Source organism: Alligator mississippiensis, chromosome 1 (genome assembly GCF_030867095.1).
Source record: "Alligator mississippiensis isolate rAllMis1 chromosome 1, rAllMis1, whole genome shotgun sequence".
Classification (NCBI taxonomy): domain Eukaryota; kingdom Metazoa; phylum Chordata; order Crocodylia; family Alligatoridae; genus Alligator; species Alligator mississippiensis.
In genome coordinates, this window is record NC_081824.1 from 326,158,667 (window position 1) to 327,154,789 (window position 996,123).

A 996,123-nucleotide genomic window follows, 5' to 3' on the forward strand; every position below is an offset into this window, starting at 1 on the left:
CAACTATTGGAAGACGTAGGGAAGCAACATGAATGTAAGGGACAAAAATATGCAGTGACATACTGCTTCATGACTTCTTCTTGCTGCATACGAGTACATTACCATTAAGCTTATGTAGTAGTTGGAGAAGATCAGCGCACAGATGGGGAACAGCTGTTTTAATCAGAGCTTGAGGAAACTACAGGTTATGTTGGTTGGCACGTTGCAGTACATAGCCCAATTAATCTTGCATGGTTGTAAAAGGATGTGTACCCCCTACTGGTCAAGCAAGCCAGTTGTCTGTGAGAACCCCCAGACACCTCACTATTACTAAGCTCTCGTACATATCAGTATCATAGAAGTCAGGTCGGAAGGGACCTTGTAGATCTTCAAGTCCAACCCCCTGCCTGGGCGGGAGGAAAACTGGGCTCAAGTTACCCCAGCCAGGTAGGCATCAAGCCTCTTCTTAAAGACCCCCAAGGTAGGAGCCAGCACCACTTCCCTTGGAAGTTGGTTCCAGATCCTAGTCACCCTGACTGTGAAGTAGTTCTTATGGATGTCTAATCTAAACCTACTCTCCAACAACTTGTGGCCATTATTCCTTGTTATCCTGGGGGCGCTAGGGGAAGCAAGGTCTCCCCCAAACCCTTCTGGTCCCCCCTAGTGAGTTTATAGACAGTCACCAGGTCCCCCCTCAGCCTTCTCTTGTGAAGGCTGAACAGGTTGAGGTCCCATAGCCTCTCATTGTAAGGTCTGCCCCGCTGCCCCCGGATCATGCAGGTGGCCCTCCTGTGGACCCTCTCAATGTTGTCCACATCCCTCTTGAAGTATCATGTTCCATCATCTTCAGTGGTCAAGGGGATACCATCCAATAGTGGTGGAAAAGTAAACTGGTTTCAGCCATACACACCTTTGTCATTTAATGTATGTTCTACCTGAGCATGAGGCTATCAGCCCTTAGCAAACTCCAAATAGTACAGAATGCTGCATCATGCTTCCTTAGCCACACAGCTACTATGTGCATATCAAACCTGTCCTTTGCTCTTTACGTTGGTTTTTCAAACAATAGAGTCAAGAACAAGATTTCTGCCTTTATCTGCAAAACATCTGATGGTTAGTAAAAGATCACCTAAAATTCCAAGAGAAGGAATTTTATAAGCGTATTTGATAGCTTAACTATTCAGACACGATGGAATTTGTCCTTTAGAAGCATTGGAATAATCACTGAAGGAAACAATTTCTTTGGGGCCCTTCCCACACCATGGAACAACTACAACTGATATTTAGATCTTAGACAATCACCATAAACCTCGCCTCTTTTAAATCTAATTACAATACACATTTATTTGATCTTATCTTCACTTATATAAACATATATGCCCAAATTTAATTCCTTTTAGGTGGGTAAGTAGCACTTGAAGTTTGCTGCATAAGTGGCATTATAGGCCACTTACCAGATTTTAGATTCTACTCCTCCTGAACAGCTCACCTTACCTTTCTCAGCAGGCTCCCAAGGGACCCACTCAAGCCACTCATGTTCTGAGGTGATCCTGCATTTGGCAAACAAGGCTAAGTTGGAACATTGCATAGGGACATTTTTTTATGCTCTGCTTTTGTAAATTATTTTTCCTCTTATTGTAAGCTGTCCTGAGCCTTTGGTAAAAAAACAACAGCATAATAAATAAATACATTAAAAAATTCTATTTCACACAGAAAACTATGTAACTCCATGTAAGTTCCTGAAAAAACAAGGCCTAGCAGTCTGACACCAGAGGACAAAGGCAGGCCTTCGACATTTTAGTTAAACAGTCTATAGGTTAAGGCAGGGGTTCTCAAACTATGGATTACACACACACACACACACACACACACAGGGTCATAAGCAACTTAAAAGGGGGTCACAATGCTTTTGCTGCCACGCGCCACCACTGCCATCCACTGCTTCCACTTGTGGCACCATGCACCTCCACCACTTCCACCAGCCACTGCATGCCACTTGAAGTCTAGCTGGCCTTCCACCAGGGAAAATGCTTCAGGGACACCCTCAAGGTGAGAATTAAGAAGTGTGGCATTGACATCACAAACTGGGAAAAACTAGCCCAGGATATTGCTACATGGCAATGCCTAGTGAGAGAAGGTACATCTTACTTTGAGGAAAACTGTCTCGCCCTGGAGCCAGAAAAATGACAGAAATGGAAGGAGAGGAAACAAGCCCAAGAAATCTATGGTCCAACCCTTTCCTTTAACAACACCTGTGGCATCTGCCAAAGTCTGCAGCTCTAGGATTGGCCTCATTTACAACCCTTCACTTGAACCATGGGACTGATCATCCTCGACCATGAGGGATCACTGCCATCAGCAGACCGTCTTCTCTTCTGTTTTTTGTGAATTACACAAAAAGAAATAAAACATGCCTTTTAAGGAGGAACAGGGTCAAAAATCTGGGTGTTTGGCTCAAAATGCAACTTACTTGGCTAACTTTCCTACCTAAAGCTGAGTTTGGATTTGAGCCATGGTGTTCAGAGACAATATTATATTTAACTTGCACATTTTAGGGGAATTACTACACCTGGTAGTGGGGGGTGGGGAGAGACAGAGAAGATGGAACAATGTGTAACAGACATTAGGCACATTGCTTAACCCATTTCTGGACAATACAATTCAGTCTGCTAGCTTGCTGGAAAGGAAAGGAGGACTACTATTACTTAATGACTTTTTAAAATAAAATGCTGACATTGCAATAAAACATGAACTGTGAAACAGAACAGACCTTTTTTAGGGCCCTTTTCTTAAAAACATAATTCAATTTTGTTAAAGACTTCACCAAAGCTGTGCAATAGCTATCACATCTTTAAAAATGAAGAGCTACAATAACATTTTAAGAGGTTGTTAATGGCTTCTGCAGGATTCATTTTAATTTAATTAGCTCACAACTCTTCTTTTCTGTTTTCTCTGTATTTCTTTAAAGAAATCTGTTAGAGTAATCAATGGCATCTAATATTACTAATTCCTGATTATACATAATAATGTAGCATTGTGCGAAATAATATAGTGCCTCTTGCATTTCTTTTTTATGCCTTTTTTCAAGCACTTTATCTTACTGTACAGACCCAGTAACTTGGGCTTGAGTTCATACATAGTTTATACACATGTACAGGTAGTACATAAAATAATGGGTATCTGAATTATAAAAGTATATTACCGGGGAAGAACTCTATTTATCTTTTAAGCCACAAGGGCAAAGCTAAATTTCCTTATACAATCACCAAAATTCAAAGAAGTAATTAGAAACTTCATTTCAAAATAGGAACATAAGAACATTCAGTATGAACTGTCACATTGGATCAGAATAACAATCAATCTAGTCCAGTATCCTGTATCCAAAGATGGCCAGTACTAGGCATATCACGGGAGATTTAAAACCTCCCTACTGGGTAATTTTGTACTCGTCACTGTTTATACAATAATGGATCAGATTCTTCCAACCCACTTCCTTTGTTGTCATCTTTCTGCTACAGAGAGTCTTCTTGATAACTTCTGTTCCATGTGCTGCCTTCACTTCCATACACAAAATATTATTTCCTTCCTCAGCCTCACCCCACCCTCCTGTAAGAGAGTTCCAAGTGCCTTGCAGTTCCTTTGTATTTTATACATTTTACCACTGGCCTAAAAACTCTTCCTTGGCTTCCAGTGCTGTTTTGTAGACTTGCATGAAATGATAGAGCTCAAGATCCTAAAGGAAGGAAGGAGAGCAAAAAGAATGAGGACACTGAACTCCAGAAAGGCAGACTTTAACAAACTCAGGTAACTGGTGGGCAGAATCCCCTGGAGGCAAGTCTGAAGGGAAAAGGAGTACAAGTATCTCTTCTGAACTTCAAAAGGAGGCTTTCTAAAGGGTGCAGGAGCAAGCTATCCTGATGCAACTGAAGAATGGGAAGTGCAACAGAAGACCAGACTGACTAGACAGCAATCTCTTCAATAAGTTAAAACTAAAAAAAGGAATCCTATAAAGAGTGGACACTTGGTCATAGTACTAGGGTATAAGAGTATTGCATAGGCATGCAGGGAGAAAATTAGGAAGGCCAAAGTGCAATTTAAGATGTAGCTGTAAGGGACATAACAGGCCACAAAAAGGGACACTACATGCATGTCAGAATTAGGAGGAAGACCAGAGAAATCATAGGTCCTCTACTGAAGGTGTAAGGCAATATATTTCTGGATGATTCAGAGACAGCTGAAGTATTTAATGCCTTTTTAATTTCAGTTTTCACAAATAGGGGCAGCTACTAGATACTGAGTGCATTTGGTAGTAAGAGACCAGGGTGTAGGTGGTCTTGCCTAATGGTTAGATTGCTGATGGAAAGCAAGGGCCTGAGGCTGGCTCAGAGGATGGGAGCCAATTCAGAGGGAAATCCAGGGACAGAGTCTACAACACAGCCAAGGGTCAAGATTCAGGGACCGGATAATCTGAGGGGTAATCCACAGGGTGAAATCTAAGAGCAGAGGCAAACTAGGACCAAGAGCCAGGAAACAGATCCACAGCAAAATCCAAAGCTGAAGTCTAGGAATAAGTCAAAACCAGGATCAGGGACCAGGAAAATGAGAGTGCAAGAGCCAAGAAGCTTGTCACAGCATAACTGGGTCAGAACTGTTGACTGGCCTGCAAACTCAGGGCGCCAGCTAGTGCTAAATGGGTAGGCAGTGCTCCCAGCAGCTAATCAGGATGCTCACTGCTCCTAAACAGGCAGAGTTCATTAGCTGAGGTTTACAGCAGGTCTGGCTGTAGAAGTGCTTGACTCAGGCTGGCCTGCCTGCTCAGAGTCCCTGACTGTACCTGGCCCAGGCTGGCCTGCCCGATCAGTCTGTGACAGTTGGCAACACAGGTAGGGAAGGAAACAAGGAGCTTAAGAGTAATGGCAGAACAGGCTATGGATGACTTAGATGAACTAGAAACTTTCAGTTTGGCTGGGCCACATGGGTTGCACCTGAGGGTACTGAAGGAATTGGCTGAGGTAATTTCAAAGTCATTGGCTATCCTCTTTCAGAATTTGTAAAAGTTTGGTGAGGTCACGGATGACTGGAAAAGAGTCAGCATAGTGCCCATCCTTAAGAAAAGGAAGGAAAAGGATCTAGGGAACTATAGACCAGTCAGCCTGACCTAAATATCTGGAAAGATTATCAAGCAGGTCCTCAAGGAATCTATTGTAAAGCATGTAGGGAAGAACACAGTAATCAGGAACCACCAGTATGGAGTGCACGCTTAGCAAATGTGTGGATGCCACCAAGTTGGGTTAGGTTGCAGATACTCAGGAGCACAGGGCTAAGATCCAGAATGACCTGGATAGACTGGAGAAACGGCCCACAATCAGTCAGATGAGATTCATCAAGGACAAGTGCAAAGTCCTCCACTTGGGACAGAATATCTGTATACACAAAAACAGGCCGGGGAACTGTGGGCACAAAAACAGGTATTGCCACTTACTCCTTTTCTGGTTAGGTTGCAGAACCCAGAAAAGGGCCTGAGTATTATGGTAGAACATAAGCTGAATATGAGCGAACAATGTGCTATTATTGCAAAAAAAGCTGAACAGCACACTGGGTTGTATTAACAGGAGTGCCACTTGCAAATCAAGGGAAATGATTCTTCCACTCTATTCAGCACTGGTGAGCCCTCACCAATCTTGGGCCCCACACTGGAAAAAGGATGTAGACAGTTTGGAAAGAAACCAGCACCGAGTTACAAAAATTATTAGGTGGCCTGAGAGGCAAGATGTACGTGGAAAGGCTGAAAGAACTAGGGTTATAGTCTAAAGAAGAGAAGAGTGAGGGGTGATTTGGTAACAGTCTTCAAATACCTTAATGTTCTTTATAGAAAGAATGGAGATGGGCTTTTCCTTACAGTGTAGGGGCCAGGACTAACAACAACTGTCTTAAACTACAGCAGGGGAAATTTAGGTTGGAGATTAGGAAGAAGTTCCTGATTTATGAGGGTGATCAAGCATTTGAACAGGCTACCCAGGGAGGCTGTGGAATCTCCTTCCTTAGAAATTTCTAAGAACAGATTAGATAAACAATTGGCTGAGCTGGTTTAGTCAGCAATGATCCTGTCTTGAGCAGGGGGCTGAACTAGATGACCTTTGAAGGTCCCCTTCATCCCTACTTTTGCATGATCCTATGAACTACTGACCACTGTTCTTTACAGTAGAGTCTAGGTTCTGACAAAAAAGTCAACAGTTTTCATATGGTTGGCATATTACTACATGAAGTTGAAACCATTTTAAAAAGCCTTGATTCTGAGCACTGCAAAAATGGTTTGAAGAGTGGAGACTGGTGAAATCTGTAAGTGGTTGACAAAATGGAAATCTCCTACCCAAACAATCATGAGGAAATGGCCGCTAAAGATATGGGAGAGGGGGGGTGTGCGTGCATGTGTGTGTGTATGTGTGTGTGTGTGTGTTTGTGCGTGTGTGTGCATGAGATTTTTACTGAGAATGTATTCACTCTGTTTTATTGAACATTCATTTCTACCAAAGTTTATACACGGTTGGGGATCCAGAGTGTTAAAGGACAATTGTATTCCATTTGCTGTAGCTTAAATTATAGTCTTTGTACATTTTTTATACATTCTTCTGTCTAATTATAATTTTCTGGTAGCACATTCTAAATCTTGAATAATCTTAGGTATCTGACAAGAGTTTAAGTTGGCCAGAGGGTCACCAAAGCCATTATGGATTCCATCGTTTCTGCCTTTCCTTTATCTTTCTGATTTTTTTTAATGGGCTAGCCAGTATTGTAGAAGTACTGGGTAAAATTCTTGCCACAGTCCAACTCCATGTTTAGGATTAAGATTTGGCCACCTGCCTTCAACTTTCAGCAATCTAATGTTTTGGATGATCTTAGAGTAGGACACTGACATTTAGCTTACATAGAGCTTGTAATGTTCAACCAACCTCTGTAAGCACAGATACTTCTTGGAGAAGAGCTTATGGGCCTCTCAGGAATACAGAATTTGAGCTTCATAAATATGCAGTCCCATGCAGTTTACAATGCCATGTAATTAGTGTAATGCATAAGTAGGAGAAGAATCCATCTACCTTTTGTGCTAGCTGTTTTTTTACAGGATGAAATAGGGCAGAATAGGATCACACTTAGGCACCTTAGACCACTCAAGTGCCTAATAGGTGTGTTGCAGGCTTACCTTTTGGAGCGTGGGTTGAGTCCCAGGCTCAAGAGTCTGCTGTTTGATTGGTGGAGCCCATCCACCAATCAGGAGGAGTGAAACCATGCCCCTTGCTCAACAGCAAGAAAAGTGAAGCCATGCCCCTTTCCTGAAGGGAGGGGGAGAGGACCTCCACGAACCTGACTGTAAACTGCAACACTGTCAGGTCTGGAAGCCTTTAGGGGCAGAGCCCTGAAATTGTATAAAGGGGAGCATGCTCTGCATGCTGTGGAGGAAGAGATATGATGAGGGACAGCGAGGAGAGAGGAGCTCTAGAGACAACCGTCCTTGGGACCCCACCTAAGCCTCAAAGGCGCGTGGATCAGCGTACAGAGAGCCAGCCCTGGGAGCAGCTCGAGCCGGCTCAAGTTAGCCCTGGCTCTAGGGCGAGTAACCAGAGCCCTGCAATGTGGCTCCACATTAAAAGAGCCCTGGTGCCCAGAGCAGAGCCTGGGAAAGGGAAGAACCCCCGGTTTGAGGCTGGGGAACTGGAGCCAGTAAAGGCTCGGCTCCTGTGGGAATGCCCTGGATGGCCAGTGCGGGGCACCGGGCTATTGAGATACGCCACTGGAGAAAGGCCCTCGTGGGACTGGCCACCAGGGGACGAGCCTTGTCTGCTTCAGAGCGGGAGCAGGAGTTGCTGAGAAAGAGGGTCCCGCAGGGGACACGGGCTTCAGAGAGGAGGGTCTGCAACCTCCACCCTCCTCCATTGTGGGGGGGCACATCCACATCCCGGGGCCCTAAAGGGGAGGGGCTCCAGGGAACACCCTGTGGGGTGCTGAGTACACTCCTTATTTTCTGTTGGTTGTTGTTTCTTATTGAAGAGGTTAATATAGTTATGGATATTCCTTAAGGGAGTTTATATGGGTATATCTGTCTTTATTATCTATACATGTTTATTGCCTATTATCGGAACATACCTGTATTGTTGCCTATGTATGATTATGGTATTATCTGAATTTACCTGGGTTATTTAAGTTGATCCCTGTATGTGTTTATTGTGTTGATGCCTTGACTTATCTGTTTCAATGAGTTAATGCCTGTTTCATGGGGGGGGGTGTTAATTATTGTATATGCTGTGAGTCATCCAGTTTATGTTTTTGTAGTCCCTAGAAGTGGTATTATATGTTGACTGCAAGTTATTATATGCAATGTCACATGTTAACTTTACTGTAAATATTTAATGTTCCTTATTTATATTTATTTATTATAGCAATCAATTTGTATATAGTTAAGTGCTTGGTCTCAGCCTGGGTCTGTAGAGAGGAGAGGGAACTACTCCCAGGTGGCAGGCCCCTCTCTCAGCACCCTGCCTGACCACCATCCCTTCCATTGGAGGACAGGGCACACCCCATGGGTGTACCTGGGCTGGAGGTGGAATAGGATCTGACCCAGTGAAGTTAAAGCCAAAATTGTCAAAAATAACCTCTGATTTTGGCCAACTAAATCAAGACACCTGGATTTGATTTTAAGCAATAACATTTACTGCCTCCATATGAAATCAATGGAAAATGCAGGTACTCAGCATCTCTGAGTAAATGAATCAGTCTCAAGATATGTCACATGGGATCTCCTGAAACCAACACACCCAAGGTCCCAAAGCCTTCTGAAAATACCCTCCTGGTATAAGTGACTTTCTAGAGGCCATGAAGTAAATCAGTGAAAAGTCATCACTGAAACCCCAAATCCTAAGCCTCACTCTAGCTCTAACCTAAACCAGTCATGCCTTCCTGCTCACGGTTAAAGCATTTTTACAATTCCATATTTATATGTAAGCCCCTTATGTTAACTTCAGAATCTGGGTACAAAGAAAATAATATGACCCACCAAAAACACACTGACTGACTGGTCTCCTTTGCTGTTTTCTGCTCCGAGTCTCCTCTTAGGCATTATAAAAGTTATGATTCAGAATAGACAGGATATGAGTGAGACAGGACAACTCTGCCACTCATTTCATGGATCAACATCAGCTGCATTTTACAGAAGAATAGGGGTGGCTTGTATAAAGTAACTGTAATAACCTTTCCATGGGTAATAGTCTGTTTCATGTACTTCAAATCAAGATAGGGGGAGGAAACTGTAGGTCAATGTGTACTGCAAAATGACAGGGTGAAAGAAAAATCTAAGGATGAAAGCAATCCAGCTAATGCTCAGATTTTGAGGGCAAACAAAACAGGACATGTTAATATTTCCAAATGCAAATACATGAAGCATAAAAGATTCATCTATCAAACTTTTTAAGACAAATTGTGACACTTCAAATTACTAAAGTGAAAATAATTTAGCATTCTCCTACTCTAATTCGTTACTAGACCTTTTTAAGACAAAAAATAAATAAAACAGAGACTGTCTGAGAGGTCACACTGAGAAGAAAAGATGAAGAATGAAATACTCAATGAGATGTATACATCTAGTGGATTAGAAAGTGAAATTACTCTTATGTTGTTCTTATTCTCTCTATAATGCAAGAGAATAACTCAAACAAAATAAAACAACATTCACATTGTTAAAATTGTGTAAACCATACGATATCTAAGGAAACTGCCTTGATTTATTCTAGAGCTGATGAATCTTCTTTTGAAATGTAATAGCAGTTATTTATTTTCAAAGGGGCTAATGCCAGAAAATAGTATAACTGAGGTTTAGGAGATTCAGCCACAAATAGATGTGCCAGACTTGTGTACTAAAATAAGCTGAGTAAAAGTACTCCAGAGAGTGTGCTAGTCAAAGCACTGAATGTAAAGTTAATAATATCCAAGAACAATTTTTCAGTTTTTATTCAGAAAATGACTGAAATTTCACCTGAGCAGCTGCAACATCCAATTGTTTAAATGTGTTGTCGTCCTAAAATACTATCATGTCATTCTCTACTGAAATGAAAGTGCTGGTTTCACTGATTGAAAACTACATTGAGATAAATCCAGTCTTACATATCTTATTAGGCTGCTTTCCCCTTGGTGATACAGAGTTTTAACTTATTTGTGATCAAGAAGGATTATAAATGTATATTAAGAAAAAATCTTTGATGTTCTCAGAGTTAAAAGCTGCAAAAGAAGAGGTCTATGTACATATGGAAAAGCCAAAAAAAATTATCGATGCTGAGATACTCCCGTAATTAGAACTGCAAATGAATAATAATGTTAACAATCGTTAATAAAAGGGTACTGAATTTTAATTAAAAAGATAACTCCTTTCTCTACCTCAGTGCACCATAATATTAATGTGCCACTTCTACTCTGCTTTGTGGCAGTGAGTCATAGTCTGTTCAATGACAGCACAAACACAATGGCACGCATTAGTGAAGGAAGCAGCATGGTGCAGCAACAAAGCTAGAAGCCGCTTAGCACCTCTTACAGGTATTAACATGTCAGTATGCCCAAGGAACTTGAGGTGAAGAAAAGGGCTACCAAGGAATACTTGCAAAGGGAGGGGAAGAGGCTGGGCAACATTCAAAGATCTTTCTCAGCATCAGCATTTTTAAGATTTTTGTCTGCTTTCTCTCTTGCATTGTGGGGGCAATACTTCTGAGACCTAAAAAGCAGTTGCCTTTATCAGCGATGCTTTTCCAATAAAAAAAAAAATCATCCCTCCATCTAGGTATTTCTGAGCTGTTCTTTTGATCAAGAAAGGATCAGTGTATGCTATACTCCTCTAATGAAGCCTATTAGTTCTGTTACTTGAAATTTCTACAGTGCAGTATTCAGTGTCGCATTGCTTAAAGCTTCTGAAGATAATATTTCCCTAAACTGCAAAGTGTGTGTCAATCATGAGCTTTTATAGCTCTGTGAAATAGTTCATTTGGATAACAAGATATGTCTTCTGTGCTTTTGAAAACTACATTTTATGGGCATTTTTTTCTACTATTAAATGGCTAATGCTTACCATTTAGGCTGAGTACAGACAAGATTGCATATCAGGATATGGAACCTGTATTATGAAAACATCTTTTTTTTAATTAACCTTCAGCTGCCAGCAGGGAAAAAAAAATGTCAAAGGAAGTCTCAGCCTGAAAGTGCTGAAAATAAACTACAGCTTCTTTCATAACCTGAAATGAATTTTTTCTCCCCTTTTCCCTATGTTATTTGCACCATTTATAAAGCAAATTCACCAGTCACTGAAGCATCCTTTACTACCATGACTGGCAATGCCAGCATAAACTACTCCATTAGTTGGAAAAATTCTTCTTAGCAAGATTTAGGGCTTAAATACCCTTCCTCAGGCTGAGGAAGCATCTGCAGTTGGTGTGTGCTCTTCCTGGATGGATTGAATAGTGAAGAAGCCAGAGGCTGGTCTGCATGCAAGAAAGGCAGTCAGTGAAGAGGTAAATTAAACAGTCAGTGGTAAACAGTCAGTGGGTGAGAGAGAGGCGGTGGGGGCAGGGGGGTTGAATGTAGCAGGTAAATAGTAGAGAGGAACCTAAGGAGTCAGAGGAGTCAGCTGTCAGGCAGGTTATAATGCGTCATAAATCCAATATCTATATTTAGTCCATGATTTTTTGTATCCAGGAGGTTGATGAAGTGAAGTTCATAGGCTTGTCTGTGAAAAGAGTTGTGTAAATTCCCTGTGAGGATTCGAACTGAGAGACCAGAGAGAGAGTGGTTTTCTCATGAGAAATGTGCCCCCACAGGTAATTGGGTGTTCTTGTCTTTAATAGATTTCCTGTATGCATTCATTCTGGTGTGCAGTTGTTGTTTGGTCTGCGCACCAGAATGAACACACACCGGAAATTTATTAAAGACAAAAATACCCAATTACCTGTGGGGGCATATTTCTCACAAGAAAACCACTCTTTCTCCAGTCTCCTAGTTCTAATCCTCAAAGGGAATTTCTTTCTGGTAAAATGCTCAGTTATTAGTGCTGTATTAATAAAGTCCATGTGAACTGTCTGAACAGTTTCTTTCATTCGGGGAATCACTAGATAAAGTGACGAATTTGTCAGGGTGTAGATTATTTTACCAGTGATCAGTACTAGATTAGCAGATACACATCTGGCAAAGCCAATGTACAATATTCAAGGAACTTGGATGTCACCCAGTTTGGTTAGGGAACAGTCTTCTGTAATGCAAGTCACAGTATGCACCTGGCCATATCTGCAGCTTGGACTGTCCCAAAAACACCATTTCTCATGACGGTGGACGGGCTGTGGCCAGTGTGCAAAAGATTCAGCAGACATCACATGCAACATGTCAAATCAAAAATCTGCTGAATGGAAGTGTTTTAAACAAAAAGTGTTTAGCAACTGCCAAAAGGATCCATTCTTAGCCAGCAAGATGTTATTTAAAAGTCACTGTATGGAAAATCTGACCCTAGGAGATGTTTCAGTTTGAAATAAGCTGAAGGAGAGTTAGAGAGATACCAGGTAGAGCAGAAGGTTAGATGGGTTTTTGAGCGCTACCATTTTGACTGAAAATATCAAAGGATCACACCCAAACAACTGCATCAAGACCCCCTGTTGCACCAGATCACAGGCAGCCTGGTCTGGGAGTCACTTGGGACTTGATGAGGCAACTGGGGTAAGAGGAGTGAGCAGAACCCAGATACCAGAAAACCCAAAAGTCAGTCCAAGAAGCTAAGTCAGGAAGCCAGAGGTTCAGATAGAGCACAGAGTCAGAAGGCAAGCTAGGTCAGCTCAGGTAGCCAGGAGATCAAGCAGAGAGCCAGATCTAAGGGAAAGCTGAATCAGGAAGTCAAAATCAAGCAAAACACAGAGTCAGAGGATGAACCAGGTTACATAGCCAAGACATCAAGCAGGGAATCAATAGAGGCACAAGCCATGAGGACCACCTAGGCAATTTGAGTAAGGGTCTAAGCCCTATTGTCCACACACTTCCTCTTCTAGGTCAGGGGTTTATACAGGAAGGGATAAAGAGTCAGCTGACCCTGGCCAGCAACTCCAGTAACAGGGAGTGGGTGGATGGTTAGGCCTACATGGAGGTCTCTGGCCACCTGTGTGCAGTCTGAGCAGTCAGCTGGGAAGGTAGCAGACAGGTAAGCAACCAAGCTGGGCAGGCCAAGGTGTTGGGTATGAAGCCACCATGGCCAAATCACTCCCTCCCCCTCTCACACCCATTGCCTTTCCAACTATCCATTTTGTTCTCATTGATCATTATCATGTTCATTGTCTTGGAGACACTTCACATCTTACCCCTTGTTAGTAGACCATCTCCAAAGGAGTTGAGCATAATGAAGATCAATCAATTTCCTCCTTAGTGAGCTCATTGAAAAGGTCTTTTTCAGTTCAGTTCAAACAAATATTGATTGTGATACTCTAATTGGTTGTGATAGCTTTGCTCACACTACAGATAGTACCTTACTTCACAAGTAGTCTGCAGCAATCTAGAAATAAAATATGGGTTTATGTGAGTAAGGATACCAATAAGATATTCACACCAGCTTTTTATTAATAGCCCAGATTCTTGTATAACATTATTTTATCTCCCTCAATATTCAACTGGGTAAAAGTGTGAGTAAATATTGTATGGGGATATCTCTGTCAGTAGTAAAAGCTTATTTATTTAAGAAGAGAGATTATTTGTTGGTCTTTTACATCTCCCTGTAAACTAAGATATAATACCAGTGTCCAGCCTTGCAACCTTCCTCAGGTAAGCCCCTCCTCCTCATTTGAGAAATCTAATTGAAACTAGTGAAATTACTTGCATAAATAGGGATTGAAGGCTCTAAGGGTGGCTGTTTGTTTCACCACAGAAAGATGTTTCTAAATCTTTGGACACATAGTGCTGTTTTAAAGTTCCTTTTTTTGGCTTGTCTATTTTTTTTTATTTGAAACCTGAATTGATTAATTTGACCAGTTCTTCTGGTGGACTGGATGATTAGGAGACTAGACTGGTATGACAGGCTGGCAGAGGAGAGACATATAGGCAGCAATGACAGGTCTCTGTTCTTTTCCAAAATTGCAACCAAGCAACTGAAGGACAACATTGTCACTTGTACTTTGTATCCAATTCTAACAGCACTGAAGTCAATAGCCACAAAAACTGGCATTGCTAGCAATACTGAGCAGGTATCCAGAGAAAAGTGCATGATTAATCTTAGTTGACTTCAGTAATCTGTTTGCCTTAGATATCTAGCTAGCACAAGAGTTTTCAAGGAGATTTTACTACTTGAAAATTTTGCAGGGGAAGTAACAAGCGGTTTGCTTGTCAAAGGGAGATGGAAAAGCTTAGAGACAAATATAAGTTTCAAATCAAGGGTTTTTTTGTTATACAATTCAAATTTCACTTGACAATTTCTCTTTGACTTTTGTAGAAACATTCTGCTTTTTTTTTTTTTTTTGCTTTTATTTATTTATTTATTTTTACCAATCGGTACAGCGATTTCCCACCAAACTGATTTTCCAAGCCATAGTCGCAGACAGTAGAGTAACTAAATATAAGTGACTGGGGGGCCCTAAAATGGGGTTCACCACAGTGGAGGCTTAATGGGAAGGCTTAAGGCTTAAGCCATACAGAACAGAGCAGGGAATCCTCTCATCAGCCCCTATCCCCTTGCTCCATGAGAGATGCTACTACTGCTATGAAGGGAGGTGTCTGGTGCTGTCACTAAGAGCCACATTAACCTCTTCCCCTGTGCTGCAGCTGCTGCCAGATTAAGGGCTTTGGCCCCTCACTTACTATGCAAGTAAAGAAGTTGAGAAACCAGGAAAGAGTTAACCTGCCTCTTGGCAGTGACACCTCCCCTTGTAGCAGCATCCTGCCCCAAGTCTACACTGCATGGAGCCTCAGAACCCCCCTGCTTCCATTCCAGCACCATAGAGTACAACCTCTACCAGTTATGCCTCTAGTTATGGGGCAGCTAACATAGGTTTCAACCCAAATAGTGGATAGGATATTACCTCTCCACGTTACTATACTAAATAAAAAACAGAGAGACAGGCTATAACATATAGGTCTCCATCTACAGTCTGCCTAAGTCTTTGAGACATTTTCTATGGGCTTCAGTAGCTTGGCATCAGGCCCTTAGCAAGCTAACCAGGCCAATTAGTCTATGCAGTAGCATCTTTTCTTTAAGTCACAGTCTGTGTGTCAAATCTCTCACTCTCCATCAAATCTTCAGTATTCTGCAGAGAAAGATGATTTGCTCTTCAATTACAGAGATGTCATTTGAGTGGGTTTTCCTTCCCAATCAGCAGACCTTATATTAAATGAATTTGAAGGGATGGTTGCTCTCAGCTACTTGTGATTTTACCACTATCCTTCGCTTTCCTCTAATTTAGTGGAAGCTCATAGGAAAAGTTCCAGCTCTAATCAGTTCTTCTCCTTTATAGAAGGTGCTAATAGGACAACCTGTGAACTAACTCTCAGCCATGATATTCTCACCTTATTGCATCATTCATGATTTTCAACAGTTTCAGCATGCAGTGCTGTCAGTTATTGCACATGCTTTTTTAGATTATTCTTTACACCTGCATAAGTCAACAGACATCTCTTCCCACTATGTGTAGCATCTCATGCAACCATCTAACTAACCAAACAAGGAATAAAGTAAATTAGATGAAAAAATACTTTGAAATCGATTCTTTTGACTTATTTTACATGTGTTAACTGGAAATCGATTAGTTGCAAAGTTTTCCTTGAAAATTACCTCTTTTTCTGGGGGGTGGGGGGGAGGGGAGGGAGGAATTACATGCCAGCTTTTGGCGTCCAATAATATTACAGTATAATCTAACATCAATTGCATTTAACAATAGTAATATTTTTCTGAGTGGGGCATGAAAGATTCAGTTCACTTGAGGGTGAAAGAAGGAGATGATGTACATGGGATTTTCAAATGGGGTGGGTTGGACTTGTGCACAGTATAAAAATCAAAGGAAAGGAAGGGGACTGGGAGTGGCCTCAGGGATCAGCAGCTGCAACCTGTTTCAGCACTGGTTTAGGTCTGTTCAGGCTGCTTCAGGAACTTGTAGGCTAATCAAGGGTATAACAGATGCAAGTGTGAAGTTGCTAATGCATGTCCATAACATAAGGGCTAGGGCCAGGCATTCAAAACGACTGAGCCTGAATTGATTCAATCTTTGCAAGTTAGTCTAAGCTGCCTAGGTTGAACTGGTTTGCAACTGTACAGACATTCCCTCTGGACTGAAGAAATGCAGGCACATGCCTGCAGTGGCTCAGGCTACAAGCCAGGGGGTGCTAAAGCAGCCCTCCCATGCCTGCTATAGTGCTGAGCTGAAGGGGTGGGGATGTGGCCAGGCCCCAGCAGGACACTCTGATTAGGGAGGGGTGTAAAAACCCACCCTGCCTGCACCATTCCAGGCTTTTCTGCACTAGCTGCTCAAGGGGCAGGAGTGTTGCTAGATGCCAGCCCTGGTATAGCACTATGAGGCAAAGGGGCATGCATCTGTTGATGATACTGAGCTTTTCAATCTCCCTTTCTGTGCTTCTTCATATTGTCTGCAAACCTGACAGGTGAGGGAGCCAGCAGGAACTGATAACATAGTTATCATAGCAACATAGCATACATAGCAACATAGCATAGTAACATAGCATTTATCAGCCTGTCAAGAAAACAAAAGCCTTTCTCATTAGCTCAAGCTCTTCTTAAACAGCTTTTTCCAAGGCAGGAATAGAAGGACATTACCAGCTGACCTGTTGATTAGCTCCAAAAAACCCTAAGTGGATACTATTCTGTTTGCCTGCCCCAGTGAAATTGGAGACACGCACAAACACCTCTCAGCATTAGCTAGCATACCACATGCCTAGGGTCCATGGGGCTGGAGTCTGTACCGTGGAAGATGGGAGGGAGAGGGGGATCACTGCTTGAGTAGAAAATGGCGATGGGGGGTAGGACAGGGGGAAGCCAGGCAGACCTTGTTGTGCCTGCAGACTCTGCCAGAGCTCTGGCTATGGAGCAGAGGGGTGGGGCCATCCCTGTTCTCTGGAGCATACAGCACAGCCCAGGACTGCAAAGCATCTGGGATGCTGGAGGACTCTGGTTTAAGTTAAACCAGGAAGGGGTCTGGGACAGGCATTGCATAAACTGGTTTGACCCAAATCAGTTAAGTCTGATACTACATTCAACCAGGTTTGTCTTAAACCAGTTTCAGGTATTTTGAAAAGGGTTTATGTATGTGCACTGACCTTATGTTTTGTTACAGGTTTAAATCAGTTTCTGATCACGTAAACCAGTTTATATGTAATGTCTGTCCATAGCCAAGAAGATAAGACCGTACAGCTGAAGCACATTGGCATATAATAAGCTGCCTGTTCACCAATATGGTGACTACATCTCCATTCTCTCTGATAGTTTCAGAGAGTGTCTGAAAAGCCAGGTCTCCTGCTAAAATCTTCTGCTCTTCTGAATCAAGATGGGTGAAATTACTCTTTATATATATTTTTGGATCAGACAAAGGAAATTCTACAGGTCCTTCTCCACTCATATACTGGTCCTGTAGCTCATCTTCCAACATCCTCTAAGTGGTATTCTCCTCGGGAGAGGTTATCCAAGAGAGGTTGTTCATTATGTAGAAGTTCACCAGCCCACTGGAGAAGTGGGGTTTTTGTTTGGGACTGATCCCACTTTTAACCTCCACTAGGGTCACCACAGTGAACAATAGAAGAGGAAGTCATTTTTGCAGCAGTTGTATCAGGTTGATTTACATATTCCAAAGACCATAAGTAGATGCTAATGTCTACTTATGGGAAAGTAAATTGCCACCTTTATCGTGTTTGTTCATACAATGACCATTTTAATCCAGTACAACAGATTAATAAATTATTAAATACCCTCTACTATTACCCAAATGATAACCATGGCCATCTCCAGCCTTCCATTTCCACAACTCTATCCAACCCATTATGAACAACAGCTGCCAGCAAAGGTGAGAATAATAGGCAGGACAGGGGGATATTCCATGCTTTCAAAACTACAGTTGTGTAAGTACACAATAATGTGGGGAAACAGAGGCAAAGAAGCAATTAATGACCTGAGATCAGCCACTGAATTCACAGAATCAAAATGAGACTGTGCCACTTAGCTTTCAGTCTCCTGTACATGGGAGCATGTTTCCTGAGGCAATAAAGCTACTCTGGGAGGGTGGGGGTGGTATCCTTGCCATGGGCTTGCCAATTGGTTGGAGAGGTTTAGCAGGAGTTGGTGCTGGAAGAACTTCATTGCCTCATTTCTTGGTTTGGCACATACGAGAAGGAATGGGCAGTTAAGGTGTGCTTGAAAGGATCCCTCCCCAGCAGTTTTGGAAGCAATAATGTTCTAATTATACCTTGCATTATTTGGAGCAGGAGTCCTAGAGCAGAGAAGACTTGACTTCCTGCCCCTGGGGCAGGGGGCTGGACTTCAGGATCTTCCGAGGTCCCTTCCAGCCCTAATGTCTATGAAATCTATAAACAACATGTAGGCAATCTCTTCTTTCAGGCATTTTAGCTCTCAGAGAGCAACTAGACTTAAGAATTGACTCTAGCCAAAGAATAAGGTAGGTACAATTGCTTCTTGCTGCTTTTTCCACCAGAATGTTCTTTATCAGAATCCTAGGTAACTGAAGTCTAATAGCAGCAAAGAATGTCTTTCTGAGACTGAATGCTTTCTCATACATGGGAACAAAATCTGAAGGACTGTGTAGAATGGCTCCATGTGGTACACCTTCCATTACAATATTTTAATAGTGTTCTAGGCACAGAATAACCACCAATGATGTAAGCAATGTATTGTTCTGGTTTTTAACAACAATGGCCATTTTGAGAGCTTTGCTGCTTTTAAAAGAAAGAAAAATAATTTTAAAAATAAAGGATAATTAAAAGCTTCTTTCAGTTTGCAAATATATATATATGTATAATCTTGGGCACATTTCAAATTAAAATACTTTCCAAAATATGTAAGTGGCACATCCATTAAAATAAAGTCTGCATTAAGGGCAAAAACTATAATGCACAATTAAGACTCAGATTTTAATTGCACAGAAGTCAGTAATGATTTTATTAAAATTATTATTTCCATAGCAACTCCACTTGGCACTCTTGCACATTTATCATTATCTGTATTAATATAACCTTCATATAATGCCTTAATGTGTATTAGGGCACAATTAAACAATTAAATCAATGCAGCCATTGATTTAATTGTTTGGAATTCTCAAAGTGCTTAGTAATAAAACTTAAAGATAAGCTGTTGCATTCTGCCATGGTCCTGCAGACAGGAGTCTTTAGAGGCATATTTTATAGTACATACTAAGTATTAATATGTTACAGAACAAGCATACCAAGATGAACAAGAAGAATAAAGTGCCTTTTTCTATAAAGTTACTTTGTATTAGATCAGGGGTTTTCAACCTTTTTTAAGGAGTGTACCCCTTCTGCATACACTTCTGGAGGGCTAGAGTGGAGGACGGCAGCCGGATGCGGAGTGGGGAGGGATGGGGGAGTGGCAGCCGCTGAACACGGAGCAGGGCAGGGGGGCTTGCATGTGGCAGTGGCACAGGGTGGTGGATGGCAGCGGTGGCCACCATGTGTGAACTCCCCCCACTGTGTCCAGCTGGCCAGGTGGTGCCTGTGCAGCCCACAGAGGAGAGCCACTGCCCTCGTCCCCCACCTCCAGCCCTGCTCCTGAGAGGCAGGGGTGGTGGGTGGCAGTGCTCTGGACCTGCCCACCCATGTGTACCCCCTAGCCCCTTTCCAAGTACCCCTGGGGGTATGTGTACCCCCAGTTGACAACACCTGTACTAGATCGTGCAACTTCTTTCCTGATAGCATTCCATCTGCACAAGGTGGAATTATCCCCCAGAATTTGGCAAAAATGGGTAGTCAAAGATTAGAGCAATTTATGTACCTCTTGCAATGAAACCCCCATATATGCAAAATTGTCCTAATACAATATTTGGAAATGAAGCCAGCAAAATGGTGCACAAAACTTGCAAGCTGCAAGATAGTTAATAGGATCTGGTCTATTTTGTCTATCAATCTTGAATCTGTGACAGCTATTCCTTTCGTCTTAAGGACACTACTAGTATAATCCCTGGGCATAATAAATCTGTGACTTGCAAGTGCAAGGAGCACATGATTATCCTCCCCTTCCTTATATGTTTTCCTCAGCATTGAAACTGTAAAATTGTCATAATAAACTTGTTAATAGCAAGACCCATGTGCATTTAAATCAACTTAACTGAAAACCAAGACCAGCCACTGGTGGGCGGTGGTGGTGGTAGCAGTGGTGTAGGGTGATGTGGGGTGGTGGGCAGCGGTGGTGGCCACCACATGAAAACCCCTCTCCCCCCCCCCAATCCATGTCCAGCCACCACCACTAGAAGGGGTACACTTGTTTAAAAAGGTTGAAAACCCCTGCTCTATAAGTATGTGAGCTGAGGAATTCCCATACCGAGTCAAACCAGTGACCACCAAGTCCATTACCTTATTTCTAATAATGGCCAGTACTAAATACTTCAGTGGATGGACAGGGAAACCCCATTATGGTATACACTAGAAGGAGAGGATTTTTTTTCCCCTAACCCTTATCAGTTTGTGATTGGCTTAAAGCAATGATTCTCAACCTTTTGAGACTCAAGGCACCCCTTCTTATACATAAGACACTCCTTAGCAAATGCCAAGTCTTAGCTTTTATTCACTTCTTGACTATGGAAAAATAATAGAGCAATTCTTCTGTTGGACAGAACTCAAGAAGGCCACAATAAGCCTGAGCTTCTTTGAAATTTCTCAGTTTATCTTATGAATCATACGTGTTTGCACAGCTACCAGTACTACAGCTCTAATATTGCATGTTACCCCGCAGCCCCCTTGAAAGGATATAATGGCAACCCAAAGTGTTACAGTACCCTGATTCAGAATGACTAGCTTAAAGTATACATTGAGGCAGAAAGATTTATATCCCTTAAAAAGATAACATGCCTAATGTGAATGTTTTATTAAAAATCCAATTCAATCCATCCTTGAATCTTGCTAATCTTTTGGCCTTCATGGTACGATCTGACAATACATTCAAAGGGTTAATTAGGAATTTTGTAAAAAAAAAAATTCCTTCAATCCTTTTTAAAGTTCTCTATATTTCAATTTCAATTAGAATTCCCTTTAACCTATAATATGATATCGTAAATAGAAGCATCTGATTTAAAGTCTCTGAACAATCATTTTATATGGCTTTCATGTCTCTTCTCTTCATACCCCGTCAAAGCAAAGCAGTCCAATCTTTTCAAACTCTATTCTTATGGAAGTCTTTCATTGCCTGTAATCATTTTTAGAAATAGGTCAGATATGTACAACATACATTAGAGCAATAAAAAAAAGACAAAGCAATAAAAAATGGTCTGTGTGTGTTTATATTCATGTACACAATCATATATATACACACTTATATACATGTCAATATGCATGTGTGTGTGTAAGTGTATATGTATATATGGTCTTTCAATGCCAATAATAACATGCATTTATTTACATACAGTAAACAGATACAAGCACTATATACAAGGTGAGGACACACCATCAATATATAATACAATATGTTATGTTATCTAACCTTCAGCATTACTTTCTATCCCCTTGTTAATGTTTCCGAAAATACTTTGAGCAGTACCACACATTAAAGAGCTTTTCAGTGAGCTATCTACAATATTTCATGTCTTTTTCCTGAGTGGTTTAAGTAAATTTAGTATCCAGCAATAATTCCTGCTAATATGCATCACCTTGTATTTGCCAACACTGAATCCCATCTACCATTGTTCCACCAGTTTACCTAGATGTGCTAAGTCCCTCTGGAGTGTTTCACAGTCTGGACTAACTTAACAAACTTTCTTTCATCTGAAAACATTGCTCCCTCTTTCCACATCATTAATAAATATATTAAACATTATTCATCTTACAGATCTTTGGGTCATCCAGTCTTAGCCTTTTGCCATGATAAGAACTAAATACTTATTCTTACACCTTGTTCTCTGGCCCAAGTCCAGCTTCCAATCCATTTTAGCACTTCACCTCACACCCCGTGACTACTTAATTTCCTTAACAACCCCATCTGATGAATTTTGTCAAAATGTTGTTGAAGGTCTAAATAAATTATATAAGTTGATTCTCCTGTATCCACTCCTTTATTTTGTTGGCACATGCAATAATATATTAATACAGCAAGAAAGAATGATATTTTTTATAGAGGCCACACTGATGCCTGTCTATAATATATCTTTATCTTTTTGTAGGTATTTGTAACTTCCTTTAAATATAATTTAAACGTGGTACTGAAAAAGGAATCACTAGTCTATAATTTTCTACAATCATCTATCTTTCTTAAAGACAGGTACAGTATTTGGTACTTTAAAGACCATGACTTTTTTTTAAAAGCTCACATTTAGAAACTTGGCTACTTCATGTTTCCATTTCTTCTGAACTCCGGGGTCAATAATAGCTACTATATTTCTAATTCCTAAAGATGAAGCCACATGACATTGAGGTATGAAAGAAAGGAAATGCCAGAACAGACTACTCATAGTTTCATAGTAGGTAAGGTCAGAAGGGACCTGAGCAGATCATCAGGTCCGACCCCCTGGTATAGGCATGAAAGAATGCTGGGGTCAAACAACCCCGGCTAGGTGATTATCTAACTTCTTTTTGAAGACCCCCAGGGTAAGAACAAGCACCACTTCCCTTGGAAGCTGGTTCCAGCTCCTAGCCACCCTGACTGTGAAGTAGTACCTCCTAGTGTCCAGCATTAACCTACTCTCAGTCAACTTATAGCCATTATTCCTAGTTAGTCCTGGTAGTGCTCGGGGGAACAGGGTCTCTCCCATTCCCCGCTGGTCCCCCTTGGTAAATTTATAGATGGCCACCAGATCCCCTCTCAGCCTTCTCTTGTGGAGGCTGAACAGGTTCAGGTCCTATAGCCTCCTCTCATAAGGCCTGCCCTGCTGCACCCTGATCATGTGAGTGGCCCTCCTCTGGACCCTCTCAATGCTGTCCACAATCCTCTTGAAGTGCGGTGCCCAGAACTGGATGCAGTACTCCAACAGCTGCTTGACCAATGTTGCATAGATGGGGAGGATCACCTCCTTGGACCTGCTCGTGATGCATCTGTGGATGCATGACAAGGTGCGGTTGGCCCTACTGACTGAGTCCTCACATTGGCAGCCCATGTTCATCTTGGAATCAATAATGACTCCAAGATCCTTTTCTGCCTCTGTGCTGATGAAAAGGGAGTTCCCCAGTCTGTAGGTATGCTGCTGGTTCTTCCTCCCCAGGTGCAGTACCTTGCATTTGTCAGTATTGAAACCCATCCTATTCTCATCCACCCACCCTTGTAACCTGTCCAGGTCTAGTTGTAGCCTGTCCCTCCCTTCTAATTTGCCCGCTTCTCCCCACATCTTAGTGTCATCCATGAACTTGAACAAGGTGCTTTTCACCCCCTCATCCAAGTCACTGATGAAGATGTTGAAGAGTGCGGGCCCGAGGATTGAGCCCTGGGGAACCCTTTGCCCACATCCCTCCAAGTCAAAAACGACCCATTCACCACCACTCTCTGGGTGCGGCCCTCCAGCCAATTTACCCCCCATCTGACTGCGTAGGCATCGATGCCACAGTCACCTAATTTTTTAATGAGAATGGGGTAAGAGACAGTATTGAAGGCCTTCCTAAAGTCCAGAAAGACTGAGTCCACCGTGACACCTCCATCCAAGGCTTTTGTGACCTGGTTGTAGAAGGCTACCAGGTTGGTCTGACAGGACCTGCCCCAAATGAACCCATGTTGGTTGCCCTAAGTATAATCTCCACTGCTGGTCCCTCGCAGATGTGTTTTTGGATAATTTTCTCAAAGAGCTTTCCCAGGACTAAGGTAAGACTAACAGACCTATAGTTTCCTGGGTCATCCTTCCTCCCTTTTTTGAATGGGAACCACATTGGCCCTTTTCCAATCTTCTAGCACCTCTCCAGAGTACCACAAGTGCTCATAGGGCTGTGCCAGGGGTCCCACAATGGTCTCTCTTAAGCAATAATAAGTTTAAAAGAAAAAAAGTTATCTCCCAACCTTTTCTATAGTAAAAATAAATGCAAAAAAATCCTTTATCTCTACTATTTTTAGCTTCCCTGTTTGACTAAATTACATTAGAAGAGAGAAAGGGAGCAAGAGGAAACATAACTATCTCTTTGCTGAGAGAACTCACCTTGGGCAAGGAAGGAGAACGTCATGTGTAAAATATATGAAAAGGTTACAATCATGCCCACTTTCAGGCCAAAGACCATTTAATTGTTTCACATGCAATGAAACCTTCAGGAAATGCATTGTAGAGCTCTCCTTCTATAGAATAGACTATGGCTTTAGTATAAAAACCAGAAGCATTTACAAAATGTGGGCACTTCCAGGGACAGGTGGCAGTGAGCAGGGTTGTTAGATTCACAGATTTGGACATGAGAGCTTAAATTCTTCTCACTTTATGCACCTAAGGCTCCTTTTGGATTTAGCCTTCTCCATTTCAGTTCCCCATTGGCAAAATAAAGACAACAGTACTATTTTACCTCAGAGGGGAGGTGTGTGGGCAAAAACATTAAAGACTGAATGTACAAACAGAGATCGCCAAATGAGGCTGATCCGTGTTATTGAGCAAAACACATCACCTACTGTCCCACCCATTGATCTTGTAGGACGAGTGACACGTTCCCCATTTCCAGAGGATTCCTGGAGATGGCTGGGGCTCACCTCTATAAGCAAAGAACCCCAACTTTCCCCAGTTCCAGAGATGTGCCCCAGAGATGATAGGCATGTATCTCTGGAAGCAGGAACAGTCAGGACACTCTAGTGCAGTACACAGTCACAGGGCTGAACTGCCAGTCAGCTGGAAGTCAGAACCCTGACTTTTCTCACCTCCAGAGACATATCTAGAGATCCTGGGGACATTTCTCTGGAAGTGGGGAAGCTGAGACACTCTGGAGTGGTTCTGGGGCTGGAGCCACCAGCAAGTTGAAGTGGGAGAAGCTAGGCAGGCACACCCTAGGCTTGAGGGACCCAATCCTGCATAGAAATGGGCCACTTAAGGTGAGAGTACATCTGCCCTCTCCCACCATAAAACACATAGATATCCTCTGCAATAAAGGGCACTGACAGATGCACAGCTCCCTGGTCTAACTCATGGTGCTTCACAGAAAGCACCATGAGTTAGGCCGGGACAGGCAGTTATTTGGTCCCATGGGCCACATAGGCAGTTTTGGGGAGCTATCACAGGCTGGTCAGCACCCGCCCCATCAAACAGCCTGAAGCCTGTGTGCCCTGTGGTTCCTCACTGCCACCAGTGCCCAGCAACAGCTGAGCACACAGCCATGGCCTTGGCCCCAGCCGGGCCCACACCTGCTCTGGATTTGCCCCAGCTGGAGCGGACCAGCTCCAGACCAGCCAGGACACATGCGCACAGCCCCAACCCTGGCCTGCTCTGCACTGCTCTGGACTGACCTGCCCATGATAACCAATGGTGGCAACAGCAGCAGCCAGGCAGAAGCTGCTGCTGTGTGCGAGGGAAAAACAGCTGCCTCTCCCTCACCACTGCTGGGCCCTTCTTGCTGCAGCCACCCAGAGCTCATATCTGGGCTGCCCTGTGGCTCCTCTCCACTGCCACTGCTGTCCTGCTGAGTGGCCTGGAGGCAGCGCTGCTGGCAGTAGTGACGGTGGCAAAGAGGAGCTGCAGGGCAGCCTGGGTGCGGACTTCAGGTGGCTGTAGCAAGAAGGGCCTAGCAGTGGCAATGGGACAGCAGCTTCTTTTTCTCTGCACCCAGCAGCAGCTTCTGCCCAGCCACTGCCACCACTGCTTATCATGGGCTGGCCTGTCTGGAGCAGGCTGAGAATGTGCACTTGAGTCCTGGCTGGTCGGAAGCTGGTCTGCTCCAGTCAGGGCAGGTCTGGCATAGGTGTGAGGTGGGCCAGGCTGCAGCAGGGCACTAAGATGTACCTGTTCCTTCAGGCTGAAGAAGCCTGGCCAGGGAGCTCGGCAGACTAAGCAGAGCTACCCAGCTGCAGGTTGCCCGGGTAACAGCCTAAGGAAGTAATTGGCTACACTTGCAGATGTCACCTGACCAGCAGAAGGCAGGGTTCTGGGATACATAAGCCCAGGCTGTAGCTAGCAGATGTACACACACTCCCTCTGGCAACTGACAGGGAAGGAGCTCCTGCCACTGAAGCTACTTGAGACCTGGTGTTGCTTGCCTAGCTCTCCCAGTACTGCCTGCTCAGCTATCTAGGTGCTACTTGACTACATGGAGTCTCCCAAGTACCTAGATAGGGGCATGTTACTCTGAATGGAAGTTTGCCCCCTTAAAGGGGCATAACACTGTTGTTGTTGCTTGCATTTCAGTTATAGCCTAGAGGTTTGTATCTGTGTTCATGTTTGCCCCAGAGGACTGGGATGAAGCTAAAAGGGGGAAGTTTGGACGTTTGGGGAGAGAGGGCATATGATTTGCTAGAGCCCAGTGTCAGGCACAGCAAACATAGCACCAGAGGGGCACAGCCAGAAGGACTCAGCGAGCCCTCAGCACCAGAGGGGCACAGGTACAGGGTCAGGGAGAGCCAATAGCACCAGAGATGTGCAACCAGAGGGGCACAGCACCCATAGCACCAGAGGGGCGCAGGTAAGGGGGCGCAGAGTCAGGCACCTAGGAGAGAGGCATAAAACCAAGCATCTGAGAGAAAGGCACAGAAAGCCAGTCACTAGAGAATTCGGTTCCAGACAGAAGCCAGAGGGCTCAACACCAAGGGTATATAGAGTTGATGATGGTAGTAACACATGTGAGGCCTGGGACACATATAGGGGAGGTCAGAGCATGTATGCACCACCCGGTACAGCCCGGTGCAGTAAGGGCAGCCTCCCACTTAATGAACAACTTAATTATTTACTAACAAGGCATGGCAAGTAAGAAAGGTGGGTGGACTGCCCAAGACAGGTGGATAGGCTGACACAGAGGTCAGCCTCAGGGCAGCCCCCTGTCACACAGGCCAGGGTCAGTGCTGTGTGTGTGGGTCCTCACCAATCCCCATAGAGCTGCAGCCGGAGTCCAGCTGGCAATAAGAGGAATTCCCACTCAGGATTGGGCTCCTCAAGCCCTGGAAGCACCTGCCCAACATTTGTTATGGCAGCAAAAAAACAACAAAAGGTGACATCCGCTTCCACCCAGAGAGAAGCAAGATTCATTGACCTGTACTGTCAGAATGAGGAAGAGCAAGTGTAAGGACCAGTTCTCTGTTTCTACTGTATGTTAAATGCCTATTGGAATCAATTCAGTCTGTTGGAAATAAAGGATGTGGGTCCCTAAATCTTATAATAAGCAATACAACATATACCTTTTTGTGGGTGAGGGGGAGTGTGACAGTAATTTGAATAATAAGTTAACCAGGATATAAAAAAAACTGGGATGATTTAAAAAAATAATTAATCAAAGATAATAAAAAAGAGGAGACAGAAAGCATGAAGCATGAGCCCTGAAAAAGTGAGGATTTAGAATAAGCATATTTACACAGATGTCTACAGCAAAATCTTGTATCAACCCAGCCCTCTGATGCAACAACTTTTGTATAACAAGTATAGATTGCAGACCAGGGGATAAAAAAAAAAAAAAAAAATCCAGAAATTTTCATTGTGGCACAGTCATGACTTCCCATGATGGTAGACATTTACCCTATTCCATTGAAGCCTTTCATACTGATATAAAATTCACCCAGTGCAACAGTAGGATCATAAGCTATTTAACTGAAATACATGAATAAGGACAGAAAGGTATTGAATTTTTGGAGGCAATTTTCTATACTAAATATTTCTTGTTTCTTTAACCAGTTCAAACATTGCCCTGTTTTCCCATTTTGAAATACAACTCTATACGCATTTCTATCCATTTCATGGAACATTGACTTCACAAACTTGCCTATACATTTAAGATGACATAAGGTAGCCCGCTATAAGGAGAAAGTAGCATAGCATCTCAACATTTCACAGAGTAACCATAGCAGCAGGAAATGCAGTTACCAGCAAATAACATAGTGGCCTGAAGGTGAACATATTATATTTGTCATAATGTTCAGCTGTGAATCTTGCCAGTATGGCTGTAGAAGAAGAAGAAGAACACAAAATACTGTCAGTGAAGCATATTTCTTAACTAAGGCAGTAAGCAAACTCAGTTTTTAAAGCCTGGATCTTAAATATAAAAACAAGTGTTGAAAACTGCAGAATTCTTAACAGGAAAATCTCCACTGATGAGGGTGTGTGTGCGTGTGCGCATGTGTGTGTGGTCATGTGACTTTTGCCATAATCTAGGAGCTGAAAATTTAGCATGCTTAATTATACCCCAAATTCAGCAAATAATAATCTTTATCTCATTGTACTCACATGAAAGATGGTGAAGGCGTGCAAATAGACCTTAAAGATTATTAAATTAGAGCTTAATTTACTGCAAAGATAGAAGAAAGCAGGCATATCAATGTGTTGAAGGAGAAAAAGGGAAAGATTGGGTTTTCAGAAAAATAGCATATGGTTAAAAATACTGTTTATATAATTTTATAGATAAATACAGTAAAATTCATATTTAAAACTCAGTTTACATATAGTGATTACCTAGCCAATACCCTATTTAACAAGTACAGTAAAGAGCCTTCTCTCCCAAAAAACACAAAGAAAACTGGCCAGTAATGGTACTTGAAGAAAACAATCTCCATGTAAATAATTTCCAATAAGGCTCAGACTTTCAGGACACTTAACTGTTTTTATATATTGGAGCGGAAATCATCGAAGGTGATAAAGAATCTCTCTTACAAGGAAACAGTTTATTCTTTCAATTTTTTAAAGAACTGTTAAGGCAGTGATTTACAACAGGTGGCTAAGTTTAGGGTCCAACATTTTGGTTTTGGAGACTAAGTGGCTTCTCTTGAAACAACAGCCCAACACCTCTGAAAGTATGGCCAGTCATCTTATGAATCTTGCCAGTTTTGTTAAACCAGTAGGACTCCAAATAATTCTCAAGGAGCTGGTATTTGGAGATCAACTTGGAGAGCTTGCTGCCACACAATCATATTGAGGGAAAGACCTCAGGACTATATACCCTAACCTTAACCCCTTCCCCCTACCACCCCACCATTCCCAGAGCACATGTAAAAGTGCCCATATTTTCTGGACCATCATGGCTAAAGCAACACTCCAGCCTTACTAAAGAAAACCAAGATATTTATTTGGATAAGAATAGCAGGTTAAATTATGAAGCATATTAGCTAGCATAAAAACTTTTAGCCTTCATGCTGGAGGGCATAAACCAGTGGTCTGGATGACGTAGCCCTGCATGCTATATTGTGTTGATATATGAGGGCATACTGTAGCCAGATCTAGCATGCGAGGTAGGGCTGGCACATGGGATCAGCCAGATGTGGCACGGATGGGCTGGACTGGTACACTGGATCACACCTGTGGACCAGTCCTGCAAACCACTCTCATGCTATATGAAGCTCATGGACTGACCCCCATGTGTGGGATCCAGCCTGTGTGGCTGGATATCTTGAGCACCAGTGGCATAAACTAATCACTGTTCCTGTAAGGAAAAATTGTTTCATATTTAGATGCATAATTAGAATTTTATATCTTCCGCTAAATCATCTTGCATTGTCCAGTGCCAGAGAGAAGTTACTAAACAAGATAGATCTATTTCAATATGACAATTAAGTTCTTATGTAAAAAATTGTGATATTATCATCAAATTGGGACCAAATCCAAGGCAATAGTGAGTACAGAACATATAGTCCCCATCCACCTGATCTGATGCTTTTCTTGGCATTAATTGAAAGTGCGTCAGCAGGGTGGTAACTTTGTTAGCTAAATTAATAATATTACTGACTCTTCTTGTGTTATTTGTGCCAAATCTATGTTTAATCAATCTGACTTGGAAAGACTGTAACAGATCATTCTGTTAATCTCTAAGGTCAGAATTTCAGCAATGGTTTCTGAAGCTAAATTTGTCAAAGAAATTGACTGGTAATAAAAGCAGGAGATAGGGTTGTAATCAGCTCTGGAATGATAACTTCAGTTAAATCTTCTGACCTGTTACTAAATGTAAAGATACTGAAATAAGTGCTTACATTTGAGAGCTATGCTTTCTGAAAAAATATGCGCAACAAAACAGCAGAACCACTTTTATCCTACATTCTAGCATTTATTGAGTTAAACTGCCTATATTTCTCATTTTGTGTGCAAGAAACAAATTCATTGATATACCATTAGATTTTGAATGTTCTGGTTTTCTTGTATTCAGATGCTCAGCCACAAATCTGAATTAATTTGAATTTCTTTCTGAGTTATAAAACATGACACAATGAATTACTACAGAGAACACTAAATGGATCTAAACTGAGAAACAAGAGCCAGGAAGGTTCCATTGCCCTCTCTTCTCTCCAGCTGTCAGGGACGTTGATCGGGCAGTGAAGCCTGGGCCAAGTACCATCATGGACTCTGAGCAGGCAGGCCAGCCTGAGCCAAGTACCTCAGCAGCCACACCTGCAGTAAGCCTCACCTAATGAGCCTGCCCCAGTTTAGGTGCAGCAAGTATCCTGATTCCCTCCCGGGAGTGCTGCCTCCCCATTTTGCTGGAGCCCTGGGTCTTCAGGCCAGTCAACAATTCTGCGGTGGCAAGCTTCTGGTCCCTGAACCTTGGTTCTCCTGATTCATGACCCTGGTTATCAGCTTAGTTCTGGACTTCAGCTTTGTATTTCCCAGTGGTTCTGTTTCCTGACTCCTGACCTTGACTTGGCTGTTTTTAGACTTCGCCCTGTGGTTTGCCCCTTGGATTGGTACTCGGCATATGACCCCCCAGATCCTGACCCTGGGCGGTGTTGTGGACTCTGCTTCTGATTTTCTCTCCAATTTTGGTGTAAGGCAGAAGCCGGCCCCAGGCCTTGCTTTCCCTCAGTGACCTAACTACTAGGCCAGACTGCCTACCCTCTGGTTCCTTACACCAGCATGGTCAACCTGTCTCCTGCTTCCCTCCCTTTTAGGGTGACATTACACATTACACTTAGACCATAATAAGGGCAACTGCACCATAAAGTTTGTTAAGATGCTAAATGCCCCCTGCATCTCAAAGTTACACCACTTGAGGTGAGGGTTAACTCTGGGCCATGCTACCCAGCTCATGTAAGGATAACTTCAGTCTGCTCCATGGAAATAATGTGAACAATTTACAGGTCCTCCAGCATTGCAGGATGCATTGCTCCTTTTCCTTCCCTCCCTGCCTCTCCACCCAGAGAAGGGATAGAGACCAGCTGTTCTGACCCCTAGCCATGTCCTTGCTCACCAGCCCCCTTGTGGTAAGTCAGAGCAGTGAAGACACGAAATGCTATTAGCCCTTGCTTTAACACTGCTTAACCTTGCATAGTTTTAGTATGTTTAATCAATCTTTATAATTTGAGTGCTGAGGGTATGGAACAGACCTCCCCAGTGGTGGTACGGTCACCCACCCTGGCAATCTTCAAAAAGTGTTTTGATGCCCACCTTGCTGAGGTCATCTGATCACAGCAGTATTTCCTGCAATGATCTTGTAAGGTCCCTTCCAGCCCCTAACATCTATGACTCTATGAATCTATGAACAGTGCATCTATGCCATTTCCTCTATCCAGTTGCTTGATTAGGGGAAGATGGATCATGTCAGGTAGGTAAAGAGAGAAAAGGAAGGAGTCACAACGTAATTCCTTAACAGCCTTGCCTTCTTACCCATCCTTTCTATGAGTTGTATAATTTGATCTTTGGTCTTCCTTTGAGCTGTATAATTCCTGTGGTTTAAGGCAACTTTTATGAGCTGATTATTATCTGAGCTCACTTCTCCTTCTGTAACCAGACACAGCTTAAGGGAAAATAATTATTTTTCATTATAGCATCAGTCTCACTTCTCTCCTCTTGTTACTTCCTCTACTTCTGAAATATTTACAACTTTAGCTGGTATCTCTGTTGCTTGCAAACCTTTTACAAAACAAGCTAGCCCCTATGTGGTAAAACTTATGAGCTTTGAAGGGCTCATATAGCTCAGCTTGCCAATGGGAAAAAATGATTCATTGCAGCTCTGTTTATCACAGCAATAAAGCTACAGCTGACTGGACTTGTCTTGTCATAATAACCCAGACATTTAAGTAAAAAATGTTACCATTAATCATCAGTTGTCATTAAAGTCCAGAGTCATTAGAGTAGATGAGAAAGATAGCATCTAGGGTTTTTTCTATTGTTGAATTACTGCCCTCTGTACAAAGTGAGTCTATATTCCAGTAGCACTGGCTGACCTGGTGTCAGAGAAATTTTATTAGAAACTAAAAGTGTGTATGTGGACTTGTTTTTCTTTTGCTAAAGGAATGTATTCTATGTTCCTTCTTTTATTCAAGAAGTATATTGCACAGAAGAGAGATATATTCCCAAGTAAGTTTCTCCTGCTTTATTTCTCATTGCCTTATTTTTCTCAGTGCCAGTACTTGGAAAAACAGCTTAACAGTCCCCGAATGAGAATGTTCTTCTTTCCATGGGTTCAAGCTCTTCACTGTCTATTAACTTAAATATTTAGGAAGAGCAAAATGCTTTGAGATTGCTTTCATATTATTAGAAAATGGTTATATTATTGCTCTTGCAGTAACCAAGCAGTGTTAAATATATTTCTGAATATATTTGGTATCTGATTATAAGACAGTAGTAATATTCATTTGAGAAAGTCCAGATTCTGAATGGGACAATTACAACCGCCTTCAAAGAAAATGGCTAGAATTATACCCTCAAAGTAATCTAAAATAAGAGAGTATCTGAAACAAATACTCCAATCAGCCCCAAGATATTGGGTTTTATGTTGGAACAAATGAATGGGGTGTTATGGCCTGTTTAATTCAAGTAGGTAAAGGAATGACAAAAATCATCTTACAGCAACAGCAATTTTGATAAATAGAGGATAGGCTGGAGGGGGTCATAATTGAGTACCCTTTCAGCAAAAGCTCTTCACCCTGGAAATGAGTTCATACCATAATGTAAATACATGGGGAAAAGACTGTAACACAGGCTTCAGAGAGAAAAGTGAGAATATTATGCTGTCAACTAATCTTTTGCAATATTCTAAAACTGAAGTGATCGTGTTTTTGTTCCATATCAATGTATTGATTCAAATATAGTTGGTAATTGCTTTTTGTTGTATTTTTCCTTACCAGTACACATTTCCACCAAAGATTTATTTCATAGCCATAAACTTGACTTGAAACACAATTAATATATACAAGGTTTTTCGGCTGCTGACCTGCATAAACTTCTTGCTAAAGACTAATAGGTTAACCTGACCTTCTGAATTGTAGATTTATATAACATCACTGATAGTGGCTTTGAAAAGTCTTTTAAAAATTCATTTATGGTTAAGGAATGAGTCATGCTCATCCTTAATTTACTGCAGAAAAAAAATGCCTAATGACTTCCATTGGGATATTACCATTTTCCCATGGAAGAACTGTGCACTATAGTCATGCTTAAGGCATGTATATATTTTCTAATCTTCTTCCTTTGGGGCAAACATAACATCCCTTAGCAGGGTACTAGATGGTCTTCTGTTTCCATAGCAGCTAAGGGAAACCTTTTCCTCAAAAATCCTTACCAGAACAGGAAACATTCAATCTATTGCAAGAAATCTCTCTCATGCATAGGCCTGTGCATAACAGCGTATTTTCAAAAATATTTTTTTACTAGAATAGGACATTAAGCTATGGAACAACTATAAATCTTAGGTAAATTATATAGGTATGTATCAAAAGCATAGCAAGGTGGGTCTGCATCTGGGGCAGCCAATTCCAGCAGCATTGGCAGCTGCCACTGCAGCTGTGGCTGCTTTTGCATCCTCCCCACAAAAGTGGTGCATGGGGCTGCTGTTTTGATCACCTGCCATTAGTTATGCTACTGATGTCTATATAAATAGAGCAAGCTAGCGTTTCCCAATGGGTGTGCCATGAGAGCAACGGAAGTGTGCTATGAGATCCCCCTGGCTGAGGAGGTAAATGCTCTCCTCCTCCATCCAGCACCCTGATTGCCCCAGCTACTCCAGGGGCACCTGCAGCAGCTCCTCTGGAGACCACCACTGATGCTACTTCCCTCCAGCAATGTGCTCTGCTGTGGGTGAGCACACAGTGGTGGGCACACAGACACAGATGGAGCCACACTTCACAGGCTAGCTCATCCCCTTCACTCCTCTTTGGGTCATCGGAGTGGTCACCAGCATATGCAACTCTGCAGGAGCAGCCTTAGTAGTTGGGGATGCCTTTGCGCTGAGGTACAGATCAGAGGTCAAGAGGGGGCAGACAGTGGGAAAAGCAGGACACAACACGATGAGGTCCTTCCCTCGGTGCACTTCAGTGGCACCATCTAAATCAGAGATCCTCAACTTTTTTTAGCCCCAAATGCCCCCTCCATATCTTCTCTGAATTTAGATACATCTTAGTGATTTTCAACAGGGGTGCCTCAAAAATCAGAAAAGTTATGAAGTTATTTTTTAAAAGTATAGTATATCTCAGCATTGGTGTGATTTCCTTTGGCAGGGGAATGGAATACGTTACATGTTTTGAAACATAGATAACCTTTTTGTGTGTAAGAGTGAAGTGCGCCATGAATTTTAATCCAGAAAAAGTGTGCCCCAGTTATCAAAAGTTTGGGAACCACTGCGTTAAGCTAATTACTGCATATACATTTACACTCACCACTTCTGCACCAGATTCCCTGATATTACTTGCTAGAAAAAAAGGATAAGCTGCCTAGAAATGGATAGTAAATATTTTGAGTTCTCTATGTGTTTACCACAATGTAGAGTCCTACAGAACAATTGTCTCTATGAACGTAGATTCCATCTTTGGATGTGAAGCCTGGTTGTAGTTCTTGTCTCTGTCACAGAAATCCAATTAAATAAAAATACTGAACTTTAGAAATGCAGACTTTACAAACTCAAAGAATTGGTAGGGAGGTGCTTATGGGAAGCAAGGCTGAAGGAAAAAAGTCCAGGAGAGTGAGGTGTTTCTTAAGAGATAATATTAAGCACATAAAAGCATCATCTCCAAATGTGAAAGAAAAAGCAGGAAGTGTAGCAAGACACTGACCTTGCTAAATTGGTACCTTTTCAATGACTTCAGAAGAAATCTCACATAAAGTGGAAACTTGGCCATTTTACTAAGGATATTTATAAGTGCACAAGCATGTATGCAGAAACAAAATAAGAAAGACAGGGTTCAAGATGAGATGAGCTAGCAAGGTAACAAAACAGCATTCTATAAAAACATTAGAAATAATAGGAAGACTAAGGGAAGAATATATCCTTTACTGAATGGGAGCTGATAGAGAATATTGAATTGTTTAATGCCTTTTTTACTTCAATCTCAATAAAAAGATCAGGTCTCAGATGACTAACACAATTAGCATCCAGGACAGGGTATAAATACTCAGCCTAAGGTAGAAAAAGAATAAGAACACTATTGTATATGCTATTTTAAAAGTTGGATTGATTAATAAAGCATTAAGAAAAGAAAAAGAAAAGCTGTATGTTTTCAAATCAGCTAGGCCTAATGAGATTCATCTGCCCGCATCATCCTATTACTATTTAGGCCTCAGTTCAGGGCAGAAAAATCTAAGATAGATGTAAAAATACTGTAGACAGTCTAGATATGAACAAAAATGATAAAGGGATTAAGGAAGTAATCTGTATAAGGAAATACTGAAGGAACCAGGGATGGTTAGCTTGGAGAAAAGGAAACCAGAAAGAGACATGATAGCAAATTCCAAACATTTGAAAGGTTGCCATAAAGCAAGAGGATGAATGTTTGGTTTGTCTGGTCTCAGAAGGCAGGATATGAAGCAATTAGTTTCAGTTGCTTCAAAACAGATTAAATCCCAAGGGAAGAAAAAAAACAAACACCTCCTCTCCCCGTCACTTGCGTCTTAACTGTAAGAACTGTAAGACAATGGAACAAGCCACCTATGGAAGTTGTGGAATGTCTTTCATTGGAAGCACTCAAGATGAGGTTGGAAAAACATTGGACAGGGTTGATCTGGAAGTAGCAATATCTGGAATGTGCTATGAAGAGCAACAGCTGAAAGCCCAGGAGCACCCTCTCCCATCCCCAACCCCAGATCACTGAGAGATCACAAGAGCTCTGCAGCCTGGAGCAGACAGAAATTGGAGAGGACCCTGAAGGTTCAGAGGCAGGCAACAAAGATGATACAGGGCTTGGAAAGCAAGCTTGAATGATAAAGGGCTTGGAAAGCCCATACAAGGAGAGGCTGAAGGAGCTAGGTATGTTCAGCTTGCAGAAAAGGCACTTAACAAGGGACATGAAAGCAGTCTTCATATACTTGAAGAGATGCCATAAAGAAGAGGGAAAGCTTCTTTTCTCTCTTGCTGCAGGGGAGGACAAGGACCAATGACTTGAAGTTACAGAAAAGTCAGTTTAGATCACATATTCAGAAAAACTTCTTCACTGTTAGAACAGTGAGGCGATGGAATAGACTGCCTAGGGCAGCTGTGGACTCTCTATTACTGGAGGTGTTCAAGAAGAGGTTGGACAGCCACTGGTCAGGGATGATCTAGGCATAGTTGTGCCTATGTTCTGTTATGGGTATTGCCCATGCTTCTGGGCTTTGCTGGTTGTCCACTTTTTGCTACAGATCAGGATGTTTTTAAGCCCTCCTCAAAGGCATTGGGTGTTGGCTAACAGCCAGGGCTGGAACCTTGAATGGGGTGTGCCAATTTTCCTGCTGGACCAAAGCTGGAGGCTCCTGACCAGAGGGGCTTTCCCTTCTACTCAGGGTCAGACCAATCACCACTATTTGGGGTCAGGAAAGAAGTTTACCCTATGGTCAGATTGGTATGCATTGTGGGGTTTGTTTGGTTTTTTTGCCCTCCTCTGTAGGTGGGGCGTGACCTTTACCAAGGATCTGTTGAGTATATATTGACAACCTTTTAAAAAATGAGAACATTGGATGCCATGGTTCCCCTGTATTACCTTTGGGAGGTTAAGGTGTTATGTCTGTGTTATATCTGGGTTGATGGTAATTTTACATAGAGTTTAGATTATGGATTTTATAGGATGATTTGATTAGGGATGATCCTGCTTTAGACAAGGGGTTGGACTGGATGACCTCTGGAGGTCCCTTCCAGCCCCTCTTCTCTATGATTCTATGCTCTGCAGGAGGAGAATGAGGCAGAGCTCCATTCAACAAAGCAATATCATTTGAAAAAAAGCTAGTAGCATCCTAGGATATAGTAGTATGGACAAACATTTATTTAGAGGGAAGATCTCTCCTTGAGCAGGCAGTTCAACTAGATGAGCTGTTCAGGTCAATTTCAACCCTATTTTCTTATGATTCAAGGATCTTGTGAAAGCTACTTAATCTTTCTATGCCCTATCCTTTGTCTTGTGTATTTAAACAGGAAGCTGTTTAGAGCAGGGAATATCTCAACCATCTGTCTGCAAAACACCTTGAGTTATAAGTCCCCAAATTTGGTTGAAGACTTTAGGACTCCACTGATTTACTATTAATAACTCAGTCCCTCTGCTTTTAGAAACAAAATGTATGTATCATCTGAATTCATAATGCAGAAGTTGCTAGGGAGGTGCTTATTGAGGTAATGATCATTCAAAGTTTGGTAACCAAAAGTATAATTTTATTTTCAAAATCTTATGAAAAACATTGACAAGAATCATCATCTCTGTTTATATCTCTTCCATCACCACCCTCCGTGACAAATCCAAGAACTTCTAAAACTAAATGATCAGTGCACCTATGTATTGCTCTAAAACAGTGCACCCTGTCTGTTAGCACTAGAGATGGAGCTAGGATTTCATTATTCATCATTCAGTTAGGGCATACGGTATGTATGTAGTGCATCCCACACATTCTGCTTTAAAAATTCAGTCAGAGAAGTCCCCCTATTAAGCATTATGACACCACAGGTACACAAGCTGTTATCACTGACACAGCTTTGGTATATACTTTCCAAGAAGTGGCACTTCCACCTTTCTGGATATTCAATCAATTTTTTCAGCCATGATCTCAAATTTAGAAGCCGCAATGTGGCTCTTTTCATGCCCAGTGTAATGACGTGAACTGGCCACTAGCCCCTAGCAAGGAAGGAAGCTGCTGGGCTGAGGGGATTGTTATGAAGATATGAAGGATACTGCAAAGGATTGGCTTTGTACTGAGAAAAGTAATAGCCTCCAATCTATATGTAGTCATTTATACCAGCGTAACATGAATACAAAATGATATCATTCTGATTTTATACTAATATAGATAGTTCAGGCCAATGGCAAATCAGGTCCAAGTGTGTAACTGTTATATCATCAGATGATTCCACATTAATTTGAATTAGCAAGACCAGCTGGTACAAGCTGTCCTAATACTAATATAAATAAAATAGTATTAATAATTAATTAATTAGAATTAAGGATGATTCGATTTAAAAACAATAGTCAAATTAAGCAACTAGTTAAAAGATAAGATAAATCAATTCAAGAAGTATCCAGACATCTCTGCAGATAAATAGTTCAAACATAATGCTGCCTATAAGAATATTGATTTTACAGTAGCTTTACAGCCTATGGAAATCTGAACTGCTCTGACAAGAAACAAACACTTTTTGACCCATTCACAGATAGAAAATTTGACTCAACTAAAATGTTATATGTTGCAATTTATTTAAATGCTATATAAACAACACAACACAAATACATTATCCACAAGGCTCTTGGCTAGTATAAGATGGAAGACAAATATCTTCACTGCCACCCACTGGAACCTTATGACTGCTAATAAAAGGTTGGCAGTCCTGACACTTATGAAATACACGCATGTCTTGTTTAAACACTAAACCCAAGGATTGAACTGTAAAGTAAGTGAATTGATTTACATTTAGTTTAGTTGACGGAAATGTCCATGCTTAAAGGTCTCTTATTATCCCAGAAGACACTTTGATTTATTCCAGGATGAACAAAAAAACTTGACTTGGGAAATATTTCTGTTGTCTGTTCATCTTACCTACTGTTTATCTTCTGGTTGAGGCTCAGGACACATCAGAGACCAACTTTGTATCTATTAATTACCAAAGCAACTGTACTCCTCTGGGACAATGTATATTACAAATTTCAGGACAGCGTGTGTGAGGACTCTGGACAACACATTCTCAGTTGAAGGGAACAATCATCCAGAGAAAAATAAAGCAATCCTAGAGTCTGACCATCCTTAGCAAATGTGCAACAGCTTTCTTTCTGAGAAATCCTCTACACTCAATGTGACACTCACAACAGCAATATCCCTTTCAGTCCCAACCCCCTTCCAAGTCATCCTACTTCAAAAAACCTCTAAGTTTTGACCCTGAAAGGACAGAAGTACATAAAGTCCAGTCAGGATTTTATTATTGTTATTTATTTTACCTAAAAAGTTCTTGGGTGCTACACTAATGCTAGCATTATAAAACCCTAAATAGATTTGACTGAACAGTGAAATTTTGGTGGAGTGGTATAATGGCATGGCAAAAAGGTGAAGTTATCTGCCTAATGCAGACAAATTTTGCATTATCTTAATGTCAAATGTCTTAATATATAAGCCTCTGATTTATATATTAATATAGTAACACTCAACCTTTGGGATCTGGTGCAGTACAGTCTTCTGAGAGCCACAAACTGACCTAGTTAAGAATCATATTGCAATTGCATTGCCAAGTTGGACTGTGATATCACACCATTATGAGATGCTGCATTGTCACAATGTGTTGTCATCCCTTCCTGAAGCAACATCGTGCATTGATGATTTTATTCTTTCTTCCCCTTCTGCCAGCTCCTGACTGAGAAAGAGAGCTTTTTCTCTTCCTCAGGCATGGCAGGGAAAGCTTTCCTTATCATGGTAGCTTGGAGTGAAGGAAATGAACCATCAATAGACCAGATTAACTGTGTGCTAGAATGGTTGAATTCCAAGTTTAAGGCAATAGGCAACAGTCAAAATGTGAGGAAGACGTTATATAATGGCCATTTCTTATGTTATTCTGTTGCACAAAGGGTCTCAAATACTGAGGTGCATATGGGCCACTAGATTATCAAATATTACCCAAGATTTCAGTCCCATAAAGATTATGAGTAACTATAATATTAAAGCTCCAGACAGTGGGAAATTGTGCTTCAGGGTTTCTACCAACAGGTTTATCTGCCTCTAAGTTTTGATAAAGAGGCTGGCTTTCATTAAAATAAGCAGACCCCTATTCTCATGATTCCTGGATGCTGTAGCACATGGTTAATAGTGCTGGAGATAAAACAAAGTAAAGAAGTTGAGGAGCAGCATAACATAACATTTTTTGGAATACATTTGTAACCCATAATGTTTTCCTTAGAGACTGGCTTCTTTCCAAAAAAGGACACATGCTGCCTTAGCCGTGCGAACCATTTGATTTCAGGTGTAATTATAAGTTTGCCCACACACAAATCCAGTCATGTAGTCCTACTAAGTATTTGACAGCAAATATTTGCTGGCCTGTGACGGCCCTAAAGTCCTTTTCCAAAAACATGCATACAAATAAAACTTGATTCACAGAAAAATCTGTAGGAATATAAATAAGAAGGAATGCATGGTAAAATGAGAAAGCAGTTTAGATTGCACAAAGTGTTATTTGTGACATTTCCCGAATCACCCTGCTAGTCCTGCAACCTTTGTGAATGAGGCAGTTCGGTGAATGTCTGGCAGGGCAAACCTGAAGGCACAAAAGGGTTACATAAAGATCACTGACTGAGTCTCTCTATTCTCTCTATTGATTTCTCTCAGAAAACTAAGCTTAACAGGAAAGAAGTAAGGAAAATTATTAAACTAGTTTCTCTTTCTCTCTGTGACAGCAGTTGGGGATCCCTCAAAATTATCTAGATAGCTGGCAGCATACTGAATCAAACAGCTGTGCATCCCTTACAATGTGCACAACTGTGAATTTGCCATCAATCCATCTGCAGAGGAGCACATGCCAGTGGCTCTACTTCTGGCAAGCTGAAAAGAATAAGAAGTCCCCACCAATGGCACAATTAAGACATGCTTTCTGGGTTCCCTGCTTTCTTTTTATTGTCATTTTCTTTTAGGTTCAGTTCCTCTCTCCCATACTATAGCTTGTGCATGTTCCTACCTCAGACATTTAGTATTTGTTATCACCAGGTATCTTACTTTTCTCTGATTAAAAAAAAAAACAAACCCAATTTTCAGATTAAAAAAAGTAACCCCAAATCCACATTTTCCTATGATTAAAATGAAACAGCACAAAAACATATATATATATATATATATATATATATATACACACACACACACACACACACACACACACACACACACACACACACACACACACTTTAATCATGGGAAAATATGGATTTGGGGTTACTTTTTTTAATCCAAAAATTACCCAAGATTTCAGTCCCTTGAAGATTACAAGTAACTATAATATTAAAGATTCAGAGAGTGGGAAACATATATATGTTTTAGTGGTGTTTCATTTAATGACGGAAAAATGTGAATTTTGAGTTACACTTTTTTTATCTGAAAATTGGTATTTTTATCAGAGAAAACCAGGATTCCTGGTTATCACTAAAGGAAGGGATTCTGGATCACAAATTAGAATTTTTCTAACACATAGGAAGGAAACAAGACAGAGATTCCAAGAGTAAGGAATTAGTTGGTTTTTGGTTTGTGTTTTTTTAATTTTAAGTAATATGGCTCAGCCACTTTGGAGAGCAAATTCAAGGAAACATATGCAATTTTGTCCATATTAAAAAAATAATCTTACAACTGGTTTGTTTGGGGGTTTTTTTGGAGGGGGGGGGAGGGTTAAAGTTTAGTTCAGGCATTAGACTAGAGGTTTAAAAACTGGGAAGAGTGGTGTTGGGACCACCTTAGTGTCAGGAATGTATCTACCTTTTGCATACTATTGACATCTTGGCCAGTAGGACCTTATACTTCCATGTACCTGTAGAATGACAATGGGTTCATTTTCCTGATATGTCAGGTGCCATGAGGTTGAGGCTCTGGTAGTCAATATTCAGATTGTGAAGACCATTAATAAAATAGGTTACAGGTTCAAAATAGTAGTAGCATTCTACCTTCAAGTTCAAACAACAGGTATTATGATTTGTGTGAATACTTGCTAAGATTCCAATAGAAAAATCTGAACAGGATGATGGGTGTAGGGGAAAGGGACGGGGAAAATGCCAGAAAAAAGGAGAGGGGAACAGAAACATGAAAGAAGATAGGACAGTGCCCTGTACTCTTCCCATCCCTCTTTCCTCCTGCACCTTCCCTGTAGTGAATCCAGCTCTGGCCATGAGAAGGGCAGAGCTATGGCAGCAGATCACAATGCTAAAGTGACAATAAGAGATTTTCCAGTCGCAGAAAAAGAGATGACTTTTTCTCTCCCTCAAGAACAGAATACCACAATTAAGAATGATGCTTCCCAGAATGCCCTTCACTGAAGCCTTGCTCACTCGTACACGCTCCTGCACTGCCACCACTGCCTGCCTAAACTGGGGCTGGAGGCACTGCAAGGAAGGTGGGGCAGAAAAGTAAGCCACCTCCCTAGCTCCTTTTCAGCACCAGCCCTCCCTCCTTTTGCAATACCGGAGACTCATACCCCACTCATCCATCTACTGGGAGAGTGGAAACATTAAAGGATAAGCCAATTGTTTTTTACCTATTTTTTAAAAATTCTGTGTTCTTAGTTAGAGGGCCAGGCAGGACTCACTGATGCCAAATACATCCACTGAAGAGCCCAAGAGACAGACCTAATCACAGCAGGAAAATGCCGTTTTAAAAACATATTTGTAAAGAACGGACAATTGCATATGGCACATATGTGCCTCAACAATTTTGCTAAATAAACCACAAATTTTGACAAATGTGTTGCTGTAAGTTTGCCATGGAAATATGATTGTATAACATTGCAGTTGAAACAAAAGTTCATCCTCTGAGAACTGTGGGGGCGTGCTGCTAAAATGTTTGCTTTTAATGTTAGCTGACTAGTTTTATAACTAACATGCATCTAGTTAATGCTCTTTTAGACAGTATGGGAAGGATGGATGCCAAGAATGGAAGACACATTAAAGACAGAAAACAATTATTAAAACAAATATCTGATTTAAGCCGTCCAATGCAACAAAAAAATTAAGCTTTTCATAGCTGGGAAGTGCAGAACTGAGGCTTCTCAATCCATCCATTTACAGTGAGCCCTGTTGTGCCTGCAGGTGTAAGAACATCTGAATTTCTATTTAAAAAGAAAATCATATGGTATGGGTCTTGGGAGTGGGTTCACCAGATTGGTGAGGAAGGAGACATGGAACTTTTTACCCTTAGGTTAAAGAGAGTGAGCTTGGCAGTGAAGTGAGTGAGAGCTGTTACCACCTGAGCGCTAGTTCACAGGGTGATCAGGTGATATCACCTAAATAATCTCAGTGGGTATGTGTCCACATCATAAAACCACACAGCAGCTGACTATGTGCTAGCACTCATAGCAAGGAGACCAGAAACTCAGTGGATAAAAAGATCAAACTACCCCAGGCTTCCTAGAGGTGTTTTCTCTGGCACCAAAGTGGTGCTTTGGTGGGACAGTATAAGGAAACTTAAGCCATGTCTTTATCACATCCCTGCTAAGCCTGAGACTACTACTGCTCACTTGTTCCTACTTAGTGCATTCCAAAGCTAGGCAATTAAGAAGTGCAGGTAGCTGAGTACAGTGGTTTTCAACTGGGGTGCTGCTGCATTCTAGGACCACAACCACAACAGCCAGGTGTAACTGCCCTGCTTGCCTGTCTGTGAACAGACTGGGAAGAACGGACTCTTGCCTACATTAGGGGTATCTGATAACTTACCAGATTTAGGCTTATCTAGCTATGTATGAGGCACATGGGGCAGTTCCATCTGGCTGCAGCAGCACTCCAGCTCAGAGCCACTATGGTAAGCAGAATCCACACAGCAATGGTTCTCAATTGGGGTGCTGCTCAATTAAAAAAAATATATGGAGAAATGCCCTAAATCAAAAAAAGGTTGAAAACTAATGTGTAAGCGGGTCACTCACCCAGCTTCCTCATTAAGGCCAGTCAGCTCCTAGTTCAGGTACCTCATCAGTTTATTTGACATGGGACAAGTTTATCCTCACAGCAAACAACAAAATAAGCAAGTGTGCAAACAGCACACCAATCCAAACCCTGTAGTCTGATGGAGACAGGGCAACCCAGGGTCTGCACTTCTCCCTCAGCACATGAGCCTCACCTCACCTTCTGGAGCTCTTAACTCTCCACCCGCATTTACTGGTCATCAGTTCCAGTTGTCTCCCCACCAAGCAGACTCTTAACTGCTGACTTCCTGTAGCTGGGTATCAGGTTTCTGCAAGCTGAGCACCTCCTTACACCCAGGTTTAGTCGATCTCAGTGCACACCTTAGAGGTAGTCTGAGGCTCTCCCAAAATAAAAGAGTTTGCAAATGACACTGAGGCATTTGCTTAAGATGCCTCTGAACTACTTTGTAAATGCCAGGTTTGAGCTCAGAGCTCATGGTAGAGGTGATACCTTTTTTTAGACCAACAAGATTTTTGCAAAAAAAAATTTTTAATTGCAAGCTATCGGGCTTGAGGCTTGAGCTCATTCACAGGTAGGGTAGCAGGTAATTAGGGCTTGTTTCTCCATGGTGGTCTTTGGCTTAACAAAGCTTAAGGAAGGCTGTATAGACATGGTCTTTCATTGCCACTTCCTGTGCTGTAGCTGTCTTTTGGACTGTATGTCAAGGGCTTTCAGTGCAACATCACAATCTGCCCTGAACAATAACACATCAGCTTTGCTTTGCAAATTTATTCCTCCTGGCTTCTTCACTCTCATCCTATTTTGTTCTCCCCTTGTTCAGGAAATGTGAAAACTAAAGGGAACGAAATAGATGCACTTTTCTGAATTTCAAAAATGTTGGGATTAGTCTAAGTCTTCCCTGAAGGTTAGTTTTAGATGTTATATGAGTTGGCTCAGCCTAGTTAGTAGAGACATCAGTGTGATGACAAGAAGTCTATTTAGGAATTCATTTGCTGCTTATTCTACAGGGTTAAATCCTACCCCATTCTCCCAACAAATAGAAAAAAGTCACTTCACCTTGCAGAAGCTCCAGGAATGACTCAGTTCACTGTGCTCCAGGGTCTATTTTATATATGCCAAAAGGAGTATGGATGGCAAATGCTTAGATGTGGAAGGAGAGATTTCTTGACCTTCAATAAGTTAGTAAGGTTGTGGTCAACACACAGTGTTCACATCCTGGCATTGCAGGATAACACTTAGGCTAGAAATAGACATTGCTGCCTGGAGCGGATCAACTGTGTCACAATATGTTATGGCACAGCTGGTCTACATCACTGGGTGAAACACAAATTGTGTCTTGTCCCTCCCTGCCCTCCCCCTGTCTTGATAGTGTGGGACAAGGGACAATGTGATCTACGCTACCCCAGACCTATGCTATAGGCCTGAGGCAATGGAGAAAATGCTTTCATACTCAGCCAGTTGCAGGGCTGGCTAAGCAGGGGAAAGCCCAACTTTCCCTGCTGCTCCAGACCTCCACATTTAAAAAAAAATTTAAGGTGGCACAAATGAGACTTCAGACAATGTCTGTTTGTACCCTTAGATGTACTCCAAATTATTCTTCCCTTACCAATTCTTCTAAGAAACTCTGGCAGGTTTTCTGCAGAGCAAATGAATCTGTCAACATTTCTGTTCTTGCTGTCTTTGATGGTAAAGGCAGGAATCATCTGCACAAGCAGATTGTCAATCAAGAATATTTTTTGTGCTAAAGTCCTTTTTCATTAGAGTGGGAAGGAAATAAACTAAAATAGGATCTAATATTCACATCGACATTGTGCTGTCCAGTGTTTTCTCTGAAATTTGTAATGCTGAGTTTGCTGGCATGGGTTGGTTACACCAGTTCAAACATTAATATTACTTTTGTACCCATGTCTTCACATATAACCCTCAAAATCATGTAATATATCTGTATGAAAGGTATGTACTATCACACTCGCACTCCAGTAAGCTTTTGGGAATATCGTTTGAACATCAGGCAAATGAATGTTCAGTTGCCACACAAAAGTATAGATTTTGCTCATACTGAAAAGGATAGCCCTTTGGAATGAAAACCTGCCTAGCTTTATGATTATATTTAATCAGGTTATGAAAGCGTTTATTATGACATGACATCTGCAGATATCTCAGGAGGTCACTATGTCCATATAACATTTTTGTTCCTATATGTTTTATGTCAGCAGCTGGAAAACTTCAACAAGCCACAGGATATAACAACCCAGCTCTGGTCCAACTTGGGCTGGGTGGCTTTGGTGATGTCAGGGGCAGGGGGCTTTCCCTGCACCCACTCAGGGGCCAGGCAGCTGTGAGCTCTGCCTGCATTGCTCCACTTCTCCCAGCCCTGTTCCCCAGATGGTGCACGAGTGCAGCTTCCAGCCAATGGGGCATGGCACCGGGGCCAGGCAACTACAAACTATGTCCATGCTGCCACTGTTTCTCCCCTCTCCTCAACCACCCCTACCCAGCAGCTGCAGCATGAGCACACCTAGAAGCTGCCCAGGCCCAGCGCAGCTTCTCACCAGCGGGAAGCTGCACCCATGCTGCAGCCAGGAGGGGGGAAGAGGTGGAAAGAAGCGGCAGTGGTGCAGGTACAATTGAAAGCTTCCTGGTTCTGATGCAACCGCTTGCTCTCTGGCCCTGGTATGGGTACAGGTACAGGCAAAAAGCCCTCCACATCTGCAGGACAGATCTGGCCCACAGGTCTTATTCTTGCTGTGACATTTGATGTCATTTCTGTTTCTCTAATCTACCATTAAAAGTGTACCGAAAACTGTATGGGATCTATATTTATATGCTCAAGATTATTAGAATTTGAAAATTAAGCTACAAGAGAAAGGCTAATCTTGTGGATAAGGCACTAAAATTGAGACTCGGGATCTACATTCAGTCCCTACCTCAGCTAGTGGCTCCTTGTACGACCTTGGTCAGGACACTCAATTTTGATACATATGAGGCCTACATCTGCCAATGGGAGTGATAAGATCCCGCTCTCTTCCCAGCTAGAATGAAGGATAGTTTCATGAAGGGCTGTATCTTGTAAGTCGGTACAGCAAAACGGCTCCTAGCTCAATCAGGGCCTTTTGATGCCACTGGTATAAAAGTTAATTCTAATAAAAATGGAAGTGTTTTGAGGTAAGAGAAAATACAGAACATTTGTTTAGACAACAGATGCTTTCATTTTGACTCTAGAAATGTATTTGACTGAGCCTTGTTTTTGTCTATTCAGCTGCCTCTTATCCTAGTACTACATAACCTTTAAACAGTTATATCCTTCAGTGCTCTTCAGCATAGCCAAGCTACTCCCAGGGTATGCATTTCCAATAGATTGTAGTGGAGACAGAAAAAGGTACCATGGTTGCTCCTGACATTTTTTTCCCCATGAAACATCTGCTAAGCCATATGCATCGCATGGCCTCAGGGAAAGTTTTATGACATGTAGGGCTGGGGCATGAGATTACTGCACCTTTCATTCACTCTCCATCCTCATTGACTGCCTAAACATAAAACTGAATGAGAATCTCAGCAGCAAACAAGCAGTTGTCTTCTAGCATGCATCACAGACACAACTGCAGTCAAAAGCAGGGTTAATGTTATCTTCCAGGCTTGTAAGGAGAGAGAAAGAACAAATACATTTCACCCAAGCAGGAAATTTAAAGTCCACCAAATGAAAAAGATCCATTTACCATGGTTTCTTCCTCCCCTGCCCCGTCTCTTGCCAGTCAAGATACCTGATCTATTAAATCACAGAAATCACCAGCTCTTCAGTTTCAGTGCACTGGGAGGATTGTATTAAGCTCAGTCAGCAATTATCTGTAATATGGGATAAAAATCTTTACTCAAAAAGTAAGCTTTAAAAGGTCAGGATATAAGCAGTGTCACTGAAGGGTCTCTTTAATGTATGTTCAGCTGATTGGACAAAGACATGTAAATGAAATGCAGATGTCAAAGCTGAACACAAACCATTAAACACTATTTTTTTATAGCAGTCTGTTGAGCAAAGTTGGAATGAGCAAGTTCCTCAATATGTTCTGTTTTAGGTTTAATGAGGTTACCATTATTCTTCACCTACCAAGTTCCCTCTTTAACACAGCTCGGCAAGTGCTCATTAGGAACAAGCACAACAATGCAAAACAAGGCAGGGAGAAATGGAGAACCATGCCAGCAAATCAGGAGGAGATTCGCACTGCTCTGCATGAGAGACTCAGCACCCCTCTGACAACGAAAGGTAATATTCAAATCACAATCCCAGTGCCAAGATCAGGACTGGGCCCAGAAGCAAAGGCAGCTTTCACTGTGATGTGGTTTTGTGAGTGGTTGAAATTGTTCCCTTCCTTCTTACATCCATAGATCCCCTGAGCTCAACAAACAATTCAGTTCTCTGTGCCAGTTCTTCTTTCAGAGGATGCACCTCAGTCAGTCGTGTCTGCCTTCCTCCTACACACTCCCCAGAATCCCATGTCCTTCAGCACTTGGAGTCAATTGACAAAAGACTCCAGCTCTCACCCGACTCCTCCCAGAAATGACTCCTGTCTGCAACTAAAATGAGGAAAGAGGTAAGGCCTTGCTGCACAGGAATGCTCAGAAAAGTGGATTAGTTAAACCCCATTAAACTCTGGTATGGACATTTCAAAGCGAAATAAGCTATATTGAGTAAGGCCACTTTAATAGCGACTAGAAGGGTCTGCACAATGGTTTATGCAGTTTAACTTATCCATTTTACTTCACTTAAATTAACTTTCCTTGGTGCCTCTTTTTGGATAAGTCCTTACTCTTTTAGTCCCAGTAGTGGATAATTGAAAATTCACTGTACTTTGTGACTGTACTTCTCTGAATGTGTGGGTCTCAGAAAAAAAATCAATATAGTCTTCTGTACCTAACAGGAAATGCTCTTCCTAAGTTAGACCATTCAAGAAAGTCACTTTTAAGGCCATTGGATTTATAAACATCTCATTATCTCATTTGCTGCTTGAAAACTGTAAATAAAACGGCTCTAATTGGTTTAATAAGAGTGTATTCATTTTTAGTTACTTTAAATCTTCTCTGTGGATCCTGAAGTAACAGTTGGCTTGCTGAGAGGTAAAATTAATTAGGAGATTTTTTTTCCCCCCCTCACATTGCAAGAACAAGTTAACCTCCTGATAAACACATTTCTGACAGAAGCAAGAAGGAGCTCTCTCAGAGGTTTATTAAAAAGTAAACAGTATGAAACTTGATAAAAAGAAAAAAAAAGTTAGGTTAAAGAATAAGATGTGCATAATTATTTTCATTGTTAAACTCATCTTAAACAATAAGGGTGCCTATACATGTATATAGAGTCTGCTCTGATGCGCTGTCATTACAGCATGTTGGAGCAGACTTGATTAATGGAGGCTGCTGGAGCATGGTAATTACCACGCTTCAGCAGTCTCCAGCATCACATGTATTGGTGTCCCTACACTGAAAAATGGCAGTGGCATGCTTTAAATAAAGCTAGTTCAATGAGCTTTAGTTGAAACGCCCCTGCTGCCATTTTTCAGCATGGGGACACTGATACATGTAATACTCTGGACACTTTAATTAGAGCTGGTCTCAGAGCTGCTCTAATTATAAGGTTGCATCCCCTACCTCCCAAAGCATAAGGGTGCATAGTTGTTCGTCATAGCCAGTCTGTGGTCACACAGCTTACTTTAAGCCACATAAACATAGACCAAGAGCAGGGTGTGTAGCCATTCACTGCTTCTAGGAGCCACACAGGGAAACCAGTGTAACTCAGGGTGAGAAGGAAGGGCAGGCAGGATTGGAGGACTGGAGCTGGTGGGTTTGGGGTGGGGGAGAGGGGCAGGGGGTGTGGAGAGGCTTCCTGGTTGAGGGAGAGGGAAGTTGGGGAACTAAAAAAAGCCTAGTCAGTTGTGGGGTAGGAATAGCACAGTCCCAGTGCTGGGATGAGCAGCTGGGTTTTCCCAGCTCTGGGTCTGTGCTATGAACACATGCAGGCATTCTTAGATTAAGTTAACCCAATATTGATTTAAATTAGTGCACTTCTTCAGATGAACTAACTTAGATTGGGCATGCCATTTTGGGGTGATTTAAGCCCTCTGAACTGTTGCACAAGTGGGCATTTAGAACAACCAAACCCCAGTTAGGTCAATCTAAATGGAATGCCTGTATGTGCTCTAAGAGGAGCAAGGGCCTCACCCTCAGACATTTCCAAATTTACCATCTCAAGACATGAGAAATCTACTATTGCCCCCATCTGGTATATGTGTTCCTCAGATATATGATTCTTTAGTCTTACAGCTTTTTCTCTGACAACTTTCAGAAGTACCCTGCCCAATGTAAACAGACTGCCATAGGAACCAATAAAGAGCCAACATCATTTGTTCACTTAAAACCAAAGCAAAGGCTGTGCTGTGAGACCAAGGCAGGCTTTCAAACAACCTTCTTCTAACTGAACTGCAATCCTGCATGTTTCTGAGAGCCTTTTACTCCTACTGATCTGAACCAGAGCTCAAGACCAGACTTGTCATAGAATTCAAATCTCTCAGATAAAACCTACATGATGAATAATATGAAAAATAGGGATCAAAGCTTTTTATTTTTCTTTGAAGGAACAGCCAACATAAAAATCACAGCTTCCAATTAAGTGATTCCCAAAGGCTGTACTATGACACATCAGTTTGCTGTGAGAGCAACATAAGTGTACTGTGAGATCCCCCATGTGAGGAAGAAAATGCTCTCCTCCCCTATCTGGCACTCTGCTCCTGCCCCAGCTATTCCAGCAGTGCCTGGGGAGTGCCACTGCTGCTGCCGCCTTGTGAACCACTAGTAGAGACTAATCCTTTACTTAAAGAAAGATGTGATGTTAAAAAATTATACCAAATACATCTCAGCACTGGCTTGATTTCCTCTGGCAGGGTAATGGAATATGCTATATGTTTTGAAAAACACACACACACGTGCCACCAATTTCAATCCAGAAAAAAGTGTGTTCCAGACATCAGAAGTAGGAAAACACTGCTCCAATTCACTATAGACAAGTATATCATGTATAATCTATTGAATGATTGTTGCCTGGAAACTTTAACCTATGTTATTCTTTAATATACTGTTAACAGTACCATAGTATTGTTATTACTCTGGCAGCACCTAGCATACTCCACCACATTGAAGCCCCAATGCCCAATAACAAGGTGCAAACATCCAATGAATGACAGTCTCTGCTTCAAGAAGGCCAAAAATGCAAAGGCCAAAAATGCAATGAATGCTTCTACATACGTCCATATTGAATAAATAACACGGGGCACTGGATCTCTCTTAATATGCAATAGAAGCAGCTACCATTTGGAAATATGTAATAGAGGGACATTTATTCTGAGATTGATTCCTAATGGAAATTAGCCCAGAGAAGGCCATACTAATTCAAATCCAAACCATAGCACAGTTCTGTAAAGATGCATAGCATTATAATTACCATGAACTTCAGGAGGAGTTATAGGTGGAGATCAGCACTTCTCAGGATTTGAGCTAATGCATCTTAGGCCCATCCATATAGTAAAAAACAGTTACTAACATCAAATACAGCCTAAGTTGACAACAACAGAAATTGCTTTGAAATCCATGATGCATCTTTGTGGGCAATCTAATACACATGAATCAAAAGTCGTATCTTTAACATGATCATGAAATCTCATATCATTTGAGCAGTGTATAAATAATCATTTGAGGACCAAGCACCTACTGATAAGACAGCACTAATTTAATTTGCTCAAGTTGTTCATTTGTTCAGCATTTTTTTCTGCTTGTATAATGGCCATCAGCAGAGTGCTATTCTCAGTTTCTTTTCTTTAAACCCACAGTCTGGGATGATCCTGCATGTTTGAGAGCCCTTTACTGCAACTGAATACAAAGTGTCAAATATGCTTCTCACTGAGAGTGCCTATATATGTGTTTGGGTGTGGGGGGCAGAGGGCATTTTAATTACAGTGGTTCCTGGAGAACTGCTCTAATTAAAGAACACCTCACTGTAACATTTATTAAGCCCCTGTGGGTTTAAAAATGGCTGCAGAATGCTTTACCTAATCTCATTCAATGAGGTTTAGATAAAGTGCTCAAGCGGCCATTTTTAAACCCGCAGAGATTTATACACATGACAATGAGGCCATGCTGGAGCATTCTAATTTGAACATGGAGCAGCCTTGATTAATCAAGTCTTTTTTTCACATGTTCTAATTATAATGCAGACCAGCACATGTATAGGCAACTTGAGATTTCAGCACTCAGAGCTTTTAATCCAAAGGACCAGCACCTTGGCCCTGTTGAGGGATTTCTCCTTCATAGCTTCACTAAGAATCAAGGACCCAAGTAGAAGGTTTGCACCATCCTCTCTCAGAGATTCTGGTATGGTGTGGAACAGCAGCAGAACTGAAGCAATCTTTTGCTCCACTGTTCCCCAATTATGGTATATGTTCCTTGCACTTCGGTGCAATGTAGGATCCTTAGGTGGCTCTAACTTGCTCCTTGGGACCTGATCGCAGTTGGAGGTCACAACAAATCTGAGGAGGGTTACATGAAGGATAAATCCCAGGCCTCAAGCCAAACCTGGACAAAACCTTGGCACAGAAAAGTGCACTCATTAACAAGGAAGAAATTCTACTCCGCCCTGTACCCCCACATGCCCCTCCTAAAAAGATGGTGAAAAAGCAAAACAGCTGCAGGGCTGCAGTATTCTTCTCTGCAAGGGTTAAAGGATTAGCTACTGGCTATGTGTAAACATCAGATCAACCAGTCCTACCAGTCTTCACAGTTTTTCTGTGTCATAGCCCAACAGGAGAGGTAGAGTCTGAGGTTTGTTCTACAGTATTGCAACTCGCCTCCCCTTTATAGTTCTCCCTGCACCTCAACTCTTATTACTTTAAGTGTGACTTTGTTCCAGAACTCCAGTTTCCACCAGGAATGACTAGAATGAAAGTAGCTAAATAAATTGAGTGGCAGCATTAGCAGAGCTGTGAAACACCACAATTCACATGAAAGCTCTTACATCCAAAAATATGTCCACTTTGGTTAAAAATCCTAGCTAGTTATTACTGATTTTTAAAGAACGTTTGAATGTGTGTGTATTTTTAAGTAGTTTTAAAAGACACAGATGGAATCCAATATTTGTATGATGATCAAAAGAGACACTAATTACTACCACAATCCTGCTAGGATCATTCATCTTACCAAAATTAAAAGAAGAGTAAAAAACTTGACTTTGCCATTCCATCAGACGAAGATATGCTGTCAACATCCCCACTTTTTACCCCCAACTGTATTGTTAACAGATCTATATCCTGTCCTTGACAGTGGCAAGATACAGTATTTAAGTAAAAAAAATCATTATTCCCAACTATTGGAAGGGATTTCTGGCCCCTTGAAAATAAAAAGATTTTTAAAGAAACAACTCCTAAAAAATAAATTTGACAGATAACTATTTAGCCTAGGAGTATTTTGTATACCTGTTATTCTACCAAGCTTTATTTTCCCTCATTTTAAAATTGCTTTTAAAAATGTCCTATTTCTTTAGAAAAAATGAAGGAGCCATCAGGGATGTGCATGATCCATTGTTCTCTTCTAAAGTTGCTCTTGACCATTTAATACGTTCACACACATGAATGCAAAGTGTCAAATGTACTTTGTTTTTCCCTTACAGAACTCAGAAATAGTTCTCGAATTTGTGTAAGTGTCTTCATTGCATCATGAACCCTGTGAAAATCAAAAAGAAGCTACAAAATTAACTGTTATTACTTACTGGCAAAACTGCTCCTCCTCCTCCTCCTCCTCATCTGTGACCTTGCTGATGTCCCAGGGAATGCAGAGGGTCTGCTGATTTTTCTCTCTACCGAAGTCCCTCTCCATGTTAGAGAATAGGAATAAACCAACAACTCTGCTCTTCCCAAAGGTAGAAAGAGAACAGTTTTGTTTTTTGTTCTTTTGAGAGGGAGAATGATGGTGCAAGCTAGAGTTACTAGGGGGGGAAAAGTGTATATTAGACACTGGGAGGAGAGTGGCAGTAAGTGCTTGGAGGCCAATCACATTTCATCATTCTGCTAGTTAGAAACAAGATATGCTTAAGAGGTCATGTGCCCTGAATGATTTACAGATGCAATGACTGTAAGAGAAGGCATATGAGGTTCTCTCTTAAACAGAAGCAGGCTTTACATTGCTATTCAGTCTGACATTCAGGCTTATAGACTTCACACATCAAATATCTGGGACAGTGGAAAAAAAGTTGAGCCTTTTAAAAATATATAAAAATATATTTAAAAGCCCTAAGTTGCTTTTTTTCTCCAACCAGTTAGCTAAGCTTAGGATTTATCTCTTCCTTCAGCTTTCTTGAAGCCTATCCAAGGCAGTAAGTGGAACCCTGGTTCCCTAGCCTAATACTTATAGCTGATAAGGAAAATACTTTTCTTTCTCTAAACAGCACCAATTTACTACAAGGATGAGGAAAGAGGGCACAGTGTGGGGAAGGGGGAAGATGGAGCGAGAGGTGCGTAGGGCAGGGTGTATACGTGGTTTGATTTTTCAGAAGGTTCTTCCCAGGAAAACTGCAGCAGCACCCGTCAGTTACATTACACATTACAATGGAGGAGCATTATACAGCACCAGTGAATAAAATGTAGATATTTCCTTTTGCAACTCAGGGGCAGATGAAACTAACAACTATAGGGATGTATTGAACATGGGGAAGGATGCTTTGCTTACAGGACTCTGGGTGTATATATGTATACACACACACACACACACACACACACACACACACTTGAGATGTAAGCCTATATATAGCCTTACATCTCAAATGGTTATAAGGACAGACCTAAATGGGATCCTGGAAACCAGAAGTATCAGATATACAACCACAGTGGACGTGGCCATGGGTGGCAGGGAGGCAAGCAAGGGCTGTGCAAGAGCAGTCACCCTGTGACCACTTGGCCCACCACCATTTGCACACTCCCACCACAAGCAAGAACCTGTCTGGCCTGCAACCACCTCTGTCATCACAGTGACTGTAGGATATACGAATGTGCTGAATCTGCTTGGGTAAATCTAAAGCTACTTTCTGTTGAATCTGTTAATGCCAACACATGTATAGTTTTACTTTATGTTCACAGTAGATTCTGTGCCCACTACTTTGGCAGTACGTTTTCCTGCGCTTGTGGCTGGAGTCGTTTATTTATATGCCTCAGACAAAACGTTACAGTGTCCATCACTATCCTACATGGTCTGAATCCAGCCCAGGGAAAAAACTGAGTTTGATACCCCTGCTATAAAGGAAACATGATCAGAAAGAGGTAAAATATTTACACCCCAAAACTGAAAGGATTAGTACATAAGAATGGGGCAAACACATCTGAAGCTCTCTGATTATGAACAACACAATGATTTACAAAAATATTGTAAATTCAGATATGCTGCTTTAAATAATATACAGTTAGGATCTTGACACATGAACAGTCTGTCCAGATCCTGGGCTACTTGAGTCTGCCTTAATTCATCTTGCACCACTTATCTGGCACCTGCTGAATGTAAACAGACTGTCCATCAAAAATACATACTGACTGCATCTATACATTGCCCTACGGCAACACAGCCATGTGCTACCTCGCCATACCTTGCACTAAGGTGACATAGCGATGACGTGTGTCTACACATGATTGACACCTACATTGCTGTAGCGGCACACTCTCTAGGTATAGTGCACCGTTACAGTGACATAGTGGCAAAATTTAACCATGCACCACGTGCATGGTGCAATAACCACCTGTACTGCACCATGCTTTAGTACTTCCTTTTCCTTCCAAAAGGAGGTACTAAAGCACGGTGGTGTGTAGATGCGCCCACTGTGAATCTTCTCTGCTCTAAAGCAGGAGGAAGCTGTTTCACTGCTTTCTACTACAGAAGACTGCTTCCTAACGTAAAGAGTTAGGGGAACATTACAGTGGGAATGATGGAGAAAAAAAATGTCTATACTTAATTCTGCTTCGGTGTTAGTCCCTGATGAACTTTAAATGTAAGTTAAATATGCTCTGCTGCAGCCTAAACTTATGCTGAAGCTGGAAAGTTGAAAACTGGGGAGTCATGTTCTGGTCTCCTGAAAGCCTCCATGCTCAGACACAGTGGATAATTTAGACTACTACTAGGTATTTTGCTCTGAAGTATACATTTTATTAAAATTAAGAACCCTCCGCACATCAGTGTGTTTGCTACCTACTCCACCTATGAGTTATAGTTTACTGGGGGGTCTCCTTAGTTTCTCAATTTAAAAAGAGAAAATTCTTCAGGGAGGAAAAGAAATCTTCAGCCCTCAGGCAGCACACTTCCTTGCAAGATTAGAGATCCGCATAGTAAGGTGGTCACATACCCCATTTTCACTGGAACAGTCCTGTTTTAAGCACGTATCCCATTAGTTTGGACATAGACACTCCCATTTTCAGCAGGAATGTAGCAGCACCAATGCCCTCCATGGTAGGGGATGCTGTCCTGTGTCAAACTTATGGTCACAGGCCAGATTTGGCCTTCAGAGCTTCTCTATCTGACTCACCAGGCTACTGGCGGGAACTGGCTGTTTGGGGGAAGTGACCAGCCACAGAATCCAGCTTACTCCCCTGGACAGCACACCATAGGGACCCTCACTGCTAACACCAGACCCCTCACTGCCACTGCCAGACCCATTGCCACCACTGCCACCATGGCCATGGGCTGGATCTGTCCCACAAGGTGCCCTGCAGTCCAAATCCAGCCTGGGGTCTCAGGTAAATTCAACAACCTGCTCTGCCACCCACAAACTTCCACCCCTCTGCTCTCTGGCACACCCAGCTGAGACTGGAGTGTGCCAGAAAGCCTGGGGAGGGAGCGGGATGGGGAAGGGGAAGGGGAAAGGGAAGGTTTCACCGTGCCCCTGCGTTGAGGCTCAGGGTAATATGATCACCCCACCTCATAAGAAGATGGAAGGCAGCTTCCTTTCCTCCTTCAAGACCCCTTCTGTGGACATTTTTACAAATACTAGTAAATTCAGCAATAGATTGAAAACCCAGCCCAGTTCATCACCTGCATGTTGGGAAGGAAAGCAAAAAGCCCTTTCTCAAATTGTATGCAAGTGAAGGGGGTGTGTGTGTGTGTGTGTGTGTGTGTGTGTGTGTGTGCGCGCGCGCACACATGCGCATGTGTGTGAAGGGGGAGAGAGAGAGAGAGAGAGGAGACAGTAAGAGAGATGAACGAGAGGAGAGAGAAAGGAGAAAGAGAGGAGAGATAGAGACTATGAATCCTAGAAACTTACCTTTTTAAAATTAAAGATGAGATTTTCTTGTCTCCAGAAACTGAGACACTTAGTGAATAACCAAACAACATGAGGGCCATGCTGAAACCACGAGCTGGCAACATGTTGCATAGTATCTTTGAAGGCTGGATGGGAACTGGAGGGCAGGGTGGGGTGAAACAGGCAAGGCAACCATTCCTCTGCCATCTTGCTTTTGGTTTTTCGGGAAAGTACTTAGTGGTGGGACATCAAGTCAAACTGTGGTAGAAATTGGGAAAATGGAAACAGGAAGCTCTTACTTAAATGCTGTTATGACAATAATAAAAGGAAATAATTCAAATCCTTTACTTACATTTACCTCTCCTGTGTTCAGATTGGAGAAGTTTTCTCTCTTCTATGGCTCTCATCAACATAATATCTGAGCACTTTCCAATATTTTTATCTATTTATTTCCTGTAGTGGGTTGACACTCCCTTAGGCAGACTCAGGAACCAGTTTCCTCATAAGAGCCAGTCAGTTCTTGGTTGCAGTCTGTTTGTTAGACATGTGGAAAGCCCCTCACTACAGCAAACAAAACAAGTACAAGTAGCCTGACCATAAAGAGATCTGAGACATCTAGGATATTGCCCCTCCACTCTGCTCTCCCAAATCAGCTGTGCTGCTGCAGGCAGAGGAGGCTAGGGCAGCATGGTGGGCTGGGCAGGCAGGTGGGCAGCAGTGCCTGTCTGCCCACCTGCCTGGCATGCTGGACTGCTCTGCTTCCCCACTGGACGGCACCCCATGCCCCTGTATTTCTGCAATGCTCAATTCATACCAGCTGGCCAGGACTGGCCTCCAAAATCCAGGACTGTCCTCGCTAAACAGAGTGCAAAGAACAAAGACAAAATCAAACCACTGGTCTTTCTTCAGACCTGGGGGAGCCCTGTGCTTCTCCCTAAGCATCATCCTCTTTTCCCTTTCTCAGCTTCCCTTCCTGGGAGCTTTTAACTTCCTCTGAGCCCAGCCTATCTTCTCTGTCAGCTGACCTAGAGTTCATAAGCAGGCAGGCTATGACCCCATAACCCCACAGCTGGGCTCAAGCCCCTGAGTCCTGCACCTTCTTACATTCTAACAACATCCTCATAAAGTAGTGAAATAGTGCTATCCCCATATTATAGGGAGCAAGGAAAAGTGAGGCAATAAAATCCAGATCTTGAAAAGAATTTATGAGTCAGAGGGCCGTGTCACACAGTGCACTTAGGATGTGTTGAATGCAAGTGCCCAAGCATTCAAACAGTAAAACACATGCTAAATGGGATTGTATCATAGCAAAGTTATGTTTTTTTCATGGGAGGAGTATCTCCTGATAATATTAATGAACACCATGTTCAGCTATTGTTGGACTGCTCCACAGAGATAATACAAGTTCAAGACGGGTGTGGTGGGGGTAGGATAGACAGCCCTAGTCCAAACCCCAGCACCACACTAAGTCTAATTCCAAACTCCTGTGTGATGCAGGGACTGAGACCGACAATCAGCTGGTTGTCAGTCCTCGCCCCAGCACTGCACAAGAGTTAGTTCAAGACTCCAGTATGGCACCAAGGCTGGGACTAATAAATTTTACTGCACAGGTTTAACACATACTAAGCGCCTCATATGACAAGACCCCAAACCCCGTTGATTAAACACTTTAATACTAAATTACATGTCCAAGGTCACACAAGAGCCCATGTTAGGTCAGCAACTGAACACTAATCATCTGAATTCCAAGCTAGTGCTCTCAACACTGAGTTACCCTTTCTCTCAATTGCTTTCTTCATCTTTCTTTAAGTATCACTTAGCTAGAAAAATTAATACCCTGTAAGACAGATACTAAGTGGATGGTTGAGGGAACTTATCCCAGATGGGAGGGACCCATGTTTCAAGAAGTTATTATGAGAGGCAGTTTGTTGACCTGTCTTCCCTTCCTTGAAAGGGAAAGAAAAGTTTGGTAACAGCATTAGCAGCAGCAAGATGGACGCTGCCTCTCCACCCTTTCCTAACAACCCTTTTCCAGTAACAAAAAGATGCGTCTCTTTGATTTACTCATCTTGCACCTGTTTCATTATTCCAGGACTACAATTCATTATGCTAATATGCCAAACTGATCATGACACATCGGTGTAACATGCATCCCTTTCTTTTTTTGGAGTGAAGCTACAAAAAAGAATTTGATAGCGTTAGCCAAGTGCCTGCTAGGTTTGATCACATCACATCACAAAGCCATTGCAGAATCTGCCAAAAACAGTTCCAAAAAATCACAGAATTAGAACATAAGGGTACATTTCAGTGAAGAAATAGGGTTGTCTGAGATCCAGGGGAAAGCATTTATACAATGTTTCACCATGGAATACTTACCCCCCTACTACAAGGCTTCCATTGTCATAAGCATTAATATTCAGCCACCTATAACACAAGTGCATAATACCACCTATAAAAGCCAAAAAGAATCTCCTTCAGCTCTATGAAAAGTAAGTGAAAATTTTTACAACAGGTCAGAGCTATATATACATTTCTTTCTTCAAACCTATGTTGAAGACAGACATTCACCTTTCAAAGAAGGTGAAATATAATGCAGGAAGGCACTATTTACCATAAGATACTATGACATGAATTACAACTATGTTATGATCCATGCATTTTCTAGGGTACACAAGGGATATTTTATATTAAGTATCATATGGATACTTTTTATATTAAAGTATCTCGTAATTCCCTTTTAAAAACAAAACAAAACAGATACATGGGATATAAACTATGAACCCATCTCTGTTAGAGTGTGAAGGAAATTATGAAAAACACTTGAGGCTTTAATACATGACAGCAGTAGAGAACTTCCCCTAACAGAATATAGAAGATAACATTTTCTTTGGCTCTGAAAAGCTAGAGGTCCAGAATAATCTAATAGAGGAAAGGGGATGGAAAATTTCCAGCTGTCCTGAGGGAGAAAAGAGTATAAAAATTCTCCTCTTCCATGAAAGACTACTGCAGGGGGCAGATGTTAAGCAAATTGTCTGGGGACAGAATTATACATTCTCTAGATAGACCCTAAAAGACAAATAAGTGGATACTGGCTACAGTTGCATCTTGCTGAAATTCTTAAGTGTTGTAGAGCAGCATTTCCAAACAAGGGTGAACAAAATTAGCCCATTAAACTTGGTCGACATAGTTAAATTTAGTTATTCACAGCTAATATGAAGTAGGGAAGCATTCATAGCTAGGGAAGTGAGGTCCTAGTTAGAAAGCACATACAACAGGCAAGAAAAGAACAGATTGTATGAGAAGAAATGGTAACTCAACTGACTACCACATGCTTTGTTTGGGGATTCTGCAGATTTGTGCAGTTTGGCTTTCTCTCCACCTATATTTTGTATATCTAGTACATTAAATTGTTCTACAAATTATTCTAGGTTACCCCCAATGTAAAATGACCCATTGCACAGTCTGTTTATTTTGTAATCTAGATCTCCGAGAAGGGAGGCTCTATACTTTATTCAAATGATTGCAACGCCTATCATGCTTAGCATTCTCTGTACTCCCACCTCAGCTGTCTATATCTGCCAGCTCTTATATCTAAACTGAATGTTCCTTTGGGCAGGGGCCCCTTTTTGTTCTGCATTTGTACAGCACCCAGCAGAGCAGTCCTGCTCTATGACTAAGACTCTGAGGCCTTATAGAAATAAATAAATAATATTTAAGGAGTGTCCAGAGTGCACTGTGCTCCAACTATTTTAGACCGATAGGGAACTCTTGCAACTAGGATACAACTTAAAGCATCCCCAGAGCCTGATATAAATTACACTAAAGGCTGCTTTTAGCCTGTCTCAAAATATGGAGATGTAAAGGTGATATAAAACTACCTTTGCCCTCTCTCCTATTCTCCCAGTCCTGAGCTAAGGTCCTAGTACACTGCGTATTAAAGAAAGAATCTAATATAGGAACGTTTGAGCCGAAAGAAATGCCCCTCTCTCTCTAGCCCTATTGCGCATTCTGTGCTTTCTTTATACCACATCTAAAATAAGCACATTGCATCCATTTTGACAGTTTTTATATTGAAATTCAAAATAGTTATAAGTGCATTACAGAAAACACTTTAAGGGACTATGGCTCTTCAAATATTTATGACAATATTATACATCCAGATTTGCTTTAATATAAATAGTATCAAACAGGAACAAAAGGGGAATAAAATATTTAGGTTCATTTTTAATAAGCCTACCACCGACCAAACTCTCCACCCACCCTCAAAGATGTATTCACTCCATTCACTGCTGCCACCTGGAGTTTTCGGATACTTCAGCAATGGAAGAGAGAAAACCCAAACCCAAAGATTAAAAAAAGAGCAGAGCCAATTTGGAGTAATTACTGTGAGCAAAACATCCAGTAGTTGTCTCATTTAATGGTGGCTCTGATTCCAAACCTTTTATTTTCCAATGTGTTTAATTTATATTTTGAATATCCAGGACTGAGAAGCTCCATCCTGTTTCAGAATATCAATTATAGTTCATTGCAACTGGTCACTGACAGTTTGGATTGGATTCTTTGGGCACCTGAAGTGCAACTAACCTGTCTTCCCCATCAAGATACTCTTTTTCTCCTTGCATTTAATGCAAATGATGCATTTTCAGTGTACTCAAAATGCCACTGAAAACAGGGTGCATAGTACTGCATGATCAGGCATTTAAGTCACTGGAATTTAAAGTCTTCAGGTGAATCTCTGTTGAATAGACCAGCATTTTTCTGAAAAACACTGAAAAATAAAGATAAACAAAGGCTTCATTCCTTTTCTTAGTGCGCTTGTCCTTCTCTCCACACTGCTCCCACCTTCCCCTCCTGCCACAGGACCTTATGGAATTAGATTAAATTACTTAAAATAAACCATAATATTTGGTAAAGTACCTTGTCTACCAAATTAGAGTGACTCACATTTGAGGGATGGTTATGAATGTTTATAAAAGTCTTTGCTGGATAATGCTTCTGAGAAATTATATTTCCTTTGCAGACAAATTTCCTCCGATGATCAACTCTTTTGGGCCCAGTCCTGATCTCCAAGGGGGACAGTGATAATGTTTCCATTAACTTCAAGGTGAATAGGTGAGGTATCTTTAGCCTTCCATTTATAGAATCATAGAAAAATAGGGCTGGTCAGGACCTAGACAAGTCTAGCCTCAAGATAAAGCCAGACAAATGTTTGTCTATTATGCACCTAAAGACTTCCAACAATAGAGATATTGCAATCCTTCTTGGTAATCTGTTCCAGCACTTAACATCTCTCAGAGTTAGAAAGTTCTTCCTCATATCTAACCTCAATATTCCTCACTGCAATTTAAAACCATTATTTCTTGTCCTGTCCCCCATGGACACAGAACAATTGATCACCATCTTCTTTATAACAAATTTTATTGTATTGGGAGACTGTTATCAAATCATCCCTCAGCTTTCTCTTCTGCAAATAAATCCAGTTCTGAAAACATTTCCTCATATATCATGTTGTCTAGATCTCATCATTTTTGGTGCTCTTCTGTTGACTCTCTACAATTTGTTCACATCTTCTTTGGGGTGCAGCGCCCAAAACTGGACATAGCACTCCAGCACTACAGAGGCTCACCTGTATAGGGTGAAAAAATTGTGTCCTATGACTTGTATACAGCACTTAGGTTAATATATCCAGGATATTAACTAATCCGCAGCTGAGCCGGATCCAGAGGGGAAGCCCCCCGGGTCCCATATAGCTGAGCTGGTAGGGAGCCACGCTCCGGAGCCGCGCAGCGCGAACAGAGCGCGCAAACAGGCGCGCTCTGTGAGAGCGTGCCGGCGTTTGCGCAGGTGTTCGCACCAGCAGGCAGGCAGGAAGGGCCAGGAGTGAGACTCCTGTAGGGGTAGGGCGTAGACACCACACAGATCTACAAACAGCAGCTCAGAATGGTGTCTGCGAGGAGTGCTGCTAGGGCCTCTGCCCAGGGGGACAAGGCTAACCGGGGCTGGTCTGAGGCCTCCACCCAGACCGAGCGCATGGGGGAGCTGATGTCCCCCTACCTCCTGGCCTGTGGGGGATCCCCAGCAGGGCCAGGGGGGGCAGAGATTGGGGGCCCCCACACCTGTCCAGCAGGTGCCCATCTTAGGGCTCTGGAGGCACAGTTGAGGGAGCTCCGGGAGGAGGTTAGCAGGCTGAGGGGGATCAGGGAGATGGAGGATGAAATTGACAGTTATTTCCTTTCCCTGCAGGACCAGGCACCGAAGGAAGAAGCAGCCCAGGGAATGCCCTCCACAGCAGAGTGGCAGATGGTCACAGCCAGGACCGGAGCAGCTCGCAGCGAACCGGTACCAGCTTCTCCAGTCCGACTGGTGAACAGGTACGAGGCCCTGGTGACCCTGCAGGAGATGAAAGGGGAGGAGGAAACCCTTGGGCAGGAAGAAACACCTCATTCTTCACACTCCGAACAGGTCAAGAGATCCAAGAGGACCCAGAGGAGGAGGCGACGAGTGCTCATCATAGGCGACTCCATCCTGAGAGGTACGGAAGGGCCCATCTGTCACCAGGACCCCTCAGCACAAGAGGTATACTGCCTCCCTGGAGCAAAAATATGGGATGTGACGGAGGTAATCCAGGCCAGGATCAAGCCCACCGATTACTACCCCATGGTCCTAGTCCATGTGGGTACTAATGATGCGGCCAGGAGAACCCCTGATCACCTGATGGCAGACTACAGTGCTCTGGGCGGTGTGCTGAAGGAGTTCGGTGCACAGGTGGTATTCTCTTCCATCCTACCAGTGAACAGATGTGGAAGACGGCATGAGAACTGCATCCGAGAAACCAACTGGCGGCTTCGGCAGTGGTGTCTCAAGGCAGGCTTCGGCTACCTGGACAATGACCCACACATTATGACGAGGGACATGCTCAGCTGGGATGAGCTTCACCTGTCCCCCAAAGATAAGCGTGTGTTTTCTTCTAGGTTGGCGGATCTCCTCCGGTGGGCTTTAAACTAGGCTCGTCAGGGGGAGGGGAATATGAGGGCGGGGGAAGCTGTGGACCACCAAACCATGTGGCACCCACAAGGACAGCCCAGCCTGAAGAAAGAGAGCATTGGGAACCTGAAAGCCATGGGGAGGCCAGCACTACGGCACAGGTAAGAAACGAGAAGGTAAGAAACAATGGGCCCCTTGGGACTCGGAGCGGGGGGGCAGCAAAGGCACCAGTCGCAGGGCTCAAGTGCCTATATACTAATGCTAGGAGCATGGGAAACAAGCAGGATGAACTAGCGCTCCTGCTTGCACTAAACACCTATGACTTAGTGGGGCTAACAGAAACCTGGTGGGATTCATCCCACGACTGGGCAGTACATATTGAGGGCTACAGATTGTACAGAAAGGACAGGGTAGGGAAGAAAGGGGGAGGGGTTGCGCTGTATGTCAGTGAGCAATATACATCAACCCTCATCAAGACAGAATCCAAGGATGAGGAAGTAGAAGGATTGTGGGTTAGGCTACATGGGGGGCAAGGAGAAAGGGATTTGGTGGTAGGGGTCTGCTACAGACCCCCACATCAAGGGGAAGAAAGAGATTCGGGGCTCCTGAGGCAATTCTCAGAGACCATAAAAGCTAAAGAGGCAGTAGTTATGGGGGACCTAAACTACCCGGACATCTGCTGGGAGTCACAGACAGCAAAGTCCCACCGCTCATGAAGGTTTCTAACCTGTGTACAGGACCTCCACCTGACACAGGAGGTACACGGTCCCACTAGGGGGAATGCCATACTGGATCTGGTATTGGCAACGTGGGATGACATGGTAGGGGACCTCCAGATCGGTAGCCATCTGGGGGACAGTGGTCACCTACTAATAGAATTCACCATAAGACGTCGAGTGGGTAAGGTAACTAGTAGGGTGAAAGTGCTAGACTTTAGGAAAGCTGATCTCAATGAACTCAGGCGATTAGTCAAGGACGCACTGCAGAGTAGGAGTTTTGAAGGGATGGGAGCCCAAGAAGGGTGGCTGTGCCTTAAGGAAACAATCCTTCAGGCACAAAACAAGATGATCCCCAAGCGAGGCAAAAGAGGGAAAGGGGCCAGGAGGCTTCCCTGGCTGACCACAGAAATCCAGGACAGCCTAAGGGCCAAAAGGGGAGCACATAAAAAGTGGAAACAGGGAGAGATCACCAAAGACAAATATACCTCCTCTGCTCGTGCTTGTAGGGAGGCAGTTAGATGGGCCAAAGCTACCATGGAGCTGAGGATGGCAACCCAAGTAAAAGACAACAAGAAATTGTTTTTTAGATATATTGGGAGTAAAAGAAAGACCCAGGGAGGAATAGGACCCCTGCTAAATGGGCAGAAACAATTGGTGACAGACAGGGGGGACAAGGCTGAACTCCTCAACGAGTTCTTTGCCTCAGTGTTCCTAAGTGAGGGGCAAGACAAGTCTCTCACTGGGGCTGTAGAGAGGCAGCACCAGGGCGCCAGACTTCCATGCGTAGACCCTGAGATTGTGCAGAGTCACTTGGAAGAACTGGATGCCTTTAAGTCGGCAGGCCCGGATGAGCTCCATCCGAGGGTGCTGAAGGCACTGGCTGACATCATTGCAGAGCCACTGGTGGAAATATTCAAACACTCGTGGCACACGGGCCAAGTCCCAGAGGACTGGAAAAGGGCCAACGTGGTCCCCATTTTCAAAAAGGGGAGGAAGGAGGACCCAGGCAACTATAGGCCAGTCAGTCTCACCTCCATCCTTGGCAAAGTCTTTGAAAAAATTATCAAGGCTCACATTTGTGAGAGCCCAGCATGACAAATTATGCTGAGGGGAAACCAGCACGGGTTCGTGGCAGGCAGATCGTGCCTGACTAATCTAGTCTCTTTTTATGACCAGGTTACGAAACGCCTGGACACAGGAGGAGGGGTGGATGTCGTATACTTAGACTTCAGGAAGGCCTTCGATACGGTATCCCACCCCATACTGGTGAACACGTTAAGAGGCTGTGATTTGGATGACTACACAGTCTGGTGGGTGGCGAATTGGCTGGAGGGTCGCACCCAGAGAGTCGTGGTAGATGGGTCGGTTTCGACCTGGAAGGGTGTGGGCAGTGGGGTCCCGCAGGGCTCGGTCCTTGGACCGATACTCTTTAATGTCTTCATCAGTGACTTGGACGAGGGAGTGAAATGTACTCTGTCCAAGTTTGCAGATGACACAAAGCTATGGGGAGATGTGGACACACCGGAGGGCAGGGAACAGCTGCAAGCAGACCTGGACAGGTTGGACAAGTGGGCAGAAAACAACAGAATGCAGTTCAACAAGGAGAAATGCAAAGTGCTGCACCTAGGGAGGAAGAATGTCCAGCACACCTACAGCCTAGGGAATGACCTGCTGGGTGGCACAGAGGTGGAAAGGGATCTTGGAGTCCTAGTGGACTCTAAGATGAACATGAGTCGGCAGTGTGACGAAGCCATCAGAAAAGCCAACGGCACTTTATCATGCATCAGCAGATGCATGACGAATAGGTCCAAGGAGGCGATACTTCCCCTCTATTGGGCGCTGGTCAGACCGCAGTTCGAGTACTGCATGCAATTCTGGGCACCACACTTCAAGAAGGATGCAGATAACCTGGAGAGGGTCCAGAGAAGGGCCACTCGTATAGTTAAGGGCCGGCAGACCAAGCCCTATGAGGAGAGACTAGAGAAACTGGACCTTTTCAGCCTCCGCAAGAGAAGGTTGAGAGGCGACCTTGTGGCTGCCTATAAGTTCATCACGGGGGCACAGAAGGGAATTGGTGATTATTTATTCACCAAGGCGCCCCCGGGGGTTACAAGAAACAATGGCCACAAGCTAGCAGAGAGCAGATTTATACTGGCCATTAGGAAGAACTTCTTCACAGTTCGAGTGGCCAAGGTCTGGAACGGGCTCCCAAGGGAGGTGGTGCTCTCCCCTACCCTGGGGGTCTTCAAGAGGAGGTTAGATGAGTATCTAGCTGGGGTCATCTAGACCCATCACTCTTTCCTGCTTATGCAGGGGGTCGGACTCGATGATCTATTGAGGTCCCTTCTGACCCTAACATCTATGAATCTATATTATCAATTGTGGGGGGGTGTTACAGTACTGGGTGGTTGATTCAATATACCATAATTTGGAATGTTGTAGTGTGAATTGTAGTTTGGAGTCTCCATTACTTAGATCTATCAAAGATAACTTGGGGGCCATCTTCAAATGCATGGATACAAAGTAGTGTCTATCTTCCTACTGTATTTTTGAAAAACTCCCCCCTTATTTCAGCCTACAGTAACAGTACAGTATAAAAGTTTCTAGGTGAAGAGTTGTTTTCATAATTTGGTCATGATAGCTAATTCAATCAAGTTGGACACGAACAAGACCACTGAGGTCCATAGATATATTTAAAGAGCAAAGTTACACACATGTAGAAGTGGTTTGTGTAACTGGGTCCATTCTTTATTAACTTACATTTTTATTTGATAAACATTGTTTTGGGGCCTTTTCATGCAGCTGTACTGTTTGTGAACATCCAGTTAAAGTAAATGGGAGATCTGCACAGTGAGCATTTATGAGATCAGGCTTTGTGTGTGCATGAGTCATGCCAGTGAACTGCTATAAGACAAAGAATTGTAAATAAAATTCAAAAGAATTTTTGTTTATTTTGATAACTAACTAAAAAGCAAAAAGCACAGCTTTCCCAGGCTATAGGTTGCTTTTACAAAAAATTACATTATTATATATAAACTCAGCTTCTTCTTTCCTCTCCCACCACACAGCAAAATAACCAGTCAAAAGAGGCTTTAAAATTCTCCACTTAGCTCCAAAAAGCTTGAGAAAAATAGAACTTTGCAGGTTGTCTAGGAGGCCAGCAAATACAGGCTGTTTCAGAACCACCTGTCAACACCTTTTCATTTTAAACTCCAACTCAAGTGTCCCTGCTGACTTCAACTTGCAACTTCAGCGGTATCAGACAGATAAAATAATAGCACTAAGGAAAACAACACTCACTTCTTTCCTTTCCCAGCCTAAGCACTTGCCTCATTCTGATGCTCAAAAGGATTCCAGGCTGCCACACTCCAGTGCTACTGGCCTACATCCCAACAGTGCATGAACACCAGGCATGTTTGTATCCCCTTCTTTGATAAATGCAGTCGTCACAATTCCCTTAATGACAGAAACTCTGAGTGAAGGGGGACCTCAATGAAGAGTGGCCTGGATCACTCCAGGTAAGATAGAAGCAATAATGGAAGGCAAAAATTATTTTGAGGAACAAGCAGAACAGGTGATTTCAACATGTACAGGAGATTTCTTGTCCCACCAGGAATTTAAATTGGTTGTGGTTTAGGACCTCTCTGTTCCTAGATATCCAAGGTAATGTGATGACTTTATCAAGTAGGTTCTGTTGCTTGGAGTGACCTGAGAGGCTACACTTGTCCCGTTACAATGAAGACCAAGCAATATTGATTTATACCCCAGACTGGACTACTACAGCTGACTATCCTTGAGCCTTACACCAGGGCCACTCCAAAATTCTTTTTCTACACAAAGCTAAACAATGTGTTCACCCCACATTAGATACCAGTTTCATGATGGATTCATTTCAAGAACTTCATATTCACCTTCAAAGCCCTAAAAGAACTACCAATGATTCTCAAACAGGGTGCCAGGGTATCCTGGGGTGCCACAAGATCTTTTGAAGGGTGCCAGAGGTGTGATGAGATAAGTAGGTGTGAAGAGATTAAATGTAGGCTCAGGATTGTTTCTGCCTGGCCACTCTGCAAGAAGAGAAGCAATGTAATAAACACATTCATTTTTTTAAATGAAGTGCTGCTCAATTCACAAATGTTATGGAGTACCTCATGTCTAAAATGTTTGAGAACCACACTACTGTGATATTCTTTCCTCCATGCATTCACTGGGGACAGAAACTAGATTTCATTATAACAAATATCTTACAACACTTAGTGAAAGGCCTACAACTATGAAGCAAATTCCTGGGCATTGGTCTAAACCCAGTTCTCAGTGAAGGGGAATACTTGTTTAAGTTACAATGAGGATATCAAACATCCATTCTTTTTCAATATCAACAAGTACCTCTGAAAAAGAAGAAGATAAGGGGGTGAATGATGTATTTTTAATATTGGAATGCACTTATATGCAAAGAGAACATGGAAATGTCAATTAATTAAGAAATCTAGGTTGTATAGGGATTTCTTTTTATATTTTAAGAATAGTAAACCTGTTTTTCATAGATGCCATCTTTAAAAACAAAGTTGAAGTTAATTTAGGTGCAGTTTTCATTATCTGACTCTTATCTAAGTTTCCATTATCTTTTCTAGACAAAAGAGTACAATTAGTGAATGAGAGAGGGAAACAAAAAGGTACCACACACCTAACATATCAGGATACCTTTGTTGCATAATACAAAAAAAACCCAAAACAAAGTAGAACAAAATGTAGAACAAACCTTTATCTTTTCTCACAGATAAAGAAGAAAGGGAAATATTTTGGTAATTAGTCAAAATGGTTTTATACTTTTTTTTTCCAGAACATAAATCAAATGAGAAAAATTTCAAAGGAAATTATTTTTATGCATTGAAATGCTCTCAAAAAGGTGTTCAAGATCTAGAGAAAGCCAACACCAAGTTAATGAGCTTTTCACTCACAGGTAGCCTTCAAAAGCTTGTTTTAATTGACTGTAGGAACTTAAAGAAAGGGACTCTATTGTGCCTGAAAATACAATTTTTTCTTTACAAATTAAAAGAAATCAGCAAAGCATTTTTCAAATAGCACATTCTAGTATGCAGAATCTTCTTGCTTTGGTTTTAACCTGTGCAATGTACATTGAGGCACTGGAGGAGGTATGTGCTATCATTTGAAACTTAGATGTAAGCCACTTATAAGATCCAGAAGAGAAGTGTAGAACTCACGAGTTATAAGATCATAGGAAAAGTAGGGCTGGAAGGTACCTCATAAGGTCATCTAGTCCCTCCTCCTCCTCAAGGCAGGATCATCGCTGAGTGTCCAACCTGCTTTTGAAATGGAGAATCCACAACTTCTCTGTGGAGCCTGTTTCAATGCCTGACAACCCTCATAGTTAGAAACCTGCTCCTAATCTCCAACCTAAATTTCCCCTGCTGCAGCTTGAGGCCATTGCTCCTAGTCCTGTCCCCTATAGCCACAGAGAAAAGCCCATTTCCACTCTCTCTATAATATACCCTTCAGGTAGTTCAAGACTATTATCAAATCTCCCTCTCAGCCTTATCTTCTTCAGGCTAAATAATCCTTGTTCTTTCAGCCTTTCCTTATAAGTCTTACCTGCCACACCCCTAATCATTTTTGTTGCCAGTGCTGGACTCTTTCCAAAATGTCCACATCTTTCTTGAGCCAGGGGGCCCAAAACTGGACACAGTATTCTAGGTGAGGTTTCAACAGCGCTGAATAAAGAGAAAGAATCACTTTCCTTGATTTCTAAGTGACACTTTTGTTAATACAGCCCAGGATTTTGTTAGGGGTTTTTTGCAACAAGAGCACACTGTTAGCTCATATTCAACTTATCATCCACCATGATTAGTACATACAGTTATTCCATCCCAAGTACAGGACTTTACATGTATTCTTGTTGAATCTCTTGATTGTGGACCATTTTTTCCAGTCTATCCACATCATTCTGGATCCTTGCTCTGCCCTCCAGAGTGTCCACAACTCCACCCATTTTGGTATCATCCACCAATTTGTCAAGCGTGCACTCAATACTATCATCCAAATTATTAATGAAGATGTTGAACAATAAGAGAGCCAGAAGAGGCCCTAGGGAACTCAACATGATACCTCTTTCCAACTAGACATTGAGGCATTGATGACCAGGGATCTTGGTTTCCTCTGACTTAAAAAAAAATCCCCAATTTTCAGTTAAAAAAAAGTAACCCCGAATCCACATGTTTCCATGATTTAAAGTATAGTGGTGTTTCATTTAAATCATGGAAAAATGTGGATTTGAGGCTACCTTTTTTTAACCAGAAATTCGGGATTTTTTTAAATCAGAGAAAGCCAAGACCCCTGTTGATGACTTCTCACTGAGTACAGTGATCCAACCACTTATGTATTCACCTTATAATACATTCATCTAATCTGTATTTCCTTAGGTTGTTAATCAGGATATTGTGAGAGAGACCATGACAGACAATGACTCCTTGAGAGGGGAAAGTTGTCAGCTTCCCTTAGAAAAAACATTGCTAAAACCATCACACAGATTGGTATTAGGCCTAGATGTAAGGGTGGGAATGACATTGGTCATGTTGTGTGATAACTCCTTTTTGGGAAAATCAGCAGCAGCTGCTACTGCTATCAACCATACTGTGGATATATTAACAGATTCTGGCATGAGTTTACAGGAATACTTAAGTAATTCTAGTCTTTTTATGATGAGAAATGCAGCACTAGATAACTTTTTGTGTCTTCAGGGGTTTGCTCATGAATGGTTCCTTTCTATCAGGCATCCTGTTCAGAATACATGCAGGTTGGTAGTAGAGCTAGTAAAACAGTACAGGTAGTGGCTCCTTTGAAGGCTGGTAACACAGTTTAACATTTTTATCTGTTTATTACCTTACAGTGAATAATGAGCAGTTAATACCCTTTTAATTTTCACTTATCTAGTATTTGAATTCCAGTATGGTACAAGCAGTTAGGGACTGTCAAAGAGAAATGGAGATGAGGTTCAGAGACAAGAATCATTTATCCAAGATTACAGAGAAGGTGAGTGGTTTGGGAATAAAACCTACATTTACCTCATAATCAGAAAAAAAATTCTGATATTTGTTTTGTATATACGTTCAGTTGAAAACCACAAAGGACAACTCAGAGAAAACAGGATTTTCCATCTTGAACCAATTTCTGAGTTTCTTTCTAGCAGTGTTGGCAGAATACAGTTTTACTGATCTAGAAGAGGGCAGGGAATACACAACATTATGCTCAATGAAGCACATAAGTTGTGCAGTATTATTCTTATTAAGATAATCTGATTTTCCCTGAAATTTCCAATATAATTTAACTGAAAAAGCAATGTGATTTCTCCTACTGAAATACCTAGATAAAAATTACATGAATTAGAATAGTTCTAGCCCTTCTCATACTTTGACTTTTAAGATTCAAATAAATATATACAATTTTTGCACTTCTGGTTGACATTATATAAATAAAAAAATGTCTCTCACATCTAGACTTAAAATAACTGAATGCCAGACTGAAACGCTGCATGCTAGTATGAAGCCAGGTTAGTATGTAACAGCTGAATATGAGAATCTGTATGCAAGAGCTTCTAGTGGAAATACCAGCTTAAACGTTTGGTACAGCACCATGGACAGCGCACTATAACATTGCCTTTTATTCTTCTGGGTAGGGTAACAATGTCAGGGATCACAACACAGTGGGTGCCAATCTTTTTGGCAGGCATATCACAAATTAGTCTCAAACCCTTCCTGAGTGCCAATGCCCTTCTTCTGCCTGATCTCCTGCTCTGCCTTCTGCTTTCTGCCCTGTCTGCTGCTGTGCTGCCTATCTTCCTGATCTGCTGCATGCCACACACAACAACCGTCTGTGCCACTTGTACCTGTGCCATATTTTAACCACTCTTGGATTACAAGAATGAGGTTTCTAATCCTTGTCCTCAAAAAGGTAAAAAGTGAGGAGAGTCTTTATTGAATGCCCAGAGGAAGAAGTAATCTGTATCATCCAAACAAACTGGTGTCCCCCACATAAGAATCTATGGATCAACACATCAGAAGACTTTTCATTCCATCCAGGAAGAGCACACAGCAACTGCTGAAACTTCCCTAGCCTGATGAAGGGTTTTTGAACCCGAAAGCTTGCTTAATAAACATTCTCCAACTATTTGGGTTGGTCTAATAAAAGATATCAAATTCACCCAAGGAACCTTGTCTGCCTATGTCCTTAGACCAACACGGCTACAACCTAAACCCCCACATCAGAAGAGGACATTTTCAAACAAACTTTCTTGCTAGTTAGTTGCAGTAGTAATTGCCTGGAAAACCCATTTTACTTTTCTTGATTTTGTGACTTAGGGCTAGACCCAGTAAAGGACTTGGGCACCTATCTCAGGATTTAAGCAGATTTGAGGTACCCAAGTCTAAAATAGCAATTCAGAAAATCCATCCTCAACTTTCAACTAACTCTGGAGGTGCTTAAACTCAAGAAATACCTCCATTATCAACGTTCAATGTTCCTTAGGGGCTGAGAGTTGGGGTTCTGTGCATATCTTGAACTGTCTGAGAAGTTTATCAACTTATTCATGTCCAATTCTGATCATGAAACTAAGCATTATTCCACCTACATCCTTTCTTCTGACTGATCCAAAAGGAATGATGAGAGCACAGCTTCACTATCAGACAAGATTGGACCCCTCACAAGATACAGTTTTGACCACTTTCTATTTAAAGTAGTGGTGCCCACCTTTTATAGCTAGCGGTTAGAACACTCACTTTGAAAGTAGGACACATGGATTTAATGTAATACTCTCTCGCTTAACCCATAAAAGTGTCCTCTTTAACTATCCTGCTAAGGATGGGTCACTTTGCAGCAAAAAATACAAGACTTCTGGGGCCAGGAAAAAAGCAAAATAGAGCCTGATGCAGGAGACTAGCAGTCAGAGCGGTCAGCTGACACAGGGAAGTCCTAGGTTCCAGGCACGACTTCCAATCCAGTGTCTGTATTTTGCACTAAACAGCTGTTGGCTAAAATACAGAAATAAGTCAAGGAGAACAGGAGCTAAAACACATGTCATATATTTTATAATATGAGTCCTTAATAACACAGTCCATTATGTTATTAGATCTTTGATAAATGGGGACAGTCTCCATTGTGCAGGGATCTAATGCAAATATTTTGTGCAGGGTTTCTCAATGGATAGCAAAGTAGCAATGAGTGGGATCTTAATGCAATGCCAGATAATACCATCTTTTTTTTCTATCTGTTCACATTTATTTGTGAAAGGGCATTTTCTTCAGAAATGCATCTTTTTTACAGGAGCACTCAGCTGAATGATACTTTCTCTTCACCTGAAGTCATAATCATCTGCTTCTAACAAGTTGAGATAATTATATCACATGCCAAAGGAAGAAGGGTGTTTGTACCCAAAAGTTTTCAAAAAAGAGTTTTTCCAACTTTTTCAGTTGGTCTAATACAAAATACCCAACTTACCCAAAGAATCTTGTATGCCAAAGAATATGAATTCAGAGTTCATCTTTTTATTCCTTACCTAAGCAACAAGATATTATTTGTATGCAACTGACCTCACTAGGGATAGGTTCCTTTACTCATTTGGTAATAATTTACTGCATGTAATCCCATAAAAGATAAACAGAATTATTTGTGGATTGGGGTACTAATCAACATAAGTAAGGAGGGAAGAATATGGCCCCTAAATATAGTGATTCTCTTTCTTCTGGGCGCAAATAAATATTTGGAGAGTTATTCCTGAATACACTCTATTTTTGCATACAGCACACCCCAGAATGTAATACACACTGTTTTTGAAAGGCACAGTGAAGAACAAAAGGATTTTTCCAGAGTTATGACTGCATGGAGCAGGGACAGAGCCTAATATTCAGCTGACTCACCTTCCCCCTTTCCTGCCTAACTAAAGGTGAAACCCTAGCTGTTGAAAAAGACTGGTTTCCGTGGATAGATATATGATTTTAAAAAGAGCTCAAGAGACTCTGGGGCTGTGAAATAAGAGATAGACCAGAAGTAGTAACAAAATTGCTCTAAGAAAGGTTAGTTTGATTAGTGTAACATCGAGGTCATTAAAATGAAAGAGAGCTGTTAACACTTGTGGAGTGAAGAGCAATGAACAGTTCAGTTAATTAGCTCCCTCAGCTGCCTGAATAGTTATACCATAGCTGCTGCACTGTGAAGTAAAGTCACAGCAGGGTACTTTTATCCCAGACAGAAAATCAGCTTTCCCACTTAATATATGCACCCCAGTTTTGAGGGGCTGACCAACAGAGCTACAACCAACAGCCCTGAAACATCTAAAAGATGAGGCACATTTATCAAATTAGGAATTGAATTAATTTAAAAGGAAGTAATAAATACATTTCAACTTCTAATTAATCTTTCAAAAGACCCAGATGACTCTTAGACAACATGAACAAGAAAATAGAGATTTTCTCAAATGCAAGTTACACACAACTGTTGTACTTTTTTAAAGGTTATTAATTTTTAATCTTTTCTCATGAAGATAGATATTTTTAACCTTTATCTAAGGAACATTTTAAACTGCTTTTTCAGTATAATGTTAGCCCACATAATTCCTTCAAACTGCCTTTGGCTAGACTAGAAAAGGATAGAAAAAGGTATTGAGGCACAGAACAAATAAATCTCAAAACATACTGCATCTGGCAACAGGAATAGCTACTTGAAAGTGGATAAACTGCTTAACCAGTATCTTCCCTTTCAGTTTCTTTATGCTGTACATGGCTGTTTTTCTAATGTAAAAGAACATATGTTGCAGTACATTCCCTCTGGAGAAATTATACAAACTAGTACACTTAAAATGTAACCCCCAGACAATCTAGTTCAGTTTTTGTCTTCCTTCGAAGGATAAAATAACTTTCATTCAAGCAAAATAGGTTCCTCCCACAAATCACATATCAGAAAGCACAACATGGCACTGTCATTCTTTTTAGCAATACTTGGGTTTAACAACCTTATTATTAGAAAAAGTTTTAAAAGCTAATTAAAGTTTGCTAACTTTTGCTGTTCCTCATAAAAACCTACAAGCATTTTAAAGCATATTTGTGGAATACATTGAGGGAAGAACCAAACATTTGTATCATCTGTTTACTATACTTAAAGAATGGCAAATGAAATCTATATGAAATCTATTTTTTTAAAATGTATAATTGGATTATTCTTTCCATGCACTTAAAACAATTCCTGCATCTTCATTGTGCTAAATAAAATAACTTTCATTCATGAATGCTAGCATGAACATGCTTCTATGGACACATTTAAACTAGTGATGACTCTGAGTCCTATTTCCATTTTGGGTTATGATGCCAAAAAGTACTTAAATATGTATCTAATTTTACTCAAATAGTCTGATCAACATCCACTGGACTACCCAAAGTTTAAAGTGAAATGTATACTGAAGCACTAGACACTCTATTATTGGGGATTAAAACTATATCCATATACCATCTAGTTCTGTCAATGGTAGTGATGGAAACATCTGTGGAGGAACTAAAAGAGTTGGACTTTTGCTGTATTTGACATTATCTCTGAAATGTATGAGATGCAAAGATTTTTGTGTTATCTTTTACTGGACCAACTGTACAGTTGGGAGAGAGGTTGGACAAATTTCTGGTTCACAAAGTGCCCTTCTTCAAGTCTGGAAAAGAAACAGACACAGGCTAAGCTAAATATCAGGGGGAAGGGGTTGGCTTGTGTTTAATTCCATGTAAGTAAAAATGGTCACTTACAGGAATAGAGAATGACTGTGAAGCAGGAACAGAGAAACAATTAGAAGTAGTTTCAAAACAAGGGAAACACAGCTAAATAGATAACTAGGTAACATAACATAGATGGATAACAGACTTTAATACCTTCTCCAGTCTATAAAGGTATGAACACACATATGTTTGTAGCAGTTGCAAAAGGGGAGCAGTTTCAAAAGGCCAGCAGCTGTTATGTTCTAATTGTTGTGTGTGGACAAGCCAGAAATGTTATCAATGTAGCAAAACTGCTCCAATTTTAACACTGGATGAGCAGTTTTTGCTATGTTGGTATCATTCCCAGTTTGTCCACATGTAGCAACAATTAGAACATAACAGCTGCTACTCTTTTGAAATTATTACAAAAAGACATGTGTCCGTACCCTGAAATACCTGGAACAAATGTGCTAAAACCTTCCTGATAACTTACTAGATCTCTCACTCAGAGTTAAGCTAACTGTTCATTCATCAAGCACTGAAAAATCAAAAATGTCCTTAGTATAAGTGGTTGGGGTTCCTCTAATTGCCAAGAACCTCTTCCCCCTGCCCCCTAATCTGATGCCTTGAGTAGGGTAATATCTTCAAGCACTTTATTTATCTAAAATAATATCAGGACAAATACTGCTAAAAGTGCCCTTCTTCGTAACCTCTAACCCACTACTAGACTTTTTAATCAACCTTTAAAAATGTTTTAATTGGTGGAAAATAATATTCAACACTGTGCTTCTTCATAAGCTATTATTACCAGCAGCTTTTGAACAATTCAGGAAATATTTTTAAAAGATTAATTTAAGACTTCAGCCTTGTCTTGACACAAGAAGCAAAATAGGGAGGGGATCCTCTTTCCCGACATGCAAAAAATGCACTCTTTCCCTGTTTTCATTGTCTTTCTATCTCTGATGGGCAAGCACTCCTATCCATGACCCCATGACCTATGCAACAGCAGAAGAAAAGGAGGTGTTCCAGAGATGAAATGTCAGAAGAAATGAAGAAGTGGCATGCAGGAGTGATACCCTTTTGCAGTATTAGGAAATGGAAGAGAACCATAAAGGATTGGAGAAGAAGAAAATGCTAGAACAATTCCTTGCAGAATAAGGAAGGGCCTCAGATTGGTGACAACTGGTTTATGAATGCTACAGCTATCAGAATCCAGCAGCCGGTGCCAGTTCTAGCCCCACCACTGTCTTCAACATCAGCTTTAGTACCTGCTCTTGCGCCATCACCACTGGCCACACACTCTGGCACAAGATCATATACTGCAGCCAGTTTAGGCACTGAAAAACTCCAGATTTGACTGATCAATGAACAACTCAATGGATTGGAGTACACAGGTATATCCTCTGTACTCCAAGCTGGAAGAGTCTACACAACCTATACCACGTGGCCAAGGCACTCTGCCCCCAGGACCCCAGGAGTGGATCTTCAAACAGCTGTTCACAGCACTATTTAAACCATTCTGTAATAGGGTTCAATTGATGTTTATCTAGGACTTTTACTTCCGCTTTTTTCTTGTCTTTCTGGTCTTCTTCACAAACAAATTTGCACTCTTCTATACTGTGAACACTCGTTCATTCCCGTCATTAAGCAAATCCATGGCAGGACAAATCTGCCCTGGGTTTGCTGAAAATATTTTAAGCTTGAAAAATTGCAATAAGAAAAGAAATGGCATATTGGAATACAGCTTGTGTGAATGCTTGCTGGGACAGAATGAGTGATGGCCTTTTAATACAGTTGTACAATTTCAAAATCCTTTACTCTAATAACACCTTATGCACTTTACAGTCACATAAAACATACAGCCACAATAAACATGAAGGTAATTAGCAACAATAGGAATTGAACAAGATGGTTTAAATCATTTACTGCATTAAAAGCATTACAGCATCAGATTTCCACATTCATATCCCCTGTGCTTCAAAGATGTGGGCACACATGCATCCCTTATTTCCTTATTTGCCTACACTCAGCTTCAGGGGGTTAGATGCCCTTTCTGATTACCTCTGGCTAGTCTCCAAGCTACAAATGTCCACTCCCTAAAAATCACTGGTAGCCTTCTGGATTTCGTACGGGACATGGCAGGCTACAATCATACAAACGCATGGGCCATCTTGGCATCCAAATGTTTTTTGTCTTCAACCTGCCAAATATATGTTCTGCTAGCAACTAACTATGAAACTGAATGTTCCTTAGCTAGGCCCTCTGACATCATAATCCCTAGAAACAGCCTCACAAAAAAATAGATGCTGACACCTGATCCTTAAAATTGACATTAGGAGGAAACACTTCTCCCAGGAGATAAATCCCTGAGATCCCCTCAGTACTTTGGCATCACACTCTTACTTTCTACACCAATGTTTGCAACCTGCCAGGATTGCTGAATCAGAGTAGCACTATCAAGGCTTTCAGCTCAGTTTGAGATTGCCATTCTCTGAGATATTCTTTGCAAGCCATCCTGAGAACTGGTTTGAAACAAATCTGTAGTAGTCTGTGAAAACAGTCCCTCTGGATAAACACTGCCTCTGGTGGCTTAGCACATCCATCGAGGACTATTGACAAGTATACAATGCAAGAGCAGGTGAAAAGGGAGCAGATTTGGAATGATACGTTTAGTGAACAGGAGTAATTCAGGGGACAATCTGACCTATTCCTTGTATTAGGAGGGTCCCCATCTGAAACAGAGTTCTGATGCTGCAAGGTCTACTTGTTCAGAAGTTCTGGAGCATGCATCATGGCTGTAAGGTCTACCATAAATGACTGCACTTTCTCAAATCCAAAATGATTTCAAATTTAAGACGACCCCCCAATTATTAGGGTCCATACATGGAATTTTCCATACGTGTAAAATTATAAATGTATTATAATTTGCCCTTGCCTCCCTCTGCCTCTGCCTTTCCTATCTGTTGCCTATTCCCCCTGCCACTTTTTCCTTCCCCAGTGCCTGCACCCCAACACCTTGCTTCCCCTAGCCCTTTCTCCCCCCTGCAGCCTGTATCCCATTCCTTGACGCCATGCATGTGCTTAACCCTGCTACCTGCCCCCTTTCCTCCCCCTCCCACCTTCAGCTGCAGGGGTAGGCAGAGGCTCAGCACTGGCTTCAGCCCAAAACCTGGGGCCAAAGCCAGCCACTGCCTGCTCTGAGCTGGTACTTGAATTTAAGACTAAGCATTTTCCCCCTCATTCTGATTATGGGAAAAGTAATCTCATTTTGGATTCAAGTAAATACAGTTATTCTGATCTAAACCCTGCCATCTTCTGCATGTCAGTACCTGCTTCTAAAATGGCATCCAACAGTTGCATAAAGCATTCAGCTGCAAGCAGAAGCAGCTCATCCCCATCTTGTCTTTTCAGCTGGAATGAGCAGAAGTAAGGAATATGCAAGCTAAATGGGATGGTGGCAGAAAACTAGCTGGGCAGGAATCTGAAGAGACAGACAGGTTCTACCATAATAATGTAGGAATCACATCTTTGAGTGTCTACAGATAAGCAGGTGCTAAAAACTTTGAGATACTTACCTCCAAAAACCTCATGTGATATGTGTACCTTCAGTTAACAAAGTTTAAGGGACAGGTATAATATTGATGTAGCCTCAAGACAGGTTTGGTTTACTCAGGGGTGTCCAAACTTTTTGAATGTGGGGCCAGATCATGAACTTTTTAATCACCCAGTAGGCTGGCGAGCCATATTCAAAGACTTCACAGGAAGTGGTATCACATCAGGAAGTTATGTCATGTGACCTTTGACACCAATGAAGTTGCAGGAAGTGACAATGAAATGGGTCTAACCAGTTCAAAACTCTCCCTCAATAGCATTCACCTCTGCTACTGTTCGGGACAGGATACTGAGCTAGATGGACCATTGGGCTGACCTAGCATGGCACTTTTTATGCTATTATGTTCTTTGGCTGAGCTTCCAAACTATGGCTGAGATTTGCAAAAAGGGGTAGATAGGCATGTTGCAAAGTTGTCATAAAAGATTTGTAGCCCTCTAAATCCCATTCATTTTAATGGAAGTTGGCCTTTTAACTCAGCTTTGAAAATCTATTCCCAAATCAAATTTAACACTCTTAACAGAAAAGCCACATGCTGCTCTGGATGGGACAGACCCACCCGGGTTGGCACCAGCCAGCAGAAGCAGCAGCAGAGCCATTTGCCACTTGGAACTGACCAGCACAGGTAGGGGGAAAGTGCAGCTGAGCTCCTGCTGCTCCGGATGGGCTCATCCCGGCCCGAGCGGCACACAGCTACTCCTCTTCCCACACGTGCCACATTGGCAATGTCAAGCTGACACGGTGCACATGGGAACCTTGTCCCTTCCCTAGCCCTTCAGCAGCCATTAGGAATCTGCTGAGGGTCTGGGGGAGGGACAAGGGGTGGGAATGAAAGTAAACAGTGTTTACTTTCATTGCCCATCGCAGCACCTTGGGCCTCAGAAAAGAGCTTGGCGGGCCGTGTGGTGGCCCGCGGACCATATGTTGGACAAGACTAGGTTAATTTAACAGAACATGCATGTAAGCCAGCATATAGGTCCACCATGTGTTAGGCATACCCTAATGTGTCATGAAGTCACTATGCCAGACTATCAGGATATCCATTTTCAAAATGAGTAGCAGCAGCAACAGCAAATCACTACTACTACTGTACTACTAGAAGAAAATCTGAAATCTATTCCCAAATCAAATTTAACACTCTTAACAGAAAAGCCACAATTTTATAAAAAAGATAAAATATAATTATTTTGGGCATAATCCTGCAATTCCTAAGATGTTTGGCCTTTAATTGAATATGCCCTTTTTATATAAATCACTTCAAGATCCATGGAAGGAAAGAGCTAGAGAAATTATTATGGGCAATTATATTCCAATGGTGAATGCTAAAGAAACATTAGAAGTAAAAAAATAGTCATCATCATCATTGGCAGCCACCAGTCTCAGGAACCCATGGAGATTGCACCTTTGGTAGATTAGTGGGTATTATGACAGCTTCTTGAGTGGGTGAGGAGTCCGATGCATGACAGGCAGACCTGCCAGCAAGTTGCACATTCAAACTCAGTTGAGCTTGCTCTGGCATTCCGAGTACCATTTTGTCTTGCCTGCCTCTGACACCTCTTCTCTAGCTCATCATCAATTCTCTCCATCTTGAAACAATGTAGGCCCTGCTTCACAGCAGCTGTCTACTCACAGCTGTCCGAAATGATAGATTCTCTGCATTGGTCACCGATGCGCAGCTCACAAAGGTTTTTCTTGCAGACATCAACAAAATGGAGTTTGGGCCATCCAAGTTGACGTTTGCCAGTGGCCAGCTCACCGTAGAGTATGTCCTTGAGGATTTGGCCATCACTCATATTATTCATATGTCCTAACCAAAGGAGGTGTCTGTGTCTCAGAAGCACAAACATATTGGGTATCTTGGCCCATTCCAGAACAGCGAAGTTGGAGATTTTGTCATGCCATGTTATGCCCAGGATACAGCAGAGACATTGAAGATGGAAACTGTTCAGTTTTCTTTCTTCCTTGGCATAAGGAATCCATGTTTCATTGCTGTACAATAGAGAGCTATGTATGCAAGCACTGTAGATGGACATCTTTGTCAACAGAGTGAGCGGTATGTTTTTCCAAACTCTCTTTTGAAGTTTATCCATGGTGTTGCTTGTCTTTCCAATGTGAGTGTTAATTTTGGCTTCCAAACCAAGATTTTGTGATACAGTGGAGCCCAAGTAAGTGAACTTTTCAACAACGTCCAGGCTTTCATAATTTATTCTAACCTTGGGAGGGTGGTTAACTTGTTGACAACTACTATCTTCTTTAGATTAGTAGTCAGACCAAAATCATCTCAAGCACAAGAAAGGTGATCCATGAGACTTTGCAGTCCTGGTTCTGAATTACTAACAATTGCTACGTCATCAATGCTGAATGCTAAAGAAACCTCAGGAGTAATGTGAAGGGTGAGAAAAAACTCACAGCATGGAGGGCCGGCAGAGCTACAGCTGGAAACCAGAAAGGAAGGAAAATACCCACCCAACTTCCAGAGTAGCATCTCACTCAGGATTGGAGGAGGGAGGCTACCCAAAGGTATTTCCAGCCCCAGAGAGGGGCAGAGAGGGGTCAGTTCCCTGCAGGCCGCAGAGAGAGAGGAGCGGCTGAGCATCTTGGCAGGCAAAGACTACGGAACGTGCCTGAGAAACGCTGTGGTAGTGACCCTGAGGCAGGCGGAGGCCTGCACACGTGCGGCTGGTAGTAATCTCCGGAGTGGAGCTGCAGCTGAGGATCTGGAGTGAGGGAGTCCAGAAGGGCCTAAAATAATCTCCAGAGCAGAGTTTTTCAACAGAGGATCTGGAAGAGGGCCTGAGGAAAAACTACAGTCACAGGTAGAGCCTTCCTGCACATGGGGGAGACCCCAATGAGACTGGGCGTTCATAGGGGTGCACGGCAGGCCAGTACATAGTGAAGACTACTAAGGAATTTTGTCTGGATTATGGTGATTAGGATTTTGAGCACCTGATCATGGGTAAAAGGGACATTGATGGAGCCTGACAAGAATGCTGAGAAGCAGCCGGGGTTTTCTTTGGTTTTTGCTGTTTCTTTTGATTTCTTGAGCACCGGCCAAGACCAGCCCTGGAGGGGTGTACCTAAAAGAGGCCCGATATCACTCTGGGGTAGAGGGCCAAAAATATAACCACAACAGAAAGCACTGTGACCTGGATGCAAGAGAATATTGTGAACACCATCTGGAGAGGCTAGGCTGGGGTAAAGGGGAGGTTTTGGAGCCCCATAGAAGAAACAGGGTTCGAGACAAGGCAGGATCACCGTGGGCAGTGCCTCCTGGGAATATATATCATCAAAGTCATGGCAGGTGAGAAAACATAAGATCCACTTCCTGGCAGACCAGGTGGTCCAGAGCCAAGGTCCACCCTGTCGCCACCTGTAGGTAGATGAGCTCAGGGCAGTGGTAGCAAGCCCTACAACACCTACAGCCGTCACAAGTAATAAAATAGTAATACTCTTGATTATCTTGTGTAATATATGCTGTCCTTCTCTAGGCATTAAAGTTCATCCTTGGGTCCCTTCTATTGCTCAGCTACAATCTAAGACCCAACATGCTTAATTTTTAAGTACATTGAGTACCACTAATTTAAATGGGACTTCAATAAAAGGAGTTTGGTCAGGATTATGTTGAGCTCAGTTGATGTGTATAAACCCAAAACAAGAGATTAAAGAGAAAGGCTGACATTTTAGTTTGGACAAAAGGAGATATCTACAATGTACAGTCAATTTGAAATTTTATAGCATTAAGATGATCCTTAAAGTTGATTTGTGAAAGAAAGTATCAAGAGAAACATTATAGAGGTAGAGAAGAAAATGCTGAAGGTGGAGCCCTGTGGATGCTTCTCTGAATTATTATTTGTGTTATTGTAGCCCCTAGAAGATCCAATCCTGGACTAGAACCCTATTAGAAACTGTACAAAGACTGAATAAAAAGGTTTTTTTCCATAAAAAAAAAGAAACAAGAAGACAACAGCATAACAGGATGGGCCTCTAAATCCAGCCAGGCATTTCTAAAGACACTTGTGAATTGGCTTACCTGCTGGAGCTGGGAGGTGGTGGGACACTGTGCCAGGAGACAAATGCAGCAAAAATGAAACCATGGAGGGCGGAGCCACCGCAGGTGAAGAACAAAGAGAAAAAAATGGATGAACCAGAAGGAATTGGGGACAGCTCCCACGTTAGCCTGGGCTCACTTTATATGTACCTGCCAGGAACAACTGACTGGCTGGATACCCGGGGCCACTACAAAAGACCCAGTGGAAGAACAGCAGGGGGGACCAGAAGTGAAGTCCCCCACCACTCTGGAGGGACTGGACCACACCAGTGGTCACAGAGAGGGGACCTGGTAGGCACCCCAGGAGGGGGCTGCCTCTAAGGTCCATGACCAGCGTGAGCCAGGGGAGCCACCCACGGAGCCAGAGTGGGCATCGACCCACCGCTGAAGATTGGAGTCTGAAGGGACCCAGTGACACTTTGAGGTGGGCGCAGCCAACCAGCAACAAGGACCCAGCCTAAGAAAGGGACGATGCACCGGAGAACAAGACAGTGCCAAAGACACATGACACCTAGACAGAAGGAAGAGGCCACAGGAAACACTCGGGGAAGGAAGAGTACCAATTGATTGCGGCCGTCTGACCCTGCAAACTCAAGCATTAAAGAAAATTCTGGACATCACCCTCAACAACACAAAGAGTAACATCATGGTTGGCAGTAGGTGGGGTATAGGGGAGGCGGAGCCCCATATGAAAGGAGCGGAGGAAGCGACTAAGGGAAGGTACTAGGGGAGTATGAGCAAACATCATCCTCCCAATTCATTCAAACTAACCATCAAAGACATGGCAGGAGAAGCCCCTGGGAACCGCCCCAAAGTCACTTGGTGCCCATAACATCCACCCCGAGAAGCCATGGCAAGGCTCAAGAGGCATCCTCACCCACAACAACCAGTGGAGAGGCATGGGAGGCTACAAAGCTCTTATGGACAGTGAATTTTACTGTAGATCCACATTACAAATCAGCTGATGCCACTTTTAAAATAAGAATCCACAATATTCTGTATGCAAGCCCATGAGCAGATTTTGAAAACATCGACAATTTCCAAAAGAATTATTCCAAAGTGCAAACTGCATCTGTGCAAACAAAATGTGGTACAAACAGCTTTGCTCCATTGTTCACTATCTGCATTCACTGGTTTTGATAATCTTTAACATATTGTTGCAAAGTGAGTTTCATATTCATTAGCAAGCTTTCGCAAGTTTGAGACAGTTGAGTTACTAAATATCTGGCTTATTAATGTAGAAGCACAGAACAGAAGGCATTACTTCATGACTGCATTTTAATAAGCAACTATGAATAGTTTATTTTTAGTTAGTAATTGGCAGGAGCTAAGAGACCAATTTTTATTTGTGGACTGATTCAATTGATAGAACCCAAAATCTCTTTTTTATTGTAGACGAAATGATTTGACAAAGTCTTTTTTTGTCCTCTACCCAAGAAAAGAAATCTGTCAGTCCTAGAGTCCTGCCTACTGTCACTGAATTCAACTACCTGCAGTATGGAAATCCAGACCCTCCCAAAAATGGTAACCTCTGCTTCTGTCACTGGTTCATTGTGTAGCCTTATCTAATCTTCACAACAAGGGTGGTGGGGGCAAAAGTGAAATCCATTCATATTTGGTCTTCAATTTGAAGCTGTAATATCTGGCATAAGTATTACCATTAACATCATGGAGATGGGTAACAGTAAAGCCCAGGACCAAATAGTCCTATCACTTTCAGGCACACTTCTCTAGTTATCAACTATAGAAATGATCCCTGGAAGTACAATCTGTGTAGGTGCTGCAGCAACAGATGTAGTGTGTTCCTGATTTCTCAATGGGCACAGTTATTTCAGTGCAGAGGCTGCAGAAGAGGATTGCATTAATCCTGTACCTGCTGGCTGTACTGATGCCTCCCTCCATTGCAGTGGCATCTCCCACAGAAGAAGTGGATTCAGAAGTACAATAGAGCTGTGCAGATTCTCCAAGGGGCCTTCATTCTGGTGCTTCTGTTAAGTCGGCACCCACAGCTCATGCCCTGCTTGCTCATCCCTAGTTAGGCTACTGAACTTATTATGGTTTAGTTTTTGTCCCCACAACATGTATTGACACAGTCACAAGGAAGTGAAAGCTGTGGATCAGTTTCAGTATTTGCCTTCCCCATTTTGCTGTTTGAGCAATCAGCAAAAATAAATAGCAATTAATGTCAGGTACTCTTTCATTAGTTTTACATCAATGGGAAACAAAGATATCTATATTTTCAAGATGATTTTTTATCTCAAAGTGGTCATAACATTTCCTACCTTCAACCAGGAATGCAAACAGATGTGCAGAAACGTATTCCATATGGAAAGCCATTTTCATAGTTTCATAGTTGTTAGGGGCTGGAAGGGACCATCGGGTCCAGCCCCCCCCCTGCACTTGGGCAGGAAAGACTACTGGTATCAGATGACCCCAGCCAGATGGGCATCAAGATGCATTTTGAAGATCTCCAGGGTGGGTGACTGTACCACCTCTGGGGGGAGTCTCTTCTAAACCCTTGGCACACAGCTTATAAAGAAGTTTTTCCTTATGTCTAGCCTGAAGCGATCCTCAATTAGCTTGTGCCCATTATTTCTTGTCCTCCCCTGGGAGGCCTTGGTGAAGAGATGCTCCCCCAGGCACTGATGTACACCCTTGATATACTTATAGGTTGCCAGCAAGTCCCCTCTGAGTCTTCTCCTCTCCAGGCTGAACAGTCCCAAGTCATTCAGCCTTTCCTCATATGACCTGGTTTCTAGGCTTTTAATCATGTGTGGACTCCCTTGAGCTTCTCCACATCCTTCCTTAAGTGCGGCACCCAGAACTGGATGCAGAACTCCAGCTGCGGTCTCACCAAGGCTGAGTAGAGAGGGAGGACAACATCCTTAGTCTTGTTGTGGATCATTTCTCCCCAGGTGGAGCACTTTACATTTCTCTGCATTAAACAACATCAGGTCCTCCCACCTTGCAAACCTGTCCAGGCTGACCTGTATTGTCAGCCTGTCTTCAAGTATGATCACACTCCCCCCTAGTTCGGTGTCGTTAGTGAACTTTGCTAGTTTGTTTTTAATACCCAAATCCAAATTATTGATGAACATGTTGAAAAGCACTGGTCCGAGTACTGAACCCTGAGGGATGCCACTGGTCACCCTCTGCCATGATGACTCAGTTCTGTCAATCAATACATTTGGATCCTACCATGGAGTTAGTTTCCTAGCCATCAGACCATAAAGTAGTCAAGGCCACTTTTCCCAATTTTTTCCTGAGGACTTTGACTAGGTCAAAGGCCTTTTTGAAGTCCAGGTATATGACATCAACCTTATTTCCCTCATCCAGGTGGTGAGTAACCTGATCATAGAAGGAAATGAGTTTGGTCTGTCATGACCTGCCCATAATGAAGCCATGTTGAGTATCCTTCAGAATACTGCCTTCTGCTAGCCTGTCTGTAATGGATTCTTTGATAATGTTCTCCAGGATTTTACCATGGATTGAGGTCAAACTGATTGGCCTGTAATTTCTCGGGTCCTCCTTTTTTCCTTTCTTAAAGATAGGCACCGCATTAGCCTTCTTCCAATCTTCTGGGACCTCTCCTAAGTGCCATGAGTCTTCAAATAACTTTGCCATTGGTTGCATGATGACATTGGCCAGTTCTTTTAGCACCCTCAGGTGTAGTTCATCGGGTCCTGATGACCTGTAGATATTTAGCCTTTGTAGGTGGTCCCCCACAAGATCTACACCAACTATGCAGGGGTGGTCACCCCCACCACGATGTTCCTGTATCCCATCAAGCAGGCTAACGCCCTTGGACTGGTAGAATACCAACTTGAAGCATTCATTCAGGAGTTCGGTTTTGTCCTGAGTGTCAGTTATCAGCCACCCTGTTTCATTTATCAGAGGCCTTATGCTTCTCTTATTTTTTCTCTGACTTCCTACATATCTAAAGAAGGACTTCTTGTTGTCCTTGATTCCAGTTGCCCATCTATTTTTGGTTTGTGCTTTTGCTGTCCTAATCTGCTCCCTACAGGTGTGGGCTGTTGCTGAGTACTCCTCTTTGTTAGTTATTCCTGACTTCCAACCTTTGTAGGCTTCTCATTTTAATTTCAGGAGGTCCATGACTTCCCTGTTGAGCCAAGGAGGTCTCCCACCCCTTTTGCTGCCTTTCTTATGAAAGGGAATGGACTTCCTTTGAGCTTTAGGATCACTTCCTTGAGGAACAACTGCTCTTCTTTCACCCCCTTCCTCATCAGACCATGGTCCCGCACAGCCTTGCCAACCAATCCACTAAGTTTGTGGAAGTTGGCCTTCGTAAAATCAAGGATTTCTATTTTATTAGTTAATTTCCCTGACTTACAGTGGATGGAGAAAGTACTCATCTCCTGGTCACTGTCACCCAGTTTCCCTTCGATCCTCAAGTTGTTCACTAGATCATCCCCTTGGCCCAGACCCAAGTTTAGGAGTGTATTGCCCTGGGTTGGCTTGTAGATTTCTTGTGTTAGATAGAGCTCCTCAACACAAGTGAGGAAGCTTTGTGAGCAATGAGATGTAGCTGAGTGCTCATCCCATGAGAGGTCTGTGTAGTTGAAGTCACCCATGATGACCATGCTCTGAGAGCGTGCAGCCTCTGCCAGTTCTCCAGAGAATTCCTGGTCATGCTGTTCCTCTTGGTTTGGAGGTCTGTAATAAACTCCTACAGTCAAATCCCCTTCCCCATGCTCTCCCCGTATCTTGACTCAGAGAGTCTAAAGTTGACCTTCTTGGTTTCCAATCTTCACTTCTAAGGAGGTGTAATGTTCCTTCACATAGACAGCAACTTCATCACCCTTCTTCCCAACACGATCCCTCCTATATAGGGAGTATCCCGCTATGCCTGTCGTCCAGTCATAGATGGAGTCCCACCAGGTCTCCATGATCCCTATGAGCTCATATTGGTTGTTGGTTAGTAGGAAAGCCAGTTTCTCCTGCTTATTTCCCATGCTTCTGGCATTAGTGTACAGGCAACTAAGCCTAACGTTGGAGGCCCTAGGCTTTCAGGTGAGCTGTGGAATACCTTGTCAATCAGCTGGTGTTGGAGAAAGCTTCCTATTGTACCCTGGGATGCTGGTTTCAAGGTTGCCATTTTTTGGGCTTGTGTTAGTGGTTGATGGTCCATCCCCCAGTGATCTCAGTTTAAAGCCCTATCCAGGAGGTCCACCATTCTAGGCAAGAAAACTTTCTTCCACTTTGGCTTTAGGTGGATGCCATCCCTTCCCAACAGGCTGTAGTCTTGAAGGTGCATGCCATGGTTGAGGAAGCCAAAGCCCTTGTGGTAGCACCAATGCTGGAGTCTTCCATTTACTTGTTCTATCCTTTCTGCACTCATGATCCATAACCAGGAGGACTAAGGAGAAAACTACCTGTGCCCCCAACCCCTTGAACCCAGCCCTCAAAGCCCTGAGGTCTAAATCTCAACACTCATGACACCCAGTGATCACTGGACCAGAGAAATACAGATAAACCTGTCTAACCTTTGAAGAACCAGCACACTAAATGTCAATTGAGCCATGAACCTGCCTTTTAACAGGGCAGGGCTTGTGCTGCTGATCAATTGTTGGAACAGCTGTAGCAATTCGGTCTTATAAAACATTTAAGCAGTACATTTTAAAGTAATTCTTTCACCTACATACCATGATAGCCAAAGGTTTTCCAGGGGCCTTTCCAAACAATTGGCCACAAGAGCTGCCTGAGTAACCTTGATATCACCCAGAGGCATAGTAAGAAAGCATAGTGCCTGAGGCAGTTGTGAAACACAGAGAGGTGACTGCTGCTGTGCCAGTTGCAGTGACATGGTCAGCAACAACTGTGGCAGCGGCTGCTTTTGCACTCCCTCCCAAAAGGCAGCATCTGGGATTGCTGCCCCAGGTATTTCCCCCCCCCAGTTATACATCTAATATCACCTATTACTTTCCATTTGGGAAGCTGGTGGCATAGAGTAATTCCCCCGTGCATTGTGATATTTGTCAGACCCAATCCAGTTGCCAATATTTCTGACAATTCTGCTAAAATGGCAGTGCTTCTCCAAACTAAATACAGAGGTTGCTTGCAAATGATAAGGGGTATACAGTTATCCCTCCATAACTCTGGACACTCATAATCTATCTGTATCCATTGGAAATACTGACATCACTTTCTCTAAGCTGTGATTATTAAAACTCAGTGTTTGGCACTATTTTTTCTCTCCACAGGGTGGGTAAGAAATTAAATCAGTATATTAGCACACAATCAGCAGGATGGCATAGGCAGTTTCCCCCAAAAGACAGATGATTCATATGCTTCATAAAACTGCATCTTTACATGGTGTCTGCTATCATTCTCAAAAAGCATTTTGGTTGCAGGCAATGTTGTGTGGAAGAACTTCATTTATCTAAATTGAGGCATTTCTACTTACATACAAGCCTACCTCTGCCATACTGGAGTCATAGCAGCAATGCACTATAGTTCCAGTGCAACTCCTATTTTATATTCCTGCCTGCATAAAGCAAAAAAGAAGGAATACAATTAAGAAGAGAACTTTTATCATCATCTGAAACTACACATACTGCTGTTGGCTTAATTCTTTCACTTATTGAAGAGGGTTGCACTATTCCTAAAGAAATATGGCCTGAGATTTTCAAAGGAAATTGTAATTTTGACTATCCTCAAAATCTAAATGGTAGACATTAATTAGACATTCAGAATGACAGGGTCCAACATTTTTTGTAGTGTACAACATTTTATGGTTTCACTTGTTCATGCAAAATATAAACTATTATTTTTTTAGACATTGACCTTTATGAACAAATTACAAAAATACGATGTCATTAACTATAAGGATATATTTGATTTCTACTGTATAGAGCACCAGGTTTCAAAGGAAACACCCTTGGGCCATATTTCAGATAAAATATAATAGACTTAGCTGCTTGTACACATTTAAAAAGACCCCTTTTCATTCCAGTTTTTGGTGATAAAAATGAATATTCCTATAAGCTTAAAATAAAAGCTGTACTATTGGGGTCTTTGTACAGGATAAATCCTGAGAAATATCTTATCTAAGCGACTTTTTTCTCAGCAGTAATGACCAGATTTAAACTAGTTCCTTGGACATCTAACTGGGACTTAGGTGGAAATTAGCTGCCTCAGTTCCAAATCATGATTCAAATTCACATTGTACCAGCAATCACAAAACTCCATTTTAGCCTGCAGAGTTCCCTAGGTGTCTGTGTAAGGAGTGACCTAGAAACCACTACTCAGAGACGAAGCAGAAGAGAATGTTATGTGACGAATGCCCGTCTGCAATGATAAGGAGGAGACAGTCCTAGATAAAGGGGGCTTGAAAACAAAAGCAGAAGCCAGGGTACTGGGTTAAAGGGCTCATTAAAATACTAAAAATCACGCCCCTAGGTGGGGAAAAAGTATGCTAATGAAACACACATGTATGTAAATGAGATACATGGCTAAAACACAGGTATAGAGACATGCTCAGTAAAGAACTCCTTGCGTCACTCCTTTATAACCAATCAGCAAACAAGAATGCTTATGAAGGCTCCAAAACTCCTGAATAAAAGATGCTTAGAAATAGTAATCTGGTGTGCTTGTTACGTGAAATATTCCGCTCGCACCTTTTATTGCTAGCAATAAACCTTCTTTGTACTTTCACCCCTGGTATCTTTATTGGCCTTTGCATACCAGACATGATCCCAGACTTGAGCTGGGGCTCAACATCTGTACCAGAGCTCCTAATTAAAACCAAATCAGGAACACATAAACTGGTTTAAGTGATCAGAAACCAGTTCAAATCCATAACACAACAGAAGTTTGGTGCACTTAAGCCACTTTTGAAATAGCCAAAACTAGTTTAAGATAAACCTAGTTGGATGAAGTATCAGACCTAACTGATTTAGCTCAAACCTGTTTATAGAACTTCTGCCCCAGATCCCTTCCCAGTTCAAGTTAACTCACAGTCCCCTAGCATCCCAGGATACTTTTCAGCCTGGGCTGTGCTGTCTGCTCCAGCAAGCAGGGTTGGCTCCATCCCTACGTTCCCTAGCCAAGGCACTATCACTGCTCTAGCTGACTGAGAAGAGGGTGGTGGGGAAACCTGGTTCCAGACCCCAGCTGGGGTCTGCCTGGTGGGGACAAAACAGACCCTGTCAGGCTTTTCCCAGCTTGCCACTGGAGTGGATGGGGGTGGGTGTGGCCAGACCCCAGCCTGCAGCAGCAGAATGAGGCAAGGGCAAAGAGGATTTAAGCCCCCTCCCCCGCCTGCACAGAATCCTAGCTGGGGTCTGCCTGGTGTGGGTTGAGCAGCCTGCAACAAGCTTCTCTCCCCCCTCCCTCAAGTGGAGGTGGAGATGTGACCAGACCTTGGGCTGGGATGGCACAATCGGGGGGGAGGGGGGGTTGAACCCCCTCCCCTGCCTACATGGTGGTGGCTCTGGATTTAGGACCCAGATGCCTTGCTCCGGGGCAGGGGGACCCATCATCAGACCAATCATGACCTTTCCATTTGATAATGGCAAACTTATTGATACACAGTGATAACAGAAAAGAAACAATACAAACAATCAAGCAATTCTACATATCTACCAAATCCTAGCACTGTCATCAGAATCAAAGTACACCTGGCCATAACACAGTCTTCACTCTGAGGCTCTCTCTTAGGTGTCAGATATCAGCATGTCAGCAGCCTGGAAGTGACATGACGAGGCCCACCCCCAATGGGGTGGATGAGATGGGCTGATGGTGTGCCCTCTGTCCATGGTGGCCTCAGGAACCCTTCCCAGGGGATGGGGATGGCAACCCCTCTCAGGGAGGGCGGGGAGGAGCAAGGAGGGATGGACCCTTTGTTAACTCTCAAGTCTCTGCTCTTGCATTCTCCTTCCCTCCTGATGATTCCTGATGACTCTTCACCCGTGGCTATCGCTGGTTGGTCTCTCTGTGTTGTTGTCATATGTCCACATAGCTCATCACATGCACACATATTAGTTTGGACTTTCCACGCCTTTTCCTAATTTGGTCTGCTCACCCAAAATCAGGATTCAGGTCCCCCTGCTCTGGGGCCTTGTTAACTGGTGCCACCCTTATCTTGTGCTATGGAACAGTATGGTACATGCCACCCTCTTTCCCAGGCTGTGCATGTATCCATTGGCCTTGCGTTAGACAGCCTGTCTGCTTCCAGGATTGTGGAAACTGTGTGAGAGACCCAAGCTTTTAAAAATCAATTAACCCTTGCTGTCCATCCTGAACCATTCTAATTATATACCTGTAAGCCAATTCCCAAAAATCAAACCTTTAAATACCATTTTTAAGTCAACACACAGGACCCCCAATGCGATCTTCTTAGCAGAGATAGAGCAGTCCCTGATAGGCTTTTGCCCTGTTCCCCACTTGAGTGGGGAGGCAGGGGTGTGCTGGGCTGGCAGAATGAGACAAAGGGGGGAGGGGGCTTAAACCCTCTCCCCACCCACATGGGACCCTAGCTGGAGGGGCGGGTGGGGAAAAGCCTGTCAGGGGCTACTCCACCCCTGCCTGGCAGGGCCCAGCTGGAGCCCCATGAGGGCAGGCAAGAGGTATGAACCCCCTCCCTTCCCCCCATCCCATCCAAGCAGGGGATAAGCCAAGCAGGGGCTGCTCCATTCCTGCCAAGCAGACTCTGGCTGGAATCCTATGCAGGCAGGGAAAGGGGTTTAAACCCCCTTCCTTCCCCTCCACCTCAGACCAGGGTCTGGCCATGCCACCCCCCCTCTTGCTTAAGCAGAGAGCAGGGAAAAAGCCTGTCAGGGGCTGCTCTGGGATCCCATGTAGGTGGGGGAGGGGGCTTAAAGCCCCCTGGCCCACCGTCTCATTGCTTCATTGTGCTGGCTGCTCCACCCCCAACAGACGGACTCCTGCTGGGGTTCCATGGGGCTTGGAGAGGGGGTTTAAACCTCCATCTTCCCCTCTGCATGCCAACCCAAGGAATGCCATGCCCACCCTCCCTCCACTTGAGCAGGGAGCAGGGAAAAGCATGGCAACCCACCTCTGCCCCTAGGCACACCCCAGCTGGGGTCTGTGCAGACCAGGGTGGGGATTTAAATCACGCCCCCCCATCATACTCAGGAGGCTTGCTAGGGCCTGGCCATCCCCCCCCTCCCCACCTAGAGCGGGGAGGAACAAGCCTCAGAGGGTTTCTCTCCCAGCTTCCCTCCAGCCTTCTAGCCACTGCCCTTAAAGGGAAGGGAAGATGTGCTTTAGCATCTGCCAGCTTCTGGCCTAAGACACCACAGGCATGTGGCTGCATTTCCAGAATCAAAAGTGAATGTCTGTTTATTTGCCTCTCAGTTCAATCTATGCAGTTTAGACTAACCTTCAAAGATTGAATTGATTCATCCTCTGGCTTTTTGATTTTCTCTGCTTAGCCCAAGAGACTAACTCCCACCTCAGCTTCATAATGATTTCAGTTAGTTACTGGGAGGCACCTAAATGCAGAATTAATTTTAGCTCAAACACAATGAAGTAATAGTGCTGCTGCCCACATTTTGCCCAACAGCTTTGTGGTTTGAGCAATTACTCAAGAAGTGGTTCTTGTCAGCCTGAAAAGATTTGAACCTACATTCCCAAGAAGTGTGTCATCATCACCACCGGTATATAAAACAGGCTAGGGAAATGTTATTCCATGTTGTTCAAGTGTTAGTGTAATGGTGGGAGATTTCCTGAAAGTTGCCAAAAGAGACAGCTGCATAGGCCCCTTGTTTTGTCAGATTTCAAGAGGATTTCCTGAAGTCACACAATATCAAGATACAAAGGGCTAAAGGGAGGATGATTCCCTGTAGCTCAGTGAAAGCAAAGGAACAGTAAATCTGAAGCTTTTGTTAGGCCATGCAAGTTATGACAACTAGCTTCCCCCACAAAACATGATGGAACATGAATTATGAATCATGTCTGGAGATGCTAAATATAAACACCAAACTTGTAAAGGTCAGGTTTGTAGCTGTAAGTGTCATATTAATGTATTGTTGTAACCCCCAGCAAGGTTTGATCTCCCTTTTTATGGCAATAGGTCTTGAGAGTATCTATATGGACACAAGGGCAGTTTTGTTACGAGGTTGGAATGCCAATGTATAACGGTTTTCTTGTTGTCCTGGTCTCAAGAGACTGTCTTTTGGGCTCAAATATGATATCTGAGTAACTTTCATGTATATTCCTTTTTAATCCTCAGAAAGGATGATGCAAAATAAATCTTAGGGCCTAAGCTGCTTGACAATACCTGATTACTCTGTCAGTTAAAGCACTGTCCACAATTCATTCTCTCAAAGCTTTTATGAGCAGATGGGAAAAATGATTGGCAACTTGTTTTTACAGCTACTGTTATGTTTGATTGGATTTGTGATTAGGAGTGAAATTAATTGATCAATGACACGATTTCAAGTCATAACTCAAAAGTTTTATTAGGATATGCAATAGCTAAGATGTTTTGGTATTAATAAAGACAATGCTTACGTGGCCTTGGATTCAGGAAGAACAGATCTGCTGGTCCGGTGTCCCTGCTTTCCTGGGGACTCTTACTGAGTTGGGTTTTTTGCTGAGCTTCGGAAAAGGCCCATTTTGTTCCTTTCCCCAGGCCCAATATTTATAGATGGATGATATGACATGCTAATAATTGATCTCTGATTGGTTCTATTTAAGTTTCTTTGTTTCACGAGAACTTTTGGAACTGGATTGAACCAGATTTTAATGGCCCTGGGAAAGGAGTCAAGAGATCAACTTAGCTGAGGTTCTTTATTTTTAGGTATCTGACCCCTGTCTGTTAATCATCTAGTAAATTTTAATCAAGTTCTTGTTAATCCATTGAAATTTATATTTTTGAGATAGCAGAAGGACAGATTTCTTATCTTCTTCATGGCTTGGCTTTTGGCCCTTGGTAGGTTATTTACTAACTTCTCAGTCAGTTACTAACTAGGCTTCTTAGCTCTTTCCCACCTCAAGGTTGCCTGTGTATCCATAATCATTTGAACGTGTTTGTTATAATAATAATGTATTTTTTTCTAAGTGTATCCCTCGTGGTGGCACTACCCGCAGCCACATCCAAATTTTTCGGATCCTGGGGTACCAATAGGTCTCGTTCTACTCTCACTCTGTCTAGAAGCTGGGAGCACCACTCATGGCAGTGTTCTCCTGTACTCCTCCCCACACCAGACCACACACTAAATAACTATTTACAATAATTTATTATTTACAATAATAACTGAGAGACTGACAAATCTGACATCCGATAGATAACAAACAAAATATTTTCAGTGAGCTCAAGAATAATCTATACCAGCAAATAAAGCAAATACTTATCATATAACAAAAACAATTACGTTATCAACTTTAACACTCGGGTAACTTATAACAGGTGTGTATATATATATATATATATATATATATATACACACACACACACACACACACACACACACACACTTCATCAGCCAGGTCTCCACAAAATGACTCAGCCCACAGCAAAGTAGCCCACTGTGCAGTGGCTGCAGCAGCACCCCAGGGAGTGGTGCTCACTCTGCCTCAGAAGAGGGGCGGTGATGTCATCATCTGGACAGAAGATGGGGGTGCCTATCTGTAGCTTGGGTTTGGCTGCTCCAAAGACCACAGTTTCTTCCCTTGTCTAGTCTTTCCTAGGCACCTACAATCAGTCACATCATTCCCCAGACACTTCCCCAAAGCAACTCCCCTGTGTCTGGCATAGAGTGCCCCTCTTCTTGGCTGCACTTTATTGAGCTCTTTGCTGGAGCTCCCACACAGCCATGATTCCCTGCTGCTTTCTCTAGCTCTCCCAGAGAACCTCCTCTACCAACCCCTGTCCCTGATTCCCTCCAGTGACTCCCCGCACCTGTGGATCTTAAGAGTGGGGAGGGGAACCCATTTGCACAACCTCTGTTACTTCAGTAAAGGATACCAGGCAATTCTGGGTACTTATTAGCTAGTAGGTCCTCTGCCCTCAGTAGCAGCTCACTCAGCAACAATTCTTCTGCCAGTCACCCTCTCAGAAGCAATTCTTCTGGTAGCAGCCCCCTCAGAAGCAGCCCTTCTCCACACAGCTTCAGCTCCCCTCTCCCCAGCTCGTCTCCCCTGTTTTTCCCCCTGGCTTCCTGCCCTGAAGTTACAACTGTCCAATCATGTGCGTGCACTCTGTGTGCACAGCCTGCTGCCAAGCCTTGTCCCAAGGTGCAAACACCCTGATTGAGTGTGCAAGCTCAGAGGAAACCCTTCAGCACCTTTACAAAAATACCTATTAATACATTTGGTTACCTTAGTTATTAATGTTTTTGTAAGAAAGAGTATTTAGGATACAGGCCCTTAGTCTGCTGTTCAGGCATATTTCTGCAACTTTAACTTAGGTTCCCTGAAAATGGCCAAGCCTGACATCCACACTTTCCCTGCAGTTTGGTTATGCTTTGGATAGCATATGTTTGATTCAAGTTATAGTGCTATTTGTCACCCATAGCTCATGCTGCACAGGTCTATGCATGGCTACACAACAGTAAATATGTTTGCCATTATGATTAGCCTTCTAATATATTCCTAATGTTGTCCTGATATAAAATATCTAATGGGACAGAGGACAGCTGTACAATTGATAAAACCACCAATCGAACAAAATAACAATAATTAATGCAGGCCACAAACAATAGGGAGAGCAAGGAAAAATATATTTTGTGATTAGAAATCTAGTGAACATTTAGGGCCAGGTTCTGATTGGTCAGTAGTCATCTATAGTTAGGTGTATCAGTGCCTTTGTCTTCAGCACCTTGCTCAAGATGGATTAGGCATCTAGGATCCTTATAAACTCTGTGGGGACTGTTAGGAATTTCTGAAAGCTTATTTAGGTCCAGATACCTAAGCACCATCTACAAAAAATGGGGAGAGGTAGGCACCTCCACAGGGAAATTCAAAAAACTTGTAGTAACCTACAGGTATAGGGAATGCTATAGAGAAAATGCTGAACTCCCGTATCTCTCAGGAATTGAGGTGCCTCACTCGCACTAGATACCTCCATCCAACTGCAGCTATCCTTCTTCTGAGAGTAGACTATGTTAGTACCCATGTTTTGCCAAATAATCTACTAGACCCTGTCTACACATTATATTTATGTTGTGATAAATGGCAAAGATGCTATTCATGTACTCAATCTAAAGCACCATAAAATAGCAAACAAGCCACAAAACGTTCCACATATAATGTAAACCATTTTTATGGCTGGTTTGAATGGCAACTTGAATTTAACATGTGGCCAGGACTAACTATCAGCTAACTGTTGGCCCCAGCTGGAAACTGAGAGCAGAGAAAGGTGCAAGGGGTTTCCCCTGATGGGGACTTCAAACCCTGAACTCAGCAGCTCTGTCTGGGCTTCCAGGTTTAAAGGATCAGAGGCTCCCATTAAGGTTATAAGTTCCAGGGACAGTCCTGATCCCTGGTACCCAGCCAGAGCTACCAGGCATGGGATTTTGACAAACAGGACCCAGGGCTGTCTGAGCTAGGGTCAACACCCAGCTGATTACCAACTCCAACCTCAGGACTGCACTGAAGACTCAGACTGACCCAGGATTATCAGCTGATTGTCAGCTCTGGGCCTCATACCTTATTGGGCCAGTTGGAGCGTACAGGAGTAACAGCAGAAGCATAGGTGAGAACAGGACAGTAGTATAATTTGGGAGGACAAGTGGGGCACCAGCCCCAGAGACTAATTCAAAAGAGGTGCCAGAATGGCAGCCCCACAATAGCCTGTGCTCAGATAGCTTCCACTGAGGCAGCAGCAGCCTACATACAGGGAGGAAAACACTTGTCTTCTCCTGCTGCACCCTGCCGCTGCCCATGGCATCAGCATTTTAAGTTTTGCCTCTGGGACAGGAGTCTGGTACATTTACTATTCTCATCTAACCCTAATCTCAGTCAATATAGGTCAGGGGTGGGCAAAATGCAGCCCAGGGGCCAGATGTGGCCCACCAGGCCATTCTATCCAGCCCGCAGGGCCCCTAAAAAACCTAGAAAAGTAATATTTATCTGCCCCTGGTTACCTGTCATGTGGCCCTTGACGGCTTGCCAAAACTCAGTAAGTGGCCCTCCGCCCAAAATAATTGCCTGCCCCTGATATAGATGATTGAGTGGTAAAAATGCCTGTGCCTTGTCTACACTTCCTCTCCCAATACTGATGATAGAAGGGAAGCTGCAGAGAAAGAACACTGCACAAAAATGGTCATTATAGACATAGCCCATCTCTTAGCATGAAAGTTTGAAGGAAAAGTGATTAATTCTTTTACTCTGCTTTTTCTAGAATGAGGCAGGCAGAAAATCCAAAATACCCATGTAGGTCATACACAAAACAAAATGTTATGTATAAAATGCTCTCACCTTGCCACAGATTTAACTGTAGAATTTCAGCCTTGAAAATGTGCAAAGAACAATCAAGCAGAGGGCACAGACTAGAAAGATCAGAGAACAAATCTTGAGATAATACTGCAAATTTTTTTCTGCCTTATATTTCACAAGATGGCATTTTCTGAGGTGCAGAGAATACATAAATAAGAAGTGGAATGACAACAGGCTAGAAAAAGCATAAAAAGTTGTTATGTAAATATGCATCTAAAATGAAGGTTTTCACTTGCCTTAAAGCTGTCAAGATTTGTGTATTAATTCACAAATACAAGACTTCTTCCTTATTGTTAAACTGAAATATTTGCCCTCCATGTGATTTCCTTTTCTCAAAAGCATGTATGCACCAAAATGATGTTTTAGGTATGCAAGAACACATGCCAAGCAATTTCAGGGCAACATTAAATTTCTTTTCACATTTTAGGATGCATTGAAGCACCTTGGAAAGCTCTTAACATACAGTATTGAACATTTTATTATTGCAAGGAAGTACATAACAAAACCACTGCCCACAGGACTTAAAGAGTCAGAGGTAAAGTGGTTGTTAAATATTTGCTCTCTCCCTGTTTTGGGTCATAGTTCTTATTCATTATTAGACTTTTGCTGAATATTTCAGTCAATTCCCATTTTTCAAATCAATGTCCTCCTGTCTAAAGTACCCTGTGCTCATAAAAGAATCTTTATGGATTTAAATATAGCAGCACCTTTGTGCTGCGTTGTTTGAGATCATCTTTGTTCTGCACTCATAGTTACTGGAAAGTGAAACTCTACATTTATGATTTGATCCTAAAGAAAATGTTCCTTGAAGTACCATGGACTATGAAAAGCTGTTGAAAAGTTGTTGGTTGTGCACCAGTGGTACCTGTTGTGCTCAATTTAAATTCCCATTAATATTTTAATGGAAAGCCATTGTCTGGCCTGGCAAATTATGCCAACCCTCTGTGATTTCTTCTGGTCAGCTTTTTAACTCTTATTATAATACAGTATCCTCTTGCATAGCCTCAATGTTTTCTGGTGGCATCCACAACTGCAAAACTTAGGGCTAGGAGTGTTGATTTTCCTTTTTAGATGGGACCATTTCTGAATAGAATTAAAACTTCTAGATAAATATGTACATAAATGAGAATGTCTGTATTTAGACTAAAAGTGAGGTATCTACAAAGGCTATTGTCCTTACGTAGATATAATGATAATGATATTAGTAATCAACTACATAGACTTAAACAGCAGTAACATTAATTAATGCTGACTCCTCTCTCTTTAATAACTAACACAGACACTGGGAGCTAACTCCTATTCCACTTTATATGCCCAAATGGCTCATACACAGCCAATATAAAATGGATTTAACTCATCAAAACCATCATTGTTTTACTTCTGAAGTAGAAGTTCCCCCAAAGCACTCATCCATTTCTTCTGTAAGACCTATTTCTAAACCATAAAGGAATGCAAGTAGCTAAACATTTCAAATCCCCAAAATGCTCAGTATTCCCAGTCAAAACAGAACAAAAGTATTTGGGGGGGAAAAAAGTGATTTTGTAAAAATTCTAAAGCAGAGACATGCATGTGGATAAGCACCTGAAGTTTTGGATGCTAACACACAGAACATGGGCAGTAGAGCTGGAGGTGTACCATTTCCAGAGATGATGAATAATCAGCTGTTTTTCAATTGGTTTAAGCATAACATTCACCAAGCTTCTCTCTCAAGGCCAGTCAGCTCTGTGTTCTGGATTCTTAGCCCCATAGAAACAATAAAGCAAATGAACAAACAGACAGGTAAACCAAAACATGCAACCTTTTCTCAGGCCCGAAGCGGGTAAACCTGGCTCTGTGCTTCAGCCTTAACACCATAGCCTTCCCTCTCTTGCTGACTATGAAAGCGTGGACAGTGTCTCTTGTACAAAAATGCAAGACTGTGGCTGGGGCAAGACTGGGTTGTGGTAACAAGCCTGCCACAAAAATATCAAACCCCGCTAATGGCTTGCAACCCATTAGGCATAAGAGAGAATGGAGCTTGTGGTACCCAATACCAGACCCATACCATAAAATAATAAGTGATAGTTAAAATTGTTGAGAGAGACCTGATACACTCATCACATGTGTATCTCCAAGCTAAGAAAGCCAGAGAAAAAGGCTAAGCCACTTTAACTAAAGAGGGCAAGGAAACTACATACACGTTTCAATTCAACTAGTAACTAAAGACGACAAAAGAATAAAAATACATTTCAAGCAAAACCTTTAAAAGATACAGGAAAGATGTCCTGTACATGACAGTCTCACATCTCTCAAAACAGGCATCCAATGTCTAAGGTGTTACAAATGTCTCAATCATTCAATGTCTATCTGGAGTTTTGTAAACAGACCATCACCAGTACAAGCCATTGCAAATTCCCCCTATTGATAAACAAAAACCCAAAGACAGGTCCGATAACCAATGCCTTTAGGTATCCTGTTTGACCACTCAAGGCCCATCACTTTTAATTGCTGAGGTAGTCTAAGGCTACAAGAAACACGTCTTCACACCTAGACAAAACCAAAAAACAAGAGCTAGACAATTTAACAATTGTAATACGATGGTCACCCTTTTCCTCTCTGTTATGTTCAGAGTTTAATTGGCCAACCATCAAGGAAAAATGCTATGAAGCTATACAGTTAAAGAGTATAAAGCAAGACAAAACTGCCAGCAAAGTATGCAGTCCAGAAAAGATCAAGAAGCCATACTGTACCCAGCTTAACCAGCAAAGGATTTTGCTCAGTGAAGGCTGTGAGACTGGACCAACTTCCCTGCCTGCATTGGTAAGAAAACACTGCTGCAGCTAAGTATGTACTAGGACTTCCCATTTTAGCTCATTTTATATTGGGAAAGAGTCTTCTTTTGTCATTTAGTTTTATAGATTGATGGTAATTATTAAAGCAAGCCTTTCTCCTATTAATCAGAGTGTTGTGTCAATTCTTAAAGCACTAGGTTTAAAAACCCATCTTTTAAGTGCAACACTGTCCCCTTGCAACCTGCACCTGCAGCCTTTAAGCCTCTTTGGGCACATCCCCACAAGCAGGACTATGCGTTTCCTGGAGGACAAATATCAGCAGCACATGTTTGTGCTGCTGCTACATGTCCCTGGGCATGCCCTGCATGCACACTCTGACACATGGCAAATTGGCCCAAGTTGGGTAGGGGAGGCTGGGGACAGCGCCTGGGCTGGCCCCAGCAGCCTTACCTGGAGAATTCCTGAGGCTGCAGTGGGAATGATCCAGGCATGTGGAGCCTGGCCAGCAACTGAAGCATGGCTCTGGCCAACCAGGTTCTAGTTTCTGGTGGCACATGCTGCAGCTACATGTGCCACACCACTTTCCCCCCCCCCCCCACTGTTTTTTTTAATACCAGGATTTCCCAGTATCTAATTTTGCTACAGTGCTGCAAACGTGCAGTACGGTAAACAGATCTACATGCCCACATGTGCCATATGCATTTTGCAACACCTCAAAAGGCTTTGAGGTACTGCAAACCATGCATTCCCACTCATGTGGATGCAGCCTTTGTGGCTCCCCCCTAACTCACAGCAGTTTGAGCTGCTGCCAGTTTTCCAGCCAGACAGGCTCATAACCACTGACCACCTGCAGCTGTACCTCTTTGCAGCTGGAAACAGGCAACTACATAAATACGGGTGTGGGGGCAGAGTACTCCAACACTAACGATGATGTACCTCAGAGATCTTAGCACTACCAGCTCCTGTTTTACAGTGTGGTTACTCTCACTTACAGTAAACTAACTCAAGAAAAGCCACTCTACTCTCAAGAAAAGCTTAACTCTACAATGAAACATACTCATACGTTAGGTTTCTCAAGGAGAGGCAAAGAAATAAATAAATGGCATCGTATTGACTTCACAGGAGATGAAGAGTAGCTATGATATCAAAACAACAAGGAAAATGAAAGACCAATAAACTATGAAACAGAAGACAGTGATGATTACTAGACTGCTCCAAGTTTATTATAAGAGTGAAGAGAAGACCAGGAGCTTTACTTACTCCATGCAAAGGAAGCTAATAGCTAGAAAACTTCTGTTCAGCTGTGGCTATGAAAATGAAGTAAAATAGACCCTTTTCCTTTTTAATTTGTATGCAAACTGTAGGTACTGTGTTTCTGATAACCAGGGATCCTAGTTTTCTCCTATTTAAAAAAAATCCCAAATTTTTTGTTTAAAAAAAAATAACCCTAAATCCACATTTTTCCATGATTAAAATGAAACACCACTAATATAGATATATATTGAGAAATTAGTGGTGTTTCATTTTAATCATGGAAAAATGTGGATTTGGGTTGTTTTTTTTAAACCGAAATTATGGGAGTTTTTTAGATCAGAGAAAACTAGGATCCCTGCTGATAACTGCATTCTTGCAAGTAGCTTTAATGAGATCATTAAAAAGTGAAAGATTTTTTTCTGAAATGAAAATAACAAAGTGTTCATACTTGGGGGGAACTTACAATTGTAACTCAATTAGGGAGAATTTTTAGATCTGAAGTGAATAAGTGTAGCTACATAGAATTTAAAACTCGCATGTTTTCTGCATGAAAAACGGAAGAATCTGTTTTCACAAGACAGGTTTCCTTCGATTTATGCTGTACATGTGTTCCTGGAGAACAGCGTATAAATTGAATTCTTGTAAAGTGGGTTCACTTTATTATGTAACAAATAAGGATAGATTCCCATGGCAGTAAGGGAGGGAGAGAGGGAGCGAGGCTGGAACTAGGGAAGGTGCAGGGAGAGGGGTGCTTCTCCCAGGGCTGCACAAGGCAGCAAAGCAGAGGGAACAGAGCGGCACTCACCCCAGCTCCAGCTGCAGCAGCCCTGGGAGTGGCCAGCACCAGCTGCCTGCACCAAGGCACAGCACAGCCCAGGAGCAGAGGTGAGTGCAGACAAACGGAGCTCAGATGCAGGGGGTCAGGCAGAGCATGGTGCAGCCTAGAGGCTGCAGGCACTTAGCACCAGCCACTCCTAGGGCTGCTGCAGCCAGGGCTGAGGTGAGTGGGGCCATGGCCCTTTCACTTCCCCCCACAGACTTACTTGCTTGGGCAGGGAGGAGGAAGGGGGATGTCTATGCTGATCACATAAGAGTGAATTTACCTCGCATATAACAAATTATGGGTCTAAATATGCTCATTGCATAAGAGCGAATCTGCATATAAAGAACCCGCTTAAATCGAGGGAATCCTGTATAGCGCAAGGGTTATGGCAAAACAGGACTGCTTAGACTGGGTCTATAATTTATCACATTAAAAATGTAATAGGTCTTTGAAGAATACAGATGATGTTAAATAAAATATATTAAGGATTCATTTGCTACTATCCCTTGTGAACTGCTGATTTCAAAGAGAAATCCAATACACATTGGCAAAATGTTTTACAGAGCAAGTGTAAGATATGCTTCACAGACCTAATAGAGGAAATGAACACTTAAAGTTTCCTTAATCCCACAATATAGTTAAGTTCTGTCAGCCATTTAAAACTTGCCTTAAGCACATGAGAAACCTATCGTTTCAGTTTAAAGAAATCTGACTTATACTTGCTGTAAAAAAAAAAAAAAAAAAAAAAAAAAAAAAAATGAATTAAGCTCTTTGTATGGTAAGGTATCTAGATGTCATGAAACCATGTTGCTGTGCCAAAGTCAAGACACTTAATTAAATATAAAGCAAACCAAGGTTTGATATAATCACTACAGAAAAACAAAATTTAAAAAAAGAAGCTGGAATAAAAATGACTCAAAGGTAAATTATGCATCAAACTGTTGATCTTAAAGTCCATTAGCTTTGGGCCCAAAAAGCATGCGAAATTACTCAAAATGACAGACCCAGCAATGGTTCTTTTAACTAGAAGTGAAACTACAATTCAAGCAAGACTCTAGCAGGTATATTAATAGACTCTTATTGCCTACAGTTAACCAGTGACCAAATCTGTCCATAATTTATTAGCAAGCTGTCTTAAGCATTGGCAACACATAAAGGGGTGCACATGCACCCCCTGAGTGTGGTGGTGCACCCCCTGTGAAAAGGCGCTGCTGACACTGCCAACGGCACCTGCAGGCAGTCACAGCTCACCATCCCCCTCCCCACCTCACTGCCGATGGCGTCTGTGGGTGGTCGCCAACCCCTGGTCGGTGCTCACCACCCCCACTCTTGCTGCCAACAGCACTGCAGCCGCCTTGCAAGACCTCACTGCTTGCTGCTGCCATGCTCCCGCCACCAACAGTGCTACTGCCACCTGCGGGAGCTTGCCATGCTCCCCCCAGAGTCCGGGGGCACATGGAATTCATGGTCTTTACAATGAAACTTAAGTATTACAAATAATAGCTTTGTTTCATGAACAGTTTATGGAAACAAGATACACTGTCTTATTGCACCTACTAAAAATAAATATTTTGTACCCTCTGTATAAATAAAGTATATTTTTGTATATATCCAAAACTATTTTGGTTACTTGTATCTCTTAAAACATTTTCTCCTGAAAAGATTAAGTGTATAATACTAGGCATGGACTTTTAACTTTTTCAGCCACTGGAAAACTCTTCTTTTATTTTTCATAAAATGCTATTTGGACAAGAGATGTAGCCAGTGGTATATCACTTGATAACCCATGCTGGTCATACTTCTTTGAAATGATGATCTGCAACCTGTGGCTCCTTGAGCACAGCTGAGGAAAACAATGAAGTCCCAAATTCATCAAATTAGGACATTTCATAAGGACGAGTACAAAGTCCTGTACTTGAGACAGAACAATTGCATACACAAAACAGACTAGTTAAAAAAGGATCTGGGGTTATAGTGGACCTGTAAGCTAAATATGAGCCACTAGTGTGCTCTTGTTTCAGAAAAAAGCCAATAGTATACTGGGCTGTATTGATAAAAATGTTGCTTGGAAGTCAAGGAAAGGTATCTTTCTATTCCATTCAGCACTGGTGAGACTCACCAGGAGTACTGTCTCTAGTTTTGAACATAGCATCTCAAAACAGGAAGAAATAAATTAGAAAGAGCAGATTGGGGACCTAAACTTATTAGAAGGCTAGGAAATACGATTTAAAAGGGACAGTTGAAAGTCTAGGATCATTTAGTCTGGGGAAGAGAAGAATGAGGCAGAAATTGATAACAATCCTCAAATACAAGAAGCATAGTTATACAAAGGATGGTGAAAGTCTGTTCACTGTGGTCACAGAGGACAGAACAAGGAGCAATGAAACAAGGGAAAGTTACGCTGGATATTAGGAAGACATCTGTATCTGAGGGTGGTTAAGTATTGGAACACATTACCTAGAGATATGCAGGAATGTACATCTTCAGAAGTTTTTAAAAGCAGGTCATACAAACACTTGTCTATGATGGAGATCTTCCCATAAGCAGGGGTTTGGATTAGATGACCTGGAGAGGTCCCTTCCAGGCTTGGTTTCTATGCTTCTGTGTTTCTAAGTTCTTCTACCCAGGTACAAAAATTTGCATATCGCATGCACTAAGATATTATGCTTCAGGGAAGAACTCAAGATGCCTCAGCCAGTGGGAAAGACTGGAGAGCCCAGTGATTGTGGCACTCACCTTTGTTCTGATCACTATTCTAAATACTCTAATGAACAGCTCTGGGAATGCAGAGAAGCAGAACTCTAAACACCAATGAGCTTTAGTTATGAAAACTTAGATACCTAAGGCATTAGAAGAGCTTGAGGACCGCACTTTTGGATTAAGAAGCCTAAATTTTACTCATGTCCCAGTTTTGGTACCCAAGCTCTCTTCTGGGTCTGGGCAGAAGCACCTCACCCAAAGTCAATCTGTGCTGGAGCATGGAACTGAACACCAGTCTTTCCAGACTAATGCCCTAGCTTAGCCACTACATCTTCCTTCCACTCTAAGAAGCTGTGGCCTGGAAATGTCCACTATTCTTCACAAAGTAACATTCATTTCTTGCACTAAGCTTGCTTTGACCCATTTGTCAGTTGTGCCAAAAATAATCCATCCATCTGTTAACTGTTCAAAATCATGTGACAGCCTTAATAACTGTCAATAGGGTCTTGTCAGCTGCAGGGGTGGGGGGTGTTTTGATTTTTGGTTTTTTGGGTTGGAGGAGGAAGGGGGTTGGGATTTTGTTTGTTTTTGCAGGAGAAAGTATACAAGTCCTTACCAAATTACAAAACACAAAAACTTTGGAAGGCTTTGGTTTGCAACTTTTTCCTGTCCTCCCACTGGAATGTTTTGTGCATCCCAAAGGCTCCATTCTGGGCTTCCATGCCCAGACCAAAACAATGGATCCAGCATGCTTTTGACCTTTCAAGTCCTAGCAAGCTCCAGCCAATGTTTGTGGCTCAGGCCAGTCCAGCATACAGGTACTTCTTGTGGCAGGCCAGTAGGGGGCGCTCCTGCGTTGAGCCACCCACCTCACTGTGCCCAACCACCTTCCAGGCTCTGAGTGTCTCCCTGGGGGCCCCTCATGTCTGGCCAACCCCCTTCCTGGAGCACACCCACTAGCCTGGGGGTTCCATTGCCACCACCCAGGGGTGGGCTTGATTCTGGCTCTGCGCACCCTGGGAAACACAGGCCTAGTAGCCCTCGAGGGTACTTGATTCACTTCAAGAACTTGTGGTGCTTCCCTCAATCAGAAGCAAAAGTAGTGGTCTCCCTTAGTCAGCCAAACCAAGGGGACCCCAAGGCATAATCTAGATCCACTCCAAATAAGTCTCCCACACTAGGTACAAAGGAGAACTTTATTGGTTACAAGGGGTAGGGTTGGAATAGGGTACAGGGTAGAGCAATATCAGAGAAATCCCATAGAGCAACCTCCCATGGCTAGGTAGCCTTTGATCATGCATCTGAGTTACTGCAAGCTGTATATCTAGTTAGATCTCAGGTAACTTACTCACAAGTATCATCCAGAGGCAGATGGAGATTCCCTCTGGAGGCAGGCAGTTCCTTGATCATGAGTTTTGAGAGAGCGCGCAAGTTTCAGATGGTCCAGCTCTTCTCTCTCTCTGAGACTTCCTCATGGCTGCTGCTTCCTCCTGGACAGTCCTCAACTTATATAGCCCTTGTGACCTCATTTACCTGGTCCAATGGAGGCCAGCACCTGTTGGCTGTCAGCCAACCAATTTGAAATGCATCGCTAGCTGCTGGGCAGACTGGCAGTTCCTATCTCCCCAGGGAGCAAGCCCCTCACCCAGGTACATGATGCCAGTCACATAGGCAGAGGGAGCAGGTTTCCCCCCTCCTTCAGAAATGTATCCAGCTCGGGTTACCTAAAAAGATAGGGTAAGGTGTGTATCCTCTGCTGGTCCCATCCTAACCAAATTGTCACAGAGCAGAGTTTTTGGGGAGAAACAGAGGTGGCCTTCTGCCACACTCCTCGCTTAATGTCATCACAGTTAACGTTGTTTTGTTATTATGTCACTGATCTATTAGAGAACATACTTGTTTAAAGTCGCATGATGGTCGGTTATAACGGTGTTTGGCTGCTGCCTGCTAGTAAGTAACTGCTGTGACATAATTGGATTCACTTAACATCGTTTTGCTTTAAGTCGTATTATTCAAGAACGTAACTACCACGTTAAATAGTATATATGCTACTCTCCAGGTGCAAGGCCACAGCCTGACAACCTGTAAGGCAGGGGTGTCAAAGGTATTGTCTGCAAAATGGATACAGCCCATGGAGCCCCGTCATCCAGCCCCTGGTGCTGCCAATGTCTCAGAGTAGACCCACAAACTGCATGTAACATATACCAGATCAGCCCTCTGTACTATTCCCTGGGATCCAGCAAGCAGGGGGAGAGCAGCAGCATTGTTCTTTAGGGCCAGTCTAGCCCATGATGTGCAGAGCCAGATGAGTGACACCCACAGCCTAAGGCATGTGTACATGGTGGTTTCTAGATAAACTCTTCAGGGATACACAACAGTAAAGCAAGAACACAGACTTTGTAAAATGATTTCTAAACTAAGAACAACTTCATTCAAGTAACTCAGGAGATCTACAGATCCAAGGAAAAACAATAAAACTAGCACACAAATGCCTGCCTCAATTTTCTCATGAGGTCTTGCTTTAAGGTGGTCTTTAGGAAATTGTATTTTTTCCACGTACAAAACATTTTTTCTCCAAAAATCAGACACCCAAAATTGGGATGCATGTAGTTAAGATGGGAAGCTGATTTTCTGCTTGAGATAGAAGAACCCTGGCTTGATTCCTGTTCCACTATGTAACAGCTGTGCATTACTATTCAAGCAGCTAAGAGAGTCAGTTGATTTAATGGCTCTTAATGCTTCACTCCATGGGTATTAATAATAATTTCCCCTTGATAATGGTCTTGATGTTCCACTCATGAAGCTAACCTTTCTAAGGGCAATTTTGTTGCCTGTTCGCTGCTCCTGATCTCTCTCCTCCTATTTCACAACTCTGGAGACTGTTGTGCTGTTTTCAAAAATCAGACTGACTAATGGAGGCAGGTCTCCAGTAGCAGCTAAAGTTTCAGCTTCAGTCAGGCAGGAAAGAGAAGGTAAGTCACCTGAAGATTAGGCTCAGTCCATATACTATGCAGCCACAACTCTGGAAGAATATTTTTTCCTTCATTCTGCTTTTCAAAAAATGAGGTATGTATCATATTCTGGGGTTCACTGTCTGTAAGAAAATGTGGTACACGATGTCCAGGATTCTGCCATCCTTTTCCTTTATTTCACTTCTGCTCATATTGCCTGTATAATCTGATTGAAGAAGGAGAACAAGTCAGAGACGACTCCGCCCTTTAATTATTCCCCGTCATCCAGTGATTCAAACCACCATTGGATAACTTGAAAGGGGGTCACAGATCTTTGTCTAAGAGTGCTTCCATTTGAAGGAAAGGTCATTCAAATGACCATTGGTGTTAGCACCCCACAAAGTATAAGAATTTCTTCCGGAATATCCTATGAGTTCTGCCTCACTGCAGAGGCTATGAAGCCAAAATAAAGGCAGGGAAGAGTTTTATGCCCTAAGTGACCTTTACAAATCAAAATGGAATTTGCAGATCAACATTGCATACATATAGAGGTCTACTAATCACCACCGCACTATGGCAAAACAAAGATACTATGACATCACTATTTTACCAAAATTTTTCATGGACCCACAATGATTTTGAAGAAATTTCCAACTGGAACATTTCTAAGGTCTAGGGTAAACCATCCAGGAACTACCTGAAAAGATCCAAACAAAACACCTGAACTTTTAAAAACAAATTCAAAATAAGACTGACAATTTTGCCAAAATGAAATGTTTTCATTCCGATTTCAAAATCTCCAGTTGTTAAGTGGAATGGCCCTGGAGTGGCAATCCTTCTGAGAAAAAATGGATGAGACTCCCAAAATGGCTGTTAATGACTGACCTTAACTGTCCAAACCTAGCTATATAACAGGAGGCAGGATCATATAGCTATGTTCCTGCCACCTAGTAAAGTCAGAATGTACTAAATCCAGCAGTTACATTACCATTGTTAAGGATCTCCTAATCTACAAAATGACCTTGAATTCATAAAAAGTATCATAATCTAGGAAGTGTATGAGGAAAGGATTTTGTGGTATCTTCTATTGGACCGACTGTATACTTGGGAGAGCTGTTGGACAAGCTTTTGGGTATCAAGTACCCTTTCTCAGGCAGGAACAGCATTTGATGTAAAGTTCCATTTAATCCTCAGTGTGAAGAAGGGAGAGAAAATGAAGGGAACACACAGAGTGCTCAATTTACCTGGATGCAAGCAGCTCCCAGGGGCAGCATGCGGCAGACACTGCAGCACTTCCGGAGCAGCCTGATGCTCCAGATTGGAGGAGTAGGAAGTGTTTCTGGCCCCAGAGAGGGGCAGAAAAGGCCAGCAGCAGGCAACATGGATGAGCAGCAGAGCCGTTTTCACTCTGGGAGCAGCTGCCATTGTCTGCAATACTGTTGAGTCAACCAGAAAACCAGGATGCTCGGAAGAGTGCCTGTTCAGAGATACAGCCACCGTCAGATGCAGGAGCAGCTGCTGTGGACTGTGGCAGGGCGCACAGTGGTGATTCATCTATAAGGTCAGGGGGAACCTGGGCAGCGAGTGATCCCGCCTGGGCAATAGGACCGCTACCCCTGACACAGTGGCATGCTCTGCTCTCAGGGTGGGAGAGTGGCAGGGCAGATAGATTAACAGATTTGAAGCAGTGTCCTAAAAAGAAAACAGGGCACTGTGGGCATTTTGGCTGATCAACCAGGCCTTCAAGATAAAAGTTAAAAGACTGTGGAATTCTCTGTCATTTATATTGTCAATTAAAGACTATGGACTATATCAGTGGTCTCCAACTTTATGGTGAAGATCACTTTTTAGCATCCCAGGATCTACCATGCCTACCCCTCAGCCCTGCCCCCAGCCCCGCCCCTACCTCCTGGACAAGCCACCTGGGCTCTGACCCCCACTCACCCAGCCCAGCCTGGGTGGCAGGGGGCATAGCTCAGCCCAGCCACATGCGTCCTGCCACTTCTGATTGTAGAGCCTCTGACGGACTGAGATCGACTGTCAGAGGCTCCATGATCGACCAGTCTATCAAGATTGACTGGTTGGTGACCACTGGACTATATAGTTTTGCATAGACACAAGTAGAGCCAGAGGTACAGTCAGCTTGGTTGTAGGCTGCCAATCATCGACAATATTATAATCTTAGAAATCTGAGGCACTAATCATCAGGCCTTGACAGAATTTAACTCCATCAAAGACTGGAGTGGTTAGGGTGGGGTGAAGGGGAGGTTTGAAGTCCAACAAAGAGGAAAGGGATTGGGACCAGGAAGATCACCTATGGGAAACTACCTCTCAAGAAGCTATTACATCAAGTCGTGGCAGTTGAGGAGGAAAAAGATCACCCTCTAGGCAGACTGGGCGATCTTACCCTAGGGTCCAACCTGCCACCACCTGTAGGACAATGGTCTCTTGGCAGGGGTCTGAGGCCATATAACACATACATCCGGCACACTCAGATTTTCATTGCTTTAAATTGTCTAACACAATCTGTAGTTTGTCTGTAGCCTCTGCTTTGTTTGCAATCACAATGATTTGGTGCCATCTGTGAATTTGATTAACGTACAGTTTACTTTTGTTGTTATTCCAGATCATTTATGGATACATTAAGCAGTACAAAGTCCCAGTATTAATCCCTGCTGAGCCCCACTTTGCTTTTTACCATTCATAATTGCTCCATTTATGTTTGTTCAGCCAATTCTGTATTACAACCACAATTATTTTTACGCTTATTAAGTTAAACCGACGTTGTATGAGTTAGATTCCCATGTGAGTACCATTCAAATCTTTACAGAAATCTAGCTGTCATGTCCATTATCTACTAAAACTGTAATTGAATCAAGGCAAGCAATCAAGTCTGTTTGACAACTGCTGTTTATCAAGCCATGCTGTCTATGTTGAAGCAAGGTACATTGTCCCACCTGCGTATATAATGATTACTTTATTATCCATTTGTTTCATATTGTAATGAGAACTTAGACTACCTGGTTGAAAATACTCTTTACTCCCAAATTAGCTTTTTTTAAAACAGCATATTTTAATAGCATGAAAGTAAAGACCCCTACGACTCATGTGCACCCTGACCTTTTAACTGATTCACTATCATGATAACTACGTGTTGTTTGCATGTCTACATAAATATTGTTTTCTACTAAGAGTAGTGAGAAGTCTTAAGCTCTTGATTTCTTATCTTGTCTGGTTCTAAGTTAGGTTGGAAGGAAAAGTACTTCAATAGCTGTAAAGTCATTTATAAATACTATCACTTCACTCAAATTTCTAGGCAAACACCAATTGTCAGTCAAACAACACCAAAAAGCATTCTAGCATTCACAACTAATCACAGCATAAACAGACCCAAAATCCAAGTCACAGGCTGATCAGACATACATATGTCCTTTGGAATATTGTTTTACTAAAAGGAAATGGTCTCTAGCAGCAAACAAGGATGCCATATAGCTACTAATATTTAAGTAGAGGCCATTTCTTGCATTCCATATAAGACTTTTTTCAGCATTTTGCTTGCATTATCATGCAGCTATTTTTAGTCACTATAGTTATGTAACAATCCTATACTCTAACTCAGGGGTGGGCAAAATGTGGCCTGCGGGCCCGCAGGGCCCCTAAAACATTTAGAAAATTAATATATTTCTGCTTCTGGCTGCCTGTCATGTGGCCCTCGATGGCTTGCCAAAACTCAGTCAGCGGCCCTCCACCTGATATAATTGCCCACCCCTGCTAACTAGGTGGCAATCATTACTAGCTGGAGTGCTTGGCGTTGCATATTATGCAAGATTTTCTATTTTCAGTGGCTACTGCAGTCCCATGCTCCAAATAGCTCCTACATTTACAATTTTCAAGCTCGGCAAAAAGCAAAACCAAAAAAAAACCAAACAAATCTCCATGTTATAACCTGACTAAAGAAAAGAAAAAAAAATGTTTTCCAGACTTGTGAAAGGAAAATTGTTTTTAAAAGACATTTCTTAGTCATTTCCCACCTTCCTCACCTTCCACCCTCCAGAAAACAGTACAGCTCTTGGTTCCCAAGCTGTTTTGCTTTAAAACAAGGTATCCAAAAGAATCTAATGATTTGAGAAATGTATTTATTTAATTTGCAGATATTAAACACATTTTAAATAAGGGTAACTTTTCTCTTTTCAGCGCTTGGAGAGCACGTTAGAAACATTCACAATTCATTTAACATTTGAATCTTTAATCTCAAGTTTTTCATTAAAAAAAAAAAACACACGCATTTGAGGAGGACCTTTGGTTGACACTCCTACTGTGAGTCCCAAACTGATTACCAAACCGGAAGTACTCAAATTATTTACACAAGCAACAAATTGCACAAAGATTGAACACCATATGGTGCTCAGTTTTAATCCTCTCATTCAGTCTAATTCCCAGGTGGGGCTATACTAATTCTTTGAATTTTTAGTTAGTCTAAATTGCAGCTTTACTGTCCCAGAAAATGATCTTCTTGTCCTTATGGATTATTCTAAATTTTGACACTAGCAGAAGAGAGTCCTAAAACATTTCTGCCCAGAAATCACATTCTATATATCTGCAAACTCCACATGCTCATTGCATTTCTGAAGAGCTGGGGCCAATTCCTCAGCATTGTACATGCACAATTAGCAGTCTTCTTTTACCTTTTGTTTCCCCCCAAAACACACACTACTCATATCATGATATAATTTACACTTTGTGGGACTCATCTGTTAGGTTTACTGTTATTGGTTGCAGTCAGTTTACATCTTTCCTCAAGAGGCCCAACAGTTTCTTATTATCACTTCCTCTCATCTTCGCCCACTGTTACATAAACCCTGGATGAGACTGATCCGTAAGAAGGCAACATTGGGGTTTTGATTTTTGCTGGCACTGACTACTTCTTGAAAGTCTGTTTGGGGGGAAAAACTACAAGGAACATAAGGTTCACTCCAGGGCAGTTTGAAGTTACTGTGATTAAGCTTGAGTTTAAATCCTATGGCTGCCTAAATTTTAAAGACAGCTTCACAATAAAATCATTTTTGTATCAACTCAAAAAATTAAAACTAGAAAAACAAAATTCAGACACTTCACTGGAATGCTGCTTTCCTGTTTATTTCAACATGCATGCCTTCACACTACCCAGATGTAACAGATTACACTTTCCCCTTATTAGACTTCTAATTGGCCAGAAGGACATTTGCTCTTCTAAAAGTCACTGAAACAGAGGCTTAACAACCAGGCTCCTCACCTTAGGCAGCAGTAGTGGTCAGGCCAGCTGCAATGGTTGAGCTGACAATGGCAGTAATGGTTGTTTTCGTATTCTCTCCAAGGCCCCTGACAGACGTGTGATTGTGTAATTAAGACGTGTGGAATTTTATGCCAGATCCCAAAAATTGTTCATCCTGTCATACCAAATGTGTATAGCAGAATGTGTAAATTTTGGGATCAGGCATGAAATTCTTCAGTCACATGATTTGGCTCTGAAACTGGTGAAGCCCGGCATTAGGGAAACAGGTTCCTCGATGCTGGGCTGCACTGCCAAACTTGCAATGAGTGGGGCGCAGCCCTGGTTCCCAAGTCAGGGGCCGAGGGTGCCTCCAAGGATCAGGCAGAGAAGAGTTCCAGAGCCAAGACCTAGAGCTACTTCCAGGGATCAGGTAGGGGAGAGCCAAGGGTCCTGGACTCTAGTCCTGGGGCTACCTCTGCAGATCAGGTGAGCTTCATCCCCCTAAGTGCAAAGAAAAAGTTAAAGCACATTAAAAGCAGGCAGGAAAATACTAGCTTTGTGCCTACACTGGCTTCCTGATGATGAAAGCTAAACCTGGGAAGATGAGCCCTCTTTCACTGGGGATAAACTACTGAGGTTCAGCTTTCATTACTGCAGAATAAGGGCAGGCACAGGGAGAGGAACCACAGAACAGCTGCCAGTCTGTCTCCCTTTAATTCACTGCGATCTGTTGGTCTGTCCCTAGCATTTGGGCTAAAAGTATGGCTGCTCTGGTACTGCCATAGAGTTCTTTTCACATTCTCAAACGTTCTATTGCTGGGTGGTTGCTTGTGCTCCCCAAACACAAGAAAGGGTACTACTGCCAACGTTCAGCAGCCACTGGAAATCAATGGATAAAAGCATGGAAATAGATGCTTTATTCAATGGAATAAAGGATGGAAATGAATATGGACCAATATCCAGGACTCCCAGCTCCCAGGAGAGCACCATGACCTGCTAATAAGGAGAGAAAATAAGTGGTTAGAAACAATATAGACAAAAATTACTACACCGTATATGTACAAGTGGGCGCGTCTACGTGACGCTACATCACCATAGTAACGTGCTACGGTGACATAGCATCCGCAGGCAAAAACTGTGATGCTGCCACTACGTCACCGCAGCAATGCATTCCCTCAGTATAGCGCATTGCTGTGGCGATATAACAGCTAAAAATAACCGTGCGCCGCCAGCATGGCACAATACAGGCTGTTACCGTGCCATCATTTAGTACTTTCAGAAGGAAATATTAATGACAATGCAGTAACAACAGTGCCACAGGGGCACATGCAAACGCGTCCAGCATAGGCAACTGGTAGAGGGGGCATGTGCCCCTCCCCCCCCCCCCCGACAGGGCTGTTCTCACTGCTGGTGGCTTCTGCAGGTACTCGCCAGCCCCATCCCCATCGCCAATGCTGGTTTCTGCAGGTGCTCACCAGCCCCAACCCCACCACCACTGCCTTCTGTGGGTGCTCACCAGCCCTGTCCCTGCCGCTGATGCCAGCTTCTGCAGGTGCCCCCCCCAGACTCAGGAGGCACCAGTTGCCCATGGCACCCAGTGGATGTCTTTCGTCCTCCTCCTTTGTGCCTTCATAATACTTTGTTTACACTGACTGTATGCTTCCATCTAGATTAGAAAACTTGTAAGAAGCCACTAAAAATAAATTAAAAACATATCACTTAAACTATAGATTTGTCCCTTGGGCATAGTGAGGTCACTTTGTATAGAGGAATTTCATTTAGGCAGCAACTTCTTAACCAGGAAATCTACCTCTGAATCTATATTCATACATCTCTTCAAATACTAACTCGCCCATTATTTTCACATTAGTAGCAGCCTACTATAATGCAGCATAGCTAAACCCAATTTTACTGCCAATGTTACAACACTTAGTGTTTTCCTAAGTTCCACGCTCTTCAAGGTCTCTGAGATCAGGTCTCATTAGAAATTTCTAGCCCTCTTGGTTGCAAAGAAAAAAACTCAATTCATGTTACCTTAGAGACTAAAATTTCAGATTTTTTAAACCAGTTCCATGACTTCGGGGTACTGACTCATGATTTCAAATGCTTGGGATTGGCACTATTACAAATATATATTACATTTGTCATACCATCCATCTGTCAGTGGGTAAAATCCTTGTGGAATGTCTAATTAGTTGCTGCTTATAACAATTGTGCACATTAAAATAATCTTTTATTTTATTAAAAACAGCTAAGGTATTTAATGCCAAAGTAATTATATATCTTCACTAGTTAATTACAGTTAAAACAAAATAAAGTCCATATTAATCCTACATTATAAGCAATGAGTAAAAGCTACCACCTACTCAGCCATACATGAAATCTAAACAAAGTGTTTCAGTGGGGAGAGCTTAAGCGGCACACACGAGCAACCTACATAACTATCAAACACAATATTACAAACTCATTAATCCACAACTGCAGCAGGATTTTGAGTACTATTACAATTGAATTATAGTTATATAAAAGGTAGCAGGCAAAGTTTTTGTCGCATAGGAAGAATTCTTGATGGCAGGCTAAATCCCCCTTAGAACCCACCAGCTGGGAGTGTTTGGGATACAATCTTGAAATTAAAAAAAATTTGCAAAAAAGAATTGCAGATTGTTTGATCAGCAATCTGGATGTGGGTGTGGAAAGCACATTGTCCAAATTCGCTGATGACACCAAGATGTGGGGCGAAGTGGGCACGCTGAAGGGGAGGGACAGAATCCAGCTAGATCTAGACAGGTTACAGAGGTGGGCAGATGAGAATAGGATGGAATTCAATGCAGACAAGTGTGAAGGTGCTGCATCTAGGAAGAAGGAACCAGCAACACACCTGTAGGTTGGGGAACACCCTTGTCAACAGTGGCAGAAAGGGATTTTGGAGTCATTGTTGATTCCAGGATGAACATGAGCCGCCAATGCGAGAAAGCTAAGTTAACCACACCTTGTGCATCTACAGATGCATCACAAGCAGGTCCAGGGAGGTGATCCTTTCCCTCTATGCAGTGTTGGTCAAGCCGCAGTTGGAGTACTGCATCCAGTTCTGGGCGCTGCACTTCAAGAGGGATGTGTGGCTAACCTTGAGAGGGTCCAGAGGAGGGCCACTCACATGGTCAGGGGGCAGAGGGTCAGGCCCTACAAAGAGAGGCTAAAGGGCCTGAATCTATTCAGCCTCCATGAGAGAAGGCTGAGAGGGGATCTGGTGGCTGTTTACGAACTCACCAGGGGGGACCAGAGGGAATTAGGTGAAGCTCTGTTCCCCCGGCACCATCCGGGGTTACTAGGAATAACGGCCACAAATTGTTAGAGAGAAGGTTCAGGCTGGACATCAGGAGACATAACTTTACAGTTAGGGCTGCCAGGCTCTGGAATGGGCTCCCAAGGGAGGTGGTTCTCTCTCCTACCTTGGGGGTCTTCAAGAGGAGGCTGGACAGATATTTGGCTGGGATGTTATGACCCCGGCACCTGTTCCTGCCAGGGGCAGGGGGTCAGGCCTGATGATCTGTTTAGGTCCCTTCCGATTCTAAGCACTATGAAACTATAATTGTTCACTTGTTTAAATTGTAACAATAAAGGCAGTTTCAACCAGATTCATGCATGTGGCAGATTTGTAACACCCAATATTTGTGGTTTTACAGAACACTTATCTGGTTCTACCAGTAGAAAGCAGCTGCTACCAACGCACCAAAGCATGTATACATACATTCACATGCTTCTGGTGCCTATATGCAGTTGTGCTGGCAGCACACAAAATTCACCACAGAAGATACAAAGTAGAAATACAGCATGCATCTTAATCAGCAAGTTTCAAAAACTAGAAGGGGATGAAGAGAAAGGGGAGGAAGGAGACAGATCATCTGTTATGAAAATGAGTAACTTACCCTCTTGCTGCTAGCCAGCATAATAACCATTCACATTTATCCTAGGCAAGTGTCCACTTGTCCTATCATGCCTGGCAATTTTTATTTAGCTAAATAGCCACCAGATCCACAAGTAGGTCACTTGCCAAATATTCTCCTAGGTTCATGAAAATGGAAAACTAGTTCATTAAAGAACTAGATTAGATGGTTTGAACAAACTATACTGTATCACTGGTGTTAAATCCTTTTCCAGGCCTCCTTTAAAAATAAAAAGCACAGAAAAAAAAAAATCAATATTATTATCAAGCCAAGTTTCACATTTAGCTAGTCCTAAAATGAGAGTCAAAGGTGATATGTTAGTGTCGCAGTACTGAGAACAAGATCACAAATGCTTGAAGCTCTTTTGGGAAAAGACTTTCATTTTACTTGCACAGCCCCTAAAACAATGGAGCCCTGGTCTGTGACATTCCCACCAACCATGAACAATATACCAAGAACTCAAGTTTAAGAACAGTTATTACAGCAGAGTCTCCCTCCCTACTAAGAAACAGTGCAGCACCAAAATGAATAACAAAAGATATTTAGTTGAAAATGTTTTTTTGGATTTTACCCTCTCTTCCCCCCAACACACACACACACACACACACACACACACACTTAGACTTAGATTAAAGGGAAATAAACTTTAAAATCTGAAGATTTCTTTTTAAAGAAGCCTATTAAAACTAGAAGTAGAACCTACTAATGAAACTGAAGGATGCAAGTTATTTAATTGATTAACTGGTTTGGGAACCAGAAAGCAAATCTTACACATAGCCAATTCATGTTATGCCCACACGGCATAATTCAATGTTGTGTGCATACTGAAGTTCACTCTGAATAGTAGCAGCAATGGCAGCAGCAACAGCACAGCCCCATTAACACCCATTTGTACTAGGACTAATTAGCCTACTAAGAATCGCTAACATGCTGCTTCCAGTACCCAAGCCAACATTATGCCATACAGACTGTTTCCTCTATAAACTTACACTAACAGATTTTTCCCCCTCCCAAATCAAACTATCCAGCCTTATTTGAAATGCTGCACCTAGTTTAGACACATTTTAGCCTTGCCTTTGCCCTTGCAAAGAGCCTGTTGGCTGGCACAGGGAAATTCACAAACATAATTACTACAGTTATACAGGTACAAAAACCTCTGTGGATACATTTACTTTGGAATAAGTGACATGCTGAGTTCTACCACTATAGGCTATGCTATATCTCTCACTTGCAAAATTTCAAGTCACAAAAGGAAGTTTTTTTATGATCACAATGCAAGTTGTAAATACTTGGATTTTCTGATTCCATTTTGAAGTGGTGTTAGAATTATTGTCTGTCAACTGAATAAGTTGAATATATAAAACATTATGAATTACACAGACAAAATGTCATTTTTTACAGTTAAACACAGCTATTTTATAAAGTTTCAACTCAGTTCTGAACTTGCCTTTTTATTCGTAGGTATTGATAGGGTGGAACAAAAGATTTGACATATCATTTGTTGCAGGGATCTGCAACAATGAAAAGGACCAAGGATAGTTTTAGCAATATTTCAAGCTGAATGGCTTGTTAGACATTCATTAATAATTTTTTTTTTGCCTACTATATGAAGTTTAGCATTAGACATGCTCCCATCATACAGAGGATTTTGAATACTCGGACCATACTGTAAAGGTTCTGAATTTTCAGAACTGGAATGAAGCCTAGAAGAGTAAAAGAAAGTATTTTGGCATTATAGGAATACAATAGATAATGACCCTTCAGAAATAAAGATCCACAAATCTTTTGAATCCATGTCAAACTGAGATTAGTGTAAGAACCATTAAGTTTAAATAGAGAAACCTTTCTGCAAGCCTAAAATACTGAAACCAAGAATATCTTTACTTTTTCAGTTCAAAGTATTTAGAGTGCTATTACACTCTGAAAAGTAACAGTGAGTGGTAAGATTGGATTTCAGGTTTACAGATTAAATGTGCTATTTACATTCGGAAGCTGGTTCTTCCTAACTCCCCACATTGCTGGTTCTTTTCAGTTGCAGTATCACAGATGCACATTCTAATTCAATATTTCCAACTCAAAAAGAATGATTCTCTAATTAGATCACCTAAAATTTGTACAGGAGGCAAGGCAGAGAGGCATCGTATAGGCTAATTCAGCTTTTGTAAGCAACAGATTCTTTGAATTTGTCAAATTCTATGAGTGGATCTGCAGGAAGCAAGGGTTTTAAATAGAAAGCAGTAGTTTAAATAAAAAAGAAATGCAACAAGGGAGGAAAAAGAGAGGACACTGCTGAGAGATGCAAAAAGAGTTAAACAAAGTGCATCCATAGGGACACAGAGGTTATAAAAAGTTAGTTCAAATAATGAGATAAGAATCCATTGCCTCTGCTTAAGCCGTACTTAAACACAATCCAGTCTCCACATGTAGTTTTTAAGACTCAGGGCTACCCTGGGCCCAGTCCCATATTGTAAAGTCAACTGAGTACTGGATCAGACACATGGCAGCCCTGGGGTTCAGGATACAGCCATCTCCTGCCCAAAACATGGGTAGCAGGTCCTGTGGGTAGCCCCCAGTAGTAGTGAGATTGGATCTGAGGAATAATACAGTTCATCCAAACATTATGCATCCTGCCATACACACGACATAGGATGATACAGTTTTTGAGCTTGGAAAAAATGTTCCTCGGATTCCATGGTCACCATTATTTTAATGTCTGCCAAGGGCCTCAGATGCTACAAAATCTCAAACAGATTTTTTTTAGTTCATCTCTGCTGATTATGTATTGTCAGAGGGATAATAGAACTCAGTTTAATCCCATGCAGCTGTATGAGTTTTGCAGTGCTACAGAGTGTAAAAAAAAATAAGTACCATCATAAATCTAAAGAGATGCATTTCTGATTTATGGGAAGAAACAACTCTATAGGAAGAAGACACCATTTTTACATCGGACTGCTACTGGCTCTTCATTCTTCATATACTTTGCAATATTTAGTGAACAACAGTACTAAGCAAAGCCAAACAAAGACATATTTAAGATTAGATAGCCAGTATCACACCCTCAATTAGAGAACCAACGTGCACTTTATTAAAAAAAAAAAAAAATGCTTGCCAAAATAACTGCTTTCACTTTATTGATTCTCTGAGCCTACCCCTTGGAGACCTAGTAAAATATTCTGTTTTTCTGCAGTGGTGTTGAGAATCAATTGCAGCCACATGTGAGATCAATCACTGGTGAGGTCTGAATTCCTTGGAACTCTGACACCCTTGCCATGGGATAAGACAGATACCTTTTTAAAAAGCTAAAGCAAGCAACAAATCTTTCACTGAAGCCACAGAAAACCATTTTCCTGAGGCAGAGATCATGCAAACAGGACAGCTATATAAATTTTCCTTTACATCAAAACAATCTTTTCTACCATGACAGTTTTACAAAAAGGAGAAAAAAACAAAACAAAAACCAAGTTCCATGCATGAAAATATATCCGTAGGAAGCCAATTAAGCATTCTCTTTATATAACAGTGAAGTCAGTCTTATTTTTTAGGCTGAGGAGTTCACATTAAAAAGAAACACAGGAAGAAGCATTTGTTTTCATGAAAATATCCAATTGCTAATGCATCTGCTTTCCCCCTTTGTTTTAATTATATGCAGTCCTATGCATTAGAAATCAGTGCAAGGCTTTCTTCATACATCTAAAACTGGAGTGTATACTCAACCCATTGAGTAATTCAAAATGCTGTCTTTGCACAGCTCTTAAAGAAGCGGTCCATCTCTGCTAAGTAATCTAGGCATCACAGAAGATATTCTCTCTTGCCCAAGTGAAAGACATTCAAAGTTCTTCTCATCTTCTTCTTGCAGCCACGTGGCAAAGCAGCAATATCATGGGCAGCGTACACAGGATTCAATTGTTCGTGAAAAAGCTTCAGTAGATTGCCCGAGGATTTTTGGTGCTATAGTAGGCCTCACATGCAGCTACATAAGCAGATTCTGGGAAGAAATCATCATGGTATTCTGCTAAAAACCTGAGGGAGAGGGAACACACACAGAAACAGAACATGAAGACTTTGTTTAAAAAGAAGAGGTACTGAGAGGAGCAATTCTCAGAAGCATATACTGCACATGGAGGACTACACATACCAAATTTCAAAGTGTAAAAGGCTCTCAGCCATAAGAAAAACTGCCTCAAATAGCAAGAATTTTGATTGTGCTACACACAAAATCCCCAGTTAAACTACATGTGAAAAATTCACTGTGAAACAGTTTCTGAGAATAAGCACCTAAAAGCAAGAGATGACTGTAAAAGTTTTTTGCAACTACATCTGTTGCACCTACTCCCTATGCCTACTATGTACCGTTCATCAATATTAAAAAAGGAATGTAATTATCTCTACATATCAAATATATATAATGCATCTTGGATGTCTGTGAATTATCTGTATCCTTAAAAATAAATACAACTTCATTAGTCCTTGTGTATGCCTGTAAGTAATCTGTCCCTTCCATCCTTCATGGATTTCTTGTTCCCAAGACACTGCTGTACAAACCCTTGTGTCTCTGCAGACTCTGCAGTTCTACAGCTGTATAACTTGGCATTTTCTCGAAATAAGGCAAAAAAAGAAAAACCTTCCATCACAGCCACACTTTGTCTGGCGAGCATGTGCCTTTCTCTCATATAAGCAAGAGTGGAATTCCCTAAACAATGATGTAGCTACTAAAACATGGAAGAATTAGCTTCAGCAGCCATGAATAAGCTCCCCTTTTCTTGACATCCAACCCCCTCCATTTTTAGAAGGGGTGGGGGCGAGGAAAGGGAACAAGGGAGTCCCTTGAGAAAGGTCACAGTTTATGACTCATGACAGCAAAGAGGCACAGAGCCAGAGTATGGTACATGACAACTATGTCAAATGTGTCATCAATCATTGTAGAAAAGACAAGACATCCAAGCTCTGGTAACATTTTAAACCATTAACCCAAAGGTGTTGAAGATCCAGCCCAGAGAGCCCCATTATCCAGCCCACGAGTCTTGGAGCAGACCCACACACCACATTCAGCATGCAGGGCCGGTCTAGGGTGCATGATCAATATGGTGCTCAAACCAGACCATCCATCCCCATGCGCTGGATCCAGCATGTGGGGCTCACAGACTGGCCCTGTGCCCTTCATCCAGTCTGTACACCAGCTGCATACCAGTCATCATTCATCTGACCCACAGGGCCTGACAAGTTTGACATACCTACATCTACCAATTTGCTCATTTGTATGAGTGGGGAAAACAATGGAACTAAAGGATACCAGAGCTAACACAGGTGCAGAATTCAGTCTCACTGTACACGTCTGGACTGCTAGCACAAGTTATCCTTTAGAAGCCAAAACTTCAGTCAATTAGTATAAGACACTTATGTCTATACCTGTGGTAGCCAACTTGTTGCACATGTGCCAACAAGCATCATAGGCAGCCTCTGTGTTTCATGTGGCAGATCAGGGAGAGGGCAGGCAGCAGAAAGCAGAGAAAGGTAATGGAAGTGGCACTCTGGGCAGATGCAGGACCTAAATTTGTGGAACATTTACCAAAAAGGCTGGCCCCCCCACTGGTCTTCATAAATATTCATTTAAAGTTTATCAGTACCTATACTGCATACAGTCTTTCCAACCTAATTCTTAACTATGGTGCCGTAACTATTCCTTTTGATGCTTTGCATTTCTTAAGATCAAAGAATCCCGATGAGGAATATTCTGTGTACATATATAGCAAATTTAAAAAGGAATACATTAATTGTTGAACACTCAGAAGTTCTTCTTTAAAAACAAAATTTGTTGCAGAAAGAAAAGACAAAAATATGAGAAAAGGCGTTTCCTACAACCTGTGCATTTACTTAAACACACTATTCTTACCTGGACATCAAATAAGTTCCCAATTCCAGGAAAAATAACAAGAGCAATATAAAATACAAGCATTTTACACAGTGATCAGCTCTTTGATGTGTCACTATGCGACCTCGTCATTCTCCTCTCAATTCGTTCATTTCACAGAAGTTAATTACTGCAAGAAACTGTGTGAAGTGGTAGAGGTCTGTCTCTCTTATTTCATGTAAAAAAATAAAATAAAATAAAATAAAATAAAATAAAAAGGGGGAATTGAGCCCGTTCCCTTGCTATCCTAGGCAATGAAAACATAACACTTTTCTAGGTTACTACAGCAGAAAAATCCTTCAGCGAGAAATATTACTGGAGTCACATTAAAAAAAAAAAAAATCTTGAACTCTGAGACGTTAAAGCAAAAGGAAAAAAGTTAAAGTGAGCCACTTGCAGAGAACTGACCTAAGAGTCTCATTAATTCCAATTATGAGTTTAGAAAAGTTCACAGAAAACTAAAAGGGTGGAGAAAATTCCAGTTTAAGTGACTTTCTCTCTTACCCAGTACCATATAGCAGCTCTTAAGCTGAAGGAGACATGGGTTTAAAGCCCTGCCTGGCAACTTCTACCACCTTGCCCTCACACAATGTGCTGTTACAAGTTTTCAAGACACAAGTAACAAACTACAGGAAATCACATTAGAAGAACAGCAAAATTGTTGAGTTAAATAATACCAGAGGTAATACAGTCAACTGAGAGAGAGGGCTACAGAGAGAAGAAGGATGCTCTTGTGTTTAAGGCAGTTTCCCAACCAGCATGCCATGGCACAAAAGTGTGCTATCAGAAAGGAACAGGTGTGCCGCGGAATTTTGTCGTGGCAATGAGCTACAATAGGTACGAGAATAGGAATGCCTTAACAGGTGTGCTGAGGAAAAGTTTTGTTAATGTAAGTGTGCTTTGGGCTGGAAAAGGTTTGGCGACACTGGTTTAAGGCATGGGTCCAAGTGGCTCTGCCACAAACCAATATTGGCAAAAATATCATAATGCTTATGTAAAGACTAAAACTATAATCTAATGCAGGGGTCGGCAATGAGCCATTTTCCTCCGCACGCGTTGGGGCTGGGAGGCAGCCTCCTGGCTCAGGTTCTGGGTAGCTACTGATAGCCACAGAGCCTGGGCTGCTCCCAGCAGCCAGCTGAGAGGATTGAAGGCCTGCTGCAAGCAGCCTGGGCTCCGTGGCTATCACCAGCTACCCAGAAGCTAGGCCAGCTGCAGCCAGGAGGCTAACTGCTGCCTCCCTGCTCCAGAGGGGCACAACCCTGCGTGCTACCCACCCTGCTCCCGTGCACACAAGGGAAGTGTGACCTGGGCAGCGCAGAGCTTGCAGCAGCAGGCAGCTTCCCTGTGTGGCCCCTCTGTGTGCTGCCACTCTGGGTTGCACACACTGCGCTCCAGAGGGCCCAGGAGCGCAACACGTGCAACCCAGAGCACCACTTAACAGCTTCCCTGTGTGACCCCTCTGTGATGTGTCAGCTCTGTTTGTGGGGAACCCTGGCACAGGATGCAGTCTGACTCAAAAAGAAGTCCCCCTCCCTCCCCTCCTCTACCTAAACGAAACTGATTAAGATGCAGTGGGAGACGCACCTAAAACCCTCCAGGTAAGGGTGACAAGAGTGAAACAACTGCCTTAGGTCTCATTTGCATCCGAGATGGAACCAGATGACCATTCATTTACATGAGAGATGGAGAACAGAAAGCCTGAGGCAGAGACTGCAGTGAATTCTGGGATCAGAGAAGCCAGGGAGCACTGCATGATGGGGAATCTGTGCTCCAAATGCTAATCAACCCATGTTTACACACACCCAGCTCAGCATTTATCAGACCAGTTCTCATCTGGATTTACAAAGGACTCCCCCCCTCAAGTTTAATAGGCATCTCGGGGTGTACATTCCCCAGTCTCACTATGGGAGGCCTATTTAAACTTGATTGACTAAAACTCAGTTGCCGGGCTAGGGAATGCTGAGGCAAGAGACCGAGTCAGAGGAGGTATGGGCAACATTTGAACAATGGTAAAGGGGTTCATCACAGTGTCCAACCCGTTGGAGCCCTGACCACAGGTGTTGTCATACTTTTCCCAGGACAACTGGTGGAAGTCCTCCTGCCCAAACGTTATAAACACTCCAATAATTGCCTTAATTGCCTATAGTAAGATCTGGAAAAGTCATGCTAAGCTGAGGCTTGTTCACAACAAGTAAAAATCCAAAACCCTGATGCTGCAAGCTATCTATTGTTTCTGAAGAAACCATGAGACATCCCATCAGTATATCTGCTATCCATAGGAATTTCAAGCTGGCTCCCAAGTGTCTGGATACTCCCTAACCTTATGTGTTTCCTGATTATCAATCAGTTTCTTGAGATGTTCCAAACCAGATAACCCCTTGTCAAGAGAAAGACAATGATTTACACTATTGAGAATGCTTTGAAGAAGCTGGACTGAGGGTATAAAAATCTGTAAAAAAAGCAGCAGTGTGTGTGCTTCAAGAAGAAAAAAAAAAATCTCTCTGATACCATTCACTGTTCTTCTAGAGAGTCTGGAGAAAACATATCGTCTCCCTTCAAGGATTGTGCTACGAACTTTACTTGTCAGCTTTGCAACTCGAGTACCTTGTTTCCCCAAATACTTAGTGAAACCAGGGTAGTATTGTAATTGTTTATGTTTGTCTTTCCTTTGCATGTCTATTACTATTAGTACCATTATATATTTCATATACTTAACAATAAATAACTTTTATAGTCAAACCGGTAATAACTGGGTACATTTTTCCTTCTCTACTTCTCCTTCCTCATGTGCTCTGCAGCAACACTTCTTTTACCTAAGCTAAAGATCCCTGTGAAGCCCAAAAATACTGTAGGGTCTGCTCATCAAGAGGCCAAAGATTGGTACGTGCTGAGTTTGAAACACATAACGGGATCAGCTTGTACAGGCTGATTGACCCAGTTTGACTCAGATGTGCCCTTATACCCTAATAAATGAGCACACCCCAAAGTAATGGGCAAATCTGGTAACAAAGCTGTCTGCTGCTGCAAGCTCTGTACTGCCAGGTCACACTTCCCCTGTGTGTACAGGGGCAGCGTGGACAGCACGCAGAGTTGTGCCCCTCGCTGCTGCCCCCACCTGCTGGGGAAGTGTGGCCAGGGCAGCGAAGAGCTCAGAACAGCAGGCAGCTTTCTGCACCGCCCGCTGCGCCCTGCTGCACCCGGTTCCACACACTGCTCCGTAGAAGCAGCAGCGAGGGCAGCACAGTGGGGAGCATTGCTGGTATCTGCTGCCGCCCCAGAGCCTGGGGCCAGGTCTGGGGCTAGGAGGCAGCTAGGGCCAGGGCTGGGAGGCAGTAGCTGTTTGCAACCTCCTGGCTACAGCCGGCCCAGGTTCTGGGTAGCTGCTGATAGCCACAAAGCCTGGGCTGGGGCACAGAGGCAGCAGGGCTGGGGTGCAGGGCACAAGCAGGGCATCCTGCCACATACCCCCTGCCCTCGTTTTGTTTTTCTGGCATGCCGGCACTCCGGTACCTTCCAAGGTAGGCATTGTGGGTTTTTTTGGCACTCTGGCCAAAAAACGTTGCCTACCCCTGATCTAATGCATGATCTTTTTCTAGTATTGCCTAACTTAAGTATTCTACACTGCATCTCTAACAGCTTTTTGTACGTAAATATGCACACTCAACTGGCTTCTTAGTAGCTCCTATGAAAGCTGTCAGGTAATTAGACTCGGTACGTGACAAGGTAGTACAAAGAAAAAAAAGGCATGTATGAGGATAAGATAGTATAGAAAGTAAATGTATAAAAATTATTCTAAGTTTAAAAAATTTTAAGTATGATGAACCATTTAAGAGTTTCTCGTATACTCGTTTTCCAGTATAATGATGCCCTACATATTTTGTCCTAAAGGAATAAAAAGGTTGTTCTTCAAAAATCAATTAAACTGAAGCTACTTTACAGTTAATCTGAACTAGTTATAAAAGCACCATATTTTAGCAGTTGCCAAGACTAATAGAAGTGTCCTAACTCTTTATCCTTAAATTAAAAAAAAACAACCCAAACAATACAGAACCACAAGAGCTGTTACAACAATGATTCTCAACTGGCTCAGCCTCTCCTCACCTCTTTCCCACTGTCCGGCCCCCATGAGAAGAGGTAAACACACCACTTGCTCACCTTCGTCAGACCACTCCTACTTTCTCCCCCAGCACCGCCACTGCCACCCAGCCCCTATGCAAGGAGGTAAGCACTATAATAAATGAATTGGCTTTTGAAATGGGGTTCACAAAAGTTATAGCAGGGGTGCCTGGAATCTAAAAATTTTGAGAACAACTGTATTAGAAAAATCAAGAGCAAAGTAATACTTATTAGTATACCACACGACTTCTGCTGGTCACTTGCCAATTAAATGCCACTTTGCTAGATTTGCCAGAATGTATAATGCAGTATTTAATACATGAAACAAACATATTCCTTATAAAAAAGAATTCAGAGAGCTAATAAAGCCAAAACTTTCCCTGCCCTCAGAAGTGTCGACCATAAATATTACATGTCCATTTTATTCACAGACAATGAAAATAACACCTTTTTAGGTTACCATAGCATGAAAATTCTACTACATGATGTATTCCTGGAGTCACATAAAAAAGGTCTTGAATCATGAGATGCTGAGGGAAACAAAATGAGCCACTTGCACAGAACTGTGCTAAGAGTCCTTCATGGGTTTTAATTCTGAATTTAGAAGACACCAACTAAGCTCACAGTAAAGTAAGAGGGTGGAAATGTCTCATCTAAGCAACTTTCTAAACTCAGTACTACAGTTTTAAAACTCTCTCATTCTAAAAATTGCTATGTTAATAAAATGGCAGAGCCTGTAACGGACAGAGCTTGGGTAATGTTTCCAAGAGGTAAAATCAGACTCTTGGTAAAGGCTCTTTCTCCTCTTCAAATACTGACTAAGAATCATTAAGAGCTCAATACAGAAGTTAACCAAAGTGACATTTAGATGGGAGAGAATTTTTACCTTAAGAATTACTTAAGAAACAACCTTTGGCTTCAATATAAGCATAGTACAAAACAATATATACTTCCAAATGAACAAGTTAGGCAGAATGTTATTCAGTTCAATTTGCTTCTCACTTCCCTGCTGCTCAGAGGAAGTGGGAAGAAACATGCCTCAACCCTATACCTGGTACAAATTATTATTCTGACTATTCACTGGCTAGTGCTGTGGTAGAAAAATGTAGCAAAAGTGTAGTGCGTGCCTTGCATCTGATTATCAACACCCATCTCCATCTAAGTGCAAAGAAGGGGAGTTGCAGCCCTGCCAAAAGCCGTTTTTCATCTTGGTCTGCTACTATAATGCAGATAGCTGGCATGGAGTAACATTAGGGAATTTATAGTCTGAACCTTGGAATGAACCTTGATGCTTCACTTCTAGTGGAAGTAGCACAACTATACATTGGCAATTGGCAATGTAATCCACAAGCCAAGATTTAGAGCTGCACTTCTTCATTTAAAAAGAAAAAAAAAAAGAGCACAGTATTCAGAAAATGTTTTTAGTTTTAAATTAACTCAATATCACTTCAAAAACCTTGGATTAAATTCATTATTTATTAAACATGACTACCAAGTTTAAAAAGCTTAAAGGCATCTTCTGTTTTACAACTGTCCTCACCCTCATAGGCATGAGCAAGCACACAAAAACACATTCATTTTTTTTCTGGATAGGAAGTCACACTAAACAATTAGTTAAATTACCATGAGTTTTAGAACGTCGAAGGAATTCTGCCTACAGAAAATACTGCTGACAACTTATATCTTACATTCAACAACAAAAATCTAAAAATATTCTAATATTATAAAAGCCTTAGTCTGCCTGACTGAAACAACCAATCAGAGTGTGAATACAGCATTGGGACAGGTGGCAGCACCACGGTAGAGGGCCGCCATGATGGCAAAGGTGCAGCTGGCCTCACCCACCATCCCTCACCCTGCTTCCTGGAGGCAGTAGCAACACTGCGGACGAAACGCAGGGCTCAAGGCCAGCAGCGATGGCCTCACCCCCCCCCCACCCTGCTACCTGAAGGCATCCACAAAGGAACAGAGTGGGGGAGGTGAGGCCATCAGAGCTGGCCTCATTCCCCACCCCTTGCTCCTTGGAGGTGGTGACAGCGCTGTCAGAGGGGAGCAGGGTCAGGATACCACGGGGGGTGGGGGCCCGGCCCACCCCTCCCCCTTTGCACCGTTGCCGCCTGCAGGACCAATGTGACAACAGTGGGGGGAGTAGCAGGCCCTACACCGAGGGGTGGGCGGAAGGGAGAGTGGCCAGATCCAACACGGTGGTGGGATTCTCTTGTCAAATATGAAACTAAATCTCTGTTTGAATCTCTTTTGATGTATCAGTAGTATTTAGGGGTGCAATGATAAAGAGTTTCTTGGCCGATACCAATAGCCAATTATTAACCGGCCGTATTGGCTGATACCAATCCAATTGTCGATTTACAGGAATGCAGCCGGGCAGCTTGGAGAGCATCACCCTGCCAGTAAGTCTGTGGGCAGGAAGGGGCTTACAAGGTAACCATTAAGTAATGGGGGCGAATAGAGGCTGCCATAGAGGGAGAAGGAAGGAGTGGTGGGGCAGGGGCAGATGCTACCTAGCCAAGGTGGTGAATGCAACCCTGGGGCCAAGAGCGAAACAGAGCCACAGGCAGCTCACCCAAGGGGCACAGAGAAGGTAGGGAAGGGGGGCGGCTCCCCACTGCTGTGCATACCCCTGGGGGAGATACAGGGGGCATGTGCCCCCCGCCCCAAATTTGTGTGTGTAGCAGGAGCGGGCTGCCCGCTGCAGGCTCGGGGCCAGGGGCTGCGCCCAGAATGGGTGGGAGCAGGGCAGGCTCAGCTACACAGGGCAAGCAGTGACAGCAGTAGCGCTGGCTACAGGGAGTTTTGGAGTGGCCATAGAACCAGGGCTCCTGAGGGGAAGGACACAGAGTGCAGTGCCCAAGCAAAGGTGGTGCTAGGGAGGGCTATAGCCACCACAAAATTCCCCATAGCCTCCCTGTAGCCACCATTCCCAGCACCACCGCCACTGCTTGACCCACATAGCTGAGCACGCCCCGCCGCCTCCAAACCCACCTCTGGCTCAGCCCCCCTGCTGGGAAGAGGCTGGGCCCGCCCCTGGCCCTAAGCCCGCAGCAGGCAGCCCTCCCTCACCCTGCGCACAAATCCAGGGGGGGTACATGCCCCTTATGCCTCCCCCAGGGGTGCATGCAGTGGCAAGGAGCTACCCACTGTCCTCCCTCCCATGCCCCCTGGATAAGCTGCCTGCGGTTCTGCCCCATGCTCTGCCCTGGCATCATATTCACCACCCTGGCTGGGCAGCATCTGCCCCCCCCGATCTGCACCCACGGTGAGAGGGAGAGTGGGGCAGAGGCTGGGGCAGGCGCTGCCCAGCCAGGGTGATGAATATGATGCTGGAGGGGGACGCAGGGCACAGGGCGGAGCTGCAGGCAGCTTATGCCCCTTCCCTCCCCTACAGACTTACCAGCAGGATGCTGCTCTCCAAGCTGCCGAGCTGCATTCCTGGCTGCATGCATGCTGCAGCTGTGCACATGCAAGTGTCATTTATTGGTGGCATTATCAACCAAAAAAGCCAACTGCCGACAATGTTAATTTTCCTTGTATCAGTGCCAGTCCAATATGTGACTGATATATCAGTGCACCTCTAATGGTATTATATATATTTTTCTTCCTTTATGACTCAGAGGCAATATTAGCAATATACAAGGCAAGCTGCCTTAAAACATTAAGAAGTAATGGTTTGAGGGATGAAATGAGTTCTACTAATATTAATAGCTTCTAATAAAAATACTATCAACTTTTAGTTACAGAACTACTTCCCAGAACCTGAAAAGCCAAGGTGGCTTCAAGATAAATGCGTTTCAAATTTCAGAAGCATCATCTTAGAAACTAACACTTCTCACTACTCTAAGTACAGCAAAAGTAGCAAATGGGGAAAATGACGACTAGTTGTCACTGTCTGGTGGGGCTGTAAAAAGTAAATGCATTTGACTAAGAGGACATTTCTAGTGCAGAGGGAGCAACATCACCAAATCACAACTGTTACCCGAGACACAAAGCATGTAGAAGGAAAGGACCAGAATTTCTCTCTCTCTTCTTCAAATGGTTCCTCTAGTACAGGATAGTAACCATTTATGAAGGTGAGATTATCCCAGTCACTAGCATTGTAAACTCCAATTACTCATTATTTAAACAGCATTTCGGAGACAAGGCTGCAGATTCTTTAAAATGAGGATCAATCCAATAATATATTTTATTAAATTTGTACCAAAAGCACATAATCGTGCAAAAGGCAATTTTTAGATTGTACCCAACACAAAAAATATATAGCAGGAAGATTTAAGTTAGTTGCAGCTGGTGAGCAGAGCAGCTAATCAGTACAGTCTGACTGAGAGCAGTTCTTGTGCTACTTTGCATTGCCTTTGACTCAGAAAAAGAAAATAGCTTTGTGCCACAGGAGATGTACCCAGACCTATTCTAGAAACATCAAATCTAATGGTAAGAATTCTTGGATTCAAGGAACCGTTACAGAAATTTTTTTCCCTCATTACGTCTACACTTGGCAAAGCCTTGCTAGTGCACCATAGTGAAAGCCCTATCTTTCATTGTCCTTTAGATACTTATGGAAAAACCTTATGCTAAATAATCTTACCCATTCACAAGCTCTCCTCTCAAGCAACCTTTTTGACCTTTCCTGGTCCTCTTTATATGACTTCCCCAACCTTAAGACAAAACTCTAAGTTACACACATACCTCAATAAACCTGATTGAGTGCTATCACGAAGTAACAGCATACCTGTCAGTACCCTTACTCAACTGCCATCACAATTTTGCCTCACTACAAAACGTTTTGAATTGCTGCATAACTAGATAGGGTCATTTGTTTCACATACCCGTTTTAATTTCAAGAAGTCCTATACTCAAAGAAAAATCACTTTGCAAGTTTTGTCCTTGAAGGAAATTCGCACTATACAGGATTTATAGGTAGATGGGCTAAGCGCAACAGATTCAGATTTCCTTTAGTAAGAAATCTGACAGTAGATACTCTCTACATTCTTCTTCTCTTACAACAGCTGTTTGAGCTCAATTTTCCAGACTATGTCCAAAAGCAAACTGAAGTGTGATTGAAAAGTACTGAAGAACAGGGTCTCAATATCAATTCAGAGCATCCATCAGGCCATGAGTAAGCATACTATAAAATGAGCTTCCAGACAAAAGTGAGATACGTTTCTCAATCCAAGAGAGACTGCAACAGTCCAAAGACTGAATGAAACTATACATTTGAAAAAGTGAATTTCTCTCTCTAAAGTTCAGAGCTGAAATCCCCACCTGCACTAGGAATACATTCATGTTAGCTTAACTGATTCTATTTTTAAATAAATTTTAGACATGGTTCATAATAAGTGTTTAATGCCAATCAAATAATGCCTGATCTACACTGGCTGGTGCCAAAAAAAGGTTCAGGAAAGCCTACTCAGCCTATGGGTTTTCCTTAGAGGCAAGGAAGCAGATAGGGGAGTGGATTGCTTTTGAGTGTGTGCACGTGTGGGGGGAGAAACAGGGCGGGGACATAGGTTCATTTTGTATTTTAATACTTTATTCTGTTACTATCACTTTTTATCCATCATTCTAAGCCACCCTGAGTATTTAATTAAAATCCAAGATAAGGGTTTTTTCTCCCTAATCAGCATGGGGAAGAAAAATCAGCTCCCTAAACAGCACCAGGCATGCGGGGTAGTCTCATCTTAGATTTGAGTTCCGGCCTGGAGCAGGCAGAGGCTCAGCTCTGGCTTTGTCCCCAGGCTTGAAGAGAGAATAGCTATTACCCAACTTCAGGTTAAAATGATTCATTTGGCAGGGGAGGAGCATGCAGCTGGGGGAAATGCAGAATAGACCACGGGGAGAGGAGGGGTCAAGAATATACAGCATGGTGTGTCCCCATAGCTGGGAGCCCAGATCAGCTGACAACTCCCAGCCACAAGAGTTTTCTACTTGCCAGTGCAGAGAGTCTGATTCCAGACTCTCCTTACATGATCAATAAGGCATGATGGGTTGTGAAGCTCAATCCCATCATGAGCTGGGCTCGTCGGGGGGAGGGGTGTACGAGGGCAGGGGAGGCTGTGGACCACCGAACCATGTGGCGCCCACGGGGACAGCCCAGCCTGAAGAAGGAGAACATTGGGAACCTGAAAGCCATGGAGAGGCCAGCACTACACAACAGGTAAGGAACAGGAAGGTGGGAAACGATGGGCCCCATGGGACTTGGAGCGGGGGGGGCAGCGGGGGCACCAGTCGCAGGGCTCAGGTGCCTATATACTAGTGCTAGGAGCATGGGGAACAAGCAGGATGAACTAGCGCTCCTGCTTGCACTAAACACCTATGACTTAGTGGGGCTAACAGAGACCTGGTGGGATTCATCCCATGACTGGGCGGTACATATTGAGGGCTATAGATTGTATAGAAAGGACAGGTCGGGGAAGAAAGGGTGGGGGGGGGGGTTGCACTTTATGTCAGTGAGCAATACACATCAACCCTCATCAAGACAGAATCCGAGGTTGAGGAAGTAGAAGGATTGTGGGTTAGGCTACATGGGGGGCAAGGAGAAAGGGATTTGGTGGTAGGGGTCTGTTACAGACCCCCACACCAAGGGGAAGAAATAGATGCGGGGCTCCTGAGGCAACTCTCGGAGACCATAAAAGCTAAAGAGGCGGTAGTCATGGGGGACCTAAACTACTCGGACATCTGGTGGGAGACGCAGACAGCAAGGTCCCATCGCTCACGCAGGTTTCTAACTTGTGTACAGGACCTCCACCTGACACAGGAAGTACATGGTCCCACTAGGGGGAATGCCATACTGGATCTGGTATTGGCAACGGGAGATGACATGATAGGGGACCTCCAGATCGGTAGCTATCTGGGAGACAGTGATCACCTTATAATAGAATTCAACATAAGACGTTGAGTGGGTAAGGTAACTAGTAGGGTGAAAGTGCTAGACTTTAGGAAAGCTGATCTCAATGCACTCAGGCGATTAGTCAAGGAAGCACTGCAGAGTAGGAGTTTTGATGGGATGGGTGCCCAAGAAGGGTGGCTGTGCCTAAAGGAAACGATCCTTCGGGCACAAAGCAAGACGATCCCCGAGCAAGGCAAAAGAGGGAAAGGGGCCAGGAGGCTTCCATGGCTGACCAGAGAAATCCAGGGCAGCCTAAGGGCCAAAAGGGGAGCACATAAAAAGTGGAAACAGGGTGAGATCACTAAAGATGAATATACCTCCTCTGCTCGTGCTTGTAGGGAGGCAGTTAGGCGGGCCAAAGCTACCATGGAGCTGAGGATGGCAACCCAAGTAAAGGACAACAAGAAATTGTTTTTTAGATACATAGGGAGTAAAAGGAAGGCCCAGGGAGGAATAGGACCCCTGCTAAATGGGCACAAACAATTGGTGACAGATAGGGGGGACAAGGCTGAACTCCTCAACGAGTTCTTTGCCTCAGTGTTCCTAAGTGAGGGGCACGACAAGTCTCTCACTGGGGTTGTAGAGAGGCAGCAGCAAGGCGCCAGACTTCCATACATAGATCCTGAGGTGGTGCAGAGTCACTTGGAAGAACTGGATGCCTTTAAGTCGGCAGGCCCGGATGGGCTCCATCCGAGGGTGCTGAAGGCACTGGCCGACATCACTGCAGAGCCACTGGCGGGAATATTCGAACGCTCGTGGCGCACGGGCCAAGTCCCGGAGGACTGGAAAAAGGCTAACGTGGTCCCCATTTTCAAAAAGGGGAGGAAGGAGGACCCGGGCAACTATAGGCCGGTCAGTCTCACCTCCATCCTTCGTAAAGTATTTGAAAAAATTATCAAGGCTCACATTTGTGAGAGCCCGGCAGGGCAAATTATGCTGAGGGGAAACCAGCATGGGTTTGTGGCGGGCAGATCGTGCCTGACCAACCTAGTCTCTTTCTATGACCAGGTTACGAAATGCCTGGACACAGGAGGAGGGGTGGATGTCGTATACTTAGACTTCAGGAAGGCCTTCGATACGGTATCCCACCCCATACTGGTGAACAAATTAAGAGGCTGTGATTTGGATGACTACACAGTCCGGTGGGTGGTGAATTGGCTAGAGGGTCGCACCCAAAGAGTCGTGGTAGATGGGTCAGTCTCGACCTGGAAGGGTGTGGGCAGTGGGGTCCCGCAGGGTTCGATCCTTGGACCGATACTCTTTAATGTCTTCATCAGCGACTTGGACGTGGGAGTGAAATGTACTCTGTTCAAGTTTGCAGATGACACAAAGCTATGGGGAGAAGTGGACACGCCGGAGGGCAGGGAACAGCTGCAAGCAGACCTGGATAGGTTGGACAAGTGGGCAGAAAACAACAGGATGCAGTTCAACAAGGAGAAATGCAAAGTGCTGCACCTAGGGAGGAAAAATGTCCAGCACACCTACAGCCTAGGGAATGACCTGCTGGGTGGCACAGAGGTGGAAAGGGATCTTGGAGTCCTACTGGACTCCAAGATGAACATGAGCCGGCAGTGTGACGAAGCCATCAGAAAAGCCAATGGCACTTTATCGTGCATCAGCAGATGCATGACGAATAGGTCCAAGGAGGTGATACTTCCCCTCTATAGGGCGTTGGTCAGACCGCAGTTGGAGTACTGCGTGCAATTCTGGGCGCCACACTTCAAGAAGGATGCGGATAACCTGGAGAGGGTACAGCGAAGGGCAACTCGTATGGTCAAGGGCCTACAGACCAAGCCCTATGAGGAGAGACTAGAGAAACTGGACCTTTTCAGCCTCCGCAAGAGAAGGTTGAGAGGCGACCTTGTAGCTGCCTATAAGTTCATCACGGGGGCACAGAAGGGAATTGGTGAGGATTTATTCACCAAGGCGCCCCCGGGGGTTACAAGAAACAATGGCCACAAGCTAGTAGAGAGCAGATTTAGACTAGACATAAGGAAGAACTTCTTCACAGTTCGAGTGGCCAAGGTCTGGAACGGGGTCCCAAGGGAGGTGGTGCTCTCCCCTACCCTGGGGGTCTTCAAGAGGAGGTTAGACGAGTATCTAGCTGGGGTCATCTAGACCCAGCACTCTTTCCTGCTTATGCAGAGGGTCGGACTTGATGATCTATTGAGGTCCCTTCCGTCCCTAACATCTATGAATCTATGAATCCCGCAATCATGCCTTTTGCCATACACTTGTGGAATGGCAAGAAGCATGACTGTGGGGCTCATGCATCAGATCCCACGGCACCTTTATTTGCACATAGATTCATAGATTCTAGGGTCGGAAGGGACCTCAATAGATCATCGAGTCCGACCCCCTGCATAAGCAGGAAAGAGTGCTGGGTCTAGATGATCACAGCTAGATGCCTATCTAACCTCCTCTTGAAGACCCCCAGGGTAGGGGAGAGCACCACCTCCCTTGGGAGCCCGTTCCAGACCTTGGCCACTCGAACTGTGAAGAAGTTCTTCCTAATGTCCAGTCTAAATCTGCTCTCTGCCAGCTTATGGCCATTATTTCTTGTAACCCCCAGGGGTGCCTTGGTGAATAAAACCTCACCAATTCCCTTCTGTGCCCCTGTGATGAACTTATAGGCAGCCACAAGGTTGCCTGTCAACCTTCTCTTGCGTCTGGCAGGGGCTTTAAATTCCAAGTCAACTTGGATTTGGGTAAATATAGTACATCTAGCAAACACACAAATCCCTTCTGGTCCATTAACTGGATTTAAAAGAAAAAGAAGAAACCTCAGCCTGCTGCACAAAACTCCCTCTTTCTACAGATAATTATGCTCCATCAGGTGAGCAGATTCTTGTCTCTAACACATACAAAACAGTTGCCGTTTCATATAGGTGACAATTTCAGTTGAACTGGAAAGAGAAGATATTCTTACTCAACATTTCCTAATCATCTTCCTTCCCAGAAATGGAACTGGACACCAGATACAATCTGAAAAGAAAGCAGACAAGATTCCTCTAACAAGGAATTTCTCCTCTGTTTATAAATAATAGTGATAAAAAACTGTCTTCAAAATAGAGGTTTAGCTGATTTCTTAAGTATTTAGTAAGTTACATTCTTTTGTGCCTTCCTTCTCTGTCACAGATAAAACCAAAATATAAAAAAGAGATACCAAAAAAGTCTCCCATTCCAGTCAAGATGCTGTTACAGTACTTTGGTTTCAAGTACTCCACTTGAATAGCTATTACTAGACTTACCAAGAAGAGCATGTTTGAGAGACCAGCGTTCAATGACTGGGTAGGACAACTTGAACAAAAGCCAAGACAACTGGTTTACAGTAACTCACAAATGCTTGCAAAGGCACAAAGACTTTGTAAAGCAATACTTGGAGACATTCCTTCAGGGAGCATTACAACAACAAATTCTCCAAGTTGTCTACAAAGTACGGAAATTCTGATTTCAAGATAGAAGGATTGTTTTATCTAAATAAGCATCAGCACAGTGAACACTGCAACAATGTAGGAAACACTTCAACTGAATCTATAACCTTCTAAACATTTGTTTAAAAGTTTACCACCTATACCATGCTTGTCCAACATATGGCCCACGGACCTCCATGTGGCCCGCCAAGCCATTTTACCTGGCCTGCAGTGGCGGCGGCACCACCGCTGCAGAGCGCAGAGCTGTGGCAGTGGATTGGAGCTGCTGGCGGTGGAGGCAGCGCCACCGCCAAGGAGCGCGGAGCTGCTGGCTGTGGAGGCAGTGTCACCGCGAAGGAGCGCGGAGCTGCTGGTGGTGGACCCAACGCTGCTGCTGCCAAGTGCGGAGCCGCTGGCGATGGAGCTGTCGCCGCCAAGCACTGAGCTGTGGCGGCGGCGCAGAGCGTGGAGCCGGAGCAGCAGCGACACAGAGTGCGGCGCCGCTGCGGACCGCGGAGCTGCTGGCAGCGGAGACGGTGCCGCGGAGCTGCCAGCAGTGGTGGCGGGGCAGCGGCGAGGCGAGGCAGGCAGGACCAGCCCACTGGCTCCAGCCGGCAGCGAGGGGAGGGGACCCGCTTACCCCTGTGAGGCCAGGCTCATCAGTGATTAGACAAGCTGGGGACAGCGCGTGCAGCTTCTTCTCTGGCTCCGCCCCTTGCCCCTGGCACATGGCATGGGGAGCTGCAGCATGGCCCACACCCTGCCCACATGTGTGGTGGATGGAAGCACGAGGTAAGTTCCCATGTGGAGCTAGGGGCACCTCAGGGCTGGGCCGGGGCTGCAGGGCGCATCGTTGCTGGAGCTGGGCTGGGCAGGAGGCAGGAGGAACCCGGCCCAGAGGCTGCATCTGTCGCTCAGACTGGGACATCCAGGATGGAGAGCTACAAGGGAGGGCACACATGCACACACACGTGCACATACACACATGCATGCACGCTGAAGTGTGTGGCAGTGAGCAGAGCCAGAACACAGTGCCTTTCTCACCACAGCCAGGGCTGCAGATGGGGGCGCTGGCCAGACTGGGGGCTTTGCATGGGTTCTGTCTGACTCACACCTCTGGCCCTGTCCCCGTTCCCATCCTGACACCTGCATCCTGGCCATGAGTCCCTGGTTGGGCAGGGGCAGCCTGGCCACCACCCCAGTCCCCACCCCAGCCCACAGCCCTTGCTCCAGTGACAAAAGTACCATGCTTCCCAGCACATCCCAATAGCTGCTTTGGCTCTGTCTGCTGCAACACACATGTGCTTGGAAGCACACACACATGAACATGCATGCACACACACACAGCCCCAACCCCCCAGCTCCCCGATTCCCACCAATCTGGTACTTTTGCTTAAATTTTCTCCAGTGGCTGGGACACTGAGACAACCTATAAAATCTGGGACTGTCTCAGCCAATCCAGGATATATGGTCACCCTACGTATAAATAGTCTAGATTATTCTCAAAAATACCCATATCTTGTTGCTTTGATTAGTTTCCACTCTGGCTGATATCTTTTCCACATTTTATCTGTCGACTTGCATTATGCTTCTTTCATTCGTTGAGAAGCGAGTAGAAGCGAAAGTGTTTATTTTAGTCAAGTGTTTGGTATCATTTCATTCTTGCTTTTATATTGTTTTTATTTTGGATTTTAAACCACATTTCCAGACCCATTTCATTGTCACTTCCTGCAACTTCATGGGTGTCAAAGGTCACATGACATCATTTCCTGATGTGATACCACTTCCTGTGAGGTCTTTGAATATGGCTCACTGGCCCACCGGGTGATAAAAAGTTTGTGATCCGGCCCCACATTCAAAAAAGTTGGAGACCCCTGACCTAGACCATTAACTACTCTAAGAAGAATAAAGATTAATAATCAAAGAACCATTTTCCCCAGATTGAGATGCAAATCAATTGCTCTAGCACAATGATGTTCAGACTACAAAATCACTAACTTTTCATAGGCAGCCCCTGAGAGAAAGTGTTATTAGATGCAAGGCATACAGTTAAAGAGTCCACAGGACCATATCAGTCCAGAATTTTCTATTGGAAATTCATTACATCTGTCACATTTATTTTCTTTTTAAACTGAAGCATATTTTACCACTATATACTGAAAGGCATATATGTTGTTGTCACTTTTTGGTTAATGCTGACTGTTCCTTTGGCTCCTAAGCCAGTCACAACTAAGTGTCAACTGCCTAAATTCAGCTTAAGACACACTGTTACAAAGTTCAACCGGATTTACAGCCATCACAATTTAGTTCCTTAATATGTATGCAACAGAAACTGATGTTAAAATTTAATTGTACTGAGAAGTAATAAAACTAATAGCAGGAATCAGGTATTAAAAGCTAATATATTGGAGCTATACAAATTGGTGCATTTTCTTTATGCTCATTTGGACATGCCTGTAAATACAAAAAAGGAGCAGGCAGGTCTAGAAAGAGTTTTTGTTGTGTTTTTTTTTTAAACAACGAACATATTGGTAATGCCAAGGTTATTAAGCAAAGGTCTTGGGCTAGCAATTTGTCATGGATGGTAGGAAAAAAAGCTTCCATTACAAAACATGAATACAAATCTATGTCTCCACAGTATCCACACGACTCAGGTCAGGGCATAAGATCAGGGCCAGTTATTTCTATTCTTAAGTCTAAAGACTTTCAAATAACCCCTCAACCTTGACAAATTCATGAGAAGCATTCCCCACTGATCAACATACTCCAAATGGAACGAAACCCGACCTAACAACAAATGTAAAGCCTGTCAACATCCTCACCTTCACTATGATCAAGGCATCCCATAACAAAACTAATCAAAATCCATGGATCCTACACATGCCTGCCACAAAATACGACTCCCAACCACTGCACCAAATGTCCTCACGGAAACTTTGTGGCTGAATGTGCTCCTGACTGAACCAGCGTGCTCCAAACTGAATTTTCTCAGAAAAATAATAAAAGGATATATGCCCAACCACTAGTGGGAGAATATGTCACAGAACTACAACTCCATCTCTGACCTTACAGTTCTTGTTCTCAAAGGCTACATAACACCATCAGAAAACAGACCTGGTAACAAAAACTCGTAATTTTACTGGACACCAAAAACCATGGACTTACAAAAGACAAGGATTTTATGGCTTGTAATAATTAATATGCTCCCTCTTCAAATCTTGACTCAGCATATAAAAACGCTCATGCATAATTTTGGATTATCTATTTGAAATATTCTTAAAGTTATTCTCTAACTACTTCTGATAACTTTTGTTTCACAGGTTTCCTGATAACTCTTCTTGTTCACTGGTCACTTTCACTTACATAATGAAGTTAAACAAAAGTAATGATATTTAATTTACAACTAGGAGAGAAGTAGATAAAGCCTGAGGAAGGATATTTTATCCCCAAAAGCTTATGTAACAACTCCCCCAACTACAGAAGTAGGTCCAAGGAAAAATATTACAACACAAAGCTGGATACTTGCATTAAGAAGTTCTACCTTCAAGACAAAAATGTCATTCAGTTTACAGTATCACTTTTAGAGCTACAAGTCTTCACAAACTGGGATTTTTTTCTTTAAAAACTCACCACCAAAAAGAAAAGGTTCTAGAGACTGAATTCTTACTTCAGTTATATCTTTGTAACCTCAGTGCTTCAGATTCTATCCTCAGTAACAGCTGTATGCAGAGCTTATATTCCCTGATAAAAATATATTTCCAGGGCAAGTCAGATGCAATTTTCTATGGGTACTGGCCAACATTTTATGCTACAACTTTGCATCAGTGCATTCATGTCTACATACCATGGGTAGACATTCGGCTTTCTCCCCTTAAATCTGAATTTCTGAAGTTCTTTGAATGTTACCACATTTAAAGGTTCACTCTTGTAGTTTAAAATGGACACAAAGATAATGAGTCATATTTAGGTTCCTAAACTGATATCTTAGAGGTCATTTCCTTTCTTACAACATGTGCCAAAAATTGAAGCACCCCCCCAAAAAAAATCATTAGTTTCTCCTAAAAGTTTAGACCATTATAAGCTTGTAGTTGTTACAAATCAGTGATGTCAACTTACCTCAGAAACATCTCAAAGTGTTTTACCAAAGCTTTTAGGTTTTTGTCAGGAAAACACATCTTCCCCAGTATCTCTGGAAGCTTTACTGTAAGTAAGAAAAATGAAAAATACTTGGCCTATTTGAGTAGTTTAGTTGTTGTCCTTATATAGATTTATTACTCACAAAAAAGGAAGATAAAACTGCTTTGCACAGCAGCTTCTGCCTCCCTTTGGCAAATAGCACCACAAAACTTCATTTTCATAACAAATACCTAAGAAGTCAGTATTATTCTGTTTACTGAAGTTTAACAATGCACTAGAAGTATTTTTTCTTTTTTTTAATGAATGATTGTAGAGCCAACACAGACTCAAAACACTACAAATGTATAAGAGTTTTAAATTCATATTTAAAATATATTTTAAAAAGACTGATGCACATATTTTTCAAGTGCAACATGGCAAACATACAAAAGGTTCCATTCAGCAGTGTTGTACCACCCTCGTGAATGAGGCACATACCAACAATTTGCTTTTATATATTTCCTAGCAGGAGTGTTAAATAAATGCCATTTGGAACTGTTAGTTCTTATTTAAGTCACACAACAGTTCAAAGTGCAAGAAACTCTTGCCATTTGCGGACTCGCCATTCATGAGTGTGAATATTTGAACCCACGCTCTCTCCCCGCACACTCTCCCCTGCTCTCATGCACTCTCGTTATAGGTTTTGTTAATTAACTGACTTGCTGCTGCGGTAATTGAGGGAGCGTAGCAGCAATTAATGCTCGTTGTGGATCATAAGTTCCTCCAAGCTCGCAGATCAATTGATCTGCTGCCCCATTCCCTGGGAAGTTTTTCTCTCAAGATTAGGCTTCAGCGGCTCCATCCAGCCCGCTGAAGAGTAACGCTCCTCTTCACTCTTCCCTCCCCCACTGCCGAGAACGCTGGCAGCGTCTGTGGGAGCTCTGCACTTGCCACCACCAGGCTCCCGACATATTCACAGATTTCACCATTTATGGGGGATCTCTGGAATGGATCCCCTGCAAATAGCAAGGGTCTCCTGTATTTGACAACAGGAACCTTGAAGCTGCCGAAGAGGGGGGCAGAGGTGGCACAAAAAAAAAAAAAAAATCAAACATTAAGGAAAACCACCAACTTAAGATACAGATTGTCTTTTACTCTACAGTTTATATTTTACCAAACATCCGCAGCAAATGCTGAGAGCCGTAGATGTATGAGGGGGGAGGCAGCTGATCACTTGGTGGATAGTTCTCTGGCATCAGTTTCCAGGACAATACCTAAATACAACATTTCAAAAAAAATATATTGAGGTCTGATCAAGACTGGCATAGACTATGGTCTAACTAGCTCAGAGGTCTAAAACAGACAACTAACAGTTTCTTCATTTATTCCCAGAAATTTCAAGTGCCCTTCTAGAACTGAGGGAGGGCACTTGATTCCTGAAAACCTGTCCAACAGCTCTTAAAACAGTTGGTTCAAAATCAAAAGAAATCTTGTCTCTTAACATTTCCTGGACCATCACAGGTACAACAAAGCTCCAACCCTATCAGAAATTTTAACACTTGATTCTCTAGCAAAATGTGTATTTTGGTAAGGAGTTTTCCTATTTGACAGACAGCTTAAGAGGTCTATTTATTTATTTGCTGTAAGTTTCACAAGATGCACTACAATATTAACAATGCCATATACACAGTCCATGCCCTCCATTCACCACCCACAGACTCTTGACTTGTGACCTACCCCAAAAAACTTTCAGCATTAGTGTTATAGTTGATAAAGAACAAAGTGCTGGATCCAGGGGAAAAAAAAATTCCCCTTCTCAGGCACACTCCATTTCTTACAAAGTAGTATTTGTTCTTATTTTACTTCAAATAACAAATAATATTAATTAATAAGGTTATACATAAATGTACAACTAAAGATTTTTAATAAAAACACATTTCATTCAAAGATATGCATTGCTATTTCAAGGTGACCTCATTTTAAATAAGAAGCACTGTATTTTCTCGCACAGAGCATATATCATTTCCCAAAAACAGCTCCTGGAAATTGGGGAGGAGGAGAAATTAATTGAGAAAATATGATAACAACAACTAATGCTAGACAAAGCCAAAAGCAACTCTGCCACAGTTCCACAGGGAGCAGAATAATTCGCAGGCTTAACTCCCTAGGTGCTGCTACTCAGTTTTTTACTACAAGGGGAGTTCTTTTTTCTTCGTTTTGCCTTTCAAAACAAGATGTGTATCTTACTCAGGGTGTATGTATGTGAGAAAAATATAGTGTGTTAGACAGTTAGAGCTTTGCACATCCTGGAAACAGAATGGGAAAAAAAACTTCATTAACTATGGGTGGGATTGGAAGCCAAATGTCAAGGTACTTGAAATTTAGTTAGCAGCTCTGAGCATCACAATATCTTTTATGTACCTGACTCCAGGAGCGAAATTCACCATTTTAATTTGAACACCCAGGTTCCCCATGAAGTAAATAAGCAGCACTAGGCAATTATGAACAAGATTAAGATAGTCAGCATACTGAACCAGGAAGAGCATACTAAGCTCTCTTGAACCTGAGAGAATTCAAACACACCCTCGCCTCACAAGATAGGACTCTAACCATTAATCTATATGCTAGACTGGGATGAGAACTGCTTACATATTTTGCACTAAATAGTCATTGGATAAAATACATAAAGAGTGTGGGGAAATAGGGATCTGAATTCCTCCATCTAGAAAATGCAGCTGTCACTAAGTTAGAGTATTTCCTTCTCTGCCCCATCAACTTTAAATTCCTTCTTATACAATCGCCCCACTTCAACCAGAAGTGATTAATAGTGTTATAACCAGGGATCTGGGTTTTCCATTCACCATGTAAAAACATGGTAAAATGCAGATTATTTTTCCTTTAAAGGAGAAAAATGTGGAAAACTGCAGGTTTCCCCTTGCAGGCTGGTAGAGTTCCAACCTGCAAGGGGCTTGGGGAAGAGGGAGGGGGGCAATCAGGCAGGTGGCACCATGTGCACGTGCACAGGCAGCATGGAGAACAGCTCCCATAGCTCTCTGCAGGTAAGTCTAGGGCAGGGGTGGGCAAAATACGGCCTGTGGGCCGAATCCAGCCCACAAGGCCATTCTATCCAGCCCGTGGAGCCCCTAAAAAATGTAGAAAATTAATATTTCTCTGCCCTTGGTTCCTGTAAAAAATGCAGCAACCAAGGGCAGTAGGACCCAGGGGAAGCCTGGTGGGCTCAACAACAGTGGGGCCTACCCGGCCCCACCCCCCAGCCAAAAGCCCCAGCCAGGGTTTCTTGGGCTGGGAGTATGTGGCTGCCCCGGCATGGGAAGCTTGGGGGGGGGGGGGGGGGGGGGGGGGGCACGACACCCCGGGCAAGGAAGAAGCATGGTGCAGGGAAGCGGCCCCTCCCCGCCCACACCCAATGCCTCGCACTGCAGCTGCTTGCAGCCTGCGTGGAGCTGCGCGTGCCTGCTCCAGAAAGCCCCATGTGGGCTGCAAGCATGGGGCAGGGCTGCTTCCCCACCGCGCTCAGCTTTTCCCTGGGCTCCTTCCCTGTGTGGAGAAATGCGGCCCCTCGCCCGCCCCATGGCCAGCACTCCCTGCTGTGGGCGCCTGCAGCCCGCGTGTGGCTGTCTGGAGCAGGCACAAGCAGCCCCAGGCCGGCTGCGAGCGGCTGCAGCACAGGGCGCCAGGCATGCAGCGGGCGAGGGGCTGCTTCCCCCCGCCCTGCGCTCAGCACCACCTTGTAACTCACCCCATTGCCAAGCTGGCAGTGGGGTGGGTTAAAAGCTGGTGCTGAGCACGGGGAAAAGTGGCCCCTTGCCCACCGCGTGGCCAGTGCTCCGCACTACAGTCACCTGCAGCCCACATGAGGCTGCCTGTGCCTGCTCCAGACAGCCCCACACAGGCTGTGAGTGCCTGCTGCAGGGAGCACTGGCCGTAGGGGCAGGCGAGGGGCCACTCTTCTCCACACTCAGCACCAGCTTCTTCCCTGCTGGCAAGCAGGGGTTCAGGGCTATGCACTGCCCCCCACCTGTGCTGCGGGGCTGGGGGACACTGGGTATGATTGGGTGGGGAGCCAGTGGGAGCACAGGGCCTGCACCAGTGTCCCGGGGCCAGTGCCAGTGGGGCCCAGAACAGGGTGGCAGGAGCGCAGGGTCCTAGCTGGAAGAGGCTCTATGGAGCCGAGCCAGCTCCCCTCCCTGCTGATGCAGCCCAGCCTGGCTCCACAGACCCCTGCTGGCCTGTGCCCCGCTCTGGGCCCCACCAGTGCTGGCCCTGGGACACTGGTCCCAAGACGGTGACCAGGGGATGGGGCATCTGTCAAGGGGCACGGCTACCCTTGCAACCCTCGACAGCCTGCCAAAACTGGGTAAGCAGCCCTCTGCCCAAAATAATTGCCTACCCCGTTCTAGGGGGAGAGAAGGAGGGATTGAGGCCACCATAGTGAGGGTGAGACAGAGCAAGTTGAGTAGGGCTGGGCTGCTGCCCAGCCAGGGCAGCATGTGGGGCCTGGGGCTTGGGACCCGGGGTGGAAACGCATAGCCGCAGGACCCAGCTGAGGACTGGGATGGAGCCAAGGGCAGCTTGTCTAAGGAATGGCAGGGGGGCTGGCTCCTCACCAATGTGTGCACTCCTGGGGGGCGGTATAGGGGACTTGTGTCCCCCAGATTTGTGCCAGTGCAGGGGTGGACTGCCTGCTGTGGACTCAGGGCCTGCCACCCTGCTGTCATTCCCCCAAGGCCTCCATGACCCAGCAGGTGAGACCCGGTATGGCAGGGCAGAGAGGGGCAGGGAGCCCTGCCATAGCGAGACACCCCCTGACCACCCAGCAGAAGCAAGGGGCATAACTCCAAATCGTCACACTGCTGCTGCCAGGCGGGCAGGGGGCACCTTGCCATGGCAGTGCGGGGCTCCCGGCAGTGGCACCCACCCCGCTTTGCCCTGCTGTGCCAGGCAGTGCCCCAGGGGAAGGACAGCAGGATGAGAAGCCCCAAGCCTACAGTGGCCAGTTTGCATCCATACCCCGCTCCCCCCAGCTCCACTCCAGCCGTGCCACCCATGGGGAGAAGGGGAGCCAGACTGCACTCCAGACCGCAGCAGCTGGGGCTTGGGTGGTGCTGGGCAGGTGGGGGGGAGGGGGGGGGAAGAGGGCTGCAGACCTGGGTCCCTGACCCCGTAGCCCTGGCAGCTGGGAGCCCCCTCCAGCAGGGCTGGGGGGGAGGCAGGGGATGGGACGGACGGGGGGGCTGAAGGTGGGCAGTGAGGGATACCAGTACAGCCAGGAGACTACAGGTCCTGAGTGAGGGTCACTGGAAGGGCCAGGGAGCTGTGGGTCAGGAATGAGAGGAACCAGCACGGCTGGGCGGGCTATGGCTTGGGAGTGAGGGGCAACGGAACAGGCAGGGCACTGACATATCAGGGCTGTCCAGTGCCAAAAAAAGCAGTGGCTGGGGGGAGGGGGGGCAGACAGCCACAGCTGGACCCACGTCCTGGTGAGCAAAGGAGGCAGGGGGAGCTCTGATTTTCCACAATAAAAAACCCAAAATCAAATGTCAAAATTCATAGGTATTTAGAATGTATTTTATAATAGTGATTGAGGTGCGGGTGGGCTTGCAAACTGCTTTAAAATTGTAAATATATCAATAAAACATAATGTTCAACTGATACCTATATATAGTGGTGTTTCATTTTACATCATGGAAAAACATGGATTCTGGGGTTTTAATTGGAGAATCTGCAATTTTTATCAGAGAATTTGTGCCTTTTAAACTGAGAAAGCCAGGATCTCTGGCTATCACCTAGTGATTATTGTATTCTCCCAGGTGCTATATGTGAGCTTTAGCTTCTGCAGGTTAAGGATGCTCTTGAACTCAGGTACTGCACTTCCTGGGCAAGTGTTCTAATCACGTGCTTTCTAGATAAAGAGGTAGACACCAACTCCTTCTCCTTTTTCTGTTACTATTTCTTATTGAAACTGGCTGTAGCTGCAGCCCTTTGTGCTGAACTCAACACTGTCAGCATTAGGCATTATGAGATCAGGGCCCTCAGAATACTTTGGTACAGGGATATACAGTTTTAAAATCTCAAATCAGCATTACGTGAGAGATGCTCAGCTCTCACTATATGGCAGCAACTCTGGGCCTACACAGCAGCCAAATTCAGTAACTGTATTGGCCAAAACACAGACATCAATTCCCCACAGATGCCTAATTAGTTAGGAGAGGTTTTATGGAACACTTACTTGGACTGAGGCAGTATTTAAATGAGAGGTATGAATGCTAATTTAATTTCCTAGCAGGTAAATCAGTATATAATGAAAACAGGGAAACAGATGCCCTGTTAAGAACTGTTATATTTTACAGAATCCTAAACTGATTCTTGCACCTAAATCCAGTGTTGCATGGATGTGATGAATTGTATAGATTAATCTTATTGTTACCTCATTAAGTTCATTGTTTCTTCTACCTTCAAAGCCAGCAAAAACTGCACTCCCCTCTTTGCTAGGAGTCAAAGTGATAGGTGAAGATGAACCACTGTGGACGGGGGTTTCTTCAAAAATAAGAAGAGAGTAGAATGATTAAATTCATGCAGCCAAGAAATCTGTTTTAGACAAGGGTCAGCAACCTTTAAGAACAGGCTACCTCGCTACTTCTTGTGACCCAACACCCTAGCTCTCTGTGCTCTGCTTACCATTGCCACTGACTGTCACCAATGGGAAGCCACAAATTTGGCATCATGGGGTGGCAGCAAGGCAAGAGAGGACCCCTCAGCACACAGCGGGGACACCAGACACTGCAGATGGGATCAGCAACAAGCAGAAGAATGCATGGTGCAAAGTGAAAAAGGCACTGCCCCTGCCACTGCTCATCCCAGCCACTACAAGCCAAATCCAGTCTCTTGATGGGCTAAATCAAGCCCATGAGCTGTAGGTTGCTGACCCCCAATTTTAGGCCACTGACCGAAACAAAACCTCTTACTAATATGTCTAAAACCTTTGACACAATCAAATTAATGGTATTTAAAGTGACTGTTACAAGTTTATAGTTACCCACCAGAAAAGTTGCCCCTTCAGTCCTGACTGGTATAATTCAATAAAAACTGCTGTTAATAAATTGCTGCAATTTCCCCCTTATGTATAAAATAATTCCAAGCTAACTGATTAATGACCAAATAAATAATTTGTTAATGCAGACAGCTTTGTTTTGCAACATAAAAAGATTTTTTAGTGTCGTAACTCACAATGATACCTTTAGTAATTTAACCTACTTTTTTCTAGATGCAAAAACAGCTTTGGCATTGAAGCAGGTGTTTCAAGATGCCGCCGTTTAGGTTGTGGAGAAGCACTGCTTTCTGACAACCTGTCACAGTTAGATGTATGACGTGTAGAACGCCTCAGCGATTGCAATATTTCAGGTTCAGCTTTTCGTCGTTTGGGTGTTGCTGGCTCTCCGGTTGTGGGCTGACTGTCTGTGGATTGAGGAGTTGGTGGATTCAACAGAGGTGGACTTGGAGACAGTTCCTCCTGATTTCTATTTAAAAAAAAATATGGGTAAAATCTTGTATTTTGCTAGTTATTTTAAAACAAATACCAGTTTCCACAGATACAGATACTTGTTCAAACCAGAACTTAGTCTCCTTCAAAAACTGGAGGATCACGTGGCATAAAATTGTTGCTTGCCAAATATAAGTATTTCCTTTGAGTGGTTAAAGCTAAGACCCATGCCATATGTGCAGGTAAAAGGCACAATGGGATCTGATGTGCAATCCATCCAATCACACTTCCTGCCATGCCACACATATATGACAGGAGGCATGATTGTGGGATCAAGCATCAGCTCCCATCACACCTTATTGCTAGTACATAGGGAGCCCGGGACTGCTCCTACTGGCTAGGAAACCCATCAGCTGACAGGGCTCCCAGCCTGAGGGGCATACCTGGCTATGCATTCAATAAATGGTATCACAGAAACCAGTCACAACATTATTGCACATGTTCTGTGGCATAACTTGGTAGCTGTTAATGGCATTGTTTTACAATGCCATTAACAGCTTTAAAATGTGGCCAGGTTACAACTCAAAAGATGCAGTTAAATGGCAAGGGCCAAACAACCAGACATTTAAATCTTAATCCTTTTCATGTGATTTTAATCAGCGTTTGGTTGATTCCACCTTAATTTTCTCAGATTAAGTTTTCAACCAAAAACGTTGAATTTATAAGCAAAGAGTTTGAGACTTTGTTTTGATTTCAAAATTGTGTTTACATTACATGTAATGAGTACTTACCTCCTGCATTTTCTGTATGCCACAAAATGTTTTTGGAGGTTAATTATGGGATATACAAATCAAATTGTCCAACTTACCTATTAGCATTTGTTGAGTTTTCTTTGATGGGAAGAAAGAATTTGGATGAAGTTATCTTCTTAAACTGAGCTTGCTCATAGGGATAGAGCAAAATCAATGGAAGAGTGAAGTCAAAGGTTATCCTCAATCCATCCACCATTTCTTTACATAATTCAACACTAGAAAAAACATGGCGGGCATGATTCATTTTTTGTATTAAAAAGCCTAGTTGCAAGTTTTTATGATGTACTCATTGGAAATTTCCTTTAAAGAAACCATGACAAGACAACTCCAAAAATCCAAGTAAAGTAATAAACCAAAAATTCCATGAGGAGCAAAGAAAGGATTACATATGACAAATAGAAAGAGAACCTAACTAGAAATTCCTAAAACATAGTAAAAATTATCATCATAGGTTATATAAAAGCACACAATATCACCAATTCTACTACAGGCTAAATCCACAATAAGGCACAGTTGTACACTGTTGCCTAAAAATGTCCTTTATAATCAGGTAAAAATATTCAGCTGCTAAAGAGTTATAGATGTTTGTGGTCACATGAACTAGTGACGGGCAAAAAAATAACTTATTTTAATGCCAGTAAATGATTGCTCTTTTTTCCAAGAAACAACAACTAACTGAAAAAAGGAAGAAACAGGCTTCACTCTATTGTTTGGTCACAAAGTTGTCAGAGACCTTTATTTACAAGCAGCTACTGGGGAGAGCATGCCCCCAAACAGACAATTGAAGCAAGCCTTTTATGCGTTTCAATTCAGGTCACATGACACAAGATATAACAAGTCAAAGAAAAACTGGTTTGAACCAGAAAGTTGCAAGAGGGCATAGACTGTGGTTTGACCTATTGATCTCATAGGTCTACTCAGCTCAACAAGGGAAAAAGGGTGGGAGAAAGAGCAGATGGCAAAATAGGCGGGGAAAAAGCAATCATTAGCAAATAGTGCACTAACTCAAGAAGTCAGTAGAAATTAAGCCCTGGGGTTTTCTTCTTCCACAAGCCACATCTATTTTTTATGTTTATACACCATCATAAAATGTATATGGCACAGTACAGACATGCATAAAGATAATGCAAATGCCCAAGTGAGACTGTAAATTAAATTCCCAAGCCTAAAAAGATTTATGCACAGGGTTAACTTAGCCTACTGTGAGGAGCCCAATCACTGGGGACTAATTTTGGAGAACAGATGAACCTGAATCAGAAATCAGCATTCTATTTTCATCTTTGCTGGTACAGCTATGTCACTGTGAACAAGAGTCTTTACCTCTGAGCATCAGCACAAAAAAAAAAAAAATGAAAATGACTTATTTTTTTCCTGTCTTAATGGGGGATCTATGTTAATGCTTGTGAAAAGCTTAGATACTCCCATGACAAAGCTATCCTAAAAAGTCTTTATGAAGTTCAAACACATCATAGGAAGGTGTGCAGAGAGTGGGAGAAGGGACAAAAGAACACAGCTTTATGCAGAGCATTATTTTTTCAAAGACAGAAAAACAAATTATTTATTTAGTTGGCTGGTTAGTGATAAGAAAGCAGCTGCTTTACTTCAAAATAGATAACCTCATGAGCTTTATTTGTAAGTGAGAATATTCTGGGATAGTTCCTTTGACTTGCTGCTTATACTAATCAGCAATATCTTTCTGGAAACAGTCATATTTTTCAAGACTACTTTTGTTTTTAAATCTAGGTTAACCACACTCTAAAAAATTGTTAAAATGCCAAAGCAACCATCAAGCTGAGTCTTTGCCCAAAAGGCACTCATGCAATTTTTACTTCAAAGCAGCTCAGGTGTAACTTACAAAACATATTAATCTGGTTTGTTGCCACTTTCCTACTGACTTACTCTCCTCCTCCCAGGCCATGCAAGGAGTCAGCTTTAACAGGCTACTCTGGGCACCACCTAACTCATGACCAGACTGTTAGGGCACTGGGAGAAATGGGAACTGCAGGCTCAGATGCCCTCTGCATAACAGGATGTGGGGAAGAACCTCCTACTCCCCAAGACAAGTGCGATAACCACTACAGTACCAGACTAAAAGGTGGGAAGACTATTATTCTTCGCCATTTTACTCCCAGCAGGTACATGCATGTGGGTGATCCTAACCTACCACAGCTGCAAAAACTAAGTGCCAAAAAATTGCACTTATATGGCTAAGTACTATTTAGACATAGACAGACATAGACATTAGGGCTAGAAGGGACCTCGGAAGATCATCGAGTCCAGCCCCCTGCCCCAGGGGCAGGAAGTCAGCAGGGATCATAGGATCCCAGCAAGATAAACATCCAAATGTCTCTTGAAGGCGTTCAAAGTAGGTGCTTGAACCACCTCCAGCAGCAGTCTTCTCTAAACCTTGGAGACTCAGATAGTAAAGAAGTTCTTCCTTATGTCCAGCCTGAAATGGTCTTGGAGGAGTTTGTGACCATTTGACCTCGTCATCCCTTGGGGTGCTCTGGTGAACAGATGTTCCCCCAGATCCTGGTGAGTACCCTTGATAAACTTATAGGTGGCCACCAGGCTGAAGAGTCCCATAGCTCTCAGCCTCTCATCATAAGGTCTGTTTTCCTGACCTCTGATCATACGTGTGTGGCTCTCCTCTGCACTCTCTCAAGCTTCTCCACATCCTTTTTGAATTGTGGAGCCCAAAACTGGACGCAGTACTCCAGCTGCGGCCTCACCAAGGCCAAGTTCAACGGGAGAATGATGTCTCGGGATTTGCTTGACATGTACAAGCAAAACGATTTAGTCACATTATGTTTTTATTTATATAATGATGTATATATATGTATATGCTACACAAATATTTTATATAATTCACATATTAATAGAAACATGAATAAAAAATTCTTTTTTAAAAGAAATCTTTCTGGTATTTTCCCTTTAAACTCAATTTTATTTATGAACATAATTAAAACGCACGTTATCAAGTCCTTTCCAGGTAATCACAGAATAGCCACTGTGTCCAATGGTGTTTATCAGCACATCTACACCTACTGAGTTACACGTTACAAGCAGTCTACAATGCCAGTGTTCAACCTGTATAGTTCCAAAGCCTTAACACTTTCCATGGGTAATGACACTAATACAGGGGTGGGCAAAATACAGTCCATGGACTGAATCCGGCCCGTGAGGCCCCTAAAAAAATTTAGAAAAATTAAAATTTCTGTCCTTGGTTCCTATCAAAGATGACAGGAACCAAGGGCAGTAGGACCCAAGGGAAGCCCTGGAGAGCTCCCGCAACAGCAGGGCCTGCCTGGCCCTGTCCCCCCAGCTGGAAGCCCCAGCAGGGGCTTCTGGCCTTGGACCATGTGGCTACCCCAGCGCTGGAACCTCAGGTAAGGGGGGAGTGGGAGAGAAGGACAGGAAAGGAGCCTGGGGAAAAGTGGCCCCTCGCCTGCCCTGTGGCCCACGCTCCCTGTTGCACCTGCTCGCAGCCCGCACAGGGCTGTGCTGAGCAGGCAAAGGCAGCCTCATGCAGGCTGCGAGTGGCTGCAGCGCCGGGCATGGAGTAGGTGAGGGGCCGCTTCCCCCACCCCCTGGCACTCAGCACCAGGTCGTAACCTGGCCCCAGCGCATGAGCTCCAGGGAAGCAGCAGCAGCAGCAAACACTGCCTGACGCAGCAAACGGGGGGGAGGCCACCGCAGCTGCTGGTGCTGTGGTGGCACAGCCCCGACAGGTGAGCCCAGAGCCGGCGAGGGGCTCTGGGCTCACCCCCAGGTGAGCCCAGGCTGGCAGCCAGGGCGGGTTACAATCTGATGCTGAGTGCAGGAAAAAAGCAGCCCCTCACCCGCACCATGACGGGCGCCCCCGCACTGCAGCTGCTCACAGCCTGCGTGGGGCTGCCTGTGCCTGCTCAGAATAGCCGCACATGGGCTGCGAGCAGCTGCAGCCTGGGGGGCACTGGGAGTGAGTAGGTGCAGGAGCAGGGCCCACACCCATGTCCCAGGGCCAGTGCCAGCAAGGCCCCAAGCAGGACGGCAGGGGTACAGGATTCCAGCCAGCAGGGGCTCTATGGAGCCAGGCCAGCTCCCCCTTCTCCCTGCTGGTGCAGCCCAGCCTGGCTCCACAGACCCCTGCCAGCCTGTGCCCTGCTCTGGGTGCCACTGGTGCTGGCCCTTGGGACATTGGTCCCAAGATGGTGACCAGGGGGCAGGGCACCTGTCAAGGGGTGGGGCTACCCATGCGACCCTCAACAGCTTGCCACAACTTGGTAAGCGGCCCTCCACCCAAAATAATTGCCCGCCCCTGCACTAATACCAATATTGCAAGAAATAAGATAATTCTAGATCACTGAATATCTTAAACAATTTATGACAGAACATGATATGAACAGAATTATCACTAGGTGGACACATGTTTGGTTGAATAACAAGAAAAGTATAACTATTAATGGCTTGATGTCAGAGCTGGGTAATTTCAAGTAGGGTTTCCACAAGGGAATCCTGTGGGTCTACATTTTAATATTTATTAATAATGACCTGAATGCATAAATAGAGAGTACACTAACCAAATCTGCAAACACTATGGAACTTGGAAGAGCTGCATATACTTTGAAGGACGGGATTAACATTCAAGGGAACTTGAGAAATTGGAACCGGACTCTAAGACCAGTGGTTCTCAAATGTTTCATACTCAAGGCCTTCTTCAGAAAATGCCAGCTCTTAGGCTTTTATTCATTTCTTTATCATGGGAAAAAAAAAAAAGATCAATTCTCCTGTTGCAAAGAACTTAATAGCACAACAGGTCAGAATATTTTTGAAACTATGGATCAAGGTCTAATCATGTTACTTTTGTGTAGGTGTTTATACCTAAAAGTGCTAATATTGCACATCACCCTTAAAATTATTTCACATTATCCTGGTCAAGAATCACTGCTTTAGACAACAAAACAAAAATTCAACATAAACAAATATAACGTGCTAAAATAGGAAACAGAAAAAGCAAGCAGAGAATGAGATCCAGCTGGCTTGGCATTAGTACTTTTAAGTGTTACCATATGGGGGTTGTGGAAAAATCAAAATCAACACAGGTTAGCAATCTGACAGCTGGTTTAAAAAAACACCACTCTCCACATGTATACGTACACACATTTCCACTCTTTCGGACTGCTTTCAACCAGAAAATGTTATGCAATACACAAGTCTTTGTCCCCCTCTATTTGGCACTGTATAGGCTTCAGAATGACTACTTTGTCCAGTTTTGGACAACATATTTTAAGAAAATTTGAGACAACATATACAGGACCCAGAAGCAAGCAACAATGATGATAAAGGAGTTGGAAAACAAGCCATATGAGGGGAGGTTGTATGCCTGCTTGAAGAAGAGCTGAGTAGTTGGCCATATATAAATTGGAAAACATTTGTTCTCCCTTCCCACAGAGGGCAGAACACAAGGCAATGGAAGAAAAGTTAAGTCCTGTACAAAATCCGTTCTTAAAAAATAATAATAATCACAGATGCAGTTCAAAGCGACCACAGTAACACCTGCACATGAAAGCACGGATATGTTTATTGCTGTGCATATTCAGTTTTCAAGTGATGGATAATAGCATTCAGTAAACTAATCCTACATATGAAGATGATTTCGCTGCTACCAGTATGCTCCAAAGGGATTCTGCTACACACCTTTAGAATTGGAGTTTGCACTCTTGCATGCAACAAAAGGGACTCAATGCTTATTTCAGCAAGATGCATCTTTCCTACAGTGTGAAGCAGGTACTACTTAAACCCTCAACTCAAGTTCCTGTCATGCAAACATGAAAAATACCTTTTAAGTACAAAATGGTCTCAGATTCTTATAGTACTCCTGATTCAGTAGAGAGAAAAGGAAAGTGATACCTTATCTTAATGTAGCATTAAGATAAGGTAAAAAAGCTCTCATCTCTAAGCAAAGAATTGTGTTCCAGGTCAAATAACATATAGTCTCCATTTTTGTGGGTACACAGATGTGCAAGTCTACTGAACTGCAAAGCACTGAAAACCTGGACCTGAAATCAAACCCATTCTTCCTCCACACAAAAACAAGTGGTCAAAATGACTTACTTCTTTTCGGGTGGGACATAGTGAAGATTCATATTGGCATGCGAAGTCATTTGATGGTGCCGAGATCTTTCATTCGCTGAAAAAGCTGCATTGATGGCAAAATGTTTCACATATGACTCCAAGATGGTTATTATATTAGTCTGACAAGGCAATTTCACTAGCTGAAGAAGAGAGACAATTTGCATAAATCAGTGATGGCATGTGGCAACTCAAGAACAATAAGAACTCGTGTGATTCACTGCCTACAACTGCCTGACAAATCTATTCAGAAAAATTATTTCAGACATTTCAAATTTGTTCCTCAAACTCACGTCTGCTCAATCCTATAACTTTTGACCCGGGAAAAATGCAAATACAATAGCAGAAGGTGATAAGCCTGATTTCCAAGATAAGTCATCCTTAAAAACAAAACCTATGATGATGAAACCCCCATATTATGGGTCAATACATTAATAATTCACTATTCTAGTCATTAAGGGGGAGTGGAAGTCTAAAATGAAATGCATTGGATTAGGTCTCTCTACTATATATACAAGTCAGCTGAAAAACTAAGTCACTATGCAGGAGAGCTACTTTTGACATTCGGGTATACTTTCCCCATGCCTTAAAACTCATACCCGTTTTCTTCTGTTAATGTAGTAACAATCTTCTTCAAGCTTCTTTTTCAGGACTTCAGGGATTTCTATGCTTATTGCTCTTTCTTCCATGTCTCTCTTGGTGTGAGTGTCTTGGTCTTCTTTCTAAGACAGCACAGACCAATTAGTGTTATAATTTAGAAGCCATTAAGGAAGAAACCGAGTTAAAAATCCAGGGCGCATCTATATGTGCATTAACGTCCTTTAGTTATATGTATTAAATCTTCCCAGCGTTTGCCATTCCACTCGTTTAGATGTACCTCCATTCTGAGGTACTAGGAAAATGTACACTAGCCTGTCTTAATGCCTATTAACTAAAGAGCACAGTTTAAGTGATGCTTAATGCGCATTAACTAAATAGCACTTTTTATTAGTGACAATTGAATGTACATTAAAACAGGCTAACGTTCATTAAAACACATATGTAGACATGCCCTCAATGCCTTGCATGGAAAGATACAACTAGCACAATATATTTTGTGAATTTAAATGAGCAGATCTCATACTGTTTCTGATAAACTAAATATATACCTTTAAATTATTTTAAAAGCTCTATTGTTGCTTTCTTTAAATCTATTTAATTTATTCTTACTGCTTTCTTTTTGTTCTTTCATCTGTTTCAACTGTCTGATCAGTTTGTTCACAGACCACTTCACATTTAAATTATTTGTATTGTAACATTTCAATTCCATGTTCAGAGCAAACACTTTTCTTTCTAACTGGGACTATTTCTTCTAATCTTCAATTCTGGCAAAATTTTAAGTCAACTTTGAGTTAACCCTCTTTCTTTAAAATAAACTGGATACAACAGCCATTAAAATCCTGCTGGCAATAAGAAGCTACCTTTACCTGAAGACAGTAGTAAAATTTTACAGTATCTATAAATTTGACAGACCTCAAAAAGTGAAATAATAAGTGAGACAAGTTTATAAATTTTGAACCGAAATCAAAGTCATCCAGAGGAGTAAGATGTCTGCTATGGTTTTTGAAAGTCCCAGTCATAATAAGTACACTAATTAAATCATCAAATGATTTTAATACTTGCCCTAACTACTTCCTGTATGGCCTTTAGCAATTCTCTTCAGCTGTCTCCATTTTTCCCAGTGCTTCAAATGCAACATATTAAATATTATTAAATTAATGTAGCTCATATAAATATACCATTTCTGTCCTCTCTTCAATGTCACTTTCTTCACTTTTTATTTCTTCATCTGTTCCTTCATCACTGTCATCAGAAGAAGAACTACTTAGAGCTGTTTAAGAGAGAAATGAGTTATTCCAAGTATTTCATAGGTATATTTCACATTTTATACCCAACAATTTTTACTCTGTTACACTAAATTCAAGGTTTCTAATTTTAAGCATTTTAAAAGGCCAGGGCAAGGAAACTCAAATGAAATATTTCTGCATACCCTGTAACTTAAAAATATTTGGTAACACATAAATTCATAAAGTATCATTAGCTCCTTTTGGTTTTGTGGGAGGTCTAGTTGTAAACAAGGGATTAACATATGCAGCTTATAACGGCAAGCTCTTTTCAATACATCATTATCATTTAACATGTTCAAATACAAATACTTCCCCTCTATCAGGCGCTGGTCAGACCGCAGTTGGAATACTGCGTGCAGTTTTGGGCGCCACACTTCAAGAGGGATTTGGATAACCTGGAGAGGGTCCAGAGAAGGGCCACTCGTATGGTTAAGGGCTTGCAGGCCAAGCCCTATGAGGAGAGACTGGGGCACCTGGACCTCTTCAGCCTCCACAAGAGAAGGTTGAGAGGCGACCTTGTGGCTGCCTATAAGTTCATCACGGGGACACAGAAGGGAATTGGTGAGGTTTTATTCACCAAGGCGTCCCCAGGGGTTACAAGAAATAATGGCCACAAGCTAGCAGAGAGCAGATTTAGACCAGATATTAGGAAGAACTTCACAGTTAAGAGTGGCCAAGGTGTGGAATGGGCTCCCAAGGGAGGTGGTGCTCTCCCCTACCCTGGGGGTCTTCAAGAGGAGGTTAGATAAGCATCTAGCTGGGGTCATCTAGACCCAGCACTCTTTCCTGCCTATGCAGGGGGTTGGACTCGAAGATCTATTGAGGTCCCTTCCAACCCTAGCATCTATGAATCTATGAAAGACTGTGAGGAAGTTACATCAAGTGCTAAAATTAATTTTTTACTGTTGAAGAGAACAGTATCAAAACATCTAAGCAAGCAAAATGGCAAATGCTGAGAAGACTAGTGAAGTTCTGACTGTCCAGAAAACTGTACACAGTACTTACAGCTACTAGAGAAAATGTTATAGAACAAAATAGATAAGAAAGGAAAGATGCTAAGGAGTAACAAACAATATTCAGCTGGCAAAAGCCAGATTTTCCCACCCTGCAGGTTGGAAAAGAAACCCCATTACACAAAAGACAAGGTCACATAATAATATTGCCTGAGCAGGTATTCTGTTTTTCACCAGGATACAATGTCAACTGGTTAGGCTAGAGCCTGGCTCAATAACACGAGCACAACAACATAAAGCTGCTGTCCAAGGAATACAGTGACTAAAAGAGGTGAGTTCAAACAAAAAAGGCAGTTCTGGTGGCCTCAAAGGGAAAGGAGAAGGATCTCTTGGAGCGCATTTGCATATTCTTTAATGCACCATAGTTACTGCACATTTAGTACCTGCATAGCCAAGTACTAAATCAATGTGCAATAACTTGCGCTACTGCACAGTAGCGCTGGCACACGTTTTTAGCATCGCTTAGAGAGCAGGAGCATCTCATGTAGTCCACCCCTGATGTAGTATTTTCTTAGTTCGGAAACAGAGTTGAGCAATATTCTTCAAATGGCTGTATTAAAATAGTCCAAACAATGCTACTGTAATCCCATAAACCAAGCTTGTCCAACATACGGCCTGCGGGCCGCCATGTGGCCATACAAGCCATTTTCTGAGGCCCAAGGTGCTGCGATGGGAAACAAAAGTAAACACAGTTTACTTTTGTTCCCACCCCTTGTCCCTCCCCCAGCCCCTCAGCAGATTCCTAACAGCTGCTGAAGGGCTGAGGAAGAGACAAGGTTCCCACATGCACCGCGTCAGCTTGACGTTGCCGATGCGGTGTGTGTGGGAAGAGGAGTAACCGTGTGCCGTTCAGGATGGGATGAGCCCATCCGGAGCAGCAGGGGCTCAGCTGCACTTTCCTCCTACATGCACTGGTCAGTCCTGAGCGGCACACAGCTCTGCTGTCGCTTCTGCCGACTCGGACAGGTCTGTCCCATCCAGAGCAGCATGTAGCTGAAGCCGGATTCCCACGTGCTGCTAGGGATGGGAGGAGCCCAGCCAGGTCAGCACCGGCCAGCAGAAGCAGTGGTGGAACCGTGTGCTGCTCGGGACTGACCGGCGCAGGTAAGGGGAAAATGCAGCTCAGCCCCTGCCACTCCGGCCAGGCTTGTCCCATTCCAACAGCACACAGCTTATTGCTTTCTGTGTGGCCTTCAAAATGTTTTTATCCTCTAAAATAGGCCATACTTTGTGAGAGTCATTGCCTCTGTATGAGAAAGCAGAATCATAGCCACTGAACTAAATTCATGCCCCGTGGGAATAATCACAATTCAGCAAAATGGGCGGGAAGGAAAAGCCAGAGTTCTAAGTGTGCACCCTAAAAGAGGCCAAGAAAGAGTCCGCAGCACAACCTAGAACCAGGACAGCTATCCAGTGATGGCAGTCCAGTAGGCATGATGGGAATCCCCTACTCTCATGAGATTTAGAAATGCAAGAGGACATGAGAGCAACATGTAGGCAGAGATAGTGCAGGGCCTTGGAGTCATGTTAAGTGCCAAGTGAGGACAACTGTGTTCCCACTCTGGTCAGTGACTAATTGTGGGTACATCTTCATTAGCTTCAAGCCACTCACACCTGCTGCCAAAAATAAGCCTTTCCTACCCACTTACACTTTACCTGCTCTGAACTGAAAATTAGGCAGTAATTGAGGGCCCTTCTAGGGTGGTCCAAGGACAGTAGAAGCAGATCATACAGAGTGAGAGGTGTTCCCAGAATGTCCTCACCACCACATTTCTTCTGAAAAGCAGGGATGTCCTGAGGTTTATTTAATGTTTGTAAAATGCTTGGAGAGCCCCACATAGATGCACTTCATAGAAATGCAAAATATATTTTGACTTATTTGGTTGGCACCTTGGGCTGAGATTTTCAAAGCTGAGTCAAAAGGCCAACTTCCATTAAAATGAATGGGATTTAGAGGGCTCCAAACCTTTTATGACAACTTTGCAACATGCCTATCTACCCCTTTTTGCAAATCTCAGCCATAGTTTGGAAGCTCAGCCAAAGAGCATAAAAAGTGCCATGCTAGGTCAGCCCAATGGTCCATCTAGCTCAGTCTCCTGTCCCGAACAGTAGCAGAGGTAGATGCTATAGAGGGAGAGTTTTGAACTGGTTAGACCCATTTCACTGTCACTTCCTGCAACTTCATTGGTGTCAAAGGTCATGTGACATCACTTCCTGATGTGATACCGCTTCCTGTGAGGTCTTTGAATATGGCTCGCCCGCCCACTGGGTGATAAAAAGTTCATGATCCGGCCCCACATTCAAAAATTTTGGACACCCCTGCCATAAACCATACCCCATAGCAAGTCAATTTATGCCACTAGTTTAATAAAAGTAAAGTTAAATGAACAGCATAAGAAATCACAGCATCAAACAAAAGCCAACTCACAGTTTTCACTACTCTCATCATTTTCTTCAGCAGGAAGGCTTTTTAATACAGAGTCAACACCAGGCAACCTGCAACGTCTCTTCTTCCTTCCCTTTCTTCTCCTAAAAGAGGATTAAATTTGAGTGAACCATTTAATCTATAAACAAATTCTATTTGTTTACTGAATTTGTCAAAGAATAGGATATATACTACATGGAACAGGAGAGTCCCAGGGAAAGTGTTTTTATGGTAATTACCACTTCAAAATTAACTGACCTGAGGGACACTTATTTGGTGCTTTGCATGTCACAATAATATTGAGGTTCCCTGTTCTTTACAAGGATAGGAAGCTACTGAGGTTCAGAGATTCTTGTTTTGGTGGCCTTGTTGCAAGTCTCCCACTGTCACTTTTCAATTAAGTTTCTTTGGAAAGATGTGGATCCAGTACATAGGAATTGTATGACTTTTTTGTTGTTTGTTTAAGAACAGATATATACTTAATATGCCAAGAGATAAACATATTCCTTACATGCGAGCCACAGCTTTCCTTGCCAATTTACGCTGTAATCTGCGGTTTTCGTCTGTATCACGAAGAACATGATCTTCAGCTGCCCATCTATCCCAGCTAAATAAAGATGGAGCAAAAAACAAAACAAAACAAAAAAGTTAACAGAAAGACAGACTTCATAAGCAAGTACCAAATGACAAAGGTAGCGTTCACAACCATCTACTAAGTCAGTGATTTTCAAACGTCCTAAAGTCATGGAACTCTTTCATATCACCACTTCTGCCACTGAACACCTACCCCTACCGTAAAGACTGACACAAAGCCAGGTGACCTGGCCCACGACTGCTGGCACACTACCTTCTGGTCCGCTCCACCATTACTCCCAATCTTCTTGGAATTCCTGACAACCTATCGCAGAACCCCATAGGTCCATGCAACACAGTTTGAGAGCCACTGTACTAGGTAATAGAGTAGAGTAAAAACCATGATACTTTGCAGGGTTAGGTTCCTAAAAATTCTGCAGAGATGAGGGTTTGTAAAGCATCCAAAGTATATACAACTGCACCAAACACCTGTATGGGATCAGAGATGCTCCAGCTATTTTGCTGAAGCCTGCATTTCACTGATAACACGTGTGAGATGCTGATGAGTACCAGATGATTTGAGAAGGGCAGAGCTGCTTCTCTGTAAAAGATGCAGCAAACTACTAAGAGCTCCTATACATGTGCAGGGAGGCTACTCCTACATGCTGTAATTACAGCACGTTGAAAAGACGTGATTAAATCGAGTCTGCTAAGAGTGTAGCAGTTATTGCTCTCCAGCAGACTCCTAGCGTCGTATGTATCAACATCCCCATACTGAAAAATGGCAGCAGGACACTTTAAACTAAAGCTGATTTGATGAGCTTTATTTCAAAGCACCCTGCCCCACATTTTTCAGCGCAGGGACACTGATACACATAACACTACAGGTGCTTTAATTAGCACGGCTCTCAGAGCTGCACTATTTAAAGCCCCCCAACCCTGGCCTCCCAGAGCACGTCTACAAATGCCCTAAGTGGCAATCCACCATCATCATGAGCTAAGCAAGTTGTGAGCTATCTGAATACTAATAATTTGGCTCCTACTGTATTTTATTGATACATTATGATTACTTCTGGATTATTACTTTCAAAAGTAAAATTCAAAACAAAATTGTACTCTGATAAAATCTTGTATTCTTTTCATCATTCCTCAGCTTTTTGATTAAAAAAACAATACACGTTTTAGTTTTAGTCTTACAAGGTAGCGTTAAGGGATATTGGCATGTCAACATTAAAATCTATTACTTACTTTTTTTTCTTTTTTGATGTTAAAGTTATGTCAGAGAGAGAGACTGCAGATTAAGTTTAAAGCCACCTGAATCAATCTTAGATCCCACAAAAACAATATAAACAAAAGTTTGTACATGCAGTAAAGGACATCACAGAACAAAGAGCATGGAAGTATCCTTTCTTTAACTGGACATCTTTATAGGAGTATGGGTCAAAAAAAATGGAAGCAATAACAGCACGAGGTGTGTTCTTACCTTCTGTTCCAACCATTAAAATGGATCAGATATTCTGGAATTTTTCTACCTTTCTCATCTTTTCCAACAACAACATCAACAATCTGAAACAGAAAGCAATAAATCAAGAATAATACAAAACATTCTATATATAGAATGCACTTGTGAGTTTTTAGATAATTTACTTGTGTGAGCACAAGAAAAAAAATTGTTATTTACAAGCAAACAGAATCCTCCTAATATACGTACTGGGCATGTCTACACGCGATGCTACGGTGACGTAGCAATGTGCTATGGCGACGTAGCGTCCACAGGCAAGAACCCTGACATCACAGCTACATTGCTGTAGCAACATGCTCCCGTATTCTAACGCATTACTATGGCAACATAGCAGCTAGAATAACCAAAAGAAAGTACTAAATGTACAGTGCAGTAACAAAGGCGCCACAGGGACACGTGTAGATGCGCCCACTGTCTCTGAACATTACAGTACAGGATGCACCGCCCCACAAGCCACTGCACTACTAACCAGCAGAGGTTCTAGATAAAGTTTGGGTACTGAACCACAACTGACATATTCAAAAACAAGTGACAATTATCCGGCTCTACCCCATTCCCATTTCTCGCTCTTCTCAAAGCATGCAGAACAATGCGAAATAGGTAGTGGATTTAGAGATACCACTATTTGACAAGTAGTCTTTCCTTCTTGGAGTCTTCACTTGATTGTCTACCTAGGAACTACTTAGTAGGAATCATAATGGCAGGCTGGCTACCGAACGTAGAGAAAGAGGGGAACATAAGGTTTTGTAGCTGCTCAAAGACACAAACTAGCTTCACTGCAAGCCAAAATAAGTGGCTGTAACTGAGGAGTGTTAAAACGTCTTGATATTTAGGGAAAAAAATATTTTGGAACTTTTCATTATAGGGGGAAAAAAGGAAAGTTTTCAAACAGAAAGATTTTCTTCCCTGACAAAAAAGAAGTTTTGATCAGGTCTAATTTACTTATTTCTTTTTAAACACACCATATACATATACTTGTGTTTTCACAGAAGTAAAAACGTGCACATGCCTAGAGCACGCAGCCACATAAGCCTACGGCTGTAAACCCTGTTCTGCTGCAACCTAATCCCTACCCTATTGATCACCTTCTCTTGCATCATATTTTTAAAATTCACATGGCAAACTGGTTTGGCAAAGATTGTCTTCCCATCTCTTTTTATGAAATTCTTAGAACATTTTTAGAAGTGTTAAATTAATATAGTACAAATGCAAAGAACAACAACAAAAAAAGTTTAAGAAGCTCATACAGTGACTATCCCTACAAAATAAAGGGAATAGAACTGACCATGCTTTTGTTGCTTGTCATTTTTGTTCATCTCCACCTTCGGACTAGATGACCTCTAGAGATCGTTTCCAACCCTTATTTTCTATGATTTATTATAAGCTATTCTGAGTTTTTCTGGATAGAGTGAACGATAGATCTAGATCAGCAGTTCTCAACCTCACTGAACTGTTGGCATCCCTTGGAAAATGCCAGCTCCTAGGCCCCTGCCAGATGTTATATATATTACTCAATTAACTGGTCAACTGAACTGTACATTTAGACCAGCCATGAGTGCAATTCAAGACCAGCCACACATGCAAAGTAATTATCACAGTTGGCAAGTTGCACAATAAAATTAGACCCGCCACCTGGGCAGTGCAATCATCACATAACAAACCGGTCCATCATGCAATAAATGTAGAGTGGCCACACCTGCAAAGTAATTATCCCGAAGTAAAAAGATCCCCAAAAGGAGCCCGCTGGCTACAAAGCTTGCACTTGCAAAGGCACACCAACTCTAGATCCGGCTCCCCCCAGCTTTCACGGGAAACTGCAGCACAGCCCCAACTCCGACTTGCATTTGGACAGCAGGGGAGGCAGTTCTCCAGCAACCACATCTGCAGGCAGCCCCCTCGCAGTCCAGCAGCTTCAAACCTCCTGGGGAGAAACCTCCAGAGTCCCTCTACAGGTGCCATAACAATCCCTGCGGCTAGGGCTGGCTCCTCACAGCATGGGGGAGAGGGGAGCCCAGGACCCACTTGCTGGCGCTTTACAGGAAGCAATGGGAAGCAAAGCAGCAGCAGCCCTTTTTGCATGCATATTTTGCATACTCCTTTGCATACTTTTCCGGTTCGAGGGCACCCTCAGGGTAGGAGCTGGCCTCCCGTGGGAGGGAGGGAGGGAGCCCGGCCCCGCCCCCCGGAAGCGCCCGGCCCGGGCCACGCGCGTGCGCTAATGGCCGCAACGGCGCCACCCCCGGTGGCGCGCGGGCGCGGGGGGAGGAGCAGGGGTAGGGGCGGGGGGCGCGGGCACCTTGGCATCGTAGAGCACTTTGGCCTTGGTGGGGTCGGGCTCGAAGCAGAGGACGCGCTCCCCCCGGTGGAACTTCCATTTCATACCCCGCGAGGTCATTTGCTCGTCATGGCGGAGCGGCAAGGAGCCCCGCCCCCTCCCGGCCGCGGGGGCGGGGCCTGCGCCGAGGCGGAAGTTGGGGGGAGCCGCTCCCTCCCGGCCCCGCCCCCTCCGCCTGAGATTGGCCGGGGTTGGGGATAGGAAGTGTACGTCACTCTGCCCCCACTTTCCTCCTCCCAGGGTTGCGTGTAGCCCCCTTCAGCCAGCCGACTCCAGCGGTTATGCAAATGACGCGCGCTGTGACGTGGGCTGCGCGCGCGTCCCTCGCTGTCCTCCGCATCTCATGGGGAGGGGGGGAAGTGCGCCCCCGGCTGGCGCGGGGCAGGTGTTGCCCAGCGCGGGGTGATTGTGAGTTTGTGTGTGGCTACGAGCGCTTCAGCCCTTGTAGCAGGCACGCGCAATGTACAAGGAAAGTATGTGGTAGCCGTGTTGGTCTGAGACTGAAAGAAATGCAGAAATCTAGAACTCCTGGTTCCAAAATGATACCTTGTATTATATCCCCTGAGAAATCGCAACTGAGAAAAGCCCCAAAGCTTGCAGAAAAAGATTTTTTTTTTTGGCAATTTCTCAGTCCCTCTAATGAAAGGTCTTCTGGAACCAAGAGTTCTAGCTTTTTTGCACGTACAACGAAAAGCATTCAAAACATACAATTATTTTTGAGGCAACTAGTTAATGCAGTCTATGCAAAACACAAGTCACTCTCAGGCAGTCTTAACTGACTGGAGTTTGGGGGGGGGCTTTTTTTTTTCTTTTTTTTTAATTAAAATTGAAATCTTCCCCATCACACACGTTAACAACAAAGCAGTTTACATCAGTTTTACATAACGCTTCTCTAAACTAACATCAAATCTCCTTATTTACATCCTTTAACTTCTTTCTTCACAAATGACATTAGCTGTCTTTTTAATTTTTGTTTGTTTTTTAAGGAAAATTTTTTGTGTCCCAAGCCAAATCAGCCAAATCCGTGAGTCATTTAAGAACTGCATGCGGCCCAGCTACCGGCAAACCCTCCACCCCTGTCTGGGGCTTCAGATACTTCCAAATCATTTGGCGGGCATCCTATGTGCAGACTCAAGGCCGGAGGCTTGGGGTTTGGATGCCTCCAAGTTTCGCTTGCCCTCAGCCATATGGCCACAGGAGCAAGTTAGGAAGAAGTCTCCCATTTCCATAAAGTCAGCGTGCAGCCAAGATCTTCCTACTGGAAGTGAAAGTGGGAGGCTAACTATGCATTACCTGGGTCAGGGTACTGCCCCCTGCCATGTTCATGGTTTTCCCTTGCAACTAGGAAAACCAGGCTGGTGGTCATGGTATTTCCCCTGTGTGTGTGTGTGTGTGTGTGTGTGTGTAAAAATTACTAAGTTATATATATATACACACATACACACCTAGTAATTTTTTATCACATACCTTAACCCACAAAAGGAAATCCTTCAACTTTGATGACCCAGTTCTCATTCACTGGCGATACAGTGAACAATATAAAGTAAAGAAGACTTCTTTGCATACGTATTTGCATATTTTTCAGTGAATGGTCATTTTTCAGCAAATCCGATCATTTTGAGCTTTCAGTACGATAATTTTATATTTAAGACCTGGCAACGCTGTGTGCAGGGGGCTCCAGCCCCAGGGGCTCGGCTACTGCTCCCTGCCCTTTGGCTTCAGGTGTACACTAAGCAGCCTGTGGCCTGTTCCTTGTGCGACAGAGCACATGGAGCATGCTTCTTGGAGCCCCGGGACACTACAGCGCCACCCAGATGGCAGGAGGGATGTGCCCCTGTGCTAGGGCATCGCCTGGGGGTGGGCAAAAAGGCAGGAAAGGTCCTGAGGGGACATGACTGCGGGCAAGGATGGCATCAGGGTCATTGATGTGAGAGGTAGGATGGACAGTTCACTAAAAACATCCGTCAAAAAAGTCCAACAACATAGTAGGGATGATTAAGAAGGGTGTACACACCACTAAGTGCAGAAAGTCCACAGGGATTTCTTATTTGTTCCCTGTCACAAGACAAGAATTGGGTAATCGCAAAATGAAACAAGTGGGCAGCATGTTTAAAACTAACCGAAGAATGTTCTTTTCTCCCCCAGGGTGCCTTGGACCTGTGGCACTCCTTGCCACTGGAGGCAGTGGAAGCTGCAAGGACAGCCAGCTGCAGAAAAGGGTTGGACAAGTTCTTGGAGGAAAGGAGAACCAGGAGATGCTGAGCATGGGAGTTAGGGGCACTGCCTCTGAATCTGAGCTTCCTGGACCATAAATGCTGAAGGCTACATGTGAGAGAGGCCCTGGTCAGACCCAGTCCACCCTCTCTTTTAGCATCCACTCTCTGCCGCTGTGCATGTGACAGGATACTGGGCAAGAGGGCTTGGACTTTTCTATTTGTATGAGGACCTATTGTCTGACCCAGTAAATGGCAGTTCTTAGGTTCATCCACATGGGAATCCCATAATTGTTGTGCCTGGGCAAAAGTTTTGGAACAGAATTAGGGAGAGACAAGGATGCTTTGGAGTGAGCTCTCCTATTGGACCAACTGTGTAGTTGGGATGGAGTCAGACAAGCTTTCTAATGCAAGACTTTCTTTCTCAGGTCTGATCACAAGAAGCCAGGCACAGTATGGCCAACTTGACCTATCACCTGGACAAGGGAGAAGAGATTGATGTCATATATCTTGACTTCAAAAAAGCCTTCTGTCTGGTATCCCATGATCACCTCTTGGTGAAACTGGCCAATTGTGGCCTTGGGTCCACCACGATTCGCTGGCTGGGGAATTGGCTCCATGGTCGGACCCAGAGGGTGGTAATTGGCGAAAATCAATCATCACGGTGCCCTGTGACCAGTGGGGTCCCCCAAGGCTCTGTCCTTGGACCCATATTGTTCAACATCTTCAGTAATGATGTGGACATTGGAGTCAGAAGCGAACTGGCCAAGTTTGCTGATGACACCAAACTTTGGGGCAAAGCATCCACACCAGAAGACAGGAGGGCAATCCAGGCTGACCTGGACAGGCTCCGCAAGTGGGCGGATGAGAACCTGATGGCGTTTAACACTGAAAAATGCAAAGTTCTCCACTTTGGGAGGAAAAACCTGTAGCATCCTTATAGGCTCGGCAGTGCTATGCTGGCTAGCACTACGGAAGAAAGAGATTTGGGAGTCATCATTGACCACAAGATGAACATGAGCCTTCAATGCAATGCTACGGCTAGTAAAGCAACCAAAACACTGGCTTGCATCCATAGATGCTTCTCAAGCAAATCCCGGGACGTCATTCTCCCCTTGTACTCGGCCTTGGTGAGGCTGCAGCTGGAGTACTGCGTCCAGTTTTGGGCCCCACAATTCAAAAAGGATGTGGAGACACTTGAGAGAGTCCAGAGAAGAGCCACACACATGATCAGAGGTCAGGAAAACAGACCTTACGACGATAGGCTGAGAGCAATGGGGCTTTTTAGTCTGCAAAAGCACAGGCTCAGGGGTGATCTGACGGCCACCTATAAGTTTATCAGGGGTGGCCACCAGTATCTGGGGGAACGTTTGTTCACCAGAGCGCCCCAAGGGATGACGAGGTCAAACAATTATAAACTACTGCAAGACCGTTTCAGGCTGGACATAAGGAAGAATTTCTTTACTGTTCGAGCCCCCAAAGTCTGGAATAGCTTGCCATCAAAGGTGGTTCAAGCACCTACATAGAACACCTTCAAGAGTAAATTGGATGCTTATCTTGCTGGGATCCTATGACCCCAGCTGACTTCCTGCCCTTCGGGTTGGGGGCTGGACTCGATGATCTTCCGAGGTCCCTTCCAGCCCTAATGTCTATGAAATCTATGAAACTTTGCTAAAGTGGGGCATAACCTCCCCCCACCCAACTGTGGAAATGCTGTGCTATAGGAGGATGGTCAGCAGGGAAAGGAAGTCATGGCAGAATGAATGCCTCTTTTCAGGGCTTGAGAAGCAAAACAGACAGACTTGCTTCTTTGTCATTGCTAGGGAGAGACAAATTTGAGGATGCCTGCTCCTGCCCAGTATTCCCCTCACTAGGTAAAGATCATAATGGAAATCATAATTTTTAGACAAGGTGGAGAACTGTAGTCTAATGAAGAGTGGCATAATCAGAGTGGGGTGATCCAGGCAGCTGCACCAGGTGCAGACTTGGGGAGGCAGCTGTGGGACAACTGCCCTGGGCACCCAGCTGCATCCTTATGCCTCTGCAGATGGACATCAAAGTCTGCTGAGAAATAGAACTGAGTCTTAAGGAATCTCCTTCCCTTGAAGCAGAGAGCCATGCAGAAGGGTTGAGAAGTTTCCAGCAGGAGAAATACTTGCTTATCTCTTTGGCTCTTCATTTCTCCATACCAGGACTGTCCAGCTTCACTGTCTGTACACAGCAACTCAAGCTTTACTCCAGAAGACTGGGAAGAAGGAAATCGGGGTACAGACAGAATCTCACAACAATGAACTTCAAGTGAGGACTGAGTTTAGATCTTTATACTAACTTTTTTTACACCAAAAGCTGTAAAGATACCTATATTATTTAAAATAAGATAGGCCTTTGTACCACATAAGCAGAAGCCTTGTATTTTGGGCAAAGTCTGTAATTTTGCATTGTACAAGATGGAGTTGCACTTATTAAAAATTCTTCTGGACCATTTAGTTGTGCAAAGACTGCATCAGGAACTGACATACAAATAGGAAAGAACTGCTGTAGTTTTTCTAGAAATGCTGTGGCTTCTGATATGGTTTTGACTGGCTGCTCTGCTACTTTACTGAAGTCATCCTCAACACTTTCAATGTCAGCTTCTTTAGGCTTTGCTCTACTCAGTAAACTTCCAACATTCTTAGCCTCTGTCTGTTCCAAGCAATGGATACATTTCCCACCCTCTAAGTCTTCAAAACCTACCTTATCTGGAACATCAGTCAGTCATGTAGCAATAAACTGTGGAATGCAGACATCAAGTTCATTGATTTTTTTTTTTTATGTTAGTGTCAGAAATTATGACTGGCTTTTGCTAATATTTCACCACTCTAGACTTTTTAACCAACTACCCAGCTTCAGCAATCATGTAAGCAGCTTCCATGAGGTCAGTCTTTTCTTAGTCTTGATTGTAGAGATTAGAAAGAAATTGCATTAGGAATCAGCTTCTGTATTGAGTATTTAAAGAGCAAATGATACTTTGATCCAGGTGCTTCAAAATGGCAGGATAGTTGAGCAGTCGAAACTCAGTTTGAAATTACTCTAGATATTGGAGCCTGTTAATGTGCAGAGCAGATCTCAGCATTAGCATCTTGCTGTCTCCCAGTTTTATGTTTGTATCAACCTTTACCAAACATATGCTTAAGTAGGCTTGTGTCATCCACACACACATCTGCTCAGAGAGTAACTGTATGAGAGTGAATGCACCTTCTTGAAGTTAGCTCATTTGCCAAAAATTTGTGGTCTTAGCTTCTCAGTGCCCACTGCATTTCAACTGCAGAGTTCAGTCAAATATTGCTTGGATTTCATGCCCCTTTTGCCACAGGTATAACATGTGGTAGCAGGTGATAAAACATACCTATTTCATCAAAGTTGAAAATGTCATCTGGCCTGTAGTAGTTAATAATTTTTCCTGCGTTTCATTTCTTATCCTTATCTACTGGAACGTCACTTTCTTCTCTGAAGATTTCTTTTGATGCAATTCTGTGATGCAGTCTGTTATGGAATTCAAGCCAGTCAAAACTTGTTTGAAATTCACCATGTTCAAAGAAGGTTCAAAGGTCAATGCTTTTGGTTGAAGTACATTCCCACTTATGGGAATATTCGTTGCACCATATTTCCAGAAATCAAGCAAATACTGTACAACATTGTCAACATCATAATAGAACACACCATGCATTCTCTTTCATTTTGAACACAGAGTCTCATGATTCACTTTCTCATTAAATATGGCATGGACCTTCAAATCTGTGATAACATTGAGGGAGTAATGCATAAATTTTCTACCACATCTCCCTGTTTCCATAATTTTAATCTTTTCTTGCAATGAAAACTACAGGCATTTCCTGTTTTCCTTGTCAGTCATGATGGTGGGAAATGTTCTTTTTGTCACAACCCAAGGGTGTGATTTTTTGTTTGTGCGCGCTTTGGCACTGCTAAATTATTTTCCCACCGTTTGTAGCTTTCTTTGCAGGGTGCATTTCTTCGTTGCAGCACAGAAATGCACGTTGCAAGGAGTTCCCGCCATTTGTATTCAGATTTGTGCCCCACTATGGTCAGTTCTAAATTATTCCTACGTGGCGGCTAGCGATTGGCTTGCTAGCCGTATGAGAGGCTTGAGTGGTTTCTGCCCAAGTTGGAGGACTCCACGAACATCAGGAGGAGGAGACTTCATGTCTCGTGAAGATCTCTAAGCGCTGCGGAGCCTATTGGACCCAGCATGAATATCAAGAAGGCAATAGAGGTCTGATCAGCCTCTAGCCTCTCCCCGTCGCCAAGCGCAATCCTCGACGTACCCTTTTCCTGTGCGCACAAGTTCCATGGAGCCTAACAAACTTCATGTGAGTGAATCCAGAGCTCTGTCTGAGTCCTTAAACTGGGACTTAAGCGAAGTATTCCTGGAAGTTTTCCAGCCTGCACCGTGACCATCTACGGTGTAAGTAAACAATCTTAAACAACCATTAAGCGTCCATGCCTAATTCTAGCGTGCCGCCTGCCTTCCCCTACCCGGCGTGTCCGGGCTGCTGGCCACAGCCCGCCATGCGAGTAAAAAGGGCCTCGGACTGCTCCCGGCCCGCACACTTTTGTACCAGGGGTTTTAACCCCATGTCTGTGGGCTAGATCTTCTCCTGTCACCATGTCATCCAACCCAGGGGGAAAAATCCTAAATTTTGCACAGTTTGAAATTAAAGAGCCTTCAGGGAAAGGCTATGTTCAATCCAAAGGAGTGAAGGGAAAAAGCCCTGCCCAGGTGAACTATGGTATGAATTCTGGAAAGCACAATGGGTGTGGACTAAAATTTGATTAACTGTAACACCTATAGAAAGTGAAATAGATGCAGACACCTTTAAAACAGTTTATTAAAGTATCCCATTTTGAGAGGGTGAAATCAGGCCCAAGTACAAGAGAAAGTTATGCAATGTTCATAGTTATTTAAGAAAACATCATGATCAATGCACACCTTGCTCTTGCTCATTTTGTAGTCTAGTATACTTTTTACATTATGCACACACTAATAGGGTAGATTCAGACTGTGTCTGTAGATGCTAAGCCTAGGTGTCAGAATGCCTAACATTTACACGATTACCCCAAATGCAAGATTCCATTTGTTTAATCAGTGAGGACTCTATGCAATTCACTGGGAAACTTTCACACCTGCAATGAATAGTGCAGAAAGACTGGAGAGCCTAATGGTAGTCAATAGAACACACTAAAATATAGAGGTGTGTCTGAACTCTCATTTCTCAAGAGCTTATTGTTCTTGGACAAGAAAAAGAGCAAGGTAGAGAGAGTATGCCTCTATAACCTAACCGTCATGATACTCCCATGCCACTGCTACTGTTTTGGAGCTTAAGTCAATGCAAATTAAGAGCGCTTTAGATATGTATAGTGGGTGGTGCTTCTCCAGGGGCCTAATGCAGATTTTAGAGGCCTCCCAGCACCAATATGAATTGCAATGGAGCTTTGGTGGCAATTAGGTGTCTAGATGATCCTACTGGATTACTTCTGTGTGTAATGCACAAAATGGAGGTACCTCATGATTTTAGTTGTCAAATATGTTTTGTGGCTTCTGGATCAGGGCCAATTTCAATTGCTCTTTGAATCACTCTGTGGAACCAATTTGAATCTGACCCAGTGTGAATGAAGAACTTTTGTATGATTGCAACATTAGTTTTCATTAATCTGTACTAATGATCATATACTTAATGCACAATGTAGTTATCACTAAAACACTTTACATAACCCTAATTGTATCCATTATGTCTGCTCTCATTAGACAATTACTTATTGTTTTCTGCACCTGCAAAAAAACAATTGTCAGCATCTGGTTTCTAACACTAGTTAATTATATAGATTACATTGGCAGTGTGAAGTTCATGTAGACAGCGGGCTCCATAACACTAAAAGATTAAAACAGCCTTGTTAAATTTATTCAAGTTCTCTTTGGAAAATTGTTTCTTTCCCCCTAAGGGTACCTTCTTTGTTCATATTCACTATACTATATTTCATAGAAGACTTACATTTACATAGTCTTAAAATTACACATTTGAATAAACAAGTAAATCCCCTAAAGTAATATTAGAAACACAGGTTTAGTCTCATTGAAACTAACAGAGGCATAACTAGGAATTTTGGCTCCCTACGTGGCGGGAGATTGGGTTGCTGAACACCAGGGTCCAGGCAGGGAAGGAGAAAGGGGAGGAAGGTACCTGTGCTTACTTCCTTGCACATGGGCTGCTGTAGGTTCCTGCTGCCATGGCACCAGCTCCCAGGAAAAGGTGGGAGTGGTGGAGGCTTTCCAGCGGGCTGCCATACTAGTGTCACCTGTCAGTCTGTTTCCAGGGCTGGTGCTCTTTTGGCGCATCTATACTTAGGCTTCCAGAATCTGAGGAGTATAGCTCATGTCCTTTGGCTGCAACAGTAGCTGTCTGTCCTTCAGACTGACACGTGTCATAGATTTCATAGATGTTAGGGCTGGAAAGGACCTCACTAGATCATCGGGTCTAGCCCCCTGCCCAAGGGGCAGGAAGTCAGCTGGGGTCAAATGATCCCAGCAAGACAGGCATCCAAGTTTTTCTTGAAAGTGTTCAGAGTAGATGTTTGCACCACCTCTGAGGGACATCTATTCCAGGCCCTAGGGACTTGGACAGTGAAGAGGTTTTTCTTTATGTCCAGCCTAAAACAGTCTTTCAGGAGTTTGTGACCATTGGACCTTGGTTTTCCTCGGGGTGTTCTGGTGAACAGATGTTCTCCCAGTTCCTGATGTATACCCCTTACGTATTTATAGGCTGCCACCAAGTCACCCCTGAGCCTGTGCTTTTCCAGGCTGAACAGTCCCATGCCTCAGCCTCTCCTCATAAAACCTGCTCTCTTGTCCCCTAATCATGCGTGTGACTCTCCTCTGGACTTCTTCAAACTTCCCCACATCCTTTCTAAAGTGTGGAGCCCAGAACTGGATACAGTATTCCAGCTGCAGCCTCACCAAGGCTGAGTAAAGTGGGAGAATAATTTTCTGGGTCTTTCTTGAGATGCATCAGTAGGTACAAGCCAGAGTTATGTTTGCTTTGCCAGCTACGGCATTGCATTGGTGGCTCATGTTCATCTTGTGGTCAATCATGACCCCCAAGTCTCTTTCATAGATTCATAGATTCATAGATGTTAGGGTTGGAAGGGACCTCAATAGATCATCGAGTCCGACCCCCTGCATAGGCAGGAAAGAGTGCTGGGTCTAGATGACCCCAGCTAGATGCATATCCAACCTCCTCTTGAATGCATATCCAACCTCCTCTTGAATATCCAACCTCCTCTTGAAGTCATGGTGCTAGCAGTTGTAGCACTGCTGAACCTATAAGTGTGATGGAGTGGGGGGGGTTCTACTCGAGGTGGAGCACTTTGCATTTCTCTGTGTTGAATGCCATCAGGTTTTGATCTGCCCACCTTGCAAGCCTGTCATGGATGGCCTGTATCGCCAGCCTATCCTCTAGTGTGACCATACTTACCCGTAGTTTGGTGTCGTCAGTGAATTTAGCCAGTCCGCTTCTGACACCAGAATCCAGATTATTAATAAATACATTAAAGAATATAGGTCCAAGAACAGAGCCCAGAGCCACTGGTCACCATACTCCATGTTGATTCAGTACCATCGACTATCACTCTCGGGGGCTGACCATGGAGCCAGTTCCCCAGCCATCGGACTGGGAATATGACAGCCCGTGTCATATCTAAAAACAAGGGGATATATGATTGCAGGGGTTTTGTTAGTTAGTTTCTGGCTATAGTAGAACCTGGATTTTTGAACTGGTTCACAAACTGCTTTGTTCAGTGAGTTGCCAAATTAAGAGTGAGCTGCATAGATGTTTGCTGCAACATTTACTTCAGAAGATCCTGTTTCTCCCATCAGCTGGAACACAGCCATGGTTCCATCCAGCTGTTTACTGTGGCTACACATAGCTCTGATTACAGGTTTTTACCTTCACAGAAGTAACCACTCTGTTCAAAAAGGTACAGCACATTTAACCTGATATTCAACAAATGAACAGTATGTTAAGATTATAAGTGAAATGTACCTAAAATCGTATTATTAGAACCCTTCGCATTTTATGACGTTCTAATTACCTTGCAGGAAACTACCTTGAAGCCTGCACAAGGGATTCTAGGCAATGGCAAGCACCCAGCAGGACTCTGGGAACTGTTCCATCATAACTTTCAGCCTTAAATGATCTGCTTGTGATAGATTGTGATGTATAAATCAATTCATCACAAATCCTCAAGTGTACAGGTTGCTCACCCCTGACTAGGAAGCAATGTTTTCATGTAATGTGCATTGTGTTGCACAGTACATGAAAACAATGCACATTATTCCTCATTGTGGAAAATTACGTCTTTCCTGACCTCTGCGTATTCCAGCCAGTGACTCGGGTTTTGTCCTAATCATTTGGAATCAATATTTTCCTGCTATTATTATCCCCACAGTTAGAGGTAAAAATCATCTGACATACATGACAGAAAAGAGGAATAAATTTATGTGCAGATATAAATTACCAGGACAGCAATATCTTGTTCTTGCCATGAACCTGGCAAGAATAATATAGGGCAATATTGGCAAAACAGTTCCTTTCACTAGAAGTGTCCCATTTCAATCTACACAAATCCAAGACGAATGTTTGTCTTTCTAGATACGGTACTACACTAAAAATATCCCACAAAGTGTGGGAAAATGTGGGAGGTAAATGGATTTATGGAACATGTTTATAAATTAACTTAAATTTAGAAATGTAAGATAAAATCCTAGCCTCAGTGACCACAGTAGGGCAGGGATGTCACTTATGTAAGTTTCTCATAAATCAGGTTTATGTTGAATTTAAATCTCTTCTAAAGATATGATTTGAAATCATTTTTGTAAATCTCTCCCTCCTCCAATAGTCAGTATTTCAAATTCCTCATGTTTTACAAATGCAATGCAACTTGAATTATCCTTATGACAATCACAACAGCTCTCTATTATCAGAAATAGAATCATAGAATCATAGAAAGTTAGGGTTGGAAGGGACCTCAGCAAGTCATCTAGTCCAAACCCCTGCTCAAAGCAGGACCATTCCCAGCTAGATCATCCCAGCCAAAGCTTTGTCTAGTCAGGTTTTAAAAATCACTAAGGATGGAGCTTCCACCACCTCTCTGGATAACCTGCTCTAGTGTTTTACTACCCTCCCAGTAAGAAAATTCTTCCTAATATCTAACCTAAACTTCCCTCGCTGCAACTTGAGACTGTTGCTCCTTGTTCTGTCATCTGTCACCTCTGAGAATAATCTGGCTGCATCCTCTTTCAAACCTACCTTCAGGTAGTTGAAGGCTGCTATTAAGTCTCCTCTCAGTCTCCTCTTCTCTAGACTAAATAAGCCCAGTTCCCTCAGCCTTTCCTCATAAGTCATGTCCCCCAGCCCCCTCAGCAGTTTTGTTGCCCTCCACTAGACTCTCTGCAATTTGTCCACATCCTTTCTGTTGGGGGGGGGGGGGGGCGGCGGCGCAGCTCAGGGGGCAAAATTGAACACAGTACTCCAGATGTGGCCTCACCAGTGCTGAAGAGAGGGGAATAATCACTTCCCTTGACCTGCTGGCAACACACCTACCAATGAAGCCCAGCATGCCATTAGCCTTCTTTGCAACAAGGGCACACTGCTGGCTCATACTCAACTTATTGTCCACTGTAACCCCCAAGTCCTTTTCTGCAGAGCTTCTGCCCAGCCAGTCAGCCCCCAACCTATACTTGTGCATGGGGCTGTTCTGTCCTAAGTGCAGGACTCTGCACTTGTCCTTGTTGAACCTCGTGAGGTTCCTTTTGGCTGAATCCTCCAATTTGTCTAGCTGAATCCTAGCCCTACCCTTCAGCATATCTACCACTCCCCACAGTTTGGTGTCATCTGCAAACTGACTAAGGGCACACTCTATGCCCCCTTCCTGGTCACTGATGAAGACATTGAACAATAGTGTCCTACCTCCTCCGTCTCCTGTCCTGTCTTCAGTCCATTGAATAATCCTTCATTTCAAGCTTCAGAATTTCTATTACTGTTATTTAGATAACTGAATAGGGTTGGAACAGGTAAGGAACAAGAAGGTAAGAAACAATGGGCCCCATGGGACTGGGAGCGGGGGGGCAGCAAAGGCGCCAGTCGCAGGGCTCAAGTGCCTATATACTAATGCTAGGAGCATGGGGAACAAGCAGGATGAACTAGCGCTCCTGCTTGTACTAAACACCTATGACTTAGTGGGGCTAACAGAGACCTGGTGGGATTCATCCCATGACTGGGCGGTACATATTGAGGGCTATAGATTGTACAGAAAGGACAGGTCGGGGAAGAAAGGGGGGGGGGTTGCACTTTATGTCAGTGAGCAATATACATCAACCCTCATCAAGACAGAATCCGAGGCTGAGGAAGTAGAAGGATTGTGGGTTAGGCTACATGGGGGGCAAGGAGAAAGGGATTTGGTGGTAGGGGTCTGTTACAGACCCCCACACCAAGGGGAAGAAATAGATGCGGGGCTCCTGAGGCAACTCTCGGAGACCATAAAAGCTAAAGAGGCGGTAGTCATGGGGGACCTAAACTACCCGGACATCTGCTGGGAGACGCAGACAGCAAGGTCCCATTGCTCACGCAGGTTTCTAACTTGTGTACAGGACCTCCACCTGACACAGGAGGTGTATGGTACCACTAGGGGGAATGCCATACTGGATCTGGTATTGGCAACGGGAGATGACATGATAGGGGACCTCCAAATCGGTAGCTATCTGGGAGACAGTGATCACCTTATGATAGAATTCAACATAAGACAGCGAGTGGGTAAGGTAACTAGTAGGGTGAAAGTGCTAGACTTTAGGAAAGCTGATCTCATTGCACTCAGGCGATTAGTCAAGGAAGCACTGCAGAGTAGGAGTTTTGATGGGATGGGTGCCCAAGAAGGGTGGCTGTGCCTAAAGGAAACGATCCTTTGGGCACAAAGCAAGACGATCCCCGAGCGAGGCAAAAGAGGGAAAGGGGCCAGGAGGCTTCCATGGCTGACCAGAGAAATCCAGGGCAGCCTAAGGGCCAAAAGGGGAGCACATAAAAAGTGGAAACAGGGTGAGATCACTAAAGATGAATATACCTCCTCTGCTCGTGCTTGTAGGGAGGCAGTTAGGCGGGCCAAAGCTACCATGGAGCTGAGGATGGCAACCCAAGTAAAGGACAACAAGAAATTGTTTTTTAGATACATAGGGAGTAAAAGGAAGGCCCAGGGAGGAATAGGACCCCTGCTAAATGGGCAGAAGCAATTGGTGACAGATAGAGGGGACAAGGCTGAACTCCTCAACGAGTTCTTTGCCTCAGTGTTCCTAAGCGAGGGGCACGACAAGTCTCTCACTGGGGTTGTAGAGAGGCAGCAGCAAGGCGCCAGACTTCCATGCGTAGATCCTGAGGTGGTGCAGAGTCATTTGGAAGAACTGGATGCCTTTAAGTCGGCAGGCCCGGATGGGCTCCATCCGAGGGTGCTGAAGGCACTGGCCGACGTCATTGCAGAGCCACTGGCGGGAATATTCGAATGCTCGTGGCGCACGGGCCAAGTCCCGGAGGACTGGAAAAGGGCTAACGTGGTCCCCATTTTCAAAAAGGGGAGGAAGGAGGACCCGGGCAACTATAGGCCGGTCAGTCTCACCTCCATCCTTGGTAAAGTATTTGAAAAAATTATCAAGGCTCACATTTGTGAGAGCCCGGCAGGACAAATTATGCTGAGGGGAAACCAGCATGGGTTTGTGGCGGGCAGATCGTGCCTGACCAACCTAGTCTCTTTCTATGACCAGGTTACGAAACGCCTGGACACAGGAGGATGGGTGGATGTCGTATACCTGGACTTCAGGAAGGCCTTCGATACGGTATCCCACCCCATACTGGTGAACAAATTAAGAGGCTGTGATGTGGATGACTGCACAGTCCGGTGGGTGGCGAATTGGCTAGAGGGTCGCACCCAAAGAGTCGTGGTAGATGGGTCGGTCTCGACCTGGAAGGGTGTGGGCAGTGGGGTCCCGCAGGGTTCGGTCCTTGGACCGATACTCTTTAATGTCTTCATCAGCGACTTGGACGTGGGAGTGAAATGTACTCTGTCCAAGTTTGCAGATGACACAAAGCTATGGGGAGAAGTGGACACGCCGGAGGGCAGGGAACAGCTGCAGGCAGACCTGGATAGGCTGGACAAGTGGGCAGAAAACAACAGGATGCAGTTCAACAAGGAGAAATGCAAAGTGCTGCACCTAGGGAGGAAAAATGTCCAGCACACCTACAGCCTAGGGAATGACCTGCTGGGTGGCACGGAGGTGGAAAGGGATCTTGGAGTCCTAGTGGACTCCAAGTTGAACATGAGCCGGCAGTGTGACGAAGCCATCAGAAAAGCCAATGGCACTTTATCGTGCATCAGCAGATGCATGACGAATAGGTCCAAGGAGGTGATACTTCCCCTCTATAGGGCGTTGGTCAGACCGCAGTTGGAGTACTGCGTGCAATTCTGGGCGCCACACTTCAAGAAGGATGCGGATAACCTGGAGAGGGTACAGCGAAGGGCAACTCGTATGGTCAAGGGCCTGCAGACCAAGCCCTACGAGGAGAGACTAGAGAAACTGGACCTTTTCAGCCTCCGCAAGAGAAGGTTGAGAGGCGACCTTGTGGCTGCCTATAAGTTCATCACGGGGGCACAGAAGGGAATTGGTGAGGATTTATTCACCAAGGCGCCCCCGGGGGTTACAAGAAACAATGGCCACAAGCTAGCAGAGAGCAGATTTAGACTGGACATTAGGAAGAACTTCTTCACAGTTCGAGTGGCCAAGGTCTGGAACGGGCTCCCAAGGGAGGTGGTGCTCTCCCCTACCCTGGGGGTCTTCAAGAGGAGGTTAGACGAGTATCTAGCTGGGGTCATTTAGACCCAGCACTCTTTCCTGCTTATGCAGGGGGTCGGACTTGATGATCTATTGAGGTCCCTTCCGACCCTAACATCTATGAATCTATGAATCTATGAAGTTTTATAATGGACCTCTGGGCCATTTAGGCATAATAGTAGGAATGAGAGAAAAAATAAAGCCAATATTGGGAAGAGAAACAACAAAAGTTTTGGGAAGAATGTATGTAGCAAGGAGACCCGTAAGTGGGATGTCCATGGGCATTTGTTCAGAAATCAGTCAGGTTTTCCTGTAAATCCTTGGTATCTCTGCATCTCATTGGTATAAAGAGATAAGATGTGATGAAGTTGCTATTTTACAAAAAATGTGTGACTATAGAAATGAACATTCCTCTCTGGGGTGCATTTATTTTGGAGTGGTAAACAGGAGCCTATATCTAAATATACTACAACTGTACTTCTACATATTCTTATATTATGGTAAACAAACCATAGCACAGCCAGTGAAAAATAAGCCATAGGACTTTCTTGAAGTAATTCCTGCTTCAAGTTCAATAGCTGTAATTGGATGACGGCATAATTTTTTAGAGAAACATCCAATCTTGTCATAAAAATTGCCAGAAGTACATAATCCTAGGCAAGTTGTTCCATTGTGTAATTGCCTCTTTGTTCACATTTTAACTGGTTTCTAAAGGGTCATTCCACATTTGTGGAATTTAGTGCTGTAGCAAAGTTGGGATGTGACAGGAGCACGCACATCTTCACACTCTTAAGTCCAAGCATGCACATCATTAATTACATCCAGTTTACCAAGTGCTCCAGATCAGTCTAAATTAGCAACGACTGTCTTCCTTATGAATCTTTCCCCCATTCTGTATTATCTCTTCAAAGTTCATTAGCAACCTTATCTTATGTTCCTTTTCAGTTTATTGATAAACATGTTAAATAGCATGAGGCCAAAAAATGTTCCATGAAGAACCCCACTAGAAACATTCCTAATTGCAGTTACATCATGAAATCTCTCTATTAAGTAGCTTTTAATCTATTTAATGTGTTCCATGTCAATACCATAGTGTTATAATCTATTATAAAAAGGTGGCATGCACCAATACTAAGTCAAACGGTAGAATGGAGTCTTACATCCATGCTATTATCTTTAACAACCAAACTTGCAATCCTATAGAAAGATATTCAATTTGAAAAAAATCTATACTGGTTGTTATTATATCACCTTTCTTCTTTTTTTTAAGTCCTGAATCAGATGCTTTATTATTTTGCCCTGGATCAATGTAACAATGTAACAAGTGTACAGTTACCTGGATCACCTGGTTTACTACTTCTAAAGTTGGCAATAAAATTTATTCCAGTCCCCTGGGAGCTTACCAATGTTACAAGAGTTTGCAATGGTCAATATTAAGGGTTTTTGATGAGCTCTCTTAAATACTTGAATGCATATTCTCCAGACCTATCTAGTTTCAATAGCCAGTAACCCAGTGCAGTCTTAATTCCTTAATTATGGGAAGTAGAGCATCTAAGAAAATGTTCTTAAACAGGTCCATATTATATTAATTTTTTCTGCTTAAAACATTTTCTTGCAATTTATTTACCTCATAATTGTTTTCACAAAAGAAATATAACCAAAGAAAGGTAGTTATCTGCATTAGTCTGAAGTTAGGCACAAGGCAGGGTTGAGATGTACCTTATAGACCAAAGGCCAGCAATGGTCTCAAGCCACAGGCCAGAACAACCCAGCTCCAGTCTGACCTGGGACAGGTGGCTTCAGCAGCACATCAGAAGTGAGGGGCTTTCCCTGCATCTGTACCAGGGCCAGGCAGCTAGGAGATGCATCTATACCATCACTGCTTTTCCCCGCTGTTCTCCCCCACCCTCCCATTTCCTGGCTGGGGCATGAGGTCAGCTTTCAATCAGAGAGGAACTGTACCAGGCTAGGCAGGAGGGAACTACATCCACACTGCTGCTGCTTCCCCTGCCCCCCACCCCTGCTACCCACCTGAGGTGTGGGCACAACTCAAAGCTGTCTGGCCCCAGCACAGCTTCCCATCAGCTGGAAGCTGCACACATGCCACTTCCACTTCTCCCCATCCCCTCCAGCCCCATTCCCCAAGGCTATATTGTGGAGGCAGTTTTCAGCTTGGGAGTAGCACTGGGGCTAGCTGCTCCCATGCTGCAGGTGGGTAGTGAGCGGGGCTGGGGCAGTGAAAAGTGGCAGCAGTCCTACCCCCTTCCTGCTCAGCCCTAGCCCAGGCAGACACAGGCAATGTTTTCCAGTTCCATAGGCTGGAACTGGCCCTCAGGCCATAAGTTGCCACCCCTAGTTGTAGACTAACTGAATCAGAGATGCATCAGCTTTTGCGAGTAAGAACTCACTTAATCAGCTGTTATGATCAAATTATGCTTTACATCAATCATAAACAACCCTTAAATTGAGATCAATTCTTTATCCGTCAAGACGATGTCAAACAGCATTCCTGTGTGGAATGAGATGCTTTGAGAGTTAGGAAGTTGTCGGTGAAAACTTAAAAAAATTCCAAGAACATTTAATTGGAAACATGAGATCTCCAGCACATTGCTCAATATTGTTTCATTGCTTTATCTGTTAGCAAATTGATCCATGAGCTTTCAAAAATCATTTGCTTCTGAGTTATCAAGGCACCAAAAAAAAAGCCTTTTATGACAGTTTTATTCTGCCTTTCTTTCAGCCCACTTGATCCTTCATAAGTAATCATAACTAGTGATTTACATACTATAATCATGAAAATCTTCCCACCAGTATTGCAACTATTGCAATATTTGTGCCATTTCTGTGAGGCTGTTGGAGAAGGGACTCAAGCTGTCAGAGCAGAAGTTTCATAGCTAGAATCAAAGCACAGTTCATCATAAATTTTGACAATAATCTATTGTAAAATTTGTCAAGAATATTGCGTGAATACCGCCATGCAAAAAGCTTTCTGCTTTCTGATATTTTAAAAGGTAACATATTATTTCTGTACCTGTTAAAGTAATGGCCTAATACTGTTCCCACAGAGATATATAACAAGTTTGCCATTGACATGAACAGTAGGAGAATCAAGTCCTAAATTCTTGAAGATGATCATTAGCAAAGCTCAGGTGGCAAACATTTAATAAGGGGAGCTCTCCAGAATACATAAAAATGAATGACTTAATTTTATTACAGGGAACTATACCTCTTTCATATATTTAGATTAGACCCTGGTAATTATACTCATTTTAACCTTCACCTTTTAGCTGAGAAAGTGAACTATGATTCTTTTCAGTATACACATTTATAGTACTGAACATAAAGTGGACAGATTTACTGGTATATAATTAAGTGATCTGAAAAGGATACTTAATTTATATGTGGCAAAATTACCCCTAATAAAATCCTGTTTTCAGTTACTGATAGCTTTGCCAAATGTTAACTATTAGGGCTTCAGGGGTGTTGGTTGTAGCCGTGTTGGTCTAAGGACATAGGCAGACAAGGATCTTTGGGTAAATCTGATATCTTTTATTTGATGAACTACAATAGTTGGAAACAGTCTTCTTTGCAAGCTTTCAGGTACAAACACACTTCTTCAGGCAGAGGGACCATCTGCTTAAACATTAGGGCTTAAGCTTTACATGCTAGATGTCTATCTCCGACAATTTTTTCCTAGCTGAAAAAATGCAGCCATTTCTAAGAACAACACTATTGGTTGTTTTGGTCACGTTAAAAAATTCCAATGGCCATTTTCTTGAAAGCCTCTTGTGCAATCATTCTTTTTTGCAAGGACTTGAAACTGGACAGGGGATGGCTTTTGTATTAATGAAGAATCTTTTGCCATCCTTGTGAAAGTCTGCTCAAATTTGACCAAGCAATAAAATACTCTGAAAACCCAGTTTGCACATAATCAGTACAGAGTCCTTTGGGAATCCTAAGGGAGAAGTACTGGTGCAGTTGCATACAACCTTTGATTCCTGGTCCAGCCAGGCTAGGGACAGACATTCAAAAAGCCAGTGCCTGAACTGATTCAATCTTTGCAGGTTACTCTAACCTGCATAGATTGAACTGATTTGCAAGTAGACAGACATCCACTTTTGACTCCAGAAATGCAGGCACATACTGGCTCAGGCCAGAAGCTGGAGGGTGCTAGAATGAACCCCTGGCTAGAGAGAATCTAAGCTGAGGGAAGGGGAACGACCAGGCCCAGGCAGGCCTGAGTATGATTGGGGGAGGGTTTAAACCCCACCCTGGCAGCAGGGATCCCAGCCCCGGTGTGCCTGGAGGGGTAGGGGGGAAGCAGCCCCTGTCAGAGGTCCTCAGCCCTGCCACCCCCACTCACTCACCAGCTGGCAGCAGAAGCAGAGGCAGGACCAGAACCTGGTAGCCGATTGTGGGGGCAGGGGGGCACAGACACTGACAGGCTCCACTCATGCATCCAGGGCCGCAAGGGCCAGACACCAGTAGGCTGATGGGAAGAGTGGGGTTTAATCCCTCCATTGCAGCCAGCAGTGGTGGGAGCACCAATATGTGCCCTGGGCCAAGTCCCTCCGAGGAGCAGCTGGCCACAGGAAGGGAGAATGTGACTTGGCTGTGAGGAGTGGGAGGGCTCGACTCACTACGGCTTCCTGCTGCAGTAGTACAGCCCGGGCTGGAGTGATCCTAGGGGGTGGGGGTGAGTGCCTGCCTCCTCCCACCTCCAACCCTGCGCACCACAGTTTGCAGGTGGGCTGGAGCATGGCTCCCTGCCCCCTGCCTCTCCCAGTGTCAGTGGTGGAGCGAATTATTGTGGCGGGCAGAGGTGAGGCATCTGCCACCTGCTGCCTGCTCGCAGTGGCTCAGGGTGGGCTGCTGTGGGCCAGTTGCTGCCTATGCCCCTGAGCCACAGAGCCAGGCTGGACTGGGCTGGGGCAGTCCATTGCTTCCCCCCGCCGCTGCCCATACCCATGGCCTGCAGCAGCCCTCCCCAAGCTCCTGGCACTGCCATGAGCAAGCAGCGGGTGACAGGTGCCTGACCTCTGCCCAGCTCCTGGCTTTGGACCCCAGCCAGGCTGTGTCTGGCACAGGGGGTGGGAAGTCCACAGTGGGGGCCGTTTCCCCCCCAGCTCACTCCTCAGCCGGCTGCCAGCCAAGCAGGGGGCATGGCTGAGTAATGACCCTGGCTACCGGCTCCTAGCTCAGGTGGGGACTGCAGGCTTCCCAGCAGCTGGGAGTCAGACCGATCACCCGATGATATTTTCTCCCTGGCTGGCAGGCCGGCTGAGAAGAAAATAAGGAGGAAGAAAGGCAGCTTTCTTCCCCTCCTTCTCCCACCCCTTTTGCACACCCCTGTAACAGAGCGAGCAAAGCCCCTGGTGCCACCGCTTCACTGGAGCCAGCCCACGGGCATCAGAGCTGTCCAGCACCTCCTGGGCAGAGCTTCAGCCTGGTGCCTTGTCCCTGCCCCTGCTGGGGAGCCAGACCTGCCCCAAGCTCCCTGCAGGTGTCATCCCCGCCTGCATAACTGGAGCCAGCCTTCACTGCCCCACCTAGCACAGCCTCTGCAGCTTCTGGCCTGCTCTGCCAGGCTGTGGCAGGACTGCAGTGTGGCTGACACTGGAGGAGGGAGGGGCCTTGCATCCTGGGCTGCAACTCCCCTGTCCCAGACTGTGCTGCAGCATGGGGCTCCCTGGTGAGTGCAGCCTGCAGCTCAGCAGGTCCTGTGGGGCAGCCGAGGAGGGAAAAATGCCTACCCCGTGCCTGGCGGAGGGCAGAGGGCGGATGCCGGCAGTGGAGGTTTTACTGTTCTGCCCCAGGTGGGCACTAAGTCGATTCCCCAGAAGTGGTGGGGTGAAGCAGGAGAATGTGCCCTGATCCTGGCTGCTGGGGATGGAAAAATCCCTGCTAGCAGCTGGAGGCAGAGCCAGCCCTGCCCCATTGGAGCAGAGAGCACAGCCCAGAGCTGAAAAGCATACCAAGATGCTGGGGGACTCTGATCTAACTTAAACCAGGAAGGGGTCTGGGACAGAAGTTGCATAAACTGGTTTGTACCAAAACAGTTAAGTCTGATACTACATTCAACCAAGTTTATCTTAAACCAGTTTTGGCCATTTTGAAACTGGTTTATGTGCACTGAACTTATGGTCTGTTACAGGTCTAAACCAGGTCCTGACCACTTAATCCGGTTTATATATAACTTCTGTCCCTAGCCCCAAAGAGTAAAACCAACTGCCTGGCAGTGGCAGCAGTCAAAGAGTCAATTGACTTCATGGCTCATTATAATCTACCAGATTCCTTCTAAATCTTTATTCCCCAGGTGTTAATGACCACCTTTCTTTTTAATGATGTTGATGTTCCACTAATCAAGGTATCCTTTCTTCTGTGATAGTGCTATCTGCAGCTGCTTCTGATAACATAGCTCCCGTTTCACAGGCCTGCAGACTGTTTTTAACTCTAGCTAAAAACATTAACTTAGGTGTGGAAACATCAGCTCAGGTGAACATTAACTCAGGTGTGCAAATAACTTTCAGTGACGTATTTGATACTCTGTCAAGATGCTAAAGAAGGTTAGATTTTGTTTAATGAATCTAAAAAAATGTATATTTAATTCTAATGACTACAAAACTAATGAAACAGCATTTGATTATTTTTTGTTTAGTTTGTTGTGCTTTTATACATAACACATGTAAGAGAAGGTTGAGAAGTGACTTGATAGCTGCCTGCAAGTACATCAGGGGTGAGTATCAAGAACTAGGGGAGCAACTCTTCAGGAAGCCACCTCAAGGGAGGATGAGGACCAATGGGCATAAACTAATAGAGGGTAAATTCAGGCTAGACATAAGAAAAAACTTTTTCTCTGTAAGGGTCACCAGAATCTGGAACACCCTATCAGCAGAGGTGGTGCAGTCACCCTCCTTGGAGGTGTTCAAGATGAGACTGGACAGGCACCTTGTCGAGCTCATCTGAGCTCATAACTTCCTGCCCATGGCAGGTGACCGGACTTGATGATCTTACCGGTCCCTTCCAGTTCTATGGTTCTATGATTCTACATGATATAGCAAATTAATGCACATTCCAGTAAAGTTATATTTGTTCTTGCTTCAATCTTAAACCAAATAATAAAGTCCTGCCCCCTCCACCCAGCTTATTAGTAATCGTCTAGTTTCTTTTTAACTTAGGAAAAATGTGTGTTGTGTCATATGTGATGATGCATCATGCCACCTGCACCTCCCTTTTCAAAATCCAAGATCCTCCCCATGGCAGGAAAGGAGGAAATTGCATTGCTAGAAATATAAAAGTTCTTGGAAGTTTAGAGTGGAGAAGAAATTAGAGTTGGTCAGGCAGAAAGGCTAGGGAAGAATAGGTGGAGGCAGGCAGAGGTGTTTCAGTCAAGGAACTGAGAAGGCCAGGTCATGCCTTGGGTATTTTGAAGGGGCCTAGGCCAACCTGCAGAAATATAACTAAAGCGAAAAGAGGTTCATAGATTCATAGATGTAGGGTCAGAAGGGACCTTGTAGATCTTCTAGTCCGACCCCCTGCCCTGGGCAGGAGAGAAAACTGGGCTCAAATGACCCCAGCCAGGTAAATGTCGAGCCTCCTCTTAAAGACCCCCAGGCTAAGAGCCATCACCATTTCCATTGGTCTATGTAACAAAGCTGTAACAAAGCTGCCAAAGCTGAAAAAAAAAAAGAAAACAACTTTAAAAATGCAAACTCTGGGACGTAGTCCTGGACACTCCTCAGACTCATAGACCCAGGATTAATTTACACCACTCCCGGTTTCAGTTATTTCTGCCACCATAATACAACGCTGCTAACAGGCTAATTAGTCTAATGCTGACCTGGAAGCAACACAGCTGCATTCCCATATCACCAGGCAGTATCTTTCAGAGTCTTTTCAACAGATGGAGCAGGATGATTTTTGGCATTGATTCAAGGCTAGATTTTCAAATTTGAAACATAAGTCCTGTTTCAGGGGATCCTCAGGGACACCAGGGTGCAATTGTGAAATTCAGGACAGACCTAAAAAATCCAGGACAATTGGTCACTTTAAACTTAGCAAGAAATTAAGTACAATGCCTTCTATAATGAAAATGCATTTCCATGCAAAACACAGTGGTCTTTCATCTCTCAGGATGTGAATATCCCTTCTAAACAAATTGACTGGGCAAAAAGTCAGTTTGAGAAGATTATTCTTTATGTTAATCTGTTTTTATTACAGCATTAGAGAGATAATGTTACTGGGCAGGGCCGCTATTGAGTGGCTTTGTAGTGTCCCTTGTGATCACATGACTCCTGCCTCCTCCAGTCCCTTGGGCCCTTCCCTCGTCCTAGCCTGACACACTTATATGTTATTTGAAAAAAAAGAGTTTGGAGGCTACCCAAGGCCCATAGAGAGTCTGGTCCACTGCCAAACCACTTTCTAACCAATCTGCTGTAGCCTTCTTTTGACCCTATTGGTGTCTTTGGATACCAGGTGCCTTCAGGATTGTTTGTGGCCGCCAGTTACCTCTATAACCATGACCATGGTTCACAGATGTTACCAGTTATCATCTCACTGGGGCAGCTTGTCCCCAACACAGTGTTTGCCCCCTCAAGCCTCAGGGCCTTTGTTGCAGCTTCAACTTTCCTAGCCTTAGCCCCTTTTCTCTAACTGGGAACCCCTAGCCCAAGACGCACTGTCCTGGACCTCAGCTTCCAGGCCACAGCCCTGGACTCCTGTTCTGGGCCCCTGGCCCTCATCTCATGTCCCTTCTTGGGCTGCTGTCTCTGGCTCTCACCCTTTTTGGGCTCCTGCCTCTTTCTCATGCCCTTCTCAGGCTTTGGTCTCCTGCCTTCACCTTTCTCAAGTTCTGGGCTTGCCCTCCTGGCCTCATGCCACTTCTATACTGTTTTGCCTGACTGAGGCTTTAGTCCTATTGTCTTCTGCCTGCCTGCCTTGTTCCCAATCCTGGCAGGGCTCAAACCTTCCCATGCCCCTCTGGCACTCCTGTGGCTTGTGCTCCTGCCCCTGAAAGGGCTCAGTAGTGTGCCTTCTAGGTACCTTCATCACTCTGCTTCACCCCTTGAAGCTACTTCTGGTCTAAACTAAAACATAAAGGCAAGCTGTTGCTTTAACAGAACTTCCCCTCTCTGAGTAAACAAACAAAATAAAGGTAAGTTATCACTTTAACTAAAACCTCTCTGCTCTGGGTTACTATGCACTGCAGCATCCCTCATCCCCTGGCTTCTCATCGCTTTATCCTTGAAGTGCTCTGGCCTCTGCAAAAGGAACTTTCTGGTGACTGCTCTCCCTCTAGGTCCATCTCCCCACTAGCTGTACCTTGCTCCAAGGTGTTCTGTTTATCTACCCAGAGGGTGGCACCTTATCCAAGCCAGGTGAGTCATTAACCCACACAGGTGTTTGCCTTTAGGGCCAATGGACTGCATGGTTGTTCCTGCGGTGGCTAAAGTCTACTGGATGATGCCCTTATCCTGGCTGCTTATCTATCCCCACAGCAGGCTAGCCTGCTGTGTTTTCCCAATTCCTAGTTAACAGGAATCTCTGGCTCCCTGTTACAATTACACTTAAAGTAAAAGTTAAGGTTCCGAATCCCCGTTCTCAGTTGCAAATAATTTTATCCTACACATTGACCTTTTCATAGTTTATTTAGCAGATAGACATTCACGTGGGGTTTTTTTAAGTTTCACAAAAATCTGTTAGCCCTCCTCTGAGTTATCTAAACACTAAAAAGAAGCTTGCAGAGAAGAGTCTGTGCCCATCAGCTTTTGGTGCAAATGTCTTTTCCATAACAAATATCCTTCTTTCCCTAACTGTAGACTGGTGCTTCATGGTATCCAGGCTTCATAGTTTTCAGGGGGACAGGGAAGGATGAGGTGAAGTAATGGGCACTGATTACTCTCCACCTCAAATTTGCAGGGAAAGGTGAGGCACATTACTGCAAGAGAGGATTTAGTACATATTATGGCTGCCTATACACATGCTTGGAGGTGGTGTGGTGCATTTTAATTAGAGCGGTTCCCAGAAATCCACTTAAAATGGTTCACCATCACACGTGTTAAGCCCCCACACATTTCAAAATGACTATGGGATGCTTTATCTAAATCTCATTCAAAGCTCATTCAACAAGTTTTATATAAAACAGCCTCACAACCATTTTGAAATATACAGGGAGACTTAATACACATGACAGAGGCAACGTTGGAGCGTTCTAATTAGAATGCGGAGCAGACTCAATTAATTAGCTCCGACATGTTCTAACTAGAATGTGAATGAGCACATCTATAGGCATCCTACAACTCTACAATGCAAAGGAGATTTGTTTGCAGACATGGCTCTAGGATAGCCCCAGTATGTATGTTTCTTGCGGGAGCTACAATACTTAGAGGAAACAAGACATTGGTGTGATAAGCAGCAGACCTCTTTGTGAAATGTAGTGTGGATTGCCTAGATCCCAGTGGACTCTATAGGTATGTCTAGAGAGTACACCTCATGCACTTTGTGCGTGCTGCATGCCAAAAAATGTCTGGTAACTGCTTTTCTAGTGCTCATCTAGGGTGCAACCAGAACTACTTACAGGCTTTCTGAGGATGGTAGTAGGCATTTCCAGCACTGCTCTAGCAGCAGCTACAGGACATTTTAGCATGCAGCAAGTGTTTTCATAGTCATGGTTGTACCACAGCAATCCGTAGTAGTTTAACAGGATGTAGACATGTTATAAGTCTGAAAAGTGGAACCCCATATCCTACAGTCCTTCTGACAGGGAATTGGAAAGAAACTGAGAAGCTCAGGTCTTCAATTTCATAAAAGTTGCAATTGTAATTGCAAAAAGAAAAAAGGATCAGAATTGTTGTAAATCCTAGATGGGTCACAAAATATAAAATGTTTGCAGTCCTCTTGCTGAAAGCCAAAATAGGCATTTGGTGGATGACAGGGACCACTTCAAACTGTTACTTTACCTCCTTTTACCCCTACTTTTTATCCTAATTGTATCTCTTAATTCATTTTAGATAACAAGCATAGGCTTTTTTCACTGATGAAGTCACAGTTGTGCATCAACAGTTAATACTTTGGCATGATTCCATCATAGCTACCTAACTGTGGATCCACAAGTATATTCAGAAAGTGGCAGAACTTGGCAGTTTTAGGAGGGGGTAAAAAGTTTCAGGCCACCATGGCTTTAGAAATAACCTTTCAAATATGTTTATTCCTCAAAAAAAGTGGAGACTGATGCCATCATATTTCTCTGAGACTATAGGCATCCTGAAACAATGATTTAGAGATGTCAGTTCCATAGTACCTGATAAATTTCACTGCAATGTCAACTTTTAATGCCAAATTGTTATCCTTCAGTACCAATATCAACTATTAACTTGTAGATCATTTTAGCACATGAAATAGAAAAAAAGAAGGCCTTCAGGAAATGGGAATTAGGAATTGTAGCAAAAAAGAGAAACAGGGAAGTACAGAGAGACTTGGGAGAGAAAAGAAGATGGAGAAGAAAGAGAAACAGAAGGGACAAGAGGTAATGGCTTACAGGTAAAAAGATTTTCTGAGTGACTGATAATGAATAAAACAAAATACTGAAGCAATAATAAAAATTGAAAAAGCTTAGCTACCATAAAAAAGCTCCGTTGTTCTTTACTACTTCCAGATGCTTGACTCATTTTCAGTAATAACTCCTACGCTCTTTGGGTCGTCCAGCTGGGAAAGCCCTATGATCACCCAAGATAAGCCTGTAGAGCTATAGAGCAGAATGTACTCTATAGTTTAGGAAGCCTTACCAGCTCCAACCAGAAATACAGCTTGAAACTTTAGTGGTTATGGTGAGATGGGACACCTCTGTTCTAGTTGCTTCAGTAAATATTTAATTCACTATAAAAAGTGGAATGCTGTCAACAAGAAAGATAGAGTTCACCCCACACCCATAATAGTGTATAGCTCTGGCTAGGGCAATTTTTGAGTTGTGGGTGGGAGTTCAGGATTCAAATCCCTCCAAGCAGAGAAAGAACTGACTTGTCTTATATCATATCTGAGTGAGTGCCCTAACCATGGGTATTGCATAAAAATGGATTCCTCCTCTGGTAGTTCTATAAAAATCTATTTTCCCCAGCACCTTGATGCCCTCCGCCTCCCCACTTTCTCCCAACCCCCTCAAAAAAAAAGGGTTTCAAATAAAACTACTCAGCAAATTCATCCTGAATTCTCAAATAGTCTCAGGACAATGCAAATCATGTAAGAGGTTTTTTTCAATGTGTTTGGTTTGCTTTAGTCATACTTTCATAGCTTCATAGTTGGTAGGGTCAGAAGGGACCTGAGTGGATCATCAAGTCCGACCCCCTGCCATGGGCAGGAAAGAATGCTGGGGTCAAATGACCCCGGCCAGGTGTCTATCTAGCCTCCTTTTAAAGACTCCCAGGGTAAGAGCGAGCACCACTTCCTTGGAAGTTGGCTCCAGATCCTAGCCTCCCTGATTGTGAAGTAGTGCCTCCTGATACCTAGCCTGAATCTACTCTCCGTCAACTTATGGAGCACACTCCCAGTAGTGCTCAGGGGAACAGGGACTCTCACATTGCTTGCTGGTCCCCCTTGGCCAGTTTATAGATGGCCACCAGATCCCCCCTCAGCCTTCTTTTGTGGATACTGGACAGGTTCAGGTCTCATAGCCTCTCCTCAAAAGGCTTGCCCTGCTGCCCCCGATCATGTGAGTGGCCTTCCTCTGGACCCTCTCGATGCTGTCCACATCCCTCCTGAAGTGTGGTGCCCAGAACTGGATGCAGTACTCCAACTGTGGCCTAACCAATGTCATATAGAGGGGGGGATCACCTCCTTGGACCTGCTCTTGATGCATCTGTGGATGCATGACAAGGTGCAGTTATCCTTCCTGACTGCATCCCCACATTGGCGGCCTATGTTCATCTTGTTGTCTATAATGACTCCAAGATCCTTTTCTGCCTCTGTGCTGACGATAGGGGAGTTCCCAGCCTGTAGGTATGCTGCTGGTTCTTTCTCCCTAGGTGCAGTACCTTGCACTTGTCAGTACTGAATCCCATCTTGTTCTCATCCGCCCACCCCTGTAACCTGTCCAGATCCAATTGCAGCCTGTCCCTCCCTTCTAGCGTGCCCACTTCTCCCCGCATCTTAGTGTCATCCACGAATTTCAGCAAGGGGCTTTTCACCCCCTCGTCCAAGTCGCTGAAGATGTTGAACAGTGCGGGCCCGAGGACAGAGCCTTTGGGGATCCCACTGCCCACATCCCTCCAGGTCGAAAATGACCTGTCTACCACCACTGTCTGGGTGCAGCCCTTCAGCCAATTGGCAACCCATCTGACTGTGTAGGCATCAACACCACAATCACCTAATTTTTTAACAAGAATGGGGTGAGAGACAGTGTTGAAGGCCTTCCTAAAGTCCAGAAAGACTACGTTTAACATTCACTAAAAAAAAAATCACGCAGTTGTAATTTTAAGGGTTGATATTAACATTTTAACTGTGTCAATCTTCCTGTCAGGTTTGAGTAATACCAAGTAGGCTTTACTTACCTTTGTAAATGAGCAGTCCAATTAGTCTATTACCCAGGCTGCCAGCACTGGTGTAGAAGCAATTAAATAAGTTCTTAAGTTAAAATCATTACTTAACCTAACCTTTATTTTATGTCATGTGGGACCTTACTTATTCCCTCTTTTTACCTTCCCTCTTGTTCCTTGTTTCTGCTCCTGACCAGCCAGCCTGCCCTCAAAAGATTGTTTCGTTTAAATGCTGCACCATGTAAAGCATTATTTTACCATTTTAAAATACAGGTAATACCCTAATAACAACAAGCAGTAAAACTTCTTGTCAGTTGCTTTGTTGGAGGACAGTAAGGTCCAGAGAAAGTACTTAAAATACTCAAGCTCCTTGTTTTTAAAATAAGCTATATGGAGGTTAAGAATGTGCTTAAGCATGTTCCTACTCGTAGATTCATAGATGCTAGGGTTGAAAGGGACCTCAACATATCACTGAGTCTGACCCCCTGCTAGGCAGAAAAGAGTGCTGGGGTCAGATGACCCCAGCCAGATGCCTATCCAGCCTTCTCTTAAAGACCTGCAAGGTAGTGGGGGCAGTGGTGTCAGTATATGCTGTGCTGTAAGGCATGTGCACTCCTACCCCTGGGGTGCCAGCTCTTAGGGCTGGACAATTTGACTCTTAACGTGCTCACAGGACTCGTCCCTCATCTCACCTGCTACATCTTGATCTTGAAAGTTATAGGGAGGGTGTGGCAGAGTACCTTTGGTGCCTACCACTTTAAGGTTTGAAAGCAGGCAGCAGGGCAGCCTGCAGGTGTGGGCTAGGCTTAATCAGGTGGTCACATGACCCCAGGAGACCCCTGGGATTGGAGGAGGAGGAGAAGCAGCTTCCATTTTAACCCATGCCCTCAGAGCTGGGGCAGCAGTCTGCTGCTGTCAGCTGAAAGAGCAAAACCTGGCTGAGCTGCTGCTCAGACCAACTTGGAGGTAAGGGCAGGAGCTATGGAGATGGTAGGAAACTCCTAGTCCTGGGTATGACAGAAAACTGCACCCTGCTGGGGAAGGATGGCCTGGTGAGACTCTCTGTGGTAGGGAAGTTCCCCAGAAATTCTAGGCCAGTTGCCTTCCCAGTGAACAGCAGGTAAGGGAACCTTAAAATCCCAGCCCGGTGGGTTACGCAAAGCTAGGGCCAGGCATGGGGCCAGGCACAATTAGAGAGAGGTACCTGAGCCTATAGGGTGAAAGACCCCAATGACAAAGGGCCAGGCACACTTAGTGAGAGGCACCTGAGCCCATAGGGTAAAAGACCCTGATGGCACTAAGGCCAGGCACACCTAGTGAGAGACACCTGAGCCCATAGGGTGAAAAACCCCAGTGTTATGGGAGCTAGGCACACTTAGGAGAGGCACCTGAGCCCCATTGGGTGAAAAACACCAGTGGCCCCAGTGAGGCAGCAGAGAGAGAGCATCCCCAGTGAGGGGGCAGAAGTACGCGGAGGCCCACATAGAGTAGGGTGTGCACTGGCAGCCCACAGTGCTATGCATGAGATGGGCCAGTGGCTGAGTTCAGCCTGGAGTAAGGCATAAGGCTGTGGATCACATACAGTAGGGTCTGGGAGAGGCCAGCCTGAAGTGCTGCATGTACCCCGGCTGGTGAGTGAGTAGGTAAGCCTGAAGTGCTGCATAGAGTAAGGCCCAAGGGGGACCTAAAGTGTTTTGTGGAGTAAGGCAAGTTGAGAGTGGCCCAGGAGGGGGCAGTATGTGAGAGGCTCAGTGGAAGTGGGCAGAGTACAAGAGGCCCGGTGAGAGAGGGTGGTATGAAAGAGGCCTGGAGAAGGACAGAGTGTTTACGTTGAATGTTAGAGGCTCTACGAGGGGCAGAGCTTGGCCCAGCCATGGGCCAGAGCTATCATGAACTTATGTTGTCATCTGTGAGGCATGGGACACAATAAGGCAAGGTTGGAGTCGTGTGTATCAGCACTTGTCACTAGGGAAAGTAAATGGGCATCTTCCTACCTTGTTAACATCATTATATTGCATCATCCAAGGTGTATTGGGCGAAGAAGGCGGGCAGTTAACCCAGAGATAGGTGGGCAGGCCAATACTGTGACCCAACCCTAAGTTGGACCTCTGTCACAGAGGGTCCTTAGTCATACATGAAGGTCCGCATGAGCCATACACACAAATGATTTTTGGGGCTCCACCTCCCCTTTTACCCCTTCCACACACCAACTGGATTTCAACCTGGAACTCCTGCAACTCCTAGGGTAAGATGTACTAAGCAGGTAGGTCAGTCAGCAAACAAATTAATCAGTCCAATTCATTGAATCCTCCATTAATGGGCAAATTAATTCTTCCAAAGGATGGATAGATCCTATAATCTCAAATTGATTTCTACAAAAATTAATCAATGCAATCAAAGCCAGCAACAATTCATTAAGTCTTCCTGCTGGTGGATAAATTTAATAAGTAGTCCATGTGGTTCCAAATCAATTTCTAAACAAATCAAGTAGCCCAATCACGCCTGCCTGCAATTCATTAAGTCCTCCCACCAAAGGGAGGACTTAATTCTTTCTTCAACTAAAAAGTCCATATAATTTATAATCAATTCATAAAGAAATCAAAGGGCTGGTTCTGAGTACCTGAATGCCTTCAGGTGTTACCAGATTTGCCTGTCACTTTGGGGTGTGCTCATTTATTAGGGGTACGTTTCTGGGGTCTCTGTAATTCTATCAATGTGCTGCTTGTGTTACTTGTGTTTCTATGTGGAGTTGTAGCTCTTCCTTCTGCAAGTCCTCACCCCCAGTGGAGCTATCTTGCAGGACTCAGTTTCAATGGGGCTGGATTCCTCCAACCACCAGATCAGTCAAACACATGTATGCACATACACACACAGATTAACAGGACATGGCTGAGACAGACCAGGTTATTTAGCATTGACAGGCTAACACCCTCATATGCCTTGAACTCAGTTCATCAGGGCAACAGTAAAATGCAGTCAGACACAAGCACACAGGTTAACAGAGTGCATCTGAGTCAGGCCGGACTATTCAGCATTGATAGGCTGACACCCTCATGTGCCTTGAACTCAGTTCATCCCTTATTTCAGCAGGACAGTAATAAATGCAGTTAGACACATACACACATGCTAACAGAGTATGTCTGAGCAGGCTGGGTCTGATCAGCACTTTCAGCTGATACCCTCATACGCCTCAAAACTCAGCACGTCACAATCTCTTGTCATAATGGTCCTAGTAGTAACCCCCCCTTGATGAGCAGACCCCACTGTAGTATTGGGCATTACAGGGATCTTTGGCTTAGGTAAAAGAAGCGTTGCTGCAGAGCAAATGGGGAGGTCAAGGGGAAGAAAGAGTAAGTGAGGTTCAGAGAGAGAGTATAGCAACCAGCTTGACCATACAAGTTATTTATTGCCAGGTATATGAACTTATGATGATACCAGTAATAGCCATACAAGAGAGACAAATAAACAGTTACAATATTACATAGTTTCAGTTAGGTTTTTGGGGAAGTCTAGCTCGAGTTTGATTAGCAAAAGTCAGGTTTAGAAAGCTGTGCCTGGAGTAAGAGAATAAAAGTCAGGTTCCTGGAGGCAGAGAGAGAGAGAGTGATCAGCAGAAGTCCAATTTAGAAAGCTGTTCCAGGAGTGAGAAAGCAAAAGTCAGGTTCTTGGAGTCAGAGAGAGAGAGAGAAAGAGAGAGAGAGAAAGAGTTGGGGTCTCACCACTCAGCGAAGCTTGAGCCAGTCAAGGTTCCCAGGTGTTGGTTGGAGCTTGCAGACAGGCAGAGTTCTGAGCGTGACCCATGGAGGGATTCCAAGCAGAAAATGACTGAAACTGGTGCAGCTTTTTGGATCCAAGCACCAGGACAGAAACTTGAGCTTGGGTAGGGGTTTTGTAGAGAACTAACAGTGGCTCAAGGGACAACACTAGGTTTGTTTAGGGGTAAACAATGGCTCATATGCTGTATAATAGGAACTGATCACTCCTGGCGATGGTTGGCATTACCCTGAGGGAGCTCACAATACAGACAGGCAGATTCAGTGTTTTGGATACCAATAGAGGAGTCATTACTAGAATTGGTCTGATAAATGGTGAGCTGGGTGTGTGTAGATGTGGGTTGATTAGCATTTGGAGCAAGGATTCCCCATCATGCAGCATTCCCCTGCTTTTCTGATCCCAGAATTCAATGCAGTCCTTGCCTTGGAATCTCTGTTCTCCATCCTGAATGCTAATGAAGGTGAATGCCTGCCCCATCTCCCATTTAAATGAGTTGTCATCCGGTTCCATCTCTGATGCAAATGAGACCTGGGGAGTTGCTTCACTTCCATCAATTTATCTGGAGGGGTTTAGGTGCATCTCCCACTGCATCTTCCTTGTCTTTTGTAGGTCCTTCCTCTAATCAGTTCTTGTTCAGGCAGAGGTGGGGAGGGGGGAGAGTTCTTTGCAAGTCAGGCAGGCTGCATACTGTGCCAGGGTTCCCCCAAGAACACAGAGCTGAGAGGTAACACAGATCACTTACATGCTTAGACTTGCATGTAGCTCCCTCTGCTTGCAGGTCGAACATAATGGTCATGGAGAAGAGCAGCTCACAGGCTTTGCTTCTGCTGGACTTCACCCACGTTGCCTGGGCTTCATGGCCCCTGCTGTCCCTGTTCTGGATCCCTGGTGCAAAAGTCCCCTCTGAGCCTTCAGTCAGTGAAGCCAGTTTCTTCACATACCTGTGTGGTGACAGCCACACATCATATCCAGGCATCCTGCTTCAGTGAGCAGGAGAGACAGGGAGGCATGGAGGCAGCCTACAGAGCTCCAAAGTGGTGAGATCAGTCTCGCCACTTTGGGGTTCTGTAGGCTGTCTCCATGCCTCCACGTCTCTCCTGCTCACTAGAGCAAGATGCCTGGATATGATGTCAACCCCAGTGCACCCGCCAATGCACAGTCAGCAGCAGGAGTTTACAAAATGGGACTGTGTGGCAGGACACCTGCAGTGCCTGCCACTTTAAGGTTTCAAGTTGGCAGTGGAGCAGTCAGCAGGTGGGTGCTAGCTTCATTAAAGCTAACAAATGACCCTAGGGGGACCCTGGGATTGGCTGAGGGGGCAGATCAGCCTCCATTTTAACCCAGGCCCTCAAAGAAAGAAGCAGCAGTCTGAGCTGAGCAGGCAAGGAGGCAACATCAGGCTGAGCTACTCCTGGAACATCTTGGAGGTAAGGGTAGGAGCTATAGATTTCATAGACATTAGGGCTGGAAGGGACCTTAGAAGATCATCAAGTCCAGCCTCCTGCCCCGGGGGCAAAAAGTCAGCTGGGGTCATAGGATTCCACTGAGATAAACATCCAAATGTCTCTTAAAGGAGTCCAGAGTAGGTGCTTGCACCACCTCTGGAGGCAGTCTGTTCCAGGCCTTTGGGGTTCGGACAGTAAAGAAGTTCTTCCTTATGTCTAGCCTGAAATGGTCTTGGAGGAGTTTGTGACCATTTGACCTTGTCGTTCCTTGGGATGCTCTGGTGAACAGGCATCTTCTCAGATCCTGATGTACACCTTTTAAATACTTATAGGCAGCTACCAGGTCCCCCTTGAGCCTGCGCTTTTCCAGGCTGAAGAGTCCCATGGCTCTCAGGCTGTCATCATAAGGCCTGTTCTCCTGCCCTCTGATCATGCATGTGGCTCTCCTCTGTACTCTCTCAAGCTTCTCCACATCCTTTTTAAATTGTGGAGCCCAGAATTGGATGCAGTACTCCAGGGGATGGTTTGGAGGCTCCTGGTTCTAGGCATGATGTGAAACTGAACCCTGCTGGGGAAGGGTGGCCTGATGGGACTCTCTGTGGCAGGGTAGTCCTCAGGAAATGCCAGGCCAGTTACCTCCCCGGTGAAAGGTGAGGAGGGGCGCCTGAAAACTCCAGCCCCTGCCTATGGGTGGGTTACCAACCAAGGAAGAGACCTGGGCCAGGTAAGCCCAGAGGGGGACACCTGAGCCCAGTGCAGTGGGGCCAGACATGGTGGTAGCCACCTGAGCTCCACCAGGTGAAAGACCCCAGCAACCCAGAGAGAGGCTGAGTGATAGTGAAGCCCAGAAGCAGCCCAGAGAGGGGCTGAGCATGTAGAGTGGCCCAGAGAGGGGCTGAGTGTGGAGAAGCCCAGAGAAGGAGCCAGAGTGTAGATGAGTGACTGTGAGATGAGTGGCCCTGGTGAGAGGGCAGAATTACCTAATAGAGAATGCAGAACTACCAAATGAGGAAACAGAATTACTGGAAAAGAGAATGCTTGATTACTGAATGTGACAAGGTAGACTGCCTTAGGCATTGGTAAAGGCCTAGTGTATGCCACCTGACTGGAGGTCAGGTACTAGACCACCTATGTGAAGGCCCAGTGTGTGCCCCAGCTTGGAGGCCAGGTGCTAGGCTGGATATGGAAGGCCCGGTGTGTGCTCCAGAAGGGAAGCTAGGTGCTAGGCCTAGAAACATCAGTGAGGCATGGGACATGTGTAAGGGAAGCTTGGAGTGTGTATCAAGACCCTTGGCACCAGGAAGGTGAGTAATGGGCATCTTCCTGCCTTAGAAACAGCAATCATATTATTTTTCATCAAGGCATGGCAGGAGAGTGAGGTGGAGGTTTACTCCTGAACAGGCTGGCAGTTGGCACTGAGACCTGACCCTAAAAGGCCAGCCTGCTACAATGGTGTATTGGCTGGGAAACATCAGCCTGAAGACCAAGCACAGGGAGTTCCATGCCCCCTGCCACCACAGTAATTATCTTTGGGGAGGAGATATGTGGCAGGCACCTGCAGTGCCCACCACTTTAAGGTTTCAAGTTGGCAGTGGAGCAGCCGGCAGGTAGGAGCTAGCCTCATCAAAGCCAACATGTGACCCTAGGAGGGCTCTGGGATTGGCTGAGGGGGAAAAGCAGCCTCCATTTTAACCTAAGCCCTCAGAGAGAGAAGCAGCAGTCTGAGCTGAGCAGGCAAGGAGGCAACATCAGGCTGAGCTGCTCCTGGAACGTCTTGGAGGTAAGGGTAGGAGCTATGGAGATGGTTTGGCATGCCCAGGGAAGGGTGGCTTGGTGGGACTCCCTGTGGTGGGGAGTCCCCAGGAAATGCGAGGCCAGTTACCTCCCTGGTGAAAGGCAAGGAGGGGCGCTTGAAAATCCCAGCCCCTGCCTACAAGTGGGTTACCAACAAGGGAAGAGAGCTGGGCCAGGCAAGCCCAGAGGGAGACACCTGAGCCCAGTGTAGTGGGGCCAGACGGCAGCAGCCACCTGAGCCTACAGGGTGAGAAACCCCAGTGTTAGGGACCAGGTCTCTCAAGAACCACTTGAGCCCCACAGGATGAAAGACGTCAGCACAGGGGCCAGGCACAGCAGCAGCTACCTGAGCCCCATGGGTGAAAGATCCCAGTGGCCCAGAGAGGGGCTGAGCGATAGTGGAGCGGCACAGAGAGAGGGGCCTGGAGTATAGATTGGCCTGGTTGAGGGACTGTGAGATGAGTGGCCCTGGTGAGAGGGCAGAACTACCTAATAGAGAATGCAGAATTACCAAATGAGGAAAGAGAATGCTTGTTTACTGGATGTGACAAGGTAGACTGACTTAGGCATTGGTAAAGGCCCAGCATGCGCCACCCAACTGGAGGCTGGGTGCTAGGCCACCTATGTGAAGGCCTGGCGCGTGCCCTAGCTTGGAGACCGAGTGCTAGGCTGGATATAGAAGACCCGGTGTATCTTCCAGAAGGAAGGGCAGGTGGTAGGCTTAGAAACATTATCGAGGCATAGGACATATAAGGGGATGTTGGAGCATGTATCAAGGCCCTTGGCATCAGGAGGGTAAGCAATGGGCAGCCTCCTGCCTTAGAAACAGCAATTATATTATTTTTCATCAAGGCATAGCAGAAAAGCAAGGCACAGATTTAGCCCTGAACAGGCAGGCATCTGGCACTGGGTCCCAACCCTAAAAGGCCAGCCTGTTACAGGCTGCCACTACACCCACCACCCTTCCACCACCGTTGTTGCCTCTGAAGGTAAGTAAAGACCATCTCCTGTCCTTACTGGGCTCACATTCACTTCCCTGGTGCAGCCCAGGGAGTTTTGCAGGGTCTTGCTTCTCTGGGACCATTCTGTCAGGTACCCCTCACTATCACATTTAGTATATACTTATGTGCTTTGTGTAATTGAGGCCTAATTCTTTAAGGGTAGGCTGAATATGTGTTTTAAAAAGAAAACCCCATCTCACTAACTTTCTTGGCTTTATATGGATATGTATATTTTGAAGGATTTCACAGACAGATTGGATAATGGGAAATGCATACACCCTGGTAAATCTAGATTTTTCAGGAAGGCTTTGATACAGTCCCATTTCATGGACTAGTTAAACTAAAGACAGCAGGGTTCCTGCCCGGACCATGGAAAAGAATAAAACACTTGGCTACAGAACAAAACATAGAAAATAGAGATGAAATGGAGTTTTGCCCAACAAAGAGGAGAGAGATGCATTGAAGAGTGTCTCTGTGGAACACAGTACTTTTACCTGTAACTTCACTTTGTTATTTTAATTACTGTGAACTTGAGAGAAAAGGGTGCTCTATAGCCATTAAGCTTGAACTGATTTCTAGGCCCCTGCAATCCCACTCAGGTCACTGGAGTAGCCTAAATTGTCATTACTCTTGGCCCATGAAGCTGAAACAATTCTGCACTTTAAATCATGTTTTTCTATGTGTGCATCTAAAATTGTACTGTTATCTAAATACCTGCTCCATCAAAATATGCCATCATAAACAACTGGTAAAAGTAAAATACAATAAGTTGAACTAAAATAAAAATTTCTGGAACAAATGACTATCTGGGATTATACCAAGTGTTCTCGTTACCACTTGGCACAACCATCATGTTAGATCTGGGAAAAATGCAGAAACATGAGAAGACGAAAGATAAGAGCATAGAGAACAAAGGCTTCTTAACTATGCTGTAAACTTCCTCTCCTCCCACTCTCTCCAAGGAAAACCATTCTGTTTATTTGACCCAATTCAAGCAACTAGCTTGTAGTATGTTCTGAAGGGCTAAGTACAGAGAGTCAAAAAGCCCAAGGCTGAATCAATTCAATCTTTGCAGGTTGGTCTAAACTGCATAGATTGAACCAATAAGCAGACATTCAATTTTGATTCTAAAAATGCAGTCACATACTTGCAGTGGCCCGTGTCAGGAGCCCGGAGGCGCTAGAGTGTGGCTCACTGTTCAGCTGGAGCAGACAACTTGGGCCAAGGCTAGCTGACCCACCCTCCCTGCAAGGGGGGCGGGGGCTTGTGGGGAGGTACAAAGCATCCGGAGATGCAGGGGGACTGTGGGTTAACTTGAAGTTGGAGGGGATCTCAGACAGAAGGGCAATAAACTGGTTTAACCTAAATCAGTTAAGTCTGATACTACTACATCCATCCAGGTTTAGCTTAAAACAATTTTGGCCATTTTGAAAGCAATTTGTGTACTGAACTTCTGTGTTACAGATTTGAACCGGTTTCCAATCACTTATACCAGTTTGTGTAATTTTTGTCCCTCGCCCTGATGGCCAAACCTACCTGTGTATATACAGCACGAAGATGGTTGATTCTAATTTATTTGATAGACTGCTCTGTGCATGTCCTTTCACAGCATCTGATGAGGTGGGCTCAGACTCGTGAAATCTGATGCATCTTTGATTTAGTTCGATTCTCAACTGGGGTACTGGAGCACCCAGAGGTGCCATAAGACCCTTTGAGGGTGGCCCAAGTTGTGAGAGGATAAGCAGGTAAGTTCATGCTCAGGCTCTTCCCAGCCTGGTCACTGCCCTGCCCCCACTGCCTGGCCCCTCTGCAAGGAGATAAGAACTGTAATAAACAAGTTAGTTGGTTGGTTGGTTGGTTTTTTGTTTTTTTTTTAGGGTGCCACTCGGTTCACAAAAGTTATGAATGGGTGCCTCAGGTCTATGAGGGATGCATTGAGTCTATCAAGGGGTGCCTCAAATCTAAAAATGTTGAGAACCACTGAATTAGTCTATAAAGTGCATCTCTACCCTGCTTTCTGCATGATACATACTAGCTAGTGCTCAGATTTTGTGTGCACACAGGAACACAGTTATTAAATTCTGTTATTTGTTGTCCTGTATATTGTCCTGCTCATTCTTATCTTGTGACTGTACAGTAGAAAGGAAAATCCATACCATGAGAAGTTTTGGGGTTTGTTTGTTTTTTTTTGTTTTTTCTCTCAGATTCATTCACTTAAGGAAAAAAAAACCCAACAGCACTGTATCTATGCAAGCAGCAGCACTCAAGATGTACTCCAAGTTCACAATAATGGCTGACAATTCACTTTTTGCCAGCTTTCATGCAATGATCATGCTTCTACTTTTTGCATAAATATTTGGGCTCCCCAGCTCCAAACTGGTGTCTTACTAAATGGTAACTATTGAGGAGAGGTAAGTTCCAAGAACTGATGAGATGGAAGCACACTCATCTTTTATGGTTTGACAGTGTAATATCTGGGGTAGGTCAATGCAAATATAGAATGACATCTCTTTCCTCATTAATAAACTCTGTAGCTTTGATGCTTATCCCAGATCTCAAGAAACTTGGCCCAGCGATTTGTGGTCATAACTGTACCTCCAAAAAGAATATTCCATAGGGTGAATATCATCCATAAGAATTGCACGGATCTGGTTATTTCAGGGATTGTATGTTGAACAACTGCTGTAGGAATAAGTCCTTGTGCTTCCTGGGTCTCTATCTTTTTCAAGGTACTATGAAAACCTCACAATGTGTTTAGAAGCGCCAAGGAACCTTGTGACTAGTTTTGAAAAACTACAGCAGAAACCTTTCTTGCTGAAGAAAGAACAAAAGCTGAGGTTTTCATCGTTGTTTCCATCTTGAGAAAAGGATTTGGAAATTGTGCCATTTTCTGGAGACATGAAACTTCTCCAGAGAGCTGTAAGCTTTTGACCTCTTCTCCCAAATCAATTTTGTGCTCCAGACATTTTCAAATCTCCCATGAGGGAGAAAGTGTTGGATAAGAACTCAAAGAATGGTGCAATTGCAATGATATAGTGCTGTTGTATCATTCTTATGGCTATGATGGTCTAGAGTACACATGAGAAGGAGAAAGGTTTATCTTGCATATCTCCCACCTGTATAGTTGATCCAGTCAAAGATTTCGCCAAACAAATCATGCTTTTCATAATATAGTGCAGACATGGGACGGAAGTGAACTTGAAACCATATGTCTAGAGAGATCACAATGCTCTGTGGGTTTTTGTACTGGTGTGATCCCATCAGCAAGTGTATCTAGTGTAGCCATGGAATGGATTGTTTCTTTCTCAATGAGAGAGGCAATGCCCTTGTCTACTTTACCTACAAATGTGCGCATATATATATGCATCTTTGAGGGATACTGGATGATGAAAAGATGTGTAGTTCTAGCCCGGATCTAGTCCTCAAGAGTTAATTGCACCCTTACTTTCTCCTCCACTTGCTTTGGGGGAAAGTTGTGAGAGGGACTGCTGGGAAGAAGAACAACAAAAGTAATATTTTTTTTGTAGGAAGTTAAGGCTGTACCCTCCAGATGGGAAGAACATTATGACAGCCAAGGGAGGGAATCCTATTGTTACAGAGGGATTCTTTTCCTCATGGTAACTTGGTTAGTTTAATTTTATGTTGATGAAGATTATCTCATACAATGGTGTGGACATGCTGTACCCTGTGGCTTCCCAGCTCAGCCCCAGCTGGTGCTCCTTTCCCTTGCACCACTGAGGCCTCCCACCCAGACAGAATCCATGGTTCTGGCCTCCACCCAGATGGAGCCCCTGGCCCCAGGCTGCAGGGGCTGCCTGGCATGGCTACCAGCAACTGGGAGTGGGAGCAAGGTCACCCCACCTGTGGTGTATGCTCCTTTTAGTGAGGTCCCTGGAGGTGACTGAGCTCCAGGCCCAGGTAGGCAGACTTAGCGCCATCAGGGCCCATGAACAGAAGACTGACTACTACTGCAGGCTCTTTTCCTGAAGAACAGAGAGAGAGAAGCACAGATACCTGACTATGGGAAGATGGACAACAGGAAGATCAACCGGGAGCTGCACCCAAGTGATGCTTGGAAGACTGTCATGTCACGTCCCAGGACACACAGTACCAGGGTCACTCCTCCTTCGGAACTGGGCAACAGGTACGCCCCTTTCACACCAGCAGCACAGACATCAGCAGAAGCACCGGCTCTGGATGACAGGAGGCAGCTGGCTGCCACCCCTAAGAAGAGACGCAGGGTGGTCGTGGTGTGCAACTTGCTCCTGAGAAGGAGAGAGAGAGCGATCTGCCACACCGATGCCCTGGCCCATGAGATCTCCTGCCTCCTTGGGGCCCGTATCCAGGATGTGGCAGAGAGGATTTCTAAACTCATCCAGCCCTTCAACCACTACCCCATGCTCCTCATCCACGTGGAACTCATCCAGCCCTTCAACCACTACCCCATGCTCCTCATCCATGTGGATACAAATGACATGGCTTGGAGCAATCCTGGCCAGGGCATGAGCGACTACAGGGTTCTGGGGCCTGGGCTCAGAGGGTTAGGAGCCCAGGTCACTTTCTCCTCGATTCTTCTGGTTACAGGTCATGGACACAGGAGGGATAGATGCATTGAACAAATCAACAAAAGACTGAGGTGTTGGTGCCATCAATAAAGGCTTCTGTTTCTCCAATCACAGTGCTTGACAGGGCTTTAAACTAAGATTTCTGGGAGACGGGCAGACAATCACTAGTACAAACCCTGGAAGTGACAACCACAGAATCATCAGGTCAGGCAAGACCAGCAAACTCATTCCTACCCCAGACCAAAGACCGGACTCTTTTAAAAGGACAGGGAAGCCCAGGGCTTCCAGTGGCAGGCTTACCTGCTTATACACAAATGCCAGAAGCATGGGGAACAAACAGGAGGAACTGGCACTTCTGCTAAACAAAAATTTAATACAATTCATAGGGATAACGGAGACCTGGTGGGACTCCACCGATAACTGGACCACAGGTATTGATGGCTCTACCTTATACAGGAGGCATCTTGTTGCAAGGAAGGGCGGGGGTGTAGCTCTCTATGTACACATTCCTACAAGCAGAGATTGGCACCCAAGGAGGGCGACTTGCAACCCTCTGGCTTAGAATGTGGTGAAGGGGATATAACTGTAGGAGTCTATTACAGACCTCCTAACCAGGAGGAAGAGCTTGACCACCAATTCACTAGGGAACTGGCAGAGGCTGCACACTCTCAGTGCATGGTCATCATGGGCGACTTGAGCCACCCTGACATCTCATGGGAAGAGCATTCAGCCAGATCTGATCAGTCATGAAGCTTCCTCACTTGCATCAAGATCTTGCAAGAACTTGAAGTTCTTGAACAGGCTACTATCAAGGAGAAGGTGAGCAAAACCCATCTTGCATTAATAGTAGTCCTGTAGCATTGTAGCTGTGAAAGTCTAGGAAATGCACAGGAAGCAAGGAGGGGTTTGTGTGTGTGTTTTTGTGATCTCTTTCATTGGACCAACTGGATAGCTGGGAGAGATGCTAGACAAACCTACGGGCACAAAGAGCTCTTCCTTAGGTCACTGGTGCAGCAGAAAGTCTTAAAATGAAGACTGAAGTGCATTCTGTTAGTTAAATTCTAGGGAAATGGGATGGTGGAAAAAGATGCAGAGACTTAAAAGTTGGAATTTTTTTTTTTTTTTAAAGATACTAGCAATCTATGAACACATATCAATGAATTACCAAACTAATTAAATACCTCAGAGGAGTAAACATAAAACTATTATTTTAAAAACTTTAAATGGTCTTAGGCTAGGAAAACACTTGCTCTGGTTATTATTTACTTTTGCCTCATAAATCTGATAAGCATGATTCATTAAGACTTTAATATTAAATTTGTTGTTAAATTGCAACTAGCAGGTGGATTCACTGTCTTTATTCCCCTGTCTCTTTTTTTTTTTTCCTGAAGGTTTGGTCTTCAGAAATGTAGAAACTGAACCTTGCTCATCTACAGATGGACAAGATGCGGCAAGGTTTCTTCAGTTAACCTTCCCATAATTGTAACTACAACCAAACTACCACTAGAGCATATTACAGGTTTGTCCCTATATGACCACATTCCTTACTTCTTCAAAATTGAGGCTTCCAAGTGTTCTGATTTATAACAGAATAGAAGATGTGGGTCCTGCCTACAAATGTTCAAAATAAATGGTATCAACTGGAAATACCCCTTGAATCAATTGTTATAGTTTGTAAAATGCTCCTATGTGCTGACATTCTCTGCTAAAATAAAACTTATGCTGAATTAAGTTTGTTCTGCTAGTTAAATTTAATTTAGTTAAATTTACCTGCAGAACAACAGAATACTAACATATTCTACATCCGACTTCCCTGTCACAAAGACCTGATGGCATCATGTTTTTCAGAAGAGGCTGCTATTGCCTCAGTTGCCCACAAGATGGCCTGATTACTTAACTCATTCATCAGTAGCATAATCAATTATTTATTTTCAAGTTAAGCATGCTGACCAAGTAGTGAGGAAACTGAGATTTGACAATGAAGTTGCTCTTTTTTTTTTTTTTTAAGGGAAACCTGCATTTTTTTGGTCATCCCAAAAAGCTTGTTCCCAGTTTGCCTCAACTTACTAATGTGTACATTTATCTGCCTTTTTGTCTTCATCAGGATTTTACATCGTGTTACTTTCCACATGTTAGATGACATGATGTGAGAACACACTTTTCTTCCTTTTTAAATGCACAGAGAGCAGGAGATAGGAGGTGCAGCACAGAGCAGATTACCTTGTCTGACTCCCTATGGTTATAAGTTGATTGCGAAATGTTTTTTTCCATATTGTTAACTGTTTCAAAAACCTCTCCAGAGTCTGACAGTTTTGTATTCTCCCACTTTCAAGGAAATGAGTTACTACCTCTTTTATAGGGCTGCTTCTCCTTCTCTAGTTTAAGTGATCTAATTTGCAGTAATTTGTTGTGGCTAATTCACTGCCATATGTTTATTTTGTAGGTATATCAAATGAGCAGAGCAAAGTAATTAAACTTCCTGATTAGCCTTTTAATTAAAAGGATGAGTGCACTGTCTGCCAAAACACTCATTTGCTAGCATGTGTATTCGCCACCCCTGTATTCTTCTGTCACACCAGGTGTTATTTACCCATCTAATAAACTTCCCAGAAATGGGGACAACCTCTTTATGACTAGTTTACTGTTACTGAGATTTTTTTTTTTTTCTTCCAGCAGATGATTTATTGTGAGAATAATTTGCTTAGAGGCTTTGGTTTGTTTTTTTTTTTGTGGAGGCATATGCCAACATTCTTTGACATTTGGCTCCTTATATTAAAGGAGCTAAGCAGGGAAATTACCAACTGCTCTTGTTTTAACAAAGAAAACTCTTCTATGCAGAGGCCTCTGAATATTTTCACATAATAGCACCAGAGGTGTATTTTATGAGTTGCTGTAGCCTCTCTGGAAGCAGTACCCATTGGGGAAATTTTCTCATAGCATTGGGCACATCTACACATGTAATTAATGTGAAGCTGTACACTCCAGCACGTATCAAACTGGAGTTCATAGCTCCTGAGAGCTGTGTTTACATGTGCACCTGGGACCACAGTATATTAAGCTGGGTCAGAGCAGCCCTGGCTGGCAGAGGTCTGGGGGGTCAGCCTCCCGGGGCTGTTCTGACTTGGTTCAATGTGTTGCAGAGGAGCTGGCTGGGGCATGAGGGTACGTCAGTATGTGCCTTGTGTGCACTAAATTACACCACCATAAGATAGTACTTGTATTTACAAATATTAACTTACAGCAGAGTTAATTAGTTTACTGAGGCCTAATAGGACGGTATGTAGAGGCTGAGACTTTAATGCACAGCTAACTGGTCAGCTCCTCAGTAAGTGTTTCATGTAGACACACCCACTGAGTGCCTGAGTCCTACATTATAAAGGGAGCTCAGAACTTTATTCATTTTAATCATTTTCATGACTAGCCAAAAGTATAAGGACCTCCCTTGCATATAAGAAATGATTTTAGAAGTCTTATCTTAGCACCCCTCATTTTCATGATTATATTATGGGTAGCATTCTATTATGGTTAGATTATAGATTAACTACACCCCTATTTTGCGGGCACTTCAAGCACACACACGTAGTTCCATTAACTACTCAAAAGCTTACAGTTAAGCACTTAGCTGCTTGCAAGACTGAGACCATAATTATTGGGAAGTAGTCTGCATCGAAGTTCTCTAACCTTTTTGGTCAGAGCCAATCAAGCTAGCAAAGATAAGATAAAAACAGTTAAGTGGTGTGATCTAGGCCTGTCCCTGTGCTGGCAGGATAACACATTCCTATTTCATGCGAGATTGGTACTTTTACAGGGTGTAAAAGGTCAGAAGTCAAAGTTTTTGCTTCTATATGGAAGGACTCTGTGTTCTACTGTTACTGACTAAGAACTACTGGTATTTTGAAGTAGTTGGGCCTAGTCCCATCTGTGACCAACTAGCTGTCTCTTAACAGATGTTGCAATTTCTTTATTAGAACTCTTCCAGCATTTTGGCTCACTAGGCATATGGGCAATATGGACAAAACAAAGGCACTTCTAGAAGAGCCAAGCCAGCCTACAGGTTTATATAGTTAATATGGGAATACAAAAAATTAAATAAAACATCAAATTTCTTAAATGCAAAAATATCCATATCCAGTAACAATTATGACAGGCATATCATGATTCTATCAGTGGAGTAATATGTGCCTTAACATGACATGCACCTCTGTCCTAATCAAAAAAAAAGGCAGCAAGAAACTAACCCAGGTGAAACTGGCTTGACTCTATGGGCCCCTATACATGAGCAGCAAAGCTGCTCCAACGCACTGTAATTACAGTTCATCAGAGCTGACTTGATTAATCGAGTCTTCTGGAGCCTGGTAATTAACGCACTCCAGCATCTCTGCACTGAAAAATGGTGGCAGGGGCACATTAACTAAAGCTTGTTCGATGAGCATTAGTTAAAGCACCCCCGCTGCCATTTTTCAGCATGGGGAAGCTGATACATGAGATGCTCTGGGCACTTTAATTAAAGCAGCTCTCGGAGCTAATTAAAAGCACCTCCCACCAAGAGTACAGGACAACCACTCCCAATACACTCTTGCAGCATGAAGTCACACAGTGGAAGGCCCTGCAGGGAGAGATGAACCTGCTGCCTATCCCTTCTCCCACCCTCATGCACTGAGTACTTCCTTCACTCTTTACATCATCCCAGCCTCCTCATTGTACCCAAAGTTCTTCCTATCTGCCACAAGAGAATGGGCAGTGATTTTAAATATGGGAGACAGCAACAAATCCTCCCCAAAAGACCCTATTGTGGTTGAGTGGGCTGATATCTCTGCCTTATCATTTGCAAAAGCATGGACCTGGAAGGGATAGGGAAACCATGCCGACTTCCTGCTACAGCAAGACCTTGCCCAAATCTGACTCATCTTGTTATCTCTACCTTGTTTCATCACCCACTCCTACAAGCTCATGAACCCTCAATTCAAACTACTAACTTATTGCAACATCAGTCTTTGCAGTGTTAGTACATATAGCCACCCTCTGGCCTCTCACTTCTTCCAGTCAAGTTAGCAGAGAAAACTTGTTACTCAAAGTTAGATGGGAGGGAGAAGAATAATAAGCATCAGAGGCTCTAAAGGAAGGATGGGACATCAGAATCATGCCGAATTCTGCAAGACAGATACCTCACATCCACTGTCCTATTATTGGTAGGCATGTGATATGGAGAGAACTTTGTTCCTCCTTCTGCAGTACCCTCTGCTTCTTCCAAAGGATAAGTACCTTTAGGAACGTTGTCCTCAACCATCTCAGAGACTGTAACCCCCAGTTCTCAATTCCTTTCCAAAAATCCTGTTTCCTGTGACCCCTAGGAAGACCTATATGCCCTATGGGCTAAGGTATACCAGAAACTGCACCCAATCAGACTCTATAAACCAGCTGCCATTCCCAGCCTATAAACTCTCAAGAGCATGGTCACCTCTTTTTCTTCCTCCACCACTACCACCGCCAGCTGTACCAGGGTACAGGACAACCACTACCAATACAGTCTTGCAGCATGAAGTCACAGAGCGGATGGCCCTGCAGGGAGAGATGAGCCTGCTGCCTACCCCCTCTTCCACCCTCATCTAAAAGTAGGAATCAGATGATAGCTAAACATCAGCTAGTTCTCTTGAAAGCCAACAAGAAGGTCAGCTGCGCTGAAGCACGGTATGAAGTCTGTGCATCAGGGAAGTAAGGTCCAGATCCTCAGAAGTATTTACACACTGTAATGCATAAAACTAGGTTAAGGTCCTAAGAGCACCTAGTATAGACACTTCTAATGGGCTCACTGTTTGTAACTGTAGGAGGAATAAAAGATAACACTTTAGCCAATGGAGCTATCCTCATCCAAAACCCACTCACATCAAAAGCACAGTTTTCCATGGCTTCGGTGAGCTTTGGCTAGGCCCGAGCTAGGGATCTGGCTCATTTTGCATTTAAAAAAAAATGATCTGTAGATTAAATCTATTATGTAATAGATAAGGTAAACTAAGTAGTGTTAAAAGTATTTGTTTAACTTTTATTTTCTCTAGTAAAATATTGCAAAACTGCTTAATCCTAAAGTGGAATTGAATACACCTGATATCAAGGAAGGGATTTTTAAATGTAGAAAGTGGCAGATTTAAATTAAATTTCCCTCACTGAGGGAATCCTCATCTGAATTCAGAACAGCACGAAGATGATTTCTTACAAAACAAGATCTATTCCTTTCATTTTGCACTCTAAATGTCTAGCACTTGTTCATCTAAGGCTATTTTTTGCAATGTTAGAAGCTAATCATTTACTGTCAAATGTATAAGATGGTGTTTACAAATTTGCATCTTAACTCAAACTGCAACACTTGTATATTTTCAGCTAGATGGTAAAATAAACTCTGAACACAGACTCTATGGTTAAGTGGAAAAAGGGTCAAGATAAGTACTCCATCATATTTAACCTCTGAAAACATATCCCTACTCTTTATCTCCAGTTAGTTGCACAGTCCAACAATATATTATCCTGTCATGGTATTATTGTTTATGTTATCTGAAAATGCAAATATGAATTGTTTAATTGGGTTGTGGCAAAGAAACATTAGATGGAAAGAATGGGCAGACCCTGTGTACATGTGTTCTCCCTAGATTTGAGATGCTTAACTACTCTGCGCATGCATATTAAGATAAACAGTCCCATTCTGCTTTGGGTTGCTGATAACTCATCATTTCCACTCCAATTCTTTTATTTATCCCTTCCTGTCTTTTCCCCAAGAGAGCTGGTTATTCTCAGAATGAATTTCTGCAGCCTCTCAGAGGAAAGATGGCAAGAGGGCAGGAGCTCTGCCGCCTCTCCCTCTGAGTCTGCCTACCTCGTCCCCCGCTTCTTGCTGCTTACCCTTACTCCAGCTTTGACGGCCTCCATCCCTGCTTCAGCATGGGGCATGAAGCACATTTGCTCCAGCTCCAACCTGTGCTGGTAGTGGCTGATGCAAAAGCAGCAGCTCTGCCCAGGCCCCAGAGTGTGGTCCAGCGCTGCTGCCACTGTCTCTGCTGCTACTGGGCCAGGCTGGGTCCAGAGCAAACATGTGCAAGGTGCCCCAGGGCTGGTGTCTGCTGGAGCCAGAGTAATGGTAGGCAGGGATGGGGCAGAGGTGGTGAAAGGCGGGGTGGGTCGAGGCAGCAGGGAGGACCAGAGAGGAGGCAGGCAACAGGGGGACAGTTGCCAGGGGGTGAAGGCATGGAGGAGGCAGGCAGAAGGGGAGCAAGATATGAGGCATCAAGGGGCACAGGTCAAGTTGCTTGACTTCCAACCCCCACCACCTCCCCACTGCTCCCCCATTGCTCTTATCAATGCTTGCCCCCTCACAACCTGTCCCCTTGCTGTCTCCCCCCCCTACTGTGTTCCCTACCGCAGCAGTGGGAGGAATGAATTTAAGACTACTCTCCAATAATTAGATTCTATACATGGAAAATGATAAATTTATAATTTTTCACATATAGAATCTAATTATGGGGGGTCATCTTATATTCAGGGTTGTCCTAGATTTGGGTAAATATGATAAATACACATGAAAAACAGTGCTTGGATATTAAAAGGTATTCAGGAATTTTTCATGTGTAATAATTAAATGAAACTTTATTCCTTTACATTCATGGAAGAAAAATGAATACACTAACATGTATCTCAGCATTTTAACAACTATAGATCACCCTCGTTAAATCATTCTCCTACTCACCAGTGAGTCCTTGCAGTTAGGACCAAGATGTGTTAGCTTCACCCTAGTCCTCTAGGATAAATACTTAGTTCTCTAGCTTCCTTCATACACAGACAGCTTCCTGGATTTCAGACAATGAGGCCCTCTCTTGCCATTTGAAATAGACATGTGTTCTGCTGCACCCATAAGTCATAACAGGACTATGCATGAGTGTGGTATTCCTTCGGTGTGTGGCAAGGTTAATTTCTGCAAATTTCAGGGAAGTGGAACTTCTTTTACGAAGAATTGAGGGATTGAGAAAGAGGTAAGGAGTGGGTGGAAACTTACTCTACTAACCTGACTTAGAAGTAAGGATGAAGAAAAAGAGTGGAAATTTATTCTTGGCATAGACCAGCAACAATTTACAACTCTACATTCTCACCTGAAGAGCAAAGAGGAAACGCAGGAAGAATTGTGACTCAGATATCTCTCTCAGGGACATAGGATATCCTAAATTTACTCACAGGATAGCTACTGAAGAGAACTCCCATTTAAATTTTAGATTTTAGGGCGGGAAGGGACCTTGGAAGATCATTGAGTCCAGCCCCTCACCCGAAGGGCAGGAAGTCAGCTGGGGTCATAGGATCCCAGCAAGATAAGCATCCAATTTACTCTTGAAGGTGTTCAATGTAGGTGCTTGAACCACCTCCGATGGCAGGCTATTCCAGACCTTGGGGGCTCGGACAGTAAAGAAATTCTTCCTTATGTCCAGCCTGAAACGGTCTTGCAGTAGTTTGTAACCGTTCGACCTCGTCAGCCCTTGGGACGCTCTGGTGAACAAATGTTCCCCCAGTTGCTGGTGGTCACCCCTCATAAACTTATAGGTGGCCATCAGATCACCCCTGAGCCTGCGCTTTTCCAGGCTAAAGAGCCCCATGGCTCTCACCCTGTTGTCATAAGGTTTGTTTTCCTGACCTCTGATCATGCACATGGCTCTCCTCTGGACTCTCTCAAGCTTCTCCACATCCTTTTTGAATTGTGGGGCCCAAAACTGGATGCAGTACTCCATCTGTGGCCTCACCAAGGCTGAGTACAAGGGGAGAATGACATCCCGGGATTTGCCTGAGAAGTATCTATGGATGCAAGCCAGTGTTTTGGTCGCTTTACTAGCCGCAGCATTGCATTTAAGGCTCATGTTCATCTTGTGGTCAATGATGACCCCCAAGTCTCTTTCTTCCGTAGTGCTAGCCGGTGTAACACTGCTGAGCCTATAAGGATGCTACAGGTTTTTCCTCGCAAAGTGGAGAACCTTGCATTTTTCAGTGTTAAATGCCATCAGGTTCTCATCCGCCCATTTGCTGAGCCTATCCATGTCAGCCTGGATCGCACTCCTGTCTTCTGGTGTGGATGCTTTGCCCCAAAGTTTGGTGTTATTGGCAAACTTGGCCAGTCTGCTTCTGACTCCAATGTCCACATTATTAATGAAGATGTTGAACTATATGGGTCCAAGGACAGAGCCTTGGGGGATTCCACTGGTCAAAGGGCACCATGATGATTGACTTCTGTCAATTACTACCCATGGCCACAATTGGCCAGTTTCGCCAAGAGGTGATCATGGGATACCAGATCAAAGGCTTTTTTGAAGTCAAGATATATGACATCAATCTCTTCTCCCTTGTCTGGGTGATAGGTCACCTGGTCGTAGAAGGAAATGAGATTGGTCAAGCAAGACCTACCCGTAACAAACCCATGCTGGCTATCCCTCAGGATGTTGGCGTTGGCCAGTCCATTAAGGATGGCCTCTTTAATAAACTTTTCTAAGATCTTCCCTGGGATAGTCAGGCTGATGGGCCTATAGTTTGCCGGATCCACTTTCCTCCCTTTCTTGAAGATAGGCACCACATTGGCCTTCTTCCAGTCTTCAGGCATTACACCAGAGCACCAGGAATTCTCAAAGATCCGTGCCAGTGGCTGGGCTATGATGCTCGCCAGCTCCTTGAGTACCCTGGGGTGTAGATTATCAGGGCCAGCTGACTTGAAGGTATCCAGCCTCTCAAGGTGTTTCTTCATGAGGTCAGCATTGATGACAGCAGGGGATCTCCCTCACCTGGACCTCCCTGTCCTGTAGTGGGCATGGGCCTCCCATGGGACTGATGAAAGACCGACGCAAAGTACCTATTTAATAGGTTGGCTTTTTCCTGGGTATCAGTTGTCAGTTGTCCCATCTGGTTCAGCAGGGGTCCAATGTTGCCTTTGCTTATCCTCCAGCTCCCCACATATCTGAAAAAGGACTTCTTATTGTCCTTGGTGCTCGAAGCTAGTTGGAGTTCAGTTGCAGCCTTGGCTTTCCTGGTTTGCTCCCTGCAGGACCGGACCAGTGCAGAATATTCCTCTTGGGAAGTGAATCCCATCCTCCATCCTTTGTAGGCCTTTCTTTTTAGCCTCAGGACATCTGCTAGATCCCTGGAGAGCCAGGGGGGCTGCTGTGCCCTCTTGCTGCCTTTCTTCCGAGATGGAATAAAATTAGCTTGTGCATTGAGGATCGCTCCCTTGAGGAGCAACCACTTTTCCTGAACTCCCCCCCCCGGGGTCATGGTCCCTTAGGGCCTCACTGACAAGCCTCCTGAGCTTGTCAAAGTCGGCTTTCCAGAAGTCAAGGACTTCAGTGTTGCTGACTGACTTGCCAGCTTTACAGATGATGAAGGTGATCAGCTTGTGGTCGCTGTCACCCAGCTTCCCATCGATCACCAGGTCACCGATAAGGTCACCCCCAGTAGCCAGTACCAGGTCGAGCAGCGCTTTACCTCTTGTTGGCCTGTAGACTTCTTGAGTCAGGTAGAGGTCATCCACACACGATAGGAATCTTTGCAACCACTCAGATTTTGCTGAGTGATCCTCCCACAAGATGTCTGGGTAGTTGAAATCACCCATGACAACCATGGTCCTGGAGCATGAGGCCTCAGCCAGGTCCTGGACAAACTCCTGGTCCTTGACTTTGGGTGGGAGGTCTGTAGTAGACTCCCATCGTTGTGTCCCCTGTGCCATGTTCCCCATGGATTTTAACCCAGAAGGTCTCCAGTTGTCCACCCTGATCACCAACATCAGCTTGTAGGGATGTGTAGCTTTCTTTAACATAGAGAGCTACACCCCCGCCCCTTTCATCTACTCGATCACTCCTGTACAAGGTATAGCCATCTATACCTGTGGTCCAGTCATGGGTAGAGTCCCACCAGGTCTCCATTATCCCTATGACATCATAATTATTTGCATTAAGCAGGAGGATGAGTTCCTCCTGCTTGTTCCCCAAGCTCCTGGCATTTGTGTACAGGCAGGCAAGTGTCCCCCTGTGGGCTCTTGCCTTGCCCTCAGATTGTACCAGGGCTGGGGCAGCGGTGGGCTCCCTTAAGTGCCTTGGCCTGCTCGCTTTGCAAGGGTTGCTCAGCAGGATGAAGGGTTTACTTCAGTGGAATCAAATTTCACACCTTGTCTTGTGTAGGAGAATGTTTAAGAGGATGGTGCTATGCTTCTTACGTTTTGTGACTTTATTTAACAGCTTGAGTTATGTGAGCCACCATGCCCCAATCTGCAGGGGGGGTGGGGGGGGTGTTCTTGGTAACACATGCTTAGTTGCATCCACACTGATTCTTGGAAATCATTTGCAATGCTAGGAACTCTGGGTCCTATCCCAGCTAATTTCATATAGAACTGAGTCCTTCTAGGACTTGGTCTGTGGTGGTGTTAGGGATTACCAGTTTTTTCTTCAATGGTCCAAAGGTGGAATTTACTACAGTTCACCGTCACATACGGTTTTGTTGGTCTGGCATGCTGCTCAGTTTTCTGCATTTGTTTGATTAGAGGAGCTCCTCATGACTAGGGCCCACATGTTCATGATGTAGAAAGAGGCACTAGAAGGCCTCTGGGGATTAGAGAGCTGTAGAAAACCAGAGGATCAGAAGGGTGGGAAAAAGCAGGCCTAACAGACTTGAAAACATAAGACAGAGATACTTGAAATTCAGCACATAAGCAATCGCATGGAAGACCCAGACCTTAATTACTAAATCCTGAGTGTTAAGTACTAAAGTACTAACTCCTATAGTACTATAGTACACGAATACCCGAAGTTGCTTTTGCCAGCAGCGTGAGATCGTGGTCTGTGGAAACTGGAGAAGTGGCTCCAAACGGCTCTCGTGGAAAGAGAGTTTCTCGATCTTAGAAACTGATGAAATGCATATTTAAGGCAAAACTCAACCTTTATAATAAATTGCTGCTATAAGCCATAGTTTGTCAGATCCAGGAAATGATTATTCAAGCATTGGTTAGTTTATGCAACTCTGCTCCCAGAGGAGATTTTGCAAATTGTGAGGCATAATTAACAAAGCCATTTTGAACTGGGCCAAAATATTTTGGGTTAACATGAGAGGTCTGGCTCCAAGCAGGACCACCAAAATAGAAACTAAATATAATGCTAATGTAGTTCATTAAATTGGTTTATATTGTTGTGGTTATCCAGTAACAGAAGAAAGAGAGGATGCATTCTTGGGCATCTTAGTTAATCTAAAAGCCAAGGGTTTTATTTCTCTTCCAGCTTCTCACTTTCACACGCACTATTTACACCTCATTAATGGAAAAAGCATTTTCATAGCTTTTAGAAACCAACACTTATGAATTTTCCTGTTAATTGTAAAATATGCAAAATATTACTTTAAGTTTTTGCAGACAATTCCTGTATTAATCCATTCCCTTCTGCTTTTTACAAAGCAACATACACATTTTCAGATGTGACTCTTAAAAAAATCTTCAGTATTAAAAAGAGACAATGAGATGTTTTTAAAAGGAACATAAGCAGATATGATAATGAGCATCAGGGACCAATTTGTTGAGAAAACATGAGCGTGCTATTTTTACATAGTCGCTTTAGAGTAGAGCTTCACTTTAAATACAAATAAAGTTTAAAAAAAAAAAAACTTTTCTGGCATAATGGATTTTGGAGGCATGTGGGTAACCTTGGTGTCCTGTAACACGGGGAAGAACTGTTTCAAGGGACTGCATTTTGCCTTGTAGAAAGAAAAATATAATCCTCCTTGAAGCAACAAAGTATTGATCTTGTTTTGATAGGTGTCAGGACAGTATGTGAACTCTGGGATACCAGGGGTTAAGTCTTGCTCACCCGTCTTCCCTCAGTGAGAAGCATCAGATGGTGCTTAGGTAACTTTCAATCCAAAAAAATTCTAACAAAGTAAGGGAACCAGTCTTTTTGCTGGTCAAGTTGAATGCACTATCCTTGCAAATAACATCTAAGTTGGACCAGTCAAGTTTAACATTTTCACAAACTGTACACTTCAACACCTTTTCTCAGTTTTTCAGTCAAGGCTGAGCCCATAGTGGTAGAACAAAGTGGGCTGAGGCCAAGAACTCCTCAGTTACATTAAAAAGATCATTCCATGGACCAAACACAAACAGCCATGCAGCAAGCAGTCCATTATGACTCTGAGCTGCCAGCAGCACCTGCCTTCTTTTGGCATTTTGTCACTGTCAAGAGTAACATAGTTGCTATCTACCATTATTACCTATCATAAATTTATCAACATTTACTGCAGTTTCTGTACTCATAGGCTAGGACTCCTTTTACCAACTCCCTTTCCCTTTATGACTGCAGGCCTACAGGAACCCCATGATTGGACTGTAGAGCCCTGGCTGCATTCCAGAGCACCCTCTTGCCCTGCACGTGTTCTGGGTGTGGGTGGAGATAACTATTGCCACGTGGGATATCAGGAGGACTGTCCAGAAACTAGGCATGGAATGTTCTCTGTCCCCATGTACCTTTGAGCCAGTTCATGGAGAACCTGTTCAAAATAGCACTTGAGTTTCCTGGTGCGCCTTTGAAATGTTTCGGAAGATTAAACTGGTCTTAAGTGGCCTATACATCTAGACCAGTGGTTCTCAACCTTTTCAGACTTGAGGCACCCCTCAGAAAATGTCAGCCTTTAGTATTCACACATTTTTTGACTAAAGAAAGTAGAGTAATTCATCCGCTGCAAAGAATTCAGGAAGACCACAATGGATCAGCATGTTGTTAACATCATGTATTCCCATTTGAAATTTCTGGGTTCATCCTGGAAATCATGTTTGCACACCTAGGCATGGTAACATTGTGTGGCACTATCAAAAGAAATTTCAAGTTACCCTGATTGAGAATCACTGATCTAAAGGTTTACTTTGAAGAATATTTAGAACATCCTAAGTATTATGTCTGCCCACACTCTAGGAGAGCAGGGCTTGGAGGGGACTGCCTGATAGAGATAGCTCAGGCAGAAGAGGACCAAAACATTATGCAGAATTTTAGGCAGCAAACACAGTTGTTGAAGACTACTCAAAATGCCCAAAGGCCTCTTTGGCAGCTTCCATGTGTGCAGAACTTGCACTCTTCCTTATGCAACACACAAGGCATGGTGAGTACTATAGCTCACTACAACCCTATTAGTGAAAAACAATGACTATATGTATATACATAAGATTGGAGTATTACAGGCTCTACAAGCAATACATGCTTTAATGGTGCAGCAATGTTTTCAAAACGCTTGAAATATACATTAATGTTTTTTAATGCCACAACAAAATATTGTCTATGTTTTCAGTACAGACAACATGTTTTCAAGTGTTTTTAACAATTTTTTTTAGTACTCTAACAGGTTTTCAATAACTTCTAATGTTTCAGCACACTAGAAAAGCATATTGCTCTTTACCTTGTTTGCACTGAATGCTTCAGTTTTATTTGCCTTTTCATCTATATGCAAAAAAAAAAAAATTCTTAATATACAAAATGCATGCATTGTGAAATGGTACATACCAAACCACCACCCACTCTCCCCCCACAAAGTATTTGTAACAGCAGCCTGTGTGTCATTCTAGTTCAGCATTCAGTAAGCTCAGACAATACTTTTTCTTTTCTTTTTTAAATAAAGCAGTACATTTAAAGACAATGTTTTAAGGACTCCCTTATCTAGATATGTCAGCAATGGTGTCCGCTAATTGCACTTATGTCTGGACAGTTTAAAAAAAGGGGTGGGGTGGAGTAGAGAGTTCACTGATGTCAAGGGCACATTCAAGTGTGTGCTACAGTCAAAGGAGGATACAATTGGACCAGGGAACCCCTCCTTCCCAGACCTGCCCCCCACACTTGGCTGTTCAAAACCAGCAAACTGTTAGGGTGAAATTTCCCCTTTTCCTATTTCAATACATAGATTGCAACTATTGTAGGTTTACTCATCTTTCTGATAATCTAGCTTCATCAAAATGCATTGTCAGCAATCTTTCAATTGACTAATCAACTAGAAGACTGTTTTTCCATCATTGCATACTTGTTTAAAGGTTGTGTGTTTGGGGGTTTTTTTCCCCCTAGATGGCCAGCTTATGGCTTCAGGAGCTCAGGAAAGAAAAATCAAGTTGGGCCTACCAGAATCATTATCGGCATTTCAACAGCACCCGTGTGAACGTGAAAAGTAGAGGAAAAAAGGCTCCATCTTATATCTTTTGGAAAAGTCCCATGCTCCCGTAGATTCAAGTATCATGCAGTTTCCTCACTGAGCCAATATTAATATTAGTATGAAGTGACTCTAGTGACCCACTGGGCTACATTTAACCATGGGAAAGTACCCCTTTCCTGTGTAGATACACAGAGGCATCCCATGTACGTCGTACTGCAGTTTAAGTTTTTGAGTTGCTTTAAAACCTTAAAATGTTGCCAGGAGTCACAATCCTGCAAAGTAGGAGGTCTTCACACCTACACTGCCTCTACTATAGTTTTTCCAACCTTCAACAGATTGTCCAACTACCAAGAGCTATTCAGGGTTGCAAAGTGAGAATGAAATTGTCACCTGCTTTTCCACTGTCACAGAAGTTCTCTTTTTGGCATCTCTGCACTGACACAGAGGAGAGCTTACCACAACTCCAGAAAGGTGGCCCTCCTCATTGGAAAATGTCATAGATGTGGCTGGCTGATCATTCCAGCATCTCAATGCAGATCTCTCTCACCACTCACTCCTTAGGAGGGCCATGCCTACCCTTTCCTGCGGTGCAGCTGGCTATTGAATGCTGTCACAGATTGTGACTTTTACAACCGTCTTCATCATCATTTAAAGTCTACGAATACAAATGAACTGCCTGTCCTAATTGGAACATTAGCACTGGCTCTTTGATGATCTATGCAGGATCCAAAATTGTAAGGAATTATGGAAGTCAAAATAAATCAGTGATTAACACCACAAAAAAGTCATAGGATGAATACCGTCCCCCCAACAAACACTAGAGAAGGAAGGAAAAAAAGGAACTGTGGGACATTGATCCTGAAGTATTCATAATTTCTTAATCAGCAACCCATACTGCAAAAAAATGTCACTGGCCGCATCTATACGCACTTAACTGCGGACTGGACTAATTAGCTGTAGAGTAAAGCATCAGCATCTACACGTGTGATGCTATTAAACCACAGTAAACTAATTAACTCCATTGTAAGATAGTAGTCAAGGACCATATTATCTTGTGCTGAGGTAACTAACTGAGATTAAATGAACGTGTAGACGCTGACCATACATGAACATTTCTCCCAGCCAGCCCAGCCAGCAGGGAGTCTGCCTCCTGCCTGCCACCTACCTACAATGCTCTGCACACTTTCAGCACCCTTGTATTCAAATTGTTGCTGTCCCGCATGCATGTGTAGATGCTGCACCCAGGAGTAGCTTACTCTGGCTCAAACTGCTCCAGAATGTATTGCTTCAAACTAATTGCACGAGTAGATGTACCCACTGTGTACTATATAAAAAAGTGGCATGGGGGACACTAGGATTCGTTCTCATTGTGTACTGTTGCCTTAGCAGATATAACTGCAAGCCATAAGCATACACAACACTGAAATAATCAGCAAGGTGTGTATGCACTTTGATGCAGCTAACAGAGTAGTGTTAGCTGCTCTAAGTGACAGAATTGACAGTGGCACAAAGGGGTAGGGGGTGAGGGAAAGGAGTGCAGGGCTGGGAGTTACTGGATCTGTAGTTAGGGTTGCCCTGTCCAGAGGGCTGGGGTAGTAAGGAGACTAAAAATAGCCCAGTCAGGGTCAGGAGGATAGGTACAAATCAGTGCCATCATCCAACTGTTTACGTATTTTTATTACCGGAAGTGGATGTCTTACTGCCTAACAACCCTATTTTTAACTCTAAAACATGTGAATGCTTCCATCAACTGCTTTTAAAAATGTTCTTAGCAAAACAATCAGAAATGATAGGTGATACATGTTATGATACTATTTATTGGTGTGGGTGAAAGATCACACTTCTGTAAAGCCATACATAAAAACTTTGCTCTTTTGGAGGAACAGCAGCAATGAGACATGTTTCGATACTTTTTCAGCAGAAGATTGCTTCAGAAAATTAAAGTCTTAAGAATAAGGCTTGAATGGCAAAAGAAAAATAAATTATGCACATAGAATATAGGGTATTCATTGTCCTTTCCCTTCCCCAGGTAGTCTGCTAGCCAGAGCTACCTTGAGTCTTTGTAGCATCAATTTGGGTACCGTGAAAAGGTACCCAAAAAATGATGCTACAAAGAAAGTGTGCATATTTTAAATGAAAAATAAACTAGCAGAATATTATGGTTGCATAGTTTTTAAAATATTGCACAAAAGATCAGAAAATGCACAATCCCAGAAGCAATGTTAACTGCTCTGTCCTGAACATCCAGTATGGTTTGTGACATGCAATCTATGATAAAGAATAAATTGAACTAGGCCTGTGACCAGAAGTACAGGAATGGATGATATAAGATCTATACAGTAGTTATATTAATATTGCCATTAGATCATCAGTTACTTTATGTCCCAATATTTAACAACAGTGCCTAGATATGTATATAACTGGGACCCTCCATATGAACATCTCTTGTTGGCTCTCCCCTCATTCTGAGGTGCCTACCCCTCTCGCCTGCTATGACTTGATTATATTGGAAATAGGGAATAGGCCCTCAGTCCTGTTGTGGAGAAGCCTTAAAGGCCTCTATCTCTGCACAGCTCTGGATTGCCTTGAACCTGTCCCCTGTGGTCCTATGGGCTCTCTGGCCCCACTCAGCAGTCCAGTGGAGTTAATTCTCCCCAGCTGGTTCCTTGAGTAGGCCAGAACAAGACAGCTTGGGTCAGGCTGGGATGAATGCTCAGCCTGGTTCTGACATTATCTGTCTCTCACCTACTCTTCAACATTCTTGCCACCTATCACTCCAGCCACCCTGCACTCAACTAGCCAAGGTGACTTTTGCCTGGTTTCTCTTTGGCTTCAACCACAAACTGCTGTGGCTCTCACTGCCACAGCCCTTCTGGGCCCATTTAGCCTTCAGTTCCCAGTATTGCTTCCATCAGTACCCAGCACAGAGCTCCTGCTCCCAGATCTGTCAGGGTCAGGCTGATCCTCTCTGCCTTTGGTGCTGGGTTTATATCCCCAAGGCCAACCCCTCCTGGCCTCTTTGCACCTCACCTTAAAGACACAGTCCCTATTTCTTTATTCTTACTCTGATTCTCTAGTAACAGGGCAGGGTTACAGGTTATAACCTATACAACTCTGCTAGAAGAGGAGGGAAGCAGACACAAGACAGGTTGTAGGAGAATAGGATGCTAGGTGAAGCTGGAGAGGAGTAGCACTGTTTCCCCTCTGGTCCAAGATTAGCCAAGAGCAGCAGAGTCCTGGGTTGTATTAGCTACTATACCCCATTCCCTTCTCCCTATTAGTTCGAGGCAGCTATAAATAAAGCTGTAATTTTGGCTCTGTATGTTTTAGTACACACAGCAAAGCTGATGGGGGAGGACTATGGGGGAAGGCGGAACCAAATTTTCCTTACATTTCAACATATGAAGGAGCTTTTAAGTAACAAAGCTGTTAACACAATCAGTGTTATACATGTACAATTAAACTGTTTAGCTACAGAAAGATTTAGCTGTTAAATGTAAAAGTAGGGATTTGTACTAGCAATTAGTTTTCCTTGATTTTCAAACATGTTGTCCATAGAGATGGTTGTCCTTGATTCCGTGTCTGTTAACTCACAAGACATCTTTATAAAAGATTAACACATCTGCAATACTAACAGACACTAATAGGCTGCCTAAAGCAATAAAAAAAAAAAAATGCTTTCAAAAACTGGTTTTGAGTCCCCATAAAATTTTGTCAATATGTAAGCATACTTGGTATTGGAAATTGCACAATGAAGCCACTTAATTTGACTTTTACTATTGAATTGTCTTCAAACGTAAGGATGGCATCTAAAATATGTATTAATACAAGGCAAGAAGTTTGGTCCAACTGGGAAACACTTAGCACATACTGAAAAAGTGGTGGCAGATTAACTTAAAAGTAAGCAGCTCTATGCATGTACATTTTGATTTTCCTACAGTTTTCAGCAAGTGCTTTGTGGCTAAAACATGTTCAGCTGTTCAACTGTATAAGTCCATCCAGCTTTCACAGCTAGAAAAATCATTTGCCCTTTTATGTGCTCTGATTTGTTTCTTCATAAACAGTAAGAGCTGAGATTTTTGGACTAAATGTTTCTGTACTGAAATAGCTGTGTATATTTTTGATGGCTCCTGTGAGACCACATCCTTCATCAAATCTGATTCACATCCTTAATCAATAAACTACAGCTTTGCTCCTACTCTTCTTTAAAATATTCCACACAATCCTCAAAGGTGGCTGGCATTAAAATGAACAGCTGCAAAACAGCTTTTCCCCTTTGGGCTTATCAAGATGGTATTACAGGCTTTTCCCCTAGTACCTGAAGGCATTGAAGAAGCCACATCATGTTGATAAGTCAAGCAGTCAAGTCCCATTTTATTACAAAAAGAATTTCATTAACATTTTCTTGTACAAATAGTTTTCAGATATGACATCACCAACTTAGGCAAATGTGGTGCACCAGTCCCAGAGACAGCACTTTCAGACTTCATTCCCATGCAATTGCCATATGTGAAGTTGCTAACAAAAGTGAACGCTCTGTTCAAAGACTTCAGGTATTTCCAGTTTCTAACCTAGCCTGAATCACCGTTTTAAAAGTTTATAATGACATGTGGGGGCCAACCCTTTTTGACAGGCATGCCACAAGTTAGCCCTACTCTCCTAGTGCTGCTTCAATCCACTTCTCAATTGGCTGCTCAGCTTTCTGCTCCCTCCCGAATCTGCTGATGTGCTGCTTGTCCCCTTCCCAGTTTGCTCCCAGCCAGCCACACAGAGCATCCCTGGGCCAGCATGTGCTGCAGATTGGCTGAGCCTGTTCTAAACAAACTCAAGGCAGGACAGATTTGCACCTTATAGACTAACTGAAGTAGATTGTTGGTTTTTGATTTTTTAAGTTCACAACTCTTAAAAGCTTGTGCTAGATATAGATGTAGGTATTGATACTGATGCTGACTTTGGTTACTCTAGAAGGAGCAAACTATCCTGCCTTCTACTTGACTTTAGATAAATATGGCTAACTATGTCTCTCTAAACAAACAGTCTGCTACAAGAGACAAATTCCAAACTCCCCACCCTGGTCATTTTGAAGGATCTTCCAAAAAACAACATGAAACATTTAGAACAGTCACCTTCAAACATCCTTGTCTTGAGACCATCTTTCAACAATCCTTTCAGGGACATTTACTTTACTTTCAAAAAAGCTTTGGTAAACACTTTCCCCTTCTCAATTGATCTGAAGATCAGTGTTTGTCAGTTTTTGAAATGGGCATTCATAGCAGGACTTCTAGGATGTAAAGTGGAACAGTGACCTAGTATATTCTATGATTAATTTGTTCTTCTGTCTTCAAAGGAAATAGCTTACTCACCATTTTTGTCCTTTGCCCTTTCCTAATGCAAATCCAACTGCTTGTGCAACATTTATTTATGCAAAGAACCCTCAAGATACTTATCACAGAATTAATTTGGTCCAAATCTCATAGTAACATTACATACCATACAAATCAAGCTACTAGCATCTTGAAATATCCCCTTTACACATCATTCACTTAATGTCTTTGCTATTTTCCTCCTTCTTGCTGTTTTTTTTACCTGTTTCACCCTAAGAGCAAGTCTCCACTTGCTGCACGCTTACAAGTTATTACAGCAGTATTTAATCAAATGAGATATCCACCAATTAAACTTGACATCAGAAATACACACACATATGTATGTAAACCATCAAAGCAGTGGTAAAGCAGCCAGAGACTGGTAGGTGTACAAGAAAACAAGCCAGTTAAAATGTAAATTGAGGTGGTCAGTAGGGGAGAAATGGGGAAGGGGGGGCGGGGCAGCAGGGGTAGGTAAGGGAATGAGACTAGATGGTAAAAAGTGGAGCCTTTACCTGGGGAGTCAGCTGTCAGGCAGGTCATAACATATCATAAATTCAATATCTATATTTAGTCCATGATTTTTTGTACATGATACTTTGACTACAGCTACATTTATTCCCTCTTCTCCACCTGTCTCTCACCTACTAACCACCTCAATTTACATTTTAGCTGACTGGCTTTCTTGCATACTTACTGGTCTCTGGCTGCTTACCACTCCATGCAAGAGCACAGACCATCTGTAGGTGCTTCCTCAGCCTGATGAAGAAGGGTGTTTGTGCCTGAAAGCTTGCTAAGAGAAAAAAAATTCCAACTATTTGAGTTGGTCTGATAAAATATATCAGATTTACCCAAAGAACATTGTCTGCCTATGTGCTTAGACTAACATGGCTACAACCTACACCCCTGAATAATGTAAGGTGCTATTTCATTTGTTGACAAAGTAATTTTAATTTGCTAAACAAATAGCAAATGAAAATGCATCCCACAAGATAGTACAAAGTCTTGTTTTATAAGAATGAAGAGCATCAAAGATACCAGTATTGGTCACATGTGTTTTCATACCAGTTGCAGTAATAGCAAAGCTTAGATAAATAAACTTCCAGAATTCCAAGAAAAGAAGCCAAGTTGATCCAACTGCCATGCTTATCAGATTCGTGAAGTGGTAGTTAGGGGAAAGGGGAGAAGAGGGGAGAAAACAACAAGAAGACCCCCAAAACAACAAATAAGAGACTAAAATAGAGTGGGGAAGAAAAAAAGACAACAAAAAAGAAATAAAGAAAGCACTGCAAGTCATGTCCCAATCAAGCAGGCTCCCATCCACCCCTGACACAAGAGCTCAAAGGTTATCATTTTCCTGGAGTCCTGTGCTTGGATAACAGAAGAGGAGACAAGCCATCCAATTAGCAAGGTCTGGAGAATATAAACATTCAGTTTCCAAATGTTTAAAGTTAAGATTGTTCCAAACTATTTGGGTGGAAATTGCTAGTCCTATGTTTGCCACCGAGTAGAACCAAAAAAATCCTACTAACTTCAACATGCCTTTGATGAAACTTCACTTTTAGTTTAGCTGTCAGTCACAATATATCTGGAAATTTTACCATTTTCAGTTACTTTATTTTGCCCTTTGCAACAACAGATGTAAAGGATATCTGAAAAGCACATCTGTGAAAACAAAGTTCCTATCTTTCATAGACCTACCTGGAACTGTCCCAAGAAATACACAGCCATTCAGTCTGCTTGACTGCTTTGCAGTCCTATCACTCCAGAACATGCCAAATTTCCCGAGTATGTTGGATCATGCCAGTTCAAACTCATGTCCAGACTTGTTTAAAGTATTCCCAACTGGAAATTCTTTCAGATTTCATAGAAAACACTGTAAAGGAAAAATGAAGTGAACATACCCAATGTAGTGAACTTTGTTCGTCTTGAGTGTGTGAAACTGCACTAAAAGGAGATAGAAGTGATGATTTTTTTAAAATCAAAACAAATGCTGGAGTTTGAGGGAACATTCAGAATTTAAAAAAAATTAAAAAATGGAATATTTCCAGTGTACGCCTAGCAGTAACTGCTACACCAAAGATAGACAATCAGTTTGTTTTCCAAGTTAACTCACCTAGAACGTAAAGTATGCTCACTCAGCACAAATTAAATTGTCACCTCAGTATCTGCTTTCAGATTAAAGTGCTTCTTCAGTATCTCCATTCTGCTTGCCTAGATAGCTCTGCCCAGAAGTTAACTTATTCATTGCATGCTACAGTATTAGTAGTCCAATGAATTATAAAGTACTTCCAGAGTCTCAGTTTAGGGCCTTTAAAGCTTCCGTCTCAAGTGTGGCATGATTTACCTAAGCAGCTCTGTAACCCACCATGTATGAATTGCCACCTACCACATTCTGGGACAGCAAGATGGCAGAGATCAGGGAAGCCATCACAATTTACACAAGCAGAGAACCTGCTCCGAGAACAGTAACTGCACTTGGCAAGCCCTTGTGCAAAATACAAAAAGGCAAATTTCAAAGTAACAAACGCCTGCGTTTTCTGGAGAGAGTTACAGCAGAGTTTTTGCTGCAGCCCTTCCATGCTTAAGACGATTCTTCCAGACCTGTACAATTTTAAGGAGCCAAAAGGCACAATGATCAATCGGGGAAAGCGACATTCCAAATCAGCAAGGAAAAGCGAAAGAAGAGTCAATAAATTAGAGCAAATTTTATATATAAAAATTTATTTAGATGAGATCTCAAACACTTTAACATGAATTTACAAACATTTCATGTTAATTCATGTAACTGAGACTATTAAGAAGGGGGAAAATAGAACAGATAGTGGCAGATTTTCCTGATACAATGAAAGGCATGACCTTACCATAGTGTGTTATTGTAGCATAGTATTACTTCAATCATATTCTCTAGGATGTGTGGGGAGAGAAATGGAAAATAAGCCACTGAAGAAAATGGAGTATTGTTACACCATAGACCATCTAATCTGATTCTCATTGGCACCAGACTATAAACAATCATACCTGAGACTTAGGATGCCAGATACACCACTCAGATGTATGTACTGGATGCTAGTATGCTACTGGGATGTAAATGGAAGAAGAATTTAGGTCAACTCTTAGTATGGGTAAGGACCTAGATACGTATGACTGTTATGCCTGTTTTCAATGGTGCCAGTGTAAATTAAAGATGGGGAGGGGAGTTCAGAGAAAAAAAATTAAGAGGCAGTATTAGGTGAGCCTTATAAAGCAATTATTTCAACCACCTGAGATATACTGAATGTAAGATAATTTCAAGTTCATACACATTTGCTGCAGATATTTTTCAGAAATGGTAAAAATTAACAACTCTAACAAAGACAAGTATTAGATTTTTTAGTAGTACAGTACACACGTTTTGAAGTGTCCAGTTGTGATACACTGCTCAAATGAGAAAGGGCAATCTGTTTTTTAAATGGCTAATATTTTCAAATTAGAATTTTAGGTTAGGATTCCCCTTCTGGAGATTGTTTCAGATTTATTCACCCTCTTGAATCTCTGCCCTCTGGATAGTCTGTGTCAAGTGCTGCGCTGCAGGAACTCCTGTTTTCCAACAAACTGGCTTGCTCTGTAGGTTTGTAGTCCATTGTTACAATTGCTGATTGGGTAAAACGAATTTCCTATGTCTTCTCTAGCACAGCTTGCAATGCAACAGAAGCAGAGGTAAAAAAATGCACTAGAATACCAGAGCTCCTCTTAAACACCAATGGATTCAGGCTGTTGGCACCAATAAGAAATTCTGTTTTTAACAAATCTGCAAATATTTAAAATCCAAAGTTAGTCAGTTATAATATATTAACTCATACACTTAATCTAACTGCCCTTCCAACCAACTTTGTGGTTGCATGGGTCTGAAATTTTTTTGGCTAATATTAACCCAGACTTCAGTTTGCTATAATTTATCTCAGTTGGCTGTACTCATGCCTACTAACTTAAGCTCTCTGTCTCGTCTCTTAAAGAATAAAAATGATATTTCCATATTACTAATTTATGAAGTAAACTTCAGGTTTTTGTTTGTTTATATTTATGCTTATTCTTACATTAGAAATACCAACTTTTCATTTAGTTAATACCAGTGATTCTCTGTAGGCTTGCAGAACTACAGATTTTACAAGGCATTGAAATCTAATCTAATCAGTCTTCAAAGCCTTCAATTGAGAGAGGAAGGATCATTTAGGCCAGTTGTTCTCAACCTTTTCCGAGAGTCGCACCACCCCTGCACAACTTTTTTTGAATGTGGCAGTACCCCCAGCTAAAAACCACTATGCTCAGTTTATCTCAGTGCTTCTCAACTGTGTTGCTGCCTTCAGATAAAACTTCTGCATGTGCCTACTTGCACAGCCAAGCTGGAAAGGGCTGTGACACGTGCACACACTACTTCTGCATTAGGGTTCTCTGATCAGCTTAAAGTGGGGAGGAAAGCTGGCTCATGCTCAACCCTTCCCAATCCAACTTTGCACAACATCCCCCAGACACGGAGGCATGCAAAATAGGTGAAACTATTTCCAGAAAGTGTGTGTGTGTGGGGGGGGGGGGGGGGGGTGAGGGGCTAGACTGGGAACAACTGCAGCCCAAAGCAGCAATCCTACTTGCTTCAGTTTTATCAAAGAGCCCTAATGCAGAAGCATGTGAGGCAGTTTTACCCAGCCAGCAATGCTGCAGCACCCCAGAAGGGAGGGGCGGGGGGCAGTTCTCATGGTACTCCAGTTAAGAACCACTGGTTTAAGCTGTAAACAGCTATCACATTCAACCGGTTTAAGAAAGGAGAGGGACTCACTGCTTGAGAGCTTGCATCAGTTGAATTTCTGAAACTGTTTTGTCTGTCCACTCTTGCACAGGTATAGTGGAATCAGACCACAGCAACATTATGGCTGAATAAAATAGGGCTTGTTATGAACAGTTCAGCTTCCATTTAAGAGTGGACAGACAGAAGTTACAATGGAACAGCTGTAAAGCACAAGAATTTTAAAACTTCCTTAACTGTTCACCTGTCCACAGTTGCATTGGGCTGTGTGAAAGTGTTCTCTGATTTTGTAAAAATATATTAAACAAAACGAAAAAAGCACACATTTGATTCAACAAGCAATCTGGGAGAAATCTTTGTGTAAGACAGCATCCCTGCTTTTGTCAATCATTCAAGTGGGAAATGTATAGATTCAGGTTTAGGCCACTGTAGTTCTCTGGTCCTCTCACCAAAACAGGCACAATTTTTATTTCTTTGACTCTGTCTTAACATATCATAACAAAACCACAAATAGCAAATTAAGAGAGAGTAAGGGGGAAAAAACCTATTTCCTTTTCTCATTCTAAGGACAGCAACTCCATTGTACGTTTGGACCTCCACTGATGCCCTTGCCCTGTCAGGAAAGTCCCACACTTCATCTTAAATGATGCAGCCTATGCTTAAAAACTACACTTGTATTATTATTTCAATTAGGGGTATAATTTAACTGAAATAGTTATAGTTTATTCCTGTAAGTGCTTGCACTGGTATGACAACATAAGCATTTTTATACGGATGTAACTGCATCCACATGAGGGGCAGCTATACCACTTTACAGATTAGTTAAAGTGGTACTGCTAGTACAAACTTTATATTTAGGTGGGGCCCTTAATCTACAATACCAAAAAAAACTACATAGCTAAACCTATTTAGAGACTAGAATACATTTAACACTTTTCTAAAAAAAACTGGTAAATTCTTATCACATTTTTCAGGTCTGGGGAAAAACTTTCCAAATTTGAGCCAAATCCTATGCCAGCAACTGCCCGCCCCCCCAAAAAAACCACAACAGGAATTTTTACCACCAATTTCAACAGGAACAAAATTCTTAATAGGATATCTGTCCAGCACAAAGTACTAACAGATAGAATAACTTGTAACTGTAACCAGACTCTTGATTCAGATACAAGCTGGAATTCAAACCTCTGATAAATTAAAAAAATATATATATATGTATCTGACATATTATATTTAGAGCGCTCACGTGGTAAGACCTCCAATGAAGTAAAAACTGATCTGCTTCAGTTCAGAATGGAGAAGTCTAAATAGAGCTGTCAGAACAAATTGCATAAGAACAGGATACCATCATTAGAGTGTACTAATGCCACAACAGCTGTAGTGGGAGCTATTACAGTACTTATTTTATGGTGGCATTTCCACTATTTTGGAAGTTGGCTAAGACAAACCAGTTTCGATACAAGGCAAAATTTGAGACTAAGTGTGATTGATTACACGTTTGCAAATCCCCTTGAAAAGTTATCTGCTTCCAGATTAGGCTAGTACCATCCAACATATTTACCAAACTTTTGGACCAACAGTCACTATGAAATACAATACATACAGGAACAGAAAAGCAAAAAAACCCCTAAAAAATAAACAAACCGAAAAGGATGCAAAGGCACCTTCCTTTGGGTTCAAAAGAATTAAAACAAAACAAAACAAAAAGATATATTCAGCACAGTAATAAAAATTTTCCCAGCATCGTGCATCTGACAATAAGCCATTCAGCTTTCAGCCTCGTCTACACTGGGGATATGCCCCATCACTGCTATCTGCGTAACTGGACTGGCGCATCCCCAGCCATATACAGGAAAGTCAGCTGTTGCACGGTGGAGCTCACTGCTGTTTGCAATAGGGTAAGCCCCACCAATGGAGTGAGTCACTATACCTGTGCGTGTTCACGGTTGCACCAGTTCAGCTATTGGTGATGGCTGTAAGAAAGGCAAATCCTCCATGAAAACACGTTCTTTTGTCACATGGACGTCACTTCCTGAGTTGAACTAGAATCTGAAGTTCCTCCCCAGTGGGCCTAGAAACGTTAAGTCTTTGCCTCTCATCTTCCTTTTCCCCCACACTGCCATATACTCTTGCAAAAACCACAGGAATCTCCGCCGGTTGGTTTTACACATAGGCAGCTCTACAGTTGGGAAGATTTTCCTTCCTTTAACCCAATGAGGAAACGAGATTTCTCTGCAGGCCTTCTCGACCCCCCCCCCCCACAAAATCCCTCCCTCCCTCCCATTCCCAAACCTTCGGGCAGCAACCAGTTCTTTCCAAACACAAAGCTCCTTGGGCCTTTTTTAACATGACTGCAGTATTGATAGCCCATTTCTAGGAGCAGTTACGTATTGGTGAAATAAGACGGGTAAGGCAACCAATCCTGCAATAACACTCTATTCTACCACCCTGAACACGCGGTCACCACCCACACCATGGTGCAGCCACCAGCGGTCGCCTGTTGCCAGCTTGCGTGGCAACAGCCGGGCAACAGGGCCTAGCCAACAGATGCTACCGTGCATGTTTCAACCCCCGGAGCCAGACACTCTGCGCCTACCTCCACGCCTCTACTCTAAGCGAGGCCCTGTCTCAACTCGAGTGGCTCTCCGAGCCCCGCTGCTCGCCTCCTTCCCGTGTCCTGTCGCCGAGCCCTTCCCTGTCCTCTCCAAGCGCGCCGGGACACCCCTGGCACCTGGTGCCCTCCTGCTCGGAGCTGCAGTCGGTGCGGGAGCCCGCGCCCCCGGCCAAAGCCCCGCCGCACACCTGACTCTTCTCATCCGGTCTGGGGGGCAGCAGCGGCAGGGGCGGTGGCGGCAGTGGTGGTGATGGGGGCGGCGCCTGCTCGTCGCCCTCAGCAGGCAGCTGCCGACTTCTGGGAGGCTTCAGCGGGGACATCCACTTCATCCAGAGCTGCAGGTCCACGTCGCCCCAGGCCAGGCCTGGGTCCTGGGCGGCCCGGCGCCGGAAGTCCTCGTCGTAGCGCAGCCAGGAGGTGCCGCCATAGGTGGCGTGGAACTTGCGGATCATGTCCAGGTACTTGAACATGGCCCCGCACTTGTGGGGGTGCCGCTCGCACAGCACGCTGGCGTACACCAGGAAGGCCGACACCCACTGGTCCAGCGTGTCCCCCCGCCCCTGGCCCCGGCCCCGCTCGGGGGCCAGCTCGGTGTGCAGCAGCGAGAACAGGTCGATGAACTCCCCCCGCCAGATGCGCTCCTTGGTGGCGGGGCCCAGCTGGTGGCCCAGGGGCCGCCGCAGCCCCACGTAGGGGCTCGCCGTGGCCGTGGCGCCCGCCACCTCGGCCTCCCCATGCCCCTGCCCCGCGGCCGGGCCCGCCAGGCCCGCCAAGGCCGCGGCCGCCGCCGCCTGGCGCTGCAGCCAGCGCGGGTTCACGTACACGGTGCGCAGCCGCGGCGCCGCCTCGGGCTCCGGCGGCGCGGGGGCCGGCGGCGGCGCGGGGGCCGGCGGCGGCGCCGGGGCGGCGGCGGCCCAGGGCGGGGAGGCGCCCCGGGGCGCCGCCAGCTCCTCCAGGCCGCGCCGGCCGCCCGTCACCAGCGCCCCGCCGGGCACCCAGCGGCACTCGGCGGCCAGCGCCGCGGCCCGCGCCCGGGGGCTGCAGGGCTCGCGCCCGCCCAGCAACGCCAGCGCCAGCGGCGGCACGGCTCCGGGGCGGCGGCGCCGCCGGCTCCTGCGCTTGGCCCGCGGCATGGGCGCTGCAGGCCCAGCCCGGCCCGCCCGGCTGCGGGGCTGCGCCTTGTGCGCGGAAGGGGCGGGCGCAAGGGGCCCGGCCCCGCTCCACGTGGATGTGGGGGAGGGCCCTGCTGACAGGCAGCACTGCCGCCCGGGCGTGTCCTCGCGGTGGTCGCGCCGCCCTGGGCCCCGTGCGCCCGCCACGCGAGTGTTGCAACGCGCCCTGGCCTGCTTCGCTCTGCCTCAGCCTGGCCCGGGCGGTTGGCACGCGGTGGCCAAGGACAACGTTGGTCTGCTCTTATCAGACCGGCTCAGCTAGTGCAGCTGGTCGGAGAAGCGCTGTCGGCCTCGCCCAAGGAACCGGGCTGGGAGAGCCACCCCTATGATCAGAGGCTTGCAGGGCAAGCCACACGGGGAAAGGATGGGGGACCTGGGACTCTTCAGCCTGAAAACGAGAAGGCTGAGGGGGGACTTGGGAGCGACGTACGGATATATCAGCGGGTCAGGGGGTGCACGTGCACCCCGTACACATCGCCACTGATCAGGGACATAAATCAAGGGCTCGGTGAACAACTGTTCACCAGGGTGCTGCTGGGGAAAACTAAGCAATGGTCACAAACTCCTGGAAGATCGATTGCGGCTCAACATTAGGAAAAACTTCTTCCAGTTAGGGTGTCCAGACCAAGGTGGTGCATGCACCTACCTTGGAAATCTTCAGAGAGGAGACTGGACCGTCACCTTGCTGGGGCCACCTGGCCCCAGTTGTCTTTCCTGCTTAGTGCAAGGGGATGGACCCAATTATCTTCCTAGGCTATGAAAATCCTTGTCTGCCAAAAATGTAAAGTCATTTTGGACATAGCTAATGGATGCAGGACAGGTTTCCCTCACTTTATGCTGTACGTAATGATCCTGGAAAATGGCACATAACTTCAATTCGCAAGAAGGGATCTCGCTTTATAGTGTAATAAATAGGGATATATTCCAAGACCTCGACTGTACTGATGCCCAGACCCATTTCTACTGCTTTTACAAGACTTTTTTTGGTACTCCTCAACAACACAGTACAGGTTTCTCTCACTTTATGCAGGTTCTGTATGTGTGAATTTGCTCCTATACAATGATGACCCTTATTATACCAAAAATTAGTTATATGCAAGCTGGCAGGGGGGTTGTGGAGGGGGAAAAGGAAAGGTGGCGAGCAGCCAGAGCTGGCAGTGCTTGGCAGCCACAGCAGAGCCTGTACAGCACTGTCTGCCGAGCACCCCAAAGCACAGGGGCCCGGGGCAGTTTCCCTGATTCACACCCCCCCAGGGACGGCACTGATCATGGGAGTGACACATTAAAATAGTCTCCTGTGTGGATCTGTGCTCTTCACTTGTTGTCTGCGACACATGTTTCTGTAGTTTCCATCCCCATTATGGCTTCTAAGCATCCCATTAGCTTATCTCCTACCCCTTTCCCTGGTCCATCAATGAAACCTTCACCTCTCTCTTCACACCAACTATACATTCACCACCACTTGAGCACAGATCCACACCAGAGACTGTATTTTAGTGCACATCACTCCCACAATGCACCACCCAAAGCAGGTACCTGCGGGCTTCCACAACACTGATCGCATAAGAGTGAATTTACCTTGCATATAATGAATTTTTGGTATATAAAGGGTCATCACATAAGAGTGAATTCACACATACAGAACCTGCATAAAGCGAGGGAAACCTGTATATACAAAACCCAAGTCACGCTCAGGGAGCCTTAACATTGTTGCCAGGTGTAGGGTGATTATGGTATGTATACAATCATTTCAAGCCTTGTATGAAGTATGATCAATAATAGTAAAACCCTTCAAAATTACCATAATTTTGGAGGTAGCTAATCGATGCAAGACCCAAGTCATACCAGGAAGTCTTAACTGTGTTGCCAGGTGTTGGATAATTATTGAATTTGTACAATCATTTCAATCAATGCACGATCAATATTAGTAAAAGTGTTTAAAAAATGTACGCTAATTTTGGAGGTAGCTGATTAATGCAGTATATGCAAAACACAAGTCACACTCAGGAAGTCTTAACAGTTGCCAGGTGTAGGATAATGATGGTACTTGTACAATCATTTCAACCCTTGTACAATGTATGATCATTTATTAGTAAAAGCATTCAAAATGTATGATAATTTTGGAGGTAGCTAATTGATACAAAATGCAAGTCACACTCAGGGAGTCTTAACAGTGTTGCCGGGTGTATGATAATTATGGTGTTTGTACAGTCATTTCAACTCTTGTGCTGGACTATGTGCCCTCGGAAGGTCCCTTCTTGTGACTCTGACAGGACTGCTGCTAGGTGAAAGATAATTATGTTATTTGTACAGTCATTTCAACCCTTGTATGATGTACAATCAATAATAGGAAAAGCATTCAAGAGGTACAATAATTTTGGAGATAGAGCTAATTGATGCAGTATGTACAAAACCCAAGTCATGCTCAGGGAGTCTTAACAATGTTTCCAGGCATACAATAATTATTGTATTTGTACAATCATTTCAACCCTTGTACGAGGTAAGATCAATAATAGTAAAAGCATTCAAAATATACCATAATTTCAGAGGTAGCTAACTGATGTAAAACCGAAGTCAATCTCAGGATGTCTTAATCAACTTTGGGGCTTGCTGTCATCATTTTCTTATGACTGCTTGCCTTAAAAGAAAGAAGTGCTTGAACTTTGATGACCCAGTTCTCACTCACTCACTGAAGATTACAGTGAGCAATATAAAGTAAATAAGAAGATTTATTTGCATATTTTTTCAGGGTACGATAGTTTTTCAGCAAATATGATAATTTTGAGATTCTAGTACGATTATTTCATATCTAAGATCTGGCAGTGCTGCTGACAGGAAGCACTGCCAGACAGCACAGACGAGACACCCTTGCCTGCCACAGGCCAAATCCTGCTTTTGTGAAAGGTTCCCAGTAGAGGCCAGGGTGGTCAAGCCTCCAGGAATTTCCAGGAATTAGATCTACATTTCCAGGACGCTGCTGAGAGTCACCCTGGGAGAGAAATGCGAGGGCATTTGTTAAAAATCAATATTCCATGTTGAATCCAATTTATAGAATAGTCCAGTGGGGTTTTAAAATGTAATAGTCATGTGCATTTGCCTTCTGGATGTACAGACTCGTTAATCTCATTAGGTCGTGTGATGAAACCTCCCGGAATAGATTAAAACAGAGTTGGCAACCCTAGCACACAGCACACTCCAAATACCCTCACCTGCCACACATAAAGCTGGGGAACTGCAGCGGGCAGTGTGCTACTTCTGTGAAAGTCAATATAGGCTCCAGAGGTCCCAGATACAGGGCCATCCTCCCCAGCTACAGATGAAGGCAACCCCCCCCCCGACAGTCCATACTAATCTGACCACAGGGTAACAGTCCTTCCTGACCCCAGGTATGGTGATTGGTCTGACTCCGAACGGATCCTCTAGCCAGGGACCTCCAGCTTTGGTTCCAGCAGGAGAATGGGCACATCCCAGTTGAGCACATCCCATGCTCCCTCCTTGAGTGCCATTCTAATCCCTGCTTGTTCTGCTTTCTGCCCCCTGCCCAAATGCCACTCCAATCCATTGCCCAATCAGCTGCTTTGCTTTCTGCCCCATGCTCCCTTCCCAAGCACTACTCCCCTGCCCTACTGGCTGATCTGCTTTATGCCTCATGCTCCCCGCTCTGCTTTCTGCTCCCTGAGCGCTCTGTTAATCCTCTGCCCAATCAGCTGCTCTGCTTTCTGCTCCATGCCCTGTGCTCCCTCCCTGAGTGTCACTTCAAATCCCCTGCCCCATCTGCTGCTCTGCTTTCTGCTCCTTGCCCCACACTCCCTAGTCGGATGCCACTCCAGTCCCCTGCTCCAATGGCTGATCTGCTTTCTGCCCCATGCTTCTTCCCTGAGTGCTGCTCTTATTCTCTGCCCAACTGGCTGCTCTGCTTTCTGTTCCCTTCCCCATGCTCCCTGCTTGATTGGCTGCTTTGCTTCCTGCTGCTTGCCCTGTATGCCCTCCCTGAGTGCCACTCTAGTCCCCTGCCCAATTGGTTGCTCTGGCTTTTTGCTCCCTGTCCTGTGCTCCCTGCCTATCGACTACTCTGCTTTCTGCTCCCTGCCCCTTTCCCAATCTGCCCTGTGCCCGTGGAGGCTGCATGTGCCACTTATGGCCCACGTGCTGCAAGTTGGCCACTCCTGGGCATCTTTTTTTTCAAGCCTGCTAGTAACATAGCTTGGCTCCCTCCATACTCTCCATATATTTTTAATTTGTGTTTTTGATAACCAAGTACAATTGCTGAACACAGCTGCGTGCCCTATTTCTTTGAAACTCCAACTAGGTTAAAAACTGGAGCACTGATGGTAGTTAAAAGGGGCAGCTGGCTGTATGTGGTCATAGGTCCTGTATTGAGACCATTCATCCCACCCTATGGTGGCATAAATCCCTGTGTGCATGCGCGCGAGCGAGAGAGAGAAAGAGCGAGCAAGAGAGAGAGATATATAAAAGTTTGTGTAATGATTTAGAGACCATTCATCCCACTCTATGGTGGCATAAACCCGCAGTGCATAAATCAATGTGTTTGTGTGTATGTGTGTGAGAGAGAGAAAGAGAAAGAATAAGAGAGAGAGATACACAAAGGTGTGTATAATGATTCCCTAATGATAGCCAGCTAATGATTCTCTAGTGATTTACAAAGCACAACGTGCTCTAAATTGAGGTTTTATTTTCAGTTTCATTTAGGCCTTTTCCTTGGTTAGTAAAATTTCATTTCCTGTTGGTGTTTTCTGATCATCTGAATCCCTTGGCTGAATAATATAATATTCTGAGAGTATTTGACTTGAAGCGTAAAGCGGATTACTGAAAGGCTATACCTAATCCATAATGAAAAAAAATATTGGATTCAGGGGGAAAGAAATGGGACCAATATATCAAAATATTAACTTTGCATTCATATTGAGTAGAAAGGCCTGCTATGAGTTACCCTTAGAAGTGATGAGAAAGAAAGAGATAGATTTTGTCTGTCCCAGGGATTTCTGAAGTGCCCATATCTCCTTGATATCTAAACACTGGGTTTTGACTAAATAAAATCTATATAATCGTATTCAACCAGTTGGTTGTGGCTATTTCACTATAAGCAAAGGCTGTTGGGGGGCTCAGAAGAATTGCAAATCTATACTAACTTGTTAAAATATAATTTTGTACCTCTGTCTATAGAGTGTTTATTTAAAATACAATGGCCACATGGATCGGGCTGCAACAACTAAGGGACAAGCTGCTGATCTGAGTGAGCATGTACTGACACTCTTCAGGCATGTCACAGCAACCAGTCTGAAGATTTCTGAGCCACGTGACTGGGTGAGCACCAGGACAGTTCTGCAAGCAGCTTTAGTTCCAGATGCATCATAGCCTTTTGCACCAGAAGTGCCGAAATGGCTCTGTGTTACTTCAATAGAAGTATTTAACAAAGCTTACGCTGACTTTATTAGAGGCAGGATCAGGCCTTGAGACACTTGATCGCTGTCTCAATGCCAAGAAAGCTCAGACACCACTGGAGTAAGAACTGCTTGAAGGCGAGTGGGCCCTTGCATGGACATACTACTTGCCTCTCACTCACCTACTAGTATAACATTCTACAAACTCACTGTTGTAATGCCTTCCCTTCATTGGTAACAATAGGTAATATTGGTAAAAATACCTATGGCTTACATTAGTTATACCATGATGCAGGCAAGACTTTTATTAAAGATATTACAACCCTTCTTTTTTTCATTAGAACTAGGAGAGCTGAAACTTAGATATCAGATAGTTATGATATTACTGTATTTAAGTCCTTCAGTTCGTGGTTATAAAAGTAATTTGGCCCCATGGCGCAGATGAGTGGTGCAAGGCCAGTCCACAGGCTGGATCTGGCATATGAGGCTGGGTTGGTGCCGACACCACATGCAACGACTGGCCCGTTACCTCATGCAGCATGCACACTGGCTGCAGCTCCACATGCCATGTATAGTGTGTGCCAGACCAACCCCGTGCGCCATGTGCATTATACAGGGTGGGGCCAGGGCCAGTGCACACTGCATGCAGCATAAGGGCTGGTTCAGGGTGCCCACTGCACAGTTTAATCCAAGAGCTACAGGCAGCATTGTGGGCCAGATTATAGGGATCTGCAGGCTGTATCTTTGATAGCCCTGCTCCAGTGAATCCTCAGCCAAAACTCAAGGAATTTAGAACTTGGAATTTCTCATGTAAGAAACAAGAAAACTTGCCAGAAGTAACTTGATATCTGGATATCCTTATGAAGAAATGATAGAGGGTTCACATGTTCTTCCTTACCAAATCACCTTGAACTTCAGTTTTACAATGTTGCTTGGCAGGGAGTCACAGTGCAACATCATTTTTTATTTATTTCCAAAACTGAATACATTCAAATTTGCACTGTCTAGTGACTGAGCAAAAATTATGGTTGGCATAAATGGGCACAACTATATTAATGAGTTTTTTCAATGTTTTGCTTTTGAATTCCTGTCCAAAAACTAAAATAAAATAATCTCATGCTAAAGTCAAGTTTAACTGAATGAGGGCATTGGTATAGCCAGAATTTGTTAGAAGGTTTGTACAACATTAATTTTTGCTATGTAGTTTTGTAGGATCGATACAGTGTCTATGCAGACTCCCCTAAAAGTTTCTGAAGATTGAGAGTTTCTTGACTTTAATCCAAATCGTTTCTCATTCATATTTGGTTAAGGCCTTTTGAAAGTGTCATTCATGTGCCAATAAACACTGAAGCTTTTTCAGATCTGAAAATTTTAAGTAATACATTTTTTTAAGTAATGCATTATATGTTAGGTTTGGTTCGTTCTACGTTACGTGAGTTTAAAGAAATAGTAATTTACTGGTTTAAGATACCTTTTTGTGTTGTTAGAACTCAAATATGGCTTTGACTTAAAAAAATAGCATTTGGCAAGTTCTGTGATCCAGTGGCACATGTAGACTGAAATTATGGTAACGGAAGAGCCTATGAGAAAAGGTAGCTTTATTTAAGGGGCCTGGATGCTTTTTCGGTTTGTCTTCAGCTTGGTCCGCGGCGATACTCTGTGGGGACTGAAGCTGATTCAAAATTAAACTGATGAGGGGAAAAGGAAGAAGTCATAACAACCAACTCCATTCATCCCTCATTTTTTTCCCACCACATTCCCACTTCATCAACAATCCATGTTAATATCACTACTAATTTAAAAAAAAAACAACACATTTTAAAGGTAGATGATCAACCAACTATTGAATGAAGCAGCAACCAGATGAGTTCAGACACTAAGATACGATAAACAGTAAACATTTTTTGTTGTGCTGGGGATCTGAAAAAAATGAAGCTTTCATTTGAAAAAAATATTAAGATAATCTTCCAAGGGTGAAATGATGTCTTCCTGACTCATGTAGGCAGAGAGCTGCCGGGGCTGTGCTGCTGTTTATAATATTCTAAAGTCTAGAAAGTTTCTCTGTTGCCACGGAAAACCCTGTAGGCAGCAGTATAATTGGCCAATCCTTCCTTTAAACAATTCATTGTTCTGATGCCCAGAAACACACTTGATAATGATTAGATTGTTGTTGTGCTGAGTCTTTTGCCTGTCAGTCTGAACAACATAGTTTCATTATTTCTTTATACTTCCTGTCTCCCTGTATCTACCTATTGCCTAATTTTTAGATTGTTTACTTTGGAGATAGAGGTTGTCCTTTTGTTCTGTGCATGTACAGTGCGTAGTACTGTGGAGTCCTGATCTATTGGTAGGCGTGTAGGCTCTACAGGCACTTTTACATGTGCTTCAACGTGTTCTGATTAGAATGCATCGGAGCAGGCTTGATTAATCAGGTTGGCATACTTAATATGCTGGATCTTTTAACTGATGAGGCACTGAAATCTGCATATATTGGGTAACATTTCAAGATAAAATTATTAGCATATTTGGCTGCAGTATGCAGTAAAATTATTAGTATATTTGGTCCTGGATGGTGCGGACAAAACCCTCTGATTCACGAAAGAATACTGCATGTCTCAACCAAGCAGCTGAGTGCCAGCGATCAACTTGGTAACATTCTTCCATCTGTTCCTGAGCTGACCTGGTGACAGTCCTGGCGCCTGTCTTCCCAGTGCTAGGGACATGAAATTCTGATAAACCCTAACAACTGCCTAGGGGAACTGCAAGTCTTTACTTAAGTAGCATTTACTCCAACCTGCACCTGAACATTGCTAGCTCTGTTCTACACATCTTAAAAGCTGTAGGCAACCTCTTTGTGGAACTACTTGGATGGCACATGTGAAGACTCTTAAGGAGCTTCCAGGCAGTAATAATAGTAGTAATAATAATGTTAGTTTTATCTTGCTGCAGCTTCAGAAAGCTGTAAGACACTGTTGTGAAAGAGAGTAAGAGAGAGACAGACAGACACTGTGAATGGAATTCTGTTAGCCTTTGGGCACATAAATGAAAGTTTTCCAGCCATATAAATGGCCTTTTTGACACATATCCAGTTTGCAGGCTCAGGAAATGGGCGGATGAGAACCTGATGGTATTTAACACCAAAAAATGCAAGGTTCTTCACCTTGGGAGGAAAAATCTGCAGCATCCTTATAGGTTCGGCAGTGCTACACTGGCTAGCACTACAGACGAAAGGGACTTGTGGGTCATGATTGACCACAAGATGAACATGAGTCTTCAACGTGATGCTGCAGCTAGTAAAGCAAGCAAAATGATGGCTTGCATCCACAGATGCTTCTCAAGCAAATCCTGAGACGTCATTCTCCTGTTGTACTCGGCCTTGGTGAGGCCGCAGCTGGAGTTCTGCATCCAGTTTTGGGCTCCACAATTAAAAAAGGATGTGGAGAAGCTTGAGAGAGTGCAGAGGAGAGCCACATGCATGATCAGAGGTCAGGAAAACAGACCTTATGATGAGAGGCTGAGAGCTATGGGACTCTTCAGCCTGGTGGCCACCTATAAGTTTATCAGGGGAGCTCACCAGGATCTGGGGGAACATCTGTTCACCAGAGCACCCCAAGGGATGACAAGGTCAAACGGTCACAAACTCCTCCATGACCATTTCAGGCTGGATATAAGGAAGCACTTCTTTACTGTCCAAGTCCTCAAGGTTTGGAAAAGACTGCAGCTGAAGGTGGTTCAAGCACCTACTTTGAACACCTTCAAGAGACATTTGGATGTTTATCTTGCTGGGATCCTATGATCCCTGCAGACTTCCTGCCCCTAGGGCAGGGGGCTGGACTTGATGATCTTCCGAGGTCCCTTCTAGCCCAAGTGTTTATGACTATGTCATGTCTATGCAGTTCTATTACACATGCAGTACGGATAAGTGTATAAGTGTATACTGTACAGACACAATGGCTATGCACTGGCCAGCCATGCATGTGGCTCCATACACACCCAGGATATGTAGGTAGGTCACAAAATTGTAATCAGACTAAATTAAAACCTGTGACTAGCAGGTAGATGATAGAGGCTCCAAACATCCTTCCCATGGAGGTCAGTAGTTATGGCACCCACCAAGGAAGAAGGAGACTCAGGTTCTACAGCACTCTCATCCAGAGGAGATTTGAACCTAATCTCTCCATAATCCTGGCAAAATGCTCATACCACCACATCACAGACTGGCCACTAAGTAAACTGTTCTCTGGCACTGCTTTGGAAATTGAGCCACTGCCCCCTGCAGTGACTAGTCCAGTGATTTTCAACCAATGCCACCTTGGAGTGCCTTGAGATTACAATGTTAGTGATGGTAAGTGTGCAAACACGATTCACAAACTAAACCCAGAGATTTCAAATAGGAAACAATAGCATTAAAAACATGCTCATCTGTTGTCGGCTTCTTGAGTTCTGTGCAGCAGAAGAATTGCTGTATTATTTTTCAGTCAAAAAAAAGTGAAAACTAAAAGCTAGCATTTTTGGATAGGTGCCTGGAGTATAAGAAGGTTGAGAACCACTGCACTAGTAAAAGGATGAAAGGGAAGTTTCTGCCCCACTGGGAGCAAGGATAGAACACAGGGACAGAGGAACATACATTTCATTGAGCCATACAAAGCCCTGTTTTGAATTCTTCTTCCTGGTCCCAGAAATCTCCCTCTCTTGGTTGCCCAGGGGAGCCCACTTCAAAAGGACAGACCCCATACATTGACGGTAAATGTAGCTCTTCATGCGTGCAGGTTTGTATGCCCGTGGAGAAAGTTTCAGGACCTGTGTCTGAGATGGAAAATGCTTTAGAATAGATAGTCCACCTTTGTGTGCATGTGCCTCACACAGTGGGGCCTTAACTATAGGCCTCATTCTGCTACTGCAAGGTAGATAGTCAATAACGGCTCCTGGTGAAGTAGAAATTAACTAGGGGTATCAGAGAAACCTTACTCCACTGCCAGTTGCTTGAGGAGGGGACTGAAGAAGGAACAACATTGAATTACCAGGTGTGGGTAAGATATGAAGTAAATGAAAAGTCATGCTACAAGTAGGGAGAAGTAGTTGGTTGGGTTGGCAGAAGTCAGACAGAAGCAGGGTAGGGTGGCACAGTGGCGAGGCATAGGGGGTGCACCTGAGAGCGCTAGTGCACCGCCTGACTGGCTGCGTTCGCCACTTAGACAATGGGTGGGGAGGGAGGCAGGGGGGCAGGTAGGAGTGCTGGTGCCCGCCTTGCAAGCACTGGCCGATCGCTGTAGCTGCTCCCAGAAGCAGCTGCAGCGATTAGCTGCAGAAACTAGCTGAGGGGGTCCCCCCGGGCAGCAAAATCAGCCGCAGGAGACCCCCCTCCTCCCAGTTGGTGGGACTGGTCACAGGTTGGGCACGTGCCCCCCTGACTAAGGTGGCACCAGTTGCCCATGGGGTGGCACCATTTTTTAGGTACCCTGCCTTCTTCCTTACTACAAGCAGGCAGAAGGGAAATGGTCTTCAAATTCACCATGTATTGACTAACATGATCATCATGCAAATGAGCCTTGGCCAGGAAAAGTAAACTGGCTGGAATCTCAGTGCTTTTCCCAGTTGGGCTTCTCACCAACTCAGCAAATTGCAGATGGCACTCCCTTTCCCCAGTAATTTTTGTCTTGGCCCCTGAAAAATAGCTTTTTAACTAGCCAGTATCTTGCAATTTTTTCAGGCTCTGCAATAATGGATTTTGAGCTGAATGGAAATTAGGTGTTAAGTGACAAACTCAAGAACCCACCAGCTGAGGGAAGAATTAAATACAGCATATTCAAAATTTTAGTTTTTCAGTGCAAAAGAGGCAACACAAAGAGAAGTTCTGGAAGTGACAGTGTGTCTTTAAACTAGCAAGCCATAATGAGTGAGGAGGTATGCTGAAGTAGGAAGCAAAAATCATTCTTTAAAAGGCTTAATGGAGGAACTATTAGACCTTCCCAACTCAAGCACTTAGCCAAACTTCAGGTGTTGTGGATTGTTTCTAACAGGAGAAACAGGGAATGAAGTTAGGTGTTTCTTTGATGCAGTCCTATATATCCATAAAGCTGTACAAGTTCTTTTACTAAAGGTGTCAAACAGCGAAAGACTGCGCTCACAGTTCCAAGCCATTATTTCTGGTTAGCACTTACCTTGAAAATTTGCTCTCAGGGCTGTTTCCAGTGCTTGCTTTGATTTTCTCTTTGTCTTTCCTGTTTCTGCTTGCTAGTGTTTTTTCCTGATTTTCTCAAACACAGAGACATATATTACTCTGTCTGCCCTAGCTCTTGCTTACGGTTGATGTGGGTCGATGGTTTGGGCAGTTGCTTCTATTGTTTAAGCCAGTGGGGGCCAACCTTTTTGGCAGGTTTGCCACATAATAAGCCTCATGCCCTCCCTGAGTGCTACTCCAGTCCCCTTCCCCTGTCCGATCTGCTTTCTGCTCCCTGGCCAGTCGGCTGTTTTGGTTTCTGCACTGCTCACTGCTTGATTGGCTGCTCTTATTCTGCTGGATGATCTCATGCGGTCCCTTGCAGCCCTACACTTCTGTGAATCTGTGTGCTTCCTACCCTATTTGCTGCTATGGCCCCTGCCCCCTCCCTGAACTACTCATGTCACTTGTGGTATGCGTGTTGCAGCTTGGCCACACCCAGTTTAAGATATTATTAAATAAAGTATAACAAGTTTTCAGGGATTCAAACAGGGTGGACTCAAAGTGCACTGAAAGAGTATCTGACCCATACTAGTTGACTTGGTTTTTGCAACTCCATGAAAGGGCTAACCATCTAACAGTGGCACACATGCACAGGGTACAGACCAATTTCAAACTAAATTCAAATTACAGTTACTCCACCTATATACACACCCACAGATATAAATTTATGATACAATTTGTATTCTGCTGTGGAAATGCAGAGAAGGCAGTTAAAGTCTCAGACTGCAACAAAACTAACTCTACAAAATTGTTATTATGGTATAGAATAACTGTGCTGACAAAATGCTGTACATGATGTATCATATTTAGCATCATAATAGCTGTGATTAAATCTTAGTCACTGAACTAGGTTTCGCTGCTGGTTGCAACTGTAGATATGATATCTGTGGGTTGCCAAACTGAAACTTGTGACTGGTGATCTAAAGATGGTTGGATTGAAATAGAAAACAGGCAGCCCCAGAAAGAAGCAGGTGGAATCCTGGGATCCCATTTGTCTCATTTTGTGAACAAGGGTAAGGAGAAAGGATGAGCAACAACAGGGTGGGTCTTTCCCTCAATTAAAGAGAATCAGAGAGGGGATGAGCAGAGATTTGATGTGCACTTCACAACTGGATTCCCTGGCTGAGGGTGTGAGGGAAGAGGATATTATCCAAGATAGCCATGACTTCACTCTGCTCTTCATGCATCTTCAGTTCCCAATAACTTTCCTCCCACATCACCCCTTCACACTTTTTCTATTCACAATGATATTCCTTGATAAGTTAGGAAGCTGGAAGTAGAGAGCTGATACCAGCTACTCTGTCAGGTATACAGCTAACAGCTTGGCAAAGAAGTCTGTGCCCTATGTAAGCCATCATTGGATGGCTGGCCCTCTCATGTAGCTGCAAAAAAACCCCACAAGTCAAATAAGTATTATGGGCCGGATACTATTTCAGGTATTGGGCATCTAAGTATGATGTGATCTACTGCTTGAATCCCTGGAAACCTGTTAATGGAAAAGGTGGGTGGGTCCTTTCCGTTCCTGCTTTGAACATGCATTGCAAGAGTATCCAGGTTGTAGCTGTATAGGTCTAGAGGAAAAAGCAATCAAGACTCATAGCGGAGATGATATCTTTTATTAGACCAACAAGATTTTTGCAAAAAACCATCTTTAATTGCAAGCTTTCCAGGTGTTTGTGCCCAAAAGCTTGCAATTAAAGAATATTTTTTGCAAAAATCTGGTTGGTCTAATAAAAGATATTATCTCTATTATGAGTCCTCTTTGCAAAAGTAGGTGTTTCAGAAACTTGAACAAAGTAGAATAAAAACCCATTTAGACATTCAAGTGCCACTTTGATCCTCCTAGCTAGAATCGGATCTGGCCTTTTTGGGTCTTTTTATAACCATGAAACATTACCAAGGGCATTACAGTAATGAGGACTCTAAATGAGGCTTTGACCAGAAATACCTGCAACCTTAAGTGAGAAGTAACTAGTACAGCTCCTGAATTAGGTAAGGGAACAGTCCCTTAAGGGAAGCGGGGGAAGCTTCCTGAGATTAGAAAAGGAGGACACTGGGCGAAGTTCTCAAAAATAGTGAAATAGCATAGGGAGAGTGAGAGGAATGCTTCATTTGAAAGCAGATGGACTATTACCTTTCTTGTGCCTGATGTCTGAGCCGAACATACTTATGTGTGTGTATGTATGTATATTGATACATGTTCTGTTTTCCTGAGTTGAACTGTTCTTTTATCCTCCTAGGAAAGACTTTCACTGTCCTGGAGTGCCTGAGAGTGTGGAAGATTTGTGAAGGGCACTTCCAGAGGCATTGAATATCCTCAGGTTTCTGCTACGGTGTGCAAGCTAGTGTGAAGGGAGCTATTCTGAGGGGAACCTCAGGAATATTGAACCCTTCAGTCCCCTGGCAGAAGGCTAAGCTGTCCTTCCATTGCTGCCCCCATTCTTCATGACAGCTTATACCCCTTGCTTGCACATCTTCAGTGGTACTCTCTCTTTTGTATGGCATCAGATATCAGCTTCCAAATCTATGAGCCACTGTCTGGTATTATGGTTCACTGGATAGACTCTATGTGCCCCATCTGGGCATTTGTAAAGACTGCAGCTTCCGATGAAGTGCTGCATTCTTTGTTGGACACTGCATTCACACAGGGGCCTGTCCAAGATGTTCATCTTGCACAGTGGTGTTTTGAAGCATCCACAGCCACAGCTCAGTCTGTTCAGCTTGACCCACACTTCTCTGTCAAGGTTGTGCCTGATGGGGGACTCATTTGGTATTGGTTTAAAATGCTGTAGGACTACTAAGTCTGATCTTTCCTAGCAGTCAGCCCACTCAGTTGTTGCCCCTAGGTTTGGTTCAGCATCCCCAATCTTTTACAGGAGCTTGTGGGCTTTGTGTATAGCTTGGGCATGTCCCCATGAGCAGGAATGTGCATTTGCCTGGGGACAACTAGCAGTGGGACATATTTGTGCTGCAGCTAGTTGTCCCAAGGGAGCGCCACTGCCTGCGTGCTCTGGGCTGGCCCCAGCAGCCTCACCTGGGGGCCTTTGAGGGCTGTAGTGGCAGCAATCCAGGTGTGTGGAGCCTGGCTGGCAGCCAGTGTGGCTCTGGCTGACCAGGCTCCTGTTTCAGGTGGTGCATGCGGCTGCCACATGCGCCACGCCACTTTTGGCATACTTTTTTTTATACTAGGATTTTCCAGTATCTTAATTTGGCTCCATGCTGAAAATATGCAGTGGGGAGAACCAAAGCACCTGCGCAGGGGGGTGTTTTGTGGCATCTCAAAAGCCTTTGAAGTGCTGTGAAGTGCCGGCTCATGTGGACATACCCTTTATGCCTTTCAAGCCTCCATCTATCCGGTGTTCAGTTAACAGTTGATGGAGCTGGTGATTTCCCTCTCCTCCTGCCTCTCTTGCCAGTAAGGATGTTAGGGCCTGTCTCCCCACTTCACTTGGTCTAATGCCCTAGAGCAGTGTTTCTCAACCCGTGGGTTGCAACCCAAAAATGGGTGTGCCTCCTGAGGTTGGGGGGACACAGCAACTGCCTGCAGGTGGTGACACAGGCTGGCCGAGGGGAGTGTCCGCAGGTGGCCTGGGGTTGTTGGCGGTGGGGGGGTTATCCCTGCTGCCGATTGCTGAGCAGTGGTTGTGGGGAGGGTCCCCCCCCCGGGAGGGTCCCCCCCCCCCCGCGGCTGGACACTGAGCCCAGAATTGTCAGCAGCTTTGGGGGGGGGGGGGCACCATCGCTCTGCCTGCCCCCTCTGCCTGTCACCTAAGTTGAGAGCGCTCGCTCTCAGGGGGGGCACCAGCACTCTCAAGGGGTGCTTGTGCACCCCATACATGTCGCCTGTGGGGGTCAAGAATACATGAAAGGGTTACAGACAAACTTTAAAAATGGATGTTCCCTTAAAGGAGAAAAAGGTAGGGAACAGTGGCTTTTCCTTTGCAGGCTGGCAGAGCTCCAGCCTGCTAGGGGCTGCCAGGGGTGCCCCCACACTGGCGCCTGGGGGCAGGAGCGAGGGGCACTGAGTGGGGACTGGCCGTGGGTGTTTCCAAATGGGTCCCGGGCCCAAAAAGGTAGAGAACCGCCGGCCCGGCCCGGGGCAGAGGGCGGTCGCGCCGCTCGCAGGCTCCCGGGGCGCAGGGGCAGGCAGACACCTCCCGGCCCCGCCGCCCTGCGGGATGCTGCCTGCGAGGGGCAGCGCGGAGCGGATCGCGGCGCCGCCCGCTGCTGGAGCCGGCCGCCTCGAGCGCCGCACGCTGCTGCAGGCAGCCGAGCGAGCCGCCCTCACCGCTGCCCGGGGCTCGTAAGTACCCGCGGGGCGGGGCGGGGCGGGGGCTGCCCCTCTCTGCGGGGCGGGCACGAAACCCCGCCTGGCTCTGCGCGGGGGGCAGTCTTGCACTGTGGGGCGGGCGGGCTTTAACCTCCACTCCCGAGGATGGGAGGGGGCTGAATTTTGGCTTCTTGTGGCGGGATCCAGGGCTCGGCCGCCTGAGGGGATGCTGCACTAGTGGAGCTGGGGTGGGGGACGGACGGCAGCTCCGGGCTCCCTCCCTGCTCGCATGTCACTTTATCCGCTCCCCCCGCAGCGCCATGCGCCGCCCGCCCTGAGCGCCCGGCGCCGCGATGTCCGCGCACAGCCTGCTCAACAGCGTCTTCTCCTGCTCGGCCCCGGCCCCGGCCCCGGCCCCGGCCGCCGCCCCGGGCCCCTGCAAGCGCCGGCTCCGCCAGACCCGCAGCCTGGACCCGGCGCTGGTGGGCAGCGCGGGCCGCGAGGAGGCTGAGGGCGGCGGGCGCCTGCCCCGCGGCAGGGCGGACTGCCTGGCCGCCGCCTCGTCCCGCTCGCTGCTGCTGCTGCTGCGGGGCGGCGGCGCCTCGCTCTCCACGCCCAGCACCCCGCTGTCGCCCGACGACGCCTGCCACTTCGACTACGGCAAGAGGAGCCCGGCCTGGGACCCGCCCGGCCCCGCCAACAGCCTCTTCTCGCCCCGGAGGTGGCTGCAACAGAGGAAGGGGCCGCCGCCGCCCGGCGCCCCCGCCGCCGCCTACGTGGTTTGGAAAGCCGAGGTAGGGCTTACCCCCCAGCCTAAGCCTTAAGACGGGGAAGCGGGGTAGTGGGCTTGAGATGTATGGGGCAGACAGGAGAGTGGAAGGGCAGTGGGGTGGCCGCCACAGAGGACAGTCCAGTTTGCTGCTATGCTGGCGTCCAGTGATATGAAACCCAGCGCCTTGACGTCCTCTGTTTTTCTGTTCAAGGGTCCGGTTTCGTATCGGTAGAGGGCAACCGGATCATCCTCTATGATGGCCACCCTAGGAGGGTGCCATACAGGCAAGGGGGAGCTCCCTCTGTGCCGGGCAGGGGCTGTGGCTGGCCCGGTTTGAAATATATGGGGGGCCGAGCTGCCCCATCAGAGACGAGAGCCCCCCAGCCTGCCCTGCAACTCGAGTGGTGGTGGCTCCCTCTGCCTGCCATGGTTACAGGCTCCCCTAAGAATCAGAAGGTCATGCGAAGGCTGCCCCCAGCCTCCCTGGTGTATCTGGGGGTGCGAGTGCTGCTGAGGTGAAGGCAGTCCCGGCAGCCCTGGCCTGACCTGGCCCCTCAGCCCAGCGGGTGTTGTAAAGCTGGTCTCCCAGAGCCTGCAGGGGTTCGCTTGCCTCTCTGCTGTGGGGTGTCCTGTCCCGTCCTGTCCTAGTGGCATTTGTGATAGTGGCTGCCTGCAGACGGCCGAGAGTGGGAGCAGGAGTGGGGCTGCCCATGGGGCCTCCTGGCAGCAGACAGCCCCAGCACAAATCTACTCCCCCAAGTCTCACTCCCAGGCCCACAGGTGTGGGGTTTTGGATACTTGCCAAATCCAGGCAGGCATCCTTTGTTGAAGTCCAGGAGACTTTGAGGTTCAGATGCCTACCCGTGGTCTCATTTGATCTTAGCCAGAAGGCCCAGGGGCTGGGGCGTGTGCTCTTCTTGTCCTGCTGGAGAGGATGGGTGAGTGGGTGCAGCTGTCTGGCAGAGCGCACCTGGAGGGAGCTGAGGGAGCTTTGTGTTTTTGTCCTGGGCTGAGCCATGGAAAGTGCCATGGGGACAGAAAGTCTTTGCTATGTGGTCTGTCAGAACTGAGCTAGGTACCTGGGCCCATACAGATGAAGCCCCTTGCTAGTGTTTTTCTCTGTCTCTTGTTGTTGCATTCAGGAAGAGGCAAGCATGCCTGCTCAGGGAATTAGCCATGGTAGGGCATTGTCACAGTAATTTTGGGCAGCTCATGGAGCTCTTAACCCCTGGATTGTCCACACATTAACACCTTGAAGTGGCTTAAAGCCATTTTGCGGCTCACAGTTACACCATTCCAGGGCAGGATTAGCTTTTGATCCGCAGTACCCAGCTCCTGTTAAGGTATGGCCACTCCTCACAGATGCGTGCCAAAGTTGAAAGTGTGGCTGCTCCAAACTCCAAGCTAGCATTAACACTGATCAACATTTATGCGGCTCACACTGAAAGGCGTCACAAGGCCCATCATTCCTAATTATAATCACTAACTGTCCTGGGTTCTTGAAAGAAGTACACTGCTTCATGGATCCTTTTGCAAACAACATGCGAGAGCTATGAAGTTAAAGCTGTTGATATGTTTTGTTAGCAGGGGAAAACTTATGCCTTTGATATTTCTTAGGTTGATACCATACATAGTTGGATTGGGCATGTCAAACTCTTGTCAAACTCTTCCTCCCAACTTCCCTCCCTGCCCCCTCCCCAGTTTGACACCTTATAAACTTCAGCATACAGTGGTTTCCTTACAAAATAGGCACATGTATTTTCAGTGTTCCCACCCAGGGATGTCAGATTGATTTGACAGCACAGATAGGTTGAAATCCCAGGAGGAGTGACCAGATTGGAAGAGGAATCCAGCTCAGCAGTGCAAATGTTTATTCACTTTGTTTGGTTGTCTTGCATAGGTATACTGCAGTTATAGCTGGTGGACAAACTTATTAAAAGAAGATGGCATTCTTAGTTTATGGTAATTGCTATGGAAATTGATTTACTATAGTCCTCTTCTACTTGTAAAGATTGTATGATTGCATATCTCTCAGCTCTCTTTTTTGATGCATAGGTTTTGCTTTGTTAACTGTTCACTTGCAATAGTGTTTGATGCATGTGAAATGCAGTTAGAAGGAACATATTTTAATTAAGATCATAAGGTAGAGTGAGATTTCTTTCTTTATAAATGACTGCTTCTAGAGCAACTAGTGACATCTTATCCTTTATTTCAATACTGATGTAGACTCTGTAAGTGAAATGTTTCATGCAAGTATGACCTGTTTCAAAACTAAGCTGAAAACTTTCATAGATTGTAAGGCTGGAAGGGATCTCGGAAGATCATCGGGTCCAGCCCTCTGCACCAAGCAGGAAAAACAACTGGGGTCAGGTCCCAGCAAGGCGACTGTCCAGTCTACTCTTGAAGATTTCCAGGGTAGACAATTGCTCCACCTCTGGAGGGAGCTTATTCTGTAGTCTGGACACCCTAGCTGTGAAGAAGCTTTTCCTTATGTTGAGCCTGAAATGGCCTTTCAGGAGTTTGTGGCCATTACTCCTGGTTTTACCCAAGGGAGCAGCTTTGTCCTGAGCTGGGACCGGCTTTGTCCTGATGAACAGTTGTTCACCAAGCCCTTGATGTACTCCCCTAATGTAGCAGTAAACTGCTCCCAGGTCCCCTCTCAGCCTTCATGGCAGAAGAAGGTAAAAGATAAGTGTAAGAAGGGAAAAAACCCAAATAAACTTAAAAGCTCTCAACACCAAAAGCTCTTAGTGCTGTATACAAACAACTTTAGAGCTGCTCACTTTGACATGACAGGAGTATAGATGAACATTCCAGCATGCGAGTCACTTTATCATTTTGGCTTTGGAAAGCAGCAACAGCGATTGTTTGGATCAGAAGTTATTCCGCATTTGCTAAATGTGTTTTGATTTATTTAATCAAGATGTTTACACTTTAAGTAATTGAGACATTTTATTAAGCAGACTCACAAAACAATGCATGGGAGTAAGTGCAAGTAGCAAGAATGTGCACAACAAGACACTAGGCAAAGGAATCTGATCTTTAAATGTTACAATATGCTCTAAGGGTAGGAAGGCCCTGTGTCCTGTTATGATGAGTTCTGATTTCATAAGTGTCACTTTCTAAGTCAGTTAAGGTTTTTATAGGTCTCCCTCCACCCCTCTCCCACTCCCCCATGATTGTTTAAACTGGTCCAAGAATTTAGGCATACCGTGATCTCTGATTCTTCAAAGATCTCTTCAGAGGCAGATCCCTACATCTTTACAGAATCCCATGAAACAAACTGGGACATTGTGTGAGAGGAGGATCAGCCTATATGGTGTTTTTTGCAGGTCTGAGGCTGTGCAGCTGTCTGCAAGTTAAAGAGCAGAGAGGCGTAAAATATCATTCAGTGTATTTCCACTACTCTTAAAGAATCTTGTTTTCATTCATTATTGATCTTAGGGCTCTATCCCATGAGAAATGGAGAACAGGTTAGGGATTCTAATTTTTATTCTTCATGTTGTTACATTGTTTTAGTGAAAGGAGTAAATGAGCTATTACTACTAGGTCAGGAATTGCTTAGAGACGCTAGACACCTCCAAGTTGGCAGTGCTGGATGGGATGCACCCTAGAGGACAGGAAGAATTGACCATGGTAATTTTAGAGCCATTAACTATCTTTGAGAACTCATGGAGGTCAGGTGAGATCCTGGATGTTTGGAAAAGGGAAAATATAGTACCTATCTTTAAGAATGGGGAGAAGGATGATCTGGAGAATTACAGACCAGTCAGCCTGACCTCAGTACCTGGAAAGATCATGGAGCAAGTACTCAAGGAATCTGTTGTGAAGCACCTTCAGGTGATCAGAAACAGTGAGTATGGATTCACCAGAAGCAAGTCATGCCTGGCCTACTGATTTCCTTGTATGATAAGGTGACAGGCTCTTTGGATGGAGAAAGTGTAGTGGATGTGACTTACATTGACTTGAGCAAGGCTTTTGACATTGTCTCCCATGATATTCTCATTAAGCTAAGGAAATACAGGCTAGACAAAAGTGTTGTAAAGTGGATACATAACTGTCTAGATCATTGTGCTCAAGAAGTAGTCATCAGTGGCTCAATGTATAGTTGGCAGGAGGTGTCAAGTGGGATTTCTCATGGGCTCAGTGTTTAGTACCTTAATTAATGATTTGGATGATGGGACTGAGCACACATTTAGCAAATTTGCTAAGCTCCACCAAGTTAGGTAGAATTTCAGACACTGGAGGGTAGGGTTGGGATCCAGAATGACCTGGATCAGCTAGAAAAATGGTCCATAATCAATAAGGTGAGATTCAATGAGGACAAGTGAAAGTCCAGCACTTGGGACAAAATAATTTCATGGAAAATACTGGGGAATGACTGGCTAGGCTGTAGTACTACGGAGGGGTTGGGAGTCACAGTGACCAGAAGCTGAATATGAGCCAATAGTGTGCCCTTGTTGCGAAAAAGGCCAACAGTTTACTGGGCTGTGAAAAAGGCCAACAGTTTATTGGGTTGTATTAGCAGGAGTGTCACTTGCAAATCACGGGAAGTGATTCTTTGACTCTATTCAGCAGTGGGGAGCCCTCACCTGGAGTCTCTAGTTTTGGGCCTCATACTTCAAGAAAAATGTAGACAGATTGTAAAGAATCCAGCAGGGATCAACAAAAATTATTAGAGGCCTGAGAAGCATTCCTTATGCAGAAAGGCTGAAATAGATAGATTTATTTAGTCTGGAGAAGAGAAGATTGAGAGGGGATCTGATAGCAGTCTTCGAATTATCTGAAGGATAGTTATAGAGGATGAATATAGGGCTCTTCTCTGTGGCTATAGAAAACAGGCCTAAGAGTAATGGCCTCAAGCTACAGCAGAGGGAATTTAGGTTGGGACTTTCTGACTATGAGGGTTGTCAGGCGTTGGAAAAGACTAGCCAGGGAAGTTGTGGAATCTCCATCTCTGGAAATTCTCAAGAGCAGGTTAGACAGACACTTGGCTGGGATGGTTTAGTCAGAATAATCCTGCCTTGAGCAGTACGCTGGGCTACATGATCTTGTGAGGTCCCTTCCAGGCTACCCTCTTGTGATCCTATGATCGTTTGTTATTTTGAATATTGTAAGTGTTTTAAAATACTCTGTTGTGTATGTTAATGAAAAAGAATCACTTATACTTTGGAGAAATCTTTATTTTGGTGAGGACAGAGTTTTAGAGAAACAGAAATATGTGTCACCATATCATCATCAATAATAAAAACATACATTTCTGTAAAAATTTATATAAGTAGTCTAAATCATATTCCCAGAGCCTATTAAAACTCCTATTCATTGACATTCACTTAATTAATCTTTTATAAGCGGAATTCAACTTAGGTTTTTCAGAAAATAGGTTTTGTTTTTGTTTTTTAGAAAAGAACATGTTGAATTATTTTATAGCTGTTCTTTAATAATAAAGGACTTGGGTAATAGATAATTCTGCTTTTACAATACGACAACAGATCTATGGTAAAATAAATATGCTTGGGCTCACATATAGAGTGTTATTAGGGAATGCTCTGAATGAGTGAATATGAGGTAATTATTTCTAATATTGTAACTTTTAGAGGCATCATTACTTAAATTATTGTAGTCTTGGTAGCACACTGATAGTTGAGACTTTGTCAGATTGAACAATGATGTTCAGAGTGGAAAAGAGTTTACTCAGCTGTAAAAATCTGTTGTAGGCTGAAACTGACCATAAAAAACCCCCCTGAAAAATGATTTTACTGTTACAAATATTGTTTTTGCATCAGCTTTGCTCTGACATCTCAAAATATAATTACACATTTTGGCAAGGATGTCCTTAGGTATACATTGCAAAGTGGGAGTGTCCCTAGGTGTATGATGGGAAGAAATGTCCTCCTAGCAATAGCTTTGAAGCTGTAACTGAGCTGCTCAATGAGAAAAGGAAGGTGATGGATAATCAATGGACTTATCTTCAAATCAAATAGTAGATATTAAAAAAGATGTTGGAAAAGGATATCTAGTCTAGGGGTGGTCAGCCTGTGGCATGGGTGCCACAGCTGGCTCAGGTAGCCTGTGTGTGTGGCATGCAGCAGACTAGGGACAGGACAGGCAACACTGTCCTGGTGTTAGGGGCAGGGAACAGAAAGCAGAGCATCAAATCAGGCTGGCATCACAGGCAGAAAGTAGAAAGTTGAGTGGCAGCTTGGGTTGGGAGCACAAGACAGGGAACATAAAGCTGAGCAACAGTGCAGGTAAGTGAAAGAGATTGAAGTGGCACTTGGGAACAGTAAGGTGCTAATTTGTTGCCGAGAAGGTTGCCCACCCCCCTTTGTCCTAGTCTGTCCCAAGTCACACTATGTTCTAGCTAGCACGTCAAGAGCCCTTGTAGAGTTGCATTGTGTGTAGTGTGCTGGTACGCCTGCAGGTAGGATCCCCAAATATTGTCTCTTTAACAGGTGGTTATTCAGAGTTAGAAGCAACGTGCTCAAGTCTTTTTAGACTGTACAGAACATACTGTGAGTGGAATTGCCCACTGATCATAGATTTCTATAATAATTCTTTATGTGAAGCCAAGCTAAGGGAAGAATGTTAACTTTATCTTTTTGTTTTAACTATTTGTCCTTGGCATTTTATACAGACTCTTTTTATAGCACTAATAATTTCTGACTGTTGATACGTGTTCTTGAACAAATTTACATTCACAAATATCTTTAACAAAATATCAAAAGTATATGGTGACTTTAGACTTCAGTAGTAAGCTACACTAGCCAAATTTTCATATACAGGCATTTGATTTTTAAGGTTACTAGTTTTTGATTCAGTATCTCAGTTGGCTTGTAAGAGTTGCATAAAAAGACCCCTATAACTTATTTGGTGGTTTCATCATTTTACTTTTCAACTTTTGCTTTCCAACCGTGTTTGATATTCAGATTTATAATAATGCTTAATAACTAGCAAGGGAATATTTTTAGTAGATTTGTTATTGCAGAGGGGTATCATGACATTCTCACATTTCTGTTTCATCCTCATATATGCTCTACTTAGTAATACACCCTGGTTCTAAATCAGTTGCAGACGTCTCATTGCTTTTTTTTTTAATTCTGATTTTTAATTCTGATGACTTTTTTATTTAATTAAATATTTCATATATGACTAAATGGCTTTGTAGGCAAACTGAATACCTGTGAAAAAGTGGGTAAAATGCTTAATGATTACTTAAGGCTAAATCCTCTAAATGTTGATATGTCTACTTCAGGGTAAATGTGTGAATGGTCTTATGGAAATGAAAGATGCATGTGAGCATTTGCAAGATCACAGCTTAAAAAGATACATAATCTTAATGCCTAAAATTCATTCGCAATGTGAAAAGTCTAGCAGTAATTAAACAACATAAAAAGATAATACAAATATTTTAAAGTCCACTGCTTATTTTTCTATACTTAACATTTATACTGTACGTAATATCTTCCCCACAAAACCACAACAGATAGGTAGTTTGCGATGTGGTGGGGAGAAACTTCCATTTTGGTATCTTCTGGTTAGTCTGTCTATTGTGATGATGTAGATGAGAAAAGCATAATCCAGGATTCCCCTGGACACTTCAAATTACAGTCTTGCTCCTTTAAAGTACTCTGTGTATTATTTATGAACAAAGCAGAACCCTCTTTAGCCCTTGCACTTTTGTGAGGCCTGTTGTTAAAATAATGGCAACGCCATTATGACGCCACAGAAAACTAAGTTAAAGGGTTAGGGAAGATATTTCATTAAGCTGTATAAATAACTTCATATTTCTTGGATCTGAAGCCTTTCTGTTTGCCCTTCTAGCTCTTGGGAGAGAAAAGGAGATTTCTTCTCCCACTCCTTTACCAAAGGTTTTGGATAATTGTGAGAAATTAGGTTAGCTTACCTACTTTTTTCTTTTGCCTCCTCCCATGTATTGGATGAGCCTGTCTCTCTAGCACTCTGTCTATCAATCAGTCGATTGATTTAGGTATTTTTCTTTCATGAACAGAATTACTGTTTGGCTTAGTCACTTTTTAGAACTTCTACAGATAACAAGGGTGAAAACTGACTCTTTTCTTGTCAGTTTGCCTGCTGTCCTTTGGGTTTTGAAAAGAGGCAGACCAATAAACTAGTTTTGCTGTTGTCACTCTGAGCTGCTTATTGGCAAAACTATAAATAAATGCAGGGACAGTCTGCAGAACAACATGGCTTTAGTTTAATTGATTCACAACTCATCTTTACAGCCAGAAGGGGTGAAAATTTAAGGCATGATATACAGAAGTTTTAAACATTCAAAGTCCAGTTTCAGTTATTGGAAGCTGGGGGGAGCTCATCACCCTTAGGAGTCAGTCGCTTAATATTGTAACAGTAAAAGCTAAATCAATGGTTTGGGTCACCTATGCCTACCACCTTGCTTGCCAGAGTTTCTTGTTCTGTTTTGATGTATTTGCAATTGGATTTTTAAGTCCCTTGCTCAGAAGTTATAAAACTAAAGTGATAATGAAGAGTTGGATAGAAATACCTAGATAGAAGAAGAGAAAATCAAACCAGAGAGCTTTCTAGGCCCTGGTACCATTGATAATTGGATGGAGAAGTAACTTGATGATACATAATAATATGAGAAAGAAGTCACATCTGTGTATTTACAGGATTAAAACTTTAAGCATTAGTAACTTACACTTGATTTTGAACTTGACCGACCTGCATTTCATGTACTGTTCACTCAGAAGTATTGTTTTAGATCAGGAGAGTCTTTTTATAATTTTTCTTCCTCCATTCAACCTCTCTATATGATATATAAATAAAAATCTTTACAGGTTACTCCGCAGAAAAAATGTGCACGGATGGAGATTTGTCTTCCTATATTCTTTTATATTATATAAAGAAATCTTGTCAGGGGTGCATATGTGCTGCTTTATTTTTGAAAGATCCAGGGTGGGGCAATGAAGCTGTAGCTAAGGCATTCTTTCTCCTTATTTTTTGTAAAAAAGGAAGATATGCCCCCCCAACATATGAATGAGCATTATAGAGGAGCAACAAAGATATTGGCTGCTCCCCCCTCCCCCACCCCTCTGTGCTGATTGGCTGAGAGGGTTGCTGTTGTGCGGCCATGCCCCTCTCGGCCAATCAGGAGCAAGTGATGGTGCTGCACAATGGGCAGGCCTCTTGGCCAATCAGCTGTGAGGGGTGGGGTCTCTGGGGCCAATTAGCAGTGGGGGAAGCTGCTGCAAAAAGACCACAAAAATGATGCCGGGCACCACGAGCAGCCCATAATTTTTCTTTTGCCTCAGTGTAATTTAGATAGATCCCTAATCATAACATTAATCATGCTGTGCCTGCTAGTCTTATAGTGGATTCATTACTACATAATTGATCCGAGTGATTTATCTCTTCACCGTTCCTACAATGCTCATTCATATGTTGGGTTTTATGTCCCTTTTTTCCCCTTGATGTGCTAAGGTTTTTTCCCCATCAGCTGCAGGAGAATTTCTCTGTTCCCATAGGGAAGTGCAGGAAGGCCTTTCGATGACTATCCACATTTAAGTGATTTTTTTCCTTTATTTTTTGGCATGAATCCTCATTGCACAGTGGATGTAGAGCACTAACCCAAGTTAAACCAAAGCCTGAATTTTAACTTGTATCTGAACTGGGTAAACTAGTCAGGACCAAAACACCTCCTGGTCCAGGTCATAGCACTTTTCTTTGTGTACAGTAGCAGGATCAATCCTGAAATCTTGATAGAGCCTAAATTGACTGTGCAGACATGATCCAATAAAGTCAGTAAAATCTGAATCCCTTGTGTAAATAAGGGAATTTGTGTCACACAACTTTAAGTCAATTTTTGTCACACAAATTTAAGTCCTCTTTACAGATTTAAAAGCCATAAAAAACTCACAAAGAGCAAAAAACGTGGGCCTCCTTTATTATGGTATGTGGCGAATTTTGGTGATTTGAATTTTTAGATTTCAAACGACATTTTATATGCTGAGTTTTGTCATCACGCTGCTCTCTCTTGTGCTCCTTCTGCCCCTCATTGCCACCCCCCCACTCCCCACCGCCTCTTTTCCTCCCTAGAAGGCTTTAATCTACAAACAGGGTTACTAGGTATTGTACCACTATTAACGACAGAAACAGTTTCAATTTCAAGTCCATTTCATTATAGGTTTTCATGTTGGGTTAACTTTACAACCACTAAAATAAGTGGTTTATAATTTTCCATGCTTGTCACAATCTGAAAATGGATGTTGTTATAAAGTTGAAGGAAAATCTGTTTAGCCATTTTTGAATTTGAGCAAAATGGAGAAAATATATTTTCCTTGTTCTTAAATAACTACTTTCTTGATTTAGTTTAAGAAAGATCTATATAAAAACATGGCATCTAATAGAGAATTCTTGCTGAGAAGTGTTCTTGGTTTAGGGGGATAATTAAAATAAAATACATTCTGAGCCACTGAAATACTTTAGCAACCTACATTGAAGCTTTGCTTTCCTGGTAATATCATCATGTTTTCTTTGCCCAGATACCTGGTTTCCTGGGTAATTTTCATGACTGAAACACCAACTGGGGCAATTTTCATGATGAAAATTTCAACCGTCTCCTCAAAGAAATATAGAAAATCTTTCTAAAAGAGTAGGATATCCCAAATGCAAAAAGAGTCTCTACAGTTATTTTAGAAGCTCACTTTTTTTTTTATATTTTGTGGTATCGTGATGCTAATTCTGTTTATCTAGAAGTAAGTGTGTGTGTTGTTTCTTGTTGTGAATGTATACAATCATAATGCAAACCAACAAGGAACTATCTGAAGCTATGATGGGAGCTTCAGTCTTGTTTTTTATCAGGAACTATTACTATCATAGCTGCAGAGTTAAAACTGTAATGTTAGAAGACGCCAAAGTTAAGATTACAATATCAACATTAGCTTACCATAATTGCACACATTTAATATTGCCTGTATGTGCTTTTTGGGTAAATGTGTACTGTGAAATCCCAGAACATAAAAGATGTGCGGTGAGTAGAATAAACCTGAGGCTTGGAAACTTAAGGTGTGGAAGGAAACATGGACCTTAAGGGTGTCTGTACACATGATCTGGGGTGGAGGGAGGGTTAATTAGAGCAACTCCTGCACAGCCACTCTAATTAAAACATGCTAGCATCAAGCGTATTCAATGTTCCACATTTCAAAATGGCGGTGGGGGTGCTTTAAAGCTCATTTGATGAGCTTTAGTTAAAGCCTCCCCCATCGCCATTTTGAAATGCGAATGCTGAATACATGTAATGCTGCAGCATGCTGGAGCATCTAATTAGAACGCTCCAGCAGACTCGATAAATCGAGCCTCTTCTGATGCTTTTAATTAGAATGTGTTGAAGAATGTATATAGACACCCTAAATCTCTTTAGTGCTAATATTTTAGCTATTACTTGTTACATATATTGCTGAACCTTTTCTATTCGCTATTGTATGCATATTCTGTGTTCCTTCAAAGCCATTTCTATTTTTGTATCTTTCTTTCCGTCAAGGATGATTCAGGATTATACAAATACATGACCTGTTTTTTTCATTTGATTGTAACTTTCCTGAAAGAACATTTAATGTAAGGTATGAAACTGTTCCACTATAGTTGAAAACAAGGGGCTGTTATTAAACAATTGTTTAGATCAGGGGTGTCCAACCTTTTTGAATGTGGGGCCGGATCATGAACTTTTTATCACCTAGTGGGCCGGTGAGCCATATTCAAAGACCTCACAGGAAGTGGTATCACATCAGGAAGTGGTGTCATGTGACCTTTGACACCAATGAAGTTGCAGGACATGACAATGAAATGGGTCTGGAAATGTGGTTTAAAATCCAAAATAAAAACAATATAAAAGCAAGAATGAAATGATTCCAAACACTTGACTAAAATAAACACTTTTGCTTCTACTCACTTCTCAACGAATGAAAGAAACATAATGCAAGTCGACAGATCAAATGTGGGAAAGATATCAGCCAGAGTGGAAACTAATCAAAGCAACAAAATATGGGCATTTTTGAGAATAATCTAGACTATTTATACGTAGGGTGACCATATATCTTGGATTGGCTGAGACAGTCCCAGATTTTATAGGCTGTCTCAGTGTCCCAGCCACTGGAGAAAATTTAAGCAAAAGTACCAGATTGGTGGGAATCGGGGAGCTGGGGGGTTGGGGCTGTGTGTGTGCGTGCATTCATGTGCATGTGTGTGTGCTTCCAAGCACATGTATGTTGCAGCAGACAGAGCCAAAGCACCTATTGGGATGTGCTGGGAAGTGTCGCCGCCGGTTACAGCGGCGCGGGGTTCGGGGTCTTAGGGACCCTAGACGGCAGGCGGGTACTAGTGACGCTTGGAGTGGAATTAGGCACCGATGCGTATTGGTTGAACTAAGATTGCTTTACTTACACTGCTGATGGTTACAGTGCAGGACGAGAACTGACTTAGATTACAGTTGTAAACAGGTACAGGATTCGTTAGGTCGGTCTGCAGAGGTGTACGGGCCGGCAGTCGTTGGTTTACATCTAAACTTGGGTCGGTGACGGGGAGTTCTTGGTGGGTGATCAGTCTGCCAAGTTGCCTCTGAGGTGTTCTCTGAGGTCTCCGAGAAGTATACGGAGTTCTTCTTAGAGTTTACTCTCTCACGTGCTCAGAGTTCTCCAACTTGGGCGGAAACTGCTCTTAACTTTTATATGGCTAGCAAGCCAATCGCTAATCGCCAAATATGAATAATTTGGAACTGGCCAATAGTGGTGTGCGTGTAATTTTCCTCTACTGTAGCATGTGGTTACTGGGTTCAGGCATAGCGGAATTTTCCACTGTGACCTATTTACTGCCACCAGAATGATTGACAGCAAAATTGTGCCATATGTATCAAACCAATGGAATTTTCCTCTGTGCTATAGGCATCTAATTAATGGGTTCTGACAGGAAGCATGGTACTTTTGTCACTGGAGCAAGCGCTGTGGGCTGGGGTGGGGATTGGGGTGCTGGCCAGGCTGGAGATGCTGCATGTGCTCTGTCTGCCCTGCTCTGACTCATGGCTCTGGCCCCAATCTGGCACCCACTGCTGCATCCTGACTGTGTGCTGCTGGGCTAAGTCAAAGTCAGCCACATTGCAGCCCCATGTGGAGAGCCCAGTCTGGCCTGGCCACATCCTGCCCTAAGCAGAGAGGGGAGTGTGAGGCTGGGGCTGGCTGCCCCTGCCCAGCCAGGGACTCATGGCCAGGATGCAGCTGCAGGTGTCAGGATGGGGACGGGAACAGGGCCAGAGGTGTGAGTCAGACAGAACCCGTGCAAAGCCCCCAGTCTGGCCAGCGCCCCCATCTGCAGCCCTGGCTGTGGTGAGAAAGGCACTGTGTTCTGGCTCTGCTCACTGCTACACACTTCAGCGTGCATACATGTGTGTATGTGCACGTGCGTGTGCATGTGTGCCCTCCCTTGTATCTCTCCATCCTGGATGTCCCGTTCTGAGGGAGAAGTGCAGCCTCTGGGCTGGGCTCCTCCTGCCAACCTGGCTCCGGCAACAGTGCACCCCGCAGCCCTGGCCTGGCCCTGAGGCGCCCCCAGCTCTGCATAGGAACTTACCCCATGCCTCTGTCCACCCCGGCCTGGCCCCGAAGCGCCCCCAGCTCTGCACAGGAACTTACCTCATGCCTCCGTCCACCCCAGCCCAGCACGGCCCGGTCCCGAGGCGCCCCCAGCTCCGTGTGGGAACTTACCTTGTGCCTCCGTCCAACCACACATGCGGGCAGGGTGTGGGCCATGCTGCAGCTCTCCTGGCCATGCACCGGGGGCAAGGGGTGGAGCCAGAGAAGAAGCTGCACATGCTGCCCAGCTTGTCTAATCTGGTGGTGCTGGGGCAGCCCCGCACCGCGCAGCCCTCGGGGCAGCGGCGGCAGGACCCAGCTCACTGATGAGCCTGGTTCTGCGGGGGTAAGCAGGTCCCCTGCCCTCACTGCCGGCTGGGGCCTGCGGGCCAACCCTGTTCGCCTCGCCACTGCCCCGCTGGCGCCGCTGGCAGCTTCGTGCTCCGCGGAGGTGGCACTGCTCCGCCGCCAGCAGCTCCGTGCTCTGTGGTGGCTCCGCGGTGGCGGCGGCTCTGCTGTCAGTGGCTCTGTGCTCCACGCCGCCACGGCTCCATGCTACACGCCGCTGCTGCGGCTCCGTGCTCTGCGGTGGCGGCGGCAGCAACGGCTCCACCGCCGGCTGCTCCGCACTCTGTGGTGGTGGCGCTGGCTCCACCGCCAGCAGCTCTGCACTCCATGGTGGCAGCGCCGGCTCTGCTGCTGGCAGCTCCATGCTCCATGGCGGCGGCGGTGCCGCCACCACTCCGCACTCTGTGCTGCTGCCACAGGCCAGATAAAATGGTTTGGCAGGCTGCATGGCGGCCTGCGGGCTGTACGTTGGACAAGCCTGGTTTAGATAGTGGTGCTTTTTATGGAACAAATGAGCTCTGATTGCTTAGCACTCACCTGAGTATTGTATTGGTTGCATGGTGTGGTATTGCAACCTTAAATCTGGTACCCCTCTGGGCTGTGTGCATCTAGTAGGCCAATTAACTATGTCTTGAAACAAATGCTAGCTCCCTCAGGAATTAGCTCAAGTTGGGTGCATCTACGCATGCACTTTACTGCAGAGTTGACTAATTAGCTTGCAGTAAAGTGTGACAGTCTACATGTGCACTGTTATTACGGCACAGTAAATTTAAAGGAAGGATGGAGAGCAGCAGAGTAAGGGCCCTGGACTTCAGAAAAGCAGACTGTGACTCGCTCAGGGAACTCATGGGCAGGATCTCCTGGGAAGCCAGAATGAGGGGGAGAGAATTCCACGAGAGCTGGCTGTACTTTAAGGAAGCCTTACTGAGAGTACAGGAACAAACCATCCCGATGTGCAGGAAAACTAGCAAGTATGGCAGAAGACCAGCTTGGCTTAGCAGGGAACTCTTCAGTAAACTAAGTCACAAAAAGGAAGCTTATAAGAAGTGGAAACTTGAACAAATAACTAGGGAAGAATATAAGAGCATTGCTGGGGCATGCAGGGATGAAGTCAGGAAGGCCAAAATGCAATGGGAGTTGTAGCTAGCAAGGGATGTGATGGGTAACAAAAAAGATTTCTACAAGTATGCAGAAAAGGCTGAAGTGCTAAATGCCTTTTTTTGCCTCAGTCTTCACAGGCAAGGGCAGCTCCCAGACTACTGCACCAGGCAGCACAGTTTGGGGAGAAGGTGAGCAGCCAACAGTGCTGAAAGAACAGGTTAAGAACTACTTAGAAAAGCTGGATGTGTACAGGTCCGGATGGGGTGTCCCCAAGGGTGCTGAGTGTATTGGCTGATGTGATTGCAGAGCCATTGACCATCATCTTTGAAAACTCATGGTGATTAGGAGAGGTCCTCGGTGATTAGAAAAGGAGACACATAGTGCCTATATATAAGAAAGGGGAAAAGGAGGATCTAGGGAACTACAGATCAGTTAGCCTCACCTCAGTCCCTGGAAAAATCAGGGAGCAGATCCTCAAGGAATCCATTCCTAAGCATTTGGAGGAGAAGGTGATTAGGAACAGTCAGCATCGATTCACCAGGGGCAAGTCATTCCTGACCAACCTGAATGCCTTCAGAGGACTGACTCTGTGGATGTGGGGACACCAGTGGATGTGGTGCACCTTGATTTTAGCAAGGCTTTTAATACAGTCTCCCACAACATTTTCCCAGGCAAGCTAAAGAAGTATGGGCTGGATGAATAGACTGTAGGGTGGATAGAAAACTGGCTGGAGCACCTAGTTGGTAGCCCGTATTAAGTGAAGTGCCCCGGGCACTGGTCATGGGACCATTTTTGTTCAATGTCCTCATCAGTGACCTTCAAGATGACATAGAGTGAACCCTCAGCAAGTTTGCAGATGACACTAAGCTAGGGGAAGTACTAGATAGGATGGAGGGTACGGCTAGGATTCAGAGTGACCTAGACAAATGGGAGGATTGGGCCAAAAAGAATTTCATGAGGTTCAACAAGGACAAGTACAAAATCCTGCACTTAGGATGGAGCAATCCCATGCACCAGTACAGGCTGGGGGCTGACTGGCTGGGCAGCAGCTCTGCAGAAAAGGACTTGGGGGTTACAGTGGACAATAAGTTGAATATGAGCCAGCAGTGTGCTCTTGTTGCAAAGAAAGCTAATGGCATACTTGGCTGCATTGGTAGGTGTGTTGCCAGCAGGTCAAGGGAAGTGATCATTCCCCTCTCTTCAGCACTGGTGAAGCCACATCTGGAGTACTGTGTTCAGTTTTGGGCTCCCCATTACAGAAAGGATGTAGACCAATTGGAGAGAGTCCAGTGGAGGGCAACAAAACTGGTGAGGGGGCTGGGGGACATGACTTCTGAGGAAAGGCTGAGGGAATTGGGCTTATTTAGTTTAGAGAAGAGGAGACTGAGAGGGGACTTAATAGGAGCCTTCAACTACCTGAAGGGAGGTTCGAAAGAGGATGGAGCTAGACTGTTCTCAGTGGTGGCAGATGACAGAACAAGGAGCAATGGTCTCAAGTTTCATAGATTCATAGATTCATAGATGTTAGGGTCAGAAGGGACCTCAATAGATCATCAAGTCTGACCCCCTGCATAGGCAGGAAAGAGTGCTGGGTCTAGATGACCCCAGCTAGATGCCTATCTAACCTCCTTTTGAAGACCCCCAGGGTAGGGGAGAGCACCACCTCCCTTGGGAGCCCATTCCAGACTTTGGCCACTCTAACTGTGAAGAAGTTCTTCCTAATGTCCGGTCTAAATCTGCTCTCTGCTAGCTTATGGCCATTATTTCTTGTAACCCCCAGGGGCACCTTGGTGAGTAAAGCCTCACCAATTCCCTTCTGTGCCCCAATGATGAATTTATAGGAAGCCACAAGGTCGCCTCTCAACCTTCTCTTGCGGAGGCTGAAGAGGTCCAGGTGCCCTAGTCTCTCCTCATAGGGCTTGGCCTGCAAGCCCTTAACTATACGAGTGGCCCTTCTCTGGACCTTCTCCCTGATAGTTCCACCACTATCCAGAGATGTGGTGGAAGCTCCATGCAGTTTTCAAGACCCAGCTAGACAAAGCTGTGGCTGGGATGATCTAGTTGGGGATGGTCCTGCTTTGAGCAGGAGGGTGGACTAGATGACATCCTGAGGTCCCTTCCAACCCTAACTTTCTATGATTCTATGAATTAACTTTGCCATAGTATAGTACTATCAGGGACAGTACTATTTTATGGTGGAGTACTTTGCAGCACTGAAACACATGTGTAGACAGTGACCTGGGGTGGCAATTGTGTCTAGTCAGCCCAGCCACTCAGGGCCCTGCTCTGCTTCAGTGCAAATTGCTACTGTCTGAGGTGCACATGTAGATTGCTACTGCTCTGCTTCAGTAGCAAATTGCTACTGTCCTGGTGCAGCATCTACATGTGCACCAGGAGCAGTTGACTATGGTGCGAACTGCTCTGGAGTTATTGCGTTGCACTAATTTTACACCCACTGAGATGATAAAAAGATGAGATTTTAGACCAAATTGATGTATGTGACAATAGCAAATCACCAGGAACAGATGGTATTTACCCAAGAATTCTTCAGGTACTCAAATATGGAATTGCAGAACTGGGTGCTAAGGGATGCAACCCATTGCTGAAACAATTTCCAATGCCAGAGAGCAGAGCTGCAGACAGACATCATGTAAGTATTATTTGGAAAAGGAAGGGGCAAGCTAAGGGTTGAGGTAATGAAAAAGATAGTCAGAGAGCTTTTGATGAGCCAAGACAGCAGGAGCTGATGAACTTCTGGTAATGAAAGAACTCGGAGCCCTTGGCAATAATATTTACAAAGTTGTCGGAGATAGCCAAGATTTGAGAGAACTGGAAGAGGGCAACATAGTGCCTCCCTTTTTAAAAAAAGGCAACAAAAATGACCTGGGGAATTATAGATCAATTAGAGTCATGTTAGTACCTGGAAAGTTACTGGAGCATGCCATATAGAAGACTGTTTTGGAAGCTTTGTTTTTTTTGTGTTCTGTGATACTGTGCTAATTCTATACATTTAAAAGTTAGGGTGTGTGTTTGTGTTGTTGTAAACATATGCAATCATAATGCAAAGCAGGAGAGTCAGGCAGATTGATTGCAGACTATTTTTCCAGTCTGTCCAGGTCATTCTGGATCCTAGCCCTGCTCTACAGTGTCTGTAACTCCCCACCCCGCAACTTTGTGTCATCCACAGTTTTGCTAAGCATGCACTCAATCCCATCATCGAAATAATTATCCAAAATGTTGAACAATAGGACAGACCGCAGGGGAACTCCACTTCATACCTTCTTGCAACTAGACATTGAGCCATTGATTGCTACTTGTTGAGCACAATGATCTAACCAGTTATATATCTACCATGCAGTATTTTCTTCTAGTCCAGGGGTACTCACCCTGTGGCCCATGGTGGCATGTCATCTTGTCCTTGGGACTCCCCAAGGATCTGGAAATTTGTTGGCAGGGAGCAGTGTCACCATTTCCAAGCTGACAAATCCTGGGCCCTGCATGTGAGATCCAGCACCTGATCCCAGCATGCAGGGCTGGTAGGGGGTGACACTGGGCCTCTGGGACCCAATCCCAGTGGGAGAAGGTGGTGCCAGGGACCTGAGACTCAATTCCAGCACACTGGTCATGAGAGGGGACAGTATCAGGCCTCCAGGACCAATGCTGGTGGTAGGGGCCAGCACCAGGCCCCCTGGACCTAATTTCATCATGCAGGGGGTAGCTCTGGGCCTCCAGGAAACAATCTCAGGGGACAGGAGGATATGGTTCCCCCCAACCCCCAGAACCCAATCCCAGTGTGGGGGGCCCGGGGTTGGAGGGGACAGGGCTGGTCCTCAGATGGGCCCCACCACTCATCTGGCCCGTGGGGCCAAAAGGTTGAGCACCAGTGTTTTAGTCTGTATTTCCTTAGCTTGTTAATGAGAACTCTGTGGGTGACAGTGTCAAAAGCCTTGCTAAAGTCAAGGTTTCATAGTTTCATAGTTGGTAGGATTGGAAGGGACCTGAGCAGATCATCAAGTCTGACCCCGTAGCATGGGCAGGAAAGAATGCTGGGGTCAAACGACCCTGGCAAGGTGTCTATCTAGCCTCCTTTTGAAGACCCCCAGGGTAGGAGCGAGCGCCACTTCCCTTGGAAGTTGGTTCCAGATCCTAGCCGCTCTGACTGTGAAGTAGTGCCTCCTGATATCTAGCCTGAATCTACTCTCTGTCAAGTTATGGTCGTTATTCCTTGTTACTCCCAGTAGTGCTTGGGGGAACAGGGACTTTCCCATTGCCTGCTGGTCTCCCTTGGCCAGTTTATAGACGGCCACCAGATCCCCTCTCAGCCTTTTTTTGTGGAGGCTGAACAGGTTCAGGTCTCGTAGCCTCTTCTCGTAGGGCCTGCCCTGCTGCCCCCTGATCAGGTGAGTGGCCCTCCTTTGGACCCTCTTGATGTTGTCCATATCCCTCCTGAAGTGCGGCACCAAGAACTGGATGCAGTACCCCAACTGCGGCCTGACCAATGTCGCATAGAAGGGGAGGATCACCTCCTTGGACCTGCTCGTGATGCATCTGTGGATGCATGATGAGGTGCGATTAGTCTTCCTGACTGCATCCCCACATTGGCAGCCTATGTACATCTTGGAGTCTATAATGACTACAAGATCCTTTTCTGCCTCTGTGGTGATGATAGGGGAGTTCCCCAGCCTATAGGTATGCTGCTGGTTCTTTCTTCCTAGGTGCAGTACCCTGCACTTGTCAGTATTGAATCCCATCTTAAATCCCATCTTATTCTCATCTGCTTACCCCTGTAACCTGTCCAGATCCAATTGCAGCCTGTCCCTCCCTTCTAGCATGCCCGCTTCTCCCCGCATCTTAGTGTCATCCGCGAATTTGAGCAAGGTGCTTTTCATCCTCTCGTCCAAGTCGCTGATGAAGATGTTGAACAGTGCAGGCCTGAGGACCGAGCCCTGGAGACCCCACTGCCCACATCCCTCCAAGTCGAAAATGACCCATCTACCACTGCTCTCTGGGTGCGGCCCTCCAGCCAATTGGTGACCCATCTGACTGTATAGGCATTGACACCACAATCTCCTAATTTTTTAACGACAATGGGGTGAGAGACAGTCTCGAAGGCCTTCCTAAAGTCCAGAAAGACTACGTCCACCGTGACACCTGCATCCAAGGATTTTGTGACCTGGTCATAGAAGGCCACCAGGTTGGTCTGACAGGACCTGCCTCTAATGAATCCATGTTGGCTGCCCCTAAGCATACACTCTCCTGCTTGCCCCTCGCAGATGTGCTCCTGGATAATTTTCTCAAAGAGAAAGGTACATCACTTCCCCTGCTCTCCCCACAGCCACAAAACCTTTCACCTTTTCATAGAAGGAAATTAGGTTGGTTAGGCATGACTTGCTCTTGGGCATTCCTTGTTCTCCTTTATGTGTTTCATAATGGATTCTTGAGCACCTGGTCCATGATCTTTCCACATATGAAGGTCAGGCTGATTGGCTTGTAGATCTTCCTTTTTTCCTTTCTTAAAGATTCACACTATATTTGCCCTTTTTCAGTCATCCGGGACCTCATCCATCTTCCATGAGTTCTCAAAGAGGAGAAGTAATGGCTGTGAAATTACTTCAGCCAATCATGAGGTAATTTGTTTTAAATAATTTTAAAAGGATTAAAAATTAGCAGAGTGAGACACATCCCTGTCATACCCCTATCTTATTTGGGAAACTTGGACAGGGCGCCATCAGTTACACAATGCACCTTAGATGATATATTTGAATAGTAAGGATTTCCTGTAAGAGAGCTTTAATCAATTGATGTTATTGCCACAACTAGAAAAGGAACAGGGAAGGGCAACAAAGATGATCAAGTGTATGCAATGTCTTCCATATAAGAGACAGAATAGGCTAGGACTCTTCTGCTTGGAAAAGAGATACCTAAGAGGGGATGTGAAAGATGTTGGAAAAGTGAATAGGGTAACTTCTCTGGGAATCCATCGGTCAGCCTCAAGATCTCTTATCAGGTAGATTGTTTCTTGTTTACTGCCAGCTAAGCAGTAAAGGAAAGGGCAAAAAAAATTGATTTATTCTAGTTTAGTCTTGTTGCATGGCCAAGATAGACCTGGTCAAATGTTAATGTTCCTCTACCAGTTTTTACATAGTGCAGTATGCATCAGAGGCTTCATAAAGCAAATGACTATATTGAGGCATAATGACACAGATAAAGCTTATGAATTTTGATCTATGTTATGAATTATGTGAACAGATTTCCCAAATTGCTTCCAAGGGGTATTTTCTGATGTTATCTTGAGTCATGAGGATTTGACTTACAACTCATGCAGGAATTGTACATTAGGAGTTGAGAATAAACCCAGCAAAGATGCAAATAACTTTATAGGTGGGGGTTAAATTTTACTCAGAGCACCATAGAAGCCCTTTTTACACTAAGGTAAGTTCATTTACCTCCAAAGAATTCATTTGTTAACTGGTCCATTGTGATGGTACAGTTACATAACCCTGTAAACATTGCTTTTAAAGAGAAGGCTTTAATGTTTTAAACTGCCATTTCCCTTCCTGTTTTCAGTTTCTGTTTAGTTTTTATTTATCACTTTGTATTTTGCTACTATTGCATTAAACAATAAGATGGTTAGTAGCTTCCCTTTTGTCACTGAAAGATAATTTCAATTTAGTTGCACCCTGCCGAGAGTAATTTGGTGAGAAACTAGTTGGCAGTGTTCTTCTCAGTTTTCATTTGCCTCTCTCTCTCTCTCTGAAAGATCTAAAAATATTCGTCTTACAGGAAATGTTTTTCATTCTGTTATGTCTTTTGCTTCCCATAGGAGGTATTACTTTTAATTTACTGAAAAAACCTTTTGAAATGTGTTTCAAGAGTGCTTAGGCAGAATAGGATCCTAGGGTAAGCTATCCTAAAGATCTCCCCTTCTCCTATTTTAAGAAGAGATATAATCTTTTTATATTGACTTTAATCACTGGGAATGGGTAATACTTACATCAGATATGAAAGTTTGAAGATCAAGAACAAAATCTACTTGCGTATGGTTTGCCTTAAGATTAATGCATGTGCAGTGACTTCTTAAATTTCATGCTTTTTGTCTGATGTTACATTTTTGTTCTTTCCTAAATTGTGAAGATTTTTTCCCCTCTTCCTTAAAAAGAATCATGGCCAAACATTTAACCACAATTTCATTAGCATAATTTTTTTTGTGGGGTGTGTGTGTATATATAGAAAGGCTTAACTCTCCTAACATCCTGCTTGGAAGTCAAGTGTATTTGGTTGTTAATTTAATATAGATGATATGGAGTATTGTGCATGTTTGGGAGTGACATTCTTATAAACCAAAAGACCCTATCTGCTCTACATTACAGTAAACTGAATTGTTAGGATATTCTGTGACCAGTTAATAACACTGTTTTCTGACAAAATACATGGTTTGACTTGCCTGCTACAACTTTACTGTACTGTCTGTAGCTGAACCACATTTGTCTGTTTTGAGTGAGCTGCTTAACCAGGGATGTTATAAGAGTATCCAGCCATTTACTTTATAGCTCTGCAGAGTGGAATAGAGCACGCAGGCAGACATAGAATGGGCTGCCTCAGATGACTGGTGCTTCATCACAGACAACCAGGAGGAAGAAGAAGTTGCCAAACTGATTACAAATGCACAGATGGACAGACAGATCTAGCTGCAATTCACAAATTTAGTACAAAAAGAAAAAGTTATAAACCTGTTGCCCACAGGCAACCAAATGCTAGTACAGGTCAAAGCACTGCTAACTGCCATAATTATGGTGGTTTTTGCCCTTTGAAACAAGCCCAGTTGCGTTATGTAGGACTGGAAGGGATCTCCCGCTCCATCAGGTCCAGTCTCCTGCATTCACAGGCTATTAACTCACTCGCTGACAGCTACAAATAATAATATCTGGAATAACAAAACACCCCTGAGACATGCCAGTCTATAAAAGCTATGGAGATGAGTGCATTGCCAGTGCCTTGTCACTGCTACAGCAGATAAATAGTTAACATATGCTCAGAATATCCTAGGAAAATGACCATGCTTGTGCTACAGAGGAAGGCAAAAACTCCCACAGTCCATCCCAATCTGACTCCACCTGTTACTTTTAAAAAGAAAAAAAATGAATTACATGAGTCAGGTATTTCTTTAGTCCTGTCCTGTTGATTTACAAAGAGTGTATACAGTTCTCTGAATGCAGTAGGAATAAACAGGATTTCTGATTTTTACGTTCAGAAATTTGAACCTGCTTTCCAGCCAGAAGAATGCTCAGCTGTTCAGATATCTTGTAGTCTCACTCTGCCTCTTTAACATTTCCATTGGTAACTGAACTAAATACAGTACTGTTGAAACTACTGTAAATTGGATATGTAACTGGTTGGTCATCATGCTCAAAATGTAGTCATCAATGGCTTGATGCATAGTTGGAAGTAGGTATTGAGTGGGTTTCCCCAGGATTCTGTCCTTTGTTTGATATTGTTTAGTATCTTCATTAATGATTTGGAAAATGGGAATGAGTGCACATTTAGCAAATATGCAGATGATTCCAAATGGGGTGGAGTTGCAGACACTCTGAGGGTAGGATTAAGATTTAGAACAACCCTGTAAACTGGAGAAATTGCCTAAAATCAATCAACTGAAATTCAGTAAGGACAAGTGCAAAGTCCTCTCCTTAGAATGAAATGATCATAGGCACAAATATAGACTGTGGAATGACTGGCTAGGCTGCAGTACCCCAAGAAAAGACACAAGGGGTTTTGAGAACCATAAGATGAATATGAGTCAACAGTATGTTCTTGTTACAAAAAAAACTAATAGCATACTGAATTATATTAATAGATGTGTCACTTGCAAGTCAAGGAATGTGATCCTTGCATTCTGTTCAGCACTAGTGAGTCTCACCTAGAGTACTGTGTCCAGTTGTGGGCTCCATGCTTCAAGAAAGATGTAGCCAAATTAGAAAGAGTCCAATATAGAGTGACAAAAATGACCATAGGCCTGGGAAACACGGGACTTACAAGGGAAGGCTGAAAGAGCTAAGGTAATTTAGTCTGGAAAAGAAAAGACTGAGGGGGGCTTAATAAGTCTTAAAATACCTGAAGGGCAATTAAAAAAAAAGGATAGAGACAGACTGTTCTGTGTCTGTAGAGGACAGAACAAGGAACAATGTTTTAGAAGTGCGGTATGAGAAATTTAGGTTATAAATTAGGAAGAGCAGAACTTTCTTGCGATGAACTTGGTTGAACATTGGAACCCAGCAAGTTGTGGAAACTCCTTCCTTAGAAGTTTCTAAGAGCAGGTTAGATAACACTTAGCTTAAAATAGTGTAGTCATGGATGATCTTGCCTTGAGCATGGGGTTGGACTAGATCACAGGTGTTAAATATATGGCCCACAGGCTAGATCCAGCATGTGGTGCTGTATGATCTGGCCTATGGGTGTCTGGATTGACCCCATGCGCCGGCCTCCACCTTGCATGCTGCGTGTGGGTTGGACCTGGTACCATGCACACTGCAGACAGCACAGGGGGCCAGCCCAGGGGGCCGCAGGACCATGTGCGCCCTAGACTATGTGCCACATGCAGCACTGGATTCAGCCCGTGTGCTGTGGGCAGTGTGCGCCCCATGCCAGCCCTGGGGGCTGCATGCACAGTGAGCCCCAGGATGGTGCATGCTGCCTGCAGTACACCAGGCTGGACTCAGGAGGACAGCATGGGGTGTGTGATGCCACAGTGTGTGGGCTGGATTCTGCACTGCAGACAGCATGGGGTCAGTCCAGGGTGCCACATGTAAGCTGCACCCTGGACCCTGTGTGTTATGTGCAGCACTGGGTCCAGCTCCATGTGCAGCATGTTCTGGCACTGGGGTTTGCTGTGCATGCATGGGCTGGCATGGGGCATGCGCTGCCCATGGTGTGCAGGCTGGACCCAATGCTGCATGTGACACAGAGGGTCCAGGACATAGGCTGCATGTGGCACCCCAGACTGGCCCTGTGCTGCCTGCCCATATGCTGTGGACAGCACGCACCCTATGCCAGCCCTGGGAGCCACTGTATGCTGTGCGTGCACAGGCTGGACCCAGTGCTGTGGGTACTGCACAGGAGGTCAGTCTGGCCAGTTTGGCCTGCAGCCCAGGGATGCTCATTTGGCCTGTGGGGCTGAATGAATTTGACATTTCTGGACTAGATGACCTCCTGAGGTCCCTTCCAGCCCTTCCTGTCTTTGATTCTATGAGTATGCCAGCCAGTATAGCAGGTATACTCTTAAAAAAAGTTGGATAAAATAATTGCTAAGATGTGTATTGTACTGATGGTAATGAATTTTTGTTGCTCTCAGCACAGAGTATCTGAGGTTCTATACAAAATGTAGAATTTTCTGAACTTTTGGTCCTGATTCTCCCTGGCTTGACTCTGTTATTATAATTTATGTTAAATAGGTGAATAATGCATATACAGTTGTGATATGGTAATAGTTCATGCTTGTGTTTTTGCTGCTTCACCCTCATGTAAATAACTAGCTGGCACAAGCCAGGAGAAAATCTAGCCCCATGAATTTGGCAGCTGGGTGTAACAGAATATATAGTGTAACTTCAATAAAAGGTAACAAGGGATAAAATTCCTGTTAAAATGGGATCAAAAATCTTTTCTTTTCTGTCATTTTAGGACAAACACATGCTGCACAAGCCTCAGTGATCACACTGTGGGAGGAACAATACTTAGTAATTTCATTATCTGAGGAAGACTTAAGTTGAGAGAGGTCTCTCTTATTGCCTCATTCCCTGAGGCTATTTCCGCACTAGCATGTTTGGGATGTGTCCTACTGTTATTCCACAGCTGCCCTCTTGATGAAGGCTTCTTTGGTTGCGATTTTAAATGTTTTGTGGAAAAGATCTGATTTTTTTTTTTATCAAGTTCTAACAGAACCCAGGCAGGGGTTATGCTATTGTTACAGCATACAGCATCCCAGAACCATTGTGGGTTGGGCAGCACTGTGTATAGGAAGAAGCTGTTGAAACTTTTAGAGTCCCTGTGCAGAGTCCTGTGTTTCAAAACTTGCCCACCACTGGTTTTACTGGCATTTGAGGAGTTTAGGGCTTTCAGCATTTGCACTCTGGGATAGCCTACCACCTGGGCCACCCTGACATTGGGGCCCCATTTCCTTTTGTGGAAAACTTTTAAATGGTGTATTTTCTTTCTGGGTTTTGAAATCCTCAGCAAAACAGAATTACTTTCTGCTGCCCAGCTCACCATGTTCAAGGTAGGTGTGCTGGACATGACCAAAAACACCTTTTTCTTCAAGAAGTATTCTTTGGGGACTGTGTTCTTGACCACAGTTAGTAAAAATATAGTCTGGGAGTATAATGGCAATTTAATTTTGTATGACTTCCATCAACCATCTCCAAGAATGGTTTTCAGCAATTAAAAATGAAATTGGAGAGACATCTGAGGGGAATGGGGCAAAGCAGAAATGTAAAGTATGTACAACAAAGAAAATATGCCTTCAGTTGAGATGTGAATTGGGAATTTCAGCAGATGTACAGAAATAGAAGTATGGCAATTTGACTGTGCATGGTTTTGTTTATTATAGCAATAGTTTACACTCGGACTGATTTTGCAATTTACAAGCTAAGGGGATAGTCATGTAATTGGAAACCTCTAAAGCAGGCTTGTCCAACACATGGCCCATGGGCTGCCATGTGGCCTGCCAAAGCATTTTCTGTGGCCCGCGGTGCTGCGACGGGAAACCCTTTGTCCCTCCCCCAGCCCCTCAGCAGCTTCCTAATGGCTGCTGAAGGTCTGGTGAAGGGACAAGGTTCCCACACGCAGCGCGTCAGCGCAGTGGGGCCCAGCCCAGCTGGGTCCCTCGCGGGGCCAGACCCCTCCCCGGCCGGGGGTGGCACTGGCTGTGGCTGCTGAGCGGCCCCACCCACCCACCTGATCCGAGGAGCCGGTGCCCACCCGGGCGGCCACAGCCGGTGCCATGGACTCGGGGCAGGTGCAGGACAGAGCCCTAATGTAAGAAGTTTGCCACCGGGTGGCGGAGGAGCGGCTCCGCTTGCGGGCCCGGGACACACCGGTTGCTGGCGGGGAGGAGGCACATCTGGGAGCGCCCGCGCTCCTGCCCCCACCTCCCCATCCTGTCATGAGCCTGTGCCCATGCCCATGCCCTGCGCTGCAGGAGCAGCCCCGCACGGGAAGCCAAGCAGCAGCTGCTGGCACTGCCAGCCCGCGTCTGCCTCCTCACCCACCCGCTTCAAGCCAGCCCCGCTGCCCTGCCCCACAGCACGGCGGTGCCTGCTCCCCCGGCCAGTCTCCCCCCAGGCGCTGCGGTTCTCTGGGCCCGACCACCCACGCGCGAGGCCCCAAGTCCCGAGGGGGCCACTTCTCATGTGCTGCTGGGGACGGGAGGCAGTGCAGGCACACGCAGCCACCAGGGCAGTGAGGTGGGCAGTGGCGGAGCAGAGGGCGCCTTTCCTGCACATCCCAGGGAGGCTGTGGCTGGGAGGACAAGGAGGAGCCTGGACTGGGGCTCCTGCGCGTGGCAGCAGCTCTCCCCGCCCCGCTCCGCTCCGTGCCTGGCTGCGGCTGCGGCTGTGGCTGTGCCCAGCTGAGCTGCAGGTCTCTCTCGCAGCCTCTCGGATGCACTGAGGAGTCCCCGCTCCCTCCTCCCTCCTCTCCCACCTGCCTCTTGCAAGGCAGTGAGCGGAAGAGGCTGGAAAGCGCCACTCAGGTGTCTCTGGCCGAGACATATCCCTCCACCTTTGATTAATTTCCACTCTGGCTGATATCTTTTTCACATTTGATCTGTCGACTTGCATTATGCTTCTTTCATTATGTGACAGTGTTTATTTTAGTCACGTGTTTGGTATTATTTCATTGTTGCTTTTATATTGTTTTTATTTTAGATTTTAAACCACATTTCCAGGCCCATTTCATTGTCACTTCCTGCAGCTTCATTGGTGTCAAAGGTCACATGACATCACTTCCTGATGTGATACCGCTTCCTGTGAGGTCTTTGAATATGGCTTGCCGGCCCACTGGGTGATAAAAAGTTTGTGATCTGGTCCCACATTCAAAAAAGTTGGACACCCCTTCTTTAAAGCTAAACTGAGCAGAAATAGGCAGATAGAGGATTCAGAGAGAGTTAAAACCACCACCTTGTTCTTTCATCTTGCTATTTAAAGGTAGCACCATTCATAATTTAATGTTCATATTTGTATTTTCTATTTTGAACTTCCAGAACATGTTTAATTGACAGTGGGGTTTGCCGTTGCTTTTTACTACTGATAAAAGTCATGTAAAACAAGTTAAATATGGCTTCTGACACAACATCTGACAAAAAGATCATGCCTGAATTAAAACGAAACCTTAATTACTTGGAATCATCTGACCAGTGATTCACAAACAGGGTGCCATGGCACTCTGACCTCCCTTGAGATCCTTTCATGGGTGCTGTGGGGTGGTGTTTCTCAACCTTTTAAGTAGCAAGTACCCCCTAATATCTGAAAATTTTAATAAGTATCCCAACACTCAATTTTCCAGGGGATTTTATATTTACAGACTAATGTGTGTTATATGTGGGAGGAAGGGCTGTGTATACAAGGCCGTGATATAACAGATGTCTGATCTGGTGTGGATAGGGCTGCCACCCTTTACACCAGGGGTGCACCACTCAAGTGTGTACCTGGGCTAGAAGTGATGTTGCCCAAAGCTAGGAGGGCTGAACTTGGGCACGCCAAATTATTACTGGGGAATTTTAATGCGCAGCGCACCAAATTTTTTTGCCATAATTTTGAGAGGAAAAGAGGGCGAGAGAGAGTGTTGGGGTACCCGCGTACCCTCTGCCTATGTCTTGCGTACCCTCAGGGGTACGTGTACCATAGGTTGAGAAACTATGCTGTGGGGTACTGCACACTATTAGCACTCTTGGGTGTGCAAACATAATTTAAAAGATAAACCTAGAGATTTCAAATTGGAATCTATAATATTAAAAACATTCAGACCTGTTGTGGTCTTTCTGAGTTTTTTGCAACAGAAGAATTATTCTATTATTTTTCCGTAGTAAAAAAACAAGTGACAACTAAGAACTGATATTTTCTGAGGGGTGCCTTAAATCTAAAAAGGTTGAGAAACATTTTATTAGACTTTCTTACTTCTCAGTTTTATCTGCTTATTTCCTGTTTTGTTTTTGTTTCCCCCCCTCCTTATTTTCTTTAGTCTTTGCTATAGTCATAGTCTACATACTTCTGTGGCTCTCTGTTTGCTTTCATGCTTATTTGTTGGACAGTGAAAAGATGGAAAAGACCTATCAAGTCATCCACACTCCTCTCTCCTTCCCTTTCCCTCCCAACGCAGGTTTCTTCTCAAGATTAAATGTCTCTTTTTTTTGTGTGTGTGTCTGATTCTAGCTGTCTCAGGTGATGAGATTTCCACAACTTCCTGAAATGCTGTTCTAAGTATTTTTCTGTATGGTGGTTTTCCTGGCTATTTCACATATTTTTTTTCCTTTTTCAATTTTATTTATTGGCTATTAAATCTAGGATGACCATATAGGACAATGTGAAGTTTGGGACACTGCCCCCTACTCCTTCTCTCAAGCCAGCAGGTGCTGCAGCAGGCAGAGGCAGGGGTGGGGTGGCACAATACAGCTCTGGTATTACTATTCAGGCAGCTAAGGGAGTCAGTGGTCATTGTCATTTCACAGGTGTTAACGATCATCTTCTCTTTTTAATGGTCGTTCCACTAATCAAGCTAACCTAATTTTGCTGTCTGCTAGGAAGATATTTCACAGCTCATGTCACTCCACCTACCCACCCCCTGCCTGGGATGTTGGTTTTACTTTTCACTGGCTGACCAGGACTGGCCTGGCCAAACCAGGATGTATGATCACTCTAATTATACCATTTTACCTTTTGGTGTTAACCTCTTTGAGTACTGGTAGAATGAGGCCTTCTGTCCTGTATTTATTAATCTACTTTACAAGCTCCTCCTTCACTCCAACTGCATAATCTTTCCTTTTTAAAATCTCCAGCCATAGTAATGTTTACAAAACCTTTTCTCTGAATACCATCCAGTTTGTAAATATCTTTAGGACTGTGGTGCCTATGACTGAATAAAGTATTCCAACTGCAGTCACGCCATGGCTGTAAAAAGGAGGCCAATTAATTCTCCTCTTTAGCATGTGATACCTTTGTGTGTGCTGCCTGATATAGCATAGGACTTTTCCTGATGCCATATTGAATTGCAAATGATGGTCTAAGTCAAGGGTCAGCAACCTTCCATTACCAGTGGGCCAGATTAACACAGCTCAGTCCTATACTCACTTGGGCTGGAGTGTATAATTGATTGTGGCGTTGATGTACCATCTGCTCGTTAGAGAAAATACTTTCTGTCTCAGCTCACAGTCAGTGGAAAGAGTTTGAACAAAGCAGAAACAAGAGACGAAGGAGGAGGGAGGGAGAGCATGCATGGATGAGTGCGAGAGAGAGAGGAGCACAAGACCTCTTCCCCGCTGACTGTGACAGGCTTATCCAAGCCTGAACTGCCAGCCTCTGATCACTTGGTTTCAGGGTCCAAAACTGTGAGCAGCCAACAGCAGAGAGAGAGAGAGAGAGCAGGGTATGGTGAGCGGGGACCCCAGAGGGGCTGATGTGGTGGATTTGCTGGAGGAAGAATGGTGCATGGGCTTACAAGGAATGGGTGGTTCCAGGGGTGTGGAGGATCTGTGGGAGATCTCCTGGGACGTGGGGCTGGCTATTGTTCCTGGGGGAGTCAGGGTGTAAGAGGGGAAGAAGGGGTACTTAAGCCCTAGGGGGAGACAGTTCCACGTGGATGGAGTTTGCATGGGAACTGGTGGGCAACAAGGAGAATCAGAGCAGCCCTGGAGGCTCTGGGCTCACAGTACTTCACAGTTTTGCACAGGGACTCTGAAAGTTCTGCAGTTTCTTCCTATTCATGGTGCTGCCCAGCTGACAATGGCTCTGGGATGCTATATGCTGTAGGACTGGATCTAACAGTTACTCATGCATCAGTGCAGTAGGTATTTTGTCACTTTTGTTATGTCAGTACTTCTGATTTTTAGGGCATTGACAGAAGTTATATTTTTCACATGATAAGGCCCCCTGGAAGCGCCCTACAACCATAACATAACAAATGCTTATGGCTGCAGATTACTTTTAAAATGACCGATAGCATGGAAATTTAACCCTTGTCTGACGAAGTATGGGGTGGTTTGTCTTAGGGAACTTGTGTATAGGTTCCCTGTGAGGGTCAATTTCAGGCAATTTTGCCCACATCCTATGCAGTTTTGCTGGCTGGACTTGTGCTGGTACAGGCAGCAGCCCAGCCCTGCCCCCAGGCCTTTCACAGAGAGGAGACAGAAAACCTTTGCCTCCTCTCTGTGCGGCGGGGAGAGGAGGGAAGGGAGCACCCCCTGTTGTGCGTGCCCTACCAGGTATCTCTGCTGAGGTCTTGGGAGGTGCTGTGCCAAGCTTGTGAGGCATGGGGGCTCCCCTTCCCCTTCCCGCATGAGTGTCTTTACAGCAGCAGAGGCTGGAGCTGGGATGGAGGAGAATAGCCCAGCTCCCCTAAGACACCAGCAGGGGTAGATGAGGGGGGCACATGGCAGGGGGGTCTCTGTCCCTCCCTCCTCTCCCCTTGGCCATTGGTGGGGAGGCTGGGGACAGTGGAGGTCTAGCAGCCTCCTGGGACACTGCTAGAGTGCTCTTGTCTGCTGGCCCGGGCCAGTGCAGGCAGGCTCCCAACCCATCAGGTGGGGACTCAACAGGTGAACGCCTGTTGGGTTCAATGGCACTCTAACTCATGGTGCATTGTGTAAAGTGCCATGAGTTACAGCACCTCTCTGACAGGCTGCCTGCACATGCTTTTAGTCTCTGACTGTTTTTACCCAACCCAGGTACAAAATATTTTAAAAAAATATTTGTCTTAGATCATATCAATGCATTACTGACATCCAAACATAACCAACTGTATTACTTTCACCTGCTAAGTGCCAAGTAGTGTGTTTGACGGTAAATGAGAATGTTGGTTGAGTAAAGAGTGCAAGATTTGGTTTATTTCTTTCTTTTTAGAGGGAATTATCAACTTAAATTGATTTGTTTTTTGAAACCTCATTCACTTATGTGGTATCTGAGTGTGATGTTACAGTGATGTATTATTTTGCACTTCTGTATCTTTCAATTTATGTTTTGCAGACCTATTTCCAGTAGCCTATTGAATAAAATAATATGAAACCAAAACACTGTGGGATTGGGTTGTTGGGTAGGAAGGGAGGGTCATATAGGAATCTGTCTCATATAATTCAGAATGAAAACTTCTTTCCAGCAAGGATATTCTCTTTCTTCTATGGAGGAGATGTTGTCTGCCCCTTTGCAGCTGTGGATAACTTCAGGCACAGCAGAACGAATGAGCAAAGCTCTGGTTCTGAGGGAGTTCATCCAGAAGGATCTGTACTTCTTGCCTGCTGCAGAGTCCAGCTACCACACTGCTTCCTGAACAACAGATTTTTTTGGGAACAACTGGTCAGAGGAGCTGATGGTAGATTCACTGCTACATGTATGCAGCCACTTCTGTACTCTGTGAGAATTGGAAACAAACACACATGGGACTACTTCATCCCTGTGCACATAATAGTAATTGCAGTGGGTATGTTATCCCTGCATGACCTAAAGAGGTAGGATGTGTTTCTCCTATGTTTTCGTCTTTTGCACAACCTTTTGTACCAAGTCCAGTGCTTGGGATTTGCACATGGAGTGGGAGCCAGTCCTACTAGAGCAAGGCTGTCCAGATAAAAGCGCCAAAAAAGCTCCAATAAAGTGCCCCATCTGTATAAACATCAGATGTTGGGGCTGCACCAGTGGGGGTCATACACCCCAGAGGCTGCACTAATGCAAACCATGAGACCTTGGACTGCCCAACCCCTGCTGCACTGGTGGCAGCTCTCCTCTCCCAAACTGCTGGATTGTAAGCATGGGTGGTATTCCCCGTTCCCCTCACCTCAACACATGGACAGCCATTCCCCTGCATGGGTGGGTGGCCCCCATTTCGGCTACCTCACTGCATCATGCTGTGACTTCTCTGGTCTGTGAGCCAAATCACCCCACCTCCTTTGGCAGAAGCAGGAAGTGAAAGCTGAGGTATGGAGGGAGAGCCAAGAGACACTAGCTGCAACAACAGCTGGAATTATATGGGAAGTGTCAGCTTGGTCGGAGCCTGGTCTCACATTAACCCCCCTCAGGCTACATTCAACCCACGGGCTGCCAGTTGGATAGCCCTAATCTACAGTGGGACTATTGCAGGTATATTTTTTTTTGTCTTCTTTCAAGGATTATGAAATATTTTCCTTTGATTCAGGTGTAGACACATGAACTCTATAGCTGGCCTCTGTACATAAAGTCAGTCCAGAGCTGCAGCAAGAGAGCAAGTGCTTTCCAGCTGGACCTAATTAGGAGGGCAGGGGGTGGCATCTGAGGCTGAGGAGTGGAGAGAGAGGAAGCTGGAAAGGAGTAGCTATTTGGGATCTGCTATAGGGAGAGCTTCAGGAGGTTTGGATTTGGCAGAGAGGCTGAAGAATGCTGAAGGTAGGGGAGTAGCAAAAACATTTGTCTCTTAACTTCGCTTGAACTGGGGCTGGAGGTCCAGAGAGGCCTGGGGATCCAGGAAGTACTGAAGAAGTTCATCTGCTGGATTTTCTAAGCTGAGTGGCTAAGGGCCAGAGAGGCAGCAGGGGGTGGTTATCTGTTAACTTATCCAGTGCAAGAAATAAACAGTACGGGGAGAGTTCTTCTCTGGTGAAGAAATTCCCAAATAAAGATACTGAGGAACTGTTCTGCGAAGAGCAGCGAAGGAGACTTCAATGGGGATAGGTGAAATGAGTGTTTGACAGAGGGGGTTGAAAGAGACCTCTGAGGGAGGCAGGAGGCACATTGATATACTGTGATTTATACTTCCAAGAAAATCTGTACCCTGGGATAAATGAACCATGGGTTGGGATTTTAAAGATTACCGTATTGTATGTGATACTAAATCAGTCACATGAGGGGTGAAATGAGCCTAACAGCCTATAGTGAAATCCTTGAGGAAAGGATATGGAGAAAGAAACTCTGCAATACTAGTATTACACCTGCTGCAAAGAGGTGCTTTGGGCAGAGAAGTGGGATTTATCAAGCGTGATAGGAAAATCTTAGGTGGAGGTGCCTCAGGAGGTCCACCTGTTATAAACTGTAATAGAATTAGTTATTTTGTGGTGACAAAATCTTTTGTCTATAGAATCCAAAATATCTTTTCTTTCTCTGACAAATGAATTAGAATAGTTTAAAGGTGAATGTAAACCAGTGTTGGACAACTAACTTATTGCTTGAAAAATCTAACAGAGTAAGTTCTGGGGCTTTTCTCTTCCTTGAAGCATTTCCTAGGTGGAAAAATGTCAGAGTTAAACATTGAGTAACCAATCTAAATAAAGCTGAAATCCAAGTTATTAAAAAGTTGCATGTTATTTATATCAAATTTCCATGTACCATGCCCAGGAAAAATGTAGCGTGAACTTTTTCTTAGTAACCTCTGTGTTTTAGCAATATTTTAGGCCTGATGCTATCTGCCTCTGATTCTCTCCTTGTTGTTCTCAAATTAAATGAGAGGTGTGCTCTAAAATATCAGAAGTGTCTATCAAAAGAAAAATCATGCATAATTGAATGGGCCCCAAATAAAGATCGGGGTCCTTTGAGATATTTTTTGTCCTTAATGTTGTAAAGCAACATAACTTTGTATTAAAAAATGTGAATCACAAGTTAACTGCACTGTTGCACACTATCACTTCTGCGATCCTAATACATACAGTTCAAGTAGCAGTGGATATGTCTACAACCTCTCTGGGATGCCTAGGAGAAGAGCAGCAGCAATTATGAGGCACATATACACACTTGTAGGAGATCTAACAGTTGGAGTTTGGTTACAGCCAAGGAAGGCTGCAGGAGTTTTTGCCTTTAACTCCGAGCAGGGAATTGACAGATTTTTTTTTTTTTTTATTCCTTGCCTGCCTGGCACAAATCCCACAAGTAGAACTGAACAATTTCCATTGTTTATTTATTTTATTTGCATACCATGCTTCCTATAGAGACTCATAGTGGCTTACAATAAGAGACTCAGTAACTTATAAAAGCAGGTAGAATATTAAAATAAAGTATAAAACAAAAACATATATGTTGGTGTTAGAGTAGTTACTTCAAGTTTGCTCATGAATTGCAATGTGGAAAGCTACAATGAGGACAGAAGGGTTAGTGGGACCTGTGCTTCCTGCACTGTAGTTTATTGTACAAGACTTTGATTATGCCCCCCACCTCTTCCACTAGTGCTTATTATCTGTAGGAAACATTTTATCTGAATAAACGAATAAAAATATCTGCAGCAAAATATATTGAGTTCATAATAGCAGACCTGGGGATGATGACCTGAACATAGAATTTGTCAAGAACTGCATTTGTTCTTTGAGTTGTGAGCCTGATGTTAATTTGCATTTTTTTGTTTAATAGCAGTGTTTATTAGAATGTCTCTTAACAGCTTGTGGAATCAATTAAAAAGAGAAAAAAATCCAGTAGATGAGGTTTTTTTGTCAGTGGCGTGATGTTTGAACAAATGTTAAAATGAAGGTTTGTCACGTACTGCCTGGGATTGGGGGGAACATTTCTTTGGCATTTAAGACTCAAATGAAAGTCTGTACTTTTTTGGTTTCTATTTTGCGGAGATGGAGGGTCAAAGTAACCAAGTAAGGTTACAAGCAACTCTAAACTTCAAAATGAGCACATAATGACAGTTTACAAATGTTAAAAAAATCCCAAACCTGGAAGAAACGCTTTACCGGAAGAAGCAGTGCATTAGTTTGACCCAGCTCTGCAGCATCTGTATAGATTGGGCGCTTCAGCAGGGCTTTTTGGTGCTTTTATCTAATAGCTGATTGAATCAGCTATTAGATAAAAGAGCCAAAAAAGCCCCACTAAAGTGCCCAATCTATATAGATGTTGGGGGGAGCCAGGTCCAGTTAACACAATGCCTCTTCTGGGCATATGCTGGGCTTGGTGTGGGAATGCGCCTAGTTTAAAGTGCCATTTTTGGTTTTTTTTTAATGGCTGTAAGCAGTCAATGTGCTTGTCATGGATGCTAAAGCCAGGAGCTATATAAAGCCATACAGTGGAGTTGGAGTCTATATTCATTAAAGCCTAAGAAAGCATTATGACCAAGTCTTTGAAACAAAAATGCTCTTTCATTAAAGCGGAACATGTTTTTTTATAATCAACATACCTATCTTCTGAGGCTGTTCTGTATTTCTTAGGTGCCACATTACTCTTAGCAGAAATCTTTAAAGTGCAGAATATAAAATTCACATCTAGTGAAATACAAGAGGCTGCCTAGTCAAAACATGTAGCTTGCTTATGCTTTAATTAGCATGAATGCTTCCTACTTTTAGTGCTAGGGAGAATTTTCAATGTGTCCATGCAATATACGTAGACATCACCTTGCTATGCCCTCATCCAGTCTTGTGGTAAAGGTGTTAGGCTGGAAATCAGGAGTTCTGGATTCATCACTCTGCTGTGCCAGACATCTGTGTGTCCTTGGGCCAGGTCCTTAATTTGTCCATTTTTTTCTTACCCTTCAATAGCTCAGCCAAGATCAGGTCCCCAGGCATTGCTATAATTCCAACAATTGAGAACACCTTAGCTCAGGGATGGACAATTATTTGGGCTGGAGGGCCACTTACGGAGTCTTGATGAACTGTTGCGGGCCAGAGTGCAGGGAGGAATTGATCTTATCTGGCCACTGGCCCATCCTATCACTGGGCCCTGGCCCCATGCTGAGCTGCTATGTGGGGAGCAGATCATGGCTCTGCCCTGTGCCCTGGACCTATGCTGTCACCACCCCATGATCTCAGCCACAGCTCTCCCTGCCCATCTAACTCCTGGACACCGTTTTCCAGTGGCCCGTGGCCCCATCCTATCAGCTGAGCGTGCCCTGTCTGCCGGGGGGGCGCGTGTCTCAGGCCAGTTTCCATGGAGACCATGCCCACCTGCTCCATCCAGTCCATCCCCTGGTGGTGGGTGCAGGGTGACCAGGCTGGGGTGCCTGAGCAGTGGGGTTGGGTTCAGGAGCAGCAATGACACTGGCAGGGCAGCTGGAAGGAGTTGCTGCCGCTGAGAGAGGAGTCTGGCTGCCACAACAGCCCAGCCCCACTGTGTGCCTAGGTACAGCAGGACTGGCTGCATGTGCCACAGCCTCGGCAGTCCCCCACACTTGGGTTTTTATGTAGAAGGCAGAGCAGGGTAGCACCTTAAAGACTTACTGTTTAGAGAGGCATAAGTTTTTGTAGGTGGCGGCTTACTTTGTCAGATGCTATAAATGGACTTGCCAGTAGGCTGTCACTTACATAAATTTATGCCTCTCTGAATGAGTTAGTCTGTAAGGTGCCACCCTGCCCTGCCTTTTGCCTGATTTTAGACAAACACTGCTAGCTACCCTTCTTCTCTTTTTATGCATTAATAAAACCTTATCTATAACAAACTTATAAAGCCCAGTCCCTTGGCAAAAATCACACTTTACAGACATATTAAGATGGGTACATTGTTCTCTAAAGAGCTACAAAATCTTATAATCCTTGTCCTCCTTACTTCATATTTTTATTTTTCTTCTATCTGTTTATGGCATATCTTCATTTAGATCTCATCTTGCAAACTCTTAAACATATCCGTAATGTTTCCCCCATGGCTATAGTTAGTCATGCACTGAAATATTTTCAGGAATGTGTTCTTAGGCTGAATATACTGAGAGGAAATATTAAGTTCCATAAACCAGAAACCCTTTTAGGGGTGATAAAGCAAGACTACAGGATCTTTGAACCAAGGACCTGTTACCTGTTTTGTATAGTGCCTAGCATAGTAGAGTCCAATTCTATGACCAGTCACTGTAGTAGCATTAATAGGAATGACAATCATATTTTTCTCATTTACTTCATTTTTTCATGCGATTGGTGGGACTGCTTTTTTTGGTCCTTAGGCTGTGTGATCTAATGGAAGATCCTCCTGCGAAGTACTAAAACAAAGTCACTCATTGCAAGAGATAATAGCCCTATCGATATTTATGCTAATTAAATTAATCCTGTCAACTAATGATGTAAAAAGTTTTTTGAAAAATGTTATTCAGCCTTAATTATGATATCACAGTCAATCACTGTAACTTTCCACTTCCACAAATTAATGTCTGGTTTTAAGGGCATATCTTTACATGGCTCTTTAGCTTAGAGGTTCTCAGCCTTTCTAGATTTAAGGCATCCCTTCTTTGACTTGAGGTATTACTCAGAATTGAGGCATCCCTTGAAAAATGCCAACTCTAATTTTCATGCATTTTTGACTTCAGAAAAATAATAGAGTGATTTTTACTTTGCAAGGAACTCAGAGAGACCACAACAGCTAAATATGGTTCTAACACTATGGATTCCTATTTGAAATCTCCACATGTATCTTGTGAATCATGTTTGCATGGCCTAACAGTATAAACATGTCATTCTTGAAAGGGTGAAAGAAGTGGCACCCTGGTTGAGAATTACTGTTCTAGCTCATCTTTGGATGTTAATACTATATGCCATATTCTAGCTGAACAGTCAGCAGGCTTCCTAAGTGTTTGGGGAATGATACAGAGTCTGTAGAAGTCAAATGAAATGCTTCCTTTATCTCCCATATTCCATGATTTAGGCCTGTATTTAGTGGACAGACATGCATAGAAACGTTTTGGCATTTTATAAAGAATAAACTGCTCTCACTGGAAAGTGTGGCATTTCCCAGGCTTAATTCAGTACGCTGAATGATCAAGATATTCAATATGTATATATGGTCTTCACACCATCTTTATATGCTACTAGCAAGCATTCAGTTACTATATATATGTACCTGCACATACACTTGACTAATATGTACTGTATTATTTTGCCTTGGAAGGGGCAGGTAGTGTAGTATCTCTTTTCTTCTTATCGGGGCTGCTGAGTGATCTGCCTTTCATTTAGGGATTGCATGCTATGGGACATAAAAATGATTTTGTGCTTGTGCATGTGCCTATGATTTATTTTATCACATACAACATACACCTTTCCCTCAGAGTTCAATGGCTAGAAATTGGGGTTATCATTACAAGTGAGGAAATATGGTAACAGTAGTTTTTTTCCTCTGTGCTGGGGAAGTGAAAATACCTGTGCAGGTGCTGCACAGGGGCCAGCCCAATGAATGGGCAGAGGATAATGGGGGAGAGTAGGAGGGGGAAACAGCTTCCTAGATGCTGTCTGTAGTCACTTTTTTTTTGCCCCCAGGCAGAAGCTACTATTTCTTTACTTACTGGGTGCATCTGCATGAGACACTTATTGCAGTTGCCTAATTAGCTTTGCAGTAAAGTGTTACTGTCTACACAAATGGTGCTATTAGGCTGGAGTAAGCTAATTAACTCTGCCATAGGCTAGTGTGCCAGGCTTGTAGCCATAGGGGTGGCTGTGATGGGCAGCCTTGCAGCTCCTGCCCAGCTCAGACTCTAATGTCGCTCTCCCTAGGCTGCTCGCCCACCATGCCTTGTTCTTAATATTAAAAATTGATTAAGGGAGGCTGCCAACAGGCCTTAGAGTAAACACTAATTCTAAAAATTTCCCACTGGGTCTCCTGCGAGCCCCTATTAGCCTAAATATAGCCCACAAGCCTGATAGGTCCCTCTCGGCCTAACTAGGCTCCTGTAGGACACCTGTAGCCTTAAGGGAAAATTGTGTGGCTCCTTTTCCTCCCCTACATCACACCCCAAGCCTCACGGATGTTCTCTCCCTTTGATGTTAACTATTTATACACTTAGTCTCCTTGGGCCATGGGACCCGCTGGTCCCTTACAGTCTCTCTTTGAACTCTTGGAACCCTGGTCCTGCATGCAGCGCTTCCTCCAGCCTCTTGGGCCCTCTAGTCTGGCGTAGCCTGCTCAGGGCTCATGGACCCCTTGGGCCAGCTCAGCCCTTCCCTGGGTACATGGACCCTCTGGTCTAGGTCTCAGCCATTTCCTAGGTTCCTGGACCCCTTACTGAGCCCCAGTCTCAGTCTGAGAGCTCTTGGGTCACCGGTTCCATAAATAGGAATAGCCTGCCACTGCAGGGCTCAAGGCTAAACTACCTGTGTAACTTAAATAAGCATCACAGCCTTCTGGCTGATACCTCAAACCCTCTAGGGGTTTAACATAAAACAAAGGCCACTTGTTTGTAAACCCAGTCTCTCTCAGCCCAGGGAACTTCCTTCTGCAGTGTTGCTTAGCTAAATCCAGGTCCCTTCGGGAGCCCTGCAGCCCAGAGCTCCTAACTTCATGGTTGCTGCGGAGAGACTGCCTGACCCATGTAGACTTTGGGCTTATGTAGCTCCAGCCTGAGCCCTCTTCTGGTCAGGTGAGTCTTTTAGTAGCTCCCCTCTGCCACCTACAAGCAGCCTCTCAGCAGTGCCCTGCTACAGATAGTACTGCCCAGCACAAATACTATTTTGGGGCTACAGCTCCCTGGCTCAACATGCTGCAGTTCTGGGCACATGTGAAGATGCTGTGTCTAGGAGCAATAACCTCTGGTGCACACTGTGCCGGAGTTTATTCACGCGCATTTATAGAACATGTAGGTGTTACTTACTAGCATTTTCAAGTAAAAATAATTTCTTCATTCTTCCCTTCATACAAATGGCAAGTATGTTGTTTCTTGGTATGTTGTATGTGAGAAAATACAGCAAGATAAAAACCGTTTCTATTCTCTATTGCCTTATACTTTCTATTATGAAAAATTACATTAAGAATAGTACAGTATTGTGCAAATAATGGATGACAGAATTATGATAATATATTAGAGTAACAGCCCGATTGTGTCCCACATTTGGACTTTGGCTAACTGAGTGAAAGATGTACAGAAATGGAAACCGTTGGCTACACATCTGAGGAAACTCAAGAGCATAGCAAGTTTTTATCCCAAGTCTTCAATTAGCTTCAGATCCTCTGATTCAATGATACTATAACATAGAATTAATAAAATAATCCTCCTTTGGTCACATTTTAGGCTTGCTTGAGTATAAATTAGGCCATTCTCTATGAAGCTAAGTTATAGAGATAGGTGCACTTATGTCTTTCAGTAGGTCTCTATTACAGACACATTATTGTGTAAGAAATGTGAAGCAACTGGCTTGACTGTGCAGTTTCTACAGATGACTTCCCTGGATTGTAGTTGTCTGCATAATGCTCTAGTATTACAAGATTCTACCCTCATGAGGCTCGTTGGGGGGAGGGGAAGATGAGGACGGGGGAAGCCGTGGACCACCAAACCATGTGGCACCCACAAGGACAATCCAGCCTGAAGAAGGAGAACATCAGGAACCTGCAATCCATGGGGCGGCCAGCAGTACACCACAGGTAAGCAATAAGCAGGTAAGCAATAAGGGGCCCTTTGGGCATCAGAGCCGGGGGGCAACAAAGGTGCCAGTCACAGGGCTCAAGTGCCTATATATTAATGCTAGGAGCATGGGGAGCAAGCAGGATGAACTAGCGCTCCTGCTTGCAGAAAACACCTACGACTTAGTAGGGCTAACAGAAACCTGGTGGGATTCTTCCCACGACTGGGTGGTACACATTGAGGGTTATAAGCTGTACAGAAAGGATAGAGTGGGAAAGAGAGGGGTAGGGGTGGCGCTGTATGTCAATGAGCGATATACATCGACCCTTATCAAAACGGAATTGGAGGAGGAGAAAGTAGAAGGATTGTGGGTTAGGTTACATGGAGGTCAAGGAGAAAGGGATTTTGTGGTAGGGGTCTGCTACAGACCCCCACACCAAGGGGAAAAACTAGATTTGGGGCTCCTGAGGCAGCTGTTGGAGACCATAAAAACTAGGGAGGCGGTAGTCATGGGGGACCTAAACTACCCAGACATCTGCTGGGAGACGCAGACAGCAAAGTCCCACTATTCACGCAGGTTCCTATCCTGTGTACAGGACCTCCATCTGACACAGGAGGTACATGGTCCCACTAGGGGGAATGCCTTACTGGACCTGGTATTGGCAACGGGGGATGACATGGTAGGGGACTTACAGATCGGTGGTCACCTGTGGGACAGTGATCACCAAATACTAGAATTCACCATAAGACGTCGAGTGGGTAAGGTAACTAGTAGGGTGAAAGTGCTAGACTTTAGGAAAGCTGATTTCAATGAACTCAGGCGTTTAGTCAAGGATGCACTGCAGAGTAAGAGTTTTAAAGAGTTGGGAGCCCAGGAAGAGTGGCTGTGCCTTAAGGAAATGATCCTTCGGGCACAGAACGGGCACAGATCCTGATGCAGGGAAAAACGGGGAAAGGGGCCGAGAGGCTTCCTTGGCTGACCAGAGAAATCCAGAGCAGTCTATGGGCTAAAAAGGGGGCATATAAAAAGTGGAAATGGGGAGGGATTACTAAAGAGGAGTATACCTCCTCTGCTCGCTCTTGTAGGCAGGCAGTTAGACAGGCCGAAGCTACCATGGAGCTGAGGATGGCATCCCAAGTAAAGGATAACAAAAAAATGTTTTTTAGATATATAGGGAGTAAAAGGAAGGCCCAGGCTGGAATAGGACCTCTACTAAATGGGCAGAAGCAATTGGTGATGGACAGGGGGGACAAGGCTGAACTCCTCAATGAGTTCTTTGCCTCAGTGTTCCTAAGCGAGGGGCAAGACAAGGCTCTCACTGGGATTGTAGAGAGGCAGCAGCAGGATGCCAGACTGCCATGCGTAGGCACTTGGAGGAACTGGATATGTTTAAGTCAGCCGGCCCGGATGAGCTCCATCCAAGGGTACTGATGGCACTGGCTGACGTCATTGCACAGCCACTGGCGGGAATATTTGAACACTCATGGCACACAGGCCAGGTCCCAGGGGATTGGAAAAGGCGTCCCCATTTTCAAGAAGGGGAAGAAGGAGGACCCAGGCAACTATAGGCCAGTCAGTCTCACCTCCATCCTAGGCATAGTATTTGAAAAAATTATCAAGGCTCACATTTGTGAGAGCCCTGCAGGAAAAATTATGCTGAGGGGAAACCAGCACGGGTTCATAGCAGGTAGATCGTGCCTGACTAATCTAGTCTCTTTTTATGACCAGGTTACAAAACACCTGGACGCAGGAGTAGGGGTTGACGTCGTTTACTTAGACTTCAGGAAGGCCTTCGATACGGTATCCCACCCCATACTGGTGAACAAGTTAAGAGGTTGTGACTTGGATGACTACACAGTCCGGCAGGTGGCGAATTGGCTAGAGGGTCGTACCCAGAGAGTCGTAGTGGATGGGTCAGTATTGACCTGGAAGGGTGTGGGCAGTGGGGTCCCGCAGGGCTCGGTCCTTGGACCGATACTCTTCAATGTCTTCATCAGCGACTTGGACGAGGGAGTGAAGTGTGCTCTGTCCAAATTTGCGGATGACACAAAACCGTGGGGAGAAGTGGACACACTGGAGGGCAGGGAACAACTACAAGCAGACCTGGACAGGTTGGACATATGGGCACAAAACAACAGAATGCAATTCAACAAGGAGAAATGCAAAATACTGCACCTAGGGAGGAAAAACATCCAGCATACCTACTGCCTAGGAAATGACCTGCTTGGAGGCACGGAAGTGAAAAGGGATCTTGGAGTCCTAGCGGACTCCAAGATGAACATGAGTCGTCAGTGTGACGAAGTCATCAGAAAAGCCAATGGCACTTTATCATGCATCAGCAGATGCATGACGAACAGAACCAAGGAGGTGATACTTCCCCTCTATCGGGCACTGGTCAGAATGCAGTTGGAGTACTGCGTGCAATTTTGGGCGCCGCACTTCAAGAGGGATGTGGATAACCTGGAGAGGGTCCAGAGAAGGGCCACTCATATGGTTAAGGGCTTGCAGGCCAAGCCCTATGAGGAGAGACTAGGGCACCTGGACCTCTTCAGCCTCCGCAAGAGAAGGTTGAGAGGCGACCTTGTGGCTGCCTATAAGTTCATCATGGGGGCACAGAAGGGTATTGGTGAGGCTTTACTCACCAAGGCACCCCTGGGGGTTACAAGAAATAATGGCCATAAGCTGGCAGAGAGCAGATTTAGACAGGACATTAGGAAGAACTTCTTCACAGTTAGAGTGGCCAAAGTCTGGAATGGGCTCCCAAGGGAGGTGGTGCTCTCCCCTACCCTGGGGGTCTTCAAGATAGATAGGCATCTAGCTGGGGTCATCTAGACCCAGCACTCTTTCCTGCCTATGCAGGGGGTTGGACTCGATCTATTGAGGTCCCATCCAACCCTAACATCTATGAATCTATGAATCTATGAATTAGACTTGTAGAAAAAAAGGTGTCATGAATTATATTTTACAATGTCTGGGTGACTGTAGTTCAAGACTAACTCCATAATAGGATCAGAGTTAAGGTTGTTATACAGCTCATCATTCCCTGACTTGTGTAAAGTAGCATGTCATTTGGAATTGCAGTTCAAAACACAGACTTGCTTTTTTCCTGCTTGGACAGTTTATGTGGTGTGTGACTGTTCTCTTGAATATGGCTGGATATGAACCAATTGTATTACTTTGTTATATTTTAAAAATATGTGTAAAATAGATAATTGAAAATGCATGTGGTGTCTTTTGCAATTGCTGCTGTTTTTTGTTTGGTTTTGTTGATGGTGAATTACAAATGAAATCATTTAAAATTCCATCTGCTTTAGTAGTACATGTTATAAATGTCTCCATAAGCTGGGCTAAAAGGGAGGTTCTTAGCAAGCTGTTAGTTTAAATTAAATTCCCTTTTACTTCTCTACCACCTTCTTCCATTTGTACTTATGATCATATTTTGGTTCTGTTGTTGGCTTCTGATCAAATATTTAGGCTCGAAATGTGGCCTGACAGAATTCTGTTGAAGCCAGATTTGTCTATTAGGGTAGGTGAAGTGTAGTGTGAATCGTGGTTGTTTGTATATGCTATATCTACTGTATGTATATATATATATGAGTTGATTCAGGATTTCAGAAAGGGATCAGCAACCTGTGCTGCTGCTCCCATGGTGTGGTTGACCAAAAGAGGAGTAAAGCGACTTGCGCTGAGCTGGAAATAAGAGTTCCATGTGATCATGGAATGAGCTCCCAGAGCAATGTGGGTTAACCTTCAACTTAAGTGTTTTTTGGGAACTGCAAGCTTTGAGAAATATGTCTAGTAAAGGTGAGAAACCAAAATAACTGAACTACTCCTCAAGCACTTGCCAGAAAATACACACAGCAGCAGATAGAGCCTTTATAATATAATAACACCACATAGAGCTTCCTGTGAACAGGGAAGAAAAGAGAAGAAGGGAAGACTTTGAAATCCAAGAGAGGGACCTCACCCTGGTTCAGAATACATAACCAGATGTAATAATCATATCTATAAAATGATACTGATATAAACCATTATGATTAACTCTTACATATGCATATTTTTTTAGTGATACAAGTATAGCAAAACCATTGCAAATTTTAATCGTTTCCTTCAGGATTAAAGTTACAGTTATTTAGCTAACTTTTTACAGGATCCTGTATTTTTACAGAAGCTCACAGATGTAAAAGTTATATTTTAACAGTTGACGTAAACTCTCAAGTGGCAGCTCTCCCTCTCTTTTTAAAGCAGTTCAAGGTACGTATTTCTCCATCAAGAACTTAGTCAGCGAACTCTACTTTCTTGTGGTTACCACATTTACAGCTATGCATTTTTTCTCAACAATTGAATTCATAGTTATAAGCAAAAGTACTTAGGATGTTAGGGAGATTTCTTGCTTGCTAATGTTTCTCTCTGTAGAATCCAATTTAAGCACTTTAGTGTACCTAACAACATATATTTCTGTTGGTTTTTAACCAAGGCAATAACACTATTTGAACTGTTAGGATATGAAAGGAAAGCATGCTTATTCCTATCTTTACTTTCCATAACATCTATTATTTTTAATTAAAACCGATGTAAAAATATTTGGTATGTCCCAAACCACCTGATGGAACATATATCCTAAATATTGGTGTGTACATTTTGTAATATATTTTGCCTCATTTGGATTCCTGTAGTACCATTTTAACAGTAAGTACATGGTATGTTACATTCAAGTTTAATACAGTTTTCCCAAGACACCTATAATTATTTTTATTCTGCAGTTTCCCATCCCCTCACTCTTCTATTGATGGATTAGAATTTCAGTCTCTTTTAAAATACAACTTAGTGGTTTCCAATATATCTGCTCTTTCAGGTCATTGGTCTCAAACTTTCCTTCCCAGAGAGGTCATAGAATATCAGACTTCTGAGGTCTCATGGAATTTTCTTTAACAGAGTCCAAGGTCATTGGACTGAGTGCATTGTTTGAATATTCATCCAACAAGACCTTTGAAACATGCAGAACTGAACACAAACTGCTCACTACAGCTTAGTTATGATCTGTCATTGTTTATTTAACCCAGACTATATTTTAAATAGTTTTTAATGATACACGTTTATGTGTCCTTACATTAAAAAATCCTTCCATTATATCTGGTTATCTTCATTGCTGCTGAGTGAAATCGGACAATTCCTTCTTGTCATATAGTTTCATGATTAATTAAAGTTATTCTGATTGCTTTCCACTATGTATTATTTGGAAAAACTTTGCTCCATTGTTTGAAAATAATAGCAAAAGCCACTGTATTGTGTACTTGTCAGTATCACCAGATCTTTTAAATTTAAGCTTGCATTAAAAAGTTCCTGTTTTTTTTGATGACTAGGATAAATTCTTCCCAATGCAAATGGAGGCACTACCACCTTCCTGCTTCTGCATTCAGACATCTCTGTTGGCTTTCAACGATTATAACTTTATATGGGTGCAGATGACTGACTGTGGTCAGTTTCCTGCTGCTCTTTACAACTCCACAAGTTAATGAAAATGCTGAAGATAATGTCTCTTTCAACTTTATTCCTCTTGAGAATATATGAACTTGTTCCACCATTGCCTGTGACCAAAGTACTGTAGAGTGGGTAGATTGTAAAGCCACTTATGGCCAATGGACAGGATTTGGCCTGTAAAGAGATTAGATCAGGTCCATGGTAGCAGGAGCACGCTCTCTGTTTTATGCCAAGGGCTGTTCTCTTGCTTCACTACTGCAGGCTTTGCTTACTTTCACTACTAAATGTTGTGCTCCCTAGCCCTCTGCAGTGGAAATCTCTGCACTCCATAGTGAGGGTAAGTAGACGCTGCAGCAGTGGCAGGTACAAGAGCAGCCCATGGCATAGAGCAGGGAGGGCTGGGGTGCTGTGGAGGGGACTAATAGCTTGAAGCGGCAACTGCATCACAAGCAGCATCCCATTGTGTTTTTAAAGGTTGCCAGTGTCTGCTGTAGAGGAAGATGCAAACCTTATGCGGAATGTGAACAATGCTATTCGCTGGTGAAGTGTGCATGCGTGTGTGTTGTGTGTAAATATGACTATAGAAGGAATTGTTACTGACATGGTAACTTCAGAGGGACCAGTTTGGTTTATGAAATACGTTGTCCCAGGAAATGCTGTATGTGGCCTTACAGGGCATAGCTTGTCAGCTTAAATATACAGTACAAATGATACAGCCACAGTTTAAGATGCTCAGCAAGCTATGACATATTCTTGAGAAACACTCATTACGCTTTGGCTCAATTCTTCTTTCAAGTTATTTACTCAAAAAAAAATTGCATAAACATTTGGAAAAGATTAGCTGTGGTTTGAAACTATGGCTGTGGCTTGTCCTATGTAAATGAGTTTAGCATTAAGTTGGGAGATGCCTGAGCCATGACCTGAAACGTGTTGGATCCAGTCTTCCAAAGTACTGACGTGCATTTGTATTTAACTATATTTCGTGCCTTATGAGGAAATATAGTTCCTTCTTTGTTGAGAGAGAGATTGTGGAATTTAGTGTTCTTCCCAACAAAGTGTCATTTAATACTGACTTTTCTGGAAGTCTGATACCTTTTCTCAATTGTAAAGGTGATAATACACTCTAATGGGTAAAGAACAGCTTTAAAAATGAATTTTAACTTTCAGGTGTACTGAACAAAAGTATTTTTGAAGTTTGGGATTTAAAGTACATTAGCAAGGACTACAAAAATATGTAGTGTTTTCAAAAGTCAGTCGTTTTGAGTTTGTCATCAAGCAGCATAACCCTTTGCATTTTTCGAGTTAAGCATAGCAAATTATACACAAAAAATCTATTTTTAACATTTATATCTGCTATTGCATATAACAAAATAAAAATTACTTGAAGAAAAGTCTGAAGCTTAGATTCACAAATAGCTTACTTTTTTTTATTTGTCTTTAATTGACTATGAATAGCTCTTTTTGCTTTGGAACAGATTTCCCCCTTTCCCGCTCCATAATTTCAGTTTAAAAGCTTTTATTTTGGATACTAAGCTTCTTTTAGTTTTGGTTCTGCTCGTGCTCAAGAATAAAATATTGAAATTGACTGGACTAATTTCTGTAAAAGCAGAGTACAGTGTAAACATACACCATAAGTGGTGAAGAGCTAACTTTTGATTTTTAATCAACAAAACTAACCACTGCAAATTGCTTTTCTTGGGACTACCCTTGATGTACATTTATAAACTACTTTCAGTGCAGAATGAAGTTGCTGGGTTTTTTTCTCATGGCAGAGGAATTAATAGTTAAAACATCGTTACTCCTTAAAGCTGTTTCCTAATACAAGTTAAGGTGTTGGTGATTTTTTTTTATTAAGCCATTGGATTAATCTGGAAATTGAACATCTTTATAATTAAAATAGATAGAATCAAAAATAGAACAAACCTTTTTGCAACCATCCCCCTAATTAGAAATAATAAATTATACAATCTGAATGTAAGGTAAGGAGGATATAAAATGTTCCCTTTCTGAATATGTAGGAGAATAAATACTGCTTTCAATACACCCTTGAAGAGAAGAAAGTTGGGCAGTGTTGGTGTAATGTTAGGCAGGTGGGATAATAATCTTTTTACCTAAAGTATGAAAATGGTCTCGGTTTGACTACCATAATGCAATGTAGCACTTCAGGCTACACTTGAAGTGACAAAGGCCTGGATATGTTTAGAGAAAGTGCTTCTGGAAAAGAAATTTGCTTTGTCTTGCAACACAGATTGGGGAACAACAGGACCTCTGATTGCCAGAGCTATTCTGTTTGGAAACAAGTTGAAAGGGCAAGTAACAAGTACATATCTTCACTCCAAGGAGTTGAAATATTTCATATTCTTTCTTCTAAGCCTACTTGTACAATTTGTGACTCAAATTGCACTGTTCCATCCAGACCACAGCCTTGAATGGGGGCTTCCTCTTGGTCAACACAGCTGCGCATCACAGCCTGCCACCATATGATTGGTTGCACAGTCTGATCTAGGATGGCCTGAAGCCTCCAGCCAGGCCTAACCCTCTTTCCATTCTCTGTCACCGAGTAGCTGGCTGGGGCCACCTGATTCTCCATTTCCCCCATATATGTGTCTGTACAGGAACAGGAAGTGTCTCATCAATGGGGCTTAAGCGGGTCCCAGACAGGTTTGTTGTTCCCTCTAGCTTGTGCCCTGACTTTGCTCTCTGCTTGATCCTTCAGCTTCTTGACTTAGGTTGCTCTCTGACTCTGGTCTTTCAGCCTGATCTCCTGTCTTTCTGACTTGGCTTGTTACTAGACCCCACTCTTGGACTGACTTCCTGGCTCCCCGACCCCACTTGTCCCTAGATTCTACTTATTTTTCCTGATTCAGGTAAGCACCTCGATCTCTGAGTGGCCCCAGACCAGGCAACCCATGACTCTGTGTGATAGTTTGCCCAGACCACTCATTTGGTGAAGAGGATCCAGCTGTAACTGGACCTGCTTCAGAGGATGTCAGTAGTGGCCCTGGTGGCCATGCTTACCATGCTTCTTCCACTCAGGTCTCTTTCTGGGTACCACCTTGCCTGCGTCAGCTTTGTTGTCATTGTGAACACTGGGGGGTAGTTCTGGAGAACTGAAATGTGGCCTTGGGTTCCCTGTTCTGCTGTGCTCAATCCACAGGTCTCTTGACCCTTGCATAGTTTACTGGGCTTCTGTTACACCAGCATGGAGCTCAGTTCCCTGCTGGTGCCCTTGGACTTGCCCACTTTGGATGCCACAAATTAGAGAGACCTGCAGATCAGGAGGGACTGGCTGAAGCAGCTTGCCTCTGCCCATCAAATTCCAAAAGCCAGTGGCTGCTGACTGAGAACCATTTCCTTTAGTCTCAGGTGGCATACCACCAGGAGAAGAACCAGCACTGGTGAAGAGGTATTATGATGGTTATGGGAGGAGATTGCTGTGCTCCAAGCTCATCCTGCAGAGTCCTAAACCCGTCTCTTGCTGCCTGAAAGGAATGATGGAGACAAGTGGTGCTTCAGGGAGTTTCTTATCCAGTGCCACCTTTTGTTTCTAGCCCAACCTGAAAGCTACTCCAGGGATCAGGTGAAAGTGAGCTTCATCACAAGTCTCGTGACAGGGTATATCCTGAGTTAGACCTCCATGTTTGTGAAGCATGATGGTACCATTATCCAGACCTGGGAAGCCTTCCTTCAGAAATTCTCCACTATGTTTGATGACACTCACTGGGTCCGGATGGCAGAAGCCACATTGAAAAACCTTCTCCAAGGGCCAGATACTACCACTGCCTATGCATCCTTTTTCTGCTGCTACACAGCAGATGCCTGCTGGAATGAGGTGGCTCAACTTTGCCAAATCCCGTGGCGTCTGCAGGAAGAAGCAAAAGATGAACTGGCACCCTCAGGGTTCAGTGCCTGGTGGATCTGAAAATCCAAATTGACTGTTGTCTTCAAGAGTAGAGTGAGGTGGGGAAAAAAAGACACTCCCAATTCACTCTGGGTTCTCAGGTAGCAGTGGTCACTCCTAAACTCATGCGGGTTGCAGTCATTTTACCCTGGATGGACAGGAGGGACCCAGCCACTTGTCTGTATTGTGGGGCCCCAGGACACAGACTCGCCCACTGCCCCAAGATAGGTCACAAAGGGAATGAGCCACTCCCAGGCCCTGTAAACGAAGCTGGATTAGGGTCACACCACAAACTTCCTTGGTTTCATCAATAGCAGAAACCTGCAGCAAACCTGACTCTCGAAACTCTGTTACAGATACTCATCCACCTCCAGATCCCAGGCTTCCAGTCTTAACCACCTTATTGGACTCTGGGGCAGGGCTATTTCATTGACGACACCATGGAATAGGCCCTACGAATCCTGTTACAGCAGCAGTCCACGCCAGAGACCATCAAGACTATAAATGGCTCCCCCCTTGTGTCTGGCCCCATGGGGTGGGACACCAGTCTGGAGATGAACATCTATGAGAAAAGCGAGATGCTATATTTTGGGGCAGTCTGTGGCCTCCATTACTCCTTGATTCTGGGGTTCCCCTGCCTCACCTGCCACAACCCCATGGTCTGGTGTAAAGTTTGCGAAGCTTGATTCTAGTTACTGCTAGCAATTCTGCTGGAAACCTGGGATGGTTGCCTGCCCTAAGATTGAAGCAGGGGTCCTGACGGCTGCCATCCTTTGTTTCTTGGCCCAACTTGCTCTTTGACTTAGTTCTCTGCTTGATCCCCTGGCTTCTTGACCTGGCTTGATCTCGGACTCCTCTCTGTGCCTGATTTCCCAGCTTCTTGACTCAGCTTGTTCTTAAATCCCGCTCTCCAGCTGACCTCTTGGCTCCCTGACCTGGCTTGTCCCTGGATTCTTTTTGGTCCTTCTGATCCTGTTTGGCACCTTGTTCCCTGAGTGGCCCCAGACTTGGCCACCATGACCCAGCGTGACATATTTGTTGAATTCGGCATATCTGGAAGTGTGAAAAAAAATCCAGTTCCATTTACAGAAAACCACTGTAGCTAGATTGCTTTTTGATGCAATCAAGGAATACAAAATATCTAGGGTCATCTTGCAGATCTGAGCTGGGAATGAAATCATGCATTTCAAAAATCTCCAGCTGGTATAATATGCAGGAACTTTCTGCTTAGCAACATGAGTTGCCATAAACACATCATCCTCGTGACCTGTTCTTTGTCTTGTCTCCTGTTAAAGGCTGTCTAGCTCAAGATCTTAATTTTAATATTCAGAGCCTTTCAAGCAACTTGACCACCTGCAAGATCACTTCTCCCTCTTGACTTCTGTCAATAGCCATATTCCTGTGAAACTACAGAGCTGATATCCAAGAGGAATGCTATTTTGTGTGGGAGACAGAACTCTGACCCAGATTCAAAGGCTACCACAGTGAATAGGAGCCTTTCTAGTGGATTTTGGATCAGTCCCTTTCTTGGGAACTCATTCCCACAAGAAATATGTCATGGTTTATCTTCTCAACATTCAGAACTAAAGCTCCAATTCAATTTCATCCTTAGACAGGCAGGTATTACTTACATGGCATATTTTAGCTGTGTAATGCCACATATATGGCGCACACACGGCTTTTTTAAAACCTATTCCATCTAGGAATACGTATAAAAAAGGAGGGAAGATGAGCGTAATCCTCTTTTTTTTAAGCCAATAGTTCAGTAGATAAGGAACTTCCTCGGGGAATAGGAGGAGATCCTGGCTCCAAGGCACCCTTTATCCAGAGGTGGTTTGAACCCTCATTTCCACTTCCAAAAAGGCCCTAGCCATCAGGCCATGAGCTGCCAGGGTCAAGTGCACAGCATGTACCACACTTGAAGCTGGCTCACTGAGCAGGCAGGAGGGGAAGATATATGGGCTAGAAAGAGACAAAACCAGAAAGAATATTTGTCAGTGACATATGCACTGCCCTAGAGAGGAGGAGACACTGAGTTCTGGTCCATGGTATGCTATTGGATGTCTATTTCATCCAATGACTATGTAAATACAAAATGCAGAAATACCACTATACACATCAATCTGCACTCTTGCAAGCTTACCATGTCAGCATTTGGTGGGGAGTTGTTGTTTGTCTATTTTGAGGCATTCAGATACCACAGAGATAGTGACCACATATGTACTAGACTTCCAGGTTTCTAGAGACAGCCCTCTTCCTTCGAAGATCTATGAGCAGGTGACTGGTTGCCTAATTTGCTTTTCCAGGTCCTTGCTGTTCCCTAAATGCCTTGAGTCAGAGGACTTCCATTTTTTCATCCACAGTATGGTTGTATGGGAATCACAATATGGCTTCTTCTTAATCTGCTAGATGAAATATTTTCTAATTCACTGAAGGAAGCAGCATCTCTTAAACATATATTTGCAGTTTCTTTTTTATAAATGACTCCTTAACCTTTCCTAAACATAGTAATGTTGTTTACTAAAATTGGTCCAGTTCCTTACTCTGTCTTTCTGCAAATGCCTCTAAACAACCCTGTAGATGGTAGCTTACCTTGGAAGTGATCTGGGTGGTAACATTTTATTGACATAGAAGAAAAAATTGAAAGCAGTTTAATGCTTTGTTAATTTGTGTATGGTTCTGAAAGAGGAGACTATGAAGCTTACATTTTGCAGTAAACCTGTTGAGTTCTTGGGTCAACAGTTTGTTCATCAGAGACACCCCAGCCACTTCCATGGCAGTTGAGGCATACCAGCCATGGCTACTTTATGAACCAAATGCACAGCATTTTTAAGGTTTTCTTAACAATTTTGGTGGGGGTTCTAAATAATAATCCTGTTGTTGTTGTTTAACACTTGGGTTTCAAAACACTGCCCAGTGGTTTCTTCAAGTAATACTTCAAGTCTTCCAGAAAAGGAATTTGGTATTCAGCATGTGTTGCAAATCATCAGATGTTTATGGGTTTCATATACATAGCATCTCCTTCTGACATACGGAACAAGGGCATAAATTCACTTGTATAAAATAAAAGTAAAGATATGAAAACAATACTTACTTTGGTATGTAATATAGTAGTGGTTAGAAGAATGTAATTAAATTTCACTTAATATTTGCTTTGCCTCCCACGAAGGGAAGATTTGTGTTAAATTGTATCTCATATCACTTTAAGTGGTCCATTCTGTCAAAGGAAAATGTTTAGGGAGAAAAAGGAAATCTTAAGGGAAAGTAACATTATATAAAACTTTGAGAATAGGATCTGTGTTTAGAGATTGAAGGAAATATTGACACGAGTTGATTTTAAAGCACAAGCTAATAAGCTCCTTGTATACCTTTCACCCAAGAAAAGAATGAAGATAGAACTGACCTAACAAAATAATTCGAGCACAAGCCTTATGGAAAATAAGATCTTGAAGTTTAGTGAAGTTTAGTTCAGGGGTGACCAACCAAAGGTGTGGGTGCCACAAGTGGCATGGGTAGCCTGTGTGTGGCATACAGCAGAGCGGGGAGGTGGCAGGCAGCAGAGTGGCATTTAAGACAAGGAAACAGAAAACAGAGCATCAGATCAGTCAGGCAGAAGAGGGCAGGAATCAGAAAGCTGAGCAGCAGGTTAGGTAAGGGAAAGGGATCAAAGTGGAAATCAGGAAAGGTGCAGGGCTAATTTGTGGCATGCTGTCAAAAAGGTTGGCCCCTATTGGTCTAGTGGGGGCCAAAATGTCTTTGGTGTGATAGTCCTAGTGAGCCAGAAGCTCTAGAGCAGCTGTATAATAAAGTGTTGGATTTAGCAAGTGACATATATGGCTCAAACTTTTAGACACAGAGAGATTCTATTTTTCTCTGATTTCACTTCCTAAGTAACTTTAAGCAGTAAAACTGTTGTGTATTGGGAGCTGCAAAACTGATGTGTGAATCTCTAGACTTCCACTGATGCTGAAATTATTTTTTTAATCTATCATAAATATGCTTTTATCTCTGGAAAAATACCCAGAACTCAAAGTCATTGATTGCTAGTTATTTAAAGGGGAATAGAAATGTATACATTTAGCCCTCAGATCTGATCCTTCAAAATATCAATTTCAATATATTGAAGAACAGTCCTTTGGTTCTAACTGGTTGATCTGTCAGGATGTCATGCTGAAGCTATGTTTAATTTTAAGGAGAATTAACCTAACAGTGGCACTGTGCTTGTATATTTGTCCAGTCACTGCCTTAGGTTGTTGCTAAATTTGTTTTACGATATGAATTTAGAAGTCTTTGAAAATAAAGGGGGCTTGATTCTGATTTTTTAGTGTAAACTGGAAGTAACACTAAATAAAGTTGCAAACAAAAGAATCTGAACCAGAAGTTTGGGATTTTCATAAATATGAATTGCTCCTGTTAAGTCAAAGAGACTATTAAGTTCTGATCACCACTTTCTAAAATCCTACTTTCTAAAATTTAAGTGCTGAACATACTTTCTAAAATCCCAGTCACAGGCTGTTCATAAAATATTGTACGTGTATGCATGCTTAACCTGCAAAAATAGTGTTGTTGTTGTTTTTTAACATAGAAAATATGGTGAGATGTGTGTATGTGTGTGTAATTAATTGATTTCACCTTTATATGCAGGTCTTTTAGCAGTTGATAATAGTTAGGACTTTGTGAATATTGCTGGAACTGTTTACACTGCTGCAGGGCAATTTAACTTTTTCTGTGGACAGTACTTGTTAAATCATTTTAGTGGAATTAGAAGAATATACAAGATAACATGTAGAATACTATTGAGTGACTAGATTCCATAGCTGAATCTTTCAAATGTGGTACAGTTCCAAAAATGTTTAAAGATTCTGTTTTGTAAATTAAGACCAGAAACTATTATTAGCTTTTGTTTGTAGTTCAAACATTATGTCATATTTGGCATGGTACTGTAGGAAAACTCTATACTCAAAAGCTCAGATCTGTTCTATCTCAACTCAGTGCCTTCAGTTTCTGCTCTGTGGGGCTGCCAGCCCCTTGCGTATAGATGAATAGTTCCTGAAGTAACGCAATCTGAGGGCTTAATTTACCACTAGGTCTGAGATGAGGGTGGGGGTTGGAGGCCCTACAGTAGGGAGTCGATCACAACTCCCTGATTCTCTGCATATTGGTGTATAAATTCAAGCTGCAGGAAGCAGCTGTAGGTCACAGTGTAGAGACCTTTCAGCAATGGAGAATTGGGCATAGTGAAGCACTGAACTGGAGAACTTGCCATCTATGGATTTGTTTGGCATTGTTTTTTGTTTTTTACCAGTGCTGCTGTGGAAGATGATGATTCTTCAGGATTACAAAAGGCTTTAAGGAAGTATAATTTCACAACAAGAGCATATGTGTTGACCTGTAGAGATGTAGAAGAAACACTGGTGTTGTTTTTCCAAGAGTTTTTCTAGCTTCTTTGTATGTTTAATTATTGTTTTCTAAGCTGTTCTTGACTCTTGGCTGTGCTCTAACATGAACAAAGAGGCAACATGAGTTGCTGAATTTTGAAATGGCCACATTAAGTAAAGTTTGTTATGACTGAGCAAGAAGTTGATTCTTTAGTGAGTCACTGTTCAGTTATTTGAAGTTTTCCACAGCATTGACTTGGATATAGTGTGGATCTTGCTGAAAACATAGGAGATTTCACTTTGGATGTTATATCTGTTTGAGTGCTTTTCTTTTGCCTGTCTGTTAAACATAAACAAAGTCAGCACATAAAAGAAAAAGGTACATTATACAAAATCATCCTATTTATTCATAGTATATTGCTCTTTTCAAAATTCAGATGTTCATGAAATTCACAAGGGCCATCAAAGATTCACAATATGCGCTAAATAATTTCTACAATTACTTTTCTTCTTCTTCCCAAGTATATAACTACACAAATAAGTTACTGCGTGGTAAACTTAGGGTACAAATTTACAAACAATTTAGCTACTCCACAATAACTATCTATGTGAGGTAGCTAGTCCCTCAGTGAAAGTAGGATATGTTTCTCAGCCAGGAATGCATTTGTGTTTACTGCAAATGCGATAAAGTACTCAGTACATCTTTCTTATGTAAAGAATGAAACATTTTTAAAAAATGTGTACTTACTGGAAAAATCCTTCTTATGTATTATATAGAGAAATGCTTCTGGTCTCCTCCCATCCCCTTGGCTAAATGTGGAATTACATAAAGGTACAACACTGAAAAAAGGATGTTGTCTTTAGATGCAGAATTGGTAATATGCAGACCTGGAAAAATGGCAGGTTGAGGCACTATGTATTAATAGGTTCATAAAAATCATCATTATAACATTGGAGACCTACACTTCCAGATTTGCTGTTGGATATAACACTTCTTTTTAACCCCGATAAACTCTGAATTTTGGAGTCTAAAATAAGACCTTGAAGGTCTGATATTACTATGTATGGCAAATGCATCTTAATTTTTTAATGAGGTTACATTTTTTCTTATAACTTTTTTTAAATACTTGTGCAATTGAATTCATGATAACCAAGAAAAACAACTTTACAGAAAGAAGGATAGAAAAACACAGTCCAGATAATTGATGCAAACCTCTCCCAACAAATAATGAAATAATATGACTTGCAAAGAATACTTATTGGGGTGCACTAACAAGGATTTTCTTGGCTGATACCAAGAGCCGATTATTAGCCAGCCGTATTGTCTGATACCGATGTACAGGAATGTAGCTGGGCAGCTTGGAGAGCAGTGTCTTGCAGGTAAGTTTGTGGAGGGGAAGAGGCATGGGCAGGGGTCAGATCAAGGCCCCCATGGTGAGGAGGGAGTGGGGCAGGTGCTGCCCAGCCCAGCCAGGACGGTGAACGGGACCTTGGGGAGCAGGATGAAGCCACAGGTGGCTTGTTCAATGGGGTTCGGGGGGGGCTCCCCACCACTGCACACACCCTTGAAGGAAGTATGGGGGAGCATGTGCCCCCCAGATGTGTGCACGGGGTAGAGGCAGGCTGCCTGCTGTGGGCTCTGGGCCAGGTGCTGCTCCAGCCTCTTTCCAGTGGGGCACCGGGGGTGTTGGGCTGGGGTTGGGCTCAGAGTGGGCAGGAGCAGGGTGGGCTCAGCTGTACGGGGCGGGTGGCAGCAGTGGCAGTGCTGAGAAGGGTGGCTACAGTGGGGTTTAAGGCAAATTTTGGGGTGGCCATAGCCCTCAAAGCCTCCCCACTCTATTGTGCTGCCTTTCCCTTGGGAGTCTTCTGCTGAAGGGTGGGTAGGGGGCATGCAGCCAGCTCAGGGCTCCTGAGGGAAAGGCAGCAGAGTGGAGTGCCCCGAGCAGGGGCAGCACTAGTGGGGACTTGGGGAGCTATAGCCACCCCAAAATTTGCCTTAGCCCTCCCTTAGCTCCTCCTCTCAGCACTGCCACCACCTGCCCCACACAGCTAAACCCTCCCTGTGTCCACCCGCTCTGAGCCCTGCCCTGGCCCAGCCCCCCCAACCAGAAGAGGCTGGTGAAGCCCCTGGCCCCAAGCCTGCGGCAGGCAACCCACCTCAACCCTGTGCACAAATCTGGGTGGGGGGCACATGCCCTCCCCATGCCTCCCGTAGGGGTGCACACAGCAGTGGGGACCTGCTCCTTTTCCCCACTTCCCCGGTGCTCCCTGGATTAGCCGCCTGCAGCTCTGTCCTACTTCTGGCCCTGGGGTCCCATTCGCCGCTCTGGCTGAACAGTGCCTGCCCCTGCCCCACTTCCTTCCGCACTATGGGGGCCTCCATTTGTCCCCCATTCCCCTTCCCTCTGCCATGGCCCTTCCCCCCCACCATAGACTTACCTGCAGAGCACTGCTCTCCAAGATTCCTGGCTGTATTCCTGGCTGTGTGCATGCCTGCATGTATTGGTGACATCATCAGCTACACTAGCCAAAAATAGCCCATAGCGGAGAGCTGATAATGTTAATTTTCCTTTTATCAGTGCTGATCCAATATGCAACTGATATTTTGGTGCACCTCTAATACTTCTGATGCACTTTTATGGAAAGTGTTTGACCCCTGTCTAGAATGAACTGCCTAATTCATTTGTGGCTTTCCTAGTTACGATTAAGAGTTACCTTGGATTCATTATGTTTAAGCCTTTATGCCAGACTTTGTGTGTGTACTGCTAATTACATTACTTAGCTTTTAGTCTTAAAATCATTTACTGTGTATCCTATTATTCCTTCTAGCAATTCAAATGTTATAGTTTCATAGTTTTAATTACAAAGGATATGCCTTATCTTTCTTTTCAAATACAGCTTGAAGTTAGTTCCTGCAACAAATATTGTCTTAAGAACAGAAAAAAATGACGCACTGGTCTATGTAGTTCAATATGTAGTTTCTGACAGTGATCAGTAGAGGAACAGGAAAGAAGACAGAGAAAGTTTAAAAAAACCTTGCAATAGGCAATTTTATTGTGGGGAAGGGGTGCAGGTAAGACCCAAAGAAAAACCTACTCTAATGCATGGTATTGTGTTGAAGTGATGTTCCTGTGATGGTCCAGGATATATATGCAAAAGGCAAGAAGTCTTGTGGGCAGTATCTTTTATTGGATCAACTGCATGGTTGAGACAGAGGTAGGCAAGCTTTTGGGTATTATAGTACTTTTCCTCAATTTCTGTGGTACCTGAAAACTTATCTAAGTCTATCCCAGTTGGTTCAATAAAAGATGCTATCCACAGAATTTTTTCCTCTATCCTAATGCAGGAAATTTGATTTCTTTTTAATTCTTACTGTTTTATAAATATGCCACAAATGGAGGCAATTAGATTAATCTTCACTTAATTGTTCTCTTTGGAAATACTGCCTGTTATATTCATCTTGGCCATGTCTACACGAGCGGCCATCATCATAGCTGTTACTGCACAGTCATTTAGTAGTTGCTTAATCAAGTACTAAATGACTGCACAGTAACCAGTGTTACTGCCCAGTCCCATTGCTGCATGATTAGTGTTAGATGCTACTGCACAGTAGCATCACCGTCATGGTTTATGCTTGGTGACACTACAGCATCTTAGCTCGTTGCTACTCTGCCATAGTGTCTCATGTAGACACGCCCTTTGTCTTGGAAAGTAGTCCTGACATGCTATGACCCTTTCATCTTAATTTTTTGCCATTTTTGTCACATGGTTGAAAATAATGGCTCTGCAGAGGATTTGTGGTTAACTCTGTACATGTTATCTAATTTAATACATTTTAATAAAGTTAAATTTAAAGTCAAATTCTGGTGCAGTTCCACAGAACCTAGCAGCAAGCTACAGCTCATTCTGTCTTTCAGTGAAACTCATAGTGGCTAGGATGGATAGTAAGCTTCTTGTAATTCTGGGAGGAATGAGATCAAAGCAAATTAACTCCAAAAGAGCTAACAAATACAATGACTTCATGTATACAGATGTCTCTTATAAATAAACAGTTTCAAAAGAGGACACTAAGTGTTACTCTAAAGACTTTTTTTCTTCAGGAAGGATTTTTTAAAAACCAAACAATAAAAGAAGTGACAAATGTTCTTTCTATAATTGTACCTTAACATTATGGTGTTTTAAATACTGCTTTCAAAACAAAGCAATAGTTTTTGGTAAATATTATTGACTTCTAAATAAAATATCTAATTTCATCAAAGGAAGTAAACCATAAGAAGCATAATGTAAATATTTTACCTCTTCTTAAAAGTTTATGGCTGGTGATACCATACATTAGCCTGTCGCAGAAGAGCTATACTGTATAAGAGGAGCTCTTACCTCAGCTTTTAATGGTACCTTGATAGCCTCACAGATCAGGTGACTTCAGTATACAGCAGCCCCTATCCAAAAGAGCTTACAATTTAAACAGGAAATAAAGGAGCATTATATCCTAAACTGACCAAATTATGAGACGTTGCCAAATAGTTCACTGATATTTGGCCTTCCTTTAAACTAATTATTTTATCTACTGGTCCATTTTCTGAGTATTAAATGAAATCCAAACTGGTCTGCTTATGTTAGACAGCTGCGGACTGTCATTCCTTTTTAATGACTCTACAGTGGTGATCTTCAACCAGGGAACCACGTAATCCTAGATGTGCAAACACCTATGCATGATTCACAAGATAAGCATGGAGATTTCAAATTGGAATCCAGAGAATCAAAAAGATTCTGAACAGTTGTGGTCTTTTTGAGTTTATTGCAACAAAATTGTTCTAATTTTTTCCATAGTCAAAAAACAAGTGAAAACTAAGAGGTGGCATTTTCCAAAGGGTGCCTTGAGTCTAAAAGGGTTGAGAGAATGACTCTCAACCTTGTTGTACTATGACTCTATACTATTTAATTCCATTGCTGCAGTAGCAACTGGCCACTAGAGGGACCATAGAGGCAGCTTCCAGACCTCTGATATTTCATTTTTTAGTCTTGCTGTTGATGATAATTAGGAAGAAATTATATATTTATGTACACACACACACACACACACACACACACACACACACACACTTTAAAATAGTTAAGATAAATTTTGTTTCCAAAAACATGGAAGAGCAAAGTCTTAAATTTCACTATTTAGAAAGATAATCAAAATCTTCCTGTAAATCCTCTAACCTCCTACATAATTTTCCACAAAGTAGAAAGGAATCTATTTCAAGATATTTTTAATACAGCAACAGGGCTCTAGGATATGACCACTTGTCAATGCAATTTAATGAAAAAAGTTTTTTTAAGAATGCGACTGTTTCAAGAAGTGCTGTGAAGTAGGTACGCACCATCTCTTTGCTGTATGCTGATACACTGCTTAACACAGTAGGTATCTGATCCACAACAAGGTTTTCTTATTGTGTAACACTCTTGTTACTAGAAACCTGTTAAACTAATGCAGAATCTGTCAGGTAAAGCTGCGGTCAGTTTTTCTCTATAGCCCTGATTCTGACAGCCTTGTAATGCAGACAAGTCAACTAGAAAAGTATTCAAAAGTAGAATAATAAAATCCTAGAGAAGTAGAGCTGGAAAGGACATCCAGTGGCCATCTAATACAACTCCCTACTCAAGGCAGGTTCATCCTTATCCAAAGCATGCCATGGAAGTCCTAGTCTAATCTATTATTAAAACTACAGTATTAACTACAGTATTAACCTGTAGTACACTATTAACCTGTAGTACAACTACAAGACATATTGACTAAAGACACCAAAAGCATCCTTACCTAAGTATCCAGATCACAGGACTGTTTTGCATGAGGTATAATTATTGGTATATTTGCTAGGAGGGAAACTAATGTACATGCAGTCCAGCAAATTCTTGGCGTGTGTTGGGGATAACTTTTTGATACAGGTGGTAGGCAGGCCAGCCAGGGGGGAAGCTTTTCTCTACTTGCTGCTCACAAACAGGGAGGAATGGACTGAGATTGTGAAGGTGGAAGGTAACTTGGGTCACAGTGACCATGAAATTATATATTGTTCACTGTCCTATGGGGAGGAAGGAAGGAATGAGAGCAACAAAATAAGGCTGCAGGACTTCAGAAATGCAGACTTTAACAAAATTTAGGGAACTGATGGGCAGGATCCCCTGGGAACCAAGTCTGAGGGGAAAAAGGAGTTCAGGAGAGCTGTCTGTATCTTAAGACCCTTTTAAGGGTGTAGGAATTATCCCATTGCAATGGAAGAATGCAACAGGAGTGCAACAGGAGATCTGCAATCTCTTCTGTGAGTTGAAGCTCAAAAAAGAATCCTTTTAAAAAGTAGAAACTTGGTCATAGTACTAGAGAAGAATATAAGACCTCTTATGGGCATGCATCATCTAGTTCTGGATGATGGAGAGAAGGCTGAAATATTTAATGCCTTTTTATTATTGTCTTCACAAATAGGGAGAGCTACCAGATGAGTGCAGTTGACAGCAAAGATAAGGAAGGAGATAAACAGTCTAAAGTAGTAGAATAATAAATTGGGGATAACTTAGAGAAGCTAGCAGGACTGGATAAAATGTGCCCTAGGGTACTAAGGATTAGGCTGAAATAATTTTAGAGCCATTAGCTATCCTCTTTGAGAATTTGGTGAGGTTGGTTGAGGTCCTGAATGATTAGAAAAAAGGGCAAATATAGTGCCCATCTTTAAGTAAGGCAAGGGGGAGGAGCTGGGAAATTATAGAACAGTTGGCCTGACCTCAATACCTGGAAAGAATGTGGAGCAGGTCCTCAAGGAATCTATTGTGAAACACTTAGAGGACAACATGGTGATCAGGAAAAAGCTATAAGGGATTCACCAAAATCAAGTCACATTTGACCAACTCAATTGCATTCTATGATAAGGTGATAGATAGGAGTGCACTAATAAAATATTTTTTGGCTGATACCAATGGCTGTTTATTAACCAGCCATATCAGCCAGTACTGATCCGATTGCCGATCTGCAGCCCAGCAGCTTGGAGACCAGTGTCCAGCTGATAAGTCTGAGGGGGTAAAGGAGTGGGAGGGGGTGATTGAGGCCCCACAGAGAGAGGGAGGGAGTGGGGCTCAGGCAGGCACTGCCCAGCTAGGATGGCAGCTGGGTCCTGATGAGGGAGCTGTCCATGAAGCAGACCTGTGGGCAACTTGTCCTGTGGGGGAGGGGCAGCTCCCAGCCGCTGCGCACTCTCAGGGGAGGCATGGGGGGAACGTGCCCCTTGGATTTGTGTGCAGTGCAAAAGCAGACTGTCTGCTGCAGGCTTCAGGCTAGGGGCTGCGCTGGCCTCTTCCTGGGTTGGGGGGCCTGGGCCAGGGCTGTGCTTGAGACAAGTGGGGGTGGGCTGGGCAGCAGTGGCGCTGGGAGGGAGGACTACAGGGGGTTATGGCGAATTTTGGGGGGGCCATAGACCACCTCATAGCACCACCACCACCCATCCCACCCCCTGCCTGCCCCAAGCACAGCCTTAGCTTGGTCCCCACACTGGGAAGATGCTGGTGCAGCTCCCAGCTCTGAGCCTACAGCGGCCAGCCCACCCTCACCGGCACACAAATCCAGGGGGTATGTGCCCCCCATGCATCCCCTGCAGTAGGGGTGTGCACAGCGGCTGGGAACTGCTCCCCCACTCCCCGGACAAGCCACCCCTGGGTTCGTCCTGCACCCCACCCTGGCTGGGCAGCGCCTGCCCCTGCCCCACACCCTCCCTCACCATGGGAGGCCTTGATCAAGCCATTGGTCAGTGTCTTGCTCTCTGCAGCGATGGAAAAAGATGCTTTTTTTTTTTTTAACACGTTCTTAGTTAAAAAGGGCTAGTCTGAATGTAAGGTAAAGATTTTGTTAGTTTTGTTTTACCATACTTTGTTGTCAAAGCAGGTAATCACTTTTTCATACCATTCTTTTTCCTTTTACTTTCCTGTTACAGTACTGCACTGGCCATGATAAATCATGATTTTTGGGCAAACTGATAACCTGGGCCTGCCCATTCTGCAGAGTGGGGGACCAATAGGCTTATACAAGCCCAGGGTGCATCTCTGGGAACACTCCAGCTCCCTAGGGGTTTGTCACAGTGGCACAGTCAGCAGACTCTGTGGTTGTCATTTGTTTGAATTACCTTTTTTTCCTGATATAAGCGTGTGACTGTACTTTGGAGACAGGCTTTTTTCTTCCCTGCGTACCCCCTGCATTTTTTATTCCAGAGATAGGGACAGGCTAGAAATAAACAGAAGGGAGCAGATCCAGGTAAAAAGGATCTGTTCCAAAAGCAGCTGAGAATCTGCTTGGGAAATTTTTGTTTGTGCAAGATCTAGCAGGGACAAGAGAAGGGATTTTAGTTGATAAAGGCTTGTTTTGCCCTGAGAGATTTGCTGGTAAGCCTGTGGAAAAGCAACAGGCTAGAAGATAATTCAAGCAATTTTCTGAGAGCTGGTTGTGTCTTGAAGTTTTGTACGTGTGTATAGCACAGGAACAAGTGGGAAATCTGTGGAAAGCAAGCTGAGAGTCTCTGCTTGATTGAGGGTTAATTCTGCCCTGAGAAACTGTTTGCTGTTGGCCTGTGAAATAACAACAGGTAAAAGAATTATTCAAACAAGAGCTTACACTAAACTTAGCGAGGAAGATTTTGAAAAACCCTGTTGGGAAGTCTGTGGAGGAGCTCAGGACAATGGTTAGGGTGCTGGGGCACATGACTTATGAGAGTCTGAGGAAACTGGGCTTATTTAGTCTGCAGAAGTGAAGACTGAGGTGGGATTTAATAGCAGCTTGAGCTACACAAAGGGTGGTTCCTAAGAGTTTGGAGCTAGACTGTTCTCAGTAGTGGCAGATGACAGAAAAAAGGAGCGATGGTCTCAAGTTGCAGCAAGGGAAGTTTAGGTTAGATATTAGAAAAAAAAAATCTCTCACTAGGAGGGTAGTAAAACACTGAAACAGGTTACCCAGAGAGTTTGTGGAATCTCCATCCTTGGAGGTTTTTAAGACAAAGCTAGATAAAGCTTTGGCTGGGATGATCTAGTTGTGGGTGGTCCTGCTTTGAGCTGGGGTTGGACTAGATGACCTCCCTTCCAACCCTATTTTTTATGACGTATTTTTTAGCACGATTTGTTCTTGCAATCTGTTTCCTTTTCAAGATACTTGCAAATGACCTTCCTTACAATATGCTCCAGTAACTTCATGGGTATTAAGGTGAGGCTAACTGGTCTCTAATTCCCTAGGCCCTCCTTTTTGCAATAAAAGAGGAGCACTATGTTGGCGTGTGACAGTCTCAGGTGATCTGCCTGGCATCTGATGCTCCTGCTTGCCCATGCTCCCTGGCCTCCCTTTACCTTCTCTCTCACATGCCATCACTTGATCTTAGGGTCTTTTAACTAGGGAGGCTGGCTCAGGAGGTTGGGTAGCCTCTCCTCAGTGTACAGCTCCTGGGGCTTCTTTGTCCCCAAACTCTACAGGGTGGGTTTCCCATTTAAGGGGACCCCAGTTGAGTCTTAGGGTCAATAATTACCATCTCCAACCATCCCCCTAGTCACACCCATGCCTCATAGATGTCAGTCAGTGTTTAGAGGGCAGGGCCCTTGGCCCTGACTCTGCAGTCAGCCCCTTCAGCCTCAAACCTTTGTTGGGGCTTCTGCCTTCAGCCCCTTTCCTCTAGCTGGGTCTCCTAACCCAAGGCTTACTGTCCTGGACCTCAGCTTCTGGGCCCTGACCCCTGTCCCTGACCCTTGCTAGGGAACTCTCTGCTGGGTGCATCTCAGGTACCCTGCGGTCTCCAAGCCATCCCTGAGCCACAATCTAATTTTCCCATTTTAAACCTAAGCCTAACAGGAAAATAAACAAACTGCTTCTAAATTTCTTCCCCACTCTGGGTCAATACTGCACCACAAGATATACTTTCCCCTTAGTTGTCTTGGTCTCACTCTTGAGGGTAGCTTGGGTGTCTGTGGACCTGTTTCCTGCAGCCAGCTTCCTTGGGGAGCTCCTCACCTGGCAGCATGCAGTACCTGCTCTGGCTCAGACCCTGGCCTAAACATTATTGAAGGTAGGTTGGGGGTTGGTCAAGTCTTGTGATTTTTTTTCACATGCTTTTGTCTATTTAACCTTGGAATAAGGATATCAGGAAGTGCAGCAGAGTCATCGTTTGTAAGTTGGTGTTGTTCATATGAAGGATATGTAGTGGAACAAAATAAAGCCAATTTTACAGAGGGACAATAATGCATGTCAGTATAAACATATGAAAATCATGGGTGAAACATTAGGTCTTTAAACACTAAATAAATTGGCTTACAAATTAAGAGATATATGCCAATACTGACCCTGGTTGGGAACCATCTTTGGAAGGGGACATATTTTTTAATTATAGATGCAGCATGGACGGTGTGTGGGTGTGTGTTCTGGTTCACTTATGTTCAATTGCAAAATAAGTAAGGTTACATCATCCAGTCTGTGTAGCGGGTTGAGAAATCACTTGTCTCACAGGACTTCACCTATGTTCATCAGTCTTCAAAAACTCAAACTTAACATAGTCCATACAGAGTGCACTCACAGTCCTGAGTCTTCTTCAGCCCTGAGAAGGTGCCTCCAGCTCACTGCTGTTCTCTACACATTACAGTCTTCCTTCTCAGTCTAACTCTGACTCTGGTCTTGTCATGGTGTAGATCTTTCCAGCCTTGTACCCCTGGGTCTTCTCCCAAACCACCTAAGAAGGCTCTCTGGTCCATTGCTGCTTCTAGCCTTATAGCTTCCTCTCCCACCCTGTAGCTTTCTTTGGGTCTGAGGAAAGACTATCTCGGCTCTATCCTGTAGTCTCGTACCACAGTCTGCTCTCTCTTTTCCTAGCAGTCTTTAACTGTTTCTTTCTCACCTTCTATCTGTCCCCTAACTCCCTTCCCTTGGAGCCTTTAGCTTCCTGTGAATAGCCAATTATTTGTATCAGCTGGACCATTCCTCCTAGGCAGCCTATAATCACTTCTGGCTGCCTGCAGCTGGTCTGTAGCTTGTGTAGCTCACAGAGTGCTACAGCCTGATGTGTATCAGCTTGCTATAGGTCTCTCTCTGCCTGCCAGTTATGTTGCATAATGCAGGCACAATTTTGCTAACTACTGTTTTAACATGCTAAACTTATGGGGTAAACTACAGACAACTTTTTTTTAGCACAAAATAAGATACACTAAGAGTAAATGTAGTTATACACCACCTTCCTGTTAGATGCATGAGAACAGGTACTCATAGCTTAGTTGGGAATCTTTAAATTTTAGAGGCTCCTATGTTATACCCTAATATGCTATGGATAGGTTAAACCTTGCTGAAGTTGATGGTGTACTAGCTACCTCTTGTCCTGGATAAATATTAGAAGCAATCTAGGCTATGTCACACAACCAGGAAGCTGAAATAATAGGAGTGTCTATCCAAACCAAATTACCTTTATCACTGGAATAGACAGCTGAATCAAGTGGCCTCTGTTGTCTGGCTAACAAATTTAAGCATGGGGGACTGAGTAGTAGGTTGATAGCAGAAATTACCAGCAAAGCACTGAAGAAGATGAGAGAAGAAGCAGAGCAATGAGGATACAATCAGAATAAGTGCTGAGAACATCCCATATAACTCTGGTGCCTTTTTGGCCAGAATAAATGACAGACTGATTTATAAACCTGTATATAGTGGCCACGGCTATTTGCTCAAGTCTACTTTAGACTTGAAATTAAATAAACTACTTATCTATTTTTAAAAATAACTAGCATCAGGTAATATCTTTGTTCTGATTTCTTTTGTTCAGACTTGAATGGTATCGCCTGTATTTGGCAAAGAAATGTGGATAGGAAAGGTTGCCACTATGAAATGCTGTGGATTGAGAGAAATCACCTGCTCGTCCTGGGATCAGTTCCACTGCTGTCTGCTGGAAATGTCAGGCTGGTCTTTCAGCCTGTGAATTGAAAGCAGATGTCTCCCCATGTGAAATGAATTTACCTATATAACATCTTGGATGATGTGATATTTGTTAGTTAACATACAACAAATGGTGACATAAAGCAAAATATAGGATGACATTTTAATTTTTTTAAGGTACAACAGAAACCTGCTAAACATAAATACTGGACTGCTCATTTACTGGAGGAGGCTTAGCATAGCTGTGTGTTTCTGTGTGATTCACTTTTTTCTATAAATATTACATACAAATGAAAGGGAAATATGTATAACATGTTAGGCTCTTGTTTACAAAGTGCTTGAAATATGACATGCATGTGCTCATAAGAATTACCTTAATATCATGTATAAACATCCAGATTCCAATCAAATGAATATATTTTTCAATAATTGAAGCTGTCATGAATAATTTCAAGTAATAGGTCATCTGTTTTACTGTTACTGCCATGACTGACCTTCCTTTTGGGATACTGTATTGGACACAGCCTTTCCACCTCAGTAAGCCATAGTAGTTTGATGGGCTCTGCCTTGTATCCTGCTTCTATCTGATACTTGAATGGAATTTGAACCTTTTTACATGCAATTGAATTTACATTTTTTCTTTGCCTTTTTTGTTTCATTTCATGAAATTCTGACCCTCTTTTCGCTCTGGACATTACTTAGATGTTATCACATTTGTTTCCATTGTCAAAAGTTGCAGAATGCTTCTATCCTGTTTCCTCCTAGGTCCTTAATTTATCTTATTTTAATTTATTTGTCTGTGTCTCTTTCCTGTGTCTTGTAATATAAAATAGAGAATGAAATACAGGACAATATAGTAAAAGACTCTGTGAGTCTGAACTTGAAATAGCTGTATTACTTAAGGGTGAAAACCATGAATAAGTTATTCAAGAGACTGTAAATAACAAGGAGAAGCATTATAAAACACGTCCCTATTATGTATGCACCATATAAATAATACAAACTATTCTATGATTATTTTAGAGGATTTTTAAACTCTTACTAAAACCTGAGCTGCCTAAAGGCCTGTGACAGAAATGCTGATTATTTTGTTGTGTTTAAGCATAAAACATTGTGTTAAAAACATTTGGGGTTTGAATTCCACTAAATCTGAACCACAGTTCTGAGGAAATCATGCCTAGGGGCCTGATAGACTGCCCCAGGCCTGGGAACCTGTTACTCTCAAGGCGTGTGATTCTAGAGTAGCAGTGTCAAACTATTTGGCCCTGCTGGATGAGTGAAGGAGGTTGGTTCATTGGCTGGATCGGGCCCACAGATCCATAGGTCCTTTTACCATGCCAGATCTGGTGCCCACTGTAGCCAGTCTGGGACATGTGTTGTATGTGGCACCTGACCCCACTGGTCCAGTACTGTGTTGCGTTTCAGCCCATTTTGGCTATTCTGGGACATGTGCCATATGCGTTGCCTACCAGGGTGCCATATGCAGTATGGGTCCTGAACCAGCATATAGCGTGGATCTCAGACCAGCCAGAATGTGCACCTTATGGCTTGTGCCCCAGGCCCTCTGCACACTGCGTGGGTCAACTATAAGACCCAGGGTCAGCACTAGGGGATGGATAGGGGGCTCCATGGGCTGGATTCAGTTTGTGGACCATATCTTTGACACCCCTGCTCTAGAGCAAACATGTCAGATGCACTGTCCCAGTGCTGGGGGTCTGGCAGTCATAGGACCCCCCAGCCCTGGGACAGATCCTAGATCTGAGGCAGTCCACCCAGTGGTCTGCCTCAGAGCTGAGGAGCCTAGAAGCCCCAGATATGTAGCCCTGGAAGTCTGTTCAGTGAAACTGATATATATGTATATACAAAATATTTGTATGGGAACACAGTGAAACTGGCTAGAATGTCTTTCATGGAACACATGAAGGATCCAGGGAGCCTATTATTTTTTCAGAAACACTATAGCTTGGTCTTTCTTGATTTTTTTTCCCCCTCAAAACAAACTGTGTGTGCATGTGTGTGTGTGTTCTCTGTTTCATTCCAGTTTGGACAGAAATCAAAAGAATGGGGGTGGAGTGAGGGTGCAGGGAGGAGGGAGGGAGAAGGGAGAGAGAAAGACAGATAAAAAATAAAAAATTTCCATGAACCAGAACTGTTGCTGCTTAGCTAGATCTGATTGCAGCATTGTTCATATTCTTCCACTTGGAACACCCAGGTAGCTTTTTTGCAATCAGTCTGTTGGATTGGGTTGATTGGGTCTGACTGCGTTGGGGTTATAGATAACTGTGAGAAGGTCTAACTTATTTTCATTGTTGTGGAGATCCATTCTCTTCTCAGTCTTTTCAGGACTAAGCTGTTCATCTCTGTGTTGAAGACAGGAAATCTCTTATGCCTATGGGACAAAGCTCTTTTATTTTTTTCCCCTCAGGCCCTTAGAGCTGCCAGATGTCAGACTATAATTATATGAAATATTTATTACAGAGAAGCTGTTAGGGCTGAGTCCATTTTGTCCTAGGTCTTTAGATATTTCTTTTATGGAAAGGAAGAGAAGGCTTCTCTGATAGGATGAGTTAAAGTATTTTTTGAGGCTGCTTTGATACCTGGAAAGTTGGAGTAAAACTTGGTGTGGGATTAGGGGGCAGATGAGATAGAAGTATAATTTTGGAGAGGATAAGTTTGATCATAACCTAAAAATGACATGAGACTAGCCAGAGTCATTTTACTTGTAGACAGAAAATAATATGAGGGGGCACAAGGGCAGCGTGTGTTCAAGAAGAAACAATGCACTGATATTTTCTAAATGGCATATTGGTAAGGACTGCCCAGAGAAAAAAATGTGTTCTTTGAAATCCCTTTGGGTATTGTAAGCAAGATGAGCAGTCACCCTGCTCCCAATAATGTGTCCTTTGTGTATGTTTGGATATTGTATACAGGCAGTCTTCAGACTTACGACACAATTGGTTCCTGAAAATTGCATCTTAAGTTGAAACGTTGTAACTTGGAACCCATTTTCTCATAAGAAACAATGTTATAAATGGGAGATTGGTTCCCGAACCAAGGCCTGATACCTTATTTTCACCAAAAATACCCCAGAATTTTGTACTCAATCAATTATAGATGAGTAATATAGCTACATAAATGTATTTATATTGTAAATAGCAATCATATTGATTTTGAAGGACTTATTTGAGGTGATTTTGCTGGACTTTTTGAAAGGTTCTTGGTTGGACTTTTTGAAGGGTTCTTGGCTGGAGTTTTCTCAGGAGTCTTGGCTGTACGTTTTTCTGGAGTCTTGTCTGTTTTCTTAAAGAAAGTGTCCAAGGAAGTTTGGACAGATGCTCTCCAGGGAGATGAACGACACAGTGAACTTGTTTTCTGGCATGGCATTGCATCAGATCAAGGGTTGTAAAGTCGAAACTGGTGTTGTAACGTTGAAACAGGGTGTCAATTTATAAACATTGCAAGTGCGAAATGTAACTCGAAACATTGTAAGTTGAAGACTGTCTTTATACAAAATAAATTTAATATGAATAAGTATATTGTGTGTATATTTAGAAATAAATGCAATAAATAAAATTAACAATACATGAGTCCAAAGCTCACTTTCTGCCTCAGAAGCGGCTTTATTGGTAGTATAGCTCAAATAAGAAAAGTGAAAATAAGTTTAAGTTTTCTCTCCTATTGTGGTTATTCCTGGAACATTCCCTCCAATACCTATTGGTCTCAGACCTTTGTTCTTCGCTCTGGACAGTACTCCAACTCCATTTGATTGTATGTAATATATATTGATTATAACCATATGATATTTGAAACTGTCAGCTCGTATAACTTGGTTGTAATTTCACTACACTTCGTAATAGAATGCCTCTGGGCACATCTACATGTGCCATTAATGCACAGCAATCAACTCTAGAGCAATCAGCTTGGGAAGCTCCCATGCATGCCGTTTATATGTGCACCTGGACTGCTGCACATTTTGCTGGGTTGAAGCATCCCCAGCTGTCAGGAGGCCTGGGGGTCAGCCTTCCAGCCCAGGGCTGCTCTGACTGGGTTTATTGTGCTGCAGAAGGGCTGGCTGGGACATGAGGGTGCTTCAGTGTGGGGTTAGGGGGGCAGGCAGCCCCTGCACTGATGCACCCTCTTGCGCCAGCCAGGTCGGTGTCTACATGAGCACTGCTGTGCACAAAAAACTCTGCAGCAGGGTAGTATTGGTTTTTGTATTTCCCTGCTGTGGAGCTTTTTAGTCTCATGTGCCCTAATAGGGATGCATGTGTAGATGCTGAGATGCTTACTGCAGAGTTAGTTAGTCAGCTCTGCAGTTAATGTTTCGTGTAGACGCACCCTCTGAGTGGTACCATATCCTTGTAAAAACAAGTAAAATATGACTCTTGTTTGGTTTGTAAATGCTTTGGGATGAAGGCTTTTTTTGACTGTAAATATAAATGTAAAATGCCAAGTAACCTCTGCAGACTGTTATTAATAGTTGCATTATGAGTTGTGTGCACCCTATTACCAGACAGTAGCTTACTACAGAGCAAGAACATTAGCTCTTTCTGGTGTGTGGTCTACTGTGGCGTTTCTAGAGTGAGGAAGAGAGGTTATTTGTAACAGACAACAGTAGAGGTGAGGTTTACAGAATGAAGTTCTTATCTCTCTTGAAGGCCTGATCAGTTGGAGAGGGCACTGGATCCATCCCAGCAACATAAAGACATTTAAAAAAGAAGGATCAGCTCTGTGGCCTGATTCTACACTCCTCACGCCCTTATCCAAATAGTCCCATCAACTAGATTTCAGTAGGCCCTCTTGCACGACTGAGGTTTTTCAGGCTTAGCCCTATTTCTTTCAGATATCTGAATCTTTTACAGTGTAACGTAACTTTTTTTTTTCATTTTAATATAAAATAAACATTTCCCAGAAGAACTTAATTCTTTTTTAAAGTCAGTTCTAAAAATATATTTATATGAAAGGATACAGAGTGAGTGATGAGCTGCCACTTATCTCTTTACACTCAACCTCCTGGATATCTGCCCTGGGACCCAGATGCTATCTGACTGCAAAAGACAATTTTACAGTGCCAGGAGCAGCATCTGGAAGCTTGGCACATTCACTGGACCAGTTCTGGGAGCAGATTGTAGCCATTCTGGATTCCTCATGTGATCAGTCTAGAGCTAGAATATCTTATCCCTTTGGGTGCCATTTTTATTAAGATCAACTTGGATTTTTTGCAATTTCTATACTTCTAATCCCATGGGGGATATAAGATTCTCTTTAGTTATTTCTCAATATCTTTGTACAGGATCTTCACAGATAAAATAGAATCTCCTTCTTGCCTTTTATCTATGTTCCCTGTGGAATCTGTGTCGTGTTTGGATGCTAACCCGTATCCTGCCATCTGCATTTACTCATTCTACACTAGTGACAATTAATCCAACATGACCAGTACTTACCACATTGATGGGACATTTCTCCCCCAAAACGTTTTTTCCATCAGAAAATTTATCCAAAAAAAAAATCTCTTTAAAAATATTTAGACAGAACTGCAGTAGGGACACTTTCTCAGATTTGCGATGGAATTTCTGGAGTGGAGAGAAAGAGACTATTTAAAACATTATAATACAAATTTAAAAACAAATTGTGAAAATAGAAAGTATGTGGGCCTTTCAGGGGTTAAGCACGAAACACTTGTCAGCAAGAAAATCACAATGTCACCAGAGACTGAAGCTTCTTCCCTGTGTTCCTCCTGGAGTTACACATGTAGGACCAACTGTCCATCTTCCACTCTGCAAAGTGCCAAACTGGTCCACATTTTGTTGTGAGGTGGTGTGCACAAATTCATATGTGACATGCTCTCAGCCCAAGAAGCAGAAGAGTTGGAGGGTGTCATCAGAGCTTGCCCCATTGAGCCGATTTCTGCAGCTTTTCAGAGTTGTCATCTTGGCCTGACCCAGCAGGAAAGTGGTTAAGTAGATCATGCTCACCTTAGTTGCTCAGTATGGGGTAGAGAAAATGTACACAGTCTCAGAAAAGTTGAAGTCCAGCATACCCAAGAGGGTGCTGAGAGCAGAGTGGCTGCAGCCAGGGGCAGTCCAGGAAGTTGTGGAAGAGAGTCTTGTTCATCTCATCCTTGTAGAAGGGGAAGGCTGCCAACACCATTGGGTCTAAGTGGCAGACAAAAGGGAGGTAGCTTTGCAGCAGCTGCCACTGGAAGTCGCCAGTTCTCTTGCCAATGGGTAGTTTGTATGAGGTATGCTAGGTCAGGTAGGCTTGCTCTGGTGTTGCTGCCACTAGGCTCCACCTCCAAGTCATGTTAGGGAAGGCAGCAAGGACACAGGCATGACAAATTTTGACTATCCATGTGTATAGTGCCTTGCCAGACAGGATACCAAGGCAGATCCCATCATTGAACTCATTGAGCACAAGGGGTGCATCCAGAAAAGCATGCACATGCCTGTTGTGGTGCCTCAAAGCAGTTTGAGATGTGGCAGGAGGCACGCTGGGAATAGAAAAATGTTCCCTGCACTGCATATTTGCAGCATGGGCTCTAAATTTGATACCTGGAAATCCAGCTATTGAGAAAAAAAAAAACCTGCAGAAAAAAAAGCATGGATGTGCCCAAGGAGGCAGAGAGAGAGAGAGGGAGCAAGTCTAGACTAGGGGTTTTCAACCTTTTTGGGTCAGTGTACCCCTGGTGGACAGATGCAAAGCGGGGGGGGGGGGGGAACAGTGGGTGGCACATGGCTGGACATGGAGTGGTGGCAGCTGCTGCTTGCAAGCTTCCCCTGCATCTGGCCAGGTGGGTGCACGCAAGTGCGGGATGGTCTGTGGCTGTGCTTTGTCCCCACTTGCTCATGTGTACCCCCTAGGGCAGGGGTGGGCAAAATGCAGCCCGTGGGCTGAATGTGGCCTGCCAGGCCATTCTATCTGGCTTGCGGGGCACCTAAAAAATGTAGAAAATTAATATTTATCTGCCCCTGGCTGCCTGTCATGCAGCCCTCGATTGCTTGCCAAAACTCAGTAAGCGGCCCTCCTCCTGAAGTAATTGCCCACCCCTGCCCTAGGCCCTTCTCAAGTACTTCTGGGGGTATGCATACCCCCGGTTGACAACCCCTGGTGTAGACTAATAGCCCAGCAGTCATGATACTCCCATGTAATATGGAAAACTTGGATCTATCTCTTTGCTCTACCTAATATGATGCCTGTAAGGCTCCTGTGCTGCATCTGCACTTAACCCAGTAAGCAGGGCCAGCTGAGCGCCAGCCCCTTCCCTCTGATTGGTTCTGGGGTTGCTTTTAAGTAACTCCTCTAGCACCCAAGCCCTACTGTACAGCTTACTAGTCACAGTCTTTCCACAGCTCCTGTTCTTCTGGTAATTTCTCTGATGCCTGGACTTCAGTTTGACCTTGGCCTGTTCTTGACCTTTGATCCTTGGTTAGTGCTCTGGTTTAATTTTGGGTTCTGGGCTTCAGCCTTGTCCCTTGTTGAAACTTGAGTTGCCCAACCTATAGTTCATTTTGCAGTCCTGCTGGTTCTCACTCCCAGCTCTAACCACTAGGTATGATGCCCTTGCGACCCCTGACCGTGCCTAATCCCCTTGCTATAGTGTCAGGGTCCCTTAGTCTCCTCTTTGGAGCTATTTCATTCAACATAAATAACTTCATTAGTTTAAGGAGAAGGGGAGAAACTAACTTCACCTTCTTATGATTAAGGCATATACCTGGGATGAGAGAGAATTAAAGACTTGAACTTGATCCTCCCACCTTATGGAAACAAGTTATTTTGGAATGAATCCTAACCAGCACCCTGTTCTTCCTTCCCTTTTCTCCCCCAGTCAAAGGTCTAGGTTTTATTCCTTTGCAGAACAAAAAATAATTTCAAAACCTCAGGTGGTCTTTGTGAAAAGGAATTGTCTTCCTACTTGCCTGACTGCTTTGACTCTTTCTTCTTGTATATTCTTCTTTTACTGTGCACAGATGTGAGACATCTGAGAGGCAGGTTACATTGTCTTAGAGATATCCAGATGATGACTATGCAGTTTTCTGACACATCTCCTTGCATGTCAGCATTTTGTTGATTTCAGACAAACACACATGCAATGAGTAATTAGGTGACTTGGTTTCTAGATAGATCAAAAAAATAACACAGAAATATAGAGGACAACTTTCTCATTTCCTTGGTATAACTGCAGTCAGTGGCAACCAGTCTGCAGCCTCTTGGCCACTTTTAGCCCTTGTGAATGGGATAATGACAAAAAATGTATTTTATTGTTATGAAATTTGTTCCCCAAACTACACCCAGCAAGAGTTTGAATCAGCTCTGTTGCTGCTGCCTCAGGTCTCTCACTGTGCAGCACCAACAGCAGCTGTCTAGGGTGACCTAGGAGCTGTCAGGCCAGCTACTGTCCTTGCTCAGCTGCTTCCTGGCTGCATTGCAAGGGGGGAAGAGAGAATAACTTTTGGTTGCTCCATGGCTTACATCCCTTGCTCAACCATGGGGGTGCTGGGGACAGCACAACAGGAATTCAGCTGGCTCAGTCTTAACTTAGCAGAATCCATAGAAAAAGTTGGCTTTCCCTTCTCCACACTGGCAAGGATAAAGGAGCTACAACTAAGCAATTAGTTATGTCTCTCTGATTCTCAGCCCTAACTTAGGCTACAATAACTTGAGAGTTTCTCTAACTCGTGACAGTTGGCCACCATTCCTAATAAACCAGATCCCTTCTATCTAGAGAGCAAGAAGCTCTAGCTGACTGCATTTGACAAAGTTCCTATACCCAGAGCTGTAAGAAGAAGTAAAAGGAGACACCCAGATATTCCTGGGTGGCTTCCCTGGTTTCAGTGAAGCAGAATGGAACATAGTATTTGTCCCAAAGTATAGCCTGTGGGTCTTTTTAAAGTGATAGATCTAGCCCTCAGGCTGAAAGTTCAGATACTCTTTCTGTATTTAATAATATTAAATGTGCCACTTACTTTATTCCTTTATGTTAAGGTGCTATGACCTATTAATGAACTATTTAAGTATTATCTTCCTTTTATAAATGGGTAGACTGAGGCAGTGTGCCCACAGGCAGGAATTAGTGGTGCTGGGAAGGAACTACTTCATCCTTCTGCTATCTGTCTGCTGTGTTTGATTTCCTCCCATTCCTCTTCTCCTTTCAGCTGGTTTTTTCTTTTTTACTTCACTGTATGTGTTTGCTCACGACCTATTTGTTTTTGCTTCTACTCTAATGGCTCAGTTTTTGCTGCCTTCATCTTGGTCCTGTCCCTAAAGATAAAGAAGAGTGAACAGAGGGAGGTGTATAGTATTCTTCCAATAATGTGCTTAGTCATACACAGATGCATATGTTTCTGCCCATAGGCACGCTAGTTTACTCATTTTTGTGATAATTTAATCTAACAAAACTGTTTGTTTGTTTTTAATCCACTACTATTTTTTTCAAGTAGGACACAAGCAAGAACCACAGGCCACGTTTTAATTTTTTTTTCTGAACAAGTAAATGTTTTCACCTCCCTTGAGAAATAATGTTTAAATGCCCCAGTCAAGTTATGGCAAAGTTGGTATACTTACCAAAATAATTTGGTGATTTGTAATTTGAATTTGTTTCATTGAGGCAAAAAATCATATCACTATGAGCACTGTAGGGAAGAAACCTTGATAGGTCTCTAGCTTGTTACTCATTACCTGAAATTTATAGGTGGGATATTCAGAAACACTAAGCCTGGTTTTAATTCCAGTTGTATTCTCAGACAATATATATTTGGTGAGAAAAGGCAGTTTATGGTGTGGATAACTTCCAAGAATTTAATATAATTATACTGCAGACATGGAGAGGAACAAAATTTTATCTGATCATTTTTTCATTCTTTCTGGAGAAAGTAAAACCATAAGGAAGGTTTATTGTTATGTGTATGGACTTTGTCTTGTACATAACTGATAAATCCCTAGAATGAAGGTACATCAGTGATGTGAAATAACACCAAAAATGAACTGATTGCATTTGAGAATATCTTCATCCCTAGTTGTGGCATTATTTTTTTAGCTCTTCCAGAAGATATGCAGTATGTAGGACAGGTTCATTTATTGGTTGATAACAATAGTCTGATTCTCTGAGCTTGCCTATAATAAATTATTATTACTGTCCAAAATGTCTTTATGAACTTGCTTTTTGGGAATCTAGTGACACGTTAGAAGACCTGTTTCTGAGGAACCTTTTCTTTACTTGGATTCTTATTGAAAAACCTCAGTTCCTCATTTTATTTTATGACAAGAACATGCCATCTCTTTCTCAATGAATATGATTGTTTTGTTTCTCTCAGGATTCAGGGCAAGCATGAAACAAGCTTCTCCAAATTTCACTAGGTCACTGCTCCATATTTCTGAAATAGTTTGCAATATAATTTACTATGTATTTGCTAATAAATTTGCTAACTAAATAGCTCTAATCTCATGAAGCATTCGTCAAGTACAGTTTTGCATAGTTGCAAAAAATTCAAATACTGACTAGACATTCTGTCAAACTCATTATTAGTTTTTTTTAGGCAAGATTGCTTTCCAGTTAATGGCTTTTCTCTGCTTTTAAGTGAGTAGCTATTGCTTACAGAAGCATAACAAAGCATGTGGGTGCCTGGAGCAGTGGCTCTTTTAGTGCCTTTTGATGAGTGCAAGGGGGAGGAGGTGGCTATTTCAGCGCCAATACTCTGGGCAGCTGGGAGGAGGCTCAGCTTCTCCCAGTAGCTGAGCATGGCCCTGAGAGGTAAAGAGGACATGGAGGTATAAATGAGGCAGATCATGAACAACACATGCCCCCAGAGGCTGGGGGGGGGGTGGAGGGCATGTGACCACCCGCAGGTGGTGGTGTTGGTGGTGTGGTGGTGGCGAGTAGGGATTTCCCGCAGGCGGCTGCAGCAGTGTCAGCAGTGGGGTGGTAATCAGTGGTTAGTGACCACCCGCCGACGTTGGCAGTGGCCAGCATTGATCAGGGAACACCCACTGGCGGTGTCAGTGGTGGGGGGGGGTGGGATTGGCGAGTGGTGACTGCCCTCAGGTGTTGCTGACAGTGTCAGCGGTGCTTTTTGCAGGGGGTGCAGCACCAAGCTCAGAGGGTGCACATGCACCCCCTACGTGTTGCCAATGAAGCAGATTTATGTTCCCACAGAATGGGAGATGAGGTGCTAAACATCCAAGGCTAGTGGGTGGAGCGTGGTGCCTCAGCAGCACTCTATAGAGGTGATAGAAGGGGGTGATTGGTCTGCCCAGTCCTGAAAGACAGAAACCTGTTGAGCAATTAGTGGCTTGGGGCCCCACTATTTGAACAGTCAGGGTGGGGCAACTCACTAGGCCCCCACATCCGTCCATCCATGCACTGGGCCCCCTGCCTTCTCGGTTTCTCATCCTCAGTGGCCTGGAAAAGGACTGTGAATGTGGAGATGGCCTGTAGCAGCCACTGGTTCCTCAGGGGCTGGTGAGGAGGCAAGGAGAAAGGTGAGTGGGTTGGGTCTGATGATTGCCTTCTGGAGACAGGTTTGCATAGAGGGCTTTATGCTGGCAAGGTATCATCATGCCACTAGCTCCCCGGCCAACTGGCTGTGGGCATGGCCTTCCTGCTCCTCTCTCCCGCCTTCCCTTCACTTCCTCCAGGAGCTTTGCCTTTTCCCTGGTGCATGGGTCCCTGTCACAACCACGTGGGGTAGGGTCGAGCTGTACAATCCCAGGCAGCAGGGTGATCAGTGTCAGAGTCTTCTTCAGAACTGGGGGGAGGGCTGGCCATGGGTTCTGCCTGTGGTGCTGCAGCAGTGGCCGCTGCATTGGAAGTCGGAGGACAGAGGCAGGGGGGAAGGGGAGCTGTGCTTTGTGCACCTGGAAGGAGGGCAGTGAGGAGATGTCAGAGGAGTGGGAGAGGAGGAGCACTAGTGGCAGCAGTGTCAAAAATGGTGTCCCAGGGGGCTGCATGTTCAGCCATGATCCATGATGTCTATAACCAGTGGGTGGGGGGCGCTCCCGCGAGTTGGAGGAGACAGCATTGGGGTCTAGGTTCTGGGCTGTGACAGCTGTGCCATCAGAACTTTACCCCTGGTCCTGATCATCATGGTTTGTGTGCACAACCATACCCAAGAAGATGTTAAGGGAGCTCAGGTCCAGCTGCAGCTGCAACTCCCCTCCTAGATCCTGTTATCTTCCAGGGACCAGCGCCAATGGGCCAGAGTCCTTGGGGAGTGCTGTCAGCAGCAGACCTTGTGCCAGATGGCCCCCCGGGATGTACTCCTGGGCACCTGGTTGTCCTATCGTCCTGGGGTCTTCCTGCACTTTCTCCTGCAGTTGGGTCGCCCTTCCTCCTGCAGTGGTGACTCTTCCTGCCCCCGAGTTGTGCCATATATGTACAGGGTGGTGATGGTCCAGTCCATAGTGAGAAGATGGGACAGCTCCTCATAGAAGGGCATGATGTGCCTCCTGGCCTTGGGCATTTTATTGGCATTATGCATGCACTTGTCCTGGATCTTCATCCATTTCATCTTGGCCTGGTCCTGCACTCAGTCCCTGTTGTACCCCCACACTTGCATCTGTTGGGCAGTACACTTGAATTTGTCCCTAATGTGGTGCCCTTTGTGGAGCTCGTTCTGGATTTCCTGCTTACCGCAGACAGCGATGAGATTCCTTATTTCCTCAGTTATGTGATTGGAGTTGGGTACTGGAGGACAGGATCGGGTTTTCCATGTTCTTTGCCAGTGCCCATGGCGTCTCGATGTCCACAGGTTGGTGAAGGTCTGGCTGTGAGGAGGTGGGTAAATGGGTGGATAGAAGGAGCGGTGGGTGCATGTAGGTACAGGTCTGGCACATGGCTCTCCCTTTCATTCTACCTGGGCATGGCCCTTGCTCCAGAGTGACGAGTGCTCTACTGGCCAGGCCACCCCCGTGACCTTGAATTTTCCTTGGGCTTCCAGCAGACACCCCTGTGATACTTACAGAGCTGCACACCCTGGGCTGGGAATTTCTGTTGATCTCTACCTGCAACACTATTGACCTCTACCCGAGGTGAGTCAGCTGGCCACACAGCACCTCCTTCTGAAGTTTCCAGGGGTGTCCTCCTGCTTTCTGCAGCTTGAATGGGTGAAAGATTTTAGGAAGATCATTTCAAGTGTTAGCTGTCTTACAGAAGGGTCTTGGAAGGAGAAAGAAAGTCAAATACATGTAGGAAACATGACACAGGATTTTTGAAACTTTTGCCAGTGTTAAATTATTGCAGCAGCCTACCTAATACTTCTGAAGAAGAGAAGAGGTCTCTACAGATAGTTGGAAACTTGTTTTCATGGGACAAGGAGTGTCACCATTTTAAACAATTACCAACACTAGCAGGGAGCCTGGACTGCATTATTTTCACAGTAATGATTAATATTGCTGTCATGGGAACCAACCCCACAGGCTGAGATCCAGGGATTTACTATTACCTAATCAGACTTTTTTTTTTTTATAATTCTGGAAGACATTTTGACCAGACCAATTAAGGGAAGGAAGGCAGATCGCCCCTCATTCTTCATGTCTGTGATCAGCTCCCAGATTGGTAACCTTGTTATGATTTTGTTATATTGTTCTTCCCTCACCCTGTTTATCCTGTTTCCCCAGTGTATGAGTTTCCTCATCTTCGATCTTGTTGCTCTGCCTTCTGTTGAAAGTCTGGCTTATCCTCAGCAAAATGCTGCAAACCTGGATTTGTCCTGTCTCAGCAGCTTGGCAAACAAAAACAGTTCCCAAGTGACTGCCAGCAGGGTGAAACAGGGGACCTTACAATTATTAGTGTCGTTGTGTGCCATGTCTTTGGACTTCCAAGGTGAAAAACTGACCTCACCGAGCAGAGTCAAAGTTTGAATGGTTCAGGAGCTCATCCCCCAATAATAAAATGGCAAGTATCAGTGACAGAAGTTGTATTTTATGCTATGCTAATTTTCATCCCCTTTTCATAGAGTTGTACTAAAAAGAAACAGAATTATGTTTGATCTAACACTAAGTTTATCTACTTTGCTTTCTTGTCTAGAACCCATAATGGTTCATCACACCCCCAAATTGATGTAGCTCTGCTACATTGAGTTACCAACACTTAAGTCACATGAGCAAAAAAGTCTTCCTAGCCTGGCAAAAGGACACTTTATATAACAGCAAACCAATTTAAATGCAGACAAAACTATATGTCAACAAAAGGAACAGAGACAAGCACCTAAATTAACTTGTTTTAAAAATTTCATGCCAGAGTATTTATCTTTCAAAAGTCTGAAAGCAGAAAGGGATTGGAATATATGTTTTCTTTTAAAAGGCTTAGTTAGTATGTTTTCTAGTTTCAAGTATCTAGCTTCTTATTGTGTCATTGTATAACAAGTGAAGCAAAATCTTTAACAAAATAACCTTTAGCCAATGACATTAACTGCTAATGGCATGGCCATTAGAAAAATAACAAGTAGGTTAACTTCATTATTATAATGTATATTTTTAAAAATTCAGAATCTCATCACAGAGGCTGAATGTGAGGAAGGCAACAGAAATAGAATATTTATTATACTTGGATGCATCTGTTGGTTCAGTGAATGAAAGAGGATGATGATTTTTTAAAATTGGGTTCATTTTCAGGGCAGAACATCAGATGGAAAAGTTAGTAATATCAATTTTGTCTCCCTTTATTGTGCTTAAAAAGCTGATTAACTACTAATTGTCCCATTTCATAAAGCTTCATTGTTTCTGTTTTAATTTTGTTTTAAGCAAGCTCTCATGCTTCATTATGATCAGGTCATCATTGGAAGAGCTTCAAAAGACATGTTGCCAATTTTTGTCCTCTCTTTTTATGTTTTTTGGGAATGTTGAGAGGATCATTTCTTCCTCCTGTACTAGCAGAAGGGGTCTGTAGTTGGATATAAATAGGGTCACAGATTCAAAGAAATGGAGCAGCTATTCTTCCTCCCCATTCACTTATCTCTTTTTATCTTATCTGCATTTACGCTTGTGAGTAATTTTGCTGGGGCTTGCTCTTTGAACCTTTCTTGGTTCCCAGAATATCTCAGGAGGTCTACATGTTGTAGAAATTAGTGTTGTTCCTGTTGTAAAACTGGAACATATTTGTTGGGAAAAGTATAATGCTCTATAATTGTTCTCTAAACTTCAGAATTCTTTTTGAAGTAAGAAAAGACAACAAGAAAATACATGGTAGTGTTAAGAATGATGTATCTGTAATGATCTAGGAATTATGCAAGAGACAAGGATTTCTTAGGGTGACATCTTTTATCAATTGCCTGCCTAGGAGCCCTGGGACAGCTTATGGAGATGCTTAGTTGGCCCTGGAGGAATTTAAAAGCTCCCAGAGAGATGACACTGGGGAGAGGGAAACAAGAAAGGCAACAGTGAAGCACTGCAGTAAAGCTCTTGCACTTGATAGAAGAGGCAGGGAGGGATTTTGTTGATACTTTGTTATTCTGTTTAATTTGAAGTAGGAAAGGGGGGAAGGCTGGCTCCTGACCTGGGCTGCAGGAGAACAGCCCCCTACAAACTTTATAAGGGTGGATTTTGGATTCCATTCCAAGGTCCAAACACCTACAGTATTTAGCATTGTTGTGCCTACCTTGTTGGTATGTTAATCTTAGTGAAGCTCATATTCCTACTCTGCAAGAAATCCTTATGCCTGCAGAGTTTTTGCAGAATCAGGCTATTTACCCTATTTTCTTCTTGCAATCATTTATATGTGTGCTTAACTTATTCTGATTCATAGTCCCATTGACATGCATGGGGCACTTGGTATGAGCAGAGTTGCAGGGTGGGATTAGGTGCAAACACAGATTTTGTGTTAATTGATGTCCCCCACTGTACACTTCATGGTGTATTCTGCCTTTTAAAATGTTAAAAGAGAGTATATCTTGTGGCCTGATTCTTATCCTCAAACTTGAGGTAGATTAATTTGAAAAGTTATCCTGTTTTTTTGGAAGTAAACTACACACACCATGAGGCTCTGGTGAAAATCCAATGTTATCATAGTGCTATGAATCCCTCATCCCCCCTCTTTTGAAGACAATGGAGAGCATAACCCTTTCATAGCAAGTATGCTGTAGTATTTTTGATTTTGCTATTGAAGTGCAATAACATTTACCAATGCACAAGAAGATGAGTCAACTGTAATTTATCTCCCAACAGGAGACTTTTTAAGTAGGAGTGTTCTGCTGGATTTCATAAAACTTGTTGCTGTTCAAATCATACCATATTTAGACTAATTATACTATACTTATTAGAAGGCCTAGAGAATGACTAGTATGTAAGGAAAATGTTCAGTGGGAACACAATTTATTATGAAAAAAATCACTGTAGTAAATGTTTATTAGTATTTCTCTTGTCTAATCATAGCAGAGTTGAAAATGGATACTTGAGAGCTCTATTCATAGACATTGGGAGCAAGAGTATATGTTGTGGTCAGTGAGGGCAATATTTGTAGCTTAAGGCATCTGTAATTGTAAATAGTGATCTCTTGGTCTGGTTATCCCACAGATCCCATTGGCAGCTTACTCCATTGTTAATCTTGTGTCTTTTTATTAGTAATGCATAACAAAAGATAGGTTTATTGCCTTTTCAGATATGAAAACAGATTTATTATAGCTCCAATTTTACTGAAATCAAATAAGGATGCTTCCCTTGTAAATGACATCTGATGCAATAGAAGAGTTTTGCTGCTTGTATATTAAATAATGTCAGAGTAAAACTACAGTAAGTGATTTTAAAGTGGTTTAAAATAAAAGTATGTGCTTTTGGTATTGTATTGCAAAGTACCAATATAATAGTAAAGCAACTTAATTCTAATAAAGCAACTACCTGCAAAACTAAGTACTTCCTCTGCTACTAAATTGGTTAACTGTCCAGTGACTTGCTGAGAAATGCTAAACACAGGTATAGCTTCTAATCAGATACATGCCATTTGTTAGCTAATTGCTTGACTAAAGTTGAGAAATACTTTTGTAGATTGCTACGTAATTACAGGAGGTGAGTTGAGATAAACTTAATTTTAATTTTGTGCCACTATGATGTAGAAAAAAAAGTTATATGAACTTTTTTTAATGTTGCTTTTAACCTTTGTGTTAGTGGAAAAGATCTTTGCTGTCAAAGATTTCACCTCCAAATTTTGTAAACAAAATTTTATTTTTTGAATGATTTTTATACTAGTCTTCCAACAGAAAGTACAGTTTGACCTGATTAATATCATCTTGTGGTTTGCACATGTTGGATTCCCTCTTTTCTTTGTTATTATCTTTTTGTGGTCTATCACTTTTACAGTTTAGAAGATCTAAATAATTTCCAGCCAGTTGAAAAAACTAAAGCAAATACCTACTATGAAGGTATAGAGGGAAATTCTCATGAGAACAATAGCTCTTGCTTGAAGGATTGGGGACAATTCTGATTTTCTTTTTAGGGGCTGATCCTGAAGACTCCTAAAGACACTTTTTAGCTCATGTTGACATAGACTTGTTCCCCTAAGATACAGACCAAAGCAGTACTATTTATCTGTAGCATAGTCTATGGTTTTTAGCTTTCAGTGTTACCAATTAACACAGTTGCAAACATGTTACCCTGATATTAACAGGGCTTTTTAATAGCATTAAACTAACAAAATTGAGCTTGTGAGATTGAAAAAAATGCTTTTTATTTGTTGCAATAGGTGTCATGAAGGTTAAAAAAGTTACAGTGCAGTCTGGGACTATAGATGCTCTTAGGCATTAGCCCTGAGTGTATGGTTATGATACAGTATCACAGAAAGATAAAGTTTGGGTGCCCTCATTATACATTTCCATAATCTAATATATTGTTTTAAATGTTATGTTAAATTTGAATGTTCTGTTTTGCAATTTTTGTGTTTTGGCATAATTACAATATTTCTATTTTTATGTTATTGGTGTAACAAAGGTCAAAGGCCTCTCAAAGGTAGATCCCATTTTACTATATGGAACAGAGGTAAGGGGTTCTCACTCCCAGGCAATGTTCTCTCTAAGGAGTAGCAGTCTGTGAGCATGCCACTTCGGTCTGTGAGCGCGCCACTTCGGTCCTGCCTCCCCCTTTCGGCACGGTGCGGTCCGCCAGTAAGTGTCCCAAAGTAATTGTCCAGGTGGAAGCATGCAGGGTTCAGCCACCACCCTTCTCTATGCTAACTGCTGCCCAGAGCAGCGCAGTAGAGTGCTGTAGGGTAGCCATGGGCCAGACACAATTAATCGATAGGCTGAAAGGGAGGCACCGGGGCCAGAATGGGACACTTACCGAAGGTAAGCTCCTCACTCCTCATGCAGGGCAGGCAGTGGCTCATTCAAAAACAGAAAAACATTCTAATTACTTTTTAAGGCAGAATTTATCTCTACCAAATTCTATGGGGAGACTGTGAACTTCCCCTTTTTTCAGATTAATAAAGCTCTCTTCTGGTCTAGAAAACTATTGTTTGTATGTGAAGTACAATACTACAAAAACGAGGCCCTTACCAGATTGTGATCCACTCTAATGAGATCTGTAGGCATTGTGGGCAGGTGGTGTCAGACCCTATATACGGACAGGATATGATTTTGCGGGAAGAATGAGATGATTTAAATTACAATTGATGGTCTTGCTCATTCTTTGAATAAATAAGAGAAAAAGGTATCTCTCCATTAGTGAAACATTTTTAAATATTGGGCTAATGAAAAAAAAAGCAATTTGGCTTCTCTCTAACAATTTACAGTTGGTCCTGTACTCCCCAGGTGTATTTGTGTCTCTTGCACAAAGAATAAAGGCCAAAATCAAATAGAATTTCCTTGTCATTTGTTTGTTTGTTGTTACTCTACTGTTGTGTATTGCTTCTTTTAATCTGTTTTTTGTTTCATATAATTTTGTTTAAACTGGTCTGATGTAATCTCAATGCACGCTTTTACCAATAACCATACATTATATATGTTTATTATTATTATATGTTATATAATTTAATTGTCATTTTCATTGTACTGCTTTAGCAAAACCTATAAAGAAACTACTACAACTACTTAGTCCTTGCTCAAGTTTAACACAGTGCTTATTTGGAAATTCTGCAATATATTTCAATGGCAGTTCACTCAAGCACTAGCAAAACATCACAGTTAAGAACTGTTAAGAGTTCTAAATCTAGAAGCGTGTATTATTAATGACATAGAAAAGGTGCTCAGGGTTAAAAATAACAATGGGCCTGAGTTACTGACTCTATTTCCTATCATATGGTTTAACAGCTTTTTAACTCAAAAGCAAAACAAATATATAAACAATCTCTTCTCTCACTCACTTCCTGTCTAGACTTCTAGTCAGGAAAAGTCTGTAGAGGCTGGTTTGTCTATCCAATTCTCTCTCCAAAGGCAGGTGACCCTTTTTATTCAGTCTGTGTTCTGGGTCTGAAGTCAGACTAAAAACTACTTTCCTTCAGCCCAGGCAGAAGTGTCTTCCTATACTTAAAGAATTCCAGGAAATACCACAAATTTGGAACAATACTCCACAAGGCACTCGGAAGATGGGGATGATAGGGGATGGTCTGGTAACTTCTTAGTTCTGAATATGTCCTTGCACGATTTACAAGATTGATGGAAGGGAAAGATACTAGAATGGTGAGTGTCCGATTTGATATTCTTTAGCATTAAGAGTCCTAAAGGAGCTTTAAGTTTGTCACAATGGGTTGGTTATTTTTTGTTTGGCATACAGCCAAAGAGAATTGGGGACTTGGTAACTGCTGTGCACTACACAATGCAGTAAAAACTGTTTTGTTTTGGGTTTTTTTGGGGGTGGTGGTGGGGGAGAAATTAAGTAGGAATCTCAGCTTCTGTTAGTGTTTCCTTATTATTTTGTGGTCTAGTAAACTGTGCAATAATATTGTGTTTAACATTAAGAATCATAGTTATATGCTGGCAAAAACTCTTAAAAACCTTGCTATTAATTTTGAACAGAAGCTATCCATGTATGTTGTGTGTTAATTCCCTTTACAGAGGCATAATCCAAGACTAACGTGTCTGGGGCACTCTTGTCTCATCCTGTTTCCACTAGGCAGCATATAGTAATAACAGCAAGCAGCAGAGTGGGCAGTGTGTGTCATGGAGTGCAGTGTGTTCTGGGAATCACAGTTCTCCAGAGTGGCAGTGGAGTTCACTGCTAATGGAGGGGAATTTCACCCCATTTTTTGCCACCAAAGCCCATGTCAGAACAGCAAAAAATGTATTATTTTTGAGGCATAAAAAGTGTGGCCCCCAGCAGCAGTGAACTCCATTGCTGCTCTGCAAAACTACAACACCTTTCATTCCATGATGTATGTTGCCCACACCACTGCAGTGCACACCTGGGAAATGCAAGCTGAGTGAGGAATGGGAGTGTGTGTCTTCTGTCTTCCAAAAAGGGGAAAGATGAAACAGGAATTTGTCAGCACCATCTGAAAGCTCTTACGCAATTTAAGAAATGTAATTTGTTTGCCTATCTGTGATGACCCAAGAAGTTAAATAACAGCAGTAGAAAGGAAAGGAAAACTGAATCTTTTTCAAGTTAATACGTTAATGCTAATTTTGTCATCTGTGAAGTTATCAAATCTGGTTGTTACACCAGCTCTGTGCATCAAAATGATACCATATTTTGAACCTTATATCAAGAATAGCTATAGAAAGTCTTTTGTGATGACTTTTGAATTCAAACTTTGTGCTTATGGAACCCTGGTAGAGTTTTTTGTGTAATCACAGCACTGTGGCAGGGCTAAAATTCCAGGGCAAAAACAGGATTTCAGGAAAGTTTATGGTGAGAGAGACATTTTCCCAAAATTTTTCTACTTACTGAGCTTAGTTCCTAATATGCTTAGAACTGTAGTATGTCTTCTTGAGGATAACTTATATACACTTACATTGCTTTGGTCTCAAAGTACTGGTTTCTGAAAAATTCCTGCTTACTTTTTTTTACCTTGCTTTATTTCTGATGGAAGGATACTGTAATTCCCAATTGCCCCCTAACCCCTGTTATAATTGCACTTACTATAGAATATAGAGTTAAGTGTTGTAGGGTCCCAGGATTAAAAGGTACATAATGGGTGCAATATCTAATGCTTCTTTAATGCAGGAAATAACTGGGGACATACAGTTTAAGTCTAGAGATAGGTATTTATGTTCTTAATTTTTAAAAGGAAAGGAATTCACTTGTGATGCCTCTCCCTCTTAATCTTTTGGGAAGAATTGATCAAATGAAGAGAACAAACGCAAAAGGAGAGCGGAGGCAAAAGAAGCTTGTCATATATAAAAGGTCAGTAAGCCTGCGGAGTTGAATTTTTAATATTCATGTCATATAGAAATGTAATAAATACCTAGCTGCAATATATTTACAAAACATACTGAAAACAAGCTGAAAGACTTAACTCTCCTTGTGTAAAAGTGCTGAGAGGTGAAGAACATTAAGGCTGTAGCCTTGCACATGATATCAAAGATGAATCAGTTTGAGTCACTGTTTTTCCTACTGGTAACATTTTTGCCCTTAATGTAAACAGGATATATGAATGACTATCTTAAGAAAATGGTGATGCTGGATTTCCCAACCAATTTAAGTAGTTATTTCATTTGGGTTCTAATTGAAAGCCTTCCTAACATCACTGTACAGTAGGTACAAAACAAGTTTTGTATAGCCATTTCTATCTTGAACTGGGATGATCATTATTTTCTTTTAAATTGGGATATAATTTAGCAATTCTTGATGCCCAAGTCGATTCCTGGTTGGGAAGAGGTGGTGAGAATGGTACTCATTTAGGGCAAGATATTGGAGTGCTGCTAAATGCATTGACACAACATTGAGATAGTCAGGATAATGCCACATAAAATCACCTTAAATTTGGTCTTATCTGAAGTACTCAACATTGAAATACATGTAGCCAAGTTCTTAATTAACAGTTGCACAAAGATTCCAGTATTGGTGAATGTATCTTCATGATTGCTAAAAAATTAACTGGAAACATTGGCTACATTGGCAGCAAAAGCTCTATCAATTGCTATATCATCTACTCTTCATTAGCTGAAGATACGTTAAGGAATAGATAGGCCAGCTTTCTGCAGTTAGCACATGTAAGATAAGTGTTAAATTTCTGACCATCACATATTTCCAGATTAAGTAGTTTTCTGATCAGAAAATTAATTTCTTGTTGGTTGTGGTGTGTGACCAACACAGCCCTACAGGTGTGCCTGATAATGGGATTTATTCAGTGTTATGTTTAATTACATCTATTAATAGTAGTGGATTTGCACAGGTGTAAAACTCTGGTAACAAAGTGGATAATCAAGGTGCATTATTGCATCACTTAATCTAATCTTATGCTTTTATGTCGTACCACACTGGGTTAGAAGCTCTAAAGTGAAGCAAAGAGCAGGAATGGCTGGTCCTTAAAGATTCCATCCCACCAATAATGTCATGTTGGTGTCATGTATTTTATGCTGCACTTTTTTGGTGGGGTTGGGGCCTACGGATGTATCTAGCTGTCAGAAACACACAGCATTTAGACTTCAGGCAGCTGATGGAGGAGGCATGGAGCAGGAAGGATATGCGGCACTGAGTTTATTTCATCTTCAACTACATTGAAATGTTAAACATGATCCCTGCTTAGCTCTACCTCTGCATGTTGTCTTCACAGCTCTTCAGTGATTTAGGCACCAGCTACATCTGGTCAACATATTTACCCCAGAAATTATTTTCACATGAGATGTTGTATGTGTGATTACACTTTTAAAATGTATTTTGGCATTCAACTTATTTTGCAATTGAATAGCTCTTCAGGTTTTTTTTGAAGGCAGGCATTAAGAGCCAGCTGTTTGTGTTGTCTTTTGTGTGTAGCTATGTCCCTTTACATTTAATGACTAAATTCTATTATACTTTAAGACTGACATTAGTGGAACACTCATAGAGCTCCCAGTTAATTGATACCGAAAACAAGAAAATGAAAGTATTTACCAAGCCAAGTTAATCACCTCAACAATTTAGAAATAGGCTGTGGCCCATTATAATGAATGAGGGGAACCACAGAAATTCAAGAAAATACATGCTTTTGAATATTTACTTATTAGTTATTTTTTCACAATTATTGTTTTCAGTTTAAGTGCCAGGATTCTTTTAATCTCGGGTTTATTCAAAGCCTGTAAAAATACTTTATATGTACTGAATTAGTCTTGACCTCCCATCTAGTTTTGCTGATTTTTTTTTTTTTTTTAGTTATTTTTCTGTCCCACTGCTATTGTTCTGAGTAAATAAGAGACTAAGAAAATATCATTTATCTTCAGATATCCCAGAATGTGTTTGGCTCTTCTTGGAATATGCAATCTGTTTCTAACAAGGTTTTGGATTAATAAGCCATAACAACTGGTTTAGCAATATTATATTTTCTAAATAGATTGGTATGATAAGTATGATTGATTTGGCACAACAAACTGGACCTTATTCCTACATATAGAGCCCATTTTTCCTCCTGGGTAGGAGTAACTTTTTTTCCTCTGAACAGTGTTAGTTCCACTGAAAAAAAATCTACTAACTGAGCAAATTTGGCATTTCATTAGAGGCTCTGAAAGGTTAGCACACCCTCTAGTCATGGGAAATCCTTGCCATACATGGAATAGTTTGTGTGGCAGATATAATTCAAGTCGAGCTTCACCTGACTGTTTCTATATCTTTGCAATCTCTAGTTCATTTTAGTGTTTTTTCTGTATCTGACATACTATTGTCACTCATTATTTTGTAACTGAATCCTTGTTTTCTTTTCCTGTTTTCTCTACCCTTAACTTGGTGAAGTTGATGTCAGTCCATCTGGGTATCATTCCATACTTCCTATGAGTTGAATTATGCATTTTTTTTATTATTATACGAAAACTAGGGTTGCAAAGTGAAACAGGCAAAAGTTTGGCAATGACAAAGCTATTTTTGTGCAATATTAGTTATGCCATCTTTCGTGTAAAAAGTAGGAGTTAATAGTAGTTTTATATAACCAGTTTCTCTTTGTCAAATACAGTAAAAGCTCTGTTATCCGGCATTCCCCATAACAAAATATGCTGGTTAATTGACCGTTCTGAACAGGTGTCCTTGCCTGTTTGGGCTGCTGCTTCTCCCACCCCTCTTGCAGCATCACTGGCCCTCCTGCAGCATCGCCACAGGCAGCACAGGCTGCTTTGCTCAGGGCCATGGGGGTACTTCCAGTTTCACTTTACCTTACAAGCCGTTTACTTACTGAAAAATGCAGTGTTTCGTTGACTGGAACTATGATTATGAGACAAAATTCATTTCCACAAAATGAGGGAGAGGTGGAATTTTGAAAGAGTCAAAAACAAATGTAAGAAATATTACTGAAGTGAATATAGCAAGTTTCTTTTTTTTTCTTTTAGATTTTTTTTATGGCTCTTTAAAAGAAATTCTGATTCAACTTTTAAAATTTGGCCTACATACATCATTCATATACTATTTGTTTTGATGCTTTAGCATTTTTAATAAAGTAAAATTTCAGAGTTACCTTAGCTATTAAAATGCACTTCTTTTTTAAATCTCTGGTTCTCCCTAACCCTTCTCCCTTTATTCCAAGGACCTTGTCTATAGGTAGAGATGACTGTAGCAGGGTGCGGGGCCCAGGGCAAATCAGCCTGTGTGGGGCCTGGATGCAGTAAGTGGGGGGGAGGGTGGCATGGTGAGTGGCTGGACATGAAGCTGGCCTGGCTCTGTGGGGTCCCCCAAAGTGCAGGGCAGTTGCCCTGATTTGCACCCCTGGGATGGCTTTGTCTGGAGGAGTAGGGTGAATCATCTGCAAGGGACTCATTGAAGGCCAATGCTCTTTCAAGGTTGCAGCAGATTGGAATACCCAGTCACCTGAGCTCCACTTGATTTAATAGATTTTGTAGACATTAGGGCTGGAAGGGACCTCGAAGATCATCAAGTTCAGCCCCCTGCCCAAGGGGCAGGAAGTCAGCTAGGGCCAAAGGATCCCAGCAAGATAAATATCCAGATATTTCTTGAATGAGTCTAGAATAGGTGCCTGCACCAATTCAGGAGGGAATATATTCCAGGTTTTAGGGGCTCAGACTGTAAAGAAATTTTTTCTTATGTCCAGCCTAAAATGGTCTTGTAGGAGTTTATGACCATTGGTCCTTGTTTTTCCTTGGGGCACTCTGGTGAACAGACGTTCTCCCAGATCCTGATGTACACCCCTTATGTACCTATAAGCATCTACCAGGTCCCCCCAGAGCCTGCACTTTTGCAGGCTGAAGAGTCCCAGGGCTCTCAGCCTCTCTTCATACGGCATATTCTCTTGCCCTGTGATCATGCATGTGGCTCTCCTCTGGCCTCTCTCAAGCTTCTTGAATTGTGGAGCCCCGAGATGTTCCCCCAGATCCTGGTGAGCACCCCTGATAAACTTATAGGTGGCCACCAGATCACCCCTGAGCCTGTGCTTTTCAAGGCTGAAGGGTCCCATGGCTCTCAGCCTCTCATCATAAGGTCTGTTTTCCTGACCTTTGATCATGCGCATGGCTCTCCTCTGCACTCTCTCAAGCTTCTCCACATCCTTTTTGAATTGTGGAGCCCAAAACTGGATGTAGTACTCCAGCTGCGGCCTCACCAAGGCCAAGTACAGAGGGAGGATAACATTCTGAGATTTACTTGAGAAGCATCTATGGATGCAAGCCAGAGTTTTGTTTGCTTTACTAGCTGCAACATCGCATTGGTGGCTCATGTTCATCTTGTGGTCAGTCATGACCCCCAAGTCTCTTTCAGCAGAGGTGCTAGCAAGTGTAGCACTGCTGAGCCTATAAGTATTCTGCAGGTTTTTTTTTCCCTGAGGTGGAGTACTTTACATTTATTGGTATTGAATGTCATCAGGTTTGTACCTGCCAATCTATAAAGTTTATCCAAGTCAGCCTGGATCACTAGCTCGTCCTCAGGTGTGGACGCTATGTCCCGAAGTTTAGTGTCATTGGCGAACTTAGCCAGTGTGCTTCTGACACCAATGTCCACATCACTGAAAAAGATGTTAAAGAGAACCAGTTGAAGGACAGAGCCTTGGGGGATACCACTGGTCAAGAAGCACCATAATGATTCGCTACCATCGACCACTACTCCTTGCGTTCGACCTTGGAGCCAATTTTCCAGCCATCAGACTGTGGTGTAGCCAAGGCCACAGTTGGCCAATTTTTCCGTGAGGAGGTCATGGGACACCAGATCAAAGGTTTTTTAAAAGTCTAGATCAGGGACGGGCAATTATTTTGGGCAGAGGGCTGCTTACTGAGTTTCGGCAAGCCATCAAAGGCCGCATGACAGGCAGCCCAGGGCAGATTAATATTTTCTAAATTTTTTAGGGGCCCCATGGGCCAGATAGAATGGCCTGGCGGGCCACATCCAGCCCCGGGGCTGCATTTTGCCCATCCCTGGTCTAGATATATGATTTCAATCTCTTCTCCCTTGTCCAGGTGATATGTCACCTGGTCATAGAAGGAGATTAGATTGGTCAGGCAAGACCTACCTGCGACAAACCTGTGCTGGCTGTTTCTCAGGATGTTGCCCTCAGCCAGCTTATCAAGAAGGGTCTCTTTGATAACTTTCTCCAGAATCTTACCAGGGATTGAGGTCAAGATGATTGGCCTGTAATTCCTGGGATCTACTTTCCACCCTTTCTTGAAGATGGGTACCACATTGGCCTTCTTCCAGTCTTCAGGTACTTCACCTGAGTGCCATGAGTTTTTGAATATTTTTGCCAAATATTTTTACACCTGCTAGCTCCTTGAGTATTCTAGGGTGTAATCTGTCAAGACCAACTGACTTGAAGGTGTCCAGCCTCTCAAGGTGATCCTTTACTAGATCAACACCAACGCTGGGTATAAATACAGCTTCACCCTGGCCGTTCTGCGTCATGCTAGGCAGGGTGGTCCCATTGGGCTGGTGAAAGACTGATGCGAAGTACCCATTAAGCAGATTGGCATTTTCCTGGGAGTCTGTTATCAGCTGTCCTGTTTGGTTTAGCAGGGGTCCAATATCTGATCAATGAGCATTTACTTACAAGTAACAACCCATTGAAAGATTTTATTTGCTGTTCATACAGTGATGCCTTCTTTATGTCTTCAAGCACAAGGAGGTTTTATTGTAGATCCCAATTCTGGCTTTCCTTGCAGAAGCTGCTGGGGTCCTTTTATCCTTTTCACTTTATCATTAACACCTTCTTGGTAGCTTGGATGCTTGAAATGAGGTGTTGTCTTGAGAGTCCTTTCTGATGCTAGCAGCAAGCTCCCAAAAACCCAACCTGTTTCCAGAAAGCCTCAACTTTCTTCTTTTTGTCCTCACCCAGTTGCAGCCACTTGAACCAGTGTTTCTGTGTGGTTTCTAACAGCCAAACAGCCCTAATACTATTCAGATGTTACAACATTGTTTCATGTCCAAGCCACAGGTTTTACTTCCTGCAGCTTCATATGTACAACAGCATTAACTTGCCATATTACTCAACATTCTCCACGTTTCTTACTTCCTAAGTAAATCACCACATGCTACAAAATGCCAAATGATTCAATCTGGGGTCCATTTGTCCTCTCTGTCTGAACTCTTCTGAAGCATCTTACATTCGCTTTTTCCCTCTCATCTTCCCCTTTCCCTCTCTGCCCTCACACTGTGTGTGTGTGTGTGTGTGTGTGTGTGTATTAATTAAAGACGTAGGGAGTAGCACACATGTTGGCCAGCTCCCTGGATGGCTAGGGTTTAGGAATGCCCAGTTTCCCAGCTGGCCAAATTGGCTGGTTTCCGGACTTTTTTGGCCACCTAACTCTCCACCTGCTATACAGCTTGGCTTCCCAGCCAGTTTTCTTCCTGGGCTTGCTAGTTCTTTACTTTCCTATCAGGTAGGCTGCTAGACTGCCTAAATTCCTCACTGGCTGACTTGTCGGGCTGTCTGGCTCCCTGGGCTACACACTTGGTCAGCTACTTAACTCCCAAAGTTCCCTGAGCAGCCCATCTGACAGGATCCAAGGCTGGCTGGCTGGCTGGCACAATTTTCCAACTTTCTAATTCCCCAGGGCCATACTTCCTCAGCTTCTGTATGTGTCTGACTCCCTGGCTGGCCAAGTCTCCAGCTGGTCAATTTGTGAGTTGGTTGGTTTTAGTGGCTTGACAACTCTCCTGTTGATGTACTGGAGCTCCCAGACTTCTTGAGGTGGATGGTTCTGAGCTGCTACCTGCCTTACAAGACAGTCAACTTTCCCAATCGTCATACTTCTCAGCTCTTTGAGCTTCCAGCCTCCTTAGATCCCAGGCTACCTGGCTTTTGGATGCCTCCATGTTAGGCTTTCTAGCTGCAACTTTCTGGCAGTTCAGAACCTCAACTGCATGGCTTGAAACTACAACAATATCTTGAAGTTGCCGCAAAGTAAGTTTAGATTGGATATCAGGATTTAACTATCCAGTCTAAATCCAATCTGTCTTCATGGTTAGAACAGCATGGCAGTGGAACAAACTACAGTAAACTCTCTAGTAACCGGCACCTTACAAGCCGGCATGCTCTGTTAACCGGCATGCCAGCTTGTAAGGAAAAGTGAAACTGGAAGTGCCCACTGTGGCACTTCTGGTTTCTCTGAGCCCCCATCGCCTGGGAGCATAACAGGCTGCATGGGGCTGTGCAGGGCCTGCCTCCCTGTCCCATGGGGCCTGCAGGGCCCACGGGAGGGGTGGCGATGCCGTGGGAGGGGTGGCAATGCCACGGGAGGGGCTGAGGGATTCCCCAGACGCAGCAGGAGAGGTGGCAGCCGGGGCCATTCAATTAACCGGCATATTTTGTTATTCGGCATCCCCCAGTCCCGGGAAATAACAGAGCTTTTACTGTACCTAGGGAAGTTATGGACTTTCCATCACTGCAGGTATTCAAGAAGAGTTTGGACAGCCAGTGGTCAGGGATGATATAGGCATAGCTATGCTTATGTTGTACTGTAGGTATTTCCCAAACTTCTGGTCTTTGTTGGCTGCTCCTGTCTCTCCCCACCCCCTTTCTGCTACGTCAGGGACTTTTTAAGCCATCCTCAGAAGCATGGGTGTTGGCTGCAGTCAAGGTTGGGGATTTTGACAAGGGTATGCCCATGCTCCTCTTGGGACTAAAGCCAGAGGTTCCTGGCTAGAGGGTCTTGCCCCGCTGCTCAGGTCCAGATCAGTCACCTTATTTGGGGTCAGGAAGGAATTTTACTCCATGGTCAGATTTGGCTTGGAATATGGGGTTTTTTTTGCCTTCTTCTGTAGTGATGAGGGCATAGCTGTCTACTGGGCAACTCTTTAGTGTATATTGACAACCTTTTTTAGAAGCAGGATATTGGCTGTCATGGTTCCCCTGCATTACCTGTGGCAGGTTTGAGTTGTATCTTGTGTCTGTTGAAAGTAGTTTTACAAGGAGTTTAGATTATGGATTTGTGTAGGATGGTTTGGATAGGGATGATCCTGCCTCCGGCACGGTGTTGGACTAAATGACCTCTGGTGGTCCTTTCCAAGACTACTTCTCTGTGTTAATGACTTCACCTTTGACTACCTCTTAGCTCTCAAAGTCTGCATTGCCAAGCAGCAGGGAGTTAGGAAAATATTCCAGCAGTTCTAAAAGAAAAACGTGGTTCAAGGATCTGACTTTTACTCCTCAGTGCCTTCTTCTGCAGAAACACCTCTGCATCCTTTCTCCTTCCTCTCCCAGGGCCCTTAGAGTGTTTTAAAATTAGAATTTCAGTGTAGGCACATGGGCAGAGTTCTTTAGCCTGTGGAACATTCACCAATTTTAGGTGAAAGTGACTGAAGGTGCTATACTTTCAATAATACATTGTTCCTCCATATATATATATAAACAATTGTACACTAAAATTTAAATTAAAAACATGAAAAGGCTTTTGCATAATTTGTGACCTCTTTTGTTGCTAGATTTTATCGTAATCCTTTTCCCCCTGTATTTTAGAGCTTTTCAAACAAATGGTGGCAAAACTTGTTTTGTTTATACATAGTTTTTTTTTTTTCAGTCAATAGCTTCTCAAACATGACTGACCTCAAAAGAGACAAATTAAATAAGCCTTTTAAACATTAAAAACCCCCCCAAACATACAAACCCTAACATGCTAAATTTTAGCAGAAATAATAAAATAGTAACATAGTTACAGTTTTGTAAGAAGACTTCGCCTTATAGAGTACCTATACGATCATAACTATAGCGGTGTTTTCACGTAGTATTTTTTTCAGTTGCAGAAAGCATCACTAATGACTGACTTAGTATGTCTTCATTACAATGTGAAAACATCCTGGTGTATACATATTGAGATACCAGCATATGGACATGATCTCTGTTACCTGAGAGGACAGTATGGGTTCTGTAGAATCTACTGTCATATAGTAAGTAACACTGGGCCCCATGGTAGAAACACATAACAAGAGAGAGAATTTGCTGTAAGGAATCTTATAATTCAAATAGGCAAGGCAATCAAAAGAAATATAATCTATGATTTTGGGTGGCTATGTATTTATGCGCTTTCACAAAATCTATTAGGCTCATATCTCCATCTTTAAATACCTAAATCTGGCTCTGAGTTTGTCAGAGCTGGGAACTAAAGCTGTATCTTCAGAATAACCATTCTTCCTATCTGAGCTGATTGTTCCAAGAAAGCTGACCTTGACTTTTGATTCTTAAGGTTTAGCATAATTTCTTGGGGAGTTTTGTAGTTGGTTTCATTCTGGAGAGCTTGAGTGCAACTAGAATCTTGAAGCCTATATATTGAGAGGCATTTGTCTTGTGCATGCTCCATTGAATTTTGGTTAGTGTCTCCATGGATGTGTACAGCTATTCGCCATACCTGGTCTGTTTATTTTAAGCCACCTAAACATAGACCAGGAGCGGCACCAGAGATGTTCGTCGCTGCTAGGAGCTGCACGGGGAATATGATTTTAGTAATTTGGGGGAGGGGCAGGTGGGTTTGGGTGGGGACTAGTGGGTCTGCAGGAGGGTTTGGAGGGACTGCAGGGGGGTTGCCTGGTCAGGAGGAGGGGGATCAAGGGCTAAAAACAGCTCAGTCTTGATTGGGGACGTAGAGGGGAATAGTACAGCCCTGGGGCTAAGGTGGGTGGTTGGGCTTTCCCAGCCCTAAGTTTGTGCAGCAAATGTGTACAGGTATGCAAGAGATTGGATTAACCTTTTCCCAGATTGGGGTAATTCTTTCCCAGTCTAAGTTGGTGCACCTTCTGAGGTGCACCAATTTAGATAAGGTATGCCATTTTCAGGGCATTTAAAGCCTTCTGAATGCTTGCATGATTGAGCATTAGATTGACCTCACCCTGGGTAGGTCCATCTAAATGTAATGCCTGTATATAGACTGTGAACCTGATAAGAGCTCAGATATTTCTTAAAGTGAACTCTCTGAATTCTGGTTTTGCAGTATGAATAGCAGTTCCTATGTTTCAGTTTCCTATTGAAATATCTTTACATTCAAAGGTGAGTGTTTATTCCTGCTTCTTCTCTTTTAGTTTACATTTCTGTAAGAGCAGGTGTATGTGCCAGTGATGCTCATTAGCATTCTCCTAATGGGACTGTTGCCCTTCAGTTATGCTGACTGCTACATTGCAAGCAGTCCAAACTTCTGGTGGTTTTTTTCCCCTTTGGCAATCCTGGCTGCTATAGCAGGGTCATCTACCTTGGTGGAACAGGACTCTAAACCTTCCTTTAGCAATATTTATGTAAAGTCCAGGCACATTCCTAGTAAAAGAACAGAACAGTGCATGAATCTGCCTCAGAGGCTGGTTAGTGTTTTATTTTAATTGCTGAGTTAACTGCATTTTATGATTTTAAATCATGCCTGTGAAATTAATATTAGTCTGTATTTACAAGATGCTTGACACTGTCACTTTTGGGTGTCAGGAACTAAAAATAGAACACTTAGCTTCCTCCAACTTTCCTTGCTGCTGCCACTTTTATGGAGAAAAGATCGTACTTAAGAAATAGATGTTCCAGTTGTGTTTCTTTTTAGGAGCTTAGTTCCTAGAAAGCTCCTGGAAGAGATTCATATTTTGCTTCCATATCCTACTTCTCAGTCTGAAAATGAATGCTTTCCCTTTTTAAGTAAAAGGAAAAATAAAAGAACTAGGACTTCTACACCTTTATTTTTATTTAGTTTCTAATACCGAAGCATGTTTCATGAAAAATCTGGCCGTTTGAATCAATGTTTTTAAAAGGAGGTTCCTTTAACTGAGTAAACAGGAAATGTATTTTTTGGGCATGCAGTTTAGGAGACCTGGTTGAATAACTGTGAAAGTTTGAGGGTCTTTTAAATCTAGAACCATTTACTGTAAATTAGGTATTTCTTGAAGATTGCAGTATTTTCTGCTTCTGCTCTATTTACTATTTACTATAATATCATGCTCTATTTACTATGTAAACACCAGCGACTTCTCTCTTTTTGACAAAAAGAAGTTCCTATTGTCTTGTTAGTTTCTACCATCAGCAGTCTTGTGTTTTTAAAATATGAATTTCAGCAGGTCCAATGAAAAGAAGCAAGGTGGATACAGAAATGGATACAAAGTGCTTTTTTATCATTGGTTTTAGGGCCAGGTTTGGAAAGGGAAAAAGAATACGTTGTATGGCAGAACAGCTTTACAGAAGAATTTTTGCTTTGCATAATAGTTACTTTTCTACCAGAAATGAATTGTTCCACCTCTGTAGCTTCTCTGACATCCAGTTCAACCTTTCTTGACAAATCGGCTTTTTCTGATAAGTGGATGTTTATGAATTCTAACAAGTTCTAACAACAGCTTAATGTATGGGTACAGGCACAGATGGTGTGACTTGCAGGTGCTATTGAGCATAGCTGGCTCCACATTAGAATATAAAACATAACCTGAGGCATGTCTCCTTCTGGGCTTCAAATATATGGCTAGCATGAGGTCATTTGGAATTGCCAAAGATTTCTGCTTCCAGTGCAACATTTTGTTCATCGTGACCTAGTTTAGAGGAAAATATTGGAAACACGTTGGCTCTAGCACCCTTTACAATTAAATATTTAAAGTCACAAAGTTATCCTTCACTTAAAGTATAGATTGTTTCCTTACAATTAGAACTGTTCCTTTGAGCCGTAAGACCTATAAACAACAATTCTGTGAGAAGATTTTTCTTGCCTTTCCTCAAACAAAATTGTGTGATTTTTATGTAGAGAGCACAGCTTAGACTGCTACTGCTCCTATTTGCATGTCACTTTATCAAATGTTGACTGTGCAAAGTAAAGTCAGATCTGGTATCTTGAATGAGAGATTCCATGATCTCTGGGTTTTTGCTAGAAGATATGTGGGCTAGCAATGTGCTTGGGCAGACCTGGGGATTCAAAAAGGGGGGTGTACACTATACAGCTATAGTAGTTCTAGGCTACCATCCTTTTTCTGTTAACATAGTAAAATAGCTAAGACTAGTTTGCAATTACACCTGTGCTATGTGCAAAATGGCTTTTGAGAACCTGGTTCCTAGACTTTGTAGTCCAGGTAGGATCCCAGCATAATAGTAGGATAACCTAATTAAACATATTATATACCAAAGGGTATCTAAACTTCACAACTTCTGCAGCTGCCATTTATTATAATGTGTGATTTATTTAATGGTATATTTATTCAGTTGCTTTTTTCACTATCCAAGTTTTACTTCGGATTAGCTTTAAAGTTTTTAGAAACCACTGCAAAAGATAAGTTAGGAAAAATGTAGCTAGGGTTTGCAATAGGAAAATGCTACTGAGCAGAAGCTCCAAATTCAGTAAAAGTTATACAGATTTACTTGCCAAATACTTTAGTGTCTCATTATTCATTGCTTCTGCTTTTCTGAATTTGAATGATCCACATAGGCAAATCCAAATTATTTGAATAAGCCACGCATGCAAACTTCAGTCTTTCTATTATTGCAAAATAGTGTCTAGATTCAGCCAGGTATTTTCAAGCTTCTAAAATTTCATTTAACATCTGAATCTCTGTTTCTCAGAGCACAAACTTCCTTCTTTACTACTGCCCATAATAGATTTCAAGTTAAAACACAGCAAGTTTGCCAGTGATCTAAGCACATAAACGCAACTGAAAAAAGCAGTTATTTTTCACATTTGTGTCACTCAAAAATATGATTTATTTGCTTTTACTTTCAAAATAATCCACTTGGACTGACAGTAAACACAAGAAAATTACTCACTACCCACCAGTCCCCCACAATTATGGTCCAGTGTGTTTGACAGATATTTGGTGTTTCAATAAGTTAAATGAATGAATTGCTTTGTCACGCTAGCCTGTTGCATATTAGCTGTGCGGCAGTGGTTCTCAACCTTTTTAGACGCAATAGGCCCCTTATCAATCTTGAGGCACCCCTTCATAAGTTTTATGAATTGAGCCGCACCCCATTTCAAAACCTATTTTATTTATTACAGGGCTTATCTCCTTACAGAGTGGGCAGGTAGCAGGGTAAGGGAACAACTAGGCTGGGACAGCTTGATCCTGCTATTATCTATCTGCTTAGCTCCTCACACCTTGCTTATCTCTCCATACTTCCTGAGGTACTCTCAAGAAGGATTTTGTGGCACTTTATGGTGCCCCAGCACCTTGGTTGACAATTATTGCTGTATAGTAGTGTCACTATTTTAAAATACCTAGTTTGGGGTTATTTTATTTAACTAAATACAGTTTGCTCTTGTACAATTTGGATAAAATCAGTTCTTCCACATACCTTGGCATAGTGCACGGGAATTCTCTCCTTATCTCCATGTGACTTTAACACTTTAATTTATTCATAAACATTCCAAATGTCTTTGCCCTCTTTGTTCGTTAATTCTGTTTGTTTTACATCTGTAAAATGCCTTTGATGAAACATTTTGCTCCAGAATGAGTGTAGCTCATTTGTGAGCTATCTTAAAGGAGAGGATATTCTAATGTCTTCATGTATGGACAAATACGAATACAGACTTTTATTAGCCTTGGTATCATTGGGGATAATTTGAAGGGTAGCATGTGTGTTTGTGTGTGTTTGTATTTTATATATATTTTTTCAAATTATCCCCAATGATACCAAGGCTGTATATATTCACATGATATTGGTCAAAAATACAGAAGCAATTTGGAAAAAAAAAGTTGGTTTAATCAAACAGGTATAAGGATTACATATGATGGAGAAGCTTCTGTGCCTTTATAGAACATCATCCTCAAATTCTCAAGTAGCGCACCAAATTTGCTGAGTAAAGTGCCAATTTATTTTTCAGCTTGTAGCATCGTCTTTGTAAGAGATTTAAACTAAATATATTTGCTTAATTTAGGTGTTAGAGATGGTACAAAACTTTGGTTATGACTCTGAGTAACATGTTTATGTTCATCACTTAAGATTTTCTTATTTGAAAACAAAGCAGTCTGTTATCCTAAATGTTGCATTTTTAACATGCACAATAGGATAAACGCATACCCAGTTATATGTATATAGTTCTGTGAAACATTTGTAATACATGATGTAGTCTCAAAGGACTATTTTATAACTTTTTTGCAGGAGAGAACACAACCTAAAAATCATCTGGTTCCTTGGATCTGTATGTAAAACTGATTTTGTTGAAAGAACTTGTACTGAGGTTGACCTCTGTCTGGCCTTCTGAAGAAAACAAATCATTTGTGAACATAGATAAACAATCACAATATTTTGGCCTAGACTTCTCTATCATGGGCTATGAAACAGATTCTTCCAAAGATACTATAATTCTATTGGCTTTAGTAGTGTTACTTCTGATTTTTCCCCGGTGTAAGTGAGGAGGATTTGGCTCCAATTGCAAATCCACTAAATTGGATGATTTGTGATAAGTCATAGTTCATCGAGTTCAATGTCACAAAATTATGCAGTCCTGTTTTTTTCTTGCCTAGAGGTATTTTCTCATAACCCCTTTTAAAATGTGTTTGTCTGCTTTGGGCTGATGCTTACTTGAAAATATATTTAGGTTTCCCTCTGTGTGTTTTATTCTGAAGGGTTTGCATACCTTTGTCCATTCCTGAGTGTGCACACCCAATGCTGTGTAATACCAGTGTCACTTAAGCTGGCAATCTCAGCCTTGAGCCAGCCTTATGTTCTTGTTGGACTGTTGAGTTGTGGGAGGGTTTCGGTTATGAAGAAACTTCCCACTTGCATATCTGCTGCTGGACACAATGGAGGACCATTTGTTTTGTTTGTGTGGAATGGGGGATAAAAGGGGTCAATTTGACAATCTTTTATAATGCTTGTTCTGTTGCAGTGCTTTTATATTACAATAGCAATAAGTATGTATGCATATAGACATGCCCCCTGCCCTTGAACTTATACAGTTGCATTAAAACATCCCAACTAAGTACAGACAGTCAAAAAGCCTGATGTTGCATCAATTGAGCCTTCGTAGGTTAGTCTTAGCTGCATAGATTGAACTGATAAGCAAATGAACAGATGTTCACTTTTGATTCTGGAAATGCAGCCATGTGCCTGGAAGCCAGGGGAGTGCTAGAACAAAAGGCTGGAGCAGATGGCTTGGGCCAAGGCTAGCCAGCCCACTCTGTCAGGGAGGGGGTGTTTGTGGGGGAGGTGCAAAACATTCTGGGGGACAGTGAGTTAGCTTGAATTTGGAGGGGATCTGGAACAGAAGCTCAGTAAACAGATTTAACCTAAATCAGTTAAGTCTGATACTACATCCATCCAGGTTTATATTAAATTGGGTTCAGCGATTTTGAAAGTGGTTTATGCAGACTGAACTTCTGTTGTGTAACAGACTTGAACTGGTTTCTGATCACTTATACTGGTTTATGTGTAATTTATGTCCCTAGCCTAAAGTCTCAGCTCTTAGAGTCATGTATGAACATGAGAATTGCAGCTTCCATTTACAAATGAAGATTTTTTTTCTCATAGTCATGGAAAAGCTTGGAAACTAAAAGGGAGAGGGATAAATAACATTGGATGTCTCTATTTTTAGTCTTGTGATTTCGGGGGTGTGGGAGGGGAGCAAGCCTATGTTATGACTTTGTTTGCTTATTTCTTTTGAATGCCTGGAGTTGGTAGTACTATACGTTACAGAAAGGTGCACATGTGCATATGCATGCAAATGCACACTCTTCCTAGGGCCTGCCTGGGGTAATTGTGACACATGCATTTTTGCTCTGTAACAGGGTGAAAGCCTGTGTGCAGCTGTTGCTGCTTATCCCTTGAAATTGTGCTGTAGATATCACAATGAGTCATACACTCTCCTGTCAGAGCACAGAGAATTTTTATTCTTGTAACATTTCTGGTTTTTGGTGGCTGGGAGTTTGTCATGGGTGGGTGCTGCAGCTGCATCCATTTTGTTCTGGCCTGTGTATCATCACTAAGTTGTTGTCAAACTGGATAGCGAGAGGAGAGAGATTAAATTGTAAATACAGTCTCAAAAAATACTCAAGTCAATATTGAAACAAAGCAAGTGAGCAAGAACATTGTGACAAAGGGGTGTAACCTTCTCAAATACCAGCTGCTGCCTTTAACAATCTCTAAAGCAGTGGTTTCCGAGTTTTTTGTCGACATGAGAAATACCTCGGTTACTTTTCGCAGACAAGGTTCCTTGGGTGAATCTGATATCTTTTATTAGACCAACCCAAATAGTTGGAAAATAATTATTAAGCAAGCTTTCGGGTTCAAAAACCCTTCGTCAGGCTAAGAAAGTTTCAGCAGTTGGTGCGTGCTCTTCCTGGATGGAATGAAAAGTAAAGAAGCCAGGGGCTGGGCTGGTATGCATACAAGACAGGTAGTCAGTGAAAATGTATATTGAGGAGTCAATGGGTGAGAGACAGGCTGGGGAGGTGGGGGGAAGAGAGAGCAGCGGGGGATGAAAGTGGTGAGATACCTGGGGAGTCAGATGTCAGGCAGGTTATAATGTGTCATAAATCCAATGTCTATATTTAGTCCATGATTTTGAGTATCTAGGAGGTTGATGAAGTGGAGTTCATACGCTCGTCGCTGGGAAGTGTTCTGTAGGTTTCCTATGAGGATCAGGACTGAGAGATTGGAGAGAGAGTGGTTTTCTTGTGAGAAATGTGCCCCCACAGGTAATTGGGTATTTCTGTCTTTGATAGATTTCCGGTGTGCGTTCATTCTGGTGCGCAGTTGTTGTTTGGTCTCTCCTACGTATTTTCCATCAGGGCATTTGGTGCATTGGATAAGATATATTACATTTCTGGAGGTGCAGCTGTAAGATCCAGGAATGCTGACAGCTCTGTTGTGGGATGTAGTAATAGTGGGGGTGGTGGAGATGTGTTGGCAGGTTTTGTATTTCTTGTCCTGGCATGGTCTGGATCCTTTTGGTGTGTTCTGTGCTTGAGGAACTTTGGTTCTGGTGATGAGGTTAGTGAGGCTCGGTGCTTGTTTGAAGGCTAGGATGGGTGGCTCTGGGAAGATCTTTTTAAGAATAGGGTCTCTTTCTAGTATGGATTGCAATTGTTCGAGGATGTTCCATACAGGTTCAAGGGAGGGGTGATATGTCATAACCAGCGGTGTGCGATTTGTGGGGGGTTTTCTTCTGTACTGCAGCAGTTCTTCACGTGGTATCCGGGTGGCTCTTTCAAACATGCAATCTATCTCTCTGGAGGAGTGTCCTTGTTGGGTGAAAGCCTTTTTAAGATTGGTGAGGTGGCAATCCCGGGTGTTCTCTTCAGTGCAAATTCGGTGGTATCTGAGGGCTTGGCTGTATATCACAGCTTTTTTGGTGTGTTTAGGGTGATTGCTGGTTCTGTGCAGATATGTATGTTGGTCTGTGGGTTTCTTGTATAACGTGGTCTGTATTTTATCATTCTGGATACTGATCATCGTGTCTAAAAGGGAGATGCTGGTGCTGGAGTATTCTAGAGGAAGTTGGATGGAGGGATGGTGATTGTTGAATTTCTGATGGAACTCAGTCAGAGATTGCAGGTTCTCAGTCCAAATGATGAAGATGTCATCGATGTATCTTAAGTATAGCAAGGGTTTGACGGTGCAGTTCTTGAGGAAGTCTTCTTCCAGGTGGCTCATAAAAAGGTTGGCATACTGTGGGGCCATTTTAGTGCCCATAGCTGTTCCCATCATCTGGAGGAAGTGTTGATTATTAAAAGTGACATTGTTGTGTGTGAGGATGAAGTGTATAAGTTCAGTAATATCTTTGGGTCTGTATTCTGAGTTGTAATCTTGTTCTTGTAGATATGTAAGGCAGGCTTGGATGCCATCCTAGTGGGGGATGTTGGTGTATAGGCTGGTAACGTCCGTGGTGGCTAGGAGTGTGTTGCTGGGAAGGTGGTCTTTGTTTTTAAGTTTCCGTAGAAAGTCTGTAGTGTCTTGTGCAAAACTTGCTCTGTGGGTGACGAGCGGTTTTAGGATTGATTCAGTGAAACCTGATATTTCCTCAGTTAGGGTCCCATGGTTGGATATGATAGGTCTGCCAGGGTTCCCTTGTTTGTGGATTTTAGGGAGCATGTAAAAAGTCCCTGGGTTAGGTAGTGGGGGGATCAAGGTCTGTAGTTTTTCTTGTAGTCTTGATGGTAATGATTTGATGGTAGTGTTGAGTTTTTTGGTGAAAAGTGGAGTAGGATCTTCTTGTAGTTCTTTGTAGTAGGTGGTGTCAGAGAGCTGTCTGTTGGCTTCCTTTATGTAGTCTGCACGGTTTAGGATGACTTTGGCTCCTCCTTTATCTGCTGGTTTTATTACTATTTGGTGGTTAGATCTTAGAGATTCTATGGCCTTTTTCTGTGGTAGAGAGAGGTTGTTGTGGTGGCGTGTGTGGCTGATTATTTCATTGTTCGTTCTTTCCCTGAAGCAGTCAATGTAGCGGTCAAGGTAAGGGTTTCATCCACTGTGAGGTGTCCAATCCGATGTTTTTTGGGGCTTTTTGGCATTGATCTTTTCCTGAATGTTGCCAGAGGATGAGTTGTTGTTGGGAGTGGGTTCAGTTTGGTCATGGAAATATTCCTTGAGGCGGAGGCGTCGGAAGAATTCTTCTAGTTCTCCACATTGAAGTATTTTTATTAGGGTATTTTTCAGGGCAGAAATTTAGGCCTTTAGAAAGGACAGATTTTTCAGTTTTAGTAAGTGTGTGTGTGTGTGTGGAGAGATTGATAATATTTGTGGGTTGGTTGCTGCTTTCAGTTTTATCAAGTCTGAGGTTGGAATGTTGTAAGGTGTTGGTGTTGTTCCTCTGATGGTTGTTTTGTGGCTGGGGAGCTTGTTCTTGGAGTAATTTGTTTCATTTCTTCTTTTTATGTAGGATGAATGTTGTAGAAAGTTTGTTGTAGTCTCTTTGTATCCATTGTATATTGTTAGGGAAGATGATTGGATTTCTGTTTTTTAAGTTGTTGTAGTATGTGGTGATTTCCTTCCTGAGCTGGTCTCTTTTGGAGTAGAGTAGGTGAAGTAGATGATTTCTAATTTTCTCTGAAGTTCTTCTGCATAGCTGTGAAGCATATCTGGAGTTGTGTGTAGTAGTCAGAGGAATGTAGAAGTTTAGTCCTCGGGGAACGAAGTTGTGTTTCTTGCAAAGGTTTAGAAATTATATGTCGCTATTGAGTTTGGCTTCTTTCTTTTTCATGTTGTACAGTTTCCATTTCAGACGGCTGAATTTGATATCTTCCATGTTACAGGGGCCTCGGTTACTTTTCGGAATTTAGTGGCACCCCATTTCAAAAACTTATTTATAATAGTGCCTCTACAGAGATACATGCATTTCCTTTCCCTTGCATGTACACACAACATGTGCAGAGCACTTTTTTTACAGCATGGGTACCACAGAGCCCTGCTCCTCCACACATGCACACACAGGGCTCCCTTCCCTTGCCCAAGCAGAGCACAAAAACAGTCTGTGTTCTTCAATCAGAGCCCCCATTGGCACCTCCCCTTCCAGTTGAGCCTTAACAGGGTGCATTGCTGGCAGCAGCTTCCTGGAGATCCCTTTGAGACTGCTGTATTGATCTGCCAGGTGTAGTCTCTGAGGCTGTTGTACTGGAGTGGGAGGGAGGCAGCTTAAATCATCCCAGCCCTGGCAATTTATTGCCTGCATTGGTGGTGGGGTAGCTCTTTATTGTCCATGGAATTCTGTGCCCTCATCTTCTGCTCAGGGACACGCTGCAGATAGGTATCCCCATTTTGATCTTCTGCCTTGGCCTGTCCAGCCAGCACCATTGAGGCCACAGCAATAGCAGCTTATAGGTTATCTGTAGGCTGCTGTACCACATCCACTGCCAGGTGGAATTGGCCCACACACTTCTGTTTCCAGGAGGCATGTGCAGAGCTGAACTGGGAAGTGACTGGGGTAGGAGCACTCCCTTCTGCCACACAGACTTTCCAGCCTAGCTTAGCATGTGTGTTATGGAAATGGAGTACAGTGGGGCAGTTCTGACACTAGTGTTGCAGTGCCCTTCAAAAGATCTTGTGGCACCCCAAACTTAGGACTAAAGCTAAGCATTTAAGGCAGGCTGTCAGTCACAAGAGAACGTACAGTATTGTATCACCAAAACTGGCATTTAGGTAGCCATGTAACTTCCCCCCTTCTCCTCCACCCATTCAGGAGCTTACTTTATTAGTATTCTTAATAGTTTTTAGTTTCAAAGATATCTGTGATCCATTACCTGCAGTACCACCATTGAAATGATGGCTATGAAGAATCAGCTATTCAAATGGCAGTTCTGTTCTGAAGACATACTTTCCATGCACACACCCAGACCGGGACTTTAATGTCTTACGGCTGCACAAAAAGCTACTTTTAACCTCTTATTTAAAGGTAGTAACTTGTACATATGCATTTAAGCCATGTATTAAAGGACCTTTACAAGTGGCAGTACTTCTTTAGGAACCAGAATAATATCTCTGATAACTTCCTTCCTTCCTTTTGAGAACAGGACAAGTCATCGTTTTGGAAGGCGTTGGTCCACATGTGGCTATTTGTGCTGCAAAGGGAGAATCATTTAGCTTAGGCAGCAAAGGTTAAATCCACTACATAAAGGGGAGGTGCTTAACCATTTTTATATTTGGATCTAAACAAATATGATGGAAATAGCCTAGAAATTGAAATAGAGTGCTTTTTTTCATCTCTCTGGAAAGGAATTTTCCCCTTCTCCCTAGAGGCACTGTATGGTCTCTCCTCAGGAAGACACAAGAACATGAAGCCAGCAATTAAATGATATTTTCTGTAACGTTCTAAAATGTTGATGTGGAAGAACAATTCAGTTTCTCACACATCTGTTTATTTTGCTTATTTGATTTGTTCCTGTTTTTTCTAATGCTTCCTTTGCTCTTAATTATCCGAAAAAGGTCATTTTTATCCTTATTTAAAAATAATAATTTGAAGCAAGCCAGTCCTAAGTAAATAAAACTTAATTTTGTGAGCGATTTGCTACTTCTGTATCCTGTTGGCTTAAGATTCCAACTCACCCACGTGCCTTCGTATTAGTTTTGGAAATCACAGAATCAGATAACATTTCTTGTAAAGTTCTCCCTATCTGTTTAATTTTTTTTGTAAATGATTCATGTAATAAATTACATTTTATTCCTTAATTTTTTACATGCTTATGTATTTTACTATAAAACTATACCATGAAATAATACATATTGTTGAAATGTATGTAGGATAGAGTTTAACCAGTTAACATAAGTAACAGGGAAAGGCCAGTAAATAACTTGCAGAATATGCAATAATTGTGTTTGGTCATATGGCACACAAGGTGCAGGTCAAACGAGAATTAAAAAAAAAAATCTTTATGAATGTCTTTATGAAGATGTTAAGGGAGGGGCTGAGACAACATGGTATTATGTGAATGACCTCTGACCTCTCAGGAATAATGGTGTACAATAGCTACAAATCCTATGGCGATAGTAGTGGGAATATAAATGGTGGATAAACCAGTGCTGGATGAACAACAGTTCAATGCCTACTAGTGCTCTTGGGAGTACAGCTGCTGTACTAACTCTTTGGAGGAGATGCAGTAATGTGCGCTAATGCTGGTGGATAGTGCAACGGGTGTGGGTGTGGATGTGGCCTCTTCAGCTACTCTCTAGAAAGCTACTACTGCCATGGGCATTATGTAAGCATGATGCTCAACTTCTTTGCCCTTCAGTGGAAGGGGCTGCTTATGTCTCTTTCCTTTTCATATTGCTTGGGCATCTGTGCAAGGCCAGACTCTAATATGGCTTGATGTGACTTAGGGTATGAACAGGCATACGTGTTCTAACAGTGGAAATTTCTGATAATTTCTGGGGAAGATGTGGGGAGAGGTGGCTGCTCCACATCCTGTTCCTGAGGAAAAAGGCAGGGAAAAATTCCCTGTGCCTTCCCAAACTGAGATCATCCCAGTCTGGGGAACAGCAGGGATCATTACCCTGATGCTCTCTGCACTCCTGCACCAGAAGGAAGAGAGGGAGAGGTGGAACAGTGTCCTCTGCACTGAGACCAGGGACAGCCCAGTTTGGGGAAGGGGTAGAGAGTAGCAGGCAGCTGCTTCTCACCTTTGCTGCCTTCCCAGTCTATGGGACGGGAAGGCAGCAGGTAGGGTAGTGCACCCAGGTGTCCTCCAGACCAGTATTTCCTCTAGACCATGAAGAAATTGAATGAACACCTGTATGCTCCTAGTTTCTGGAGAGCAATTGATTCTCCTGGTAGAAATAGTATGGAACACCAGTACATGGCCTTAAATGTAGAAAGGAAGTTTATCTTGTAGCCACAAAAGACTGTTTTTGTGTAGTATTTGTTGTATTTCTAACAAAAGAAAATAAAACGATACTACTAACATTGGATGAAAAACACTACATATCTACTCTTGCCTAGACAGTGGAGCCCTATACACTCAGGAGTTTATCACTTTCTCCTCATTTAACCTGTCTATATAATGGCTTTTCTTCCTTCTGCAACTAATGTCATCATCCTTCCTTTACTTTGGCAATTGGTAGCTACCTCAGAAATAATGGTTGACAAGTGGAAATCAAAACCAGAAATGCTTGTAGACTTTTTTAATAGTCTATTTTAAAGAATTATTTATAATAGCCACACAAAAACACAATTAATAAGGAAGCAGGGAGTGCAAGCTCTTTTATCTGAGTATTTATTTTGGCAGTGATTTGGAGTTCTGTAAAACACTGGATTAATTGTCTCTAAGTTTCCCAGCTAGACTTTTATCTTCTATTGTTAGAATCAAGGGCATTTTGGGGTTACTGTAAAGAGATCTTTTTTTCCACGGCACAAAATGATAAAAAATATTGCACAATCTAGAAGTGAGTTTTTAAATCTTATCTATATTTTATAGATATATATTTTATAGACTCAGTGATGTAGTCTCTTATATTTAGCAATTAAAGAGCCTTAATATATCCTCAACTTCAATATTTGTTGCCCTATACACTTCCTGTTGAGTGACTTCCTTTAGTCATAAGCAGACTCTGAAGGGGACTTCTTGTGTAATAGAGGTGTTTCACTGACAAGATAGTAAGAAACAGTATAATAAGTAAAAATAACAGGTTTGCATGTTTAGTCAGGAGACTGGAGCAAATCTCTACTTGTGCTTGTGTGGAGGAAACAGAATTATAAGGGAAGTAGGAATTCTGTCAACTTGACTCTCATGTATAACTCCCACTTCAGGCTGAGTAAAGTCTACCTCTGTGACTCAGGATTGCAGCATCTGACGGTATGTAGATAAGGTTTGCACAGTTTTTGTTGGGGTTTTTTTTGTCTGCTATCTAGGTAATGAAGATAAAACAGACAGTGGTACATAGCAAGCTGTCTGACAAAATCCTCCAGGTTGGATTTCTAGGTAAAAGAATAGCCATTCCAACCATTCTTTTCCCCTTTCTTTGTTTGGTTTTTGGTGAATATTCCTGGTGTGACTTAGCTATAATTCTGATAATTATAATTTGAAAAGGACATGCTAAAAAAATGTTACACTGCATATACTCAAAAGTTAGCCTCAAGACTGTATTTTCAACCTTTATTTGCCTCTCTTCTGCAAGACATTATGATGCAGCAATGTTTTAATTACAGGATGAAATACATTTTTCCCCACAGGAATTCTGCCTCATTCCATGAATTAGTAGTTATTTAACATTTTTCCCCTCATTTAATGCGAAGCCTAATTATACAAACAATCACGTGAACACTTCATGGAGTACAGAACTCTCTCATGGGTAATTCTATGGTGTTGTTACTATATACAACTGCTTCACAAACATTAGTGAATTTATCTTTAAATTTATGCTGTTGATTTAGGTGACATTATCATCTCCATTGTACATCTGAAGAACTGAGGCACAAAAAGAACAGCCCTAACTGTCAGAAGTATTTTGTGTATACAATTTTAGACATCTAGGCTTAGATTTTAAGAGCATTTATCATTTTATATTTTTTCATTATGCTTAGGATAATCACCTAATGACATCACTTCCATTTGTTAACATTCAATACTTCCATAAATATGGTCCTCATAGGGACCATCCAGGACATGACAAATAAATAATTAGTAATCTTTTATGAAAAGCTTAATTGAAGTGATTTGCCTAGCATCAAATCAAAACTCTTTGAGGAGCCAAGCACAAAATCGAGTTCTCCAGTTTAGCATATGCACAAGCAGGCCAATTGAGGTTGAATAGGCAACTTAGATACTCTTGATTCTAATTTGAGAACCTAATATTGAGGGTCTGAATTTGTAATTTTAATATTCTTTTCTGGTGTTTCCCTGTTATAGAATTAAATTAAATAATAAAAACAAATCCATCTCATGCCATCAGATTGACTTCCATTTGGAATCATTAGAAGGGTTTGGATCTTTAGAACAGGCAGAGTTCTAGAACTAATAGAGCAGCTGGTAACAGTAGTAAGCTGTTGTCTTCTAAGTGGCAACCTCTCCAGAAGAGGATGAGATGCACCTTGCTAGTGGATTATGCAAACATTTTCTTACAGTGGAAGAAAGATGAGACTCACAACTTCTGGATTTTTGGAGAGGGTTCTGGTCTGGTACTTATAGATCAGTGTTTGGCAACTTTTTCAAGCTGTGGGCTAGAGTGACCCAGTTTGAATCAGAGGTGCATCAGCAGGTTCAAGGACTCAGCAGAGAAAAGCTGTTGCCCCCACTATTCTCTGCAGTGACATGAGGAAAGTGCCCACTGCTGCTACTTTTCCCCGTGGCAGCATGAAAAGAGCAACTGCTGCCAAAATCCTCTGCCACTGAATGCCACCAAAACTGCACATCTGTATCATAGTATCATAGTGCTTAGGGACCTAAACAGATCATCAGGTCTGACCTGCTGCCCCAGGCAGGAATGGGTGCTGGGGTCATAACACCCCACCAAATATCAGTCCAGCCTCCTCTTGAAGACCCCCAAGGTAGGAGAGAGCACAATCTCACTTGGGAGCCCATTCCAGAGCCTGGCAGCCCTAACTGTAAAGTAGTGTCTCCTGATGTCCAGCTTGAGCCTTCTCTCTAACAATTTGTGGCCGTTATTCCTAGTAACCCTGGGTGGTGCTGGGGGAACAGAGCCTCCTCCAATTCTTGCTGGTTTCCCCTGGTGAGTTTGTAAATGGCCACCAGATCCCCTCTCAGCCTTCTTTTGTGGAGGCTGAATAGGTTCAGGCCCTTTAGCCTCTCTTCGTAGGGCCTGCCCTGCTGCCCCTTGATCATGCAAGTGGCCCTCCTCTGGACCCTCTCAATGCTAGGCACATCCCTCTTGAAGTGCGGCGCCCAGAACTGGACACAGCACTCCAACTGCGGTCTGACCAGTGTCTCATAGAGGGAAAGGATCACCTCCCTGGACCTGCTTGTGATGCATCTGTAGATGCACAACAAGGTGCGGCTAGCCTTAGTGACTGCTTCCTTGCATTGGTGGCTTATGTTCATCCTGGAGTCAACAATGACTCCAAGATCCCTTTCTGCCACTGTGTTGACAAGAAGGGTGTTCCCTGGCCTATGGGTGTGTTGCTGGTTCCTTTTGCCTAGATGCAGCACCTTGCACAAAAACAACCCTCTCCCCCCCCCCCCCCCCAAATACTGTAGGACTTGTGATTAAAATGTGAGTGTTGGCAACAATTTCTTTTGTAGTTAAATTTTTTGTGGATATTCCTGCACTGCACATCTCTTACTGGTAGAAATTCTGTGAAATAATGTATACATGAGAAACAGAAAGTCTGAAGTGTCCTGCCCTGTTTTGTCTTTCACATAATTATTACTCTGAAGAAACTGGTAATCAGGTAAGTGAAACAGGTAATCAGGTAAGTGACATGGGCCTGGGTACTGCTGGGATTAGGGGGTGGAGTCCATTCATCTTCAAGAGGCCTCAAATGCCTCTATACTAATGCTCGCAGCATGGGGAACAAGCAGAAGGAACTAGTCCTCCTGCTAGCCAGCACCAACCCAGACATAGTGGGGCTCACTGAAACATGGTGGGACCCAACACATGACTGGGCAGTGAATATCAAGGGCTACAGGATCTACAGGAAAGATAGGGCAGGCAGGAAGGGTGGGGGGTGTGGCGCTCTATGTCAAGGAGCAACACACATCCACAGTGAGTAACACTGGGTCAGAGGAGGAGCAAACAGAAGTGCTCTGGGTTAGAATACAAGGTGGTTGGGGAGAAAGGGACTTAACGGTGGGGTTCTACTACAGACCACCCAACCAAGGAGAAGATCGAGACCAGGAATTCTTAAGTCAGCTCACGGAGATAGTTAGGTCCAAGGATGTGGTTATCATGGGTGACCTAAACTTTCCAGACAGGCAGGTCTGACTGCTCACGCAGGTTCTTAACTGACATACAGGACCTCCATCTAACCCAGGAGGTACACAGCCCCACCAGGGGAGACGCCTTATTGGATTTGGTCCTGGCCACAGGCGATGAAGGGCACATCCAGCCCTAGGGTTAATGAGGACCTTGTCAGGGAACTTCTGGAGGGACTAGATGTATTTAAATCCACAGGTCCTGATGATCTCCACCCCAGAGTGCTGAAGGAACTAGCAGGGGTCATTGCGGGACCTCTGGCACAGCTGTACGAGCACTCATGGTGCTTGGGCGATGTGCCGGAGGACTGGAAAAGGGCCAGTGTGGTTCCCATCTTCAAAAAAGGGAGGAAGGAGGACCCAGGAAACTATAGGCCCGTGAGTCTTACCTGGGTCCTGGGGAAGCTTTTCAAAAGAATTATCCTGGCACAGGTCCAGGAAGGGCCAGTGGGGGAGGTTATGCTTAGGGGCAACCAGCATGGGTTCGTTAGGGGCAGGTCTTGTCAAACCAACCTGGTGGCCTTCTGTGACCAGGTCACCAAGTCCCTGGATGCAGGTGTCGCAGTGGATATAGTCTTTCTGGACTTCAGAAAGGCCTTTGACACGGTCTCTCACCCCATTCTCAGTAAGAAACTAGGAGACAGTGGTGTTGATGCCTACACAGTCAGATGGGTCACTAACTGGCTGGAGGGCTGCACCCAGAGGGTGGTGGTGGACGGGTCTTATTTGACCTGGAGGGATGTGGGCAGTGGGGTTCCCCAGAGCTTGGTCCTTGGGCCTGCGCTGTTCAACATCTTCATCAGTGACTTGGGCGAGGGGGTAGAAAGCACCCTGTTCAAATTCGCAGATGACATTAAGATGTGGGGTGAAGTGGGTACGCTAGTAGGAAGGAACAGGCTTCAAGCAGATCTAGACAGGTTACAGGGGTGGGCTGATGAGAACAGGATGGGGTTCAACTCTGACAAGTGCAGGGTATTGCACCTGGGGAGGAAGAACCAGCGGCACACCTACAGGCTGGGGAACTCCCTTCTCTTAAGCTTTTTGCCACACTAAAGCATTCATGAGACTAAAATTGTGGTAACTATTTTATGAGAAAAATGCACTCCCTCAAAATAGAACGTAAATCATATTGCCCTAAAATCCATGATTTTCATGCCATTTCCTGGTTGGCATATGTTTGTAATATCTCTTTAAAATAAGATTTCCTTACTAATAGATATCTTGCCAACGCTGAAAATGTCCTTGTAAATATACAATTAATTATATTTGCTACCAACTTAAACTCTTCAATAGTAAAAAATGTAGGTTGAAATTAAAATTAAGTGTGCTTATCGGTATTATGTGTATGTGACGAGGCTGTGCTCCACATCAGCTGTGATGCCCCCTGGTGCCTGCACAGTCCAAGTCCTGGTTCCAACTGTAGGGGACCTTCATCTCCTTTACTCTCCTGCCATGCCTTTGTTGTTATTATTCTGAAAGGAGGGAGGCTGCCTGAGGGTCTTGGAGAAAGCCTGCTGTTGTTCAGGTGTTGGACCTCAGCCTTCTTTGCCCTTTGTGCTTTCGCTGGACCCTCTAGCTCTGGTCCACTGACTGAACTGAGCTGCAGGGTTCCCAGCTTCTGGTCTGGCCTTCAAAGGTCTTTATCTCTGTCCCCTCTTAGGCTGCTGAGTCTTCCTGGGCTCTGTCACTGTCTGGGCCCCTGGCCCTATGTCTGCCCTAGTCTGGGTGCTGGGCCGTCTGGCCCCAAAGTCCAAGTCTGGCCCTTCTCTGGCTGTGGGCCTACTGGCCCTCATTCCGTGCCTCTCAGGCACTAATGGAACTTGCCCCTTATGGTCTCTATGAGACCACCCCTCTGGGCATACTCAGTGCATTCCCCCACAGGCACTGTGGGAATGAAGCCTCCAAAATGCAAGCACCAGTCACCTGGTTCAGAAGAATGTCCCACACAGGGTTCACTGCACCCTTGGTGGTGGGCTCCACATAAAAACAGAAGCCCAAATCAAAAGTGCCTGGGGCATTTAACTTGCTTCCTGTGCAGGCTCACAGGATGCCTATACACATGCAGCAAGCCTGCTCAGAAGTACTGTAATTACAGCATGTCAGAGCTGACTTGATTAGTCAGTTAATTGAGTCTGCTGGAGCGTGGTAATTACCATGTTCCAGCAGATCCCAGTGTCACAAGTATCAGCATCCCTGCACTGAAAAATGGTGGCAAGGGTGCTTTAACTAAAGCTTGTTCAATGAGCTGTAGTTAAAGTGCCCCAGCCACCATTTTTCAGTGCAGGGACACTGATACATGTGATGCTTTGGGCGCTTTAATTCGAGCAGCTTTTAGAGCTGCTCTTAATTAAAGCACTACACCCAGTCCTAGAGCATGTGTATAAATGTCTTCTGCCTTTGTGTTTCCAGAGATGACTTTTCTTGCTTTTGAGAAGCCTTTGTTCTGGATCCATGTCGTTAGGACCCAATCTGAACCAGCATTTTCCAATGGAAATATCTGTTGAAAAATGTTTGTCTCTGTGGCCTATGTTTGGGTGGCAGGTCAAGCTAGGTGAACGTGATGGTCTCATCTTGCTTTACATTCTCCAAGTAGGAAGATGCTTATTCGGAAATTGCTCAATTACTTTTCCTTCAGGGAATCAAGTTTTAAGGGAGGAGAAGGACTGGATATTTTTCATTGTTTACTCTTTGAATAGTTGTAAGAATGTGTGACGTTCTAGGAAGAGAACAACAGGTTCCCTCTTAAAATGGTATTTAATCCAAGGATAACATTGTACAGTAAAAGATCATGAGAACAGTAGTGAATTATGTACAAACAGTGACATGAATTTATAGAGTGTGTATTTTAGTCTTATGCCTAATAAACATAAAGCAGGCTGAGAGGAGATAATTGCATGTTGAATGCTTTATGTTTTTAGAGATTCTGAGCCATTGCGTGCTACAGAATATTGATGTATTTACTTTGAGAAACAGAACTTCCCACTGAAATCATTAGGAAACTCACAGCATATTACACTTTGTATTTCATACTGGCATCTTATCAGCCACAGAAAGATGAGAAAGTTCAACAAAACTCTTATACATATGGGACTTAACTTTGTCTTTAAAGTTAAGCACGTACTTAAATACTTGTAAAAATTTTATTCCTTATGAGAAAAGACAGTGTAGGCAACATTTTTTTTTTTTGGTTGGAGATAAACACTGAGTTGTTTTATGTGTTTCATCATATTTCATTGTGATGGAATATTTAAAACTCATGCTTGCAGAGAAGAGGTTAATGGGTGCTAGAAAAGCTCATTTAACTTTTGCAACTGCACCTGGAAGTAGTATTTGAGTCACCAGGCAGAACTGTAGAGAGCTTAGGTTTCCTTTAAAAGGTATCTGGAAAAACTCAAATCGGAGGAAATCATTTAGTGAGGATGAAGCGCAGATGTGAAGAGGAGAGTTGGCTGTAAATGTGGCTCATGAGAAAAGCTTGATTGAAAACCAGGAAGGTAGCCCTGTAGGTCTCTGTACTGTAACAACAATGAATCTGGAGGTATGTCCAGGAGGATCTAGAAATTCTAAAGCTAAGTGGACAGATGTTTTAGGCTTCCAGCACACATTATTTTTATGGTGAGATTAAGACTTTTTTTTCCACGCTAAGGCATTAATGTTGCCATAAAGTGCCACACATTCACCTAATTTAAGGCATAAAATGGCAAACTAGCTTCAAAGATATTCTACATGTAATGTAGAACATCTTTGTGACTGCTTTGTACGGCATCTTAAATTAAACATGTGGGATGTCCACACATGGGAGCTGCCTGGGGCCAGATGCCAACAATCAGCTGATTTTGTTGGAATTGGCCCCTGCTGGACCCAGGTCTCCAACCACCCCAGAGCAAACACTGAAAGGGGCTAAGGCAGCCCCAGGTCTCCAACTGACCCAGGGCTGCCCTGGTTCAGAGCAGGTGGAGCTGATGGGCTCCCTGTATTGGGGAGTTTAAATTCCCATAACTGACAGCCTTGCCGGGGTTGCTGGGCAGGGGGGGATCAAGGCTGAGAGTGCGGATTTAAGCACCCAGTAGGGGAGCCTCTCAGCTCCACACCTGAAGGAATATTTCATCTCCTCCCCAGCTAAGCATCTGCCCCTGATCCCCATAATCACAGGTCCTGCCATTCATGTGGAATGGCAGGATGCATGGTAGTTGGCATCAGGAATCGGATCCCATCGCACTATTATTTTTATGTCTGCCAGAAGCCTTAGTTGAATGGTGTGTATTTGCAGTGTTCATGCTTTCTGAGGAAACTCATGAAGTAGTTGTAGACCTCCTGAATCTCAAGAACAGAGGAAGCTGAAGAGGTTGGGAATTGCTAGTAATCTGGACCAGCAATGTTTAGGGATGTTGCTTGTGTCTTTTGGGAGTTCGGTGACCTTGAAATTCCAGAAGGGATGGACTAAAGGGATGTGTATAGACTTTCAAAGGGAAATCCTGAAGTGGAGCTTGCCATGCCTACTGTATGTGCAATAACTCTTAAACATGGTGTCATATATTGCCTTAATGTGGCTTCAGGAGTGTGTATATCCATAACCATGCCTTTAATGATAGCTTACTGGCATGTGTGAAGGACAGCTATACCATGCCTCACTTGGGTGATAGTGTACACATATGAGGGATGTCATGCCTTGTTGCAGTGCTATCCAATATGGTCCTCTGATGGTGTAGAAACGTGAAGTGTGACCAACTGGTGGCTGTCGCTATATAGCTGACTGTATAAGACACTGTAAGTAAAAGTAAGGTAGATGAGGGTACTTCTAATACCTTGTCACTGCAACAAGAAGGAAGTAGTTGATTTAATATATGTTCAGAGGATACCAAGAGGATTGTACTTCCTCTACAGAGGAAGTAACCCATCACCCCAACCTAGGGGAAAATTGTTTTCTGGTCCCAGTTTAGCGTTTGGAATGACCTTGAGTGGAAGGGCAAGATCATTTAGCTGCTTGGTTTTCTAAGGGACAACAGAGCACCCAGTCAAAAAGCATGAACTTAGCTGTGGCTAAGTTCACTGAGTTCAGTGTCTCAGTGCTTCAGAGAAAAGGGAGTGGGGATGGGGAAAGCTTAGAAGGCAGTAGTGGAGGAGGAAATTCCTTCCTGACCTCTTCTTCCCCCACCCCCACTAGGTATATATTTCACTTTAATTTAATCTTTTTTATGGACGTTGATGACTAGAACTCCACAGAGTATTCAATGGGGTCTTACCAAAACCTTGTATAATAGTATTAGTATCTCCTTGTGTGTACTGCATATATCCCAGCTAACATATCCTAAGACTGTAATAGCCTTTTTCACAGCTGATTGTTATGGCTGACCTATACGCTCAGTTCCATCTTCTCTTCAATGATCTTCAGCCTTTGTGGCCTCCTCTTTTAGCTGAAGCCCTTGTAATTGGTCCTTAAAGACATGATTTTGTACTTTCATACTATATTAAGTTAATTCAGTTTCTAATGGTCTATTCAACAAGAGTATTTAAATATTTCTGTAAAATAATCTTGCCTTCTTCCATAGTGGTAATTTCCCCACTTTAGTGGTATCTGCAGACACTAATGAAATCATAAAAACACAGTTACCATACCAAGATCACTGAAAAATATGTTTAAAAATTTTAGCCCTAAAATCAGTCTGTAAGGAACACCACTTGTGACCACTCTTCAGTCAGGTAACTGACTTTTCAACAGAACCTACTGTGTTTTCCCTCTGAGCTAACTCCTTATCCACTTCATGTTTGTGTCACTGATTTCCATCATCTCTGTTTCAGCCAATAATTTCCCATGAGGCACAGTATCAACAACTTTTCTTAGTTCTAAACAATTTAAGTCTAACATATTACTTTTATTCAAAAGTCTGTTATCTTGTCAGAAGGATATTAAATCAATATAACACATAAGCCCACGTGTTGTTTTGTCCCATTTTTAATTCACATCCTTGACTCTCTTTTTCCCTTTCTGTATCTATTCCAAAACCAAAACTACTTCTGAAGTCAAGCTGACAGGCCTGTAGTTTCCTGGGTCACGCTTTCTCTCCTTTTTGAAAATAGCAGGAATACTATGCTTTTATACAGTCATAGGAGATCATCCCTGAGTTGTCAGATTCAACAATGAACAAAGTTGAGTTGCTATCTCACTTGCTAGTTTCTTCATTATTTTGGAATGAGATTATCTGAACCCCCAGTTTTTCATAGCACATGGTCTAAGTTTGGCTTACACCTCGGATGTGGTAATTTCTGCATTCATGTCCTCATAGCCATGTGCCCTCAATGATATCTTTGCCTTAGTCTCCAATCAGGATTAAGTATTTGTTCTATTCTTGATCCATGTTTAGGCTGTCTTTAATTTCCACCCTCTAATCAGTACATGTCTTTCCTCTGGATTCTTTTTATATACCCAGGAAACCTTTGCTATTTGTTTTAAAATTCTGTGCAAGGTCAATCTCAGCTAAGACTTTGACTTTTTTTACATTATTCCTACATTTTGACCACGGAAAGATATTCCTTCTTAATGTTAAGTTCCCTTTTCCATAGCTTGTGGGTCCTCTTTTTTGTTCTTAATGGTCTGTTTGAGCAGTTTGTTCATCCATTTGAGTTTGTAGCTCTTCCTATCAGCTTCTTTCTCTTTCCTATTGCTTAAATCAAATTTTAACACAGCTTGGTCCTAACCAGAATGGAGGGAGGATGAAGGTAGCCACTAGATCAGCGAATACTGGGGCACACTGGTGCCATCAGACATGTCCAGGTGTGCCGTGGGATCTTGGGGGGGAAGGGGGAGGCATGACTACAGCCAGTGCTGCCACCACTGCCCTGCACCCCAGCTGACACCACATTGATACCCCCCCCCCCAATCCCACCACACACACACACTGCATTCAGCCGGTGTGCCATGGGATGGAAAAGGCTGTGTATGCGTGCTGTGGGATGGAAAGGGTTGGGAAACGTTGCACTAGATGACACATTCTCTCGCAAACAGCATTCTCATAAACAAGCCGTGCTTGGCAGGTTGGATAAAATCTTTTGCAAGCCATAGTTTGGTGAACTGTGAACTAGTACATTCAGAAATATATACCCTGCTATTATGCGTTGTTTTCATTTCCGAATTTGTATGAGGAGAAATTGAAGCCTCCCATAATTACACAATTTCCACTAGTAGTGCTATCTCTCACTACCTTCTAGAGATTCCTATCCATTTCCAAATCTGAATGTAGGTGTTTCTAACAAAGCTCCCACATGATCTCATTAAGATCCTTCCTGTTATTCCTTCCTAATCTGATTTTTTCCCCATATTGTTTTCTCTATGCCATTATATCATATCTCCCTGCAATCTGTCACTTCATTAACGTACAGTACTACCCCATTGCCATTATTTTATTTCTGCTTTCCTAACAGCTTATACTCTTGATGATCTGCATCCCTGTCATGGCTACTATCCCACCATGTCTCTGCTTTTCCTCTAATATCTGGCTTTATGTCACACATCAGGAGTTCTGGTTCCTCCATTTTATAGCCCATGATCTTTACATCTGTGTACAAGTTAAGTTCGTGGTACGTTGTCTCTGGTATGCAGTGATTGTTCTGGAGCTCTCTTGCTTGAGGAGTAGAAAGAGACTAACTAGTTAAGCTTTTCATCTCTTTGTTTTGTGTTATTAACAGGGTGTAGTTACACATTACAAATAGCACATTTTACCTCTAAGGAATGTTAGGTGGTGCTAAAGTTAGCATGTGCTGTGAGCAGTTGAATGTTAAGGATTAATACCCTCTCTAACATGCACAACTTAGACTAGATACTAGAGGGCTGGTGGGTGGAAATGTGGCTAGGAGCCATCAAGTCTGTTCTATGGCTGCTTGGCTTGCAGGCTGTTTAGAGGCAGTATAGCTCTAGGACCAGCACCCCTGGCCCCCTCCAGCTCAGATCAGGCCCATGTCATCCCCAGTGGGCCCCATGGATGCTTGGCATCTCCCTACAGAGGAAGGGAGTAAGGGGGGTGGGGGTAGGTGGTTGAGGAGCAGCTGCAGGGCCCAGCAGGGGTGGCACAAGCCTGATCTGGGTGTGCAGGGGAGCTGTTGGACTTGCATGCAAATACCTGGCAGCTACCCACCAACCTCTGCCCTCTCCCTTCCCCACAGGCAGCTGCCAGGCAGCTGAGGGGGCTAGCAAGGACAGTGAGGGTTCGATCTGGATTTGTGACGAGATGCCAGGCCTACCTTTCCCGCCTCCTGCTGCTGTCCAGCATCTCCCTGCCCACTCACTCTCCCCTTCCCCCTCCCCTCCTGTCCCCCTTCTATATGCCTTACCCCATTCCCCATGTTCTCTCTCCCCCTGGCCCTCTCAACTCCTGCCCCCGCTTCCCCTTGCCTCCCTTCACTCCTTTTCCCCCCATGGCCAGCTCACCCCATCTTCACTCACCTGCTGCCTGGCTGTTCCCAGTTGTCAGCCCAGAGCTATAGAGTTCTGGATAATGGCTAGTCCATGCTGGGAGTGGTGCTTCCTGGGATGCTGGAGAACTGCAAATTTTAGCTCAGTGGAGCAGTCAGAAGCTAAGTAACTCAAGTTAGGGCACAGGGTTCAAAAATGCCCCTTGCCTGACATGTCATGACCTTAAGACACTTCAGATGACACTTAAGACTTGGTAAGGAGTTTTAACATGTGGACACTCATGTTTTAATTGCCCTAAGTTGGGCATAGGCAGGCAAGGTTCTTCAGGTAGATGTGATATCTTTTATTAGACCAACTGAGTAGCTGAAAAACGTTCTTTGCAAGCTTTTGGGCACAAGCACCCTTCTCCAGGCATAGGAAGTCTCTGCTGTTCTGAGACCTCCAAGGAATGACACGACCAAAAATCCTGCTAAGTTGGGCATGTCACATGTGGGCCAATTTAATTGAGACACTTTGGTATTTTCTTATATTCATGATGATAGTAGACTTAATATGCTTTCTATGCAGAGTTTAAGGAATGATTGATTGATTCTTAGGATAAAATGCAGGGCCCAGATATCCCCTCAGTTTTTACCTGAAGAGATTGTTCAGGTGAATTTGTGTTTAATTTGTTGTTTGTGGAAAGTCTTTTTTGTCCTGATTTCCAAGGCTTAAACCAGGGCTGTCCAACAGATATATTGTCCCCAAGGGGTTAAACTGCAGCCTCTGGGCTGTTGGTCTGAGCACCACTCTCCCTTTCACTTTTTGCTGCCCCCTCTGGAGTCCCCAGGCTTCCCTTCCTTCCCTCATCTTCCACTGCCTTTTTCTACTTAGGAGGATGGTGGAGTAGTGCAGTCTCTGGGGCTGCGGGAGTCCATAGCTGCAAGGCTCAGGAGATTTGGAAGCCTTGAGCAGTATTCCTGCTGGGGCAGTACAGCAGGAATTGCTCTCTATGCAGTAGAAGGTAAGTGTGGTCATGGTGGGATAGGGCTGTGCAGCGCAGTGTGGTGCATCCACACAGGCAGGATGCTTCTGTGTCATGGCAAGGTCCCTCAGCGGATGCCTGTGTGGTGCAGCAGGGGGTACTCATGTAGTGTGCCGGGGGTTCATGTTGTGCACTGGGGCAGAGGAGGGTTCACGTGACACAGCATGTGGCCTGTGCAGCATGTGGCCTGGAGATGCATGGTTCACCTGGTGTGTGGCTGAAGGTCATGCCTCAGCCACTCAAGACATCAGGTTGTCCTGGCTTAAACTAAGAATTGCATCTTTTCTTTTTCTGACTTGTACACACCACTTTGAATGCTTATAGCCAGGCTAATTTAATGCATTTTAATGCCAGTTTCTACTTTTGTGGAAACCTTTTTTGAAATATTTTTTTGAAGGGAGAGACTGAAAAATTAGCAATAACAGCAGTATCTCTCTGTACAAAATAAGTTCTGAAAAAGTATGGACTAAACATTTTACAGAAGTCACAGCAGTTGTAAGCTGTCTTCTTGCCCTCTACTCAAGAATGCTTCAGCTGGAAATGATACGAGCTGAGAAATAAATCTCAACATGGTGAATGTAGAACTTAGATCTGAAAGCAAGTGAGAATTTTCATCCCGAAGATGCTGCTGCTGTTGTTCCAGATGTTGGCACAGCTCTTAACGTTGACAGTGATGAGTGGTGGGTAAGGTCAGTTCAATTTGAGAATCTCTGGCTTAGTCCAAGTGAATCCTTTGAAGGTAAATTCCACTAGAGCAGAGCAGCACTGTCTACCTTGACTTTCCTCCCTGGGAGGTGACTGTCTGCAAGGCCAAGACTGGTATCAATTAAATGATTTTGCTGAATAGTTAAAACTGTAAAAATAAATACCAGGAGAAAAACTCCAGAATTACAAAGATGTTCCCTCTCCTTCTTGTTTTCCCAGCCAGATATGCCTTTTTTTTTTTTTTTGGGGGGGGGGGGGGGAGGGAAGAAGAGAAGCTTTCAAAATGAATTTTTCTTGAGTTACTTGACATGGGTTATGATAGCCCCTTAGGGGAAATTTTTTTCCCAAGTAACCAAGTATCACCTATTTGTTGTGACTTCTTCCCCCCTTTTTTTTTACCTCTACCTGCATGCCAGTGTCTTAATAATAAATATACGAGAGAGAATTATTTCTGCTTATGATAGTATAGAATGGAGCAGAGCAAATTAATTATAATGGTTAATGTCTTTGTTTGATATAGCCTGTTTCTTTTTCTTTCACCATGTTTGCAGAATGGAAGCAATTTTACTGAAAATCATAGTGTAGTTTTTGCATGGCATTACTTTTCATCTAGGAACAAAATTATTAATGCAAGTTTGGGAATTTCTCTTTTTCTCTCTTTCAGGTTGGTTGTGATTGTCCAAAATCTACATGCATAAGCCCACTTTGTATGGTCAGGAGGGCTATCATAATTCACATTGATTTACCTTCCTCAGAAGCATACATATGGTTTTGAGTCACTCCAACATAGCTTCCCACAGCAGCTATGTCCAGTTTTCTTTTGCAGTATTTGGGCAAAACTACTTATTGCCTTTCACAAAAGGGTGGCCACAGGTTCTTATTAATTGTATTTAGTTAGTCTGTAAAGGTGCACATCTACCCTGCCTTTTTACTGACTTCAGACTTACACAGCTAACTACCTCTCTCTCCCTCTCCTTGGCAGCTATATGAAAGCTTCCTCTTGGCAAAAGTGGTCTCCTCTAAAGTTCAGAGCCATTCGTCTATGCGTGCACCAGAGGATTACACAAAGCTCTAAACTTTGACATGCTATTTGTTGGAGCAGGTACATAATATGTTTCACATGCATGTGGCCACAATAAGACAAGTTCAATTAGTTTCATATGTTGATGCAGAGAAGTATTACTCCCTTAATTATGGTGATTAAAACTCAGCTGGTATTCTCTTGAGGTGTTGGTTGGACAGAGGTGAATTATTGGCTGGCTGGCCAGCCATAACAACAGGTTCCTTTGCTCCTGCACACCCAATATTCTGTTGTTAAGTCCTGCCCTATCAACTATGTCCCTCTTGAAAAAATGGTATTAAGATGAGAGACTTGACAGCAGAGCCCCTGGGAGGCCCTTGATTTTCACTTCAGTTGAGGAATTCCTTGGCTGCTCCCTCATAGACACCCTGGCAGCCTGTGCTGCTGTGCCAGCTTTGAGACCTGTATCGACCTGCATGGTGCTGAGATAGCTCTGTATATTTTGCAGCGATTTCAAGAGTCCCTGTCAATTGGAGCTCAATCCTGACCGTTAAAGTCCCTGGTTGGTAAATGAGAGCATCTCCAAAGCAATGGGAAAGAATACTTCCACCACTGCTATGCTTTTACTCAACAAAAAGTTCTGGCAACTAAGCACCTTCTTCCCCACGTACTAACTAACTTCAGGAGGCTGCCCCTGCCTTAATCAATCCCATTATTTCACCTATGACATTTGTGGTAGTATGGAGTATATATTCATATATGAGCTACATTTGGCATACATGCCTTTTTACTGCTTCATTTTATTGTATGCCTTGGTGCTCATGTAGATAAGATGCTAAATAGAATTATCTTGAGTGGGCAATGTGCAAGTTTATAATATAGTTATACAGGTAATTTCTAAACTGCAGCTCTGCCAATTAGTTCAAATTTTGATTGGCTAGAGCTCTCTATTTGCAATCCTGGGATGTGTTGTAAGGCCCTATACTTGCCAATGAACAGACATTTGCTAATTTGACTCATAAATATTTCCAGGGCATGTCTACACGAGATGTTTACTGCGCAGTTCACTAGTTAACTGCGCAGTAAATGTCTCAGCGTCTACATGTGTGTCTCTATTAAGGTGCATTAAACTAATAAACTATGCTGAGCCAGCAGGACTGGGGAATGAGGGTACTTCAGTGTGGAGGCTGCCTGCTGACTAGCTCCACATTGAAGCACCCTCATTCCTCAGCCAGCCCCTCCCCACACACTGTGCCCAGTCAAAGCAGCCCTGGGCTGGCAGGCTGAACCTACCAGGTTGGGCTGCTGTAACCCAGCTCAATGTGGCATATGTGTAAATTGAACGTTTAGGAGCTTCCCGGGAATAATAAGCTGCCAAATTTATTGCTGCGTATTAGTGACATGTGTAGACACCTCCCCATTGAAGTCAGCATGATAACTCCCTTGAGTAAAGTTAAGCACTTGTTATAGAAGATCAGAGCCTAAGTCTGAAGTACTTTTTAACTTTAAGAGAAAAGGCAAACCCATTAACATTTTTCCCCCTAGATTAACAAATTAGCAAACTAGTGCTTTCTTGAAATCTCTTCTCATGACAACTAAAGTTTTTGAGTTCTTGAGTAATGAATGCCATTACCTGGGGAGAGCTGTCAAGGTGAGTGCTTCAGACTCAGACAGTTTAACAGGATGTCTCTCTTCAGATTCATCTCTTGCAAGTAGATATTTTGCTAAGCGTGGAAGAATAGGTGTTAGTCTTGCTGGAAATAAACTGAAATTGATGTCAAGCTGTGAAATTGTACATTTAAATAAATTTGAGATTTAACAGTGTTGCACTGTTTCTTGTAAAGTTTGGACAACCCCCAAGCTACTTCTTATGGTGGCCATATATTAAATCAGTCGTGGAAAGCAAGGCATTGTTTGATACATCTATAACAGAAAGCAGGTGCTGCTTCATGAACAGTGGCAGCCTGACACTGCCAGGTTCTGGAGCACCTGCACATCCTAGTGATTCTCTTTGGAGTACTCAGCATTGCTGAAAAATGGGCTATAGGCTAATGCAAGACTGTCTGGCATCAGGAGGAATGGAACAGTGGCATACAGGCTTGGAGACCTCTTAGCACCAAAGGTGTTTTAGTGCACTGTCAGTATCTGTCTTATTAACTATAATATTTATGATTTTAGCACCACACAGTAGTACCTAAATATGACAATGTTAAATAAAACTAATCCTTCTGAGCCCTGGAAATGTGCCTAACAGGCCGCATTAGACTAGCAGCTTTCTTCATACTTGAACAATGCCAATGTTGAGTTTGCAGGAAACAGGAACGCTATGCCAGCGAGAGACCATTGCAAGATTAGCCTTCTGGCCTAGTGGCTATGGAATTTGCTATCTACAAGAGGGCCCAAACTTCCAGATCAGTCTCATTCAGTGACTCTCAGCCAGGTTACTAAGGCATCCTGGGATGTCTTGAGATCCATTCAAGGGTGCCACACAATGTTAACTCTGGTAAGTATGCAAACATGATTCAGAAGATACACCCAGGGATTTCAAACAGGAATTCACAATAGTAAAAACATCCTGACCTGTTCCATCCCACCTCTCAAGTGAAAATTAATAGCTGGCATTTTCAAAGGGGAGCCTTGAGTTTAATGAGAGGTGCTTTGAGTCTAAAATAGTTGAGAACCACTGATTCTGAGCAAATGCAGCAAGATCTTCATATTGCTGTAATTTATAGTAAATACATTGCCAGTGGTGAAAAAGCCTAGTCTTTTGAACAGGTGCTTTGTATTCACACCAACTATTACGATTTTATAATTTGGAAGCAAAAGTTAACCTAACATTTTTCCAAAATGGCATGCTTTTATGGTCTCAGTAAAGTTTCATTCATCATCATCATTAATGTTTTTTAGGTTCATATGAGATCTACTGAGATCTCTCTTTTTTTCTCCTAAATGGTCCAAAGTAGAAAGGAAGAAAGAAAGAAATCTTAGTAGGCAATGCTTTAGGTACCACCTACCACTTAATGAGAGGTAAAGTTTTATATGTGTGTGACTGGGACTTATGCACAAATCCTCTTTAATGAGCCACACTAAATGTTGAAGAGACATTAAATGTCATGGAAGCAACTGAATATTTAAAGTAGTGATTCTTAGGGTGCCGTGAGATCCTTCCAAGGGTGTCCCAAGCTACCAAGCATTGTTTTCACATGTGCTACCATGTTTCACCAGCTAAATCCAGAGATTTCAAATAGGAATCCAGAGTGTTAAAAATAGTCTGGCCTGTTGTGCTCTTTCTGAGTTGTTTGCAACAGAAGAATTGTTCTATTTTTCTGTAGTCAAAAACAGGGTGAAAACTAAGAGCTGGCATTTTTCAAAAGGTGCCTTGAGTCTATTGAGGCGCAAAAGGTTGAGAACCACATATAAACCTACGATGATTCCTAGCCTTATATAAGATTGTGAAAGTTACATTACAAAACAACTTAATTTTATGGCTTGATTTACAAAACCAGTTCAGCATCAAATGGACATAGGGAGTCAAATTGAGGTGTTGGTGTCAGTAACATGTTGATAATCAGTACCAGTTGGCTTAATTCAGCTTTAATTGCTATCTGCCTCTGGTTATACAATGAAGGGCAGAAGGTACCTGGCAATTGGGAAGCTTGCTTGGAAGGTTCTGTAGAGCACAAGATGCCTGCAGGTTCTTCATTTGTGCCCCAGCCAAAGCAGCCCTTGCAGTGTTTGGCACTGGTCAGGGTGATGGTGCTGAGTCAGTTTATGTTTTGTCTGCCTTGTCTGCCAGTGGTCAAAGTCACTGGCAGAACTTGTATTGAGCTTGATATTGAAGTAGCCTGCCCAAGCAAAGCTGTTGAAGAAGGACAGGAATGCAGGCAGATTTTGTATTGCTGAGTAGGACTCCCCACTGGGGCACAGCACTTCTCACTGACACCCAAATTGGCATTTTTCACTGCCCAGTGTCAATGGAAGAGTAGACAACACTTCATTAGGATTATCAGTGGGTGATTTCCCCCGGCAATTGCTTCACCTCTGAATTTGTTCTTAGATCTTTGACTTCACTTTATGTCTTGCAAAGAAAAAGTAATATTTCCTTTAGATTAATCAATTAGGACGTGACTTTATCTCTGATGGAATTTGCTCTTCTCCTTTTGTCAGATTTATACCTCTTTGTGTAATCTTATACATTAAGCAAATGGGATATAGTACTTATTCTGCCTTTTGCATCTCTTATTCTGGGGTATAATGCTGTTTCATGTAGATTCTTTTATTTTTATTTTATAGGCTCTCATTTTTTATATTATCCCCTCATTGCTATCTACTAATTTTGAAAACCTGAAGTAAATTTAAAGCTGCATTAGAAGCTCTAGATAATGTCAGAAATGAATTAGGTGCTTTCTGTTGTTATCTTGTTGTATGTTGTGATTTTGTTGTAATGATTTAGTTAGATTTTTCTATGTTAAGGTGAGAAAAGTCATGGTTAATGGCAATATTCAGGTAAGCAATATCTTATTTTGGCTAACCTGAATGGCTCATTTAGGGTTAAAGCTAGATGTTGTTATGTTTATCAGTTATTCTATAAAATTTGCAGACTGAGATTGGAGATTGGCAATAACATTGTCTACGGGTCCCTCAGACTTAGAAATTTTGAATCTGCAATGGTGATGATGATTTGCTGCTACTTCTCAGGTGACTTGACTTTCCTAATGATGAATGAGGCTTGTCTTCAGCTTGGCACGATGTCTGCCTTCAGAGACACGCTTGTAAACCAGCAATCCAAAGAGGTTGACTCAGGTGAACCAAAGTTGATCGAGCTTTGCTTCATAAAATAAAAAAATTTTTTCTTTCACTGGAGCCCTTTTATATTTTTGTTAAAAAAGAGTACAGTATTAAAATTAGTCATTAATGTAAGTTGGTTCAAAGAGCTTCAAAAACATTCTAGATACTTTGCTTTTATTATTTTTTTAATTGTATATATGACTCTGATTTGTCATTTCTGTACCATCATCTGGGAGTAACTTGGTTTTCTGGGTTGTAGGAGAATAGAAGCTGGCATCTTCACAAATGAGCTGAATAGATTAGTAATGAGTTGTAGGGTAACTGAGAAGTCAGAAGGCAGAACTTGTACCATGGCCAAGTTCTTGTTTACTTTTCATTATGATTAAGTGCCTGTAAAAACATCTGCTTCATTGAATCCAGGCCTTAATCTGAGGAGAGGAAAGACAACTGGAGGTGGGAAATATTTAAAAAAAAAAGAGTTTGATTCCTCCCTTTTTTCTACTCCATTAAAATCCAAGGTTTTGGTGGAATCAGATCTCTTCCCCCCCTCCCCCCCCCCCCCCATTGAAGATCTGTCTCTTTAAGACAACACAGTAGACAGACCGTCTTGAGCATCCCATTGAGAGGGTCAGCAGTTCTTGGGAATAAAATCTTTGTTTCCACAGGAGAGAGTGCGAGAGAGAGCGAGAAGTGTTCTGTTGCTTTGGAACAGGCAGTATTGATGCTTTTGTTATGAGTAAACGCTAATTTTAGGGTTGTCAAGCCAAACTGTTACTATTGCTTTCTGATTGGGTACATCGAAAAATGCAATGTGGCTTTGTGTTACATTGGTCATATCCAGTAGTAGCTGGAGGGGGAAAGGGGGGGGAAGGTACTAGTGGCAATTGCCCTGGGTACTGACTTTGGGCAGGAGGGGTAAAGAAAAGCATTTGTGTTCATGATCATGGCATCAACTACAAGTTCTTTTGAAAGTGCCCCAGGCACCTAGCCACATCCCTACACTGATGGTTATATCAAACTTTAGTGGTCTCATCTCAGGAATAATTGCATAGGTCTCTGTCTCCCTGTCTGTAAGTAGTTTGTGCCAACTGCTACATTTTTCCTGTGTGCCTCTAAACTTGTTTTCAGTTCAGACCAGTATGTCTCTTTTGCACTAGCTCTTGTCAGTAAACCTGTTTTCATGTAAAGTAATACTTTCATGTACAGGCATAGTCCAGTAATACTTCTAATGAAAAAAAGTATTGCATTTGACAACTGTTAGTGATATGCTGTTGTCCCCAAACCGGAGATGATATGTCTCCTGGTGGAAATGTAACTCAGAGCTTTTCTGGAAGCCTCCACTTCCTCTGTCGTTTGCAGCAGGAGCAAGCTTCTATGTAAGTGCTTGAGCTGGGATTTGGTTTTAGACTGTGGTGTTATTCACAAGGATCTGTTTCAGAGCCTTTTCATACTGGAAAGGATAAAGCCGTTCAACCATGCATTTAAGGATTAGGGATGGAAGTGATCATTTTACATCCAGAGATCTTTGACCGACTCCTAACTATCATATCTTAATGCTCCCACTGCTAGGAAACAGAGCATGTGTCTACACGAGATGCTTAAAGCTTAATAGACTAATGCTACTGCGCATTAGCATGACTTTTCTTTTGACATGCTAATGAACAGTAGAATTAGTCTACTGCATGTTAAGTGTCACAAAAAGACTGTGCACCTTTGCTACTTTTCATGTATGTAGTACCTCATATTAGAGGTACAATATAACCTCTTGAATCCGGGATGCTTGGGACCGAGCACCTGCTAGAAATGTGAAAATTCTGGATTTTTGAAACCGGAGTGGCAGCTGGTCCTGGAGCGGCGGCCGGGGGAGGGGGGGCGGACTGGTGGGAGGGTGGCGGGGGCAGGGACGTGTAGTAGCAGCTGGTCCTGGAGCAGTGGTTGTATACGGAGTGGCAGCGTGAGGTGGTGGATGGTGGTGGCAGCCACCGAGTGCAAGCTTCTCCCTCCTCTGCTCTGGGACCAGCCCCTGGTACTCCCCAATGGAGTGTAGTTTTAAGAAGTGCTGGATTTTTGATAATTCTGGATTTTTGATATCTGGATTTATGATGTTATACTGCACTAAACTTAATGCATAGTAACAAAGGCACATTAATACACGTGTAGATGCTCCCAGTGTGGTTCCTCATATGCTTAACATAATATCCTGTAGCTTTGTATGTATAGTCAAGGCCCGCTTAGATTCACAACTGCCTTAGCTCAAAATCTAATTATGGGCCTTGCTCTGTCCTTAGAAAGGGCAACAGATGCTATAGGAAATGGCACTTGCAGTGATTTCAAAAGGGGGGGGGGCTGTTGTTGGGGAGCATGCAGTAGCTGACACACAACTTTTACTCCAACTTCAACCCAGCTTTGTTTACGGTTTAGCTTGCTTGTATCTCTACAGGCTCTCGCACACATAGCAGTCAGAAATAAACTGATATTGCTCTAAAGGAGAGAGTTTTCAGCCCTTTCCAGAAGGTATCCATAACGTGGAAAATACCTGGATTGTAGGGAGAAAGTGCTATTAAAGAAACTAGAAAAAATTGTGTGCACATGTTCATGTGTGCATGCATGCATCGGGTTTTTCATTCTTTTTATCTTTAATTCTCCTCCTCCTGTTGAGCATATTGTTCCAGTTTCTGGCTTGTCTTTGTAATGCCATAATGAGCCAGCCAAATTCAAATGTCATGGAGGCAGTGGAATATTTAGACCAGTAATTCTCAACCTGGGTGCCAGGGCAATGTTAGCACACCTAACAGCATTTCTGAGGGGTGCTTTGAGTCTGTTGAGGGGTGCTTTGAATCTAAGAAGGTCTTCACAACTGCAGATTTTGAGTAAAGGTAGCAGGGTCTTCATATTGTAGCTTATGGTAAACATTGCCAATACTCAAAAAAAACTAAAGATTTTTTTTAACAGGAGCCTAGTATTTACACTAACTTTTTACAATCCTATAATTTGGAAGCAAAAGTTAAACTACAATTTTTTCAAAATGGCATGTTTCTATGATCTCAGTAAAGTTCCATCCATCATCTATCATGTTTTTCAGGCACGCAATCTCTCTCTCTCTCTCTCCTTTTTCTCCTAAATTATCCAAAGTTAAAAGAAAGAAATAATGAATTAGATGTTACTAGGCAATGTATTAGTTACCACCTACCAGTACCTAAAGGGAGGTAGAGTTTATACATGTGTGACTGGGGTTAATGAACAAATCCTCTTTTTTTTCTGTATAACTAGATGGAATTCATGACCTGTTGAGATAGATGTCCTATTTAGGAGTAATTGCTGGCTATGGCCAGAAAAAACTCCTGAAGTAAAAAATGAGCTACGAGAGATGCACCTGTTTTCTGTTTTCACTGATTATATCAAACTTTTGGAATTTAAATGATTATAATTTTAGGTCTTGATTTATAATCCAGAATGAATTCCTTAATCTGAAAGGCTTTTACACAGATGATTATTATGAAAAGAAATAAGATATGGTTATATTACCAGGTACCATCTGGTTTAGGCTGGGGTCATGTCCCAAGAAACAACTGAGGACACCTGGCTTTAAAAAGAGATTAACATTGTGCGTGCCGGGTCTGACCCAGGTCGCTTTCGTCGCTCTGCACGCGGGCTGTGGCCAGCAGCCTGGGCAGGCCAGATCGGAGAGAGCGGGCGCCGAGCTAGAATTAGGCAGAGACACGTAACGGTTGATTTTAAGATTATTTTACTTACACCGAGATGGTCGTGGTGTAGGCTGAGAACTTGCTTGAGTTGCGGTTACAACAAAAAACACGAACACACGTGGAGGTTGCAAGACTCCATGCAGACAGAACACGAACAATCATGTGGAGCTTGCTAGGCTCCACGCAGACAAACTCCGGATGTCCAGGACAAGTGCGCATTAAACTCGTCGTTACGTCTTATAGTAGGCTCCGTTTGAAGACGGGAAGAGGTGGGCAGTGGATCAGGCCGCCAAACTCCTCTGAGCGACACACAGGGTTTCTATTACCCTGCCGCGCACACCCAGAGTCCCCACGAGATAGATGCGGAGTCCTCTTCGGCTTGGGCGGAAACTGCTCAAGCCTCTTATACGGCTAGCAGTCCAATCGCTAGCCGCCACGTGTGAATAATTTAGCACTAGCCAATTGCGGGGCACAAATTTGCATACGACGAGCGGGAAACCTTTGCACCGTGCATTTCTGTGTTGCAAAGGAAATGCACCCTGCAAAGATTGCTGCAAAGTGGCGGGAACACTCCCCTGCACGCAGGTTCTCTGCGCAGCAGAACTCCTCCGTGCAATGAAATTGCAAACCCGCAGGGATAATTCTTAGTGCCGAAGCGCGCACAAAAAAAATCAGACCTCTGGGTCATGACATCCCCCCTTGCTGAAGGCATAATAGAATTATACTTCAAACCTATCATCCGGGTTATTCACTGCTCTGTCAATGATTCGCGAAACTAAACGAGCAAAAACAAAATCAGTCAACAATAAAAGTTCGTCCTCAAGGGATCGAATCAAATAATAGCCGGCACACACACATATACATAAAATCACATTCATAACAAAAAACTGGACGATCATGACTTCGGTGGGCGTCATGGTGGAATCGCGCATCAGGCCTTCGTTCCTCTCAGTGATGTTGTCCCTCTCAGGGCCTCTCTCCACCACGCGCTCTGAATCCCAGATCTGTAAAAGAACTCTCTTAAAATGGTTATTCAATACTATCTATAAAATCACACAGGACCGCACGATAACGCAGTCAATTAAACTTATCAGTACTATTAAATACAAATATATAAACACGATTTTATACTGGACAGCTCTCTTTCTTTTCCGACTCAGCAACTCAACGAAATCATCAATGAGTCATCGTCGCCTTCTTCTAGATAATGAAAACCTAACTCGTAGGCTAGCTGCCATTGTCCCGCGTCTCCTAAAATCCAAAGCTGTCTCTTATTAAGTCCAGAACGCTGCAGGAGGTATCCAAACATATATCTCTCCTCCTGTGTTCTCTGGCGTAATACTGGACGCTCAGATTCGCGGTGTTTCGTGTTCTGAGCCTCAGTCGGGCGTTGACACTCCCAATCACTGGATAATCTTGGCTCCATTAGGACGTGTAGTCTTGACAACTGATGAAGGAGACTACTCACAGTATGATCGACCAGTGGGTTCAGCACAATTCGCAGAACCACGATGTTTCTTTGCCTGTAAACTTTAAGGCAACTATCTACGCTGTCGAGGGTCACTGGAGTGGTTCCAGGGTCTCGCAGGTGACGGTGAGGCCACGGTCGCATTCGTTGGAGCGGTGTTAGTCCCATCGTGCATTCTCTTGGGTTCCAGGCGCAGTATGAAACTCCGATAATAGCCAGTAGAAGCTGTTCTGCACCGGTGTGCTCTGGTCGGTTGTCGTGCCATGCGTGGGCCTTCTGTTCAGTCACTCCTGCCACAAGCGCTGGAATCGGAATAGGCCAATGGACGCTAAACGCCACCATGTCGATGTCGGTGACATGTCCCCTACTCCATGAAGCTTGTCTCACCAAGAAGCTTGCTTCTTCCTGGTCCAGGAGGTCGGACCCAAATTCCACGACCAGACGTCCCAACCACACAGCCAGAGTTTCGTCAGATCGGATCCTGGATTCTCTACACAAATTCTGCAGTTCGGCTCTGGAACGAGCGTAATAGGTGGTAGCTTGAACTGCACTCTGCGGACCGATGACTGGGCTGCTTGATACTGCAGACTGATCAATTTCCTCATGAGTTGTCGTTGCTGTTTCTGTCGGAGCTGCAGTCATTGTTACAGTGGGAGTCGTTGCTGTCTCAGGCGGGAGGGGCGGATGCACTCCTCCGCTTGACTCCCCCTCCCTTCGGCAAAGGGGCGTGGGTCGGTGGAACCGACACTGCGTTGCTGGGCGGAGTTACCGGCCAAACCCTCGCGGGCTCTCTCGAAGCTCCATCCCTCACTTCTGGCTCCTCCACGCGGTCTTCCCTCTGCTTGACGCCATCTTGTTGGGGCTTTTCAAGATCCCTTTTCTCAGCCGCTTCTCCGACCGCTCGAACGGCCATATGCAGCTGGGTCTTTAAGCTTAAAGTTTCAGTCATTAAATCAGCCATAGTTTGAAAGGTTGCATTTAGTTTTCCCCCCTTGTCGCACCGTAGGACCATTCTCTCATTTACAGCGCGGTCCTCTGTCTCCGGGTCTCCACGGAGCTCGGACGGACGATCACGACCCCTCAGTCTAGGCACCACCATACAGGGGGAAAACCAGCCGACTGGCATCGTCTCTCCCATCTCTCGGGCACACTGTGAGCAACGGACACACTCCCGGGTGGGGGTCGGGCTTACTGCGCTCACCGGATCGACTTCAGCAAGGGTCACAGCCTCGAGGGGCCTATACAGGACCTGCTCATTGCCCATGATACACCCGAATGCCGCAGGGTGAAGATATACTTCTTTCCCTTCCAGGGCTCCGACTTCTGGAGTTCCCTCTTCTCCCCTTAACGAAAGGTGTCCACGGACACATCTCCGGCCTGGTGGTACGCGAGGTGAGCCTCCAGTTCTCCGACACTTGCTACGCTGCGTCTCCCACTTCTCCAAGGGCAGTTCTCAACTAATTCTAACTCTAGCGAGCCCTCTCCTGAGCTCATCCTCGTCGCCATGTGCGCGGCGAGGATTTCGCCGGATCCCATCACGGGTCGCGGTGATCCCGATCCCATCCTCGTCGCCATGTGCGCGCCGGGTCTGACCTGGGTCGCTTTCGTCGCTCTGCACGCGGGCTGTGGCCAGCAGCCCGGGCAGGCCGGATCGGAGAGGGCGGGTGCCGAGCTAGAATTAGGCACAGACATGTAACGGTTGATTTTAAGATTATTTTACTTACACCGAGATGGTCGTGGTGTAGGCTGAGAACTTGCTTGAGTTGCGGTTACAACAAAAAACACGAACACACGTGGAGGTTGCAAGGCTCCACGCAGATAGAACACGAACAATCATGTGGAGCTTGCTAGGCTCCACGCAGGCCAATCGCTAGCCGCCACGTGTGAATAATTTAGCACTAGCCAATTGCGGGGCACGAATTTGCATACGATGAGCGGGAAACCTTTGCACCATGCATTTCTGTGTTGCAAAGGAAATGCACCCTGCAAAGATCGCTGCAAAGTGGCGGGAACATTCCCCTGCACGCAGGTTCTCTGCGCAGCAGAACTCCTCCGTGCAATGAAGTTGCAAACCCACGGGGATAATTCTTAATGCTGAAGCACACACACAAAAAATCATACCTCTGGGTCATGACAAACATATTGGCAAAGGGTCACCACAGAGTGTTTTTCTCAGTCTTCAGTGATGCACAAACCTTTATCATTGTCTCTGGATTAGTAGCCTTAAACTGATCTCCTAGCTTTGGGATAATAAAACAAACTCTTCCTGTAGAGTGGCAAAAATAAATAAAGCTTGTTCCTTGCTTTCAGACCATATACAGAGCAGTCTCTTTTCTCCGGGAAAAGATCAACAAAGTTGGTCCCCAGTATGGCTAGGACTAAAAATAATAATAATAATAAACCAGTTTACCTCTGGCAGGGTTCAGGTTGTGTTCTAACCCTTGGATTTAGGTCTGACACAGAGTCTTCTCTAGGCCACTAAAGAAAGATTCTTGTCTTTCACCAGAAGACAGTTGTCTTAAGGCCATCCTTTCCTGCCGCCTTGCTCTCTAAAGAGCTCCAGTCTGAGAGCTGCTTGTCTTGGCTCCTTAGCCAGGAAATCTGCCTGGAGCACAGCAAGTCTTTTTTTCCTTTCCCTGAAGAACCATAAGGCTTCCTTGTAACATTAGCTATATAGGCAATGATGGTTCTATTGATGGGGGTTAGGATTGCCAACTCTATTTGAATCTATTCTGGTAGGTTTCCGGAATGCCAATGTGCCTGCAACACACAATATGAGCATGCCTGCATGCTTGCGTATATCAGTTACTGATTATGATGCATAGACTTTACATTAGGAAGGCAAATGCGCATTAACTGTTACATTTTAAAAACCCATTGGACTACTGTATAAATTGGTGTGACAGGGGGCCTCCCGGGGCCGAACTTGGTGGCCCGCCCGCCTGTCACCGTGACAGCAGGCCTACTCAGGGCCGAGCTCTTCACGGCCCGCCCACCTGTCTCTGGGCAACCGCCCGCTCATCTCACCCGCCACGCCTTTGGTGCTAATGAGTTCAATTAAGATGATAATTAAGTGGGAGGCTGCCCTTCGACTGCCCCGATGCCCAGGGGTGCTCTGTGGCTCCGACCTCCCCTAATACCGCAGCCCAAGCCTCGCAGATGGCATCATGGTGTTCTACCTCACCGGCCCCGCACTGGGCCCCAGAATCTTCCGTGCAAGACCCCACTATGGTCTTCTCTCCTCAGGCGGCCACTCCGCCGCCAACTGGGCTACCTCACCCACCCCAAAGCTATTTTCCCCTCTCGGGTGTGGTTCCCCCGGAACCTTTGGCTACCTAGCCCTGGCCCACCTCAAGGCCAGTCAGGACCCCAGGCCCCCGGCTCTTGGGCGTCCCTCGCTATGGGCCCCCGGCCCTTTTGACCCTCACTGGTCCTGGCCCCAGCATGGGCCAGTCGAGGGGACTCTCCCCTTCAGGCTAGGTCTCTCTAGCCACTCTCTACTCCTCGGGCCTCACCGTGCCACTACTCCCTTCCTCCTAGGAGCAACCGCAGCACCTTGCCCACATCACTGCCACTCTCGGGGTCCGCCCTCTCTGGGCTCCTCACAAACACTGGCCCTCTCGGCCCTCATAACCCTGGCCCTCTCGGCCCTCCTCCAACTCAGGGGTCACCCACCCGGTGGTGGTGGGAGCTAGGGGTTAAGGCGCCCCGACCCGCCTTTCACCTGGGTGATCACTGGCCTGGCATTTCCTGGGGGCTCCCGCACCACTGAGAGCCCCACCAGACCACCCACTCCCAGCAGGGTGCAGTTTCAGGTCATGCCCAGGACCAGGAGCCTCCTGCCATCCCCTTACAGCTCCCCCTTACCTCCAGGTCGTACACAGCAGCCCTACAACCAGGCAATGTTGCTGCCTGACCTCCTGCAGCCAAACTGCCTGGTTTATATAGGCCCCAAAATGGCTGCCCTAATCAGGCACCTGGAGGCTGCCAGCTCCAGGCCCTTAAAGTGGCAGGAGCACCCTGTGCTCCGCCACACTCCTCCCCTCCTTAAATCACCGCCCCCTCTCTGGGGCCTCTCATCATCGCCCCCTCACACTGGGGCTCCCCATATTCGAGCCGCCGGTCTTATAGGCCCCACGCACTACCGACCTCCCAACTGGGCTCACCGTCCTGCTCTCTCCCTTCCTGAAGCTATCTTCCCCTCTCGGGTGTGGTTCCCCCGGAACCTTCGGCCTCTTGCCCTGGCCCACCTGAAGGCCAGTCGGGACCCCAGGCCCCCGGCTCTTGGGCGTCCCTTGCGGTGGGCCCCTGGCCCTTTTGACCATCCTGGTCCTGGCCCCGGCCCCAGCATGGGCCAGTCGAGGGTACTCTTCCCTTCGGGCTGCTACCGCAGGACCCTGCCCCCTTGAGGCCTATCATTGTGCTGGCCTTACCGGGCTCGATGTACCGCCCCTCTCGGGCTCCTCATCAGTGGCCCCCTTCCCACCGGGGCCTCTCACTACCGCCCCCTCGCACCGGGGCTACGCAACTCACTGGTCGCAAGTGGCAGGAGCACCCTGTGCTCTGCTACACTCCTCCCCCCTTAAATGGGGCTCTCATCACTGCCCCCTTTCTTGGGGCTGATCTCACTAACGCCCCCTTACACCGGGGCTACGCAACCCACCGGTTGCTCTCACCACCGCCCCCTCTCACTGGGGCTGCCTGCTCACTGGGGCCGGGGTCACCATACCCCGCACGCAACCCACCGGTTGCAATTGGATTCAGCATTTAATATTCATTTTAATGAATGCCCTATCATTTATCTCCTGGGTGACTCTTAGTAGTCTCCTGGAGATTTATATCTAACTCCTAGAGACTCCAGGGCAACCACAGAGAGTTGGCAACCCTAAGGGGAGTGCATGTAGTGTTCAAGTAGCTTAGGAAGAGAGGGCAGTGAGTACGGTGGAACTTCAAAAGATCTGGAGAACTACTGCTTAATTTGGGTCAACAGGGAATGGATTAAAAAACCTTGGTCAAGGCTTTGAGATCTTCAGTAAGGGGGGAGGAAATGGATGAAATAGTGCCTATTGGAAGATGGGATTGTTAAGATAGCCCCAGTTAAAGGTGTTTTGAAAGCCTTAGAGCTTTTTCTCCCTGTAATACCTTTACAAATGGTTTTAATATTTCTTGGGTCTGAGGAGATTGCATGTTGGTCTTATAAGGACCTTGAAGTTGAGAAATGCAGTTCTGATGCGTGAATTTCCTTCTACAGCAAAAATGCAAAACGAAGCCATGTAAATCCCTTGATCTTGTGTAAATTCCACCTGTTCAGTGGTTATCTATACCTCACTAGTCAAAGAAAAGCATTTTCTCAGCACAATTTATTTGATTTTTGCCCATAGAAACCTTCATATTCATATGGTGTTATTGTGCATAAACTCAGAAGTGTCTATTTTGTTGCTTGTCCTTTTATATCTTTTCCTAAATCTCCTTACTTGTCTTTTAGTTGTTAAAGCCAAGTGGCTCTATTTTATTTTTTTTCCTGCTCTTTGAAAAATTTAAAGTTAATGACCTATAATTCATATTCATGATGAAAGTTTTTAAAAAACAAAATAAAAGAATGAGGGCAATTTAAAACTATGTTTGGATTCTTTTACTTTGCAGTACAGAAGTAAACACAGAGTGTTAGCTATTCTGATAGGCAAGTCAAAAGACCATATGCTGCTTTGTAGATACTGAAACAGTTGGACCAATAACTTAGATGACATTTTCTTTTTTTTCTTTTTATTAACTCACTGCACCTTTGAGTTGACTAGTAAAACTCGCATTTAAAACTGCCTGATTCTTTTATTCTGAGTTCAGTGGGTACTCTTTTCTCTCCTAGTCATCATAGTGGGAACCAAGCAGCAATAGGAAGCCCAGTTCTTTTAAAAGACAAGCAGCTCGATGAAGTCTGTAGGTTTTTAGGATGTAAAATCATTGAAAATTTAAGAGCAGCTTCTCTGCTTTCATCATTATGAGTTTTATAAATTTAGTCATTTACCAGAAGGGCACGTATGTCATTAAACAGATGCTAATGTTAATGGTGGCAGGATGCCAACTGAAAACACTATCACGTATGAAATGTACGTGCCAAATGTGATTAAATCTCCTTGATTCACTAAGCCAATTTAGCGGAGGTTACTATTCACTGCTTTAATTTATTACCTTGGAAATAGATCTTTTTTTTTTTGTTTGTAAAAAGAAGAACATGGAAGACATAAAAATGTTCCCATTTGGATAATTTCCAGATTTAGCTGTGTCCCTTTCTTTGAATGGAGAGTTGTATTATAAGTATTGAGGGAGTGAGTTTATCTTTATTCCAGTAAATAACATTTCAAGACTTCCTGATAGCACCATTTTGCTCTACCGATTGCAATAAATGTTTGAAAATGATGGAGAAAATTTGACATGCATCTGACTCAGAATTCTTATGACAGAGAAGTCAACTTCCTCCTTCTCAGGTAACTGCTTAACAGCCAGGATGAGGCATGCTACCTTGAGATCAATGTCCCTCTCACTTCCCTCCCCCAAACCCCCCCACAAAAAAAACAACAAAAAACCAAGCAAGATTGGGGTCCCATGTATCTGGGTAGCAGAACTTAAATTTACTCCAATGTTCTCTGGTGAATTGGCACACTGATGGCTGTGACCCTTTAGACAACTATATTTAAATGCTGTACTTTAACAGGTATTCACAATATTACAGTTTTGCCTTGTAGAATCACATTAACATGAGAAAGCAGGATGGGAAAGTTAAAATAAATAGTGGTTTGTCCATGGAAAATTAAAAATCCTCTGAGGTCATTTGGAAGTAGATTTATCTACAATAAGAGCCCAATCTAGAAAGACCCATATGTTTAACTGTGAGCGAAGTTTCTACTAGAAATTGTAAGAAGGAGATGAACTTTTTTTTAGCAGATTATCTGTTATAGTTTCCATAGTATGCATGATTCTCCTGTGATATGAGAGCCAGGTATCAAAAGATGAATTACCTAAAAGTGTGTTGCCCCCGTATATCACATTTGAATAGGAGATGTAGACGAACACCTTCAGTTTGTTGGTAATACTCTTTCACCCTCATGTGCATGACCAGATGTTTTACCTGTGCAGGACTGGAGTGTGCCTTTGAGGGGTTGGTACAGAGGTGGCATTCAGGACTCTACTCTGCAATGAGCCAACTGAAGTGGGAACAGGTCCCCTGGTTGCTGCTTGTTCTCAGTCCTTGCATTGGTGCTTGATCCCTTTTTGGACGTGAATAGGGCTTCTTGTAATTTTGTCTGCTGTCTTCAATAGCTAGAAGGTAGCCATTGTTGGATATTGCCAGGTGCTTTGATAGTTTGGGCATTAATCTAAACAACATTAAGAATATAAAGTCTTATAAGGAAGTGTCCTTTATATCAAACTCTGACAACAGATTTTCTTAAGTTTTCTGGATAGAACAATATAATTTTCATTTTTAATACAGTTGTATTCTTCCAAGCTGTAAGAAGACAAGGCCAGCCTTGATGGAGGACATTTGATTTTTGATCATCAGATTCATTACCTTTGAAGTCTTGTCTCTCACAAACTAGGACAGGATATAGGAAGGTTTCCATAGTGTTATTTCAACTGGATTGGCAAAGAATAAGACTGTGGTGTGACAGATCCAAGCTATAGAAGAGGTAAACCTGAAGGAGTTTAGTCAGTGTCTCACCACAGACATTGAAATGCCAAAAGCATTTTGTACTAAAAGGCCTTCATCCTAGTAAGGGAATCATTTCAAGACCCAGAGCATGGTCGGAGAGCTTGTGGGGAAGGAAAGTAATAAGAAAATAGCAAAATTGAAGGGGAATTGCTCTACATGGCAAGGGAGGCTATGTGGTTGTTGTCATAAAGAAAAATCTATGTGCTGCTATACTTGTTGCACAGAAACATTAGATACCACAGTATTAGACTTCTTGGGGGCAGGAGGAACACTTAATGATTTGAGTAATTGGACAGAAGCACGGAATTTGCCTTCTAGCATCTTGGTATATATACATCACTGTTTCAGCTTAATTTATAACAATGGCAAGGAGGCAAATCTCACTCCCAGAATGCCAGAAAGTCAAACAGTAAAACAAAAGAACCAGTCTTTTGGAAGAAAATACGCATTTCCTTGAAACAGAAATTTTTGCAGTGGAACAGTCTCACAAAGAGGCATTTCTTACTGAAGAATCTGGAATACTCTTGGGGGAATTCTTTGTGATGTTTTGTTATCTGCTTTGCCAAAAGGGCTTTTAAAGAATGAGAAGGTTGCGTGAAGGGCAAGACTTGGTATACAGTAGATTCCTTTACATCTTGAAAATGATCCCATGTGGGTAACTTCCAAAAATAGAATTGCAAACTCCAAAGTTTCTACAAACTTAAGGGAAAAAAGGCTGAGGAGCCTGAGGAGGAAAGGGCAAACTCTTAAATCAGCTATAAAACCACTCCTAATGTATCCAAGTCTAAATATTAGAGAAATGTTGACACTTAACTTTTAAGTAGTAAATAACTTTGTTAATAGAAGATCCTGCCAATGAGGTAGGAAGGATGAGAATTGCTTCTACATCATGCTTTTTCCTGCCTTCCCAGCTTCACAGAGATAGGCAACTTTGTATGGTGTCTAGACAGACCTCTGATAGGTTTCCTTCTCATTCATCCTCCTCTCCCCATCCCACTTCCCCAGAAAAAAACCCCTCTCTGTGGGGTTGGAGTGGGAGAGCATAACTCTGCTGCCAGTGTGTCTAAAATTAATTTGTGCTGTTTCCCAAATAGTGAGAACTGGCCTAAAGATGTGAAGGGACTCAGGGCCTCATGCAGCTTGTATTCTTGGTGTGTCCTTGAAAGTATAGCTCCGGGCATTTATTATTTATACTTCATTAGTTCCTTGAGCCTTCGGTGGAGATTTAGGGCCCCATGTTTATAAACACTGTACATAAACACTGGCAGGCAATACCTACCTATCATTTAGTGCTTCTGCACTCTCCAGCTGGGCTCTGCATGGAACCATGCTCAACCAAGGACAGTGGTAGGAGCAGTCAGGTCTCTCCTTCCTGCCCAATCCCCCTAAGTTTTCTCTGCTGGCCTGGGAGCAGGAGCGAGGTAAGGAAAAACCCACCCACTTCCACTTCTCTCTCTAACTCCATGTGCAACCTGGCTGGTTCATTGTTGTGGAAGGGTAGAGGAAACTACACACATAGGATTTCAGATAAAAAGTCACCTTTTAAGTGTTGAAGTGTTGTGGCTGTGACACCAGGAGTAGGAGTGAACACTCAGCTCACCATGCCTTGCAGTGGGTAAGTGAGGGGGGGGGGGAGGGAAGGAAGTGTTTCCACCCATGCTTTGGCAATTGTAAGGGGTAGGAAACATGTGGCTGGAAACATTTTTATTTTTTTGCTTTCCATTCTTTCTTAAGCCTGACTTCAGTAATGTTCAGTGGTCTGTCCTTGCCTGACTTAAGGTGCCTGGGAGCTGGGGGGAGTGCATGGACCAATGTTTTTGGGAACTCCTGATAACAGCCTGGGCTTACTGCTCAGTGACTATACATCCTCCTCACTCAGCAAGTGTTCAACTATTTTAAAAGTTCCAGAGGGGAAGAAAAAGCATACTAGCGCACTGCTAGCCAGTTTTAGGGGTTGTTTATCGACTGTAGACTTCTTTAATAGGGAAGTAGGGCTGGAAGGGAATTCAAGAGATTATCTAGCCCAACCCCTATCAACTATCATGTTTCTTTTGCATTAAGGACCAGACAAAAATATCTATCTGGATTTTTTCATAATCTGATGATAGGTGTAAAAAAGACTGCCCTGCTCACTTCGCTATTGCAAAACTAGTTTACATCAGAGATATTCAGATGTTATAGTAAAGAACAGGAGTACAAAGCCTTCAGGTTTGTAGGTAAATCCCATTACATTTTGTGGATCCTGAGAAATTTTGGGAGGATCTCTGTGGTTATTTACAGGTTCCTTATGTGACGGGGGGGGGGGGGGGGGGGAAGAAAATGTGTAACTAGTACAATCTGAAGGAAAGCGTGGGGCTCTAGCATGTACATAACTGAAAAAAGATAAATGTAGCTGTTGTACTACAGGTGTGCTTTTGGTTGGTTTTGCTAATTTAGCCATGCTATGGGATATGGAGTTGAAAACTGCTTTCTCGTTAAAATGATGAATAACCTCTTAACAGGCATGGGAGGGAAACTCTTGCTGTTAACATGAACAGAAAAAGATGTGTTTGATGGCTTAAATATTTTCAGAGTCCATTGTCCTTTTAGGTTCAGGAAAGATTTGCCTGAAAGGCTAGGTTCAGCCCTCTGAAAACTCTTTAACCTACACTAGTTAGGGTATGGGGCTAGGAGGAAAAACTATCCTTGTGTCTATTGTAGGACTATAGCCAAGATCTTCAAGAGTTGAGAAGCCATGTTTACCTGGTAGTAGCCCTTGTTGTCCTGTTAAATAACCAGATAGGAAGTCTGAAACCTGAAAATTATTTTGTTCTACATCCTATTCCTGCAAACACTGAATGACATACTTAACCAAACTCAGATGAATATCCCAGTTAAGTTTAAAAGGACTGTTTTCATCTAAGTTTGATCATGTTATGTACAAATCAATGTCTTGGAGGCTGAATGGAAGCCTGTTGAAGTAGCTTAAATGGGCCTTGGATCAGGCCTCTAGTGGGTTACTGGCCCCCAACTCTAAAACCATTTAGCTACATCGTGCAAGAGGCAAGGACTTCCACTTTATGACATCAACAATTTGTTGCTTGCTGACATCAAAATGGGCAGTATTTGTGGATATACCTTAGTTGCTCTGCACACAAAACTTAGCTCACAGGTGAAGACTGGAGAATTCTGTCTATATATAAATGACAAAAACGATCTGGTTTTAATTTGTTTCAGTTAAATATAACAGTTAAATAATAGTGAAAGTAAGTGAATTATTCTATTCGTATTAGTGTCTGTGGTTTTAAGCAAGTCATTCAAGTGAGACATACCAGGCTCTTCAGTAAAGCTCTTGCTGGAGAAGAACATGCTATTGCAGAAAATACAAGAGCAAACTCAGAGTTGCTGACTTCTTTGGAGAGAGGATTTGCTCTTTATAAATGTTTACATAGTTTAGAAATGTAGAAAACCACTGAACAATGTGACCTAAACTTTCAATAATGCATACAGAGTTGTATCATGTGCAGCCCTGGACCTCACCAATCAGGGTTCAGAGTGTGGGAATGTGTGCAGAGCTCCAACACATACTAGGCATTTTGCATATGCAAGTTGGGAGGCTTTAACATATGGGCCTGTTTCTTCAAATTGCTTGTATAATAAACTATTTCAAACTGATGTGGTAGAAACAAAAGCCAAAGTAAAAATAAAACAGTTTTCTTACATCAGCAGATGTAGCTTAGGAAAGATTGGCATTGTATCATCTTCATCATCGTTATTATTATTTAAGAATTGAGACTGTGCTTGGCACTCTACAATGACACAGCTTCTGATTTGATATTTCTTGGGAATATGAAGTGTATTTGAAAGGCCCTGATTAGGGCCCTAATTACTGTACTCATGTATAAGAGTTAGCTCAGGAAAATTTTTCCAAATAAGTTTCAGATAAGTGAGAATAATATACAATAGATGAGAGGAATGGAAGAGAACACAAGTATTGAATTAAATGACTCTGTGGTTATTCACTGTATTAAAACCGGCTGTCAGGGCATTGATCCTTGGATTCCTTAATGTGTTAGGCACCACCAAACAAATAAAAAAAGTTTCCTGACAGAAGGACAGAAAAGAAACACCACACTTCTTTTCTCCTGATTAAATAATTCCAGTTGTTCCAACTTTTTTTTGTAAATTAAGTTTCCTAGACTTCTAATCATCATTTTTATTGCTGTCTGCTGGAGTCTTTCTAATCTATAAACTTCTTTCTTGAAAACTAGTACTCCATTGAGGCCTTACCAGTGCTGAATAAAGTGGGAGTGTCACGGCGGGGTCCTGTAGGAGGGCCATGATCTCCTTGAGGCCCCCTCTCCATGTCAAGTCGGCCCAAGGGCACCCTCTATTCTCGCCCGCCACGTCTTTGCTCTTAAGTTAAGTTGGGAGGCTGCCGTATACCCTCTTGGACACGTAGACTCATAGATTCATAGATGTTAGGGTCGGAAGGGACCTCAATAGATCATCAAGTCCGACCCCCTGCATAAGCAGGAAAGAGTGCTGGGTCTAAATGACCCCAGCTAGATACTCGTCTAACCTCCTCTTGAAGACCCCCAGGGTAGGGGAGAGCACCACCTCCCTTGGGAGCCCGTTCCAGACCTTGGCCACTCGAACTGTGAAGAAGTTCTTCCTAATGTCCAGTCTAAATCTGCTCTCTGCTAGCTTGTGGCCATTGTTTCTTGTAACCCCCGGGGGCGCCTTGGTGAATAAATCCTCACCAATTCCCTTCTGTGCCCCCGTGATGAACTTATAGGCAGCCACAAGGTCGCCTCTCAACCTTCTCTTGCGGAGGCTGAAAAGGTCCAGTTTCTCTAGTCTCTCCTCGTAGGGCTTGGTCTGCAGGCCCTTGACCATACGAGTTGCCCTTCGCTGTACCCTCTCCAGGTTATCCGCATCCTTCTTGAAGTGTGGCGCCCAGAATTGCACGCAGTACTCCAACTGCGGTCTGACCAACGCCCTATAGAGGGGAAGTATCACCTCCTTGGACCTATTCGTCATGCATCTGCTGATGCACGATAAAGTGCCATTGGCTTTTCTGATGGCTTCGTCACACTGCCGGCTCATGTTCAACTTGGAGTCCACTAGGACTCCAAGATCCCTTTCCACCTCCGTGCCACCCAGCAGGTCATTCCCTAGGCTGTAGGTGTGCTGGACATTTTTCCTCCCTAGGTGCAGCACTTTGCATTTCTCCTTGTTGAACTGCATCCTGTTGTTTTCTGCCCACTTGTCCAACCTATCCAGGTCTGCCTGCAGCTGTTCCCTGCCCTCCGGCGTGTCCACTTCTCCCCATAGCTTTTTGTCATCTGCAAACTTGGACAGAGTACATTTCACTCCCACGTCCAAGTCGCTGATGAAGACATTAAAGAGTATCGGTCCAAGGACCGAACCCTGCGGGACCCCACTGCCCACACCCTTCCAGGTCGAGACCGACCCATCTACCACGACTCTTTGGGTGCGACCCTCTAGCCAATTCGCCACCCACCGGACTGTGCAGTCATCCACATCTCAGCCTCTTAACTTGTTCACCAGTATGGGGTGGGATACCGTATCGAAGGCCTTCCTGAAGTCTAAGTATACGACATCCACCCCTCCTCCTGTGTCCAGCCGTTTCGTAACCTGGTCATAGAAAGTGACTAGGTTGGTCAGGCACGATCTGCCCGCCACAAACCCATGCTGGTTTCCCCTCAGCATAATTTGTCCTGCCGGGCTCTCACAAATGTGAGCCTTGATAATTTTTTCAAATACTTTACCAAGGATGGAGGTGAGACTGACCGGCCTATAGTTGCCGGGGTCATCCTTCCTCCCCTTTTTGAAAATGGGGACCACGTTGGCCCTTTTCCAGTCCTCCGGGACTTGGCCCGTGCGCCACGAGCATTCGAATATTCCCGCCAGTGGCTCTGCAATGACGTCGGCCAGTGCCTTCAGCACCCTCGGATGGAGCCCATCCGGGCCTGCCGACTTAAAGGCATCCAGTTCTTCCAAGTGACTCTGCACCACCTCAGGATCTACGCATGGAAGTCTGGCGCCTTGCTGCTGCCTCTCTACAACCCCAGTGAGAGACTTGTCGTGCCCCTCACTTAGGAACACTGAGGCAAAGAACTCGTTGAGGAGTTCAGCCTTGTCCCCCCTATCTGTCACCAATTGTTTCTGCCCATTTAGCAGCTGTCCTATTCCTCCCTGGGCCTTCCTTTTAGTCCCAATATATCTAAAAAACAATTTCTTGTTGTCCTTTACTTGGGTTGCCATCCTCAGCTCCATGGTAGCTTTGGCCCGCCTAACTGCCTCCCTACAAGCACGAGCAGAGGAGGTATATTCATCTTTAGTGATCTCACCCTGTTTCCACTTTTTATGTGCTCCCCTTTTGGCCCTTAGGCTGCCCTGGATTTCTCTGGTCAGCCATGGAAGCCTCCTGGCCCCTTTCCCTCTTTTGCCTCGCTCGGGGATCGTCTTGCTTTGTGCCCAAAGGATCGTTTCCTTTAGGCACAGCCACCCTTCTTGGGCACCCATCCCATCAAAACTCCTACTCTGCAGTGCTTCCTTGACTAATCGCCTGAGTGCAATGAGATCAGCTTTCCTAAAGTCTAGCACTTTCACCCTACTAGTTACCTTACCCACTCGCTGTCTTATGTTGAATTCTATTATAAGGTGATCACTGTCACCCAGATAGCTACCGATCTGGAGGTCCCCTATCATGTCATCTCCCATTGCCAATACCAGATCCAGTATGGCATTCCCCCTAGTGGGACCATGCACCTCCTGTGTCAGGTGGAGGTCCTGTACACAAGTTAGAAACCTGCGTGAGCGATGGGACCTTGCTGTCTGCGTCTCCCAGCAGATGTCCGGGTAGTTTAGGTCCCCCATGACTACCGCCTCTTTAGCTTTTATGGTCTCCGAGAGTTGCCTCAGGAGCCCCGCATCTATTTCTTCCCCTTGGTGTGGGGGTCTGTAACAGACCCCTACCACCAAATTCCTTTCTCCTTGCCCCCCATGTAGCCTAACCCACAATCCTTCTACTTCCTCAACCTCGGATTCTGTCTTGATGAGGGTTGATGTGTATTGCTCACTGACAAAGTGCAACCCCCCCCCCTTTCTTCCCCGACCTGTCCTTTCTATACAATCTATAGCCCTCAATATGTACCGCCCAGTCATGGGATGAATCCCACCAGGTCTCTGTTAGCCCCACTAAGTCATAGGTGTTTAGTGCAAGCAGGAGCGCTAGTTCATCCTGCTTGTTCCCCATGCTCCTAGCATTAGTATATAGGCACTTGAGCCCTGCAACTGGTGCCTTTGCTGCCCCCCCGCTCCCAGTCCCATGGGGCCCATTGTTTCTTACCTTCTTGTTCCTTACCTGTTCTGTAGTGCTGGCCTCCCCATGGCTTTCAGGTTCCCAATTTTCTCCTTCTTCAGGCTGGGCTGTCCTTGTGGGTGCCACATGGTTTGGTGGTCCACAGCTTCCCCTGTCCTCGTACTCCCCTCCCCCCGACGAGCCTAGTTTAAAGCCCGCCGGAGGAGATCCGCCAACCTAGAAGAAAACACACGCTTACCTTTGGGGGACAGGTGAAGCCCATCCCAGCTGAGCATGTCCCTCGTCGTGATGTGCGGGTCATTGTCCAGGAAGCCGAAGCCTGCCTCGAGACACCACTGCCGAAGCCGCCAGTTGGTCTCTCGGATGCAGTTCTCCTGCCGTCTTCCTCGTTCGGTCACTGGTAGGATGGAAGAGAAAACCACCTGGGCACCGAACTCCTTCAGCACACCACCCAGAGCACAGTAGTCCGCCATCAAGTGATCGGGGGTTCTCCTGGCCGCATCATTAGTACCCACATGGACTAGGACCATGGGGTAATAATCGGTGGGCTTGATCCTGGCCTGGATTACCTCCATCACATCCCGAATCTTTGCTCCAGGGAGGCAGCATACCTCTCGTGCCGAGGGGTCCTGGCAACAGATGGGTCCTTCCGTACCTCTCAGGATGGAGTCTCCTATGACGAGCACTCATCGCCTCCTCCTCTGGGTCATCGTGGATCTCTTGATCTGTTTGGAGTGTGAAGAACGTGGTGTTTCTTCTTGCCCAAGGGTGTCCTCCTCCCCTTCCATCTCCTGCAGAGTCGCCAGGGCCTCGTACCTGTTCACCAGTCGGACTGGAGAAGCTGGTACCGGTTCGCTGCGAGCTGCTCCGGTCCTGGCTGTGACCGTCTGCCACTCTGCTGTGGAAGGTATTCCCCGGGGTGCTTCTTCCTTTGGTGCCTGGGCCTGCAGGGAAAGGAAATAACTATCAATTTCATCCTCCGCCTCCCTGATCCCCCTCAGCCTGCTAACCTCCTCCCGGAGCTCCCTCACCTGCGCCTCCAGAGCCCTAAGACGGGCACCTGCTGGACAGGTGTGGGGGCCCCCAATCTCTGCTCCCCCCGGCCCTGCTGGGGATACCCCACAGGCCAGGAGGTAGGGGGACACCAGCTCCCCCATGGGCTCGGTCTGGGTGGAGGCCTCAGACCTGCCCCGGGTAGACTTGTCCCCCTGGGCAGAGGCCCTAGCAGTACTCCTCGTAGACACCATTCTACAAGCTGCTGTTTGTAGACCTGTGCGGTGTCTACGCCCTACCCCTACAGGAGTCCCACTCCTGGCCCTCCTGGCCCGCCCTCCGGCGCGAACGCCCGCGCAAACGCTGGCGTGCTGTTACAGAGCGCGCCTGTTTGCGCGCTCTGTTCGTGCCGCGCGGCTCGGGAGCGCGGCTCCCTACCGGCTCAGCTATATGGGACCCAGGGGGCTTCCCCTCCGGATCCAGCTCAGCTGCGCCGGGTCCCTCCGCCCCACTTACCTTCGGGGGATCAGCTGCTGCTGCCCCCGCTGCCGATTCCTCTGTTGTTGCTGCTGCCGCCGCCGCCTCCGGTCAGTTGGTTGGTAAGAAGGGCACACGTGCGTGCGGGACACACGTGTGCTGCCTCCTCTCCTTCCTGCTGCTGGTTCCCGAGTGCCTGGACCACTTGTGGATCTTGTCCAGCACAAATGGGTGCTTCGGGGCACCCTAGCCTTATGGGCTACGCGTGGCTCCAACCACCCCTGATACCATGCCCCAAGCCTCGCAGATGGGATAGACGTTGGTTTGTCTCTCTCTGTACACTGACGCCCCCTCCTGGGGCTCTCCTTGCCCACTCTAGGCCTTCGCTGTGCCGTCGTCCTCTCGGGGCCTTCTCTGCGCTGTTGCCCCTTGTCTGGGCCTTTTCAATAGTGCCCCCTCCTGGGGCCGGCTATGCCCTTACTGGGGCTTCTCGATAATGCCCCCCCTTTCTGGGGCTCTCTCTGCACCCACACTCGGGCTTCTAAAATGCCGCCCCCTTCCTAGTGGCTTTCCGCGCCCACACCTGGGCTTCTAAAGTATTGCCCCCTTCCTGGGGCTCATCACGCCCGCACTGGGCTTCTCAATGCTGTCACCCTCTCACGGGGCCTTCGCAATAGTGCCCCCTCCCTGGGGCTCGTTGTACCCACACTTGGGCTTCTAAAATATTGCCCCCTTTCTTGGGACCGTCACACCCACACTGGGGCTTCTCAATAGTTGCCCCGCTCTGGGGCTTGCTACGCCCGCACGGGGCTTCTTAAAAAGGCTGCCTCTTCCTGGGGCTCGTTGTGCCCAACTTGGGCTTCTCAAAGTTGTCCCTCTCTAGGGCTTGCTACGCCCTCACTGGGGCTTCTCAAACGCCCCCTCTCTGGGGCTGGGGTCTAAGCACCCCTTAAACTGCGCCCTCACGGGCTCCAGAGTCCACATGTCACTGTGGGTTCCCCCCTGAGTACGCTGCGCCCTCACTGGTGCTAGGGCCCCCACACCACTGTGGGTCCCTATGAGTATGCTGTGCCCACTCGGGCGCTGGGGTCCTCACCCTCTGTTGTGAGTCCCCCAATGAGTACTGCGCCCTCACTGGCGCTAGGGCCCCTACACCACTGTGGGTCCCTTTATGAGGATAACATGCCCTCTTGGCGCTAGGGCCCCACCCCTCTGGGGTCCCTATGAGGCCTCCTCCAACCCCTTATAGCCTCACCCAAACCACCGGTGTAATAAATAACAATGCCAAAGCAAAACCATAAGCCCCTAGGCTGTAACACAAATTGAAGCCGCCTAGCTATAACTTAACACCACGGCTCAAGCCTCCCGAGCCGCCTTCTGTAACTCTGCTCAAGCAGTACTTGCGGTTCTCACTGCTTCTAGTGTCATGGCTGAGAGAGCTCCTGCCTCTCTGGCTGCTGACAGGGAACTGCCAGCCTGGCTTCAGCCCTGGACTTTATAAGGGCCAGGCCCTGCCTCCTACCAGCAGCTGACTCTCCTTAGTTGCCTCGGCAACCCACAGCTGTACTCCCTAATCAGCGCTAGGGCTCCTTAGGCACTGCCAGAGCTTCTCCCCTGCCAGTTTTCCCCTCTCTAGGAGTGGGGCAGCGAGGTGCGCCGCGACAGGGAGAAATATTCCTTTCACTTGCAGGTAACACTCCAGTTGACACAACCCAATATACTATTGACTTTGCCTCTCTACCACCCACCAAAAAAGATTATGCTATTGGCTTATAGTCTTCTTAAAGTCCATTTTAACTCCCGCTTTAGCAGCCAGTTGCTCCCCAGTTTGTATTTGTGCATGCAAATGTTCTTTCCTAAGTGCAGGACTTTGCACTATCCCTTATTAAATTTTATCTGATTAAATTATTTTCAGACCATTCTTCCAGTTTTTCAAGGACATCCTGAATCCTAAAACTATCCTTCATTGTGTTTACAAATCTTCCAAGCTTGATTTTATTTGAAAATGTGCTAATTGTGTTCTATTTTCCAAGTCATTAATGAAGTTATTAAATAGTACTAGACCCAGAACAGACTTCTTGGAAACCCCACTTGATAATTCTTCCCAGGTAGACATGAGCCACTGACAGAGCATGATGATCCAGTCAGTTATATTTTCACTTTACAGGGTTTTCATCCAGACTGTAATTCCTTAGTTTGCTAATAAGTCATGAGCAGGGATCCTGGTTTTCTCCGATTAAAGAAAAAAAATCCCCAATTTTCATATTAAAAAAATAACCCCAAATCCACATTTTTCCATGATCAAAATGAAACACCACAATATATAGATACATACTTCTTTTAATCTGAAAATTGGGGACTTTTTTTTAATAAGAGAAAACCAGTATCCCTGGTCATGAGAGACAAAGGTGGAAGCCTTGCTATAGTCAAGTTATACCACATCCCCTGCTCTCCCCTGAATCCACAAAGCCCATCATCTAGTTATAGAAGAAAAGCAGGTTGGTCAAACATAAATGACTTTTGAGAAATACATGTTGGATATTCCTGATCACTGTTATACTCTACTGTCTTAGAAATTGCCCTTGGAGATGTGCCAGATGACAGCTCCATAATCTTTTTGGGTATAGAGATTAAACTGGTCTGTAATTCACTCTCCATATTTACTTTTTAAAAGATGGACGTTACATTCACCTTTTTCCAGTCATCCAGGATCTCAGCTGACCTCCATGATTTCTCAAAGATAAAAGCTGATGTCTGTTCTTCCCTTGCATATTTTAGGATGATTCGGTCCGGCCCTGCTGACTTGAAGCTGATTTAGCATCTGTAAGTAATCTGTAGCCTGTTCTTTCCCTACTCTAGGTTGCTCATCTCCTTCCCCATCATTGCTGCCAGCTGTGCTCATTTTTTGAGAGCTGACAACATTCATGAAGATTGAGGTAAAAAAGCTGTTAAGTGAGCTTAACTCACAAAAGCTTATGCTATGCACCTCTGATATAATTAGTTTATAAGGTACAAATCTACCTTGCTTTCTGTCTCATTAAATATTGCAGCTTTCTCTGCATCATCCACTATTTGATTGCTCTCCCCATTCCATAATGAACCTACACTTTCCTTAATCTTCCTTTTCTAATATATTTATAGAAAGGTTTCTCATTGCCTTTCTTTTTGTTCCTGTTTTCTGTATCTCACTTCAACCTTCCTAAAGTCCACTTTTCTGAAGTCCAGCATGTTTATTCTGCCACTCTCCATCTTTTCCTTAGGGTCTTAAACTCTTATCTTTTTATGGTCACTGTCACTCAAGTTACATTTCTCCCTCTCATTCTTAACCAAGTGATCTAGATAACAGAATTGATTCTGTTTCATGACTGCAGCCAGAATAAAGCTTATGCAGTATGGATAAGCCTTTCAGGAAATTTGATTTGATATAGTTTAAAAATAACATAAGGAATGAAAATTGTATTGCATTATTTCACACCATCTCCTGCAGTTATATAATCAGCAGCTCTCAAGTGCCACCAAGTGGAGAATAGGAGTGTGGTAAAACTTCAGATTGCACTTCAGAAAAGTAGAACATAGTGTCTTGCAAAACTTAGTTCAGTATTTTTAAGAAAACAAGGATTTTTCCCCACTCTTATGTGCAATATCAGGAAGAGTATCTGCATGTATATTTACTTTTTGTTTTTATTGCTCAATCCTATGCCTTTTTAAATTAAATATAGACTATTTATTGGTAGTAAGCCATCAATAGACCTACACAGGAGTCAGAATTTCCTGTTCATGGGAAATTCTGTGCATTCAAACTATATGTGTGTTTTGAATTGGAACAAGATGCATTTTTTTAAATTCCCCATAGTTTTTCACTGTGAAAAAATATATTTTGAAAAATCGTAGCATTTTATGGTATCTTTTTACACTTGTACTTTTTAATACATAAAATAAGAAATTGCAATGAAGATTCGTTTTGAAATAAAAATTATGAATTCTGTATTATTATTAAAATGCTTTGCAAAGATTTTTATAAATGCTATTTTTTCCAAGATTGACATGCTGCCTTAAATAGAAAAACATTGTATCTTGACTAGGTGGAGACATCATCCTTTAAGGAGATCTAGTAATTTAGTGGGGAAGGAATTTGCCTGAAATCTATGACATAATGACAGGATATTTATGTAAAAAAATGTTAATTTGCTCAGAGGCAGGAAAATACTGTTTTTCCTGAAATTCTAGAGAAATATTTTATTAATGTTCAAGATAAGCTAAGGTACGTTTATAGAAAGTTCCTTAGCCTAGGCTGTGTGGATGTTTGAATAAATTCTTGCCATCGGCGCCAGTTACTCAGGATTTAAAGTGGTCCTGGTAGGAACTGCACACGGTCTATATTTATGGAATAGTAAGGTCATTGTAGGGCATAGTTTGTTAGATGCAAAATAAGACTTTAGATGTCAGTTGTGATGGCTGGAATTCTTTAGGCGAAAGCGTAGTAACTAGAGTTCTGCCCTGCAGTTCATTAGAACCTTTTCTTTATTTCTGTTCAAAGGGATTCATACATTCTGAGGCTTGTTTTGGCTTTCAAAACTCAGGTTTGGCAGCACCCAAAATTCATCCAAAGGTTATGAATTTTGCTTGGTTTTGTGTGATAACCACGAAGAGCCACCAAGTTTTGCCCGGTATTTATCTAAGCCTGTATCTATGCCTACGTTCATCGTAAAAGACCTTGCAAATGACTTTCTTGTGCAATCATGTCATTCCTGTTTGGAATGTGAGCAATGACGTTATGATAGAGAGTGTACTGGTTATGTCTTCAGCTTTACCAAGTTAATCATAGTCCTCACCTAAATCTGCATTTTCTGAAAGGTTTGAAAAAATTAAATCAGCCAGCCCAGGCCCTCATGCTGCCAGCTGCCCAATATGACATGGACATTTCCCAACTGCCCAGCAACTAGTTGTGACCTTCCCCTTTTTTGCTCACATGTTTTGGGAAAACACTGATTATAGATCTTTATCACTATAATACATCAGAGTCCTGGGGTGGGCGTGACGCCCCTTGGTGGCTCTGCAACCATACCCTGCTCCTCCTCTAGGGTGTTCCATCTGTCTTGTCTGCCACGCCTTGATGGAATATAACTAGGTATAACAGAAGGCTGCCCACAGACTGATGCTCAGCCTTAGTCATACTGGCCCTCAGGCCCCTGACTGAGCCTCTAGTCTACTGTGTCTGGTTGGACACCCAAAGCCTTATGGGCTAATTGCATGGCTTTGTAACCTCCCCTTTACCATGCCCCATGCCTCGCAGGTATTATCCATATATTGTCCCTCTGTAGGGGCCTTGGCCTCCTTTTCTTTAGCTAGGCCTACTAGCCCAGGCCCACTGGATAGGACCTGGCTTTGAGGCAGTAGCTTCCCTTGTCTTCTCAAGTTACCGAGCCCCTGGCTCCTGTATACTGGGCCCCTGGCCCCTTTGAGTCTGTGCCCTCGCTGGCACCAGACCCCTGACCTCTCTGTGTCTGCACCCCTCTCAGGTGCCAGACAAACCGCAAGCCTCTAAGCCCAAGCTCACTAAGCCCTCAAACCCCAAGCCTACCCAAGTGCCTCCCTGGACACTAATAAAATAAGGCCTACACCTCCCCTATAGCCTCATCTACAAAACACTCATTATGCTAACATAAATACAAGCCCCCAGGCTATAACATAAATAATAACATGCAGCATTCTTCTGCCTCTTAAAGAGTAGAAGCCTCTGCTTCTCTCCTTAATGTAACCTGGGGCTCTCTGTTACAATCGTACAATGCTTTCTCTCTTCTTAGATTCTATATGCCTTCGTGATTGGGGAAATAAGTGAAAGCGTTGACAGGAACTCCAGGATCTGTAATGAATGGGATCATGCAAGCCTTATGATTCTCAAGCCAGGGGAGATGCACATGATGGAGTTGTCCAGACTGTAGACCTCTTCTGCTTCCTGTGCAGTTTAGTATGAAAACAGAGTTTATTAAAACTGAATATGTCAATGTCACGGTGGGGTCCTCGCAGAGGGCCGTGATCTCCTCGAGGTCCCTCGCTCCATGTCAGGCCGGCCCAAGGCACCCTCTAGTTCTCGCCCGCCACGTCTTGCTGGAATATGATTGGAAGGCTGCCTATGAGTCTCTGGGCACGGCTACTCGGGACCTCTGTCCCCGCGGTTCTTCCGGACCCCCTGGGGGTCTCCCGATACGGTGGGTGTTCCCCGGACACCCAAGCCTTGTGGGCTATGCGTGGCTCCTACCTCCCCTGATACCACGCCCCAAGCCTCGCAGATGTAATAGACATTGTCAGGTCTGTACGCCCGCTTCCCAGGCCTCCTCTTTAGTGTGGCCCACTCTGGGCTCCCTCTCTCGTGCCCAGCCTCTTGCTGGGACTCTCATCTAGCCCACTCTGGTCCTCCCCTGCCAGTGTGGTTCCGCTCAGGGACTCTCTAGCAGGCCTCCGGTCCTACGGGGCAACCGCACGGGTGCCCTCTCTGACCCTGGCTCACCGCGCTGCTACTCCCTGTCTTCTCGGGGGCAACCGCAGCACCCTGCCCCGGTCTGAGGGGTGTTACCGCACTAGCCTGCGGCCGGGCTCGCTATGCCCGTCTCGGGCTCCTCGGTAAGGCCCTTCTCTCTAGGGCTCCTCCGTATGGCCCCTCTCTCTAGGGCTCCTCGATAATCACCCCTCCCTGGGGCTGGGGTCAATGCTCCCCCACAAGTGATGCCCTTGCTAGCATCAGCTGCGCCCGTCCTGGGCTCCCTGATATAGCGCTCCCCCTCTTTGGGGCTCGCCGTGCCCCCACAGGGCTTCTCAATCATGTACTATGGCACTCCCCCTCTTTGGGGCTTGCCGTGCCTGCACGGGGCTTCTCACTCAAATCGCCCCTCTTCCTGGGGCTGGGGTCTATGTACCCCACACGCAATCCGGGGTCTAGGTCCCCATCTGCAACCTACTGGTTCCGCCCGCAACCCACCTGCCGGGCTCCTCACCACCAGTTGCTCCCGCACTGGCGTGCAAGCTGCACCTTCACTGGCGCTGTGAAATTAATGCGCCCACTTGGCGCTAGGGCACCCCACACTCTCTGGGGTCCCTATGATCGAGGCCTCCTCCAATCCCTACAGCCTCACCCAAGCCTCCGGGTGTAATATACAGAGCCAAACGAAAACTAGAGCCTCCTGGCTATAACACAAACATAAAGCCCCCTGGCTAACCATAGTGCCCAATCCTCTCAGGGCTATCATGAGCTGTACTTGCCCGTCGGGCTTCTTCCCATATCTCTGCTGAGGGAGCTCCTGCTTCTCCGGCTGCTGGCAGAGAACTGCCAGTCTGGCCTCAGCCCTGAGCTTTATAAGAGCCAGGCCCTGCCTCCTACAGGCAGCTGGTTCCCCTTGGTTGCTCTGGCAACCCGCAGCTGCGCTCATTACCTGAGCAAGCCTCAGCTGGGCTCGTTATGTCAGGCCAGGACGCGCTCACTCGCTCCCTGGCAGTTTCTCCTTTCTAGGAGCAGGGCCTGTGACAGTCAACAAATCAGTGGTTTCAGATGAAAACTTGTCTTCTTAGAAAACCCCGGAAAGATTGCTTTTTGGATCCTATAATCAGCAATTTTTCAGTTCTTCCCACTGCCCTCCCCATTGCTGTAGATGCCACAGCCCACATAATACTTAAATAAGGGGTGACCAACCCATAGCAGATGTGCCACAAATGGCACCAGCATCCTGCGTGATACACAGTAGATAGAGCAGGGAGCAGAAATCAGAGCAGCAGATAAGGCAGCGGAAGGGGATTGGAGTGGCCCTCAATGAGGGTATGGGTCTTATGTTGTGGCATGCCTGACAACAAGGTTAGCTCCCTGCAAACTTATATATTGAAGCCTCAAGCCTTGTTTCTCAAATAATTTCCCAAATGTATGCACACTAGGTGGTATTTAGCAAGCAAAAAGTCACAAAACTTTTTTATTTTTCAAGAGAAGAAGTGGGAGTGGGGGTTTGGTTTGGGAGTTTTTGAATGGATGCTAATTTAGTGGCATTAAGATTGCCAGATTATTTTGGTGTTGATATAATATAACTACTAAAAATATATTGTTGTTTCTGTTGTTGTTCTAAGCAAGTTAATCCCCCTTTCTAGGGCACTATTTTGATATTTTGTCATGATCTTAATGTTATTGAATTGAGTATTAAAACATAACTCAGGGGTGGGCAAAATGTGGCCCGCAGGCCGAATGTGGCCTGCCAGGCCATTCTATCTGGCCCGTGGGGCCCCTATAAAATTTAGAAAATGAATATTTATCTGCTCCTGGCTGCCTGTCATGTGGCCTTCAATGGCTTGCCAAAACTCAGTAAGCAGCCCTTCGCCTGAAATAATTGCCTGCCCCTGACATAACTGAATATACTTTACTGAGCTAGCCACAGGAGTATTAAAGCCCAAGACCAAAGGACAGTTGATTCTCATCATTCAGAAGTGTAGAAATTATCCATTAAGGCTCAACTCAATCCATCCCTGTGGACTGAATGAGGGGCATGAGGCTGGTTTAAATCAGGTGGGCTAAATCAGACTTGTAGACCAGCCTCTGATGACAGATCCAGTGCAAAGGGCCAGTCTGGTGGAGGCACTGCATGCAGCATATGCCCTGGACCAGCCCACATTGCAACATGTGTACAGGCTGCAGCCCTGCATGCCACATGCAGCATGCTCCAGCCCTGTCTAGAACACACTGCATGGGGTCAGTCCAGGGTGCATGTTGCATGTGATGTCCACATCAGACTGGCCCTGAGTGCTGGAACCAGCGTGCACAACTGGTCTTTAGGCGTGACCTGGATTGGCCCCAGATCCAGCATGAAGTGTCAGTCTGGTGCAGGTGCCATATGCAATACATACACCAAACTGCCCCATCTGCTGCATGTAGCATGCACATCAGTCCCTGTGCTCTTTGTGGTCCATGCCAGAGGGGCTCCATGTATTGCATTATATGCAGTGTCCGGCACTGGGGTCAGCACATGCTGTATGTGTCACACAGGGCTGGTTGAAGACCCACAAGCAGCACTGCAGGCTGGATGATAGGGCTCTCTGCTGGTTGGATCTGGCCCAGGGGCCTTATCTTTGACACCCCTACATTAAAGCATGTGCTAGCTGTTAAATATTGCATGTTGATTTTTAAATGTCTGCACTGAACCTGACATTTTCTGATACCAAGGGGAATACAGGCTAGTCTTGCAAGGCACCCATCAGCGGATTGTGTTTATCCAGTCACGTCAAATAAAAGGAGACATCATTCCAATTTGTTTTCATACAGCAGATTTAAATGTAGTGGCATTTTTCTGCCTGCTATACAGGACACCTGTGAGGCAACTGCTGTCCTGTGATTCAGTTCAGAATGTTAGAGCATGAGTCACTGTGTGTTTCTCCATTCTTCCTTTTTTTTTTTTCCTTAATCTGGGTGGAGCACTTTTCTTAGGCAAATGTAAGTAATAATCAAATCTTTAGTATTGTGGTATTACTATCATCTAATAGAAATATACTTTATATTCTGTCTCTCTAGGAGAAATTTTGTTACGAATAAATTATACAAAACTCTCTTGTGCTCCAAATCTACTGTAATTTCAGAGTCGATTGTTCTTGTGGACAAATAATAATCTTGAAAATAGCATAAAAACTTCGGTGCTTAATTAATAGTCTAAATGGTGATTCAGGAGCTTTATTTTTGTTATGAAAAGGCATATAGAAACTGACAATCAGGAAGAAATTCCTGACAGCATTTGACTGTGAAATAGTGGAATCTTATTACTTGAGAAAATTAAAGCTGGAATGGACAGAATTTCAGAGCTTGCTTAGGGGAAAAAGCTTGAATTACTGGGGATGCTTTTACTTTTGTCATCACTGGACGTCCACAGTAAATAAACCAGGTGAACCTGATGCTTTTAGTAATGTAATATGCTATTACGTTACTAACAACAATCATAATTTGGATTAAGAAATTATCTAGGACCTCACAGCACCTCACTAAAGATATATAGAGACTTATGGAAATATTTTCACCCACAGCAAATGAAAATCTCAGTTGTTGTTAATGAAAGCTTAAGTTCTGTACAACAGAGAAATGCTGGAATTCTGTTGTGGCTCATTTTCTGCCCATCACCTTTATATAGAAGAACAATCCAGACTGACATGATGTTGGTCACAGAAGAAGTGTAAAGCTGTTTGAGTGCAAATCTTCCACACAAACATTGTTCTAATATCTAGTAGTTCCCATGTCCTTTATTTATTAGTCTGAGTAAAACTGGATTTTTTCTTGCTCAAGGTGTTCTAGTGACAAGAATCCTTGTCTGGCTATTCATAATGGGAGAGCAGTATCTCAAGGACCACATGAGGGAGCCTTGTTCTATGTAGTTGCCTACAAGCAGCAGCTTTGCTAGCAGAGAGCATCTAGCTTTTAATTTTTAACCTTAAGCTAAAAACTTTTCTGTTCATCAGCTCTGTCTCTTGGCCATGTGAAAATTACCTCTCTAGAACTACAACACTTTCAGCAAATACAATGTGTAGTTTATTATTGTAGTGTTCAGTTATGGTGAATAAGCTCTCTGTTTTCTCCACTTCTTACCTGGAATGGTACAACCTTCAGGACTTAGCTTTGTCCACACTGGACAAGTCTACACAAGTGGCTGACTGCACAGTTGTTACTGCACAGTCATTTAGTACTTGCTTAACCAAGTAACTATTCTGCTAAATAGTTCCATTGCCGCATAGTTATTTTTAGACGCTACTGCACAGTAGCTGGTTACTAGTGAGCAGTAGCATTGCCATCACAGTTTGTACCCAGCGAGGCTACGGCATCGTAGCAATGAGCTATAGTGCAGTAACATCTCATGTAGACCCGCCCACTAGTTTGCAATGAGGTAGCTCAAGGCTGTCTAAATTCTCGGCAGCCAGGGGCCCCACACAGTGTGGGGCACATGCTGTGGCAGCTGCCCCCACCACTGAGCCCCTCCTGCTAGGCATGTAGCCCAGCTCCTACTTCCTCTCCTCCCCCAGCCACATGTGCCACATGTACATCCTGGCTCCCCTCACTGCATGCACAATACCTCCACTCTCATCCCAGCCATACATCTCATGCAGGTAGCCTGCCTGCAGCATGAAGCAGGGGTGGCTCAGCATCCTCTCCCCTTGCATGTGCAGCTCAGCATCCCCTTACAGTGTGCTGCCTCACCCCCAGCAGTGGAGAGGAGCTTGAGGAGAGAGTGAGAGCCCAGAAGCTCTGGTCACTGTCTCTGCAATGGCAATGGGCAGAATGGGACTGGGTGGGAGCCCACAAGCCACATGTTAACCTCTCAAGGATGACATGCAGCTCATGGGCTGCTAGTTGCACAGCTCTGAAGTAGCTAATGTCCACACCAAAACTGTTTCACAGAAATGTATTAGGCATCATTGGGTTGCAGTAAGTAATCTTCCTTGGAACAGGAGCAACTCTGCTTTGTACTCAGTTAGGCTTAGTCTGCACTCCGAAGGCCTGTTGGTGTCTACTAGGGGTGGGAAAATATCACCCCATTGCCAACAAAGCTACTCTGGCAAAAACCTAGTGTGGCTACAGCTCTGTTAGTAGATGGCTTCTGTCAGCAGACCTTTTGTCTTCTGGTGATAGCAGCTCCTTCTGCTTGCTCTAAGGTTGATGTAGAGCTATCCATAACCACTGTGTTGTTGGCAGTCCTCGAAGTAGTATTCCACACTGCCTTGACACTTGGATCCCACATTTCAGTAACTGTGGCTTCCACTGTTCAAGAGTCATTTTGACAGAATGTCATTCGTCCCCCACTCCTTTGAAAAAAAATGGCAGTACACAGAGGAATATAACATCCCTTTCCTGGTAGAGTAACTAGGGATGGGTGACCAGGGTATAAGCCTCAGGTGCTGACTACAGGGGCACTGGATGGAAGTGAGGGATACTGGAGCGGTGGCAGGGCTCTGTGCTCAGCACAAGCACTGTACACCCAGGGGCTGTTAACTCCAGTAGAACTAATAAAGAGGCAGGAGACCTTTCCTCAGCCTCATTTTCCCCTTCCTTGCAGTGCGACCAACAGCTGCTATATAAACCTCATAGCTGTAGCCAAGTATGTTTTTTTCAGTGTCATTCTACATACATGTCTTTGAAAAGATTATGAAGGATCATATTTGTGGGAGTCCAGTGGGAAAAATAATTCAGGGAAACCAGCATGGATTTGTAGCGGGTAGATCACGCCTGACCAATCTGGTTCTGTTTTATGACAGGGTCACAAAATGCTTAGATGCAGGAGTAGAGTTGGATATCATTTTCTTGGACTTTGGCAAGGCCTTTGATACAGTATCTCATTCTATTCTCATAAATAAATTAAGAGGCTGTGACATAGATGTTTACATGGTCCGGTGGGTGGCAAATTGGCTTAGTGGTCGCACCCAGAGAGTGGTAGTAGACAGGTTGGTATCGACCTGGAAGGATGTGGGCAGTGGGGTCCCACAGGGTTCGGTCCTTGGACCTGTACTCTTCAGTAACTTCATCAGTGACTTGGATGTGGGCATGAAGTGTACTTTGTCCAAGTTTGTGGATGATACTAAATTGTGAGGTGAAGTCCATGTTCCAGAGGGTAGGGAACGATTGCAGGCAGACCTGGACAGGTTAGCAAAGTGGGCAGTACACAACAGGATGCAGTACAACCAGGACAAGTGCAGAGTACTGCACCTAGGGCGCAAAAATATTCAGCATACCTACTGGCTGGGAAGTGACCCTCTCAGTAGCACAGAAGCAGAAAGGGATCTCTGAGTCATAGTGGACTCCAAGATGAACATGAGCCATCTGTGAAGAAATCATCAGCAAAGCTAACCGCACTTTATCATGCATCAACAGATACATGACACATAGATCCAAGGAGGTGATACTTCCCCTCTATGCGGCATTGGTCAGACCACAGTTGGAGTACTGCGTCCAGTTTTGGGCGCTGTACTACAAGAAGGATGTTGATAGACTTGAGAGAGTCCAGAGGAGGACCACGCATATGGTATGGGACTCACAGGACAAACTCTGTGAAGAGAGACTGAGGGAGACTTGGAGTAACAAGGAACAATGGTCACAAACTGACAGAGAGCAGATTAGATATCAGCAAAACTTCTTCATGGTAAGGGTGGCCAAAATTTGGAATGGGCTTCCAAGGGAGGTGGTGCTCTCCCCTACCTAGGGGGTCTTTAAGAGAAGGCTGGATAGGCATCTGGCTGGGGTCATCTGACCCCAGCACTCTTTCCTGTCTAGCCAGGGGGTTGGACTCGATGATCTGTTGAGGTCCCTTCCGACCATAGCATCTATGAATCTATAAAATTTGGCAGAGCAGTGAGAAGGTTAACTTGGTAGCTATTGCTACAGCAGCAGCAGCTCCTCCCACCGGGGAAGGAGAGTGAGGCTGACAAAGGGACTCTTCCCCTGTTTCTTGTGGTGGAAGCCTCCAGCTCCTTGAACCTGTACCACAGCAGGTAAGACTGCCTTCCCCTCATACCCCACCTCCCCGCCATTCCCCTGCATTCAGCATAACTTCCCTCCCACTCCTGCTCTGCCTTGGTTGCAGAACTAGCTGGCTATACCTCAGCCCCTGATAGGACCAAGAGGAGAAGGAAGACCTAAGCAGCAGACCTCACAGCTCAGTGGAAATGAAGGCTGAGATAGAAGTGTGCTCCAGCACTCTCTCATTTCAACCTAACATGGTACAGTTCATACTGAAAACCCATTGCCTGAATCCTCCTGTGCAGTCATACTGAAATATAGATACAGACAGACTGAAAACAAAACAAATTCAAGTGGGTACATTGCCTTACAAACTTGTCAATATTCTCATATTTTACAGAACTTCAGGGTTAATGAGTTAAATGTCCCTAACCAAGTTAGAAAAATTTCTGTGCTACTACAAAATTCAATCCTATGAATTCTGCAAAGTTTTTACGCCAATCTGGATGTAAAAAAGATGTTAAAGTAGAGACAGGGTGTATCTACATGTGCAATGAATGTGAAACAATAAACTCTGGAGCAGTTTGAGCTGGAGTAAGCTACTCCTGGGTGCAGCAATTTGAGCTGGGATGTAGCAGGTCTGGGTTGGAAGGAAGCATTGTAGGGTCAGTCCTAGGCTCCACATGGCAGTGTCGGGCGGTGGAGGGGTTGGCTAGGGTATAAGGGTGCTGAAAGTGCAGAGTTGTGTGGCTAGGTGGCATGCAGAAGTCTGGACCCCAGTGGGTTTTGCTGACCAGGCACAATTTAGGCCCAGGGCAGGCAATTATTTCGGGCAGAGGGCCGCTTACCCAGTTTTGGCAAGCTGTTGAGGGCCGCATGGGTACATTTAACTCCAATTCCCATGTAAAATCTAGGGCAATGGGGAATTTTAAAGGCCTTTTTCAGCATTGTTTGAAATGGGGTGTCAGTGGGTGTGTGGCACATTTTTCTTGACATGATGCCTAATGACTGTGGGTACAAGTGGGGAAGTAAAATAGCTTTTTCCCCTTCTCCCTGACTTGACCCCAAGCCAAAACTCAAGAGAAGTACAGGCACTCTTTTTGAATGTCTAGATTATTTTAAATCTATTTTAACTCTCCACTTCTGTGCTTTGGAGGTTTTATTTCTCATAAAATGTTGGAGAGTATAAGAAGTTAAAACTCCTAATGCTTTATCTACTCATTGAACCATAATACAGAGAATAAGTGTTGCATGTATGAACTCACTAGGGGGCAAGATGATTACATGGCAAAAAAACCAGAAAGCTTCTGCTCAGTGTAACTTTAGGGGTATCTGTTCAGGGGTGTGTGTGTATGTGTGTGTATGTATATATAAATTCCAAAACTTTATAATACTCTGTTCAGCTGTCTGTGTATAAAAAACAAACCTTGAAATTCCTAGATCAAGTAATTCCTAAGATCAATCCTAATGCTTTAAATACCAGGAAAAATCAATTGTCTAAATGCAACAAAAATGTAGCAGTGGTTTCCATGCATTTTGAGTAGGTGTAAGGTGTAGAAAATACACGTGCGCACACACACACACACACATACACACACATATGCTCTCTCTCTTTCTCTCGCTAATAAAAGCCACCTAAATTAACCTGAAATTAATTTTTAATCTATTTAAATTTAATTTTTTGTAACATTGCAACCAAAGTGTCTATATATACATATATTCCAGGCTTCCTGGAATGAGATAGGATATATTAAATTAGTATATTAGTATATTATGGCAGTTTAAAGGAGTCATTACTAGAATTGGTGTGATAAGTACTGAGCTGGGTGTGTGTAGACCTGGGTTGATTAACATTTGGAGCAGGGCTCCCCCATCATGCAGCACTCCCCTGCTTCTCTGGTCCCAGAATTCAGTGCAATCTTTGCCTTAGAATCTCTGTTTTCCATCCTGAATGCTAATGAAGGTGCTTTCCTGTTCCATATAGCTGAGACCAGGGGAGTTTCTTCACTCCTATCACCCTTGTCTGGAGGGCTTTAGATGCGTCTCCCACTGCATCTTCATTGTCTTTTGTAAATCCTTCCTCTAATCAGTTCTTGTTCAGGCAGAGGTGGCAGAATCCTTTGTGAGTCAGACAGGCTGCGTACTGTGCCAGGGTTCCTCAAGAACACAGAGCTGAAAGGTAACAGCTGTGGACTGGGCTGGGTTCAGCACAGCTGAGCTGCTCTGGTCTTTTGTCTGCCCTGCAGCCAAGCTGAGCTATGCCTTAGAGCACACTGGCTGCACTTTGTGCTCCTCAACTCCAAGCCAGGTCCGCGGATTGGGACACCCCCGCCTAGATTGGGACCCCTAACATCAGTAGTATTAAAGATTTTTCCCTGGAAGCCCCTCATTGGCAGGGACCCCTAGGCCTGGGCCCGCACCATGCATTAATCCACCTCTGCTTTCACGGGGGCAAAAGCATCCATTGGAACATTGAGCTGAGGTTATAGTGCAGCATCATCTTTGGGAACACTATAGGAGAATGATTCACAGTTCTCAAAAGTGAGCTGAAGGGCTGGAGTGTTAGGATGATTCTTTGGAATTTAGGACCTACGGCAATTGTACTTTGAATTTGATTCAGCGGGGAGAGAGGTTTCTGAAAAATAAGTGAAATGCGTGTAGTGTGTTCTACAGACACAGATTAAGTTTCTCTTCCCCCCCTACCCCATACACATGATGTACATACACACCATACCAACCACAGCAGTAGGACAAAGAAAGGAAGCACCATCAAGTCGATTAAATAAAGACTGGGCACATCTACACAAGCTGTTTACTGCAGACCTACCTAATTAGCTCCGCAGTAAAGTCTCTGTGTCTATACATGTGGCCCTATTAGGCTGCAGTAAACTAACTCTGCCAATGTGGGTCGAGGGATGGGAAAATACCGTGGACCACAAACGGGTGACCAGAGGCATATTATCCCTTGAAGTCTAAAACTTCTGTTTTGTTGTTTGAGATGGAAATCCAAAAGTGGGAAGACACTAGTTCAGCTACAAAACAAGAAAAGAAACATTACTAGGTATACAAATGAAAAGAATAATGCTCATCACATTGATATGAACAGCACAGACAGCTTTGCCCCACATTTCAGTAGAAGTTTGGCAAAGATTTAATTTGGTAAGCGGGCCTTCTTATTTTTAAGAAGTCTAATATCTTTAATTTTCTTAATGGATGAAAGGATGAGGATAATTCACATGCATCAGACATGTCTCAACAAGAATTCAGTACTGTAATCTGAATCAACAAAATATCCTCTGGATAGAAGGGATGGCACTGTCAGAATAGCTATAGGTATAAGGACGTGATATCCCTAACTGATGTAGATGTACTGTCAGAAACCTGGTTAATGTTGTTATGTTGTCATAACTGAACTTTTACTGGTAGTTTGTTTGACTCCTTGTACTCATTAGTATGAAACATAGCTTTGGCAGCATATCTGTTGCTAAACAAGGAATGGTTTGTCAGTATAGTGTTCAAATCCTATACCCATTAGTGCTCCTAGTTTAGATACAGCTTGAGAGTCCTAATTCAAGGTGCCATGTTTCCTGTGTGTTTATGCTAGTCTTTTCATTTGGTACAATTTCCCATTGTTTCTAGTTCTGGTTCAAATGCACTGCTGCTAGCAATGGCATGAGTGCTGGAGTTGATCGACCTCTGACCTTTTAACTGGTTAGTTTAGTTCCTAACTAGTTCCTTCCTGGAGCTAAGCTAGATTATACAGCAGTTAATATACTGGTAGCTTTATCACTTTACCTGCAGAAGAGCTCCTAAGATTGTTATCATCTAGGGAAAACTTTAAGAGTGTACTGAGATTGAGGCATATTTGTAATTTCTTCATCTTTCAACTGCTTTATTCCCAACACAGATGGATTGTCGATTTACAATTGCCTAAATTACTCTGAAAAACTAAGTGATTTTTTTGAGTGCCCAATCACAAGATTGCTTTGAAGGGGCTTGAATTTCAAAGACTAAGCCAATTAAGGGTCCAATTCAGATATCTCAAGTTAGGTACTTCAGGCACCTATACACATGCTAATTAGCACAAGTTGGAGCAGACTCGATTAATTAAGTCTGTTTGAGTGTGCTAATTAATACACTCCACCAGGCTCTGCGTCACATCTACTCAGCGTCCTTGCACTTCAAAATGGTGGCACGGGCACTTGAACTAAAGCTCATCAAACAAGCTTTAGTTTAAGCACCTCCACCACCATTTTGAAGCACGGGATGCTGAATACACATGATACTGTGGGCAGTTTAATTAGAGCAGCTCTCAGAGCCACTCTGATTAAAGCACCTTCCACCCCAGAGCATGTGTAGACACCCTTAACATTTTGGTACAATTTAGGCCAGGTATATATGGATGGAAGGTGTTAAAACAGTCTGAAAGCTGGCTGGCATGACCCTGTATATACAGTCTGGAATATACAGTTATATGCTGTAAATGAGGAAGCAAACATTTACTTTTTATACTGTTAAACCATGTCTGCTTTGTATGTGGTTACTCTGTGTGTTTTCAATCTCCAACCAAAATATAGTAAAAGTGTGGTTTGGAGGCAATTTTCCCAACTATTTAGTCAATCTAATAAAAGATGTCACATTTACCCAAAGAACCTTGTCTGCTGTTTGGAGGCAAGGGAACTTTAGAACCACTTTGTGTGTAAGACTTTCATTTTTTTGGTACAGCATCTGAAACAGAATTGGCTTGAATACAACCTAGACACCAGTTTCCTGTTGAATTATTATTTAAAGCTTGTTAGATATAATGTTTGGGAAGCAATAGCTGAAATGCTTTTGCCATGTAAATGGGGATGAAATAGAAATAGAATTTAAAACAAAGATTCTAGGAAACCAAACTTCAAAACAGGGCATAATGGCCATATACTGTGCTGTTATGCAAGTGATGCGGAAAGCGGGCCCAATCAATACCGTTCATTTATCATTTAATTAAATAAATGTTTCACGTACTGTAAACCCCACAAATTTAAAGGCCCAGGAGAAAACAAAGATTTAACATGAGATTACCTTAAAAACAAGATTTTAAAATTGCTCCTCTTTTCTGTCCTTATGATGTTTGAACACCTGGAGGAAAAATCACTTCTTTGTGTGTGCAAGCATTTCAAAACATGGACCTAACAATACATTTGAACATTTTTTCACAGTCTGCTCCCCAGGCACTATCCTTAACCCAGTCCTCTGTGCCTTGCCCACTTACAGAAGCGAGCGTCAATTTAATTTTGTATATCTGGGAAGCTTCCGTGTTCCTTTTAGAACCACCAGAAAACTCTTGCCTTTTGTTTTATACCTTCTGTTCTCATAATCCCATGTTTTACATAAAGTTTTATTTGCTAAGGAGGACTGTTCTGAAATTCATAAGGGCTTCTTCTTAGATAGGATTACACCCTTAATCCTTGCCAGCCTAATGCTGGAGTTGGGCCTTAAAATCTAATGTAGGTTTCCCATTGTGATGACAAAGAATAGGTCCCAGGCCAGCCAGATGTTGGTATCTTTTACTACTCTAGCACTGGATGTTCTCCATTTTGTGTGAAACTGTGTAAAAATCCTAATAGATGTTCAAGAAATGAAACAAAACAAAACATGGTACCGAAGATGTTGGCACTGATTTGATGCTTTAGAAGGAAACTAGTTCAGTAGTTGTCTGTGAATGACATGCTGTTTAAAACTGCAAGGTCCTCTTTGACACAAGAGATACTCTAGACTTACTTCTGCCAAGTACTCAAGGAAGATGTGTGTGTGTGTGTGTGTGTGTTACTGGAAAGGAGGCCTGTAAAATTAATGATGCTTCTTGTTTTAAACTGAACACGCGTCACTAGCCAAAGATTGTTTAACGCAGCTTTTCAGCTTTCGGTGTTCTTTCCCCCTAAAGGTTTGTTTTTGAAATAAGTAGTTGAGAACAAATTAAACTCTTTAACCCTGCCCCGCCCTTTCTGTTTCAGAGTGATAATATTTCAGATTACAGTCCAACATGTTTTTCAGGAGTCTTTAATTTACCAGTTTATGCTTGAGCCTTACAACGGGTAAAGTACAAGAACATTCCCATTTAAATAAAATAGATACATCGACAGCATTGCAGGTATGTAAAGGCAAGCAGGCATGCAGATATAAGATTTGGTTCTTAAAATGTAATGCTAGCTAACATCTCTACCTGACAATGTAAGTGATAGCTTGATATTCATTTAAAAAAAAAAAAGAAGGCAACAAAGATCATGTAGAAAACCCATAATAGAGTTCGTGATTCTCTGATAATCTTTTCTCTCACTTGTTGCTGAGGAACAGGGACTTGACAAAAGCTCAATACATGTCACTATAGAAATGGCATTGAGTTCTTTGCTTTGCACCTATTAGACTTTATTTTTACCTTTTTCCTAAAGGTTGCCTGTAAGCAGTTTTATTCCAGCATCCTGCCAGATATTAAGATTATATGAGGAAAAGTAGTGTTATCACTACTTCTTCTCAAAGTCTGGCAGAAATGTATTTGCTCTCATACCAAGTGAGAACTGTTTTTAATAGTGTGTGTAATGAATAATTTGAAACTCAGGAAAAGTAGTGCTTTAAAACATGAAAATGCGTTTTCTATGTGGGATCGCGCAAATATTTCAATTGAAGCAAATCTTGGCTGCTCATAGGACTTAGAACTTGTTTTAGAACTTGTTTAGACAGGGAAATTTAATTCAGGTGAAAGAAGGGTATGGATTTGAAGAGAAATAGCTATTTTTGATTAAATTTCTATGGATCCTTTCAGTGAGCTACCCATGTAGACAACTTGCAGTTGTTAATATACAAGAAGTGGGGCTGGGGTGAGAATCATATTTCATATCCTAAAGTGGTGCTTGGAGGGATGGCACGTAAGGAGGGGAAAAATAGATTTCATTTGGAAACCAACAAGATACTTTTGCACCCCACAAACCCACTGTCAGCCAACTTCCATGCCAAATTGACTTTTAAACATTGAATATAGAAATATATATCATTATACCATGAATACTGCAGTTGTATTCTGCAACTTTTGAATGCCTGAGCTCGGTAGTGTTCTATGTAAATTGAAACCATAGTTAGAAACAAGGCTTCTGAGCCAAAGTCTAAACTGCTGACAAGAAACATCCACTATCACAGAGAAGTGGTCAGGTTAGGAAGGGCTTCTGCACATCAATATGTAACACTCACATAGAAATTACTGATTAATTTCATTTAGAGAAAACCATTACTTATCAAGGCTAAACCATTGGGACAGCGCAAAGCTACACTGATCCTATCAGAATGGAACTCAGAAGTCATTTGTTTTTTTATCTTGTGGCAAGGATACAGTTTTTGGCCAAATTTACTTTTACATTTTTTTTTTTTTAATCCAGGTGGTTTCATTAGAGTGTAACACTTTAAAAATGTAAGATAAAGCACCTGCCTTGAGATAAAGATAAAAAGGAGCAAAAAATTATAGTAGGATGCAGAGAAATGTTCTAATTCAGCTACAGATAATTGGATCAAGTGCAGGAATGATTATGCAGAAAAGATGGCTCAGGAAATTAGACTAGCTGATGATAAAAGGGTCCCTTCCAGACTTAAACGCTATGAGCAATAGAAGGGAAAAACAGAAGGCGTGGACAAAAGAATGTATTAGTCTAAGACAATCTTAAAAGAACACAAAAAATGAATCTCTTTTAGTAATTTAATTGGTCCTACAATTAGAGTTATGCAATGCATACAGCTTCACAGAGCTGGTGCAGCCAGGATAAACCATTTTATCCCGGGGCAAAATGCAGCTGTTTAGATATTCAGATCCATTGTCCTGGGATAAATGCTAAAAAGGTTCATGGGATAAGAAGTACTAAGAATTTAACCAGGGACATCTGCAAGTGCATCTGAATGTTTATTCTGGGATTATATCCTTGAATAAATGGCAGAAAAGTGGCAGTGCATTCAGTTGCTCACTAAACCCTGGTTAAAACAGTGATGTGTGTACATGCCCATCTCAGGATGTTTCTCTGCTGAGACAAACACAAGCACAACTTGTCCAAGACAAACACATGCACAACCTGTCCAGGGACAAGTGCAACACCTGTTCCTAGCCTTAGAGTGCAGTTATATCCCAATTTAGTGCACTTCTGCTTTCTAAATTTTGGAACTCAAGGGGATGCAGCACTCTTTCCTCCTTTCAATTATTGGGCACATTTTCCAGTGTCAGGTGCTGTCTGTTCCTCCATTATAAACACGGTTACAACTCATCTGCCTCTCGTCCCAAAGACTAGCACTTATCCCAAGGTATCCCAGTAACCTAAACATAGAATCATCAAAATTAGGGTTGGAAGGAACCTCAGGAGATCATCTAGTCCAGTGGTTTTCAACCTTTTTTTATTTGCGGGCCTCTAAAAAAATTTGGAATGGAGGTGCAGACCCCTTTGGAAATTTCTAATGGATTTGTGGACCCCTTTGGATTGTAAGTGTGGGTATTCACATACTTTTGATTCATAATAGTTATCTTTTGCAGACCCTTAGACATAGTCTGCAGACCCTGAGGGGTCTGTGGAGCACAAGTTGATCTAGTTCTTTGTTGTCAGCAATTTCTCACGGTTAAGGATGATCACTCCCAAAGGTCAAGTAAAGATTTGTAGATGAGTCTGTTGATGGCTAAGAAGGCTGATCCTTGAGTTACAGACTCACTGGCAAATGCCACAGGTGGTGGTTAAAAGGGGTTTTTTTCTCTCACAAGGCCATGTAGCTCTGTCCGAGGCTAGTTTTTCTCAATTTGTAGTGTCAATGCCACGCTTAATGGTCATCATAGAATCATAGAAGTAGGGCCGGAAGGGACCTTGTAGATCTTCAAGTCCGACCCCTTGCCTGGGCAGGAGGGAAACTGGCCTCAAGTGACCCTCAAGTCATCTCAAGGGTGTCCTTGAAGCATTTTCTCTGGCCCCCAGGTGTCCTTTGTCCTTGGCTGGGTTGGGAGTATAGCAGTTGCTTTGGTAAATGTACATCAGACATGTGCACACAAAACCCTGTCCACCGCAACTGATGTTGAATAATCAATGCTTCCATACAGGCGGTGTTAGCATCAGTGAGAACACTGGCACTTGTGTGATTATCCTCCTGCTTTTTGCTACTGATCTTTGGGAGGTAGCGCTGGTGATATCATTCCGGACTTTTCAGGTGGTTCCTTTAGGTCACCCAAGCTTCACGGCCATAGAGAAGAGTTAGGCTTACCACAGCCATATATAGTAGGAGCTTTATTCAAGTCCTGATGTCATGACCATTGAACACCTGATGATACAGTCTTCCAAAGGCAAAGCTGGTACATCAGATCCTAGATTGGATCTCCTCGTTGATGTTGGTCTTTTTGGAGAGATGGCTGCAGAGGTATGGAAAGTGTTCAACATTCTCCAGCTCCTGTACATCAATGAGGATCTTTGCCAGGGGAGTTGTTTGGCCCATAGAAGGCTGGTGAAGCACCTTTTGTTTTTTTGGATGTTAAGGGTCAGTCCCAGGCACTGGTAAGCTTGAGATAAGCAGTTAAGGGCTGTTTGTAGGTCCTCCTTTGTATGTGCAGTGAAAGTACAATCATCAGTGTGCTGAAGTTCCACAATTGAGGCTAAAGTAACTTTTTGGTTTTAGCACAGAGAGAGATTGAAAAAGTTCCCATCCGTCCTGTACTTGATGCCGATGACATGTGGTAGACAGCCATGGATAACTGCAAGAAAGATAGAAAACAAAAGTGGTGCTATCACTGCTTGACACCATTTTGAATGGCAAAAGGCACCATAGTGGAGCCACTGCAAAGGATGGATGCAGTCATCTAGTCATGAAGGTGTCTTAGGATGGTGATAAATTTCCCTGGGCAGCCAAACTTTGATAAGATCTTCCATAAAGCCTCACAATTAACAGAGTAGGCAGCTTTAGTCAAATCAATAAAGGCCGTATACAGTTCCTGGTGGTGTTGTTCTTGGCATTTTTTCTGGATCTGTTGGGCTACAAAAATCATGTTCATGGTGCCTCTCTATGGTCTGAAGCTGCATGGAGACTTGGGAAGGATTTCCTTGGCAAGAAGGAGCAGTTCAGCAGAATATGAGAGAGGATCTTCCCAGAGATGGAGAGGAGGGCAATACCTTGATACTTTCCACAATCAGACTTGTCACCATTTTTAAAAATGGAAATAATATTGGCACTGCTTAGGTCAGTGGGAACTTCCTCTGTTCCAGATTTTGAGAAATAGTGTGTGGAGCTTGTTTGTCATAGTTTCCCCACCTACTTTGAAGACTTCAGCCGGTATGCCATCAGCTAGACATGAACATCAAATGCTTTGCTGTTCTTCATCTGTTTTATTACCTGGTGGACTTCTTAAGAGATTGGTGGACCAGCAAGTGCTTCTCTTACTGGATATTGTGGAATGGATTTGCTAGTTTCATCAGTCACTGCCAATTCTTGGTTCAGGACCTTTGGGGTAGTGCTCCTTCTAGCAGTTGTTGATGGACTCATTATCAATCCTTTGCTCAAAGCAGGACCATCCTCAACGATATCATTCTAGCCAAGGCTTTGTCTGGCTGGGTCTTAAAAACCTCCAAGGATGGAGATCCTGCAACCTCTCTGGGTAGCCTGTTCCAGTGCTTTACTACCCTCTTAGTAAGAGAGTTTTTCCTTATAAGTAAACTAGACTTTCCTTGCTATAACTTGAGACCATTGCTCCTTGTTCTGTCATCTGCCACCACTATAGATCAGTCTAGCTACATCCTCTTTGGAACCACCCTTCAGATAGTTGAAGGCTGCTATCAAATCCCCCCTCAGTCTTCTCTTCTTTAGGCTAAATAAGCACAGGTCCCTCAGCCTCTCTTCATAAGGCATGTGCCCCAGCCTCCTAAGCATTTTCATTGCCTTCCACTGGATTCTCTCCAATTTGTCCACATCCTTTCTGTTGTGGCGGGGCCCAACACTGGACACAGTACTCCAGATGTGGCTTCCCCAGTGCAGAATAGAGGGAAAGAATCACTTGCCTTGATCTACTGGCAACACTCCTACTAATTATGCCCATTATGCCATTAGCTTTTTTGGCAACAAGAGCACATATTCAACTTAATGTCCACTGTAACCCCGAGGTCCTTTTCTGCAGAGCTGCTGTGTAGTCAGTCAGTCCCTAGCCTATACTCAGAGATGTGGGGCAGAAAGTTTCTGGAAAATTTTCCAGCACTTTTTAGAAATGGAAAAATAAAGTCATTGTTTCATAAAATTCATTAGTAACAATTAGTGGATGCCAATACAATGTTAGGCAAGCTTGGCAGTTTCAAAGTTGTAATGAATGTTTTTCAGGTGAGTATCCCTAGGAAGTGTGTGAGAGAGTACATACATGTTTTATTGATTTGTAAACAGGAGGGTAAACACAGTAATCCAAACCAAAAATCAAGTTATGAATTCACCTAATTGGCTGTGCAGGTCAAATCAAAACCAAAGCATGGCATATCATGCACAGTTCTTTGGGTGTGCTAAAATTAGTGTGTCAACAGTTTTCAGTGCCTTTGTTCTTTTTTCTTAAATTTAAACAAACAATGTGAGGGAAATACATGCTATTGTGTATTGTCTTTACATTTTTACAAGTATTCCAATAAAAATAATTTCTTGCCACATAAAGCTTTGAATTTTTTTGAATATAACATTTAAACCACATTTAGTGTGCTGTATTTAATTTTTTTCCTAATCAAATATTTCAGCTTAAATACTTGTGGCTATTAGGACATAAAATTAATGTGGGGGTACTTTTTTAGTTTGGTTTACTAAATAAGTCGAATAAACATGCTAAATCAGATTATGCTCTATTTAGGGTACTGGAAAATTTTCCGGAAAATTTTCCAATTAAAAAATTTCCAAAAAACCCCACATCTCTACCTAGACTAGTGCCTGGGATTGTTCCATCCTATGTGCAGGACTTTGCGCTTGTCCCTATTGAACTTCATGAGATTTTTTTTGGCCCAGTCCTCCAATTTGTCTTAAGTCTCTCTGAATCCTAGCCCTACCTCCCATCTGTCTACCAATCCCCCCAGCTTGATGTCATCTGCAGACTTGCTGAGGGTGAGCACCATTCCATCCTCCAGATCATTGGATGAAGATATTGAACAAAACTGGCCTAAGGACTGATTCCTGGAGCGCACTCCACTTGATACTGGCTGCCAACTAGTAATTAAGCCATTGATTACTACCTTTGAGCCCAGTAATCCAACCAGTTTTCTATTCACTTTACGGTCCATTCATCCAACCTGTACTTCCTTACCTTGCTTGCAAGAACGTTGTGGGAGACCCATATCAAAAACCTTACTGAAGTGGAGGTATATCACATCCACTGTTCTTCTTGCGTACACAGAGCCAGTCACCTTATCAAAGAAGGCAATCAGGTTGGTCAGGCCTGGCTTGGCCTTGATGAATCCATGCTGACTGTTCCTAATCACCTTCTTCTTCTCCAAGTGCTTAGAAATGGATTTCTTGATGCTCTGCTCCATGATTTTTCCAGGGACTGAGGTGGGACTGACTGGTCTGTAGTTTCCCAGATCCTTCTTCTTCCTTTCTTAAAGATAGGCACTATATTTGTCCTTTTTGAATCTTCTGGGACCTCTCCTGATAGCTGTGAGTTTTCAAAGAGTTTCAAAGAGTTTTCAAAGTTTTCAAAGTTTCTGCCAACTCCCTCAGTACCCTCAGGCGCATCTTATCTGGCCCCACGGTTTTGTACATGTGTAGCTTTTCTAAATTGTCCCTAACCTGCTCTTTCATTACTGTTGGATGCTCACCTGCTCCCCAAACTGTGCTGCCAGGTGCAGTTGTCTGGGAGCTGCCCTTTCCTGCGATGACTGAGGTAAAAAAAGGCATTGAGTACTTCAGCCTTTTTTGCCTCATTTGTCATTAGGTTGCCTCCCCCATTCAGTAAAGGACTTACACTTTCCCTGATCTTCTTTTTGTTGATGACATACTTGTAGGAACCATTCTTGTTACCTTTCACGTTCCTTGCTAGCTGCAACTCCAGTTGCTCTTTGGCCTTCCTGATTTCTTCCCTGCATACCTGAGCAATGCTCCTATACTCCTCCCTAGTAGTTTGTCCAAGTTACCACTTGTAAGCTTCCTTTTTGTGTTTTAGCTCACCAAGCTGGTCTTCTGCCATACTTGCTTGTCTTCCCATGTACTGGGATGTTTTCATAGTTTCATAGTAGCTAAGGTCAGGAGGGACCTGAACAGATTATCTAGCCTGACCCCTGCCACAGGCAGGAATGAATGCTGGGTGCACAAGACCCCAGACAGGTGATCATCCAACCTCCTCTTGAATTTGCCCAAGGTAGGGGCGAGGACCACTTCCCTGGGAAGTTGGTTCCACATTTTGGCCACCCTAACTGTAAAATATTGCCTTCTGATCTCTAACCTAAACCTATGCTCCATCAGCTTATGACCATTGTTCCTTGTCACCCCAGGTGGTGCTGGGGAGAAAAAGGCTCTACCTATTTGCTGTTGATCTCCCCTGATGAGCTTGTAGGCAGCCACCAGATCCCCCCTCAGCCTCCTCTTGCTGAGTCTGAACAGGTTCTGGTCCCTCAGTCTCTCCTCGTAGGGCCTGTCCTGCTGCCCTCTCACCAAGCGGGTGGCCTTCCTCTGAACCCTCTCCAGGCTGGCCACATCCCTTTTGAAGTGCAGCACCCAGTACTGGACGCAGTACACCAACTGCAGCCTGACCAAAGTCGCATAGAGGGGGAGTATCATCTCTCTGGACTGGCTTGAGATGCACCTTTGGATGCATGACAAGGTATGGCTGGCCTTGCTGGCTGCGGTCTGGCATTGGCAGCTTATGTTCATCTTGGAGTCAATAATGACTCTGAGATCCCTTTCTGCCTCTGTGCTTTCAAGAAGGGAACTCCCTAGCCTGTATGTATGCTGTGGATTCCTTCTCCCAAGGTGCAGCTCCCTGCATTTGTCTACGCTGAACCCCATCCTAGTCTCATCTGCCCACTTTTGTAGTCTGTCTAAATCTAGTTGCAGCCTCTCTCTCCCTTCAAGTGTGTCCACCTCGCCCCACACCTTAGTGTCATCAGCAAACTTGGACAGCGTGCTTTCCACCCCCTCGTCCAAGTCGCTGATGAAGATGTTAAACAGTGTAGGCCCATGGACTGAGCCCTGGGGTACCCCACTGCTCACATCTCACCAGGTTGAGTACAACCCGTCCACCACTACTCTCTGGGTGCACCCCATCAGCCAATTTTTTACCCATCCAACTGTGCAGGCATCAATGCAACAGTTGCTTAATTTATTGATGAGGATGGGGTGAGAGACGGTGTCAAAGGCTTTCTTAAAGTCTAGGCTATGTCCACAGCGACACCATCATCCAAGGATTTAGCTCCTTGGTCATAAAAGGCATTCAGGTTGGTATGGCAGGACCTGCCTTTGATGAACCCATGCTGATTGCCCCATAGCATGATCTCCCCTGCAGGCCCCCCACAGATGTGCTCCTTGATGGTTCTCTCCAAGATCTTCCTGAGCCCCGAGGTGAGGCTTACAGGCCTATAATGACTTGGGTCCTCCTTCCTCCCCTTCTTGAAAATACGGACTACATTAGCCAGTTTCCAATCCCCCAGCACCTGGCCAGATGACCACGAATGCTCATACAGCCGAGCCAAGGGCTCTGCGATGACCCCTGCCAGCTCCCTCAACACCCTTGGGTGGAGGGCATCTGGACCTGCAGATTTAAAAATGTCTAGCCCTCCCAGAAGATCCCTAACTACATCTGCACTGACTGAAGGCTTGATAGAGCTATCCCTAAGATTGTCCCTACCTCTGGTAGGTGGAATATCCCAGTCCCTGTTCAGGAAAACAGAGGCAAAGAAACTGTTAAAAATATCAGCTTTCTTGTCTGGCGTGGCCACAAGATTACCGTTTGTGTCTTGCAGGGGCCCTACATTGCCTGGTGCCCTCTTCTTGCTCCCAATGTACTTGAAAAAGGACTTTTTGTTTCTGCACCCTCAGTAAGGTTTCTTTATCCAGTTCTCCTGGATTCCTTTTCCCCTCAGCCTGGCCTCCCTGGGGATCCTGCTCATCCTGGAGTGAGTCAAAGTCTGTTTTTCTGAAGTCTAGGATTCTTACTCTGATGCTCTCCTTCCTTCCTTTCCTCAGGATCCTGAACTCAATCATCTCATGGTCACTGCTGCCCAAGTTGCCATCTACTACTACATTCCCCACCAATTCTTCCCTGTTTGTGAGCAGCAGGTCAAGAAGAGTATAACACCTAGTTGGGCCCTCTAACTCTTGCACCAGGAATTTATCCACAACACTTTCCAAATACTTCCTGAATTGGCTGTTTACTGATGTATTGCTCTCCCAGCAGATGTCTGGGTGATTGAAATCTCCCATGAGAACCAGGGCCTGTGATTGGGAAACTTCCACTAGCTGTTTGAAGAAAGTCTCATTCACCACTTCCTCCTGGTGTGGTGGACTGTAGCATGCACACACCCACTATAACACCCTTGTTGCTGTCTTTTGTGACCCTCACCCAGAGTCTTTCAATGGACCTATCTCCAGTTTCAGACTGGAGCTCCGAGCAACCATACAGCTCTTTTACCTAAAGCGGCATTCCTCCTTCTTTTGTCCTCTGCCTGTGTTTCCCAAACAGTTTATACCCATCCATGACAGTATTCCAGTTATAAGAGCTATCGTACCAAGTCTCTGGTATTGCAATCACATCATATTTCTGTGGCTGTGTGAGGACTTGCAGTTCTTCTTGCTCATTTCCCAGGCTCCTTACATACGTGCACAGACATCTGCGGTAACTAGCTGATTGCCCCGCTTTCTCAGGAAGAATGAGAAGGCCTCCCCTGTTGCCCACTCCTGCCCATGCTTCCTCCAGGTCACCTGCTTCCCCCTGTACCTCAGGGCTTTGGTCTAAATCTCCTGGTGAACCTAGTCTGCTGCTCCTTTATCCCAAAAGGTTCCCTTTTTCCCTGCTACCCAGCTTTCACTCACTAAGCTTACAGTGAAGGAAAGTGAGAGAAAGTTTCCAGACAGACTCCCTAGCAAGCTCCCCCTTGCTCTGGGCTCTAGTTAAACAAGGGGCTTAAGTACTAGTCTAACTGCTGAGTGTTAGGTACTTAGGTTAATGGCGTATATATACTATGTGTATCTGTTGGTTCTAACAAATGGCACTTTCAATTAATCTACTGTGCCGTAGTTGCTACACATGTGTAGATAGTGATGCTTTCCTGTGCATTAGATTAGTTTAATGTGTAGTAAAGCATATGTGTTGACATGCCCACTGTCAACATAACAGACAGCATTGGTTTCATTCTAAAAGCACACAGAAGGCTCTGTTTATGACAGTGAGGGGACTTTGTGTCTCATTCATCATATAATTGAAAACTGTAGCGTACCAATCCCACCTCCTCTTCCCCACTACTCTTGCCCCCTCCCTCCCATAAAAAGACTAAAGGCTCAGACTGTCTGAGCTTTAAACTCAGGTGTGAAAACCCTGTATATGATTTAAACTTTTAACAATGTGACAGCTATATCAAATGGTAAGTGTGTTGTAACCTGGTAGCAGGGGTGTAGGTTGTATGCTGTTTCAGTTGTAATTGTAGTGTGGTTGAGGCCTGAGTTTCAATGAGAGTTACGCTGACCTGTGGATAGGGCTATTTGTTATTATTACATTCTTTCTGATAACAAGAAAACCTGGCTGCATAAGGTAGCTATTGTGAAATATTGTTTGCAATTATGTTTTGGGGACTGAACTCATTAATCTAGAAGAGAAGGTACTTGAAGATTACTACCTCCAATATGCAATTCAGGGGCGTTGGAGGCTGGAAAAAAGAGCAGTGATATCAGCGATATGTATCGCTCAGTAATATGGAACTGATGACTGCTCTTCTAGCAAAAAAATTCCTAATGTATAGTTTCCATTCAGTGATCTTACTAAAGAATGCCAGAAGCATTTGAATCAGGAAGACAAGGTTCTTTGGGTGAATCTGATATCTTTTATTAAACCAACTTAAATAGTTGGAAAACAATTTTTTAAGCAAGCTTTTGGGTTCACAACCCTTTGTCAGGCTAAGGAAGTTTCAGTAGTTGGTGTGTGCTCTTCCTGGATGGAATGAAAAGTAAAGAGGCCAGAGGCTGGGCTGGTATGCATGTAAGGTAGGCAGTCAGTGAAGATGTAGATTGAGGAGTCAATGAGTGAGAGACAGGCTGGGTGTGGGGGAGAGAAGAGGGATGAATAGTGGAGACATACCTGGGGAGTCATATGTCAGACAGGTTATAATGTGTCATAAATCCAATGTCTATATTTAATATTTAATATAGCACACACCAACTGCTGAAACTTCCTTGTCTGCCTATGTCCTTAGACCAACATGGCTACAACCTACACCCCTTTGAATCAGGAACACACTTATTCAAAGAGTTACCGGAGTGCCCCACTTAGTGTATAATTTTTGCTTTGTAAGGAGCTGAAGGGAAAAGCCATTTCTTGGCATGTTCTGTCCTCTTCCCTTCAACCTATTCCCTAACACCACTACTATATGGAAACTCCAGAGCTTCACTGACAGCACAAAATGAACCAAATAAGTATGTATGCCAGAGTAAATTGCAGTAATAGGCCCCAAAATTCATATTAACACCTTTTGCCTAAGCCTCTGCTACTGGAGAGGTGGTAATACCTCATCTGTTGCTAATCTGGCCTCCTCATACATGCCAGTGTTAACCAGTGAAGTGCATTAAAATGTATTGAACACAATGAAAAAAAATGTCAGTTTATTTTATTAGGTTTTGGAACACAACATAATGTAGGTTTCATAGTGGCCTTAGGAATTTCAGTTCCTGGCTGATATTAATTTTGTCACATATCTATTAAAGTAATTTCATCTCACCCCAAAATTCAGTTAATCTAGAAGTATTTATTGAGTATCCTAATATAGGTATTCTTCAGGTTGCAGTAATAATTCCTGGACTGTGTTCTTTATCAGTAAGAATATAATGCTAAATGCTTTTGTTCTAATTTTTGTTTAGAAAAATCCTATATTGTAGATGCAACTAAATTGAAAGTCACAAAAGCAAGTGCCTAATTTTTCACTGCAGGGTACGGCACCCAAGCCAATTGTCCATTTTAATTTTTGTTTTGAATGAGGCACTTGCAAGCAGCTGCCATAGTTTACTGTCGTCCTTCAAGGAGAAGAAGTTGGAGAAGTAGTTAGAAAGTACAGGATGACAGACATTATTAGAGCATCTATGTATGATCTTAAGCGGCTGGCTGTGGCTCCCACGTTCTTCATAACAGCGTACAGCTCAACCAATTTGTATGCTCAACCAGTGTACAGCTCAACCAGGGCTACTTACTAGTATCTCCCAAATGTATTGGATTTAATCTGTTTGTACAATCCCCCTCCCTATACTATTCGAGTATAAATAAACCATCAACATGGTAATCTGGTAATCATTGTATACAAATCCTGGTAATCTAATATTGTGATTTTGGCTGTAATCTTAATGAGTCTGGCATCCTTCAGCTATGTCCAATTTACCACAGTAGAAATTATTTTCCTCACTTCCTGCTCACAATGTCTTTTTATCCTTTGTAACCTCTCCATGTTCTTCCTGCCTCTTAACAGGTCAAGTTGTTCACTCTCCCTCTACATACCTTTGTCTCACCTATGTCTCCTCCTTCAGTTCCCTCTTCTCCATATCTTGTTTCATAAGTTCCTCATTTTACTTTTATTCTGTGTCTCTCTTACTACTACTATCATTACTATTATTTATCTTTTCCTTTTATCATGCTTTCTCTTATGGCCATGTTTGTCTTTTTAGACTCAAGTGGTTAGCCAGTGTTCGGGGCCCAGCAGTTGGTTTCCTTTGGGAGGGGGAATTGATGATGGTCAGTTCTCTGTGGTGCAATTTTGCAAATGTACAAGAGGCCCATTTCCTTAAACACAACAGGAACCAAAGGGTGTTTATATATGTACTCCAGGAGTAGGGCAGGGAGGGGGAGGACACTTTAATTAAAGCAGCTCTTGAAGCCCCCCCCCCCCCCCCCCCCCCCACTCCCAGAGCACGTATCTAAATGCCCTATGCACAAGACGCTGCAGTCTGCTGGAGCACGGTAATTATCACACTCCAGCAGACTCAATTAATCGAGTCTGCTCTGACGCACTGTTATTACAGTGTCAGAGCAGCCTCAGTGCACATGTATAGGCGTCCAGAGAGCAGGAGACAATGCCCTAAACTTCTGTCAGCTATCACTGGCCCGAGGAATACACTTTCTCAGCATGCCAGGTTCATGCTGCTGCTGTCTCTGTTCCTGTACCATTCACCTTCTTTGAGTTTCCTGTTTTTTTGTTTTCTTTGCCACAGACACCCAGATAAAAGCGTCACCAGTCAGTTCAAGAGTGTCTCTGTTTGCTGTATCATTTCCCAAGGAAACCCCTTGTATCACACAGTTTAGCTTACTGCTTTGGATAATGTTGCAATTGTTTCAGTTACCTGGCTCTTTAGCATTTATCTTAGATGAAAGGCAGCGGTTATAACCTGTTTAACAAACAAAATTTTCTGGTTCCCATAATGCAAACATGTTCTTTCCCTTCTTTCAGATTACTTAAAACTTACTTTGTTAAAAAAATTCCCTTTATCTTCTCTTTTTGAGTGATTATCTCCTCCATTACTATCTTGTGTCTTGTTGTGTATAGACATTTCCTGTGTTAATGACTTTGGAACAGTTTTTTTTGGTTTTGTTTTTTTTTAACTTGTTTTTGTGGTGTTTTTTTTTGTATACATCATATTACTTCACCATGATGTACATAAGTTTAATAGTAAGAATAACATAGATAAGCCCTGTTTTATCCTAAACTCTCTTACTCTCTGCTATCCTATTTTAAATAAAGTCCTGTTTTTAAAGCTTTAGTAGAAGCTATATTCATTTTTGTAATCCCAATGGCTGAGATGCACACTAGCCCTTTCATACAGGATATAGTTATATATGAGAATAATTGTTATGGAGGTTAAAGCCTTACTTCTTCCCTAGCTATGGCCAGTCTTGACCCTAACTTTTTTCATTAAATTGACCTGGTATGAGCTACCTAACCTATTGGAGTCTTAGGGGTAGAGTCCTACTTCTGTACTGAAGGAAAATATCCCTGTAGGGCAACTGTTCAGTACCTACACAGATCATTTCATTCCTAGAATTAGAACATATTACTTTATTTTAGGTTGCTGTAAATATGGTGTAATCAAGAATTTTACTGGTGCAGAAATCGGTATATTGGAGTGGTAAATCTGGCTGTGTAACTGACACCTTCCTCCTAACATATATGCTATTGAATGACAGGGTATAGACAGACATAACATTTAAACCATTTTAAATGTTTAAACTGCAAGCATTCTGACATAGGAGCCAATTTAGAAGATCACTTCCATAGTTGATACCTAGAGAGAAATGACTAATAATGATTTAAATTTCCTGGAACATTTAAAAAGCATACCTGGATAATCGGGTATTATTTTGAACTGGTCCTCCTTGAACCTGCTTAATGTGACGTGCATACGCCAAGCTTACCATGACTATTGTCCGGTCAGTCCTTCAGGCACCCTACACTGTACTGCTCATCACACCTTCCCCAACCCTCATATGGCAGCTGTCTACAGCCAAAATTGTACTTCCCCAACTATATTGCCTGCACTTGACCCAGTCCATACCGTTCCAGGCTGATTTGAGCTGGGGGCATAGTTAGTTGGGTACCCATGGAGGAGCTGCTCTCTATTGCTTTTAAACAGCATTTTTATCCAAGTTGCTTATCAGTTTATTTCCATTTGTAGCAAAAAAACAGGCTTCAGGGCATCCCAGACTATTTCTGGGGTGGGGAGAGGGATAGGCAGGTGGGTAGAAGGGGAACTCCTGTTTTTGGGTTCCTGGGGTGCTGGGTACTCTGGGGGCTGCCTGCAGTCTCCATGTCAGTTGCCAAGAATGGAATGAAATTGATCAGTGGCGTGGTGAAAAGTATGGTATAAAAGCTGCAGAGACCTTGGGTAGCCCCCCAGGAATGCAAAAGAAGCGGTATCCTTTCTACCTAACCCCCCAGCCAATCAGCCTGAGATGTGCTGAAGCTTAGACCATTGCCACCAATGGAATGAAACTGACAAGCAGCTTGGGAGAAAGTGCTGTTTAAAAGTGTGAAGATATTGGGTAGTCCCTCCCTTTCCATCCCACAGAGCACCCAGCACCTTGGGAACCTAGAAGCAAGGGTACAGGCATGCCCACCCACCTGGCCACTCCTTAGGGAAAGTCTTATTCTCAAGACAGTAACCTGTGTCAAAGACTTTGGGCTGTCTGCCAGAGCACCCAGCTCCGAGGAACCCAGAAGCAACAATCTAGGCTCACAGACACACACCCATGGGTACCCCCAGTCAGGGTACCCCCACGCAGATTTTGGTAAGGTACAGGAATGGTCTTTATTGAGTTCAGTGCTAGTGACAGCATTGCAATTGCAAGCAGCTGACATCCTCTTGTGTTCCTTCCTCTTCCTTGGCATCCAGTCAATCAGGATCTTCCTTCCCAACTCTGGGAATCCTGGGGAAACTGAAGCATTTGTCATGGGAGGCATGCTGGGCTGGGTATTCACTTCTCTCCCCTGGTGGCAGCTTAACACATTGCAATGCCTAAAAGGTAACTGTTCTGCTTGGCAGTGCGTATGCAGACACTTCTAAACCAGGTTAATCATGAACCAGTTTCCAACCAGTGAAATTCTTGTAACGTTTCAAGTGTTCTGTGTGTCTGCACAGATTGATCCTTGGAAGGAGCTGTGGGGAAGATGGAATTTGCTTATCCTGTAATTGTCAGCTGGCAAAAGACAGGATCTACTGAGACGATGTACTCCGATAATCGGAGTTGATTACTAGTGAGAGGGGAAGGGATAGACAGTATATTTAAACGTTCCCTTCACTCTCCTCCCTTTCACATGTGTTTTCTTTTACATTTTAGCAAACATAGAAGGGATGCTGCATATGATGGAGATGATCCTGTTTTCTAATTCAGAAGCTTATTAGGAGTCAGTGCAGCCCTAGGTTGAAGTAACCATAATATCCTATGCTCAGCAAGAGAGAAACAATTTGTATGGGTTATCAGGTTCCAGTCCTGGAATGTCCCTGCTTCTCTTCACTGTAAGGCCAACTGTAACTGCATTAATTTGGTTAGTTATATACCCCTTTGAGCAGTCATATACCACTAGGCTGAATGAGGAACAAATTTAAGATTACCACTGTGTAAGCAAGTCTCAGCCTATAGTCCATAGCATTCATCCCATGTAGAGTTTTTTTTTTCAGTCTGTAATTGCTACTCATAACTGACTTTATTATAGATTACTAACCAAATGCCATTGACAGCACTAATTTGTTAGAACTGTAGGTGTGTTTTCTGTAACAGGTTAAGGACCTGTTGCTGTTGGTTTAAATAGAAATAGAAATGTATTGAATAGATTTGAACAGAAAATGACTGTAGCTGGAAATCTTGCCACCTGTCTTTGTTCTTTTCAAATATAAAATTGATTTCATGGTTTTGTTCCATACAGTATGCTCAAAATTAGTATACTAGGAAGACCAATGGAAATGGGCTGGGATTGTAATAGTCTAAAAAAAATACTAAGAAGGGATATTATTTTTAAATGTATGAGATTCACACGTACATTTGTCTCAACAATAGCAAAAGCCCCTTCATTTATTATGTGTACTGTGGTACTACTCAGAAATGAAGGACCTATTTTCCATAATACTAGGCACTGTAATGTAATGTAATGCAATCTATCTTCAGTGACAGCTACACATTCATTAATGCACTGTAGTTACTGCGTATTATGTTTAGTACTTGTACAAGCACTTAGTGCAAGTACTAAATCAGCGTACTATAACTGGTGCTACTGTGCAGTAGTGCCGACACAGTTATTTAGTGATGTTAACTGTGCAGTAGCTTAACAGTACCGTGCAGTAGTGTATTAGCATGGTTTTTGCCGTGTCACGCTACTGTGCAGTAGTATTAGGCTACTGCACAGTTAGCATCTTGTGTACATGTGCCCAATGTGTATTATCCAGCCCCCTCTGTGCCTCTACCTGATCAACAGGTAACAGGAGTCTTTTACAGCCTCAAACTATACAACTTGGTCCTTTTAACTTTGAAATCTTCTCAGTTAAATTCTTGTAGTAGTGAAGGGATGTGGAGGGTCACCACATCAGCAACAGTGGACAGTTACTGTTCAATAGATGATATTTTGACTGACATGATCTGGAATGAAGTGGGGACCAGTGTGGGGGTTGTAACACATTTAGTTCTGTGGATTGAGCATAATGGCAAACATAACAAACTAGATTACAAGCATCTATTGCTAGAAATCCCTGGTCTAAGAAACTTGTAGCCAAAGCAAGGAACAAGAGAGAAAGACATGAAAAACAACAGTGGTGAGATGATCAAGATGAAAGTAATAGTCTCATTGACTCATCAGTCTCATTGACTCATCAGTTTTTTGTAGGTATTGCAACCAAAGTGGGTTTTAAGTAGCAATGTAAAGAATAATGCTGTGTCTTTACAGGTTTTTGTGGAGTGTTGTTTTCAGATACATGGTGCAAAAATAATTCTGGACTTAATTGAAAGATAAAAGCAAAAGATAAAAGCCATTTGAAATAGTTGGCTCCAATAAAAAGGGATGTGGGAAAGTGTGGAAGCACACAGGGGTGAATATTTAAGCTAGATATAAGGGAACCTAAGGAGGTTTGAACACCCAGTTCATACAATCATTCAGAAGTCTGAATAATAATCTGAACTTTCAAGATCTAGAAATAACGCTAGAAATGTCATTGTTATTGGCTCTTGTATAAGATTTCATGCCCCCTGTTCTGGATCAGTTGCCATAATAATTATTTCTTGTGGCATTTTGGCTAAACCACTGTGCATATAAGTTTGAAAACCAGGAAAAAGGGGAACACACAACTGAAGCTAATTATTTGATTTCTCATCAATGTTAGTTTGACTTTTATGTTCAAGTTCTGTATACATTTTAGACCATTTCATTTTATTTCAGCTTCACCATTTTGTCTGTTACTGCTCTTGAGTTTGGTATCACTGTGGTAAAATATTTTGATGTATTTCAGCTTGTTTGTTTTACAATTGAAATGATTTTCCCCTTTTCCCCCCATACTGTTTTATGATAATGAAATCTGGGAGATTGTGATTCATGCCTTAGGATGTCAAATGCTAAGAGTAAGTCTCCTTACCAAGATTTTTTCCAGCTGAAATAATTTTTGGCTAAACTAGATTGTTCAGAACATAAAAGGTGGCATGTTGTACAAGCATAGTCTGATTTTTATACATCTCTCCTTTCTGAATTTGTTTCTAGCAATAATGTGAGCAGCTTGATTGAGATCAGTTTCTGTGTTGACCTTATTTATAATGATACTTTATAATGTGTATCATTAATAAGTACTTGATACCTTCTCTGCTGTTTAGTGCTGATTTTAACAGGAAAATTAACTAGCAAATAGGAAAATTTAACAGTAAGAACAAATGAGGAGAGAACATACATTATAAAAATGATGATGAATCTGACAGATTATGATATAGGAGTTTAGTATCTTAGTTATAAAAAAAAGACAATATTTTTGGCTTTGCCTCTGAGGATAGAAGTACTGGAAAGTAAAGATGGTATTTCTCAGATTTATGAGTTTCTGAAAGTGATTATGAGAGACTTCTGTACATGGATGGATGAATTCAGCTCCTAGGATATTTATTGTAGAATTTTATTGTAGAATTCCATAGCTTAGGTGCCTAATATGAGACATGTATTGACTTAAATGACTAAGTTTTTAACAGCTGAAGCATTCATCCATTTCCTTTGGAGTTGGTGGTAAATGACATGGGTTCATCTGTAATGTTTTCTGTAATTGGGAATATTATCTACACTGAGCTATTGGAATGTTTACTATATACATATGTTGGTTCAATTTAATAGCAGGGTAATTGGGGAAACAAGCTTGAGGGCAGCATGGTGGCTCCAAATAAGCAACTCACCAATAAGCACATTAGGAGTTTTAAGAGATAATGACAAGGATATTGACTGAGAAAATACTGTTTCTAGGCTCCAGTCAAAATTATAAGACTTCTGCTGCCAGTGCTAGGAGCCAACACATCAAACAAATTTATAATTAGTTGAAAATATTCTAAAGAGTTGCAGCAGGTGTCAGGAAGATGTTCACGGGCAATAGACTGGCAGAGACTCTGAAGGGACTGGAATAGTTGAGTCTTAACCTTCTGGCAAAAAGGAGATAGGAAGGTCTGGTATACAGGCTTGTGCCTAACCCTTTTATTGTTTTATTCTTATTTTTAAGATTAAATGATGATCATTTAATGATGACTTAAGTCCCTCCACTCAGTGTCTATAATTGGGCAGCAAATAAATGAATTGGTGGACGCTTCTGATAATATGGGCTGAAGAGATCATAGGAAGAGACTAAAGGAAGCCATACAATGAATTTGGTAAGTTAAGGTGTTGGATCTGTGTTGTTTCAGGATTGAGGGTAGTGTTATGTACAGTTCAGATTATGGATATATAGGATGGTTTGGATAGGTCCTGCCTCAGGCAACTGGATGATCTCTGGAGAACCCTTCTAGACCTACTTCTCTTATGTTTCTATGAAGCTGGGCCTACAGTAAAAAATATCAGTTGGAGGGGAGAATTCTTTTTTAACACAATTTCTGCGCTAGGGATAGCCCTAGTGTGACCACAGTGATGCCAGCATAAAAGTCCTTTTTGGTAGCTCTACCAGCAAGAGTATTCTGTTTCTGTGTCTATGGTAGTCAGGTCATCTGGAAAACCTTTTCCAGTACACAGTAGGTCTGTCTCAGTTGAATCCAGGTCCTTTGAATCTGTCATGTGCCCTATTCAGGTAGAGAATGCTACCTCCAATTTTATATAAGGAATTAATGTATGTAATGCAATCATGAGAATTACATTTACACTCTCACTTGAGAATTTTCTCTACCTTCTGAATGGGGCCTTGCAACTTTCATCCTCTGATATTATGGTTGCACATGACTGCAAAAGGGAAGGAAAAGTGGCAAAAGGAAAATGATGGAATTATGAGTGTCCAAATTTCAAATGCCCAAGTCCAGACTCTGCTAGGGAAGTTACTTGAATTAGTTTGATCTCAGACAAAACACAGGAGTGGCAGGTCTCAGGGACACTGAGAATTAATTTAATGGTAAAATAATTTAATTTCACCTGTAACATTTACAAGGAACTTCAGGGACTTTATGTCATGATGTCATAGTTCTCCAGTTCAAATTTTGGGGAACCAAAACATACAATGGAAAAAATACACCCTCTCTCACAGTTTCCAAAGAGACCTGGTCTTCACTTTAATCTGCTTTAACTTTTCCTGTGTTATTCCTGTTTAGTTTAATGGCTGGCTAGTTTCTTGAGAGAGGTACAGTTAAACATGATTTAGAACCGGAGCATGTTAGCTCATGGATCATCATAACTAGTGTTTAAATATTACTTATTCCTGTATAAGCTTGGTGCTAAGTCCAGTTGGTTAAAATGTATTGAGTAATATATTTTCTGCCACAGTAAACTTTCTCTGAGAAGAGAAATCCTTAGTTGAGGGTCATCGCAAATATAACATATTACCTATGCAAAGATAAATTCTATATCTTACTATTTCCATTTGTGGTAGGCTAGTAGCTAGTGCTGTGGTCCTGCTGCTCATTTTCGGTTCTGTATTTTTGTCCCCACTTTTCTATTTTTATTCTGGAGCTCTTCACAAATTCTGTCTGTTCAGCATTTCTTTACCAATAGTGTTGGCTAAAGGAAAAGAAATATTCAGAGCGTTTAGTACACTGACTTCCCATGTTGGGAGCCCTGCTGAGTGCTGAGTACCCTGCTGGATGTGTAAACTCAAGGCCCATGAAATACATGATATATATAATGTTTCTTATTAGAAGGAGTAGTATCAAGAGCCTCTGACCTTTCCATGAACTAGAGGTGTACTAAGTATGGAAGTTGGCTTCAAAAGCCAATGTTAAAACTATGGCTTTCATCAGATTAAGAGTTCCTAGTGTTCTTTTCTTATATACAGTTGTCAGTGGAATTCACCATTGCATTATTTTGTAGCTTCTGAGCAGGATACTTGTGATGAGTCCCTTTTATACCTCATAGGAGAATGGTTCTTTTCAGGACATGAGAAGGATCACAATTAGTCGGGATGTAATTAATCAAATTTTATTTGGAAATCACTGTGGATGATTTAAGTGGAACTTCCCAACTGCCATTATGTCAAAATGGTGTCAAGAATACCTGCTAAATGTATAGACCTGACCTTCCTATCCCTCATCCTTCTTTTACACTGCTGGTTCCATAAGACCAGTGGAGTGCTTTTAACAGCGCATGCTGGACAATTATTATACTACTTGGATGGATAAAATTACTTACCCAAAGACATATACAAATCTCCCAGGAGGCAGACTTCAAGTCAGCCTAATGTTGGTAACAGTGTTCACAGTTAGCTCTTTAAAAAGTACTTTAGGACAAAGCTGCATTAGTTAAAGTTAACGTATTTCACTGAGAATGGTATTTTATGACATGCTGGAAGATAAAATCTGCTAGGAAACAGAAAATGTTTTGATTCCTAATTTAGAATTTTTTCATCTTGAGGGTTCAAAGGTTTCAGTCTTGAAGAAATGTTTAGGATCATTTTGATTCCTTTGGAGCTCATCTCTTAGGCTGAATATAGACATTCAAAAAGCCCAACGTGGAATCGATCTAACCTACACAAGTTTTCATAAGAAGGCAAAGCTACTGGTGTAGGTTAGATTGGGAGGGAACAGAACACACATTCACGCTTTGGTGGGTGGGGAGGGGGAAGGGACATACAGGTTTCCTGCACTGGCTGAGGCCAGCAGGTTGGGGGCATTCCTGCACACCTCCCACTGTGCCCTGTGGGCTCCCTGGGCTGCCAGTGAATGCCAAGCAGATCCAAGGGGCTGGGCCATCCCTTATTGGTTGCTAGGCACAGAAAAGCACACCCCCACCCCTGTCACCACAGACCCTCCCCCATGCTAACCCTAAGGTTTCCTGGAGAGCCCTAAAGCAGAACACCATAGCACACCCAGCAGCCTGGCCAGTGTGGCGGGGAGGGGAGGCATGGGAGGTGGGGTATGCTCTACAGAGGAAGGATCAGGCCCCTCAGAGCTCTAGCATATGGCAGGTGGTGACAGCAGGTGCCTGGCAGCCCCACACTTTCTATGGGGAAAAGGGTGCTCTCCAGAAGAATTGGGTCCATTGGAGCTCTGGCAGATAGCAGATGGTGGAAGCAGGCACCCAGAGTAATTGCAGGAATCATGATTGCAGGGATTGTGCCGGGCAGCTGCTACTGCTGCTTGCTGTTTGCCAGAACTCTGAGAGGCCTGATCCTTCCTTTTGTGGAGTGCCCCCCTCACCTAAGGACATTGCATAAAGATAGAAAAATGCTGAACTAGAGAATGCTCCCTTCCCCCTCTCCATCTCCACCTGTAGCTGACAGCTGGCTGCAGGCAGGAGGCGGGACCAGGCAGAAAGGCTGTGCGGACTCACCTTTGCGGGGGCAAAGCCAGCTAGGCACTTGGTTGGAGCAGTCAAGTGTGGGCCACCTGCTAGTGCACCTCTCTGCAAGGGGGGATTAGCGGGGAGCTACAAAGCAGCCAGGGTTGCCAGCAGAAAGTGACATAACTTGAGTTAGTAGGACTAGGGACAGACATTCAAAAAGCCTGAATTAATTCAGTCTTTGCAGGTTAGTCTAACCTGGCTAGGCTAAATCAGTTTTGTAACTGGAAAGACATCCCATAAATGGAGGCACATATCTGCAGTGGCTCAGGCTAGAAGCCGGGAGGTGCTAGAGCAGCCCTGCCTTCCTTCCACAGAGCTGGGCTGAGGGGGAGTTTGACCAGGCCCCAGCAGGGCACTGTGTATAGGGAGGGTTCCCTCACTCCTGAACAGCCCAGCAGGGAATGTTTATCACCCCTAACTCAGTGTTTATTACCCAATTAAGAAAACAACAGAGGGACATCACTAGCTACTTGTTGATTCTGCCTGTTGATTCTACCTGTTGATTCAGCACAGACCATAGCCAGCATGTGATCTGCTAGCTAATACACAGACACCTCCTCAGCAAGGGAGAGGGAAGGAGGGAATTCCTGATTAGCAGGGAGTGGTGAGGAGGGAGGGGAGGAGCAGTACACAGTCTTGCCAGAGCTCTGGCCAGGAAGCAGAGGGAAGAGGCAGCCCTGCTGTGGAGTAGCGAGCTCTGCCCAGCCCAGAGAGGATGCTGGGGATGTCTGGTTTATTTTAAACCAGCAAGGGGTCTGGGACAGACATTGCATAAACCGGTTTGACCCAAATCAGTTAAGTCTGATACTACATTCAACAAGGTTTATCTCAAACTGGTTTCAGTCATTTTCAAACTGGTTTATGTGCACTGAACATCTGTTCTGTTACAGGCTTAAACCAGTGTCTGATCACTTAATCCAGTTTATGTGCAATGTCTGTCCCTAGCCTAGGGGGTCTGGTACAGAAGTTTGATATACCAACCTAAATCGATTAAATTTGAGATTACATTGATCCAGGTCTATGTTAGACTGGGTTCCACCATTTTTAAATTTGTCTGTGTGCACTGAACTTCTGTTTGGTTATGGATGTAGACCGGTTTCTGATCACTTATACTAGTTTGTTTATGTGTAATGTCTGTATCTGGCCATAGAGAAGTAATGTAAAATTACATGGAGCAAAAGGTTTGTGTCACTCTGTACTTGAGGATCTTGGTCCTAAGTAATAAATTGCTGACAAACAGTACTTTGAAGTGTTCAGGACACAGATTAGTGTAGCTGTGTGAAATCATTCAGATTGAGTAAGAATCAAGATGAAATTAACTGTATGTTCAATTTTTGAGTATGGGGGTAGGGGAAGAGTGTTCAGTAACATTTGATCAGTAGTTAAAGCTATAACTTTTTTGTTTTGTGAGGCTGGCTATAAACTGAAGTAAAAAATACTTTTCTTGAAGACATATTGGTCTCAAATAGAAGGAGAAAGTATCTTTATATTGGGAGAAAGCTTATTCTTCCAAGAATTCCAGCAGAGTTTTATGAAGTCCAGAGAAATACCCAAGTCTTGGGATATTTATTTGAACCTGACCTCTCCATTAACTTTTAAGCTTTGCCTACTTCATTGTATTAGATCCATGCCTTATTGTATTTTTTTGTGAAAAGAAAAGAAATAAGCACTTCTTTCAGAAGTGGATGCACTAGATAGAGGGACTTGTATTTCAAAGGTAACCATGACTTTCTTGCCACTTTCTCATCATTCCTGTGGGATCCCTAACAACTTCACTCAAAACCTAAGTTTTATCTTGTTTATATATCAAAGGTAAACCCGTTTAACTGGCTTTTAAACAAATTTTGTGAAGGCAATGTAGTCCTCTCCCCAACCTTTGGACAGTCTTATGTACATTAAAGTCAAACAGATACCTAATAGATTTAAACTAAATTGAACTTAGATGGCTTTAAATCACAATAAGACTCTGGATACAGATTTTTGCTTAGTTTCACTAAACCAGTGTAAAATCATACCTTAAAATTGCAGCTTAAATCAGTGGATCTTTATCATGCAGACGAGACCACAATTTAACCACTGACATATTTTCTGGCATTGTCATGATTCGTATTTTTAATTTATTTTTTTTAATACAAAAATTGTGGAATTTTGTAGGGATGAGAAGCTCTTTATTGATCTAAATACCCTGGCTGTATCAAAGCCTATATACCTACCGGAGTTTTAAAATCTACATTTCAGGTAGGCAGTGTTACACAGCTTACTGCCACAGGTGCTCATGAAATGGATATTATCATAGCTGAGGTGAAAACCAGACTGAAAGAACTTAATGTGCCTTTCACCCACATCTTGAAAGTGGCACGTGAAACCGCTGGTTCTACAAATGAAGGTGCCGTATGAGTGGAGAGTAGCAAATATAATACCTATATTGAAGAAGGTGATATGAAGTATTCCAGACAAAGTTTTCAGTAAGTCTAATAACAGTAGTATTTCAAGACTTTTGAACAAAATTTGAAAGAAGGAATGGAAAATGGGATAAAGTGCCATATGGAATTACCAGAGGTAGATTATGCCAGGCTAACCTGATCTTTTTCTTTAATAGGATAACTGGTTTTCTAGATAATGAAACAAGACAGGTCTCAGCTGTCTGGACTTTAGTATAACATTTAAAGTGGTGCCACATAAGACATTTTTAGTTAAACTGGAGAAGACCATGATAAATATAACTAGGATAGTGGGGAAACAAAAGCAGGCAGTGATGAAAAGAGAAGTATTGGTCACAGGGTTCAGTCTTGGAACTAGTTTTATTTCATATTTTGTTTCTTAACCATGGCACAAATAGTAAAATGATGATAATGAACTTTGCTGTTGTCACAAAGTTGGGAGGTATTATCAATACAGGAGGCATTACAGTAGTCTTGTAATTGGAATATCAGGTAGAAGAATTAGAATATCTTGAGGATTGGAGTAATCAATTTGGTATGAAATTTAGCAGTACAGATAGATTGCAAGGCCATGCATATATTGTTGAAAAACAAGAATTTTCTTATAGAGTGGCAGCTTCTCAGTTAGAAGCAAATGAGGAACTGAAAAAACTTGGTTATACGAATCTATCATAAGATGTTTCTGTTCTTCTGCCTTAAGGCAGCTGTGAAAAAGGCAAATGTGATCCTAGAATATATCAGGCAAACTATTTCCAGAAAAGATGAGAAAGTACAAGCCCTGGCAATGACTTCATCTGGAATCCTGTGTAAAATTCTGGTGGTTCATATGCAAGGAAGATGAACTCAAAATAGAGCAGGTGCAGAGGATGGGCTATTAGGATGGTCAAAGAAAATGGAGAGCCGATCAGAGGGGAAGAGTGTTTGGTTTGCTCAGCATAGCAAAATGAAGACTGGAGAGGATTTGACTGCTGTCTGAAAATGTATCAGAGGAAGGGGGATAAACAACACTGAATGTTATTTAAAGTGACATACAATGATAACAGAAGAAAAACTGGCCCCAGATAAGTGGAAAATAGAACATTTTACCTTCAGAGTAGTGAGCCTTCCTGTAGGAATAGTAGGGATGAAAAAGCCAGCTAGCTTTGATGATGCTCGATGCATAAAATAGTTTAGATGGTGTGGTGTGATTACCTGTGATAGCTGGAGACAGGATTTGATGACACAGGAAATCCTTTTCAGTTCTGCTTTAGTCTTTTCCTATGTGAAAAGACTAGGTCCAACCTTGTTTAGCTAGGGTTATAATTGCATTAAAAAGTCTTCTCTAGTTTTGCAGACAGGTTATGCTTCAGCCAATCAATTTGCCCAAGTGAGATTGTACTTTATAAAATGATTATCTCTGTCCTTTTTGCAGTTTCTGCCATCTGTGAAATAATTTCCCAGTTAACAATCCATTAAGAACTGAGAAAAGCTACACCCCTCTGAGCAACCGTTTCAAGTTGTCTACAAAACCAGTCAAACACTTAATAATGAATTACTAACATTTGTTAAGGTTTTCGTTGCTGGAGACTTGTTTACAAATAAAACCCTCCTAAATCTGCCAACCAATCTCGTCTTTAACCTGACATCCTTGAGCTCAAAAAGAAAATACCAGGTGGCTGAACTAATGAAAACTGGCCTAGTTTGATCCTATGGGCTCCTACACACATGTGGGGAGCCTGCTTCAATGTGCTGGAAATCCAGTGTGTCAAAGCAGACTGGATTAATGGAGTCTTCTGGAGCACGGAAATTTACATGCTCTGGCAGCCTTCCACGTGATGTGTATCAGTGTCACTGCTCATTTCCACACTGACAAAATGGCGGTGGTGCACTTTGAAATAAAACACATTTGATGAGCTTTAGTTCCTAGTGCCTTGCCGCCATTTTTTTAGCATGGGGATGCTCAGTGAAACTGATATGCGTGGACACTTTTAATTAGCACAGCTCACTAATTGAAGTGCCTGGTACCGCACTGGGAACCATGGGCGACTGGTGCCACCTTACTTAGCAGAGGGCACGTGCCTCCCCAGCAACCGGGGGATGTGTCCCCCTATGGCCGATCTCGCTGACTGGGGGGGCAGTGATCCCCCACGGCTGATCTCACTCACCAGCTTCCGGAAATGGCTGTGGCACTCCCACTCCCTGGCTGGTGCTCGCACGGCAGGGGGGAGGAGGGGCACTGGCGCTCCCACTGGCCCACCTTGCCTGTCACCTAAGCTGGGAGCGTGGCCTGTCAGAGGGTGCACCAGCGCTGTCAGGGGGTGCATGTGCACTCCTGTGCACCCCCTATATGTTGCCACTACCGGGAGCACATGTAAAAATGCATGTGTCCACTATGTCAGAATTGACAAGACCCCATCTGAAATAGTAACTTCATAATGTGGAGCCTCAGAGACCTGAGAGTTTCAGTCTGAACAATCTTGGACGTTATTACTATAAGTTGTAATGAAATAGGAGAACAGCCAGAGCAAAAATAACATTTGGATTAGGTCACGTAGTCTTGCTGAAGATCAGACAAACAGCATGTTTGTTCTGAGTGGCTTCCAACAATGCTGACCAGAACAGTCGCTGCTTCCCATGCTGATATCCTGCTTACCTTTGTGCATGACGGCTTGCAAAGAGCCTAGCTCAGTCAGGGATGGATTCTCCCAACCTACACATGTGGATTAGAAGTACCTTGCTGCATGAGGGATCCCACTGACTTCACATAAATTACTCAAGGGCAGAATCTGGTCCTAAACATTTTATAAACCCCCCACTTTATAAAGTAAATGCCAGCCTGTGAACACAAATGAATCATAGCCAACCTGCTGCATTTGCAAGAAAAAGGAAGCTGGGAAGGAACAAATGGTGGTCTGAAATAGAATCAAGTCACTGCAGTTATAGGAAGAACGTGATAGTGTTATGTCTCAGTGTGGGTGCATAATGTTCAGGGATCATGGTTTTCTCTGATAACCCCCTCGCCCCCCAAATTTTCGGATTTAAAAAAGTAACCCAAAATTCACATTTTCTGACAATTTATATATATGGATTTGGGGTTACCTTTGTAAATCCCCAATTTAAAAAAAGAAAATCTCCCAATTTTCGGATTTAAAAAAGTAATCTAAAATCCATATTTCTCTGTGATTAAAATGAAACACCACTAGATGTGTATATATATAAAAATGAAACACCACTAATATGTAGATAGATATATCTATATTTCTATATAGATATATCTATCTATGTATTAGTGGTGTTTCAAAAATAGAACACTACTAATATATAGATATATAGAAATATCTATATATCGATATATTAATGGTGTTTCATTTTAATCACTGAAAAATTTGGATTTTGGGTTACTTTTTAAAATCCAAAAACGGGGGGGGGGGGGGTTATCAGAGAAAACCAGGACCCCTAATAATGTTACATGACTTACTTGACTTACTTTGTGCAATATAGCAATATGATCAGCCCAGCCTTTTGGCTTTCCAGGGTCTGCTGTACTGCAGTAATCAGCCACATGTCTGCTTTGCAGACCTTCTAATACATTCATGACCCCTTCTGGATATAGGAAATGGAAGTCATCAGAAAACAAGGTCTGTGGTTTTCCTTTAAAATGTTCTAGTCTCTTCACTGAAGTCAACATCTGACAAGATTTCTTGCGAAAAAGGTACTCTCACTTAGGCTAAGCAGTACATTGTCTACAATTGTCCCATTGGGATTAGCAGGTCTGTTTTCCAAGTAAACTAAAAATCAGTGCAGGGAACCAGGAGAACCTTGTCAGTAATGGGAAGTTCCTAGAAATTGTAAAGTTTCTTGGAAGACCTCACCATTTGAGAATGCCTGACTGAAACTGTCTGCACTATGCAGGTAAAGCCAAATGTTGCATCTGGTCTGTTAGTGCCAAAAATCCCTTTCTAAGCTACTGGGCCAGATTTATTTTTACCTGTTCCTTTGGGCTATCATGTTCTTTCGTCACTGCTCCAGTATATAATAAATAAATCAAACAGGCTGGATATAAGGGCCATCTTTCAGGCTGTATCTCCAGGATAGTACGGGTTCTTCAGTCTATAACTGTCATTCTTCTGCATGTGTGTGCATGTGTTTTAAGATTGCTACTTATCAGTTGCCTTTCAAAAGAGAAACACTTTGTTCAAAGGAAGTGCATACATACAAGCATAGCATACATACTAGCATAGCATCTTAAGTGAAGATATGATGTGTCCAGGGCAGTTTAAGCTATCCTCATGTACCCTTCATGATTGCTATGCAGTTTATAAGTTTGTTAAAAAATGCTTTGGTTTTCCTGCAGCTTTTAAATTCTTCAAATAAGCAACAGTTTGACATTCTTCCCAGAAGAAAGAAGTGGGTTTACTTGTGCCAAATAAATATATGGTCTCTTTGTTTGATGTGGGAGGGACAGAGATAGTAAAACCATAGCAACACATGTATTTTTTGAGGTAATATAAAGATAGTGAAGTTTTATTCTACATGGTAGTGGCACGCTGAGTTGCCATCACAGCTGTGGCTTTAATTCCTGTTTTAGCTGCTATAGATCCAAGGTAAACATAACCTTTCTGTTAAAACACTGGAAAGAGAAAGGAGTCAAAGTTTTTTTTGGGCCCCAGAGCTGATGGACTGTGAAGGGGAGCACAGGATCACATCCGTGGTCTGCCATCTTGTCCTCAGCACAGACCACGCTTCCGAGCTAGGTGTAAAAATCTTTAAGAGGCAGATATGGGCAATCACTTGTTCCTCCCATATAAAGTCTTGTCTGGTTACAAATAGCATGAGATTTAAACATGAGATAATATCCTACCTAATATTTTTACAATGAATTATGTTAACCCTTAATGTGAACAAGCAGCCCCTTTGGAAGTTTCTTAATTTCTTAGCTCACAGTTGCCTGTGACAGTGGTATCCAAAATCTAATTACGTATGATGTGGAAAAAAATATTTCTTTTTAGAGCCTAAGTCTTCTGGAATCCATTGATCTGTCTAGTTCTGTATGTAACCCATTCCAGGTCAGTGAGGAAAAAAAAGTGACAGGAAAAGCTGACATAGTTACTATCAGTCTAATGATACACAGACCGTGGCGTTATACATAGTACCTTATGCACCTCAAAGCACCTGCATCCCCCACCTGCTGTGTTTTTCTTAGGGCATTTGTCTACACTGGGGTTTTTAGCACGGGTGTTGCTATACCTGTTGCAATTGTGTAATTGCTATCTGAAAGTAGGTGGAGAAGCTTCACCAATGTGCAAGCCGTTGTTCACATTAGTGCAGCCTGTCAATGCTACAGGGTTCAATGCACTGCAGTTATATCACCAGAGCTAAAATGGTGCATAGTTTCCAGTGCAGGCAGGCCTGTTGGCCTGTTGACAATCACTATTGCTTTGGAGCTTTTCTTTAATGTTTTCTGATCATTGATAGTTCATTGCAAAATTATAATCGCAGTACTGTTAGTAGTGGATGCTTGTATTTTGTTCAGAGGAAATAATAGGGGAAATTCTGAAACTTGATACAGAGTTCTTCTCCTGACACCCTTATGGGGTGATCCTATACAATACATTATAATAGTGGAGGAAGTGCTCTGAATGTTACTATGTCATCTGGGCTCCACAGCAGCTAGGTAATCTCAGATGTGGGTACTTCACTACTCTCTCTGAATCCTCTGAGGAAGCCAATGTGTGCGTAGCACCCTTTTCCATTTTTCAGTTTGTTCTTACAGCTTTTTATATACACATTTTGGATTCCTTTGTGACATTGTAAACAAAAATCTGCTCTGAATGTATTTAAAAAATCTCTCTAGTCCCTCTGTTTATTCCAGTGGAGAGGCTGTTATTGTGTAGGCAGAAGCAGGCTGACCTAATTCTGATGTCAAACTCTCTGCCCAGCCATTTTATAACAGGACAAATAGCAATAGTGTCCAATATTTATCCTATTATGCAGATTCTAGTATCCACTAAAGCTCCTTCATGCTGTCTTGGGGTAAGAGGGCACAGAGCATTCCCCTTAGAATAGGGGCAGGAGACATGTAAAAGTTGTTTTCATGGCTCCAGGCAGCCCCTGAAGTTTGGAGCGTGTGTTAGGGATGGGAATGAGACTGCCCAGAGGGCTGCAACGTCTGTTATGTGTGAAAAAGATTCTGTAAGTTGGAGCAGCCCAAGAGCCACTGAGAAACTGGGAAACAAAAGGATGCTTAAAGGCACCTTTGTAACTCTTAGGCTTCCCTTGTTCCTACCCCATCACGCTTGTTTCTTCGCTTTTGGATGTATTGTTTATTCCATTTGTGAGAAGAAATTTTATTGGTAAGAACAATTAAATTACGCTAAAAACCCTCCCCTGCTATGCTAAAATAATGTTATAGTTGCAATATCAGGCACTCAAAAGTTAGGGCTTTCCTACATCACTTCTATGCCTCAGTATATCAGGCTATGCCTTTGTTACTAGGGGCTGCTGCAGTTTTAACAATAACAGTATTGGCAAGACAGCTAGCTCTGTATGGTATGGGCACAGGTCTGTTGGGTGGAGTTTTTTATTGCCAACATGTCACTGACGCTCCTGAAAGACAGAGTGTGCTGTCAGAGCTTCACTCACAGGGCTGGTATTGCTTGGGAATCTTTTCACACTCAAGCTGATGTAACTGCAGCACTTTGTCATGTTGGTGAGGTTCTGGTTTAGAAACATAGTTAAATTGATGCCATTTCTAGTAGGGATGCAGTAGTAACGGGTTTGTATCCGTATGATTTATTTCCATTAGCTGCTACAAGAACGGTGTAGATCGGCCCTCAGAAAGTGTCTCTGCAGTTATAACGTGGAACCTTTATCTGTGTGTGCATTACACAGATATTGTTAATAATTACACGACCGTATAGGGACAGATTCTATTCTGCTTTGCTTGAGTCATAGTTTCATAGTTGTTAGGAGCTGGTAGAGACCTTATAGATCATCAGGTCCACCCCCCTGCACTTGGGCAGGAAAGACTGCTGTCCTTAGAAAACTATTAACACCAAACGGTGGGAGAGTCCCTTCTCCTGAATGTATTTTTCACATCTTAAGTTGAAAATGATAGCATGTTGGAAAAGTAGACAAGTTAATAGGATGAGTGAAATTATATGTTTTATCCAAGGCCTGTCTATACACTTGTTTTTGACACTCTCCGCCCCCCTCCCCACTTCCAAACTCTCCTACTGGAATTACCTTTCTCTAGTGAGAGAGGTCCTAGATCCTTACATGCAGCTTCATAGTCCAACTTGAGGGAGATGCTCATAGGTGCTTCCTCTACCCTCAAAGGCTGACATTCTTGATTACAATCTTAAGTATTGCCAACTCAGGAAAGGGATATCAAGACCTTAACCTGGACTCCACATGTGAGAGAAGGCTACCAAGACTGCTCCTGGATTTGCCTTTTGCCTTAAACAAATTTATCATTACAAGCTTTTTAAAAAATAAATAAAAATACACAGATAGAATAAGGGTTAACTTTAAATTTACTTGATATATTTTATATTATAATATCCCAAACTCTGGATTAAGGCAGACCTCGCATCCTTTTACAGGTCATTTCCCTTTGTGTAGGAATGTTGAGGATTTCAGTGCAATTAAGTTTTCCCTGACTCCAAGCCCTGCAGTATCTGCAATCACTACTGGAGTTCAGGATTGGTCAGGAGTGAGCTGTATTCAATAGAAAAGGCACTTGCAAGAACTCAGACCATTATTTTTCACTCTTGCCATTGACTAATTATATATAAAATCAGTGGATTTTCTTTTTCATGGCTACCCCTGGTGAGCTGAATTAAAGGCCACTTTACTTCTGAGTTGGAGCCTCCATACAGGGGTTTTGTGTGCTTTTACCAATGCACCTAAATTTCACAGTAACAGTTCATTAGGATTAACTTCCCATGTAGAGCGGCTTTCTTCCTGCATACATGCATGTACACACACGTGTACCCCCCCGTTGTGTGCATGCGCACACATATACATTTACCAGATGTGGTGGGCTAGCACCAATCCCTTGCTCAGAACCAGTTTTATTGGATATAGAATTACTGGAGTTCGAAATGTAGTGAATGACACAATGTTTCAGCAATGTCCAGATATTGTGCCCTAGTATTAATCCTGTCTTGTCTCTATCACAGGAGTGGGCAAAATACGCCGCATCTGGCCTGCCAAGCACTTTCATGTGGCCTGTGGTACCCACCAACAAATTGTGCCCACCCAGCCATTCCACCACAAAGATGGGAGCGAGCTGCCTACATGTATACACACCCCACAACATACACTATTGTGCCTTGCTCCCACCCTTATGGGCAGAAGGGCCTGGCCAGCTAGCACACAGTTTCTGGGTGGGGCTGCTGCCACTGCTGTAGCCACCAGGGACCTGCTTGGCTTTCCCTGCCTTCAGGTCACTCTGGGCAGCAGATAGGGAAGGAGGCAAGGGCCAGGATTGCAGCTGGGTTGGGGCTGTAGCTGGCAGCAGCATGGAGCTTGGGTGGGCAGGGTGAGGGTGTGATGGAGGGTTGGGGGGTATGGAGACCCTTCCTACACACTCCCCCCCCACATGGCGTGCAGCTCTGGCAGGCAGTGGCAGCAGCAGCAGTGGGTGCTTAGGGCACTGGTGCCCAGTAGGGCATGGCTCTGGCCAGTGCTGCACATCACAGTGCGGGGCACAGCCTCTGCTGGGCCATCTGTATCACCAGTGCTCCCCACCACACATGTGCAGCCCCTGCACTCGTAAGGCATGGGAGCGAAGCCTGAGGCTCCTTCCCCTGGGGGGGGGGGGGGGGAAGGCAGCTGGCTCCAGCACCTGGGGCTTCCCTACCATGTCTGGTGAGAGCGGGGAGTGCTGGCAATAAGCTATGGCCTGCCAGGAACCAGTGCATGTGCTAGGCATGAGCGCCCCTGCCTGCTGCTGCTAGCATGGAAGGAGGGCGGGGGTGGCCCACCCCCCCACCCTCCTTCACACCCCACAAACCACACACACCCACACCCTGCCCCCACAACCCCCCACATATGCACAATCGCACCAATATACCCTATGCCCCCCTACAGACACAGTCATACCCCCTCACAAACCCTACCACAGACACCCCCAACACCCCATCATATATACAAACACACACACATACACACACATATGACACTACACCATACACTCTCACACCTCCACATGTGCCCACACCCCACCATACAACCCCCAAAATATACAAGACTAAGAACTTAAAATAACCAGGTTGTACTTCTCTTGGTCTTGCTGACTCAGCACATCTAGGTGATACAATGTTAGCCAACTATCTGTAAATGTATGAACACTTCAGAAAATTCAAGCCCAAAAAACTCCTATCTGTAAAGTCCATTAGAAAATTGTGCTGTCCAAAAAATGTGAAACTACAAGAGCTTCAATCAAGCTCCATGGTTGAGAAGAAGCTGGCATTGTTGTATGATAGATGGGGCATAGCAGCACCACCTGGTGTTAGCACAGCAACCTGAAGGGAGCTCTTTTCTGTGCTTTGTAGCTCATGGAACCTGTGTTGTTCCCTGCCCACCTCTGAAACTATGTGCTGTTGCTGCTGGTGCTGTGTCCCCTTTGCCTATAACACAGCTCCTCTCACAGGTAGTGGTCCTTTACTGGGGATCTGTGCCATGATGTGGGGAGCGGGGCTGGTGAGGGTAAAGCTTGGAGTGGTCTGGCAGGGTAGCATGGTGTGGGGTTCAGTCGAGGGACCTGGGGTGAGTAGGGGAGCCCTGGGGGGTGAGGAAGCATGGTATTAAACCATTGGTGGTTCAGCAGACTTTTTACTAAAACCACATATATTTTTACTATTTTGGTGTTAAACCCCTACATTTGAACACAGCCCTTGTTCAGGGTCTGGTAGACAGGTTACATTTACATCATGTAAAATGTGTATCAGGAAAGATATACATCACTAAAAACAAGTGTGTCAATAAAATCAAGCTTGAAACTTATTCAGCTGAAGTTAGGAGCTGGCAGTTAGTAAATCACTTTTTAACTTTGTAAATGAAACATGTGATATGTTCATCTGTGATAAACAATACAGATGGGACCACAAGATTTCATTTTTATTAGAGCCCCTTCTCAGACCTGCACTTTTAAGCTTGTAGTGTATTAGCAACACAGAGATAAATGTTAGAAATGATGTGAAGCAACCTAACCATCTGCAAACTAGAAATCCATGTTTGACAGACAACTTTACAGAAGAGATGGTAAAAACTGTATTTCAGATGTGGCACTGATTGAATTAGTTAAACTATTGCTGCACCCTTCGTGGATACTCAGATCAGTTAACCTGGTTTATATCATTTTAGTTTAAGGGGGCAAAGAATTAGTTCTAAATCAGTTTAAGAGCTTTTGCAGAGCTAGTTGCACTGGTTTAGCTGAATCTATTAAAAAACCTACCTCTAGTTAAACTGGTACAACTTATAGGTCACAGCTGAAGTTTAAATTAAAAAAAAAATGAAATCCCATTTTCTTTAATCTTTAAATATTGCAAATATCTGTTTACTGATTGTGGTTCTATACGTACCATTTTTGGTCAAAAATCAGAGGAAGAAGCTCTTCAATATGGGATATCTTAATATCCTGAATGGAAATCCTAGAGAGGCTTTCTCTGTAACTGATTCAACAAAAATTGAGAACTGTATAAAAGAAAATATTTATCCTTCTGTATGTAATTCCAAGGGCCCTCTTGTCTACTCCTCCAGACTTCTTCATTTTTGCTGTCAGTTACCAGGGTTGGAAATTTATGGGTTTTTGCTTGCTGGCTAGTTGCTGAGGCTCTTTTGCTTCTTTTTTTGCAGAGGCTCTTAGCTTTGAAGCTTCATTACTATCAGGGAAACCTAAACTTAAATGACAGCCATTGGCTCTGTCTACAGCATACTTTTTCCTTATTTGCCATGCATTGACTATTACACTGAACATTTAGGCTTCAGGATGTCAGGACTGCTAAAACAAAGTCCTGTGGCTTTGCCAGATATTATTTTGTTATAGTTAGTAATCATTTCGTTCTCCACATTGTCTTCAAAAGTGATTGAATTCCTTGGAAGTTCACTGATGTGACAATGAAACATAGTGGCAAACTGGGAAAAAAACTAACGTGAAAACTCCTACACATGTTTTTGCTTTTGCATACATGCACACACACACCCCTAGTAAGTCCTGCAAGAATCATGCTTGTTGCAGGATTTTGGGATCATCTCTCCTCTGTACCTCCTGCAAGGGGGGAAGAGGGGAACCAGTATAGTTTCCCAGACAATTGAACATACTGTAGCTTCTCAAATATAAAACAACCCCAATTTAAGATGAACCCACTAAAATTAGATTCTGTTTATGGAACATTTATACATTTTTTATAATTTTCCATGTATACAATCTAATTATTGGAGGATCATCTTAAATTTGTCTCTCCCACCACTGCAGGCAGTGGTGGGGGTGGGGCAGGCAATGAGGGGGGCAGTAATGGGAAAGGTGATGAGGAGATAGGCAGTGGAGGGCAGTAGAAGGGTACACAGTAGGGCAGACTGTGCGGGGGCAGTAAGGGGCAGTTGGTGGGGGAAACACGCAGCTGGCCCTCTGCTGCCTGTTTCCTTACTGCCTCCCTCACTGTCCCCACCACTGCTTGTTTCCCTGAAGCCTCAGGCTTCTGCCCCCTCCCTCTGTCCTCCTCTCTTCCCCACTCCACACCAGTTTTGCACCCGGCAGCCTTGTGTCCTCACCCCTCTTTCTCTCCCACTCTCCATTACCTTTGCTCCAGTGCCAGTAGGCTTAGTCTCCACTGCAGCCTAGGGTACTGAGCATGGCTCGAGTCCAGCTGGTGCTGCTGCTACAGAACCAGGCTTCAGCTGTGCTCCAAGCTCAATGCTTAAGGGGGATGGAGGCTTCTAGCACCAGAGCAAAAATCAGGTAGAGGGAGGTGCAGTCCCACAAAGAGAAGGGAGAAGTGGCAAGTTGGGAAAACAAGGGGGGGGGGGAGCGGTAGGGGGTGCAGAGGCTGTGGAGGGGCAGGCAGCAGCTGTAGCCCCAGTGCTGATCCCAGGGTTGGGGCTGGAGCTGGAACTGCAGCAATTGCCTGTCCCCTGCAACCTCATAGTCAGTTGTAAGATGAGGGGCTTCCCCCTCCGTGTTAAACAGGGACAAAGTTTTGTCTTTTAATTGAAATAATATGATAGTTTTAGTTAATACATATAGCTCTGTAAACATACATTTTGGGGTTTTTTAGGAGTCTTCTTTACAGGTGGATAATTTGAGACCACCAGTGTAGTTTTATGGGGGCACCAATAGAGATTTTTTGGGGCCAATACCGATAGCTGATTTTTAAGGAGGCATATTGGCCGATACTGATCCAATTTCCGATACCAGCCTGGCAACTTGGAAATCTGCATGCAGCTGGTAAGGGGAGGAGGGAGGGAAGGGGAATGGGTGGGGGTGCAGATCAAGGCCCCTGTGGTGAGGGAGGAGGGGCTGGGGCAGGGGCCGAGGCAAGTGCTGCCCAGCTGGGGTGGGGCAGGCATGGGACAGAGCCACGGGTCATCCAGGAGGCATGGGGAGGGGAAGGGGTCGGCTTCTACCACTATGCATGGATGATCCAGGAGAGCATGGTGGGGCATGTGCTCCTGGATCTATGTGGGGTGGGGCAGGCCCACCCCTCCCTGCCCCACACAGCAATCACCCTAAACGCACCCCAAAAGCTGTAATTTACAGCCAAGCTTTCTGATACCACCAAATTTGTACTGAGCAGAATACCTGCGATCATCACCTCACAAATTTTAAAAGGGCTTTCACCCAACATGGACGTTCTTCCAGAGAGATGGATCTCACTTTTGAAACAGCCCCCTTGGATACCATGTGAAGAATTGCTTCAGTGCAAAAAGGAAATCTGCATGAGTTGCACACCATTAGTTATGACATACCATCCTTCCCTGGAACCTGTATGGAAAATCCTCAAACAATTGCAACCTATACTAGAAGAAGACCCATTTCTTAAAGAGATCTTCCCAGAACCACCCATCCTAGCCTTTAAAGAAGCACCAAACCTCAGTAACCTCATCACCAGAAGCAAACTTCCTATGACTCAAATCATACCAAATGGATCCAGACCATGCCAGGACAAGAAATGTAAAATCTGCCAACGCATCTCCACCAGTCCTACAATAACTACATCCCACAGGAGAACCATCACCATTCTTGGGTCTTATACCTGCACCTCCAGAAATGTAATATATATAATCCAGTGCATCAAATGCCATGCTGGAAAATATGTAGAAGAAACCAAACAACTGCGTACCAGAATGAACACACACTGAAAATCCATCAAAGGCAAAAATATCTAATTACCGTGGGTGTCCACTTCTCAGAGACAATCTCTCCTTCTCTGATCACTCAGTTCTAATCCTCAAAGGGAATTTACAGAACACCTTTCATAGACGGGCCTACAAACTTCACTTAATAAATCTACTGGATACAAAAAATCATGGACTTAATATAGACATTGGATTTATGACATATTACAACCTTCCTGACATCTGATATCCCAGGTAACCTGCCTCCAGCTGACCACTTGTATTCCTTCACACATTTCCTTCCCTTCCCCTCCTATCTCTACCCATTGTCTTCCTAACTGCCACTCATTTGCATTTTCGCAGACCTGCATGATGTAATTTAGGTTCTGTCTACCTTGGAGAACACATAACACCAGCAGAGTCTCCCAGTGCCCGAGGAAGGGTGTTTGTGCCCAAAAGCTTGCAAATAACATTTTTTCCAACTATTTAGTTGATCTTATAAAAGATATCACATCTACCCAAAGAATCTTTCCTGCCTACGTCCTTAGATCAACATGGCTGCATCCAACAACCCTCATTTCATTTAGCACACCCTCCAATTTCTGTGTACTGATGTGTGTCTTCTCTCACATGCCAACTATAACAAAAAAGCCAACAAACTTAACTACTCATCCCCCAAAAAAGAGTCCTTAGGATCTAATTAAGGTATTTCTTTTTCCTACCTCATTCCTTTTCAAACATGTGGAGGAGTGTTGTTATTTCTATGTTTGAATGCTTTGGGAGGTGCTCATTTACTGCTGTGGTTGGGCCGTATGAGTTATGTATAGGATATCTGAGAGAAACAATGAACTGAAGACTGTTTTTAAGATGGTGTTGCCTCATGACCATACAGCAGTGGTAATTTATAATGGCATTTCTAAAATCAGAGCTGTCTACTTACAGCTCTTGTTAGTATAGTGAAAATGGAAAGCTCCACAGGCTTTAAGTGATATATTGTTACTAAAGAAAATTTGGGGTTGGTTGGAATTGCCATACTTCAATGACTTTTTGCCTGTTCCTCCCTTTCAGTGTTACTTCCCTTTCAGTGTGTTTTGTATCTGAATCTAAAGGTTAATTTAGTTGTTGACCTTCATGTTTGCTCTGTACAGGAAATTATATAGAGGCAGTTCTAGAAATTCAAGCCTCTCTGATGCAGTCACAGACTTTTGGATTATTCCCTTTCATTACATAAAAAACAGGCTATAGTAGTAGTAAAAATTATACTTCAAGTTTTTGTCATGGAATCTGGCCCCCTTCCCTTTCCCCTCTGTATCTTCTAGATTGCCTACTGCCTTCCCTGTTTCACTCAGCATGAATCACCCTACACCAGGGAGCTGGTAGCAGCCCCTTGGGAAGGCTGTAATTCATAGGCTTTCTGTATAACAGAACCTAGTGGTACTTGTGTTTTGAATAAATTTGCAGTTGTCAACCAGATTTGTATATTGCTCTGCTGCTGCCATTTAATAATACCTGAGTGGCAAAGATTTTAACAGCATGTCATAGCAATGAGCTCATTCCAAAGGAAGATCTCTTCTATAGAACTATTAATCTGTTGGCAGCATGGAAGTGAAGTCCTGTTCTCTGTCAGAGAGAGCATCTTGTTATTTTATTGCAGACAAGGACAGAAGACATCAGGTATTTTTGGTATGCTGTTGGAAGTAGTTTGGTGAAAATAGCAAACTGGATACATTAAGGCCTTACAGAAATCTTGGTTTTATTCCAGGTTCCAAAGATACTAATTGATTATTATTTTTTTATTACCTAAGAGAGAGATGTCTCTACAATGCTAAACCTTTAAGCATGGCTTAAGTTAAACAAACAAAAGAGCCTTAGTATAATTCTTCATCCTTAATATAGTATTGGGGGGCGGAGGATTGTTAATGATTTACACTCCATGTTCATCCAATTTTACAAATATTTCCTCTTGTTCTTAACAATGCAACTTCATTATTTTGTGAATTTTTGTAATTCTTGTCCTATGCATTATAACTTATGTGAAGGAAATTCTTTTCAGCTTTTATCAGCTTGAATACAGCAGCAAAGAAAAATAAATCATTTCTCCTATTATTTTACCAAGATAGACTCTCTTAATTGAATATGTATATTAATATACTGCAATAAGCCACTGCGACAAAACAAAGCAAAACAAAAACTTCTGTACTTTCTTTCCCCATCTAGATTGAATAGCATTTCTCCAAGCCTGTATTTGATAATAGAATCCTTTGTGAAAATGAGATAGAGAGGTCAAAAGTTTAAAAGTAATTTTTGGTCAGATGTCTACTTCTTGGTTCCTTGGGAAATAAAGTGACCAATTAGTGTCAGCTGGAAAGAGTAGAAATATGCCCAAGAGATGGACAGAAGTTACCTTAGCAAGCAGATGACAAAACATATGATGGAAAAATTGTAAAACATCCTTTTGGCTCCCTCCATAGTGATCAGGAACTATATTTGCTGAACTGTTGGAAACCAATTCAGATTAACTTGGTCTAAGTGTCTTGTTACCTGCCAGGGAGGAAGAGAGGATGGAGAAGAGGCAGAAGAGGGTCCTTCTACTTTTTAGGTCCAATAGTTTAGGACACTTTTCCAGGGAGCAGGAAACCCAGGTTCTAGCACCATCCCTCCACCCAGGAGGAGTCTGAAGTTGCATTTCTCTGACTTCCCTGCAAAGTGCTCTAATCATAAGGCCATTGGTGAAGCATTGCCCACAACATCCTCTATCTCCCCTCTTGAAGTTGGTCCACTGGGCAGCCAGGATGAAGAAGAAAGCAAGCTAAAGGGATGATGGTAGCTCAGTGACATGAATGCTGCCCTGGAAGGAACACTGAGATTGCTGGAACTGATCCCATCAATAGGGTGTAGAAGATCTTAAATTTAAAGGCATAAAATGAAGGAGTAGATGATAGGACAGGACAAGTCTAGCATCTGGCTATAAACATTGGCTAGCTCATTTTTGTCAACTGCTGGGGTCATGAAATGTGATTGACAAGCAGCGTAGTGAAAAGCACTGAATTAAGACACCACTTTATTATAGCAAAACTGAACTTCTGCTGATATAGTTTATTTTGCATGGCCAGTAGGGCTGGGGGGAGGGAAGGAAAATGGGAATAAAATTATGCCAACAAAAGTATAGTAGCTTTTTACTTATAGAGCAGAAATGTTCAACTCCCCAGCCAATGGACCAAATTTGGCCTGCAGAACCATGGCATCCACCCTACTCCTAATTGTAAAATTTGGCAGTGGTGGCAATTAATGCTGTCATCCCTCCCATGCTGCCAAATTACCTGACCCCATGTGTCTGGATTGGTCGTAGCCTGGGCCATTGCCAAATGACTGGATTATGGACAGGTCAGCCCCCATGCAGCTGGATCCAGGCTGTGCTAGGCTTGGCCCTTGCTGCATGGCTGGATCAGGGCTCAGATTGTGTAGTTGGACTGGGGCCAGGCCCAGCCTGTCCTGTGTGTTGGTTTTGGCTCGCTGGTTGGCAGTACCTATCCAGCCTGCGGAACAAAGGTAGGCACCACTGTTGTAGAATATGTTAGTACAGAAAAGCACGCTTGTGTTGACCTGGCTAAAGATGCCATTTGTGGTGCTGTCTTGACTTCCCGTTCTTTAACGCACATTAGCTCTCCTGCTATAAAATCTTAATGGATACAGCATAGCTATAGTTTTTACTAGGAGATCGATAGACACCTACATTATGTGCCCAAATTGGCCTTGCCTTATTTATCTCGCAATAAAATTACAGCACCTTGTATCCACTAGGATTTCACCATGGGAGCGCTAGTGTGCATTACCTATCCCTTGATAAAAATATACTTTTCTTCTTCCTGTTGTTTAGCAGTAGTGATAAAGCCTAAGTTCCACCCCCCCCACCCGAAAAAAAGAAAGAATAAAGGAAAAGGAAGTGTATCTGGGCTTGTCTACACTTGAAAGTTAATTCTGATGAAGGTAAGGTAGATATTTACAGAACAATAGTTGTTCCTGAGTAAGTCCACATGTGGACACTCTTACTCCAAGTTGTGATCTGTGTAAAAGGTTTGGGCCAGAAAAGCGGAGTTTGAATTAATGTCAGCTGCTCCATGATAATTGCACAAGTGCACATTTGTACCCACAGTACTCTTACTCCACAGTAAATTCACACCCCTGCCTATCCAAATAATTATTTCTATATAACTCCCAAAGTTTGTGTTTATTTGAAGGGTTTTACCAGTTTATCTAAATAAAGTTCTAGTTAAACCAATGCAAACCCCTTGAACTCGGTCTGGTTTTTTTTGTTTTTGGGTTTTTTTAACTTAAGTTGGTTTAGATTAGTGAGTTAAAACATCTGGGCAAGGGAGCGAAATTACCCATAAATGGATATAAGTGATAGGAAACCAATTCAAATCTGTAACACAACAGAAGTTCAGTGCACATAAACTGCTTTCGAGATGGCTAAAACTGGTTTAAGATGAACATGGATGGATGTAGTATCAGACTTAACTGATTTAGGTTAATTCTGTTGATTGAACGTCTGTCCTAGATCCCCTCCAGATTCAAGTTAACTCACAGTCCCCGAGCATCCCAGGATGCTTTGCACCTCCCCCACAAACCTCCCCTCGCAGGGTGAGCAGGCTAGCCTTGGCTCAATCTGTCTGCTCCAGCTGAGCAGGAAGGTGTGCTCTATTGCCTCTGGCTTTTGGCCTAGGCCACTCCAGGCATGTGGCTGCATTTCTGGAATCAAAAGTGAATGTTTGTTCATTTGCTTATCGGCTCATTCTATACAACTATCAAACTAGCCTGCAAAGATTGAATTGATTCAGCCTCAGGCTTTTTGAGTGTCTGTATTTAGCCCTGAAGTTCGCCAATAATAGGGACACTAGATTTGATAAGTAGTCAATTTTATGCTGTCTCTAACAGAACAGCATCAGGTGCTTCAAAAGAAACTGAAAAACATGTCAAACGAGAGGTGGCAGGTTGATGTGGGATGATCTGCTCCTCAGATCATCTAGATGGGGTCGCACCAGTTTAACTACATCAATCTTGAAATGTTTTGGCCATAACAGTGTAACCCTACTGATGTCAAATTGATTGCTCAGTCTACAGTGTGAATATGTGATTTTACTACTTTCTCAATAATGCCATAACTTAGTCATTGCAACAGCCGGTGGTAACAGAAAATCTACAGAATCTTTGTTTTGATATCTTCTGAGACTACTCATTCTTCTTTGTCTATGGTGATTACATCATCGTGGGATGCTATCAAACAGTTACTTCTAAAGAGTAAATAGTATCTAGAGATCTTTATGTGGTTGAACCTTGTTTTAACTAGCCACATGTGACCAGCAGGATTGTGTAGTGATACAAAACTGCTGCTACCAGAAGGGATAGTAGAATTGCAGGATGACAAAGCCTTTGCAGTGCTCACTTCATAGTTGCAGTGGCATAAAGCAAGAAAATAAGTTTTCCCTGAACTGGAGCTATTCCTACCTAGGGGTTTGCCAGTCCTTGACTACTAATTGTTTGCTATTAATAGGTCAGCTGCTGGGGCTGTTGTCATGGAGGTTTGCAATACTCTGAGGAGCATAGAGTCATGATGCTGGTAGAATATACGAGGCTATTGATGACTTTGTACAAATTGAATGCTGAAACTCCAGAGAAGATACTGATGGGACACGTGCCTATAATTTCCTCTTTCCACCAGGACAAAGCTTTCATCAACAGAAAGGTCAGGTGAAAATCTGGATGTGATTCTACCCCATAGTTTAGAAATGAATTTTTGGGCTTTTTCCAATCCATGGCCTCATACATGGCATACCTGGAAATACTGCCTTATTCGCTGCACCCTGAAGTCATCCCTGAGGAGAGTCATGGGAGTTTATTAATTTGACCCCTAATCAAAGAACCACCATAACTTTTGAGGGCATCTCCCAGAGTGCACTTTGGGAAAAACTGCCAAGCAGAGAGCTGAATTGCAGGATGCTGTATCCTAGGATATCTGCTTGGAATGTGGAGCTATTAACTTGGAAAAAGTACCAAGATCTGTAGGCACAATGGTGAAATGAAGTGATGTTGGAGGCACTTCAACCCAACTCTAGTGACTCAGCAAGCTTTGGAAAATAGTCTATAATTTTTAGTATAAAATGCAATTTGCAATGTAGGTTGCATGCACCACTGTTTTGTTGCATCCAAAGATTGAGGCTGAAAGAACAGCAGCAAGAGAGAACTTCAGAAATCTTCCATGCATCTCGACTTTGAAGCCTACACAACCATTCAGCTATTCCTCAGTGTTTTAGTGCTGAAAGATGTACTTTGTTTCCACCCTACCTAGAAATACCAATGTATGCTGAATTGCAGGATTATTCTATGTGTGCACATAATAATAAATAATAATGAGGCCATTAAATCAAGCTGGGATAGAGAAGTTCACTTTTCTGCTTCCACTTTTAAGTTTTGTGGAGAGTGAACCTGCATGTCAAATGCCTGACCTTTTTCTGAAAAAATCTAATACGGGTATTGTAGTGACTTAACCCCCTGGCACATGTTCACTTAATGGCACAATGGGATTTGAGCTCCAATCCCAACAATCCTGTCTCCTGCCTCGCCACAAATGCATGGCAGGAGGCATGACTATGGAATCAGAGATCAGATCCCAATCCTGCCATTTATGCATGTTAGTCATGCTGTCAGGCTCCCCCTGTACTAGAAAGCTGAAAGTGGATTGCCCACAGGTCCAACCTGGCCAACAGTCAGCTGATTCTCAGCTGGCCCCCAGACCCTACTGGGGACTTGAACCAATGCAATCTGGGACTCAGCTAGCAACCAGCTCATTGCTGGAGCTGGAGATGACAATCTGCCAGTTGTCAACCTCAGCCCTGGATGGCACTGAGGCCAGTTCAAGTTTCCAGTGCAGTTCAGAGACTGGACCTGACAATCAGCTTGTTGTTGGCCTTGGCTGGGACAACTGTGGGTCCAGTGTGAGACTAGGTCTGTCCCTGCTGGTCTGACAGTCAGCTGATTATCACCTGTGCCCAGCAGCTATGGCCAGGCTTCTCTGTGCACAGAATCGGAAGCTCTCAGCAGGGGGGGAGCCGAAGGGTTCACCCACAGTCTCCTCTCCCCTATCCCCTGTCCTGAGACTTGAACCACTGCTAGAAGCCTCTGATCCCCTGCACCAGGGAGCCTGGCCAGAGTTGCCAGGTACAGGATTTAAAAGTACCCAACAGGGAAGCTACCCCACGGGTTTATTGGGTGGGACCCACGGTGAGGGGAACAGGTAGCTGGCTCTTGGGGCTTATGGCTCTTTGGCTATCCAAGCCCCACGCAATGAAGTGGTGCCTACAGCTACGGAGCAGGGAGCCCTCAGCTCCTCAACTACTTCTGCCACAGCCAGCATCCTGCTTTCCCCCAACTTAAAAAAAGCAGGTATGTAGCTGGAGCTGCCATGATGCCCTCTGATGTTGGGCTCATGCCCCCTGCCCATTTATTTGCCTCTGGGGATTGGGCAGGGGCACTGGGTCCAGGACCTGATGCTGCCCCCAGCTCCATCCCACTGATCAGGTAGGGGACTGCTGTGTTCTGGACCCTGAAGTTGCCCCATGTCAAATCCCTACACTCAGCTGAGCATTGGGCTCTGTCATGTCTCAACCCCAATATGCCATATGTTCAATTTAAGGCATGATACAAACAAGCCACAAAGATAATGCAGTATAGGTGGAATATATTTGTGGCTCATTTGCTATATTAGGACACTGTTAATTGGCTTTAACATGTGGCCAGGTGACTATTTATGGTGTGATGAATAACTTAATTATGCCTTAAATTTAATATGTGCTAGGCCCTTTGTGAAGCTGCCCCACCAAGACTTTAGTCAGAATTGCAGTTGCTGTGTGCCAGTTGCCATACTAATGCATAGCAAAACATGGTCCTGTCCACCAAATCACTTAGCTTTTAATAAGCTTCCCAACTCCACATACTGTACTTCCTAATTCTGTCACTTCCACTGTTTCACCTCATCCTTAATAATGCTTGCTGTTTTGTTGCATCTTTGTCTTATGTGCCTGTGTATATGGTCTCCAACCAATCAAACTACAAAGGAAGATTGCGTATATAATCACACATTCTTATTACAGCTGCCCAGGCAGCCCCATAAGTTATGTTTTATCTTGCATTTGGTTTTCAAGCTCTTTAGTGCAAGGACGTCTTCTTGGTACGTGTCCATTAAGAACTTAGGACAGCATAGTTCCAGTCTTGATTTCATCCACCTACACTACTTAAAATGCATGTGCATCATCCTTTTTATATTAATGTCATGATCATATGCTGAATAGTGGGTCCTCCATGCTGTGTGACAGAATTTGGAAAATGGCAGGCTGGTTGTTAGCGCGGCAGGGAAGTATTGTATATGTCAGTGTGAGTGCCTTGAGTGTGCGTCTTTCCTTTTTTTATTGAGCATATTATATTTAATGATAATGCTCTTGGAATTATTATTTGTAGAGCACACTGTGTACATGGCACTTTACAGGCCTGTGTGATTGTATGTATGCATGCAGCCTAACTTCTTTTTTCTCTTTTAGTGTTCTGCTGAAATAAAAACAAAAGCTGCATTAATAATTAGTGCATAAAATTGGATAATTACTCAGGAGTCTAAATTAAAATTTTGGTGGGAGGCTATTGTTAGGAATGACATACTTGGTACGGCAGATAAAACTGATTATTTTAGAAACTCAGTGAAAGCTACAGTGCTGCATTAATTGAATATCGACCAGTGAACTGAGTAACTTTGACAGGGAAATTAAAGGGGGGAGTATGTCTGAACCACTGACTTTAATTTTACCAAGTGCTACCCTTCTTATTACTCCCACATCTTGAAACACAGCTTTGTCATTGTATGGAGCATGGTCTTGCCCTACTAAAGAATATATTTGCTATCTCCTACTTTTTCTGTATTCATCCAAATTTTATGACTGTAAGATACAAATAAGGGAAAGCTTCTTGCCGCAGACACTGACAGCAGTGTTTCTGGGAATATTTCACATCACTTCAACAAATGAACACAATTTATTTTATGAAACATGTTAGAATTGATTTAGTGGGAATTATATTTTATATAATTCAGCCTAATTACAGCATAAGATTCAACAAATCTGACTTGTGAAAAATCAATAGTGAAGTATGTTCTAATTTTTAACAAAGAGGGTTACAATTTTCTTTCCTTTGAACAATAGCATTAGCTGTGAGACCTTTCTTCTTGCACACATTATATGCTGTCATGAGTCACAAAATTTGAAATGGAGTCTGCTTAGGTAGCCTATTTTTCTCTGCATTTGAGCAAAATATGCTACTTGCTTATATATATCATGTTGGGATCTACTTAAACAATATATTTAGGGATAAGATTTCTATAGATTTATTTTCATTTGATTGGCAGTCTCATATATGTAGCTTCTAAAATAGGAGGAAACAGCTTGGAAAATCTCTGTATTATTTTTGTTCCTTTTTTTTAGCTTTTGTTTGTTCCATATTTGAGTAAGATCTAGTGATCAAGACACTTGTCTAGAACTTAAAAGATGTGTCACAAGCTTTCTTGGTGACACTGGGTAAGTCACTCTTTCTGCTGCCTTACAGATTCACAGAAGTTTAGGACTGGAAGAGACTAGTATTCAGACACCGAAAGCTATCTTAAAAGCAATGCTTTGTTTATTTTAAGAGTAGAAACAAAGCATTTAGGGGAATAAGTATTTTAAAGCAGTCTGCATATATCTGTTATCTAATGACCTGTCCTTTGGGGTAGTGGCTTAGGCATGTTTGAAGTAGTTAAGCAGCTCAGCAGGTGCTTTTGTATCAGTCTGGTCTCCCCAACTAAATTCATCTTAAATCAGTTTCTATTTTTTTACTGTAAGGAAAACCATTCCAAAATTAAACTTTACCCAGTAAACATCTCAATAAGCTCATAGTATTCATTAAACTACAGAACATCAGCTGCTAATCTTTCAAATAGGAATAATGCTATTTACTATATAAATATGATAAATATTCAGGGAGTACAGTAATTTATTTGAGAGATCCAGAGATTATAGTGCTGAAAGCTATTTAAATATAGCAGGGATATCAAACAAATGCCCCACAGGCTGATCAGGCCCACAAAACCGCTCTGTCTGGCCCGCCAGATCTTTCACAGCTAGGCTATTGGCTGCCTGGGGAATTTGGAGGTAGAGCTAGTGGGAGTGGGGCTGACTGCAGAATCTGGGTCTCAGGGCCCCATTGGACATGGCTGTCAACAACAGATGGGCAAGTGAGATCACAGCATACACAGCCATACTCGCCCTGTGGCTGCTTGGTCTGTGGCTGCTTGCCCCACCACCATCACCACCACTTTTGAGTTTGCCCCTGCCAGAGCCAATTGCTTGAGCTGCTGATCCAGCTTATAAGAAGCCCTACAGTCCAGATCTGGCCCAGGGCATGGGGTGAGTTTGCCACCCTTGAACTATTAAACCTTCTATGTTGATCTATGACCTAGCTAGTATACTGGAAATACCTTCACACCTTATATACTTTATTTAATTCTTCTTATGCTCTGTGAGTGAACAAAATGAGGACAGACTGATACACTAACATGACTGCTCAGAACATTGTATTCTTTTCTGGTAAAAACTTAATTTTCTGGTAAAAACTCCCACGGGGGACACTTCTATTTGCTTTAGAGATCCAATAATTTTAGGTATTTTGAAATGACTTAAAACTGGGACAGCACTACAGAGCCTTATTCCTCCAGCCTTACTTCTCATGCTAATACTGATGTTATAGAAAAGGAAGCTAAAAATATCCAAATATTATGTGAATACAAGATGACTTTGAATTTAAGACAGCCCCTCCCCTCCAATAATTAGATTCCAGACATGAAAAATTACAAAAAATGTATACATTGTCCATGTCTAGAATCTGCTTATTGGAGAGTCATCTTAAATTGCCCTCCCAACTGCAACAATAGGGCAAGCAGCAGAAAGAGGCAGGTGGTAGGGTAGTCAAGTGGCTTGACCATTGTCCCTTGCTGCCTGTCCTCTTCTACCACATGCCCCTGTGGATGTTTGCCTCTGCCAAGTGCCTGTATCCCCTGCTACATATCTCCTCTGCTGCCTGCCTCCTCACAATGCCTTCCTGCCCCATGCCTGCCTCATGCAGCAACTACTGCATCGGTAGCAGCTCCAGGCCAAGGCCGGAGCTGCTGCTGTCACTGCCGCATGACCAGGCTGGGAGCAGAGCGAGTATGTGCTTCTCTGGCTGGGCTAGAGCAGGGGCTTCAACTAGAGCTGTGACCAGAAGGTAAGTGGTGGCAGAAGGGAGCAGAGGCTTCAGGGAGCAGATTGCGGAAGGACAGCAGCTATGGCTGTGAGACTGACTCCAACCCCAGGCTCTTAAGTCACAGCTGCTGCCGCTGCTGCCACCCCCCTGAGTCCCTTCCTCCACCCCTGCTTGTACTCAAATCTAAGATGAGCTTTTTTTCCTATATTGAGTAAATACATTAATTGGTTCTCACAGACTGCACACATCATGAAATATGCAGTTAATGATGAAGGTTAGTCATATTCTTGCTGTCTTTTGGTACACAGATACATAAACTAGAGGAGGGGTGGGCAAAATACAGCCCACAGGCCAGATATACCCCACCAAGGGATTTTATTCAGCTCATAGTGGGTCACTTGGCTACACCCAGCCTAGGCATGGTGGCAGCCTGGGCTGTGGCACATGCAGCCAGTCCCGCTGCCCCTGGGTAACAGAGGGTCAGGAGCAATGTGGCAGCTTGATTCAGCTTTCCAGCAGCCGCCACAGCAGTGATGCACCCTGCTGGCTACAGCTGCCAGTGTCTTCACTGCTACTGCTGGACCCAGCCCCACTGCCCTGGCACCCTGGTACATCTAAACGACACGACTCATCTTCAGGGGCATTATATGGGGTGGGTGGGTTGGTGGGGGGATCTCCATGGAGACTGGCCCAGGACGTCCCACAGGCAGGGCACACTGAGCTGGGTGGATGGGATGGGGCAGTAGGTGGGTGGGGAGTGGCATCTGGAAGCAGGATGGGTGGGTGGCGCCAGAATCGTGGGGTGGTGACGGTGTGGAGTTGAGGCCCAGGGCAGAGCCACGATCTGCTCCCTGCACATCCCTGCCTGCAGAACTGGTGCCCATCACAGGGACACGTGGGGAGCAGATCACAGTTCTACCTGGAGCCTCGGCCCCATGCTGTCACTGCCCGGTGATCCTGACCCCACCCGCTCATCCTGCTCCCAGACCTCGCTCCCTGCCCATCTGTGGCCCCATCCCATCTGCTCAGCTGAGTATGCCCTGCCTGGAGGTTCCCAGACTGGCCTCCATGGAGACCCTGCCCATTGTGTCTGGCACCCCTAGTGGTGGGTGTGGAGTGGATGAGCCTAAGGCTGCGTAGACTTGATTACCTGCCCCCACCAGGCTGGGTCAGCACCCCCCCACCTTCCGACCCACAATAGCTCACCAAAGCTTCTTATGGTCCTCCAGCCCAAATAATTGCCCACCCCTGAACTAGAGTGAATGCACACAGCAAAAGCAAGAACTAAGTTTGCCGTATCTGATATTTTAATTTAAACCTGGCCTGGTTGCTAATGGGACTCATTGCAAACTCCTTTTAAGTACCTGCCAACAACTGGGTGACATTTCAGTACACTGCGTGTCTGTGCACCTTAATGGCTCTAATTCATGGTAACAGATGCCAAATTATACCCCTAAAAGGGAGGCAGATATTTCAACAAGATTTTGAAATACATCATTTACGTACTTTGTTCTTATTAGTACCTCCATTGGTTCATGTACCAGATGGGAACCATCATGCTGAACTCCAGAGTTCAGTGCTAAGCCTTTGGGGATATGTGAAACAGAATGTGCCATGTCTAGCTAATATTTTTCATTGATAGTATAGTACAATGTTATATGTCTAGTAAAAAATTACACCTAGAACAGACATGCTTATGTAACATGGATACTTGAAGACCAAAGGGTGGTTGATTTAGGAAAGCAGTTTCTATTAAACACACATTTTAATGCTTAAACACACACATTAATGCTACATTTTGGCATCATATATTTACCTTATAAGAAAAAAGGCATGCTTTTCGACTTACTAATTCCTTGCATATGCAATTTGTTGCAGTCTATAGATAAGTGCAGCTTGAGGGGATGATTTACTGTGTGTATAACTGTTACAGCATGAGGCAGTTTGGAACTGACCCAACCATTTAGTGCAAGGAGAAGCTGTAGGCAATTGCATGATGGTGTGACCTGCTTCCTAAGTTAGCATTGTGTGACATTTTAGTTACGTTTTTTTCAGAAGAAAAATATAGCCACTTTTTCTGATTTCGTCATCTTTGGCAACAGGAAAAAGGCAAACTATGAGACCAGCCACCTACACCATAGCCCTGACCTATCCACCCTGCATCCACCGCCAGGGGTGCCTGAAGGAGGAGGTGGGTGGGGTCTCCATGGAGACTGGCCTGGGACCTGCAAGGGCAAGGTGTGGTTGGCTAGGCAGATGGGGCTGAGGGCAGGCAGGAAGCAGCGTCTAGGAGTGGGATGGGCGGGTGGGGCTGGGATCATGGGATGGTTACAGGGTGGGGCCAGGGGCCAGGGCAGAGCCATGACCTGCTGCCCACATCCCTGTGACAGGCATCGGTTCCACGGGCAAGGGCATGCCAGAAGTGGATCGTGGCTCTGCTCCAGGCTCTGGCCCCACACTGTCACCATCCCATCTTCCTGGCCTCAGCCCTGCCCAGCCATCCTGCTTCCAGATTCCGCTCCCCACCCGCCCGCCTGCCCATGGCCTCACCCTGTCCATTCTAGCAAATGCACCCTGCCCACAGGGGTCCTGGTCGATCTCCATGGAGACTTTGGGGCCAGGGCTGGGATTGCTGAGCAGTGACAGCACAAGGCTGGGGCTCAGAAGAGAGCCACTTAAGGAGTTTTGGTGAGCTGTTGCACACTGAGGCAGGGGTGGGTGCTGACCTGGCCTGCAGCAGCTCACCATATCTCCCTAAGTGGCCCTCCAGCCCAAATAATTGCCCACCTCTGATATAGTCAGTGCTTTTAGAAAGAACATTGGCATGTCTAGAAGTGTGCTTTGTGAGCCTGTTATGCTCAGAAATGATAAAAGAAAGGCAGAATCATGCCAGGTGTTATATGCCATATAAAAAATGCTCAAAAAATGAACTTGACTGAATACTTTGATTTCTCTGGTACTAATTTGAACAATACCAGTTGCTTCTTTCATCCCTTCATACCCTAATTTTTCTCTATTTTTAGCTGTACTTTGCTCTATTTTTTAAACAGTTATTCAGCATTTCTCTGCTCATCTTAAAAGTAGGTTATGTAAAAAGAGCAGTTTCTTGTGGTTTCTTGCTTTGTTGGGGGTCTGAGCAAAATTTATCTTCTGAAGCAACACATCTTGAAAATATCTAAAATGTCTGTGTAATTTAAGCCATGTACACAAATTCATTTTCTACTGGGAGAATCACCATTCTCCCTGTAGAAACCCAAAGTGTATAAACACTGAAACTTTTTCTCCCAGACCAAGATTGGCCACTCTGGGTCAGAAATAACTCAGGTACAACAAGGGTTAAATTACTTGTGGAAGAGGTTCTCCCAGAAGACTTTCACCTGGGTTAACTCCTCCCAGGGACCAAGAGAAGTGGATCTGGGAAAAGGACTCCCATGCCTTCCAGAGACTAGAGTCACTGGTCTAGCAAAGGTATGGGAGGCAACTGTTTCCTCTCCCCATGCCATTAATGGGGAGGAGAGGAGCAACCACTAGCTTCTCCCGACCTGCTTTTCTCACTCTGGAGTTCTAATGTGGGGTAAAATAGGGGCATTTTACTATGAGGGCAAGGCTCTCAAACCAAAGACTGCAGCAGAGCAGCCTGCCTCACTTTGCAGAGTGCCAGGTCAGCTGTGCAGTGCTGGTGGGAGGGGAAGCCAGCACAGCTGAGAGATGGGTTTCTGAGCCCAGCTCCCAGACATGTTAACTTTTGCAGTTTCTGCCCTTTCCGCTCAGCTGGGTCACTGGGAGCTGAGTGCAGGGACTGCTGCTCTCTGCTTGGTTCCGATTGCCCCCCTGCTGCTCTACTGAATGGTGGGGTTGGCAATAGAAAACCCAGGGTGCCCAGGAGCTAGGCTTCCAAGCCTGGCTTTCAGTGCTGGCTTCTCCTTGCTTCTACCTGCCACTCAGCTGGGCAGCAAGCTGGTGATTAAAAGTCAGAGGGGCCAGGAGTCTGCCTTGGGGAAAGCCTCAACATATCTAGCTCCCAGACCCATTGACTTCCCCATGCCACCTGTGTCACCCAGCTGACCCAAAGCAGAGCAGGGCGAGGGCAGCTCCTGTGCTGTAGCAGCAAGGCTTGCCACTGTGGCAAAATGCCCCTTCCTTGCCCTACACTGCTCTGGGCCATCCTAGAGCAGCGTGGGGCAAGGCAGGCTGCTGTGCCCCTGCCACAGGGCTCCTAGAGCCTGGCTGCAGTGTCGGAGTGCTTCCCCCATCCCCCCAGGCTCGGTCTCCTTGCACTGCTCTGGGTTAGCCCATAGGAGTACAAGGAATGGAACTGTCTTCTGGCAGGGGAGAACTGGGAGGGTTCCCAGCAAGCAACTCTACCAGTAGAAACTAAATGTCTGTACATGGCCTCTGTAGATGTTGCTTCTGAAAGGTCATGTGACAAATCAGAGAATCCAATCACAATTCCTCTTCAGGTGGAGGAGAGAAGCTGGGCTATCTTTTGTTTTTTAATAATCCAAAAGCCTTGAAGCCTAGAACACCAAGAGCTCAAGCAGGACCTAAACACACTGAAATAGCACAAAACATGACTTGAAATTTCATACAAACTGGCCACTGTTTAAAATGAATGATTTTTAAAAAATTCATTATATTTTACTAAAACATCTCAAGTCTGGCTGGAATCCAGTCTCTGATTCCTGCCGAATCTATCGGTAATAAAATAGCTCTTCCAATTACTTTCTGTTTGTACAGCCCCTTGCACAATGGACTCTTGGTCCATAGATACTATGGCAATGCTGCTACAAGTCATAGTAATTGAATACCACCAGAAACTGAAGTGTAACCATTTTGTAAGTCTGTCATGCATTCCCGATACACTAATACATATTGTTGGGGCATGTGTTTCTGTGAAAGAATCTCCTCCTGTTGTTTACACTAGGCGTGTCTACATGAGACGTTTATTATGTAGTTGCCAAATTAGCTCCTCAGTAAAACGTCACTATCTACATGTATGGTGCTATTAGGACAGAATATATGAATTAATTAATTCTGCCACAGGATAGTACTGCCAGACACAAGTACTATCCTATGGTGGAGTTCTTTACTTGGCCGCAACGCATGTGTAGATGCTGACAGGGTTGGCAGGGGCACGAAAGTGCTTCAGTGTGGGGGCTGCCTGTCAGCTAGCCCTGTACTGAAGCACCCTGTGCCTTGACCAGCACCTCCGCAGCACACTAAGCCAGGTTGCAGCAGCCCCAAGCTGGCAGGCTAAGCCCTGGGACCCCCTTCAGTAGGGGCTGCTCTTCCCCAGCTCAACGTGCTGCGGTCCCAGGCACACATGCAAACACTGCACCTAAATAAATTCTGGTGTGAAGTGTGCCAGAGTTTATTCAGACATGCTAATTGCATGTGTAGATACGCCCACGATGTCCTACATTACAAGCTCACACCCAGCCCGTGAACACTGAAACTCCTGTTATTCTTCTGTTTTCCCATGACCTGGACCTAAGTCACTCCGGTAGGGCAGTACATTCAGGGAATTTGACCTGCCAATATAAACGGAAGACTTAATTCTCCATGGCTACCTTTTGTCATCACTAAATCCACACAATTTTTTTTTTAGCCACAGCTTATGGTTGTAGGCAAATTAGTCATAAATACATTAACTCAAGGCTGTCCAACTGTTGGCCTGCCTGTTGCTTGCAGCCCACAAGAGGTTGATGTGCAGCCCTCAGGCTTCTACCTGGCCGACACTCCCCCTATCACTCCAGCTGCTGCTGCAACCAGGGTCTCTAGGGTCCTCCCATGTCCTCAGTTTTTGTTTCCTGCTCCCACCTCAAGGAGACTGAGGCAAGGCGGGGCAGCTCTCAGTACTAGGGGAGCCTGCGGCCCAGTGTGGACAGGGTGCTGAGATGGAGGCTGCTTGTGCACATGGTGGGGGCGGTGCTTCCTGCCTGCATTGTGCAATAGCTGCCCCTTTGTGCAATACGGGGGGATCGGGGGGGAGTGGGGTGCAGGGGTGTATGTATGTGAAGGAGGCTGCCCATGCACTTTTTGCAGTGGGGGCAAAAGGTAGCCCTGGGGCCCATGGCATTCATTAGTGCTACCCCTGGGGTGTGAACCCCAGCTGATGCAGCTTTTGGCCCCCAGACATTTAGAGTTGGACAGCCTGAATAACTCCTTAAATAATGTGTGAAGCATACCATAAGGAGATGAATTATACAGTGTATATTTAAACCCAACTGCTCTTACCTGCTCTCAGTCATCTCCTGAGAAAAGGCTGGCCTTTCAGTGCACCCTGAACATTAAGAAACAGGAGTTTTTGTAACCTTGAGGTAAAATGACTTGCAAAGGTGCTGGTCTCTAATGGAGAATGACGTACCCTACCTACAGTCCCCAGAGCTGTTCAGTGGGCCTGACTGGAGTTCTTTTTTATAAAATAATTACCTCTTGGAAAAATAATTTCCAGGGCCATGCACAAGGATGGGCTTAGTGCATAATGATTGCTCCATTTCAGTTACACAGTCATTGTCCAACCTGTATCTAGCCTGCTGCTTTGTAAATTGCTTTGGCAGAGCTTGAATATGCAAGGTGTTAAGAGAAACCCCCTTCTATTGTATTCTGTTCTAAAGAAACCAGAGTGGCTTTTATATATGCAGTCACCCCTTTATCTTTTGACAATAGGCAAAATTAACTTCCAAGTTAGAGGGAAAATTTGCATCATAATTGTTGTCTTCATTCCTTTATTGTGTCTATATTGAAATTATCTGCTTTGCGATAAGGACCACTCATGTGTTAACCTGATCCAAGGTGTCTGCATCTGACTTCTGGTATGTTAACAGTTGAATCTCCCTGAGAGTTTTTAAGAACTAGATTGAAGCTCTGGGCATTTGGGGATATCTTAGAACCCAAGATGATAAAAAATTAGGAAGATGAACTGCTGAATGCTGTTATATACTGCCTCAGTTTAAAGGTAACAGGAACCAGTGGCTAGGGAACAGTTTTAGAACTCTGTTTCAGCTATTTATTTCTAAGCTTTTAGTTGTTTTTGAAATTTCGGCAGCTTATGCTGGTCCTTTGCCACTCATCTCTCCTTTCCTGATAGCCACTTATGGGGAAAGACAGGTATACTGACCTCAGTTTAATGTAGATTTATTGTAAAACAGATCTTTCAGACATGGCCCTTTGAACAAAGGAACATGATGAAAAGCAGTGAATGGTGTTGACATAACTGAGCTGAGTATGACTTAGAGTGTTAGTATTTTTGGATTTTTTTTTAACTCCAGTCTTTGTCTCATTGTAAATCATATTAAAGAAATCCCCTTTGCTTTTCTTTATCCTGGCTCCATGTTCCTCTCATGGAGGGAGGTGTAAGCTACTCTCCATGGAGCCAAAAGCAATATTGGTCTTTGGAATCAGCTTTCAGGATGTGCTAGAAGTTGTGCAATCAGTATTTTACCTTCATAAACACTGCTTGCTTTACCCCTGCCCTTTGGCATTTCACACAAGGTGTAGGGCTGGGAATGCTAGTCTGTGGGTGTGTCTACATGAGATATTTACTGTGCAGTTGACCAATTAACTTTGCAGGAAACTTCTTGGCATCTGTATGTGTGCCCTATTAGGGCACATGAACCTAACAAACTCTGCAGCAGGGTAGTACTTGCACCAGTGGCTAACCCACACTGAGGCACCCTGCACCCTGAGCTGACTGCTCCCCTGCATGGGGGGGGAGGCTAACGCGGCTTAGTCCCCCCAAACGTGGGGCAGCAGTAGGGCTTCAAGGCAGCCCAGCTGCGGGCTTCTGGCAGCTGCAGCAGGGGTGGGTCTGGGGCAGGGGCTGGCGTTACATAGACAGGGCAGGACAGGATGCGGGATGGAGCCACAAGCAGCTTTCCTGGGGGGCACAGCTCCTTTTGCTATGCACACCCCAGGATGGCATGGGGGCCATCAGGAAGAGCCTGGTGCACCCCTGGCCCCAGCTCGCAGAGGCAGCCCACCTCCCCCTGTGCAGATTCAGAGGCACATGCCCCACATGCTTTCCTGGGTTGTGTGCAGCAGCAGGAGCCACCACCCCCTCCCTGTGCCGGGTGTCCCCCAAATAATATTGTCTCCCTCCGCCTATGTTCCCCTGTCTCCACATGCTGCTCCCTGACTGGGTCTCAGGGTGCCTCAGCATAGGGACTGTCTGCTGGCTAGCCCCACACTGAGGCATTGTGTGCTCCAGCCAGCCTCCCCATAGTATATGGGGCCCAGTCAGAGCAGCCCTGGGCTGGCAGGCTGACATTCTGGATCCTCTGCCAGCCTGGACTGCTCCAACTGGGCTCCATGTGGTGTGCATAAAGGTGTGCATAAATAAACTGTGGAGCAATTTGCTCTGGTGTTTTTTGCTTCCAGGTGCATTTTCAAACAGTGTGTCTGTGAGCAAAAAACACCAGAGCAAATTGCTCCACAGTTTATTTGTGCACATTAATTGCACATGTAGACACATCTAGTTTTGACTGGCATGCGTAACAAAAGATATTGGGATCCATATCAAAAGCTTTCCCTTTGTGATGAAGGTTGGAATCCTGTGTTAAAACCAGTCTTATCTCCAGGTTTGAGGATCTCACCAGGTGTCTCTCTGAACAGCAAAATGTCTGGAAACAAAGTAGAGAGAAATGATCAAACCAGATTATGTTCCTTGTCAAAACCTGTAGAAGAAATTTAAGTTAAAAAAGGACAAATATGCAAAATGAAACTTATTTAAAGGTAAAGCAGAAGGTGAAAATATTTTGCAGGCCAGAAGGAAGCAAGAATGCCAAGTTAGACTATATCAGAGTTAGTTAGAGCCTTTTAAGAAATATAATGGTCATCTTCTTCTCATGTCTTTACCAGATTTGACCCTTTTGTTACACATGCTTGTGCTCATTTATTGTACCTTGCAAGATCTTACATTCTACATGTACCTTCAAGCAGTGGGTATTGCAGCTGGTGTTGCATAGTCTGAGGTTCAGTGCTGCAGTCACAGGTGGTTGAATCAACGGCATAGCCTCACTTCTTCATTTGTTCTTTGGAACGTCTGACTCCAGTACCTAGGCAGTTGAGACACTGCCATCTTTGCTATGGTTCATCGGCCCCTGGTGGTGAGGACTCGGCCTCTGGAATGCACATTTTTTTGTTGTCAGGTATTTTCTTCACTCTGTCATTCCACATCTGTAGTTGTGTCTCTTTGGGTGTGGCATCAAAAGGTTGGGTGCTGGTGAGGAAGCTCCTGCATGACTTCATACATTTGTGTTCTGCGGGATGGTCATACAGTGGGTGTCTCACATCTTCAGTTTGTCTCAATCATTCTATCCTGCTGGCCGCTGCTCTTCTGATGTCAGGAAGAGTGATGCCAGCCAGCAAGCACATGCTGTTTAGGCTGGTAGACTTTAGGCATCCTGTGATGCATTGGTAGATGTTGTTCAGAATGGGGTCAAGGTGTTTATCACATACAGATGTCTCTCATGCAGGGCATGCATACTCGGTGGTGGAGAAGCTGAGAGCCAGAGCACTGGTTCAGATGATTGAGGGGCTAGCTCCCCATTTCAAGCTGGTGAACTTATTTAGAATGTTGTTCTGAGTACTCATCTTTGCTTTTGTCTTCATGATGTGTTCTTTGTATGAGAGGTTTCATCAAGGGTGACTCCAAGAAAACTGGGTTTGGACAGTGGCATTGTGGGGGGTCCCAGACAATGTAATGTTGAGTTGGTGGTTGGTCTCATAGTTTTTCACATGGAAGGCATATACTTTGTTTTCTCTGTGTTGGCGCATAGCTGGTTTTTTTATATAGTATGAGGTTGGGCCAATTACTGGCTCACTTACTGGATTTTTTGACATGTTCAAAGCCAGTGTATTGGGCTGTTATGCCATAGCATGGGGCCATAGCAGAAGCATTCAAATTGTGACCCCTGTCAGGTAATACCTGTGAATTCTGCTAACGTTCCAAACCAAATTACAATTTTGACCCTACAAATATACCAGTTAGAACAGAGAATTAGAAGCTACTGATTATAATCACAATTCTCTGGGCTTGTTTTGATGGCAGAGCTAATTCAAGCTAACTATGGTACCACTAACTTGAGTCCCATCTGCAAAAACCCTTTATTCTGAGTGTGGTGATATTTTTAACTGTCTGGAGGCTAACCCGTCAGAGTGTATTGACTAAAACTTCAGTAAGAAAACTTTACTGGAAGATCTCCTCTGTTAAGCATTTCTTTTCCCTTAGAACAGGGGTGGGCAAAATACAGCTTGTGGGTCAGATCTGGCCCACCAATTGATTGTCTGGCTTGTTAGCTCCTGCTGGGCCTAAGGAGGGAGGGCTGCACCCCACACCACTCTGCTCTAGCCAGGGCCAGGCAAGGCTGTGGAGCACTGCATGCCTGCTGCAATGAGCCATTGCCACCGTGGTACCACTAGAAGGTGAGTCCATGCATGGGGGGGCTTAGCCCAAGGCAGCTACCACCAATTTTCCTGGTGCAGTGCAGTGGCAACAGCTCGTTGCAGTAGGCAGTTGGACAGGCAGGATGGCAGCTTAATGTGCTGCATCACTCCTCATCCTGTGGAGGCCCGGCTGCTAGCAGGCACGGTGCTAGGACTGCACAGCACCCGTAGGTAGCCAGGTGGTGAGGGGGATGGATGCAGCGGGGCAGAGGAGTCTGCCCACTATACAGCTCAGCCCCAGCTGTGTTAGAGCAGAGCAGCATGGGGTGTAGGCCTCCCTCCTCGCCCTATGGGTGGCAGCTGGTGAGCTGGTTAGGATCAGTTGGCATCTTCCTGGTATCTCCCTGCCCATCCCCAGCCCTCAGTTCACTAGAACACGTTAAGTGTCCCTCCAGCCCAAATAACTGCCCATCCCTGCCTTAGAGTAGCAGTGTGGAATAGCTGATCATTTAGGTTTTAATAAGTGTCAGTTTGTATACCCCATACGTTCTGGGTACACTGAAAAAAGCATTTTTCCCTTCTACACTTACTCAAGAACTGACATTATAGATAGAGGGTCATTACAGTGGTCTTTCAATTCAGTAGACTTGGATTTTGCTTAGACAATAAGGAAGTTAATTTCAGACCTGAGATGCATCCAACTGGAAACATTCTCTGCTTCCACCCCCAAAATTTAAGTTAATTTTTCTACAGTACTTTGAGGGACAACTGTATAGATTATGTATTCATTATTTTTTATTAAGAAGCAAGTGACTGAATGTTTGAGTAAATAAAATGCATTTACATGAACTAGATCTAAAGATTGGACTTCATGGGTCTGAAAAAAACAACAGGGCCCCTTAAATTGCAATAATAAATAAATTCCAGTGGACAGGAGAAACGCATATAGCATCCCATTGTTTATAACTAGTAAAATGAATAACCTGAGTAACTGCTGACCAGTTCACCTTACTTCCATATCTAGTAAAATCCAATCACAAATAAAATATATAGTTCCGTAAACATTCAGTAGATAACACATTGTGCTGTGGGGAACACGATTTGTTAAAAAACAAATCAAGCCAGACAAAATTTTCAATTGAAGCAGTTATATAGTTTATAAATACAGGGAATAGAGGGAAATTCAAAGCAGATCCCATCAAGATCAAATTGAATTGAGGTATCGAGAGACACTTATGCAAGTTTCTGAATAATCATGCTAAATTATGGTACAAAGTCACTGCCAAAGGAGAGGGAAAGTTCGAATAAAATGTAACTTCCAACAGGAAATTCAATGTCATTAAGCATCAGGTAATAAAACTGAGAGGAAAACATACCCCAAGCCAAGCTCCTATCTGTCAAAACCCAGAAAAAACAGTTAGCTAGTAACAGTGGGGAGTGGGACCTGGGCATTAATAGATAATGTATTAGTATCACAGTATGTTGCATTTGCACAAAACAGATGCTGTTCTGCTCAGGGTTCAGTGCAAAGAATCCAGGATTACTTTGTGTTGACGCTCTTGTAGCTACTTAGAAAACCCAAAGGCTTAGAGGGTCTTGCCCTTCCCCTCAGGCTCATATTGATCACCAGTTTTAAGAACAGGAAGGAATTTGTCCTTAGGTCAGATTGGCATGGGCTGTGGGAACTTTTAATTTCCTCTGTAGTTTGGGGCATGGCCCTTTTTTTTTCTAGGAACTTCTAAGGATATATTAATCACTTCCTTATGGGGCAGTGGCAGTGGTGGTGGCATGGAAGTGCCCTCATCTCCCTTTCTTTCATCTATGGCATATTATAAGGTGCCCTTGGTATTCCGGGTGTTATGCCTTGTAGTTGTGAGAAGAGTTTGAAGTGCTGTTTTGCGGGGGGGTCTTGGTCTAATTATTGCCTGAAAACTCAAGGAACTGAATTCGATGGCCATGAAGCCCATACCTAAGTTCATACATTTTGCCTCTCAGTGACCTAGTCTTACTTCTCACATACTGACATTAGGTGTGCAGAACCAGGAAGCAGCAGTTATAAATAGTGAGTGTAAATGCAATCACATGTTGTTATTTTAAACTGTATGCTCTTTACTTGTGTCCTGGGTTCACATTTGGAGTCTGGCAGGTCATAAGCTTTGATCCTGGAGTATATTGTTAGGTTTATATCCTAAAATTCCATGTTTTCCTGGAGATTCTGTTCTGTTCCAGTTCTAAAAATCTGTGGCCTGAAGTGCTCTCCAGGGGTCATGTGGAAGATCATTTTGTGTATAGTTCCTTATCTACCTGCACAGGTGGGGACACTGTCATTTCAATGGTGCCATTTCCTCTGAATGGAGCCAGAGAGAAGCAGTGCTGAGACTTACTTGGATCTGTTGATTTTAATTTTTTCAGGGAGAGAAAGGCCAGGTACAGACATGACTCTTTTTCCATTTTAGATGGTCAGAAACTGGTCTGTATCCATAATAGAACAGACATTCAGGGCGCGCAGACTGCTTTAAAAATGGCAGATTGTGGTCTAGATTCATAGATGAAGGGTCGGAAGGGATCTAAGTAGATCTTCTAGTCTGAACCCCTGCCCTGGGCAGGAGAGAATACTGGGCTCATATGACCCCAGCTAGGTAATTGTCAAGCCTCCTCTTAAAGACCCCCAAGGTAGGAGCCAGCGCCACTTCCCTTGGAGTTGGTTCCAGATCCTAGCCGCCCTGACTGTGAGGTAGTGCCTTCTAATGTCCAGCCTGAACCTACTCTCTAGCAACTTATGGCCGTTATTCCTTGTTACTCTGGGAGGTGCTCGGAGGAACAGGGTCTCTCCCATTCCCCACTGGTCACCCCTGGTGAGTTTATAGATGGCCACCAGGTCCCCTCTCAGCCTTCTCTTGTGAAGGCTGAACAGGTTCAGGTCCTGTAGCCTCTCCTTATAGGGTCTGCCCTGCTGTCCCCAGATCATGCGAGTGGCACTCCTCTGGACCCTCTTGATGCTGTCCACATCCCTCCTGAAGTGCGGTGCCCAGAACTGGATGCAGTAGTCCAACTGTGGCCCGACCAGCATCGCATAGAGGGGGAGGATCATCTCCTTGGCCCTGCTTGTGATGCATCTGTGGATGCATGACAAGGTGTGGTTAGCCTTACTGACCACATCCTCACATTGGTGGCCCATGTTCATTTTAGAATTGATAATGACTCCAAGATCGCTTTCTGTCACTGTGCTTTCAAGAAGGGAGTTCCCCAGCCTATAGGTATGCTGCTTGTTCCTACTGCCCAAGTGTAGTACCCTGCACTTATCAGTATTGAATCCCATCCCATTCTCATTTGGCCACCCCTGTAACCTGTCAAGATCTAGCTGTATCCTGTCCCTCCCTTCTAGCATGCCCACCTCACTCCAAATCTTGGTGTTGTCAGCGAGTTTGAACAGGGTGCTTTTCACCCCCTCGTCCAAGTCGCTAATAAAGAAATTGAACAGCGCAGGCCTGAGGACTGAGCCCTGGGGGACTCCACTGCCCACTCCACTGCCCACTCTCCACTGCCCACAACCCTCCAGGTCGAATATGACCTGTCCACCACCACTCTCTGGGTGCAGCCCCTCAGCCAATTTGTGATCCATCTGACTGGGTAGGCATCAATGCCACAGTTGCCTAGCTTTCTAATGAGAATGGGGTGGGGAGATAGTGTCAAAGGCCTTCCTGAAGTCCAGAAAGACTACATCCACCATGACACCTGCATCCAATGATTTTGTGACCTGATCGTAGAAGGCAACCAGTTTGGTCTGACAGGACCTGCCCCTAATGAACCCATGCTGGTTGCCCTTGAGCATCATCTCCCCTGCTGGTCCTTCACAGATGTGCTCCTGGATAATTTTCTCAAAGAGCTTCCCCGGGACTGAAGTAAGACTAATGGGCCTATAGTTGCCCGGGTCCTCCCTCCTCCCTTTTTTGAAAATGGGGACCACATTGGCCTTCTTCCAGTTGTCTGGCACCTGGCCAGAGTGCCATGAGTGCTTGTAAAGCCGTGCCAGGGGCCCTGCGATAACCCCTGCCAATTCCCTCAGCACCCTGGGGTGGAGAGCATCTGGACCTGCTGATTTGAACACGTCCAGCTCCTCCAGAAGTTCCCTAACTCGGTCCTCCATGACCCTAGGCCTGGCGGAGTCTCTCCTGAGTCCGTCCTGAATCTTGATGGGGGAGTCCTGGTGCCTGCACAAAAAAATGGAGGCAAAGAAATTGTTAAAAAGGTCTGCCTTTTCCTCTGGTGCAACCACCAGATTGCCAAGCGTATCCTGCAGGGGCCCCATGTTACCCAGTGCCTTCTTCATACTTCCTATGTATTTAAAAAAGGACTTTTTGTTGTCCTTAATGCTAGCCCTAGTTTTGTATCTGCCTTAGCTTTCCTAACAGCCCCCCTACAGACCCAAGCAATGGAGGTCTAAGGTAGACCTGGATCAATGTAGTATCAGACATACTAAATCTAGGTTACACTGGTCTATTGAACATCTGTGCTAGGTCTGCTCCTGAATCAAAGTAGGCTGTTGTCCATTGGTATCCTAGGGGACTTTGCAGGGCCTCCTAACCTGTCCCCCTTGCAGGAGCTGCAGCTTGGCTGCTCTAACTGAGTGCCTAGCCAGCCCTGCCACCGAGCTCTCTGTCTGTCAGTCACAAGCAGGTTGGGGGAGGTGGAACAGCAGGGCTTGCGAGCTGCTGAGAGAAGTGGTGCCAGTAGTACACCCCACGTTCTTAGCTGGGTCAGTGGTGCACAAAGTGTCCCTCCCCTGGCCCAAGCCCCAGAAAGGACTTGAAGTATTTCCTTCCTCCCTGAGCCAGCACTGAGTTCCCAGCTGAAGCTGTTTCCTTCGATGCTGTGCCTGGTGGGGGGTGATTCTAGTGCCAAAATTGTGGAGGGAAGCAGTTCCCTGTGCCAGGCTGAACTGGCAGCCACCCCTCCCCCATCCCTGCAAAACAGATCCGCCTAAGCTGACCCAGCCCAGCTGGCAGCAGTCAGTGCTCCTTGGGCTGCAACCCGTGTACCTGCACTGGAATCGACCCCCTGTCTGGTGCTCCAGTGCATGGTCCTGGGGCTTGGGATAGGGAAGGTACTCTGTGCCCTGCTGACCCAGCTGGCACTGCCTTCCCCCAGCACCCTGTGAGCCCCATTGTCCCCCCCACCTCTGTTCTGCATGCCCCTCACCTGAGACAAAGCCCAGGGACCCCCATGCTGCTGAGCAGGGGTGAGCCTGCCTCCCTCCACTGGCTGCCTGACAGATGACAGGGCAGTGGACGGAGAGGGGAAGGCAGGGCAGGGGGGGGGGGGGGGGCATGTGTCTGACAGCCAGTGAGGGATGGTCCTTGCTCAGCTGCAATCAGCTGCCCTCAGCAACGTCCAGCAGGCTGGGAGGTATGTGGGAGCATCCCTAGCCTTCTGGCCTTGGCCAGTGCAGGCACCTGCCTGCCTCCCCCCCACTGAAGCGTGAACATGAATTCCATTCACTCGCTATCCAATCTGTTCAGCTTAGACAAACCTGCGTAGATTTGATCAATTCTGCCTCAGACTTTTTGGCTGTCTGTACTTAGCCTGACAGAGAAAGTGTCTAACGATATCCACCTTGGATGGAGGCATTAAAGAGAAATTCAGCAGAGCATTTTTCAGAGGCTCCTTGGTACATGTTTTCAACCATGAATGGCATGTGCCCCCAGCAGCTGGAGGACCACAGCTGCGCTGGCAGCGTCAGGAACATGGTGGCGGTAAGCTGGGAGCTCCCACAGATGCTACCAGCACTGTTGGTGGTGAGGGGGTGGGGTGTGGAGAGCGCTGGCCAGGCGTCGGTGACCACCCATAGGCATTGGTGGCACCCAGCAGTGATCATGGGCCACCCTCAGACACCTCCGCGACAGTGTCGGCAGCGCCTTTTTGCAGGGGATGAAACCCCTACACGTTGCCCCTGTTCTCAACTGACAAATGACAGCCCACTGTTGGACTGCAGAAGTGTCACAGATGGGCTACAAGGACAGCTGTGGGAGGTGGGCTGTTTCCTGAACTCTCCTAAGTGTGATATCAATTTTGTCTAAGGGAAAACTTGGCTCTAATTAAGACTCACAAGTCATTTAACCCATTTTACAGAGACTGAAAACAACTCAAAAGCAGTTGTGAAGAGAACCCCTGGCATGGTTTCACTGCTGCTTTTCCAGGATTGGTGCGTATAGCCTGCAGTACTTCCCTGGCAGTGCTGAGACACAGTGGGTACATCTACATGAGATGCTTACTGCACAGTAGCCTAATAACATTGCATAGTAGCATGCCGGTCAAACTGTGCTAATATGTTACTGCACTATGTTATTAGGCTACTGAACAGCAAGCATCACACAAAAACAATGTGCTGACACTGCGTGAGTTACTGCGCGAGTAGTGAGAGTTACTGTGCATTTAGTTAGTATTTCATTAAGCAAGTACTAAATTAAATGTGCAATAACTACTGTGCATTAATGAACATGTAGATGCGCCCAGTGTAAACATACTGAGACACACCAATGTGAGGAGACTTTCTCAGGACCTCATGAAGAAGTAGTGGCAGAAGTGCTTGCTATGCATCCACTGAGCAGAAGAGTAGTGACAGATACGGTCACAAACAAATGCTGATTTTTTTTCAAGAACTTTTCAGCAAGAGAGAGAGAGGTTTATTTATAATTGGTTGGGATACACTGCTCATGACGCTTAGTTTATTAACAACGGTGTTATGGGTACCTATTTCCTGCACTGGGTAGAATGCATTCCCTATATAGACAGCTGTTTGTTCAATGATTATCCTAACCTCAGTGAAGAAGAAACAAAGTCAACTGGTATCCGCACTTCCCTTCCCTCCCTTTACTGGTTCTCTCTTCACTTCCTTCATCTAGTTTTTCCATTACAGTACTAAGAGAGGGACCTGGTTTATATAGCAAATAGCACTTACTGCATAGCATTGTCATTGTTTTTATGTTTCAGTAGTGAAAAACTCAAAAAGATTTTACTCTCAGCTGAGATAATACTTGATTCCAGAAACAGGAAAAGCCTTGGATTGTAAAGCAAAATACCAGATACTTTAGAATATTTGCTCCCTTTTTTACAATGTATTATTAGTAGTATTGTGCACATTTGATAATATTTAACTGAAAAGCAATTCCTAACAGATTAAAAGAGCTGACAGTTTAAAGAAAACTATTTAAATAACAACAGCTTGGGGCATAACAAAACTAGTAAATTCCAAATACAGGATTGTACCCACCCCCCCTTTTTTTTTTCTTGTTACAAAATTGTGGTCCAGCATTTTAAACCTGGAAAGATTAATCACTGAAACAGTGTCGCTCTCCCCCATTCCCTGCCAGAAAGTTATAAAAGCTCTTTAAAACTCTTCAAACCTTTGTTAAAAAAAGCAAACAAACAAAAACCCAGAAAGTAGGCTGAGTAACGCTTCCACTTTAGTGTTATGGTCCAGTTGTAATCTAAGCAGAGAGACAACATCATCATTGTCTCCAGTTGTTTGTTTGTGTGGCTCACAGAGAGCCTGACCTATAGATTCCTGCCTGTATTTGTTTTAGTTAGGGTCCTCTTCTATGCAGAGGAGCATAGGACTATGTGCTGCTGCAGCCCTCAAGGAATACCACTGCTAAGTTCCTGTTAAATTATATTAAGTGGGCATTTCATTTCACATTGTTGTTGGCACTTGCTATAGTATCTGATACTGTACAACTATAGTGTAATTTTGCAGCTCTTGAGTCCTTTGTCCTGGGATGTTACCTCAGCACTGAAATATTAGGGATTGAATCCTGAGTAAATGAAGAGACATTAAAGATCTCTTTGTGTGCATCTACATGTGTCATTAAGGGGATGTGATAAACTCCTGTGCAGTTTGTGCCAGAGTTTATAATGGCACCTTAATGGCATGTGTAGATGCTCAGACTGCTGCAGTCCAAGGCATACGTGCAGATGCTGTGCCCAGGACCACAGCAGTTTGAGCCGGGATGGAGCAGCCATGGGCTGGCAGGGAGCCTGGGGGTCACCCCTGGTTCTGGGTGGCGGCAGAGGCCAGTGGAGGAGCTGGCTTGGGCACAAAAGTACTCCAGCATGAGGAACCCTGCTGCCTGGACTGACCAGGCATGATGTGTGTTTATATGTGTGTTTAGGCATAATTATTTTTGTCACTGTAAGGGGACAGTACTATCTTACATCAGCAAAAATTAGTTTGCTGTAGTCTAATAGTGTTGCGCAGGTAGACTATGATGCTTTAAACCAGGGGTGGGCAAAATATGATGCATGGGCCGGATCAGACCCATGAGGCCATTCTATCTGGCCTGTGGGGCCCGTAAAAAATTAAGAAAATTAATATTTCTCTGCCCTTGGTTTCTGTCAAAAATGACAGGAAACAAGGGCAGTAGGACCCACAACAGAAGGGCCCACCTGGCCCCGCCCCCCTAGCTGGAAGCGCCAGGCAGGGCTTCTGGCCTGGGACCACATGGCTGCCCCATGCTGGAACCTCAGGTAAGGGGAAAGCAGGGGAGGGAGACCCTGGGCAGGGAAGGAGCCTGGGGAAAAGCTGAGCGCGGGCAGGGGGGTGGGGGGAAGCGGCCTCTCCCCAGCCCTGTGCCCAGCACCCCGCACTGCAGCTGTTCGTAATCCGCATGAGGCTGCCTGTTCCTGCTCTGGACAGCCCTGCACGAGCTGCGAGGAGCTGCAACAGGGAGAGCCGGCCATGGGGCAGGGGAGGGGCCGCTTTCCCTCCCCCGCCGCACTCAGCTTTTCCCTGGACTTCTTCCCTGCTCCTTCCCAGTGTGGAGGAAAGCGGCCCTTCCCTGCCCCGTGGCCAGTGCCCCGTGTTGCAGCCACTCGCAGCCCACACGGGGTTGTCCTAAGCAGGCACAGGCAGTCCCAGGCAGGCTGCGAGCGGCAGCAGTGCAGGGTGCCAAGCATGGGGCAGGGAGGGGCTGTTTCCCCCCACCCCCACGCTCCGCACCAGCTTGTGACCCCTCCCTGCTGCCAGTCTGGGCCCCGTGCAGCTCCGGGCTTGCCCATCAGGGCTGCACATGGCTACAGCAGCAGCGGCCCCCCTGCTTTCCACGCCAGGCAGTGTTTGCCACCACCGCCTGTGGGCTGCCCAGTGTGCAAGCTCCGGGCGGGCAGCAGCAGCAAACACTGCCCAGCATGGCAAGCGGGGGGGGCGGGGGGCGGCGCCACACGCAGCCTCGATGGGCAAGCGCAGAGCCAGCACGGGGCCCAGGCTGGCAGCGGGGGCCGGTTACAAGCTAGTGCTGAGCATGGGGAAAAGCGACCCCTCACTCACCCAGTGGCTGGCACCCATGCTATAGCCACTTGCAGCCTGTGTGGGCCTGCCTGTGCCTGCTCAGGAAAGCCCAGCACGGGCTGTGAGCGACTGCAGCAGGGTGCTGGCTGTGGGATGGGAGAGAGGCTGCTTTTCCCCGCACTCAACACCAGCTTCTTCCCTGCCATTGGGCAGGAAGTTGGGGCTGTGTGCTGCCCCCCAGCCTGTACTGCGGGGCTGGGGGGCACTGGGAATGAGTGGGCGGGGAGCCAGTGGGAGCACGGGGCCCACACCGGTGTCCCAGGGCCAGTGCCAGGTGGGACCAGAGCAGGGTGGCAGGAGCGCAGGGTCCCAGTTGGCAGGGGCTCTATGGAGCCGGGCCAGCTCCTCCCCTCCCTGCTGGTACAGCCCAGCCCGGCTCCACAGACCCCTGTCAGCCTGTGCCCTGCTTTGGGCCCCACTGGTGCTCACCCTGGGACATGGACCAATGTCCAAATGTCTTGGGACCAAGGACATTGGGACATTGGTCCCAATATGGTGACCAAGGGGCGGGGCACCTGTCAAGGGGCGGGGCTACTCATGCGGCCCTCGACAGCCTGCCAAAACTGGGTAGGCGGCCCTCCACCCGAAATAATTGCCCACCCCTTTAGACTGCAGCAAATTAGTCAGCTGTGCATATAAGTGCACATGTGGATGCACCTGCTAATACAGATTGAATTTTTTTCTTATTTAAGGATCCAGTACTGATTTACAGTAGAAAGAAAGGAATGGCATATGCTTTGAAATATCAGAAATTGCATTTTCTTTTAGGACCTACTACCATACCAAATCTCCCAGCATGCCACATTCAAAGATACTGTTTTGAGGCAGCCAGTGGTGTCAGTCCTTAGCCCCAGGGTTGGGAACATTTTTCTAATCAGAAGTCCAAATATCTTAAGTTTGGGGTCCCAATGTGAGATTTGTCATTTTGGTCAAATATCCCACAAAGGACTGGAGTAGAAGAAATTCTAGTAATACAGATTCAGGCTTCTACTCTGAAAGGCACTTACATACGTGCACGGTGTGTGTCAAGGATCCTGGGGCTAGTACCGTATTTGTGTGTACTTACAGGACTTCTTCAACAACATCTTTTGATTAAACCAGGATTAAGGTGGTTAACTCTATTGCCTCTGTGTACAGTATGTTATGTTTAATAATCAAAGACAGTGCCTAAGTACTATTCCTAAGATAGTTCGTAAAATATTAATTAATTAATAGAGTGCAATCAACGTACATGGCTTTTCAATTTCTGCTTTGTTTAGATACTTCTACTATATTCAATCACCTTAGTATATGAGCACCTCTCAGTACTGTATTAAGCAATAGGACTAACATCTGTGTATGTTATGTGTAGTTCTTTCTCCCTCTTCTCATGAGAAAACTGCATATAAAATTAAAAAATAATATTTAAAAATTATGTAACTAGGTAACTCAAAGGTACAGAATGAAACAGAAAAGTTATGTTTGTTGGGAAGTTGACTAGAAAATGAGGTGCAGAGCCCCCCCACGCAGCGTGGGGCAGTGGGGGGCAGCAGGAATCACCCCCTGCCTGGCAGCACCCGGTGAGCTGGAGCTTTTTTTTCCCAGGTGCCGGGAGCTGGGGTGGGCAGGGCAGCCATCGCCGGGCTGGGAAACGGGGCAGGGGATGGGCCTGCCTGATTCAGAGATTTGGCTGAATCGATTCAGGACAGTGATTTGATCCACTGAATCACTGAATCAAATTTCTGACAGTGATTTGATTCACTGATTCACTGAATCAAATCACTCTCCACCGAATTGGCTGAATCCAAATCCAAAGTGAATACTAGTCGCTTCGCACAGGGCTGCTGTCTTCTGGCCCGGTACTCCCTGCCAGCCCCTGGACTAGCACCCAGAGGAAGCCTGCAGGTGGTGGCAGGGGCACATCGCAGGGCTGCAGGGAGCTAGGAGCAAATCTTCTCACTAATCCCTGCACGTGTAGACACCTACCCAAAAACACTTACTGTGAAGTAGCTTACTGCACAAGAAATCTAGGCCAGAGTAAATGCATGTGTAGATGCACCCAAGGTATATAAATTCACACCTTATACTGATACAATTCTGTGGGCAAAACAGACTAATGAACTTGAATTGCATATCCAAGAGTTTGACAACTTGAACCCAAGTCTCTTATTTAATTATTTTGTCTATCCCTAACTTATAAGTAAAGGACAGAAAAGGAAAGAATGTGTTTGATCTGACATTGTGTAAAGAAACATTTTGATAGTACACGACAATTGGTAGATACAGGGTTTGACCCTGCTTTTAAATCTGGGTTATGCAACTTTATCTAACAGAGGTCTGTTGTGGAGACTGAAGGACATACCTAATATGTTTTAATTTAATACAGAGGTGTGGGTTTTGATGGATGATACATCTAACAGACAATACCCTTTAATTTGAAGAAAAAAGGAGTATTACAAACTGGCACCTGTGGACTCTGCAGGCTAAACATATATTTCTCAAATGTGCCTTCAACTTTTCTATACCTGAAACTTCTTTCTCTATAGTGTTATTACATCCTGTCTTTCAGACACCAGAGAGCAAAAATGAACAAAATGATTTTGTTGGTCTTCTCTCACTGGTTAGAGCAACAGCCTGATGAACTCTCTTTCTAACTGCTACTCCAGGTCCATCCTCAGTTCAAGATATAATTCAAAATTCTTTCATTTATTCAGAAACTTGTATGGGATTGTTAACAGCCAGTCTCATAGATCTTATACTGTTGCAACTGCTTCTCTTCTCTTGACTTGTTTGCTTTTTTCTCCCCTTCCACAGATTTTTTTACATATTCTGGATGTCATTGGCATAAGATATTTTCTTACCTATTTCTCCTGCTGTATGTATCAGCTCATCTGCATCTCTCCACCAAATAGTTTTCTTTCTCCTGTTTGTGTTTAACTTAGGCTGTTTTGATTTCATTATCATGTAATGCTCCAAATGATGCGTGCACACATGCAAGCATGTGCGTTTGCAGCAGCTCAAATAGAAGCAGTGCAAATTTAAGCTGGGGCTTTTTGCCTTGGTGCATGTGCTTGGACATGCACTTTGTGGTGGAGCAGATTGTGCCACTTGGGACGAAATAACCCTGCCTGGCTCCTCCCAGATCTGCAGCCAGGGGGAGCTAGAGCCAGTGGGCCAGCACCTGTGCTCTCCCCAGCAGTATAAAAAGCTGCCCTGTCCTGGCCCCATCCATACAAAAAGCTGCCTTGGCAAGCAGCTCGGGGCTACTCGCTCTCTGGAGATTCTGGGGCCCGGCCACTTGGTACCTGGGGACACTACCCCTTGTGCCAGCTGGACTGCTGCAACAGCATCCCAAATCCAGTTTTAAAAATACACCAAAATCCATGTTTTTCCACAATTAAAACAAAAGACCACTTTACATACACGCATACACGCACACACATCTAGAGAGAGACAGCAATTAGTTGGGCAATGCTTTATTGGTATATTTACAAAGTTAAAGCAATGTATAAGCCTACCAGTGTGTCTCTCATCATGATAAAATAAATTCTAAATACCTATGTATGTTTATGTGTGCTTTTGGTTTTTTTCACACATGATGGGTGTGTCATGGGTGGGATGTGGTGTTTGCAGGAAGGAGTGTGGGAGAAGGCGGGTGGGTGTGTGTGAAGGGATGTGGGTTGGTGTGTGGGTAGATGTGGGGCAATTGCTGGGGGGACTGTGGGTGTGGGGGACCTTGTGGGAGGGTGTGTGTAGGGGCTGCTCAGGAGGGGTGAGTCCCTTGGCCCCCACGGGGTACAGGCCCCCTACACAGCACATGGAATGCCCCCCACAGGGCCCCAGCTCCCCACTGGAGGGCCACAGCCTGTGTCCCCCAGAGGGCACCAGCCCCCCTACCCAGGGTCCTAGGCACTCTGGAGTGCCACAGCCTCCCTGCCCAGCGTCCCGACTCCTCCTGGAGGTCACAGCCCCCCTTCCCAGGGTCCCAGCTCCCCCTGGAGGGCCACAGCCCCTCTGTCCAGGGTCCCAGCTCCCCCTGGAGGGCCACAGCCCCCCTCACCCAGGGTCCCAGCTCCCCCTGGAGGGCCACAGCCCCTCTGTCCAGGGTCCCAGTTCCCCCTGGAGGGCCACAGCCCCCCTCACCCAGGGTCCCAGCTCCCCCCTGGAGGGCCCCAGCCCCTTGCCCAGGGCCCATAACTTATGTTTGGCAGCAGCAGTGGGAGTGGGGTGCTCTGAGCCATGGCAGCAGGACCCAGAGCGGCATGCGTGAACTGTGTGCTTGCCTTAGCTGGGTCCTGCCAGTCCTGGGGCCTCTCTGCCACCTGGCAGGGCTGGACCATTGTGACAGGACCTGGAGCAGGACGTGGGGACTGTGTGCTGGGCCCAACCGGGTCCTGGGGCCTCTCTGCCACCCAGCAGGAGCAGCCCCAGGGCCGGCAGGACTGTCTGGGCAGTGCATGGTCCCCACACACCGCGCCGAGTCCTGCTGCCACGGGAATGGCCTGGCCAGGTGGCAGAGGGTTCCCAAGGCTGGCATGACCCAGCTGGGCCCGGCACGTGGTCCCTACGTGCTGTGCTGGGTCTTGCCACCAAGGACCCAGCCTGGCCGACGCCAGAGGGGCCCCAGGGCTGGCAGGACCCGGCTGGGTGTGGTGCGCGATCCCCATGCACCACGCCAGGTTCTGCCTCTGCACCTCTGTGCCTGTGCGGGGGTGACGCGTGGCGGGACCTGGGCCAGCCCCATGTGGCTCGCTAGTCCGGCTTTGCATCAGAGTGGGTTGCACAGCTCCAGGAGGCATGGGTCCTGTGCATGCCTCCTGTAGCCCTGTGACCTGCTCCAGTACAAAGCCGGACTAGCGAGCCACACGGGGCTGGTCCGGGTCCATACCCCCTGCAGCCCTGAGGACATCCCCCCTGCCACCACTCACCTACCCACACCCATGAACCTCCTCCCCTCACTTACCTTGGACAGTGCCGGGGGCCGGAGGCAGCAGGAGAATGAAAGAGACACTCTGGCTCACACCAGAGCATCTCTTTTGGAGGACTGACTTCCTGGTGTGGTCTGGGACCATGCCTTGCTCCACTTTTCTGCAGAGCAGTTTTTTTAAACCCCTGGCTATCCATGTGGTCTAATTTTCTCCCCACACTGCAAACTTGCAGCGCAGGGAACATTTTTTCATTCCTGCATGTACCCCTTGCCCCACCTCAAAGGAGTTTGAGGTGGGGCAAGCGGCAGTGCGTGCTCGTCTGGATGTACCCAAAAGGGTTTTTGGCACTGTTGGTATGAAAGGTGCTATGCAAACTAAAGCTGTTATAGTAATATATGGTGCTATTAATAATACATATTTACATGTAAAAAAAAAATATATATATACACACACATATTTGCTGTAATTTACTAGAGATTTGTTGTGGTGGTTTTTAAACGTAGGTTCTAATGCAGCAATCTGCTTTTTCTGGGTGGATCTTTCTGTGAAGTCCTGCTAAAGGATTCATGGGATATTGAGGCTTTAGATAAGAGAGGTTCTTTGTCCCGAGGAACATTAAAGGATTATCTATACGAGAAAGTAGTGCAACTCTGGATATGGTTATATGAGTATGAAGACACTTTAGACTGCTATAGCTATTCCAGCAAGTATGATGTATTTATCTTTACAGATAGATCATCTTTCCAGCAAATAACTGCGACCACACTTGTGTTTCCACAGGCAGAAGTATTCTAGTTAAACATACCGCTGTCCTAACCAATACTGTTATAGCAGTATGAATATTCAGTGCATATGCGGCTTAGTGGCTTGCACCACATGAAGACGTTACCATGATATAAAGAAGGGTAGCACAGTCCTGTGTGCACAATCTTACCTGAAGGTAAATAAAAACTAATTAGCTTTTATTAAATTTCTTTGAGAGTTAACTACTGTGTGTTAGTTTTCAGTTACATTGGCGTAAGAGCATACACAAAGGGAGTTAATGTAGTGTAGCTGACATATTGTGAAGCCCCTCCCTCCTTTATTTTGTGACAGGTATTCCATGCCGACATTCACAAGACTAAATATAAGACAGCAGTATAGGAGATGGTCCATTTGAGGAATGTAGATGACAGGAAGAAGAGAGAGGATATGCCTGAAGTGGTGGTAGGTTTTAAGGAGAGATTCTGAAGGGAAAGAGTTAAATGGAGTTGGGAGAAGGGGTAGTGCAGACCAGTTAAAAGGAAATGCTTCCCCAAATGAATGAAAGCCAATAAATATGAAATGTGCTGAATGGCTTTTTTTTTTTTTTTTTTTTACTTAAGTTTAATATTTTTTTAGAAAAGAAAAATAAAACTTTCTCAAACTAAATGAATCCTCTGACTATTTACCTCAGGCTTATAGAAATACCTCACATGACAAGTCTGGCTCCATAAACTCCAACTGAGCAGTCTGGATCTTCAGCATTCAATTTGAAAGCTGTCTGAAAATATGTAACAAACTGTCTAATCTGTACCAGGTTTGCTAATCTTGCCGTCTTTGCCTGTAAAAGGAACAGATAATATTATGAACTAATACAATAAGCAGGAGATGGATAACACTGGTATTTTTTTCAGCATTTAGCATTTTAACATGCTGTTCGTTTAATTCTACCAGTAGTGAAATGCTATTTCAAGACCAGTCACATAAGAGTGAGTGCTGTGAAAATTCTAGTTCTAGAGATTTTATTTTGGATATATTGTATTCTTTTTACTTAAGTTTTTCATCCGCGGTCTCAAAATAGTTTCTTGATTGAAATAAATAAAAAGAAAACATTCACGACAATTGGTCCGGAGCTGTATTTTGATTTAATGTTGATCAAATATCTGCTTTCTATATGTTTTACTAACAGATGAACAGATGAACCTGTTATAGACCATGCTGCATGTTGACAAGAGTACATTACTTTATTTTGCCTTATTGGCAATTTGAGATCTTAAAAAAACAATGTAGAGGTTACTCTCATTCTGTATTGCTATCCTTGGAATGCTCTTGGATTTCCATTAACTCTCACCACAAAAGATACCGAGGATGGAGTCAGACTTTCTAGACAGGGACGCTAAACATCTGAGACCAGAAAAGTGTAAACAGCTTAAATTCTTTGTATTGAGATGAAGCAATTACTTTTCCTTAACACTTTGTGATGTTCTCTGCATTTGTGGCTTCATGGTCTAAATGAAGGTGAATGGGTGGATAGTTTGCAAGTGCCTTAAAACTTACAGCTGTTGCATGAAGCAGCTGCCTTGAAATGCTACAGCCAGAGAATATAAGCTTCAATATAAACAGCACAGTTCTCGAGAGTCAACTTGGCAAAATGTTCTCTGTATTCTGGCATTGCTTATGAACACAAATTATATACAGGACCATTTCCAAGACTTTCCCCTTGAACTTTTCAATCAAAGGAGAAGGAAGAAAAAGAAAAAAAGACTGCATGGTTTTGTTTCACTAATGCAGTACTGCAGCTTTATGCCTGTGAATCTTTGCACAAATCAGTGGAATGAAATCAGCATCGAACTGGGGTAACTCTGGGTGAATATTTGATTTCTTAGGTCCAATCTAATTGCAAAAGTTATTGCTTTAATTATACCAGTATGGTTAAAGCACTACACTTTTGCTTCAGCTACTTGGAAGGAGTTTAAGGCAAATAGGAACCAGGCACTCATCCCAGAATAAAGTGGAATAATTTGGGAACAGTTGTTGAACTTTAAATTTATATTCTACCTTAATATAAAACTATTTTCCAAGTGTAACCAAGCCCTAACACAAGGGAAACCTCTTCCCTCTCTTCTCCCCCTGCACAAGACTCCTAGGCCTTCAACCAGCATAGTTATACTTTTAACAAAAAAAACAAGCCTTAATTCTCAAATGAATCATAATTTCACATTTGCATTCCTTTTTTAATCACCTTCTCAACAATGCTTCCACTCAAGGCTCTAGTTTCCAGGTAACGGTGAGAACTAGAATCCTAAACACTTGATGATCTATCCTTTCACTACAATGGAGTGGAAAGCAATGCTTAGCACTCACATAAAATAATATCTCAGCTGAATGCATCTTCTTTGGCACTGGGTGAAATCTGTGGGTGTAAAGTGGCCATCTTCCTGGAACATTGGTCAGGTGTGATGCAGCTTTCATGCATTGGCATAGTGACTGCTGTAGACGACAATGAAAGGGCTACAAATATAAGTGATATGTGTGTGTGTACACTAAATGTTTTTAATAAAATAGTATTAAATTATTAAATAAGATTTCTGGACCACTGTATTTCGTTGTAGTAGCTGGACATATAAGTTAGGCAATTTTTCAGTTTTTGCTGTTGAAACATGTAGGGAAATGTAATGCAGTTGTGACAAATGAAAATGTTTAGAAGTTCGTGGCATTTTAGATTTGATTTGCACATGTTCTTGAAGGCTACAAACAGGAACATTTCTATAACTGAATATGTATTTCATTTTATGCCCTAACTCACCTATTGTGAAATCCTTTCATGAATTAGTATGTCTTGACTCCCTTTTACAGCAATAATAGAGCTGGGTGTCTGTGTGAAGATGCAGGAAAGGGGAGACCCAAACCCAACACCCTCCTGATTACTGTGGTTTTATAGAGGTCCCAGAGGTTAAAACAATAGATTTCTTTCCATATTTGACCCACTTCCTTGATATCATGCTTTCCCGCTTGACAAGTATGACATGACATTCAGAAACAGAAACAGTTATTGTTAGTAACCTAAACTATATATCATTGAAACAGTAATGTCAACAACACTTGTCTGCCATCACTTACACATAAGGCAGTTCCACTGACGTTGATAGCAATGTGGGGAAATTTGGGCCTGTGATTATTTATTAATAATATGGGAGCTAGTTCTCCAACCCTACCTTGTGTAAATAGTTCTTCCTCATGAGTATCATCTCACAAAATTCAGGGAGGGTCTACTGAAATAAGTTGGGCCAAATAGTTCAATCACATGGATCAGGGCTGTTTAGCTGGTGGTCCATGGGCTGCATGTGGCCTGTGAGGGTGCATCCAGACAAGTGAGCACGTGTCTCTTGCCCTGCCTCAAACCCCTTTGAGATGGGGCAAGAGGCATGTGCGGGAATGAAAAAATGTTCCTGAGCTGCAAGTTTGCAGCATGGCAAGAAAATTAGACCCCTGGATATCCCACAGCAGGCCAGGGGACCCACCCCTCCTGAGCAGCCCCCACAGAACATCCCCCACACTCACAGTCCCCCCAGCAATCACCCCACACCTACCCGGCTGGTTGGCAGAGGGGCCCCGAGGGTGACAGGACCAGGCTGGGCCCGACTCACAGTCCCCGTGTACTGTGCTGGGTCCTGCTGCCAGGGACCTGGCCCAGCTGGGCAGCAGAGAGGCCCCAGGACCCAGCTGGGCCTGGCATGCAATCCCCATGTGCCATGCTGGGTCCTGCCACCATGACTCAGCGCGGCTGGTGGCAGAGAGGCCCCAGGGTCAGCAGGACCTGCCATTCTGGGTCCTGCCGCCATGGCTCAGAGTGCCCCACTGTCGCTGCTGCTGCTAAAGGTAAGTTATGGGCCTTGGGCGGGGGGGGCTGGGGCCCTCCAGGTTGCCTGGCACCCTGGGCAGGGGGGCTGGGGCCCTGTGGGGGATAGGGGCTGTGGCCCTCCAGGGGGGAGCTGTGGGGGGGGTGGCACCCTGTGGGGGCTAAGGGACCCCGCCTCTCCTGAGCAGCCCCCACACGAGGTCCCCCACACCAACAGTCCCCCCCGCAATTGCCCCACAACAATGCACACACCAACCCACATCCCTCCTCATCCACCTACCCGCCTTCCCCCACATCTCTTCCCACCCCCTTCCTGCAAACACTACATCCCCCCATCAGACACCTATCATGTGCGAAGAAAACCAAAAGCACACATCAACACATATAGGTATTTAGAATTTATTTTATCATGATGAGAGAGACACTGGTAGACTTCCACATTGCTTTAACATTGTAAATATACCAATAAAGCATTGCCCAACTGATTGCTGTCTCTCTCTCTCTCTCTCTCTCTCTCTCTCTCTCTCTCTCTCGATATATGTGTGTGTGTGTGTGTGTGTGTGTGTAGAGTGGTCTTTTGTTTTAATTGTGGAAAAACATGGATTTTGGGGTAGTGTCCCCTGGTACCAAGTGGCCAGGCCCCAGAAGCTCCTGAGAGCGAGTAGCCCTGAGCTGCTTGCCAGGGCAGCTTTTTGCAGTGATGGGTCCAGGACAAGGCAGATTTTTATACTGCTGGGACCAGCACAGGTGCTGGCCCTGGGCTCTAGCTCCCCCTGGCTGCAGATCCGGGAGGAGCCAAGCAGGGTTATTTTGCCCCAAGTGGCATGATTTGCTCCTTAACAAATGGCATGTCCGAACACGTATGCTGAGGCAAAAAGCCCCAGCTCAAATTTGCACTGCTTCTATTTGAGCTGCTGCAAGCGCACATGCTTGCGCATGTGGACGTGGCCTGAAAGGTTATGTTGCAGCCCCTGAGCTCCTGCCCAGCTGCTGTCCCCTCCTCATTGCAGTGACAGCTGGATTCATGGGGCTCCCACTACCTACTCAGGTGCTGTTTCCTGCCCTTGCCCCAGGGGACAGGCCAGCATGGCATAGTGTGGAGAGCTCAGGGTGAGTCCAAGGTGTGCATTGTGGGGGGAACCGGAGCCATGTGGGTAGAGAGATTACACCCATGAAGGGCAGCAATGCGGGGAGCACACCTGGTCTAGCAGTAGATGGGGGGGGGGGGCAATAACCCTGAAGGTGGGCTGCCGTGAAGGGATGCCTGGTGCGGGGGGGGAGGGGAGGAGAGCGGGGTTGCCTACTTGGAGCAGTATGTGGTGTGTGGCCCTGGGGCCCGTGGCTTGTTTGATGCAACCCCTCAGTGTGCAGCCCTTGCTGGTGTGGTCTGCAGAATGTATGGCCCTGGGGGCTTAGACAGCCCTGACTTGGATCATAGTCAGGCAGAAGGCAGGGCAGAGTGGCATTGTTTTGGAGAGACATGAGTGTTCCTAGGTGGCAGCCTTCTGCCTGACTTCAAACTGATATGGCTAAAACTCCTGGACCATAGTACTTAATTAAATACAAATCATCTTTACATAAAATAGAAAATAAATATTGTTTGTTTGATTTTAAAATTGCCTGTTTACAACCCTATAAATTCTTCAGTCTGAGAGAAGACCCTCCTTTGAATACCAGGTTGCTGTGTTTATGTCCTTGTTTGGCATCTCTGGCACTTTTTCTAGGCACAGCGTTTCTGTCTTTTACCCTTTCATGGCCTGTGTGGTCCTCAGGAGCTCTGTTGTCTCTTCAGATGTCACAGTTGCTTAAACACACACTTTTCCCAAGTGCACTTTCCTTGCAGGCACTCTAAGTACAGTTTTCCTGTCTAGGGAAATGGGGTTATTGAAATTGCAATGCACAGACTTTGCAAAGACTTGTAACACAATCATTCTTTGCTTTAGGTAGCAAATGAAATATATCTAAGCAAAATAGTGGTACACCAATGTACCTTCTGCCTTAACTTCCATCATGTCCATGTTCCCTCCTTTCCACATTTGGCAGTGAAGGGAAGGCAGTGTACGGCAGGACCAAAAGCAGCATAGCTTTATTAGCACAGCACTAAGCACAGGCTAATTATCTCTGTGGTGGGCTCATTAGCTTGGGCAGAGTTAGCATGTGCTGAGTGAGCTCAGGTTTTGTTCATGGCTATCTCAGAATATCTTTGCTTGGCATTCTGTATGCACTTATCCATGAAGCCTTTTCCTTTCTGAACCCACCACTTGCTGGCCTTCTGCTTTCCAGTCCCTTTTGTCAGGTGACCTCCCCCCAGCAAATTACACAGTAAGTGATCCTTTGTTTATTTCAGACTTGATGAACTTGTTTGACCTGGTCAACTTGTTTGGTCCCTGTGTCTATAGCTGTTCTTTTTACCTGGAGAATCACTGAAATAATGATCTTTCATTATTAGCCAAGTTTTGGATTCTTCTATACTCCCCTCTGTTTAGTTGTTCCTAAACTTCAGTATTTGAGCCAGCAGGTTCCTTTTATTTGGAGTTTCTTTTACCTGGAGAATCACCTTCTTTATTAGCCGTGTACTATGTGCAAGACTTTATCCTGAAGCCTCCTGTGTGTGTTAGTTTACTATACGGGCATAGTATAATACAGGAGAAAAGACAAATAAACTTCACATTCAGCAAGAGTTCCAGTGTGAGGCATGCACAAAGAGTTCTCAGTATATAATGGAATTCAGAAACTGAACGTAGATCTTCAGAGGAAGTCAAACTGAGAGCAATGGGAGTTGTGTGGTCTGAGGATGCCATGATGTTTTGTCATTGAAGAAAAAGAAGTAATGCTACAAGGAAATAAAACAACCAAATGCTCAGTAACTGGACCCACACAATGTATGGTTAAATCTTTGCAACTGAAGGAAGAATGGAATTTTTAGAAGCCATTAATAATACTCCTGGTAGGATGTGTTCACTTAAAAATACCAATTTGCTGAACCAAAATGTTTTGTTCAGAATCTCTTGAGTTCAGTGAATTTTTACAAAAGCCAAAACAGACTTGCCTTCCTGGTGGACTGCTCCCACTTTGGGGATTCTAAAAGCTGTGATTGCAGTTCTAGGGAAGTTCCCCAGTAGGAGCATCCGGGGGTCAGAAACCCTGGACGATCTGAGTCCTCAGCTCTAGAGCGATCTGTTCAGTGGGTCTGGCTGGAGTCAGAGACCCACAACTTCCATGTCCTGTGGTCATGGAATGGAGTGGTCCACCTGATGGAAATTTAGGACCTGCAGTTTTGGCCAGGACCTCAGGGCTTCCATATGCCCAAAGCCAGGACATGGAGCCTGAAAGTGTTGAGGTGAGCACACAGAATCCTTGGCTCTGGGGTGGTCTGCATGGCGCAGTTGACCGGGAGCCATATATCCTGGGAGACTTCTTGTCATTGTCAGAAAAAAAAGACATGACTTGTTTCTAAAAAGAAATTTTAAAGATAAAAAGATAATTTTGAGTTCACAGGAGATTCTGCCAAAAAATTGGTTTGGGTCTTATTCAGAGCAAAACCAAATTTTGAAAATAATAAAATATCCGGTGGACTGGCAAGCCTGATTTTCAGTCGGTTCTAATTAACACCAGGAGTGATATTCTGAATCTAATTTGCAGTTAATTTCTAGAGTATGAGGACTACGTTTCGGTTGTTTTACATGATTCCAAACTTTCTGACCATCTCAGTAATGTGATATTTACAGCCATTGCACATGCAGCATATAACTTATTAAACAGCAGCATCGTTTTAGTGGGTAGTTTGTGAAAAGAATAAGATTATTATTGGTCAAAAGAGGCATTCTTTTGTTTATTACTTGAAGCACTTATTATTACTTTATAAAATATTTTATGAATTGCAAGACTATGTCAACATTTATTTTTGTATAGAACTTCCTACAGGCAAGTACTGCATTTATTTTGTGGATGGTATTATATTTATAGTTAATCTTGAATAAACATACTAAATAAAAAGACAAAAAAACAAGTGCTATACAATTCTCCACATAAGTCTAGCTGCTTCCCTAAATATCAGTACTTTCAGTGTCCCAAGATATAAGTCAGTTGTTAATCAGATAGTCATTCCACGTGTTCAGAGAGGGTCATACATTTCTAGCAAGCTGAAGTTTTTATTTTAATTTATTATTTTTTTATCTATTTGCAGTGTCCTGAACAATCAGAAAATCGTGCTTCCCTCCTCAGTTCTCCAAAAAAACAATTTAGGTAATGCATTCATCAGAATGAAGGCCTGTATCCACATCTATATTGCATTAGAGTAAGCTAAAGGTGAGAGGAGGCAAACAGGGATGTAAATATATGGTGAAGCTGTTGTTTCCTAGGGGCCTATAGCAGTGGTCGACAATCTAAACCCCAAGGGTTGGATATGGCCTGTAAAAGAGGTCAGGTCCACCTCACAAAGTTCCCATCTAGCACAGGAGATTGGTGGCACAGAGTTGTATTGTACTACTCATCCCCTCTTCAGCCCTCCCCTCTGCTACTGAACGTGCTGCTCTGCCAGGTCTGCACTTACCCTTGCTGGAAAGAGTTTGCTGACCAGTGGAGAGGGTAAGCAGAGGCAGTTGGCTACTTCTCCAGAGGAAAGAGATATGTAACCTGCAACTGGTACTGGGTGCAATAGGCAACCTGCACTGGCAACAGTTGCCAACCCCTGATCTAGAGGAAAGAATTAACTCGTTAACAGAAGAGTCTGATTTCTACAAATGAAATATTGTTGAAAATAGTGGATTGTGTTTCCAAATCCCATAGGCTGTTTAAAAAACCACCTAAATATTACCTCTTAGCATCAGCAACCATTTCACTGACATTTACAGTGTGCAGTTCTATTCTGTTTTTTTGTTTGCTTATTTTTCCAGCTCGCTCAAATGCTGAATTTTTAGGAACAACTAAGCTGAGGGAAGCATAGGAGAAGAATCCAAAAAGAAAACGAGGGGGAGATCTGAATCTGCCAGCCTTATTCCTGCTGTACAGTACTTAACTCCATGGGCAGTCCCATTCACTTCAATTAGATTTTTGCATACTGTACAAAGATAGCAAATTTGGGTGCAATATTTGCATTGGGCCCTGTTCAAGATGTTTTCCTTCTTTTAAAGTTAGTTCGTCTAATTTTAATTTAGCAAGAGGAAAAATTCCTTAAGATCTTTTCAAAACATCTAGCCTTGGTATAATACAAGGTGAGTTACGAGTCCAGCACAACGTAGATTGTGTCTGTGTGCATAAGCATATTTTGACTGTTAAACTTTATCAGCTGTTTAAGAGAAAAGGAAGTATTTCACAAATCTTCACTGAAAAGATATTGCTTGACTTAGAATTAAAACATGAATTTGAGATTTTGTGAATGGACTATACTACTGCTAAGGGCCATTATATTTCTGAAAATCATTTCCTTAAATATTCCAGAAGCAAAAGAACCAAATACACAATGCACGCGCATCATCCTTGCTTACTTTTAGTGTTTCTTTTTGGTTCTTAATAATTGAATTAATGGTAATGGCATATAGGATATAATCTAAGTTATGGTGAGAATTTAAAGTAGAGACTACATACCTATGCTTCATTGCCTCGGGACGTAGTTTTAGCACAGGGCTGTCCAACTGGCTGCTCATCCGGGCCACTGGTCATCCACTGCTCCTGCTGCAACAGCAGCCAGAGTCTTCAGGCCCCTCATCCCTTTTCAAGCTCCCTCTTCCTGCCCCTGCTCCAGGGGGCAGGACAGTGTACCAGCTCAGGGAGCTGAGGGTAGGGGTGCAGCGAGATGTAGGGAGAGTCTTAGGCACATGGTGCAGTGGTAGAGGGGAGGTCGCAGGTGTGCGGTGTAGCAGGGAAGGGTCACAGGCATGCAGTTCAGTGGTGGTGGTGCGGGGTGGTATTTGTAGGGTGTGCAGTCTGGTGGGTTCTTCTTGGTGCAGCCTGTGGGCAATGTTCCCTCTAAGATTTAGTGATCCGTGAGCAATCCTGGCTGGGAGTGTGTAGGTATCGCGGTGTGCATGCCCCTCCTGCAACAGCCTGTGGCTGGGTTGGGGCGGGTGGTGAGCAGCTGAACGCGAACCTGGCAGCGGGGGGAGAATCAGTGCCCCCTTGCTATGGCACTGGGAGTTACCCCCAGGTGCCTGGGGGCCATGTCCCCCTCCTGTCTTGCCCCCTGTTGGTATGCCACTGTGTGTGCGTGGCATTAAAAAGTTATTGTGTGGCATGATTTTTTATTGTGTGTGGCCATACATGCATGCAGCTTAGAGGGAATGCTGCTTCTGGGTGATGTGGCTCTCAACTGCTTGGCAGTTGGACAGCCCTGATTCAGCAGTTTTAATTTAAAGATTTCATAGTGACATCCCACCAATTCTGGGGCAAGGAACATTTTACAAACAACTGGCAACATGGGATAACTTAACTTTTGTTTGAATATGAGTCTGCCAAATGACATTTCTTTTGTCAACCTGCCAATGGCAATTTTTATCATCACACAGAAGATACCCACTGCTATGCAAATGTAACAGTTCTATTGTATGGAAAATATGGGAAGGTAGTTATTTCACCCTATATTTTTGCATCAAATATTGATGCCCATGGTCAATAGTAATTCCCCTTGAGTTCAGTAGGCCAGGAATTCACCTGTTGTGTCTTTATATGCTGGCTGTTCTCTATGTTCTTACAGGCAGTTTATTATCTTCCTGGTCATTCTGTATTTGGCCCTCATGTAGACATGCAAAAATTACCAGGTACTCCCCCCAGCATGGTAACAGATTCAAGCTTGAGGAAGCATTGGAGATTTCTTCTTGTTTATTTGCCTGGAGAGGACAGTCCTGTCCTTTCCTCATACTGGACAGTAGAACTTGTGCGGTGCTGAAATAAGTTGTGCCTCTGGAGATGTGTGTGCCACATCAAATTGCAAGCAGTTTTATATTTCTCTTGGAGAAGTATTGTGATCAAATCTTTAATTTGTATTTTGTTAATCAAATATACCTCTAGTTTGGTCTCCAGGGATGAGATGAGTTACTTCACGCACCTCTAGGGATGAGATAAACCTACATAGAGTATTCTAATTGTTCTTAGTGCTGGTTAGTATACTACATGTCTACTGAGAACTGGAAGGAACCACCAATGCATTTCCATAGGATGTGATTACATAAAATAGGATCATTGAGCTGGTAGATTGCTGTCTGTTTGCCCCCCTTGACGGGTTAACGTGGCCGCTGGGCTCCCACCTAGCCACCATTGCCCCATTGCTCTGACTGCAGCAGTAGCAGAGGTCTCTGGGATTCCACTCCCTCTTCTACTTCTTGCTCTCACTGTGAGGGACAGGGTGGGACAGGGCAGAACAGTACACAGTGTTGGTGGAGTCCACAGCTGGGTACTGTGAGTATAGGCCAGGACACAGTGCAGTGGAGGCAGGGGGTACACCCATGTAGCATGGTGTAGTGGTGGGGAAGGGACACTCATGTAGCTGAGTGCAGCAGTGGCAGAGGGATGCATGGACAGAGTTGGTGAAGCCGGCATGGTGTGCAATCCCTACTCAGCTATGTACAGACAGCCAGAAAGCCCAAGGCTGAATTGATTAAATCTTTGCAGGTTAGTCTAAGCTGCATAGATTGAATCGAAAAGCAAGTGAACTTTGGATTCTGGAAATGCAGCCATATGCCTGGAGTGGCCTAGGCCAGAAGGTTGGGGGCGCTAGAGCACACTGCCCTGCTTGGCTGGAGCAGACAGCCTGGGAGAAAGCTAGCTTACCCACTCTGTGAGGGGGAGGAAGGGGTTGTGCAGGGGTGCAAAGCATCCTGGGATGCTGGTGGACTGTGAGTTAACTTGAATCTGGATTGGATCTGGAACAGAAGTTCAATAAACCAAGAAGTTCAATAAACCAATTTAACCTAAATCAGTTAAGTCTGATACTACATGCATCCAGGTTTATCTGAAACCAGTTTTGGTCATTTTGAAAACAGTTTATGTGCACTGAACTTCTTTTATGTTACAGATTTGAACCTGTTTCCTATGACTTATACTGGTTTATGTGTAATTTCTGTTCCTAGCCCTAAGTGCGGCCACCGGCTACTTAGTAGTTGGAGAGCCCTGGTATTAAGAGATATTGGTATTAACAGCTTGTTGAAAGAGATTGTTTTTCTGCAGTATGTTACTCATAAACATTGATCTTTTAAGTTAGTTAACTAACTTGTATCTTTGCAGCTTTATTTCTGAGTTGCATGGCCATTATGGTTTTTCTCTCTCTCTCTTTTGGGGATTAAATATGTATTGTAACTGACTGTATGAATGACTGGCTACAATGAAAACATGGTGGTTCCCCGAGGAGGAAATGTGCTGCCAGTATTGCTCTTGAGCACTATCCAGGAGCTTTAGAGAGTGCTCCTTCCCATCTTCCCAGATGGAGTTCTTTGAAGCCACAAGTATTAGAGTGAAAGGGTCATACAGAGGAAAAATGTCTTACAATGTTTACACTTGCCCTGTGTCTTTCACTGGAGGATAGCAAAGGGCTTTTTATAGGTGAGCTTGTCTCTTATATAGAAAGAATGAAGATATTGAAGTTAGTTATCCATTTCAGTAAGATGTAGCAGTGGAACCCAGGTCTCCTGACTCTCAGTTAGTTCCCTAAATATTAAACCTTAATCCCTCCTGCATTAGAAAGAAAAGACATGTTTAAAATTACACTGTTTGCTGTGGTACTATAGTACAGCCTGAGTCATGACCTGGAGTAGTCATGCACCTTACGCAGCGGGGCAATGGAGGAGGGCGAGCTTGATTATCTCGGAAGTGTTCAGTCATGTCTCCACAATTTCACAACTGCTTGCTAGCAAATGTCTGATTGGTAAGCTTCTGGTTAAGTGCGTTAGTACTGAGACAACACAGAGTAACAGTAAAAAACCCCTTGCATTGCTAATTATCAGCACTCAAAACTCAATTAGTTGCTTGAATTACTCACTGATTTTCCAAGCTGCAATCACACAACTCTTGTTCAGTCTTCACTGCTGTTGTCAACTCTAGAGTCAACTACAGTGAAGGGTAGAAAGAAGTGAAGGTTTTAATGATGTGCTCATATATTTTATGGTTATAAAGTATATGCTGCAGATTGACCCAGGGAAACAACTGTAATGGAAGCAAGGAAGTATGAACAGATATAAAGACGTGGAATGTCACATACCATGGAAATGATTTTAAAATAATTATTTCACATTTTCCAGTTACAATGTTTAGTTTTACATTTTTTCTTGTTTTTTTGGCTTTTTTGAAGTGCACCTGTAAGACTACCATTCCTTCTCCATACGAAGTGGAACATAAGGAGAATTTGCCACATCAGCTAGCAAGGATGCAGGCTGCCAGTGAATATCCTATGTTAAGATAGGAAGTAAATGTAAAGGGTGATCTGGAAGAAACAGGGAAGAATCGGAAGAGAAGAACTGCACAAACAGGAAGGGAAAGACCAGCAAAAATCCAACTGTTGCTGCTACAAAAGGTTTATCATTCCTTCTTAGCAGGTAGATGGATTTTGTCAACCACAAAAATGATTTTGCTGCCAGAAAATTGGATTAAGCCATGGCCTGTGATGTAAAACTTTCTGGTGTAAGCAGCAGTAGTCATGAAGCATGTATCTTTTATCAAAATATTAGTTACACAAGGACCTCAAGAACTGAGAATTTCCGATAATTTTAGTTCTCCAAACTTCTGAACTGTAACAAAAGATTTTTATTTTTCTTACTAAACCCCTTTAAACATACTCCAAGTGCTTTTCTTATTAAAAGACTATTTCTTTTGCATCATGGGGACTGAAAAAATGGGAGAAAGATATGCTAGCAAACTCATATCTCCCTTGGCTGGTTTACCCCTTCAGACTTGTATGTTAAGAGCCTGCTGGTTTTATTCCTTGAAGGTGCTACCCTTTCGTAAGTGCCTTTGTTACCTTTAGTGGGACACCTTTCTTTCTCCCTCTTCTATATACATTCACTCTTGTCCTGTTTCCTTACTCCTCTCTAGGCTTCCTTTGCGCAGGGTCCTTCCTTGCCAGCCTCTGGTTTTTTTACTCTTTTTGTTTTGGAAGAACTGAAACTGTCATTCTCAGTTTGCCTGCTCTTACTAATAAAGTATCTCATTTCCTTTTTCATCTGACCAGTGTAAGTAGTTACTACCTCATGCCCCCATTTTTAGTTGTAATGTCTGAGGACAGCCATGTTAGAAGGCTCTCCAAGTTCTGATAATTTGGTTTTTACTGGCTTCTGGCTGCAAAATATTTTATTTTCTGGCAGTAAAATAAAAGGGGAACCAACTGAAGATCAGGGACAATGCCATTATGTGGTATGTCCCTAGAGGAAATCAGTTGTTTATAATAAACAAACGAACAACTAAGTAACAGAACTTCAGAAGTATTTCCTTCATCTTTTCTGAGAAGGAAATATTTTTTAGAAGAACCACCCTACTCAACTAGGTTTTTTAGACTGACTGGAGGTCCTGGTGATTAGAAATGTTGAGAGACATTTCCCCCTACCTTTAACTGCTCTCAGTCTCATTCAGATATCCCCTATATATACCTCACTTCTCCAAAACGGCAATGAATATCATTTAAGCAAAAGGTGAACAGTTCCTTTTTGGGCAAATATGAAAGTGTTACTGTCTGTCAAAAAGGTGTTGATAACCATTTTCATAATCACAGCGTGTAGCCTTTCCTTAAGGTCATTTTAAATATGATAATTTTTAAGGTAAATTATCTAAAATGAATATTGAACATAACCTCTAGAGCACAGAAAAAGCACTAACAGAATAGACTTAGATTTGTAGCCCTATTTTGAGTCACTTTACAAAATTACTTTCTATTAAAAAAAAAAATCACACTTTACAAGATTATTCCATTCACAAGTTTTGTCAGGTTTATGTATAGTAGAGTGCTGTAAAAATCTACCTTGATTTACTGTGAGCATCAATCCCATTTATTCCATATATATCCCATGGCAAAATGGCATGTTATGTCACAGATACCACTGTGGGAGAGCTGTCTTTGCAGCCTTACAGCTTGCCACCACTTTTTTCAGGCACAAATAAAACATCAATATTCACAGAGAAATGAAGAGGAAAAATAAATTCTCTCTGAGAGGATCCTGCTTTCTTTTCCTGTTTGTAAACTTCTAGCATGCTATGGGCATAATCAAAACTGAACAGAAATATTTGGGTAAAAAATTCCTGTGCCTTTTCAGTGTCCTACATGTCACTTCAAATCCAATGCCTCATCCACTTTCATGTCGTAAGACTGCTGCTAATGATACCAGAAGTCAAATGACATGATAAATCAGAAGTCATTAATTAGATAGTTACCTTCACAATTTCTTTCACATTGGGTGAATGTACAGACTGTTCACCCAATACATGTTATAGATACGAAAGAACTGTGAATACAGAGTGAAAGAATGAGTACCCAGGGTTGCAAACCCTGAGTCAGACCCCATAATCATGAGATGTAAAAAAAAAAGCAGATTTAAGAAGAGACTGTTTTGAGCATTTAGGATGCACTTGGGTCTCATTTTGGCTTGTTCTCAGACAGCATGATAATTAGAAACTTTTTTTTTTTTTTTTTAAGGAGAGCTGAGATATTCCCAAGCCACTTGATTTTAGAGTACAGAGATTTATGTAAAACACTAAATATTGCGAGACTTATACAAAACATGAGAATTGGCAACACTGAGTATTTGATTAGTCATTTTCCATTTCATGATTATGAGAGGAAAAAAATAGCTGTGATTATTAACTCTTTATCAACATCCTCCAAAGTCCTATATGGCTGTCTGCAAGGAGATACTTGGGAAACTTAGGACTCAGAACTTGTGGTAGAGGTGACATCTTTTATTAGACCAGGTAGATTTTTGCAAAAAAAATGTTTTTAATTGCAAGCTTTCAGGCACAAGCACCCTTCTTCAGGCATAGGAAAAAAGATTGTAAAAGTTCTCCTAGGTAGAAATGAAAGTTCATATTTCATAGGAGAGTTAAAGGTGTGGTATAATCACCTGCTTGGAACCGTTCATTTTATGCAGGTTAGGCTCAGAGAAAAGTTGGAATAGTCTGTTTTACCTCAAAGTTGTTTGATGGCAAACAGGATGTAGTCATATTTCCTTCTGGTTATAATATTTCATATTTCACAGAACAGTAAATGCTCTTCTAGGCAGGTATTTCTTATGTGGTGATTTTTGTGTGGTTATTCTTCATTAACCAGTGGTCTGAATTAAAACTGGATCAAGTAAATTGTATCAAAACACTTGTGTGGACAGCCACACGCAGAATGAGAAGCTGAAAGTAAGCCAGGGGGTGGCACTTTACACTAAAAGCAGAGGAGCAGTTTAATGCAGTGCTGTTTGCTCTAGGATATGACTTGTATCAAAACACAGAGGGCATAGTTATTTGTACAGGGAGATTAAATAACAACTGGAAGTAGCCACCACTGTTACTTTGGATAATTCACAGGTACTTAATGTGGGACAATCAGCATATCCCTGTGTACAGTATTTTTCTGCTAGATAAAATGCTCAAATCCAAATCCAGCCAGCTGTCTGTATTTAGCTTTAGAGCAGGGATTCTCAAGCAGGGTGCCCCCACACCCTAGGGTGCCTTGAGATCCTTTCAAGGCTGCAGTGGAGTGACATATAGCTTTAACACTGTTAGGTCTGTAAAACATGATTCATCAGATAAACCCAGTTTTCAAATAATAATGCCTAGCTGTGGTCTTTCTACAGCAGGGGGAAAACAACTGCCCTGTTGTTTTTGTAGTAAAAAAAGAGTGAAAGAATGATAATTAAGAGCTATGAGAGGCAAGGGTTTCTTAGGGTATTTTGCATTGGACCGAATTACTACTTCATTGTGGGGCTCAAATGTTCATTGCACCAACTTATTATTTCATTGTATGGCTTTTATCTCTGAGGGAAAGATGTGATTGTGGTCCTGTATTTTGTTGAGAATTTCACTGTTGGCTTTAGTCCTGAAACAGTCAAAGTAATAGTCCAGTGTCTGGTTACGTTCACTGTGAAGTGTCCGGTTCCATGTTTTATTGTTGCTGGGGGGTTTTTTCAGTTGTGGCAGGAGGGGTTGTTAGAGGTGATGGTGTTCTGGTTGTGGAAGTATTCTTTCAGCTGAAGTCTGAAAGAGATCACCCTAAGAAATCTTGCATCATTTCTGGACCATCATGGCTGCAGCATAAGAACATAAGAATTGCTATTTCCTGGGTCAGACCAGAGCTCCATCTTTCCCGCTATACTGTGTCACAGTGGCAGAGGGGGGATGCTGAAAGGGACAGTGAACAGGGTCTGACCGGGGTCTTTTTCCACAGGTCCTCCCTCACTTGCAGCCTCCAGCATTTAAAGTCTGGGAAGTAAGTTCTACTTCAGAGGCTGTATCCCTAGCTCCCATGCTCAATAGTTACTCATGCCCCTTTCTTCCAACAATGTGTCCAATCCCATTTTAAATCTGGTTAAATTGTCAGTGGGCCCATCTACATGTTCATTCATGCTAATGTGCATTAAATTTACTACCTTCATTGTGAGTGAATGAAAAGGCACAGTAAACTATTTTAATGCATGATAGCAAGAGTGGGCTTTTTTGTGACACTTTAATGCACATTAAAATAGGCTAATGCACATTAAAGCACACATGTAGACATGCCTAGTTTCCACAACATCTTGAGGCTATAAGTTCTACACTTTAATTACACGCTGTGTGAAAAGGAACTTCCTTGTGTTAGTTTTAAATTTACTACCTACTAGTTTCATTTGATGTCTTGTGAGAGAGAGTAAGTAATAAACCCCGACTGACTTTCTCTTTGCCATTTAGTATTTTGTATACCCTCATCATGCCCTCCCTCTCTCCCCCCACTTTTAAGTACTAAAAGGAAGAGCTGGCATTTTTCTGAGGGCTGCCTCCAGTCTCTGCAGAGGTGCCTCCAGTGTGAAAAACATGGAGAACCGCTGCTTTAGAGACTATCTAGAGTGGAGAGCTCACGCCTCCTTGAAGCAGTTCAGTCTCTGGCTGAAAAACAAAGGCCTGATTTAATCTAAGGCTGACTGTCTCAGGTTGTGACTGGCATCAAATGTGGGCCCGTCATTTACACACCCCAGGGGAATGGCAATGAGGGGACTTCACTTTATATCAGCACTTGTGGCCCTGCTACAGTCTGCTGTACTTTCTTTCAACTTTGCAATAAGACTTGAATGTCCTGGGGGCAAACTGGGTGGCTGCTCCACATGCATTGAAAGTGGGGTGCGTGTGTACGTGTCTGTCATCTGTCTGTGTGTACATGCATATGTGTGTACTGAAAGTGGGGCAAGGAGTGTTTGTCTCTCCTTGGAATTTCTTTGGAAGTGTGTGTTTGTGTGTGTACACCTCCTTATGTAGGTGTAGCTTCACATGTGTATGTACGTGTGTACAGAAAGTGAGGCAGTGGGTGTGTGTGTCTCTCTCTCTCCCTGGGATCTCTTCCTCTGGGAAGGATGTGTGTGTGTGTATGTGTCCCCATGTCCTTACGATCTCTTCCTTTGGGAAGAGGTGTGTGTGTGTGTGTGTGTGTGTGTGTGTGCCTCCTTAGGATCTCTTCCTCTGGGAAGGGATGTGTGTCCCTAGGATCTCTTCCTTTGGGAAGTGTGTGTGTGTGTGTGTGTGTGTGTGTGTGTGTGTGTGTACATCTCCTTACGTAGGTGTAGCTTCACATGTGTGTGCACATGTGTACTGAAATTGGGGCAACGGTGTGTGCGTGTCTCTCTCCCCCTGCGATCTCTTCCTCTGGGAAGAAGGCTGTGTGTGTAGCTCAGTGGGATCGCCTCCTCTGGGAAGCAGGGGGCGGTGGAGGGACCCGAGGGGCAAGCCCCCCCCCCGGGCAGCACGGGGTGCGCGGGCCAGTGCCGGGGCCAGGCGGGCGCAGCTGCGGCGCTCCCACCCCTCGTCCCGTCCCCGCCCCGCCCCGCCGCCTCGGGCGGGCGGCGCAGCCCTGCCCTACCCTGTCCTGCCCCGGGGACGTCCCGCTGCGGGGCCGAGGCGCTGCAAAGCCGCGGGCGAGGATGGTGCGGCCGCCGGCCCCGCTGCAGCCGTGAGGGGCGCGCGGCGCGGCCCGGCCATGGGCGACCCGGGGCTGCACCACAAGCTGGCGCTGGGCTACGCGGTGAGTGCCCGGGCGGGGGGTGCCCCGCGGGGGGTGCGCGCCTGTGTGTGTCCCTCTGAGTGTGTGCGCGCGTGTCTGCCTCTGTGTGCTTGTGTATCTGTGTCCCCGCGTGTGCGTCTGCCTGTTTCTCTGTGTAGTTGTGCGTGTGTCCGTGTGTGTGTGTGTTCCTCTGTGCGTCTATGTGTGTGTGAGTGTATCTGTGTACCCCTCTCTGTGTGTGCCTCTGCATCTGTGCGTGTGTGTGTGTGTCCCTGTGAGGGTGTCTGTGTGTTTGGGTCTCTGTGTCCCTGTGTGTGGGTGTCACTGTGTCCCTGTATATTTGTGCATGTATGTGTGCCCATGTGTGTGTTGCTGTGCCCCTGTGTGTCCCCTCGTGTGTCACTGTGTCCCTGTATATTTGTGCATGTGTGTGTGTCACTGTGTCCCTGTGTGTTTGTGTATGCATGTGTGTCCCTGTGTGTCACTGTGTCCCTGTATATTTGTGCATGTGTGTGTCCCTGTGTGTGTCACTGGGTCCCTGTATGTTTGTGCATGTGTGTGTGTGTGTGTGTGTCCTTGTGCATTTGTGCATGTGTGTCTGTGCAGGCAGGATACCCCCCCAGGTAGGGCATTGCAGGGCCCAGGTTCAGTGGTAGGTTGGGATGGGGAGGCAAGGAGCAGGGCAAGTCTTGAACATCCCAGCAAGCTGGCTGCAGCCCCTCTTCCACCTTCATCCCACTCCGACCCCTTGGCCCAGCAGGCTGGAAGCGCAGAAAGAGGCTTAGGGTCCACGAACCACTGAGGGGGAAGAATGAAGATCACTTGGCTGGGAAGGCTTCAATTCCTTGTCAAGGGAATGGGCTACAAAAGAAAAGGGTCCATTTGGTAGCAGTCTGGGGCCAGGATCTCCTGGTATCCCCCTAGGCTTCATCTCTGTCTAGTCCCATCCCCGTTCCGCATCCTCCAACCAGGCCTATATATGATAGGACTGGACTTTGTCAGCGCTTGTGTTTCCTGCCAAGAATAAAGCACAGGGAAAGGCAGAGCTTAGAGCTGTTGCCAACGTTACCTCTAGCAAAACTGAGGGCAAGCAAAACTTGGGGGCATCCAAACCCCAAGCCTCCAGGCTTGGGCCTGCACGTAGGACACCTGCTGAAGGATTTAGAAGTATCTGAAGCCCCAGACTGAAAAGTGTGGGGTGGAGGATCCTTGCCAGTAGTAGGGCCACATAAGGTTTTTGAATAATTCAAAGGATTCAGAACTGATCTGGCTAATTTGACCTGGGGCACAAAATATTTTCCTTCAAAAAAAAATAAAATAATGTCACCTCTAGCAAGGCAGCATGAGAGTGATGTAGCCAGGAGGGTTCAGAAATGATGCATGAGGGAAGGGTTTCTTAGGGGGATCTTTTTGACTGAGACCTGAGGAAGAATGTCTTGCTTTGGAAAGCTTGTCTAACTGTATCTCAGCTACATGGTTGGTCTGCTAAAAAGAGATGCCCTGAAGAGATCCTTGTTTCTAGAAAGGAAACCAGCAGAAAACATCACATCGGGATTTGGTTCTGAGAACTGCACCTTACTAGAAACCATGATGCTAGGGGCCATATAAGCAACTGCCTAGACTAGAGTGCTGGAGATATTTTCTTTGGGCAGTAGGCTGCATGATAGATGGCAAATTATTTTCCTTGGGGGAAGGAGTGGTGTGGGTTGATTCTTGAAATGAATAAAAGGGAATTTAAAGATTAAAGATTTGAAGATTAAATTTTAGCTTAAGAAAGCTGACTGCTTTCTGTGGCATAAACTTAGGTGCATTACAGGGCGCACAAACTTTAACAGGTTAACTTCTTTTTGTAAGGCAATGCCTATAACACGGATGTCCTTGCATAAAAATACATTTAAAGAAGGGATGGGGATGAGGATGAGAGAGAGGGAGATTGCCCAATAAATTGAAGAGAGACAGATTCCTCAACAGGTTGAATGGACAACAAGCAGAATCACTAGTGCTGGAGATGTTTTCAATAACTGATTTCTTTGCAGCTTCCTAGGCATTTTATGCGATAACACCACATTGTATTATTTAGATCACAAGAACTCAGCTGCCGAGAAACCACTTCCTTTTTACTAGCCTTATTAGGAGCATTTTGCCTGTGTCTTGGGCAAAAGAAAAAGTAACCCTCTCCTCTCCCAAAGCCATATGATGTTAGAATGATTAAAAACCCAGTAGGCTTGATGTGTCTCATGTATGCTGATGTTAAATCAGGAAAAGTTCTACTGAAACTAATAAAATTGCATGGTTATGATGGATCAGAATTAAACCTACAGTATATACCAGTGCTGGAATTCAATTGCAAGGACTACAAAGGATGTTTATTTTTATCTTTCAGTCTGGTGTTTGGTCACAAGGTGCATTGTGGCACTACCTTGAAGTGTCAGTGTTCTTCCTCCACTTTATTTAAGCACTTGTCATACTATTATTTCTTTGCTGTACTTCCCAGAAATGTCCCATTTTAAAGTCTTGAGTTTTTGCAACTTTCTGCTGTTTCCTACTTTTATACTCTGGTTGAGGTGTTGAAAATCTTTTCATACCCACTCGATCATAGATGTTACTCAGTACACTTGGCTACTGTAATAAAGAAGACTTAAAAGGCTGGGATTGATTATCTAAAATATGCATGTAGAAGCAGCCAGCCCTTTATAGTATATGTGCCTAGTGGTAGTGGTAATAAATTCACTGCATTGTTTGCGACTGTGAGTCAATGAATGAGGAGGCTGTTCTTTTAGTAGGGCAATTGCTCCACTGGAATTTGGGCATATGATAGACTCATAAAAGTTGTCACACTTGCTCTGTAAACTTTTATCACTTCCTGTGATTTATGATTTATTTATGATCTACATTTAGTGTACCATCAAACTACCAGCTTCAACCACATTATTGTTTCTCTTATCTGACTACCAGTTCACCTTTGTGCGGACAGCCAGGAACAGATAATATATCAAATTCAAGTTAATTCTCTCAATACAAAGTTCAGTTCTACAGTTGTGGCTGATCTTGGAACTTGCTTCTTTGCATATTAGATGAGCGTTAACAAAACCCTTGCAATGCTTCTAGTTTAAATGCCCTAAAATGTAATTGAACTGCATTATCAATATAAAAATATAAATAAGAAATACTAGTCAATGCAAGATTTAGGTCCTGAGGCAACAAAGTATGTACGTATCACTCTGAGTCTGTGATCATTTCCTTTGAAATAGACTACTCACTGGCTTAAAGTTCAAGTGCGTGCTTAAGTTAAAGCATATATTTTGGTGGATTGGAGCCTAAGCCTTGAATGTGACTTATTACTTGAAAGCAACTTATTTATTAATATTTATAGTTTTCAATAATTATGTGACTTTAATTAAAATACGTTTTTTTGATGATTGTGATGTCTGTGTAACAAAAATGTTGTTACAGTTTTTAACCACAAGTAATAGATTATTAGAGTAAGTAAACAATGTTATTTGGGGTTTTGATTAGGGCTGGTGAATTACCTGATCCTTTGGGGCAGGGGTGATGGGAAGGAATGAACTAGCATATGGAATATTACTTTTATTTAAGTGTTTATGGCAAATTTTGAAACATAGCATAATTGCTAGTATCCATAAAGATTGAGGTTTAGTGACTGTTTCCCTGAAACTAACTTTGGAAGACAAGTTGGGCTACCTTCTGAGATGACTGGGCCATCAGTGGCACCCATCGAAGTCAGTGTGCATTTTGCCATTGACTTCATTGAAGGTGGGACTGCCAAATGTTTCATTCACAGCCCCACTTTGAATTAAGTGATAGAGTCACTAAAATCATTTCAAGAAGCTAACAGTTTATTCCTATCAACCAGTTGGAATGTCTTCCAGTTTTGAAACTGATTCTAAACATAGCTAATTAAAAATATTGAGAATTTCTTATCAAAATGGAGATTTCTTCTGACACTCTAACTCTTCTTGTTTAAGTTTTTCCTGATATTCCCCCTAGTTTTGTCATTTGAACCATCCCAAATAACCTCTTTCCCTTTGTAGTGTCTTTGTAATAATGTGAATACTTGTACACCATTATCATGTATCATCCCAACAGCCTGTCACCTAGCCAAGCAGTACACTATAATTCCTTTCTGCCTAAATCAGTCTCTGTACCCTATTAAATGTCCCTTGACATGTGCTGAATTCCTTCTAATTCATTAGCATCTTTCTGGTATTGTGGTGCCTGAGGGTGGTTTTACTATGTTAAAAGAAAGAGGGGGTCTGTGATATGAGAGATCTTCTTCATTCCTGAATTTATGTGTACTTTTTAAATCTTGATGGTAGCTTTTTACAAATTCCGGAGCTTCATATTTTTAGTTTAAATCCTCAGTAGTTTTATAATATTTTACCTTTGTATTTTGAAAGGGCCATTATCAATTTACATTCTAATCAATTAAGAAACAAGATAAAAATAGTGTTAGGCATGCCTTCCCTTCCACCCCCTCCCCCACCCCCTTTTTCTTTTCTTTTTTTAAGTTTCTGTTATGGTGTCATAGCTGTACTTTTTAGTGCGCCAGGGCAGGAAGTGGTTAATAGATTGGCTGAGAGAGAGTTTTTGAAGTCAGCCTTGACCTGAAACATCTGCCAGAAGTGTAGAATGTGGAGAGAGGAGCTGACTTCACCAGAAAATTCCTCTTCTTTAACAACCAAAAAGGAAAAGAGGATAAAACAAAAAATGGCAAGCTTTCATGGTAGCTGTCTTAAGCAACAAAGCATACACGTCCCTGCAGATTTGAGGTTCAAAGGTGTGTGAACCACAGAAGCCACAGAAACAAGGAGCTTTTTGGCTCTCTTAGGGTCTCTGGCCATTTACTGAGTGAGAGAAGCCATTCTGGTTTTCCTGAGGGAGGGAGGGGGGGAAGAAGGCCTGGATCAGGGATGTAAGTATCATTTAAATAATTACATGTTTAAACTTCACTAATGATATCTGTTCAATGGTTAACCAACGACACATACCTAGCACTTATATGTGTGTGTGCACGTATGCTTTCCGAGCTGCCCTGTGCACATGTGGGGAGGTCCACTGTGTCCCTGCCCCTAAGTCACCCGTGTGGTGCAGGGAGAGGGAGGTGGAGGCAGAGCCCCATGTTACCACTAGTCCTCCCTCCCCTCCTCCTTACTGCCTCCCTCCCTCCCAAGTCGGTGGTGCACTGCAGGAAGAGGGAGGCAGAGATGCACGCTATGACTAGCCTTCCTGGGGCACCTGGCACTTCTCTTCCCCACAAGACTGTCTGGTGCTAAACATTAACTGTAATGCGTTAACAGTAGAAATATACTTACTGTTTAACCTTTCGCATCTCTAGCCTGGATATAGATCTGTTCCACCTACCATCCCTGGTATTTATCCTGCATCAACCGTAATTCAGGCAATATGACTTCACTGAATTTTTGAGAAAAGAGTTTTTCCTTTTAACAGTGGTCAGAGACATTGACCTGTTGTTTCTGCCCATCTGTGGTTCCTTGCTGAATGTGAAACTCTTACAGTCTTTCTGTTATTTATTTATTTATTTATTTATTGGTTTAATTGTTTTGTCTTTTGTCACTGTATGGAAGGATCCAGGGAAACTGAGGAAGTAGTATATGGAGGAAACTGAAAGTGACAATACTTTCCAAAACAGAGAAAATGCATCCTAGAAGATAGTTTTTTAATCTGTTATTTTTTCAAGTAGCAATTAACGTAACTGTGAGATTAGAAATAAAAAGAAGCTAATTCACACTATGATAGCAGATACCTGTGGGTAAGGGATACCAAACACTTAAATTCTTTGTGTGAATGTAATTCTTAGGGCCTTGCTACATGGTAACTTTAGGTGGCTTCTGGAGCTTTTAACCCCTGGAATGGCTGCACATTAACCTTTTAATTGGCTTAAAGCACTTGTTATTTGGTTTAACATTATGCCACTCCAGGGTAGGATTATCTCTAATTCACCTAATTTTTCTTCTGTTTGATTACCTTGTGGCCACTCTCCACAGCTTTTCCACCCAAGCGGAAGTCCTCTAAACTGAGTGGCCTCCCGCTGCCACTCAGACTGGCTGTGCTCCTCCCAGCTGCCCCTTTCACAAAATCACTCTACTCCCTCAAGAAGCAAGGTGACTGCCATGCTGCCAGAAGGAAGCCACCAGAAAGACCATATAGATGTGCCAACACTTTCTGCCACAGCCTCTCAGGGCGCACTGTGCACTTTGCCTGCACAAATGCTGTAGTGGGGCTGCCAGAAGTCACACTGCTAGGGGATGTGCTCTGTGGGTCTCTGCTAGCAGAACTGCTTTCAGCAGTGCGCTTCTAATATAGACAAGCCCCCAGTCCCAAAAGCTTCCCAACTTGGCTCCCCACAGAAACAGTGAGCCTGTGTCTTCTCTAGCTTCTAGTTCTGCCCCTGCTCACAAAGCCTCTAGTGGCAAGTCACAGCTGTGCAGGTCAGGGAGAATCAGAAGGTTTTTTTTTAGTCTTACATGAGACTGCTCCACTAAACCAAACAACAATAAGCTGATTAACATTTGTTCGGCTTACAGTGTAAGGTATGACAAGGCCCTTAAACTGACTTTGAAAAAGCAATGCTTGTCCCTCTGGTTTGGAAGTGCACTATCTGACATCTTCGAGGCTGCAGCCACTTGCAGATTGCAATAATTGGGAGACATTGGTAACCTATAAGACTATCATTTCAATAATTATTGTAAGTCCAAAGAGAAATTTATCTTAATAGAATGATCATTTTGAACTTTTCTTTCCACTTTTTTTAGAAAGATTTGGGGTTGTTTTTCCTTTCCAATTGTTTGAAAGTAAACCCCCCCCCCCCCCCCCCAAAAAAAACAGCTGTTTTCACATTCACAACATCCTCACGAAACGAGCATGAGAAATATTTCCAGCTCCAGTGGACAAGCAAATTAACTGACACAACCGGCAGTAGTGAAGTGGTTAATAATATTTGTGTTTCCGGGCCTGACTTTTTTAGACTTTATTCAGTGGGCTTCAGTGAGTTCAAGTGTGTGGTTTTTAGTGGTGGTATTTCTTCTCAAAAAATGAATAATTATGAAAGGTAATTATTAAGCCTTGTCCTTCATTCTTCACTTGAACAAAATTTCCAATGACAGCAGTGATTCATATTACAAAATTGTAAGCATTTGGGAAGTAGTTTTATTGTTAAGCTTTAAAGAACACACACACGTTGAGGAAATTAGCCCTCTATGTCACTCAACAGTGAACACTAGGGCCAAGTAAGAAAGGGATGGACTCTTGAAGAGTCTTAACTGCTTTCATCAGACATGGAAAGTTGCATTGACTAACTGAGGAGCCAGAGGGAAAGGAGATGGAATCTTTTCTGTTACTGAAAGGAAAAGAAAATGTTTGTGTTGAAATCTCTTTTAGACAGTTTTTGATAATGAAAGTGCTATTCAGTTCAGTACAGTACTTCATATGCACATATGCTGTATTTCTCAGTAATGGTATATAGCTGTGGTGCTCGGCCTTTTGGCCATGCATGCCAGATGAGTGGCACAGAGCTGGTCCGTGGGCCAGATTGGGTCCTGGGCATCTGGCATTCCCCACTCCCACCTCCCAAGCACTGGAATTGGGCCCTGGGGCCTGATACCACCCTTGCCATGCCTGCTGGGATCAGGCATCTGATGTATCATACAGGACCTAGGGCTTTTCATGGGTCTGGGAATATGTATGTTACAGACCCTGTGTCAGTTTACTCTGTGTAATTCTTTGTATTTGTCCTGTGATCTGTTTGACAGTTTTAATAAGGTCTACCTACAGGAGCACCTACTACACATTAAAGCGCACATGTACATTAGCATGTTTTAAATCTTTGGTTTCTTTCTCCTGCGATTATATTGGGTAATTAATTGCTGTGGTAGGATTTATAATTCTTGTCATCAAGGAGTAGTGTAAACTACTTGGGTGCTGCTTAATAAAATTTCTTATACCTGATCTTGAGGATATGCAAATGAAATAGGCATAGGCGCATTTAACTTTGATGTTACTATACAAGTCTCTGGTCATTACACTACAATAATAGGAGATTTAACCAGCTCACGTTAGCACCTCTTGTAGTTGCTATATGAACAAGCTTTACAGCACACAGCTCTATAGGGCAAGGTACAGACATTACTCTTTTACTGGTATTAGTGATTGGAAACTGGTCTATGGCCATAGCAGAACAGACATTCAGTACACGTAGATTAGTTTTAAAATGGCAGAACTTGGCCTAAGATTCCTCCTCCCACCACAAGGGTGAATGCTTGTTGTGTTTGCTACCGATCTAAACTATGCTGCTTACAGAAAACAACATAACTTAGATTGATTCTGCCTTGCGTTTTTTGAATGTCTGTAATGTCTTGTCTGTGCAACCTGAAGGTCTTGCACAGTTAATAGCATGCACAGCTCTTGGAGGAAGGTTGGCCTTTTGGTAGATAAAGCCTGGGACTGGGAACTGGGATGTCTGGCTTCTGTTCAGGACTGTGCTATGTATTCCCCATTGAATTTAATGCTTCGCTTTTCTGTGCCTCAGTAGTTGTACAGATTCATTTATTAATGCTTGGGAGAGGTCCATATACCAGGTCACAGGCATGAAACATACAGCACGTGGAACTATTCCCTCTGGTCCACTGGCAGTCTTGCGGGCTACTGGAAGCTGGGGGCGGGGGGGCATAGCCTGCTGCAGAATTTGGGGTTCCTGGACCCTAGTGGACATGTTCATCAGCAGCTGCCCCTTTGCTCTGCACAGCTGTGCGCTCCAAGGCCTGCTTCTCCATCTAAATCTGGTTTTATGCTGCAACACAGCCCTGACTTAGTGCTGCCACTAGGTTAGAGGTCTGTGCTGCCACCTGCACTGCTGCCTGAATATGACCCCTGCAGTTTCTGGTGGCCTCATGGATCCAGCCTGGGAGGAGCCCCTACAGTCCACATCTGGCCTTGGGCCTGGGGGTGAGTTTGACAGCCCTGTGCTAAGGTGATATAATGCAGCTATGTCTAAAAATAATAGTTACATGCCAGCCTTGCTGAGCTGATGAGTCTGGTGCTCTGCATTTCAGTTTCTTTCTCTGGACATCAAGACGGCGCTCACAGTCTGCTTATGGCTCAACAGGGCCTCCCTAGTAATCCTAGCTACAGATTCCAGAAGTTTCTGTGTTTCTTCCCTGCTCTGAAAGTTGTAGTAATTTGTGATGGTTGCAGATGCCATACTCAAGTTATAGCCGTTTGGTTTTGCAGTTTTTGCAGCTGGGTAAATAGAACTGTACTTTCAGATGATGACCAGGGACACAGATGTGTTAAGCTTGTCGGTTCCACTTTTATTTCTTGTTAGTTGCAAGTCAATGTAATGTTTAGATTCTTATGCACTAGCATGATACTGTAATGCCAGAATTGGGAATGCTGCAGGAGGATATTTGCTTATAAAAGCTGCTCCTACTGGAATGTTTGAAAACATAACAATGTATTTCTGCTGGTCACAGTGCTTGAAAAAACGTATTTATATAAAATCTAAACCAAAATAGGTCTGCTGGAATCCCCTTGAGGAAAAAGTCCATTTTGTATGAAATGCATAGCTGTCTCTTGAACACTTAAACTTCACTGTTTGCATGCCTTTGTTTTTATTTTTCAGCTTTTCTAAAAGTATATTGGACTATCATTTATTGGTTAGTATAGTCCATGAAAATAAAGTTCTCTTCTCCTGCATAACTGTTCTAATGGAATACTTGTTTCCTGAGCAGTAGCACAGCTGAACTTTCAGTGGCTTGGGCAAAGTACATTTGGAGTTCAGATTTCATGGTCTTCATGGTTTACTAATGCTATTTAAGGATACAAGAATGGAAATGAAAGTACTTCATTTGTCTAGGGAGTATAGAAGGTGTGTCTGTATTGTATTCCTTACAAAAAAAATCTAAAAACCTTTACATAGCAAACCCCTGGCTGACACATCCATGTGGTTCATGTTCACCAGTATTAAGGGTGTGTCAACTCCTAAAACTCCCTTGAAGAAAAGCCTGGCCCTTATCCTGACTCAAACTGGCTCAAAATTGTGTGTGTGTGTGTGTGTGTGTATGTGTATGTGTATATATATATATATGTGTGTGTGTGTATATATATATATGTATATATAAAATTATATATGTGTGTGTGTGTGTGTGTGTGTGTGTTACTTCTATTTTCAGTGCCTTCAGCATTGCCCATTGTAACTAAGCTAGGTGGAATAGAGTGGTGCTTCCCAGTTTTTCTGCAACAGTTGTGTGATTCTTGTCTTAGAAACGATACCAGGAATTCATGCTGTCTGATATTTCATCACCAAGATGGAATGTTTATTGTTAAATTCCTTTATATGTTCTTTTATTCTTTTGAAATATATTAACTTTACAGGTTTGAGGTCTAATACTCAAGAAAACATAATTCTCTCTTTTTATTTCAGCATTGAAAAAGCAAACTGCTTGGGTTGGTACCTAAATATGAATTCAGGCAATGAACTTTTTAGTGTCTAAATTTTGACCTTTTTAAAGCCTTATACCTAAATAGATGCCTTACTTATGATTAAGGAAGATTATGATATCTGTTAGACTTGTTAGACTATCAATTTCTACTAATACTATCAACTTCTACCAATACAGATAGTTTTCATTATTGATTTCAGTTATTGTTGGTGTCGTTGTTTGTCACTTCAAGAACACCTGAATCTAAATATGGATTTAGGTACTGAAGTACTGGCACACAACTATTGTAATTTTGGCTTGATTTTTCTCTCTTTTTTAATTTCTGCTGAAACTTGCAGGTGTCTTGAAGAGCACCCAAGTGTGTTCTGGTATGTATTATCATGTAATATTAAGTGGAGACTGAAATCATCAATTTTGCCTGGACAGACTGCTCTTCTATTTTTTTTTCTTTCAGTCCATTACTGTTCTTAAATTTATGCATAGCATTTTTTTATTCAAATGCAGGCTAAATAAATCAAATACAAGTTAAATGAAAATGAAAACGAAAACCTGGTACATGGATATTAAACTTGATTAAGAGTTTGGAGATATGCTTGTATGTCAGGGAAATAGATTGAACTGGGTCCCAAAATAGTCTATATATGCATATTCCTAATTACAGAGAAACATGAGAGTTATGTGGGGAGAAAATTACAGGTCTGTGTAGTCCATTCCTCACCTAATATGTTGTAGGTTTTCAAATGAATATTCTACTATGTTCACAGCTCCCTCTGTTTCCCTTGGCAAAATGTCTCATATTCCAGTAACCCTCTGGGTGAAATTTATCTTAAATCTATATTGGGGGCCTTATGTGTTTCTTTGTTTTCTTGGTGGTAAAAATGCTTCTGTCCTACATGATTTCATGTTGCCATTAATATTTCGCTTCCAAAATTAAATACCCATTTGGTGGTTGCTTTTATAGGTTATATATTTTGAGCTTTAGAAACTTTCCTGCACTGTGACTGGTAAACCGGAGCCTTTCAAGGCTCTTGTGTGCTCTTGAGGCTAGCACCAGTCAACTAACCAGCTGTCAGTTGACCACTGATAATTATCTTGAAAGACTCCTGTGCAGTTCTGAGGCTGGGAGTGGCCGCATGGTCAGTTTAAGGTGTGATGGGAACTAGCAACAAAGTTACACAAAATATGTATAACAATTTTGTGGCTTATTCCCTATTATATCATGGCTTTAATTGTTTGAAAATATAGCTCACTACTGGAGAGATGATTAACTAGTTAATCACATCTTAAGTGTAACATCTGCCAGGCGACCAGGGATACCCATATGAAAAACATTGGGAAGCTTCTGCTAGTGCAGAGGTTGTCAACCGGGGGTATGGGTATCCTCAGGGGTACTTGGGGAGGTTCTAGGGGGTACATGTGGGCGGGTGGTGATGGAGTGCCACCATCCACCACCTTGCACTGCCGCCTCCCATGAGCAGGACCCGGGTGGGGGGAGGGGAGGGGGAGGAGAGGGCAGTGGCACCCCTCCGCAGGTCGCATAGGCACCGCCTGGCTGGCCAGATGTAGCGGGGTGGGGAGGCAGGGGTAGGGGGGGAAGCTCACATGCAGAGGCTGCCACCACCACCCTGCGCTGCCCCTGCTCTGCATCTTGCTATGCGCCATCCCTCCGGCCCCGTTCCACGTCCATTCACTGGGGTACAGTTATTTTAAAAGGTTGAAAACCCTTGTGCTAGTGGCATTTAACGCCTGTGCTTTGCAAAGGTTACTTGTGATTTCATTTTGAATTTAGGAAGCTGAATGGGATGTACAAAGCTCTACCTAGTTTGGAACCCACTATCCTTGAGTCCTCTGTCCATATACTGTCATGGTAATTGGGGTGTGTGTGTCAATGTATAAGATGAAAATCTCTGTGGCTCATGTTATGCCACTTTCCATAGGCAGTCTCCATCCTGCTCCTTAAAGACAAATCACATAAAAGAACCTGTGTGAGTGTCACGCATCAAAATTATCTTTTTGGCACACTTTGGTCTGATATACAGTTGAGTAATAGCTTATATTTCTTTCAGGTGGTTGGCAGATCCAAAATTTTAGGTTGAAAGGCTTAGCTTGTCTTTTTTAGTGACTGCCTTTATGGCTTCACAACTGTTGAGGTAACAGCATAAATTCATAAATAAATATTTTTGGAAATTTCTTTTCCCTCCCCCTGAAATATATTGAATTGACATAAATCATGAGACTGTGACGGCAGGGAAGCTGCTTTTTATTAAATGCAAAAATGTCAATTACGGCAAAATTGAACTTTATTTTCCACTCTTAGCCTAACCTCAGTCTGTGTATATGTTTGATAAGGGCTTATTACACAGTATATATGAAGTAATGCCAAGTGACACACATTTGCATCAATGGTCATAGGAAGTGCTGCAATAGAGCAGAATTTCTTATCGGCACAGTTGGAGGAGAAGTAAAGAGGTAAGAGAAAGAAAGAACAGTGCAGCACTTTTCCCTAAGGCTGTATTATTTTGTCAAATGCTGTCATGCCACCCAGCAGTTTGGTACATGCTTGTGAAGAAAAACTGCCTGTGGTAGAGACACTATAGGCTAAATCCTATTTTGCTTTATTTGTCTAAATGGCACACACATAGCCATGTAACTGTGGATTTTGACACAGTTTGGGATTCTACCAGTATTTTGCGCTGTTTTTCTCCCAGATTCTTACTGGTAGAAAACTAGCTTGGAAGCTGGAGCATACATGTTTCAACCTGCTGGCTGGAGAGCTATACAGATGAGCTCTCCATCCAGGGAGTATGAGAGGGCTGTTCCGTGGGTCATCCCCTCCGTTCAAGGAGTGCATTACATGACATCTGGTCCTCTCCTCTGACTAGGAAGTGGGCAGGCTGTCAATAGGCAGCCCCTCTGGGTTTTAAATTGTCTGGTGGTCAGCCCAGATAGGCTGCACATGGGGTGATTAAAAGCCAGAAATTTGGGAAGTGGGGCTGGGCACAGCCTTTCTGAACCCAGGTCCTGTTTTCCTGGCTTTTAAATTGCTATGTTTTGCCATGCTGGGCATCACATGTGGTATTTAAAGCCCTAATGGTTGTGAACAAGGGCAGGGAGAGCTTTGCTGGCCCTGTTTCCCAGCTTTGATATTGTCCTTGTGCTAATTAGCTGAGTAGGGAGAATGCCGTGTAAAGCCTGTAGGTCTGGGGTTGGGGCGGGAAGAGTGTTCTTGGCCCTGGTTCCTGGCCTCCAGGGCTTCACAGTCCCTGCCTCTGCCACTCAGCTGTGCAGCAGAGATAGTATTCAAGGCACAGGGGTGGGGAACTGAGCTCTGGGGCAACCTTTCCAAACCAGATTCCAGGTTCTTGGTCTTTGCAATCACACTGCCACAGCCCAGCTAGAGGGTGACAAATGGAGTGTGAAGGGGAAACCAAAGGGAGCCAGCAAAGCCCTCCTGCTTCTTCCTCAAACTGGTGACTGCTTGGTTTTGGGAAGAGGTGTGGAGAAATATCTGCTGCTTCTCTCGTGTCCTGGACCAGTCTGGGAAGGCAAGGGAACCATGCAGCAGAGCCCCAAGGAGCTAAGTGAACTAAACAGCACTGCAAACCTTCTGCTTGCTTCTCACACTGGGGACCCTGGTGTGTGAGGACTGGCAAGGAGCAGCAGGTGGCTGCCTCTCCCCGCTTCCCAGTCTATGGGAGGGGTGGAAGCAGGTGCCCTCCAAGACTTCTCCAGATGGGTGATACCAGTCTCCCTAACATATAGTTTTTTCCCATGGCTCCACTCCTGGTTCCAGGAGCAGTTCATCCATAGGGAAGTGTACAAGCTTCCATTCCCTTGGGAGAAACTCTCTTAAATGGTTGGAGTTGACATATTTTTCTCCCAAAACTGCCATTTTTGGTCTGGGGGAAACAGTGTGAATGCTTGTGATTTCTACTTATACACCCTCAGAATCTTCTGATCTTTACCATATTGATGGGGCATCTGGGTCATCCCTGGCTCAAAGGGGCCAATTGTTGGCAACCTGTTACAGGAACAAGTTAGTTCTCCAATCTGGATCTGATTTGGGGATTACCAAATTATAAATTATTATTATTAATGGGTGTGTCTACACATGCTGTCAGCACACAGCAATAAATTCTGGTGCATATCCTGCCAGAGTTTATTACTGGGTGCACTGTTTGAACGTGCGCCAATGAGCACAGCACATTGAGCCAAGTTGGAACATCCCTGACTGGCAGGGGATTCCAGGGGGTCAGCCTGCCAGACCAGGGCTTCTCTGACCCAGCTCAACATGCTGCAGAGGGGCTGGCTGGGGCATGAGGGTGCTCCAGTGCGGGGCTAGCTGGCAGGCATCACCCACACTGAAGCACCCTCATGCCCTAGCCAGCTGCGTCAGTGTCTATACGTGTGCTGCTGTGGAGTAAAATTCTGCAGCAGAATAGTACTTTTATTTATAAGTACTACCCTGCTGCAGTGTTTATTAGTTTACTGTGGCCTAATAGGGCCACACATGTAGATGTGAGATGTTTACTGTAGAGTTAATTGGTCTCCCCTGCAGTAAATGTCTTGTGTAGATGCGCCCAGTAGTAATCACAGTGTTGGATAAAGCTTTAGAAATAATATTAATGACATTTTTTGCCTTTCACCTAAAGAGTAGAATGATGGAGTGCTTCCTTCTTGCCAGGGGGATGGTGAGATATCTACAGATTACTTCCAGCACTTGGCTTTGTGTGTTTGGGCCTCTAAAGTAGATTTCTTGAATGACGCTGTTCTTCTCTGTACAACATTAGACCAGTCCCATATAGAGCTTTTATTTCATAGTGATTAATGTGTTTTTGGAGTAGAACATTACAGGTGATTTTCAAAAGTTTTTCAGAAGTGTTCACTCTTGATGTACCTTGGCTAATACTAAAGGCAATGGAGGAGTGTGACTGTATGTTAAAGATAGTATAAGTGGTAACAGCATAAAATCATACCTGAAAGGAAAACTACCATAGAATCTCTGTGGGCAGAAAGTCTGTACTTGAATAAAAAGCATATAGTATTAGAACTTTATTACTGACCTCACGATCAGGAAGGTGAAGATGATTATGCGTCTTTAGCATTTGCTCAGGGAGGTTAGGGAAGGTGCTGAAACAGGGCAAGCAATAATAATGAGAGACTTTACCTATCTTCACATAGACTGGGTAAACACCTTGGCCGCATCCAGACCAGCTCAGCTGTGTGTTATGTGGCGCTGAAGATATGTCTGCAGTGCCACATAGCACACATTTTGGTGTTTTCCACACTGCAAGGTAGCGGGGAGAGGGTGGTTGACCCTGGGAGATCCTGGGGTTAAAAAAAGTGCACAAAAAAAAAACAGGTGGGGCGGAACAAGCATGGACAGCACATGCTGCCCAAAACCAGAGTCTGGCTGGCTAGAGCCATGTTCTGGCTGCTGGCTGGGCTCTCAGTGTCAAGATTACCGCTTCTGCAGTACTGGGAGGCCCCAGGACTCCAGGTAGGGCTGCTGGGCCAACACTGTGCTAGCCCCAGCTTCCCCTTCCCAACCCAGGGTAACCTGTCATTTGCCAAGAGGGCGCATGGCACAAGCGTTCCCCAGGAACAAGTAGTAGTGGCGCAAGATGTGCCACTACTTCTTGTCCCTGGGGAAATATACATCCACACTCGTGGATGCAGTCCTATTCAGGCCAGGATGTGGAAAGAAAATTTCTGGATCTGATCAACTGGCTTTTTAGAACAACTCCTGGAATGCAGAAGAGGAGAAGCAATTCTAGACCTAATCCTGGATAGCACACAAGACGTATTGTAAGAGGTATCTGCCACTCTAATTGTGACCATAGCATAATGACATTCAGCATTTGAATGGAAGGGAGTAAACCAAAAACATCCATCATGCTAACATACAGCTTAAGGATGGGAAATTACATAAAAATGAGAAAGTTAAAATGAGAAGTTTAAAGGAGCAGTCAAAAATGTAAGAAATCTGCAGGCAGCTCAGAAGCTGTTTAAAAATACCATAGTAAAAGCTCAGGAAAAATGTATATAACAAATCAAAAAGGGTGCCAAGTTGATCAATAAAACCCCTTGTATGGTTTAATAGCAAAGTTAAGGCATTTAAGGCAAAAAGGTATCCTTCAAAAAATGGAAGGCGGCATTCCCAAATGAGCAAAACAGATTGGCCAGTTGCATGTAAAAGTGAAATAAGGCAGACCAAAAAAGAATTCGAGGAGCACATAGCAGAAGAAGCTAAATGTAATACTAAAAGCATTATAATAGCCAGCTAGAGAATTGGTGGCTTCATTAGATAACCAAGGTGTAAAAGATGTACTCAGGGATGATAAGGCCATAGCAGAGAAGCTAAAGGAATTTCTTTCATCAGTGTTTACTGCATATGACCCTGGGGAAATTCCCTTGCCAGATAAATCCTTTCTATTAGATGGGTTTGAATAGTTGGACCACATTGAAGTTACAAAAGAGGAAGTTTTAGAACAAACTGATAAGCTGAATGCTAATAAGTCACCAGGACCAGATGGCAGTCACCTGAGAGTTCTGCAGGACCTCAGAGGTAAAGTTGCAGAATTACTGGCAATAGTGTATAACCTATCATTACAAACAGCCTCTGTACGAGAGGACTGGCAGGATGCCTGTCTTCAAAAAGGGTTCCAGAGGTGATCCTGGAAACTACAGACCAGTAAATCTCATTTCCATCCCTGGCAAATTGGTAGACTCTAAAGAATAAAATCAGCAGTCACATATACAAATAAGATTTACTGGGTAAGAGTCAACATGGTTTTTGTAGAGGGAAATTCTGCCTCACCAGTCCGCTGGGGTTTATGGAGGGTGTTAGCCAGCAGTGGACAAGAGGGATCCAGTTGATACAATGTAGCTGAACTTTCAAAAAAGTATTCCACAAGGTCCCTCACCAAAGACTTAAAAAACAAACAAACTCTGTTTCCATAGGGTTGGAGAGAAGGGTCTTTTGTGGACTGAGACCTGGTTAAAGATAGGAAGCCAAGGGTAGGACTAATGGTAACTATTCAGGATTGAGGGAGGTCAAAAGTGGGGTACTTCCAGGATCTGTGCTGGGCCCAGTTTTGTTGAACACATTTGTTAATGATCTGGAAATGGGGCTGTATAATGAAATCACCAAGTTTTCAGATGACACTGAATTATTCTGGGCAGTGAAATAGCAAGCTGCTGGGGAAGAAAGACGAAAGATCTCACCAAGCTAAATGAGTGGGCAAAAATGACATATGAACTTGAATGTTGATAAGTGCAAGGTAATGCACATGGAGAAAAAACTAGTCGTTGCAACTCAGGAAAGAGACCTTGGAGTCACTGTAGATAGTTCTCTAAAAATGTCAGTTCAGTGTGTAGCAGTGACCAAAAAAGCCAATAATATCATTGAAAAGGGAATTGAAAACAAAACAGAGAACATCATGTTGTGCAAATCCGTTGTGCACCACCCTCTTGAATACTGTGCGCAGTTCTGATCCCCACATCTCGAAAAGGATGTAGTAGAATTAGAAAAAGTACAGAGAAGAACAACCAAAATGCCATACCCTGAGAGATTAAAAAGGCTAGGACTTTTTATTCTGGAAAGGAGAAGGCTGAGGCAGGATATGATAGGCCTCCATTATGAAATTTATGGACCAAGTGAATGGGAAACCTGTTTGCCAAGTCCCAGAAAACTAGAACTAGAGAACACCTACTGAAATTAGTAGGTGACAAGTTTAAAACTAACAAAAGTTCAAGGCACGGAAGCGGAAAGGGATCTTGGAGTCCTAGTGGACTCCAAGATGAACATGAGTCGGCAGTGTGACGAAGCCATCAGAAAAGCTAACAGCACTTTATCGTGCATCAGCAGATGCATGACAAATAGATCCAAGGAGGTGATACTTCTCCTCTATTGGGCGCTGGTCAGACCGCAGTTGGAGTACTACGTGCAGTTCTGGGCACCGCACTTCAAGAGAGATGTGGATAACCTGGAGAGGGTCCAGAGAAGGGCCACTCATACGGTTAAAGGGCTTGCAGGCCAAGCACTGTGAGGAGAGACTAGGGCACCTGGACCTCTTCAGCCTCCGCAAGAGAAGGTTGAGAGGCGACCTTGTGGCTGCCTTTAAGTTCATCACAGGGGCACAGAAGGGAATTGGTGAGGCTTTACTCACCAAGGCGCCCCTGGGGGTTACAAGAAATAATGGTCATAAGCTAGCAGAGAGCAGATTTAGACTGGACATTAGGAGGAACTTCTTCACAGTTAGAGTGGCCAAAGTCTGGAATGGGCTCCCAAGGGAGGTGATGCTCTCCCCTACCCTGGGGGTCTTCAAGAGGAGGTTAGATAGGCATCTAGCTGGGGTCATCTAAACCCAGCACTCTTTCCTGCCTATGCAGGGGGTCGGACTTGATGATCTATTGAGGTCCCTTCTGACCCTAACATCTATGAATCTATGAAAAGAAAATATGTTTTATGCAACATGTAATTTAACTTGTGGAGTTCATTGCTGCAGGAGGTGATAGAGGCAGGTAGCACAGCCAGGTTCAGAAAGGGACTGGATACATTCATGGTTGATAGGTCTACTAATGCAGGGGCAGGTAATTATTTCAGCCAGAGGGCTGCTTAACAAGTTTTGGTGAGCTGTTGAGGCCCGCAAGGGTGGCCCTACTCCTCAAAAGGTGCCCTGCCTCCTGGTTGCCATCTTGGGACTGGAAGTCCCTCCCTTAACCCCTGACCTTTGCCATCAGAAGTCCCTCCCCTTGCCCCAAAAGTACTCCTTTTGGGATGGAGGAGTTACCATCTTGGAACCAGAAAAATAAATTGTATACTAAAAGTCACACATCTACAATAACCTATTTTAATTTTATTTCAAAAAATATTTTTGACCTGACTTGTATATGTTTTGTTGTGTATATATATAGATAATTGCTCAAAATGAAGTCTTGTTCTTGTACATTGTTGGGTGTGGGGGCATATGGAAGAGTGTAGGGGGAGTATGGGTGGGTGGATATGGGTTTCTTTTGGGTTGCTGTGGGTATGTATGTGTGGGTGGGTATGGGGTTTGTGGGGGGATGTGGGTGTGTGTGTGTGTCTGTGGGGTGTGGGGGAAGGCACTACGTGTTTCTCATCTGCAACATGGGGTTTGCAGGACTTTGGCTATGTGCTTCCATGTGGGGCTTTTGGCTAGAGTGCCAGGAACCTGGCATGGAGCTGATGCAGCCTGATGGCACGGAACTCCCCACTAGTGCATTATCAGACTGGGCTGGCTTTGTGCAGGTCCCAGTGTTACATCTGGAAACTGCACACCACAGGGCTGGCCTGTTGGCTCCATGGCACACCGCATGGGACAGCTGGGAACCACACGCCACAGGGCAGACCTGTTGGCTCCATGGCACACCACATGGGTCCTGGCATTGCAGCCAGGAACTGCATGGAGCCTGAAGGGGCCGGCCTGGGCTGGGTCAGCTCTGTGCCACACCACCAGGAACCGTGTGGTGCCAGGAGGTGCTGGCTGGCTCTGTGCTGCACTGTGCGGGTTCCGGCTGCAACGTCAGGACCCACACACAGCTAGCCTGGTCTATCCCATGCCAGTGTGATGGCGCAGGAACTCAGGGACCCAGCTCTGTGCCGCACTGTGCGGGTCCTGATGCTGCAGCCAGGAACTACACACTGCTGTGTCAGGCCGGGGCTGTTCCGTGTCACACTGCATGGTGTGGCAATGAGCCAGCCGGCTTGGTTGTGCACTTCTTGGCAGTACACAGTTCCCAGCTGCATGACCAGGACCACAGAATGCAGCAGGAGCCACCGCAGCCCCCTGCGGTTCTCAGCTGGCTTTTGCTGCTGCCAGCCCTGGCCCTGGCTCCCTGTGCTCTCACCTGCCTGCTCACTGCCACTTTCTCCCATACCTGCTGCCACTGCCCTTCCCTTGACACTTCCCTTCCTTCCCTGCCTGCTGCCACTGCTCCCCCCCAGCCCACCCACCGCTCCACAGCATGCCATGCAGTTCCCGGCTGCCTGGCTGGGTCTGCAGGATGCCGCAGGAGCCAGTCTGGCTCAGTCAGGCCCCTGTAGTTCCTGGCTCTGACTGGGATCATACAGCGCAGCAGGAACCAACTGGGAACCGCGGGGGACTGCTGGGCTAGGCTGACTCCTGCTGCTTTGGCGAGCCTACCTCCCACGCTCCCTCTGCCTGTTCTTATCTGAGTTTCCCTCTTGGATGAAGGGAGGGCAGGGGAGCAGCCCCATGGTCGCCAGGCCAAAAGCCTCTAAGCAGAAGCTTTTGGTTGGGGTTTAGGGATGGGGCAGGGCCGGGTAGTTTTGCTGCTGCCCTGGCTGGCTCCTGCCACTGGCTCCTCTTGGGTCCTGCTGCCACTGGTGCCTTGTCATCTTTGACGGGCAGTTACGGGAAGATAATAATTAATTTTCTAAACTTTTTAGTGGCTTTGCAGGCTGGATAGAATGGCCTGGTGGGCCAGATTCAGCCTATGGGCCGTATTATGCCTGCCCCTCTACTAATGGCTATTGAATGAAATGTAGATGTTTCTTTTGACATCTCTAAACTAATAATGGTGGATACCAGGGAGGATATCGAATAGGAGATAAATCACTAGAGCTATCCAGTTCAGTACTGTCCCTGCACTCTGCTCTTGGAGATAAGATATTGGACTAGATGGATGATTGGCCTGACCCAGTATGGCACTTCTTATGCTGGTATGTTTTTAAAACTTGCATTGACTTCAGTGATAGTGGCCTTACTATATAGGCAAATCCCAAAGTGTGCATTGTATATGTTTTTTTCCTCTTTTCTTTCTTTTATAAATTTTGGGATTTTCTTGTTTCTTAAGCTCTTAAAACTGAATTATACTTCCTAAAAATTAAACCAGCAAACAGCCTCTCCAGGGCTAAATTAAGATGGATTAACCTGTGTACATTCTCTCCTACATTCCAACACACACCTTGGGAAAGGCTGAGGTAGATCCTCAGAATGTGATATTTCCTCCTCCTTTTCTGGAAATGAAGACTGAAACTAGAACTTTTTTTTTACTATTTGATTTTTTCCCCATAGTGTACCGTGTTCTATAGGATAATAAACACTGATATTATAATTGAAGGATCAATTTGGAATTTGTCAAACACAGTTTAGCCATTACTTTTTACATTTTGACACCTAAAAATACAGTGATTGTTTATTGCTATTAAATGGACCTTGAATCCCTATTCTAGACATGGGTCTCAAGTGAACAGTTTATCTTGGAAACTAATTAAAATCAATGAGAGCATTTAGAGCAAAGTAGTGCCTTTCTGTGCTTGAACTGTAGCAAGTCTGTATGTGAACAGTAACATGAAATATGTTACATTGTGCTTTTTAAAAATTGTACTTCAAAAATTATTTCTTTTCTCTCCTGATAATTTACCCATGATTATGGTAGAAAACTTAAGACCAGCAACTTGCTTATTTTAAAACAGATCTTGCAGTCTTGAGCAATTCTGAAATTAAATAAAACCAAAAAGCCCACTGTTGGTATGTGTAAATGGACAGTCATGGGTTTTAATTAATACAGTTTTTTTTGTGTAACCTCTCCATTTCATGGTGCATATTATATCCATTGTTCTTAAATCTGAAAGGTGAGCTATTAGGGACAGGAATTATATCTTGTTCTCTAAAGAATGTGGCACACTTTGGAATATTTTAACAAAATGCAAGTGAGAGTTTTTAAAATAAAGTTATATGAATATTTCTATTATACTCATAATCAGTTTTGCAGTTTCAATAGTCAGTGATCTTGCTGTTCTCTAGAATGAAACATCTTGTCAGCTATCAATAATATTGTTTTGATTTCTGCTAACATGGTGATAAAATTTGTACCCAGGCCATTAATTATGAAATAACAAGAGTTAAAAAAAAGTAGAGGTCCTATTAAACCTGTGATAAACCCACTGAACTTTAAATAAAGTTAATGATAGGAATCAGTGGGTGCATCTACATGAGAAGTTTACTGCAGAGCTGCCTAATTAGCTCTACATTAGATGTATGGGCATCTGCTCTTGTGTCCCTATTAGGTGGCAGGAAACTAATTACTCTGCAATAGGGTGTACTTGTTTTAACTCTGTAGCACTGCATGTGTAGCTACTGACTCAGCTGGCTGGGGTGTGTGTGCACTCCAGTGCAGGGGCTGCCTGCTGGCTAGCTCTATGCTGAAGCACCTCATGCCCCAGCCAGCCCCTCTGCAGCATGCTGAGCTGGGTCGGAGCAGCCCTGGACTGGCAGGCTGACTCCCAGGAGCCCTTTGCCAGCAGGGGCTGCTCCAGCCCATCTCAACGCGTTGTGCTCTTGGGTGCACTATTTGAATGGTGTCCCCTGGGAGCAATGAAGTCTAGTGGGATAAGCACTGGAGTTAATTGCTTTGCATTCATTGCAGGTGGAGTAGGCCCAGTGTGTCCTAAGGTCTGCGTTTCTTGCTCCTCCCCCTCCCCCTCCCCCTTCTCCCTGCTTCCCACTTAAAATGGTATTTTGGATACCTTTTTAAAACACCAGTAAAATTGGATCTTGTTAAAACAGCTGAAATGGACTGACCAGAATATTCCATTAATAACTATTTTAACTTCTTTATTCAAGAAGGCATCCTTATTCGGATTGGCATGCGTGTACATGTTTAACTTAAAGCATCTGTATAACTGCTTCTTTGACTCAGTCTAAAGATACAAGTGTTTAAAACAGTTTTGTGATGCCACATTGGTCAGACAAACTAATTCTGTTTATACTCAGCTTCCTTAAGATCTGCACTCTTGCACTGTTTTCTGTGCAATACCATTATTTGGAAAAAGACAGGAACAGGAACACTGGTGTCTCCTCGTACTCCGTTACCTGTCTATATCCACATGTACTTGGACTATAAAGTCTTTGGGGAAGACACCGTCTTTGTTCTTTGTTTGTACAATAGTGAACTGGCCAATAACTGGAGCACCTAGGCATTGCCATATTTACATATAAATAATAATAGAAAGATTGGTCGCTGGAGTTATTACTGCCATATTAACATGACTTGTAATGACTTTGTCTCCTGTAATGCTTTCTTGGGTTTTAAATGAAGATAGATGGCACAGAATATTTAGATGGGTTGCACATACATAGTTTTACTACCATTGTAGATAAGGCTTCCTTAGCTTCTATCCCCAGTTGGCAGTCAGCATTGATTAACAACAGCTTTTCTGCTGTCATATATTTTAGATGGGAGAGTAGATGTTCATATTTTAGAATGGTTCCTTGAATGAATGCAAAAGGGATATAATAAAATGAGCACTGAAAATCTGACCATTCTCTTGTGGATCTTTTGAATATTAGTCAGTAGCTCTGAGCAACAGACATTCATTTACTGTACACTTGATATTCATGAGTACCGAAGGCCTTCAGGTGCCAGTGGTTCATTTGGGATTGAGTATACTCAGTGCTTCTGAAAACCATATTGGGCTTGATTTATTTTTTAATTGGCTTACATTGAATAATGGAAAGTCCTCATAGAAATGATAATTAACTGACTGGATATCATTCCAGTATGCTGAGTAGCTTTCCTTTCTTGCAAGTGAGGACTCATGCCAAGAAGAAATAGTGAATTTAGGGAAAAGAAAGTTGCAATCATGCATGTTTTTGTATGTGCATGTATATTAGACTGTTCTAGATTACATATTTGTGTATAAGTTGATTCTGTGTATATGTGCACTACTACTTTATTTCTAGCTTCTTGGAAGTATTTCTCCTGAGGTTATCCACAAGATTACCCAACCACCGCATTATGATTGGTCTTTAAACAATGGCAATTGAACAGCACCACATCTGAAAGAGAGATCCTGCTGACTGGTCTCTTGAGAATGTAACAGAAAGCTCTTTCTCTCTTTCTCTAGAAGTATTTAAGTTGTCTTGCTGAGATCAAACTATATAATCCATTTTGCTTCTACATTCTACTTCTAAAGAACTGCAGAGAGTGAGAAGAAGAAAACGTACCCTATTATTTATTTTCAATTAATTTTCTTTTCTTTTTATACAATATAAGAAGTTTTTCAGGTCCTTAAAAATAGATTTGTCAATACAATGCTCAGCCATGATTTCTAAGTGTAATGCTTTCTGAGTGAGATTCAGTATTTGTAACTCAGCTCTACTTTTTGCAATTTCTCCCTTTCACCCCCAGAAATCCTTCTCTCTTTAAACTATCTCATTCCTTAGTGTATCTAACTGCAGACAGGTCATCTGAACTGGGTAGTCATGATAGCAGCCACAATAGTTAAGCTGCTGGGAATTGACAATTTTATTACTCCCAAGAAAACATTTATGCTAAGATGTACTGAAAGGAATAAAGCAGCTGTTAATTTGTAGTAAGGCTATTAATGACACTTGATTTGTGTCAAGACTAGAATTATCAGTTTTATTATTTTGAAGTATTTTTGTCACATAGTCAATAGTCACTTCTGTTGCACACACCTATACTTGAGTTCTTTACCATTATTGGGCCAAGGACAACCCTAAAAAATTAAAGGTTATAAATGAGGTCTGAATTCATTTCATGATATTTGCATGCCTTTAAAGACAATTCCTATAAAATGTAATAAACTGAGATAACTTTTCTTTTATTTTGAATTACTCTGTATGATGTAATAGATAACTTTAGACTCTTAATACACTCAAACTCCTACAGAAACTATCTACTCCAATCTACCCTATTACAAGCAGCTGCAGTCCCTTTAATAAAGTGATCCATGTCCAGCTGAAAGCCAGTTAAGTGGCACTTCTCCCCAGTTCCTTTTTGGGAAGAACGTTTCAAAACCTCAGTGTTCTGATACACAGATACAGTTTAAATTAGGCTGCACATTATCATTCATGGCTGGTTTATAAGAATGTTGTTCTTGTGCTAGCATTATCCTTTTAACTTAGACGGCTGCCTTCCCTCCCTAGTATTTATCTCTGACCCCCCAATCCCTCCCACTCCATTATATTTATAGAAAAAAAATATCTTTTATCCTTAGCTTTCCTAGGTGAAACGAGCTGTGCTCTTTTAGTGTTGTCCTGTGTGATAGGTTCTTTGTTCCCCTGTTCACCCTAGTAGCCCATCTCTGCACTTGTTTGGATTTTACTTCATCTTTTTTCAATGCAGGTAACCATAATTATCTCAGTAGGCCTTGTAGAATGGCATAATATTTGCCCATCTTGGACTGAAAACAACTTGGAAGATTTTTTTTCCCTATTGAATAATGCTTTTGATATTTGAGATTTTGAAGGGTGGAGATGGAAATAAAATAATCCCTTTGTTTTCCTGGTGTGTTAATAACTTGTTTTAAGAATTTGGGACTTTCTGGAGTATAGTCCTTTATGCATCTTTGCCAGGTACATACTTGGGAATTGGAATCAGGATGGCCTTTAATCAGGCCATGCTTTTTGCCCATGTCAAGAAACTGACTTGGAAATGTGATGGTGTTCATATTCTCTTACAATGCCAGAAGTGTGTCAGGGTGGAGCTTCACATACTGCTGTTCTTTATAAATAAACAAAATGCACAAAAAATGAATCCATGATAAAATATTGTGGAGGGAACCCAGAGAGTTCAGTGATGCATAGGATAAACAGCACAGGTCTCAGTCTCAGAAAGGGGTATGAGACCATTATGGAAAAAGAAGACAGGCCTTCAGGGGAAAGGGTTAGAAGGATATATGAGCAACATGGAAGGGAGAGTAGGAAGGCAAAATATGTGAGAGAGGCCCAGTTTTTCCAAGTGCAGTATACAGCTGGGCTGGCAGTGGAAACAAACAAATAAGTGCATATTCAAGACTGGAGTCTGTCAGCCTTTCCTGGTAGAGAGAGGTTAAAATTATTGCCCCGTTGACAAATGCCATAGCTTCCAGAGAGCAGTGTAAGAATGCTGCTGGGCACCTGGCGCAGCGGCTTCACACAGGGTCATTGTCGACTTCCAGTTGCCACTTCCACTTCAATCATAATCATATGGCTATGACAAAAGCTGTTGGTTCATTTGCCCCCCGCCACCTTGGTGCCCCATCCTATATATACCACTGCTTCCAGAGATTCACCCTTATCTCCATACATTTGTTATAACCTTTGTATATAGTACAGTAATTCTGGAAGGGGTTACTGGGGAATATTGTAATAAAAATATTAAACAATGATAATAAATTAAAGCAACAATCCACAAAGGCTTTGGAATCTTGTGCCCATGAGGACAAAATTGTCTAGGCCTCCTTTCCAAAACCACCATAATGCCACAAATGAAATAAAGTATCCATGTAAATGTCTAAATCATGTCAAATTCAGATTTCCCCAGCAAAGCCAAACCTTTCAGAATTCCCCAGCAAGCCTTCAAAGAACTCTGTCAACAGGCAAGTCACGCTTCTTTTTTAACCTTTTATGCCAACAATAATTAAAAGTATTAACTACAGTTGAAAGAAATGAGCCAAGCTCTATTTTCCATTTGTTTGCTTTGAGTCTTTCTTTATTGAGCCTTCTAAACAGCAGAACAGAAAAAAAACTATTTAAAAAAGGATTTAAAAATAAGTCACTATATGATATTTGAAGAGAGTTCTATCAGAAACTGGATTAATGTAGAAACATGATTTTAGAATACAAATTGTCAGCGGCTCTCTAACATATATATCTGGTACTAATAGTGTACATTAATTAAAAAGTGCTGTGTTTATGCAAAAAGGATATGCTACAGTTGCTGTGGGAAGCCTAACATGCATATAAAATGTCAAGTGTGACACTTCATGAAAAACAGTTTTATGCATTTCATGAATCTAAATCAGGAAAAAGGAATAGACCAATGTATGTCTCATTGCTTGGAGTGTAAGTGTTCTAACTCCCTCCAACCCCCTCATCCCCTGGGGTTTAAAGCTTTAGTACCACTTAGCAATCTGCAATGGAAATCAGTGCCAATATGATTTCTGGATGCAGTATTATGCGTGCAGCATGAACTACTTTGAAATAGTGACTCATTGCATAGTGTTAATATATTTGACTACAGAAATTTCTTGAAACTAATTTTGTTAGACTACAAAAATAAAGAAAGCTTCTTAAATGCTGGTTTTATTCACAGAAAGATAAAAGTCTCCAAACAAAGTGTCTATTTGTAAATATCTCATTCAGATATCTAATCACCTTCTGTTAAATTATATTAGCTGATCGTCAGTTCATTTTCTTGTGACATTCACAAGAAAGTATTCTACAAAAGCAGACATATTCTATAAAAGTAGTCTCCACAAGCGTAATAAAGATTGTGATGTTTGAATTTAACGTTTCCTGAAAGGTTATTACTTGCTGCTATATCAGGTATGTTATAAATTGCTCACTGTTGCGGAATCTTTTTGCCAGGCATTAACATATTTTTGGCGTATAGGTAATTCTTCAAGAATATAAATGGTAGCAGGAGGGCATTTTAATTTAAGGTATAGCACTGGGAGCCAAGACTTGAATACTGTTTCTTAAGTTACCACACTTTTCCTGTCTGACTTTGTGCAACTTAAATATTTTTTAGGCAGGTTTGCATGGTTCTTTGTTAAGTTCCCCAGCTGAGATGCCGTATTTCTATTAGGAAAGTGCTAGGGGACTGCTGTAAACCCACATGACTGGACATCACTGAAGAAATAATTCAAGAAATTGTGTGGTTATGGGAGACTAAGTATCCAGTGAAGTTGCTATTCAGTATTCAACAGACAGGCAGCATATATATTTATGGAATAGCTTCTGAACAAAGAACAGGTGATGCCTTTTTATACTTAATTCTGGTAAGTAGAGAAGACTGTATAGAAGAGCTGGTGTTTAAAATAACCTTAATTATGAATAGATTCAGTTTAATTTAAAATGGAAAGATAATATAAAAAGAGTCAATAACTTAAAATCAAAAGGATAAATTTTGAGTATTAGGAATAAGTAGAGAACCTGTTAATAACAGAAAAAAGGGATTAATTAGGAAAGAAAAGCTGGACTTAAGAGGCCAGGAAGTGTAGGGGCAAAGTGAGAATTGCCAAAAATCAAAGTAAGGTATTGTAGAGGCAATTTAAAACAAACAACAAAAGATACTTCAACCATGGTTAAAAACAAAACAGAACCACTGTATACTGGCCACATCTCTACATGCTGTTAATATGCAGCAGTAAACTCCGGTGCAGTTCATGCTGGAGTTTATTGCTCCTGGGTGATGCATCTGGACATGTGCCCAGGACTGCAGCATGTTAAGCCTGGGACTGCTCTGACTTGGCTCAGTGTGCTGCGGAGAGGCTGGCTGGGCACAAGGGTGTTAGAACATGGGGCTAGCTGGCAGGAAGCTCCCGCACTGAAATACCTTCATGCCCTGGCCAGCCCCACAGTGTCTATACATGCCTTGTGGTGCATTAAACATCACCACAGGATAGTCTTGTTTTTACAAGTGCTAACCTGCTGTGGCCTAGTAGGGCTGCATGTGTAGACACAGACTTTACTGCAGAACTAATTTGGCAACTCTGCAATAAATGTCTTGTTCAAAAAGGGTAAAGATTAATGATAATCCAAGTACATAAAAAAACCTAAATGAATACTTTGCTTAAGTTTCCAGTAAGGAAGGAGGTCATGTTGATGATTTGACTATAGGAGCCAAGACAAGACAGCTAGTGAGAATGAGTATATGGAAATTACCACTACTGCTCTGGGAACATGACTCAAAGAGCTTAATTAACTTAAATGGGGGTACTGAATAATTTCCAGTTTAGAGTAACGAATGAACTGTCCCATAAAATGACAGGTTTAGCAGCAAGAGTTTTTAATTAATCTATCAATTCAGGGTGGTATAACAGGAGTATAGCAAGTGTAGGATCTATACCTATGAAACAAGAAAAAAGCATAAACCAAGAAACTGCAGGCCTACAATTATGTCCTCAATAATATACAAAATTTTAAAACAGTTTTTGAAGAAAGTAATTAGAAATGGAGAGGTAACTGGAAAATGAAACTAAATGCAACATGGGTTTACCAAACATACTGTCTGTGACATTAATCTCATCTCTTTTTTGATAGGATGGTCTGTCCCCTTAAGAAGGGGCAACCAGCCCTGTTAGGGCATTCAGCTTTGGATCGTCTGGTAATGAGGAGTGTCCCACTGGGAATTTAAAACCACAAAGGAGCAGGCTGAGAGAAAAAACTGTGGAGGGACTGTTTGAGAGGAGGAAGAAAGCAGTGACTGCAGCTGCCTGTTACAAGAGGAGGGCAGGCTGCTGTGTTGGCAGACAGCTGGAGGGCCTGTCTTCAGGTGCTTGGGATAGGGTAGAACGGTTTTAGTTTTGTTGGCCTAGTCCTTATATAACAAACAAATCAAAGACTATGCTGCTTATGAGGACAGGCTGAAGTGCTCATAAGGGAGCACAGTTGTTTGCCAAAGCCAGCAGGGTAGGAAACCCATATACACGGGGGTAACTTTAATTTTCTAGACAAGGAAAATGTGTTTGTATTTGGGAAATTTTTGGTTAAGCATTTAGTTAAGCAATGAGAAAATTCCTACTTGGAAACTATTAGTTAAGAAGAGATTAGTAGAAGAATTGTAAGCTGGCTAAGAAACTGGATGAAGGGAAAGAGTACAGTGGACTTTGCTGAAAAAGGGGAATCTTGAGCTGGAGGATGGTTACTGGTGGAGTTCTTGAGGGATTTTTTTTTTAATATTTTCATTTATGACCTTAGTTCTGTACTCCTACATTTAGTGCCAATCTGCATGCAGGCAGCACAAAATTTGAGAGGACGTTGTCAATGCAGAACAGAATCAAAATATCCCATAGGAGATTTGGATGACTTTGTACTTTTAAATTTCATCTGACACTTTTTATTCCAGGTTATGCAATTTGGGATAAGGGTTTCTGCTATGAACCATGAGTTTATTAGCACTCTGAACAAGAGAAAGAATCTTAGTACATGAGTTAATTCCAAGATAACTATGAGCTACCTATGTGCTATGGCTTTGCAAGAGGCACACAAGATCCTAGAATGTAACAGTCAGAGTATTTCCAGTAGAAATAAGCAGGTATTTACGCTATTGTGTAAGATTCAAGATGAGGTCACGTGTGCTCTATATATGGCTGTGGTCATCCCATTGAAGCAGGACGAATTCTTTTATAGAGAAAGAGGGTAAAGAGGCTGGAAAATGTGTTGCATGAGAGGAGACTAAAAGAGCTTGCTTGTTTAGTCTAGTATGGCAAATGCTGAGAAGGGGATACGAGTGCTGCCTATAAATACCTCGGGGAGGGAGAAGAGCTGTTTAAGCTAAAGAACAATGTTGGAACAGGGACAAATGATTATTAACTGCCCATGAATATATTTGGAAGAAGATTTCTGTGCATCAGAACAGTGAAGTTCCTGAATCTCCTTCCAGTCAGAAGACTAGGAATGAGGCAGAAGGGGTGGGGGGATGGGACGCGCACACGTGCGTGCACATGCACACGTGCACGCACACGTGCATGCACACACACACGCTCACGCACACCCCCAATTGGGTTTTCAAATGGGCCAAATCAGTTTATGAAAGAAATTGTATGACCTGGTTGTCTGTGATACCAGAGGATTGGATTTTGTTAGCCAGAAGCTCCCTTTGACTCCTAGCTACACTATGAATTTTAATTTTATCTGGGGAATTACGCAATTATGCACATAATAGGTATAACCGTGCATAATTGCATACTTTTGCATAATTTAACTTGGGTGGGCTCTGTGCCTCCACCTCCGGGGGGGCTCCCAGCACTCCAGCTGGGAGCCCCATGTGGAAGTGCCAAATACAGTGGTGCTTCACTTGACTGGACAGCTAGTGAGTGGGGAGGGGAGCTTCTCCCTGCAGGAGGGGGTAGTAGGTGTGGGGTTTTTGGGTGGGCTTGGGGGTGTGTGTGGGTGGGTGTTGGGTTTGTGGGTGGGTGTTGAACCCCCTGCCACATGCCCCCCTCATGGTGCACAGCCCCCTGGTGGCAGCAGGCGGTAGGCCCTCAGGATGCTCATGGCCATGGCAGGCAGAGCCCCCTGGCGGTGCGCAGCTCTCATGGCTCTTGGTCTGTGTGCCATTGGGCTGGGTGGGCTCCATACCTCCACATGTGGCTTCCCACTGGAGTCCTGGAAGCCCCACATGGAGGCATGGAGCTGTCTCGGCCCAGTCCGATGGTGCACAGAACCCACCTGCAGTGCTACAAGCCCGACATGCTGGCACAGAGCCAGCTTGGTCTTGTCCAAAGGCTCCATGCCACCATGTCCAGCTCCCAGGATTCAGTGCATAATTTTGAATTTTTGTATGCATAATTTTGAATTTTGTGTGCATAATTACCTAGGGTATATTTAATGATGCAAAACAGCTGAATTTCTCCTTAACTGTGAGTGCTAAACACATTGGGCCCAACGTGCCTGAAGTTAAACAACATAGCTGGAGGCATCCAAAAGCAACGAAGAGTCTTACTCCTGAGGCCTGGCCCAACCCAGCTCTACCATCCACCTGCCTCACTTGGGGCTGGGGCTGCGGGGCTGAGCCAGGCCAGCCTGTGGGCACTGTTGAGGGTTGGCATGGAGGGACCCAGGTAGCCCGGGCCATGGGGGCACAGAGCCCTTCCCAGCCAGCTGCAGCTTGGGCTGGGGCCACAGGAGCTGTGTGCCTGGTTTGCTCCTTGCACCCAGGCTAGGCTGGGCTGTCACAGAGCTGCTGTGGTGGTCAGGGCTGTTCCCCATCTCTGGTTTGCCTGGCGATGTCTCAGGGCTCAGGGCTGGAGAGGCACAGTGCTAGGCCCCGCTGTGGGGCAATGGGGGAAAACTGGCTGCAGAAAGTCCTTGATGGCTTTTTTTCTCCCCTGGCTGTACAGACCCCCTCCCCCCGCCCCCCTCAACCCCTTGCGGATGTTCTTGTTTGTGGGCACTTCAAGCAAGCCTTGGGTCTGGCGAGAGCTCAGGCAGGGTCTGGACTAGACACTAGCTAGAGGACCTTTGGAGGTCCCTGCCAGCCCCACTTCTCTGTGATTCCCCTTCCTTCCCCCTTTTGCGTCAGGCTTGGAGTTTGTGTCTGGCCATGCCCCCACTCTCACTGCTCAAGTGGCAAGTAGGAAAAGCCAGGCAGGCCCTGGATGGGGTTCAGGAGGGAAAGGGGATTAAATCTTCCCCCTTCCCCGCAGGCTGCTAGCTTCTGCCCACGCCCCTCACTCCTGCCACTCGAGTGAGGGGGGCACTCTGGAGCAGGATTTCCCACCCCCACCCCCTTCTCAGTCAGCCAGAGCAGTGATAGTGCTCTAGCTAGGGAACAGATGGGTGGGGCCAGCCCTGCTCCCCTTGAGCGGACAGCCCTGCACAGCCCAGGGCTGCAAAGCATTCTGGGATGCTGGGGGACTGTGATTTAACTTAAAACAGGAAGGGGTCTGGGACAGAAATTCTATAAACCAGTTTGACCTAAATCAGTTAAGTCTTATAGTATATTCAACCAGCTTTATCTTAAAACAGTTTCAGCCATTTTGAAATCTGTTTATAGGCATGGAACTTCTGTTCTGTTACAGGTTTAAACCAGTTTCTGATCACTTAAACTGGTTTATGTATAACTTCTGTCCCTAGCCAAAATATATTTGGTCGCTAACAACTTTACATTGTGGTTCAGTGGTACAAAATGGAAAATAGGCTGAAAACAGCTGACGTTTAATGTTACAGTTAATCAGTGTTCTTTCTCCTCTATTTTTTTCCCTCCTTGTTTTAAAGCTTTCTTTTTCTTTTTCTGGTTTCTTTTTTCCTCAGAGGGATTCTGTTGAGTTGAAGAAATGTCACTCAACCAGAGAACCGTTCCTTCCACTCTGATTCAGGAATGACATGTGCATTTCTGTTTCTGTGGGGAGGGGTGCTAGGCACAGCCTGATTCTTATGGAAGGATGGAGAGGAGCATTGGAAAATACTAGCAGCCCAGTTCAGCAAGTATGTGAGGATTTTTTTAAAGACAGAAGCTATGCAGCCTTAAAAGGACTTGTTTAATTTCGTGTGTGTGTGTGTGTGTGTGTGTGTGTGTGTGCGCACACTGAATATGTCAAGCTTGTAAAGAGCCAGCAACTTCTCCTTACTCTTGCTTCTTTCAAGTAAAAATTACAGAGTAGTTCTAAGTGCTCGTGCCTTAATAAGAACTGGGCAATATCATAAAACCTGAATTTCACGAGGAATAGCAAGCGGAAGATTTTATAATTTTCATTAAAATTATCAGGTGAGGAAGGATTGTTGGCTTCTTGCAACTTTGGCATAATCCTCAGAGACACAAAAATGTAAACAACACTTTTAAGGATATATAAGCAATCAGCTAATTGATGAGGCTTTATGTACTTTATAAATCATTAAGTAAATAAATAAATGAAATAACACAGGAGGGACCAGAATAGAAAACAGACTCAAAAGGAGAGAAGAAAGTCAAAACACTATGGAAAGCATACAGAAAGACTGAAGTGATTTTTTTTCTAAGCTTCTTTGCCTTATGATGGGTTTTAGTAGCTGAGGAGTATATATTGCATATTTCCATTACAAAAGACATAATCCCTTAAAGAAAGATCTAAAAGATTGTGGTACAAACAGTCAGGAAATGGCTTCCTTGTATTGCTTGAATGTAATGATTAAGGCTATTTGGATTCCAGCTTATACAATATGATAATAGAGAACTGAGAAGTGTAGTATTGTATAGTGCCAGTTATTTCTCAGAATGCACCTGTAGTCAGAGCTATTTCATAGCAATTAAATCATCTCAGCTTTTGTATACGTTCAAGAACTTTGGCTTTTGCTCTCTTATGTGCTATGTTCTCTTCTCAAAAAGAAGTCCTTCAGTATCCCAGGATGCAGTGGCCGCTCCCCCATGTGGTGTTTCTGTGTGCATCTGAAGATGGTGACAGCTTGAGGCAACAGCTTGAGGCAGGTTGGGGCCCATGGGATGGGGGGCAGGGGCTAAGGCATGGAAATACAGAGCCGGTGTGCCAAGATGCTACTGCAGAGCAGACAGAGTGTTCCCCAGCACAAGAGAAAAAGGGAGACCTCATGAGGCAATGCTGATGATGTGGAGGGTGCTGCATGGAGGAGTGGGAGGACTCTGGTGCTGGTTCTGCTGCCTGACCCTGCAAAGTGCTGACAGCTCCATCTCTGCCTGGCCCAGGAACGTTACACTGCACCCCACTGGTTTCCTCTCGCAGCATCATGCCATGGCTGCTGGGAGCATTTAGGAGCCTTGATGGCAGTGGCAGGGCAGGAACAGGGGTAGGAAGGAGGAGAGGTGGAAGGTGCTGGCTCATTGTGGCAAGCCATCAGCACGCTGCCCATGCCTGTGCTGGGCTCCAGGGGAGGCAGGTGACATTGACAGTTATATGCTCCTGCCTCCCTTTTGGCCCCCTCCCCAACCCATCTCTCACACCCCTGCCTGTAGAACAGAGATACAAGCCTGTCCTGACTCACCAGGCCTGCTCACCAGGCCTCTAGTGGTAAGTCAGAACTATGCAGGTGGCATGTATGCAGGCGGGAGACATTCAGAGAAGGTTTTTAGCTTTAAGGTGTGACTGCTCCAAACTTCAAGCTAACACTAAGCCAATCAACATTTGTGCAGCTTACTGCTTATGATGTAACAAGGCCTTGACTTCATCTGTAGTTGTTCAGAAGTGCTGAAGGGCAGAATAACTTTTATCTGTTTTACAGAATCTCACACTTTTCTTTTGTTACTGGCAAGTACAAACATGCCACATCACAGACTGCACTTCAGTCCGAATCTAGTCCAAGCAAAATGTTAGCCAGATTTGAAGAGGCAATATCCTTCTCTTCCCCTCTGTAGGTGGAAATTAAGATTTAGTGCATCCTGGCCTGGGAGGGCGAAGGAGGGAAGACTTGCATGGGACTGTTCATTTGTTTCTTTCAGAAGGTCCTCTTTGTAGACCTGGTATAGTCTGCTACCATACTTTAAATCTGGGTATCTTCCCTACGTTTGGGTCATCCTTAGCCATTTTCCTTCCTGTTTGGAATTCCTATTTAGGGGAAAAAATAGTTTGGAGACATGACTCTGTGGGAAACCACTTGTAGCAGAGCTTGTACTGATAAGAAGTCAAGAGAAACTTGATTGGGACACTGTTATACAGACAGATGGCCCGCATCAGAATAGATTCCCAAGGTGAGTGGGTTTGGTGATGAAGTCATATACTAGTTATATGGAGAAACTAGAAGGAAAATTCCACTTCCTTTTGGAAGACTTCCAAGGAAGCATTACAAGTCCAAATTCCTGGAGTCCCCAGGTTCAGAGGTAGACATAAGCTGTGTAACCATATGATCTTGCTTAATTTTATAATTTCATGATTGCAGGGTTTTTTTTATTATTTCCAAACCTAGTTTGGCATAACATGTCTGAACCAATCACTGGATCCTCTTATTTCCATAAATTTTAGGGTGCTTCAGATCTAAAACTCAGTCCAAATTTTCTGAGTTAGACTAATTTTTAGAATAAAATACTCTTGACATGGTAGAGCAGCTCCTTAAAACTGTTAGATCTATTTAATGCATTAAACTCTGTTAAGAGAGCATTGGGTAATAGTTTGAGACAAACATTGTTGTTAGGTTCTCTTTTTTCTTTTCCATTTTTTTTCTCGTCCCTTGAAGGAGAGTTTTTACTTTGGCAGTCCTTTTTTATGAGCCCCATTCAGATGAGATATGTTAGTTAAATGTGATCAACATATTTATTTTATTAGAGCATGTGTGCACATGTTTTGAAGGCACGCAATGAAAAAGTGGGCTGTCATTTTGACCTGTTGCAAAAATTGTTTTCTTAACATTTCCTGTGTATTTATCACAAAGAGATGAATGAGTACCATTTACTTTTAAAACACTTGGGCCCCTTTTAAAACTCTAACATCCAATATAGAGTTGAGAAAATAGCTTAAAGAACTGATGTGTTTTTAGAAGGAAATGTTGCTAATGGTATGTTACTAAATGATAGCTTCTTTTTTGCCTGATTGTGGGGTGAAGGACGTCAAATGAGGTTATTTTTTTTTTCTTTACTATCTTCCATTAAGCTGTGGTCACATTCTCAACAGGGGTACTGTCATTTTAAAAACCACACCTCAGTATGAAAATGTTATCCCTACTTATCTTCCAGATGGTGTTTAAGAAGATGTATAAGTGAAAGACACTAGGGGGTATTTTCTTCTTGAGCTTTACAATTTGTTTTCTTTGGGTCTTGTTACACATTACTTGTACATGGCTTTTGGAGTCTTAACCCCTAGATAATTTACACATTAACACTTTTGAGTGGCTTAAAACACTTGTTATGCAGCTCAAAGTTAAAACCACTCCAGAGTAGAATTCTCTCTGATTCATGCAACCGAGCTCCTCCTGTTCCATTAATGCAGGCTTGTCCAACACATGGCCTGTGGGCCGCCATGTGGCTCGCCAAGGCATTTTCTGTGGCCTGCGGTGCTCCGATGGGAAACGAAAGTAAACACTGTTTACTTTCGTTCCCACCCCTTGTCCCTCCCCCAGCCCCTCAGCAGATTCCTAATGGCTGCTGAAGGGCTAGGGAAGGGACAGGGTTCCCACATGCACTGCATCAGCTTGACGTTGCAGACACGGTGCGCGTGGGAAGAGGAGTAGCTATGTGCCTCTCGGGACAGGATGAGCCCATCCGGAGCAGCAGGGGGCTCTGCTGCACTTTCCCCCTACCTGCACTGGTCAGTCCCAAGCAGCACATGGCTCCGCTGCTGCTTGTGCTGGCTGGTGCCGACCCGGGCGGGTCTGTCCCATCTGAAGCAGCATGCAGCTGAAGCCGGATTTCCATGTGCTGCTGGGGACAGGAGGAGGCTGGCCAGGATGGCACCAGCCAGCAGAAGCGGCGGCGGAGCCGTGTGCCGCTCAGGACGGGACAAGCCCGGCCAGAGCAGCAGGGGCTCAGCTGCATTTCCCCCCCTGCCTGCACCGGTCAGTCCCAAGTGGCACACGGCTCCGCCGCCACTTCTGCTGGCTGGTGCCGTCCTGGCCGGCCTCCTCCCATCCCCAGCAGCAATGTGGGAATCCGGCTTCAGCTACATGCTGCTCTGGATGGGACAGACCCGCCCGGGTCGGCACCGGCCAGCAGAAGCAGCGGCAGAGCCGTGTGGCATTTGGGACTGACCAGTGCAGGTAGGGGGAAAGTGCAGTTGAGCCCCCTGCTGCTCTGGCTGGGCTCATCCTGTCCCAAGAGGCACATGGCTACTCCTCTTCCTACACACACCACGTCGGCAACGTCAAGCTGACGCGGTGCATGTGGGAACCTTGTCCCTTCCCCAGCGCTTCAGCAGCCATTAGGAATCTGCTGAGGGGCTGGGGGAGGGACAAGGGGTGGGAATGAAAGTAAACAGTGTTTACTTTCGTTTCCCGTCGCAGCACCATGGGCCACAGAAAATGCCTGCGGGCCGTATGTTGGACAAGCCTGGTGTAGTGTGTCGCTACGTCACCATAGGGCAGCGTGTAGACACACCCATTAAAAAGCAACAAACTCTCCTTGAGAAACAGAGCTGTTTCCAAAAACACGAACATGGGAGTGTTATAGAGAAGTTCCTTTAAACACAAGGCATTTCTGGGCACAAGTTTATATTGCTGTTGATCATGTCTAGCTATTCAGATAAAGGAACTGCAGAGTATTTGCTGAGTGAGAATGAGCCCATCCAACTTTTATCATTAAATCAACTGGACCAACTATGCACATTTTGAAAGAAAAAAGAATAAATGGAAGGCCACCTTCCTCAATAGAAAGGGAAGAGAGTATTTTCTTTTACCTGCTTGTAAACATGTTAGGAGCTGGAAGCTGCTGCCTGTTTGTATTGCATTGCGCTGTCATCTAGTTTTAGACTGATTGAGTGGTTATAAGCTTGGATGATACACAAGTGCAGGGAATTTGATAGGGTTATTTAAGCTACGTGTGGATAATTAATGGTTGAGGACTTAACCAACCTTAGAATGTTAATGTCCCTTTAGGTTGGGTAACTTAAAGATATTCCTCACAGTTGCTGACCTAAGTTTCTGGCACTCGCCAGCATTCCTCTCTGACTGTGTGCAAGAGTCAGCAGTTACACATAAGGCTGGATGATCCTCCCCTGTAGAATGAATGAAGGAAGGAGATCTTGGTGGAGGAAATCTGTCTCAGGGTCTCATCTCATAAATGATCTCCTTGTTGTCTCAGCACATAGGTCAGGATTGCTTCTGTGGCATAAGCTGCTGGCACCCAGAGAACCTTGAGCGTATAGGCCTGTTGACATCTGTTTTTTCTCTTTTCTCTCCCTGTGTTCCTAGTACCCAGGCTACATTGGGGCCTCACTACAACCTTCCTAGCTGTACTGCTCACAGGAACTTGTGAAGGTAGTTGGAGATGCTCCACATGCATGAAAGGCTTCTTTCTTGTGCCACCCCTTTCAGATAGATTTACAACCTGCCCTATTAAATAAATATAAAAATATTATTTCCCTCTAAGCATCACAGGACTCAAGAAGGCATGAGGGTTGAGATTGCAGCAAGCTCATTTCTACAGCCCAGTATATACCCTTTCCTCAGCATGAATGTCACCCTTCTAATTACTCATTCAGGAGGTCCTCATATGTGCATAAGGGCAGAAAGCTTCACCCAGTTGCTCTCCATACATAAAGCTGGGGATCTCCCTATGTGTATCTGGGTATTTATGTTGCATTGTCATTATCAAATGTCATTGGTATGCTGATAGGTTCTACCTCTCTTCTCATCTGACCAAGGCCTTGCAGTCTTGGTCCTTACCCTGTGTCTCACTACAGTTGGGGAATGGACAAGGTGAACCAATTTGAAGATGAATCCAGACAAGACAGAGGTGATGGTGAATGGCAGACCTTGTGGGTTTGGCAAGGAAAGTCATACCTTTCGGTGATGGGGTTTGTCCTCCCCTTGTCACTCAGGTTTGCAGCATTTGGTGCTTCAGGATTCTTAAATGCACCTGGATTTTCAGATTGTGACAGTGGCTAAGAATGCCTTTTACCAACTCCATCTGGTGGGAAAGCCGTGATCCTTTTTTCAGATTTGGATCTAGCCACCATCATCCGCTCTTTCATAACCTCAGTGCTAAACTATTGCCATGTTCTTTACATTCAGCTTTTACAGAATGTGATCTCAAGCCTTGTGACCAGTGTGGGTTGCCAGGGGCACACTACTCTCCAGTACTTCAAAGTACTCCCAGTAGCTTTTTGGGGACAATGCAAAGTACTTGCTTAGAATTAATAGGCTATAAATGTTCTGGGCCCTACATACCTAAGGCACTGCCTTCTCCCTCATGTTCTGTTATGATCCCTAAGGTCATCAAGGAGCAAAATCCTGCAACTACCATCTTTGTGCCAAACTAATTTGGCAGTGGGGGGTAATCCTCAGCAGTTCCTCCTCGACTTTGGAACTCTCTCCCCCTTGTGCTCTGTCAGATCTGGAACCTGGACATCTAGAAGCATTGTAAGAACTTTTTATTTGGGCAGTTCTTCAGCATGTGCTGCCAAGCTTTGGGATGTTGTCTAGGGAGTTTATTTTATTGTTTATTTTTATGTGTCTTGATAATTTATCTGATTTTTATTGTAAACCATTACAAGCCACTTTTTGGGGAGGGTGGCAAATAAATTAATTAATAAATAAATACTTTATAGATTTCAAGATCTTCACCATGCTGTTCCCCAGGACAAGTGGCCATATTCCACAGTCTGAGAAAGAAGAACAACTTCAATAGTATAGTTACACTAGTGTAAACATCTGACCTACCAACCCCATTTCTCTCTCTTTTTAGAAGTTTCTGTTCTTTCTAACATTGGGAGCTGATTGTTACTGGCATGAGGGCCATTGTGGCCTTGAAGTGTAAAGTGGTTTGAAAGTGGGTGCACCTATAATTTAACAAATCCACTTCATTATGATTTTTAAAACAAAAGGAAGGATGTTTTGATTAATCCTCAACAAATCATCTAGCTGGAGGATGTCACCGCTTTCTCCTTTCAGATCTCTCATTATGGTCTATTCTGTAGTGATATTTATAAGAAACAATCCAATTGATGATGGATTAGTTGAGGGACAGATGAAGGTAGCTAATATATTCTGTATTATAAACTGCACAGGTGTAACAAAAGTTTAACTGTTCATCTCCACAAAGTGGTATGTAATATTCTGATAAATTCCTTTGGAGTCTGGTTGCATTTGGTCCCTGTTCTTTTGAGTAGCAATCCTGGGTACTGTGGCAATATTAACATTTCATAATATTACTAGCTCTGATCACCACTCTGATGCATAGGATTCTGGCTGGGATGTTCTGGCCATGCCCAAGCTATACGAATAATGCTTGCCTTTGCTGACTTTTAAATGACAAATTGCATATAGATGAGTGGCCCTGTTGATGGTTGTCTATGATGACCACTATATATTCTTTAGATGCCAAATCTGATTAGTTCAGCCAGCTGCTGTTTCAGATTCTATTTTCATTTATACTATGCATTGCTTAAAATCTCTGTGGAATCTAGAAAATAACTTTCCTCCTCACTCCATCCCTGCTTACTTGTTTATTTTGTCTTATATTTTCCCAGGGTGCTGGAACCCAGCCTTTTCTATTCTCCAGAAATAAAACCTTTCAGTGACTTCATTAAAAAAGTTCTATGCTTATGGAGTATTTTTTTTTCAGTAAATGCTATGCTTAGAATAAAGGTAAATGGGACTTAAGGGCTTAAGTCACTTAAGACATTTTTGAAAATTTTACTCAGATTGCTGAAACAATCCTTTGGTGTACAAAATTTTTTGTGGGATAGGAGTATACATGACTTCTTATAGCTGCCTGTCTATGCATCATCAATGGCATTAGTAAGTGTGCATGTAGTTCAGGGAACTAGTGGGTATATTAACATACAGTGCTGTTCCTAGCTGCTTCTTGGCAGAACAAGAGTCTGCTTCGTAGCTAAATGCTACAGTGGAGCAGAAGCTCCAACAGGAAGTGCATGCACATCCCGAAGAGACACTGAAATAATGATGCAATGAGTTTATAGGCAAAAAATGAAGTTTTATTAAAGGTCAGCACTACAGTGAACCACAATCAAAACAATTAATTTGTACAAAATGTTAAGAAGCTCAGCTAATCCCAACACTCAGATTCAGAGGTCATATTCTTTCATCCCCCCTGCTCCGTGTTGGCAGAGTGAGTTTTGACTGTAACATTTAAATCTTTTTGACAACCTTCCAAACCAATAGAAGCTCTGTCCCACAGGCTGGTTTGTTATCTGGCCTGGGCTTGATAGAGATGTACGTAGACAAGATATGCTTCTTTCCCAGCAAATTGAGAATCCTGTTGCCTAATCTTCTTTTACAAACATGCCCTGATGATGCATGCCCTGTAAGCCCTTGATCTCCTCCTGTCCTGTAAATGAGTTTTTCATAGACAGAATGCTGTATGTGCTGCAATCTGGAAAGTTCGGACTTGTGGAGGCTGTTGTGTTAATCAAGGAGGAATGAGATGATACTTGGATGAGGATTTTAGCATAGGTAGAGGAATCGGAGGATCCAGAGGGGGTGCAGTGATGTCACTGCATGTCCTTTCAGTCTGGACCACCCTATGGGAATCTCTGAGGACAAGTCCCCAAAGCAGGTGAGAATACCCCCTCCCTTCTCATCTTTGCTCAGAAGACCCTTGCCTCCCTCCCCCTGCCGGTACTGCTTTCCCACTGTCATGGAGGCCAGGGAAACTTCAGAGCCACTTCTGCTTGTCTAGCCAGGCTGCACAGGAGCTATGCTAAGCTGGGACAATGACAGCAGCTACAGGTGGGAGTTGCCCCTCCCCACACACCTACTGCTGGGGGATTGGGAAGAGTGGGAGATCCCATCCCTGCCCATCACCACTGGCATTGTTATTCCAACTGAGTTCAACCCTTGTGCAGCCTGGCTAAAGCAGGCAGGGGTGACTCTGAAACTTCTCTACCTGGGACAGTGTGGAAAGCATAGCATTATCAGCAGCAGATGAGAGCAGGGGAGGGGATGTGCTTCTAAATACAGAGCAGGAGAGGGCAATTATTTTGGGTGGAGGGCCGCTTCCTGAGTTTTGGCAAGCCATTGAGGGCTGCATGACAGGCAGCCAGGGGCAGAAAAATATTTTCTAAATTTTTTAGGGGCCCCGCAGGCTGGACAGAATGGCCTGGCGGGCCACATCTGGCCCACAGGCTGCATTTTGCCCACCGTGATACAGAGGGTGCTGAGAGATGTACAGTTTCCTGTTGTAACTAATTGTGCTTCACAGAAAGTGCCCGGGGGTTGGAGGAGGGGGAGGGGGACCTCCAATTCAGCTGCTCCAGCACAGTCTTGGCAAACCCCAGCCTGCAGCTCCCTCCCCATCCCATCCTGCAGACAGCACTGGGTACCTGCACATGCACAGGGATTGACAGAAGTTAATGAAGGCAAGGTACTCCACTTTGGAGCGCTTTCATCTGAACCCTCATTATATGAAGGTTAATTTGTCATGTGATTAGGCACTTTTAAAGTGCTTTGCAGTCGTGCACTTCTGTCAGGGCATAGCTATATGGTGCTTTCAGGGGGCCAGTTACATGACAAAACAGTCACTTCTGTCAGAATCCAGAGGAGGAGTGGGGGAGTGTCTTTGGGGCTCTACTTTGGAGACTTCAAAAAGTTCCCGCAGGCTCTTGCAGTGCTGCCTGCTTGCACCAGTGGGTGGAGGAGAGGAAGAGGCTGGGATTTGGGAGTGCAACCACATGTGTAGCGTGAATTGCCAAACCCACCTTTTCCAAATCCTGTATCCACCCCTGGGATGGTGCATACAGAAGCATTTACAGATATACAGAGTGCAAGAGAAAAAGGGGAGTTCATTATCCAAGAAAATGAGAGATTATGGAAAGTGAAGGCAAATAGGAAGTATGAGCTGAGGACAGAGACAGGAAAGAGAGTTTTGTAAAAATGATGTTATTTGTGCTTAAAAGAAGCATATACACCTTTGATACTGTTGGCTGAGAAAAGATGAGATCAATCTCAAACTTCATGTTGACCAACATTTTCAGAAGTGTTAATGAATTGTAAAAGCCAAGTAGGCTGCCTGATTTTAAGAAGTGCTAAGTGCTTGTAACTCTGATTAACTTTAGAATAAGTAAACTCTTACACAAACTTGGCTTCCTGGCAGCAGTGGAGCCATCGTGGGCAAGGAAACAGAAAGTGTCTGTTGTTAAATCTTACGTGTTTTCAGAGAACCTTTATACAATGATAATATACTCAGCCACCTAGTTACATTCCCTGTAAACGTGAAATTCAAAATATTTACATGAGCCACTACCTTGGAATCTTCTAATTTATCTTTTAAAATAAAAGGGATTACCAGTTGTGGTGGGCTCTGGTTTCAGGATGGCGCAGTCTTGCTTTCAGGTGGAGTAATAGTGTAGTTGCTCCATATAATTTTGAGCTTTGCTGTACAAAGACGTCATTTAACATTTGTCAACTATTTCTGATATTTAGTGTACAGTCCCACTGGTTCCTGTAAATCAAGCTCTAAGCATGTGGTCAAAAAGATCTTTTGAAATTTATGAGGACTGGAAAGGTAAAAGTTGCATTCAAAGGCCAAACCTTGTTCTCACTTCTGAGAAATTACATAATCAAATAGACAGTATTACATTAAAAATATTGGTACTGAAGTAAAAAAGAAAAAAAGCTTTTAGAGATCATGCTGGATGTTAAGCAATCAGGCTACTTGGGGCTTTCAGCTACTCAGTACCCTTGCAGAATTGAACATTTGTTCCTTTGGTAACCTCTCTGGCACTGTTCACATCTAGTTGCAAAAGAGGTAATTATCTCCTGCATAGAGACAGACAGAGGCTATTGAAAGGTCTGCTGTATAATAAATAACCTTTTGCTGTTAAATGTTCTTTTAGGGCCATGCAGCTCCCTTGTTGTTCAGGTGTTTAGAGCTTTCGAAGTAATGTATTGTTCCACCTGAAATATGTTTTTAAAAAGTAGACAGTAATTTAAAGGAACACCTTAGAAGGGGAGAAGTGGTTATGACTTTTAGTTCCTAAAAAGTACACTTACATTTTGTTATTGTATTATTTATGTAACCCAGGGTGTGACACTACCCCTGCCTTCACCTGAATAGTAGGATCCTGGGGTACCTGGTAGCCAGTGGGCACGCCCTGCTCCCTAGGTAGCTGCTGCAGGGTCCCCAAGCGGAGGCCCTTCCCTTACAATCAAACAACCTTGCAGACCATTATAAAACTATTTGCAGGATTTAATTATTTACAAGGTAACATATAACCAATGCAATAGAACAAATGTTACACCACACATCCTGGTGATGGTGGTTTACGGGTTAATGCTTCTTGGATACACATTACACTAGGGGAAGGTATACAAATTACCCAAGATAAATAAGGAACCAATACATAAATACATTGATATTTCCACTAATAAACCATCAAGAACTTATTTACACAGCCTATAGCTCATACAGCGTGTACTGAGGACCCTGTGTGCACTGCCCCTGGCTGGGCGTCTCAGAGAGCAGGACTTTCTGTGCCTCTGCACAAGATCTGTGGGTGGTGCCTTATGCTGGCATCCCTCACATGAGCTCCAGGGGTTTCTGTGCAGCAGGTGGTGGCTCCTCTCCTGCAGTCCCTGCAAGAATGCTTATTCTGGCCCTTCCATGGCTCAGCAGGGAACAGTGTCTGGGCTGAAGGTTGTAACTTTACCCTGCCCAGCACAGCTTCACAGCACTCAGCAAATGCAGCCCTTCCCTGAGCCCCGCCTGCTCTGGGGCTTCTGGTGGCTGGAGCAATCCCAGCCCCTCTAGCCCAGGGCTCCCCCCAGCACCTGAGCCTGCCCCTGCCTGGGGCCTTCTTATTCACAGGGAAAAAACCAGGGCAGTCTCCAGCAGTCTCCCCCTGGCCCTGTATCCTCCTCTTCTCCTGTGCTCACCCAGCTGCACAGGGGCTTGCAGGAGGGTCTTCCCAGGCTTGGAGTCTTCTCACAGGCAGCTCCTCCCTTGTCCTGCCCCGCAGGGCTCCCAGGGGAAAGGAGGGAGAACAGACACACTTTAGCACACCTCTGCTGCTACTTCTGCGGGGCTCTGCCAGGGGCTCTCGGAGGGACAGTTGTGGGGAGATCCTTTTCCTGGTCTCCAGCCTGTCTCCCATTCCCTCTCTCTCCTTTGTTCTCCCCCGGGGAAAACTGCTCGCCTCTTTCAACCAAGCCTCTCAGCCAATCCCAGGACAGGACTCTTCCTAGGCTTTTGCTAACATCTATCATTCAAATCCTGCTGGGGTTACATGACCCCTCCCACTTCCAAGAGGGCTGCCTCCAAAACAGCTTCACTCGCCCTCAGGGCAAGCTGTGTCCCTACTGGGACAAACTCTGTCTCTTCGTACTCAGTCCTTCTGCAGGGCAGCCCTTCCTATTCCTTCAGGTGGGTCAATTTTTAATGCTGCTACATTTATTTCAAGACAAGGCTATTATGTAGCTTTCTTCATACAAAGCAATAATAATACAGAGGTAAAAAAAGGTTCCATAAGATAAGCCAAAAAAATCCCAAGGTTTTCATGTCATGCTGAGGGAGGAGGTTTACTGGCGGTGCAAAGCAGCCTTACAGTAAATTGCTCAGTTTGTGAGAGGGATAGACAGCAGTTGTTTTCAACCTTTTTAGGCTCAAGATACCTCTCCAAAACTTTTCAGATTTTAGCAGCACCCCATTTAAGAGTGTAACACAAGCAGGCATGCATTTTTGCTGCAATTGTTTCTCAGTTTGGCTACAATATGCTTCCTGAGGCGCACAGCAGTTTCACTCTTCAGGGGCAGCAACACCAGCATTGCAGCAAACCCTGTTTGGTTCTTGTATCATCTGAAGTAAGGACTAGGTCTGTGCAAAGTGGCTAGTATTCACTGTGGATTCAGATTTGGCCAGTTAGGGGGACAGTGATTTGATCTGGTGATTCAGATCAGTGTCCTGAATTGATTCAGCCGAATCTGATTCGGAGATTTGGCCATCAGCTGAATCTCCAATTCAAACAGGCCCCATCCCCTGCTTGCTCTCTTGGTCCTGTCAATGGCTGCCCCACCTGGCCCCAGCATCCTGGCACTTAAAAAAAAAAAAAAAAAAAAGCCCCCCACTCACGGCTGCTGCCAGGTTGGCGGGGGGCAATTCCCACTGCGTCCTGCTGCCCCACGCTACGTAGGGAGCTCTGCCATAAACCCACATCCCATGCCCGCTCTCCCAGCCCCCAACTGTGGCTGCCCCGCCTGCCCCAGTGTCGGCTCTTTAAAAAAAAGCAAAAAAAAAAGCCCTACACTTACCGGCTCTTACCAGGTAGGGGGGCCTTCCCTGCTGCCCCCACTGCCCCATGCTGTGTGAGGAGCTCTGCCACGAGTCCTCAGAAGTGCCAATAGCCACTGCAGCAGCCAGTGACTGTGGGGCTTTTATTTTTTTAAAGAATTGGGAGCTGGGGCCAGGTGAGGCAGCCATGGTGGGGCTGGAGAACGGGCGGGGGATGGGGGCTCATGACAGAGCCTCCATGCAGCGTGGGGCACTGGGGGCCAATGGGGATCACCCCCACTGCCTGGCAGCAGCCAGGTTAATACATGCATCTTGAAGACCAACAATTTTTAATTTATATATACAGAGGCTACAGTTTGTAAACATCCTTGAAGTATGAGACCCTTGAAGCATCCAAATATCTACAGAAGGTAAAAGTTAAAGTCTGAAAGGAATTCTAGGGGAAAAGGGATGGGGCAAAAGACATGCAGGAGTCATTTGGGTAAGTACCTGGATTAAATGAGAAGTCAAAGGGTTGATAGGCCCCTCAAGAGATCATCTAGACTCACCTGCTCAAGTTTGGATCTTCCCTGCCAAAACCATTCCAGACAAATGCTTATCTAACCTGCTCTTAAATAATTCCAAGGATAAAGATTCCACAATTTATCTAGGTAATCTGATCCCATAGTTAGTCACCTTTTAAATGATAAAGTCCCCACCCTAAATTTCCCTTGTTCACAGAGAACAGTCTTATTTCTATCCTCCTTATAATCACCCTTCCTCCAGTATTTGAAAACTGTTCTGTTATCAAACCTCCCCTCAGTCTTCCCTTCTCCAAATTAAATAATCCCAGCTCTTCCAACCATTCTGTGTAAATCATGTTTAATCATGGGCTCTCCACTGGACTTTTCCAATTTGTCTACCTCCCAAACTGGACATAAAAATCCAGATAAGCCCTCATCAATGCTGAGTAGAGAGGATGAATCACTTCCCATGACTTGGAGGTGACATCCTTCTTGATCAACTCAGTATGGTGGTGGCTTTTCTGCAACAAGAGCACACTGTTCACTCACATTCAGTGTGTGTGATTCACTATAATCCCCAGGTCTTTTTCTGCAGTACTGAAGCCTGGCCAATAACCCCCCACCACCCCCAATCTGTATCTGTGAATGCAATTGTTCAGTCCCCAGTACAGGACTTTGCACTTGTTCATACTGAGTTTCGTTTGATTGATTTTTTTTTTTTGGGACCAGTTCTCCAGTTTATCAAGGTCATTCTGAATCCTCTCCTCCAAAGCGTCTATAACTCTACTCTGTTAAGTATATTGCATAAGCTGTGATGGAAAAGATGATACCAATACTTTGTATCTTTAGGTCTGGATGTAACTATACAAGAACTATATGAATAAAAGTTCTCAATGCTACAATTGACTGAAAACAAGTTAGAAAATCTGTTTTTGAATTAACAAAAGTAACAGCATTATGACAGATGTTAAATTAAAGTGGAATAAAACAATAATTTAGAAAGAAGTTTGACTGTTTCAGATCAAAGCATAATATGCTGTGGTAAACTCAAGGCAACATGTAAGGAGACTGAAGTTTCCTTTCTTGCCCATTCAGACTTTTTGTGGATACATCACTTTCATTTTCAGTGCCAATAAACCTAAGTTGCTTTTATTTTACCATGAAAATGATTTCAGCTGTCAGGAAATACTATAATCAGTGTTTAACACTTCCATGATTTATTTTTAACAGCCTTTCTGTATAACACATTAGGGAGACTTTAAGTTCAAGTAGCTTTCCCAAAGCAAAAAGTGTTATCAGTGATTCTCAACAAAGGTTTCGCAAGATCCTTTCAAGGGTGATGCAGGGTGCAATGCAATGTTAGCACTGTTAGGTGCACAAACATGATTCACAAGATAAACCCAGAGATTTCAAATAGGAATCCATGGTGTTAAAACAAATCCAGACCTGTTGTAATCTTCGTGAGGTCTTTGCAACAGAAAAATGGCTTAATTTTGTAGTAAAAAAATGAGTGATAATAAAGATCTGATATTTTCCAAGAGATGCTTTCAGTCTAAAATTGTCAAAATCACGGTGTAGTTTCTACAGACTGTCAGAAAATCAGGGACTCCAAACTTTATAATGATGATGCACAGTTTGTTGTTTATGGCCTAGGGTTTATGGACAGTCTGACTTGCAAAACTGTAAGCTCTCCAGTGTGTGTAGTGTCATTTGTGAGTAATGGAACAGAAGTAAACTGTTTTTGAGGTAGATTCTCTTTCTGTGTGCATATCTTTGTAGCATATGTGAAAGTTGCTCAGAGGTTTGGAAACATTAAGCCCTTGGTAACGTAGCAGGCTTACCTTTCAGAGCTTGGGTTGAGTCCCAGGCTTGAGATTCTGCTGCTTTGATTGGCGGAGCCCATCCACCAATCAGGAGGCAGCAAGAGAAATGGAATCACGCCCCTTTCCTGAGGGGAGGAGGAGAAGAGCTCCCCTGGATCTGATTGTAGACTGCAACACTATCAGGTCCAGAAGACTTCAGGGGGCGGGACCCTGGAGCATATAAAAGCAACTGTGTGCCCAGCATGAGGGAGATGCATCAGGAACAGAGAAGAGAGAAGAGCGGGACTTAGGAGGGCTGAGGTGAGCTGCTCAGCAGGGTGAAGCAGTAGCCCAGAAGAGCCCCTGAAGACTTATAGATTCATAGATTCATAGATGTTAGGGTCAGAAGGGACCTCAATAGATCATCGAGTCCGACCCCCTGCATAAGCAGGAAAGAGTGCTGGGTCTAGATGACCCCAGCTAGATACTCATCTAACCTCCTTTTGAAGACCCCCAGGGTAGGGGAGAGCACCACTTCCCTTGGGAGCCCGTTCCAGACCTTGGCCACTCTAACTGTGAAGAAGTTCTTCCTAATGTCCAATCTAAATCTGCTCTCTGCCAGCTTATGGCCATTGTTTCTTGTGACCCCCGGGGGCGCCTTGGTGAATAAATACTCACCAATTCCCTTCTGTGCCCCTGTGATGAACTTATAGGCAGCCACAAGGTCGCCTCTCAACCTTCTCTTGCGGAGGCTGAAAGGTCCAGTTTCTCTAGTCTCTCCTCGTAGGGCTTGGTCTGCAGGCCCTTAACCATACGAGTGGCCCTTCTCTGGACCCTCTCCAGGTTATCCGCATCCTTCTTGAAGTGTGGCGCCCAGAATTGCACGCAGTACTCCAACTGCGGTCTGACCAGCGCCCGATAGAGGGGAAGTATCACCTCCTTGGACCTATTCGTCATGCATCTGCTGATGCACGATAAAGTGCCATTGGCTTTTTTGATGGCTTCGTCACACTGCCGACTCATGTTCATCTTGGAGTCCACTAAGACTCCAAGATCCCTTTCCACCTCTGTGCCACCCAGCAGGTCATTCCCTAGGCTGTAGGTGTGCTGGACATTTTTCTTCCCTAGGTGCAGCACTTTGCATTTCTCCTTGTTGAACTGCATTCTGTTGTTTTCTGCCCAGTTGTCCAACCTGTCCAGGTCTGCCTGCAGCTGTTCCCTGCCCTCCGGTGTGTCCACATCTCCCCATAGCTTTGTGTCATCTGCAAACTTGGACAGAGTACATTTCACTCCCTCGTCCAAGTCACTGATGAAGACATTAAAGAGTATCGGTCCAAGGACCGAGCCCTGCGGGACCCCACTGCCCACACCCTTCCAGGTCGAAGCCGACCCATCTACCACGACTCTCTGGGTGCGACCCTCCAGCCAATTCGCCACCCACCGGACTGTGTAGTCATCCAAGTCACAGCCTCTTAACTTGTTCACCAGTATGGGGTGGGATACCATATCGAAGGCCTTCCTGAAGTCTAAGTATACGACATCCACCCCTCCTCCTGTGTCCAGGTGTTTCGTAACCTGGTCGTAAAAAGAGACTAGATTGGTCAGGCACGATCTGCCTGCCACGAACCCATGCTGGTTTCCCCTCAGCATAATTTGTCCTGCCGGGCTCTCACAGATGTGAGCCTTGATAATTTTTTCAAAGACTTTGCCAAGGATGGAGGTGAGACTGACTGGCCTATAGTTGCCCGGGTCCTCCTTCCTCCCCTTTTTGAAAATGGGGACCACGTTGGCCCTTTTCCAGTCCTCTGGGACTTGGCCCGTGTGCCATGAGTGTTCGAATATTCCCGCCAGTGGCTCTGCAATGATGTCGGCCAGTGCCTTCAGCACCCTCGGATGGAGCTCATCCGGGCCTGCCGACTTAAAGGCATCCAGTTCTTCCAAGTGACTCTGCACCATCTCAGGGTCTACGCATGGTAGTCTGGCGCCTTGCTGCTGCCTCTCTACAACCCCAGTGAGAGACTTGTTGTGTCCCTTGCTTAGGAACACTGAGGCAAAGAACTCGTTGAGGAGTTCAGCCTTGTCCCCCCTGTCCGTCACCAATTGTTTCTGCCCATTTAGCAGGGGTCCTGTTCCTCCCTGGGTCTTCCTTTTACTCCCTATATATCTAAAAAACAATTTCTTGTTGTCTTTTACTTGGGTTGCCATCCTCAGCTCCATGGTAGCTTTGGCCCGTCTAACTGCCTCCCTACACGCACAAGCAGAGGAGGTATATTTGTCTTTGGTGATCTCTCCCTGTTTCCACTTTTTATGTGCTCCCCTTTTGGCCCTTAGGCTGCCCTGGATTTCTGTGGTCAGCCAGGGAAGCCTTCTGGCCCCTTTACCTCTTTTGCCTCGCTCGGGGATCGTCTTGCTTTGTGCCCAAAGGATCGTTTCCTTTAGGCACAGCCACCCTTCTTGGGCTCCCATCCCTTCAAAACTCCTACTTTGCAGTGCGTCCTTGACTAATCGCCTGAGTTCATTGAGATCAGCTTTCCTAAAGTCTAGCACTTTCACCCTACTAGTTACCTTACCCACTCGACGTCTTATGGTGAATTCTATTATGAGGTGATCACTGTCCCCCAGATGGCTACCGATCTGGAGGTCCCCTTGTATTGGCGGAGAGCTTTGGAAGGCTCCAGCGGTTAGGCTCTCAGTGTGCTGCATGGCGTCCAGACCCTGGGAGCTGCATGAGGTGGCTCGGGTCTGCAACCTTTGGTGTGTGGCCAGAAACACGGTGCATAGGCTGGTGCTCTGAGCCAGATCTTTGGAGCCACTTGGGTGGCTCAGGTCCTCAACTTCCACACAAGGCCAGGAGCTTGGTGCAGGAGGTGCTGCACAGAGGGTGAGACACCCTGGGAGCTGCTTGAGGTGGCTTGGGTCTACAGCTGCTGGCACGGAGCAGCAGCTCAGTGCAGACGACGCTGTACAAAAGGTCCAGGAGCAGACTGAGCCCCAGTGCTGCACAAGGCTGCCCGGGCCTCCAACCTGTAGCACAAGTTGAAGTGCCCAGTACACACAGTGGTGTGTGTGGACCTAAGTCGGGCCAGCAGCAGCAGAGTCAGATGGCAGAAAAACCTGGTGGGGAGCAGAGCTTGACTGGGAGAATGGGAGGCAACCCTCCAGGACTGTGGAGTAGTAAGTAACCCTAGAGAGAGGGTCCCCACAGAGGAGGGACCCCCAGGATTGTGGAGGGGCACCACGTGGGCTGCTCCTGGGTGATAGGTGAGGCTTAGGAGTCTTTGGGGTCTCCCTCTCCTTTTCTTTCCCCCACTTCCTTTCCTGTGATGATACCTTGGGAGTGGGGGCCCTGCCCTGGAGGGCACCCAGGTAGTCTAAGGATTGCTTGTTATATTTGTAGACTGTGCCTTATTATTTATGTGAATAAGTTGAAGTAATAGTTTGTATATTAATAGAGTTATAAGGTTGCCCAATCAATATCCTTTGTTCTGGGTTGTTCTATTGTTCATTTGTATTTTTGAATAATAATTGTGTGTGTGTGTGTGTGTGTGTGTGTGTGTGTGTATAGATAGATAGATATGGTATAGGGTTTATTGTTTTGTAAATTTGTACATATATAATCTGTGTCCATACCCTTTAATGGCTTTGTTGTAATAATAAATTTGAATATAGTTAAGTAATTGATTGACTGGGCCTAACTCCATAGGGGATGGAAGCAGCCACTGGGCTCCTCTACAGCAGACTGCCCTGCCAATGGTTCCCTCAATTGGAGAGGGGAGTACAAATCCATGTACACCCGGGTACAGTAGGGTGGATTAAGTGCCAGTGCGTGAAGTGGTCACCAGTGGCACAATCTTTTCAACCCATAGGCCAGATTGGCAGGGCCAGGTCCATTTGTGGGCTGGATCCAGACTGTGTGCCCAGTCTGGTGCATGGGGATGGGAGCAGCAGGTGCCTGATCCCACAGTGGCCCAGACCATGTAGCCAGCCATATAGCCTTGGTGATTTTGTAGCAGCATTAATTGCCGTCACTCCCCTGCTGCCAAACTTCCTGATGTGTGGGTTGGATTTGGCTTGCAGGCCATGAGATGAGCACCCCTGAGTTAGACAATGAAAAGGATTGTGACCGTCTTGCTTCAAATACCCGGTCATGAGCTGCCTTAGCGCGAGTGCCTGGTGGTGGACGCAGTAAGGGTTTGTGTGACCAGTGAGAGGGACCTTGATCACCCCAAAGTAGGCCCCTGAACTCACCTGCCATGATTTTGAATGTATCTTCAGTGGAGGCTCTTTTGTTGAAGGTCCCTCAGGGTCAGTCGCTCCTCCTGGCAGGTATTCGTAAGGCTTCACCTCCCCTACACCACTTCCTTATGCCAACCTTAGGCGGGCCACTTGATCTTATTGAGGCCGTCCCTCCAGCTCAGATTATCTTCAAACTTCACCCCTTCTCCAGGTCTGGTTGTTACCTTTGTTCCTTATGGCAGGCTACAGGCCTGCTGGATTCGCCTCTCTTGTCTATCTCTCCTGCTTTTACCGGCTACTTGCTGAGCCTCATGAGCACCCCGGTGTTGGGGTTTCGATTAGATCCCCTTGAGATGGATCTGACCCCTGAATAACCAACGAAGAAGAGAAGCCATAAAGAGCAACCCAAGAAGCTATATATATTGATGAGCGACAACTAAAGAGAAAAAAAAGACTTAAAGAAAAAGGAGAGCTAATAGAGAAGGATAGATCAGGCTGAGCCACCCTTTTCTTCTCTCAGCCCTATAACCTGAGCCAGGTGGTGTCCCCCAGCATTGCTCCTCTCTCTTTTCCCTCGCTGTGGGTGTCTTCTATTCTTCCCCGGGTTAGCCTTTCTCCTTGGCTTTGTACCCGTGGGGACTCAGAGTAGGGAGTCTCTGTTGTCTCCCGGACTCCTGTAGCTCCTTCAGGAGTGAGATCTTTCCCCGGACGCCAGTGTTCCTCATGACCGGCGTAGGGTTGAATTTTAATTGCCGCTGCTTGGGATGCCTTTCCCCAAGCAGAATCCGCCTTCTCATGCCGTGGCAGCCTGCCGCCAATGCGGGGGGAGGAGGCGGGGGGTGGTCTCTGCAGCCTCCACTGCCTCTCCCCAAGCAAGATCCTCGTTTACTTGCCGACGCCGCTGGCGTGGAGATCCTCCGCAGCCCCTGCTGCCTTTCCCGCTCTCCCCATTTCTCTCCCAGCAATCCTTTTTATCTTTGCTGGCTGGTGATCGCCCCTGATGTCACCTGCTGGCACCAGCTATGTATAAGCATGGCTAACAAACCACGTGGGTTTCACTCTTTGATCATCCTGCGTCTGGCGTCCTGCATCAGGTAAGAGGTTTTTTGTTTGGTTTTTTTTTTGCGGGGGGGGAGGGGGGGCGTGTTCCGGGTTGTGCATCCCCCGTCCCAGAGTCCCCTGTGGGGGGCGGGGGGGGGTCTCTAGCTCCCCTGTGGTTGTACCCCTGGGACAAGGACAAAATATAAGAGTTTACACATCTTGGATAAATATCTTAATAATAACTGTTTCTCCATTAAATGTATAAGAGGTAAAAGTCAAAATTTCCCTTGGGATGAAATTTGGAACTTTTTCCTTTTTATGTAATGGCTTATATTATTCCAGTAGCAAGTGCTTTTGTTTGGTTGTGGACATGGAACTAACCATAAAATGAGTGGGGGTATCTTCTCCCTTCCTCTGTCCTCTGGAATTACTGAGAGGAAGTGAGCGAGTGAAGCCTTCAGGGTTCTGTCCTAGTGTCTCATAACTCTATTAGAAGAACACAAGACAAAAGTTTGTTTGTTCCATACTGCCAGAGAATAACCCTTCTATCTCATTCCTTTACAAATGCATACTCAGTCAATACATGTACAGTAGGTACGTATAACAGGCATTCTTAGTCTTTCAGACAATTGCCTTGAAAAATATGTATCTTAATTAGCTCACACATATTGTAATGTAATGCTTATCAGCTTGCATACATGCTTTTTCTCATCTTTTTGTTTATCCCCTCCCTTCTTTTTAACCTGTTGAAAGGCCTATTATTAACATGAACACCCAGCTGGTAACCTGCAGTTTTTTTCATTTAAATGTCTATACACTTCAGAGACACAATTTGTTTTTAAGGCAGCTTTCTTGTTTTCTTTGAAAGCTTCTTGTAGGCCTCAGCTCAGGCATACTTCATTTTTTTCCTGTGCCAAACTCTACAACAACAGCATAAGATGAAAGGCTTGGTGTACCAGAGTGACAGATTGAAGACAAATTAAAAACATAGTAACTCAAATTTCATCCTTTTTGTCTTAGGTAATTAGCTGTAGTGTGAGAAACAGACATAGAAGAGCTATGCATTCTCCCCGCCTCTTTTTTGGACTAGCAAAATACCTTGTGTTTTGTAGTGTCTGCAATTTGTTGAGCCTCCACTTTTACAGTCAATTTTTAACAGAACTGAGAAGCAAAAGCTATTAGCCTGATCTGCTGAGCAGAGACAGAAGGAAAAACAATAAAAGTAAAAAATAATAAAAATAACATTGTATCCCAGCACAACATTTCTATTTTGTTGCAATCTGAAGTATCACAGTGTTTAGACATAGGCAGAAAATAACAAAATAAGTACGATACTAGGAGGAACCAGGTCTCTGAGCCTTAAAATGTTTTGATCTTAATACTTTTAGTGGCAAATGAGATGAATTATAAGTTGATAAGGTTCAGCCTTCTCTAGTAATTTCAGTACAGTAAGTGGTGTGAATGCCATTCCATGATTGAAAAGACCAATTATAGACAAATCTTATTAAGATCAAACAGGCAAATTTTGTTCAAGCACAGAGTGCAATGAGGTGCAAAAACACTTCAGGGAAATTCAGATCTGAATTGTAAATGTCTACCATCCGTATACAGATAGAGGAAATCTTTCTGAATTGCAGACCTTCATTTCAGATGAATAAGAAATAAAATGGAACAAATTACCTTAATAACTGTATTGTAGAGGAATTTAAGATAGATCTAAATTGCAGTCTTTTGAAGATTACAAGAATGCTTTTACCTTGAGTGCTCTGCATTATTTCACCCTTCTCTACCTATGTTTTGCCTCCTAGAACTTTTCCCTCTGATCCATCAACAGTGTGATCACTATTTCTTTGCTTCTGTGACTGTCTGTTGGCCATCTACTAGGCTGCTTTTTCGTATGGGATGTAATCCGCAAATTATTTTTCAGTGCTTGACATTTCCTTTCAAAACTACATAAAATTTCACAAGTCACTTATGAAAACCCACATTAAAAAGTAAAGTGATTAATAACAACCATTCTCTCATTAACTTAAATACATACCTACAAATTTTATGTAAAGTCTATGTAGCAATGTGCGTCTATTGCCCTTTTCCCTCTTCCCCAGTAAGATTTCCATTGTGTGCTGCCTTTGTCTGTTCTATCCTGCCTTTAGCTAGATTGTATACTCTTGGACAGACTGTCTAAAAAACCATGGCTGAAACACTGACTCTGCTGAAGTCAAGGCAGGTTTTGTCATTGACTTTAAGGGGGCCCAGTTTTCCTCTTTTAGGTTTTGAAGTGCCTAGCAAAATGGGGCTCCTGGGATGACTGGGTTTCACATACACCTACTGTAAGAAATCAATTCCTTTTGGTACTTAACAATATTCTTTATATGGCAAGAGCAAATCTAGTAATGGAGACCTTATGGAACTTAGTCCAAATATTGGTTCTCTGTTCTCCATCTGTACACCCAGGGAGCCTGGCTCAGTCACCACAGAGCAGTTTGTTCTCATCACTGTTGTTGGGAGGGACACATATCATGCCATCCGTGTCCAGTTTTCTGGAGTTTTCTAAAGGGAGCATGCTGTGTAAACAGGCTGTTCCCTTCATAATTGCTTAGTTGATTTTCCATCATTATAATACCCAATTGTACCACAAATATCTGTGAATTTATCCTTCTAGTAGGAACAAAAGGGAAATGCAATTCTCAATTTGTAAAACAGTAATAAGGGTATATACAGTTTTAATGACTTGTCCAAAGATCATACAGAAAGTCAGTAACAGAGTCAAGACTGGGAACTGGTTCTGTATTTAGGCACAGGGCCTATCCTGTTTTCAACTCTGCAGTCTCCTAGACAGTTAGGTGCAATGATTTGGGGAAGGTTCTCTTTCATCTCAACTCTTATCCAGCCTCTTAGGACAGAGCACATAACTGTCTTGCATAGTTTCATTTCCTACACTATTGCTGCTCACAACTTAAGTAAGAAGCAGAATGAAATAGATGTGATTTTTTGTGTGTGTGTGTGTCAATTTTCCAGCTGCCCACAGAGGTCTGAAGAGCCTCAGTTTTCAGTTTAATTTTAGTACTACCAGGGCAATTAACTGCAGAAGACCAGTATTGCATTAACTGAACTTTTAGGGTATATCCAGATGAGCTCACGTGTGGTTTGCAGTTCCTCAAAGCTGCCTGAGGCACTGCAAACTGCACGTGGTGCACATTCAACCACTTGCTGTGTGGCAGATTAGATACTGGAGATCCCAGTGTGAAAAAACTGCTGCAAAAAAAAGTGGCATGGTGCATGCTCCAGGAGCATGCGTCAGCTGATACAGAGGCTAGGTAGGTCCTCCAGGGGAAGACACTCTGGCTGTCAGCCAGAGCATCCCATCCTCTAGTTGTCCTCCAGCTCCTCCAGTACACCAGGAGCCAGGAAGTGTGGGGAAATGACTCTTTCCTCAAAGCAAGTCATTTTATTATGACGATAGAGACACTGGTAGGCTTCCAAATTGATTTAACACTGTAGATATATCAATAAAACATTGCCCAGCTGATCGCTGTCTCTCTGTCTCTTATTCTCTCTCTGTCTCTCTCTTTATAGTGGTCTTCTGTTTTAATTGTGGAGGAACATGGATTTTGGGGTATTTTACAGAGTGACTTTGGGATTCTTTTTATAATGGATTTTTCAGTTTTCCAATAGGGAACACCAGAATTCCTGCTAGGGAGGCCAGTGGCAGGACCCAGGCAGAGAAGCCTGCTCAGAGCTGTCACCTTGGACCAAGCTGGAGGTGGCTGACCTCTTGGCCAATTGAGGCCAGGAGGACATGCTTTGACAGCTCAAAGCAGGTCACCACACTGGGAACATCTTCTGGGTGATAGCTGCACAGATGGACGGGCAGGGGGCACATATGGCAGTAGTCCCGCACAAAGGCCAGCTCTGCAGCCACAGCCCACTGGCAGCCAGCCCAGAGGGGCAGATGACTCTACTGGCTGTGCAGTCGCCATCTGGGTCTGGCAGGTGCACAGCAGGTCACAGCCAGGCATTAGCCCCCACTGCCAGACTGCTGCAGTGGGTAAAGGGTGCAGGGAACTCTCAGGGCTGCTTCAGCAGTCCAGCTGGCACAAGAGATAGTGTCCCCAGGTACCCTGGCTGCACATCCAAGATGACCCAGGCAGGGTTATTTTGCCCCAAGTGGCACAATTTGCCCCACACCAAAGTGCATGTCTGGGCATGTGCACTGAGGTAAAAATCCCTGGCTCAAATTTACACTGCTTCTATTTGAGGTGCCGCAAACGCACATGCTTGCATGTGTGGACATGCCCAAAGGGGCTAAAGCCAAAATTCACAAAAGGACCAAGGTAGAATTTAGGTGCCTTAGTTTATTGTGTGATTCACAAATCCTCACCCAATCCCGTAGGCACCTAAGTCTGTTGGCATCCAAGTATTTAACAATCAAGTTCTTCTATGTATGCCCAGAACTGACTCAGTCTTGGTAAAACTGAGCAGTTCGTTGTCTGTCTTGCAGGTGAGTTCAGTTATGAACCTCAAAGTAGGAGTTTTCTGCCCGAGTCTCCTGAGGAGATCCTGTAAGATCCATTCTTAGCACACCTAATATACATCTATAGGGTTGAGCTCCATTCAGAATACAGAGCTACAACCACTTTTATTTAAAACAATGTGGCTTCTATACACGTACAGGGAGGCTGCTCCAACGCTCTGTAATTACAGTGTCAGAGCAGACTTGATTAATCGAGTCTGCTGGACCATGGTAATTACCGTGCTTCAGCAGACTGCAGTGTCACATGTATCAGTGTCCCTGCACTGAAACATGGCGGAGGTGTGCTTTAAACTAAAGCTCGTTTGGTGAGCTTTAGTTCAAAGCTCCACACCACCATTTTTCAGCACGGGATCACTGATGCACATGATACTTCACATGCTTTTAATTAGTGCAGCTCTTGGAGCTGTGCTAATTAAAGCACCCCTCCCCTCCGGCCTCCTGGAGCACATCTATAAATGCCTTGCCTTTCACCCTATATCTAATAACAGATCAGTGGTTACACCACTTGCCCAAGTTGTGGGAAACTTGAGTTTAATGTTTACATCAGCTCAGGGAGATTAAAACCCATGTGTATGACCACCAGACTATAGTCAATACATGTAGTCAATTCACCAGATTGGGTGAAGACATTCCCCTTCCCTTACTGTTAAAACTGTGCTTCCGTGCAAACTAAAATTCAAGAATCCTTTGGCTACAGTGTGTGAGCCAGAAGGAGCATAATTCTGTAGTCTAGTAGTCAGTGAGACAGCTGAGCTTTGATCCTTTAACCTCCCTATTGACTGTATTCTCACTGATAACATTTACTGCTCAAAGTGCAATTACCTGCAATCACAAAAATTAGCAGTGCATTAGAATGAATAGAGTTCATTTCCACAATAGTATTGTCACCAACGGGGAGGCATATTTGTCGTGACTGTTGTAGGAGTTTTGTTATTTACTCTGCAATGAGAATAGGAGTTCAATTAGTGTCCCAATGATGCTGAAACACAATTAAGACTAAGGCCAGATTCGTGTTTCACTTTACATACCCAAATGTCAGTTATCCAGTTGTTGAATTGCCATTTTTGGTACTTATATACAGTGTGCAATCCTATTCTGTGTGCAGTGGGTTGCAGTCTGGCTGGGTAGGTATGTGGCCTCATACATGCATACTCTAGGCTAGTGGTGCTTAACCTTTTACCCTGTCAGGCTGGATGAAGCCCCGTACACCAGAATCAGGTTCTGGGGTGGGCACTGCCCCCTCTCTGCCCTACCTGCTAGGATTGGGACCCAGAGCACTGGTGCCCCCTCCTTCTTTCCCCCTGCATTGGGATTAGATTTTGATGTGACCCCCTCCCTTTTTAAAGTGCTGGGATTGGGCCACAGAGGCTCAGCAGCCACCCCCTTCCACTAGATTTGGTCCACATGGAACCGGCACTGGCCTCTTCCAGCCCCCCCCTCACAGTTAGAAATTATTTAGAAACACCCAAGCAAATTGCAGACCTCATTCTGGACCATGCTGTCAACACTGCAAGGCCCCAGCCCCAGATCAGCTCCTGTCCCAGCTGTGCTCCCTGCCAGGGCTGCATGGGTTGGTCTCCATGGAAACCCTGGCCCCACACTGTCATGGCCCTGCCACTGCTGGGGTCTCCATGGAAACTGGCTGCAGCAATGTGGGCAGGGGCTGCTGGGAAATGGAATCTGACCACCGGCTGGAATGGATCTGCCGTTTTGCCCATCACTGATGTAGACACAAACACAAGCCTCAAAATTGACTTGAAAAATCTGAACAAAGCCTTATATTTTGTTCCCCTCTTCCAAATCTGAAAAAATTGTTGTAGCATTCTGAACAAAATAGGGTTGGCGTCTTGAACCTTGAAAAAGACATTCAGGGTGTGGACAACTGGAGCATTCCAAGAACTTCCCTGCTTGGGACTTGGTTCAAAGTGGTTGCAGTTCGTAAGTATCTGTAGGTACACTCTCAAGGGTTCCAGGTACAAGCAGAGGTGCTCCAACCCTGGCCTGTGGGCTGGATCTGGCCATTGAAGTCATGCCATCTGGCTCTCAGGGGTTCCCATGGATCTGAAAAAATTGGCAATAGCAGAGCTGTGGCAGTAATTGCTGGACCCCTGCCACCAAATTTCCAAACCTGCGGGGAGCCCCACGGACTACACAGCACACTACATCAGCACACGAGTGTGTCCTGGGACTCAGTCTGGGCATGCACGGGCTGGCTTGATGCAGTGTGGGGCCGGATCCTGCAACGCAAGGAACAAAGGAAGCAGCTGAAGTGGAGTAGGCTTCATGGAGCTCCAGGAAGGTAGCAGACTGAGCAAAGTCAGTGTGGGGCCTGATTCTGGCATGTGGAGTCTCTGCCAGCCTGCAGAAAGGCCCTGCACCACTCATCTGGCCTGCCACTCCAAAGGGTAGAGCCTCCTGAAATGCAACTATCACATTTTAGGCATTGCAATGCCTAACCCACCACCAAGGGATGGGAGAGTACTCAACCCCTTATGCCTTGCAGTAATGAGTGCCCAGACATTGTCCAGGGATGTATTTGGTAGCTGTGTTATCTGAGACAAAAACAAATGCAAAACTCTAGAACTCTTGGTTCAGAGATTATACTTTTTATTAGCCTGACTAAGAAATTGCAGAAAAGCTATCTTTTTTTTGGGCGTGCACACCCTTCTTCAGTCACAGGGAAAATTTAAAAATGGTAAAAAGTTGCCATACGTAGAAAGTAAATTTTTGCACAGACGAAGCTGGAGGTGGAAATCTGTTCGTCTGGGTCCATGAGAAGTGTCTTTGTGAGTTGCTCTTTGATGTGCAAATAAGGCAGGATTCCTTTCCTGGTGGTGTCAGATGGCAGACAGGCAGGGAGGTGTAGAAATCTTCTGGTTGTTCAGGGATGAAGTATAAAATTGGCTACAGTTTATTTTCTACCTGTGGGGACTTTTTACCATATTTAATTTTCCCTGAGCCTGAGGAAGTGTGTGTGTGCCTGAAAGCTTACAGAAAAAGATATGCTTTTTTAGCAGTTTCTTAGTTGCTCTAATACAAGGTATCATCCGTGAACCAAGAGTTCTAGAGTTTTGTATTTCAGAGATTCTCTAGGATTTCCCTAGTTGAGGAGGAACACCTTGATTGGCTGGACAAAGGCAGAAGGGGTGCTGCTTGGATCCCTACTTCTGCGTTTCCAAGGGTCTGGGTGTTCCTGGGGCTGCCCAAGGTCTGAGCCTCAAGATGCAGCTTTGAAAAGACAGAAAGCCACTTAATTTTTCTGAATTCACATGCTCCACACGCACTGTGAGAATGGTGGGAGAGTGCCCCTAAAATCCATCAATTCCTAGGTGAGGGAAAACTGAACCAATGCACAGTGAACATTTAACACTACAGTCTGGCGGTCAGTTCTATGCTGTCAATGTAAATTGGCCCGTTAATTGTTAATTGTTCCTTGCACAAAAGCAAAGGCACCCTCCCCACCCACTTGAAAGTGAGTGCTATCAGAACAGCCAAGTGTGGAGGTTGGGAGAGAATTGAAAAGTGGTGCAGTGTAGGATTGCTGGAGGACATACCAGACACTGCTTCTGGAAAGTGTGTCCACTCATAACACTGAACCAGTTCAAAATGATACCTGATTATCTGTGTATGCTTTTTCAGAAGGTTTAAACTATTTCAAATTGGCTTGTATGTCTGGTCACTTCCTGTTTAAGCCACATGTGAAACGGTCAAAGTGTTATATAGATATCTTCACCCTCACAACTATGCAGGAGCAGAGAGAAGTAGAAAGAAATTATACAGGAGTAGAGAGAAGTAGAAACAGTGCATTCTGAGGAGAGCACTGGTAGCTGTAAATTAATGACATCTCCTTGGCTCTGATACTGATGTCTTTATGGTGCTAAAAAAATCCCTTGAGGCTAGATTTACAAAAGATTTTATACAGAACATCACAGTTAGATGTTAGTACCAGTTAGATACCTCAGAATGGAATTCATAGAAGCTAGCCTATCAGCTGGAGAAAGACCCTAAGTTAACCAATGAGAAATATGGGTGACAAGAGTGATCTTAAATTCTGCTCTTCTCTGGATCCTAGGCACTGAAGTCTACGCCGTAGAAAGGCACCTCTATTTGAGATTCAGAGTCCTGACACTGCTTCTCCTGTGACTTCTGAAATTAGGCATTATACCTTTTCTTTCAGGAGAGAGCAGAGGTTACTTCTTTCTTTCAACAAGCAGCTACCAGTGATGTTGGTGCTATCTCTCCTTTTAAGCAGTACTGCAGCAGTGGGGGGTAACACCCAGCATGTGATTACCCTCACTTGAGAGGTAAGATTCAGTTCCCTCCTGTATCTTACCTGTTAGGATACTGCCCTAGCCACCAAATTATAGCCTACTCTGAGGTAGGGTCCCACTCTATCCCTCCTTCTAAAGCAAAGGTGGCCTATATCACGTACCCTTAGGGCAAGCTTGTCCTTGCATACAACAAGGAGAGAATGAAGGAAGGATCTAGGCCCAATGGGTTGGGTAGCGTAAGGGCTCCAGGAGACTAGCCAGCTTGGGGCACTTCCAGTTTTGATTGCTGAACTTGGAGATAGTTGAACAGGGCTTTCCTTCTTCCTCTTCCCTCCCTCCCTCCCAAACATTGGATAGTCAACAGCTTTTAAATTAGAGGATGAGCTGCAACTTGCAAATAGTTCTAAAAGAATTCTATAAATAGAATATTATTTATACAAAGAAAAGCTATGTTTACAGAAATTATGTGCTAGTCCAAGCAGTGATAGAGCACCATTTTAATCACTTTTCTAATCACTGCAGTTTGTCATTAAGTTTTTAGTGGAAATGCAACAGCTACAACACATAAGACCTTACAAGGGCTGTGTGCCCTTTTGGTATTTGAAAAGAGAAACTAAAACAGACTGAAGTTTGGGTTTGTGTTAACATGTTCACTCTCAAGGGAAGAATAGGAAAAGCACAACTAATACCAACATCTACTGTCTCTAATTTTGGTATTTAAATATCTACCTAAAATGTGGTTGGACATTTCACATTTAATTTAACAACAAATCAAAAAGGGGCTTGCTTCTTATATCTTCATAAGAAGGTTTATTGTAACAATAATGTTAGTTTGGGTATTTTCTGATAATAAACGACAATCTCAGATAAAAGCCCAAGACAAAAGCTTCCTTATCAATTATTATAATCTCCAAAGACTTCCTGTTGGTTACCCAGCAAATGCAGGCCACTCACCCAGCTTTCTTATCAAGGCCAGTCAGCTCTGTCTACAGTTTCCAGATAGTTTATTTTACATGGAACAACTTTGTCCCCACAGTACACAAAACCAAAACCTGCTGACATTCTTCGGATCTTAAGAGGCAACACAAGCTCTTTACTTCTCCTTCAGCACCATAGCCTCCTCTCTTCTCAGTCTGTTTCTCTGTGGCTCCACCCTCATTTACTAGTCTTCAGTTGCAGCTGGCTCCCAACCTTTCAGCCAGGCAGACTATTGTCTACTGATTCCTTGCACCTGGGTTTCAGCCGCCTGAAGGCTGAGCACCTCTTTACAAAAGGTAATTTAAATGGAATTGTATATTATATAATGTGTTTCTGACCGAAACTATCCCAACTGGTTTTACTAAAAACGATTGGCATAAGTGAATGCCCCAGAAACCTGTATGTGCCCAAAACTACTTTACTCTGCTTTAGGCCCAGATTCTGATTTTTGTTGTGCCTGTCTAAATCTCGAGTCACACCCTTGGCTTTAATCAGAATTTCCAGAGATGTTGTATATTTGTAATCTGATTTAGGACATAAGAATCCTCTCAAAGACACCTAGGTTACTGCTTACAATTCTAAAGTAATTTTACTACTAATAGAGAATCGTTTCCCATTTATTACACTGAGTATTGTATCCTGGTGAGAGCTGGATAGTTAATGTCAAATAAGCTAAAGAAAGTAATCAGACAGATTTCAGAATTAGAAAGTTTTATGTCCACTTAAATGAAGAAATATTGAAAAGTACAGAATACGTAAATTGGATAAGACAAATCTCCTTTAGAAAAACAGGATGTGTTGGGTTTTGTTGTTTCAAACATGAGTTTTTGAACTGTCACCTGACTTCAGCTTTCAAAAAGAAAAATCTTATAATTCCCATGCTGTCATTAAGATGATGACATTTAGGTATAAAGCTTCCAATTCTAGTATAAACAGTTTTCTTCACGTTTTGATACTTGGAGCCTGTACCCTTTAGTAGAAAGTAGAGTATATGCATCATCATCTGTGGTAAAAAGCAAATGCTTGGTTATTCCATCTGTTGTAAATAACTATGTAAACTGTTTACTAAGAAATCTGATTGACATCTGTTTGGAAAAGGAATAAGAATATTTATTAATTTGTCTCACGCACAAGGCAGGTTGTGGGCATAGTAGTGCATTCTAAATACAAAAATGTGTAAGGTGACATTTGTGAGGGTGTAGAATAAGACAGCCTGCATTAAAACAGTTGTTTCAGTTGTTTGTTCTTACCAACAGTTCTGACTCACTTCTCCAGAAAAGTTCAGTCCTTGAAATGGGAAGCTTACATTAAGAGTTCCATTGCTCATAGTAGCACATGTCTTGTCATTAAAGATGCATGTGGCTGTGCTGACCATCTTTTCACTTCTAGTTAGCTTAACTGGAATTGGACTTGAGCCCAGTTTCTCAGTCCCTATATGTTTGGTGTATCTATTGTGAACATTATTAGGAATTTAATACACTGAGATATTCTGCTTCTTCCCAATACCACTGAGACATGCAAGGGTCTCTGAAGCTCTTGCAGAATCTGCCCAGTCAGGTAGTCTGGAGAATTAAGATTGAGAGAGAGAAAACATGAAATTTTTTTTTAACTTCAGTACATTCTTGGTTCCCAGTCCTGATGGAAATGACCATTCTCAATGATCATTATTACACATTAGTGTTCAGTTCTTTGTAGGATTAGACTTCTGGCCTGCACTAATTAACCCAAATAATTTCTGGCCCTTTTAGTGTCTCCTGCTCTTTTCTTGTTGCCCTTTGTACTTTTTGAGATTTTTGGATTTAACATTTATTATGTGGTACCTGAAACTGCAGGAGCTAGACTTGGTTACCTAAGTGGCTCTTTCTAGTCTTATTTATTTTTTGTATATACAAAAGCTCTTGTTTTTTATATGTCTTTGTGCATAGTGGCCATAGTGGGTAGCTTTAATAATCACTTATTACAGGCCCAGCATGGATCCTATAGCTTCTGTGCAAAATTTACAAAAGTACCCAAGTAATGTAGAAACCCAAGTTCTCTTACTAAGTGATGCAGACTTTTAGCACCTTAAGGACTTTTGTGCCTTATGCTTCAGCATGTAGTCACCCCCTATGCCATTTTTCTAGTTTGACTGCAGCTGTTTTAGGAACATAGGACTGGATGGGATTTCCTGTGTCACCAAGTTCGTCCCCTTCTATCACAGACTACCATATACTAAACATTGCATAATCCTTTTCATGATTGCAGAGATAGCCAACAGAGGTAAAACTCTGTGCTAGGTACAGACATTCACAAAGCCCAAGGTGGAACCAATCTAAGTTGCACAGTTTTCTGTAAATGATGTAATTTAGATCAGTAGCAAACAGAATGCACATTTGCCCTTTGGGGGCAGGGCAGGTAAGGGGGGAGGTAAATCTTAGAACAGGTTCCACCATTTTAAAACCAGTCTGTGCGCACCAAACTTTTGTTCTGTTATGGGTATAGACTGGTTTTGTGTGCCAAACTTGTAATTACAGGTTTCTGTTACAGGTTTCTGATCACTTACACTGATAAAAGTGTAATTTTTGTATCTGGCTCTGATGTCTATTCAGCGATATGAAAATGTAATAGATTGTCTCTTTGTCCAGTGCCCTTTGGACCAGGAGCTACATCAAGAAGGTTTTCAAAAAGAAGTTGGTATAATCATTGGTCAGGGGTGATCTAGAAGTAGCTATGTGTGGAGGGTCCTGTAAAGAGCAACAGTAAGAAATTTACCCAGATCACTTGGAGATCAGAAGAGCTCTGCAGCCCAAAGCAGGTGGATATTGGAGAGGACTATGCTCAGCATTAGGAGAATGAAGCAGAGCTCCATAGCCAGCTTAGTTACAAAAGAAGAATAGAAGTATTGTGATTAGTTTATGGCGGGAATAGAATTTAAAAAAGAGAAATGTTGGCTCTCCAGTTAGGAGGTGTGTTGTCTGGAGTCATGCATGCTGACCTCACATTGCAGAGCAGAGTGGAGAATGAATTTTTTTTCCCCAATTTTGCTGGTGGCTGCTTGGGCCAGGAAGGATTTTTCCCCTTAACTATTAATACAGGTGTTAGAGTTTGGGTGGTTTTTTGTTCTCGCTTTCCTCAGAAGTACAGTGTATTGGCTGTAGCCAAGGCTAGGTGTTTTTGCTGGGTTGTACTAATGCTCCTATTGGGACTAAAACTCAGAGGTCTCTGGTTAGAAGGTCCTGTCTCTCCACTCGGGGTCAGACCAATTTCCACATTTGGGATCAGGAAGGAATTTAACCTTGTGGTCAAATTGGCATGGACTGTGGGGTTTTTGCCTTTTTTGGTAGAGACGGATGTGGTCCTCTTCCTTTGATCTATCAAGCATATTTTAACAACCTGTGCAGCACTGACCCTTGTTCCCCTGCTTTATCTGTTCTAAGGTTGGACTTCCTTGCTTTGTGGTGCAAAATGCCTTGTAATTTGCATGTTGTTTTCTGACAAGGTTAAACACTGTTTACATCAGGAGCAAATGCAGAGGACACAAGGAAAGAAGAACACAACAAACAATATGCCTAATTTGTTTGTTTAAATAGATTTATATTCTGCCGTATCCAAAAGGCTTGTTTACATAGTTTTAGGAATAGGTTAGACCAGGGACTGGCCATGGGCCAGTACAACCCTGTTTCTGGCATGGGGCAGGTGGCTTTGGTGGTGTGGCAGCAGTGAGGGGCCTTTGCCTATGCCAGAGCCAGGCAGCTGGAAACTGCACCAACACTCTTGCCAATTCACCCAGCCTCCCACTTCCTGGCTGGGTTATGACTGCAGTTTCTAGCTGTAGGGGAGCTATACTGGAGCTGGGCAGAGCACTCATGCTACTGCCACTGCTTCTCATCGGCCTCCTGTTCCCTGGCTGTAGTTTGGGTGCAGCTTCCAGCCAGTGGGGAACTGCACCAGGACCAGGCAGCTTGAAGGCACTGCTGCCACTTCTCCCTCCTCCTTTTCTCCCCACCTTCTGCTCAAGCACAGGTACAGCTAGAAGTTGCCAAGCCCTGGCTCAGTTCTCTACCAGCCTCAAGCTGCCTCCTCACTGCATCTGGGGAGTAGGGGTCAGGAAGAAGCCGCAAAAATGCAGGCATAGCTTCAAACTGCTTCTTCCCACTGCAGCTTCTCACTTTCTAGATGCAGACAGAGGCAAAGCTTTCCTGCTTCAGGGACCAGAGCTAGTGGCTCTGTAGGCAAGCTGGATGTTGCAGCCCCCCGGGTTAGTCAAAGACTTTTGTGGCATCGTTTGCATAGAAATGATCCTTGCTTGAGCAGGGGATTGGACTATATGACTTCTTAAGGGCCCTTTTAGCCCTACTTTTTCTGGTTCTGTGATCAAAATTGGCCCAGAAATTCCTGAATTGAATTGGCATGGATACCTAACTGTCCTTTGCTTTAGAAGTTGTTCTTCCAGTTTTGGGTTAAAACACATTGATAGAGTAATGTGAGGCGGTTGATAGTATCACTCCTTAAGATGGAACTCAATTTGTGTTCAGCCATGCTTGGAGGAGGGGACGGGATGCAATTTGGGGGGAAAAATCCTGAATGAAGTGTGATTTCAATAAAAAAATAGTCACTTCAGAAATACAAAATGCTTATATCCTGTTTTGGATGACATACACAAAAATCTTGGTTCCAAAATGATACCTTTTATTAGACCAACTGGAAAATGGCAAGAAAATTGTCCTTTTCTGCAAGCTTTCGGGAGCAAAGTCCCTTCGTCAGGCTCTGGGAAAAGTGTAGATGGTACAAGATGGTAAAAAATCCCCATAGGTAGGGGTAAACCCCCACATAGGTAGGGGTAAACCTACCTATGGGGACTTTTTACCATCTTGTACCATCTACACTTTTCCCAGAGCCTGATGAAGGGACTTTGCTCCCGGCAGCTTGCAGAAAAGGACAATTTTCTTGCCATTTTCCAGTTGGTCTAATAAAAGATATCATTTTGGAATCAAGAGTTCTAGGTTTTTTTGTATGTCTTTTTGTCTCAGACCAACACGGCTACCAAGTACACCCCTGATACACAAAAATACATTTTGAAGGTGGTTCTGTAATTTAAGGTGGTTCTGTACACAGCTGTAAAACATGCCAGAGGCTTAGTACTCCTCCTTTTCAGACTTTCCACTTTTTCTCTCAGACACTCAACTGCATTCTCTAGGAGTGGCTGAAAAAGCAAATTTTCTCTGAAGCCCAGAGTAGATAAAAGGTGAATGATTTTCTAGTAAGCCTCTTGCTAATGTAACATGTATATTAGGAGAAGTGGAGTTTTATTTTTGTCAGAAAATATAACTTTCCTTGATCCAAGCATTTGGTTTTTATGCTTTTTAGGCCTTTTCACAACTGCAGAAAACTATAGCTTGTCTATAAAGTACTTTTTTGGTTTTATTAATTTAGTTTTTTTATAAGAATCCACATATCATGGACAGAAGACGTGTAAGTCAAATTGCACAGCTGCCATTAAATACAAACCAAGTCACAAATGCCTCTACTTGTGTACATATGGATGGTATCAGAGTATCAAAGAGAAATTATCTTGTGCCATGTTATAGGAAACATTCAAGAATTCCCTAGGGAAGATTTGTCAGCCTCTGTTCATTCTAGGAAGCAAACAAAACCCAAAGAGTTCAACTGGCTGAAAAAGCAATTATACCTCTGGAAGACATATTTCAAAGAAGACAAATTAGAAGTCTGTACAGCAGAGATTAATTGAACATAAATTTTAGCTCAATAGATAATTTATTGGCTAAGTACAGACATTTAAAAAGCCCAAGTCTGAATTGATTAAATCTTTGCAGGTTAGTGTAACTTGTGTGGATTGAACTGATTTGCAAGTGAATAGACATTCACTTTTGATTCTGGAAATGTAGCCACATGCTTGCAGTAGCTCAGGCTATAAGCCAGGGGGTGCTAGAATGAGCCCTCCCTTCCCTTCCTCAGCAGCCACAAGGCTGAAGGGAAACTGAGCGGGGGAGGGCATGGCCAAACTCCAGCAGGGTGCTAAGTATGATCGGGGAAGAGTTTAAACCCCCACCCTGGCCTGCAGGGACCCCAGCTGGGGTGTGCCTGGAGGGGGAGGAGGGAAGGGGGAAGCAGCCCTTGCTAGGTTTGTCTCTGAGTGGCAGGGGCTGTAGCCAGCTGGCAGTCCAGGGAGTGCCTCAGGCTCAGGCAGAGGGGAGGGAGGGGGATTAAAGCCCCCTGCCTCCCCTCTCCCACCAGGACGGGACCCCAGCCAGGTTCTGCTGGCTTTTCTTCCCTGCTGGCCACTTAAGTGGCTGGGGGCATGGCCAGCTGGTGACCTGGGCAGTGCCTCAGGCTCAGGTGGAGGGGAGGCAGGGGGATTAAAGCCCTCTGTAATAATATTGCTTAAAAGTGGGGGAAAAGCCAGCAGACCCTGGCTGGGGTCCTGTGCCAGTGAGAGAGGGGAGACAAGGAGGTTTAATCCCCTTCTCTTCCCCCCTCCCAACACTTGAGGTGCTGCCTAGGCTGCTGGCTGGCCATGCCCCCGCGCCCCGCCCCCCGCTGCACAAGCAGCCAGCATTGGGGAAAAGACAGCAGACCCTCGGCTGGGGTCCTGTGCCAGTGGGAGAGGGGTTGCAGGGGGTTTAATCCTCCTTCCTCGTCTCTGCTTGACCCTGCTGTCCCATGTCCCCACCCTCTCCACTCCATCAGGGAAAAGTCTGGTAGAGGCATCTTTGGCTGTGTCCCCAGCTGGGTTTCCCACTCCCCACCCCCTTGTCAGCCAGCCCTCACTGCTCTGGCTAGAAAGCAGAGGGGCAGGACCAGCCCTGCTCTCTGGAGCAGACAGCACAGCCCAGCCCAGGGCTGGAAAGCATGCTGGGATGCTGGGGGACTGTGAGTTAACTTGGACCAGGAAGGGGCCTGGGACAGAAGTTTTATAAACCAGTTTGACCTAAACCAGTTAAGTCTGATACTACATTCAACCAGGTTTATCTTAAACTAGTTTCTGCCATTTTCAAACTGGTTTATGTGCACTGAATTTATGTTCTGTTACAGGTTTAAACCAGTTCTAATCACTTAAACTGGTTTATGTATAACTTCTGTCCCCAGCCATTAAGGTTCCTCTTCTGCAAGCAGATGTGCCAGTGCACATCATTATTTATCCTTGGAGTCCTCTTAATTTCAGTGGGAGTTTATAAAGGTGTAAGAGTCTACTGGAACTTCTGTTGGTAGGATCAGTGGCTAAAAAGCAGAGATTGCTCATGAGTTCAATGATACGGAGCCAGGAAAGAAAGGTGGACAAATTGCGTGGAGCATACAGACTTTCAAAAGCCTTCAGTAATATGTCAGCTGCTCCTGATGAGCAAGGATCACCAGTGACAGAGAGAGTGGCCAAGCATTCAGAATGGCATCTTAAAATGCAACATCAACAAGACAGTTGTCTCAAAAACTCTTACAAAAAAAAACAAATTCCCAAAGAGCATTGAAAAAGCAATCCTGAATTACCCACTGCACTGCTTGCTTGTTTTCTGTTTAGTTTTGTATAAATTCCAACAGAAATTAGAAAAATCTCATTATTTATATTTAATTTATATAAATTCAACACTCAGAAACCAGTGCTAGGCACACTAGAAACAAAGTAGTCATAAAAAGAGCTTAATGCATTGCCTTCCCTAAATCCCCATTTCTTTTAAAACAGCTTGAACTTGTGTGGGGAATCCCTTGTTTCTATGGCTAACTTTTCAAAGCTTTAAATATGCAGAGGGAATCTCCCTTTCTGCTTTTTTCACATTACTATATTTATATATTTTGTTTATATATGTTTATATATATGATGTGAAAACACTATGTTTTCACATCATATATATAAACATAGTGATGTGAAAAAAGGCAGAAAGGGAGATTCCATCTGTGTATTTTATAATATATAAAGCTGTGGGTATATGTGCATGTGTATGTATATGTACACATACACACACACAAACGCAACACTGTGTGTGTATATGTGTGTGTGTATGTTTATATATATGTGTGTGTGTGTGTGTGTGTGTGTGTGTGTGTGTGTGTGTGTGTTTTCCAGCCACATGTGAAACTGCTAGTCTACAGGCTCCTGTTTCCATAAGAACTGCTACTGTATCTTAACGATGAATTGAGTACAAGGAATCGAGACGGTTTCCTAGCATTAACTATTTTTAGTTTTTTTTCTTTTTTCAGTTATGCCACACGTGAATGACAGCTCAAAATATAGTATTTTTAAAGCATCTTTCATTGTTCTGATTGGCAGATTAATATCGTTTTCATGGTTAGTAAGATGGGAAAAGAAGACCATACATTACCACTGAGCTGCAGTCATGGTTGTCTCTTACCTTTTAAGCAATATTATTACATCTGAACTGGTCAAGATATGAATATAATCAATTGTTGGCTTTTAGGAATCTCAAGGGAAGACATTTCGAATGTATAAAGGAAAACTGGGTATGACTAAAGTAAATGAAGTCCATTGGAAAGGTGGTATGAAGTTAAATCCAATTCAAGTCAATATAATGGCTTAATAATTTTTTCATACACAATTTTTCACTAGGTCAGGCCACTGTTTATAGTGGCCATGCATATGATACTTTTCCAAAAAAAGGGGGGGAAAAAAAGTAAAATCAAGCTGCATAATAAAGAATTAAAAATAACTAAGTGATGCCACCTGCTGTCTTTAAAATATTATTCTGTACTTTATATGATGACTGAATTATTCTGATAACGAGTAATAGACATTGTAGGATTCAAATACCAGAGCAGTGATGTGCCACAGATTTTTGGAGCAGTACAGAATCAGCAAATTCTGATTCTGATTAAAAAGCATTCCTCTGTAGACTGTGGTGAGCTAATTTCGACACCAGTGTAATTCCTGCCTGTGTCCTCTGAAGTTATAATTCAGGGGTTTTGAGTTGGGAAGGGAGTGACTGAAAGCAAGTTGGAAGAAGGTGTAGATTTTGATAGTAGGTTTTATGAAATACATTTCCATTAAACAATCTGCTTATTTAAATTCTGTTCTTTGAATAGAGACATTTGTAATGAAAAGCATTAATATTATATTGATATGCAACTTTTCTTTTGAGCAATTCTGCTCTAAGGTGCTTTACTTAAAGAACAAAGATGTTATTGATCTTCAGAGAAGATACACTGCAAGTAGATTTGGTCTGATATGCATTATGCAGTCACAATTGCCCCCATCTCTGGCATGGAAGAAATCATAACATTCAAAATGTGAGTTAAAGGGAGTAGTGAAGAATAATTGATTGGAAGAATGTATGTAGATGTATGTAGGCAGACTGGAATGACCAAAATTGAAACTTTAGCTCCAAAATACTGAGCTAATATCCATATGGTTTTCTCTGATTAAAAAAAAATCCCAAATTTTCATATTCAGAAAAGTAACCCAAAATTCACATTTTTCAGTGGTTAAAATGAAATACAACTATATATATATAGTTGCTCAAGGAGGGAAACACCACTAATATATATCTATAGAGACACACACACACACACACACACACACACACACACACACACACACACACACTAATGAACTATATATATAGTAGTCTATATACTATATATATATTAGTGGTGTTTCATCATGGAAAAATGTGGATTTGGAGTTACTTTTTTTTAATCCGAAAATTGGGGATTTTTTTTTTATCAGAGGAAACCAGAATCCCTGCATATGACACACTCAGTAAATACAGTCTTGTCCTATTGAGGGCCTTGATGCACAGGACATTTAGTAGATATTAAATCTATGGAACATTATGAGGTATTACAGTTAAAACAGTCCAAGTGGTCACATGGTAGTATTCACTACAGTCTCTAACATTCACAGCTTGCACTTCACCACTAACAGCCGGTGAGCAGGCATCCCAGCATTCTTTGCTGGGGCACCCTTTCACATAATTCTGACAGTGGCTGAAAACAGCTGAGCTCAGAGAAAATTGCTGATTGGGTCACCATCTTGCTGGGGATGCAAATTCCAATCTCTCCTTGTCCAGGCATGGGATCTCCAATCCCTCCTTGAGCAACTGTCCCAGCTGGGATCGGATCTTCTGCAGCTTCCTGGAAATGGTAAGTGATGGAACCAAGTCAATCCTTGCCCTGGCCATTATAATCCATAGGCAATCCGTGCTTTAGCAGCATGAGTTCCTGGCCCCAGTGAGGCACTACTCTGAGGGCTGTAATGCTGCTATGGGTATCATACTAGCCCACTTGCAGGAGACACAACATGATGCCATGCAAACCAGGGCACTGTAGCCCTGGTATCATGCCCAGCTTTGCCACTGCTGGGCACTACCAGAAAGCTCAGACCATTGAGAGGTGTGTGGGCATACTGATTTGGAAGTTAGTGCACACCAACAGCCTCTGTTCCATCACCGACCAGTTTGGTGTGGGGCAATGACAGTGGCTACGCGTGAGGTGTGCAACAGCATACTTGAGCAGCTTAGGCTTTGGTTCATTCTCAGGAATCTGCAGAAGATCAGCACCAGATTTGAACACATAGGTTTCCCAATCAGTGTGGGAGTCATCCATGGGACTCATCAACTCATTGTGTGCCCCTCTCACCAGGCCTCAGATTACATAAACTGTAAGGGGTTCTTTTCAGCTATATTCCAGGTAGTTGTGGACCACCAGGGATGCTTCACTAACATCAGTTTTTGCCTGGGCTTAGCACACAATGCCCACATATTCGGGAACTGAATTCAACTGGCAATTTCACAGAATTCAAATAGTAGTAACAGATTTCTATGAACTGGAGGAAAGTGGTCCTCCAAAATCCCATAACAACTAGCATCAACCCTTTGGGCAGTAGAGTTCTGGCGGGTGGATAAACTATGCCATGGAGTGGGAGTGGCGAAGCGAAGGGGTGGGGGGCAAAGAAGGTGCCTGGGAGCAGCCTGAGATCCTGGGATGCTGGAGAACTGCAAATTGTTCATATAATATCAGTGGAGCAGTCTCATAATGGTTGAACACAAATTACTTAATATGCCCTGGAGATAACATGCAAAAATGTGTAACTGCTATGATACGAGGACACTTACCACATTTTACTGCTTGAACGTTCACATTTTAAGTGCATTTAACACACACATTGTGTTACACTCAACATGGCCCTCAAAATACACTAAATGCTTGATTAAATAATAGTAGTATGCAGATTTTTGAGGCCTTAGAGTGGAGTTTTATTTAAGATAGAATATGTACATCTTAAATCTTTATTTATTGTCCTTTCAAACCATTGTGGGTTAATTCAGCATTATTATCACTGTTGTACTGATTGGTAGACTGAAAGGCAGAGTGAATAAGGATAGAAACAGACATCATATTTGTCATGGGAGAACCTGTTTTATCTTAGGACAAAGTGCAATTATTCAGATGCTCGTATTTGTTTTCATGGGGCAAACCCTGAAGAGGTTCATGGGATAAGACTAACAGCCTATCCTGGGACATCGCTAAGTGTGTCTAACTGTCTGTCCCATAATTTCATTATTGAATCAATGCCAGAAGAGCAGCAGTGAATTCAGGTGCTTACTAACCCAGATTGGAAGTGTGATGTGTGTACCCGCCAACCCAGGACTTTTCTGTTCTGGGACAAACACAGGCACAATTTGTCTCAGAACAAATGCAACATCTGTTCCTAGCCCTAGGGAGTTTTCCAGAATGATACTGAGGGTCTGTGAGAGAAGAGGGAATGAAACTTGGTTCACTTGAATTTCAGCTTGTCACCATTCCTTAAAGTCCTGTAAGACAAACAAGTTGGAAGCTCACAGCAAAAAGATGAGTGGTATTAAAATACAGCCAAGTAAAATTTGTCTGAGTAGAGCTTGTATTTGAGCTCAGCATTTCATGAATCCTACCACTTGCCATATCTATTCGTTTCTGCTATACAGTTTGGTGGTGGACATGATGAAAATCTGCAAGGAACATTTTTTCAAATGGAATGAATACTTTAGCAAAATATCTGAGGAGAAAGTGTGCAAAGGCCGGAGGAGTAGGAAACCCCAAGTATCCTGAGAACAAGTTTCCCACTTGTTATTTTACAGACTTTGCCTAAGTTTTATCATATATCATGAGGTTCTCTTTTTGCCCTCAAGGACTAGAGTTTTCCTCAAATACAACCATACATAACTGTAGCTCAAAATAAAATTCTTGAATACCACTGAAAGAAATAGGGAAACACTCTGCACTGACCCTAGTTTCCTGCCATTAATAACAAGTAGAAAGTGTAAGAGTTAAAGCTGGTGTGGAAGCGAAGATGTTTTAAAACTTTTAAAGCACCCTGTCTTTGTCCTTTATTGCTTTTTGCCTGTTTCTAATGTGTTGAAGTAAAATTAATCTTGCAGTTTGCATTTATGCCTTTAATAAAATAGTCTACAAACAGTAATGAAATCTGTAGGTAAAAGTACAGCAGAAACTTGTGCATATGCCTCACTTTAGAGAAGTCCTGAACTCCATACACTTTACTAAAAGTATTCATTGACTTCCTTGGTCTTTGAATTGAGAGTTTTATCAGTGTAAGAAGTGAGGAGGGTACATAATAGATATTGCCTATGGCATAAATAAATCCTAAAAGGTATTGCTCACTTTTTAAGACACAGTTGTTCAAGTAACATCATTGCAATAGCATATCATTTATATTCAACGGAACTGCCCCCCAACAAAAAAACAGAGTAAAAACCCTACTCAACCCAGGGTTCTTTTGATTCTTTAACATAATTTCAGCTGGCAGATAAGACATTAGAACTGCCACATTCAGATCTCATAACAACAAATGCCTTTCATCTCCAGTCATTTCTGCCTCCAGTGCTTGGAAGCACACTGCAAACAAGTGCAGTGTTTTCCAACTAGTGTGCTGTGGCACAAAAGTGTGCTGTCAGAAATGAACAGGTGTGCAGTGGAATTTTGCTGTGCCAATGAGCTACAATAGGTATGAGGATGGGGAATGCCTTAACAGGTGTGCTGTGGAAAAATTTTATTAATGTAAGCATGCCTTGGGGTGGAAACGGTTGGGAAACACTGAACTAGTGGATTCTGTAGTTAGAGGACTCCTAAGGAAGAAGATACTTTCCAATTGTTGTTGTTTTTTAAAAAACAAGAGGGTTCCAGATTCACATAATGTAGTCTCTGTCTTAAGTATTTTTATATTTTTCTGATCTCCTGACATACCTTGTCTCTTTTACTTTCTTTAAAATTCTTTTTTCTATATGTGGAAATCCTCAGTGCCCCCAGATATATGGATATATACCTCTGTTGAACATACACCTGGCACTTCAGTTATGCCTTAATGCATAAACACACATAATATGAGGGATGAGTCAATTCTCTGTCCACTCCCAATTTCTTGCCTGTTCTGAAGATATTGGGGACCATACCTGTTTTAATGGAAAACCACAGAGCACTGCAAGAGCTAATGCTTATAAGCAGCAACCTTGCCTAACACCCTACTGGAGCCAGCTGAGGGCACTCAGGCAGCCATCCAGGCTATATGGGTCAACTGAGTCTTTTCTGGGCAGACCAACCTCTGACACTGAGGCAGCCTACATGTTAGGTGCCTCTGCTCACAACATCTAGTCCCACTTTAGAGGGAAGTTGTTTTAACAGCAGCTGTTGCTACAACAGCTATCCTTTTCTTGATCAGCCTAGTGGTATGAGCCCAGGAAGTGGGAGACCTGGGTCATAAGCCCTTCTTGGCCTGAATGGATTCAAAGCTTTGTGTCCCATTTCCTATGATACTGCCCTGACCGGTAGTCTATGTATTACGCTGTATGGAGGGCACCTTTCACTCTTCCTGTCGAAGATAGCCCAGTGGGAAACCAGAATTCTGAGAATCATGGTGTTGGTAGGAGCATAAGCAAGAGCGGGGTCAGCCTCTGTCACCTAGACTAGGTACAGACAGTCAAAAAGCCCTAGGCTGAATTGATTCAATCTTTGCAGGTTAGTCTAAGCTGCATAGATTGAACTGATAAGCAAGTGAATAGACATTCACTTTTGATTCCAGAAATGGAACCACATGTCTCCAGTGGCTCAGGTCAGGAGCTGGGAGGTGCTAGAGCATGCCTCCTTGCTCAGCTGAAGCAGACAGCTTGGGCCAATGCTAGCTCACTGACCGTGGGGGGGTTGGGTTGTGGACGAGGTGTAAAGCATTCTGGGATGCTGGGGGACTGTGAGTTAACTTGAATTTGGAGGGAATCTGGGACAAAAGTTCAGTAAACTGATTTAACTTAAGTCAGTTAAGTTTGATACTGCTTCCATCTAGGTTTAACTTAAACTGGTTCCAGTCATTTTGAAGGTAGTTTATGTGCACTGAACTTCTTGTATTACAGATTTGAACCAGTTTCCAGTTACTTATACCGGTTTATGTGTAATTTCTGTCCCTAGCCCTAGTGTTTAGTATACTCTTCTGGGACTGGGGAGACTTGGATTCTACTACCTGGTCTTAGGGTTTTTTTCTGTGTGTGAAGTGAAAGGGAACTGTCTGAATTGCCAGACTACTGATTTTGTGTATGATGCTGAAGCAATATTTATCTACTTGCTAGATTCTCTTTAAATAATCTTATAACCCTGTCATAAATTCTGGCATGTATAGCCATAAATTCTGATCCTGTATTAATGGCCTTTGTTGAAGTAAATGGGACTACTTGCGTAAGGCTGTAGGATCAGGCTTTATGTCACTGGTGGCTTGTTAATAGTAGAACATCTGAGAATAAAATGATTTAACTTATGATGGCAGATTATCCTCTTGCTTTTAATCAGAGACCGAATAGTGTCATTTTGATTCTATGAAGCAAAAAGGAGTATCAGTTGTGGTCAAGTGTATACAAATGCCAAAACCAACCTTTTCAGTAATTAACAGTAGAAACACAGTAGTTGTAATTCACGTCCTTATATTACAAACCTGGCAAAAATAATAACTAAATTGGATCATAAGGAAAATCAAGGAAAAAAAATCTCTCATAAACTTAAAAATAATTTGTTTTATAAAATGGCACTAGAATATTTAAGATGTACAGTTGTGTTTCTCTGTGGCCTATGTGAGCTTTGAATGTCAGCCTTTCAAGAAAATATAAAGCTTGTAGAAGAGCTTGCTAGTCTACTGTATTAATTTGAAAAGGTTTTCTTTAGATTAGAAGGTTGAAGTCCCTGCAATGTTGAACTATTTTATTACCTCGTTTTACTTATGGAAATAATTTATTTATTATTTTAAAGTTCTGCAAATCTGTTTGTGGAAATGCTGAGGATTTGTTTTATGGGCTCGACAGATGTAAATTATTTTCCTGATTTAGCATTTTATAGCAAGACTAGGTTTGTATTTAAATTTCAAATGATTTGTAATTGAAAACTAAAGTTCAGAGTGTAGCTTGTTGCCATCTTGGAAGAATAATTGGCAAGTTATTTATTTCTACTTCCTAGCCAACCAGATGGATATGATATTAAGCCAACTTGAACCTGAAAGTCCATTATGATACTTTCTTTTTGCCAATGCAAATCTTGCATTAACAGGGACTATTACATGAATTAGATCAAAACTTGGGCTTTACTTCATAAAGGTTCATTTGTAATTTTAAAAAGATCTTAGTTTATTATTCCAGAGCACTTTTCCTACTAAAATAATTTTCCATTGCTGCTTTTTTTCTTGATTTGAATTTAACAACAAGGAATAAAATACCGATTTCCATCTATAAAACAAGCATATTTATAGTGATAGTGCTTTATTTTTTCTTTCCTCTGAGAGAGATAATAAAAAGAGGAAGATGGATTGATTTTTTTACCTTCCCTCTTGGACAGTTATTGCCAACATTTATCAATTTTAGCAGCAGAATATTGGAATATTAATTAGAGAATGAAGGCACACATTCTGTTATCCTTTTGATGCCTAAATGGTAGGTTACCAGTGGTGTAAAGGACATTTACAGTTCTTACACACTATTTGGGTGCACTGTGGACATTAAGCTACATTAAAAATGTTCATTAGGCTATGTATTGGCTATGTATGCCTGATGGGTGTGTCTAAGCCACAAAAACACATAACCTGTATGTCTTTGGCTTCCAGTGCAGTGCTGTAACCACCACACCACAGGCCAAGCAGTATTCGCTACATCTTAACCCTTCTTTTGAAACTGCTCTCTTGTGTAATCAGGAGCAAGAGAGAGAGTTTTTGACTTTTAGAATTTTTATTATAAAAAGTGTAACCCGGGCTCAGGCGGGAGCCCTGTTACTAAGGCACTTTCAGGCGAGAGTGACCTGACCATGCACCCCGCCAGGTGAAGGGAATCATAGACCGGGAGCAACAGGGTGATTAGCGCACCACAATCGACATAAAAATGGCAATGGGAGATGCACAGTTTGCCTTTGGGCACAAGAAGAGATACGAGGGGGAGACTGTCTTGGAAGATGGGGAGCCTGCCCGGGAACTAGGAGGACGCCGAGGCCATGGTGCTCAGAGCGATGAGACTGTTTAAATTGAAGCAAGCTACATACTGGTGAATCGCAGCATCTCTGGTGAGCGCGGGAAAAGCTGGGGCTTTGTGGGACAGCTCGGCAACAGAGTCCTGGGTCAAGAGGGTCCCTCCTAAAAGATATGTGGGCTGGAGGAGATCCATAAGCCCACAACCCCTTTAGACCAGCTATGGCACTAAAAGCGGCAATGAGAGAGGCGGTGGAGCCTCTGATACCACTTTTAAAGAAACAGACTTATAGAACACGTCTGGTTAACAAGGCATTTAGCTATAAAGGCGATAATTGCAATAATGTATTTGTAAAGACTTGGGGATTGAGTTACCTTATCAGTAACTTGGATTCTTGCCGGTAATGAAGTAATTAGTGGGACTATTGATATTATTCAACTTCTTGCAGAGAAATAAAACCACCCTGTTGAAAGTTAACGTCTGAGTGGTGTGAGTGTTTCCTAACCCAGTAAGACCACCAATACCCTCTCTTCTTTTCTTCCCATCTAAGTCATGGAGGGTGAGTCCAGAGGAAGACCCGGTTAGGAACATTCACCTGCTCACAAAAAGATTACAAACAAAAAGTGGAGGTGAAAAGGTGCATGGTCCTCCTAGGGGCTGAGCATGGAACTCCTGTCAAAACAAAAACTCTCATTCTCAAAGATTGAAACCTCTCCCCCACAAAGCCCTTCCTGCGGTTGCGCATTTAGAACTAGTTGTCTTATCTTCTACCTTGATGGCTCAGTGTAACACAAACTGGTCCACATTTTGTTGCAAGATGAGGTGTCCAAACGTAAATGTGATGCGCTTTGGGACCAGGAAGCTGAAGAATTGGAGGGCATCATTGGAACCAGCCCCTGCTTTTGAGGGTTGCCATTTTGGCCTGGCTTAGCAGGAAACTAGCCAGACAGATTACTCTCTCAGCCACTTGGTATGGGACAGAAAAAATACACATTGGATGCATCTACATGTGCTGATTTAAGGTGCATTAGCCATTTTTAAGGCACATTAAGGGCATGGGTCTACACATGCGCACTCTTAATGCACCTTAAAAATGGGAATTTTAGGCTATTCACTCCTAAAGCTCCTTAATGCACATGTAGATGTGCTAAGATGTATTAATGCTGTGTGCTGACTGACTTGGGACTAACTTCAGTTCCAAGTTGGTTTGCACACCATGTAAGTTGGTTTGCACACCATGCCTTAGTGTGAGCACATGTAGACGTGTGCCTAAATCACCTTAATGTGCATTAGGTAAGTGCCCATTAAGTTTAGGCGCATGTAAGAGCATGTGTAGACATGTCTACAGGGTTGCAGAAGTCTGAGTCCTGTGAACCAAAGATGGTGCTGAGGGCAGCCAAGGAAGATGAAGAAGATTGTCTCTTACCTTCTCATAGAAAGATCTGGCTGCATATGCTGTCAAGTGGTAGACAAAGGTGCTTGTGGCCAGGACCCCATGCAGTGGCCACCACTGGAGGTTGCCATTTCTCTTGTCCAGGGTGTACCAGGCAGAGCGAGATCACTCTGGTGTTTCTGCCACTAGCTGCTACCTCCAGGTCAGGCAGCAAAGACACAGGCATGACATACTTCGACAGTCCATGTATACAGTGTCTTCCCAGGAAGGATCCTGAAGCAGATCTCACCACTGTTCTTGTTGGACAGAAGGAGGGATAGCGGGGTAATAGGCCTGCCACTCTTATCACCTGTGTCTCTAAAGCTGGAGACAAAGGCAGCAGTGGAGGCAGGGGTCTGTCTAGCAAGCAGCTATTAGGAAGGGCTTGCCATGTGCAAAGCTCATGATTTCTCCAGGACAGGGAATGCAAGAGAGAGAGAATGAGCAAGAGAAGGAGAGAGAAAAAGATGTGGGGCCAAGAGGAAGAGAACAAGCAAGCGTGGGTGTGGCTTAGTGAGATGGGTGCTGCTCTAGAAAGAACCCGAGCTTGGATCAATTAGAACTGCTGCCAAACAAGAGTTCTTTTACTCTTCTGTATTGTGTCTTTTTGTCTTTGTTCTTCATATACTATTTGCCAAATCCACAAGACACTTGAGGATGGATTCGGGGGGTGGGAAATGGAGTGAAAGGTGAAGTGGGAAAGGAAACAACTGTTGACAAGGCTCTGTGAATGACTGAAGTAGGTTAAGGTTAAGAGGGATCGGTTTTAACCAGTTTACAAACTGTAAAGAACTCTTGATAAATACATGCTTTTGTGTGTCCATCTTTAGTACCAGAACTCAGTACATTGTTATAAAAATAAGTGGTGGTTCACCTTCTGAGAGTGCTTAGTCTTAATTTTCCAATAGCCTGCTTACTGACATTGGGCTGAATTAGAAGAGAGAGCTGTCAGATTATTACCATATTTTGTTGCATACCAAATGTTCTTTGATAAGGCAGAGAATAGAATAGAGGAAAGACAGACTAGAGAGGAAAAAAAGATTTTTCCAGATTCATGCCTACTGTGTAGCAAAGAATAAGTCCTCATAGGCTGTCTAGGAAGTGTGGTATCCTAGGGACAGTCTGTATGAGGCAGTAGAAACTTCCTGGTGTGGCAGAACAGCAACAAGGCTAGGCCGGACACCCTTGCAAGGGGAGCTGCAAGATTGTTATTTCTTTACTGTAAATAGTTTTTTGCATAAGTCCCTGTAAATAATAAAATGTTGTTTCCACACTCCAGATACTACAGGCTGCTTGCAACAGCTCACTCACCCTCAATGGCTGTTCAGCTAAAAGTTGCTGCCTTGCCAGCAACTGTAAGAAGGTTAACATTGGACTCTGCCTCCACTCTTTTCAGCCTCAGGGATGAGTGGCACCCATCTTGGCAGCTATGAGACACTGCGTCTGTTTGCTCTAGTCCACCTTGCTTCTGTTTCAGCAAGGAAAATTCAGTGCTTTGTTTAACACACTCCAATTTTGATATGGAGGGAGAAAGGTGCATGTGGGATGCAAGTAATTATGGTAATGGAAATACAACGTTTGCTTATTGTCTTTGGTGGTTTGTTTCCTTGGAAAATTGATATTTTCTAGGGGTGTGAGAAGCTTTGGTTGCTGATTAGATTTGGAGGAGATTTGGCCCAGCTTGGCGGCCAGATCTGTAAATCCGAATTGAATCAGGAGATTCAGAGAGATTTGACAATTCGGCCATAGACAGCTTTACATGTTTTTTCTACGTACCTTGAGGTACCAGGCATGGCTTGCGAGGTACCAGGCATGTCTGAGATAGTAGGGCAGATGGAGTGTCCCATGGGAATGTGGGAGGGTCCCCCACATGCTGGGCTGTGGAGCTGGAAGTGGACCAGAAGTACTGGCCCCTTCCCCTCCCCCCCCCCCCAAAACGCGCTCATGGAACGTTCCATCCGCCCCACCATCTCAGTGTTCATGAGCTGTTCCTGGTACTTTGAGGTTTGTAGAAAAAACATAGAAAGCTGTGTCTATGGCAGAATCGATGATTCTCCAAATCAGAATTGAATCTTCAGATTCAGATTTGGGCGAATCGAATTGGGACAATGATCCAAATCAGCAAATCGAATCACTGTCCACGGAATCTGAATCGAATGCTGCCCGCTTCGCACACCCCTAGTATTTTCATTAAGCATTTTCATTTAAATAATCTTTTTTCTAAATGAAACTTGACTTTTTTGTTTTTGTTTTTTGCATGTTTATTTAGTTTCTCTTCCCCTCTTTTCCCCCTGTAGGGAAAAAAGGAAGATTAGATTGAAGGAGTGGAAAGAGCAGAAACATGTATTTTGTTTTGAAAACTGCAGAGCTAAAGTTCTTTATTTTAAAAAGGATCTTACTTATCCAGTTCCTGAGCTTTTAATAAGAGCTATGATGATAGTGTTTATGGCTAGATTGGCCTTGCCTTCACCCTGTCTGGTTTTGCCCACTGTGCAGGTTCTGTAGGCCCTTTAGCAGAATGGAAACTATAGAAACCTTCCACACGGTCAGTCATCACAGCTTTTGGGGCTCTGACTGGTCTTCCATTCTAAAAGGAAGGTGACCTTTCTGAGTAGGAGAATAGCATCTGAATGAATCTATGCATTTGGCTGTGGAAAAGAACAACCACTGAAACATGAACTAGTATGTCCCTCACTGAGAACAGTGACAATAAACACAAAAACAAACAATGCCATAAAACCCATATCTACCAAAAAGATACCATAGAAAAGCACTATCCAGCACCTTTAGAACAGCACTGTGCATTTTTCTTAGTCCATCTATTTTAAGATGATTTAAACACAAATGATGGTTGTCAAACCATGTCTATCTGAATGTCCTTGGGTGCCTATACATGAGCAGTGAGGCTGCTCTGCTGCAATGTAATTACAGCACGTTGGAGCAGACTCATTGAATCGAGTCTGCTGTAGTGTGGTAATTACCGCGTGGTAAAAATGGTGGTGGGGTGCTTTAACTAAAGCACATTTGACAAGCTTTAGTTAAAGTTCCCCTGCTGCCATTTTTAAGCACGGGGAGAATGGAGTACAAATTCTTTAATTCCCTTTTACATGATGAAGAGAGCTAGGTTCTGTTTGCTCAAATACTGACCATAGAAATTAACTTAGGTTTGTTTCTGGTTTTTTTCCTCCATAAATGTATACATAGGTGAACTTCAGGGAAAGATGAGTTGTCCTGATGATGCCTTCTTAGCTTTAATATGTTTCTTCACTTTTTATTACATGTGTTCCTTATTTCCAGGATTTCAAATTGTTTGAAACCTAGTCATGGAAGTTCAATATATTTAAATCCAGTTGGGGACCTAGAGGCTGGGGTGAGCTGTGATTTCATGAGGACTGTCTAAATGAGTCTGTAGGGTGAAGTCCACTAGAGTGAGGGTATGGGAGAAATATAATCAAAACAATAGCCTGATCCCCCTACGTACCATTGTTCCCACTTTTGCCACTTCCCCTGCACCTGTTACTTGCTCAGGCTATTTTTGGGCTGTCTAGACAATCTTCTTAAAAGTATCTCTTCTCTATTTTTTGTTCTGATCACTGGTCACAACTGAATTCATTTATGCATCTGTCCATATTAATCAATGTCTACTTTATAATTGAATAGCTAAAATTTTTTAAACTGAATTGAATTTTGCATAATTAATACTTGAAGGCCCAATCACGAAATGGTTCTTCATATGGCACTTTTTTATTAAGTCAAGCTAAGTCTATTTTTTTTCTCAAAATTGAATGTTTAAAAAAGGTTATAAAAACATGGTCATAAAAAAGTGAAAGGTATACCTCAGCCCTTTAAAGTCTTAATTTGCTAATAAAGATGATAAGCTCTAATTAATATGTTTTAGCCTGTTTGCTCTGTTGTTTTACAGATCTTTAAGGCAAGACTCTCCACATCAGTGATAGCTTTGAGAGCTGCTTGATAGATCAAAAGGTGCATGTCTTCCTGGCTATACAACAATCTAGAACTCTTGGTTCCAAAATGATACCTTGTATTAGATCAACTGAGAAATCGCAAATAATATCCTTTTCTGCAAGCTTTCAGGCTCAAAGGCCCTTTATCAGGCTCTGGGAAAAGTACAGATGGTAAAACGTCCCCATAGGTAGGAAATAAACTTCATTTTTGCACACAGGGAGCTGGAGGTGGAAGGTTGTCCCTCTTGGTCCTGTCTTTCTGGCTGGAGCTCAGCAGCAGCTACAGTGCACCTACCATCATCTGGCTTGTGTTTTGATAAAACTGGGTTTAGTTCCCCACTTGACACTAACTGCCTCTCACTGCCTATAATACGATCTTCAGCTTTCTCCTCACATACTTTCCACTGAACTACAGATGTTGCTGCTCCCTCTTTCCACTCCTACGACCTATTAAAGATGTATTTAGCCTTCAGTACTGGTGAGGCCTTACCTCAAGTATTGTGTCAAGTTTTGGGTACTGCACTTGAAGAAAGATGAGCAGCAGAAATGATTAACAGTATAGGAAATGTGGTCTATGAGAAATTGTTGGAAGAGCTGGGATTATTTACTCTGGAGAAAAGAAAACTGATCAGAGATTTGATTATTGTTTTTAAATATTTGAAGGATGCTTTTAAAGAAGGAGATAGATTATTCTCTGTGGTTGCCAGGCATAGGACAACAAGCAATGGATTTAAATTGAAGTAAGGAAAGATTTAGGTGACTGTTAGGAAAAATTTGCTAACAATAAGCATTGGAATAGATTTACAATGACAGGCTTGGGAGCCTTTTAATGGGCCATCAATTCAACTTGATGTGGGATAGCAGTGACTAAAGCTGCTGTTCTCTGGCTATTCAGTAGCCTCTTTGAAATGAGTTTGTTGCCTAACCAAAACAGAAGTAATGTAAGTATGGAACTCAGGTGGTCAAAGCAGGGGAAGAGGGGGATAAATTAGCCCGTGAACAGTCAAACAGATTTGTTCTTAAAAACATGCCACCATCCATCTGGTGAACAGTATTATTGTTTCCTTGCCTTTCCTCCTATGTATATTTGTATCCACATCTTTCTTTTCTCTTCTTTTTTCTCTTCTCCTTTTTTTTTACTTGTATGCTTTTCAGGGCAGGCGGACAAGGTTCTTTGGGTAAATGTGATGTCTTTTATTAGATCAACTAAATAGTTGGAAAAATTGTTCTTTGCACGCTTTTGGGCACAAACACCTTTCTTCAGGCATCTGGAAAGTCTGCTGGTGTTTGTGTGCTCTCCTGGGTGGAATAGAAGGTGCCATGCTTTATTTTGTTGTTGATTCTGTACTTAGCTTAATGGTGACCTGGTCCATGAAAATAATACAAATAATTAACAACCACATTTCATGTAAGAGCAGCAGTACTAGCAGTGACTGAGATGGCAGAAAAGAGCAGGAAACGACAGCCGAAGGCCATTAATACTTAAGCAGTCACACTTATTTTTTATGTAAATGCTGTATGTGTTAAACAACAACTATTTAGAAAAGGACTTTTTTTTAAAGGGGCATGTTTAGTTGTGAGCTACACCTGTGTAATAACAGAATATCCAGGAAATCTATTAAAATGTAATTTTTTGTACAGTTTTTTAAGTTATATGATTCCAGGGAAAGAGATCTTGTTTCTCACAAGCATTCATTGCTTTGGAGCCTGCTACTAGCCTCCACAGTACATGCACTTGTGTATTGGTGTTACAGCAACAAATACATCTTGTATAATAATTGGAGGTTTTCTTTGAACTTCATTTGCATTACATTCCCTGTCAAAATTTAATATTATTATTTTTTTTAATTACAAGAAACTTTGTAAGTTGTAAGTTTTAAAGTCTGACGCATACTGTTTAACAAAGCAGTTATGGCTGTTGGATTAGCGTTTGGGAAAGGCATACAGCGAGGTCATTTCCTTTCTGAACTGTGAAACAAATCTTATCGAGGCAGATCACAGAATGTGTTATGCTGCTATGTATTCATAAGTGAGATTCCATAGCAATGTCACAACTTGATATTGAATAGATGAGAGCACATCTGTGGTACCTTTTTCCCTTTTATTTTCTTCCTTCATATGTAAAGGGCAACATTTCTTGTGCTGCCTCAACAGTAATTAATTTGTAGGCCAAATTCTATTCTCAGATAAACTGGTGTAAATTCATTTTAGATCTCATATATTATATTACATAATTCATTTTATTGCAGTAATATCTAGGGAGTAACCAGATAAGAGTCTGGCACTATGCAGACATAGGTTACAGTCCTGAACAGATTCATGCACATGTTTAACTTCGAAGGACTTCACTGGGGCTGTTCTTCGTGGGTGCATCTACACCTGCACTTTACTGGGCATGTCTACACATGCAAATACTCTCGGGCAGGTGTCTACATGTGGAAGCAGATTTGTTGCTCATGGCAGCAATCTACTCTCACCTCCAGTGGCCCTTCACTGGCCCCCTGCAGCAGTCAAGGGGAGCTCTAGGCTCTCCCTGAGTGCTAGCCCATGCGCTGGCAGGGAGCATGGGCCAAGAGACAGCTGTCTCCTGGCAGGGGCTGGGATATTGTTCCCTGCCTCTGGGAGTTGCCTGCTTCTGGGACAGGCTCTGCCACCGGAGCTGGGGCAGGGAGAATGTCCCTATGCCCGGGCAGCAGAGAGTTCCCAGCCCCCGCTTCATGATTGCAGTCATGGGGCCTGTGCTGGGAGATTCTTATCTCCCAGCCTGAGCTCTGATCCTAGGGCTGGGAAATAAGGACTCCCAGTCTGGGCCCTGCCACTGTGAAGCTTGGTCTGGGAGATAAGGATCTCCCAGCCCTGGCCCTGTAATCACAGAGTGGAGGCTGGAAGCTCCCTACTGCCAGGGCAGTGGGACATGGTCCCTGCTTGGGCTGCAGTGATGAAGCTCGCCCCAACAGCAGGCAGCTCCTTGGGGCAGGGAGCAGTCTCCCGCCCCCTGCTGCTTAGCTGACCAGGAGCATATTTGCTCCTGGTCAGGGGTCTATACGTGCACTACTGCATAGTAAGTAATCAAGAGTAAATTTGCTACTTGTATTTACAGGTAGCAGATTTACTCACGATTAGAGTAAGCATATGCATGTGTAGACAGTGGCGCTTACTTCACAGTAATTTTTACTAATCTCAAGTAAAGTGTCTTGTGTAGATGTGCCCACTGTGGAGTTGACTAATTAGCTCTGCCGTAAAGCATCACTGTCTACACGTGTGCTGGTATTAGGGCCCAGTAAACTAATTCTCTGCGCCATAAAATAGTACTGTTGGGGACAGTTATGGCAGAGTCACTAAGTGCCATCAAATGCGCGTCTAGACCCTGACTGCTGGGCGCAGATTGCACCCGGTCACCTCAGACAGCCAGGGACCAGGCCCCCAGCTCCTGGTGGCCCCTCCACTACCCAGTGCTGCTACCTGACATCCCAGTGCCTCCTGCCAACCAGGGGCTTCTCTGTCCCAGCTGAAATTACTGCTGTCCTGGGTGCACGTGTAGACAGAGTTCATCACATTAAATTGATTGCATATCTAGATGTACCCTGTGGGCGCATCTACACAAGATGCTTAGCTGCGCATTATCATAGCTTACTATGCAGTAAGCATGTGCATCTAAACGTGCACATGCTTTTACTATGCATTAAACCTCCCTAATCCTGAGTAAATTTGCTACCTGGAAATGCAAGTAGTAAATTTACTTGAAATTAGTAATGACGCAGTAGCACTCATATAGATGCCCAACCAGGAGCAAAATCTGCTCCTGGTCAGCCATCTACTAGGGGATGGGAGATAGCCCCTGCAAGGCTCCTATGGCAAAGCCCGCCCAGCAGGCGGAGAACTATGTCCCCCTGTCCCAGCAGCAGGGAGCTCCAAGCCCAGCTCCACCATCGCAATAGGAGAGCAGGGGGCTGGAAGACCCTTATCTCCCAGTGCTGGCTCTTTGACTGTGGGGCTAGTGCTTGGAAATCCTTATCTCTGTGGTTGTGGAGCCAGCGCTGGGAGCTCCCTGCTGGAGGGGAGCCTGTTCCCCACCTAGTTCTGCAAGCATGGAGCTGCAGGGGGAGCAGGCTTAGCTCTGCACTCACAGAGCTGGGACAAGCTCCCCAGCCTGTCCCCACTCTAGCTCTGCACTCATGGAGCTGAGTTCAGAAGAAACTTCCCATCTTCCACCCAGTTTACAGGGCAGGGGCTGGAAACTGTCCTGGTTAGAGACGGGTCCCAGCCCCATGCCCTGATCGAGTGATCAAGACACAGGGCTTGGAAAGAGCTGCAGGGGTGGGGTAGATCCTAGTCCCCTGTCCTGACCTGCCAGTGGGGCAGCTTGCAGCAAGCTAGCTTCTACTTGTCCCACCGGCAGATCAGGGCAGGGGTCTGAGACCTGTCCCTCCCCTGCAGCTCTGATCGGGGAGCCAGGGCCAGGAGATCCCCGCTGCTGGAGCAAGGGGACATTGTCTCCACCCCAGCAGCAGGCAGCCCCCCAGGGCCAGCTGTGTCTCCTGGCTGGGTGCTCCTTGCCAGCCCCTGAGCTAGCACCCAGGGGGAGCCTTGAGCTCCCCCCAGTGGTGATAGATGCCCACTGCAGGGCTGCAGGAAACTTGGTGCAGAAACAGCAAGTCTGTTCTCTAATCCTCGCTTGTGTAGATGCCTGCCTGAAAGTGCTTATGCCAGGGTAGTTTACACCAGAGTAAACTTAGGCTGGTTCAAGTGCATGTATGTATGTGCCCTGTGTAAGATTAAGCATGTGTATAAATCTTTGCAGGACTAAATTGACAGTCTGCGCTTCAAAGTGTGTAAATCTTGAGTAATTCCATTGATTTCATTTACATTAATGAGGATTTATACCATTGTTCCTGATGGCAGAATTTGTTGTAGATTATTAGCTGCTCAGTCAGACAGTAGTTTTATAACCTATGTTGTAGAGATGGAGGAAAAAGTAAATTCCAGTTACAGTTAGAATCCACCTTCTCTAATCTTCTGGCAGCATAGTAAATATATTTAGTAAATGAAAAGGTCCAGAATTCAACTACTTAAAAAAAAAAGAGATGTTTTTATAGGTGAACAAATACTACTACTTGTACCAGTTTTGGGGTGGGTTTTTTGTTTGGGGTTTTGTTTTCTTTGGGGTTTTTTTGTTTTGTTTTTACTTTTTGCTTTGGTGTCTCTGTTCTCAAAGGAAATCTTTAAATCACTTCTTTTGTGAAGTTAATTTCACTTTTGCATTCTTAGTGCTGCAATGCTTTCATACCAGATACTGCAGCAGAAATTTGCTTCTAACTTTGTATAGGACAGTTTGGACAGGGATGATCCTACCTCAGGCAGGGTGTTGGACTGGATGACTTGCTTCTAACTTCTTCGTAAAACTAACATTAACCCTAACACAACACAAGATAGTGTCCTAACTGGGCACAGGTAAAGCAGAGGGACCACAGTAGCCAGCATCCTGCTTCTGTAAATGGTTGTTAATCCCAGGTAGAGATGCCAGGTAGAGGGCCAGGCCCCCTGCTACAGAGGAAGGAAACAATTCCCACAGTCTGTACCAATCTGAGCAGGGGGTAAAATTCCTTCCTGAGCTCAAATATAGCAATTGGTCTGACTCTGAGTGGAGGGGCAAGACCCTCTATCCACGAACCTCTAGCTTTAAGTCCCAGCAGGAGCATTGGCAAAACCCAGTCATAATCCTTAGCCGTAGCTGCAGCCAACATACTGTGCCTGTGAAGAAGGCTTAAAAAAAACACCTACACCTGACACGTAGCAGTAAAAAAGCAGTATGTTTTGTTGCTTTTTAAATGGAAGCACAGATGGTCATAGAGAGGGACCTATCATAGTTGGCCTTTCATACATTTCCTTGCTCCATACCTTACCCTTATCACTTCTTTAGTGCTGTAATAATTATTGCAGGAACAATTTTAAAAGACTATCCAGAGAGAATAACCTGCAGGCTTGTGCTACAACATATGACTCATAATGCTTTTTTAAATCTATCTGAACAGGAACTTGGTAGGCCCTGATATCTAACCAGAAATAGCCCATCTTTCAGGCTCAGACAGTTGAACATTTTCTCTTTGTGTCAGGCCAAATGGTCTCATGCTTCCTGTCTAAGGAAATGGGTATCAACTTCTCTTTCTCTCTTCCCCCTAACTCCGCCCCTCCTTTTCTCCTCTGGATTGCTACTGATCAACTCTAGCTTGCTTGGGAACGGGTAAGAGGATGCTTTTTAACTGCTTCTTTCCTTAGGTACTTTTCATGCCATGGTTTTGTAATTAAAACAGAATTCAAAACATCTTTTAATATTCTGGGTTGTTGTTGTTGGGGTTTTATAAGAAACAGATATGACATCCTAATTTTATGGAGGCACACTAAAGGAAAATGCCTTGCAAACTATAGCATGGAAACTACAGCAGTACACCTTTACATAAATAAAAATATTTTGTTTTTCCTGTGTTTCAAAACACTATCATAAGAAGCATTTTTTTAAACTTATGTCCAAAACCAAATTAGCCCTTTCTTTATTATTTCTGCTTTTAAAATGTAATCACATATGTATGTGAATAAAACTTCCACTGTATTTTTTTATTTTTCTCTAGGTTTAGGCAATGTCATCAAATGTGATCAATGGGAGTCTTTAATGTCAGGACACTACTTATTGTGTGATATTTAAAAATAAAACACATGATTGTACATTCTGTCATTTTGATCTTCAGGTTATGAATATGAGAACATCCCTGATTTACCAGCAGCTCTGATGACCATTGTCCTTTTTTATAATCAGATAAGGTTAAGAGCACAAATGCTACAACGACAGCAACAATTCGTAGTATGGTGACCCTCAAACTTTTTCTTGTTGTCTGCACCCTTTTTAGGTTTTTTAATACTGCTGTTTATTGCTGTGATTCCATGTTATGAATAATATTTAAAAGGTTGCACTTCATGTTGTGACTTTATAGGGTCTCCAACAACCTAAGATATTGTAGGTATAGCTTCCATTTTATTCTTTTTCGTTTTCCTCCCCCTTCTTTCATATTTTCCCTTTCTCTCTGTTTTTATATTCTTCTCTCTGATGTACCTCAAGAATTTCATCACATATATCCAAGAATGTGGGTGCCCTAGTTTGAAAAATAATGCTGTAATACAACTCGCTCTGTATCATGATTAATTTCTGTTCATGATTCATGAACCATCAACCAGTAAGACATAAGGGATATTTCATTAGAATCTTCAGAAACACTTGATCAGTGATTGGTCCTAGTGGCTATCTCTGATATTACTTTCTCTTGATAGTTGTACTTAAATACTCATTTAAAAGCTACTGCTCTGTTTACAGTAGGAATAATGACAAATCTAAAAATGGCTGAAAGTGGCTCAAAATACCTGCAAAAGCATTATTGTTTAGAATATAGTAATGTCCCAGATATACCTAAAGATATACCTAACACTTTCCAAACACAGAAGGAATGTAAGCTATTAAAGAGGTTCATACATGAGAATGGGCCAAATATTTTCCACATCCAGCATACTCAGATTCCACCCCTTAGTGTCTTACAAGGGAAGAAGGCTTAATGAACAAACATACAAATGTCTCAAAATTATACTGAGCACTGGGGAACACAGAGCTTTTCCTCTTTTCACAGCTCTTGGAAACGCAGCCTTCCCTAATCTTAGGTTTAAAACTAACAAGGGTTTATCTGTAGCAGGCACAGGCAGATTATAGCCAAATGACTCCATTTATATGCTTCCTGAACTGAAAGGCCAAAATGAAAGGACTGAACCTGGTATGTGAGTGCATGCATTTGAGGACTAGTATTTTGTTGCAGGTGGAGAGTCACAGCCCCCTGAAACATGCTTGCTAAAAGATCAGGCAACTAGAGGGTGAGGGGAAGGATCATAGGAAAGTAGCACTGGAAGCCTCGTAAGGTTATCTAATGCAGGCCTCTGCTAAAGGCAGGAGCATTCCTGACTAAAACAGCTCAGCCAAGTGTCTGTATAACCCAATGATTTTCAACTAGGGCGCTGGGGCACTACGATCCACCCCCACCACTGCCCAGCCCCTCTGCAAAGAGTTTTAAGCACCATAATATATCAGTTTTTTAAACTGGGTGCCACTCAATTCATAAAAGTTATGGAGAAGTGCCTTGAGTCCAAAAGGTTGAGAACCACAGGTCTAACCAGCTCTTGACAACATCCACGGCTGGAGATTCCACAACTTCTTTGATAATACAGGTGCTGCCCACCTGGGGCAAGGCGAGGGGTGGGACAGAGTCATGGGTGGCTCATCCAGGGGTTGAAGAGAGGGGCAGCTGTCTGCTGCTGCATGCACCTCCGGGGGGGGGGGGGGGGGATGTGCCCCCTGGATTTGTGTACGGGGCGAGGGCAGGCTGCCCACTGTGGTCTCAGGGCCAGGGGCTGCACTGGCCTCTTCCCAATAGGGGCTGGGCTTGCGCTGCACTCAGGGTGGGCAGTGGTGGGATGGGTGGCAGTGGGGTGGGCTGTGGAGGCACCGAGAGGGTGGGCTATGGGGTGGGTTACAGCCACCCCAAAATTTGCCATAGCCCCTCCTCCCAGCACCGCTGCCACCTGCCCTGCCTTGCCCCCAACTGCCCTGGCCCAGCACCCCCACCAGGAAGAGGCCAGTGCAGCTCCTGTCCCCAAGCCTGCCATCACCCCACATACAAGTCTGGGGTGCACATGCCCCCCATGCCTCCCTCGGGAGTGCATCCAGTGTCAGGGAGCTGCCCAGCTCCCCTCTCCCTTGTACCTCCCAGATGAGGCACCCGTAGCTCTGTCCTGCACCCCGCCTTGCCCCAGCCGGGCAGTGCCTGCCTTTGTCCTTGTCCCAGCTCCACTCCCTCCCTCACTATGGGGGCTTCGATCTGCCCCTAGCACGCCCCTTCCCCACTGCAGACTTATTGGTCAGACTTACAGGCTGCATATCAGCTATTGGATCGGTATCAGTCGATCTGGCTGGTTAATAATTGGCCGTGCGTATTGGCCAAAATGTTTTTATCAGTGCACCCTTATTAGATTTACCAATAAAGTTAAAAAAAAAAAAAAAGTGTAGTCCTAGGGCAGGGGTACGCAACATTTTTTGGCTGGAGTGCTGAAAAACACCATAATGCTTACCTCAGAAGGTGCCAGAGCGCCGTCATGGCAGAAAAACAAAATGAGGGTAAGGGGTACATGGCAGGATTGCCCCCCACCCACAGCCCCTTGTGCCTACCCAAAGCCTCTGTGCCCCAGCCCTACTGTACCTTCCCCCCACCCAAAGCCGCTGCCCCCCAGCCCGGGCTCTGTGGCTGCCAGCAGCTAGCCTGGCTCTGGGTAGCTGCTGGAGCCCGGGCTGCTCTGAGCAGGGCTTGCAGCTGCCTGCTGGGAGCAGCCCGGGATCCTGGCTGTCAGCAGCTCCCCAGAGCCGGGGTGGCTGCAGCTGGGAGGCTCCAAACAGCTGCACTGGGCTCATCACCTCTGTGCCGGGAGCTGGGGAGAGACTGGGGCTGCTCTGCCTCAGGCTTTGCCCCCACCACCTGTTCTGAGGCGCGCCTGCTCGCGCCCGTGCGGAGCTGGTGCCAGAGCATGGCACAGCTGTTTGGAGCCTCCCAGCTGCAGCTTCCCCGGCTCTGGGGAGCTACTGCCAGCCGGGATCCTGGGCTGCTCCCAGCAGGCAGCTGGGACGCTGCAAGCCCTGCTGGGAGCAGCCCGGGCTCCATCGCTGGCAGCAGCTTCCTGGAGCCTGGGCTGGCTGCGGTGTGCCAAACAAAATGGCCTCGCATGCCATGCTTGGCATATGTGCCAGGGGTTGCTGACCCCTGCTTTAGGGCTTGTTGGGGGCAGACAGGCTGGTCAGGGAATCATAGCAAAAGACTGACATTCTACTACTTAGGGCTAAGCAAATAAGTCACAAATGTACAATGCAGACCATATTTAGGCTTGTGAAATATTCATGGGCAGAGCCAGATTCCTTTAAATGTATTTTCCAAATGATTTAATTTTGTGGTCATTTCTTCATGAGCTACCAATGCTCATTGCTTGAATTGTGATCGTTAAATGTGACTGGTTAAGTGCAAAGTATAACAATACTGTTTCTTCTATGCTGTTGGACTCAGGTATAAGTGTTTCTAGTATAAATATATGCAGATTTAAAATTTAGTTCCAGCAAATACTTGTGGATATGATTTTGAAATTTATTTTCCACAATCATTCAAGCCAACAAAACCTGATTGCCTGAACATTTCTGGGCAAGTGCAGCCAAAGAAAATACATCTTGATGATTTTGTACAAATATTTCCTGTGTTCATTTTGCTGTAGCAGAGAGACAAGGCAATATATTGCAAGGATTTAAGTACTATCGGAATCGAATTACAAAGTAGAAAGAAAAGATCTTTCTTACTGAGCTCTCTTTTTTTCTTATGGCGTCAGATATCAACTTCCTAATCTATGAGCTACTGTCTGGTATTATTATCACTCAGTGCATGGATTCTATCTGCCTGGTTTGGGCACTTGTAAAGATTGCAGCTCTCGATTAAGTACTGAGCTGTTTGTTAGATACCACATTCACACAGGGGCGGTCCAAGATGTTCATCTTGTGAAGTGCTATTTTGAAGTGTCAATATCCAGATCTCAGTCTGTTCAGTTGACATACTTCTCTGTCAAGGCTGTGCCCAATGCGGGATTCATTTGGACTTATTGATCTGCTACTTTGGAACAGTCAAGAAAATCCAAAGAATAATAAGGACATTTCACTTATAGAACACTTTTCATCTCAGATGATTGAACACATTTTATAGTGTTACTAATGTTGATCAATCTTTCTATATTGTTTTAAAAATGTAGATACTTTGGAGGTCTTAGTCAGTTCCCAAGCCCTATAGTTGGAGAGATTTTAAAAAGTGATCCAAGCAATATTATCTTCCTTTTTGCCTTTTTCTGTTCTAGGCAGTATATGAACAAGATAATGTACCCTTCTGGCCTAAGATGAGGACAGTTTTGTTTTTTATAAGCTACTAGTTCAGGGGTTGGCAACCCCTGGCACGTGTGCTGAGCGTGGCACATGAGGCCATTTTGCTTGGCATGCGGTGGCCAGCCCCGGCTCTGGGTAGCTGCTGCCAGCGATGGAGCCCGGGCTGCTCCCAGCAGGGCTTGTTGCGTCCCAGCTGCCTGCTAGAAGCAGCCCGGGAACCCGGCTGGCAGCAGCTTCCCAGAACTGGGGCGCCTGCAGCCGGGAGGCTCCAAACAGCTGCGCCAGGCTCCGGCACCAGCTCTGCACGGGCACAAGCAGGCGCGCCTCGGAGTGGGTGGTGGGGGTGGGGCCTGAGACAGCACAGCCCTGGTCTCTCCCCCGCTCCTGGCACGGAGGTGATAAGCCCAGCGGAGCTGTTTGCACTCTGCCCAGAGCCCAGGCTGGCTCCAAACAGCTGCGCCGGGCTCATCACCTCTGTGCTGGGAGCCATGGAGAGACCGGGGCTGCGCTGCCTCAGGCCCTGCCCTCACCACCCGCTCCGATGCACAGGTGCACGCGCTGGTGCGGATCTGATGCCGGAGCGCAGCACAGTTGTTTGGCACCTCCTGGCTGCAGCCGCCCCTGCTCTGGGGAGCTGCTGCCAGCCGGGATTCTGGGCTGCTCTCAGCAGGCAGCTGGCACGTTGCAAGCCCTGCTCGGAGCAGCCTGGGCTCCAGCAGAGCCAGGGTACCCAGAGCCAGGGTAGCTGCTGGCAGCCACAGAGCCCGGGCTGGGGGGCAGGGGTTTTGGGTGGGGGGCAAGGGGCAGCGGGACTGGGGGGAAGGGGCAGTAGGGCTGGGGGACAGAGGCTTTGGGTGGGGGGCAAGGGGCACAAGCAGGGCATCCTGCCATGTACCCCTTGCCCTCATTTTGTTTTTCTGCCATGCCGGCACTCCGGCACCTTCTGAGGTAGGCATTATGGTGTTTCTCAGCACTCCAGCCAAAAAACATTGCCTACCCCTGCACTAGTTGCTAAAATATTTGGGGTCGTACAGACATTAGAGATGGAACTGTGCTTTTAGGAAGAGACTAAAGAGGAAGTCAGGGTAAAACCAGTGTTTGAACATGGATTTTCCTGCCCTTGAGGATACTTGATATATGCAAGAGGGTCCCCAAAAATCTCAGGGTTTCTGTGACATTGGAGGGCCACTTAGTAAGGAGGGTATTTTAATTCTCATGTAAGGATCTATGAGTATGTGCTCAAACTGAGCATGTTGTGTTCTGTATTTTTGACAGAGTATTCTCGATGGCTGTTCAAGCCTGTGTAATAAATTCCCACAGGAACTAAATAAGGCACATTTCTTTGACCTTGCTTTGCTTAATACAAATGTATAGCAACACGGGTATAGACATAGTACATTAACAAATTGTAGGTCATTGCTCATGTTTCCCCCTGGGGAAAAGATGCGAGAATGAACCACATGTAACTAATGCATAGTCATGGTGCTTAATGGGCTACTGGAAGGCACTCATGCTACAGTGGTAAGCATGATATAAGAACCTGAATATAATAGAATGTATGCGAAGTATAATAACGTTAAAATAACAGAAACAAAAGGTCATTAAAAGGCAGAACAAGAAGAAATTAATAGTTGTTATTCAGAATTGTTGAGAAATATAATTTTAGTTAGGCTAATGAAAATGCAGGTATGTGCAGATTTCCAGGAACTGTAATTATGACATAGCTTGTTGCTAGGATTTCAGATAATCATTTCTCTCTGTATACATGTATATTTCTGAAGTTATAGCTCTGAGAAGGATTTGCCATTTATAACACAACTTTATTTTAAACATTGTAAAAGTACCAAAGTTAACATGATTCAAATGTTTGAGTTTTATGTGCCTTTTTAGATAAAGTTCTGTATCTTTCAGACAGGCAACATAGAATATGTGACAGTTGCTAAGATAACTAATTTTTTTTATGGAATGCTAGGATATATAATTGTATGAAGCATGTGCAACCTACGTACCTTTCCTGTTAGCAAATTTTCCAGTATTTCCTAATACAATATATGATTTATGACCTTGACTTAGAAATGGGTTTTCTTTTGTCCAACTCAGCCACTTTTGTGAGGGTGTATGATTTTTATGGATATAGCAAAGAAAAAACTATTTACATTCTGGAAAGCAAGGATTCAAACATCTCTTAAAAGCATTCTTTACAAAGAAGAAATTCATTCCATTTTCTGCCTGAGTAAATTTCATTAGACTTGTACGACACTAGGCCAAACCTTTTTTTTTTTTTATCTAATAATTCCATTTTTCTGCCCTTCTGCTTGTTCATGTTGTGATTGTTACATGCATGTTTTGAGAGCTATTTTTCACATGTAATGTATAGTAAATTATATGGCAAAATGAGGAGTAATTGGAAGGGCTTGAGGTAAGATTAGAGCTGTGTATGCCATTCCAAGTACACACCTTCATTCTATGTCAGAACCAGATTGCCTGGCAGGGCAAACCCAGAATTTCTTAAAGGCTTGGACTTTGGGTCAGTGGGTCCGAGCTACATGAGCTACTAAAAGCGCAGTAGACTAATTCTACTGCGCATTAGCACATCACGGTGAAAGCCATGCTAATGCGCAGTAGAATTAGTCTACTGCACATTGGCATCGCATAAAAGACATGTGCCAGTGTTATTACAGGTACTAAACTTAATGCACCACAGTGCATTAATGCACATGTAAACAGCATCCAACGCTGTTCAGTGAAAACTGTTATAATGGTTCAAAGATATGCCCTGGTACTAAAGATTCAGATCCTGTTCATTTACAAGCTATTCATTTTAAGTCCAAGTACATAGATAAATAAATGGTTCTTATCTCCCTCATATAATTACCTATTTAAAGTTGAAGGTGAAATTTCTACACTGTGAAGCTATCTCTACTCCCATTGAAATCAATGGCTTTTTAACAGTTGAGTTTAGTGGGATCAGAATTATGCCAATAAAGAGTAATTTCAGCTATCCCACTCTTAAGCCTTCAGAAGCAGGGGCTAATCTATATATGGAATAATATGTAAACATTCCAAAACAAAACACTTTCTATACCACAAGATTGCTAAATATAATAGCAATATTAACAAAAATAGAAAAAGGAAAATATTAATAATTAAAGTGACCCTTTAAAGCAGAATATAAACATTAAGAGCTATGAAACTCTTAATCTCATGTCATGTAAACATTTTTGTAATTCATCTTGATATATATTTTTATCATACAAACAATACCAAGTTTTGCCTTCCAGAAATGAAATTAAAGTTACAGAAATCTTGCTATTATTTCTAACGTTTCCAAGACAAAGACACAGTTCCCAGTTACGTAGGTTTAAGAGTTATGTATTATTTTCATTTTTAAAAAGTTACTTTGACATTATTATTATCCATATTATGCTGGATGGTTTTTCATTATGCACTTGCTAAAAATTGTTACTGAAATCTGATCCAGCTTTCCAAGTAAAGGATGTTGGTATGTGACCAGAATAACTCTACGAACCTGCATTTCTGAGAAACAGTGCATGAAGCATACACATTTTTTGCATGGATGAGAAAGTAAGGAACATTTCTTATTGATTTTATGCATTTTTAAACCCTGTAGATCACTAGCTGTCATTTCACTGATGTTCAGTAAGGAGAAGTGATTTTGTTAGTTTAATACTGGTTTCCCTCACTTTATATTGTACATGCATTCCTGGAAAAAGTAACTCAAATTCGCATAAATTCAATGTAACTTTACAATGTAACAAATAGGGATATGTTCCAAGACCTCGACTGTACTGACCCCCAGGCCCACTTCTACCACTTTTACAAGACAATTTTGGTACTCACCTACAGCAGACAGTGCATACAAGCACAGGGCACTATCATAATGGGGATGGCAACTACAGAAACACGTGTCGCAGATAATGAGCAAGGAGCACGCATCCACACAGGAGACTATATTTTGGTGCGTGTCACTCCCACAAGGCACTGCACAAAGCAGCTGACTGCGAGCTTCCACCACACCGACCCCATAAGGGTGAATTTACCTCTTATATAATGAACTTTTGGTATAAAAAGGGTCATCACATAAGAGTGAATTTGCACATGCAGAACCAGCATAAAGCAAGGGAAACCTGTATAACTTTCATGGATGTAATGAAAACCTTTCTCTACTATCAGATGAAGAGAGACAACTAAAATTACATTAGTAAATAAAAACTCCTTTTTTACTGAATACTCATTCTCTATTTTAGATATTCCCGTGTTAATAACTACATTTTCTTATTCCAAAATACAAAATAACAGTATGCATTATGATCTTCCCCCATATCCTTTTCCAGCTCTCATCCCTTTCTTAGTTACAGGAATTTCTCATTTGTTCTCTTTATGTGAGTTTTCCACTTGCACCTGTCACCCTATCCTACTCAGCATCTCTCATGCCCTTTCTCTTTCCACTCTTACTCTTGCCCATAACTCACTCCCTTCTAGTGCTTTCTTTTCACAATACAAGCATGTTTTAGCTTTTCTCATTTTAGAAAACAAAACAGAAGAATCCCTGACATCTTTGACTGAATTTCTCTCTTCAAGTACTGCCCCCATGTCCCTTCTCCATTCAATCTCTCTCCTCCAGTCCAGTTTAGACCGGTTCCAATCTGGCTTTTGTCTCACGCACTGCATTGTAACAACTCTTACCAAAATCTGCTGACCACAGAAGCAATACCTCATCCTCATCTTAACCCATCAACAGGTCAGCTGCATTCAGCAAAGTTGACTAGGTTCAACTTCTTGATATCTTGTTCTTCCTTGGCTTCTGTGACTCCCTTTCTCTTCTTTGTACACTCTTCATCCCTTCTCCAATTTTCTTTGGCAGGCCTTTGTCCTTTATTCTCTTGTCTTTGTCCTTTGTTCTCTTATTGTCTCTCTCATCATCTACAAAAACAAACTTAAGTATCTTCTCCATGCTGACAACACATAGTACTTTACATTAGCCCTAGATTAGTGGGTATTTACTTCAGAAGTTTTGTCCAACTTTAAATTTCAGCTTTCTTCACTGAGATCTTGTTTTGGACATCTAGCCTTCATCTCAATTTCAGTGTGACTAATCACAACTCTTAATTTTCTTATCCCCAAACACTGGTCTCTACTTCCTTAATTGTAAGAGTAGCTAAAAGGTGACTTTTATGTAGAACTTAAGGGAAATGTATTTGTTATAGATTTTTCTTATGGGGGGGGGATGAATTTACAATTTTTTACCCCTGTAATTTCAGTGGAGCTTATGCTTCTGAGCACCTAATGGGCAGTTGAAATGCTGTAATACTTCCAATGTGGATACAACTCAATGAAAAATAGTCTTTGTAATGGTAACTGTATCAGTAGAAGAAAATTAAAAGAAAATTAAAAGAAATATGGAGTGATTGGAAGTGAAGTAATAAATATAAACACTTTTATTTCTAAAAAAGTTATATACATTGGTATATTCTGAAATAATTCATTAATCTACGTTTAGATTGATATAATGGAGATCAGGTTCTAGACCTTAAATATCAAGAGAAAGGTATGAAATTCCCTTTTGCTAATGATTGTATGCATTTTAGTTTTTATCTATGATGTTGCCCATCTTGCTTCCATTTAAGTCAGTCACAGCAACCACTGATTTAAGTGGGAACAGGATTGTAATGCATAATAAGGGAAAGCAGTGAGAGTCTAAGAGAGGTGTAGTAGAACTTGAGAGAAAGAGGCTTCAGCAGCCAGAAGAGTTGGGAGGCACTGAAGAATTTTTAGGGACTTGTTAGCTAAAGGCTAACCCACAGTTGTATCCTGCTAAGAATGTCACTACCTTCCTCTTTTCAATTTATTTGGGAAGGGGCAGAATTTGCCTCCTTTCTTGTTCCCCTGAGAGCAAGTGGTGCTTAATCTAAAATATCTATCTTTGACTAGTATGTGTTATCCATGTGACCATTATTTGTTTGTTAACATGTCTTAGCATATTGTGTGTCTAAGCACGTGCATACACATGCCTGGGCGTCTGTGTAGAAGGACATAGGTATTTAGATAAGAGGGAGAGAGAAAGATTATGATGTGAAGAAAAGGAAAGTGTGGCATAGCAAGCATCTTGTGAGAGTGGGGAAAAAAAAAGAAAGAAAAAAATGTGGGGAATCCAGTATGGGGAAAATAGAAAGGGAAGGATGAATTGGGGGGGGGGGGGGAGTCAGAGTGAAAAGAAAGAAAAACCCAGGAATGAATACAGTTCTGTAACTGATACACAAGAGAGAGAGAAAGGAAAATTGGAGTCAAACCAGAATGGGAAAAGCAGAGAATAAAACCCAGAGGGGCAGAACTAGAGCTGGTCAGATAGCCTTGAATATAGCATCTGATTAATTTTACAGGTAGTATTCAAACAAACCAATATTATCTTACAATATTTTAGTAGTATCCTACTACTAAATACTATCTGCAAATGTCTTTGCTGAATATACTCAATGAATAGTTTTTTCTGCTGTACAGTCTGCTGTATTAGTAAATCATGCTAAATAAGATTTTGTTTTGCCCTGATAGACTGATTTGGTAGGTGGTTTTGTAGGTGAAAGGTAAATAACTTAATTTCTTGGAAAGTAATTTAAAATATCTAGACTATGAAAATATTAGGAAATTGAGCCTCTTTCTAACATAGTTAAGGGCTGACTTAAATAGGTTGTTTGAACTACACTAATATTTGTTGAATGGATGTGATGCCCAGGTAATAGCTGAATATAGACCAGGGGGAGGCAACCCCCAGCATGCATGCCAGTGTATCAGTGTGTGGCAGGAGAAGGCATTTTGCTTGGCACTTGTACTTGAGGGCTGGGGCCCAGGGTTGTGCTGCCACAAGTGTTGGATCCTTTGCAGCTCCCCCACCATTTGCCCTTGGCATGCTAACGTTGTACAAGTCGAGGTTGCGGGTGTTTTTGGTACTCTGCCCAAAAAAGTTGGCAACTCCTGTTGATATTTGCTGTTGATATTTTCTGCCAAACACTTTATTCATCTCTGGATTCTTGTGTCAAGGGATGCCTCCACTTCTGTAATACTGTTAGTAAATCCAGGAGCCCTATTATGAAAAAGATAACTTAGTGATCGTGATTTTTTTCATCCTTTTCAAAGAGATAGATAACCTCCTGTGCTTTAATTATTGCACAGCACTTGTGATAAAATGTCATTGAATCCATGCACTATAGAATCATGAGAGATTACTCAACGTTTGTTAAAATCAAGCATATAAGGATCCAAATGAGTATTGAAGGGCAGCAACACTTAAGGAAGTTATAGGAATAAAAGTATGCATTTATAATAGGTCTGGATAGTCAAACAGTTGAGGTTAGCAAAAAGAGTTGAACATTCTTTACTCTCAGTGCAGTGTCCTGTTCCCTCACCCATATCTGGCTTGCCTTGCTTCCAGGAAGTACTGAGGTTTATGACTTGAAGGTCATGTCAAGAAGTCTTGCTACAGTTTGAAAATAAAGGGAAGTTAACTTGTAGCTCATCATCGCACACATCAGATGGAAACACTGACATTGGTGATAATTGAGGTTGAATCATTAAATATTGTTTTTGGAAACTATGTTAAAAGTTGTTGTAGTAGTAAACAAGGGTTTTACAATTTTAATACAGATGGAATTACAGATTTAAAAAAAATGTAATTCAGTCTCTAGTTATCTAAATTATGCTAATATTTGATTATGATTAAGCAGCCCTCTATTTTTAACATTGCTACAGTAGAGTAAAATGTCCTTCATGACAGTTGGTGATGGCTTATACTTTCCTGTCCCTGTATTTTGCAATAAAAACCCCACTATTTTTATGGTTAGTACTTGATTTATGCATATGACCAGGTGCATAAGTATTTGAAAGGGAACATTTTGAAGGAACATTTTTTTCATGAGCAACTTTTAGTAGTCATTAAATCGTACTGAGGCCCACCTTGCTAATTGTGATAAAAAAGGCCTTTTTTCACTGTCTGGCATTATATATAGTCTTTTACCTATGTGTAAAGTTCATGAATGATGGCATTTTATATATACTTTCTACATGTGCACATGATATAAAGCAGTTGGGAACCAGGTTTGATGAGCTAGATCCTGCAGGGTGCTAAGTTGTTACTGAAATGAAATCCCATTGGTTTTAATCAAAGTTAACATGGTCAGTGTGCTGAACTGGGAAAATATTTATGTTATCCTTTCATGAATATTATATGTGTGACTGAGTTTTCCTGGTTCAGTTTCCTGTTGCTGCCTGTCTCAGCACAGAGGATTACAATCAAGAGAATCTGTAAAAGGGTTGTTAAAGGGCCAACCAGGAAAGATTAAATAATTGCACAGTTTAGGTAGACCCCAGTACACAGGAGTTAACACAAAAATGTCTGGGTCATCAGCTGAGGGGAGTAGTTAACTGTGGCCAGAATAGGATGTTTTACTCTGTCAGCCCTAGGGCTAGATACAGACAGTCAAAAAGCTCAAGGCTGAATCAATTCAATCTTTGCAAGTTTTGTTAAACTGCATAGATTGAACCAATAAGCAAGTGAACGAACATTCACTTTTCAGGCAGGAAAGGCAGCCAGACCTTGCAGTGGCCCATACTATTAGCAGGTGGGGGAGGCACTAGAGCACGCCTCCCAGCCTGCTAGCCACTGCAGGGAGCCAGAGCCTGCTGATTCCCTAAGCCACGCCCCCTCCTCAGCCTCCCTGCTGGCTTAGCAAGGGGTTGGGGGGAGGAACCCACCCACCCTGCCTAGTACCGGATTCCCAGCTGGGAACAGTCTGGGACAGGGGGGAGGGGAAGCTGAAACTGGGGGCTTTACTCTGCCCCTTTCCCCCTGCCAGGCTGGGAACGAGGGCTAGAATCTCTTAGACAGTGGTGGAGGCAAGTCTGCACCTGGGCTTGGCTCTGCCCCCAGAGCAGGAAGCTACTCCTCAGCCTGGGGCTGGTTGACTACAGCAGGAGAAGGGATGACCACAACAGGGGCTGGCTCTGCCCCTAGAGTTGGAAGCCAGGAGTCACTCCCACTCCTCAACCTCCAGGCTGGATAGAGGGAAAGCCCACAGCAGGACTTAGCTCCATCCCCTTCCAGAGCTGGGTTCAGGGCTGGAGTCCCCTAGATATGCCCCCTTCTTAGCCTCCAGGCATGCTGAGGGGAGAAGGTAGAAGGGGGGTTGGTCCACCCCCTCAGAGCTGGGAGCCTCTGCCTACAGAGCTGAGAGCCCCCCTCAGCTTCCAGGCTGTCTGGGAGTTGGGGAGAACCCTGCACCAGGGCTTGGCTCTATGCTCAGAGCTGGGAGTCACGCCCCTTTCTCAGCCTCGGGGCTGGCTGAGCGGAAGGGGGAAGGTGGGAAGCAGGGAGAGGAGAAGCCTGCATTGGGGCTTGGCTCTGCCCCTAGAGCTGGGAGCAGGGCTAGAGCCCCCTGCCACATCCCCTTCTCAGCCTCTGGGCCAGCTTCCAGCTCTGGGGGCAGCCAAGCCCTGCTCTAGGCTGCCCCTGCCCTGCCCTCAGCTGGTCCAGAGGCTGAGAAGGGGACGTGGCAGGTACTCCAGCCTTGCTCTTGATTCTGACTCCAGCCTTGCTCTACAGCCTGCCCTTGCCCTGTGCACGGATCTGGGGGGGTACATGCCTCTCTATGTCTTACCTGGGGGTGTGTGCAGCAACAGGAGCTGCCCCCTCCTCCATGTCCCCAAATGAGCCACTTGCGGCTTCGTCCTGCGCCCTACCTGCTGCAGTCCCCCTCCTCCCTCATTGCGGGGCCTTGATCTGCTCCCCCGCCTCTTTCCTCCCCCCGCCCCTTTCCCCCAGCAGACTTACCAGCCAGATGCTGCTCTATAAGCTGCCGGACTGCATATTGGTAATTGGATTGGTATCAGCCAATATGGCTTGTTAATATGACCATTGGTATCAGCCCTAAAAATCTTTATTGGTGCACCCTTAGAGATAAACACCTGAGGTCTGTGCTTTTATTGGCATCCCAATAAGGGGGTGCAGTGTAGGAATGGCATATGCTGTGAGTATATATGTAGCTGAGAAGGCATACAGATCTAATCATGTAATTTATAAGACTGTGAAAAATTAAATCAACGTGTATTTGCAATATTAAAAAATAGTGGTCAGTTTGCCCCCTTATATTGGCAGAAATACTGAGAATTACATGCACAGCTGTAGATAGCATGCCTTTTTAGTTGCAGATCTAATTATTATTGTTACTGCCTTATAGTGCAGTGCTAGTTTACATTTATTGATGTGAGAACCCTTTCAGTCCTTTCTTGCCTTTTTCTTTTCCCTGTGTAGTAATAAACTAGGCAACTGGCTTTCTCTCATGAGAGCAACATGGAGAGCATGACAGTTCTCTAGATTAAATACACAAAGTCAGGGTGAAAGAATTTCCTTTGTTCTGACTATTTAAAAACACAGTGCCTATTTTTTAACAAGGAGTTTTGCTATAGAGGATCTATATTTATACCCTCTTGACTGAATATTCTATTTATAATGAAAATAAACCGTGAAAAGAATAGAGATTAATCATTACACTTTCAAAATGTATCAATAAAGAAGTCTAACTAATATGGTTATCCATGTGGAAAAATGGAGATTTTCTGTTATGAGTTATCAATGGAAAAGCATCACTTGGCCATGATGTGTTCCTATATGTGGAGCCTGCCCTTACTCTCTCTTTCTCTATTAATACAGCCATATTCAAAGAAACTTCTTAAAACTATTCATTTCTGGCAGAGCCTTTCAGATCCATTCATTGCTAATTTAATGACCAGTATCACCTCAGAGTCTGAGGTAGCTTGCATGGTGTTTAAGGTGAAAACCAGTTTATAGCACTTCTTTATACCTTTGAGGGAAGTTAACTGAATTAGGTCTAGGTTGTTCCAAGTTTTGTTTCTTCAAATGACACTATGGGACAAGGCGGCTTGTGGGGGGAACCTGCTGACCCTGCTTTAAGTATCTTGAGTTACAGGTATTGTGCAATTAGCTGGTTCATTGCAGAATCAACTGAAACCAGCTACATGTTCAGAGTATCTTTCACAGCATAAAAAGGTTCTACCAGCTATAAAGGTTGACTTTGAGAATGTGTACTAACTTTATAGCTGGTTAGTATCCAATTTCAGTTTGCATGTTTAGCAGGGTCTTCTCTGCAGCTGGGAGCCCTGTCAGCTGACCAAACTCTTAGCCGCAGGGGTGCACCATGCCCACCAAATAGGGTGACCACATTTTCAAAAGGGGAAAGTGGGACAGACACGTGCCTGTCCCCCCAGGCCTCCCACTGCTGCCAGCACTGAGCTGAGCAGAGTAGAGGCAGATGCAGGTCCCACTACAGGCTTGGGGATACCCACCCTACTGCCTTTCCTTCGGGAGTCCCGCACCAACCATGCACCCCCTTCCTGCCTAGCAGCAGCAGGGGCACAACTCCATTGCCACTGCCCCTGCTGCTGCTAGGCGGGCAGGGGGTACCATGCCATGGCAGCCCCTGGGAAACAGTCAGCCTGCAAGGGGAAACCTACTGGTTCCCGGTCCTTGCACGACGCTGCAAATCCAGGATAAATGCTGTCCTAGAGTCATGCATCCCGGGACCTGGACTTGATGTTCCCATTGCAGGATTGTCTCACTCTTTAGCCAGAGCAGCTGTGAACTCTGGGTGCCAGCAGCTTCCTGCAGCTGCTAGGAACATAAGTGACATGTAGGTGGAGCACAGGAGGTCACGTGTCCCCCCTGACAGGGCCGCTACCACCGGTGGTGCCTGCAGTAGCTCGCCAGCTCTGCTGCTGCCGCCAACAGCAGCAGCTGCGCCTGTGGGAGCTCGCCAGCTCCAGCCCCAACACTTATGGTGGTGCCTGCGGGTGCCCCCTCAGACTCTGGAGGCACCAGTTGCCCATGGCCAGGATCCAGCTGGGTCCCACAGCTGTGGCCACTGGGTCAGCAGTGAACCTCCTGGTCCCAGGAGGTCCGTGCTGGGTTCCACCAGCTTCAGGATGTGGCTGCAATCTCCCAGCTCCTGGGGATGCGTAGAGCCCTTGGGGCGAGGAGATCACAGTTCCTGCAGTCTCCCAGCCCCAAGGATATATAAAACCCCCAGGGCTGGGGTACTACAGCTACCACAGTCTCCCATCCCTGGATGCTTCACATACCCCTGGGGCTGAGAGACTGCAGAAGCTGCGTCTCCCAGCTGTGGGTGTATGTGGGAGCCCCTCAGTTGGGGGGCTCCCAGGCATGGGAGCTTGCTTTTCTATTCACATGTGGTACGGCAGGAGTTGTGATTGTGTGGATTGTGCATTAGATCCCATTGCACTTTTACCTGCACATATAGAGGGGCCCTAATTGACACTCTCCTTTGTTTGGAGTTACTTAACAATGATTTTGTGCTAAGCACCTCCTGAGGGAGAGTCTGAACCAATTCTTAAAACAAAATGAAAGGAGTGCCTGTGTGTTGAGTTAATTGTTTATGGCAGGGATTTTCAACCTTTTTTTGGTCGGGGTACCCCCGGTGGCCAGTCAAGAAGTGGGGAGTCCCTTGGCAGCCAGTTGATGAGCAGCAGAGGGTGGGGATGCAGGAGCAAACCTGGAAGTGCCACTGGCTTCTCCGTGCCAGTGCCATGTACCCCCTGGGGCCTTCCAAAGTACCCCCATGGTACATGTACCCCTGGCTGAAAATCCCTGGTTTATGGAATTGGAGAAAAGGCCCACAAAGGGTGTGATGTGTGCTTTTAATGTGGTCTGTCTCAGATACTTCAGTTTTTTGCAAGGCAGAGCATTGATTATGCACTGATGTAAACACAAAAATATGAATAATGGTAATTTAAGTGATGCCTCCTCTTTTGGATTTCAGTGCCACGGATAGTAGCATTTTCTTGTACCATCTCATCCCAGTTTCTTATTCGTTCCTGTTAGAGATTTTTCAGATTATTTTCTACTCACATACCAATGGAGGAACAACGTGGATAGCATTATTTATCATACTGAAATATTACAGAAAATAATTTATATAGCTTTAATTTTGCGCGGGAGGGTAGGGGTTGGGGCTGCTTATTTTTTTGTTCTCCATGAATAAAATAAGATCAACTTTGGGCGAGATGGGGAAAGATAATGTTTCTTGGAAATAGTGAGTGCATCTGTTTGTTCTATTAAGGCAATGAAATAAATTCCAGCTCAGTTTGCACTGAAGACAGTTGCTGCTGGGCACAGCATCTACATGTATGTCTGGGAGTACAGCACTTTGAGCCAGGGCAGAGCAGCCCTGGGCTGGCCGGGAGCCTGGGGGTTCAGCCCCGGGCTCCTCATGGCAGTCAGGTGGCAAAGGGGCTGGCTGGGGAATGAGGGTGCTAAACTGTGCCACTGGGCAGCAGGCAGCCCGCACATGTTAGCATCTTCATGCCCCAGGCAACCCCTGTCACCAGTCTATATGTGCATTTTGGCAAAGTTATGTACTCCACTGTGAGCTAATACTGTCCCTGACAGTACTGTCTTATGGCGGAGTTAATTAATTTACTGTGCCCTAATACCAGCATGCATGTAGATGGTGACGTTTTACTGTGGAGCTAATTAGTTCACTACACAGTAAAGAGCACGTGTAGATGCACCCAGTGTTTCCTTGAGGAGGTTGAACTAGATGACCAGTGGAGGTCCCTTCCAGCCCTACTTCTCTATGATTCTATGAAAAATGGCGGGTGCTTTTTATCTTCACTAAGATCTGACAGTGAGATCACTGCTGTCTTGTAAAAAAACCCACTTATTTGACACTTATTTGTTGTGCCACTTATTTAATTTATTATTAAAAACATTTATTATAGTCTGGGCTGAGATAGAACAAGAGAGGTGGTGAATAGATTGTAGCTCTGTCAGATAATATAGATAATACAATAGTCAATATTATCTGTCTGTTCTGGAATGCACCTGGAAAATGGGTAGTGTTTATTTTGACAACTTAGATGAAATACATTTCTTGCTTGCTATGTGCATTGGCAGACTGGGAATGGGAGGGAAGGGTTGTCTTATATGCACAAGTCTTATGGACAAGCAAGTAAATGATGAATGCACGTTTTTGCCATACATAGTTGGCAAGAAAACTGTCTCTTTCTTCCTCATACATATCTCACTGAAGTTTTTTTTTCCTGTCACCTGGAGATAAGTCCACTGCTTACTGTTCTACATAGGGGTACTGTATAAAGCCATTGGAAAACAGAAGTGAAAACACAGCAGAAGCAGAGAGGCAGAATACAGCTGCCCTGTTATTGAGATTTTTGTGTTAATTACATGTTATAGTAGTGCACTAATCTCTGATGGCTTCCTATCATTCTGTGGCTAAGTACAGACAGTCAAAAAGCCTGATGCTGAATCAATTCAGTCCATGGGCATCTGGTGCCTCCTGGGTCAGGGGGGCACATGCCCCCCCAGCAAGCAGTCAGCAGCCGGGGGGGGGGCGGGTCCCCTTTGGCCAATCTCACCAATCCCTTTCTCTGGACCCAGACCCCAGCCAGGGTTTGCCTGGGGAAGGGTGGCAGTCCCTGCCTCTCTATCCTGTCCTCGTTCCCCAACTCCCCTCCTGCTCCCCCAACTCTTCTCTGCTGGAGCAGACAGCACAGCTGGGATGGGATGGGATGCTGGAAGCATGGCCATCATAGAGGGCATTCCGGTTTTCTGCTACTCTGTCCTCTATTGATACAAAACCCAACACCTTTATGTCCTCTATTTATTTTTCTCTTCAAGAGACATAAGGAAGACATAAAGACGTCTGGTTTCATATCAATAGATGACAGAGGACAACTGGACTTCCCTGTATGATGGCTAGATGCTGGGGGACTCTGATTATCTTGAACCAGGAATGAGTCTGGGACAGAAGTTTTATAAACCGGTTTGACCCAAATCAGTTACATCTGATACTACATTCAACCAGGTTTACCTTAAACCAGCTTTAGCCATTTTGAAACTAGTTGATGTGCATTGAGCTTCTGTTCTGTTACAGATTTAAACCAGTTTCTGATTACTTAAATCAGTTTATGTGTAACTTCTGTCCCTAGCCTGTATGTGCAGTTTAGTATATGAAGCTAAAATGAGTCCAGAACCCAGAAACCTTCCCAAGGGGAGTCTTCTTATTACTGGCTACTGAGTTTATTGTCTTCCTGGCCCTTTTGCATTCCTTGCTGCACAGTAAAACAACTTCAGGAGAAGGGCTGGAGAATGCCCCTACCTCAGCCTAGCCTATATAACTTTGTGATCAGTGCTCTCTCTTTTGGGAAATGGCCAAAGGAGGGCATAGAATACTATTTTTCTACTTCCTGAGGCAGTGTTCTAATCATTAGATTATTACTTCAAAGGCAGGCACCACAGTCTCCTCAATATACAGCTGCTTTAGAAAGAAAATACAAGTTGGATGTCTGTATCTTAAAGGATGACTTAAGCACTGAAGTCCAGGAAGGGTTTGGGGCTGTGAATTCCAGTAACAGCTTTAGTTAAGACTGCAGGCCTGAGCAAGAGATGGGATTTTAGAATGCTCCTTGTTTTGTGACCTTTTGCGTTGATGGGGTAACGCAGGCTCCTTCAGCGCAGGCTGTTGTGGTGACTGATTCAGGCTTATGAATTCCATGCTTGGAGCTGCGCATGTAAAAAAAAATAGGCGTAATGTACTCAATGTCACCAAGCCTAACTCAGTTTGTAGATCTGGGCCTTTGTCTGGCAGTATCACCTGGCTTGCAGGGATATTGTAAAGGCATTCAGATATTATAGTAACTGAATATTATGGTAACTTAATATATTATAAGAACTGAATGAACAAGGAGCAATGGTCTCAAGTTGCAGCAAGGGAAGTTTAGATTAGCTATTAGGAAGAATTTTCTCACTAAGAGGGTAGTAAAACACTGGAACAGGTTACCTAAGGAGGTGGTGGAAGCTTCATCTTTGGAGGCTTTCAAAACCTGGCTAGAGGAAGCTTTGGTTGGGATGATCTAGTTGGGGATGATCTTACTTTGACCAGGGGGTTGGACTAGATGACCTCCTGAGGTCCCTTCCAAACCTAACTTCCTATGATTCTATGAATATGTGTCAGAGACAGACAGTGCTGAAATAGTTGGATCAATTATAATCCCCAGAACCTGTGAAAGTGATTCACAAGTCTATTACAGCTTATTTAAACCACACTGGTTGCATAAAGGTTTGTAACTGAATGAACTTGGCCTCTGAAGGAAAGATCTATTCCTCACAGGTCTCAAGACAGTGGGCACATTTGGGAGGGAAGTGCATTCCTGTTACTCTTGACTGAACTTTTGGGATAGTTGCAGCAGACTGTAGTTTAGAACTGTTGTAAAATAATACAGTTCTCACAGAAGTCACTCACTTCTAACTTGTGCTTGTTCCCTGAGTTTCTTTGAAATGCAGTTGTTTGTTCTTAACCCAGAAATGTTTCCAAGAGAAGTATCTTCCTGTTGACTGGGTTTATAATATGATGCATATCTCGAAATAGTTCCTAAGTTCTTTTGAAGCAGTGTGTTCCACTGACAGGCTGTTTTTTGCTTTGATTTAACTGTTACTTTCTGATTCTTGTCCTCCCCTCCCCTCAACCACACAGATGACATGACTTAAGGACCAAGCATTCTTGAATGGTAAAAATAATGCCTTTTAAATTATGAAAACATTAGTGCTATATCAGCATTCCTTTGATGTATTTTCATCACTTAACCAATATTTGAGCTGTTTTTTCTTTTAGGCTGCTGTGTAAGTCTTATCATTGCTGATTGGTAGTATACAGCCTCCTGAAAACTTTGTTTGGTGAAAATCCGTACATCTTTATGGTATGTCTATACAGAATGAGTGCATGCATCATAAGGACTGTGAGATACTGGCTATGTCAAGTGCATCGTGGAAGAGGGCACATTTGATAAATAGTTGCAGATACAACCAATTAATTTTCTGATGTATACTGGAAGAATCAGGACTTATTTTGTTCCCTTTGTTGGCAAATTTTAATGACAGAAGTCTTCCTTTTTAACAGCTCTGCTCCCTAAAATTTTGCCTCCAGTTTTGGTCACCATTGTCATAAATACCATTGGTTTTATTGTGTCTAAGTGTCTTGGAATAGGGAGGTCAGGTAAGTAATCAGGCCCAAGGTGGGTTGCAAGGAAGAGGACCAAGTACTTGGACTGGATTGGAAGGATCAGTGCATTTATAATATGGAAATTATGAAATATAAAGAAATCATGGTAATAACGGTAGAACTGTAATTTTGTGACAGTGGAGAGTAGTAGTTGTTTGAGTAGGAGAGAGTTGAGAAGCTTGGATTCTGTTTCTTATTATGCTGTGATTTCCCAGTGCCGTAAAGTGAGGAACTTGGCCTCTGTGTGGGTTTCCCTCTCTATGAAATAGGGCTGTCAGTAACCCCCCTCTGAAGGACTCGAAGAACTTAATTTATTGGAAATTTCATTGATCTGGATAATTTTGACCAGAAGTAAGCAACAATTCTTATTAATACTTCAGATCTGAGAGTACTTGTATCCTGTTATGACGGGTCGGCAAAATGCTGGATCTGGCCCATGACCAGACTCCACTTCCTGGCATCTCTGGCAGTGGTGGCTCCTGGCTGCCACTGCTGGACCCAGCCCCACTGCCCATGCACCTTGGCCTGGCTGCGCTGCACCCACTGCTGGGGGCAGGACCCACACAGGCAGAGTGTGTGGCTTGCAAGCTGGGACGGGGCCATGGCCTGGCAGGGAGCGGCATCCAGTAGTGAGACAGATGGGGTCAAGGAGAACCCAGGATCTTGGGGTGGTGGCAGCCTGGGTCCAGGGCCTGGGGCAGAGCTGTGATCCGCTGTCCAGGTGCCCCTGTAATGGCATGGGTTCCACAGGCAGGGACGTGTGGGGAGTGGATTGTGGCTCTGCCCTGGCTCCAGCCCTGGCCCTGGATGCAGGTCCCTGCACGGCTCCTGACCAGTCTCCATGGGGACTCCAGTGACAGTGAGGGGCTGGGGCAGAGCTGCGATGCACTCCGCACATGCCCTCAGAACCAGGGCTCTGCCCAGCCCTGGCTTTATGCTGTCACAGCCCTGTGATCCCGGGGTCTCCATGGAGCTGGGAGCTGTGCAAGGAGCTGTATCCAGGGCTGGGGTTGGGGTAGAGCTGATCTGCTCCCTGCACGCCCTGTCTGCAGAACCTGCGCCTGTCACAGGCATGTGGGCAGTGAGTCGCAGCTCTGCCTGGCCTCACCCTATGATTGCCCCAAGATCCCAGGGTCTCCCTAGTCCCACCTGTCTGTCTCACTCCCAGACACCGCTGCCACGGCCCCATCCCAGCTGCCCAGCCATGCACCCTGTTTGTGCAGGTCCTGCCCCAGTGGTGCTTGTGGGATGAATGGGCTGGGGTGCCTGGACAGAAAGGCTGGGTCAGGCAGCAGCAGCCAGAAGGAGCTGTTACCACTGGGGTTGCCAGGAAATAGAGTCTGCCATGGGCTGGATCTGGGCTGTATTTTGCCCACCCCTGTGTATGATTTGCTGACAACAAATATAACTGTATAAATTAACTGCATTTGGCACTTGCATTAGCGTGTTAGGTGAAGTAGTTTTGCTTCCAAAGTAAAGTTCTGGTCTGAGTGTTTTGGCATGTGGAGCATTAAAATTTTGCTGTGAGTAAAAGGAAACAATTGGTTTGTTCTGTCTCCAAGCAGCTTTCGTTCTCTTGTGACATAAAGGATTTGGTAGGCTCAGAAGGTCAAGGAATCTGCAAGACTAGACTGGTAGTCATTGGTATTGGGCAAGCAGAAGGGCACGCTTCCATCCCATTCCTCATTTATTAGTCCAAGCCTTTATGCCCTCGAGTTCCAGCTGGCATTGTGAGATGGAGGGTGATTCCAGGTGAACTAAAAGAGCAGGAAGGAAGTGGAAAAAGACAATGTTCTCAGGGGAACCCCTCAGTGCTTTGCTGCCCAAGATTAATTTCAGTATGTCTCACCTGCATTTGTTTAAATTCTCCCTTTTATGATCTTTTCTTCCCTTTTTTAATTGCACTGCTACATTCTCTTCACTACCCCATATTTTCACCTACCATTCCACGCTTTCTTTCTTTCCCTCCTTCAGAGTGTTTCTCTCTATCTTCAAAATCACACGTACAAGTCTTCTATGACCCTGTTCAACCGCCTCCACTTCTGTTACTGTCAGGTCCCAAAGTTTTAGTATTGAAACCCCTCTGCAATCCAATAGGGCCTTCCCCAGATTCCATTTTTGTCCTCTCCCTCAGTCCTACTGTCATTGCTTTTCATCCCAGATCTTTTTATCTCCTCTTTTCCATAGTCTCTATCTCTTTAGTCATCTTCTGTAGCAACAGGAAATAGGCTCCTCTTGGACACTGCTCAGCTTGGTTTTGGTTTCAGGAAGTCTCCCTCTCCCAAAGGGCAGTGTATTTATAGCCTAACTCTTTTCTGTACTAGTCAGCAGTGGCTTTCTTTGTCAGGAGGAAGGAGTGAAGCAGAATGCAACTGGTCTGCCCAGCTGCTGAAAAAGTGTATTAGCTGCTGCCTTCTCAGCTGGGCTGTCACATGCAAATATGTGGTCTGCATGTAGGATACATGTATTCATGAACATTTGGTGGGCTAAGGTGTCTAGCAAATTCATGTAGGGGTTTAAAATTGGGGTGTGAGTTCTAGTCTGAAATAAATGTGAAGCTCATGCAGTTGTTTAAGCATAGATTTGGTATGTGTGAAGGAGCTAGAAATGTAATTTTGTGCCTGTTGGGATTTGGGAATCTAGAGTGATGGAAAGGGGGAGGAAGAAGTTGATGAGTACATGACTGCAGATTCCAGAAGCAATCAATTAAAACAACAGGACAAACTTTACATGATGTCATTGTTATGGAGGTGAAAATCATCATAAGCATAGTTGGAGGTGATCTCATTGTTCTCCTTTCTGTCACTATTGAAGTGTGTATGAGGAGAGATTTTCAAAGGCATAAATGGTAATCAGATGCTACGCAAATTGGTGGGAGTTAGGCGTTTAACAACTCTATATGCCTTTGAAAATGTTCACCTTGGCCAGGTACAGACATTACACGTAAATCATTGTAAGTGATCAGAAACCAGTCTACACCCATAACCAAACGGAAGTTCAGCCCAAATAGACCATTTTAAAAATTGTGGAACCTGGTTTAAGATAGACCTGGATGAATGTAGTATCACACTTAAGCAATTTAGGACATAAAGAAGTTCTGTTGTACAGAAGTTCTGTTGAACAAAGTCTCCTTGTGACTTGAGTTAGGTTGCAGTCCCTTGGCATCCCAGGCTGCTTTGCAGACCCCACTAACCCTCCCTCTCAGGGTGGTGCTCATCTGCTCAAGGTGGTGCTCATCTGTTCTGGCTGAGTGGGCTCTCACAGTGATTTTGTTCCCACTGGAGCCTTTCTGTTGATGTCAGTTGTTATTGACTGGACCCTAACTAAATTCAACATAACCCTTTGTAACATTACATAAGACTTGTGCATTGTGTTAAGATTTAGTTATTCATTAATTTTCAGTTAACCTCATGTAGGCAAATGGTATTATTCCCATTTAACAAAGGAAGAAACAGGCATAGAGAGGTTAAAAGAATTTCCCTAAACTGGAAGGAAATTGGTGACAGAGCTGGGGCTAGAACTAAAGTGTAATAGTTTTAGACAGAGAACATACTTTCTTTGCTAGCTGCACTGCCTCTTTCTGCTAGATCTTAGGTATATTTTTGCCACAGATAGAGGATAAGCTGTTTTTCCTTGGCTTGGAAGTAGCCTGTATGTGCTTTAACTTTTGGAGTTATACTTTCATCTTATTTCCTGCTTTTAGGGGAAGGGTCTAACAGAGTCTAACACATCTGTAAAATGTATCATGCAATGCATAAAAATGTGATACTGCTAAGAAGGTTAATAGCAAAGTGAAAACTCTCCCCCCTTTCCCTGTCACCTCCTATCCATGTTTAGAGGAAAAAAGTAAAAAAGATGGGTATCCATTCTTGTGTTGACTAGCAGAGAACTTAGAATCCCCTATATAGAATGTCCCCTGTGGCTTATATTTAAAAGGTCATAACATATTACTGCAAACAAGAAACATTTGAAAATCACAAGTTGGGTCCCAAAAATAATGAGGAGGAATATGATAACTTGATGATCTTATTTATCTTCTGTTTTCTAGGCCTTAAGGCTAAGTACAGACAGTCAAAAAGCCTGAGGCTGCATTGATTCAGTCTTTGCAGGTTAGTTTAAGCTGCAAAGATTGAACCAATAAGCAAATGAACAGACATTCACTTTTGATTCAGGAAATGAAGCTACATGCCTGCAGTCGCTCAAGCCAGAAGCTGGGGGTGGGGAGCGCTAGGCTCTCTGGCACATAGGCAGCCTGGGCTGTATGTTTGCTTACTCTTCCTGCTGCCCCTGAGGTCTCTGGGATTTGCAGTCCAGAATCACAGCAGCAGGACTGTGCAGGGTCACTTACCATTTCCTCTTCCTGCTTCTAGGTGCCTCTGGGATTAATAGTCCACAGTCACAGCCAGCACTAGGTAAACAGGGCAAGGCAGCTCCATACTCAGGGGAAGGGAAATTTAACCCCCTTCCCTGGCCCCAGACCCCAGCAGAGGTTTGCCTGGTGGAGGTGGCCAGTGATCCAGCCAGTGAGGCCAGTGAGTGAGCCCTCATTGCTCCAGTTAGGGAGCAGAGGGGTGGGGCAGCCCTGCTTTCTGGAGCAGACGGCACAGCCCTGTCCATGGGTGGAAAGCATGCTGGGATGCGGGGGAACTGTGATTTAACCTGAACCAGGAAGGAGTCTGGGACAGAAGTTTCATAAACCAGTTTACCTAAATTAGTCAAGTCTGATACTACATTCAACCAGGTTTATCTTAAACCAGTTTCAGCTGTTTTGAAACTGTTTTTTGTATAACTCCTGCTGTTGAGTTCAGTGGAATTTTTTATCTTTTGTCCACAACCTTTAAGACTAAAGCTCCTTTATTTTTTAATAAAAGCTAAGATGTTTGCTTAAATTGAATGCCTCCAAGGGCTGGACCTTCAAGAAATGAACCAAATGCTAAAAGGCTTTGCTAAAATCATCAAAAGATAAAAGATATGTAAAGATAATTGGATTTAAAAGATCATTTATCCATTTTGTGAATGTGTCTTTTTATATTTTAGTTGCCATGTATATCTGAAGCATTAGTACATCATACTCTAATATTAAACAGAAAAGTGAGTGAAGCCAGTATTTTTAAGTAAATGATTTTCTTCCTTACACCTTGATTATACCAGGAAAAAAGCCAATTCAGAAATGCATTTTATTCTTGACTGTGATCTGGCTTTGATTGTTCAGATCATTTGCAAAAACAAAACTATAAAGCAGTTCCCAAAGATTTGGTTCCCAGTTTCAGCCTTCATGCTGTCTTTTTTAAAAAACGGAAGCTCAGTTTACCTTCTGGCAATGTGAATCAGTTTCTCTCTGGATAAAGTTTCTCAGTATAGTTCAAATTCCTCTGAAAGCTGTTCACAGTATCTATGATATGCATCCCTGCTTATTTAGGAATGTAAGTTCCAGGGTCATTTTATGTAAGGTGAAGGGCTGAACCTTCTTTTCTAATTAGAAACATAATTTTTCTAGGTGTTGTTTAGACTGCATAAGAGCCTTGCAGTAAGAGTGGGTTGCTGCCATGACCCACTGACAGTGCTAGGACGTGGTGTTGCAAGCAGGATTGGGTGAGAAAAAATAGCTTGAGGGAAGAAACATTGTTTGCTTATTTCAAAAGTCTTGTCCCTGTGTGGGAGGTACTTGGATTTAAGATGTTGTGGGCAAGAACAAGAAAAAATAAAAGAACATTTTTTAGGGGTAGGCAGGAGTGGGAAAGGTTTCTATGAGGGGCAGGATTAAAGACACAGTCCTGTATGGGGCTCTAGTCGGCACTACATTTTTTATAAGCAAGGGACCAAGAGTCATACCTGATATTTACATTACTATTAACATAAAAGTGTATCTAATGAGCCACAACTCTTATGGTCCAGCTTCAACACAAAGACACAATAGGGTTTAATTTTTTTTAAACATTTTTATTTGCTAGTTGTTTTTGTTTTTCTTTAGCTATAGCGTTCACTAATAAGAAGAGTTAATGGAAGGACATACCACTGACTCCAGTGGAATGATGGATTCTTGAAAGCAAGTGAGAATGCCTAGAATACTTTTGCTTTTTTCTGATTTCCTGGTTTCTTTAATCCTGAAAGAAAAGGGAAAAGAACTAAATTAAAACCAGCCTCATGCAGAACTCTCAAACCATGTTGGTAGAATTTGTATTTTGCCTGGTAAACCAGTGATAAGATATGATTTTGAACTCCTTTTATTTCTTGGTATAAAAGAATTAATAAATGATATGTATAAAAATAGCAAAAACTTGCACATTTGTTAATCACCTAAATCTGTGAACTAAACTGATGCGACTGCGGTGTCTTTTAGTTTTTGCTTCTTTCAAACTTTGCTTCTGAAGTAGTAAGGAAACTTCACTGTATTCAATGATTTTTTTAAATATGCTAGTATGTTATGAACTATATCTGTAACAAAGGCTATGCTGTCAGTTTGTTTACATTTTCATGCATGATACAAGGTCTTGGAGATTATATCCTTACCCTTGTATAGCATTGCACAATTTGTTAGCTGTACAATGGGATTTCTTTGTCTTTCCCTGAAACACTACATTCTCTCTGAAACACCATTTAACATTGCCAGACATTGGCAGGATAGCCTCTATCTGGTATGGCATATTTTATGGTTCTATGGATATGATCTATCCTTATGCAAAGAAGCTACCCTAGTTTAGTTTACAATTTCTTTAAACACTGAAAACATGGTAAACCAGTACAAGCCATCTTGTGAACGCACATGATTTATATTTGTCTAACTAGATAACCTTTTTAAAAACAATTTTCATTAACTGGTACAACTGTGAATATATGAGGCCTTCATCTGACATTTGACTTGCTTCCAATTCAATGCAGATTTTACTGACATTACATTCAGACAAGAGTTTGAATTTTTAGGAGTCAGGTCTTATGTCCATTGCTAAAAGGTTTCTTTTCACAATTCTTTTAACAGAAGTTATGGATGTAAAATTTTCACAGGCAACAAGGGAAGAAAAGAATGCTAAATATCATCACAGCATCAATCATCATGTAATGACTGACTCTTTTTAGATTAATATTATACTTTTAGCTAGCAATGACAGCTATAGTTTAAGTTTACATTGCTATTTTCATTACTATCCTGAGTTCTCATTCTGACAAACTTACTGGACAGCTTCTAGGAGATTTTTTTTTTTTTGTGCTTGCTTCTTTCTCTCTAAATTGAAACGGACTTGAAAGCCATGATAATTTTGATATCTAGAAATGTTATTTTAGGCCATTTTTATAGATAAAGACCTATTATAGTTCTAATTATTTTTCTCTCTTTCTGAGCTGTACATATTTATACTTAAAGCAACTTAGGGACCTGTCTTAGCAACTCAGTACCTGTAGTGGGAGAAAACAACAAATGTCACCCAAAACCAATTAAATTTGTGTGAAACGTTCCTAAACTACATTATCTGTAACAAATGACAGCTAACCCCCCACCATCATCTATTTTGCAGAAAGGCATTGTCAGTTTTTATTTGAGATAGCTGCATCATTCAATTTTGTCTTCATCAGAAGAAAACCCCACAGATCTAAATCAATGCCAATAGACACTACATCACCATGTAAACCTACTTCTTACCTTACCCTGTTTATCACAGAGGTCACCTCCTCCTATATGGTACCAAAATATGATGTGACTATAGGGATGTGCACAGCAACAGGTATTTCCCCCTCTCTCTCTACTTCCCACTCCCTTCCACACATTCTTTTATTTTCAGTAATATTCAGATGTTCACCTTTGTTAATTTTTGAAGTATCACATTAGCGTGCTTTTGTGTATGTGTTGCATTGCTAGTTTTACATACACACAAAGACTTACTTGTGCATGTATGCCTACACAGACACATGCACACACATACTCATTCTGATTTTAATGATTTAAAATATGCCTTCTTACTATTTCCTCTTGCTTGGTCTTGTCCATTGGCCGCCATGGTTCTAGTGGCATGTCCGGCAGCAGTGGTGGCAATGGCTGCATTGGGTACATTGGTGGGTTTGGAATCCCAGGCTGCTGGGGCTGCATTGGTGGGTGTGGACTCCCAGGTAGCTGAGGCTGCATCGGTGGATTCGGGTGCCCAGGTTGTTGGGGCTGCAGTGGTGGGCTTGGATGTTCACCTGCCTGTGGTTGGACTGGCTCTTGGACTGGCATTTGTAGGCTTGGTTGTTGCTGTGGTATAGGCATCATTTGATGTGGACCTGGCATTTGCATCAGCGGATGCTGGGGTGACAGGAAGGGGATCTGGTGGTGAGGTGTGAGAGTCTGGATGGGTGGATGCTGTTGGGCTATTGGTAACATTGGCTGGTGTAGCCATCCTCCCATTGGTTCATACCCATAGGATGAATACTACAGGGAGAAAAACAGTTAGTTCTATGACATTCTTAGCATTCTCAGTTATTATTTAATATTTACATGTTGTGGCATCAGGAGACCAGTCGGGTGCAGAAGCCATTGTGCAAGGCTCTATCCACACATAAATTAAAGTCTCTGTCCCAAAGAATGTATTCCTTGCTAATGCATCGTCTACATCTCTCCAGCCTTTGTAGAAAAGAATTATACACTTAAAAAATTCAGACTAAAAACTTATATTCCTTCCTTTTGGGTGTGTTAAGAGGAGCGAGTTTGCCATCTGCTGCTGTCTGCCTCTTGTGAGCTGTGCTAACTAATGCACAGGTAGTGGCTCACTTCTGTTTCATAGTCACATCGTGACCAGAGACTTAAGCAGTGCTAACTATGTAAAGTTTTCTATTCCACATACACAGAAACTTCCATATGCTTAGCTTCCTCCTGACTTTCATACCCACAAAGGTATAGGGCACAACTAGTTCCAGTGTGTTTTCAAGTAGCATCTGCAAGCTCTCTAAATTTTGGCTGACTCTATTAGTAACATGCATATATACCTATAAGTATGTATAGGTAGCTACTATGTTTGTCAAAATCTGCAATTGACAGGGTTTTTGCAGATGGTAAATTCTAGAAAAAATAGATGATAGTTAAGGTATGTTTACCGGTTGTCTCATCAGGCTCTGGTACCATTTCAAAGGTGTTAACACCTTCAAGGAAAAAAAAGAACAATACATCAGTATTTTAGGTGATATAAAGCCCTCTTCTAGCCAGAGAGAGTAAATTAAGTTGTCTAATAAGTGTAGTGTTGTCATTTTGTCCCATTGCTAAGGATGAAGTCATTTTGTAGATACAGATTTAAATACACTATGGGCAAATCTACATGTGCAATTAATACAGAGCAATAAACTCCAGCTCAGTAAGTGCCAGAGTTTATTGCTCTTTGGCGTGCCATTTGAACATGTGCCCAAGACCACACCATGTTGAGTTGGGTCAGAGCAGCCCTTTGCTGGCAGGAAGTCCAGGGGGTCAACCTGCCAGCTTGGGGCTGCTCTGATCCAGCACAGTGTACTGTGGAGGGGATGACTGGGGCATGAAGGTGCTCCAGTGTTGGACTGGGGGGCAGGCAGCCCTCATGCCCGTGACAGCCACATCACTGTCTACATGTGCACTGCTGTGTATTACTCCAGCCTAATATCTCATGTAGATGCACAGATGTTTATTGTGGAGCTAATTATAGTGTTCGGAATACATAGGGGTGCGTCTACATGAGACGTTTACTGTGGAGTAAACTGGACTTTTACTCCACAGTAAACGTCTCATGTAGACGCATCCCTATGTATTCCGAACACTATTTATAAATACTGACAGTTAGAAATGCTTGGGTTAAACAGAGTTTCATCAAATATGCTGGTTTGTCTAATGTGAAATGTTTCAACCAAGCACAACAGGTTTAACAATTTTTAGTGAATCAAAGGCAGGGTTGCCACAGCACCTGGGTTTGATTCAGACATAAGCTAAACAACAACAAAACCCCGCCCGAAATTTATCTCAAGCTGGAAATCCTGCATTTTAGCCAACTCTATTTTTGAGTCTGCATCCACAGCCTATTTTTGTGTTGCAACCTGCGAAGTTGAAACCTAAAGCCAGCTGCTCTCAAAGGAATTGCAAACATTTTTATGCTTTTAAGAAAAAAACCCCCAGAGATCACGGTTTCCAATAATAGTGATTTTTTTTTTTCCTACCACAGCATCAAATTCTCTCTTGAATAAGATCCCCCTTTTCAAAAGTTTTGATGTTGCTGTACACACAAGAACAAAATACTACTCTTTACTGCTAAGAGAGTAATTTAGGTTTTTTTTCTTCCTTTATATAAAGAATACTAACTGCTTAAAGAGTGTTAAACTCTCTGAATGCAATGCATGAGTGTCAGTTACTATTAGGAAAACATGTTTTTGTTGAATATAGATAGCAAAACAAGAAATATCACTACTACATGAACTTCCATTCTTTGGATGTCCTTCCTGGGTGACATTACTACTAGTATTTGAACACTTGTTTAGATTTAATTTAGTTCAGTTAATGCAAAGCACATTTTGTAGCAAATACAGTCTGGAGACCTAGTGGGCTATATGCAACATTGCATTACTTTAGTTTTATGCCAGTGTAACTGCAGTATTGTATCAGTTCTCACCGTGTATCTTGGAAGATGAATGCATACAATAGGAAAGATAAAAATGTTTTACCTCATAACTGAAGTTGACATAACCAGGATGATGTGGATGGGGAGGCACCTGTTAAAAACAAAATTGCAATATGTGTCTGTTTCATTTGCTTTCTGTAATTTATTAATACAATTCTTGTGATCTGCTTTATATTAGTAACAGCCTAGAAACCAAATCCTTGAAATTATTAAATGCCTATGGCCAGTGATAGATTTGCTTCAGAGCTAGTGCTAAATCATTATGTCTACAGTTCAACGAAGCCCTCAGGCACATAAGTAGACCTATGGAAATCAATTAAACTACTTAAACATGTGCCTAATTTGTACTTTTCTAAAGTTGCCTTCTATCTAAAATCAAGCTCAAATGGCTTATTTTTACATCAAGCTTCCAAACTTTTAGGGTTTAGGGTTTTGAGAGGTTGGGAAAGAAATCCATACCCTTGGGCTGAGGGCCCTGCTAAACTGGTAATTTATATTACCAGTTTATTCCTAGTGGCTTTTCATTCTGAAAATCGCATTAATAGCATTAATACTTATCAAAGTGTTTAACTAAAGCAAATAATCATTCATTTTGGGAAGTTTATAATTATATTTGTATAAGTCCTGTATATATGTTATTATAGTTGTGTTAATCTTGCACGCGCATGAAAATTCAAGAGAGTATTTATTGTCAAAGTTAATGGACTAGGCCACTGAATTACAATATAACTATAATATATACTCACTGGTATAGCAAATGTTGCACCTAGTAGGCAAGTGATCAACATCCAGCCCTCCATCTTTCTTGAAATATAGTACCTGAAAAAAAAGGGAAAAAATATTGTTTTGGTTAATACTAGAAGAGAACTATGTTAATATGACAGCATCTGGATCTGCTTTATAATAAACTATCTTTAGATGTCAAGGACAAGTCTGTTTAGAAAATTAAGTCATTCATTTTTCAGTATGGGATGGAAAGAACATATCAGTGATAAAAGGCCTTTGGATTCTGGAATTCATTTTGAGATTGAACATAGTTCTTCAAACTATGTCTGTCTCCTCCAATACTTCCCTAATCTTTGAAGGGGATTCCTTGTAACTTTGAAGCCTTGTTCATGCTGGTTAAAAGCACAGCAACTATATATGTCAATTAAAATAACATAGATGGACTTACCAAAGCAGATTTAGTAGATTCTCAAAGAATATGGGTACGGTCAGTTTTATTTATTTGTTTTAGAAAAAAAAGTAACAGAATTTAGCAACTGGAAAGATCTGAAACATATTTGAAATCTATTCAGGATCTTTTCTTCTTGTGGGGCTAAGTTGTTTTGAGAAGAAAACAGTGTAAATACTTTCTTGAAGAGCTGTCTATAGATCCATTTCCTCACTAGAATACCTCATCTTTAGCATGTACTTGATTGCTTTTTTATATTTTATTTTTGGCCAAATTATTTTTTAATGTGCTACTGTCACTGTATATTTATCTTAAAGCCTTCTTTGTATTATGAGTGTTACATGTTGCACCATGTGAAGCACAAAGCACACATCTGGCTTCAGAATACAGTACCACATTTTCAGTGTATTTCCCTCAGCAGGCAATATTAAGGTTTTCAAAGTAAGAACATGTTGTATTTGAGTGAAGAAATGGGTTTTCACTAAAAATGTTTCTACTCCAGTTTAAGGGTTTAACAAGTCTGAAATTCAGTTGTAAAGGAAATACATTGAAGACTGAATTTGGCCATATTAATAAAGGATAGCAAGATCCTTCTACTTACCCAGGTTTTCTGCTGACTGTGGCTTCTTTGGGTCAGCTTTTAAAAGTATTTAGGCACCTACCGATCATTGATTACAGTACCTTTAAACATCTGGCCTTTTGTTCATGTGCAAAGTGCCATGCTAAATGTCCATCCCACAGTGACGGAAGAATTAAAAAGCTTAGACTTGGAAAACCAATATTTACTTGTACTAACTTAGACCGTACAAACTAAGGTTCAAATGTTGTTTTGAAACAGTAGTAAAAGAATATTAAATTCTGAAGTACTTCAGTTCTAAACTACTTACCTTAAACTTTTCTGATATTTTTTCTTTCTTAAAAGTGAATTCTCAAGAAACAAGAAACATACAGTAGCATGACTCCAGGAATGTTACAAAGTTATTACACTGATACTTTAAGAAGTATTTCTTTGACCAATTTTTAACAGTAATCATAGAAGAAACAGGGTAGCATATAGAGATGTTTTTCTGAATATCTTTGGCCACATGTTAACAGTATGATTGCAGAAGAAATATGAGGTAAGCAATAACATATTTGAACTGGTTTAGAAGCACAATTCAGTTTTAAATATAACGTAGAATAATATTCTGTAAATGAAACAGGTTTACCTGTAGAAGTACTCCAGATAAATTCTCTGTAGGGTGCAAGGTCTGTTAGTCTTGATACCTTTGAATGCCTCATACTCTGCACTATTTAAACTATTTTCCTATCTTCAACAGCCAATCAGCACCCAGAAAAAAATCTCTCTAGTCATGAAGTTTCAGCCATCAGAATACACTGTTGAACCAAATATTGTGATTAGAACATTCAGTCTTTCATTATGCAAAATAATATGCTTTCCAGCAAAACATGAATATGCGTGATGCATGCTATTTAAGCAAATTAACAGCATGTATGTACTGGTTGGTCTGGGATACCTTTGAAAAAGAGCAGTGTTGTGTTCTGCTGGAGTAATCAGTAACTGTTTCTAATTTTCTTATTAAATTAGAAGATATTGAGCCAAATTTTGTCATGCCAGGAACTCTAGTAGGAGGTAGCTGAGAGCAGAAGTAAATGTTACATTTTTCTAATTTAGGGTGAAATTGCACTTGGACAGAGTAGTCCACATATCTACTTCTTCTCTCTGGTCTTTGCATAAGCTTCTCCATGACAGTTCAGTGGGGATTAGACAATTCAAGTGACAAAATGTGGGCCCAGAGGCCTGGCAGACACAGCTTATTCAGAATGTGAGGTATGACTACTGGCCCTCATCAGTAGACCCTGTGGAAAATCAGTAAAGTTCAAATTAATGTCTACTGTGTCAGCATTTTTGTCCACTTTCTTTTTGGTAGATAGGGAACTGGATGAACATCACTGAAAGACACAGGCTTGCTACATTTTGGTGCTGCATAGACTACATCTCTGTAATGTGTTAGTATAATTCTCTAATTCTAGGTTTATTTCTAGTTTCACTAAGTGTCCTCAGTGAAGTTGTTATGTTGCTGCTAAATCATTTTAACCCTTTCTTATAAATTTAATACTATTACTTATTTTTCTCATTTCCTTAGCTCTTGGATTTTTTTTCTGTTGTTGAGAGCTATGGAAACATATTAGTGTTCATAGAAAATGCTGTCAAAATCAGGCTATCACATAAACCTTCTTAATGCATCTTTTTCATTCACTTTTTAAAAGGTAATTTTGTTTTAAAAAGCAGCTTGTTTTCTTTCACCAGAAATACTGTCTAGTTAGCAGGGATCTGGATTTTCCGTTTCTCATGGAAAAAACAGAGTAAAACATGGATTTCCCCCTTTACCTGAGGAAATCACGGAGTTCTCATTTTAGCAGAAAAACTTGTGGATTTTGCAGTTTTGCAATGAGCCCTCTGGAGGCTGGCAGAGTTCCAGCTTGCAAGGGGCTGGGGGGGAGCAGGAGGAGGGCAGGGGGTGCCATGTGCATGCGTATGCATGGCTGCCAGGTAGCCTCGAAAACAGCTCCCACAGGGAAGTGGGGTGTGTGTGTGTGTGTGTGTGTGTGTGCGCGTGTGGCGGGGGCGGGGGGGATTGAGGCCCCCATAGTGACGGTGGGAGGGAATTGGGCAGGGCTGGGACTGGGTTGGGGTTGTGGCTGCTGCCCAGCTGGGCAGTGCATGGGACTTGGGGCCCAGAGCTGCAGTGTGTGGCCACAGGGCCCCAGTGGGGAGTGGGATGGGACTGCAGGCAGCTTGTCCAGGGGGCGGGAGGGTGGGACCAGCTCTCCACCACTACGTGCGCTCCCGGGGGGAGGGGGAACCCGTGCCCCCCAGATCTGTGTATGGGGTGGGGGCGGAGTGGGCTGCCTGCTGCAGGCACAGGCTCCTGCCCTCCCCCAGGGCCTCCGCAGCTTGGTGGGTGTGACACAGCGCTGCAGGGAAGAGCAGGGCCATGCAGGAATCTCCTTGCTACTGCGAACTCTATGCTGCCCTGGTGAGTTGTCCCCTGCACATTCAGCAGCAGTGAGGGTGGTGGTGTGGGGTTGTATGTAGGGGATACATTGCCAGGGCAGCTTGGAGTTCGCAGCAGCAAGGAGATCCCTGTGCAGTCCTGCTCTGCCCTGCAGCACTGGGTTGCACCCACTGGGCTGTGGAGGCCCTGTGGGGGAGCAGCAGGGCAGGAGCCCAAGTGCCCCCTGCCCCCACCTCACGCACAGATCTGAGGGGCACGGGTCCCCCTGCCCCCCCCACGGGAGCGCACATAGCAGCGGGGGCTGAGCCTGCAGCAGGCAGTGGGAGGGGAGCCAGGCTCTGCTCCACTGCAGCAGCCACCACCTCCTGCCGGGGGCAGGGGGTGCAGACCTGGGTCTCTGGCTCCATAGCCTTGGCAGTTGGGGGCCCGCTCCATTAGGGCTCAGGGTAGCAGGAGCTATGGGTGGGGGCAAGAGGCATGAGCATAGCCAGGAGGCTGGGGGGTGGGGAGTGAGGGGCACAAGCAGGGGCTGGAGCAGGTGGGGGGCTTTCATTTTAATCACGGATTTGGGGTATTTTATCAGAGAATTCTCAATTTTTTATCAAAGAATTTGCAATTGGAAACCGGGATCCCTGGTAATTTAGCTGATGGTTTTCTGTGACATTTGGAAGAACAGCATCCAGCTTTTTCTCCCATACCCCTGTTAACTCCATGGGAATAATATTGATAAGGGATAATCAAATGTAGCTGACACGATAGATTATTTGATTTGATTATTTTCTTACCCTAAATGAAATTAACAGGGTTTTAGCTACAAACTTCTATGTTAGTAGGATTAGACACCTGTAGAACAAATATGTTGATTAAAACTTATCATTTAAAAAATTGTTTATAATCCAAAAAAATAACACCAGAGTGCCTAGCCACCTGTCTAGGCATTCTGTTTCTAAAAGTCATAAGAAGTTTTGCTAAGCATATATATTATATATATTGCACTATTATAAATTCCCCTAAGGGACATGTTCAGGAGCAGGACAACAGCCAAAGACCCAGTTCATTATTCCATAGCCAAAATTATTTTCATTTTCCCTCATTTGAATCAGGTAACCTCTACAACTGCAGCATGCTGGAGATACTTGGCTGAACTATTCAGACACCCAACTACTTGACCAAGGCCAAATTTTGCTGAAGGAAAAAATGTGGAAGCCAAAAGAAAAATGCATCTGTCTGATATACTGTAGTAGTTTTCACCATCTGGAAGTGCAATATGAACGTTTTTATTCAGACAGACCACATAGAGATTCTTGAAACCTAGCAGTGCATGCTAGAAGGAGTGAGAGTGGAGGATAGTAGTGACGGATAGTTTTTAACATTACTAGTGGAAAATGCAATAGCAATGTAAACCAACCTAGTGGTTTTATGTAGCTTGTAATTTCAACGTTTTGCAAGCATTCCATAATTAGATGTTGAGAGCAATTTTCTCCAATATACAAGTGAGACAAGATGCAGATGGATGGTAGTTTGGTTAGATGGTAATTAGCTGTGGTAAAAACATGGAGCGAAAAATGCTCATCTGCATTAGTTGACGGCAAAATCAGCAACAAGAAGAAACTGCCAACATTCCTAAACTTAAAAGAAAGTCCTTACGTACCACAAGCTGCTTATTCTCTTTCATTTCTGAGACTTCAGATGTTAAGGGTAAAAGCAAAATGTTGCACTAGAGTCAGTTCTGATTTATCCAACTCAAAACCTAGAAGTGGCATAGCCCTTCACACAGACAACTTGTCCCTGAAGTGAATGGCAGTTAACTTGAATTAGCTGCGATTGTCCCAGGAAAAAGTGTTATCTTGTATACTGCACAGATACTTCAAGTTGGACATCTGTAGAATCTCAGGATAAAAAAGGCTTTGTCCCGGGAGACATTCAGTGTTTGTTTTATCTGGAGAGAAGCTGATCCCCATTTGTTCCTTATGTGAGGGGATATGAGGGTATCCAGCAGTAACAGCTGCTCCCCACGGGATATTCAGATCAGCTCCACTTCTGACTCAGTAAGTGGTAGGAGGAAACATTAGTGTCTTTTTTTCCCAGCAGGATCTGTTCCTCTGGGAGTAGGGAAAGCATCTGGAATACAAGGAACAGCATTTTCTTCACTCTCCCAAGCAAAAAAAAAATTATAAATGGGAGAGGTGAAGGGTTGCATTGGCCTGCCTATACTCTGTTCCTTTTTTTCCAAATCTCTTGAAAGTATTATGACAAACCAGTGAATTGTCAGAACTGATTCCTGTTCTTTCGTAAACCTAATATGTTGTTCCACTGTAGTGCATAGAGAGTTTTGGAAAGTAACAGAATCTAATCTTTGAAATTGGGAGTCAGTAGTCAGTTGGAATACCATCAACTGCATATGGATGACTGTGTTGAGATTTTCACAGGAAAGAAGCATGTGAGGAAGGAGATTGGGAAACTGGTTGTCAGGTTAGTGTGAACCAAGATTAAAATGCATAATTAAAGGGTTGAAAACATTTTCAACAAGAGAAAAAGAGCTGGTCTTCTCTAGGAGAGGTAGATTTTTATCATAAATAGGATGGTTATGCTAAAAGGTTTGTTCTGTTTTGAGAGAGTTTCAGCGATTCTGGCTTTTATCAAGTAAAACATACAAGCCTGTACTTAACTTTATGCACATTGACCTAAGTGGGGATTAATAAGTAGGAGAGAGAGATGTACCCAGACACATTTATATAAAGCTCAATAATTCTATTAAATACATCTTCCTTTGTTAACAAAGATAGCCTGTAGTAGTATCAGGAGATCCCTTCCTCAGATGGTGCTAGATAGGTAGTTATGCTATTATGTCTAGATGAGAAAAAGTGTAATTGAGTCTTTATACAAAGATTCACAGATATTGATAGGACTTGCTGTCATTTGGACCAACTAAAGGGGACAAAAAACAGAAATGTAATTGTTGGTTTTAAGGGCCATTAGAGCCAGTGTGGGGAAGTTTAACCTAAGGGCATCTAGGGATGCCCCTAGTTGTACAATTTAGATATGTAAGTTACAAACCATATTGACAAATACATTCTGACAATGAACAGGAGCTAGTTACTTATGTTGGCTAATTTCTGCTTGCTGTGCAGTGGATACAGTGTAAATCTTATGCAGTGTTGTGTCATTTGTTAAAGCAAATAAGTTGGTTCTATAGTTTATGTAACAATTAGATAATTGTCCTTTCATGTAGATATGATTTAAATATGTTGGGCAAGCCTTCCCCCCCCCCCTTTTATTCTTGTGAGGGAAGCATTCTCCAAAGGATTTCTGTTCTATACATTACACTGATGGGTGTAAAGGGTGATTCAGAAAAAGAAACAGTTTGCAGCTGGCATGGATTGGTTGCAGATTACTTTGTCCCCCGCCTGCCTAGGGGACAGAGAGAAAACCAAGGCAATCATTGTAACTCCTTTTTTGCTCTATGAAGCAGCTCTGCTTCAGACTATCCATTATTTGTACAGATTGTGAACTGCCTGTCACTTTTAGTGTACAGTCATTCGGGACATTAGAAGGAAGTTAAATTGTGTTAACAATGGCCACCAGATCCAACTTAGTTCACTCAGGTGCAGACCTTACACTTAGATTCCTAGTTAGGTCTATCTAAGTGTGACCTGTACAGAAGTTCAGGACAGTTCGATCAGTCTAAATATGGCCAACCTGATCTAAGTTAAATTACCACAGAGGTAGGGTTAACTGGGATTGGATCAGCCATTTTTAGATAAAGCTAACTGTCCTGAACTTCTGTATAGTTCCCCATGCAGCTCCAGGGCTGGGAAAGCACAGTTGCTGGCCCAGTCCTGGGGCTGTGTATTTCCTACTGACCTTCCTGGTACCAGGCTATTTTTAACGCCCCCCCACCCCCGGCCCCTCTCCCTACCCCCAGATGGACAACCTCCCTCCCCCCCACCCCACGAACCTTGCCTGCCCCCCCAGTCCCTGTCATGGACCCTGCCTGTGTCACCAATCCCCCTGATCCCCCCCCTGCAGACCCTGCCTGCCCCTCTGATCCCTCTTGGACCCCGCTTGCCCCCTGATTTCTGCCCCCCCCCCCCCGGGCTGGTACCCGGAGACAGGTGATTAAGTGAAAATACCAACTTTCACTTCAAAAAAGGGGAGGAGGGGGCAAAATGTAGGTCTCATGGTTGTGGAGAAAAGCTTGAAAGCATGCACTGAGCAGTCACAAAAGCCTGAGAAACCAAAAGGCAAATGAGGAGAACCCATTTTTTATTCTTATTTCTAAATATTTCATCTTTTTAATCCCATCTCATGATTTATAAATGCTTAATGTTGGCAGTAGTGTTAACACTAGAGTTAGATAGCATTTTAGTAGGAAAACAAAGCTTAGTAATTGGAAAATAGAAATCCAAAGTTCAGGCACTGTGCTGATTAAACATGATATAAAAACCAAGAAAGATATCGCCAACAAGTAGTGCTTGTCTTTTGCAGTTTAAAAATCTGTAGTGTTTGTTAGCACTGCAGCTTTTTTAATCCTTGTCCAGAGGTGTAAGACAAATGCTGTACACTTGGTTGGTACCTACATTATGGAGTTCATCATCTATACTGGATCCTACCCAGGGAGCGCAACTCTTGAGAAATTTTTTCACAAAACCCAACTGGAAGGAACAAATTCTGACTTCAGGTATGCAGGTACAAATCCAGAATAGCTTTATTTCTTTAATAGAACTTTATTGAATTCAGACAAGTGTAGGCAACATCAAATGGGATAAGAATTACAAAACAAAACAAAACAAAATTGTATATTGTTTTAAAATAAATTCAAACATAGATCTAAGAATGGAAAAAATGCTCAAATTAAAACTCAGTAACATCCTCATGATTAATATGATCTCAGGGACTGTATCTGATCTTCCAAATGATTTCTTTTTAAAACATTTTGCTATTCAGTCAATATTTACTTTAAGCCTAACTGAATGCTTTCTATACCAAAATGATGTAAAATTAAGCTGTGGTAGGTATGCTGCCCTGATTTTCTACGCATTTTGTGTTTGGAGTGCAGAAAAGTCAGTTATTACTGGCTTGGGGAATGGGAAGGCAATACTTTAGCTATCCTGTAGAATTTCCTTGAAGAGCTTACAAAGAAATAACTGTCATGTTAGGGTTCAAGGGTAACTAATGAATGTGCAGCTCTTATAGGGATACTGTTGTACAAATCATAGCACTCTCTGAAATCCTGTGTCTACTTTAGATGCAAAAAAGTCCTAAATCAAACTATACTGTTGGGGAGGGGAAGTTGAAGGTTTTTTAAATCTGTTTTTCCTAGTGGGCGGTTCTATATTTATGATAGGTTTTTGGAAATAAGGCAGTTTTACCACTTTCTTGGTATTGTCAGTCATTTTCATTTTTGCTTTGTGTGAAGTTTATATTCAGCAGCAGAGATAAGAACAATGTTTTAAACAATAGGAAAATGTAGTAGAGCCTCAAAAATTACTAGGGGACTGAAGGCTGGTAAGTACCAAAAAAGGTAATGAAATTTCAGGCTGACAGTGTTCATTTAATAAGTTTGATTTCTGAGTTTCTTGAATAAGGGACTGAGAGGGAAAATGGAGAACGCATGGAGCATGTTCAAAAGCAAACAAAAAATAAGCCTTTCCTCCTAGAATTTATGTATACCCACATGTGGTTCTTTCAGCAGAATTATTGCAGGCCACTAGTGAATATAAACTGCAAGTAGCAAATAGGGCAAGACTAAGGCCAGGTACAGACGTTACACATTTGCCGGTATAAATAATTGGAATCTGGTCTATACCCGAAACAGAATGAATGTTTGGCACAAAAAACCAGTCTATACCTGTAACAGAACAGAATTTTGTACACACAGACTAGTTAAAAATGGCTGAATCCTCCTGTCTAAAATTTGTTCCCTCCTCTTCCCCCACCCACCGAAGAACAAATGATTGTTCTGTTTTCTACCACTCTAAACTATGCCATTTTGGCTAGGGACAGAAGTTACACATAAACCAGTTTAAGTCAGGGGGTTTCAGCCTTTTTGGATCAGTGTATCCCTGGCGGCTAGACATGGGGGGGGGTGGAGAGGTGCATAGTTGGACATGGGGTGGGTGGGGTGGCGCATGGCTGAATGAGGAGCAGTGGGAGCTGCCACGTGCAAGCTTCCCCCGTGGCCAGCTGGGTGGGTGGTGGCTGCGCGGTAGCGCAGGATGGTACATGGCAGCACTCCATCCCTGTCCACCCACATGTACCCCCTAGCGCCTTCTCAAGTACCCCTGAGGCTACACGTACCCCCAGTTGAGAACCCCTGGGTTTATGTGATCAGAAACTGAATTTAAACCTGTAACAGAACAGAAGTTCAGTGCACATAAACCAGTTTCAAAATGGCTGAAACTGGTTTAAGATAAACCTGGTTGAATGTAGTATTAGACTTAACTGATTTGGGTTGAACTGGTTTATGAAACTTCTGTCCCAGATCCCTTACTGGTTCAAGTTAAATCAGAGTACCCCGGCATCCCAGCATGCTTTGCAGCCTTGGGTTGTGCTGTGCTGTTTAATTCAGCAGAGAAGGGTTGGGGGTGTGTGTGGAGGCAGGGACTGCTTACCCCTAGGCAAACCCCGGCTGGGGGCTGGGGCCAGGCATGGGGGTTAAATCACATTTCCCCCAGTTAACCCCCCATGAGTACAGAGCTGTCCTGCCCTGCTAAACTTACTGCTGGCTGCAACTGTGGACTACAAATTCCAGAGGCACCTGGAAGCAGGAAGAGGAAGTGATGAGCAACCCTGCAGAGTTCTGCTGCTGTGATTGTGGATTGCAAATCTCAGACATCTCAGGAGCAGCAGGATGAGGAAGCAAACACTCAGCCCATGCTGTCTACATGCCAGAGAGCTGTGCTGTAGTACCCCTGGCTTCTGGCCTGAGCCACTACAGGCATGTGGCTGCAGTTCCTGAATCAAAAGTAAATGTCTGTCCAGTTGTTTCTCAGTTTAATCTCTGCAGTTTACAAACCTGAAAATACTGAATTGATTTATCCTCAGGCTTTTTTGACTGTCTGTACTTAGCCTTATGGAAAACCACATAACATGGATTGGTTCCACTTTGGGCTTTTGAAGTGTCTGTGCCTAGCCTAAATTAGCTCTTCTTATCATCAGAGCACTCTCCTTTGAGAAGCCGAAAGCCCATCTGTTCAGAAAATGCCGGGCCTGCACCACTATTAATTTGGTCTAGAAGTACCATAGTCCAGTCCGTTCAGATAGAGTGCTCATGGCTGCTCCGACTTGATGTTATCACATAAATTCTTGGAAGCTGGAGGAAATGAACCCATGGTAATCCCAGTAGCTGTAGGTTGATTTTATGGGGCTCCAGCTTCCCCTTTACCCCACCCTAGCCACATCAGATGTACTTTGGCAGGAATGTTCCATGTCCCAGCCTCTTCAATTTCTCTTGAGTTCCAGCCAGATTTAAGCTTGGATGCAGGCTGGATATAAGGGACAACTGCACGAGACTCTCAATAATGGCTGGTTCTTGGGCATAACTTCAACCCAAAAACAAAAAGGGAAAATAGTGGACTAACAAAACACAGTCTCCAGTCTCCTGCCACTTTGAGAAACAACAGAGGGGCAGGCAGGGTCTGCAGGCTAATGAAGCCACAGGAGGAATAGCTCATCACTCAAAATGGGTGCAACAACTAATTAACAATGCAAGGCAGAAAAGAAAGAAAAAGTAGTAAAAGAATGAAAAAATAATCAGCTTAAGTACTCATCAATTTTCCTTGCTTTTTTGTGTGGTGTAGGGCTGCTGTTTGGGATCATTGCAGTCCATTTGCCAGAAATCAGTAGCTGGACACTGGCTTCTCCTGAAGCCTTTCTAGGGATCCACCTTCCCTTCTTACGATGACTCCTTTGAACAATTCACTGGCCCCCTGGCCACTCTCTGCTTGCAGGCTTGTAACTCCTGCCTGCTGGAAGACTCTTTCACTCCCAGTTTCTGGATATGTGAGAGTGCACCGCAATCTGGTGATGTCCTCCTTGCTCTGCCCCTTACCAGGTCCCTAAATAGCCCTGCTGAATGCCTCTCCTCCAATCCAGAGGGAGAGGCTGCTTTTAAAACACCATACCTCTGGCACAGCGCAACATGCCAGCTCCGGGATCGGGTGAGTGGGGGGTTGCTGCGCAGCCATTCCTGGCATCTTTTCTCGGTCCCCTGTGGCTCTCCCGCACTCATCATAAAGATAGGAGGAAATTATCTGAACTTGGAGTATAGTTTAACTAACTCAAGCAAGTGCAGATGAGGTAATCAATTCAGGGTATGCATGAAGCAGTGTTTTACAACTTGTTTGTCATGATAGTTTTGTAGGTAGAGAGTGCACTATATATGGCTATAAACAGGGTTGCAGAAATGGTTTGGCTGATAATTTCTTGAAGCAAGACAATGTTCATGGGAAACTGGTTTTTTGTTTGTTTGTTGTTTGTTTTTATCTTTCTCAAGGCCAAATCAGTTCCAAATTCAACTGGGCAAAGCCCAGTAGTCAAGCACTAAAATTCAACTGAGCAGAACTCAGTTGTCAAATCTGCATGTCTCTACCACCAGGCAGGTATCCTCCCTTCAAGATCCATCGGTCTAGGGCTTTGGATACTCCCCAAATCCTGGCAGGTATCCTGTGTGCAAGCCCCATGCCCAGAAGCCTTGGGATTTAGATGCCCCTTGTTTTGCCTGATCTTGTTCCTTTAAGAAAAAGACATTCCGCTGAGCTAAAAGCTCTGGCCTGAAATACAGCCGTTTCCACTTCAGCCAGCTGTTTGTTTGCTTGGAATGCTGCTTTCTTAAAGGGGCAGCGACAGTGTAGTAGAATTTTATTTTTCAGAATGGCTAATTACTGATAAATTAAATTAAATTTTTCTTAAATTGGTTCAGGGTACTTTATGCTCACTGGGTATAACATTTCAAACCATATTACATCCTGTCAATATGGCAGTACCTACCCATTTTCTTTTTTCTTTGTCAGAAAAATTAGCTAGGTCAGTTTCTTTCTCCCTTTCCCTCTCCTAGGGTGGGGGGGGGGGGCAGGGGCTGCCTGACAAATTTCAAGTTTTTTCCAAGTATTTATTTTGCAGAGACTGAATTGCTTCTTTGCCAGTCACCCGTACTACCTGGACAAATAATAGTGCTTATTTTCAGATATCCTGGAAGAAGGTTTTTAAGTCAAATCAGTTTATCAAACTTCTGTCCCAGACCCCTTCCTGGTTCAGAGTGCCCCAGCATGCCAGCATTTTGCAGCCCTGGGCTGGGCTGTGCTGTCTGTCCCACAGAGCTATCCCCACCCCTAAACTCCCTAGCTGGAGCAGTGAGGGCTGGTTCTCTGGCCAAATCAGTGCCCCCCACCCCGCAGGCAAACCCCTGCTGGGGGCTGGGGTCAGGGAGGGGGGTTAAACTTCCCTTGCTCTGCCTTGCTTGCTTAGTGCTGGCTGCAGCTGTGGACTACAAATCCCAGAGGCACCTGGAAGCAGGAAGAGGAGCACCCCTGTAGAGTCCTGCTGCTGTGATTCTGGACTGCAAATCCCAGAGACTTCAGGGGCAGCAGGAAGAAGTGAATACACAGTCCATGCTGGCTATGTGCTGTAGAACTCTGCTGTAGCACCCCCCTCCCCCTCCAGCTTCTGTCTTGAGCCACTGATGGCATGTGTCTGCATTTCCTGAACCAAAATGCATATCTGTTCATTTGCTTATTGGTTCAATCTTTACAGCTTAGAATAACCTGCAAAGACTGAATCAATTCAGCCTTGGGCTTTTTGACTGTCTGTACTTAGTCTTAATATCTAGACTTAGCCCTGGAGGGCAAAAAAAGCAGCAAAAAAAACTCTGGTGTAAATTAGATGTTGCATATTTGCAGTTATTCACACTTGGACATGCATGTTTATAGGTAGCTGGCATCTTTGGGTACTTGCAAATATTCCATTTAGATTGACCTAACCAAGGCTTAAATCACAGGGCTTAAATCACCCCAAAATTGCCCACTTCACTCAGAAAGTGAACCATCTTAAACCTAAGAAAAGGTTAACCCAATATACCAAGGATTAGCTGGATCTTGCGAAAGTCTGTACATGTTCACAGCACAACTCTGGGGCTGGGAGAGCCCATCCACTCACCCCAGCCCTTGGGCTGTACTATTTTAATTCACCTACCTCAGGGGTGGGCAAAATACAGCCCGTGGGCCAGATCTGGCCTATGAGGCCACTCTATCCGGCCCACAGGGCCCCTAAAAAATTTAGAAAATTAATATTTCTCTGCCCTTGGTTCCTGTCAAAAATGACAGGAACCAAAGGCAATAGGACCCAGGGGAAGCCTGGCGGGCTCCAACAACAGCAGCCCCCCCCCAGCCAGAAGCCCCTTCTGGGGCTTCTGGCCTGGGAGCACGTGGCTGCCCCACGCTGGAACTACAGGTAAGTGAGGGAGGGGAGAAGGATGGGGGGGACCCTGGACAGGGAAGGAGCGTGGGGTGGGGGGAAGCGGCCCCTTCTATGCCCCATGGCCATTGCCTCATGCTGCAGCCACTCGCAGCCTGCCTGGGACTTCCTGTGCCTGCCCCGGACAGTCCCATGTGGGCTGCGAGTGCCTGCAGCAGGGAGCGCTGGCCATGGGGTGAGTGAGGGGCTGCTTTTCCCTGTGCTCAACACCAGTTTCTTCCCTGCCAGCAAGCAGGGGCTTGGGGCTGTGCACTGCCCCCCGCCTGTACTGCAGATCTGGGGGACACTGGGTGTGAGTGGGTGGGGAGCCAGTGGGAGCATGGGGCCCACACTGGTGCCCCGGGGTCAGTGCTGGTGGGGCCCAGAGCAGGGTGGCAGGAGCACTGGGTCCCAGCTGGCAGGGGCTCTATGGAGCCGGGCCACATCCCCCCTCTCCCTGCTGGTACAGCCCAGCCTAGCTCCATGGACCTCTGCCAACCTGCGCCCTGCTTTGGGCCCCACCGGTGGTGGCTCTGGGACATTGGTACCAAGACGGTGACCAGGGGGCAGGGCACCTGTCAAGGGGTGGAGCACCTCTCATGGGGCAGGGCTACCCATGCGGCCCTCAACAGCCTGCCAAAACTGGGTAAGCGACCTTCTACCCCTGACCTACCTGGACTGGGTTATCTTTAGCTCCCTAACTGTCTCCCCTGACTGTTCACCCTGCACTGCTCCTTCTGACCTGCCAGCCTCCTCTTGACCCCACCAAACTTCCTCTCTGCCTCTGTACCTGTGGATCTGTCAGCTCCCTTCTCTATACCCCACCCAATCCCAAATGATTTACCTTGGGCTACCCATTCTGCTGCCAGCAGCAGCACATGCCTGCAAGCGTTGCTCCTAGGTTAGGTTTAGGCAATTTAAAGCAAGCTACCTAAACCAGGTGATGTACCCTTTGTCTCATCTCTTTCATAGCTATGGAGAAGGGTTTTCTTTTCTGCTTCTTAGAATCAATTTGTGTAATATGACACTGGACTTTTCCAATCTGTTACTGAATAAGCCTGAACCTATTGGATTCTGATACCAGTGAAAAAGAAAATAAAAAACCTAACACTTCCTTACTTGATTAAAACTTTTTACTAGCTTGAAATATTTTATTATAGATTCATTTGTACACTTTGTCCACTTGGAAAACAAATGTTTTAATTAGTGGTTTGGAATAAGTTACATTACTCTCAAAAGCAAATTCTTCCTTTCTGCACATTTCCAAAAGACCCTATTTGGGAAGGAAAGAGTAAAATGAATTTCCAAAAAGAAAGTGCTTCAGGATACTGGGCAGCTTTCCACTAAACATCTGTGGAAATCTGGAAATAGTGTTATTTTAGTCCTTTAAAAGAAAATAATATTATAATTCTTTCTCTCAAACAAAAAACCCGATAAAATTCTACAGAACGTATTGTTTAGTAGGAAAAACAGAACTTAATTTTTCAAGTAAGACCAAGAACATAATTTCTTTTAAATGTTGCTTTTGCTCTTGGGTGTATACAGTATGGAGGTTATTCTTAGCTATTATCTTCATATTGGAAATAATTCTATTAATTTGTGGAATGTTTGGCGATGGGACAATATTGATCATATTTGCTGCAAGCTAGGGAGGTTATCTCTCTAGGTGTTGTTAGTGCTGACCTTCATCCTAGTATTTGAGCTCCGCCTAAAGAAAATAGTTTGGCAGTAGCGTAGTCGTGAGTGAACTGCAAGGTCACTCTTGTTCTTTTCCTCTTTTGAGTTATAGAAGCTCTGCTTCAGGAACAGTTTTGTGGGGGAGGATAATGAAAGACAAAAAAGGATCTGACAGTTGATAGTAATTGTCTATATAGTAAACAAAAGTTGAATATTCATGATGAGTATTTTTTGTTGCTACGTCTAACACTTCATAAGATCCTGTTGCTGAATAAGAACTTGAACCAACTCTAATTAAAGTAAATAGCAAGTTTGTTGGTCACTTCAGTGGGAGCAAGCCTATTCTCTCTTGTAGCGGAGATCCTCAGAAAGCAGTTTTAAGGCTGCATTCCAATGGTGTAGCAAGCTCTTGTCACAGAGGTTAGCACTGAACTAGCAACAGGCTTGAGAAAAAGTACTAAAATCATTAAAAGTGTGGAGATCATCAAATGCTGGCTCATGTATTTCATAATATCAAAGTGTTTAACCAGTTCCTAGGGGTAAGTAATGTTGCATTAGTTGAAGACTGCAGTGTGCTATCTAATTCTTCCCAAGGACAGAGTCCATGACTCCACCCAGCCCGATTGCTATAAATGGCAATTGGACTTAAGGGAATTACAGCAAGCACTTTGCTAAGCAAGGGTGGGTTCATTTGCAGTTGACATTTTCAGTACTGAAAATAAATCAAATGCTTATGGAAAAATAACAATTCCCTTGTCTTCTGAATATTAGAAGAGACTCTTCCTCATGTAGTATGGACTCTGAACAAGACAGTTTTATGTTGTGAATATGATTAAGGTATAATCCACCCTGCCTAGATTCCAGTAGGATCCCTGCATCATTTGTTTTAGGGGGAAAAATTAAAAAGGACTGTATTGTAGTGAAAGGACTGGACTAGAACTCTGGAGAAGTGGGTTTGTCTCTGTTTTTTCCACAGAGTTGCTCAGAGAAGTTGAGCAATTTCAGTTAAACTAGAATTTTGGAGATGGCTACTGCTCATATGTTCTTCATGTTTTTATTGTCCACAATGAAAAATTCAGAGCTTTCAGGAGCTGTGAAGAAAACAGGCTTTGGGCATCTCAAATGGATCAACCAGATATCACAGAACTCAGACTTAGCAGATGCTTTTGTAAATGTTGCTCCTAAGTACTCTCTGCTTCAATTCATCATCTGGAAATTGGAAAGAATAAAATTTCCTCAGCAGGACTTTACAAACATAAACTCAATAACTTTATCATGTATGATATAAGATCTAGTTATCTTTCTTATTTAGTATTGAAGCACCCTTGTATTATGGGAATGAGCGCCATTATTTCCAAGGTGTTTCAGAAAGTAATAGCAATTTCAAAATGAATTTACTAAACTGGGCATTGTGTGCATTGAATGGGAAACTACACAACAGTAGGGAACACTGGTCATGGTCAAACCACCCATTGTTTACAGCTATGTAAATAAATGATTTAGTCCAGTAAATAAACATTGCATACAAAATGGCTTATTTCAAAATTGGCATTACTTTCTCAAGCACACCTATATTTTTTTAAATGTGCAGGATTTGAATGGTCTAAAGTAACTAAAGTTTGGGATCACATTCTGAAAGAGAAGGATAAAAGGAAACAGTCAATATCTGCCTCATTCTTTATTCTTTCCCTAGTTTCTGTCCATAACTGTTGTTTAGCACTTGTCTGCATAGTCACTGAATATCCATAATCAGTTAATAACTGTTATCTGAGCGGTGTGAGTAGTTAGAGTGTCAGTTTATCTATATGCGGACAACCCTGAATTCTTTTTAATTTTTTGGCATAGATGTTTTGTTGTTAAACTGTCTTGTATGTATACTGAAACTATTAAAGATTCAAAGGTGAGAACAGCTGAAGGATTCTGCAACTACCTCCTTGTCAGCCAATGAAGGGGAAGTTTTGTTGGCTCAGATGGGATCCTGCTCCTGGATCCATGTCTCTGGGAAAATCCCTTTTTTTTCCAGCCTCTTATTTCTCAATTATCTGCTTGTGAATCAATCTCCCAAGTGACTATTTATCTCCTCCTTTACTGGGAATCACACCCTCTTATTGCTGGGAAGAGGCCTGTTTGGACAGTTGAGTAAATAGTCCACAGCTATAGTATTTGTTCAGACTTCAAAAATCAAAATTTGCTAAAAAAATTTTAAAAATATATATTAAGGTGTTTTAGGAACATAGGACTGGAAGGGATCTCCTGGATCATCGAATTCAGTGCCATCGATTCAAAGGCAATCAGTTATACCGATTCCTATAGTCTAGAATCTCCAGCCTATCACACACACTACAGCCACAAATTACTTTATTAAAACAAAATTCAGAACACTTGGTAAAGTGCCACAAATAACAAGCAGGGGAGATAAGAGTGCTGCCAATTCCCCTCCCACTGTCAGATAAGTTATTGGTTAATTTGCTGAAACAATAATAGGACTAAGACAATGCCCACCACTGCAGAAGAAAGCAGCCCCTTACCTCTGTTCCTTCCCAGTCCTTCTGTGTCTAACTTGGGAGAAAATGTCCTGCTTGATACCAAATTAGATAGTCAATTTGACCCTGACCAGAAAAGCAAGACCCTCCAGCAAGAGAAATATCTAAGCACCAGCAGGCCAGAAGTTATCATCAAGATGAGCTTTCTGGCTTCTGACCCATTTGGGTATGTTCAGGTCTCATTTTCATGAAAGCTGTGAGAACACAATTGTGTAACATTGTGAGAATTGGCAAGATTGTAACTGCCTTTGAGAAATACCTGTACCTCCACAAATCAGGATTTTCAGAATTCTCTGGTTATAGGGCCATCAAACTACCACACAAGCGGATACAGCTGGACTTTAACCTTTAGGCTGGATGCAAACAGTCAAAAAACCTGAGGCCGAATCCATGCAGTCTTTGCAGGTTAGTCTAAACTGCACAGATTAAATTGAAACAGAAGTGAACAGACATTTACCTTTGATTCAGGAAATGCAGCCACAAGCCTGAAATGACTCAGGGTAGAAGCTGGGGGTGCTAGAGCATGGCTCTCTGGTTATGTGTTCACTTCCTTTTCCTGCTGCTCTCCAAGGTTTCTGGGATTTGCAGTCCAGAGCCACAGCAGTAGGACTCTGCAGGGTTGCTTATCACTTCTTCTTCCTGCTTCCATGTGCCCCTGGGATTTGTAGTTCACAGTCACAACCAGCAGTTAAGTTTAAGTGGGGGAAGGGGTGTTTAACACCCCTCCCAGGCTCCAGACCCCAGCCGTGGTTTGCCGGGAGGAGGAGGGAGGGCAACTATCGCACTCCTGTAGATTGGGCTGCATCTCCAGCTGAGCTTGTCCCCCCCCCACCATCTTGTCAGTCAGCCCTCACTGCTCCAGCCAGAGAGCAGAGAGGTGGGGCCAGCCCTGCTCTCTGGAGCAGACAGTATTGTCCAGTCCAGGGCTGGCAAGCATGCTGGTATTGTGGGGAACTCTGATTTAACCTGTTCTGTTACAGGTTTAAACCAGCTTCTAATCACTTGAAACGATTTATGTGCAACTTCTTTCCCTAGTCTTAGAAATCAGTTCTGGTATCTGAGGTTCATTGTTCTGTTCCGTTTGTAGAATGGGATGCTGTTGCTGAATTTTTCAAGTTTCAGTTAATGGCTTTTGGATCTTTATTTTATATTAATTTCAAGGTTGGGATTCTCTGGTTCTGGAAAAAATGATCAGGTCATTAGCTAGGATGAAGTGTCATAGACCAATTGAAGATAATAAGGGTATGCCAATATACACTGACAGAAAATTCAGCCTGATATTTTATTTTGCAGAAACTACATCTATAAACCAAAATTGCTATGTATGTTATAATATTAATCACACTTAGGCATGCTATAAATTACTTGGGCAAACGACCACAGAATGCAAGCCATATGCATGGAATCGTGTGCCTGGAACTTCCATAAAAGGGGCTAAGTCAGTGTAGCTAAAATGTATTCACAGCTCACTAAAGACATGGTGTAACTAAAGTGGTAGTAGTTTATATACTACAAATAACATACTTTAAAATGCAGACTTTATTACTGGGTTTACTGTACATAGAATATATTATAACATTATAAGATATTCACTTATACATCTCAGTGGTATAATATAAGTTAATGTCTTCTAGAATAATAAAGGTTATGATTCTGATAAGAAATATATACTTAATACTCTGCAAAACCATTAGATTTTAGTCTATTTATTAATAGCAATTTTGAGTTGTTCTGAATTATTATAAGCTCTTGATGTAATTAGGCATGGACAAAAGTTTTGAAACCTTGCTGTGGCATTGTATTGTGTGTACTGCAAGACATAGACAAACTTATTGTTATTCCAAATCACTGTTGATTTTATAAGGCCATTGTAACCAAAGCTTTTCAGTTCACTATATATGCCTATTTTTAGCAAGAGACTAACACAATCTATTAAAATCCATGCTGATGATTTCTTCTTTTCACTAATCTTTTTCTGTACTAAATCCAGAATGGAAAGAAAAACATGAAGAGGTTCATATAGGTCTTTCTGCTGGTGACAACGTATTTTAATTAGAATACGAAGGGTATGAAAAATATGAAGTAGAGTTACTTTGCTAATAGAAATGTTAAAAAAGATCAGGAAGCACTTGGCAGGCATAACAACAAAACCAAATTGTAGAAGGGGGAACCAGAGGAGAAAATCAGAAAGCTTGTTTTATCTAAAAATAGGTTTTCAGTCTGCCCTTAAGATTATTTATGTTTGTGTCTTGGGTTTAGGCATCAAGACTAAGATTCTCCTTTTTTCAGCACTTTGTGGAAAGGACCAGCCTAACCACTTGCCCCTTCATTCAGCGGGGTTGACTTAAAAGGCTCAGTTTGGAAATATGCATGCAAAAGTGCTCATGTGTTTTTGTACCAGTGAACCACTTCAAAAGTTTTCCATGAGGGTTCTGTGTTCTCATTTTTCTCTCTCTCCTAGCAGAATCAACATATTCAGGGGTCCTTCTGAGCTAACAACCCATTGGGCTAGTGTAGTTTCTGTGGCCAACAGCGCAGGAGAAAGTGAAGTGGTCAGCGCAGTTCAGGCACCCTTGACACACAGCCAAATGATCAGGTATCTGTTGACATCTGGGTTGTCTTGGGGCAGTTTTTGGTACATGTCCAAGCAGAACTGGAATTCATGCTTCAGAAGGCATTGTGAAAAGCTGAAACCGCTCTCCTGTCAAGACTCAGGATGTGTGTAGTGACCACCCAGTATTATTTTCCAACAAACTTAAAAAGAGATACGGTCAGCACTAGTTTGTTTGTTATTATTATTACTATTATTATTATTACTACTACTACTACTAATAGTAATAACAATAATAATGTGTTTTGAATCTATAATGTTGTGTGCTAGATTTTCCTTATAGAAAGCAGATCTAGGTATTCACATATGTGCATGTTCTCTATTGCTTTAGTAACTGTGGTGCATCCTCTAGCACAGAGGTGGCTGACTTTGGCAAACATGCCACAAGAGGCATAGGCACCTTCTGTGTGTGGCATGTGGCAGATTAGATCAGGGGCAGGCAGCACACTCACTTTGTTTGAGTGGGGTACTGAACTTGATTAGGAAACATAGGAACAACCTTTATTTCAATACCAGTAAACAGTAGATGCATATATATATATATATATATATATATATATATATATATCAACAAGCAGTACTAATGAACTGGTTGTTAGTAGGAGGGATCACATGTGGAACCTCTGAAACTTATCCAGAAAGCCTTTACTAGCTCTGTCAGCCAAGGCTGTATCGGACTTATCAACCACTATTTGGCCTAGCCATGGATAGAAGTACACAGAGTGCCAAACCAAATAGGCATGTTATTACATAGTCTCCTCCTTCCCTTGCGAACTGGAATCTTCCCTTTCTGTGTGTTGTGGGAGCAATCTGATGAAGTACAAAATTGTATCAGTTGAGAAACAAGGATGCTATTTAGAGTGGTGATATGTTAAATTCTCATGTGGAACAGAACCATGATCGATGTAATTGGTGACTCAGAGTTTGTTTTTAATAAGACTTATTAATCTTCCCACCCCCGTGTTGTAGATGACAGCATTGCACTCATAGATTGTGAGTAATGGAGACTTTATCAGCGTTTTGGGGGTTTTTTGGGTTTTTTTAGCAAAAAGTATAAAATATTTAGGTTTTGCAGGGAAGCTTAAAAATAATAAAAAAAAAAAAACGGCATGGAAGGTCAGGAAGAACATCAACAGTGTCTTACCGTGCTCTAAGGGATATTACCAGATGCTTTCAACATTCCTTTGGCTATTCCTAATAAGGAAAGTTTATACAGTTACTGTCCAGCTATGAGTTTGTATAGCTGTATAGAAGATGGATTTTTTTTTCTGGAGACATGCCCCTTTTTAACCAATCCTTGTGTTTCTTCAAAACAATCCCATTGAAATAAAAAGCAAGGAATCCAGTTACAGTTTGTTTGCATCTCTCCCTCATTCTCACTCCCTCCTCCTTTCTCCCCCCCCGCCACATACCCGTACAGTCACTTTATTACAAAGCTTTCAGCAATACTGAACTCTCTGAGCTCACTTGGAAGCAATGAAATGAAAAGATCTTTTTTTTTTCCTTCAGATTCATGACAGTAGAAGTCTCTGGCAAAAAAGGTATCGTGGGAGATATAGCTGTTCCAGCTGATCTGTTTCTCAGACATTTGATATATAATTTCAGGAAAATTACATTATTATGACTTTAGCGCTTCTTTTTTAAAATTTTTATAAAAATTCTAAGTTGGACTTTGCGTTCTTATTCCAAGTCTGTTTTGATCAAAATACAAGGGACACTGGAGACACAACAGAATTTAGTTAATGGGTAAGCAAACAAAATATGTGTATGCATCGTGTGGGAGAGATACCAGTAATGGAGTGTTTGAGCTGAATCTGATAATTTACTGTGTTTTAATTTGTACCTGTTTTAGCTGAATTTCAGAAAAACAAAATACTTTTTGCTCAGTAAGAAAAAAATTGGCCTTTAGTCCGTGACTGCCACTTAGCAGGCTCTGAATTCAACAAATTGAAAGCTCTCAAAGACCCTTTATTTTGAGACTGGTTTCATGATCTTGCATGTTTGCTTAACTAGATAGAACTGAGCAAAACCTATGTAATGAGCAGTGGTATTGCATAATTAAACTAAACTGCACAATTAAGCCATTTAAAAAATCAACTTAATTAGATGGTAGGTTACTTTGAAGTCTGCAATATGTTTATCATTTTCTTTAAGTGTGTGAAGGGTCTGTGGCCCCAGTCTTTGGTAGCTGTGAGCCAAAGTATGCCATTGATAAGTCTGCTTGAAAACAGATTGTATGACATGTATAACTGCAGACATTCAGTTTTGGAAAAAAAACCCCCAAAACCAAAAAAGCAAACCTTCTGTAAGAGTTGTGTTTTATAGATCTAGCTAAAATGCCTCTATGTTCCAGTTAGCTGATTGAACTGTAGCACAGAATAAGAACTGTTCATGTGCTGACTCAGTCCATGAGGAGCTTGTAACTCTAGCAATTGTTTCTGTTTTTCATAACAGTGGGAACTTTATGGGCTATTTTTCCCTCTTCCTGTCCAAAATAAATGCACTGTTTAAAACAAAGAATGAAATTGCAGATCAGCTGGCAGGTGTGCAGATTGGACTTGGGGTATTTCATTCTAGGGAGGTAGCTTACAGAAGGTCCCTCTTGTATATTTCATGCTGATATGTTATTTTTTGTTTATTTTAATAACCAATTTTGATCTTCACATTTTAATGCTGCTGTTTAATGAGCATTTTTAACAGGCCTTCTTACTTAATACAGAACGGAGACAGCATCCAGTAGCACTGTGTTGATTTAGTGTCAGAGCAGGTTTTCATATACTGACTCATCTATCTGGTCTTTTTCAAAAGAGTTAAGCACCATCTAGTGCAAAGAAACAGATTTAGGAAGCCCCATTCTGACATTTGACATCATAAGGATTGATATGGATTGCATCAGGATGTAGAATTGTGTGAATACAATATTTTAGTCAGTGATGCTGCTACAGGCAGAGGCAGGGGCAGGGTGGCCCAGTACAGCTATGGTATTACTATTTGGGCAGCTAAGGGGCCATTTAATGACCCCTTGTTCTGTACTGCACTACATATATAGATTTAAAATAATCTTATATATGTCTGTACTTTTTATGATTCCATAACTCTTGATTATAGCCTGTGGCAACAGTCATCTCCTTTTTTTAATGGTCATTCCACTAATCAAGGGAAATGGTTTTAGGGCAGTTTTGCTGTCTGCTAGGACTTCCTATTTTACAGCTCATGCCTACCCACCCCAAGCCCCAGATTTTCATTTTCATTTTCACTTGCATGGCCAGAATTGGCCTCCAAATCTAGGACTGTCCCGGCCAAACCGAGATGTATAGTCTACCTAACTGGTAGCCTTTTTTAAGAGTTGCATGGTCCCAAAGCACAGGCTAAATCAACTCAAAAGGAAATTTCCCATAAGGAAAAAATGGTGATTTAGTATGTAAATAAACTGACAAGCCAGAAGTAGGGCACATCAACTTTTACTCTCTATTCAGTAAAGTTGCACTAAGGATCACTGGGTGCGTCTACCTGAGATGCTAAAAGCACAGTAGACTAATTCTCCTTTGCATTAGTGTGTCATGGTGAAAGCTGTGCTAATGTACAGGAGAATTAGTCTACCGCACAATAGTGCCACTTAAAAGATATGTGCCGGCGCTAGTGCACAGTAGCGCCAACTACCACACATTAAGTTTAGTACCTGTAATAATATAACATAATTATGGCACATTAGTACACATGTAGATGTGCCCGCTATTATGCTTTTCCAGTTTAGCTTCCCTGCAAGATTGGTCTCTGCAGGGCAACCTAGTCATTAAGAAAGGTGCTACGGTGGGTGGGAACTGGAATATGCTAAGTAGAACATATGGGAAATACTGGGTCATTGCCAAAAGGCTGCAGCTGACTCAGTGTCATAGTTTTGAGTTATCCAAGGGTCCTGGACACTTTAAATCAACATGTGAGGTATGAGTTATGTGTAATGTGCGAGACTGTAAACTTAGAATGGGTGCTAGAACTGTGAAATGAAGATGAATGGGAGGAGCAGTTATGCAGTAAGTGACCTCAAAATTCATAATCAACTAGAGTTATGTATTTATTTTTTAGATGCATGAAATGTGCTTGTCACCACCTCTAGGTATACTGTTCATCAGTACTGAAACAGTTGGAACGCAAGTGACTCAGAAAGCAAAATCAAATGGAATCAAAAGAAAACTTTCCTTATTGTTTTTTTTAAAAGGTCACACAAAACCCATCCTTCTCTCAGCACAGATGAAACCTGACACAATAGACAGACCTTGCAACAAGGAAGGCAAAATGTAAGATCTTTGCAGAGTTGAAGGTATTCACCGGCACTTGGAAACCAGCTAAAATCTAGTGCAGCCTGTCTAGTACACTGATATAATATTCACTCTACAAGAAGCAGTACAGACCAACTTCTGCTAGCAGTGTTCAAGCAGAAGTTTCTAGATTGTCTGTGAGGTTAGTCACATTCAGTGTATGTTCTAGAAATCCAGTCTGGAAGGAATAGATATCCCGTAATAATGGGATATTACAAACAGGGATCCTGTTCTGACAAAAAAAAAATCCCCAATTTTCGGGTTAAAAAAAGGAATCCCAAATCCACATTTTTCCATGATCAAAGTGAAACAATACTGTATATATATTTATGTATTAGTGGCACTTCATTTTAATCACAGAAAAAATGTGGATTTGGGGTTACCTTTTTAACCTAAAAATTGGGGATTTTTTTTATCAGAAAAAAACAGGATCCCTGATTATAAAGGTGCTTGAAATATTTTCAACAAAACATTTATGTCAAAATTGCTGCTTTCTTGAAATGTTTTCTCAGGTCCAGGATGGAAATAAGTAGTGGGGACATAATTTTGAGCACCATCCTTTATTTTTATTTTGCCAACAAATACTTTTTATCTCTATTCAAAGGTCTTTTTCTATAAGTAGGATCAGATTTCACTGAAAACGTTGTTTTGAACATGGTGAACTGACTTCAAGTACTAAGAGTAGTTTACATTGAATTATAAGATTCATAGTATGCTAGAAGCTAAGTGACTTTGTATTGTATCATTATGGGTAAGGCAAGAGATATGATTAAGGCATATCATAAAGCATTAGATATGAATAATATAGCTTTAACTTGGGCCAGGTACAACCATTATACTTTTTCTGGTTTAGGTGGTTGGAAACTGGTGTATACCTGTAAGAGAACAGCAGTTTGGAGCACAAAATGGCAGATCTTGGTCTAAGATAGACCTGGATTGATATGGTATCAGACTTAATCTATCTAGGTTAGACTGATAAATCAAACTTTGGTACCAAGTTTGTTCACGTATCAAGTTATGTCACTGTCTGCTTGCATCCCTGGTGCCTTTGTGGGCTGCCAGTAACCCCACCCTATGCTTGGCTGCTCTGGTCCTGCCTCCAGCTCTCACAGAGCCAAGTCATCACAGTGCCAGACTGATGACAGGGGAGGGTGGGGAGGAGCACTCAGCTGTGTCCAGCTCCCTGGTGATGTGCTGGCTCTCAGGAGGGGCACGGGGATCCAGCATGTAGGGGAGTATGGGGGTCCCTGAGAGGGCTCCTGCACACCCACCTAGGGACCCCATGCTCCCCCACAAGTTCTCACAGTAACAGAGGGCAGACTGGACTGGAGGTGCCAGTCATTGACTGCTGATGGGGAAGGGGGAGAGTGGCACTTGCTGTCAGCAATCTCTGGCAGCCCAGGAAAGCCACATATCAAACTGGGAGGTGTGGTCAAGTGCCCTCAACCTGCTGGCCTCAGCCAATGGAGGCAGCCTGCATGCCCCCCACCCCTCCCTTCTTCCCCCTGCTCCAAGGGCAAACTTCTGTTTTATTTACTCCTGACCTAACCTAGGGTGCTTACAGAAACTCACTTAGGTTTGAGCGATTCTGCCTCAGGCTTTTTGAATGTCTGTGCCTAGCCCTAATGAACAGTGAACAATGCAGTGAGATCTTGCAGTTTTATTGGAAGCTTCACAATATTGGGTGTTTCTCTCCCAAAGTCACAGGGTTACATGGGGCATGGGACTTCCCTATTTTTAAGGTAAAATTCTAACTCTCCTGATTGCAGAGAAGAGTTTAAACCTGAACACATGGGAACTGATAGTTCTGCATACTTACACGTTGCCTTTTTTTTAATCTTTCTATCAAATATTAGAATAGAATAGAATTGGAGATCATTCCTAACTTCCCACAGCTTTTGGTGAAGTTATCCTGTAACTTGTTATTGAATCAAATCTTTGTGAGTACCCCTACACTACACACGGTATTGGGTCACAATATAAGTACATTACCTTTATATTATCCACACATGGGGCACAATTCACATTTTTTCAGTATGTGCCTAAACCTTGGTAGCACCATGTCAAAATGTTGAGTACCCTCCTCCAGGGGAAGTTTCCAAATAACTAGGTTAGGCATTTAGCATCCCCACAGAGGCAATGGAGAGACTTCAGAGATACCTGAGAATGGTTCATATTTGTTTATAAGCATTCTATGCAGAGAGAAGGAAATGGTGTGCACCTCCAAAACATGATTCAAAAAGCTTACTGGTTTTTACAGGTAGCCATAGGAAAGATGACTCCATGGGGACTGTCTGAATTCCTGCCCCTCTCAAGCTGTCCATTACATACTGTGCTTTACTTGTGATTCACCATACCTAGTTGCACTTATGAGATCATATGGTGTTTCTGATGACAGACGTTTCATGACTGATGATGGTAGTGTGTACCTTTTCCCCAGCAACCTACTCATTAAAGCACTTGCCCTAGAATTGGAAGACATAGGCTCTCCTCAGCCTGAATGAATTCAAGCCCATATCTACCACCTTGCAGGAGAATGTGCTATTCACCAGGCACTTTCACCCATCCTGGGGAAGCTGAGCCATTGGGAAGGCGACATGGGTGGAGCTAGAATTTAAAAAAGGTGGGGCGGGGGGTGCAGATGAGGTGCATAATCACATATAAAACAACATGTATTTCTTTCCTGTTAAAAATAAACTAGAAGCTTTATTAATATGTTAGGGTCCTAGGGCTGTATTATTAAGTTTAAGATTGAATCAAAAAGAAATATAACTTCATTGGAATGAATTAAAAACAATCTGCAGGGCTGTGAAATAGGAGCTTCATTAGAACTGCAGCAGCTAACAGCAGAATTGCAGAACAAAGTATAACTCGATTGTTTGACTATTAAAAAGATGAGGGGGAAGTTTGCACCTGTGGAATAGAGTTTAGAAGGGATGGGATAGATTACAATAACCATGAAGTCAGTTAACTCCTTCAGCATTTCCTGACTAAAAATGCTGCTGCTGCTGTCAGGCAGTTAGCTTTAAACTTTGGGTGGAGCAGAAATCAAAGTGGGGTGCAAGCACAACAGTGCACCCTCACTGGATCCTCTGCTGGAAGCCAAGAGTGCAAGCATCGGGAGGTCAGGAAGAAAATAAACAAGGAGACTGGCTCTGATTAATGGTTAGGGCAGGGGGTTTCAACCGTTTTTAATAAGTGTACTCCCAGCGGCCCCCTTTTTAATAAGTGTACCCTTGGGTCGGGGGGAGTAGTGAGCGGCTGGACGCCGAGTGTGGGGAGGGGGGAGTGGGTGGTGAGCAGCCGAATGCTGAGGGTGGGGGCGGGAGGGGGTGGCAAGCAGCTGGATGCCGTGGGGCTAACGGGGAATGGCAAGCGGCTGGGTGTGGAGCAGGCAGGTGGCAAGCGGTGGCAGTATGTGGCCCTGTTCTCACCCTGCCCTGGCCCTGCATCAAACAGTAGATGTGAACCTAATGAGCATTTCCATTCCTAACAGCCACTCTTCAAATGAGAAATCTTATACATTCTCCTACTATCTTTTTTCATTGTATATCTTTTCCCTTGCAGTTGTCAATTTTAATCAATTTCCATTTCAGGCCTACCAGAAATCTCCTCAGATTATGTATGTGCTTGGACATACCAGAAAGCATTAATGACATCTTTCCGAGAGAGGCTCAGAGAATAAGGATTAGCAGGGCAAAGCCCTCCAGTGGCATGAATTCTCCCTTCTATGTTAATGGATTTAACTGGCTGAGTTGGTGGTGGTGAATTTAGTTTGGTATCTTGATGTTTCATTATAAATCAATATTGCATGCTATAAATATTGGATTCTGTGAACACAAATATTTGGACACTCCAAGGGAGTCTTGAGAGGTCTTAATGATCTAAATTAGCATGGGCCAACCTTTTTGACAGGAGTGCCACAAATTAACCCTTGTGCCCTCCCTGAGTAGTACGATCCCCTTTCCAATCCCAATCTGCTGCCCTGCTTTAAGCCTCTTGCCCTATCTGCCACTGTGCTGCTTGCCACCTTCTTGATCTGGTGTGTCAGGCTTGTCCAACGTATGGCCCATGGGCCGCCATGCAGCCCACCAAGGCATTTTCTATAGCCCGTGGTGCTGAGACAGGAAATGAAAGTAAACATGGGTTACTTTCGTTCCTGCCCCTTGTCCCTCCCCCAGCCCCTCAGCAGCTTCCTAATGGCTGCTGAAGGGCTGGGGAAGGGACAAGGTTCCAAGACACACCGTGTCAGCTTGACGTTGCTGACATGGTGCATGTGGGAAGAGGAGTAGCCATGTGCTTCTTGGGACCAGATTAGCCCAGCTGGAGCAGCAGGGGGCTCAGCTGCACTTAGGCAGGGGGAAAATGCAGCTGAGCCCCTGCCGCTTCAGCCAGGCTCATCCCCTCCCGAGTGGCACACGGCTCCGCCGCCACTTCTGCTGGCCGGTGCAGACCTGGCCCGCCTCCTCCCGTCCCCAGCACCACGTGGGGAAGCCACCACTTCCCGGCCTGAGCAACTTGCCGCTCCCTGCCCACAAGCGAGAGGCAGCCCAGCTTGGCCGCCCAGCCCCGGGTTGTGGAACTGGCGGAGGCGGAGCGGCTCAGGCAGGTGCCTCCTCCCACTGGGCTGTCGGCATTGGCCGCACCATGCGGCGCAGTCCCAGGCTCGGGTAGAGCCTGCATTCACTGCACCCTGAGGTGCTGCCCGGCCCCGGCTCCAGCTCCCTCCAGCCTGGCACAGCATGGTGATGCGGACCCGCGGAAGCAGCATGGTGGCCGGGCTTGCCCTCGTCGTCTGCCTCTGCTGCCTCCTGCCCGGCCAGGGTGCCGCAGGTAGTGCCAGGCTGGGCCGGGGTTGGGGCAGGATGATGGTGCTTCCACCAGGGCCGGGCCGGTGACTGTGGTCTCCCAGCACCTGTGTGTGTGTGTGGGGGGGTCCCTGCCTTTCACAGGGGAGGGAGGCTCAGCTCTGACCCCCGTCTCCTGGGGCTGAAGCTTTAACCTCAAAGCCTGGTCTTCTCTCCTGGGAGCGGGCTGTGCCCACATCCCAGAAGCCAGGTGCTGGAGCATTACAAGGGAAGGCAAAAACCTCCACAGTGTGCTCTAATCTGACCATGGGGTAAAATTCCTTCCTGACCCCAAATTTGGCGATCAGTGGGACCCCGAGCAGAGGGGCAAGACCCGGGCTCGGCAATGCTTTTTGGGCCATGCCAAAAACACCTGCAGCCTTGACTTATAAAATGTTGGCGTGCCAGTGGCAGACAACGGGGGAGCCACAAGGGGCTCTATCCTTGTTGTGGCAGCACAGCCCTGGCCCTTTCCCTGAAGTCTGCCCCAAGGCACACGTGCCAAGCAAAATGCCTTTGTGTGCTATGCTCTGACACCCATGGAAAGGGTTGCCTACCTCTGGACATAACTCTCTATCCAAAATCCTCTGGATTTGGTCCCAAAAGAAGCATTGGCACACCTCAGTCAAAGTCCCTAGCCTCGGCTGTAGCCAACACCCAGTACCTCTGAGGAAGACTTAAAAACACCCTAGCACATATAGCAGAAAAGGGAAGGGTGGTGTTGGGGGCAACCAGCAAAGCCCAGAAGCATGAGAAGTACCCATAGTAGAACATAGGCATAGCTATGCCTAGATCAGAGGTAGGCAAAATATGGATTTTAAACCACATTTCCAGACCCATTTCATTGTCACTTCCTGCAACTTCATTGGTGTCAAAGGTCACATGACATCTTCCTGATGTGATGCCACTTCCTGTGAGGTCTTTGAATATGGCCCACTGGGTGATAAAAAGTTCGTGATCTGGCCCCACATTCAAAAAGGTTGGACACCCCTGTGCTGTGTGGTACATACAGAGGTTACCCATGCCACTTGTGACATGCTTGCTGATCTAAATGATGACATTCATGGCCACCCCTGATCTAAATTATTCATATTGTGCTTATTTTACACAAACAACAGCTCTGTTATAGACTTCTATTTGGAAATCCAAAGGCTTGTTAAAAAGACTTCTCCATGAGGGATTCAACCCATAATTGCCCTTGTGTTGAAAATGTTTTAATCTTGAAATCATGTGAAGAAATAAGATAGGAACACTGTAAAATCTTTTCCCCTTCCCTTTCTCTACTTTACTTATAGTGCCCTGTAAGCAAATGCTCCCTCCCATAGCCACTCTTTATTTCATAGAAATGTTAGTAGAGCTTTTTTTTCCTGATAACTGGTAGTCACTAACCATTTTTTTTTTTTGTTATTATTATTTGCTGAGGGCTAATTCATGTCATTTTCCTAAGTAATATTTCTCTGGTGTGGGTGTGAATTCAGTCTCCCTTGTGGATGATGCCAGCTTTCCAGTATCCTACTAGTCTTGCCTTGTTATACAGAATTTAGCAACGTGTATCCTGTATTCATCCAATTCCACTTGGCAATCACAGGGTTGTTTGCAAGAAAGACAGATAGCTGAGAGTAAATGACTATATGTCTGCCTAGGAATTGCCACATAAAAGTTAATTACTATGTAAACACAACTAACAACTAAGAGAATACTTTATACAGTCCAGTCTCTTGCCAATACTAACAGATTTCCTTGATTTAATGCATAGTTTATTATTCACTGCATAAATACAATACTTTAGTAAAATATTTCTTCATATGCAGAGGGTGATAATCAGTTTTGGCACAGAGGTCCAAAATGTATTAAAATCATACAATAGGTATTGTTTGCAAAGATCCTGACTTTTAGGGAACATGCACTGCATGGGCATTTTTGTCATTATATTAAATGTTGTGGATGGAATGATGACCCCATTGAGAACACCCTGTGAATTTTGCCATTCATGGCACTGGGGCCAGGATTTTGCTCGGTGGGTTGAAATAGTTAGTAAAATCAGCATTTCCTGTTGTGTAATTGGCTTGGTGTTCAGACTTTATTATGGATGTTTCTGAGACACATACAGCTGAGTGCTCCTATATATATCTTGTTATTAAAGTTTATTCTGAGTATACATTTCTGAATTTTTATCTTTTGCTTGCTATCATTCCTTAATCCGCCATGCTGTCAGACACTAGTGGGGCTCCCAGCAAAAGCTAGAACATCTTCAGTACTCCCAAGAGTAAGTATTTGGAGCTATTTCAAAAGGGGAAGTTGGAGTGCAGAGCAGCTGTTATGTTCTAACAGTTACATGTGTCGAAGCCGGGAACAACAGCAATGTAGCAAAAGAGCTCCACCTTTAAAACAGCATTGCCGTGTTATTCAGGGTTAAACTGGAGCAGTCATGCTACGTTTATATCCTGGCTTATGTACACTTAACTGTTAGAACTTAACAATTGCTGCCTGCTCCTAATCAGCAGCTAGCCTTTTGAAATGGCATCAAATATATGTTTGTTCATACCCTAAATGTGTTGCATTAATTTATAAGGATACCTAGAGGCTACCCTGTTGGCAGGGAACACTTGATGTTTGACGCTATTTTGTAGGGGGAGCTAGAAAAGTGTGACCTAGGCTCCTGGCAGACATGTAGATGAAGGAGTGATGGCTCCTGATGTGGAATCCCCTCAAACATGTTTCCTGCCATTCCACCCTTATGTGGCAGGACATGTAATTGTAGCATCCAGCATCAGATCCAATCACACCTTATTACCGGTACAGGAGGAGCCTGGGTTTATGATTCTGGACTCCTGCACCAGCAAGTTCCTGTGGCTGAGAATCACATCAGCTAATGGGGCTCCCACCCAGGGGTGCATACCGGGGAACGCACCATGTGCTTCCGCAGCTGGGAGTCCCAGCCTGGCCACACATTCTATTAATGGCATGAAAGGAACCAGCCACAAAGTTATTACGTATTTTAATAATGTATAGCAATTAACAATTTAAGATATGATTTATCATGACTTAAATGTATAACTTCTGACTGGTTTATTGTGACTTAAATGTGACATGTGCCGGGGGCCATAAACAAGCTGCTCCACATTATTACCTGCAAGTAACTACCTCATATTGGGTAGTTACAAATCCCCCCAAAATCATCTAAGACAGTTTTAGGTACTCAGTGGAACAAAGGATTTCCCCCTTTAGTCATTTACAGCCATAATGGTCATTTAGTGCTATTTACTTTTCACTTTTTTCTTAATTCCCCTCTTTTTTTATGCTTATCATTCTGTTAATTCTGTAGGACTAAATATTTACAGGAACTAGTAGCTTTCCTTTAGTTGGTTTTATTGCTGAATACAAATTGCAATAACTGGAAAGCAAGGAAGGGAGAGATTAGAGGTACAGACAGGAAAACTGTGGTATGGGAATATAAACTGACAGAATCTAAAGTGCCTCTGGTTGAGAAATCTGGAAATAATTTTAGAGTTGAAATAAATTACCAATGTAAATGAAAGTTTTACAAAGTGGCAATTGTATACTTAGTTTCCTGAAACTTACAGAAGAAATTAAGCAAAGAAAGTTAAAACTATGTAATACTATATCTGTTATGTGTCATGTTTTCCATAGGCTGCCTGTACATAGGAGCTGCTCTAATCAAAACACGGGCAGCATCTCATGAATTTAGCATCCTGCATTTCAAAGTGCTGGTGAGGGCACTTTAACGAAAGCTCGTGTGACAAGCTTTCATTAAAGTGCCCCTGCTACCATTTTCAAATGCAGGAATGCTGAATGCATGAGACACTGCAGCATGCTGTAGTGTTCTGAATCAAGATGAATTGAATCTGCTCTGACACATTCCAATCAGAACACATGGAGCATGTGTAAAAGTGCACATAGGTTGGAAAGCACCTTAGGACAATCTAGTTCCACCCTCTGCTAAAACAGGACCATTCCCAAATATAGGGCTATCCCAAGGCTTTGTCTAGCTGGATCTTAAAAATCTCCAAGGATGTGGCCTCAGTAGTGCCTCACTTCCCTTGATCTGCTGGTAATGCTCTTCCTAATATAGCCCAGTATGCCCTTACCCTTCTTTGCAACAAGGGCACATTTTTGGCTTATATTCAGCTTATTGTCCACTATAACCCATAGCTGTCCTGGATTCTTTTTCCCCTCAGACAGGCCTCCCAGGGGATCCTGCCCACCAGTTCCCTGATTCTGCTTTTCTGAAGTCCAGGGTCCTTATTCTGCTGCTCTCCTTCCTTCCTTTCATCAGGATTCTGAACTCAATCACCTCGTGGTCACTGCTGCCCAAGCTGCCATCCATTATTACATTCCCCACCAATTCTTCCCTATTTGTGAGCAGCAAGTCAAGAAGAGCATGGCCCCTAGTTGGCCTTTCCAATACTTGTACCTGGAAGTTGTCCCCAGCACTCTTCAAAACTTCCTGGATTGCTTGTGCACTGCTGTATTGCCCTCCCAGCAGATGACAGGGTGATTGAAGTCTCCCGTGAGAAGCAGGGCCTGTGATCAGGAAACTTCTGGTAGCTGTTTGAAGAAAGCCTCATCCACCTCATCCTCCTGGTTTGGTGGTCTACGACAGCACACACCCACCACATCATCATCCTTGTTGCTGTCTCCTGTGACCCTGACCCAGAGACTCCAGTTTCATACTGGAGCTGAGCAATCATACAGTTTTTTTTACCTGAAGTGGAATTCCTCCTCCTCTTCTCCTCTGCCTGTCCTTTCTGAACAGTTTGTACTCATCCGTGACAGTGCTCCAGTCATGCAAGGTGTCCCACCAAGTCTGTTATTCCAATCACATCATAGTTCTGGAACTGTTTGAGGACTTCCAGATCCTCCTGCTTGTTTCCTAGGCTCCATGCATTCATGTACACACACCTGAAGTAACTAGCCAATTGCCTTACTTTTTCCCCTGTTGCCCACTCCTGCTTGTGCTTCCTCCAGGTCACCTGCTTCCCCACTTACCTTAGGGCTTTTGTTTCCATACCCTGGCAAACCTAGCTTAAAGCCCTCTCACTAGGTTGGCAAGTCTGTCTGTGAAGATGCTCTTCCCTTTCTTTGTCAGATGGATCCTGACAAAGCAATCCTTTTTCTTTGCCTCACCAGCAATCCTTTTTCTTGGAAAAAAACATCCTGTAGGCAAAGAAGCCAAAGCCCTGCTGGCAGCACAATCTGCACAGCCATGCATTGATCTGTAGGATGTGTCTGCTTTTGCCCAAGCCCTTCCCCTCGACCAGAAGGATCGAGGAGAACACCACCTGAGCCTCTCTGCCCTTCACCATTGCACCCAGAGCCCTGCAGTAACTTTTGATCTGCTCAGAGTCATCCTTGACAGCATCATTGGTGCCCACATGGCTGAGCAGCATGGGGCATGTCTACATGCTGCTGTATGACGTTGCTACAGTGCCATGCTTTAGTACTTCATTTTGGAAATATACACCCATGTGATCACTACGTCACTGTAGCATGCCCTGCAGCGGCCTAGCACACTGCTACGTTGCCATGGGGTGGAATGTAGACTTGCCTATGAGGTAGTCATCTACCAGGGGGGCCGGATGAGTCTCGGTAATCCCTCCATGACATCTCAGCTCCAAGCAAGCAGCAGATTTGCTGAGACAACAGGTCAGGCTGGCAGATGGATACCTCCATCACCTGCAGAAGGGAGTCTCCAACCACCACCATCTTTTGTAAAAACCACAGTTTTTACAGAGTGCTGGGCACATCACTAAATTTAAGTCCTGATTCTGGATTTTTGAAGAATTTAAAAGTGAGAATGTGGGCTGTTTGATTGTCTACACTGATTTTGTTTAGGTTTAAAAATACAGGGGGGAAATTTTTACAGTAACTATTTCCTAAATCCCACTGATTTTCACTTACATTCTTTTGGAAATATAGGCCATAATACAAATTAGCCAAAAACATATTTTTTAAAAACCAGCAATGGTTTCTTACTATGAGATTATGCTCAGAATTTGAATGATATTTACAAGGAGCTTGGAAAGGGTGGGAAGATTTTCAAAGACACAAATCTTCCCCTTAATGACTAAGTCATCTGTTTTGGTATTTCAGTTATTTATGTGATAAGTAAACTGCTCATTTTTGTGGAGGAAAAAAGATGTTAGCAGGAGGGCAATGAGAAAAATATAATAGAAGCTGAGAGGACTGCTGAATGAGAGAGGTAATTAATTGACAGAAGTTACAAGGGCAAGGTTTTAGTATGGTTTTTCCTTAATTTTTAAATGATATAATTTAATTAACAAGATGTGTTCTGTGTTGTACTTGTTTTTTCCACCACATCACCTTTTTTGGATAGAATACTTTGTGGGGAGAAGGACTATATCTTTCTTGGAATTTGGAAAGTTCTGAGTTCACTTCATGCCATGCTGCAATCTAACGAGCAAAGCAGTGATGTATGTGTGTGGCAGTACATGTGCATGAATACATTTTCAAAAGTGAGTAGTTTAGATATTCAGAAAAATACTCTTCAGGAATCCTCCCTGGAGTAGGTTGACTATTCATCCCAGTTCGGCCAGGACACTTCAGGATTCTGTAGGCCAGTCCTGGCCGGTTGGTCAAAACCATGGGCTAGTCCAGTGGGGAGGCAGAGTAGCATGAGCAGGTGGCTGGGCAGGTACTGCTGCTCCTGTGCAGGAGCAAGGCAGGTGGACTGGAGCAGGTGCCACCGCACCTGTATGTGGCATGTCCTTGCTCCTGCACAAGAGCAGTGATGCCTGCCCAGCCACCTGACTGGCACACCGTGCTGCTCTGCCTCCCTGCTAGACTCCTGCTCAGGGCTTTTGACCAACCAGCTGGGACCAAGTTATGGAATCCTAGAGTGTCCTGGCTAAAGTGGGACATACGGTCACCCTACCCTTGATCCTCACCAAGGTTACATTTCCACTCGGTAACCTTGCATAAATTTTGAACTGGGAAGAGCAAGTTATTCTGGCCAGCCTATACCCAATGCTCTGTGGCACAGGAGAGTCTCCCAAAGCTGTGCCAAGTACAGTGTGCTCTCCCTCAATGCCCAGCATCTAGTTCCCTCCTTGCACAGCAGACTTGCACTTGTATGACCACCAAGGTAGAGTTTCCTCCTTCATAGAAGATGTGATGTTTTTCATGGGCAGTGTGAGAAGAACATGGTCTATTCTTCTTATTACTATTCATGTATTTGTATTATGATCCTAGTACAGGTCTGTACTTTATGTTTTTGTGTTATAGTAGAATAGGTTATGTGTTATACTAGCTTAGGTCTTAGATGAGATACACTATGCATGTACATTGTTAGAGCCCTTAGCCTGCAGAATTTGAAATTTATGTAGGCCAGACAGACAGAGTCTGGGATAAAGGAAGTATTATTATCCCATTATACAACTGGGGAATAGAGACATGGCTTGATTAAGTAACTTCCACAAAATACACAAGGAACTCTGTGGCTAAGACAGCAGCTGAATCCAAATCATGAACCTGAGGGCAGTGCCTTAACCATAAAACCTCCCTTCCCTTCAGTACTGTGCGAACAATTACATTTTCTAGGTTCTGACTTCTACCTGTTCTGTCTCCAGTGCTCCTACAACCATAGTGCCTAGGGAAATCATTCTTGATGAGAGTGCCGTGAAATCTTTTTAAGCATGCTGTGGGATGCCACATGATATTAGTATGGTTAGGTATGCAAACACCTTTATACAATTCATGAGATAAACTCAGTGATTTCAAATAGAAGCCATAACATTAAAACCCTTCTGACATGTTGTAGCATTTCTGAGTTCTTTGCAGCAGAAGAATTGTTCTATTTTCTGTAGTTAAGAAATAAGTGAAAACTAAGAGCTGACATTTTCTGAGGGGTGCCTTGAATCTAAAAAGGTTGAGAACCACTGGCTTAAGGCCTTAGGTCATTGACCAGGACTCCACTGTGCCAGCTGCCGGCAAGTCACAACAGTTATTATTTATTCTTTATATATAGTGTTTTAGTGAAATCTTTACTCATATTGAGAAGGTAAGATAGATCAATACTGACACAGAAGTCCAAAATGTAATAATGTCTTATGATAGGTATTGATTGCAAAAAATACTGACCTTTAGGGAACATTCACAATAATTGCTTTTATCTCATGATATTAAATTTTTGCCTCATTCTGAAGAGCTTATAAATTTAGATCTTTCATAAGCACTAAAGTGTACAATATACAGTAAACCAAAGAAAAACCTACTAGATAAATTTTGAAGTCTTAGAAGAAATAATAGATATAAATGAAATATAAATTTACAGTATATATTATAGTAGAAGTTTGAGACCTCTAACTTACCTTTCATTATGCAAAACATGCTAGCTTAGGAATTGTGTAAAGTGTATATGTTGGTTTGGCCTGTAGAAAACATTTTGATAGCTATTTGCCAAATAAAACAGACAGTTTCAAGCAAATATTTCTTGGATCTCTCTTTTATAGTAGATTAGGAGATTCCATGGGGCCTAACAAAGCATATTCCAAAATACTTTAGTTAACTACAGTCATGTGTTCTGTTAACCTCATAAAATCCATGTTAAATTGACAGAGAAGAGAATTTATCAGTTACAACGTGTGAAAGATTAATGTTTTCTTTGATGAGCAGAAAATAGATTGGATGATTCCAAATTTTTATTATCGTGTGTCATTTTATCTCCCTGAGTGTAGATTTTCCAGACACATTGCATTCAGCCATACCAATGTTAGCTGTTGTCTTGCTAACAAAGCATTATTAGACATTTAGTTTGAAAGCATGCAGACTTTAGATAAAATTCTCCTACAGCAAGAAGCAGCACTGAAGATCTGAGAAATCTCTTATGTAAGTCTGTTCTAAATCCATGTCCTAACAGGAAAACTGGAGACAGTGTGCTGTATCAAGTTGCCATCGTGCATGCCAAAATGAGCCTTGTTCATTTCTGTCCATTAAATATGAATGCAGCACTCTTCACAGAATAAGGAATAAGAATCATGTGTCTATGCCAATTCCAATTTATCAGTATTTATTATTTGCATGGGAATAGTTCCTATTACCGTCTTCTGCTAAGTGATATACTGAAACAGAAAAAAGACTGTCCTTAAGAGCATAATCTAAGGCCAGGTACAGACATTACTTTTTTACCAGTATAAGTGATCGGAACTAGTCTATACCCATAAGAGAACAAAAGTTCAGCGCACAAAACCAGTCTATACCCATAACAGAACAGAAGCTTGGTGCACACAGACTCTTTTAAAAATGGTGATCTAAACTTAAAAATGATCTAAACTACTCTGCTTACAGAAAACCATGTAACTTAAATCGATTCCAACCTTGGGCTTTTTAAATGTCTGTCTCGAGCCTAAGTGTCTAAATTATCATATTTTCTTCAGTTCCTGCCATAAACTTAGATACCAAAGTTATAAGCAGGGTATAAATATCATACATAGATACTGATGCTATTTTCAAAAAAGTATTCATCAAAATTTAGATGAGTGATTCTCAACAAGGACACCACAGTTGCCTGAAGTGCCTTGAGAATCTTTCAAGGATACCACAGGGTACCATTGCAATGTTTACACTGTTAGTTGTGCAAACATAATTCCCAAAATAAACCCAGTGTTAAAATGCTCTGATCTGTTGGAGCCTTTTTGAGTTGGTTGCAAATGCCTGTATTATATTTCTATAGTAAAAAAACTAGTGAACACTGGAAGCTGGTATTTTCCAAGTGGTGCCTTGAGTCTAAGGAGAGATGTCTTGACCCTAAAAATTTTGAGAGCCACTGGTTTAGATATTATGGTGTTTAGCAGTATTACTCTTACAAGAGACAAAGATATAAAAATAAATAGAATGATACATGCCAAGGTACCTATTGTAGTGTTTGAGGGCATTTTTATTTCTGTAACTACATAATTGTAAGTGTAAAACATATGGACATGATATGCCTATAAGGATTTGGTTGCATACATCTGTATTTCAAACGTTTTTTCTTTTGTGGGGAAAAGGTTAGATAGACAGTTGTTTTCTTATTTGTTGTCTGTTCTTGATCATTTTTAACTGTAAATGATAACAGCTCTTAAAAAAAATGTAAACGTTCTTCTGCTAGTGTTGTGACTGTGGGCTCTGCAACACCTACCTCATTTGGTTAGCCTGAGTTTAAGCTCACTGGGTTTGGCTTGCATGGCATAGCAAACCTTCAGTTTGAAATTGTACAACCCAGCTATGTGACAATAAACTGTTCATAAAATATCAACAGAGGGAGGAGAGGAGAAGGGAGGAGGGAAAGGAATAGGCTGCAAATTCTTGTTATGTGTGTGTAATATCTTAAATATGTGCAGTGTAATTTATTTGTGTACTAGATATGCCTGTATATTTTGTATAAGGAGCTGATAGATACCCCTATATCATGGTTTTGTAATCATTTTCATTTTAAAAGATTGTTGTGAAGAAGTACCTTTTGATAAGCCCTGACATACTTCATGCACAGTCAATATACCTATAATGCAAAGTAAAATAAAGTGTAGTATATGTTTACATCATACTTTGCATATATCATTGTCTCAGTGTAGCTTGAATAGTCAGTGCTGGCCTTGCTTGCCATTGGGCTCCAAACTCTTCACCCTTGCTTTCAGACTTTCAGGGTCCTGCCCCTTTGCGGTTATCTCACCTGTCACAGCTTGATGTTCTAGTTTCATAAGGACTGTGCCCCAGGAAGTGGATGCAGGTTTTGGGGTTGGTCTTTGTCTGAATCTGGGCCCTTCCTGGCCTTAGCTCACTTTTAATCTAGCTGGTTCCCACTGCCTGGAGTTTACTGCACCAGGATCCTAGGTTCTTGAGCTCCAGCTCGGCACCTTGTGGGCTCTGGGCCATTTGACACCTAAGCACACCCCTTGTGGACACAGGAATTACACTCCCCAGTTTTTGCTGTAAGATATCCAGTCCTCTGACATGCTACAGTCTTCCCTCTAAATGTATTTGGACCTGTACTCAGCACCCCAGGGTTCCAGACCCCCAGAGTGTGCTGAGCTGGGTGCCCCTGCTGCAACTTAGTGGCCTCCAATGTGACCCTTACAGCCATGCCAGTCCTCCAATCCAAATTTAAATCAAAAGCAGGAGCATCTGCTCCCAAAACATAAAGCTCACAAAACACAAGCTCCCCTGTCGGGGTTAATTTTACCCTGCAATAGAACCAATGGAAAAGATTCAAGGCCTTCTTCTTGTGTTGCTCACAGTGCAGGGTCTCTTCTGCCCTTCTGTGGCAGAAAGTCTTTTCTGCCAGAGTCTGGACTGGCTTCTCCCTGGAGCTCTGCCTCCTGTGGCTCATATGGCCAGACTGCCCTTTCTGGGCCAGACCCTGGGGTTTTGAGCCTCTCCCTGGGTCATCTGACCATCTGTTTCCACCCCAGGCCTGCCAGTCACTACCTGGAGCAGGCAGCCATCTTATTTAAGGTCCCTTTTTGCCATTAAGTCTGTTCAAGGGGCTGGGCTGGGCTGGCCATCAGGCCCTGTTCTCCCTTCCCCTGTCAGTAATGGGTTAGGGCCCCTATTACACTCAAAAATATATGTACAGTACATCTATCAGATAGACACACATACGCATACAGGATGGGAGTTCTTATATTTGTGTTAAAATGGGTAAACACTCTTGTAATGTGACTGAAGCTTAATAATGTCAAATCTATTCCTCAGCAGGTTGTGCTGGAGTATGAGTTGCTTTGTCTGTGTACTTCATTTGCTGTAAATCAGTGTAGTTCCATTTCCTTTAATAAAGCTACATCAAATTTCACTGACCCAGACATTGGACCACTGTTTTTAATTTGGTCAGAATTTATTCAGGACCCCAAAGAATTATTCTTTGCACTCCAGGTGTACTAATCTACCTTTTTAGACTTTGCTTCCATTCTGAAATTTTAGTTTGAAGTTGATGGTTAACCCAGAAGCACATATGTATGTCACAATTGCTAATTACTTTAAATATATGTACCTCATCTTAATGAAATATTGGCCAAGGGAATAATATTTTAAATATGTCATCACATGTGGGAGAAACACAGCTAGAGCTTCTGGTTTTGACCCATGGACTCATTTGGTATTTATAGATTATGTGTTTTTTCATGCTGTATGGTTATATTTATCTTAACACACAGTTGATCAGGACTGTTTGGAGCATGTGTAGTAATTCGTCATTCAGTCAGCATGAATCAAAGCGTGATACGCCCATGAAGAAAGGAGGGTATTTGTAGGAAGGATGTGGAGCTATGGTGGTTTGCCCTGTGCATGGACCAATGGAATAGGTTCGGCACACTGTGGAATATATACTTCACACTGTACAGGAGACCGGTAAATTTTCTGTACATTTAATTGACTATACAAGGGATACATAATACACAAAGGTGCTGTCAAATGCACCAGACCAAGAAAAACTGAGTGCTGTTTTATTTCTTCCTTTGCTTGCTTGAAGTCCCAACATTGTGCAACAATAGTAGGTTAAATGTGTGCAGATGGAAGTGATATTTTTGCATGTCTGGGCTTCTCTAAGGAATATTGATTTTATGAAAACAAAGATATTTGAAAGGTCAGAGCTGTCCAAGAACACTTTTTTTTTTAAAAAAGGCCCCGTGATGTTTTTCTTGCTGATAAAAGAGACGGGTGTGTTTATTAAACTGTGCAAACCATACGATGCTTCATATTTTTCCACTTGATTTCCTGCAGGGTGACTTCACTTGGAAAAGCATGTCAGGGCGCAGCGTTCGGCTGAAGTCAGTTCCCGTTCAAAGCCTTTCAGAGCTGGAGCGTGCTCGACTACAGGAAGTGGCTTTTTATCAGTTGCAGCAGGACTGTGACCTAGGTTGTCAGATTACTATTCCCAAAGGTAAGGGCTCTACCAACAATTTCTGTTTAGAACTTTGCAAGTTAAAACTCTCCTTGGTAAACTATAAACAGTATAACTTGGTAGTGCAGGTAGAAGATAGTGAGTTGGTCGCTGCTCAGTATGAATTGTGTATTACGTTTCTATTCAATAATAGCATTGTTGTAAACTATGAGGAATTTCAAAAGCGAATAGCGGTTTTCAGGTGCTTCTGTTTATGAGTATCCAACATGAGGTACCTTTAAGACTCCTTTGCAGGCAATGAATATTAAGTACTGTTTAAAAAACAAGACCTTAAAAGGCCTCTAAATTTGAACCCCTAAACAAAGAGGAACTTGAAACACTGAAATCTTTTTGAAAATCTTGGCGAATTACAATATGTCTTTCTAGTGCAAGGCAGCCCCCTGCAGAGACAGCTTATGCCAACTGTGTATGTTGGCATGAGGATACTCAAGTTAGCTCAAGGTATCTCTGCAGGGTGCTATTTTGTCCTGTGTAGACTTATCCTCGGGTTTTTCTCCCTAAGTAAAAGATTAGCTCTCAGAATTTGGATGCTATATAATATTGTTAAAAATTATCTTGGTCACTATGGACAAGACCCAAACCAGGGGTGGGCACTTATTTTGGTTGGAGGGCCATTTTAGGAATTTTGTTGACCTGTTTCAGGCCAGAGGTGGGGTGGGTAGTGCTGACGAAGTACCCAGGCCCATCTGCCCTGCACCCACCAATGGGGACACCATATGGAGTGGGCAGGCAGGTTCTTCATGGAGACCAGCTGGGACCCCTGTGGGCAGAGCATGCTCAGTGGGTTAGATAGGATGGGGCTGCGGGGAGTGACATCCAAGAGCAGGACACTTGGGCAGGGGTCAGGTCCAGGATCACAGGGCGGTGTAGGGCCTGGAGCAGAGCCACGATCTGCTCTCTGGACAGTAGGGATGTGCAGGGAGCAGACCACAGCTCTGCCCTGGGCCCTGGCCCCATGCTGTCACCACCCCACAATCCCAACCTTGGCCCCCACCTGCTCTGTCCAGGGCCTGTGGTAGGTGGAGTAGATGCAGAGTGGACTGGTCAGCAGGGCTGGGTCAGCAGCATTGGAGATGCTAATGGCAGCAGCCAAGAGGAGCAGCCACTGCGGGGGCAGTCAGGAAACAGAATTTGGTCACCATGCCACCCCCGCCCTGCAGTGTGTCCCAAGGGTGGGGGTAATGGCCGCACACACCATGGCCTGGGCTGCCCCCTGGGCCTGGGCTAGGTGGGGCCAAGGGACTCACCACAGGATGGATAGAATCCCTTGGCTGGCTGGATCTGGCCCACAGGCTGTATTTTGCCTACCTCTGATCCAAATCATAATGAAGACAGTGGACAGAGCTCTACTGCTTTTGGTGAGTTTGGATTGCTCCATTTAAGATAAATAGTGACCTATACTCTGGTGATCTTCAAATCCATTTTTCTGTTTTCTCTTCACACTGCTGTGCACTCATTTAAGAAGTAAAAGAAGTTCGTGACTTTAGCATTATTTCAGGTCAGGATATTGTGTAGTTCAGGGGTGGTCAGCCTGCAGTATGGGTGACACAAGTGGCATGGGAGTGTCTTTGTGTGGCACATGGAATATTGGGGAGGAGACAGCACAGCTGCTGATAGGGCAGGAAGCAGAATGCAGAGCAGTAGGTCAGCAGGGAACACAAGGCTGAGAGCAGAAAGCAGAGCAGCAGATACGTCAGGGAAGGGGATTGGCATGGATCTTGGGGAGAATACAGGGCTAATGTATGGCGTGCTTGCCAAAGAAGTTGGTCTCCAGTGGTCTAGATTTTATGGCAGCATGGCCTAGGTAGAGATGCCACAGGGCTAGATTTTGAATGGCTCATAGCTTTTTGTAGTTCAGAATATCTGCAATGGATAAAAATACTGAAACTATAAGAGAACAAAAAGTGTGAGGCACCTTGTTGCATACAGTATTCTTAAAATCTTCTTGAATGTGCCTCAAATCCCTGCCAAAGTTGATAAAGCCAGAAATACCAGCAACGGCAGAGCAAGTTTTCCACCTACTATAGGCTTCACTAATCACCAGCACAGCTCCACTATCCCCTCAGCAATACATGCAGGAGATATGAAAATAATGTTAAGCTGGGAATACTATCAACAGCACCTCTGTAATATGTTCTGATTGTTTGAAATGCCACTTTTGTACTGAGGGCCAGTCTTTTTTGCAAGCATGCCACAATTTAGCCCTGCACCCTTCCCAAGTGTCACTCCTGTCTGCCCCCCTTCCCCCTGCCCGATCTGCTGCTCTGCTTTCTGCTTCCAGCCCTGTTTCCTGACTGATTAACAGCTCTGCTTTCTATTTCCTTCCCTATGCTCCATGTCCAATTTGCTAATTTGCTTTCTGCCATATCTGTCACTGTGCTCCCTCCCTGATGTGCTATGTACTCCATGGAGAAGCTGCCAGTGACTCTTGTGGTACCTATGCTGCTGGTTCGCCACCCCTGCATGAGTAGATCAATACACATTATAAAAGGCAATATCACCCAAGCCTTTGGTGTATATATTAATATTCAGATATTTTGAGATTTTTCAGTTTTGCAAATTTCATTTTTTCATGGTAGTCCTGTGTAATGTTTGTTATTATTACTAGCAAGGTAAGCTATGAAAGTGTAGACATCTTATGAGAGGACCTGGAGTGTTACCAGCTGGAGCAGCCAGTGCTTCTGCACTTCAGCTGCTACTAACTTAATTCCCTCCTGTGTAAGATTGACTGGTCAGAAGTATACCCTGCCAGTTTATTAATGCCAGGCACAGGAGAATGTGAACCTCACACCTCACCACCTTTCTATTTGGGCAAGCATTTAGTAAACAAAGCTAGGCCAAGGTGTTGTTTAGTGGCTCTCTGCTTTATTTTGTTTTATTTATTTTAGTTGCCCTTTTAAGTTGTTCTATTTCTCTTACTGTAAGCTGCCCTGAACCTTTGTTTAGAAGGTGACACATAAATCACATAAATAAATAAATCCACATGGGAACAACTTTTAACTTATGTATGTGTATAGGTGAAACAGAGTTTAAGTAATGCCTTTATGGATTGAATAGGGTGATTCTAAGCATACAAAATTGTATGTAAAAATAACATAAATCGTAGGTAAGCATCATAACATAAAATTCACTTTACAGTAACAAAGTCTAGGACTGCTGCATCACCTCATGCACTACCTACCAGTTTCCTAATTCTTGGCTATTTCATGTACTTCTCATTTGTACATCTGTGTTTTGATTTAGATAAAAAACAAATTATTCTCATATAACAAAACATTCTTCAGTTTTGTCATATTAGACTTCTAAATGTTTTTAATTGTGGTTGGGATTGGCTGGAAAGCTTGCTTGGTAGTTTGGGCAGGGGGCAGTGGTTGGGGAAGTTGGAGTTCTTGGGTTTTGCAATGTTGTATTGTATGGGGAATCCTCTAGATTGTGGTTTGTTTGTTTATTGTAAGCCACTCTGAGACTTTTGGAGAGTGGAGAGAGTGAGATACAGGTTTCCCTCGCTTTATGCTGTACATGCGTTCCTGGAAAATGGCGTATAACTCAAATTCGCACAAAGGGAACCCGCTTTACAATGTAACAAGGATACATTCCAAGACCTTGACTGTACTGACCCCCAGACCCATTTCTACCACTTTTATGAGACAGTTTTGGTACTTGCCAACAGCAGATGGTACACACAAGCACAGGGTGGTGGTGAATGTTGAGTTGGTGTGAAGAGAGGCTGGTGAAGGCTTCATTGATGGACCAGAGAGAGGGGTAGGAGATAAGGTAGTGGGACTCTTAGAAATCATAATGGGGATGGCAGCTACAGAAACACGTGTCACAGACAGTGAGCGAGTAGCACAGATCCACACAGGAGACTATATTTTGTTGCGTGTCACTCCCACAATGCACCGCACAAAGCAGCTACCTGTGGGCTTCCACAACACCGATCGCATAAGAGTGAATTTACCTTGCATATAACGAATTTTTGATATAAAAAGGGTCATCGCATAAGAGTCAATTCACACATACAGAACCCGTATAAAGTGAGGGAAACCTGTATAAAACAAATACAATCAGATCAAACTGTACAAAATACAGTTTGCAACTGTACAAAATACAGAATATAATGCAATTGTTGTCAGGTCTGTATAACAATCAGTATATATAATGTGAGTGTGTGTATGTGTGTATATGTGTGTGTGTGTGTGTGTGTGTGTACTGTATTTTCGTGCATATACCCCACCCATGGGTATAAGCCACACCCATGTATAACCCGCAGAAAATTGTATTTTTGTAAATAAGTCCATGTACACACTGCACCGGTGTATTCCCCATGGCAGCGTATACACGGGGAGGCAGTGCAGCCTGGCCTGCCCCAGCAGTGGCGGCACAGCCCGGCCTGCCCGGGCCCACCAGGGAGGCTATGCAGCCCAGCCTGCCCTGGCCCCAGCCCCCATGGCAGCCGCGGCACAGCCCGGCCCTCCCTGGCCCCGGCCCCAGCCCTGGCCCTGGTCCCCTGCAGCGGCGCAGCCGGCCCCGGCAGCTGCGGTGCAGCCCGGCCTGCCTGGGCCCAGCGGGGAGTCGGCACAGCTCGTCTGGCCCCGGCCCCCCGCAGGGAAAAAAAGTCCGCCGATAGCCCGCACCCCTGTATAACCCGCACCCATTCATTTTTTTTGTAAAATTGCATATACCCCATGGGATATATGGGTGAAAATATGGTACTCTCAGTCTCTCTCTCACACACACACACACACACACACACACACACACACACACACACACACACACACACACACAGTGTCATATTGTATCAAAACATGTTGCTCCTCAACTTGAAATTATATTGAAGGATGCTATATGTTTATAATTAAAAACTGAATTTGGTTTTGAAGTGTTTCAAGAAGAAACAGCCCTGTGAAAAGACTAAAGAGACCTGGAGGGGTCTTTTGGAATGTGGAAAAACACAAATATGTGTTGTAGACAGGGTGTGAAAGTCAGGCCTGTTGCTCATGGGAGTAGGAGGGATTGTGGACTGTCCATGTTATCCACAGCCTTGCAGTGCTCACAGGAGGTTCCCAGCTCAGTGCCATATCACTTTTATGACCAGTCACAACAGTATTAACACTTGATCACCAATAGCATACTTCATAAACTTTAGGCCCCCTCAAATGAAGTAAGCACTTCAAAAGCATAGCTCATTCTTCTTGTCACCTTGATTTGAGTACATCAATGTGATAATGAAATCCAGTGCAGTATGACTGCAATAAATATCTCCCAATGAAAGAAGTCAACTCTTGTTACCTTAAATATAGTAAGATTTATTTGGCATAGGAAACAAAGAAGAAAACAGACAAAGTGCAAATTAATCCACATGTAATTATAAAACATGCTAAGACTTGGCCAGGGATCTTGGTTAAAGATTAAACTATGGCATAAGGATATGTGTCTCTGCTATGATTTTATGATTCATACTGGGTTCTTCTTCCTTCTGTCTGCAGTCGCCATCTCTTTTACCTCATATTCCCCATCTGCCAGGATTAAATGTAGAAATGTATATTCCCTCTAGGACAGGGTGTTCAGGTGAGATCCTATCATTAAAAATGAGATGATTGTGTAATTTATCTAATTCTGATGGATTTACTCTTTGCACAGTTTATTAATTAAGCTTTTGATATTTTGAATGCTTCAAAATAGTTTTAGTTTAATTATTTTTCCAGTCTCTACCTGGACATATTGGGAAAATCAAAGATTTATTTATTTATTTATTTATTTATTTATTTATTGAATCTAAGATTTTTTTTTAAATCTCTGTGGACATGTCAGGGGTAGGTGCCCAGGCTGGGGTGATACATGACCAGGATTGTCCTATAGATGCCACCGCCCTTTGTCCTTCTTTCCTGCCATGTCTTGTTGCAAGTTTAATTCACATAACAGGAGGCAGTTCATTGTTATGACACACAATCCTCCTACAGGTAGGATTTATCACTTTCAGTAGTCACAGTCCAAATCCTATCCCTTTAAGGGCTGGCCAGACTTACCAGTTTGGTTGCCTTGTGTGTTTAAACAGAGCACTGCTGGCTGGGAGCTCCACCACACCTACACTCCTTCCACTCCACCAGTTTAGAAGAAATATGCAATAACAGAAAATGCTGGGGCCATTCACCCCTCTCACCATGTCCAAGAGCATTGCAGTTGGGAGCCTCTGTTCCCTCTCACTTCCCCACTTCTGGTCAGTGACAACTGCCTTTAATTCTCCTTCTGGACACTGGGTGTCCAATCTGCTGGCCTCTCTGCCCACTGTTGCTTTGTCGCACGCTCAGAGGAGTTCATTTACATGGAGTCTCCCCAGGCCAGATTTTCTCCCTAACCCAGCAACCAGCAGTTTCTGAGTTCCCTGCTGTGCCATGGGGCACAGTCAGGGCTGAGGGAGGGACACAGCCCTGCTCTGTCACTCTGCTACAATCTCAAATAGTTTTGATTCATTACAAAAGGTTATCAAAGGGCAGGGTTGGATTAGATAACTTCTTCAGATCTCTTCTAGCCCTACATTTCGTGATTCTTCCTTAGTTGTGGGAGAACATACAATAAAGAATCTGAGATATGCTTAACAGCTTGGTGATTGCCAAAAGGTAACTGTTGAGAAAACAGGCTGTGTCTTCCTTGCAAAAGTAGGTGTGCTTTTGCATTACAGTAGTTAACTGAAAGAACCTATGTTGTAAAATCCCAATTAAGATAAGAATTGGTCATTTTTACCTCAGCGTAGCTGAGGAAAACTCAAATACTCCCTGCCAGTAGTAAAAACTATCTACTTTATCTCCACTAGGCATTTACATCTAGATACCCATCTCAAATATGCTACCTCTGTATAAAAACTTTATACTTATTTGTGCAGTACAGTGATGAGAGAGCCTGAGAATGAAGTGCATTAATAGTGTCCACCTCTTTCCCTCTAGCATAATATTTCAAAAGAAAGAATGTATAAAATGCTGTTCAAGTCCAGGTTTGCCTTTCCTGACCTTCCTTGTCTGGTTATAGATTATGCTTGGAAGATGCCTGTTTCAGGAAAGGACAAGGGTTCACCTTGGTCCTCCCTTGACTATCAGGGATGCTCAACCTCTGGCCTGTGAGGCAAATACAGCCTGCAGAGTCATTGCATCTAACCCGTGGAGCTTCCCATGGACTAGGAAGTTTGGCAGCAGCAGGAAGCGATGGCTATTAATACAAGCACACACTTCCCCCTGCCAAATTCCCAAACCCCAAGCCTAACACACCCTGTTAGGGCCAGGTCAGGGTGGGCTGCCACCCTTTCGCCAACCCCTTCTGCTTCTGGGCCAGGCCACACTCAATTCCTTCCCTGCAGAGCTGGGTTGGGATCTGGGCATGTCCCCTTCCTCCCTGCATGGGGCTGGGCCCCGCCCCCTTCCCTCCCTGAAGAGTTGATTTGGGACCTGGCCATGCCTCATCTTCCTCCCCCACAGGGGTGGGCCCATGCCCCTTCCCTCTCCATGGGGCCAGGTCAAACTTCTTTATTCTGTGGGGCTGCATTGGGACCAGCTTGCCCCCTGTCCCCTTCCACATGGCCAGATGATGTTTGTTGTGCCCACCAGGCAAAAGCTGCATTAGCTCCTTCTTGTTCAGCAACATGCCTAAGCATCTACCAAAAGTGAAGTGTGTGCATCGGTGCTTGGATAAAGAGAACTACATTTTAAACATATGCTCATGTGTTTACCCTGAGTTGGTGCTTCATGGATCCACCCTTGGGTGAGAAGAATGGAGGACGCTTTTGGCCTGATTATAGCTGAGGAGAGTTTATAGGATGAGAGAGTAAGAAAACAATGAGGAAGGGGGAGATAAGGTTAAAAAAAAACCCCCAAAAATACCCAAATCCTCACCCCAGCCCAACATTTTAGAGTGCATGAATGTGAAAGAAATCTTGAACAGTCTATTAGTCACTTTCATTTGTGTATAACAATCCCCAGTCTGTCTGCAAAGGAAAATACACAAACCAAGAAGCAGCCAGCAAACCATTGGTCAAAGATAGGAAGCTGTTTTTTTTAAACAAAAAAAGAAAAAAAATGTTCTCATGGAAATTAAAAAGAACACACAGAGATGATTAAAGCTTGGAGAGAAAAGAGAGAATAGAGCATCAAGCCATTAAGAGAGTGAACTAATGAATTAATACTCAAATGATAAAAGGAAAATATAAAGACCATTTAAAAAAAAACATATCAAGACAGTAGACATACAGGAGTATGCTATGTTAGGAGCAAATACTATGGCAGCTTATGTGCCTGGTACAGCTTTTGGCACAATAGAGCTCCCTCTGTAGAGCATTAGAAATAGCACATGATGATAATGGGCTTTCTTTCTTTCTATTAATTTACAAATTAGAAAAGAAAGGAATTCTAAAAGAAAACACAAAGCAAAAAAACCTAGTTTTGTACAATGTGATGTGTGAGCACAGATGGTTGAGCTTTGAATTATTTTTTGTAATTGGTCTTCAAAAAGATAAATAAAGGAAAAATGTATGGATAATTAGGAAGTAATGAAGCTGTATAAATACAGCTGCTGAAAAAATAAGCCCAGCTAAGAGGATCACTGGAAAAACTGAATAATATGTACAAATAGCACATGGTAGGCAATCTTAGGCGTTTGGGGAATAATTTAATTAATGTCCTGAAACATTTTATGAAAAGTCCTGGAGAATTAAGGAGATGCTTCCAAAAGAAATGGGTGGGGGAGGGAACTGTATGTAGTCCCAGTATTCAAAAATGAGAATGTGATAGATCTGAACTTTACTGAAACGTGAAAATCACATAAAGAATTCATTCAGATATGGCTTGTGAGCATTGGAACATGAATTGCAACCTGGCCCAAGGCCTGTAAACAAAAGCTAATAGTAAATGTCTCTGTTTCTAGGATAAGGACCAAGTTGGATACTAACTGGGTTTAATTTTGTTTCATCAAATGAACTGGCCTGAAATTTCTATTTAATTATCTCCTGGCTCTGCTTTGAAACACACAGTTTTTAAGAGAAGAAACAATGCCCATATTTACATTCTGTGAAACTGAGGGGGCGCCATTGTGCCTTTAAGGTGTGTTCGAGAAAGTCCTACTGAGAGCTCCCGGTTGCACTGCACCTGAAGCAGACACAGCCGCTGCTTGAACTCTGTGGCTAGGTACAGACATTATACATAATCTGGATTAAGTCATTGGAAAGTGAACCAAACCTGTAACTGTACAGAAGTTTGGGGCACAAACTGGACTAAACCTGGTAGAACCCAGTAGTCCTGGATCAATGTACACTCAAACATGTATGAATTAAGTTAGTCCGGTGCATTGAACTTCTGTACCAGATCCCCTGTCGAATCGAGTTAGGTTGCTGTCTGCCAGCATCCCAGGCTCCTTTGCAGCTCCCCCTAGCCCCTCTTTGCAGGGAGATGTGCTGTAACTTAGCTATGCTTGGCTGCTCCAACTGCGCACCCAGTGGGCACCTCCCCTGAGCTCTCACCAAGCTGAGTCAGCAAGACCTCTATCCCCAGCCCCACCCCGTGCCTGCTGCCAACTGTCAACCACAAGCTTGGGGCAGGGAAGGGAGCATCTGTAGCTCAGTATTTTTCTATTTTTATACAATGTCCCTAGGCAGGGGGAGGGCAGGAGGATGCTCCACAGAAGAAAGGATCAGGCACTTCAAAGCTCTGGAGAATGGCAGGTGATGCCCAGTGCGGTTCCTGCAATTGCAATTCCTACAATTGCACTGGGCACCTGCTGATGCTGCCTGCTGTTCATCAGAGCTCTGAGGGGCCTGATCTTTACTTGTGCAAAGTGTTGGCCAGGCTGTTGGCTTGCCTGGGTGACCCACTGTGGGGCTCTCCTGGAAGCCTAGGGCTGGGCATGGGGGAAGGTCCACCATGACAGGGGTTGGGGAAGGGCTTGCTCCTGCCAATCAGGCATGGTCCAGCCACTTGGCTCCACTCAGCATTCTCCGGCAGTCCAGGGAGACCATGGGGCACAGTGGGAGGTGTATGGGAGCATCCCCAACCTGCTAGTCTCAGCCATCGCAGGTAACCTGCACACCACCCCCACCAAACGTTGAACGTCTGTTCTATTTCTTTCCAATCTATCCTACGCTGCTTACAGAAAACTACATAGGTTACTTCAATTCCACCTCAGGCTTTTGGAACACGTGCACCTAACCAGAAAGAACAGTTACCGTGCCACCGTTAAGATGGTGTAATGCCAGCTAGCCTCTGGGCCCAACCAGCTCTGATACCACTGCTTACTAAGATAAAGCTGTGGCTCTTTATCCCAACTTTGCTCTTTCTTTTAGCAGAGAAGTGTGGTTAGCTGTGTTAGCCTGAAGTCAGGCACAAGGCAGGGCAGGGTATTACCTTATATACGGTCTATCTAATTCAGAGGCATCAGCTTTTATAAACAACAGCTTACTTCGTCACATGCTATGAACAGACCTGTAGGGAGCAGGGGTTCTAAATAAAAAGAATAATTTAAATGAAAAGGATAGGGAGGCGGGGAGGAAAGGACTAACTCATTTAGAGAGGCATAAACATTTGTAAGCAACAACGTTGTTAGATGCTACAGGTGGACCTGCAGAACTTTCCTTTCCTCCCTCCTTCCCTATCCTATGTACAGTAGTTAAGTTACTGGTTTCTTTTTAGAAGCCCTGCTTCCTGCAGATCCATTCATAAGTAAGGTCTTGCTTACCAAAGCTTACGCCTCTGAATTAGGCAGGCTATAAGGTACCACCCTGTCCTGTCTTTTGCACTTTCCTATTCAGGATTATGAGTTTCCCTCTTTGCAAAACTAGTTCTGCCTACCTTTGCTGTCCTTGCATCACCTTTGAGCTCAGGGGAACCTAAGAGCAAGTACAGTTTGATCCTTCTTTCAATTTGGAAAGACTCCTTGTACCCTCTCCCCATGCATTTGTATAACCATTAGAGCTGAGCACAAATCTGCCCAGTATCCTCAGTGAGAAAGAGTGAAATGGCAGCTCTGGGCCTGATCCAGTGCTGATACAGTCACTGGGAGTCCTTAACTTCAGTGACATTGGACTAGGCACTTTGTGAAAAAATGGCCATACTCAAATCACCCTTTATCAAAAATATTTTATGCTCGTACACTCTCCTGTGTACCATTGTTTTCTTCCCTAAAGTAAACATCTGACATCATAGATGAGCACTGTTCAGTATATAGTCTACAAACAATATTGTGACGTAAAAAGTAGTTGATGTTTTCACAGAATTGTGTGAACAGAATCTATGAATACATCTCTTGGCTGCCCAAAAATGTGTCAGTTATATTTCTCACTGGTATTGTGGCCACATGCCATAATCACACAGGCAAACCTAGTAGTGAAGTAAACATTTTGTGTTATTACTGTGATAACAATCCAGCTGACTGCAGTTAGTTTTGAAATTCCTTCCTTCAAAATGAAATAGGCATCTTGGGATGCAAAAGAAACTCTCTCTGTATTTCCAGCAAAATAAAATGCACAGAGTACTTTCCATGATCACCTACTGTGTTCCTTCCAACATTGTAAAGAGGAAGGTTTTATAAATACAGGAAAGTTGTTGACTCTTAGATTTAAGAAGTTATGAACTCATAGGGCTCTTTAATTCTTTGATTCTGTCTCTAGGAAATCTGTCTCCTGCTTTCCCAACAGACTGCAGAAGCAGGAGCTTCTTGGTAAACACAGTGGCTAGGTACTAACAGTCAAAAAACCCAAGGCTGATAACAGGTTTCTCTAAACTGCCTTGATTGAACTGTTAAGCAAGTCTGATGTTCACATTTCAAACCAGAAAGGCAGCCAGACCGCTGCAGTGGCCCATACCAGTAGCAGGGGGCCACTAGACCAGGCCTCCCAGCCTGCCAATCACTGCAGAGAGGCCAGAGCCCAGCAGTTCCCCCAGCCACTCGCTCTTCTCAGCCTCCAGCTGGCTGAGGAGTGGGTAAGGAACCCCCCACTGGCACTGGATGACCAGCTGGAGTCTCCCCAGCATGGAGGAAGGGGGGAGGGGGAAGTCCCCAGCAGGGCATTTCTCCCTCTCTCCCCTGTGCCCAGAGCAGGGAGCTGGGCAAGTCCCCTAGCCACATACTGGAAACCCCCACATTAATCCACCAGCTGGGGTCTCCCTGGTGCGTGGAGAAGGGGGAAGGAGGAAGCTCCCAGCGGGACATTTCTCCCTTCCCACCCCCCCACCTGCCCCCACCAGCAGCCAGGCAAATCTCCTAGCCACACCCCCTCCTTGGCCAGTGCACTGGATGAGGAGGAAATGGGGGTGAAAAACACCCCCTCTGATCCCCACTGGACCCACAGTGGGGGGAGGGGGGTTTACAACCTCGCACCCAAGCTGGAAGCCAGGAGCCTGTCCATGCCCTTTCTTGGACAGCAGGCCTTCTGAGGAGGGAGTGAGGGGAGTAAAATCTTCCCCTCCCACCTGCACCAGGCACAGCCCAGCTGGGGGTCCAGAGCTTGGTGCAGGGGGTGGAGGGGAGTGTGTTTTCCCCACTCCCTCCTTAGTGGACCTGCCTGCTGAGGAGGAATCATAGCTGGGCACCTGGCTTCCAGTTTGGGTGGAGGGAGTAAAGTCCCCATTGCAGGCTTCCCCACCCTGCACCAGTCACAGCCCAGGTCCAGAGCCAGGTGGTGGAGGAGAAGCCCATAGTGGGGGCTTTACTCCCCCAACTTGATCTGGAAGTCAGGAGCTGAGCTGATCACCTGGCCATGCCCCCTCCTTGGTTGCCCAAATATATATTGCACAATTTCTATCGTACCAGGGAGATGAGATCTGTAGAGTAAACTGGCAGAAAAAAATCCGAGGAAGGATACTCTGCCCTCCCTGACAAGATGGAGAAATGTTTGTAAGGACCAGTTCAGATCAGATTCAGAACTGGTGGGACCCATTGGCTGCATCCAGGTGAACATGGATATTTGTCTCCCTGGGGAAAAGTAGCAGCAGCACACTGCTTGTTTCCGGGGAATGCCTGTGGTATGTATGCTCTGGTGCATGGCAGGTTACTTTGGTTGGGGCCGGGGAGGCTGGGGCAACTGTGCTGGCCCCAGCAGCCTTACCTGGGATCCTAGGGGCCTCTGGGAGCTGCAGCTGTGGCACTCCTACAGGTGGGAGCCTGGTTGGCAGCCGAAGTGTAGTTCCGGCCAGCCAGGCTCCAGTTTTGGGCAGCAGGTGCTGCTGCCACTTGTTTTTTGGCATGGGCTTTATTTGACCCTAGGATCTCCTGGGGTCAACCCTTCTCTCCCCACTCCATGCTGCAAGGTAGCAGCGTGGGGAACATTTGCATGTGCAGAGTGATGACACGTTAATTTATATTTGTTAAAATGTTTTATATCAAAGTTAATATATTTTGTTTCTTCTAATTTAAAAGTTTAGAACTTCATAATCTTTCATATTGTTAGTTGTCTGAAAGCAGGAGTGGTCTATAAATGTTTAATGGCAATGATATTAAGATGGTGGAGAGGGGACATATTACAATAATAATCACAACGTGAGGTGGAGTTCTTAATTGTTGACTATGCAACATTCATAGCAGAAAGGCCACCCAAAATGTGGACATGCAAAACAAACTTTTTTTTTGCTGGTTAAAGATGGTGCTTTTCTGAAAAGGCTGAACTGTTAGTAAGGAAGTGTAGAGGCACTAGCATTGCTGTTGTCCATGCTTAACAGTTCTTGGCACGTTTAACAAGTTCAACTCAGTTTTGGTACTAAGGAGAGAATTAAAAACACACACTAGGCACTAGGTATACAAGGTACGCAGAAACTAATGGCTGTTTGTACAGGTACTCCTCACTTAACTTTGTCCCGGTTAATGTTATTTTGTTATTACATCACTGATCTATTAGAGATCATACTTGTTTAAAGTCGCACAATGTTTGGTTATAACATTGTTTGGCTGTGCCCTGCTAGTAGGTAACTATTGTGATGTAATTGGATTTACTTAACATCATTTCACTTAGTCGCATTTTTCAAGAACGTAAGTACAACATTAAGTGAGGAGTAGCTACTATTGGTGGTATTTATGATCTGTTTTGACAAATGGAGGCAGCCTATGATTATTACATTAGGGCTTCAAATGAAAGATGAGGTTCATTCTTTTATATATGTTTAGAGGCTAGATGTTGTTTTAAAGCTGCAGCTGAACATGAAGTAACACTATACTTTCATAGTTACACAGTTGAATGTCCTGGAAAACTGAAGGTTTATATTAACATATAAATCAATTAGCTTATTTATTCTTATGCACTGAAAGTGAGTTTAAAGACAATTATCTGGTTATAAGGCAGAAGGTTTTTTTGATCTGATGATTATCTATTCTGTGAATTGCAGTACTATCTCAGAGACACAGTCGTGGTTCAAGATCCCATTGTATTATGTGCAGTATGAACAAATTGCCAAGAGATGATTCCTGTCCCAAAGCATTGACAATTGAAGTATAATGAAGTGAACTTGGGTTCATGAAAGCTTGTAATCTGTCTGTCTCTCTCTCTCTCTCTTTCATAAATTTCATAGATTTCGTAGACATTTGGGCTGGAAGGGACCCTGGAGGATCATCAAGTCCAGCCCCCTGCCCCAGGGGCAGGAAGTCAGCAGGGATCATAGGATCCCAGCAAAATAAGCATCTAAATGTGTCTTGAAGGCATTCAAAGTGGGTGCTTGAACCGCCTCCGGCGGCAGTATATTCCAAACCTTGGGGGCTCGGACAGTAAAGAAGTTCTTTCTTATGTCCAGTCTGAATCGGTCGCGGCGGAGTTTTTGACCGCTCGATCTTGTCATCCCTTGGGGCGCTCTGGTGAACAGATGTTCCCCCAAATCCTGATGAGCACCCCTGATAAACTTATAGGTGGCCACCAGATCACCCCTGAGCCTGCACTTTTCCAGGCTGAAGAGTCCCATGGCTCTCAGCCTCTCATCATAAGGTTTGTTTTCCTGACCTCTGATCATGCACATGGCTTTCCTCTGCACCCTCTCAAGCTTCTCCACATTCTTTTTCAATTGTGGAGCCCAAAACTGGATGCAGTACTCCAGTTGTGGCCTCACCAAGGCCGAGTACAATGGGAAAATGACGTCCTGGGATTTGCTTGAGAAGCATCTATGAATGCAAGCCAGCGTTTTGCTCGCTTTACTAGCTGCAGCATCACACTGAAGGCTCATGTTCATCTTGTGGTCAACCATGAACCCCAAGTCCCTTTCATCTGTAGTGCTAACCAGCACTACCAAGCCTATAAGCATGCTGCAGGTTTTTCCTCCCAAGGTGGAGAACCTTGCATTTTTCGGTGTTGAACACCATCAGGTTCTCGTCCGCCCATTACATGAGCCTGTTAAGAGCTGCCTGGATCACCCTCCCATCCTCAGGCGTGGATACTTTACCCCAGAGTTTGGTGTCGTCGGCAAACTTGGCCAGTCCGCTTCTGACACCAATGTCCACATCATTGAGGAAGATGTTAAATAGTATAGGCCCTAGGACAGAGCCTTGAGGGACCCCACTGGTCACAGCACACCAAGAGGATTGGCTCCCGTTGACCAACACCCTCTAGGTCCTACCGTGGAGCCAGTTCCCCAGCCAGTGGATCGTGGTGAGGTCGAGGCCGCAGTTAGCCAGTTTAGTCAAGAGGTGACCATGGGATACCAGATCGAAGGCTTTTTTAAAGTCAAGATATACAACGTCGATCTCTTCCCCTTTTCCAGGTGATAGGTCACCTGGTCATAAAAGGAGATGAGATTGGTCAAGAGATTTCTCTCTCTCAATGAGATTTCTCTCTCTCATATATCTTATTTAGCTGGTCTATAAAGGTGCATATCTACCCTACCTTCTAGCTGGCTGTAAGAGGACAGAGATACAATGAAACAACACCAATCAGCATGAGAGGCAGTGTTTTGAATATAACAATGGACTAATTTTCCTAAGTGTCTTTATCACTGCAAAACAGAGTTTTAGGAAAGACAATGGCTAAGTGAAGACATTTGGGGAGGTTATGGGGAGGCTAGATAGACTTAAAAATGGCTATCCAATCTGATGTAGTTCACACAGGTGCAGACCTTAGGAGTAGACCCGGTCTCAGAAATTAGTCTAAAACTTTAACAGTACAGAAGTTCCTGCACATAGATTTGTCTAAAAGTGGCGGAACCTGGTCTAAGAAAGACCTGGATCGATGTACACTAAAACTTAATTGAACTAGGTTAGACCTCTAATGGTACTTCGGTAGAGTTACCTGCATAGCCTCAGGGCTGGGAAAGCCCAGAAGCTTGCCCCAGCCCTGGGGCCACACTTTTCCTACCTGTCCGCCTGGCACCAAGCTATTTTTAGCCCACTGGCCCCTTGCCCTTACCCCCCATGGATCAGCCAGCCCCCAACCCCAAATCCCCCATCCTGCAGGCTGCTCTCAGTGCCACTGGTTTTACCAGCATTTGCTGCTATCAGGAGCTGAGGAAAGAGATGGGTGGGAGAGATGTGAGGTAGGTTCACTGGGGTGCATTGGGGGGCTAAAAACATCCCTTGGTCCCCACCTCTGCAGACTCCACCAATCCACCCCATCCCACCAAAACCTCCCAGACCTCACCAACCTCCTGCGGACCCTGCCAGCTTCACTTACCACACCACAGATCCCGCCTGCCCTCTCCATCCCTCCCATGGATCCTGCCTGTCTCCTGCCCCGCCTCCCGCCCCCCCATTCCCCTGCAGACATCACCTGCACTCCCATCCCCCGGATCATTCCTGTGGATCCTGCTTGCCCCCTGCAATCCCCCTGCAGATTCTGCTTGCCCCTCCAGCCCCTGCAACCACACCCATATCAACGTACCTTAGATTGGGTGGCAATTTTAGCCCTGTCTAACCTCTCCCTAGCCTCTCTGAATGTCTGCACTTAGCCAAGGAGTCAGTTTGGTGGCTGGTCATGGGAGTGCTGCAGTTCAGGAATACCGCTCCTTAGATATAGTGTATGATAACCAAGTAAACATAGTTTAGTAACATCTTGTTCAACATGTACATTTTATATAAAAAACTTTTGTCCCTGGGAAGTTAAGGTAAGCATCAGTATCTCTGATCATCCAGGACATCAGCTACTGAAGTGTCTGTATCTCTGTTGGTAGAGGACTGAAGATCCTGCAATCCAAGAAATGCTTCTGCAGCTAAAAGTGCCTTATTGATCCTAGAGCTAAAATGTTCCCTAACCTGAACCTCCCTGTTCCCATAGCAGCTAAGTACAGGGGCTTATGACCCTTTCAATTCTAGCACGATTAACAGAGCAACAGCCTGTAGCAGAGCAGGAAACTTGGGTTTCCTGACATCCCAAAGCTTCCCTCTTTAGAAATATAACACGAATCTCATAACTCTCACAGGTCAGAGAATACATGGAACCAATTTAAAGGCCTCTGAACGTAACCAGCTAGAAAATGTTTAGGGATCCTGAAGTTCAAGTTGGGAAAAGCAGTTCTAGAGAGGAGCCTGAGGGAACTGAATAGATCAGGGGACAGCAACATTTGTAGGCAGTGTCAAAAACACCTGTAGTCTCGATTTTTAAGATGTTGGTGTGCCAGGGACAGATGGCAGGGGAGCTGTGAGGAGCCCAATCTTTGTTGTGGCAGCACAGCCCCAGCCTCTGCCCTGCCATTCATCTCAAGGCGCACATGCCAAGCAAAATGCCTTTGCATTCATGCTCTGGCTCCCATACTGCGTGTTCCCTCCCCCTGGAATATACCCATCAGCCACTGAGACCTGACGTTTTTCTGGTCAAAACTTGGAATTGTTTGTTGAGCTTGAATAGAACAAGATTTTGATCAGCTAACAATGTATTAGATGGACTGTATATGGTCATAGAGTCTCATGTAAATATTTTCCATATACATTTTTATATGCATTTTAGAAACATGTTCCTGAAATTTGTTCTTGCCAAAAAACTTTGGGACACAGGGTAGTCACCTAAGAACATTTTTGTGAACTTTCTAAAATGTCAAAAGACTTGATTAACCCAAGCGGAGGCTATAATAATAGGAAAAAACCTTCAGAAGTGCATTATTCCTAATTAACCCCATTTTCATCTATGCTGTTGGTGCAATATTGTATAATGCTGTGAAGTTTTTTGTTTTTGTTTTTTTACAGGGGAAATACCATAACAGCAAGTATTTTGGATTAGATCTTCTTCACGCTTTTGGGTTTCAGAATCAGATAGTAAAGTTATAGTTCTTTCTCTTAAATATTAGATTGATACATTGCCATTTAAATATAAGTCGTATAGGTTGCTTAGTATTTGGATTGTGTCAGGTCAGCAGATACAACAGGTTGGGTTAAGTTCAGATTGTCAGCCTCAGCAGCGAATTTTCTTGCTTTTTGTGGCATGTGCCACAACTTTAATGTTTTATTTGTGTAGTGTTTGTGTTTCAACATGCATTGCATTCCAAAGGACATTTATGTTACAGTAGTAGTACCATTCTCTCTTTTTGTCTCTTAGATACCATATCCAAACAGGACGTTGGTGACCATGGTCTTCTTCCACAGATCTCTTCTCTTTCAGGCATGCAGAATTTTCAGTGTTGATACATTCATCCGTTTAGATAGATTCTTGACATAAATCAACCTCTGTTTTCCATGATCTCTCCTTCCTTCAGTCTTTCTAGTTATGACCATTCTTTCAATTTCCTCTTTCCTTATAATGTGTCCAAGAAACTCCAACTCCCAACATCAAAAAGATGTTAATCAACAGCTTCCTCCTGCAGACTTCTCTTAACAAAATATCTTTATTTGAAGTGTGCCTTGTCCAACATACCTTCAAGATGCACCTTAAGAACCACATCTCAGCTGCTTCAATTCTCTTTCCCATACTTGGCAGTATTGTCCAGCATTCTGATGCATACATGAGGACTGATATAACCTAACAATGCAAAGCTCTTAATTTCATCCCCATAGAAATTTTACTATTTGTCATATCTTTTGTAATATCTTTTTAATTTTTAGAATGCATCTTTTGCCATCCCAATTCTCCTTTTATTTCTTGATCACATTTACCATCTGATGTTATCCAACATCCCAAGTAGTTATTTACTGACCTGCCTTATCTGTTCCTTTTCCACTTTGATGCCACATACAGGAATGATCTTTGTAATTACCATGCATTCTGTTTTTCTGCAGTTGATACATAGACCCTTCTTCTCACTTTCACTAACAGTTTTATCTAAAATTCCTTGCAGCTTCTCTGCTGAATCGGCTATTAAGATTGTGTAATTAGTATAACATAAGTTGTTCAAATTCTGTCCACCAGTGATCAGCCCTGGTAAATCCTCAACCTCCCTCAGTATTTTCTCACTGTACAAGTTGAACAAGTCAAGTGAAAAAACACAGCCTTCCCTCACACCTCTCTTAATTCGGATAAAATCATGTAGTTCATTTTCTACCTTCCCTGCTGCAGTTTGGTTCCAGTAGAGGTTTGTTAAAATTCTCAAGTCTTTACCAATATCCAGTTCTTCCAGCATTTTCATTAACTCCTCATGCTTGACTCTATCAAAAGCTTTGGTATAATCAATAAAACACAAAAGAGGTCTGTCCTCATTTCTATTGCCCTCTCCAAAAGCATTTTGTACAATGAAGATAGCATGTCTTGTACCTCAATCTTCAACAAAACCACATTGAACTTTTGGAATCTTGAGTCTTATTCAACTTCTAGCTGTCCTCATCAGCACCTTTAATAGGATCTTTGTCGCATGGCTCATTAAACTGATGGTTCAATGGAGTTCCTATTAAATGGCTTCAGGTCTTTTGTGGAGTTCAATAAAGATCAATTTACTAAGGTCCTCAGGTATTTCTCCACTTTCACAAATCTCATTAATAACAGTTGTTAACTTTTCTATACTAAGCTCTTCCAAACATTTTATTTGTTCTGCTACAGTCTCACCTGGTCCTATAGCATTTTTGGTTTTCATTTGGTTGAAAACTGCTCGTACTTCTGACTTAAGAATTTTCAAAATGTCCATTTTCTTCTTAATAGATGGCTTTTCTTCTCAACTTCCATGGAATAACTCTTCAGTATACTCTGTCCATTTTTTCAATACTTGTTCTTGTTCCATAATTACATCACCATTCTTGACTTTTATAAATCCCCTAGCAGGGCATCCTTCTTTGACTGTGATATCTTTGATATTCCTATACATTGATGTAACATCTTTGTCCTTTTGTTTTTCTATCTCTGTACATTTTTCATTAAGCCATTTTTCCTTTTCTTCACTGTACATTGATCAAATTCTTTGTCCGGGTTCTTATACTCTTCTATACTTTAGGTTTTCATCTTTCTTCCATAAGTTCAAGGATTTCTTCAGCCATCCATTTCTGTTTCTTTTCCCTTACTTCTAATAGAATAACATCCTTGGCTTTTTCAACTAGTGCTTCTTTGAATATTTGCCAGTTTGACATAGTTCCTTCATCTTCAAGTTCTTGAAAATGGTTTTTGACTGCAACTGTGTACCTTTCTTTAATCAGATCTTTTTCCATTAGAATTAGTAGTAGTAATTAATTCTAATTAGTAGTACTACTAATTCTAATTAATTCCATTAGAATTAATGTTTGGGTTCCTTTTAGCCTGCCTTAAGTATGTATGGGGAAAATAAAAGACTAATATGAGAAGGGTGGCATACAGATTTTTCTTAAGTTTTGAAAACCAACAGTAAACTTTTATCTGTCAGTCTCAGCAAGTTGAAAATGCCCGACTTAAAAAGGAAACACAGTTTCTCTCATTGTGACTTGCAGTATCAACCTGGTATATGACCAGCATGTATATCAATATAAGTGTTTATTTTAGCAATAATCAGTGTCCTCTATAATAGCTTCAAGTGTTAGAGCAAATTTTTCTTCATACTATAGGTGGATATGAGGGTATCTCTAATTTTGATTAAGTAGTGATGACCAAACTTTAGTCATCTGTTCAATCATTGTGAAAAATAACTATGGCCTAGTATAAATATCAAAAGCTGGCATTATTTAAGTAAATGCACCAGAATTTTTGGAAAGAAGTATATGACGTATCTTGCTTTTACATGCAGCTGCACCTGTCCAAGTAACACATAAATTAAAAAACCCTGAAATTGCAGGCGTTTGGTAACTAATTTCACAAGCTGTGTGATGTTTGACATCTGCTTACAGGAAATAAGGACTATAGAATCCTATAGGGTAGGAGTGTCAAATTCACCCTGTGCCCTGGGCTAGATCTGGTTTGCACAGGCTCCTCCCAGGCTGGTTCTGTGGGGCAATGTTTAGAAAGCAGTGCAGGTCTGGAGCTAGTGGCTTCATGGAGCCACATTTGGGCAGATTGGAGCTAGGGGCGTGCAGCAGCATAGAACTCAGGGGCAAGGGACAGAAGTTACACATAAACCACGGAAACTGATTCAAATCTGTAACACAACTGAAGTTCAATGCACATAAACTGCTTTGAAACTGGTTTAAGATAAACCTGGATGGATGTAGTATCAAAATTAACTGAATTAGGTTAAATCTGTTTATTGAACTTCTGTCCCCTCCAGATTCAAGTTAATTCAGTCCCCCAATGTACCAGGATGCCTTGCACCTCTGCTGCAAAACTCTCCCATGCGCCCCCCCCCCCCCCCGGGCTACTCCAGATAGTGGGTTGGGCTAGCTTTGACCCAAGCTGTCTGCTTCAGTTGAGCAGGGAGGCATGCTCTAACACCAGGGCCACTGCAGGCATGTGGCTGAATTTCTGGAATCAAAAGTGAATATCTGTTCACTTGCTTGTCAGTTCAATATACTCAGCTTAGACTAACATGTGAAGACTGAATTGATTCAGCTTCCAGCTTTTTAACTGTCTGTACTTAACATGGCTGGGCAGTGACACAGAGCTGGGGGCATGCAGCTGCATGGAGCCATGTTTGGGCAATGGCCCAGAGCTGGATCTTGGGGTGTGCTTCAGTGTGCACACAGACATGACTATCAGTGGACATGGACATGGGTGTGACTATAGGTGGCAGTCCCCTGGCCCCTCACTGCTGCCTGAATGTACTCCTACAGCTGCACACCCCCGGCTCTGTGCCACTGATCCATGCCATTGCACATCCTTGGCTTCTTGCTGATATGTGCCCCAAGCTCCATGCGGTCTGAACATGGCTCCATGCTGCAGCACACTCTTAGTTCCACATTGCTGCATGCATGCTGCATGGCATTGCCAACTGGCCAGAGTTCCATGCTGCCACCTGAATGCGGCACCGTGCAGCCTTACACTCCCATCTTCATGCTGCTTCCTGTCATGGAGCTCTGGTTGGTCTGCAGTGCCAGGGGCATGCAGCAGTGTAGAGCTGACAGCATGCACTTCCAGTATCCCCACTGGACTACGATGGCCTGGATGTATCAGTTTCCTGGGCTGTATGTTTGACATCTTTGCTATAAGGCTTTCTTCTAAGAAGGGTGGAATTAAAGGAAACTTGAGGCAAGCTTGATTGGACTCTTGAGTAGGTTAGGTTTTTTTGATCATAGCTACTGTGTAAGTATAAGATAATATTTGGAGATTTGAAGCATAAAATGGACCAAAAGGTAGTTTAGTTTCCGGAGGTTTTATCATGACTTGCTCCATTTTTTCTTGCTGCATATTTCTGTTAAGCTCTGAATAAAAATGGGAATCCAGAATTATATGTTCTCTGCTTCTTATTTGTTTTGGCAGGGAGTGGATTTTTGGATCCATTTTTTGTTTACATTACTCTGCATTGTATTTCATTACCTATTTTCCCAAACACTGAGAGTTACTATGATTCTTATCTGTGTTTGCATTTTTGCACATGCTCCAAGTTGGTCATTGTATTTAATCATTCACCATGTTATGTGCTTTTTAGAATATTATAAAAATGGAAAGCATCTAAGTAAACTGTACTTAGGTATTTGTTGAGTTAAAGAAGTTAACAGCATTTGTACTAGCATGTCCCATGCATTGTAATTGCTGATGTCTGTAACGACCTTTTCTTCAGTGCTAGTCTGCCCTGTTTGTCTTGTATCCAGTCAGCTGTGCTGTGATTCTGTGGGTCTTTGTCTCATGTGTAAGGTTTTATTCCAGCACAGGTAGACATGGAAGCTACACATAGATTCATAGATGTTAGGGTCGGAAGGGACCTCAATAGATCATTGAGTCCGACCCTCTGCATAAGCAGGAAAGAGTGCTGGGTCTAGATGACCCCAGCTAGATGCTCATCTAACCTCCTCTTGAAGACCCCCAGGGTAGGGGAAAGCACCACCTCCCTTGGGAGTCTGTTCCAGACCCTGGCCACTCAAACTGTGAAGAAGTTCTTCCTAATGTCCAATCTAAATCTGCTCTCTGCTAGCTTGTGGCCATTATTTCTTGTAACCCCCGGGGGCGCCTTGGTGAATAAATACTCACCAATTCCCTTCTGTGCCCCTGTGATGAACTTATAGGCAGCCACAAGGTCGCCTCTCAACCTTCTCTTGCGGAGGCTGAAAAGATCCAGTTTCTCTAGTCTCTCCTCATAGGGCTTGGTCTGCAGGCCCTTAACCATACGAGTGGCCCTTCTCTGGACCCTCTCCAGGTTATCCACATCCCTCTTGAAGTGCGGCGCCCAGAATTGCACGCAGTACTCCAACTGCGGTCTGACCAGCTCCCGATAGAGGGGAAGTATCACGCATTAACGTGGTATGTGGACCGACTTGGGACTAAAGTTGGTCCCAAGTCAGTTGACATACAACGTTAATGTGCCTTAGCGCGTCTGCACATGTGTTAAGGTGTTTTAGCTATTCATGCCTAAATTTGATATATGCTTGTGTAGCTATCAAATGGAGGTGTGAATAGCCTAAAATTGTCATTTTTAAGGCACATTAAGGGTGCACACATGAAGACCCACACCCTTGATGCACCTTAAAAATGGCTAATGCACCTTAAATCGGCATGTGTAGATGCGCCCATTGAGACAAGCAAAGCCAAGAACCAAGTCTTATTCTCCATGTAGTCGTTATTTATTTGTTTAATTATAAGTCATAGATCTACCTGCATGCTGTCAGACTTGCAAGTTCTGTCCCAGTGATTTTCAGGTGGAAAATGAACTATTCTAGTGGTTTCCAACTTTCTGGCTCTGTGGACTGGATGAGTGGTGCTCAGTTGGCACAGAGTTGGTCTGTGGGTGCAATGCTGCATGCTCAGATCTGGCCGTGTGTCAGACCGACCCTGTGTGCCTGGAACCAGCTATGTGCTGGTGCGATATGGTGCACAGAGCCACATTATCCATCCTGCAGGTCTCCCCACAGGTCCAGAAATGTGGCAGCAGGGGATTTATAGTACTTCTGTCACCACTTCCCTGCCATCAAATTCCTGGACCCTTGGGCAGCTCTGTGGGCCAGATGATATAGCTCTGTGGGTCAGATCTGGCCCACAGGCTGGGGAGTTGAACACCGCCAATCTATTCTAATCTGTCCTATAGGAAAATAAATAAGTTTTGCCCAAAGAACATTTTTTTGTATTGCAACAATAAAAATGATGGCCCTGGAAAGCATTCTACAGGAGCCTTTCTTGCAGGCTCTGATTAATATCTGCCTGCAGGGAGAAAATAATGCAGAGAGTTAGACAGACAGGGTGCTGTCCAGACTTAGAGTCAGTGGAGACTGCTGCTCAGGCTCCTGGGCAGGGAGAGAGGCAAAATGTTCAGCTCCTGCATTCTCTACCTTACAGACTGTTGTTAGTATGAAGTTGACAAGAGCCTGCCGGGCAAATACACACACAAATTCCATTTGGATTTTTCTCAAAAAGAGAAATCATTTTAGGGAAATCATTCTCATGATTTTCTTTTTAAATATTTTTACTTTTTGTCTTAATTTAAGAGAAAAAAAATACAAAAAATGCAAAATTTTCCTTGAGAAGAAAGTTCCATTTTCTGGCCAAAAGTAGGGAAGAAACAGGATTTATCTTCATCAGCTTAGCATGATGCTTAGCTACAGCTTTCTAAGCCTGACCCATGTCATTAGGCAGCTCTAATTGAAAGCTGGGCAGCAATACCATCTACCAAAGCTAGCAGTGTAACCTGGGGGTTACCATGGACAATAAGCTGAATATGAGTCAGCAGTGTGCCCCTGTTGCCAAGAAGGCTAACAGTGTACTGGGGTGCATTAGTAGGACCATTGCCAGCAAATCCAGGGAAGTGATTATTCCTCTCTGTGCAGCACTGGTGAGGCCACATCTGGAGTTGTGTGTCTAGTTTGGGCCCCCCACTACAGAAAGTACGTGGACAAGTTAGAGAGAGTCCAGCAGAGGGCAAAGAAAATAGCGAGGGGGCTGGGGCGCACGACTTCTGACGAGAGGCTGAGGAAACTGGGTTTATTTCGTTTGGAGAAGAGAAGACTGGGGGATTTGATAGCAGCCTTTAACTACCTGAAGGATGGTTCCAAAGAGGATGGAGCTAGACTGTTCACAGTGGTGGCAGATGACAGAACAAGGACAATAGTCTCAAGTTGCAGCAAGCGTGGTTTAGGTGGATATTAGGAAAAGCTTTCTCACTAAAAAGGTAATAAAGCATTGGAACAGGTTACCTAGAGAAGTGAGGGAATCTCCATCCTTGCGGGGTTTTAAGGCCCAGCTTGACAAAGCCCTGGCTGGAACCATCTAGTTAGGGATGGTCCTTCTTTGAGCAGGCTGTTGGACTAAGTGTTTCTAGGATTCTAAGTTTATTGGATATACTTCCTGGGTCTCCCTGTCCCACTTAGCACTTTTGAACTTTGTGCACATATTTTTTAGCATTGTAAAGTTCATGTTGTCAGAGATTAGAAAGAGACTTAAAACTTTAACATGAAAGATCTTTCTTTCCATTTCTTTTTTTTTTCTCATTCCATTTTCTAACAGCAAGGTCTCCAGATATATTGCCAAGAAAGCAGCATTTGTCTTTTTTATTTATATTTTTGTAAATGCCTATGAGTTTCAGCCTTAGACCAAGCCCTCCTAAGGCCCAACACTGTACAAACACAGAATGGGTAGAGAGGCCTTTTTGACAGGTTCATGGCAACATTCATGTGGATGATGGTACACAGAATATGTTCTGTGAGTGGGACTGCAAGCTTTCAAAGAATGGCTTTTCTCAGGCTGGTAATTTTCCTGTCATGGTGAGAGAGAGGGAGAATACTTTGCTGTTGAACAGCTCATTAAGCAGATATGTTTCTACCTTTTAGTAGGTGTAATAATGCTGCAATTCCAAATAAAGATGTGGAAATATGATCCAGGTTTCCATACAAGGATTTTTTTGGTTATTCCATAAAACCCAAGTGCTTTTAATTGTATTAGGAACCTCTCTTCTGAGGCAGGGGTAATTGAGATGTTGGATTTTATAGAGTAGGCTAGTGGTTATGCAGGTTTGGATCCCTGATCTCTTGTGTGCTGACCTTTATAACTTCAGGGAATCCCACTGCCCTCAAATTATTTCATAAATGAGATACAAGAGAAATCCTATCCAGTATGATTTTCCTTAATGATGTACTGCATTTACTCAACTATAAGACAAGGCTTCTTTCCCCAGTCAGCATGGGAAAATAAGCCTCTTGTCTTATATTTGCATATTGGCAACCCCCTCCCTCCATTAAATACATTGGCTATCATTAAATTGCTCCTAAAATCAGCGTGTGCTTAGTCATGGAAACCAACTTTGAAAATGATTGAATGCAGCCCATGCTAAGCAAGCCTATAAAACACATGGCCCATATTGGGCAAATACCGTTATGGGAATGTTTGGGGTTTTTTGAGTGGTCCTTAAAAAAAATGGGCAGTTGCTCCTCAGGAGAGAACGAGCACTGGGCCTGGAGTTACTACAATACCAGACCAGCACTTGGAGAGGCCAAAGCAAACTCCATCACCCTCCCTTAGTGCCAGAAATGCTGATGGTAGCCCTTCTATTTATTTATTTATTTATTTATTTTTGGCACTTGAAAAGAAATGGGTGGATATTCCCTCCACAGGGAACTGGCACCAGGCTTGGAAGTACTATAACACCAGGCCGGCACCAAGAGGACCAGAGCCAGCCCTGACACCCTCCGTTTGGTGCCAAAAATGCTTGATCTTAGCCAAAAGGCCAAGATTCTGATTATAATCTAGCACAAGAATATACTACCACAGCGCATCTACCTAACATCTGGTGCCCATTGTGCTCGGTCCCCCTCAGCACCACTCCTTTTAAGTCATGCTGAACCACTACATCAAATACATTTGACTTCCTCTTCACTCCCACAGCTGAGTAGTGCCTGTCTTTCTCATTTCCACTGGTTCCTGTTTCTTCTCAACCCTTAAATGTCTAGCAAGCATCACCAAAATAATGTGTAGCTGAGAGGCTCTGTCACCCCCTCTCTCAGCCTGTTGCATGGGATTAGTGTGGCCCCTTTCCCTGTGGGGTGGAGACAGACAAGGCAACACTTGACCTTATTGGCATATACATTTTTGGAGGGTCCTAGGACTTGTGACAAAACCATTCAGTTCAGGTTGCAAGAGGGGAGTGGTGGGGGGAGGCTCATGGAGTATCTGGAGTACACGCACATACTGAGCAGTGCTTGGCTGTGGGGTCACCTTGGCTTAAAATACTATTGATTCTGCTGTTCCCAGCCCAATGAACTGTATGATAAGTCATAAGGCTTTTGGGTCTGGACTAATATCATGCACAGTTTGTGTGTGTGTGTGTGTGTGTGTATGTATTATGTGTCTGTGTGTGTATGTATGTATATGTGTGTGTGTGTATACATACATATATATATATACATACACACACATATATATATATATAATGGTGCTCAAAAGTGTGTTTATGGAGTACTTATGCTGAAATTAGCAGCAGTCAGGGTTGGGGCCTGAGTCATATGCAGCAATGTCCTGTTCCCTTGTGTAGTTTTTGGCTTTTTAATTCATGACTCTTAACATCTACTAATAAAATTCAATCTGTTCTCCTCTGTTCCTTTTTCTGCCCTTACTGTCACATGCAGCTCACTTCTACATTGTGCTAAAGGAGAGAACAGTGTCTGACAGGGAGCATCTGTCAGTAAGGGGCAGGGGTGGAAGGCTGAAGAGGGGTAGAGGGCATGGGGGCTATCTGATTCCAGTTCTACTTCTGTTCTGAAAGAATTTGTACTTAGGTAAAAGTGGGACACATTTGGTAAGATACATATCTTCCCAGCAGGGAACAGGTAGGTATGTTAATACAAATATTTTATAGAGCTCCCTATTTAAGAACAATAATAGATGTTTTGCTATCCTTAATAACAGAGTTCTCCTCCTGGAACCAAGGGAAAGGGGAGTCACTGAGCCATTTTAGGGTCAGAGGAATTCTATAGAGATGGCCCAGACCATACCCTAAACCTAGAATTTTGAGGCTGTCCTGTTCATTTGTAGAGCAGCAAACTATGCATGTGCTAGGAAGTTAGTGGTGTTTCCACTCTCCAGCTGCCCTCTGCTGTGGGACTGTCAAAAGAGCAGGTGAACTTTACACATCACCCTCAGACTGAAAAACACAAACCTGGAAAAACATGGAGAGAATGATCAGTTTTACTGAACTGATCTGAATGCTTGATTTTCTTCTTCTGATAAAGTCATGATTCACTTTAAAGATTGTTGTCATTCATTTTGTATAAAAAATAATGTAATTTCTAGTCATCAGGATTTACAAAAAAAATTTTTTTCCCCAATAATCTGTCAGCAGGCAGTTACAAATTTTTGTTTAGAACTGACTGAAGGCATTTTAAGAGCTGTAATTTTTATTTCTTTTAAATCAACCTGCAGCACTCAGGTCTATGGTTATGAGCACAACTGAAATATTATCTTTTACTGTAATCTTTCCTGACATAGGACTATATGCAGCTTGGACCTTTCTTCATACTGATTATCAGAGCACTGGAAGTCTGGGCTGGGGTTCTACATATCTCAGAGATTTTTAACTGTTGACCATTACCATGGCGTCTTGAATGCCTTCCACATAAAATCAGTGGTAATAGTGTAGCTCCTAATGTGCTATGTGCTCTTCAAGACAAAAATTGAGTTTCTGAAAATTTCTAACACACATAAGTCACTGATGCAATGCATAGTCTCTAACTAGGATCACATTCTAGTTTCATCAACTATTTTACATTATATTGTAACAAATTTACATTGTAACTATTTTACATTTACATTGTATGTTCATACCGTTACTCCCACTGGTTTCAGTATTGCCTCTAGATCCAAAAAGATAGTTTCCATTTATTTAAGCTATATCTAAGACACTTTAATTTTTATTTATAAAAATAATTTGAGGAAAATGTATTCCATGAACAATTAGAAGAAGAAAAATGCATATGGAAGTTATTTCATAGATTTCATAAACATTAGGGCTGGAAGGGACCTTGCGAGATCATCGAGTCCAGTCCCCTGCCCAAGGGGCAGGAAGTCAGCTGGGGTCAGATGACCCCAGCAAGATAAGCATCCAAACATAACTTGAATGTGTCCAGACTAGGTGCTTAGGGTAGACTCTGGAGACTTGGACAGTAAAGAAGTTTTTCCTTATGTCGAGTCTAAAATGGTTTTCCAGTAGTTTGTGACTGTTGGACCTAGTCTTCCCTAGGGGAGCCCTGATAAACAGAGGTTCTCCCAGGTCCTTATGTATACCCCTGATATACTTATAGGCTGCCACCAAGTCCCCTCTGAGCCTACACATTTCTTGACTGCTGTTCTTCCAACAGTAGTCAGTTTTTCCAACAGTAATACAAAATCCACCTTAAATATCAGGTGCTTAAGTCTCATCTGTTGTAAACTGGCCTAGAACTGTTGATAAAGGCTAGGTACAGACATTCAAAGAGCCTGAGACAGAATCGACTCAGTCTTTTCAGGTTTTTCTGAGCTGCGTAGATTGGATCAGGAGTGAACAGAATACACATTCGCCCCTTGTGCGGGGGCACAGAGATACCTTCACTGGCCGAGGCCAGTAATTTATACTGCTCTCAGCTGCAGGGAAGGGAGGAGCCAGCACAGTATCTATTCCCAGCCCCACCCTCCCTGCCAGCAACTGGCTGTCAGTGGTGGTGAGGCAGGGAGTGGAGGCTCCCACTGTGCACCCTTCACAGCTGTTCTGGCTGGGTTGGGGCCGCGGCAAGTCCACATGGCGGGGGGTCTCCACTTTCCCCCCTTTTCTCCAGCCCCTACTGACAGCTGGAAGAGGATAGGGCCAAGACGAGAAACCACACTGGCCAGGTAGGCCAGGCACTGAGGAAGGGGAGAAGCCCCACTACACAGCCCCCACCCCAGCTGTGCTGGCTGGGGGATGGGGTGGGAGCAGGGACCTCCATTCCCCCCCTGCCCAACTATCACACAGTCCAACTGACAGGCGCAGGCAGGATGTAGGGTTAGGGAGTAGGGGCTTTGCCACCTCAGCTCTGTTACAGCCCAGGGTTGGGGCTGGCCCAATGCTTGGCCAGAGCAGACAAGTGCTGGCCAAGGCTAGACCACCTGCCCTGTGAGGCAGGATTAGAAGGGGAGCTGCAAAGGCACCTGGGATGCTGAGGGACTCCAACCTGACTTGAATTGGGAGGGGTTCTGATGTAGAATTTTGATAGACTTCGATGGACTAACCTAAAATTATTAAATCTGATTCTGCATCCATCCAGGTCTATCTTTGACTGTGTTCCACTGGTTTTTAAACTGGGCTATGTACATTGAACTTCTGTTCTGTTATAGATTTAGGCTGGTTTCTGATCACTTATACAGGTTTATGTGTAATTTCTGTACCTAGCCCAAGTGGCCTGCTATCCCAAATTTTCTGGACAGTCCCAAATTTCTAAGATATGTTCCTGTATCTCCTAATCTTTCAACATGGGACTTATGTCACAAATTTGAAAAATTGATCCCAAGTTTCTGACTTGGGAACCTTTTTTGTGCAGCCAAGGTAAGTAGCATACCCACAACATCACACTAAGACCGGTATGCGAACTGTAGATCATGTTCTGGCTTATGCTTCCTGAAAGTTTTTCACTTTATCAGTTGACCTCACTGGAGAATCTGTCCCTGTGTCTGTGCAGAGATTGTTTGGTATATTGGAACCAATGTTCTTGTTCTTTATTTTTCTCCCCTACAATGGATCCAGCCCCTTTTTACTGTTGTATATTCACCAAAGTAGGGAGGCACATTTAACCCTTAATTTGCTGTTTCTCTAGCAGTTGTGGAATAAGTGTGTGGGGCAGTTTCAATGAGATATTTATATTATTCTCTTTATATACTGCTGTACCAGCAGCACTGGACCAACTAGGAAAGGTCCAAACGTTTTTCAGTGAGTCAATAGACAGTGTGCTTTGTATACCAAAATCTTGCTGAGCCTCTAAAACACCCCAACTTAGCCTGCTGCTTACCTCAAGTACAGCTGCATCCCTCAAAAAGCCCAGTCCTTTTTGTACTTCCAAAGGACCTGTGTTTTCCATTGCACAGTTGGACACTGGGTGTTGTTGTTGTTGTTCGTCCTTCGAATTTGAAGATAACCATGACATTACTGGTTGGTTTGGTTTCTGTGAGCATGCGAGTGAGTGATCAGGCCAACTTGTGCTTTGAACTATTTGTGGCTCACTGAGCAAGCGATGCCACTTTGGCCTGCTTGATCAGCAGTGGATATGCTGTTGTGAGATTTGCTCTGTACTTTTGCTCTGTGTCAGCAGTTATCCTCCGCTCATAGACTGTAGCTCCAGTATGGATGAGGCTTCACCAGGTGGAACGATCATAAGCGAGATCTTCTCAAGATTTTGGGTCAATGTTGAAACATTTCAAGGATGACTTTGTTTGTCCTCCCTGAGGGTGCTTTCCTCCTTGAGCTCCCTGTAGAAGATTTTTTTTGGCAGTTGCTCATCTGGCATCCTGGTGACATGGCCTGCCCATCTCAACAGATGTAATCAACAGGGTGTGGATGCTTGGGGAAAAAAAATAGACACTTATATTGAGCCCACAGAACCCAATTGTGCCCAATACTGTTGCACCAAAGTGCCTGAGATTCCAGTTTTAGGAATGGGAAGGAGACAGCCTGAGCACTCCCAAAAGCAATCCTACTCTGTATGCCAATTCTGTTCCATCTAGGGACAATTAACACCTTTCTACATAGAGCATTCTCCCAATACATTGGTAGGAACACTTCTGAACTGGGTAGCATGCTTTGATTCAGACTGCTCAAACTCACTAAGTGGGTAGTTACTCATTTGGGAACCCTGCACCAGAATATTTAATGGAGGAGAAGGGTTTACCGGCTTTAGCAAGGCTAAGGCAAGTGTCCAAGAAGCAGAAGACCCAGGTTCTAGGTTCCTGTCACGCTGAGGGACTCTGAGCTGCTCACGCTAAGGAACTTTGAGCATCACCTGGCCAGGCACTTTGTACAGTTGAGGGTAAATTCCACCCCTTCCTTCAAAGTCAGGTGACTGGGAAGCCCAGATTGAGAAAGTCAGGATATCCAAATTACAGCAAATAAGTGTTTCCAAATAAGTGTACTGTTGGGCAAAAGCTAGGCCTCATTGCCACTGCTGCCTAATTTTGCTCCTTTTCCCACTTGGGCTGAATTTGTGCGTCATCCCAGAAGCAGTAAGAGTAGAAAAGAGTGAAAGTGGAGTTAACAGTCACCCTGGATCCCTTCTAAGTTTGTTTGGAAAAGGTTTTTGTTTTCATTTTTTTGTTTTGTTTTTTTATAACAGTTTTTGTGTTTTGAATTTCATTTCTGCTATAAACTTAGCAAAGTTCTTATTCCTCAGTGCCTGTATGATACTCGCAGCTGTTTTATATTCATTGGTAAACATAAATAAAATATATGTTCTGAAGCGATATATCTTCCATTGTAATAACTCAAAATTGCTGAAATGTTTCCTTTTAATCTAGACAAAATCATTCTAGGCAGGGACAAGATGTTCAAGGCATAAGGAATAATTTTTAAAAGAAATTTTATTATGTGAAAACCAGGGTATAATAATTAAAAGTTTGATATAGCTTTTAATCATAGCTTCTGGTATGATGAACTCTTTAGTGATATCTGAAGATTTCTAAGAACACAGAACTCTTGAATCTATTTCTCTAACATGTTATTGTATACTCTGACATCACAATGAGAGGTATGCTGCAGTATAAAAGCCTAAAATCACAAACAAGATAAAATAAGCAAATCAGTGATGTATTTATCAAAAAACATGAGTAAACCTTGTTCATTGATTATAATATTTTCACTTGGAAGAAATTAGGTTCTCAGATCTACAGTGACTTCACAGGTTTATAGGAGAAGAAGGTCATTTCTAAGTATTTTTAGAGTGTCTCAATATTATACATAACATGGGTCTCATTTTAATAGAGAGGTTCTCTTGTGGCCAACTGTCCACCTATTCATGATCTTGTGAGCCCCTATCCCCAACTCATAATGGTGTAACATCCCTGTAGCAACTACACTTTCCAAGTAGGTATGCAGTACAGTAGTGCTTTTCAACCAGGGTGTTGCAGGGTGCTGCCCACCATGGTTCTGCTGTGCAGTATTAACACTGTTAGGTATACAAACATCTAGACATGATTCACAAGATAAACCTAGAGACCATGTTCACACAAGCTAGCACATGCCTTTTGAGGGGTTTTAAAGCAGTTTGAGACATCACAGAAGGCACATTAGAAACTAAAAAATGTTCCAGCACAGATTCTACATTAGATACTGGGGAATCCTTGTATCAAAAGAAAACACACTGGAAAAAAGCAGCATGGGGCACACTCCTGGAGCATGCCTGGAAGCAACTGGAGGATGGGTCCTCCAAGGAAATGCTCTAGCTCCTGGTCAGAGGGTCTCTATTCTGCCACATGCTTCTGCTGCTCCAGCATCCTGCCTCAGCGTGTTGGAGGAAATAGAAGAGGGGCGTGGCTGGCAACCATGGCTCAGAGGTGGCTGGGACCCAGAGTCTGTTCTGAGTTGCTTCAGAGTCTGCCTGGTACCCAAGGTCAGCCCTGGGCCCAGGCCCAGCAGCAGGAACAGGCAGGCTGCCTTATAGCCATGCACAGGGGCCAGCTGTGCCCATGTCCCAAAGGTGGAGGCACCTGGTTCTCAGCTTCAGCCCAGCAGCAGAGTCAGGAGACCTGCAGGCTGTGGCAGGGACCATGGGCAATCCCCGTAATCAGGGATGTGGGTTTTGCTGTGGAAACATGAATTTTCCCTTTTAAAGGGAAAACCATGGGTTTCCCTGTTTGCAGAGTTCCAGCCTTCAAATTGGGTGGGAAAGTAAGTCAGGGCAGCTACAGGGTGGGAAAGTAAGTCAGGGCTCAATGATGTGTGTGTGGGTGGGTATGGGAACTGTGTGGGGGAGGGGAATGTGTGGGAGGGGTGGGCCCCCCTGGCCCCTCATGGTGCACAATTTCTGCCACTGGTGGTGGCAGCCAAAAGCAAGTCCTTAGAGCACTCATGGTCCACTGCAGGGAGAGGCCCCCAGCAGCGCATGGCACTGCCTAAGTCCCAGGGGTTATATGTGATGCACAGAGCCAGTCTGGCCTGCTGGCGTGTGTCTTCAAACAGGGCCAAGCTGTCTCCTGCCTCCATGTGGGGCTCCCAGTACTTCACTCAGGAGCTGTGCCACATTGGCAGCTCCTGCCTGTACCTGGGGGACCCCCACCACATGGAAACAGGAGCCAGCCTGACCTGATGGTGCATGGCTCTTATATGCAGGGCCAGAAGCTCCATGTGGAAGTAGGAGCCAGCGTGGTCCTGCCCAAAGGTGCATGCCGGTGGACCGAGCTATCTCTGTGCACCATGTGTAGCCACCAGGACTCAGGCAGTGTCATGTGCTGCTGGGGGACTCTGCCTGCTGTTGGCTGCTGCCACTGGTGGCAGGGGCTGTGTGCCATGGGGAGTGCCAGGAATGCAGCAGGCCCCTCCCCCCACAAACCCCACACCCACACTCTCCCACAAACCCCAGACACCCACCCACAGTCCCCCACAAACCCCACACCCACAACCCCCTCATGAGCCCCCCCACAATCCACCCACACCTACCCACCCCCCCCACATACCCTTAAAACCCACCCACAAACCCCATGCACACACACACCTACAAACCTCATACACTCCTCACAACCCCCCTCACCCCCCCCCCCCCCAGATCTCACAGCCTGCATGCCCAAATGCTAAACAGGACAGGACTTGCTGGCTGGAGCTGTGGTTGCAAAAGCAGCTGATGCATTTTACAGCCCTGCCCTGTGCCCACATCAGTGCTGGGACATGCGGCCCTGACCTGGGGGAGTTCCTGGTCCTGGGAACCATTTGGGTGGTGTGATGGGCTGCAGGGTGGGGTGGAGGTGGCAGCAGGGGTGGGTGATGGGCGGGGGGGAGTTTAAGGTGGAAGTGGGATCTGTGGGTGTATGTGATAGGCCAGGGGTGGCAGCAGGGGTGTGAGAGAGAGATGTGGGGGGAGGGGGAGATAGGGAGTGTTCTGGATAGGAATGGCTGCCAGAGCCAGGCTTGGAGCTCTTCTGCCCCCCAGAGCAGCCTGTGCAGGGGGAGGCTGGCCTGAAAGAGAAGGGTCTTGCCCAGCCTAGTCCCTGAGCCCCAGTCAAGGGCTTCCCAGGAACAGCATGGGGAATCGCTGGAGCCTGGGTACAGGTGTAGGGAGCAGAACAGCAAGGGCTGGCACTGCTTAGATCCACAAAGCAGTGGATGGGACAGCTGTAGCTGGTGCTAGGAGGGAGCTGCTACTGGAAGGGAGTGAGTGGGGGGCAGGCAGGGGCTGCAGCTCAGAAGTGAGGGGCACTGGTGGGGCTGTGGGTTGGGAGTGAGGGGCAGGGGCAGGGCACCTGTATATCAGTGCTGCTCACCGCTACAAAGCAGCTGCAGGTCCAGCTGCAGCTGCCTCCATGTCCTAGTGAGTGAATGGGGGAGGAGGAGCTCTTGATTTTTCCATGATAGAAGGAACAAAAAGCAAATGCCAAAGTGTATAGATATTTAGAATTCATTTTATTATGCTAATATAGACACTGGTAGACATCCAAATTGCTTTGAAATTATAAATATATCAATAAAACATTGCCCAACTGATCTCTCTCTCTGTATAGTGGTATTTCATTTTAATCATGGAGGAACACACATTTGGGGTATTTTAATGAGAGAATTTGAGCATTTTTTTGTCAGAGAATTTGTAGTTTTTAAACAGAGAACACCCTGCTGGTGAGGTGGTGGGACTCAGACAGAGGAGCCTGCCCAGGGCTGATACCAGGGTCCCAGCTGGAGGGTAGATGAGGTGGCTGAGCTCCTGGTCAAGAGGAAATGCTTCGACAGTTCAAAGCAGGCCGCCACAATGAGCACATCTTCCAGGTGATAGCTGCCCAGATGGCAAAGCGGGGGCACTGGAAGACATGACAGCAGTGCCGCATAAAGGCTAACTGTGCAGCCACAGTCCACCGGCAGCTGACCCAGAGGTGCAGGCCACTCTGTTGCAGTACTCATACCTTAGCTCAGACAGCCGTGCGGTCCCCATCTGGGTCTGGCTGACATGCAGTCACGAGGCCACAGGTTTAACAGGGCAGATGCTGTCACAGGTGGCGGCAGGTCACAGCCATGCAGCAGCTCCCACTGCCAAACTGCTGCAGTGGGTAGACGGTGCAGGGGCCACTATAGGTTAGGGCCGATGCAGCAGTCTAGCTGGCACAAGGGACTAGTGTCCCCAGATACCCACTGGCCACGCCTCAGAAGCTCCTGAAGGCAAGTAGCCCTGAGCTGCTCACCAGGACAGCTTTTTATACTGCTGAGGCCAGCATAGGTGCTGAAGGTCTGGGTTGAGGTCCAGGATCTTGGCTAAAGTTCTGGGAGGAGCTTTCAAGGATCAGTTTGCCCCAAGTGGCACAATTTGCCCCACACCAACGTGTATGTTCAGGCACATGTGCTGAGGCACAAATCTGGCACAAATTTGTGCTGCTGCTACTTGAGCTGTTGCAAGCGTACGTGCCTACAAATGTGGATGTGCCCAGAGATTTCAGGTAGGAATTAGTAATGTCAAAAATATTCTTCCCTCTTTTGGTCTTCCTGAGTTCTTTGCAACAGACGAATTGCTCTATTAGTAGGCAAGACAAGAGTGAAAGCTAGGAGCTGACATTTTCTAAGGAGTATGTTGAAGCCTAATAAGAGGTGCTTTTAGTCAAATGAGGACTACCCTTGAGTCTAAAAAAGTTTGAGAACCACTGAAGTAGAGGGAAAGTATTTAATGTGTTGTACATCAGCCTGAGTTTCTATCTGTAAATACATTGTACATAATACCATGTGACCAGTTTGCTTTTGAACTATCAAAAACACTTTATCAGCCACTGTTCAGGAGCTGCTGTACTAGATCATTTCAGCTAACCACTGGATGGAATTACCTGACATGGACATTCTAACCTTGTTTTGTGCTCTGTCTGGAAGCAGGCCTAAAATCTGGAGATGTTTGGCTTTCCCCTTAACATATTATCTAATATATCAGCACTAAAGAAAAAGCTGGGGAGGTGAGGAAACAAAGAGTTAGATACTTAGAATTTGCTAGTAGCTCCATTGCTTTGGGAAGTAGCAGCATTAACAAAGAGCAGCTGGGCACACAGTGTATATCCTCATTAGAAACTTGTCTCAAGCACATGTGTTACAACTGCTGATTGTATTTTTGTAGACAACTGGGGAACAATGCACTGAGGTAGCAGTGAGAAATGTTGTTTGTTTTAATTTTCCCTCTTTGATATAGAAGAACTATGGGAGGAAGAGATTGTGAGTAGCCTAGTGGTCTCTGCGATCATGTCAAAGGCCTCCATGAGCCTGGTTATTCCATCAAGTTAGTGGAGTCTAAGGAATACAAGCTTCGCTCAGCAAGAGCTGATTATATTTTTGTAGACATCTGGGGCAGAGTATATTGAAGTAGCAGCACTGCAAAGAAACTGTGGACTTTCTGACTCTGCAGCCAATGTCCAGCATTTTTAACTATATCAACCAGGAACAACCTCCAACATGAGCCTGGAATGAGTCTGCAAATCACACCTTCTTGGGCACAGACAGAAGTGACAATTTTTGCCCAATCTGGCCACAAAAAGCGGTCTATAGCCATGACCAAACACAAGCCATGCCTCTGCTTCAAACATGGCCGGTTGGGTGAAAATTTGAACCCTCATTGCATGCGGAGTCAGATGAAGATGTTTCAAAACAGAGCATCTTCTGTAACTTTCGTCTGCCTTGCCTGCCAGCCTGTTGCTGTTTTCAGAATGGGAGTGGGGAAAGGGAGCATAGGGAGTTTGGTCTCGGGGGTTTTCAGCCCCTGCTGGAGGGTGGTGTGTGTGTATTGAAGCCCCCCCTGAGGTGGGAAGGACTCCAGTTCACCCACTCCATCCTCCAATGCCAACTGGGGAGCCCCTAGCATGAGCTCCCTCTGCTCCCTTTCCAAACTCCCATTCTGAAAACTTTGCTCCTTTCCTCTCCTCCCATTCTGAAAACTCTGAAAAAATCCCCCCTCCCCCAGAGGAGGGGCTGTTGCTAGGGGAAACCAGCTGCAGTCTCCCAGCCAACAGCTAGACTCCCCTACCCCCTGGAACCAATAGTGAACTTCTGTTTGGTCTGGGGGCTTGTTGTAACTCAGAACACTTCCTGCAAAGTGTTCTCTGTTACAGTGGGGAGCTGCACTTCTGTCTGCGCACCTTGGGTGTGTCCACAGATGCAAACACGTGCATTTGCAGGAGCTCAAATAGAAGCAGTGCAAATTTGAGCCGGGGCTTTTTGCCTCAGTGCACGTGCTCGGACATGCACTTTGTTGTGGAGCAAATTGTGCCAGTTGGGGCAAAATAACCATGCCTGGCTCCTCCTGGATCTGTGGCCAGGGGGAGCTAGAGCCCAGGGCCAGCACCTGTGCTGTCCCCAGCAGTATAAAAAGCTGCCCTGTCTTGGCCCCATCCATACAAAAAGCTGCCCTGGCAAGCAGCTCAGGGCTACTCGTTCTCAGGAGCTTCTGGGGCCTGGCCACTTGGTACCTGGAGACACTACCCCTTGTGCCAGCTGGACTGTTGCAGCAGCATCCTAAATCCATTTTTAAAAATACCCCAAAATCCATGCTTTTCCACAATTAAAACAAAAGACTACTCCACACACACACACACACACACACACACACACACACACACACACACTCTAGAGGGAGAGAGAGGCAGCAATCAGTTGGACAATGATTTATTGGTATATATACAATATTAAAGCAATGTGGAAGCCTACCAGTGTCTCTATCATTATGATAAAATAAATTCTAAATATGTATATGTGTTGATGTGTGCTTTTGGTTTTCTTCGCACATGATGGGTGTGTGATGTGGGGATGTGGTGTTTGCAGGAAGAGGGTGGGAAGGGGTGTGGGGGAAGGAGGATGGGTGTGTGTAGAGGGATGTGGGTTGGTGTGTGGGTAGATGTGGGCCGATTGCTGGTGGGACTGTGGGTGTGGGTGACCTTGATTTTAACATTATCAGATAGGATCTAATGTAGCTTGACATTAGAGAATTCATTCTTTGATTTGATTAATAGTACTCAGACCCTACTAAAAGGTGACTTTTTTACTCTAAAATGAGTTACCAGCTTTTGTAGGTGAAGATTGCAACAGTGATTAACTATTTGTTATCCCTGTGCTTCCAAGGGGATTCAGAAACTTTGTTCAAATAACTGCATTCTTATACAGGATGAATCATTAAAATACAAAAAACAAAAGCAACAACCAAAAACCTTTGACGTATGAAGGAGTTGAAGTTGTGACATCATTACATAAGCCACATTGTACAGGCTATGTGTTTTTTTAATGAAGTAAACAGTAATATAAGTGTTGAATCTGAAAGGAGCAGAGGCTAGGGGCCAAAATTACACATGAACCAGTATAAGTGATTGGAAACTGGTTCAGATCTGTAACACAACAGAATTTCAGTGCACATAAACTGCTTTCAAAATGGCCAACACCACTTTAAGATAAACCTGGATGGATGTTGTATCAGATTTAACTGATTTAGGTTAAATCGGTTTATTGAAATTTTGTCTCAGATCCCCTCCAAATTCAAGTTAACTCACATTCCCCCAGCATCCCACGATGCTTGCACCTCCCCTGCAAACCACTGCCTCGCAGGGTGGGTGGGCTAGCCTTTGTCCAAGCTATCTGCTTCAGCTGAGCAGAGAGGTGTGCTGTAGTGCCCCCCAGCTTCTGGCCTGAGCCACTGCAGATGCATAGCTGCATTTCTGAAATCAAAAGTGAATGTCTGTTCATTTGTTTATTGGTTCAATCTACACAACTTAGATTAACCTGCAAAGATTGAATTGATTCAGCCTCAGGCTTTTTGACTATCTGTACTTGGCCTTAAAGTATATCTAAATCTAAGCACCTCTGTGGCCCCACTGACTTCATGAAGTTGGACTGTTTGTCCTATTGACAATAGGTACAAATATGTTTAAATATTTTGCCGAGTATGAGGGACCATATTATACTATCTGTCTTATCAAGTGAGACAGGAAAAGTATGTATAACACAGGTGAGTTAATGATCCTGTTGAAATATTAAGTTTTGCATTTCCTGCTTTTGTCATTTCAGCTGTGCAAACGGAACAGCACATAAAGCAGCCCATTGCATGTAATTTTTTGGCTTATTAAATGGATGACAGGGGAAGAGAATGAAAGATGGGGTGAGGTTGATCTATCAATTTAGGACTCAGTCATACTATATTTCATGGGCAAAACTCTTTGTGAACTCTTAGGACACTATGGGGAGGGATGAATCTGTCTTCTTGTCCTTGCTCCAGGAGTTGTACTTGTATTTCCCATATAACATTCATTGTATAAAATTCAGATACAGTCCTTGGAGTTGGGTCAGTGTTCTGACTAGTACACTGCACAGCGAGCATGTCTACACGTGCCTATTAATGCAAAGCAATAAAATTTGGCATTTATTGCAGTGGAATATATTGCTCCTGGGTGCTACGTTTACATGAGGTCAGCCTGCCAGCCCAGGACTGCTGTAACCTGGCTCAATGTGCTGTGAAGGGGCTGTCTGAGGCACAAGGGTACTCCAGTGTGGGGCTAGCTGTCAGGCACTGCCTGCACTGAAGCACCCTCATGCCCCAGCCAGCTGCATCAGCATCTACACTCGCAGTGCTGCAAAGTAAAAAAACTCCACAGCAGGGTAGTACTTGTATTTACAAGTTTTACAAATCCTTGTTACTACCTTGCTGCAGAGTTAGTTTCTGCGGCATAATACGGCCACATGTGTAGATGCAAGACATTTACTGTGGAGCTATATTGTCTACTCCACAGTAAATGTCTCATGTAGATGAGCCCAGTCATGTGCATCTTGCCCCCTCTCCTTTTGTCTCCATGCATCTTGTATTCATTGCTGCCCGCTGGCCAAGCTTCATCAGGACAGGTGGGGGGTCCGCCACCCCAGAGTACTCTATGGCACAGTGTTTAGAACACTCTCCTAGTGTTGGCTACAAATGTCCAACTCGGGATCCTTAAAATTCTAGTTTATTAGGTGGATTGGAACACTGTAATCATAAACCTTGGGGCTGGTCCCCACACACACACACACACACACACACACACACATGCACACACACAGTAGCAGGCTACAGAGTCAGGTATACCTATCCTACAAGCGCTGGAGTCTGTCATTAAGACTTCTTTCAGCGTGGTGTTATCTTCCAGAAGGGGGTCGCCAGCTGGTCCTTCTGGCTGGACAGGTCTGATTGAGTTGGAGATCAAGAGGGCGCCACTGAGGGTCACTTTTCACTGCCTTTTATCTGTCCCTGGCAGACTTTGGTGACTCCCCAGTTTTCAGGTTTGCCCAATCCAGGGATCATTGACTCTCGTGGGACTTCCCCCCCCTCGGTGGCTACTGGACGGCATCTGTCAGCCCCAGGGGTCGCCCGCATGTATGTGCAGGTTTGGGAGTCTGTTGATGAATTTTGAATAGGGCTCTGGGAGCGGTTGATCTGGAGATACTCAGCCCAAAAGTTGGTCCCCAGTGTTGATTAACTCAGGCCAGGGCTTCTAGCCCTTGATCAGTGACGTTTAGAGATTTCCTGGTTGCTACATTGTCTTCTGTTGAGTTCTTCCGTTGGCTGATCTGCAGCTTTCCAGGTGTTAATTGCTGTGTGCTACCTTGTTACACATTCAATCACTGATTCACTCACTCTTTCAGGGGCCAGCCTAGTACAGTGAAGGACAGTTTGATTCCTACCCTTGTTAACATTGTTACAGTGTATAACTTACTAAAACACATTTAGTTGAAAGTTGAAAGGTGAGGAGTATAAAATATAAGCTACAAATGCCATGGCACACAAATAGATAAAAATACCAAACTACAAGGGGAGATACAAAATGCACACATACAAATTTCAAAACACAATTCCTTATCTTAAAGTGAAAGAAAGAGGAAGAAAGGAAGAAAAGGTAGAACAGGAAAAACATATCCAAGTAGGGGAGAGCAACTGCAGGCAAGAGGAAAAGGGGCTTTCTGCTACACTAGGAGGTGGGGGATATCACCCCCATTTGAATTCCCTCAGGCTAAAGAGGCTTTTAAACATGGCTCTTTCACCTCCTGGGTGAAAGATGTTGTATCCCTTTAGCTACTATGTTAAAGGAGGACACTATCACCACCATAGCATGCACTCTTCCAATGTTTTGAGAGAAAGGTGGTACCCTCAGAAAACAACTTGAGGCACCAGGGAATGGAAGTGCTTCAAATTTAGTTTGACTCAGATGCCAAAGCTCCAAATGGAATTTCAGATAGAAGCTGTATTAAATGATTTTGTGAGATCTCCTCTTGCCCTATTTTCCTATTATGCTATAGCCCTATGCTAAATACTTCTTATTGGCTAGCTCCAGGCAGTTCTCCATCCAGCAGGATGCTTTTTGATCACCCTTCTGAAGCACCTAATTTTTTCCATGCACCACATAAGGAATTTAGGTACCTAACTCTAAATTTGCTGTTCCATTACAGGGACCAGAGGCCAAAGCAATAGGTGCTGCAACACCTGTATTAAAACTTTTATTGCACTTGGCTCTTAGTAACTGATGAAAAGCATCAGGGCTAAGTAAAGACGGTCAAAAAGCCTAAGGCTGAATCAATTCAGTCTTTGCAGGTTAGTCTAAGCTTCAGAGATTATATTGAGAAACAACTGGGCACACATATACTTTTGATGCTGGTGCAGTCACATGCCTACAGTGGCTCAAGATAGAAGCCTGGGGGTGCTAAAGTAGGGCTGTCTAGCAGGTAGCCAGCATGGGCTGCGTTCACTTCCTCTTCCTGCTTCCAGGTGCCTCTCAGATTTGTAGCCCACAGTCGCAGCCAGCGGCAACTTTTAGTAAGTTTAGCACCTCTGTATCTGGGGGAAGAGGGGTTTAACTGTGGGAAGGAGGGTTTAACTCTCTTCCCTGGCCCCAGACCCCAGCCAGGGTTTGCCTGGGGCAGGGACAGTCCTTGCCTCTCCCACAACCCATCTCTGCTGGAGCAGACAGCATAGCCGAGTCCAGGGCTGCAAAGCATGCTGGGATGTGGGGGACCTGTGGTTTAATTTGAACCAGAAAGGGGTCTGGGACAGAAGTTTCATAAATCAGTTTGACCCAACTCAATTAAGCTTACATTCAACCAGGTTTATTTTAAACCAGTTTCAACCATTTTATAACTGGTTTATGTGCACTGCATTTATGTTCTGTTACAGGTTTAAATCACTTTCTGATCACTTAAACCAGTTTATATGTAACTTCTGTCTCTCGCCTAAAATTCCAAGGGTGAATCTCTTATGATCCTAAAGCAGGCTTTCAGTAACGGTCAGCATTGCACTTGAAATACTTTTCATGACTTTTAAAAATACCAAAAGAATATGTTAAAAAAAAAAAAGCATGTATATTTAGTGCCTTTTGGTATCTATTTGACAGGTATTCTATCATGTAACAGTCTGGGGTGTTATTACCATATTCTGTTTGCTTGTTAAACCATAGGCTAGTAGGCAGAGAGGTATGAGGCATAAAAGAAAAATAATACTTAGAATAAAGTAAAAATAATAGACCTTTAGCCAAAAGAGTATGCAAAATGTGATCTTCAGTAGTTTTGAGGGGTCTGACTCTGTAATAAACCATGGTGTAGGGGTTGAATGGCAGAGAGAGAAAATTGGGGTTGAATGGCAGAGAGAGCCAAGAGACATCTGTGGCAAAGAGCTTCAATATTTGCAATGATTTTATGCCCTGTGTGGCAAAAAGCTTTGGCCTGTGTCCTGCTAAGAAAAAAAATGTTTACCTTCCTTCTGTGTTGCAGCTGGCAGAGTTTTAAAAGTTACTACATGGAGACAATACATTTCAACAGCACATTAATTTAAATAAACATTTCATGTAAGATTTATTAAAAGTGTAGTTATGGTCAGAAAAATGACAAAGTTAAAACAACAGCATTTTTCTTAATGGATCTGATCCATATGCATATTGAGAAGCAAACCTGCTTTATTTTATGACCAGAAGAAGGGGTTATGACTACAAAGGACAGCTTTAAATGAATGAGGAGGAATTTATACTGAGTCATGCATTGTCAATGGAATTGGTAACTCCTTTCTGATTGCAGAGTCCTTATTACTGGTGATGATCTACAAACCAGAAATAATGCAGCTTGACTTTTGAATCCCTGGCTGAGGAGTTAAGGCTAGTACAAAAGTTTGTAATGAGCAAATCTGTCATGAAAATTCATGGGAGACAAGAAACTTTTCATCTGTAATTATTTTTCAGATACAAATTTTAAGTAAAAATACTCAGATTCTTTACACATGGTTTTACTTGTTTAGTAATATTTCAGTAAATGAAAATTACAACCTATAAAGCTACATTAGAGAAATATAACATCGCATTCCACTCATCAAAATTATCATCTCATTTTTGTTTGATAGATGAGCTGCAGAATAGTATTTACCTGCCAGATAACGCCCCTTTAGGCCTTGTGAAAATAACTTTCAATTGTACAACAGGCCAAAAATTTCTTCCCTAAATGGATAAGAAACGCAACTCGTAAATAAAAGAGGATGCCAAATAAATGAGTTTATTTCTTTACTCAGTCATCCTCTCAGGCTAGGGACAGACATTATGCATAAACCTGTTTAAGTGATCAGAAACTTGTTTAAACCTGTAACAGGACAGATGGTCAATGCACATAAACCAGTTTGAAAATGGCTGAAACCAGTTTGAGATAAACCTGGTTGAATGTAGTGTCAGACTTAACTGATTTGGCTCAAACCAATGTATGCAATGCCTGTCCCAGACCCCTTGCCGGTTTAACATAAACCAGATACCCCAGCATCCCAGCATGCTTTCTGGGCTGGGTGGGACTCTGTGCTCCACAGCCAGATCATCCTCCCTCTCCCTCTCCTTCCCCTCCTCCCCCCCCCCCCCCCCAGGGTCAGTCCAAGCCCCCTTCCCCGATAGAGCTGAATCAGGGTTGGGTGGCCCCCAACCCCTCTGTGAGTACCGAATTGTGTCCACCAGCTGGATCCTGCCCTCACAGGGACTGCCCATGTGTCCCACCATCCAAAAAGGTTTATAGCCACTGGGTTAGACAGACACTTCATTGAGATGGAATAGTCAGGGATGATCCAACTTTGAGCAGGGGACGACTGGGCAACTTTGTGAGGTCCCTTCCAGCCGTACTCTCCTATGATCTATATCCCTTACATAGTGCATGGGGAGAGTTAGGTGCTTAGGAATGTGATTTGCAACAGCCTGTACTCTGGCCCCAGCTAATAGGAATCATTTGGAGAGGGGGAAAGGGGATTTCTGAAATTCTTCTTTCCCAGACAGGCTTCTCTATAAGAATAGGATTCACAGGCTGAATTCCCCTCCTGGGCTCAGCTTAGATGTCTGAGAGACCTGAATTTTAAGCATGAATCAGCCTGAAGAAAGGTTTCAAACCCACATCTCCTTCCTTCCAAAAGAGTGCTCTAAGCACCAGGCTTAAGATAAGGGTGGCTCAGGAGCCCTTTCCATCCGTGCTTTTAAAAAAGTAAAAAAGAATACAGGTTTGACGTGGGTAGAGGGGAGTCACAGAAAGTGGAGAGCAAATAGCCCAAGGATGAGAGATCTAGTCTCTGGTTTATCTGTGCTACATAAATGCATGGGGTGTGGAGTTTTCTTATACACTGTAGATTTGCATGAAATAATGACCTGTGAATACCCAGCATGGAATGAGACAGCACTCCAGAAGAGAGCTTGCCAAGCTCAATGGGCACTGAGTGCAACACTGAACTTTATATAATCATAATTATATATGGAATAATATAATAATATACTATTTACTTTGCATGACCTCTCCCTAACTTAGACTGAAATTCACATTTTGCAAGGTTCAGGACCAGGTCAATGACAACTTAAATTCTAGCTAAGCTGTACTTAACCTTATCAAACTCCAGGCACCTTTTAATAGACTCAAGACACTCCTCCATAACTTGTGTTAATGAATTCAGTGGAAAGGCCCCTATTTATTTCAATGTCCTTTGCTTCAGATATACAGGGAAAGTAGGTTCATGTGGGTAGGACTATTTGAGGGTTACTTTGAGAACTCCTAGATAACAGTGTATTCAGGTACCTGACTCTCAAAAGAGCCAAAAATCTATTTAACTGAAGATGGTTATTTCTCAATATTTTAGAACAGTTGGGGCAGCCTTGTTGGCAGGCATGCCACAAGTTAGCCTGACAAGGTTCTTTGAGTAGATCTGATATCTTTTATTAGAACAACTCTAATAGTGGGAAAAATTCTTCTTTGAAAGCTTTCGGGTACAAGTACCCTTCATCAGGCTGAGGAAGCGTCTGTAGTTGATCTGTGCCCTTCCTGGTTGAAATTATTCAGGCAGAGGGTGCATGCATAAATATACTCCCTCCCCCCCCCGCACCCTGTCCTGTCCCTCATGTGTGCTTCCAGGCTCTGTGCAGACCCAAGCAGTCAGAGATGCCCCTCTCACCCTACCACCTTCTCCTGTCACTGCCACCTCCACACCCTATCTGTGCTGCTCAGCTGCAACAGCAGTCAAAAGCAAGTCTGGGGATGGGGTGTGTGTGTGTGTGCTGGGGCAGTGTGGGTGTGTGTTTTGCTGGACCTTCCTGCACCTCAGCAGCTCCCCTCCTTCTCAACCCCCTTCACTCCCCTTCTCTACTGCTTTGCCTATGTGCCCCTGGTGGGCCTCCCTGCAGCCTGACAGCTCTCCACCCCCTACCCTGCTTCCTCCTTTCACTCAGTAGTCACTGCTTTTCTGTCCAGCCTGTCACTGGAGGGGTATCAGAATCCAGGAAGACAGCTAGTCCACCTGGGGTTGGTGCCTCCTGGGATGCTGGAGGACCACATATTGGTTGTTTTATCTCCTTGGAACATTTAGAAGTTATGCTGAGTCAAGCTGCCCAGCACACCTCAAAAATAATCCTCACCTCAAGTGACATAACCTTAAGATGCCTAGAGGGCATTTAGCACTAGTTAACAAGCTTGAATGTGTGATTGTTCAAGTTCTAAGTGCCCTTAATACATTGTGTGAATTAGTAAAGTGTAGGTCAATAGAACATAGAAAATAAATGTTAATGGTATATGCAGACTGCTGGTTAATAATCCAGTGTGGTTTTCTTGGTGGTTTAATCGTTTTTAAACCAGGAATTAGAATATTAAACCATATTTCTTAGAGACTACTGTATTTAGGGAATACTTTGCACTTAGAGAATACTATATTTTTAAAACACTGCAAATATTATAATTTCAGAACACTGCAATAAGGTAAGTAAATAAATAGTTCATGGGCAGCTGATATTTGGCTGTCTCCTAGGAGTATATTTAAAATTAATTATATTCTCCAAACACTAGAATTATTAAGTGCTATCTAAATGCCAATTGTAATTTTTATGGAGTTGAAAATTTAATTCTGAGATTTTCAAAGATGCCTAAATGTGGTAGGTCCATAAAGTCTTTCTGATTATTTTCAGAAGCCCTTCTGCTGGGAATAACCAAAGTGAATATATCAATGGTTACTACATAATTATTAGATTTAATTAATTATCTGTTCTAAAGGGAAAAATGATTCTCAGTTGTTTTGGTTGAATGGATCCAACAAGATTAGATTCTGCAGTTAGGTTCTCCCTGATCACATTTTTTTGTGATCCACTCTGACACTTTATTTTTTGTCTTTTGAAAACAAATCCTCAGCTGATATAAATGACCATAGCTCTGATGACTATGAACTATGCCTATTTCTGTCTGCCTTTCCCCTGGTGCTGTATGCTATTTTTCTCTGTTCCAAATAGGCACTCTTGCACCAGCAGACTTTACTTTATATTTTCTTTATTTCTCATCTGGGTCCTTCTTTGGCCACTGCTGGTCTCCATGACAATTTATGCACCATTTCCCAAATATTTACAAAGACATGCACAAGGGTGCAGTAACCAATGCTCACATTTTTGTCAATGGGTTTTGCATTCACCGATTTACCTGTGTGTATTCAGTCCTGAATTGTGAATGTATCACTATTACTAATGTACACTCCTAAATCTTGCTCTGGTTTCTTATGTCAGTACTTGTTGTTCCTGGTACATAAGAACATTGCTGTGAAAACAAGAGAAAACTTTGGCATGGGGTTCAGCTTATAGTTACCTTGAGAAGAACTTTAGAACTGGCATAGGTTAGGTACAGACATTCAAAAAAGCCTGAGATGGAATCTAAGTTATATGGTTTTCTGTAAGAGGTGAAGTTTAGACCAAAAATGAACAGAACACGCACTTGATCTTGGGTTGGGGGGAGGGGCAGGCTGGAAGAGCAAATCTTAAACTGGATTCTACTATTTTTAAACCATCTATGTGTGCTGAGCTTCTGTTCTGTTACATGTATGGACTGGTTTTATATGCTAAACTTCTGTTTTGTTACATATCTAGATCAGTTTACAGCCACTTATACCAGTAAAAGTATCATGTCTGTACCTGGCCACAGCCATCTTAGGTTAACTGCACTGTACAATTTAAAGAAGCCTGATCATAAAGCACTTCTCTGATATGTATTGTATCCCACTGAGCTCCCGACAGGCAACCTTCATATACACACGTAATGCAAAGAGAATCCTTATTCTGAAAAGCTTTCACCCTGAACTAGACAAAAAGCTAAAGCCAAAAAATGCAACCTATTCTAATATAATTGTGGCAGGGCACTGTGTGTGCCTGCCACTTTAAGGGCCTGGAGCTGGCAGCCACCAGGTGCCTGATGAGGGCAGCAATTTTGGAGGCAAGGGCTGCCTATATAAACAGGGCAGTTTGGCTGCTGGAGGCCAGGCAGCAACATCACCTGGCCGGAGGGCTGCTGAGAACAATCTGGAGGTAAGGGAGGAGCTGTAGGGGATGGTAAGGAGGCTCCTGGTCCTGGGCATGACCTAAAACTGCACCCTGCCGGGAGTGGGTGGCCTGGTGGGGCTCTCAGTGGTGCGGGAGCCCCCAGGAAATGTCAGTCCAGTTACCACCCTGGTGAAAGGCGGGTCGGGGCGCCTTAACCCCTAGCCCCCACCACCAGGTGAGTAACCCCTGTGTTTGTGAACGGCCCAGAGGGCGGACCCTGAGAGAGAGTGAGGGGCTAGAGACCCGGCCCGAATAAGAGAGTACCCTCGACTGGCCCATGCTGGGGCCAGGACCAGGATGGTCAAAAGGGCCAGGGGCCCACCGCGAAGGATGCCCAAGAGCCAGGGGCCTGGGGTCCCGACTGGCCTGGAGGTGGGCCAGGGCTAGTAGCCGAAGGTCCTGGGGGGACCACGCCCGAGAGGGGAAAATGGCTTCGGGGGGCTAGGTAGCCCGGATGAAGGCGGAGAGGCTGTCTGATCGGAGGGATCATGGAGGGGTCCTGTTTGGAAGATTCTGGGGCCCAGCGTGGGGGCCGGTGAGGAGATGAACACCTAGATGCCATCTGCGAGGCTTGGGCTGTGGTATTGGGGAGGATAGGAACCGCAAAGAGCGCCCCCTGGCATCGGGGCACTAAAATGGGCAGCCTCCCGCTTGAGTGGCATCTATAAATGAATCAATTAACACCAAGGCATGGTGGGCAAGAAGGCGGGCGGTTGGGCCAAGAACAGGTGGGCGGGCCATGGAGATCGGCCCCGAGGAGGCCCCCTGTTACAATAATAAAAGCCTTAGTCTGTCTGTCTGTCCGTAACGCTTTATGACCACTCTGATTGGTTGTCTCGGCAGCCGATCACAATGCTTACTGAAATAACCAGAGTGCTCTGCACAGACAGACACACGTGACCACGACAGTGGGAACTGAGGGACCAGAGTGGCCCCCCCCCCCCCCCGCCCCAGGCACGCTCCTTGGAGGCAGAGGGGTACAGCAGGGACAGACTAGAATGGAGAAGTACCACCACGATGGAGAGGATGAAGCAGGGGGGCGAGGCCAGTGGTGTTCACCTTGCCCGCCCCCCGCGGCCCTGCTCCTTGGAGGCAGTGGTGGTGCAGGGTGTTGGCAGCATGGTGCTGGCCTTGGCCCCCCTGTTCTGGCTTAGCCATCGCATCCAAGGGATGGCCTCACCCCCCGGTCCTGCTCCTTGGAGGCAGCGGCAGCAGTGGCCAGCTTTCTCTCCGCTGTCACGGTGGCGCTTCGTCCCTGGCAGAGGGGTATGGTGGGGATGGACTGGCACAGCGGAGCGCTGCCATGATGGAGGGGATGGAGCGGGGAGGCGAGGCCAGCACCGCACCGCCAGCACCCCACGCCACCACCACTTCCAAGGAGCAGGGTCGGGGGGGAGGGGGCAGGCCACCCTTTGGATGCGGCAGCGGTGCGGGGTGCTGACAGCAGGGCAGGCTTTTCACCTCCCCCACTCTTGGCAGGTGGCTGTGTCTCAGGGTGGTGGGTAGCAGCACTCCGTCCCTACCCATCCCTCCATCATTCTTGATGGGCAATTTGCTTTTTAAGTAGGTAAGTTTAGAGAAGATAGAGGAATAGTGAGCTTAATTAGATAAGAGTGGAGAAGACAGAGGCATAATGAGCTTCTTTAGATCCTTGGGCAGAGGGAGGGGGGGAATTATATTGAGTACCGGAGAGCAGGGAGAAAGGAAGTGGAGTTTTACATACCCCAGCTCTCTGCTGACAGAAACCTGGTATGATAAAAAATCAAAGTGTGTAACGTTCTCAATCTATGTAGTCTCTCCCTGGAGCCAGCTCCTGGCTTCTAAGTGTGAGCAGTGAGATGGATGTTCCAATCCACAAGAGTTATGTGGAAGGGGAGGGAAGATCAACTGCATATACACACAGCAGTTCCCTCCAGACATAAAGGACTTCCTGGGACATTGAGTCAAATCCTCTGTATTGCAGGTAATCATTTGATTCAAGGGATGATAGTTCAATTTCTAATTCAAGTTATAATGCCCATTTCCAGAGTGTTGCTCTTCATCAACTGGTTGTCAATATAGAAAACATTCATGTTCATCCCATCCTATAAGGCCTTCATACATGTGCTCTAGGAGTGTGCGTGTGTGGGGGGAGGGGAGCATTTCAATTAGAGTGGTTCTGAGAGCCGCTTTAAAGTGTCCAGAGCATAACGTGTATTAGCACCCCACACTGAAAAAGGACGGTAGGGGCTCTTTAACTAAAGCTTGTTGAACAAGCTTTAGTTAAAGTGTTCCTGCCACCATTTTTAAGTGTAGGGACACAGATGCATGTGATGCAGTAATTACCATGCTCCAAAAGACTCGATTAATCAAGTGTAATTACAGCACATTGGAGCAGCCTTGATGCACATGTGTAGGTGCTCTTACTGATTAATTATTCTAAAACTGAAATCAAAGGATCTACTCATGCGAGTAATTTTCTGAGAAAAGAGTTCCTGAGTTTAAAATTTGCAACTAAGGGTAATCAGCCTATCCTTTGTATCAAAATCAAAGGACTATATCCGTATTTGTTCACTTGCTCTAGACAAATTGTCTTAATTTGTGGTTGGATGCAATCTCCTTGTATTTAGTAGGGCTGTGGAAAATTTCACCGGCCGTTTCATTCTGACACCGTTTCAACCAATTTTGAGGTTGAAACGGCAACATTGGAACAAAACAAAGACAGTCTTAATTGCCTCGAAAAAAACCGAGGCTGGTATCAAAATGTTTCAAAAGTCGAAATGTTTCGACCATGGGCTGGGGATGGGAAGTCAGTCCAGGTGGGCTGACTTCCCAACCCCAGCACAAGATCCGACAGGGGGCGGGAGGCAGCCCAGTTAGACTGCTTCTCAGTGGCCCCCCCTACATCGCACTGGGAGCGGGAGACAGCCCAACTTCCCGGAGGTCCATGCTACAGCACGCTGGGCACGGGAGACAGCCCAGCTGGGCTGCTTCCCAAGGCCCCGCGCTACATCGCTGCTGAGCTGAAAATAAAGCATTGAGGTTTGTTTTCATGTCTGTAAGCAGCCAAGATGGAATAGTCATTTATCAAAAGGCTGCTGTAGAATTGGAATTCAAATCATTAAAATGCCATGACTGAAAGGCAAATATCATCTTTTCAAAAAGAAGACAGAAATGTGGGTGCAGGCCTTGCTGATTATCAGTGGATTTCCCATAGTGCATTTAACAGCTGAATTTGAAGATATATGTTCTGTAACATAACATATACAGGGACAGTATTACCATTCTGTATTAAAAAGTGTACAGAAACAGCTTTATCTAGCCAGTGGTATTGTGGGTACCCATTAAAGCAGTGTTTCGACCTGCTTTTAGGTTGCGACCCAAAAGCTGGCCACAAGAGTATTATGAAAGGGTTATGAATGAACTTTAAAAATGGATTGAAGTTTAAAAATAGATTCTCCTTTAAAGGTGAAAAATGTGGGAAACCATGGCTTTCTACTTTGCAGGCTGTCAGAGTTCCAGCCTGCAAGGGGCTGCCTGGGTTCCCCCACCCCTATGCCCCAGATGCACTTCCCTGCTCCAAACACCCATTCCCTGCCCCACATACTGGGGAGATGGGGCCTGGAGGTTGGGATGGAGGCAACAGGTTGGGAGTGAGGGGTACTGGGTCAGGACTGGCCATTGATGTTACAAATGGGTCCTGGTACAAAAAAGTTTAAGAACCACTGCTTTAAAGAATGAGTGATACTGTTAATTAGACTGTAATGCACCTGCTGAAAAACTTTGTGGCTAGAGACAGACATTCTAAAAACCTGAGCCTGACTTGATTCAATCTTTCTAGGTTAGTCTAACTTAGCTAGGCTAAACTGGTTTGTAACCACATAGACATCCCAGAAATGCAGTCACATGCCTGCAGTGGCTCAGGTTAGAAGCTGTGGGGCACTAGAGCAGCCCTCCTTTCCCTTCTGGTGCTGAGCTGGGGGGGATGTGGCCAGGCCTTGGCAGGATGCTCTGATTAGGGAGGGGTTCCCCCCACATCCTCCTGAGTAGCCCACTGAGTTGATAACACAGTGTTTATCCCCTAACTCAGTGTTTATCACCCATCAGAAAACATAGCCTTTCTCCATTAGTTCAAGCTCTTCTTAAACAGGTTTTCCAAGGAAGGAACCAGTCTTCCACAGCAGGGACCATAGCCAGCATGTGGTATGCTAGCTAATGCTGAGATGTGTCTGTGTAAGGCAGAGGGGATGGGAATGGGAGGGGGGAGCAGGGGGAAGCCAGGCAAACACCTCTGAGAGAAGCAGCCAGGGAGCAGAGGGGAGGGGCCAGCTCTGCTGTGGAGCAGAGAGCCCAGCCAGGAGAGCATGTTGGGATGCTGGAGGAGTATAGTTTAATTTAAACCAGGAAGGGGTCTGGGACAAACATTGCATAAACAGTTTGACCCAAATCAGTTAAGTCTGGTAATACATTGAACCAAGTTTATCTCAAACTGATTTTAGCCATTTTCAAACTGGTTTATATGCACTGAACATCTGTTCTGTTACAGGTTTCAACCAGTTTCTGAACACTTAAACCGGTTTATGTGTAATGTCTGTCCTTAGCCTGTAAGTACAGAGTGCAAAGTCATGCTGTTAGACTAAAGAAGAATTTCTGCTGTAAGCTTGCAGCCCACGTATTTGAAGTGACAGAGAAGGAGAAAGACCTGGGTATATTAATCAATCACAGGACGACTCTGATGCATCTTTGAAACAGGCAAAGGAGCAGGTACAAAGTTGTCGTAGGACAATCTCTGGAATGCTGTGTACAGTTGGTGTTTGATCAAGAAAAATAACCTCAAACTGGAACAGGTTTAGAAAAGGGCTGTTAAGATCGGGGGAAATAAGGGCCCGTACAGTGAGAGGAGATCTGAAGCATTTGACTAGTTTGTGCTGGCAAAGTAAGGATTGAGAGAGGGGATATGACTTCAGTATAAAAATACATCAGGGAAGGAAAACAAGTTATTTGAGGTAAAAGACAATGTTGGCACAAGAGTACATCTGTATAAAGTGGCTGTAGACATATTTAGGCCGGAAATTGAAAGGTTTAAAAAAAAACAGTCTAACAGTCAGAGTTATAACGTTCTGGAACTGTCTCCCAGTAGGTAGAGAGGGCAAAACTACTAACCAGTTTAAAGATAAAACTTGGTAAATGTTTGAATAGGGAAAACGATGTCTTTGGGAACTGATGTCAAGGACCAAAGAGGTCCCTTTCAATCCTATATAATAAGCTCCTAAGCATAAAACATTGTTTGTTCCTTTGACTTGATGTAAGAAAACATGTTGAGGCAAATTATTTGTTGTCTTTCCCACCATACAGATTAATTGGAGGTATTCAAAATTTCCTTTTGTAGTATATAATAGTATTACAAACAGAGCAAGGTCAGAGTAAACAGCCATTAATCACTAGTTCAGGTAATGCGTACATTCAGTATAAGTCTATTATATTTCTTTAGGATTAGGATGTTAAAAGTGACATGTTAAAGCAGATACATAACTTAACCTTCAGTATTGTGTTTACACCTAATAAAAATGTCATTTTCGTTGACTTTTCATTATAAAAGATGCTGCTGCAGGAAGTAGTGGTAGCCAACCTTTTGACATAGTTGATTCAAGAATAAACCTGCCTACCTTGCACAAAATCTTCAGTGCCTAACACCTTAAAAACCCTTGGAAAATATGCTATATTGAAACAACTGTTCTAAAATTCTTCTCCATCTGACTAATCCGGACATGCCATACTCACATTGCAAGCTTATTATCTGAGGAATCAGGTTTTGAAGCTGGGTCATTTGCCAACCAAGTGAACCTACTGCCCTGCAGAATTCATACTTGGGGTTTGTTGACTCAAATAGCAACTCTGTATCAGTGTAGCTGTAACATGGCTGCTGCTGATGAGACATAAGTATTCTTTAGAATTGGGGAACCTGCTTCCCACCATTCTTCCAGCAGAATCTAGTACTGATGCATAAATTCATATCTTCAGCTTCCACTATATGCAGTCTGGTGTGTGGGTGTGCATACTATTACCCCCTTTTTTGCACCCTTCCATGTTTGTGGCACACAAAGGGAACAGTCTCTGTGCTTCCCTATGACTGTATCTGGCACTTACGAGACACACATGAAAGGAATAAAAAACCCTGTACGTTTCCCTTTCTCTATGTGCTCACTCAGGTAACATGGACAATCTGAGCTTCTGTATGTGCATATGCAACACTTCTTTATTCTTCCTTCTTATATATTTCTTATTGTTCCTCCTACAGATGGACAAAAGAGGAAGAAATCATTAAGAAAGAAACTGGACTCATTAGGGAAGGACAGAATCAGAGACAGAGGTACAGCAACAATAAAATCAGTATATCTTTACCTAAAAGCTGTATATTTTGTTTAGGAAATTGCTATGTATATCTTCAGTGGTTGGACTGAGTTACCTAAGCATATATTATCCAAATATTTGTTCCGCATGGGGAAAAAAAAATAATTATAAAGTAGTTTTTCATTGCTGCCATGATTTGTAACAAAACTCTTGTTACCCAAGTAAGCATTTAAAAAAAAATCAGAAATAATTGTTTAACATGTGTTAAAATAACACTGCTACTGGACATTCAGCTTCAAATAGATTCAAGTGAATTCCCTGCTTGGACACTCACCAGACTCTTGATTAATTCCAGGTACTGCCCTCAGCTTGACGTTTTTAGACATTCTTTGTATACATATTCAGTCTCCCTAGACCAGTGATTCTTAACCCTGCTATGCCTTGAAATCAAGGTTGCCACTTAGGTGTACAAACTTGATTTATAAGATAAATCCCAAACTCTTTGGAACAGAAGAATTACTCTGTTTTTCTGGAGTAAAAAATGAGTGAAAACAAAGATCTCACATTTTCCAAGGGGAGGCCTTGAATCTAAAGAGAGGTTGCTCGGGACAAACAAGGTTGAGAACCACTAGACTCTGTGCTAATCCCTCTGATTTCCTCATGGTTTAAATTCTCCCCTCCCATCCTCAGAATTTCAGCTAAGTGGATTTTCTGGTATAATTTAATCTAGAGGTAATCTGCACACAATAGTGAAAGTACACAGTATACAAGTGTATACAAGCACTTGGACACAAATGAACGTGGACCAGGATTATAATATTATTGCTTTTTATTAGCAACATGAACAATATGTAGATCTGGACAAAAATAATGAATGGTGTATTATTTTCTATGCCTCTGTTTTCTCATAATTCTGGAGTATTCTTTGGTCTAAGTTGAGGTTCTCTGGGGTGGTCCAGAATCTTCCTGTGCAACTTATGTTTTACTTCTGAACCATGGAGTTTTTCCACCCAATTTGTCATTCCAGCCTTGGTTGCTCCCATATCCAAATCATGCAAAAGCATGCTTGTCTTTTCTGTTCTTCTGTCTGGCTCTTCCTCTGTGTGTCTGGAGCTCCCTGCTTAGTTTGTCTCATAAGCTTCATTGCTTCTGTCCTTTTGTTCTACATTTGTCTCCAAACCCTCTCTCAACAGACAGGTAGGCTGTGTCCAGACAGCAGCGATGCGTAGGTGGTCCACAGGGATGCATGTGCACCCCCTAAGAGCACCGGTGCACCCCCCGTCAGGCCATGTTCCCTGTTTAGGCAACGGGCAGTGGGGCAGGCAGGAGCACCAGTGCCCCCACTGCAAGCACCGGCCAGGAAGCAGGGCCACCAGAGCAGAGGACCACCCCTTCCCCCCCCCCTGCACAGTTGCTGACTCAAGAGGCACCAGTTGCCCATGTGTCCAGATGAGCATGGCTGTGCGGTATGTGGTGCCGCACATTTAGCTATTCTCTGCACTGGAAGAGAGCAGTGCAGGGGGGAGTGGTTTGACCTCTGGATATCCAGTTATCAAAAAACCCCATACAAAAAAAAAAAAGCAGAGTAGTGCATGCAGGGGCAGTATGTGCCACTCAGAATCGGAGCTTGGCTGGCCAGAGCCACACTGAGCGGCAGGATCGCTGCTACTGCAGCCCCAGGAGGCCCCTAGGACCTCAGGTAAGGCTGCTGGGGCCAGCCCAGTGGTGGCCCCAGCCTTCCCTATCCCACGTGGAGTAACCTGCCATGCATCACAGGGTGTGTGGTACAGGCATTCTGTGGGGATGACTAGTGGCAAGGTGTGCCGCTGCTAATTGTCCCCAGGGAACCAAACATCCACGCTTGTGTGGATGCAGCTGTAAGGTAAAACTGATTCTACCTACATAGTCTCCCAAGTTGTTTCCATCTCAAAACATGGAAATTTAAATTGAATACGTGACACTTGTCCCCTGGTCTAAGCAGAGTGTTATAAAATTCTTGTCAGCAAAGGTAATACCCATTGACTAAAAACATTAATGATACAGCAACTTTTAAGCTAATATGTAAAGGCTCAACCAGAACTGTACCTAGATTCCTAAATCACTTGATATATAAATATGAACAAATCATATTTTGTGCTTCTATTCCTGTTTGAAGATTTCTAGACAGAATACCTGTTCATTATAATATTTTTGCCTTAACTGAATATTATGTTCTTGGCTTGAAAAATAAATGTAAAAAACAATTAATAAAGCTTTCTTATATTAAGATTGTTGATAACTTTCAGGAAAAATAATATGACCCTTGGCATGTTGAATTTTTAGATGTATTTGTTGTTTTCCCCATTGATTAAGGTTATTCAATAACATAATTATATTATACATACTACCTACTGAATATACCTCACATCAGATGTTCATTCCTTGGGTCTTATTGCTTTACCCATATTTTTGATTGCCAGATATTTCGTAAAATCAAGTATCAGCTTTAAAATAAGAGTGAATGGGTTGTAGTGCAATGCAGTTGGTTACTTTTTCACTCTACATTTTAGTATTTATTAACACACTTTAGTTTAATTTGTCTTATAAATTCTCCATAGACTTGTATCTCTTATTTATTGAACTGTTCAGCACTATTTAGAAGGAAACTGCATATGTACGAAATGCAGTATCCACGTGCAGGCAGCTGCTTCAAAACAGGTCATACATTCTCATCACAATAAGTCTAGGAAATAAATAATAAACCTGAAGCCTTAGACTGTGTGAAAATAGACGGTTTGACACTTTATTAACCATCACATTGGACTAAGCAAGCACCCTTGTCTCTTTGAGCAAGCTATCTGCAATTGGAATTTGATCAAAACAGTTCTGCTGATTCATATGTTGGAACAGACTGCAGGTCACTCTGAAGTAGCAGTATATCTTTGCTATGACAGAAATGGAAAAAATCAATAAAAACTTGTGTTTGTCAGTAAACGTGCTAATGTAACACTGACCAGACCCACACAATACGTTATCTGATCACTAAGGTGTTTGTTTTATATAGTAATGTTTTGGAGAAGACAAAGCACACTTTACGGTGTTTGTGTCAGTGCAAATAAGGTGTACAAGCTCTTGGCTGCATTGAGCTGAATCACCCATTACACTGCTCAGTATTGTAGGGTTTTTCCTCACCACCTTCTGTATTCTTGAGAAAATAAAGTAATGAAGTTTTGTGAAAAATCCCTTTTGCTTTACATCCTATTTCCCAGATAGTTACAAAACAGTTCCTTACACAAAGAACTGCTGTCCACTTATCCAATTCTCTGTTTTCAGACTTTTAACTAGTTTTTAAATAAACGATAGGTGTCTTTAACCTCATGTGGCTAGTACTACTTTGATATTGTCTTATAAATGCATTTATTTAAAGTTGGTGGTTTTTTGAGACTCTAAACAACTGTCATGTATTTGTTATACTGCTAATGACTTATTTTCCAATATAGTACCAGATATAAAGATAAATTACATATTTTGACAATATTATAAATACCTGAGTCTCTTTCACTATCCAAAAATTGTGACTCCTTACAGTTTTACTTTCAGGAGTGTTCTAATGCTTCTTCTTCTTGGGTACAATGCCTTATAAATGTATATACCATATTACTCAGATATTATCTGGTTGCCTTCATACTCCTTTCTGTTAGTGTCTCTTAGATAGAGTTTCTATTTTTAATTATATATTTCTAATGCATCTTGCTATGTAGTGTTGAACTGTTGCTACAAGAAGTTATTGTGCTTATTCATTCTTGTGTATTTTATCTGCTTCCTAATTTTCTTTTTCTTTTTTATGATATACATATCTTAACCACATTTTTTTTGTTTTGTTTTGTATTGTTTTAATAGCCACCATGCTGATTCCATGGACTTTTAGTCTATATTTTTTCCCTTCAGACTATTCCAAATTTGTCTTTCTTTCTTTTTCTTTTTTCCTCCTTTCTAAATTTGCTGTCTGTAAGTATAATGGAAGCAGCCTGTATCCTTCCCTCTTGGGCTAGGGACAGATATTAAAAAAGCCTATGCCTGAATAGATTCAATCCTTGCAGGTTAGTCTAACCTGCAACAACTGATCTGGTTTGCAAGTGAATAGACATTTCCTTTTCATTTCCTTTTCGGTAATGCAGGCACATGCCTGCAGTGGCTCAGGCCAGAAGCCCAGAGGCACTAGAGCAACCCTGCCTTCCCTTAGCACAAGGAAGCTGAGCTGAGGGAGTGGAGCATAGCCAGGCCCCAGCAGGCCTGAGTAAGACTAAGGAGGAGTTTAAATCCCCACCTTGGCTTGTGGGGTTTGGAGAGTGGGCATGAATGATGCGTTCCCCCAGCGATGCATGCACCATGGCTGAGCTGGTGGCGGGAGTGCAGCAGCGGTAATAGAGGGAGCTCCCGCAAACGGCGGGGGCAGGAAGTGGTGGTGAGTGTGGACCAGGGGTTGGCGATCACCTGCCAACACCACCAGCAGTGTCAGCAGCAGCCAGTGGCGATCATGTACTGAACACGCTGCTGGTGATGTCGGCAGCAGGGTGGCGAGAGGCACCACTGACAGTGTTGGCAGTGCCTTTTTGTAGGGGATGCACTGCCATGCTTAGGGGGTGCATGTGCACTCACGTGCACACCCTGTGCATTGCCCTTGAGAGTGGAGAAAGAGGGAGCGTGGCCAGACACCTGTGGGGGGGGGGGATGAGGAGGAGAAGGAGGAAGAGTGGGGAGCTCTGCCCACCCCAGCAGCTCCCTTACTGCCAGGAGCAATCTGGGCACAGAGCGCTGCCTGGCCTCAAAGGGGGACTCTTCCCTCTTCTCCTCCTCTCCCACTCCCAGCATCCGCGCAGTGGGGAGGGGGGCTCTGTGCAGTGCTGCCCAGCCTGGGCACAGGGAGCAGCTGTCACTGAGCCACAGCCCCTGGGGGTGGCCCTGCTCCTGCAGCCCAACCCAGCCCACCTGAGCCCCAGAAGAGGCAGCTGCACAGCGGGGCTGGTGGCAGGGTCACCCCCAGTGCCTGCAGCTCAGTGACAGGGACACTGAGCCCTGTCAGCAGTGCAGCCTGGCCCAGTACGTGTGGATGGCAGCTGGCTGGCTGGGCAGTGGGCTACCTGGGCCGGCTTGGAAGCGCCAGTGGGCCCAGAGCCCAGCAGGTGCCTGCCACAGGGGCTCTCTGCAGACCCATGAGTCCCCGTAGTGCCTCCCTCCACGGTTCCTGTACCTGGGTGAGAGCAGGAAGGAGAGGGGGATGCTTTGTTCCAGCTGCAGTCCTCTGGTGGTGGGGTGAGGGGGAAATTAACCCGTTCCCTGTTGCCTTAGCCTTAATGGGGCCATGCTGGAACAACTGTAGTCCCTGTCAGTGAAGGGAGTGGGGTGGGGAATAAATCTCCTCTTGGGCAGTCTGACAGAGGCTGTTGCCCGTCCCTATACTCTTGCTGCTCCAGCGGCAGGATGTGGCCAGACACTGTTCTGGCATCGCCCCATTAAGGTGAAGGGGGCAGGGATGGGGTTAATTCCTCCCTCTGTCCCTTCTGCCCCCAAGGACTGGTTTTGCCAGCCCTGGCCACCACCTTCACCTCCACTGCTCCCCAGCAGACCAGCAGATCGACTGCAGTGGATGGGAAGGGAAGGAGGGAAGAAATGATCCCCTCTCTGCTCACTTTGCCTTAACTGGGCCATGCCAGCTGGTGTCTCGCCACGTCTCCGCCCCTGCTTATGCTACAGAACAGAGGGGTCCAGCCCTGCTCCACTGGAGCAGAGAGCCCAGCCCAAAGAGCATGCTGGGATGCTGGGGGACTCTGGTTAAACTTGAACCAGGAAGGGGTCTGGGACAGACATTGCATAAGCCAGTTTTAGCTAAATCAGTTGAGTCTGATACTACATTAAACTACGTTTATCTCTACCTGGTTTCAGCCATTTTGAAACTGGTTTATGTGCATTGAACTTACATTCTGTTACAGGTTTAAACTAGTTTCTGATCACTTAAACCAGTTTATGTGTCATATCTGTCCCTACCCCTGTACAAAATATTGTACAGTGGCATAAACCTGTGGGCAAAATTCTACAGGGCCAATGAGCCATAGTCCCTATTTTCTCTTTTTCCTTGAAACCTGCTAGGTTGATGGAGGTGTCACCTAAGTTAGGGACATGGTCCATAAAATAGAGAAATGGCCATAAACCAAAGAAATCTAGGTCCCCAGCTGGGGTAGTATAGAATTCCACCTCTGTACCACTCTACAGCACCCTCCCAGCCTTTTCAGCAGGACAAGGATAGTAGCCATACTGCTACTTACTCTGCCTGGACTGCTCTCTCGGGGCACTAGGTACAGTTCTGGGGAGTGAATATACGGCCTATGTTTTCTGTTTGGTCACTGAGCTGTGTAAATATTTAGCCTAGTAGGTAATGTGGATTCTCAGGGCAATGGGGACAGCATCCTGCTTAACCAGGTTCCTTCTCAACAGGTTCAGCATCATAGCTTTGTTTGCAGATTTGCTTTCCCTTACACTGCATGGGGAGCATATTCACCACAGGGACCCAATAGTACCTTTCAGTATTGTTCTCTCTTTCTGAGATTGCAGTATGTGATTCTTAATTCAGGGCACAGCCACACCTACACCACCAAACAATGATCTATGTGTTGTGTAAGTGCAAGGCAAAGCTCCCTTTTTTTATGCTTCATAGTCAGCTAAGTGTTGCCCTGATCACTTGCATGATGTTTTCTTAGCAAGCATGACTACTGTTTATTTTATAATGAAAATGTCTTCCATTACTGGGCAACCAATTCAAAACAAATATTTGGCACTGTAGGCATGGGTATATTCACACAAACAGGCCTTGAGCACTCTCTTATTCATGACTATGGTTTCCCAGTTTTTCGGCCTGCAAGTAGTGACTGCCACTGGCTGGCTCTAATTGTACTACTTTTGGAAGGAAACAGCAGGTGGAGAGAGAAATGAAAATAACACAGGTAGGTAGAGCAGGGTGTGTAGGTTTCCAGAATAACTTTTGTGGACCAGACTGTGGCTGTCTGGTGTAGGGGTGCAATGAGCATTCCCTGATCTTAAGCCCTGTAACTGCAGGCTGCAGTTTGGGGAGCCCAAGAGCAACACTTGGGATGGACCCAGTGCCTGAAAAAGAGTACAAAGGGCATGGAGGCTTGGTCTCACCTCCCAATTCTCCCTCTGTACTGGCCTTGGGGCAGGTGAGTCACACTGCCAGGAACAGACTAGGGGGGAAATAATGCATCCTTTTCTCTGATCCCTGCCTAATATGATGCCCCCTACTTCATCCCCAACAAATGCTGTGCCTTTGAGGGATACAGTAATCCATTTTTTATGAGAGAAATTTAATCACATGCATTTCAGGACTAACTCCAGTTCTGTGGTCTTTCTACCCTCCTAACAGCTGATGTTTGTATAATTTTATTACTGAGGGCTAAGTGAAAGTTTCAGTAGCTGCATAATTCCCTTAATTATCTAAGGTCATCACAGACAATACAATTAAATTAAATGCTCTTTAATCAGGTCAACATCTTTGTTTCGCCATTTTGATAGCTCTATTTGTCATCATTTAATTAAAAGGGGGAAAAAGGTTTAAGTACCTTTTTCAGTTGTTTTCCCTGCTTTGAGTGACTCATCACAGCAGGATACAACAAATCTTGCTGGATGTGAAAATACTAAACATGACAGCAGCACCCAACCCAAATATTGCAGTCAGTATTTTCAGCTATTACTGTTATCATTGTCCTTCTCCTTCCCACCCCTTTCTTATTTATGGCCACTGAAGCTGTCCATTTTATTGTCTGCATATGTCTCTAAGCTTTTTCTAAACAAGGGGACAAGGGTAGTGCCTTGTTTGGGGAAACAACAACATTTCACCATTGGTTTGAAGAAGAGATTCTCAGTATGTCCCAGCAGCCCTGCTCACCCACCCAGCACTGTGTGGTGGCTGGAGCCAGAGCTGCCAGGTCATGCACATGGCCTATCTAGGGCCTGCCATGCAGTGCCAGGTGGGCAAGGCTGCTTCTGCCCAGTGTTTCCAATGGTGCCTGGGCATGTAGTCCAGCCCAACAGGCCCTGGGCGCTGCCCGCCAACAGAGGCTGGTGACTGAGCATGGATTGCAGACAGCAGCTTCAGGCTCTGCTGGCACAGTACAGCGCTGGTTGGGTGGGGCTGCTTCTGCCCAGTATCCCCAAGGTAACTGAGAAATGGAGACCAGCACTGCAGGGCGTTGATGGGCTGGACTTCATCTCCTAGGCCGCTGTGCGGTACCAGGCAGGCAAGAGGGTAGGTGGGGCTGCTTCTGCCCAGCATCTCCCATAGCGCCAGCAGAGGCCAGAGCCACCACCTGCACTGCCCACCAGCAGGGGCAGGGGTTTGAGGAGAGCTTGGCCAGGGCCTGCCACCCACGGGCCAGATAAAAATCAATTGAGCTAAGTACAGACAGTCAAAAAGCCCAAGGCTGAATCAATTCAGTCTTCACAGGTTAGTCTAAGCTGTGTAGATTGAACTGATAAGCAAGTGAACAGGTATTCACTTTTGATTACGGAAATGCAGACACATGCCCTTAGTGGCCCAGGGCAGAAGCCAGGGAGGCGCTAGAGCAGACAGCTTGGGCCAAAGCTAGTCCACTCACCTTATGTGCGGGGAGTGTTTGCAGGGGAGGAGCAAAGTATCATGGGATGCTGGGGGACTGTGAGCTAACTTGAATCTGGAGGGGATTTGGGACAGAAGTTCAATAAACAGGTTTAAACTAAATCAGTTGTTTGATACTACATCCATCCGTGTTTATCTTAAACAAGTTTTGGCCATTTTGAAAGCAGCTTATCTGCACTGAATTTGTGTTGTGTTAACAGATTTGAACCAGTTTCTGATCACATATACTGGTTTATGTATAATTTCTGTCCCTAGCCTTGGTGGGTTGCAGCCCGCAGGGTGTATTTTGCCCACCCCTAATATAATCACTGCTGATTTTAATGTTAGTAGAAGCAAAGTTTTTACCTTTCATCTGTCTCTGGACAGCAGTATGAATGCTAGTTTAAGTGTCCTTTTTTTTTATTAGGCACCCTGACATTCCAGGGACAGATGACTCCTGGATAGGATTTCTCTTGGAATTTTTTATCTCAAAGCTGATTCCTGACTCCCTCTCCCACAGCCTGCTCTTAAAAAAATGTAGTGAGATATTTTCCTTTAACACTAACTACAACCAGATAATAAAATTCAGAAGAGACATGAAGACTGATATATTGGAGGATAATAGGTTAAGTCACTGGAATGTGATATGATCTTTTTGTTTTATTTTAACGCTTCATTGCTTCCAAAAATGCTAGAGGTGGACCATGAAACTTTTAAAAGTTGATTTCTTCAGCATGCATTTCGCTGAGTTTACGTGGATTAAATTCAGGTTTGTGAAGCCCTATTAAGCTGCAGTTTTACTGCACTTGATAGAGTTCTTCACTAAGGACACTTGGTTATTTTTAGAGAAAACATACCTCTCTGAATAAATATTTGGTTTTTCTTTGATTGCAGCCAGTAATTCTAGAAACATTCTTTTTCTTCTCCTCCTATATTTACTTTCCACCCATTCTCTGTAAATTTAGAAGTATTTTTTACTGCTTTTACTTATATTTCTTCAGTAATTCACCTTAATGTTGGCAGTATGCCTATGTTTGTCCTCTGGAGAGAACAGTCCCAGAATGAATATGAAAAGTTTCATAAGTTCATAGATGTTTGGGTTGGAAGGGACCTTAGCAGATGATTGAGTCTGACCCTCTGCCCTGGGCAGGAAAGAGTGCTGGGGTCAGACGACCCCAGCCAGGTGCATGTCTAGCTCCTCTTAAAGACCCCCAAGGTAGGGAGAGCACCACCTCCCTTAGAAGCCCATTCCAGATTCTGGCAACCCTTACTATAAAGATGTTTTTCCTGATGTCCAACCTAAATCTGCTCTCCATCAGCTTGTGGTCGTTGTTCCTAGTTACTCCAAGGGGTGACCTAGTAAACAGAACATCTCCTATTCCTTACTTCCCCTGCCCTTCCCCCGATTAATTTGTAGGCGACCACAAGATCACCTCTCAGCCTTCTCTTGAGGAGGCTGAAGAGATCCAGGGCCCTCAATGTCTCCTCCTAGGACTTTGCCTGCAGGCCTCTAACCATACGAGTGGCCCTCCTCTGAACCCTCTCAAGGTTGTCCACATCCCTCTTGAAGTGTGACGCTCAAAACTGGACACAGTACTCCAACTGTGGCCTGACGAATGCAGCATAGAGTGGAAGTATCACTTCCCTGGACCTGTTTGTCATGCACCTGCTAATGCATAATAAAGTGTGGTTAGTTTTATTGATCGCTTCATCACATTGATGACACATGTTCATCTTGGTGTCAGCCGTGACTCTGAAATCCCTTTCCACTGCTGTGCTGCTGAGGAGATCCTCCCCCAGCCTGTAAGCATACTGATGATTCCTTCTCCCGAGCTGCAGCACCTTGTACTTGTCCTTGTTGAATTGCATCCTCTTCTGTTCTGCCCACTTTTCCAACCTGTCCAGATCCACCTGAATTTCTTCCCTATCCTTTAGTGTGTTAACTTTACCCCATAATTTGGTATCATCTGCAAATTTGAACAGAGTGCTTTCCACACCCTCATCCAAGTCACTGATGAAGACATTGAACAGCACAGGTCCAAGGACTGAGCCCTTAATTTTTAATAAGTTTTTAATTTTCATTGCAATTTCTCAGAATTTTATTTTTCCAAAGCCTTTTCAGTGCCACATTGTGCTTCATTTTGTTTAATTTATAAAATATGTCCATTCTGCTCTCTGGTCATATTAAATATTTTAAGAAATCACATTGTGTTGTGTTTTGTACTAACATCAACTACAGAACTTAAGCAACTCCTAATTTAAAGGAAATAAAAACCCTCATTCAAAACCCTTCCCACAGAAAAATTCTGACTGAATATAAAAGCCTTACTTCATACAGTGAAGGTCAATGAACTAAAACTAGTTGGGGAAGTGAGTTCCAGTTGCAGTTTTCTCACTGAGAACAGTATAGGTGAAATCTTCACGCTATTGAAGCCGGTTGGAATTTTGCCATTTACTTAGTGGAGCCAGAAATTCTTCCTGCACCCTGCTGTTCAGCCTTGGGACACTCAAATTTAGTTAGAGTAACTAAATCTATTTTTTCTAAATTGCTAATCAGCTAGGAAGGGGTATTCCTAAATTGACCCCTCTTCCAGTGCATTCTGTTATCAGCTTTCTCCACCTGATTCTTGACATTTTAATCTGATTAGTGCAAGTGTCTCAGCAGTTTTAACCACAGAACTTCATAGATCAGAATCAACAAGTTGATTTGCGTGTGAAAGCAAATGCTGGGAAGGATGTGAAACACATGTAATGGAGAGTTAATAGATTGTGCTGTATTTCACATAGTGGAATTGGCAGCTACTTTAATATCTAGCTCCCATTAAGTTTGCTGTAAACTAGGATGGCACCCACATTTTAAATCCAAAGCTTCCAAGAAGATGTCAAGGCTAGTCATTGTGGTAGATCATGTACTTCTCTAGTGTGGAACAGTATAGGAGTGGATGACTGTCACAGTCTGCATTTCAGCATAATGGATGCCATTGTTTAATCAGCAAAGTGCAAGAAGGTAATTCTGATCACTGCTGCTTTGCTTAGTATTGGTCTGCAATTTTTCAATAAAATTGTTTTTGTTGGAAAATCATGACGTGTCAAAATTGAAACTTCCTGCAGGAAATTATCAGTTTGAAAGAAAATTTTGTTGAGAGAGTTTTCTCATTTCCAGGATGGAATTTATTATCCACATGACAGAGAGAGGCAGAATGAAAGATGTAGAATTACCATAGAATTGTGAGTAACCTGGTGATAAATGCATATATCTAGCAGGTGGGAGACACAAATTGATTTCGGCAAAGAACAGACATTACACATGGACTGGTTTAAACTTGTAACAGAACAGATGTTCAGTTCACATAAAACAGTTTGAAAATGGCTGAAACCGGTTTGAGATAAACCTGGTTGAATGTAGTATCAGACTTAACTGATTTGGCTCAAACCATTTTATACAATGTCTGTCCCAGACCCCTTCCTGGATTAAAATAAACCAGACGCCCCCAGCATCCCGGCATGCTCTCCGGGCTGGGTGGGGCTCTCTGTTCCACTGCAGGGCTGGCCCCTCCCCTCTTCTCCCTTGCTGGAGCTTTGCACAGACTTGCAGGCACAGAGTGTCTGCCTGGCTTCTCCCTGCTAAACAGGGATTATTTCCCCCTCCCCTCTATTTTACACAGACACTTTAGCATTAGCTAGCAGATCACATGCTGGCTATAGTCTGTGCTGTGGGAGAGGACAGAGATAGAGAGGCTTTTTGGAGGTAATCAACAGGTAGCTTAATATCCTTCCATGGAAGAGCTGTTTAAGAAGAGCTCCATTAGTTAATGGAGAGAGGCTTTGTTTTCTTAATGAGTTGATAAACACTGAGTTAGGGTTGATAAACATTCCCTACCAGGCAGCTCAGGTTGGGGACTGGGGGATAATCGGAGCATCCTGCCAGGGCCTGGCCATGCCCCCCTCAGTTCTGCTCTATGGAAGCAAAGGGAGGGCTGCTTTAGTGCCCCCCAGCTTCTAGCCTGAGCCATTGCAGCATGTTCCTGCATTTCTGGGATGTCTGTCTGGGTTACAAACTGATTTAACTTAGCCAGGTTAGACTAATCTGCAAAGATTGAATCAGTTCAGGCTCAGGCTTTTTGAATGTCTGTCCCTAGCCTTCTTGGCACAGATGGAAATCAGTGACTATCCTAGGTTAGGAACTTGGAACAGGTCTGCAAGGATGCTTTGTCTGGAAACTAGCTTTATATTTTGGATTAAGAGTATAAAAGGAAGTCTCCCATCACAAGGAGGGACATCTAGGGAGATACATTTCTTATGCCAGATAGAAGCAGGTACAAATTCAGTGAATTTTTGGAGTGCCATTCTATTCCACTGAGATAATGCTCTTGGTGACTTAATACACATCATGGTCTTTTAACAAAACAATGCTATGTTATGGACTTTAGGCAGGAACCCTGATTCAGTACCTCTAATGGGCCTTTTGGCTAAGTGCAGATATTTGGGGATGCTAAGGGGGTTCCTGATCTAACTTAGTTAGCCCAGCTGTGGCCCTTATATTTACAGACCCAGTTTCAGTGATCAAAAAAAAATCTAAACCCCTAACTGTACTGAAGTTCTGTGCCCACAGACCAGTCTAAAATGGCAGAATCCAGTTTAACATAGACCTAGAACAATGTAGTATCAGACTTACTCGAGCTAGGTTGGATCATTGCACGGAACTTCTGTACCTGTGCAGCCCTAGGGCTAGGAAAGCCCAGCCACTTGCCCCAGATCCAGGGCTGCGCTTTCCCTACCAGGACCTATTCTACAACCTCCTCCATGTGCCACCAGATTTATCAGTGTTCGCTTTCCCTACCAGTTTTCCTGGCACCAGGCTATTTTAACCCCTCTGCCTCTAACCGCCCCCTTCCACCCGAACAGACCAGCTAAATCCCTTTCCCTCCCCTCCTCCCAATCCCCATCTCACAAGCTGCTCCAGGTGCTGTCAGATTTATCAATGTTTGCTGTGGCTGGAGCCAAGAAAGTAAGTATCAGTGGGAGGGGGTAGGAGGGATGGCAGTGTAAGATGGCCTGGAGTGGTGCTGAGGTATGTTATAAATATGCCTGACATTAGTATAGTTTATTCCCCTTCATGTGTAAAAGTAACCTTAGGCTAGGGACAAACATAAACTGTTTTAAGTAATCAGAAGCTGGTTTAAACCTGTAACAGAACAGACATTCGGTGCACATAAACCAGTTTGAAAATGGCTGAGCCACTGCTGAGCCACTGGTTTTGTCACTGGTTTAAGATGAACCTGATTGAATGTAGTATCAGACTTAACTGATTTGGGTCAAACCAGTTTAAGCAATGTCTGTCCCAGACCTCTTCCTTGTTTAAGTTAAATCAGAGTCCTCCAGCATCCCCACATACTTTCTGAGTGAGGCTTTCTGCTCCAGAGAGCTGGGCTGGCCCCTCCCCTCTGCTCCCCAGTTGGAGCTCCAACAGAGATGGCAGGCACAGCAGGGTCCGCCTGACTTCCCTGTGCCCCTCCACAACACTCCCTGCTCAAGCAGGGATTCCCCCTTCCCTTCTCCCATAGCATGGATGGTAGCCAGCAGAACAGTGTCTGCTTAGGGCTCTTTGGAGCTAAAAGAAGTAATAAGAGTGGCTTTTGTTTTCTTGATGGGCTGATAAACACTAACTCCTTGCTGTGTAAGTAAATGCTGTGTAACTCCCTGGTTCTTGGTCAGGAGCAGCAAGGGGGGAACTCCTCCCTAATCAGAGCATCCTGCCAGGGCCTGGGCACACCCCTCCTACTCAGTTCAGTATTGTGGGAGGGAAAGGAGGGCTGCTGTAGTGCCCCCTGGCTTCTGGCCTGAGCCACTACAGGAATGTGCCTGCATTTTTTCAATCCAGGGGGCATATCTGTACAGTTACAAACCAGTTAATCCTAGCCAGGTTAGACTAACCTGCAAAGATTGAACCAATTCAGGCTCAGGATTTTTGAATGTATGCCTCTAGCCTTAATGACAAGAAGCACCTTCATACAAGTATAACTACACCCACTTACTATTTTTTTACCTGTACTGGTGTAGTTGAAGCAGCACAATTTTTAGATGCAGACAAGGGCTCAGATATTCATGCAAAGGTATGCATGGATAGTTAACAACCATGTGATTACAATGGAAGTTAGGCACCCAGATACCTTTGATTTGAGCTTAAATGACTTTCCCAAAGTTAAGTACAGAGTACAGCTGGCATTTGAACCCAAGTGCAGTGACTCCTAGTACAATGCCTGCTCTGTTCAGTTATCCTGCACTTTGTGGTCAGTATATTATTATCTAGGCTATGGAGTTAGTATTGTGAAAGTTTGGTACCCTCTTGGTATGCCTGTGGGTAAGGTGGAGGAGATTTGTAATGAAAATAGTACTAGACATTTGCAAAATCCTATTGATTTCAATATTAAAAGCTGTTTAAGTTGATTTTAAGTAAACTTGCCAGTTCATGCAGAAGGAACCTGTTTTCAGCTGTTTGCACCTCATTAAAGATTGTTACTTTATTACTCCGAACTTGTTCATTCTCAGCTTAGCTGATCACACCTGCTACTCAGAACACTTGCTCACTAATAATAGCCTTGAATACATTAGGACCTCATCATTTGCAGTGTTGCTCATAATACACCACTGCCAGCAGGTGAGATGGAGCAGAAGGATTAACTGCCTATCCCATGTCAGGCAACTTTCTGATTTCCTAGTAAACCTGCTATACACATCTTAGACTATATTATATATTTAAAGAATTAGGAGGCTTTATTAGATCGTTGCAAAGAAATTAACAGTAAATATTCTTTTTCTTGTTGCAGAATTTGTTCCTCAGGCTTTTGGAATGCCCTTGTCCCAGGTGATTGCTAATGACCGGGCCTATAAACTCAAGCAAGATTCTCAGAGAGAAGAGCAAAAGGATGTGTCAGACTTTGTGGCCTCTCTTTTACCATTCGGAACTAAACGGCAGAACAAAGAACTTTCAAGCAGTAACTCATCTCTTAGCTCGACCTCAGAAACACCAAATGAATCTACATCCCCTAACACTCCAGAGCCAGCACCACGTGCAAAGAGGAGGGTAAGTTTATTCATGACAGCTTAATGTATGCTGGCAGTTTGCAGGCTCTACTCGGCACAAAATAATTAATTTTATGAATAATGGCACTTTTTCAATCATATTAAGATGAAGTTATTTAGTATTGAAGCCATCCTTGGTTTGTACTGGGAGCTATAATTGTTACAGTTACTTTTTTTCCAGTTCCTTATGGGATAAAACATGATAGAAACTGCAAGCTTGTTATGAGTCCCAAAAGAACACAGACAATCTGTAGAAGCCTTCACCCTCTCCCACATCCCAATCCCTGCTTAATCTTGGCTGATCTATTAAATTCCTCAGATTTAGACCTCTTATATTTCTTTCTATTAAAGAACAAATATTGACTGACATTCAAAAAATTCTTCATATATTGATTTTATTAAAGAATGGGAATGAGGCTGATTATTAACCTACCTGCTAAGTGTTGATAAAAATCTTAATAGCATTATTCTTACCTCACCCCTGAAATAAATCCTGGGATTAATGAGAGGGAATCCAGAATATCAGGAATAATGAAAACAAAACCTGTGGTAAACTATGACTACCCCTTAATGTGTAAAGGCTACTTTGGCAACAGAATGTGTGCAGCTTTATGAATGAGATATGAGGACATCATTCATGTAATGGAGAGGGGAGGTAGGAGGGAGAAGGGCCTACCCCCAAAGGTTTGGTTGTAGACCCTCATTGCTCATATCTCTCCAGACCACGTGGTAACAGATAATGTGGGCTTTAGGACATAGACCAGTCTCCGTTGATCTAGTCCTTTGTACTTAAGCTGCAGTAGAATAGTGCTACCATGTATAAATCACAAATAACACAACTTTGCAAATAGCAGCTGTATTATTTTCTTGTACTTTGTATTTTTATGCCATGATCTGAACTGATTCAGCTTTGCAATACAGTAGAAAATATAAATATTAGGAATCTTTTTTTCATTTTAAATCTATAGGAGTGGGCACATCTGTATAAGATGTTTACTGCAGAGTAAATGTCTCATCATCTATATGTGTGCCCCTGTTAGATTGGAGTAAACTAATTTACCCCACAGTAATAGTAACAGGATAGTATTTGTAAATATGTAGATGCTGGAGGGGCTGCCTACCAGCTAGCTCTACACTGAAGCTCCCTCATGCCCCAGCCAGCCGCTGTGCAGCACATTGAGCTGGGAGGGGGAGCAGCCCTAGACTGGCAGGCTGACCTCCCCAGGGCCTTCTGCCATCCAGGGCTGCTCCAACCCAGCTCCATGTGCTGCACATGAATAAACTGTGGAACTTATTGCTCTGGAGTTAATTGCTTCTGGGTGCACATTCAAACAGTGCACCTGGGAACAATAAACTCTGGAGCAATAAGCTCTAGAATGTAGTCATGCACAGTAATAGTACATGTAGCCATGCCCAGTATGTCCTAAAATGCTACTCAAACTTGCTGTTCTATATGGAAAGTCAAGGGGAAAATGTACAATAACTTAGCTGATAAGCATTCTGAGACATCAGAAAAGTCACTGAAAAATAACAGAATTTCAAGGAACCCTATGTTAACTATCCCCTTTCATCCACCTTTCAGCCTCCCTGATTAGGAAAAACACTACGTGGAAATGTATAAACCATTGTCTTACTAAAATAAACTACCAATTTCCACATAAAATTGGTATTTTACATAGAATATAGATTTTCATATAGAATAAAATACGAAGTATCACAACACATAAGTTAGAGTCCAGTAGCAATTTAGTAATTTGTTGCATGCAGCTATAGACTTCGGAAAACTGATGTGGCCAATAATTTGGCCCATAAATGCCCTTGAATGCATGCACCAGCGTACCACAGAGGGAGCGAGGAGCACAGCCTGGCAACATGGAGAGCTGCATGTAGTTGGTAAGTCTGTTGTGGTGGAAGGAGAGCGGGGAGGGAAGGGGTGTGACAGGGCAGATTAATGCCCCACACAGAGAGGGAGGGGTGGGGCAGGTGCTGCCCATCCGGGGGGGCAGGGCATGGGATGGGATGGCATGGATGGAGCTGCAGCTTGTTTGGAGGATGTGGGGCAGCTCCTGCCACTGTGCATACCCCAGGAGGGCATGTGCCTCCAGATCTGCAAGCGGGGCTGGAGGGCTGCAACTGCAGGGTGGAGCCAGGGCTGCGCCGGGCTTTTCCCAGCGCCTGGGGGCTGTGCTCAGGGATGTGCTCCCGATGCGTGGGGGCTGTACTCAGGGTGTTCGGTGGCAGTGCTGGGAGGAGAGGGTACTGGGTGGGCTGCAGCCACCCCAAATTTCGGCATAGCCTCCCTGTAGCCAACCTTCCAGTGTCACCACTGTCTGCACCAAGCATAGCCCCCATGCATCGGGAGTGCAGTCCCAAGTGCGGCCCCGCAGCCCAGAGCACAGCCTCCGTGTACTAGGAGGAACCTAGAGCAGCTCCGGTCCCAGGTGCAGCCTCCTGCCGCACAGATCTGGGGGCACACCCTCTCCCCTATGCCCTCCCAGGGTGCGTGCAGTGTCGGGAGCCACATCCTCTGCCATGCATCCCCTGGAGAAGCTGCAGCTCCATCCCCTGCCCCACCCCACCCCATCCCAGCTGGGCAGCATCTACCCCAGCCCCACTCCCTCCCTCACCGCAGGGGCCTTGATCTGCCCCCTCCATACCTCTTACCTCCCCACTCCCCATCCACCACAAAAGACTTACCAGCTCCACACAGCTGTATCAGAAATCGGATTGGTATCAGCCGATGTGCCTCCTTAAAAATAGGCTATTGGTATTGGCCCCCAAAATATTGGTGCATCCCTAATAAAAAATAAAAATGGAATGTATATTTGGCATGTAATAGGTTTAAAAAGATATTTGTCATTTTTTTTAATTGTTAGGTTTCATTTCTTAGATATCAATTTTTAGAAAATGTACTACTATATATTTCATTTGCAGATTGGCTATTTTTTCATTGCATAGGAGTTTGTGATTTTTCTCAAACCCCAAGATGTGTGTTTTAAATACTCTGTTAACATTTTCAATTTTTTAAAATATTTTGAATAGAGGTGTCCTAACTGTCAAAACAAAGTGCTCCATGAATCAAGGATCCGTGGGCTATCTGTTTTCCTTTACTCAAAAACCCTAAATTAGGCAGTTATACGTGTGTGCATAGAGCAGTAGTTCTCAGCCTTTCTAGACTCAAGGCAACCCATAATAAACTTCAAAAGCACTCCTCAGTAGACTCAAGGCACGCCTTGGAAATTGCCAGCTCTTCGATTTCACTTTCTTCTTCTTTTTTTTTTAAACTACAAAAAGTTAATTCTGTTTCTGCAAAAAACTCAAAAGGTCACAACAGGTCAGAATGTTCTAACACTCTGGGTTCCTGTTTGAAATCTCTGGGTTTATTTTGTGAATCATGTTTACAGACCTAAGAGTGCTGATATTCACATCTCTGGGTCTGCCACAGGATATGTTAACGGCTTTGTCATCAGACCACTTGTACCTGGTGTGCCAAATCTGAATGGCATTTTTATATGATTGTGTGGCACACCACAGAACCCTTAAAAGAATTCCAAGGCACCCCAGAGTGTCATGGGATCTTAGTTGAGAATCATTGGTGTAGACTGTATAATCATTTTCCCTAGTGTAATTGTACAAGGTGCAAAAGAAATAGTGAACTGGGCTCATGTAGAATATGTATGTTTTATCTAATATATCTAAAGATCTACAAAATATACAATTGGTCTATACTACCAAAAAAGCTTGATAGTTTGTTGTAAAACATCTATCTAGTAGTGATTTGTCTCCATTTTGCTGTGCTAAAAATAATTACACAAAATGCAGGGTAACTGCAAGCCAGACGTGACTGTCCACTCCATTACATTGTTACATCTATTAGTAGACCTGGACTAGGGACAGAAATTACACACAAACTGATATAAGTGCTCAGCAGGAATCTGGGTTTTCTGTTTCCCGTGGAAAAACAAGAAAAAAACATGGATTTCCCTTTGAACAGAGAAAGTGGGTTTTTCATTTTAGCAGAGAAACACATAGATTTATCACTTCTGTAAAGAGCTCTCTGCAGGCTGGCAGAGTTCCAAGAGCTTATTGCAAAAAGGGCAGCAAACCTTAAGCCATATCCCAAGTGGGAGGGAGAGGGAGAAGGGGTAGGGCTTGAGATTCTCAGTCAGCCAGGGCTTGGTTCAGGCTCACTTTCCTTCCTTTGAGGTAATGGCCCACTGCCTGCTGCTGCTGTCGGTGGGGGCTGTACACCACACACCTCACACCCTCCCACAAACCCCACATACTCCCATATCCACACTTTGACACCCACTCACAAACCTCACACCATTTCACAACCCCCCTAAATCCCACGCCTGCCCCTAAACCCCCCCCCCACACCAACACCCCCTACAAATCCCCCCCCCCCTCACATACACCTCACACCCATCCTCAACCAGCTAGGGACAGACATTTAAAAACCCTGAGCCTGAATTGATTCAGTCTGTGCAGGTTAATCTAACCTGGCTAGGCTTAACTGGTTTGTAACTGCACAGACATCCCCTCTGGACTGAAAAAAAATCAGTCAAATGCCTGCAGTGGCTCAGGCTGGAAGCTAAGGGGTGCTAAAGCAGCCCTCCCTTCCCTTCTACAGGGCTGAGCTGAGGGGGGCATGGCCAGCCCAGCAGGATGCTCTGATGTTCCCCCTGCCTCCCCCACCCTATGCACCCCAGCAGAGAATGTTTACCATGCCTAACTCAGTGTGTATCAACCCATTAAGAAAACAAAGCCTCTGTCCATTAATTCAAGCTCTTCTGAAACAGCTTTTCCAAGGAAGGACATTACCAGCTACCTGTTGATTAGCTCCAAAACGCCTGTCTGCCTTTGTCTCCCACAGCATTGACTGTAGCCAGCATGCAATCTGCTAGCTAATGCTGAGAGATGCAAGGCAGAGGGGAGGGGGAAATAATTCCTGCTTAGCAGGGAGAAGCCAGGTAGATGCCTGCAGTCTCTGCTGGAGCTCCAGCCAGGGAGCAGAGGGGAGGGGCGAGCCCTGCTGTGGAGCAGAGAGCCCTACCCAGCCCAGAGAACCAGGATGCTGGGGATTTCTGGTTTATCTTAAGTCAACAAGGGGTCTGGGACAGACATTGCATAAACTGGTTTGAGCCAAATCAGTTAAGTTTGATACTACATTCAACCAGGTTTATCTCGAACTGGTTTATGTGCACTGAACATCTGTTCTGTTACAGGTTTAAACCAGTTTATGTGTAATGTCTGTCCCTTGCCGAAATCAATTTGTCTCTCCCACCTGCTAGGTATATGCATTTATCACTAGGTTACTCACAATTCTATGGTAATTCTACATTATTCAGTCTGCCTCTCTCAGTCATGTGGATAATAAATTCCATCCTGGAAATGAGAAAACTCTCTCAACAAAATTTTCATTCAATGATAATTTCCTGCAGGAAGTTTCAATTTTGACACGTCATGATTTTCCAACAAAAACAATTTTATTGAAAAATTGCAGACCAATTCTAAGCAAAGCAGCAGTGATCAAAATTACCTTCTTGCACTTTGCCGATTAAACAATGGTATCCATTATGCTGTTCTGTTGAAGTGTTATACCAGTTTCTGATCATTTAAACGGGTTTATGTGTAATGTCTGTCCCTAAGCACAAAGTACCTGCATATATTTCTAAAGACTGTTCATATATTGTTATATTTAGTTTAACTTGTTAAAAACATATATATTTAGCATAATTTTGAATTTTTCTGCACATAATTCTCTGGGGTATACAAAGTGGTCTCAGCATGAACTCTGACTTTACATAATGAAAAACCCAAAATCAAATGCCAAAATATAGGTATCTAGAATTTATTTTATTATAGTGATTTGAGGCACTGGTAGGCTTCCAAATTGCTTTAAAACTGTAAATATATCAATAAAACATTATGTTCAACTGATACCTCTATATATAGTGGCCTTTCATTTTAATCGCAGATTTGGGGGTTTTAATCAAAGAATTTGCAGGTTTTTATTAGAGAAAGTCAGGATCCCTGGTGATCAGAAATCCATAACACAACAGAAGTTCAGTGTACATAGACCACTTTCAAAATGGCCCAAACTGGTATAAGATAAACCTGGATGGATGCTGTTTCAGACTTAACTGATTTAGGTTAAATCGGTTTATTCAACTTCTGTCCCAGATCTCCTCCAGATTCAAGTTTAACTTACAGTCCCCCCCGCATTCCAGGATGCATCCCTCCCACCCCCCTTGCAAGCCCACCCTTGCAGGGTGGACAGGCTAGCTTTAGCTCAAGCTGTCTGCTCCAGCCAAGCAGGGAGGTGTAGCACCACCTGCTTCTGATCTGGGCTGCTTTAGGCATGCGGCTGTATTCTGTATTTCTGGAATCAAAAGTGAATGTATGCTTGCTTTCTCATCCATTCAGTCTATACAACTTAGACCAGGGATTGTCACCCGGGGGTACTTGGGAAGGCCCCAGTGGGTACACAGGAGCGGCATGGAGAAGTAGAAGGCAGGTCCACCAGCACTTTATGCCACTTGTGCCACTGGGTGCCATGCACCACCGGTGCTTTTGTTTTCACTGGCGCTGCATGCCACTGGTGCTTTTGCCAGCATGTGCTGCTGGCACTTCTGTTTTTGCCTCCATGCAAGTGTGGGGGAACTCCGCCCCCTCCCCCATCATCGTCAATTGGCCGCCAGGGAACCCTGCTACCCCTCCCCCCCCGCATGTCGACTGGCCACTGGGGGAACTCCCTGCTTCTTAACTGGCTGCTGGGGGTACACCGACCAAAAAAGGTTGGAAACCCCTGGCTTAGACTAACCTGCGAAGATTAAATTGATTCAGCCTTGGGCTTTTTGACTGTCTGTACTTAGCCCCATAGAGTGACTTCAGTGAAGAAAAAAAAAAAATAATGTGGATGATCGGGTGCAATTTGAATAGATTTTATTATTTCATATGTAGTTTTCAGTGGTCAAAGGAGTTCATTAGATATAGTCTCTTGGGAGGGAGCTACTTAGTTTTTTCAATCCATACTGATTGTACGTGTGTGTGTGTGTACTTTACAGGGCGCAATGTCTGTGGACTCTATTACAGATCTTGATGACAGTCAATCCAGACTGCTTGAAGCTCTACAGCTTTCTTTACCAGCAGAGGCTCAGAGCAAGAAAGAAAAGGCCCGGGATAAGAAACTAAGTCTAAATCCCATTTATAGACAGGTTCCTCGTCTTGTCGACAGCTGTTGCCAGCATTTGGAAAAACATGGTAAGTTTACATCTTTTATTTTTTTAGGGGATATTTTTGGGTTAGCATGCATGCATATAAACATATAGTGCCTGTACAGGATCTTATATATCTTTGTGATGTGAATCAAACAGAGACCTAGGCAAATGTCCTGCATGCATTGTAATATGCCTCCTCTTAAGGACTGTCCATTCTTTATTCTGCTTCCTTCATACAGCCCTCTCTGGTCCTGTCTAATAAATCTCAAAGACCAGGGCTCTGATTCATCCCCATCTCTCTTTCTTTATAAGAAGCAAAATAAGATTACAACTCAGTATAAATGTTAACAACAAACTAACTCTTAAAACTATTTATACTGCTATACCAACTAACTAACATATGCACCTAAAACTATAAATGGATATTTAAAGGTCAGTTCTCTCTGGAGGTCTGCTCAGTCTTCCAAACCTTTAGAGCTCCCATCTCTAACTGAGCCATCCTGTAGATTTCCTTGAGGAGGTTCATTTTCATGTTCTGACCCTGTCCGTTTCAGTGATTGATCCTCTTTAAGTTAAGGTAAAATATATTGAAGATGAACCATATTCCTCCAGAGAAGGCTTTCTGTAGTCTCCAGTAGGTAGGATCTAGGAGTGTTTGCCATATTTTGGACTTTTCCAAACACATGGGCTCTTTTGAGCCAAACTTTTGTCCCCTAGTAGCAGCTGTGGTAGTAGTTTTACTCTATTCCTAATATTGAAGGTTTTTTTGCTGTTGAAGTTTTAGTTCAGTATCTCATTTCTTAAATTCCTGTAGGTTGGGCCATCTAAGGTTAAATTGTATTGGTGCCATAGAGAATAGCATCCTAAGTTGTTGTCCAATAAGCAGTTCATTTGGAGAGAGTCCTGATGCCATTGGTATAGATCCGTTTGTCAGGACTATAAGATATGGATCTCTGGATTTATGTAGAAGCTGTTTCAGAATCTGTACTCTTCTCTTCTCTGTTGCTCTGAGGATAGTGAGGACTGCTAGTGCAATGCTGAAATCAAAGTGCCCTGCAAACTGTAGGAGTAACTCAGAGGTAAAATGAGGTCCATTGTCCAATATTAGGACATCAGGAACACTGTGCCTTGCAGATATACATTTCAGATTTTGGATGACCTTTGCTGATTCAGTCTGTGGAAGTAAAGCCAAGTCAGTGTGCCTGGAAAAAATAGTCAACTACAAGAACGTATGTATCCCCTTTCCAGAAAAATAAATCCATTGCTACCTGCTGCCAAAGTCTGTCTGGTATCTTTGTAGAAAGTCATGGCTCCAAAGACTTTTTTTTTTTTTTTTTGTCATTGTTGCATTCTTCACAACCTTTTACTAAAATCTGAATTTGCTTAGTCAGCTCAGGCTACCTTCTAGATCAGTGGTGGGCAAAATACGACCTTTGGGCCATATCTGGCCCATGAGGCCATTCTGTCCGGCCCACGGGGCCCCTAAATTTTAATTTTCAAAAATTTTTTTAATCTGTCCTTGGTTCCTGTAAAAAATGACAGGACCCAGGGGAATCCTTGGCAGGCTTCTGCAACAGCAGGGCCCACCTGGCCCCGCCCCCTCATCCAGAAACCCCAGCAGGGGCTTCTGGCCTGGAACCACATGGCTGGCCTGCACTGGAAGCTCAGATAAGGTGGGGGAGGGCAGGGAATGAGCTGTTGTGAAGTGCAGGGAAAAGCGGCCCTTTCCCCATCCCATGACCCATGCTCCCTGCTGCAGCCTGAACAGACTGCATGGGATTGTCCTGAGCAGGCACAGGCAGCCCCACGCAGACTGCAAGCAGCTGCAGCATGGGGCGCTGGTCATGGGGTGGGGGAGGGGCCACATTTCCCTCGCACTCAGCACCAGCTTGTAACCCACAGCTGCTGCCAGCCTGGGCCCTGTGCCAGCTCCAGACTCGCCCGTTGGGGCTGCGCTGCAATGGCAGCAGCTGCAGCCCTCCCGCTTGCTGCACTGGGCAGCGTTTGCTGCTGCTGCCCTCCCAGAGCTCGTGCCATGTAACGTGAGGCTGCCACCGCTGCCTTTAGGCTGCCCATTGTGGGAGCTTCGGGTGGGCAGCAGCAGCAAACACTGCCTGGCACAGCAAGCGGGGGAGCCACAGCTGCTGCTGTTGCGGCGCAGCCCTGACAGGCAAGCCCGGAGTCAGCATGGGGCCCAGGCAGTCCCTCACCCCCCCTATGGCCAGCGGCCTGTGCTGCAGCCACTTGCAGCCCGTGTGGTACCTGTGCCTGCTCAGGGCAACCTCGTGCAGGCTGCGAGTGACTGCAGCAGGGAGTGTCGGCCACAGGATGGGGGAGGGGCTGCTTTTCCCCACGCTCTGCACCAGCTCCTTCCCTGCTGATTGAGCAGCAGGTCGGGACTGTGTGCTGCCCCCACCTGTACTGCGGGGCTGGGTGGCACTGGGAGTGAGTGGGCGCTTGAGCACAGGGCCTGCACCGGTGTCTCAGGGTCAATGCCAGTAGGGCGGCAGGAGTACAGGGTCCCGGCCAGCAGAGGCTCTATGGAGCTGGACCAGCTCCCCCCTCTCCCTGCTGGTGCAGCCCAGCCCGGCTCCAGAGACCCCTTCCAGCCTGCGCCCTGCTCTGGGCCCCACCAGTGCTGGCCCTGCGACATTGGTCCCAAGACATTGGAACATTGGTCCCAAGATGGTGACCAGGGGGCAGAGCACCTGTCAAGGGGTGGGGCTACCCATGTGGCCCTCAACAGCTTACCAAAACTGGGTAAGCAGCCCTCCGCCCGAAATAATTGCCCACCCCTGTTCTAGATTGTTGTGCTCTTACCATGCATTTGTTTTTACCCTGTTATTCTTTATGGATCTTCCAAAGTATTTCTTCCTGAATGTCAGAGGGATCACAGTGCGTCTTCCTTTAAGGAGCAGATCATCAATATGGGGAGGTCATTTCTGTCCTGCCAGTATGGTTGTAGGTCTTTTGGAAGTCGTATCCTGTGGCCTCATCCATTTTGACAGAAATTAACTAGTTTCTGGCAGGCATCATCCTGTTGTTGCTTGCTTCTAATTTGCTCAAGTCTAGTAGGAGATGCTGGCAATGGTGTCAGAACTATATATATAGTCTGTATATATGGTGTGTGTGTGTGTGTGTGTGTGTGTATATATATATGATCTTTTCACAAAGTTATTTCTTCTTCTGCTGGTGGCTGCCTAACTGGTCCTCTGAACAGAGTGTCTGCTGCTATGAGCAGTTTCCCTGATATGTGTTCATTAGTCACAGAAAATTGCATTAGTCATAGCCGAAATCTATTAATTCTGGGTGGAAGGTCATCCAAGGTTTTGGATCCCAGTAATAATACTATGGGTTTGTGATCTGTTTCTATTTTTTAAAATTCAGGCCAAGAAAGTAAGAACAAAGACATTTACAGACCCAAGTGACTGCCAAAGCTTCTTTTTCCACTTGAGCATAGCATAGTGTTGCTTGGTGTCTATAACACATCTTGGTATAAATGCAATAGGACTCTGGTATCCTACTGGCTGTGTTTGAAGGAGTACTGCTCAAAAATATTTTGAAGACGCATCTGCTGTAACCACCATGGACTAATTTACTATTTTGTCTGGGACTGGTTGAATTCCAATTTTGCTAATGATATGTCCAAAATAATTTATTTACTTCTTCCCAAATTCACACTTTTTATTTAAAGTGAGGCTAGATTATTAAAAATGTTCCAAAACTGCATGTAGATCTTCATTGTGTTCCTGTTTATTTTTGCCATCTACCAATATATCTGCATGGCAAAGGATGCCAGGAAGCCCAGTCACAATCTGAGAGTTTCATTGTTGGAAATGCTCTGGTGCTGACAATATGCCATAAGGAAGCCACTTGAAACAATATCTCCGAAACAGGTTAATGAATGTAATTAATAGGCTTGATTCTTTACCAAGAGGGATCTACCAAAACCCAAATGTAGCATCTAATTTTGAAAATACTTTAGCCTCTGACAACTGAGCCAATATCTGTTCTACTGCAGAAAGCATATGTCTTTTTCTGCATATATTTTTGTTGAGGAAAGTCCATACAAATTCGAATTTTTCCATTGGGTTTCTATACTACAACTGTTCTTGCAAACCAGTCTGTGAATTCATCTATGTGGGAAATAACCCCCGTTGCTTCCATCCTCTTTCATTCTTCCTTGACTTTCTGTTGCAAAGGAATGTGGATGCACTGAGGAGCTGTTAGAACAAATGGACTTGGCAATGGCACCAATTTAATCTTATATTCCCTTGACAGCTTTCCCAACTTTATGACGAATGCATCTCTTGTATGGTTTGTGTTTTGCTATCAACTGAGTTCAGTCCTATTTATTGCTGTCAATACCAATAAGGAAACTGTTAATACTTGTATCATATAAAGAGGTTGTGACATTTTTTTCCTTTTTTTTCCACTTGAATTGGCCACACACTTCTAATTACTTGCCCCTCTGAAAATTTTATCTGACCTGTGCAGATAACAATCCTGGGTTGGATCTTAATCTTTTGCAGGGATGGCACTAACTGCAGCTCTGGTGTCCATTTTAAATTTAATGATTTGACCATAGAAATCTATATTACTGTACCAAACTGTTGATTCTTCTATTGAGTATGTATTTCCTAGTAGCATAGGCTCATTGTCATATGATACCATTCTCCCTTTCCCCACCCCCTGAATTATTTCCACTAGCTTGGATGATCTTCACTCTCTTACAAAATGTCATTTCTTGTGGCATTTCCTATGTTCTGTACAGTATAACCTCATAAATCTGGATATCAAAAATCCAGCACTTGCCCCTGCCACTCTGGAACCCGTTGCTGCTGCCTCCTAGACGTGGAGGAGGAAGCTTGCATGCAGCGGCTGCCGTTGCCATTCACCACCCCGCATTGCCGCTCCATGTGCAGCCGCTGCTCCGGGACATTTTATCTGGTATTCCTGCATTTTTTTCTGATAAGCCTGAAACTATAGGGAAGTGCTCAAGCCTTCTGATCTATCAAGGTCAGCTGCCTGCATTCTCAGCATCAGATTTCTCTAAGACAGCTATCTGTGTTATGGCCTCCATAGCTACACAAGCTCCCAAGCAGCCTGTTTCCTCCCTGCTGCAGTGCACACAATCTCTCCCTAGGGACAGGCATTCCAAAAGCCTGAGCCTGAATTGATTCAGTCTTTTCAGGTAAGTCTAACCTGCAAAGCTTAAACGACTTTGGAGGTAGATAGACATTCCCTTTTCATTCCAGAAATGCAGGCACATGCCTGTAATGGCTCAGGCTAGAAGCTGGGGGGGGGGGTGCGGGGAGGGATGCTAAATCAGCCCTCCCTTCCCTTCCATAGTGCTGAGCTGATGTGGGGTGTGGCCAGGCCCTGAATGCTTTGGTTAGGAAGGGGTTCCCCCACTCGCTGGTCAGCGAGGGAACCAACAGGGATTTACACAGCATTGAGTTACACAACAGGGAGTTACACAGGGAGCATTTATCACCCCATCAACAAAACAAAAGGATCTCTCATTAGTTCAAGTTCTTCTTAAACAACTGTTTCCAAAGAAGGAATGGAGAGACATTACCAGCTATCTGTTGATTTGCTCCAAAAAGCCCTAAGCTGACACAGTCCTGTCTGCCTTTGTTCCTTCTCCCACAGCATGGACCATAGCCAGCATGTGGTATGCGAGCTAATGCTGAGAGGTGTCTGTATAAGGCAGAGGGGAGGGGGAAATCCCTGCTTGAGCAGGGAGTGGTGAGGGGGTAGGAGGAGGCAGGAGGAAGCCAGGCAGACCCCACTATACATGCAGTCTCAGCCGGAGCTGCTGCCATTGAGCGAAGGAGAGGGGCCAGCCCAGCTCTCTGGAGCACAGAGCCCCACTCAGCCCAGAAAGCATGCCAGGATGCTGGGGGACTCTGATTTTATGTAAACCAGGAAGAGTCTGGGGCAGACATTGCATAAACTGGTTTGACCCAAATCAGTTAAGTCTTACATTCAGCCAGGTTCATCTTGAACTGGTTACAGCCATTTTCAAACTGGTTTATGTGCATTGAACATTTGTTCTGTTACAGGTTTAAACCAGTTTCTGATCACTTAAACTGGTTTATGTATAATGTCTGTCCCTAGCCCCTGACTCTGTCTTTGCTTTGGCAGTTTAGGTGCTCCTCTCTCTTTTCTTCCACAGGCCCACTTTTAACATGATATGGTACGAGTGAAAAACACACATGCAGCTATCTTATATGTTGTCATCTGCCTCTCCTCCAGAACTGTATACTCTTTATTCTCCCCCTCATATAGGCCTCTAATTGGCTCAAGTAGGTTTGGAGAACCAGGGCTCTCTAATTACTCTAACACCTTCACACGCCTCTTTGTAATGTTGTGATACACGTTGTAAGTCATCCTAAGCATATTTATTCCTTTATAAGGCAGTAATGCTATCTTTTTAGAAGCAACCTTCAACAAACTGTTTCCTTTATATCAATTATAGAAATCCTTTAAAATTAAAATAGTTGTATATTGCATTTTTGTAAGAGAGTTCTGTTCAGATGATTTTCCACCTGCTGAATTTGAAAGACATGTTTGCTATGGTCAGCACTTACTAGCAGAGAGCTGGCCAGTGAGCCAGCCCTCACTGCTCCAGCTAGGGAGAAAATGGGCGGGGCCAGCCCTGCTCTTTGGAGCAGCCAGCCCAGCCCAGAGCTGGGCTGCAAAATGCTGGGATGCTGGGGGATGATGATTTAACTTGAAGCAGGAAGAGGTCCGGTACAGAAGCTTTATAAACCAGTTTGACCCAGATCAGTTAAGTCAGACACTACATTCAACCAGGTTTATTCTAAACCAGTTTCAGCCATTTTGAAACTGGTTTGTGTGCACTGAAGTTCTCTTCTCTTATAAGTTTAAACCATTTTCTGATCACTTAAACTGGTTTGTGTATAACTTCTGTCCTTAGCCCTGGTGTCAGCATTATGGCAGTTCTGGCTCTCAGACAGGTCCCCTGACTTTGTGCTTTTATTTATATACTCCTCAAAGTACCATCCCTAAAAGCAGAGGGATATCAGAATACCTGCTTCCCTGATGGTGAAGCAGTAACATCACTAGGAAGGATGTTACAAGAAATGCCAATGACCGTAGATCAAGTAATCTAAATGCTAGAAAACTAGTTTGGGTGATTGTGTGCTCCAAGGTATCAGATTTTCTGTGCTTGGTAAATACATGGTTTGGGTGATAACTACTTTTATTCTCTGTAGCTGTAAGTATACACAAAGCCCAGGTTGATTTCTTTCAATGCAATTTTTAGAAGAGTATTAAACAATGAAACAGTCTTCTGATGTGCTCTTGTTTGCAGGTCTCCAGACAGTGGGAATATTCAGAGTGGGAAGTTCAAAAAAGAGAGTAAGACAGGTGAGTAAACATTTGATGATTACCTTTCTGGCTTACAGTACAATCAAGCCTAAGAACTTCTAGTGACATAATTTTTTTTTCCACATAAAAAGTAGGTCTTTTTGTGAGTAACTTTACAATACTTGGATATTATGTACTTGTGGCTCTTAGTAGGCAGTTTACAGTCCTCCTTCTACTTAAGAAAGTACGAAAGAGCTTGGAGATTGCAAGAACTTAACCTAAATCTTGAACTGAAACTGATTTTTTCCAAATTAAAAAATGGGCAAAAAAATATTACTTCCTCACTATGCCTAACATTGCCAGCTTATTCAGGTTTCGTACTTTGAAATCTGTATCTTGGCTACCACTCAGTAGCTGAGTCATTTTTGAACTGTGGAAAATCTCAGAGTTTGAGGTACAGAGACAAGTTCTAGACCTAAAATAAAAGTTAGCTAAAACCTATAGCAGGAATGGTGTAGTGTTCTATCCTGCCAACTCTGTTTAAGATTCCAGAAGGAGTTGAAGATCTTGACGTAACTCAATTTTAGACTGCCTGCATAAAAGTTGTGAGATATTGAAATAAACTTTTTGGCCCTTTAGTTCCTTTGGTTAGGAATCACCTCTCTGTTACCCCTATAAAACTTCTGTTGGTTCACTCTCATCCAAGTCTCTAGTCTCATCCAAACATAGGGGCAGACATTCAAAAAGCCCAAGCTTGAATTGATTCAATATTTACAGGTTAGTTTAACCTGCGCAGATTGAACCCATTTGCAAGTGAATAGATATTCACTTTTGATACCGGAAATGCAGGCACATGCTTGTAGTGGCTTAGGCTAAAAGCCAGGAGGTGCTAGAGCGAGCCTTCCCTTTACCTTCCACAGCAGCCACAAAGCTAGAGGGAAGCTGACCTGGGGGACATGGCCAGGCCCCCTGGCAGGCTGCTAAGTATAATTGGGGAGGGGTTTAAACCCCCACCCTAGCCTGCAGGGATCCCTGTGCCTGAAGGTGGGGGTGGGGAGGAGGAGGAAGCAGCCCTTGTCAGGCTAGTCCCCAAGCAGGGGAGCAGAGCGGTGGCCAAACACTGGCCTGGGCAACGCCTCAATCAAAGGGGATTAAACTTTCCTTTCTCCCTTCTCAGATACAGGCTCAGGGATCTGCCTGACTTTTCCCCCTGCTCATGCGGCAGAGAGCCTAGCCAGACCCAGCTAGCATGACCTCGCCACCCACCTGGGGCTGAGGCTGGGGCAGAGCTGAGCCAGCCCATGGGTGCTGCTGAGGGCAGATGCGGAGGGGCTGGCCCAGGCTGGGCCACGGGAGCTGGGTCCTTCCCACTGGGGGGTGCAGCTCAGGCTGGGGCTGCAGGAGCTGTGTGGCAGGATTACTCCCAGCTCCCTGCACCCAGGCCAGGCAGGGCTGTCATGGAGCAACATCCAGCGGGGCCAGCCCAAGCTGGACCTTGGGGGCAGGGCCCTTCCCAGCTGGTGCAGCTCTGTGACAGCCCAGCCCAGTGGTACGAGCTGCCAGTGTAGCGGCAAGCAAGGGGTTACCCAGGCAGGAGTTGCTCTGCCTGGCCAGGCAGACCCTGGTTGCAGTCCCTGGGGAAGAGGGGAGGAGTGGGGAATAAACCCCTTCCCTACACTTTTAGCCTTAGGGGGCATGTCAGGCCAGTGTCTAGCCGTGCCCCTGGTCCTGCTCCAGCTAGAGAGCAGAGGGACAGGGCCAGCCTTTCTGTCTGGAGCAAACAGCACAGCCCAACCCAGGGCTGAAAAGTATGCTGGGATGTTAGGAGACTGGTTTAACTTGAACCAGGGAGGGGTCTGGGACAGAAGTTCCATAAACTGGTTTGACACAGATCAATTAAGTCTAATGCTACATTCAACCAGGTTTTTCTTAAACCAGTTTTGCCCATTTTGAAACTGGTTTCTCTGCACTGAACTTCTGTTCTGTTACAGGTTTAAATCAGTTTCTGATCACTTAAACCAGTTTATGTGTAACTTCTTTCCCCAGCCTGAGAAACAAGATACTGCACTGTGGAGATTCAGTTAGTGAGACAGAAGTGGGAGTTGCCACAACTTAAAAAAATCTCAGCCTCCTTTCTAGTAGACTTACATACCCATTGTGCCAGATTCATGACAAAAAATAATTTTATAACCTCAGCAGTTTGGAAGTAGGAAAGTACAGTTAACAGGAAGGTACCATGGTAGAGAATGCAGTGTGAATGACCAGACAGAAAAGAAATAATGAAGGAGTGGGATAGTGTTCCTACACAACGCAAGGTCATGAAATGACTTCCAGTGAGTAATATGACTCTCCTATTTGTATTCATGCAGGAGGAATTCAATATTCCTCTGAGTTGGAAATTTCAACTAAGAAAAAAAAGTATAAAAATGTGTTAACTTTATAGGGTTTCAGCTCCAAAACACCATTTAAACAAAAGCAAGTGCAAACATACAATAACATAATTTCTCTGAAATGAGGCAGAGGTTGCACTGCCATTGCCTAGCCAAGAAGCTGATTCCCAATTTGAATGTCCATTTACATGCACTAGTGTTTCCTTTCCTAATTTTCAACAACTTAGCAACACAAAGCAGTTTGGTGTTTATGTATATACTAGCACATTGCCCGTCAAGAATGACGAATTTCAGGCAGTGTTTACATGCCCCCATCGGTTCACCCCCTGCTCACCCTTCAGGGCTGGCCATGTAAAGACTCCCTCTGCCACTACTGCCTAGTCCTCCAGCCTTTGGTGCAGGGGCTCCCCCCTGCCCGCCTCCGCCTTGCAGCAGGGCTTCCCCTGCCTCCCCTCCCCTCCCCACTCCCCTCCCTGTCAGCAGTTATCGGGGCCAGGTGGCAGAGGGGGCGCTTCCACCATGATCCCCCCTCCCCACCCTGCTTCCCTCCCTTCCTTCCTTCCCTGAAACTTGGCCCTGACAACAGCCACAACCATGCCTGCCTTTGCCTCCCCCCGGGCCCACACGGGCTCCTTCCCTCCCTGCTGCCTCCCCCTCCATACTAGCTATTTTTGGGTGCCCCCTTCCTGCTCCCCTCCCTCCCTCCCCACCGCCCCACCCTGACAACAGCCGCCATCGTGACCCCTGCCTTCACCTCCCCCCACCCCTCTCTTCTACCTCCCTCCCTGCCCACCACCTCCCCCTTCCTGCTGGCTGTTCTGTGGGGTTGCGGGGATGGGCAGTAGAGGGGCGCCACCACCATAACCCCACCCCTTCATCCTCAGGTATGGAGGTGTGGGGAAGCCCTGCTGCTCGGGTAGCCGGGACGTGTTTGCCACCGCCACAAACTTCCCTGGCAGTGGCTTAAACTTGGGCCCACTCAGCCAATTGCCTCCCTTCCTTTTGGCGGAACACAGGCAATGGATCAAAAGCAGTACAGACAGACCGACAGACAAAGCCCTTTATTATATTAGAATCTTGTATTCATTTTGTTTTTTATTTGTAATATTTATTGAATTAAATTACTTGTTTTATTTTATTAAGCAGTGTAGAACTGTTAGCCTTGGTCTCTTTGTGTTACGTTGATAAGTGCTGTCATCATGAACCCAATAGGAGGAAAAATCTATATTCAATTAAAAAATCTTCTGTACCATGACTTGTAAGAACCTGAAATTCAGGTTTTGTCATGCTTGAAACTGTTCACAAGCCTTCTTGGTACGGGAAATGGATTATCAGCAGTTATTGAGGTATCTGTTTCTGTATTTCAGATGTATTTCATTATAAAGAAAAAATTATTATCCCAGTGGCAGTGTGTGGGGGGTTGGTTTTTGTTTTGTTTTTAATTTTTGTATTGTTTTGTTTTGTTATATGATTGCTGAGCAGGGGAGCAAGCTCTAGAGCAGATGCAAACATACAAACAAACCACCCTGTTTTCTCTTAAACCCCTGCTGGACGCCACTGTAGCTTACAGGTGTGCTTCCCAAACACCTGACACGTTCACTGGGATTCAAAGCAATATATCTGAGACTTGCTAATGAGGAATGTAAAGACATAGCTTTATTACAGCATTTGTATTATCTCCTAGTAAAATAAACCAGTGTATCATACATGTTTATGCAGTGATCTCTTCATAACACTGTTTTGCATAATAGTGTAAATAAGCAGCAGTTAAACGTACATTGTGCCTTTGCCTTTCCCAGCAACTAATCTGCCGAGAATCTGACATTTGACACATCTAAAATCCATGTCTAAAAACTTGTTTCTTTTTTCTCTTGATCTTTTCCAGTTACGTGAGGAATTTGACCGTGGCGTAGATGTTGTACTTGATGAAGAGCACAGCATCCATGATGTTGCTGCTTTGTTAAAGGAATTTCTACGAGACATGCCAGATCCACTTCTCACCAGAGAACTTTACACACCTTTCATCAACACTCTTTGTGAGCTTTACAACATCTTTTTCTTCCTTTTTCTGCTTTTCAAAAGCTCATCGTTCTAGAAGGCCACTAATGGTATTTCATTTTTTGAGTCATAATCATGTTTCCTCAGTTCATTTCAAATATTTCTGTATTTTCTCACTTGTTTTTTGGTTTGGGTACTGGATAGGCACACCACAAAAAACAAGAGAGAGACTGAGCAATGTACAGGTTATCCAGTGAATGCAGAAATCCCCACTTTCTTTCTGTATATGTGCACTCACACATCATATTTATACGGTGGTATCCATGTGATATAATAAGCATCAATTCTATAACTGGATCCATAGCAACAGATCTCTGTGCTCATGTGGAATCATTCATTTTAAAGGGATATACATAAGTGAAAGAGTCCAGCACAGTAGATCTGCTACTCGGGGCTTACAAAACTATTATGTAAATAACAGAGCCATATTATAAGGGCACATTTTTCAGAGTTGTTACTATCTTAACTGTACTCTGCCCACTAATCCTTTCTGTTCTGTTCTATCCTGTTCTTTCTCTATCATTCCAAACCTCTTCATAGCCTTGCCCAGCCTCTATTTGAGGGGGAAAATCTTATCAAGGAAATGTTTCTTTGTCTTCCATAAAAATAAAACATTTCTGCTGTACAGTAATATAACATCCTGAATCTCACAAGGGCAGTAATTCATTTCTGGCCATGGTATGAAGGTGTTCTGAGCTCTTATTTAGGGTGGTCTGCTTAACTGATACATAGGTTTGCCACTAATAGCAGTGTATCTGTCCACTTGTTTATTATAGTATATTCCCAGAAGTGTTGTGCATTTGAGTTTTTACATGACTCAAATGTACCTGTACGAAAGTCATACAGGAAACCCTTATTGCTGTTTCTTGTAATCATCTATTTTGTAAATATCAGCATAAACTACATGCATCTCATTGATTTGGGAACATTTAAATTTGCATCCTTCAAGCAGAGAACTGGATTTGTACTCTGTCCAGATTTCAGTGTCTGTGTCCTCGCTTGAGTGCATCTTCCTGCTTTTGACTAACGTTTTATTTAAGGTGTTTGAAATGAGTATGGACACTAAAGAATCTGTGTGCTATTCATTTTGCTTTGCAGTTTCCATAAGAAATAAAATAGAAAAACAGTGAGTTTGATTAAAACATAAATCTGAATTGAATACTTTAAAACAGCAGATGCACAACTATATAAATAGAAATACATATTAACAAATATATAAGGAACCAAAGGCTGAGTCTTACCTTTGTTTCAAATGATTTTGACGGTGTGTGAATCTGATGTGGTTTCATTATCAGGTAGGACAGAATCATAAAATCCTATGAGCAAAACGCCAGAAACATATCTTATGCTCCTGTTGTTATGTGCTTAAAATTTTCTGTACCTGCATGAAAACGTTACAATAAGAATGGTCATTAAGCTCCTTCAAACCATTCTGTGCTTGTATTATTTTCAACAGGAGCAGTGTGTTTTTTCTGCATTTATTATATTAGTTTGAATTATTTCCTTACAACTTTTATTTTTTCTTGTCCTAGTATTAGAGCCAGATGAACAACTAAGCACCTTACAGCTTCTCATTTATCTTCTACCTCCCTGTAACTGCGACACCCTACACAGACTCTTACAGTTCCTCTCTACTGTGGCTAGCCATGCAGAAGACAGCACAGACAAAGATGGCCAGGAGGTAAGTTCAGATCATTTACTTTCTTTGAATCCATGTTTCCTTAGATCAGAGAATAAATCTTTAAAGAAGGTAGGTTAGAGATTCACCTTAAAGACTAACTGAATCAGAGATGCATACACTTTTATGAGCAAGAGCTTACTTCATCAGAGTAAACTCTTCTTGCAATTATGCTCTTCTCTTAAAGAGAAGAGAAACGGAGACCGTAGTATCGTAGACAATACAGATGGGAAAGACAGCATTACCCACTCTCTTGCTATCCAGTTGTTTACTACAGTATATTCCCAAAAGCTTTGTGCATTTGAGATTTTACATGACTTAGTCAGTGAGGCATCCACCACTTCCTCTGGGAGAGCCACAGTCTAATAGGCTTTATTGTTAAAAAATATAGAACGTTATCCAACCTAATTTTACCCTTAGTTTCATCCACTTATTTTAGATGGAAGAAGTGTTGTGATTAGAAAAAGGCAGGGAATTAAGGAACCCATCTCCATCACTGCCTTGCTGTGTGACCTTGGCCAAATATTGCATCAAATGACCTTGAATCAAATATTTTTGATGCAATCAGCTGTTTGGATGTTCTGTCCAAGAATGGAATTTTCTAAAGCACATCTGGTTTAGCAGCACAAACCTTATTGAGTCGTCTTGTGCACCTTAGTCACTTAAGGAATTTTACAAACCTGACCTAAATGCTGCTATTTACACCTTCATTTACCAGCTAATAGGAAAATACACATACAGTCATGAAAGGCATTATAAGAGTTGCCTTGTATTCATTTTTATTGTGCCACGAATATTGTATAGCTATGCCACTAAAATCTTGATGCTGCAGAGAGATCTCTGCAGGTTCAGGAGTCTGCTGATGTGGGTTTCATTGCAGGGTGTAACAAAAGCAGGCCCCCAAGGGAGACCATGGCACCCCCTGTTGGTTGTATGTCTCCTGCCTGCTGCAATCTCTAAGATAGCCTCCCTTGATTCTTCACCTGCCACACCTTATTCTTGTTAAAATATTAAGGAAGGGAGGTTGCCCGTGGATTTTAGAGTGAGCTCTAGTCAATTCCAGCTGCCTGGAATCCCTGGTCTCAGTCCTGCCCTTAAGCTAAGTAAACCTTCTTGGCCTGTCTGTGCCCCCAGGGTACCTGTAGCCTTAAGGGCTAATTACATGGCTCTAACCTGGGATGGGCAAAATGCGGCCCATGGTCTGGATGTGTGAGATTTCCCCAGGCTCTGGCCTTGCTCCCAGGCTTGTCTCCTGTACTTCCAGGCCTCAGCCCTATTCCTGGGCCTGTTGGGACCTGAAAAACCACTCCTCAGTCCTATTCATGAACCTCCAGTAAAATCCAAACCAACACATCAGCTTTCTGACTACAACTTAATCCTCTAAGACCACTGGTTATCTGCAGCCCCTCTCCTTACAAAGTCTCATCCCTCCGCCAGCCATCAGCTTCTTACTGGCATATCTCAGGTATAGTAGGTTCTCTATCCAACAGCCTTCAACAGGTACCTTACTGCAGAGCTCCTTCCCCTCCAGCCTTTGGGGACCAATTGGCCGCTCTGGCCCTATCTTATATGCCAGCAGAGCCCTGCCTCCTTCCAGTCAGGTGACCCCTCCAGGCAGTCTGCTGGTGTTTCCTAATGGGCTTGACTTACTGGCCTCAAGGATGGCTTATAGCAGCAGGGCTAGTATGGATCTAGCTCTCTTGCTGCTTCCCTAGGTTCCTTTCCTATTGTACAAGCACAGCAAAAGGCATTTTTTTTCTCTTCCTGGGCTGTGGCTGCCTCTCTCTGTTTACAAATAGCCCACCTCTTTCTGTCCATCTGGGCTCCATTTGCCTCTATTTTTCTTCCCAAAGTAAAAGGAGCCATAGGTTCTCTGTTACTCAGGGTCAGAGTGTGAGGCTGCTTAAGAGTTGCTCTGGTGTGGCAACTATATTAAAGACAGCTAAGTGCTTCTTACAAGTGCATCAGCTCAGCTGTAGGTGTGATAGAAAGGAAAGCTTATGTAAGTAGCATTGTAATCATCAGGAATAAAATGGCATCTTATGGATGATACATAATTATGCTCATATTCACTTAATTATTCATCCTGATCCTGCAGAAAGGTACACAGATACAAGTGACTCATCCTGTTAATTTTAGTAAAGCTATTCACATACAGACTTATACACATGCTTATTTTTGTGTAAGCCTGAAATGTAAAAGACCTTATAAAAATGCTTGCTTTAATGAGATTTTTATGAATTAGAGTTTAAACTTACTATGAATAGTAAATAAAATAAATGTTCTATCATACAATCCCAAAATACAGTGTGAATGAATACCAAAAGCCTCCTGGAAAGCCAGTTTCATAGTCTGTGCTTCATCATCTTCTCTTTGTTTTTTAATGAATTTTTTGCATGCAGTTGAAAAAAGCCAAAATTTGTTCACTTGTTGTTCCTTTTTTACCTCAAAAAAGACACTTGGTCAACAGCTGTAATTCTTCTGCAGCCTTGTTTAGTTAAAAATGCAGGCAACTTTTGTTGCATCCTCAGAATAGCAGCCAAATGGAAGCATGTGAAGGAAGAACAATTGAATGCAACCTTGTCTCCTTAAATATTAAAAAAGTAAATATAGAGATTTTTTTGGGCCAATACCGATGACTGATTTTTTGGAGAGCAGCATCCGGCTGGTAAGTCTCTGTGGGGGATGGGGTGAGGGGGGAGGAAAGGGGTATGGGGGGGCAGATCGAGGCCCCTGTGGTGAGGGAGGGAGTGGGGCTGGGGCAGGGGCAGACACTGCACAGCTGGGGCAGAGCACAGGATGGAGCTGTGAGCAGCTCATCTCGGGGGCACAGGGGGAAGTGGGGCAGCTCCCACCACTGCACGCAACCTGGGTGTGCATGGGGAGCATGTGCCCCTGGATCTGTGCATGGGGCGAGGGTGGGCTGCTGCTGCAGGCTGAGCACCAAGCTCTTCCTGGCGGGGGGCCTGGGCTGGGCTGTGGTGGCACTGGGAAGGGGGCTATAGGGTGGGGCTGCAGCCACCATACAATTTTCCGTAGCCCCCCCTCTCAGCGCCGCCACTGCCTGCAACAAGTGCAACCCAGTTCAACTCCTTCCCACCCCGGAAGAGCCCAGCACCACCCTCAGCCTGTAACAGCATCCCACCCTCACCCCAAGTACAGATCTGGGGTCACACCCCCCCATGCCCTCCCAGGGTACATGCAGCGGCAGGAGCCACCCCCTCTGCCCCCCCCCTCCAATTTAAGCCACTTGTGGCTCTGTCCCATGCCCCACACCATCTGTGCAGCACCTGCCCAAGCCCCAGCCCCACTCCCTCCCTCACCAGTGTGGACTTCAATCTGTCCCCCACATGTCCCTTCTTCCACAACAGACTTACCAGCCAGACCAGGCTGTTCTGCACGCTGTCAGGCTGCGTTCCTGGACTCCTGTTTGCTGTGCTCCAGCTGTGTGCATGCACGGGGCATTTATCAGTAACATTATTGGCCATGTCAGCCAAAAAAAGCTGATTGCCGATACTGGCAATTTTCTTTATATCAGTGCTGATCCAATATGGGACCGATGTATTGGTGCACCTCTAAAAGAAAGAGAATAAATATTTGCAATTACAAATTTGATGCTGGAAAATCTGTAAGACCCATTTAATAGAAACATTTCTTTCAACCGACCTATTTCAAGGCTAATAGATTATCAAGAATAGGATTATTGTTGCTTCTGTGAGTACAGAGCTGTAGAGGTAGAATAAATGTCCCAGTTCAAAAAAGCAAAAGGAAGATGGTTAGTAAAACCCACTCACAGCTTGGTTCGAGCATCTTGTATATAGAGGGATATCTGGGTTTTTATTTACTCTGTCCACCAGAAAATATACATACTTATTTAAAATGGTACATAGGTTTTATCTTTTGCTGATGCTGTGAATTGCTCAGAGAGGGAATTTGGGTTTCCTACAACCCAGCAGTGTTCTAACTACTGGGTTCTGAAGGGATGAGGATATTCCATGACACTACTTCTTTCCCAAGTCTCCTTTTGTACCCAGCCTTTGGTGCTCCTGATTTTGTGCTCTGTTTCTTCTAGGTTACTGGGAATAAAATGACATCACTTAACCTAGCCACCATATTTGGTCCCAACCTGTTACACAAACAGAAGTCTACAGACAAAGAATTCTCAGTTCAGAGTTCAGCTCGAGCAGAAGAGAGTACTGCCATCATAGCTGTAGTACAAAAAATGATTGAAAATTATGAGACTCTCTTCATGGTAGGTGAAAGTTTCTTCATGTTATCCTAACCCGTTTTATCTTTAACGCTTTTATGTCCAGAACTCCTAGTTGGTGCTCTCAGGGAGCTGCATTGAGCTATGTTTAAATCAATTATCTGAACATTGTTATATGAAGAGATTATTAGAATTGACTTAATACATTTGGTAAACAGGACACATTTTTGCATTAAGGGAAATACTTTGTATAAGGGTTAAATATTAACAACCAGTACATAAACATTTCTTGCATGTAAAGGCAAATAAGTCCTGAGAAGCTGAATTGGTTCTCTGAAAGGTTTACGCTGTTGCTGTGTGTGCGTGCATGCATGCATGTGCACACAGGCAGCAGAAGGCTGGGATGTGGAAGGGCTTAGCTACTCACAAACTAATTTTGTGGCAGCGAGCAACAGCAGCAGCACCATGGCACTGCTCAGCGTGCAGCCAGGCCAGTGCCCCGCACACATTCACCTCCATGTGGCTGAGAAAGAAGAGGCTAACGGCTCATTCCTTGCACCATGCAGAGCATGATGGGAGTTGTAATTCTCATGCTGGTACATGCACTTGCCCCTCCTCCCCATAACATTTTCTTCCTCCGTCTATGTGTGTGCATATGCATATGAGAGAGAGACAGAAAGAAACACTTGTTTGTAGAAAACCTTTTATTAATCTCAAATGGAAACACTCTGCATAATTATGTTTTTAAAAAACCTAGCAAAGTAGTACAAAGGCTTGCTGTCTCTGCATTGTCAGGGATTGTGCCTACATGCAGATGACACAAAGCTATTTGCAGATGACACAAAGCTATGGGGAGATGTGGACATGCCGGAGGGCAGGGAACAGCTGCAAGCAGACCTGGACAAGTTGGACAAGTGGGCAGAAAACAACAGAATGCAGTTCAACAAGGAGAAATGCAAAGTGCTGCACCTAGGGAGGAAGAATGTCCAGCACACCTACAGCCTAGGGAATGACCTGCTGGGTAGCATGGAAGTGGAAAGGGATCTTGGAGTCCTAGTGGACTCCAAGATGAACATGAGTCGGCAGTGTGACGAAGCCATCAAAAAAGCCAATGGCACTTTATCGTGCATCAGCAGATGCATGACAAATAGGTCCAAGGAGGTGATACTTCCCCTCTATCAGGCGCTGGTCAGACCGCAGTTGGAGTCCTGCGTGCAATTCTGGGCGCCGCAATTCAAGAGGGATGCGGATAACCTGGAGAGAGTCCAGAGAAGGGCCACTCGTATGGTTAAGGGCCTGCAGACCAAGCCCTACGAGGAGAGTAGAGAAACTGGATCTTTTCAGCCTCCACAAGAGAAGGTTGAGAGGCGACCTTGTGGCTGCCTATAAGTTCATCACGGGGGCACAGAAGGGAATTGGTGAGTATTTATTCACCAAGGCGCCCCCGGGGGTTACAAGAAATAATGGCCACAAGCTAGCAGAAAGCAGATTTAGATTGGACATTAGGAAGAATGTCACACTTCTTCACAGTTCGAGTGGCCAAGGTCTGGAACGGGCTCCCAAGGGAGGTGGTGCTCTCCCCTACCCTGGGGGTCTTCAAGAGGAGGTTAGATGAGCATCTAGCTGGCGTCATCTAGACCCAGCACTCTTTCCTGCTTATGCAGGGGGTCGGACTCGATGATCTATTGAGGTCCCTTCCGACCCTAACATCTATGAGCCATTGACTGGGCAGTAGCTCATTGCTACAGCACAGTAGCGTCATGTGGCACAAAGCTTACTGCACAGTAGTAATAAACTGCTGTGCATTCACATCACCTAAAAGCTGTTCAGTGATGCTACTTCACAGTAACTCAGATGTCTTTGCAGTAACAACTGCACAGTCAGTGTCTTGTGTAGAAGAAGTGGCCAGGGGATCAGGAAGAGACAAGGTTAGAATTTAGGACAAGAGAGGAAGGAGAAACTTTTAGTCCCTTCAAAGATTTTCCTACTTCCCACTTCCTTGTGGGCTTGTGGAAAAGACAGAAGGAAGGGGTTTTGTGCCTTGTTAATTGGCTAAAAGAGATGCAGCATAAGCTTACTGGCTCCCAACTACCTTTCCCCTTCCAAAGGAAGGTTGACCTGTGCTGAACAGGTTATTGCCAAATAGTTCCCAGATGTGTTACTTAATACAGTTGTGCCCTAGATAAACCACATTCTTGGTGTCTTGTCTTCCTGTGGTGTCTGGGGCAATGAATTGTATGGTCTCATCCTTGTCTTCAGTTGTCTAAAAAAGTGTCAGTCTGTTTGCCTGGTTTGTGATCTTGGCTGAAAGGAGCCTGTGTCCTGGACTAGCAGAGGATAGTGTTGGTCTGAACTGTCATGCCATTATCTTAAGGGAACCAGATACACAAAAAAATGTTTTGAAGAAAACTTTGTCTTGGAAAGGTAAAACGTGTGTGTGTGTGTGTGTGTGTGTGTGAATAAATAAATAAAAGCACCCCGAGTAACCAAGGAGCACAATATGCTCTACTAGAGGCAATTAGTTCCCAAAGCAGAAGATACGAGCTCTGGAAAACTCCTTCAGTGCTGCAGTGTAAAGGGTCACCTGGCAAAAGAGTCTATTGTGTGGTGCAGGCAGTCCTTGGACTTATGACACAATTGGTTCCTGAAAACCGCATCTTAAGTCGAAATGTTGTAACTCGGAATCAATTTTCTCATAAGAAACAATGTTATAAATGGGTGATTGGTTCCTGAACCAAGGCCCGATATCCTATTTTCACCAACAATACCCTAGAATGTTGTACTCGATCAATCATAGATGAGTAATATAGCTACATTAATGTATTTTTATTGTAAATAGCAATTATATTGATTTGGAAGGACTTCTTTGAGGTGACTTTGCTGGACTTTTTTAAAGGTTCTTGGCTGGACTTTCTGAAGGGTTCTTCGCTGGAGTCTTCTCAGGAGTCTTGGCTGCAGGTTTTTCTGGAGTCTTGTCTGCTTTCTTAAAGAAAGTGTCCGAGGAAGTTTGGACAGATGTTCTCCAGGGAGATGAGCGATGCAGCAAACTTGTTCGTTGTCATGGTGTCTCATCAGATCAAGCATTGTAAAGTCGAAACTGACGTCATAAAGTTGAAACAGGGTGTCAGTTTATAAACATTGCAAGTGCGAAACTGCCTGCATATGGTACAAGCCCTGCTGGCATAAGTATGTTGGCCAGCAGGGGTGAAAAGATCACACCCACTAGCTGATGTAGCTATAACAGAAAAGACCCTCGTGAAGAGAAAGCAGTGTTGGCAGAAGACAGCTTTTTCTGGCTTAGCTTGTGATGTTGAGGGAGGTATAGCTAAGTTTGGCAGGAAAACCTCTTCTGCTGCCGTACACTGCATCTTTACTTGAGACTCTGTTAACATATTTATGATAGCATAGCTACAGCAGCAGAGAGTCTATAATATAGTCGTGTCCCAAGACGTAGTCCTGTAATGTAACATAGGTTTGAGCTAAGTATTGTAGCCCAAGAAAAAGGTGGGAAGCTCCCATGATATTACAGAGAAGGATTGAGCTACAGAGAGGAGCACATGAAAGTGACAATAAACTCTGATTGTGGGTCCAACCACAAGATGAGCTGCTTTGTGGTTTTTGTGTCCTTTATTTCACATGGTATTTGCTTTCATTACATCCTTTGCATATATTTTTTCTTTTCATTTCAGTAAAGCATTCAGCAATTTGTTTTTTGTCATGTTTTTTACAGTTCGGGAAAATTTCTCAGCTATTTTTTCCTTCTACGGGGAAGAAAAATCTGACAGAATAGAAATCCTCTGAGATCTCTCCATGCTCTAGCAAGGCTGGCAGCAATGATTTTGTTACAGCAAGTTTAAAGTAAAACAAATGTTGACTTATTATTATTATTATTATTATTATTATTATTTTTATTTCTCTGTAAGAACATTTTACAGAACAACCACATTTCAGCACATTACACACATTCAGAATTTTAGGTGTGGAGAGGGTGGGGTTTCAGGATTGATTAGCCTGCATATAGACACTTTTAATTGCAACAGTTTTATTCCTTTAGCTCTTCAGGGCTTTCATTATTTTCCGAAGCTTATACTCAGTGCTAGAAAAATTACAAATAGTTTTCTTTTGGTTTTTTTGTTTTGTTTTGTTTTTTAATGGCTTTTCAGTTTTGGAGTCTTATTAAAATCTGTGGACCTAAAATTGAGAATAAATGGCTAGCTGTGTGCAAAGAAAGGTTAAACTCGCTCAAATAGTCTTCTTATGACCAAAGTTGGGCATGACTGGTTAGGCTGCAGTACTTTAGAGAAGGACTTGGGTGTTACAGTAAACCATAAGGTGCATATAAGCCAACAATGTGCTCGTTGCAAAATTAGCCAGTAGTATAGTAGGCTGTATTAACAGAAGTGTCATTTGCAAATCAAAGGAAGCAATTCTTCTACTCTCTATTCAGGACTGGTAAGGGCTCACCTGGAGTACTGTGTCCAGTTTTGGGTCCCACACTCCCAAGAACGATATGGACAGTTTGGGAAGGGTCTAATGCAGAGCAACAGAAATTATTTGGGACCTGGGAGGCATATTTTATGAGGAAAGGCTGAAAAAACTAGATTTTTTTTACTCTGGAGCAGAGAAAACACAGAGGGGATTTGATGACAGTCTTAAAATACCTGAAAAGTGATTATAGAGAGGATGGAGATGATGAGCTTTTTTCCATGGCTGTAGGGGACAAGATTAGAAGCAATGGCCTCAAACTACAGCAGGGAAAATTTAGGCTGGAGATTAGGAGACATTTTCTGACTGTGAAGGTGGACAAGCATTAAAACAGGCAGTCTAGAGAACTGGTGGAATCTCCATCCTTGGAAGTTTTCAAGAGAAGGTTGGGCATTGGATGGCTTAAATCAGGGATGCTCCTGCCTTAAGCAGGGAGCTGGACTAGATGACCTTGTGATGTCCCTTCTAGCCCCATTTTCCTATGATCCTTTTTTGCATTGATTTTTTTTTTTTTTTTTTTTTAACTTTTACAAATGTACAGAACATATTACTTAGTGCAAGGTTCAACAAACAGGTGTTTCCAGCATCAAGTTTTGTCTCATGTCCATACTTGTTTTTATGTATATCTTTATCAACCTGCTTATAATTATTGTTTTATCAAACCTCCACAATGATCTATTTTCAACTTGTTGATATCTTGTTTGGAAGCAATGGAATGCTTTTTTACTCTCTGGCTAATTAGCACTCTGCATTCTTTGTTAGGTGGTGGAATGGTGGGAAAAAAACTGCAAATGTATTTGTAATGAAGCTCTGATGATTCACAATCAGGCAGCAGTAAATTGTTTTCCAAACCCAAAGGAGAAGGGAAGCCAGGACTGCTGTTTATACTTATTGTTTGACATTTGTACTACTTTTCAAGCAGAGAAACATCTGGACTAGAGCATACAGTCACAGCATATAACCTACACCCTGGCAGTAAGGCACTACATTTTTCTGAAGCTGTGACCTGGCTTCAGCATTGAAACTGGATCAAGATTTGTGAACTAAAAACTAGTAGAACAGAATGTGATACTTGGCCCAGACCACAAACTTCAGAATGGTTTTGAGTTACTGGTAGGTCACAAAGGTTCTGTTAGAAAGAACCCAGATTACTATGGACTGTTTGGATTTCTAAAAGGGATTCCAGCAATTCAGATTAACTCCAACCGTCTGCAGGCCTGCAGATTTACTGTGATGCAGTAGATGCATTCTTATTTTATTCTACTATCCTATCAGACTCAAATTGTTAATTTATTTTGGTCTCCAAACCCCTCTCACTTCCCTGCAGATGCACAAAAATATAGTCTAGGGACTCATAAAAGAGTGTTGTTTGCCTGGCTCTTAACTAAGGCGCTATTCCTGCAACTGGATCCATGGAGACAGACAGACATCCACATGTTGCTCTACTGATTTTATTGGAGCTCTGTGTGGGTGCAGGAGTTAGGGTTGCCAAGTGGTACGTATTTGGTGACTCAGTCATGCAGTCCCACATCACAGCTGAATTTTCACGTCTATCTCAGCTGCAGAGAGAGACTAGTCATTTGCTTCTAACTTCCTAATTTTCACTGTTAGGGAGTGCTGTGCCTCACTGTATAGACATCCAGGCACAGTCTCCCTCCTACTTTGATATCAGTCAGGAACAAGCAGCTAAAAGGCAGCAAAAGAGGAAAGAACCCATAGGCTAGGGACAGGCATTCAAAAAGCCTGATCCTGAATTGATTCAATCTTTGTAGGTTAGTTTAACCTGGCTAGGCTAAACCAGTTTGTAACCTCACAGACACCCCCTCTGGACTGCAGAAATGCTGGCACATGCCTGCAGTGGCTCAGACTAGAAGTTGGGGGGCATTAGAGCAGCCCTCCCTTCCCTTCTGTAGTGCTGAGGGGCGGCATGGCTGAGCCCTGCAGGAAGGAGGCTCTGATTAGGGGGGGATAACAGAGCATTGACTTACACAGTAGGGAGTTACACAGGGAATTGTTATCATTTATCAGCCCATCAAACAAAACAACAGCATCTCTCATTAGTTCAAGCTCTTAAACAATATTTTCCAAGGCAGGAACGGAGGGACATTACCAGCTACCTGTTGATTAGCTCCAAAAAGCCCTAAGTGGACACTGTCCTGTCTGCCTTTGTCCCATCTCCCACACCACAGACCGTAGCCAGCATGTAGTATGCTAGGTAATGATGAGAGGTGTCTGTGTAAGGCAGAGGGGGGAATGAGGGAGAAGGGGGAAACCAGGAAGATGTCTGCAGTCTCTGCTGGAGCTCTAGCCAGAGAGCAGAGGGGAGGGGACAGCTCTGCTGTGTAGCAGAGAGCCCCACCCTGCCAGAGAGCATGCCAGGATGCTGGGGGAGTCTGTTTTAACTTAAAGCAGTAAGGGGTCTGGAACAGACACTGCATAAACCAGTTTGACCCAAATCAGTTAAGTCTGATACTGCATTCAACCAGGTTTATCTCAAACCGGTTTCACCCATTTTGAAACTGATTTATGTGCATTGAACTTCTGATCTGTTACAGTCTTAAATCACTTTCTGATCACTTAAACTGGTTTATGCATAATGTCTGTCCCTAGCCATACTGGTTCATAATTTCCCAGCCACACCACCACCAGCTATTTGGGGAACCTCTAGTTCAGTTTCCTGTCCCTAGGCAGTCTCCAACGTTCCAAACAGCCTCAACAACAAAGCTTCCCAACTCAGACCATCTGTTCTTATCCCTCTCCTGAGTATCCTCAAATTGCCACCTGCCTACCCAATTAGGGCTGCCAAGTCTGATGCAGCTCTGTGACCTACCTTTTGATACTGCTTGCATCTAACTGCAGGATCTGGGTGTTTAACAAGATTACGTACATATATAAACATACACCTAATGTGTGCAAATCATCCACAGGCATGCAAGACGGTTAATTAAATTTGGATCGCAGTATTGCACATAGAGAAGATCCAATCTTGAGAGTTATAAGTTTATCAGCTCAAATCCTCAAAATCAAAGCCATTCATTTAGTTCCATATTCTACAATATTTTTGTAAATCAAAATTTTCATGTGTAAATATTTCTAAGTCTACTGGAAGATTTGTGTGGTTGCTTTGTATTTTCATTAGTAACTTATTTTTGCTGAAGCTGTCTTCAGTTGGTTATATCTTTGTTTAGCAGGCTGATAGTAAACTGAGTCCATACAGAAAGAAGCAAGAACTGCTTTACCCTCAGATTTTTGTTTGGAGCTATTTCTACTTTATAGAAAGACCATGTAAATGGAGAAGTCACAAAAGCAGGTTTATAGTGTTATGATTATGAAAGAATATTCTGTAGAAAGAAGATTTGATTATTTAAGAACCCATGTAAAAATTGCCTAACAGTAAAAAGCCTTTTGGAGATTAGAACCCAAAATATGAAATCTAAAAATGCAGGCAACAGAGGAAATTGTGGATGAACATGCACATGTTTCACAGAGACTTTGGATCTATTTGAATCAATTAATTGATGCATACTTTTATTTATTTATTTATTTATATGAATGTGCCCATTCTGTAACCTGGCTCTCTAAAAAGTTGCCACGCCTAACCCGTCACCTTGAGCAATCTATTAGTAATCCTATTCCTATTTCCCATTAAATGCTAAGGAGAACAAATGGAGCATGCAATATGACCTGAAGGTCAGTAGATTTAGACTTTGACAAATTGAGGCCAGAAGTAGATTGCACACTTCATGACTCAAGATTGTCCTACTTCCACCTCCATCTATCATAAATAAACCTGGGGCTATAGTTCAAGTTCTTTAGGTATTTTCATCATTGTTGCATGGAGAGAGAGGAATTTTTCAGTGCAACATGGAAAATGTACCTGAAAATACACTAGTTATTTGTATACAGTCTTATGTAATGCGAGTGCTGATCTGACCCCTGCCACAGACAAGCTGCCATATTGTACCAGCTAAAGTCACCAAGGGAAGTTAATGTTTAGTACCTTATGGAGTGCACTAAAGAAAGGTGGAGAGATCTAAATTAAAAAAATGGCACAATTTCTTCTACAGCCTTAAGAGGTAAAAAAAGCAATATGTTGCTGGTAACTGAATGTCCAACATGATCAGCAGTTTGTAAATCAGAGTTACAACTAGAATGGAAATTTAGTCAATGAAGAGAATTTAAAATTGCTCTTCCGGTTTTTAGGATTGGATTCTCATCTCACCTGAACAACTAGTGTCCTTCAGATAGGTTTTTAACCAGCTACCCCTCATTCAAGCCCCAATCTTGGCTGTATACTTCTTTTTTCATATGGCTGATGTCGATAATTGCATCAGGAACAACAGAGTATATCACTAATACTTCCTTCACATTTGTGGATCAGTTATTATATGTTCCATGGTCTGTTCTGGCTGCACACTGGGCGCTACTTTTGTGCTGTCTAGGTCTGATAAAATGGCATCATCCATAAATTGGAGACAGTACAACTCCCATTCTGTCCCTGTCTATCTAAGTAGCCCTGACAAAGTTGAACAGGAGACAAGAGAGACTAGAATCCCATTGTAAACAATCATATGCTGTTTCCCCATGTATTGTATCAAGAAGAAACAAGCCCTTCCAAAACGTCTTTCTTCTAATAATGGTGCCTGCTTGAGCAGAGCCTCGTAATGAGATGTATCAAAGGATGTGTCTGTGCCGTAGGTGGGAAGTGGTTGCAGCATGTGCCAGTTTACCCAAACCAGCTTTAATCAAACTTGCAAGGGTAACACAGCAGTTAAGTCGCTTTGGCATGGGCTTTGCCGAAGGCTCCATGCACCTAAATAATAGGCACACAGTTGGATAATTGCAATTTTTGGCACTTTCATACAGATCGGGTTTCTTTTCTCCTCTGTGGCAAGTACAACACACTGGGCCACAGAAGGTAACAGAATCCTAAAAGTAGATGTAAATGCCAAAACCTGCTGCTGTTTATGGATCATGTAGTAAAGGCTTTGCCATTGCCCAAAGCATTTTCTAGCCCTCCTCTTAATGCTGATCCACCATATCTTGAATTTATGATCTATTGGACAAAATGCCCTGGGAAGCATCTGTCTCCTTTGGGAGCAGAAAGCAGAGCTGCAGCCCAGGATCACCTCCCACCTAAATAAGCATCCATTTCACTGATCCACATGCCCTCTGGCTTCTCCTTTTTCTTCAGGCCCCACGTATCTCCCTCTCTGGAGATAATGCCTGATATATGGCCTGGTAGAGCACTTTGGTAGGAAGCAGGAGACATGGATTCAAGCCCCATCTGGGTGCATGGGGCCTAGAATCTGGATCTCCCATTCCCTGGGCAAAGGCCCTGGCCATTAGGTTGAAATGTGGGAGAAGATCCTCCTACTCCTCATTCTTCTGCAACTTTATTTTGAGACTTACCGAATCCTACACACATACCTAGGCAGCTGTGCAGCTGGCTTGCTGGAGTACAGCCCTTTTGAGCATGCTCAGGGGATAGAGTCCATCCTGCCTTATCTTCATTGCTATTTGTTAAAACCAGCTCCAAGATGCTTACAAATGCTGCAATTGCTTCTCCTAATTGCACAGCCAAGATAGCATCTGAAAATTTCTTTATAAGAAAAGAATATGGATTTTTAAAATTAAGTTTTTAAGCTGGGATATTCAAGGGAGGAAAAAAGAATTTGGCAGCCAATTCTTAAGGCTTAGTCACCACTGACATCCTGCTTGCCCTATAGGCATAAGGCAGTGGTGCTTAGGCCTGAGGTACTGGCAGCTTAACTCACTCTTGGTATAGGCCATCTAACTTGCTCTTAAGCCCTTGGATAGTCTTAGCATCAAATCCTTATTTCAGCTCCAACAAATAGATTAATTTTCAAGTACTGAATACTCAACAGCTCCCCTGGATATAAAATATCTGGATAGGTCTGGAAATATGACAAACACCTTGTGATTTTGTATGAGAGAGATTGGGAAAGAAATAGGAAAAATGTCCCACCTGTGGGGTATTTTACATTTAGTTTTTCTGGTTCTTTAAGACCAGAAATCCAGATGGGGATTTCATAAGCTCCACTAGTTTTTCTGTTTTGAGGATTTCATTAGGACTTCTCAAGTGTTGTACAAAGCTATATATTAGACACTAGGGCTGTGCGAAACAGCACCAATTCCTTTCAACTTCTGTTTTGCCATTTTGAAGGGACAGTGTTTCATTTGGCTGTTTCAAAGCACTGTTCCATTTTGTTTTGTTGAAACTGTTTTGCTGTTTCGAAGCTGTTTCATCATTTTGCCCATAGGCTATAATGGGGAATCACAAAAATGCCTATAACTTTGTCATTTCTTTCCTGATTCAAATGAAAACAGAAGAGATGGTAGCCCCTGCTGAGGCCACAGAGCTTGTAAAGTTTCAAGGAGATAGGTGCAAGGTTTTCTGAGAAACTGCACCTCAAACTGTTCAGAGCAAAACATCACTTGTGTGATGGCACGGAGTGGGGGGTGAAGACAGTAGGTCTGTGCAAATTGGGAAGTATTTGATTCTGATTTGGATTTGGGCAATTTGGAGGACAGTGATTTGATTCAGTGATTTGAATCACTGTCCCCATTTGATTTGGCCAAATCGGAATCAGGGATTTGGCACTGATTCGGAGATTCAGATCAGCCGGGGAGAGGCAGGCACAGCTGGGTGGCTGCAGGTTCTTCTGCGACTCCTCTGGCTGTGCCTGCCTCACCCCAGATGGAGGGAGCTGCAGGAGAAGCCCCTATGGCTGCCTGGCCCAACCCCAGCCTCTGCCCACCCCCGCCTAGTCCTGGCACTTAAAAAGCCCCACACTCACCGACTGTAGTAGGGACTGTGGGACCTCTTTGCAGAGCCCCCCATGCCGATCCCATGCCCTGATTTCACCCCCCCCCTCACCCAGCCTGGCCCCTGATGGTCCCCTGCCTGGCCCCAGCAGTCCAGGAACAAAACATTATTTTTAAAAAAGCTCCACACTCACCAGTGCTGGCAGCAGTGATCTGGGAGCTCATGGCAGAGGCCCCTGCACAGCGCGGGGCAATACAGGGCAGTGGGGATTGCCTCCCACCCCCACTTGGTACCAACGCGGCAGCTGTCATATTGCGTGGGTGCAACACGGCTCAGCAGGGTGCTACATGCTGTCTGGGAGCTGGGGCGGCTGGGCCTGAGTGGTGCTATGCTCTGGCTGACAGGTGGAGCCACTTCAGCTCCCAGACATCACACAGTGCCCTGCCAAACCGCGCTGCACCTGCATCGTGGGGAAGCTGCCATGCAGGTGCCAGGTGGGGGGGGGGGAGAGGCAAACCTGGACTGCTGGGGCCAGGTGGGGGGGCCATCAGGGGTAGGGCTGGGTTGGGGGGGGTGATCGAGGTGCAGGGTCTGTGCAGGGGTGCTCTGCCAGCCACTGCTGCAACTGGTGAGTGCGGGGCTTTTTTTTTAATGTCAGGACTAATCTGGGGCCAGGTGGGGCTAGCCAGGGCAGCCATGAGGGCTTTTCTTGTGGCTTCTCCCACCTGGGGAGAGGTAGGCACAGCCACCCGGCTGTGCCTGCCTTTCCCCAGTTGTTCCAAATCTCTCCAAAGCTTTTCCGAATCAATTTGGATGCTTCAGGTTCTAATTGGACTTTTTAATATGTCTCTCGATTAAATATGGATTCAGAGATTTGGCTGCCAAATTGGGCTGAATCTCCTTCGAATCGAATCGGCGACCGAAGCTTTACACAGCCCTAGAAAACAGGCATGGTAGCGTAATGGACCCCACTAAACCCTGTAGGTTATTGAACCCCTGTGAGAGAAAGCACAGATTTCTTTTCTGGGGGAAAAGAATCAAAATAGACTAACAAAAACAACAGAGAGAGGATTTTGGGGGAGGAATAAATTGAAAGGAAGGAATATAATAATAAAGGGTATTAGGAAAAGAAAAGGTATTGGAACCCACTTGCTAGGAACAGACTAGCAACTAGGAAGTGATAGCCTTTCTGATGCTGCTGAGCTGGTGGAGGAAACAGCTCAGTAATCTAACCCCAAGGCACAGAGAAAGCACAGTTCGTACAATGCTTTTTATGTTGTTTTTCCATTCCTCCCCCAGAGCACTGGGATTGGAAGGGACCTCAGGGAAGGATCATAGTCACTGACCAGCTACAGATGTCAATAGCAGAGTAGTTCTTCTCCTCTCTTCCCCCTCCTTCTCTCTAGTTTCTGTTCAGCTGCAAGCAAGCCCGGCTTCAAATCTCAAAATGTTTAGAAGCTTTTGAAACGTTTTGAGTGACCTCATTTAGTTTTGAAGCCGTTTCAAAACTTTTTGTTTTATTTCGATTTCTCTGTTTCGAGCTCAAAACGCATTGAAACAACTTCAGAAGGAACCCCCTGTCGAAATTTTGCACAGCCCTATTAGATACCAAGGGGATACTTAACACTTAATAATTTTCACAACCTTGCCACAGAGTATATACTTCTTTGTATATTGTTGTGTACACATTTTTTACTTCAGTTTAAGTGTTTTTTACTATATCATGTTATAATACACTATATTATAATAAATGTATATGGCCTATATAATTATACATAGAATGCAATTTATGTGCATAAGTCTAGTCTGCTGGAATAAGCATAATAGTAAAATTAATAAGAAGATGAATTCTGTGATTAACTTCTTCAATGCTGTTTTCACTGCAGGTTCCTCCTGACCTTCAGAATGAAGTGCTAATTAGTCTGTTAGAGACTGACCCAGATGTTGTGGACTATTTGTTAAGAAGGAAAGCTTCCCAGTCATCGTGAGTAATTCCTTTTTTCAACATCTCTGTTTCTCCTGAGAATTTCTTTTGGAAGTGTTCAAAAGGTTCTAGTTTTCCACAAATCCTTAGGTGTTTTCTTTCTAGGAGTAAAAAAGTGCTCCCTGTTACATTGACTCTACCAAAGAAATTATGTCTCTTCTACATAATTTTCTAAAGACAAATCTTGTTTACTGTTTCTAGGAAAGGATTGTGAGCTGCTTCAGAGAACATGTATATAACTATATTCAATGCACTATAACCTAGCAGGACGTATTCTAGTGATCCACTGGTCCATGTTTTGCCTTTGTTGTGGTCTTGTGCCTTCAGGAGCACAAAGCATATATATATTTGAGTATCTTTGAAACACCGCCTGGAGTGCCTTAATCAAGTTATGGCTAGTAGTCTGGCCACTCTGTTGTCCCTTTCCCATAGTGTGTACCCATAGGCCTCCAAAGGAGGCATGACATTGTAAACAATTTAATCATAACAGTGGGTGTATTGTAAGTAGCTGGACATCATCTAGCCATGGGCTAAAAAAAGAGAAATGAAGTGAAAAAATAAACTTCACCAGTCACCACAGCAAATGTTGTTAACAAATTACTCAAACACTATACATGGTGTATGCCTACACCCATGTGCCTTAAAGTTATAACTTTATTTATCTGAAATAGTGAGATTGCCAACTTTCTCACAGGACACATAGCACTTCCCTTTCATCCAAGTAAGCCCCAGGGTATCAGACCTTAAAATCAACTCATTGGTATATGTAGTAAAGTTATTCTAATTATGTTTACAGTTTCTAGGTCTTTCAGACAGGCTGGATTTGTATCTGTCCATGTAAGGAAAGTGCCTAGCTTCTAATTGTGGTTGCTTCCAGAACATAACTAATAATACATTTCAAACATCCATTAGCTATGACTATTCTTTCCCTCCAAGGCCAGTACAACTGGACTTTAGATAATAAGTGTGCATGGCTTCACAGTCAGAGCCATGCCAGGAAGTAGTATCATTAGTATTTTTTTTAAAAATCCTTTCTATAAAATAATTTCCAAAATTGTAAAAAAGTACAACATAAGCAGACTATGTGATGATACAATGTGCTTATGAAAGTTTTTTTATTGGTCTGAGTTTGGAATGATCACATTTAATTTCAAGCTCAGGTTAATGAAAGGCTTTATGGTAAACATTACCATCTACGTTGTATAGAGATGTATTATTGTGTCTCACATGTAGATACTTGTACTGGTTTATCATAAACTTATGTCAGAGAATGTTGTGCATGTGAAGGTTGTTTATTCATAAAACTTGCTTGGAATACACTCCAAGTTTAATGATTATCTTCCCTTGAGCTTCCTTACCTTACAGCCAACATGCATGCCTACAGGAGAAAGTGGAATTTTTTGCAAAGCTGGATGCAAGTAACAAGAAGAGTTTTTTGCAGGAAAAGGTTTCTAGTGGCACTAGGATCCCACAGTTACCTGAGTACCTATTTGTTCTGATAATGACAGATTGAAATTTCACCAAAATAGAAAAACTTACTATCTATCATTTTCTTCTGCTCTGCTACTAGTTGATTTTATTTGTTCTTAATATTGGTGCAAGCATTGTATGGAAACTCAATGTGAGGAACTGGTTAAAAGATTAGAAAGAATATTGTTAAGTGTCAAGGGTCAAGGATATGATGCTCTTAAGAGGTGGGTCCGTTCAAAGCATAATCTCAATTCATAGCCTTTAGGGCATTTTTGGCTATGTATATCTTGGTAATTTTTCCTGAGAAGAGTGGAAGGCAGCAGTGAAGAAAAGAAATATTTACATCAATTTCATCAAAATGAGCCTCCAAAATGTATCTGTATTCCCAAGGGGACTTTGCTGATCAGATATTTTATCGTGGATTTCAAATTTGGACTCAGGAGATGGAAAACTTGACATATTCCTCAGTAATGAAAGTTAAGCTTAATCAGCAAAGCAACTACTTGGTTTGATATTAATGTATGAGAACAACTTAAATACTTTATTCTCTTGCTAACTGTCCTGAGGCTACTACAGCTGATGCAGGCAATGCATTTGCCTTCATATCTATGGTTTTGATGCCACTGCAGATGCTCTCTTGGCTTCTATTTCAGTCAATGACATAACAGTTTTCTTTCGACGACAAAACAGAGAGTGCCTCCTTCTCTGTCTTAAGAGTTGAGCATCTTGGATGATAGGTGGGGGAAGGGTTTTGGGGAGGGCATTGTGAATCGCTTCTTACCATTAAGACTTCACTGATTACCAGATCTGCTTCTTAGATAACTTTCTCAATATTTCTGTACTCTGGTTGATGATGATGGAATGAATGGGTTCTCCAGTGTAAAGTGAACCAACTTTGAATTGCCACCAAATAAAAATTGCTCATTAAAAAACCATTTACTGTTTACCATGTTTAAGTAATCCTGTTAGAGTGAAGGTTTTTGAAGTATTCTTAAGATGATGAATGTTTTTAGTCAACATTTATCTATGATACAGATGTGAAAGACTCCATATTAAGCCACGCAATTCCTAACCAACAGGAAGCTTTCAAATCACCAGTTTTAGAGATATAAGGCTGGAAGAAGCCTTTAGAGCCATCAAGACCTGACCCTTTGCTGTTACAAGCAACCATGTCCTTGCAGTTTGAACAGTGACAAAACATGTATTGCCCTGATATATTTGGAAGCTATTACTCCATGCTGCAGTACCACTGCACTCTTTATATATAAAATTTGCCTCTTATTGGAGATAATAATATCATAAGCCTTAAGATTCTGATAGAGAGAAACTCCTTTGAGCTTTGTAATAGTTTCTAGAGCTGATGTTTATAATTTAACATTGCCTAAGCAGAGCTACTACTTTGTTTTATATCATTGTTAGTTAGTTACAGTTAATTTTTGTACCCTTTCCTTAGCATAATTGATAGCCTCTACAGACTATTTTTACAGGCTTTCCTTAATGCCCCACCCACCTTGTAATAATGTGTAGTTGCTTAATAAGCTGCACTATTTCAAAGAAGGACAGATGTTTTCCATGTTTTATTTACAAAACTGAAAAAAGTATACAAGAAAAAATCTGTTGGAAAAGTCAGCTGTAAAAGCATGTCATCTTTTAATTACTTGTGCTACAGGACCATGTGGTTTTCTCATTTGTGTAAATTTAGGCACTATAAAGTATCTAGGATTGCCATGTTGGATAGAAATTAATACAATGAGTACCATTAAAAAATTACTACTTACCACAAGCGGTAATTCAGTTCAACACAATTTGATGGTACTTCCTAGTCTAGGCCTGGAATTGCCATAACTACCAGGATGAAGGTATATATTCAATTGTAGTAAATATCCATTTATTAATGAAACCACATTCAAAACAAACTAGAATTGGAAGTTCATTTTTTAAGAATATGCAGCAGTTCAGTTTTTGTTTATAGCAATTAAATGTATATAGGACAAGGCATTTTACAAATCATATTATACACTGTTTTTAATAAACTACTGGAAGCTGAAAATAGTTTCTATCCCCAAGCTATTCTGTCATGTCCCTTTGTATATATACATTGTAAGGTTGCTGTAGGCTGGAATTATTGTAATTTATTTTGAAAAAAACACCTTTAAGTAGTAGTTTTGAAAATAATATCACATGTAACAAATTGCATGGGATTGCTAATGGATAACCTTAAAGGGAATTTTTAAAAGTGAAAATTTGGACCTTTCCAAACTTGACAATTTCCATTTAAGTGAGCCTTTATCAGGGACTCAATATGAGAAGAGATAGACTATAACAAAGATCATTTAAGGTAAGACATAACATGAATGTTGTATACAACAAGTTATGTTCCTACATTTCTTCATTTGCTTTCACCACCCTCTTTCCCCACTCTTTGTGTTACCTTGCCATAGCTAACTGGTTCTATAACTTCCTGTTTCTCCCATTGCAAAAAAACTGGGCCCTTATCTTTCAGACACTTAGACATGCCAGTCTTCCTGTTGTCTTTAATGGGACTCCTTATATGTTTAATGTTAACCATGGGCAGAATTGTTTGGAGGCCCTGAGCCTGTAGTCATCTATCTCTATATAACACTCCTGCATTTTTCAAACATTGTTCTGAACTCAACTATTTCTCTTCTTAATTCACTTACAAGAAAGAAAAGGGAAAACACCTAGCATCTTTTGCTGGTGTTATCTTTATTTACACACTGAAAACTATCTAAGTTACATTGTTGTGGCTGGTTTTGTAGGTCTTTTGGTGATTCCGTGACCCTGCTACCTGAATAGATGACCTAGAACAGTGTGGGGCAAACTTTATGGCAGGCAAGCCTCAAATTATTCCCACGCCCTCCCCAAGTGGCACCGTGATCCCCTTCCCTGCCTGATCTGTTCCCTGCTTTCTGTTCCTAGCCATGTGTTTCCTGCCTTATCAGCTGCTCTGCTTTCTGCTTCCTTTCCTGTGATACTGACTCAAATTAATACTTTGCTTTCTGCTCCCTGCTTTGTCTGCTGTAGTGTGCTGCCTTTCCCCTCCCTGATGTGCCATACACCAAGGCTGCCCATGCCTCAGGTTGGCCACCCCTGATCAAGGATAATTCTGCCTAGCCAAAAAGCAGCCCTGAGGTTTTATAAGTTAATTCCCAATTATGGTTCAGAATCAACTTGCAGGATAAGGAGGGATTTATAGCTGGGAGCTAATTTGATATAGGTGAATGTACTTAGGTTCCAAACGCTATAAATGCTTTTATAAAGACAGGCAGGGAACATGAAGGAAAATGCCTTCTTAGTATGTATATTCTCTGTTTTGGAGGTCAGCACTTGTAAAGCTATGTGGAAATAAACCAGCCTGAAAGTGTTGCTAAACTTTTGCAGACCACATTTTTGTGGGTTTATTCTGAGAGAAACCCCAAATCTGGAAAATACTTTTATTTTGGTGTTAATGTGGAAACTCGAGTGCTGTGTCTATCTTGCCACTCCAAAAACATGCAATATATATTCTTTAGTTTATTTTTTCAGTTCTTTGTCATGAGTTTGGAGAGAGAATTTTTGTTTGATAGTAAATAATGTACTCTGTGCTGCTAACCATTCACTTGAAGCCATAATGCTGTCTTTGGATTTGATTCTGGATGTTGACCATTTTCAACTCCCTCAGTACCTCCCAGGATTAAGCTTTGTGCCACTTAATTATAATGCAGGTAAATATGGTGTGTCAGAGCAAAAAAAAATGTTGATTTTGGGTGAGGAACACCAAGCAACTACATATGGGCAAAGAGAGTATGTAGCTGATGATAAAAATAAGAGAAGAGAAATAAAAAATGCAGATGTAAGAAAGAATGTTCAAAGGATGTCTCAGCTTTCTGTGAGGCATAAGTTGGTCTCCACTGTGTAAATGCAAACCCAGATTTTCTTAATCATATTCAAAATCTCTTATTTCCAAAATTCACATTGAGGTAAGGATTTTCATTTGCACAGTACCTAGATCAGTACTGACTAGGGCTCACAGGTGCTACTACAAGGAAAAATATAAACCATAACATTGAAAACCTTCAAAACATTGGGGTGCCAGTGGTCCAAAGGCATTTGATTTTTGGTGATTGTCTGCCTGAGGCTGGGCTTTGCTTTTCACTATTTTCTAAAATTAAACGAAAATCCAGCATTTTAATTTGAAGACTCGTAAAGCTTCTGTATGCTATCAGAAGAGTCAGTTGAAGTTGTCCTATATGTAAAGCCAGTTGTCCTGTGTAGGATATTTTTCTTTGAATTTCTTCAAAACAGAATGGTGTGAGATAAACTTGATATAATTCTGTTTCTCAAATTATGTGTTACTTTAGCGTGTAAGAGTGAACTACTACATATTGCTTAATATCATAGGAGTAGCAGGGACTGAAAAATCACCCTAAGAAATCCTTGCCCCTCACATAATTTGTGGACCATCATGGTTGCAACATTACTCTTATACTACCTCGGTATCATAAGATTATAGGAAAGTAGGGCTGGAAGGGACCTCACACGGTCTTCTGATCCAGCCTCCTGGTCAAGGCAGGAGTATCCCTGACTGACCCACCCCAGACAAGTGTCTGTCTAACCCGCTCTTGAAAACTTCCAAGGATGGAGATTCCACAGTTTCTCTAGTTAGTCCGTTCTGCTGCTTGACCACCCTCATAGTCAGAAAGTTCTTCCTAATGTTTAGCCTAAATTTATTCTAATACAGTTTGAGACCATTGCACCTAGTCCTGTCTCCTCTGACTACAAAGAAAAGCACATCTCCATCCTCTCTGTAATTACTCTTCAGGTATTTGAAGACCTGATTCCAAATCCCTCCTCAGTCTTCTCTCTCCAGGCTAAATAACTCTAGTTCATTCAGCCCTTCCTCATAAATCATACCTTCCAGGACCCTAATAATTTATGTTGCTCTCACTGGAATCTTTCTAAACTGTCCATATCCTTTTTGAAGTGTGGGGCACAAAATTGGACATAGTACTCCAGGTAAGGCCGTCTCCAGTGCTGAATAGAGTAGAAAAATCACTTTCCTTGATTTGCAAGTGATACTCCTGTTAATACAACAACCATATCAAACAAGTGTACTCTGTCCCACCCTCAAGTTCAGTACTATGGGATGTACCCTATCCCACTCTCAAATTCATCCTTAATTTCACTTCTAGCACAATGGTCAAGGTAACATAAGGAGTCAATTCACTATGATTCTTTTCCTCTGGTGAGCTATGTAGTTGTGTGTACACATGTGTAATTTTTTTATTGCAACATTCATTGATTTTCAATGACCTCTTGTGGCCATTTTGTGGCAAAGGTTTTAGTTCCATACTCTAGTAGAAGTATCCTCTGTATTGCTTGCAAAATGTTTCCATTTTAGCAGCTATGATCATACATTTTTGTGTTGTCAAAGTGCAGCTTTACCTATGGACTCTGAACATTGCTCATTAACAAATGTTTGTTTATCAAATTCTATCAGAAGCCCAGAAATGCTGCGATCAGAAGGTCCATTCTCCATAGGAGGGAGGCATTCTTCCACAGACTCTAACAAAGCCTCAAGCGGAGATGTTTCTCCATATGACAACAACTCACCGGTACTGTCTGAACGGTCTTTGTTGGCAATGCAAGAAGACATTACCCTTAGTTCAGATAAGCTCCATAAGGTATCTGAACAGTACACATTGGCTGGTCATTTGCAGTCTAAATTGAGAGAGAATTCTTCAGGATCACAAGCTGGAAAAGGTAAAGTAAGACCTGCACGTGTTCATCTTTTTTTAATATGCAATAAGAATTTGTGTTGTGCAGCAAAACCAGTTCCTCTTTCAAATCTATGCATCCAAGAGTTGTGACTTCCCTCCCTTGTGCCATTATGGAAAATAAATCTCTCTACTGTATGCTTCCCTGTTTTTTACCAGTGGTTTTGAACCATTATAAGATATAGATACACTCATGTATCTATATTATTCTGAAGGCAAGAAGACTCCCTAGGCTTCATGGCCAAAGCTTGTTATTTTCACTCATGCATATTGTTTTCCTGTTGAGTACAATGGGACAATATACTTAAGGAAGGTGCTGTCTACAATGGGTTCTGGGGAATCTAATCCCTATGGCATTCATTACAGGATTCGAGCCTGTAAGTCTTTAAGAACAGGATATAGCTCTGTCTCTTGTGCAGGGAAAATCAACTGATAAGTATATGTCAAGCCTTTTTTCCTTCTGTTTATAGAGAATATTTTTACTGGTCTTTTCCAATTCATCTTTTCAAAAGATCATTTCATGTCTTCCTCCTGTAGATCTTCCAGAGGATCATTTTAATATCTGGGGCACCTGGCATTCAACCCTGAAAAGCAGTTCCAAAGATCCAGGAATGACAGGTTTGATGTTTCTTTAAGAGTTTTTAGGACCTGATTTGGCAACTGCTTACTAATTTCAGTTTTATGCACTCTGAGCCATTCGTTTGAAGCTGGGAGGGATACTCATGTTGTATAAAGTTAAACGTGTAAATGTTTATAAGATTAAGTGCCTTCATTTATTAAATTTAAAATGGGGACTCTTCGTTCTAGAAGTACTTTACATATTTCGGTACTGTTGAAATGAAGGTGTAGTCATGATGCTAGACACAACAACTATAGACATATGACAGCATTTAAAAATACAGTGCAGAGTAACGTAATAGAAAATATTCTCTAGTGAGGAACACAGGCAGTGCTTGTTGCTTAAGTACAGCCCTCACTGAGAGCTAGGAGTCCTGGATTTGAATCCTAGTTCCACAACTGATACTTTGTGTAATTTTGTTAAAGACACTTAACTACTCTGTCTCAGACTCTTTTTCTCATGTGCACCTACTTCATAGGAATTTTGTAAAGATAGCTGTAAAAGTTAGTTAATTCTTGAAGACAGCATGCAAGTCCTGAGTAGTAAAAGCACAAGTGTACATAGAGTGTGAAGTTCAAACAATACAGATCCAACACTGTCCTCTCCAATATGGTGAATTAGGTTAGAGGTAACCTATAATATGTCATGCAAATTGCATGGCATGCTTATATTTCCTCTCTTACTCTGGTCCTCAGGTTCATATGGAAACATTTGTGAAAGCAGCTCATTACGACCAGGACAGTGCTCTCTTTCTCAAGGGAACCTATCAGCAAATTCTCCTCAGTGGCAGAGTAACTTCACTGAATTGGACAATGGAAAGCAAATAATACGAAGGAGTCAGACTACTGCTGCCATCCCTGAATGTAAGTTTCATCCTCCCGTGTCTCGTGTTTGCAGTACTTCGCAAATTGAAGGCAGTAGGAGGAGTTCAGATGAATCTAATTCAAGGTGTGAGTGGCCTTTGACTTTAACGAACACAGAGGACTGTCCAGAGAGTAACTCAAATCTGGGTTGTTTGCAAAGTGTAACTAAACCTTCATACCCAAGGCACAGCAATATAAGTAGAAAAGACAGGCCACCACCTCCTTATCCTGGTCCAGCAAAAACAAGTTCTGCATTGTCCCAGCAACCAACTGGCTCATCAATACCACACTCCTTGTGGAGCCTTCAGAAAGAGAAATGTTCAGAAACCACTGCAGCAGAAGGACGAGCAGCCAAATCAGTGGACCAGTCCACATCCAGTCAGGGGAGACAGACCACACAAAACAAAATAGGTAACATCTTTTCCACTACAGCCAATAATCAGAAAAGCAAAAATGTGCCCGAGCCAGAGTGGCATGATTGGCAAAGAGAGCGATGGCAAATTTGGGAGCTTTTATCAGCTGATAATCCTGATGCCCTCCCTGAAACTCTTGTATGATCAGACTCATATACAGAACTGCCAATGATGAATAAACCTCTCTAAAATAGGAAAAGAAGAGTGACATTGGAAAACCTGAGGGTGTTATACTAAGTCAATTTCATTCTTTTTTAACTTTGTTCACTTTAATTCTTTAATAGCACTGTCAAGCAGTCTATTTACAAATGCAGTATGTTTCAGTTTTGTAGGAAGCTTTAAAAGAGAAGAAGAAGATGAAAATTTTAGTCTAATATCTCTGTATGCATAAGCTGTGTGTAAGATAAAACTATTGCTTTGGTGTTGCTAAAACATATTTATATATCTGCAGTTTCGATGATTGTATATTCTGTAATAGGTTATGTATGATAATCATATGGTATATGTTCATATACAGATGACAATCAGATCGTGACTGCTTTTTTTTAATCACTGCACTTAAGTTACGCATTGGAATTCTATAAAAAGTGCACAAGCTGGTTTCTGTGCTTATAAACAACATGTTAATGGGGGTAGAATGTCCTTCTTTTCACTGCCTGTGAAAAACACTAAAATAGAATGAAACATATGAAAAGCCATATATTTTATAAGGGTAGTAGTGAGATAAGGGGAAAATAGTAACCAGATATTTTTCTTATAAATATAATTTTGCAAACAAAATTAAAATTTGATACAGTATTATAACAATATTTTTTTAGACGCTGTTTGGAAGCAATTCAGTTAATCAGCCAAGATAAAGGCTGTGCCTAAACCAAATGAAAAGTCTTAGTGCAGAGGTCTGCCATCCCATTCTAGAATAACTATGATTTTATATATACAGCATATAATATATATATTTATAAATGTATGATGTTATGTATTGTTTTAAAACAATAAACTGGAAATCCAAATTTTAAAAAAAGCATGTAAAAACTCAGAATATGGCTTTTCCTATTAAATAACAAATTTTCAGTATTAAGAATAAATAAATTGAACATGCAAGTATTTACACATACATTAAAAAGGAGAGTAACATGCAGTATTCTAGAATTGAGTATGACATTTGGAGAAGTTCACAGCTATTTGTATAAATATTTTGCCAAAGTTTGGGGAACTATTTCTTCTTCAGTAACTTTACATTACATTGTTAAATGTTGATGTTACACAAGTTCTGGTTTTTTAAACTGCAAAAATGTTTATGATCAGCAGGTGGCAATGTACTCAGTATTTTAAGAGTTTTGTTTCACTTGATAAGGGAAAGTGTTTCATATACAAAGATTTTTATAAAACATGCTAGGCTTAATTTTAATGAAGTTAAAGACTTATTCAGTGGTGTTGTCTTTAAGTTCTATCTTGTGCCATAATGATGGAATAAAAAGCTAAGAAAAAGCATGGGGATATGTCTTTCTCTTTTGTCACAAGGTTATAACAAATGGCATGTCAACTCAAATGATTTATTATGTTCCGGTGGTAAAACTTTCAAAAGTGCCCAAGAGACTCAGGAATCCAGCTCACAATTCCAAATGTGTTTTAGTTGTTCTTACCAAAGTTTCATGGAAATGTAGTGAGACTTAAGCTACTAAATCAGACTCCACTCCAGCTTAACTCAACAAATTTATGCAAAGTTGAATACAATTCAAAGGCATGTATACTAGAGGTTGACCAGTTCTAAAGTGACCTGGTTTTAACTTGTTAGTTGTTAAATCAATGTAACTTCTATAATGTTGATCAGATCTTAATATGGTTTTAAGTTACCAATTTCAGACATCCAAGTTTGACAATGGTGGTCTATTATTTCAAAGTAGAGATTAATAAATCCTGGCCTCCACATCAGCAGTGAAACGTTCCCAGTCAAGGAAAAGAAGAGGTCTTTTCCTATCATTCAAACTAAGGGGTAAGTCAAAGCCAGGCCTTTGCTGTTGAAAGTGCAATAATTAACCATATTTCTTATTTCTGTTAAGGTCTACATTATTATGTTACAGCAGGCACTTGGTATTTGTTGGACACAGAACTGGAATGAGACAGAGGGTTAGGCACCCAGCATGTATGTAATATTAATTTTTGAGTTAGAAGTTTAAAACCAGCCCTGGTCATTAGCGATAGATGTTTTGCTGCTCTTTTGAAATGGTTTGATAGTCTGGCATAACATCCAGATAAGCCACCCTGAAGTTTAGTCATGAACTCACTCATGAGGGTTAGCCCTTCTGGTCAGGAATGAGACAAACAATTAGCTTAGAGCATTTTTTGCAGTGTTAGTCCAAATCACATTCACATTTATTCAGGGATATATTCCCTATAAACTTACTGGGAATTCCCACTAGAACAGTGGTTCTCAACAATTTTAGATCCCTTCTTAGATTCAAAGTGTCCCTTGGACAATGCCAGCTCTTAGTTTTCACTTGTTTTTTGACTGCAGAAAAATAATAGAGCAATTCTTTTGTTGCAAAGAACTCAAAAAAACCATAACAGGGCAAGGTGTTTTTGACCCTACAAATTTGTTTGAAATCTCTGGGGGTGTCCTCATGAGTGCATGTGTGCAGTTTGCGGTGCAGCAAATCACACACACCACATGTGCAGGCATTGTCCACACTGCTAATTTGCAGCACTGAATTTTTTTACACCAGAAGATCCTGGTATCACAAAAACCCACGCCAGAAAAAAGGGCAGCATACATAGTGACAACATGCGTCTCCCCGAACCAAAGTGTGGCTGGCCAGAACCACACTCTGGCTGCCAGCCAGGCTCCACGCACCTGGATTTCCACTGCTAGAGCTCCAGAAGGCCCCAGGACCCCAGGTAAGGCAGGTGCTGGCCCAACCTCCCCAGCCCAACCCAGGGTAACTTGCTATGTGCTAAAGCATGCATGCAGGGACATTCCCCTGGGACAACTAGCAGCAGTACATATTTGTGCCACTGGTTGTTGTCCTCAGGGAATACACATTCCTGCTCGTAGGGATGCACTATCTGGGTTTATTTTATGAATCAAGTTGAAGGTGTTTGCATAACTACCAGTGTTAGCATTGTGCAGCACCCCACAGCAACCTTAAAAGGAATGCATAGTACCTGAGGGTGCCCATATATTTGCCTAGTGATCATGCTTAAAGTATTTTGGTTTACAGTGCTCCCAAACTATCTAGCTCTTTCAATGAATGCTACATATTTATACCCAACCATATATCTATATATGTTGATCTTCTAGGGCATTTTTACATATGTAAGTGCTGCGCATGTAGTATAACACATAGAAGGTATTTTAGTTCAAAAGCGCACCACCACCATTTTTCGCTCACTGACGTGCTTTCATCACTTATACAACTGCACGCTGTGCAGTGCATTTCACATCAGCTCATATGCGGAAGATCTCCAGCATGTTGCAAGACAAAAGATATGTGTATTAATGCCCCTGGTAGCTAGGTCTTCAAAAATAAGTCATGGTCTGTCATACTGCATTACAGATGCAGGAAGGGTGGTGTTATAAGTAGATTCCTGCACTAACTAGAGGTGGCTGGGGTAGAGTACACATGGTCTTATTATTAAAAATATTAGCAAAGCAAATGAAATATAAAAATAATATGAATGAAACATGGGAAAATGACCCCAGTAGAGAAATGGCTTCAACCAGCCAAAACAAAAATTCAAGGCCACCCCAAAGTTAAATTGGTCTGACTGATGTCAGCAATATATAAGTTCTTAGCCCAGACCCAATAATAGTATAGAGTCTCATGTGGAAGGTGTCTGTCTTTTACATATTCAGTTTGAATCTGTTTCCGAATACAGAAGCAGCCAGAAATGAGTACGTATACACATTTTTCCATTGAAAGATGTTTAGCAGTTACTCAAGCACATGAAAATATATTTTTCCAAATGTGTGTTTGTGTGTATATACACATATATTCTATAAATATGTAATCAATGCAAATTGAGAGCAGCAAAAACCAGATCTAGATTATGTCCTTGGATTCATGCATTTCAATACAAAATTGTTTAGCAGAAAATAGATGTTGAATAAATGTTGATGAGCACACACTAACTGCTGAAACTTCCTTAGCCTGACGAAGGGTTTTTGAACCCGAAAGCTTGCTTAATAACTATTCTTCAGCTATTTGGGTTGGTCTAATAAAAGATATCAGATTCACCCAAGGAACCTTGTCTACCAATGACTTAAAATTACACTTTTGCCAAGATTACATTTTTCTGTAGATTAACCATAGCTAGGTAGGACAGAGTAAAATTAAGAGACTGGTTTAGAGCCATAAGAGGTTATTCAGGCTCCTTAAAGGCAAACCTAGGATCCAATGCTATCCTGCTCCCACAGCTGATACAATTGATCTTAGCCAGCATAGGGTGCATCTGTACATGCAGTTTACTGCAGAGTTGACTAATTAGCTCTGCAGTAAAGCATCACAGTCTACATATGTGCTGATATTAGGGTGCCATATGCTAATTAAGTCCACCATAAAATAGTACTGTTGAAGATGGTACGATCTTACAGCAGGCTCATTTAGTACACTGAAATGCATGTGTAAATGCTGACTGCAGGCTTAAATTGTGCCCAGTTAGCTCAGGCAGCAGGGGCCAGACCCCTGTCTGCTGCCTAGCCACAACGCTCGGCACACTCTCTTGTACCCCAGCCAACTCCCACACCACCACCCAGAGCGTGGGGCTGACCCCCTGAGCCTGCTGCCAGCCCAGGCCTGCTCCACCCAGCTCAAAGTGCTGCTGTCCTAGGCACACATGTAGATGCTGCCCCTGGGAGCAGCATACTCCAGCTCAAAGAGCTCTGTAGTTTATCACATCACATTAATTGCATGTGTAGATGCAGTCACAGCTAGGTACTTTCAGTTTTTTAGTTCTCAGGGATGCTTGGAAAATGTAGGCAGTGGAGAAATGAATTTTGGGAAATGTGCAGGGATATAAAATAGTCTCTCTCAGTTGTTTTCAGTAGCTTAAGGGGGAGATTTTTGTAGAAAGGGCTAAGAAATGAACTCTTGGGGTTTTTTAAAAATATATCAGCTGAAGGGCTGAAAAAAACCTCAAAGCTTAGAACAAACTAAGGTGCTCTGAAAAGGCAATGTTTGTGATGGGAAGTATCTGCCGGGGTAGTAGAGGACACTATCAGTGGGAGGTAGCAGTCAGGCATTTTACTTGCTTTGTAATTGGAAGTCAGGAGATGCATCATTTCATGTTAATACATTTTACACTCTTTTGGATTAACAACCAAAATGCTAAACCAAAATCCAGTAAACAGTCACCAAAGAGTGTCTTTAGCCAAACTGTATGGAGGTCCTCAGGCAGTTTCACTGTTTCAGTTCACAGAGTTGCAACTTGTAGAAGAGAGAAGATGGAGAGTGCCTTTTTCTTTGAAGGGACCAGCAGTTAGAAGTTGCTGTTGTGACTTTGAAAAGAGAAGATTGTCAGACCCTCGGAAAGGGCCAAACCCAAGGAAAGGGACTGGTTGAAGATTGTGAACTTATATTAAACCTGAAAAGTCGATATTTTCAGTTCAGCTGTGAAATAAATCTACCTGACCTAAGGAAAACTGAAGTGTGAGTCCCTTCAGATGATGGAAAGATAAGATGATACCACAAATTTACCTCAATAGTCTTAAAGCATAGGTGTTTTATGTTAGAGAAAGTGATAGACAAATCTAGGGGATGGGAGTTTCTTGGGTTTGTCACCAAGATTCAGTGATAAAGCAAATATGTTCCTGTCATTTCAGCCTGAAATAAGTGAAGTAGGAAGCAGCATCTGCTTTATGTGTTTAATCTGTCTCAATAGACAGTCGCACAGGTACCCAGTGTACTGTGCAGATACTTCCTTAGTTTCTTTCATTAAATTCAAGCATCCCTATCTGGCACCTATTTTTGTTAATTCATTTTAGATTTAGTTCATGGTTTCTTTCTTAGACATGAGCTTTCCTAAGACCGTTTTATACATTCCTGTTCAGAATTTGCAGGATGTCAAGAAGGTCTCCTCAAAGCATTTTCTTAGAATATGCATAAGGGGTGTGGGATTCTGTAGCAGAGGACTACAAAAGTTATTGGAGAACTCTTCTCTAAGGCTAAAAACAGACAGTCAAAAAGCCCAAGGCTGAATTGATTCTGTCTTTGCAGGTTAGTCTAAACTGCACAGATTAAATTAAAACAGAAGTGAACAGACTTTACCTTTGATTCAGAAAATGCATCCACATGCCCGCTCAGGCCAGAAGCTGGATGGCGCTAGAGCACTGCTCTCCGGCATATAGCCAGCATGGGATGTGTGTTTGTTTCCTCTTCCTGCTGCCCTTGAGGTCTCTGGGATGTGCAGTCCAAAATCACAGAAGCAGGACTCTGCAGGGTTGCTTATCACCAGTGATCCTGGTTTTCTCTGATTTAAAAAAAAAAATCCCCAATTTTTGGATTAAAAAATGTAACCCAAAATCCACATTTTTCTGTGATCAGAATGAAACACCACTATATATATTAGTGATCTTTCATTTTGATCACAGAAAAATGTGAATTTTGTGTTACTTTTTTTAAATCTGAAAATTAGGGATTTTTTTTTTTTTTTTATCAGTGAAAACCGGTGTCCCTGTTTATCACTTCCTTTTCCTGCTTCCAGGTGCCTGGGATTTGTAATCCAGTCGCAGCCAGCAGTAAATTTGAGTGGGGGAAGGACTATTTAACTCTCCTCCCTGGCCCCAGACCTCAGCCGGGGCTTGCTAGTGCATGGTTTTGTTCAGGCCTGCTCAACAGCTCTGCAGTACGAAATAGGATAAGGGGTTTTGCATGTGCTAATGTTGCCTGGAGATGCACCAGTTCCTTTGTGGATTTCCATACATCTGTATCTGCTGGTTCTGGAGGGGAGCACAGATAACTTCTAACTTCTGTTACAGTCTTGCCCCGTCCAGTCTCTAGAGCTCCAACCCTGTGTACTTTGTATTTGAAAGTTCTGTGAACTGAACAGGAATGTCTCATGGAGACATTTCTCCTTACTTTTGACAGTGGTGGGGGGGGGGGAAATGTATATTCCTCAACCTGAAAGATTAGAATTAGGCATGTAACTTTCATGCAAATTAGTAGAAGCTATAGTTGCTCAGGAAGCCTGAGAATTATATCACTATTTAGGTACCTAGGCATACTGTCAAACTATGTAGTTTCAGGGTCTTAAGTTTGCAGAGACTGAGGCAGAAATTTTCTGTTTCTTTCTTTCCAAATCATCTCATTCCATGATTCTGTATATCAAGATTCTATGTATCATGGGGGTTTGGCTTTGAGGTTTTTTGTCCCCCAGAAAATGTGCTGGTATGTGTAAGTCTAGTTGTTCTTCCCTGTGTTCTTTTCTGAACTAAAGAATAACTTTAAACAATTTCTGATCACATTAAATATCATACCCATGAACCTCTTGCTACACCAGGGAGAAATATGAAACTCGTGGAGTGCCAAACTTTCTTGGAAGGAAAATCTTTTTTTGCCCAGATAATGGTACAATGAATGAGAGGTCATCTAATCTGAAGCGATACCAGAAATAAAAGAGTCCTGTATAAAACGTGTGATCTTTGGTCTATACCTCTTACTTTTTCACAAATAGATTAAGGCAAACAGAATTGCTACATAAAAAAATGAAATGTGTGTGCACTTGGGGATGGAGGTAGGATTTAGCTGCCATTTACAAAATGGAAGAGGAAGTAGCAGTGACTGGTATCCCCTTTTGCCCGGTGATTAAACTATTCCCTTTGGGAACAACTAGATGCAGAGGTGTTGATATTTTTCCTTTGCCTCAGAGCACAAGTGCCCTAACCCTTGGACTCCAAAGCTATTCTGAGCGGGGGAGGTCCTCAAACTCTCTTGTGGAAGCTATTCCACTTTCTGTAAAATATCTAACCTCTCTCACACAGTAAATATTTATATCTCTATAGCACAAGAGAATACTGTGAAGAAATTCCCTGACCTAGTTGCAACGCTGTACAGGTGTATTAATACTGGGCTTCTGGCTTAACAGCTAACTCAATTATGCTGCTTCCAGTTCCAGAGCTAGCCTGCATGGCATAGGCCTTCCACTGGGTAGATGTAACTGTGCCCGCCTGGCTTTGAACATCTTGTCCCAGGTGGCTTTGGTCTGGATAGACAATGGTGTTACCGCACGTGGCCTGTCGAGTAGATGTTTGCTCCCGACATGGTCCTCCCCTATCTCGCTTGCCACGACTTTGAATCTTAATACAGTGGGGAGTGGGACCACTCAGATTCCTTCGAGGGCACACTGTCTCTCTGGCAGTCTTCTGCAAGGCTCCACCTCCCCTCTACCTCGCCCTTATACCCAGCATCGCGGGTCACTGCTGTTCTTGTGGCGAAACTCCTGAGCAACAGGCCCCTAGAGACTCCCCGGTTTTCATGCCCACTGACTTTCCTTAATGTTAACCCCGATCCTGAGGCTCACACCACAATCGGGCCTCCCTGTGTGCCCTGATACTCAACCCCTCCAGAAGTGGGAAATGCAAGCTAGATCATAACAAAACCCCAAAAGAAAAGAGCATTTCTGACACACCCAGAGGGACCCCTCTGTACCCACATCCAGCCCCTAAGGCCCAATCATACACATCCCACTCCCCATGACTTTTATGGGGCTATCCTAGGCTCCCAACATGGTCGTGAGATCCTGTGGCCTTCTATGGACTTCCTCTCCCTCACTACTCTGGCTCCTATATCTTCGGGCCCCCTGAGGCCCTCCACCGTCCCACCTGGTCCGGTGCTGGGTAGTGGGTCAGCACCTCCCCCTCCTCCATGGTGGCTGCTGGAATCAGGGTCCCTCCGGGCTCTTCCATCCTGTTCTTCTGGTCTTCGCACGGGAGTTCCCACTCCTAGTGCTGTGTCGTCTTCGCTGCAGCCAACAGCTTCTGGCTCGCAGTGCAAGGAGCCAGATTCTTCCCTGCTGAGGAACACCACTTCCGGCCCCATTCAGAGCTTGGTGAAGACCCCTCCAGCTGGGGGTTCTGCTGGCATCCATCCCCCCACCTCTTTGCTGGCGGCCCGCTTTATTTCCGCTGACCGATGATCGCCGCTGACGTCACCGGCCAGCCACAGCTGTATGAAGGTGCGGCTGATGATTCACACAGGCTCCTCCCAGTGTTCCAGCTTCACCGCGGGTCTTGCTGCAGATGAGTGTTCCCTTTTACTTTTGCTTTTTCCTCCCTGTTCTTTCCTGGACTCCTGTTCCCGGGGTCCCCCCCTTGCCCTTTTGGGTCCTCCCTTTTGTCTCTCCCTGCAACAGTAACCAAAAGGATTCAATAGCTTTGTAGTTAGGTTGCAAGTAGTTAGCTTAGATTGCAAGTATTTAGCTTAGTAGTTACTCTCTTGCAAGATGGCCCACCGATTCTAGCCCCTTTTCCAATGACTCTTCACATAGTTTACTCATAGTTTTCTCAAAGTAACACAGGAGTGAGTGCCCTAATCATTTGGCTGTAGGCACAGGGAGGATACAGTACCACCATCACTATTACTACTTCTTAATCATCCTCCTCTAGTTTATAAAAGGTACGTATTTCCCCATGAATATAGGTTTTGGTTTTTCTCTCCTCGTGTATTTTAATAAAAAAACAAAAGTTTATTTGCTAAAATTCCTGGAAAATTTCCTTTTCCAGTCATCTCCAAAATGAACCTTTTTTTTTCCTTTGACTTGGCCAATACTCCCCAAATCAGTTATCTTTTATACCCCTAGACAGAACCAAATAGGCTAAGCAAAAAGATAAACTGGATTCACAGTTCCCCAGAGTTGTGTCATCAAACCTCAATTCTGACATAAATATTTGGCATGACTACTTCTGTGTCTCATGATGCCATGTTTCTTATTTTTTTATTATGTAAAATGGCGAAAAATATTGTATTTGTGAGCCAGGCCTATTTGAGCACCGTTTTCTAGAACTGAAAGAGTGAAACTGCTGGAGGACCTCCATGCTGTTCAGCTAAAGGAGCTCTCTGGTGACATTGTTTCCTGGAATGTGGTCTAGCATATTGGTTGTTAATCCGAAAGAACGGAAAATGTATTGTTTTAGCAAGCAACGATGTACCTCCTGATTTTTCCTAATTTGCACTGGGAAGCTATCTTTTCTTCCATAAAACATTGTATCCAAAATATTGTAGTCAAACATTGCATCCAAAGTTACAAACAAACAAAATAGCCATCAAAACTATTTCATTGCGGTAAGCTATAAGCTCATTTTACAGAAGGGTAAACTGACCGACAATCAACTGACCTTTCTGACCACTTAAGTTCAATTCAGTAAAAGTCTACACAATGAGTTAGTAACAGACCTGGAAACTGAATCCATCCCATTCCCTACCAAACAGAAATGACTTGCCATCTAAAGGTTATTTATTATAGAGCTGTCTAGGCACCAGACTTCAAAACTGAAGAGCAGGAAAGTCATTTGATTAAAAACAATGCCCAAGAAATTTTAGCTTATAAATTCTAATTCATTCTGTTTCTGAAAATAATAAAGATAGTAATATGAAGTTTTAATTTTAACTGAAAAAGCTCTTAGTTCATCAAAAGGAAAGATCACATCAGCTCAAGTTAGTATTTTCAAACTAGCAGAGCTGAACCATCAAGGTTTCATCAAAATATTTAAAAAAAAGAAAAGAGATTTGGACTGGAGGACTGGAAAGCAATTTCTCATGCAGAAAATAATAAATGTATGTTATGATCTGCCAAGTGGGGTTACTGAAGCAAAAACATTCTGCTCACTTGAAGACCAATTCATATGATCTCTTTGGGGAAATTGGGTACTGAATGTGGAAGAGTCATTTGGCTTTTCTCCTAATCTCTTTCCTGACCATCTAATAGGGTGAGAGGATGAATCAAGTCTGCCTTACACCCAGGGGCTATTTTTGTAGCTAGCAATAGCCAGTCAAAGCACCATTTAGGCAGCCAGATACACTTTTGCCAGAAGTCCTATCTGCATAATGTAGCTGTTGGCCCACTTTCCTGAGACCAAAGAAAATTGGCCCTATGTAAGAGCTCAAAGTAAGGTTGTAAGGAGGCTTTTTTTTTTTTTTGCAGTCTTTCCAAAGAGATGAAAAGGAGCTTGGCTCCAATGTTATCTGCTCTTTAACAGGATATGGCCAGAGCAGAAAGGTGAAAACCAGCAGAGAGATATGAAATAACGGTCTAATCCCACTAGAGCTTTCTGTGGATGAAAAATACTTTTGTAAGTGCCTGTGGTTACCCCTGTGAGTAGTTCATGGTAAATTAACACTATGCAGGTTCATGTGCAAAGCAAACCAAGTTCACTTCAATGTACTTAACAAAAAACTTTGCTCTGAAACTTTTCTTAAGAACTAGGACAATAAAAAGAAACGACTGCAGTCGGCTGTATCCATCATGATGTTAGGGAAAACTTCATTTGAAAAAGTAATGGGATTTAATGAATTCAAGTGATTAAATTGGATCTGACCATGTTGTATTGAGAGTCTCATTCAATTTATCTGTGAAGCTGGAACATTCTTGTTTTGATCAACTAGGAGCGTGAACTTAAAGGCCAGTGTAGGGTTTTGAAGCTAGATTGAAGCTATGTCAGGACAGCAAGATCATTTCCATTTAAAACGCTTCATCCAAACAGCTTTGCAAATATTGATTCAACCTCACAGCATCCTTATAAGATAGAAAAATGGTACTCCCATGTTAGCAATGGCTAAAATTGAGATGCAAAGAAAGTTAAAGCCCTACATTTTCAAAAAGCATTCAAAAGCAGGGGGAGCTTACACTTTGGAGCACTCATTCTGAGATAGAAGGACAGATTTTAAAAGGGAGTTGGAGGAAAGTTTGTGAAGTATGGTAATGTCCATTCTCTCCTACTACTGACAAGTTAACAGTAATGACATAAAAATAGATATTGTCCTCGTTCTAATTAGGGCAGGGGTTTTCAACCTCTTTTAATACGTGTACCTTGGTGGCTGGACACGGAGTGGGGGAGGAGGGTGGCACGCAGCCAGATGTGGAGCACAGCAGAGGGGAGAGAGTGGCACATGGCCAGATGTGGTGTGGTGGCAGCGCAGGGTGGTGGGTGGCGGTGGCAAGGAGTGCAAGCTTCCCCCCCTCCCTCTGCATCTGGCTGGCCAGGCAGCACCTGTGCAGCCCACAGTGGGGCACTGCTGCCCTCACCCCTTTGCCCCCTGGCCCTGCTCCTCGGAGGTGGCAGTGGCGCAGGGTGGTGGGTAGCAGCGCTCTGTCCCCACCTGCATGTACCTCCTAAGGCCTTTCCAAGTACCCCTGTGGGTACATGTACCTCCAGTTCACAACCCCTGGATTAGGGACAATGTTAAAAAGATGATATTCATGTTGGCTTTAACATAGTCCTTTAGAAAAAAATATGGTATGATTGCTACTTGGCTTGATTTGAATTTGAAATCAATGGAAGTAATAGAAAGCCTGCCCAAATGTTTGATATGACAACTGGCAGTTTATGGTTTTTGCTCGATTAATGATGGTTCCAATACTTTGAGATAAATAATTAGAGCATTGTAGATTGTACTACTAAATATTACTCACACACCTCCAAGCCAGGGTCCATCCAGGTGTTTATGTGGGCCTATGTCATCATGCCATTTGAACACATTACCTTGGTGCATGGGACAGCATGAGAACGCTTGCAATGTCACCATCTGTTCTGTGTATATTCATAGCAGGGAGAACAGAAGGCTTTAGGCACTTAGACCATCTATCTGGTTCCTTCCATGACCACTAAATACACTTTCAAAAGCAAAACAAGAAATCTTCCCCAGAGGGCCTGGAGCACTATGAAGTCAAGAGCATTATACTGATTTGACAACTTAAATGAAAAAGTCAAAGCAGACCCATTACCTCAAGACAAGTCTTGTTTAAATAAAGTAAGCTTTTTGCTTCTCTCTTCAGTTGACAGGTCATAACTAAATGGGCAGCTAAGTTCAAACCTGGCCTATTACTTTATAAATAACTGACAGTCAAAGACAGACAAGTACTGAAAATCAGCAGGGAATTCTTGTATGTGTGAGACTGAGAGGACAGGGAGGTTCAAACAGTTACTCAGCTAAATGCATCAACCTGTTCTTCTGAAGATGGTAGTGGCATGGCTGCTGGAACTTGAGGCCTTTGTATATGTTAGTAGAAGCTTCTGCGTACATACTAATATGTGAATAACAGTTTCATTTTAAATACAGTGCATTAAAGTGAAAGTGTTGTGATGGGGGTAAAGAAAAACCACGCATTGAAGCAAATTCTGTGTTTAGCTATAGAAGGAGTTTCTGGAAAAAGAATGGGACAATGAGATTAGTCAATCTTCATTTTAAAAGGAAAAAGCAACATTAAAATACAACATTTATCAGTTTCTGTGGACCCTTTTGTGTTAAAATTTTAGCCAAAAGTCTATACTGTTATAAATCCAAGTAACTCCACTGATGCTTCCCTGATATGAACAGTTGCTATAAATTATTGGTTTTCAACTGTTCTGGACTTGAGGCACTCCTCTATAACTTGTGTGTATTGAATAGTACCCAGTTTCAAGAGCCAATGTATATAGTAAGTGCTTCCTTCCTTGCAGAAGGGATGGGCAGTAAGGCTTGGGGATTGTTTAGGCAAGGGCAAGACAAATCCTGCATTTATCTGCCTAACTTATCTCCTTATCAGGGTACCTCAAAGGACCTGGCAGTACCCCAGTGTCCCCGGGCACCCCGGTTGAGAATCACTGCTGTAGATTCTTACTTGTGTGAGTGCAAAATTTGACTTAGTGGCACTTCAGAGTTGCCAGCCATATTATTTTTAACTAAAGATTTTTTTCTTCTGCTCCTCACCTTGCACAGTTACAGTCAACTCCAAATACACTTCCAAGCCCAGCAGTTCTTTCATGCGGTGTTCCTAATAGCTTGATGTAGTTTTTTGCCTCTTATTTTATGCAGTTGGCTAAGGCAAGTAGATGATGCAAGTGTCACACCTCTTCAACAGTGAGATGGGGTGGAGCAAGTTGTGGGACACAGGTGGCAAAGGAAGAACAAGAATTAGGGCAAGTAATGCAGAAAGATCTCAGAGACTGGTTCAGAGACAATTTTTCATAGGTGGTGGGCTACTTCTTCAGCTGCCTTTTGCCTGACTTCATACTAACATGGCTAACTACCCCTTTTTACTCAAGGAAAATAAGGCTGGGAAGAGACGAGTTGAATTATTTCCCCACATTTACTTAAGAGAATGGAACAAAAATCCCATCTTTATCCACTACAAGAATGGCACAGTGACCAAATACAGTTACCACTTGATGAAGTGGGAAAGGTCAGATGGCTGAAATGGGTATTTACAAAAAAAACCCCCAAAACCCACCCACACTTTATGAAAGGAGCTTCTGGATGGCTCAGTGATTATGATGCTAGACTAGATCTCCAGCAACAGATTTTAAAGTTCCTGTTGTGCCACAGACTTTCAGGTTGGGAAAGTTACTTCGTCTCAGCTCCCCTTGCATGTCATGGGGACAACAGTACTTCACTACCCTGTGGGATCTTGTGAGGATAAGAATATTAAGAAACTGAGATTTTCAGATACTAAAACAATGGGAGTCATTCACATACAAGAGATAGGTGTGTCCTGAAGAGTTGATTTAATAGCTGTTGCTTTATTTGATCACAACTACAGACCCGGGGATCAAAAGGCACTGAAGATCTTCCATGCAGGGGCTACATTCCCCCAATATGTGTCTTCCCCATGCTTCCTTCCTCCCCTGATATCCTGGCTCTGCTAAAGCCAGAACACCATAGTCTCTCCTGTTTTCAAGCCATCATCCCCCACACCCTTTTTGAATGGGGAGAGTCTCTTCTGTGTTGAGGCTCTGGATGAGTTTAGCCCCAGGAGTTTCCCAGTCCTTTGCATGGATCCCAACCCCATTCAGTGTCCTGGGAAACAAAGAAGGTAGCTTACTGCTTCTACACAAGAGGGTTAAGTCCTGGACATATGATCTTACTCCAAAACAGAGGTATATGGAGAAGTAAATTTAGAGCAGAACTGAGATTATATTGCAGAATTGCCAATTGTGGCCAAATCTTAACAGAATATATCTGGAACTTCTTACTGTTGTTTCCAGTCATCCAGCATGAAGTATTGTTCATCTGGCAGTTGAATAAAAAAGCACAATCATGCCAACTGAAGCAAATTTTAGTTTCTGCTCACAGCACAATTAAGTTAATGTAAATACATTCTAATTGGCTCAACAAGAACTATGCTGAATGCCTGGGTTCTTACACTGAACAAACAAAAAATGCTGTGGCTAGTCCTTTATGGCTAAAACCAAGATACTGCCAAGTCTGCCCTCCCTCCCCAAGCTACTTTATGTGGCTCTCATAAATATATCCATATGAACTTTTTTTTAAAAGAATGTCAACTTTGAAATTAGGATCATATCCTTGCATTTGGCAAACTGGGACACAGGTCACAAACTAGGACATCTAAAAGGCAAATATTTGTTGCATGCCAGAGCTTGTGAACTCTTTTTAAAATATGAGCACTCCAGGACACTCTCCCACGAAGAGATTACCAGATGAAAAGTCCCTTGATGAAGCTGTTCGTGGTATCTAGTTGCTTAGCATTCCTTCTTGTTCACTGAACATAATGGCCTCATGGAGGCAGAAGTACAAGGGTGAAACTAGATTTGATTTTGACTACAGCAGGGGGTAACCAGCTGTGATACAGATCTTTAAAAGTATTGTCCTGCCTGTTGCCATGACAGTTACATTTTTAAAGCATGTACCATACCAAATCATCATTTGACCACCATTCATGTTTTTTCAGAGGTTTATACTAACAACATAACAGTGCCATTTAAAACCACTGTTAGGCAGGTCAGACCCATGTAAAACTGACTCCTTCATTTTATTTTACCAGAGATGGAGAAAGTGTTCTTTCAGCAAAACCTGAATATTCATAACCATTAACTTATCTGATTGCAGAAAAGGGATTCCTGTTATTACAAAGGAATAGATGATCCAGCTTTATGGACTATGACCAATGGTACATAACTGTGATAGATATGAAAGTGCTGAATCTGCATGTGTGAATGTTATTTTTTTGATGAATCTGCTGAAGCCGATGCAGATGAAGTTTTACTTTGTGTTTATGCTATATTGTGTGCCTGCTGTCCAGCAGCACTTCTTCCTGCACTTCTGGTTGGAGTCATCTATTTATGAGGGCCCTGGGACAAACACAACAATGAAAGGCTGTTCCATACATGTTTGAAGACAGGTGTTCATAGCATAAGTCCAGCCAAAGTTCACCAGCATTCCCCTCCTACTTCACACCCTGCTAGAGATGGTGGGAATTAAAGTAACTTTTTAATTTTAAACAGCTGTCTTTAGATCATACCTTTCATAAGATCTATAATGCCACAGCGCCCTGAGGTGCCACCAGATTCTTTGAAGGGTGCCCTGAAGTGTCAAGAGCTAATCAGATAAATGCAGACTCGGGCATGTCCCTGCCTGGCCAATCCCCGACTCCACTGCCTGGATCCTCAGCAAGGATGTAAGCACTGTAATATATAAATTCATTTTTTTTCAACTCCCATGCTACTTAGTTCACAAAAGTTATGGAAGTGTCTCTCAAGTCCCAAAAGGTTAAGAGCTACAGCTCTAGCAAGTGGCCATTCATAGCTTTGCTTGCTGAGATAGGATCCAGATGTGATTTACCAACAGTATAAACTTATAAATAGTCAAGAGAAAAAAGTTAGCAAAGACAATTTGTTTATTTTGTTGGTTTTGGGGGGTTGTTTCTAAGACTTTAATGGGTTCCTAGCACCAATCAGATACCAGATATTCCTATTTCAAAAAAAAATTTAAGGAATCTTAGTGTGGGACGAAAGACAACTGCCACCTCAGCCTAGTTCCCTCCGTTCCCTTGGCTGGACTTCAATGAGCACTTTTTATTGTTGAAGGAAACTGTGACTATGCTTTGGGGAGTATATGTACTGCACTCATAGTCTTCACTCTTTATTTAGCACTCTAGAGCAGCTTAAGACAAGAAAAAACCTCTCTGTCATCCATGAAATGGGAGCTCCTGTGGACCTGTCCCCACACCATGGTCTTCCCCTTGGTTGGAGTGGTGATAGCAAAAAGTATCATTCCCTTCCCAGGGAGGCAGGGAAACAGCACAGATGTTCTTTTTCCCTCATTCAAAAGGTCAGCTGAAGATTCCTTTTTCCTTAGGGCAATGGCTCTCAACCAGGGTGCAATGGCAACCTGAGGTGCCTTGACAATATTTCAGGGGTGCTGCAGTATGCCACGTAATGTTAGCATGGTTAGGTGTGCAAACGTGATTTACAAGGTAAACCCAGAGATGTCAAATAGGAATAATAGAATCATAGGAAAGTAGGATTGGAAGGGACTTCAGGAGGTTATCTAGTCCAACCCCCTGCTCAAAGTAAGACCACCCCCAACTAGATCATCGCAGCCAAAGCTTTGTCTAGCCAGGCCTTAAAAACCTCCAAGGATGGAGATTCCACCACCTCTCTGGGTAACCTGTTCCAGTGCATCACCCTCCTAGTGAGAAAGTTTATCCTAATATCTAACTTAAACTTCCCTTGCTGCAACTTGAGGCCATTGCTCCTTGTTCTGTCATCTGCCACCACTGAAACAGTCTAACTCGATCCTCTTTGGAATCACCCTTCAGGTAGTTGAAGGCTGCTATTAAATCCCCCCTAAGTCTTCTCTTCTTTAAACTCTGTTCATCAAAACTGGACGCTCCATTACGGTACTCCAGATGTGGCGTCACCAGTGCCAAATGAAGGAGAAGAATCACTTCTCTCAATCTGCTGGCAATGCTCCTAATAATACAGCCCAGTATGCTATCAGTTTTCTTGTCAACAAGGTTACACTGAGCGCCTATACATGTGCATTAAAGCTGCTCTGACACGCTGTAATTACAACGCATCGGAGCAGACTCAATTAATTGAGTGTGCTGGAGTGTAGTAATTACTGCACTCCAGTACACTACAGTGTCACGTATATCAGCATCCCTGCACTGAAAAATGGTGGCGGGGTACTTTAACTAATCAATGAGCTTTAGTTAAAACACCCCACTGCCATTTTTCATACATGTGAAGCTCTGGGTGCTTTCATTAGTTTCTCTAAAGCACCCCCGCCGGAGCACGTGTATAAATGTCTACTGTTGGCTCATATTTAGCTTAATGTCCACTGTAACTCCCATGTCCTTTTGCTTAGCCCATCAGTCCTCAGCCTGTCCTGGTACATGGGATTGTTTTATCCTAAGTGCAGGGCTTTGTACTTGTCCTTATTGAACTTCAGGAGATTTCTTTTGGTCCAATCCTCCAATTTATCTAGGTCTTTCTGAATCTTAGCCCTATCCTCCAGCATATCTACAATTCCCCCCAACTTGGTGTCATCTGCAGACTTTCTGAGGATGCATGCCATCTCATCTTCCAGGTCATTGATAAAGATATTGAGCAAAACCAGGTTGTGGGAGACCCTTATCAAAAGCCTTGCTAAAGTCAAGGTATATCAGGTTTACTGCTCTTCCCACAACCACAGAGCCAGTCATCTCATCATAGAAGGCAATCAGGTTGGTCAGGCATGACTTGGCCTTGATAAATCCGTGCTGATTATTCTTAATCACCTTTTTTCTCCTCCAAGTGCTTAAAAATAGATTCCTTGAGGATCTGCTCCATGATTTTTCCAGGGACTGAGGTGAGGCCGACCAGTCTGTAGTTCTCCAGATTCTCCCTCTTTTCTTTCTTAAAGATGGACCACTATATATACCCTTTTCCAATCAACCAGGACCTCTCCTGGTAGAAAAATCACCACAATTTTTCAAAGATAATGGTCAGTGGCTCTACAGTCACATCAGCCAACTCCTTCTGTGCCCTTGGGTGCATTGCATCAGGCCCCATGGACTTTTACACATCCAGTTTTTCTAAATAGTCCCTAACCTGTTTTTTCACCACTGTTGGCTGCTCACCTCCTTCCCAAACTGTGTTGCCTGGTGTAGTAGTCTGGGAGCTGGCCGTGCCTGTGAAGACTGTGGTGAAAAAGGCATTGAGTACTTCAGCCTTTTCCACATCACCTGTCACTAGGTTGCTCCCCCATTCCATAATGTACCCACACTTTCCCTGATCTTCCTCTTGTTGCTGACATACTTGTAGAAAACCACCTTGTTACCCTTCATATCTCTTGCTAACTGCAGTTGCACTTGAACCTTCCTGATTTCATCCCTGCATACCTGAGCAATAAGAGCAGTAAATGTGATATACCATGATATATAGCACTTCACCATAGTAGTTAGTCCAAGTTTCCACTTCCTGTAAGCTTCCTTCTTGTGTTTTAGTTCAATGAAGAGTTCTCTGCTAAGCCAAGCTGGTCTTCTGCCATACTGTCTTCCTGAACAGTGTGATGGTTTGTTCCTGTGCTCTCAGTAAGTTTTCTTTAAAGTACCTTTAAAGAAGGTTTAAAGTCTTTAAAGCATCTTCGCTCTCCTGGAATCCTTCCCCTCTCAGGCTGGCCTCCTAGGGGATCCTGCCCACCAGTTCCCTGAGTGAGTCAAAGTCTGCTTTTCTGAAGTCCATGGTCTTTACTCTTCTTCTCTCCATCCTTCCTTTCCTCAGGATTCTGAACACAATCATCTTGTGGTTGCTGCTCCCCAATTTGCCATCCTCTACTACATTCCCTACCAGTTCTTCCTTGTTTGTGAGCAGCAGGTCAAGAAGAGCCCGCCTCTTAGTTGGCCTCTCCAACATGAGCACCAGAAAGTTGTCCTCAGCACTCTTCCTGGAATCCCTGTACTGGAATCCCTATATTTCCCTCCTGGTAGATGTCAGGGTGGTTGAAGTTCCCCATGAGAACCAGGGCCTATGACCAGAAAACTTCTGCTAGCTGTTTGAAGAAAGCCTTATTATCCTTACCTTCCTGGTCTGATGGTCTATAGTAGATACCTATTACAACATCACCCTTGATGCTGTCCTCTCTGACCCTAACCCAGAGGCTTTCAACAGGCCTATCTCCAGGTTCATACTGGAGCTCTGAGCTCTTTTATGTAAAGTGCAACTCCTCCACCTCTTCTCCCCTGCCTGTCCTTTCCGTACAGTTTGTACCCATCCATGACGGTGCTCCAATCATGTGAGCTATCCCACCAAGTCTCTGTAATTCCAGTCAAGTCATAGTTCTGTGACTGTACGAGGACTTTCAATTCTTCCTCCTTGTTCCCCAGGCTCCGTGCATTCTTGTACAGATGCCTAAAATAACTATCTGATTGCTCTTTCTCAGGAAGAGTGAAGAGGCCTCCCTTGTTGCCCCGTCCTGTTAATGCTTCCTTAACATCATACACTTTCCCACTTACCTCAAGGCTTTTGTCTCCATCTCCTGGCAAACCTAGTTTAAAGCCGTCCTCACTAGGTTAGGAAGCCTGTCTGTGAAGATGCTGTTCCCTCTCCATAGTGTTAAAAACATTATAACCTGCTGTGGTCTTTCTAAGTTCTTTTCAAAGGAAAAAATGCTTTATTATTTTTCTGTACTCAAAAAAACACGTGAAAACTAAGAGCTGATATTTTCCAATGGATGCCTTGAGTCTAATGAGGGGTGTCTTGAATCTAATGAGGCTGAGAACCACTGCCTTCAGGGAACTGCAGGAGTCCCCCTTACTTCTTCCTTGCAGAAATGGCAACAAGAGACCCTTTCAGCACTTACCCAAGAATTCTTGCTGTATTTTACTTGGATAAATGAGATTGGCTTTTTTATGTACTAGCCAGTCAGAGTCCTGTGGTGTAGCCTGGTACAATGGCATAAGCTCTCTTAACAATCAACCTTGTAGTTAGCTACCCCATGAATCTCTGTTGTGAGATATCTTCTCTATTGTGTTAGGCTGGCTGCAGTTTGGCATAATTATGGGTACAGACACATGTATATTTGAAACCATTTGGGAGAGGTTTCAAAAGAGAAGAATTTATTCTAACTGCTACATGAGGGGTGTGTCTACAAGATATGTTTACTCATAGGCAGAGGGAGAAAATATTATTTGGGGGGCTGAATAAAACTTAAAATTAAAAGATACTTGTACACACACAGACACATATGCAAAGATGCAGAGACAGACAGACACACACACAGAGACACAGGCGGGCGTGTACATGTACACACACACACACACAGTGCCCAGCAGGTAAGTGTGTAGGGGGAAGGGGCACGGGGGAGGGAAGAGGCATGTGGGTGCAGATAAAGGCCCCCACAGTGAGGGAGGAGGGAGTGGGGCAGGGGCACGGGCAGGGGCTTGGGGGAATGGGGCCCTGGGGCCAGTTGTGGGAGGGTCAGAGCTCAGACAGCTTGTCCAGGGGTATGGGAGGGCTCCTGCTGCTGTGTGCACCCCCAGGGCAGGCATGGAGGGCACGTATCTCCTGGATCTGTGTGTGGGGCGTTGCAGAGGTAGGATGCTACTGTGGGCTGGGACTCTGCACCTCACTGCTGGTGCTGGTGCCCTGACAGCTATGGAACACCATGTGCATAGGCAGACTAATAGACCCGGAAGCAAAAGCCATGGTTTTAAACTTGACGCATTTTTGTCTCCCAGCAGGAAGACAAAAATGGCTCCAGGTTTAAAACCGCAGCTTTTGCGTTTGCTTTCCTGCATCTGAGAGCATGGCCCCTCCCCCAGTGGGGCTGGGGAGGCAGGCTGGGACTGGGTTACCTGAGAGTGCCGCACAATGCCACACCTGGCAGGGTAGGAAATGGGCTAGAAGCACCGCACTGTACCTCTGCAGATGGGTGATGGTGCCGGGGGAGACTTGGGGGGCTGTGGCCCCCCCAAATTCACCTTAGCCTCCCATAACCACCCCTCCTAGCACTGCCACCTGCCCACAGAGGTGTGGTGAGATACTCTCAGCCTGAGTGAGCCCGGCCAGGTGCAAGTGCGCAGTTGCTTGGACACAGGCGGTCAGCTGCACCTGCTGGTCAATGCAACAGGGGCTGGGAGGAAGCAAAACGGAACCGCAGATGGCTTGTGAGGTGGGGGGCAGCTACCTCAGAGTGATCAAGAGTGTTGGGGGGAGCTCCTGTGAGGGGAAAGTGTGTGTGTGTGTGTGTGTGTGTGTGCATGCATGTCTCTGTGTGCATCTGTGTGTGTGTGCATCTTTGTGTGTGTGCGTGTGTGTGCACGTGCACGCATCTGTGTGTGTGCATGCATCTGTGTGTGTGTGTTTGTGCATCACTGTGCACACACCTATGTGTGTGTGTGCATCTATGTGTGTGTTTGTGCATCACTGTGCACACACCTGTGTGTGTGCACATCTACGCATGCAACTCTGTGTGCATGCGCATGTCTCTGCATGCATGCTTCTGTGTGTGTGCATGACAGCATGTGCATCTGTGTGTGTGTGTGTGCATGCATCTCTGTGTGTCTGAGTGTGTCAATATGTGTGTGCATCTGTGCTTGTATGCACACATCTGTACCTCTGTGTGCATTTGAATCCGTGTGTGTGTGCATGTCTGTGCATCTGTATGTGTCTGTTTCTGTGAGTGCATATCTGTGTGCACCTGCATGTGTGTGTGCATGTGTGTGTGCCTGTGTTCATGGCAGGGAGAGTGTGTTTGTGTCTGTGTGTCCATGTGCAGAGAGTGAGTAAAGTGGGCACCCATCTGTGTGTGCCTATGTGTGTCTATGTTTGGCCATAGCGGGGGAGCAGGGGAGGGAGCAGGGAGAAGAAGCAGGCATGTGCTCCCCTACCCCCAGCCTAGCAGGGTGCACCCAGCCTCCTCCACCAGCACTGGGTGGGGAAGGGGCCCCTCCTCCCCTGCACTCTAGCTGCCATGGGGTCAGAAGGCCTCCAATTCTGTATTTGCCCAGAACCCCAGTACACCTTAATCCACCTCTGGACACACATCTTCTGCATGCTGGTTGCGCCGTGTCCCCTGCCTGCCCTTGTGCCCCAGCCAGCCCCTCCAGAGTCTACATGTGTGCTTGTATTTACAAATACTATCTTGCTGCAGAGTGAATTAGTTTACTCCCCTCTAACTGCCCTGCGCATGTAGATGCTGGGACATTTACTGTGGAGCTAATTAGTCCACTCCACAGTAAAAAACTTATGTAGATGCACTGGCACTGAAGGGCTAGGGACAGACATTCAAAAAGCTTGAGCCTGAATTGATTCAATCTTTGCAGGTTAGTCTAACCTGGCTAGGCTAAACCGGTTTGTAACCACACAGACATCCCCTCTACACTGAAGAAATGCACATGCTTGCAGTGGCTCAGCCTAGAAGCTGCCCTCCCTTCCCTTCGGTAGTGCTGAGCTGAGGAGGGGCAGGACACTGATTAGGAAGGGGTCCCCCCCCCAGCCCAGTAGGGAGTTGATAATACAGTGTTTATCAGCCCATTAAGAAAACAAAAGGCTCTCTTATTAGTTCAAGTTCTTAAACAACCTCTTCCAAGGAAGGAATGGAGGGACATTACCAGCTACTTTGTTGATTAACTCCAAAAAGCCCTAAGCTGACATTGTCCTGTCTGCCTTTGTTTTGTCTCCCACAGCCCAGACATAGCCAGCATGTGATCTGCTAGCTAATGCTGAGAAGTGTCTATGTAGACAGAGGGGAGGGGGGAATCCCTGCTTGTGCAGGGAGTGTTGAGGGTGAGGGGGAGGAGCAGGAGGAAGCCAGGAAGACCCTGCTGTACCTGCATTTTCTGCCAGCTCTCCAGTGAGGGAACAGAGGGGAGGGGCCAGCTCTGCTGTGGAGCAGAGAGCCCAGCCCAGCCCAGCCCAAAGTGCATGCTGGGATGCTGCGGGACTCTGGTTTAACTTAAAGCAGGCAGGGGTCTGGGACAGACATTGCATAAATTGATCTGACCCAAATCAGTTAGGTCTGATACTACATTCAACCAGATTTATCTCAAACCGGTTTCAGCCATTTTCAAACTGGTTGTGTGCTCTGAACACATCTGTTCTGTTACAGGTTTAAACCAGTTTCTGATTACTTAAACTGGTTATGTGTAATGTCTCTCCCTAGCTGGGCGGGGCGGGGGTGAAGAGGGGCAGAGAGAAGTAGCAGCAGCAGTGGCACGGGCACAGCTTTCAGCTCCCCAGTGCAGTTCCCCTCTGGTTGGAAGTTGCACTTGCACCACAGCTGGGGAGTAGGTGGGCTGGGAGAAGTAGCTATGGTATGGGCACAGCTCCCACCTTCAGCAGGGCAGGGAAAGCCCCCCTTCCCTGCCCTGCCCCTGACACACCACCAAAGCTACCTGGCCCAGGCTGGATTTGGGCCAGGTTGTTCTGGCCTGCAACTTGAAAATGGTTGCTGGCTCTGTCTTAGTGAAGGAAACCACCTAAGCTAGTCATCTGCTTGTCCATTTCTGATCCCAGTGTAGCTGGCATCCAAAACCAGTGTAAATTACAGTGGGATGTCTCTATCTGTGCCTTTAACAAGAATGCACAGTACCACAGAACACTTCAGTTGCTTCCTATCAGGAATGATCCCATAGCATTCTGTCTCACTCAAGGATGATATTTCAAAGTGTCTGTTTCATATTGTTGAGCATAATAAGATGAATATTCTAAAACAGCCCATTATCCTGTCAAGGGGCTGTACAATTTTTAAAGAGGATGATATGCCATAGCTTTCAATCACCCAGTAATTCAACACGGGTTTTATATCAGCCAGAAAAACCACATCAAAAGGAGGGAAGATTATAAAGGGTTTCATGTACTTTTTGATGGTACCACATAAAGAGAATCCAGCAGGACATGTTAATATTAATCACAGGTAGATTTCAGCAGGAATAAAGGAAGGAAAAGAGATTGCTGTTGAGCACTGCAAATCGAAGCACTTTTAAGAAAGAGGGTGATTAGTCAAATGCAAATCCCATGAGAAAACTGAGGGCTAAGCAGATCCACATGAATCTCCAGAGACACGTGAAGCCTTGCCAAGCAGTTAACTGGAGCATGCTGCTCCAGTCATGCTGTGAAGTCAACTATCTTGGCAGGCACAGATTAAAAGATATCTCTACCTACCTGCAGGTTGCTGTCTTAGTGAGATTGTGCATATATGGAAGCCTCAATTCACTGTGAATATAAACTGCTCAGATATGGTTGATATGCATAAGAGGCATATTAACAACATGCATAGTCAGACTTAGTTATTACTTCTGGGGTTGAAAGAAAAGTGGGACGTAGATGGTGTCCTGTTTGTTAAAGGATCATCAGGGGACCTTCCAGTTGCCTGCCCCTGAAACCTGATTTTTTTTCCATTGGTAAAAGTGCAGAACGATCTCTTCATCCCAGGGAGAAAAACAGTCTGTACAGTATAGGCATCTGTGGTGGATACAGAAGGATCCCTGGATAACTCCTTTGTCCCAAACAGAGCCAGATTTATGCCTCTGTCCAAGACAGGATCTCTGAATATGCCACTTCTAACATTGTTTATTTCTTTTTTAAAAGTACTAGTGAAAGAATAACCATAGTAGGTATACAGAATTGGGGGATAGAACTTGAATGGAAGATTTGCCATCCAATCCATGGCAGCATCTTCTACCCAGATTGATTTATGGTTGTTGAAGTGTTTATGGCTGCTATCCAGGTTACAGAAAACAGGCAAATGAGGGCAGGTGATTGTCTTGCCCCTTTAATTAATCCCTTCTGTGAAGGCCTCTTCTTCTGTGAAGGTAAGCAGCTATCTAACATACCTTGTTTTCTGTTGGAGGTAGAAATTAGGAATATGCTAAGCAGGCCGTATTCGATTTGGATTCAGCCTGAACTGGGGGACAGTGATTCAATTAGTTAATTCGGATCACTGTCTTGATTTGATTTGGCCGAATCCAAATCTGCAGATTCGATGCTGATTTGGAGAATCAGCGATTCGGCCATAGACACAGCTTTAAATGTTTTTTCTACATACCTCGAAGTACCAAGGATGGCTCGTGAACGCTGAGAAGGTGGGGCAGATGGAGTGTCCCACAGGAGCACGGGGGGGGCCCTGCGTGCTTGGCGGTGGACCCGGACATGGACTGGAAGTACTTCTGGTCCACTTCCAGGTCTGCTGCCAAGCGCACGGGGGACCCCCCCTCCCCCCCCGTGCCCTCCCAGTTCAGCGGTCAGCCACAGGGGGACCCCAGGTGCCCCCCACATCCAGGAGGCACCAGTTGCCAAGCTGGCGGGTGGGGCAGGGGTCCCCTGTGTGCTCCATGATGGACCCAGAAGTGGGCCGGAAGTGCTTCTCATCCACTTCCGGGTCTGCCGCCGAGTGCACTGGGGACCCCGCCAGGCTCCCGTGGGGCAATCCATCCGCTTCAGCACCTCAGCATTCACAAGCCACCTGGTATCTTGAGGTATGTAGAAAAAACATATAAAGCTGTGCCTATGTCTGAATTGTTGAATCTCTCCAAATCGATTCAGAGGGTTCTGATTTGATTCAGAGAGATTAAAGGGTCTCCTGATTCAATTTGAATTTGGAGATTCAGCTGCTGCATTGGGCCGAATCTCTGCCAAATCAAATCAGTGTCCGAAGCTTCACACAGCCCGAGTAGAAATATGCCACTCCCAAATTGCAGGATGTTTGTTTTGACCCAGGTGAGGGATTTATCCACAGAGGAGTCTACATTTTCCCTTGTAACTCATCTGTCAAACTGGGAAGTTTTGTGTATCCAACCATCTCTTCAAACATTTTACATGATTGATTATTAGGAGTAGAGGTTTATTGGGCAGGTTCAAATGCAGGTCCAAATGATCTGGAGAATCCTCATGACATCCTTTTTCTCAGAGGATTCCCATTATCTACATTCAGATGCAAATAGCAGGATCTCTTTGTCTCTAGTACTTCCCAGAGCCCTGCAACAGAACCTAATTGAACTTCTAAAATCTGAGGAGTATATTCCTCAATCCTAAACTGAATCATTTTGTCACTCCCCAAGCATTTTGATTCCAGATTCCTCCTCCTCTCCTTCAGACCCTTCTTATCCTAGCTATCTAGTCCAACAGTATCTTTCGTGAGTAGGTACCTCTCTGAGGCTAGCTATTCAGTGGTGTTTTTTGAGGTTTTTCCACCACAAAAGATGTCAGACCTAGGAGGTGACCCCTCCTAGATAAGGGCTTAGGTATCCCTATCCTTAAGCAAAGGTTGCTTTTTTCCCCTCCCCAGGTTTGTCCCTTTGTCTAAGAGACTGATGACTTGTCTCTTCCTCTTCTTTGCATTATTATGGTCTGATGCATCTCTGCACCAAGCCTCCAGCTGATCCTGCAGCGGAGACAACAGCCATATTTCTTATGCTTATTATCACTGGCAATTCAAAGCTGCTTATATTGTATACTGGTTTCAGTTTGCTCCATATGTTCGAGCTAAACCATTAGTCTCTTATGGTTCTGGCTAAATACAGAATTTCTCATTCTGACATGGGCCCTTCTGGTTCTTGAGCAGCCTCAAATCTACTGCTCTATATACAGGGTACAACATTACCAAAGTGCCATTACTGAGATAGACATTTAGAAGGCCCATAAATTCACAGCAATGGAAAAGCTCCACAAGAAGTTTAGAGGAAAAGGGTTTCCTCACTTCTACACATGGACACACTATTGAGTATTAAAACTAGCTCTTTTAGAACACTAAAGGTATGGTTTCCAACCATTTTGTGTTTTGAATAATTCCTTCTTGGAATAGACTGGCAGATCCACCCCACCTGTACTGCGTCTTATCATCTGGTCCATTTTCCTTCTGTCTTCCCACTCTGCTTCTGAACCTGTGCTTGTTCTCCCTCTTCTATATCTATATAGCTATATATATACATCTATATCTATAGATAGATATCTATCTACAGATATAGATATACAGATATTGCTTCTGCTGTTTTTTCCCTCCAGTCTTTCTTTCCCACTCTTGCCTCTGATTCAAGGTCTCCACTCACTGCACAAAAGAGTGTAATAAGAAGAGACAAGACACTTGGACTGTAAGGCTTTCACTTGAGGCTTCAGCTACAGAGTATACATTTTTCTTCCATGAAATAACAGAACTGGAAGGTGAGTGGCCTTCTTTCTGCTTTGGAACGGGCCATGGTAACATGGATGTAGCGTATGTGACAGGAGAAATCATACACTCCTGGAAAAATAAGGCTGGAAGGGATTCAGAAGGCCATCTAGTCCAAGGCAGGGCCATCCTTGTCTAAACCACCCTTTATATTCACCCAACTATATAGAGTGGGAAGAAATGTTTGACAAATCTTTGAGCACAAAGAGCCTTTCCTCAGGCTTGCCCACCATCTCTTTTGATTACACATTTGATCCAATGAGAACTATCACCCAAAAACTCCACTTGCTTCTCACATATTTCCTGGACATGGTTACAACAATATGCCAACCCTACTAAATCATCCTAGACAAACTCTGGTTTAATCTACATTTAAATAACTTGTAATGATGGATCCCACAGCCTCTCTAGGTATGTTGTTCCATAACTTAACTAACTCCACAATGTTGTCTTTCCCACACTAGTTGCTCTCTTTTGCCTCACCATGCCCTCATCCACCTGTTTCCGCAAGACCCTATACTGAGAAACATTGCACAGCACAGAGCATTAGTGTGTGTCACCTCATTCGCTCTCAAAAGCTGTGTGCTAGCTGTACCTGGCAAAGTTATGTAACAGTGCCAGACCCATGACAGCAGCTGCAGGTATGTTTCTGGAAATGTACCAAAAGTACTTGTTAAAGATATTAACTATGAGTTTTTGTTCTTTATTTGGAATGAAGCATCTTTTATTTATTTTTTTGAAAGCTCAGCTAACTCAGAAAGTGAATGTGATTTTAAAACTATGCTCTAAGGTACCATAGGGTGGGTCTTGTCAACTGTACAAGGAGGACTCTTTTTACTATTATTGACCAAAAATGCAACTTTGGCCCACTCAAAACTGTTTATCAGAATTCACTGAATACATTGATCTAAACTGGTATTTTTCAGAGTAGAAAGGTGCGCCCTTTACCCTGTAGCCAGGGTACAGAACCAAGATATACAAGACTCGGGTTCAAAACTGTTCTATGCCTGACTCAAGGTAGGGTTTTAACTTAGATCATTCCAACCTCTTCCAAAAGTACCATAACCACCAGGATAATAATGTGTATTGAGGAGGATATTTCAGTTTCTCTTTCTGATGCTCTTCCACCTTATATAAAATACTTGAAATATTCACTATTTGCCCACTAAGTGAAGGAGAACAATTCCATTGTTTGGTGGTGAGGGGTCATGCTTTAGGAGGTAGGACAGCAGATTCCTATCTTTCTGGTGGACATTCAGATATTTTATTCAAAGTTCAAGTGTCAGCAGAAGAGATTGAGAGAAGAAACTGATATTTTCATTTCCATTTTGATCGGTCTGATTGAATTGTTTATTTGGTTATACTCAACTGAAAAATCAAGTATTTGCAGTGTTACTGAATAGTGAAATCCATTGTCAGATGCAATTAGCCTGTAGCATAAGCAGTGGCAGGGCAAGTTTCCTTCAAGATACCCTGATAATATTGCCTAGGTCTCCTCACGAAAGCGAAGTTAGATTGCTCTAATGAGGGTTGAGTATTCTGGCTTTGGATTCTTTTGTTTTTGGAAGCAAACTGTTAATTTTCATTGTTTTAAGTTTTGGGTTGCTATGCCATTCAAGTTAATAGGTTCCAGTAACTTCAGTAGGCTTTGAAACTGCTGCATCACTTGTTAGAAGTCAAGAAAGCAGGGAGTTATGACTGCTTGCTTAAGGAACACAAGTTTCTTTTAGTCCATTGGATAACATTGCATATGCCAACCAACACACTACATAAATGAGTCATTTGTTGTATATTCATGGGTCATGGAACTTGTTTTATTATCTCAAGTTTGGCCAAACTTATTTATAAAAATTAGTTCTCAAAAGAAAAATGTAAACGCTTCATGAACTCCCTCTGGTTTGATGAACTAAGGCCACTTGAGACACAATAAAGACTTTATTTTCAAAGATGCATTTTCAAAAATACTGAGACTTCCAGAGTGTTTCTATAACCTATCCCTATATATTAATAATGCTTAAAATGTATTTCTTTTACCATTTGCTAGTATACCGTTGTCAGAACCCAGTAAGTTGTATGCCTATGGCACAGTGGAAAATTCCATTGGTTTGATACATGTGCCACAGTGAAAAATTCCGCTATGTCAGAGCCAGTAACTAAATGCTGCATCACAGTGGAAAAGTACAGCTTAGAAAAAGGTTCCCGCCAACTTTATGCAAACACGCACACCACCATTGGCCGGTTCTAAATTATTCATATTTGGTGACTCGCGATTGGCTTGTTAGTCATATAAAAGTTGAAGCAGTTTCCGCCCAAGTCAGAGAACTCCGCATATTTCTCCAGGTTGGAGAACTCTGCACATCTCGCAGTAAACCTGGCGGACTGATTACCCACCAGGGACTACCCGTCACCGACCTACTGACGTACCCCCACTCTGCATGCTCGTTAAGCCGTTCACAGACATCTCATTTCGTTCTCAGAAAGCTTTCATCTTGTTCGGTTTGCAACTGTAACCTAAGTCAGTTCTTCTTCCTGCGCTGTGTACACCGACAGCGCAAGTAAATAATCTCTTTGTTCAACCAATACACTTCAGTGCCTAATTCTGCTCCATCGGTCAAAAGTACCCACCTGCCGTTTCGAGGCTACTGGCCACAGCCCGGCCTACCACTTGACCGCCACAACCATATTTTCATGCATATATCCTGCGGGGTATACGTAATTTTACCAAAAAAAATGGATGGGTGCAGGCTATACGGGGGTGCGGGCTATCGACGGACTTTTTTTCCATGGGGGCCAGGGCTGGGGCGGGCTGCACTGCCTCCCTGCTGGGCCTGGGCAGGCTGGGCTGCGCCGCCGCCGCTGTGGGGGCCGGGGCAGGCTGTGCCACCTCCCCACTTGTCCCGGGCAGGCTGGGCTGCGCCGCCGCCGCTGTGGGGGCCGGGGCAGGCTGTGCCACCTCCCCACTTGTCCCGGGCAGGCCGGGCTGCACTGCCGCTGATGCTAGCGCAGGGGCCGGGGTCGGGGCCAGGGTGGGCCGCGCCACCTCCCTGCTGGTCCCGGGCAGGCCGGGCTGTGTCGCCACTGCCGCGGGGGCCGGGGCCAGGCTGCACCACTGCTGGTGTGGGGGCGGGCCGGGCTGCGCCGCCTCCCCGTGTATACGCCGCTGTGGGGAATACACGGGCGCAGCGTATACACGGACTAATTTACGAAAATACAATTGTCCGTGCGTTATACATGGGTGCGGCTTATACCCGTGGGTGGGCTATATGCATGAAAATACGGTAGTTGCATGAAAAGGTTCACCATGAGACCTATTGAAGGTACACAGTACAATGTTTGCATGTGTTCTGTCCTTTCATTGAACAAGTCTGTCTTCAAAGATATTCTCCCCTTTGAAAACTACAACCTAGGATCTTGAAGGTTTGAGACTCATTGTATAGGTGGGGGAGGTCTTATTAAAAGACTCTTAGCTATACTTGAAAATGCATAGATGCCGATGAATGCATTTCAGCGACTTCAAAGCAAATCTCTGCCTTGAAAGGAACAGGATTTTTTTCCCTCAGGAGCTGACAACACAATTAAGTATTATTGATTCCTATTTTGTTATATATTGTGAAAGTAGTACTATTATTTCCAGGGAAGAGCTTCCAAATATGATACAGCTTGGAGTATATATGAGGGAGTATTTAAAAATTGGAATGGACTTAGTGGGATTCACCCAAGAGTGAATATTCACCCAAGAAAGGAATGTTTTACTCTGTAGTGCTTTCAGACAACCCCAAGAATAGGGACATTAAAAGGCACTTAAGCACTTAGAAGTGCCTGTTAACATCATTAAGCAAGATTTTGAGAGGCATATAGATGCCTGTGCAGACAAAATCTAAACAGGGAGGATGCTAAAACATCTTCTGGCATTTTCGTTCCAAATTCCCCTCACTCCTCCCCAAATTGATATGCAGCCCAAAGTCTACTGCCCCCCTTTTTACCTTTTTGTTTGTCATTTGTTGTCAATGCACTGCTTACTCAGGAAAAGCTATCTGACAACCGGCTATGGACATATACTTGACTCCAGCCCCTCATCATGCCCCAGCCTCTGGGAACCATCACCCCCTGCCCCCAAGTTAGGCAAGCACACCTGCTTCAGTCACTTGGAGGTTACTGAACATTATTGAACTCATGTTTAAGGGGGAAGGAAGGCAGACAAGTAAAAACACCCCTAGCTACAGCCCCCCTCCAACTTCCAAAGTGTGGGTGCAACACAACCCCTCAACCTATCCTCTGTGAGGTATGCTGGGTTGAGTGCTCACTCCTACTCCCTGGTGTCAGAGCCACAACACTTCACATAGTTGTGAACTGGTTCCCAATCAGTGACATTTGGGAATGGTTCAACTGTTATGTATGTCTGTACCCCAAGTGTGTGTGTGTGTGTATGTGTGTGTGTGTGTGTGTGTGTGTGTGTGTCAGTGTGAGAGGGAGGAATCATTCTTCACTGTTTTATGCCTCTATTAATTGATTGCAAAGCTCTGGCACTAATGAAAAAAGGTGGAGAATGCTACTAAAGCAGAGGTACCACTTTGCACAGGCAGAGTTCTCCACTCAAGGGGGATGGCAGAGTCTGATATACATAATTACGGGGCTGAATCATCCTTTTCAGAACAGCTTCCTCAGCAGCTGTTGGCCCTGGGAAGGAGTTTTCTCCCCCAACACATTTATTTGGTTTGCCTAGTGAGACTGATCCCAGTTCTGGATCTGACCTATAAAGCACTTGAACCATAACCAACTGATTATGTATACTCTAGACAGCATTTCTCTTGTCTTACAGTTCACTTACACACTCTGAATAAATAAGTCTAATACATAATTGATAGAACAAGTCTAAAGAAAGGAAGTGCAGTTTTTAGTCTCAGACCATTAGAGAAAGCATTTTGTTCTGTCTGGCTTTTTGCGTCCTTAGTTATTTTCCTTAGTATTGTTTAGATTTAAAATTCTCCTGAAGTGAAGGCTGAATTGTTAAAAAAAAAAAGGGGGGGGGAGCGAACATAATTTGCACAAGTTTGTTTTGCAGAAAGTTAAATACAGAAATAATACAACCTTCCCGCTCATTGGAAGTTTGCCAGGGTTTCTTCTATTAAAATATCGGAAAAGCTCTAGCGACTCCACATTTATTCAGTGAACTAGAAAAGCATTTTGATTTTATAAATATTTTTATAGACTTAAAAATGTTGAGACTTCTTCATTGCTCATTGCAGTCAGGATGTGGGGATTGGAGTCCATGATATAGAAATTGCTTAAAATCAGGAAGCAAAAAATTTCTTAGAAGGGCTGGTTTCTGTATCCTCTTTAGTCTATGTTTAGCTACATTTTGGTTTTAAAACAAACTCCTGGAGGAGGAGAGGGAAAATGAAAGAGAGATTTATTATCTGAGGAAGTGCCGGACAGAACTACCCCTACCTACAACTGCTTTCTGAGAATGTTGTGTGTGCTCCACATACTCTGGATTTGCTGCCATCATCATGACATGATCCCATCCTTTTGCATCACTCCAACACATCTTGAAATTTGTAGTATTGATAGAGATACTAAGCCCTTTTGTTCAAGTGGCCTCATATTCCACTGTGTTCAGCACCCAGAAGTCCAGTTTATTGGAGACTTAAGGAGTCTCAAGTCCTCCTAAATGGCTCTGCAAACTCAGTTTCCTGGGGAGCAAGTTTGTGGCTGGCCTCTGTGCAAGGGTACAAGTGAAACGATTGAGAGAGGATGCAAAGATGAGAGAGAAAACTACAGGAACTCCCACCTAAAAGCATCCTACAACTATAAGCAGTGTAGTGGAGGTACTAAGATGTCAGTGTCCCCATATGGCCACCAGGAGGCTCTCAAAGCTCACAGACTAAATCAGTGCTACTCAAAGGGTGCATTTTTCTTAATGGATTCAAGGCTAGCCCTTGCTCTGGAAGCGAAGAGCTGGGGAGAAATACGAAGCAGCCCAGAGCAATAACAAGGTAAAACAGCTCCCAGCTCATCTACACAAGCTGCAGTGGCACCTTTGACTGACACGCTTTACCAAGCTTTAAACTAGCTAGCTGGTGTAGTCATAACAATATAGCCGCAGCTGTGCAGATCAACACAAATGAGTTGCTGGAGTGTTTACTTAGATTCTGAGAACAATTTTGCAGTCTAAACAGAGCTCTGTGTTGATGCGGTTATCAGCACTCAAGCTAGATAGTCTTAGTCCGGTAGTTTTAGTCTGTAGTCACACTTTCAGTGGCCATGAAGGCATACTATGAGAAAATGAAATTAGCACTTTGAGCCGTCTCTTCAAAAAGAGGACAGTCCTACTTTTCTTGAAGTGCTGCCACTTTTCTTGTTATTCACATGCACCACCACCGCCACCACCACTACTACTACTGCATACATTTGAATGAAAATGATTGAAAATGTTTGTTAGGTCTCTAGCAAATATGTGTTAGAGGCTAATTTCTGGACTGCATATTTGGTGCATACTTACTAGCTCTGTCTATATGGGATGCTGACTGCTCAGTTGTTACTATGCAGTCATGCCAAGGAACGGCTGTTTCATGATGCTGACTGCTCAGTGGCTCATGACTACTGTGCAATAGTGTCACATCACACTTCCTGCCATGTGACACTACTGTGCAGTAGTCCTGGGCTACTGTGCAGTCAGCATCTCGTGTAGACATGGCCACTGAAGTCTATATACTTGCAACTGGTCTAACCAGGAACGAATCGAACCCATAGGATTTTTTTGGTGAGGTTTGTTGTTGCTTTCCACTAGGACTGGGCTGATGGCTAGCCCATTGGTTGGCATGTTTCTGGTACCTTTCCATATGAGCAGCTCAGATGCTTGCTGAAGAGTGAACTGATTACATATAGCAGTGCTGCTTACAATCAAAGATAAGACCAAATCATTTTTTCCCCCTGAACTTCCTATGAACCAGCTCCTGTTCTCATTGAAACCAATTGTAAAACTTCCACTGATTTCACTAGGAATATGATCCAACTGGACACCTTCCTTTGATGTTACTGGGAGCTGGTAGTGCTGGCACTTCTCAGGATTGTGCAATTTGAAGGCATTTTTCAAGTAATTTAAATATACGTAATTCAAACAATAGGACTGAGTTGGGAGTGCATGTTACCTATTTATTTTATATAGAACCTTTCAGGCTTCCATTATACAGGCTCTATTGTAGTACCAATGGATGCATGGGGAGCAAATAGTTCTACAAAATCACCTGGTGAGCCTATGACTCCTATTGTGCCTGCAGTAACAAGGACAACTTAATGCTCTGAACAAAGAAAATTGAGAGAATTCTGAACATATTCATGCAGGAAAATTGATCATGAAAAATAGGAGCGGTGAATACATACATGACTTTGTCTTGAGAAGACACTCTTGAGGATTCAGGTACCCAAAGAACTGAGGAAAGCAAGTGCATAAACTTCTAAAAGGAGGCTGTAGGCTGCAGGTCCTGTTTGTCATTCAAATTAAAGATGAGGGCCTAGTAATGCCTGGAGGCATAGGCACATTCTTGGAGTGGATACAAGTTATTCTGTTGAATTACTTTATCCAGAGGATTACATAGATTATTTATTCTATGGATTTTACATTGCTTTGGATCTACTGTAATAACAGAGCCGACTATTTAATTTTCATATAGTATCTATATTTCATTTATTAAGCAAACATACTATGGCTTCTGCTTTGCAACCCTGCATGGTTTTGTATTTCTATATACACACTTGGGGACCAAGAAAGCCAAAAGTTACTTTGGCTTTCTTCTATGATAGACTCCATATTTGGATGTTCCTTAAATTTGAATTTGATAGTGATTTTATTTCTCTTTCTAGATCATTTGACCTACCTCTGCCAAATCTTCTTTTCCTCCCAGAAAGTATTCTTGCATGAATCTTTAACACCAAAGAAAGCAAAGAAGCACAGCTGGTGAAATCATGAGGTAAAAGTAGTCTGAGAGAGTAACTTTTGTTCTGACAGGATAGAGTTAATGGGGGAAAAAAGCAACCCAAGAGGAGGCCATAAAATGCTTAATTAAATAACTTCTATTTTTTCCCTATGGTGTGTAGAAACTATATTTGTACTGCCATTTTACTTGATGCCCTGATGGCCTTTTAAAATTCCCAATCTTTCCTCATGTCATATAAAGGACAAGAGTTAGAGCTTTCTCATTCTTTGAATCAAATTGAAATGTTACAGTTGTGGACACGTAGTACTTACCCAGAGGGTGACTGGGCTGGGCCTGGTTAGAAATCTGAAATGTCAGAATCCTAAACTGCCAGATTTAGCCAAGCATTTCTGGACCTCAGTGAAATTTTGGTTTTGGTTTGTTTTTGTTTTTTTTGGTGGGGAGAGAAAAGAGAAGGAAAGAATACTTCTTCATGTAACAGAATCCATTTGTATATATCCTTACAATGAGACAAAATGTGCCCTTCTTTACAGATGGGATATGAATACAGTTGTACTTTGTATAACTGAGGATGTAACTTGGCAATCTAAAAATTGTAATAAAAGTTATTAAGCAAGTCACTTCCTTTAATACTCCTATATCATTAGAATATTAATTATCCTCTGCCTTATGTCCTTCATAATATTCCCTTCTATCCTCACTAAACTGCAGAAATGGACTTGAACTTCATGCCTTGTTGTTCCTATGATGAAACTGATATCATACAGCAGAAGCTAAACATAAAAACCACAAGACTAGAAGAAGAAATATAGCTCTTCAGGGAAGTGTCCTTTTCATTTTAAAGTATTTAAATTTTCTTCTGAAGGTGTTAGCAGACTTGTAGAAGAGGCAGGGATATGCAGGGAATACAGTCCCTGGTCTTTGGCTGACAAGTTCCTCCATTCTGTATGTTTCCCTCATTACACAAGCGCCATGCACTAATCCAACACCCCTCACTTAAGCAAAATCCTCTTTCCTGCAACGTGGGCAGAAGCAGGACTTCAGTTAAAACTGATGACAGTAGCATTGCCAGCCTGCAACCTGCACCTGAACAAAATTCTGCAGAGCATTATTCCCTCAGGCTGTTGAGGAAGAGTCAGTTCTCTTATAACACCTTCAGTTTCTCCATTATAAAATTAGCTAGAATGGTGCAGCACAATCCACACGTCAACCATTTCCCTTTCTGTGCTCTTTGTGATAGCTATTGATTATTTGACCATAGTGCTTAGGTCGTAGCAGGGCCCTTGTTGGTATCTTAGAAACACATAAGAAAAGATGGTCCATGCTCCACAGCCTATGTGTAACTGAGGGCCTTGCTGCACATTAATTTTGGGTGGCTCCTGGATCTCTTAACCACTGGATTGTCCACACATTAACATTTTAAGCTAGTTTCAAGCACACTTTAGGTTAATTAAAGTTATGCCTCTCCAGGACAAGTTTATCTCTGACCCACATTACCCAGCTCGTGTTCCATGTGTGGTCATTCTTTAGAGATGAGCTGCCCAAGTTGCAGTCTTCCAGCCTCCTAGGATGCAGTGTCCCCTCCCCTCCTCTCCTGTTCTGTGCAGACAGATTTTCCACCCCCTGAACTCTACTGCCCAGTGGGCAGTTCTGGCATGAAACTAACTCCCAACTCTTTCCTCTGGGGGTGTGACGTTCCCATCCCCATGGGTGCAACCCCATCCAAGCAGCCTGCACAGCACATGCCAACTAGCTAGGTCACAGGGCATGGAGGGGTACAGGAAGCAAGGGAGAACAAGGCAGGGGCTGGATTGGGTCCCGATAAGCTGGAGCTTCCTTCCCAGGGCAGGGCAGTAGCTCCCCCAAAAGCACCTTCCCTCACCACTCTCACCTCTCAGCTACCCCAAGAAGCACAACCAACACCCCACATATCCCAGTCCTAAATCCTAATTTATTAAAACATGAGACATTCTTTAATTGACTTCCTTGTTATTTCTTTTAAAATTCTTTTTCCTTCTTATTTTATCCTACAGTGACTGGCTTCCTTCATTTCACCACCCTTCCCCCACCCACATTTCCTTTCCATCTCCCATTTCATCACCCACCCCATCCCATTAACTTTCCACCTCCCAGCTTCATGTTCCCCTGTCCCCATCCCCCCACCTCTGATCATAGGTGGTGGAAGGCCAGGGCTTAGCCTTCCCCCAAACACAGAGCAGTGGGTAGGGCCGCAGGGCAGCCCAGGCACAGACTCTGGGCAGCTGCAGCAGGGTTGAGGGGAGCAGCAAGCACAGATTCAGACACTCACAGCCAGTGTGTGGAACACTGCCCAGCATGGTAGGCAAGTCTCAGTCTGTAAAAGGGGTGCAGATTGAGGCCCTGACAGTGAGGGAGGGAGTGGGGCAGAGGCAGGGGTTTGGGTGAATCAAACTCCAGGACAGGTCATGGTAATATTGGAGCCCTGGGTGGCTCATCCAGAGGTAGAGGGGGCTCCACTGCTGCATTCACCCTGGGGGAGGCATGGAGGGGCATGTGCCCCTGGATTTGTGTGTGAGGCAGAGGCAGGTTGCTGCTGTGGCCTGGGGCTCTGCACCCCACTGCCTTGGCCACAGCAGCAGGAGCTGCGTGATGTTATGTTCATGCTGCCGCCAGGTGAGCAGGGGATGTGGTGCAGCCTGGGGGTGGCAGGTGCATGGCATCACACGGCTCCCAAGGCATTAGCAGCAATGGGGTGCAGAGCCCAGTATGTAGCAGGAGCCCGCTCCTGCCCCATGAACAAATCAAGGAGCACATGCCCCCACCGTGCCTCCCCTGGGGTGTACACAGAGGTGGGAGCCCCCACCCACCCAGATGAGGTGCCTAGGGCTCTGATCATCCCACAACCTGCCCTGGGTGCGGGGCCCCATTCACCCCAGCCCCCACCTCTGCCCCACATCTTCCTTCATAATGGGGACCTTGATCTGCCCCCCTCTTCTCCTCCTGTCCCTTCCCCTCCACAGACTTACCTCCAGCAATCCCTGCCAATGTCATTGCAGCTGGTTTCCATGGAGACTGCAGGAATGGCAGAACTTTGACAATGCAGAGCCTGGGTTTCCACGGAGACCAGCCCCAGCAGCACTGGCAGGGTGCGTGGCTGGTTGAGGACCTGCTCCGGGGCTGGGATCTTGTGCCAGTGACAGAGTGGTCCAAAGCCAGGGCAGAGCTGTGATCTGCTGCCTGCACACCCTGGGTAGAGGCATGCAGGCAGCAGACCGCAGGTCTTCCTTGGCTCCAGACCACCCTGTCACCACTGCGATATCCCATCCCTGGCCCCAAAGCAGCTCCCTGCCCAGTCACATACCCTGCCAGTGCTGCTGGGGTTGGTCTCCATGGAAACTGTGGCCTTATGCTGTCACAGCCCTGCTGCTGTTAGAGTGTCCATGGAAACCAGCTGCAGCAACACATGCCAGATCCACCATTTTGACTACCCTGGCTGTAGAGGCAGGCAGAGCTGTGCATGTGGGGGACATTCAAAGAAGGTTTTTAGCATTAAGGTGTGTCTGCTCCAAACTCAAGCTAGCACTAACACCAATCAACATTTGAGCATCTCAAATTGCAACATGTAGCAAGGCCCTAAGTTCCCATACTTATAGAAATAATGGGGACAGAGCATCTAGAGCACCTCAAAAAAACAGTGACACGGACTTCTGCAAACTTTTCTTGATTTTGGGTGTAAAAGCCAAATCCTTGATTTTATGCTTTAAAAAATAAGATTTTAAGAAAGCTCCAAGAGAATTGAAATACCTAATTTGACTCCAAGCATTTTTTTTTTAGTTGCCCGTGAATCAAAGGTATTTACACAGCTCTAAAGGTAACCTGGCTTATCACAAAAGAGTTCCACTACAGAATTATCTTATTTAGAGTAAGATACGTTGGGTTTCCCCTTGCTGTGAGCATACAACTGGCTGTGAGCATACAACTGTGTCAGTCTGGGCTATCTGCTTTTAGCTGCCACACCGCATGTTTCATACTTTAAATCCTACCCATTTACAACTTTTTAAACTTGAAAGGGCAGTCAGTATTATGTTAACCCTTTAAAACACAGGTCATGTTGTCTTGGGGAACACAGACTCTTATGTTGCACATGGGAGTGAAAATTTATGCTGCCTATGAATGGTAAAAAAATGTTTTGCAATACTTGAGTCTCTGTAGGTGCATGAGAAGGGGATTCAATTAAAGTAAACAGTCTGATTCATTCATCAAAACTGAAACTTATGAGTTGGGAAGGAAAAAATTCCTTTTCCCCATTTTCACTATCATGAGCCTCTGAAATTAAAAGCGCTGGCAATCTCTAGTGAGTGTCTATTTCTGGACAAATTTCAGTCCATGTAAGCAGACTGGCCTTTATCCTAGATATGGATACAGATTTAGTAAATCATTCCAACTTCTCAGAGATTATCTAAACCAAAAATTCCTCTGAAGCTTTTGACGTCTTCTCATGAGCATATCCTCTTCTTTTGAATTTTCACTGGGAAAAAGGCCAAGGAGAAAATAGACACTTGATTAGTCATGTTACAGTATAGAAAAGTCCTTGAGGAAAAGGATGACACACCTGCATATAAACTGTAAAAGACAGAATAAAGCCCTCAGTGTCTCTAGAGAATTGTGCCTGTAGGTGGTTTAGATTTAATTGGTATTCTTCATTCCTGTCAGTCCAAGAAACAACCGGAAATTGCTGCTCTTCAGCTGCAGCAAAAAACCTTAATTTTTTAATTTCAAATTCTGCTTATCAGGACAGCATGAAAATCAGAGGGCTTTACTTAGCTAGTACAGGCAGTTGGTTAAGGATAGAAAATGCCCCTCAGTTTTAGCACAAAAATATGAATTGCATTGAAGTGCAAAGTCTTTTATCCCAAGCAAAAAGTGGGATAAAAGATTTTAATGCACAGCACATGTGAATGTTGTTCCTGTGCAATAAGCTTGAGGTCTTTTGTTTTCAGCTAAGTGATGAAACATGCTGATAGAAGTAACCACATAATTAGTGTAGAGACATTGTCAGCTAAGGGAGGGCTGTTCTTACAGTCACTTTCCTGCATTGTATAAATCATCTTAAGGTGAAAACAATGTTCAATCAGGACAGTGCTCCTGCCAACAATACTATTGAGAAATATAGGCTTGCTTGGAAAAGGTTTTCTGTAGTGTTAAACTAGATTTGCCAAAAGAAATATTGCAGAATTTAAGCCTGGGGGATTTATTTATTTATTTATTTTTATTAAATGTGTATAATAGCAGTCTCTTAGGAGTAAAATTTGGGGAAATACTTTGACTGCAGCTGCTGCTGTCTGATAACTGCTAGTGAGCTTGTCAATATATTGTATTCCTCACTATTTTCATTAAACCACCCTTGTGGAAAAATCATTGCTTGCTTCTAAGTCTTAGCAAGTGCCAAAATTACTTATATTTATTTCACACCTAGGGTGTACCATTTGGCTACACAGTACCTTTTTTGGAAATATATTTTGTAATTTTTCTTTTTTTTATATTTACTTAGGCATTATTGCTCTGCATTGTGTTTTGCAGTTTGTATATTTCAGTGCTTTAACTCACTTTTATATTAATAATAGAACTAATCCCAAAAGATTAATCTGAAAACATACCTTGAAGCATGGGGAAGTCCAACTCCTGAAAGATAAATTCAAATGGGCTCAGCATATTATATGGTCTGCAAACATTAGCCCTTTGAATTCACTTTTAATAAAAATCTACTGTTATTTCCTGAATATAATTGAGTAAATGGTGATGTTAGCATTTTCTGTAAGTGTAGTGGTCATATTTTTTTTTAATGTAATGATCAGAATTTGACTGGCTTTTTAATACACTGGAAGATGCTTGGTTTTTCCATCTTTGAATAAATATATGAATAGCTACATAAAACGTAATAGTTACATAACCACCATTTATTAATGGTGGTCAACTGAGTGACCAAGATTTACTTTTTTAGGTGATGAAAAAGTGACTTTTTTTTTCATTAACAGTGGCCTGAAGTGGAGCTTTTCCAGATGGAGCAGACTGTATCTGTTAAAATATTTTTTTGGATAAAGGGCTATGTGTGTGACCACTGAGAGTTTTATTCTTATGAAAGTCTATTCTATTGTGCCTCTCTCTGGTGAACTCAGACCATATAAGACCTTAAAGCTGGGCGCTGAAATGCACATATTTACGCCTCTGCTAGACTACTGAGGAGCCAAGCAGGTCTCAGTGAAGTGAGAATGTCCTGATGTGTATTCATCAAGCAGTTACACAGAGAGAGTATTTGGAAGCTCAGTTTAAGACTATTTGTTTTTTAAATCTTGGCCTTTGGCTTTAATGTGAACACTGGCATTCTAGAAATTGAATTTTCATCCACAATGCTCAACTTGACTACAAACATGCTATTTTTTGATCCAGTGGGATCTTGAGGTTTCAAATGTCTGCAGGCTTCTGATAGTGTCCTGCAGAAGCTGGCAGGTCCATAGCAGTGATAGCTATGTATTTGCGTTAACTTTTTATTTGGAACTTCATTTAAATATCCTTTATTTTGCTTATTTTAACCCCTTTCCCTCTCTTCATTATTTGTTTGGGATCAGTTCAGAAGGGGAAAGAAAAGAAAGACCTTGTGACCATACACTGCTTTGATGGCACTATTTGTTATGCTATCATTACAGAGGAACATACAGAAGTAGGACTGGAAGGGACCTTCTGGATCACTAGAATCCAGTCCCCTGTGTGGTAAAGTGGTCAGAAGATGATTTACTGGTTTACCCAGAATATTTTTGGTTAGAGCTGTACTTCATCCTTCCCTTTCTTACTGTTTAGTAAGTGGAGGTTCTCTAACTGCTACAGACTTCTGTGAAGCATTGGAATTGAGCAGCTAGTTCCCAGCCTTCAGTTCTGTGAAGACTTTTTGTTGCCCTTTGATGATATACTGTAATTTTATTGTAATTCTTTTTTTTTAAACGGTCCTGAAATGAATATAATAGGCAAGTGTAGACAAGGCTGGTGGTAGATCCTGAACTTATATCTATTGTTTCTCTCGCTTGGGTGTTCTTTCAGTGTCCCTATGTGTACAGCAAAAGCACAGCTGATTCAGATTTCTGTGGCTTACACAAATAAGCTGGCTTGGGCTTCTTTTTCCAGTAATTACCCACAGGATTCCATCTTTAGCTTGTTGTCTTTTCTAACGGATTCTGCTTTGCTCAATATGTCACCTTTATAAACCTCAAATGAAAGGGTCAATGATAAGCAGGGGTGTAACTAGCAAGTCTTGCGTCCTAAGCAAAACTCTGCTGGGGGTGGAGAGGTGCCTAACACTGGTGGCTGGGGGAGGTGGTGGGGAAAGAGAAGGGAGTTAGTTTTACTTGCCCCAGGGACTCAAAGTCCCTGGCTGCTACTGGCATGGAGCAGTCTGACCCACCCTGGTTGCTGATGCTGTAGCACCACCAACTCCCCAGGGAGCTGCCACTGAGTGGATGCCCCAGTCTGATGCTCCGTTCTCTCACCCCTTGTTATGCTGTCTATGATAAGGTTGATTGCTTTTACTAAAATGATCAAGCAAGATTACTGTTACTACAACATGTCTCTTCCCCTGCCTCCTTGGTTGGAATTCTTTACCAGGTTTTGATATTTTAACTTTGGAAAAGGAAGGTAGGATTTGCTTCCTACGTTAAAGTTAGCTTTGTAGACTTTTCTAGTGAAAATCTTGTTTTAAAGGGGCAGGGTAGGAAAAATTGGATAACACTTTCTGTTCTGATTCTGGAACATCTCGCCACTGCATACAACTTGAGGTTGTTTACATATACAGAAGGCTTCCAGATTTTGGTTGAAAATGATATTTTAGAGGGGTGGAGAGATCTGGCAGACAGGGACTACTGGAAATCCTACATGAACAATGCCTCTCAGTTTTTCATTAACACTGAATGCTCCAAGTACTGCTCAGTCTTGTGATACTTGGGAGATTTACACAACAAACTCCCCTAAAACGAATGTCATTTCTCTTAATTGACAGGGGTGTGAGATTTAGAAGCCAGACCATCAAATAAGAAGGACCTGATCCTGTTCATTTTAAGTCAGTGAATATTACAGTCTCAAATTGGGATGATCTATAGGCAGCCCTACTAATATTTGGAGCCACTAAGCGAATAAGGTCCTTTTAGCTCTTCTAAGGCAGGGGCAGGGGCAGGCAATTATTTTGGGCAGAGGGCCGCTTACTGAGTTTTGGCAAGCCATCAAGGGCCACATGACAGGCAGCCAGGGGCAGATAAATATTAATTTTCTAAATGTTTTAGGGGCCCCGTGGGCCAGATAGAATGGTTTGGAGGGCTGCATCCAGCTCACAGGCCGCATTTTGCCCACCCGTTCTACGGGGTCTGAGCAGAAAGCCCTCCTAAGTTGCAGCCGTCCCAGTGATGAATGACGCTGAAAAACATTCATGGATTTTTCTTAGTGAGTTCTTCTGTCACCCAAGACCAGACACCATCAACAGTTTAAAAAAAAAAAAAGTTCAGAGTTAATTGACAATTTCCATACCCTGTATGGAACACATAGGATGGCCAGGAGTGTAGGAGTATGTGTGTGCCAGTGGGCTTCTAGCCTACTACTACTTGGGTGCATCTACATGTGAATATTAATGCAATACAATAAACTCCAGCACAGTTCGTGCTGGAGCATATTGCTCCCAGGCTGAGCCTGGGGCCACAGCACACTGAGCTTTGGCAGCACAGCCGGCAGGGAGGCGAAGTGGGTCAGCCAGCAGGCAGCCCCACCCTCATGCCCCAGCCAGCCCCAGACAGCATCTACATGTGCGTTGCAGTGTTGTAAATAATGCCACCATAGGATAATACTTGTATCTGGCAGTACTAACCTATGGCAGAGTTCATTATTTTACTTTGGCCTAATAGCTCTGCATGTGTAGACTCCATATGTGGGTTTAATTGTAGACTCCTCTTTTCCTGATTCCCCCTTCCACTGCATGTGTGTGACAAAATGGGAGAACTACTCCTTGCCGGCTTTATTGTCAGGTTTTGGAGTGAAGGAATGGAGCTTTATTGATATTTGCCTGAGCAGAAGGGATGCATCTAGCAAAGAAATTCACTGGGGCAACCTATCAGTTGGAGGAAAGAGGAAAAGCTAAGAAATGGCAACGAGTTATGCCTACTTGTTTTTTTTCATGCTGTGGCAGACTACACAAGCCCCGGAGTGGGATTAACTAGGATTCTTGCTAAATGGTACCCCATCTGGGAGCAGTTGGGTGCAGTGTCCTTCTACTCTAATTACTTCCCTACTTTTTAAGAAATCCCCTGTAACCCCGATTGTGCTTGGGAGAAATTGGATCTTGTTATATTGGCACCACAGTTGCTGATTACTCCCCAAGCACATGGAAATTCCTATTAATGAACACTTAGTGATTTCCAGTCCTTTTTGTATTATCTGAATACATCAAAGGAAGCAGACCAGGGCTGAGAAACCACACTTTGGTACTGGTTTTGAATTATTTTAAAATATTCAGACCTTCAGTCTGTACAGGGAGGAAAAAGACACCGCTGCTCTAGTGTGAAACCACTGAAAAATGAATTTGGTTGGAAGGCCAGAATTTCAGTCTTTCAGGAAATTAGGTTGCCTACATTTAGATATGATTTTCCCGTCAGATGGCAACACTGGATCTTTTGTTTAGTATGGGCACTCTCATTGGAACCAAGATGCTGTAATTTGCACCCCCTGCCTTCCTAGCCAAGAATTCCTAGCTGAAGAGCAGAAACTCATTTCAGCAGGACCTGCAGCAAGGGGAACTTCCATAAACTCCTTGCGGAAGTTCACTCATGAGACACTGATTGCCGCACTGTTGACCCTTCTCTTGGCCTCCTGAGATGTCCAGGGCAGAACCAGGGCAGAACTTTTGCTAAGGCAACTTTTGCCAAAGTCCTCTTTTGAACCTGAACAGTTGCAGTCATAGGAGATCATAAACAGCTTGTTTTCCTACCACAGAGGCCTGAAGATTTTAATCTAAAATGTAGTTTATATATTATATAGCAGTACATTGACTCTCTCCCCCCTTTGTTTTTAATTATATTAATAGAATCACATATTTTATTTCCCTCATGGTTTCTGTATTGAAATCTTGTCAGCTCTACAGCTAATGAACTTGCAATTTTGGGCTCACTGCTGGGGTTGGCTAAGGGAGATAGATGCTTGTATCAATAGCCATACCAGTGAACTGAATCCAGTAACCTTTACATAAGATGCTGCCCTCCTCCCTTTCCTTCTCACTCATACTACACTTCACCACTATACTTTACTTGGCACTTGCAAATATTTATAGCACTTACAAATATTTATAATTCCCCACCTTCTTGTAGGTTTTTTGAGATCTTTCCCACAACTCCCCAATATAAAAGTTAAATCCCTCCTTTTTCTTAACATAAACATAGAACTAATGTGCCCCTTGTCACACCACACATCTGCTATATGTATAGTAGCTATTCCATAACTCACAGATTAATCATTGTGCTACTTCTCATTTTGCATTGCAATCTGTAATTTAAATGATTCCTAGAAGAGACAGAAAACAAGTGCTTTCAGATCAGATTGTGTTGTTAATGAACTGTAAATCATTCCCATATCCATAACTAAGTTCCTGTATCTTATCTCATTCATACATATTGTTTGCCAAAGACATTTTCCTAAGATGGGCTTTGTCACTTTCCCCAAAATGTAAATTGACTGTGCCCTTAATGAACCATACTTGTGAAGAGCTTGCCATGGCCAAAACCAATTTTTTGTGCAATGCATTAAAAAATATACATCCTACAATGAACACCCCTTTTCAACAGCTGGCATTGAGCTGTCTCAGAAATATTTCATATTTACTTCATATTGAACCATTGCATTTTAACTAGCCAGGGCTTGCACTCTTAGTTAAGATGCACTAATCTTGATCAGTGTTTCCAAAATATTGGGAAGTAGCACGTCCTATTTATCTTGTTTTCTTGAATATACACAGCTATATTATGGAGAATTAAAAACAAATCTCTGAGGATAATACAATAATTTCTATGTAGGGAAGTGCTGCAGGACAGGAATTTATGCCAAATCAGTGTCTGGCTTTTGGTGCGTGTTTTGGATTTTACTTCAAGATTTCTTTATTGGAAAGTAATTGGTTACATTTAAGAGCCATTTTTGCATTCTTTGCATCCCCACCTTAAAATCCCTATGATATCAGACAGAAATGTTGTGTGTGCAAGGAATGCAGGATCAAACCCTTTGTAACTAGCTCCACCACTAATTTTGTTCTTCTGGAAGGATAGTTGGCTGATGCAGCTTACTCCTATGAAGGTTTAATTTTACGGTGTGATTCACCATTGGTTCACTGTGAGGCATACTGGGGAAGCTCTTGAAGCTCTTTGAAGTCTAGGAATTTGTCTGTGACTGGAGCAACTGGTTCTCCTTCTTCCTCTTGACTTCCTCTTTGAGAATGTGCAGTAGTATCAATAGCAAAGATTGCAGACAAAATTGCTTTTCAGTGATTAGAAATGAAAATAGCAGCCTGTTGACCCAGGCTATAGCTGCTCACCAGCAGTATATTATAAAACTAGTCAGCTTCTGTGTCAATCTAGGAGGCATGCTACACAGACAGTTGTACAGTTTGATACGATATGTTAGGATTTTTGGTTTCTGTATTTATGTATGTATATATGTAAACAAGTGGTTCTTTCTGCAAATATTTGAAATTTAAGCTCAGATATGTGTAGGTATTTGTAATAGTGGCCACTCACTTAACTGTTGGTTGCCGCTTTTGTCATCTCTCCACTGTTTTATTTTACTTGCCACACTGAGATGTTATTGAAAGAAACAGGGGGAGGCAGATGTCTTGTTAGTGGGTTGGAACAATGGAAATTCTTAAAGTATATTTACAGGGCTCCTCCTTCCCTACACCCTGTTCTGTCACTCATGCAATTGATTCTCTTTAATTTTTTTAGCTAATAGGCTTTAACTCAGAGGTTTTGCCTGGGCTGCCTTCTTTGTTTGTCCTTTCAGATCCTTACCTGAAACAGGTAAATGGTTAGACATAAATCAGTTAGACTCTGGATTAAATTAACTTCAATAAATTATCACCTGATCTGGTTGTCCCACTTGAGTCCTTCCAAGGATCACTGTGGCAGCACACCTGTGAGTGCTTGCCACTTTAAGGGAAGGCTGTGAGGCAGCCTGCAGGTGACTGCAGAGCCAATCAGGTGGTCACACAGCAGCCAGCTTGCTGCCTGATTGGTGTTGGGCTGTGGAGCCTCAGCATAAGAGCAGGCCCTGAGCAGCAGAGTGGGCAACTGCTGCAGGGATGCCGCCAAGTTAACATCACCCAGTCAGAGCTCCTCTGCTCCCAGGACCACTCTGGAGGTTCAGGGTAGGAACCATGGAGAAGGAGGAGGTTCCTAGGGCCCCACTGGGGTCTCAAGCCCTAAGGATATGGCTGGGCCTAAGGAGAGCCAGGCCAGCCTGAGGAAGGGGCTTAGAGGGCTAGAGTTGTGGGCCTCCACAGGGGCTAGGCAAGCCCCTGATTAGAACTGGCAGGGGTGAGGCCAGGGGCTCCTCACATAAGATCTCTGGGGCACTAGGCAAGCCCAATAAGAGATGATTATTTATGATAGGGCTCAGCAGGGACCCCATCTGAGTAGGAAGGTAAACTGCTGTTGATTAACTCAGGGTTCTTGACTGGTCCAGGCTGAGAGCAGGGCCCGAGTGGCTGAAGGGCAAGCATGCCCACAGTGAGGGGCAGGCCAGGGCTGTGGAAAGCTATCTGGCACCTTGACTGGCCTGGAGGTGGGGCCAAAGCCTAAGAGAGGCTAAAGGTCCCTTTGATGTGGAGGACATCACCACTAAAAGAGGATGGGAGTTTAATCAGCATGCAGGCTGTTATGAAGGAGGCTGAAATACAGCCTCTGGATGGGAGGCATTTGAAAAGGAGTCAGAGAAAGATGGCCCAGAGGAGGAGTGCAGTTTAGGAAATGGAGGCTGCAGTAGCATGCCAGAGTGGGGAGCCCAGAGATAACACCCAGGAGCCTGTAGGAGTGAAGAAAGACTAGGGCAGGTAGGACTGCACTGGTCCTGGGGATTGACCTAAAACTACACCCCATTGGGGAGGATGGTGTGGTGGGGCTGCAGGTTGCGGGGAAGTCCTCAGGAAATGCCATGCCAGTGCCTTCCTAGTGAGTGGCAAGCATGGGGCACTGGAATGCCTCAGCTCTGCTGCCTTGTGGGTGACCCTGTGGAGGGGAAAGGCTAACGGAGCACACCCTGACAGAAAAGCAACAGGCTTCGGCAATAACCTAGAAGCCAGGAGAGGATGAGGCCCAAAGCCTAAGAGTGAGGCTTGGGTGACAATGCAGGGACCAGGAGGGCCCGAGACCCAAGTCCTAAAAGAGAGTGAGGCCTAGTGGGAGGCCTGAAAGAGTGAGGTCTAGTAGGAGGTCAGAAAGAGAGTGAGGCCCTGGTTTGCTGACAGATGCCTGAGGCCTAAGGGGGGTATAAGGCCCCACAACCCCAGTGAGGGGACATAGTAGTGACCCCAGAGAGGGGTAGGGCTAGGAGCCTAATGAAAGGCAGGAAGCCTAGAGTACATGTATGAGTAGAGGCCCCAGTGAGGGGGCATCTGGCTGAGGTTAGTCTTCTGATGCCTGAGGCCAAGTTTAGGCCAGAGGCTGAGTGCAGTCCAGAAATGGAACCAGGGGAGTAATAGTGGAAGTGATCTTTGGATGCTATCTGCAAGGCATGGGGTATGGTAAAGAGAAGGTTGGAACTGTGTATAATACCCTAGGCATCAAGGCATTAAATGTGCAGCCTCCTGTATTTTATATCAGGTATTAGTACATCAAAGCATGGTGGGTGAATCAGGGTGGACTGCCTTAGACAGGTGGGTGGGCCGGTACTGTGACTGGGCCCAGGATAGCCCCCTGTCACAATCACTAACTCATAAAATACAACTCTGGGTCAGTTTGAGTTCTTCATAATTTTATAGATCTTTATAATTAATCCATTTTCTTCCCCAGTCAGCCTCTAATTAATTCCACAAACTTGCATAATACCATCCATGCTTGTCATTAATTCATATCAGTTTTTCATGTCCCTCATCCTGTCTCTGTAAATCAATTTGAGGCCTGACATCCCTTCATGGTGAGCTGGGATTGCCCTCACTCTCTCTCTTCTCCATTAGGCTGGGACAAGTCCACAGGGCAGCAGTCTTGTAGTCAGCCTCTCACCTTCGTCTCTGTAGCTGCAGTCTTCCTTCTCTGTCCTCCATTTCTTGTTCATGCTTCCATACAAAACATGAAGTACCTGTTCCCCCTTGCTTTCCCCTTTCCAGAGGGCTTGTAAGTCAGGCTTCTTCCCTTTTGAAGAAGACCAGAACTCCCTACGTCTTTTGGGAGCTGGCTCCAGCTGCGTCAGCCTGTGATGCACACAGCTTAACCCATTTAGAGTTGGGCCATAAGTTTCTCCTGGCTCCAGAGCCCTTAATAGCCATACTTCTCAGCCAGACTCTCCTTGAAGAGCTAACGTAGCAGGGTCTGTGCCTGCCCCATGCCCAAGGTCCTCCAACCCTGAATTCTCCATGCTGTGTTCTAACTCAGCTGTGGATGGGCAGGGAGCTGTGTGTCTCAGCACCAAGTGTTGCAGTCTGGGCAGGGCAGGCTGAAGTTCAGGTGTGGGGAGATGGGTCGGCCGGTTCCACTCTGGGCCATAGCAGGGTGTGGTTGACTGTGGCTGAAAAAGCTGGGGCTTTTGGTGCTGGGCTTTTCCATCCCAAAGCACTCAGGAGGAATGTTCTGCTCCCTGCTTGGCTGAGACTGACAGTATCTCCCTGGACCTGGGGAGGATGGTGGAGCAGGGAGCAAAGCTTGCTGGAATTTCAGAGGACTGCTTTGTGGTTTCTTCGATGGATACCTGTATAGACGTTTGGTCTCCTGACAGATATTCTCCAAGGAGCCATTTCACTTGGGTTGTTCCCAAGTTATTTTTCTCATTGAGCAGCCACTTTTGCTCTGGGGGAAAATTCATTAATATCTATAGCTATGGACCTACCAAATTCATGATTTTGTGCTTCTTGTGGAAACCACTATGATTTTAGGTGGTCTCTGTGAAAAAGCATGGGCCCTGCAAAAAAAAGCACAAAATCACAGAGCAGGGAAACAAAACCCAAAAGTAAAGCTGGAAACAGGGAATGGGAAGCCCCTGTGTCCTGAAGCATGGTGGGAGGGAGAGGAAGGGAGAGGGAAGGAGGGGCGAGGAGAGGGAGCAATTTAGAGGCTCAGCCCCTGAGATAGGCTCATTCCTGGAATGGAGGTGGGAGGAGTCGGGGCAGGGGGAAGGGGTGAAGACAGCCTTACTCTGCCTCCCTGCCTCCATTCCATTCCCTGTCGTTTTGCATAACCCCACCTCCAATCCCACCCTCCCACTCCTTTCCCTGCCTCTCATTCCACCTGCCCATGTCCCATCTCCTCCCTTCACCCCCCCGCTCTCTTTTTGGGAATCACTCTGCCTCCTTCCCTTCTCATTCCATTATTTGCATAACTCTGTCCCAATGTAGAAATAGCCTTGCCCCCCACCTCCCTTCTCCCTGCCCCCTCCCCTTTCTGTCTCCCCTCCCATGTACTGCAAGACTGCAGGGCAGGTCTTTTCTTTGCTTTCTGGCAAGTTTATTTATATTTATTTTGTTTGCACTGTGATGCTTGAGGATGCCCTGAAACTGCATCTTAATTACCCTGATTAAGCCCGGAGAAACCATTAATCCACGCTTGATAACACAAGGATTAATGGCTTCCCTGGCTTAATCTGGGTAATTAATATGTGGTTTCCGGCCATGTGGCAAGCTGCAGGGAGGGGCAGGACTTCTGGGGCCCCTTGACCAATCAGAGGTTTGTGGGGGAGGGAGGGGGGTAGTGCTTCACTCAGCTTGCAGAAATGGTGTCAGACCCTGCATTTTGCCTGCTAAATCAGCGGGCAGCTGCCTTGAATTTGGTAGTCCCTATTTATAGGCTTGTGATTTGTCATGGGAGAGTAGCAACTCTCCCAGGATAAACTGAATATCTGTGAATAGCCTCTGTCAAATCTGTGTTTTCACAACACAGCTTTTTTTCTTCACAAATTAATTACTAAGGTGGGTTCAGAGTAAAGAAACCTAAACTAGTCAGATAACCTCAAGTTTTAATAGACCGACTTCAGAGTCAGTCAATATCCCTCTACATTTCTTAAAATTTCATATGAGTGTCATGGCTTTTGCTTGGCAATTATCTTACATTTGAATTCTGTTTTCATTATGGCCTATGCTTAAGTACTTACTCTTTGTGTGACAGTATCAGGACACCTTTCCATGTAGTCACAATAAAGATAAATCTGGCCCAATAGTTCCACGATGGATTAGAAATATGTTGTAAGCATGGTGTGAGTACACAGCAATAACTGGTACATCTCTCCTGTAACAGACTCCCCTATGATCAAGCAGTGAGGTGCCTAATGGGAAGCATCTAGTTGCAGAATGACGTAATGTAACATAGAGCATCTACACTACGACTCCTAGATAGCAATGTGCCAGCACAGGAAAATACAATTTTAATGTTGCACTGACTTAAAACATATTATTTCTGGCCAGTTTTACAAGCCTAAATAAATATTTCAATTTGAAGGAACATCAAAATTTTTCACTTCTGATTATAAATGAATATCATTTTGGAACTTCTTCGTACCATAAACAATTTGGATATGATGATATTTCTCTCTGCCCCCACCTGCAATCCCCATTTTGTAATGAAAAGTAATAATGAAATATTGGAGTCCCCTCCGGAAGAAATTTCCAATAACTTCTCCCAGTTCTGTTGTGCAATGGGCAGAACCATGAAGTATCCAATCCAACAAAGCATGAGAGTAATCTCATTGAATTGAATCAAGTACATATGTATATTTTTGGGTTAGAACCTGTATTGTCTTTGTACTCGTAAACCTGCTTTGAGATAGGTATCTCTGTGGACTGATAATATCTAATAAGCTGTGGATATATATATATATATATATATATATATATACACACACATACATACATATATATATATTTACTTAGACTTTTCAAGAAGTAAATTGAATGCTTGTAGAATGCAGAACAGCAACAGAAGTCCCATCTACTCTTTACTTGTTAAGTTTAATTCTGTTTTACAAAGGTATTTGTAATGTACACATAGCACCATGGTATCTAGATGCTAATTAAAATCCAAGAAGGTGAGCACAATAATTTCTCCTTGTAAATATCACTGACATATACTTTTTTTTTCCTCACCCTCTCCCTGCCCCCCAAACCCCAATTTGCTGTTGAGAAAAGGCAGCTGCTAAGGTGAGTCTGGTGCATTGCTTTGAGCACTATGAGTCAAAAGGTTTTATTTGATCCTTGGTAGAAGCTGATAACAAAGCTGAGTCATCTGCATCCAGAAGCTACATTCTTGATGTTTCTAACTTCATCCATTGAAGTAGATGGCTATCTTGACAGTGCATGATCTTGGTGAGATGAGCTACTGAGATGGACAGAACTCACTCCATCAAGGACCTGAACAATTAGGATCAGGGACTCTGACTGGGACTTGCTCTCTGCTAGGTGAAGGAAGGAGAGCACTGGGGTAGTATGTTCCCATTGACTCGTGCTTCAGAGATGTGCACTTGTATGTTAGACTATGAGGAGTATTCGGTGTAGATCATTCACTGTCATCCCAGTAGCATTGGATTGTTACATTTCTTGAGCCTGAAGGGAATAAACACACCTTCAGTGTTATAGCAGGACACTTATTTGAGATTCCTGACTTAGTATGTCCCAGTCCTCCAGTGCTGAGACTGCTAATGAAGGTGCCAGTTAATGAATCTTGGCAAAAACAGCTTCTTGCAGTTCTGTACAAAGTCACTTTTCAAATTGCTTACACTCTAATAAAAGAAAGTATAATCCAAGACAGTTCATATATATTTGTTTATTGATTTAGTGAAAGAAGTCTCAGGTCAGGTTTTATAAGGAACTCAGAAAAATCTCCTTGTGGGTTTTTTGTGTTTTTTTCTTCTTTGGAAGAATTAAGTCAATTGGAATTTCTTGCTAAGTAAAATGGAATGTAAGGAATAACTCAAAGCACACTGCCCTGAGGAGACAACCACACACAAGTTGTCAGAGCCCAAGAAAAGTAATCATCTCAGCCTGATCCTGAGAAACCTTCCTGCAGAATTTCTACAAGGTGTCATAAGAATACATATCCTTTCAGGTTTAGGCCCAGAAGGTGCTCAATATACTAAATGGACTTGTGGATTTTATTTTACATTCTCAAATTGTCACCTTCCCAAACATGCTTTGATTATATTAACCCAGAGCTGCTATACTTGCAAATACCTGCTTAAATTAGCCTTCACATCATAAAATATAGCTGAAAGAAAACAAACTATATATGTAATCCTTGGAGTATATGTATAAAGACTTCATCCTGTGCCAAAGAAAAATTAAAATAACCCATTCTTAATTGGTCTCTCTTACCCTTCTTTCAGTTTGAATTTAGAGAGGTTAAAAATGCCATATAATTTTACCCAAACCAAAGACTTCCTCTGAGCTCTCCTCCAAAGTCTTAATGCTGTTTTGCAACCGTGCTGTTCATTTCCAATAATATTTTTGGAAAGGCAAATAAAATGGCTTAAAAGTAAACTTTAACGCTATAATTTGTTAAAATCAGGTGTAGGGATTCCTGGCTCAGTGGACCAGTCACTTGCTGGGGGCAGGCTTAACCCTTTCATAAACTCAGTTTTAAAACTAGGAAGGAAAAACACCTACTGGTTAACTGCTTTTCAGTTTCTAGCCTATTTATTTATTAATTTTGTTCTTGTGTTGAAATTATCCTTTCAAGTTAAAAGATTTCTTTTCTTCCCTCGGTGTTCATTCCCTGATGCAATTAGGCAGAAGTCCTGAAAGTTCCCCTATCTTGCCTAACTCATTCAAGAAGGCAAATCTTTCAGCAGTACCCTCTTCCCTCCTCCTTTCCTTCTCCCTTTCCCTATCTTTTTTATATCAATTCCTTTATTCCTTTCTGTATAATACCCTTGCTCTTGGCATTCATAGCATCTGCCAAGGTAGGTTGTCACCTACAAAGCTTAGTATGCCTTTGAACGAGTAAGCTTTGGGGCATTAATATACATAATTTTTTGTCCCATGATGTGCTGGAGATCTGCTGCTTCAGAGCAGACTTGATTAACCTGAGAAAGAACCAGCAGCATACCTACAGGCTGGGGAACTCCCTTTTTGTCAGCACAGAGGCAGTAAACGATCTTGGAGTCATTATAGACTCCAAGATGAACATAGGCCGCCAATGTGGGGACACGATCAGGAAGGCTAATCGCACCTTGTCATGCATCCACAGATGCATCACGAGCAGGTCCAAGGAGGTGATCCTCCCCCTCTGTGACATTGGTCAGGCCACAGTTGGAGTACTGCATCCAGTTTTGGGTGCTGCACTTAGAAGGGATGTGGCCAGCATTGAGAGGGTCCAGAGGAGGGCCACACATGATCAGGGGGCAGCAGGGCAGGCCCTATGAGGAGAGGCTATGAGACCTGAACCTGTTCAGCCTCCACAAAAGAAAGCTGAGAAGGGATCTGGTGGCCATCTATAAACTTGCCAAGGGGGACCAGCAGGCAATGGGAGAGTCCCTGTTCCCCCGAGCACTAGTGGGAGTAACAAGGAATAATGGCCATAAGTTGACGGAGAGTAGATTCAGGCTGGACATCAGGAGGCGCTACTTCACAGTCAGCGCGGCTAGGATCTGGAACCAACTTCCAAGGGAAGTGGTGCTCGCTCCTACCCTGGGGGTTTTCAAAAGTAAGCTATATAATCACCTTGTTGGGGTCGTTTGACCCCAGCATCCTTTCCTGCCCATGGCCAGGGATCGGACTTGATGATCAGCTCAAGTCCCTTCCGACCCTACTAACTATGAAACTATGAATCGAGTCTGCTCTGCATGTGAGCTGAGGCGAACTGCACTATTTCACATGCAATTCTATAAGTGGTGAAATGTGCGTCAGCATGCAGAAAATGGTGGTGGTGCACTTTTGAATTAAAGCACCTCTGATTTTAGTTCAAAAGTGCACCGCCATGATTTTCTCAGAGCTGATGTGCATTTCTCTGCTTATACAACTGCAAGCGTCGCAGTGCCAGGCGCTTTTCAAAGTGCCTGGTGCTGTGATGCTTGAAAGTGTAAAAATGCCACAAGGTGCAACACTGCCCTATCTTTTGCCTGACGTCAGAATAACAAGGCTAAAAAACTACCTGTCTCTACTCCCGATGTAATTAGAGAGCAATGGCATCTTTGTTTAGCTTTTGTTTTACTAGGTTAAACAGGCCAAGTTTAGCTTTTGCCCACCCTCACTTCCATTTTTATGAACATCCTAGTAGCCCAGGAATGGTCAATTATTTGGGCTGGAGGGCCACTTAAGGAGTTTTGGTGAGCTGTTATGGGCCAGGGGGGCAGGGGAGGGCGGGTGCTGACCTGTCTGGGTGAGGCGGACAGGGGGGGTGCTATTGATCTTATCCAGCCCTGGCCATCTGCCCTGCACTTGTTTTTCCCAACAATGGGCACTGGTTCCATGGGCAGGGGCATGTGGGGAATGTATCATGACTCTGTCCCAGGTCCTGGCCCTGTGCTCTCACAACCCTGCAATCCTGGCCCTAGCCCTCACCCATGGATCCCACTCCTAGTCACTATTCCAAGACCATCTGCAGCCCCATCCCATCCATCTGGCTGAGTGCACCTTGCCTGTGGGAGTCCCAGACTGGTCTCCATGACACCCACCTGCTCCATCCAGCACCCCTGCTGGTGGGTGTGGGGCAGACTGGAAGTGGCAGCCAGGCAGAGTCAACTGCTGTCGAAGGGGTTGTGGGGAAACTGAGTCCAGCTGCGATGCCACCCTTTGCTCTGCCATGTGCCTGAGGGCAGTAGGACCAACTGCATGCACCACAGCTTAGGCTGGCCCCCCATGCCTCAGCCAGGCAGGGCCAAGAGGCCTGCTGTGGGCTGGATCTGGCCTGTGGGTCATATTTTGCCTACCCATATTTCAGATTTAATTCATTTTTCTTGTACATGTGTGAACAGAATTCCAAATCAGACAGGTTTCCAGAGGTTTCACTAGTGCCTTTTATGGTCTAGTCATACGTCTCAATTCAATGCACTGGAAAGGTTTTTCCCAGTATATCTTAGAAACTTATTTGCTGTTCTAGGCTGCATCCACACATGTAGTTTGTGGCACCACAAACCGCACGCCTTGCATGTTAAACTGTGCACTGCACTGTTAATTTGAAGCACGGTGGCAGAATTTGCCACCCAGATTTCCTGGGAGCAAAAAAATGCCCCAATTAAAAAAAATGGCAAAGCACACAAAAGTAGCATGCACCCAGACACATGCAGAGACGTGCAGCCTGCGTGCAATGTGGAGCCCACACAGAGGCATACTGCGCCCCAGTCAGCTGCTTTATGCCTGTCTGTTTTGAAGTGTGCCTTGAGACAGGGGGAGCAGACAGACCTGGGCTGGCTGCTCCCTCATCTCCATGTGCTGGTCCTCAGATGGCTGGGGTGCAGGGTGCCTCAGCACAGGGGCTGGCTTCCAGCTACCCCTACACTGAGGCACCCTGTTACCTGCCAGGCCTCTCCACAGCACACAGAGCCTAGTCAGGAGCTGGGAGGAGCTGGGCACAGGCTGTTTGACCAAAGAGGGACAATTTGTCCCTCAACAAAGTGCACATGCAGTGGCATGCACTGAGGCACAAAGTAGCGGCACAAATTTGTGCTACTACTATCTGTGCTGTTGTAAGCACACACCTCTGCTCATCTGGATGTGGCCCTAGTGGCCATATCAGATTGAAGGCTTTTGGTCATCCTATGGTCAACCAGTAAACCCAAGTTTTTGTCCTCTCCAGTTATTTTTAACTGATGAATTTCTTTTTTGCACTTCATACTATTGAAATTCAACCCATTTCTATTACTTCTATCCCCAGTATCCTCCAGTTCTTCCTTTTTGCTCTTCTGATCCTCCTTATTTCTGAGGATCATCAGCAAATTTCATTAATATATTCCCACCACTAGTCTCATGGACATTAACCAAAGAATTAAGATTGTTCCAACACTGTTCTTGAAAAGCCTCTGCTATCAACATTATCTCAGCTCAATATGTTCACCACAACCAACTGTCTCCACTTTAGCCAGTTCCACATTACAATGATTATATTCCCATTTTTTCTAGTATAATGTATCAAGTCCAGGTGTATTAAATGCTTTACTGAAAACCAGATAGATGGGATAGACTGGATTTCTTCTGTCTAGAACATTATTTTATCAAAGAAAGGGCATTCTAACTGTATCTTTGTTAAATCCATTACATGTTGTCCCATTTTCTACTTACCTCCCTCTCTCATTAGTTCTTTCCTTCAAAATTTTCTCAAAGTTGTGCATGCTATTAAGGTCAGATTAACAGACCTGTAGTTGCCTCGATTGCTTCTTTCCCACTTTGTCTTAATCCAATCTGCTGGTCATGGCAAAATCACCCCTCACTAAACCTTACCAGCCATTTTTTTATTTAATCTTGAATATAGATATTTACATTTCCATCCATTCATTCCCATTTGGCATCTGGCCTTTGTCCCTGTGTTAAACATCATTGTCCATTTTGAAAATTGAGGTAGAGTATTCTTTTTTTAGGTTTTGGCCCTATCTATATTATGAGTAATCTCAGCCCTATCAACATTGTTCAACTATTCTTTTCTTGTTCTCTTTATAGCTCTATGGCTGTTTAACCTTTCGCTATTTGTCTACATTTTCTTTGCAAGGTCTAACTCATAACTTGACTTTTGGCAAACCTTGCTTTGTCCCTATGCTTTTTCACCTCTAAGGCAGTTTTTTTTGCTGAGCCATTTTAATTCCTTGCAGTCTCTCCCTTTATGTGGAATCTCCTTTTGAATGAGTTATTCATCCACTTAAGTCTGGATCCTTTCCCTCCCAGTTTTTCCCCTGAGCATAGGCCAGTGGTTCCCAAACAGTGGGTCACAACCCAATATGGGGTCACAACATCTGTGGTTGAGGTTGCATGATTTCTTCATCCACAGTGCGGGACTGCAACAGGGCTGGACCAGCTCCAGGCAGGAGCCACCTTGTTAGCCTCTGTCCCCTCCCCTGTGTGTGACACTCCCTTCCACACCACGTCCTGGCTGTTGGGCTGTGAAGCCCCCAGGGGGAGGGCAGCAGGGCAGGGAGCCCCAAGTCTGCAGCAGGCAGTCTGCATCCTCCCTGCCCATGGGCTGTGCTCCAGTCATGCTGCCCACAGGGGAAGGAACAGAGGGAGGGGTGAGGGCAGGATCTGGGCTCCACACTCCACTCTGACTGCAGCAGTTCCCATCTCCTCCATTTGACAACCAGGGCTTGGGTGCTGCTGCGGGGCAGGGGGCTGTGGGCCCTGGCTCTGGGGCACCTGGAAGGAGTGGGGGGCTGCAGGTTGGGAGGGAGAGGCCCTGGCAGGCCCAGGGGCTGTGGGTCAGGAGTGAGGGGCCATTCTAAGGAAATGGGGTCATAAATGGAGTCATGCTGAGGAAAAGCTTGGGAAGCACTGGCATAGGCTTCAAGTCCCAGATGGTCTTTTTGCAACTGTAACAAGAAATCCCAAGTTTCCTCCATATTTTTGTCCTCCTCTTCAGCCCACTAAGGGACTCCATTCATTTTTCTGAAATTTCCATTCGTCAAAATCAAGAACATACTTTTGATTAACATAAACTTACCTTTGATTATTTTTTTTTTCAATTTTTAATTTAAACTGAATCAAGTCATGATCACCTGATCCAAAGTGATTTTCTATGACTGGATATGATATATCTTGCTACTTACCAAAATGGAATGTAAAAGAGCACCATCTCTCCCTTGATCTGGTCTGATGTACTATTTCTGAAACCTAATATATTGTGCAGAGGCGGAACGAGACAGCTGGGCACTTGAGGCAGCTGTGACACATGGAGGGAGTGGTGAATTCTGGCTGCCACTGTCCTGCTGGAGCAGGAGTACGGTTGCAATGGCAGCTGCTGTTTCTCTGATGCCCACTTCCATTTTACTGCTGAGCTGCTGCCTGGGGCTACTACCCATCTCCCCACCGCAGTTATGCTACTAATACTGTGATGTACCTGGAATTCATGTACACTTATATTTCAGTGGCAATTCTATTTCACTGATGACTAAAAGATTGGGCCCAAACTTGTAATGTGTCTTCCCTCACCCTGCTTACATAAAGGGCCAAGTTACTGTTATGATCCATGGTGTTATTTAATGCAGAGCAAATCCCTATTCTTCACAGATGCTTGGCAGAAATACTTTCAGCAGTTCTGCAGGGAAGAGGGCAGATGTGATAGGGAACCAATACAGGGTGTCTCAACAAAAAAAGAAAAAAGACAAAAAAAGAAAATATGCACACTTCATCCAGATATAGCAAGAAAGTCCAGAACCATTTTGATCAACAGTGATGATTCTTTACCATTTCAACACTTTCTTTTCATCAACAAATAACACTCACTTCCCACGTGTTGATAACTGAACTAAATGATGGGACACAGCTAATCGCAGTTCTGTCTATATGTCTCTATTTTTGACAATGAGTGTGTATACATTTTATACTTGTGTGAGACGAGTGTGAGATGTCCTATACTTACTATGAAGTTCTCAGCTTGGCATTAGATGAATGTATTGAGAAAAATGTGGCAATGCTAAGGCTTTGGAGATTTCACCAGCTGTTCCACAGCCCAGGAATAGTTAGTTTTTTAGATCTCCTTGTCCTGGAGCTGCTCTGTATCCAAGATGGTCAGAATTTTTTTTTTAAATCAAAGCATTAATTATTATTATTTATTTCAGTTTTCAATTTTGTTGAAAATGACACCTAGAAATTTTTTTTTTTGGTAAATTTTGTTTTGAGATTCAGAATGAAAAGTTTAGGTGTTTGTTGTTATTGTTGCTTGTTTCAAAACACTTTTTGAAGCAACATTTACTGTTTTTAAATTTAAAAAAAAATTAATCAACCCAAAGCTACTTTTTCCAGAACTTAATTTTGCATGAACTTTCTTTCTTTCTTTCAGGGATCATTTCTATAGTTGGTGACTGGAGAGGTGTGTCTGAAAGTGATCGGTCTTTCTACGCATTTTTGGTGCCGGGAGCGGGCCTCGGAGCTTGCTCCAGCCCCTCCACGCATCGGCCCGGTATTGAAGTACCTCTTTCTTTCTTTCTTTCTTTCTTTCTTTCTTTCTTTCTTTCTTTCTTTCTTTCTTTCTTTCTTTCTTTCTTTCTTTCTTTCTTTCTTTCTTTCTTAATTCCAAATACAGAATTGTTCCATGAAATAGAACCTCAGGTTCTCACCTTCCTTTACTCTGGCACATGGAACACTTGGTTAAGGCAGGTAGTGAGCTGAATGTTTGGACCTGATTTCATGAACTACAACCTTAACCTCATTGCAGCAAGGGGCTTGAGGCTTATAATATTAGTAACTTTAATTGGCTGTTAAAATAAAATCTTTAGTTTTACAAAACTAAAAATACATTTTCATGTTGCTTTACTGTTGTAAAACAAAAAATAATTTGTTTGGGGTTAACCCTCTAGATGGATAGGAATAGAAATTATAAGTGATCATCAGGGATCCTGGTTTTCTCTGATAAAAAAAAAATCCCCAATTTTCGGATTAAAAAAATTAACCCCAAATCCACATTTTTCCATGATTAAAATGGAATATATATATAGGGTGGCTCAAGAATTGTAACAATACACTGCTACTGGGATGACAGTGAATGATCTATATATAGGGTGTTTCATTTTAATCATGGAAATATGTGGATTTTGGGTTACTTTTTTACATCTGAAAATTGGGGATTTTAAAATTTTTTATCAGAGAAAACCAGGATCCCTGCTGATCAGAAACTGGTTCAAGTCTGTAACACAATAGAAGTTCAGTGCACATAAACTACTTTCAAAATAGCCAAAACTGGTTTAAGATAAATCTGGATGGATGTAATATCAGACTTACCTGATTTAGGTTAAATCAGAACTTCTGTCCCACATCCCCTCCAGATTCAAGTTAACTCACAGTCCCTCAGCATCCTGTGCTGCTTTGCACCTCCCCTGCAAACCCACCTTGCAGGGTGGGTGGGCTAGCCTTGGCCCAAGCTGTCTGCTCCAGCTCTACTGCCCCCCAGCTTCTGGCCTGGGCCACTGCAGGCATGTGACTGCATTTCTGCAATCAAAAGTGAATGTCTGTACATTTGCTTATTGGTTCAATCTATGCAGCTTAGACAAACCTGCAAAGATTGAATCAATTCAGCCTTGGGCTTTTTGACTGTCTATACTTAGCCTAAAAGAACAATGTAAGTGAGTAGTGGAAATTCAAACTTTGGACTAGCATCAGGACCTATAACAAAATAGCTACATTTATTCACAAACACATCCTAAAAATGGGCCAACTAACTATATTACTTGAATGTTGTAATATGCAGCTAAATTATAAAAAAGGTCAGAGCTGAAATATGTCTGCATTCTGAATGCACTTGTCACAAGGAACAGCAAGACTGTGGAAGTGCTGTGTTCTCACAAATGTTATTGAAGGCATGGAGAGTAAATGATGGAAGGTTCCTCATAGGACTGGGTCCCACACAAATTCCTTTTTTTGTGAAGTGCATGTATGTGAGCGCGCGCACACACACACACACACACACACACACACACACACACACACACACACTTCCCTCACTCCCCACATAGTTAGCTGTGTTAGTCTGAAGTCAGCAGAAGGCAGTCTTATCATGTCATGTTTGATGCCATGCAGCTTCGAGCAAACCACCAAGCATACTTTGCCTCTGGTTTCCAGTCACTTGCAATGCCTGCACTGATTGGGTTTCCAAGATTAACACCAGAGCCATGAAGCAGTACTGTAACTGGCTAGAAAATCATGCAGATTGTATCACTTCATGATTGATAATGTCATCAATTTATACCAAGGGTGGTCAATCTCTGGCCTTTGGGCCAAACATAGCATATAAAGCCTTTTTAACTGGCCCATGGGGCTCCCCATGGGTCCAGAAATTTGGTGCCAGGGGAGTGGTGGCCATTAATACAGTACCTGCCTGTGCCAGGCCAGTAAGTGCTGTGCAGCTTGAGACCATGCTAACCAGGTTTGGATCCCTCCTTGTGCTGACATGCTGGTACAGTAAGCATTTTTCCCTTGGGAGGCCTCATTTTGCTCACCTGCCATGTGTTGATTTTAAGGGAATATGTGGGAGGTTCCTCATATGTTATGGACCACCCTAGGGCATGCTCAGCGTAGGTGCTTCTTGGGGCTCCTCCATCCCCACACCACATCCATACACCAACCATGGCTTGCCACCTGAATGGTGCTTGATGTTTTGAGTTATCCACAATCAGCCAGGTTAGATGTTGTTCCCCCCTTTAACAGGTGTCTTGATACAAAGGGACATCTCTTTGTGGGCTTTGTGACCTGATGAATCTGAATCAAGGACTACACTGACCTTTCAACAAAGATTCCTTGTATCTTTGAGGCAGTCCAGTTACATCACGTATATAATTAATTGGATTGTCCCGGAGATAGTACGAATCAAAATGTTTTTCACTAATTCATCCCTATTCAGGGGAATGGCTCTCCTGCCCCTAAGGTGTTGGTCCAGTCCCAGGCCTTTCCTGGCCAGCTCAATCAAAGGAAAAATAAATGTGATAGTGGAGCCGAAATAAAGGCCAAATAAAACCAAGAAAAGAAAGGTGGCAATGCTTCCGCTTCACTCATGCATCCCTCTGTTTATGACCACGTGTTGAATCCCAGAGCCGCCTTCTTCCAGGTGGCCCTGGCACTGGGAAGGTTGAGATACCTCCTCCCCCGGGTATCCCTACTGTGAAACTGGCCTGGTGCTTTGCTGGTTGTGCCAAATTGGAGCTTGCAGCAGGAGTGCTGCTCTGCACTCTCTCACCGTGCTGCTCTGTGTGGACTCTTGTAGCCAGTTCCTGGCATGGGCATCTGATGTCATGCCTCCACACCTCCCCAGCTTCAGCGAGCAAGTACTTAAAAACTACATGGTGGCACTGCTTGCTGCTCTATGACTGTCATTCTTGCACCTGCATCAAGTAAGTATTGTTCAATTCCTGCCCTTACCGGGTATTTTATTTCAATGTTTTGAATCCCTCTGACACCACCCAGACCCTTCCCGTGGGATCTCCAGTCCCTGGGACCAGCCACACTGTGACACAGTCACTCTTCCCACCTGCCAAATTCCCAAATCCCAAGCTCTACATAACTGGCCAGACCCTAGCCACACCCCATTCTCCCATAGGGCCAGGCCACACCACCTCCCGCACTTCTGGATCAGAGCCAGACCACATCTCCTTCCTCCTCAGGTTGGGGCTGTGCTTCATCCCCTTCCCCAATAGGCCTGGGTCTATTGCTTCTTTCCCCTGCAGGGCCACATTGCGGGCAACCCGCCCAATGCTCCCACCCTCCTCCATGAAGCCAGATGCATACAGTGCCCAAGTTCCAGATAGGAACCACTAGTTGGATCCAGTGTGTGAATGGATCAGGCACTGTCCATCTGGCCTGCTGGGGAAAAGGTTGAGCACCACTCATCTACATAATTTGCTAATCATGCCTTACATGTTGGATTAGCTTTTGAGTAGACTTCAGAATAATTCCTTAACTAAAGTACCCCACGTAGACTAGCTCAGAAATGATAAAAGACTGCATCTATATTCTTTCTTGATAGAGGTGGCAAGTCCCTTTTGGATACTCTTGGATGTTTAGGGAAAAAAATCTAGCCATCCAGAAAGACCACTAAAATGTACTTTGTTCTGAAGACATCGGATGACTAATTCCAAACTGGTGCCAAACTCTTGAAATGCTTCATTCCTTACATCAGTATTACTTGATTCTTATCCAGACTAAATTTAAGCCAGTTGACTTTCTTCCAGGAACCTCTCTCTCTCAAGTGCTGAGACATCTGTTGGGTGCCATTGCCTATGATGAAAGAGAACAAGGTATAGTTAACACTGAAACATGCGGCATCTCCCTTTTATATGCATGTGCCTGAAGTGGACTGGGGGAGAGATTTCCTCTGTTTTCTCATGTGCACTGAAAAGGAATGAGCACCATAATTAAGAGGGTTTAGTGGGGTAAAGAAGCAGCTGTTTTTTCGGATCCATTAAGTAAAGGCAGGAGAGTCTAGTGCTAAGCTGGGGCTTAGGAGATCTGTGTACAGCTCAGCTCTCTGGATTGTGTGATCCTAAGCAAGTCACTTTATGTCTTTGTGGGGCTGTTTTTTTAAAAGGGCACTTTCCTCCATCCCCCTCCAACAGGAAAGGAAAGATGAATGTTATAATAAATACATTAGCGGTAAGGTGTTTGGATGCATCAACTATGAGGACTGTAGAAATGGCTATAGATAAAGAAACTGAGCAAAACTAATTCAGGGTTCTGTTTTAACAGGTGCTGAGCACTTGGCCATGACTCAGGAAAACACTTAGGCATGTGCTCAGTCTTAATCATGTGAGTTACTGTGTTGTCATCAATAGATACTGTGGTCTTGCTGCAACACATTTTCATCTGGTGGGTCTCATTGATCAACCTTCTTGGTTGACTGTGTTGACTGATTCTGTTAACTTTATTTAACTTTCAATACTTTATGAATAAAATAACCATCTTGCGTTATGATAATTCAATCACTATAAACTGTTTGATGTTTAGCTTCTGATTTACTATAGGACTGAGGTTAACCAAAGATGGCCATGCTTATGAGTTGCTTCAGTAATAGTCAGTTTTAATTATAGCACCACAAGTGTTCCCTTGTGGAGTAAGTTTAGCAATGTGTGCAACACACAGTGTTAGACTTTGGCCCTATTATGCTTGGGCATTATTCTCAACTGTTTGATATTAGAGAATATTTGACGACTTTACTATGCAACATTTGTCATGAACTTTGTGTCTTTGATGTTCCTAATATGCTACTTCAGCCTCTACCAAAACATTAATTTTTGATCTGTGTTTCTAATGAAGAGCTGAATTTTTTGATTAACATCAAACACATAGTCTTTGCAGTGTGCTTTTACATACTATTCATGAAATCCAGTTGGTAGTTAGTTTTAACATTAACTGTTTCCGTTTTACATTCTAATGTGTTCCCCTTTCTGCATGTTCACATGCACGCTACTTTTCCCTTTGTCCCTTTTTATCGTGTAAAATTTTCCCTTTGCATTCAGACCATTATAAGAATTCCAAATGTATTACAGTCTATTATGTCTCCATTTTTCAAAGAGAACAATAATTTCCCACCAACATCAAAGCAAATTTGACTGATTTATTTTATCTTCAGAACGGGAAGCATTAGTTTATTTCCCACTGGAATTCATTTACTAAACATTGCTGTAAATGTGAATCTACACTCCAGCCACTCTTAAAGAAAATAGTTGAAATCTTTAGTTTGGTGATTTCATTGCACTGGAGAAACTCATGCAGAGTTGCACATGCGGTTTTTCACAGAATTGATTTAATTTATTTTGTGTGTGTCCTAATTGCTTTTAAATATTAGCCTTGAGAGAGACAGAAGGGTTACCTTAGAGCAAACAACCACATACTTACCATATTTTCTAGCAATAGAGGCTTAGTTTCACAGAAAAACATGAGGCTTCCATGATATTTGCTTGATGAGCAGAGATCCTAGTTTTTCATGGTACCCCCACCCAAATTTTCCAATAAAAACCCATAAAAATCTGCATTTTTCTGTGGTGAGCCCCCCTACAATACTGATTGCCCCACTGCTTGGCTGAGAGGGCTGCCCTTCAGACAGCCCTGCCCCTTGCTGCTGATTGGTGGAGAGGGGCAGCCCTCTCAGCCTAATAGTGGCAGGGGGAGGATAGGGTGGTCATCATCTTGGCTGCTTCCGTATGTTCCAGGGTCTTTTTCCTAGCCACCATCTCCCTGCACCTCCCACCCCTCCCGCCCAGGAGACTGGCACACTGATCATAAGAACTGCTGGCTCCCACTGGGGAGCCAGTGTTTTATTTCCAATAAGTTTTTAGTTTATTTTTCTGGCGATTTATGAAGATTCTCTGCAATAACACAAATTCTGTGTTTTTCTGTGGCAAATGGATTTCTAGGATCCCTAGTGATAAGTGCTTTATTATATATTTGCTCCAACTGCACTGACTGTATAAAGCCAAATGATTTAAAACATCCTTTATTTGACATCAGCACTAAGAAATACTAGGAATGCCAGTGTTTTAACATTTTGCCATGCTAAGAAATGGACTTTCATCCTTCTTCTTCATGGCCTCTCTCCATAATTATTTCAATTTGACTAGCTTTCAGTTTCGTGTTCCCCTATAAATTTGAACTGAAAAATTGACTTGGGCCTGAAAATTGCATAAGTCATCCTGTGGATCACAGGCTGGATCCAACTTGTGAAGCCTTTGGATCTGGTCTGCAGACATGGGGCTTCAGTGGTGTTGGGTGGTTGGGGTGCCCTCCACAGGCTGCAGTGGGGAGAAGTGCTGGCAGCACCAGCATCAGGCACTCTTCCTGTGTTGCTGCCCTCTGATCAGAGATAGGTCATTCCAGCCCATAACCAGAAAAGGTTGCATATTCTTGATTTAAGGGATTCAGTATCCAGTAGCGTGCACAAAGCATCCTGCTCTCAGCACTTTGAATCAGTTTTAACTCCAAAATCAACTTGACAAAGTGTTAAAACAAGAGTATCCCATGTTTTTTTTGTTTATATCTGGCATTAATAAACATCAAAGAAGACTTCAGTGTTACATTGTTAGCTCTGATGCTGCAGGCTATGCTCTTTGAAGACAGTGCGGACAGCGGCTTGCTTTCAGAATTCTGGCATAATGTGGGTGCAAGTGGTACAGAATGGCAACAATTTCATGTAGTTCCCTGTTTTGTATTTTTTTACAGTAGGTTTGCCCTATACACACATACCTTTTTATTTTAGAAGCTGTATTAGGGCCTTGTTCCACATTATGCTTTGAGCTGCTTAAATGCTGATCAGCATTAATGCTAGCTAGAGTTTGAAACAGTCACACCTGAAAGCTAAACACCTTCTCTGACTGTCCCCCACCTGCACAGCTTTGACTTGCCACTAGAGGGATGGCAAACAGGGGCCTGACTAGGAGCTAGAGCTGTGACTTGCAGCTACAGGGCTGGTGAGCCAGGATAGGCCTCAATCCCTGGAAAGTGAGTTGGGGGTGGTGGGAATATGAAGCTGGGAAGTGGAGAGTTAATGGAATGAGGTTGGGTAATGAAATGGGAGATGGAAAGGAGATGAGGTGAGGGAAGGATGCTGAAATGAAAAAAGTCAGCCACTGAAGGATAAAATCAAAAGAAGTAAACAAAAATTAAAAAGAAATAAAAAGGAAGCAAATTAAAGAAGGCCTTGTGTTTTAACAAAATGGGATTGAGACTGAGATGTGGGGCGTACTGGTCATGCTTCCCAGGGTGGCTGGGAAGTGGGAGCAGTGAAGGAATGTGCTTTTGCGGGGGAGCTCTTGCCACTGCTCTGGGAAGGAAGCCCCAGTTTATGAGGATCCAGTAACTTCTCCCTTGTTCCCCCTCCATCCATGCTAGACCCCACTCCTAGCCTGTCCCTGCCTTGTGACCTAGCTAGCTGGCATATGCTCGGCAGGTTGTTTGTGCAGAGCTGCAACACTGGGGTTTGGAAGGTCACACCCCCAGGGGCAGGAGGGGGAGTTGGTTTGGTGCCAGAACTTCCCACTGGGCAGTAGAGTTCAGGGACTAGAAAGTTTGCCCACACAGAACAGGATGCTGGAGGACTGCAATTTGGTTGGCTCATCTGTGAGGAATGGACATACATTAGTGGAATTCAAGCTGGGTAACACTGATCAGGGATAAACCTGCACTGGAGTGATGTAAGCTAAGCTGCCTAAAGTGGACTTAAAAATAGTTTCAGGTATTAATGGGAGCATCTACACGAGACACTTAAATTTGCATTAGCACAGTTTACTGCCAAGTAAACAGGTGCATCTACACACGCACATGCTTACTTTTCAGTAAACCTCCCTAATCCCTAGTAAATTTGCTACCTGCAAATGCGAAAGCAAATTTCCTCAGGATTAGTAATGGTGCCATAATGCTCATGTAGATGCCTGACTGGGAGCAAAATCCGTTCCTGGTCAGCTGTCTACCAAGGGGCAGGAGCTAGCTCCCTGCCCCTGGGAGCTGCCTGCTGCTGGGGTGGGCTCTGCCACAGGATCCCAGGCAGGGGCAATGTCCCGCTGCCTTGGCAGCAGGGAGCTCCAAGTCCCCTGCTCCCAGGTCATGATTGGGGAGTGGGGGCTGGGAGATCCTTCTCTCTCAGCCTGAGTCCTCCACGAGCATGGAACAGGGCCAGGGGAACAGGCTGGGGAACTTGTTCCCCCCACCAGCTCCATGCTCAAGGAGCTGAGCAGGGAACAAGCTCCCTAGACCCCACCCTGTGTGCCAGGGTTGGGACAATGTTCCCCTGCTCTGGCAGCAGGGAGCTTCCAGCCCCCACACTCCCCAATCATGATTGCAGAGCAGGCCCTGGGAGCTTGTTTCCAGCCCCCACTCTGCAATCACAGAGCTGGGGCTGGGAACAGGCTGGGAGCATGGCTGCATGGGGACAGTTCCCCACTCAGCCTGGAGCTGGCAGGGACTTGCCCCCTGACTGGGACATTTCCCAGCCAGCCCCAGGCTGGCAGCTAGAAATGTGCAGCTGGAGGTAGCTGTGGACTGTCCTGTTTTGGGCAGTCCCCAGACAACTCTGGGCTACACATGCAGACTTCCCCCATGCAGCCAGGGGCTGGCTGGGAACTGTCCCAGTCAGGGGCAGGTCCCAGCCCTATGCCCCAATTGGGTGATTGAGACACAGGACTTGGGGCAGGGGGCTGGGACCTGCCCCTCCCCTGCAGCTCTTTCCAAGCTCTGGGCCCTTGGTTGTGGCATTGTTTTGCCCCTGCAGCAGGCAGCCCCCCTGGGCCCAGGAGACAGGTGTCTTCTGGCTTGGTGCTCTCTGCCCCACTCTCTGCTAGCACTCAGGGGGAGCCTTGAGCTCCGCTTGGTGGTGGCAGGGGCCCATTGCAGGGCTGCAGGGAGCTGGGTGCAAATCTGCTTCCTAATCCGTGCATGTGTAGACCCCTGCCTGAAAACCCTTACTCCAGCTTAGTTTACACCAGAGTGAATCTAAGCTGGAGTAAATGCATGTGTAGATATGCCCAATGTGTAGGCAGTCTGAGAGTTAAGAACTCCAGAACCCACCTAAAATTAATGTGTAACAAGACCCTTACACTAAGGTCTGACTGATCTTAAATTTGGCAAATTTGTAAAAGCCTATATGGTGGAGACTGAAATCTGTCTTAAGGGCTCACTGATAATTGTGTTATGCACCTAGATTTGCTCATTGGGAAACTTTGGTTGGTGCTTTGATCAGTTGCTACTAATGGAAATAACAACTCAACACCACGAAGTGCTAGAGTGCTAGTAACACTTTCTGTCTTCTATTTTCAATGCTGGCAATATTGATAGGGTCTGAATAGAAAGTCTCAGTACAAGTGTTTGGAGCATGCTGTTTGGTTCTGTGAAGTTTTGTCTTCTTTAAATGAATGTGCTTAGAAGAGAAGTAGTGCTGAATGTGTGAGATCTGTCATTCTGAGTGTAATCAGAAATCTGAGATTTATTTCCCTTCCTAGCTGAGATGCCACATACAGATTTGCACGGTGGGGAATAGCAAAAAGACCATGAACTGCATAGGGCTAGGGTGTATAATGGTCAGATTCGTATATTCATGTGGAAGGGTCAAGCCTGTATCAGGGATCTTTGTTGGGGCAGGGGGAATACAGAATTTTATTTTCTGGAAGACTAAGATATTTTATTTAAACAAGTCCTCTTCCTTAGTGGATTTCCAAAGAAGACAAGAAAAAAAATCATTGCATTGGAAAAAGGGGATGTCTGAGAAGTTCTATTGCTTTCCTTATCCCCAGATCTACTCTTCATTTATTTTTTTATGAAAGGCTATGCGCATTTCTGCAAGGCTGCAATTTTCACCTGAGCAGTCAAGCAAGTGAACAATTGAGTGCTGTCCTTAATAGTAACACTACCTGGAAGCAACAGGACAAGTGCAGATTTTTTAAATCTGCTGTGCAAGTCTAAACTCTAGTTAACTCTATAATTAAAAATAATTTTACTAGTTTCAAAAAGGGTTCATGTACAATTATTGAAATAGTTATGATAATCAGCACGTTGTACAGACCTGTAGTTATAGAGTCAATGCAACAGAACTCTTATTTATGGGCTGACATGTTAGTCAAGCTCTAAGCAACTTTGCTTAAGCAACAGTTGCTTTTTTACTCATTAAAATAACTGCATAGCTATCAAACTAATTATAGTATAAACTTCTGGTAAACTGAACCCAGACTGTGAGACAGAGAAACCTTCTGATAGAGGCAAATCCCTAGCCCATAACGGCATGGAAAGTCATCCTGTTTCCTCCTAAAATCCAGTGAAAAACTATTATTATACTACTTATTTTCTTTAGCTCCATGTTTTTGGTATTTTCATCAACCTTTGTTTGAAAAGAGGAGGCAGAAAAAGAGACCATTTGCATGTGCTAGGGATGTAGCAGCTGTTGCCTGCCTTTGTGTTACTGCTGTCAGAGAATGCAAAACAAACTCGGTGACTCCTAGTCTTTTATTACTAAAGAACGAATATCAGCAGCTGCCTAACCGCGTACAGGAAAAAAGAAAGGATTTCTATTTTTTCCTTATGTCCCCTTATGAAAGGAGGAAGACAGGATCCTGTTTGTTAAATATTTTGCTGTGCTGTTAAAGTCACGGGAAGGACTGGAGCTGAATGTCAGATTGCTTGTGAATTAACTTAGACAAACCCTATACCTTTCTTAGAAAACAGATTTCTATAGAAGAATGAGAATAAAAGTGAGAATTGCCTTGGTGACATGTATATCTCCCCCCATATTTGCCTTCTCTGGAAATCTGTAGGCTGGTTGTGTGAATACTTTCTAAAAGTATCTGTCTTTGTGAGTAAGTGCCTGTCAAAAGTTCAGAAGTGGCTGTTCTTTTTGACAGAGTACATCTAAAGTGGTCCAATATTGTGTTTGCTTATTTATTTAAAATCAGAACCTCATTCCATTTATGAGGCATAAGAACATTTTACTAGGAGAAGGCCTGTAAACAGACTCTTGTCCTGACTTTGACACAAAGTCCTTTTGCATAAATTGGTTAATTGTTCACCTTTACAGGAGTAGGTGTGATCCAATGGGACAACCACGTCTGTAGAATGGGACTTTGTTTTCAGCTGTGACATCGAGGCTGGGCAAGTTACTTTGTTTCTGTGTCCATCAGAGTGCTGAGCAAGTACTAGTGGATGAGCAAGAAGAGTGCATTCTGGGGGTTCTGGTCATGGGTCATGATGAAAACAATGCACGTAATGCATATTGCCAATCACATTATATATTACTGGCTTTTGCCAGTGCTCAGACTCCTCTGGTCTTATGTCAGCACAAGCATTCTCCAGCCAGACTGCAAGCCAAGTTCAGACTCACTGAACTTTGCAGCTATAACCTGAATTTCACTGTATTTACCCATCTCTCAAGCATATCTCTACTTGTACATTCTGAAGAAGATGATGTCTCTAAAGATAAAACAGGTTTGGCTGAAACAGAAAAGCCCCAAGGCCTTGTGTCTGGAAAAAAAACCAACTTTGTAATCTCTCCTGAGACATCTGTTCGTTTATAAGTGAGAAACTCCTGGCTGTGTTGGAGCCCTGCAGCTATGTATGTTGGAGGGCAGGCTCTATAATTTATGGAGCATAATAATTCTATAATTGTATTGCTAATTGTATATTGCCACTTTTTATAACAGCACATAATAAAATGATTTACAGCTTAGCAGTTTTACAAGAGTTTGGGATGGTCTGTTAGCTGCAAATTAGCTCTTGCCCTATACCTCCCAGCAACTCTTATTGTTAGGGACACTGTATTGAGTTGCTGCTCAGTAGCTGGAACAATCTTGCAAGAGACTGAAATCTTACAGATGGATGTATTTCCAGAACAAATTTCCAGATGAAGAGTGTGCGCACCCAAAAGCTTGCTGATAAATACAGTCATTTGTTTGCAAATATCTAGTTGGTTTAATAAAGGATATCACCTCTTCCATGAGTTTTGATTCCTTTTCCAGAACTCAGGATTTCAATAATAAAGTTGTCACTAAAGTATTGTCTCTTGCAATCTCTCCTTACAGAGGTGAGGAAAAAAATAGAGGATAGGTTAAAAGAATAAACCACCCCACATGATAGCTGAGCAATGAGCATAACCCTGGAGAGAGAAAGAAGACTTTTCAGATGCAAGGTTCACCCTGGAGGCATATTTCTACTCTATTTAGTAGAAGACCAGAGTGCAGTTTGCAACCAACCCTTGGGTTTCCAGACTCCACTGTAGAAGTAACTCTATTATTCCTTCTGGGTGAGCAAGTGCCTGCATTATAGAAACTGAGAGACATTTGTGTATCTCTGGGGGCACTTATACACCCAGAAGACATAACAGAATCACTCCTAATCCATAGATGGTTAAGTCAAGGGTTGAGCACAAGCTGCACTTTGATAATCCCCAAAGTGAAATAGCATTCTCACCTATATCTTTTCAGCAGAGAAAGTTAGGAGGAATTGGCTTTCTGAAGAGTGACATTTAGGAGGAAAGGAAGAATTAGTAGCTTTGCAAAGCTATCAGAGTGGAGCTTTTCTCACAAGATAAATGGGAGTGCCAATTAACTACACAGGGAAAGTTGGAAAAAGTAGTTTGTCTCCTCTTTGTGGCTACCCTGTGGCTGTGTGTAGACAAAACAAGGGGCATGTGTGTATGACAATTTAAAGTGGGTTAAATGCTTTTGCTCTGCTTTAATGGTGTTGGTGTTTGCACGCATCAGCGGCATATTGATCAGTAATTCTAGCCACAGTAGCAAATTTGTTGGTGTAATGCGACTTAAATGACATTCTGTGGCCCTACAGCCACAGAGTGAAGCACCGGGCTCCGTGCAGCTCAGAGGCTCTGCAGGAAGCCCATGCAGGCATCCTGGCAGCAGCCTGGGAAGACAGGCTCCGCCCAAGGAAAAGAAAAGTGTCGATCTTTTTTTTCTTTTCTTTTCCCTGAAGCCTGCCTGAGCTGCGCAGGGGCCCGGTGCTTCCCTCTGCAGCTGAGGTGCCCCTCAGGACCACCCAAGCCGGGTGTCTGTGTCGGGGTGCTGCCTGGGGGGGGGGTCACCGCTGCCATGGAGAGAAGCACCAGCCCCCTCTGCAGCCCAAGGACCACTCCACCTGCTGGCAGCTCGCCCTCCCCTCCCCGCCACCAGAGAGGCAGGTAAATGCATGGATGTGTGCATGACATGGAGGTTTACTTCACCTTAAATTGAAGCGGTGTTTTAAAAAGCCCACTGCTTCAAGTTAGGGCCCCCGTTTTGTCTACACATGCCCTATGTTACCATTCCAGGGAAAATTTGTGCTTATAAAGCTAAACTCACTTTCTTGTGTGTGGATACTTTACACTTGCATTCAGGTAGAAGCTACAGTTTCTACCAAAAGTGTTTACTTCACTTTCAGTGGGATAATTACATAGAGCAGTGTGATGCTAAGCACTGCAGGGGGAAGTCTGAAATGGATGAATGCCAATGTCAGTACTCTCATTCAAGCTTGACAATGGTCATAATATAAAGAGAGTGGATTTTTAAAAATATGGACAGAAAAAAATAAATAAAGCAGTGTTTGTCCCAGGTTTTCTAAGTGGAATTTCCGTGTCTTTAAAGAAGACTAGGGTTAGTCAATATTTTGCCTGCAAGATCATTCAATATCCAAGGCTATCCGTTAAGTACTCTGTAATAACTCTTTGCTTGTTTCCCTTACAGAATTACTGTCTTGGAAGTATTTAACTCGTTTTTATAAAAGCTTTGAGATAAATAGATGAATCACTGTGTAAAACCAAATGTTCTCTCAGGCCTGAAGTACACTTCAAAGTTCCTCTGCAGAACTTACTGTGGGCAGGGTTACCCCACCTCTGTTGCATGCAGTAAAGCCTCCTCTGCTACCCAGGAGACTGCAGAGAACTGGTGTAGACAATATGGTGACTTCTGCCAGTTGCAGAAAGACCCTTAGCAGCTTGTGGTTATTTCAGAAGCTTGTGACATGCCAGGGTGCACTTCATGCTATGCCAGCACAACTGCTGAATGGAGCTTCCAGAAGCACCTGGTTATGCATGTACTCTAGTGGTTGGCCAGTGATGCCTGTTGTCTGTCACCAGACAGTTTTGTGGCAAGGCAGGGCAAGTAAAGACAAGGACCTACTCTAAATTCTGGAAGATAAAACAAAGCATGACATTATATCTTAAACCTAAAAATCACTCCAGGCAGTTTGATGCAAGAGCCACACATGCAATGCAAGTTACCAGATTATCTGATTAATAGGACTTCTACATTTTTCCCTTATTACAAGCTAAATGAACAGACTTAAATATTTAGACCTAGATTATGCCAACCATTATGAATGTAACATACAAGGTTTTTGAAATGATGGTCTTCAGGTTTTTTTTTCCTCCTTTTTCTCTCTAAAGAAATTTTCCCAACTGTTTATTTCCAGTATGATATAAAATATGTGTAATGCTCAATTCATACTCCAAGCCACTTCACATAAAAATGATAGATTAGATTAAATTTTCTTAAAGGCAGAAATAAACTTTGGACTGTACACTAAAAGGAAAAGTATTCAAAAATTAAACCATGGTATGTGAGCGATTATAAGTGTAATTTAAGTCTTCTGAGAAATGTTAAAGCAAGAGCAATATCTAAATCTGTTTGAATTTTTGGCATGTTCAGAATTTGCCTAATAGACTGGATAATAGTTAAGTGAGTAGATAAGCATAACTTGTTCAACATGTCTGAACAAGCTGGTCACAAAAGAAAGAATGAGAGATGTTAGAGAAATGAAAAAAACTTTTACCTATCAGACAAAAATCTGGAATGTAGACATGGATGCAGAAACCATCAGCATAACCATAAGATTTATTTTAGCTTTTTTTCTGATCAGAGAAACTGTCATGTATTGATTCTTTTTATTAAATAGAGTCTGTTCTGGTTCCTGTCTGTGGCGGTCGAGTGGTAGGCCGCTGTGGCCAGTAGCCCCAAAACGGCAGGCGGGTACTTTTGACCCATGGAGCGGAATTAGACATGGATACAAATTGGTAACAAATAGATTGTTTACTTACGCTGTCGGTGTATGGGCGCAGGCAGAGTTGACTGGCTTAATTGCAGTTACAAACGAGTTACAAAGACTCTCTTAAAACGCGAGAGAACCGACAAAGTTTTTGTAATCGGCTTACTGCGGTACCGGGGTTGGGGTACGTCAGGAGGGTCGTGTGACGGGGAGTCGCTGGTGGGTGATCAGTCCGCCAGGTTCACTCCGAGGTGTGCGCGGAGTTCTCCAACTCCAAGGTGTATGCGAAGTTCTCCAAACTCTAAGAAATGTGCGGAGTTCTCCAACGTGGGCAGAAACTGCTTTAACTTTTATATGGCTAGCAAGCCAATCACTAGTCGCCAAATATGAATCATTTGGAACTGGCCAATGGTGGTGTGCGTGTTTGCATAAAGTTGGCGGGAACTTTTCCTAAGCTGTAATTTTCCATTACTGTGGCATATAGTTATTGGGTACTCACATAGCGGAATTTTCCACCGTGACCTAGTTACTGCCACCAGCGGAATTTTCCACTGTGCCATAGCATTCTGAATGATTGACAGCAGAATGATTGACAGCGGGATGTTCCACTGTGGCGGGAGATTCCACTGTGGCGGGAGATTCCACTGTGCTATAGGCATACAACTACTAATGGGTTCTGACACTGTCAAGACCAATGACAAAAGAAATCCCCTTAATGAAAGTGGGATGCATCGCTACTATCCAACAAGATCGACTTTGAACAATGGGGTAGTTGAGTAGCAAGGGGTTGGAGAGCAGGGCACCAGACTTGAGTACGGACTTAGAGGAGACACCAGAAGGACAGCAAGAACAGTGGTCCTACACTGCTGCAGCAGCAGCCAGATTCAGGGAAAGTGAACTGCTGCTGTAACAGCAACAGCCATGGCAGGAAGATGTATCACAGCAACATGAGTCAGGGACTTTGCGTTGTCGGGGAAGGTAAGACTCCTGCCCCCATCCACACCACCCCTTCCATTCTCCAGCAGGGTGTTGCCCAGGGTACAAACCTGAGCAACACCTCTGCAATGCTATGTCTCTGCAGTGGGGAATACTATAGCTTAAAAACAAAGGTCTTTTTATTTTGCTTTACAAGAAACCATAGCCATAGCTAACTTTTGGAGGAATTTACCAGGGTAGCAATACAAAGAGATGTTTAATGCTTCAAACTTTTGTACATGTTTCTAAAAGCATTAATATGTCACTTACTGTAGAACTATATTTCCTTATAAATGAAAACCAAAAATATACATTTGGAGCACTGGATTGGAAATTGTGGAACCATTTTCTTTTCCTCTTCCTTGGGACTTAACTATTTTGCTTCTGTGCCTCTATTTTCTCTCTCTATAAATCTGGTATCATGAACCTTATCTGTATAAAGTATATTGAGATTCCTGAGTAAGACACACTTTAAAAGAGACAATACAATACAATGTATTGTATTTTCTTTTTTTCTTTTCTTTTCTTTTCCCAGTGACTGGACTCCATTTCCCAGGAGCCTCTGCCCGCATTGCTATGGCTGGTTTCAATGGAGGCCTCAGCAGTGGGGATACTGTGACAGTGTGGGGCCAGGGTTTCCATGGAGACTGACCCCAGGAGTGCTGGCAGAGCACACAGCTGGGTGGGGAGCTGCTCTGGGGCTGAGGCCAAGACCTTGAGGTTATGACAGCGTGGTCTGGAGCTGAAACAGAACAGCGATCCGCTGCCTGCAAGCCCTGGGCAGGGGTGTGTGGGCAGCGGATCGTGGCTTTGCCCTTGTTCCAGACCACACTGTCACCACCACAAGATCCCAGCCCCAACTCCAGAGCAGCTCCCCACCCAGCCAGGCACCCTGACAGCATGGCTGGGGCCGGTCTCCATGGAAACCATGTGCCCATGCTGTCACAGCCCTGGCACTGCTGGGCTGTCCATGGAAACTGGCCACAGCAATGCAGCCAGGGCCTTCTAGGAAATGGAGTCCACGGCGGACCTGATCCGGCTCATGAGCTGGACTTTTCCTGCTCTGCCCTATTAGGACCAGCTGGGCCTAGGGCCCTAATCCAGACTCACTGCAGGTGGTGCCTGTTCTCCTGCAGCATCAGGGGATGAACTGCCCTGATTCCCTACCTGGGACTGACTGGACCTAGACCTCTGATCTGGCCTCTTTACAGACAAACTATATAAAGGGTGCTTGTTTTTTTCCATCAAGATATGGTGATGAATAAAATGTTCTGTCAGTGTGATATGGGTGGACACTGAAGGAGGAGGGAAATGAGAAAGATCTGATCAAAAAATACTTCAAATATGTGCAAAAATGTCAAATAAGAAATAAGATTAGCTATGTGAAGATGTGAATGCTATACTAATATAAAAATCTGAAAAGTGATAGTCATTTTAAATTGCCAACACAAACAAGACAACGTCTCAGCTGCCTTGTTCCTCATTTGGGCCCTGGGAGGCTGAAATTCAGAACTTTGGGTGAAAGCAGGCTGACTTGTTTAACTTGGCCATATATGGCTAATCCTATTCTAGCATGGATCTTAATTTCTTCTCTGTTTATTTGATATTCTTTGTAATCAAAAGGTGCCATTTAGGTACATGTTAAATGGATTTTGAGTTTCTGAGCTGCATATGCAATGCAGGCTCTCCCCACTTGCTATAGCATCATAAGCACTGCTATGCTATGTTCCATCATCTAGTACAGTACTCTCAGTCTCTTTTTGGTATATATTTTGTCACCTAAACTGAATTAACCCAATAGTTATAATGTTATGAGAGAAGTTAAAAGTAGACCAGTGCTCTTGTGTGTGCTAACCAAAATGACCCAAATATACCTAGGCTTATTAGGAGCTAAAACCTAAATACATGTCCTTTTTCTAAGACTCAAAGCCCAAACATTCAATAGTTACCCTTGTTTGTGGTTATTCTTTTTTCTTTCGTTCTTTTTTTTCCCGCCTAAACAATGAACAGCAAACTAAATGGTAGGAGTGAAAAATTTTAAATACCTGTTCAAGTATCAATTTTTTTTTCCTGTAAGTCAGGTAATTTTAGACTTCTCCTTCTCAGTTACCTTAAAAGTCATTAGTAATCCCCCAATGCCCCAAGTGGATATCATCCTCATATAAGGGATAGCCAATATATTTGTCGTAGTGATAAATTCCAGGTGTGTTTTTTTTATTCCGGTAAAAATTTCAGTTGAGATGAGACCTATCTATAAAAAGTGGCTCTTCAAGTGCTAAATGCCTGACTTTCTCTTTCTCATCAGCTCTCAGTGTTCACCAGACAAAGTTATTCTGCTTGTATGAGCATGGGCATATACAAGGCGTGTGTATATGAGATGCTTCGAGCACAGTAGACTAATGCTACTGCACATTATCGTAGCAGGCAAAACCTGCACATTAGGCAAAAGGTAGATTTAGTCTACTGTGCGTTAATACCACAAAAGACTGTTCATCTGAGCTAATGCACAACACCGATTATGGTGCATTTAGTACCTGTCATTACAGGTACTAAGTTTAATGCACTGTAATTACAGTGCATTAATGAATGTGTAGATGCACCACTATGCACACAATTAGACCCCATATCTTGCAGAATAGTACGGGTGGAGTCCTGTTGTCTTGGTAGAATTTCAGATGGATAAATGTCCACTTCAAGTTTGTCTGGAAATGGAGAAATACTCATACATCAGATTGGTCAGGATTTTTGTCATTTCAACCTGATTAGTAAAATGGTGCTCACTCAACTCACAGCAAAAAACTTTAAAATGCAAGAAAAAAAATAGTCAACTGATTAAGTGTAGGAGAAAGAGACTCTAATTTGAAGTTATCATATGTATTATATATAGTCCACTAGTTAGTACCTGAGAACAGGATTGTGAAACAGGATAAGCTTTTCATTTTCAGAAGTGAGTCAAATACACACAAAAAGGTAAAATTAAATTATTAATATAGTTTAGATTGAATTAATTAAGGTTTTATTCACAAAATAATTAAGGAAATTAATCTTAATTTAATAATATAATCATTAACCCGACAGCATCCCTTTAATAACGTTCATTGAGCTGTAAGTTAGTAGGAAAAGTTTCTGTTTTAAGAGTAAGTGCTGAAGCAGAAGAGGTTCAGTCATCAAATAGATTAATCCTATGACTGTACTGTTAGAGCAAGTATTAAATGTTTCTTTGAGCCAGATCCTATGGTTTTTAATTGATTAAAACACCTGTGGAGGCACCAAGAATGTTTTTCAGCCAAGGACCATAGAATTTAGGCTTTGTATTTTAAATATGGAATGAAGAAACTGCCTGACCTCTTCAGAGCTGCTCTAGGATCTGACAAAATAACATAAGCCTAAAATGTTGAAAAAACCAGATTTACATGTGAAATCCTAGCCTGTCAGCTCATCCCTTCTGAGACGGATAAGTAATAAATAATTTCTTCCAATTTAACGATGCTTTCAGTTAAGGCTATAAAAGGTTATGTCTTGTTTATGTGCAAGATAAAAAAGTTGGTATTTTAAGAATAGACAGTTGTCTTTCCATCTACCATTTGTATATCTTGCTCTGTAGTGATTCTTAACATTTTTAGACTTGAGGCACCCCTTTTTAAACTCAAGGCATGCCTTGTTAGACTTAAGGCACCCCACAGAAAATGCCAGCTCTTAGCTTTCAGACATTTTTGACTGCAGAAAAATAATAGAGCAATTATTTTCTAGCAAAGAACTCACAAAGTTCCAGGATGACCCAGTTTGGGTTGGAGGCAGGTAGGTAGCAGGTGCTAGAACCCAGCCACCACTGCTGCTTTTCTCCATGGCAGCACAGGGAGAATGCTCACAGCCAATGCCCACCACTGCTGAATACTGCCAATGCTTCATGTCCTTGGGCCATATCAAATGCCAGATGATGTTGCTGACCCCCGTACTAAACTAACACCAAAAGTTCAGTGAATAATTTTTGACTGACAAACTTCTAGTTTGATACAATCTTAAAAAAGAATCTTGGGTTATCCTCTTGTTGGATTTCAACTGCCTTGCAGAGAACCACTGCAGTTGTAATCGCAGTAAGACATACTTCTCCTCCATTGCACATTGGATTTGTTTTCCAGTAACTTTTCAAGGATTTTCTACCCTGCTTTGTGTTTGTATATTTACTTTCTTCAATCCACAAAGCCCATATTCTCAATTTTGGTGACATCCTATTGACAAGAAGTAGATCTATGATTCCCTGGGGATATTTCTGCATGCCCATGCAACAATGAACTGGAAGGATTTTTTCTCCTCTCTGTTCTTACCAAGTTATCTGCAAAGAGATGCCAGACCACTTGCCTGAGATGTAGAACATTCATCTGCATCGATGCATATAATACTAGGCTGCTGGGATTGATGCAACTGCTTAACGTTAATAGTGGTAGCTTGCGGTTGCATTACCTTTTATCCACAGAATGTCAACTCTTCACCTGATCAACACTATAATATACAAACTTCTTGTGAGTCATCTAGTCAATTTCTTTCTAGCCATAATACTCTAGGATGATGATCATAGCAACAATACAAGATAAAAAATGGTATTCTTCCATCCATGCAGGGTTAAATTTAGGTATCTGGAAAAAATATTTCATGGTATCATAGTACTTAGGGTTGGAAGGGACCTAAGCAAATCATCAGGTCTGACCCCCTGCCCCAGGCAGGAATGTGTGCCGGGATCATATCGCCCCCGCCAAATATCTGTCCAGCCTCCTCTTGAAGACCCCCAAGGTAGGAGAGAGTACCACCTCACCTGGGAGCCCATTCCAGAGCCTGGCAGATGAAGACTTTCTGAAGACTTCACTTGTGAGAATACTGGGATTCCCATCCTTTCTAGATTGTAGCAACTTCATGGGAGTAGTAATTGAGCCAAAGAACCATTTTGACTGAAACAAACATCCCCCCACTCCAGGAGGGGAGTAAAAAGAGAGCTAAGCAATCTCTCCCCAAAATCAATGTTTGGCTTTGCATCATATAAACATTTCAATGGACCTAAATCAATTTGTTTTTGTTTTTTGATTCCATCACCACAATAAAATATCCCATTCACACAATTCTAGGCACAAGATACTATCACAACAACTCCCATGGTGCCTTGTAGCATCTCAGACAGATGCCATTTAATGTTAAAATGTCTCAGAAACTTTTCATTCAAGGAAAATTTTTGGTATTTCAGCTTTTCATCTTGATACAGGGATGAAAACAAATGTTGAAATAATCAGAATTTCCCAGGAGATGGAAATTCTGATTTTTTGCTCAGCTCTGGTTTCCAATAACTCTTACATTTTAATTTTGTAATATTTAAGTTAATGTGTCCCATGTGCATATTACAACATTAGTGGCCAAACCTTTAGTCACCTCACAGATTAGGCATGCAAAAGAAAACAGTTCATATATGTACAGGGGCCACTTTCTGCCTTAGTATGTGCCTTCCTCTTGCCTCCCCTGCTGACGAGATGTCAATTTATTTCAGAGTTGATGAATGGTGTTTCCTCTCTCAGGAAACAGTAGTTGGGTCTAAGGAAGTACTTATGCAACATACATTCCCTCCCTGGAAATTTCCCAAGAAAACTCAAACTCTGATTTTGTCTTTTCTCTATAACAGAGAGTTGGGGGTGTCTGAGAGTATGGTAAATGACATTAAATTACTATTGGCTTGGTTTACTTCTTGCTTCTGTTTTATGTAGCACTTTTCAACATTAGTTTTAAAAGTGTTTTACAATGCAAGTTGGTATCCTTATGCTCATTATACTGGTGGGGAACCCAAGGAATAGAGAGAGGAAATAAGGTCACCCAGCAGGCCAGTGGCAGAGTTGGGAACAGAACTCTAGTTGCTTGTGTCAAAGCACAGTGATCTATTCATGCTGTAGAAACCCATTGTCTTCAGTAAGCATTTGACTAGGCCTTGTATTAGTAGGCGTTGACATAGAAAAAGATGCCTTATTCTAGATGGACCTTATTCTGAAATTCTCATTAGTTTGAGAAATGGTGATCTTAGTTAAGGGAAACTTTCCTTGTGTTATGTTTATAGCTACTTCATTTCCAGATGCCATTAGATTAACAACAGGATGACCTTGTTTTGCTTTGAATTTAATTTTTTAATTAATATTAAAAAACTACTGTGTTTAGTTTTTCCATTTAGGTGATAATGTGAAAAATAATTTTATATGTATAGATCAGGTTCAGTAAATATAGGCTTACAAGAATGAGAATAACAATAAACTTTGATCATGGAACATTGTGCAACCTCTGCAGACCCTGTGTGGCTGTAACTGACTGACACCTACTTAACCGAGGGACCATCTCCCAATTACCAATTTCCTCTAAATTAGAACATGGATTTTGGGGCATTTTAAAGAGTGAATTTGGGATGTTTTATCAGAGAATTTGCAGTTTTTAAATAGGAAACACCAGGATTCCTCCTAGTGAGGCAAGTGGCAGGACCCAGGCAGAGGAGCCTGCTCAGGGCTGGCACCCAGGATCCAGCTGAAGGGCAAATGAGGTGGCTGACCTCCTGGCACCAGCAGCTCAAATAAGCGTGGCACAAATTTGAGCCAGGAATTTTTGCCTCAGCGCATGTGCCCAGACATGCACTTTGGTATGGGGCAAGTTGTGCTACTTGGGGCAAAATAAACCTGCCCAGCTCCTCCCAGATTTGTATCTGGAGGACCTAGAGCCTGGGGCCAGCACCTGTGCTGACCCCAGTAGTATAAAAACCTGCCCTGGCAAGCAGCTCAGGGCTACTTGCCCTCAGGAGCTTCGGAGACCCAGCCAGTTGTTATCTGGGGACACTACCCCTTGTGCCAGCTGGACTGCTGAAGCAGAGGTGGCCCTTGCCCCCTCTACCCACTGCAGCAGTCTGGCAGTGGGGTCTACTGCCACCTACAACAGCATCCACCCCCTTGGACCTGCAGACCCATGGCTGTGGCCCTGTCAGACCCAGACGGGGTGCCCCCGCTCTGCTATCTAGGCAGGTATCACCCAGAAGATGTGCTCCTTGTGATGACCCGCTCTGAATTGTCCAAGTGTGTCCTCTTGGCCCCAAATGGCCAACAGGTCATCCACCTTGTGGGCCCTCCAGCTGAGTCCCCAGTGCTGGCTCTGGACAGGCTCCTCTGCCCAGGTTCCGCCACTTGTCACACCAGCAGAGGTGTTCCCTGTTTAAAATGGCAAATTCTTTGATAAGAAACCTAAATTCTCTAATTAAAATATCCAAAATAGCGTTCTTCTGCTATTAAAATGAAATGCCACTATATATAGAGATCAGTTGGGCAATGTTTTATTGATATATTTACAAGTTTAAAGGAATTTGGAAGCCTACCAGTGCCTCTATCATCGTAATAAAGTAAATTCTAAATATCTATATCCTTTGGCATTTACTTTGGCTTTTTTGTCATAGAAAAATCAGAGCAGCCTCAACCCTCTTCACTCACCAGGATATGTAGCGCTGAGCAGCACTGATATGCCAATGCCAGACTTCCATACGTAGACCCTGAGATGGTGCAGAGTCACTTGGAAGAACTGGCATTAAGTCGGCAGGCCCAGATGAGCTCCATCAGAGGGTGCTGAAGGCACAGGCCGACATCATTGCAGAGCCACTGGTGGGAATATTCGAACGCTTGTGGCACATGGGCCAAGTCCCGGAGGACTGGAAAAGGGCCAATGTGGTCCCCATTTTCAAGAAGGGGAGGAAGGAGGACCTGGGCAACTATAGGCCAGTCAGTCTCACCTCCATCCTTGGCAAAGTCTTTGAAAAAATTATCAAGGCTCACATATGCAAGAGCCCAGCAGGACAAATTATGCTGAGGGGAAACCAGCACGGGTTTGTGGCAGGCAGATCATGCCTGACCAATCTAGTCTCTTTTTATGACCAGGTTTTGAAATGCCTGGACACAGGAGGAGGGGTGGATGTCGTATACTTAGACTTCAGGAAGGCCTTCAATACGGTATCCCACCCCATACTGGTGAACAAGTTAAGAGGCTGTGACTTGGATGACTACACAGTCCGGTGGGTGGCGAATTGGCTGGAGGGTCGCACCCAGAGAGTCGTGGTGGATGGGTCGGCTTCGACCTGGAAGGGTGTGGGTAGTGGGGTCCCACAGGGCTTGGTCCTTGGACCGATACTCTTTAATGTCTTCATCAGCGACTTGGACAAGGGAGTGAAATATACTCTGTCCAAGTTTGCAGATGACACAAAGCTATGGGGAGAAGTGGACATGCCAGAGGGCAGGGAACAGCTGCAGGCAGACCTGGACAGGTTGGACAAGTGGGCAGAAAACAACAGAATGCAGTTCAACAAGGAGAAATGCAAAGTGCTGCACCTAGGGAGGAAAAATGTCCAGCACACCTACAGCCTAGGGAATGACCTGCTGGGTGGCATGGAAGTGGAAAGGGATCTTGGAGTCCTAGTGGACTCCAAGATGAACATGAGTCAGCAGTGTGATGAAGCCATCAGAAAAGCCAATGGCACTTTATCGTGCATCAGCAGATGCATGACGAATAGGTCCAAGGAGGTGATACTTCCCCTCTATCGGGCTCTGGTCAGACCGCAGTTGGAGTACTGCGTGCAATTCTGGGCACCGCAATTCAAGAGGGATGCGGATAACCTGGAGAGGGTCCAGAGAAGGGCCACTCGTATGGTTAAGGGCCTGCAGACCAAGCCCTACGAGGAGAGACTAGAGAAACTGGACCTTTTCAGCCTCCACAAGAGAAGGTTGAGCAGTGATCTTGAGGCTGCCTATAAGTTCATCAAGGGGGCACAGAAGGGAATTGGTGAGTATTTATTCACCAAGGCACCCCTGCGGGTTACAAGAAACAATGGCCACAAGCTAGCAGAGAGCAGATTTAGATTGGACATTAGGAAGAACTTCTTCACAGTTTGAGTGGCCAAGGTCTGGAACGGGCTCCCAAGGGAGGTGGTGCTCTCCCCTACCCTGGGGGTCTTCAAGAGGAGGTTAGATAAGCATCTAGCTGGGGTCATCTAGACCCAGCACTCTTTCCTGCCTATGCAGGGGGTCGGACTTGATGATCTATTGAGGTCCCTTCCGGCCCTAACATCTATGAATCTATGAACCTATGAATGCCCTGCCACTGCCCTTGCCTCTCCCTTTCAACCCACAGCCTGCCCTCTGCCCCAGTCCCCTCACTCCTGACTCAGGGCCAGGTATGTGGGTGAGGGGTTTGAGGGGATGGCTTGGGAGTGTGGGGTTTGTGGGTGGATTGTGGGGGGACTGTGGGTGTGGTGGGCCATACAAGGGGGGCTTCTCCAGAGGGGGGGTCCCCTGCCCCCCACAGGATGCAGCCCCCCACATAGCTCATGGACTGCCCCCCCACAGAGGCCACAGCCCCCCCCACAGGGCCCAGAGCTCCCCTGCCTGACCTCAGCCCCCACACGGCCCATAGTCCTGATGGCTGCTTCTGCTGTTGGTAAGCTGTGGGCCATGTTGGGGGGCTGAGGCCAGGCAGGGGGGCTATAGCCCTTGTGGTGGGGCATCTTTAGCCCCTCTGGGGGAGGATGTATCCCCTGCAGTGGGTGGGCAGGGGACCCAGCTGCGGGACCCACCCCACTCGAGCTGCCCCTCCATACCCTCACAGTTTCCCCCCTTCTCCCTCCAACCCCCTACTTACCTGGAACAGAACCTGGGTCCAGGTTTCTGCAGCCTTCACCACTGCTTGCCCTGCATAAGCAGGCAGTGTGCTTCAGCACTAGGGGAAGGTGGCACCATAGAGACACTACACTACCAAAGCATCTCTGTGCAGGACCCGAGCCTCTGGTTACACACACACACACGCACACACACACACACACACACACACACATATATATAAAAAGTAACCCAAAATCCACATTTTTGCATGATCAAAATGAAACATCACTACACACACACACACACACACACACACATATATGTATATGTATATAATATATATATATATATATGCGTGTGTATGTATATAGTGATGTTTCATTTTGATCATGCAAAAATGTGGATTTTGGGTTACCCAATTTTGCAGTTAAAAAAAGTATCTTTTTATCAGAGAAGACCAGGATTCCTGATAATAACATCAGAAATCTACTTGAGGGGTTCTCATGACAAACTACTTGTGCATGTCCAAATGGTCTTTGCTTCCATCAGAAGTTAAGAAAATGCTTTGGATTGCCTAGTAGGGTATTGCTGTAGCCACAACAGTCCAGAAAATATGCGAGAGGCAATGACTTCTGATGTGATTCTTTTTTTATTGGACCAACTGTATAGTTGGGAGAGATGCTAGAGAGGCTTTTTGGGCATGAAACACTCTTCTTCTAGTGACCTCAAGAAAAGCATTTTGTGCCTGCAAGTTTGTTTAACATCTCTCCCAACTATACAGTTAGCTCAACAAAAGATGTTATTAAAATCCTTTCTTCTTGAATTACATACTTGCTTATTTTTATTTGAAATGGTTTCAAAACCACCTTCTCCTTTCTTTCCTGCTGTTCTGTCCCTTCAAGCTGATCTGCTTTTTTAAACCATTACAACTTCTCTGCTTTCAAAATCAAATGAAAAAAATATTTTCTTTTTAGTCACTAACTGTAAATTTGAATTTTTGTTCAGTGAGTTGAGCAGCTGACTGTGGCTGGGCTAGAGGAATAAGTACCATTGTTGGTACTTATTCCTCTAGCCCAGCTTACTACCTACCTGGGACAGAGCAAGATAGAAGCTGATTCTTGAAAATTATTCCTTTATTGCTTTTGTAGACCTACTCATGCTAAATACTGTGGTTATCATTTTAAATGGAGATTAAGATGAATATATCATTGTGTTTTTTCCTCTCTGTGTCTTTTCTGTAGAAAGCAACCACTCAAGTCTGTTTTCAACTCTCCACCTATCCCAAATGCTTGTAACCTTATGTGTAAACAGTACCTTTTTGTTAAGAACAGTCTAAGATGTATTTTTAAATAAAAATTATCTATCTTCCCATGATGCTATGAATAGAATGGCTTGATTATTATTAAAATGCCTAATCATTAAAAAAATTCTGCCAGGAGTTTTCAATAACAGAAATATTTTTACATCCTAATATTTTAGTGGTAGCATTTAAAGAAAGCATGAAAATTATATCCTTCTGTTTAACTATATGAACTGTCTTGCACTGATGTTTTTCCTTTTTATTTCCTTTTTTTGCGGGACTGTGTGTTTTGTTTTGTTTTTTTCTTCTGGTGCATTCATGGCCCTTTGAAGTATTTACTATATTAAACTTGATCATTTCTGAAAAGACTTATTTATATTAGTCATGCTTGTTGAAGGCACATCTACCCTGCATAATGTGCTCCTGTGTATTGAGCTACCTTAGCTCAGATTATCTCAGGTTTGGGCAGTGGTAGCATGCTATTAGCACAGTGCTTTGCCTAGGCTAATTAGCTCTGCTGAGAAGCAGGATTTCACCTGGGTTAGGTCTGCACTAAAACTACTTTCCTGCTTTCTGCGAGGTTACCTCAGAGACCTCTGCTTGGCATTGCACTGTTTGTATAAAATCACCCTTTGTGTCTTGCTCGTGTTTACTTGAAGCAACACATTTGTAATATTCATGATCACTATATATCAGTTTGTGCTCGAGAATACTCCAGAACAAACTGTTATAAAAAGCAGTCAAAGGTTACAATCATCAGCTGGCTTCAGTGTTCTTTGCTTAATTTCCTTCATTACATTCCAAATGCTCTTAGGATCAGAGTCCACTGAGGACTTAAGTGCCTACAAATTAGACACTGCAAAACCTATATTCAGGTACCTGGCACAAGGGCGGAGTCCAAAACCAAAGTTGGGTACTTAGAGCCCCTATGTGGCTGCTCTAGGGAGGGTTAGGAACTTTGGAAGGATGTTGTAAAGAAGTTGAGTCAGAAGCTGCCTACGGGTAGCCAATAGGAAACACTAAGCAAAAGGGTGTGCCTGGGCTTTGAGCCCTATTTAAAGGGAATGATTCTGCCTTAAGTGGACAATATGTTTTCTTAAGACCTCTTTCTGTCCTATTTTTCTATCACTCCTGCTCCCTTTCTACAGCTCCATCATCTGAATCAGGGATAAAGGGAAGGCACCTCCTTCACTAGGGATTTGGGAGCCCAGCCCTGGGGGCAGCTGCCTATAAGTACTCTTTAAAGGTGCAGACAGAAGAGCAGCTCCCAATTGTAACTCATGGCACTTTGTAGGGTTGGATCCTGGGCCTTGGAGAATCCAGCTGCTGACCGTGAGCCTGCAGCCGGTCTCCCTTAGCAATATCCCTCCCCCCTCAGCCTCAGCACTGTATTCAGAATGGGAGGAGATAAAGGGAGCAGAGGGAGATCATTCTGGGGGGTCCCCAGCTAGTGCTGGAGAGTGGGGTGGGTGGATTGGATTCCCCCACCCAAAGTGGGGATCTCCAATCCACCCACCCTGCTTCTAGTGCTGAGTGAAAACCCCCCAGACCAAAATCCCTTCACTCCCTTTCCCACTCCCATTCTGAAAACACTGCCAAGGCTGGGAGGACTGAAGCTAGTCTATTTTGGGACATCTTCATTGGCTCTCTCATGCAATGAGGGTGCAGGTTTTTGTGGGATTGGGCCCTTTTAAAGCACTGCAGCCATGCACTTCTGTTTGGTCACAGCTGTAGACCACTTTCAGGGGCTAGATCAGGTGAAAATTGTCACTCCAGTCTGCACCTTTAAAGAGCTGAGAAAGGTTCATTCGTTTTAAAGTGCAACTGCTTGTGCAGGACTTAATGGAGAGTGGTGCCTACCTTGTAAAATACCTTACTGTGAAGGAAGTGGGAGACCTGGTCTCCTTCATCCTTAGCAGACTCAACCCACTTCTCTCACCTTCCAGGAGGGTTCCCTAACCACCAGGATACAGAATAGTGAGGAGACCCACTACCATTCCTCTTGGAGCTGGGTCACCCCACAGCAGACAATGCCAAGATTCATGAAGCTTGAAGGTGAGGAAGCAAGAGACAGCCTGATTATAATCTTGTGGCTAGGGCACTCAGCTGGGAGGGAGTCTCCTGAGTTTCAGTCTCCCTGCTCTTAGGATTGTTTCTGTTATTTATCCAATTACTGTTTAACGTATGCAATAACTCTTGCCACATACTATTTGTGCTAATGTGCACTAATGGATGAGATATTGCCATAGTTACTATTATACTGTTTTATAAGTGTCAGAACACCTCAGACTTCTATATTATCCAAATCACCATCTGGTTACCTCAACTGTTTATGATAAGAGCTAGTCTGCAAAGAAACAACTAAGTTGAATTAATTCACATTTTTATATATTATGGTGCAAATCTGTACGTGGATATTTCTATACTCTGGAACAAAGTTAATCTGTTTCAAAATTGTGAGTTTAATAGTAGTGTACAGGGCCTAGCAACTGTACATGATCTAAATAAATGGAGCCTCCAGGAAAACATCTTCCATAGAAATGTCAGATGTAATCCAATCATTCACATTGAATGTATATTTAGATTCTTAGTGTTATTTCACACTTGAACCTTTTCTGGGGGTAACTAAATTATACATTGAGAAGGCTCAAAAAGGTATATAACAATTTCTTTTTCATGAGAATTTGGGAAGTGAAGCACACAAGGATGTTTATTTTCCTTCTTAAATATTACTTAATTTTCAAACACTTGCCTAGAGCCTTACTCTTTTTTAGCAAATATGTCTACAGTCATATGTCTAAGAAGTTCAAGAAATCTAGGAAAAAGTCCTAGAGCCACAAATAATACATCCAACAATGTTCCTTATCTTGCAAACTGCTATCCATAGTGGGACCTTTGGTAACAATGGAACAAAGAACTATAAGCTAACATGGTTATGAGGGCAGAGTTAAGGTGTTTGAATGTCTGAATTGTGCATTTCTGTACTTTCAAATGTTCAATTTTACCTCAGAGTTTTTAGCAGAATGTGTGTATGTGTGAACTACAGCATTCTTTTAATTTGAATCCCAGTTTAGATAGGCTTTTTTATTTCCTGTGAATTAACTAGCTTAAGCCATTGCCTTACAAGAGCACGGTACACTAAAAGTGGGGCTCTTTTGTAGTGTTTACTCTTTTAATTTCTGATTGAAAATACTTGAAACTAAATTTCAGCATGCATAAAAAAGGGACACCTTTAATAATCTTCTACAGCAGTGATTCTCAACCAAGGTGCTTTCTTTTTAAGGGCAGTGTGAGGCACCACACAGTACTATTAAATGTGCAAACACCTGCACATGATTCAGAAGATAAACCCAGAGATTTCAATTAAGATTTCATAGTGTAAAACACATTCTCACCTGCTGTGGTCTTTCTGAGTTCTCTGAAACAGGTGAATTGCTGTATTATATTTCTAAACTTACTAAAACAAGTGAAAGCTAAGAGTTAGCATTTTCAGAGGCATCCTTGAGTCTAAGGAGTGGTGCCCTGAATCTAAAAAGGTTGAGAACCTCTTTTACAGTGTTCCACATTACTTATGCACTATTAAAAAAATCCTCACAATTTAAAAAGTTGGGACTAGGGGAAAAAGACCAAACAGTTAAAATAGCTAAGCCTCTAGTGTAATGACTTTATGTTAAATGGTTGGTTTTGGTAATCTGAAGGGGAAAAAAGTTGAGATATTTAAGTTGCAAAAGTCATTAGAAGAGATTTTTTCCCCCGTAAACTTTCTTGTAAAATTTGAATTTCCTGTTTCCCTTGCTTGGGACATGCAACATCATCATAAAGCTGTCAATGGAAGTCTTTTGAGAATTCTTTTATGATGCAAGATAATGGCAAAACGAATGTCTATGCAAGTTGAGTTGCTGTAAGCAAAACAAATAAAGTATACTATAAATGATATTGTGTTTGAGACCAACTAACCATAGCAAGGAAATTCTCAGTTAATATTGCTATAACCTTCCCTAATCAGCTTAACCTTGTAATGATGAAATATTACATTGGACTAATGAATACAAAATTAGGAGTTGGAACTCCTGAATCCTAATATTGACTCTGCCATTGATTTTCTGAAGGCTGTAGTTACGTTGCTTCTTTGTCCATTTTGCACCTAAGAACATCACTTTTTTAAAGAAATAAAACACTGTGTAAGTTATAAGTATTAACTGTTAATTATTTGGACCATGGGTATGCTTTGGACCACTACTCATGTTGGTCTAATGTTGTACAACGATGTATGCTGAACAAACCTGAGGAAGGAGAGTAAATACTTTGTGCATCACTTACATTTACCTATAGTTCTAACCTATCTTATTTCCATCAATTTGAAGTTGTTCAGTTATGAGTCTGGTGGTTGATTTTTTTTTTTTCTTCCTCCATGTAATGAATTCTTCTATTATCTTCAGAGTTGACATTGGAGAAGTTTTTGTAAAGAGACTGGTTCTTCAATTCATGTGGAAGTGATATGGAATAACAGTCAGGCCAATGAAAAGATGTCTGTAAGCACAGGCAAGGTAGCCCAGTCCTTTGCATTTGAATACTACATGTTATGCTCCTTAAGCAATAGCATCTCATATGATTACAGCTACTATGGAAGATCATCTTTATGAAGGGAATGATCATTCCTGAAAGAGGCAGGACCCAACTCATTAATGATTTTGAAGTTGTAATATTAGCTCCAGTTTTTGACAGAAGAGAAGTGCCATGAATAAAGCACTAGGCTGATGTATTCTAAACACCTTGTGGTAAACAGTGCCCTCTGGGTTTTCTTTTGTAAAAAACCAAACTATCACATTGCAGTAGTGCATGGAAAGATCTAGGATTTTGAAAAGGGATGGTACAGGTGGTGTGGTGCATCATCATAACTCCTCCTCCCCCTCAAAACAACACACATTTTTTCTCTAGGTAAAAAGAAACTAGAAGCTTTACCAATATGCTGGTGACTGAGGGCTATATTATTCAATTTAACATGGAAGTAAAAAGAGTTTGGAAAAACAGAGCACTCACTCTGTTGACAAAGATGTCCATCTACAGCACTTGTGTACTTACCGCTCTATTGTTTGGCAGCAAAACATGGACTTCTTATGCCAAGAAAGAAAGAAAACTGAACAGTTTCCATCTTTGGTGTCTGTCATATCATGAGCACAACATGGCGTGACAAAATCTCCAACTTCACTGTTCTGGAACGGGCCAAGATGCCTAGTATGTTCATGCTCCTGAGACAGAGACACCTGCATTGGTTAGGACACATGAACCGTATAAATGATGGCTGAATCCCCAAGGACATACCCTATGGTGAGCTGGCCACTGGCAAATGTCAACTTGGATAGCCCAAACTCCATTTTGTTGATGTCTGCAAGAAAAAACTTCATGAGCTGCACACTGATGGCCAATGCTGGGAATCAATTGCTTTGGACTGCTGTGCGTGGAAAGCTGCCATGAAACAGGGCCAATGTCGATTTAAGATGGAGAGAATAAATGATGAGCTAGAGAAGAGGCATCAGAGGCAGGCAAGAAAAAATGGTACTCTGCATGCCAGTGCAAGCTCAACTGAATTCGTATGCGCAACTTGCTGGAGGGTCTGCCTGTTGCACATCAGACTCCTTAGCCACTCAAGAAGCTGTGATGGTACTCAGTTACTTATCACAGGTGCAATCTCCATAGTCTCCCATGACCGATGGTTGCCAACGATGATGATGATGGAAGTAAAGCAAATACAACTTTATTGGAATGTACATTCATTTGCTATATCATACAGAATGCATAACAATGCAACACATTAGGCAAAAAATAATCCAAACATTTTTTTCCTTCAGTCCTCTTGTCATTAGAATTAAATGTACATCTCTTTCATATATATAAAACAAAATCTAGGAAAGGTCTGATCCTTCTTGTTTATAGTTTAACTTTTCAAGAAGCTTCTGGCAGGTATAAATAAGTAGACCAATTAGGATAGGCACTGCCCAGATAATCTTTACATTTTTAAAGGTTAAAGCACAACAAATTTACAATCAACAGCAAGTCTCCTAAGTGCTATGCTCCTTGATTCTAGGATCATAGGATTGGAAGGAGTCTCCTTTGCCTTTGAGTCCAGGCCTCTGAGTTCTCAAGCAACTGCTAATGAGCTACCAGTCTATCTCACTTTTCTTTTGGATGGCCCAAATGTCCATATGTGTTTTCTTTACTGACCTGAATCAAACTTGTATATCTCTCTGACACCTTTTTTGAACCATACTTGATCACCTGTCTTATTGGTAGTTTCCCCTCTCAAGAATCTGCCATCTGCAGACAAACATGGCTAAACTGACTCAGAAAGTTTTTGTCTTGCCATAGTCCCATGCTGCTACCACCTCCATTGCTTCCCAGGAAAAGTAATGATTGACCACTATCCCTTGCCTCTCAGGGATGTGACCCAATCTGGCCAAACCACAGACTGAGGCATTCAGTTAATCAGAGATTTTCAGAGGAACAATTTCCTAATATGATCAAGTAGAATCAATAAAAGTATAGACAGATTGCTATACTTTGCATAAACACAGAAGTCTGTGGGGGGGAGGGGGTAGTCCCCCAGTGGCCAGCCAGTGACCGGGGGAGGGGTCCCCCAGCGGCCAGCTAGTACGCCAGCTGCAGAAGTGCCAGAACTTCCACAGCTGGCACTTCTGCCACTGATATCTTGCTGGCAGAGCCCATTTCAGGGGGGCACTGATGCTCTATGTGCCCCCCTACCAGCTGAGGATCTTGCTGTCGGGGGGGCACCAGTGCTTTCGGGGAGGGGCATGTGCCCCCCTGTACTCCCCCTATGTGCTGCCTTTGAACACAGATAGCAAAGAGCCTTTATATTTTGAAGTGGATTGAGTGAGTGATAATGGCAATAAAGTATTCAGAAGTAACCAAGACTGTAGAGGCTATAGAGGATGAAATTGACAGTCACTTTCATTCTTTGCAGGACCATACACCTAGTACAGAGACACCACGAGAGGGTCCCAAGGCAGCTGAATGGAAGACGGTCATGTCCAGAGCCAGACAGTGTGTGGCTGTGACTGCTTCTTCAACACAACTGGGGAACAGATGCGAAGTCCTGGCAGCACTAAAGAATGATACAGCAGAGGAAGTCACAGGGGAGGACACATCCCCAACAACCATGCAGGATGAGTAACAACCAGGCAGCCAGAAGAGGAGATGCTGGGTCATTGTAGTGGGCAACTTCCCCCTGAGAGGCACGAAGGGGCCTATTTGTCAACTGGATCCCACAGCGCAGGAGGTTTGCTGCCTGCCCAGTGCCAGGATCCAAGATATCACTGTGAGGATTCCTGACCTCATCTGGCTCTCTGATGGTCTTCATCCTTGTGGGCACAAATGATGCAGCCAGGAGTAGTCCAGACTACATCGTAAGTGACTACAAGGCTCTGGAGGCCGGGCTTAGGAAGTTGTGGGCACAGGTGGTCTTCTCATTGATCCTCCCAGTCAGTGGTCACCGTCAACACCAAGACACCTGTATCAGAGAAGTCAACCTGCAGTTCCAGAGTTGGGTGCCATCGTGTGGGTTTTGACTTCTACAACCACGATCTGCACTTCCATGAGAGAGGTATCCTGGGCTGAGATGGTCTTCATCTTTCTTCTAACGGTAAGAGACTATTCTCTTACAGTCTGGCTGATCTCCTCCCAAGGGCTTTAAACTAGGTTCATCAAGGGATGAGAATACTGTGGACGATGAGAACCTAGGTTCAGAGAACCATGAGCCACTCGATGGATCAGCCCAGGTAAGCACTAAGGGGCCTGATAGACATCAGGACAAGGGGGTGCCAAGGGCACCCACTGGGGGGCTTAAATGTCTCTACACTAATGCTTGGAGCATGGGGAACAAGCAGGAGGAACTTGCACTCCTGCTTGCAGGCAAAAACTTCAACTTGGTTGGGCTAACTGAAACCTGGTGGGACCCTACTCATGACTGGGCGGTAGGCATTGAAGGTTATAGGTTGCACAGGGGGGATAGAGTGGGGGAAAAAGGTGTGTGAGGGGTGTTGCTCTCTATGTTAAGGAGCAATATACATCTATAATCAAGATGGGATCAAAGGAGGGCCAAACTGAGGTACTGTGGGTTAGGATACAAGGGGGTAGAGGGGAAAGGGACTTGGTAGTGGGGGTCTACTATAGACTACCACAACAGGAGGATGCGCTTGACCCGGAATTCTCTGGGCAGCTCTCAGAGGTTGTATGTTCAAGAGATATGGTTTTTCATGGGTGACCTAAACTACCTTGACATCTGCTGGGAGGATCACTCAGCTAGAACTAATCACTCACATAGGTTCTTAACCCGCATACAGGACTTCCACCTGATGCAGGAGGTATACTATCCCACTAGGGGAAATGCCTTGCTGGACTTGGTACTGGCTATGTTGGATGACCTGGTGGGGGATCTACAGGTACAAGGCAACCTAGGGGATAGTGACCACCAATTGATTGAATTCACTATCCAGAGAAGGGTGGGAAAAATAACCAGCAGCGCTGAAGTGTTAGACTTCAGAAAGGCTGACTTCAGAGTGTTTAGGAAATTAGTTAGTGGGGCATTAAAGCTCAAGAACATTGACAAAATGGGGATCCAGGAAGAGTGGTCATTCCTCAAGGAAGTGATCCTTCGAGCATAGAAGGAGGCAATCCCATTACATAGAAAAGGGGGCCAAGGGGCAAGAAACCCTCCTGGCTAAACAAGGAAATTCAGGAAAGCCTAAGGGCAAAACAAGGGGCATACAGGCTGTGGAAGCAGGGGATAGCTACCAAGGAGAAATATACCTCCTTGGCTCGTACTTGCAGGGGATCAGTTAGGAAGGCCAAAACAGCATTAGGACTCAGGCTAGCAACAAAAAATAAGGACAACAAAAAGTCCTTCTTCAGGTATATAGGGAGCAAAAAGAAGGTGTAGGGCACCATAGGACCCCTACAGGATAGACAAAGGGAGTTGGTGACAGATAGGAGAGACAAAGTAGAGCTCTTCAGTGAGTTCTTTGCCTCTGTATTTTTGAACTCTGATCTTGATAAATCTCCCAAATGCATTACTGACAGAAGCAGGAGAAACACCAGCTGACCACCTGTCAGCACCGACCTAGTTAAGAGACTTGGAGGGACTAGATGTGTTTAGATCAGTGGGACTGGATGAGCTCCATCCAGGGGTGCCGAAAAAATTAGCCAGTGTCATAGCAGAGCCACTGGAATGTCTGTTTGAGCACTCATGGTGCTCAGATGAAGTCCTAGAGGACTGGAAAAGGGCCAATGTGGTCCCTATTTTCAAGACGAGGAGGAAGGAGGATCTGGGTAACTATAGGCCAGTTAGTCTCACATCTGTCCTCTGTCCAATGGCTGGGGAATTGGCTCCGAGGTTGGACCCAGAGTGTGGTAGTTGATGGAAGTCAATCATTGTGGTGCGCTGTGACCAGTGGGGTCCCCCAAGGTTCCGTCCTTGGGCCTATACTCTTTAACATCTTCAGTAATGATGTAGACATTGGTATCAGAAGTGGACTGGCCAAGTTCACCGATGACACCAAACTTTGGGATAAAGTGTCCACACCCAAGGAGAAGATGGTGATCCAGGCCAACCTTGACAGGCTCAGAAAATGGGCGGACGAAAACATGATGGTGTTCAACACCAAAAAATGCAAGGTACTCCACCTTAGGGAAAAAACCACACAACATGCTTATATGCTCAGCAGTGCTAAGCTTGCTAGCACCACAGCCAAAAGGGACTTGAGGGTCATGACCGACCACAAGATGAATATGAGCCACCAATGTGATGTTGCAGCTGGTAAAGTGAGCAAAACTCTGGCTTGCATCCATAGATGCTCTCAAGCAAATCCCAGGATATCATCCTCCCATTTTACTCAGCCTTGGTAAGGCTGCAGCTGGAGTACTACATCCAATTCTGGGCTCCACAATTTAAAAAGGATGTGGAGAGGCTTGAGGGAGCCCAGAGGAGAGCCATGCACATGATCAGGGGGCAGGAAAGCAGGTCTTATGATGAGAGGCTGAGAGCTATGGGACTCTTCAGCCTGGAAAAGCAGAGGCTCAGGGGGGACCTGGTGGCTGCCTATAAATATATAAGGGGTGTCATCAGGATCTGGGGGAATGCCTGTTCACCAGAGCGCCCCAAGGGATGACAAGTTCAAATGGTCACAAACTCCTTTAAGACCATTTCAAGTTCGACGTAAGGAAGAACTTCTTTACTGTCCGAGGCCCCAAGGCCTGAAACAGACTGCTGCCAGAGGTGGTGCAAACACCTACTCTGGACTCCTTTAAGAGACATTTGGATGTTTATCTTGCTGCGATCCTTTGACCCCAGCTGACTCCTAGGGCAGGGGGCTGGACTTGATGATCTTCTGAGGTCCCTTCCAGCCCTAATGTCTATGAAAATCCTTGAAAAAGTTATCGAGGATCATGTTTGTAGGAGTCCAGTGGGTAACATTATGCTGAACTGCAACCGGCATGGGTTCATAGTGGGTTGATCTTGCCTGACTAACCTTGTTTCTTTCTATGACCAGGTCATTAAGAGCTTAGATGCAGGAGTCAAGGTAGATGTCATCTACTTGGACTTTAAGAAGGCCTTCAACATGGTATCCCATCTGATTCTTATAAACAAATTGAATGGCTGTGCCATAGATGACTACATAGCATAGTCATGTGGGTGGCAAATTGGCCTAAGGGTTGTACCCACAGAGTAGTGGTGGATGGGTCAGTATCAACCTCAAAAGATGTGGGCAGTGGGGTCCCCCAAGATTTGGTCCTTGGGCTGGTAATGTTCAACATCTTCATCAGCGATCTGGATGAGGGCGTGAAAAGCACTCTGTCCAAATTCACAGAAGACACCAAACTATGGAGCAAAGCAAACACACTGATGGGAAGAAACCAAATCCAGACAGACCTGGACAGGTTAGAGAAGTGGGCAGAGAACAATAGGGTGCAGTTCAACAAAATCAAGTGGAAGGTGCTGCACCTAGGGAGAGGGAATCACCAGCACACCTATAGGCTGAGAGATGACCTTCTCAGCAGCACAGCTGCGGAAAGAGATCTCAGAGTCATTGCTTACTCCAAGATGAACATGAGTCATTAATGTGACAATGTAATTAGCAGAGCTAACCACACTTTGTCATGAATTAGTAGGTGCTATCACGAACAGGTCCAAGGAGGTGATGCTTCCCCTCTATGTGGCACTGGTCAGGCCACAGCTAGAATATTACATCTAATTCTGGGCACCACAATTAAAAAAGGATGTGGACAACCTTGAGAGGGTCCAGACAAGGGCCACTCATATGGTTAGAGGCCTGTAGGGAAGGCCTTATGAGGAAAGGCTGAGGGACCTGGACCTTTTCTGCCTCTATAAGAGGAGGCTGAGGGAGGATCTTGTAGCAGTATACAAATTCACGGTGTGGGGGGGGAGGGGCAGCAGGGAATAGGAGATGCTCTGTTTATCAGAGCACCCCTTGGAATAACCAGAAACAACAGCCACAAGCTGATGGAGAGTAGATTTAGGTTGGATATCAGAAAGACTTTCTTCATGGTTAGGGTTGCCAGAATCTGGAACAGGCTTCCAAGGGAGGTGGTGCTATTCCCTACCTTGGGGGTCTTCAAGAGGAGAATGAACAAGCACCTGGCTGGGGTCACATGATCCCAGCACTTTTTCCTGGCACTAGCAGGAGTCGGTTCAATGATCCTTTGAGATCCCTTCCGACCCCTCTTCTGTGGGGAGAAGTGGACACGCCGGAGGGCAGGGAACAACTACAAGCAGACCTGGACAGGTTGGACCTATGGGCGGAAGACAACAGAATGTAATTCAACAAGGAGAAATGCAAAGTACTGCACCTAGGGAGGAAAAATGTCCAGCATACCTACTGCCTAGGAAATGACCTGCTTGGAGGCACGGAAGCGGAAAGGGATCTTGGAGTACTAGTGGACTCCAAGATGAACATGAGTCGTCAGTGTGATGAAGTCATCAGAAAAGCTAATGGCACTTTATCATGCATCAGCAGATGCATGACGAACAGAACCAAGGAGGTGATACTTCCCCTCTATCGGGCGCTGGTCAGAACGCAGTTGGAGTACTGTGTGCAATTTTGGGTGCCGCACTTCAAGAGGGATGTGGATAACCTGGAGAGGGTCCAGAGAAGGGCCACTCGTATGGTTAAGGGCTTGCAGGCCAAGCCCTATGAGGAGAGACTGGGGCACCTGGACCTCTTCAGCCTCCGCAAGAGAAGGTTGAGAGGCGACCTTGTGGCTGCCTGTAAGTTCATCCTGGGGGCACAGAAGGGAATTGGTGAGCTTTTACTCATTAAGGCACCCCTGGGGGTTACAAGAAATAATGGCCATAAGCTAGCAGAGAGCAGATTTAGACTAGACATTAGGAAGAACTTCTTCACAGTTGGAGTAGCCAAGGTCTGAAATGGGCTTCCAAGGGAGGTGCTCTCCCCTACCCTGGGGGTCTTCAAGAGGAGGTTAGATAGGCATCTAGCTGGGGCCGTCTAAACCCAGCACTCTTTCCTGCCTATGCAGGGGGTCGGACTCGATGATCTATTGAGGTCCCTTCTGACCCTAACATCTATGAATCTATGACCCTAGCATCTATGTATCTATAAATCTATGTAATATATAGACAGTAGAAGGGCAGATGATATCATGGATTTGCGTATAGTTTTTCTCATGAGAATCTGTCCTCTTTTATGTTCATTTTGATTTTTATAGCCAACTTTACTTTATGGAAGTGTGCAACTTGTTTGAGTATGGGGAAAGCCAGGTGATGGTGTTGTCTGTCTGATGAGGAGGAATGGTCAATTTGAGAATGAAGTGACATCTCACAATCTTACCTCGGGGTTTGAAAGCTGTATAGACTGTATGAGTGGCTTCCTTTTGGATTGCTTCAGAAGGTACAGGAATGTTTGTCTATCACTAATTCTATGAACAGCCTAAAAAGATGGCTTGATCCACTACTACAAAACCCATTGATCCCACCACGTCTCTTAATCAACAGACCGTGGCCAACTGCTTAGTAAATCAAGCCATGCAAACAGTTGTCCCTCTGATGTTTTTTCACTAGATTATAGATCGTGTTTAGTTGGAAAAAAAATTCCTAGGATGGTACACCCTACTAGTGTTATGAGATTCTTAAGAATGAATAATTTTGTGTTGCAATATAGAGTATACTTTGAGGAGTGATAGAAGTAGTTAATCGGAATTTTCTTGTGTGTGTGTTTCTAATCTATGATTTTGTTATATTGCTACTCTTTTCTATTGTCTTGTAGATTTTGAAGATTATTGGCTCTTTGAAAGGATTTACAGCTTAGGAAACATTCAGGAGCATTTAGAGGCAGGGGAAAGGGGCATTTGGCGAAAAGAAGAGGAGCAAAAGATAGTAGAAGGAAGTCTATCAGGGACCCTTAGAATATGGCAGAGAAATGGAAAAGTGATAAAGAAAATGGTTGGGGTGCCTATATATAAGGTCTGGTTTAAATCGTGGCCCCAGATCATTAATATCATGGTCTGATCATAGTTGGGGCTGTTATTTTTGTGCCTATTATTTTGGTACCCTCCCCTCCCCCCATGCCCCTGATTGGCTGTTGGGGCAGGCTTAGGGCTAAGTTTAATTGCACCAGCAGAGTCCCTGCTCCCAAAACCTATGAGTGCTACTGAAAAGCTCCTGTCCACCCCCTCACTTACCCTGGTGCTGGGTAGGGGAGGGGCTGTTCACTCCTCTGCACGTGTGTTCTCTCTTCCCGTTCCCAACCCCTGTTGCCCCAGTTTTGCCTCCTGAAGGAGCAAACAGACCCTCCCCTACCCAGTGCCAGGGTCATCTGCCAAGGCAGCTCCCAGGTGCCCCCAACCCCCCATGCCCCAGTTTTCCTGCCTGGAGGGGCAAACATCCCCTCTCCTACCCATCCCCAAGCTCTCTCCTCCTCCTGTCCATTTTCCAACTGCTTCCCCACTTCCCTGGGTGGCTAGGCTTTTGCTGCTGGCTGGGTAATGCTTTCCTGCCTGCAGCAGCCATCTTGTTGCAATGAAATGCCAGTTCCCCAGCAAGTGGCCATATCATGGCATTTCATTGCAAATCACATTTTTTGGTGAAAATCACTTAATTCTGTGATTTTCATGAAAAATGTGAAATCACAATTTAAACCAGGCCCTACCTATATTTGCACTTCTTCAGGTTCTATTTAAAATTTAGAGCCTATTTAGATTAATTGAGTCTGCTCTGCATTCTAATTACGATGCTGCAGCATCACATGTATTAAGCCTACATACATTTTAAAATGGCTGCAGGGTGTTTTATCTAAACCTTGTCAAATGAGGCATTTTAATTAGAGCAGCTGCTTGGGAACCACTCAAATTAAAATGCCGTCCTCCATCTCTGAGCATGCGTAAAGGCTTTAAAGATTAGAATGAAAAAGGATAAAGAATGGTTGTTATGAATGGCAGAGCAGAGAGCTTGATAGGGAAAAAGGAAAAGGGATAGTTAAGAAAGATAAGAAGAAAAATCCATATAAACTCAGTGAGCAGACTTGAAATGTGAGTTATTTAGAGAGGCATGAAACATGCACATTGATTCATGGAGTAATGTTTGAAGTATATACTGAACTCTGTCCTCACACAGAGATTGTAGCCAAGCTCTTGGAGTCTCCTGGGTTCTGTTAGGTTTTAAGTGCATATTTACCATTAGCTTTGCATTGGCTTTCTGTGGACAAGTGGTTTCCCTCACCTTGCTGGTTCCCACAAACTGAAGTGGGATAAAATTTATTCTCTACTTGGAATTTGGTTCCAAAGAGAAACTCACAATGAAATAAGAAATTAAGACCAAACTTCTTAAGTTGATGTTCACAATATTTATCTTTGAAAGATTGCTCAGCCTATGCTTTAGAGCAGTGGTTTTCAACCTATGGTCCGTGGACTTCTGGAGGTCCTCAGACTATGTCTAAGGGGTCCACAAAAGATGACTATGATCGATCAAAAGTATGTGAATACCCATACTAACAATTCAGAGGGGTCCAAACCTCCATTCAAAATTTCCAAAGGGGTCCACACCACCATTTGAAGGTTTTTAGGGGTCTGCAAATGGAAAAGGTTGAAAACCACTGCTTTAGAGCATCATTCACCTTCTATTCTTTCTATCTGGGGGTGCATCTACATGTGCTTCACTGTGGAATTGACTAATTAGCTCCTCAGTGGCCTCAAGTACATGAGACACTGACTGCGCAGTAGCTCATGGCTAGCGCAGTAGTGTTGATAGGGAAAACCAGGCACTACTGCCATGCAGTAGTGTTGCATGGCAGAAAGCATGACACAACACTACTGTGAAGTAGTCTTGGGCTACTGTGCAGTCAGCATCATGGAAAAGCTGTTCAGTCACTGTTCAGCCACTAAATGACTGCACAGTAACAACTATTAATTCAGCGTCTCATGTAGAAGTGGTCAGTAAGGTGTCACCATCTACACCAACAGTTTACGGTGCAGTAAACTAATTAATTCTATTGTAAGATAGTACTGTCAGAAACAGTACTATCTTATGGTGGAGTAATTAACTGCTTAGAAACACACGTGTAGATGGTGACTGGGTAGGGGCCAGACTCCTGGCTGCTGGCTAGTCACACAGCTCTGCAGGTTTTGTAGCTTGTGCCCCAGCCAGCCCCTGCATTGCCTGATGCTGCCACTTGGAGCCCGAGGCTGACCCCCCCCCCCCATACCTCCTGCCCGCCTGGGCCTATTTCACCTTGGCTCAAATTGTTGCTGTCCTGGGTGCACTTGTAGACACTGTGCCCAGGAGCAGTTTACTCTGGCTCAAACACCTCCAGAGTTTATTGCTTCACCTTAATTTCTCATGTAGATGCACCCTGGATGATATAATGAATCACTTGCAATACAGCAAGGAAAAAACTTTAATGTTTTCCAGAAGGATTCTGACTTACTTTTAAGGTTTTCAACCTCACACTGCCGGCTAGGGCAGTAACATTTAGACAATTTATGGTAATAAACACTCTTTACTAAAATTAATGGTTATAGTTAGTACACAGTATGCTTGCTCATCTCCGGTAAGGGTTTGAAATTAGTCCAGATGCTCAAGTTTGAAACTCTTTTGGGGAAAAGAGAATAGTGGTTAGTAATTTAAGTGGGTTTGTGTTTCTTAGAAAAGAAAATGATAAATTTGTGGGCTTATGTTGAATTCCTAGCCTACATAGTCATTTTCTGTACAAGTACTTTTCTTTTAAACATGTAATGCATATAAATTTGTTTTCTACCAATACTGGGAGATTATAGGTCAGGATAGGCCTGCATTGTACTGGGTACTGTACAAATACATGGTCAAGAAAAGGTCCTGGCCATAAAAAGTGTGCAAAAGGAACATCTGAAATGTTTGCCAATTGGGATCTAATTTACTAGTTCAGAGACGCTAATTCATTAGTTAGGGGCTGCATCTACACAGGGTGCTGACTGTGCAGTAGCTCCTGACTTCTGCACAGTAGCAGAAAGCATGAAGTTATCCTACTACACAATAGTCTTGGGTTACTGTGCAGTCAGCATCATGAAAAAGCCATTCAGTGACAGTACTGTGCAGTAACTCTGATTACTGTACAGTCATTTAGTACTTGTTTATACAAAGGGAGCTGCAGGAGCAGTTTTTGTTTACCAAAGAACTGCAACTTTATATCCAATCCTAGGGTAATTATGACAAAGATACTCCAGTTCAAAAGGAAAGAAAAAAAACCTGCCTACAATCTCCTAATCAGTATGGGTAGCTCATATGTTGCATTATTTATAATAGCAGGAAATACCTAATTCATGTAGCAAAAAAACCAAAACAAAACAAAAAAAATTCTGTGAAAAGCTGCATAACTTGAAGAGTCACTTGTCATGCGAATATCAGCTTTCCTTCTGTGAAGATTTCCAAATTGGGTCATGACATCATTTATTTGGTGCAATGCATAGTTTTCTTTTTCCTTTAGTTGAATTAATGCATAACAGTTGATATTGACTGGTAAGATGTATTTTGTTTGGGTGGGATGTATACTAAGTATGCTTCCATTTTATGGTAGTGTTGGTAAATACCATGTAGAATGTCCATTGGTTTTATGTTCACTCAGAAAAAATACCCATTCTCCTGAACATTCCCTTTACCAGATGTGAAGGGTGGAAGTTTTATCTCCAGACCACCAAGAGATTACCCATATATACATGGAATCCTCAGAAAATCAGCTAAACCAGTTTTCAGCTGTTTACTTCCACAGAAGAACCAGAAAATGAAGCTCTGGGAGTGTTGGTATTGACTAAAGTGGAAGCTGGACCAAGTATTTAATTTACTTTCACTCTAAATTATTTTCACTGGACTATCACCTTCTTGCTTGTTGAATACTAATTGCCCTTGTATTCCTTTGGTTAATAGTGGACAAAAACTGCAGCCGTGCTGGGCCTAGAGAGCATTTGCTCTATTTTGTCTAAAATCTTCTTAGTTAGGGTTTGGCATGAACATGCATAGGAAGCCTAGAGTTTGGAGAAGGAACACATAACTGAATACTTTGTATTCATTACAAGCTGATTAATCACAATCACAATTAAATATGCACTGACATTTTTAATGAATTGAACCTAATCCATTCTCTACAGACTTACTCTACACAGAATGTAAATATTGCTTTAAGGAGACTAAAACTTTTTTCCTTTCCTTTTATTGGCAAAAGTAAATTGTTCTTGAGGTGCCTTAAAGGAGTCTTCTCCAAAAAAACTGTTGGCCAGATTCTCACTGTCTTATATTTATACAGATTTATGCTGCTCTGGCCAAGTAAAAGGACTGTAAAGTGAATGTAAACATAATTTATGACAAATGTAGGGCTCTTTTTTGCTTCCAAAATAATGTAAAGTGGTTTCAGTATAAATGAAAATCAGACTGTATGGCTAAGCACAGACAGTCAAAAAGTCTGAGGCAGAATCGATCCAATCAATGCATTAAAATTGATCTCTAAGGCTGTGTTGATTGGACTATGAATGAACAGAACTTGCATTCATTCTTCTGTTGGCCAAGGCAAGCAGATGCCTGCACTAGCCAAGGCCAGAAGGTGGGGGTGTTACCAAATTTGCCCATTACCTTGGGGTGTGTTCATTTATTAGGGATAGTTTCTAGGGTCTTGGTGATTCTGTCAATGTGCTGCTTGTGTTACTATACAGAGCTGTATTTCTCCCTTCTGCAAGCCCTCACCCCCAGTGGAGCTATCTTGCAGGACTCAATCTCAATGGGACTGGGTTCCTCCAGTCACCAAATCAGTCATACACACAAACACACACAAATTAACGTGACACGCCTGACCTGGCCGGGCTGATCAGCATGGACAGGCTGACACCCTCATATGCCAAGAATCAGTTCATAAGAGCAACAATAAAATGCAGTCAGACACAAGCACACAGGTAAACAGAATCCCTCTGAATCCGGCTGGGTGTCCAGCTGACACCCTCATGGGCCAGCATTCAGTTCATAAGGGCACGTCTGAGTCAAACTGGGTCCATCAGCCTGTACAAGCTGATCCCCTTATGTGTTTCAAACTTAGCACATCCCAATCTTTGGCCTCTTGATGAGCAGACCCCACAATAATTTGGGCTTCACAGGGATCTTTAGCATAGGTAAAAGAAGCGTTGCTGCAGAGCACGGGAGGAAACAGAAGCAGAGAAGGAAAAATATACCCAATTACTACCAGTTTGACTATAAAAATTATTTATTGCTAAGCATATGAAATATATAATAGAACTAGTAGTAATAGACATGCAAAAGAAAAACAAACACAAACAATGACAATACTACCCTGGTTTCACTAAGTATTTGGGGAAACTTAGCTCAAGCTTAACTAATACAGTTCAGGTTCAGAAGTTTATGCCTAAAAAGAAGAGAGAGCACGCTGGGAATCTCACCTAGTCCACAGTACTCAGGCTGCAAAGCTGACAGGCACAGTCCGTAGCATAGTCCTTGAAGAGAGAGATGATCTGTTCTTCCAGCGTCTCAAGAACGACAGGGGATGGTGTCAGCACAGGAGTTTTCTTCTTCTTTCCTTTTCTCCCTCTTTCCTCCTGCTTCTTTTTTTTTTTCAGCACACACACTTACAGATTTTTATACCCTCAGTTCAGCTGCTTCGAAGCACCCTCAGTAGTGTAAATCATTGTCTTTTCTATTGACAAGGGGTTATCTGGTTTGGACCATCTCAGGAAACTGATTGATAATCAGGAAACACTTAAGATTAGGGAGTAACCCAAATACTTGGGAGCCAGCTTGAGATTCCCATGGATGGCAGATATACTGATGGGATATCTCATAGTTTCTTCAGGAACAATAGATAGCTTGCAGCATCAGGATTTTTGGATTTTTACTTGTTGTGCACAAGCCTCAGCTTAGCATGACTTTTCCAGATCTTACTATAGTCTTTTAACAGACTTAAAGCAATTATTGGGCTGCTCATAACCTTTTGTGGAGAGGACTCCCACCAGTCGTCTCGGGAAAGATATGACAACACCTGGGATTAGGGCTCCAGCAGGCTGGATGCTGTGATGAACCCTTAACCATTGTTCAAATGTTGCCCATACCCCCTCTGACTTGGTCTCTTGCCTCAGCATTCCCTAACCCGGCAACCGAGTTTTAGTCAATCACGTTTAAATAGGCCTCCCATAGTGGGACCGGGGAATGTACGGCCCGAGATGCCTATTAAACTTAGAGCTGTGTGTGTGTGAACATGGGTTGATTAACATTGGAAGCACAGATTCCCCATCATGCAGCGCTCTCCTGCTTCTCTGGTCCCAGAATTCACTGCAGTCTCTGCTTCAGGCTTTCTGTTTTCCATCTCTCATGTAAATGAATGGTCATCTGGTTCCATCTCGGATGTAAATGAGACCTAGGGCAGTTGATTCACTCTTGTCACCCTTACCTGGTGAGGGTCTTAGGTGTGTCTCTCACTGCATCTTAATCAGTTTCATTTAGGTAGAGGAGGGGAGGGAGGGGGGGGGTGAGTCCTTTGTGAGTCAGACAGACTGCATCCTGTGCCAGGGTTGCCCAAGAACACAGAGCTGAGACGTAACAGGGGGTACTCCTGCATGCCTCCAAGCTCCACTGGGTAGTGAATGCCCCAGTGCTGCACCTTCACCAGGCCCCTGTCTCCCAGTCACTTGGGGACAGGTGCGGGGGGAGGGGTGGAAAATAGACCCCCCTGTCCTGGTTTGCCCCAGCTTGGGTCTGCACAGTGGGTGGGGGCTTCCCCCCCACAACCCAGTTCTGCAGGTCAGTGAACAGCTCAGCTCCAGTCCTGACCCCTAGCCAGCACCCCACCTCTCAGCAGATGGTAGGGGTCTGGAGAGGAAGCAGGGGTGGGGCGTTTGCTGCCTGGCATAGCTGGGCTGTGGGGGGGACCCCTCCTCAGGGTCTTCCCTCCCCCCCACCCCAATACAGACCTCAGTTCTGGGGTTGAGGCCATGGCAGGGTTCTGTCCTCTCCCGCGCCCACCCCCCCATGCCACTGGTGGCCTGGTTGGAGAGCAGCAGCTTTGCTGCCTCAGGTCTGTGACAGCCCAGGGATGGGGCTATTTGATCTGATATTACATCCATCCAGGTCTATCTTAAACTGGATTCCACCATTTTGAAACTGGGCTATGTGCACTGAACTTCTGTTCTGTTACAGGTTTAGACTAGTTTTCAATCACTTATACCGGTTTATGTGTAATTTCTGTCTTTAGCCTATATGTTTATGTGAGTTACACATCTACAAAATATCCATAATATTAAATGTAACAGTTTCATTTCTTTGCCTGATTAGAATTGCTTGAAAACATCTGGTAATTGACACCAATTCATTTTCCATAGTGTCTTCTTATTGGTAGATTGGAAATGCAACACAATGCACCCCCTGAGATGCTTACATTTATGACAGGTGCATCTTTCCTAGCTAGCCCCTGCATGACACCATTTGCTTCTCACAAATGCAGCTGGAGGTACATTTTTCTGGTGCTAAAAATAGAGGGAAAGAGAAATGGAAGTGTTAGGATCCATGTTTGAAGGAATTTGAACAATTATGTGATCAGGCAACCTTGACTATGGCATTTCATAACACTCAAGCTTTTGACTTTGCAACCTTAATAACATTTTTTTATCATAAGACATTCCAAATTACAAAAAAAAAAAAAAAAAAAAAAATTAAATAAGAAGATAAAAACGAGAGAATTTAAAAACTGTACATTCCAGAATCTATCATACACCAATAGCAGCTTAGCACCATATTTATCATACACAATTATGTATTATCATATAATATTATTGGGTATTACACATATAATACATGTATTATTATGTATTATCATAGCATTATCATGCACAATATTTATCATACATGATTTATCATACACATTTAGCAGTTTAGCGCAACATTTGAACCCTAAACTTTCATTGCAATGTCATATTTCTACTACTGGAATAACAGGAACTTCATTAGCAACAGATGGAGAAGACTATTTTGCCTGGGTTGAATACACTGATTGAGATTCATGCTGGGTCAGTGGGGCCTGGTGCAGGAATGTTAATCCTATCTTCTCTCACAAAGAAATGGAAGAGCTCCTGGAACTTTGTACTGATCTGGGTGTGGTGGTGGTGAGTCTAGAACAGTTCTGCATGCACACCCTTCACTTTGGCTATGTTGTGTACGTGCAGTGATCTCTGAACCCACTGCTTAGGCAGCCTGGGCTCCTGCCACAGCACCATGTGAGCAGTGAGCTCTGAGCTTGCCAGCTGACCAGGTGGGTCTAACTAGAGCACTTGCTCTCAGGTGAATGCTGCTGTTCTCCATTCCCGTCCTTACTCCTCACTGAATTCAGGAGGGGACAAGTGGATGTGGCAGAGCCCTCAACCTTGGCTCTGGAGCTATATGAAAGCAGAAGCTCTGGCCAGACTCTGTGTTGACAACTCACCTGCTTCACAGCCAAAGGAGGATATGAACACATCACCACCTCTCTGGATCTACCTTAACCCCTCACTACAACTGTTCTAGTAGCTTACAGGGGCTCCTAATACAGGGAGTACTGTTTTGCTCCAAGAGAGGCATGGGCCTGGAGGTCTAGAATATTCCTGTTATTTTGGTCTCAGATTGCTCTGAGAACAAGATAATACTGATCTTTAAATGTTTATATCTCATAGAAACCTGAACATCAGGTCATGGGACAAAGAGCAGGCACTTCCATAGCTCAATATCTTTTCCATGCTATAAAAAAAGGTACTGGAACTTCACAAGCAAATGTTGCCTGAATCTCTTGGAATGGAAATATTTGATTAATAAAACATTCTCACAGTTTTTGTAACCCATATAATATTCACGTGCATATTTAATATAGCTTCACGACTGCCATCTCTGTGCATTGTGAATTGCAGCTATCTGTATTGAAGGCCTTTAGATGTGGGCCAGATTTCCCTTCTCACTTTGTCACAGGGATGAACCTGCAATAGATAGAATTTTTCCTTCTGACACACAAGAGACTGGGAATCTAACAGCCATTTTGTAAGGAGGCAGGCACAAACAAATCCACGAACACAGCACAGCTGGGAAGCAGTTTATATTCTCATCTGGAACGAGGAAGAAGCCGTAATCATCCCTAATCAAACTCTGCTGTTTGTATGAAATGACCTTCCCAATGACCTTCTTAACCATTTCAATCTCTCTCTCCCTCTCTTCACAAGACTGTATAAAATTTCTATAGCTCCTCTAAGGCTGACTCTTAATCAGAGAGAAATATCTGTGGCCACTGCTTTAGCTGAATGACATTGTCAAAATGGATTTATTGATTTGTTTACTAAACAGAACTTATAATTGGATGAACCAAGTTTACCCCAGGCAATGAACATGGTTGATGCAGACCTCTCAGAGCTGGCTTCTTCTGTTACCTTTTAAAAAAAAATGGACTGCTAATAAAATGGGATTTGTAACTAACAGAGGCTACAATGGGAAACTGGGAGTCATATTTTCATGTCAGTTCTAGAAACAGAAGCCTGGCATTCCCAAAGCTGAAAAGACAATTGTAGTTGTTCTATCTTAAGTCTTTTAATATTGTTATATGTTTTCATGTACATCCAGGACCAAGAATTTGTAGATCAGTAAGGGACAGTGAAAAATACTGAGTTCCTAGTGAAATCTACCCATCCTTGTTTTTCCTCTTATTTGCCTTCCTCCTCTGTTTCTTTTCTTCCTTCTTCTTTCTCTCCTTCAATTTTTGCCTTTTACTAAAAGCAAATCAATTGTATTCTTTTACATGCTGGATGAGATCCTGTGTTGCACCTCTATTAAGGCATAGAAAAGAACTTGCTGCCAGTGATAGTCTCTTTCTATACATGTGCTCCCAGACAGCTACTCTGATTAAAATGCCGCAGTGTCTATGTATTAAACATCCTGCATTTCAAAATGTCCACAGGGGTACTTTAACTAAAGCTCATTTGATGAGTTTTAGTTAAAGCACCCCTGTTGTTATTTTGAAATGTAGGACACAATACATGTGATGGTGAGGCACACTGGAGCAATCTAATGAGATGAATTGAGTCTGCTCCAATGCATTGTAATTAGAATGTGTTGGAGCATGTGTATAGGCACCCGAAGGTCATCATGTTAGTCACCATGTACATGTTAGTCACCATGTTAGTACATGTTAATCACCATTTACCCTTCCCATCTGAACATGCCATAGATTGCCTTTAGAACAAGTTAGCTTGTCTGGTTTATGGGCTGTTATATTACACTACAAATCTCCACAGTGCTGTGTGTTAGACCTCAGGCCTAATATTCTCCCAAGGTTGGGATCCTCAGAAGGCAGCTTCCAACTGCCTCCTCTGTGTTGCGGGGGCTGGAAGGAAGAATCATTTCTTTGCCAGCCCAGGGATTTTTACATTCCTTTGGTCTATTGACTTAGAAAAAAAGGGATTGGGTTGGGAATGAAACTTTCACCCTATGTACTATATCTGAGACAGGTCTTTTTCAGAAATATGCTTAAAAACATAATTGTCATATATTGACTGCTTTATTTCAAACAGTTTGAGACTTGTATTGTAATCTTCTCTTATAAAGACTTCCTTGTCTCACTAAAATCTTTTTGAAACAATCACCTTTTAGACTAAGGCTTTTAGGATTTGCATCTTCTCCAATATTTTATATATTTTTAAAATGTGATAGAAAAACGATTTAGTGACTTCAGAGAATTCATGAAGGAATGCTTTCCATCCTTTCTAAAGACATTCTTGCACCTTTTCTTAAATAGCACCACAGCCAAAACCAAAGAAGTTGGAAAGTTGAAAATTGGCATTGAAAGAGCCCTTACTGAGAAGAAATACATTCCGGAGGAAATTGATTTTCATGTCACCAACTTACGTATGTTTTGAAAATTAGATACTGAGCCACAGGGTTCGTACTTGATTTATTTATGTCTTTACTTTTTGTTAAGCTTGTTAAATTAGATTTGCAGTGAACTAGCAAGTTACCTTTGGCCTGGACTAAAAAAAGTGTTTTTGAAGATGTTGTGTGGTACATCTTGATGTATGAGTTAAAATTCAAACAACCTTGAAAAACTGCGGGTGGGGAGTAACCAGGAAGTCTTTACCTTTCCAATCTGGAAATACTACTGATAACCTATGACCTAGGTGCCCAGTCAAAATGCCTTAAATTCACAGAGTTTAAAGTAAGAAGGGACACTGATCAATCTGTCCTTCTGCATATAACTGTTCATTACATTTCACCTACTTACCCTGTATTGAGCTCAATAAATTTTGTTTAGCTAAAGCAGATCTTCCAGTCTTGATTAAAGATCAGTAAGCTCCTCAATTCTTTAGTGCTTTCTTCCAATTATTTAATCAACATCCAGTTAAAAACTTGTTAATAACTTCTAATTTGATTTAATCTGACTTCATCTTTCAGTCAGTGTGACTTTCTCCACTACATTAAACATCTCATTAGTACCTGGCTATTTGTTTCACATAAAGTATAGAAGATGCCTCTTAATTGTCTTTTTGAAATTTTTTGAGTCTGTCACTAAAAGACATTTTCTTTACTCATCAAATAACATTTGTGGCTATTTTTCATACCCCCTCCAATTTTTCAGTTACTTTTTTGAGATGATAAGGTCAGAACTGCATGCTGTATTCTAATATTGATCACTTCATATAGTGAAGGATTATATCACCCATTTACTAGGACCCTTGGCTTCCTTACAGGGTCATTGATTTCAAGATAACTTGTATTCCTTATTTCTAAATACCTTTGCTTTTGGCTGTTTTAAAATATATTTGAAAAGTTCCAGTTTACCAAGTAATCCAGGCAGGGCTAAAATTTTGCCTACTAAGGACCTGAACAGATGACTCATTTACTGTAGTATGATTTACAGCAGTTTTATACACACACGTAAATTTATACTCGGATTGAGACTGGACAGACATGCATCTTATTCAAGAATAGCTCATCATCCTTCTGACTATTACCATGCTTCACCACTAGATGGCAAAGGAGCAGGTAATAGCCTGTTTGCATTGAGTAAAGGGGTTACCCCAAAATGGAATCAGCTGATACCTGTACCAGTGTAACTTATACCACTGTAGGTTTATCTCAGTCTTTCCCCTGTACGGATTTGAGTATAGGGATTCACATTATACACTGGTACAGGGATTCACTTCATTTGTCCCCTTCTTCATTACACTGTCATAACCACCCTTTGCAATTGGTTTAAACATGCTATGTGTCCATGCCCTGAGTTCTTGTAACAAATAGGTTATGATTAATAATCAACCAGACAAAAAACTCCTAAGATATTTTGATGAGTAAATGAGAGAAATCATAGGCAAATCTGGATGCAACAGATAAAGGCTTAATTTGTTGCCAAACTATTAACTATGCATGCAACGATAGAGTAAAGCCAACAGGATTCAAATGGATCTTTCAGGACTCAATGTGAAAGGAAGAAACTTGTTTTTATATAGCTGGCCTCATTTTTACAGTACACTTACAACAGTTGTAATCCATTGCAGAAAGGATTTTACATAAAACTGATATTTTTAAATGATGGAAGTTTAAGTAGCAATTCTTCCCTCAACATGAATCCTCTTTACATTTATAAGATCTCCCCAAATCAGAATTTTAAAATGTTTATTCTCAATCTATGTGTGGGATAAATGTGTGTGCACTAGGCTGGTTGTGGGACTGATGTACTTTAAATTCAGTACTTAGCTTATTTCACTGAATATTATGTGTGCGCCATGGAAAGTGTTTTCAGATAGAAAGTACCATTGATCTTTACAGTCTTGGAGTCTGTTTTTCCATTCCTCCATTAGGTAGATTTTATTTTGCTTTTTAAAGTGGCATGGTTGTTCCAACTGCAAACTTCAGTGTCAAATTGATGATAATGAAGGTGTCATTCCCAATGATGACTAGCTTCCCCCTTGCTTGCAGATGATTTCAAGCTTGTGGAATCTCTCCTGCCTCTTAACATTCTAATGGAGATAACACAGTTCATGAAAGAACTTGTTTGCCTCCCATTGCGTTCTTTAGCTGGCATAGCTTCACTTATCATTACTGTGTCACTTAAGGAAATGGTGTATTCGTGGGATTTACACTTGGCAATGGTTTTGGTAATTGCTATTTATGCTGCACATGGCCAGTTCTTTACTCTGTCATTACTGGTCTTCTAATTGTGTCTGGAATTCTGCAAATGTGAAGAATGTTTGCTAGACTTGGGTTGGATTTTTTTAAGACTGTTGTTCTTCGACCCTGTTTTATGAGATGATTGAAGGAGGTTGTTTGACATTTTTTGGTTTCTTTTTTAACCCTCAGTAAAAAAGATTCAGTGCAACATGTTTGATTACACAGCTGAACTAGCATTGGGAGAGTACTACAATGAATAATTTAGCCATCCTAGAAAACAAAGAAAAGCTATCTTTTTCTGGAAAAAAAAATTAGGCAGGGAAAAACACAGTGGGTGTTATATTTCTTCCATAAGCAGACAAGGTTCTTTGGGTGAATCTGATATCTTTTACTAGACCAACTTAAATAGTTGGAAAACAATTTTTAAGCAAGCTGTCGGGTTCAAAAACTCTTTGTCAAGCTAAGGAATTTTCAGCAGTATTTCTTCCATGGCAGGAGAGGGGAAGTTTTCTTATCAGAGTATGATGTCTCTCTTCTGAGATTGCTCATTATCTTTCAGAATATTATACCCTGTGTATGCTATATTCTTGTCTCTTTCCCACTCAAAAGTAAGCTCGGTCTTGGGATTTGTGTGGAAGTGACTCCTCTCATAGGAGTAGCAGTAAGGCAAACTTTCTCTGCTTTCAGCTTTCTCCTTTGATCAAGGGCATAGGCTAAGCAGAGGCATCTTGTATCTGATACATGTGTTCCATGATTTCATGAGGTAGCGACACTATCTAGTGAGCAACATGGGAGGCCATGCATAATCTGTGTGGATAAAAATGTGCTTAGAAATCAGGAAAAGTTGTGTGTCAAACATGTATAGGGCAATATTTCTTTTATATTATTTTTTAACCCTGAAGTGTAAGATTACACTATTGGGGAAGGTGCAGGAGGGGCAGATAGTTGTTAGAGAGACTTTTACATTTCTTCCTTATGTGAGATGGTAGAAAACTGCCATCAAAATAAAAGGCAGTCAGACAGTTTCCTCTGTCAAACTCCAGAATTTTCCTCAGGATAGAGTGTTTATTACATTGAATTGTCTACAGAAGACACAAAGTTTGGTAATTATTCTGCAAAGTTCTTAATGTCTCTTGAGGCCCTGAGTGCTTTAAAGGATTAGATGTTGTCTTTTCCTTTCTGTGGGCATATCTACACGTGCAATTAATTCAAAGCAATAAACTCCAGAGCAGTTTGAGCTGGAGTAACTACTCCTGGGCACAGCGTATTGCACCTGGGACAGCACCAATTTGAACTGTGGTGGAATAGTTTATGCCAGGGCAGCTCCTGCTGTGCTCTGCCCTGGGCTCCAGGTGGTAGCAGAGGGCCTGGCTGGGGCACAAAGGTGCTGAAAGTATGGAGTCATGTGGCTAGATGGAAGGTAGGAGTATGGCCCCATGCTGGTTGAGCTGACTGGGTGAAATTTATGCCTGAAGTCAGCATCTACACATGCATTTAATCACAGTTATAACACTCCAGCAGTGTTAATTAGTTGACTGCTGCTCAATAGTGTAGCACATGTAGACAGTGACACTTTACTCCACAGCTAATTAGTCTACTCCACAGTAAAATGCACATGTAGACATAGCTAGTTAGTATCTGTATATGGTGCAAATAATACTATTGCAAGTAAACTTGTTCACTACAGGCAAAGAGAACCATACATTCTTGCACATTGGAATCAAAATAGTTATATTAACACAACCATTCCTTGTTAGTATAGTGGTAAGTATCCTTGCCTGTCATACGGGAGACTGGGGTTCAATTCCCTGATGGGGAGATATGGTGCTTTTTCCTGCCTATGCAGGGGGTCAGACTCAATGTTCTATTGAGGTCCCTTCCGACCCTAACATCTATGAATCTATGAACCTTGATGTACCCTGATTTGGTATAACAAGTGTCTAAACACATTACCTTTAAGTACATAGTAATCCTTGCCACTAAATGAGATCATGCAAAAAGTAATAAGCAGTGTTATAAAACTGTAACTATTTAGCCCAGTGTTTTCATTTTACTTGCCTGATGGTTTGTGCTTCAAAGAGAGCATTCAGTTAATTAGCACAGCTGGGAGAAAACACCTGGAAACCAAGCTCTTACTGAAGTATGTATTTTCAGCCTCGGGCATAATGAAGTCAAAGGAAAGAAAATTTGGGCAGCAAAAAATAGGTGCATGTAACCCTGCCCATCTTGACAGCAGTAGCTAGAGGGGCCTTGTCAGTCTGGAAGTTATTCAGTTATTATACGGACCAGTCTCATCATATTGGAAGTGAAGTGATAATGCTTAGGAGGAATGGTAACTTTATACAATTATTCATTTTTCCTTTTAAATGAATTATTTTGTTTGGTTTCCAGACTTTATCTGTCAAGGAGTACAAGGGAGGGGAAAGAAACACAGCACAAAATAAGTGACCGACTTCTGAAGTCACTTAACAGGAGAGTGGTTGCATATGCAACTTCAAAAACCCCATCTAATGCCCTGGCAACTAGAGCACACTGCTGATTGATATCTTAGATCAGTGGTGCTCAAGCTATCTTGCTCTGTGGGCTGGATGAGTGTCACAGGGCTGGTCTGTGGATGTGATCCAGCACAGTGTTGGTTCATGGGTGCGATCCAATATGACAGCTTGACCCTACATGCTAGGTCGGGCTGTGGAACAACCCTATATGCAGGCCTGATCCCAGTTGCCAGTATGTGGGTCATCTCATCCAGACTGCAGGGTTTCCCATGGGTCTGAAAACAGGTGGTGGGTGAGCAATGACAGTGTTAATTGTTGCATCTCTGGGATAAATTAATGCTGCCACTACAATAGTGCCAAATTTCTGAACCCATTTGGAGTTTCATGGGCCAGATGACATGGCTACGCAAGCCAGGATATTGCCTGTGGCCCATAGGTTCATAGATTTCATCAGGTCCAGCTCCCTGCTCAAGGAGCAGGAAGTCAGCTGGGGTCAGATCATCCCAGCAAGATAGGCATTCAAGCACTTCTTAAAGGTATCCATAGTAGATGCTTGCACCACTTCTTGTGGGGAGTCTATTCCAGACTCTGGAGACTCGGATGATAAAGAAGTTTTTCCTTATGTCCAGTCTAAAACAGTCTTCCAGCAGTTTGTGACTGTTAGACCTTGTCTTCCCCTTGGGGTGCCCTGGTGAACAAACGTTCTCCCAATTTTGGATGCACACCCCTTATATACTTACAGGCTGCCACCAAGTCACTCCTGAGCTTTTGCTTCTCCAGGCTGAAGAGCCCATGCTTCTCAGACTCTCCTCATAAGGCGTGTTCTCTTGACCTTTAATCATGCGTGTGACTCTCCTCTGGACTCTCTCAAGCTTCTTGACATCCTTTCTAAAGTGTGGAGCCTAAAATTGGATGCAGTACTCCAGCTGTGGCCTCACCAAGGCCGAGTAATGTGGGAGGATGACTTCTTGATTGAGCAAAACTGTCTTAGATTAAAAGAAGAGTGGACAGGCATGGCCCTAATGACACAAGCTCTGAAAAATAGATCTATATTTGAATACATTACATCACATTAGTATCTGTGTAGTCTCTGATGCTTATTAGAATCAGATTGGGCAAAAGACTCTTAATTCTCATAAATGGTGATTCAAATAAGCAGCAGCAAATAAAGAAAGCAAAGTAAAAACCAAATGCAGTGCCATGATGACATATGCTCAGTACTTGCCAGCTGTTGCATAGCAACCAAGCTGTGCAGCAAACATGCATGTGTGTGGGCTTGAATCGAGTACCTGGAAGGAAAAAGCTCATACACAGACTGCAATTGCAGATTTGTGATGCTAAGCAGTTGACTTTGTTAAGTGGGATTCTATTAAGTGGCAGCTCCTATTTTTTAAATAGCAGAAAAACATTGCCTGGAGGGTTTGCCTGTTGTATGAACTGGGACTTGAAACTCAGGAACCCTCTTATTAGATTGACTAATGATTCTAAGACCCTGAACAATTGCTTTTTTTGTTTTTTGGGTTTGGGGTTTTTCCTCCACCCCTCCTTCACCTCCACAGTTTTCCTGGTTTTAAAATAAGGATAATATTAGCTTATTGTTGGGATTAATTATTATTTGTGGTACTCTTTGAAACTGAGTTCAGCCACGCTGAAGTGTTTATTAGGTTATAATCAGTAAGGATTGGGATAGTTTTGATATGGGAAAATTCACTTTTATAAACATTGTGACAGGGGGCACTCTCCAGGGCCTGGTCACAGTATGAGCCTGCCCACAAGTCTAGGGCGGTCTGCCCAGTCTCATCTGGTAGGATACTAGTTACAATAATGCAGGAAACCGTGCATTTAATGCCCCAATGTCTAGAGGTTTACACACAACTCCGACCTTCCCTTATTGCATCCCATGCCTGGCAGATATCACACTGTTGTTATCAATTCTATGCATCCTCTTGGCACAGAGCCCTCTGGCTCCTGTGTCTCTACACCATTCTGGCACCGAGTTCTCTGGTGCCTGACTTTTTGTGCCTCTTCCCCTGACACCTGACTCTGCGCCTTTCTCTGGCTCCTGGCTCTGCGCCTATCTCCCTGATTCTGCACCTCCATCTCTGGCATCTCTCTCTGGTGCCCAGCTCTGTGCCTCTCTCTCTGGTGCGTGGCTCTGCACCTGGCACTGGGCTCTGCTCAGTTCCTGTGCCCTTTTCTCTAAGCACTAATGAAGCCTCTAAGCCTCCCCTTATAGCTTCATCCCGGTCCCCTGGATTAAACAATAACACAAATACAAGCCCCTGGGCTACAACATAACAACACTAATGGAGACTGTGTTCTGTCTCTTCCACCATTAGGACACCACATCTCTTAGCCCTTAGGCCCCTGGATCCTTACTGTTCTTGTAGGCAGCAAAATAGGCAGCACCTAGTCTCAGGTAGCTCAGTTGGGAAGAGGTTCCTTTCCTTGGCAGTTGCTAGAGAAATAGTTCCTGTTAGCTCTAGGATTATAGGTCCCCCAGGGCCATGCCTCCTCTTGGTCAACTGACTGCCTGCAGGTGCAGGCCAATTACCCTATTAGGCCATTGCTTAGGGAACCTGCTGCTGTGCTAGGCTTCTGAGCAGCCAGGCCAGGCTGCTTCTGCCCTTTAAAGTAGCAGGCGCACATCTTGGTGCCCTGCTACAAACATGAAAATAAATATTTTGAACTGTAGACAAAATATCAGCATTTCCATAAATTTAGGAGTGAAGTGTTAAAAAAGAAACAGATATAATGAAAAATAGCATAAAAATGGAGGAGAAAAGGAGAAAATAACCAAATCAAATGTAGCATGAGAGACATTTGATTTGAAAAAAAACCATAGTCTATATTGTGGATCCCAAAGTTTGCAAGTAGCTGGAAACTAGGGCTCTCATGCTCTTTATCTTAATGTAAAGAGAAAAATTGTTGGTTTCCTATCTACTGAGTATGCATCTACCTTGGCACTCTAACTGCAGTAGATAGCACAGGCTTCTCCTTGGCTGGAAAACTACTTTGGAGGGAAGGATAAATGGCATGAAATGGAGTAGGGAATCAGTTCATAAATTCATATGGTCTTACAAAAATGAATAACTGTCAAGTTACATCAGGTAGACTCCTAACTCTTCTAGACATGATCCTTCGAAATATAAGTGAGACACCATTTTTGGTGGATTCCTCTGCATAAGTCCACATTTAAATAAGAGGAAATAATTTGAAGTGTTTGGGAATTCCACCAGTTTCTCTCTTATTTTTGACAGATTCACTGCCCAATCATCAATACTATTGAGAAAAACAAATGGAATGAAAACAGTAGTAGCTCATTAAGGTACTCCATAGCAATGATATCTACTGCATGTAAAATGAATAGAGGTAATATGCAGAAACACTCTTAAAAGGCATAGATTGACAGTTTGGTTCTGTTTAGTGTCTCCTTGTTATTGGTGTCCTCATGGTGATGCTCATGCTGGGGATGGAAGTTAGGATTTTGTTCCTTTTTGTTTAAAGTAGAGGATGAATGATGACTAATAGCAGGCAAGTGGCAAGAGTCTTCTGGAGAGGAATGGAGGGGAAAAAAGACCTAGTATTTAGAATGCTGTGATGAGTTGTCAGAATGCTCCTGGGTAAAAGAAACACATTATTTCATGAATTAGAGTAACTCTGTATTTTACTTAAGATTAATTAAAAAAAAATAATAAAAAAAATTAAAAAAAGAAAGGAAGATGCTGGGGATTTTGGAAGAACATAAAGAAAAACCATTGAGGAGCTATTAGTAATTTACAGTTTATTTTGGATAGCCTAATAAAATCTGAAAAAATAAACAAGTAGTTTTCTTTTAAAACTGATGACTGATGCAAACTGGTGAGATGCACATTAACCTAGTGTACCAGAGTGCCAGAGTCCTTGATGTTATGTTTTGCCATAGAATATTTGATACATTCATGGGTTTTTTTCTTTCTGTACTTCCAGAGTCAGGCATGTCAGTTTTCACTTTGGTACTGTAACCAGTGTCATTAAAATTAAGGATATAGAAGCTTTATATTCCTGACAAAAATATTTTCTCTCTTACTGGGGTGAGGGACATAGTCAATTCTTGTTGTCATACAGCCACATAATTCATTTTCCTTTTGATCTTATTCTTGGCAAGGCATAAAATGACAGTGAAGATCAATTAAAATCTTTTCTCAAACTACTATAATGAGTAGGTTTTTATGTGATGTCTTAATTTCCAATCTTGGAGGAACCAAAGGTAAACAGTTCTTACTGGCTTGCTGTTACTGGAATGCTATTAGAGTTACCTGCTTGCTAATTCCCTTTAATTCTCACATCTTTAGCTTGTCTGAAAACTATGGCATTACACTGGTTTCCAGCTTCTCCTTTGATTGCCATGTTTGTGGTATTTTTGTCTTCATGTTTCTGCCTTTTCATACCAGATGAATATCAGCCAGGCTGGCAGGTTAACCATTCCTTGTCTGCTGCCCTGGTACAGACAGTGGTGGCAGCTGCAAGTAAGTAATGCCCTGGGGGTGGGAGGAGGAAGGAGGCAAGGGGGGAACAGAGGGGCAGGGGGAAGCCCTGGTGGGGTAGGGGGGAAGCCTGGAACGGGAGAGTGGAGAGGTTTCTTACCTTTCAGTCACCCAGGTCCCTGTTGGACTGAAGCGTGACTGCTCCAAACTCAAACTAGCACTAACAGCAATCAATATTTATGTGGATTATAGTGTAAGGTATAACATGGTTCTAACACAGAAGAGAGATATATAGGGCCAGGAGGAAAAAAACAACTACAGTTACATCATGGCTATGTAAGTTCCACTTAAGTACATAAAGATGAAATAGGAGTTAGCACAAACTGTCCCAGGGTTTTAGCTAGGGTAAAAAATAATAGTTCATATACTTACTGAATAGTGAATTTACAACCAGAAAGATATTTGCAGGTTTTTTGGGGGGGTTTTTTGTGTGTAAAATATCACACAAGGTTTTGGTAATCCTAATACTAATAGGTGAGCTCCTAATCTGAAAGATAGGTTTGACTTTCTTTTACCTTTTATCATTCCCTTAAGTGTATAGCTGCTGATTGATAACTTCATAGTAGCAGTGGAAAGTATACCTTTCAGTGGTTCTGAAACGAGTCACCTGGATTGATTGTCATGGTGGTTTTATGCAAATCGGTTAAATGCTGAATGGAACTGAATCCTTGTGGACTCCTTGTGCCTGAGCGATTTTTGCACTACAGAGAGTACCCAGAGTAAAATGGACTATGAAAGTATGACAAACAGAAGAATGGAGTGGTTAAAAGCTCACTTAAACTGAAACTCTCTGGACCTGCAGAGCAGCACTTTACTCTGGGCATGTCTATATGTGCATTCATGCCAGCTTAAATTTACTGAGCAGTATATTACTGTGCAGTAAGCGGGAATAGGCCGATGTTTACACATGAAGGCATTAAAGCACATTAATGATGTGTGTGGACTGACCTGGGGTTGAACTTAATTCCAAGTCAGTCCACACACACAGTGTTACTGTGCAGTAAGGTACTTAGAGTACTGGAAGACATGTGCATTACTATGCAGTAACTAATTGGGTGTAAATTTAATACCTGCATGATGCAGGTATCACATTTATGCTCAAGTCAGTATAAGTTGCCATATTTGCTGGACAGTATGGGTGTGCACGTGTAGACTCGTGCCCGTACTGCACAGTAATTTTGGCTACTGAACAGTAAATGCGCACATGTAGACATTGCCTCTGTATCTTCAAGTAGGTTTCAAAAAACTTGTATGCAAGTGATGGGTGGCAGCAGAAAAAGTGCCATGAGTGCCATTTCTGACAGTAACTGGTACTGCAGCTAAGCATTTGATAGCTAACAGTTTTCAGTAGACTTAGGCACAGGTTAACTATGAAACTGTATTACCACCATCTGAGTAGCGCAGCACTCCATATGCAGCTTGAAAACAATGAATGAAATACAAAAAAGGTAAAAATAATGAGTTTGAGTCTTCAGTCTTAGATTACCAGGGATCCTGGTTTTCTCTGATTAAAAAAAACAAAACAGCAACAACAATAACTCCCCCCCTCTCCCCCCCCCCAAAAAAATTTTGGGTTAAAAAAGTAACTCAAAATCCACATTTTTCCATGATTCAAATGAATCAGTGGATCAGTGGATTTTGGGTTACATTTTAAACCCCAGAATTGTTCTGTTTTGTTTTGTTTTTTTTAAATCAGAGAACCAGGATTCCTGTAGATCACTTACTCTTGCAATTCTAGGGGACCAAGTCCCTGAACAGAATGGGAATCTGCGTCAAAACACCCAGAGTTACTGGAAGACTAGAAAACCCAGAAGTTAATCTTTGACAAAGCCATTAGAATCTATCAAACAAAGTTGCCCCATACAGATCAAATCTTAAGAAAGGTAGGAGGTGCTCTGACACTGAATATTAGAGAATCCCAAATACTGTTAGAGAACTGAGGGAGGAAAGACATGTAGAGTTTGATATCAGAGTCTACAAATAATACCATGTGAGGCTGTGCATGAAGTAGCAAAGAAAAGACAAGACAGTGCCTTGCATTTGGAAATAGATGCAGTAAGAGCAAAAGTTTGCACAGCTCAGACAAAAAGGGTGACAACAGCACCATTTTCTCTCATGAAATTCTTCTGAGCCTGGACAGATTTGTTGGAAATGGAACATTTATGCTTTTTAAATTTAGCTTGCTTACCCATGTGGTGCCAGAGATAGTAATATTAGCAGCGACAGAAAAGGTATGAGCAATAGAAAGTAAACAGATGAAACTCAAGGCCTTTACAGAGAAAATATCTCTGGAAGCAGTATATGGACTAATTATCATAGAGTCATTGAACCATAGAAAATTATGGTTGGAACGTGTGGGGGCCGAGGGGGATCCGGGAAAGGGTCAACTGGGTTGTGGCCACAAACCCAGCACGTACAGATGGGTACTTTCGACCGCTGGAGTAGAATTAGGCACAAACGCGTACTGGTTCAAACAAAGATGGCTTTACTTACACTGTCAAGATGTACAGTGTAGGAAGAAAGTTAACTTCAAACTTCAATTTCAGTTTAACTGAGGAGCTCTGATAAGACAAGATATCTTTAACACGAGCACGCAGGACACGGGGGTACGTCGGGGACGGTCGGCGACGGGGAGTCGTCGGCGGTTGATCAGTCCGCCACGTTCACTCCGAGATGGGCGCAGAGTTCTCCAACTTGGGTGGAAACTGCTCCAACCTTTTATACGGCTAGCGAGCCAATTGCTAGTCACCACGTAGGAATAATTTAGAACCGGCCAATAGTAATGTGTGAATTTGCATATGAGTGGCGGGAACCTTTCCACGCCGGGGTTCTCCACTGTGCCGAGAAATTCCCTCGTACAAAATCTCACCGTGCCTTGTGCTAGAAAGTTCCACTGTGCCGAGGCACTCAACCACTAGGCCCTGACAGTGAGGCCCTAAGGGACTGTGACCACAGGGAGAGGGGAGTTCAAGAAGAGTGGTTGCTCCTCAAGGGAGCGATCCTCAATGCACAAACTATGTCTATTCCATCTCGGAAGAAAGGCAGCAAGAGGGGACAGCAGCCCCCCTGGCTCTCCAGGGAACTAGCAGACCTCCTGAGGCTAAAAAGAAAGGCCTACAAAGGATGGAGGATGGGAGTCATCTCCAAGGAGGATTATTCTGCACTGGTCCGGTCCTGTAGGGAGCAGACCAGGAAAGCCAATGCTGCAACTGAACTCCAGCTAGCTTTGAGCATCAAGGACAATAAAAAGTCCTTTTTCAGATATGTGGGGAGCCGGAGGAAAAGCAGGGGCAACGTTGGATCCCTGCTGAACCAGATGGGGCAACTGACAACTGACGCCCAGGAAAAAGCCAACCTATTAAATAGGTACTTTGCGTCGGTCTTTCATCAGCCCCATGGGACGCCTGTGCCTGCTACAGGGCCGGGAAGTCCGGGTGAGGGTGATCCCCTGCCCTCCATTAATGCTGACTTTGTGAAGGAACATCTTGAGAAGCTGGATACCTTCAAGTCAGCCGGCCCTGACAATCTTCACCCCAGGGTACTCAAGGAGCTGGCGAGCATCATAGCCCAGCCTCTAGCGCGGATCTTTGAAAACTCTTGGCGCTCTGGTGTAGTGCCCGAAGACTGGAAGAAGGCCAACGTGGTGCCTATCTTCAAGAAAGGGAGGAAAGTGGATCCGGCTAACTATAGGCCCATTAGCCTGACTTCTATCCCGGGGAAGATCTTAGAAAAGTTTATTAAGGAGGCCATCCTTAATGGACTGGCCGACGCCAACATCTTAAGGGATAGCCAGCACGGGTTTGTTGCGGGTAGGTCTTGCTTGACCAATCTCATTTCCTTCTACGACCAGGTGACCTATCACCTGAACAAGGGAGATGAGATTGATGTCATATATCTTGACTTCAAAAAAGCCTTCGATCTGGTGTCCCATGATCATCTCTTGGAGAAACTGGCCAATTGTCACCTTGGGTCCCCCACGATCCACTGGCTGGAAAATTGGCTCCGGGGTCGGACCCAGAGGGTAGTAATTGATGGAAATCACTCATCGTGGTGTCCTGTGACCAGTGGGGTCCCCCAGGGCTCTGTCCTTGGACCCATACTGTTCAACATCTTCATTAATGATGTGGACACTGGAGTCAGAAGCGGACTGGCCAAGTTCGCCGATGACACCAAACTTTGGGGCAAAGCATCCACACCAGAAGACAGGCGGATGATCCAGGCTGACCTGGACAGGCTCAGCAAGTGGGCGGATGAGAATCTGATGGTGTTCAACGCCGATAAATGCAAGGTTCTCCACCTTGGGGAAAAAAAACCCGCAGCATCCTTATAGGCTCGGCAGTGCTATGTTGGTTAGCACTATGGAAGAAAGAGACTTGGGGGTCATCATTGACCACAAGATGAACATGAGCCTGCAATGCGATGCTGCGGCTAGTAAAGCGACCAAAACGCTGGCTTGCATCCATAGATGCTTCTCAAGCAAATCCCGGGACGTCATTCTCCCCCTGTACTCGGCCTTAGTGAGGCCGCAGCTGGAGTACTGCATCCAGTTTTGGGCTCCACAATTCCAAAAGGATGTGGAGAAGCTTGAGAGAGTCCAGAGAAGAGCCACGCGCATGATCAGAGGTCAGGGAAGCAGACCCTATGATGACAGGCTGAGAGCCCTGGGGCTCTTTAGCCTGGAAAAGCACAGGCTCAGGGGTGATCTGATGGCCACCTACAAGTTTATCAGGGGTGACCACCAGTATCTGGGGGAACGTTTGTTCACCAGAGCGCCCCAAGGGATGACAACTAGGTCGAATGGTCACAAACTACTTCAAGATCGTTTCAGGCTGGACATAAGGAGGAATTTCTTTACTGTCCGAGCCCCCAAGGTCTGGAACAGCCTGCCACCGGAGGTTGTTCAAGCGCCTTCATTGAACACCTTCAAGATGAAACTGGATGCTTATCTTGCTGGGATCCTATGACCCCAGCTGACGTCCTGCCCTTTGGGCGGGGGGCTGGACTCGATGATCTTCCGAGGTCCCTTCCAGCCCTAATGTCTATGAAATCTATGAAATCTATGACATGCCCCCTTGCCGATGGCACAGTTGGAAATTGGAGCACATGCACGTCGTCTAAATCGTCGTTCCTCTCGGGGGGTTCATAAGGTAACTGATTATATACAAAAACATACAATGAAAAAAGTTCGTCCTCAACGGATCAAATCAAATAATAACCAATACAAACACAAACACACATAAGTACATTAGTTACAAAAAGTTCAATCACGAGGAGTTCAATAGGTGTCATGGCAAAGTCAGGCCTCTGCGTCTTCTCCACCTCTCTCTCTGGGTCCGCCTCTGACACGTATCCTGAGCCTCGGACAAAACAACTGTCGAGAAAGAATTCTTTGAACAGTTAATTAACTTATATTACAATATCTATATGAAGCCGCGCGCGCAACGGAACAGCCAATCAGATTTTTTCTCGCGGCTTCCCACTTTCTCCAAAGCACATGATACAGGTGCTCAGACACGACTCAGCTCTGGACGACTCTCACACACCCGCAGATGCACCATCACGGATGATGATCCATGCATAGATGCTGCGTGGTCTTGTCCATGCTCAGCGAGATGGGGACGTCCCGGAGTCATTGTCTGACTCTCTTGGATACTGGAAACCTAGTTCATAGGCCAGTTGCCATTGGCCCACGTCTCCCAGGATTCGCAGCTGCTGCTTCGTGAGCCTAGAATGTTGCAGGAGGAATCCAAACATGATCCTCTCCTCTGGCGTTCTTTGCGGCGGTTGCCATGTTCGCTCCAACTCGCTAGAGGTTCCTGTGTCCAACTTCATGAGGGCCTGTAACCTCAGGAGTTGTCGGAAAAGACCACTCGCAGGTTGGCCAGCCAGTGGGTTGAGGAGGATTCAAAGGATGGTGGCATTTCTTCCTCCATAAACTTCAACACAGGCTTCTATGCCATTGAAAGTCACTGGAACAGTTCCTGGGTTTCACAGGTGGCGGTGAGGCCACGGTCTTCGCTTCTGGGGCGGTGTCAGTCCCAGCGCGTGTGCTCGGGAGTTCCAGGAACAGTATGAGCTTCCTATTATCGCCAGTATAATCTGCTCTGCACTGATCTTTGATGAGCAGCCGTCGTGCCACACGTGGGATTTATGATTGATCTGGCCCGCGACAAGCGCTGGAAGTGGAATGGGCCAATGAACGTTGCACGTCACTAGGTCTATGTCGGTGGCGTGCCCTCCACTCCACGAGGCTTGTCGGGTTAGGAAACTAGCCTCTTCTAAGTCTAACAAGTTGGATCTGAATCCCACGACCAGACGTCCTAACCACACGGCTAGAGTCTCTTCAGGCTTTATCTTTGATTCTTTACACAGTTCCTGTAACTCAGTCCAAGTGCAGGCGTGATTGGTGGTACGGACTGTACCCTGCACATTAGTTACTCGGCTGACTGTCGCTGCAGAACAAGCTGCTGTCGGAGCTGTTGCTGTATTTGGTGGGAGGGCGGATGTAACCCTCCACTCGATGCCCCCTCCCCGTGGTAAGGAGGCAGGGCTGCCAGGAGCGACGTCACCTCGGTGGGCGGGGTTGCTGGGCGGATTCCCGCTGATTCTCCTGAAGCTCCGCCCTTCTCTTCCTGGTTCTCCGGGCAGCTCGCTCCTTCCTCGGCGCCATCTTGGAGTGGCGTTGACTCGGGGCTTTTCTCTACTGCTGCTTCTTTAGCCACCTGAATGGCTGCGAGCAGTTGGGCTTCCAAATCTGCATTCTTCTGCAGCAAAGTTGTTACGGTGCGGAACAGTACACTCAACATTCCCCCCTTGTCCTTTGGGCCTGCCCTCTCGGCCGTGGCGCATTCCTCCACCTCTAGACCTTCGCGAAGCTCGGAAAGAACCTCGCGGCCTTTCAACCCAAACGCCAGGGCTGAGGGACTGAACCGGTTGGTCGGTGCCGGTTCTCCACCCTCCCGCACGAGTCGCGTGCAGCGGGCAAACTCCTGGCTGAGGGTCGGGCTCACCTCGCTCGGCTCGAATCTGACAAGGGATGCGGTGCCCCCTCCCTCCCGGGGCTTAAACAAGACCTGCTCACTGCTCATCACACACCCAAACGCTCCAGGGTGTAGATGTGCTTCCCATTCTTCCGAATCTTCTTCTTCTTCCCCCTTCAGCGAAAGGTAGCCGCTGACGCACCTTTCGCTTATTCCGCCCGCCTGATGATAGGCGATGTGGGCGCCTAGTTCTGCGGCGTCTGACACGTGGCGTCTCCCACTACACCAGGGGCAGCTTCTAACTAATTCTAACTCCATCGGGTCTTCCCCAAATCCCAATCCTGATCCTGATCCTGTCCCCAATCCTGATCCTGATTCTGTTCGTGACGCCATGTGGGGGCCGAGCGGGATCTGGGAAAGGGTCGACTGGGTTGTGGCCACAAACCCAGCACGTACAGATGGGTACTTTCGACCGCTGGAGTAGAATTAGGCACAAATGCGTACTGGTTCAAACAAAGATGGCTTTACTTACACTGTCGAGATGTACAGCATAGGAAGAAAGTTAACTTAAACTTCAGTTTCAGTTTAACCGAGGAGCTCTGATAAGATGAGATATCTTTAACACGAGCATGCAGGACACGGGGGTACGTCGGGGACGGTTGGTGACGGGGAGTCGTCGGCGGTTGATCAGTCCGCCACTTTCACTCCGAGATGGGCGGAAACTGCTCCAACCTTTTATACGGCTAGCGAGCCAATTGCTAGTCACCACGTAGGAATAATTTAGAACCGGCCAATAGTAATGTGTGAATTTGCATATGAGTGGCGGGAACCTTTCCAGGCCGGGGCTCTTCACCGTGCCAAGAAATTCCCTCGTACAAAATCTCACCGTGCCTTGTGCTAGAAAGTTCCACTGTGCCGAGGCACTCAACCACTAGGCCCTGACAGAATGGACCTCAGGCGACCATCCAATTCAACCCCCTGCCATGGCAGGACCATCCCCAACTATATCATCCTAGTCAAAGATTTGTCTAGCTGGGCTTAAAAACCTCCAAGGATGGAGATTTCACAATCTCTCTGTGTAATTTATTCCAGTGCTTTAGCACCCTCCTGGTAAGGAAGTTTTTTTTCTCATATCTAACCTAAACTTCCCTTGCTGCAACCTGAGACTGTTGCTCCTTGTTCTGTCATCTGCCACTACAGAGAACAGTCTAGCTCCATCCTTTTTGGAGATACCCTTCTGGTAGTTGGAGGCTGCTATTAAGGTTATATCCCAGGTCACTAACTAATACACTGGAGAAGATACAATCTGTAATAGTTATGGAAGAAAGTTTAATCCCCTGCATTTGGTATTAAAATCTTGTTAAGCCATTACTCGCATCAAGATGGGGTGCACTCATTGGAAGAGCAGGAACCTAAGCAACCAAGAAAGCATTTTAAGATGCCTTTTCCAGATGATAGGGAAGCTCTTGTTACTGAATAGGCCTGGGAGATGTTAACTGATGCATAATTCTTGCTTCTAGGAAAGTTCTTTATGTCATAGAGCAGAGACAAAGAGTGCAGTTGACTGCACATGCCAACAAAGTGGGTGCATTTGGGGGTGGTTATACAAAAAAAAGAGGGGGATCCTTTTCATACATATAGGCAAAACTGAATTAAATGTGAAAGCAAATACTTTTCACTATCTAAAAGAGGAGGAATTTTTTGAGAGATGGCTTAGGGCAAATATTTTCCTATGCTTGATGCATCAGCAGGGTTCTGGCAGGAGTCCTTAAAAAACAAAGAACACATTTGCACATTCAATACCCCCTTTGGGCAACACTGCTTCCTTAGAGTGCCCTCTGGGAAGTGTTTGGCTTGAAAGAGTTTAACAGAAAAATACATTTTTTGCTGGTATCAAGGATACTAACATCTACATATGAGACATTCTGATCTAGGCTAACATAGTAGAAAAGCATGACCAGCGGCTTCGAACAGCTTTGGAAAGAGCCAGAGTTGCTGGGCTAAAACTAGACAAACAAAAATGTAAATTCCTTGTAACAGAAGAAACATGCTTTGGAGAAACCAAATAGAGGAGATGCTTCTGACCTTAGTCCCTGGGTGTTAAAAGTTTTAAAAAAGTCATTTTTTTATGGTAGGCCTTTGTTCACTGAAACCGACTATAAAACTGCTTACTACTGTTGCCAAAAAGGGGCCTGGCAAACACAAGGTTTAATGTTACATTGGAATAACAGACTTTAAACAGGTGCTAACATGTATCAGATCTATTTTGCCATATGTGGTCTAGTTGGCATAGAAATGTCTGACAGAGTGGGTACTGGGCATGAGATTAAGCACTTTGCAGTGACTTGTAGCCACTATTTACTGCTATACCTAATAGAATAAGGTGGTAGAAAACAGTGTCAGAATAATAAAGTGCCCACTAAAAAGAGCTGTGGAGTCAGACTGTCCCAGATTTAGCACTTAAAATTACAGAGGAGTACCTCTGAAGCAGGGGATGTCATTGAATAACAGTATATTCAACAAGAATATACTGAAAACAAGAAGAAAAAACTGGGCATTTGCTGGTATTTAAAGGCAAAACAAAAAACTTGATATTGTTTGGGGTCTTGAAAGCTGCTACCATTTGGGGAAAATGCTATGCATATGTCTGCTTAGTAACAACCACTACAACAGTGTCACGAAGGGTTGGTCTGCAGTCAGTCATATGAGGCTGCCACCTTAATAGCCCTGTTATATTTTCTTCCCTTCTGGAACTTGGGGACATCAAATCAGCCATTTCACCCCAGAAGGACTCAGTGCGGCTAAGACCCAGAATGAAAGAGCAAATGCATTTAATATCATCTGTTGGTAGTGCTGATGTCCAAGGGGAAACCTACAGATCTATACAAAATCACAAATAACTTAGTGAAGTATCAATATGTACTCAGAATACTGTACTATGTTGATGTTGATCGTAAATTGTTGTGATGGGCTTTTAAGAGGCTCTGGCATGAGCCTTTGGGAAATGTGTTGTTTGTTCATAGGCTCATGCTATGCATTGGTGAGCATTCAGAATGGAGACATTGAAGTAGGATCATAGGAAACTAGGGCTGGAAGGGACCTCACAAGGTCAGAGGCCAGCCCCCTGGTCAAGGCAGGATCGCTCTTTCCAACCTGCTTCTGAAAATCTCCAGGGATGGAGATTCTACAACTTCTACCCAACAGACCTTTCAGTTTCAGTTTGGAGTGGCTGCGTCTACACGAGGCACTTACTGCACAGTAGTAATAAGTAATAATGGGGCATGATGCAACCCATGAACCATGATACAATGCTACTGCACAATAGTAATGAGCTACCAAACTGTCAGTGTCACTACGAAGCCATGCAGAGATGCTACTGCATAGTAATGCCAGTTACTGCGCAGTCATTTAGTGCGTGGATATGCAAGTACTAAATGACTGCGCAGTAACAGCTGTACAGTCAGTGTCTCATGTAGATGAGGCCAAAGATTACCAAACAAGATGATAACTGAAAATTATTGTTGCTTTGGCCTGCAGTGCTAAACTATAAGCCCCGGGATTTTGTAAACAGTTTCTGGTTTAAAATTCATGAAGCATCAGCATATAAATTGCTAATTAGATTTGGAAAACATCTTAACAACTAACAAAATCCACAGGGAGGCACAAAAACAGATCATTAACACTTTTCAAAATGTTTTACTGATGAGGTAAATTTTTGAAACTTTGAAATGGACAAATTTTGGCTGACTCTGTTCAGGCAATTTATTTCTTAAGACAAAGCATGTTCACCATTATCTCTTTCCATCTAACCCTTTGCTAGACAAATCTTTGATAGGCAATTTCTTGAGGTTTGCAAAGTTAGATAAAATATGGACTTATAGAAGTTAAAGAACTGAGAAATTTTAATTTTAGAATAACAAAGGAATTTTAAAAAAAGTTACACCATAATAAAATAACAATAATTTGGTGGGGAAAAAATCATTTCACTGCCATTTTAATAACTATTATTAAAACAATAAAATATCCATTGCTATATTGCTGTGTTTTTAACCATCATCTATTTTTGTGAGGCCTGCTAAAACAATATGCTCCATTCCTCTATTGAAGGGAAAGTGGAGTAACCACTACCAACAGAGCTGTGCATGTTATGATGAGATTACTGAAGGTCCCAGTTCAGAAATAAACACTTTCAGTTGGTGCTATGACTGGATTACAGGAAATGTGTTTAATAAAAATAAAAGTAAGGAAATGATATATTCAGGCTTCTTAGAACCTGTTACAAATGTTCTTACATGTATATGTCTGATCTAAAAGTATCCTGTGTCATCTCAAAAACATTACTTAAATATATATTTGACAAGTTTGTGTATATATAAATAAGGTATGTATTCCTCTTTCCAGTGCTAAAGAGGACTAGTTGTAGGGTGATAGAATCATGTGTTTGAATGCATAGAAAATGCAATGCTGGGTAGGTAGTGAAGATATCAGAAGTATTTGAAACTGCATCTCCTCTGAGGAAGCATAGATCAAACAATATCTAGTGCGGATTCAGGTTGCAACAATCTGCCACCAACCAAATCAAAAGAATAATATCCTCCAGCCTGAGAGGGTTTCCTAGACCTCAATTCAGACACTAAATTGGTTTGATCTTGTTATGTCAATGTGACTAACTTAAAAGTAAAATCAAGTGAAAGACAGAGTCGTCTTTCAATAAAGGTGTCTGGGAGCCTGACTTGATTCAATCTTTGCAGATTAGTTTAACCAGCAAAGATTGAAATGATTTGCAAGTACACCGACATTCACATTTAATGCCTGCAGTCGCTCACGCTAGAAGCCGGGAGGCCCTAGAGCATCCCTCCCTTCCCTTTGCAGAAACTGCAAGGCTGGAGGGAAGATGACCTGGGGGGCATGGCCAGGCCGCCCCGCAGGGGCTAAGTATGATTGTGGAGGGGTTTAGACTTCCACCGTGGCCTGTAGGGACCCCAGGCAGGCTGTTCCTGGAGAAGTAGGGGGGAAGTAGCTCTTGCTAGGCTTGTCCCTGAGGCCAGATACCGGCTGGGGAGTGCCTCAGGCAAAGTGCGGCAAGGGGTAGGGATTAAGTTCCCCTGTCTCCAGGTGCACACTGGACCCCAGTTGGGATTTGCCTAGCTTTCTTTCCTGGTCTTGCTCAGGTGGCACGGGGCCTGGGCAGAGCCAGCCTGCATGGTCCTACTATCCACCCAGGGCTGGGGCTGCAACTGCATCTGTGGGGCTGAGCCCAGCCAGCCAGTGGGTTCTCCTGAGGGTGGAGGTAGAGGGGCAGCCTGGGCTGGGGCCGTTGAGCTGTGCAACCAGATTGCTCCTGGTTCCTCATGCCCAAGCCAGGCAGGGCTGTTGTGGAGCCCCAGCCAGCAGGGAAGGACTCCATGGGGCCAGTCCATGGGGCCAGTCTGTGGGGAAGAGCCTTTCCCAGCCTGCTGTAGCCTTTCCTAGCCCAGCCCAGCAGCATGGGTGGAGTTGCCTGGGGAGCAGGTGTCCCAGACCAGCTTGGAAGTGCTGACGGGCCCAAGTCCAGCAGCCACCACCATGCCCCCTGTCCTGTGCAGTACTTGGGGCTGCAGGTGCACAACCAGCTGTGGGCTGGCCAGGGCTGGGAGGGCTATTCTGCCCCTCCTTGCCTCCAGCTGCCACTGTCTTGACTGCGTCATGTTGCTCCAGGGTGGGGGCAGGGCGAGGAGCAGGGAGGGAAGCTTTAGGCCTGCAGCTTCTGCCAAGTGCATCAAGCTCCAGTTTTGGGAAGCTTTGGAAGGCAGAAGGCATCTGGATGGAAGGCATCCGAGCGCTGCAGCCAGAACTCCATGCACTGGGCAGAAGCAGCCAGGCCCTCACCTCCACCTGCAGTTTCTTTTTCTGTTGCACCGTGCAGCACTGCTTGGGGTGAAGGGAGCTTCCATCAGCCTGGTCACTTCAAACTGAGCTGGGCTGAAGTGGCTGGGCTGAAGAAAACCCACCCCACCCCACCCCACCCCAAGCAGTGCTGTGCTGTGTGACAGAAGCAGAAGCCACAGCTGGAGGTGAGGAGAGAAAAGCAGCCCTGCTGGGTCTGGTGGCTTCTGCCCAGCATGTGGAGCTCTGGATGCAGTCCCTGGACGCCTTCCACTCGGATGCCTTCTGCCTTCCAAGCCTTCCAGGAGCTGGAGCTCTGTGCACTGGCCAGAAGCCAGGGGGCTGAAGCTTCCTGCCCCCTGCACCCAGAGCGGTGTGGCACAGCCATGGCAGTGGCAGCTGGAGGCAAGTGGGCAGAACAGCTCCCCCAGCCCTGGCCAGCTCACAGCTGGTTGTGCATCTGCAGCCCCGAGTGCTGCACAGGATAGGAGCCATCACAGCAGCTGGCGGGCTTGAAGCCTGCCAGTGCCTCTGAGCTGGCCTAGGAAGCCCACTTTCCAACCAGCCCCTGCTTGTGCAGCTGCCGGAGCAGGGTGTCATGCAGCCACAATGTGCTGGGAAGGGCATGACAGCCCCACCGGGCTTGGGTGTGGGGAGCTGTGCAGCTCCTGTGGCCCCAGCCTGAGCTGCAGCTCTCTGGGAAGGGCCTGGCCCTGGCCCTGGCCCCCGCTGGCCCCTCTGCCTCCACCCTCAGCAGCACTCACAGGCTGGCTCGGCTCAGCCCTGCAACCCCAGCCACTGGTGAGGCAGATGGATAGCAGGGGCTATGCCAGCCAGCTCTGGCCATGCTCCCTCCTCTGCCACTGGAATGGGGAGCAGGGGAATGGCTGGCAGGGGCCGCAGTCTCCCGGTAGGGGAAGTTGGGGAAATAGACCTCCTCCCTGATCCCTTTGCCTCAGGGAACCATGCGTCTGGCCACAACCCCTTCCCTGCTTGGGCTAGAGAGCAGAAGGGAAGGACCAGCCCTGCGCTCATAGCAGAGAGCACAGCTCCCCCCCTGCCCAGGCTGCAAAGCATCTGGGATCCTGGAGGACTCTGATTTAGCTTAAAGTAGGAAGGGGTCTGAGACAGGAGTTGCATAAACCAGTTTGACCCAAATCCGTTAAATCTCTTATTACTTTCAACCAGATTTATCTTAAACCAGTTTCAACCATTTTGAAACTGGTTTATGTGCACTGAACTTACGTTTTGCTACAGGTTTAAACCAGTTTCTGATCACTTAAACCGGTTGATGTGTAACTTCTAGTCCTAGCCCGGGGGGGGGGGGTGGAGGAGGGGGTGGATGACCATTTGCACTGTAGATTGAGGTTTTTATGCTTTCCTCTTTTACTCTTAATTTGTCTTTGGCCAGGAAAATTGACTATGACTTACTAGTCATGAGTAAGTCATGAATCCTAGCATGAGGGCCACAAAATTTCCAACATAACCTTTTATTTAATTAAAGTGTTGATTTTATTGAGTCTGAATAATTTTATCCCAGATACCTTAGATTTAATGAACTTTTGCCAAATCTAAGGCTGGGTTCCAAAGGATTCCTCAGTTCCTTTTGGATCTTTCCCAGGACTGGGAATGCGGGAAGCTGTGGGGTCCCTGGCCTCTGGCCAGACATGCCTGGCAAGTCTGGGGACTCTGGAAGTCCCCTGCAGCTGTTCAGTGAAATCAACATACTTCTTTGCTGCTGATATTAGCAGTGGAAATGTCAAGCACATCAGTTGCATGGAGCAGCTGCAGTGCCTGGGGAGTTTTCACTTCACTTGAAATTTCAAAAAATTTGGTTATGGTCTGAATCAGACCAAAACCAAATAAAAAAATCTTGTGAATCAGAAACCCTGTGCTTTGGCCAACTTCAATTATGGTGTATGGATGGGGAGTGAAATGGATTAGACCCAGGGTACTATCAAAAGTGACAAGTAAAGAAACTGTGAGGGGGAAAAAAAACCCTCAAATTTTTTACAAAGTCTCTTGTTTAAAACTCTAATTAGAGCAAAGTTTCAGATGGACGTGCGATTTCCAAGTTGACGATCTCCCTGTAACTTAAGAATTAATAGGATTGCAGTGAGAAGTGGTATGATTAAAGGCAGATTGAAAATTAAACAAAATAATGATAAATTTGCAGGCTTGCCACTCTTACATTTGAGCATTTAACATGTATACTGAGCAGCTTATTTTAAATAGGGATATCACTGTTTACCTTCTAAGAACTATGGTTCTTCCCTCTCATTAATTGCAATAAGTCTGTTCTTGATATAACTCTGAGACAGTAAAGTGCAACAACATGCTAAATATTCCAACATAATGAAACAGTATTATGATTTGAAATAAGAAACTACTGTGGTTTTGAATCCGGAAATCCTGGGGATTCAAAATTGTGCCTTGTAAAGTTGTCTTGTATGAGTATACTTGGTTGTTATGAGAAATTCTATTTTTCTTTAATATTACATTCACTGATTAAGAGGTTCCTCCACTTGATACATTAGCAAAGGGGCAAAATTAAATCAGTGCAACTCAAGCTGCATTTGGAGATGTACTTGCCATCATGTGAATAAAAAGTTAATAAAGTAGAGCACTTGGAATGATGCTGACCTTATACACTAGTGAATTGTTGGAAAAGAATGTGTTTTCTTTTATGTATATGGAACTTCTTAATTCTCCAAGAAGTTGACTGTCATGATAAAAAGCCAATAGTACAGTGATTCAATTTTGTCAGGCACTTTAGGAGAAATAATGCTCTCTACTATTAGTCTCCCAGTAGTCATTTAAGGAGACCCATCTCTTACTTATATTGCATCAGTACTTATTGTAAGTCTGCTACTGCAACACAGAGCACTGATTGCTATGTCGATTATATGATACATTTGTTTTTGTATTATTCAGAAGTCTTCAGGTACTGGTCCCTTACATATTTGTAAACAGTTTCAAAAATAGGTACCCAAATTCAGGCATTCAAGTCAATTTATAAGCAATGCTGGTAGACGATGACTAAAATTTCAGATATTCAGAGCCACTGACAGCTTTAAATGAAATCTAAGATGCTTACTTCGTTTCGTTACTAAGCGTGCCTAACTCTGGTATTCCTTTCTCAAAATGTTTCTCATTGCTTATTAATATATTATATTGCATATAGTTATCAATTAATCTCTGAACTTTCTCTATTTAAAGCTTTTAAAAGCTACCTGTATAACTTTAATTTCGCAAACTCCTTCCTGAAGGTGGAACTCTGGGTTCATGTAGTGCTATATTCTCTGAAAGTCTTAAACTAAGGCTATGATATTTTTGATATTGGATTAACAGCTTTGCTGCCTGCTAGCCTTCAAGCTCTGAAGAACTGATACTCTCTCATACAAAGAATTTCCACCATGTTTATGACTCTCTAGGATGGGCAGACAAAAAGCACTAACCTTCCATTTTGATAATGAGGAGGTATAATTTCTTTCCAAGAATTACTAAATGAAGGATTGACATAGGTGTTTGAACTAGATTTTGAAAGCAGCAGTCTTGCTTCTTTCTGTGAAATAGTGTTGGATCCCAATAGTGGGATTATACAGATATCATTTAAGACAGGTTCTGCCGATCTTTATTTCAGATGGATTAATTTATTACAAGGTGAAATCATTTAAGATCAGTGGGACTTTCGCATGCGACCTCAGTGGAGTTAGAATCAGGACCTAAATGAACAAGTTCTGTCATATTCATGCCCGGGAAGAGGCTGGAGGGAGTGTTATAGTAGGCATAAATTTAACCCCTGCAATATCATACATGGGAAGGCAAAAGTAAGAACATAAGTGGTGCCATACTGAGTCAAACAGTCAAACTACAGGTCCATCTCATCTAGTATCCTGTATCTCATGGGCGGTCCACTTCATCACAACTGATTGCTCCAACTTTACATGCTTGTGCTCCACATAATCTACCATCCTGCCCTGACACCAAGTGCTTTGACGTATTTGGTGAGGGCAACTGTCCCTGGAGGAGCAGCCTGGATTGTATCCTAATTTGTGAGGAACCCAAGACCTAGGTTGGTAGTTTCTACACAGAGGGAGCATCTACACAAGATGCTTTACTCAGTATTAGAGCAAACTACTGCATGGTAAGCGTCACCATCTACACATGCAGATGCTTACTGCATAGTAATTTGCTCAAATTGTGAGTAAATTTGCTACCTGTAGATACAAGTAGCAAATTTACTCCCAGTTACTTACTGCACAGTAGTGCACATGTAGACAGCTGACTGGGAACAAATGTGCTCCCAGTCAGCCAAGCAGCAGGGGGTGAGAGATGGCTCCCTGCCCCCAGGAGCTGCCTGCTGCTGGGGCAGGCTCCACCAATGTCCCCCTGCCCCAGCAGCAGGGAACACCCAGACCCGGGTTTGTGATTACAATCAGGGAGTGGGGATTGGGAGATTCTTCTCTCCCAGCTTCGGCCCTACAGTCAGGAGGCCCAGGCTGGGAGATGCTTATTTCTTAGCCCTAGCTTCGCAGTCACAGAACCCAGACTGGGAGAGTCTCTTGGGTTTATAAGAATTTTCTGAATTTTTCAGAACACCAGTTTAGAATCACTGAGCTAGAGTCTAAATTCAGAAAGAGAGTGGAGGGGTGCCCTCAGGTCAGAAAGGCTGAGAACCACTGACTTAGTTGGTGCAAGGTAAAGGCAGTGGAGGATGGACCTAAACCTGCCATGAACTGCTGTCTCCAGTGTCTGTCCCTTCTTGGCCCTCACTGGTTGCCATCTGAAAAGGTAAGGGAGGCTGAGGTTGCTCCTGCAGGGTCTCACCTCTGTGGCCCTTTCCACTGGCCCTGGGAAGCTAGCCTTCAAAGTGCAGCTCTAGCCCCACATCCACCCAACCACAACACAGTATGCTGCTGGAAGTGTGGAAGCAACTGGCACAGGGATGTTGGGGACAGAGGATAGCAGTAGTGGCAGACCAGAGAAGCAGCTACAGGTGCAACTGGGGTAGCTGGGGCAGGTGGAGATTGCCAGACAAAGGAGGAGAGCACTTACCTCCTCACAGGGACCAGAAGGCATGATGCTTAACAGGATCTTGCAGGACTTCAGAGTGCTGCAGAACCCCCAAATTCAGCCGACACAGAAGAACAGATGTTCCTCACTGGCCAGTAGGGGTGTGTGAAGCAGGCCCTATTTGATTTGGATTTGGCCTGAATCAGAGACAGTAATTTGATTCATTGATTTGGATTACTGTCCCTAATTCAATTCAGCTGAATCCAAATCTGAAGATCCGATGCTGATTCATACATAGATACAGATCTAAATTTTTTGTGCATACCTTGAGATAGCAGGTGCAGCTCATGATTGCTGTGATGCTGGGGTGCATGGAGCATCCCACAGGAGTGTGGGGGGCCCTCCACGTGATTGGTGATGAACCTGGAAGTGGACCAGAAGTACTTCCGGTGATCAGCCACAGGGGACCCTGGCTGTCCTCCACAGACCCAGCAGGCACCAATCGCTGAGCCAGGAAGGCACGGGGGCCCCCCAGCGTGCTCCTTGGCAGACCCGGAAGTGGACCAGAAGTGCTTCTGGTCCACTTCCAGGTCTGCTTCTGAGCGCACTGGGGAGCCCCCCATGCTTCTATGGACCACTCCATGCACCCCAGCATCACAGCATTCACGAGCCCCTGCTACCCAGAGGCATGTAGAAAAAAGATCTAAATCTGTCTCTATATCCGAATCTCCAAATTGATTCAGAGGGTTCCAATTTGTTTTAGAGAGATTAAAGGGTCCTCTGATTCATTTCGGATTTGGAGATTCGGCCACCGAATTGGGCCTAATCTCTGCCGAGTCAAATCAGGGACCAAAGCTTCGCACAGCCCTACTGGCCAGTCCCTTGCTACAGAAGGTTGTCCTAGAACTTAACTATAGGTTCTTGGACTTCAGTCAAGCTGGATGTTCAGGGCAGGCTCACTCCCTTTAACCAATGGGTTCAGACAGACAGCAGTGGGATAAACTTATCTGATTTCTAACCCTCACCAGTGAGACTTCTCTTCTTAATAAATCTAGTTCCCAGATCTAACAGACAGCTCAAGTGAAGCAGAGCAAAGACCATGTTGGCTTTTTAATTCTTCGTGGCTGGTTCAGGGATGGTAGAACTTATTTTTCAGATTTTTCAGTTTTAGTACTGTCCCATTCAAGATAGTTTACTGAATCAAACAGACCTTACTTAATTGTAAATATTTTAATGAAAAATGCATCTTGCCGTTGTGTGGGCCGGGAGCAGTCCGAGGCCCTTTTTTTGCGCGGCGGGCTGTGGCTAGCAGCCCGGACACTCCGGGTCAGGGAAGGCAGGCGGCATGCTAGAATTAGGCACGGACGCTTAACGGTTGATTTAAGATTATTTTACTTACACCAAAGATGGTCGCGGTGCAGGCAGGAAAACTTGCTTGAGTTACAGTTACAGATAGAAAAGAAGAGAGGCGGACTAGAGTTCCTTCCCGTGAACATTCTTCTAGCCCATCCAGTTGGAGGCTCTAAACCGCGAGCCCGTCGCGCCAACCGAAGAAAGTACTCGAAGCAAAGAGCTCTGAATACACTCACACGAAGTTTGCTAGGCTCCATGGAACTTGCACGCAGGGAAGGGTACGTCGAGGGATCAGGCGGCGATGGGGAGAGGCGAGAGGCTGATCAGACCCCTGTTGCCTTCTTGATATTCACGCTGGGTCCAATAGGCTCCGCAGCGCTTAGGGATCTTCACGAGACATGAAGTCTCCTCCTCCTGATGTTCGTGGAGTCCTCCAACTTGGGTGGAAACCACTCAAGCCTCTTATATGGCTAGCAAGCCAATCGCTAGCCGCCACGTAGGAATAATTTAGAACTGACCAATAGTGGGGCACGAATCTGAATACAAATGGTGGGAACTCCTTGCAACGTGCATCTCCTTTCTGCAGCTAAGAAATGCACCCTGTAAAGAAAGCTACAAACGGCGGGAAAATAATTTAGCAGTGCCGAAGCGCACACAAACAAAAAATCACACCCTTGGGTTGTGACAGCCGTCAGTTGTCATTTTAGAATAATACTAATTAGGTAGATGCAAGTAATTTGTCTGACTAATTATTCCGTTACTGTTAAACTCTGCTCCAGGTAAAAACATAGAAATGTTAAAAGCTTGGAACAATTGCTTTTAATGTTAGTTTTCAACTGTGGTTAGAAAAATCATTCTTTTCAGAAATTTGATCTGTAGTGCTTCCTCTTTTATTGCTTTTGGCTTCTTTCAGCTCTGTTCCCAACCTGCAGTAATTGTGGTCTGATGTTATTCATGTTTGCCTTTACAAATCCCAGCTAAAGAATGCAAGAAAAGTCCCTTTTTAAAATTAGAAATGCCTTAGATTAAAATGAGTTAATAGTAAGTCTCTCTTGTTCTTTATTAAAGTTCTTGCAATTGACACAGGTTGAGTAAGAAAGTCATGCTTCAGAAACTGTAATATGTAGGGAAATACATGTAGCTCCATTACTAAATACTGTTACCATTATAGTTCCAGCTGTATGAACTAAAGCTTTAAGGGGCATGATTTTATGCCGAGGAAGGGTCATCTTTTAATGTTTTGCATGACATCAGCCTCTCAGAAAAATCTTTAAATCAAAATCCTATGCCACCAAGTGTTATAATAAACAAAAATGAAAAATGAACAAAATGCATAAAAAGCAAATTCTACTTTAAAATTCAGTTAAACACAGTAGATGAGTGTGTTAAAAATTAGAGCTGCTATTGATATTTTTGATTGAGTTTCACTTTTGCCTGTTTTACCATGATGGTGAATCCTGATATAAATGATGCTACCTTTTAAATTCCAAACTCATTCTGGTCACAATGAACACTGAAGTTCACGTTTCCTTTAAATAATAACATTTCCACTGAAAGCTTATCTGAATTCTTCTTGAACAGTATGTATAGATAAATAAGAATATTTCACCTAAGGTAATTTCAAAATCCATGGCATACCACTTGACAACTTCACTTTCATAGAATATTCTGCAAATTATTATTCAGGGTTATAAAATAAAAGCTCTTGTAAGGTTTTCAGTGCAATTTACATCTACTAAACTATGAATAACCTAGATGATGGTATTTATCAATGTAATGGAGTAAGGAATTGGATGCCACTGAGCTGATTCTTCTGACCCAAATACCATTGTTGCTTGAAGTTTAGAAATAAATTGGTTGAAGCAATGTCTGCTATTTTATTTAAAACCAAAAATATACGTTATTTGAGTTAGAAGTTGACATGGAATACTCTGTGAAAATGTAGAAGTAACTATTTACAGATCAAGATCAACATCACCTCAACACAATGAACAGATCATTTACTCACAGTGCATAGACTCTCTCCAGATTAGAGGATTTTGTGCCATAATCTATGCCCAAATATTGACCCTTTGTTGCCAGGCAGTGAAATGATCAGTTGTTCTTAGACATCCCACCTTAAATCTTCCTTATAATTTTATTGTTCCAGTATTGTAAAAAAAATTAAACTCCTTTAGCAATGCTCTGAATTATGCCCAAACACAAATGTTAAGAATAGCATAGTTAAAGCTAAGGCAAGTTCTTAGTCTACAGAAATGTTTAGTTAGGTAAGGCAAATATTCCTCTTCTGCCCAAGTTCTGATAGCTGATAGCTATCTGGATAGTTCTGATAGTTCTGATAGCTAACCCTCATTAATAGGTTTTGTTTTAGAAGAAACTGGAAAACCAACATTTTTGTATATCTCTTTACATAGTTCTATGGCTAGGAACAGATGTTGCATCTGCCCCTGAACAAGTTGTGCTTGTGTTTGTCCCAGAACTGAAATACACTGGGATTGGAGAGTATACAAATCATCCTTCTAATTAAGGGTTTGGCAAGCACCTAATTCACTGCTGCTTTACTGCCATTGATTCAATGATGCAGTCTTTGGCTAATTGTTCAGGTACACTTCACAACATCCCAGGAAAAACTGCTAGTATTTCTTATCCTGTTAACTTTTTTGGGATTTATCCTGAGACAACAGACATGGATGTTTGAAGGATTGCATTTTGTTTCAAGATAAAATAGTTTATCCCAGAACAAACACCGTATCTGTTCATAGTCTGTGATACAGGAAGAGCATCCAAATGGGAAAACCCTAGGAAGGACTTAGGCCTTGATCCTGCACAGACTCTTTACATGAACACTATGGGGCTACTAATATATATACATCTAAAGGAATACCTAAAAGTATGAACAGGCATTCACTTCTAGCCCTGGAAATTTCTGGGAGTCCTCAACAAGTGGCCATATCCATGTGGCATTTCCTTATAAAAAGGTGGAGCTGTGGGGGTGCCTGCACCAGTGTACAATGCCCAGTCCCCACCCCTGTCTGCCCCAGCCAGCAGCAGTAGTGATGCATTGCTGGGCAAGGCCAGGCAGGCAGAGGGAGAGAAGTGCTCTGCACTGCCCCAGAGGCTCTTGCATGTGGAGTGGAGTTGGGGACAGGGGTGAGGGTAGTGGCAGGTGAGGCTGAGGTGCAGTGGCCTCCCACATGCAAGCCATGCTGCCCATGCTTCAGCCCCCACTTCTGCCTCACAACCCTTTACTGGCTGCAGACTGTGGGCACTCCTGTGCCATGCCAGGTGAGTTTGGCCCGGCTGGGTCCCCCCAGGTGTGGGTTATACTGCCTGCCCTCCAACCCCTCCCTCCCACATTGGTTGCATGTGGGTGGCCCCAGCCTGGTCAAACTCACCCAGCATTGCAACAGCTCAGCAGCACCTGCAGCATGCAGCTAACAAAGGGTTATGAGGTGGGCAGCAGGGGCTGAAGCGTAGGTAGCACTGCTCATATGTAGGGGGCACCAGTACGGCTGAACTTGCCCAGCATTATGAATTTGGCTATGGGCTGCAGTGCTGCTGAGCCACTGCTGCGGCTGCAATACCAGGTGAATTTGGCTGGGTTGGGGCTGCGTTCTGCGCCCGTCCCCCTCCCCCCCCCCCCCCCCCCCGCATCTTGCAACCCTTTGTTGGCTGTGGGTGCTGCTGAGCTGCTGCCGCAATACTGAGTGACTTTAGCCCGGCTGGGATCTGCTAGGCACTGGGTGCACTGCTAGATGAGTTTTCCCTTTTCCTCCCGTCTCCAACTGCTGGTGTCATGGCCTGTTTGGGGGGGAGGGTGGGCACCATGATCTAGATCTGAAAATGGCAGGACCTGCTGCAGTTGGGCCATGATACAAATGAACAATTTAAAACAGGCCTTAATTATAATCTACCTGATCTCTTCTAAACTCTTAATTCCACGGCTGTTAGTGACCCTCTCTTCTTGTGAATAGTCTTGAAGCTCCACCTATAAAGCTATTTGTTTATTCTGCAATTCTGTCTGTTAGCTGCTCCTGGTAATGAAGCAGTCCTGCAGCTTGTTTTGAACTCATTCCAGTGAAGAAGCTGGGGGTTTTTTTTGCTTCAAACTTAAACTGAATAATACGGCCCTAGGCTCCTAGCATATTAGTAAAACTTCTAGTTTATTTTTAGCTTCAGAAAAATGTGTTGTTTTGTATGTGATGATGCACCTCCTCAATCTGCACTCCCCTTTTCAAAATTCTAGATCCATCCATGCTGAGTTGTATTAACAGGAGTGTTATTGCAAATCAAGGGAAGTAATTCTACTTGATTCAGTATTGTTAAAGCCTCATCTGGAGTGTGCCTGCACTTCATGAAGAATATGGACAGATTGGACAGAGTCCAGCAGAGAGTGACGAAAATCATTAAGTGTCTGGGAAGCATGACTTCTGAGGAAAGGCTGAAAGAGCTAAAGTTCTTTTGTCTGGAGAATAGAAGACTTCACTATAGCTTTAGATAACTGTAAAATAACAGAAAAATTACAAAACTTCAAATAAATTAGAAAATGGGAAGCTGTTTTTAATGTTCTGAAAAAGGAAACAATTTTACATTATCAACATTTTTCAGGAAAATAAGTTTTGTTATTTTTTTTCCACTGGCTCTACAACTGAGATTAGAATCTGACCTTGAGGTGTACAATGTATGTTTGAAATGAATAAACTTTTCTCTCTACTTTTAATTCTGAAACCTTTGAAAAGTAAGATCTCTCTTGGGAACTGGAAGACTTAAATGTGTACTGTTTTTGTTAACATTCCTACTACACTTTTAATTCTTACATGAGAAGTAAACCAATGTTCTGTTTCAGTTGATGTGTTCGTTAATGTTGTCACCAGGTAATAGAAGGTTATACATTCTTGATGCATATAATCTTTCCATCCATTGTAAGTTTGGCATTCTTTTTTGTAACTAACATGATAACAAAATCCAATGATAAGGAAAAAGAAAGGATGAAAGACTAAAAAAAATAAAATAACAATGAGCTTAAAGCTAAAGATAGATATGAATTGAACTCTCAGATTTGAATAATTACAGAATGTGAACTTTAATGTAGATCCGGGTTGTTGTTGGCTGTTCTATCTTTTTCACTTTGTTCTTTCTTGCTCAGATCCTGGCTCAAAATCCCCCATGTGTATAGGATTGGAAGTCCAGCCCTAGATCAAAATATGGGATTGAGCTAGGTATGCAAAGAACAAAGAACAAAGAACAAAATTTTCTGGAAATAGGGAAATGCCCTAAAAATGCAATGCAAATGAAAATCTCAAAGCCACAGAGGGCCAAGTCCCACTTTCATTTACATTAGTAGAAGTCTAGAGATATTCCACAAATGGCAATAGATTTGCTTCAGTATCACACTGGTGAAACTGACAGTAGTTTTGGCCTGTTTCCTCTCCTTCCCTTTCCCTCTCTGCCTCCTGTTTCTTTCCCTCCCCTCCCATAACACTTACTATGGCAAACTCAAAGCTTGGCATATAACTTATTTTCCATGCTATACATATCTTACAGCTTGCTGCATTCTAAAGTGACCATATCTCTTTGCTATTTCATGTGATAGAAGGGCAAGAAGGGGCCCTCTATACAACAGTGAACTTAAAAATAAACATTTTATGTTTGCAAATATGTGAAAGCATAAAGGGATTCTGTGTTTCAGTCTTGTGTGTGCATGTTCATCATGGTTGCTTAATGATGGAGCATAGAACTAAGGCTGAACTGTGTGCCCCTGTTTACAGTACCCGTGGGATAACTAGATGCACTACTTAGTAACTTGTTCCTCACGGGGCAAGTAAAAGCCCCGTGAGGAGTTATATAAAAATATAATTTTTGTATGTTGCACTGGAAATAGACAATGAGTGAACCTTAGTAAACTGCTGCTTTTCTTGCCCACTTCATGCAAAACATTTAGCTATACCTGGAAATATCAGTTGATGCCAAAATTTCAGTGTCAGCAATTAAATAGATGGAAAATTTTAATATAGTTAATTTTCAAAATTGTTTCTCTCTCATCCTTGGGAAAGAAAATGAGACGTGACCTTAGCTGAAAAACTCTAATCTTTCTTATGACCCTCATAAGAAAATGTGTAACTTCTTGCTCTGCTGATATTTATGTGGGAATTTGTGGAAGAATTTCAGATCTTTTTATGTCAGTAATATAATCTTAAAAGTCATAAGAACATGTTTGTTTTAGTTCTGCTTGTGATGAATTCTTTCAGTTTTCAGGTAAATCACAGAAGATTTGCTGAATTATTCATTTGAATCATTTTGAACACTTTTGTACTTCAAAATGAGCAAAATGTTTTAAGGATCCATAATGCACTGTAAGCAGAAAGGGTAAAAAATTTTTAAGTCTTGATTAACCATTTTTTATGTCAGTCTGACACTGATATACCTGAATAGGCTATAGAGGAATTATTCTCAATTTTATAATGATGTATATGTGAAAGGGATGCAGGACCATGATTTCTGCAAATCTAGATGAAATAAAAACAAGGAGAGAACAAAGAAATTATATTAATACAGAAGCTGTCACTTTTAAGCACACATATCTTAACAATAAGCAGATGGCCATTAATAAACAACTGCTGACTCTGTTAGAGATGTCAACATGAGTACTTTTTAAATGAAGAACTAGACCACTTGTCAAAGAAATGGTGGTTTCTTATTGGTATAATTTTAGCTACATTTGTATCTCTTGTACTGTAATTGGAATAAGAAATGATGGAAAAACAGATGTTTTGATATTATTCTAAAATGACAATGTTTTCTATTTAGGAAATAAATATTCTGTAGATTGAAATCACCTATTTGGTAAAGATATTTATAAACTGGTTATTAGAATAAACATAGCCAAAATAGGGTGGGTGGAGGAAGGGGAGGAATATATCTGCTAGGCTTCAAGGGAGTAAAAGGAGCATTGATAGGATGTTTCACTCAGACAATGACAATAGTCAAGGACACTAGTTTTGGCAAATCAATACTCTTTTCTTCATAGAAGCAAAACAGTTTATATTTTCCTTGTGATATGCCTCCAGAGAATGTTCCTATTTGTTTGTCTGCTAGGTGGTTTCTGCCCTAGGAGTGTGTCTCCCTCTACTTATAATTTCCCTCTGCACCCATGTGACCAGAAAGTCTTACATGTTTAGTCAGGTAACTCAGATTGTCACAAGCTGCATTTTGGTTGTCTACTAGGTGAATTTGACCCCTAGTGACTGACGAAGTTATCAGTCTCTGAAGACTCCCACCCATGATGGTCCTGAAACAGTATTAAAAGAAGTTTTTTCCCCCACTCATGTATAAAACAAGGTAGCTGCCATTTGCAAGTTTTGCTACTGGACAGACCATGGGTGACTGACTGGTGCCCCTGAGTTGGGGTGGGGGAGGCATGTGTTCCCCCAATGGCCATTCAGCACGCGGGGGGTGGGGGGGTCTCCACGGCCAATCATGCTGCCCTGGAAGTGTGAGCGGGGCACCAAGAAGTGCCAGCAGTGCTCCTGGAAGCACCAGTGGAACTTCTCCTGGTGGCCCCACTCCCTGTCTGGCAATCACATGGTGGGCACCGGTGCTCCTGCCTGCTGCCCTGCCCATCGCCTAAGTGGGGACCACTGGCTGTGAGGGGGTGCACCAGTGCTCTCAGGGGGTGCATGTGCACCTGCTACACATCACCACTGGGACAGACTTATTCGGGTGAAAATGAAAAAGGCAGGAAAAACACGTAAGTGTATTAGTATGTTTGGAAATATTGACTTTTATTTAGTCTGAGTTCTCAAATAAGGGATAAGATTCGAGTCACCACAAAATGAGTGCCCATATAACATACCTTTACAGGTAGCATATTTTTACAAAGAGCAGATTGCCTCCCATTTAAATATGAGGTGCCTTTTAAAAAGTTTATCACGTTTGGTCCCTCTTACTGTCTTGAAAAATCTAGTTGTGAGCTTATCTGATGGAGAAACTCCTTTTCTCAGCTGGGTAAAATAGTAAATGAAAAATATATGCATATATAAAAAATGATTATAGTTTCATAGTTTCTAGGGTCAGAAGGGACCTGAACAGTTCATCAAGTCTGACCCCCTGCCCTGGGCAGGAACGAGTGCTGGGATCATAATACCCCAGCGAGATATCTATCCAAACTCCTCTTGAAGATTCCCAAGGTAGGGGAGAGCACCACCTCCCCTGGGAGTCCATTCTAGAGCCTGGCAGCCCTAACCGTAAAGTAATGCCTCCTGATATCAAGCCTGAACCTACTCTCAATTAATTTGTGGCCGTTATTCCTTGTTATCCCAGGTGGTGCCCAGGGGAACACAGCCTTACTTATTTTCTGCTGGTCCCCCCTGGTGAGTTTGTAGATGGCCACCAGATCCCCTCTCAGTCTTCTCTTGTGGAGACTGAATAGATTTAGGCCCTTTAGTCTATCTTCTTAGGGCCTGGCCTGCTGCCCCCAACCATGCGAGTGGCTCTCCTCTAGACCCTCTCAAGATTAGTCACATCCCTCTTGAAGTGCGGTGCCCAGAACTGGATGCAGTACTCAAACTGTGGCTTGACCAGTGTCGCATAGAGGGGAAGGATCACCTCCCTGGACCTGCTTGTGGTTCATCTGTAGATGCATGACAAGGTGTAGTTAGCCTTACCGACTGCTTCCTCACATTGGCGGCTCATGTCCATCCTGGAGTCAACAATGACTCCAAGATCCCTTTCAGCCACTGTGTTGTTGAGAAGGATGTTCCCCAGCCTATAGGTACATTGCAGGTTCCTTCTCCCTAGATGTAGCACCTTGCACTTGTCTGTGTTGAACTCCATCCTATTCTCATCCACCCACCTCTGTAACCTGTCTAGATCTAATTGAATTTCATCCCTCCTCTCCAGCGTGCCCACTCCTCCCCACATCTTTGTGTCATCAGCGAATTTGTGAAGCGTGCTTTCCATGCCCACCTCCAAATCACTGATAAAGATGTTGAATAGCACAGGCCTGAGGACTGAGCCCTAGGGAACTTCACTGCCCACACCCCACCAGGTTGAAAACGACCCATCCACCACTACTCTCTGGTTGTGACCATCGAGCCAATTTGCCACCCATCTGACTGTGTAGGCATCAAAGCTGCAGTTGCCTAGTTTCTTTTATGAGAATGGGGTGAGAAACAGTGTCAAAGGACTTCTTGAAGTCCAGGTAAATGATATCCACCCCAACACCCATATCCAAGGACTTTGTGACCTGATCATAAAAGGAAACAAGGTTAGTCAGGCAGGATCTGTCCACAATGAGCCCATGTTGATTGCCCCTGAACATTACCTCCCATGCTGGGCCCCTGCAGATGTGTTCCTTGATAATTTTCTCAAAGGTCTTCCCAAGGACTGAGGTGAGACTAACTGGCCTATAGTTACCTGGGTACCACAAGTGCTCATACAGCCATGCCAGGGGCCCTGCTATGACCTCCGCCAATTCCCTCAGTACCCTCGGATGAAGAGCATCCGGACCTGCTGATGTATACACGTCCAGCCCCTCCAAGAGTTCCCTAACTAGATCATCCCTGACTCTTGGCATGGTGTTATGTCCTCTGAGGCTGTCTGTAATCCTAGTGGGGGAGTTGTCCCGGTCCCTGCTCAGAAATACAGAGGCAAAGAACTCATTGAAGAGATCGGCTTTTTCCTTTGCTGCAATCACCAGATTGCCAAGCCTGTCCTGTAGGAGCCCCACGTTACCTGGTGCCTTCTTCTTGCTCCCTATATATTTGAAAAAGGACTTTTTGTGATCCTTAATTCTGGTCACCAACCCTAGTTCCATCTCTGCCTTGGCCTTCCTAACTGCCTCCCTGTAATCACAAGCAATGGAGGTGTAATCCTCCTTGGTGATTGCCCCTTGCTTCCACTGACTGTAAGTCACCTGTTTTGCCCTCAGGCCCTCCTGGATTCCTTTACTGAGCCAAGGGGGATTTTTAGCACTCTTGTCCCCTTTGGTTTGTGTTGGCACTGACTCCCTCTGAGTTTGGAGGATTGTCTCTGTTGCAGGGCACCTTGGTACCCCTGCTCCTAGAGTGGAGAAACTGCCAGGGAGCGAGTGAGCGCGCCCTGGCCTGACATAACGAGCCCAGCTGAGGCTTGCTCAGGTAATGAGCGCAGCTGTGGGTTGCCGGAGCAACCAAGGGGAACCAGCTGCCTGTAGGAGGCAGGGCCTGGCCCTTATAAAGCTCAGGGCTGAGGCCAGGCTGGCAGGTCTCTGCCAGCAGCTGGAGAGGCAGGAGCTCCCTCAGCTGAGATATGGAAAGGAGCATGACTCGCAAGTACAGCTCGTGATAGCCCTGAGAGGATGGGCACTATGGTTTAGCCGGAGGGCTTTATGTTTGTGTTATAGCCAGGAGGCTCTAGTTTACGTTTGGCTCTGTATATTACATCCGGAGGCTTGGGTGAGGCTGTAGGGGTTGGAGAAGGCCTCAACTAGCTCTCACGCCACTGCGCGAGCAGCTGGCGGCGAGGAGCGCGGCCAGTGGGTCGCGGGCGCAACCCGTAGGTTGCGGACGGGGACTGAGACCCCGGATTGCGTGTGGGGGAACATAGCCCCCGGCCCCAGAAAAGGGGCGGTATTACTGAGTAGCCCAGGGTGGGCACGGCGAGCCCCAGAGAGGGGGGAACGCCCTTGTACAGTACTGAGTAGCGCAGTGTGGGCGTGGCAAGCCCCGGAGAGGGGGAACGCCATTGTGTATTACTGAGTAGCCCAGTGTGGGCGCGGCAAGCCCCAGAGAGGGGGGAACGCCATTGTGCTTTGTTGAGTAGCCCAGTGTGGGCGCACGGGCATAGCGAGCCCGGCCGCAGGCTAGTGGGGCAATACCCCTCGGACCAAGGCAGGGCGCTGCAGTTGCCCCTGAGAAGACAGGGAGTAGCAGCACGGGGAGCCAGAGTCAGGGAGGGTATCCGTGTGGTTGGCCCATAGGACCGGAGGCCCGCTAGAGAGTCCTGGAGTGGAACCACACTGGCAGGGGAGGCCCAGAGTGGGCTAGACGAGAGTCCCAGCAAGAGGCTGGGCATGAGAGGAGGCCCGGGAAGCGGGTGTATAGACCGAACAACGTCCATTACATCTGCGAGGCTTGGGGCGTGGTATTAGGGGCTGGTAGGAGCCACACATAGCCCATAAGGCTAGGGCACTTGGGTAGCGCCCATTGTATGGGGAGACCTACGAGGGGTCCAGGAGCTGACAGGCCCGAGGAAACACAAGGCAGCCTCCCTATTACATATTCCATCAAGACGTGGCGGGCGAGAATGGAAGGTGCCCTCGGGCCAAAGTAGCACGGTGAGAGGGCTTCAAGGAGATCACGGCCCTCTGTGAGGACTCCGCCGTGACAGTCTCCTTAAGGAACAACCACCCATCCTGGACTCCCATCTCATTGAAGCTCTGAGTCCCCAGTGTTTCTCTTACTAATCTCTTTAGCTCATTGAAGTCAGCCCTCCTGAAGTCAAGGACTTTTGCCTTATTGCTTGCTTTCACCACCCTGTGCTGGATAGTAAATTCCGGCAGATGATGGTCACTAATGGCTAGGTAGTTGAGCACCTGCAGATCCCTCACCAGATCATTGCCTGTGGCGAGGACCAAGTCCAGCAAGGCATTTCCTTTGGTGGGATTATGTACCTCCTGGTGGGGGTCCTATATGCAGGATGAATGCTTTAATTAATTGCTAAATGGTTTAGTTACTTTTATTAATTGTTTAAACAGCTTGCTGGCAGAATGACACACTGAAGAGAATAGTTGGAGAACAAAACTGGATAGAGAAGCAGTTGGTTCTGTTCATTTATAACAACAACCAACCCCCTCCCCCCATTTCCTCCTCAAATAAACAAAGTAACAGTGATGGCAACAAAGCCAATAACAACCATCCTGTCAAGAATACATATATAGGTTTAAAATAATTTTATGTATGTCTGTGCTTGCTATGATTCTGTAACTCTTGATTATAGCCTGTGGCTGACATTTGTTATATTTATGATGTTCATTTCCTGACTTCTTTCAATAAGAAGTTAATTACCAAGTTAAAATGATTATTGAAGTAGGACAGTCTTTTCTATAATTTTTCACCCCGGGTTTCTATACTTCAGGTTTCATAAACTGATGTCACTTTTGTTGAAACTGGGTAAATTTGTGCTAGAAATAGGGTGCAAGTATTTTCTCTATCGAAACAGTGTGGCTAGTAAGGATGCACATACTCTGCTCTTTAAAACATATAATGTCTACAGTTACTGTGAATAAACATATTTGCTAACTTTTGCTTTTGGCATTAAAATACTTAATAGATTTACAGTGAAAGTACCAAAAATATTTACAACTGGGAAGATAGCCCCACAGTGTTGGGTGCTATACAGATACAAAACAACCCCGAGGAGCTTGAAATCTAACCAGGCAAACTGGGGAAAAGGATATAAAATACAAGCAGACACAGACTGAATTGAGTGATGATTAGCAATCATCATGTCAGCTCCTCCTCAGTGTTGTTTGTTCTGATGGTTAAATCCTTTCAGCAGGGTAATGCAAGAGGACTGACTAGCCAGAAGGAAAAGAAAGGGAGAATTGATGAGAAGTAGGGAGGGCTGGAGCTAATCAACTCAGGGGGTGGGTGGAGGGGAAGAATTTGTTACTTAGACTGTGTTTTAATGTGTTCAGTTATAATGGTGATGGTTTATCTATCAGTGTTGGCCACAGTCCTCTGTGTAAGTGTTTATTACACATTACTTGGTTTAAAAAAAAACAAAAAAAAAACAAAAAACCCCAGGAGTTATTTTGAGAAATCATTACCTCAATTAATGGTGTAATTGGTTGAAGGAGCACAGCTTAGTAATTGTTTTCTGTGATGTGAAGGATGTTATCAAACAGTGACTTTTCTACTTGAAGCTAAACATGACTACTGAAACTGAAATGAGCCAAACAGTAATTGACACCTAATTTCATATCTATTATCACTTTTAGAAGTGCAGTGTTAATTGGCATGTTAATTACATATAGCCAGCACTGACATATTACAGCTTCCCCTCCCCCCCCTTTAGCTAACTAATTAATTAAGAAGAACACTTATATACAACAGCTTATTTAAACATTTCTTTGGTCTGCTACCATAAATGCAGGAATTTTGAAATAGGAACAGTTTCTTACACACATGTTATTCTGGTTGTACCAGGCTTAGCCAATAAAGTGTTGAAATCCAGAGTGAAAGACTAAGTTCTTATGGTAAAACTTATTGCCATGTCTATATTCAGTAGAAGGTAAAGCAAATTGTATTCCCTAAAATGGAATTTGGTGTCAGATTTTCTATAAAAATGATTTAGGTTGTCATTCATATGCAGCTACATTTTTTCTCTAAAGAGGATACTATTGTTCAGTAAAGTGATGCTGACAAAACTTGCATAAAAATTGAAGGGAAAAAAACAAGCAACAACAACAAAAAATCTTCCACAAAATACTTTCTGTAATTTAGTCACATTTTCACAGCAATTTTTAATAAATTCATAAGTCTTACATCTAATTGTCCAACCACTTCTAGGATACTCCTTTTCAGTTAAACTGATGGCTATAACTGATATGAACTACCTATCACTGAAAGTAGGATTCTCGCAGAGATTATGGAAAAGTATAAACTTAATGACAGTTGACATCTTTCATAAATCATTTGAAAACTTTCTTAAATTAAGATGATTGCTTACTTAAAAATAAAAGTTGTGGACCCAAATTTGCTACTAGTTATGTTAACAGGAATTTTGCCAGTGGCTTCAATCAGGAGAATTAGGAGCTCCTGTTCTAGAGAAGGAGGCTGTATTTGATTGTTTTAATATGTTATGAAGGCAGATATTCAAAAAGGGACAGTCATTCAAAAAGCCTGAGCCTGAATTTATTCAATCTTCACAGGTTAGGCTAACCTGCCTAGGCTGAACCAGTTTGTAACCTTACAGACAACCCCTTTTGGACTGAAGAAATGCAGGTAATTGCCTGCACTGGTACAGGCTAGAAGCTGGGGTGGGTGGGGGGAGCACTGGAGCATACTTCCCTTGTATGGTGCTAAGCTGAGGTTGGGGGGTGTGGCCAGGCCCTGGCAGGACAGTCTGATTAGGGAGGAGTGTTCCCCCCACCTCCCTTCATTGCTTCTGATCAGTGAGGCATCCAGCAGGGAGTTACACAGCATTTAGTTACACAGCAGGGACTTATACAGGGAACTGATAACAGAGAATTTATTAGCCTCCCTCATTAGTTCAAGCTCTTCTTAAACAACTTTTTCCAAGGAAGGAATAGAAGGACATTACCAGCTACCTATTGATTAGCTCCAAAAAGCCCTAAGCGGACACTGTCCTATCTGCCTTACACAGACAGCTCTCAGCATTAGCTAGCATACCACATGCTGGTTACAGTCTGTGCTTTGTGTGTGTGTGTGTGGGGGGAATCCTTGCTTGAGCAGGAAGTGTGGGGAGCGGGGTAGGAGGAAGCCAGGCAGATGCCACTGTACCTGCAGTCTCTGCCAGAGCACCAGCTAGGAAGCAGAGGGGCAGGGCTACCCTTGCTGTGGAGCAGAGAGCCCTGCCCAGAGCTGGAAAGCATCTGGGATGCTAGGGGATTCCAGTTTAAATTAAGCCAGGAAGGGATCTAGGACAATGTGACAGGAGGCCATCCTGGGGCCAGGTCTCATGTCGGCCCACCCACCTTTCTAGGGCAATCTGCCCCATCTCACCTGCCATGACCTGATGTTCTAGTTGGTAATGTAAGTGGGAGGCTGCCCATTTCTTGCCCCAATGCCAGAGGGCACTATCCATGGCTCCATACCTTTCCTACACTGTGGCCCATGCCTCACAGGTGGCATCCAGATTATTATTGCTCCCCAGCTTCAGGATGGGCAGACTCAGTCCACTGTTGGACCTCTTTCCATACTCACACTCATTCGGTCCCCCTCTCACAGGGGCCTCTTGCACTCTACCCATCACTGGGACACTCAACTCCCCTGCTTCCTTGTGTGACCCCTCTTGGCCATCAGGTTTCATTACTCTCACTCTGGCATGGGATACGCAGCATCTTCGGTTTGCTCAGGCTCCCCTACTCTACCTGGCCTTGTCCTTGTGCCAAACATTGGGCTGATTCTGCCCCTAGCTCCTCACCAGGCATCTTGATCCTCATCTCACTCATGGGGCTGGTCCATGTACTGCCCTTCAAGCTGCCCTTGCAGCCCTACACAGTACACCTCCAGTGCAGCCCTTCAAGCCACCCTTAGCAACCCTACTCTGCACCCTACACACACACACAGGTTCTTTGAGTGCCTCTTTGCACCCTAGTCTGTGTGGGCTTCCACACCAGTACTACCCCCACCCCCCAGGGCCTCCAGGGGTCTTATATCCCTGCTGGTCTCAGGTGCCTCTTTGTTAGCGTGCCTGGCCCACTGCTTTCACAATCACCCACCAGATAGTGGGGGCCGGGGTTAAGGCACCCCTACCCACCTTTCACTAGGGGTCTATAACTGGTCTGGTATTTCTTAGGTGCTGTCCTGCCAGAGACGGTCCTGCCAGACCCTCCTTCCCTGGCAGGGTGCAGTTTCAGGTTATGCCCAGGACCATGAGCCTCCTGCCATCCCTATAGCTCATGCCCTTACCTTCAAGATGTTTCAGGAGCGGTAGCTCAGCTGATGATGTTAATATCTCAGCAGCTGGCAACAAACTGCTGCCCCACCCTCAGAACTGGGCCCTAAAATTGCCTCCCTCATCAAGCACCTGCTGGCTGCCTGCTCTCAGCCTTTAAAGTGGCAGGCACCAAAGGAGGTGTTCTGCCACAGACAGCCATTGCATAAACTGGTTTGACTGAAATCAGTTACGTCTGATACTACATTCAACCAGGTTCATCTCAAACCGGTTTCAGCCATTTTGAAACTGCTTTATGTGCATTGAATGTCTGTTCTGTTACAGGTTTAAACCAGTTTCTGATCACTTAAACTGGTTTATGTGTAATGTATGTTGGTAGCCAAAGTGCAGCAACAAGAAAACAGTGAAAGAATCAGATTAGCACAAGAACAGCCTTAAGTTATGGGGCCACAAACAGCTGGGTCTTGTCTTTGCTATGAAACATTATTTTACTTAAGTACAATTGTTAGGAAAGGGGATAGCTAACAGAATACTGCTCAGGACTCTCTGGTAAGGCTAGACAAGTAACAGCCAAGCTTAGCATCATTTACTATCAGTTAGTAGAAGTACAGCAGTAGCTACAGGAGATTTCACATTCCCTGTGAAAACAAGCTTTTTTATAATAATGGGAGTGATCTGTCTGGGTGCTGTGTTTGTTTGTTTGTTTTTATCTTTCTATCCTTACAAAATGGCAAAGGAAATCTAGCTGATCTGAAAGCCAGCTGACAGGTCTGCCAGTGAACTGATTCTAAAAGCCCTTGGTCCCTTTCTCTGTCTTTGTCCTGGAGCTGCAGACCCTGAAAGCCCCAGGTCTGTGTTATGGAGCAGTGGGAACTACAGAGTCCGTAACAGGGTCCATGAGGCAGTTTGCCTGGTGGAAATACAGGGTCTGTGGGTCTGAGGGGTGTTGATGCTGACCTGGTAGGATTCTGAATTCATGGCAGATAGCCATGGCAGAGGTTCTGGGATTTCTGCCTTAGACACTGAAAGCCATCAGAATGCTGGCTGGAGTCAGGGCCTTCAGAGCTTCCTGGGCCCTGCTATGTAGATGAGACATAGAATGTGGAAATCCTGGGACTGACTCTCAAGGTCTACCTGCATGGTAGACAAGATTCTTTGGGTAGTTGTGATATCTTTTATTAGACCAACTAAGTAGTTGGGAAAATTATTGGAACAATTTTTTCCAACTATTTAGTTGGCCTAATAAAAGATATCACATCTACAGAAAGAACCTTGTCTGCCTATGTCTTTAGACTAACACAGCTACAACCAACAACCCTATCTACATGGTACAGCATTCTTGTTAGCTTCATGGTGGCTGCTTGTGAATTTCATAGAGGAGCAGTAGGACTGTCAAGATCAGAGATAGGGGAAATCCCACAGGTACTCCATGAAACTTTTAAGCAGCTTCCAACAATCATGGGCAACTGGTGCCGCCTTAGTTAGGGGAGTCACATGCCCCCCTGTGACCAGTCCCGCCGATTGCTGCAGCCGCTTTAGGCAGTGGCAGCAGTGATCGGCTGGTGCTTGCAGGGTGGGCAGTGGCACTCCCACCTGCCCCCCCTGCCCATCACCTAAGCGGCAAGTGCAGTCAGTCAGGGGGTGCACCAGCGTTCTCAGGAGGTGCACATGCACCCCTGTGCATCCCTTATGCATCACCACTGCCAAGAACGTTGCAGCTTTGGGAAACAGGTTTGATTTGAAACTGTATTTCACTGTATTTCACTACTGAAGCAATTTGATCAGAATTTCTGATTTTCAGTACAAATTGACTTTTTTTTTCAAATGCATTGAAACCAAAATCAAATTTTAAAAAATTGAAAATTTGTGGAAACAAGAAGCTGCATTTTGACTAGCTCTTTCCCTGGGCAAGCTGAAGTTAGTTTTAATCCTGAATTCATAGTCTTTCTCGCAGTTCTTTTGACTATGTTGTTTACTCTACTTTTTCTTTCACATAAATTAGTTTGCTGTAATTTAACTCTAAAAGAGAGACTTAAATTTCCTGTCTGAGAGATGTGTAACAAATTGCTTAAATCTTTCAGAAATCAGTGTTCTAAATTGCCTCTAGTGTTTTATTCTTGTTTTACTGAAGTACGTTCTTTCTTCAAATATCAAAACAGTTAGACCTGACTTAGGCTCCCAGGTTCCAGTAAATGGATCTGGTTTCTTGTCTGTCAATTGACCCCTCTGAGGAGGAAATAGAAACCAATCCTTGTCAGCAACTGGAGTTTCTTTTGGGTAAGTCAAGCTTTAATTAACTTATACCCCAGTATAGATGTTACAGGACATGTAATTTCAGAAGCAGCTTGTTGTTTGAAGGGTGTTGATTTGTTTTTAGGGGTTATTTTTGATTATAGTATAATAACATGCAGTTGAAAATAAGGGGTGTTTGAGTTAGTGCCCCTACTCTAAGCAAGCACCTTTCTTTAGCATAAAAAAATACAAAACTGAAGCTAAGATTGCAGAAGAAAGCTAGCAAAGAATCCTGAGGATGACATGGAACCTGGAATCCTGTAGGGAAACTGAATCTAGACTGAAATAAATTAAGAATAAAAGGGTTCTAAGGCCATTGTTTAAAGCATTTAGAAGAACTGGACTACATTAATTCACTGACTGGACCATAGGCTTAGTGAAACCATAGTTTGGGATCAGTTGTTACTGCTTTATATCTTTTGGAGATAGTTAAACCTGGCTTTGATCTGGGCTATTTTTCTGGCTTTTGTGGTAAGTTCTCTGGTACAGGGGGAGCCTCTTACTTTGAAAGTGGTGTGCAGACTTGCAGTGCTGCCTAAATGATGACATGTAATCATAGTCATTTTTTTAAACATGTTGTTTACACAAGCCAGGATAGAATAACTCAAGTAGTTCCCCCTCCCCCTCAACAGCCTCCATAAAGAAAACCATTGAAGTCTGCAGACAGAGGCTTTATGAAAGCTCAGCAAATCATTTTAGAGAGCCAGCCCATCTGTAAAGCCCCTGCCATCTCTTTTTCTGGTATATAGGCAAGCTGTAAATATTTAACATGGTCTTCTTTGTCTATTCTTCTTTCACTCCATCAGAATGTTTTATTCTTTCTTAATAGAAGCTGCTGTCAGGCCCTAACAGGTTATTTGCCAAAGCACTAGCATTTAATTACTGTCAATTATTTGTAACTGCCAAAAGAAGATTTTTTTTTAAAGAAGGAATTCTGTTGCTGAATCAAAGCACAGCAGTTGAGCAATCCCTTGTATTCCAGCCTTTGTGGATGGTTCCCTTAATTATTCTTTTTAATGCAGCCTGAGGGAGAACATGAGCTTGGGCACATGCAACACATGGTCTTTTAAAAAACACACTAAGGGTGAAGTGGCACGTTACACTTGGACCAGTGATTATCAGCTGGGGTTTGGGGCACCCTGGGGAGCTGTGTGAGATCTTGTGAAGGGTGCTGTGATATGTCAGAAGTTAAGCAGGTGTGAGGAGATAGGTATAGGTACAGGTTCATGCTCTTCCCTGCTTGGCCACTGCCTTACCCCCATTCCCTAGCCTAGACCCCCTGCAAGGAGGTAAGCAATATAATAAAATTGTTTCTGAAATGGTGTGAGGCTAAATTCACAAAATTTATGGAAGGGTGTCTGAAGTTAAAAGAGGGTGCCTCGCATCTGAAAGATTGAAAACCACTGACTTAATACTATAGGAACTTAAAACAGAAGTGTCTTTAAAATGCAAGCATCATTAAAGCCTGCTAACTTGTGCTATGTGCCCACTGAATGTCTCAAAATTATGCTACTTCAGAAGAGAGTTAACTCCGGGCCATGCTACCTACCTTTTGTTAGGGCAACTTCTGTCTGCTCCAGAGAGAAAACAAGCAATTTACACTTCTCCAGCATCCCGCAATGCACTTTTCTCTGCTTCTTTCCTTCCCTCCCCACTTCACCCAGAGCAAGAATATAGAGCCAACAAATCCAGGCTCCTAGTCACATCCCTGCTCTAGTGGGAAATGAGTTGTAAGAAATGGTATTACATGTTTGGTATTACATAGTATTAAACCTTAACATGTGACTGCTCACAGCATGTTCTAACTTTAACACCACTTAATATTTCACAGATTTAGCATGGTCTAAATGTAAGATGCAACTTTAATCTAAACCTGCTAGCTGGTTTTGGGTATTATCCATGAGAGTCAGGATAATGAAAGCAAGCAAAACGGCATTGGGATTGCTACAACTGGAGGACAAATGCTAAATATTCTTGAACAAACCAACCCAAACTGTTCTCATATCTTGTAAGTTTGTTTTTAACTTTTTTTTGTAAATTTTGAAAACCTTGGGAACTGAAATAGGGACTTCAATATATAAGTCCTATATAATGTAAATTTGGTAAAAAAATCAAAGTATGTCAAAATAGGTTCCTCTGACATTCAGAGTGTTCACACAGTATAAACTGAGATTACCTACCTGCATAAAATGGTGGATGAACAAAGATATTGTAATCCAGCACAGACCTTGAAGTTTGGTTCAGTCCTAAGTACCATAAGCTTAGAATACAGCAGCTTGAGTATTTCTAACTTTCTGCACTAAAAAGTGGGAAAGGGTCCTGGCCCATGGCTCACTGAAGTGAATGAAAAGACACCCATTGTTTTCAGTGGGCTTTGGCTCAGGGCTAAAAGAAACCGGTTTAATGTTCTGACTTTCTTTAAAAATTAGCATTATCAACTACCATCAGGTAGGGAGGATGTTTGGATAATATATCCGCATGTTATCTGTTGGCCCTCACCTACAGAGATCAGATCCTCTGCCTGAACAAGCAGAAAACAAAAATGATGTGTTGTTAAAAATTACTCCTCCAATTTTAGTTTTTCTTTCCCGTGATTCTATATGTAATGTGCTCAGATTACAAAGATCAAAGATTTTTTTTCTCAGCTCTGTTCCATGAATGTCATGTAGGATTTCTGAATCCAGCTGTTTCAGAAATGTATATACAGTTCTATAATCTGATCTTTACTGGGCTATGCTTATAAGGATACACTTATAAGGATGGTAAGACTCGATTCAAATTCATTCCATAGGTGCTTATATTTAGCAACAGAATGCTTAAAACTTAGGTGTCTGTGATGGTGAGTCCTGGGTAGTTGGGCACAACTCAACGGAGCGCCTTATTGAGGCCATGACTGGCAGCTGCAGACCACCCAAGTGGAGACTTCCTGGGGCCAGTATTCTAATAAATTTACCTGCAGGAATGCTGTGGCAGATGGAGGAGCGGTGTACAGTGCAATCACACCAATTTATAAGTTCCTGCTCCCTCCAGCTCTGGGGACACATGTTAGATGATGTTGGGGAGCTGCAATGAGCTGGGAGCATAAAAGGCACTGTGGCTCCACTTGGAGGGGAAGAGAGAGAGAGCCAGGAGACAGAGCCCAGCAATAGGAGACTCGGGCAGTCTCTTGAGGAGCCCCAAGGAGGGAAACATAGAGGGACTAAGAGTGATTAGCCCCTCGGGGACCATGAAGTTGGCAGACCTGGGTAGGGGCTTTCAGGGCTGCCCTCCACCCTGGGGAGAAGGAGCCCAGAGACAGTTGGGAGCAGGTACCTGGAAAATTCAGTCTGACTGAAAGGGGGGCAAGTGCAGTTTCACTTTCCCTTTATTGGGGAGCATTTCAGGACAGTCTCAACTTTGGGCTTTAAGGCCCATTGTCTTTTTTGTTTGTTTGTTTGTTTACTTTTGGATATTGATTGAAGCTCACCATAAGACCAGGACAATTGGGGCATCTGGACCCAGAGCAGGATCTGAGGACTGGGGTATTTTTGAACCCTTTTAGAGACTTACATGGAGAAGGGTCCAAGAGGCTAGGGATCACATGCTTCTACCTTGGAGTGTATTATTATTTTTGTCATTTCTTCTGTCCCAATGAATCGACTCTGGTATTTGGAGCTTGGGTGTCTAGAAGACAGCAGTACAAGCTATTGTCGCTTCATGGGAGATGTGGAGGGAGCCTATATCAGCGCAGTTCTGGCACTAACCCCTTTGAGGGAACCCAGTGGCTTTGACTGGGTGACAAATGCCTTTTTGGTGACATCTTGGGTGGTATGTGAATGGGGTGTTGGGAAGGTGGAGCCCCCAGCCATCGATACATCACCCTGTGAATAATTCCCAAAGTGGGAGGGGATAGAAACCCATAATAACAGCACTAAACCCTCTTATTTCTTCTTAAAACACCAAAGATGTGGCAAATGAGTTGGAGGTCTACTTCCTCCTCCCCCCTGGGTGCTCCCGGATAGCTCCACCAGAGCCTCAGACTTCACCACACTGTCCTTCCCCAGAAGGGTGATTTGCTTTATTAGGTGTAGGATCTCTGTACTATCAAAGGGACACTTGCATGCCTCCAAAGAGTTTGGCACTAGGGGCTGGCCATAGAGCTAGATTTCTCCAAAGGTCAACTCAGAAAACTTAGAAATAGCTAAGAGGAAATGCTTAAGTAAAGGTGCCTATCTGCATTCCCATCCCCTCATGATCACAGAAATCAGACTCATGCTGCACACGAGGTGCTCTTTTTACTTGACATAAAAAATATCTGGTTCTGCTTCTGCAGATGAATGTCTAGCAGTTGTGGTGCCCCTGCTTTGTCCAGTATCCCAGTGCTTAGTGCACTCACCCTGGATGTGGGATAACTGGGTATGGGCCTTTTGGGGTGCTTTGCTCAGGTGTGTTCTATAGCCATTGGAGTACAGAGTAAGTCTCTCCTTTGCTTGTTCTGCTTCTGGCCCAGTGACCCTGGTACCTAATTTGGTTCTTGGCTTTAGTATGCTTTTGTGCAATATCAACTAATTTCAGTTGTTTTGCCAGCAGTGTAAACAGCAAAGGCTCAGAGACACAGGACCAGCAATATGTTGATGATAACTTTTCTGACTGTTTTTACACTTAGAAAAACCAAAGCAAACAGCTGATCTCTAGTCAGAAGAATGTAAAGACTTTGTTTCAGATGATGTCACTGTTGTTAAATGAAACACATTAGAATTACATTTAAAGTATTGGAAAAAACCTAAAACAACAGGGGGGAATGGGTTACTTGTCTTTCCATTCTTACTTTCAAATGGCTAGCAAATGGCACATGAAATATCCCAGTGTTCATAATGTATCTTTGTGCGTACTAGGGCTGTGCAAAAAGGTTGTTTCAATTCAGTTTCAGATTTGGCCATTTCAGAGGACAATGATTCGTTTTGGTGTTTTGGATCACTGTCCTGTTTCGCTTTGGCCAAACCTGTTTTGGAGATTTGGCTGTGTTGAATCTCCTCCAAATCTGTTTTGAATGGGCTGCAAGCTTCGCACAACCCCACTGCCCAGCTGGGTTGAGCTTGGGGCCCCAGCAGGGAGCAGGATGGGGCCATGGGTGGCTTGTCTGGAGGAGTGGGAGGGCCGCTGGCCTCCGTGCAGGCAAGGAGATCTCTGCGCAGATCTCTGATCCCTGTCACACCAGGTTGTGGTGCCGGGAAGCAGCGCAGAGTGGTGAGCAAGCCTGCTGGTCCCTGCTGTGAGATCTGCACTGGGGGTCTTCTTGCTTCTACTAACCACTCTGTGCTGCCCTGGATCTCTGCTCTCTGTAGAGCCAGGTCGTGGGAGGGGCCAGCACTGCCCTGCTGCATGACCTGGCTCTGCAGGGATCAGAGATCCATGCTGGGGATCTCCTCGCCACTGCTGCCCACCCCATACTGCCCCAGATCTCTGCTCCATATGGAGCCAGGTCATGTGGACCAGCCACCACTGCCCGCCTCATGCAGCCCTGCATTGCCAGGGCAGCGTGGGGCAGGCAGCACCGGTGAGGAGATCCCTGGTGTAGATTCCTGCTCTCTACAGAGCTGAGTCGCACGGCAAAGCAGCAGTGTACAGCTGTTTCCTTGCAAGCCCAGCTCCGAAACTCCAAAATTTTGCAAAACATTTCCAAAACATTTCAGATGCCTTGTTTTATTTTGGAGATGTTTTGGAGCCTTCCGTTTCAATTTGGATTTGGTATTTTGGGCACTGAAATGGCCCAAAACACCTCCAAAATGAAACTGCTGCTGAAATTTTGCACAGCCCTAGTGCATACACCATAAAGCACGCTAGCTACTGAATGAACAAGGGAATATGCTATGTAGACATTCTTTAACATAAAGCGGATTGTGTTCATGAAAGAAAAAGTGAAATGCTTTGCATTAGTATTTAACATTTTCTTCTTCCCATTGCTCCTACATGTGAAGACTTATGTTGATTTAATAGACTTGTATTGCTGGACACAGAACACATTTTTACTTTCTATTTTCACTCATTTGATCTGAGTCAGGATTAACAAAGGTTAGGACTACAAGTAGAAAAATAAATGGAAAGTTTTCACCAAAAGGTCAATCTATTTTATTTAAAACTTTTGACAAAAAGTATATTGTCAATCTGAAACACTGAAACTTCTTGATCTACTCTATTTTTTTTTTCTCTTTTGAGAATGCCAGGAAAGATAGGGGAAGTGGCTTTTTACTTGAAATATTTTTCTATTTTCTCTGTCTAAAAATAACCTTATTGGTCACCTACAAAATACTGTCCATAATTTAAGTCACTTATTACAAATTATTTGGAAAGTTATCATAATATTCTTTTAATTTTACAAAGAAATAAAGAGCAACTAGATATAGTCTCAATCACTTTTCTAATGGTCAACTGCTATCTCCTTCATAGGTCTCTTATTATATAGAACCATAAATAGGCCTGTTGCTTTATAGACAGCAATTTTTCTCCATGATTTAGTGGTCTTGACCAGATTTGAATCACTGCCTTATGGGTAATGTGTTCAGTTCCCTCATCTCCAGTCTTTTTAGTATTTTTTTTCCTTTTCATCCCATGGTAATGTTACTGAGTGCTGATGAGAGAATTTATTCTATCTTCTAGGGTAAGATAGTCATATTAATGAATGTAAACAACACATTTAAAAATAGCATTAAAATTCTGATTTACACCAAGAAAATCAAGGAAATGTGAAGTGGGAACTGTCTCACTTCTTGCAATAGCTCAGGTTTAGATACAGTGCAGCAGAACCACTTAGCCTGTTCTCTCCTCCATATCATTCACCTGATGATGTTTTTAGCTCAAGTGTATCACCAGTGCTCTGTACATAAGGATGACAGTGGTACTGCTCTGACAGAGAGTAAAATGGAAAGTAAAATGAACTAAAATATAATTTCTTTTTAATACAACCCACACACTTATGCTAAATGTTTTCAGATGAATGGCTGGCTGAGTTGACAGTAAGATCACATCATTCAGATCTTGTGCTTTTGTAGCAATAATCCTTGTGTAATTACATATATGACAGGTGAAGACTGCCAATGCGAGTTGACACCACTTAACAATGTGTAATCTTTCATGCTAGAATCTGTAATTTTCTTAGCTATATGAGAGACTATATGCTGTCATCTTTCTGCAGTCTAGGTTCATCAGAACTGACAGGTCACATACTTGCTGGCTCAACTTGGAACTACATATTGCATTCAGGGTCTATTTAACCTAATTTTGAGAGGCAATTTGTATAGTCAGAATACTGTTAATTCACTCTGGCTGTTTGGATATTTAAAAATGCAGGGGTTAGATTTACTATTAAAGAAAGATGGGTGGTCTGTCTTTTTCCATCATAAGCACACTGTAGGTATCATTTTAATGGGACTGTTCTTCTTACCTTCACAATAAATCCTTATAAATAATGCTGAATAAATAGAGCCTTATGTTGTAAAAATGTATTAATCTTAATCCTAGTAAAACATGGCAGTTTTCAGACTCAGAATTCTTTGTTCTAATTTAGTTTGTATCATGATTGGGAAAAAGTCATATTTTTTTATCTTTACTCTCTTTTTTTAGAATGATGGAAATTAAATAATTTGTAAAACTATCTTTAGAAATCAGGAAAAGGAAAGGGTTTAAGATCACTCATGATGGGTCCAGCACAGGAGTTCTCTTCCAAAGTTTTGCAGGATTATTCTTGTATATGATTTTAGCTGCTCTTTCATCTATAATGTGTAAATAGAGAGTCTGAATTTAAAATGGAATATTTTAGTATATGGCAAGTTGTATATGTTGACAGATAATTAACCCTTTTTTCCCCACTTAAATGTCCTTTAGTTGCCATCCTTATTTCAGGAAATATTCTTGAAATTTCATTATGGTACGTCCTCCTATGAAGTGATTAGACAAAAGCATTAATCTATATTGAAACTCCAGTGTAGTGACATGCAAACACAGGAATAGTGATAGTTTAGTCTAACTGCATAATTTGATTACAAGGTGAGTCTTTAACAATGGTTTCTTAAGGTTTAGATGCATAATATTTTATATCTACTTTATCTTCTTTCTTTAAAGAGTTCTTCATATAGTGGTGATTTTTTTAAAAACTAGAATTTACTTTTGAATATCTCAGATGCTAGAACAAGGTTCCTCCCCAACGTATTTTATTTCCAGAGTTCTGTGTTGTTGTATGCTGGTCTAGGATTACGGTTGTATTATACAAAAATATGATAAAAAGACATTTCTGCTATATAAATGGAAAAGTCCTCTGCACAGAGGACCAGTAAAAATATTTTCCCCATAGGAATGAAGTAGCCTTTTTAGAAGCATTAACAATTTATAATAATTGAAAAAGAATTTGGAAGAGTGTCAAGTCATATGGGAAGATTTCTTGGAAATAAGATAGCTCAAGTGAAGGAGAAAACTAAGTTAAGAAAATTAAGTTAGGGCCCTTAGTTCCCCAAGAAGGGTTCTACACTCATCCATTGTTTTCTTACCTTTACTTTATTCTTTCTATTTAATTTCCTACTACTGCTCTCCTGTATCATTTCTTTTTGTATCCAGTTTGTTTTCATAAGGTTGAAGGAAAAGGGAAAGCAACAGTTTTCAATTTCTTATGGTGTATAAGCTATTCCTGAAATGCCACTTGAAAATAGTAGTGTTGAGGTGATGCTGTCACCATGATGGTCCAAGAGAGGCACAAATTCTTGTGTGTTATATTTTTTTATTGGACCAGCCATATGGTTGGTATACTCCAGTGGTTCTCAGCCTTGTTAGACTCAAGGCACCCCTTGAAAAATACCAGCTTATACCTTTCACTTATATCTTGACTATGAAAAATAAAAGAACAAGTCTTTTGTTGCAAAGAATCCAAAATGTTTTTGACACCATGGATTGCTACTTGAAATCTGGGTTTATTTTGTGAATCAGAAATCAGTTTGCACACCTAGTATTTCATGGCACCCCACAGCACCCTTAAAAGGGTTTCAATGCACCCCAGGGTGCTGCAGCACCCTGATTGAGAATCACTGGTATAGACAAAGGCAAATTTTTGGGTATTAGAGAGAGTACCCTTCCTTGAGCCTTTCACGTTCCATTTGAAAATGGTGGAAGCCAACAAGTTCTTAGGATTACATATCGATTTTTTTCTTTGCTATTTTTTCTATCTGTATGGTTTACACTGTATATGTTTATAAAAAAATCGATGACTAATGTATGACAAAATAATCCCATACATCAAATACTTGACTGTACTACTTTCTGAACTTGGTCCAAATTTATAGAAGTTACTGGAAAGGCATGCTTCACCCCTTACATATTTATTTAGGTACACTGAAATTACAAGAACTCCCTGATGAGCAAAGAACCCAAACTACAAGGATAACCATCAAACCTTCCAAGATTTTTGCAGGAACTAATATAAGAGCACAGACAGGCCCAGCCAGATTGTGATATCAGTTATGTCTGATAACTAAAATCAAATTATTTTTTCCAATCCAGAGAAATGTCACTGTGGCTCCAGCATGAAACCAGAATGTTAAATTGCCTTTTTGTCATGGTAGAAAGCAACATAGATATCAACATTGTGATGCCATTATCCTGCTTTTAACCCTGGCATCTCTGTGTTTGAAAAGCAATAGTTCAATAAAAATAATTAGAGAGGTGGAGGCTGATTGAGTGACATCTATATTATATGTACCACTATATACACATCATTTCCTGGCTCTGTTAGCAGTGAAGGAAAATGTGATGTTTTAACAGTATGGTATGTCCCTATGACTGGCTGGTTCTCTGCCAGAGAGAGATCTGGTTGCAGGGATTTCAAACACATTGCCACTCCTTGGTTGGAAATGAAGCCCTAAAAATCAATAATTGGGCTTCAATATTAAGTTGTATACAGTAATTTCATTGTGGTTTTATTAGATCAGTAAAATACCCGCTGTGGGATAGTATCACAAGGAACTAATTCATGTAGCAAGCTTAAAATCTAATATATACCTAAGAGTGTAGAGAGAGGGATTTCAGAGTAGTGAAGGAGCTATAGAGGCTTTAGTGTTTAAAAGAGTTTCCTAATGAGAAAAGAGTAACAAGAAACTAAAGTCTAATAAAGTCGATATTGTGAAGTTTGAAGGTTCAGATTACTTTCATTTGCTTTGTAAATTGCTGAGTAAACAAGGTCATGGGACACTTTCTCAGCTACACTCCCCACCTTTAGATTCTGCTCCTCCTCTACTCTGCCGCACTCATTAGAATCTAACATATTAATGGGGCAGTCCAGATTTCTTAATTCGATTTCAATTATATTGAGACTACCAGTTGATTAAAACCTGGGTAACTGTACTTTGTTAAGTAATTTAGGCCATGGTCTGCCACTTTTACTCATGCTGAGTAGAGACAGGACCAGAGCTTGTAAATTTCTCAAATATAAATGGTTTTAGAAATCTAAAGCATAGTTCAGATTCTGTTCTTATTTCAGCGTATGTTGCATTGAAGTCTGTAGAATTTTGAGTGCATTTAGCTTACGCTACTAGAGTCTGAAATTACTCTGGATGTATATCATCTGTATGTGACCCAGATAAGTAAATTCAATTCTTAATCATAGACAAGGTCAAAACTACAGAGTTATGGTAGGGTGACCACCTTTTCAAAATGGAAAGGCATTATTTCCTAACCCTATTAAGCATAGGACTGTAGGGTCATCCTGACTGTTGTTAATCCCATTCTGAACGTCTCAGTAGGCAGACCATGTGTCTGTCTCTCCACTTCCCCACACTCCCACTAGGAGCAGGGCCGGAGCAGAGCTGAGCATAATGGGGGATGGATGTAGGCTTGCCACTGCAGGCTTGGGACTCCCCACCCTGGCTGCTACCTTTCCCCTGGGAGCCCAGCGCCTGCTGTGCACCCCCTGCCTGCCCATCAGCAGCAGGGGGCACAACTCTACACCACTGCCACAACCCCCACTGCTACTGGGCAGGCAGGGGGTACCTCACCATGGTGGCACAACCAGTGCAGGGCCTTCAGGGGGGCAGACAGCAAGGCTGGGAGTTAACACATCTGCCTCTGCCCCTATCCTATGCACAATCTGCCCTCTACCTTGCGCACACATATGGGGGGCACATACCCTCTCATGCCTCCCTGGGAGTTCATGCAGCAATGAGGGGCCACCCTCCCTGCCCCATGGATGAGCTGCCCATGACTATCCTGCTCCCTGCCCTAGCCCCAGGCTCCATGCACTTCCCTGGCTGGGCAGTATCCACAGCCCAAGCCCCTGCCACCCTCCCTCCCTCATAGTGGGGGTCTCAACCTGCCCCTCCCACTACCCTATGCCCCCTCTCCAATAGATTGATCTGCAGGGAGCTGTTCTCCATGCTGTTTGGTTGTATTCCTGGCCCCTGTGCCCTGTTCCCGGCAGCCCTAAGCATCCTGCAAGGGTAAATCTGCCACTTCCCAAACCTGGATCCCTGTACCATACAGTGAATATGGGACAAATGCTGTCCCAGTCATGCAGCCCAGGACCAGGGCTTGATGTTCCCATTCTGGGACTGTCCCTCCCAGTCAGGGATGGATGGTCACCCTAAGTTATGGTGATATAACTATGCCAGACAGGACTGTGAAGAGATGTGACCCCTACCTAACATAGCTGTGCTAGCAACTATGCGTAGACACAGTTATGTTGCAAAACTGTTTTTACAGTGCAGATCATGTCTGCAAGAAGCAACATTTCAGGGCCTTGGTGGTATGTTATTCCTAACTGAATGTGACTGGTATTAGGGACTCAACTCAATGTGTCATGGAAAATCCTGTTGGTAAGAGTAACAGCCTCTTGCCAAGGCATTGCTGCAAAAGGAGCCTTAATTATATAGCTTGTGTGTTTGCTCTTGGGGTAGAGTGCTTTATTTATATAAAGCACAGTTTTGCTAGTTTAGCTGAGTGTATGTTAAGAATACTTTGCTAGTGTAGCATGCTGATATTCTCAAGCAAGGAAAACACTTCAGAGGGAGACTTTACTGGAGTTTTAAAATGAACATTATTTTTGTCATTTATTGAAGTGGATATAGGATCAGACCTTATAATATGAAAGGTAGCTGCAATCATATCTAATAGTGGGGGAAAAAAGAGTAAGTAACACAAGTAAAGTTGAATTCAATTGACTTTCACCTCCCCCTGAGTAAGTTCCTGGAAATCTGAAGGAAATTCAGTTCTAAATTCTGAGGAAAATGTATTTCAACAATGGGAAAAAGGCTCCAGAGACTAATTATAATTGGTTTAACTTAAAATAGCAAAATATCCTAAGATGAAAAGTTCATTGTGTAGCAAGTTTAATGACAGTGACTTTGTACTTCATCCGTTCTCATTTTTAAATTTCCACCCAATGACCTTGTACTGCTTTCCCCTTCAAATGGTTGTGAGACTGGAACATAATTGCAACCTTAGTCTGAGACAGGTAAATCTTATGCATTACTCTTAACAACTTGTGATGACATAGAGGCCTAAATTTGTGAATGCAGAATATTCTGCTGTAAGATATGACCTTCAGCCTGATGTATCTGGCTGGAGATGGGGTAGACTTGTATTTCTGGAAACTAAATGCAGGTCTTTTGAGAAAAACCTTGACATTATATAAAAAAAAGCTCTTTTGTCTATTGTAGAGATAAGCTAAATCACACCTTTCTATATGTTATGAAATTCCTATAAAATAGATGAGGGCAGCTAAACAAATATGCAAATTCTTTTAAAAGTAGAATCAGTATGTTCTAAATGCAGAGACTTTGATAGCCATAATTTATTTAAAAACATACTTTGTTATAAAAGATCAGTGTGCCTTATTTTGCCTGTGCCAGATGCTCTTCAAAGAAGTGGAAACAGTTGCCAAGTTACTCACCATGTAGTTGAAACAGCAACTGAAAAGTGATTATACCTAGCATATGGTCCAAAGGCAGACATCTGTTAACAGAGATTAGGGATATCATGGCACAGATTGGTATTTATTATAGTGTGCCAAATAATCCCTGGTGTAAGATACTAAATCAAAGACAACAGCAGTCAATAGTGTTGCACCAATATTGGCCCTGTGTATTCTGCCAGTTGGACACGATTACACATTAGTATCATGGGGGGATATGGATGCATTTGTCAGAACATCTTGATACATCCTATTGCTCTCATTACCATCTTCACAGACCTAATAAAGCCCTAGAGGAGACTAGTTGTTGGATTTATGTATATGCTTCAAAAAGAACCTGCTTGCAATTGTCCAGATGGTATATGTGGAGAGCAAGTAGAAGTACTCTCTTTTACACCTTTGTATTGGAGGTTTTCTGTCCCTCTGATTCATATAGTTGTGGTACCTGAAGATATATCTTCCATACATATTACCAGTTGCGGGGGAGGTCACTAGAAATACCATATTTCCTCACGTACCACGTGCCCCCAAATAAAATATACAGTTTTTTTGGAAGGCAGAATGTAGAAAAAATATTTTCCATAGTCGCAGCTGACTGTGTGACATAAAGTAAGTTAAAGAGCATCCAGGAAATGTGGCATCCCAGGAGACAGTCTGGGCGAAGTCCTCTTCCTCTACTTTGTAAGGGCTGCTATTTGTAAGACCTATTTCTTTACTGTAAATAGTTCTTTATATATGTTCCTGCAAATCATAAAGCCTCATTGAGATACTACAGACTGCATCCAATAGCTTACTCACCCTCAGACAGCTCTGGCTCTTCAGTGGCTGGACAGGGGTTAACACTGGACTGTGTCCCTGCTGCTCGCTGCACCAGAGAGGAATGGCAGCCATCTTGTCAGCCTTTTGGCACAATGTCTGCTTGCTTCTTCCTGCAACCTACTATTCCAGAAAAGAAAAAAAATCCTCTGTTTTGGAGGGCTGATTTTGGGCAGTGTAAGCAAGTGTGGTATGAAGTATGGCTAAAGTATGTGAGGACAAGGCAGACATGGAGTCTTTGTGTAAGTAATAGGTTAGGCACTTAAACCCTGGAAAAAGCTGGGGCTGAAGATACACCCTTATCTTCAGTGTTTCCTAACCCTACTAAATATAGGACTATAGGGTCATACTGACTGTTGTTAATCCCTTTCTGAACATCTCAGTCTCCCCATATATTGTATAAACATCTCAATGATGTGGAAGGAAAGGTACAGACAAATCTGTCTGTTCACAGAAGGAGCTAACTGTAAGACAAAAGGGCAGAAGATAAATAACTAGTATAGAGAACAATGGGAGGAACACTGGATCATAAGCAGCAGGCCTGGGGCAAAAATAAATTTTACTACAGATTTGGGAGCAAGAAGAGAGATAGAAGAAATATAAAGAGCTGGCAGGAGTAATAGCTGTCAGGCTTGTCTAAAAGAATGAGGGAGATCTTGGAAGGAGAGACAAAGAGTCTTGCTGGGGAAAAAGTGATTATAGCGTAACTAGGTGAAGGTGTCTTGCACTAGAATGCACAGTTGTTCCTGAAGGCAAATGGGAAGAAGAGACGTACTTTAGGTAATATCAACAAACATCGGGGGGCAATTCAAGAAATCTTAGGCATTATTTACCTTTTGAGAAAAAGAATTGCATCAAAAAGAAAGATGAGCATTATCGTAATAACAGTGTCTCTAGACATGTTTCTAGAACCATTTGAAGGGCTGGGGTAGGGATTGACTTATATGTTCCTAGAAGTAAGAAGTTTTGACAATGAGATTAGTTGCAAATATAATAATATGTATTGAAACTCGTACGGCCTTGTGGGGATATCTTTTCAAAAAGATCACTCTACTGCAGGGGTATCAAACTCACCCAGCTCTGTGGCCCCCAGCATCCTGGGCTATTTGTAGATAACACTTTTTAGTTGGTTTAAAGTGGGTTAAATGCCTTTTGCACCACTTTAATGGCATTGCTATTTGCACATCTGGTGGCGTATTGTGCATTAATTCCAGCCGCTGTTGCGCATTTGGTGGCGTAATGTACCTTAAATGACTTTGGGATGCAGCAAATGACTTTGGGGTGCTGCAAAGTAAAATACTAGGCCTGTGCGAGTAGGCAGCTATTTGATCCAGCTTTGGATCCAGCTGCTTCAGATGCCAGGGATCTGATCCGGAGCTCCAGACCGGGTTCCTGTTTTGATCTGGCTGAAGTGGCTCCGAAGCTTCGGAGCAGCCTTGGAGATCCAGTCATAGGGTATAATGGGGAATCAATGAAATATCTATAACTTGTTGTTTTTTGTCTGATTTGGATGAAAATTACAGGGGTGGTAGTGTCTGCCGAGAGCATGAAGCCTGCCAAGTTTCAAGAAGATTGGTGCAAGGGTTTGGGGGGAGCTGCACCCAAAATTCTTGAAAGCAAAACTCATGTCACATCTATGTGTTATAACACAGGTGGGTGAAAACTGCAGGGGTGGTGGTGCCTGATGAGACCACAAAGCCTGACAAGTTTCCAGAAGATCGATGCAGGGGTTGGGGGGAACTGCACCTCTGGCTGCTGACAGGCAAAACTCGTGACATAGATGACCCTGTGTGTGTTAAGGCGCAGCAGGCTGAAAACTGCAAGGGTGGTGGTCCCTGATGAGGCCATGAAGCCTGCCAAGTTTCAAGGAGATAAGTGCAGGGGCTTGGGGGAAACTGCACCTCAAGCTGCGGACAAACAAAACTCGTGACATGGGTGACACTGTATGTGTTAAGGCACAGCAGGGTCAAAGCTGCAGAGATAGTAGCCCCTGCTGAGGCCGTGAAGCTTGCCAGTTGTCAAGGAGATCAGTGCAGGGGTTCTGGGTTCTGGGGCCCTGCACCTCCAGCTGCTGACAGGCAAAACTCGTGATATGGATGGTTGTGGAACTGACTGTCTGTCTTGGGGCAGTTGATTGTCTGTATTGATTATTTCCTCTCCTTAGGCTGTCTATGGTTTGTTAATTGTTGCTAATTAATTGGTTACCTTAGCTAGCAACTGTGTATTGTGCTGGTCCCTGAGTGAATCATAATTGATTGGTAACTGGTAACACAGTAGCTTAGCAGCCAGGCCTGTAGTACTTCTCCCCCCCTCAAGACAGACACAGTCAGTTGCACAAGCACCTATGTCACAAGTTTTGCCTATCAACAGCCAGAGGTGCAGGGCCCCAGAATCCCCCTGCACCTATCTCCTTGTCAGCTGGTAGGCTTCATGGCCTCAGCAGGGGCTACCATCCCTGCAGCTTTCACTCTGCTGCGCCTTAACAGACACAGTCTCACCCATGTCACAAGTTTTGTTTGTCTGCAGTTTGAGGTGCAGTTTCCCCCAAACCCCTGCACTTAACTCCTTGAAACTTGGCAGGCTTTGTGGCCTCAGCAGGGGCCACCACCCTTGCAGTTTTCAGCCTGCTGCGCCTTAACACACACAGGGTCATCTATGTCATGAGTTTTGCCTGTCAGCAGCCAGAGGTGTAGTTACCCCCAAACCCCTGCACTGATCTTCTTGAAACTTGTCAGGCTTTGTGGTCTCACCCGGGGCTACCACCCTGCAGTTTTCACCCCCCTGTGTTGTAACACATAGACTTGACATGAGTTTTGCTTTCAAGAATTTTGGGTGCAGCTCCCCCTGAACCCTTGCACCGATCTTCTTGAAGCTTAGCAGGCTTCATGCTCTTCACAGAGGCTACCATCCCTGCCATTTTCATCCAAATCAGACAAAAAACAACAAGTTATAGATATTTAATTGATTCCCCATTATACCCTATGGCTGGATCTCTGAAGCGGCTCCAAAGCTTTGGAAGCTCTGAATCACTTTGGAACACCTAATGAAGCCAGCGCTTTGATCTGGACACGCTGCTTTTGGATGCCAAAGCATCCAAAACTTCTCTGGATCTGAAGCACAGTTCAAAGCCTTGCACAGCCCTATACAACACCTACAGCCATGGAGGGAAGCAGCCCGGGAAGGCAGGTTCCACTGAAAGAAATAAAAAAAACAGTGAGCCTGATCTTCCCTCCCCCCACCCCCCTGGACCCTGCCTGCCTGCCTGCTGTGTGGGGGGCTGGTGCTTCCCTCCATATCTGCAGTGCCCCCCAGGACTGCCTGAGCTGGGTGTCTGTGGGTGGGTACCGCCTGGTGAGGGGGGCACTACTACTGTAGAGGGAAGCACCAGCCCCCTACCCCACAGCTCAGGGACCATTCTGCCTGCCAGCAGCTTGCTCTCCCCTCCCCGCTGATGGAGAGGCAGGTAAGGATCGGGCTCTGATATGGGTGTACATGACATGGGGGTTTACTTTGCCTTAACTTGAAGTGGTGTTTTTAAAAAAATACCACTTCAGTTTAGGGAGAATTAAACCCCTCTGTCATGTACAAATGTCCCTGCCTGTCTCTAGCCTGTCTAGGACCCACACTTCATGCAGAGCAAATCCTGGAGTGACTGGAACAGGCACTGTGTACAGTGCAGTCTGGCTGGAGGCATGTAGTGGGGATCCCAGACCGGTTACAGTGGGCACAATGGGCATTTTTTTACACATGCTCCAATGTGTTCTCATTAGAACGCATTAGAGCGGACTTCATTAATCAAGCAGGCTCGCTTAATTGAGTCTGCTGGAGCTTTTTGATTACAACACTTCAGTGTGGTGCGATATCTTTTGTATTCAGTGTCCTCATGTTTCAAAACGGTGGTGGGGGCACTTTAAAGTTTGTAGAATGAGTTTTAGTTTAAAGCACTCCACCACCATTTTGAAATGTGGACAACTGAATACACGAGACACTGTGAGCATTTTAATTAATGGCTCCCAAGATCCCACTTGCTCTGGGAACTGCACTACACACAGCTCCTGCTCCAGCCTGTTGGGGACCTGTGCTTCAGTCCAGGGCCTATGTGGTAAAGTCCTACGGGGTGAGCACTGTGTAGCATGGCACCTGCTTTGCTGGACTGCACAAACACTGTGTAATATGGCATACCTTGCTAGACTGCACCGCACATGGCATGCATCCTATACCTTGCCCATAGGGTTGGGCTGGCATGGGCTGTGCTCCATGTGGGTCTGCTCAGACCCAGAGGCAATACTGGGGGCCTGAAGGCGTGGCACTGTGGGGCTGAATCCAGCCTGCAGGGTATATGTGTGACACCTCTGCTCTAATGTACCTTTAAGTAAATGGAGGAGTTCAGTTCTACTCTTCCTCTACCTCCATTAAGTAACCAGATTTTCTAAGCCCCTATAGCACCACTTGAGATGTATTTCACTATATTTAATAAAGCATGATGGAAGACTTCCAACAAAAAAGGTGCTATATTAATGTAAGAGTATTGACATCATTTTTTTTCCCTGCTACTCATACAGAAAGCATTTGTGCTTTTCCATCTTTGCAGGTGTCTAAGGTTTTAAACTGAAGTATTTTAAAACCATTTTATAACACAAAATATTCCTTTTTGCCAGAATAACATCAGGTTATTTTTCCATTTGGCTCTTGTACATTTAGATATTGAGAGGGTTAGATTTTGAATTAAAATGTACTAAATGGAGTTTACTTAAATTAAACCAATGAAGCAGCAATGTATAAGAGCAGCTTGCTAGATTCTCTCCTATCCAAAAAACAATCACAGGTACCAAATTAAAGTTTTTGAAGTATTCAGTGTTAGTGTAGGGGAAGTGTATTTTTTTTCTTTTAGTTCTTGAAAAGAACATAAGAATTTTCCCAAGGAGCTAAGGCATGTTTCAGAAAATGACACATCATATTATATCATCCATTCAGAGAGTAACATCATGCCATCTAATTTAAGAGATACCATTTTGTAATTCCTCTCCCATGGGGCATTACAACCGCAGACACAGAGACAGAGAGAAGTTAGTCTAAAGATCCTGATTTCTCTAAATCAAGTACTAATCAAATATTGCTCGCCTGTTGATGCATGTTATATATTCTTGGTTAACACTCAGTCCCAGTCCAGAAAGGGAACAGGTAATTTCTCTCAGAATATGTGCACAAATACCTGTTGAGTTCTGACTGGGTAGACAGGCCAGAGATCAATCAGTAGCAAAGGCAGTTTACTTTTCAGTTAACTAGCATTCCTGTAATCTGGCAGACTGTAAAAATGAGTTTAAGCAATAATCTAGAAATTTACCACAATGTTTTGAGTGCAGAATTTAACCCTAATCTTTCTTTTCTTTGTTTTTGTTAGGATAAAATTAAATATTTGTTGAAGGAATCCACACTAAGGAATTCAAGTTGGAAGCACTTCTAGGCACGTCCAAAAGGAGAATTTTGGGCATCTAGAGATCCTTGCTTGCATAGGCAATGTGTAGGGGGAACACAGGGGGGCATGTGTCCCCCCCTGCTGAGATTGGCCATTGCCAAAGTCACCATTGACTTCTGTGGGCAGTCATTGCTTGCACCTGCTCCCCCTGCCCTTGCCGCTAATGCAGCTGGTGGTGTCTGTAGGCGGTCCTCACTTACTGCTCATTGGTTCCCACTCGCCACTCGCTGGTCCCTGCTCACCACCCCCGCCACCAACACCACTGGCGGCAGCTGTGGGTGGTCCCTGCTCACTGCTCGCTGCCACCAACACCAATGTCGGCAGTTGCAGCAGTCGCTTCTTGCTGCTATGGTGCCCCCCCCCCCCATCTCGGGAGACACCAGTCATTCATGCTTTCTTGTGAAAACATAGTCACATATGAAATTTAAGTGAAGGTTTTCAGGATTGCATGCTCAAATTTGAGTGTCTAAATTTAACCTCAGACCCATTTTTGTCATCTGAGTCCTTTTGTAGTTCTGGCCTTTGGTTGCTGTTTGGGTCTATCTCTTAGGCTCTACAGACATTCTGGGAGGTTAGGGGGAGGTTAGATCATGTTAAAAATGGCTGCCTGATCAAACTTATTTCACCCAGGTATGGACCTTATGTTAGATGCATCAAAGTGCAAACTGCACAGAAGTTTAAGACAGTTAGATCAGTCTAAAAATGCCTAACCCAATCTAAATTAAGCCTACCTCCTAGGTAGTCTAATTTAGCTTGGGTCTAGCAAGACCAATCTAACTAAACTTCTGTACACTTCCCAGCATACTTTTCTATCCCTTTCCTGGAACTGGGTTATTTTTAGCCCTCTTTCTCTACCCCCAGATAGACACTTCCCCATGTACCAACCATCACCTCCAGTCTGCCAAACCCCTCATCCTGCAAGCTGCTTCTGGTGCCAATTTTATCAGCAGTCGTTGATGACAGGAGCCAAAGAAGCAAGTCATGGTGGGGTGGGGTGGGGTGGGGGCGGGCAGGATTGATGGGAGCATAGGTGTGCTGGTGGGGGTTGTTTGTTGGGGGTTTGGGTGCTAAAAATATCACCTCTTTTCTCTCAAGCACCCCAATGGACCCCATGAGCCCCCTGATCCTGCCAAACTTTCCCATATCCCAGCAGTTCCACCTCCTGTGGATACGACCTGTACCCCCAATCCCTCCCACAGACTCTGGCTGCCCCCCAACCCTGCCTCCCCAATCGACCACCTGAAGACTCCCAGATCCCCTCAGAGCCTGCTTGCCCCCCAATCTTCTCCCAACAACCCCCCACCCCCAGCCTCTTTCATCCCAGCCTACCTTAGATTGGGTGGCTCTTTTTCACTCGATTTAACCTCCCCCTAACCTCCCCTTTATTGTCCATACCTGGGTGAAATAAGTTTGGCTGTTTGTATGCAGCCTTTATTTATGTTTATAAAGTGAGAAAAGTGATGGAAAAATTATGAGAAATTATAGCTACCTGGTGTAAGCAGCTCTAAGAACTTGGTCTGGTAGCTGAATTATTTTAAAATCAATTGGAAGAATTCATTTGCAAGTTGTTATTTTAAAATGCATTCATAAATCAGTCTCTTAAGGCAGAGTCTTGATGGAAAATATGAATGAAGCATTAAATTAGGTAAGCCTTTCCTCCCCCAATCATGCAACTAAAGTTAATAAGTGCTCCTTTTATGCTTCTCTTTCTCTGTTTACCTCAAACTGCTAATTAGTTATAGCTATCAAAATGTATTGCACACAGTAAATGGAATTGTAATGTGGAAGAGTGAATCTGTCCCCGTCCAAAATAAATTGTGTTCTAATTTTTCCAGATTAGTATACTCTAATGGCAATCTGTTTTCTGAGGATGCTTGATGCTTTCAGCCCTCCAATAATTTTGAATTGTTTTACAGTGACATCATTAAGTGATGTATTTTTGGTAATGCAACTGTAAATGTTCTAGACAGGCAACATTATATATCTATATCCATTATGTCATCAGTCATAGTGGCATTTCATTTTGATCATGGAAAAATGTGGATTTTGGGATATTTTTAAAATCTAAAAATAGGGGCTTTTTATCAGAGAAAACCAGGACCCCTGATTATCATAAGGCATAAAGGACCTCCATTCTCTGGGCCAAAATTCACATGATTTCATTGGCTTCAACAGATCGTCACCAAATTACACCAGCAAAGAAATGTGCACATGGTTCTTTAAAAAAAGAAAATTACTGACTGAGAAATCCTGCTTATATTTATGCTACATCAGAGGAAAGTGCTGTCCTATAGTCAGATGAATTAGCATTCACCACCCTGCCCCCCATCCTGGCCAATGTTTGCCTAAACTGGTAAACAACACATTTTTGGTAAAATACTTACTGGTGACATGCTTAAAGACATATTTTACTTCCCCAATTCTAAATAAGACATTCATAATAAGCTTTTAAAAGCATTTGTCATTGTTGCCATTTTACCGTGCAATCTCCCTAGAGGTGATACTGGTAGGCACGTTAGTATTCTAATTGATGTCAAAGTACTGTAGCTCAGTCTCCACAAAGTAGTTTTATATAGGAGCCTACAATTTTAACTATGTATCATATAACAAAAAGTCAATTCCAAAACAGCCTCTCCATCTCCTTTCCAGCTTTTTTTTTATTTTGAGGTTCCCTTGTATTGTAGTCTAGAAGGTGGCATGAGCTCTTCCCATGGCCTGATCCTAAGACCAGTTAAGAAAGCAGGAGTCTTTCCCTTGTTTCACAGGCTTTTCAATATGGATCAGGCCCTTATTAATTGATGGTAGAGAGCTCCATAGCCAACAACCTCTAATAAAGCTGCTTATCCATTACCTTTGATCCCCTAGAAACTCCAGTTTCTAGGGGATCAAAGGACATGGATAAAGACATGGACATGGCTTGTGAAAATCTGTCCACTTACAGGATTCTTTTCCCTTACAAATCAGTAATGCATACATTTTTGTATAATTATAATTACCACAGAAAAGATGACTGAATAGATGTTTTACATGGGATGCTTTGATCTTTCATGGTCATTTTGGAAGGGTTCCTCTGATCACAGATGGAATATGGAAAAAAAAAAAGGTAACCTGTAATATAGTTAAGCCCCAGTTCATTGATGCCTCTTCAAAGGTCGAGGCTAAAAATAGATTGAATAACTTCTGAACAAGTGTATTCATGAAGGGTAATGGATGTAATGAAACTTCAGCTCTAAAGACTTGAGTACTTTATTTTATTTTTGGAAAACTTCTGAACCCATCCCATGCCAGTATTCTCTTACATAATTCTGAACTATAATGTACTACTCTCAAAACTACAGTGGTACAATGATGCTTTCCTAGGTGTACTGATCTCTGAACATGATAATCCTGAATCAGAAGTGATTTGTTGGGGCCTACACAGAATATAAATAACTTTTTTTCCATTGCTAACTTGGTAGGTCTTCTTACCTTACCTTACCTTTGTATGGGTAAGCAAGTCAAAAGAATAACATTTTGGATACTCAAATTACATCATGTGTTGATTGTGAGTGGTTGTGGTATTTGAATACTCGGTCATTTTGAGTTAAGTATTTGTGGCATATTAGTCACCCTAAGGCCACCAGCAAGTTCAAGATGTTCTATGAAAATTAAATTTTTAAATATTTATAGAAAATCTACAATTATTGAATATTAGGAGTAGTATAATAGAAATGCAATATAATATCATAGCATTCAAATACTAATACTCTACTTTCAAGCACCTTTTTCCAGCAAATAAATGTATTTGTAGACTGGTACATTCTAAAAGTAAAAGAAGCAAGTAGAAAAGAGAAAGACAAAAGGTATACTGTTTTAGATCAAACAACAATGAATAGGCAAGTTGTGAACACAATTATTTTATCTTGTATTAGAGGAGACACTTCAGTTTTATTGAATTTCAAATAGCTGGCTTTTTTTTTTTTACATGATATTAACTGAAATTAATCCTGTAATGTGAATTTTTCAGTTACAACTTTCACTTATGGAAAAATGTGCTCTTGATATTTCAAGGAAAAAAATTCCAGAAAGTCAGTCCAACAAATATGCCTTGATATTGCAAACAGAGATACATTAGATACCAGCCTTATAAAAAGTTACTGATAACTTACATTTTAGCACTTGCTCTTACATCAGTAAATTATTACTTTTCTCTCTTTCTTTTTTTCTGATTGCTTTAATATATCAAAGAAATATTTACCATTGTCTAAATTTCCATGCTATAGATCTATACACACTTTCAGCATTTAACTGGACCTAATATAATGTCACAAGACAAAATGGGATGCTTGTGTAACTTAAAAGCCTGTAGTCATTGACAACAAAGGAGTGAAATACTAACTTGTGGAGCTTTACTGTTTTGCATCTACATCATGCTGTCTATGAACAGTCTGGTGCTTTTCCCATATAATTGACTATGGCAATGTTAAGTGTTACAGTACTGCCTAAAGTTCTTACAGAAATCTGGATCCCATTGTTTAAGGCACTGTACAGACACATAATAAGCTGCAGTCCCTGGTCCAGGCAAATAGATAAAACATAATTATTATCTCACTTTTAAATGCGGGAACCTGAAGCATGGAGAGAGTAAGGTCAAATGTGGTTAAGTAACTTGGGAATCTCACTGACTCACTCCCAATTCAGAAAGGTAGCTGGAGGTAAATTACCATTGAAATCCATGCTAAGTCAGGCACCTAAACATTTTTTAATCCAGTACTTTTGAAAATCTAGTGTCCTGAGAGACTGATTTTTCAAAGAGACAAGAATAAAATCCCGGTGCCCTGGAAGCCACTTGAGAAATTTACCATTGACTTAAATTGGGTCAAATTTTACTCTGATCACCTCCTAAGTCACCAAGAAACTTTGTGGCAGAGTCAGGCACTAAAACCAAGCCTCCTGAGTCCATGCTCAGTCCTCTGTCTTTTTTATTACAGTTCAAGTCATATCTGTAGTAAGTTTTTGGGTAGGCAATTATCTGCATGTTTGGTCTTACATATCATCCTGTCATCCACAAAATGATAAGATTCATACTCATTTCCCAGGTTAGCTACATCCCATAGCCTTCAGATTCTGGTCTGGTTCCTGGTATATATTCACCTCAGCCACTGCGTTGTGTGGTTCTACTACCACTGTGAGTTACAGTCCTCCTTTGTCAATCCCACAATTCCCTGATCTTACCTATTCTAGCCCTTCTGCATACCTCTACTGCTTTCCTTTCACTCCTTAGAAACTAGTGGGTTTTGGTGTCTGCCTCCGTGTTTCCCTTGCAGTGTACTTCAGACTGCCAGTGCAGGTCCTGCTGGCTTCAGACTGCCCTGGTCTGCTAAATCGCTTCTATTACTCTTCTATACCACATCTAGCTGGCCAGAGGAGCATATCAGCATCTTGGTGAATATCTGGTTTCATCTGCAGTAGCAGAAATATTCACCCTATGAAATTTCAAGCAAGCTTTCTCAGCTAGGCATTTCCAGGGCTTAATCACAATCCTGAGAGGGCTTCATGCAGCTGTTTCCAAAGGTAAGGGATTCAAATGAGAGAGGCGATAATCAGAGATCCAGATTTTCTGTGTTAAAAAAAATCCCCAATTTTCAGGTTAAACCCCCCCCCCCCTAAATCCACATCTTTCTGTGATTAAAATGAAACACCTCTAATATATAGATGTATATATAGTGGTGTTCATTTTGATCATGGTAAAATGTGGATTTTGGGTTACTTTTTTAACTGGAAAATTGGGGATTTTTTTAAAATCAGAGAAAACCAGGATCCCTGGTGATAATGTTCCAGCTTTGTGTCCCTGCTCTGTTGAACTTGACAAAGTGCTTGCCCAGTACTGGCAAATTTCCCCAAGTTTTCTTGCAGAGGAAGGTAGAAAAGGCATTTTTAGAGAGGGTTCTTCAGATGTGACTTTGTGTATGATGCCTCAGTTTGCAGCACATTATAAAAACACCTTATGCATAGATCAGAGCTTAAGAAGCCTATTTTTAAAACACAGCTGCAATGTTTGGCTTATATGACCCCTTTGGTGGACATTTGTAAGTGAGGTCTGTTCTGTACTCACAGTTATCCTTCCATAGAAGCTGCTCTGGGGCAGTGGGAGGTGCAGCTGCTCTTTTTTTGGCAGTGGTCTATTCAACTGACAGACTTTCTGCAAAGATAAATCATGGAACTCCTAAATGGCAAAGTCAAAACCATTTGTTTTTTTGTCCTCCTCCTTGTGTGGTAGTTGGCAGGGAGGCGGGGGAGGTGGTGGGGTATAAATCTGAAATTACCTGCTTCAGCTACTTATCTACTTCACCTTGCTTATCTTTTAGATCTTTCCGCAGTCCTCAGAATTGATTCTTACATAGCTGTCATGCAGCAGGAGCTCTTGTCAGCTAATTAGGATAGCTGGGAGGGCAGACTTGTCAGTCTGCTTCTATAATGGTGGGGGAAAAAATAACCTTTGGTTCTTAATATTTGTACTGTTAGTAGACTTTTAAAAATTCCCTGTGTCTAGATAGAGAAAACACCCCTGCTGTCCTGGAATGTCACCTTTTTTCTTTTGGGGACCTCTAAAATGTTTGTCCTCAGAGGCTTGCCCGCACTTCAAAATCAGGGAACCCAGGATGGTAAAAGAAGCTCTGTTAAATCACACTCCATGTCCCAACACTATTGTATGGGTAAGCAATTTGATATGTCTTAAAGTAATAGACATTGTAACAATTAAAAAAAATGAGGTGAGGGAAGAGATCCTAACATGTCATGATCAGTTGCTGTCTTGCTAAGTTTTTTCACCTTTTACCTCTGGGCAGCCAAGTTTTCAAATAAGAAAGGCTAGCATAGGAAAACTTGATAAAACTTGCAACCTGAGGTCTTGGGACAAAGAAGTGGTGTGTGAGGACTTCCTTATATTCAAGTAGAGAAAAAAATAGTAAACAGACTCTTTCTTTCTTTGCAGGCACCTCAAGATGTGAAGATAGAGGCATCCCTCCTAAGTACCTATAAGTACCTAAGCATATAAATCAGGGTGGGCAATTATTGGGGCTGGAGGGCCACTCAAGGAGTTTTGGTAAGTTTTTGAGGTTGTGGGGAGGAGGCTGGGGGGATGTCATTTGAACCTATCTGGCCTGCTGGCTGCTACAGAGAGCCTGAGGAGAGGGGGCTGCTCCCTGTGCTGCTCTGCTCTGCTGCTGGTAGGTGGGCAGGACAGCTGCTCACCATGCTGCACCATGCCCTGTCCTGCATGGGCCTGGCTGCCCATGGCCATGGTCCTAGGACTGCGTAGTCCATGCCAACAGGAAGCTGAGTAGGGGGAGATAGACGCAGTAGAGTTGAGGAGTCTGCACGTTGTGCCACCTGCCCCAGGTCCGGCAGCAGCACAGCGGAGTGATGCAGGGTGCTGCCCTTCCTCCTCAGGCTCCCAGTGGCGGCTGGCAGGTCAGATAAGATCAATTGGTTGGCCAGATGTCACCTGTGGGTCATATTTTGCCCACTCCTGACAGATTCTGCAGAGACAGAGAAACCAAATTCAAGGAGTTACTGCAGGTACAGGAAGGATGGGAGCAGAGAGTGTTGGTGAGGTTGGTGGTTAGGCATCTGGTGGTTTCCATTATAAGTTTATGGACAAAAAGAAATAATTACCATTTCAGTTCATTTTCAGAGTTCTAAGTAAATCTGTCCTTAAATCCCCTGCTAAGTTACAGTTTTATGTGTATTTGCCATATGTACGAATATTTTAGTCTCTAATTTTTCAATGCTTAGCTTTTTTTTGCTTGGAGTTTGCACAGGTTCTTTGTTATTTTGCTGCATTTTGTGATGTGAATGGAGAACCAGCAGAAATTGGAGGCATGCTAGTAATTTCAGTTCTGTCAGGTGTCAGTAGCAACTTTGTATCTCCCTGAAGTCTGCTCTAGGTTTCTGAGGAGCTGTATCCTATTTTAAATGCCTTGAACAATCCAGTCCCTTGTCTTTTATTTTAACTTTCTAATTTCTATATTGGTTTTGTATTGTTTCCTCTAATGTGTGTGATGGAGGAGAAGGGCAATATTAAAATATAAGTGAAGTGGTTCCTTTGAGTGACTGAAATCACTTTTATGAGACCACTATTTGTTCAGTGAGTATTTGCTTTACTTCTTTGCCAGAATAATTTACTGTTAGCACTGCTGGCTCACATTACAGACATTCCCAATTTATCCAGTTAACAAAAGATTTTAAAGTTTGTTTTCTTTTTGGGGGAAAAAACACATAGCAGTGGCTTATGTATAATTTGTGTACATTAGCCCAAACAAACCTATACAATACAGTGTTTCTGTCAAAACTTATACTAATTCTATTTTAACAAAAAGACAAGCTACTTCTGATAAATTTGTAAAGAAGACTATAAAGATAAGAATACAATATTTTGAGCTGAAAATCTTCCTTAGGACATAGTGG

General features: G+C 43.6%; 4 protein-coding genes, 2 long non-coding RNA genes and 1 pseudogene across 14 annotated transcripts; 3 read left to right on the top strand and 4 right to left on the bottom strand.

Moving 5' to 3' along the window:
* Positions 1–86,266: 86,266 nt before the first annotated feature.
* LOC132247974 (small nucleolar RNA U3) lies at positions 86,267–86,434 on the bottom strand (annotated as a pseudogene).
* A 28,269-nt stretch (positions 86,435–114,703) lies between these two features.
* MSL3 (MSL complex subunit 3) lies at positions 114,704–168,528 on the bottom strand. The gene is made up of 13 exons (XM_006270523.4): positions 168,376–168,528; positions 166,041–166,123; positions 164,496–164,591; positions 163,988–164,088; positions 160,439–160,530; positions 159,260–159,382; positions 158,643–158,803; positions 152,603–152,761; positions 151,509–151,771; positions 150,682–150,791; positions 145,408–145,507; positions 144,234–144,318; positions 114,704–123,799 (listed from the first exon to the last, which is right to left on the bottom strand). The coding sequence occupies exons 1-13, from the start codon at positions 168,472–168,474 to the stop codon at positions 123,700–123,702; spliced, it is 1,572 nt and encodes a 523-aa protein (XP_006270585.1). The 5' UTR covers positions 168,475–168,528; the 3' UTR covers positions 114,704–123,699.
* Positions 168,529–203,997: 35,469 nt separating this feature from the next.
* LOC132247753 (uncharacterized) lies at positions 203,998–212,385 on the top strand. Of its 2 annotated transcripts, XR_009459146.1 has the most exons (4): positions 203,998–204,074; positions 206,699–206,834; positions 211,046–211,173; positions 211,759–212,385. It is a non-coding gene; the product is annotated as an uncharacterized LOC132247753 (long non-coding RNA). The 2 variants fall into 2 exon arrangements; XR_009459145.1 differs by having other exon boundaries at positions 211,046–212,385.
* Positions 212,386–232,898: 20,513 nt separating this feature from the next.
* Positions 232,899–238,770, bottom strand: LOC102563323 (forkhead box protein K1). 5 transcript variants are annotated; one of them, XR_362740.4, is made up of 3 exons: positions 237,565–238,766; positions 236,899–236,941; positions 232,899–233,981 (listed from the first exon to the last, which is right to left on the bottom strand). XR_362740.4 is itself a non-coding variant. In XM_059720922.1 (3 exons), exons 1-2 carry the CDS (start codon positions 238,713–238,715, stop codon positions 236,909–236,911), a joined length of 978 nt encoding a protein of 325 aa, XP_059576905.1. In that variant the 5' UTR covers positions 238,716–238,770; the 3' UTR covers positions 232,899–233,981; positions 236,899–236,908. The 5 variants fall into 5 exon arrangements, 4 of the variants coding, with proteins under 4 accessions (XP_059576905.1, XP_019350662.2, XP_059576904.1 ...); XM_059720922.1 differs by having other exon boundaries at positions 237,771–238,770; XM_019495117.2 differs by having other exon boundaries at positions 232,899–236,941; positions 237,771–238,770.
* A 16,108-nt stretch (positions 238,771–254,878) lies between these two features.
* Positions 254,879–810,880, top strand: ARHGAP6 (Rho GTPase activating protein 6). 4 transcript variants are annotated; one of them, XM_019495002.2, is made up of 14 exons: positions 343,010–343,186; positions 344,781–344,849; positions 690,521–690,680; positions 746,315–746,386; positions 761,839–762,095; positions 769,165–769,360; positions 776,660–776,715; positions 780,931–781,081; positions 782,636–782,784; positions 786,854–787,033; positions 800,150–800,247; positions 807,218–807,480; positions 808,032–808,112; positions 808,809–810,880. In XM_019495002.2, exons 3-14 carry the CDS (start codon positions 690,542–690,544, stop codon positions 809,531–809,533), a joined length of 2,367 nt encoding a protein of 788 aa, XP_019350547.1. In that variant the 5' UTR covers positions 343,010–343,186; positions 344,781–344,849; positions 690,521–690,541; the 3' UTR covers positions 809,534–810,880. The 4 variants fall into 4 exon arrangements, with proteins under 4 accessions (XP_019350551.2, XP_019350547.1, XP_019350546.1 ...); XM_019495006.2 differs by lacking the exons at positions 343,010–343,186; positions 344,781–344,849 and adding an exon at positions 254,879–255,443; XM_019495001.2 differs by lacking the exons at positions 343,010–343,186; positions 344,781–344,849 and adding an exon at positions 522,335–522,509.
* LOC132247754 (uncharacterized) lies at positions 282,322–285,644 on the top strand. The gene is made up of 2 exons (XR_009459147.1): positions 282,322–282,498; positions 283,389–285,644. It is a non-coding gene; the product is annotated as an uncharacterized LOC132247754 (long non-coding RNA).
* AMELX (amelogenin X-linked) lies at positions 642,467–649,616 on the bottom strand. Its single transcript, XM_014607781.2, has 6 exons — positions 649,528–649,616; positions 647,892–647,964; positions 647,189–647,236; positions 645,608–645,652; positions 644,499–644,945; positions 642,467–642,651 (listed from the first exon to the last, which is right to left on the bottom strand). The coding sequence occupies exons 2-6, from the start codon at positions 647,943–647,945 to the stop codon at positions 642,646–642,648; spliced, it is 600 nt and encodes a 199-aa protein (XP_014463267.1). The 5' UTR covers positions 647,946–647,964; positions 649,528–649,616; the 3' UTR covers positions 642,467–642,645.
* Positions 810,881–996,123: the final 185,243 nt, after the last annotated feature.

What these genes read in the sequence shown, in the direction of transcription:
- MSL3 (XM_006270523.4), bottom strand. Translation starts at nt 168,474, where the DNA reads ATGACCTCGCGGGGTATGAAATGGAAGTTCCACCGGGGGGAGCGCGTC. An exon ending in AGGAAAGCTGTGGCTCGCAT is followed by an intron (nt 164,089 to 164,495) that starts GTAAGGAATATG and finishes ATCCTCTTTTAG; the next exon opens with GAGAAGAAAGGGAAGGAAGA. An exon ending in TGATGAGAGTAGTGAAAACT is followed by an intron (nt 160,531 to 163,987) that starts GTGAGTTGGCTT and finishes TCTCTTAAACAG; the next exon opens with CTCTAAGTAGTTCTTCTTCT.
- LOC102563323 (XM_059720921.1), bottom strand. Translation starts at nt 238,715, where the DNA reads ATGCCGCGGGCCAAGCGCAGGAGCCGGCGGCGCCGCCGCCCCGGAGCC.
- ARHGAP6 (XM_019495006.2), top strand. Translation starts at nt 255,003, where the DNA reads ATGTCCGCGCACAGCCTGCTCAACAGCGTCTTCTCCTGCTCGGCCCCG. An exon ending in TCAGATTACTATTCCCAAAG is followed by an intron (nt 690,681 to 746,314) that starts GTAAGGGCTCTA and finishes TTCCTCCTACAG; the next exon opens with ATGGACAAAAGAGGAAGAAA. An exon ending in CAGACAAAGATGGCCAGGAG is followed by an intron (nt 782,785 to 786,853) that starts GTAAGTTCAGAT and finishes TGTTTCTTCTAG; the next exon opens with GTTACTGGGAATAAAATGAC.
- AMELX (XM_014607781.2), bottom strand. Translation starts at nt 647,945, where the DNA reads ATGGAGGGCTGGATGTTGATCACTTGCCTACTAGGTGCAACATTTGCT. An exon ending in ATGTCAACTTCAGTTATGAG is followed by an intron (nt 645,653 to 647,188) that starts GTAAAACATTTT and finishes TTTTCCTTGAAG; the next exon opens with GTGTTAACACCTTTGAAATG. An exon ending in AGAGCCTGATGAGACAACCG is followed by an intron (nt 644,946 to 645,607) that starts GTAAACATACCT and finishes TTCTCCCTGTAG; the next exon opens with TATTCATCCTATGGGTATGA.